This window comes from Dendropsophus ebraccatus, chromosome 9 (genome assembly GCF_027789765.1).
Source record: "Dendropsophus ebraccatus isolate aDenEbr1 chromosome 9, aDenEbr1.pat, whole genome shotgun sequence".
In the NCBI taxonomy this organism is placed as follows: domain Eukaryota; kingdom Metazoa; phylum Chordata; class Amphibia; order Anura; family Hylidae; genus Dendropsophus; species Dendropsophus ebraccatus.
In genome coordinates, this window is record NC_091462.1 from 46,138,714 (window position 1) to 47,292,146 (window position 1,153,433).

The 1,153,433-nt window shown below is 41.7% G+C and overlaps 4 protein-coding genes and 1 long non-coding RNA gene across 12 annotated transcripts; 3 read left to right on the top strand and 2 right to left on the bottom strand.

Annotated features, from left to right (window-relative positions):
• Positions 1-24,959: 24,959 nt before the first annotated feature.
• On the top strand, positions 24,960-72,341 carry BARD1 (BRCA1 associated RING domain 1). Of its 3 annotated transcripts, XM_069985218.1 has the most exons (11): positions 24,960-25,187; positions 29,322-29,378; positions 31,904-32,052; positions 48,901-49,934; positions 56,086-56,166; positions 57,333-57,505; positions 64,353-64,458; positions 65,701-65,833; positions 67,853-67,945; positions 69,492-69,589; positions 71,029-72,341. In XM_069985218.1, exons 1-11 carry the CDS (start codon positions 25,051-25,053, stop codon positions 71,368-71,370), a joined length of 2,403 nt encoding a protein of 800 aa, XP_069841319.1. In that variant the 5' UTR covers positions 24,960-25,050; the 3' UTR covers positions 71,371-72,341. The 3 variants fall into 3 exon arrangements, with proteins under 3 accessions (XP_069841319.1, XP_069841320.1, XP_069841321.1); XM_069985219.1 differs by lacking the exon at positions 29,322-29,378; XM_069985220.1 differs by lacking the exons at positions 24,960-25,187; positions 29,322-29,378 and adding an exon at positions 31,316-31,437.
• A 51,370-nt stretch (positions 72,342-123,711) lies between these two features.
• On the top strand, positions 123,712-146,233 carry LOC138800943 (uncharacterized). Its single transcript, XR_011364543.1, has 3 exons — positions 123,712-123,935; positions 141,751-141,892; positions 144,865-146,233. It is a non-coding gene; the product is annotated as an uncharacterized lncRNA (long non-coding RNA).
• Positions 144,010-278,593, bottom strand: VWC2L (von Willebrand factor C domain containing 2 like). Of its 2 annotated transcripts, XM_069983205.1 has the most exons (5): positions 277,853-278,593; positions 270,817-271,271; positions 223,322-223,451; positions 203,724-203,787; positions 147,473-147,554 (listed from the first exon to the last, which is right to left on the bottom strand). In XM_069983205.1, the coding sequence occupies exons 2-5, from the start codon at positions 271,204-271,206 to the stop codon at positions 147,548-147,550; spliced, it is 591 nt and encodes a 196-aa protein (XP_069839306.1). In that variant the 5' UTR covers positions 271,207-271,271; positions 277,853-278,593; the 3' UTR covers positions 147,473-147,547. The 2 variants fall into 2 exon arrangements, with proteins under 2 accessions (XP_069839305.1, XP_069839306.1); XM_069983204.1 differs by lacking the exon at positions 203,724-203,787 and having other exon boundaries at positions 144,010-147,554.
• A 5,462-nt stretch (positions 278,594-284,055) lies between these two features.
• Positions 284,056-950,484, bottom strand: SPAG16 (sperm associated antigen 16). Its single transcript, XM_069983207.1, has 16 exons — positions 950,367-950,484; positions 941,652-941,698; positions 935,184-935,276; positions 921,809-921,936; positions 918,893-919,030; positions 903,331-903,438; positions 892,727-892,844; positions 892,092-892,161; positions 880,416-880,558; positions 815,989-816,122; positions 628,079-628,222; positions 605,978-606,163; positions 546,154-546,280; positions 509,459-509,524; positions 442,243-442,369; positions 284,056-284,352 (listed from the first exon to the last, which is right to left on the bottom strand). Exons 1-16 carry the CDS (start codon positions 950,398-950,400, stop codon positions 284,180-284,182), a joined length of 1,836 nt encoding a protein of 611 aa, XP_069839308.1. The 5' UTR covers positions 950,401-950,484; the 3' UTR covers positions 284,056-284,179.
• Positions 950,485-1,072,742: 122,258 nt separating this feature from the next.
• On the top strand, positions 1,072,743-1,141,437 carry IKZF2 (IKAROS family zinc finger 2). 5 transcript variants are annotated; one of them, XM_069983208.1, is made up of 9 exons: positions 1,072,743-1,072,892; positions 1,080,129-1,080,177; positions 1,084,023-1,084,127; positions 1,118,050-1,118,316; positions 1,125,794-1,125,961; positions 1,133,203-1,133,340; positions 1,134,585-1,134,728; positions 1,137,145-1,137,210; positions 1,139,560-1,141,437. In XM_069983208.1, the coding sequence occupies exons 2-9, from the start codon at positions 1,080,144-1,080,146 to the stop codon at positions 1,140,282-1,140,284; spliced, it is 1,647 nt and encodes a 548-aa protein (XP_069839309.1). In that variant the 5' UTR covers positions 1,072,743-1,072,892; positions 1,080,129-1,080,143; the 3' UTR covers positions 1,140,285-1,141,437. The 5 variants fall into 5 exon arrangements, with proteins under 5 accessions (XP_069839309.1, XP_069839311.1, XP_069839310.1 ...); XM_069983210.1 differs by having other exon boundaries at positions 1,118,050-1,118,238; XM_069983209.1 differs by lacking the exon at positions 1,137,145-1,137,210.
• Positions 1,141,438-1,153,433: the final 11,996 nt, after the last annotated feature.

Consider the following 1,153,433-nt stretch of genomic DNA (forward strand, 5'->3'; position numbering starts at 1 on the left):
ACTACTGATTGCCCAGTGTAAGGGGGTGTCACACAGTGTATAGCTGCAGCCACCACCAGCTTGTATACCACAGCCTCCCCAAAACTAGTGGGACCATTAGTATATTTTCTGATTTCTGTATTTTTTTACTCAAGGCATATCTAAGCTCACTAGTGATTGCACTGTGTAAGGGTCTGTCACACAGTGTATAGCTGCAGCCACCACCAGCTTGTATACCACAGCCTCCAAAGAACTAGTGGGACCACTAGTATATATTCAGTATTTCTTACTCAAGGCATATCTAAGCTCACTACTGATTGCCCAGTGTAAGGGGGCACACAGTGTATAGGTGCAGCAACCAACAGATTGTATACCACAGCCTCCAAAAAACTAGTGTGACCATCAGTATATTTTATGATTTCTGTATTTCTTACTAAGGGCATATCCAAGCTCACTGCTAGTTGCCTTGTGTAAGTGCTGCTATACACCATATAGCAGCACTTACACACAGACTCTATACGACTACCTCCAAAAGTAGTCTGATCACTATATTTTCTTGGCTTGCTGTGATCTTTAGTGCAGCTCTCTCAGCCTTGACTGTGCAGTGTCCATAAAATGGTGAAGCCCCGGGGTAAGGGTCGAGGATGAGGGCATGGGGTTCCAAGCGATGCAGTGGGCAGAGGCAGTGATTTTGGTCAGGGTGACACAGCAGCACCCGTTGAGGAGGGAGCAGTGGCACACCGCAGACGTCCATTTCCTAGCTTCTTGTTGTAACTCAGTGCACACCACTATTGAAACCGCATTGAAGGACGAGGTGACTGACCCAAGCTGGGTGGATAAGCCTAGTGACAGTGCTTCTGAGGGGGAGTCAAGTTCAGCCACAGGACAGGTTAGAAGAGCAAGAGGGGTGGGCAGAGGGAGAAGCAGGGCCAGAGCAAGTAGATCAGCAACTGTTTCACGGAGTCAAACTCCCGTGGCCAGGCCTAGATGTTAGCAAGTCTGGAGGTTCTTTAACCCCTTAGCAACGCATGACGTATCTGATACGTCATGGTGCCGCGGCAGGTGTTAAGAGCGGGCAGTGCCTCTATTAGCCGGTGCGGGTCCCGTTGCCGCACCGGCTAATTAAGCCTCTAAGTGCAGCTGTCAAACCTGACAGCTGCACTTAGAGGCTTAGATCCACACATCCCTGGTGTCTAGTGGGACGGATCTCCAACCCCCCCCGCGATGCGATCGCGGGGGGCGAGATCCGTTCTTCTGCCTGTGCCGGGCCTTAGTGTCGGAATGACGCTGATCCCGGCTCGGCAATAGATTGCTATGGCCTGCAGCAGGCTATAGCAATCTATGACTGATCTGATCGATCTTTGCTGTGTATATACACAGCATTGATCTCTATGAGAGATCAGTGCTATGTATATACAAGCCCCCCAGGGGGGCTTCTAGTTAAAGTAAAAATAAAAGTAAACATTTTTTTTATTAATAAAAAAAATCCCCTCCCCTATTAAAAGTCCAAATCACCCCCCTTTTCCCATTTTATAAATATAAATAAATAAATAAACATATTTAGTATCGCCGCGCACGTAATCGCCCGAACTATTAATTAATCACATTCCTGATCTCGCATGGTAAACGGCGTAAGCGCAAAAAAATTCCAAAGTGCAAAATTGTGCATTTTTGGTCGCATCAAATCCACAAAAAAATGTAATAAAAAGTGATCAAAAAGTCGTATATCTGCAATCAAGGTAACGATAGAAAGTAAACATCATGGCGCAGAAAGGATGGGACACAGCCCCATAGACCAAAGGATAAAAGTGCTGTAAGCCCAGGAATGGAGCGATTTTAAGGAACATATATCTGTTAACAATGGTTAGAATTTTTTACAAGCCATCAGATAATATAAAAGTTATACATGTTACATATCGTTGTAATCGTAACGACTTGAGGAACATGCATAACTAGTCAGCTTGCTCAGCTCCGGAGCACGCTTCATAGCGGGAGAAACACCCAGGGCATACAGTTACGCCCTAGGTCGTCTGGGGACAGACTTCCATGGCGTAACTATACGCCCTGGGTCGTCTAGGGGTTAAAGGACAACTCCCGCGGGACCCCCCCCCCCCAAAAAAAAAACACAGACACACACAGACACCATACTCACCATCCCTCCGGTGACGATCACCACTCGATTCGCCCACCGTCCGCCGGCCAGCGATGTCTCTGACTTCCAGGGTCCTGGGGATGGAAAAGGCTGCCAGTGCGCTTGCGCCGGCAGCTTTTTCATTGGCTGGAGCGCATCACATGGCTTCCAGCAACCTCAGCCAATCAGGGCTGAGCAAGCTGGAAGCCATGTGATGCGCTCCAGCCAATGAAAAGGCTGCTGGTGCGCATGTGCACCAGCAGCCTTTTCTGTCCCATTCACTCTCTATGAAGACGCCGAGGAGGAAGAAGACAGCTATCAAGATTTTAGCAGCACACTGTGGTGATTGGCTGCTGGCAGAAAGGGGACAGCAGGTGTTGCATACAGACCCCTAAAAAGTCCTCAATACTATTATATTATTATTTCTATTATATAGTACATGCCACCATCTTTCACAGGGCAATTATCAGTGAGCTTGGATGTGACTGCAGTCATAAATGAAGAAATAAGAAAATATACTGGTCACACTAGTTTCTGGAGGTTGTCGTATACAATCTGCAGCTATATAGTATATGCCACCATCTTTCACATGGCAATTAGCAGTGAGCTTGGATGTGACTCACCACTTCTCCCCACCGCTGATTCGATTTTGAGTTTGACTTGGAGGTGCTGGGCTGCCATGCCCCTAGCGTGTTGTCAGAGCGGGTCTTCAGTGCAGCTGGTGGCATCATCACTAATAAGCGCACCCGCTGACAGACTGATGTTTATTAATTTTCTTATTTCTTTATTTCTTATTGCAGCCATATACAAGCTCACTGCTAATTACCCTGTGTAATTAGCAGTGAGCTTGGTTGTGTGTGACAACGGGCGGAACCTGGTGGCGGCTCTGCAGCCTCACACATGTACCATGCCTGGCCACGTCTTCAACCTAAAGTTCGTGCGGTTCCTTAAACCTACCCCAATTTGGCTGATTTGCTGACCAAGGTGCACTGCAAGTCATCCAGGGAAAGTTACCCCAACTGCTACAGTCAAATTCAAACTCAAAACAGCGGTGTGGAGAAGTGGTGAGTCACATGATGCAGGGAATGTGACCCCCAACTGCTACAGTCAAATTCAAAGTCAAATGTCATCTTATGGGTGTCCTCTGCTGTCCTTTCACCAGTACCTTCTACCTTCCTTGGATGTTGTAGCCGTTTTAAGGCAGGATTGACCACTGACCAGGTCTTTTTAATAACATTTCAGGGCCTCTTAAGAAGACTGTATTGTATAACCCTGTGTAATTAGCAGTGAGCTTGGTTGCGTGTGACAACAGGCGGAACCTGGTGGCGGCTCTGCAACTCGGCAGCCTCACACATGTATCATGCCTGGCCCAAGTTCTTCAACCTAGTGTTGGTGCTGTGTTAGGCTAAATTTTGGGGTTGTTTATTTGCTACCTCTGTTTTAGTGGTTCTCTGTGTCCTCACCGCCATGCTGTGTCAGGCCTAATTTTTGGGAGGCTCACTTGCTACCTCACTTTTAATTGTTCTCTGTGTCCTCACCGCCATGCTGTATCTGGCTAAGTTTTTGGGTGGTTCATATGCTACCTCTGTTTTAATGGTTCAGTGTCTTCTCACTGCCATGCTGTGACAGGCTAAGTTTTTGGGTGGTTCATCTGCCTACCTCTGTTTTAACCAGGCTGTTGCCCATAATTTGGCATAATGGTGCGATTAGGCAGCCTCAGAGGCATCCATGCATGCTACCCCTGCTGTTTCCTGTCCATTTCCGTGGTGTTTCCATCATTTTCTGAGGTTGACAGGTTTTTACATGACCTTCCCTCTACCGAACTTGGGTCCCCTGCAAAAAAGCTTGAGTTTCCCATTGACTTCAATGGGTTCATTCCTCGAAACGAGCACTCGAGTATGGGAAAATATTCGTCTTGAGTACCGAGCACCCGAGCATTTTAGTACTCGCTCATTACTAGTCTGTACCTGAATATGGGTGGCACTGCTGTGGTATGATTATAAACTCTGTTTAAAGTGAGGACCTAAAGAGTGTCCCTATACACTTTAGACTATTGTTGGCTGAACCTGCAGCTCATGGTGCATTCTTTCTGCTGCCATAGCATCTTGCAAAGCTAGTGCATCAATAACCTCCTTCTCAACCCTACTGTCATTTATAGTAATGTACTATAAATCATCCCCCAGAAAAGCTCCAGCCTGCTTGATCCAGTACACTCTCTCCAGCACTGTATCATGGCAAGAGGAATAGATGCCCTCCTGTGGTTAGCCGTGGAAGTAGTGATTAAAAGTCTAGGTCCTAAGTTGTTTTTTTATTACTAACTTATTTAGGAAAATTTATATGCAATTGTTTGGTCATTTACATAACACACTGTATGCCGACAGGCAACTATTTGCAATTGCTGAAGGCAGAGCCATATGTGTGTACATAAACAACAAACTTGAAAGTCATTGTCACCCAGTGGTCACGTTATAGATGAGACAGTTAAACTCAAATGGCATAACCACAAAAAAAAACTAAGGGGTTAAACTAATAGGACAAAAGGTTTCTCCATTCCTGTTCAGACATAGCCAAGCTCTAGGGAGCCACATCCCAGGCTATTCTAGATATGAAAAAGGTGTATTGACATGAATAAAGTCGCCTTAGTGACTAGCTTGACTATGAAGAAAATGCAGATTTGGTCTATGCACCATCTAGTCTGTAGGGCAAATATAATACACACACAAACTCCATCCATATCTACTCCCTCTCCAACTGGCTGTCATTTACCGACCACCAGGCTCCACAACCACATTCTTTGACCAATTCACTGCTTGGTTATTGCACTTCCTCTCTACAGATACCCCATCATCATCATAGGCGACTTTAACATCCCCATAGACACATCCCAAACAGCTACCTTTAAACTCTTATCACTATCTTCCTCCTTTGGTCTCACACAGTCGTCCTCTATGGCCACTCACAAAAAGTCACACACTGGACCTTAATTTTACCCGCCTCCACATCTCTCACCACAAAATTTTCTTCTCACTTTTCCTCAACTGCCCCCCCCCCCAGTCCAGAACCTTGCCCATGCTTGCAGAAATCTTAGACACCCTAACATTCAAACACTCTCTGACTCCCTCTCCACCAAATCTTCTCTCAATGACACTGATGCAGCCGCAACCGTCACACCCATCCTAAAAAAGCCATACCTTGACTCCTTATTCAGCTACTGCCCCATCACACTTCCACCTTTTGCCTCAAAACTTCTAGAACACTTTTACCACAAACTATCCTTCCACTTTTCATCTAACTCGCTCTTCAACCCCCTACAATCTGGCTTTCGCACCCACTACTCCACAGAAACTGCCCTCAGCAAAGTGGCCAATGACCTACTAACTGCCAAAGCCTCATGACAATACTCTGCGCTCCTTCTCCTTGACCTATCCTCCACCTTCGAGTACCACCTCTATGCCAATCAGACGCAAATATACATCTCCAGTCAAGATGTCAACACCTTGCTATCCAGAATTCCAGAGTGTCTATATCTTCCTTCTTCTTCAACTGTTTTCTAAAACTCAATATGGACAAAACAGAACTAATCATCTTTCCCTCATCTCGCTCCACCCCTCCATCGAATCTCTCAATCTAAATCAATGGCTGCACTATATCCCCCAAGTCCACTGCATTGGGGTCACCTTTGACTCCACCTTTTCTTTTAAACCGCACATTCAATCCCTAACCACGATCTGCTGCCTTCACCTTAAAAACATTTCCTGAATCCACTCTTTTCTCAACCCTGACTCCACGAAAATGCTGGTACATGCTCTCATTATCTCCCACTTGGACTACTGTAACATCCTCCTCTCTGGCCTTCCCTCTAACACCCTTGCTTCCCTTCAGTCCTTAACGCTGCTGCCTGGCTAATACACCTTTCTGCTCTTTGCCTCTGCCTTTCCCATTTGCCAATCCCTTCACTGGCTCCCCATTGCCCGACACATTCATTTTAAATGACATACAAGGCCATCCACATGTACCCTCTGTATATCTCTGACCTGATATCCCACTACCATCCCTCACGCACCCTTTGATCCTCTATTCACCTCCTTTTGTGTTTCCCCCTTGTTTATACCTCACACAACCGCCACCCCCATACTCTGGAACTCTCTACCCCAGCACATCCACTATCAAGACCTTCAAAAGTAACCTGAATAATCTCTTCAAACTAGGCTACAACGTGCAATAATTGAGCTCCATACTTTGACTGGCTGCAGTTCACTTTCTGTCTCCTCTAACCTCATAGATTGTAAGCCCTTACAGGCAGGGTCCTCTCTCCTCATGTACCAGTCTTCAATTTATCTTATTCATGCAATGTGTTTTGATCTTGTAATGTTCCTATTTGTTAACCCTTATCGCCTGTATAGTACTCTGGAATCAAAGGTGATTTAACCCTTTAAGGACCCAGCTAATTTTTGCTTTTGTTTTTCTTCCTCATCTTTAAAAGGCCATAGCGCTTGCATTTTTTCACCTACAGACCCCCATGAGCCCTAATTGTATTTTGCAATGGCAGACTTATATTTAGCTTTTAATATGCTGTGAAACTTGGAAATAAATAATTTCTGAGGTGAAATATTTAATAAAAAGTTTTTTTTTTTATTTAGGGAGGGGAGGGGTTACGCAGTTTGCCCTATGGTAAAATGACTTGTTATCTATGTTCCTCAAGTCGGTACAATTACAACGATATGCAACTTGCATAACGTCTATTTAATATGACAGCTTTAACCTTTTAAAAATAACTCAGTGTTTCTTAAAATTGACCATGCTTTTATTTTTTGGTCTATGTGGCTATGTGAGGGGCAGTTTTTTGCACCATGATCTCTTTTATCGGTGCCTTGCTTTTGTATATGGCACCTTTTGATCTCTTTTTATTACAATTTTTCTGGATTTGATGCGACCAAAAATGCACAATTTTGCACTTTGGAATTTTATTGCACTTACGCCGTTTACCGTGCATGATCAGGAATGCGATAGTTTAATAAGTTGGGGCGAATATGAATCGCAATACCAAATATATTTACTTTTTTTGTTTTTATTCATACCATGGGGGGGGGGGGAATTCAAATTTTTATTAGGGGAGGGGATTCTTATTATTAAAAGCATTTAAAATTTTTATATTTTTACTAATAAGAAGTCAACCTGGGTGACTTCTAATAAAAGAAAACAGATCTATCATATAGATCAGTGAAGTATAGATAATAGAGCACTGATCAATTAGATCAGTGCTGTATTACTCTGGTCTGCTGCAGACCGGATTTATCGATTGCCGAGTCGGGATCAGCGTCAGTACAACGCTGAAGCCCAGCCAGCTCAGAAGAAGGAATCTCACCACTAGACCACCATGGAGGGGCTACAGCAGGCAATTAAATGCAGCTGTCAGTTATGACAGCTGCATTTAACTGTCTTAATTAGCGGGTGCAGATAGCAGCCAATAGCGGCGGAATTCAGAGCGGGGTCGGGGGCAACCCCTCTCTGAATCCCAAAAGTGGACATATGGCGTATGGGTATGTCACGTGTCTTTATAGGGTTAAAAAGTGGTTTGGGGAGTGAAGTGCCCTCCAGGTCTTCACCATCTATCCCGCTCTAGGATGCGGAAGCTGGACTTCTGCGACTAGAAAGCACTAGATTGCTTTACAAGTGTGGTCTCGGTGTGAGTTGCAGCTGGTTCCCAAGAACCAGACACAATCAGTGCAAGGCACCGAGGAACAGGCTAAGTACATGTGATCAGCAAGTCCGGTCGTCAGGATGAGAATCAACGCAGTACCGGGAATGACGGGTATCGTAGTCAGACAGGCGAAGGGTCAGGACAGGTGGCTTCAGAAGCAGGTCAGACAATCTGGAGTCAGCAACAGGAGAGGCACATGGTACAAACAGGGCTCAGGCAGAAAGCATAATCCAAAGAACAGGCACAGGTCAGGATACACAGTGAATCACAGAATAGCAAACTGATTCCCTTGTTTGGAATGCACAAATGCAATAATGCTTAAGGCTAGGTTCACACTGCGTTTTCAGCATCCGTTTAACGCATCCGTTTTTTGCAAAAAACGCATGAAAAACGGATTGCAAAAAACGGATTCATTTGTGTGCATCCGTTTTTCCATTGACTTCCATTATTAAAAAAAACGGATCCGTTTTTTTTGGCGGACCAAAACGGACCAAAAAACGTTGTTGACCCTATTTTTCTGGACGTTAAAAAAAACGGATCCGTTAAACGGATGCTGAAAACGCAGTGTGAACCTAGCCTAAGCAGAAAAAAACAGGTAAGGCTAGTTTAAACAGGTGCAGGTGGCTCTGGATTGGTAGATGGCAATATAAGGCAGAGACAAGCTGCCTCTATAAATTCGGAGCAGTTGGCCAGACGCGCACTCTAGTGGCCAGAGGTGTCACTGCGGCAGGAGGTGGATGACGACACCGGAAGCTCAAGGACGAGCATGGAGCACAGCAGAAGAGCGAAATAAAAGGCAGCACGGCTGATGAGTCTCGTCCGGCAGCGTTACAATTTTATATAAAATAGAAACTTAATGAAAAGTTAACAACCTCATTCAATGGAATCCAATAAAGCCGTCATGTCTCAGTTAATAATGAGACTAAGTAGCTCAACTTAAAGACTTTAGTTTATTTATTTTTATGAATTAGAACCTGATTGCTATAGCCACACGTGGTGTATTCAATGTATATGCAACACATTTTCCATGAGGAGAAACCAAAGCATTTAGAGCGGTAACAATGTGGAAGCACTTTTGAGAACTCTCATTCACATGATTTAACCCCTTAACCCATTTTGATGTCTAGGGAGGTCATCATGGGTTAATGGATGTACAGGGAGGGATTACAATGCGAGCCCTCCCTTTACAGCGCTACCCCTGACTGCGACTATTAACCAGCGTGGCCACGCTGGCTAATTCAGCATCTAAATGCCACTGTCAAAACTGAGGGTGGCATTTAAACGGCTTGAAACATTATCCTGGGGTATAGGGACAATCCCCCCCCTGCCCTGAGATGGCTGAAGGGCGATTCCTGCTTCCTACTGGGGTGGCAGGTTTTTTAATAAATAAAAAATCCCATAATAAAAGTTTAAATCACCCCTTTTTCCCCTTTTATAAATAAAAAGAAACAAAATAAAAAAACATATTTGCTATCGCTATTAAATTATCGCATTTCTGATCTCACAAAGTAAAAAGAGTAAGCGCAAAAACACGCCAAAGTGCAAAATCTTAGATTTTTGGTCACTTCAAATCCAGGAAATATTGTAATAAAAAGTGATCAAAAAGTTGCATATATTCAAGCAAACTAGAGAGAGAAAGTGCAGCTCATGGCGCAAAAAAAAAAAGATGCCTAATATAGCCCCATAGACCAAAAAGTAACAGCATAAGGATCAGAATAGAGCAATTTTATACAAATTTAGTTTTTTTTAAATATTTTATTTTTTAAAAAGTAGTCAAATAAAATAAAAGTTAAATAAGCTGCATATCATTGTTATCATACTGATGTGGGGAGCATAGATAACATGGCATTTTTAGCAACGGGTAGACAGCGTTAACATGAAACCCCACAAAATGGAAAGAAAAAATAAAGCTTTTTTTCCCATTTCACACTATGCAAATATTTTTTCCTGGTTTTGCAGCATATTTTAAAGAAAAATTAAGTCTGTCAAATGGTGTTGCAAAAAATAAGGGCTCATGTGGGTCTGTAGGTGAAAAAGGCAAACACTATGACCTTTTAAGAACAAGGAGTAGAAAGCAAAATTGCAAAAATAAAAAGTGGCTAAGAAAGGAAGGGGTTAAATGTGGAAAATGCTTTTAAAATACATTACATATGACCTTACCTGAACAATCCCCTTTCCTTGTTGGGGAAAATAAATATCTAGAATGTCGACAACTCTTAATAGCACGTTAAGGGGAACCCCGGATAAGAAAAACTTGTTTCCTATTAAAATTACATTAAAAGTTAAATATATGTGTCTATACAATGTATTACCGTACCTGTACAGTTCTGCCACATGGGTAGCTGTTAAGAATCCAGAAAGTAAAAAAAATGGCCCCTGTGCAAATCCACATTGTCTCCTGCTCCTTCTGCTATCCCCCCTTAGGAGACAAATATTCCATGCTTCTGTCTCACATTGTGTGGGTTTGCTGAGATCAGACTGATGATGCAGACAGGGGGCAGGGTGGGATGTCCCAGGAGGCTTGGCTGGATCCCCCAATCCTCTGAGTGATTCACCATCTCTAACCAACCAGAAGCAGGTGTTGCACTGATTTCTCTGATTGTGCAGAAGTGTGCAGGGAAATTAGGGCTGTGTTCACACATGTTGGAGTGTCATTGCAGTACTGCTGCGTATTTGCAAAAATGATGCAGTAACACAAGTAAATGATGCTTAAAGGGGTTGTCCAGGGAAAAATGATTTTTTGTATTAGGAAAGGGTTAACCAAGGTTAACCCTTCTCTAATATACTTACCTGTCATTAGATGTCTGCTCTGGGAGATCGCTGGGCCGGTCACGTGACTTGCTTGCTTCAGATCTTCTGTCTTCCTGTCATTCTCCGGACCGGAAGCTTCTCCTGTCTCTGCTTCTGGTTCGGTGACGTCAGCTGCACTGAGCTCTTCTGCGCCTGTGCCAGCCTCTCCCTCTTCTTATTGGCTGCAGAGTACTTGAGCCTGATTGGCTACACAGTAGCCTGTGCAGATCAAGCGTGAGGGGGACCTGTAAAGACGGAGGGGCTTGATTTCTGTCAGGCAGGTCCCAGCAGATCACACTCTCAGCAGCAGCACAGGCAGTGTCTCCTCATCCCCAGAGTGAGTCTGAGTCATCCTGAGAGGGGAGAATGCTGTCTGCGCTGCTGCAATTCGTTCTGTGACAACACTGTTCCCTGACACACAAATCATCTCCTCTGCCGTCCTAACCCCCCCTCCCCCCCTCCCCACACACAGAGAAGCCGTCAGGGTAAACCTTCATGTACATAGAGCTGAAGCAGCTGGGAGGGGAGGAGGTCAGGACAGGGGAGATGATTTCTGTGTGACACAACACTGTTCCCTGACACACAAATCATCTCCTCTGCCGTCCTAACTCCCCCTCCCCCCCTCCCCACACACAGGGGAAACCTTCATGTACATAGAGCTGAAGCAGCTGGGGGGAGCGCTCTTGGCAGCAGCAGAAACAGCCACAGATGACTTCTGCACATCTTATTTCTGTGTTTTTTTCTTTCAAATAGAAATCATCACCACCTGATTCACCATCCCTTTTTTATTTATTTATTCAGAATTAGATCTATTTTATAGACTATTTCCCTCTTGCTTCATCAGCTTCCCACTATGGTGCAGTGGTAAGTGACAGGTTTACCATGCACACTGACCAGGGTTCACATCCCATCAGTGAACTTTTTTTTTTTTTTCCAATTATGACTTGTGCTAGATATTATGGTGATTGTAGTTCCTCTGCAAACAAGAAACACTGAGGGTAATATACAAACAAGATGAATTCTCAAGTCTTCCCATCCTTATAAGCTACTATATATCTTGCAGGAAGTGGTGTTTGTTTACATTCAGAAACAGTGCTCTCTACTGACATCTCTGGCGGAGTCAGGAACTGTCTAGAGCAGCAGCAAGTGCCCATAGAAAACCTCTCCTGCTCAGGACAGTTCCTGACTCCGCCAGAGATGTCAGCAGAGAGCACTGTTTCTGAATGTAAACAAACAACATTTCCTGCAGGACATACAACAGTGTATAAGTATGGGAAGACTTGAGATTTTTAAATAGAAGTAAATTACAAATCTATTTAACTTTCTGATACCAGTTGATTTAAAAGAAAAAAAAATTTCGCTGGACAACCCCTTTAATGGCAGAGAGGATCAGAGCCTTATTCTGGGGCTCATCTTCAAAGATAACAGATGCTTGATCATAATATGTGTGTGGAAATGAAAAGAAAAAAAAATTCGAAAAGTTCTTTACTTTATTCCAATATCAGCATTACAGGTAGAGAATACAGTGTGCTGTGTGGTGTTACCGGTAGAGAATACAGCTGCTGTGTGGTGTTACAGGTAGAGAATACAGTGTGCTGTGTGGTGTTACAGGTAAAGAATACAGCGTGCTGTGTGGTGTTACAGGTAGAGAATACAGTGTGCTGTGTGGTGTTACAGGTAGAGAATACAGCATGCTGTGTGGTGTTACAGGTAGAGAATACAGTGTGCTGTGTGGTGTTACAGGTAGAGAATACAGTGTACTGTGTGGTGTTACAGGTAGAGAATACAGTGTGCTGTGTGGTGTTACAGGTAGAGAATACAGTGTGCTGTGTGGTGTTACAGGTAGGAAATACAGCGTGCTGTGTGGTGTTACAGGTAGAGAATACAGTGTGCTGTGTGGTGTTACAGGCAGAGAATACAGTGTGCTGTGTGGTGTTACAGGTAGAGAATACAGTGTGATGTGGTGTTACAGGTAGAGAATACAACGTGCTGTGTGGTGTTACAGGTAGAGAATACAGTGTGCTGTGTGGTGTTACAGGTAAAGAATACAGCGTGCTGTGTGGTGTTACAGGTAGAGAATACAGTGTGCTGTGTGGTGTTACAGGTAGAGAATACAGTGTGCTGTGTGGTGTTACAGGTAGAGAATACAGTGTGCTGTGTGGTGTTACAGGTAGTAACTGTGTGCTGTGTGGGTGGGACAACAATGAAATGAAAAGTATGAATGAACAACAATGAATGAAAAGTACTGCAAATAATTCAGTAACACAATGAAACTGCAATGTGTGAACACAGCCTAGATGTTCTGCAATAGCTTTGGGCGGGAAATAGGCAGGGTGGAGGACTGTGATGGAATGGCTGAGGGAAAGCATTGCATTCTGGAACCTGTAGTGCTGTGTACAACTGATAAACCAGGAAAATGGAATAGATAGGTAAGTAATGCTTTATGCTTCTGCAGAAGTTTAATTTTTTTAACTGGAGTTCCCCTTTAAGGCAGAAGACAAAAAATAAAAATTTAGAACAAAATGGCGATATATTTGTCCACTCTGTTTTTTACTTTATGACATTTTCAAGCATAGAGCAGCTGAGTGCTTTGGCCTCCTGAGTTTTTAGCCTGAATGCTTGGCAGTGAAAGGTATGTACTTGGCATTTACAACCCTTATCCCTTTTAAAAATTAATCATATTACCATATAGACATGAGAGAATTACACATTTAAATATCGAAGTACAACCAGGATTAATATATGAAATGTGCTTTAATGCACACAAAAATGTGAAAACCATGAGCTTTTTTTTATATAGTGCCTGAGTTATTGACTAAAGCCTGAAGCTGCTATAATTTAAAATGTCATGTTGAATATGCCGTCCAACCTTCAGGCAGCATGTTAAAGGCAGGAGGAGCGGAGTATATAATTTTGTGGGAAAAATTCCAGGATAACCTGTAATTTATTCATGACTAGTCATGTGGGCAGTCCTACAGAGCAATTGCACACTTGCTTACAAAGACGCTCACTTAAAGGGAATGGCCACTTTATAGTAAAATAGGTCAGTACAAAGTATTAGTAAGTGTGCTCAATGTATATACTGACAGCAGCCCCCTGTGTACCTCATAAAGCTAATATCAGACTCCCCTCCTCCAGGCTGGGCTGCCCTACTCTGTTTTGTTTCAGTCCATAAAATGGCTGACATGGAGGAGCATGTGACCATGCACTGTCCACTGTGTTCTCCATAGACAGATACAGGCTCAGTGGTGGACACTGGGGGGCGGGGCATGGTCACATGCTCCTCCATGTCAGCAATCTTATGGACCAAAACAACACAGAGCAGGGGAGCACAGCCTGGAGGAGGGGAGTCTAATATTAGCTCTATGAGGTACACAGGGAGCTGCTGTCAGTATATACGGTGAGTACACTTACTAATACTGTACACTGAGCAATTTTACTATAAAGTGGCCAACCCCTTTAACTATGCCCAGAGTCAGTGGCATCGCTAGGCATAATCATTCGGGGCCTAAGCCCCAAATGAATTTTGCCTGGCCCCGAAAGTTATTCGTGCCGCCAGCCATGAATTAGCACCAGCAGTAGCCGTGACCTCTGGCCTGACCGCACCTCGGATTGGCCGCGCTGGTACCGCTGGGAGCCAGCTTTAGTGATGCCACTCGTCACTTGTGTATCATTGGATGCGTGCGCCGCTCCTGTCCAGCCTCTCTCCTACCACAGACAGTTGGTGAGTATTGTAACGGGGTGCTGCGGGCGGGCCAGGTGATGTAGTACAGTGAGTACACAGGAGCCGTGCTGGGATAAGTGCGGCAGCTGGTGCGAGTGCGGCAGTGAAGGGGCTGAAGGCGCACATGTCTGTGCAATGTGCCTCAGCTCCCCCGTCTGCTGCAGCAGCGTGAGGCTGGTGGTGGTCGGGAAGAAGGAGGAGGAAGCTGTGTGGTGTGGTGCCGGGACTCCAGCAGCTTCCTGTGGGCTCCGGTCACCGTGCAGTACATGTACTGCGGGCTCTGTGTGTGGGGAAGCCCAGGAGATACTGGCGGCTGCAGAAGCATCCAGCCGACAAGTGTCTCCCTGGGAAGAGGTGGCCGAATCTGGACTGTGCAGAGGAGGCCAGGGAGCGCCACTACAGATGTAGGTAGTGGGGTTGAAGGGGGGGGGGGGGAGTTGATGAAATGCTGAGGGCCACTGGCATAGCATTTACTTCCCCCGGCTGGTCCCGGGTATATCCTGACAAGCTCCGCCCCCTGGTGACAAGCTCCGCCCCCAGCACAGACCGTGGTAGGTATGTTACCTCTCGCTGCCAGTATGAGGTCACCCAGCTATCCAGTATATACTGTATAAGTGAGGTCACCCAGCTATCCAGTATATACTGGATAAAAGAGGTCACCCAGCTATCCAGTATATACTGTATAAGTGAGGTCACCCAGCTATCCGGTATACTGTATAAGTGAGGTCACCCAGCTATCCAGTATATACTGTATAAGTGAGGTCACCCAGCTATCCGGTATATTGTATAACTGAGGTCACCCAGCTATCCAGTATATAGTATAACTGAGGTCACCCAGCTATGCAGTATATAGTATAACTGAGGTCACCCAGCTATCCAGTATATCGTACAACTGAGGTCACCCAGCTATCCAGTATATCGTACAACTGAGGTCACCCAGCTATCCAGTATTTTGTATAACTGAGGTCACCCAGCTATCCAGTATATAGTATAACTGAGGTCACCCAGCTATCCAGTATATACTGGATAAAAGAGGTCACCCAGCTATCCAGTATATACTGTATAAGTGAGGTCACCCAGCTATCCGGTATACTGTATAAGTGAGGTCACCCAGCTATCCAGTATATACTGTATAAGTGAGGTCACCCAGCTATCCGGTATATTGTATAACTGAGGTCACCCAGCTATCCAGTATATAGTATAACTGAGGTCACCCAGCTATGCAGTATATAGTATAACTGAGGTCACCCAGCTATCCAGTATATCGTACAACTGAGGTCACCCAGCTATCCAGTATATCGTACAACTGAGGTCACCCAGCTATCCAGTATATCGTACAACTGAGGTCACCCAGCTATCCAGTATTTTGTATAACTGAGGTCACCCAGCTATCCAGTATATAGTATAACTGAGGTCACCCAGCTATCCAGTATATACTGTATAACTGAGGTCACCCAGCTATCCGGTATATTGTATTACTGAGGTCACCCAGCTATGCAGTATATAGTATAACTGAGGTCACCCAGCTATCCAGTATATAGTATAACTGAGATCACCCAGCTATCCAGTATATACTGTATAACTGAGGCCACCCAGCTATCCAGTATATACTGTATAACTGAGGTCACCCAGCTATCCGGTATATTGTATTACTGAGGTCACCCAGCTATGCAGTATATAGTATAACTGAGGTCACCCAGCTATCCAGTATATAGTATAACTGAGATCACCCAGCTATCCAGTATATAGTATAACTGAGATCACCCAGCTATCCAGTATATTGTATAACTGAGGTCACCCAGCAATCCAGTATATTGTATAACTGAGGTCACCCAGCTTTCCCAATGTCCTGTTCGCAGTATAATGTGGTCACCCAGCTTTCCCAGTATCCTGTTATCAGTATGATGGAGGTCCCCCAGCTTTCCCAGTATCCTGTTATCAGTATGATCAAGGTCCCCCAGCTTTCCCAGTATCCTATTATCAGTATGATGGAGGTCACCCAGCTTTCCAAGCATCTTAAACTGAGCATGATATGGTCTCCCAGCTTTCCCAGCATCTTATATTTAGTATAATGGAGGTCACCAAAGCTTTCCCAGCATCTTGTAGTCAGTATAAAGTTTTTTGCATTTTGTAGAACGTTATCTGGTAGGAGTTCCCCGAGGTAGAGAAGGTTGGGAAACACTGGCCTAGAGGATAGGAGCTAGGGCAGACCTCCCAGAGGCTGTGTGTACAGGGGGAGCTGTGCAGGAGCTGCCTGGGCAGTGGTCTGCACCACTACCGATGACAGTGACCCTGACTGGAGCCCAGGGCAGGTGGCTGCCTATGTCTGCTTAGCCGCAGTTATTATGAGTGGCGGCAATGGAGCTGGGCTAATAGAGTGGTCATTGGGGTTACTAGCTTCTGCACTGGGCTCTTTCGCTAACCGCTTACGATGGCGCTCTGAGAAGGCCCGGGCCCCGGATGTTTTAGGGCCCTAGCAACACCCCTGCCCAGAGTAAGATATTTACAAGAATAAAAGACAAGGTATCTGGAACTTTATCTAAAAAACTACATATGAATCTGTTCAGCTCCTCCTGCTCTATAACATGCCAGGAAAACATGACATTATGAAAAACACTGAAGAAGCTGCATATCTCGCATGTGCATGGGTGCTCAGGTTCTTGGTTCAAATATAGATACCGTATTTTCCGGCATATAAGACGACTTTTTAACCCCGAAAAATCTGAAGTCGGGGGTTGTCTCATACGCTGGGTATGGTCACCACAACGGTGGGGGAGCTCAAAAATGTCTGCATCCCCACCGTATCCGGCGACCACTATACAAAAAACAGTTAACTCAGCTGTGACCCGTTCCCAGCAGCCATGCATCTCCTGCCCCGTTTCCGGTCCAGACAGTGTCACACTACCTGTGCGGGAGGTCCCTGAAGCTCTCCCGGGCAGCTGAGCGTCTCATCAAAGAAGCTTTGCGGCCAGGAGAGCTTAGGAGCGTTGAATAGGAGCGTCGGCAGCAGACGCTGCTATATTCTATGGGCTGCCCGGACGATCAGCGATCCCTTGGGCAGCCCCCCCGCAGCTCCCCGCCGCCCCTCCCGCACTCACTCGCTTGCTGCAGCTGCGTGGAATAGCGGCGGCAGCGAGCGGGGAATGAGGAGCAAATGAGTGCTGAGAGCGCTCGTTTGCTCCTCTTAACGACCCATGGAATAGGGGCTTAAGGCGAACCCCTGACTATCTGCTTAAAAGTCAGGAGTCGTCTTATACTCCCAGTCACCTTATACGCTGGAAAATACAGTATATATTATTTTTATTAATACAAATAGGGAAAAAAATTTATTATCGTAGGGGAAAAAAGGATTCTGTGTTACTTGCTACATGTAAGCTGTATGGTGGCTTAGTAGTTGCTACTACGTGTGGCTGTATCAGTACAGTAGCATGAACTGTTTCAGATCTCCCGTGATTCCAATCTGTGCACATCTTCCATGCACAGGCCGTAGTCAAAGAACATATGAATGCCCTTTAAACCACACACATATATATAGATTAAACATATATAACAGATTAAAGTGACTGTACCACCAGGCCCAGGCTTAAGCACTGGAGGCGGCCGACCCACCCTTAGTGGGAGGAAACCCCCGCCCCTCTATGATAGGATTCTATTGATTCTAATGGAGTCACGTCATAGAGGGACTGGGGTTTCCTCCCACTAAGGGTGGGTCGGCCCGCCTCCAGTGCTTCAGCCTGGGCCTGGTGGTACAGTCACTTTAAGAACATTATAGGAAGGGTGCATTGTGCTGGCAGGGTAAATGAAACATGGTGGAGGAAACATCATGATTTGGGGCTGCTTTGACATCTTGTGATCATTGAGTGAATAATGAAATAATGATATCAAAGTAAGGGTCCCTCTCCACACACACACAAAAAAATCTGACAGATTTTTGAAGCCAAAGGGTATATGCACATAGATTATATGTGGCGGATAACTCAGCAGGGATTCTCTCGAGCAGTGGAATCCCTGTGCAGTTATTTGCCACAATTTACTCTGTGTCCATATAACCAAAGCCAGGAATGGATTTGAAAAAAGCAGAAATCTCAGTCTTTCCTTTATGACCTGTTCTCTGTTTATATTCTGTTCCTGGCTTTAGCTTCAAAAATCTGTCAGATATCTGTGTGTATAAAAGAACCCTAAAAAAAGTAGTCTATGACCTCAAGCTTAAGGCTATGTTCACACTGCGTATCTTTCCGTCCGTAGTGCGAACTGCAAATATACGCACATAGTTTTGAGGTTGATGCGTTCGCTTGAAAGTATACGATATACGCCCGCACAATGCACACTACGTATGAGCTTACGGCCGGATCGTATGCGGCGCCGTGAAAAATGAACAAGACCATTGTTTGAGGACGGAAATGTTCCAACTCACGGCCGTGGATTTCCATGCGGTCCCGTACAAAGTACTTATTCCAGCCAAATTGAACTTGATTTTTCGATCCAAAAGGTTCTGTGAGTTTTATTGGGCTGGGCGAAGATTTCCAACTAAATGACCTGTTTCAGATCGCTTCGAAACAAGCTAGGGAAGCATAGCTGTACTATGGGCGTATGTTCACGGTTCGTCCGCATCGGGCAGCATGTCGATTTTTCCCACACCCGTAGTTTTAGCCGCACATGTACGGCGGCGTACGAAATGCGGCCGGACTCATACGCAGTGTAAACATAGCCTAATGGTGCGTTTACACAGGCAGATTTATCTGACCAATTTTGGAAGCCAAAGTCAGGAATGGACTTGAAAAGACAGGGAATCTCAGCCTTTCCTTTATGACCTGCACCCTGTTTATAGTCTGTTCCTGGCTTTGGCTTCAAAAATCTGTTAGATAAATCTCTCTGTGTAAACGCACCATAAGAGATGTTTGGTGACTCAACATTACAATGAACCAAAGCACACAAGTAAATCAATTAACCTGTTCAGGACCAGTCCATAAATGGCATTAGGGTGCCCTCACACATCCTTTTTGTGTGGCATTTTTCAGGCCTCCAAAAAACACTAAAAAAACTGCCAATGCGTTTTTTTTCCATATATTATTGGGTTTTTTTTGCCATTATTGCCTTTAAGTGAATGCTTTTTTTTTTGATTAGGCATTTTTGTGTGAACTTTTTTCCCTTCTGCCATCACATGACCACAAAAGGTGACAAAAACGCCAGACAAAAAAAAAAAGACAAAACGCACGAGAATGGCGTTTTTAAGACAACCAATTGAATTCTATGGTAGAAAAAAAAAAACAGTTTCCCCCCCAAAAAATCCACACCTTCAGCATGCTGTGTTTTGGAATAACTGCCAAAGAGCCTTAAAAATTAGAGGAGAGAAAAACGCCCCCCAACCCCCTGAAAAAAACGTGTGTAAGGCATATTATAAAATTCCATCTCACCTTAGGGAGAAAAAACACTATGGCGTTTTTCCAAGATTTTAAGGGAGCGTGAAACCAGCCATAAAGTGCTACTGTCACCCCCTTTCTATATGAGGAGTTCTCAGCACTATTCTTAAGATTATCTTCTAGACATTTCATATCTTACTGTATACAGGACTTCTTGTTGGGGTGTCCGGTCAAAAATGCACATTATCGGTGGTGGACAGTGCCGTGTGGACGGGGCTTCACAGACACTGTGCCCCATTTCTCCGCCTACATCAGCTCTGTAGTCTCCATCCCCTCAGTGACATAATCTGAATGGGCCGATCTGGAGGCCTTGTCCCACGTCCCCTCCGTGACATCGTCGGAACAGGATGATTTGATCAAAGTGGTATAACTTTGTAATGTATGTTATTTAGTGAATAAATGTATAGCACCCCACTACCCCTTTGAGCCGTGATTAAGAGGTTAATGACCGTTATAAGTGCGATCGCTGCAACCTATTATTAATGGTGAGAGCCTGGCTGATAGCAGCAGGTCCTCACCCACTATGAACCGAGCTCAGCTCCTGAACTTGCTTCATTGCACTGTAGAACATATTGGTGTACAGCATGGGTGCTTATGAACAAACAAGCCATACCGTACCCATACAGCAAGGGTAATCTAGAGGTTAACAAGAAACTGAGCACAAGAAAAAGGGGGCACAATCTGAGGTTCGCTGGGGGGGGGGGGGGGGCGGAAGTCTGAAGTAACATGAGAAAATATTACTTTACAGAAAGACCAATAGATGAACAATTTTTCAATAGATGTGGTAGGCTACAATAACTGAATGTAAACCTAGGATAATAATAATAATAAAGGAAATAATACAGGGTGGGCTAGATAGACCAGGTATTATATACCTTATAATCCATAAAATTATATATAATCCTATACCTAGCGCCAAACTGTGTGGTTAAACCAAATCATACCCCTGCATCCTGATCCCAATTTACACACAACACTGACCAGACATGTTTTCAAAAAGTTCACTTTGTCATTTGTATATGCAGTGTCCCAGCACAAAAGGGTTTTCTCTTCATATATATTCTAGTTAGTATGGTGCTGGAAAGGTTAGTGGCCACTGCAAAGGGTTGTGTTACGTTGCCCCCCAGTGTTCAAATTTGGTATTACGTCTTATGTTATCCTCATTCTGCTATGTTAATTGATTTGTTCATGATGGTCACATGGTGTGGTGATGCAAAAGGCCGAGTGTCACGTGATTCCCTGGCTGCCAGAGCAACTCCAATAGCCATCGAGCTTTTGGATGGGGTTAGTTTCAGTCTCCTCTCTGCTCTCAAGAGAGAAGGTCGTGTCTAGGCAGTTCCTCCCTAGTCCTCTATCGTACGGAAAAATCATTTTGGGATCGCTTAACCCTATCTCGCACATAGGTTAAATTGGTGAACGACCGTTTACATGGAACAATCTGCGAATTTTTAGCGAACGACGATTTAAGAACATGTTAGATCAAAATAAACGATTTCTCACTCGTCGTTTGATAGTTCGCTGCGTTTACACATACGATTATTGTTCGAATTCCATCTCCCGTCTTTCTAGCTGCTGCCGTTCCATAGTTACAAGTTTTTCTAAAAGCTGATTTAAATCCAACATGGCGCCGGCCAGAAAACAACATCTCCCATCATGCAATTCTTATGTCTGATTGGTCCATGATGTAGCAGAGCTGCAGAGGTGAGGTAGATAGGTAGCAGAGTTAAAGGGGAACTCCGGATAAGGAAAACTTGTTTTCTATTAAAAGTACATTGAAAGTTATATAGATGTGTCTATATAATGTATTACTGTATCTGTGCGGTCACACTGGTAGCAGATAGAAATCCAGGAAGTGAAAAAAAAAATGGCCTCTGTGCCAATCCACATTGTCTCCTGCTCCCACTGCAGGGGACAAATATTCCATGCCTCTGTCTCACATTGTGTGGGTTTGCTGAGATCAGGCTGATGATGCAGACAGAGGGCAGGGTGTGATCTCCCAGGAGTGATTCACCATCTCTGACCGGCCAGAAGCAGGTGTTGCACTGAATTCTCTGATTGTGCAGAAGTATGCAATTAAATTATGTTCATACATGTTGGGGTGTCATTGCAGTACTGCAGCATGTTCAAAAAAAGTGATGCAGTAACGCAAGTAAATGATGCAAAACAAGAGAGGATCAGAGCCTTATTGTGGGACTCAACTTCAAAGATAAAAGATGCTTAATCATATTGTGTGTGGAAATAAAAAAAAATAAATAAAAAAGTTCTTTACTTTATTCCAATATCAGCGTTACAGGTAGAGAATACAGCGTGCTGTCTGGGTAGGACTACAATGAAATTATAAAGTACTGCAAATAATTCAATAACACAATAAAACTGCAATTTTGAACACAGCCTAGATGTTCTGCAATAGATTTCGGCGGGGAGTGGCCAGGGTGGGGGACTGTGATGAACAGCTGAGGGAAAGCATTGCATTCTGGAACCTGTAGTACTGTGTACAACTGCTCCACCAGGAAGTGAAGAAACACAAAACAGAAAAAAAAACAAAAAACAAAGGGATTTTTGGTAGTTTCAAAATTGGAATGGATAGGTAAGCAATGCTTTATGCTTATGCAGAAGGTTAATTTTTTTTTACCTCCACCTGAAGTTCCCCTTTAAGTTATTGAGATAGCAGAGTTGAGTTCTACCTCACCAACTCAACTCTGCTATTTCACTACCTCAACTCTGCAACCCCACTAAGAGTTGAGTTAAAGAGGTAGTTGAGCCAGGCAGGGGGGTTATTGGGGGGGGGGGATGCGGACCTGTGCGGGGTGAGCGCGGGGGGGGGGGGGCACAGTGCGGGCACAGGGGATGAGCACCGGAGGGGGGCACAGTGCGGGGGGGTGAGCGCCGGAAGTGGGCACAGTGCAGGCGCAGAGGCACACAGTGCAGGGGGTGAGCACCGGAGGGGGGCACAGTGCGAACAGAGGGGCCCGCGGGTGATCGCTAGGGAGGGGGGGCGGCAGTTGGCAGATGAGCACTGGGTGTGTGCCGCAGGTAAGCGCTCCTGTTGTGACACTTCCCCCTCTACACACACAGCCGACGGTGCCCGCTCCTATCAGCCGCCGAGCCCACATCTGTGCTGTGATACCCATGCCGACATTGTGCAGCAGGGGCAAAGCACAGGATCGGGCTGGCACGGAAGCTAGAGCGGGCACCGTCAGCTATGTGTGTGGAGGGGGAAGTGTCACAGCGCAGCACAGGAGCGGTCATCGTTGGATGTGTGTGTGGGGGGGGGAGCGGGCCAGGGGATTATGGAGCGGGCCAGGGGATCATAGAAGCGGGCCGAGGAAACACAGGAAAGGGCATGGTTGGATGTGGGGGAGGGAGGGGAGCAGGCCGGGGAAACACAGGACTGGCCATGATTGGATGTGGGAGGGGGGGGGCGGTCCAGGGAAACACAGGAGCGGGCATGGTTGGATCGGGGGGGGGGGGATGTCACAGCACAGGGGTGGGGCTGATAGAAGTGGGCATGGTTGGATGTGTTTGTGGGGAGGGGGTCACAGCAGCACTGGAGGAAGCTGAGGGAGACTGTAGATATCCTCCATCTATTTAGTGGGTTAACCTGGCGCATTGAAGAGACGGAGAACACGTGATGCTGACACGGAGAGTGGGAGCCAGGAGCAGGGAGCGGTGACGGGTTGGACTGAGATTTGATGATTCTACGCATTTGGGGGGGTAAGTGCATCTAGATAACAGCAAAACTGTGCATAATAAATTGATATTGGAAAGATGTAAAGTTATGGGTGGGCAACATATTCATGCAAAGATAATTTTTTTTGGGGGGGGGGAATACCCCTAGTTTTCAAAGTAGGTTCTTTTTTCATGATTTCACGTCTCACTTCTGCAAAACCTGGCCATTACAGTGTTAGGCTATGTTCACATGCTGTAATGAATTCAGAAAACTTCGGCTGTAGTGGTCGTAAGTTTCCGAATTCATTGTGTTCTATTGTTTTCAATAGAACGGCCATTGTTGTGCACATAGTGCATTACATACAGGGGTTGTTTACTGCGACTGTGTAAAATAATCTACAGGGACCATGCACACACGGGGACAGACATATATACTACACTGTCAGCACCTCGGGTCCGGTCCGAGTGCTGACAGATTCCCTATTAAGAAAAAATCTAGAAGAACAGCTTAACAACTAGAAGGAAGACTTCTCCCATTGGCATAATCTGGGCCCAATATACTGAGCTATGAATTGGGCTGTGTGGAAAAAAATTATCTTGTGTTTTCAAAAAGTTTGTAGAAAACACCCGTGGGTCGAAATGCTTACCATACCTTGGTAAATTTCTTAAGGTGTCCAGTAAAAAAAATGGGGTCACCTGTTGGCAGTTTCCACTGTACTGGCACCAAGTCAAATTTATGTATGAGACAACCAAGATGATTTTCTATGAAATGATGGCAGTCACACGTTTAAAACGTATTGGATGGTGGGATATGAAATGATGGTATTTACATGTTAAATGCTGTAGTGCAGTGCTTCTCAATTCCAGTCCTCAGGCCTCACCAACAGGTCATGTTTTGAGGATATCCCATACAAAGAACACCTGTGCTAAGACCAGAGTATAATTATATCACCTGTGAAATTCTAAGGAAATCCTCAAAACATGACCTAATGAGCGGGACCGGAGCCTCACTGCAGCCGCGCCGGCGAGCAGGTACTTTATGCTCTCGGCGGCGGGCTGCAGGATGCGGGATGGGGCCAAGGATGGGCTAATGTGGCGGCGGGGCTGCGGACAGCGAGGGGTTAAAGCACATATCCACAGCGCGATGTCAATCCCGCTGCGAATATGTGCTATCATAGGGGTGAATGGTACCGGATCCGCAGCGGTTCTCGTTTCGAATCCGCAGAAGTGAGATCCGCCGTGGATCCGGTAGGTGTGAAGGCACCCTCAAAATACAGTTCGGTATCCGAAGCGGATTTCGAACTCACAGCGTCAAATGCTCTGTGGATACTATATGTGTGAAGCCTCCCTAACAGTATAGGTGCGTTTTCCCGTCTGGTATAGGCATCCTCCGCTCTCCACCACAGTATATGTCCGCATCTTATGCTGGGTGGATGAACCCTGCCGTATTCTCCCCGACTACAGACTGTGCTCTCCCCCGTGTCACCTCAGGACACACAGCCCCGCCGTGCTCCTCCCTCAGTCACCTATTATAATACACCACACTCGGCCGCGCCTCCCGCTCTCTGGCGCCATTTTTAAGTTCCCGCCCGGATCTGTGCCGGACTCAGCGGGTGGTGTGTGTGTACGATCCGCCATGCCCCTCAGAGTCCGCTCAGGGAACCGTCCTGCACACACCACGGACGGCGGCACCATGAAGACACAGCTGCCTGACTGGAACCGGACACGGACGGCGCTGCAGGAGCTGGAGGGGAGGCTGCGCTGCTCCGTGTGGTGAGTGTAGCCGGCCGCGGCGCTCACCTCTCCCGTCATCGCTGTGTGGGCCAGGAGCGCATAGATTGTCCGTGTGAATGGGATTATTATCAGGCCGGTACCGGCTTGTGGGCGGAGCCAGGACGGCATAGGGGAGGAGACAGGAGGGACACATAAGCTTCCATGTGCAGTCTATAGTATATGTGCGCGCTATACCGTCACCTCTGCCAGGTGATCATTAGTGTATGAGGCAAAGGGTCATGTGATCGTTAGTGTATGAAGCACAGAGTCATGTGATCATCAGTGTATGAGGCATAGAGTCATGTGATCTGGCTGGCAGTCATGGCACTCATTCCTCACACAAACACATTAGGGCTGCACTTTTTTTTATGTTTTGTCACTATGGATTTTAATATGAAGTAAAGCCTGAATTTTAACAGTGAAAGTGCCAGTAATGATGATCTCTACTTCTTAGATAAACTTTCCTATAGGCTTCTGGCTGTTCACCGAGTCTGGCCCCCCACCCCACTGTAACTATGGCTGCACTAGGAGGGTGTTCATAGTACAGGCTATATACTGTCATACTCACTATGCACCTGTAAAGTTTTATGAAAAATGATTTATCAGGCAGCTCTGTGGTCACTTTTCATTTTCTAAATTATTTCTATTTTTGAATTTGGTGCCTAAACACCTTATTAGAGGCGCCATTGTCTCCGCTCCCTGCTGTTTGTACCTGAGGAGGCGCCATTGTCTCCGCTCCCTGCTGTTTGTACCTGAGGAGGCGCCATTGTCTCCGCTCCCTGCTGTTTGTACCTGAGGAGGCGCCATTGTCTCCGCTCCCTGCTGTTTGTACCTGAGGAGGCGCCATTGTCTCCGCTCCCTGCTGTTTGTACCTGAGGAGGCCCCATTGTCTCCGCTCCCTGCTGTTTGTACCTGAGGAGGCGCCATTGTCTCCGCTCCCTGCTGTTTGTACCTGAGGAGGCGCCATTGTCTCCGCTCCCTGCTGTTTGTACCTGAGGAGGCCCCATTGTCTCCGCTCCCTGCTGTTTGTACCTGAGGAGGCCCCATTGTCTCCGCTCCCTGCTGTTTGTACCTGAGGAGGCCCCATTGTCTCCGCTCCCTGCTGTTTGTACCTGAGGAGGCCCCATTGTCTCCGCTCCCTGCTGTTTGTACCTGAGGAGGCCCCATTGTCTCCGCTCCCTGCTGTTTGTACCTGAGGAGGCCCCATTGTCTCCGCTCCCTGCTGTTTGTACCTGAGGAGGCGCCATTGTCTCCGCTCCCTGCTGTTTGTACCTGTGGAGGCGCCATTGTCTCCGCTCCCTGCTGTTTGTACCTGTGGAGGCGCCATTGTCTCCGCTCCCTGCTGTTTGTACCTGTGGAGGCGCCATTGTCTCCGCTCCCTGCTGTTTGTACCTGTGGAGGCGCCATTGTCTCCGCTCCCTGCTGTTTGTACCTGAGGAGGCGCCATTGTCTCCGCTCCCTGCTGTTTGTACCTGAGGAGGCGCCATTGTCTCCGCTCCCTGCTGTTTGTACCTGAGGAGGCGCCATTGTCTCCGCTCCCTGCTGTTTGTACCTGAGGAGGCGCCATTGTCTCCGCTCCCTGCTGTTTGTACCTGAGGAGGCCCCATTGTCTCCGCTCCCTGCTGTTTGTACCTGAGGAGGCCCCATTGTCTCCGCTCCCTGCTGTTTGTACCTGAGGAGGCGCCATTTTCTCCGCTCCCTGCTGTTTGTACCTGTGGAGGCGCCATTGTCTCCACTTCCTGCTGTTTGTACCAATGAATTAGGAGGCAGAGCTTCCTGATCCATCGCCAGCTTGAGCCTCAGCGTAGTGTTATTCTATGGTGCAAGGCTGGAGACGGGTGTCATCAAGGGGTTACAGTATAAAATAATGTACTACCCCCTCCCATTTCAATTTACAACATTATTATAGACCTCAACTAGACTCCTAAATACAAATGCTTAACCCCAAAATGAATTCAGACCTAAATCATAAATAATGCAGATTGAAAAATATACTGACATGTGAATAGACCCAAAGTATTCCTCCTCATCATAGTGTATAGTGTATTAACATGTATTCTGTCACTGAATTGTCTCCTAGCTGCAGTCTTGCCCTCATTCACACAAAATTGCAGTAAAAAATCGATCTTTTGCAAATCATGGCAGAACTGAGCTACAAAACTACATGCAGACTGAGGACAGCGGAGGTCCTGTTTTTGAAAGAAAGCAGTCATGTTTTTCTATAACCAGGGGACAATACACCACTTAAGGAAGTTTGAGCAGCCATGGGCCCCCCAGGAGCTCGGGGCCCGGGACTACCGCCCAAAAGGGACATGAAAGGGACCTGCTCTAGGTGCTCGTACACTTTATAGTAAAGTTGGCCGAACCTGCCGCTGGCTGAGGGTTAATCCAACTGTCAGTGGTGTATGGGGGCCTCCTGACTTCCCAACAAATGTTGTTGGTTGAGAGAAAGGTGGTAAGATTTCACTGTCTGACCCTTTTGTGCTTGCAGAGATAAACTGGTGCCAGAGCAGGCTGACCGTTGCTTACTCCTCCCTGTAGTTCCAAATATTGATATGTATGGGGAGAAAACTGTGAGCAGAACTTGTTTCCCAGTGACTTGCTTTGTAAAAAGTACCGCTACAAACATGCTTATCTTACTTTGCCTTGCTCCCCCGGGTCCTCCTGCAGTGTCTTCAGGTCCTCTGGCCTCCACTTCCGAGAGGGACTTGTTACGGCAGTGACAGTCTGCTGTCCCAATAAATGATTGGCTGAGAAGGCTGTCAATGCTGAGATGATTCCATCTTGGGCGTGTCAGCCAGAACATTCAACAGAGGACCTAAAGACAGCGCAGGAGGACATGGGGGAACATGGTGAGGTAAGAAAAGCATCTATATTATGTTCTTCTCAAGGGCAGCATTGTTTAAGGGTGATTCTTTATAATCAGTATACCATATATTAACAGGGAGGTCCCACATACATCTTTTATTATCTATCTACAGGATAAGGCTTCGTTCCCACTGAGCAAAACTAGTGGAATTCCGCGGCGGAATTGTCTGTGGCGGAATGCAGTTAGCCTCCCTCTCTATCATTTGTCCTGCAGTGGGCCGCCTGATCTAAGGATTGTTCCTGCTGCTCCCTGTTCATTGTTTGTGCGTGTAATCGCAAAGACAGCAAGCGGGGAACAAGGGAGAAAAAAAGCGCTGAACTGACAGGGTGACAGGTTCACTTCCCCCAGGAAATCGGGCTGTGTAATACGACATTAAACCACTGCCACCAGCATTGATTCTGCCCATTTACACGTTCTTACATTTATTTTACCAAGGGACGCAGGCGCCTTGTGCAGAGCAGAGTACACCTCGCTATATTGTGCATATTGGGCATTGTACATTATGAGTACTGCATTGAGGTATATTCTTCTCCACTTTATTGGTACAAGCCGTCTTCTGGTAAAATAAATGCAAGAACGTGAGTGGGCGGAATCCAATAGGAGGGATTGAGACAGTAAACCTGCTGCATAAAGACATGCTGGAGGATTAAAATAAGTTTACAGTGGAAGTGCATGGATTATCCGTACCCCCTTACATGAAGTCACAATGTTTCCCCAGTGTATACTTTCAACAGAGAGAAAAGACTGCTGTTCACTGGCAGAACCAAGGTAGCAATGAGTTTGTCCTATAATACAGAAGAGAATGAAGCTCTAGCATTATGCTAAATTTAATGTTGGCTATTACTATCAATGCCTGCATGTATACTTCTGCATATTGAATTTCTTCGATTGGTTTTTAAGTATCCTTTCTTGTGCTGAAATAGTTATATGTTGGATAATGTAGTATGCATGACAGTAATTGCTTTTGCATCTTTTATACCTGCTTTCTTAGTGAATTCACTCCCAGCACAATATGGACAAATGAAAATTGATGGTGAGGAGCTGAGAGTGTCAGATGTGTTTTGTCAAGTCGGTTGTCAAGAAGCACAGCAAATTGGCAAATGAATATGTTTTCTCCCTTTGTAGAGATTATAGAAAGAGAGGGCAAATGAGCAGATATAGAGAGTGCCTTTAATGCAATGTCTTTTGTTGTGTTTATTTCATTGCCGATGCCCTTGGAATAGTAGATCTGTGTATGAATTATTATTTATGCTTTTTCCTTACAGTCTGTCATTATTAAAGGAGCCTGTCTGTTTGGGAGGCTGTGAACATGTGTTTTGTAGGTGAGTATTGGAAGCGGCACGTATACTGTACTTAAAGGGGGCCACTATCAGCAGGTTAGACAAATCTGTCCCGTAAGGCCATTCGGAGCACTGTCCTGCCCCCAAAGCACCAATCTGGCCTGGCCGGGCACTCCTCTGATAATCATTAGAAGAGCTGTGCTGGGTGGGGCAGTGCTCCAAACAGCCTTAGGGTACTATTACACGAAGCGATTTTTCAATGATAAACAATCTCAAGGGACCGCTATTCCAAACGACCTGAAATCGTTTACCCAATTACACTGAACAATGACAGGTTGTCTTGTCGTCGCTATTGCGTTTGCCGCTGCTGCTAACGACCGAAAGACCATTTGCGAACGATCAATGATAAAAATAGGTCCAAACACTATTAAATGACTAACGATTTCTCGTTAGTCGTTCAATCGCCTGCTGTTCAACTAAACGTTTATCGTTTAAATCTGAACGATCTAACAATTTTTTGAACGATAATTGTTCCGTGTATAAAGGCCCTTACAGAACAAAGCTCTAAATTAAAACTGCACAGGAACAATGCCGAGAATGAAGGTAAGAGACCTACCTTAATCTTCAGCGCAATAGGTGTTAGATTTGTCTAACCTGCTCAAAGTTTCCCTTTAAGGATGAGTGTGGACAAAGCAACCGTATGGTTTACATATTTATCTCGCCCTTTTCTTTGATAATAATAGGCAAATAGAACTGAGTGTGTGCATATGTTCTGATTATTTCCCAGAAGCTCGCACGCTACTGATCTATTGCTTTTTTTGGGGCAGTCTCATTTTCTGCCTTACAGCTCACCTGAGTCATGAGCCCTCGTGAGGCAGAAGAACTGAATGAAAGAAATCATTCCACAGCGAGCATAAATCAGCGGGCAGTCAGGTCCTCGTGTATCATTGCGTGCTTTGTATGCAGGCTCTATTCATGCAGTGGAGGCATACAAATCACACACAAGCCTATGCCTGCATGCACCTATGTATATACTCTTACAGTGCCTGCAAAAAGTATTCACCCCCTTGGTCTTTACATGCTTTATTGTGTGACAATTTAATTTGACTTTCTGACTTTACAATATGTCATTCCCTACCTTAGTTACCTTTGTAAGTGTTGTAGAGCCTGCTATATTGATGGGATCTATATAGATACATACTCGGTAAGCTGCCTCTAGCAGTAGAATAGTTACCGTATATATAATATATCTACCCAGCTTGTGCGGAGGCTTCAAGGAAGTGTATTTTGATATAGACAATTTGCTATTAATGTTATTAGAGTAACAGGTTTAGTAAGTAAAAATGGCAACAATAAAACCTGAAATCCAGGGGGATATTCTTTTTATTGATGCTATACGAGTCCTATCTGGAGACTCTTTTCATAAAACCACAACAATCATGCAAACCTATAGAAAAATTGCAAATGCATCATTCTTTCTCTATCTTTTCCTTCTGGTCTGTCTGTCCTGCTTGGCAGCAAGAATGTCTGTCTAATTCAAGTTTATAAATATTGTTTATACAGCGTAGTCAAGTTCCATATCTAAAGGGGTTGTTCACTTTTAAAACCCCATTTCTGTATAATCTTTTTCAGTATTTTGAGGTAATGGGGGTGGGGGGAAGCAGGTTTTCCCTTGGGTTGTGGGCAGCTCATTGTGTAGTTTACCAACCACCACTTTACTCTAAAAGCATTGGTCAGACTGATGTGTGTGATAAATAAATATATTGTAGACATATAGGGGGAGATTTATCAGACATGGGATAGAGTGAAACTGGCTCATTTGCCCCTAGCAACCAATCAGATTCCACCTTTCATTCCTCACAGACTTTTTGGATAATGAAAGGTGGAATCTGATTGGTTGCCTGGGGCAACTGAGCCAGTTTCACTTTACACCATTTTTGATAAATCTCCCCCATTGAGTGTGTTTTATATATTTAGTATTACCACTGCTTCAAGAGCAGACTGGTGGTCGGTAAACTAGACAACAAGCTTTCAGCTAGTGGTGCAACAGCATGTCCAGGAGGAGGCGGCACGTTTGTATTTGCAAAACCTATTGAACTTGGTGAGTCCTACAAGTATAACTATTTTAATTGAGACTGATGGTTCCCTAGTCCCCTCTGGTCAGCTTATGGCTTTCAGAGGTGGCGGGGAAGCCAACAATAACTGAACCATACTATTACTAAGACCTCTGTCCTTGTCAGGAACTGTCCAGAGCAGGAGAATAGAGGTTTGCTCCTACTCTAGACAATTCCTGATTCAGACAGGTGGCAGCAGGGAGCGCTGCAGTAGGTTGAAAACAATTGCACAACTTCCTCCAGGGCATACCACAGCTGAAGTAGTGGAAGGCTCAAAGTTTTTAAATGGAGATTATTTACAGAGTTGATCCTCTCTAAGACTAGCAAAGAGCCTGACTGGTCATATAAATTTATCATAGTTACTGTTTTCTGCTATTGTCTTTGATGCCCACTCGACCGGGTGTATGAGATGTTGTCATTTTTGACATTACACTTTTCTTTTTTCTTTTTAAGGACATGTGTAGGTGGGAGTGTGGGTAATGACTGCCCAGTATGCCACACACCAGCGTGGGTAAAGGATGTACAGATCAACCGGCAACTTGATAACATGATTCAGCTTTGTAGCAAGCTGCATATCTTACTGGATGGAGAAAAGAATGATGGTAAGTGACCTAATAAGGATTGCTATATTAAAGGGGTATTCCGCTTAAAAATAAATCTTCATATGTGTTTGCCCATGTGGATAACCTTTCCGTGCTCCCCTGGCATCCTCCTAAGTCATCTTCAGGTCCCTGGGTGAGCGATCCCGCCTCCACTTTCAAGACGGACTGATCTGGGGGTGACAGCCCAGTCAGCCAATCACTGGTAGAGACGGGACAGCAATGCGGCCAGTGATTGGCTGAGCGGGCTGTAAAGTGCATATTAGGTATTCTAGTGCCTAATGTGACTTTGTATGTACATTCTATATACCTTAAGGGTAGCTTTACACACAGTACGTATCGCACCGGATTTTCTGCTGAGGATCCGCAGCAGATTTGACTAAATGAATTAACACAGCATCAAATTCGCAGCAGATTTAATGCTGAGTTCATTTATCCAGTCAAATCTGCTGCAGATCTGCAGCAGAAAAGCCACTGCGATACGGTGCGTGTGAAGCTACCCTAGCTTTACACGTACTGGATTTGCAGCGGATTTCACACTGTGAGTTAACAGCGAAATTCACTGTGGTTCCTGGTAGTGTGAAGTTGAATGGGTCACATATCCGCTGCAGAATTTTCATTCCGCTTCCAGTATGTGACCCGGCCCCTTTAACCCCCCACAGCCCCCGACTCGGAGCACACATTACCTGCTCGGCACCGCAGCTGTGTGTGAGGCTCCCAGCTACCCATCGGCCAATCAGTGCACGCAGTAACTAATCCGTTAACAAGCAGTATAAAAACTTGGAAAACCTTCAGAAGAATCGCTGTGTTAACTTTCTTGAAGGTTCTTGTTTGATTGTTTTATTTCTGTTTCCAATTATAATTACTATAGTAGAGAAGTGTGCAGTGCCTGGATTGGCAGCACCTTTTGTTACACTTCATTTACTCACAAGAAGGTAATTAAGCAGTGGATAAAAATATGCTTAGATGGTAATTATTATGCCTTTACTTATCTCTTTTTGATGGGCAATTTCTTCCGGAAAAATGTTGCTTAGTGTGTGTATATATCCATACAAGTTTTTATGCGTAAAGGTCCTTTCTGTGATGGAGAAAAAAGTTTTGCAAGATAATTGGGCGTTAAATAACCAGACAACATTATTATTTGGTGAGCAGGTTTTACTTTTTCTCCTTTTTTATTTTCTATATCAGATTTATTTATTATCAAAAGGTCTCCTCTATTCACAATGCATTTATAGTATATGTTCAGTGTATACACTGGGAAAACTGGTGCATATCTATAGTGCCCCATTTACCTGACAAACGCCACAAGAGAGTCCTTGTGCCATCTGTCAGGGTTGTGACATAAAAGCATAATCAACTGCTTTTTATGAAGAGGCTATGTACCAGGGCAAGATATTCTACTATAAACAGTGGGGTATGTTGCTGCCTACTGTCAGATGTGTACGTCAAAAAAATCCCTTCCCGCTTCGAATACCTCTTCCAAGACTCAAACTTGAATTGAACTGAGCCTTAAAGGGGCTGTCCAACAATGAAAATGATTTTTAGCCCTACTTCAGTCTAATAAAGGAGCACATATTGATAAGTAAGGATTTTTTTTTCCATCCAAGGGATTGGATGATATCACAATGAGAGTTGGAGGAGATTCAGGAAAGAGAGTATGTCTTTTTTTGGCCCAAACAATATACTGACAATTTTATATATCCAGAGACCAGCAAACCTCAACCTCGAGCTTGCTATTGTTTGTCCAAGCCCCAGCACTCTGACGATGAAGAAGTTGGATGCAGCCTTAGAGCCCTAGGGAGTCTTTGAAAACATGGATACAGCCTATAGCTGTATCCATGTTTTCCAGGCAGCCTTAGGGCTGCATCCAACTTCTTCAGCCACTTGTAATCAAAAGCAGAGTCTTTGGGTTTAAACAAACCTGAGCATGCTTGAGATTTTCTCATCTCTATTAGGGACATTTCAGGTCCAAGTTGTATTTCATTATATACTAAATGGGACTTTCAATGCAGAATTGATGACCTATGCTAGTCTAAGTCATCAATATCAAATTGGTAAGATGCTAACACCCTGCACCCCTGGTGATTAGTAATTTGCCATAGCCATGGCACTGCCATACACAATGAAACAGAAGCAGGACACGCGTTTTCGTACATCGGCCATTTTGGGTTAGTATAGCTCGCCTGCCATAATACCCGGATGCTGCTGTTCTGACCCTGCCTAGTTTCTGCTGGTGACCAATTCTTGGTCTCCTCTCAACTCTGCCTACTCGGCCAAACCTTTTAACGCTCCAGCTTCCTTCTGAATTCAGATAGTAACATCCAGTGTTGATTCTGGATTGCAGTGACAATGACCTTGTAGCATTCATATAGCACCATGTTCTGAGAAGTTTGTTACAGCAGTTGAGTTTATGTTGCCTATTCCATCTAGAAAGTACTCCAAATGTGCCCAAAATGGTTGGACAGCCCAGGCCTGCAGTTTATCTTAAAGCCATGAACAAAGCCTCATTTACTTCCTGATGAAATTTGAAATTCCTCCGGAAATTTGTTCTTGTTGCTAAACTATGACATGCAGTTAAACTGTTGCTTCCTTAAACGGGTTATGCAGCTAAAACTTTTTCTTTCAAATGAAGTGGTTTCAAAAATTTTATATAGATTTGTTATTTACTTCTATTTAAGGGTACAAACCCACACACCGTATATGCAGCGTATTTACTACTGCGATACGCAGCAAATACGCAGCAGATTAGATCTAAATAACTGAACACAGCATCAAATCTTCACCATCACATCTGCTGTGTATTTTCTGCGTTTTTGCTGCGTATACGGTGTGTGGGTTTATACCCTTAAAATGTTCCGTCTGCCAGTACTTATAAGCTGCTGTATGTTCTGCAGGAAGTGGTGTATTCTTTTCAGTCTGACATAGTGCTCTCTTCTGCCACCTCTGTCCATGTCTGGAACTGTCCAGAGCAGTAGCGTAGAAAAACTGTACTGCTCTTGACAGTTCCTGCCGTGGACAGAGGTGGCAGCCGAGAGCACTCAGACTGGAAAGAATACACCGCTTCCTGCAGGACATACAGCAGCTCATAAGTACTGGAAGACTGGAGATTTTCTTAAATAGAAGTAAATTACAAATCTATATGAATTTCTGAAATCGGTTGATTTGAAAATGTGGAGTACCCCTTTAATATTTTATGCAGTGTCCCTCCAAGCCATTCAATTTGCTCAAGGTATATTTGCATCTCTTTGCAGTTCTTACATAGTTACATAGTTAATACGGTTGAAAAAAGACATAGTTAATACGGTTGAAAAAAGACACATGTCCATCAAGTTCAACCAAGGAGGGGATGGATACCGGGAAGGGGGAGGGGTGATAGGTTCTATACATATGCATTTATATTATTTTGGTCTAAGAACTTGTCTAGCCTTGTTTTGAAGCCCTCTAATGTTTTTGCTGTGACCAGATCCTGTGGTAGACTGTTCCACAGATTCACAGTTCTCATTGTAAAGAAGACGTGTCGCCTCCGGAGATTGAACCTTTTTTTCTCCAGGTGGAGGCAGTGCCCCTTGTCCTTTGAGGGGGTTTTATCTGGAACATCTTTTCCCCATATCTCTTGTAGGGGCCATTTATATATTTAAATAAGTTAATCATATCTCCCCTTAAACGTCTCTTCTCCAGACTAAACAAATGTAACTCCCCTAATCTTTCCTCATAACTAAGATGTTCCATTCCCCTTATTAGTTTAGTTGCCCGTCTTTGTACCCTCTCCAGCTCTAGAACATCCTTTTTATGAATCGGGTTCCAAAACTGCACAGCATACTTTAGATGAGGCCGCACCAAAGCTTTATAAAGCGGTAATATTATATCCCTGTCCCGTGAGTCCATGCCTGTTTTAATGCATGACAATATCCTGCTGGCCTTAGAAGCAGCTGACTGACATTGTGTGCTGTTCTGTAGTCTATTATCTACAAGTACACCCAGATCCTTCTCTATCAGCGACTCTCCCAGAATAACTCCCCCCAGGACATATGATGCATGCGGGTTATTAGTACCCAGGTGCATAACTTTACATTTATCCACATTGAACCTCATTTGCCAAGTGGACGCCCAAACACTCAGTGTGTCTAAGTCATCCTGTAACATCTGCACATCTGTTCCAGTTACTTTAAAAGACAGGAAAACACGCTAGATTCTTTTATAAAAAGCTTGTATGAGGTCCGTTTCCCATAAGCCTCTTTGGCTGAGTGTCATTCGAACTTATAGTTGTGCCTCCTGGGCCCCGTTCCCACTAAGCAAAACTAGCGAAATTCAGTGGCGGAATTGTCCGCCACGAAAAGCCGTTAGCCTCCTGCTCATAATGGGAGTCTATGGGAGGCGCTCACTCCTGCTCTCCCCACGCTGAACAATGAACATGTTCATTCTTCAGCGCGGATAGAGCATGAGCACGCGCCTCCCATAGACTCCCATTATGACCGGGAGGCTAACTGCTTTCTGCGGTGGACAATTCCGCCGCGGAATTCCGCTAGTTTTGCTCAGTGGGAACAGGGCCTTGTGTTTGATTATGTAACCCTACAATATTACTTAGCTCCCGATTTTAGGTTCGAGAACAGTGAGAGCAGAAATGAAGAGTTCATCCGGCGGAGGAGACTAGCGCTTTCTGTTCTTGTACAATCCAGTCTTCAGGCAGCATTTGGCTCTTGGTAAACACACATTTGCTTTGTTATGTATAGCTTGTTTTTCATGTACAGCGTTTCACATAATAGCTAAAGACGAGATTTTTAACGGCTGCCCTTTTCCTTTCTTCTGTAAAGCAAAATAATCATTCCACAGTGAAGGCTAAAATTGTTACCCAGATGGCACCAAACCATTTTCCTTTGATTTTTTTTAATAGGCGACGCATTTTATCAAAGAGATTTCTCAACTTCTGTTGGTAATGGGAAATAATTTGAAAGGCACACAGCGTGGATCATTATATTTCTTTGATGCAGATTAATGGCAGCTAAAGCAGCGTTTTGTAATTGCTTCATTTTGTCGTAGAGTTTTGTTACATTAAGATGGTAGGAGAACGCCGCTTTAGTCTTATAGATTTTACATACATGAAGGAGCGGTTTGGATGTCTGCCAGTTTAGAAGGAAAATCCTTTGGTCTTGAAAATGGCAGTACCGTTTTATTTCTCAAATTTTTTAAGTGTATTTCATTTTGCTAAAAAATGGGAAAGTGAAATAATAATTTTTAAAAAAGCAACTAATTAAAATAACACATGCTGTGTATTTCATTTGTCTTGACTTTTAGGTAACAGCATAAACAAATTTGACTCATAGTATCTCCCAACAACTGATCACTGAGGGTTAAAGCAGCCGGTCTAGCAGTGATCAGCTGGTATTGAAGGGGAGGCTTTCTGAATGAATCGCCAGACCTGTAATATATGGATATGCTGAGTCATCTGGAGTAGGTGCTGCTCCTCTTGCAACAACTTTTTCCTCTGGCTTATATAGTTTCTTGAGTGAAAGGTCTATCTATAGCGGTGCTTCTCAAACATTTTTCTACTGGAGCCTCACCCAGCTGAGCTAAAGTATGCCTTGGCCTTAGCAGAATGACCAAGAGGATGATGGAGTCTCACCATCTGTGGTTAAAGTCCATGCAAAAATGAAAACTATTGCTTAGTCTACCCTTCACTTGGCTTCTATACTCTGTATAACATCAAAGTACAAATTAAGTCAATAACGTACCAGAGATTGTTGCAGCCAGGGAAAGGACTTTGCAGCTTAGGCTGCATTCACACGTTCCGTGTTCTGCACAGAACACAGACGTGGGATGCCTGTAACGGACTCTCCCTCCGCCTGGGAAGCATCTGTGATAACATGCTGGGAGCGGGGGAACTGTATAGATATGCGCCGAGCTGCAATGAATCAGCCACGTGGTGCTGTCATTACAGCGCGGCGCATATCTGTACAGTTCCCCCGCTCCCAGCATCTTATCACAGATGCTGCCCGGGCAGGGGGAGAGTCTGTTACAGGCATTCCACGTCCATGTTCCGTGAGGAACACGGAACGTGTGAATGTAGCCTTAGGCTATTTTCGTAAAAAATTGCGGCCGTTGTACAATGACCGTGATTATTACGAAAATATATGTTACCTCTCAGTCTATGAGATCCCGGTAAGAGCGTATACACAGGGTATACGCTCCGGCTGGGATCCCTAGCTGCGCCGCAAACAACTGTCATGTCAGTTTTCTGCGGCCGCAATTCAGTGAATAGCGGCCGCAGGAAACCATTTCAGTGCACACTGTGGAGTGAGCGGCTCCGGCCGCCTGCTCCATAGTGTGCAGTGGATAGTTCTAATGTGGGCGCGCACGGATGCGCCCGTACCAGAACCCTGCGGCCGAAAAGATCATCAGTACCGGCTGTGATGATCTTTTCCGAGACTGGCCGTTCTCTTACATAGTCTGCACATAGTTACTTTTGTAAGTACTGCCTCCCCAGCTGTGCCTGTGCAAATAGGGGGCACCTCGCAGTTTGAGAAGCACTGTTCTGTTGATCCAGTCCTGTCCTGATGGGACTGGATCCTAAACACGAGGAAGGGGAGTTAATGAAAAATAATTTTAACCTCTTAGCATCTTCACTTTGGCTTTAAAATATTGATCGTTTCTGCAATTTATGAATCCACTCCTAAAGAGTACCTGTCAAAAGTCAGTTTTAGAATAATAAAGCACAATGAAAGCAACAACAAAAAAAAAAGAAAAACAAGAAATCAGTCAAAGCTATTTGTCTTATGAAGACAGCTCTTTAACGGGTGGGGGGGTGATTAGTTTTTCACCACAGATCCGCGCTGTTAAAACCCTAACAATTCATTGTTCTTATCAGGGAATGCTGCGTTTGGCCAAACATTTCCAACTGCAGGAAAAACATGGCATATAACACATGATTGAGAAACAGGACCTGTCTATCATCATGATAGTTGTGTTTAGAGAATTAAAAGAAATTTTAAAAATATATACATGCTGGTAAGGCGGGGAGGAAATGGGGAAAAGGGGGGGGGGGATGAACTTGCCTAGCTTTGGTCCCCTGCATCTTCCTATTTGGCAGCATATGGTCTCACAATCTTCTCCCCCTTTAAAAAATTATTCCAGCAATACATACATTGTTCTATCATCAGAATAGTAGATAAGTGTCTGATTCAGGGAGGGTTAGACCTCTAGGACACCCCTTAAGGAACAGGGAGCTCATTCTCTCCATTGAATAGAGTGGTAAGGCTAGGTTCACACTGCGTTTTCAGCATCCGTTTAACGCATCCGTTTTTTGCAAAAAACGCATGAAAAACGGATTGCAAAAAACGGATTCATTTGTGTGCATCCGTTTTTCCATTGACTTTCATTATAAAAAAAAACGGATCCGTTTTTTTTTTTGACGGACCAAAACGGACAAAAAAACGTTGCAGACCCTATTTTTCTGGATATTAAAAAAAACGGATCCGTTAAACGGATGCTGAAAACGCAGTGTGAACCTAGCCTAAGCTGGCACATGCACTCAGCCACTCCTATAATTTTCTCTGGAACTGCTTCATTAAGCAGTGTGGGTTATATTTGTGATTGTGATGGCTTCCCTCACAACTACACTTAGGGCCCTATTCCACCGGACGATTATCGTTTGCATAATCGTTAACGATTAACAATCTCAAACGACCGCTATTGCGAAAAACCTGAAAACGTTCACTCATTTCCATGGAACGATAATGATCGTTACTTATAATGATCGTTACTTATGATCGTAATTGCGATCTTTTTTATTCGCTATTTATTCGCTATTGCGTTCGTATCTATTGCAAACGACCGAACGATGTCTTATTCAATGCGAACGTTTTGCGAGCGAGCAACGATAAAAATAGGTCCAGGTCTTATAAAGCGATCAACGATTTCTCGTTCGGTCGCTAATCGTTAACTGCATTTCAACCGATTATCGTTTAGATTGGAACGATTTAACGATAATCTGAACGATAATCGTCCAGTGGAATAGGGCCCTTAGCCACAGAATAGGGGATACATTTTGATTCCTGTAACACCCCTTAGGATAAGAAAACTGCAGTCTGCAAGAGCTGTAAAATAATAAACTACACCTCATTTCACCTGTTCGAGCACTGAGGATGCGATCTGCCCTGGTCCCTCTTTTTACTTACCCTGATGATGCGCTGTCCTGCCTCTTCTGATGACATTCTGAACCTGCTGCAGACAATCAATGAGGTTTCCGTGTGTTCGAAAAGGTCACCAGGAGAGGCAGGACTGCCAGAGTTTTCATTTTTGGTTTGTCTCTACACAACATATTCTGAACATTTATTTTAATTTTTTTTTAAACCCTATTTAACTAAATAACTCTTCTTAGTGGAAGTAGAGTTTTTTTTGTGTGGCATTTTCCGAAGGTCACAAGGGACACTTCAATAACTGTACAAGGATATAAATATTTGATTAGTGCAGTTTCTTCTCTGACTGCTGCTCACATATCTGGTCCAGTTAGAGCCAAAATATGTATTTAAATATTTATACATTTCTTACAATAAAAGCTGATGTGGGTGTTTATAGTGCCAGCAGCTCCCCTGCCTGCAGACAGCGTCTTGTCCTGGCAGGTAGTGTCAGTCCGGTCTGCGCTCTGAGACCGTGTGCTGCCAGCAGAAACAGCAAAGTGGTTGAGCGCATTCAGCATATTTCTTATATACAGAGGGGAGAGACTGTGCTGCCTGCCATTAATGCGTTGTGGGTGGACAGCCCTTGGTTGTTGCTTCATCTTTTTCCAACACATTCAAAATGTTTTTACCTTACAAATGCCTGCCTTCAACCTACTACGTGATAATTTTAGCACCAGGATTCCCCAAGCATACGTAAAAAAGGACATTTCCATACTTTAGTCCCCAAGGCTTAAAGGAAATGTGCAATCAGAAAATGACTTATTGTTTAAATAACGTTTTTATGTTAAAGATATTTTTTAAGAATCTTTGGGGACACTTTTTCGAATTTTCCATTTTTCTGTCTGTTATAAAATAATCATCTTATTTTGCATTTTTTATTCTCGCCAATGAGGCTAGAACTGAGGGTGCCTTTACACCGAAAGATTTATCTGACAGATTATTGAAGCCAAAGCCATGAACAGACTACTGTATAAACAGAGAACAGGTTATAAAGGAAAGCCTGAGATTTCTCCTTTTCTCAAATGCATTCCTGGCTTTGGCTTCGAAAATCTGTCTGATAAATCTTTCTCTGCGTGTAAAGGCACCATGAGGCTTGCTGTAAAGCATATCACTAAGTGCTGTAAAAAAATGGTCAGGCAATATGGCAGCCCCCGTAACAATGTACAAAAAGTAAATGAAAAAAAACATACAGATTGGAATAAAAGAACAAGTTTTAGTATCTAATTTGTAATCAGTAAAAGAAATAACATTTCATTATCTCTGCCTAGTAAGGCATGGTATGGAATTAAAATGTATAAACTACACAAGAATACCCCTGAGTACACCTAGAGATTCAGGATTTACAAAGTGAAGGCCACCAAGATTGAGCACCAGTATGCCCCCGCTCTTCTTTGAGAGTTAGAAGAGATATTAGTGTGGGGTTTGCTGCACTCTCTACTTGACCCAGGTTATGACCTTCCACATGGATAACGTCTATACCAAATAACACTCTTTAAGTGTGCCTTCACACGTACCGTATCGCTGCGTATTTATTGCTGCCAGTTTCTCGCACATAAATCCAGTGATACTGATTGCTATAAAGTCAATGTATGTGTATTCTCGCTGCGTGTTTGGTGCGATTTTTACATGCGAGTTTTGATTTTTACATGATTTTCACAGGAGAGTTTAACACCACAAAAAACGCAGCTACTTTCGTGCGAGTTTCGTGCGATAAATACGCAGCGATACGGTATGTGTGAAGGCACCCTAAATGCTTTACATCCAGAGATACTTCAACTTCTGTCAGAAGTTTTATGCACAAGAACATGATGTAGGTCAAATATGAAGACAGATATGATGTCCTGATATTGACCAGAATACATGGTAACAGCATCATCTCTGTTACTGGGATATGATGAATATATGGGAAGGTTGATCTTTTAGATTAAGGGTATATTCACACGGACGGGCTCGCAGCGAGATTCTCGCTGCGAGACCGGCAGGTCCTGGCAGTTCCCACACACTACATACTTGCTGCGGTCTAAACGACCGCAGCGAGTATGTAATTCTGCCGCCCTTAACCCCTTCTGCTCCCACCCGGCTCCCCCGCTGTAAGCATACATTACCTGTCCTCGCTGCACGGGTTCGGCGTCCTGCTCTCCCGTCCGGCCAATCAGTGTGTTGCCCAGCTGCAGCCACTGATTGGCCGGGCGGGAGAGCAGGACGCCGGACCCGTGCAGCGAGGAGAGGTAATGTATGCTTACAGCGGGGGAGCCGGGCGGGAGCAGAAGGGGTTAAGGGCGGCAGAATTACATACTCGCTGCGGTCGTTTAGACCGCAGCAAGTACGTAGTGTATGGGAACTGCCAGGACCTGCCGGGCTCGCAGCGAGAATCTCGCTGCGAGCCCGTCCGTGTGAATATACCCTTAAGCATACTGGTCATCAGAAAACTTTTGACATGTTGTAGAGACATATGAAAAGTTTTGATCGGTTGTGGTATGAGTGATCAGACTGCAATCGATCAGGAGTGTCGACTGTGTTGCCATGTGTTCCTCTCCCTTCTCCATAGACTTACATAATGCAGCCGTCTGTCATGTGACACAGAGCTGATAGAGAACACACTGAGGATGGACTTCTCCAAGCTCGTTTTTCTGGTCAGTCACAGACACGTCAAGTTTTAGTTTTTTTTTCTTATTGCAAGGACGCTTTAAGGCTATGTTTACTACAGTCACTGTATTACATGTTCCTGCAGCCGACACTGCCATATCGGCTGCAGGAACATTATCTTTTTCCCACGTGGAGTGCAGGCACCTTTGGGGGTGCCCGCAATCCAATTAAGCATTGAACGCAATGTAAAGTATGGCCGGCAGCTGTACTTTACATTGAGTGTAACTATTTTCTATGGCCGAACTGCTGCAATAGAAAATAGACATGCTTATTATTTTTTGCGGCCGCAGTTCAACAACGGCCATAGTGTATACACTATGGCCGTTGTTGCATTGAAATCAATGCAAACGTATTGATGTAATTAACAATGGATGTTGTTTTCAGTGAAATGAATGGCTGTTGTTAATTAAATTAATACATTGTGTGAACCTAGCTTTTCTGTGTAGTGCCATGCCAGTAAACACAAGTGGTACATAAAGTTATCTCTGCACATAGTACAGATGGGACACTATGGGTTAGGCACATGTGTTTAGGTGAAATAAGAAGAGAAACTCCCAGGAAATTAACTAATTATGGAAAAGTTTTTCAAACCCATTCCCCCTTGGGAAATTTAACCCCTTAAGGACGGGGCCCATTTTCGATTTTGCGTTTTCGGTTTTTCCTCCTTGTGTTTAAAAGGCCATAGCACTTGCATTTTTCCACCTAGAAACCCATATGAGCACTTATTTTTTGCGTCACTAATTGTACTTTGCAATGGCAGACTGAATTTTTTTTCTGATTTCGTAGTGTACTTAATGCAAAAATTCAAAGTGTGGTGAAATTGAAAAAAACTGTGTTTTTACGCCATTCGCCCTGGGGTAAAACTGACTTGTTATGCATGTTCCTCAAGTCGTTACGATTAAAACGATATATAACATGTATAACTTATATTGTATCTGATGGCCTATAAAAAATTCAAACCATTGTTAACAAATATACGTTCCTTAAAATCGCTCCATTCCCAGGCTTATAACGCTTTTATCCTTTGGTCTATGGGGCTGTGTCAGGTGTAATTTTTTGCGCCATGATGTTTTCTTTCTATCGGTACCTTGATTGCGCATATACGACTTTTTGATCGTTTTTTATTACTTTTTTTCTGGATTTGATGCGACCAAAAATGCGCAATTTTGCACTTTAGCACTTTTTTGCGCTGACACCGTTTACCGTGCGAGATCAGGAATGTGATTAATAGTTTGGGCGATTACGTGTGCGGTGATACCAAATATGTTTATTTATTTGTTTACTTTTATTTAAAACCTGGGAAAAGGGGGGTGATTCAGACTTTTATTGGGGGAGGGGGCTTTTTACTATAAACAACACTTTTTTTTTTTTTTTTACACTTATACTAGAAGCCCCCTCGGGGGACTTCTAGTATATATACTTTGATCTCTCATTGAGATCTCTGCAGCATAGATATGCTGCAGAGATCCATGAGATAGGCACTCGTTTACTTCTGGCTGCTGCAGCCGGAAGTAAACGAGTGCCGAGCCGGGGACGACGCCATCTTGGACGAGTCCCCGGCCGGCATCAGTAACGGAGATCGCTTCTCCGGGACAACGTCCCGGAGGAGCGATCTCCCCCACTAGACACCAGGGAACGGTTGCCTCCGGTAATCGAAGGCAGCTGTCAACTTTGACAGCTGCCTCCGATTAGCTAATTAGCGGGCATGGCGATCAGACCGTGCCCGCTAAACCGCGCGGCCCCGCTTTTAAGTGCTAATGAGGACATATGACGTACCGGTACGTAGGGCTGGGCGATAATGGCCTAAATCAATATCGCGGTTTATCGTACATGTAGCCGCGGTAACGATAAATTGAACGATAATTATGACACGCCCCTTTTAAAAACCACACCCCTTTTGAAAACCCCATTTTCCGATGGTAATACAAACGTGAATTTATTCCATATCACAATGTGCAGCAAACTTCACAAGTAATACACAATGTTTTGGCGTCTCCTACACCATTTTCAAGTGCCACTTAAGAATGGCATAAGAGACGCCAAAACATCGTATATTACTTGTGAAGTTTGCTGCACATTGTTATATGGAATAAATTCACATTTGTATCACATCAGAGAGCTGCAGAGTATTTTTACTAGCCGACTTGGTATTCGACTGCTGGCCTCCACAGTTCGTTTAGTGTGCTGCCTATATTGTTTGCTCTATCTATCTATGTATATATCTATATATATATATATATATATATATATGTGTATGTATAGATAGGAGATCTATCTCCTCTATCTAATATATATGTGTATGTATAGATAGGAGATCTATCTCCTCTATCTATTATCTATCTATCTATCTATATATCTCCTATCTATCTATCTATCTATCTCCTCTATTATCTATCTATCTCCTATCTCTCTATCTCTCTATCTATCTATCTATCTCCTATCTATCTATCTCCTATCTATATATCTATCTGTCATCTATCTATCTATCTATCTCTCTCCTATCTATCTATCTCCTATCTATCTATTATCTATCTATATCTCCTATCTATCTATCCCTCTATCTATCTATCTATCTATCTATCTATCTATCTATCTATCTATCTACCTCCCTCCTATCTATCTATCTATCTATCTATCTATCTACCTCCCTCCTATCTATCTATCTATCTATCTATCTACCTCCCTCCTATCTATCTATCTATCTATCTATCTATCTCTCTATCTATCTAACTCCTCTATCTATCTATCTATCTATCTATCTATCTATAGACCAAAAAATAGGGTTCCAGCTTGAAAACAGTGCTGATTGTGGCATCGAAACGTTGCTGCTGCATGTTCCTTTGAGCAAATAAACTACACTTTTCTTCCCTATTGGAGTGCCGGAACCCTATTTTTTAGTCTGTATATGTGCACGAAGGATACTTAGTGCGGGGTGGCACCCTATACCTTTACTGCAGGAGTTCTGTGGATTTTCTGATTGCTCTATATCTCTATCTCTCTCTCTCTCTATCTTTCTCTCTATCTTTCTCTCTCTCTCTCTCTCACTCAGTGGCTGCAGGGGGTCAGGTATAGGTCGCACCTCCTTGCTCCACCAGGCACCGCTCTCTCTCTCTCCCGCACAGGAATCCTCGGCCCCTGTCACTCGGTGCTGTAGCACATGTATCTGTGTCCCGGACTGAGCGTCACACATGGCCGCTTCCAGCACTGACAAAACATAACGGGGCTCCGAGAATTCCTGTGCGGGACAGAGTGCGGTGGCCAGTGAAGCATGGAGGTGCCGACCCATACCTGACCCCAACTATATATGCGGGAGAGGGGGGGCAGAGCTCACCGTGCAGCTTACAGAGAAGTTAGGAGGAGAGAGCCGCCCGGCAGCAGCAGCGCTGAGCTCACACTGGAGGGGGAGATGCCGTCTGTGTGCAGCCTGTCACATCTCCAGCCTTTTTCTTCAGCCCCCCGCAGCAGGATCTCTTGCCCTGCAGCAGTATATGTGCGTCCTGGCTCGGGAGGTGAATCGGAGCATAAGCTTTCCAGCCTCCGTCTCTCCACCCGGCACCCCTCTCTCTCTCCCTGCACCAGAGCATGCGGCTGCCGGGTGTGGGGGGAAAATACCGCAGATACCGTCCTGGCAGAGTTGAGGTCGGTTAACCGACGCCAGTGACGGTATCGGTATTTTTGCGGTATACCGCCCAGCCCTACCGGTACGTCATATGTCCTTAAGAGGTTAAATAGTAAGAAATTGTATTTTTCATTTTCTAACTGCAAAAAAAATCATCAATGTAATACTTTTTCTTAGGTGTAGTTGATGGTGACTCCCCTCACACCTGTCTCGGTTGCAACCACTATGGCTGCTATAACAAGATCACTAAAAAAACAGCTCACATGAAGAGCTGGAGAATTTAGTGCAATTTAGAAAAACAGTCAAAAATAGATTTGCAACATTTGAAATATGTAATTCCCGTAGAAATGTATGTGTATTAGATTCAACAAAAAAAAGTACCCACACCACATTTTTGCTATGGTTTTTGAAGAGAGACCATATTCTCTAATTGTCACTTAACAGACTACGAATTGTCTATTCTTTTGACACGACAACACAAAATGTGTAGGTGTTCACTGCATTTTTTATCTGTCAACTAAAAATGAATGGAATATGTTAAAGATCAGTCGTGAGGAAGATGTTAAAATAGATGGAAGTATGTTACTCCTCTTTTGTTAAAGTGTCCCCATTGCTATAGAAAAGCCAAGAACGTTTTAAATGTTGTAAAGACATGTCAAGTTTTGATTGGTCAGGGTCAGACTCCCACCGGTCTCTATATATAACTTATGGAAACGTGTGGCTAAGTGTGTCTCTCCCCCAACTGCCTGTGATCTGTCTTCTTGCACAAGCTGAGCTACATTATACATCTACGAAGTTTGTATCCTGTAGCTTAAAGGGGTTGTTCACCAATTTTTTTTCTTTCACATCAACTGGTGCCATAAAGGGCCAGAGATTTGTAATTCACTTCTATTAAAAAATCTTAAGTCTTCCAGTACTTATCAGCTGCTGTGTGTCCTGCAGGAAGTGGTGTTTTCTTTCCTGTCTGACACAGTGCTCTCTGTTGCCTCCTCTGTCTATGTCAGGAACTGTCCAGAGCAGCAGCAAATCCCCATAGAAAACCTCTCCTGCTCTCCAGACTGGAAATAATACAACTTCCTGCTGGGCATACAGCAGCTAAGTACTGGAAGGCTTGAGATTTTTTAATAGAAGTAAATTACAAATCTCTGGCACTTTATGGCAGCAGTTGATTTGAAAGAAATTTTTTTTTGGTGTACAACCCCTTTAACTGAGATTTCAGAGAGACAGGGAATGAAGCGCTCAGCCATATATTTCTCACTGCTGTATCTAGAGATTTATGGGGGTCTGAACACTCAAGGTGGCCATACACTTTCAATAACTGACATCCGATTAATTGTTCAGCTGTCATTTATCTCTCCCGTCCGGCCCCTGTTCTACCCATACACAGAAACATTTGGTATGGCCTAGCATTCCTGTGTTCCCTATGGGGAGGGTTGGGTTAAGTTGCAGCCAGAGCGCTCTAATTGCAACTTATCTCTGTTTTATTTTTTTTATTTCTTGACTGAAAACGCTTTCCAAATTTGCAAAAAATGTAAGAGAAACGTTCGTACTGAAATGGTGAGTATTATTGTGCTACACTACAAGTTTTTTTAAATTTATATTGATCGATAAGTTAAAGGAGAAGTCCGGTGAAAATTTTTATTAAAGTATTATATTTCCCCCCAAAAGTTATACAAATCACCAATATACACTTATTACAGGAAATGCTTATAAAGTGTTTTTTTTTCCCCTGCACTTACTACTGCATCAAGGCTTCACTTCCTGGATAACATGGTGATGTCACGACCCGACTCCCAGAGCTGTGCGGGCTGTGGCTGCTGGAGAGGATGATGGCAGAGGGACACTGAGGGACACAGGGCACTGGAGGGACACTGAGCATCCCTCTGCCATCATCCTCTCCAGCAGCCACAGCCCGCACAGCTCTGGGAGTCGGGTTGTGACATCACCATGTTATCCAGGAAGTGAAGCCTTGATGCAGTAGTAAGTGCAGGGAAAAAAGCTCTTTATGTGCTTTTCCCTAATAAGTGTATATTGGTGATTTGTATAACTTTTGGGGGGCAATAAAATACTTAAATAAAAAGTTTCACCAAACTTTTCCTTTTAACTTTTTGTTGTTTTTTATTTTAGAATATTTTGCCTATTTTACAATTCTTTTCTAAAAATATATAGTAAACCTATTCCTTGCACTTTGTCTTCTACCATGTACTTTGTATTCCTTAATAGTTCTGTAGCCCTACTTGAAAATTGCCAAATCAAGACAAATTCACTCTTAGCAGGTAAAATAAATTCCCATGAGTGGGCTATTTTAACACCATATAAAGAGCACCATTTCAAAACAATTGCTTCTATTAGAAACCAATGGTGCTTACATAAACTGCTGAAAATGACTTATAATTTTCACTTCTCTTGCAGGAAGTAAAATGGATTTGTGTCAAGATGCATCACTCAAACAGAACACTACAGAAGGCAATTCTAAGAAGAAAAACATAAAGATGAGGTTTAGCCCCCGTAGAGGGAAGGTGAGGTATGTTTTGGAACGTGAAGAAAACAGACAGCCGCTTCCTTCACAATGCAAACAGGCTACAATGTTGGCGCCATACGAATTTGTCTCTTCTTCACCCGAACTGGAACATGCCAAAAAGAAGCCGAAATGTCGGAAAACAAAGAAGAAGCAGCTGGAGGACATTAACAAAAAGTGGGGCATTGGAACACAAAGTGAGAATATTGACATCTTTGAAGAAAGTAATAACCAGGAAGCCAATAGATCGGTGTCTTTTTGCAGCCACCTACGTATACTTCAGATGTCTGATGATGATGTGCAAGAAAACAATTATGAATGTAACAACATGATTACAAATGGCTCAGAAAAGATGGAGCTCGTGTTAGAAGATCATAAGACTGAAAACACTACAGACAACAACATAAAAGACATCAATAGTTTAAAGTCTGAGTCTGTGACATCTGTGCATCAGTCTATCGGTGCCGAGCAAGAAACTGACTACAGCCATGATCCGAACCAAGAAAATAGACAAAGTGTAAGTCAAATGGAGGAATCTGTAAAAGAAGAACCCGGCTCTGAGAAGTTGTTACAATTCACACAGCAAAAAAATGTTTCTTCTGGAAGAACTAAGCGAGAAAAGACTCCTCTAAAACGGAAACATTATCCATCTACATCCCCTATTTCCAGTGCCACGAAACGTTTGAGAAAGACAAAGCTTGCTGATGATTCCACGTCAGATGATACAGGGGATCCTGGGAAAGTAAAGAACAATGAAATCAGAAAATCTATGAAAGCAGAGACCGATCCTAAGCCCCATTCTACTCCACAAACTCCTAAAGATGGCAGAAGGAGGAGCCAACCTGGAGCTAATGTTACGACATCCCCAAGTAACTTTACAAAGAAGAACCACAAGGGTGAGACAATGCTTCATGTGGCTTCTATTAAGGTAAGAGAACTTTTCTCCAGTGGTGTTTTATTTATTATAATTTTATTTTGATCAAGTTATATTTAACGTTGGTTCTTCAAAACAAAAAGCTTTTTATGGCTCACCTTTGTCTATGTGCAAACTTAAGTTTACATGACAAAGTTAATATGGATATGGACTAATTTACAGAGGATTACCAAAACTGGATAGATATTGAAAGGAAATGAGACCAAGAGTAAGCTCTCAATGCTGGGTCTGCACAGTTTTTAATATTCTGCTTGTAAGCTACGATGTTCCTATCCACACACAGCAAGCAAAGGTCTCCAAAGAAGTTTAAAACACTAGAGGAGGAAATGCTCAAGGTCCTGCACCGTTATTTTGGCACAATTTTTTGGCGCAACTGACACCACTTTTAAAGTGATCCACGAGACTTTGTGTAACATATGCCAGGATAGGTCCCAGTGCATGCATTAAATGTATTAAAAATTAGTCCCTATTTATTGCTTCTGTTCAGGACATCTAGGCTGAATCCCTTAAAAAAGGTAAACTGTGCCATATATGTTTTTTTAACATGAAGTTAGATGTATTATTGATCTATCTTAGGTATATGTCAGACCTTTTACATTAAGGTCTCCCCTTAATGTATAGGGCTCTGCTTCTAAAAATACACAGGTAGATAAATAACTTGGCCCCAAAATGCATGAAACAGTTTTATGGCATTTCATAACCTTTCTTTATGTAGACTTTGCCATAGGGGTAACCCCATAAAGTTTTTTTTTCTTTTTCTAAATAATACGTTTATACTGTATATTTATCCATTGGAAGCTGATAACGTTTGAATCTAGGCCCCTCTGACTTGAGACCTCTTTTAAAGGGGTCATCAGGTCCCCCTGACTGCAGCCGATACCACTTACAAGACCGACTCGTTTCAGCAGTGACAGTCGCTCAGTCACTTGCCGCAGCGCTGTCCTGTCCCTGAACAGGCTGTGAATGCCGAGACGAGCCAGTCTGTGAAGTGGTGGCAACTGCAGTCAGTGGGGGACCCGGATCCCAGTAGGACACTGGGGGAGCGTAATGAGGTAAGAATAACGTCTATATATATACTTGCAGCTGGATAACCCCTTGAATCTGCCGAACATTTGAGACTTCAGCTTTTCTTTTCCATAGGTGTGATACAGATGTGAATCTATTTAGATAGATAGCAGTAGGTTAAAAAAAAAATCCTGATGAAGTTTTTATCTCAGAGCTTTTATGCCGTAGTTATTCCCAGCTGTCAGATCCAAAGTTCTTTTATGTGTGGCAATCGCTATCGTGTTTTATGACCATTCTTGGATGCTTATTAGTTCCATTTTTGGCGTCTGATTTGAGTTAATTTAATCTTTTGGAAGGCGATGGGAGCTGCGCTTGATTATTGTGCGTTTTCCAGGAAATGCTCCATTGGTAAGAAAATTGGTCTGGAACTAGTCAGAGTCTCCAGGAGAATACTAAAAATTTTAAGCTGCGGCAATTAAGCTATCTGCTACTATTGTGCGGCTGACAATAACTGTGCGAGAAAGATGAATGAAAGTTGATAACCTGGCCCACAAGAACGCTTCCTTGCAGACAATGATTTCAAGAAGTCTGAAATTTCGTAAAATTATCTTCTCTTTAAAAAGACTTGGCTTCCGAGTAAAATAAACACTGTTGGAAAAGTACCTGCTCCCTGTTTTGTATGTACGAGAAGCCTATCCCCAAAAATAAGTTAACAAAATGGCTAATAGCTCATCTCTGAGAAGGCACCGGATGTCGGATGTGTTGCTTTTAGCTTTGCATTTCTCTTGTACAAAGTAAAGTGACCACAATTTGTAGTTTTTAGGCACAAGTGAGTGAAGTGCGGTTGGGTTTGGCTTTTTAAATGATTATAAAGCAAGACAATAGGCATTTATCGGTTCCAGCTATCTTTGTTACTGTGACAAAAGGAGTAAGGCACTGAACAGATGTAATTTATACTTGGCAGAAACTCTTCCCTTTCTCGTCTGAAATGCATTTCTTAATTACTCCAAAATTATTTTCATTAACATTTCAGTCTCTACAACAGGGCAGACAGAAAGGTCAGATCGTCTTGTGGTTGCCCACAGATTCTCCAAAGACTTCATGTAAATGTCCATCTTTTAACACCAGGCTGTTTACATCAGTCTTAAGGCCCTATTTCACGGAACGATTATCGTTCGTATTCGGCCGATATCGGCCGCTACGGACGATAATCGTCCGGTGGAATAGAGTGCAACGATCAGCCGACATCGTTCATGTCGGCTGATCGTTGCAGTCGCTTGTTTTTCAACATGTTGAAAAACAAGCGACTGATATAGCAGCGATCTGCTGCCGGCGCTTCATTGAATAGGAGCATCGGCAGCAGACGCTGCTATATCCTATGGGCTGCCTGGACGATCAGCGATCCCCCGGGCAGCCCCCCCCGCAGCTCCCCGCCGCCCCCTCCCGCACTGACCCGCTTGCTGCAGCCGCGTTGAATAGCGGCGGCAGCGAGCGGGGAACGAGGAGCAAACGAGCGCTGAGAGCGCTCGTTTGCTCCTCTAAACGACCTGTGGAATAGGGGCATTAAAGGACAACTCCAGACAGGCCGATTTTTTTTTTTTTTTTTTTTTTTTTTTTTAAGTGCCGTGGAGGCTGAAAAAAAATAACGTGCTCTCACGTCCCCGTCTCCAGTGCTCATGCTGTTTACTGCTGCTTCAGTTCAGAGTCCTCAGCCGCCTCCTGTTAGAAGGGACCTGGGAAGTGACATGTCAGGGCTGTTAAGCCAGTCAGCGGCCGAGGTGGGACCCCGTTATGGCCATTGACTGGCTGAGCAGTCCTGACACGTCACATCCGGGTACTCTCTCAAAGCAAGAAGGGGCCGGGGACCAACCTGGGGACGGGAGCAGCGGTACGCAGCAGCGGCGCTGGAGACAGGGAACTGAGAGCATGTTATTTCTTTCAACCCCCTCCCCTTCCTGCCATTTTTCCGAAAAAATCGTCAGAGTTGTCCTTTTTAAAGACTGTACACATTGCCATTATTTAATTTGAATTTGCAAAACATCTAAATACCTTTATTCAGGCTTACAAAAAGCATTACTGCTTTCCTTCAAAAACAAAAGCACTCTTGTCTGCAGTTTGGGTGTGGTTTTACTCCACATTTCCATTGAAGTAAATGGAGCTGAATTGCAGCCATGGTCAGGGGTGGTGCTGTTTTTTCAAGTAGGTAGCTGTGTTTTTCCTAATCCTGGATAACCTCTTTAAATAGCTATGTTGCTTAAAAATATTTGAGCTGACATGGCTGATAGAATTCATCCCATCTTTCCCAGTTACCCCCCCCCCACACACACACACATACACTGTACAGACATGCAATGAGATGGAAGGCCCCCTATATATATTAGTCGTCTATTCCCTACAAATTTGGGGGTTATTGCCAGCACATATCTAATGTGTATGGCGAGCTTTAGCCATTAAGATGATAACACAACTGAAGTTAGATGCTAAAATTCTAACTACCTGCGGCAGCCACAAGGGGTGCGGACGGCATACTGTTTTATTATGCAGTTTAGTGTATGAATTGTGTGCAGTAAGTCTTGTCTGCAGCCAGCAAGGATTTTATTACTCAACTATTGCTTTGCAAAGTATTAAAGCACAGTGTGTATAGATATATATTATAAAATGAATCAGCACTGATTTTTTTCATCAAAGTGTACCTGAATTTTATAAATAACACCTGATTCGTCATTTTGTCACTTCCGAATTTTTGTCTGCTCTGAGCATTGTATGACTTGCCAAAAGTCCCAGGAGTGTCTGTGGACGTACTGTAAACTTGTACATCTCTCCAAGCAGACACAACTGGTGAAGAATAGACGTGAATGGACACAGTGCTCACCTGAAAGCTGCTTCCCTTTCACCTTAGCAATGTCTTGGCACTTGAGAGGAGCGCCACTCTAGACCACTGATCTTCAGCCACCGGTATTCAAATGCTAAACCAAGTTGGATGCAGCTCCAGGGAGTCCTGTAAAACATAGATACAGCTATAGGCTACGTTCACACAACATAGCTTTTCTATTAATCATGGCCATTGTTGCCGATTTACAACACGGTCCTCATTTATAGAAAAGTTATGTTGCACTGCAGTCAGAGGGAATCCCGGACGGAGTGTATACACATAATATATACTCCAGCCGGTATCCCCAGCGACCTCAGGAAAACTCACATGTCAGTTTTGTGCGGCCGCTGTTCATTGAATAGCGGCTTCGCAACCCTGAAGCTCACACAATGGAGAGTGCAGCTCCGGTGAATTGGCATGCGGGCACACAGATGCACCTGCATCCCAATTCAGCACAAATGAAGTTCATCTGGCCGATACTGCAGTACTGTCCGGGATGAACTTCTATGATACAGCCCATTCTGTGACACGTCCAGGTCACAGAACGGGCGGTGTAATACGTAGTGTGAACACTGCAATAGCCTGTATCTATGTTTTCTAGGACTCCCTTGGGATGCATCCAACTACATCAGCCATTGGTATGCAAATGCTGAACGAGCGGTCTTGAGTAGCGATCCTCCCTACTCAGCACCCAGACCTCCACAATAAAATTTACTGAATCTTTGACATCTCAAGTTTTTAAAAACTTTACATATATTTTAAAGAGTGGTCATGTACTCTACATTTGTACAGGAATTAGGTGAATGAAATCAACATTACCGCGTAGCTACTATGAGTGCTTTTAATGGGATATTGAGAAAAATGTTTGTATGCTATGCGTTTGGCCAGCAGTCATTTTATAGCTGGGAGTTGGGAGTGCTGGGGGTTGTTCAGCTAAATTACAGTCTGGAAGACCATGGTCCATACTGACAGCTGCTCATAACTAAGCATCTTGCTTTTTCTCCATAGCCCCCAACTCCAATGCTGTAGAATGTAATGTGTAGCGTTTGGTTTTGTACCTGCGAAGAAAACTATAGAGACCGAACAAGCTGTTGTCCCCTGATGCTTAGAAATAAGCCAAAGCCAGCATGGTCTGTGTAGTGATTTTTAATGTAAAATCAAAATTAAAAGTTTTGTAGTAAAATGATTATAGTGCACATTCCTGCACTATAATTTTTTTTTGTTTAGATTAGAGGTGTGTTACTTGATTATGGACACATTTGTCTTGTTTATTACTTGTTTATTACTTTTGCTTCTTTGGCCTCCACAGAGTTCTGTGTGATCTTCTTTTTTTTTTTTTTTTTTTTTTTTTTTTTTTTTTTCCCCATACTTGTACTCCGCCCGAGTGACTCTACCCTGCAGACTGCCTTGTATCTTCTCTCCTGTCTCTCTCCAGCTAAGTGAGCTGTCCTTCAAGGCATCTCTCCCCCTTTCTACTTTCTGAACTAATTTGTAACCCCTTCCCACCCAGTTGTTTTCTCTAAGACTGAGAAAGCAGAAACCTAAAGGGGCCATACACCTTTTAATAACGGACGGCTGAATGATTACCACCGACATAATCTGTCGCTGATTTGTAAGAGACCCACACACCTTATACAGACAGCCAAACTCACCACGAGCTGCAGGTACAACTAAGTATAAGATGTATGGGGACCTGTACCATTTAGCAGCAGCTAAATGGTAGGAAGTTTCTAATGGAGATCATTTCAAAAGTTGCTTCATTTTGCATTCAAGAAACAAATAAGAAAAGGTGTCTGTGGCCTTTTAAATTGCTTTTGTTCTTTTTGTGTGTTACATAAACCCAGTCTCTGGGATGTGAGACACACGACACAACACAAGTTAGTGCGGCATCTGTTATTATAGCCCGGAGATTCTTGTTTCATTCCAATGCAGAGCTGCTGAGCATTGGCCCAAAATCCACTAGAAAAAAAACCCTTCCTCTTCATTGCACCATATTCATTACATTTGTGAAGTGCTTCAGCCTGTGACTGCAGTCAGATAATATTTGTTCTTTGGCAGCTGTACAGGAAAACATCTTACATTTCTAATAATAACAGCGGCTCTATCTCGCCATTTTACTGTTCTGTTTTAATGTGAGACTGAAAAGCAGCTATAAATACATTTAACTATATTTATGTGCAGCATGCTTTTATGTCCTTTATGGCTACAATCCCTGCTTTTCCTCTGTGTTCTGAAGATGATTGAACTGTCTCTTATAACTGCACACAGGGCGATGTGGGAGCCGTAGAGGAACTTCTCAAGAGTGGAGCTAACCCCAATGTCAAAGACAATGCTGGATGGACTCCTTTGGTAAGTCTTCTGCTGCATTCACGTTTGTCAGTTGTCGCAGAGACATCCAAAGCCAAAAGTGTACAAGACAAGTATCTAGAGCTGGTGGTGCGTTTGTGTGGCTCTCCACCATTGTGTCTGTGTAGCTCTCCATTATAGCGTATAGGTGTTATGGAGTAGCTTCTTGGGCTGCACACACAATACAAGGATCGTTTATACAGCCCAGTGCTCTCAAACGAGCCCCCTCGACTGACAAATCTTCATGTCTATAAGGACCCTTAGGGAGCTTTGTTGTTATAGGACTTGTCCACTGCAGCAAAATCTGCATCTGTGGATTTTTACATTGATTTTCTTTTCTAATTCTACATATCCTGAGTTTTATCACCATTTTACTCCATTCCAAGTTCCATTTTTTTAAAATGCCGCCCAGTTCCCACACTCGGCAACGGTTTCTTTACAAGCATTGTCCTACTCTATGCACTGGGGGAGCCGGGCCTGCCATCAGTGTATAGAGCGGGCCGGTGCACATGAAGAAACAAGGGCCAAGTGTGGGAAGCAGGCAGTGTTTTGAAAAGTGGACCGTGCCACTGGGATCTCTACACCGGCAAGATAGGGTGGGGAAAATAACATTAACTTAAGCAAAAACAGGACTGTCCATGAGTGCCTTATTTTGTGGGATTGTAGTTTTAAATCTTCTCTCCATTAACAGTTTTGGGACAATGGGTCTCTCCCGCTGAATGTAGGAGAGAAAGTTCAAGACTAGTATCTTCTTCTGTGCTATACAACCAGCCTTGCATTAAAATCCGATTTTATTGTACAACTACAATCATACGATGGTACTTTAGTCAGTATAATTTAATGTAATAGGTATCCATGCAATCCTTCACTAGATAACATTTAAACAAGTGATGCTCTGCGCCATAAGTCGTAGCTTTCATAAACAACCGCGGTCTATGAGGTCACTATAAAAGTGTTCCCCAGAGTTCTCTGTTTTCGTCTTATTATGTCTATTAAACCCAATATGAATGTATTCCACAAGCAAATTGGTGATTCTGGATATCAGATGATGTACAAGGTCAGAACCTAAAATACTATAGAGCAGATGTATTAGAAACCTAACACTACTAATGTATTCTTAGCACAGCAGAAATAGTTTGTGATTCTTATGTTCTCTTTGATACATCCAGCACGAAGCTTGTAACCACGGGCACACCACTGTGGTAGAGGCGCTGCTCCGACACCAGGCCCTCGTGAACACCACCGGATACCAAAACGACTCACCTCTTCACGATGCCGTAAGAAACGGTCATATCGCCATCGTCCGTCTTCTTCTCCAGCACGGAGCTTTGCAAGATGCGGTGTAAGTATGGAAGCCCGTCCTGGATTCTTAAAGCGGGATTATGTGGGATTGTCAGGGCTGTGGCTGTAGTAGGCCGGATTGATCTAGTTGGCACAGCCTGGGAGAATTCTGTGTGGATAAAGACACATACTTATCACATAATTAGACCTCATTCTGTGCAATTATATCAGAAAACCTGTTTTAAGAACTGTCAGAGATGTGAAAGCATTCATAATTGTTTTGTACTTTTACCGTACAGTCGAACAGAAATTGATTTTAATCATTAGTTTCTTACCGTAATTGTCTCTTGAAAAGAAGGCTTGTCTTTGCGACAAGATGATGGAGCTCTGAAACGCAAAATACTTAAGTGGGTAACCTAAGAAAAGGATGATTATTCCTGGGAAGTCTTGTGTCTTTACAACAGTATTGTGCATATTATTTCATTTCTTTTCATTTTAATTCATGTAATGCAAACATAAAATTGTCAGAACCTATATTCACCTAGAAGTAATAATAGTAATGATCACATTGCATGATATAGAGAACAGCCTTGTAAATTTAGTCACCACCACCTGCAGCATTTTCTTTATCAAAAGCATGATTGCTTTCTATTGCTACTATATAGATGAGCTAATATGGGGGATGAGCACCTCCTGATCATCATGAAGGAGATGAGCAGGCAGTGTAATTTCATGGCCATTGTCACCCAGTGTGCCCCGTAGATTGCTGGCTGATCTGCGCTGCTGCTTAGGTATGCAGCTGGTGTACAGTCACTTGGCTGCTGCAGACTCTACTGCAGTGTGACTGCGAGGCAATAGTGAGCAGCGCTAATCTTATTGGTTGGGCTTTTCCTTTTTTTGTCTCCTTGTTTCATACAGTTTTAAGAAAGAAATGTGACTTAAATATAATTTTTTGTGGCTTGCAGTCGGGTGCTGAATAAAGCGACAGAGTACGTTAGTAAAGCATCTACATCGGCTGAATCATTTTGTGAATTGCCTGTAGGAATTTATAGTATTTTCAGCTGTGAACATTAATAAGATAATGTGTTGCATGATGCATTAAATTAAATGTAAGAACCATATGTCATACTATGTGGCTTTGCATTAATGGAAATAAGCGTGGATTAATTTAATCAATGACAAAACCCTGCGGTGGGAGTAACTGTAAGTAACATGTACCTTTTTAAATGTTCATGGTTTATACTTAAAGGGGTTGTCCCACAATTAGAAGTTATCCCCTACTGTGACCCAACCCCATTACCGCTGTACGCTCCCCCACCCCACCGACCCATTAAAATTGGGACCTGTACAATCCACCAAATAGCGGACATCTGAGCGCACCACTTCCAATCCATTGTGAGTTTTAGTCCCTGTTTTCGAGATTGTTGGGGGTCCCAGCAGTTGGATACCAGATAACTTATGACTGTAGAACAACGCCTTCAAGAATAGTGTTGGTCAGCATTTTTACACCTAGTACCCCTTAGTCTGGGCCCTTACAATCTTCAAGTGTAAGGGCCCAATTTCACAAAGCAATAACTTGCCGATTCAGCAGATTCTTGCTCCATGTAATAAAGACAACAACAATCAGCTGCTGCATCGATCATTGGGTGATCATTGTCGTTTATTCCAGCCTACACATAATAGCGCTGCGCAGCCGACGACTGATTACTTTGTAAGAAAAATCTGAAACTTTATACATACTTTCCATGCTCCCCGGTGTCCTCCTCGCCTCCGCCTGCAGCTGCCACTGGAACTTCAGAGCCAGTCTCTGAAGCGACAGGCCGCCCACTAGCTGTGGCAGCCTGTCACTTCAGAGACCAGCTGTGAAGTTCAAGTGGCAGCTGTGGACAGAGGGCAGAAGCGAGAAGAACATGGGGAGTGCAGAGAGGTATGTTTAAATTTTCTCTGTTTAAATGTTTTTTTAGCAGAAATCAATAGTACAGGCGATTTTAAGAAACTTTGTAATTGGGTTTATAAGCCGAAAAAATGCATTTTTATAGTCTTTATAGTTCTCTTATGAAGAGGGGAGGGGTTAAGGGAGATAATGCACCAAAACAGGACAACAAAGAGTTCATTTACAGCTACATCACTGGGCTATCTCCTCTGAAGTCAGCACTGACCTCTGAATACCAGCTTTCACACAGGTCCCCCTGTGTAATCCTTTGTTTTCTGCTGGCGACTAATCTTCCTTCTCCATAGAACAGACAGGGCTCGACTGATTTAAACAAGTCGAGATTTCCTGATAATGAGCAGTGAATGAGAGAGAGGAGGGGGGGGGTGTACCTGGGTAAAATGCAGATAATGGCATATTTGCCTAATAAACCCATTTACAAAGTTTCTTAAAATCGCCTAAACTATCGATTTCTGCAAAAAAAAAAAAAAGGCTTAGTAACGAGCGACAATTTAGCAGAACAGGGCTCGTTTACATCAGTGATCGGGCCGTGTAATGGCTTAATCCCGTCTGTAAACAAGCATTGATCTGACTTCACAAGGCATGATCAGTGGGGCAAGCACTCACTTGTTTGGCTGATTTTCATGTTTTGTGTGTAAAATCATCTCTATCAGCACATCTCTGCCTGAACAGATTTTTTCTTGTGTTTTTTTATTATTTTTTTTATTTTAGTCCTCAAAATTCTTTCTTCCTAGCTACTCACAGTTTGTGTGGAATGCTGCCCATATACCATGTTGTCCATGTTTGGATCTCAGTAGAGGAGGTCTTTAAATTTCTCCATCGGAGCTTTCCATAAAACCCTGCAGAAAACAGAATGCTTTGCGGAATGACTTCTTTCTGACAGTCACTTCAAATTAAAAGGATTTACGTTTAGGAAGAACGCAAGGTCAGAGGAAGAAGGTTGTTCTTGCCTTTGGCAAAACACCTGAACTGACAGTATGGGCAAAGCTGCCACGGTTCACTAGGTTAACCTCCATTTTGGCCCTGTGGGTTTAAGACTGCTGAGATTTAATATTCTATTTAGCAAATCAAGTAGGTGGAGGTCATTCAGAAGCTGTTAATTTAATGTTAGGGTTAAGGTAGTTTATGTTAGTGTTCAGATCATTATTGCTATTGGATGTGACATGAAGCCGTGCACAAAATCCTGACATCTAGATCATCAGCAGCAGTCTGAGACATCGGAAGCTTCCAACAACGGCATTTCAGCAATTAGGAGAGCTCCAATTTATGTAAATCTGACAGCATAAAATCTCTTCTGCAGCAGGTTTCAATTAAGCGCTTAATAGGATTCTATAATGTTAGTGTTCGGAAATTGCTTGGCCTTGCTAATGAAAAGGTATGTCTAGATATGTTTGTGTGTAGATCTTCATATAAGAGACAAGGAGGTGTCCTCTTCAGGTGCCAGGTCTAAAATCTCTAAGATTCCACAGTTCCGCTGCTTTCCCCTCCATTCAAAGCATTCCCCCTGTGTAGGCAAGATAGCAAACTGCAAATGGAAAATGTGATCTGGACCATTGGACCTATTAATTGCCCCGCTGGTCTAGTTAATTTTTTTTCCCCTCAAGTTAATCTTCTGCACAGAACTAATTTATATTTTTATAGCGGCTTTTCTTCATGTACAGTCTCCAATTCGTGTGCCTCCCCCTGGCCTAGGCACAGCCAGCCAAGTCATTGACAAATTAGATCTGCACATTTTGCAATTTCACAGTTGTTCATAAACACTTCAGCTGAAATGGACTGTCCTGCCTGCTTTTCATGCACAGCAGGGCTAGTATTAGCAAAAGCTGTTTCTATTCTCCACTTTTCACTAGGGATATGAAATTCTGGTGGGTGGGTGTCCGGATTTACTTATTCCAGACAAATTGGAGCTTTGCATTAAGTACTTCATGTTTAAGGGTCTGGGATTCAGTTCTTTATCCATCACATTATTCTCTGAAATTGAGAAAAAAGGTTTGTTTTATGTCTATATATTTTAGAAGTGGTTGAGGTAAAAAAAAAAAAAAAAAAGGAGTAAATGAGTTTTGTGCATGACGGGATCCGCTACTGTATTCTTCACCCATGTTTACCCAAGCCTGATAGTTTGCTATCTATTCAGCATTGTTGAGTTATTGAGTAGCTGACTGTTTCCACCACAACTCATGATCATTTCTTTACTTGCCAAACCATAAAATTGGTAAATGACAGGACTTATTTATACTAATGGCTCTCGCTTTATCTCTTCTCACATGTCTGTGCAATGTTCCATCATACCTTTTAATTTTTAGTTTGCAAGATTCCATATCTCAGAAACACTACTGAAGGCAGTTTCATTGAAATTGATGGAACTGTACTATATACGTTTCAGCGTAAATTGTTAATATAGGTTATCATGTACCAGTTCTTGTAATTCGATCACAAGAGTATTCCCAGCGTTCAGTGGATAGTAAATACCAAATTGACCCAAAGGAAGACTACTGATGAACCTCAACAGTGTGCCAAAGATTCACTGGTTTTAGGGAGTGAAGGTGAGCTTGTCTACGTAGGTGTCTCAGTAGAGCTACTGTAAAGCTGGCTTTAAAGGAGAAGTCCAGTGAAATTTTTTATTAAAGTATTGTATTGCCCCCCAAAAGTTACTTAAATCTCCATTATACACTTATTACAGGAAATGCTTATGAAGTGTTTTTTTCCCTGCACTTACTACTGCATCAAGGCTTCACTTCCTGGATAACGTGGTGATGTCACGACCCGACTCCCAGAGCTGTGCGGGCTTTGGCTGCTGGAGAGGATGGCACGGGGACACTGAGGGACACAGAGCACTGGAGGGACACTGAGCATCATACTCTCCAGCATCCACAGCCCGCACAGCTCTGGGAGTCGGGTCGTGACATCACCATTTTTTACAGTAATTGAAGCCTTGATGCAGAAGTAAGTGCAGGGAAAAAAACACTTTATAAGCATTTCCCTTAATAAGTGTATATTGGTGATTTTGTATAACTTTTAAGGGGCACTTTAATAAACATTTTTGCTGGACTTCTCCTTTAATAGAAAGATGGCAGAATACCCAATGATACCAGTCTTGCTACATAGCTGCTATCTGATCAGGTGTCCATGCTGAACCCTATCCACCACCATTAGCACTTTAAATAGCCATGTGACCATTAAAACTTTAAGAATGGCCTAATGTCCAAAAGTTGATTTGGCCTCCAAGTCCTGCAGATCCAAATCTGATTGATCATCTTTTTTTAGTGTTGGAAAAAGAAGTTCAATCCAAGGAGGCCTTACAGGATCTGCTGTTAACATATTAATGGCTGATACCATAGGGCACTTTTAAAGGTCTTGTCTAGTTCATGCCCCAACAAGTGCTTTCAAATCCGCATGAGAGGGGGTCTTACATAATATTAGGCAGGCAGTGTTATGGCTGCTCCATGTGTGTACGTGTATTTGCATAGCCGATGTGTTATAAACTCATGTTGTCAATGCGTTCATGCTGATGATGTGATTACATTGAGATACATTTGTCACTGAGCCTACATTGTACCTGTGAAAGTAGCTGGCTTTATGGAGGGCCAAATACCTGCCCCTTTGATGCATGCCAGAACAGAGCAGCGTGACAGTATTTAATGGGCTGGAACTCCCAGGATGCCGTGCTGAGGCTGAACCAATTATCCGTTAATCTGGAGCATTTGTAATGTGCCAGCTCCCAGCACATTATTAATGCAAGAGAACCGGGGGCTTCTATTAGTGCAAAATTAATCAGGGCATCCCAGAAAAGAGCTGATCCAAAAGTTCTGTTCCACCAAACATTCTTAACCCTTTGTTTGCCACTGGCGTCAGTCTACCTGCTCTAGATTAAGTGCACTCTATCTTTTATTTAAGCTTTACATATATTATATAGAGTTTATCATAAGAACAGTATATTTTACTGAGTTATGTAAAATGTAGCTGTCTGACTATACTGGGAGTTGTAGTTTCAAAACAACCATCACAGGTCGTCCACACTATTCTCTTTTAGGGTATGTGCACACTATGGAATCCCAACGGAAAACCCTTTGCGGATTTTGCAGCTCGCAGTTTTGGCGTAGCGCGGCCACCAGAGTCTGCGAGCGGGTGCAAGTTGCGGAATCCGCAACGGGTTTTCTGTCAAGATTCCGTAGTGTGAACATACCCTTACAGTACATTTGGGGGGAGATTTATGAAAGGGTGTAAATATACATGTGGTGTAAAGTGCCCACAGCAACCAATCACAGCTTAGATTTTATTTTACTAGAGCTGAAAGCTGAGCTGTGATTGGTTGCTGTGGGCAGTTTTACACCTGGTGTATATTTACACCCTTTCATAAATCTCCTCCTTGGTGTTTAGCTATATTTTTCGTGAACCAGACGTTTAGTAGTTCCCTAACTTTGTGGTATTTGTTGGAATCTGTGACCGAGGCTTGTAATGGAACTTGTGGTTCAGGTGTGGAGGGGGCCTAAGTCTATTGGAGTCAGAAAACCCTGTTTCTTGTAAAATTCTTTAAAAAATATTATATTTTTGAGACATGTCTTTGCAGGTTGATTTTTAGGTATGGTCTAATAAGGTGTATGACATATCATAAAATACTGGGTTTTCTGGGATTTTAGCCTTTGAGCTGGATGGGAGACTCTCCTATGACTGTCTGATGCATGGTGCATTACCATCAGACAGAAGACATTGATGTGTGAGGAGAGAGACGTTGGCTTCTGTGTTTTATTCGCCTTGTTTGATTCAGCAGCTTGTCCGCCTGCAGTCCATCTGTCTTGCCTGCTATTCCAAGGCTTATGTTTTTGTGTATGTGTTGTTGAGTCCAATCTACAGAGAAACAAGACACGGGAAATAAAACTTGATTCTCGCTAATGTACCTAGTTAAGAATCCAGTCACATATTGTATTTACTTAAAACCCATCTGTGCTTGTTTTACCAGTAATATATTCGGTCTGCGGCCTGTAGACTATGCTCAAACAGAGGAGATGAAGTCGGCTTTGCTGCAAACACAGGCAAAAAAGCAACTACCCAGTCCGGGCCCTGCAGTAAGTACTGAAGTCTGCCTCATTGCACAGAACTTCTGCCTTATATTGACTGACACTCTACACAAAGTTGTGAATGTACTTCTAGGGTTTCACACATTTGTGCTAAGCGTATGAGGAGAGAACAGGGAGAAACTGTGCTCAACTGAGCCTTTCTCCCCATTCCTTATAGCAGTAGGTGGTGGTCTGCACACCTGGACACCCACCAATCAAAATTTTTATACAAATTTCTCCGGAATGTACGTTACACTTAAAACTCATTTCAAACTTATTTCTGATCCACATTGGCCATCAAATCAGCATGCAGTGAACCTTATTGTGATTCAGTTACTCTAATCCGCTGCATTTTAGAACACAATCTGTGGCCGTAATGAACCTGCTGTGGGTTTCCAATGATTTCAATATTGTACACACACTTTTTAGCGTATGAATGGAGTATAAATACTGTTATCAGGTGTGTCAAAAGTTATTGATCGCAGCGGGTCTCAGCTCTGCTACGATGTCAGAATTAGAAAGCGACCAAGGAATGGATCTTGATGCACCTGGCTATATCTTTTGATCACAGCGGGTCTCAGCAGAGACTTGCAGAGAACAATAACTTTTGGCATGTCTGGCGCAGGAGTTTAATACATTTTTCTTTATTGCTCAGTTCCGGTAACTAGGCATGAAGGCCGAGCTGCAGCAGCTTGTAGTCACACTGCCTCTGCCCTCTTCCCACCCACCAACACTTGATAGGCAGCCTAAGCACTGGCCTTTGCATTAAGTTCCCAGCACTTAGGCTTCCAATTAACCGTGAATGGCTGGGAAGTGGGTGGAGGCAGTGTGACTATGCTGAGGCTCTGCCCTCATGCCTAAATACTGGAAGCTGGGACTAAGCATTAGAGATGGATTATTTTTAAATTGCTGCCCTGCTGGAGACTGTAGGGCACAGCAGAGAGCTATGGCCAGGTGACGATTCACCAGGAAGGTGATTGGTTCTCTTTAAGCAAATAAAAACCTGTTCAGTATTTGGTTCTAATTAGATAAAACAAAACATAGGTGACATATTTCCTTTAGGTTCACATAGCTTATCACATCTTTTATAAAATTATATAGCAAATTTGATTTGATGTACATTCCTCCCGTACATAGCCTAAGTTGTACTGGATATTTAGTGTAAAGCCTAACATTATGATTGACCTACACCAGTAGCAATTGACAGTGAATTGTTATAATGATGGACTTTCATATTCTTTACTTTTACAGCAAAAAGTAGTCCAGTGCAGAGAAGGAGCCATTGTCATTTTATCAAGTGGTTTGTCTGCCCCTCAGAGAACTGATCTCAACAAGCTTGTTTCATTATTAAAGGCAGAGATTTGTTCCAACTACAACAGCTCAGGTAAGTGTTAGTGCTTCCTCTACCCTTAATAGTGAGTGGGGCACTTCAGGTCTTGGGCACTGTTACCTCTTAAGCAAGACCAATACAGAACTACTTTAAATAGAGAATAATGTGTAGCGTCCTAATACCTCGACCAGATATGCAGGGCCCCTACCAGACCACAGGATTCAGGTCCAGCACAGTCTTATTATTATTATTATTATTATTATTATTATTATTATTAATTTTTTTTTTTTTCGTTTTATAAGAGCCACTTTAACACACTCCATGTCAGTACATTATACCATCATTTACACAACTCTGCAGCATGCACAATACATACCCAGCTCTGCTACATCAAAATATACACACACACACACACACCTCAGCTACATAAACATACCCACAAACAAACACACCATATGCGAAAAGCTTTGTTACAGACAGACAGATGCGCGCGCGCACACACACACACACACACACACACACACACACACACACACACACACACACACACACACACACACACACACACATACATACACACACACACACACACACACACACACACACACACACACACACACACTAATTTTAATATAAATTGTCTGTACCTACAGTATTTGGAGTGAACCTTCCTTCCAGTCATGTGCCTAATCACATGACTGTGATATCATGGAAAGTCCTGCAGGACCATCCACTCCCGTTCTGGAGAAGTTGCACATCACCTCCAGATTTCTCTTCTGCATGGCCCCCATCTCACTGATTGGTGTCCACCAGGAGAAGGGAGAGAATTGGTACTTTGTCTGAGCACTGTTGGGCCATCCTGTCTCTGGACTATAGGATACAGACAGTTTTTAGCAAGATATTTTCTTGCTAAAAAGTGCATCTTATAGATTAAAAAAAAAAAAAGTAGTTTTTGTCCTTCTGGTCTATGGCAGTAAAGTAACTGTGTGCAATAACAGAGGGTCTTTTATATCAAATAACAAACTAAATGCAGTACACTTACTAGTACAGAGGTGAAAATGTGCATTCAATTCTGGTGGCGAACACATACGACACTGATGTGGAATTAATTACAAAGTTAAGCCGGGTTCACACTACGTATAACACCGGCGGTTCTGTGATGCGGCCGGGTCACAGAACGGCCAGTGTTACTGAAGATCATCATCCCAAGATCATCTCAATTTACTGCTGCACACAATGGAGCTAGCGGCCAGAGCCGCACGCTCCGTTGTGTGAATTGACATGTTTTGTGCGGCCGCTATTCAATGAATAGCGGACGCAGAAAACTGACGTGTCTGTTTTTCATGTGGCCAGATGGAATCCAGGCCGGAGCATATACGGCCAGGATTCCATTCATTCAAATACAACGTATGTTTTGCCTAAATCACAGCTGTTGTTGCAAATTGCAACAACAGCTGTGTTTTATGTAAAACATACTTTGTGTGAACATAGCCTTACATGGTAACAGAAGATTGAACACAGCTAGTTCAACTTCCTGTTTCTTATACCCTAAGTGAAGAGATGACTGCAGAGAGGGGACAGAGAGGACTGTGCTGCTTTAACCATACAGCCATATCGTTCTTTCATTAATAGGATGGGGGGGGTTCTTTAGTTTAGAAAAACCCTAATATTAAGGAATTCTAAGTTAATAAAACTGGTTTCCCTGTTCAGTGTCTTCACCACAATGCACATGTTCTTTCTGGAGGACCTCCCCTGCTTTACTGAGACATTGCACATTGAACAAAATAATACTCAATTACCTCTAGTGGTACAACAGGGAAACTGAGCCTTTACTGCCAGGTTTAAACACAAGTTACAGCCAATACCTGCCATGCATCTTGGACAGAACAGCAAAAGGTGTCTGCATACATTTCTAAATCTCTATGTATATACTACCAGCAGATGGTCATTTTACTAGAAATAGATTTTTTTGTTGCTTAATAAATATTTGGTTTACAAATCCTAAATTGGACGTAGTTGATGTTGTGATTTTGTTGTGCTAAACAAAGGTTTGCTTTGTCTCCTTGACTTTAGTTACCCACATTATAGTTGGAGATGAACCTGTACTACGTACCATAAAGTGCATGATGGCATTATTATCTGGATGCTGGATCCTCCCATATGCTTGTAAGTGTAAAATCCTACACCACAAGAAATGTTAAAGGACAACTCCCGCGGGACCCCAAAAAAAAAAAAAACACAGACACACACAGACACCATACTCACCATCTCTCCGGTGACGATCGCCACTCGATTCGCCCGCCGTCCGCCTCTCCGTCGCCGCCTTCCGCCATCCAGCGATGTCTCCAACTTCCGGGTCCAGGGGATGGAAAAGGCTGCCAGTGCGCATGCGCACCGGCAGCCTTTTCATTGGCTGGAGCGCATCACATGGCTTCCAGCAAGCTCAGCCAATCAGGGCTGAGCAAGCTGGAAGCCATGTGATGCGCTCCAGCCAATGAAAAGGCTGCTGGTGCGCATGTGCACCAGCAGCCTTTTCATCCCCATTCACTTTGCATGAAGACGCCGAGGAGGAAGAAGACCCGGACCGCCCCTCGGCTCTGACGTCGTCGTCACCAGATGCCGCCCCGGAGAAGAGGACCGTGACGATCGTAATAGGTAATGTATACATTCCTTAACTTCCGGGGTGGGGGGTCGGGGGTCCGAAAGTGGGGGAAGGGGGCCAGGCCGGGTATTTAACCACATTACAAAGTTATATAACTTTGTAATGTGTGTTAAATGAGCAAAAAAAAATTTTTGTGGGAGTTGTCCTTTAAGTATTGTATGACATGATGCAGAAGGCTTTTTCTCCAGTGTACATACAATTGTGCACTGACACAGCAGGATCATTGTTCTATACAATGATCTCTAGTCCATAGATTCCTATATATTATCTGTTGTAAATCCCAATGCCAAGAGCAAAGTCCCTAGTATTACTTTTTTATGTTCACAGAGAGATGTCCCATACAAAAATGTTTCCTGTATGTATGGTCAGCTGTGGGGGAAGGACTTGCCACCAAAATTCCATTAATATCTATCTTAGGAGAACTCTCCTTAGAAAAGGCATCTTCCTAGTCTATATACACTATGCATGTACTATGGAGGAATATAGATTCATGCCACCTGGGATGGCACTAACACTAAAACAGAATAATACTTGTCTATCTAATAACAAGTAGCTAAATGTTCACAGTGCAGTCAGCGTCTCAAATGAGCACTCTGACTGTGGGGATCTCAATTATTTCAGGATATACTGCTAAGTTTTAATGACTTTGGAGACTCCATACCTCTAAATGGAGCCCAATAGAGAACCATTAACTACCCGTATATTTATGCAAAATGTTTAAAGCCTTAACTCCAGCAAATTACAATTCTATGTTCTATTCACTTGTGGGTATCCCTGTTTGCATTCAGTTCTGACATTCGACGACATGATTTTGGTACATGGGGAGTTACCCTGCTTTGACACTAAGTCATATATTATTGTTCTAGAATTTAATTCCCATGTGGATGCAGATAAATAGAGGTATAGTAGCCAAAATATTGGAATAACTTTCACTATGTTCTGTACTTTTTTCTTCACAGTTCTACCTTGCAGCCATTTAGCTTGTGTTATCATAAACTTGCTGTATCTGCATTTCATGGTTCATCTACAGTGCCTCTTGTGTTTTTTCAGGGGTAAAAGCTTGCCTCAAGACAAGAAGACGAGAGCCGGAAGAACTTCATGAGGTAGACAATGGACCCCACAGAGCTAGGCTCAATAAAGAACAGCTGGTAATATTATTATTATTATTATTATTATTATTATTATTATTATTATTTTTATTTATTTTATTTTATTTTTTTCATTTTTCTTCAGGTTTTAGTAACTCAAAATATCATTGTTACTGCTTACTGACTACCGCCACCATAATAGTAAATGGAGTATGTTACTGCCCCAGTTATTTTAGCAGTAAGATTACATAGAAACAACTAGAAAATAATACTTATTATAGCCATACTTGCCGTAAAACTGGTCATACATCTATTGTGTCTGTCAGCAAAATACAGGCTGCAATGCAAGATACCCAAATTCGGCATGCATATGCTTTATACATTAACGTGATTTGTGTACTGTACAATAAAGCCAGGAGAAGCTAAAGGTATGTATGCTGTTTAGAGTTAACTAGTATTGGATGTTGTAACATGTAATTGAAAATTTTTCAATAAATAGACAACCCTTATCCATATTCCCTGTTAATGGGATTATTCAGCGCTACAGAAACATGGCCACTTTCTTCCAGAGACAGCATCCCTTTTGTCTTCAGTTCAGGTGGGGTTTGCAATTAAAGCGACTCTGTACCCACAATCTGACCCCCCCCCCCCCCCCAAACCACTTGTACCTTTGCATAGCTGCTTTAATCCAAGATCTGTCCTGGGGTCCGTTCGGCAGGTGATGGAGTAATTGTCCTAAAAAAACAACTTTTAAACTTGCAGCCCTGTGCCAAATTGGCGTGGCCTAGAGTGTCTGTGCCTTAACTTTGCACCACCCCTCCGTCCCTCCTCCCCGTCCTCTTCATCATTAGGAATGCCCCAGGCAGGTATTTTCCTATTCATCAGCTGTGTGAGGACAGCACATGGGCTTGATTGTTAAGGCACCTGTGCATTGTTCACTGCTGAGAAATAGGAAAAAGCCTGCCAGTGGCATTCCTAATGATGAGGGTGGGGAGGAGGGATGGAGGGGTGGTGCAGATTTAAGGCACAGATACTCTAGGCCATGCCAGTTTGGCACAGGGCTGCAAGTTTAAAAGTTGTTTTTTAGGACAATAACTGCATCCCCTGCCGAACGGACCCTAGGACAGATCTTGAATTAAAAGCAGCTATCTGAAGTGGTTTGGGGTGGGCAGATTGTGAGTACAGAGTCACTTTAAGTTTCATTCACTTCAATGGAACAGAGTTACAAAACCTGCACCCAAACTGGAGACAAGAGTGGTGCTGCCTCTGAAAGAAAGTGGCCATATTTTTGTAGCGCTGGATAACCATTAACTCTTTTAAGGCTGCTTAGGACTTCCATTTCTTAGTCAAAACATTTTTCCCCGTATTGGGCTAAAGGGCTCATGAATAAAGCAAAATTGCTAGTCAATGACCATCATGTATTTGTGGCCAGGTTCAAGAGCAATCTGTGTATTGTGTCTTTTTCTTATATGTAATTTGGTTTGTTATGTCTTCCTTAGCTGCCAAGCCTGTTGGATGGATGTCATTTTTACTTCCGTGGATGCTTCAAAGAAAACAAAAAGGAAGACCTTATTGAACTGGTCAAAGCTGCCGGTGGTCAAATCCTAATTCGCCAACCAAAACCAGATAGTGATGTAACCCAAACTATTAACACAGTAGCGTACCATGCAGATGCCGACTCTGATCAGAGGTTTTGTACACAATATATCATCTATGATAACACTTCCAAATTCATTCCAGACAGGGTGCGCCAAGGGAAGGTTTGGTTTGCCCCCTCAAGCTGGCTGATTGAATGCATCACCAGCTTTCACCTACTGCCAGTGCCGGATAGCATATCCTGAGACATCCACAAAACACAAAATTTCTTTAGATTCTTTACTTGCTGCCTTTGTATATGCTAATACTATTCACTGTTATTTTTTGGAGAAATTACAAGTATAAATAATGAAAGTACCATCTGCTAAACATTAATTCCCATTGCCTGCTGTAGCCAGCTTTATGAATAATTGGTATAACGCGTGGATCATCTTCTCCGTGCCTTATCATTGTCTTATTCAAGGGGGTTTCAGAAACCAGATTGGGGTAAATAACTGGACATAACAAGTTTGCTACAGATCTAACAAAACCAGAGCTGTAAAATGTCAATTTTATGGACTTTTTTTAAGCTTGAATACCCATGTTGTTCCTATCGGGGAAAGTACAAAAACACCTAAATGTAACACATTATTCGTCCTTCGTCATTTTACATGTTTTTTTTCCTGTGTTTTTTTTTTTTTTTTTTTTTTGTTTTTTTTGTTTTAAATCCCCACTTTGTGTCTATCCATTGTTGGCAACACCCATCTTTTGTTAACAATCAAATAAAAAAGTTGATTTTTTTTTTCCAGTTAATATGTGACTGAATACTCCATACATGCTAATAGGGTTGTTTCTGCAGCATGTGCATGAATGTATGCAGTCCATATTTACATACATACTGTAGGACAGGCTCACAAATTTTTACAATAAAACTGTGCCGTGTGAACATATACCCTAGGACCCGGGTAAAAATTTGTTTCACATCAGTTAGTTTTGTCTCCCTCTTTAAATCATACCTCGAAAAGAGTATTCTTAATTTGGCTAATGAAAAGAATTGCTTTTACTAGGAAAACACACAGCCTGAAAAGCGGCTTGCATAAAAACCTTGGCAACTAAACGTTAGAAGCATCAGAAACCAGCATTTTGTTTTGCAAGAGGTCGCAGCAATTAAATAGTAATGAGGCAGCGAAGCTGACAACAGGCAACTCGTCTGTTATTGTATGCTAGAAAAATTCTATAAAAATTAATCTGTGATTTTTCAGTTTTGCATGTATCTACTATTCACCTGTTTTTTACATGGCTTTTGAAAATTCTATCTTTTTTTGCTTCAAAGCCAGTTGAGTAGGTGGTGTAATACTAAAACTCTGTTCTGCCCTCTGATCATCTCACATATCGCCTTGTGCTCCTCTTACAGAGATCTCCTGTAGCCGCTGCTTTCTCCTTTTTCTTGCCTGTTTGCTATATTAAAGGGATATGAACCTGCTGGTATGTCCCCATAGCCCCCTGTCTCCTCTTTCCAGCACCACTTTTGTTATCTTTGTATGTCCCGCCATTTTCAAGACATTTATTCTAAACAAAATGTGCTCATTGGCCCAGTGCACTGTTTGGCCCTACCGTCCCCTTTTACGTTAATGCCTACCTATGCATATTTAAGTGTGCAGAAGCAAGTCTGTCTTTTTCACGTATGTGCAGAAACGGCTCAACTCTCTACAGGCGCTGTTACTGCACATGCACAAAAAAGGCCGGCCTACTTATGCACACACTCTAATATGCAATATAAGTAGGTGTAAACGCAAGAGGCAGTGGGGGGGCTGAATGGTGCATGGGAGAGCTAAGGAACTCCCCCAACAGGGCACCAGAGGAGAAAATTTACATGTTTTCGTCTGATTAAATTTCTCAGAAATGGCAGGAGACATAAAGATAACTAGAGCGGCACTGGAAAGAGAAGGTAGGAGGCTACAGGGACATATCAGCAGGTTCATATGCACAGTCCTGCTGACTGGTTCCGTTAAATTTGGTTTTATGTTGGTGACTCTAAGACTTTATTCCCACATTTCATGGCCAACACAGACAGGGAAGGCCTGTAGTTGAATCCCCCGTGTTGCCCCTCCCCGTTGGGGGGGGGGGGATTCCATTACAGGTCTTCCACAGGTCATCTGTAAGACAAGGAACATGGCAGTAAGGCCTAATACAAAATCAGACCCCCACAGTTCCATTTAAAGCGACTCTGTACCCACAATCTGACCCCTCCAAACCACTTGTACCTTTGGATAGCTGCTTTTAATCCAACATCTGTCCTGGGGTCCGTTCAGCAGGGGATGCAGTTATTGTCATAAAAACAACTTTTAATCCAGCAGCGCTGTGTCTAACGGCCGGGGCTTACATTTGTATATGCATTAGGCTGGCACACCCTCTCTGTCCTTCCTCCCCACCCTCCTCAGCATTAGGAATGCTCCAGGCTGATTGCTTCCTATTCCCCACCTGTGTGTATAATGAACATGGGCTGGATCATTAATACACCTGTGCAAAGCTCAAACAGCAGTAAAGGCTGAGGAGGGTGGAAAGGAAGGACAGAGAGGGTGTGCCAGCCTAATGCATATACAAATGTAAGCCCTGGCCGTTAGACACAGCGCTGCAGGATTAAAAGTTATTTTTATGACTATTTTAATAACTGCATCCCCTGCCGAACGGACCCTAGGACAGATCTTGGATTAAAATCAGCTATCCGAAGGTACAAGTGGTTTGGGGGGGGCAGATTGTGGGTACAGAGTCGCTTTTAAGGGAACCTGTCAGTCGGGATGCCAGAGGCTTCACTGGGGTGTTGGGCGGGCTCCGCCATGGCAACCTGACTGACAGGTTCCCTTTAAAGGGGGTTTACCATCCCCTTTGACAAAATTGATCAGGGACAGCTATGGGAGGACAAATAAATATAAATAAAAATAAAAATATATTCAGTCCACCATGAAGTGCCACAGTCTTCAGTGCTGAAACCACAGGATTCTTCCAATACCTTTTCCAATAATCAAGTGCAACACATTTCAAAATCTCTCCAGCCTTCTTCATCAGGTATCAAGATGACATTTTTCAGCCATTTTTTTTTTTTTTATCTAGGCTATTTTTGAACCCTTTTGTGAAGCGTTTTTTGGTGAATTTTAGTTATTTTAGGTCATCAGCAAAACATATATCCCCAAAAAAGTTTTGTTTGTAAAAGAATGTTTTTTGAGATGTAAAACATGTGCTAAAATATGGACTCACTCCTGATTCTAGTAAAAATACTGACCACATTGCTGGTGGGCTTTACGCTAATCGTTTTGTGCACTGTGCATTGTGGCAAAAATCTTAAAAAAACCAAAATACCCTAAAACATGTAATTAACTTGGAATTTTTTTCTAAATTGAATCCTCACAAATGAGCAATTGTAGATACATCAGGGGCTGGGAAAAGGTTTACAAGGCACCAAATAAATAACAGCATATACCACTTAGAAAAATCAAGCTGCTGGGAACAGCAAAATACACAAACAGACTTCTCACGTTTTCCCGTTTATTGTATCTGAACCCAGCCTTACAGAGAGCCTAAAGGCAGTAAAGTTGAACTTACAGTAAATTCCTTTGTTGAAAGATATAAAATTCACAAGTTATTGTTACAAGATCCTTTAGATGGTAAAGGGTTGGCATATGTGGAGACTGAAAGTAATTCAACTCCCTGTGGGGAAATTGCTTTCTGCCTTGTAAGTTTTGTCATTTCCGGGATCTATATGATCACAGGTTGGTCCTATTTATTTAGACCTTATTAACTGTAATCTGTACAGGTTTGTGCTTTGTTGCAACAGTTTGGAGTAGGCCAACATAAGTGTCACTGTACAAAGCAATGTCTATACATGCATGGTTTGACACGCTTGGCATGATGAAATGAATCCAAAAGCTGAACAAACTTGTAGAAAGTTGGAAGCTGTTATAATTGCACAAGGGGGCTCAACTTTATATTAAATGGTTGCTGTCATTACCAGTAAATAATGTTAGAGTCACTGTCGTTAAAAATATTTTTGCAGAAATCCAGGCGATTTTAAGAAACTTTGTGATTGGGTTTATTAGCCAAATATGACATTATCTGCATGTAAAAAGCCTTTTCCCAGGTCCCCCCTCCTCTCCTTTCTGTCATCCACTGCTCAGAATCAGGAAATCTGGACTTTTTTTTTTTATATCAGTCGGATCTGTCTGGTCTATGAAGAGGGGAGGAGGGAGGGGGAAGGAGCGAGATTAGTGGGCAGCTGAGAGCCGAGAACAAAGGATTGCTCAGCAGGGGAGCTATTCAGAGCCCTAATTAGAGGTCAGAGAGGCCAGTGGTGACTGTCAGAGGAGAGACCCCAGATGTGAATGTAAATGAACTCTTTGTTGTCCTGTTTTGCTGCTTTTACTTTACATGAAGACAGGGGGGGGAGCTTCAAACTGCTTTTTCATGATAAAAATTCATTTTTCGGCTAATAAACCCAATTACAAAGTTTCTTAAAATCGCCTGGACTAATGATTTCTGCAATAAAAATTTTAACAACAGTGACACTTTAAATCAGTAGGGGAGGTGATATCTGCAATTTACTTCATTTATTTGTTTTGCCTGTCTTATATAAAATTTAATTCAATGCTATAAAATCGGCCACTAAGTGTCACACTTGCTGGAAAATGTGCTGTAAAGATACAAAATTCCCACGGTGCACATGTAAAACTATAATGGAAACAGAAGTTTTAAGGCTATGGTGCATGCTCACAGGGTGGTCGTGCTCCGAGACCGACACAGCCAGTAGCTTATCACAGAAGTAATTGAAATAGCTGACTGCAGCCAATCCATGCGAGGAGAAGACCCTGATGGGTAAATCTGTAATAGTAGTTAACATAAAACTACTCCCTCCATCATTCTTGATGGGGCAACTTCTTTCCAGCTGGACAGCCCCTTGGTGTCCCGGGATTCCTGTTGCACAGGACCTCCAGTGTACGAAATTCTTCCAGACTTACTGAAAAACTGCATTCAAGGCTCTGTCACGAAGGGCCCTATTACACGGGAAGACTATTGTGTGATAATCGTTCTGTGTAATTGCAGACAATGATCGAAAAATCGCTCTTGTGTCATTGATCGTTGATTTAGATCTGAACCTAAAATCATCATTAATCTTTCGCTGTACTTCCACATTCGTTCACTCAAGTTCCGCATTTGTTCACTAATCGTTCAGTGTAATTGTACATTGTTCATTGTTTTGCTGGGATCAGATGGAGTAAACGATCATAATAACAATCATAGTAATGATCGTAACTAACGACCATCGTTCTCTGTAATATGGTGAACGATTTCAGGTTAACGATAAACAGTCTAGTTTCCGATCGTTTATTGTTAGTCGGTTATTGTTAAAAATCACTCCGTGTAAGAGAACCCTAAGGGTGCCTTTACAAAGAGATTTATCTGACAGATTTTTGAAGCCAAAGCCAGGAACAGACTACTTCAGCTTAGAGACCGTCCTGAAGCTGTGGTGCTCGGAAGCAAGCAAAGGGCAAGAGAAGAGCGGGAGCGTGGAGAGGCAATGTATGAAGTTTATTCAATCACTAGCTGTCGGCCGCACATCGCTATTACATGTAGCGATGCGCGGTTGGGGGACAATGATTTTGGTGTCGGATGATGAAACGATCATCCCTCTGTGTAATAGAGACAACAATCAGCCTGATTTGAACGATTATCGCTCTGTAAAAGGGCCCTAAGCAGCACAATGGGGCACTAAATGGACTATATGGCGAATATGGAATCACTGGAGTTCCTATTTAAGACAATGTTCACTTCTGATTCTGTCAGCCTATTTACAGTATGAGCAGACACAACCCTTCATCCGGACATGGTCTGTAACCATTGCACTGGTAGTGCATGTGAATAGGCTGCTTTATTCCCTATTCACATGCTTGAGAAAAGATCTGCAGAATAATATGTGAACTGCTGATTATATAATTCATAGCAAGTCATTACTGACAAACACCACACTGAAAAGCTGCAGATTAACTCCATTGAACTTCAGTAGAGCAAATCTGCATCAGAAATCCAATTTTCAGCTGTGAATTTCTGCCGCTGATTAATTTCAAAATCCACGTCAACTTTTCCCATCGAGCGGCATGTACATACCGTCACTTTTTGATCTCAGTATCAGCCGTTTTCAATGAATTTTCTTTTTGTTTCGTTTTAATGGTGTTCATGCGGTATATGTGACATGGTGACCTTCTTTGGGATATTTATCATACAATTGCTTTATATATTCACACGGGCGGGCTCGCAGCGAGATTCTCGCTGCGAGCCCGGCAGGTCCTGGCAGTTCCCATACACTACATACTTGCTGCGGTCTAAACGACCGCAGCGAGTATGTAATTATACCGCCCTTAACCCCTTCTGCTCCCCCGCTGTGTATATACTTTACCTGTCCTTGCTGCACGGGTCCGGCGTCCTGCTCTCCCGCCCAGCCAATCAGTGGCTGCGGCTGGGCAACACACTGATTGGCCGTACAGGAGAGCAGGACGCCGGACCCGTGCAGCAAGGACAGGTAAAGTATATACACAGCGGGGGAGCAGAAGGGGTTAAGGGCGGTATAATTACATACTCGCTGCGGTCGTTTAGACCGCAGCAAGTATGTAGTGTATGGGAACTGACAGGACCTGCCGGGCTCGCAGCGAGAATCTCGCTGCGAGCCCGCCCGTGTGAATATACCCTAAAGCTTTTTGCAGAAATCAATAGTACAGGCGATTTTAAGAAACTTTGTGATTGGGTTTATTAGGTTTAAATATGCCATTATCTGCATTCAAAAAGACTTTGCCCAGGTCCCCCCCCCCCCCCCCTTCTCAATTACTGCTAATTGTCAGGAAATCACGTCTTGTTTACATTAGTCGAGCCTTGTGTAACCTATGGAGAGGGGGAGGAGGGAGTTTAGTTGACAGCAGAGAACAAAGGATTACACAGCGGGAGCTGTGTGAAAGCTGTATTCAGAGGTCAAAGAGGTCAGTGCTGACTTCAGAGGAGATAGCCTGGTGATGTAGCTGTAAATTAACTCTTTGTTGTCCTGCTTTGGTGCCTTATCTCCCCTCTCCCTAAGAGAACCATGAAGATGGGGGGAGAGCTTCAAACTGCTTTTTCATGATAAAAATGCATTTTTCGGCTAATAAACCCAATTACAAAGATTCTTAAAATATCTTGTACAATTGATTTCTGCAAAAAAATAATTAAACGACAGTAACACTTTAAATTTACTGTATATTGCCTGCAAGTGTAACGCTGACAGGCATCCTATTAGCTTTCAAGAACACCCATTGTGAGAGGGTTGAGGTAATATAAGGAGTGCTTGCCACATTTTTTCATTGAGTTCTATGAATGATAGTATATGAATGATATTATGCTCAGTCTACACATGCTGTAAGTATATAACAACATATTTTCTCCATTTGAGCCTACATGATCTGTAACACATTGGTAAATCACTTCATTTACAAAAAATGCCTTCTTACCCCTGCTGGCCAAGTCTTGTCACACTTTCCAACAGTAAGAGGACTAAGGGCTAAGGAAAATACTCTTACACTCTTGGGCTATGTCCAGTGTCGGACCTGGGACCCACCAGAGGAAATTATCCTTGGGGCCCACCAATATAGAACCAGTGGGACACGACAAGCGGACCTGCTCCTTTCCTGGATTCATCTGTATCTGTGACAAATCTCAGAACACCCTATGTATATAAAGCTCTCAGGGTATGCTGGGAGTTGTAGTTTCTGAGAGGACAACCCTTTAAAAAAAATCACTGTGTGCAGAGTCTCCTGGTGGCTGCAATCTGTGGGTGACAACCATCAGCCCTGAAGGTCCAGCAATACATCTGTCTACATTGTACTACAACTCCCAGCATATTCTGAGGGCTGCAGACTGTCAGTACATGCTGGGAGTTGTAGTGCCTGCAGCCGTTGTAGTTGGGTCCTAGTTGCATTATACACTGGATGCTTTGCGGAAGATCAGAATACATAGATCGGTGGATACCCTCACACTGTTACCATATTATCATCATACTGTTACACTGTACCGTTACACTGTTACCATATTATCACTATACTGTCACACTGTTACCATATCACCATACTGTCAGACTGTTACCATATTATCACCATACTGTCAGACTGTTACCATAATATCACTGTACCGTCACACTGTTACCATATTATCACTATACTGTCACACTGTTACCATATTATCACCATACTGTCACACTGTTACCATAATATCACTGTACCGTCACACTGTTACCATATTATCACTATACTGTCACACTGTTACCATATTATCACCATACTCTCACACTGTTACCATATTATCACCATACCGTCACACTGTTATCATATTATAACCACAGCGTTACACTGACAATAATATCACCGTATTGTCACACTGTTACCATATTATCACCATACGGTCACACTGTTACCATATTATGACCATACCGTCACACTGTTACCATAATATCCCCATACTGTTACACTGTTCTGCAGACTGGACCAGGGTGCTCCCAGCATTAGGATAAATTATGATGGCACTATTGTACTATAGTGACCGCGGGGCTGTGTCAGTACACTAGGGCAAACCATACACTGACCCATTAAGACCCCAATGGTACACAAGCTCTGCACACTATATAAATGATTATAGTGCAGTTACTAATGACAAAGCTATGCTAATATATATATATATATATATATATATATATATATATATATATATATATATATATCATGTACCAAGACCGATATTACCAATAATACCAGTATATAGGAAGGAAATATTATCACCATACAAATTACCGCCATACCTGTTTCTGACCAAATCCTGTATACTAAAACCAATAAAACACAGTACCAGATAACAAGTAACAAATAATACCACCACATACTGACTAACATCACTGCTGCTACTGACTAATACCACCACATACTGACTAATACCACCACTGATACTGACTAATACCCACACATACTGACTAACACCACCACTGCTACTAAATAAAATCCTCTGTACAATATCACCTCATACAATCACATAGAGGTAGAGCCAGCCCTACACAGGTTCTGTACACCATATACATTACAGTGCAGTTATATTAAAGGAGAAGCCCAGCGAAAAATATTATTAAAGTATTGTATTGCCCCCCAAAAGTTATACAAATCCCCAATATACACTTATTACGGGAAATGCTTATAAAGTGCTTTTTTCCCTGCACTTAGTACTGAATCAAGGCTTCACTTCCTTGATAAAATGGTGATGTCGCGACCCGACTCCCAGAGCTGTGCGGGCTGTGGCTGCTGGAGAGGATGATGGCAGGGGGACACTGAGGGACACAGGGCACTGGAGGGACACTGAGCATCCCTCTGCCATCATCCTCTCCAGCAGCCACAGCCCGCACAACTCTGGGAGTCCAGTCGTGACATCACCATTTTATACAGGAAGTGAAGCCTTGATGCAGCAGTAAGTGCAGGGAAAAAAAGCACTTTTTAAGCATTTCCCGTAATAAGTGTATATTGGGGATTTGTATAACTTTTTGGGGGCAATACAATACTTTAATAAAAGAATTTAATTGACTCACATGGGATGTCTTCTCTGATCGGAGTTCTTCCCTTTTCGTCTTCTTCTCCATCTGCCCTGGGCCATTATGAGAACTTCTCCGAGCCACAAATCCACAGAATCTGCCAGACATATTAGGCCCCTTACTCTGACACCATCCTCATCTCTATACAAACTGCACATCTATATTGGCCCCTTTGTACCCTCATTTAGTGGGTAGGCTGACTCTATGTGATCCCCCTTGTAGTATATGCCCCCCTCTGTGTAGCCTCCTTATAGATGGCCTCTCTGTGTATCCCCTCTTATAGATGGCTCCCCATGTTATTACCCTTATAGATGTTCCCCCTGTGTTGTCCCCCTTATAGATTGCTCCTCTGTGTATCCCCTCTTATAGATGCCCCCCTGTTATCCCCCTCATACATGGCCCCCCTGTTATCCCCCTTATAGATGCCCCCTGTTGTCCCACTATAGATGGCCCCCTGCAATCCCCTTTATAGATGTCCCCCTTTTGTCCCCTTATAGATGGCCCCCTGTTATCCCCCACTTATACATGGCTCCTCTGTTATCCCCTCCTTATAGATGGCCCCCAGTTATCCCCCCTTATAGATGGCCCCTGCTACCCCCCCTTATAGATGGCCCCCTGTTATCCCCCCTTATAGATGCCCCCTGTTGTCCCCCTTATAGATGCCCCCTGTTGCCCCCCCTTATAGATTGCTTCTCTGTTATCCCCCCTTATAAATGCCCCGTTATATCCCCCCTTATAGATGGCCCCTGCTATCACCCCCTTATAGCTGGCCCCCTGTTGTCCCCCCTTATAGATGCCCCCCTGTTATCCCCCCCTTATAGATGGCTCCTCCGTTATCCCCCCTTATAGATGCCCCGTTATATCCCCCTTATAGATGGCCCCTGTTATACCCCCTTATAGCTGGCCCCCTGTTGTCCCCCTTATAGATGGCCCCCTGTTGTCCCCCGTCCCTTATAGTTGGCTCCTCCGTTATAGATGCCCCCTGTTATCACCCTTTTATAGCTGGCTCCCTGTTGTCCCCCCTTATAGATGCCCCCTGTTGTCCCCCCTTATAGATGGCTCCCCTGTTATCCCCTCCCCTTATAGATGCCCCCTGTTATATCCCCCCGTCTATGCACAGCAGATTTAAGAAAAAAAACAACGAAAAAAAAACTCGCCAAACAAATCGTTCCCCCGTCGGTTGTCGTCTTCTCCTCTCCTTCCCGGCTGCTGCTCCACTCCCTGGGAGTGTCTCACCACCGCCGTACACACAGCAGGAATCTCAGTGTGTGCCGAGGACGGTACTTTCGGTACAGAGAGCGCCACCAACACGCGCCCCCTGATCTGAAAGTCCCCGCTGGACACACACTGAACTTCCTGCTGTGTGCGCCGCGGCTGTGAGAAACCCCCAGGGAGTGGAGCGGAGGATCAGCTGGGGGCCTCTTGTGACCGCAAGCAGTGTTTTGCTTGCGGTCACAGGAGGCCCCCAGCTGATCCTCCGCTGAGTGACTGGGGAGGGGGTCCCATGGCAGCACTGTATAACTGTCGGGGGGCCCTTCCCCTGACAGTCAGTGTGCCACATCAGCGTGGAGGGCTGGGGCCTACCAGAGGATCCTCCGGTGGCCCAGTCCGACGCTGGCTATGTTCACACAACGTACTAGTTTTGAAAAGAACGTCTGCTGATTATAATGAAAACAGTGGCCGTTCTTTTCAGTTTGGGCGTCATTGCATTGAAATTAATGCAATGCTGCCCATTTCATACACATGGTGCACCATCAACGCCTGTTGTTCAGTGCGGCCGTGCAAAAGAATGATTATGTCAGTTAATAATGGCTGCTGTTCCATAAACAGCGGCCGTTATTAAAGGGGTTATCCAGCGCTACAAAAACATGGCCACTTTTCCCCCTCTTGTCTCCAGTTCAGGTGCGGTTTGCAATTAAGCTCCATTTACTACAATGGAACTGAGTTTGAAACCCCACCCAATTTTGGAGACAAGAGAGGGGGGAAAGCGGCCATGTTTTTGTAGCGCTGGATAACCCCTTTAATCTTCCATGCACACACAGATGCACTCTGTTCATCCGTGGCGTGTATGGAAATGGGAATTGATTTCTATACACACCCCGAATGGGCCATATGGAAATAAATGTTCCTGCAGCTGTAAGAGCTCTGACGGCCACAGGACCACACAAACACCTGTTGGTGTTCGGCCAGTATAACAACGGTGTGAACATATCCTTTAGGAAAATACTATCATACAATAAACTTTTACTTTGCATGCAAAAGAGTGCCGTGGTTTTTCACTCCATTAGACAGAGACCAACATAACGTAAGGGAAGTGTGTATGAGTAATCCCTGCACCTGACAAGTCTTTTTTCTTATGTCTGACCACCCATAAAAGTCTGGGCAATTTTCCCAATTTCATGAGCAGCAGTTTATCAGCTGTAGATTACTGCTTATGGTCCTTTTACACATAACGATTCAAAGATTTACGATAGCGAATTTAGTGAGTATCTGCTAATGTAAATACAGCTAAAGATCAGACGACAAATCGATAAATCGTTAATCATGGGCTTTTAACATGTCTTAAAATCGTCGTTGGTCGTTCGCTTATATTTTTCAGATTGCTGCATACGATCGCTGCATCGTTCGCAGATTCACCCTGGTGTGTGGGTTGGCCTTAAAGGCACAATTGATCCACTGAACGATAGTAAATTGGTCGAAATAATGAATTTTTGGAGTGATTTATCTCATTGTGCAAATGACAATCGTTTCACACCACAAAAAAATCGCTAAACGATCTTTAAAGGGGTTATCCAGCGGTACAAAAACATGGCCACTTTCTTTCAGAGACAGCCCCACTCTTGTCTCCAGCTTGGGCGGGGTTTTGCTGCTCAGTTCCATTGAAGTGAATGGAGCTTAATTGCAAAACGCGCCTGAACTGGAGACAAGAGTCGTGTTGTCTCTGGAAGAAAGTGGCCACGTTTTTGTAGCCCTGGATAACCCCTTTAAGCAATTGTTTATGCAAATTATCTGCCCATGTAAAAGGACCTTTAGACCATTGCTTTTGTGGTGTAACCTCTGCCTTGCCATGATGCTGTTGTCGTTTGTCTTGTTGCTGTGCTGTCAGTCTCCGTGCCCCAAAATCCCCTTCTCCCCCCAACATGCCATTTGTAGCAGTGTACTGTAAATTTTGTCTTCCAGCATAGCGCCTGCCTTACTTTTTATGCTACATGCTTTTGAGAAATGGCATTCTTCGCTTTATTGTTTGTTCTTTATACAAAACTTGAATAGTTGAAAACTTGAAAATGTTGAGCAACTTATTCAGCTTTTTTAATTTTTTTTAATTTTGTGTCTGTATTAAGGCTACACAACCTAAGTTAAAAAAAAAGATAAAAATAATAATAAAATATAGATCCCTATAATGCTTTAATTTTGGCTGGAACTTGTGGCCATGTTAAAAAACGGCCTTATAAAGTAGAAAATGTTCGCTGTACTTTTGTAGGGGCTTTTCTGGGACCTTTTTATTGATGGCCTATGCTCAGGATAGTTTATCAATATCTGATCAGTAAGGGTCTGACCCTGCCGCAGATCAGCTGTTTGCCAGAACTGCATCACCTGCACATAGATAAGACCGGAGCAGACAATTCTGTACATTGTGTAGTGGCTATGCTGGGTTACTGTAGTTTGACTCTCATTGATGTGAACACTGTATATACAGGTCCTACTGCTCTGAAAAACAGCTGGAGTTCTTTGTATCAGACCCCATTTAGGTATTGAAGGCTTATCCCAATCATTGCAAAGACCCCACACCTGCAAACCCTCTCCTTACAGAAAGAATTAGCTGCACCAATCATTTAAAACAATGGTTGCAAGACAAGTGTGTCACATTGTCATTTATTATAACAGAAAAACATACTGAGATACATGCTCCAAAATACGGGAAAAAAATGCAGATATGATTGACAGTTTGATGGAGATTTATCAAAACTAGAGCAAAGCAAAAGTGGAATAGCTGCTCAGATTGGTTACCCTACTCCACCTTTACACCAGTTTTGATAGATTTTTCGACTAGATGTGTTGCTACATTTCAATAAAACACACCGATTTATTAATTCCTAAATGTAATTTGCTATTTCATCATTAGCCCGCTGTCTGAGCCCGAATCCAAACATTAGGGAAAAAGAATTTGAGTTTCAGGATGAACCTTTCTGTGTGTAGTATATTATTAGTACTCATTATCACTAGCACATTATTAGCAAAAACTACAAGTAATTTCTATATTAGAGAATTATGGCCTTCAGGAATGTGTGCAAACAGGAAGAAGGATATGCATACTAAATAGGTCAACTGGATTCTCTGCCGATAAATTCTGCTTCCATTAAAAGTAAGTAATGATACATGTGTTGTATTTTATAAAAGCCTGTTAGAATTGAGTGAAAGCACAGCATTAGAGATGTAAAATGGATTTTGTAGGTGTAATGAGACTAATTGTAGAAGTCATTTGTACAGTTCTATGAAATAGTCGGAAATAAATTGGCTAATGAAATGTCAAGGTTTCATCCTATTCATTGGCCAGATGGCAAAGGGTTAGTAAAGTCACAATGGGGAGATTGATCAAACATGGTGTAAAGTGAAACTGGCTCAGTTGCCCCTAGCAACCAATCAGATTCCACCTTTTATTTTCCAAAGAGTCTGTGAGGAATGAAAAGTTGAATCTGATTGGTTGCTAGGGGCAACTGAGCCAGTTTCACTTTACACCATGTTTGATAAATCTCCCCCAATGTCTTTTTATGTACAACTTAGAATGGCTGACCCCTTTTTTCTGGAAGAACGGGTGGCGGACTTAAAGAAGAAGGCCAACGGATTATAAAATCCGGCAGACTGCAAGAAGGAAATTTTTTACAAGTACTAATTTAGCTCCTCCCATGCATGCGGTGAGCAGCAGGATCTCCAGAGCTGACACGTCATGACCCGGCTGATGGGCTGGCGCCGCTCAAGTCACTGATTGGCTAAATGGCCAGTCCATAGACTGGACAGGCCCCCCCTCCCCTTCCCGAGTCATGACAACTCGGGGGCAAATGCCTTCCAGCAGGGGTCCCCCGGCCGTTGAAATGGGGAGAGGTAAGTTAGTAATTGAAATCAATTTTCCCCTGCACCTACTGGCACACAGTGGGAGCTGTTCACTGTAAGTAGAAGCCATAACATTAGTATTATACACCTTAGAAAGTCAAGAATCAATGTGTTTACAAAGAAACACTTTACCTGTTACACACACTGTTTTACACTGTACCAAGTCCAAAAAATTTACTGCGTAAACTAGCCCAAAGCCATATGCACACACACAGTTTATTAATGTGATTTGGATTTCTCTTTGTGTTCTTCACCTTGCATTTTGTTAATTGATAAGAATAAACAGACAGTTGTATTTTTGAAAGAATTCCTACTACAGGTTTTGGAATGGGAATTTGTTACACTATATTAGCCAGTCACCTGACCCATACACAGCAATGATGCAGATCCTGTCCTGTCCGCCAAGCTGATTGCTCTTGTTTGCTTTGTATTGACTTGCAAATGTGTGAGGAAACGGAGATCGTTTCTTTTTTTGTAAGGTCATATGGAGCTTTTTCTGCCAACAAAGTAGTGGTTGGAGTCAGATGGAGTCTGAATTTTTATGTAAAACTTTATTTTCCATCCAGGAACTCCAGGGTGTTTTTGTCCTCTGTAAAGTTAGGACACATTCAATCCCCCCTTATGTTTGAACAAGATTTATAAGTAGTCCATTTTATCTACCACCTCAGGAAGTGACTGGATTCAGGACTGTGCACTTCTAGTCCAGACTTGAGAAATCCATTTAATTTTTGAAGTCTTCATGCTAAAGAGCTCGGTGATGTTGCATTGGCTGTAGTACTGCTTTGGGAGTAACCAACATCCGACCCAAGGTCCCATCGCAGACCTGATCAATAGATATGGAAAACAGATATTACACAAGGAAACAAAATGGAAATGATTCAGCTGTTTTTAATAAATGAGTCATATTATTTAGTTGTACATAGGAAAACTTACAACAATCAGTCCCAGATTAGCAAACAAAAAGTACACAAATTCTTCATATTCTAGAAAGTAGTTCTGTTGCCCTCCGTTTATCATTTTCTGGTAGGTAGGGGTCCACTATGACCTACACCAGTGTCTTTTATACAGCGTGAATATAAGCCATGCAAAAGACCCAGTGATCAGCCGATAAATGATCAGTTGCTTGTTGGTTGGCTGATCGCTGGGATTGTGCTACTGAAAAAGATGCAGGTGATGAGACTCAAAGTCATCGAGCTCATTAAAGGGCTAGTTCCATCTCAAGATGTAGCCTTTGAGCCGTTAGGGGTCCAACTGCTGAGACCCCTTCAGTGATTCTAAAAACAGGAACAAACTTGTTTCAAGAATAAATGGTGTGTATGGCCGGAGCTACTGTACATGTATTCTCTGTGGGGCCACTGAACAGTTACAAGTGCTAGACAGCCCCATAGAGAATGAATGGACCATGGATCACAGCACGCATAAAACAATATAGTGGGGGAAAAAAGTATTTAGTCAGTCACCAATAGTGCAAGTTCCACCACTTGAAAAGATGAGAGAGGCCTGGAATTGACACCATTGGAGAGATTTATCATCATTTTAGACCATTTATTTGGGGTGAAAATGTCGCAAAATTTTGCGCACCCTAATAGCTGCGCAAAATTTTGCGACATGTCACTGACTTAGACTGATCATGCCAACTTCAGCTTACGCTGAAAGTAGGCATGATTTATCATGTGCGACTATCTAAAATAGTCGCACATGTGTCGCAAACTCACTCCACACTAGAGGTGGTCTATTTCACCACCTATAATGTGGAGCCAGTTTGCTCCGTGGGTCGGGTGCTGTGCACCGATCCACGGAGTGTAAAGGCTTAAGTAGTGATGCAGCAGCATCACTACTAGCCCACTGGGGCTGTACAGTAAGGAGGGGTCCTTAGCGCACCCCTCCTTGCAGTACAGGAGCAGGGAATCCCCTTAATTAAGCCGGGATTCCCTGCCTACAGGGTTTCCCACCCAAAAGCAGAAAGCGGTCTGCTTCTGGGCTGGAAATTTAAAATCCCGGCAGAGAAGCTACAGTCTGGTCCCCAAGGACTTTAGCCCCTGGGAACCAGACTGTTGTGGCACTGCACCTGCACCAGCAAGGAAGGGGGTTAAGTGCCCCCCTTCCTTGCTGGGACAGATGCAGTGCGATCTCCATGGGGGGGAGGGGGGGTTACCTGCTGCTGCTTCTTCTTCCTCCTCCATTGTTGATAGCTGTCCCGGGATGTCGCGATAACCCCCCCCCCTATACAACTGTGTCCGATGCAGGGGCGGGGCTTACCGTCGCGGGGGCAGGGCTTATCGGGACATCCCGAGACAGCTATCAACAATGGAGGAGGAAGAAGAAGCAGCAGGTAACCCCCCCCCCCCCCCTCCCCAGAGCGCACTGCATCTGCACCAGCAAGAAAAAGGGGTACTTAACCCCCTTCCTTGCTGGTGCAGGTGCAGTGCCACAACAGTCTGGTCCCCAGGGGGTTAAGTCCCTGGGAGCCAGACTGTAATTCCCATGGTGACCCTTACAGGATGCAGGGAAAGCTGGGTGACCTTCAGCATGGGAGCTACAGTCTGGCTCCCAGGGACTTAACCCCTTACTTGTTGTTTGTCTTTGCTTGTGTTTTTTTTTTTTTTTTTCCAGATAGCGGCATGCAGAGGATTACGTCGGATTCGTTTGGACTACGTCAATGACCGGCGGACTTTACTGTTCAGTAAAATGGTCAACGAGGGGTGTGGGGGTGTTTTTATTTGAATAAAAAATTTTTTCTAGGTGTGTTGTGTTTTCTTTCATTACTTTTCAGACTTAGTAGTGTCTGATAGACGGAATCCATTACTAAGTCGGGGCCTAGTGTTAGCCGGTATAAAATGGCTAACACTTACCCCCCCCATTATTACACCAGCACCCAATGCCACCAGGGGTACTGGGAAGAGCCAGGTACCAGTGGTCCCGGAGCGTCAAAATTGGCGCTCCTGGACTGGGGCGACAGCAGGCTGGTAATATTTAGGCTGGGGAGGGCCTAAACCAATGGCTCTTCCCACCCTGGTGTTACCAGGCTGCTGTTGCTTGGTTTTTAACCTGGCTGGTTATGAAAATAGGGGGGACCCTATGCGTTGTTTTTTTAAATAAATAATGAAAAAAAAAAAAACGCATAGGGTCCCCACTATTTTCATAACCAGCCGGGTTAAAAACCAAGCAACCAAGCAAACCAGCCACCCAGTCCAAGAGCGGCAATTTTGACGCTCCGGGACCACTGGCACCCGGCTCTTCCCAGTACCCCTGGTGGCATTGGGTACTGGGGTAATAATGGGGCGTTAGTGTTAGCCATTTTATACCAGCCAACACTAGGCCCCGATTTAGTAGTGGAAGCCGTCTAATAGACGAATCCATTACTAAGTCTGAAAAGTAATGAAAGAAAACACAACACACCTAGAAAATTTTATTCAAATAAAAACACCACCACACCCCTCGTTGACCATTTTATTGAACAGTAAAGTCCGCCGGTCATCAACGTAGTCCAAACGAATCCGACGTAATCCTCTGCATGCCGCTATCTGAAAAAGAAAGGGAGAAGGAAATGCTCATTACTTAGGAGGCGAACCAGGGCCAATGATTTAGAGACAATTCTGAGACTATTTAGAGACAATTCTGAGCCAAACAAATCAGTACCACAGAAAATAGACCAGGCTTATTCCTGATAGTAAATTGCACTTTAAATAGACCAGTCTATTCTTGCCAAAGCAGAAATAGACCCCATCTAGAAAAATCCCCTGTTGATAAATCTCCCCCCATATGTAGACCTCAACTATGGGAGACAAAATGAGAAAACAAATCCAGAAAATCACATTGTCTGATTTTGTAAGAATTTATTTGCAAATTATGGTGAAAAATAAGTATTTGGTCAGTAACAAAATTTCATCTCAATACTTTGTTATATATCCTTTGTTGGCAATGACAGAGGTCAAACTTTTCTGTAAGTTTTCCCAAGGTTGGCACACACTGTTGTTGGTATGTTGGTCCATTCCTCCATGCAGATCTCCTCTAGAGCAGTGATGTTTTAGGGGTTTGGCTTGGCAACACAGACTTTCAACTCCCTCCAAAGGTTTTCTATAGGGTTGAGATCTGGAGACTGGCTAGGCCACTCCAGGACCTTGAAATGCTTCTTACGAAGCCACTCCTTCATTGCCCTGGTGGTGTGCTTTGGATTATTGTCATGTTGAAAGACCCAGCCACGTTTCATCTTCAATGCCCTTGCTGATGGAAGGAGGTTTGCACTCAAAATCTCACGATACATGGCCCCATTCATTCTTTCATGTACTCGGATCAGTCGTCCTGGCCCCTTTGCAGAGAAACAGCCCCAAAGCATGATGTTTCCACCCCCATGCTTTACAGTAGGTATGGTGTTTGATGGATGCAACTCAGTATTCTTTTTCCTCCAAACACAAGTTGTGTTTCTACCTAACAGTTCCACTTTGGTTTCATCAGACCATAGGACATTCTCCCAACACTCTTCTGGATCATCCAAATGCTCTCTAGCAAACTTCAGACGGGCCCAGACATGTACTGGCTTAAGCAGTGGGACACGTCTGGCACTGCAGGATCTGAGTCCCTGGTGGCGTAGTGTGTTACTGATGGTAGGCTTTGCTACATTGGTCCCAGCTCTCTGCAGTTCATTCACTAGGTCCCCCCGCCTGGTTCTGGGATTTTTGCTCACCGGTCTTGTGATCATTTTGACCCCACGGGGTGAGATCGAGGGAGATTATCAGTGGTCTTGTATGTCTTCCATTTTCTAATTATTGCTCCCACAGTTGATTTCTTCACTCCAAGCTGGTTGCCTATTCAGTCTTCCCAGCCTGGTGCAGGGCTACAATTTTGTGTCTGGTGTCCTTTGACAGCTCTTTGGTCTTCACCATAGTGGAGTTTGCAGTCTGACTGTTTGAGGGTGTGCACAGGTGTCTTTTTATACTGATAACACGTTTAAACAGGTGCCATTACTACAGGTAATCAGTGGAGGAAAGAGGAGACTCTTAAAGAAGAAGTTACAGGTCTGTGAGAGCCAGAAATCTTGATTGTTTGTAGGTGACCAAATACTTATTTTCCACCATAATTTGCAAATAAATTCTTACAAAATCAGACAATGGATTTTCGGGATTTGTTTTCTCATTTTGTCTCTCTTTTGTTGAGGTCTACCTATGATGTAAATTACAGACGCCTCTCATCTTTTTAAGTGGGAGAACTTGCACTATTGGTGACTGACTAAATACTTTTTTTCCCCACTGTATATACAATTCATTCAGGAGACAATTTTGTCCCTGTTCTTAGGATCAATGAGCTTTTTATTCCCTATGTTAAGGAGAAGAGAATAGTCCTTTAAATGAGCAGTGATCTGTATGTTTGTATCAGGCATGGGTCTGCCTGTCTAAAAGGATCTTACAAGATCTATCACTTCATCTTTCCTGCAAGATCCAAGGACAAACTTAGAGCAACTCCGTAGTCTGCTGATAACCCCTTAGTGACCGGCCTATTTTGGGCCTTAATGACCAATTATTTCATTCTTTTTTCTTTGCCATATGAGGCCTTTTTTTTGCAGGACAACTTTTACTTTTTATTGCTGCTATTTTCAGATTTGTGAAACTCATTGATTAATCTATTAATTGATTGATTAATTATTAATTTATATTAAGGGATAATAGAAAAAATAATATAAAAAAAAAAAAGAAAAGAAAAAGAAATTACAAACTTACACTATCCAGTGTGCAGTAAAACTAACATAATAAATATATTCTCTGGGTCATTACAGTTACAGCAATACCACATTTTTAGTGTTTTTTTTGTTCTGTTTTTAAACTTTGGCAAAATACAAACTATCTTCCTGAAAAAAAGTGACAAAACCTGTTGCCACATTGCAAGATCCATAACGTTTCTATCTTTTGCATAACGGAGCTGGTTGTGGGTTAATTTTTTGCAGGAAGATGTATAGATTTTATTGATACCAAGTTTTACATATACAGTGGTACCTTGGTTTAAGAGCATTTTGGTTTAGGAGCTCACAGTTTTTCAAAATTGTGACTTGGTTTAAAAGCATTGCCTTGGTTTAAGAGCTCCCTGTACTGGGTGGGAGGGCGAGTGGAGGAGGGACTTCATAGTGGGGTCTACAGCACTGTACTCTGACCCAGGAAGTCTCCCTCACCTTCCAATTCATAGCAGATCCACTTCAGGCTGGGGCTCACATCAGGGGACAGGACTGTGGAGGTAATTACTTCATAGCTGTAACCCCTCTCTCCCTGGGCAGAGAGCACATCTGCCCTGCTCATTCCTTCATGCACAGAATAATAAATCATTATTTTTGGGGTGTGGAATCAATTGTCAGCATTTCTATGATTTCTTAGTGGAAAATTTGCTTTGGTTTAAGAGTGCATTTGGATTACAAGCGCAGTGCCGGAACGAATTATGCTCATAATCCAAGGCACCACTGTATATGAATTTTTTTTATTGTTAGACGGATTGACCTAAATACAGCAATTATGGGGCTTGTTTACATTTTTTTGCAGCGTAACTCATGTGGTATGAATAACACTAAAGTTTATAGTTCGGGTTGTTATGGACATGGCTATATAAAAAATATATAGTCCCCGAAAAAGGAATTTTATAAGGGTTTGCGCACATATCGAGGAGAGCCTCAGATTTCTTAAACATATTTCAACACCATATTTTTGGGCACAGATTAGCCCCATTTCAATGTACAGCAAGCACTTGAATGGTTTTCTACTGAAAAACATACATTTATATATATAACTATGTAATATTCTACAATATTCTATATTCTACCACAGATCTGGCCATTCTATTTATGGATCAATGGAAGTATAATGTATTCCATGAATTCCGCAGCACTCAAACCCTGTATAGATGTCCTACCTTTCTGTTGTGGCCCAGTATAATGTTTTCCCATTTCCCAGAAGCATGAGCAGCACTTTTAGATGTGAGTCATATTTCTAGGTAAATGGCAAATTGTAGTATTTACTCACCGAGGCCTTTTAATGATATTGAAATGTTTTCTGATACCCATAATGTGGGTGAAGGTTTTTACTGCTCGTCCCAAGAGACAAATATTTCAGCTCTATGAAATATAACATATTCTGTTTCAAGTAGTGAGCAGTGAGATAATACTGTGTGAGGCGTTCACAAATGTAACTCTGCAAGATGAACAAGAGCCATTTGGAAAATTGTATGCAGTTTAACCATTCTGAATTGTTATGCTATTGACTAGAATATCTGCATAATGTCTTCTAGAGGCTTCAGGACTAAGAACAACTACATATTGTATGAGCAAACCGAAATGTCACATCGCCATGAGTTCAATGGTAGTGCCTTTTTTATTTGAGGTGAACAATGATCTGCTAGATCTCAAGTGGTATTTGTACCAGTATCTGTGGAAAAATCCCTTTAAAACCCCTTTAGGCTGTACAAATATATATATCTCATGTACTCAGAGAGTACATGATAAATATACTGAGTCCTCCACCAATCACCACAGGGTCGTATTGATCGTGGTCAGCAACAGGGAGCAGGGGGAAGAAAACAACTTTTTTTGTTTAAGTAAATGAACAAAAAGTCCAGCTTACAGGAAACTGTTCCTGCAAGCTGGACTTTTTGTTCATTTACTCAAGTTTCCTGCACCTGTTGGAGTGTGAGCCCATGATAGCAGGGTAAGCTGGCATTCAACTTTTTTTTTTTGTAGTCTCCCACCTCATGTTCAGACTAAATCTGGTGTCTTTTCAGAGGTGGTGGTGGTGGTGGTGGTGGGGGCAGCGGTATGTGGGGGTGGGCACAGGTGTGAGGGAAACTGGTATAGCAGTGTTATCCAGTCACAGTATGGCGGTGTTATTCAGGGCTGTTGTGGCGGTGTTAAATGTGACGCCTGGAACTATTACCTACCAATCCTGTGGTGGGGCGTCTTCACATTTAGTGCCTAGGGCAGCAGCAGCTGTTAATACGGCCCTCTTCGTTACTTTTGAACCTTGAGTTTGAATGGGGCCTTGTTTTACTATGGGCCTTGCTACTCCCATTTAAGGACTGAAGCTTTTAGAGGGTGTAAATTCACACAGTCTCACAGCACCCTTTGAGACAACTGGACATTGGTTTAGGCTGGGTTCATACTGTGTTTTTGCTGTGCATTTAACTGATCCATTTAATGGCATTGGAAGTCCACAGCTCCCCCAACTGTTGCAGAATGGGTGACCAAAATGGACTTCTTATTCAGAATGGAGTCCCTGTTGGCGTAAGATCATGACCGGGGTTTTAAAGAGGTTGTACCACCCGGTACATCCTCTTTAACCTTAACCCACGGATTGATCGACGCCGGTACGGGGAATCCGGGAATTCCCTCCCCTGTATGACGCGGCTCCATTCATTCTTACCGAGCCGTGTCAGACAGGGGAGGGAATTCCCTCCCACTGGGGGCAGGCCGGCCGACCTCCAGTGCTTCAGCATCGGCCGGTACTGCTGGATCGAACGGCGCCGTGGGTTCAGGTTAAAGAGGATGTACCAGGTGGTACATCCTCTTTAAGGTTGAGCGTATGTGGATTTTCTGGTCCTCTTACAAAGCTAGCCTTGCCTTTGAATTGCGTCTTGCATAGACGATAGTCGGGTGCCTCTGCTTACCTCGGTTGAGTAATTCTTGGTACTCTCGGTACAGTCCTTTCCCCCTGACCCTCCCCTCCCTACCCCCTGGCACCTTCCTCCCCTTCCCCTCCACCCCATCTCTTCCACTCTGTGTCCTCTGTTCATCCTTCTTCTTTACTCTTATTTTTCTAATTCAGCTTGCTTTATACTGATCTTTGATGCAGGGACTGCGTCCCTTTATACGCATTTTCTCTCTTTTCTATTTTATTTTACTGTAAAAAGTTCTCAATAAAACTGACTTACACAAGAAAAAAAAACTGATGAAAAGCTGATGTATTTGTGTGCAATCGTCTTGATCCGTTTTTCCATTGACTTACATTATAAATAAAGGATTTAAACGCATCAGTCTTTTTAAGCACACACAAAAAGGTGGTCATACAGTTTTGTGTATGCTAAAAAAAAGGATGCATTTTTTAAAAGTAATGGAAGTCAATGGAGAAACTGTTCAAAACACATGCACACAAATACATTAATTTTTTATCCATTTTTTTCCATGTGTCAACCCAACCCAGCAGATTATGAATTGCAATTGATGAGTCCAATTAAATACAATTCTACTGTATACTTCTGGGATAATTCGGCGTAAAAAAATAAAATAATAAATAATAATAATAAATAAATAATTAACCCTTAGTGGACCGGGCCAATTTCAATTTTTGCGTTTTTGTTTTTTCCTCCTTAACCCTTTAAGGACAGAGCAAATTTCGATTTTTGCGTTTTCGTTTTTTCCTCCTTGTGCATAAAAGGCCATAGCACTTGCATTTTTCCAACTAGAGACCCACATGACCCCTTATTTTTTGCGTCACTAATTGTACTTTGCAATGACAGGCTGAATTTTTGCATAAAGTACACTGCGAAACCAGAAAAAAATTCAAAGTGTGGTGAAATTGAAAAAAAAAACGCATTTTGTTTATTTGGGGGAAATGTGTTTTTACGCCATTCGCCCTGGGGTAAAACTGACTTGTTATATATGTTCCTCAAGTCGTTACGATTAAAACGATATGTAACATGTATAACTTATATTGTATCTGATGGCCTCTAAAAAATTTAAACCATTGTCAACAAATATACAACACTTAAAACCGCTCCATTCCCAGGCTTATAGCGCTTTTATCCTTTGGTCTATGGGGCTGTGTCAGGTGCCATTTTTTGCGCCATGACATGTTCTTTCTATCGGTACCTTGATTGCGCATATACGACTTTTTGATCGCTTTTTATTACAATTTTTCTGGATTTGATGCGACCAAAAATGCGCAATTTTGCACTTTGGGATTTTTTTGCGCTGACGCCGTTTACCGTACGAGATCAGGAATGTGATTAATTAATAGTTCGGGCGATTACGCACGCGGCGATAGCAAACATGTTTATTTATTTATTTATTTATTTACTTTTATTTATAACCTGGGAAAAGGGGGGTGATTCAGACTTTTATTAGGGGAGGGGGCTTTTTACTATTAATGACATTTTTTTTTTAACTTTTACACTTATACTAGAAGCCCCCCTGGGGGACTTCTAGTATAAGTGCTTTGATCTCTCATAGAGATCTCTGCAGCATAGATATGCTGCAGAGATCCATGAGATAGGCACTCGTTTACTTCCGGCTGCTGCAGCCGGAAGTAAACGAGTGCCGAGCCGGGGACGGCGCCATCTTGGAGCGGTCCCCGGCCGGCTTCATTTACGGAGATCGCTCCTCCGGGATAACATCCCGGAGGAGCGATCTCCCCACTAGACACCAGGGATGACGCTGCGTCCGGTAATCGGATGCAGCTGTCAACTTTGACAGCTGCATCCGATTACTGTATTAGCGGGCACGGCGATCGGACCGTGCCCGCTAATACCTACGGTCCCGGGCTACACGCGGCACCCGGGACCGGCGCGGTTCAGAGGGGGGCCGCCGCGCGGCCCCGCTCTGAACTCCCTTACCGGCATCAGGGCGTAAATTTACGCCCGATGTCGTTAAGGGGTTAAAAGGCCATAGCACTTGCATTTTTTCCACCTAGAAACCCACATGAGCCCTTATTTTTTGCGCCACTAATTGTACTTCGCAATGACAGGCTGAATTTTTGCATAAAGTACACTGCAAAACCAGAAAAGAATTCCATGTGTGATGAAATGGAAAAAAAAACCCCCAAAAAAACAACACTTTTTTTTTATTTCGGGTTTTTAAATTTTTTCACCGTTCGCTCTGGGGTAAAACTGCCTTGATACATATGTTCCTCAAGTCGTTACGATTACAACGATATGTAACATGTAAAACTTTTATTTTATTTGATGGCTTTTAAAAAATTCAAACCATTGTTAACAAATATATGTTCCTTAAAATCGCTCTATTTCCAGTGCTTTTATCTTTTGGTTTATGGCAGTGGTGTTAAACTCAAATGCACAGTGGGCGAAAATTTAAATATTTGGACAAAGTCGCAAGCTAACCTTGATAATTATTGAAACACGAAAGCGGTGGTCCTGGCACTGTCAGTGGTGTGCGTCTCCCAGCACTGTGCACGATGATAAATGACATAATAAATTGCTATGTCATGATTAAACCCCAACCCATGTGATAGCCAGCCCCTCCCCAATATTGCCCCATGTAGTAGCCAACCCAAACAAAATTGCTCGACATAGTAACCAGCCCTCCCAGTAGTGCCCAAATAGTAGCCAGCCCCCAAGTGTCCTATGTAGTAGCCAGCCCTCCCCCATAGTCTCTTATATAGTAGACAGCCCTCCCCAGTAGTCTCATATAGTAGCCAGCCCTCCCCCATAGTCTCGTTTATAGTAGCCATGGCGGGCCAGATGTAATTCAAACTCTGAATTGCCTGGTGGGCCAAAAATAATGGCACCTCATGCCAGAGTTTGACATGACTGGTCTATGGGGCTTTGTGAGGTGTAATTTCTTTCGCCATGATGTTTTTTCTATCGGTACCTTGATTGTGCATATGCGACTTTTTGATCACTTTTTATTGCAATTCTTCTGGCTTTGATGCGACCAGAAATGCGCAATTTTGCACCTTGGTTTTTTTTGGGGCGCTTACGCCATTTACCATGCAAGATCAGGAATGTGATAAATTAATATTCTGGGTGATAACGCACGCAGCGATATAAAACATGTTTATTTTTATTTATAACATGGGAAAAGGGGGGTGATTCAAACTTTTATTAGGGGAGGGTTTTTTTTTACACATACTAGAAGACTTCTAGTATAAGTACACTGATCTCTCATTGAGATCTATGCAGTATAGTAATACTGCATAGATCCATGAGATAGGCACTCTACTGCTCTCTACAGCCAAAAGCAATAGAGTGCCGAGCCGGGATCAGTGCCATTACAGCGCAGACCCTGGCCCAGGTCAGAAGCAGAGATCACTCCTCCGCGATCACATAGGGGGGGAGGGGCGATTCACCCACTAGACACCAGGGAATGGGCTGCAGTTAGTATTCAGATGCAGCTGTCAACTTTGACAGCTGCATCTGAATACTTAATTAGCTAATAGCCACAGTTAAGCCACTCCCCTAGCGACGCCAGGACATACGGGTACGCCCTGGGTCGTCTAGCGGTTAAATAAATAAAAAAGTATATATTTCTATTTTTAACCCCCTAGCACTCTTGCCATTTTGTGTTTGCACCCTTTATTTTGTTAGCCATATCTTTTTATTTTTTAGGTCTTTTTAGGCAACATTTTGATTTAATTGTTACCGCAATTGACATTGATCACAGTGCCTTAAGAGTTAAACAGCTGGGATGAGAATTTTCTTGACTGTCAGTGTTTGACAGTTGTCATCCAAAGCAGATCGAGTGGCCACATGTCTCTCAGAATGTGTGAAAGGGACCCTCTTGCCAACTTACATATACATGCGGATGTGGAAATTGTTTAAAAGGTCAACTTTGCACCATGGAGGTATTTATCTGATAATGAACTTCCCATTTTCCAGCTGGATTACCCTGGTGAGCCTTTCATTTATAGATGCAAAGCGCACTTTTTACATCAAGTATTTAAACAAAGTCAATTTAAATTGGTAGTTCAGGAGCAAACAAATATTATCAGGGTGAAATTCAAATTCTGTCTGCACCTTTGATACAGTAATTGTAGATATTAGCAGATTACTATTTACAGTACGCCTGTAGTGGTGTATGCTGTGCGATAAAACCTCATTTTGGTTTACTACAAATTACATTAGTTGTGCGATGTGGGTTTTGGGCACATGGCTTGTGATTCTACACTGACACCACGCGTTTCATCTGTACAAGCCATGTAGCCAAAGGTCACATTGTAAAAGTTTGCCAGCCTAAAGTAAAACTGGGTACAGTTCTTTGCCGCACACTACCACTACATTTTCAGGCAACCTAATCGGTAAGCTATTCTAGATCTATATACTGGACGTTCAAAACTTTATTTTGCTCTGTAGCCATTATTTTTACCAAAGAACATAGTCTTACCCCCTAATTAGATATCTCTCTTCCCTTCAAACTGCTGGCTGTAGTAAAAGACACAGCAAATGGAAACACAGGAGGTAGGGCAGGGCTTAGCATGTGCTATGTGCAGGAGGGGGAGAGAGAAAGACTAACGGTCCCTTTACACAGAGCAATAATTTGCACAAACGACCGATTAACGATTTTGAAGTAACAATGAAGTATCAACGATCAGCGTGTAGATGGAACGATAAATCGTTTGAAAAATTCTTTATTATGATTGTTTGAAGATCGCTTAAGTCAATCTTACACATCGTGAATTGTTGAAAGACTGTTTGGACAAAGCAATCTGCTAATTTTCCCAACGACTATTTTAGAACATGTTGAAAGATCACGATGAACGATTTATCACTCTTCGCTTGATCGTACACTGGGTTTACACGGGCGATTATCGCTCAAATGCAATCGGTATCGAGAAAATTTAAATGATAATCGCTTATTGTAAAGGGACCACAAGAGTGTGTTTACAAAGACAGATTTTCCATTGCAATTATTGAAGCCAAAGCCAGGAACAGACTATAAAGCATCCCTCTGCCATCATCTTCTCCACCAGCCTCAGGTCATAAAGGAAAGACAGACTTCTCCTCTTTTCAAATCCATTCCTGGCTTTGTTTTCACCAATTGCGACCAAAAATCTGTATGTGCTTATATACCATAGAAAAGAACTTGCAAGCTGAGCCAGTATGTCTGTTAAAGATTCGCCTTGTTGCTAATAGGTATATCAAGGTCTCTCTCTCATGTCTGATGTGTCTTGTGTGAATACCACTGTACCTAATTCTTAACCTCCACAGTGCTGCATTGTTATCTACTCCCATTCTTTAGTTTCTCCGTAGCATTAGCAGCAGTTGCTCAGTGCTTACCGAAATCCCTTCACCCCTGCTGCTGTTTCTTGTATTTCTGCTCACACACCAACATCAGTAAATCCTTCTTCATCCACATGCTATTTGTAGTAGTGTGCTGTGTAACTCATTCCCAGCACAGTATACCAGCGTGTTTAGTGCACTTTCCCCAGAACTATGTCATGGTGTGCCCAGAGAAGTCAGGGAGAGAAAGCCCTATGTGTGTACTACTGGCAAACAGCCCAGCTATATCCTCTCTCCCTGAAAGATAGCTGTGTACTATGGACACCAGCAGTAAGAGCACTAAAATCACTTTGTCACCACTGCAAAGGCCTAATCTAACAAAACCATATAGGGTAAAGAGGCTAGTGTCTAGGCTTAGGCTGGCATTAAAATGGTAAAAAAAAACTTCCCCTGACCATTTTCAATCGGTAACCTAAGACAGGAAGGGCTGCTTAGCCGAGACCCAGCATTGCCAGAACTTTTTTTTTTTTTTTAGCATTGCCAAAAAAAAATTTTTATTTTTTATTTTTTTGTTTATATGTCATCCTATGCCTGGAAACTAATTTTTTTATTTAGACAGACAACTCCTTTAATAGTTTGCAACACTTTAAATGACACATTTACGACTAAAACAGCATAACGGTATATATGCTGCCCAGGGCCGGATTAAGGTTATTGGAGGCCCTGGGCAACAATTTCGTTGCCCCCCCCCATTTTCTTCCCCCACAAATAAACCATACAGCAATCTATACAGGTGGCTGATTATTGTAGGGGACTTAGCACCTTCCCCTCCCCACTCCTGGCTGTATGGCTCAGCATCCTTCTCTGTTCTGCATATGATGATCCCTAGAGGCTGCAGTCCAGAGGAAGATGCCAGGCTCTAGAGACAGGATGGGGGAGGGGTGAGTAGGTATGTGGGTTACCCTCTGTATGTAGTATCCCCTGCTATGTCCTCCATATAGTAATATAGTATATGCCCTCGGCTCTGATATATGCCCCTGTAGTATAAACCCCTGTTCTGATATATGCCCCCATTGTATATACCCCTGCTCTGATATATGCCCCTATAGTATATACCCATGCTCTGATATATGCCCCTATAGTATATACCCCTGTTCTGATATATGCCCCTATAGTACATACCCCTGCTCTGATGTGCCAATACAAAACAAAACCTCATACTCACCAGATCTGGGCAGATGACAGGTCTTCTCTCTTCTGGCTCTTCTCTGTTCCTTCAGCATGCTCCATGATGTCATATCCCTGCTGGAGAGATCAGGTTTCCTTGCTGAGGTCCTGCGCTGTCCTCTCCTCAGTGAGGGGGAGGGGCGAGGGGGGAGTGAGGACCTCGGCAGGGGACAGGCACCCGGAAGCTTGACAGGAATAATCCATTTAAAGACCCACCAGGGGGGTCTGAGCCTGCCAGGAGGGAGATGCTTACACAGGATTAACCCTACACCCCCCTCCCTCCCTGGACAGCATGCAGTGTGGCCAGTACTGTGTCCAGGTAGGGTTTCCACATCCTTTTCCGCATGGGACTGGCTCCCAGACACCACTTCCGGGTTTGGGCTGGTGGAGGCCCCCTAGTGGTGGAGGCCCCTAGGCACGTGCCCCTGGTGCCCTCCCTTTAATCCGGCCCTGATGCTGCCTGATACATAACATTAGAATACATCCTTGGCATGCTCCAAAACTAATGCAAATGGAAGCGGTAAAAAAACCCTAGTGTGAATGAGAGTGCACACTTATTCACTAATATTGCACATCTGGAAGCTATGGAATGAAAAATAAAAGAAGCAGAAAATGGTCTAATCCATAAAAAAAACGCAGTAGAGTGCTGTGATCATTACTTGCTGTGATCATTTTCACACTGGAATAAGTAATTCCCATGAGCATCAGATTCAGATTTCAGCTGCAGATCCACATAACAGGTGGTCTTTAAAGGAATAAGTATAACATTTTATGTATTTATCCCCATCAGCCTTACATTGGGAACAAGGAACAGCCATAAAGAGTAATGAGTATGGTAATGGTTTTGTTTTCTTTTAAGTGACTATTGAATTATTTAAAAGGGATGTAACAAGCGGCGGCAGCATGGCAGGATGGGAGGTTGTCCTGATTACAGCTTGCTCAGGGTGCTTGTGGATGACTTGACAAATGATGAAGAAAGTCATCCTGGCAAGGAACAGGATGATTGCAGGGTCTGTGCACCCCGGGCTATTCATTTATCTCCTGGTCCTGCTCAGTAGAACTGAAAACTATACGATTGAACAGAAGGTAAACGCACACATGCATTTTATCCCGTCTGTCTCTATTGCTGTATTTGGAAAGTAGTAATACAATAGTAGGAGAAGTCGGTATATGGAGAATTCTGGAACATGGCTCCCTGAGCATCCATAAGCCAGAGTGCTGAGGGGGTCTTGTTAATGACTTTGGTCAAGCAGAGACATCCTTTGTAGTGGTATACTTCACTGACTATGCACCATGTACCCGTATGTATTTATATGAACATCTAGTAATGGAGATGCACACTGTCAAAAATAAATGAATGGGGTGCATATACACTATCTCAGGAACATAAAACTTCAAACAGCAAAGAAATAAATATAAAATATATACCTTTATTAATTGACCAAGCTAAAAACAAGCTGCAAATAGAACAATGGGGGGGGGGGGGGGGGGGGGAGGGTCACAATATATCCCACACTCTAAACTGGGACAACACAGGATGGTGTAATAAGTACACTATAGCAGTCTGTTCAGTAGGGATGATCGAACCTCGGGGTTTTGCAGGTTCGATCAAACTCGAGCGCTCTCGAACCTGCAGCATTTAATTCCCGATTGCTTCCCAGTCCGTGGGGAAGAAGGAGACAGCCCGAGTACCGCCTGGAATTTCGGGAAACAACCTATTACCACAGAATTCCGGGTGGTCCTCGAGCTGTCTCTGAGGTTCAAGTTCGATTGAACCTGCAAAATCCCGAGGTTCGATCATTTCTAGTGTTCAGTACAAGTCGCTGGTAGTAAACCATAGATGAAATGTAAACATGAAAGCAATAAATTTAAAAAGTGCCAACGTGCATGATAGATTAATAATAACAAAAATATACCAATAGTAAAGAATTCCCATGTGTTGCAAGGTCGTTTGTGCCGGGACCACTCTCACAACTCCAGTATTTTAGGTATAGACTGGTGAGAATACATGGAAATTTTTACTATTGGTATATATTTATTATAATTCTATCATGTATGTTGGCACTTTTTGAATTTATTGTTTTCATGTTTACATTTCATCCATGGATTACTACTAGTGACTTGTACTAACCACTCTGTTATAGGGCGCTTATTACATTATTCTTTTACCAGCCTGTGTTTACCACTGTTGTCATCATGTAGAGGAGGAGCTAGGGATCTTCACATATTTTATCCTGTGTTGTGTCCCCCCCCCCCCCCCCCCAATTGTTCTATTTGCTGTATAGATTGTTTTGTTTTGTGCCTGCTTGCTTGCTTAATAAATATATACATTTTATATCAGGATGTGCATCATTCATTTGGTCTATCTAATTTTATTGTTGTGGTTTATAGGTCCATATGTATTTACTGCATGTTAGCTTCTAATCATGTACAGTATACACCTACAAAAAATATACTGTACCCAGATGTAATATAATCACAAATAAGTTTTTATTAATAACAAAGACATGTAAAAAAAATATACAATAAAAACACAAGCTGAATCAGAGCGGATGATTACAAAAAACATGGGTAAAGTGCATATATTAAAGTGCCGGCATGTAGCAGGAATGTGCAAAAATGCAAGTGCTGTAAGTACTGCAAGTAAAGTGCCTGGCACAATAAATAAATGGGGTCTATATGTTCAGCAAGGGTTCATTACAGTAAGCAACATATCCCAAAAGACCATAAACCGATATCACAGAAAGCCGTATCACTGAAACATTACCTAAGATGTGTGTTCATACAATACCCATGAGGTGCGCCCCGACGCGCGTTTCGGCAACACGCCTTTCTCGAGGGGTAGCGCCATATTGCTAGATCTGATCTTTTATATCCCCTATTTCTGGCTCTAACCAATGAGAGACTCATGTACAGTATATAACACTCCTCAGCTTTGTACATACTGCTGTTTCTTATGTCAAGTCCCATAGAAAGGCAATTAACCATCACTGTAAAATCCTGCATGGTATTAATGCTGTTAACACATGTATCACCTTTCAGTAGGTCCGTATGGACTTTATGAAACATTCCTAAGGTTGTACATACAAAGCCACAGGCTATGAACACATGTTTAATAGATGAATTTTGGCCATCTGAAATTGGATGGATCATTGGGCCTATTGTTATCTCTGCTGATCCCTGCATACTAGGGATGGTCTGAACCCGAACGCTCGGCAGCAGATTCCCGCTTTCTGCCCGCTCCGTGGAGCGGGTGAATACAGCGGGAGGACCGCCTGGAAAACTGGTATACAGCCTATGGCTATGGCTGTATCCCAGTTTTCCAGGCTGTACGGAGCGGGCAGACAGCGGGAATCATTACCGAGGGTTCGGGTTCATACGAACCCGAACCGAACTTGGTTCGGACCATCCCTACTGCATACATATGCAGGCTGGGCTCAACCTATTCTGCATGTATTCTAAATGGGGAGAGAAGAGAAAGCTGCTTCTAGACACCATGAAACCAAAAGGATGGGACATCTTGAAAAACAACCTGCCCGACACTTTTCTCTTCCAGCATCTGCAAGGAGTTAGGAGACCCCTGTGCACATTAGATGGTGGTCAGGCTTGTCTGACTTTAGTTCTACGCCTATGGCCAGCTTTAAGAGAGACGTATTTTGTCATCTCTACTACTATGAGGACATTACCCCTTAGTTCCATGGCTGTCATTCTTCTATAATTGCTTTGGAGCACAAATTGTTATTTCTCAAGCTTCTTTATGACTCCTTGAAGCCCATGTGTGAATTCCAAAGCACACCGAGGTTTATTTCTTACCTGACTGTAGCAATTGAGTTTTCAAGGCTGAAAGAGAGCCAAAGTGATATCTAACCATGTCCCTCAATGCTGTAAAATGGTAAATCTGTGTGACTTATTATGACAATAGAAAAGTCCTCTGAGTTTGATTGCTTGGTTCTGCATTTCTGACAATTGTGCAAAAAGAAAAGCAAAGCTTGGCAGCCAAGTCATTTCCAGCTCTTTGTGTCTCGGTGGGAATAGGAAATCTGCTTGTGTGTGTTTTAGCTTCTTAAAGCCTGGAGGGATGTACATAATATCAGATGAACTGGCACACTGCCTGCTGTTGCTACAACAGGTTCCTCTGCTTTAGGACTAGCTGGGGAATATCTTGCACATGTGAGAATTTTTTCTTAGCAAAGTGGAGGAAGGCAAACATTGTACAAATTGAATAAAAAGTACAAATATTTTGTAAAAATTTTTGATAAAGTAAATTTCTCCAGATGTCACCTAACACAACATAATCATAGTATCACAGACAAAGCTTTGAGACCACGGTAAGAGAAAACTCAGCACTGAACTCAGTAAACTGCTGCTGTTTACTATCATTCTGTGAAATTTCAAAATCTGGACTACTTGAAGTGGAGCTCACTTCATTCAGATTCATACAGCTTTTCATAAGTTCTTAAAGGGGTTATTAAGTTTAGTAAAATACATGTTCAAGAATCCCCCCTCCTGGAGACTAACAATTTGCTCCATACTCTGCTCCATTATTATCTTTTCAGTCTCCTTTCCAAGTTCTGAGTCTTCTGCATTGTGCTCAAGACACAGAACTGTGTGTGAGCTGTTCTCTCCCTCCCCGCTTCTAACTCCCTCCTCCCCGTCTCTTCGCAGACATTCATGTAAACAGCATCTCCATCTGCCTCTGCACTGTGTGAAGCCAAGTGAGGTCACCAGAAACTTGACCTCAAAGGGGGCAGGGGGAGGGGGGGATCGGGTAGCATTACAAAGTGTAGAGACAGGCGGCCAGGGACACTGTTTACATAAGCATCTCCAAAGGGATGGGGGAGGAGAGAGTTCAGAGCCAGGATGGAGAGAACAGCTCAGATACTGTTTTCTGTGTGTTAAGCAGAATGCAGCAGACTAAGAACTCTGGAAAGGAGACTGATAAAGTAATAAGAGGTATGAAACAAATTGTAGTGGTGCGTTTACACAGAGAGATTTATCTGACAGATTCTTAAAGCCACAGCTAGGAACAGACTATAACAGAGAACAGGTCATAAAGGAAAGACTGAGATTTCTCCTCTTTTCAAATCCATTCCTGGCTTTGGCTTCAAAAATCTGTCACATAAACCAGTCTGTGTAAACACACCATTTGTCTTCAGGAGAGGAGATTATCATTTAACATGTATTTTACCTAACCGGATAACCCCTTTAAGCTCAGTTTATAGCGGCTGCACTTTCTCAATCATATGTTTCTATTCACCTGCATAGCTGAACAGATGACATTTAGGCTATAGTAATATAGAAAATATTCACAGAATGTGTAAAAGAATCTCCATAAGCTCTAAAAGTGCATCTGTCACAATCCACAATGCTGCTCAATTCTCCTCTCCTGACCTGTCATCTCATCCCGAAGGCCTATGCATGTTTCTTCTATTCTTGTGGTTTTTTGCCACGCCTTGCATTCTAGTGAGACAACAGTTAACTTGGCATGTTTGTGCTGCTCTGGCTTCATTTAGCTGTCGCATAGTACTCATTAGATTCTGATATAAATACCCACCTTTTTTCTCTCAGGCCTTGCTGGAGTATCTGTTCAGTAAGCCTATGTTCTGGTCCTATGAATTCTGCCTCAAGTCAATCTCTTCCTGAAACCTTAGTGCGGCGGTAAACAATTATTCACAGAATAACACACATTACAAAGTTATACAACTTTGTAATGTATGTTATGTCTGTGAATGGCCCCCTTCCCCGTGTCCCACCACCCCCGCACGTGTACCCGGAAGTGTGGTGCGCTATACATACCTGTCACGTGCCGACTCGTCTCCGATCTTCAGTCTGCGATGTCGTCTTCGGACAGCTGGGCCGAATCCCTCTGAGCGTCCTGAGTGCCGGCCGCCCTCATCAGCGTCGTCAGATGCTCAGCCGCGATTGGCTGAGCACAGTTATGCTGAGCCAATCGCGGCTGAGCAGCCGATGACGCGGCAGAGGGCGGCCGGCACTCAGGACGGCCGGAGGGATTCAGCCGGGCCGTCAGAAGACATCGCAGACTGAAGATCGAAGACGAGTCGGCACGTGACAGGTATGTATAGCGCACCACACTTCCGGGTCCACGTGCGGGGGTGGGGGGACACAGCGAAGGGGGCCATTCACAGACATAACATACATTACAAAGTTGTATAACTTTGTAATGTGTGTTATTCTGTGAATAATTGTTTACTGCCGCACTACCCCTTTAAGCTAAGTCCTGTTTACTTGACCTGTTTCCAAGCCTGTTACAAGTTCATTCTTAGTCTGTTTCCAAGTTGCCTTCTGGTTCTGTTCCATTCTATTTCTGGATTCTCAGGTTCTGTCTCTGCCAAGCTTCTTGGATTTGGTGTCTGGTTTTGTGTCCCTGCCTGCCAGCCATTTGTCTGCATTGCTGGCATCATCTGTTCCTTGTCTACATCTACCAACCCAGTCTCTATATTACTGGCCTCATCTCTTTTGTGTCTACACCAGCAGGTACTATGTCCACATCTGCCAGCTTTGCGACCCACATTTTAATCCTGCTTCTGTGTCTATATTCCTGGTGTTCTTACCCCATAGTCTGTATGTGCCCTAGCCTATCTATCATCCCTGCTGTGCCCAGTGAGATACTGGTGTCTGGGGACCATAACCTGGGGATAGCCTCCCTTAGTCTGTCCAGTACCTATCCAGTAGCAATCAAGAGGATCCACACACACAGGTCCATGGTTAACAATTACTCCTCTTATATATATTCTTTTGCTTCAACAAATACTTTCAGATGAGTAAAGTTCATATCCAAATTCTTAGAATTGTTGTATTTAAGTTTTCCTTTTGCCTTTTGGCTATGTTTCTCTTGAATATTCTTTTTAGTTGTTGCTAAATGAAATTTCAGTTAAAAACAAAAACATATTGATGGATCATCAAGAAGAACTTCAAAACATGAGGATACAACTAAATGAGAAAAAAAAATCATATAAAATACTTGAAATACAAGTATGGGTTTAAAGAATTGTCTCATGAAGTCCGTATTATTGTTGCTATTGTCTCTTTTTTTTTTTTTTTTTTTAGCAAAAACCATGTAAAAAACGTAAAAACTACAAATACCACAAGTGAATACGGTCTTATAAATTGTCTACACTAACTTTATAGCTATGACGCACCATTTTATTCACCATAGATATGGTAAAAGACATCTAAGACAGCTTTAACAAAATTACCCCTTAGTGTAAAGTAATATGATTCTGACTGCATAATAGGATCCTGTGCTCATTTCGTTTTCGGTAAAAAATATATTCTGTAAGCTTCACCACTGTAACAAAATGGACTTAAGGGCCCAGAAAATCACTGCTTTATCTGATGGGCACAGTATCTCTTCATTTTAGACAATAGATATATAATGACACCTTAGAATCAAGAGAAGATGAGCCGGCAAAATAGTTATTTGCTATGTATGACCAGAAGCTTCTTAGATGGTGTTGCTTCTCATGTAATTGCTCATCTCCTCTTTTTTATTTTGACAGTCTTACAAATGCGCTAAAAATACTGCATTATACATTATACTGTATATCATTACATTTTTATTTTTCTTCGTATCTTTTTTGTACAGGTCTGTATCAATGATTGACAGCCACTGAGGTTTACAGGCAGCAACACAGCGGCTGTCAATCATTGGTGAGGGGGGCGGAAGAGATAGAAGAGTGATCTATTCATGAATAAAGCAGGCTTATAAGAATGTATTATTTCTTAGCGACTATTAAACAAGCACTATATTTTGGGCTGTTTGGTATCTTAGTCCAGCAGGTTTGCCGTGATAGTACTGTATGTTGCCTTCAAAAGAGGTATTCCGCTTAGGCAGGGTTCATACTACATTTTTGCAATTTGTTTCTTTTCATCCGTTGTTACAAAAAAAAGGATAAAAAAATGGATTTAAAACACGGATACAACAGGGCATCTGTTTTGATCCATTTTTCAACTGACATCCATTATTTTAAAAAAAAATGGCTCAAAACGCATCTATTTCGGTCAACCGAAAAAACGGATGTGTTTTGATCCATTTTTGTAATAGAAGTCAAATAAAAAATGGATTAAAACTAATGCACCCAAATGTATCAGTTTTTCATTCAGTTTTTTTTTTTTTTTATAAAAACAGATGAAAAAATCGGATAACAAAAATGTAGTGTGAACCCAGTCTTAAACTAAACTTTTAATATGTTGCTGCCCTTGGGAAGAATATAACAAACCTACCTATCCAGGCTTCCCCAGTGTCTTCCAACACCATCTCCAGGTCCCAGCTGAATGTTCCTGCCTCCACTTCCGAGACGGACTTATCTCGGCAGTGACAGCCTGCTTAGCCAATCACTGACTGAGATGGAACAGCACCGCAACCAGTGATTGGTGAGTGGGATGTCACTGCCACAACATGTTCACCTCGGAAGTGGAAGCGAGATGGTTCAGCCAAAATCTGAGATGACGTCAGAGGACACTGGGGGAGCGCAGAAAGGTTTTTTGTGTTCTCCCCAACTGCAGCAACAAATACAAAGTTTAATTAAATCTAAAGTTTTACTTACTAAAGCTTAAATTAGTAATGGTACATAGGGTCAGAGCCTGGCTATATAGTGCTGAGATACAGATGGTCAGTCATAAGTTTATGGATATGCTACCTTGTCTTTTTTTTCTCCATAGAATTTGTGTGAATATGCAAAGTTTATTTTAAGTGGAATATCCCTTTAAGTAGAATGTAAGATGAAAAGCTTGGGTTCTTTCTGGTGTAGTATGAACAGTGTCAAAGCAAGGTGGTGGTGCACTTGAGAGAAATAGTAATTCACTCACCTTTGAAGGCTGTGGTGACAATACTAGGTATCTCTTTTGCAGGGTTAGATCTATGCAGCTTACAGAGGACTACCAGCAGGATAATGCCAAAAGGTGGACATGGACAATGGGATAGGGAACTGACCTTCCTGCATAGACCTACATTATGCAATCATCCAGGTCATATATCACAAAACAAAATGCTTTGTATGCAGACTTCTGGCTCCTTCTCCTGATCGGTTGTGGTTTTAACACTTGACCAACCTAACCGATCGAATCCAAACTTTTTTCTTGACAGGTGATCTTTAACTATAATATTGTGGGTTTTAAAGGGGAACTCCAGGTAGAGGTTAAAAAAATTAAACTTCTGCAGAAGCATATAGCATTACTTACCTGTCTATCCCAGTTTTGAAACTATCAAAAATCCATTTGTTTGTTTGTTTGTTTTTGTTTGGGTTTTTTTTTTCGGGGGGGGGGGGGGGGGGGGGGGTGTACTGTATTGTGTTTTTGTACTTCCTGGTTGAGCAGTTCCCAGAATGCAGTATTGGTTCCAGAATGCAATGCTGTTTATCACAGTCCTCCACCTTGTCCATTCCCCGCCAAAATCTGTTGCAGAACATCTGTGTTCATACATTGCAGTTTCATTGTGTTACTGAATTATTTGCAGTACTTTATCATTTCATTGTGGTCCCACCTACACAGCACAAAGTTACTACATGTAACACCGCACTGTATTCTCTACCTGTAACACCACACAGCACGCTGTATTCTCTACCTGTAACACCACACAGCACACTGTATTCTCTACCTGTAACATCACACAGCACACTGTATTCTCTACCTGTAACACCACACAGCACACTGTATTCTCTACCTGTAACACCACACAGCACACTGTATTCTCTGCCTGTAACACCACACAGCACACTGTATTCTCTACCTGTAACACCACACAGCACACTGTATTCTCTACCAGTAAGACCACACAGCACACTGTATTCTCTACCTGTAACACCACACAGCACGCTGTATTCTCTACCTGTAACACCACACAGCACACTGTATTCTCTACTTGTAACACCACACAGCACGCTGTTACTACCTGTAACACCACACAGCATGGTGTATTCTCTACCTGTAACACCACACAGCACACTGTATTCTCTGCCTGTAACACCACACAGCACACTGTATTCTCTACCTGTAGCACCGCACAGCACACTGTATTCTCTGCCTGTAACACCACACAGCACGCTGTATTCTCTACCTGTAACACCACACAGCACACTGTATTCTCTACCTGTAAGACCACACAGCACACTGTATTCTCTACCTGTAACACCACACAGCACGCTGTTTTCTCTGCCTGTAACACCACACAGCACGCTGTATTCTCTACCTGTAGCACCTCACAGCACACTGTATTCTCTACTTGTAACACCACACAGCACGTTGTTACTACCTGTAACACCACACAGCATGGTGTATTCTCTACCTGTAACACCTCACAGAACCCTGTATTCTCTACCTGTAACACCACACTGTATTCTCTACCTGTAACACCACACAGCACGCTGTATTCTCTACCTGTAACACCACACAGCACACTGTATTCTCTACTTGTAACACCACACAGCACGTTGTTACTACCTGTAACACCACACAGCATGGTGTATTCTCTACCTGTAACACCTCACAGAACCCTGTATTCTCTACCTGTAACACCACACAGCACACTGTATTCTCTACCTGTAACACCACACAGCACACTGTATTCTCTCCCTGTAACACCACACAGCACGCTGTATTCTCTACCTGTAACACCACACAGCACGCTGTATTCTCTACCTGTAACACCACACAGCACGCTGTATTCTCTGCCTGTAACACCACACAGCACGCTGTATTCTCTACCTGTAACACCACACAGCACACTGTATTCTCTACCTGTAACACCACACAGCACACTGTATTCTCTACCTGTAACACCACACAGCACGCTGTATTCTCTACCTGTAACACCACACAGCGCGCTGTACTCTCTACCTGTAACACCACACAGCACAGGGCCGGGACAAAGGGTAGGCCAGGGTAGGCGATGGCCTAGGGCGCCATCTAGTGGTAAGTTACAGGGGCGCATTTTCAATTTCTTTAAAAAAAAAATAAAAAAAATCATTGACCTGCCAGGACCTGCCAGGACCTACAGAGGCTCCGCCCCCTCCTCACCATGTGACCTCTTCTCTGTCTGACTGCTGGAGGCTGTACCGACTGCTGGGCTGCTGTCTGGTGAGTTCATTGACTGACTCATCATTCTTTAGGTGTAGGAATGCTGGGAGAGCTGGGAATGCTGGGAGAGCTGGGAATGCTGGGAGAGGGAGGTCACCTAGGTCACAGGGCTGCCCCATATCCCTGCACTGATCCTCTATACACAGCACTTCCCATATTGTTCCCCAACCTGTGGGTCACCAGCTGCTCCAAAACTACAACAGTCACAGCATGATAGGAGTTGTAGTCCTGCCACAGCTTGGGACCCACAGGTTGGTGAACACTTATATTCTGTTTATTGTGTACAGGCTAATCCCCCTGACACCAGTGATTTACAGTCAGGGGGTACAGTATACATGGTCCTGTCACAGTCAGGGGGTACAGTATACATGGTCCTGTCACAGTCAGGGGGTACAGTATACATGGTCCTGTTACAGTCAGGGGGTACAGTATACATGGTCCTGTTACATTCAGGGGGTACAAGATACACGGTCCTGTTACAGTCAGGGGGTACAGTCAGGGCCGTATTTGCCACTAGGCACCCGCAGGGAACACTTTTTTTTATTATTTAAAAAAAAAAAAAAAAAAAAGGACTCCGTAGGCACCGGCCCACGGGTGCCTAGTCCGCGCCGGGAGGAGGGGGGAGGGGGGGTGACGGAGCGGCCGGGAGAAGGATGGGCAGGCAGGCTGGTTCCCTCCCCCCATGCAGGTCCGGGGTCCGGGGTGCAGGGCAGGTGTTGAGCTTCCGGCACACACAGTGTGACAGAGGCCGGAAGCTCACAGCTGCAGCCCCGCGGTCCCGGATCTTCTCTCCTGCTCGGCGGCGCTCACGTGATGTGACGTCATCGCCTAGCAGGAGAGAAGATCCAGGAACGCGGGGCTGCAGCTGTGAGCTTCCGGCCTCTGTCACACTGTGTGTGCCGGAAGCTCAACACCTGCATCGCACCCCAGACCTCGGCGCTGCATGGGGGGAGGGAACCAGCCTGCCTGCCCATCCTGCTCCCGGCCGTCCCGTCTCCCCCCAGCCCCACAGCGTCTGCCCGCCCCCCCGGCCCCCCTGCATCCTCAGCTGCCCCCCTGCTGGGGGGCAGCCTCTCCCCTGCCCCCCCAGCCTCTCACCTGCCCCTCAGCCTCTCACCTGCCCCCCCAGCCTCTCACCTGCCCCCCCAGCCTCTCACCTGCCCCCCCCCCCAGCCTCTCACCTGCCCCTCAGCCTCTCACCTGCCCCTCAGCCTCTCACCTGCCCCTCAGCCTCTCCCCTGCTCCCCCCAGCCTTTCCCCTGCTCCCCCCAGCCTCTCCACCTAACCATCAGCCTCTCCCCCCAAACCTCAGCCTCTCCCACTACCCCCAGCCTCAGCCTCTCCCCTGCCCCCCAGCCTCAGCCTCTCCCCTGCCCCCAGCCTCAGCCTCTCCCCTGCCCCCCAGCCTCAGCCTCTCCCCTGCCCCCCAGCCTCTCCCCTGCCCCCCAGCCTCAGCCTCTCCCCTGCCCCCCAGCCTCAGCCTCTCCCCCTACCCCCAGCCTTAGCCTCTCCCCCTACCCCCAGCCTCAGCCTCTCCCCCTACCCCCAGCCTCAGCCTCTCCCCTGCCCCCCAGCCTCAGCCTCTCCCCTGCCCCCCAGCCTCAGCCTCTCCCCCTACCCCCAGCCTCAGCCTCTCCCCCTACCCCCAGCCTCAGCCTCTTCCCTGCCCCCCAGCCTCAGCCTCTCCCCCTACCCCCAGCCTCAGCCTCTCCCCCTACCCCCAGCCTCTCCCCTGCCCCCCAGCCTCAGCCTCTCCCCTGCCCCCCAGCCTCAGCCTCTCCCCCTACCCCCAGCCTCAGCCTCTCCCCTGCCCCCAGCCTCTCCCCCTGCCCCCCAGCCTCTCCCCTGCCCCCCCAGCCACTCCCCCTAACCCTCAGCCTCTCCCCTGCCCCCCCAGTGTCTCCCCTGACCCCTCAGCCTCTCCACCTAACCCTCAGCCTCTCCCCCTGCCCTCCAGCCTCTCCCCCCTGCATTCTTAGCCTCTCCCCTGACCCCCCAGCCTCTCCCCTAACCCTCAGCCTCTCCCCTCCCCCCCCAGCCTCTCCCCCTAACCCCCAGCCTCTCCCCAGCCTCTCCCCCTAACCCTCAGCCTCTCCCCCTAACCCTCAGCCTCTCCCCCTAACCCCCAGCCTCTCCCCTGCCCCCCCCCAGCCTCTCCCCCTAACCCTCAGCCTCTCCCCCTGCCCCCCAGCATCTCCCCTGCCCCCCAGCATCTCCCCTGACCCCAGCCTCTCCCCTGCCCCCCCCAGCCTCTCCCCTAACCCTCAGCCTCTCCCCCTGCCCCCCAGCATCTCCCCTGCCCCCCAGCATCTCCCCTGACCCCAGCCTCTCCCCTGCCCCCCACCAGCCTCTCCCCTAACCCTCAGCCTCTCCCCTGCCCCCCCCAGCCTCTCCCCCCACCTGTGAGTCATTAGTAACTGCACTGTAATCACTTCTATAGTGTGCAGAGCCTGTGTACCATTGGGGTCTCAATGGGTCAGTGTATTGTTTGCGGTAGTGTACTGACACAGCCCTGCGGTCACTACAGTACACTAACCCAAACTTTTAAACTAGGACCCAACTACAAGAGCTGCAGGCACTACAACTCCCAGCATATGCTGAGGGCTGCAGACTGTCAGTAAATGCTGGGAGTTGTAGTGCCTGCAGCTGTTGTAGTTGGGTCCTAGGTGCATTATACACTGGAGGCTTTGTGGGAGATCAGAATACAGCGATCTGTGGGGCTCAGTGTGTGGAAGTGACCCCAGAACAGCACTAATAAGATATAGGGGGAGATGTTTTTGTTCTGTCCCCTATTAGTGATGTTCTGGGGTCACGTCCCTGCACTGAGCCCCCACAGATCTCTGTATTCTTATGTGCCACAAAGCATCCAGTGTATGATGCACCTAGGATCCAACTACAACAGCTGCAGGCACTACAACTCCCAGCATGTACTGACAGTCTGCAGCCCTCAGGATATGCTGGGAGTTGTAGTACAGTAGTACAATCCTATGATAACTGCCGCTGTAGACAGATGTATTACTGGACCTTCAGGGCTGATGGTTGTCACCCACAGATTGCAGCCACCAGGAGCCTCTGCACACAGTGATTTATTACAGGGTTGTCCTCTCAGAGACTACAACTCCCAGCATACCCTGAGAGCTGTATAAATGGAGGGTGTTCTGAGATTTGTCACAGATACAGATGAATTCAGGAAAGAAGCGGGTCAGCATGTCATGTCTCACTGGTTGTATATTGGTGGCCCCAGGTACCCCAGTCCAACACTGGACAGAACCAGTCCCCAAACTAAGACGTCCCCGGCCTCCTTCCTTCCTCCATTACGTCTGTTTGATGAGAACAGCGGGCATCAAGCAGAGCGGCACCCAAGTGCCAGGGTATATACCATGCATGTACAGCAACGTGGTGGTGGGGGGGCGCCTCTGCGTGCAAAGTGCCTAGGGCAGCATGAACTCTAAATACAGGCCTGGGTACAGTGTACAAGGTCCTGTTACAGTCAGGGGTACAGTATACACGGTCCTCTTACAGTCAGGGGGTACAGTATACATGTCCTGTTACATTCAGGGGGTACAGTATACATGGTCCTGTTACAGTCAGGGGGTACAGTATACATGGTCCTGTTACAGTCAGGGGGTACAGTATACATGGTCCTGTTACAGTCAGGGGGTACAGTATACATGGTCCTGTTACAGTCAGGGGGTACAGTATACACGGTCCTGTTACATTCAGGGGGTACAGTATACATACTGGACTCTCCCATATAGTCTGCAGTGTGGTAATACTCTGCAGAGCCTGTGATGACCAAGTATTAGCCCCCACATACAGTATAGCCTCCTGGCTGCCCCCGCATAGTGTACAGTCCACACTGGGGGGTGGGGGGTGGGGGGGGGGGCGCCATTTGCCTTCTCTGCCTAGGGCACCAAAACTCCTTGTCCCGGCCCTGGTGTGAACCTAGCCCTGAGCTTCCTTCAGGTACAAACAAATTTAACATGTCAATTCTTTGGACAGAAAGTGGATCCTCTGCATAACATTCCACATGGATTCAGCTTGTAATTCCTCACTTATTCCTCAGTGTAAACGTGGCCTAAAAGGGTGCATACACACTACGGAATCCGCCCGGATGACCCGCCACAGATTCTGTCCCTCGTGCCAACTCGGTCTGTGCCATAGACTCCATTCTATGCACAGGCTAATTTTGCCATTCGCCAAAAGAATTGACAAGTCAATTATTTCGGCAAACGGTGGAATCCGCCTGGCCATAGAGTGGCACAGGCGGAGCGGGCACAAGTGACGGAATCCGTGGTGGGTCATACAGGCGGATTCCGTAGTGTGCATGCACCCTAACAGTGGAATTGCACAATGCAGGGTTCAAAGTACTACTAGAGTCTATGTTTACTCAACAATTTTCAATAAGCAAAAATATACTTTCGCGTTGGTCGCTGCAGTGAAAGCTGTTGGGTCATTATTCAAGTTTAGGGTACGTTTACACAGACAGATTTATCTGAAAGATTCTTGAAGCCAAAGCCAGGAATGGATCTGAAAAAAAGGGGAAATCAGTCTTTCCTTTATGACCTGTTCCCTGTTTACAGTCTGTTCCTGGTTTTGGCTTCAGAAATCTGTCAGATAAATCTGTCTGTGTAAACGCACTCTAATTGGTACAAACCCACTTGACGTATTTGCTGTGTGAATCAGTCTTAAAAATAAGCAGGCAAAACGCAGGTTGGCTTTATACAATTGTTCTGCGTTAAAATACGCAATTGCGTATTTTTGAAGCGTGAAGCTACATGCGTTTTTCGCACAGGTTGTTAACAACTGATGCTTTGCTAACAACAAGCTTCACGCTTCAAAAATACGCAATTGCGTATTTTAACACAGAACAATTGTATAAAGCCAACCTGCGTTTTGCCTGCTTATTTTTAAGACTGATTCACGCAACAAATACGTCAAGTGGGTTTGTACCCTTAAGCTATGTTCACACTACATATATTTCAGTCAGTATTGCAACCAAAACCAGGAGTGGATTAGAAACACAGAAAGGATCTGTTCACACAATGTTGAAATTGAGTGGATGGCCACCGTATAACAGTAAATAACGGCCATTATTTCAATATAACAGCCGTTGTTCTAAAATAACAGCAAATATTTGCCATTAAATGACGGCCATCCACTCAATTTCAACATTGTGTGAACAGATCCTTTCTGTGTTTTTAATCCACTCCTGGTTTTGGTTGCAATACTGACTGAAATATACATATACTGACTGAAATATATGTAGCGTGAACCCAGCCTAATGCTGCGAATGCGTGCGAATTTGCATGATAAAGATCAAATTCAAACGTTAATCCTACGTGTAAACGCATCGAATGATCGAACGACGAGCGAGAAATCATTCATTTTGATCTTTTAACATGTTCTTAAATCGTTATTTTTTTAAAGTCCATTGAATTTTGTTGAAAAGACGGTGAAAGGACAAAAACATGGTCATGGTTATGCTCCCACTTAGGGAACATATCAAGTAAAAGTGGCCATCTTATTAAAGTGAATATTCCAGTTAAATTGAATACTCCAGTGAATGGCCAATATTCTATACAATGTGTAACCGACGGCCATTGTTTTTATTGACTTCAATGGGAATCATTGAAGAATGAAAACAACAGCAAAATTGGTGGCCGTTATTTAATGAAAGAAGACATAACCTTGTGTGAACATAGCCTGAGGGGGATATCAGAGTGTTACAAAAAAAAAGTGAGAAAACAATGTGCAGGATTGTGATATGATGGATGACACATCTACAATGCTTGAATGCAGCATTTCTATCATATTTTTTGTGACCCCCGTCTGGAATTTTTGTGTCTCTATGAATTGTGCTTGTACTGTGTTCTCCTGCCTAACGTATAGTGTAACCATGGTGTCTAATGTGGAATCTTACAGCAGAATATTTAGTAATTGCTTCGCAACTAGTATAGGAACTACAGTATAGTCATGGGATCAGTACAGCCCCCGGGCATTCTCCTCAATAGGAACCTAATGCTAAATTTAGGCCAGAATCACACACCGCAGTTTTTTTTTTTTTTTATCTGGTTTCAGTGAAGTGGATTCAAATGAGATGGAAAATATAAAGTGAATGTAAAACATACCTTTTTATAAGGTTCTGCCTATGGTAAGACTAACAATTCCTTCCATACGTGTTACTATCTATTCAGTCTCCTTCCCCCAGTTCTGAGCTGCTGCTTTCTGCTGAAGACACAAAAATCTGTGTGTGAGCTTTTCTCTCCGTTTCCCCCTCTTCTCCCCTCCCTTCTGAGACAGCTGATGTAAACAAGTCTCTGGCAGTCTGTATCTGCAACATTGTAGCTTCTTTGTAATGCCGTGGTTCAGTAGTTTCTAACTTTTCTTCGCTGCATCGACCCCTCAGTCCAGCATAAATTTTGTGTCAATGTGTCGTCATAATTCAAAGCTGGGGGCTGGCCTAATGTCTGTCCCCTGGCTAGGCCAGCCCCCTGATCCGACTCTGTAGATGACATAGCTTGCCCGGCCCCTATTCGCCAAGCAAGCTAGAAACCACATGGCCACTGTCATCCAATGATAGGGTAGGACGAAAGAAAGGAGGGGATTTGAGCTGTTGTGGGTGTGTAGAGGGGGAGGCCAGTGACGCGCCCTTTACCAAGGGATTTGTAGTAATTTGGCCCCAGACTGAGCGGTGAGACCGGCAGGGTCGGGCCTCCGGTCATGCAACAGACTCCTTTAGAAGACAACTCTGGTGTCTTTTCTGGCAATTAAAACACATTACAAAGTTATATAACTTGTTGTTATATATGTTTTAACAAGCCTCCTATACCCCTTCCCTATTGCCCCTCCTCCAGAAGTATCAAAACACATACTTAGCTGATCCCTGTCAACCATGGCGTCTCACAGAGGGAGGCTGGCCCCCTGTGCCACCTTGTCAGATGACTCACAGGTTGCTCAGATGTGGAAGGAGAAGACGCTGACGGGAGCTCCAGGGAAATTTGAACGAAGTGAGGGTGAGTATAGAAACAGGGCAGTATTGGCAGCACTGCCGTCAGGGGCCCCGCCATGCTTCCCACACTGCACTTGTGTTGGTTAGAAGACCTGTTCACAGTGCGTGCCTGTGCTAAACCTGGGGGCTGCTGCAGAGGCAGGCCGGCCCCCGAAGAGTGGCGGGGAAGGGGCCCAGGATTTTAATTTAATTTAAAAAATTGATCCCTGCAAGGTAGCCGCAAGTGCAGGGGATTCCTGTCAATATGATGGGAATCCCCCTTCTTTACAGGGTTGGGATTTCCATCATTATGCCAGAAATTTCTGCTCCTGTTCCCGGACACCTAGTTGACAGTCAATCCCCCTGATTTTGTTCAGATACCAATCAATGTTGGAGTACCGAACAAAACTTCAGGGGGAAGCCCCCCCCCCCCCCATGATTGCGTGTAATAGCACCGACAGCGAGTAGGGAACGAGGAGCAAGTGAGCACTGACCCGACAGGTTGTTTTTGCTTGCTCCTAAATATCGGGCTGTGTAATACAGCTCCATGAGTGACGGGTCTCCCGGCAGCCGCCAACCCTCCTGCCCAATGGGAGAGACGACCCTGTCCCTTCCCTGTTTTAGATGATCTGACTAATTTTAATATGAGCAGCAATAATGCAGGTAACACAAGATACAGCTGAAGATAAAGATTTATTAATAACCAATTGTTATTGGGGAACTCCGGTTAAGTAAGGTTTAACCTCAGCATGAATTCCAGAGCGAATGAAGTACAGGTGTATGTACCCGGTCTGTCGGTCATCATTCGTGGGCCGATGCTGTGTGCTTGCCAGCCGATGTATATTCAGCAGTATAAGCAGTGCCTGCCAGATGCGGAGAGGAGGAGGCCAGGTATGGTAAGATGGTAATGCCAGATGTTATAGATGGTAATGCCAGATGTTATAGATGGTAATGCCAGATGTTATAGATGGTAATGCCAGATGTTATAGATGGTAATGCCAGATGTTAGATGGTAATGCCAGATGGTAGATGGTACAGATGGATGGAAATACAAGGTGGTAATGCCAGATTTAAACGTGCCAGATGGTGATGCCAGGTCGCAATAATGTGCCAGATGGTGATGCCAGATCTTAATAATGTGCCAGATGGTGATGCCAGGTCGTAATGCCAGATGGTGAAAATCTTTCTGCTTTCTTTAAATCTGTATGGAGCAGAGAGACACCAAACAATGATGTTAAGCAAACAGCTATTGTGAACAGCAGATTACAACCCAGTATTAAAGTATAAACACTATAAGGCCTCGTTCACACACAGTATATTTTCATGAAACAAAGGCCCTTGTTTGCATTGAACTCTATGGAATCCCGGCCAGAGTGGATACCCTCTGTATACACTCCGGCCGGGATTCCATGCGGCCGCACAGAAAACTGACATGTCCATTTTGTGCGGCCGATATTCATTGAATAGCGGCCACAGAAAATTGACTGTGCAGACAATGTAAAGTATGGCTCCAGTCGCACTTTACTTTGTCAGCTATGGTGAATTGGAACGCCGCCACACCCCAATCTGTCCGCATTCCAGTTCAAAAGAAGGGATGTTCATCCGGCCGGTACTGCAGTACCGGTCTGGGTGCACTTCACAGACAGCGTCCGTTCCGTGACACAGCCATGTCACAGAACGGCCATTGTAATACAAAGTGTGAATGTGGCCTAACTCTGTAAGTGTAGGACAATGTGCTGGGCTTAAACCCCTTTTACACAGGCCGATTATTGGCAAACAGTGTTGCTAAAAATGTTCGGCCGATAATCGACGCGTGTAAAGGTTTCAGTGATCAGGCAAGGAGCGGGAAAATGCCCACTCAGTGGCTGATCTTATCTCATGTGTGGGTGGTAAAAGCTATCACTATTTTTGACATTTCTAAGCAATAGGTAAGGGCAGCATTGTGTGGAATGGCTACAGAAGGATCTTGTATACTCACGGTTTAGACCACGGTGACCGGATCGCAGCAGCAGAAGAATGATCTTATCCTAAGGAGTAACAAGAAGAAAGTGTGTTCAGACAGGTTTTGTATCAGTGTCTCCCCTTGTGGCAGTAAGGTGTCTATATGGTGGTGTGATCTATAATGTGTCTGTATGTTAGTGTATTGTATCTCTCTACTTACATAGCCAGCCTCCTCGCCCTTTTCAGAGCTCGCCTCGACTTCCTCTCCTCTCTCCGCTCCTTCTTCAGCTCCTTTTCTATATCCTTTTTGGTCTCCTCCCTATTGTACATAAAACATATATCATGTTATATGTAACTATATAAAGACTGGTGGACATTATCCCAGTCTCTATCGTCAATGTAAGAGGATCAAACAGTGTGATGACTGATAGAAAAGTACGGGGTCTTACCTGATGGTCTCCAGTGCGGGCTGCCAGGTGTTCTTCTTAAAGCCGTCACTGGTAGAGAACAGAACTGGTTAGGATAACATAACATTAATGGAATCTACAGAAAATATTCAGATATTTAGATTATTTTCCCTTCTACAAGAAAGACTCCACCATACCTGAAAGCAGGAGGGGCCGAACGGACCAAGGAGAGCCATCTGCAAGAGAAGCCGGAAGAAGAAACACATTGACAAGTCTTCCACAACTAGTGATACATAGAACTACCCACAATACCCAGGAGATAAGTGGCCATGGGGTATAAGGTGATAGGGGGCCATGGGGTATTAGGTGATAGGGGGCCATGGGGTATAAGGTGATAGGGGGCCATGGGGTATTAGGTGATAGGGGGCCATGGGGTATAAGGTGATAGGAGATAAATGGCCATGGGGTAGAGTGAGCTAAGCGGCCATGGGGTATAAGGAGATAAATAGCCATGGGGGAGAGGGGGGGGGTTGATACTCACGCCTCATCAGGTCCTTCATCCTGATCAACCTTGAAATTGTCAATCCTGTTATAGAGGAAAAAAGAGAATGATGATTAGTAATCTCTTTTAGCAGCTATATAGGGTTATCTATAGAAAATATTCAGATGTTTGGAATTTTACAAGGAAGACTCCACCATACCTGAGAACCTGAGGATATGGCGTTACAACCAACAGCCATCTGCAGGAGGAACCAGAATAAGAAACACATTAACAAGTCTTCTACAAGTGATACATAGAACTTCTCATATTTATTTCAGGAAGTGGCCATGGGGTATGAGGCGATAAGTGGCCATGGGTATAAGGAGATAAGTGTCTATAGGGTATGGGGAGATAAGTGGCAAAAGGGAAGGGGTATTAGGAGATACGTGGCCATGGGGGTATAAGCATATAGTGACCATGGGGCCTAAAGAGATAAGTGGCCATAGGGGATATGGAATTAAGCGGCCATGCACAGCATCATTATTTACCTACATGGCCATAGAGTAACCAGTAAGGCATAGTGCATGGCTGTTTACTGTAGTGGAGCCTGGACACCTATCACAATGAGGCAGGGCATTTTGTTGTCACCATACGTGGTGGTGGTATATATGTGTGTGTGTGTGTGTGGGGGGGGGTCATACTCACAACTCATCAGGGTCCTCAACCCATTCATTAATCCTGTTATAGGGAAAAGAAGACAATGAGAATTGGTAATCTGTAATAGCAGCTCAGGCAACGATGGCGCAACCAGACCGTACAATGAGAATAAAGAATTACTTACCAAGGTTCTGGTTCTGAATCCTCAACTATAAAAAAAAACAAAAAACAGATGAGATTTACTGAGTTGTTCAATATAAGTAAAAACACCCAATCCCTCCCCCATGTTGGTTGTAAAATCCTATTGTTTACATAGCGAACAAATGGGGAGTGTGGAGGATGGTGGATGGCACGGGGTAAGAGGCAGGATGGAGGGTGACGGAGGATGGTGGGGGTGGGGTGGTGTAGGATGGCGGGGGTAAGAGGGTGGCAGGATGGCGGGTGACGATCGATGGTGGGGGTGGGGCGGTGTAGGATGGCGGGGGGTAAGAGGGTGGCAGAATGGCGGGTGACGATGGATGGCGGGGGGTAAGAGGGTGGCAGGATGGCGGGTGACGATGGATGGCGGGGGGTAAGAGGGTGGCAGGATGGCGGGTGACGATAGATGGTGGGGGGTAAGAGGGTGGCAGGATGGCGGGTGACGATAGATGGTGGGGGTGGGGCGGTGTAGGATGGCGGGGGCGAAGGGTGACGGTGATACTTACAGCGCAAGTCGCACTTTGTAGACCATTTCTGTAACAATAAAACAGGGTAAAGCAAGAGTTAGTATCATTGGAAGATTTCAGATGTTACTCCTGAGATAAATAGATATGTTTTTTTGTTTTTTTTAACAAACAACTTGCAGCACAGCAGTAACAGAGGGAGACCAGTAGGGGGCAGCACCAGAAACACACAGCAGTAACATAGGGAGACCAGCAGGGGGCAGCACCAGAAACACACAGCAGTAACAGAGGGAGACCAGCAGGGGGCAGCACCGTAAACACAGAGCAGGTACCTTGCTGGAGATTTATGGCTCTATCTTACAGTAAGATTCTCCTTGTTGCCCGCAGCAGCCAATCACAGCTCAGCTGTCGTTTCTCACATTGCTCTGGTAAAATGAAAGCTGGGCTGTGATTGGTTGCTATGGGAGCTCTGGTTGCTAGGGGCAGTGAGAAGCATCTTCCTATAGGACAGAAGGATAAATCTCCCCAATCTCTAATCCATCAAGATACATAGAGACATAGAGAGTGTGACAGTGTGAACAGGCCCTTACCTTCAAAGACATAGTGATGCTCTGTTATAAAACAAGACAACCTGAGGAAGAGAGAAGAAATGTTATTAGTGCGGCTTCTTGGGGTTTCTATGGATCTAGCGGATCACTCACCTATGTAAGTTCTCTATTGTGTGAGATTTGGGGGACACCAGGATTAGGGTGGCGCAGAGGGCGGAGCATAGGGTGGGGGAGGGGAGGGGGAGATACTTACACTACAACTCCTACTCCAACTCTGAAGAATTCCGAGATCAGCGGCGCCTTATCATTCATGTATGTCATCATGTGTGGTGATGTCACTCTGTGATGTCATAGAGAAAGCAGACAGCCAATCAGATACCAGATCATTGCTAGGTGTAATTTGCATATGGAAAGATAGATAGATTAGATTAGATAGGAGATAGATAGATAGATAGATAGACGGGAGATAGATAGATAGATAGATAGATAGATAGATAGATAGATAGATAGACGGGAGATAGATAGATAGATAGACAGGAGATAGATGGGAGGTAGATAGAGGAGATAGATAATAGATTAGATAGGAGATAGATAATAAATAGACAGATGATTGATAGATACATAGATTACATAGGAGATAGATAGGTAGGAGATAGCGGGAGATTTATGAACAGGATTTTTCTAGATGTGATCTATTTCTGCTTTGGCATGAATAGACTGGTCTATTTAAAGTGCAATTTACTATCAGGGATAAGCCTGGTCTATTTACTATCAGGGATAAGCCTGGTCTATTTACTATCAGGGATAAGCCTGGTCTATTTACTATCAGGGATAAGCCTGGTCTATTTACTATCAGGGATAAGCCTGGTCTATTTACTATCAGGGATAAGCCTGGTCTATTTTTTGTGGTGCTGATTTGTTTGTCTCAGAATTGTCTCTAAATCGTCTCCTTGGCCCTGGTTCGCCTCCTAGATAATGAGCATTTTCTTCTCCCTTTCTTTTTCAGATACCGACATACAGAGGATTACGTTGGATTCGTTCGGACTACGTCAATCACCAACGGACTTTACTGTTCAATAAAATGGTCAACGAGGGGTGTGGGGGTGTTTTTATTTGAATTTTAAAAAAAACTGTAGGTGTGTTGTGTTTTCCTTCACTACTTTACAGACTTAGTAGTGGAAGCTGTCTGATAGACGGAATCCATTACTATGTCGGGGCCTAGTGTTAGCCGGTATAAAATGGCTAACACTAACCCCCCATTATTACCCCAGTACCCAATGCCACCAGGGGTACTAGGAAGAGCCGGGTGCCAGTGGTCCTGGAGCATTTAAATTGGCGCTCCTGGACTGGGCGGCAGCAGGCTGGTAATATTAGACTGGGGACGGCCAAAAACAATGGCCCTTCTCACCCTGGTATTACTAGGCTGCTGCTGTTTGGTTTTTACCCGGCTGGTTATGGAAAAGAGGGGGAACCCTACGCATTTTTTTTGCTTTTAAATAAATAAATAGGCACCGACTTAGTAATGGATTCCGTCTATCAGACAGCTTCCACTACAAAGTCTGTAAAGTAAAGAAAGAACACACAACACACCTAGAAATTTGTTTTTTATTCAAATAAAAACACCCCACACCCCTCGTTGACCATTTTATTTAACAGTAAAGTCCTCCGGTCATCGACGTAGTCCAAACGAATCTGACGCAATCCTCTGCATGCCTATATCTGAAAAACAAAAAGAAAAACACAAGCAAAAACATACAGCAAGTAAGGGGTTAAGTCCCTGGGAGCCAGACTGTAACTCCCGTGCCTATGCTGGAGGTCACCTAGCTTTCCCAGCATCCTCTAAGGTTAACCCTTACAGGATCCTGGGAAAGCTGGGTGACCTCCAGCATGGGCATGGTAGTTACAGTCTGGCTCCCAAGGACTTAACCCCCTGGGGACCAGACTGTTCTGACACTGCATCTGCACCAGCAAGGAAGGGGGTTAAGTGTCCCCTCCCTTGCTGGGGTAGATGCAGTGCGCTCTCCATGGGGAGGGGGGGGTTTGATGTTAGGGGCTGGGGGTTACCTGCTGCCTCTTCCTTGGCAGTTGCCAGCAGTCCCGTGATGTCCCGGTACCCCCCCCCCCCCCCCCGCAACGCTAAGCCCCTCCCCGTGGATCGCCTGCGGCCAATACAGGGGATGGGATACAGTAAGCCAGGACATACCGGGACTGCTGGCAACTGCCGAGGAAGACTCAGCAGGTAACCCCCAGCCCCTACCATCAAACCCCCCCCCCCCCATGAAGAGCTCACTGCATCCACCCCAGGAAGGAAAGGGGCACTTAACCCTCTTCCTTGCTGGTGCAGGTGCAGTGCCAGAACAGTCTGGCCCCTGGGAGCCAGACTAACTTCTGTGGCGGGATTTCAAATTTCCCGCTCAGAAGCAGACTGCTTTCTGCTTCTGGGTGGGAAACCCTGTAGGGCAGGGAATCCCGGCCTAATTAGAGGATTCCCTGCTCCTGTACTGTAAGGAGGGGTTCACTATGCACCAGGGTCGGGACAAAGGGTAGGCCAGGGTAGGCGATGGCCTAGGGCGCCATCTAGTGGTAAGTTACAGGGGAGCATTTTCAATTTCTTTAAAAAAAAAAAATAAAAAAAATCATTGACCTGCCAGGACCTACAAAGGCTCCGCCCCCTCCTCACCATGTGACCTCTTCTCTGTCTGACTGCTGGAGGCTGTACCGACTGCTGGGCTGCTGTCTGGTGAGTTCATTGACTGACTCATCATTCTTTAGGTGTAGGAATGCTGGGAGTGCTGGGAGAGCTGGGAATGCTGGGAGAGGGAGGTCACCTAGGTCACAGGGCTGCCCCATATCCCTGCACTGATCCTCTATACACAGCACTTCCCATATTGTTCCCCAACCTGTGGGTCACCAGCTGCTCCAAAACTACAACAGTCACAGCATGATAGGAGTTGTAGTCCTGCCACAGCTCGGGAGCCACAGGTTGGTGAACACTTATATTCTGTTGATTGTGTACAGGCTAATCCCCCTGACACCAGTGATTTACAGTCAGGGGGTACAGTATACATGGTCCTGTCACAGTCAGGGGGTACAGTATACATGGTCCTGTCACAGTCAGGGAGTATAGTATACATGGTCCTGTTACAGTCAGGGGGTGCAGTATACATGGTCCTGTGACAGTCAGGGGGTACAGTATACATGGTCCTGTGACAGTCAAGGGGGTACAGTATACATGGTCCTGTTACAGTCAGGGGGTACAGTATACATGGCCCTGGTACAGTCAGGGGGTACACTATACATGTCCTGTTACAGTCAGGGGGTACAGTATACATGGCCCTGTTAGTCATGGGGTACAGTATACATGGTCCTGTTACAGTCAGAGGGTACAGTATACATGGTCCTGTTACATTCAGGGGGTACAGTATTCATGGTCCTGTTACATTCAGGGGGTACAGTATTCATGGTCCTGTTACATTCAGGGGGTACAGTATTCATGGTCCTGTTACATTCAGGGGGTACAGTATACATGGTCCTGTTACAGTCAGGAGGTACAGTATACACGGTCCTGTTACAGTCAGAGGGTACAGTATACATGGTCCTGTTACAGTCAGGGGGTACAGTATACATGTCCTGTTACAGTCAGGGGGTACAGTATACACGGTCCTGTTACAGTCAGGGGGTACAGTATACACGGTCCTGTTACATTCAGGGGGTAAAAGATACACGGTCCTGTTACAGTCAGGGGGTACAGTGTACAAGGTCCTGTTACAGTCAGGGGTACAGTATACACGGTCCTCTTACAGTCAGGGGGTACAGTATACATGTCCTGTTACATTCAGGGGGTACAGTATACATGGTCCTGTTACAGTCAGGGGGTACAGTATACATGGTCCTGTTACAGTCAGGGGGTACAGTATACACAGTCCTGTTACAGTCAGGGGGTACAGTATACAAGGTCCTCTTACAGTCAGGGTTACAGTATACACGGTCCTCTTACAGTCAGGGGGTACAGTATACATGTCCTGTTACATTCAGGGGGTACAGTATACATGGTCCTGTTACAGTCAAGGGGTACAGTATACATGGTCCTGTTACAGTCAGGGGGTACAGTATACATGTCCTGTTACATTCAGAGGGTACAGTATACATGGTCTTGTTACAGTCAGGGGGTACAGTATACATGTCCTGTTACAGTCAGGGGGTACAGTATACACGGTCCTGTTACAGTCAGGGGGTACAGTATACACGGTCCTGTTACATTCAGGGGGGTACAGTATACATACTGGACTCTCCCATATAGTCTGCAGTGTGGTAATACTCTGCAGAGCCTGTGATGACCAAGTATTAGCCCCCACATACAGTATAGCCTCCTGGCTGTCCCCGCATAGTGTACAGTCCACACTGGGGGGGGGGGGGGGGGGGGGGGGGGGGGGCATTTGCCTTCTCTGCCTAGGGCACCAAAACTCCTTGTCCCGGCCCTGACACAGCACACTGTATTCTTTACCTGTAACACCACACAGCACGCTGTATTCTCTACCTGTAACGCTGATATTGGAATAAAGTAAAGAACTTTTTTAATTTCATTTTTTTTCTCTTTTCATTTTCACGCACATATTATGATCAAGTATCTTTTACCTTTGAAGTTGAGCCCCACAATAAGGAGTTCATCCAATATTATCTTACATGGGATATACTGTTTATGCCTTGTTTTTTCTCCAGGTGGGATTGGCAGTGCCAGCTCTGATTCTCTCTGTCATTTAGCATAATTTACTTGTGTTAGTGCATCATTTTTGTGAATACGCTGCAGTACTGCAATGAAACTCCAACATGTGTGAACACAGCCCTAATTTTACTGCAGTAATATGCATAATCGGCGAAACCAATGCGCACCTGCTTCTGGCCGGTCAGAGATAGTGGATCACTCAGGGGATTGGGGGATCCCGCCAAGCCTCCTGTGACATCACGCCCTGCCCCCTGTCTGCATCATCAGCCTGAGCTCAGCAGACACACACAATGTGAGACAGAGGCATGGAATATTTGTCTCCTAATGGGGGAGAGCAGTGGAGCAGGAGACAATGTGAATTAGCACAGAGGCCATTTTTCTTCCCTTACTGGATTTTAAACAGCTACCAGTGTGGCAGAACTGTACAGATATGGTAATACATTGTATAGACACATCTATAAAACTTTTAATAGAAAACAAGTTTTCCTTATGTGGAGTTCCCCTTTAAGAGAAATGGTATTGACAGATCCCTCACTATCACTAATGTAATTGTCTGTCAAGCACAAGCTAACTATTGTGTAATACAAGATAATACCCAGGTCCACTATGCTGTAATTGGACATACTAGAAACAGTTATAAATGTTGTTTTGAGATCAGTGTACTTTAAACATGGACATCTCTAGTGTCCATAAACTGTACAGTAGTCAGACATCACCGCTATACAGACCTAATGTAAATCCTTGACTCAAGAAAAGGCAGTGTACGTTTATGCAAGATGATGGTCTTGTATTTCCTGGAGGGGGTTAATTATTCACTTATCTATGTGTATAGAATACATTCGGTAGTCATTAATCATGCAATCTACCCCCTATAAATAGGAACATCACACAAGTCATATGTTATACGGCAATACAAAAAAAAAAAATATTGGTAGGTGATATATTGTTCCTTTGGTCTACAGGAATTTAAAACGTCTACTTCTCGATTGTCCCCTGCCAGTACAAATTAGGGTTGAAGAAACAAAGAAAAGGGATGGTGAACTACAAAAACTTATTTTCCAGTACAGTTTTGCAAAAGGCTGTGCCCTCTGAGATTACATTCAACCTATAAAGCTTTGCAAAGACACCCAGATTTCAGCTTCGAAGATTTTTTTTCCCAAGGCAACTTGGCCTATTTCTCCATCTCATCTATCTTGCCAAAGATGATTTACTGGCCTTTCTACTAATGTTACTCCTGGAAAGTGGAGAAAAAGAGGTTTTCTGTAAGTTTAGGACCTTTGAACATGAGTAACACAGAAAAATAAGGAGATTGTCAGCAGAAAAAGACCACTTGGTCCGCCCTTATCTTATTTACTTCCCTATTATCTTAGAATAGATGTGTGTTTATCCCAGGCATCCCAAGTACCTACTACTCTTTCAGTAACATATTATTTTCTCATGCTCCTTCTGATCTTTCCCCCAACTAACCTCAGATTGTGTCCCCTCGTCCTTGTGTTCAGTTTCTCTTGGACCTTATTTAAGGCCCGATTACACTAAACGATTATCGGTAGAGATGATCGAACATCAGAAAATCTTAGGTTCTATAGAACTCGAACCTTGTCGAACCTTCCGCATTTGATTTCCGATGCCTTTCTGGTCCATGGGGAAGGAGGAGACAGCCTGGGTACCGCCTGGAATTCCGGGATTCAGCCTATTACCTAGGCTAAATCACAGAATTTCAGGCGGTACTCGGGCTGTCTCCTCCTTCCCCACCGACTGGGAAGGCATTGGGAATCAAATGCGTAAGGTTCGACAAGGTTTGAGTTCTATAGAACCTAAGATTTTCCGATGTTCGACCATCTCTAATTATCGTCCGTATTTGTCTGTTATCGGCCATTACGGCCAATAATCGTCTTGTGTAATAAAAGACAATGATCAGCCGACTAGAGATGATCAAACATCGGGAATTGTTAAATTCGATTGAACTCGAACCTTCGTCATTTGATTCCCGATGCCTTCCCGTTCTGTGGAGAAAGTGGAGCAGGCACGTGTACCGCCTGGAAAACAAGGATACAGCCTATTACCTAGGCAGTATCCATATTTTCCAGGCGGTGCTCGGGCTTGCTCCACCTTCCCCACGGAACGGGAAGGCATGAGGAATTAAATGACGAAGGTTTGAGAAGGTTTGAGTTCCATTGAACCTAACAATTCCCGTTGCTCGATCATCTCTACAGCCGACATGAATGATGTTGACTGATCGTCGCAGTCATTTTTCTTTCAACATGTTGAAAGACAAGCGACTAATATAGCAACGATCTGCTGACGTCGCCCCGTGGAATAGGAGTGGCGGCAGCAGACCGCTGCTATCTGCTATGGGCTGTCCAGACAATCTAGCGATCACCCAGGCAGCCCCCGGCAGCTCCTTGCGGCCCCCCTGTACTCGCTATCACACGTGTCGGCAGCGAGTTGGGAACAAGGAGCAAACGAGGGCTGACAGTGCTTGTTTGCTCCTCTCAGTCGCCCGTGTAATAGGGGCTTTAGTTAGTGATGAGCGAGTACTAAAATACTCGGGTGCTCGTTACTTGAAACGAATATCTCCCGATACTCCAGTGCTCGTTTTGAGTAACGAACCCCATTGAAGTCAATGGGAGACTCAAGCTTTTTTGCAGGGGACCCAAGTTTGGTAGAGGGAAGGTCGTGTGAAAACCTGTCAACCTCAGAAATTGATGCTAACACAACGGAAATGGACAGGAAACAGCAGGGGCAGCATGTATGCATGCCACTGAGGCTGCCTAATGGCACCATTATGCCTAATTCTGTGCAACAGCCTGGTTAAAACAGAGGGACAGCAATGCATTCTGGAACCTGTAGTACTGAGTACATCTGCTCAACCAGGAAATACAGAAACACAAAAAAGAAAAAAAAAACACACAAAACAAATGGATTTTTGGTAGTTTCAAAACTAGAATAGGTAGGTAATAAATAATGCTATATGCTTCTGCAGAAGTTTCATTTTTTCTTGCCTCGATCCGGAGTTCCCCTTTAAGAAAAAATAAGAAAATATTAAATAAAAAAAAAAGTACAATATATCTATACATGGAGTCTTAGTAAGGGGTGGTGTGGTACATCATAGTGCAAATGTTTGAGGGCGGGAAAGCACACATCCTTCTAAACTATCAAAGTGGTAAAAGTGAACTCAAACTGTGCAATCAAACAACAACAACCAATGAAAAGTGAGATAAGTGCAGAACTTTAAACTTTTACTATGTGAACTATGAACTGAAAACTATGAACCCATCAATAGTGACATCCCATTCCGTAGTTGACTAATGTGACAAGTCACAAGTGCTAACTGGTTTAAGTGCTAACAAACAAGCATGAGCACAGCTAGATAGATTTCTCTCTCATACTGTAAAAACTTACAATATGTATATATCCCAACAAATTAAACTAAAGGGTAACCATCATTTCCAAATTTCTGACATGTCACCAAACTTGTTAGGGTCCAAGTGACCCTAACCTTAATTGCTTAAAGGAAGGGGCAGAGGGCCCTCAGCAGAGTGCGGCATCTGTTCCTTCCTGATCATCACTTCCTGGATAGACAAACAGAAACAAAAAGGTGACGACCTGACCACCTCTGCCCTATTTTGGCAACTGTTGGGGGTAAGGAGGCTGACATGTAAATATGAAAGTTATAGTCACGTCAATTGTTCTATGAAGTGATAGTTACCCTCCCCTTTAAGGCACAAAAAGCATTAACAAACTATTAACTGTGGCGGTGTGTATCCTAAACGTCATTTTTGTCAACTCCATTTCCTCACTCTCCTGCTCACTTTGAGTAACATCCATGACAACAACCTCACTGTCTGACAACCAGGTCTTATCGTCATCATCAGACACCTCTTCCAACCCCGCTTGCAAGTCCCTGCTCTCATCACCCACTAACTGCGTGAGCTGCATAGTTTGGGCATCAGGACAGATCGACTGCTCCGGTTGCTCTGACTCAGGGAAGGGTCCAGAAAAGAGTTCCTGGGAGCATGGTGGTGGATCTAAATCCCTTCTTTCCCTGGAGGGGCAAGGCTGTGGGGAAGGAGGTTGAGCTAATGAAGCAAGGGTTCCACTCCCTTGGGTAGCGTGGGTGGACTGCGTGGAAGACTGGGTGGTGGATAAGTTACTGGACACATTATCCGCTATCCACGTGATCACCTGTTCACACTGCTACGGTTTCAATAACGGTCTACCTTGAGACCACGTAAGTTGGGCAAAGAAGCTAGGATCCCACAAGTTTTGGGGGGGCTGTATGGTACAATCTGGTAGTGGGTGGACCTAGATACACGCTGTGATACCCCCTTAAATTGAGCAGTGCCAGTGAAGTTTTATAAAGGTGTCTTACAAATCCCAGCAATACAGTGTAGTACCCAGTAGTTTAGGGGAGGGCTGTACGGTACTATCTGGTAGTGGCTGGACCTAGATACACACTGTGATACCCCTTTACAATGAGCAGTGAAGTTTTATAAAGGTGTACTACAAATCCCAGCAATACAGTGTAGTACCTTCTAGTTTAGGGGGGCTGTACGGTATATTCTAGTAGTGGCTAGACCTAGATACATGCTGTGATACCCCCTTACAATGAGCAGTGAAGTTTTATAAAGGTGTACTACAAATTCCAGCAATACAGTGTAGTACCCACTAGTTTAGGTGGGGCTGTACGGTACAATCTGGTAGTGTCTGGACCTAGATACACGCTGTGATACCCCCGTCCAATGAGCAGTGAAGTTCTATGCAGGTGTACTACAAATCCCAGCAATACAGTGTAGTACAGCAAGACCAGCCCCAAAATCAAAAAGGAGTACACTGAGCACTTCTTAGGGGTCTGTATGCAACACCTAATTCCCCCTTTCTGCCAGCAGCAGATCACCACAGTGTGCTGGTTTAATCGTGGTAGCAGCACTGCAAGTCCCAGCCAGCAGTCTGTAGTAATACTATTTAAAAAACGATTTAAAGCCCTGAAAAGGGCTGTTTGTTTGTATTGCTAGTGTTCCCTGCCTACTGGAACGCTAAATCCTACACTGACACTCTCCCTGAGAAGCAGCAGCTCTGTCCCTGATCTCTCACAGCATGCGTCTGAAGCGAGTACTGCCGGCTGCGCTTTTTATATGGCAGGGTCATCTGATCTGGCCAACCAATCACTGCTATCGACATGTATGGGTCCCACGTGATCGCAGGATGCACCAAAGAGTCTCCTGCATGTTTATTGGCTGAGAAATAGCGCCCAAACTTACAGGAAATGGATGATGAGATTTTCTTGAGTATCACGAGATGCTCGTCCGAGTAACGAGTACCATTGAGTACCCTAATACGCGATCGAGTACCAAGCTCGGACGAGCATGCTGGCTCATCACTAGCTTTAGTCCTTTAACATATTAAAAGTTAATTTGTCCTTTTTACCTTCTTTCCTCCAGGCTGTACATATTATGGCTGGGTTCACACTACGTATATTTCAGTCAGTATTGTGGTCCTCATATTGCAACCAAAACCAGGAGTGGATTAAAAACACAGAAATGCTCTGTTCACACAATGTTGAAATTGAGTGGATGGCCGCCATATAACAGTAAATAACGGCCATTATTTCAATATAACAGCCGTTGTTTTAAAATAACAGCAAATATTTGCCATTAAATGGCGGCCATCCACTCAATTTCAACATAGTGTGAACAGATCCTTTCTGTGTTTTTAATCCACTCCTGGTTTTGGTTGCAATATGAGGACCACAATACTGACTGAAATATACGTAGTGTGAACCCAGCCTTAGATCCACAAGTCTTTTCTGGGTTTTATGCCTCAGACTATCCACCATTTTTGTAGCCCATCTTTTTGCCAGTTCTATTTTACCAATATGTTTTTTAGGTAAGGTCACCAGAACTGGACACAGTATTTCAGATATGGTCTTACTACAGCACGATACATCGGGATCACAATCTCCCTCTTCCTACTGGTTATAGCTCTAGCTATACAGCCCAGCATACGATTTTCTTTCCCTACCACCTGGTTGCACTGGTGACTCATTTTAAGTCTGTCAGAAATCACTACCCCTAAATCCTTCTTTTCTGAAGTCTTCACTAACATAAACTGCCGATATGATACTCAGATAGAGGATTCTTACCCCCCAAGTGAATTATTTTACATTTGAAAACATTGAACTGCAGTTTCCATTGTTTGCACCACTTATCAAGCAAAGCTAAATCATTTTCCATATTACTAACATCTCCAGGAATATCAACCCTATTTCACACTTTTGTGTCATCAGCAAACAGACAAACCTAGCCTACCAAACCTGATGGTTTATCTTATTTATTGGGATAAAACCCCTTTATTGTCGGGCTAGTTCCTTGGCAAGTGTGTGGAGCTTTAGTATCTGAGAATATATCAATACCAATAACATAACTTAGCACAATATTTGCTGATATACCTTCTCTTAAGATATTGCGTAAAACCGTTGATCTACAGTACGTCTGCAAAGAAGCATCTCTGGTTTACGATAACCCACTGTATGTACATTTTCTAGTCTGTCTTCCATAGACTTGTTTACTTTAACATATAATGTCTCATTAAGTTAATACTGCATTTTAGAACATTTGTTTTTTCACCCAAGCCTTTGAGTGATGTTGGCAGTAGGATGTGTGATAGATGTGACACACTCCCAGCGGGTTATACGGGTTGACACTGCATTGAGCTTTTTCTTCCAGCTACTTTCCACTGGGTTTTATTAGCAACTCATACTATAAAATCACTGCTGTGACAACCCACCCTGTGCACTTCCTGATATCTATAGAACAGTATGTGCCTAGAAATAACAGTGATTACACATCTTAGATAAAAAATACTCTGTTATAGTCTGAAGCCCTTCCTATAGTCATGAAAGGGCTGTGGTTATGACCTGCATGGCTGGAGGGAATCGTTTGGAGGCCATTCATGGACCACAGGTTGCTGTTAATGTCGTCTGGGGTCTAGGGCAACCACTAAGAAATTGAATTCTCTCTAGTTATAGGAGTAGATTTGTATTTACGCCATTCTCTTATATAGTCTGCAGACTGGGTCACGCTTATTGTTTTAAGGGCATTTTTTACTACAGCAGTATTTTACTGCATGGGTCATATTGGCAATTGATTAAACTTCACTCTGCTGCAGTACAGTAACGTTTCTTTTTTTCTCCGTCCATCTTTGTGTGTTTTGCTCTTTTAAATTCAGTGAAACAAAAAGCAAAAAATTAATTACATATATATATATATATATATATATAAAACAAATCAAGCTTGAAAAAGATCTCAACGAGAGATCGAAACGTTGCACATTTATGGGTGAATATAACTTTTTTTCATTCACTTTATACCTGGAGTGCCGCCTCGGATTACCTTTGTTGTGGATCTGGAAGCCTAGGTCTGGCTACCAGAGGTTGTGCACCCACCTGAGCATTGAGCCTGCACAGTGCCGTCCTGCAACCTTTTCTTTTTTTTTTTTAATATATATATATATATATATATATACACTCACCGGCCACTTTATTAGGTACACCTGTCCAACTGCACGTTACCACTTAATTTCTAATCAGCCAATCACATGGCGGCAACTCAGTGCATTTAGGCATGTAGAAATGGTCAAGACAATCTCCTGCATGGTTGTTGGTGCCAGAAGGGCTGGTCTGAGTATTTCAGAAACTGCTGATCTACTGGGATTTTCACGCACAACCATCTCTAGGGTTTACAGAGAATGGTCCGAAAAAGAAAAAACATCCAGTGAGCGGCAGTTCTGTGGGCGGAAATGCCTTGTTGATGCCAGAGGTCAGAGGAGAATGGGCAGACTGGTTCGAGCTGATAGAAAGGCAACAGTGACTCAAATAGCCAACCGTTACAACCAAGGTAGGCAGAAGAGCATCTCTGAACGCACAGTACGTCGAATTTTGAGGCAGATGGGCTACAGCAGCAGAAGACCACCCGCTACTACCATGGTGTACCTAATAAAGTGGCCGGTGAGTGTATATATATATATATATATATATATATATATATCAGAACAGTATTAATCTAATTTATAATTATTATTTTATTTTTTATTTTTTAGAAAGTAGTAGTTACAATAGGTTTCCTTCATATGGCTGTAATCCTCTATATGGAAGCAGCTAATTCTGTGTCAAGAGCAGTATTTCATACCATTAGAACAATGCATGGAAAACTTTCTCACATTTCTTGCTTGCTCCTGCTACCACTTTCCTGGTTCTTGCCATCAAAACCCGCTATCCCCCAATTAGAATATCAGCCCCGGTACCAGAAATAGCTTATTGACATAATTGGAACTGTTCCTTGAAAGGAGCAACCATGAATTTTTAAGAGGAGGGGATATCAGTAAACTGGGGGCACCAGGTCCACCCCCAGTACATAGAGTGGGCCGAAGTGCACATAAACCAGCGCAGATCACGAGAACCAGGCAGCATTTTCAGAAACAGACCCCAACACTGTGATGTATGTGCTGGCGCTGACCAGGTAATCTGAGTTACCGATACACTAAAAATATAAAACATAGCCTTACTGTTTTGGTTCCTTCACTACAATTGGATGTGTCTGTATTCTGTCTTATCTTGGGTGATGCCTACGTATACATAGCATATGGCTTTCCATTTTTAGATCAAGGTAGGTAACGCTTCCTTTTCACTCAAACAACAGGATTATAAATGTCCAGAGTAGACTGCATCACTGACAAAGAGAAAACCCAAATAATCCAATATGTTATATGTTAAATACAGCATTATAATGCACAGTGTTGAGTCTCTTTATTAAGCATTGTTGCAAAAGCTCTGCCAATGCTCCAGTGATCCAGATTGCTACACCATATGGTTTTATGCTAGTTTGCAATGAAGGAGTTAATCAACCACGGATATGCAGAACCTGGGAATTCCTGGAAGCAAAACACGGATCCTTCAGTAAGATTAAAGAGTGACAATTAATCGATACAGCTCAACAAATTAAATTGGATCCGCAGCTGAATGTCCGAAAGGAGGGCACTGAAATGTTGCAGCCCTGACGCTGTGATTAATTAGAAAGGGAATGGGAAGATTTTAAAAGGCCGTGAGAATTCGTTTACAAAACCCTGGAGCCAGTAGACAGTGTGACTAAAATACAATGTTCCGTTCTGTAACCGTCTTTGTTTATTGGAGGCAGACTATGAATTCTGCAGGGTTGCATAATTTTTTGTTTACAGTCCAATTATTATGTCTCCAGAAAAAAAAAAAATCTTAAAGGAGTAAAAAGTTAATTTCCTCCCCAGCCAAAGCTGATAAAAAAAAATACGTAGAGAGCAGAATTTAGAATTTGATATGAATTAAGTAGTATTGTTCTTTACTAATTACATTGTACAACTTTTTTAATTAAGTAAATGAAACATTTCTCATTTTTTCAATTATGTTCTCCCCTAAGGCAGAAACAATTATAGCTGTTTATTGGTTTCTGGAAAAGGTGCGAGTTACATTGAACTATGTGAATCATTCATGGTGTTGTCGGGATGAATATATGTGTGTGTGTGGCGTGGGGTTCACACACTGTGTTTTGTGTTTTGTTTGTTTTTTTAATTCAAAACAAGAGAGCAGAAGATGTATACATATTATAGACACAAGTCACGGTCTGATAACAATTTTGATGGCCCAAACTGACAGCTTCATGAGGATCTACAATGCTGTCAGCTTGAGTCATTAGACAAGTAGAAGTGCCAGACTTGCTAATGTACACTGCAAGTTTTTGTAGCTCTTCTAATGGATTTTCCACAAAATTCCATACAGCTCAATATATTGTATAGACTGAAGCTGTAGCCTAATAGTTAAAAATTAAATAATAGCAAAACAAGGTCATGGTAAAGTCACGGCCTTATAATTTTTTATTAAAGGGGTTGTCCGGCGAAAAAAAATTATTCACAGAATAACACACATTACAAAGTTATGCAACTTTGTAATGTATGTTATGTCTGTGAATGGCCCCCTTCCCCGTGTCCCACCACCCCCACCCGTGTACCCGGAAGTGTGGTGCGCTATACATTACCTGTCGCGTGCCGACCACGGTCTCCGATCGTCAGCAGTGACGTCTTCTTCGGGAGCTTGGCGGATCTTCTCGAGTGCCGGCCGCCCTCTGCAGCGTCATCCGAAGCTCAGCCGCGATTGGCTGAGCATAACTGTGCTCAGCCAATCGCGGCTGAGCAGCTGATGACGTGGCCGCGTCATCAGCCGCTCAGCCGCGATTGGCTGAGCACAGTTATGCTCAGCCAATCGCGGCTGAGCTTCGGATGACTCTGCAGAGGGTGGCCGGCACTCGGGAAGATCCGCCAAGCTCCCGAAGAAGACGTCACTGCTGACGATCGGAGACCGTGGACGACACGACATGCGGTGAGTATAATGCACCACACTTCCGGGTCTAGCGTGGGTGGGGGGAAACACGGGGAAGGGGGCCATTCACAGACATAACATACATTACAAAGTTGTATAACTTTGTAATGTGTGTTATTCTGTGAATAATTTTTTTTCGCCGGACAACCCCTTTAAAGTAAGATGTCAAAAAGTTCTTCTAAGTATTATCAGCTAAGATATTATCCCAGATAGTTCCAACATTAGGCCATGTTCACATTCTGTATGAACATCGGCCGTTGTTTGACACGGCTGGTGTTTGACGGCTGATGTCTCAGATGTTCACCTGGCAGATACTGCAGTATCACTTTATTTTAATTGAAATGTGGGCACATTCAGGTGTGCCCGCACTCCAATAAGCCATAGAGAACAATGTAAAGTATGGCCAGGAGCCATACTTTACATTGTGAGAACAGGCTATCTTGTACGGTGGTTGTTCACTGAATAGCAGCCGCACAAAATAGACCTGTCAATTATTTTGTGGGGCCGTGGAGAACCATTACCATAGTGTATACTGCGTGTGATTCCATAGAGTGTAATGTAATTGTACACTGTCATTAACCCCTTCAAGACCGAGCCATTTGATGTCCGTTCAAATTAATGCAACGTTCCTCCTCACCTTCTAAAAGCCATAGCGCTTCTATTTTTTCATTTACAGGGCTGGTTGGGGTGTCATTTTTTGCGCCATGATCTCTAGTTTTTATTAAAGAAGCAGTTCACTTTTTTTTTTCGGCCCCCGGGTAGCCGCTGTCATGTATACTTACAGAAGATGATCGGTGTCCCGTTCGCGTCGGTCAGTTCCCGTCCCGCCGTGCCGTTCAAATCGGGCGCGCTCACTTCCGCCGGCGCTGTGACTCCTCTTCTCGGCCTTGTAATTTGAACGCCGGAAGTCACACGCTTCCATAGCGAATGCATGGAAGTGAGTGACTTCCGGCGTATAATCACTGGTCAGAGAAGAGGACTCGCAGTAGCCGGCGGAAGTGAGCGCGCCCGATTTGAACGGCACAGCAGGACGGGAACTGACCGACGAGAACGGGACACCGATCATCTTCTGTAAGTATACATGACAGTGGCTACCCAGGGTGGGGCGAAAAAAAAAAGTGAACTGCTTCTTTAATATCATATTGGCGTAACAAAAAAATTTAGATTGCTTTTTATTAATTTTTTTCTGATATATAATTTAATAAAATCAGCAATCCTGGGGTGTTTTTTTCCAGTTTACGCCGTTCACCTTGGGGGAACAATAATGTTATAATTTAATAGATCGTAAAATTCCGCACGCTACGGTATGTACTATGTTTGGGGTTTTTTTCGAGTTCAATCGAACCTAGCTTTTTCAGATGTTCGATCATCTCTATTTATAAGTTTTTTTTTTTATACTTTTTAAAACTTTTTTCTATTACACTTTTACTTTTTACACTTTTTTTCACTGTAAAACATGCAATCATAGCATAGCATAAATCAGTGGTTATGGCGATCTATGCATAGAACATGCCTGAGAGCAGACTCTATGCACAGTTCGCCAAACAGACAGGACGGAGGTAAGAGGCTTACCCCCACCTGTTGGTACATGCAATTGGTCCCGATCACTCAGTGACAGAAGCTTGTTCTGTCACTGAGTACCTTAAACATTGCGATCTATAGCGGCGTCTAAGAGGTTAATATGACGCAGCGGGATCACAGGTGCCTCTCATTACCTCCGGCCCCGGACACATTGATGTGTGCGGGACCGCTCTCACTGCAACGGTCCCGCACACAGCAGTAATTCCCTGAAGTCAGGAATATATATACATTCCCTCTGCTCGGGGTATGTGCAGTAGGAACGTATATATACGTATTACTGACGGGAAGAGGTTAAACAACGGACGTTGTTTGATGTAAAAATACGTAGTGTGAACGTGGCCTAATACAGTAATCTATTTGGTGCCTTCAAAACAGGTTGTGTATAACTGGAAAGTTTTAATATATAAATATGTACAGAAGCACAATGCCATACTACTGCACATGATCCTATTATGTTCTATAATCTGGTATACTGATGGCTGGACCATGGCAGCTGCTACAAATGTGCAGACTATGCTTCACTGAAGACTAGTAAGTGTGACCGAGAATAAGGGATGAAGGATTGTACCATCACCAGAATGTGGTAAATGGATAACGTAAGACACGGGTCAGTAAATAGTTATAATGTAGGAGAATATGATGCATATGATGGAACTACTGTGAATCTCTAGGAATGTTCCTTACTAAGGCTCACTTCCCTCAGTTTAATAAAAAGCTAATCTTGCATTTATTTTCTGGTGAGCTTGTGTTTATATAAAGCAGTAAATCAGAAGAGGCAGATCTGCAATAGAAAGAGAATGATCAGAAGCCTTGACAAGGATGAGAATAGAGGTGGGTTTAAAACTACCACAGACTTTTTGCAGACTCTGCAACTAAGCTGTTGCTATAGATAACAACTCTGACCTAATGGACCTGAGCTACAAATCAGTAAGGGTATGTTCACACTGAGTAAATCAGGCGGAATCCCATCTGCCTCCGTGTGACACTGCTTCTCTAAGTGAGAGCGCATGCTCCTCCACTGCCGCCGCTCTCCGCTTGACATGTCACTGCGTGCTCTCCCATAGACAGGCTATGGGACACTGAGACAGGCAGGGTTCCGCTGTGGAATTCCGCCTGATTATGAAAATTAAAAAATAAAAGTTAAGGGGGGGATGGGGGGTAAGTGGAAATAATAAACAAGCTATACTCACCTATTCTGAGCACCCTCAACTGTCATGCTGATGCTCTAAATACTGTACTGTTTACCACTTTTTCCTTTCCTGACAGTGACCCAGGTGAAACAACACTGTGGCCATAGGCTGAGCGGGGCAATTCCTATGCGGTAAGCACATCACAGGAACCAGGAAGAAGTGGTGACCAGCGGAGGACTGAGAGCATCAACATGACAGCTGCAGTGGGCTCAAGACAGGTGAGTATAGCTAATTATTTTTACAACATCCCCAGCCATGTGGATTATTTTTCCCCATACATCCCCTTTAAGCTCAGAACTAGACTTGCTTTAAATGAGTAAATGGCTGGTAACTCCTGTAGTCTGGACCCTATTGATTCCACTAGCTATTCCCATTCATGGACAATAAACTGTTCAGCCTGTGCAGGCAACAGCGAGGAAGATGTTTAAAAAGGAAAGAATGGAAGACTGGTTTGGCATTTACATTTTTGCTTTTGATATAAATTTAAAGAGGGATCCCAGTACAAAAAATTAAATACATATATATTTAGCTGTTTTATATATATATATATATATATATATATATATATATATATATATACAGTGTGTATATATATATATATATATATATATATATCTTGCATATGACAATGACATTTTGAAAAAATTTGTGAGGTTGTGTTAGGGAATACACTTGCATAGATGTTTGTCATTTTCCCTCTTCTGCTCTTCTCTTCAGATATTTTAGGTTGTTTTGCAGTTATTTGATGCCAAATGAAAAAAAAAATATTTTACGGAAATTTGTTCTTGTTGATTTTGCTTTTCAGTTTGTCCAGTATATGCTGTTAAATTGAGGGTCACATAAAATATTTTTATGTAATAATGTCATATTATGGCTTTTTTAATCCATGTGAAACCAACGAAGTAAAATCAGTGGCGTAGCTATTGGAGTTGCATCTTTGACTGGCCCATAAATTGGGGGGGGGGGCTTGCCTGACTGCTTCTGTCTGACCTGCTAAAACTCAGCTCCAGAGCTTCAGTGCTTATCAGTATATGGAGTAAGGTGCAGAAGCACTGACAGGAGCAGAAGTCAGCCTAGAAGTAAAGTCATACAACAAGAGGTTACAATGGCAACGGCATTTGTCTGGACACTATGGGGGAGATTTATCAAACATGATGTAAAGTGAAACATGCTGCCCCTAGCAACCAATCAGATTCCACCTTTCATTTTCCAAAGAGTCTGTGAAGAATGAAAAGTGGAATCTGATTGGTTGCTAGGGGCAACTGAGCCAGTTTCACTTTACTCCATGTTTGATAAATTTCCCCCTATATGTGGCTTCCCCCTATGGTATCTGACTATGTGTCCAACAACAAGGGTTAAAAGGGGTTATGCGTAGAGCAGAAAAAGTCCTATCTGCTTCCCTCCGAGATGAAAGGAGGGCAGGTGCATGTTGCGGCAATGTTCAATAGCTTCCCTATGATGTTGCCGTGACTTTAGGCAGCTATTGGACATTGGACAACACTCACAATCTGCTCCCTTCCTCCCGGCTACAGAGAAGTTGGATGCTGGAAAGCAGAACAGGTTGGACCTTTTCTGCTCTCGGGATAACACCTTTAAAGTCCCAGGCTAATAAATAAGTAAATTTAAAATCTTTATTATATATATTGTTATTACTAATCATAGCTATGCCCAGGACAAGATTAGCATTACAGCACCTAGACCTCTAGCTCCAGCCTCACTCCCTGGGCTACAATGTAAGATTTTCACACCCCTAACTGTATAATCACACTTATCACCTGATATTTTCTTCCATTATATCATGAAACTGTAAATAGCTTTTTATTATTAGTAACATCTTATTTGTTAGTGGGATGTTTTCTACAGGTCCTAATCTTACCACAAATATAAATGGTTCTAAACCTATGTATCGTTTGACAGTCAAGTTTGCTTGGTCTGCAGGATCACAGTTCACAGAGGAAACCAGGAAGGGATTAGATCCATGGGGGAGAAGAACAGTAAATGGATATAGATCATTTTACCTAAACAGCACATTTGTACCCTCGATATATATATTGTTATAGTGGAGCCTATGTGATCATATCTAAGGAAAGAATTATTATAATAAACAGTTTGCTGTCTGTAAGCTTGTCTAGTGTCAATTCTGAAACGGTCTTGTGTATAAAAAGTATAAAGTAGCACAGCCATCGAAAAAAGAAGCATTTGTCAATACCAATCAGTAAACTGTATGAAAAAAAATTCACATTGGTTTTCAGGAATTCATCAGAAGAAAATTATTATTGTTGTATAGGACACTTTTATATTTAACAAAATATTTTAATATATTTTTGTAATGCATCAAGTATTTTTCATATGGAACATCTCTGTATAGACAAGGCGGCTTTAGGTGAGCATTTATAGGCATGCTTTTGTTGCAGCCCATTGACACTGGAAAGTTGAGATCGCTCTCTATGACTATATGCACAGCTATACAAAATAAAGACATACAGGTATATGGAAAAACACATACAGAAATATTCCAAAATAACTACAATAACCGGCAGTGGCATTGTTGTAATTAAAGATTACATACATAAATGACCATAATCTATATTGATTGATGGATAGAAATATAGGATGTGAAATCTCTGTGGAAATGCTTAAGCACTACACAAAAGTAGATTGGGTTGAATAAAAAAAAAAAATTACCTTTTTTTTTTTTAATATATGTGTTTCTGGTAACGATTAAAATATTATCTAGAATAAATGTAGGTTTGTATAGGGAATATTTGTACAATGCATGGTTAGGAACTAAGTTACCCAGCATTTATATATATTAGTTCTATATATTTTTGTACAGACTCCTGGTTCATCTTTAGGGCTTACAAGGATTGGGCATGTTTAGTTAAGGATAAAAGCAACAATCAGACCTGGCAGCAAACCCTCCCCCCTCCCCCAATCCCATATTCAAAAAACATGTATAGGGGGGATAGGTAAGAAAACTTTTGTCTGGCAGTTATTGAAGTTGTATTGGCACCATCACACTTTTAGCCTTAAAGGAAGTTGTCTGGAGTAGCAGAGCTGTTTTCAAATACCCTATTAGATAATCGAGGGAAGATCAGCTACAAAGAGCATCTATGAAGTAGCTAGCATGACTAGGCAGTACACAGGCCGTTCATTCATGTCAATGGAACTTTGTAATTCTATATTTCAGATGCTGCTCGGGACTGAACACCTGTTGCTGATTTGTTCCCACAAAAAACAAATAACACTTGGGATCCCGGCATCTGGACACTCCTTGGATTCTATCTACAAACTAATAGCCCATTTCCATAGTCAACAGCAAACAGTCATGTTGCACATTCTTTACAGTCATACAATTTTCTTAATTTTGTAGACTTCTCAGGGTGTAGCTATAAAGGGTGCAGAAGTGGCAGTTGTGCCCAGACGAAGACACCAGTATTATACATGGCACTTGGTAGGTGAAAGTGTTACAAAATGTATTTTGGTGACTGGAAGTTATGTCTATGTAGCCTTCATTTGCAAAATGACAAACAAACCTAGATATCATGAGTGTTGTAGATGTTGCAGAAGAGTCAATGTGGGTAGGCTGGGGTTTATAATAGGCTTATTTACTAACAAAAAGGGGATCAGATACATATTGGGGGATACATGTTGAAGGGATTTGCCAAAAAGAAATGTCTTATAGTTTCCTAACCCTTTCAGTGTGATGTGATTTAGAAGCTTTTTATTCTTATCTTTCTCTATAAATAACAATCACAAATATATAACCACTATTTAGGCACTTCTACATGGTTAAGACTATTTTGGCACTGCCATGTGTTTGGCATCTTAGTATGGCCACTGCTATGTTTGGCACTGTAGTTCATCTGCTGACATATAGCTGGCGCTACTTGATAGGCACAACTATAGGCACTCATATGTGACTGGCAATACTACAAAGACAATACTATAACTGGCACTGATGTAGTAACAGCGTCATTGTATGGGTACTACTATGTGGCCTATACTACTATATAACTACAACCTTGTAAAGGTTGCTACATTTTATGCCATCACTACTATATGCTCACTATGTTGGCAATCCCTGTAAGACTCTATTGTGTGGGCATTGTGTGACCCAACTACTGTGTGTACATATGTGTACAAAAATGACATTACTATAACAAACACATTTTTACATGAATATAAATACGTAATGTACTGGCCAATGGGCATAACTGGGGCATTGCAGATTGTTGGAAGAAAAGGAAGATATTGTCTTAAAGGTTGCCTTCCGGATACTTGCAATGGACACTGTCTCCAGGTAATGGGACATTTTCTATATTGTATCGTATAAGGGTATTGTCAATTGGTTATCACCATATAATCATTGTCCCTTTACCATCTGTTGGTACTGCATTAGGCAACATGAACCATCTGATACCATTGGATACCCATGTTTGTTCTTGTTTGGATATTTTTTAGTCAAGTTTTAGTCTACATCCAATAAACAATACATTTTAATGTACTATGTCACAGCGAAACAGATCGGCTCATCTCAGCAGTGGTAAAACATGATGCACCCATGATGTTCTTGTAAGATTAAAAAAAAAAACATATCTAATGCTCTTAAGACCAGTGGTATAGTTTTTCATTCTCAAGGGTGGTTTCCCAACATATTTTTTTTTTTTGGATCAAAATCTTTTCAAATGACTACGACTACATTCATGAACAACAGAAAATAATCATTGCCTTGTTCATGTGGTCTTGTGATATAGGCAACTACATAGTGAACCAAATATACAATTTAGGTAGATAATAATGCATACCTTGTGCTTGAGGTTAAATAGAGTGCTTGAGCAAAAATTATACTTTCCTCTATAATAAATAGATATTTGTGATTGATATTCATTGGACACATATCTTATGCTATGGTGCCTCTAAAATTCTCCAAAGTGTGGTCAGGGTCACTAATAGAGATAAGTGACCATTGAGCACACGCAGCGTGCAGCATTTGATTATCAGTGGCTGCCTGGAAAACATGGATATATAGACCATAGGCTGTATCCATGATTTCCAGGACTCTCTAGGGCTGAATCCAACTTTAGCCACTGGTAATCAAATGCCGCACGTTCGGGTTCGGATGAACCAGAGCAAGCTTGGCATTCGCTCATCTCTAGTCACTATAAATATAATCTATGATAAGGTAATGGTTCATTTATTTTTTTTAAAAAACCCTACTATGTTAATTTACATTATCGCATCTCATCTGGATCGCTTATTACATGGGTACCATACTATACTTTTTTGCATTTTCCTCATATTTTGGCAGAGAATATTTTCTTTTTAGATTTGCCATTACTGTAGATACAGACTGGTCTAATTTAGTAAATTTCGTTAGTCATACACATAATTCAATGATAACAAAATATGGCTGAAGGTAACAGGGGATTATTGAGAAAAGATTGTCAGGTGGACTGGTTTGGAATCGACGAAATGGAACCAATGTTTCTTCAGTGTCACACTAGAAAGTCTCAGCGTTCTGTTTGGTTAAACCTTGTCAGAAACTTGAAGCCGCCCCCAGAGGAGGACATTACGTGATGCAGAGCTCAATATGTGAACTTTGTTGCTGTGTACATAGTTCAGCTGGATTTAGCACAATGTAACACCTTTACATAAGGAGTATCCGTTTTTCATAATTGGCTTGGACGTAGAGGCAGGCCCTTATATGTCCGGTATAGGCACAGCATGTCTATAGGGTTTGCTTCCCGTGGCACTCTCTTTTTGAACACTGTGCCGGTTTCCACCAGTCCCCGTTGTGGCAGTGACAAATGTTACAATCATCCACTTTGACTTCAATCCCTGCTGGGATAATAGTGGTGCCTGCAAAGCAGTTAGGTCCTGAAAATGGAAAAAATGTCAGAATTAAAACTGGATGATTTGGTCCAATTCATCTAAATAAAATAAAATGATCTAGCTTGCCCCAAACATAAGACTGGACATCTCCTAGATTCAGCACCCACAAACATAGCTCACAACCAGATTCATAAATATAGGCTTTCTGACCTGTTCTAACCTAGGCCTCTATTTGGAGTATTGTTTGTGACCACTGTCAGTATAAAAGATAAAGATTTTTACATTATTTTATAGTCTCAGGTGCTATTTTTATTTTGTTGCCATTCCCCCCCCCCCCCCCCCCCCCGTTCCCATTCCCGTAATTTTACTATTTGGTTGAGTAAGGGGGTTTGACTCTGAGTTTGCCCTGCCAACCTTTTAGTTATATCCCCTGAGCCTATTATCCACACCCCTTCTTGAAGTAAGGTTCTTCCCCACCTAAAATTCAGATATTTAGCCAATTTCAATTATACGGTAAAGAAAAAGCATTGTTATATACCTTACTCAGAAGTTATTAGAGGGGTGTAAACTGTTCAGGATCCTGATCTCTTGGTTAGAGTGGAAAACACTTATAGGCTATGTCCACACAACATCAAAAATAGTGAAAAGGCGGACGATTTTGATAATTTAAAAAAAGTCAGTTGTTGCTGCGATTTAACTGACTGCAATAGCAATGCATTGAAGTCAATGGAAAGACGAATGTCCAATGCACACAATTTATTGAATAACGGATGTTTTTACTGCGGATGATCCTTATTTTCGGACGTCTTTTGCAAACAGCGGACGTTTTTATTAGTTTTTCACAAAGTTTTTCCACCGTTCTTTTTCCGTTTTTACTATCAAATTCAATGGACTTAAATTAAGTGGCACCCAAAGGCCAATTAGTAACCCAAACTAGAATAATGTACAAACACCAGTCATTGCACTTAGTGGAGGCCAGACAGCTAAATGACGTCATTTTAGACTCACAATGATGGGCATCATTTTAACCCCTTAGCGACACATGACGTACCTGGTACGTCATGGTGCCGCCGGGGGGAGTTAAGAGAGGGGTCCCGCCGGGTCCCTACCTGTGGCCGGGCAATGCCTCTATTAGCCGACGCGGGTCCCGTTGCCGTGCCGGCTAATTAAGCATTCCAATGCAGCTGTCAAACCTGACAGCTGCATTGAAATGCTTCAGACCTCACGTCCCTGGTGTCTAGTGGGTCGGATCTCCGTTCTTCTGGACGGCCCAGGCCTCAGCGTCGCAATGACGCTGATCCCGGCTCAGCAATACATTGCACTGGCCTGCAGCAGGCCAGTGCAATGGATCACAGATCTGATGGATCTTTGCTGTGTATATACACAGCATTGATATTTATGAGAGATCAGTGCTGTGTATATACAAGTCCCCCAGGGAGACTTCTAGATAATGTAAAAAAAAAAGTAAAAAAGTGTTTTTACTAATAAAAAATCCCCTCCCCTATTAAAAGTCCAAATCACCCCCCCTTTCCCATTTTATAAATATAAATAAATAAACAAATAAATAAACATGTTTGGTTTCACCACACGCGTAATCGCCCAAACTATTAATTTATCACATTCCTGATCTCGCTCGGTAAACGGCATAAGCGCAAAAAAAATCCAAAGCGCAAAATTGCGCATTTTTGGTCGCATCAAATCCAGAAAATATGTAATAAAAAGTGATCAAAAAGTCTCATATGTGCAAACAAGGTACCGATAGAAAGAACACATCATGGGGCAAAAAATGACACCTCACACAGCCCCATAGACCAAAGGATAAAAGCGCTATAAGCCTGGGAATAGGGCGATTTTAAGGAACATATATTTGTTAACAATGGTTTGAATTTTTAAAAGCCATCAGATATAAATAAAAATATAAAATAAAAGTTATACATGTTACATATCGTTGTAATTGTACTAATATGAGGAACATGCATAACAAGTCAGTTTTACCATAGGGCGGACGGCGTAAATGCAAAACTCCCCGTAATTCAAAAAATTCCTTTTTTTTTTCAATTTGACAGTGCAAATGATTTTTTTCCGTTTTCGCAGCATATTTTATGGAAAAATAATGCCTGTCATTGCAAAGTACAATTGGGGCTCATATGGGTCTCTCGGTGAAAAAATGCAAGTGCTATGGACTTTTAAACATAAAGTGGAAAAAGCAAAAGTGCGAAAACGAAAATTGGCTTTGACCTTAAGGGGTTAAACAGAGCGGAAAAAACGTTTCGTGAACATAGCCATAAACAGAGATTCTTAGGAGGCCCTGTCCTGTTTTGTGTTAAACAGACAACCCACTGACTAAGTACTGTGTAATTCCTTATTTATCATGGTGACATTGCAGGGATATTTACCACTTAGTGCTAGTTTTGCCCACACAGCTCTTGGCTGTGGGACTATACAGGAGGGCACTATGTGATAATCCTTTTGGACCTTTTGATCATTTGGACATTATATAAACAGAGCAACCTAGCTGTTCAATTGACAGCTATTTCCCCTGACTCTGTAAGTCCACCATAAAAGCTTTGATTTCATGATATCTCCACAGTTGCAAATGAACAAGCATCTGAAAATCCAACATGCCCAAACTTTTGCTCCCTTCAATATCTGTGGTCAGAAAATTCCATTCATATTAGTTAGCCACACCTGTTGAAACTGACAGGGATCAAAATGGATGTTATTTTAATGACAAGACATGATTTGAATATAAATGATGGCCCCAGCATTGTAATGCATGTTACATAGTTGTTTTGAATGTATGCTTTTTTTTTTTTACTACATATTAAACTTTTTGTTTAACCTAACCATTAAAAATTAAAGGGGTATCCTGACTTATTTTCAAGTGTCTAATAAATTAACATAAATTGGTAATTGGAGTTGTTATATCACAGTTGTAGGGTCTTTCCTGCCTTCCTTCTGTTGGCTCTGTTAGCCAAATTCCTGTCTGGTGAACACTCTGTAACAAACTTTTTGTTCATATGTACACTCTAGCTGGGAATTCAGCCAACACTATTTCCTTCCATAGTGAGATGCAGGCTGAATTCCTGGCTAGAGTGTATGCAGAACAGGTGTACACTGAACAGGTTGTTCATTACAGGACATACACTAAACAGAATGAAGACAACAGAACAAAGAGTTTCCATTAAGGGTAGCTTCACACGTACCGTATCGCTGCGTTTTTGGTGCGATTTTTACATGCGAGTTTTGATTTTCTTTATTTACTTATATGTTAATTTATTAATTGAAACTATGTTTCATAATTGGAAAAACCCCTTTAAGGTTTTTTTCCAAGTTAGTTAAATGGAATATTGCCTCCTGAAGCTGTATAATGGCAATATGCTGTTCAATGACAAATACCGCCCCTAAAGGTGATGTTAATAAACAGTCTCTGGACCATGAACTAGCTCCAGTAATCAAGACCAAGCTGGATCCACTAGTAACATGAATAATTTCACAACTGCGTTACAGCTCTCAGTATGCTACTTGTTTGCCGCACATGTTTAAGCTTTGACAGATCAATCCCTATAGGCACTATGGTTCAATACAATTCACTGGCATGTTCAGAGAATGGAAAATGTGACAGGACTACAGAAGAGTATCTCAAATGCGACAGTCTCTACCCTCCATTTGTCTGTGAAGCAAATATTTTATTCCAATTTTGAAGTATAATAAGAATAAAATCTGGACTAGACTGGACATTATAGACTATCATGGTGTTTTTACCATCATAATATACATTTACAGTATATTTGTATATGCATAGTATTAAATATTTAGATTTTAAATCGTGTCTTATGTACGTTTATATAGCATTGTATTACACTGAATTATATGTCATTCTCTTTATATTGTATGACGTTCATTGGGTTGACAGAGAAGCCATGGAAAACTCAATTTTCAGTAGCTACAATTCCCATCATGCCTGGACAGCCAAAGCTAAAGCTTTGGCTGTCCAGGCATGATGGGAATTGTAGTTTTGCAAGAGCTGGGGGGCCGAAGGTTCCTCATCTTTGCCATAGACACCGGCCTTCTCCACCAGTCTTATGTCAGCCTATAGTCTTTGATCCATAAAAAATTAAATACTGTAAGTTGACTGTGTCAGATTAGAAAAAAGATTTGCTCTTCTGTCACCAAGAAGAGCGTGGCACACCTGTCCTTGGGTTGTGTTTGGTAATGCAGCTCATTCTAATTCTAAGGCTAGGTTCAAATCACAATTTTGCAAACTGTCTTACTGTATCCATTTTGGAAAACGTGGTCAACCATGTTTTTATGTACATTACAAAATATTTAAAAAAGGGATGTGTTTTCCATTGTCGATGGAAAACAGATCAAAACGGCTTGCAACAGCGTCCGTTTTTACCATCTTTTTTTTTTTCCTTTATAGAACAGATACATTAAACGGATAGCAAAATCGTGATATGAACCTAGCCTAAATGGGGCACAACCCATGAATAAGAGTGATGTTATTCCTGGGGAAAATAGAGAGCCCTTCTTTACTCTCATGCAATGCCTTTAAAAGATAGTCTGAAGTTTGTCAATATATTCCTCATCCACAGATCAGCCATTCACCAGGTGTAGATCACTTCTGCTCCTAGCAGGCTCTTCAGCTAATCATTGTATATTAAGAAATTGCATTGAAGCCTCTTGATATATTACCTTTTATTCCAACCCATTTAACCCCCTCAATGCAGTTTTCCAGCAGCAGGAGATACATATGTACTGTATCCTGTATAAGAAGAAATGACATTGTGTCATCTAATAAGTGCTCTGATCCACAGACCTCCGACTCCATTGACCATTGGCAATTCACACAGTAAACTATTGGTAGTTGATGGAAGATTTTGCAAAGCTGCTTTTTACTTTTGTCATTTGGTGACTGTACACTTGGATTGTTTTAGGTGTCCCGAAACAGAATGACACTAACAATAAGCTGTGGTTTCCATGCATTCCAGTAATACAAGATATTAACAGACATTAACATATACAGACAGGTGTGGGAAAAATGCTCAAAAGTAAAAATGCTCAAAAGTGTTAATAGTTATTCTTTGTATGCCCAACACTAAGGTAGGTGACAGGCATATTGCGTGGACAGGTATACTGTGGACTGTCATAAGTCTATGTCACAGTCTGTGGGAGGCTCGGACGCCTCCTCTCTCCACGCTGAAGAATGAACATGTTCTCATAGACTCCTATAGACCCATAGTTCCCATAGACTCCCATTATGACACAGAGGCTGGTGGGATTCTCCGCCGCGGAATTCCCCCAGTTTTGCTCCCTGTGAACGGAGCCTTATAGTGGACTATGGGTGATATGTATATATATGAAGTCAGGGGTCCGTTCCAGACCATGATTAGATCAGGCCCCTGATCATCACCAAAAACACATGGACAGAATAAAACCTGACTGGCAAAGCCACCTGCCAGTTCAGAAATAACATATGCAGCACAGCTGCTGCTACACTGCCTCCTAGTTTTGCTCCGTGTGAATGGATTATGGAGCCTTACATTGTTGGCTATTAAGTTTACTTTACCTAGCAAGCTTGGCGTACCCTATGTTCCTTCTGTGCAAGTTCTTTGACTTTATCTGACTCCGGCTTTCTGTTCTCTTACTTTCCTGGTTTTTTGCCTGTCCTAACCTTTTGGCTTTTTAACCTTGTTAATCTCTGGATTTTGTTTCTGAACCTCTGCTGCCAGGTAGTTGTGGCTTCGACCTGTTGACCTTCCTTACTTATTTGTCTGTCCTGTCTGTGTTTGTGTTAGCACATATTTTAGGTCAGGGACGGTCATCCAGTTGTCCACAGATGCCTAGGACTGATAGTGGCAAATAGGCAGGGACAGTGGGTGGGGACGAGTGCAGGGTCCACTGTTTGTGTCTTCCCCATCCCTTTCCTGACCGATTGGCACCCTTGGTTTCTGACAACCGTACTGAATTTATAATAACCCTATAACTCATCCTACAAAAAGCAAGAAATGGCTATATAGGCATAAAAAAATAGAAAAGTTAGAAAGTTATGATTAAAAGAATAAAGACAGACCTTAAAGCCAAAATTAACTTGTTCCATGAGGGGTTAAAAATGTTTTTCAGTTTCTATAAATATCTATATTTATTATACCAAATTAAATCAAGGATATCACATTCAGTTGCTCCTAAGTTAACTAAGTAAATGCAATGCTATTAGCATTGTGAAGTTTTACTACTCTCCATATTTTCTTATTATCATTTTCTCAGGCAAAAGTACTTATGAAATGTTATAATCCACCAAATGGTGCACAGTCTATGACTGCTGTGAAAGGATAATAGGAGGAATAAATTCTTGTGTGAGAGTATTCTGGTAGAGGGGTGGCCAGGGCCACTTCTGGGAACACAACTTGCCTCCTAGTTATTCTGTATAATAGTTTGGAATCCACTGCAGATACACTAGTATTGGCTGTCTGCTCTACACACTATATAATGTACCATTCTCCTCCCGAGCCTGTCTGATGAATGGCAGCATGTCTGATTTCTCCCCCAAATTTGCATATCTTCACTTGTTTCATTTGTCAAATAGTAATATAGGTAAATTTCAGTATATCAGCGTTGAAATGTCTTGAAACTGAAAGGTATATGAATCTTAAGGAAAAATAACAGAAAAATTACATGTTAAGAGTCTGTCATATTGCATTTTGTGCTAAAATGACTAAAGACGACATGAAAAAAAGGGATAAGTGAGAATGGCCATCTGTGTGGTTAGATAGTCTTTGAAATGTTCACTGAACCTTCTAATCGGCTTCATTAAAATGCAGGAAACTGTAAGTGATCATCCAATGTCCAGTAATGTAGACACCTTAGGTGCTATTCACACCAGAGGCCAAGGTTACACTTTTTATTGAGCTGTGACCACTATAATGGACTCATTTTCTGAGGGATCCAGATACTGGGCCTGATTTACTAAGGTTTTTCCTGCAGCAAATTCCTATGTTTTTGTCCATTTTCCCTGTCTGTTTATTGTTCCGACACACTTACTAAAGCCCAACAAACCCCCAATTTTTTTCCAAGAGCCCGCCAAGTTGGCATGTCATGGGTGTGTCCTTGAAAACCTGCCACAACCATCAGATTTATTGAGCGACTGTCATTATTTTATTCTAAAAACCAGCCACTTCTAGTGTGGTGTGATGGTCGGGCTCTCTGCTGACATCTCTGGCCGAGACAGGAATTTTGTCTCGTTTTTTTATGAATCCCCATAGAAATCTTCTCCTACTCTGGACAGTTCCTGTCTCGGCCAGAGATGTCAGCGGAGAGCACTGTGTCAAAAAACAAAACAAAACCATTTCCTGCAGGACATATAGTAGCTAATAAGTATGGGAAGACTTGAGATTTTTTAATAGAAGTAAATTACAAATCTATATAATTTACTGAAACCAGTTCATTTGAAAGAAAAAGATTTTTGCTGGACAACCCCTTTAAGGGCCTTAACTTAAGTTGTTAAAAACACTCATGTGGACGATAATCGGCATGTGTAAAAGTGACAGCTATCAGCTGCACATCTACCTGTGTAGACAGGGGATGTGCGACCAATAGCAATATATTTAGATGCAGTGATCGTTCATGTGGCCCGCCACTTGATTACTCATGCCTTCTAAAGACACTGCAAACGAACCACACTTTTGCTGATTGGAGCTTGCTTGCGTCCTTGCAAGACCCCATATTGGGCTGTATAAGATTAGGGAGTAGGAAGTTACCTTTAAGGTGTCAGTGCCCCCTCCGGTTTCTCCACTGCACTTGTGTAAAGGATTATAGATTGCATATATGATACCCCCCTTTCCGCGGGATAATTTAAAAACTGGTGTGTGAGCATAGCCTAAATTTACATACATTTTAGAACAGGTATTTTATTGCATAACCTATTTAAAACATATAGAGGTTTTTCATTCATTGGCTAATCATTGGCCCTTTAAAGGGGTACTCCAGCTAAAATCTTTCTTTCAAATCAACTGGTTTCTATTAAAAAATCTCAAGTCTTCTCACACTTATTAGCTGCTGTATGTCCCGCAGGAAGTAGTGTTTTCTTTTCAGTCTCAGTGCTCTCTGCTGCCACCCCTGTCCGAGATAGGAACTGTTTTGAGCAGGAGAGGTTTTCTATGGGGATTTGCTACTGCTCTGGACAGTTCCTGTCAGCAGAGAGCACTGTGTCAAACTGAAAGGAATACACCACTTCCTGCAGGGCATACATCAGTACTGGAAGACTTGAAATTTTTAAATATAAGTAAAAGTAACAAATTTATATAACTTTCTTTCAAATCAACTGGTTTCAGAAAAAGATTTTTGCTGGAGTACCCCTTTAACACAGGTGAGGGTTTCTGCCTGCTGATAATCGGCCCATGAGGGCCGAGGTCTTACCCCTTTATATATGTTTACTGGCTGCAGATTTACATTCATAAAGCATTCCTTAAAATTCAGCTATTTTTTTTAATGTGCCTATGTGGTGCCCAGTGCCCGGATCTGATCTGCAGGCCTGCTGAACACGTGGCACTGTTATAAATTAATTTGGACTCTGATAATAGGATTGGCCATAAATGAGTCCGTTTAGTATTCATGCAGATATCACATTGCTCTGCAGCAATTTAAGTCTCGCTTAATAGACTCTTTAAGGGTTACTGTTCCTATAATTGCATGATTTTCTAATTGACTCTCACAGCATTTTTTCACATCTTCGAAAAAAGGACCTTAGAGCTGGAACAGAGATTAATGAAGGAGAAACTAAAATGTGACCTAATCAGATTGAAGGAGAAGCAATTCTGTGCAGCCTATGTACAGGGGCTGGTTTAAATAACTTTGAGGGCTCTTGTGTATTGTGAATGGAGATATCAGGACCACACACATGCCAACATTAATGGTTAGAAAATACATTTATCCCGGCAATATTGAGGACACATTCTTATCTCAAATGTATAAAATTACCTTACTTACTCAGTTACAGATGTCTCTATCCACAAAAGCCATGAAATAATATTGGCCACCTTTTAGATGCCTCCTACATATTTGTTACACCAAGTAGTTTTTGATCTTTAGGCTATGTTCACACACAGTAAGAAAAGTGCAAAATATTGCCATATTTTCTGGTTCAATTTATTTATTAAAAGTTTTCAGAATTTTTTTAACAACTTTGCAATTTGACACAAGTACTTAAGTGCTGGGAAGAATATCGTACAAGTCCCTTCTCATACGTGTCACATCTCAGGGAGTCAGAATATTGCAATAAGGAAATAACAATAGAAACAATAAACAACAGAGACAAGACCACCATCAAGAGCATATCAGGCCCAAAAAGAGGGGGGGGGGGAAGGGTGCGATGAAAGTAAATGACCAATGGCTAGAATCCGAAAGGCCTGTCAGCCTATCACCAAGACGACACAAGCCAGATCTGCAAGCAGTGGTAACCAACCCCTAGTCCAACCTAGTGGGTCAAGACCTACTTTCACTTAGGGGGCAGCAATGTTGGGAGGTCTCCCACCAGTGCCATTTCACATTACATTTATTGTGGGTCAATTGACCCTTAGCTATAATCTCTTCAAATACACATGTGGTGTCCAGAGGATGTGCAGCGGAGTACCATTACCCACTGAAGTTCTTCCAGCATAGGACCAAGCTCCCAGGGAAAATTTTTGCTAAGCGGTCAGGTGTATAGTACCACCTAAGGGACATTTTAATAGCTGCTTCTACATGGGAAACACATTTAAGTAACAATGAACTTTAGAAAATGCCTTTTTCCAAGAGTCTTGCGAAAATGTATCACCTAATTCTGACTCCCAGGCCCTCAGTGAGGGTGATTTATTGAAAGATGTATATGCACAGAAAATGTCATAGATTTGTCGCAGCCCTCGCTGGTTAGTCATAGCATACTGGAAAACAGAACTTTCCACCTGGGCCGAGTGGTTTGACAGACTCTGCAGTAAATATTGGAATACTCACTTTGTACACACTAAATTTTTTCAGACCAAAAACTTTGGATTTGCTTGTAAGCAGTCAGATGAGCATAAGTTGTGTAAAGAGTTAGTATCCATTTAATAATAATAATAGTAATGAGAGATGAGCAAATCTACAGTAGTATGGCTATGTTCACACATTGTTCATTTTAGGTACAGAACGGATCTTTTCTGCAGGGGCGGCATCACATTGAAGTCAATGCTGTGCCGCCCATGTTTTCACACAGCGTTATGTTAACGCCTGTTTTTTAGAACCGTTGTTAAAATAATGTACCTTCCTATTATTTCCGGACGTTGTTCAGTGAACAGTGTCCGAAATATAGCCTAACAAACCGAATCGCTTTGTTGCGCTCAGCCGTCAGCATTCAGGCTGCTATTTTTCACTCCACTTCACTCCAGGTGCCTGGAAAAGCTGGACACAGTCCTGTATCCACCTTTTTTAGGCACCTGGAGCTTGGCGGAGTATAAAAGCAGCAGCCTGAAAGCAGACGGCGGAAAGTAGCAAAGCGCTTTGCTTCGTTACGACTGTAGATTCGCTCATTTCTAATAATAATATTCATGTTTATTTATAGCAACAACATATTCCACAGCATGTTAGAATTCTGAGGTCACATATACAGACGATCTATGAAGATTGGGGTTAAGACAAAAGGCGTGCAGATGGAAAGAGCATGAAGGATGACAATGCTGACTGAAAGGTGAGAGGGGGTAGGCAAAGCCATTTGGGGAATGTTACAAGCCTGTCTGAGCATTTCTACTATTTGGACATTCAGTATATAATGAGAGGGAATATCCAGGATTAGAAAAACATGTCTGGTTTTCCAGAAACAGCACCAGCTCATGTCCTCAGTTTGTGTTTGTTGTGTGTGCAGCTCAGTTCCATTAAGGATGCGTTCACACTATGGAATACGCCGCCTCTGCTTGAAGTTCCGACCATCCGAAGGACTCAATGATATTTGCCAGCGAATTCTGCCGTCTGACGGACGGCGAAATTCACAGGCGAATATCATTGAGTTAATGGGACAGATGGAACTTTAACCGGCGGAATCCACTTGATGTCTTTTTGCACATTCAGTAGTGTGCCAAGTGGTAATACTACACACAACCTGAGGGCAGGTGTAGCGCTATTTATGGAAGAAAGTTTTCTTATTCTGGATAACCCCTTTAATTTCTCGAATTGCCTCATACTCATAATAACATGGACACAGCAATAGCAGGATAGTAGAAACGTCTGATTATAGCTAATAAATCCTGTTAGAGACTGGAGCTAGCACCATAATGGGGACTGTCTGGGGCCTAAATAAAGTCTCCATGTTGTTTTCACCAGTGGTGAATGTCAGCTCCAAAATTAACTGTATCTCTTTATCAGCTTTATCTTGACAAATAGCTGAAAATTCCTGTTATGAAACTTCAATCAACTGATCAGCAGCTGTTTCCTGACACGCCCCCTCAGTTGTTATAATTAAACAATAGTTCCATCTCAAATGTTTCCACTTTATTTCAGAATCTCTCGACAAAGGATCTTTCAGAGCAATGAATGAAGCTGGAGGTGAAGTGATGTTCTTGCTTTTTTTTTTTCCATAATCTTGATCGCAGTCACATACTAAAATATTTTTTTTCTAACCAGTTTCTCTTTTCTGTTGATAATTTTTTAATTTACTGCATTTTATAATGGGGAAGCCATACTGCCTGACTTTTACAGCAAGCCCCATCAACATAGGAAACAAACGATAAAGACCATCCTATTGACTTCTGTGGGAGAGTTTTTATGTCATTATGCAGGGAGGGGTGAGTTCTGATTCACACCTATTGTAAATGGCCTGACCCTATCTTATCTATATACTGGTGTTACCTTTTATTGTAATCCTGTCTGTAATGATAAGGAGGAGACAGTAAAAAAACTGTTTTTAATGTAAAACAGAAAGCATCATTTTATTGTTATGTTTAGTGGCCTGCAATGGAAGTGCAAGATTTTAGAATTATTTTAAAACAGTAACAGTATTAAAAAGTAACATGATTAAAGAAATCACTCAAAATGCTTTGTAATGAATAAAAACTTAAAGTAACTCTGTACCCACAATCTGCCCTCCCCAAACCACTTGTACCGTCAGATAGCTGCTTTTAATCCAAGATCTGTCCTGGGGTCCGTTCGGCAGGTGATGCAGTTGTTGTCCTAAAAAACAACCTTTAAACTTGCAGCCCTGTGTCAAACTGCCGTGGCCTAGAGTACCCATGCTATAGGCTTGCACCACCCCTCCTTCCCTCCTCCCCACCCTCTTCATCATAGGGAATTTCACTGGCGGGTTTTTTCCTGTTCCTCTGCAGTGAACACTGCACAGGTGCCTTAACGATCCATCCCATGTGCAGTGTTCTCACAGCTGATGAATAGGAGAAAATCTGCCTTGGGCATTCCTAATGATGAAGAAGGCAGGGAGGAGGGACAGAGAGGTTGTGCCAGCATAATGCAAAGACACTCTAAGCCATGCCAGTTTGACACAGGGCTGCAAGTTTAAAGGTTGTTTTTTAGGACAATAACTGCATGACCTGCCGAACAGACCCCAGGAAAGATGTTGGATTTTAAAGCAGCTATGCGAAGGTACAAGCGGTTTGGGGGGGGGGCAGATTGTGGGTACAGAGTCACTTTAAAGAGGAACTCCAGGCAAATCTAAAAATTCAGGACCAGCAGAGGGTGGGGCGGACATAAATAGAAATTTATAGTTACCTGTCCCTGTGCCCCTGCAGCGCATCGTCACTGCTCACTGACCTGGCTTCTTGCATTGTCACCTATCAGTGAGATTTACCGGCACAGCCAGTCAGTGACTGCAGCAGGACATGACATCGAGTGTCCAGTTGGACATGCTGCAGGATGTGGCGGCCATGGACCATCAGTATGCTTGCAGGGCCATCGGTGAAGGATCACGAGGGGCTGGTGGTGGAGAGTGGCAGAGGCAGGGCCCTCTTACCCCATTGGGCATGGTAGGCGGCTGCCCGGGGGCCCTTGCGTCCTAGGGGGCCCCTGCCCGCTGTGACATATTCCCTGTCCCGGTCCCAAAGCAAGCTCCCTTGTAGGTATTTTGCCTGTGCTGCCGTCAGCCGCTCCCCCCTCCCCCCCGGGCGACGTGACATCTTCCTTGTCCCTGGTCTGCACGGCGCAAGCTCCCCCTTGTAGGTGCTGTGCAGTGCCTGTGCTCTGAGTTGTGCCATCAGCTGCACCCCCCATACCGCCGCCCCCCCTCGTGCGCGGTCCTCAGGCTAAGGCTAGCAGAAGGAAGAGGAGTCTGTGAACGCTGTATGCAGCAGCTGAGACTCCTCCTCCTTCACGTATTAACTGAGGAGGACGACGTCAGGTCTCAGCCCATGAGGATGGCTGCCGGAGTACTGTGCAGTGAACAGGGAAACGTGGTAAATATATTACATGCCCCAGATACAATATATTAGACATGTTGCTGTCCCTCTGCATATAAGCCCTGTTGTCTCCTTGTATACTGTATAATACAATATACAGGGAAACAACATGACTTATATATAGAGAAGGGCAAAACAACATGTCTCATATATACAGAGGGGCAACACCATGACTATTATATTATATATGAACCATGTTGTTTCCCTGTATACAGTATACAGGTAAACAACATGGTTCTCATATATAATAGTCATGTTGTTGCCCCTCTGTATATATGAGACATGTTGTTTTGCCCTTCTCTATATATAAGCCATGTTGTTTCCCTGTATACTGTATAATACAGTATACACAGACTCCCTGTATTACACAGTATACAGGGAGACAAAATGGCGTATATGCAGAGGGACAGCAACATGTCTCATATATAGAGAGGGGCACCAATATATATTAATTAGCCTTTTACCCATCACCTGCATACCTGTGTACTGGCTAGGGGCAGGGTTGCAAAGATGGGGGGGGGGCAATTTGCACCTCTGCCCAGGGGCCCATAATGCTGTTAAGACGGCCCTGGGCAGAGGGTAATGGCATGGTGGCGGAGGGTGGTGGTCTTATTTTCTATAAATTCCTTATTTTCAGGGGAATTCCCTATTTTAAGCTATCCTGTCAATCCTCCACTATGCCTTATTTTCAGAGGATATCTTATTTTAGGGAAAACACAGTATTTACGTTTATGAGACAACTACTTTAACCATTGCTGCAGGGTTTCCTACCATTCAAACTGCTCATTTGCTGTTGCTTCTGTCTCCCCAAAAATGTAGTTTTATTCTTTCCTGTGCTGTATGCAAATCAGTGATAACTAGTCATGTGGGCGGCGTCTTTCCCTCAACTAGTCACAGCTCCTGAGCTGTAATCACTTCTCTCTGGCTGTAATCCCGTCTCTCCGGGTCTAATTCCCAGGCCAGGGGCCTGCTATATCATTCAGACGCGAGATTACACCACGGAGGGGAATGATCACAGCCCAGGAGCCGTGACTAATTGAGGGAGAGACGCTGCGCACATGACTAGTTGCTGCTGATTTGCAGTCAGCGCAGGGAGGAATAAAATAACATTTTGGGGAGCCAGAGATAATAGCAATTAAGCAGATTATTGCTATTTTAGCACAAACTTACAATTTAGCAATAAAATAGCCATATTTTTTGCTGTGATTTCAGTGGAATTGCACCAAAAATAACAATATTTTAGCGCATATTGTGTAATTGTCAGCAAAATAGCGCTAATTGAATGCATATTAAATGCACATTTAATGCTCTTTGTAAACATAGCCTTACGGCTAAGATTGATGAGCTCTCCACATTTAAACTACACAGTGAATGGGGCCGGATAGAGTTTGTCTTTGTTCATGTGTAGAGGTGGCGACCTGTAAGTGCAGTGCAGGTACTGTTCAAGTTGCACCTTAAAGTCTACTTATTCCAAATAAAGTTTTACTACTACAACGCTACTGTGCTTATTTTATTTTGTCCATTTTAGTAAAAACTCCAATGGAGTCCAAATGGAATATCAATTCTAGAGCACATTTTCTTCTAACTCTGATTTGTACAATTCCTCTGTTATTCCTCCTGGAAATGTGTGAATAAATTGATAACTATGAGTTATAATTCCCCCTTGCCAATTGAGTCTGACCCTTCACCGTCCGACACTATCAGCAATAATTGGACGGTATCTTACCGACTAGGGATCCATAATGGCTATACCCTGATGTCAATGCATTCCTACATTTCTAGGAAATAACAGTAGAATAGCACAATGCAAAGTTCTAAGAAAAGATACTCTATAATTATTTCATGAAGAATACAATTATACTGTAAAACAGACATGTCAGGAGAGCTAGAAGGGACTCTTTAATCCTATAATGTAGTGTGGATAGGCTGAGCAATTTATAACTGTTGTTTGATGTGACTCTTACTGTTATGCCCATGTTAACCAGGGATTTTCTGACAATGATTATTCCATAGCTTTGGTCTTAGTTCTTCTGCCTGTATGATGATTATTCTATTACCTCTCCAGCTGTTATATAAGGACTAGCGCCACTAAAGTAGCACATATTCTTTTTTTATCTCTAGTAATGCATCAGTTTTGACATTAACAATGTACAAAATATCACATATATGTATCCAATTCTTTAATACTAGCAGATAAAATATACTAGGTCTAGAGGAGAAACCCATCTCTATAATTCATTTTCCTTTAGCGCTCCCTGGGTAACCGCACACGGTTTACACAACACAAGACATTGCTTCTTTCTGCCGGATAAATAGGGAGCCAGCTATAAAACCTGCTATAATTACATCAGGAAGCGTCCCGGGAGGGGTCACAATCGATTCCAGAATGGTCCCCGTGGGCTGCCCTCTAAACACTTTATATCTAGATTGGGTTTTTCTGATCTCCCAGGCAGGCAATGAGAGAAACCAATGAAAAAAAAAAAAAAGGATAAAAATTGCAGGAAGCCTTAACAGTCCCAGATTTATAACCCTTCTACACACTAAACTCCTCATTCTGTCTTCTAACTCTGTCTCTGCGACAGCCGGCCACTGAGCATTACCTGTGAGAATAAGGGAACTCCTTCAAGTAATAAGGTTAAAGCACTGGTTTCCTGGCTTCTTGTCGCAGTTTATTGTCCTGCAGATCTGATAAATAACCTCTTGTCGGTAGCGGCCATTGATTCTAAGTTGCTGTGAAAAACGGGAAGTGACTGATAGCAAATATTTACTGAATTAATATTAAAGCGGTACATTCGAAAATAATAAAACATTTAAAGCCCTCAGCAGGAAGAGAGATTAGTGCTCGGTCCTCTGTTGTACGCCCCAGTCACTGAGGACATTTTGTGTCTTTTGTATTTTTTTAAGGATTTTTTCCAAAATGTTACAGGATATCCTTTAAATAGTTTTTTTTTACTTATTAGGTGGGAAAATGTAACACTAGTTTGTTATGTACAGTTTATTGTAAATTATTTATAGGACTAGTATAAAGATATTTTAAGAGAATTCTTTTAGCATGTTTTTTCCACCACATTTGTATAGTTGTTTATAGCACACTATGTATACTGCATATGTCAGTCACTGGGACTTTTTAAAGGATCGTTCCACTTTTGCACAGTATGTTTACAATAATCCTGCTTCATGTTTTACAGGACACCTCTAATGAGCCTCTCCACATGTCAATGTATGGCTTATCACTCCAGTCTTCTATCAGTCTTCACTCAGCCAATCAGGGACTGAGGTGGGAAACTGCTGCAGCCGCTGATTAGCTGAGTGGAATGGTAAATATACTTTCCCCACAACCCCTAAAAGAGATTTATTTTCAGATTAACCAGGCACCCTCCACCCTGCTGAGCAGGGAAGCATCTTGTTAAATTGAGTCTCCCACTGTTTTCAACGGGGCGTGTGGAGTATTTTGGCGCTCACTCACCTGTAACTCCTTAAGGACACAGTGGATTTTGGCCTTAAAGGGGTACTCCGGCCTATCTTACTTCCTGAGCTGAAAGGAGGACATCAAAGCATGGCTGCGTTCCAGCTCCGCTATTCTGTGCCATGACGCCAGCTGCAGTGGGCGTCTCTTCCTTGATGCGCCACTCTCATCTTTAGACGCTTGTGTTCTGTACTCTCATGATAAGCCGTGATGTCACAATTCCGGCAGCGGAGCTGCTCACAAAGTAAACTGGGCCGGTGTACCCCTTTAAGAACCAGGCCAATTTTAATTTTTGCATTTTCACTTTTTCCTCCACTATAGTGTTTTTATTAGGGTTTTTATTTAGGGTTTAGGGTTATTTAGGGTTTTTATTTAGGTACCACATTTTTGTCGCTGGTGCGTTTTGATCGTTCTATGTTAATTTTTTTTCTGATAAACGCCATGTTCACCCACTGTCTTTTTTTTTTTTTATTAAAATGACGGTTGTTATTTGATACTCAAAATTACAGCCGTGGTTTTGAGCCTTCAATGATTTACATTGAAGTTAATGGAAACAATGGCCATTTCCAGCAGCCATCCAATTAAAGCAACTCTGTACCCACAATCTGTACCCCCCCCCCCCCAAAACCACTTGTACCTTCAGATAGCTGCTTTTAATCCAAGATCTGTCCTGGGGTCTGTTTGGCAGGTGATGCAGTTATTGTCCTAAAAAACAACTTTTAAACTTGCAGCCCCGTGCCCAACGGTAGTATCTGTGCCCTAACTTTGCACCTCTGTCCCTCCTCCTCACCCTCTTCATCATTAGGAATGCCACTGGGACATTTTCTCCTGTCTGAACATTGCACAGGTGCCGTAATGATCCAGCCCATGTTCAATATTCACACAGCTGATGAATAGGAGGTAATCTGCCTGGAGCATTCCTAATGATGGAGGGACAGAGAGGTTGTGCCAGCCTAATGCATACACAATCTAAGCCCCGGCCGCTGGGCATGCCAGTTTAAAAGTTGTTTTTTAGGACAATAACTGCATTACCTGCCGAATGGACCCCAGGACAGATCTTGGATTAAAAGCAGCTATCCGAAGGTACAAGCGGTTTGGGGGGTCAGATTGTGGGTACAGAGCCACTTTAATGTTCAGGACATTTACTGTAATTTACCCAACATTAACTGGAACTTTAAAAATAGCCACACTCAAAACTGTGTTAAAAAATGACCAGCTTGAACCTAAACTTGAATAAGGTACCAATGGTTATCATTGTAATGAAGGCCGCCAAATAATTCCTGTTAAAAATTGTTGTGTGAACATTATTGTAACAAAAAAGTCAGCAATCCTGGCACTTTTTTGCTGTTTTTGTTCTCACGAGACAAGAATAATATTGTTATATTTTATTAGATCAAACATTTACATTTACAATTACACACACTACCATATATAATATGCTATGCAGATTCATCCTAAAGAGCAATGAGGTGTTATCCATTCTTGAGGGGTAAAATGTATAGATGTATCCAGCACGTGATGACAAGACATAATATAAAGGGAATCTGTCGTCAGAAAATATTTTTAAAGAATTCATGGTGTTTTTGGTGTTGAATTATTGGTGCTGGAGGTTTTTTTTTCTGTTTTGTTATAATAAAATAAACCTGTGGCCACTAAGCCTAATAATAAGCTGATGCTGCTTTTACACGAAACGATAATTGGCCCGATCGTACGATTAACGATGTTGGAGTAACAATTTTTTTTCATCGTATAGACGGTACGATATATCATATGGAAAATTCGTTTTGTGATCCCTTAAGCCTATCTCACACATTGGCTAAATCTGCGAACGACTGTTCACACGAAACGACCTGCGAATTTTTTGCGAACGATCAACGACGATTTGAGAACATGTACAAAGATCAAAATGAACAATTTCTTGCTCGTCATTTGATCGTTCGCTGTGTTTACACGTACGATTATCGTTTGAATTTGATCGTTATCGCGCAAATTCGCACAGTAATCGTTCCGTGTAAACACAGCATGAGACTTCCTAATATGTAGAGATCACTTATCAGCTTATCAGCAATCCCTTGTTCAATTTGCCATGGTGCATGTGGCTGCTGTAAAGCATACGTCTAAATGCTGTTAACAGTAAGGGCCCTATTACACCAACAGATTATCTGACAGATTTTTTTAAGCCAAAGTAAAGAATGGATTTGAGAAGAGGAGAAATCTCAGTCTTTCCTTTATTACATGTTCTCTGTTCATAGTCCATTCCTGGCTTTGGCTCAAAAAAATCTGTCGGATAATCTGCTGGTGTAATAGGGCCCTTAGATGGTAAAATAGTTACCCCCATAATAACGTAAAATAAATACAAGGAAAAATTTGCAAAATTTTGCAGAAAAAAAGAAAATATTTATCAGTGCATGATTTTAAATATGAAAACATTTAGGCGCTTCATTCCCTTTCAACTTACATTATCTGTTGGCTCGCATTGGTTGCCATGGCAATTTTATGTGAGAGTTAAGGTTGGTTTTTCAGGACCATGTTAAATCTGTAAGACAGTCATATTCATGTCTTATTTATTTTACAGCCCTAAGGCATATTCAGGCTGTATATTTGGTTCATGTTACATCTGCAAAATTCCTGACAAAAGAAGCCGCGGATCCCATTAGAGGCTAGTAGGAAAAATATTCCTTTGGGACCTCAGATTTTGGGTAAATATTAGAAACATATAGATTTAGCGGGGTGAATGTGCCCTGGGGGCGTCTGTACTATTGATACCTCTTTACTATTGATGCCTCTATCTAGCAATGCTTCTGGGGAGAATCTCTTCATCACACAGAATCTGATGTAACATAGTACTAGGTTTAACATAAAATCAGAGGCATATGTAGGTACAGTAGATTCTGCAAGTTGTGTATTACAGCTCCATGCAAGGTTATATTACCAAGGTGGGGATATACTGTCAGATGCACAAGGGCTCTAAGTAAAGAGGACATTTGGGCCTACAGTCAAAAAGCTATGTCTTCTCTGTTTTAGAGGAAAGAAGCTGACAGTCATTGACCCGGGTGTGGCACTACGGAGGCAGGAGGACTGGCAAATATACATTGTTCAATAAAGGGGGATTTTACTCAAACATAACTTTTGATATGTTGTTGCCCATGGTGAGATAATTCATTCCAGACTCCTTATTATCTACTCAGTCTCCTTCCCCCAGTTCTCAGCTGCTGCTTTCTCCTAAAGACACAAAAATCTGTGTGTGAGCCTTTCTCTCCCCCCTCCCTTCTGAGACAGCTGATGTAAACAAGTCCCTGACTGGTTTTATCTGAAACAATGTAGTGCCGGGAGGGTGAATCACAGTAAAGGCCCTATTCCACCAACAGATCTGACGACAGATTATCTAACAAAGATTTGAAGCCAAACCCAGGAGTGGATTTGAAAAGAGGAGAAATCCAGTCTTTCCTTTATGACCTGTTCTCTGTTTATAGTCTGTTCCTGGGTTTGGCTTCAAATCTTTGGCAGATAATCTGTCGTCAGACCTGTTGGTGGAATAGGGCCTTAAGTTCATTAGCAACTTGAACTTAGAATAACCCTCCCAGCATTACAAAGAAGCTACAATGTTGCAGATAAAGGCAGTCAGAAACTTGTTTCCATCAGCTGTCTCAGAAGGGGGGGGGGGGGGGGAAGGGGAGACAAAGAGAAAGATTCACACACAGATTTTTGTGTCTTAAGCAGAAAGCAGCAGCTGAGAACTCGGAGAAGGAGACTAAATAGATAATAACAAGTATGGAAGGACTTGCTAGTCTCACCATGGCCGGCAACATATCAAAAGTCATGTTTGAGTGGAATATCCCTTTACGTTCCTGTGCCCCCCTGTCTGTCTGCATTTTTTTCCCTTTCATGGGATTTCCCTTTTAAATAATAAAACATTTAGCATGAACCAGCTAATCCCTCACGGCTCCAGCATAACTGTTCACATAGCAGTAGTGATAACATGCCATATTGACAGAGAACACCTAAAGCCCCTATTCCATGGGCCAACTGGAGGCGCAAACGAGCGCTCGTTTGTTCCTCACTCCCCGCTCGCTGCCTCCGCTATTTCACGTGTCGGCAGAGATTGGGAGGGGCCGCAGGGAGCTGTGGAGGGGCTGCCCGGGTGATCGCCAGATTGTCCGGGCAGCCCATAGAGGATAGTGGCGGTCTGCTGCCGCTGCTCCTATTCCACGGAATGACAGCAGCAGATCGCTGCTATCACAATCGCTTGTTTTTCCACATGTTTGAAAAACAAGCGACGCAACGATCAGCCGACATGAATGACGTCGACTGATCATTGCCCTCCAGGGGTTGATTATCAGCCGCATACGGACAATAATCGTTCCATGGAATAGGTCCTTTAGACAATCAAGGTCTTTAGTGGTGATGCCAGTAGATCCAGCATGGTGAACCCTGCTCTCACTGCTACTTACATGGCCAATGTTTCATGTCATAGCTGCTGTCATATAACCAGAGATGGATGGGAGAATGTAACAGATGGATATTGTCTGTTTTCTGCAATCACCTTGACAACCTCTTTAATGGAATAGAATAGATAGAGGTGCAGACTTTGTGTAATTTATGGAGCGTGAGATTTTGAACATTTTATGTAGTAGATTGTGTGTCATACTAGGGATTTTACAGACATGTCAATGCTCTGTGTGCATGTATACATGTGAGCAGCGTGTGTACCATGTGTTCTATGTGTGAGTTGTGCGTGGGGGCAGCATGTGTTCTATGTGTCAGTTGTGTGTTGGTACATGAGTTAGTGACATGTATGCTGCATCTGTTTTTATGCTGTGGGGATCATTATTATTTGATTTTAATGTGGTATTAATTTTTTGTACTAATTTTTAGTCTGTTTAAAAGCTATGTATGAATGGGCATCACCCTTCATACACAACACATAAAAAACAATGGCTACCCACAAAGAGGAGAAAGCATATACAAAAGTCTGCAAATCTGACTTATTCATAAGATAACAAATTGTACTTTATTACACCATGTTTGTTTTGGGGTTTGCCCACTGGTTGGGGGTCAGGGTTCTGTACCCAGGGCCAGTCCTGATGGTTAATATACCCAAACTGGAGCAGCGGCATGTGAACAGGAACCAAGTGGATTTAATTTTTTTCACACACCCCCCCTCAACGGTCGTAAAAATGGGTCCTGGACGGAGTTATCCTTTAAAAGATACCTCTCATTTGCTGAGTGTAGCAGGGTCTGAAAAAATCTACAGGTGGGCAGTTCTCTTTTCTGGAAGCAAGTAAGTGTGTTACAATGCAGTATACAGTATGGCACATCCAGGAATTCCATACCACGGCTTGTGTCAGAAGAAGAATGCACATCTGCAGGAGTTTTTTTTGAATATTCCAGCTGCAGTTGCCAATGGATAGGTACCCTTTAAATCAGTGCTTCTCAATTCCAGTCCTCAGGCCTCACCAACAGGTCATGTTTTGAGGATTTCCTTAGTAGTTCACAGGTGATATAATTATACTCAGTGCATCAGGTATTATCACACCGGTTCTTTGTATGGGAAATCCTCAAAACATGACCTGTTGGTGAGGCCTGAGGACTGGAATTGAGAAGCACTGCTTTAAATAATAATTGTGGTTAGAGATAAGAGAATCACATATCTAAACGAGGCGCTTGGCTTCGTTTGATCAGTGCTACAATTATCAAGCTATCGGCCTTCTAGTGCTGCTCTGCACCCTGCTGCTCCACCCCAAGTACCAGGGAAAAACTGGATCCAATCCTGGGTAACTGGGAGATGTTTCCCAGGATGGGATCCAGCTTTTCCCGGCATCCTGGGAGGAGTGGCAAGGAGTGGAGCAGTGCTAAAAGGCTGGCAGCATGATGAGCGGAGCCCAGATCAAACAAAGCGATTTGTTTAGTTTAAATCAGCTATTTACTCATCTCTAATTGTGGTAATATTGCACTATTCATGTTTGGTCTAAAAAATAGGGTACCAAAGGCTTCCTTTCCTTTGTTGGTCTGTCATTTTTTTGTGATTTGACTGGCTTCACCACCCCCCTCCCCTCCTCGGAGGGTCATTGCCAAAAATATTAATTTAAAAATAATGAAACAGGCGTGATACACAAACCACTCTCACTTTAAAGGAAAAAAAACTAAGTAAAAGCTACAATAAAAAGTCACAAAACTTGCCAAAGATGAGCTCCATACATGAGCCTGTATGTACTTTGTGTGTCAGAGGCCCTGGCACATTTTTTTGCATAAGGGTCCGTAGTGTCAGCGTGAGACCAGCAATGTACAGCAATATGCACAGAGAAAAAAATTCCAGAAGGTATTACTGGTCTCCTACAGTATCAATCCATCATCCATTTGTCCTTAAGAAACCAGTTACAAAGAGTATACTGTAAGATACCGAGGATTCAGCTGTCCTTCAAGGTCAGCGCATCCTACTGTACCTCCTAATTATACAAAAATAATTAAAACTAATTATTCATTGATGGCCAGACATTAAGTAGATACTCTTTGCGCTGAGCATGTAAGTAATGGCATTGCCATTTCTCCATAAATGTGTGACTAAACCTTACACTTGTGGACATTATTAATGCAGTAATTACAAGACCCTATTTACCTGATATCATCTTAATGCACAGACATCTAAATAATGTTCTTTCAAATGCTAATGCTATGACACCGGCTGATGCTATAAATACAGGATCTGCTAATAACCTCCACCAAGAGTTACATTGTAAGTCACGCAAATGCCTGAAAATGTTTTTTTTTTCATTAACTATATGGAGGCTAAGTAACAATTAGCTTCACTTTTCCTCATAATTATCTACGCTGCCAAAAACACACTTGTTTGCTAGGGTTATTTTCAGAATTGAGATTTATCTGTTTTGTTGATGAAATTCTCATACCATAAAAGATTTAAAAGTACAGGAACTATTTTCTCTAGATCTACAGGGTTATATATATATATATATATATATATATATATATATATATATATTTTTTAATATTATTATTTTTTATAGTCTTGTGTATATACTAGGGTTGATCGAACCTCAGAAAATCCTAGGTCTGATCGAATTTGTACATTCCCGAACCTTCCGCAGGAAATGGCTGATGTCTTCACGGTTCGTGCAGAAGGAGGAGTGTGCCTGGGGACCACCTGGAATTCTGGGATTCAGCCTATTACCTTCCGCACGGACTGTGAAGACATCAGCCATTTACTGCGGAAGGTTCGGGAATGTTCAAATTCGATCTGACCTAGGATTTTCTGCGGTTCGATTAACTCTAGCAGTCACACATACAGGATCCGCTGCAGATTTGGAGACATCAATGTAACTAAATGCATCAATCTGCGGCAGATCCTGATTGTGTGGAGCTATCCTTAAATTAAAAAGTATAAAAAATGTCCTAAAGGGAACCACAGGTTTCCCTCTTTGGCCGTCTAAAAGGTTGGAAGGTATGGGCAAGCTCTTGATGAGGTTGCAGATGGTCTCCTGAGGGATCTCCTCTTAGACCTGGACAGACTGTGGTGCAATGTTGGTAGATGGAGCGAGACATGATGTCCCAGATGTGCTCAATCGTATTCAGGTCTGGGGAACGGGCGGGCCAGTCCATAGCTTTAATGCCTTTATCTTGCAGGAACTGCTGACACACTCCAGCCACATGAGGTCTAGCAATGTCCTGCATTAGGAGGAACCCAGGGCCAACTGCACCAGCATATGGTCTCACAAGGGGTCTGAGGATCTCATCTTTGTACCTAATGGCAGTCAGGTTACCTTCAAAGAAATGTGCGGCCCTCCAAAGAAATGCCAACCCACACCATTACTGACCCACTGCCAAACCGGTCATGCTGAAGGATGTTGCAGGCAGCTGATTGCTCTCCACGGCGTCTCCAGACTCTGTCACATGTGCCAGTGTGAACCTGTTGTCATCTGTGAAGAGCACAGATTGCCAGTGGCAAACTTCCCAAATCTGGTGTTCTCTGGCAAATGCGTCCTGCATGGTGTTGGGCTGTGAGCACAATCCCCATCTGTCGATGTCTGGCCTGTCTCCTGGTATCTGCTCCAGCCTCTGGACACTACGCTGACAGACACAGCAAACCTTCTTGCCACAGCTCTCATTGATGTGCCATCCTGGATAAGCTGCACTACCTGAGCCACTTGTGTAGGTTGCAGAGTCCGTCATATGCTACCACGAGTGTGAAAGCACCACCAACATTCAAAAGTGACCAAAACATCAGCCAGAAAGCATAAGTACTAAAAAGTGGTCTACGGTCGCCACCTGCAGAACCACTCCTTTATTGAGTGTCTTACTAATTGCCCATAATTTTCACCTGTTGTCCATTCCATTTGCACAACAGCCTGTGAAATTGATTGCCAATCAGTGTTGCTTCCTAAGTGGACAGTTTGATTCACAGAAGTTTGATATATTTGGAGTTTTATTGTGTTGTTTAAGTGTTCCCTTTTTTTTTGGGAGCAGTGTATATACAGTTGTACCTCTGTTCTCGAACTTAATTAGTTCAGGAGGCAGTTTAAGAACCAAGCAGTGTCTTCTCATAGGAAATAATGTAAATGTTCCAGCACCAACCAATAATTACCTTCAGTATCATTTATTACATTGAAAAGTACCCGGTTTAATCAGTACAGTATAGAACAACACTATACTGCACAGGACATTATAGAACAGCACTATACTGTACAGTACATTTTAAACAAGAAACATTCAACAAAACCAGCAATTATAGTACGGTAGTCACTAACTCCTCACTCATCCTTACTGTATAGCCCCCCCCCCCCCCAGCACTTGAAAGAACGGGAGATGGTGGTGCACTGACTGTACTATTACTGTATTTTATATGTACTCCAGAAGTCTAATACAGTGCTGTACTGTATGTGGACCCTCACCAGTGCTAAACTCACCACATACAACCCACCATCCCCGCTCGCACAAACATTCTGATACCGAGCAAAGTTCAAATTCCGAACATTACCTTCAGGTAAATTTTCCTTCGAATACAAAATTCGTTCAAATTCATATGCTTTTGAACACCGAGGTACTGTACTTCAAGACTGGGTGCCGAAAAGGTGTTTGAGAAGCGAAAAAGAGTTTGAGAACTTAAGCAAACTTTCCTTGAATATATTGTTAGAGAACTGAACAGTATGGCCCAGATTTATCAAAGGGTGCAAAATACACACTGGTGTAAAGTGCTCACAGAAACCAATTACAACTCAGCTTTCATTGTACCAGAGCTGAAAGCTGAGCTGTAATTGGTTGCTCCATTGTGCCACTATTAGATGCATCAGGATTCTATACGCTGGTACCCAACATATTGGCATTGGGTTAAAGAGGTGCAGCTTTCCTGTGAATATATATATATATATATATATATATATATCAAAAGATAGAACCAGCACTACTCATATGCCTGATTGCTATGTTCACACTAGGAGTTGCAATTTAATGAAACACTGTGGGTTGCTAATTTCTTTTGCTGTATAGTCTCTGTGATAATTCTTGAAGCAAGAACAAAAGGCCCTCACCACTTACTGAAGTTTATTATCTTCAATGTGCGGGACACAATCCATGCTAGCAGACCACAAGCTGTTTCGCATGAACTCACATGCTTCTTTAGTACTTTATTCTTGGACCACTTTTGGTACCAAATAACCATGCAGGAATATGCCACAAGACCTGCCATTTTGGAGATACTCTGATCAGCCTGTCCGGCCATCACATGTTGGCCACTATCACAGTCTCTCAGATCCATCGAGCATTTCAAGAACTGACTGTGCATTTACTGCCTGATATATCCCACTGTTTGACAGGTGGCACTGTCATAAAATAATCATTGTTATTCCCTTCACCTGTCAGTGGCTGTAATGTTATGGCTGATAAGAGTATAAATATATATTATCCTGCTGCAGTATATGAGCGAGCTGCTTTACACACTGTGAATACATATGAAGTGCTGCATTGACAAAATTCATCCATTTGCGCTGCTGTACAGGAAGGGGAGCACATTTATCAGGCCAATGCTACAACAAGATTGCACTACACCTCCTCGCTTCAAGGTCATCCCTGATTCTCTGTAGTTTTTAGAGCTGGCAGTGCTCAGTGGCTGATGCAGACTATAAAAGCCAGTGAGTGGCTCTGGGACATAACCGGGCTGGCTCCCATAAGGTTTGCTCTTGTACTATGCTGAGTCAGGGAAATTCTCCAGGAAGGAGAAGGCATAAGGTGCAATATGAAATGAATTTTTCAGTGTCCTTGTATAATTCTCTATTCTCCAAAGAGATCAGACACTCATACAGGTATAAAACTCATATGCAACTGCGGAATTTAAAGGGACTGTCTTGTTTAGCAAAATCCATTTTAAATGCCATGTTACCAAATTATGATTTGATACGAGAAGATCCTCAGTTTCAATTCAGTATATAAGGATTAAACAGACCGCATTGATTTTAATGGGGAATGTGTAATTCTTTATTTTTCCATTTGTGCTCCAGGGGAACTGAGCAGCTAAACACCAAGTCAACAGCATATCATTGAGGAACACCTCTAACTAAAAAACACTGAAGCAGCAAATATAGATTATGGCCTAGAGACCCAGTGAGTTGTATTTCAAGCTTAAAGTGAACCTGCTCCACTGACAATGCAGTCTAATCTGCAGGCATATTATAGAGAATCTTTGGTCATTTTGCACTAAGTAGTCAAATGGGTGTTCCTATGTAGTGATTATCAGCTGTCTATATGCACACTTATACACAGATAGCTTTCAATCACTTAGTAAGACCACCCTCTTTACCACTTAGCACAGAATATTCCATCTGTGATAATATACAGGTTTTATATTTAGCTAATACTTGTGTTATTTTGGTTATTTGGGGCACTAAAACACCTTTTTACCAGCCCTAGACTATACACTGTAATGATAGAGCTGCATGGCTGCTTCAATACAGTGCGGCGCATATTCATACACTTCCTCCGCTCCCAGCACCTTATCGCACATGCATCGCGGGTGCAGGGTGCGGGGGTTGGGGGGACATGGGGACTTCCCTATAAGCAGAACATGTGACTGTGGCCTTACTTTTGAAATCCAAGCCAGTGCCAGATCCCTCCCTCCCCATAGGTAACAAATGAATGTTCATGTGGGAAAGTCTAGAGAGGTAACTGTCAAATGAACTTTGGCCGACACTTACTGACCTATACATTCTCAAGCATATATTATAAATATTTATTACCACATTATGTGACTGTGTATAGCAATATAAAAATATTGACTTTTTTCGATAAATGTAATTTAGCAATGAAGAATCGTATATTGCAGGGCTCCCTAAGCCTTCTCTTTTCCATGTAGGTCATTAGCAGGATCGTCCTCCTCACTGAGCTGCAGCAGCAGTATAGACACCTACACAGCTCACTTCTGATACTGTAAACTTCCAGTAGAGACAGAGCTCAGAGACATCGCTATCCTGCAGCAGGCCTCATTATTGTAATCAATAGGAGCTTCTGCAGCACAGACTCCCTGCTGGCTCTGGATGCCTATGAGACAGCACACAGGCCTCTGGCTCCTGATGAATGTGTATAGTCAGTATCAGGATTCTGCAGCATGGGTGTCTGTGCTATTGAAGGTTTGAACTTTGTTAATCAACTATATAGCAAAGTGTAAGAAAAGTGTTGTAGATGGGATTTGTAATCTTCCACTGCAGAATCTATGACTCACCTATGTATCTCAAAGAGCCGCTGTTCAGTCCATGGTAAAGACATCTGCACTATAAACCTTAGTGCAGTGTCCCACATATGTAACCTAGCTTAGGGTGACATATTAGGGGCACCTAGTCCAAATATTTGGGGCACCATAGTATCAATGGCTCTCCTCTCTACACATGCCTCACCAATGCACATGAGCAGTTTGGTCACCTAACTTGCCTCAGTGCAGGGTTCAGGAAGAACCCCTGTTGTCGCAAGACTCCACCACCTTTATTGGTTGCAAAGAAATCCGCCTTCCTATGGATAAAAGATACCTGATGCACACAGCCCAGAGAGTGAGATACATGTTGTGCATAGTGACCATAGATTGCAGTGTCCACAATCCTATAACACCTGAATGTTAGATTATAAATCACCAATGCCTTAGTACTGTGTTACTGTCAGCATTGTGCAGTAACCTGGTCTGAATTGGGTCTGTTTTCCTTTTGTGTGACACACCCGCTTGCTTCTTAGCTTCCTGGCAATGCAGGAGTTAAGCTGAGAAGCTGTGGGACTTGATTACACAGCTGGGTGGTCTGTTTGATTGACTGGTTTCTCTGCCTGTCTGCAGCCTGGAGCATCAGAGCGCCGGTCCAATGAGGATCCGGACCGGGCTCTTGCTCAGCATAAATCAAAGCTGAGGCAGAGTTCCAGCGCTGACTATTTAGGTTAACTCCTGGTTCCAGCTTCCTCGTCTATTCCTGCGAACCCCTTTCCTAATCCCTCTGTTTGACTCGACTTGTTATCTGACCTTCTGCCTGACTATTTGACGATCCCTTTGCCTGCTGATTTTGTACTGCGTTGCCTGTTTAGATTTGACCCGGCTTGTTTACCATTCTTTTATGTTTGTGTGTCCGTCTCGTTCTGTGTGCACTTTATCAGCGTAGGGAACGTCTACGTGGTTGTCCACGGCCGCCTAGGGCCGATCGAGGCAAGCAGGCAGGGACAGTGGGTGGGTTCAGACCTAGGGCCCACTGTCTTGGTGTCTCTGTATCGCCTGATCCTGACAGTTACTCATTATAAATGGTGTCCATTCCCCTAATAATTGTCCTGCAAGCTACACTCCTAAATTCAGCAATAATAACCAAATTACAATAAGAGCTTGCTCACATCATTGCTACCCCCATGACATGTATACATGTACCCCACTGACTTGCAACGTATAAAGTACACTCACCACCACTATTCCTGCAGTGCCATCTATTTCATTCCAGCTCAGCTGCACTAATATGTTTCATTACTGTAGCTAGGTCATGTGACCAGGATCAATTTTTCTGCTCCAGGAAGTGGTCTGGTTTTGGTCACCTGACTTCCTGTGAAATATAGGATGGCATCATCAACTAATACATGTATCTGTATGCTGCTGCTGAAGGGTTTAAAATTTTTACAAAACACCTTAAAAGGGAATTTATCTATCTATCTATCTATCTATCTATCTATCTATCTATCAAGACAATGCTATCTAATCTATCACCATCATGTTATAGAGCAGAAAAAATCAAACAGATTGACATATAGATTTGTGGAAAAAGATTACGTACAGTATAACTTGTAACTTGTTGATTGAAATCCCTGATCATTCTGTGTTAGAGAGTCCAGTGGGCGGTATCACTCAATGGACTGGAATCCTTAGCATGGAAGCACCAGAGATTTCAAACAAGAGATTTTTTTCCCCCATAAAGATATATATCAATCCGTTCAGATCCTGCTGCTCTATAACATGATGCTGATAGCTTAGGTAGCATTTTTATGGTGACGGTTTCCCTTTAATTATGATTATAGGTCATATCACTTTTCATCACATAATTCTGATGTGAAGGGTGGTCTAAACTAAAGGCCCTATTCCACCAACAGATCTGACGACAGATTATCTGCCAAAGATTTGAAGCCAAACCAAGGAGTGGATTTGAAAAGAGGAGACATCCAGTCTTTCCTTTATGACCTGTTCTCTGATTATAGTCTGTTCCTGGGTTTGGCTTCAAATCTTTGGCAGATAATCTGTCGTCAGATCTGTTGGTGGAATAGGGCCTTTAGGACAGATAAGGTGAGATGTGTCTTGTGGGACTCAAAACATGTCTTTCCCAATCCCTTGACTGCAGCACCACTATGGTCTGAGCTACATATCACACAGCTATGTTGCGGTTACCCTGCTTATTATAGGTCCTGTTTTGGTTCTCATACTTTTTTGACTCCTCTAAGTTGAGAAATTAAAAGTGAAAGCCTAATTAATCCAGAAGAACATATAATTTCTATTTAACTGTTGTTGTTTTTCAGATAAAACAGAAAAATAAAAAAGCAATTAGAATTTGCAGTCCTTTATGGAGAAAAGATGGTAAGCCGAGAAAGGATTGGAATGTGAGCCCCGACCGATAGCTGTAAAATTAACGATGAGCAGAAATGTCATTTCATTACAAGTGAAATTAGATTTCACAAGTCAATGAGGGGGAAAGACTCTTTTCCTCCTATCTTCCAGTCTTCTAAATGTTGAATGGATTCCAGACTGCATCCCGTCATTTCTTTCATGCCATTTAGTTTGGTTTATCATTTCTCACCAAAGATCATTTACCGACTTGTGTCCTTCGTAGCTAATTTTAATAGCCGCTCGTGGATAATCGTTGATCTGTACATAAACAATCTTCTTGTAACCAAGCCCAAACCCTGCTGAATATAAATGCAGGAGCGCTAACAGTCAATAGGTGCATTTAGTTCTGCAACTTGACTTTTTAGCTACAGATGTCTAACTGCATCTATGCTAAAAAGCATGAAGACTTGACGTATCCGGATTCCTTAACCCATTAGGACTTATGCACATTGCCTTATGCTGGCTGTGTATGAAGCCATAATCGGAATGTCATAGAGGTGAATAAATCCTCAGCTGTACCTCCACATGACTACATTTGGAAAAATACAGATTTTTTTTATTTGGTGGATTATGTACAATTTTAACCCCTTAAGCACACTAATTTTAATTTTTGCACTTTAGTGGTTTCCTCGTTGTGTTTAAAAGACCATAGCATTAGCATTTTTTCACCTACAGACCCATATAAGCCTTCATTTTTGTGACACTAATTGTACTTTGCAATGACTGATCTATTTTTTTTCATAAAATATGCTAAGAAACTGTAAAAAAAATTATTTGGGGTGGTGAAACTGAAAAAAAGCAAGTTTCTTAAGTCAGTATAATTACAATTAAGGGCAATTTATATAAAATTCATTTTATTTTACTGCTTTAAAAAAAAATTAAAACCTTAAAATTGCTCTATTATGAGCCTTATAACGCTTTTATTTTTTGGTCTATGGGGCTATTTGAGGTGTCATTTTTTGTACCATGATCTGTATTTTCTGTCGGTATCTTGCTTGCATAAATGTAATGTTTTCATCACTTTTTATGCAACAAAAAATCTGCAATTTTCAACTTGCAATCGGTGACCGATTACTAAGGGCTGCTGAAGCCCATAGTAAACGATTGGCAAGCCGGGAACAGCATCATTATGTTGCATCTAAGTGGCATTTAAATGGTTAATTAGCCTGCATGGCTGATCGGCTGTAAAGGCTAATAGCCATGACCCACTCTGTATCCCCTTAGAGTGGCTATGACATAGGAAGTTAACAAAAAAAGAATTGGCATGCTATAGATAATGTCTGTACAGAGGTATTCTCCTCTAGAAGTAAGGAGGATAGCTCTATACATTAAGCATAAAAAAATAACTGTATCACCACACTTCCCATTAATTTCAGTTTATTGCAGATCTATTAAACAGGTCTTGTTATGGTGCAGATAATAAGATAAAATATTCCAATGCATTTTGGACACAGTATATCTAGAAATATTCCTCCGACTCTTATATACAATCTAGTTACCAATGACACAACACATGAAGCACAGAGAAAGATATATGGAAAAGCCAACATGGATAACACTACTGATGGTTTCCAAGAGTCGAAAAATGTTAAACAACCTGAGTGCTAGTGTGAACACTTTCCAAATGGAAAACATTCAACATCCAGAGAGACTGTCATATAGGCATCATGCCTACATGCAGGAGCCATAAGCGACATCTAATGACTTGATAAGACGGATGATCACATGCAATGACTTTACGATCAATAATGATTTTTCTAATGATGGTCATCAAGTCTAAGCGCAAACACAAAATCATAAGGTTGAGCTGATCCCAACGATTATCCCGTCTTACAGCCAAATTTCTTAAAATGACAGATCAATGTTGAGGCATCAGAAATAAATGAAGATATTATCGTCCATTCAACAATTATTTACACACTGCTATCGCCATGGTATTGGTGATTGAAAATAATGAAACTGTATGAAAAGCCACCTTTCTTCATTATATCATCCATTAGTCACGGACAGTAGTTCTAAACTTGATTATGGAATACAACAATGTAATATTTTATGCTGTATAAAAATGTATAGGAACTAGAGATGAGCGAACCTGGAGCATGCTCGAGTCCATCCGAGCCCGATTGTTCAGCATTTGATTAGTGGTGGCTGCTGAAGTTGGATAAAGCCCTAAGGCTATGTGGAAAACATGGATATAGCCAATGACTGTATACATGTTTTCCAGACAACCTTAGAGCTTTACCCAACTTCAGCAGCCACCGCTAATCAAATGCCGAACGTTCGGGTTTGGATGGACTCGAACCCGAACCCGATTTGCTCATCTCTAATAGGAACATTGATTAGGTAATCTGTGTGTAGAAATCTACTATTCACTAAATCCACTTTTCTTAGCTTAGATTTTTATTATTTTTGAGAAAGGCATTAACGCCTCTCTTGAACTTTTTAAATGAGTTAACATTGTATGGTTATGTTCACACAACGTTTTTTTTCTGCTGCGTTTAAAATGAAGTTAATTGAATTTAATAGTAAAAACAGTGAAAGGATGATGAAAAAAGTAAAACTGTGTGTGATCAACAGAAAAGTAAAGTCCTGTGTCTGCAATAGATGTCAGAGAAATAAATAACATGATTATTATTTTGACTTCCGTGCAGACAATGTCCGTCATTCTATAGACTTAACTCAATTAAATCGTGGCAATAATGGACGTCTTTTTATCTTTATCTTTTCTCTTTTTTTGATGTTGTGTGAACATAGCCTATGATAGGGAGTTTCAGAGTAGAGAAGAGCGCCACTCGAGCATGCATGAGTCTGATCGTTTGGCACTTGAATACCGGTGGCTAAAGAAGTTGGATGCAGCCCTAGGGAAATACAGGGGTGATATATGGATAGAGCATCTCTTTACTATAGTCTCATTTCTTTTACAGTAAATATTTTACAATTGTTATGCTATAGAAATAAATATTATTATTTTACAGTAAAGAATCACAATCTGTGATGATAGTGAAACCTTCTTTTCTCTTTCCTAACTATGATGTTGTTATAGTTATGAACCTAGTGGTAAAAAGATTATGGTAACTACTGCAGTTCTTTAACCCCTCAGAGATCCATGACTTACCTGGTATGTCATGACGCTGCTAGGGGGGGTTCTGAGAGGGGTTTCGTCATGACTCCGCTCTGAGCAGAATTACAGCTAACAGCCGACGCTGGCTGTTCGTCGTGCCTGCAAAACTGACAGCTGCATTTTAATGCTCTATTAGTGCCATCCATGGGGGTATAGTGGAATACCCCCACACAGACACGCACGCGATGCAATCACAGAAGGGGGATCTGTTCTTGTCGGGCTGAAGATCAGCGCCGTAATGACGGTGTTCCCAGCTTGGCCTTTAAATACTACGGGATTCAGCAGCCCATAGTAATCTAGTGCAGATATGAACAATCAATGTAGTGTATATAGAAGTCCCCTAGTTGGACTTTAACCCCTTAGCGACCCATGACGTACCTGACAGCTGCACTGAAGTGCTTTATGCACAACATCTCTGGTGTCTAGTGGCACGGATCTCGCATCGCGGGGGGGAAATCCGTTCTTCTGGCCGGCCCGGGCCTCAGCGTCGGAATGACGCTGATCCCGGCTCGGCAATAGATTGCTATGGCCTGCAGCATTGAGAGATCAGTGCGTTGTATATACAAGTCCCCCAGGGGGACTTCTAGTTTATGTAAAAAAAATAAAAAGTAAAAAAAGTGTTTTTATCAATAAAAAATCCCCTCCCCTAATAAAAGTCCAAATCACCCCCCTTTTCCCATTTTATAAATATAAATTATTAAATAAACAAATAAATAAACATATTTGATATCGCCGCGCACGTAATGGCCCAAACTATTAATTAATCACATTCCTGATCTTGCACGGTAAACGGCGTCAGCGCAAAAAAATTCCAAAGTGCAAAATTGTGCATTTTTGGTCGCATCAAATCCAGAAAAAATTTAACAAAAAGTGATCAAAAAGTCGTATATGCGCAATCAAGGTACCGATAGGAAGTAAACATCATGGCGCAAAAAATGACACCTCACACAGCCCCATAGACCAAAGGATAAAAGCGTTATAAGCATGGGAATGGAGCGATTTTAAGGAACATATATTTGTTAACAATGGTTTGTATGTCAGTTTTACTATAGGATGAACAGCATAAACACGAAAGTCCCTGATATGAAAACAAATAGCTTTTTTTTTTTTTCACAAAAAATAAAGGCTCATGTAGGTGAAAAATGCAAGCACCATGGCCTTTTAAAAATGAAGAGGAAAAAGCAAAAGTGCAAAAACAAAAAATGGCTTTGTCCTTAAGAGGTGAATAGTGCCTCTATGCCATTTCCTAAAAATAAAAAAAAAATAAAAAAGATCATCAGGAGGTATGTGCTGTCCATGACTTTTCTAACACATATAAGCTTTAAAGGGACTCTGTCATCTCCAACCCACCACTCTCTACCTCTAAACTTAAGTCCTCTGTAAATAGGATAAAAGATGCCGAATCCAAATCCGTAAATTTTAGCTTTCTATTCTTTTGCACTTCCCTACTGAAAACCTACAAAGTGGGCATGTTGATGCATAGAGAGGACTACTTAGCTGAAGAATGAAATGGAGAGGACTACTTAGACTCTTTTATTTGTGGGCTTATAGCAAAGGAATGATTTAAAAAAAAAAAAAAAACATTTGCAGATTTAGAATCAGCGTTGCTTAATCTACTGTATATAGTGATAACTTAAAGGAGAGGTCCGGATTCCGTCATTTAAAAAAAAAATACAGCCGGAGAAGAGGTGGCTGAAGATAACAACAGACACCTATCTCCCTGGCTCCAGCCCTGGGGTTCACTGTCCTTCACTCTGGTTCACAATCCCCCAGCCACTTCCTGGTCTGGGTGGGGACTTGGCATGTGACATGCCAGGGCCGCTCAGCCAGTCAGCAGCAGAGTTTGCTTTAGTGGAATAGAGAAGGTTAAAGGGGTATTCTGACCTTTTCAAATAACTGATACTTTTTTTTTACAAATTATACTTACCTACCCTGGTCACCTGCAGTTCTTTTGCTTGCTGCTTGTTGTCAACTTTTCTACTGATCAGGAGGTTGGAGCTGGATATGCTCAGTCAGTCATTGGCTGCAGCGGTATCCTGTCTAGCTGAGTGTACACATCCTGCTTTGAACTCTTTTTGTGGAAGCAATTAAATAACAGAAGCAGTAGTGGACCAGCTGTTTTCGAGACCTGCAAGTGATTTTTTTTTTTATTCTCTTTTTTTCTATAGCCCCAGTACTCTATCAATTACTTTTAAAACTGGAATACCCCTTTTATACGTCTGTTACTCCTACCATAGCTAAAATCTAGCCACAGCGTTATTGACCCCCTAAAAATACATTGTGCCAAATTTGTCATTTTTTTATGGCATTTTTGTCAGATATTTTTGCATTTAAAATACAGTTTTTAGGCCAAACTTAGAATTTTTTCTTGTTTTCATTTAGAGGGATGGACTAAAGGAACACTGATCAGAATCTGCTTGGCATTGCAGCATTGCAACTAGATGCTTGTTCTTTTTGCAAATTACTGTGCGAAATCCCCTATTTTAGAGTAATATAATGAACAAGCACATATAAATGTCATAACTCTTGTCCACATACTCTTAGCTCCTTTACACACTTATATACACGTTCTACTCTCGGAAATCAATACTATCATACAGTGCAGTAATTTAATTTACAGTTTATTTAAGAGAAGCATTTGAGTGGAATCCCAAGGAGGCAGCAAACATATGCAATAACCCAATAAAGGAGATATGAAAATATACTACTAACATCTAATGAAACAACAATGTCCAACCCATTATCCAGGGTAGATAGCTGAGAATACTCATAAAGGGAATAATTACAATGAACCATAGCCTAATATAGCCTGAAAAGAGGTTTATTGAATATTTACTCTGGATAACCGAGAAGTTATTATAAATGAATAATCTCATACTAAGTGTTTTCTTACTTATATAAAATTGGATATTGTCATTTTATATCTATTTTAATAGCTGTACTGCAGTAATGGAGTATATATGCCCTGTATTTTAAAAACACAATAGGCATGGGTGGGGCTATTCAGGGAAGGAGGAGGACACTTTTATCAAGGCAAACCAGCTAGATTTCTTGATTTTATGCCACATTTGCCATTTCCAAGTTTTTGCACCAGGAGAGGGCATGGTTTCAGATTAGCTACCTTTTTGAAGGTGAAGTCTAGAATGAGCAATAGTGAGGTATAATGCTGGTGTAACATCCCGCTGTGAATATGTGCTTTAACTCCCTGGTGCCCGCAGCCCTGCCGCCGCATCCCCCCATCCCTGCCACATCCCCCCATCAGCCCTCCGACAGCCCGCCGCCGAGAGCATACAGTACCTGCTCGGCGGTGCGGCTGCAGTGAGGCTGCCGGCTCCGGTCCCGCTCAGATCACCAGGGAGTTAAAGCACATATTCACAGTGGGATGTCAATCCCGCTGCAAATATGTGCTATCATAGGGGTGAATTGATACCGGATCCGCAGCGGTTCTCGCTTCGAATCCGCAGAAGTGAGATCCGCTGTGGATCCGGTAGGTGTGAAGGCACCCTAAAGGTTATTTATTTTAAACGTACTTTGGAGTGCTTAATATTTTACACGCTTTGATAAATCGCCCCCCATGTTGCGCAAAGTATTAGCCAAAAACAGAGAGCAAACACATTGATCCACATGCCCCTTGTGTTATTTTGGGAGATGCCCACACTTCCCAGACTCCACAAACACTTACCAAAACTTGAATTGTTTTCACTGGACTTTACAGTGAACTGTTGGCATAGTGTCTGGCATGCTACAACCCTGGCTATTATTAAAACAGAACCGGAACAGACACAACTGCATCGTACCATATTGGGAGACTGTAGTAAACGCAACCACCTAATTATTATTAAAGCATCCTTTTAAAGCTATTTAAAGGTACATAAGTTTTGTTTTTGCTTTACTACATGGTAAAAGTCCCAGTGAAAAAGACTGCTGGTCAGTCCATCTCTCTAGCTGCACATCAGACCTAGAAGTTGGCAGTGTAATTAGATTATCCACAAGACGGTCCTGATGAAGCCCAACTACACCCCTTCTTGGTGGAGCTCCAGCCCACTCACTACAGCTCAAAGCTCACATTCACATATGTGAGATCCATTGCGATCTCCTCTATTGTCTTAAAGGACAAAAAAATGTCATGACATGACATGATTCAGTTGAGGACTTCTACATATGATCTACATACTGTTTGTATTCTGCTGGATTTACCTTCCTGCTCCCTTATAAGAAAGGAGAAATCATTCTATACTCTATTCTTTCTTTATGGATAAGGTTAAAATTTAGAATCTGTCCACAAGCCAGTGGCCTTGATATTCCAACGCCAGACTTCAATCTGGGCCTGCCTCCCTATCAATGTGCCTGGGTTTCTAAGAATAGACCATTTTATTTTCAGGCTGTGAGTAAAAACTTTTAAACTCTTTCTCACTATTCATTACCGGACTCGGAATATTTCCATTTCCAATAACTTTTTCATTTTATTAAAAGTCTTGAAATGACAATGTTGAAATTACAAGAAGAACTTCATTCAAATCCATATGCATTAAATCTAAGGGTGGTAGAGGAATAATATCTTCTCTATATACTGATCTCTAGCCTCAGGGAAATTACTTTATTTGCATAAATGGAGGCAGACGCGGATGCAATGGTAGAGTTATCAGTGTGGAAGTCAATCGCTCTGACCAGAACTCAAACATCCATTCACATGATGAAAAGTCTTAAGGTGGCTATACACCAATAGATGTTGGCAGAATGTTTGTTTCACCAGCAGCTATATCACTCAATCTGCCCATACACATGAACGTTTGGCTTGGCTAAATGTTAATGTGTATTCAATGGTGGCAACTGGCAACAAAAATGCTGGCCAGTATGAAATGTAATACGCATCTATCAATATAATCTATCAAAGAAGAGTTGGGAGGCCCCAATATACATATTTATACATTGGTTGCTCCCGCTGAAGGTGGTAGGTTCGGCTAACTTTTGACTAAAATATATGGGGATCTCAACGTGCTTTAGGAGGGAAGATAATGGAAGTTCTATGTACTACATGTGATGGAAAAGCTCATAATCTTAGTTACTAGAAGTAATCACACAAGAACCTAGAACAAGCTCTATTAAATGCCTCAATTCTGCACATATCCAAAATTACATACCATAAAACTAAAGGGGTTATCCAGGCTTTCAAAACATGGCACTTTTCTTATATAAACAGCAACACTCTTGTCCTCAGATTGAATGTGGTTTTGGTGGTGACAGTATTTTGGTTCACACACAAGATGCTAAGGTATATGGAAAGTTGTTCTGTTAGAGCTCTGATCTACACCCCTGTGACACAGTTTTGGGAAGCTGTTCAGTTGCCTCCATTGCTGTCAAATCAAATTGCTAGTACAACCTGCCACAGACTGTACTAGCAGATCACCGATCTAACAGTATATTACAATATTGTAATGTATCCTTTTAAGAACTGAGGGGGACAAAAAAGTATAAAGTCCTCTCCTTTTGTTATTTTTAAAAATAATAAAGTCTAAACAAAACTGACCCAAAATTTAGTTTTAATTTCATCCTCCATTTTATAGTAAAATGAAGGATATAAAAAAATAAATAAGATAAAGGAATTTAAAAGCCTTTAAAAGCTGAGGAGGAGAAAAAAGAAAATTGTCTTAACCCTTAAAAAAGCACTTAAACCGTAATATAACCCTCCCCCCCTCAGCCTAAGACTGGTAAGGGTTAAGAAAAAAAAAAAAAAGGACTCCTCTCTTTCCCCTGCTTACCGCCGGCTCTGGTTACCTGACCTGATAAAGTGTTACTTCCGGTCCCCACTGCACTCCCTGGAGTGACTAGCCCAGTTGCACAAGATAGTGGATGGATGAGAAGTCACTTTCCTAATGTAAGTTTATGAGCATCTTATAGACTTACATAGGGAAATTGACTTTCAGTTCACTCAGCCAGTATTGTGTGAACCGGCTCTGCAGCAGTTCCTGGAGCCGTCAGCAGAATGCAGGAAAGGAGCGGCCCTTCAGCAGAGGGAGCAGGGTAACCATTTACCCTCACCAGCTTGAGGCTATGTTCACACAATGTATATTTTAAGTTTACCACAGCTATTGTTGCAAATTGCAACACTGGCCATGATTAATTCAAAAAATACATTACATTCAAAGTTAATGGAATCCTGGCTGGACTGTATACACATAGGATACACTCCGGCCAGGATTAGCAGTCGCAAGAAAAAGTGACATGTCAGTTTTGTGCGGCCGCTATTCACTGAATAATGGTCGCACAACACTGACAGCTCACACAAGCTCCGGCTCTATGTTCCATTGTGTGCTATGGTGAATTGGGTTGCAGGCATACACAAATATACCTGCATCTCAATTCAACAGGAATGAAGTTCATCCGGTCGGTGCTGCAGTACCAGCCGGGATGATCTTTGCTGACACCGGCTGTTCTGTGACACATCATTGGAGTGCTTCTTTAAGATGTTAATATTACTTTACCATTATTTATTTAGCTTTTATTTCTTCATCATACTATTCAGAACAAACACCTAGTGTGGTACCATCTGGAACAAATAGGGCGTGGAGTGTGATATCTGTGCTAGGAACAGAAAATTATAACAAGCTAAATTGTTATTCTTGTTTTTCCGACTATTTTATAATACAGAGATAAATTTTTTCTAATATTATTATGTGCATTGATGTCACTTAAAAAACTTGGAACGCTGCTCTGACCTCTTAGCCTGTAGAAATGCAAATACTATCTCCGACGCAAGGTCATTGCCGTGTGATATTCATCTGTCCTGACTTCAGAAAGTAGCTTTCATTATGCAGATTTAATTTAGAATTTAGACTCTCCAGTAAAGAGCTAAATAACATTCAGCGGATCTGACTTAAAATGTGGCGGGCTTACTGCCGAAGACTCTGCTTGTTATTTGCAGACAGTGATTGCACGTTCATGTAGAGAATTTAATATGCATTTACATAAACACCCTCAGGAAGTATTTATGGCATAAGGTACATTTGGATTCTGTGTCTCAGGCAGTCTAGTTTACAAATGAGCCTTTTTAAGCGGCTTTTTCCCCCCTCTGTTTTGCCTATACAAGCATCTCAGTGCAATTATTCTAAACAATACTGATTTCACAGGATTATTCTGGAGGCCAACATAGGAAAATTGACATCTTGTACTTTCAAATATGTAATATAGCATGCAATGCCAGTATGCCGAATCAAAGCCAACACGATTTTGTCTCATATAAAAGGCATGGTGTCTAGAGAAGAAAATATATTAAGTCTTTACAAAGCAGTGGTTCAACACTATCAGTCCTGAGGAATCAGTCCTGAGGAAGCCAGGTGGCCGGAGGAATGGACGGGGTGCTTTCCCCAACCAACCCCTTAATCTCTACCACATGTGGTAGCACCTGACTTTTTGTGCATATTTGATATAATTTCTCATTGAGTATCTTTCTACTGTACGTCCTTGCTACTCACTTTTTTGGATAGGGTTGGGGTTCTTGGGTTACCCTTACGCCCACCTGAAGGCAATTTCCGTTCTTTTAATTGTTCTTAATTGTTTGGAGTATAATTCATTTAGACTTTTTGTTTGCCTATATGTCTTCCTATATAGGTGTTTGTGGTTATGTATAGAGATAAGCCAAGCAAATCAGGCAAATCAAAATTTGCAGCAAATTGCGCTGCCAATTTGCTTCATCCTGTGAAGCGAATTCATGCTGATTCGTTAGGAAAATTCGGAAAAGAAAGAAAATGAAGGCTGCACATGCTGTCTGGAGCGTCACTGGGTAGGAGAAAGGGATTAACCATAATCTCCAGCGCCAGTCCATTCAGCTGCAGGCCTCTCTGTGATGTCAGCACCTCCCCCTCACCCTCCATAAAAGGAGGTTTGGTAATGGAGGTGACCAGTCAGCTGTGTGTGAAGGAGAGAGCAGGATTAGGAGAGAGCAGTTAGAGCAGAGCAGAGAAAAACTAACAGAGTGATATAGGGACAGAGAGGAGAGAAACTGCAGAAATTAGACGACTGACTGGTTAATTGACTTTTTTTTTTTTAATTGTGATTTTCCGATTTTTGACACTTTTACAACAACATGCTTTGACAGTCTCTTTTGTAATAGCCCTGGAACTGTAGGTACTACAGTTTTGGCTGATTTTATAAAATTTGTTAAGATTCGATTTGCGAACCTTAACAAGTTTGACCAAAAATTCGCAAAACTGCTTCACTCATCTCTAGTTATATATCTTGATGTTCGGCCATTTATTTGCATGTGTTTTTTCTTTTGTATTATAAAAGGCAAAAAAGGCAAATACATTTATAAAGTACAAGGCATTGAGTGGTTCAGCTGTGAAGGCAAATTAATTGACTTTTAACATGGAAAAGTTAAAGACCGCACCAAGTCACACTCCTAAAACCCACTGCAATTACCGGGTTAAGAGCACTTCACTCCCTACATGTCCATCAAATCTAAATTATTTTATACATTATATAGTCTGCCGTGCACTTCATCTAGCTACATCTTGTGATTATAGACCATCACAGTCAAAAAGTTAATTTCTGTGACAGTAACACTAACGTTTTAAAACATATTATAATATGATTTGTTAATGGCTGAAAATTTGGATTGATTCAATAAAGGGTTAGAGATCTCTCACGCAAGACAAAATATACAGATTTACTGGTGGTAATGTGGAATATTGGTTCAGGGAAGAAACAGAGTGCTGCACCTCACACCTATGGCTGATACTAGTGCCCCTAGGCTGAATAAAAAACACATCAGAATTTTGTGTATGAATTGATCAAGCCATACTGCCCCATGTACCATCGTGCAGGTATCTGATACACATGGGTCCCTACACTAAGTCCACACCGTGCCAGTCAGTGGCTACCAACCCCGCAGGCGTGCACAGGGAGCGGGGGCCATGGGACGGCCCTGCGACCCCCGTGCCACAGGACCAGACCCAAAAACACCACACCAGAACCCGGCCAGCACCGCCGGCGGAGAAGGTCGGCCCCAAACAGCAGTCTGGATGAGGTATTGCACTCACCATAGCTGCTGCAGACAGAATGTGGAATATTGACTCAGGGATCTGTCCGATGATCAGCAGAGCTCGGGGAAACATTTCTTTCACATCATGATGATTTGGATAACAAGTGGTTTAGCCTTACTCTGGATCATCAAAAGTTTGAAAGAATTTAAAAAGTTGAACTTGATGGACTTGGGGTCATTTTCAAACCACTATGTAAACAAGTAGTGATGGAAAGAAAACTCTATGAAAGGTGATGGATTCTCAGACCAGCTGCAACCACTTAAAGGCTATGTTCACACTAAGTATAACTTTGCAATGGGCAGTGTTATACTGCTGGGCGCCGAGGGGCATTCTGCTGTATTGGCTGGAGAAATATTATCTTTTTATAATTGGATTGCCGACTCCGTTGGGTGTGCCCGCAATTCAATTAACCGTCGACTACAGTGTAAAGTACCGCCGCCAGCCGTACTTTACAGTGTGAGAAAAGCTAATAGGCATGTTAATTATTTTATCGCCCGTTCAAAAGAACAGACGTTAATATAACGACGTCAGAACACAGTGGGTGGCAATGCATTTAATTCAATGCAATGCCACCGCTCCAGAATTATTTTTTTTTCAAAAAAATAATGTTGTGTGCTAATAGCCAAATGGCAAAAATGCTTCCTACTTCTAAGATAGATTTGACTCTGCATTGACAGCTCATTCAGCCAGATGAGTCTATGTTAGAAGTAGAAAATAGATGGATAAGGGGGGACTAGATGATATCACAGCAGGAGCTGTCAGGACCCAGGTAGGTGAGTATGCTTTTTTTACCACTCCCAGAAACTTAAAAAGAATATGCCTGGAGCACCCCTTTCATTCTTATAAGATCTTTGAGCATGGCTTTGGTAGGAGATAATGTATAATATGAAAGGATAATGCATAATTTTACTTGTAAACCCAATTCACCGTTGGCTTTAGTTTTCAAAGGACCCATGACAGTTTATCAATGGATACTGGGGATTCACAATGGAACCATCTGATTTTAATGAGCTTCATGTTTTTTTTTTTTTAAACATCAAAAATATCAGAGAGACCAATAGAAAGTAACCATGAGAGAACCCTTAGGGCTAAAGTGGTTTACAAATGAGTTTTTGCATATGTACGTTTCATCACAAAGCATATATATGAATATATATACAGTATGTGTTTAATTATTGATCATTACAACAAGGCACTATTAATGGTTTCATGAATATCCTTTACATTTTTCTTCAATAGGTACTCTTCAAGCATCACTTACAGCTATGGTAATAGCTCCCAGCAGCGGGATCATCATGATAGGCTGATCTCAGGGGGCCCATTATAAGGAGGCATTAAGACATATTATATAGCATTAAAGGATAATTAGATGGACCCTAAGTACTGTACTGGATATTACATTAAACACTATATTAAATATATTTCTTAATGACTCCTCATTGATTTAGTTACCATTTTAACTAACATGATAAACATACAGAAGTAATGAACCATTAGTGCATACCTCCAGATATCACAGCTTGTACTGCCAGCTGGAACTATATCACAGTAATGTAGCATTGGCTAATACTAAAGCCAGTGACATCACTATTTCCCTCTCCCTTTTACATTTTATTTAAAAGTATTAGTTATATTAGTTTAGCTTTTGAAGCTTTTTTTTTTTGTTAAGTCAAATTTAAAGTTGGATCTGAAAAGAGTGACTGAAAAAATATTCTTGAATTTTGGTTAAAAAAAAAAGGCCAATGGATAGAAAATACAATATATGGGAAATATTCTAACCCACTCTTGAGGAATTGACTCTTCGCTTTGGCTTGAAAAACTATACAACATAATACATAAAAGAGAGGGCGGCATAGGGGCATAACTATAGGAGAGTATCAGTAGCACCTTGGCTCTAATGCCTAAGGGTACTATTACACGGAACGATAAACGGCCGAATCGGCCCTATCCGGCCAATTATCGTTCCGTGTAATAAAGACAACGATCAGCCGATGATCGTTGTCATCAGCTGATCGTTGATATAGAATCCGACCTATAATCGTCGGGCGCCGACCGCGCACCGCACAGGCTGGGGCCGCTGCGGATAGTGATTGGCTGAGCGGCCTGAGACAAGCCGCTGTGAAGCTAGAGCGAGCAGGACCCGGGAAGAAGCACAGAGGAAGAGGAGCTCTGCAGGTATGTATACAGTTTAAACAAGGGCTGCAAGGACATTGGTAAAGATGTCCCTGCAGCCCTTGTTTAACGATTATCAAGCTGTGTAATAGGCCCAGTAAACGAGCGCCGATTTAGCAGATCGGCGCTCATTTACAGGTATTATCGGGCCCCCATCAGCCCGTGTAATACCACCCTTAGGGGTCCCAATGCTACTTTTCCACTTTAGAACAAACAAGTTTTATAGTGATATGTTAGATAGAAGGTCGCCATTCCAGATTTAGTACTGGGCCCCAGCAGTTAATGTTATGCCTCGGACCCCACAGCAATGATCAAAGTGGGAACCCTGGTTTTGCTATTGGTTTTAGGACTTGTATTTCTTTTCCCTTCACATGACACTCTGGCCTATTCCCCACACCTCTCTTGCTAACAATGCAGTTCCTCTAGAGAGGGAAGTCCTAGGATATCAACATTTAATAACATTTAATAACAATGACTAACCAGGTTTTCTGTCCCCAAGGTCCTCAGCTGCCTCTGTGTTATGTACAACCTTGACCATAGTCCATTCAGACAGAATTAAGATGTCATGGGATACATATTGTAAACAAATGGAAATGACCTCAGCCAAGGACATGCAAGTTATTTTTATGACAGCATTGTAAAAAAAAACCTCCTTAGCTCCGACACTTGTACATGACAATGCTGTAAAATGTAATACATTGAACGCCTTAATATAGAAAGTAATTTAGAAGCTGGGAAATAGAATGTTTGTTCCCGTAATGAACAAGTAATGCGGTCCTAGGCAACAAAGTGTTAAACGTGGAGAGCTCTGAAAAATAAAAGGTGAATGTTCCATTTGCGGAGAGTGCTGAGTTGTCCACCTGTGACTTTGTGAATTACAGGAAGAAAAGAAGAGCACTTGTGGGAAGTAACCATTTTCCCAACATTTTACGGGTCTTTACATAATGTCGGTACAATGATTTATGACTTCCTTCTCATGGAATCAATGTTATTAATTCGTGAGGTGATGTCATTTCTTTTAATAGATCTTTGTGGAATTAAAAATGAAGTCGACTGCTGTGGGGTATTAGGGATTAAATACATTTGTCCTGATTACTGCAAGTTCAGTGTTATACATGGACCGGAGTATGTTTAACATTATGTTTCTTCTGTTTAAATAAAACTATGCATAAAATGTCATTATTATAAATCCAAAGAGACGGAGTGGGATGTACTGCTTCACATGAATATGGGCACTGCATTATGTAATAACGGTAACTGTGCTTAGTGTTATGGATGGTCACATGGTTCACCATGGAGTGTTAGAAGCTTTATTTCAGTAAGTCTGACACATTTCATAACCAATGTTACATCATCAGGGACAAACGCAGGGCAGTAAACACAGGATGTGACTGAACAGCCTTCTATACCTCACTATGGAAAGCTCCCTCTCTCCCCCCCTCCCTTTGCAGTCTGAGGACATGTGATCTCCTCTCTCTGGGGGTTGGGTTAGCTTGTCTATTGACTTGGTAACCCGATCCCTAGGAGACATAATCTGAATCATCTCCATGCACCTGTGCTGCTTCCATAGACTTCCATGTGTCCCTGAGCCTAGGTCTCTGTAATATGGAAAAAGTATAGTTCTATCTCGGCTTGCTGTCAGTGAATGCAGGCATATGTACCTGTCTTTGTGTCTCAGCTCTGTATATTGTCAGTGTTATAGATGTTCTTAGAGTCTGAATGGAACTATAATGTTTTCATTCAAAGTCAGCAAGCAGAGATCTAAACCTACACTATACCCCCCACCCCTGGTAAACAGAAGCCAGTTATGCAGCACATGGCTACATCATGCAGGCGTCAGCTCTGTTACATCATCAGCTAGTATGGAATACATATTGGGGTGATGTGATACAAAATCAGTGGAAAAAACCTGTCCTGTGTTTACTGTGCAATAGTAATGATAGCAGGGGGCAGGAAAGAAAGCTAAGGGGGCAAGTACGCAAATGGACCAATCATGGAGATGCATGATGGGAAATGTAGTTTTCTATCTTTGTTATAGATCAGCTTTAAGAAAAACTTGTAACTAGGGAATGGCTGCAGCTAGAAAGACAAGAGACAGTGAGTAAGAGTAGCTAGCATTTAATTTTTCGCTATTAGGTGGATAACCCCTTTAAGGGAGTGTTCTTCATAGGAGATGTCAATCATATCATATTCATATTCACATCAGCCAACAGCTGAAGGAATAATTCTTTCTCAACAACAACTTTTATCTGTGATATCAACTATATGTGCAATGCAAATCTATTATCCAGATGACCACCTGCCATAAAGCAATATTTTGTATAGTGAGCTGTTGAATCACTCCAAGCGAACTGGACTTGATATCAAAGATCTGTGATTAGAACAAATAAAATGCGTATGTAGGCCACAAGCACACAACATTTTTCTTTGGATGGCTGTCATTCTGCAGCCAAATAGCGTCTGCTCTTTTGAAATAATGGGTGTTATTTGGATGCAAAATTATAACCATTAAAGGGGTACTCCGGCAAAATTTTTTTTTTTTCAAATGAACTGGTTTCAGAAAGTTATATAGATAAGTAATTTACTTCTATTTGAAAATCTAAAGTCTTCCCATACTTATCAGCTGCTGTATTTCATGGAGAAAGTGGTGTTTTCTTTTCAGTCTGACACAGTGCTCTCTGCTGCCACCTCTGCCTGAGACAAGAACTGTTCAGAGCAGCAGCAAATCCTCATAGAAAAACCTCTACTGCACTGGACAGTACCTGTCTTGGACAGAGATGGCAGCAGAGAGCACTGTGAAAACATTACTTCCTGCAAGACATATAGCAGATGATAAGTACTGGAATTCTTAAATAGAAGTAAATTATAGTGATGAGCGAATACTGTTCGATCGATTAGATATTCGATCGAATAGTGAGATATTCGAATATTCGATAGTCGTACGAATATCCCGCGAATATTCGATAAATATTCGATAAGCGTTCAAATCCCCCAGCTTCCGGTTTTACCCTCCAAATGGTCAAATAGATATTTTTCACTAATCGAATACTTGTTCCCATAGACTTTAATGGGATCGAATATTCTAACATTCGCGGGATATCCGTACGAATATCGAATATTCGAATATCTCACTATTCGCTCATCACTAGTAAATTACAAATCTATATAACTTTCTGAAACCAGTTGATTTGAAAGAAAAATATTTTCGCCAGAGTACCACTTTAAAAAATAGCTGTCAAACTGCAAAAAATATGTGTGATTATAGCCATAGGAGCATAACACGTTCTGTAGCAAAGAATAGACACCAAATAACGTTAATTGTTTTCCCTACATCTACCATTTCATGCATATTTCCACTCATGCATCTTCCGCACATCTTACATATGTCCATCAATATTATCAATACACATCCTGACTTTTCTGCATCCAACCATAAATTTACATCATTCTTAACAACCAGATCACACCATCTAAATTTAACCCTAGGACTGTCTATCGGCGAAACAAAACCAGAAACACAACAAAAATGTAGTTCATTTGCTTTTCCTGCTTTATTTTATTTCCATGTTCACGGTATGTGGTCTCATAATTTATAGGATCTTTATATGTACAGTATATACATCATTTTATCACCTCATACTGTATGTATAATTTATTTTACCTGTTTGTGTGTAGCTATGTAGTTATTTTCATATGTATTTTTCATACATTTGTTTATAGAAGCAAGAGAGTGTTCTTTTACCACAACCATTTGTACATATTTCATTCATACACACAGAATTTATGCATAATCATATCATTCAATCATTTACAATTGTTTAGTTCATATCAATGGCATTGCCATTGGCAGTCGGGGGTCATCATATACACCGGGTATGGTCGCCCCATATAGTGGTGGGGGGGCTCAAAAATAGCCCCATCCCCACCGTATAGGTTGGCCATTATTAAAAGAACAAACATTTAAGTCACCTAGGGCCCGTTCCCGGCCTTCGCGTGCCTCCTGTAGCGTTCCCGACGCAGGACCGAACCTCTCCTGGGCAGCCGAGCGTCTCATTGGAGAGGCTCGGAGATGCTTTGGCTGCCGGCGGAGCTTCGGGAAAGTGAGAGAGGAGTGAAGTTCCTGAAGCCTCTCTCATTCTCCCGAAGCTCTCCCGGCAGCCGAGCGTCTCTGAGCCTCTCTGATGAGACGCTTAGCTGCCCGGGAGAGGTTCGGCAATCTCCGTCTCCGGCGCAGGTAGTGTACGTCACACTGCCTGCGCCGGGAAGAGTACGGGAGGCGTGTGGAGGCTGGGAGTGGGCCCCAGGTGAGTTAAATGTTTTTTTTGTTTTTTTAAATTTAGCTGCAGTTAACCCCTGCCTGATCGCCTTATATGTTGCAGATCGCCGTATATCGTCTTATATGCCCAGGCGCCTTATACGCCAGAAAAAAAACTGTAAATAAAATAACATTTCTTGGGTTCACCCCGTGTGGGAACCAACACTGTGCACACATAGTGCCTTCTGCCAGATCCTGTTGGGTGGCAGATGTGGAAATTCTGATGGAAGAAAAATTCCCACATCATTACCGTTTCCTCGAATATAAGACATCCCCTGAAATTAACATCTAGTTGAGGTTTTGCTTAGTTGCTAAATATAAGGCTTCCCCGAAAGTAAGACCTAGCAAAGTTTTTTGTTTGGAAGCATGTTCGCCAAACAATACACCAGGGCATGCAGCTGTGAGTCTTTTTAGCCCACCTCTATTGTCCCCTTGTACCTTCACCATCCTTTGCAGAGCAGCTGCATGCAGGACATGAAGACTGTCACCTGCCTCCAACCCATGATGTTCCCTTCTGCGCCTATCACTTGTAAATGTGCAGGCAAGGCATCAAGGGGTCCGTCACCTGCTGCTTTCCCTGTTGTCCCCTATCGCCAGATAAAACTGTAGAGCTGCAGTCTGCCATTATACGGTCATCTACCACCATACCGTACACTGTCCCTGCTGCGCATGTGACATACTGTATGGATTCCTCTTCATGAAAAAATAAAATATCTCCTAAAAATAAGACCCAGCGCATTTTTGTAAGCAAAAATTTATATCTGACACTATGGGGGAGATTTATCAAACATGGTGTAAAGTGAAGCTGGCTCAGTTGCCCCTAGCAACCAATCAGATTCCACCTTTCATTTTTTAAAGAGTCTGTGAGGAATCAAAGGTGGAATCTGATTGGTTGCTAGGGGCAACTAAGACAATTCTACTTTACACCAGTTTGATATATCTCCCCCTAAGTCTTATGTTCGGGGAAACACTGTATCTAGTATGCCCAAATCTCTTTATCTAGGTATCCACACAGTAGCCCTATAAATGTGTACCAGATTTTACAGACATTGGTCTACTATGCAAGGGGTCACCAGGTCATAGTTATCTGGTACATTTCTACATAAGTAATATATGTTTTGTTATTAAATACCTGATTTTTTCCTCTGTAAAAGAAATTGCTAAATTTTGGATGACCCCCCCCCACCACCACCACCACCGAAACCCCTCGGCTATTAGAGATTTGTTCACTCTATTAACCAAATGCTCCCCCTACAAACATAGAAATAAATAGGAGATGTTTCATTACATCTGGAACAGATGGATAAATCTAATGATCACCATCTCCTCTTTATTTGCACACTTCATACATTCTCGTTTTACATTGTAATTGCGCTCCCACCTTTTGCCTGGTCCAATGATTCCATATGTATATGCCTGCTCTCTGTCCCCTTTGGTTTTGTAATGTCCCCTTGTGGGTTGGTTGCAATTGATTCAAAATCTAACATCGCTACAATATACCAAAGATTGTTCAGAATTTGCTGTCTGTTGACTGTTTGGAGCGGGCTACTTATTTTCAACTGTTTATCATTTTCATGTTTTATTTTTATTATTATTTTTTTCTTTCTGATTTACATTTTTAGATACAACAGATTCTATTCTATTTTGTTTTCTGTCATATTTATACCATGGGATTTTCATGTTCATATTACCATATATATCTGCTAACCATATTGTCTACATATTACTGCCAAGGGTACTTTTTATATGATTAGTAATGACCATAACTGCTAACTCCTTTAATTTCAGCTAATAGACATTATAGTTGAAAAACACAAGACCATATTGGCGGTATTGTTTCCGAATGATTTCTGGAGCAGGGAGAAGAGGAGAGGAAAACTTCAATTTCCAGTAAGTAGTTTGCCTTGACTCCCAGTGTTGACTTACACTTTATGGGTGCCCTTTCTGCTTTTTCATTTCGGTTTCTATTTGGCTTATGCAATTTGACATCACTGCTTTAGGATTTTTATTACCCTTCAAGAACTGCAACTAATTTGATGTGAGTGGATATTGAAGATATATCTCTCTTTGTGTTCTTTCCTTTGTTCTCTGTTTTGCCTTTTACTTTGTGTTATCAAACTATCATATACAATAAATTATTTTTACTTAGGAGAGAGGGATTTTAAGTGTTCTACATGACCCCCTCTTCCCTTTCAATAGTATTAGGGATGAGCGAATTTACAGTACTAGGTAAAGACTTAATTAGGCTCGGCCTTCAGCTTGTCATCAGACTGCCTTTGAACTCTGTGCCGCTTCGGGTACCTGGAAAAGCTCAATCTAGTGCTGGGAAACTGGAATCCAGCTTTTCCAGCCACCTGGAGCGAAAAGACATGGATGGCTGAGCATAGCAAAGCGCTTTGCTTCACTAGTACTGTAAATTTGCTCACCGCTAAGTACTATAAGAAATAAAAAATAGCAGACTATATGAACTATTCAATACAATCAATATATTGTTACCCTATTAATGTACAGAGCCCTTTTAGGCCTATTTAAATGTGTAGGGGGCAATGTATCAATGGAGACTCTTGAGTACTTCATTGGATTTGTTTCACTGATCTCCCTGAGCTCAGTGATTGCTGTGTTTTGTTGGTCTACTTTTTATTGCCCCTGGTAGCCAGAATTATGCTCTACACTGAAGAGGGGCAAATACCCGAAACAGCTGTCTGTGGGTGGATGCCTGGCTATGGTAAACCCTTGGTAAACCCTTTGCCTGGCTTGGTAAACCCTTTGACGCAAAAGGGGCCACTCTGGTATTTCCCTATTTATGTTCCAATACTCACAACCGAGTGTGCCTCAAGGGGCTATTTATCAGGGTGGTTTGGTGTTCTCCCCACTGGGAGTCACCCTCTTGGCAATAGGTTTTCCCTCCCTGGAGGGATATCTGGCTATTCCTCGGTTTTGCCACTCTCAACTGAGGCTCCACAGACCCCTTTTTGTATATTTAAATTTGTAGGGGGCAATGTATCAATGGAGACTCTTGAGTGAGTACTTCATTGGATTTTTTTCACTGGTCTCCCTGAGCTCAGTGATTGCTGTGTTTTGTAATACAAATATTGTGACCTAAACATCTCACCTTGAGTGCCAGTAAAACACTTCTCATTATACAAGCATAGTGTTAGGACATAGACAAAAGCAGACTGTGTGCTACATGTTTCAAGCTCTGTGGGTTTTTCAGCTATTCATATTAGCCATGATGAAAAGCCGACAAGCTCAAAACATGCAGCTTTTGTTTTATGTTGTGCACGCTGTTTTAAATAGACTTCCAATAAATGTAACTGTAAATGTAATGTGCTGTACACCACTCCCCATTGGGATATCCTGCTGAGCTTCATGTGAGCTCTAATCATCTCTGTGCTTGTTTGTATACTGTGAGGACACTTATGGGCCATTATATTGCAGAACCACATTTTACCTTTAGCAGACATCTTTCCTTGGTCCTAACAATGGTTTTCATTACTTAGATACTACCAGGACTTAAGGTAGGGCAGAACCAGTTTGCAGTTGTGCAAAAAAAATTCTTAAAATCTTCTATCAAATGTCAAAAGAGTAAACAAATGGTAACACACTATTAGGTGTCAGTGTCTGATGGGAGAAGCCATATTGCAGCAAGCTGTAATCCAGCAGTATGGCTTAGATCCAGTGCTAACAACAAACACTTAGGATAACAAAGGCTGGTAGAAATCTCTGAAAACAACAGGACTAGAAAACTCAATATATTCTGTTCTGTAACACAGCATCAGGCTCCAAATTCTGACAAATTTCAGATTCATGAGACCAGGCAATGAATCATACATTATATCATCAGTATTACACATATACTGTACATACAATATTAGAACCATATGAACAGTCATTGTTTTCTTACCCAGCATTTCCTTTGCTTCTCTGCTGCCTGAATAATTATAAATCTCAGCCACTGTGAAGGTAATAACAAGTGACCTCCTACTGTTCCAAAATCAATCTACATTTGTTTCAAGACCCAGATTTGTAGCTTATATTATACAGGCCTGCAATAAAAAAAGGTCTAGGCCAACTCATTGTTCATTACAAAAGAGCTGTATCTTCAAGCGCTACTGGGATATGACCTTAATTCACATTGAAACTAACCAATAAGTGACTAAAGCTTAACACCAAGCTCACCAAAGCAAAACATCATAAGAAAGAATTGATTCATGACTCTAATGGTGAGAGGCAAGCCTCAGTTTAGAGACAGAAAACTCTTAACACTCCCTGACACATCTGTGCGTTGCAGCCGGCACAACTTGAAATGGCATTTCTCAGGAGAGTGCGTGTCCTCTCATCACTTCCAAGGAATACCATGGCCTACGGCTTTCACTGCTCATAGACAGGATCAGGGTGTGATCTCAGATGACTCAAAGTCTTCACAAGTTCATTGTAAGGAGCCAGAAAATGGAATTTGTATACCACCTCAGTCCTTGACTCCTTCTAGTCTCAAGATTAGAGTACGTTCCTTTATGTATTCAGCTATTATGTCACTTCTCTCTTAGCAGCTCGGCTGTAGATAACAAGCTTCACCTTTCTCCTGGCCTTTGAGAAATGGAAGATAGAAGTCTTTGCAAATATGTGGCCTTCAAAAGCTTGGATTTAGTGTCTACGTTGTGATCTGCCTTGAACTGACTTGGGATAGAATTTGCTTTGTTTTTCACAGATTATTGAAGCCGCAGTTAAGTGGAACGAAACCCTTGTGTAAGTTTGAAGGAACAAGGCCGAATGTGATGGGCACAAGTCATGATATGAAGAGACAGGAGTAGGCAAGTGATGACAAAGACATACAGAGGAAGGATGTGTCAGCAGTTCTGAGTAGTCAAGCAAGGATTCCCTAAGGCTGAAGTATAAAATTATGTCAAGCTTTACCCATGCTAAATCTACATGAATATACTGAATATGTAAAAGTTTACTAAGATATCCTGTTATCAGAATCTCTAGATTCTCAGCATATGTTGCTGATGTGTTAAGTCGATTAGCTAAAGGTGCCAATATAACTTAGGGTCCTATTCCATGGGCCGAGCAGGGCCCGACCAACGATGTAAACGAGCGCCGATCTGCTAGATCGGTGCTCGTATACTGGGCCTATTCCACGGCCCGATGATCGTTGAGCGAGGGCTGCAGGGACATCGTCACTGATGTCCTTGCAGCCCTTGCACCAAACATTACCTGGCAGGACTTCTCCTCCGCTCAGTCTTCCTCCCCGGGTTCCGAGGCGCAGCATCAACTCTGGTGCCAATCACTGGCCGCGGCGGTCCTGGCCTGCGATTGGCTGAGCGGTCTTGCAGCTCAGTCAGGCCGCTCCGGAGCTGCTGATGCCGTGCCGCGGGACCCGGGAAGGAAGACGGAATGGAGGAGAAGTCCTGCCAGGTAATGTATGGTGCTTTTCAAATCGTCGCCTGCCTGCCGCGCACCTCTATTCCACCGTAGCAAGGTGCTTGACCTGCCGACTGTCTAATTTGTATGGAAGCCTCTTTAAATTTTATCTACATGGACTGAATCTACAGTAAATAATAGCCATCTGCCACTAATCTGTGCACCTACTCTGAACCTCGCTGTGAAATAAGAGAAGACGCCATAAGTGAACTGATTTTACACTTTTTGTCTGTACTAAACAAGGGATCTACCTTCATCTGTAGGAAATGTAAATAAGCTGGAGGCTCCTTTTGATTGTCATATAAGTAAAGTCCCTATTCCACGGGCCAACAGTGAGGAGCAAACAAGCGCTGTGAGCACTCGTTTGCTCCTCGTTCCCCGCTCGCTGCTGCCGCGCGGCAGCATAGTTCGGGTGAGTCCGGGGAGGGCCGGGGGGCTGCCCGGGTGATTGCTGATCACCCAGGCAGCCCATAGAGGATAGTGGCGGTCTGCTTCAGCCGATCCTAGGTTAACATGTTGAAAGACAAACTACTTCAACGATCAGCCGACATCAACAATGATGGTTGATCGTTGCCTCCTATTCCACGGGATGATTATCGCCCATAACAGCTGATAATCGTTCTGTGGAATAGCATCCTCGAAAAATAAGTAATAATAAGGTGTTGGGCAGCACGGTGGCTCAGTGGTTTGCAAGGGTTTCCTCCAGGTACTCTGGTTTCCTCCCACACCCAAAAACATACAGATAGGTGAAGTGCTGCGGAATCTGTTTGCGCTATACAAATATAATAATATATAGATGTTAAAGTCTGGATGAACTGGTAAGTCTGATAGTTAGAAAAGCAATGGAACCATATAAAACAGGACGAGGATTTTGCACAGACGCTGTATTTTTTTCCCCTTCATTCAAAACCACCAAAGATTTCCCCCGCTTAGTATTTTTGTCTTTTTCTTGTTTTCAAAACCAGAAAAACTTCAAACTTAAAATGTCCGTGATGTGGAGCCAACACAACAGTTCTGAAGCTTTGGTGGAATTAGCTGAAAGAAAAGGCGAAGATTTAAGTGCAGTTTTCCTTTAAAGCTTTGCGGCATAAAACTTCATTCCTAAATGAATATAAATAATGGTCTGTGAAGAGCTCCGAGCAGCAAAGACATTAATTACCTTTTTGTGTTTTCCTTCGCCTTCTCTCCAAAGACTGTACTTTCCGGATGCCAGGTGAGAGTGTCTGTGAAATCACGGGGAACAATTCAGACAGATCGTTCCCATTTAAGCATGTCAGTCAAAATACATGACAAAATACAGACAAATAGCTACTGATAGTGAGACAATCGGTAAATCTGGACATTTCTGAGTTTATCCGCCTACCTACAGAGAGTGTGCTAGAATTAAGGCTGGCATCAAGAAAGGCAAAATCAATTTCTAGTTTTACAGGGAGATTTAGAGGCGCAGCTGGACGTGCGAGCGAGAGTCACTCCAAAGGTTTTACAGCTGTAATTTGCAAGAAATGATTGTTGGTTTAGGCTGTTCAGATAGATTGTGGAATGATGTTCTTTGCTTGGGGAAAGATTTATCATACTTAGGATCTCTCGGCTTGTTTACATATGAAGAGCGGACAGGAGCAGGAGAGATAACTGGGCCCATCATTATATTAGACTCTGATTGTCATGTAAGGATTTCCCTTGTATCTCCATGCCTTTGGGGTAAGAACTGGTTAATAGAGGATTTTCTACACTTATTCTGTTGGACTAACAATTGGCTCCTGGCAGAAGGTATGATTTTAATCTAAAGCATTTAGTAAAACAAAAAAATAGCTTGTATACATTGTAAGGCTATGATCACACCCCGGTCGGGTCACAGAACGGCCAGTCTCAGAAAAAAACATCCCGGCTGGTACTGCAGTACTGGCCGAATGATCTTCACTGCCGCTAAATTCGGATGCGGGCGCATCTGTTCTCACCCACATCCGAATTCCCCACTGCTCACAATAGAGCGTGCAGACGAAGCTGCATTGAATAGCGGACACAGAAAACTGACATGTCAGTTTCTTGCGGCGCCGCTAGGTATCATGGCCGAAGTGTACACTATGGGGGACATTTATTAAGTCTGCGCCGGACTTAAAAATGCCCCCGCATCTCCGGCGCTACGAAGATTTATGTAGAGGCGGACTGCCTCTACATAAATCCTGTGCGAGTCGGTGCGCACGTCCGAAAACCTACGCCTGCTGAGGACTGGAGTAGGTTTTCGGCGTATCTTTAAAAAAAAAAAAAAGATAAACCCCCCGTTTCGCCCCCTCCACCCCCCGGCGTACCCGGCATAAAGAGCCGATTTGCGAATATGAGCGCAACTTGAGCATGTTCAAGATTGACCATTCAGCATTTGCATACCGTTGACTAAACAAGTTGGATGGAGCCCGAGGGAGTCCGGGAAAATATGAATACATAAACCATAGGGTGTATCCATGTTTCTCTGACTCCCTAGGGCTGCATTCAACTTGGTATTCAAATGGCAAACAATTAGACTCTAAAATGCTCGAGTTGCAGTGACTTCTAGGCTATGTTCAAACAAAGTATAACAAACAATGACCATTATTTGGCACTCAAAACAACAGCTATTGTAGTGAGTGTCAAACAATGGCCATTGTTTGCAGTGAAAATTGAATTGAAATCAATGCACAACCGTCGGAAATAATTGACATGCTCATTAGTTCAATGGTCGTTCTTTAGTACATTGCGTGAACAATGGCTGTTGTTTGCATTGACTATAATGCAACCTATTTCACTATGAAAAGAACAGCCTATTTAATTGTAAACAATGGCCGTTCTTGTCAAAAACTGTACATTGTGTGAACATAGCCCTAATTGTAACAGCTTTTTAATATGGGGTATTTAGTGTAATATTGCAGCATTTGCTATATAGCCAGGTAATACATACTGAAGAGACAGACAGCCCTTACAGATGCTGACTTGCTGTATTACTTACATACAGTGAATGGGGTTATGAACTTGTGTACAGATCTATCATGGGTAGAAGGGTCAGAGTCTACCAAAGGACTTTTTTGTGTCTCTCTCTTTTGTTTTTCAGATATCAGTACCCTGAGGATTACATTAGATTCAGTAAACTACGTCAATGACCAGTAATTTTTTTTTTATTAAAATGTTCAATGAATGGTGTTTTTATTTAAATAAAAATGTCTTTCAATTGTGTATTGTGTTTTTTTCTTTACAGGCTTAGTAGTGGAAGCCGTCTGATAGATGTCATCCTTTACCAAGCTTTGTCTCCATTATTAACCCAGTACCCACAGTACAAGAATACTGGGAAGAGCCGTGTACCAGTAGTCACAGAGCATAAAAAAATAGTGCTCCTGGACTGGACAGTGGCAGGCTGGTACTATAATGGGTCAAAATAAATGGCCCATGCCACCCTGGTACTACAAGGCTGCTGCTGTTTTTTTTTTTTTACCTGGCTAGTTATGGAAAAGAGGAGAACCCAGGCTGTCAGTATTTGTCCCCCACCCTGAACAGAGCACAGTCTGGGGGCCAGACTGTCAATTTTTGGGCCCCAAAAACAGCACTAAAACATACACATTAGATGGGTAGAAGTCTATGGCATAGAAATGCCACAGCTTGCAGAAAAAAATGCCAAAGAGGAGAGACAAACACCACGCCAAAAAAAGCCAAGTATGTGAGGTATTTTATAAACTTTCATTGACTTCCAGCTAACATAATTTTCTCAAAAATTTAAGACAGTGTGAAACCAGCCTAATGCTGCAAGACAGAGCAATTATGTGTCTGGAGTGTAGGTATTATTAGTCTTGGAATTTAGTTGTTTTTGTAGTAATACCAGTCATAAAGACAGGGCGACAATTGTAATCTGGAGTGTGGGTCAGGGCACCACTACCTTAACCCTTAGACGACCCAGGGCGTATAGTTACGCCATGGAAGTCTGTCCCCAGACGACCTAGGGCGTAACTGTACGCCCTGGGTGTTTCTCACGCTATGAAGCACGCTCCGGAGCGGAGCGTGCTTCATAGCAGGTGGGGGCCGGCTGCAATCAGCAGCCGTGACCTCACCGGTAATGACACGCTGCAGCGATCGCGCTGCCGCGTGTCATTAACTCCTTAAACGCCGCGATCGCGGCGCGACCGCGGCGTTTAAGTGTAAGTGACAGGGGGAGTCCCCTGTCACTTACCGATCGGGACCCCCGCAGTGTGACTGCGGGGGTCCCGATTGGTAAAACGGGCCGCCGGAGGTCTCTCACCTGCCTCCGTGCGGTCCGATCGGCGCTCTGGTCACTGAGCCTGCACAGACAGGCTCAATGAGCAGATCGCCGATAACACTGATCAATGCTATGCCTATGGCATAGCATTCATCAGTGTATAAATCCAAGTAGTGAATGTAAAAGTCCCCCAAAGGGACTTCAAATGTGTAAAAAAAAAAAAGTTAAAAACACTAACACACAACCCCCAAACCCCTCCCCCAATAAAAGTTGAAATCACCCCCCTTTCCCATTATATAAATAAAACATATAAAAATAAATAAATAGATAAACATATAATATACCGTAGCGTGCGTAATTGTCCGATCTATTAAAATATAACAAGCGTCATTGCGAACGGTAAACGGCGTACACGAAAAGAGGGAAAAAAGTGCGCGGATTACCGATTTTATGTTACATTATATATATAAAAAAATCAATAAAAAGTGATCAAAACGTCCGATCTTCACAAATATGGTATTAATAAAAACTAGAGATCATGGCGGAAAAAATGACACCCCATACAGCCCCGTAGGTGAAAAAATAAAACCGTTATAAGCGTCACAATAGTCCCATTTTATTTATAATTAATTGCCAAAAAAAAGGATTTCATTTAAAAAAAATATATAACATTAGAGAATCTGCGTAAACCTGCATATGGTTGTGTTCGTACTGACCTATAGAGTAATGGTATCATGTCGCTTTTACCATATAGTGCATTATGTAGACACAGGAGCCCCCCAAACGTTACCATATTGCATTCTTTTTTGCGATTTCACCAATTTATATCTTCATAAATAATATATTTGGGATTCCATCATACATGTTATGGTAAAATGAAAGACGCCATTACACAGTACAACTATTCCTGTAACAAATAAGCCCTTACATGGCCTGTAGATAGAAAACTGAGAGTGCTAGAGCTCTTAGAAGGGGAGGAGGGAAAAACGGAAACACTACGATCAAAATTTGCGCGGTCCACTGGGTCATTTTGGGCCTGGTCCTCAAAGGGTTAACCTCTTAAGGACATAGGACGTACCGGTACGTCCTATGTCCTCACTTGCACTTCAAAGCGGGGCCGCGCGGCGGCCCCGCTTTGAAGTGCCGTGATCCCGGGTGCCGCGTGTAGCCCGGGACCGCCGCTATTAGCGGGCACGGTCTGATCGCCGTGCCCGCTAATTAGCTAATCGGAGGCAGCTGTCAAAGTTGACAGCTGCCTCCGATTACCGGAGGCAACGTTTCCCTGGTGTCTAGTGGGGGAGATCGCTCCTCCGGGACCTTGTCCCGGAGGAGCGATCTCCGTTACTGATGCCGGCCGGGGACGCGTCCAAGATGGCGCCGTCCTCGGCTCGGCACTCGTTTACTTCCGGCTGCAGCAGCCGAAAGCAAACGAGTGCCGATCTCATGGATCTCTGCAGCATATCTATGCTGCAGAGATCTCAATGAGAGATCCAAGTGTATATACTAGAAGTCCCCCATGGGGGCTTCTAGTATATGTGTAAAAAAAAAAAAAAAAAGTGTTGTTAATAGTAAAAAGCCCCCTCCCCTAATAAAAGTCTGAATCACCCCCCTTTTCCCAGGTTTTAAATAAAAGTAAACAAATAAATAAATAAATAAACATGTTTGCTATCGCCGCGTGCGTAATCGCCCAATCTATTAATTAATCACATTCCTGATCTCGTACGGTAAACGGCGTCAGCGCAAAAAAATCCCAAAGTGCAAAATTGCGCATTTTTGGTCGCATCAAATCCAGAAAAAATGTAATAAAAAGCGATCAAAAAGACGTATATGGGCAATCAAGGTACCGATAGAAAGATCACATCATGGCGCAAAAAATGACACCTCGCACAGCCCCATAGACCAAAGGATAAAAGCGCTATAAGCCTGGGAATGGAGCGATTTTAAGGAACGTATATTGGTTAACAACGGTTTGAATTTTTTACAGGCCATCAGATACAATATAAGTTATACATGTTATATATCGTTTTAATCATAACGACTTGAGGAACATGCATAACAAGTCAGTTTTACCCCAGGGTGAATGGCGTAAAAACACATTTCCCCCAAATAAAAGAAATGCGTTTTTTTTTTCAATTTCACCACACTTCGAATTTTTTTCTGGTTTCGCAGTGTACTTTATGCAAAAATTCAGCCTGTAATTGCAAAGTACAATTAGTGACGCAAAAAATAAGGGGTCATGTGGGTTTCTAGGTGGAAAAATGCAAGTGCTATGACCTTTTAAACACAAGGAGGAAAAACCGAAAACGTAAAAACGAAAATGGGCCATGTCCTTAAAGGGTTAAAGTGTCACTGTCGTGAAATTTTTTTTGCAGAAATCAATAGTCCAGGCGATTTTAAGAAACTTTGTAATTGGGTTTATTATCCGAAAAATGCATTTTTATCATGAAAAAGCAGTTTGAAGCTCTCCCCCCTGTCTTCATTGTTCTCCTATGGAGAGAGCTAAAGAAAAGACCAAAACAGGACAACAAAGAGTTAATCTACAAATCCCTCACGGGATATCTCCTGTGACAGTCACCAGTGACCTGTCTGAGCTCAGATTACAGCTGTCACCCAGCTCCGTGCCTGTAATCCTCTGTTATCTGCTTTCTGCTGCCGGCTAACTCCCTCCTTCCTCCTCCCCCCTCCCCTCTCCCTAGAACAGACAGGGTACGTCTCCTGCAACAAGTCACAATTTTCAGATTTTTCAGAGTGGATGAAAAAGAGGAAGGAGGGGGGGACCTGGGAAAAGGCTTTTTACATGCAGATAATGGCAGATTTGGCTAATAAACCCAATTACAAAGTTTCTTAAAATCGCCTGGACTATTGATTTCTGCAAAAAAAAAAAAAAAATACGACAGTGACTCTTTAATCTTGTTGTATCACTCTCCTGTAGACAACTTTGTCTGCTGGTCGCCAGTTTGGCTCCCCTTCATCATGCAAAGTGGGTACTGACAAGATAGTACGCATCCCTTGACTCCTCCTGTACTGGAAACATGGTTACCTGCCCCCAATCCCTCACATCTCTGCTACTCACTAAGAGAAACAATAAATGTTTTGCATGCTACAACATGTAGCTAATGTTAACATTTTAGGCTTTGCTGGCCTATGCTTAATAATGATGATGGTGTGTGCATTATGCAAATAACTAGGTACAAAACTGAACATTAAAATAAAAATGTGCTGCCGCATTGCACTATATCCTTATTTCAAGCTTCTGTAATGGTGTCGGGTTATGATGGCAAATATACGATTAATAAATATTGCCAGTTATCACTTTGAGAAATGCAAACAATCATAGAAGGACAAAGGTAAATTAGTCTTCATAGAAAATGTTCTAACTCTCCATTATAACCATTTTTACATTAGTAGTTAAGGCTAGAAGCTATGTTTTACTTATCGTCCGTTGGACACACAGGGGGAATGCAGTACATTATGTAATATCTTTGCAGCCACCTGTGGATAATCATATGAGTGCTTAGTCCCTTCATGAAATTAGCTTATTGTAGTAGAAGTAATAGGAGTCTGTGACCAGACCACATCTATTATTGGCCATGAAGAGCCACATGGTCGCAGCTGCAATTCCTTTTAGCCATAAAATGTAGTGGCCGTGACCGTGACAGTAGTTTTTCGGCCAAGGCAGACAATCTCGTATTGGAACACTGGAACATGAACAGGGTATACTTGTGAAAACACAGCTTCAGAAATGGCTTTAGGTTCTTGTGATCATGATATTACTGTCATGTATAGTCTTGTGTTCAAGAATAGTGATGAACAAATATCCCTATCTTCGATTCGGATCCTGAACACAAACATTAAAAAAAAGATTGTGACCAGTTTATGGTCGTTTCGGTCTAAAGTTAAGCACATGCATACAGCTTATCAGGTGCAACGCGTAAATTAGCCAGTTGCGTATGTTTTGGTCTATATGTGTACAGATTATCATGTAGAATGCGTAAATTACGCTGTTGCATACGTTTTGGTCTAGAGTTACGCACATGCACACAGATTATCAGGTGCAAAGCATAAATTCAAATGTTTTTCAAAAATGATCGTTATAACCATTCCGAACTTTGAGCAAATTGTTTGTGATCAGCAAACACGAACAATTAGCGTCATGTTCTTAGGAACATATGGACAATTACGAACATCTAAATTACACATATCACTATGGCAGATAACAATTTGGCTTAAGAACCCCATTCTATATGCCTTATTACGGTATATAGACATAATACAAGGGAATGGCTCCTGATCTGGTAGGTCTGATATGTCTGTCTTGCCCCTACTTGCCGGTGATGTTGGGTGCTGGCCCACCGGAGACCAATCAGTTCTCAAAGTGACAAAACAACCTCTTTGAGAATATCTGTAAGACATTATGAAAGAGAAATGTGTTTTCACTCTTGAAAACATTTGCATAATCTATAAAAGTTGGATTATAAGAATTAATAAGAAGGTTAATAAGAAGGTTCTCCTTTAGGACCAAGAAGTTTCTGGAGATTGTTGAAGGTCAAATTTCAAGCCCAAAATTAGTCTTTTACTCTGGTTCGTGAATTTACATTTTGGAATATTGAGTAATTACGGATTATAATTGACTGTTGTTCATTGACTATTCATTCATTGGGATTTCTGACCACTGGGAGATGGTCTAAAGGAAAGTTATTGCGTCAATAAGTACAACACAACAGTTATCTGATCTTGCTGAGATCTCACTATGTTAAATGAAAGGCGGAAATACAATCTTCTATTAGTGAGAATATTTTATAGAACCTCTAAACCCAGAGGTCTCCGAGTGCCAGCGGAGATGCATAATCCTGTTTAGATATTTCCAGACAATAAACAGTGAGCACATCCCATCCTCATTACTACAAGGCCGGCTAGTGATTTGTCTTTGGTTAATACACATGGCTGCTATGTATAACAGGGATCATTGAACATTTAAAACAAGACGTCTGCATCAAGATGGAAAACATTGAATGGAAGTCTCGGTCAATGAAGCTAAGCAATCGTCTCTTTTTAAATACTGTATGTATTCGCTATATATGGGATCACTTAGTATTACTAAAAAAAAAATGTTTAATGCTAAACATACACATGAAGTTGTTAAATGGGTTGTTTTCATCTACAGTACCCTGAGCTCCCACTGCTGCCACTCCAGATCCCCGCTTATTACTGAACTGGTAGCTGTGATGCATCATCCCTGCAAGAAGTGCTGCTCTAGTCAATCACTAAGGTGGGACACCACTGCAGTTAGCAACTGGATCCTTATTAAAAAGCTTAACAGCAAGCAGTAATTCCATATGCAAATATTGTTTCTATTGCTCCTATACCCTATGCTACCCTTATTCATTGGTGTGGAAAAGGACTGCATTTGCACAACTTTCACTCATCATTTGGCAACGACTAAGGGTCCTATTATGCGGAGCGATAATCGTCTGAATCAGGATGATTCAGCCAATTATCGTTCTATGTAATTGAGAGAGCGATCAGCCGATGAAACGATCATCGGCTAATTGTTTCTTTATGTCCTGACCGAAAATCGTCGGGGCGGATCCCTATATGTAATAGCGATGCACGGCTGACGGTTGTAGTATAAAACAATAAAGTAATAACTCACCTTATCCGTTTCCCTGGTGTCCTCGGAGGCATTCCCCAGTGTCTGCAGCTCTGCTTTCTCCGCTCTGACAGGCCGCTGGCCGCTTAGCCAATCACAGGCCGAGACAGACCTCCGGTCGCTCAGCCAGTCACTGGCCAAGACAGGCCGCAGCCTGTAATCAACTGAGCTGCCGGCGGCCTGTCAGTGCAGAGAAGGCAGAGCTGCAGAAACCAGGAAGGTCTCCAAGGACATTGGAAAGGCCAGTAAGTTATTACTTTATTATTTTATGCTAAAAGCAAAGGCTGCACGGACATCGCTAACAATGTCCGTGCAGCCTTTGCTGCCTGATAGTCGGCCTGTCTAATTACTCAGTGAACGAGCGCAGATTCAGATTAGCATTCATTTATAGTTTATAATCAGGCCGTGTAACAGGACCCTAAGACCTCATGCACACATTCATATTCTCTGTCAGTAATTGCTGATCTGCATTTGTGGACAATATACAGGACCCATCGCTGTCTAGGTGCCCATGCACACATATGTTTTTTTTTTTTTTTTTTTTACGAATCCAGATCTAGCATGGAGGTCCCCATAGAAGTCAAGAAATCAGTAAGAAAATACTGATAAAATATGGATTACTAACTGGATGACATACATTTTTTTTAATCAGATCATTTTTATTAATAACATGTAAGACATGAACATAAACACACAATTAAAAAAAAAAAAAAAAAAAATCTCATACACTTTGCTAGTACTGTAATTTGCTGAGGATTTTCCCCACCCTCAAATCCACAATTTGTGTGCCCCATGTGAACATACTCTAAACCTTCCATAATCACTATAGAGAGGAAAGTGCAGATCAAACTACTGCATCTAGATATTACTTTCAATTCAATTCAATTCAATTCTATAGAATTTGAACTTTTATTCATCTACTTCTTAGTAAGCGTGATTGCTTCTTCAGCCAACCTCACTCCAGTCTCTTATCCTTCATTTCACTGGGGATACACATAAATCTGGTTATATAATCACTGCACTGTGTCAGTAAAGTCAAAGCTAAGGCTGTGTATACGGCAAGGATGCCAATATTTACACTGAAATTTTACACCACTTCTATCTAATTCAAGCTATAAAGATTTATAGAGGACAAACAGAACATACCAGGAGCTCGGTCTGTGTCTAAATGTCACTGGGACACAAGCCAACATGGGGAAAAAGACCAAAGGAAAATAAGGATAAGAGCTCTAATAAGTATTATAATTAATAAATAATTCACATATATAATTTATTCCCTATCACTGATCAGAAATGTAAAATAATAATAATAATAATATATATATATATATATATATATATATATATATAATATAGTTACAGTATATCCAAGAATCCTTATAGTAAAGTAATACGAACATGTGTGTGTCATAAAGGAATATAGACAGTAGTTACCATTCTTTGTTTTGCTGTGACAACTACTATTGAAGCAATAATGCTGTTTTGCTATTTAAGTTAATATGTGGCAAAGACCGCCCGTTGATGTATAAAAGCTATCACGTCGGCTGTAAATGACCATGTAGTGAGGGTAAGACCACAGGAGACCAACATTAACTTAAGTCTTGCTTTTAAATATTTGTCTTTGGGAACGTCAGTTTCAGCGGTGTACTTTCTATATAGACTTTGAAGACGCATTGAAGAAGCAATAAGAAGCGGCACTTCAAAAACATCCAGTAAAAGGTGAAGTTATTGACCTGTATGTGAATGCAATGTTTCAATTCCTCATTGGAGACTTCATCAACGAGGAGTTTTTTCCTCTTTCCATTGGGGAGCTGCAAAGACTTTTTTACATATGGGTCAACAAATTCACCTTTCATTTGATATTTTTGGAGAATTATTTCTTATTGCTTCATTTACACTGTGGGTTGGGCCCTTGAGTTGGGGTTTAAATGGCTGAGCACCCAGCTTGTTTCCTACACAGTGCCGTATCTAAAATTACTGACCTGCTGCTGTTTCTTTCTATGTACTCTACAAACTTGGCAGAGATGTCCTCCTACCACCAACAGAATTTGATATTGACCCCTGTAGCTGTATTGTACCCCTGCCACCTGCTACATTCTGAGCTGGATATTTTGGTTGTTAAAAGGGATAGTTGCTTTTAAAGTGTCCCTAAAAAGGTTTTAAAAAAAATTCAAAAGTCTTGATCAGCTGGGGTCTGGGATCTCCACCAATCACTACCTAGAGCTGGGAAAAGCGCATGGCTGAATGCCTCTCTCCCTGGCTGCAGGAGATGAGTTTCATAGACAATGGCGCTCATCTCCTGTAGTAAGACAGTAAAGGCAGTTAGTCAAGGAGAGGAACGCTTAGCTGATGCTGTGACTTGCACTATTTTACAATGAAAGAATAAAGTCAAGTTTTATCCTGGACTGATGCTGTCATCCTCCCTTCATTTTTGCTTGGTCATATGCTTCTACCAGCTAGTGATCAGTGGAAGACCACCTACATGCAAACCAACAAAAACCTTTGAAATGCCTCTGACATATCAATTTTTTTTAAAATTTTATTTTATTTTAATAACAGGTAATTGCGAACAAATGCAAAGTCACATAGACTCCCTATTTATTTATTTATTATATTTTTACTATTGTGTTTCACTATAAAAAATACCGTTCTAATTGCATGTTAAAGTGACTCTATATTCACCCAACCGCTAGTACCATCTGTTTGATGAGAGCAATTCCTTACCGGTTGTGTCTTTGAAAATAATTTGGTTGGAGGAAAAAATGATCTTTTAAACGTGCAGCGTTTGTCATACTGGTGTGTCCTAGTGTGTCTGTGCCCCAGGTCTGCAACGCCTCTCCTTTCTTCCTTCCCATTATCCTTGTCATTTGGAACAGCCCCAGGCAGGATTTCTATTCATTACTTGCTATGTGCACTGTTTAGACAGGTGATAAATAGAAATCCTGCCTGGGGACGTTCCTAATGTTGAGGAGGGTGGGAAGGAAAAAAAGGAGAGGGGTACAGACACTCTAGGCCATGCCAGTATGACACAGTACTGCAAGTTTAAAAGATTATTTTTTTGCTCTAACCAAGGCGCATTTTAAAATACATGACTGGTAAGGATTTACTCTCAGCAAACGGATGGTACTAGTGGTTTGGTGGGGTGGGTTGGTGGACACAGAGTCGCTTTAAATTTAATTCTAACCATCATCTCATTAGATAGAATGTAATTTATTAATGCTGTCCTGAAGTTAGAACTAAATTACAAGTAAATGTCAGAATATCTCATAACTTTGGCTTTCAGCTGATTCAATGCCAGTATCAGTCTGTTAGAAACACAAGAAGCATTTTATTACCAATGAATAATGGCCCTGAAATACTAAAAGAATAAAATAGTATTCATTGTCATTGAGCTTTAAAGTGTTGGGATTGTATAGGCACAAAATGGTGTACATTAGGCTGGCTACAAACATATTAGTGTCAACTAAATCTGCCAATTGGCAGACACCAAATGTGAATAGGGGCTTTTTGGCCCTCCCCTGTTATGTATGTCTGCGGAGAGAAGAATTGGGTCGTCTGATCCTTTTGTTCTAGGAGGTGAACGTTTATGAAATACCTTATTTAAATGAAAATGCTATCATTCAGTATAATAATGAATATAAGTTTGTATCAGAGTATCATCATGGATGTAGGAGCGATTGGTGCTGTTTTATCATTGTGATGAACTTCTACAACCTGTGGCAAAAATTATGGACTCTCTGTTTTAGAGAATGGTCACCAAGCTTTGTACTTCAAAGCAAATACACAAAGTCCAGACATAACAGATATCACACGCCCATAAGAAAGTTGTCAATTCCAAAACTCTATAAAAAAGGGAAATCACACACAAAGTGTTTGGGGTAAATTTGGGGTAAACATAAAAAAATATAGGGAAAGCGAGGAATTGAAGAGGAAAGTTTACTGCTTAACATTCCTAGCCTATTCAGATTTGGCAGAATAGGAGCAGAATTTTTAGCATAATACAAGCGGAATTCAAGCAGAATTCAAGCCCCGTTGAGTTCTATAGGCTTCTTCTAGCGGAATTTGCCCAAAGAATTGACATGTCAATTGTTCGGTTGGAAAGCGGATCTGTGGCAGATAATTATACTGTGTGAATAACAGAGCAAAAATCCCATTGAACACAATGGGACATTGCTCTGTTCATATTTTAAGGGAGGAATTTCAAGTGGAAAATGAGAGCGGATTCCACTTTAAATTCCTCACCTATTCCTCAGTGTGACATACCCATACTCTTAAAGCAGTATTTAGACCTGTAACAAGGGGCCATCAACTACCACATTGTTATGAGGTTAATATGCTCACGATTGGGCTGATATCAATTTTAAAAAAGGGCTACAAGTTATATCTAGCACATTCTAGAGATGAGTTGTTGATCCTGGGATTCATCATGGGGCAGGGGAGGAAGTGGTTAACTTACAGTATACAGGCTTCTTGTCTTACTTCTGGATAAACACTGTAGCATTATAGGAGGTTGGTGGTCTAGTTTCCATTTTACTATGTTATGAAGTTACTTAGTTTCGTATATTTACATGCAGTAATGAATTGTGCTACATAACAGAGAGATACATCTGCTTTATCAATATATCTTCCATATTTCTATCACATTTATTCATTTAGTGGACTTCAAATATTTTATCATTTGCTGATGCCAGAATGGAATATTCATGACAACCTTATGACACTCAATGCATGAATATTTTACAGAGAGGGTAATAAAGATTGATGAACACGCCGTCTACATGCTGCCGCAATTTGTCCTTGGTCCAGGTATGAATTTTAGTAATTGTCCTTTCTCGAGAAACATTCATGTCACGCTAATTCCAAATTTTCTTTTTAAATGTTTTATCAATACAGTCAATTCTCCGAAATGGCCTATTGGGTTTTTCAGCATCACAAATTAAAGCAGCTGTCACCGGTTTTGGATTCATTCATTGAGCCGAGTCAATTATTTGTTTCCTCAATCAGACGTTCTGAGCTACTGGCTTCTTTTGTTTTATATTTGGCACAAGTCTTATATATATGACAATAACAATGGACATACATAATCAATCAGGTGATTATATGATCACATATTTGGTATGTACAGATATGCACATTTAAAGATAGGCTCTATTTGTGGTCAGTGTTATATTCTTAGTGACTGGACATATTACATGGATGACTACAGATTAAAACTGGGGAGGATGCTGGGCTCGAATGAGCCAGCAGCCTTTTAAAAGTAACTGTGTACCCACAATCTTTCCCCCCAAACTGCTTGTACCGTCAGATAGCTGCTTTTAATCCAAGATCTGTCCTGGGGTCCGTTCGGCAGGTGATGCAGTTATTGTCCTAAAAAACAACTTTTATACTTGCAGCCCTGTGTCAAATTGGTGTGGCCTAGAGTACCCGTGCCTTAGGATTGCGACATCCCTGCGTCCCTCCTCCCCGCCCTCTTCATCATTAGGAATGCCCCTGGGTAGGATTTTTTCTATTCATCACTTGTCTAAACGATCCAGCTCATGTGCAGTGCTCACACAGGTGATGAATAGCAAAAATTGTTCTAGGGGCATTCCTAATGATGAAGAGGGCGGGGAGGAGGAAAGGAGGGGTTTCGCAATTCTACGGCATGGGTACTCTAGGCCACGCCACTTTGACACAGGGCTGCAAGTTTAAAAGTAGTTTTTTAGGACAATAACTGCATCACCTGCCAAACAGACCCCGGAACAGATCTTGGATTAAAAGTAGCTATCTAAAGGTACAAGCGGTTTTGGGGGGTGGGGGTCAAATTGTGGGTACAGAGTCGCTTTAAACATCAGGTTTGCAGGGGTGTCAGCCCACCACCTAATATTTATGGTCTATGCTGAAGATAGACCTTCAATTATTACAGACTGGTTTGCCCCTTTAAATATAACCTTATACTTGTTTCCGGGAATGTAAAGGCAGATTTTTTTTTTGTGTTGTTTTCTTTTGGTTATAAATGCCCCATGACTCAGGGATATTAGCAGTAGTTCCAAAAAGCTGTGCAAATAAGTATGTGCCATGTATCTATTCCTGAATTTGGGTCACTGCAATAGTATTTGTAAGCCAAAAAACATCAATTAGTAGAATGGAAAGATTTGAAGCTGCTCTATAATTTCTGCGCATCTATAGGCTATGTTCACACTACGTATATTTGAGGCTGTATGTTTGAGGCTGTATAGCAACCAAAACAAGGAGTGGATTGAAAACACAGAAAGGATCTGTTCACATAATGTTGTAATTGAGTGGATGGTCATCATTTAATGGCAAATATGTGCTGTAATTTAAAAACAACGGCTGTTGTATTAAAATAATGGAAGTTATTTCCCGTTATATGGCGGCCATCCACTCAATTACAACATTATGTGAACAGATCCTTTCTGTGTTTTCAATCCACTCCTGGTTTTGGTTGCTATGAGGACCTGACATGAGGACCAAATACAGCCTCAAATATACATAGTGTGAACCCAGCCATATAGTGCATATATTGTATTTTTATTAGGAAAAAACATTTTTTTTTTTCATTTTGTGGGATTTCGTGTTTCTGCCGTTCACCCTATGGAAAAACTTAAATATTATTTATGTTCCTCAAGTCAGTACAATTACAATGATCTGTAACATGTATACATGTTATTTTACCTGACTGCTCTTAAAAAAATAAAACCTTTTTTAAAAAAAGTAAATGTGTTTAAAATTGCTTTACCATCCTTATAACACTTTTAATCTTTGGTCTATAGGGCTGTAAAAGGTGTCATTTTTTTCCACCATGATCTGTTCTTTTTATACGTAGCTTGCTTGAGTATTTGCAATTTTTTTTATCACTTTTTAGTACAGTTTTTCTGGATTTTATGTTAGCAATTTTAGACTTTGGCATTTTTTTCTAACTTTTTTCCCGTGCGAGATCAGCAATGCCATAATTTATTAGTTCAGGCGATTCCATATGCGGTGACACCAAATACTTTTTTTGTTTTTTTAATAAAATGGGAAAAGGAGGTTGATTTTAACTATTATTATGGGATGGGATTTTCCCCTCATATCATTTTATTGGATGTTTTCATTGATGTACATATGTTGAGCATTTGACAAATAGCAGCCACAAGGCATATATTAGTACAAGTATGAACACAAATCATGAAGTATAACTATCCATATACATGTTAAACTATAAAATAATCTATAAAAACTCAATTCACCTTTTCCATAAGTACAAGAGATAGAGAATGGAAGAAAGCAATTTGCATACACATTTCATAAATAACGGCAAATGGCATCAAGCATGGTCCATCATTCTACTTCATATTATTTATTAATGAATTTCTTTTTACAGTAATTTGAAGTCCCACTATGGGAATTCTATATACATTACATTGATTACTAATATAAATCAATGCAGTACATATACTGCATTGATCTATGTTATCTGCACTGCATTGGGCTGCTGGAGCAAATAGGATCGAGCGCCAGGATCAGCATCATTGCGGCGCAGACCTCTGGCCCAGCAACAGGAACAGATTGCCCCTTCCGCGCTCGCATTGAACGCTGGGGAGGGGCAATCTGTCTGCTAGACCACCAGGGATGGCTTTTGTAGAGCATTTAAATACTTATTTAGTCAGCATGGTGAAGGGTCCACGTTGGATAATGGCAGCGGTGCAGTTCAGAGTGGGGTCACGTCACAACCCCTCTTTGAACCCCCTAGCAGTGCCATGACATACCAGGTACGTCATGGGGCGCTAATGGGTTAGTCAAGGAGATGGGAAACATTTTTATCTCATATGATATATTGCAGAGCTTGTTATATTCACTTGTATTATTGATCTATGTAACGTTTTCTGAAACAAAAGTGCTCATTTAGGCTATGCTAACACACCACTGAAATGTGTGGACATAGCCTAAAGCTGCACTATATGACATAAGGATTCCAAAACATACAGATGTGAATTTGGAATTAAGAGCGTCATAGAGGCGCGGGGGTTTTCTCCCACTGGGGGCGGGCTGGCCCGCCTCCAGTGCTTCACCCTTGGCCGGTGCCCGGGAATAGCCCAACGCCGTATGTGGAAAGCGGGACGCAGTTCAAAAAAAGGACTGCAGCATGGGCACCGTTCCATCCATGTGATGAGCTGATGGTATATTCGCTTTAAATGAGCTATGTAACGTGCTACACGATAAGCTAGCTCTATATAAATAAAACAATTAAAACATTTTTTTTTTAATTGGTCTACTTTTTTTGGGTACCTTGGCCCCTTGGGGCTGCATTGGGTATAACAAAGTTTTGTCCAGTGTTACTCTAATTTTGAAGGCTTATAAAAACTGTCTGTAAGGACAAATCTAACCTTTAGGACCTATGATAATGACTAAAGGGTAAAGTCTGTTGTTTTGAAGCTCTCTTTATCTTTTCACCTAGATCCACTAACCTTGTTTATGAGCACCATCTCTACATACTGAAAAGTATTACATTCTTTCTGTAATTATTTCACCACAATATATACAACATTTCACTTCAAGTCAATCCATGCTGCAAGTGAGGAATTGTAGCCCCCTGTTATCCAGAGGCATCATGCTGATACAGTCCTATTTGCATTGTTAGCTGGGAAGAAAAACACAGTTCACCTCTTGTTCTATACAACAATTATTACCTCGTTGTTTAACTTTCAATGGTTCAAATCCCGTTTAATAGAGGAAGAATTTTCGCATTTCTTTGTTATTATGTTTTTCTTCAGCTTGAGAAGCTGTAGTGATTATTACAATAAGTAATTATGTATTATTTTCATTTACCTGGCAGCGTAAATACCTTTCATCACTGATTCTTTATGTTGTTCAAACAAATTTCAAATCCTAACAGAAATCATTGAAATTGACTTTGCAAGTCAACAACTACTTGGCAGCTTTGGATTACGTTATATTGTATAGTAAAATGGGGCGGGGGATGTGGTAATGTGTATATAATGAGGCTGTAAACATAAACACTGCCTCATTACAGGTCTGTACAACCTACGAGGTGCATAGAGCCATCATATTTTACCTAAAGGAGCCTGGAAGGTCATACTGTAGCTTTATCTATCTGATGTCATTCAGGGAATACAGCCTTTCCTTTGTCAAATTACATAAGAATATGATTTAAAAAAAGGTGTGTGTGTGTATATATATATATTTATAATTTTTTTTCTTCTTCTTTGAACTGGCCAAAGCAGGAGAGGTTTCTAATGGGAAAGTGTACTGCTCTGCACAGTTCCTGACACGGACAGGGGTGGCAGCAGAGAGCACTGTGTCAGACTGGACAAAAAACAGACTATGCAAAACAGACTTATCTTAATATGTGTATTTTTACACTGGAATAAACAAGTCTGTGAAGACAACAAGTATGAGTGCAGCTACTGTCTGGAAAGAAAACTCCCTGCAGGACATAGCGCAGCTGGTAAGTACTGGAAGAAAGTAGGTTTTTAAATAGAAGTAATTTACAAATCTGTATAACTTTCTGACATCAGTTGCTTTGAAAACACATTTTTTTTCCCTCTGGAGTACTGCTTTAAAGTCAATTGGTGCTCATCTAAAGAGGACCTTTCACTAGTCGACATTATTAAGATCCCCCCAATCAGAGTCGCAGGCCGCTATCCTGGCAGTACTTTTATGAGACCACGCAGTGCACTACAGTCAAGAAACCCGTCTAGGATGCCGATTAGTTATCCTCACCTGCAGTGAGTTGCTGGCCTTCCCATCTCAGTGGCTAGCCAGCAATTCATTTGCATATTCGGCACAGAAACAATGGGGTGCTTAGTCTCAGGAATGGGTGGGAGGGGGACATAATAAAGGCATTGCTGAAGACTAAAGATGCTTCGTTGGCTCAGCGGTGGGCTTATCAGCCGGCTGACTTTGACCTCCATGCCACTCAGGGTGGCAGGAAAAGCTAGATCCAGCCCTGGGAAACGTCTCCCAGTTTCCCAGGACTGGATCCAGCTTTTTCAGGCACATGGAGTTCAAAGGCAGCCGACTGCCTAGCTAATGTAGAGCTTTGCTTCATTAAGGCTGCGTTCACACTACGTATATTTCAGTCAGTATATGTATAGTTCGGTCAGTATGTTTCAGTCAGTATTGCAACCAAAACCAGGAGTGGATTAAAAACACAGAAAGGATCTGTTCACACAATGTTGAAATTGAGTGGATGGCCGCCATTTAATGGCAAATATTTTCTGTTATTTGAGAACAACGGCTGTTATATTGAAATAATGGCAGTTATTTACTGTTATATGGCGGCCATCCACTCAATTTCAACATTGTGTGAACAGATCCTTTCTGTGTTTTTAATCCACTCCTGGTTTTGGTTGCAATACTGACTGAAATATACTGACTGAAATATACGTAGTGTGAACGCAGTCTAATACTGTAAATTTGCTCTCTACTGGAGACCGGAAGACCAGCAGGCAGGGGAGTAAGCTGAGCAGGGGCTCTTTATAGAGTCCTTTAGATGGGCCAAGAATTGAAGATCTTTGGATCATTCAAGCAGATATTCACTTTCCATACTGTTATCAGCAAATCACCTGTTTCCTGCTGCTGACGAATGATTATTTTTATGCAGTTATAACCCCGACAATCAGCCAGGGAATAAACATTTCTTGGTCACTTAATCACTGGACCCTAAGTCTCATATACATGGCTGTATTACATCTCCGTTAGCGTTGCTTCTAGGGTACCAATACAGAAGGTACAGAAGCACTCTTATACTATGTGCAGCCATTCGCAGCTCTGCTATATGCATGAATCTATGATCTGCGCAAAACTGAACCATGGCAAAAAGGAACTCACACAGTTTAACATTGTCGCCAAAACATTGTAAAGCATATAGAATACACAACGTTACACTCACCGTTCTTGCAGACAGGGCAGCACTGCTCAGGTTCATACACAGGATTTACACACTCTGGTACTGCACAATCTGCTACAACACAGTGGACTTCATTGCTGGGTTCACACCGGCACCATTCACACGGAGAAGGCTGTCGGGAGGTAAGAGACATGTTAGAGAGGTTGTGACTGACAAGAAGCATCTTGCTTACTGCTATAACAAAGGGCTAAAAATCTTTCAGTATAAATAGCTCACATCTCAAATAGCCCAAGTTTATTAGTAGGATAACATAGGAGAAATTTTAGATTTTTTTTTTTAATTGTTATATTATGATTACACAATTGTTCCCTGAATTTGTAATTTGTTCACATTTTGATTGATCATTCATGCTATCGCGCAATAACGGTATGATTTTGGCAGTGTGAAAGATTATTTATAACAATATTCTGAGAGAGACAAAGATAGAACAAATAATGTTCATTGATTCTTAGCAATGTAATCATTGACTAGGGCAATCCAGTATAGATGGGTGTATAAAAATAAGTCCAGCATGTCATTCTTAAAGGGTTGGCCACCTTTGTTATATTTTCTTTTACAAAGCTGAGCACTGAGTATAATTGGTGGCTTTCTGACTCAGTATGCCTGTCTATGGCCCTGCTCTCCATGCTGCTTTGCCCTCTTTTGGACTTGTGTCCTTGTATGCAGCTAGATGGCTTATCCATAACATGGTTCCCTTTGGAGGAGCAAGTGATGATGTGCACTTTGCAATGTTTTAAAAAAAAACCCATTTAATCTGATTTATTTATTGCGATTTTTGGGTCAAAAATGTTCACACAACGTCAAAAAAGAGAAAAGGTAGCCACTTTTTCTATTTAAAAAGACATCCATTATTGCCACGATATTATTGACTTCAATGCAATGCAAAGCAAGTTTTTACTATTAAGGTCGATAAACTTTTCAATTAAAGACACATCCAAAGGCCAATTAGTTCACCTTAACTAGAGTAACGTACTAACAGTAGTCAGTGCACTGACTGGCAGCCAAACAGCAAAATGACATCCTTAATTTTAATCTCAAAATGACGGATGTAATTTTAAACGGACAGGGACAAACATTGTGTGAACATGGCCCAAAAATTGCAAAAAAAAAAAAGGTCCAAAAATGTTTGATCTGTAAATTAGCAAAATAAAACACATTGCAACAAAATTTTATAGCCTTAAGCCATAATCACACACATTTTTTTTTTATTAAAACCACGGCTGTTATTTGATACAATTTTTCTTAGTATATTTGATACTAAAGAAACAGCTGTTGTTTTCCAACCTTAGTGATTTCCACTGAAGTGTATGAAAACAATGCCCGTTAGTTCCCACAATGCATAGAATAACGGCCATCAAATTATTGTTCAGGACATTTATTGGTGGCAGTTATTTGGCGAACAGCTGTTATTTTAAGTTGTTCACACACAGATTTTTTTTACCCATCCTTTCAACAAAATTCAATGGGCCTTTTATGAAAGCCCCACCCAAAATGGTGTTGAAAGTGGCCATTATTCAATTTAAGATTAAATCATGTACCAACGTGATGGCCACCAACAGGAGTTATTTGGTACTCAAAACAATGACTGTTATTTTGTGTATGAATTAATGCCCATTGATTTTTATGGGCAACGAAGAGAATCTTCCTATAAATCTCCCCTATATCAGCTTGTATAGTAGTAGCTTTTGGCATCCGAAATTTTTATATTAACCCAAATTGAGCAAGGGATTTAAAGCTTTGCATGGGAAATACAGTGCTTCGCTGGTTCTTCATTGGCAGGCCCTCACGATCCTTTCCTCCGATATCCCAGTCTAACACTGGCTCCAATCAATGTCATTCCTGAAGCAGCACAGATATGTGGCTACAGTGGAAATACCTGGCTATGAAAGCATTATTACTGGCTACAGGGGACATACCTGACTAATGGACAATTATTACAGAGGCAAATGGGGCATATCTGGGTATAAGAGGCATACCTAGCTACAGGGGGCAATGTATTTGGCTACAGTGAGCCTTATATAAAGTTACATGGTGCATTATTAATGGCTACAGGCATTGTTACTTAATACGGGGGGTGGTGGGGGAGGGCATTATTATTTGGGAAAGGGATATTAATGTCTACAGGAATGGTACAAATGGCCATGTAATTGGAGACATTATTATTAGGAGATACAGATCAGTCACATTGTCATAGGGGCTGTGATCTGGGAAGGACTGCTCACAGAGACTTTATCCAGGGGTTATCCAGGATTATAAGAAACATAGACGCTTACTTCGAAAAGCAGCACCACAATTGTATGTAAACTTCTGAGCCACTAGAAGAACAAAATAAAAGCTGAAATAAATCATTGTCTCTAGTATTATTCTGACATTTCTTATTTCCCATCCTAACTGACCTATGAGAAGGAATGTGTACTAGGAGTAAATGTCACAAATTGGGAAAACTGAGCGTTATTGAATGTAACTAAGGTGGATAGAAACGTATGACTTGAGCTATAGAAATGCTTTCTTACATTATTCCATAACCTGTAAGAGTCAGGCGATATTCTCAAGTTCTGTAATCCACAGACCCTATGGAGTCTGAAGCTGTGCAATGGATTTGGCATCATACTAATACTTGATGCCAGAAGAGCTGGAGGTGTTTAAATCTTCATGGGACTGCAGTGATACAGTCACGAGACTCTATCACTACAGTCCCACAAAGATTAAAAAACACTTCAGCCACAGTTGTAGTTTCAGAGCAGGTCTATGAACAGGTCTACGAACCCGAACTCTCGGTAATGATTCCGTGCAGCGGGCGGATCCAGCGGGAGGACCGCCTGGAAAACTGGGAAACAGCCATAGCTATAGGCTGTATCCCAGTTTTCCAGGCGGTCCTCCTGCTGTATCCACCCGCTCCACGGAGTGGGCAGACAGCGGGAATCTGATGCCGAGCGTTCAGGTTCATACGAACCCGAACCTCGGAGGGTTCAGACCATCCCTACTTCACACTCAAACCGCCTTTAGGAGTGTCATGTGATCCAAATCTTTACTTTCTTACATGTGAAGACTGGGTGTGGCAAATAAAGTGTAATTTCTACTCACGCAAATTCTCTTTCCTGTAGTCTCTTTTCTCTTTACTGATCTCCCTGAGCTCAGTGATTGCTGTGTTTTGTTGGTCTTTTTTTCATTTCCCCCTTAGCCAGAATCCTACTCCACACTGACGAGGGGCAATACCCTGAAACAGCTGTCTGTGGATGGATGCCTGGCTTTGGTAAACCCTTGTCCTGTCGCAATACTTGCAACTGAGTTAGACTTTGACACAAAAGGGGCCACCCTGGTGGTTCCCTATTTATGCTCCAATACTAACAACCGAGTGGGACTTAAGGGGCTACATATCAGGGTGGTTTGGTGATCTCCCCACTGGGAGGCACCCCTTGGCAACAGGTTTTACTTCTCTGGAGGGATATCCGGCTATTCACGTGTTTTGAGACTTGCTTGAGACTTGTGCTGCCACTTAGGATGTAAAGGAAAGTGTAATTTCTAGTCACATAAATTATCTTTCCTGTAGTCCAAAGAAGCAGCACAAGCTATATCCCCATGATGTGCTGCCACTTAGGACATAAGGGAAACAGTGTTAACTATTACACCCTCAGTGTTTGTCAGTTTGTTAATGTTTGGCAGTGTAACAAGCAAAATGGACAATCAAGACACTAAGCCTGATATTTCCAAGCCACATGTTGCAGTACTCATAGATTTGTGCAAAGATTTTTTGCATAAATCTTTGAGTGCTGCAAAAAATGTTTCTCATTGTGAGTAGAACCCTGGTTAGGGCCTGGGTGACTGGCACCTCCTTGCTTCTTTGGTGGTAGTGCTGTATTAAAACTCAGTTTTGTAAGAGATCGATAGTTAGGAAATAGATAAGATTGATAGATAGATAGATAGATAGATAGATAGATAGATAGATAATAGATAGATAATAGATAGATAGGAGATAGATAATGCATATATGATCTAAAATGGCTAGATTTTAAATCAATATGCTTAGGGTAGGTATATACAATAGAATAACTATGTTCCTGGGTATTTCAGTATTTTGTTGCTGACATATGAAATGCCTGATGATACATTAATAACATACTAACAGCTTTTAGGCTCAGTTGAAACAAAGAGAAAGAAGAGACAAGAATTCATGAATGTGAGATATGTTTTAATTAAGTCACAATTAGACGGTTATTCATGCAGTAATAATCACCGCTACTGTCTATGCTCTTACATAGTACTGTATGCGTGTGCCGCCTACACAGTTAAGGGACCTGCTCCTGACCAGCACAGTAATTACATCTTATGTTTCAGATTGACACCATATTACCCCACAGGTGAAATCTACACAATCTTATATGAGATTATGTTCAATATAAATCACAATTAAATAATTTAAAGGAACCTGTCAGCTTCCTATCCCCTCCAAACTGCCTCCACTACCCCATAGCGGTAGTTAACAAAGATTTTGTCTGTATGTATTTAGCACTGCACTCTGTATAATCAGCTTTGATCAGTGATCCCTGGTATGTAGTGGTTCGCATAGCTAGCGGGGGAGGAGGAGATGGGGTGTCTGATATCTCACAATATACTTCAGAATTCTTATTGACCGGGAAGCATAGCCCATTAAATGTGGCGTGAAGTAGCACTTAAAGCGTAAATGTAATTTTTTAGAAATCAATAAGTATGAATAGTACAAGATATTTTAAGAAACTCTGTAATAGCATTTATTAAGCAAAAGAGTTTTTTTCAGTACTCAGGAAGGGGGGAGGGGTCAAAGAGAGTGAGTAAGCATGGAGAGGAGAAAATAAGGGCTGTACAAAATAACATCATGCATTCTTCTCTCACCAAGTTCCCAGATAAGCACTGACTCTTTGACCCGTGAATGCAGCGGTTTATACGCCCAGACAGTCTGCAAACTGTATGACTTCTTCTCTGCTCTCCCTACTCACTCATCCTCCTTGACTCCCTCCATAGGTTATAATGGACTCAGCAAATCCATCTGCTCTTCTTTAATAAAGACGATTTTGCCTGACAATGAGCAGATAAGAAGTGTGTGTGTGTGTGTGTGTGTGTGTGTGTAGGCTGGGAAACAACTTTTTTAGTACAGAAAGAGGCTTTTTGCCTAATAAAATATATTACAGAGTTTCTTAAAATTGATTGTACTATAGATTTATGCAAGAAAAAAAAGATAATTACACTTTAACGTAATGTGTCATTAGAAAAAAACATATTGTTTAAATCAAGTTTTTAAAAGAGGGATACATATTTTTTTTTCTCGCAAATTTTATTATCTATTTTATTTCACACAACTATAAGTAACAATTGGATGAGGTCTCAGAACTCAGATCCTGACCAATCCTAATTAATTTGAATGACAGTAACACATTAAAGTGCCCCAACGCATTAAAAAATCCTGGTTCATATACCCTTTTACAACATATGGGCTTCATGGAAAGGGATTTCTTGTTCATGACTCCTCTCTATAAGTTAAAGCAGAAATCAAATAGAAGTCCTATATTTATGATGGAACCCTACTGAAGTAACAGGGCCTTTAGGTCAGCCATAGTTATACAAAAAGCAGAACCTGAATCTTGTTTTTTCTATTCTAGTTTTGCTCTTCTATATTTTTTACACAGTAATATTTTCCCAATGCTGATATTGTCTCCTTCTCTTCTATTTGAGTTGATGGATGGAGTATGCAATTGTGTAACCTCACTATAAAACCCAATAGAAAGAGATCTTATAAACATATTGTACACCGTATATATTAGATTATGTCTTTTGTTACATCTATTGTCTTCTGTATGAGTAAAATGCTGTCAAATTCAGTTCTTTAAAATTTCCAGTTCCAGATCTGTCAATGGTTAATAAAACTCTTTGTGACTATAGTACATTGTCGACTCTGAGCCACATACAGAACAGTCCATGCTGGTTCTCTATGCTGCCTCCCTTACTTACTACAGCATTTTTTTTTTTTATACCGGAATGTTATGGATCACTGATCCCTATATTTAGTTGCATTTGCAATTAGATTCCCATGTGTTCATTTAGGCTGAACCTCTGGAAAATGTCAGGTGTGAACAACCTGCTGCAAAACCTTCATAGATTTTCTCCCTAGCTACTGCCTCCCTGGGCACCGGAGAGAATTTGTGCAACATCAACTTCATCTATGAACATTGCCTATCAAGTATGGCAGATTTTATGCACATATAATGTGTGACCATGACATATTCCTATTTGTGTAGCACATACAGTAAGAACAGCAGCTGTCATATATACACATCACTATACTTATTCAAAGCAGATAAACATATTTATAACAGGCAGATATGTACAATTATGCAGGTGTGATGAAGAATAAGAGTATATTCATAGTATATGATGATCATGTAGGTGTACGCCTGATTGGATTATAATTAATCCCACAGTCAAGTGATCTGACCTGCTTCAGACTAAGGATTTATTGCTGGGCCGCACGCCAACAATTCCTGTAATCAATATCCCCCAACACACAGCTCAGAGCTCAGAGCTACAAGCTGACTACTAAAGAGGACTAGTGTTTACTCATCTGAGACAGGGAAAGTTATATACCAAGTCAAACTCCTTACATACTTTATAATGATTGTCATAAGAAATTATATGTGAGCTGTAAATCTGCTATCTATCTATCTATCTATCTATCTATCTAGTCCACAGAAATCCGCAGCACTCCAACATGTGGTAAGAAAAGTTTTATTCCATCAGCATAGGTACAAAAATGGCGACGTTTCGACCCTCTCACAGGGTCATTCTCACGCCTGAGAATGACCCTGTGAGAGGGTCGAAACGTCGCCATTTTTGTACCTATGCTGATGGAATAAAACTTTTCTTACCACATGTTGGAGTGCTGCGGATTTCTGTGGACTGTATTTGGGATCCCTAGCCAAGGGACTTTCTTCGCTGGCACCCACGCCTTTACCTCCGGATGTGCGGCTTTCCTCTGGACTATCTATCTATCTATCTATCTATCTCCTATCTATCTATCTATCTATCTATCTACCACCAATCTATTGTGGCAGCTGCTAAAGTGTCAGAAAAAGAGGCATTTTTTTAATAATCTGGTCTAAAGCCTGTAAATGATAGATTTGTTAAATAGGCACTAAAGCTCTAAAGAGCTTCAAAAAGATCAATAGTACAAACTAACAAACCTTTTAATATATCTTACCAAACAAAAATGCCCCCTCCTCCTATTATCCAGCATTTTTCCTCTCTTTTTTTCCTGCTAAACTCTCTTCCACTGAAAAATCATCTAAAGGCCCTATTCCACGGAACGATTACCGTCCGTATTCGGCCGATATTGGCCGCTACGGACGATAATCGTCCCGTGGAATAAAGTGCAACGATCAGCCGACATCGTTCATGTCGGCTGATCGTTGCAGTCGCTTGTTTTTCAACATGTTGAAAAACAAGCGACTGATATAGCAGCGATCTGCTGCCGTTGCTCCGTTAAATAGGAGCATCGGCAGCAGACGCTGCTATATCCTATGGGCTTCCCGGACGATCAGCGATCACCCGGGCAGCCCCCCAGCAGCTCCCCGCCGCCCCCTTTCGCACTCACCCGCTCGCTGCAGCCGCGTTGAATAGCGGCGGCAGTGAGCGGGGATCGAGGAGCAAACGAGCGCTGAGAGCGCTCCTCTAAACGACCCGTGTAATAGGCCCTTTAGTCCTGTTCTGTAGCTAGGCTCAGTGATCAAGTTACAAGCAAGGCAACTCTATGGGAGCAGTGGGAGGGAGATGATAGGGGTAAAGAGTAGGAACCCAAGTAGAGAGAGAGCTCTGTATGAGACTGCAAAAAATGGGTGAAAAAAACCCGGATGCATTTGTGTGCATCCGTTTTGATCAGTTTTTCCATTGACTTCCATTGGAAAAAAAAAAAAAAAAGGATCAAAACGTTTTTTGGATGGACACAAGAACGTAGCTGACACTACTTTTGTGTCCGTAAAGAAAAAACAGATCTGTTTTGATCTATTTTTTTTTTTACAGTTTCATCAGTTTTTCATCCCTTTTTTCCAAAAAACAGATGAAAAAAACGGATTGAAAAAGGCAGTGTGAACCCAGCCTTACACACATGGCAGCATATTCCGAAAAGTCAAACTAGTGGTATTGCAAAGAGGGTTGAAACAGTCACAATTGCGACCAGGCCACTGACCATGCGCTGTCGCTATGCAAATTTCCTGAATCGGCGGTAAAAATGGCATGAATAACTGAGTGCTTGCAGGAACAGGAGAGACCTCTATTCCCTGGCCTACCACTCAAGCTGAAATTTTGCACCAGGGCCCTTAAGCCTTTTGTTGTGCCCTGCCTAAAATCACAGGTACACTTTAGGGGGTCATTCACACGTTCCAAGTGCGGTCCGTAATTACATTATGATGCTGTGAGCTCCGAAACGGTTTAACTCTTTGTGCTAATGTACTGACACACCGTACTTTACTGACTGTGCATGGAACGTGTAAATCGCCCCTAAAGTTGGAAGAAAAATTGGCAGCCTTTCACTTGATCCACCTTTTTGCAAAAACACCAGCTGCATTTTTAAGTGAGAGAAAAATTCTGAGCCAAATGGTAGCTGGAAGTCAATACAAAATATAGAACACTCGCTAGCTACAACGCTTTGTGGTGTCAATTTTCTTCACTGAAATTAAAATGTACAAATGAGAGAAATCCTTGACTCACATGAAGAGAAGCACATGATGTGGGATGGGAAAAAAGTCACAAAAAAAAATATAACAAAGAAAAAAAAAAAACATTTTAAAACACATTGTTTGGAGAACGCATCAAGAACACCTGAAGCACAAAACAAAACAACTAAAGTCTATAGGAGGAAAAATGTCACTATTTCTTGAAAGAATTGTTAAATGCATATCCTGCTGCTATTCTGCAAAACTGCAAGAAAAAGGCCAAAATTCTCTGAAGAAAAGCCAAACACAAAAATGTCATGTGTGTACAGTGTTTTATATTTTCCTGGCTCATATCTTAACTCTTAGCTAACATCTTAAAGGGGTACTCCAGCAAAAAAAATCTTTTTTTTTTGTCCCTCAAATCAACTGGTTTGAAAAAGTTATATAGATTTGTAATTTACTTTTATTTAAAAATATTTGGTCTTCCCATACTTATTAGCTGATGTATGTCCTGCAGGAAGTGTTGTTTTCCTTTCAGTCTGACACAGTAATCTCTGCTGACATCTCTGGCCGAGACAAAAACTGTGCAGAGCAGGAAAAGATGTCTATGGGGATTTGCTGCTGCTCTAGACAGTTCCTGTCTCAGACAGAGGTGGCAGCAGAGAGCACTGTGTCAGAGTGAAAAGAAAACAACATTTCCTGCATGGCTTACAGCAGCTGATAAGTAGAGATGATCGATCAGGGCCTATGTTCAGGTTTATGCGAACCCGAACCATCGGCATTTGACTCCCGATGCCTTCCTGTTGCGTGGGGAAGGTGGAGACAGCCTGAGCGCCACCTGGAAAACAGGGATACAGCCTACGTTGTATGTGAATGCATTGAATCCCGGTCGGAGCATATTCACATAGTATACGATCTGGCCGGGATTCCATCTGGCCACACAAAAAATGGACATGTCAGTTTTCTGCGACCGCTATTCATTGAATAGCGGCCGCACAGACATGTCAGTTCACACAATGGAAAGTGCGGCTCTGGCTGCACGCTCCATTGTGTGCAACGGTGAATTGGGAAGCGCGGGCACGGAATCCAAATTCACCAGAAATGAAGATCATCTGGCCAATACTGCAGTACTGGCCGGGATGATCGGTTGGGAACAACCGGTGTTATACGTAGTGTGAACACAGCCTAAAGAGGTACTCCAGAGCAGTAGCAAATCCTTGTAGAAAACTATTACTGCTCTGGACAGTTTCTGTCTCAGACAGCAGTGGCTGTAGGGAGCATTGTGTCAGACTGAAAAGAAAAACACCATTTCCTGTAGGACACACAGCAGCTGATAAGTACTGGAAGACTGGAGATTTTAAACTGAAGTAAGTTACAAATCTTTATAATTTTTTGAAAACAGTTGAAAAAGACTTTTTTTGCTGGAGTACCCCTTTATAGCTTCTATTACCCACAAATTTTGCCTAAAACCACTCCATATTAAAAATGCAATTCTTAGGGTGCGTTCACACCTACAGGATCCGCAGTAGATCTGCAGCAGATCCGCAGCAGATTTGATGCTGTGTTCAGTTAATTAAATGAAATCTACTGCGGATCTGCGGCAGAAAATCAGCTGCGGCTCCGGTATTTTTTAAAATGTTGGCCTTTTTTAATTTGGTATTTTATCTCCTGTGATTTTTTTACCCTTTACAAGCCATTTCATTCTTCTTGGCATGTGATGCAAGGATTTTTATTGTAGAACTGGGGAAAATTGCCACACACATTATGTAGGTAAGGTACATCACATATTAACTTATAGCTAGCATCTAGTGCAGCATTTTTCAGTCTTAAACCTACACCAATAGGCTACGTGAAGAATCTGCAAGCATGTTCACACTTGTAATATTTTGTACTATTTGTAGCAGTGGTGCAGGCTATTGCAGTGTTATCCCATTCTAGAGGGGATAACACTTAAGCACCATGCTAATGCTAATAAAAAAAGAATCACTAAATCTGTTTATGCAACCGCAGTAAATATCCATAAATCCTGAAATGCAAATTAAGACTTTAATATGGTACTTTATATATTATGCTGGAATAGAGCCCACTCTTATATATGACTGGTTTACAGTCTCTCTCAATGTGAAAAGATAAATTTTTGTATGTAGAAAATTATAGATGCAAATATTGTTTTTATTTATGCAAATGAAACGCAAAATACAGAAGTGAGAAAATCTAGGATAGGAGTGATGTGAATAATAAAACGTGATCTATAATCCCACTGTGTGATTCACAGAGACGGCTTTCTGAGAAACATCTTTTTCAAAAGAAACCCAAGAGACCTTCACCTAGAGGCAGCACCTGCTCCTCTTCACATTCTCTTGATTTTTCACATTTCTGATCGCATTGTGGATTCAACGTAAACACTGGAATATTGTTCTATTTTTAGAGGACACGTACAAGAATAGCTGTGGACTATTATATGATTCACAACTCTACTGATACATACTCCGCCATGTCTGTATGTACATAAGGCATCTAGACTGTACCAAATATGTATTGTGAAAAATGTATGTATACAAACATGTATTATAGTGAAAATGCCTCTTAGGCCTCATTCACACAATGTGGTTTGTAATTGCCGACCGCCCTACGGATGTGCATCCATAGTGATTCACAATTCATGGACAACTGCATTAAAAAATATTACTGGTCTGCACCTTTCTTTTGCTGCACAGATCACGGCCCAGTGCACACATATGGACATGTGAATGAGGCTGTTGAAATGCATGGGCAATCATTTCTGTCCACAATTGTGCAGACATGTGAATAAGGCATAAGTGTCACTGTTATTAATAAAAAATAACAAAAAACTTTTTGATTAGAGATGAGCAAAGCAATATTCTCTGTGAAAATCTGCAGAAAATATGGAGGCTGCACATGTTTTCTTGATTTACATTGAATTGGTGGGTGCAAGGGATTATTCACAATCCCTTGCAGCCGTACACTCACTTGTCATGCTCTCCCGACTAGCTGTCAGTCAGCATCTGCCAACAGAGGGCTGATCTGCAATCAGATATATATGAATCTCCTAGCCTGCTTTGGAGCTAGTGTCTAGGGGTAAATCACCTGTCTACAGACCACCAGCAGGTCTTCCTTTGGTTCATTTCCCCTGATGGAAATTAAATATAATTATTGCATTTTTCTCATTATTGTATCATTTTTAAAAGTGCAAAGATTTTCCAATCAGGTCCAAATTAGTTTAGCTTTTGAATATAATGATTTGGAGAATTTTTTTTTTTCATCATTGTAAAAAAAATAAAAACAAAAATAATTTGGACCTGATTGGGAATTCTTTGCACTTTTAAAAATGATACCATAATGAGAAAAAAAGAAAAAATAAAGACCTATTTCATTTCCATCAGGGGATTTAAACCAAAGAAAGAACCACTGGTGGTCTCTAAACAGGGGATTTACCCCTTTACCACCACATATTTGGGCTCAGATATTCAACTATATCTGAGTGTTTCTATCAGACAAAAAAGGCCTAAAGAGGATTGATCTGCAATCAGAGACGTTGGCTGACAGCTGAGAGAGCAGGAGGCCGGGTGGTATTCATTATTCATAAAGAAGAGGGAGGAGAAAGGAGTGGTGAGGTGTTCTAGAGTGAGGCACAAATGCTGAGCCACAACTTTTTGATTCTTCATTACCGTAGAAGACCTGAGATAAGTGCATAATCCGAAATTAAATTGACACTTATATTGGTACCACCCAAACTAACAGGGTATACAAAGGGTGCCACACAAGGGGAGGTGAAAGGGGGATTGGAATGTGTTAAATGGTTTATTAGAAAGGGATAGGGTGTGTTATGTTGTGATGACAGGATGAGATGCTGATGGCGGATGAGGTGGTGTCTGAATACTGGCCCCAAATTAACCAAGGAGGCCAGAGTGATGGGATATCCATTTAGCGTTGCTGACGCTGGGTCTATCCCGAAAAAATATTTCCCTAATGAGTGGTAGATGCGATATACTTTCCTGGGCCTTAGCATGGACATCCTTACAGTGGACAATTCATTTTAATCAAAATTAACTTTGAATTTAAATCAAACTAAATAAATAGAAATTAAATTGACACTCCAATTAGTTCCACTGAAACTAACAGGGGATACAAAGGGTGCCACACAAGGGGAGGTGGACGGGTACTTAAAGGGGGATTGGAATGTGTTAAATGGTTTATTAGAAAGATTTTAGAGTTTACTCTGCTGATCCACTAATGTCCACTTCTGTCCTGGGAGAAACTTAATTTAATGCCGCTGATCCAGCAACGTCCACTGTTGGCCAGGTTGAAAATTTAATGACTGGCTGAAGATTGACTTTTTTTAAATGTGAGATTTTCCCATTTTTACACTGACACAGCAACAGCTGTTGTACAAACCTGTGCTCTGTAGTAGTCCCACTATTGGAGTTACAACGGTTTAGCTGTTTTATTGCAATTCATTAGTATGCAATTCGTGAATATTTATGAATCTTGCAACACAAATTTTTGACTGATTTCAGCTGAACGCAGTCTTCTCTCGACTAATGACCGGTTCTTATGTTCGTTCAGGGTCTAAACCAGGGGTGGGGAACCTTTTCCTTGTTGAGGGCCATTTACGCATTTATAAAATCCTTCGAAGGTCACACACTTGAGGCCAACTGCAGCGTTTTGTGCTTTTTGCTTAATCAACACACATTACAGAATTATATGGCTTTGTGATGTATTTTAATAAGCTATCTGGCCTTGCTAAACTTCCAGGGGTGCCCTGGTAGCTGTAGAACCCCCCCCCCCCCATTGGTGCACCCAATGATTCAGAGTAAACGGCTCTGTTGTACACTAGGTTTTTTTCTTGCAGGGCAAATAGAGCTTTTTAATGACATGCTTCTTTTTGTCACAAAACATACAACAAAATATTTCAGGCCTGAAATTGTATTAAAAAAAAACTTTCAGTTCTGCACCTACCAAGGAATTTTACTCCTACATTGTTTTTTTTTTTTTTTTTTTTTTTTTTATTCTTTATTTTTCACTTTTCTTAGAAAAAGAAGAAACAGAACCCCAGTATACAATTGGTAGATGCACGACAAAGGGGTGAACATGTACACTAGTTTAACATTAGTCAGAAAAACCTGCTGTTCACTTTAAACATACAGTTTAAGGCCTTGTTTACACATGGAAAAACGGTGGTCATTCTGTGACATGGTCAACTCACAGAATGGCCGATGTCTGAGATGTTAACCCGTACAATACTGCAGTATCAGCCGGGTTAACATCACTTCATTTAAATTGGAACGTGGGCACTTTCAGAAGTGCCTGCACTCCAATTAGCAGTAGCACACAATGTAAAGTACATCCAGAGCCATACTTTACATTGTGAGCACAGTCTATTTTGTGCAGCCATTCACTGAATAGCAGCCGCACAAAATAAACATGTTAGTTTTCTGTGCAACAATGTAGATGCAGGATGCACTCAGGTAGGCTTACAATCCTTGGTATGAGCATTGTAGACTTTAGAAGAAATGGATAACCACAGCATCCAAGATAGAAGCAAGTGTGTTTATTCACACATCAGGGTACAACAGAAATGCGCAGTTTCGACCTATTGGTCTTTATCATGCTTGACTCTGACTCATCAATACTTTTGCCATGTCTCTATGACATAAAATGCAGAAATTGGCCAGCATTCCAACACCTTAGTTCACACTTTGCAGTTTTCATGCTGCCGTGGCTAAAATATTTTAGCCACAGCAGCATGCAAATGGTATACTGTGAACTGAAGTGTTGGAGTGCTGGCCAATTACAGTATTTTGTGTTACATGTGTGGGGTGTGGCTACTAGAGATGAGCGAATTTGCCGAAGTTCGGGTTCGTATGAACCTGAACTATCGGCTTCTGATTCCCGCTGTCTGCAGCCTCCGTGAACAGGGTGTATACAGCCTTATAGACCGCCTGGAAAACTGGGATACAGACTTTGGCATAGGCTATATCCCAGTTTTCCAGGCGGCCCTCCTGCTGTATCCACCCTGTTCACGGAGGCTGCAGACAGCGGGAATCAGAAGCCGATAGTTCAGGTTCATATGAACGCGAACTTCGGCAAATTCGCTCATCTCTAGTGGCTACCTCCTGTTGGCTTGCACTCCTCCCATCTCCTGTGAGTGTTTTGAACAGAGATTAGTTGGATCCTTCATGCCCACTTTGTTGGCTTAATGTGAGCCCAAATTGCTAGAGTAATTGCTAGAGTAGGACCATCTCTCTGGGGTTCATCTTGGTGTGGTGAGATGGCACATTCTGAATGATGAATAGTTTGCTATGAGCCTCATTTTCTAAAAAAAAAAAATCTTTAGAACAGGTTTGTATTGTGTGCGTTTGCTGGAGGCAGTATGTACGCCTGCCACTAGTAGGTTGCTGTTGCACTTTCCTGTTCATGTCTCTATGACATGTTAGAAGTTTTCGCAAATGACAGTGACACTTTGAAGGAAAGGTTGAAATTTCTCCATGCCAAAAAAAAAAATCTCACAGAAGTGGCCCCTGTTATAATGCACACAGAGAAGACCGTCATGTATGTGAGGTTTAAAGTCAGATCTCACAGAATCATGTATAAAATATAACCTTTACTACTAGTCAATTAGAACCAAATGCAGTCGTACCTTGGTTTAAGAGTAACTTGGTTTATGAGCATTTTGGTTAAAGAGCACACATTTTTTCAAATTTGTGACTTGGTTTAAGAGCATTGCTTTGGTTTAAGAGCTCCCTGTACTGGGTGAGAGTACGAGTGGGGGATGGGCACGGTCTGCATAGCGTGGTCTACAGCCGTGTACTCTGACCCAGGAAGTCTCCCTCACCTTCCAAATCATAGCAGATCCACTTCAGGATTGGGCTTACATCAGTGGACAGGACTGTGGAGGTAATCTCTCCATAGTGGTATAGAGTGCTGCACTTATGTGCCCACATCTACCCTGTTCATTCCTTGATGCTCCCTGCAGTCTCTGTCAGCTCCTGTGTTTCCCATCCTCTCCATTACTGTACAGTAACTTATAATATCACATATTCTGCTGTTTCTCAATGTTTGTTTCATCTGTTTTACATGTTATTCGGAATAATAAATCATTATTTTTTTGGGGTGTGGAACCGATTGTCTGCATTTCTATGATTTCTTATGGGAAAATTTGCTTCGGTTTAAGAGTGGATTTGGATTACAAGCGCGGTCCAGGAACGAATTATGCTCATAATCCAAGGCACCACTGTAAATCCTATTAATGGCGCAAAGATAAAGGGATAGTAACCAGGTACTGTCTATCCAATGGAGGGCAGGCAGTAACTCAGTATGTACCAACGGTACCTTGGTTATTATATGCAGCAGTCTTGAAACATGTATATCTCAACGTCCAGTGTCCAGTATAGTTTAAGCGTATGGTCACTATCACAGCATGCCCTAATGCAACCATACATATATACACAGGTTCCACATAGCATCAACTCTATACAACTCACTGCCTCTGACTATAATGCAGCCCAACTTCACAGTACAGCTAATGATTTACATATGCAGTGTGCTAGTGAGTGATCGGAACTACTCACGACCCCCACGCATGCCAGTGATGGATGATTGGGCTTCATTATAGTGAGAGGCAGTGAGTTGCTGCTATGTGGAATCTATATATATATATATATATATAAATATATATATAATTGCAATAGGGCATGCTGTGATAGTGACCATACACTGTAACTTACTGGACACCAGGGGCGTAACTAGAAGTGGCTGGGCCCCATAGAAAACTTTTGATTGCCACCCCCCCTTTCTGACTGACCACCAAGCCGAGAAGTTTAGACAGAACTGCAAGCGCTCCTCAGGAGTACTTGCAGTTAAAGGGAGATTTGCAGAACCTGGGAGGCCCACTTGGCCACCTGGTGCTGCAAATGATGACAGCTCAGTGGGCCCAGTATATTGCAGGATCGGAAAATGGGGCTTCCTTAGGCGGTAGGCCCCATAGCAGCCACTATTTCTGCTACAGTGGTAGCTACGCCCCTGCTGGACACATGATGCTCCAAGTGTTTATCGGAGGTCATGTTGAACAATTTGAATAGGTGTATTAAGAAGATACCACTTATAATTGAAAACACCTCCCACATTGATTAATTGGTTATCATACCTATTGAATACCACTATACCTGATATCATTTGATTGTTTGGTCTTAGTCTTCTGAGGATCCTGGCCAATAAACGGAGTGAAACGCGTTGAGTTATACATGTTTCAATACCGCTGCATATATTAACCAAGGTATCGTTGGTACTGTACATACTGGGTTACAACCTGCCCTCCATTGGACAGACAGTACCTGGTTACTATCCCTTTATCTTTCTGCTATTAATAAGATTTATTTGGTTTTAATAGACTAGTAATAAAGGTTATATTTTATATGTGAATCTGTGAGATCTTGTGCATGGGGGTGGCTGCTTCTTATGATTAGAAACCATATCATACGGGGCTCTAGTTTGATTCCTGATGTTGGGTCCTGCTTGCTATATACAAGCATACCCTTGTCTGCTAAAGGGAAAAAAATAAATAGATTTCTTATGTGTCTATTGTGTAGGAAATACACCTAGTAAACACATGCTTTCATCTACATTGACATTTCCGTTTAGCCTCCTGTTTGAGGATTCCATCAAGATTTTTTGTCACTTTGGCAGTAAGAAAATCTCAGCAAGAAACTACTTTTGCAGTCAAAGTGATGGAAATCTCGATAAAACCCATTATGGTTCCAGCAGGCACAGAATGGATCCAGCACACAGCTATGGCTTTACAGTAAGTAAATGCTGGAGTTGTAAGCCGACATTATAATGCACTGCCCTTTCCTGCCACAGAAAATGAAGCAAGGGTCCTACTCGGTGATTAGGAATCTGCTGCACATGTATCTACATCCGGGAACCACGACTTTCCTTCCTAGTGTTTCCAATCACGTAATCACCAAGGGCCTTTTTTTGTAATCTGGAAATGGGTGGTAGACATAGTGATTAATGCACCATACACGAAATAGCGGAGCATTTATATGCCTGTAATAAAAGTGTCAGCTTCACTTATGTTCTCCTTGGTATTTTTTTAATTGATAATGTTCGTTCTGGCCACAGAAGTACAGAAGTTAAAGATCATTTAGTGTTCTCATTCTCTCAAAACAAACAAGTGATTTATGAGATCTCCGCATAATAAAAGTGATTATAAAAGTTCAAGTCTTCTCATCCCCCAGGAGGTCAGACTAGCAGAGTTCTTACTCAAACATCATCTTATGTATAGGCAAAAGACAAAACAGGGACACACATCAATTACACATGAACTGGGAATGTCTTTGGAAAACAAAAGCTCTTCTAAGGGGTTATCCAGGATTAGAAAAACATGGTAGCTTTCTTACAAAAAGAGCGCCACACCTGTCCCTGGATGTGTGTGGTATTTACACCTTGGTTCCATTGAATTCAATGGAACTGAGATGCAATGCCATGCCAAAAATAAGCACAAGAGAGGTGCTGTTTCGGTAAGAATGCAACTATGTTTTTCTAATCCTGGATAACCCCTGTAATAACTCCAAAAGCAAAATTACAACAACATTCCAATCAATTGTATTACAAATTTTTCAATGTGAAACGACAGCGATGCTTTAACCCAACAATTGGGTCCCTTAATTAATCCTTTACTAGGCTATGTTCACACAACACATTTTTTGTAATTATCATGGCTGTTGTTGTAGTTTGCACTGCAGTCAGAGGGAATCCGGCCGGGATTCCAACCGGTCGCACCGAAAAATGACATGTCAGTTTTGTGTGGCCGCTAATTATTGAATTCACCTGTCAGGTTCACACAATGGAGAGTGCGGCTCCGGACGCACTCTCCATTGTGTGCTATAGTGAATTGGGATGTGGGCGCACATGGATGTGCCTGCTTCCCAATTCAACAGAAGTGAAGTTCATCCAGCCGGTACTGCAATACTGTCTGGGATCAACAGAACGGCCGGTGTCTTATGTAGTGTAAACCCGGCCTTACAGTGTAAAATAAGGATTGTCTTTAACAAGTGGTCATTAGGAATAAGTCAACTTTCAACATAATATTGTAGCCGCTAGTGCTCTGATTTCAATGCTGTTGTTACTTTGTTGTGTACGTAGTAAGCAGAGATTTACACAGTAGAGAGTTTGTGTTGCCGGTCACTTATACTTACGTCTGGATTGCACCTGCCCATATGCTGTGGCACTGTGTTGTGCATTAATATAATTACTGTAAGCACACAAACAAAATCAGAGAGTGCTGGTGTGTGCAGTATGTAATCCTCTGTCTTTGCTTGTAACACTAGAAAGATTTATGAATTTTGTTTTTTTTTATGGCTGAGCAGGGATACATATGCCTAAGCTAAGGGCAAGCATAAGAGTTGGTATAAGGAGACAACAACATTGAGCTAAAGTACATATAGTACTCTAAGGTCACACTTCAATCACTGACCACAATGACCCTCTGCAGATAGTCAAGAGAAGAAAAAAGTACTGGTGCTGCCGAAAATTCCTGGAGTATAAAACATAAAATGGCTGATTTATTAGATAAAATCAGTAAAAATGTACATAAAATAGGCAATTATGCGTTTCGGGAGTTCCGTCTCCCTTCATCAGATTGCATGTCCTCCACAGATCCACATACAGCTGTTTCGGGATGTTGCCCCTCATCAGTGTGGAGCAGGATTCTGACTAGGTGGGAGCAATGCCTAGTAGAGCCATAAGAGAAACAGATTGCTGAACTCAGGGAGAACAGCCAAACGACAACACTGCCGGCTGCTAGTGAAAGCGCTCAATGCAGTGAAGTCCTAGGTGCATTGCCCCCTGGGAAACATGAGTATGCAAAAGAGTATGCAAAAGAGTCTGCAAAAGACTTTGCATACTCCTGTTTCCCAGGGGGCAATGCACCTAGGACTTCACTGCATTGAGCGCTTTCACTAGCAGCCGGCAGTGTTGTCGTTTGGCTGTTCTCCCTGTTCAGCAATCTGTTTCTCTTATGGCTCTACTAGGCATTGCTCCCACCTAGCCAGAATCCTGCTCCACACTGATGAGGGGCAACACCCCAAAACAGCTGTATGTGGATGGTTACCTAGCCTTGGTTTATCCCTTGTCATTACACTGACTTATAGGGCCACTTAATATGGTGGATTTGGTGGTTTCCTAACGGGAGCTGCCACTTGGCTGGGTCCTTCCCGGAGGGATATCTGGCTAGTCCTGTGTTTTGAGACTCTTCAGTGAGGCTCCACAGACTCCTCTTTTGCATACTCATGTTTCCCAGGGGGCAATGCACCTAGGACTTCACTGCATTGAGCGCTTTCACTAGCAGCCGGCAGTGTTGTCGTTTGGCTGTTCTTCCTGAGTTCAGCAATCTGTTTCTCTTATGGCTCCACAGATAGTGGCTGGCTGAGAAGCCAGCAGAGGAACCCATGAGCAATGGGGTTAGGCACTGTAAGAACAGCAGTGGCAGAGAATCTGCCAGTAAGCTGTGGGCAACAGGGACCAGGCAGTGGCGGAGAATCCACCAGATAGTATGCTTTGTTTTTTATTTGTAAAGTATACCGACTTTTTGTTTCTTTTTGTTCAACATGGAAAAACCCTTTAACGTTGAACAAAAACTGGATGCAGCTTCTGACAAGGTGAATAGGATTATGATGTCAGTATGCATTTTAACAGGACACAGACGCACAAAGGAAAAAAAAATTCCATTGGGAATTTAAAGTGTTATTATCATTTAAATTAACTTGTGTCATGTTGCACAGACATATCAAAGGTATTGATCAGTTGGGGTCTTGGAGCTCCAATCATTTGTTATAGCCTAGTGAGCCAGACTCCCATAATCAGGTGCACCAGGCCGAGGGGTGAAATGCACCACCATGCTCTTCATTGGGCTGTAACTAATGATTGGAGGGGGGCCCAGTACTGAGACAGATTTAAACTTGCAACATATTTGCATGTAAATAAAAGCTGTATTAGAGTTAGAAATGTACTATAGATGTAACCAGTCTTAGCTTAATCCCTGTTGTGTTAATAGTGCTGCACTCCTGAAGTTGCGTTAAATTATCCTTGTTACACAAGCCTATGTTTAAGATTATTTGCCTGATCTTGATCCTTGGTGCATTATGATATCCCAAGACCACAATTGACAAAATATGTAAAGTGCTGTAGAATCAGTTGGTGCCATACAAATAATAATAATAATAATAATAATAATAATAATAATAGCAGCAGCATTATAATAGAAATAAGTGAAGCAGCTAGAAATATGTTTTGCGAGGTTCGACTATCTAGTTAAAACAGCCAAACTGTAGTACCTACAATAGTGGGACTATTAAGGAATAGTGATATTTTTTTTAACAGATGCTGTCACAGTGTAAAATGGAGAGTGGAAAATGACAATTTAGAAAAAATGGCAATCAGCCAGTCAATCATATATTTTCCACTATGGACAGCAATGGACCTTGGTGGAACAGCGGCATAAAATATATAAACTATTTTACTATACAACATTTCACATGTTCCAATCCCCCTTTCAGTACCCTTTCACCTCCCCTTGTGTAGCACCCTTTGTCTCCCCAGTCAAGTTAAGTGGTATTAATTTAGGTGTCAGTCAATTTTATTTTGATTTCAATTTATTCAATAAATTCTATTTATTTCAATTAGAATTCAATTAGAAGTTTAATTTTTTTAATTCATTCAATTTATTTCAAAGTTTAGGTCTAATTTTTTAATTTAATTTCCATACAATTTGATTTTAATTAACATTTTTAAATTTTTCAATCAATAAATTTCAATTCGATGTTTAAATTTTTTAAATTCACTTTCAATTTAATTTGAAGTTTAATTTTAACTGTTGTTCATTAAAAAAAATGTCCAGTACGCATTAGCTAAGCCCTCATCCCCTTTTTTTGGTGGTGCAGCATCAATGCCAAATAGCGATTAAACCACTCTGGTCTCCTACATTAATTGGGGGCCAGTATTTAGGCAGCTCATCGTGTGCCTCCAGAATCTTGTCCTGTTATGATGATGTAACACACCCTATCCCTTGGTAATAAACCATTTAACATGTTCCAATCAACCTTCAAGTACCTTTTACCTCCCATTGTGTTGCAATAAATTATCCTTTGCAAGGATATCATAATGTCTAAAGAAGCCTGGCCCTTTTCAAGGGTTAAGGGAGTGAAAGTGGTGGAACATGGGGTAGTGGTAGTGGCCATCTTAACAGGCTTGGATGACGGTTGTAGTTCTCATTAGACCCAGTGGTGAGGTGAATACTAGCCAGGCTGGTGTTGTGGAAAAGATCCTCGAAAGTTCCAGCTCCACGGCAGTCAGTAGTCAATCCCAGAGCCAGCAATTATCAGAAGGGTCCTAACAAAGCCGTGCTAACAACAATCTGTGCCAACAATATCGGTCCTCAGATGTCATCATCAGCATGAGGGGATGAAGATGTATTTGTTACACCCAGCCAGCGTCAGGTCCCATCCATAGCTCATTGTACCAAAGGCAAAAGAGGGAGGGGTACAGCATCAGCTAGTCGACAGACTGGTGTTACATAAAGCACATGCACTAGACAGATACCCAAGGCAATGACAGAACTGAACAACAGTCAAGCTACAAAGATCCGCCCACTGCAATCAGAGGTGTGGCAGATTTTCAGCCTCATTGGCGGCAAAGACCATGATACTATATGCACCATGTGTGATTATAAAGTTGGTTCGGATTTGGGTGCAAACACAGGTACAACTTCTATGCAACAGCACATGAAATGCCACTTTTTGTGCTACCATTGCGCAGCCCCATGTTTGCAAGTCAGGATTATGCAGTGTTGGTTAGAAGTAGTAGGTCCGCCACATCTACCTCTACCTCCTCCATCTGGACCAGGGGGAAAACACCGCCACTGCAGAGACAACAGTTGCTGTCTGAAGCCATGACCAGGAGACAGCAGTACTCCAAAAACCACCCGACATCAATGATAATAAATGGACAACTGCCTAAGTTGATTGCCCTGAATTTCTTTTATCACATTTTAAAATATAAAAATGACTAAATACACAAGATGTAGCCAGGGTTAACATGATCCCTAAAGCAACAGAGAGGTACTCCCTGAAGAGTCAAGTTAACACAGGCCACATCTGTACCATTTCTTAAGTGATCAAAAAAAAAAAAAAAAAAGATTTATCTGCATAAAAAGACATATATACACATTTTTAAACACAATGGGGGAGATTTATCAAACATGGTGTAAAGTGAAACTGGCTATTTCCTTTTTTAATTCCTCACAGACTTTGAAAGAAAAACGACTATGATAGCAACGATCTGCTGCCATCGCTCTGTGGAATAGAAGTGGCGGCAGCAAACCGCTTCCATCTCGTATGGGCTGCCCAAGCGGGTGTGAACCTGGCCGTACCAGCAGAAAGCAGCCGTGTACAAGAGTGTCATGGTGTGCTGTGGCCGGGGTCACACAAAACAGCCAGCAGAAGTACGAAATCACGATCCACAGAAAAGTCAAGTCACAATAGCCAAAGGCCAGAGGAGCCAGATGACAAGGACAGTCGGGGTACAAAAGCCTCAGTCAGAAGACCCAGAAGTTAAAGCAAAAAAAACCAAAACAAAACAAAAACAAAAGTAAGATACACATTGAAGTCTCCCATCCAGAAGCAGCTGAAATTACAGGTCGAGTCGTACTTGGAGTCACACTTGCCCCTAAATATTTTTGACCCAGTACAGTTCTGGGCCGAAAAGGTTAATCTAGCCACGTCTGGCAGAGCTTAAATTTTCCACTATCATAAAGTGGAACATGTCACGAGACATGAAAACAATCTCAAGGATTGGTTAAAGCATTCCAAAGTTATTAATACATAAAGTGACACATATCAGATTTGAAAAATGTGTCTGTTTCATATATGCATAGTGGGCTTTATGTACTGCGCCGGCACAGGGATAATTTCCTGTGGGCGACGGGCTGCTTCCCGCGCATGCATGATTCATCCGGGCCAAGATGTAAATATAAATCTATTTTCCGCTGTAAATTGAAGTGATTGTTTTTATTTTTGCAAATTGTATGAATGAGAATGAGTTGTAGTGTGTGCCTGGGAGTGTGCATAGTGTGGATGATGAGAGTGTGGAGGATGGGAGTGAGCATTGTGTGCATGATGGGCCCACACAATGCTCACTCCCATTATCCACACTCTCATCATCCACACCATGCACACTCTCATCATCCACACCATGCACACTCCCATCATCAACAAAATGCACACACCAGACAGTTTTAGTCACTGGCTCTTGTGACAAGCAATAGTAGAATTCATGTTCCATTTTTACAGACACGCATGGTGACTGGCTGATAACTGTTCTTGGAGTTTTTACATTATCACCAGGGTAGTTAGATGTCACACGATGGTTCAACAAAGGGTACTTATTGTGTGAGTTTTTAATGGCTCTCGTGGTTTCTTGAGTGGTATAAGGTTATAGAAATGTTTCCTTATGAGAGTATACAGCACAGAGGATGATGTCCTCTAACTGTGATAGAACTACCTTTTAAAGCTACTACCAGCAGCAATTTGTTGCGTGATTTAATGTGCATTCAAACTTGAATGGTTGAGGGAGCTAAATGAATTAAGAGGGAGCCAAATAAGTTATTGATGTGGGGGATAGTGTCACTACTGATGTCTCAATAGTTACGGATGTAACCTAATTGGTGTGTGTGTGTGTGGGGGGGGGGGAGTCCACTTGGAATAGAATGGGTTAATCACTTTATTGTACAGAGGTTTGAAGGGATTTGAATGTATTTTGGAATATTTTTGTCATGTGTGTTTTTCAAGACAGAATCTACATTCACCGACTATCCAGTTATCTGACAAAGCAGGAACTCCACTGAGCAGGAACATTGGTCTAACTTCAAGCACCATACCCACAGACTGGTTTTAATGGACACTGAATTCACAGCACCCACTGACTGATAATAGCAACTGTTTTCACAGCACCCACTAGCTCATAATAGCAACTGTTTTCACCGCACCCACTGCCTGATAGTAGGACATTTTTTTGCAACACCCAGTTGACTTGGTATAATGCTCGCCCAGTGACTTAATATAATGCCCAGCCAGCACCCATTGATTTGGTATAATGCACAAATCCAGCCCCCAGTTACTTGGTATATAGGACACTTCCCAGCTGCCGCAGAAAACCACCCACAATCCACTCTCCTATCCTCTCCTCTCTGTCCCTATCTCTCAGTGTTTCTCCTAACTCCTGCTGCAACCTACTTTCCACTACACACACAGCCAACTGCCCGCCTCCAGGAAACAAAGCATCCTATATATAGAGGGTGAGGGAGAGGTAATGACATCACAGTGGGGCATGCAGGGGATTGGACGGGGCGCCAAGTGAGAGTACTGTAAGCTAACATGTGCGTCCCCCATATTTGCCGCCATTTTTAGTGAATTTGGTAACATATTGCTGTAAATTCGCTTTGCTCATCTCTAATTTGTAACAACCCAATGTGTGTAGGGTTAAGGTAACCTTTGCTACATGGCTAATAACCAAGTGCCCAAGTCTGTAACCATTATAGTGTTTACAGTCTACGAGCTGGATGACAGTTTATAAATATCTGAAATGTTTCCTACCGTGATCCCCAGAAATGTGTAACATCCCGATGAGTGATCAAATTGTTATACCGGAGAAAAATAGGACAATAGCCAAATACTGTACATCTCACCACATCACATGGAGTCCTTCTTCTGGATCCACACTGTGATAAAAGGTTGATTTTTTTTCTCCTTCAAAAGATTAAATTATGAAGCATTTTGCAGATCAGCTTTCATCAGTTTTAGGTGGCCCTGCAGCTAACTAGATATGACTAAGTAGAGCATGAAATCAATCATGTAATTGTTTCCTTTTTTTTTTAATTTGGAAAATGTAATATTAAGAACTATAGAAATAATCATTTATTTGCAGATCAAACAAAGAGAATGAAGGAAAAAGAATTCACCATTGTAAGATTTTAATTATCTCACAATTGAATGTATGAAAATATTACATAGATAGGAATAGATAACTAAATAGATACAAGATAAATGGGATAGATGCAAAGATAGATAGGACAGTGACCTGAGTCTTACATCCTGTTTTAAAAGTCCCTTTTCTAATCTTAAAAAAAAAAAAGGATGTAAAACTATGATGTGAACATGTTAATACTGTGGGTGGTCTTTCATTACTGACCTATGAAATATGACATTATACATATTAGTGAATATTGGTCATGGCATGGCCACTCATCATAATAAATAAAGTTTTGTGTCCCACGACTGCTTTAGGGTCTCACATAGTTTTATCCTCTGCTGTAGGAAGGACCCTCGGGGCCACAAAAAAAAAAATCATCAAACATTCTTGGGTTTTCCCGTACCCCAAGCGTGCAGCATTTGATTACTAGGGGCTGAAGAAGTTTGATGCAGAACAAGGAGTCCTGAAAAACATGAATACAGCCTACCGCCTATGACTGTATCCATGTTTTCCAGGCAGCCTTAGGGCTGCATCCAACTTCTTCTGCCACCGGTAATCAAATGCTGCACGCTCGGGTACGGACAAACCCAAGTATGTTCGAGGTTGGCTTATCTCTACTATACTATTTGCCTATACCTACATGTCTGAGCATGAGATAGAGCTGACAGAGATTGGTTCATGTAACTGGTCAGCTGGAGCAGTAAAAAGATATTACACCTATATTGCCTTTTTTGTTTTTGGTAAAGAATGGGCTGACCTTATATTAAGTGAGACTGACCCATAAAGTGTAGGCAACGCAGCAACCCCACCACAAACACAATATCTTGTTCTAAGTTACATATTTCACAAATATATTACGCTCTGACTCATCAGGGGACAATGTGAAACCTGTTTTATAGAAGCCCAGGCAGAGGTTCAGTTTAAGTTTAGAATAACATTACTACAATAATCAAAAAAGTAGCGTTTTATCTGTCATTGACATATATATTAGTGCTGCCTACAGTACTGTATGTACCGGCATCAGGATAAAAGTCTTGCTGTTACAAAGACACATTGTTTCCCACGCACATTCTGCATCCTAATAATAAGAACTTAGGTAAATCACGGAGACAAAAGAATGTAGGATAAGCTAGTCTGCAAAATATTCATAAAATACTATCAGATACAGCACCCAGTATCGTCTTTAACAATGCCTTCAAGAGCTAAACACACATAAGAGGTTCTATCAATATGGAAATGAACTGCATATAACATTATTATGTACAAAGGACTTAAGGTCCCATTGCAAAAATAAAAATGAGCTCTATTCAAGTGCTGCATGACACATAGACCCACCTATAATGGTGTCCTTATCCTATTTACATGACTTAGTAGATATTCCACTGGCTAAGGCTATGTTCACTCAAGTTCCGTGGGAATCCATGGGAATTCCGTGGGTTGTAACAATGGCTGTGATTCCCACAGAACTCACATAGTGCTGCCTTCTGAGGGAATCCTGGTGGAGTGTATACACATAGGGGGAGATGTACCAACGGGAAAATGCGTATTTTTTGTCAGAAATAGGCCCAATGCAAATAAATTTTTTTGCAAATGGCCGTTTTGCAAATAAATTATTCGCATCAGGCCCATTTCCGACCAGTACGCCAGGGGGGCGGGGAGGGGGTGTGCAGTGGGCGGGGAGGGGGGCGCGGACTCAAGGTCCGCTTCATTCATTAATCTTTTGACGTAGAAATAAGCAGGAAACCTACTCCAACTCTGAGCTGGCGTAGGTTTCGTGCCACGCGCACTGGCGCGCATGGGATTTATGTAGAGGCAGTCCGCCTCTACCTAAATCTCCGTACCGTCGGAGCTGCGGGGACAATTTTAAGTCCGGCGCAGAAAACGGATGTGCCCGCATCAGAACTAAAGATCATCCAGCAGGTACTGCAGTACCGGCCAGAATAATCTTTTCAGAGACCGGACGTTCTGGTCATGGAACGGCCAGTCTCTTATGTTGTGTGAACATAGCCCAACACTATAGCACTTATGGAGACCACATCTGTGTTCAGATTTTAACCTTTCTGAGCCATCTCCCTTCAGTAGCTGCATAGCAGTAACACGGCCGTCAGCTTGGTACATACATGGAGGGAGCGAACTTGTAAGTCAAGAGTGAGGTGGTCTAGAAATGAAAGCCTTCCCTCCAGGAATAGTTGACACAAAAGCTACAGTGCATAGTGGAGAAGAAACCTGACTAATAAGCCCCTGGTCACACATCCAGGTGAGAAAGGCGAGGCTTCCCATCATTGTTATGAAAACACTAAATCTCAGAGTCTTTATTCTCCATGGTACTTCTCTGCAGTTATTCTGCACTGGGACTTGTGTTTGATCTGCCAGCCTGGAGCTAATATTCTTCCTCTCTCATACAACCTGCGCTAGGGGATAGACCATATGAATTTTGCTGACCTGCAAACTTAGAAAAGTCTATTTTATTTTAGTACAAAAAAAACATACTTTGATATTTTGGCCAAATTAAAGGGGTACTCCAGAAAAAGAAAATGTTTTATCAACTAGTGCCTCCAGTAATACAGAGTTATAAATTACTTTTATGTAAGAACTCAACCTTTCAAGTAACTATCAGCTGTTGTATGCCCTGCTGGAAGTGATGTATTCTTTCCATTCTGACTGGACAGTTCCTGTCACAGACAGAGATGGCAGCAGAGAGCGCTGTGTCAGAAATGTGTCTGGAAATAAAACTCCATTTCCTATGACTATGACTCTATTATTTATTAAGATTCTGTTTTGTTTTTTTACTTTATTTTATTTCTTTTTCTATGCAGCTGTTATTGTTAAGATATACTGTAGTTATACTGTTTGTCTTATTATGTACCACTCTAAAAAAGAACTGAACAGAGCCGAAATGCCATTATCACTAATGAGAATGTATCCAAGAACTTTGGCAATAACAAAAGCTGAGAGAAAAAAAAATGGTTATATAAAATCAAAATGTCATAAAAGCAATGGAAACAGTCTGATAAGAGTGTTATTCAGGTGCCTTCACATCAGCCACATAATAATGGCCTTTACAAAGTGACACACAATAAAAACATTCTGATTGCTACTTTCCTTTTTGCCATAGTTGAAAATCCTTAGGATCCCAGAGAAAGACTTGAAGGGATTTTCTGTCCATAACATAAAGTTTACTTTTACTTGGTTGTTAAAGCAGAATTTCTAAAGATGGAGTAAATGTTTGCGTTTTGCCTCAGTACATTTTACCAGCCATAAGATTTTTATATTTTCCATTGACATAGTGGTATTAACTGTTTATTTATTTATTTTTAACGCTAGGGCAAAAATATGTTAGAGAATAATTTATGATGCTGCTAGTTCTGCTCATCAGACCCAAGGTCATGCTGGAATTTGCAGCCATAATGTGTCTGCAGAAAGATTCCTTTGTTAAGCCTATGTGAAAATGACTGCAATTGAAATGCTTGTTCAATGTTTTTGTTTTACGTGATTTTTATTTAATACTTTTTTTTCTTTGTTCCGCTAGAGAACTTCTACTTTCAAATTATAATGCACAGGAATATGTATGTATTCAATGTGTTATCACCTGTGCGTAAGGTAGAGTCCAATAAATTAATGGAAGCCTCATGAATAGGTGACAATAGGGGTCCTTTCTTTTGTTTAATGTTATATTTTAGGTGTTGTGGTTGCTATTAAGTGGTCACAACTTCAGCCATCGTTGTGCCATATGGTGCAGTACTGTGCGGGAACATGATTCCTGGTACTTGGAGTACTAGCGAAGAGAACGAGGGATCTCATTTTATCCATCCATCCCAATCCGCTGGGAGAGAGTCCCTATAAGTAAAGCAGAACTAAAAGGTGGCCTAAATCTGCCTGACATTCGCTGCTACAATCTTGCCTGCCTTCTTAGACATGGCATCGATTGGCTAAGGGGTACAAGCAATTATTCCAACTACACCTTAGAGTCTCACCTTGTACATCCTTGGTCTCTCAATAGTTTGCTACAAACTAAATTCTCTGCCCTGCCATCTAATATAAAGAATAGCCTCCTATTGAAAGACACTATCAAAGCATGGCAACAGAGTAGGAAACTTATGGGTTTGTATAGTCAAATAAGCCAAAATTTAGATCTCTGGCATCACCCGGAATTTCACCAGGGACGCCAGAATGTGGCATTTACTCAGTGGAGGGAAGCCGGAATAATAACTGCGAAGGACATGATGCAGCTTTCTTCGCAAAGGTACATGACATTTTCTGAGATGCAAGCTCAATATGGCCTGGGGCAGGGACATTTCCTGGCATATCACCAGGTATACAACTTCCTCTCCTCCAGACTACGGAACCTAAAAATTGAACTGACTTCCAATCCGATTGCAACATATGTAGCTACATCCAATCCTATCCACACGCTATCATTCCTCTATATCACATTACGCAACGCCTTTACAAATGACGTACCTCATACCATGTTTAGATTTTGGGGGGGAAAACTCTCACACAGATCTGTATCATGGCCTTTACACATGCCCGAGGGTTGCCGCCTTTTGGCGTACCCTCATATCTTTCCTAAACAACAAGATGCGGACCTCACTGCCAGTGGATCCCCATCTTCTGGTATTGCACATATCCCCGGAATAGGTACAGATTACACACCTGCAACACATATTTATACTAGTGGCTAAGCGATGTCTACTTTCTAGGTGGCTGGTCCCTGAAATGCCCACAGTAGAACAAGTCCTTCAACAGGTTAAAAGGTATTTGCACATGGACCAATTGGAGGCTGAACCGGCAAAGGATAAGAAGGCCCCTTCTTTCTTTAAAAAATGGAAGAAGTTTCTGATCAGCTTTTTGGAACCATCTGAAATTTATGAGTTGGTAAGGCCCTTTAAACAAACAAAATGGTACATGGAAAGAGACATAGCAGAAACTCTAGGTCCACTGCGGATCCCGAATGCTCAGGGCCGAGGTTGAAGGCAGCTTAAATATATGTCGTTAATAAGTTTGAATTCTCTGAACACTTTAGTTATGGAGCCTCAACTCCGCGAGTCTGGGGGGGTAGGGAGGGGGGTTAGGGCAGAGAAGGGTGGGGGGGTTTCAGTTATGTTTGTTTATCCATTGTAACCTATGCTGCATCACTGCACCTAACCAGGACTGGGACTAATGGGTCTGTGAACCTTATAAAGGCGTATTGTGCCTGATGAGTGATGCTTGTTGTACTGTTATTATTATAAAAATAAATAAAATTAAGTTTGAGAGGTCTGGGGAGTCACAGTTATGATTATGGAATTAACATTCTTTGACTTACTGGGTAGTAGGCTGGAGATTTCATAGTAAGGGAAATTGTATTTGTTTTGTTAGAGGTTACATTTTGCAGGGTGCTGTAAAAACTGTTTTGCCAGTGTGAAAATATCAAAGCTGGCTGTGGCCACTTTTGAACCTAATACACTGTGTTGGGAAGAGAATTTCTTCATATGCCATATGTTATGACTGCTTTGCCTGCCATATTGTAAGTGCTTTGATCCAGACTATATGTGACTACAAAGACCCCTGATGAGACAGCACAATTGAAATGCGTAGGAGAGGCTGTAGAGAAAAAATAAATAAAAGCAGCTGAATGGAGACAACGACTTTGTATGTGTTTGACATTTTTTTCTTAGCAGAAGTTGCAATATTTTGGGCTCATGACTGTGCATATAACAAGATCATTGCTGGTATAGCAATGGTTCTACTATACCTACAATGACTAGACATAAAATACTGGGCATCGCAAAGATATTATCAATGCTTGCATGCTTCAAAACACACCCACATATGCATTTACCACAAAATTATATTTATTATATATATATATATATATATATATATATATATATATATATATATATCCTTTATTGCAAAAAATTATATCACAGACAAAAACAACATGCAGAATAATTAAAGGTCTAAAAACCTCCTATAAAGTAATATAAAGAACCGTGGGGGACCCTGAAATATTAGGATCCCTTAAAACAATGCACTGGATAACTATGGGGCTCAATGGGTGACAGATAAACATAGTAACAGAGTACAGAGTACACCTTTAGCACAGTGGGCAAAGCTATGAAAAGTGTAAGCCCTAATAATAGGGTGGAAATCAAATATTATATGAATGGCCTATCAGTACACTGTAGGAAGCCCCACCTGTATTACTTTGCACTTACAGCTTCCTCAGGGGTGAATGACACGGTCTCAGTTAGTGTCCTAAATAGTCTACAAGGAGCATCAGAATAATATAAAATACCTGAGAGACAAAAAGTAAGAGAGGTATTGCCAACAAGTGGCATCTAACATTCTATTATGCATGATGGTAAGAACGTCATGAATGTGTATACTCTACCCAGATTGGTAAGTCAATAGGGAGGTCATTAATCTTTAACGCAAAAATAGATAAAAAAAACATACTCACCTGCTGCAGGATTCAGCTATGCTCCCCTGTGGCTTCTTCTTCTCTCTTCTGCAATGTTGAGAGGGCTAGAGAGCAGCCTCTTGTGGCCCGAGGCGTAATGCTGCCTCCAGCCACAAGTGGGAGTAACAGGAATGGCAACCAATAGCTCCTTGCCCTGTGAAACACTATGCTGCATTAAAGGGGTAGTGCGGCGCTAAAAAATTATTCGCAGAATAAAACACATTACAAAGTTATACAACTTTGTATTGTATGTTATGTCTGTAAATCGCCCCCTTCCCATGTCCCACCACCCCCGCCCGTGTACCCGGAAGTGTGTGGTGCATTATACATTACCTGATCTGTGTCAAGCCCGTCCACCATCTTGTGCCAAACGGCATCTTCGGCCGGCCGAATCGCTGCCGCCGCCCCCCCTCCGCGTCGTCATAACTGTGCTCAGCCGCGATTGGCTGAGCACAGTTATGCCCAGCCAATCGCGGCTGAGCAGCTGATGACGCGACCGCATCAAAATCCTTCGGCCAGAAAAATCATCCGTCCGGTACTTAAAGGCAGAGAGCAGCCGTTCCGTGACCTGGCCGGGTCACGGGACGGCAGGTCTCAGCTGTAGTGTGAACATAGCCTAATGCTGTAAATTTTCTCATCTCTAATAGCAATCCAAGGGGTTAACATACCTCTGCAACAAATCATTTGATTTATTTGTTAGGAATAAATCTTCCATTACCAATGACTTCTTTACAAATTTAACAAATATAAAAACTACTTTAAATTCTGACATTGAGACATTACATATTTTTATTGGCCATTTCTGAACAGTTGAAGGTGAGAATCTGTCGGTCTCAGGGTAAACGGTAACACTGTACAGTATAAGGCTGTGTTCACACTATGTATATTTGAGGCTGTTTTTGGTCCTCATGTCAGGTCCTCATAGCAACCAAAACCAGGAGTGGATTGAAAACACAGAAAGGATCTATTCACATAATGTTGTAATTGAGTGGATGGCCGCCATATAACGGTAAATAACTTCCATTATTTCAATACAACAGCCGTTGTTTTAAAATAACAGCACATATTTGCCATTAAATGACGGCCATCCACTCAATTACAACATTATGTGAACAGAGCCTTTCTGTGTTTTCAATCCACTCCTGGTTTTGGTTGCTATACAGCCTCAAACATACAGCCTCAAATATACGTAGTGTGAACATAGCCTTAGGGTACAAACACACACACCGTATACGCAGCAGATACGCAGCAAATACGCAGAAGATCTGCAGCAGATTTGATGGTGCAGATTTGATGGTGTGTTCAGTTATTTAGATCTAATCTGCTGCATATTTTCTGCGTATTTGCTGCGTATCGCAGCAGTAAATACGCTGCGTATACAGTGTGTGTGTTCATACCCTTAAAAAAACAGATATTACTGCACACAAGCATTTTGAGCTGTGGTATATACGTAGATACGTCATACGTGCTCATAGTCTGCCAGAGGACAGTTAGAGTCATGAAACTCATCAGACTACATGATATTGGCCCAGCTGAAAACTCTCCTCTTATCTGCAATAGAACAGTATCCTTGGAGGTGACTGTACATTAGGTAGAGATATATGTAAATATAGGGCTGCCAGGCACAATTTCTCCATACTATAGAAGATGGGCACCAGGCTTATAGAGGATTATTTTTGCTTGCAAAATGACACTCCAGATGATCGCCTCTGTATCTAGACTTGATTGCCTATGACAATGACATGATATGCTATACATACTAACCATCCTCTTTGAGAGAACCAAGCCTATAGGTAGCCATTATTTAAGACATCTTGATTGGTTTTCTCAATGGGGTTTTACTGTACATGAAATAGTTGTTCAGACATTTGGAGCACACCGGCATTGGATCATTGGGTAATCTCTGTGGGTCACTATACATTCATCAGTGTCAGTAATTCGTAACAGCAGATGTAGATGTCATGGATGACATTTGTTCTCATAGCAACCATAGAGCTACTGGCAGAGCGAGCAGCAATAGTAATCAGTGCTCGCTCTGCTGAGGCTGCCGCGGACTCAACGCTACTCCAGCCTCCCCTAGTATACTGTATATTCTAATCTAATGCATAAGAATATACAGTACACAGAGGAAGGCTCTGTATCAGTGGAGCTGTGTCCACACTTCATCAGAGTGGGAGTGTGGGGACAAGGGCTTGGGCAGCCCTGTTTTACCTGACTTGAATGTTGGTGGCAGCAGAGAGGCCCATTTTGCCGCTTACTGCTGACTTTGCTATATAATAATATATAAATAAAAAACCATATGCATTTATCTTATATGTAAAGTAATGTAACTTTATTAAAGAAATGTACAGGGGCAGAACTACCACCATAGCCCTGTGGTCTGATCCTGTAATAGACCCACTGAGCTTACAGCACTTGCAGCACCTGGCAGCCGAGCAGACCTCCGGGGTGCTGGAAAAAGCCTCATGAATGTCTGGTTCCTGCAATACTGGAGGTTACTGTGAGCCCTCCTGATGAGCGATCGCAACTAAATGCAGGGCTGTAATTGACAGGGTCAGGAGCCAATGGCTCCAGGCCTGCTCCCTCTCCCAGCACTCCAGCGACATCACTTGTGTGCTCAGAGCAGGGAAAGCAAGGGGGATTGCCTGCATGGGGTGTGGGGGGGATATCTATCAGATGAAATATGACTACATGGTTGGAATAACTACCAGGGGGTGATTACCCACAGTGGAGTGCCTACATAGAGTATACTAGATACTAGAGGGATTACTATTTGGGGGGGGGGTCTACTTACTGGGGATGCCTACCTACCAGAAACACTACCTTTGGGGGAAATAGCAACATGGGTGATACTACCTACTAGGAGGGATAACTACTATACAGATGCACTACTATAAAGGGGCACAGAGGGGCCTAATGGTATATGGATAAAAAAAAGGACTAACCACTATATGAGGGCACAAGCAGGGCAAAATAGATATAGAGTATAATAATGGTGCATGAGTGAGGAGCCTAAAATGTTTGGCATATCCTACGGGGATGACTCATGACTGAGAGAAGTCCTAATGATGGCTTAGGCCGGATGGAGAAGAGGAGGAAAAATAAGCAACACAGATTGGAGAAGAAGCCCCCTGTGAGCACTGTAATCACTTATGGTGTGCAGAGCCTGTATAGAGCTGATATCTGCTGCTGTATGGTGACTGTATGAGGTGATATTAGTCTTTGAACAGTGGATTTTATTTAGTAGCAGAGGGGTGACGTTAATCAGTATGTGGTGATAATATTTGTCTCTTGTAAACTGGTACTGTTTGTATTATTCGTCTTAGTATACTGAATTTGGTCAGTAATACTATGGTGGTAATGTTAGTAGTCATGGTGTGGAGGTAATACTTGTCCCTTGTATACTGGAATAATTGGTAATATTGGTCTCGGATATGGATATGGTCAGTGTGATAATGATGTATGGTAATAATATATTGCTCTTTTTGCTCTTGTACTATAATACTCTCCCTAATTATATATATATATATATATATATATATATATATATATATATATTTCATAACCATGTAACATAAGTTTAGGACCACACTTGATGACTTAGTTGGGGGAAGGGGTATGATTTGGGGGGGGGGAGGGAGGATCACTTTTAGTTACTCCCCTGAAAATGTATAAAAAAAATTCCCTTCAAAATGTATCGTAGCATGAATTTCACTTAAAGGACAACTCCCACGAAATTTTTTTTAAGCTTATTTAACACACATTACAAAGTTATATAACTTTGTAATGTGGTTAAATACCCGGTCTGGCCCCCTTCCCCCACTTTCGGACCCCCGACCCCCCCGCCCGGAAGTTAAAGAATATATACATTACCTATTACGATCGTCACGGTCCTCTTCTCCCGGGCAGCATCTGGTGACGACGACGTCAGAGCCGGGGGGCGGTCCGGGTCTTCTTCCTCCTCGGCGTCTTCATAGAGAGTGAATGGGACGGAAAAGGCTGCTGGTGCACATGCGCACCAGCAGCCTTTTCATTGGCTGGAGCGCATCACATGGCTTCCAGCTTCGTCAGCCCTGATTGGCTGAGGTTGCTGGAAGCCATGTGATGCGCTCCAGCCAATGAAAAGGCTGCCGGTGCGCAAGCGCACTGGCAGCCTTTTCCATCCCCAGGACTTGGAAATCAGAGACATCGCTGGACGGTGGACGCAGGTGACGGTGAGGCGGACGGCGGGCGAATGGAGTGGCGATCGTCACCGGAGGGATGGTGAGTATGGTGTCTGTGTGTGTCTGTGTTTTTTTGGGGGGGGGAGTCCCGCGGGAGTTGTCCTTTAAGATTAGCAATATGCTTACTTCATTCATTGATAGGGTATGTTCAAGTGCATTGAGTTCATAGCAGATTTCACACAACGAATTAAGCTGCATGAAATCTGTCGCTTACTCGCGTCAGACGTGCAGATTTTACACTCCATGGCTCAGGTGCACAGCCCATGGATTTTAAGGAGTTGAATGTGATGCACATCATAACTACATATCTACACAGATTGCTGCTAATTGTACAGGGGCAGAGCACCTGTTAACACAAGTTAAACGAGCAATGTGAAAAACATCCACTTTTTGGGTGCTTCTCTCCACTGCAGTAGCAACCACAGGTAGCACATGCCAAAGGGGACTGCAGGCAGGGCCTAGACTTACAAGTCCAGTTTCTTCCTGCAGTTTGCAATTGCATACATTAGGCATTGCAGCAAGAAAGGTGCCAAAAAACTCAATGTGAGGACAAAGCTTTACTACTCACCCTTCCCGGCAACTGATTGTCTAGTGGCCACCTCTGCACTGCAGCTTCTAATGACCATAAGGTGATCCCTAGAAGTTGCAGTGCAGCTGAAGATCCAGAAAATATCCAGTATTGGGAATAGGTAAGAGTTAAGTATCTGCAGGGTATGGGATATCATTTTATATTAGAAAATTGCACTGGAACTTATGGTTACAAAATATCCACATCTACTGTATGTTTATCCTATAAACATGACTGCTTAGCATGAAATACTATGGGGGACATTTATTAAGTCCGGCGTTTTTTACGCGTCCCAGCATCTCCGGTGCTACGGAGATTTATGTAGAAGCGGACTGCCTCTACATAAATCCCGTGCGTGTCGGTGCGCACAGCCGAAAACCTGAAAAGGTGCAGTAGGTTTTCGGCGTATCTTTTGGTGTAAAAAATTATAAATCCTGCGGACTCTGAGTCCGCGCCCCCAGCTCCGGAAGCTGGGGGACTTGAACGCTTATCGAATATTTGTCAAATATTCGCGGGATATTCGTACGAATATTGAATATTCGAATATCTCACTATTCGATCGAATATCTATTCGATCAAACAGTATTCGCTCATCACTACAACTGATATCACTTGGTGCCATGTAATGCTTTATTTTCTCTGCATTAGTGCACCTAGTTTACAGTTATTCAGGTTATAACAGTTGATCACAGATCATCCCAGCAGCAGGATACCCCTCCATAATCACCCTTGCACCAGGTTTCTGAACCCTCATGTAAATGACTCAATGTGACTTCCAATGAAACAACCTTAGCCATTAGGAATAGACCTCCACAGACACATATTACCGGAACCCAATCAGCCAATAGTTACTACAGCTACTGATAAAATCTACATTTATAATCAGACGGTCAGAGAGCAGTTCTAAAACCTTTCCTTATATTACAAGTCATTTATCACAGAGCTAATAAATAAAGCGTGCATCAATATTTAATAAACACTGAGCATTTCTAAAGGTCTCACCATGATGGGATCAGCATGATAAATGATAGAGTAAACCACATTCTACAAAAGTCACTTTATAAACTGGAAATATCCTGCACTGACTCTAGAACAACTTTGGAGAACAGTGCAGAACTTGCCCACCAAGCAGAACTTAGATCCTACTCCAAAAATAAGCCCAGGTTACAGTCAGTGACTAAAGTGCTAAGTGGTGTCACAGAGACAGAGAATAGGCACACCATAGCTCCCAACCATCCTGGACAAGTAATTTCCCAGAATCACGTATAAAATCTAACTTTTATTAGATATGCATTAAAAGCAAAAAATGTATTAAAACAAGTGTTCTACACATATGAAATCGGCACTTCACAACAGATCTAGGGTGTTGACCCTCTGATAGACTGGTATATTTAGGGATAGATTAGCCCAGATATATAGGGATAAAACCAGACTTCAGAAAAAATTGCGATAAACAAATATCTCTGTCTCAATCCAAGTCTCTACGCGTTTCACCCAGATATGTCCCTGGGATCATCAGGAGACCTTCACAAAACACAATGGTTGCCGTTTAGAGATTATATAGAATTGTTGTGTTTAAATAAATAGAAAAATCAAATGAATATAGAAAAGGGTAGGAGACAAGTGGGGATATAGTGTGTGTACTCTGTTCGTGCGTCGGGTGGTCACCCCGGCCCAGCCTCCGATAAGCACTTGGAGCGACAGGTCAGGATAACCCCAAGACACAGACAAGGCACACACAACACAGTCAGGAGTACACTTTAATGGCTGCAGTATTATACGTCAGGAACTGTATGTATGACCAATAGGGATAGCAATGACCCTCAGAGACAGTCCTATGGGGTTCAGGTTAGATACCAGTATCCTATGATGTCACAGGCCACATGCAAATATGATAACATGCATAACCTCTATGATAATCTATGGCAACCATGCATATACTAGCTATGTCTGCCAAGTACTAGAGGAACATCCAATCCTGGAAGATGAAAAAAGGTCTCATACATCAGGTACAGTCACAGAAACTGGCAAGTGCATGAAGCATATATACTGACAGTGTTTGCCAAGACAGCCATCATGATAAGTCACAGTGCAGATATGGTGCACTCATCCCCACAGGGATTACTCACTACCCCCAGCGTGCCCAGGATGGTGATTCTGGTGCTGGACTGCTAGGATAAAGAGGAAGTACAAATATCCACTGGGAGAGACCAAGTGAAGACAGGGGGGAGGGGGGGATAAAAGGGTAGCTGGAATAGATATATGTTACAGAGGAGATAGGAGAGTATCTAACCTGAACCCCATAGGACTGTCTCTGAGGGTCATTGCTATCCCTATTGGTCATACATACAGTTCCTGACGTATAATACTGCAGCCATTAAAGTGTACTCCTGACTGTGTTGTGTGTGCCTTGTCTGTGTCTTGGGGTTATCCTGACCTGTCGCTCCAAGTGCTTATCGGAGGCCGGGCCGGGGTGACCACCCGACGCACGGACAGAGTACACACACTATATCCCCACTTGTCTCCTACCCTTTTCTATATTCATTTGATTTTTCTATTTATTTAAACACAACAATTCTATATAATCTCTAAACAGCAACCATTGTGTTTTGTGAAGGTCTCCTGATGATCCCAGGGACATATCTGGGTGAAACGCGTAGAGACTTGGATTGAGACAGAGATATTTGTTTATTGCAATTTTTTCTGAAGTCTGGTTTTATCCCTATATATCTGGGCTAATCTATCCCTAAATATACCAGTCTATCAGAGGGTCAACACCCTAGATCTGTTGTGAAGTGCTGATTTCATATGTGTAGAACACTTGTTTTAATACATTTTTTACTTTTAATGCATATCTAATAAAAGTTAGATTTTATACGTGATTCTGGGAAATTAAATATAATTTACACGTATTTGGACCGTGGTTACTGCACGCCCACACGAGGTGGTGCATCTGTGATTTCCATCCTGGACAAGTACCCTGCTACCTCCTGCCACAGAAGGGCAAAATCCACTCACCCACTTCTGGCTCCAGAGCTCCACCTCGTGTGTGCGTATATTCGGGCCAAATCTACTAGTAGAATCGATCATCTCCAATGGGTTTACTGGGTACAGGAAGGGATTATTGTTCATGTTAAAAATAAGACCTACTGTACCCAGAAATTAAGCCCTAGCCCTTTTTTTCCCAGAAAAAAAATATACATATGACACTGTTATTTTTGAAGGATGGTATGTATGTGTATCAGCAATTTTATAAACCTCAGACCAAACATTTAACTGGTTGTAAGGCAAATAGCCAAGCTCTCTCCTAGTGCTCTCTCTGTTGTTGAGGAGACGTGCAAAGCTTTACCTCCTAGAAAAATACCTCCTCTTACAAATATATGGTAGATCTAGGCAAAATCGGAAGGGACCTAGGAGGAAAATTAAACCTCGTGTTCTCTACCAGATCTCTATAATGGATGAACATGCAGAAAATTCTGACTGATAAAGACTCTGGCCACGTTTTCTCTTGTAGGCTTAAAGGGGTGTTCTTATCATTAAAACGGTTTTCGATTTTTTAATGTTCTTTTGGTGTCATGTTGACAGCAGTTGCCAAGAATCCTGAACACTGCTCTCAGCTATGAGACGGGACTCATGTGGGCAGGACCTGGTGAGTTTGTTTTGTACTTTTTCTACTGTATGTCTCCCTCTGACATGCCGCATGATTCCAGGGCTTGGATTGTCCCAAGAGGCATGTGCAATGTCAGATAGAGAGACAGTGGTGCTGAGCTCATTCTATATCCCATTCTCACATTGAAGGTAAACAAGGCACCCTTTACTCTGCCAAGCAGGGGGCACCTGATTAAATGCTCCAGTGTCCCATTGCTTCCGATGGGATCCATTACTTGAGTGGAGCACTCAAGCATTGAAAAATGCTCAACTCAAGTAACAAGTGCTCGCTCAACACTACTTTTGAGGCAATGGTTTTCATCTTAGGCTTTGATTCTAATGGAGCCGCGTCATGGAGGGGCAGGGGTTTCCTCCCACTGGGGATGGGCCAGTCTGTCTCCAATGCTTCACCCCCTGGCCCAGTAACCATGAATGAATTAGATGGGCCGTACGCGAGAACCGGGCCGCGGTTCAAAAAAGCACTGTGGCACCAGCTTCCCCGTGCCGGCGCCGTTCTAATCATGTGTAATTTTAAACATAGTGTACCTGATGGTACATTCTCTTTAAGTGTCACTGCGCAAAATGAAAAATCTTTCCCTATCTCCTTCTTGTTCTGAAATAAAGTTAACACCTACATTTCTAAAGTTGAAAAATATACAAAAAGTATAGCTCAACGTGTGCTCTTTAGTTGTAATAGGTGGCCCCTAGTAGTCATGGACAGATGGATACATCTGGGCCTTCCCGGTTAATATGAGTGCAAAAAAAGTAGGAGATCCACAGCCTCATACGATAAAAAGGTTTGGAATCTTTATTTTATATCCTTAAAATGGTCATAGAAATTTAGAAAAAAAAAAAAAAAAAACACACCGACGTGTTTTGTGACAACAGTCTTTTGATACAATGCATTTTTTAGACTTACATACAAGTTTAAAATTTTATATAAGTGTAAAACGCGTTGGCGTATTTAAAAAAAAAAAATTGTATGACCATTTTAATGATATGAAATAAAGATTCCAAACCTTTTATATCGTATGAAGCTGTGGATCTCCTACTTTTTTGCACTCATTTCTAAAGTTGCCCTCTTCATCAGACATTTAAGAGACATGGTCAGAATAACCTCATATTGAGAGAAGGCAGAGAAAATTAAATCTTTGGATCTTTTGTGAAACCTATTTATTTACCTTCTATCTCTTTATTTATTTTTTTACCTTTTAAAGAAAATGTCTGTTTCTAAAGAATTGGCTTTGGTCACTGAGGAACTAGAAATCCCATTTTCTTATCGGAGGGCTTTTCCAACAGGTCATCTAAGGTGGGGCCAAACAACAGACTCCCTATATAGAGAATGGGACATGGGACTCATAGACCTCTCATTCCCTCTGAAGTACTGTAATAAAATGTTAAATAATGTGGTCAATCTGAAAACAATCTGACTGCTACAGCCACATTGATGTTGGCTATGGAGGCCAAAATCTGATTTTAAGGAGTCTTCTCCTTTAGATGAATCCCAAGCTGATTAAGGCTTCTGGTAACAGTCTTTTAGGATGAAGGTTTAATCTTTTATTTATCATAAAAAAAATCCTCAAATACTAAGGAGCACTGATTAGGTACTATGGCTACTGGCACATCTGCCCTGGAGGCTTCATGCCAGTTTGAAGAGTCCTGCTCATCAAAGGGATATTCTCTTTTAATAACTGCTAGTATCAAAACATTTTCTTTCAGGTTTTCATTATTCATACTTAATAAGACGCCTAATAACTTTCGAACTGAGAGACCCTATGGCACCAAGAACCCGAACCTTCATACATTTAATCACATATGGATTTAGCTTCTGTAACATCATTCATTTTCATGGAGCTCTGACTGTTGTTATTGGCAGCTCAGTGTCTTTGGATGAAAACAAGGCATTCCCTGACAATTTTTGTCTATAGTAGGGCCAACAAGCAACTTTGCCTTAATCAATGTACAGTGGTACCTTGGTTTAAGAGTAACTTGGTTTAAGAGCCTTTTGGTTTTAGAGCTCACAGTTTTTCAAAATTGTGACTTTGTTTAAGAGCATTATTTTGGTTTAAAAGCTCCCTGTACTGGGTGGGAGGGCGAGTGGAGGAGGGGCATGGCCTGCATGGCGGGGTCTACAGCACTGTACTCTGACCCAGGAAGTCTCCCTCACCTTCCAAATCATAGCAGATCCACTTCAGGCTGGGGCTTGCATCAGAGGACAGGACTGTGGGGGGTAATCACTCCATAGCTGTAACCTCTCTCTCCCCGGACAGACAGTGCTGCTATACTGTGCCCACATCTGCCCTGCTAATTCCTTCATGCTCCCTGCAGTCTCTGTCATCCCTTGTATTTCCCATCCTCTTCATTACTGTACAGTAACTTATAATGTATTATATTCTGCTGTTTCTGAATGTTTGTTTCATTAGTTTTACATGTTTTTCAGAACAATAAATATTTGTTTTTGGGGTGTGGAACCAATTGTCTGCATTTCTATGATTTCTTATGGGAAAATTTGCTTTGGTTTAAGAGTGGATTTGGATTACAAGCATGGTCCCGGAAGGAAATATGCTCTTAATCCAAGGCACCACTGTATTTATATACAAGGCTAGGGCAAAAAAAGTGAACTCACTGCTCACTATGTGAATGTCACATTTTAACCTATGTAACATTTAAGGAGAAGAGAACTATAAACTGAATTTAACCCATCAGAAGTAGTATAGATCTATAGATATTGCAGGGGTCCATCTAGATGCATACACCTATTTTCTTATAGGGTACAAGCACACTAAGATATTCTTGCGGATAACTTTTTGCAGATTCCGCCGCTTGTCCCCACACGCCCCACTCTATTCTATGGTCAGGCAGATTCTGTGGCAAGTTATCTGTGAGAATTCTTTAAAGTGTACGTACCCAAAAAGAACGTCTAAATTGCTGAAGGTGCATTTTTATAGGAAAGCAGTTCTACAATGGTAACATAGCTTCTCAAAACCACAACCTTTTAAACAAAGTGCTATAGTCACTAGGCTAGGCTATAGGCTAGGCTACTGGATGCTACAGAGATGACACTTTTCTATTAGTGTAAGAATAAGACATCATCAATGTCACACGGAGTGAAGAAAGTCTTCTAAATCCATAGACTGGAGAAACTACTGCATGTTATCTAGACCAAAGGAGTCCAGATAAATAGGAAATGGCATCCCTGGCTACACTTCCTCCAGGATCCTAATATAGTTATTACTTTAAGGTAGTAGCTTTGTATATCTATTCAGCATGAATATTCTTCACACTTCCAAACGTCCAATAAAATGTAAGAAGCATCCATGCAGTTACAAAAACATAGCAATAGGGCATAATCATTCCCCTCAGTGAAATGTGAAATGACAGAGTAGCTCTATCTTGATGTATTATGCATACTGGACAGCTTGCTAAGTTAATACTGTATTGTTTTGTCGCAACATGTTAAATCTTAATGATTGGCCCCATACAGTTATAAAGTGTGGACTAGGCGCCAATCTAGATGATAAAAAAAATGTATCCGTTTGAAGAACAATTTTGTCATTTTCCCTTTGGAAAAAATAGGGGCACAGATGTAGCTAGCAGCATCTAATCTGGTATAAAAACAAGAGGGGAAACTAAGGTAATGTCAACGAATGCTTTACCTTTAGTGATCAGTGAATCTTGAGCACCTTTGGGTCCGTCCAAACCAAAGCGTGTGGCATTTGATTATCGTGGCTACAGAAGTTGGATGCAGCCCTAAGGAGTCCTGGAAAAGATGGAAACATTCTATGGCATCCTTAGGGCTGCATCCAACTTCAACAGCCAATCAGTAATCAACAGTAATCACATGCCGCATTGACCCAAGCATGCTCAAGATTTATTCGTTGCTGCACAGAGAAGATCACATCCATCCCTGTAACCATCGGGTCTTACAAACCAGTCTCACAAACAATATGCAGATGTTGCATTGACTTGATTTGAACCCAGGAACCCAGTGCTGCAAGACAACAGAGCTAAGTACTGAGCCACCAAGGTTACCACCACTTTTTAAAACATTAGTGTCACTTAAACCAAACAAAAAAAAACTTTTGGCACAGACATGTCAACATTTTGATCACTTTGTTCACTAGACAGAAGCTGAGCGCTTCCCTCCATGGTTTGAGCTTTACCCATATTTTTGCAGAATTTTGGCTTTACAGACATGTAGAATCCAGCTCCTGCAATGAGACAGGTAGAGCAGTCAGCCATACACTTCTCCTGTGAGATAAAAATTACGAATGGGGATTTTAACTGACCAATCCTTTTATTTTCTGCAGAGGCTTTCTAACCTCTCTCCATTCAGACGTAACATCTAAGTCACAGTGCCCCACCCCTTCCCACTGCAAAGCCAGAGAATTCATGGAAAATGTTTGAAATCATTTCTGTGATGGAACTGAAATCAGTATGGCTGTAAACAGAGACCACCATGTCTGCTAAAACAGGAAAGCAAAAACCACACACGGAAACTTTTACATCATTCTCTAATGATAGCCTGTGCTGCACAAAAAAAAAAAAAAAATCTCAGCGTTCTTCTTTAAGGCATACTTTTATAGATTCTGCGTTAAGGAAGAGTAGCTTAAAAAACAGGGCTAATCTTTTTTTCTCTCCCTCCGTTGCTTATTATCAAAATTATATAACTGACCTTTTTTATTTATAAGACTATCTGCTACATTATCTGCTGCTGTACACTTTCCCCCATTTCCCTGTACCACTATGACTTTTCATCTGGGTACTTTATGACTACAGCTGAAAAAAGCATTAAAGCAATAACCAGAATTTTAATTTAACGTTAATATAGCGTATTCATTCAGGGATAGATAATGAATCATGTAATGTTATAGACTCTAATATCTATGTGTATTTAGCATAATCATGATCAACACAGGGGACTGTATAGTGTTTGTGCATGATGCTGTTTGTACAATATGAGCCCTTAGGAATGTGTTACAGTCCCTGATTCATACTGTCAGGTCTATCTTTACAAGTCATGATCCATCCCAAATATACCATATTTATACTCACTACCTATTAAATAGTGTAAATAATTAGTCAATAAAGCTGCTTACTACTTGCTGAAGATGCGGAATGCTGCTTTTCCCTGTAATATTTAGAAACACCCCATATGGCAGGTAAAGAATCCATTATTTATAAGACACCCTTATATTCCCTAACTTCTGTACAGTGTAAGAAGGAAAGTGAACCATTTGGGGTTCTGCATTTCTATACTTAATTAAAAATGAATAAATGTTGCACACAGGAAGGACACGCCTCCCCTCACACAATACCACACCCACTTGGCAAGTGGGGTGCAGATCATTAAAAAGTTTATCAAGCTGGGGCTTTGCACAACAGTGTAGGCTTTTTAAAGGTCCTTTTTAAGTGCAGACTTTGGAACATAACCCTATTGAATAAACACCTGTAGTGCAGGGAGACAAAGTAAGTGAACCCATTTTTGTTACTGCCATGACCTAATACTGTAGGCAAAACTTTTTTTTTTAAATAAGATGATGTGATTGACATTTTGGGTTTCTCAGTTGCTGTTCTGCTCAAGATAAATAAAGTGAACCATGTCTCTATGCAAACAATTTTTAGAAGACCACAGAAGGTGTATTTAGAGCTGACTGAAGCTGGAAAAGGCTACAGTGTAAAATATGCTTCGTGCTGGGAAAAAAACTAAAAAAAACAATTAGTATGTCGTAGCACCCTCCCTCTCTATCATTTCTTATCTTAAAATAAGGATTATGTTCTTTGTCAAACTGGTGTGTCCTAGTGTGTCTGTTCCCCAGGTCTGCAATGTCTCTCTTTTCTTCCTCCCCACCCTCCTCGTCATTAGGAACACTCCCAGGCACGATTTCTATTCATCTGCACCTATGTCGCTACAGCTCAGAAGGTGCCCAGGGGATGTCAGGGAGTGTTCCTAATGATGAAGAGGGTGAGGAGGAAGAAAGGAGAGGTGTCACAGACCTGGAGCACAGACACTCTAGGCCACAGTACTTTGGCTTGCCTTCAACAGATTAAGGCTGGGTTTACACTACGTATATTTCAGTCAGTATTGTGGTCCTCATATTGCAACCAAAACCAGGAGTGGATTGAAAACACAGAAAGGATCTGTTCACATAATGTTGAACTTGAGTGGATGGCCGCCATTTAATGGAAAATATTTTCTGTTATTTTAAAACAACGGCTGTTATATTGAAATAATGGCAGTTATTTACCGTTATATGGCGGCCATCCACTCAAGTTCAACATTGTGTGAACAGATCCTTTCTGTGTTTTTAATCCACTCCTGGTTTTGGTTGCAATATGAGGACCACAATACTGACTGAAATATACGTAGTGTGAACCCAGCCTAAAAGATCACTCTTTGCTCTAACCAGGGCTCCATTTTAAAAGACATGACCAGTAAGGATTTACTGTCATCCAACAGATGGTACTAGCGGTTTAGTGGGGGAGGTTTGGTGGATAGAGAGTCACTTTACCTTGGTTACCATTAACACCAATGATCACCTTTGCACCCTGCACTGTGGATGTTTTTCTCAATGTGCACAATAATATACATGATTAGTATGACTGGTTGCATGGTATTTGCTTAGTTATGGCATGTTTGTCTATATTTGTGACTTAGATAACAATCAGGACACATTTTAATAGGAATCGAAGCAGAAATCTGGGTAATTCGAAAGCCACAGGTAACTATAGCAGTCACTGTGCCCTTGGGACCCACTATTTCATTGCCCTAGCACATGCACACTTACAATGCTAATGCAATGAAATTAAGTACAGTAGAAGTAGAGCGCTACCAACAGTTACGACACATCAAACTTAACTCTTACCTTAAACTCTTCCAGGATTTTGTAAGTCTTTCCATGATATTCACAAAAGTTTTTCACCTCCTTACACTCTGGACAACATCCATTATGTTCCACTTTAGTGCATTTCGGGTGAATTTTAGGGCATTCCGGCTGATCACAAACTGGTCCATCCTCTGTACACACACAAGGACAGTTAGAGTGACCTGGGAAAAATCTCTCTCCTAGTTTATATACAAAACCACTGTCGTCCACACAGCCTTTACCCCTGTAGTCATCAAATATTAAGTTGTCATTACTGGAGGCCTGTTCTCCATCATCGGCAGGGTAATCTTCTTGGTTGATTGAAGCTGAAGATGCTGAAGCCATGATTGCAAAGAAAATCATGGAGACTGCAGAGATATGTAGAGCCATCCCCCAATGTCAGGCTTATTGTGTGCCACTCCACTACAAACTGGGTCAGGTTGCTGCCATGAGGTCTGCATGCAAACAGAGAAACACTTAGAAATTCATATTTAGATGTACATTCTCGAAATCTCAAATACTTAGATTGGACATGCAGAATATTTTGCAAGGCCCCACACAATGCTATACCTTCACAGTGTCTGCCTCTAGAAAAAAAACACTCCATGTGGTACATCAGCTGCTCTTGTACTATAAACCCCATGACGCCATTATCTGTCAACTACCAGCTGGAAAAGTATGGTAGAATTTGAAGCAACAGCTGTAGAACCACAGGAAGCCAATGCCAGACTTTACAGTGTAGCACAACACATACAGAAACTCTGTAAATCTGTCTACTATTCCCCCCCCCCCCCCCCCCCCCCCTTTTAAAGGATAAGATTTCCAGAGTGGATAGTGTCTATGCAGGGGCAACTTTCACTATGGCCATTCATGTACTACACTTTCAGCCATACATGAATGGTCAGCATGTAATGTTACATTTTTCTGCAGTGACTGAAAAGGAAATAGACGTTGGTGATAATGGCCGATAGCCACAGTTCAAAAAGCCTAACTTGTGATAAGCAAATGATCAATGGAACAGTTATTAAAGAAGGGGTGGTCTTGAAGAGACAACTGCTTTAACCAGAAAGTTTCACCGTTACCTGCTATCATGTATAGGACATAGCAATGGTGCTCATATCAACACTCCTATATACTTCTATATACTAGACATGTAAAACACCACAGAAGTGGGGCAAGGAGTTTCCTGTTCCACTTAATGAAAAAGTAAGTCAGTGGTGCTTTATGTATCACTGGCTCAATGTTATTAGATCTGGTGGGCTGGGTGCTCTGTGACCGACCCCAGTAATTTACACTGCTGCTCAAAAGTAAAGCGGCAAAGCTTTTTATCAAAATGATTCCAAATGAGATTATGAAGATGTGCAAAAAATTACCCCCCACCCAACATGTGAGGCCCTACACAAGGAATTATATAATATAGAGTGAAGGGTACCTGTGTTGAAGAATTCAGCCATGGCTGTCCCTGGAACTTTATGTTGCTGTCGATACGTTCTATGTGGGCCAAGTTCCGTTCATGAACCCTGTTGTAATTAATGGGGCCTTTGTACAGAACTCTGCCAGCATGGTACACATCTACAGAAACGCGATCTTCCAGTTTCAGCTATGACTGCAATGGAATTCTTCAAACACACCTGTCACTAAAAAAAAAAAAACCATGACATGTCCAATGGACATGTAAAACGTTTTTATTAATTCACGTCTAAGTGTTCAGACCCAGACTTGTCAGTAGAGCAAGCAGGAAAATATGCAAACTCCTGCCCGCTCCTCTTCCTGCTCTCTATGCGACATGGATGACCCCAAAGACTTGCATCTGGAGTCTGTCCAGGTATTATGATACAGATTTCTCCTGGCTCATTTTTGTGATTGGTAGGGGTCTGAATGCTTTTTGTTTCTTTTTGTGACCGGTACTCTTTAAAGTGTCACTTTCATTAATTTTTTTTTGCAGAAATCAATAGTACAGGCAATTTTAAGATACTTTGTAATTAGGTTTATTAGCCAAAAAATGCATTTTTATCATGAAAAAGCAGTTTGAAGCTCTCCGCCCTGTCTTCACTGTTCTCTATGGAGAGTTCATTTACAGCTACATCACCAGCTATCTCCTCTGACTTCAGCACTGACCTCTCTGACCTCTGAATAGCACTTTCAGCAGCTCCCCCACTGTGTTATCCTTTGTTCTCTGCTGGCAACTAATCTCCCTCCTCCCCCTCCTCTCTTCATAACACAGACAGGGTCAGACTGATGTAAAACAGTCGAGATTTCCTGATTCTGAGCAGTGGATGACAGAAAGGAGAGGAGGGGGGACCTGGCTTTTTAACATTAGAGAATCTGTGTAAACCTGCATATGGTTGTGTTCGGACTGACCTATAGAATAATGGTATCATGTCGCTTTTACCGTATAGTGTATTATGTAGACACAGGAACCCCCCAAATGTTAACATATTGAATTCTTTTTTACGATTTCACCAATTTATATCTTCATAAATAATAATTTTGGGGTTCCATCATACATGTTATGGTAGAATGAAAGACGCCATTACAAAGTACAACTATTCCTGTAAAAAACAAGCCCCCCCATGGCCCTGTAGATAGAAAACTGAAAGTGCTAGAGCTCTTAGAAGGGAAGGAGAAAAAAACGAAAGCGCAAAGAACAAAATTCGCGCGGTCCACTAGGTCATTTAGGGCCTGGTCCTCAAAGGGTTAAGTAAAAGGAAATATTTAGCACATACAAAAAACATGTATGTTACTGGTCATTTAAAATGTTATGACATATTAAAAAAATTAACCCCCAGCAAATATATAATTAAATATGATTAATGCTTATGTATGCTGTCCATTTTGACTTTAATTTGGCTACTTTTGCTGCTCATTTCATGCCCATTGTGCTGTTCATTCATCTGCATTTCAATGAGCTAGTGGGCAGTCTTTTTTATCAGTTAGTTTACTCAGCTGCAGCAGTGCTCAGGGGCGTGTACAGGGGCGTATACAGGGGGCGTGTACGGCTGCTGGCCAATCAGCATTCATCCTCAGGACAGCCTGTGCAGAGCAGAGGGAAAACTGACATGACCTCCTGCATTTGGTCTCTTTTTTTGCTATTACTAAAGACCTAATGGCCCTAATAACGGAACCTCGACTGCAGATTTCCAGTAAGTGAGACAAGAGGCCTAAAGTATAGCATTGTATTTCATATAGAAAACAGGCAAAAAAAAAATAAAAATAAATTGCATAAATCTAGTATAGTAGATGTAGTACCCCCATGCTAATTACAAATTATTTATTGGTAATGACAGTACCCATATAAGATCTTTGCACAGAATATGTTGCAGCCATTAAGATGAATTAAATACAGTGACTTTTTATTGGTGTTCTATTCTGTATTTCATGTCTGATCAATGATTGACAGTTATCATTCCCCAGAGGTTCTGCAGAAGCCTTTATTGGGCTCATCTGCGTAATGAGCATGTGGTATTTTATTGTCTCCCAATGTCTGAATTATACAGGGAGCATTTTTCAAGCCCCCTGCATAATAACAACAATAATAAAATGCCCTAAACCTATGCAGTGTTATTATACATGCCTGTAAACCTTGCCATGACATTGTTGTATTGTGTTCATCGCTAAATGTATCTCTGTCAGTTTGCCTCTCATCCTTTTACCAAACACACTGGAGCTTGTGCACATTATTCAACACATTATATCCAGCCTAGTAATACATGGCTAACTCATTTAATCACCTCTTATTAATTATGAATATGATGAATCACAGCATAAATTACTAGTCTCCTCCAATAACTAAGAAGAATCAGGGGGCCAGCCGTGCAGGTTATTTAACCTCTTAGAGAAAATGACTTACTATTTAAAAAAAAAAAAAAACTGTGGTAAATAACATAAGACAGCGCTGACACCAACATTACAGCTGTGATACTGCCAGACGTCAGGACCCTGATAGCAGGAGAGGTTATATATATATATATATATATATATATATATATATATATATATTACATTTTATTTATTCTTTTCTGCTTATCTATCTTATGTATCTATCTATATTATATAATGTCAATAGTAAAGATGAAGCAGTGCTAGGTACCTGGTTGACCACCAGTTCTCCAATGCTCCAAGCTCCCTATACCCCTATATTTCTAGACATAGAATAGTAAATGATGATCCTGGATATAACAGCAGACACATATGAATTTTAAGGTTTTGAGTGGAGTTACCCTAATGTACTGTACATGACTGTGAAGAATAGGAGTAACACATGACAGGGATGTCAGTGGTAATACACAAATGCCAATGGTTAATACACAAGTGCAAATGGTTAGGGGTGTAGCTTATAAAGGCTGTTGGGGTGCAGCAAGCTACTCTACCATGTCACATGTATTAGATACAAGACTAGGACGGTGAGCAGAATCTTTTCTCCAGGTGAAGGAAAGCCTAGCTGTGACTCTGGCCATGATTAAGGAGAACCTGTCATCACTTTCATGTTGCCTGAACCATGAGTCATGGGGATGGTTCCCGGTGGCTTCTGCCGGCCCCGCCAGCCTTGAATGATTGATCTTTTCTTATACCAAAACAGGGAGGGATCTATCAGTCAGAGCTGATGGGGCGGGGAGAAGCTGCTGGGTACCACCCTAATGACTTGTAATTCAGGCAACATGAAAGTGATGACAGCTTCCCCCTTGATGTATATTATTACAGATCCATGGCACAGAAGTACAATCTATGTGTAGATTTGTATATGAGAAGATGTGTTTTTAGCATTATACATACTTCTATCTAGAGTATTGAGGGTTCTACAAAGGGGCGGTGAATGATATAACAAAAATAGGAATATTCAGCACTTATACTGGGTAGCCGGCCATGCATTAAGTACACATCATTGTGTTGCATCTATTTGAACCAATGTTTCAGCTCTGGGCATTCTCTTGAAATGATAACACTATTGATTATCCATTATTTATGGAAAATCATCCAAGCTTACAATTATTATAGAGCCCAAGCTTCCATCCTATATGTACTATAAGACTAAAGAGTCCTCAAATCCATCCCAATATTTTATATAAGAGACAATGCTTCAGCCATAGTGCAACCAAAATGATGTCCTCTCAATGAAACCAGTTACAGATATCCAATGTTCAATGTGAGTGTCAGACTAATGAGGGCGTCCTATCAGGAGGGGCCGCACTATGAACTCCCCCTCCTCTTCTTTCATCTCAAGTTGAAGGTTTCAAAACCTACAAAAGATGCAAGAAGCCTGTTGTGCAGCGTTCTAGAACCTCCAGGCTTGCCGTGCCCCGGTGCTTTGACAGTCTATGAGGCCTGACAGCTTTATGGATACCTGAAACCTCACAGAGCTATTTGGTGTTCTTCTTCCCATCTGTAGGCTCTGACACACAGATGAGGAGTTAACAATTAGCCAGTATAAAAACTTCCACATGTATATGCTGCCTCTTCCTTCCTGGACTGTGGAGCAGTAAAATTCCATATTAACAGTGCTGGCTCGGAGTTACTAAGGTTCCTTGTAAATCTGATTGTGGATCACATCAGCTTCCTATGGCCAATTGATTCCGTCTGCTTACACTAAGCAATCACTTGGTTGATATTGATATTCCTTACCAGAAGAGTGTAACAGGATTCTTACTACCACTCTCTAGAGTTCATATTCTTAATGTTTTTAATCATAACCCTAAGGCACAGCTGACATTAAAAAATATCTGTTTCTTGCATTCAAATCTGGATGCACATGTTTAATAATAGTAATAATAGTAGTAGTAATAATAATAATAATAATACATGATGGGGGGTCTGTAAAATGGAGCAGTTTATATGGAATGAGGCAGCAAAATGCAAGGAGAGAAGAGAATGGATATTTGCAAAATAAAGTGAGTTAAGGGCAACATTAGGAATAGCAAATACTGTCATGATAAACGTTCTAAAGCGTGCTCCACACACATCATATATGACCTCCATGTTTTAATTATGTGGTAGGTCTTTGCCATAACAAACTATTATAGCATGGAAGTTACATATCTGCATAACAATGTAAAAGGCCTGGACGTTTGATCCGAAGATGCAGCTGGTGTCTCCACAAGGTAATTTACCATCTAATTGGAAACACAGGGCAGGTCACCGGCAAGCAATGTTTCTGCTCTGGTGGAATATCCATGGAGTAACTATTTTTCCTGTTCTGAACTGGAGATTCCAGCTTCAGCAGGGTGTTCAAGCCGTGATATGTTATTAGACTAAGTTCCCGAGTAATGCTGTATTCACTACTAAAGTTCCCTATGGGAATTGCTTTTAATTACCAAACCTATGATGCTTGGGAAAACTTGGGTTCTATGATCTGTTCAGCGATGATGAAGATGTCTGACTATGATGACAACACAATGTATAGAACAGAGCAGTTTAGATGGAGGCAGCTTTTTGAAGATTTTTATGGAAATTTCCAATGGGAAAAAAAAAAAAAGCTGTGTTGTTTTACCCATATAATTTCCAGGGGACTGCATGAAAATTCCATTCTAACTCCCATAGTGAGATAAGGGTGGATGGGACACCGAAGTCTGATGCATTGAGACTAGTATAAGGAATCTGAGCTGTTTTGTTGAGTGTTACTGCACCAAGGATTACTGCATTGTAGAAACTAGAAGGCATGATATAGTGTGAACATGGTTCAGTCATACTGTAGAGAGGTGAAGCTGACACTGCAGTTTTCCCTGAGCCAGTGCACAGAGGAGTCAGGGGATTACAGCAGGGGGATCCACATTGGGGCGATTTTGTTAATTGATTTCTAATGTGTTCCTGCAGTATTCATGCACCATGGTATCATCTAGGGCTTACACATCACAGGGACCACTTCAAAGAGACAATGATGGAGTAGAAGCACCACAATTACTCTGCACAAGGTGCTAAACTTTATCTCTAAATCCAAGAAGAGGGGGAAAAAAGTAAACATTCAGGTTTATATTCAGTTCAGGATAGTAGACTATACATTGTTATGGAAGCAAGAATACTACATACAGGTAGATCTTCTTACCTGAAGGGTTAATCCTATGAGGATTAGTGGGACAACCTAAAAGACAAAAAGGTTAGGAGTCTGTGGTTAGCCCATCCTTGGAGCCAGAGGAGCCATTGTTTAGGGGGAGTAAGTACAGAGTCCCTCCAGATTTCCTCCCATGGTACAGGATGGATAATGGTCAGCTACACATCAGACACCCCAAAAGCAGCAATGCACTGAGACATATCCACGTGTGAGTCTGTCATGGTGTCCTCCCTGGCTGGTGGAGCTCTTGTGGATGGGATAGATCCCTGCTGGATGGGCTAGATTCCTGCTGGATGGGCTAGATTCCTGCTGGATGGGCTAGATCCCTGCTGGATGGGCTAGATCCCTGCTGGATGGGCTTCCCTCAGTCCCTCACAGCTGAGGAGGTGCTCTGCCTATGTGCATTAAGATTTCACCAGCACAAACAGCAACAGCCTGGTAGTCGGCTCGTGCCCAGACCCGCTCACATCCATGGCAATGTGTTGCTTCAGTAGCCGCCTGCAGGACCGGGCAGGAGGACAGCAGAGAAGGCGCACACATAACTTTTCCTATAATCCTATAGTGAGGAGAGATCGCTGCTCAGCCCTCAGCTCCTAGACCGATCAGCAGCCGGGGATCATCGGCTCCACCGAGGGAATAGTCCCCAACAGGAACGTCTCTTCAGCGGCAGGACGGGTCCGCTCCTCTGGGACAGCCGGGACAGTGGAAGGAGCCGTCCATGGAGCGTAATGCGGTTCCCTCCAGGACTCCCGGTTACTGTATAGGAGACTGTGGCTGATGCGCTCAGCAGCATGGAGAGCGGCGCACGGAGTGACTGCACTCAGCACTCTGCACTATGTGTGACAGCAGCAGCAGCAGCGACGGCCAGCCCCACGGACAGCTACACACACAGCCCCACGGACAGCTACACACTGACACACAGCCCCACACTGACACACAGTATACAGCCCCACGGACAGCTACACACACAGCCCCACGGACAGCTACACACACAGCCCCACGGACAGCTACACACACAGCCCCACGGACAGCTACACACACAGCCCCACGGACAGCTACACACACAGCCCCACGGACAGCTACACACACAGCCCCACGGACAGCTACACACACAGCCCCACACTGACACACAGTATACAGCCCCACGGACAGCTAAACACACAGCCCCACGGACAGCGACACACAGTGCACAGCCCCACGGACAGCTACACACACTGACACACAGCCCCAGGGACAGCTACACACTGACACACAGTATACAGCCCCACGGGCAGCTACACACTGACACACAGCCCCACGGACAGCTACACACACTGATACACAGCCCCACGGACAGCTACACACTGACACAAAGCGCCACGGACAGCTACACACACAGCCCCACGGACAGCTACACACTGACACACAGCCCCACACTGACACACAGTATACAGCCCCACGGACAGCTACACACACAGCCCCACACTGACACACAGTATACAGCCCCACGGACAGCTACACACACAGCCCCACGGACAGCTACACACTGACACACGGACAGCTACACACTGACACACAGCCCCACGGACAGCTACACACTGACACACAGCCCCACACTGACACACAGTATACAGCCCCACGGACAGCTACACACACAGCCCCACGGACAGATACACACTGACACACAGCCCCACGGACAGCTACACACACAGCCCCAGGGACAGCTACACACTGACACACAGTATACAGCCCCACAGACAGCTACACACTGACACACAGCCCCACGGACAGCTACACACAGTACACAGCCCCACGGACAGCTACACACTGACACACAGCCCCACGGACAGCTACACACTGACACACAGCCCCACGGACAGCTACAGACACTGACACACAGCCCCACGGACAGCTACACACACTGACACACAGCCCCACGGACAGATATACACACTGACACAAAGCGCCACGGACAGCTACACACACTGACACACAGTATACAGCCCCATGGACAGGGCAAAGCTAGACACACTAACACACAACACACAGCTCAATGGACAGGGCACAGCTAGACACCCTGACACACAACACACAGCCTCACACTGACACAAAATACACAACCTCACACTGACACACAGCCTCACGCTGTACTATACACAGCCTCACACTGTACTATATACAGCCTCACACTGACACAAAATACACAGCCTCACACTGTACTATACACAGCTTCACACTGACACACAGCCTCACACTGTACTATATACAGCCTAAAAATGACACAAAATACACAGCCTCACACTGTACTATACACAGCTTCACACTGACACACAACACAAAGCCTCACACTGTACTTTACACAGCTTCACACTGACACACAACACATAGCCTCACACTGACACACAACACAAAGCCTCACACTGTACTATACACAGCTTCACACTGACACAAAATACACAGCCTCACACTGTACTATACACAGCTTCACACTGACACAAAATACACAGCCTCACACTGTACTATACACCGCTTCACAGTGAAACACAACACACAGCTCACACTGTACTATACACAGCTTCACACTGACACAAAATACACAGCCTCACACTGTACTATACACAGCTTCACACTGACACAAAATACACAGCCTCACACTGTACTATACACCGCTTCACAGTGAAACACAACACACAGCCTCACACTGTACTATACACAGCTTCACATTGACACACAATACACAGCCTCACACTGACACACAACACACAGCCTCACACTGTACTATACACAGCTTCACACTGACACACAACACAGCCTCACACTGTACTTTACACAGCTTCACACTGACACACAACACATAGCCTCACACTGTACTATACACAGCTTCACACTGTCACACAACACAAAGCTTCACACTGACACACAACACAGCCTCACACTGTACTATACACAGCCTCACACTGACAAACAACACACAGCCTCACATTGTACTATACACAGCTTCACACTGACACACAGCCTCACACTGACACACAGCCTCACACTGACACACAGCCTTAAACTGACAACACATAGCCTCACACTGACACACAACACACAGCCTCACATTGTACTATACACAGCTTCACACCGACACACAACACACAGCCTCACACTGACACACAACACACAGCCTCACACTGTACTATACACAGCCTCACACTGACACACAACCCACAGCCTCACACTGTACTATACAGAGCCTCACACTGACACAAAACACACAGCCTCACACTGTACTATACACAGCTTCACACTGTCACACAACACAGAGCCTCACACTGTACTTTACACAGCTTCACACTGACACACAACACAAAGCTTCACACTGACACACAACACAGCCTCACACTGTACTATACACAGCCTCACACTGACAAACAACACACAGCCTCACAATGTACTATACACAGCTTCACACTGACACACAAAACACAGCCTCACACTGACACACAGCCTCACACTGACACACAACACAGCCTCACACAGACACACAGCCTCACACTGACACACAGCCTTACACTGTACTATACACAGCTTCACACTGACACACAACACATAGCCGCACACTGACACACAACACACAGCCTCACACTGTACTATACACAGCTTCACACTGACACACAACACACAGCCTCACACTGACACTATGACACACTGCCTGACACTGTCATGCACATACACAACACATAGCCTCACACTGTGACATACACTCAAGCCTCGGGCACAGAGAACAGAGGGGCGCAGCTTCACACTGTGAAACACAAGTCTTGAAAAGTTAAAACAGTGACGGCTGCTGCTCAGTAATCACAGGAATCGCAGCAGAGTAGCAGCCTATGTGCACACAGCAGGATGGAGCAGCGCTTGTCACTATACACATACAGCACCTAAGGCATTGTCAGCACTATACACATACAGTACCATGGGCAGTGTCCCCACTATACACATACAGCACCATGGTCCCTGTCATTACTATAAACATGCGGCACCATGGGCAGTGTCCCCACTATACACATACAGCACCATGGGCAGTGTCACCATTATACACATACAGCACCATGGGCACTGTCCCCAATATACACATTTAACTCCACAAAGTGTGAAACAAAGTAGGTAGACAGCACTCCAATAAAGTAAATAGGTGCAGGTTTATTCACCCGTATACGTACAGCTGTACGTATACGGGTGAATAAACCTGCACCTATTTACTTTATTGGAGTGCCGTCTACCTACTTTGTTTTACACTTTGTGGAGTCAGGGGGCGACTACCAAGGACGTGCACCCATCGGCTGGAAGCCATTGACTTTAAGTCAGCACAGTGCCGTTCAACCCAACCTTTTTTCACATTTAACTCCATTTACAGTGATCACCAGAACTCACGTTACATAATTCCTGCACTAAGTACAGTGCTCATCACTACCTCTAAACTATGGAAAGTGATCACTGCTACAGGAATTACATATATTCTGCACAATGGACAGTGACCTCCACTACAGAATACATACAATTAGCACCATGGATACAGCTCACCATTACACACACTATATGTAATCATCACCATAGACAGTGACCACTACTACACCATATACAATTAGCACCATGGACAATGACCACCACTACTACACTGTATACAATTAGCACAATGGATACAGCACACCATTACACACACTATATGTTATCAGCACCATGGACAGTGAACACTACTACACTATACAATCAGCACCATGGACAATGACCATTACACACACTATATGTAATCAGCACCATGGACAGTGAACACTACTACATCATATACAATCAGCACCATGGACAATGACCACTACTACATCATATACAATCAGCACCATGGACAGCGAATGCCACTACTACACTGTATATAATCAGCACCATGGACAGTGACCCCTACTACAATATGTAACCAGCACTATGGACAGTGACGACTACTACACTGTATACAATCAGCACCATGGACAGCGCTCGCCAATACAACACTATACAATCAGCACTAGGGATAGAGTGGATTACTCCCCCCTCAGCTCACACAGGTTCCGCACTGTGGGCTCCGCTCATCCTCCCTGCACACACTCTCCACACTATTAGCAGCGCTCATCCCTGCACACACGTCCCCTCCACACAGCATCAATCACTGCTGTGCCTGACCGAGCAGCACGGAAACGTTCAGCACCACGGACAGCGGCAGCACCTCTGGACAGGGGGGTATAGGAATGCACAGCACCATGCACACTGTATATAGTGCAGCACCAGGCACTCTGCACACAGGGGTATAGGAATGCACAGCACCATGCACACTGTATATAGTGCAGCACCAGGCACTCTGCACACAGGGGTATAGGAATGCACAGCACCATGCACACTGTATATAGTGCAGCACAAGGCACTCTGCACACAGAGGTATAGGAATGCTCAGCACTGTACATACTGTATATAGTGCAGCACCAGGCACTCTGCACAGGGGGTATAGGAATGCACAGCACCATGCACACTGTATATAGTGCAGCACCAGGCACACTGCACACAGGGGTATAGGAATGCTCAGCACCATACACACTGTATATAGTGCAGCACCAGGCACTCTGCACACAGGGGTATAGGAATGCACAGCACCATGCACACTGTATATAGTGCAGCACCAGGCACTCTGCACACAGGGGTATAGGAATGCTCAGCACTGTACATACTGTATATAGTGCAGCACCAGGCACTCTGCACACAGGGGTATAGGAATGCTCAGCACCATGCACATTGTATATAGTGCAGCACCAGGCACTCTGCACACAGGGGTATAGGAATGCTCAGCACTGTACATACTGTATATAGTGCAGCACCAGGCACTCTGCACACAGGGGTATAGGAATGCTCAGCACTGTACATACTGTATATAGTGCAGCACCAGGCACTCTGCACACAGGGGTATAGGAATGCTCAGCACCATGCACATTGTATATAGTGCAGCACCAGGCACTCTGCACACAGGGGTATAGGAATGCTCAGCACCATACACACTGTATATAGTGCAGCACTATAGGGTAGGTAATAAAATAATACAATTTATACAGTGTAAAGTATTATTGAATGCTTCCATGGAGGATTGTATGAGTTAAGATCAGCCAGATGGTATCGCTGAGTAGTTTAATGTAGATGAAGCTTAATACAAACAACACTTGAGACGAACAAGATAAACTTTATTAAACATTTAAAACTCTTCGCCATGTTTGCATATTTCACACTGATCCAAACCGGTACAGTATATAGTAGTTAATAAGGAGAACAAGGAAGCGCTCCCTCTTAGGACCAGAACCGGACAGTTCCATCAGATCCGCCAGAGATCAGGTAGTCGCCTTTGTGGTCAAAGATCACACATTGGGCATCGTCTTCATGGCCGGCTAGGCTGGTCAGCTGTCCAGATAACACCAGGATCTTGACTGTTCCATCGTTGCTGGCGAGAGACACCAACTGACCTGCACAGGGGAAGAGATCAGAAGGTTGAGACTCTCGGAGGGTGATGCTGAGAAAAATGATTAGACTGCAAGTGATGTGTGCTGAATTAATGTTTTTATTGGAAATAACTTCAATCCAAGCGTGGTAAATCAATATAAATGAGACAAGCTGTCCATGCCAGCAAGTAAACTCATAAATCCCTAGCATGGACATCCTGTGCCTATATATTAGGATAAACACTTTAGCTGCAGGACAGAAGGCAAAATTTCATTCAGGTTTGGAATTCATACAGAGAATGCAGCACGGCACCTTGTTTCCTGGATGGAGAAGGTTTATTTAAAAGCTAAAAGATGAACCGGCCCTTTCTATATTTCCTGTTCTCTTCTGTCAGAGTTCCAGTTTTTTATGGTAACAGCACAATCTGCAGCACTACTGTATTCTTGTGATCAAAAACATTACAACCCAGATGGAGCCAATTATAAGTCGATGAGATTTGTCAGGATTACTGACTAAAAATTCAACCTGTCTTGGTGCAGTTAGGAATTAAAGCTATGGTGCTATCCTTAAAGGGGTATTCCAGTATTTTTTATTTATTTTTTCAAATCAACTGGTGTCAGAAAGTTATATAAATTTGTAATTTACTTCTATGTAAAAAATCTCATGTCTTCCAGCCCTTATCAGCTGCTGTATGTCCTGCAGGTAGTGATGTATTTTTTTGAGTCTGACATAGTCCTCTCTTCTGGTTCCTCTGTCCGTGACAGGAACTGTCCAGAGCATACAGCAGCTGATATGTACTGGAAGACTTGAGATTGTTAAATAGAAGTAATTTACAAATCTATTGTGAGGAACAGGTCAGGGACACACAAAATACACAGACTAGGTGAAGATCTGACACTGCTCCCACCAAACTGTCCCTGCCTTCTTGGGAAACCCAACTCCATAACAGGCCGGCCCCAAGTGAAGACTGCAACTGCTCTGAAATCAGTGCAAACACAAGACAAGACAAACGACATACACAATAATAGAGAGGTCAGCAAGCCTGGTCAATAACTATCAAGCAATGAAGTGCAAAGTCAGTGGTCAGAGGGATAGTCAGGAGACCGAGAGCCAACGTCTAATAACAAGGTGTCAGACAAGGTAAACAGTAAAAGATATAGCTAGCTTAGTCACTAAGCTATAGCAGGCAACTAGAACATGGTGGGAGTAGTAGTTAGATAGGGGCTAAAGTCTCATCCCCAAAACGAGATTGGAGCAGGGACTCCAGAACCAAATCTGACTGGGAGGAAAAACCTGTCAGTCAGAATTCAATTGCAAGATGATTAATGGCTCAGGACGAGAGCTGCAGCTGCCACCACCTCCTGACATCTATAGAACTTCTGACACCAGTTGATTTGAAAGGAAAATAATTTAGCACCCCTAATTGAGTACCCCTTTAATAAATAGTAATTTACATACACTGTTATTTCAATCATTAAGGGAGGTGTCCAAGATCCTTAAAATGAAGGAAGTCATGCTCACCTTACAAATTTTACTCTAATTCCAATGTTTCCCAGTTTCATCACCAGTCTCAGCTTCCTTTTAACTCTTGACATGTACATGTAACTGGTTGCAACAGTGATATACCAAAGCTAGTGACTGGCTGCAATGGTTATTTGTTCATATCAGGAGGGTGCAAAAAGGTACAGGACCCAGGAAGCATCAAAACAGGATCGGTGGGAAATTGTTAAAGGAGTTGGCCACTTTATAGTAAAATTGCTCAGTGTACAGTATTAGTAGGAGTACTCACTGTATATACTGACAGCAGCTTCCTGTGTACCTCAGAGAGCTAATATCAGACTCCCCTCCTCCACGCTGTGCTGTCCTGCTCTGTGGTGTTTTGGTCCATAAGATTGCTGACATGGAGGAGCATGTGACCATGCCCCGCCCCCCATTGTTCACCACTGAGCCTGTATATGTCTATGGAGGACACAGTGGACAGGGCCTGGTCACATGCTCCTCCATGTCAGCCATTTTGTGGACTGAAACAAAACAGAACAGGGCACCAAAGCCTGGTTAAGGGGAGTCTGATGTTAGCTCTATGAGCTACACAGGGAGCTGCTGTCAGCATATATAGTACAGTATATACACACTTACTAATACTTTGTACTGACCTATTTTACTATAAAGTGGCCAACCCCTTTAAGGTGAGTATGACTTGACTACATATAAAAAAAAAAAAATTAAATGGCCAGAGAACCAGAGAACTTGTCACCACTCCTGGTCTGTCTTTTTTTTTTTAGCATGAAATAGAAATTCTGGATCAGCTATTTTTGTAGCTCTGTGATGTACTAGTTTTTCTGTTTCTGCTATACAGTAAGTGTATGACTCAATAACCAACTGGGTGTCACCAATGGGGGCTTCTCCCCACACTAGTCAAACACTATCTAATCAGAGCTGCCAGTGCCAGACTGTGGGGACATGCCCCCAATTGGTAACAAGCCAATTATATTCAATGCCAATATTAAACATATCTAAGCTCTTTTTGAGACCAAGAAAAGGGTCCGCCCTTAATTAATTCTTGTCCAGACACTACGCCTGTTCAACCATTAGGCTGCGTTCACACTACGTATATTTCAGTCAGTATATGTATATTTCAGTCAGTATATTTCAGTCAGTATTGCAACCAAAACCAGGAGTGGATTAAAAACACAGAAAGGATCTGTTCACACAATGTTGAAACTGAGTGGATGGCCGCCATTTAATGGCAAATATTTGCTCTTATTTTAAAACAACGGCTGTTGTATTGAAATAATGGCCGTTTTAATGCACTCCTCGTTTTGGTTGCAATACTGACTGAAATATACGTAGTGTGAATGCAGCCTTATTAGGCCAGGTTCAGACTATGTAACTGTGCGGCTGTATTTGCGGCTGTAATTGTGCGGCGGTATTTTTGGTGGTTCATACATACGCTGGAAAGTATAGGATATACGGCTGCACAGTGCACACTATGTATGAATCTACGGCCCGATCGTAAAGGGACCCGTAAAAAATGAACAAGACCATTGTTTGCGGCTGGAAATGCGGCTGTGGATTGACAGGCGGTCCGTACGGAGTACTTCAAAAATAGCCGGCAATGATGCCGAATGCCGATGCCTCTAATAGTTAATATATTAAATTAATAAAACACATTTTCTTTGTAATAAAGTCCCTTTCGTTGGTCAATAATTTAATTCTAACGAATCCATCATTTTGCAATTAAATATACTGTTAAAATAAATAGATATATAAATAAATGTATATTTATATATATATTTATTTTTTGACAGTATATTTAATTGCACAATGATTGCGGTTTTTTTAAAAAATAAATAAATAATTAAAAAAAAACGCATAGGGTCCCCCCTATTTTTATAACCAGCCGGGTTAAAAACCAAACGACAGCAGCCTGGTAACACCAGGGTGGGAAGAGCCATTGGTTTAGGCCCTCCCCAGCCTAAATCTTACCAGCCTGCTGCCGCCCCGTCCAGGAGCGCCAATTTTGACGCTCCGGGACCACTGGCACCCGGCTCTTCCCAGTACCCCTGGTGGCATTGGGTACTGGGGTAATAATAGGGGGTTAGTGTTAGCCATTTTATACCGGCTAACACTAGGCCCCAACTTAGTAATGGATTCCGTCTATTAGACGGCTTCCACTACTAAGTCTATAAAGTAAAGAAATAAAGACAAGACACAAGTTAAAATTTTTTTTTATTCAAATAAAAACACCCCCACACCCCTCATTGACCCTTTTATTAAAAAAATAAAATAAAAAAAACGCTGGTCATCGACGTAGTCCACGTAGTCCGACGTAACCCCCAGGATACCGATATCTTTAAAAAAAAAGGGAGAAACACACAAAAAACACACAAACAGGAGCACAACACCCATCATTGTGAGCGGTGTTGTGCTCCTTACAGTATGCAGCATCTTTACAGATCGCTGCTTACAGTCTGGCCCCCAAGGGGTTAAGGGAGGATGTATTGCATCCCCCTTAACCCCTTGGGGGCCAGACTGATGTCAGACTGCACCCATCCCAGCAAGGAAGGGGTTAAGTGACCCTCTTCCTTGCTGGGAGGGGTGCAGTGCTGGGGAGGGGGTGGGGAGAGCTCTATACTCACCCCGATGTGTCCTCTTCGCTGGTCCGCAGCACAATGAAGTCATTGTACTGCGGACCGGCTCATTATATGTGCGCTGAGCCGGTCAGCCAATCAGCTGAGCGCACATATAATTCTAAATGTTTCTTCTAATAATGCTATTGTCATAACATAATTAGAAGAAACATTTGATGTTTTCATTAAAGTAAAGTGATGATTAGTACAGAATGCTCTTTTGCCAGCAATATGAATTAACGGCTTATGGAGCTTCCTGTACTAATTAATATTTAATTAATAAAACACATTTTCGATTAAATAAATTCAGTTTCGTTGTTCAATAATTTAATTCTAACGAATCCATCATTTTGCAATTAAATATACTGTCAAAAAATAAATATATATATAAATATACATTTATTTATATATCTATTTATTTTAACAGTATATTTAATTGCAAAATGATGGATTCGTTTAAATTTAATTATTGAACAACGAAAGGCACTTCGAACGAAAATGTGTTTTATTATTTTAATAGATTAACCATGAGAGACATCGGCATTATTGCAGAGGATGGCAAACCCCGGTAATAGCAATTCATGTAAACTGTGTTCTCTGCTTTCCCAGATGCATCCAGAGGTGTTTGCATCACTTTCTTAAGATTTTATTTGTTATTTTTAGTTGAACCAGATTTCCAAGTAAATGACCGTATGTTTTGAGCCCATGTCTATTTTTTCCCACGGCCGTAGTTTCATCCGCACATTTACAGCCGCATAAAAAATACAGCCGCACAGTTACATAGTGTGAACCTAGCCTTATACTGTAAGTCAATGTTACCTGTAATACCACAAGCTATAGCACTAGTGTATTGACTGTGTAACTTTGTTTCAATTTGGGAGTTACCAGAATTGGGTGGAAGTATAAACTTTCTTTAAAGACTCTTAAGGAAGAATGGAAATTAGACCTCATATTTAATTACATAGTCTATGCTGGCTTAGCAATTACTGAACTCCAACTATTGATTGAGCCAAACAAGTTCCAATGTTATTCAGAAGAATTATGAGTCCTTACATCCCAAAAGAGATAAGAAACCAAATGAAAGCAAGCATACTGGAAGAAACCCATATACGTAGATGATGGCTGCTGATTGGCTGATTCAAGAAAGTAATAAAAGTGAAAACGTTCTGTCTGGCCAGTAGTTACTACAGATTTATGTATTCATATGGTGAAGGTTGTATAATGGACAAGAAGGTCACACAGATATTATACACTCACAATAGGACAGATGGATACCTCTAAAGCAGATCCAACCTGATCCTTTTAGGCAATGCACACCAACACCAAGTACATATGTACTATTTCAATCCTGGCTATGAGTATGTGCACACTACAGAATCCACATGAATAACTTCCAGTGGATTCTACCGCTCCCCCCCCCCATGCTCCACCTTATAGTTCCGCCCATTTCATAGGCTCTATTCTATGCTCAGTCAGATTCCGCCATCCGTCCAAAGAACGGACATGTCAATTCTTTGGGTGGATGGAGAAATCTGCCTGAGCATAGAATGGAGCCTATGGGACGGGTGAATCCACTGGAAGCTATCTGTACAGATACACATACCCTTTTAGTCATTGTCCATTAGATCTATTAAACCTTAGAGAAGTCAGGATTGTTATATTTGAGTCACCAGAAGCTATGTTTCTTAGATTTAACTGTGTGAAAACCGATGAGTTAACAAGAATTTTTCTAACACTGCCTTCAGTTCTGTATATTTTTTCCCATCGCAAACTGCTCTAATGTCGGCAGCCATAATGGTAGATATACACTTATACTGCAGTAAACATGTTATGGCTTAACAATAATATATCTGTAAAATTACTTCAGTGATGATTATCCTGAAAGAATGGAGCTTTCGGCAAATTGTGTTCACATTACTATACCAAATAAAGCATTCACTGCTGCAAATCTGTATTGTTCCATGATATGACTATGAGCTGTCTATTGGCTTATATACTGAAGGAAGAGAAGGAATCTGCTCCACAAGAACACATCTGCTAAGATTAGAATGCTGCAAGTTGAGCTTAATAGGTCTCTTGGTGACCCATAAATCTTCCTGTGATTCAATGAGCTACGAGTGATGCCACAGCTATCAGATTGCTCATTATGCATTGGGCTGGTGAAGGAAGACCCAAAGTAGGTGGCAATGTGCCAGGCACATGTTGTTTTTACGCTGTTATACTTGTAGCTTTCCTATGCATCAAATGAATGCAAAGTTCAGCAGTAATGTAATAGTGTGTCTGATATAAGAACTGGTGGATTGCCTCTATTTGCCATAGCTATGATAATCGAGGGACATAATCAAAACCTTTAAATATGTTAAAGGGAAACATAGGATTTAGGAGGGAAGTGTTCTTAATAGGAAGCTGAATACAAGAACAAAGGGGCTACAATCTGAGGTTAGTCGGGGGAAAGATCATTGTGGAGCTTTTGGACATGACATACACAACCCCATTAAATTTTACACAATTCTATGGAGTTACATTACTTGTCCACTATTTAATCTAATCATTATATTCTATATGGGGTATTTACTTAGACCAACAGTTCACATGCTTGTCTTAAAGGGAATCTGGGAGCTACAATTCAGGTTGTAAATGCTGACTCTGGTAGATAGCTAGCATGCCTTCTCGTTCTCCTTCTGATCTCTATCCCAGCTTTACAGACACTCAGCTGCAAGATGAGCCCTAACTAATAAGCAGGGTAAGGGATAGGAGGGAAGGGGGAGCCACAAACACTTACGGGGCCTGACCACGTCTGTTTGACACTTTGCACTTGGCTATAAAAGCATTTTTTAACAGATACAAAAACAATACTATGTGTCTACTTGCCCAAACAGCTACAGTATCTGAGACTTTGTTCACAGAACGTCAAAAAATAGAAAGGTGTCCTCCTTTTCTATTTATAAAGACGTCCGTTATTGCTGCAATTTCACTGATACAATGCATTGAAATCAATGGAATGATGGACGTCCAATGCAGACAATGTCTAAAATGATGGACATTATCTGCGCAGACGTCAAAATAATGATTATGTCAATTATTTTCTGAATTTTTATGCAAACAGCGGATGTTATTTTTTAGTTGCTCACACACAGTTTTTCTTTTTTCACCATCCTTTCTCCGTTTTTTACAATTTAATTCAACTGACTTTTCAATTAAAGACACAATCAAAGGCCTGTTAGTCCACCTACACTAGAATAATGTACCAACAGCTGTTATTGCACTGACGGGCGGCCAATCCTCAAAATAAAAGAAGCCATTTTGGACTCAAAATGATGGACGTCATTTTAAAAATTATAAACGGACAAGAAAAATGTGTTGGGAGCGTAGCTTAACAGTATCAGTAGTTTGGAACCTGAATTAGAGCCGACAGATTCACCTTCTGTAATCCCTGATAAGTGCACAGCCATTCCTTAACATAAATCCAGGACACTCAAGGCTGCCTGGGCACTCTCAGTGAAAGTGTAGGTTGTAACAAATCCAGCACGAATGGGGGCCACACTGCCTCCATGTGCAGCGCTCTGTTTTTTGCACACAGTGGGGAGTTTGTGCAAAAAACACTGGGGGGAGGGGGCTTTATGAAGACCAGTGTACTCGTACACTGATTTTAAATTAGGCTCCGCCCTCCCCCCAGCCAGATTTATTTAGAGGTGCATGATCTAAATGCAGCTTTGGATCATGATTTATGCCTCCTACTCGCCTTACCCCCCCCCCCCCCCCTCCAAGTTTCGGGCGAGCAGGGGATACGGCAGGCATATGCCATGTAGAAGTGGTGAATCTGCGCCTTCTCCCGGGCATACGCCCTGGGCGGATCATTGATAAATGTCCCCCATAGACAATAAAAAACAACACCATTTTCTGTTTTTAGTTTCTATTTAGGGCACCTAAGACTTTTCTATCCAACGTGCAGAAGAAAATGGATTCTTTGCCAATCATAATTTTGTCGCTAAATTCATTAAAGTACAATTCCCGCTGCAAACGCTTTGAAAATTAGACAAGACGACCATTTAATACATATTTCTTGTCATTGAAATGCAGGCAAAGAAAAGCTAGCTTTAACCTGCGATAGCTCAGGCTGACAAAATAGATTGTTGTGACAGCAAAACCCAAATATAAACATTTATTCATTAAATTGAGCCCAAGTGGATTGTGCTGATGGAGATACTTCATTTAAATTCCTTGCATGCTGCCGAGAGGAGAAGAGGATCTGATCCAACCCATACAAGCACAGGACTCGCTCATGCAATAATAAAGGGTTATTAGCCAATAATAGAATTTTCTGCTGCCATTATATGTACTATTTGTCTGCTGTATCATGAAAGCTGGACGATGAAAGAAGTCATAAAGGGCAGAATTTGCAATAAAAATCACAGACCAGTTATTCTGGTCTCCATTTTCTATGCACAAAACGCAAATAAGTCTTGGCTCCCGAAAATTGGAGGCATATTTTGTTGTTCCTGAGCTTCTGCACCACTTTCAAGACCTGAAATACATTCCCTTTTATTTGTGCTCTGTACTTCTACTGTAATGTGAAATATTCCTTCCAAGACTTTTCTGAGATTTCAATTCTGAATTTAAATTACTTTTACAAACTCCTGCACCGGCTGCAGAAATACTCAGCACTCAATTCCCCCTTGAACCTTCCAGTTACCGTCTGTCATCACATCTTCAGATAGGTTTCAGGAAGATGGAGCTATTATAACGATAAAATGGAGTATTAATAGGCGAGGTGTTGTCCCTGGATCAAAGTAACTTGCATTTTTAAGCTCAACGGTAAGCGTTCAGAGATCAGTACCCAAGATGAAATTATGTTTCACAAGATCTTGTTTTACAACATGTTTAACAACACAAGAAGATATAGAAACCCAATTCCCTGGAGCAGTCTAGAGACAATGTGTTTCATTCATTATTCAGACAGCATAAAGCAGCTTGTGAACCTGCTGGTTGCTCCAATGTGAAGCACTGACTGGCTCAGAATTGTGATAACAAAGGGACTCAACTAACACTCTCATTGCTTTGAGCACAATTAGTTCTTGCTCCCAGTGTTGACCATTCACGTAATCTACTAATTCCAATCCAATTCTACTAAATCCAATTCCAATGAAAATCTTTTAAATCATCTTCTTGGACATGGTCTTCTCCATTTTTCTTTCTTATTCAAAGTTTTATTGAAAACAAATTAGGGATACAGAACAAGGTATTCTCCATTTTACCTTCTAACAAATAAATGAGTTTAGAATTATTGGTTACATTGGCACCTTTACCCATTCTGCACTAGTTAAATCTCCATAATAGTTATCAATATCTTACTTATAAGGCGGTCATTTGGAAGAACCATTGTGTGTTCAATATGAAGAGGAATTCCATAAACCTTCTATTATTCAATTTTCTCCTAAGAGCAGAAAGCAGGCACAGGGAAATCAAATTCCCCACAGCTGCTCGGGCCAGCACTTTCTACAGCAGATGCAATTTCAGTACTTGTATTCTATTAATGTAAAGCAGACAGAGGTTATTGTTATGGCCATCAGCTGTCATAATGGTTTTTTCTCCATCTCCATGTCTCCATCTGACCATGATCTAGGACCTTCATCTTTAATGGTCCTACCAAGAACTACAGCCATGCCACACATGAATCCAATTACTAAAATGTATTTGTGAAGCACTTACCATTTAGAATGAACCTTCTCTAAAACGTCTTGTTGAGCCCTACTGCCTAAATAGGCAATTTACTTCTCATATAACAATATTTTGGGCTAGCACAAGGAATAAAGGAATTATTTTCCTGCCCCTTTTCTCCTCTACTAACAACTTCATTAGACATCACTCTATTGGGGATCACAATTAAATTTTAAATTCCCCCATCTGCATGTTTTGGAAGAAACTGGAGTAACTGGAGGAAACCCTCACAAACATGGAGAAAACATGAAAAATTCTTGCATGTGTTGTTGGTGGGAATTGAAACTTGCACCCTTGAGAAAAACGATTGCAAATACGATCATAAATAACGATTATCGTTCTATGGAAATAAGTGAACGTTTTCAGGTCTTTCGCAATAGCGTTTGTTTAATGTTAATCGTTAATGATTATGCGAACGATAATCGTCCGGTGGAATAGGGCCCTTACTCTGCTAATTCACCTTCTTTGCTTAACTGGAAGGATAAAGACTACTCTGCAGAGTTAAATCACCATAAGGCAGAATGAACATCCAACACCATCTGCATTTCTCAACTAGGTCAAACCTCATTATTTTATGGTGCTATCCATCAACTTTAGAAGTGTTTTTTAGTGCATAAACTACAGGAGGTACAGATGAGTTTATTGATTTGTGATAGTAAAGTATAAGATTTGCAATATTCCGAGAATAAAGTTTACTAAAGTCCACTGGTGTGGAAATATTTTAACATCAACTGTGACATACTAGGAGAATGGAACTGCTTTTCAGTCAAGAAAATGACTGCATCAAATCCTCGAAGTGTAAATCTTAAGTTAAATTGCACATCTTTGAAGTGCACATCTTTGTGAGCTGTATATATTGTTTACTTTGACTTAAAGTGGGTCAGCCATTGCACCTTATTTATAATGTCCAGTATGCACCATAACAGCAGTATTTCTGTATGGAAGGTTGACAGTAGAAGAATAACCGCACAAAAAATTTACTTATTTGACAAAGATTCGAAATGAAAAAGATGAAGTCACTTAGTAACTATGGTAACTACTATTTTTCCCTGCTTTAAACCTAGGGCTGGATCATGGAATATGGGCTGCTAGGTATACTGTTTAGTGAATAGCTGCGATTTGAACTTTAATAGTAAAGACAGACTTTGTATTCCCAAGAAAAAAAAAGAGAGGCCAATATCCAGGATTGGGATGGGACTTGGCGTGATACATGCATTTATTTTTGATGAGTTGCCTATTGATTTTTAGATCTGTGAGTACAATAAAACTATTTTTTTATACTGTGAAGTGCTATAGAGTTGCATTGTGCTAGAGTACATTCATTATTTTTAGAATTAAAGAATACATCTCCCGTTTCCTTTGGAGGATTATACAGGCAACCCGCAGGACTACCAAAGGACTATATGGTGCCACAAATACTTGGATTAAGAAGGTCTCAGAAGAGGAAAAAGTCAGAAGAGCAGATTGGTTTTATATGAACTTTGTTGAGCAGTTGTGTGGCTTATACGTTGACCTTTCTGTAGTAATGGCCAGAATCGCATACAACTCTGATGTCCAAGGCATTTAGGATGCGAAGTATCATGAAGTTTACTGGTACATACTGTATATGTATTACAAAACAAAAAGTTGAGATGTACAATAAGGCTATGTTCACATGCAGTAACACACCGGCCGTTCCGATTTTGCCATACAATGGGGAAAAAAGCATTTGATAGACTGCTGATTTAGCAAGTTTTCTCACCTACAAAGAAAGGAGAGGTGTGTAATTTTAATTTTTTTATTTTTATCATAGATACACTTAAAACTGTGATAAACAGAATCTATAAAACAAATTCCAGAAAATCCCATTGTCTGATTTTTACATCATTAATTTATATTTTATTGCATGAAATAAGTGTTTAATTCCCTACCAACCAGCAATAATTATGGCTCTCACACACCTGTTCATTTTTTTTAAGAAGCCCCACCTGCGCCTGTTTGAATTTGTTACCTACATAAAAAAAACACCTGTCCACTCACTCACTCACTCACTCACTCAATCAATCACACTCAAACCTCTCCACCATTACCAAGACCAAAGAGCTGACTAAGGACACCAGGAACAAAAGTGAAGGCCTGCACAAGACTGGGATGGGCTAAAGGACATTAGGCACTAAGCTGGGTGAGAAAGCAACTACTGTTGGAAAATGGAATGAAAACCAGATTACTGTCAGGCTTTCTAGTTCTGGGGCTCCATGCAAGATCTTGCGTTGTGGGGAAAGGATGATTCTGAAAAAGCCAACCCAGAACTACATGGTAGGACCTTGTCAATGATCTGAAGAGAGCTGGAACCACACTCTTAAAGATTACCATTAGTAACACACTATACAGTCATGTATTAAAATCCTGGAGAGCACGCAAGGTCCCCCTGCTCACGCTAGCACATGACTAAGCCCATTCGAAGTTCGCCAATGACCATCTGGATGATCTAAACGAGGTACGGGCTAAAGGCATTTACCATGTTTAGAGAAAGAAAAAGGATGAGTACAACTCCAAAAATACAGTACCAACCATTAAGATTGGGGATGGAAACATCATACGTGGGGTGCTTTTCTGCAAAGGAAACAGGGCAACTGCTACATATCGAAGGGAGGACGGATTGTGAGATTTTGGCTAACTCCCTCTCTCAGTACTATCATTGAAGATGAGTAGTGGATGACCCGAATCACACAGCCAGGGAAACTAAGGAGCGGCTCCATAAGAAGCATTTCAAGGTCCTGGAGTGGCTTAGCCAGTCTTAAGACCTAAACCCAATGAAAGTCTTTGGAGGGAGAAAAAATTCAATGTCCAAGATCTGCATGGAGGAGTGGGACAAAATCTCTGCTGCAGTGTGTGCAAACTTGGTCAAGAACTACAGGAAATGTCTGATTTAGTTTCTGTACTATACAGTATTAAGTTCTGTTTTTGTACCGTATCAAATATTTCATGCACTAAAAATGCAAAAAAATTATTTAAAACAACATGGTTTTCTAAATTGATTTTTTTTTTTTAATAGATTCTGTCTCTCACAGTTGAAAAGTACCTATGGTAAAAATTACAGACCTCTCCATTCTTTGTAGGTGGAAAAATGTGCAATGCATCAATTATTTATTTTCCCCATTGTACATATATACATAAAGTATTACATACATTACTTTAATGAGGCCTGTGAGACTCCTTAAATTGCACATGGTGCACCAATGTAAGTGCTTGACAGTAATCCAATCCCCTATGCAGTATGCATGTTCACTTATCCACAAACCTTCTGCAAAAATACATGTGTTCAATGCATTGTTCTGCAGAAGTAGCAGATCACAGCTTCAGTTACAGATCTGTATCAGACCCAAGCATTGCATATGGACCATACATGGTGTAACAGAATCAAGCTCAGTGCATACATCTGTTTAAGGAGTTGTTTGCCGCAGGAAAAAAAGGAAACACAAATGTGCTAAAAGAAAAACAACACTGTATTCATTTTAAGTCTCTCAAAGTACCAAGGCAAATACTCCATCTGTCCACTGCTGGACTTTACTTACAAGTTGTCCTTGATAATGTGCTTTATTAGGAAATCACCACTGCAAACAATCAGTGGGATCAAAAGTTATGGGTCATGCTTCCTGGCAACACTCATTGGGTTTAAAAATGTGGATTTGCTGATCCTTTTTTTTTCTCTCAAAGATATGGACAACCTATTTAAATAATTAGCGACTCTGTACCCACAATCTGACCCCCCCAAACCACTTGTACCTTCGGATAGCGGCTTTTAATCCAAGATCTGTCCTGTGGTCAGTTCGGCAGGTGATGCAGTTATTGTCCTAAAACAACTTTTGAACTGGCAGCCCCGTGCCCTTTGGCCGTGGCTTAGTTTTTGTAGGCATTAGGCTAGCACAACCTCTCCGTCCCTCCTCCCCGCCCTCCTCATCATTTTTCCTAGTCCTCTGCAGTGAAAACTACACAGCTGCTTAACGATCCAGTCCATGTGCTGGGCTCACACAGCTGACGAATAGGAGGCAATCTGCCTGGAGCAGTCCTAATGATGAGGAGGGTGGGGAGGAGGGACAGAGAGATTGAGCCAGCCTAATGCATAGACAATGTAAGCCATGGCTGTTGAGCACAGGGCTGCCAGTTTAAAAGTTATTTTTTTATGACACTAACTGCATCACCTGCCGAACGGACCACAGGACAGATCTTGGATTAAAAGCAGCTATCCGAAGGTACAAGTGATTTGGGGGGGGGGTTCAGATTGTGGGTACAGAGTCCCGTTAAGTTGACCATATACATATTGTAGTAGAAAAGGTCTGCTACACCTAACCCCTACGAATGGAGTCCACCCCCTTCGAGTGCACCACTGATCCCAGCGCTCGCAGGATATGAAATGGATTGGATATGTGCTAATGTAGAGGGCTCTCTAGAAGCGGGTGATGTGTTACAAACACTGTGGAGGCATATAGTTGTATACTTGTGTAAGCTATACATCAACATTTATTGAATACATATGACATAATTAATAATCAATCGTCACTATAAAAAACTTTGTATGGGTAAGACTAATAATAAAAGAAATCTAGATGCGTAGGAAATATAAAATAATTGTGTATAGATACCTAACTAATGTAAAGATAAGAAAGATAATAGAATAAAATAAAATATTCTATCTATTATATTCTATCTAAAGTTCTTTGCTGAGGAAAGGAGCAAGTAGACCTCCTGAAACGCGTTCAAGAACCAAAGATAACAGAGCCTTTTTTAACATCTACTGTTTTTGGAGTATATCCCGAACCTAAGCTGATCTGTCTGGACATTCAAATCAAACGGCAGTTAGCCAGAGCGCGCACTCAGATGCATGCGGACGCCGCAAACAACAGGAGACAGCTCACCGTGCTGCATTAGACCTTAACTGCACGGATCGCAAAGTAGCCGCATTGACTGGAACACGGACTGTCGCTGCAATACTATACCGGACCGTGGGAACTACCGCCGACAGGGTGAGAGGTGGATATTCCACCATTTTTCATCTAATACCATCTTATCTCACCCAAAGTGTACAACTCAAATAGCAAGCTGTCTCACCAGGATACGAATACAATCACTCCAACGGCCATCCAGCGATATAAGCTCAAGCTAGATCTCCTGATTCGGGACTACTGCCATACACATCTGGGTGAGCTGCCTGCGCTGGGCCCGGCGCAGGCAACTTCACTAGGCTCCCTATACACACTTATTTTATCATATAGATTTTATTTTATTTTATTCTATTATCTTTCTTATCTTTACATTAGTTAGGTATCTATACACAATTATTTTATATTTCCTACGCATCTAGATTTCTTTTATTATTAGTCTTACCCATACAAAGTTTTTTATAGTGACGATTGATTATTAATTATGTCATATGTATTCAATAAATGTTGATGTATAGCTTACACAAGTATACAACTATATGCCTCCACAGTGTTTGTAACACATCACCCGCTTCTAGAGAGCCCTCTACATTAGCACATATACATATTGTATCAGAGCCAAGCCCAGTACATAGAAATGGCAGAACTGAGCTTAGTGTATACATGCTTTATTAAAACCAAACAGTGCATGGTAATTACTTAGAGCAGAACAAAGCCCAATACATATATACATAGATACCATAACAGAATAAACCTACAGTATAGATATTTACATGAGACCCCCCCTAACCTATACTTTCCTTTACAGAAGTGATAGTCTAAACAGTAGCATGAGTAAATGAATGATTATATATGCTCTTGATGAACTTAATTTTATAGACATTGTAAGAGAAGCATTCAGATCTCACATTATGCTCTATATGTTTGCAGCCATAAGATTTAACTGAATACGCAAACATTTCAGATGAAGTTCCATCTTACACATCGGAAAATTGACCTTTTGTTCCAGAATATACTGCTCTCAACGCAACTGTGGCACGAATCCATTAGTACATGTAAAAATCATACATTATTCTGTTAAAGAAGATCTCAAAGTATATGTGACTCCAATAATGTATAATTTGAAAAGCTCCTTAAGATAGTGCAGGCATTTTATTCAGCTACTTGGCAAAACATGAAGCAAAAGGACAAGCACTTGTGCATATGGAAGGGCCCTTAAACGACACATAGCTCGGCTAGCATTTCAAATTAAACACACAAAAAGCACAAACAGCCGGAGTTACCGGAAATTACAATAATGCATCTTAGAACAGTCCCATACTTCATTCAGTCATGATTAAGAAGCAAATTTACTTCATTACAATAAAATAGACACTCTGTTGTATACAGCAACATACAAACCCTGCTCATAATCTGTCTTTTATATCTATTCTATTTATTCCCTTTTTTTTCCTGGCTATAGGGTTAATAGAACAGTGAGAAGATAAAAAAAATAATAATAATAATAATAAGATTAAAAAAAACCCAAATCCAACTAAATATAGCTACAGCGTAATCTGTATATAATTTTTGAAACTTTTTAAAGAAGCAATGGTGAAGGTATAATTTAAAGGGAATCTATCAGCAGCTAGACTGGGTCCGAGGTGCTGACAGTGGAGTGTAGATGGCAGGCCCCTTGGGAGCATGGTTCCTGTAGTAAATGCATCGGTAGATTTTATACAATTTTGGGTCCTATACTGTAATCAAGAGTCAAAGAGGAGTAGAAGTTTGGCGTTTGTGCCACACTTTGGCATGCCCCTCCACTACTTCCTCCTCCCTCTTTTTGATGTATAGTTACTGCTAGCCGTGCATGCGTGCTGACAGGCTGAAGCCAATGCCCTCAGTTGAGAAATGTGGCCCAAGAGATCAGCAGCACATGCGATGATGACAGCATGCAGCAGGAGACGCACTGCAATGACAATAGCATGGGGCAGGAGGTCTGGCCAGCAGTAAATATGCATCAAAATGAGGGAGGAGGAAGTAGTGGTGAGACATGACAAAGTGCAGCACAAATGCCAAGCCACTACTCCTTTTTTGACTGTTGATTACTTTGGGAGACCCAAGACTGTATAGAATCTACTGCATTGACAAATTTACTACAGGTACCATACTAACAAGGGGCCAGCCACCAACACTGCACTGTCAGCAAGTTGGGTTCGGTACGGGTGCTGGCAGATTCCCTTTTTTTTTTTTTTGAGACATGTTGAATGTTTTGATTGGTCAGTGCCTGGTGCAGAGACCCCCACCCATCACTAGGATGAGCGGTGAGAAGTTCTAAGTTAAAGGGGTACTCCGGCGAGGGGGGGGCTATTTTGGGATTTGCCGGGGAGCAGGTGGCTGAGGGAAACGATGTCCACTCACCTCCCCGATTCCAGCGGCGGGTCTCAGGTCCGCTCAGCCAGTCAGTGACAGAGGCGGGATCTGTTTAAAGTACGCTCAAGTACGCGACTTGAGACATCACGTCTCAAGCCCCCGTCAGACACCAGGAAGCGGCCGGGCACTGGGGACCGGAGCGCCGCAATACGGGACCCACCGCTGGAACCGGGGAGGTGAGTGGACGTTGTTTCCCTCTGCCACCTCCTCCCCAGCCAGATCCCAAAATAGCCCCCCCGCCAGAGTACCCCTCTAAGCGCTTCGCTCTTCACTGCAGGAGACAGATTACATAGGCTTTCTATAGAATTTGCCTCCTGCATGGACAGAGAGGTGCGGAGAGAAGGAATTAGCTTAACATTTCTCCCCACTTACTCTAGTGAGCAACCAGAGCCCAACGATGACGCATGAAACCGATAACTATGGACATGTAAGTTAATGGAGAAATAGGTGAAGTGTTATTTCGGCATTTTATACAAATTAGCTTTTAGTTCTCTAAAATGGATACACCTTGGCAATGCTGAACTGCTTTAAAAGTTATAATTTAAGAAACACTTTCTAATCTAAGAAAGGGATATTTTCTCCCAGGCCACCACATTTAAAGTGAATTCACATTAATAGAATGTTGAATTGGACCATTTAGGACTATTACCATTTAGGTATTATTGGGACCAAAGGACAGTCTATCCCAATTGTGTTGTAATTGAATATGCAATCAGAGGTTCTGTTTGGGCATAAAAAAAATTCTAAATGACGCAAATACAAATATTGACAATCTCATCATAGAATGAAGCTGCTCCACTAAACGCTGATAGCCACAGTTCCATGTAGAGCTGGCCATGTGCAAAAAAATAGTTTGTCTGGTTAACATCTCTCTACCAATATGTTGTTTTAAAGTATATAGCTTATGATACTCAAGGTAGGATAAATCTTCCTTATGCAACACTGACGTTTTTATGAAATCCTGTGATAAATCTTAGGCTAAAAAAAACATACGTTTTGATCCCTTATTTGATCCTATTTCATAATGGAAGACAATTGAAAAATAGATAAAAACGGATGCACACAAATGCATCCGTTTTTCCATTAGTTTTTTTCTGTTATTCGGACAGCAAAAATGCAATATGAACCAATCTTTAGTTTACTATGTGACTAGCCGGGTGAAATAGTAAAAACTTACACTTAAAAGTGACTCTGTACCCACAATCTGACCCCCCCCCCCCCCCCCCCCAAACCACTTGGACCTTTGGATAGCTGCTTTTAATCCAAAATCTGTTTCGGGGTCCGTTCGGCAGGTGATGCAGTTATTGTCCTAAAAATACAACTTTTAAACTTGCAGCCTGTGTCAAACGGGAGTATCTGTGCCCTAACTTTGCACCAACTTTGCACTAACTCCGTCCCTCCTCCCCACCCTCTTCATCATTAGGAATGCCAACAAAACATTTTCTTCATGCTTAACATATGCTTAATGATCCAGCCCATGTGCCGGGCTGACACAGCTGATAAATAGGAGACAATCTGCCTGGAGCATTCCTAATGATGAGGAGGGTGGGGAGGAGGGACAGAGAGGGTGTGCCAGCCTAAAGCATACGTAATATAAGCCCCGATTATTGGGCACGGGGCTGTCAGTTTAAAAGTTGTTTTTTAGGACAATAACTGCATCACCTGCCGAATGGACCCAGGACAGATCATGGATTTAAAGCAGCTATCCGAAGGTACAAGTGATTTGGGGAGGTCAGATTGTGGGTACGGAGTCACTTTAAATCGGAATAGAAAGCGGGAGCACAGACATCTCTGTAAAACATGGTAAAATACACTTTTTGGCTAAGCTCACACAACATATTAATTCAACTATTAACGGTTGCTGTTGCAGATTGCAACATCGGTCGGTTTTAATTGAACAAATACATTGCATTAACTATGGAATCCCAGCCGGAGTGTATACACATAGTATACACTCCTGCCGGGATTCCTTGAGGCTGCACTGAAAACTGACATGCTAGTTTTGTATGGCCGCTATGGTTAATTGGCTAAATGGGCCCGCATTCCAATTAAAAAGAAATTCATTGTTGAACTTCACTGCCACCGGCAGTTCTGTGACACGGCCGTGTCACAGAACGGCTGGTGTCATACATAGTGTGAACCCCGCCTCAATGTTAAAGTTGGTCCGCTCATTACTTTATTCTGATTTTAAGTTGAATTCATATTTCGAAAATGATACCTATCCCTGCAAAAACAATACCCACTGGGAGAAAGACCCAGTGCACCATTCTAATAATATCCCACATTCAAGCCTTACTGTAATGCACTCAATACATTTTGTTACACAGTTCAATAGAAGTATGACCTGAAGAACACTTTCAAGCTCAGGGATTGAAATAGCATATGGGTTTTTGATCTCTTAATTCAATTAATATTAGCCCCCTGGAGTAAGACTATAAAGTTCTGATGTACAGGTGCATGGCGCCTTGCAGACTTCCCTAATAATCAACAGGGTTTTCCTTGTCCTGTTCCTCTGAAAGAACAATGCTTTACATATATTATTCATGCCTAAAGGTGCAGAGACTCTGTAGCCGAGCAGAGAGAATAACCGGCTTTGTCCAGAAATTCCTTTTACTCTGAAGCCATGGAATGATGCATGTGAAATCTGCCAGATCTTAAACTTTTCACATCTAAATAATACATCAGTAAGATTGCATTCAACAAGATTGTGGGGGGAAATGTCATAAGTCATGTCATATACAATAAGTAAAGCATACCTGTTTTCTTAGATTATACCTTAGGTTATGTTTACTAGTTGATTTTAGTGCTCTCACTGCTGTTACAAAGCCTCGGGAGCCCCCTCCATGGTGCACAGCTATTTCTCATTCTCCCGTTTTCCGTCTGGACGACCAGAGCTGGACTGTTTGCCAGCAGTACACACTCAGTTATTTCTTCCCTAGCCAACCACAACAAAACAAACCCCATAGCAATGAGGAAAGTAAAATGAACAAGCTTGCACTGTACTAGGCTAAATATTTACACTGTACACTTTTATACATAGAATGTGGAGGTATAAGGGGTAAGTGGTACGTTGGGTTTGTACAAGGTGCTATATGAGTAGACATATAAGAAACTGCAGTATGACTAAAATATAAATGTTAACCCACTGAACAGGGTAGCACTGTGCTGGGGGATGATTTATCCATGGCAGTAATATAGATGGCATGTGGGAGGAGAAGCGGTTATTACGGTACTGAAAGCTGCTATAAGTAGAAAGGAAATAAATAGCAGAAGCAAAGTAAGAAAGGGGTTGCATTGTTGCTGCTAAGAGGGAATCCTTGATTGACCTTGCATGGACAGTGAAGATCCTCTGGATCTCACAGATGCAGGAGCACATGCTAGGCCCCACCTGGCTCTGACCAATTAGATTTATTATAGCTCTGTAGAGGTCAAATGTTCAACCAATCAACTTCTAACTCCTGAGTTCTAAGAGGGATGTCATAAGCTTTGTTTCCTTAATCAAGTGATTCGTGGGGGTCTATGTCCTGCATGTCTCTGAAACAGTAGGGCTTCTCAAATGGTATGGCACCAGTGAGGCGCCCTCTAGGAGTTGGTGGGCCACAGCTGGGAAAATAGCTAAAAAGGCTTGACCCATATCAGTTAATTCCAACCTGAACTTCCACAGGAAATACTTAGTGTCTAGCCTGACATTTTATGTGTCTTTGTTCAAGCTCTTTGTCACTAAGTAAAAATAAAAAAAATTCTGCTCAAACAAGAAAATGTGGTTAGTAAACAGGCTTAAATAATGCTGTGACCTAGAACAGAAAACAATGTCATACAAAAGAGACAATAGCAGTATTATCCATGCTTAGCTCTACCCTAACAGTAACAATGATGTGCACTGTGATAAAATATGTATTGTCCTAATCTTGATTAAGCCGCCAGTCAAGATCTTTTTGCACAGAATCTTATATCTCATACTGTCAAACTATCTGAAGCTGTAAAGCATCATTGTAATGTCTTCTGAAAAGAATCTCTTGGAGCGGGTTGATTATTTCTTGCATACATAGCCAGACGGATTGTAAGTAAGCTGAGTAAGTATAAATATGGACCACATCAAACAAAAGTCTAATGTAAAGATATATGTACACAGGCATTTGGATGACAGATACACACAGGAGGACACCACTTAGAGCATAAGGGGACTGCACACAGGAAAACTGCTGCAGTCATTTCAACTTTCACTTTAATCCTGGCCTTAAATCCATTCCTGACTAAATTCCTGTCTCATCTGGGTGTAATGGCTGAGGAGGATGAGGAAAAGGCCAATGGTGGAGGGGCATGAGGAAAAAGCCAATCTACTTAATACATTATCTACTGTATTCACACAGGAGAATCCTTTAGCAGATGACATGACTGGAGATGATGTAAATTCTCCCATAAATCTCACCTGCCTAACACAACAAAAAGTGAGGCGGCACCTTAAAAACAATAAAATACATAAATCCCCAGGTCCAGAAGGTATCCATCCCAGAGTTTTCAAGGAATTAAGTACTGTGTTTGACAGACCCTTATTCCTAATATTTAAGGATTCTATAATGACAGGGATTGTTCCACAAGATTGGCACACTCCTGACGAAGCTACAACGTGGTGGCGATACGCGTGGAGTTTTCTCTACACTATTACATGTGGACTTAGACTTTGTAGGTGGTATTTGTGTATGTTGCATTGTTATTTGACTTTCTGTGATTTTTCCATTTGATTTACCATTTTCTGAGACGTGTCTTTTGGACGTGTCTTGCTCCATGTTCCTCTCATGTAAAGTCTTGCATGTGGCAAGATTTGTAGTAGTGTAGCACAGCCTGTATAAAAGGCTGTTGCCGTCCATTATTTTATAAGCCGACTGCCGAGCTAACGAAGCAATTTGCTTTGTTTTTACTGTAAATTCGCTCATCTCTAGTGATAATCTTCTAAGGTAGTTGTAGCCTGAGCGGAGTGGTCTGTGAATCTTTCGCTTGTGTTGCGTTAAACAATAAAAGCAGCATTTTATATATTAGTGGCAGCCTGAAGGCTCTTGCTCAGATAGTGCCTGCAAAAGACTATTTATTGTTCTTTCTTTAGAGATCTCTTCAAGAGATCTTATCTTGTTTATTTTGTGTGTCCCCTGTAAATTTTGCAGCAAGTTTAACGATGGGTGATGAATGAGAAGACGCCAGCCAAGTCATCCATAAAAATCAATAAAAATAAGCCTGTCATTTTACGGACTAGTCCTATTTACAGCCTACATAGCTTTAGCAATCCTTTATTACCATATGCAAACTAACAACATCATAGATTGTAGAAAAGGCTACAAAATAGTGCAATTGTGATAAAGCCATAACCATAGACTCAGAACCACATAATTTATTTGTAACCAAAGATCATTTCCTGATCACTGTCTGCAAAGCTTTGCATTTAGAACCTAGCCAGTAAACTGTTTGTGAAAGCAACAGTATAAAAGACGGATATAATACAACAGTACTAGTAATTTTCTCGGGTGTTATGTGAATCTCCTAGATAATATTAACAGATTTTTTTTATTTTAACACTTGTGTTGCTTGGTGGCAGCTTTCTCCGCTGGTGGCGCCTGCGGGGTTTGGTCCTGTGACATTGGGGTTGCAGGGTCATTCTATGGCCTCCCTTCTCTAATTGCACTCGCTTTTCAGGGTTGGCGGTCTATGACCAACACAGTGTTGATTTAGCATAGGGAATCATGTGGAGCAGGGGACCTGCACGTGGTACATGAGGCAAAATGGTTTGACCAAATTATATACCAAAATCCTGGCGTTGGTCTTTAAATGTAGCCGAGAGGCATTAGTGTCAGCCATAGGTGTGAGGTGCAGCAGCTCCTTTCTATCCATTTCCATATTTTTTTATTTTAAGCAAAAGTTTGCAATAGGGAAAAAAGTCTGTACATCACTCACTCCAACTAAACATGGAGCGTCTGTCAGATTTACAAAACCCAAAGCCCCCGACACATACCCGCATTATTATGAATACTATTATCATTATTATTATTGTTATAGATGAGTGAACTAAAGGCCCTATTATACCTCTAGATATTTTACAGAAGTGAATGCTGACCTGTTGGGTCAACGTTTACTCCCCTCTTGTTCCCCACTCGCTGCACTGTGCTGTTACACAGAAAGGGAGTCATTACAGCACCCGGGGCATCCAGATGATCCTCAGATTTTTTGGGTGGTGATCTGCTGCCACCATTCATATTACACACAGTGACGCGCTTCAGACAATGCTGATCTTAAACTTGGCTAAAGACCATGATTGTTGCCTTTCAACATGTGATATTACGCTGAACGATTATCCTGAACGGTAGGTAATTGGCAAAGTGGCCCTTACAGTAAGTTCAGGTTTGCATGAATCCAAACACTCTACATTTGATTCTTGATGGCTGGAGAAGCTGGGTGCATTAATAGGGGATCCTGGAAAAAATGAATTCAGCCACTGGGAATCAATTGCCAAGAGTTTGGGTGCAGACAGACTCATGTCTAATTATCATCTTTTTCCATGACCCCAATCTATTTTAGACCACACCATCGCAGCTCATGCATTAGCATTGTACCATCATGCGACTTTGTGTCTGTATCATAGATGGCCCTCTGTGCTGCACAAAAAAAAATACCAATGATCACAGCTATTATATAATACAGCTATTGTATCATACTGTACATGTAGAAGCTTGTTTGAAGTGATTTTTTTATATTTACTTGAGTTTTTATGCAATACACTGAAGTTTTTTTTTTTAAGGTTGCAGCTTAATACAATATGCATAGAATACACAGACACTGTTGTAAACAAATTACACAGGTAAAATTAAATAACATGCGAACTAAGAGAGTCATACAGGTTAACACAATTCAGAATCTTGCAACATAGTTATTATTCCCCGGAATGGGGGTTAGAGACTCATCAGAGTGCCCCAGGTGTGGGGAAATGGACATGGAAACTGAATTCAATGTAGTTCAAAGGAAATCTAATTACAGAAGGTGTACTCTGAGTGCTATATGTTTCTAAATAGATCTACAAATACACTGTGTGAACAGAACATAGCAGAAGGGAGATAACAGCTGGAATACACCACATTTGAACAGGGCTTTACATAATATGGCCAGAACCTTTGTTTAAGGAAAATGTAAGATAAAATGTAGCTGCTTTTTGATGTAGAATAGAATATTACACTAAAGAGAAGATGTAGTATAATCCATGTAATATCCATGTATAGCTCCACTCAGACAATAACAACAGTGTGCATGGCGATAAAATAGGATATTGTAAAAATATTCCTCACATAAATACCAAGCGTGCTATAGAAAGATAAATAGAAGTATGGATTTTATAAAAGGAAATATATAACTTGGATTTTTTTTGTTACTGATCAGAGTCGATACTGAAACAACTTTTTTTTTAAATTCTGGTTCTTTTTTCTGGTTGTAATTTATTTATTTATTTTTTTTGTATCATCATGGGGACTGCTATCTTGCTTGAGAATGCAGGCACTTAATGAGGTAGCCTAACGTGTTTACACAGAGAGATTTATCTGACAGATTTTTGAAGCCAAAGCCAGGAACAGATTATAAAAAGGGAACAAGTCAGAAAGGAAAGACTGAGATTTCTCCTCTCTTCAAATCCATTCCTGGCTTTGGCTTTAAAAATCTGATAAAGTAAAAAACTGTATAAAAGTATAAAACGGTTGAAAGATTTCTACTTTGTTGTACAAGGCCAAATATCATTGGGGTGGGTATTCAGCTTCTGGATATAAAAAAGATTTCATCGAGATGTAGAAAATTATGAAAAACCTAAAGAGGTGTTTCAGAGAACTTTTTTTTTTTAATTAAGTTACTTTTATTAAATAATTAAGAAAAAAAAAACAGAAAAAGCATTCTAGCAGTTGTTTGCCCTTTGAGAAGTAGTGTATTCCTCCCAGCTTGACACAGTGCTCCCTGCTGCCACCTCTGTGCAATCACAGACAGGAATTTGTAAATCAGTATACCTTTCTGACATCAGATTATTTAATTTTTATTCCTCCAGAGTACCCCTTTAAATACAACATAATAGCCAATTCTGTCAATGGCATGTAAAATTTCCTATTTGTAATTCTTCAGGAGGTCCCTTTACCCACATGTACCTACTTAAGGTTATTTTAAGATAAACAGTTTCTGAGTGATTCTAAAATTAGGCGAAATTGCTTTGGTAAAGGACATGGCGGTTCTATTTATAACACCCAGCATATTGAGCCACCTGTACGCAGCAGGAAGGACGAGCATCTGGGACTTCTTAGCACCTGGAGCACTTGGATTTGTTAACAGCCTCACACTGGAACCGTACAAATATTTTCCTGACTGACACCATCAACAAATCAACAGAATGAGCCATCTGCTAAAGATGCTATGACTGACAGCATAGATCGGCTCTTTATTCTAGGTGCGGAGGAAGTGTCAGGCTAGTACGAGCATTACAAATACACAGGTTTTAATGGCTATGAGCTCCTCCAGCCAAGGTCTTCTACTCAACCAACAGTAGTGTGTTAGACAAAAAGTACTTGAGTTGAGTAGCACAGCCAATAGGGAATGAAGTTCTGTAATACACAAGCATGGTGAAGGCTAACCAAAAAATTGTCTACTGAGGGAGAACTGTCTCTCCGGTGTCCATCGGGGCTCTGCGAACTGATCGCAGAGTCCCGATGGTAGTCATAGACACCGGAAGCTGAGGCTTCCGGTTTCTATCTACGGAGGCCGGCGGGGGACAGGAGGGAGGACAGAACGCGCACTGGGCGCGCGCCTGTCAGCTCTGCCGCCTACCCTCTCTCCCCTGCCTCTGTTATAAGATAGTAACAGCGTCAGGGGACATCGGAGAGGCTGCAGAGCTAGGGGACATCAGCTTATGAGATCTTTATGATCCCATAAGCTGATGTAAAATCACGACCTGGGCATTGAGGCATCAATGATCCCAGGTCGTGAAAGGGTTAATTTAGGCCACCTCAGGCTGCATTCATGAGTTTTGTGAAGTTGTCTGATCACGGATCCGTGATCAAGGACGATTTTATAGCCCATTGATTTCTATTGGGCTATTCACACATTCTCTTTTTTCACAGATCCGCAATCCGTTCCATTAACAAATAGGACATGTCCTAACTCGGACGAGATCACGGCACAGATTCCCCCATAGAAGTCTATGAGATTCGTGTTTTTCACGGATTGCGCAGATATGACATCCATGTACATCCATGCCAAACCGGTATGTGATGTCATCAGTGTAATTTAAAACATTTTAAACAGATCCTTGAAAAAACACGGACACGGATGCAAAACGGATGTTTGTTTGTTTTTTCCACGGGTCATGCAAGTAGATAGTGGACTTCATCCATGGACCTTAAAAATCACTAAATATGTGAATGCAGCCTTACAGGATTGTCAGCAAAAGGTGATATAAAAAAGACCACCTTTAAGGAGAGATAATGTTTATAAGTAGCTGCTTATTACTTCAACAACATTATCTGGAGGGCCTGTTCTGCAGCTTTAGTCAAGACCCACAACTGGCTTAGAACAACATTACTCTACTTAAAAAAAACACAGTCCAACCCTTTCACTCCACCTTATCTACTCCACCTGCCCTATCAATCTTAATGATTTTTTTTAGGAACCGGAAAGCGGAGGATAAGAAGTGGTATGGGTCCCACAAAGATTTCCAACAGAAAAATGTAACTACAAATGGCAGTACATAAATCATTCCACTTCTTTTGTGTGTATTACAGTAAGTCTAACCAACGGCTTATCATGTGTTCGCACAATTTAAAGTGATTTCTTTTATTTCTACATAGCAAGGCATTAGAGGTTGCCTATCTGAATGTTCATACATTTCTGGAGTTCAAAGGCATTACCGAGGAACCTACATTGTAGTCTGCAGTTCTAATGGGACTTTTTGAAGCCTGAATCTGCTGCTTGGCGAGGTGAAGCTTTCTATGATAAAGCAACTAGTTGCCATGTGAACGCTGTACTACTGTTTCTCTGAGGTTTTAAATAACAAATATTATACAAAACCACCGAGGTGAAAAATAAAAATATGTTTCATGGGCTTCAGTGAAGACAACAAATCAGGCCTCCTCCTAATCTGGTTGATTTCAGAGATGATACTGAATTAAGTTTCACAGCACGGGCGTGGTAGAAAACATGGAGAGAAAAACACAAGTTCTGGCCTATTCATACAAGCATCGTATTCACACCTACGGTATATACTTACACAATTCAACATTGACCTGAATCTGCAAACAGAAAGCTTGTTCTTCCGCACACTTTGAGGCTAGAACAACAGGACAGTAAAACAAAGAAGCCAGTGATCGATGAGGAAATGTTTTTATACACATCAGAACCAATTTAAAGCAATTCTCCAAATCAATATAGATTGACAGAAATTCAGCTCAGCATTTACTACCGGTATATGGAGCTATCGATCAGCCTATTGATCTCTCTCGAGCTTGCAGAAAGGCATTGGTTTGGATCGGGATGAGGCATCATCACAGAAAGAATGTCTTGAATAATAAGACAAGAGAACACTGGATGAATTCATCCTCTGTACCTCCAACACTTGGCTGCTCAGAGATATAACATGAAGACTCTAATTGTTTACCATTCTGATGACCATTGCTCAGTGGTTCGGAGATAGAAATTGTGTACCCTCCCATGAAAGTGGTGATTAACTACAGATAAAGTCATATCAACACTGGATGTGGGGCTGCTATGTATTCTGTCCATGTAAACATCCAGTGCTTAGAGTAGGGGATATGCTATACAATCCCAACAAGCAAATTCATCCGGGATGATTGAAAAATTGATCTAGCTTTTTAACTGAGAAGCTTACAGAAAGAATATCAGATTTACATTACGGACGGTTCTGATAACTTTAATGCTCAGGATTGAGTGGTAAATGTACACAGCGCACAGGATAGCATCAAACACTAAACAATCCTACAAAGGATTCTTCTCAAGTGTACATGATACCTTATTTGCATCTAAACACAAAGAAGGAGGCTACACCATGTATCTCATTTATGAAGGGCAAACAACAAGGCCTAAAACAAAAAATTGAGATAGCTATTTGGCTTCTAAAACGGTTATAGTTGTATTAGTTACCAGAGAGCGTAATATTATAAGAGAATACACGGACAATAGGATTATGTCAAGTTTAAACAATTTTTTTTCCGAAAAAAAAAAAAAAATAATCGAACATCAGAAAACCTCTTTTATTTACATATCTACCATATATAAAGTAATCCCTCAAGTCAAAATGTCAAGGTATTCACGTAATATGCCTACTCAAAAAGTTATTCCCTATAAACACATTAGGGGATAACAAGCTCATCGATAGTGGTCAGACTGCTGGCACCCCTACTAAAGAGAGGAAAATTGTCCACCAATCGACTTAGAAAGAAATAACCCTTTAGGGTAGCTTCACACGTACCGGATTTGCAGCAAATTTTACGCTGTGATTTTGTAGCAAAATCCGCTGCCAATCCTGGTACAGTGTAGTTGAATAGGTCACATACCCGCAGCAGAATTTTCATTCTGCTGCCAGTATGTGACCCGGCCCCTTAAACCCCCTGCAGCCCGCAGCATACATTACCTTCTCGGCACTGCGGCTGCATGTGAGGCTCCCGGCTCCTCCCGCACCGCATCAGGCAATCAGTACTGCCTGTGCTTGTGATCATTTTATTGCCAGCGTCATTACGCACGTGACAATATTAAATATGTGTACTTTTCTCCCAACATTTATAGTCAACATTGGGGGCTACAGGATTATATGTTTATTTCAATATATTTACTTATATTTTTATTTGTGTGTATTTTTATACTGTCCCACTATGGGGACTTCAATATTTGAATGCCTGATAACAAGCAGATTACACTGCAATGCAGATCTGCATTGCATTGTTATCTGCCTTTCATAGGCAAAGCTAATCAGGCTCTTTCTTAGGGCTGAGCCTGATCAGCCACTGTAGCTATGACACAGAAGGCCTTAGTCAAGCCTTCTACTGTGCCTGGCTATTACTGACAGCTGGGACCTGCTACGGATGGCATCCTAGGACATAACTGTACTTCCCTGAGCACGAATGCACCGCCAAAAGGGACGTACAGTTACGTCCATGGTCGGGAACAGGTTAATGGGTTTGATTGCTCCTATTAAATCTGACAGATGGTAATTTTTTTTAAATGACAGAACTAAAACATCCCGCCATACTGTGAAACCTTTCAAAAAATAATAAATTATTTAGTAAATCGGTTATGGCGAGATTTAAGAACATATCCACTTTGTGGTTTTAAAACACAAAACGATTGGTTTGTCGGGTTTGTGGCTTTTTTGTGTTGCATGGTGTTAGTAAATACTGCTGAACAGTAAACCGACAGGGAGACATGTAAAAATTTTAACTTCACCATTTATAACCAAATCTGTCCTACAGATCTCACAAAATTGAACAACTTATTCATAGCATTTTAAGGTTATGCTTTCAGAAATAATGCACCCTACAGCCATCAGAAAACACACCGGAAAATGCCATAATACATCTATGACAGTGTCATCTAGTCTTTCTAGCTCTGGCTCATTATTTTTAACGCCCTAGTCCTGCAGAACTGACCACATGATCCCTGTTTGCTTTTGGGAAACATTCATAGCACATTTGCTCCATTTCCTTGCCATTACTTACTCCAGCCAACAGGTCTTGGAGCAGAATCAGGAAGAAGTAAAGGGCATAACAATCCCTAGAATTAGGAGTGCGCCTTGGAAAAGGTCTCGGATCAGCGTCCCATCATCTCCCATACACAAGACAGTGCCATTAGCGTAATGGATCATGCTACAAGTGTCTGTAACACATAGACGGATAACAGACACTGATTTGCTATGTATCTTTTCATACTGACAAAGAAGAGATAAAGATGTTCCAAATGCTCCTCTTACCAATTCAGTAATTACATCTCCTGATTACAAGCTGTGTCTCGCTTACGGAGGCACTTTGGCATCACTATACTTCTGTAAGGCAGACAGAGCAATCCTGTGCACAAAGCTTTACCCAAAGACGGATTGTTCAGACCTTGTACTTTTAACCCTTTGCTCTACAGAGCTAGATGAGCTCTCTTTGAAAGACATGTTTTCTTCCATGGTCACGGTAAGCAAAAAAAATCCCGGGTGTCATGGCAACCCTGTTCCGCTCTGTCTGGAAACAGTAGCGAAAAAAAAATCACATCCAGCCATATTAATGTTCTCATGAAGAGCTTTCAACAGGTTGGGCCAGAGAAGCTCCCTTCCCCTTCCTAATAAGCGGAATGAGTATGAACAGGATGTCCCTGGGCAGATACTGATTTGATATAAGCTAATTGCAATCCAAGAATGTTAATGAGTCTGCCAGCAAGATGCAAATGTCTTACCGATGAATTTTTTTTTATCCATTAATGCATAAAATTAAATCTTCCAATTCAGTCCTATATTAGTAAAAAAAAAATTAAGGGTATAAGTGTTTAGTTAGCCGCAATATTCTTTTTTTCTGCCACAATCAGGTTCCATACATTTACGTGACCAGTTATTGGCTTGAGCGGTCTAATGCTATACATGCTAACATGAGTCAGTGGTTGGCTACAGTGTTATGAACATGTGTTACTGTATGTCATTGCTGAGGGGTAATAGAGAACTATAGGGGCCACCAAAGTGTTAGTGCTGCAGGGAAAAGTGATATATATATATATATATATATATATATATATATATATGTGTGTGTGTGTGTGTGTGCATTTCCTACTGTTAGCTGAATTCCTTTAAGTCCCAGACAACCCCTTAAGAAAACAAAAGAAGACAACTGCCTGAGATGACAGCGGGAATCAACTTGCGAATCAATGTGTGACATTCAATTAAGGAACAAACATAGTAATTGTTGCACAAGTCAGGGATTACCCAAGTCACTGCAATTTGTGCCTCTGGAACAGACTTCACCTATGAATAGGGACTGGGGACACTGCTAGTTATTAGCATTGTGTAGAGCGCTAGAACCAATTGGGTGTGATTTCTTTAAGTGTGGCAATATAAGAAAAAAAAAGAAGAAAAAATCTTTCATGTCAGGAGGTATTTTTTTTTGCTTAAAATGTCTGGACAATCTTATTAATTCCAGTGTGTGGATATTTAGACTTCTCAGTGAAATTTACCAGTTTTAAAACTTGGTCTCCATCAACCCACCATACCAAAGCACTAGTACCATCTGTTTGATGAGTGTAAATCCTTACCAGCTGTGTCTTTTATAAAAAAAAAAAAAAAAGCCTGGTGCCTTGGTTAGAGCAGAAATGATCTGTTCATCTACAGCACTGTGTCATACTGGTGTGGCCTAGAGTGTCTGTGCCCCAGCATAGTTTTGCCAATTATTGCTCCCTATCCCCAATAGGGCTTACAATCTAAATCCACCTAGCTGTATGTTTTGGGTGTGGGAGGAAACCGGAGTACCCGGAGGAAACCCACGCAAACACGGAGAGAACATACAAACTCTTTGCAGATGTTGCCCTTGATGCCTCTGCTTCCTTCCTACCCTTCTCATCAGGCGGGCAGGATTTCTATTCATCGCTCATCTAAACTGAACCTACAGTCAGTAGGTTCAACCTGTGTCGCTACAGTCCAGGCGCAGTTTCGACAAGCGATGAATAGGAAATATCCTGCCAGGGGGTGTTCCTAATGATGAGAAGGGTGGGGAGGAAGGAAGGGGAGGCATTGCAGACCTGGGGCAAAGACACTCCAGTTTGACACAGTGCTGCAGATTAAAAGACACAAACGGTAAGGTTTTACTTTCATCAAATGGATGGTACTAGCGTTTGGTGGATGCAGAGTCGCTTTACCCATTCCCACTGCAGAGAGTGGATGACATCATTTCTGTATTATTATTTCAACCTTTCAAACCCTGTTTTTTACCCTTTACTCCCCCCTAGGACCCTATAAGCAATTCTTTGATTATCACAGTTCAGGGTAATGCATTGTGACTGGCTGAGTGGCCTGTCACTTCATAGATGGTTTCAGAAGCTTCAAAAGTGGCTGCAGTAAGTAAGACAGCAGCACACTGGGGTAGCCTGAACAGGTAAGTATAATCTTTATTATTCTCTTTACACTTTCATCAACCATCATCGTTGTTCGATGATTTATCAGCAAGATTTGGCAGATAACCGCTCCGTGTAATAGGGGCCCTTACATTGGTGCTATGCCAGTAGTCTGTCATTAACAAAATTAATCATTAAAGAAGTCTCAGCAGATCCCAAGGTCTAGCAGAGATCTTGAGCTACCTTGAAGACGAATCCACACCTTGTGATTAAATTGTAAGGTGCTGATCAGCCCAATGGACCAGCAATGATGCAGGTACAAACTGTTTAGACGTTGCAATCTCTATTGATAATGGCATGTAAACAGTTAAAGGGATTAGCCACTTTATAGTAAAACTGTTTAGTGTATAGTATTATTAACTACTCACAGTACTTACTGACAGGGAGCTGTGTACCTCAGAGCTAATATCAGGCTCCTCTCTTCAAGGCTATGCTGTCCTGCTCTGTGATCGGTCTGTCCATAAGATGGCTGACATGGAGGAGCATTAGACCATGCCCGGCCACCCAGTGTCCTCCACTAAGCCTTTACATGCCTATGAAGAACACTGGGGGGGGGGGGGGGGGGGGGGCATGGTCAAATGCTACTCCATGTCAGCCATCTTATGGACAGACTTACTACAGGAAAAACAGCACAGACTGGGGGAGGGAAGACTGATTTTAGCTCTATGAGGTACACAGAGACCCGCTGTCAGGAAATGCAGTGTACGCTTACTAATACTGTACATTGGGCAATTGTACTATAAAGTGGCCAACCCCTTTAAATGACTGGCACCAGAGTGATCTCCAATGTTGGTTATTACGGACGGTCTATAGCTAGCAGCTCCCCACCTGACTCATGGCGTAACTATATGTAATGACACTGTATAAAATAAGTTTTAATTATAAAAATCATTGATACAGATGTAAAAAGCACCATCTGTACGCATGGTGTACCAGTATATTTAGGTATTGAGCCATAGTGTGCCGCTCTATTTGCATACTGTGCTGTTCTATTACACTTACAATTAGAACGGTGCATTATGCAAATCTTTAAAGTGTTTTAAATTGAATTTCAAACAGATATAAGTTTTTTACCAAAATTATTCATAACACATTTGCTTTCAAAACAGCAGGAAACCCAGTACATTAAGCATTAACAAATAACTTGTTTTCATGCACAAACACAGAATTAAGGAAATATCTACATTTGTACTGTTAATGCATCCTGCCAGTCGCAGCTCCTTGTTGGAGACTGGTGAATGTAAGAATACTTTATTGAAAGTGATGTAACATAGAATATTAGTACTCAACAATAAAACGATATTTGAGTTCCAACTCCATGGCTGCCACTTAACTGCTAATTATTCTTGTTAGGTAAGGTTCACACTACGTTTTTGTATTATGTTTTCTCTTCTGTTTTCTTCAAAAAACTGATTCATTTCTGTGCATCCGATTTGATCTGTTTTTCCTTTGACTTTATTATCCATATGATCAAAACGGATCCAATTTTTTTTTATGTACACATGTTCATTAAAAAAAATAATAGAAGTCAATAGAAAAAAGAATGCACACAAATGCATGTTTTTTTATGGCTTAAAAAAAACATGCAAAACTTGCAAAAACATAGTGTGAACCCAGCCTCCTTAGTGTTGGCTGCCTGACTGATTTTGCCCCATTGGGGAAGCCTATGATCTGTGGCTTTATCCTAAACGAGTTCTCCAGATCATAGCACTGCTAAAACCATACCATACCATTGAGGGAACCACAGCACCAAAAATACTAGAATTCTGACATGGTTGAAAATCTGAAAGACGACCTGCATTCTTTTCTGACCTCTCTCTTTTTATAAATATTTATTTTCCTCAAAAAATAACAATTCTGTTCTGTACAATTTCCCTGTGATTATTACTAAAAAAAAATGTATGAGTAGCCAACTGGGTGTTACCAGTTGGGGGCATGTCCTTGTCTGACACTATCCAATGAGTGCTGACAGTGCCTGACTGTGTAGAGACACCCCCCCAATGGGTAACACCTAGTTGTCTATTTAGTCATACATTTCTCGTAAAAATAACAGGAATGATACAACTCAGAGCAATAAAAACTGAGGCTGCCGGAACTCTTTAATAGGTTGCAGCCTTCCAACGATTAAACTGTATTCCGACACCAAATAAATCAAGATGTTATCCACTGTAACCTTGCTCTTTAACCTGGCCACCCTCACTATTTCTTAGCTGCCAAGTGTTATGTCAAGGGCCCCTTGTGGGTGTTCTATTTACCCACTTGACTATACTTACACCTGTAAAACCTAAAGATAACTTGTAAGTAAAATGTACACTATGCACTGTTAGCTTCAGATTTAATACTAGCTAGTACTAGCTTCATTGTCAACTCTCGTACTTTCAACCTCTATTACACATAGTACTTCCGTTCTTGTTATTCTGGGTTTTTTGTTAGTCTTATGGAGCAGATAGGTGAATTCTATATGCTTAAGATGCCGTATGCCACTGACAGCCTGAGATGATATTCCAAAATGCTCTTTAGTGCTGCTATAAAATACAGGCCTGCAGTGAATGATGGGAGCTGTACTTTATAGCCCCAGTCACCGTGCTCAGTCTTGTAATATGATGCAAGGTGCAGTTTCCTAACAGAAGATGACACATGAAACAAAGAGAAAGCTAGGACTGGTAAATAGAATTCACAGGAGCGCCTAGAAATGTCAATTTATTGGGTCATCATAGTCAAGCAAAGAATATATTTCTTACAAGAATCTGAGATTTCTAGAAGTTCTCCAGGCAATGTATATAATATCTTATAAAACAACCTCTTAGCTCAAAGTCTAACACCAAATGCACACACACCAAATGCACACACTTTGTAGCATCTAAAGTTGAGCAAAATTCTGAAGATCAGGAGAAGTAGATAATGGTGAAAATGACCTTGAGATGGAAGCTGTTTCTATAGACTTTAATGTAAGCGGTAGGACTGGATGAAAGATAGTGGAGGCACTTTGGGCATAAGGACTTCCATTTTCAAAACAAAGTATGTAAAAAAAAATAAATAAATAAATAAAAATAAATATATATATATATATATAAAAGAAAAACTACTACTACTATACAGCAAAATATAATTAAAAGAGAGCTAAGACTGCCATTATTGTAAGTGGGTTAATAAAGTTTCTCTTTTATGTTTCCATCATTTTAAGGAGTCTTACTGGCTTAAATGTTAAGATTTAACTCAATTGGGAACTGTCACGTCCGTAGGGGACCAGTGAGCCCTAACTGAACCCAGCCCACTGTCTCTACCTACTTGGATGTACTGCCCTAGGTGGCAGACCCCAACTGGACGGCAGTCCCTACGTTGCTAAGTGCAGGGCCAGACAAGGAGAAAAGTAGCAGTCCAAGTCAAACCAGCCAGGTACGTATAAACCACAAATCAGAACCAAAATCACAGTCAGAAAACAAGCCAGAGGTCAAATCCAAGATAGCAATACAGTACAAAATCACAATACAAAGGGAATACCGTTTAAACAGGCCAAGGTCAGAAACACTGTCAGGATCGAGGTACAAAATCAGATAACAAGCCAAAGTCAGAAAACAAACGCAGAGGTCAGGAACACAGGGAGTCAGAACACAGAGTAATGCTGGTGTAGTAAACCAAGGCAAAACTATCACTGGCAGCTATGGAACCTCAGCTGCTTGTTTAAATCCACAGCCCCTGATTTGCATGAAGCGCCTGGCAGCTCGCGATTGGCTCTGTGCTCCTGCACAGCTTCGCTCCTGCCCCCTATCACTGATAGGCTGCTTATCTGCAGCATCAGCCGGCTGGGGGTGTATAGAAATGTCAGCCTGCCCACCTGCTTAGCGTCTATGTGGCAGGTGAGTATCCCTTATCTTTTATTTTGAAGCCACGCTGGCCGCTTAAAAAATAAATTATTTTTGCACCAGACAACGCCCCTAAAGAAACATAAATTTACTACTTTCCATACTATAAAACCTATTGTCTAAAAGATATGCTATATATGCAAAACATATGAAAGGCTTTAAGAACATGCTCCATGGCTTTACCGAATTCCAGTTTGGCTTTGGACTGTATATTCAGAATCAAGAAATCAGTGCTTTTTGGAAAAACTTTGCATAACGTACATTGGATTACATCTAGTGTGAGTCAAAGTCAATTGGTTCTTTTGTGCTACATTAATGGCACATGGAGATAAAGGCTTATTCTAGCAGATGAAAGAAGATTTTAAACTGTTGAATTTGAGCATTATCAGTAAAGACTGTTCCATCTTGTAATTGCTTCAGATAACTCTACTTTCATATTGCTTACAGTCTCAGGAAACAAAATGATGTTTTTGTCCTTATCTGTGTGTTGCTTGGATTCCACAATAAGGGAGATTTTGGATGGCAGCGAAATAGTTAATGTCTACATTTTCTGGGGATGTCGGAAGTTGAAATCATGAAAAAGCAGTAACGACAAATTTGTAGATTTGTGGTAAGGTTTTCTGTGAAAATAATGAGGTTCAGAAATTGTACATCACCCCAACCCCCAAGATCTCATGACATTCTTTACACTATCCAAGCCAAGGGTCTGGAATTACAGCATGGGGATGAGTGAAAAGAATGGATAATGCTCCTTTCATCGGGGAAATTTGCTTTATAGACAACACCTCCATGTCCTGCCTTTGTAGTCATATCTTTGTAAGAAAAATTGCAGCTTTAAACTGGTTGTTCTACTATTAAAGTTTTTTTCCAGATACACAAGATAGGGGATAACCAGTTGATTAGTAGGGGTTCAACAGCTGGGAACCCCATTGATGACAAGAATGGAGGTCAAAGGTGCCCTAAGTAAATAAGGTAGTAGTGTCAATGCTCAGTCACTGTTATATTCCCTAAGCAGTTTCTGAAAAATACTAAGTTATCAACTGTTTTGTGGTTGGTGGGGGCCTCAGCACCAGGACTCCTTCCAATCAGCCAGGTATTCCCTATCCTTTGGATAGGAAATACATTTTAAGGCCGGGTTCACACAACATAAGACATAAGGTGTCACAGAACGGCTGGCGTCAGTGAAGTTCATCCCGACCGGTACTGCAGTGTATTTCTCTTTAATTGGGATGCGGGCGCCTTTAGGTGCGCCCACATTCCAATAACCCATAGCAGACAATGTAAAGTGCGTCCGGAGCCGCACTTTACATCGTCTGTAGTGTCAGTTATGTGTGCTGCAATTCATTGAATAGCGGCCGCACAAAACTGACAAACAGTGTTTGATTTGGCCACAAGGAATCCCAGCCAGAGTGTACACAGAGTGTGTACACTACGGCCAAGATTCCATAGTAATTAAAGCAACCTACAATATCATTAAATAACGACCGTGGTTGTGTGAACTTAGCCTAATACTGGGGAAAACTGGGGTATACATAAAGACCAGTATAGCTTCCAAGTCAGCAAACCTGGATTGCACAAATTGACAAAAGAAAATTCAAAAACTAACTAAAACTAACTAAACCAAATAATATTATATAAATGTTAGATGTTAGTTGCCAATTGCTAACTTGCTGGCTAGCTAAGGGGAGTCTGTCAGCTCTACACCATGCTCAGAGTTCAATAGTCAATAAGGCTGTGCTGATCTGCGGCTGCACACCTCCTCCCTCTTCCGCCCCTCTCTGCACTGCATGATTGATGTACAGCTCTCGACTCTTGGTCAAGGAAGGAAGAGATGAATGCATCTGTGGGTCAGCACAACCTAGCTGCATCTAGAGATCTGAGCTTGGTATAGAGTTGAAAAACTTCTTTACAGCTGTACTGATGCTGATGGTGAAGCCATAGAACACAGTGGTTTGATGTCACCAGGCTGATTATTCTAACTCATGTGTCTACAATGACTCATTGTGGAAACCTATCCCTCTGTAGACTGTGTACTGTATAATACATACATTACCTGTCCCCTTGGTTCATTCTTGTTTAAAACCTATTATCTTTAATTTATTATATATGCTGGCCGTTCCGTCTGCTCTTTTCATCATCTTCTTAACGGGTATAACCCTTTTTCAGATAATGGATTAAATCTCTTTTCTTTCATCACTGAGTTGCTAGTTGGAGTATTTTTAAAACCTTAAAATGAGCAGTCAGTGCAGTAAATGTCTGCATGGGCAGAGAGGATTTATCCTAAATGATCTTGTGGTCAGCAATCATCCCCTTCCTTCTCCTGGGATTGTGGAGTAATATATATAATATAGTAACAGTAGAGATTTGGCAATATTATCCACTGCTAGATAAACATCTCAACTTATTTTGGAATTACCTAAAGTGTAAATGCATGGAGGTTTCACTTACGGTGTGCACTCATAGATTACTTTACTGTATAAATAATGAACATCTTTTTCTATCATACTGTAGGAATAAAACACTTTTGCAATGAAAAAGTTTTAAGAGTAGGGCAAGGAGGAATATGATCAATTCAATACCTGTCAACAGAGGAAGGCTATTGTGTGTCTTTTATGACCCAAATGTAGCCACTAAATTGGTCCCTTGTCTGTCCGTATTTGCATAGATTGGTATGCCATTTTCATAGGATGCTGATACCTATGTGCCACAGAGGGCCCAATAGTGGTATGCATGTACCTGTAGCTACATTCTGCTGATAGTCTAGTAACTAGACATATGAGAATATTAATTCTTATGGGAGAATATTATGGGTGGGATATATCATGCAGTGCAGACAGCAAAAAAGTCGCACAATTTTTGCACAAACCCCTGCTTTGCACACACAATTCGCAAGTGTTGATCATCTGGCTAAGACTGAGGGATTGGCTGCATGAAGAAGGGCTGTAGAACAGTAAAATGAGAAAGCCAACTCACCCTTGCTCTTGCTCCGGTGCATGGATCCACACTTGGCTTGTATGTGGCAGTCCAATACAGTAAACCAGATGATCCAGCAATCCGGTAAAATGAATATCTTTATTCCAAATACAGGCAATTCACAGCATGATGCAGCACAGTTGTGTTCAAAATGTGTCACGTGTACCCCTGCTGTGTGCTGACATGGTGTGAATTGCCTGTATTTTAACTTGGATTTGAAATAAAGATATTTGTTTTACCAGATTTCTGGATCATCTGTTTACTATATTGGAGGTGTTGTATCCATGTTTTCCAGGCAGTCCTCGGCTGCATCCACCTTTTCCAGACCAAGGGATTGAAATGCCGAACTTTTGGCAGGTTCGCTCATCTCTAGTCATTATAATTTAGTCCAAACCATGAAGATCAACACTATTGTGATATCAAAACCATCAAGATTATATCATCACAACAGAATACAAAAAAGACCCCAAACACGATGGAACACTACCAAGGTATAAAAACAATAATGTTATGATATCATCATAAGGAATAGAGACAGGCAACTATGACATCACTATTGTATGCTTATGTCTTGCAGACTAGGGCTATGTTTACACTACGTAACGAGACCGGCCGTTCGGTGACCCGGCCAGGTCACGGAACAGCCGGTCTCTGCCCAGATCATCCCAGTTGGTACTTAAGTACCGGCCGGATGATTTTTCCAAACACAGTGTTCTGATGCTTTTACGTAGTGTGAACATAGCCTAGTAGTGTGTAACAAGTCTATGATGTGCACAGCACAGTTTTAGGTTATATTCACACTACGTAAGTTACACAGAAATCACGGCCCTTGTTACAACGGACGTGATTTCTGCGGTACTAACGTAGTGCTGCAGGCTGAGGGAATGCCGACTAGAGTGTATACACAAAGTATACACTCTGGCCGGGATCCCTAGCGGCGCAGTAGAAAACTGACAAGTCAGTTTTCTGCAGCTGCTATTCAGTGAATAGTGGCCGCAGAAAACTCTTGTCAGTTCACACAATGGAGCGAGCGGCTCCGGCCGCACGCTCCATTGTGTGCTGTGGGGAGTTCTAAAGCGGGCGCACATCAGAACTCAGCGGCGCTAAAGATCATCCGGACGGTGTTGCTGTACCGGCTGGGATGATCTTTTCTGAGACTGGCCGTTCCATGACCCGGCTGGGTGATGGAATGGCCGGTCTCATACTACATGTGACCATAACCTAGAAAAAATATTCCATCTGACCACTAAAGTAGAACATATGCAAATAAATGGAAGGACACCTGAGCACTGCAGGAATGGTGCCTTGCTGACACTTAGAAATCATTCCGGACACCAAAGCTTATTGTACCATATATTTTAAATATATGATTGTCTTTTCTTCAGTGTGGCAGTCGAGTAGAAAGAAACAAGATGACTATGGCTGTTATAATAGTAAGATTTCGGGGAGCCATTCTACGACTAATGTTCCTTTTCCATATAGCAGATATGGAGCCAGAGTCACGAGATTCTGTTCCAGCAGAAAATGGAAAAAAAAATTGGCTTGTGACTTGTACAGCAGCAGCTCGATGTCAACAGTGGCATCTCTATTAGAGTCATCCTTTCTCTTCACTAAACACTTCTATTACTGTCAGCGTTCAGGTTTGTCATAGCAAGTCTCTGCATTGTGAGATGTGTCATTGTGACGGTATGGTTCCCCACACTTGCAGCTCATTAATATTAGGCTGTCAAAGCGCCCAGGGGAGGATGGCAGCAGTGTCTACAGACAGAGATCTCATTTTGGCCAGAGACTTTCCCCATGCAGTGACCAAGCATTGCATGCCGTGCTCCGGTTGCTGATTTATTACACAAGCTTTATATTAGGTTGTTTTTAGTAGACACTTACTGTATATATTCTTTATTGATTCCTACTCCCAATCCATTCTCAGTAGAAAAAGAGGAGACACTTAGAAATAAATCTAGTTAAGTTTTAACATAGCTAATTGGGTATAGGCTAGACATTCTGGAAACAGCGCTAAAGAACAGTGAGCAGATTCCTCTACAAGAGAGATCCCCAATTTATTTATTCATTGATTTTTTCGCATCTTGAGTAGTGTTGAGCGAGCTCTTAAGTGGTCAAGTGCTCTTTTCTCGAGTCATACATTTTTCAGGGCTCAAGTGCTTGACTCGAGTAACAAAACCCACTGAGATCAATGGGAGACTCGAGCACTTAACCAGGTGCCCCCTACTCAGCACAGCAGAGGATGCCTAGTTAACTTATTCATATATATATTTTTTTCGTACCTTAAAGGGAGAAAAAAGTAGAACGAAAAATGTAATCCTCTTAACCCGTGTCCTATTAACAAAACATACTTATACTTAAAGTGTTTCTGTTTTGTAAATATGATGAACCTTGAGCAACCTATCTTAAAGTGACTGTACCACCAGGCCCAGGCTGAAGCACTGGAGACGGGCCTACCCACCCTTAGTAGGAAGAAACCCCAGCCCCTCCATGACGTGACTCCATTAGAATCAATGGAACTCTATCATAGAGGGGCTAGGGTTTGCTCCCACTAAGGGTGGGTCCGCCCACCTCCAGTGCTTTAGCCTGGGCCTGGTTGTACAGTCACTTTAAAATAGGGTGTTTATTTTTACATGGCTTGGAACAATAAAATTAAATAAATACCTGCTGCTTCTATTCCAATATACAAAGAAGATTGTCACTGTCATTTCAACTTCCTTCCATGTCATACCCTATGGGATTTGTAACACACTTGTAAATCACTTCAATTACCAGAAATTATTCCTAGCCTCAGAAAAAAAAAGAGCTCTTATGTCTTGCCCGCTAGATGTTTTACTTCTCTGCACACTCCTGTTTACTGCTTGTTGTTAGAGACATTTGGTCTCTAGCAGCAGAAAGATCAAAATGGAAAATAGTAAGTAGGGGTAAGATCATATAATGTATGGGGCACAGAGCTTGGACTGAGTGCATGTATCTTTAGCTTGTCTGCCTTTTCCAGAGGGTCCACACTGTGCATGAAAGCTAAATAAAAGTTATCCTGCTATCTCTTACAACCCACAATTTCTGGGCGGCTGTCCCTTGAGTAAATACTTTGTGTGTTTTTGCCATGTATACAATGCTTCCTCCTGAATGTGGTCCCCTCTCCACCCTCCCTTTAATCACCATCAGTTTCAGCAGTTTAATGTTTAGACCAGGGCTGTTTGTGATGCAACTCCTTTACTGTGACCCTGCTGCTGTTCATTTTCTTTCTGCTCTCATAGAACCCTGCATACTCAGTGTATCATCATCAACTACATACACACACACACACACACACACACACACACACACTTGACAATCATTCTAGTAAACTATGGCATAGCAAAGAGGCAGATAGCTTGTGAATAAGTATTTTACTGTCACTTGCCAAAAAGTAAAAGAAATAAACTCTACATGTGAGTACTACACATAAGCTCTGGTCCCAACATGACATGAAGAAAATGAGAAATAGCTGTGCATGGAGCAAACTCAGCAATAACAACAGTAAGGGCTCCAAATTGCCTTGTTACCACTCTGAGGGTTAATTGTAACAAAACCCATGCAGGGTTTTCAAAATTCTCAAACAAATCTGATGCTCCATAGACAGCAATGAAGTGAACAAATTGTATTTGACTGACAGCCGAGTAGAGATATGCACTGCAGAGCAATCCCCCGGGCTGTATGATCCCCCTGGGATTGCAGTGGGTCTTCGGAGTGTGATCAATAGCTTTTGACATGTCTGAACACTAGCGATGAGTGCAACTTGAGCATGCTCGAACTACCACTTCAGCCACCGCTAATCAAATGCTGCATGCTCGGGTTCGGGCAGACCCAAATGCGCTCATCTCTACTGACGGCATATCAAAAGTTACTACAAATTCCTTATTGCCTTACTGCAATGGGGCTCGAGATTTCTCATTTACAAAACGAGCACTGAATTGTTTAGGACCTCTACACATGTCTGCTACTGAGGTACTATGTATGAAAATTTGGTATAAAAATCAGTGCAATTTACATGCAAAATAATAAGTAATTTGCTTCAGCATCAATTAAAAAAAAAAAGTTAAAAAAGAAAACAGTTTACATCGTAGTTCACATCAGATCTAACAAGAATATATATAGCGTAATTACAGAGCAATTCCAGTTTTGTGAGCTATGAGTCAGGCTTAGTTGTCTAGACATGAGTCAATCACCAAAGAGATGGCTGCATGGTCGTGTAGAATGTAATGAGAAATCATATCACCAACTAAAAGATGGAGTGCAGTGCTAAAAGAAAGTAAGCAGACTTAATTGGAAAAGAAAAAGTATCAAGGACTCTACATCTCTTACATAAAGGAACACAATATTCTCATCCTTATTTTGAGGATGGTATTTAGTTAAAGAAGAAATCCGGCAAAATTTTTTAATAAAGTATTTTATTGCCCCCCAAAAGTTATACAAATCACCAATATACACTTATTACAGGAAATGCTTATAAAGTGCTTTTTTCCCTGCACTTACTACTGCATCAAGGCTTCACTTCCTGGATAACATGGTGATGTCACTTCCTGGATAATATGGTGATGTCACTTCCTGGATAACATGGTGAAGTCACGACCCGACTACCAGAGCTGTGCGGGCTGTGGCTGCTGGAGAGGATGATGGCAGAGGGACTCTGAGGGACACAGGGCACTGGAGGGACACTGAGGATCCCTCTGCCATCATCTCCAGCAGCTTCATTTTCGTACTTATGATTTCTAAGTAATAAAACATAATAAACAGGTACAATACTGCACATTGTGGTTTTAAACAGGAATATCTTTTCCCAAGTTCCCTGGTGTATTCTGGGATCTCTTCGGGAATTAACACAAATAATTTGTAAGCGCTTTGAGATGTCTGTTTAGTGGATACTGGCATTGTGCTTGAGATAACAATGATGATACTTTTTTTTCTGAAACTTCTAGATTTTGACGTTTTCTCTGTTATCCCTCCAGGAATGTAGGAATACATTGACTAATGGGTGTTTATATTCTGCATGTAAATCAGGGTTTTCAGGTGGAAAGGGGATAAATATCTGATAGCACAGGGTCAGACAGTTAGTGCCTCCAGCAATCTCAAGGACTCCCAAGAAGAATGAATAGAGGGGCTGTGTGCATACATTCTAAAGAGACTTAAATTTTCATTCTGAAAATTGGAGCCCCTACAGACAAAAAAGCTTACTATCAGAAATTTGGGAAACCCCTTTTTTGGGCCCTTTACAAAAGGAAAATATCAGTGAAAAGTGCTGATGGAGTGAAAGGAAGAGAAATCTAAGTCTTTTCTTTATGACCTGTTTTCCATTTATAATCTGTTCGAGGCTTTGACTTGACTATGTGAACACACCCTTAAACACACAATGATTAACTGACTAACAAACAAATGATCAATCATTAGCATGATGATCATGCAGCTTTTAGTTTGCTGCACATCTGCGCGTCTAAACTAGGCAAGTGTGGCAAACAATGATATACACAAAAGGCTGCACAAACAATCCAGTAATCGATCCCGTGGCCTGCACTGACAATAATTGAGCTATGAAAGACCTTCTTTTAAGGATCTTATAGATCGGTGTTTGTATTTGGTAGCAGTCTACCTGTCTGCCCTAGATTGCCACTTATTTACAGAGACTATTATAAAGCTTGGAAATCGACAACCAAAGAGCAAGCATTTGCTCTTTCAACAGCTAATCTCTAACCTTAAAACACAGTATAATACCAGCCTGTTTAGCCAATAATAATAGGGCCCTTAGGCTGCATGCACACGTCCCGGATAGCGGGAAATTTGTACCCCAATCCTCCAGTCATAGCGACATGGATCACGGTGGGGGGCAAGGATCGTGTGAATGAGCCCTTAGACTGTGTAGAGACATACCCTATCAACATGGAGAATGGTAATTCCAATTGTCAATTTAGCCATACATTTCCAGAAGCTGTTAAAGGAATTAAAATGTAGAATACTGAGAAAATTGGCTCAAATACAAGTATTAAGATACATCAGACAGGACTGCTGACATATTTTCTAAAAAAAAAAAAAAAAACAGCCTACGGCCTTATTCACACGTTTAGTTATTTTTCAGGACCATATATTATGTCCACAATCTACATCAGCAATCCACAAAAAACATATCCGTAGTGCATCTGTAATACGCATTTTTTTGCGGCTCCGTCTGTAATGTCCACAAAAATGTGGAACACATGTCCTATTTTTTTTGAGGCACAGATTGCGGATCCGTAAAATAACATATAGTGTGAATACCCAATAGAAATCAACGTGGCCATTCCAGTTAAGAGTTTTGCTTATGATGCATTGGGAAGTACGAGATGAATCTCAAGCTATAAACATTACATTTACAAAAATGTTTTTAGAAAATGTGTGAATTTTCATGGACTCCGTTATATATTTTTTCTATGAAATTGTATAGTCCTTCATTATATACTGAAAGTATACTTAAGGAACATTCCTAAGAAATGCTGTGAAAATAAACAGTGGTCACATTGAAGGTAAAGTGCTGCGAGGACAAGATTTTCAAAGTATTCAATTGCCCAGAACTGCTTACACTAATCCCCGTCCCTCTGTTCTGTTCTGTATTTACAGAGAGCAGACTAATAAATTCAACCCCTGAGAACAGGAACCAATTAAGCTAATGTAAAAGTGCTAAGAATAATTGGCGCAGCACACTGGAAAGATGCCATAATACAATGTGGAGCAAACAAGCACAGCCAAGTGAGAAGGCTGCAGGCAGCCATTTACCGCAAGGGGCGCACCTTGATCATGTGTAATCACAAGGTCTACTAGGGATTTCCTAGACACGGTAATCTGGGGCACATGTTAATCTGTTGATTAGAAACCCTAAGGAGAAAGTGAAATATCATACTTTTACAGGTGGCTGTTATTCAAGCAATGGCTGACGTCAAGCTCCCACTACTGCTTCAAACAGCTGTTTGGCAGGCGAAATCCTTGGGGACTTAAAATATTCTTAGAATTTACAGTAGGGAAAATATTATCTTATATATTGTCACTGTCACATGTTATTTTGCAGCATGATGTAGCAGGTGAAGTGCCCAGCAATACAAAAGCAATTGTCAACTCCAGTTGCTCAGCATCAGAGTAAACGGTGAATGGCTCCCTTTCATCCAATACACATACTGCCATAAACATTTGCATTCGAGCACTATAAAGCATGAGAGATGAATGTTGCCATTTAAAAAACAATTAACCCTGCTATATGTAAACTACTAATTATGCATAAACAACAAGCTAATTAAACGTGTTAATTAATTCCCTATATATAGCTGTCCGTCAACGCTGGCTGCCTGAGAAAACTGCACCAAAGAAGATCACTCGAATGTACTCCTTGGAATATATTGGAAGAGACTATAGCTATAAATAATACAGTCATCTAACCTTGACCTATCTGCTTTCCTGGGAAATGTTACATGAAGGAAGAATAAACATTATATGCCGACATTTAATTTATGGAAATATAGAAAGAAGCATAAACAAGCACAGTAATAATTGGCCAATTATCTGACAAAGCCAAACGAGAAACCTGAAGCCGGCCTGCTGAGGACATTGTCATTAACAGGCCTGAGTATACAGTAGCCAGTTACTGCACGCTATGGCACGCTATGGCAGAGACTATACTTTTCTTCAACATTTCTATATGGATAAACAATGCAAATACTACTTATAATTCTAGAAGTTCTTCTTCGCTTTGCTTTGTCGGTTCATATGAGCGATAATGCTAGCCATAGTTCATCATATACCTGTATTCCCCATGAAATAGCCATTCTGGAACATCTTTTCTTATAGCTCTGTGTTGTGTAATTTCTGTTACTTGTACAAGAAATATATGACTAAATTGACAGCTGGGTGTTACTAGTTGGAGGTGTGTCTGTACACAGTGTGCTCTGATTGGACGGTCTGAGATAGTCTAGAGAGACACTTGCAACTAGTAACACCGAGTTGGCTATTTAGTGATTAATTTCTAGTAAAAATAAGAGAAGAACAAGAAAACATAGCACACAGCTATGGTATAAGAACAGTTCTTAATTGTATTTCCTGGAGAAAACACATTTTTACTAAAACAGAAAGGTCAGGAGCGGCGACAGGTCTTCTTTAAAATAATACAGTTTGATGTAATGGGCTGTTTTCACATTTGAAAATTATACTACAACTTTATTTAGACCTCTTTGACAAGGTTTTCAGATTTTTTCACATGACCCAGTAACATTGAAACTCATTCAATCCATCGGAATACAGCTAACTTGGAGGATTACAACCTAACTTCTAAATCTACTATATGCTGAAGGGATTTTGGAACGTTTCCTAAAAGTGGAGTCATCCCATGGACTTCCACTGGAACTATTATCTAATAATCGGCAATTATATGGCAGATCCTTTATTATGGTAGTCCCGTTCAAACATCTCGATAAACATTAGGGTTACATCCTATGTCTTTAATGGATAAGTATTTATTCATTTGCAGGAAGTCACAATATGGAGACATTGTAAGTCAACACAACCTGTCAAAGTAGAGTCAGCAATTCCTTTAAGGGGGAAAGAGACAACGGCTTTAATGTAGTGGAAATTCTTGCCTGGCACTGAAGGAGTTTGACAGATATAACAGGACAATCTTGTATAATATGTGCTGAAGCGGTGCCTCAGCTGCACTGGGACACATTCTGACTTTCATTTGTGTTTAAACACTGCGGTAAATTAGCAACCAGCCTGCCCAAGCCTTTCCAAATGAAACCGGCAACAATACCAATCTCTCCACTTTAATTAAAGAGGGAATGTTATCAGAGCTTAGACACCTCAAGCAGAAACATTAAGAAGATACAGCCACTGAATGAACATCTGCTACTGTTTTCTGATCGTGGTTAGTTTAATTTAGTCCATTCTTCACAATCTGACAAAGTCAATCTTTCACAGTTTGTTATATTCCCATTTAAATAATAAAAAAAAAATTACAATGCGCACTTTAAATATTCCCCAGCTTCCTACTGTATATACTGACTATTGTTATCACAAGGCTTAATTATCGGGTGTCTTTACTGTTGGCAAGTTAATCCGGCTGCCGGAATGTCCCGTGTGCAAATGGCATTGTTAAGTGACTTCAGACCCCGGGTCCTAGGAATAAATGGCTTCCAGTATAAGAAAAGCATTAGATGGGAAAATTAGACAACTTTTTTTCTAAACTAGGGCTTGTTAACGGAAACCTGTTATCGCAGGAGAAGCAGTGGGTGCCCACACACTTCTCCGGAGTCTTAAAGGGGTATTACATGATGCTCCTTTCACTAAATAAGCAACTGTGTAATACAAGGTGACAGTGAGCCTTCAGGGGTACTTTGCTATGGTCAGTAGAAGCGATTATGCCTATAATATACATACAGTAAGTCCATAGGCAAATGGATTTTCCTAACGAGACAAGAACATAAAGAATGGCGGTTAACTGCTTAAAAAATAACAATAATACACAGTTGTAATGCTGCCGGATGAGACTCACCAGCAGCCGCGCTGTCCTGTCCGCTTCTCTCCTGTGCTCCAAGCTCGTCCTGTGGCTTCTTGTGTCTTCCTGCTTCTTCCTACTTCTGCTGCAATGACACCTCTGGCTACCAGGTTGTGCAGGTGGCCAACTGCTTTGGATTTATAGATGCTTCTTGCCTGAATCTACTATTGCCTTTTGCCAATCCAAGGCCTCCTGTACCTGTTTAAACCTACTCTACCTCCTGCATTCTGCCTGAAAGTCATTGGACTCGACCTGGTGTCCTCTAGCTGCAGAAGTCCAGCTCCGGCATCCTGCAGCAGGATAATGGATGAAAACCTAGAGACTCCACTTCCTGGTGTGGCCCAAAGCCAAACTGATAGAGTAGCACAGCAGGTCCACACTCACTGTCTGTTACAACAATGAATGGCATTATGCCGTAATATGATCACATTATAGTATCCAAATTTCATCTACATTACTTAAACCCCAGGCCTAGTTCTACCATCAACCCGCTATTTCTTTCATTTTTGCACACGCCAAGCAATTTGTCCCATCCCCTGCCCACTATAAATGTAACATCATTTACATAAATTGCAGTGGTGGTAGTATGAAATGACACTAAAATTAGGTATTAAAATGTGTTCTTCTTTCCAGGGCCAGGACCACAGTTACTATGCTGATTAGCAATAAAATATAAATGGTGGGGCAATACTGCATGCATAAATAGTCCCGCTATTCTATTATTCTACTTTCCTGGTCTCTGCTTGCTACTGTGTTCTTTCCATACGGATGGACTTAAAACAGTCTGTTATGGGTCATTTACAAGCTCCGTAATCCACTGACCTTACAAAGCTGCAAGCCGGCATCAGGAACTCCTGGCATAATATACTTTTCAAACCTGTACCTGTTCAAATCTTCCTGCTACTGTACTGACACAGCTATGCAGCTGTGTCAGTACAGTAGCAGAAAGATTTGGACCGGTTCAAAGCTCCTAGGAGTTCCTGATGCCGGCCCAACACTTCACGCTCCATATGGTCCATGGATTATGGAGCCTGTAAATGACCCCTAAGAATCTGGGCTACTGAAATTAAATGTAGAAAAGGAAGGAGAATAGGGGCCTACAAAAGGCTAATATAAGAAGCAAGAAGGTGAACCTGCATGCCTCCTTATACAGTATATATCTACTCTGCACCCAGCGCAAGTACTGCTGTAGATTGCCCCAGCCTCTTTACCACCAAGTTGCCCCCTGTACGCTTACTGGACTTGCATAAGATTCCCATAGGATTTTAGGATTTGGGACATAAAGAGAGGTTTCACCCAGGAGGCCAATGACCCAAAGCAATACTTCCACATTAACCTAAGAATGGCTATGACCTAACAAAATCTAAGTTTCTGGATTGGCCCAGCTAGAGCCCAGACCTGAATCCAATTGAAAATCTGTGGGTAGACCTGAAGAGGGCGCTGTACACAATCTGATTGGCAAAGATTGCCAAATCTTAATGTCATACGCTGATAGACTCCTGAAGACTGAATGTTATCATAAATTCAAAGGCTCCTTAACACCACATATTTTGCAACACATATTAATACATTTGCATATATACAAGACAGAAATTAAGGAACATTTGCATAAAACGTGGCAATCATTAGCAAAAAAAAGAGTGTGCAATGTGCCGTCACATAAGACTTTCCAAAATAGGTACTTGCAAGCAAGAGTGAAAGCGAGAGAATACTCTATAAAGTCAAAAGTACAGTAAGTCATGAATCTAGATGCCAAATCAATCATGCTATGTTATTTATTATTGATTTCTGTAATTTATTATAGCACTGACTTATTAAGCAGCGCTGTACAGAGATTGTCATCAATCAGCCCTTGTCTCCAATAGGGCTTACAGTCTAATTCCCTTATTTCAGATACACACACACACACACACACACACACACACACACACACACTAGGGTCAAACAAAGTCTAGTTGTTCATGGTTAAAGGGGTACTCCTTTTCATACTCCTGCAGTGTTCTGTTGTGGCACTTTCTCCCACTGATTGCAGCTCCGCCACTTTCAAAACAGACTCATCTCCGCAGTAACAGCCTGCCCAGCCAATCACTGACTGGCAAAGGACAGTGCCATGGCCATTAATTGGCTAAGAAGGCTGTCATTGCCAAAATAATTCAGTCTCAGAAATGGTAGGGCTGCAGACAGCAGAGGGACACTGGAGTTACCACAGGAGGACTCCGAAGGAGAACAGAGAGCATTTATGTTTTCTAATGGGGCAAAAGTATATAAAAGGTACCATGGGAGTACTCCTTTAAGAATAAAATCCCAAACAAAACCTCAATACAAGGAACACAGACATTCCTCATTACAGGAAGATATGGACAACTTTTCTAATGCAAAACCATTTTTCTTTTTTTCACATTTTTAGAACATAACAGAATACTTTTTCAACTTTGCTAAATTTAGCCGCCCTGACACTGTTAATTAAAGATGATTAGCAATCTCAATTATCTTACACCGGAAAGTTCTAAAGACTGCAGAGCACACAGGCCGCAGACAAGACTGCTGTATTTATAACCAGCTCGGCAAAATGTGTTTTCCATTAAGACAGCTTACATAAATGCTACTTCTCTATCATCACTATGTTTTTGTGAAATCTAAGTAAAGAGAACAAAAAAGTAAAATGAAATAAATAACAGAGGTTCCCTTGGTAACAGGCGACATTACGGATAGCTGACAACAGGGTGAGCTGGATGGAGGTCACATTGCACCCAAACAAGAGTGTTACTTTGCAGCTAATCCCAACCATTGCGCCAGTGAACTAGCGTCTATTAAACCGTAGTGCCAGAACAGTAATAATATTGACATAAAACTGCTCATTTTATTAGCCTTAATTTTGTGCCAGCCACATAATAGTGTCTATGAAGTACTTTTAAGCACATATCATAACAGTGTCCATACCAATGCACCAGATTCACCGCCCTTATAACATAACACTTTAATCTCCTCCATGACCCTCCACTGCTCTCTCCTCCACTGATAAGAACTTACACTCATCCAATCTGCAGATATGTAGCTACATCCTCCAATTCTATTCTCTGCGATCAAAAGCCACGCAGAAAGGATTAATGATGAGATGAGGGAACCGTGCCAAGGTTCGGGTTCGTATGAACCCGAACTATCGGCATTTGAATCCTGCTGTCTTCCTGTTCCGTGGGGAAGGTGGAGTCAGCCCAAGTCCCGCCTGGAAAACAGGATTACAGCCTAGGTCATAGCAAGGAACAGGAAGACAGCAGGATTCAAATGCTGATAGTTCGGGTTCGTGAAAAACCTGAACCTCGGCACGGTGTGCTTATCTCTATTAATGATGTGTACACTATAAAGCAGTGCCAGTGATCTTGTTGGGTAGCCAGAAGGTGTATGAATCAGCTTGAAAAGTAAATAGGGAGGGGGGATCTTAATGCCTAAATCCCTGTCCCCATGCCACACCCTTGATTTTTTTTAAAAGTGTATGCTTCTAAATTAATCTGGTAAAGCTAAGCTTCCCTGCTGCTGGCACAGATTTTTGCCAGGTGTAACCAATGGTAAATCAGGCACAGGAGGAGTTTATGCCTCCTCCATTGTTTCCCACAAACAGGGCTTACATCTGAAAAAAATGGTAAAAGTGTATCATTAGAGTTCATTTATCCCATTAGTTTATCTAGTTTTGAATTCCTGAATGAAAGATTACAATGTGCAAATACAATACATGAGAAAGTTACCAGGGGTGGATTGTGTATGGAAGGGTTAATTAGTTTCAGACACTGTCAGCCTGGGATAAAGATCACTGTTTGGGAACAAGTCGGATCACAGAGAAATGCAGAAAGTAAGTATGCACTGCTCGTGTGATTGGCAATGGGAAACTGACAGCACAGATTATTGCATATATGTGCTGTCAGTTTCCCTTTAATCATGAATGCACCATAAAACAGTGGACATGGCTTACCAGGGGCTCTGGAACAGTCAAAGATTATGCCTTGTAATAAATTTGGCAAGTCTTATTCCAGTACATCCTTGCATTAAGCCCAGCATGTGAAACTAATTTTAGTAAATCCCTTCCCTAATATTTTAATGGACAATTGGCATTGTACTCGGAACACACTAAAAGCTATGGTATGGTTCTGGCAAGTGGTCAAGATCCGATACACTGATAATGTACAGGTCAAAAGTCATGTACACAGTATCAAGCTCTGAACAGATAGACCAGTACATATCCCAAAATGGAAAAGTGGTGATTATTTACTGATTTAGGAGTTATTTCTCTATGGGAAAATATTTATAGTTAATACTATATAGAAAAAATAAATACAAAGTTAATCCAATATATTGAGGCCCTAGCCAGATGGAAGTGCCATGATCCCATTCATTGTGCAGAATTAAAGGGAAACTATCAGCAGGTTAGAAGCATCTGCTTATACTATATGTCTCTGTAGTGCACAGGGTGCTGAGGATGAGGGTAAATTTTTTTTACCTTGATCCTTAGTGCTGCTTTGGGATATTTGTTACCTCATATACCAATGAAGCCTTTTGGTGCACTAGGGGAAGGGCTACCACCCTCAGTCGACCGATCCACCCCAGCCAGCTCATCCCTTCTTATAAATATTGGGGTGGCCCTCTGCTTTGCTAATATTTGTTGGGAGAGGCTGGTTGATACACTAAGGATGGTAGCCCCGCTCTTAGTGCAGCAAAAAAAAATGCCTCATTAGCATATTAAATAACATACAAATATTCAGAAAAATGCAAATGTAAGAAAATTACCGTCATCCTCAGTGCTCTGTGCATTATAGGGATATATCCGTAGGTTAAATGCTTCTAAGGCTATAGATACATCTTGATATATGCCATTTTATTGTTGTTAAAAAGTATCTTGTAATGTACAGATGCAAGCCCCTGATGTCAGCCCAGGACTTATCCATAATATCTTATCCACAAAGACATGCATATAACACACTCATCATTGGGTGGTCTAATGGCCCTTCTATACAGGCTGATCATTGTCCAGATGAGTGTCTAGGAACGCTTGTTGCCAACAATTAGCCTCTGTAATTGGGCCAGCAATTAGCGAACAAACAAGCAAACACTCATTCATCAGCTGATTGAATCTTTTGTGCGGCTCTCTCAATGAATTGCTGTCGACCACACATCGCCCAATGTAAACAGGTGATGTGCGGCTACAAATGATACACTAAAGACACAGCAAATAAGCACTGATCACAGAGATCAGCGCTCGCTAACTGCAGCCCACTGGCCCGTATAGGACATCCTTTAGACTGTATTTGCTTGCAAACAATCTGCAGGTTAACACTGCTTGCCTCCTATGTTTCCAAGAACATACACTTCAAGTGGATGGTGTTAGATTTGCTATTTTATAATTTTACCTACTGATTTTCTTTCCTTTTTCAAGACACTGATTCAGTTTGCACTCACATAGTAAGTACCATAAGGGTGGGTTCACACTACAGAATCCGCAGTTCTGGCAGATTCCGTTGCTCTTACCCGCTCGCGGCGGTACGCATCTTCGGCAGTGCCATGGACACCATTCTACAGTGGGCCAATTCTGCTGTCCGCCAAAAGAATTGACAGATTTGGACGGCTGTAGAATGGTGCCTATGGCGCTGGCGGACATACCCGCCGCTACGAGTGGATACATGCTGATGGAATCCACCAGAACGCGAATTGCCTAGTGTGAACCCACCCTGAATATACAGCAGGGATGTCAAACTCACAGCCCTCCAGCTCTTGCATAACTACAATTGCCATCATACCTGGACAGCCAAAGCTTTAGCTGTTCAGGCATGATGAGAATCATAGTTTTGAAACCGCTGGAGGGCTACCTGCTAAACATCATCCCTGTATTGGTAAAATCTGACTATGGCCATTATAGGCATTTCTGCAATATTTTTACAGATATACCAGTCAATCGTGCAGCAGTTTGCGGTAACTAAACAATTTCTTGAAGTGTAACATCAACATAACATGAAAGATCAGTATTTGGTTATTACTAGATTGTTTTATTCCCTGTGGGATGTCACATAGAAAAAGAGTGACAAGTCACTAGCAAAAGCAGAAACTGGAACAGAGTTCTTTGCAGCAATGCAGCTACAACAACTCAGGAAAATCTCAGCTTGGCCTTCAGCTAAATAATTCCTTAAAATGAGGAGTATTGAGTCCATGCAGTTACTCTTTTAGGGTGTGTTCACACTATGGAATTTGTGCAGCATTTCAAGTGAAGTCCGCACCAACATTAATACTTTAAAACACTAATAACCAACATTCCATAAAAGAAATGACAAAACACACACAAACACAACAAAAAAAAAAAGAAAAGAAAACCAATACTATTTACATACAATCATAGGAATTAGGCAAGGGTACATACTGGACATTGTGACATATGCCTCCTAAGACAATGTGGACCAAACTTTTGGCAGACGAATGATCATTGGCACTCCTCACCCCCACATCACCAGACAGGTATCAAATGAAAATACGCTAACCGGATTGTCCGCTGGGCGGTAACTGGGCGGGGGAGGAAATGAACAGCTCCAAGTGTGTTGGCAAGGTTGTTTTGACAGTAGCACTCAGTACATTTAAATGGATGGACTATATCTTGATTTCTTGTGTTTGGTAGTGTGTTTTTTTAGGAATGTCGACCAGCGAGTAAAGAATTTTTTTGTGCCTTGATTTTTGTGCTGCTAGGCAAAAATCCTATCTACTTCAAAAATAATCTTAAGGTTAGAAACTACATAGTTGATGTGAATCATTTCTGATATTGCCCCCTGAGTTTCTTCACCTGGTGGGCGAAGCCTGAGGGGTGTTTGGATTTCTGATTTTCTAATGAGTGGCTATATAACCAAATAACCCACTCCGGTAGGTTTTTGTGTATGAGCAGGGCCAGATCCCATGCCAAAAATTGGACATGCTGTTATTCTGTCTGGGAAATGTAGAGATGGTCATATGTTGAACCTGCATAAGGCTGTGTGTGCTGAGTTAAAGTATGTTTCTCTCCACCTCTCATTGATCATACACTTGTGAATTGTGTGTCACCCATGGGTCATGTTCTCCTGAATATTTGGATCATCAATCCACTTGATCCATGTGGGGAAAGTGCCTTAGGGTTTACTTTTAGGAACAAGTTTCTGGGGGCATTATAAAGGTTAGTTATTGTTGGCTTGTGAAGGGTAATACCTAGGATATCATCTAGAGTGTGTGATGGAGATTCTATTGATAGGTTGTGCAGCCTGTTAGAATAAAATGCATGTGCCTGCCTAATGTATAAGATGTGTACTGGTGGAAGGCCGTATGTTGGACTTCTGATGGGGAATTACATTTTTTGGTGTCTGTGTTCATGTGTAAATTTCCCACATTAGTAAAATCCTTATTTCTTCAGATGGCCTCCCAAGGAGGCCTGCACCCTGCTAACAGCCCCATTGATTTGCAGTAAACCACAGGGCAATATAAAAGAAAATGCTTATTTGACTGCATCTTCTTAGCAGAAAAAAAATTCAGTATATCGGTATGTTCACACAAAGGTTTTTGAGGAGAAATACAGCTATATGAACATACTATGTAATACACAAATGTACCATGTCCCCCAGAGACTAAATACAGTACTCTTAGTATTTCCTCTTTGCAACAGCTTCTATAAAAGGGGTTATCAAGGTTTTCTTTCAGAAACAGGGCCACTCATTAGGTGGGGTTTTGCAGCTTAGTTCCATTGATGTGAATGGAGCAGAACTGTAATACCACACACAACCTGGGGTAAATAGCTGTGTTTTTCTAATCCCAGATAATGCCTTTATATCTTAATTCACTAATAGGGTATCTTTAAATTGGGATGATCGGCCAGATAACTCTTTGAAGTTAGTTTTATTATATGGTACTGTATAGTATAATTTGCTGTTTGGACAAGGGCACCCCCTTCTTTCCCATTCTTTTATGTCGCAATATCCTGATAACTTCCCTCTATTTGCTTTTTGCCATCTTCCAAAAAGGAGTCTTAAAATTCAACCCATAATGTCTGCTGGATGAAGATTAGGAGAGCTATAAGAACGAGCGCATCACCCGAGACACTTTGTGTTTAAGAACAGAACACATTATCCTGTCACTCTGATCAGACACTGAGATGGGGAAGCTGTGTGACAAATGAATACAGATGTCAGGCTCCTGGTCTGCTCTTGAGTGGAAACCAATGGAATACAAAGGACGAAGGGAAACCGTATTGACTATTGCCCATTATCTAATATACAGGTTGAGCATGTTGATGAGGCTTGAGTCTAGTATATATTAAGTTATAAACAAAACTTCCAGAAATTTTGATTCCTATTTATTCTACCAGATTTTGAGCAAAAACATGATGAGGATCACACTTTGAAAAATGGAGTCTCTTGGGTATTTCATCAGATTTTCCCAGTATATTTACTGGTAAGAACAATGCTGTCTGCAGTGATGCTCTTAGATATAAGCATAACTCGAGCATGCCATGACTGTTCACCATTTGAATACCGGTGGCTGAAGAAATTGATAGCAGCCCTAGGGGGTCCCGAAAAACATGGATACAGCCTATGGCCTTGTTCACACTGTGTATTTTATCATTTAACAACACCTGTTGTTGAAGGTTTGCAACAACGGACGTTTATTATTCACAGTGGCCATTTGCATTAACCCCTATGGAATCCTGGCTGGTGTATATACACACACTGTAGACACTCTGGTCGGGATTCCATGCGGCCACACAGAAAAATGCCATGTTTATTTTGTGCAGCTGCTATTAATTAGTGGCTGCATGAAATAGACTGTGCAGACAATGTGAAGTATGGCTCCGGCCGTACTTTATATTGTCTGCTATGGCTAATTGGAATGTGGGCACACCCGAATATGCCCACATTCCATTATAAAGAAGTGATGTGTACCCGTCTTGTATTGCAGTGCCAGCTGCGGTAAACACCACAGACAGCAGCCACTGTGTGACACAGCCATGTCCCTCAGTGGCCGTTTTTTTAAAGCATGTGAACATGCCCAATGGCTGTATCCATGTTTTATAGGACTCCCTAGGGCTGCATCATACTTGTTAAGCCATCTATATTCAAATGCCGTACAATCTGATTCAAGCATGCTTGAGTTGCTCTCATCTCTAATGCTCTTATAATATGCACTCTTATTTTGGCTACATAACACAGGGAGATTCTTATAATATTTTAGCATTCACTTTTTTGGTACATACTTGATGTTCTATGATATTGATATTCAGGGATATAATTGCTAACAGAAATACCAGAAGATATTTTACATGAACTAGCGCTGGTGCGGGGATACTGATGCCGCTGTCCTTTTTATTAGCCACCTGCTTGCTGAGTACGGCCATGGTCTTTTCCCGAGCACTGGCCCGACATAAAGCACTGGGGGTGGGCTTGCTGGCTCCCAGTATAATGATCTCCTCTTCCCCTCTATGACACGGCTTCATTGATTCTCATGGAGCCACGTCACAGAGGGGAGGGGTTTTCTTCACACTGGGGGCCAGCGGGTCATCCCCAGTGTTTCATAACGGGCCGGTGCTTGGAAAAGACCGGCTCTGTGTCGCTGAAACCAGGCAGAAGTTAAAAAAAAAAAAAAAAAAGAAGACCACCGCACCGGCATCCCCACGCTGGTGCCGGTCTGTTCATGTAAAAAACACAAAGAGATGTACCTAGTGGTATATTTGCTTTGAAGTCAGTAGGTTAGGACAGGATTTGCCATTGACCAGTTGGAAACACATCCACCATAACTGTTATTACTCTGTCATAAATGGAAGTCATGACGCTAGAGTGAACACAGTCTTATATTAATTTATGAAGTAAGATGTAGCTGAATACTCAGCCTTATGTTATAGCACTAAAAGTAATAAGCGTAATGTTTTACACAGCAAGATTAACCTAGAATATTGTTTTTCCTGCATATTTCCCAATTGCCCGATCTGCTGCTTCATATAGTGCTGCCTGACCTTGTCCTATGCTTTGTTATGTAGACAGCAAAGGGTAAACTTCAGCAAGCACACAGGGGCTTTGGTAATCCCTGTCATCTCTCCAGCTGCAGAGAGCTGCTTACAATCACATATACACATTTCCCATGTAGATATTAAGAGGGAATCCATCAGAACCATGACAGCTCTTACAAAGAAGCCTGCTCCTTTCCTGAAACATTTGGGATTTTATCAGCATTCAATTTGTCCATTCCAGATTGACACGTTGTCAGCATAATTTGACAGGAGCTGTATGCAAAGTATTAAATACATGTCGGGGTGCAGCACGAGGGAGAGTGTCAGCGCAGCAGCTTTCATTGTGCTCTATAATGTTCCCAGGTTAGGGAAGGCAATGGCTATGAAAATAGCTCGGCTTTTAAGTGAAGGCAAGTGGAAAGATCAATGCTTCATGTTGTGACTCCCCCTGCAGGACATCACAACGCAATCCTGAGTGCAGGTAAATGGATAAATAGGTGTCATTATTCGGCTGGTAATACACGGATAGTAAAACACATGAGCTCATGACGAGCAACTTTGTATTATAGCCGATCTGTTATTTTTCTCGAAATGCACAGCAAATGTTAAAATGCAATACTTTTTTTTTTTTTTTTTACCATATTTGCATTTGTTTTGTTATTCAGAAACATAGAAGGTTGTCGTCAGAAAAAGACCACTGGGTCCATCTAGTCTGCCCTTTTTAGTATTTCCCTTCTTATTATCTTAGGATAGGTTTATCCCAGACAGGTTTACATTCTGTTATTGTAGATTTACCAACCACCAACCATCTGCTGGAATTTTGTTACAAGCATCTACTACTCTTTCATAGTACATTCATATTGACAAGGATGAGCTGCATTACAGAAAAGCCATTAAACAAAAGTGTCATTGTCTCTATACCAAAGTGTCTTGGTGCACTGTGCCCCTCCCAAACTCTTTAATATTCATTACAGGGTGTTGTTGTAAGAGGGGGTAGATGGAAACTTCGGTGCCCATAAGGGTAAATGAACAATCCAATGCAACGAATGAACTAGATAACATATTGATAAAATGCATATTATTAGAGATGAGCAAACTTCAAGCATGTTTGGGTTTGACGGAGCCTGAATGTTCCGCATCTGATTATCAGTGGCTGAAAAAAATGGATGCAGCCCTAGGGAGTCCTGGAAAACATGGAGACAGCCTATAACCAAGTTTACACTATAACTTCATCAAACAACAGCCATAGTTGCAGTTTTGCAATCATGGCCGTTATTTGATAAAATCGCCGATTGCACTGATTGAAATGGAATCCTGGATGGATTGTGTATACTCTGTATACACTCCGTCCGGGATTCTTTGCAGCCACAGAAAAAACAAATGTCGGTTTTGTGCAGCCGCTATTCATTGAGTACACAATGTAAAGTGCCGCTCTGGACTTACTTTACATTGTCGGCTATGGGTTATTGGAATGCAGGCACACCAATTCTAAAGAAATAATGAAATGATGAAACTTCACTGACACCGGCTGTTCTGTGACACGGCCACATCACAGAATGGCCGATGTCATACTGTGTGTGAACCCGGCCTATGGCTGTGTCCATGTTTTCTAGGCAGCTCATCTCTAATTATTATTACATAGGAACACCATAGTACACTTGTAAAGGTACACTATCATATTCCTCTTTGTACTGTCTTCCATTAAAACATATCAGCTGCTCTGATTTGCTGATAGACCACTTAAAAAAAAAACATAAATAAATAGAAACAACTTATAATACAATTAAGAAACTTATGTTAAAGATTGTCATTTGCATCATGATCATTAATCGAGGTGAGTAAAGTTAGTTTTGAAGTTCGGACTGAAATTGACCCCCCCCAAAAAAAAAAAATAATAAATAAAATAAAATAAAAATAGCAATAATAATAAATAAAAATTATGAATAGGTCAAATTATCTTTTTTTTTTTTTTGTGTGTGTGGATTGAGTGAAAAATATGAGTTCCTGCTCTAATGAGCACCTTGTATGCTTTGCTGAATGTACAGATACATAGAAGGAATCGGGAGGATACATCTTACCACAGCTTTGTCTTGACTACAAATCCTACTATTTTGTGTATACAGCTCCTATGCAGATTTATTTGTCGCCGTGACAAATCCTGCAGTCACCATATACTCCCTTCCATCTGTCATCTACAGAAATTCATGTTAACCTTCCAAACGTATGCGAACGAGAAGACGGGGACAGATGGAAAGGAGTTTGACGGTAAGATCAGACGACTAGATTTTACAACTTCATTCTAATATATCTAAAATCTGAATTCGATTTCCAATTTTAGCATACCTGTTTTAATCAGTTTTTATTGAGGCTTGACAGATGTCTGGTTATCAAATACTCTGCATACCTAGATGGTTATAGGTAAATGCATTACACTAGAGAACAAAAAATAGACCAATAAAATGTGATATAAAATAAAACATTATCTTTTTACTGAAATACTATTGCTAAATCTTTTGAAATTACAGGAGTCTTATAACTGGTGTGACTATCTGGGGGTTACTCACTTGCTGGGATCGCCATCTTCCGGGTCGGAGATAGTTGGCACAAGACAATTCTGGTTCCACACAGTGCTGTATATTTTATAATGGCTGCAGTCAGCTTACCAGCCACAGCAATGCACATACAGTATAGGAAACACTGCACAATACAGCAAGCCCAGCTTTTTTTTTTTTTTTTCAAATCAACTGGTTTCAGAAAGTTATATAGATTTGTAATTTACTTCTATTTAAAATATGTATATCCTGCAGAAAATGTTTTCTTTTCAGTGCTTTCTGCTGCCATTTCCGTCCATGTCAGGAACTGTCCAGAGCAGCAAATCTCAATAGAAAACCTCTCCTGCTCTGGACAGTTCCTGTCTCAGACAGAGGCAGAGGTGGCAGCAGAGAGCACAGTGTCAGAGTGAAAAGAACACACAATTTCCTGTATGGCATACAGCAGCTGATAAGTATGGGAAGACTTGATATCTTTAAATAAAAGTAAATTACAAATGTATATAACTTTTTGAAAACAATTGATTTGAAAGAAAAAGATTTTCACTGCACAACCCCTTTATTAAAGCTCCGTCAGGTGGATTCCTAAATCTCATCAGCTCTTGGACAGGAGTGGGGTCTGCCCCTGAACCAGAGTCTTTACTCCAGAGGCATAGAACTGCCTCTTCAAGCCACAAAGTGTCACATTGGTTAAAGGGAACCAATCATGTTGCAAATATAATAGAATCTTCAGGTAGCAAGCTATAGAGAGGGGGATCTGCGCCTATATAGTTTTGTAGGAAAGGTTCGGGAACCACCTGTCCTCATTTCATGTGAACCTCTGATCGTTCTGGATGTAGAGTGAACCATCAATTTAGATCAATCCTTTTTCTGAGGTCTAGACCCATCTCCTGCATGATGTCACCATCTCTGACCAGCCCCTCCTGCCTATATCTTCCTGTCATACAGGAGTGTAGCTAGAGGGGTGTAGAGGGTACTTATGCACCTTGGCCCCTAGCTTGGGGAGGGCCCATAAAGACTTTTCTGTACATATGAGGCCAGCACTAATAATGAAGCATTATATTTAAGGGGCCTTGTCACAGATTTTGCACTGGGGTCCATTGGATTCATGTTACTGCATACATATATATCTTTATTGGAGTATTTAGGGGAAATTAGGAGAACTTACAGCATTCTGCAACTGCTTTAAGTGGGGAATTGTCAGGAGTGCTGGGGAGAGGAATTAGGTAGAGTGGGAGGACTGTGATAAAGAGATGAAGGCAATGCATTCTGGGAACTGTAGTGCGGAGCAACTAGAAAGTACAGAACTGGGGCAGACAGGCGAGCAGTGCTATAAGCTTCTGCAGTCATTGAGGAAAACTTTGGTAGACTAGGAAAATGTCACTTATTTGATCCCTTTTTTTGCAGGTAATACATTTTTGTGATATGTTTGAAATGAATTTTACCAGTCTGGTCATTGTTTCTATTCATACACACACACAAAAAAAAAGATGGTAAATGTATGCTTCACATATCGGTAATAAGGAATAAATAGATTTACAGTGACATTTCAACCCCCCCAAAGTCAGCCTCTGAAATATTTACCAGCAAATATTGTGAAAAGTCCTGAATGTAGAAGAGGAACAAAACATGATGTCAATAGCTTCAGTACAAAGAACAGATATCAGTAAGGTCAAGATAATACATCTTCTGCTTTTGACTATGTTAATGAAGATGATGATGATCTAAAACCTATGCCTTGAAGTACACAGGCTATATTATCTGCTCTATTCTTCAGGGGTTTAGAACATAATGATGTTTATTCCACTCTTCACTTCAACACTGATAGCAATGTCTGCAATGTACATCAGACATCCCTTTCTAGTTTTATGAGTTATTCTTCATAAATATAATTCTTTATAAACAAAAAATCATAGACACACTAAATAGATTAAAGGGGTTGTTTTCAGGCTGATGGTCAGCTGATCGTCATGGACATTGCTTCAGAAAACCCACTTATATATGGACTAGCCAGGCCTGTCAGAGTGAGGCCTTATTCACACATCCCATAATCTACGGATCCGTACTTCCGTATTCAATTTAGTGCACATTGTTGTCTATTTGGCTCTTTACACGATCAGTAGATTACAAGGACGCAAACCAATGCTGAAAAAAAGGACAAGTCCTGGTGAGGACGTAGATTTTTTTTTTCCAGAGCCTCTCATAGAAATCAATAGGATCTGCTATTTTTTTTTTACAGATTGTAACCTGTTTGGCATCCGTATTTCTGTAAAAAAAAAAAATAAATACAGATGCACTACATATGCCCAATCCGTAATTTTTAGCGGATTGTACGGGTGCATAGCGGGAGGAATCTACGGACTTGGAAAAAATACTAAACGTGTGCATAAGGCCTGAGAGGAGCACTTTGTCAGTAGCCCTCCGCACTGGCTTAAAGGCTCCAGAAGTGACAAACCTTTTAACAATTTATTTCCTATTCCACGTGTAGAGGTTTTACCCTTTAAACAGCAATTTTGGGACTCCATTTTCTCCTTTACTAAATGTGTCACCAATTTTAAAATTAAATCACCAAGACTCCTCAGCTCAGCCTTATCTCTTATTCACCTTGACCATGTTTCCCACAATACAGGGCCCTCAATGCCTAGTCTACGATAATCAATTGGATGAGCCTATTGCTCCCCTCAATTGAGGAAATATGACACCTAGTCTCATATACTCTCATATAAAATTAAGGAATTCTAACCAATTTGCACACATGCAAATTAAACTATGGACTCCCTTCCTCCTTTATGACTCCCATTGAATACCTTAGGAGCTTTTGAGTTGTTTGCTGAACATATTACACATGGTTCCTTTCATCTGCAAAACATTTTCTGGTTCCGCGACTTGCATTATCGTTTGTGCTTAGAGATGAGCGGACCTCCAACATGCTCAAGTTCATCCGAACCTGAGCGTTCGGTATTTGATTAGCGGTGGCTGCTGAAGTTGGATAAAGACCTAAGGTTGTCTGGAAAACATGGATACAGCCAATGACTATATCCATGTTTTCCGCCACCACTAATCTAATGCCGAACGCTCAGGTTCGGATAAAGTTTTCCCTAAGTTCCTACTTTCTTACTCTTTTCCCTTGAATTAATGGATTGTTCCTGTATTAGTTTTTTCGTTCAATGGTAAGTGTGATCTCTAACATAGGTCTTGGCTCTTTTCAGAATCTGACCCCCTTCAAGCACTGGGACAAGAACTAAGGAAGGAATTTTATTTGTGAACCGTGTTTACATGGAAAACATCATGGTTAAAATGTGCAGCTTCTTTATTTAGTAGTAGTGAGCCCTAGAGGATTTCTCATCATAATAAACTCTCTTCAACATGTAGAATATAGACAATCCTAAGTAAGATTTATAACACAGTCAGCCCTTGGGGAATGATAATTATCCACAGGCCAAGACCTGTCCAATAAATAAGAAGACCCTTATATAGTGAACGCAGTTGAACATTAGATCTGAATTTGTATAGATGACATAGTGACCCAGTCCAAGGATCGCTAACTCCAAGAAACTGAAGGTCAGAGGAGTTTAGATGCCCAATAAAAAAAACATATTCCTATATATAGTGTAAGGATTTATAATGTTACTTTCTTCAGACATGTCAAAAGTTACAGATAACAACAGGTCTCACTCCTGAGACCCACTAAGATCACAATATAAATGGCTGAACAGCATGACTTGGCTGTCAATCAAATCCCATTAATATAGTTTTATGGAGCGAATCAGTCTGATCTAATGGCACCTACAAGTGTATATTGTGACTGCAGTGAATTCCAGGAGTGAGACCCAGTGTAATCTTGAGCTTGTGACATGTTTGATGTAACGCTTTCATAGAACTGTATGAGCATTGTTATTAATTACAGAACATATATGTAGATTTTTAGATAAAGGTAAAAGACAAAGATACCAAGATATGACATTTTTTTTTTGAGATCCCACAAATCCATGTGCAAATTTCCAACAGGTCGCTGGTAATATATATGATTTCCCTTAGTTAATAGAGACTACTACAGCTGTGCTTAAAAGTTTGTGAATTCTTCATAATTTTCCATGTTTTCGCAAATTTAAGCAAGTGACCTAAAACCACATCAGATTTTCACTTAAAGGGAAACTATCAGCAGGTTAGTACATATGAACCTAATGATAGGTACCTGTACAAGCAGAACTACAGATCCTGATGCCCTGCAGCGCATCCACACCCCGCTCTGAGTTAGAAAAACGAGTCGGAATGGAAGTCTATGGAGCTTGATTCTTTTTTGTAACTTAGAGCAGGGAGAGGATGCGCTCCAGGACAGTCCTCTCCCGGCTTGTATGGGTCTAAACACTCCTGGACCGATCAAAACTTTTGACATGTCTCTATGTGAAAAGTTTTTTGTAAAATTCCTAAAACAAAAAATGTGCAGGAATAATCAACAATTACCGGTAATGTTTAGTTTTTGCTGCACAAATGGGTCATACACCAGATCCTGAAACAAAGGTTCACATACTTTTGCCAATGTGTTATTGCAACTGTTATAGGGCATCAAAGTCTAGGGTGTCTCAATAAGTTGAAGGATGTGTGCTCGTGAAGATGCCATGACAGTCGTTGATGGTGGACCTTCTGGAAAATGATAACGAATGAAAACCTTGCAAGGTACATTGGAAAATACTGTATAATGTAATTTTGATTTTCTTTTTTTTTTAGTCAATTTCTTTGATGTTCCTCATAGCAAACATAATGGGAGAACTTATTGTTGCATCTATTCCCGTTTTGCAGCATATTTATGAACCCCCTGTGCAACACTTCTACATAGTCTAGAAGAGTATCTGGAGCTTAGAAGGTCGCCTTAATGGGTAAGAGTTACAATACTTAACAGTCTACGGATAACAATGTCACCGTTTCCGGCAACAACAAAAAGTAGTAGACCCATTTTCTAATCCTTAAAACACTGGGAGGATTTAAGCCCAGACAGCCAAGGGAACAATAATAAGCATTACAGTACATGCATAATAAATGTTATATAGTGTATATTTAACAGAAGGCTCCATCAATCCTCTAAACAAATATGCTTTTCCAGTAGGCTGAAATCAATTTGCATACATACAGGTTATTCCTTTGAGATTAAACAGACCCATTAAATATAGTCTTGGCTGGATGTTAATTCTGAAAAGATGCGCTTCCGCCGGCGGTGTACACCCATCTGTAATTAATACAGTTTACAGACACACCTACACTGCCCTGACACATTGTAAGCATGCTGAATGCAAGGCAATTTACATCTATTAATAACCCTACATTGATTTCTTACTTTATGAGGCACAAAAACTGACATTTACACCCATCAAATGATATTACCCTCTGACTCTGAGATGTTAAACAACTCTAAATCAGTCACTTGTTTATCTTACATACAAAACAGAGCAAGGGATTGGAGTGTGTGCGAGCGTGCTACAGCAAACCTATGATTTCTACCTTTGTTAAATGCAAATCTTAGCTCTCACCTAGCGGTTAACCTATGTGCTATAATTAGAGAGCACGGGCTTCTGAATACATGATGACATTTTCATTAGTGTAAAGACTGTCCAGATCGGGCAGAATGTGAAGGGATTCGACTGGCTTAACCCCTGTTGCTGGAAGCACCTACTTCCTTTCTTTAAGGCAAATGTAAATTTTAAAAAATATATAGGTAACAGAAAAGATTTACACTAAGGCCAGCTTCAGCCTTGAATAATACTGATGCATTTTTGCATTAGTATTTAGATACAGCCCAACCCATATCTAATGACCCAAACAAAAAACATCATAGGGATCTACGTGTACTTAGAGCTGGAGATACACGTCTCAGATCTGGACTGTCTATCTATTACTCTCATCATTCTGGATTGATAAATGGAATCAGTAGATCAGAGCATCTGTATAGCACACCTCACTAAGAGGTAAATAGTGTTTAATATGGAGATCCAGTGCACCGGTTGTATTAAGTTTTACCAGTATGCTAATGAGGCAGTTTGGTGCATAGGAGATGGTGCTTTAATTCTTGGTGCACCAATATGGCTGCCAGCCTGCTCCTCTTACTACCCCCCTAAAGAGTATGAAGACCTCCCCTTTGCATTAAAGGAGTATTCCACTGGAACATAACTTTTCGTATGTTGCCTCCCATGGTGAGACTAGCAATTCATTCTATACTTATTATCTATTCAGGCTCCCTACCCCCAGTTCTGAGCTGCTGATTTTTGCTGTAGACATGAAAAACGGTGTGTGAGCTGTTCCCTCCTCCCCCTCCCTTCCAAGATGGAGACAGAGAGAAAAGCTCACAAGTTTTTTGTGTCTTCAGCAGAAAGCAACAGCTCAGAACTGAAGACTGGAGACTAGATAATAAAAATGATGAACATATGAAAAGTTATGTTTGAGCAGAATACCACTTTAATAGTGTCTACAGCGGGGTTGAGTTCATACCCAAAAGGGACATGGTAAGGGGAGTGGGCAGGCAAAGGACCTTTATCATTGCAATAAATCTGCTAAGGCTATCCTAATCCTCTAAGAGACACTATGATTATCTTGATCCTACATACATAAAACATGTTTCTCGCACAGCCATAGGCTGAATTTATGGTTCCCGGGACTCCCGCTAGGGCTTCAGCCAACCTCAGCAGCTGCAGTCAAAATGCAGAGCGTTTAGTTTCAGAGAATGTTGACGAACCTTAACAGTTTGGTCTCTATGCTCAACCCTAGTCTTTAAACATTCAGCTACAGTCACCATTGATTGGACAGTGTTAGATTGTGTAGGGGCATGCCCGCATAATCACACATTTTTAGTAAGAAAAACATCAACAGAAAAACACAGAGCTAAAAGAAAAGAAGCTCTACAATTGTTGTTTTGTGGAGAATACAATTATTTACTCACACAGTCATGTCGGGAGAGGAGAAAAGTCCTAGGAGATAAATGAAATGTTTAGAAAACACATAAAAGGTTTGCGTTTGCATCCTTTTATTGTTTTCTATTGTTTCCCTAATTGACACCATCATGGCAGTAGAATAATCTACAAATACAAAATGGAAAGCTTTAAACAGTTATATAAAAAATTGTGGCATCACGAAAAAATAAAACACTATAATGGTGTATGATATACAAAAAATATCAATCTAGAAACATTGCTGAGAAACTAGACTCAACTTAAAGGGGTTATTCTCCTCCCTGGCAAGCGACTTCCACCCTTCTAAAGGTATACTTCCAAGAAATGGATACACCGAGATGGAGATGACTGGCACCATCCCTAAATGAAGTCTCAGTCTTAAACCGTGCAGGATACAATAGCAACAAACATTGCCAGTGGTGCTCAGAACTGAAGGCAGGGAATCCAGGATACAGTAGTAAAGATGAAAGAACGGCAAGAAATGTTGAGGGCTATTGGATATCAAGTGCATGATCCCAACTTGGTTCTTGCCCCCTTATGTGTCACACTCTGAGACATGCCGAGAGTGGAAGTGAAGCACTTGGGAGAAGAACAGGTAAGACCTTTTGCATAATAGGGGCAACCCCTTTAAGTACAAGGTTGCTGGATAGCCCCTGGTAGTGCCCCTGGCATTCCCCTCCAGCATTCCCTAGACTCCAATGGGGCTCAGCAATGAACTTTTTGAAGAAGCCATATCCAAAAATACTGCAATAAACATATTTGGTCCTAGACCAGTCATGTGCAGCAACTGATTCTTTGTATTCCAGAAATGATCATATAGAATGCAAGGGATCAAAAATACAAGGCATCTGTTTCTCTTTAGCTTTTCTTTTATATACTTAGTGCTAGTTCACACTGGTTATTTGCAGTTTTACCATAAAAACTATGTGCCATTGGTTTCAATGGGAGACATGCAGCACTTTTTTAAGCAGTAAAAGGAGTAATGTGACTTCAACTTGAATCTGAACACTGAATCTGTGCTGGAATACTACAATAAATATCTGTCTGTATATGCATGAGTTGAAGACCACCAGTTTATTTTTTAAGCCTTTGGTCTAAAATCTCCTTATTCCCATAGAGCAGTGATCCCCAACTTGTGGTTCTCTAGTTGTTACATGACTACAGCTCACATCATGCCCTGACAGCCAAAAGTTCTCAAGAAATGCTGGAAATTCCATTTTTTTCTACCTATTTATATACAAAAAGGCTGTCAGAGTATGCTGGGAGTTGCATTTTTGCTACATCGGGAAAGCTACTGATTTGGGATCTCAGCCATAGAGACTCCAAAATTCTCTACATCTCTGTAGGAAAACCAAACTCTAATTGGAAGTCACAAAAAGTGAAAGAAAGGCAAGAAAAAGCATGCTATTATTCCAAATCGCATTTCTGTTAATACTTAAATAAAGTTAAATAATGAAGCAACAGTGTAAGAATACTGTGGGTTACTGTAATGGTTTTTATTATTTATGTGTGCTGCAGAGGATAATGGAAAGGCTTTTTCTCGTGATGAATACCCCTGGTCCCAAAATGTAATTACATAAGCTATTAAAAAATAAATTATACTCAAAACACAAGATCCATAACAAGAATTAAATGAGATTTCAAAGGAATTCACCTGCAATGAGGGCTGACATACCTCACTCATACTTAGGGAGTTGCAGATGAAAGACAGCTTTAGAATTTTAATCACACGTAGCGAGTAATATCTACTTGGCAACATAATTCAATTCAAATAAAATCCAACTAAAGAGAGACTATAACAAGGCTCTGTATCCCAGAAATAAACAGCCTGCTGTAGTGTATGGGGAAGTAAGGCTGGCACATTGCTATCAGCCTGTGCAGTCAAGTCTGCCGGAGGAAAAATAAAATATCACTGATGTGCCGCACTAAAGTAAAAGGATTACCCTCACAATTACTGGGCGACATAAATGGGACAATTCTGGGGGATTTTTATAAGACTGTAAATCACTCAATCATAAAACAATAAATCTGACAAAACCAGACGAAAAAATCCCATATAGGAGGAACGGAATTGGCATTGCTGAAACTGACTCGTATTTTCGGCTGTGTGTGTCCTAAAGATACGGCGCAGATAACCATAGGTAGCCATTTCCCATTAGTATTCCTTTTTTAATATACTTTGTTCAAGAGTTTCTTTGGCTCCAAAAATAAAAAAGCCACCTGGAAAGGAAATAACAAAGTAAAAAATTTTTTAAAAAGTCAAACACACCATATGTCATGATTAGAGATGAGCGAACCAGGTTCGGGTTCGAGTCGATCCGAACCCGAACGTTCGGTATTTGATTAGCGGTGGCTGCTGAACTTGGATAAAGCTCTAAGGTTGTCTGGAAAACATCGATACAGCCAATGACTATATCTATGTTTTCCACATAGCCTTAGGGCTTTATCCAAGTTCAGCAGCCACCGCTAATCAAATGCCGAAAGTTCAGGTTTGGATCAATTCTAGCATGCTCTAGGTTCGCTCATCTCTAGTCATGATCTCCTCTGGTTTAAGTTTGCATTGACAAAATTAAGTTGTGAGGGCATATATCTACACCAGCCAATTACTGGTCCTAGTGGTGAGTATGCAGAAGCTTGGAAGTGTTCGGCGGCCCCAAGAGTATGAATGAAGCAGCGGCCACCCAGGATAGGGAATAGCGACCACAGATGGGAATGTATTGTACAGTAAACTGGCATATTTTTTTCTTTATAGGGATAATTCTATTTGAAAATTTTTGGGGATACTATAGGCTAAGGTTATGTTCCCACACGGTATTTTTGCTCAGTATTTTGGTCATTTTTTGGCAACAAAAACCAGGACTGGATAGAAAACACAGAAAGGTTCACACACTGTTGAAATTGAGTAGGTGGCCACCATTTAATGGCAAATAATGACCATTATTTCAAAACATCAGCTGTTGTTTTAAAATAGCGGCAATTATTTACCAGTAAATGGCAGCCATGCACTAAATTAGAGTACATAGGTCAAGGAGAAGGAGCACAGAGTATTGGTGTGAGGCTTTGGCGGTTAGCAGGCCATTGGCCAATTTGGTGCGGGCAGTTTCTGTGGAGCGGTAAGGGTGGAAGCCAGATTGCAGGGGGTCAAAAAGCCAGTTGGATGAAAAGATGTAGGATAGTTTATGGTAGACATGTTGTTGGGGAGAAGTGAGATGGGGCGATAGCTGGAAAAGGAGGAAGGGTCAAGGGATGGCTATTTAATGATATAGGTGTGATGGTTGCATGTTTATATAGAGATGGAAAGATGCCAGTAGGTAGAGATAGATTAAAGAGATGAGTTAGGGCTGGTACAAATGCTGAGGAAAGGTTTGGGATAAGGTGGGATGGGATTGGGTCAAGTGCGTAGGTGGTGAGGCGTGATGTGGAGAGTGGAGAGGCATCTTCAGTGATGGTGGAGAGGTCAGTTAGTGGGAAGAGCACCGAACAGGCATGAGGAGGGCAGAGAGACTGTAAGGTGACGCTTACTCTGATGTTATCAATTTTCTGTTTGCAGAATGTGACAGAGATAAGAGATGTGAGGGTGGTAGCGGGGAACATAGAAGGGAGTTAAAGGTGTTAAACAGTTGCATAGGATTGTGAAACATAGAAGATATACCGCTCACTTTAGCAGCAGGCTATGAAACTTCCCAGAGTTTGTCCTTGTGTCCTGCTGCCATTATGACGTAATAGCTACCATTTAAAGGAGACTTAGCAATAATACTTTCCTACGGCAGGTCCAAGAAATTTAAGTGCAAATGTGAGTAAAGGTCAAATACACCTTCAATGACTGTCTTCCAAAAATTCTCTTTCTTGCCCTCCCCATACACATAATCTATTGCTGCTCTGGCACTGTCTGTCTGTCTGTCTGTCTGAGAGCAAGAAGTTCAGACAGCGAAAAACCATCACACTTCATCTCCTTAGCCATGTCATAAGTTAGTGATAACACAAGGTCTGACTCCTGAGACCCACTGCAATGCAGAGATGTAGCCAGGGGACGTGCATGGAAACAGAACAGAACAGAACTTCTTTGCCCCATAGACCAGTGATTTTCAACCTTTTTTGAGCCGCAGTACACTTTTTATACTTAAAAAATCCCGGGGCACACCACCAACCAAAATGGCACACAAGGACACTAAAACAGTACATATTATACATATAGTTAATAATATAGATTCTAAATGTATTTATACTCAGTGTGAAACCTGGGCCTGTTTTCTTCTCCCCCCTGTGCTTCTCTCCTGTGCTTCTCTCCACCATACTTCTCTCCCCTACTTCTCTCCTGTGCTTCTCTCCACCATGCTTCTCCCCCCTACTTCTCTCCTGTTCTTCTCTCCACCATACTTCTCCCCCCTGCTCCTCTCTTGTGCTTCTCTCCCCCATGCTTCTCTCCTGTGCTTCTCTCCCCCATGCTTCTCTCCTGTGCTTCTCTCCACCATGCTTCTCTCCCCCCCGCTTCTCTCCGCTGTTTCTCTCCCCCATCCCTATGTTTCTCTCCTCCTGCTTCTCTCCCCTGTTTCTCCCCCATCCCCAGGTTTCTCTCCCCCCTGCTTCTCTCCCCTGTTTCTCCCCCATCCCCAGGTTTCTCTCCCCCATTGTTTTCTCCTGTTTCACAGGGGCACCATAGTTTGGGGAACTTTCCCCGCGGCACACAAGACCATGTGTCGCGGCACACTGGTTGAAAATCACTGCCATAGACCATAATTAAGCAACACAAGTCAAATTTGATTAACAGGAAAGGATAGACTCATGCTACTGTGCAACTCCCCCTGTGGTATCTCGAGATCCAAGCAGGAGTGGGACCTGGTGAGATCAGTAACTTCTGACATATCAAACAGTATCGCTGAGAGTACCAGTGATTCATCTTGCTGTTGTATGACAAGGATTAGGTTGAATATTGTAGCTCTTTTTTTCCATAACTTAATTGGGAAAACACACGAAAATATTTCTGATCTACCGGCGTAAATTATGCTTCCAATAATCCATTTGGAGACAGGTATTTGCATACAGTGGCTTATGTAATTGGGACAGATTGCGCTGGTAATGAGGGTTATTTTTATACACTACGAGATGTTTTGAAGTAATAATGAAATGGAAGCAGCGTGTTTGCTGTAATCTCCATTGCCTTTCTTCTTTTTGTCTGTGTAAATAAATGACACAGCTGACAATGAACATGTGTTTTTTTAACATATTCATGAGCGAGTGACTGTAAACCAGTAAATGTGCGAGAAAACACTATTCGATGAATATGGACAAAAGTTGGTTAAAATGCAATTTGAGAATAACAGACGTGACATGTAGTTTTCTATTTCTGCATATGGCTAGTAGGGTAGCCTAACCTGATGAAAGTTCCTAATGGGGAATGCTACGAATATGATACGTTTATTATGGTGCTCCATTTTTATCATATAGTTAGATAGATAAATAAATTTATTTTTTTTGCTAATACCTTGCTTTAATAAAGTTACAGTATATTATTTTGTGGAAGCAGGAAGTGACATGGCCCCCCTTTGCTGTCGCTTTAATTTGTGCTGGTAATTGGGTAGCTGTCAAAGCCCTGCTGTTACTGATCCCCTACTACAAAGTAATAAAAGTTTAATAACGCAATATATTATTAAAAAAACACAAAAACTTTTTTTTGTCTCTGGAGTACCCCTTTAATGTGCTTAATAGGTCATTCCAAGGAGTAAAGTTTCACCCTCAGTGCAGCTAAACATCCATCTGCCCATCTGTTCTTCTCGCAACACCCCTAATGAATACTAAATCACTCCTCTGTAGCACCTGTCACTGCAGAGGGGTGGCTTAGTATTCATTGGGGTTTTTGCAGTGCACCAATGGGTAAAGAACCACCCCCAGTGCACCAAACAACCTAATTAGCATATTAATACAATTATTATGATATAAAAAAAGAACAATGGAGCGCCATAATAAAGGTAGCATATTACTCTTTGTAGCATCCCCTATTACGGTTTTAGGGCATCCAAACCTGTTGGGAGATTCCCCGTAATATGAAAGTGTGGGGGGTAGGACAAGAACTGAAGACCTAAAGAATCAGAATGAGTGATGCAATCACATTGGCCTTTCATATAAAGAGCTGGGCTGGCACCACAAATAATGAAAAAAGGAGTTCTCTGGTCTGACCTGACTTGGGGTAGCAGCAGCCATCTATATGCTTGCTTCACATTTTTGTTTTTTATGTTCCCTAGGTGATTTTTGGCCTTGTGCCTTACATCGTTTTTCATCTATTTTGGTTTCTGGGATTCATTTGTAATTTTGCATAATAATTTTGGTTTTTAATATATTTGCCACCTTCATATGATTTTTTGCTGCTGCTCCGTTTATTGGCTTGTGTTAGGTCAGGTTTTTGCCGTGTTTGATTGGAACCGGTGAATTGGTATGTGTGTATTTTTAAATGATTTTAAATGTTTGTCCCCTTTTTTCATTGATGAATTAATAAAGATTTCATAGATATTTATTCATTTGATCAGGAGGTGCAGTGTATGTTTTTTCAGCCATTTTCTCTTGTTGATCACATTGGCCTTTCAACACACAGATATTGAGCCAAAACATTTTAATGTGTACATAAAGTTAGGATAAAAATATTTATAACATTCAAAGCCTGCACCATTAAATATTAATATTAAAATCTTTAGGTATAATGTTCATAGCGCAGCAATCCCAGGAGAACGTCTGCTCTATTTTTCTCCATTCCACAGGGCAGATCAGGGGTGTCTGAGAAAACTTGTTTCAAGACAGATTTTGTGCCAGATTATATTTTTATTAAAAATAAAACTGCAAATTGGAGATCATCAATATCAATTTTACTCTGCAGCCTGTAATACTCATGGGAATTAGTTGGAAAATTGCAACCCTGGACTGAATGCAAATGGGAAGTGCTGATGAATGGCTCGGGTGCAAAGAGAGTGAAAAGAAAAAACTTCCCGATGAAGGCAAAGAAAACGCTGAGAAAAACATGAAATATTTAACTAAATGAAAACAACAATCACTTAATAATTTTATTACTCTAAAATAGTGTCGCTATTAGTATGGAAACTGATACATCTCATATCTCACGCCCAGTATACTTTATATTAAAGGGGTTCTGCCATTCTATAAATGGTAATAAAGCTTAGGCTAGGTTCACACAACTGTCGCTATTTCGGCCGTTATTTAACAAAATTGCACAACTACGGCCATTGTTATGGAATATGTCCGTTGTTTTTACATAGTGTGAACCTGGCCTTAGGCTAAGTTCACACTACGTGAAGAGACCTCTCTGCACGGATCATCCCGGCCGGTACTGCAGTACCGGCCGGATGATCTTTTGGCCACAGGGTTCTGATGCGGGTGTATCAGCACGCGCCCGCATCAGAACCTCCCACAGCACACAATGAAGCAAGTGGCTGGAGCCGCTCGCTTCATTGTGTGAACTGACAAGTCCTGCGGCCGCAAGAAGATAGGCTATGTTACACACCGCACAAGGTATGAACGTAAATTTACATACTGTGAATATAGCCTAAGGCTATGTTCACACTACGTATATTTGAGGCTGTATATTTGAGGCTGTATAGCAACCAAAACAAGGAGTGGATTGAAAACACAGAAAGGCTCTGTTCACATAATGTTGTAATTGAGTGGATGGCCGTCATTTAATGGCAAATATGTGCTGTTATTTTAAACCAACGGCTGTTGTATTGAAATAATGGAAGTTATTTACCGTTATATGGCGGCCATCCACTCAATTACAACATTATGTGAACAGATCCTTTCTGTGTTTTTAATCCACTCCTGGTTTTGGTTGCTATGAGGACCTGACATGAGGACCAAATACAGCCTCAAATATACATAGTGTGAACCCAGCCTTAAACTGTATACTGTTGTTTCAGATAAATATTCAGAATGGGCTGCTGCATGTGCTAGTGTGTGAAGCCTAGCCCCTTTGAAGTCTCCCCTATACTGCACACTCACAGAAAAGGTGATCCTCCTCCTCTATATCTTTATAGTACACCCTAAGAGTCAGCAGCAGCATGAAAAACATTATAGAGGAGTATTGAATGGTGGTGGGATCCAATACTTACAATAAACTTGTGTATCTTATCTGCAGCCACGTTTGCTATGAACACAACCTCGATATTACTCAGGCACTGGGTAGCAAGAGAAAATGCAAGTTGGAACTGCAAGGATATAGGGCACCCACCCCATGAAACAGAGAAGTGAAAGTAGCAGTGAATGCACCAAGGCCCAGGAGAGTGAGGCCACAAGCATGAACCCAGTTCCAGAAGCAGGTGTGCATCAGTGGGGACCAGCTGCAGGCATTACCAGCACCTTCCCTACTAAAGAACTGGTTGTCGGGTTTGGTCCCCTGATATCCCTAAAGATAATTTCTCATTGGAGTGGGAAGTTTGTGGTTCAACCACATTTCCACAACAGCTATGACTAAGTTTGAAGGCAACCATTGTTACAAGTCATCCATAGTGAGAGTTGTTGTTAGTGGTGGTGCTGGGTCATCCTGATGGGACCATTCTTTTAGCCACACCATTTGGTTCTGCATTATGATATCTTTTATTATAAGCATGCATGAGATGCAATAAGGGCATGGCTCTGTCATTTTAGGCATCTGCCCCACTATGTATAAATACTGCCCTATCTGTTTGGCTGTTCCTGAGATAGCTTATGTATGGTGCTCTTCAGATTTACTAATGAAGTCCATGTGACCAAAAAGAAGACCCAATCCTCCAGCAACACATTTCATGACTGCAGGATGCACAGTGATAGTTCAAGGATCAAAGCAACTTAAAAGCATTTGCCATTAGTACTTGGTATGACTGCCAAGCCTCAGCAGTATTCTGAGAGGGTTTTAGCAATAAAGTGGGTGATTTGCCGTTGTCTTGTGTTGCTGTAAGCATACAAGCTGTATGCATATTGCCCTTCAATGTCAAAAAATAGCAGAGACAGACAGATATGTGCATAAAAAATTTAAACCCTTCCAGTACACATGCAAGGAAAAAGCTTCCTCTATATCACTCATACAAGAAGATAAAGGAGTGATTTCTCTGCAGAGAAAGGGGAAGAACAAAGTCAGAACCGAGCTGGCAGTAGCACTGGAGAACGTAACATATGAATTATCCAAATCGTAGACTTGTAGAACATGGTGTATCAATTATCTAAATTGTACATACGTAAAATATATTGTATAAATTATCCAGACTGTAGACTTGCCGAAAATATCCAATGAATAATTTAAAATGTAAACCTCCAAAATATAGATAATAATGATGTCCTAAAACTATATAGAGAGCATAGAGTATGTATTATACTGATTATATACTGTATAGGGTTACGTCTAATCACTGTGATTTAGTCGTCAAAATATAAAGTGACCTGGGACAATACCAGGTCGATTCCATGGAGAGTGATATACATTATAAGTAGAGATGAGCAAATCGCTCACTTAAATCACGTTAAGTGCTTTGTTTGATCGAGCCGACTGCCTTTCAGCGCTGCTCTGCTCCCCCTCGCTCCACCCCAGGTGCTGGAGAAAAGCTGGATCCAATCCTTGGAAACTGGGAGAAGTTTTCCAAGATTGGATCCAGCTTTTCCAAGCATCCTGGGATGAGCGGCAGGGAGCAGAGCAGAGCTTAAAGGCAGTCGGTTCAATGAGCTGAACCCTGATCAAACAAAGCACTTTACTTCATTTAAATGAGCAATTCACTCATTCGCTCAAATACATTATGTATATGATGCATAATGCAGTGTAAAAACGTATGCTTAATATGCTAGACAATATGTTTCTCTCAGGGACTGTGGCACCTGTGCCTATGATGGGAACAGGTTATGGATTCTTAGGGACTGCTAACAGTAAGATGATACCAGTCTGGCCACCAATACCGTATATAAAACCATAGGGCATCAATAACAACTTGTGTGTTCAATAGTAAATTGTATCCCTTTAAAAAAATACAATAAATACCATAAACTGCATATGCACAGTGGGTATGAAGGAGAAAGGATGTTGATCCCCTATCACAGTAAGTCAGCTCCCTTGTTTATAAATGACATTGCTTTGAACAGGAGGAGGCCCCCCTTGACTCTTAGTTTATATTCCTCCCTGGCATCACTGCAGTGTAAAATAATAATTCCACAGCTCCCGTTTTATCTCTATTGCATTTTATAGTGGTAATTTAGAAGAATATACAGTATGCAAAAATGTATAGCAATATTGGGGATACCAAATGTAAATGCAAGATAAAGGAAAGTGATCTTGCGAGGAGCAAGATCTTGTGGCAGTGCGAGGAGCAAGCAATATAACAGCTGAATGAGAGGAACAAGGAACATACTCTAAAAATGATTTCTTAACCTTTAGGCCAGATAATAAGCTAAAGCACATCTCTACAACAGTACCAGAAGGGGTGCAAGGAGATGCAGGGCGGCACTGATGTCAAACATCAAGAAAGAAGAACTCCATCGCTCCATTGGAGACATCAACAGAGCATGTCAAACACAGAATGATTCCAATGCATTTCAGGCCCCTACGACCCTTAGTCATGGCTTATTATTTTTATAGACTCTCAAAACAAATCTGCACTTTTCTTTCTCTTTTAAAACCTCATCAAGGATTTGTGCGGAGTAGAAAGTTGCCTTTAACAATAAAGAGAGTTGATGCCTTTTAAGTAATTATACATAAAAGGTTTCCCATTTCTTGAGCCCTTCTGTACCCACTTCACATAACTATTTGTACATAAGACTATGCCAGGTTCCTTTGTTTGCTTCTCTTTTAGGATGAGGTACCACAGTCACAGTCCGATCTGTACCTGGCTCCTGTCCCAGCTCTGGTTTGGCTTTCAATCCACAGTAGGACAACAACTGATAAGTGACAGTAATTAGCTGCATGACTGCTCTCTCTATAACTATAGATCTCCGGAAAGTGGAAACAATGGATACTGCCTCATATTAACATCCTTACAACTTCTGAACCTTTATGACAGTTTTTTTTTCATGGAACTGATTAGGATGTCATGATAACAAAAAGACTGCAGTCCTGCTCATCAATTCAGCGGGATGACATGGAAAAAGCACTGGAAAGCTGACAGAGCAGAATCCGGAGGCGTGCAATATGCTGTATTATCAAAAGGAACACACACCAGCAAAACAGATAGGAAAATGTACACTACCCATGAGGAGTATTGGTGGGACTGACAGAGCACATCTATAAACAGGGGAGATTTTCCTATTACATATAATTGAAGTGATTGTTTGCCATACAAATATTATTAGTATTAATAACAGTGATTAAATATGATCCAAGGAAGACATTTGTATTCCTGAAAACAGAAACCAGCTTGTTTGCCCCTGCAGCTACACTCTTGTAGATTCTGGTAGTCTACTTATTTTCTAACTTGCCAAGTTGTTCTATTATTATAGAAGATTTTGTTATGCTGCCACATAGTGTTGTTATTGTCTACATGAATGCAGAGGTCCTGGTACATTTGGGAGGCACCCTTACAAGTGTCACAAACATTCCTTAATTAAAACATACCTTAAAGGAGAAGTCTGGGGGGAGGCAAAAAAATTATTTTGGGATGAGGGTGAAACATAAAAAAGGGTCATATTCACCTGTTCTGGCGCACATGAAGGCCGCGTCGCACTCCTGAAATCCAGCCGGCTGTCTTCTTAGCTCCCCTATCGGGCTAATGGATGCACCGCTCAGCCGGTCACTGGGGTGGAACACCACTGCAGTCACTGACTGGCTGAGCAGGCCAAATCCCACCTGCTTGTGACGTTACAGCCGGGTCATGACCCAGAACCCGGGAGAAGATGACACCCAGCTCTTTATGTAAATTAAGCTAATGTTCATCTAACTCTTAACAAAATTGTCAGAGAAACTCTGAATCCACATATCTGAGGAACAGAAAAGAAGTAACAGGACACTGTAAAAGATGTGTAATCAGGGCACCCATTGCTTTCCCATTTCTTGGTTAAACTTGATGATCCTGTTTATTTCAACCAAATGATATAACTACGTAAAGATATGTGGTCATGTGCATAAGACGAAAACTGATATCTACAATTGGAACAACTGAGTTTTTATATGATAAGAAACTGGCTATTATAACAGTTGGACCCATTATAAGGCTGGGTTCACACTACGTATATTTCAGTCAGTATTGTGGTCCTCATATTGTAACCAAAACCAGGAAAGGATTGAAAACACAGAAAGGCTCTGTTCACACAATGTTGAAATTGAGTGGATGGCCGCCATTTAATGGCAAATATTTGCTGTTATTTTAAAACAACGGCTGTTATATTTAAATAATGGCAGTCATCCACTCAATTTCAACATTGTGTGAACAGATCCTTTCTGTGTTTTTAATCCACTCCTGGTTTTGGTTGCAATATGAGGACCACAATACTGACTGAAATATACGTAGTGTAAACCCAGCCTAAAGAAGGAATCTCATTTTAGTTTTGACAAAATTTAAAGAGGTAGCCTGGGCAAATGCTAAAAATACAGATATTGTCAGGGGAAGGAGCAACATCAGCACCAAAATGTTACATGTCCCTCACCAAACTATGACCCATAAAGAGTCAGGACACTCCTGACGCTTCTAGCTTCAAGGTCCCAGACAACAGTTGTCATGACCCACCCAAGGATCTACCTAGCAAAAGACCTACTGTAGTGCATATGTGTCCAGTGAGACTCTGGTCACCAGCACTGCCTGGGACCTAACAGTATAGACAGGTTGCAGACACATCTACATCCTCCTACAAAACACTCCCCCTACTTAGGTGAAAATTAAGGTCTATAGCTTTATAGCTTATTAAAATGAGCATCCTAAGAGAATGTCTTCAATATGCCGATTTTACTCTGGCAAAACCTTCATGTTACTTACACCACATAACAGATTCCACACTAAAGCCATTGTATTAGTTTCATCCTCTATAATTCATTACCTACATTTACTCCTTAAAGAAAATCTCAAACCATCAGCTAGAATGCAGTACAGCTTATTAGCATGATAGAAAATACCGGCAGAATGCGGCCATTATGGATGACATGTCAGATGTCTGAAGTAGGCATTCACAGCCCTCCCTTAGACAATGCAGCTCTCAATCCCAACCTCCTAGTTCTATGATCTTGAAAAAAGAAAAAAAAATACTTCAAAAGAAAATCAAGCAGATTCAGTATACACAGATTCATTTCTATAATTGTCTCTAAGAGGCGCCTGCATTAAATTCCACTTATGGATATATCTTGAATATTTCATCAGGGCTTAGAACCCGCCTGATAAACTCTGCATGTAACTGTGTGCTCCTACTGACATTTTAATCAAGCTGCTCTCCTGCATTCTTACAAGTGACTGAAAAGCTGAATTAAACATGTATGTATGTGTTAAGGAGATTGTTAAGATTCTCTGAAACACAACCCGCTGCTGAAATATTTAGCAATTGGTTTTGCCTGCCTAAATTTATGTTTATGTCTATGTTATCATATCCCTCTTACTCCCCCCCCCCGGCTTACCCAAAAGCTTCCCGACTCCTGGCCGTCTTCGTTTTCCATAGACAAATCACAATTACATTTTGTGGAGCGACGATTATTGCATCTTATTCCAAAATATTAAACATGTTTTGTGCGTTTCCTGTAAACAAAGCTGTGGTTTTGGGATTTAATAATGTTTCGTAAATTATACACCTACTGGGATATATAATAAACTAGTTCTGAGCCCAAATGAGGGAATTTATCTTGAATACTGTTTAGAATAAATTGTATGGTACTAAATATTGTTAAGAAAAAGGTAAAGAAATGAAAAGAAATAAAAAAAATCTGGATATGAAAAAATGCTTAAGTCTTTTCTAATGGTCAAATAAATGTGATTAATGCTTGCATGAGTACAGACAGGCACTGGCTTTTGTTAGATGGCATTTACTAGAAGTGGTGGTTTTTATAGGATACCGTTTAAGAAATTTGGTGAAACCATGATCGCAGAGGACCGATCTGCAATCAGAGACACTGGCTGACAGCTGAGTGAGAAGGAGGCCGGGCATTTAGTGAGCAGGTTCCGGGCATTGATTATTTATGAAGAGGGAAGAGGGAGGAGAAAGGAGTGGTGAGGTGGCCAGAGTGCGGCAAACAACTCCTTCATTACGGTAGGATTGTACATAATCCACTGCACGGACAAATTACCAAAAAGGACCATGCTCACAAGGGGACTGCCAGCTACAGCACACTGTCAGCACCTTAGGGCCCGGGAGCTGACAGATTCCCTTTAAGAATTCTTCTGAAATGAATTATTTAGCTTTCTACATAATACACTAAATCAACTGGCATGCAGCAACCTATCTGGGCAATTTAGCAGATCCTGTAACGGGGACAGCTCTCTTTTAACTTACTACCTTGAAGGTTTATTGATTTATCACAGTTTCTGGTGATATTTGTTAAAATTCATAACAAGCATTCTGTGACTGACCAAAGAACACCAGTCTCACTGCCAGAACATGCTAACATTCGTAGACTGGAGGTCTGTCCTGTATAGCTGACTTTCTCAGAAATACAGGAATTAGAGATGAGCGAACCTCGAGCATGCTCAAGGCGATACGAACCCGAACTTTCGGCATTTGATTAGCAGTGGCTGCTGAATTGGATAAAGCCCTAAGGCTATGTGGAAATCATGGATATAGTCATTGGCTGTATCCATGTTTTCCAGACAACCTTAGAGCTTTATCCAAGTTCAGCATCCCCCGCTAATCAAATACCGAACGTTCGGGTTCGGATCGACTCAAACCCGAACCCGGTTCGCTCATCTCTAACAGGAATACATCATCACTAGAGATGTGCGAACCTCGAGCATGCTCGAGTCCATCCGAATCCGAACTTTTGGCATTTGATTAGCAGTTGCTGCTGAAGTTAGATAAAGCCCTAAGGCTATGTGGAAAACATGGATATAGTCATTGGCTGTATCCATGTTTTCCAGACAACCTTAGAGCTTTATCCAAGTTCAGCAGCCCCAGCTAATCAAATGCCGAAAGTTCGGGTTCGGATGGACTCGAACCTGAACCCGGTTCGCTCATCTCTAATCATCACCTATCAGACAACCCTTCTGGCAGCTCAGACCCATTTCCTCCACCCTCCTTGCTTATCTCTATGCCTTTTCCATACAGTGATCAGCTTCTGAGTTATACGACACCAGTGATCACACTAGCAGCCTCTTCTATGTGCAAATTCTGTAGCATGTTCTGTTTGATGGAGTCTGAATCCATTCCCTCCTGTATAATGGCTGAAACCCCTCTTGAGAATATAGACCAGTGCTTCTCAAACTTTTTCTATTGGAGCCTCACCTAATAGACCTAAATAAAGCCAGGGCCTCACCAGACTGACCAAGAAGATGCTGGGCCTCACCATCTGTGATGGATGTCCATGCAAACATAAAAACTATTGCTCGGTCTACCCTTCATTTGTCTCCTAACCTCTGTAAAACATTAAATAAGCACAAAATGAGTCAATAATGTTCCTTAAGCAGAGATTGTTGCATTTAGGGAAAGACATGTGCAGCTTATAGCCACTTTGTGAATATTGCCTCCGCAGCTGTGCCTCACCAACAACTAGGGGGCGCCTCACTGGGGAGGCCAGCCTCACAGTTTGAGAAGCACTGATACAGACTGTAGCTATATCAAATATGAGACTTTACAATGTGTGTGAGGGGACAGAAGACCTATGTCACTGGCTCATCACTTACTGCACTTATATATAACTCAGAGGACAGCAAGTACAGCTCTTACCCCTTTATCTCTGCAAAGCCAGAGATCTCATGGAAAACTAGAACTCATTTGAGTGAGGGAATAGGAATCAAGATGACAGATAACCTAAAATAGGGATACATAAGGTTTTATTATTAAAACTGTCCTATGCTGTACTATACAAGCAACAATAAAAAAAACTGCTTTAACCCCTTGCCTCTAAAGCCTGTTTTGGCCTTAATGACCAGGCTCATTTTTCAAAATCTGACCTGTCTCACTTTATGCGCTTATAACTCAGTGATGCTTTAACGTATGCTAGCGATTCTGAGATTGTTTTTTCGTCACATATGACACTTTATATTAGTAGCAAAATTTGGTCATTACTTTGTGTATTTTTTGTGAAAAACATCAAAATATCATGAAAAATTTGAAAATTTTGCATTTTATGAACTTCTGAAATTCTCTGCTTCTAAAAAAGGAAGTCATAGCACATAAATTAGTTACTGAATCACATAACCAATATGTCCTCTTTATTCTGGCATAATTTGGGAAACATATTTTACTTCTTTAGGGTGTTACGGGGCTTAGAAATTTATTAGTAAATTATCACATTTTGTGAAAATTTCCAAAACGGATTTTTTTTAGGGACCAGTTTTTTTTTTAAATGGATTTAGAAGGCTTGTATACTGGAAACCCACATAATTGACCCCATTTTGGAAACTAGAAACCTAAAGAATTAATCTAGGGGTATAATGAGCATTTTAACCCTACAGGGGCTGGAGGAAAGTATTCACAATTAGGCCGTAAAAAAATCGAAAATTTAAATTTTCAAATAATATATTTGTTTAGATTAAAGTTTCTCATTTTCAAAAGGAACATGAGAAAAAAAAGCATGCCAAAATTTGTAAGGCAGGTTCTCCTGAATACAACGGTACCCCAGATGTGGGCGTAAACCACTGTATGGGCACACAGCCGGGCTCAGAAGGAAAGGAGCGGCAATTAGCTTTTTTAATGCAGATTTTGCTGAAGAAGTTTCTGAGCGCCAGGTGCATTTGCAGAGCCCCTGTAGTGTCCGCAGAATTGAATCCCCCCAAAAGTCACCCCATTTTCGAAAGTACACCCCTCAAAGAATTCATCTTTGGGTAGGATGAGCATTTTGACCCCACATGCATTAGAGGAAAGTATTCAAAATTAGACAGTAAAAATGAAAAACACAAATTTTTCCAATAATATGTTTGTTTAGTTTGAAATTTCTCAATTTCACGAGGAACAAGAGAAAAAAAGTACCCCAAAATTTGTAAAGAAGGTTCTCCTGAATACAACGGTACCCCATATGTGGGCATAAACCACTGTATGGGCACACAGCAGGGCTCAGAAGAAAAGGAGCACCAATTAGCTTTTTCAATGCAGATTTTGCTGAAGAAGTTTCTGAGCACCAGGTGCGTCTGCAGCGCCCCTGTAGTGTCCGCAGAAGAGAAACCCCCCAAATGTCACCCCATTTTGGAAAGTACACCCCTCAAAGAATTCATCTTGGGGTGTGGTGACCATTTTGACCCCACAGGTATTAGAGGAAAGTATTTAAAATTAGACAGTAAAAATGAAAAACTTGAATTTTTCCAATAATATGTTCGTTTAGTTTGAAATTTCTCAATTTCACAAGGAACATGAGAGAATCCGCACCCCAAAATTTGTTATGCAGGTTCTCCTGAGTACAACGGTACCCCATATGTGGGCATAAACCACTGTATGGCCACACAGGAGGGCTCAGAAGGAAGGGAGCGCCAATAAGCATTTTCAGTTCAGATTTTGCTGAAGTAGTTTCTGAGCGCCAGGTGCGTTTGCAGTGCCCCTGTAGTGTCCGCAGAAGAGAACCCCCCCCCCCAAAAGTCACCCCATTTTGGAAAGTACACCCCTCAAAGAATTCATCTTGGGGTGTGGTGACCATTTTGACCCCACAGGTATTAGAGGAAAGTATTCAAAATAAGACAGTAAAATTGAAAAACTAGAATTTTTCCAATAATATGTTCGTTTAGTTTGAAATTTTCCAATTTCACTAGGAACAGGGGAGAAGCTGCATGCCCAAACCTGTAACGCAGGTTCTTCTGAGTATAACGGTACCCCATATGTGGGCATAAACCACTGTATGGGCACATAGCCGGGCTCAGAAGGGAAGGAGCGCCAATTAGCATTTTCAGTGCAGATTTTTCCGAAGAAGTTTCTGAGCGCCAGGTGTGTTTGCAGCGCCCCTGTAGTGTCAGCAGAATAGAACTCCCCCAAAGGTCACCCCATTTAGGAAAGTACACCCCTGAAAGAATTCATCTTGGGGTGCAGTGAGCGGTTTGACCCCACAGGTATTAGAGGAAAGTATTCAAAATAAGACAGTAAAAATGAAAAAATTTCTTAATTTCACGAGGAATGGGAGAAAAAATGTACCCCAAAATCTGTAACGCAGCTTCATCTGAGTAAAACGGTACCCCATATGTGGGCATAAACCACAGTATGAGCACACAGCCAGGCTCAGAAGGAAGGGAGCGCCAATTTGCTGGAGCAAAACCGCAGCTAGAAATAGTTATTAGAATAGCGCAGTTACTAAAATACAATAAAAATGAGATTACAGGTAATGTGGGGTGGTCACGAGCAACCTGGGGTGGTCACGGGCAACCTGGTGTGGTCACGGGCAAGCTGGGGTGATCACGGGCAACCTGGTGTGGTTATGGGCAACCTGCAGTGGTTATGGGCAACCTGCGGTGGTTACAGACAATCTGGGGTGGTTACGGGCAACGTGGGGTGGTTACGGGCAACGTGGGGTGGTAACGGGCAACGTGGGGTGGTAACGGGCAACGTGGGGTGGTAACGGGCAATGTGGGGTGGTAACGGGCAACGTGGGGTGGTTACGGATAAACTGAAGTGCTTATAGGTAATCTGGGATGGGTACCTGTAATTTGGGGTCGTTACAGGCAATCTGGCGTGGTTACGGGCAATCTGGAGAGGGTCACTGGCAATTTGGGGTGGTTAGAGGCAACGTGCGGTGGTTATAGGCAACGTGCGGTGGTCAGAGGCAACGTGCGGTGGTCAGAAGCAACGTGCGGTGGTTACGTGCAATATGGGGGTTACGGGCAATCGGGGCTGATTACGCACCATCTGGAGGGGGTCAATGGCAATTCGGGGTGGTTACGGTCAACATGTGGTGGTTACAGGCAACGTGCGGTGGTTATGGGCAATGTGCGGAGGTTATGGGCAACGTGCCGTGGTTAGAGGCAACGTGCGGTGGTTAGAGGCAACGTGCGGTGGTTAGGGGCGACGTGCGGTGGTTAGGGGCGACGTGCGGTGGTTAGGGGCGACGTGCGGTGGTTAGAGCAACGTGCGGTGGTTAGGGGCGACGTGCGGTGGTTAGGGGCGACGTGCGGTGGTTAGGGGCAACGTGCGGTGGTTATGGGCAACGTGCAGTGGTTATGGGCAACGTGCGGTGATTACGTACAATCTGGCGTGATTACGGGCAACCTGGGGCGGATATGGGCAACCTGCGGTGGTGACGGGTAATCTGGGTGGGTTAGGGGTAATTTGGCAGTAAACTGCAATTATTACTATAATAAAAAGTGTGTGTTTTATTTTTTTGTATTTTTTTCACTTTTTGTACTTTATACATTCATTTTCACTGTATTACTATGATTACTGTGATATTTTCTATCACAGTAATCATAGTTCAGTGACAGAGACCAAATTGGTCTCTGTCACTTTAAATTTTCAGAGCTGGCTGGTTGTGAAGCGCATGCGCACCTCATAACCAGCCAGGACACCGAAGAGGAAGGAGCTCCAGGATCAGGTAACGTATATGGGGAAGGGGGGGTGACTGGGGGCAGGGGTGACAGGGGAGTTGGGGGGCGACACACTGACACTTTTTATCCCCTGTCACCAATGATTTATGGTGACAGGGGATAAAAAGTGCTTTTTTGCACTGGGAACAGGTGATCAGCGGTAAATAGTATATACCACCGATCGCCTGCTCCGGGACCACACAGGGGGGTCCCCGATCACTGCCCCATGCTCTCCGCTACCTCCGGTGGCGGAGAGCATGGGGCTTTGATCATTTATTCATTTCCATCCCTGCGAACAAACATCGTTTGTTCGCAGGGATGGGGTGGCCATCTTGGATGTGATGGCCGCCCGAGGAGGGTAGGGTTAGTGATCGCCCATTAGGGGGGCTGATCTGGGGTCTGATTTATACATTTTCATCTCCCCCCACCGTGGATTCACGGTGGGGGGAGATGAAAGCGATCGGCGGCACCGGTAATACCCGTTACCGGCGGATCGCCGCTATAACGGTAATAGCGGCGATCCGCCGGTTTCGGGGGACGAGGGGGGGGGGCAAGGGACACAATAGATGTGGCGGCGGGAGGAGGCAACGTTCTGCAGCCTCCTCCCACCGCCCAATCGGCGGGGGAACACAAATCTCCCCCATAGACGCTGCGGTCGCATTGACCGCGGCGTTTATGCGGTTAACTGCCCGCGGGGAGCGAGGCTCCCCTCCGGGCAGATGCAGCGGGAGGAAGCTATGTGACATAGCCTCCTCCCGCTGCCCGATCACCGTCAGGGACAGCGGGGGGAGGCAGGGAAAGCATGACGTTTGGGCAACGTCATGTTGCGGGAACTACTTGTTTTACATGACGTTCCCCAAACGTCATTTTGCGGCAAGGGGTTAAAACGCAGACACAAAAGCAAACTTCTTATACAGAATATTAACAAAAGGCACTTTCTTACTATATTCCCTGAGAGATTAAGATATAAAGGGGAGAAATATACGGTATGAGAATCGGGTATTGCAGGGTTTTACATGAACACACCCTGTTTTTGTCCTAAATAAAATCCAATCAATAGTTAATTCAATCGGCGAAGACTCAGAGAAGGTAATGCAAATACGTAACACTTATCCAAGGTGCTGTGGGACCCACTTCCCAATATAAACCACCTCATCAGCACTTTGAGAATTAGCAGTTGTGCTGGAGGTACTGAACTGTGCACGCCGAGGCATAAATCATTCGACTGGAAGCGACATTTATACAAATGGGAGAACAAACTGTTTTCATTTAAAAAGTTAACACATTTTAAGGCAAAGTACATGCGACTGATTGCTAAGCTAACTGCAGTGGGCAGAGGCCATGTGGGTAGAGCCCAAGCGCTCAGTATGCAAAGATAACTCACAGGAGACTGAAACATTGAGGCCAGAATGGGTAAATTGATGCAAATAAGGAACAAAGCTACTTTAATCTTTATAGGAAACTATGTCACTGTGTGCAGATTAAAGAGGCAGCGCTGGTTATTTGTACAGTAAAGAGCACTTTTGCTGCTTTGTATAGATGTACAAGAGACCTGTAGATATACTTTGTCATACATTTTAGAACGTGCATCTTTTGACTTTATACAGTATAATGGAATCAAGAGGATAATTGCTTTGAAAAAAAAAAAAATCACATGTAAAATCCAATATAACAATGTCACTCAAAGACCCAATGACTATGAATGCATTACTGACACTTTAGTAGCCTTTATCCATCTCACTAACTTTTTGTGGCCAGTTTAAGATTGCTCCTGGGGTTCTACTGAATTAAGCTCAGTTTAAAAAAAAAAAAAAACATGGTCATCTCATTTTCTGTTCAGCAGAACTATAGAAGGTCTTGATATTGCAGCTATAATATGGAATATAGTCTAGGTCTAGGAGTAATTTCCACACTACGGAATCACGGCGGATCACCCGCCACGGATTCCTCAGCCTGCCTCCGCTGGCAGACGCATGAATCTCGGCTGGTCCCATAGGATTCATTCTATTCCGTCATCCGCCCAAAGAATTATCGGGTTCATTCTTCGGGATGACAGAATCTTCCAAACCACAGAATGAAGCCTATGGGACCAGCCAAGCTGTGGAAACTATGGTGGGTGATCTGCCGGGGTTCCGTAGTGTGGACATACCTTTATACAATGGAGCTTATGATGTTAGGTAGTGGGCTGATGAAATTCATATTCTTTAACTATCATGAACAAGCAAAATCATGAAGATAAAGGACGAGGTCATGGTTCTGAGGTCTTGACATTTCAGACGGACTGAACCACGAGAGAGCGCTTCTGTTTTCTGCCATGCTTGGCTTCATCTATAAGCACTCAATAGAGGTACTTACGGTTAAAGGTCTAGGTACAGCATGCAGGGAACAACCAGAATTTGTTCCGCAGTTGGCTGGAATTTTTTCTTTACCTCCTGTGCTTCCAAACCCTGCATCCGCCCCCCCCCCCCCCCCCCCCCCCCCAAGCAGGAAAATGCTGAAGAGAGCGCCAAACTCTTTATGGGGGAAAAAAAACTATTTCAGCTTCAGTGCATGAGGTAGTGTTGTAAAGACTAGTGCAACTAGTTAAGAGTCTAATCCTTGAAGGTAAAGAATATTATTGTTCCATAAAACCGTGGGTTCGACACATTCAGAGAGATCAAACTAATAACATGTTATTTGTCAAGCCATCTCTATGCAAATGTACATGATTAAGCTGGTAAGATTAATAAAAGATGCACATGTCTGATATACGACCTCTATCCTCACCAGCTGGTTAATAATAAAATTAATAATAAAGTGAGCGGTGCAGTAAGTATTCATCAGACCACAATAAAAGACTACATTTTGGCAATGAGATAATGATGTAGGAGGACAACTGCTGGGCTTTTATGTTTGCATTCCTTGACGATACGTTCATGAATGCAATATTGCTCATTTTCTCCCATTACAATGCAGTATTTGTAATCATGCCTATATTATTTTGATAGCATAGAAAAGTCATATGCCATTTGATTACCGTTGCTTTCCTGCTGCTTCATATTACACAGGTCCCCTTCATCTAATATTGCTGCTCACACAATGTCATCCAATATAAAGTAGGGGGGCAATACTTATTCCCATGTGTTTTTAAGTACCCCCTGCAAAATGTACTCCTGTTTATAAGCAGACAGTCTGCCAGAGCTACAGTACCAAGATACTGATCCTGCAATCCTTTATCACATTTATTTTGATTTTAGTTGTCCCTGAGCTGGTTGGTAAAGCCTAAGGCCTATCCAGTGCTTTTGTGTCTTTTTGCACAGTAAAAACGCAGCACCAGTATGGAAGGCATGGTAAATCTTTGGTGAGTCTAAACTGTGTAGAAATCCATGGGGTGGGTATTTATTAGCCACTCTCTCTGTGTCCTCAGGTGCCATAAACTTGTATTGCTTGTAATTGGCTCTCTCAGCTAGCTACAGGACAGAACAAGGGCGGTGAAAGACGCTCTAGCAGGGAAGGGAGAAGGAGGCTTTTTTGTTTGATAAGATATATTACAAAGATTCCTATATCCACTATTATTTATCTATGCAAAGTATGTTGAAATTATTTAACTTAACTCAAGGAAAGGTAAGGATGGGCACATCTGTATAGCACAAAATTAGCTCTATCAAATTGTGGTATAACACTATATCTATTTATCACATTATTAAAACTAAGTTAGCATTTTTTGGACAATTTAATTCTTTTGAAAGACAAGGCATAGTGAAGGAATCTATAGTATTTTAAAATATGATGAACACAAGTTCACTTGAAGACATTTGTATATTATCCCAGAATACTAGCATGATATGGTGAGCTCCATTGCTATAGTATATTACTGTATGGTCTTCTGTGGCCTTATTTAGTGATAGGGTTCTTCTGTGTCAAGATTTACTTTCATCAAGGTGAAAATGTCTGCATATTATTGAAAACTGATGCTTGTGATTCAGTGTCAATCCTTTCACAGAAGGTTTGTGAAAGTTGTGAAAGTTGACTATCAATACATATCATATCAGCATGCTAGGTCTGTGTCTATGCCAACTTTATCAAAATTGGAATGGGCTGACTGAAGTTGATTTGGTTATGAAGGTGTTAAAAATTACTGAGTGTAATGACATCAATCTGAACATTTCCTAGCAGTTCCATGATCTGCATATTTGCAAGTGGGCTGGTAATGGTAGAGTAGGTTGCCTGGTAATAGTTCTACATCAACAAGTAAATAAATGAGCTAGAACTCTCCACTCAATCATAATTACATCCACCCTAATACAAGACATCTCTTGTGTAGACGCTTCCTGTAAAGCAGTTCAGACCTCTTGCCGACTCACAAAGGCATGAGAAAAACAGGCATCCTGCAATATTTTCCTTTCAATGTCACCTTTCACCAGGCATGGAAAATCCTTCGGAAGAACAAATGCTGAAATCATCTTACTGGTATAATCCAAAGAGTCAACAGATTGTGGTATTTGGCAGTCACATCATGTACACAATAGTTACATTTGGATTGTGTCTGTTGGACACGCTTATTTCTACTCTTAAATTAGTAATACGGGAAAGAGGATTGTAGGTATAAAATGGTGCGATGCTAGAAGGAGCCAGTAAGAAAGCTGCAGATTTTGCTTAATCTTATTTGTAGGATACGCCTAATGCAGCATTTATTTACAGGCTGCTTTTAAAAGTAAAATCTATGGGAGTTACGAAAACAAGATCCACAGATATAGCAGGATGTAAGATCTACATGTCATCCTTTAATTTTTTTGACTACTGTCTACTAATTTTATATTTATTTTATTTTAATTTTACCTATGGCGGGAGTCAGACTCTATGAGACATTTAAAGCGGGCCTGTCGGCAGTTTTTAGTGTGTAAATAAGGCAATGGTACAATAAGGCTTATTTCCCTAGTTCAGTAAACATCTTTTAGATATTTTATATAAAAACTGGTCCCTCCAGGGTTGAGATATCCTTGTTTTAGCCCATATGCAAATTAGTTCTAAAAGCCCACAATGCATTACCCTAGTTTGCAAAAAAACAGCAAGGCTTGGCTCCTTCAATGTATAGTAATGCCCCTATCCCAGTTTTACATTTCTGCACCACTTTGATCGACAGCTGTCCTTTCTGCAGGTGCATTGGAAATGCTGGCCAGTGCATGCAAGGTAATGTCCTGATATGGCCATGTACGGAATATTTAGAGATGACAAAGGGGTAGTTCAGGGCTGGGGTCGCCCTTTTTAGGGTGAGTGACACATTGTTCTCTGTGCGAGCAGGGGTAGTACGGCCTACTATCTGGATGTTGGACCACTCCTACCACTGCGTGACATCCATGAGGGACACCACCACAACAATCAAGGACATGAGATTGGTGAGATAACAGCTGTTTATTGCCCTGATGGTATGTCCTCTTTTGGAGCCCCAGTGATTTTATTGGGGTGTTTGGCTTTAGGTGGTCAGGTGCCACCCACTGTGTTTGCATGTTTTTTTAGTGTATTTTGGGGGAATAAGTGTTAGTAAAACTTAAATTTTATTTGTCATACCCCATACCCTGATTTTCTAGACATGGATGTCGGATCGGTTTATTGTGATATTTGCAGTTTACCTACAATTCTATATGACACAACTGTAGCAACTGTGTTATAAGGATCCTTTTATAAGAGCAGACCAGCACCCGATACAAGCACCCATCTAACAGATCAGCATTATTACTGCATCAAAACTGTAGGATTTTAAGTTGAACTTGATGGACTTGTGTCTACTTTTAATCTTACTTACCTTGTTACTACCTAATCCGTCCAAGTAGATACAATACTGAAAAAGGTTTGCTCACACCCCACAACCAGTTCATGCCCCGGGGGAACAAGCCCTGGATACAAAAACCCGATCTGTCAATTGGCCAGTTATACTCAGTTGTACTATGTGACAGAGGTGTGCTAAAGCACAACCTTGTAGGAAAGAACATAAACATGATATATAGGTGTGAGTCTTACTGAACACTCATATTTTGAACAGTCATTTCTCATAATTTTCTACTATACAGGACCATGAATCTAGTGATATACTGTGAGCTGTGGCAGATCTATATGTGTCAGGCTTTCTCAGTCAGTTTGCTTGTTAGTTATTCCATTTTCAATCAGAAGCATACGGACGCATTTCTAAAAAGTTGTGATGTTCTTTTATTTCCTAGTGCCAGGAGGGGCCGGTGGTCACTTCACAAATAAAAGATGTCTGCTTTGTATCCCGGAGCCGGGGATCTGTGGGTCAGACTGCCTGCCTGCGTGTAGGACAGTCCTATTCATTAGCCTCGCGCTGGTAAGTACATGTCAAACTGTGATACCAATTAGATCAACTTGGGTGATGTTTTGGAGCTAATTAGCAGAAGATTACGGTCCTGTGTTGGGAATAGATTTCAAGCCCATGCTGCGCACATTGTGATGAGCTCTGACAGGAATATTCACTTTCTGTATATGCCCTCTCTGTCGCCACTTGTTTTTAAAGTAGCATTAATGTTTTCTGCTTTAATAGTTCACACATAATTGTGACTGTACTTCTCGGGTTTAATTGACTAGTAATAATCGGTGCTCAAAAAGAGAATCGGTCACAGCACTAAGACAATAAGATGTATCCAAACCCAGAATCAATGGCCCAATTAAAAGTACATAAAATTACTTGTCAAATGCTGTAGAAAAAGATACGAGAGATGGAAAGTGCACAAACGTTCTCGGTACACCCCCAGAAGTTAATAGACACTGGATTGTGTGTGCGAATGCAAAACTAATACACTATGTAATAGCCGGTGACGGGTCTGAGCGGTGAAGCATAACATATAGAATCTCACGGATAAATAGCTTGTATATATATGATGTACATATATGATGATGTAAATAGCTATATATTCTGTATCGTAGCTGAATATCTATTTTCAGGTATAGAATTACACATTTTTACAGAATACATGGCCTAAAGCCAACATACATTTACATACGCACTAGTAAGTAAATATATCTAGTAAATCTACCCCAGTGTTGTGATATGTGTTGTAATTTGTGCAATGTTATCACTAGCCTAGATTACATTCCCCAATAGACATTATACAGATTGATGGGATTACACCTAATTAATTTGTCTACTTTTTGGTTGACAAATTTCCATAATCTGGTCTTTAAGACCCTTGATAGCACCTAACTTTGGCAGTGACACATATCACATATGACACGGCAAATGATCTGCTTGAAAGATGCCATGACCTGACATCTGGCTTGCATTTCCAGCATTGACACATAGCTGTAGTAACAGTTTGCATGTAATAATGCAAGAATTTTTTCTAAGCTAGCTGCACTCCTTGGCCATGTGATGGACTTTGCCTTAGGGGCCTATTCCACAGGAGCGATAATCGGCTTAATCAGCCCCAATCGTCCCAATTCGCTACGTGGAATAGAGAGAACAATCAGCCGATGATCGTGTTATCGGCTGATCATTCATTTAGGTTCAGATCTAAAATCGTCATTCACCACCAGCACATCGCTACGGTTGAATAACGGTGCGCGGCGCGACCAACGATTTCAGCAGAACCATACATTACCTGTCCGGGCTGCAGGTCTTCTTCTCCCGGTCCCGCGCCGCAGCATCGGCTTTGGAGCAGGGGTGTCTGAACTGACAGAACGCTAAGCCAATCACTGGCCGGGACCACCGCGGCCAGTGATTGGCTGAGCGGTTTGTCAGTTCAGACACCCCCGCTCCGAACCTGCTGCGGCTCGCTGGACCAGGAGAAGAAGACCTACAGCCCGGACAGCTAATGTATGAAGCAAGGGCTGCAAGGACATCGGTAACAATGTCCCTGCAGCCCTTGTTTCACGATCATCGGGGCCGTGGAATAGGCCCAGTAAACGAGCGCCAATCTAGCAGATCGGCGCTCGTTTACGTCGTTGCTCGTCCGGTGGAATAGGACCCTTAGCTATAGCTTCACATGACTATTGATGACAAGGAATTCAGATTCTTTTTAGATGGGCATTTAAACTAGATGAAGGGGACAGAAAAAAAATTGATGAGGAGGATTTCTGTCAATGACCAGTAAGGACAAATAAGTGTACTGGGATTTGCAAAAACGAGTGATTGGTGCAGAGAATGCAATGGTTGATGCAGTTGATGCAATTATTGTTGGTGAGGTACAGTAGATGCAGTTGTTGGTCCAGTAGATGCAGTTGGCAATAAGAGCAAAATGAAGCATAGTAATAATCTACATGTGTAATGTGTACGAACGATCGCAGTTTAGGAAACAAGATCTGTGAGCTGACGACCATTATGTCTAGGGATGATTTAGACCTAGTTGCTGTAACAGAGATGTGGTTCAAAGACCCTAACTCACAATATGGTTGGACATAGCATTGCCTTCAGATGTAAGGTTTCAGCTCCAGTGTCTTCAGCGGATGATGTTTCAGAGGAACTTTCACGTTTAAAGTTGAATAAGGCAATGGGTCCAGATGGTGTCCACTCCAGGATTCTTAAAGAATGCTGATCTGTGATTGCTGCCCCCCAAATATCTGTATACCCAATCCTTCTTAACAGGAGAAGTTTCTGATGATTGTAGAATGGCCAATGTTTTATCCATCCACAAGAAGGGTAACTACAAGTGAGTTAGCTTTACATCTGTATTAGTAAAAAAATATGGAACCTGCTAAAAAAAAGAAGATAACAGGTCACCTAAGAATCAACAATTTGATGGATCCAAAAAAGCATGGCTTTACTTAGGGCAGATCATGTCAGACTAATCAATTGATTACTTTGATTATAGTGCTGGATGAAGATGGTGCTGTGGATATCACCTAACTGGACTTAAGCAAAGCCTTTAATATAATTCCCCATAAACAGCTGATAGAGAAATAAGAAATACTTGGATGTAATCCCAGGATAGTTCAATGGATTTGAAGTTGGCTGAATGATAGATATCAGAGGGTTGTTGTTAATGGTGTATATTCTAAACAGAGACAAGTTACAAATGGTGCGCCACAAGGGTCTGTTCTGGGTCCTGTTCTTTTTAGCATGTTTTAACCCCTTAAGGACCTATGATGTACTGGTTTATCATTGGAGCCTGTCACTTAGGGACCCATGGTACATCGGTGGCTCCGGCAGCGCTATAAAGTGAGCTAAGGAGCTAAGCTCACTTCATAGCATGTAGGGCCCGGCTGCTACATGCAACCGGGTCCTCACTGTTAATGACGGGCTGCCGCAATAGCCCGGCAGCCCACCATTAACCCTTGTGGCACTTAGAACAGTGACAGGAGATGTGCTCTTGTCACTATATGATCGGGACCCTGGGGGAGTTCCAATTGTTGTATCTAACTACTGGCGGTCCCTTAGCTTTCTCCTGGCAGTCAGATCGGCGATCAATGTATAAAGTCTGCCACAGGCAGGCTCTATACAGAGATCGCAGATAACACTGATCAACGCTATGAGATAGCAATGATTAGTGTATTAAATGTAATTTAAAAATGTAGCTAGAGGCATAACCAGTAGGAATAGGGAGATTGTGGTCCTGCTCTATAGAGAGCTAGTGAGACCACATCTGGCATACTGTGTCCAGTTCGTGAGATCTCACCTACATTAAAGATATTGATCAAATAGAACGGGACGAAAGATAGGCTGCAAAAAGGGTCAAGGGTGTGAGGCATAAAACATAAGAAACATTAAGGATTTGAATCTGTATAGTCTGGAGGGAAGAATGGTAAAGGGGGGACATGATAAAAATATTTATTTATGTTAAAGGACTAAAAAGGGTTCAGGAGGGAGATGTTTTTAGAAAAAAACGGAACTCAAGAACAAGGGGGTCAGAGGATAGTTGGACGGAAAGATTAGAAGCAAAATGAGAAAATATTACTTTACCGAAAGAGTATTAGATGCTTGGAACAAACTTACAACAGATGTGGTTGGTAAACAACAATAACAGAATTTAAACATGCCTGGGACAAACATTATCTATCCTAAATTAATAAGAATGGAAATTCTAACAGGACCCAGTGGTCTTTTCCTGCCGACAATCTTCTATGTTTCTATATTCCTAAACTCACATATCTCATGAACACATAGACATATGGAACGCGAGTGCATATATAAGAGGACATTGAAGGAGCATCTGCTCACTGTATTAGAAGGGTTGTACATATTATAGTAGAACTTGCTACTATGGGACATAAAGTCAAACCCACATTATGATTATGTCTTTTTGCTTCTTTGGACTGCAATCATAATTACATTTGACAGTGCTAAATCTGTTACAATCTGTGTTTTATGGTTGTACTTTATAGTCTTGGATAACAAATTGGATTTGTCTATGCAAGTGATTTAACTGTAAAGAACATGACGATTTACGTTAAGACAGCCGTACTTTTTGAATTGTCATTTTTACTGTGAATTATGTTAGGGTAGGTAAATCAGAACCTGGACGCAGAGTGTTAGCTATAAAAAGAATGTAATAGAACTTTAAAATTCAATCCTCAGGGAAAGGGGGGATTTGCTCAGAGATGTCGGTGCCTGTTCAGTGGGTGCCAAGGGGTTGCCAACAGGCCAATCTGCCTTGGTCAGGGTATTTAGATGGGCAGCAAACTAAATATGTGCTCCCCATGATGGAAATACTGGCTACAGCAAAATGACTGGCAAATTGTTGATTAAATATAAAGGGGATACTCTGCAATAACATAATGGAGCGAAAGGGCCCCATGTACTGTTTTTGCATAAAGGTCTTTGCTGTCTGTGTGTTCCTGAAATCAATAAGTATCAATAGCACAAGCGATTTTAAGAAACTCTGTAATAGGTTTTATTAAGCAGAAGAGTCTCTATCTGTACTCAAAAAGCTGTTTTGCAGCCTCACCTCAGAAGAAGCAGGACTTCTGTGTACTTTATGGTCTATGGATGGGGGAGGGACTGAGGGGGGTAAGCATGGAGAGGAGTAAGCATGGAGAGGAGAGAAGGCAGCCAAGCAAAACACTTCATCCTGCAATCCTCTCTCACCAATGTCCCAGACTAGCACTGACCTTTCTGACCTCTGAATCCAGTGTATTATGTGCCCAGACAGTCTGCAAATGACACAGCTGTTTCTCTCCTCTTCCTGCTTACTTATCCCCCTTGGCCCCTCCCCCTCCATAGGTTAGAATGGAGTTGGCAAACTCAACTTCACTTTGCTTCTCTGCAATAAAGATGAGTTTGCCTGAAAATGAACAGATAAGAAGTGAGGGGGAGGCTGGGTCAAGGAATGGTTAGTACAATACGCCGTGTGAACATGGCCTATGCAAGTAAGGAAAACATGCTTTCCAATAAACCCTCATCTCTTATGGCTCAAAATTGCAATGCTGCTCAAAATATTAATTGCAATACTCTGGCCCTCCCTAAAGGGTTATTTACATGGCTACAGCAATAATAAACCCATTGACCCAATTAAGTGCCACAACCAATCACTGGTTTTTGCAGTAAAGGGTGCAAGGACCCAATCATTGGAAAACCCAATTAATGGAGCAGAGTTTGGAGGAAAGGAAGGAAAGGGAGACATGATCGAAACTTTTTCACTTGATAAAGGACTAAATAAGGTTCAGAAGGGAAGCGTTTTTAATTTAAAATTTAATTTAAACGGAACACAGGAATAAGGGGACACAATGTGGGGTTAGTTGAGGAAAAGATCAGAAAAGATTACTTTAAGAAAGAATAGTACAACAAGTCAGAACAAACTTCCAGTTATCTACAATAACTAAGTTTAAATATGCATGAGATAAACACATATCCTAAGATAATAAGAAAGGAAATACAAGGGAAGACTAGAGGAACCAGGTAGTCCTTTTCTACCAAAAGGCTGACTTATACTAGGAACCTTGCACCGGCATAGATTATATGCTTTTTGCCTTTGTTGGGTGTCTTAGTTTACTAGATTAGTTATCAATATTAGGTGCCTTTAATGTGTCTTTTATTGTTCAAGTATAAGAATCTAGCAGATATATATATACATATACAGTGGTGCCTTGGATTACGAGCATAATTCGTTCCGTCACCGTGCTTGTAATCCAAATCTGCTCTTAAACCAAAGCAAATTTCCCCATAAGAAATCATAGAAGTGCAGACAATTGGTTCCACACCCCCAAAATAATGATTTATTTTTCTGAATTACATGTAAAACAGATGAAACAAAGATTAAGAAACAGCAGAATATGTGATATCATAAACTACTGTACAGTAATGGAGAGGATGGGAAACACAAGAGCTGAGAGAGACTGCAGAGAGCATGAAGAAATGAGCAGGGCAGATGTGGGCACATACATGCAGTGCTCTCTGTCCGGGGAGAGAGGGGTTACAGCTATGGAGGAGATTACCCCCACAGTCCTGTCCCCTTATGTAAGCCCCAGCCTGAAGTGGATCTGCTATGATTTGGAAGGTGAGGGAGACTTCCTGGGTCAGAGTACAGTGCTGTAGACCCCGCTATGCAGACCATAGCCCTCCTACACTCGCACTCCCACCCATAACATGGAGCTCTTAAACCAAAGCAATGCTCTTAAACCAAGTCACAATTTTGAAAAACTGTGAGCTCTTAAACCAAAACGCTCTTAAACCAAGTTACTCTTAAACCAAGGTACCACTGTGTGTGTGTGTGTATATATATATATATATATATATATATATATATTGTTATATAAAAGCTTTGTGCATCTGTAGAAATTTCTATGGCTAGTGGCATTTAAAAGAATTCTTAAGTACGTGTGTCTTTCATCTGTCTATTATGAATGAAGTATAGTAAACTGATGTGTCAAGTAAATTTAAAAATACATGACTTGAAGCCATTGTAAAAGACCAAAACTAAGATTATCTTCCATTAGTGCCATTAGAAGCTAAGGATCCAATTAGGAGACTCTGAACAAATTCAAGACAGGCAATAAGCACTTATAAATCAATTGTGAAAGCCCTTTATAAACCACTTGTTCTGTGTGAATATGTATAATCCTGGGTTTTTTTCATAAAAATGTAATGCAAAACTGCAAAAGATACGGAGGAGGGTAACAAAAGTGGCAATCACGGAAGTCAAAAGTAATTTATCCAATCAAGATTAATTTATATAGAGGCAAAAAAGTCCAGTATTGCGCAGCTCAACAATTTGGATCTTTTAGCAATGATGAAGGATAAAGGATAAAGAACAGGATATTTATTTAAAATTTCCTATAGAGATGTAGCTTAATGTGCACGGCTAAAACATACTTTAGTCTCTGAACTAGTCTGCCCCCTCCATCAAAATCAATGAAACCAATGGAGTGTGCTTTTCTTACTCGCAAACTGAAAATGTGGCCTTTCATGGGGGATCTTTCTTTTATCACAGTAGGCAAAAAAGGCACACTTAGAGTAACACACACAAGACTAACACAGTGATGGAGGTAAGAAAATGGAAGTATATATTTAAATAATGTCAAGGGAGCAGACAGTTCTTGAACGCCTAGAGCACAACCCAGTTAAAGTCGGAAACAGCTGCGGAGCTGGGTTATTCAGAAATACATAATTTTTGTGAAATCTTCATTTACATGACCACATTACTATTCAGTGACATTAATAATAGAGTAGGGCTGTGACAAGCTCTCATTCATTTTCATGATCAGTAAAGCGAGGGCAGAAGAAAAAAAGAAAAAAAAGCTGAATTTGGTGTGGCAGAATGGTCAATGAATGAATACATGGTAGTTTTTATTTTATTCTGGACCAATGAACAAAAAAAAAAAGTACATTAAAACATGTAGATGAATTTAAAATGTAAGAAGCTTCTCAGTCATGGTTCATACAAAAGTTGAGTGAAAAGAGCTAAGAGATTAGAGTTGAGTAAACTTTGAGCAGCCTATGGCTGTATCCATGTTTTCCAGGACTCCTTAGGGCTGCATCCAACTTCAGTAGCTGCATGTTCAGGTTTGGACAAACCAGAGTGTGCTCAAAGTATCTAACCTGCTGATATGTCCCTATAGGGGGTAAGTTTCTTACCTTTATCATGACGTTTTTGGGAACTTTTTAGTTTAATCCATATGTTAATGAGGCGGTTTGATGCGTTGTGGGCAGGACTAACATCCTCAGTGCACCTATCCATCTGCCCTGCCTGCCTCCCCCTCCAAATTAATATTCCTCCAGCACTCTGTAGGGCTGGAGTGACATCACTGCAGAATACAGCCCCAATATTCATTAGAATGGGTGGGCCGGCATGGATCATAGTCCCACCCCCAGTGTACCAAACCACCTCATTAGCCTATGGATTAAACTACAAATTTCCTGAAAACGGTGATGAAGGGGTAGTGCGGCACTAAACATTTATTCACAAAATAACACACATTACAAAATTACACATTACAGGTAATTACAAAATTACATTACTTTGTAATGTGTGTAATGTAAATGATGCCCCCCTTCCCTGTGTTCCACCCCACCTCGGAAGTGTGGTGCACTATACTCACCGCATTACTGTCGACCCTCGGCCGCCATCTTGGGACAATGATCACACCTTCGGGAGGCCGGCCGAACCGCACCAGCCGTCCCTCATGCCGGCCCCCCTCTGCCGCATCATCAGCTACTCAGACACGATTGGCTGAGCATAACTGTGCTCAGCCAATCGCGGCTGAGCAGCTAATGACGCGGCAGAGGGGGGGGGCGGCATGAGGGACGGCTGGAGCAGTTCGGCCGGCCTCCCAGAGATGTCGTCATTGTCCCAAGATGGCGGCCGGGGGTCGACAGTAATGCGGTGAGTATAGTGCAACACACTTCCAGGATGGGGGGGGGGGACACGGGGAAGGGGGCCATTCACTTAGATAACACATTACAAAGTTGTATAACCTTGTAATGTGTGTTATTTTGTGAATAAATGTTTTGCGTCGCACTACACCTTTAAGGATGAAGGTAAGAAGTTTATCTTCATCCTCAGTTACCCCCTATGGGACATATGGCATATCAGCAGGTTAGATCATTTTAGATCAGTTTCCCTTTAAAAAAAGGCAATTTTTTGCTAAAGCAGGTCATAAACAATGACTGTCGTAATCAATTACAGCTATTATTCTATACAGTGTGTGCACTGTCGGACAATTCCCCATTGACTTCAATGAAGTACAGTAATACATTTAGAATACAACACAGGTAGGGAGGGGGCACTCACCATTAAAATTCTCCCATATTCTTACAAAAACATAAAATCTTGCAGAGTGTGTAGCAGTCGGTGGGGACGCCAATCAATCACTGAAAGTGTAGCAGCAGTTTCTCGCGCGCGTGCACACTTCTTCAGACACAGACTCTGGTGAAACAGCTGTTGCACTTTTAGTGATTGATTGGTGTCCCCGCCGACACACACACACACACAATATTTTATGTTTTTGTAAGAATTTTAATCGTGAGTGCCTCCTCTCTACATTCTCTTTGCTGGATCATTGCCGGTGTCTACTGCATTTCTTTGGATGAGCACCCCTAAATTCTATTGCTAAAGACTCCTGTTTGTCCGTAACATGCTAGTTATGTTGGCTTGTAATGGGATAAGGTAGTTGCCAGTTCACTTTATCTCTTAGTTGAATCTACATTGAGAATACATTGTATTACATCAAACATATGGCAAAATTTTGGTATTATTTTACTGTGTGTGATCATAAGCCATGACTGAACAATGATGTACTTTGCAACCATATTATGGCTATAAGTCCTGGCCTAACCACGAGTCTGATGACCTGATCGGACTGTTTTGAGATTGGGTCACATGATCTGGGGTCAAGCCAGAACTTGTGGCCATAATACAGATGCAAAAATGTGTCGATATTATCCCCAATGTAAAACTAGCCAAAGTCTGTATGGCTTTTACCTCTCTCTTCTGTATCACACATTATAAGTGGAGTTTTTGTAAATGAAGCTCTGAACATTGTGATGGTTTTCTTTTCTATCCAAAATAGATTTGTCACAGTGTAACCAAGCATTAATGTAAAGTGAAGAGGAATGTGAATGCAAATAATGACACGCTCATGATCTCCTTTGTCCGCACCATGAATACCTGACTGACAATTTATGACCTATTCACAGTTCTTGTGACACGACCAAGGGAGGAAGGAAGGAATTTCTATATCACAGAGTCATGCTCTAGGTTTGTGTGTTAATATGGATTATGTGTATGTAATCCTATTACAGAGTAGGGTGTTTAAAGAAGGATTTAACAGCGAGCAATAATACAGAGTTGTGTGCAGTATGATGGTTGTCAGAGGACCTGAGCAGTGTCTTCTCCTTCACTGATCACAAAGTCTATTATTGTACACCGCTGGAAATGTGAACGCAGCTGACCCTCACAGAAAGAGAGGTTTCATCTCAATATATGGAAGCTCCTATCTGATTCTGTATGTGCAGTCAGTCAGTGTATGTTATGTATATTTATTATACAGCTAGGAACACTTCATGGACCAAGCATGGAGAAGTCACATTCATGTAATGCATTAGGGATAGCAATAAAGCAAAGGGAGGGGCGCCTCCTGGTGCAATAAAGTAGGGTGGAGATGGTGTAGTGCAAGTACACAATAAACGCACTCACCTGGTGGAGTTGTGCAAAAGATAGGCACAACTCTACTGTAGGCAGAGGTTATAACCCGGATAGCGTACCGCAGCTTCTCCTTGGGTCGTGGCCACCAGCGGTGGGTAGAAGCATACAGGGTAATGAACCACACGGGAACAGCAAGACCATGAGGACCCAATGGGTAGGAGAGCGCAGGTAGGCGCTTCAGGGAAAGGTGCCGTAGTGTACAAGATATTAGTACATGAGCGTGACTCCATAGAATATTTATATTTATTAGAGCAAGCAACGCGGTTTCGGCCCATCTAGTGCATCACAGGCCTTTTTCAAGCATTAGGGATTGCATAACTAGTAGATTCCTAATAGGCAAACTCAAGAGACTTACATCCATGGATGGGATACAGATCCTAGCAAGATTAAAAGCTTAGTTTCACACATAGTATTTTAATAATTTTTTTTGTCAGCATTTTTCCAATCGAAACCAGGAGTGGGTCAAAAGAGACCTACTGTTTAAATATATATATTTTAGTTTTTTATTTTACTATGTTTTTTATAAAACAATTTTTTTCTAACTACTTTTCGTACAGATCACTTTTCAGCAGTGTCCTTAGTAAGGTAAAGAATTAAACCAGTAGATACAGTAGATGAGGTATCATTCACAATGGCTAATGTCCAAGCTCAGCTTCACCTTTCCAACATGATCACCTCTGCACAGGTCAGAGTGCATGCCTAGAAAACGTTTCTATTCTAGTGAATGAGTTCTACTCCTATTGTGTCTTTGACCATATTGCTTGCTGTAAAGCATATCTGTAAATGCAGATAAAACCAGGCATCCGGCAAGATGGCTACCCATAATATTTTACTAAAAATTAAATATACACATTTATAATTAGAAAATAGAAACCAATAAAAAAAAAACACGCTTCAATATCTGGCTTTAAAAAAAAAAGAATGAGCGTGTCAAAAACAATTATTTTAAAGTAAACTGTCAGCTAGAAAACACCTATGAAATTGAAAACATGAGTATATAGCAATAGTATCAATAAGAGTAATGATATCTGGTAAGCTTGTCTGTGGATGTGCAGTCAGTGAGAGAAGTAGCTCAGGCTTCCTTTACTCTATCCTGCCAGTGAGTGAGTACACGGCAGAGGGTGGGGAAAGGGTGTTACAGCCCAGAGCACTTCTGTGTCTCAGCCACGCCTCTCTGACCCTTAAGATCATTAAACAAAAGCATTTTTTACATTATTGCAGCCAAGGACAAGCTAACTACTGTGTATATACTATACAATTGCTCTACACTGCTACATTAATGTGTCCATGGTTTCATAAGGGTTTTTTAAGCTGTTTCCTTTTAATGCCTAAAATGCATAAAAGATGTGATCAGCTGATCGCTGGCCCTTTTACTAAAGCCAATAATTGGGATTGAGCATTCAGACGATAAACGGTCTGTAAAAGGTCCAACAGTATGTAAAAAGCGGGTAATGTATACTCGCATCAACCAAAACAGAGGGAAGATGTCTACCAACCTCAGGACATGAGCAGGTATTTGCAGAGCATTTGTTTCCAGTACACTATGAAGAACAAATGGAGAAGAAGAGCGTCCAGCAGGAGGCTTGCCGTCGCTTGAGCTGTAAATCTGCCCAGGATACTACTGAGCCCCAGATAGGATAGAATGAAGGCAGCACGACACACTGATCAATGGTGCAATGTTCTCTCTTCCAGCATAATGGATCCCAGTATGAGAGTGAAAGCAGATGCATGACTCAGAACTATGGGGTGTTCAACCACCACAAACATCTCTGTTTGAACTAGAAAATTAGCGTCTGTTTTCTGTAAAAATGCTGTTCCATGAACGGCTGGCATAGACAAACAATGTCTGCACATCTGACTCGGTTTTCTTTCTAGTCGATGGTTTAAACAATTTAAACATTTGCACAGGGTTTGTGTCAGGATAAGGACGCTTCAGGCCATAGGGCAGCTTTCTAATATTCCGAGCAAACAATAACCAGGCACAACACTCTTCAATTTAACTTGCAAAATGATCTCGATTTCAAGCTGTTGTGAATTCCGTGTCTTGCTAAGATATATAGAGTGTCAATATTTAGATGCTAGAAGCACTCCCTAGAACTGAGATGCCCAGCACTGCAAGATATTCTTAGATTATACAGAATTTCTTTATTCTTTTTTATCAAATCTAAAGCAACCCCTGAAACCTACACATCATTATCCACTTTTATGATCCCCAGAATTGTCTTGCCATTTCTCTGCCTCATTTGATCTCAAGTTTATGTATTTATAGGATAATACACTGTGGAATTTAAAGGGGAATAAGGAACTTGTCTTCAGCTGTAAAAGCCCCATTAGTTTTATATAAAAAGGTCTTCAACATGTATAAAATGGTTTTATGACCTATTCTAGTTCCGAGTTATCAGACTAAAAGAAATGCTCCTGTAATTCTGGCCAATGTTTTTTGACAGCTGTTTTAGACTCTCTTGGCATGACCCTGCCTTCTTATTCTATCATCTATCTCTGTTTCTGATTTGGTTCCATCCCTGTCCCGGTTCTGTCCTCTTGCTTTTTCTCGGTTTTGACCTCCCTCTTTGACTATTGCTCTATATAATAAGCCACATACATTTAGTCACTATAGGGACCATCATCCAAGTGGGGGCTGTAAGTTAGGTTGGACCATCCAAGTAGGTAGACATTGGGATTAAATCACCCTAGAATTGTACTGTCCCCCTACCAATTACGTGAACTCTTTTTATTTAAATACTGTATGTACACAACCTAAATAAAATCTGGACCAACCGGCCTTGTATTTCAGCTCCTTTCTCTATTCAGCCTGTATGAGCTGCCCTCCAGGATCTCTTCTTCCCTGAAGACTTTTTAGAAAGTTACTTTGTTTTCCATTCAGAAAAACAAATAAGAATTTTAAAAAAATCATTGTTTAGATTGTGACAAAGCTTCCTGTTATGTGCCCATGCTATGACTTATAGATTCAAGGACAGGGATGCAAGTGTTGCTTTCGGGAACAGGATAATGGTCATGTCTGGGTAGCAAATCAAACAGGTATGAGAACATTAATGTGGGTACAAGGCTAAAAAGTCATAAGCAGCTGTGGCCAGCAGTTGCCTGTTTAACTAGAGTGCTGGAGAGCAAAATTGACCCACCAGCCCTGGCTTCTGATTGGGCACCCTGCCTCACCACCTGTATCAATACTCATCCCTGATGACACCTGGGATAATTGCCAGGGAAACCGCAAAACTGGAGGCAGGTTAGTTCAAAACTGTTCATACAGCACATTGTAGAGGCTGTCCATAACCTTTAAAGTGTCACTGCCGTTTTGTAAAACTTTTGACACGTCATAGAGACATGTTGAAAATTTTTGATCAGTCCTCCTGATACCTACTAATAAAAAAGTAGAATAAAAAATAAAATCTTTGCTACTATATAAGTGAAAGCAGATAATGGCCCATTTTGTTGACCATTGGTCTAGAAGGTTCCCCTATTAGAGCCTCTCATTCTGTCTTGACAATAAAGTGTCACTGTTGTTTTGCAAAACTTTTGACATGTCAGACATGGTAAAAGTTTTGATCAGTTGGGGTCTGATAGGGACAACAAGCAGGGAGAGGACTGCGCTCTCGCGCATCTATGATCAGTACGGGTTGGAACACTCAGACCTGGACTAATTAAAACTTTTGACATGTCTCTATAACATGTCAAAAGTTTTACAAAACAACAGTGACACTTTAATGTCCAGACAGAATGAGAGGCTCTAATAGGGACAGGCACCTTCTAGACCAATGGTCAACCAAATAGGCCATTATCTGCTTTTACTTACACAGTGAGGCTGGGTTCACACTATGTATATTTGAGGCTGTATTTGGTCCTCATGTCAGGTCCTCATAGCAACCAAAACCAGGAGTGGATTGAAAACACAGAAAGGATCTGTTCACACAATGTTGTAATTGAGTGGATGGCCGCCATATAACGGTAAATAACTTCCATTATTTCAATACAACAGCCGTTGTTTTAAAATAACAGCAAATATTTGCCGATAAATGGCGGCTATCCACTCAATTTCAACATTGTGTGAACAGATCCTTTCTGTGTTTTCAATCCACTCCTGGTTTTGGTTGCAATATGAGGACCACAATACTGACTGAAATATACGTAGTGTGAACCCAGCCTAACAAAGATTTTCTTTATTATTCCACTTTTTTATTAGTAGGTAAAAAAAAGTGGTTTAGCTGTTCATAGCGTCTGTTTAATAACTTAAATAAAACATGGTACTGTTATTTAATGTGCCAGCCAATAAAAAAAAATATTCAGGCTGATGAGGAAGATGTAAAACAAAGTTAAAGAAAACAAAGGGATAAGAGCATTTTCTGACAAGGTCTACTTGTTTTTTTTTCCTTTGGGAAACACACAATATTCTGCTCTGAAAACCTCACATCCAACAACTGGTAATAAGATGATTTGTAAATTACTGTTATTAACGTCCTGGCTGTGTAAGTAAGCATTTATTAGCATCTTTGCGAAGCGCCTGCTTGAAACCTACTTATTTGTACTAACAGTTAACAATTAATGTGAAAAAAACTTTCATCTCCAGTCCCACCTGCCCTGCATGTCCATTATAATATACTCAGCTTCAGTACACTCAATTTTACAAATAACATGAAAAAAATCTCTTAAGAAATTATGTAATAAATTCAAACACAACACTGTAGCATTGAATCAATGTAAATTTTATAGGGAACATCCTTAGAGTGAACTTCTAATTTAGACATCATTCAGGTGCTTGATGAGCAATTTACCTAATGTATCATAATTGCCAAAAATGCTACAGCAAGAGTAATGCTGGTAATCAGCAGGGACAACAGGGGGACTCACAGGTCTATATTAGGTGCAAAAACCCCTGAGGACCATACCACCTTGTAGTTGATGACTTTCTTATTATCTGTGGCTATAAGAGACTATACCTATGGACTAGAACAAATGCAAAAAAAAACAAAAACCTGCTGTATAGAATAGTAAAGTCCACTGTTGTTGCTTTTTTGTTTTTTTTATTGTATTTTTTATATGGAGGCCTATGGTTGATGTATGCAACTGTATGCATAAATAGAGGAATACACCAGAGATATACATTAGAAAAGCCCCTGAAATGCACTCCTGATAGATACTGCTATAGTGTACATATATTCAAATTCTTGTGCTGGGTCTATATTTGGTGTTGAAGTTATCATGCGTCTATGCAGACCAACTGAAACATAATGCCCTTTGGACAAAAATTTAAATTCCCTGCACGGTAAATGTAAAGTATTGGATTACCTGGTCATATAGCTGCTCCTCTTGTTACCTATTCTCTTTGTGCAGTCATACTGTGAGTTGTACACTTTAGAAGCAGAAAACTGCTAAACAGTCATATCAATGGGCATGATATACTTAAAGGTTCCTGGCAGCAAATTGTCAGGTTTTTGTCCATTTCCCTGTTGGTTTAGTGTTCAGACATATTTACTATAGGTGAACGACACAATTTTTCCTAAAACCTGACAAACCCATCATTGTTGTTTAAAAACCAGCCAAGTGGGCTTGTCATGGGTGTGTCCTTTAAACATAAGATTCAATAGAGTGGACCTGGGATAGTGTTAACATAAACTTCATTCAGTACTTGTGACTCTTATTTAAGAAACCTCAAATACTCAAAGCATTTCAATGCAAGGATGATTTATTGGTACAAAGTAAGATACAATGTCCACAGGCTGATCCATTTTTCCAAACGACCAAATCAGCCGTTGTTCCACGGATGTTTCGGAGGACAGATACTCCTACTTCCTCATGATATTGTGGAAATCCATTTGTGTGGGGGAATCGGCTATAGAATAAGTGCAGCCTCAATAATGAAGGTTTCTGTGTCCTTAACCCCTTTACATCAGCAATCTGTATATATACGTTCCTACTGCACATACCCCGTGCAGTAGGAATGTACATATATGTTCCTTACTGAGGGGCTGTAGATGTGTGTGAAACCGCTGCAGTGAGAGCGATCCTGCACACATCAGTGTCCTGGGAGCCCAGCACAGCGATTGCGACATTTAAGGTAGTCAGTGACAGGACAAGCTCCTGTCGCTGACTGATCGGGACCCCCACACCCCACAGCCATGCTTGTACCAACGGGCGGGGGTAAGCCACTTACCTCCTTACCTGTCGGATGGGCCATCTCTGTATAGAGTCTGCTTTCAGGCAGGCTCTATGCACAGATCACCGATAACACTGATCTATGCTATGCCATGCCAACACCAGGATTGCTTATTTTTTAAAATTATATATCAGAAACAAAAATAATAAAAAGCTAAATTTTTCTTTTTCATCAATATGATATAAATAAAAATTAGAGATCATGACCCAAAAAATGACACCCCTACCAGCCCTGTAGGTGAAAAAAAAAAAAAAAAAAAGCACTATGGCTCTTAGAAGGCGGGAGGAACATCCGTGCATCAATGGGTTTGGTCATGAAGGGATTAAAACCCCACCACAACCAACAGATTTACTAAGCAAACCGTTATTAACAACATCATAATGACAGCCCTGGGGCACCAAGTTAGGTGAGTGTTTATTTTCATGCCACCCTTAGCGGTATATAAAGTTTTTTTTTTCTGAGTATCCAGATAGCCCCTTTAATACAATATACAGTACACTGGGATTTAGGCTACTTGCATTGCCTATATTATGTTGTTGTGTTTTTTCATTTGATATGCACACAACAAATATGTCCATCATTTTACCCAACCAAGATATTTCAATGGGTTATGAAATCGTTTGTGTGATCTATGGCAGTGTTCAACGCACAATTAATGATAACATGTCAAAATAAATGTCACCCATACATGCTCCAAAGAAAAAAATGTCCCTGTGCTCATGGAAAACATATAAATCTACTGACAGAGGAGAAATATGATAAGGCTGGTGCATAATACAATATGACGAGTGATACTCATGTCCAGGGCTCTGTAGTGATATATTAATCACAAGGTTTATTACTTTTTTGGGATTCCATATGAACAGTAGGTGACAGAAAACCATCTACATATGAAATGTCAATTTTTGTTCTAATTTGTATAGTAGATAGCATTTGAGTTTGATGGAATGGTCTAGTCAGGAAAAAAAATATATATATGGAGTTTGGCATAATTTGATTTGGTTGGGAGAATAGAATATTAATGATACTTTTAAACAAGATGGGAATTTTTCTTTCAGATCACAGTTTTTTCAGTTTTCACAGTATGAACCGGCTTAACCAGAATCTCTATTTAATAATTTCCTAAACTCTTCACTCACACAGAGAAATAGCTGAATTCGGTGTTGTGTTTACAGGACAAAAGCATTCAATCACTGAGGGATATTAGTTACATGCTGTCTATAAAAGTCTTTGCAGAGTGGGAGGAGCAAGTGGGGTCAAGTGGACAGAATAAGAAACATAGTCTGCAAAGAGACTACACAAGAGCTTACTGTGGGTATTAGATGTCACCCAAGTGCTTAAATTACAAAGTAGACTGCTTAATACTGCTCTATAATGTCCTCCATGCTGCTACTGCCTCCACAAATCAACCCCTTTCAAGGGGTTGGTTTTTACAACATCCACTGTGCCGTATAAATGAAATTATCTTTTTACAGTCAGTGTAATTACAGTAATGCCCCTAATAAGTGGGTGAAAGATAGGCTCCCTATTCCACCATTAAGATGGTTGTTGACTGGTGGCAGGTTTCAAGTGTAATACACAGCCAGTGCTCACCAAGCATTTTAATGTCAGGAAGGGGTAAAGGCTTTGTACACTTGTTTAAATTTCTGTTGCTTCAAATAAAAACTTTGCAAGCAGCCTTGACAAAAAAAAATAAATCTACAATTTGTGTGTACAACGCTGATGTAGAACTATGGTAGCCATCCCCACAGATTGAGAATACAAACCCTGTGTGTGGTCTGATCCTGCAGTCACATAATGCACTCTCTCTGTCCCCTTTTCTGCAACTCTAGATAAACATGAAACAGAGGGCCTTTCAGTGAGTCAATGTGAAATATTTGTTGGTGTTGAAATGGCCCAATAATCTGGCTTCTACACCTGGTGGTCATTCCTTGCCTATGGTATATTTATGCAGAATATCAGATCATTTTTGATAACAAATGGAATTAAGAGGAACATCTGCAGAAGAGAGGAAATGAAATATATTGGAGAGTGAGGAAAGAAAATAATGAAGACAGTCAGGTCAATAATCAACAAATGAAATATCTGCAATCAAACTGGATCCATTGTAAGATCAGTCGTACTAATAAGTGATTGCATTAAGATGCACAGTATTATTATTCCTTACTTATACAGAACATATTAAGAAGCCTTTGTAAGGGGAGGTGGAATTAATTTCAGTTCCATAACTTTTTTTCTTGTACAATATGCACATTAACCCATCAGCACAGCATTAACGTCTATGTCACCAAGATGAATAATTTGAGTTATGTTTTACTTAAAGAGTCACTGTCGTGATTTTTTTTTTTTTTGCAGAAATGAATAGTCCAGGCGATTTTATAAAACTTTGTAGCTTTGTGGGTTTATTAGCCAAAAAATTAATTTTTATTATGAAAAAGCAGTGTTAGGAACCGGACAGCAGGACAAGACAAGACAGTGAGCCCTAAGCTCAGCCCCGCCCACTGTCCACTACCTACTTGCCACAATCCGCCCTAAGATGGCGGCGAGCAACTTGGCGGCAGTCCCTGCACTGTCTAGGTGGGACACAAAGACAAGACAGACAGACAAAACACAATGAAGAATAGTCTACAGTCCGGGTCACAACAATCGGGCAGCAAAAGTACAAAATCACAATCCAATAAGCAGAGTCAAAAAACAAGCAATATGGTCAGAGGCAGGCGGCTAGCAAGGATGGTCAGAACACAAGGCAGAAGGGTCAAAGAAGAGACAGATAATAGCAGAACTCAAGCAGGCAGAGACTAAGTCAATAACCAGCAATGATATCCCAGACTGAGGAAGTTATATAGGAGGCCAGGGTTCTGATCCAGAACATCATTGGACCATCCCCCTGATCTCCAAGCACAGACACCTGAGAACAAACCAGATCACTGGCAGGATGACCTGTCAGTCACAGCAGAACCAAAACACAGATTAACCCAGACATGGCCAGACAGAACTCAGCAGGTGAAGTCGGGTGTGTCTCTCAAGGTGAGCAAATAACCAGTGTTCACACACTACAAAACACAGAAACAGAATGGCAAGAAAATCAGCGCCTTCTCGGCCGCACAGCATGAGCCGAGGGGCGCATAATGCTCCGCAAAGATACAGTCCTGACAAGCAGTTTGAAGCTCTCCTCCTGTCTTCATTGTTCTCCTATGGAGAGAGGTAAAAGAGACACCAAAACAGGACAACAAAAAGTTAATTAAAAGTTACATTACCCTCTGTCCTCTCTCCTCTGATATCATCACTGACCTATCTGACTTCTGAATAGCACTCTGAATAGCTCCCCCACTGAGTAATCCTTTGTTCTCTGTTTTCTGCTGCCCACATTTCTGCTCTGTCTCTTTTCCCCCCTCCCCTCTTCATAGAACAGACAGGACACGTCTGATTGAGATTTCCTGATTCTGAGCAGTGGATGACAGAAAGTAGAGGAGGGAGGGGACCTGGGAAAAGGCTTTTTAAATGCAGATAATGGCATATTTGCCTAATAAACCCAGTAACAAAGTTTCTTAAAATCACCTGGACTACTGATTTCTGCAGAAAAAAATTTCACGACAGTGACTCTTCAAGAAAAATCAGTATTCAAGTACCCAATGTTACCCTCTTCCTTTGATATTTCAACCATGCAAGAAATGCCTGCTCAGCCAATCACTAGCCACAGCTGTAACCTGTATCAGCCAATCACTGGCCACAGCAGTAACTTTTATCAGCCAATCACTGGCCACAGCAGTAACCTGTATCAGCCAGTGACTGGTTAATTAGGCATTTCCTGCACAGTGTTAACAATTTTGCCTTGACTGCTGGACATGTTCCCCAAGTTCACCTATATATCACTTATTGCTAAACTTCCTTTTAACCCACAAAGGCATTTGTCACTGGATATATATCTAGCCCATCTGTGAATGATGTCATGGTAGTCAGCATTACATCCTTGCAGTAATGACTCTCTAAGAGTTCAGAGAATAAAGCACATAGTATCTTGCTTATTTTATGTCAACAATAATACAACAGGCCTTTTATCTGTATGGCACATTCAATTATTGCATGTTTTTGTTCCTGTCTGGAGTATAATAAAGGAAGATATAATTCCAGATATGGTTGTCAGGTTTTCTTCCGTAGACAATGAAAACTCCGGAGCAGTGAGACGAGGTTATTGTCTTGCTGCCAGCAGGTGGGAGGCAGAAGTTGGAAAGTTCAAGTGACAGTCTAATGTAAACAATTGTTCCACTACTTGTCACGGCTCCCGACACAGTAACATTGAATGTGGCTCCAGTAACTAGTGTTTCCTAGACACATAGACAGATAATACTCAGGTAATGACACTTAAATAAAGTATCTGTTAAAGCTAATGCATCAATATGCCACTGCAGTACTGAATGCACAGTGCAGGAAGGCAGTACACTACCCCCTGGGGTGTACAATATTAGATATATACTGTACATGTATGCCAGTTAAATAGTTGAATGACACATTTAACTATAGCAGGAGCTTTTAGGGCACTATTACACGGGCCGACTACAGCCCGATCATTTTAGTGAAGAAGCACCAATCTGCTCGATCAGCACTCATTTACTGGACCTATTAGACAGCCTGATAATCGGGCAGTAGGGGCTGCATGGATATCGTTAGCAATGTCCATGCAGCCCTTGCCTGGTCTCCTGGTTCTTTCTCCTGTGTTCCGCAGCGGTAGCTGAGAGGCTGCTCAGCCAATTACAGGCCGGGACCGCCGTGGCCTGTAATTGGTGGAGTGGCCTGTCAACTCAGACACTGCAGCCGCCGGGACAGGGAAGCTGGGGAGCACAGCAGAGAAGACCAAGAGTAGGGAGAGGTCAGGTGTCAGGTGTTTGGAGAACCGTCAGCCATCGGCCGCGCATTCCTTTTACACATAGCGATGCGTGGTCGGTGCCAGATGATTTTAGGTCCAAACCTAAACCAACGATCAGCCAATTATCGCTCTGTGTAATAGCGCCCTTAGTTAAATGAAGCAAATGGCAAATGCAACACCTGACTTGGGATTGTAGTACTTGCAAAAAGAAAACACTCAATCCAATAGCTGAGAAGATCAATGCATATCCCCTTCAAAATACATCAAAGGAACGTATTTAGCCTTTAAAACATGATCATATATCCTTATGGTAGGCCATCAATATTAGATTCAACTGAGGTGAAACAACTCTGCAATACCTTGCATCACTGCTACAAATAGTATGGTGCTTGCAAGTAGTGGATGAACATGCTTGGAGTTGACGTAAAAGCTCAACAGGCTGCAGTGCCATTACCTCTTCAAGCTGTGGAGCAAAGGTTTGACTCTCTGGGCCATATTACACTGCCCAATTGCTTGTTGTAAGTGAGTGCGATCTACTAGATCACCACTTGTCTGCTGAGCCTTCATACAGCCTGATAATCGTGCAGGAAGGGCTATATACATATCATTAGCGATGTTCGTGCAGCCGTTGTAAAATAATAAACTATACATACCTCTCTGCACTCCCTGATGTCCTGTTAGCTTCAGCCCGCTCCCGGCAGTGTCTAAAGTGACAGGCCAGTTAGCCAATCACTGGGATAGTGCCGCTGCCAGTGACTGATGGAGCGGCCTGTCACTTTAGACATTGCCAAGGGCGGGCCAAAGCTAGCAGGACATCAGGGAGTGTGGAGAGGTATGTTTAGTTTTTTTTTTTTAACACATGTATCAGCCCCCGGCTGCGCATTGCTATTATTTTAAAATTATTTTATTTGTAGCAACACGTTTCTGCCCTCTAATCCGGGAGGGCCTTTCTCAAGCTCTAACAGAGGTGTTGTGAAAGAATCCTTATATAACTTAAAACACAATTGGTCAATATACTTCCGGTCCGTATCGGACGGTTCCAATACATCAGTGCTCCACAAATCTTTTACAGTCATACTCCTATGAAACAAGTAAATTTTCTATCCAAACTTCACTTATACGAGGGGCACCACATCCGCATCACATGCCAAACTACGGTCTGTGAGTGTACACGAAGAACCGCAAGTGACGTATCAGCACTGGATTACGCAAACTCCGCATAGCTGCGCAAAAAACAAAGAAAATAGTGTAGTGAATCTAAGAGGCCGGGTCAGTCTAAGCTGAACATTACAAGCTTCACGGGACTAATGTAAACAAGACAAATACGAGGACGCTGGTTCGCTGCCCCCCTCTGAACTCCTCTTCCAGACATATGTCCTTAAGAGGTTAAAGATCCTTTTTATTGGTATCCCGTGGTCCTGCAGTGGCACGGGAGGACTACTCCACATGCATAGGACAGCAATAGATATACCCAGGAACATTGTGCACTCACACTAAACGTATACAAGAGGGGACATTGGTCTACTATAGCCACTGCTACCTAGGACCATCCCTCTTATTAGCTCCCGACATCGGTATAGTGAGTAGCGACATTGCTGTGCCTTGCAAACATACTAAATATTTCGCACAGTCCTTTTATAATCTGTGTACCATGTATTGTATCTAACTATATACATACTGTCACATTCCGCAATTAGCCTCAGCGCCCCTGATGAGGTCACGACTATTAGTGACTGAAACGCGTTGGGCGAGGCGTTATGCTACACGAAACGTGATCTTTCTGACTGACTACTATACGTATAACCCGAACAGAGACGAAGTAGTTTGTCTGTTGTAACCATCACGGTGTAGATCTGTTTTGATTGGTACTACTTGTAACCTTGACATACAGCCAATAGACCGACATAGGTCGTGGACGATACTACAGCGACACAGGGAAAGAACGGCACAACTGTGTATGAACTGTGATACATTGGCACGACATTGTGCATAAACTGTTATAAACTAATTTGTAAATATTTGTAAATATTGGTGAAGGTGTTACCACAATAAATACTCCTTATTTAAGAGTTACATAATAGCCAGAAATAGTACACACATGACAGTTAAGGAGTTATCCAGGATTAGAAAAGGTAGAGCTACTTTTTTGCAAAAACAGCGCCATCCCATTCCTGGGCTGTGTGCATTATTATAATTCAGCTCCATTCACTTCAATAAGACGGAGACGCAACACCCAGACTGAGGACAACAGTGGCGTTGCTTCTAGAAGAAAGCAGCTATTTTTGTCTAAAACTGGATAACCCCTTATATCACAAAATCTTACATAAAATAAAAAACACATTTGGAAAAAAAAAAAGATTTAAAAGGCGGATCTTTCCTTAAAGGCCTTCCTTCAATTTTCTACTAACAGTATAAAGACACAGACCAGGTCTTACAGTAATTTGCTAATCCGCCAATCTCTGTGATCCAAGGAGACTCTGCTCTGTTTACAAATTTGGTGGTGCAATAACATTTCCTGCATTTATCGTATCTGAGCCCCTAACATCTTAGTCGAGTAGGATAAGACACTTTCAAAGGAGACCTGGATAATGATTATTGAAGAGCTGATTGATTAGGATGGATCTACCAGATGACAATGGACAAAACAATCAAATGACAATCCATCCCAGACACAAAGGATGATAGATTGTCACTGTGTGTATCTCCAGCGTATACAGCCACTACGTTACATTTCTACAAAACAGCTTAGCTATGCGAGAAGCTTGAAGTTAGTAATTTGCTGAAATAAGGTCAGCAACCTTGCTAATGGTCTTCTACAGCATCAATTACAAAACGTCCTGTTAGAATACAAGATGGGGTGAAAAATGAGAAGAAAAAAACAAAAACAAAGGCAGCTCATCAAACAATTCACACTTCAGTGATCCCGGTAGCCTCTAGAATCTGTAATGGCAAGAATCACACCAGATTTAGCTAGTCTGACATGATGAATACGATTCCCTCTGACTCTTATGACCTGTGTGATCCTCAGCATGCGTTCTGCATACTTACTACACAGAAGTAAATGAATAAATTAATTAATAAATTCGCAGTGCGCCTCCTCCCAGTCCAGGATTTCAAAGATTCCCTATTACTATTCTGCACTAGTCCTTTCTGATTATCTCGTGACTGGGAGCAGAGTGTCCAGATGCAAATTTGCCTTTGTGATGCAAATCCAGCAGGCGGAGGAGCAGTGTATGTCTGCTAGACTGCTTGTGATGCTTAGGATCAGGGCTGTGCAAAGAGGAAATAGTCACGACAGCTATTGGGACTTGTGAATAAAACCGTCCCATATCTGCATGGAATTTCCCATTTTCCAAGCCCAGAACAGTCGCTCAGCTGAATGGGCAGCAGGAGCCGAGATTTCTGCTCGTAGCAGGGATGTGCTTATGGAGAATGAATTGCTTCTATAGCCATAAACATTGAGCGCTGCAACTATACAAGTGGAAAAGTCTGTGACCTTTTCATCATCCAATTCTTATGTAATGTGACGGCGCCAGAGCTCTAAAACCAGCCCCAGGTGTAATAGTGTATTAGTGTATACGGCTTTCAAACAGATAGGTATAAAGTGTAATCAATGCTCTCATCTGTTCTAACCTTTGGCTCTAGAAACAATTAAATTATTGTAACCCATTCCATGTCAGAAAAGCATGTAAGTAAATGTACCTATAGGAGAACTGTACAGGAACAAGGAGTAACAAAAACTAATATAGCCGTTCTAAAAAATAATAATAAATAAATTCCTTTACAGAGGTGATCTTGTAAGTATGAGTATGTAGCCTATGATATAGGCAAATCTGTATCTGAATAAACAGGACGTAATTGTATACATGTAGGATGAGACAGTGTGTCTTGTTTTAGAACACAGGACTCAAGGCTGTAATTCTGAATACTATGTGGGGCATTTATCATTACTGCGCCCCTGGCGTACACCAGGGAGAGGGCGCAGATCCTCCCCTTCTCCCTGGAATATGCCTGCCGTATACCCCGCTCACCCAATGGGCAGGCAGCGGGGCTTGGCAAGGTGGGGAGGAGGCCTAATTTAAGACAGGAGAGCGAGTACACTGGTCTTAATAATTCCCCCCACGTTTACAGATACATAACATTGCACACATAGAAATCCATGGTCATACACTGCACCTCCATAAGCCTCTGGCTTATCAGTCGCCTTTAACCCCTTAAGGTGAAAGCCAATTTTCGTTTTTGCGCTTTTTCCACTTTATGTTTAAAAGTCCATAGCGCTTGCATTTTTACACCTAGAGACTTATATGAGCGCTTATTTTTTTCGAAACCAATTGTACTTTGCAATGACAGGCATTATTTTTCCATAAAATATGCTGCGAAACTGAAAAAAAATCATTTGCGCTGTCAAATTGAAAAGAAAAGGAATTTGTTTGGATTTTTGGGGAGTTTTGCATTTACGCCGTTCCCTCTATGGTAAAACTGACTTGTTATACATTATCCTCAAGTCGTTACAATTACAACAATATGTAACATGTATAACTTTTATTTTATTTGATGGCTTTTAAAAAAATTCAAACCATTGTTAACAAATATATGTTCCTTAAAATCGCTCTATTCCCAGGCTTATAGCGCTTTTATCCTTTGGTCAATGGGGCTGTGTTAGGTGTCATTTTTTGCGCCATGATGTAATGTGTTCTTTCTATTGGTACCTTGATTGTGCATATAAGACTTTTTGATCACTTTTTATTAAATTTTTTCTGGATTTGATGCGACCAAAAATGTGCAATTTTGCCCTTTGGAAATTTTTTGCACTGACGCCGTTTACCAAGCGAGATCAGGAATGTGATAATTAAATAGTTCAGGCGATTCTGCGCGCGGTGATACCAAATATGTTTATTTATTTGTTTATTTATTAATTTATATTTATAAAATGGGAAAAGGGGGGTGATTTGGACTTTTATTAGGTAAGGGGATTTTTTATTAATAAAAACACTTTTTTACTTTTTTTTTTACATCAACTAGAAGTCCCCCAGGGGGACTTGTATATAATGTACACAGCACTGATCTCTCATAGAGATCAATGCTGTGTATATACACATTTGATCGGAGATAGATTGCTTTGGCCTGCTGCTGCCTATTGCCGAGTCGGGATCAGCGTCATTGTGATGCTGAGGCCCGGCGGGGGCAGAAGACCGGATCTCCCGCATCGCGGGGGGGGAGATACGACCCACTAGGATATCAGGTATAAAGCCCTTCAATGCAGCTTTTAGGTTTGACAGCTGCATTGAAGTGCTTAATTAGCCGCCTCGGTAACGAGACCCGCGCCGGCTAATCGAGGTGCTCCCCGTGCAGATCACAGCCGGGAGTAGCGCCATTCAGAGCGGGGTCCTGGCGGGAGCCCTCTCTGAACTCCCCCCGCGGCACCATGACGTACCAGGTACGTCATGGGTCGCTAAGGGGTTAAACTCTGTTCCACTCCCTGTCGCTCCTCCCTGGATGACTGGAAAAGCTGGACCCAGCCCTGGAAGCCTTAGGATATGTGCACACCACGGAATTTGTGTGGATAACTTCCAGCAGATTCTGTGAGCGTTCCCACTGGAAGTTCTGAAGCTCCCATAGGCTCCATTCTATGCTCAGGCAAATTCCACCATCCACCCAAAAAATTTACAGTACATGACAATCGGCGACGGAATCCGCTGGAAGTTAGTTGCACAAATTCCGTAGTGTGCACATGCCCTTACAGTTTTAAACCACACCACTTTGCTTTCTCATAGGGCTGTGTGGTAATGCTAAAAGTTACGGCAACATGGCATAACCATTCGAGAACACAAGAGAGCTTTATTTCAATTTTTTTACAAACTTTATTGGGGTGGGCTTTCATATATTTTTTTTAAATTACTTTTTTAAGTCCCCCAAGGGAACCACTACATGCAATCATTAGATTGCATACACTGGCATTGCATAGCATTCATCAGTGTCATCTGTGATCTTCTCGTAGAGTCTGCCTGAGGCTAATGGTTGTGCTGCAGTAGAGTAATTACCAGTATCGTGGTTTCACAGCAAGTGAAACACATAAGAAGCACATGCTTTATCTGTTCTGCCAACTACTTTAAACTATGACAAACCACATATGGTGTATGCCATGGGGACCACAGCCACATGGCGATTGCTACAGACTGTATAATATGTTTTGGCCTTGAAATGACCATATTTCAGTTTATTATAAAAGAAAAATGTATATTGGTTGCAAACTGTGATGATCCCATATCCAGGACACTTCAGAATGTATAGTTTGTTCAGCCATTGTTTAGAGGGCCCATTTACTGCAACCACTTAAGATGGATGTGCCATGGCCATCAACCATCCAGATTACCTTGAGCCCCGAATGACATTTGATCAATACAAGAAGCTTTAGCCTGATCTTGATTAGTTCCTGTCAATGTAGAAGTAGTACTTATCAATATGGGTGAGTATCGGGCCTCCTAACTTCTCTAGGTCACTTCTGGGAAGAACAGATAGTGGAGTCCTTTATCTCCACATAATTACTGATGTCAGATAAAAGACTTAAAACAAAAACAGACATGAAAAGTGCTTATTCGGTGGAAATCCTAGTTCAGACGAGACTCAGATGTAAAAATATGTCACAGAAGTTGTTCTCCCAAGACTTTGACACAACATTGAGCCTCGCGTAACCCAAATTCACACAGTGCTTTAACTCTGAGCCTCCGAAGTAGAACAAAGCAAATCAAACACTTCAGTTTGTCAGCAAGTGACACTAACTAAGAACATTGTGTTTCATGCTGTAAATGGTTCTGTCCCGGTTTGTAATAACAGTGACATGTTTAATGCAGCAGAACTAGGTGAGTCAATCCCAACTTGTAAAAATACAGCAGTGTTGCCGAATACGATTTGTGGTTTGTTTCACTTACAAGGGTAAATACCTCAAAAACGTCGGCAAACACCTAGTCTGGCTTATAGATGTGGAAATAGCTAGTGATTCTGAGCACCCGGCTTGCCTCAACCAGACCATAATGCAGTTATATTGATATGTGACACTGGTTTATCAGATCATACGTTACTGCCTTTAAAATTCTGGACAGCACAAGGTTCCTATAAAGCTCGAAAGTGCTCTGTACGGTGTGTAGTAAAATAGAAGTACTTTACCAATCTTATTTCTATAGGTATAGTAAATAAATACATTTTACAGCTATGCTTTTAGGTCAGGTAAAGAATTACTTTAAGCAAACATTTTTTCTTTTAAGCTTTACTTGAGTGGGTTGCTGGCAGAAATAGGAAGGTGATAGGAAAGTAAAGAGCCTGTCCTAAGCGCTGAGGAGCAACCTAACGCTATGTTTCCACTATGTAAAAATGATGTTTTTTTGGGGGAGTCAAACAACTGCAGTTATTTCATTGTAACAGCCATTATTTGTATAATAACGGCCATTTTTATAAAATACCAGCCATTGCTTGACCCCAAAATTAAGGAAAAAAATATGTATTGGGTTCCTATGGGAACCAGGAATTTTACCATTAACCCCTTTACTGTTTAGGCATTGTTTAGTGGGATTATGTGGATACAAACTGGTGAGTTTATTTTTGGAATTGTTAAAAAACATATACAGCTGTGTTATATAGTATTATATTAAGATATATGGCAGTACAGCAATGCTGTAACAGCTTGATAACATCTTGCTGCGTGTTGACATACAATGCATCCAACACATGGTGTGTTACATGTAGTAGTATAGGGGACTGGAAATGCCATGATGTTGAAAGTTAACCCTGGTATGCTTGATTTATTCCTTAACCCCTTAAGGACCGGGCCTGAAATGGCCTTAAGGACCGAGGCAAATTTTATGAATATGACCTGTGTCACTTTATTCATTAATAACTTCGGGATGCTTTTACCTATCCGGCTGATTCTGAGATTGTTTTCTCATGACATATGGTACTTTAGATTTCTAGTAAATTGGATTCGATACTTATAACAAATCTTTATGAAAAAAAAAACAAAACATGAAAAATTGTGAAAAATTGCATTTTTCCAACTTTGAAACTTTTCTGCTTATACAGAAAATGGTTAAGCCACATAAATTATATAGCATTAGCAACATGTCTACTTTATGATGGCGGCATTTATTAAACTATCTTTCATTTTTTTTAGACAATAGAAAGCTTAAAATATTAGCAGCAAATTTCCAAATTTTCAGTAAAATTTCAAAATCAGATATTTTTAGGGACCTGTTCAGGTTTAAAGTGTATTTGAGGGGACTGTATGTTAGAAAGCCCCACAAAGCACCCCATTTCAGAAACTGCACCCCCCAAACTCTGCAAAAGCACATCCAGAAAGTTTAACCCTTTAGGGTAGTCAGAGAAATAAAAAGTGTGTAAGAAATTTGAAAATTTTAATTTTCTGTGCAGAGATTTTAATGTAATCCAATATCTTTCATAATTATAAACCTATTACCAGAGAAATGCACCCCAATATTGATTGCCCCATTTCTGCAGTTTATAGAAATACCCCATATGTGTCCCTATTGCGCTATTTCACGCAACCACAAGCCTCAGATACAAAGGAGTTATATTTGGTCATTTTTGACTGTACCACTTTAGGTTGGCAGATGCTCTGGGGTGCCAAAACATAAAAAACACCCCTAAAGGAACACCATTTAGAAAACTGCACCCCTCAAGGAATATAACAGGGGGTGCGGTGAGCATCTGGACCCCACAGGTGCTTCACAGATTTTCAGAACAATGTGGCGTGAAAAAAGAAAAAAAAAATTTTTACACTAAAACGTTGTTCTAGCCTTCAATTTTTCATTTTCACAAAGGGATAAAAGGAATAAAAACCCAAAAACCGTGTAGCCCAGTTTCTCCCGAGTATGGAAATACCCCACATGTGGACATAAAGTGCAGAGGGGGCGCAGGACAAGCCTCCAAAGGGAAGGGGCGCCAATTGGCTTTTGGAAGCTGAATTTCACTGGAAAGGATTTCAAGGGTCATGTCGCATTTACAAAGCGATCGTGCTGCCAAAACACAAGTGACCCCATTCTGGAAACTACACCCCTCAAGGAATCTAAAAAGGGGTGCACTGAGCATATGGACCCTACTGGTGATGGACACAAATGTGGAACAATGTGACGTTAAAGGGAAAATTTTCATTTTTTCACTTCCACGGCACAAATGTGCCCACCATCAAGGGGTCCATATCCTCATCGCACCCCTTGTTAGGTTCCTAGAGGGGCGTAGTTTCCAGAATGGGGTCACTTTTTGGGGGGTTCCAGTGTTTTGGCTGCACAAGGGCTCTGTAAATGGGACATGGCGTTCATCATCCATTCTGGCCAAATCCAGCCTCCAAAATCCAAATGGCACTCATTCCCTTCAGAGGCTTGCCCTGCACCCACATGGCGCTTTATGTCCATATATGGGGTATTTACGGACTCGGGGGAAATTGCTCTACACATTTTGTGTGTTTTTTTATCTTTTAACTCCTTGTGAAAATGAAAAAATCAAGGCTAGACTAACATTATAGTGTAAAAAATTTAATATTTCATTTTCACGCCACATTGTTCCACATTTGTGCCCATCACCAGTGGGGTCCATATACTCACTACACCCCTTGTTACATTCCTTGTGGGGTGTAGTTTCCATAATGGGGTCACTTGTGGGGGGTTTCAACTGTCTTGGCAACACAGGGGCCTTTTAAATGAAACATGGCCCTCGAAATCCATTCCAGCCAAATCCAGCCTCCAAAAGCCAAATGGCGCTCCTTCCCTTTGGAGGCTTACCCTGCACCCACATGTTGCCTTAAGTCCACATGTGGGGTATTTCCGTACTCAGGGGAAATTGCTCTACACATTTTGTGGTTTTCTTTATCTTTTAACCCCTTGTTAAAATGAAAAAATCAAGACAAGATCAATGATTTAGTATAAAAATTAACATTTTTTTACTCTAAATGTTGGTCTAGCCTTGATTTTTTCCATTTCCACAAGGGGTTAAAAAAGGAAATGAACGCAAAACGTGTAGGGTAATTTCCCCTAAGTACGAAAATACCCCACATGTGGATATAATGTGCCATATGGGCACAGGGCTAGTCACCAAAAGGACAGAGCGCCATTTAGAGGCTGGAATGGAGGATGGAGGCCATGTCGCAATTACAAAGCTCCTGTGCTGCCAGGACAGTGGGAACCCCCCACAAGTGACCCAATTCTGGAAACTACATCCCATAAGGAATCTAACAAGGGGTGCAGTGAGCATATGGACCCCACTGGTGACGGGCACATATGTAGAACATGTGGTGTGAAAATAAAAAATCCCATTTTTTTTCATTTTCATGCACAAATGTGTGCGCCACCAGGGGGCCATATCCCTGATGCCCCCCTTGTTAGATTCCTTATGGGGTGTCGTTTCCAGAATGGGGTAACTTGTGGGGGGTTTCTACTGTCCTGGCAGTACAGAGGCTTTGTAATTGCATCATGGCAAGTCTCTAATGGGAATGGTGGCCATACCTATTTAGCTGGGGAAAAGGGACAATTATTAATTTATTTTGGTGGTATTAGGCCAATTATTAGTTTATAAGGTTGAAAATGACAGGTGTCCATCAAATTCAACCTGTGTTGATCCAGAGGAAGGCAAAAAACCCTCATAAGGCAGACGACAGTAGCCTCATGACTGGGAAAAAATTCCTTCCCGACTCCATAATGGCAATCAGAATAATCCCTGGATCAACGTGACCCCTGAAATAGGAATAAGGGACAGAATTTAGACAATGTAGAACTCCAATGACGTGTGGTACGCCTTGAAGCGATCCAGTATGCAGAGGCCGGGGTGATCAGGACAGGTGTCACACTGGAAAATGGCGTCCTTCCTGATCCCCCTGTTACGCCATACTCTGCACTTCTTCTGGGGTCTCCTGTTTTCCCGTGTGGGGGATGTCACCTGGAAAATGTTGTCCTGGTGCGATAAATCTGTAAGTGTACCCTGAGGTACTCTCACAGAGTTTGTAGAATTTCACGCCATACAGTCATCTCTTAATGGGACGGTACTGGCGGAAAAGACGTGTCTGGGGGGCAGCGTACGCTACGCTACCTCTAGACACGTCACTGGATGATGAGGATGAGGATGAATGGGGGAAAAAAAAGGATCCCCCCATTCATCCTCACTGGCTGTTTCAGTGTCGGAGGCAATAATAGCATATGCGTCCGACGCCGAAAACACCCTGGGGGCCATCTTTATACGGGGACTAGTATATGGGGTATGTAAATGTGTAGTGGTGTAGTGTAAAACTTTAGTCCGTGTAGTGTAATGGTGTATTTTACATGTTTTTTAACATTAAGTATAAAAAAAAGCCTACGCCAAGAAAGGAGTTGGCGATAAATGGCGCACTTATGTGCGGTACTTATAAGCAGACCGTGGCTGTAGGATATAGGAAAAAAACACCCTACGCCAAAAAGGAGGAGTTGCTGATCAGCAGCGCACTTACACGCGATGCTGATCAGCACTCAGTGGCGATAGGGTGCGGAAAAAAAAATAAAAAAAATTGGGAAAAAAAAACAACAACTTCGACCCTATAGCTACTGATATGTGTATTATATACACTTATCAGCCGCTAGGGGGCAGTATAACACAAACTCCGGAAAAAGCCGAAGTTTGACGACGCTGGAGCCGTTGATTGCCGATGGGGACCACCGGAAAAAGACGAAGACGTCGACGAAGACGAGGACGCGATCGGGACCTGGAAGATGCGATCGGGACGCTGGATCAGGTGAGTATGGGTCAATACCTGCTCTGGACACCTCAGCGACCGCCATTGCTTTCCGAGCCTTCGGGTCACCGATGACCTGGAAAGCTGCAGATCGCCGCCATTGGCTGATCTGAATTGATCAGCCAATAGCGGCGATCGTCAGCACGGGAGGGGTTAATCACCCCCCGTGCCGACAAGCAGTGATGGCCTGCTATACATTATAGCAAGCGATCTTCCCCGATCGCTGCGTGTGTACACGTAGCGATCGGGGAAACCGCAGGCGTAAATGTACGCCCGTTTGCATTAAGGCACGGGTTTTGGGGGCGTACACTTACGCCCGCGGTCGTTAAGGGCTTAAAGGGAACCAATCTGCACAATGGTGCTGATATAGTTCCAAGCTTCACCAAATATATTGACTACGCAGCTCCCCTATGACATCAGCATTGTCTTCAGCGGTATGTGTATATGCATAAAAAACATGTTTCATTCTGGCGCACGAGGGCAGCAGATAGGCAAAGCTAGTTATCTTGTTGGAGAGCCGTCCGTGACTAGCAACATCTCTCCATCAGCAGGCTCTGCGGGGTGACGGACCGACAAAGAGGCCACTATGACATTTCATAACATCTATATTATAGAAGTTAACCCTTTCCTGCCGCTGCATAGTAAATCAACGTCGCTGCCAATTAGGCTAATGTTCAAGGTCAATCATTGAGAAGGCTAGTATAAATCTAAGCGCTGCATGTTTCTTGAATTGACAATTGAATGTTGCCTGCTCCAGGATTGGATCAGGTAAAAATCCTTACATCACTGTACCTGTCAATGAAATTTTGTTTATCAATTGGCTTTACCTATAACTCCTTATCCTACCAGTTTGGTTGTTAGATAATTATGAGGTTAAAAATGTGACAGTGTGTAACTGGCGGAATAAGGGCTACTAGTAATTTCCCTATAAACAAAACAATAGAGAGATGAAATAGCCTCATGGGCACCTTGAAACAAAAAGACAAAGGGGGTATGTATCATATGCGCAATAAGTTTTGCACTTGCACACAGGTCCATGTGCAAAAATTATCATTAGGAGCATGGGCCTTTATAAATATTGTGCAATTTATTTTATTTATTTATTTTATAGCTAAAAAAAGAGCGAACAAACTATATCAGGGTCTGACCAGAGTACTGCTGCGCAATTATTTTTGCAAAATCGCACATGATCAATCTGGCTAAAAAAGTAGCTAACATAAAACCATACCCCAACCACGCCACACAAAACAAATGATAAGTACCCCTAAAAATGTTATACTCAGCAGCACCAGGCCATTTTTCTAGTATATACATGATAACTCACATTTTTCTGCATCACTTTCTGCCTTATTGCCCAAATATTTAGATACTGTATATTGTATCTGAATATAAGTGAGTTACATAGAGTTATGATTAGCGATTTATATTGAAAATTGCCACTTGTTAGAGTTACAATGGGAATTCTTACACACAATGAGGCCTGTACGGTACAATACAATAACAGTTCTAGACATACATCATATACCACTTTGAAATGTTTGAAATTCTTACGACATGTGAGAATGGAGATATGCCGCCACCTTTATTCAGAATGCGGATCCTATTCTAAACACCTGTCTACCTCTGAATAATATGCTCACAAAGAAAATGTGCGATGAAAAAAAGATTAGCGCTGAAAAGTTTTAAATATTTAAGCAAAAGGAAATGCTGGGTGCCGAATGCATGCTCTTAATTCATGAGTGGCTGCTTAGAGCTGCAATACCTGTTCTAGGACAAAGCTTCCATTAAGCTGCTCCAATGTCACATAGCACTAAGCATATTACAGGATGACTCTTCATAAAACTCTATAATCTGCTACTGTGGTCCCTAAAATTACAAAATAATTGGTTTTGGGAAGACTAATATAAGTTTAAAATAGTATAACCTGAGACCATAACTCTATGGAAAACTGATAATTGGTGCGGATGCCCTCAAAATGTGAACTTAAGAATAGAGCAAGGAGTTATCTAATACAGATAAAGCAAAGGGCTTACATATAAAAGACAGAACGAGATAGTGGAGGCTACAAATCACTTGCTATATTGAGGAAAGAAACTTCTTCAGGTCACTGTAGAGTATACCAGAAAAATAAAATGAGGCCGTCCTCCCCTGGTTTATAACTAGAGATGAGCGAACTGGGTTCGGGTTCGAGTCGATCCGAACCGAACGTTCGGTATTTAATTAGCTGGGGCTGCTGAACTTGGATAAAGCTCTAAGGTTGTCTAGAAAACATGGATACAGCCAATGACTATATCCATGGTTTCCACATAGCCTTAGGGCTTTATCCAACTTCAGCAGCCACCGCTAATCAAATGCCGAAAGTTCTGGTTCTGATCGATTTGAGCATGCTCTAGGTTTGCTCATCTGTATTTATAACAGATTAGCTCATTCTTGTGTAGAACATGTAGTACTGTACTGTCCTGTAGGGAGGCGCTACTAGACAGCCAGTCAGTGCTTAGTAATACAGGATTTATCAGTGAAACAGTCACAACTTACAGCCAATCACAAGGCTGCAGATCCTCAGGGTCTATGTGTTGAATATGATTTACAATCATAAAGTAAAGACTGCTGTATATTTAAAATATAATAGACTGAGGCCATTGTAAATTGAGAGACCAGAGTGTTTTTTAATATGTTTCCCCTTACCAACTATAGCATAAGTGAAAAAAAATAATAGAAATATATAATAAACATATAACAAGGCCTATAATACAGGTCATATACAAATGGCCTCATGCACAACACAACTAAAGTCCAGTTCATGTGTCCACCTTGGAAACCAAATGTTATTTCTCACTTGGACCTCACAAAAAAAAAATAAAAAATCGATGGAGTCGGAGAGTTATATTCAAAGTTTCCAGTGGTAGAAATCTGGGTGTAACCCTAATAAGATATGGATGTAAAGAAAGCAAATAGCTGAGTACTAAAATTATATCCACTTTAGGTCATGCTAAGATGCCGTACACCATTATGTAATAATCCATTTCTAGGTAATGCTGGAACTTGAATTCCTCAGTGATCTTATATATGGTCTTCTAGATTTTTTTTCCTTTTACTATAAGATTCTTTAAAGCCAATATGATATCGGTTGACTACCTACCATGCTAATGGCACTGCCAAATAGGTATCAATGAAGGCAGTCAGAACAAAGCCTTGTTGCCTGGGTCTGTTATTATTCTTTTAAAAAGGCTTTTTATTTGGACCATGAATAGTGTCAAGGAGTTGGAGCCTATCATTCCCTGGGCCCTAGCACCTCTATGTCTCACTGTGCTGTATGCCAACCCCTTTGTATAATCAGTAAAGTAGATAAAGAGATTACTGTTTAACCAGAATTAAACTTATCACAAAAAAGTGGTGGTGACTATTGACATGGTGTGACAGAGCCCAGTGGTGAACAGGAAGGGGCAAGATTATGGAATGGTAATTAAGTCTTTAGAGGTTCCACTCACCGGCATTCACAAACAGTGTATCACAGAAGGACACAACATACCACCATTTCAGTCCCAAAGGTGCTTCCTAGACAAGCTGCCTCCCACCTACGACCATTGAATGCCCACCCGTGCTCCCTAAAGGTTATCAACCAGGTCTTGAGGAAGCACCAGTGGGGGTGAAACTTCCATAGGTGGGAGGTAACGTGTCTCTGTGTCTAGGCCTGAAATGGTCGTACGCTCGAAGGTAACATGTCTCTGTGTCCTGCTGTGATACACTGTTTGCTAAAAGTTTATGGAACAGTCCAGGGACTTTGGGCTACTTACTTTGTGCCACTGGCCACTACATTATTAACTGACATGTCTATTTTTAATCAGAAGATAAATTGGGTGATCTTCCCCTTTGACCCTATGGCTTTATTCTTTTTTCTAACAACGCTGTTAGAAATGCTGCTCCAGGCTCCATTTTAGGAAAGAATCTTTTTTATTGTATTACTATAAATAAATTGCCCTCATTGCCCCGAATCCTCCATCTGGTTTGTTTATGGAACAATAGGTACTATGGATCTTTTAACCAAGAAACTTACTTGAGGGTGTAATGGCTATGCAATTATTAGTTTATTACATTAGTTTACATAGATCATAGTAATATATATATAACAATTACCACCTAATTGGCGGCAGACAGTCATCACAGGACGTGTGTACCTTGACTTTGATACTAGGTGACTTTAAGTGTGAAAAGGCGAGAAATGAAATGACAAAACACGTGAAATATGTTGTAATATTATTATGATTTATGAGTAACCTTCCATAAGAGTCGGAGACAACATGCCAAGCCTTGAAGAACAGTATACAAACAAAAATATAGGAAAAGTGGAGGTAATGGATAGAAGCATGAATTCAGCTTTTCCCTTAGTTGCTCTGACCAACAGAATAAAGACACCGTTTCAATGGAAATGTCAGCCGCACATCATGACAGCCCTCCTGCTTTCTTCAATTAGAGAATAAACTGTACCTGAATTCTGCTGTCAAGAGCCAGGAGAGCATGCTTAAGACTGAGCTCCATGTCTGCTCTCTCCTATTACCAGAACTGTACCTCTTTCTAAATACAGTGATTTATTGTATAGGTATAGAGCAGGGATTGCTGTAATTGCAATAATTTACTACACTGTGTAAGTGAGCACTGACCTAAGCTGAACCTTAGCTTTTTCTATGCTTACTTACTGTAAATGCAGAAGTCTTGGCTAAAAGGAATGCGTGAATACTAGCCAAAAGATTTGCTACAGCTTAATATAGTACTTTGCATTTGGCAAGACAACTTTAGACTTTTTGCTGTTGCAGTTACAGGTATATTTTCAAGATTTAGCCATAGTAACATGAACGATACATATAAACATACCTTGAGGGCTGATCCATGTGCACCCACCCTGTGTGGCAGAAAACTATGATAAAAAGCCATAAGAATTCCATGTAACATCAGGGAGCTGGGAGAAGGGAATGTCGAGGGACCGCACTGGGTTATGCGAGTGCATTGGGAGGGTGGCCCTTTTGTGGTTAGAGATGCAATGCTACCTCTGAACACAAGAGAGACTGGTAGGGAGCCCTGCCACTAGGAGCAGACCATGTTTTGCTGGGAGGGCCTGGGCCCCCCTGCTGCATGGGCCCCATGGCAGTTGTATGGTCTGCCTCCATGATAACTACACCACTGATCTTGGTACTCTGGAACACTAAAAGAGTTTATTGCTACATCCCTGGTAATCAAGGCCAGTTGGGAGTTAAAGCTAAGATTTGAAATGGGCAAGGGAAGATGAGGGGTCGATGGTGATATCCCAGGTGGGCTAGATTAGTGATGGAACGGATTTGAACAACTCTGTAAGTATACATTCAGACCAACATAAAATAATTAACTGAGCATTAGAATAATCAAAAGAAGAATTTTGTAAGATGAAAATGCAATTAAAATCAGACCAGCCTACCTAAAAGTTAGACCCGGGGCTCTGGCACAATAATGGGCCATAGGGGTTTGGCACAATTTAGAGCTTATCATTGAGCATTATGGCATCTATCTTGGCTCCATGCAAAAAAAAAAAAAGGAATCCAAGTCTGTCGATATCTTGTCTACTTAGATCCCTATACAACATAGAAACATTGACATAAGACGGGGTTCTCGAAAATCCCATCCTTGTCTTAGGGAATTATTAATTGCATATTAATCCCTTGGTGCTCATACATTAGCACCGTGCTCTTGCTAGCTGGCGAACAATTTCAGATGAGATTAAAATGTAAAGCAAGAATGGAGAAGAGCCGTGCAGTCGATTATGTCGGAAGCTAAACATTATGACACTAACATATTAGTAGCCTAATCAAAAGCAGCCTGCCATGGCCACTTGTGTTATAAGCCATATCATAACAAAGACAGATGCTACCGTGGCCCGGAACAGGTTTGTTACTGGTGTCAACAATATAAATAGACACTTGGAAGATTCAGGAAAAAAAATCAATGTGCGTTAGATTTTTCTGATGGAACAAATGAGCTTTTCCAATATGGCTGATGCTTTGCTACTCAGGGATATTTATTTGCTATGCTTGGCTTGTAAAAATATTTCTGCATCTTAATTGATTGCAATCGAATGCGTCACCCATAGACAGGGCAGGCGTACAAGGTTCCATCACAATTTTACACTTTCTCTTAGTTGGATATCTAAAAGACCCCAAAGTAAGTGAAATATCATTACTGAGCACGCTCATTGTTAATTCTCTCACGAAGAGTTTTTTATTTGCTAAGAAAAGTATCAGTATAAAATATTCAGCAATGGGTAAGAATAAATGAATAAAATATAAACGTGATTTCAACTTTATTTATTGCAAAAAACAGGTCCCATAAATCTGTAATATTATCAGTGCTCGCTCCTTTCCATCTGAGATGCTCATTTTGTGTCCTGTGGATGGATCAGTATAATGACATCTTTTTATTGCTTTACCTATATATAAAACCTTTTTCTTATCTAGGCATAGACCTCCCCCTACCCCCATAATATGTCTGTACTTTACTTGTTCAGATACCCATAACTTTTTTTCTTGCTTATGCACAATTGTAACCATAACATTCAAAGTCCACATTCACTATTTCATTTCAGTGTCCCTGTTATGTGAAAAAAGTTTTGTTTGGTCGGGGTCTAGGCGCTCAGCCCCCCAAGATTGTTAGAATGAACCAGAAGTGTGCACAGCTGAGCGATTCTCTCTCCATCTTGCTGCAATCTCTCACTGCAGGAGACGGGCTCCATAGAGTTCATCTCCTGCAGCAAGACAGAGATCACAGCAAGGTATAGAGAGAGGTACTCTCCAGGCTCATTTTAATGATCCAACCCAAACTCATCACAATTGCTGAGATGTTTTTGAGACACGTTGAAAGTTTATTCATGTTATCAAGTGACGGGGACACTTTCAGTCCACATAGCTATATGAGGAATTTTTGAGAGATCGGCCATAGAAATTATCAGCTTTTTGTTTATTTTAACTTTTTTTTATAGGTTAAAGGGGTAGTGCAGCGTTTAAAAATTATTCACTAAATAACACACATTACAAAGTTATAGAACTTTATAATGTGCGTTATGTACTGTAAGTGAATGGCCCCCTTACCTGTGTCCTCCCATCAATCACGGCTGAGCAGCTGATGACGCGGCAGAGGGGGGCCGGCATAAGGGATGGCTGGAGCGGTTCGGCCAGCCTCCCGAAGATGGCAGTCGGGGTCGACAGTAATCTATTATGTATACTGCACCACACTTCCGGTGGTGGGGGGACACGGGGAAAGGGGTCATTCACTTACATAACACGCATTACAAAGTTGTATAACTGTAATATGTGTTATTTAGTGAACAGTTTTTAAACGCTGCACTGCCCCTTTAAATACAAAAAAGTGCCATTGCGCCATTGTTAGAAGTATTGGGCCATTGTTAGAACATTTGAAAAGTGTATGGGTCGTTATGGTAACAGGAATTTAAAATACATCTATGTAGTTTATAGCTGTGTGATGTTTATTTCAGCAAGTAAATTATAAAAGTTTAGTTTATTGTAATTGCTTTTACATTATTATTTTTAATTTGTTATAGTAACCAAAATATGCTTTCACATCTTTATCTTATAACAATAATATTTTATGGCACCTGAGATGGGATATATTAAGTTAAAAAAGTGAATTGTCAGTTCTAGGAGTTGATAACTCAAAAGTTATGTTTGAGTGGAATACCCCTTTAATATTGGCAATGTTAGAAAGATGTCAGAAGAAACAGTGCCTCATAGCTTGCTTTGTATGAGGCTATATGGCGGCAGAATGATCAGATCAACGATCTACGATGCGCAAATTAGCAAGACCATGGATTTAACAAAGGATGAGGGTGGTGGGCTAAGTCCCCCTTCGCGCTTAAAGCCTCAGTATTCCCTTGCAAATGAAACTTTGGCAACACATGCTTGACACTTGATTTTTGCATATAATACAGAGCTAAAAGATTCCCTTTAAATGAATGTATTATCAGCAAATGGCCTTTTGGTATTAGTAAATGGATTTTTTTTAAAACTTTCCATTTCACAAACTATATTTAAAATACTCCTGAAATCTTGCAGTTTTCATTCTTACCACTTAGCCCAAAATTAAGCTGAAACTATTTTTTGTTGGTGAGAACAAAGAGGAGACTGCTGGAAAGTGCAGCACTACAGTAAAAGATGACACCAGCATACAGATAATCATTGCTCTGCCTCCCCTTTCCTATAAATTGACAATTACACAGGTCACAGAGCATGATTAGAAACCTGTCCCATACAAAGGATCAAAGAATAGGGTCTGGACATGTACATTGTGCCTATGTACCTAAGGCTCGCTGTAAAACATATATTGTAACATAAATGTTAGAAATAGCCCAGCAAAGATGGCTATCCTATAATATTGCTAACAATAAAAAAATAGAATCAGATAATAGAATCAGATTAGAAAACCAGAACATGTTTCAATGTCTGGCTCTAATCAGTAAAAACGAATCTAGGCAACACATTCACTGCAAGATTAAAGTACTGTATTGTGGAGATTTGATTTAAAGCAATTTGTTAATATTATATGTGCAGTACATTGTATATGTGGGTATGCACAGAACGCTGCCCCACACTGTGACAGTTATAGGCTATGTTCACACAATGTTTTTTCCTCTCCGTTTAAAATAACGTCAGTCATTTCTCTGTTTGACTGCCTGTCACTGCAATGACAGCAGTTGGTAAATTATTCTAGTTTGGGTTTACCAACTGGCCTTTGGGTGTGTCTTTAATTGAAAATTCCATTGAATTTAATAGTGAAAAAAAAAATAATAATAGCATCCGCTGTTTGCAATAGACATCTGAAAATAATTGACATGATCATTATTTTGACGTCTGCACAGACAATTTGACAAAGGCTTGACAGGCTTGACAAAGACTCTGCTGGGTCGAAACGTTGCTATGGTGTATGTTGCCTGAATAAACTTCCACCACTTCTTCACTATCGGATGCTGTCGGAACAATTCTTCTATAATGTTACATGGTATCTAACTGTGATTGGAGACAACTTCTTCTACAACGTAAGAGGCATTCTTTACTAACTCAGGTGCTGTTGGACTCTCTGCTGTATGGTCTGCACAGACAACGTCTGCTATTTTATACACTGTGTGCATAGGACGTCCACCATTCCATTGACTTCAATGCATTGCACTGAAGTCAATTACATTGCAGCAATAACGGACGTCTTTTTAAATAGAAAAGGGAGGTGCCTTTTCATTTTTTTACGTTGAGTGACTATAGCCAAATAGTGAAAAACAACAAACATGGATACCTTTACATATGCAGTAAAGCCATTCAGAAACTTAACCCCTAATTTCATCCCTTTAACGTATCTAGCACTATAAGGACTAATGTGCATTTGCTATAGAACAGCCAAAGTTCCCGTCTCTTTATCTCATACAACCAGTTAACCACTTTATGAAATGTTTATTGAGAGACATAAAGGATGATGAGTCTAAAAATATGATGGGCTATTATCACAACAGTAATTCTAACATTTCCTCCCTAATTCAGCATTCTGTTTTTATGTATCGGATGTGTTGTGCCGTATCCTGGGTAAATTCAACACTGGCAGATGCTGCCAAGACTAACATAACTCTGATAGTAATCATATTAATAACCATAAAACCAAGCCAGAAGAAAAGCTAACATTTTCATTACAAATAACAAGTGCTCTGATGCTAAACAGTTGTGGACAAATCATGCTGGAAACGCAGAGAAGCTTTTTTTCCTTTGTAATCTCTAGTGAGAGCATATAACACATCTGCATTGTCCCTGTTCTCAGGATCTACACATTCTAGTGCCATGGAAATCTGCAAGCAAACTCTAAAAGAGCACCATGAGGTATTGTAAATATAAGGAAGAAACCTCTACGACCAGACTGTATCAAACAACTTTTTATTTTATATCTTATTTATTTTTTTCTTTTTACCATTTTATAGCAATAAAAGTAAAAATAAGCAAATTAAGGGGAAGTCCAGCCAGACGCCTTTTTTAAGCAAGTGCTGGGGAGGGGAGGATAAAAAACATAACATGCTCTTACCTCTCCTGCTCCAGCGCTGGTGGCTGCTTACTGCCGATCTGGTCCCCGTCTGCTTCCTTGTCTGAGAGGGGACCTGGGTTACGACTAGGGATGAGCGAACCGGGTTTGGGTTCGAGTCCTTCCGAACCGGAACGATCAGCATTTGATTAGCTGGGGCTGCTGAAGTTGGATAAAGCCCTAAGGTTGTCTGGAAAACATGGATACAGCCAATGACTATATCCATGATTTCCACATAGCCTTAGGGCTTTATCCAACTTCAGCAGCCACCGCTAATAAAATGTCGAAAGTTCAGGTTCGGATGGACTCGAGCATGCTCGAGGTTCGCTTATCTCTAGTCACGACGTTTGAGGTCCACTCAGCCAGTCAGCAGCCGTAATGGGGTTCTGCCTCGGCCGCCGACTGGCTGATCGGACCTCACACGTCGCAACCCGGTTCCTTGCTCAGACAAGGAAGCAGACGGGGCCCAGATCAGCAGTAAGCAGCCAAGAGCGCTGGAGCAGGAGAGGTAAGAGAATGTTATTTCTGTTATCCTCTCCCTCCCCAGCATTTGCGAAAAAAAATGGGTCTGGCCTGACTTCCCCTTTAATTGCTTATTTTTACTATTATTGCTATATTATTTACTATTATTGCCGGCCGGATTCACTATGAGGCATACGTCTCTCAGTGAATCCATCTGTGAGAGACGGAACATTTAGGGGGCTTCATAAATCCCCCCCTAAATGTGCTGAGTGCATTAACACTTCACAGCTATATGTTTTGCTCGGATATCCTAAAGCTCCAAAGATCAGCATAGGGCCAGTTACTGAGGATTTATGACAAACTTGGCTTTCTGTAAAGTGTTAGGGTAAGGCTGGGTTCACACTATGTTTTTGTAATCCATTTTTTTAATCGGATGGAAAAACATATGCATTTCTGTGCATCCGTTTGGATCCCTTTTTCCATTGATTTCCATTATTAAAAATAAAAAATAAAAAAAAAGGATCAAAATGGATCCTTTTTTTAAGACACAAAAAAATTTGTTTGACTACGTTTTTGACCCATTTTGATCCGTTTTTCTTTTTTATAATGGAAGTCAATGGAAAAATGGATGAAAAAGGATAAACAGACTTGCATAAGTTTTTCCATCTGTTTTTTCAAAATTTTCTTTGCAAAAACTAATGGAAAAAAAAACGGATTGCAAAAACATAGTGTGAACCCAGCCTAAGGTACGCCAGGGCTGCAGTACAATATCTTAATTCACCAGGGATAAAGATGAGGCTGGCTATATTTGTATTATATTGGGACAACCACACTGCTGTAACTACAACATGTCAAAAGTTTTGTTTTTGTAATGACAGTAAAAGTCAGTTATAACAGTTAAACCAATTGTCACCCAGAGTGAAAGCAAAACATACTATATTATATAGCATAATAGCAGATAATTCAAGTGTTTTCATTTTAGATAGCATTCCACAAGACCAGTATTGATGGTAATGCCCCTTTAAAAGCATGCACACGGCATAGGGACTATTTTTGCAGCTTAGCAGTAACGCAGATGCACTGAAGTAAACAGCGAGCGAGATGTGCACATTGATACAGCCGTTCCGTGAGCTCAGGCAATGGAGACCTCTTTCATGTGCTCATTTCTTTCTGTTAGCGCAGTACCAGGAAGGAGGAATTCATTCACTAGAGGAGAGGATAGTGGGATGCAGACAGATGGGCTCATTTAAGCAGAATCGACATTTTCACAGGTAACTGCTTTCTCCTGGAGGAGATAGATGAGACCCAATGGGCCGTCTCTTCGCTGCTTTGCCTAATTTTGCCTGACACTTTGACCATTTCACGAGCCTGCATAAAGCACTGTTGGCCAACTATCAGAAAGAAATGATTAGACCAAATGCTCATTGTAGCCCTCTGAGGAGGGAGACAATATATCCCATGTAAAGGAAATCACCTTTTGGTGGCTTCGCCTGCTTTATGATTGGAGCCACATCTGCTCTCCGCAGCTCCACTGCCTTGGAACACCTCCATTATCCCAGGAGCTGCCGGAGTTTTCTACATGAATGTGATGCTGATGAACACATGGCTGGTAAGGAACAGGTCAACTGGCTAATAACACAAAAATGAACAATAACAATACAAAATGAACAATTAAGATGTTCTCTAGTATACCCACATGTACATAGGCAGAACAGACCTACATTCATTTCTTAGAGATTTATGTTGTGCCTATTCCTCTGGCATAGCTCCCATTCACACTACTATACTAGGGCGCCACCCACACACAATGTACAGAGTTGGGGCTTCTGGGTCCTGTCTATTGTCAACATCTAGGCCCCACAGATGTGGGTGTTAGTATGTATGGTACAGCTACAGGTGGTCTATCCTGAATAGATGGCTTATCCTTTTTTAAATTAGCTTGACTGTGTGCATACATAAAGAGTAGTACAATGTCTGGCCAATATATACAGTAACATATATGATGTTTTATTAGTATTCCCCTTTACAAGCTCTTCCTATAACTTTCTGTTGTCCATAAGGTGGTGGGTGGAAACTTATTTCAATGATATCTCCCTTTCACTGCTGTATCCGCTTTATTGCTACAGTACACCCTCAGAAGCAGCAACAGCATAGAGGACATTATAGAGCATTATTTAGCAGTGTAAGCTGGGAATCAAGCACTGAATGAGATGTAATACTCACAGTTAGAGATAAGCGAACCTGCTGGATTTCTGGTTCGTACGAACTAGAAATCTCGGCATCTGACTCACGCTGTCTGCCGGCTCCGTGCAGCGGGTGGATACAGCGTAAGGAACGCCTAGAAAACTGGGATACAGCCTATGCCATTCGAACGAACCAGAAATCCGGCAGGTTCGCTCATCTCTACTCACAGTACGTTTTTGTGTAGTCCACCATTATTCATAGTTTTTACCAAGTGCACAATTGTGTGGAATGTGCAATCTTGGATAGAGACAAGAGTTGGGGAAGCAGGGTTTCCTTTTTTTCATAAGCCTTACTCTATGTTACTATGTCACTATTTAATAATTCATTACTCATCGGAAAATTCCTATAGGCTTGGCCTTTGCACACTGTTGTAATGTGTAATGTGTCCAAAATTCTTGAAGGTAGATTGTCACAGGGTTCTATGGTGTTTAAAAAAAATTTGTGTTCCAGTCATATAAATGGTCACCTACAGTACTGCTTTAGACCCCAACATAACACTGTCACTCACTGCCAGCAATAAATTATATCCATGGGATCTAGTCGTACTGTAAGTTTTAATGATCAAAACCAAATGTATGTAGACTATGTTTAGAATAACCCTAAAATACCCTAATAATAAGGGGGAATTAAAATTATTTAAAAAAAAGATATCATTACTTATATAACACAGCGTGCGCTAGGTCGCCGTAACAGCACACCAGTTTATAATATTCCTTTTGAGGGGAATTCACAGTTTGCATTACTGTGGAATTTGTGACAATCAGAATGAACGTTCTTCTCGGAGTTTGGAAAAGGTCAGAGATCAATCCTTCAGCAGCAGGCAGACATCTCCGTGCAGAATGAATTGTGCCTTTAATCAATTCAAAGGAATGACACACGGAATATTCGGAGCCAGTTAATTGGGCATTTTAGATCTGGGGAGAGATGGCTGGCACAGTTCATTTATTTTACTATATAATGTAGGTACAATTACAAAGTCCTAAATGTGGTCCCTTGAGTAAAGAGACAGAATTTGTGATTCTTCTATTAATAAAACATGTTTGGGCAAAGACTGAAATAAATTACAGACATCAATTACAGGTACTGTATAGGCTGGTAATAGTCATAGTCATATATAACTGTAATAAAACACACAGAAAAAGCACATGGCCATAAAGCTGCTCTCATTTATAGAGGTTTTCTGATTAATCACTTTTCTGACATATCTACAGAACTAATGGTTATTAATATCAAGAACAGGGATAACAGGGCCCACATTTGTGATTACTTTATATTAAAGGGGTCATCCCATAAATATATATATATATTTCTAAACTAGATCAATTCTTTACTTGGACAGCCTCCTCGTGTCTCTACTGTCAGTGGTCGCACATGTGCAGTACACACAGGAAGTGCATGTCTTCTGAGAGGGAAGTACAGCAGAGCACAATAACAAGTACTGATTAACAGCAATATATATAGGTGTGATTTTTAAAAACAATATAAAATTAGCCATGTTTTTATAGGCCTGGACAACCTCTTTAGTCTTTAGACAGTTGTTGGCATCAGGGATGGATTTTGCAGAAGTCTTTTCTGGCTTTAGGTGATACGTTGAGGGCCCAGCTGCTAGATATACTGATCTGTTAGTTCCTGTTGCCATGCTCTGTCTAGTCTTTCTATGTGTGATTTTCTGCTGCACTACAGAGTTCAGCCTTTTACATTTTGGCTCCTTATTTTCTATTACTTTCTCAGTTAGTGTTGTCCATGCTTGCTACTACTCCCTATTCCTTACATCTACTGTGAGTTTTTATTCGTTTTTGATACTGACATTTAATAAAATCTTGTATGACTTCTTTGGCAACTGCTGCTGGGTCCCACTATTCTGCCCTATCATAAGTCCTGAGGGTATCTGAACACTGGGAGACATTGTTCAGAGATAGGAAAGACAAACGCTAAAGTTGATGGCTGGTTCAGCAGTCTAGTGACCTATCAGTGTCATTGCACTCTTGTTCTCCAATCAATTCCCTTAACCTAACTTTACCTAAAGAAGCTTAGTATAGGGCCTTGTACTGACAATCAGTAAACTGACAGTATACTGCAGATTGAATGTTGTAGGGATATAAAAATTACACAGCAATTAATACAGTATGTAGCATACAAAATAGTGACGAGTGTAGCAATTTCCAATGATTTACAAAAGGGTATCAGTGATAAAGTCAGACAGTTCATGATGCCGTGGCTAGAACTAAATGGGGTTTTTATGCTAAGTAGTGAACCCAGATCATCATCATTCTGTAATGTTGGACCAAAAAGCAGATATATTTTATAAAGCAATTAAAAATATAGGAAAAATGAATTCTGAATTAGAGTCTGACACTCTGATGCCAACACCCAGGACCATTTACAGACATAATCAATTGCAGCACACAAAACAGTGACCAGCAATATACATTGATTTACAGTAGACTACCAGATAACATCAGACAGGTCATGATACTATGGCTGGAACAAAGCGGGCGCTTTATGCTTATTGGTGGACACAGATCATAATCATTCTGAAAAGTTGGACCAAAAAGCAGATATATTTTATAAAGCAATTAAAACACGGAGAAAAAATTTAATTCCGAATTCCAGTCTGACACTCTGATGCCAACACCCAGGACCATTTACAGACATAATCAATTGTGATACAACCCTACAATTTGCTCCATGCCCAAGGACATTTAGCAGAAGGTGCATAAAGCGGCTAAATTTAGTGAGCTGAACGAGAACCAGCTGTATACATATGTAAAGAAATAATCCCGATGCCAGTGACCTCCGCTGTCCGGACCCTCTGTTCACATTAACTTCCAAAATGTGAGCTAAAAGTCTGAACGGCTGAATATCTAAGCAGGCAACTCTCCAGGTACTAATGCTGGCCAAGTATAGGCTCTTTAAGAGATTCAATGAAGGAAGGACAAACTGACCTTCAAGGATGCTCAGCATCTAACTGATTGCCGACAGGAGGGAACTAATTAGAAGATTAAACACTTGTATTTAAGCCAGGCTTCAGATGCAGCGCTGCAACTTTCAAAGCAAGCGACAGGAACTCTTCTTTTTATTAAACAACAGTTAGGAAAAAAAATGTTCAAAGCAAGAGTTAATTAATTCCAGCCTTCAGTAAATGAGGATTCACATCATTCCGTCGACACATGCGAAGGGAACGGAAAAAAACTGTTTAAATATCAGAGACACGGGCCTCAAAGATGTCTAGGGGCACATTCCCTTCACTCCCAAAGACGTCACTGCAAGACACTGCCACCGAAAGGATACTTCCCTGGCGGCCCCCACTTATCAATTTGTCAGGGGATGAGTGACAATTAATGCAGATTTTTTTTTCCATTTAAGCTTTCATTAGAAAACTGCAAGAATCATAAAAGTGCATGCTGAATAATTATTTGCTTGGCGGTGTGTAAATATTTGTTCTAGATCCCATGAGAAAATTCAGTAGCAAAATAAATAAATACACAGCATTAAAGCATTCCCGCCCACAAGTATAATCAGTTACACCAGAGGAAAAAAAAATGCTCCTTATTAAAGAGGTTGCCCACTTAGGCAATGCCAATGAAAAACTGATCACGGAGGGTCCCGCTGCTGGGACCCCTTCAAGTCAGCTGTAATCTGTAATTGAATGATGTGGACCAATTTAGAATTTTTATTACCTTGGGGAGGAGAAAGTATGGGAAGTATATTAATCCAACATCACAGGGGGAAAAAATACTGCAGGTGTGTTTTTTTTTTTCTTTTAAACCCCTACCATCACAAGAATAAGCCACAGGGTTATTTAATTTTTTCCTATTTCAAGTGATTAACAGTTGAGCTACATTAATAGGGCCTAGCCACAACACAGTGAACAAAGCCAGCTGCATTTAGGGGAGGTGGTTATCCTCAAATGTCTATTCTGTCTACAGCACAGTCCTCGGGACGCTAGTTTAAAGTGACAATCAAACTACTTGTACCTTCGGATAGCTGCTTTTAATCCAAGATCTGTCCTGGGGTCCGTTCGGAAGGTGATGCAGTTATTGTCCTAGAAAACATTTTTTAAACTTGCAGCCCCGTGCCCGAAGGGTAAATCTGTGCCCTAACTTCTCACCACCCCTCCTTCCCTCCTCCCCACCCTCTTCATCATTAGGAATGCCCCTGGAACATTTACTCCTGTCTGAACATTGCACAGGAGCCTTAACGATTCAGCCCATGTTCAGTATTCACACAGGTGGGGAATAGAAGGTAATCTGCCTGGAGCATTCCTAATGATGAGGAGGGCGGGAAGCAGGAACAGAGAGGTTGTTCCAGCCTAATGCATACACAATCTAGACCGCGGCCGTTGGGCATGGGGCTGCCAGTTTAAAAGTTGTTTTTTAGGACAATAACTGCCGAACGGACCCCAGGACAGAACTTGGATTAAAAGCAGCTATCTGAAGGTACAAGTGGTTTGGGGGGGGGGGGGGGGTCAGATTGTGGGTACAGAGTCACTTTAATGCTTACCAGGTTGTCTATATTTGGTGTGTAAGCTTATGTCCAACACTACGGAATCCCAGTGAATCACCCACCGTGAATTCCGCAGCTCCCCCCTGCTCGCATCTTTGCTGGTCCGATAGGCTTCATTCTGTGGTTTGGCATATTCTACCTTACACCCAAAGAATGAACACGCTCATTCTTCGGGTGGACGTCAGAATCTGCCAAAGCACAGAATGCAGCCTATAGGACCAGCAGAGATGCGCACGGCCGCGAGCTGAGGAATTCATGGCGGTTGATCCGCCAGGATTCCATAGTGTGGACATACGCAAAGAGTACTTCACACTGAAAACAGGCAGAAATTCCAAGCGGAAGCCCCACAGCGGATGCCGCTCAGAATACTGCCTGCCTCAGTGTCTCAATGTGATGTATACCGCACCTCCGCTCTCTGCTCAAAGAACTGACATGTCAATTCTGTTAGCGGAGAGCAGCAGCGCGCAAAACATAACATTGAGACACTGAGGCAGGCGGGATTCTGAGTCCACTGTGGGGCTTCCACTGGGAATTTCCGCCTTTTTTCCTCAGTGTGAACATACCTTAAGGCTGGAAACACAAACCTCCGCTGCACCTATAGCATCATTAATAAGATTGCTTTTGATGTATTCTGTGTAGCCATTTATAATATATGAGTTGGTAACTAGAAGTGTTGAGCAGACTTGTCAAACTGTTTGGGTTGGGCAATGTTCTCTGAACGCTCTGCATTTGACTTCCAGTGTCCGGAGAAGTTGGATGTCGCCCTGGGGAGACCTGAAAAACATGAATACAGCCATAGGGTGGCATCCATGTTCTCCTGGCAGCCCTAGGGCAGCATCCATCTTCTCCAGACGCTAGGATTCAAATAGCAAGCATTCACGTTTGGAGAACGTTGCGGAACCCGAATATTTCCCGAACAAGTCTACTCAAAACTAGTGACTAGACCTCATGAATGCAGACCTCCAAGTAGAGGACACTTCCTCCATGTGAGGACAATCCTGAATACAACCCCCACTGCTTTGATTGCCAGCATTCAGATGTACTCCATGTACTCGACTGGGAGTAGACTTCCAACAAATGTTAAATCCTCTTGCAGCTGCACCACTGAAGGGAAAATGAAGCCTTAAATGCTGTCCATTGATGTCAGTGTGTCATCTAATAACATATTTAGAAGAGAAATAATCTTTAGCTGTAGCAAAAGAAGAGGTCAAGGGTCCAACCCTGAAATGCATTCTCCGCACACACCTTGAAAAATAGAGCAGGTTATTGATTTACATCTTACTTTGGACATCATTATTAGCAACACCAAAGAAAATCTCTATTTATGTTTCTATTCACTACTACATATCTAAGTATCTAAGCATGGACCTGCTCTATTATAAAACTATTCTGGATTTATAATATTAGAAGCCCTTTCCCTTTGGCTTATCAATTAAAGAAACAACTTAAAGACTATTTAACAGTGTATGTCAGCCACCTGAGTGCTTTCTACGATGTGCTTTCTACGATGCCAGCCTCAAATGCCATCTGAAAAAAATCATTCTATGTAAGGAAACCTGTCAGACCAGACAAGGTATCTGTTAGCAGCATGTTGTAGACCAGATTCCCTTTAAAGTGACACTGTCAATCCCTTTTTGACACCATTGATGTCATGAAGGGGTGCGCCTAGGGTGGTCATGTGGGTGGGGCTAAGTGGCACTGAAGATGTGAAGCCCCGCCCAGGTAGATGATAAAAGATCACTTTTTACTAGAACAAGCACCATGACGTATGATATAAAATAAGGTATGAAAACTGCTAAATTTACCCTTTATACCTGTGTACAGTTGTCATAATGCAAAAAGGGGGTGACACTGTCACTTTAACTCCTGGGCAGGCTGAGGCTCAACTTCCTTCTGCCTGTGACTTTGAAGCCTGTATGTCAAATGTAGTAAGTTACATTGTGACAACAATATAATAATGATACAAGCTGAACAAACAAGTAAAAAAAAATCCACTATAGACAAACAAACATACATTATAAATATACCCCAATATAAACCATTCGAGTACACTGGAATTCTAGGGAAATGCTCTGTCATGCTTTCACACAGCTTGATGAAAAGGATTCTTAACTTGCCAAGTCATATCGTTTTGTCAAGCAAATTAAACTATTTCACATGATAAATGTCTTGTGTGCAGCATGAATGCAACAATGCTGTCACTGTAATAATATATAGTGGCTTTATATGTCATGGAGGCAGTGATAGGTAGGCCTTAACTGTAAAGAACAAGAAAACAAGATCTATATAAATCTAAACATCTTAAAAAAAAAAAAAAAAAAAAAAGTTACAATATTTTCAAGTTAGATTGGGTTCACATTAAGACTGCGCCTTCCAAAGCGAGTATACATCAGTATCCTGTCAGAATGGGGTACTAGAGTACAGCACTGAACGTGGACAGGCACAGGCCCCATAAAATGGGGTTTGCTGGGATTTCGGGTCTGAATACAACTACATATCCTCTAACAATGTTCAGGCCAATAATGCCTATGGACCTCGTCCATGCCTGGCAGAATGCTGGCCTATACCACGGTTGTGTGAATGAAGCCCTATACAGTGGTCTTCCCTGGGTTATTGTAACTTAAAACCACATCAATATTTTTGTGCATGAGACTGAGTGCAAGCAAAGCCAATCATAAAGAGCTAAGTATATTGTACTGCTATCCACCTGTATATTTAGTGCATTGCTTTACGACATGTACTGCATTGCTATCTAGCTTTACCACATGTACTGCATTACTATCTACCTTTACCAGGTATCGTCACTGTATTTACCTTTACTACATGTACTGTACTGCCATCTATCTGTACTGTATTTACTGCAGTGCCAGTAATCCACTTCTATTATACTGCTCTCTACACGTTCTGTACTATCTATACTATATATACTGTACTGTAATGCTATCTATTCTATACTGCTCCCTGCATTTTGAGTACGTCTCCTTAGCTGTACTATATGTACTATGCTGCTATCCACCCGTATCAACGTAAGCTGCTCTTTTGGACCCCAGGTAAGTGAGGCTCCATGTTATAATACTGTTCACTGTGTACTGTACGGAACCTTGAGGAATCTCCCGACCCCATCACAGAAAGGGATTCCCTACCAGCTCTTTGTGACTTTATTGTATAAGGAACTTGCTTTATCAGCATTAGCTTTCTCTAGCTTTTATTTTTTATTTTTTTGCTTTTTCAAGGCCTTAGACCCAATTACTAGCTTTTTTTAACTGTATTGTGATTTTTTTTTTTACAATACAAGAAAGAAAAAAACAAACAAATGTACAATGAAAGAGCATATGAGATGCATTGAATAGGTGATATCAAAAATAACATTCAGAGTCAATAACTAGTAACTATGCCACGGATGTAAATATACAAAGACAAGACAGAAGACACAAAAGGGAAGGATGCAAGAGAAATCTGTGGTCAACTAAGACTGCCTATCACGGGAGATCCTAGCGTTAGAAGATTCCTTCTCTGCCCAATAAACATCCCAAAGGTTCCAGATCTGTTTAAGGTGATCTAGCCTGTTGTTAAGCATAGCTGTTATCTGCTCCATATTCCGCACATCCAGTATACATGCAAAGAGGTCGTTCCTAGTAGGAGCAACCGCTCTCCTTCAGAACCTAGCCACCAGACATCGAGCAGCTGAGAGGATATGAAATAGCAGTTTCATGGATTTACGCCTCAGTTTAATGGAAGGTACATTAAAAAGGTAGAATACAGGATCCAATAGAACCTGCAAGCCTGTGACTTTCTTAAGCAAGTAACTCACTATCAACCAATGGGCAACTATTAGGGGACAAAACCAATAAATATACTGAAGCGGTCCTACCCTACCCCCCATCCCACGCCCGGGACCTCCAACACACATTAGAGAACCAATTACTAGCTTAGGGCCCTTTTACATGGGTCGATTATTGGCAATAGGGTTCTCCAAGTTATTTTGAAATGCCTTTAATAAACTGGTTGCTATATACTTAATATGTGTCCCTGAACACGGGATGTCACAGTGACACCCCGATCTGGGCCCAACTGTTATTGGGGAGGAGGTCTCTCCCCGAACACACTGATGTCTCACCCCCTCCTGTGTAATCAGTACCCCCCTGCGCGCTCCTCCTATGTCACTTGTACTCAGTATCTCCAAGTAACACCCCCACCACCATTGCTCCTCCGGTGTAATCACATGTAATGACTACCACTGCACGACTCCCCCACTCCTCCTGTATAATCGTCAAACTCCCCTTCACCCTATCCAGTGTTACCCTCCAATACAGGTGGAATTACAGGGGATTACACCGTAGGAGCGGATGGTGGTAGGGCGTATGGCAGTTAGGCAGGTGTAATGATTATACAGGAGAGGGGTGGAGGGGATGAGTAAATATACCAGAGGAGCAGGGGTATTGATTATGCCAAGAAGGGGGGGGGGAATCGGTGTGTTTAGGAAAAGGCCACCTCTCCACTAACTGTTAGGCCCACCCCAGATCAGGACATCCTGTGTTCGGGGAGGGCCATGCTGCAAGCCATTTGGAAAGCTCTGAACGCTTGCCATGGAGACACCTAGCCAGAGGCCGTCGATTATGTCAATGACTAATGCTGAAATATTAAGTACATAGCAAGACCAGTTTATTAAAGGTAAGTCAAAATCACTTGGAAAACCACTTTGATGAGCATTCCTAGGAATGTGTATTCACCTCATAAACAACCTACTTGTAAGCTGATTTGATTTTTTGTAGGCCTGGCAAAATTATTTTTATTGGCTGCACATACAGTATCTCTGTCTAAAGAGGAGATATGTGGCCAATAACAATGTATTTGAATCAGTTTACACATACAGTAGAGACGCTGACACTGCTGCAGATCCACCCATCTGGGCACTTGTGGCTATGCCGACTTGGGACACTCATTGACTGTATGTAGTTGTCTCATCCAGACAGGTGCAAACAAATCAAGGGGAAGAAAAGACAACGGCACTCACCAGAGCTTTAGTCAACCACAGATGTTTTATTTCAGGGATCAATAGAGAAAGCATAGCAGGTGCGTTACACTAGTTCTAGCTCTCACTTGAGAAATACAACTGCTATGCTTTATGTATGGATCCCTGAAATAAAGCATCTGTGGTTGACCAAAGCTCTGGTGAGTGCCGCTCTCATTCCTTCTCCTTGATGACAATATATTTGAATGTTTGCATGAACAATACAGCAATTGTTTGTGTGTAAATTGAATGTGCATTGTAAAAGCTACAGTATGTACAAGTGAGCACCGATCCCACTTACGGACACTTGTTTGCAGCCATACACGGCCTGATATGCAGACCCTTATGAGCTTTAGTGTTTTTGATATACACTGTACATCCTCACTAAAATTAGCAAGGTAGTATACAATAACAATAAAACACTGACAAGTAAAGTGGATTGCATTGATTATGTTCTGACAGTGGCATCTGCCAGTGCGGTGGAATATACAAAGCAGCAAATTAAGCAACTTTGACAAGGGACAAATTGTTAAGGCTAGATGACTAGAGGCCCTATTACACAGACTGGTGCTGTGCTACAAGTGAGCACCGATCAGTATGATCAGCGTTCCTTTGCAGAGCCATTGGTTGTGCGGCCGATCAGCATGATCGATCACTGGATCGTTCACATAACTTTTAAATTCATGGTGATGATTTAAATGGCTGCATAACATAACCATACTGTATAATAATGGGGTTTTTCTTCTTGAATATTTCCAGCTGCTAGTTACATAATGACTTTATCATTTCATGGTAATTTGACACATTATATGCTATGTTTATACATACATAATTGCAATATACTATCCCAGGGGTATGTTTGGTGTCAGCTTTTTCTTAATTCCATAAAATTACACCTAAGAAATCAAAGCTTATGCTGGATTTGTCATAACAAATGCGATATACATTGAAGTCTTTAAATAGGATGAATTCTCTTAACACAAAAAAAAAAGTTATACAAATATAAGAAAGATGTAATAATCAGATACACAAAATCATCAACAATGCCATAGGATGATAGTTTTGATTATGTCAATATTAACATATTTTGTTTAATGTAGAAGGAAACAGCATAGAGTACTGATAACTCATGCCGAAAGGTTTAAAGTTTTTAGTTTTTTCTTATTTATTCTAGACTGGGGTCAACTCTGCATATTATTTCCCAAAATACATGAACTTTTCTATTTGCAGGTCTTTGCTTTGTCTGCAGTAACTACTTCCAATAAATGAGCCCATAACTCTGACATGTTGTCACATCCCTGATGTTATTATTCTAATGTCGGAAATGTCAGTATTTCCCCATTTGTCAAGGAGAAAAGTTAATTTTCTCCATGATAAAAGTAATAATTAACAACAGCATTGTGAATGATGTCATAAATATTGCAAAAAAATTACAACATATTACAATAGACAGGAGATGACTAAGCAACACTTTAAGGAGCTTATTAGAACCGCAGGTCAACATAAAAATACATATTTAGGGATCATATAACTGGACCAAACCATTAACATGCTTTAAATGGCACTAAAAGCTGATCCTATTTGAAGGACCTCTCTAAACAGATTGTTCTTGGCGAAGCACCAGACTTATTTAATAGCTCATTCTAAGCTGAATGGCTCTTTCCATTAACATGAGGACCATCGCGTTGAGTGCTGATGGAGTCAATATGATGAAAAGGGATATGGGATACATTATGGATTAATTAACACAGACAACAGATTTGTTTTTCAGTGCACATTACATTTATTATATGGAATGGGACATGTTCAGACTAAGGTTATAATCTATTAGAAAAGTAAATTTAAAAAATCTAATGTTTTCTAACATTTTCTAACATTAGCTGAAACATATAAAACCTAAAATAATGTGCCTGAATTGTAAACTGAATTGTAAGAGACTGAATTATTGAATTGTGATTAGGTATAAAACATGACTGAATTTTGAAACTAATAATGTGCTACATTAAAAAGACCCTGTCTGTAGGTTTATGTTGTCCTATCTAAGGGTAGCATATACTAATGACAGAGAAGCTGAAGAGAATGATGTATCACTTACACTGTTTGGTGTAGCTGATTTGGAGACAACCTCCTGAATAACAACCGCTCTAAGAATGGCAAACTAGTCCTCTCCATTATGTGCATGTGCTCAATAGTCCTGGATATTTGTGAGCACCAGCACACTCTGCCTACCAGCTACTTATTGGCAGTTGGCCATCTATTCTGTATGTAAGCAGACAAAAGTCAATAAACATCTGGAGGGTGGAGGAAGTGGCGCAGCACAAAGCCAATTCTCCTCCATATAAGGAGAACGGCTGACCAGAATAATGTAAGTAATACACCAATCTGTTCATCATTTCTGCCACTACGTTATGCTGAACTTATTTAAAGGGGTTATCCAGTGCTACAAAAACATGGCCATTTCCTTCCAGAGACAGCCCCACTCTTGTCTCCAGCTTGGGCGGGGTTTTGCTGCTCGGTTCCATTGAAGTGAATAGAGCTTAATTGCAAACCGCACCTGAACTGGAGGCAAGAGTTGTGTTGTCTCTGAAAGAAAGTGGCCATGTTTTTGTAGCACTGGATAACCCCTTTAAGACATCATAAATCTCCAAACTGTGCATGGACTGATGTTATTCCATAGACTTTAATGTAGCACATTATTAGAAAAAATACATCCATGTTTTATACCTATTTTATTGGCAATACTAGCAATACTGTTAAAACATGTGAATGCCTATTCTGACATGTTTCGTCAGCAACTCGATGACTTTCACAAAGAATAATGGCAAACAAATCAAATAGTTAGTATTGCCAATGGTACTTCAAGCAGGGTAGTACATGTCTAAATTTAGACAGTTAGGACGTGCGTATTGCCAAATCAAATTCCTCATTGCAGCACATGGAGAGTGCAGATACCCGGATAGGGATCAACCCTTTATACCATGCAACTACCCCTACTATTGACTTGAGACCTAACAAGATGGAAATTGGGAACTGAGAAAGGTATCCAGGACGGCAGCGTGTCTTGAGCTTTATCGCTGCCAGTCCAATATAGGTATTGAACACTAGTATAGCACCTAAGGCCGGGGTATTGCTTCTACTGATTCCGGATCTCAATCAATGTTCCCCCTGTCTAGAGTTTCCCAAGTTCACTTGACTGCAGATGCAACATTTGAATAGACCTACCATTACCCTAGCATACTTTAAAATCACCGACCGAGTATATAATCACTTTTAAATAATAACTTTCTTTTACTATTGTATATAATAAAAGTTAAGTTGTAGCCTCCAGGTAACAACTGGCATACTGGGGTCCTATGCCCCTTAGTACTACAATATTAATGGTGCCTCCTGGATCGGGCTTGGATCTTCTGTATATAACCATACGCTGGTCCTTGGCACAAAAAATGTTGGGGATAGCTGCTCTACAGCATGCAACACAGAGGCTGTGCAAGAAGAGGAGGAGGCGGTGAGCAGCAATAAAGGATGAAGATACTTGGACATGGAAAGAACTTGTAGAAAGGATATTACCAACGGTTCCTACTAAGGTTGAGCAATAAAATGGCTCCCTTTATTGAGAAACCTAAAAGGTGACATGAGTATGGTCTGATCACTGAGCATCTTTTTACTCTTTTATTCTGTATAACTCTTGCTCCGTTATGATATGCTGAATGAATGCAAGTCAATTGACGCTTAAGGTATTTTTTGGGCTATTTTTAATGTAATTGTGCATAAAGGTGCCAACAGAAAATTGAAAAGATATTTATCACTTCTAATCTGAGCAGGTTGATTTCATAAATGGGGTAATCCTTTAATAGAAGCAGTTAAATTGATGTGCATTTTTTCGTTTAGCATCCATAGCAAACATTGCATTACTGGCTCTGGATGTGAAGCTTTCCAGTGAGCCCTTGAGATAAGTGCTTGCAATGTTTATCTGAAATTAAATTTAAAACAAATATTCAAATGTAATTTCATTCACAGCTTATAGAGGGGGAATGGTGCAAAGTGAAAGGATCTGATAGGAGAGTCAATATCTTGCTATGGAGAGTCTATCAAGAGCTATTTCAAGGATGCTACGAAAACTGTGAGTATTCATGCAGGATATGATTCTAAATTAAATTGCTATGTTTATTAAAAATAGAATGGTAGTAAGGAAGACTCCGAAACTGTAGGAGATATCAACACCCATCAGCTACATCACCTACATTCAATGGAACGTGCAAATATGTAGGCAAAGATGGAGCTTCTTGTCAGCACTGTTCTTTCTATTAGCGTGCGTGCATTATGGTTTAGTCTAAGAAAGCAATACCCTGCACAACATATAAAAACAAAAAATAGAGTACCTGTGAGGTACAGCTGTCTGTGTTTTTTGTCAATTATGAACATTGGGTTTCATTTACTAATAATGTGTCAATTTAAAGCCGTTATGCTGTTGTTTGTCTCTCGTTTTTTTTTTGGATCAAATTCATTAATGTGGTGCCCTATGTAAATCCGGAAGGCTTTTCAAAGGACAAAACTAAAACTCAACCATCGACCACACTAGAAGTGGCTGGTTTTTAAAATAGAAAACCCGTACAAAAATGATGGTTTGCTTAATAAATCTGTTGGTTGTTGTTAAGGACACACCCACGACACACTCACTCTGCAGGTTTTTTGACAAAAATGATAGGTTTGTCAGTTGTTGTTTTTTTATTTTTTAATTCAAATGGTGTCCCACACTAGTATATGTGTTCGAACACTGGAAGGACAGGGAAAAATGGACAAAAACTAAACAATTTGCTTCTGGGAACACGCTAGTGAATCAGCCCCATTGTGTATATATAGCCAGAGAGGCAATGGTCCATATAACATCAACAGAACATATTCTGAGTGGCTTCTATAGGAAAGGAATTGGGGTTGGAGAAGGGCAGTGGATTATGGTTTCAAAGGGCTTGTCCCAGGGTAAAAATGTTTCAGGTATGGCTGGTGTAGTGTAATTTACCCATATTATCCTCCTCAATGACTGCTCTGACTCTCTAGGTCCCCCGCTCATCACTGATCAAGGCAGGACACCACTATGGCCAGTTATTGGCTAAGCAGAGCAGTTCCTGTGGTGTTGATGCGTATCAGGAACCAGGAAGAAGAGGTGGTGAGTAGAGACCTGGGGAATCAGAGCAGCAACTGCAGGAGATCAGAAGAGGTGAGTATGACTCCTTTTTATTTTTAAATCACCCAAAGCCATATAAATCTACAATATAAATTGTCGAACATACTACAAGTGCCCAATCTATGGGTCTGTGCCCACAATTTTCTTTCTTTATTCCTACACACAAACTACCCACTAAACATTACAATGTGCATTATCATTTTATTAGGGGTGGGCAGTTAGAGGATTATATTACGCCCCTCTGGGCTTATTTGTAATTGGTACCCCTATGATTCTGACAGACGTAAGTGGTGACAGTGGAGTCCCTTAAAAACTATACCATTTATACAAGCTAGACTAATACAATACACACATTTTTTGAAATGAAGGTTACAAAATTAATGGTGTTTTAATGTAATAAAAAATAAATAAATTGTTCTCATATTAAGACATTGCAGAATGTTTGCATCAAAAATGTCACCAGGCTGCCTACGAAGCAGTTATTTTCGGACTGACAGACAAGGAAGTATCAGGCTTGTTTGGCATGTGGTAATAACAGAAGACAATTTACAACATATTTTATGCACTTGGTTTTTATTGCATTTGCTCCTTCCCTGTATTCGCTTGCACATACGTGAAGCCAACAGCAACCTAGGGACATTGGAGGCATGATATTAATCAGCACTATGCAATGATTAAATTGAAACCAAGTGCATTAACTACCAGAGGCAATAAACAAGAGCATGAAAAATATTCTGCCGTTCAGTTACACCACAAGTATACAAGGTTCAGACACTGATTTATAACTAAATGCTCACAATTTTCAGGCAGCAGACTTAAGAATCCATTTTCATGATTCTATGGAGCCTCAAGAGCCTTTTATATTCCCAGTATCTGGTTGCAAACCACTGGGTCAAATTTTACAACCTTCTCAGCAGGAATTTGTGACATGAAGCCAAATTCTCCATCTGAAATACTCTGAGCATGAAGGAAACTCATATTTTTCAGCTACTGTATTTCTCTGTATTTGTGTTTGGTTATGTGGTGTTTAAAGGCCAATTTGTACGTGGACAGTAGCATGGCTCGACAGATTTCCAAAGGAAAAAGTATATTGCTTTTGTATTGTAATAGCGATATTGCTTTGAAAAAAAACAGCCGCTCTCATTTTTTTTTTACTAACTGGAAGTCCAACCTTTCTCTGGTAATATGCAAGTAAAGTTTAGAGAACCAAGACTGTGCTTATGTAAATTGTGAATTTTTACTCTTCAGATATTTTTTTAATTTTTTCTTGCAGATGATCTGTATGATACAGATGTAGCCTATGTAAACTTCATCACAATGATGCGTTCTAATTTACTTAGCACACCTCCCCGACACAATTGTTGAGTCAAGGATCATGTTAACTCTGGCTACATCTGTATCAAGAACTAGAGCTCTTACCTACTGTGAAATTTCCTTTTAAACTATTACATGAAACCAAAAGGTCCCAGACCATACTTGCAAAAGATTATCTGTATACTGTATACAGTTAAACTCAATCACCACACAATACTAGACCCAAAAACATAAAAAAAATAAGAGTTACAATCTAATTATAGTGCAGTTAGAGTGTTAAAACCCCAGCAGAGTGCAGTCAGAGTGCTACAACCCCAGCAGAGTGCAACCAGAGTGCTACAACCCGAGCAGAGTGCAACCAGTGCTACAACCCCTGCAGAGTGCAACCAGAGTGCTACAACCCCTGCAAAGTGCAGCCAGAGTGCTACAACCCGAGCAGAGTGCAGCTAGAGTGCTACAACCCCTGCAAAGTGCAGCCAGAGTGCTACAACCCCTGCAGAGTGCAACCAGAGTGCTACAACCCCTGCAAAGTGCAGCCAGAGTGCTACAACCCGAGCAGAGTGCAGCTAGAGTGCTACAACCCCTGCAGAGTGCAGCCAGAGTGCTACAACCCAAGCAGAGTGCAGCCAGAGTGCTACAACCTCTGCAGAGTGCAACCAGAGTGCTACAACCCCTTCAAAGTGCAGCTAGAGTGCTACAACCCCTGCAGAGTGCAACCAGAGTGCTACAACCCCTGCAAAGTGCAGCCAGAGTGCTACAACCCCTGCAAAGTGCAGCCAGAGTGCTACAACTCCAGCAGAGTGCAGCCAGAGTGCTACAACCTCTGCAGAGTGCAGCCAGAGTGCTACAACCCAAGCAGAGTGCAGCTAGAGTGCTACAACCCCAGCAGAGGGCAGTCAGAGTGCTACAACCTCTGCAGAGTGCAGCCAGAGTGCTACAACCCCTGCAAAGTGCAGCTAGAGTGCTACAACCCCTGCAGAGTGCAACCAGAGTGCTACAACCCCAGCAGAGTGCAGCTAGACTGCTACGACCCCTGCAGAGTGCAACCAAAGTTAAAATTTTGATGCAAAATCTATTTTTAAAACAAATTAAACATAAGTAACACCATACCCGCCCACATCATCTGCAGTAATCCATCTTCATACTAGCAGCTCCCAGCCCCATGGAGCTGTCAGATCTCAGAACCTAGAAGAACAGATTCCAACAGAGCACAGCTGAGAAGCACAGTGTTGCTTGGCCAGAACAACAATGCCTTTGAAGATAAACTTTTTATGGCTCTAAAGACCCTCTGTGGAGGTGACCCCCCACCCCCCTTCATCCACAACAGGAAGTGAAAGTAGATCGGGAGAATGAATGTCGTCCAATGGGTCAAGAGAGTGAGAGCCAACCTGTCAGTTCAGCACTTCCCCCTTGTTCCCTGTTCGCTGCACTGTGCTATTACACACAAAGATAACAGGTGGGAGCAGCTCGTTCGGATGGCCCATTGAAAGCCAGAGGTGGTTTGCTGCCGTTGTTATTACATGGAGCAACGCGCTGCAGACCGTTGCTGATCTCTTAACATGTTGAAAGATCTCAAACAGCTAACATTGTGCATATCAGCTGACTGTTGCCTTTGAACAAGTGTTGTTACACTGAACGATTATTGGCCTAAAAGGTCGGTTATCAGCCAGGTAAGGCCAATAACTGTTCAGTGTAATAAGGCTTAAGTTTAGTAGCTGAGATTACCCCTTTAAATATCAGTCTAAGGATTCTTCTGATAATGTTGCAGACCAGATTTATGTTATATAGAGAATACGGTTGCTTGACCTGTATATAAAACCCTGGCTCAAATCGGCAGCTCTGCTTTACACTGATGTATTCTCTTTACTTTTGGTCAATACTTATCGCTCATGGAGGATTTGACGCTTTATCTTTCCGAATTGTACTTCACCACCTAATATCAGATTACACAAGAAGTTATTGGCATTTACCTGATGGATCAAAGGCCACCTGATTTCCAGGATGAGGTCCTGCATCAACTGATAACACCACCGACACCTTCCGCACATCCCAAAGCTTCAAAATACCATAGGAATCACAGGATGCAATTGTGTCTCCCTATCAAAAAAGGAAAAAAAAAAGGAAATTGTTACAAACCAGAGATTTCCGGAAACTACTGACAGAGTTGATGTAGAAGCCAAAGAACAAGCTGCAGCTGTCACGTTTGTATTTTTACGTTTGTAATTCTATACCTATTTGGTTAATGAGTCATGAAACGTCATTTTTTATGGAAAATAAATTAAACTTATTAATCTCTGTCACATGAGTGATCTAATAGAGCGGTTTTCATGGAATGGATTGGTAAATAGTAGAATAGTAAATTTTCTCATGCACAATACAAATAAGAAGTTAGGTCATCCTGACAAAGGCTTACACTATTATGCTTTCACCATCCGGCCGCTTGCTCCATAGTGTGCAGTGGGGAGGTCTGATGCGGGCGCCCACTGATGCGCCCGCATCAGAACTCTGCGGCGCTGCAGTACTGGCCGGGATGATCCTTTCTGAGACCGGCCGATCTCCTACATTGTATAAACATAGCCATAAAATGTTAAATATGGCAAGTCTATAGGGACACATTGTACATTATAATGGCTCTGTTTTCATACTAAGACTTATATAGGGCTTGTCAGATCCATACACAAGAGAACAGAATTGTTTCATATTCCATCAGATGCCATTTTACAAAAATATTCTCCCTTAGATGCACTGCTCTGTAACATATAACAATGGTGAAGTACTGCACCATATGGCGGAAGATAGAGTAGCTATGACACAAAAGTAAGAACTCCATTCACAAGGCACTGCCTAAAGCTGAACTATTGTGATCTTATTGAAAAGCTTAAGTGCATCTAGTATGTCGTCAGATTTGTTGTCTCGTCCTGTTGCTCGGAGAATCAATGAGTGGACGGCCAGAAACACTTATCAAAAAAGCCACTGAATAGATTGAAGTGAATAAAGACATTTTCAGGCTATGTTCATTTCAGGTTGAAACTCTCTATGAGAGATCAGTGGGAAAGAGAGGTGAAGAGGTCAAAAACACATCAAAGAGGCCCCTCTGTGCAAAAACTGTTGCTTGTGGTCAAACAGTTTATGCTTCTGAAACAAAAATAACCAAAAAGTGTGACCATCGGCCTAGGCTCTTACATGCTATCTAGTAGACAGAGGGAGGCTGCTTGCTGTTTTAAAGGTGGATGCAGGCCCCTTTACCTACTGGGCCCCTGTGCAGCTTCATGGACTACACCAATGCTGTGTCTACCTCTGGTCCACCCCTTTCCAAACAATAAGAGGGATAGAAGAAAATCTGGATTTAGTATGAATCCTTTTCAAACATGTACAAATAAAAACACCTGCTGCTGGTAAATCTGTGTTTTGCTCTATTTTTTATTTTTGACTTTTCAGAAACATTTCTCAAGCATGTGTGTCATTTGTCATGTTTAATTTTTGACCTATAAGAGGGGGCATAGTTTAAAGGGGTGTTCCCATTTCACATAGTTATCCCCTATGCACAGTCTAAGGGATAACGAGCACATTGCTATGGTCTAAGCTCTGCCTAAGCCCCAGCATTTAAGACTCCGATCCAATCTCCTAGTAGTATCCTGTGGATTGGGGATAACTATGTGAAATAAGAGTACCCCTTTAAGTGTTGTGGCTTTGTAGATACATTTATTATAAGTTCCTAACTCAGTGTGCAGTTGCAGCTGATGCTTTTGTTGATGCCATTTTCTCCAAAGTGACTAGTCAGTGAGGCTATGTTGTATATCTCTCTACAGACTGACAATTTCCCAACTCCAATTTTAATAACATCAATCAGTATTCTAGTTCTGAATTTATGACTTTTTTTTTACAATGCAAATGATATAAATACTTTATGACAAAATATACAGTGGTACCTTGGTTTAAGAGTAACTTGGATTAAGAGCGTTTTGCAAGAAGAGCTCACAGTTTTTAAAAACTGTAATTTGGTTTAAAAGCATTGCTTTGGTTTAAGAGCTCCCTGTACTGGGTGGGAGGGGGAGTGGGCGAGAGGCATGGTCTTCATAGCGGGGTCTCTGTCAGCCCTTGTGTTTCCCATCCTTTCCATTCCTGCTATATGTGCCTGCACTCACACCCAGCTATACACACTGCTACTATAATGTGCCTGAACTTACACTCAGCCATTCAAACTACTGTATATAAAGTTTCTGCCTCTGTCCTCCTGCACAGCTCTGTGAACAAGTTACAAGCAGGATCCCGGAACAAACAAGAGAAAGACTGCCCAGGTTGATTTCTTGGATTTAAAAACATTGGACAAATTTACTAGCGGTTCTTGACAGCAAATTGTCAGGTTTTTGTTAATTTTCCCTGTCGGTTTAATGTTTCGACATGTTTACTAAAGACTTGCAACACAATTTTTCCAAAAACCTTACAAACCCGGTATTTTTTTCAAAAACCCAGCAACTGGGCATGTTGTAGATGTGTCCTTCAACTGACAGATTTACTAAGCAAACCGTCATTTTTTTATGGGTTGTCTACAGCCACTTCTAGTGTGGCGGGATGGTCAGGTTTTAACTTTGTCCTGTGAAAAACCTTCCAGATTTACATAGGGTGTGCGCCACTTTAATGAATTTGACGCAAAAAAAAAATAAAAATGGAAACAACTGCTTAAAACTGACACATTTTTAGAAAATGAGGCCCTTTACAAATACTGGCATGTTTTAATAGAAAGTAGGGTCGTCTGCCAGATTTGTACTAAATTTATTATAAAGAACACAAGAACATTTAGAATTTCAATTTAAATTCTGATCTCTCGGACGGATTTTTTCTTCTCCCTTTCATTTATAAATTTACCCTAAACTACATGGTGGCTTCATAGGTCCATTTAAGCAGCTGGGTATACAGTAGCTTTAGACATAGCAAAATCTTAAGTAGATTCTTCCTCCTAATTATTATAAGAAATATTAATTTCTCATCTGATTAATAACACTGACTGATAAGAAATAGTGCTAATTGACTGTGGTCAAGCTGATTTGCCCTTTATAATATGTCAGCATAGTGCCAATCCTGCTCAAGGCCAACTTGGCATTAAGGGGGTAGTGTAGTTTGACAGTAAAAATCATAGCTTTCTGTTATGACCAAATTAATCAGATCTTTGTCAGAATGAATGATCTCTTTAATCATATGGCTAAAGAAAAAGAAGGGAATGTGTTGTGTGCCACATGCAGAATGAAAGATAGAAAATAGGGATCTTTCCTTAAATTCCTGCGAATGGTGAGATTTTACAGATGAAAATACAGTAGTCTAGTGTGAGCACCTAAGAAATGCAGCTACTCTTATTGTCACCTCCTATTGGTCAGACTATGGACAATGGCAAGAGTATCTTTGTGTCAGAATGGATGCAAGACACTATGAGGGTGGGTTCACACTGAGGAATTCTCGCAGATAGATTCCGCGGAATTCCGTCGGCTGTGCGCGCACACAGCTGCGAGCCTTTCCGCCGGCTCCATAGACACCATTCTATGGGCCGGCTGATTCCGCATTCAGCCGAAAGAATTGACGTGTAAACTCTTTCGGCAGAATGCGGAACCAGCCGGACCATAGAATGGTGTCTATGGAGCCGGCGGAAAGGTGCACGGCCGTGTGCACATACAGCCGACGGAATTCCGCGGAATTTATCCGCGACAATTCCTCAGTGTGAACCCACCCTAAGACATCATCTGCATCACATATCTACATTTTAGGCTTCTGGAAAGTTAATTATTACCCAGGTTCTAGACCATTTATTGTTATGTTACTCATCCATGGACATACCGTGACAAAAGAACAAAAGAACTAACAAAAGCCCAATCTTTCCACTAGTTATTCTGTATCCTGCACTTGTGTACACTTAGAAAAGTGTATATTTTGGAAAAGTACGAAAGTGCCATGTTATGTGCAGCCATCATGGAAAATGGAGATTCTACTACACTAAAATGTAATCTCTTGTAACCGCACTGGAGGCTGTCATTGTTCCGTTGTCTCTTGGCCAGGTGCTTACTGATTGGTGTGATGTCAGTGGTGGATGGGGTTACAGATGAGGTGTTACAGCTTGCATGGCAACAGAAGAGACGAAGATCCTGTGACTTTGGTCTCAAAAGGGAGGGGGAGGACAGAAAAGCAGAGATAGAGTGGACTAGGAAGTGAGGATTTTCTGCAGCTTCAGGCTATGTTCACATATAGTATTTCCGTCCGTCTTATGCTCAGTCTTTTTTCAACCAAAACCAGAAGTGAGTTGAAAACACAGAAACTGGGCAAATCTTTCTATTCTAATTTTTCCCTGTCAGTTCAACTCTTAAATATTTCTTAAATGGAGTACCCCTTTAAGTTAGGGACCCACCTGGATCAAATGGCTGTGAAGTGGATGTGGGCTTATACAATTTAAAGGAATTATCCAAGCTTCTAAAAACATGGCCAGAAACCGCACCATTCTTGAAGTGAATGGAACTGAATTGTAATACCACACACAACCTGGGGACAGATGTGGAGCTGCTGTCAGGGCAGGATGGTATGGACAAGACAAGACAGTGGGCCCTAGGTCTTAACCAACCCACTGTGCCTACCTACTTGCCTCAGTCGGCCCTAGGCACCCGCGGACAACCACAAAGGCGTTTGTGGAACACAAAACAGGACAAACACAATATAGAATAGTGAGCAAGCCAAGTCAGAACCAAACGAGCAACGCAGTACAAAATCAGCAACCAAATTGAATAGTCAAAAGTCAGGCGGAAGGTCAGAAAACAAGTCGAGCAATCAGAGGGAATTAGGAAGGGAATAAACACAGGGAAACTGGGATCCAGGTATGAACCGAAATAGCCAGCAGAGAAGTGGGCAGCTAGCTGTTATTCATCCAGGATCAGAAGTTAGGTCCAGCAGCTGATTGGACCAGCCCTGATCCCAGCATCAAGTTCAGCTGAAACATTCAAATCCTGAAGAGCTCTGGTTAACTCCTGCATTGCTGGATGAAAAGCAATCGGGTGTGTCACAACAAACCAGGCCCAGTTCACACCAGGCTACTGCACATTCCTGACAGCTGCTTTTTCATAAAATAGGCTGTGTGAATAACACCTTTATTGAAATGGTATACTAACTACTTGATTTTAACTAGGGATGGTCCGAACAGAGTTCAGTTCGGGTTTGTACAAACCCGAACTCTCGGCAATGATTCCCACTGTCTGCCCTCTCCGTGGAGAGGGTGGATACAGCGGGAGGACCACCGCTGTATCCACCCGCTGCATGGAGCGGGCAGACAGCGGGAATCTGATGCCGAGCGTTCGGGTTCCTACGAACCTGAACCTCGGCAGTTTCGGACCATCCCTAATTTTAACATTTGAAGGCTTGCCAAGAAGCAGTAGATCAAAGCAAGAGGTTTATGTGCACCCATTTTTTCCCCTACAAAATTTGTGGTAAATTAACTGTATACTCAGAAAATGTATTATTATTATTATTATTATTATTTAAAACACATGCTTTGTGGTTCAGATTTATAATTCACTTCTACTCCTTTGCTCCTTTGAAGAGTTAAAAATAACAATTTTAAGGTAATATATCCAGCTGCTGTTTGATTTTAATTCTTCTTATATTGGATCTGGAACCACTCTCCTAAAGCAGCTCAAGAACCTTAGGGCAGGCTGAGTTCCTAACCAAATTAATAATAATAATGGTATTTCAAGTCATTAACGTCAATACCTGATTCAGATTGATCATTTATTTTTTATGCAGACTATAGGCTTTTTCATGTGATGATGGATATTAATGTTACGGAGAATTTTTCAAGTGATGAAGTTCAAGGGTTATTAAAGTTATAATGAGCCAATCAGACTGTGTATTTAGAACAGTACACCTCTGTATACTCACAGTCAGGGCCGTATTAACAGCTGCTGCTGCCCTAGGCACTAAACCAGAAGCCCCCCATCACCAATTAGCATCATGATTTTCTAGTTGCTAACCAATAGGCATATAGATACAGTAATAATGCTGGTAAAAGCACATGACTACTGGAGAAGAAATGGGAGCCAGGCTTAGGTCACATGCATTTCTCTACATGTACAAACATTGTCTGAATTGCGTTTTTCATGGCTTTTAACTGCTGAAAAAATAAAATAAAAAATTCTAATTCAATCAGTGATAAGAGCAGTCTTCACATTGTCATCACAGGATTGGTAGATTGGTAGGTAATAAATCTAGGCGTCACATTTAATATCGCCACACCAGAACTGATACCACCATACTGTGACTGGATAACACAGCCATATCAGACCTGACCAATACCGCCATACCCCCCACCCCGGAAAAAAAGACACCAGATTTACTCGAAAGTCTGAACGGGTGGGGAGAGACTAAAAAAATGAAAAGAAAAAAGAAAGTTTTTTCCTTTCCTCCTCCTCCCTGGTGCTGTCCTAGGCAATGGACTACGGCTGCCTAGTGGTAAACACGGCCCTGCTCACAGTACTAATATAATACTTATAATAATCATAATAACAATAATCCGGCCTACCAGGCTTTCCTTTTTACCATTTAAAAAAAATGCAGAGAGGGCAAAAAAAAATGAAAAAAAGTGGAGACTGCAAAAAGGTTAATGGAGATTTATTACCCAGATGTGAGATTTTACATAAGCTTACTATAGAAAGATTACAGCTACTTACAGACCAGAAAAAACATACTTAACACTGTCTTTGGCTAATACTGTACATAAGCTTTTAAGGTCATATCTAAGTGCCCAATTTAAAACTAAAAGGTTGTTTGTCCTTAGAAACAGCAAAAATACACAAGAAGTTATGCAAAAAGGGAAGATACTTAATGGAAGAGATGCTTTGCCTTTGAGACATTGTGAGCCATTTGGGTTTGGAGACTTTGGTAATGACTAAATTATTATTTTAATTATCAGCTAATCACCGTTGTGTATAGCCAGACAGATAAGGACACACTTCTCTGCTTCTCGTGTTATTGTATCCTACACAAAGCGTTTGGTTTCTGTCCAACTCATGAACAGAAAATGGGTTTTTAAATGATAACGGAACATGAAGCGAAATTATTCAGAGTAAGCAGTTAGTACATAATGTTGGAGATTAACCCTTGTAACAAGAAGAAATAAGCCAATCAAACAGACAAAGCAGAGGGTTGACCGCAAATATTAACATTCCTATGTTTTATAGGCAGGAATTAGCAACCAAGATAAACAGACCCTTATTCCGAATGGATAAGGATTATATATTGAAAGGATCTACTTTACAGAACTTGCACACAGCAAATGTCATGCAAATATGTAAAAGAGTGAGAAATTGGAAACTATAGTCCTGATAGTTTAACCTCTATTGTGGGCAATATGTTGGTAGAGCATAAAGTATCTAAATGAAACTATACCTTATAACACAGAATCAGCATGGGTTTATAAGAGATCAGTCGTGTCAAAATTAAGCCCATTTTTCCATGTGGTAAGACACCGGTTGGGTCACGGAATGGCTGGTGTCAGAGATCATCCCGGACGCTACTGCAGTATCGGCCAGATGATCTTCACTGCTGCTGAATTTGGATGTGGGCGCATCCATATGTGCCCGCATCCAAATTCCCTGCTGCACACAATGGAGCTCCATTGTGTTCACTGACCGGTTTTCTGCAGCTGCTTTTCACTGAATAGAGGCTGCAGAAAAGTGACATGGCAGTTTCTTAAAGCGCAACTATAAAATATTTTGACCATTCAGTTTTAGTTAGTTTAGATCATGATAAGAATTTTTCCAATATACATTAATAACCTAAAATGAACAGTTTTTTAAATACATAAGGCTGATTAAGCCCTTACAGCCCTCTCTGGCTGTGACTTATTTCTGCATTCCTGCTGGACACGCCCCCTCACTGCAGATCCGTCCTGAGAGTACGGACTCTGACAGGAGGATCAGATAACAGCCCTGACACAGACATAAACAAAACCTCCTCCTCCCTCCTCCTAGCAGCACGTTCTCACAGAGGTCACTAAGCAGAGCTGAGGGTGTTGTGTGTGAGGAGCAGCGCAGGGGAAGAGCTGGAGCAAACATTGCCCTACAGTGTAATGAGAGCAGATGACTGTATCTAATCCCACTGTGTGTGATACCATCTGCTGGAGCTCTGTATCTAATCTTACATTGTGATACTGTATGCTGGGGCTGTATCTAATCCCACTTTGTGTGATACATCTGCTAAGGTGCTGGTCAGTGGATGGAGGGACGCAGCCAGAGAGATGAGGGATAGGCCACGCCCACTTTGTCTCAGCCAGGAGAAAAATTCATTTATTCCTCTGAGCCAAACAACTGGGGATATCTCAGCGAGCGTACATGCTAACAACGCAGTTTAGGGCTCTTTTTAAAGGGTAACACGAGAGCTTTTTATTTGAGGAATTTCATTTTTTGGCTACTGAAATTATAGTTACGCTTTAAAGGCGCCGCTAGGGATCCCGGCCAGAGTGTATACTATGGGGGAGATTTATCAAAGGATGTAAAATTTAGACTGGTGCAAACTGCCCACAGCAACCAATCACAGCTCAGCTTTAGGCAGTGCTGAAAGGAAAGCTGAGCTGTGATTGGTTGCTGTGGGCAGTTTGCACCAGTCTAAATTTTACACCCTTTGATAAATCTCCCCCTATGTGTATACACTCCGGCTGGGATTCATTAGAAGGAAGCTCTACGTAAGTTCCGTAGTAATCATGGCCGTTGTTACAGCGGCTGTGATTATTACGAATCTTACATAGTGTGAACAGGTTCTATGTTGAGGTCAGTGTTTGTCACTGTGCTCTATATACTATAAGGGCCACATGTATCATCCGGCGAACGGATGATTTTAGGCGGAAAGTGCCGATTTGCGTAGTTTTTTATTCGCAAATGGCCGATTTGCTAATAAAATATTCGCAAATCGGCACTTTCCGCCGAGTACGCCAGGGGGGCAGAAAGGGGGTGTGTAGTGGGCGGAACGGAGGGCGCGGACTCAGAGTCCGCGCGATTTACCATCCGTTCCGCCCAAGTGTACGCCGAAAACCTACTCCAGTCCTCAGCTGGCGTAGGTTTTCGGCGGTGCGCACCGGCGCGCACGGGATTTATGTAGAGGCGGTCCGCCTCTACATAAATCTCCGTAGCGCCTGAGCTGCGGGGGCATTTATAAGTCCGGCGTAAAAAACGCCGGACTTAATAAATGCCCCCCTAAGTGTGTTACACAGAATATTAGAATTGGGGAAACTAGGTAAGGTAACCAACACAGAGGAGGATAATACAATTATGGATTATACAGCAACATACTTGGAAAAGCCATGTTTTGCTTCTATACAAATCATTAGTCAGACCACACATTTAATATTGCGTACAATGATGGGTACCCGTCTATACGAAAGACAAACCAAGCTCTTTAAAGGAATTTAAGGGGTATTCTGGTTATTCTTCCTCCTGAGGACTAAAATTTTGTTCCATATTTGTTATTATTTTTTCAGTCTCCTTCCTCCAATTCTGAGACTGCTGCTTTTTGTTGAGGATACAGAAAACTGTGTGTGAGCTGTTCACGCTGTCTCCACTCTGAATCCCTCCTTCCCATTCCCTGTCTCTCTTTCTGTCACCTCCAAAACCCACTTTTATTTATTTTTTTATTATTATGGAAACAGCAAAAACTTTCATTGTTGCAGTAAATCATCCAGTCTTGATTACTCAAGACTAATCGATCTTCTGCAAACTGTCCCCTATTATAGCAGCCAGACTCATCTTTATGTCCAACTAGTACACTGCTGTCTCTACCCTGTACCAGCCACTTCATTGGTACCCTATTTAGTTCAGAATACAAACTCCTCACTCCTACATCTCTTCACATGCTGTACCTCCCTACATCTTCTCCCACATTTGTGTCTACCATGAAGGAGGGCCAGGCAACTACTATGGGCCTATGCAGTAGGGGGTGCTGGCCCCCCTCGGAAAAACGTTGCCTGCCTCCATAGCAGCTACAGCGCTTCCAGCATTGACTGAGACAGCATCCCCAACAGAGACAGTGTTTCAGAACTGCCTCTGCAGCACCTTCTCTAGCACAATCCACCCATACCACAGAGGCAGTACTTCATCGCCTCCTTCCCGGGGAAGCACAGGGAAGGTACAGTAAGAACAGTAATGTGTCCTTCTGCTTAACCCTTCATATACCACAGTGTGTACGGGACCCAAAGTTCAGTTAGATGCTGCAACACAAAAATGGGTTTAAAAGCAAAAGACAAGGAGCTCTTTGCTTCACTGCTTGTGCACTGATAACCCAGACCTCCATTCTCCAGCTGTTGCTGCTGTGGCACTAAAGTAGCAAAACGTGCTAGCACAGGTCAGGGGTTATCAATGCATAAGCAGTGAAGCAGAGTGCTTCTTGTCTTCTGCTTTTCAACCCTCTTTCATGTTGCAGCATGTAAGAGAACACACTGCAGTTAGGGATGGTCCGAACCGAGTTCGGTTCGGGTTCGTACTCTTGGTCGTTACTTTCATGTTGCCTGAAACAGGAGTCATTAAGGCGGTCCCCGCCCCATCAGCCTTGATTGCTACATCTTTCCCTTTTTGGATAAAGCAAGTGATCTCTTAATTAAGGCCAGGGACAAGAAACTGGGGACTTCCCAGATGCCTTTTAGTTCAGACAGCATTAAAGTGATGACAGTTTCCCTTTTATATCTGATCATACTGGCTGGATGACCAGCCCTTAAGCTTTATGTGTCCTACATTATCACTATAATAGATGGCTAGACTGCTATGCAGAATATGTACTTTTTCTTTTTTATCTTTACCCTTTTGTGTCACCTCATGTCCCTTACTCCGCTTCTTTAAATTAGTTTGTTAATATACTATATAATGTCTTGCTCTGTTTGCTCATGTATCCTCTGAATAGTAAAATGCTACAGAATGTGTTACTACTTAAAGATTATAAATATTAAAATAGAAGAATGTGGCAGCTAGAATCTTGGATAAATTATGAATAGGCAGAAGTTCTAGAAGTTCAAATTTCTATTTTGTCTTATTTTTAGCCAGTTTTTCTGATATTTATAGGAATATTAACTCCCTCTTGCCATTCCGCTGTAAGTTAACTTCACTGTAGCCTATGCCTGAGGCAGCAGTGATGTTAATTTACGATGCAGGATAACACGGGCGCAGAAGCTGCGCCTGTGTCATCCGCGGCGGGTCCTGGCTGTCAGTAATAGCCGGGGACCCGTAGCAACTGTCAGCACCGGAGCCGCGTATATGCTACCTTGTTTGGGATTCGTCCCTTTTCTAAGCTTCCCCTATGTGTTACCATACTATATGTATTTTTAACAATATCATATAACCTATATTAAATATACCCACAAAAACAATACACTAAATACTAAACACTAAAAATGTCTAATGTAATCCAGCAAAAACACCAGAAAATTAGGTAATATTTCCACATACTCGGTATAATGTGTCCATTTTGGGCCGGATGAGACAGACCTACGAGAGGTCACCTAGCATTGCAAAGCGGTACAAGTAGCAATAATTGTCTTTAATAGCTAAAGGTAATCACCCGCTCAGCATGGCATTAAGGTAATGAAATGCTCGGGAACATATCAAGGGGAACTCGGATGTCAAACATTTACTGTGCTGTCACTTCTTATCCACAACGAGGACTGACAGAAGGAAAGCAGAACTCCTTTCTCTGAGGGTGCAAACTTGAAAGTTACAAGACAGGCATTTTGGCGTGAAAAAGATGCTTTATCATTACAAATATGTATGTGCTGACAACAAGCATTAGGATCATCTCGTAAAATGTCCTTATGTCAGCAAGCTGTGCAGACTTGTCGTATGGCACAACTTAATGGCTTATGGGAAGAGTTGTGGGGGAAGAAAATAGCGATTAAGATAAAAAGCCATAGGGAAATTATAAGAAGAAAATGATCACATGGTCTTTAACATATTTAATAAGCAGGATAAGATGAAGCAGACTAAATATGAAAGCCAGAAAAAAAAAAAACAGCTGGAGAATTGTTAGCCAAGTGAATAGATCTTTACAGACATATATACGTAAAAAATAAAAAATACAGAGAAAAAAGGCCCAAATGCCTCGTGTATTAACTCCTATTACCTCCTAGCCCCTTGGGCTTTATGCACATCACCCTATTCAGGGAGAATGGTTCCTCCTTTGTTCAGGCTTACTTGCGTAGTTCCAGGACTGTAGGGACCGCAAAAGCTGACTGTACAAATAGATGGGATGCTCCCCGACAGGGGCCCGTACAAAGCAATAAACAAATAAAAAATAGAAAAGAATTGATACTAGTAGGGGTCATTGCTGTCCCAAAAAGTCCACCAGACAGATAGCTTGAAGAAAACGGTAACATTTATTGTATCTTTGCACTTTATCTGATGAAGGGACAGAGTCTACGGAAACACATTATAACTGGTGCTATAAAATAAATGTTACCATTTTCTTCAAGCTATCTGTCTGCTGGACTTTTTGGGACAGAGCTGACCATTGCTAGTACCATTTATTTTCTATTTTTTTGGATTCTTTGCTGGCTCCATTAATGCAAATGGTGCAAATGCCCTGGGGTTAGGGGGTTAATCTGTGTATGTAAAGTAGATAGTACCACCAAATGGTAACTCTTTATCACTGTTATTGAATAGTGCATTATCCTTTAGCTAAAGGAGCCCCACTTCTGGTCAACACTACCACACCCCTAACCACCTAGTACAGGAGAAATTACTGTTTATACCATCTTATATCCACCCCTGTATGATTAAAGGGGAACTCCACATAAGGAAAACCTTTTTCTATAGAAAGTACATTAAAAGTTATATAGATGTGTCTATATAATGTAATACCATATCTGTACGGTTCTGCCACACTGGTAGCTGACTGATATCCATCAAGTAAAGAAAAAAGGTCTCTGTGCCAATTTACGTTGTCTCCTTCTCCCACTGCTCTCCCACAGACAAATATTCCATGCCTCACATTGTGTGTGTTTGCTGAGCACAGGCTGATGATGCAGACAGGGGGCAGGACGGGATGTCACAGGAGGGTTCGTTGGATCCCCCAATTCCCAGAATGATTCACCTTCTCTGACCAGTCAGAAGCAGGTGCTGCACTGATTTCACTGATTGTGCAAAAGTCTGCAGTGAAATTAGGGCTATGTTCACACATGTTGCAGCTTCATTGCAGTACTGCAGCGTATTCACAAAAATGATGCAGTAGCACAAGTAAATGATGCTAAATGGCAGAGAGGATCAGAGCAGGCACTACCAATGTCACTTTGACAAAAGAACAAAGACCCCCAAAACAAATGGATTTTGGGTAGTTTCAAAACTGGGATAGATAGGTAAGTAATGCTATGTGCTTCTGTAGAAGTTTCATTTTTTTTAACCTCTACCTGGAGTTCCACTTTAACAATGATTTTATGCGCAGCTCAATAGATGTGATCAATAACATACAAGCAAATTTCCGTTACACGTCTGACTGTTGTCTTCATACACACAGAACAATATAACAAATTTTCACACAATAATCTTTCAGTGTAATAGGACCCTAAGCTGACCTATATGTTTTCCACCACTGTAGGACAGGTGGAAAATGGATCCCTGCAAATGTTATTACCATCCATAATAAAACAACAACCTAGGCTAAGCTTCCTCCTTTACTTTTATCATGGTAATATAAATGTCAACAATTGGCCATTGGTCTGTGTTTGAAAATTTTGATTGCTTCCAAATTTAGGGACAGTGATGAACGTGAGAGTATCATTCTGTGTTTAGTAAAGAGGAGTATGTTGTATATAAACTCCTTAGGTCTGCATCCAACTTCCACAGCCACCGGTATTTAAATGCCGCACGCTCAGATTTGGACGAACCCAAACTCGCTTGTCTCTCCTAAGAATCCAAACTCAACTCGGTACACATAACAACTAAATCCAATTCTTTATACGGATATGCACAACTGTGATCTGAGATCTAAAGGGGTCTCCTGGAACCATATAGATTAAGATTTATCAATGTTTATAAGATAGAAACTAGCCCATAGTAGCCAATAGTGTGAATAACATTGATGCAGGTCTAAGGTATAGTTTTATTTCTAGGTGGATTATAAAGTACAGTGGTCCTTCAACATACAATATTAATTGGTTCCAGGACAACCATTGAATGTTGAAAATATTGTACGTTGAGACCAAAATTCTATGAAAAACTGGCCCAGGTACAGAGCAGTACAGGACATGTAGTATCACACTATACTCAGAGAATCACTACTAGACAGATAACAAGTGCATGCATTTCACTAATACTGGGGTTTTACCAGAAAAATGGCCAGTTAATCATGTAGTTTTTTACATGTCCTGCAGATCTGGACTGCCTGTACTATTGTATGTTGAATCTGGTCTCAAGTTACGATGGTCCAGAAAGGACCATTGTACTATATGTTGAAAATATTGTATCCTGAGGCCATTGTAAGTTGAGGAATCACTGTATTATGTTTGAGGAATTAAAATGTATGTATTGTGTTCTGTATGGGTGTTGTTTTGACCTGGAAGTACTCCAGTTCACACAAAGGTCATTGCTATATAAGTTCATTGATTTGTAAGGACTGTAAGCATGAGGAAGGCGTTCATATAATATAGCGCCGAAACATGTTGCGTTAATAAAAGTTTTTTATTTTTTGCTTCAGCCTGATGTTTGGTCTCATTGCTGCAGTTGTAGGTGACCCTTTTATGGTCACCAACCCAATGTGTAACTGCCCAGAGTGACACTCCATTAACTGTGCTAAGTCCATACAGAAGGGCCTCGATCCCAGATGGTTCTGGTAGGGATAATCTATCCATAGCAACCAATCATACGGCAGTTTTCAACTGTGATAAATGAAAGCTGAGCGGTGATTGGTTGCTCAGTTTCACACACCTAAATAAATCTAGACCATAGTGTCTCCTGGAACATTCAGGAATGCTTTAGAAGTGATTAAAACAGAGAGACATTATCATTTGTTGAACTCTAGAATGCTGCAATGAGCCTACGTGGATGTGTAGGTAAAACTCTTGGTATCCAGGTGTAAGATAAGACACCTCCTCCCCCCCCCCCCCAAAAAAAAAACAACAACATATATCGCAGGTCTTGTAAAAAGGAGAAATCCCGGCCATGCTATTGCATGACTCTCATGGAATGCAGAATGCCTTGGCACATGCGCTGTAGGTGTCATACAGAAGAATTTCAGTCAATTATGTGAAAACTGTAATTCACCTCCATATACACCTGATGTGTACTCTATATAAACCTGATATGGGGAAATATCTAAAATATCTTTTTCACTCTTATATTAGTCCCAACAAAATCCATGGCTCTATATGGGGATTTCCATGATTGTCCAAAATCTGGTACTAATATTTGGTTCTTGGTATGGGTGCATGAAAAGGAAAACATTTCTCTTTAAATGATCTATATTATAAGGAATATATGAGTGAAACCTATAGTGTCCACGATATCCTCCTTCCTGTTGCACTATTGAGCTTTAAACCCAACATAATAATTGCAAGTGATATCAATTACAGGTAAATGTACCTACTGACAAGCTGTAGTCACATAATAATATATACCAGAAAAGCAGAAGCTATGTAAAAAAATAAATAAATCAAACGAGTGAAATGCAAAGGAAAGTCAAAGGCCAAACACACACACAAAAAAGAGAAAAAGTAGGCACTGATATTACGGTAATGTGTACTTTAGCTAATAAAGAGCTTTGAACAAAGGGAAGATGTAAGAATCTGCTGCATAATTACACAGCGCTGTAGAAAACAGCATAGCAATTATACACAGTACAATTATATATAAAGTCTTTATTAAGGAGTGAAAAAGCCCTCAAACAAATACCGAAACAGGCGGTTAATGGATTAAGCATTAAAGAGACACAAACCACATATATTATGCTGTTGTAAAGTTTAAATTTTTACTAGAGTATTAATTGTACTATAAGCCCCATCAATATAGGTATGCCATGAGTAAGGGCTCACAGTGATAGCCCAAAAAGCAATGGCGTTTTTATGTCCTTTTTTTTAGCGTTTTTATGGAGAAAGAATAAGTGCCCATGTATTCCAAATCTAGCACACAAAAAATGGGAGTGTTGTCTCTGCCCTTATAGGCAATGATATTAGCAAAGACACGTGCCCCTAGTGCAGGAATCTAGAATATTGCTCTCTATTTGACAACTTTGTATGGTGTATTCTTTAGTACTGGTCACTGGTTAATGCTTTTTTTTTTTTACCTCAAAAAGTCCCTAAAGAAGGGAAAACCTAAAAACAAAGGCTTCTGGATCATTGTTATGGAAATAGCGCCAAAACTCTATTCAATATAGGCAACAAAAGAAATGCTAAAAAGACAAGATCTGTGTCTTGCCAGCAATCCTCTCTATATATAGAACGTTGCTAATAGTGACATTTCCATTAGACGGGCATGCAGCACACATATCAAGGTATTCCTACTATCTTCAGTTCCAATAAGAAAAATAATGAATCCCTTAAGATGAGCGAATTTACAGTAATAACAAAGCAAAGTACTTCATTATCTCTGCAATCCGCTCATCAGCCTGCTGCCTTTTACCTGACTGACGGTCTATGCCGCTCCTCCTCGGGTGCTGGGAAAAGCTGGATCCAGTCCTGGGAAACTCAGAGAAGTTTCTCCAGGACTGGATCCAGCTTTTTCCAACACCCGGGGAGGAGCAGCACTGAGCGGCATTTAGTTAAAAGGCAGCAGGCTGATGAGCGAGAGATAACAAAGCACTTTGCTTTGTTATTACTTTAAATTTGCTCATCTCTCATCCCTATTTCTTTTATTCAATGCTCTTCTATTTTTTACTTTGGGATAAAAAAAAATGCATGATAGGTTGAACTATATTACACAACACTAAAACCTAAACACACATTTGAATGCGTTTTTATCCCTCTTATCCCAAATTTTGCTTAGCTTCTTTTCTACAGTACTCTTTAAAAATATAGGCCCAGATTTATTAATCGGTCTGACAGATTATTATTATTATTTTTTTTTTTTTAAGACAGATGGCCACCAATCTCAGCTCATTATGAGAAACAAAAGCCAAGTCATGATTGGTTGCTTAATGTGTCTGATTTTTGTCTTCGACAGACTAAGAAATCTGGGCCCCAGTAGTGGCTGTAAGTTTCTTATTTACAGTCAAGGTCATCAGAAAGGCATCCCAATGGCTTTCTTCAGACCTCTCCTATTTTTAGCTGATTCATGGCCAATGTTGAGTGGAGGAATACTTGAGACTGAGTCTATGGATTGGTTTCCTGATGGACACTGCAGCCAGCACTATGTGTGAAAAGAAGAAGGCTGCATCCATGTTTTCTAGGACTCCCTAGGGATGCATCCAACTTCTCCCGCCACCAGGAGTCAAATGCCAAGTGTTCGGGTTCAGACAAACCCAAACGTTCGGTAAGTTCGCTCATCACCAGAGCAGAGACATAATGTAAAGCTCCTGGAGAATCTGCTACAGAGCATTATACATACTTTTTAATGCATACTTTATCATAAGGAGTCTTCTTAAGAGGGATAAGAGCCTCTAGGCTACCTCAGGCAGCTACCAATTCACTTCTTATAACTGTGTCTTGAACCCAAGTACTTTTCTTTTTCCACATTTAAGAATTATGGGATTCCTTAATTTTCATAAATAAGATCAGGCTTTGAAGAATCTGCTGCCATATACAATAAATCACCCCATGAACCAACCAGATAAAACTACCCCGTACTGCTTAACACTGCCTGGTAATTATACACAGAATAACATTGCACAGATAAAAGAAATCCTCACATCAGTGTGCAGTGATATGCCAAAATATCAAACTAAATGTCAGGTTCCGCAGGATAAGAGAAAGATCAACACGTACCTCAGGGCTATGGGGAACATTAGCATAAATACCACCGATTCTGGCAGCAGATAAAAACTGTGATGATGCTGAATCATCAATATTACTATTTATTAAATGAAACAAGTGAGACATTGTAATTTCCTGCTGCAAACAAACAGAAGGGAGTTAGAGGCGATTGGGAGACAGCTAAGGGCAAGGGGAAAAAAATCACTGAGAAACATACGCAGCAGGGGCCGATTTTAATGCACAAAATATAAAAATGACTCCTGTACAATGAAACAAGATCAAGTGGAGGAAATATTCTTCCTCAAGATGCATCAATCCTTGTACATTGCAGCAATATTCCCATAAGCACACAGTAGTGTCTTGCTGTCCCCATTCTACCGTAAAACAAATGACTAAAAACAACTTCTTCCCTCTTGTAAAAGTCCCCGCACTGTATTCGGTTTAACCCCTAAATAACCAAAGATATGGCCATCAGTAAGGAGACATTCCTGCGTATACATCTTTTAGTATGGTTATCAATGTTGTATTAATGGTGGTCAAGCTATTGCACCCCTCAACTGATTAGATTGAAGAGATCACTTACATGCTTGAGTTGAGCGACAAACCATATTTTTTGTAATGGCTGTGCTGGGTACTGCAGCTGTGTCCCATGCATTTAAATCAGCGATTCATCATTACACAATAAGGCTATATTCACACAACGTTGTTGTTTTTTCGTTTTCTTTTGTTTTTAGAAAAGAACGGATTCTGATTGCAAAGAAATCAGCGTCCATTATTTTCTGCAGTGGCGCCATTGCATTGAATTCTAACCACAATTGGGGCATGCACTACCCAAATGTGATAGGTACACGGGTGTTACCTCACATACCTATAAAGATACACAACCCCAAAAAAGAAAAACAGGGGTATGCGATATAAAGGATAAATATGTACTGACACAAAGGTTGGCAGAGTAATAAAAAAATCCCTACACATTAAAAACAATTAAAATTCCACCGGAGGGAGCTGACGAAGTTCCGGTGGAACGTAACGCGTAGGGGCATCATGGGTAGCCACGGATCGCTCCTCTCCCTCTCCATTTGATGATGTTTTTTGGATGGTGCCAACTTTGTGTCAGTACATGTCTATTTTCTAGGTATTTCTAATAAACATTTTTGTATTATTTCTTTCTCTGGAGTGCTCCTTTATAACGCTTTATATCGCTATGTTTTTCTTTTTTGGTGTATTGCATTGAATTCAATACAATGCCACCCACTGTGTTCCCACTTCGTTATTTTATCATCCGTTCTTTAGAACGGGTGTTAAAATAATGAACATGCCTATTATTTTCAGACGTTGTTTATGGAACAGCGTCTGGAAACAACAGCTGCTTACACAATGTAAAGTACGGCCAGCAACCATACTTTACATTGTAGTCATTGGTTAATAGAATTGTGGGCACACCCCAATGGTGCCCGTATTTCTATTGTAAAAAGATAATGTCCCAGCAGCTGATATAGCGGTATCGGCTGCAGGAGAGTGTTAAACATCATCTGGCAGTATAACACCATCCATTGCTGTGCAACGGACAGTGATATACGTACTGTGAACATAGCCTATAATAGTACCGGCACATGTACACCTTGAATACTGTGACCTCTTTAAAGTGATTCTGTACACACAATCTGACCCCCCCAAACCACTTGTACCTTCGGATAGCTGCCTTTAATCCAAGATCTGTCCTGCAGTTCTTTCGGCAAGTGATGCAGTTATTGTCCTAGAAAACAACCTTTAAACTTGCAGCCCATGCCAAACAGGAGTATCTGTGCCCTAACTTTGCACCACCCCTCTGTCCCTCCTCCCCACCCTCTTCATCATTAGGAATGCCGCTGAAACATTTTCTCTATGCTGAACACTGCACAGGTGCCTTAACGATACAGCCCATGTGCCGGGCTGACACAGGTGGGGAATAGGAGGCAATCTGCCTGGAGCATTCCTAATGATGAGGAGGGCGGGGAGGAGGGACTGAGGGGTGGTGCAAAGTTAGGGCACAGATACTCCAGTTTTGCATGGGCGTCAAGTTTTAAAGTTGTTTTTCAGGACAATAACTGCATCACCTGCCGAACGGACCACAGGACAGTTCTTGGATTAAAAGCAGCTATTCAGAGGCACAAGTGGTTTGGGAGGGTCAGATTGTGGGTACAGAGTCGCTTTAACCAGCTAATCAGAAGTGGAGAGAATTAGGATAACCACTTTAAGGTTTTTATTTTGTTATTTAAATGGTTATGGGCAGCTTTGTATCATTTTTTTATTTAGTTGCATTGCACAAAGTCTGTAAAAAAATTCTGAATCTGGTTTTAATTAAAACAATATATGCACATTTTACAATACATTCAAAGCTGCTATTCAATGTAAATGCTGAACTACCTGTCAGCTGTCTTAAGACCTTCTTGTCCTTTCTGAATGTAAATCTAAGCTCAACTGTGATCAAATGAAATCAACAAAAATAAAACCAGATTTAAAAAAGAAAATCAGAATAAAAGAGTTAAAAAAAAAACTGAAATGTGTTCCTGGCATTTAGATGAATTATTCAGGCATAAACTTTTATGACAGCTCAGTATAAATACACTATAATGGTTTGATGGAGGGAGGCCCTTCATCTGGGATTTATTCATTTTTTGCTGGTTAAAAGTAAGGCACGGTACCGCCACGGTTTCTTATATTGCTGCATAGTTATATGAACTTGTATAAGGTTCTCATCCATAACAGGATGGAATCTCGTTACTTAACTCCCTTGAGAATCTATGAGAATGAAGGATCAGCAAATTTATATATATTTATTATTATTTTAGGTAGGAAGGTAATATAACTTTAGTGATTTGAGGGGATAACTTTAATTTATTCATTCGCATTAAATATATAGGAAGTATATGGTGCAATGTATCAATTGTTAGTGGTTGAAGTCATTATCAGGATTTGAATGATAGTATTTTATGTAATTTGTATGTAAAAACTTTAATCTCACTATAAAGATTACATGTGATCACTTTGTTCATTAAAACATTTATCCATCTGAAACGTATCTATTATCAATATGCTAATATTACCCACAATTTTCTATTTACTTATGCTCATATTGTATACTGTAATGTTACCTCTAATGATTTGAAAACTTTCTGCCCCTGGTGGACACAAATTTATCAACCACATACTACTAGTTTTGCAGTTACATATATATACTGTATATGTTCTGCATTCAAAAATCATTCCTTTCAACTGATTAATTGCAATGCTGGTAGGGCAGGGGACACAGCTGCCAGGTTATCATGTCATCATATGATTAAGTCCATGCCCTTCTCAGTTGCCATGCCCAGCTCCTCCTCCTCCTGTTTGATGAATCCTTCCTCCAATGACCTCTCATCACCCTTCACTACCCTCCTAAGCAATAAGGCTCTTTAAATTTCCAGTGAGAGCACTTGTGCATGTTTGACCCCTGCTTACATCTTTGCCTTTGTTTCTGTCTGCTTACTTGCTTCTTGACCTGATTGACTATTGTGTTGCCCACCTTGATCTGTTTGCCTGTACCCAGTAATATCTCTGCCTGTCAATAGAAAACAAAACACACGCTCCAGATGGACGCGTCTTACTGCCATGGCCCGCTGCTGCCTCCAAACACCCCGCGGATCCAGTTTCTTTGCTGCTCTGAACATACGGCTGGCGAGGTGAGCCAGGCTTATAGCACTACACCGGTGCTTTCCAGAGCCATTCCCCCAGCTATTTCCACTAGGAAAGCCACAGCAAGCGGGGAACCTCCGGCTTCCTTAATCCTCAGGAGATCCACACAGAGCCTCTATACGCCAGGCTTCCCACAGGGGCAGGAAACCACACTGAGGTTAAGAGGAGGGCCTAATCCTTTTATACTTCAGGTTTCCTGTCCCTGGGGGTGAGGTCCCTCTCTCTGTGGTGCTGTCATGTCAAAGGGGAAACAAAAGAATGAGTAAGAGGGCACTCACCATTAAAAACGTATTTTATTTTAATATCTTAAAAACACCATGGGTCCCACCATGTGCGTTTTTTTCCTTTGGGAATTTTAATTGTTTTTAATGTGTAGGGATTTTTTTGTTCCTCTGCCAACCTTTGTGTCAGTACATGTCTATTTTCTAGGTATTTCTAATAAACATTTTTGTATTATTTCTTTCTCTGGAGTGCTCCTTTATATCGCATACCCCTGTTTTTCTTTTTTGGTGTATTGCATTGAAGTCAATACAATGCCACCCACTGTGTTCCCACTTCGTTATTTTATCATCCGTTCTTTAGAACGGGTGTTAAAATAATGAACATGCCTATTATTTTCAGACGTTGTTTATGGAACAGCGTCTGGAAACAACAGCTGCTTACACAATGTAAAGTACGGCCAGCAACCATACTTTACATTGTAGTCATTGGTTAGTTGCATTGCACAAAGTCTGTAAAAAAATTCTGAATCTGGTTTTAATTAAAACAATATATGCACATTTTACAATACATTCAAAGCTGCTATTCAATGTAAATGCTGAACTACCTGTCAGCTGTCTTAAGACCTTCTTGTCCTTTCTGAATGTAAATCTAAGCTCAACTGTGATCAAATGAAATCAACAAAAATAAAACCAGATTTAAAAAAGAAAATCAGAATAAAAGAGTTAAAAAAAACTGAAATGTGTTCCTGGCATTTAGATGAATTATTCAGGCATAAACTTTTATGACAGCTCAGTATAAATACACTATAATGGTTTGATGGAGGGAGGCCCTTCATCTGGGATTTATTCATTTTTTGCTGGTTAAAAGTAAGGCACGGTACCGCCACGGTTTCTTATATTGCTGCATAGTTATATGAACTTGTATAAGGTTCTCATCCATAACAGGATGGAATCTCGTTACTTAACTCCCTTGAGAATCTATGAGAATGAAGGATCAGCAAATTTATATATATTTATTATTATTTTAGGTAGGAAGGTAATATAACTTTAGTGATTTGAGGGGATAACTTTAATTTATTCATTCGCATTAAATATATAGGAAGTATATGGTGCAATGTATCAATTGTTAGTGGTTGAAGTCATCAGGATTTGAATGATAGTATTTTATGTAATTTGTATGTAAAAACTTTAATCTCACTATAAAGATTACATGTGATCACTTTGTTCATTAAAACATTTATCCATCTGAAATGTATCTATTATCAATATGCTAATATTACCCACAATGTTAGATTTTCTATTTACTTATGCTCATATTGTATACTGTAATGTTACCTCTAATGATTTGAAAACTTTCTGCCCCTGGTGGACACAAATTTATTAACCACATACTACTAGTTTTGCAGTTACATATATATACTGTATATGTTCTGCATTCAAAAATCATTCCTTTCAACTGATTAATTGCAATGCTGGTAGGGCAGGGGACACAGCTGCCAGGTTATCATGTCTTCATATAATTAAGTCCATGCCCTTCTCAGTTGCCATGCCCAGCTCCTCCTCCTCCTGTTTGATGAATCCTTCCTCCAATGACCTCTCATCACCCTTCACTACCCTCCTAAGCAATAAGGCTCTTTAGATTTCCAGTGAGAGCACTTGTGCATGTTTGACCCCTGCTTACATCTTTGCCTTTGTTTCTGTCTGCTTACTTGCTTCTTGACCTGATTGACTATTGTGTTGCCCACCTTGATCTGTTTGCCTGTACCCAGTAATATCTCTGCCTGTCAATAAAAAACAAAACACACGCTCCAGATGGACGCGTCTTACTGCCATGGCCCGCTGCTGCCTCCAAACACCCCGCGGATCCAGTTTCTTTGCTGCTCTGAACATACGGCTGGCGTGGTGAGCCAGGCTTATAGCACTACACCGGTGCTTTCCAAAGCCATTCCCCCAGCTATTTCCACTAGGAAAGCCACAGCAAGCGGGGAACCTCCGGCTTCCTTAATCCTCAGGAGATCCACACAGAGCCTCTATACGCCAGGCTTCCCACAGGGGCAGGAAACCACACTGAGGTTAAGAGGAGGGCCTAATCCTTTTATACTTCAGGTTTCCTGTCCCTGGGGGTGAGGTCCCTCTCTCTGTGGTGCTGTCATGTCAAAGGGGAAACAAAAGAATGAGTAAGAGGGCACTCACCATTAAAAACGTATTTTATTTTAATATCTTAAAAACATTTGTGCAGAGTGGTGCAGCTAGTGCCTGGCTGACTGCATTGACATGACAGCTGTTTCGCACAGAAACCATGCTTCTAGCGTCCGTCACATCAACACAATCAGCCAGGCACTGGTGTCCCCGTCTGTAGCACCAGTCTGCAAAGATTGTTTAACCCCTTGCCTCTAAAGCCTGTTTTGGCCTTAATGACCAGGCTCATTTTTCAAAATCTGACCTGTCTCACTTTATGCGCTTATAGCTCAGTGATGCTTTAACTTATGCTAGCGATTCTGAGACAGTTTTTTTGTCACATATGGCACTTTATATTAGTGGCAAAATTTGGTCACTACTTTGTGTGTTTTTTGTGAAAAACATCAAAATATCATGAAAAATTAGGAAATTTTGCATTTTATGAACTTCTGAAATTCTCTGCTTCTAAAAAAGGAAGTCATAGCACATAAATTAGTTACTAAATCACATTACCAATATGTCCTCTTTATTCTGGCATAATTTGGGAAACATATTTTACTTTTTTAAGGTGTTATGGGGCTTAGAAATTTATTAGCAAATTATCACATTTTGTGAAAGTTTCCAAAACTGATTTTTTTAGGGACCAGTTCTTTTTTTAAATGGATTTAGAAGTCTGGTATCCTGAAAACCCCCATAAGTGACATTTTGGAAACTACACACCTTAAAGAATTAATCTAGGGGTATAATGAGCATTTTAACCCTACAGGGGCTGGAGGAAAGTATTCACAATTAGGCAGTAAAAAAAATTGAAAATTTAAATTTTCAAATAATAAATACGTTTAGATTAAAGTTTCTCATTTTCAAAAGGAACATGAGAAAAAAAGCATGCCAAAATCTGTAACGCAGGTTCTCCTGAATACAATGGTACCCCATATGTGGGCGTAAACCACTGTATGGGCACACAGCCGGACTCAGAAGGGAAGGAGCGCCAATTAGCTTTTTTTAAAGCAGATTTTGATGAAGAAATTTCTGAGCGCCAGGTGCGTTTGCAGTGCCCCTGTAGTGTCCGCAGAATAGAATCCCCCCAAAAGTCACACCATTTTCGAAAGTACACCCCTCAAAGAATTCATCTTTGAGTAGGATGAGCATTTTGACCCCACATGCATTAGAGGAAAGTATTCAAAATTAGACAGTAAAAATGAAAAACACGAATTTTTCCAATAATATGTTCGTTTAGTTTGAAATTTCTCAATTTCACGAGGAACAAGAGAAAAAAAGTACCCAAAATTTGTAACACAGGTTCTCCTGAATACAATGGTACACCATATGTGGGCGTAAACCACTGTATGGGCACACAGCAGGGCTCAGAAGGAAAGGAGCGCCAATTAGCTTTTTTTAATGCAGATTTTGCTGAAGAAGTTTCTGAGCGCCAGGTGCGTTTGCAGTGCCCCTGTAGTGTCCGCAGAAGAGAACCCCCCCAAAAGTCACCCCATTTTGGAAAGTACACCCCTTAAAGAATTCATCTTGGGGTGTGGTGACCATTTTGACCCCACAGGTAATAGAGGAAAGTATTTAAAATTAGACAGTAAAATTGAAAAACTTGAATTTTTCCAATAATATGTTCGTTTAGATTTAAATTTCTCAATTTCACAAGGAACATGAGAATATCCGCACCCCAAAATTTGTAATGTAGGTTCTCCTGAGTACAACGGTACCCCATATGTGGGCATAAACCACTGTATGGGCACACAGCCGGGCTCAGAAGGGAAGGAGCGCCAATTAGCTTTTTCAGTTCAGATTTTGCTGAAGTAGTTTCTGAGCGCCAGGTGCGTTTGCAGTGCCCCTGTAGTGTCCGCAGAATAGAACCCCCCCAAAAGTCACCCCATTTAGAAAAGTACACCCCTCAAAGAACTCATCTTGGGGTGCAGTGAGCGGTTTGACCCCACAGGTATTAGAGGAAAGTATTTAAAATAAAGACAGTAAAACTCAAATTTTTCCAATAATATGTTTGTTTAGTTTAAAATTTATCAATTTCACGAGGAATGGGAGAAAAAACGTACCCCAAAAAAAGTAACGCAGCTTCTTCTGAGTAAAACGGTACCCCATACGTGAGCATGAACCACTGTATGGGCACACAGCAGGGCTCAGAAGGAAGGGAGCGCCAATTTGCTGGAGCAAAACCGCAGCTAGTAATAGTTATTAGAATAGCGCAGTTACTAAAATACAATAAAAAATGAGATTACAGGTAATGTGGGGTGGTCACGGGCAACCTGGGTGGTTATGGGCAACCTGGGGTGGTTATGGGCAACCTGGGGTGGTTAAGGGCAACCTGCGGTGGTTACAGGCAATGTGCGGTGGTAACGGGCAACGTGGGGTGGTAAAGGGCAACGTGGGGTGGTTACGGATAAACTGAAGTGCTTATAGGTAATCTGGGATGTGTACCTGTAATTTGGGGTGGTTACAGGCAATCTGGCATGGTTACGGGCAATCTGGAGAGGGTCACTGGCAATTTGGGGTGGTCGGGGGAAACGTGCGGTGGTCGGGTGCAATGTGCGGTGGTCAGAGGCAATCTGGGGGGAATTACGTGTGATTAGGGGCAACCTGGGGGGGTTACAGACAATCTGCAGTGGTTACGGGCAACATGGGGTGGTTACAGACAATCTGCAATGGTTATGGGCAACATGGGGTGGTTACAGACAATCTGGGGTGGTTAGGGATAAAATGAAGTGCTTATAGGTAATCAGGGGTGGGTACATGTAATTTTGGGTGGTTACAGCAATCTGGTGTGGCTACGGGCAATCCTGAGAGGGTCACTGGCAACGTGTGTGAGTTAGAGGCAACGTGCGGTGGTTAGAGGCAACGTGCGTTGGTTATAGGCAACGTGCGGTGGTCAGAGGTAACGTGCGGTGGTTACGTGCAATCTGGGGGGTTACGGGCAATTGGGGCTGATTAGGGACCATCTGGAGGGGGTCACTGGCAATTCGGAGTGGTTACGGTCAACATGTGGTGGTTACGGGCAACGTGCGGTGGTTATGGGCAATGTGCGGTGGTTATAGGCAATGTGCGGTGGTTATGGGCAACGTGCGGTGGTTATGGGCAACGTGCGGTGGTTATGGGCAACGTGCGGTGGTTATGGGCAACGTGCGGTGGTTATGGGCAACGTGCGGTGGTTATGGGCAACTTGTGGTGGTTATGGACAACGTGTGGTGGTTATGGGCAACGTGTGGTGGTTATGGGTAATGTGTGGTGGTTCTAGGCAACGTGCGGTGGTTATGGGCAACGTGCGGTGGTTATGGGCAATGTGCGGTGGTTATGGGCAATGTGCGGTGGTTATGGGCAATGTGTGGTAGTTATAGGCAACGTGCGGTGGTTATGGGTAATGTGTGGTGGTTATAGGCAACGTGCGGTGGTTATGGGCAACGTGCGGTGGTTATGGGCAATGTGTGGTGTTATAGGCAACTTGCGGTGGTTATGGGCAACGTGCGGTGGTTAGAGGCAACGTGCGGTGGTTATGGGCAGCGTGCGGTGGCTATGGGCAATGTGCAGTGATTACGTGCAATCTGGTGTGATTACGGGCAACCTGGGGTGGATACGGGCAACCTGTGGAACTGCAATTGTTACTATAATAAAAAGTGTGTGTTTTATTTTTTTTGTACTTTATACATTCATTTTCACTATATTACTATGATTATTGTGATATTTTCTATCACAGTAATCATAGTTCAGTGACAGAGACCAAATTTAAATTTTCAGAGATAACTGATTCTGGAGCGCATGCGCACTTCAGAATCAGCCTGGACGCCGAGGAGGATGGACCTCCCTGGATCAGGTAATGTATATGGGGAAGGGGGGTGACTGGGGGGGTGGGGGGCGACTTGGGGGGGCGACACTGTATCACTTTTTATCCCCTGTCACCAGTGTCGGACTGGGTACCTTGGGCCCACCAGGGAAACTGATTCTAGGGGCCCACCCTACATACAAAGACACAACCAGCGCCAAACCTTTAACATTAGTACAGCAACTTTGCATAAACCCGTGTATGTTACCAACGATGCATGCACATTGCCAGTCACATATGCAATCGTTTAGTGGCACCATATGCAAACAGCATAGAATGTTTAGAATGTTTTTTTTTTTTAAAGGGAATTTCTCGTCTGCAGAAATTCAGTTCACTGCTGTGTGCTGCATGTTAGCAGGTGAGAACACCCCTTTAAAGAGGATGTACCACCAGGTACATCCTCTTGAATTTAACACACCGATAGAACGGCGCCGTCATGAGGAACCGCGGCCCGGTTCCTGTGTATGGCGCCATTCTATCCAGCGGTACCAGGCCATGCTGAAGCACTGGAGGTCAACCGGCCCGCCCCCAGTGGGTGGGAATTCCCTGCCCTCTATGAAGAGGCTCCAAATCAAATCATCTGCTGCAGATCCAGTGTGTGTTAAGGCACCCTTAGAACATTTTTTTCATGTGAACAGGAGGACCTGATGCACAAAAAGCATGACATCATATATACACCCACCCCACACACACACACATATATATATATACGCACACACATCACACATGTGTATAACATACAGTGCATGACATTATATACATTAGTGATGTCACGAAACCAGATTTTTGAGTTTAATACCAATACCAACTTTTTTATTTTGATACTTGATACCATTTCGGTACTTAGCATATAACCCCCATAATTATTCAATATAATGCTGCCCCCCCCCCCCCCCCCCGACTGCAGATATAATGCTCCCCAATCTTAAGACTGTTCAAAATTGCTGTATTCTGATTGCCATAACTTTTTTAATCTTTCAACCTGTAGGGCTGTCTGAGAGTTATTTTTGTGCACCATGGTCTGCAGCTTTTCGGTACCGTGTTTGCATGTACAGTGGTGCCTTGGATTACGAGCATAATTCGTTCCAGGACCGCGCTTGTATTCCAAAGCAAATTTTCCCATAAGAAATCATAGAAATGCAGACAATTGGTTCCACACCCCCAAAATAATGATTTATTATTCTGAATAACATGTAAAACAGATGAAACAAACATTCAGAAACAGCAGAATATGTGATATTATAAGTTACTGTACAGTAATGGAGAGGATGGGAAACACAAGGGCGGACAGAGACTGCAGGGAGCATGAAGGAATGAGCAGGGCAGATGTGGGCACATACATGCAGCGCTCTCTGTCTGGGGAGAGAGGTATTACAGCTATAGAGAGATCACCTCCACAGTCCTGTCCCCTGATGTAAGCCCCAGCCTGAAGTGGATCTGCTATGATTGGAAGGTGAGGGAGACTTCCAGGGTCAGAGTACAGGGCTGTAGACCCCGCTATGCAGACCATGCCCCTCCCCCACTCCTCCTCCAACCCAGTACAGGGAGTTCTTACACCAAAGCAATGCTCTTACACCAAGTCACAATTTTGAAAAACTGTGAGCTCTTAAACTAAAACGCTCCTAAACCAAGTTACTCTTAAACCAAGGTACCACTGCATTACTAGTTTTTTTGCAAACACTGTATACCATGCGAGTTTAGGAAGGTGATAATTTAATAGTGCAATTACACATGCGATGATGCCAATTTTTCCCCTTTTTTTGTTTTTATTAAAGTAGTTAGAGTTAGTAGTAGTATGGCTCACACACACAGTATAGTATGTTGGGGGTAGCAGTAGTATGGCTGACACACAGTATAGTATGTTGGGGGTAGCAGTAGTATGGCTGACACACAGTATAGTATGTTGGGGGTAGCAGTAGTATGGTGGACACACAGTATAGTATGTTGGGGGTAGCAGTAGTATGGTGGACACACAGTATAGTATGTTGGGGGTAGCAGTAGTATGGCGGACACACACACACACACACACACACAGTATAGTATGTTGGGGGTAGCAGTAGTATGGCTGACACACAGTATAGTATGTTGGGGGTATCAGTAGTATAGCTGACACAGTATAGTATGTTGGGGGTAGCAGTAGTATGGCGGTCACACAGTATAGTATGTTGGGGGTAGCAGTAGTATAGCTCACACACACAATATAATATGTTGGGGGTAGTAGTTGTATGGCGGACACACAGTATAGTATGTTGGGGGTAGCAGTAGTATGGCGGACACACAGTATAGTATGTTGGGGATAGCAGTAGTATGGCGGACACACAGTATAGTATGTTGGGGGAAGCAGTAGTATGGCGGACACACAATATAATATGTTGGGGGTAGCAGTAGTATGGCGGACACACAGTATAGTATGTTGGGGGAAGCAGTAGTATGGCGGACACACACAATATAATATGTTGGGGGTAGCAGTAGTATGGCGGACACACACACACACACACACACAGTATAGTATGTTGGGGGTAGCAGTAGTATGGCTGACACACACAGTATAGTATGTTGGGGGTAGCTGTAGTATAGCTGACACACACACAGTATAGTATTATGGGGGTAGTACTTGTAGTTGTATGGCTGACACATAGCACTAGCATTGTATATTGAGGATAGTAGTTGTATTGCTGACACATAGCTATACAACTACTATCCCCAATATGCTATACTAGTGCAATGTCAGCCATACAACTACTATCCCCAATATACTATACTAGTGCAATGTCAGCCATACAACTACTATGCACAATATACTATACTAGTGCTATGTGAGCCATACAACTACTATCCCCAATATACTATACTAGTGCTATGTCAGCCATACAACTACTATCCCCAATATACTATACTAGTACTGACACAGCTATACAACTACATGCTGACACATAGCACTAGTATAGTATATTGAGGGTAGTAGTTGTATTGCTGACACATAGGACTAGTATAGTATATTGAGGGTAGTAGTTGTATTGCTGACACATAGGACTAGTATAGTATATTGAGGGTAGTAGTTGTATTGCTGACACATAGCACTAGTATAGTATATTGAGGGTAGTAGTTGTATTGCTGACACATAGCACTAGTATAGTATATTGAGGGTAGTAGTTGTATTGCTGACACATAGCACTAGTATAGTATATTGAGGGTAGTAGTTGTATTGCTGACACATAGCACTAGTATAGTATATTGAGGGTAGTGGTTGTATTGCTGACACATAGGACTAGTATAGTATATTGGGAAAAGTATTAGCTGTAGTGGAGAGAACCTTCACCTCCCAGTTCAGCCCTTACACATTTACACACCATCCTACATAATGTTGACATAACACACATATTTGCACACACATAAGCACACTCACCCTTCATGAAGAGCAGGACAGGTGTGCAGGAGATGTATGTGGAGGGATCAGAGAGCTGCATGGTGTGTGCAGACAATCCCTACTGCCCTCCCCTTCTGTCCCGACTGGAGAGCTGGATACTGGAGGCCTGTCTGCTCTGGGGGAGCTCCACATGCAGAGACATCACCCAGCAGGAGGCCTTCTGTTACAGGCCACCTGTCATAGCTGCTGCAGGGGGCCCTCTCCCCTCCGGCTGTGTCCCCACTGAGCAGCCAGAGAGGAGGAGGTGGGGGAGGGGCCGGGAGAGGAGAGAGACACCCGCTCCACATTACACTGCTGCCTGTCACCATGGTCACTGCCCGGCCCATACACCTCACTATACAGAGGCAGTGACCAGGTGACAGGACTCTGCAGCTGCAGGGAGAAATGTACGGCATATGGGGCCTTGAGCAAATAAACGGGAAGCCTCCTGTTAAGGGGCCCACCAATAGGGAGGAAGGGGGAGGGGCCCACCGGGGGTTTCCCCGGCTCCCCGGTGGCCCAGTCCGAGGCTGCCTGTCACCAATCATTTATGGTGACGGGATAAAAAGTGCTTCCCTGCACTGGGAACAGGCGATCAGCGGTATATAGTATATACCGCCGATCGCCTGCTCCGGGACCCCACAGGGGGGTCCCCGATCACTGCCCCGTGCTCTCCGCTACCTCCGGTGGCGGAGAGCATGGGGCTTTGATCATTATTTTATTTCCATCCCTGTGAACAGAGATAGTCTGTTCACAGGGATGGGGCGGCCATCTTGGATGTGATGGCTGCCCGGGGAGGGGAGGGATAGTGATCGCCCACTACGGGGGCTGATCTGGGGTCTGATTGATACATTTTCATCTCCCCCCACCGTGGATTCACGGTGGGGGGAAATGAAAGGCGCCGGTAATGCCCGGTACCGGCGGATCGCCGCTATAACGGTCACACAGCCTCCTCTTGCTGCTCGATCTTAGATAGAGACAGAGGGGGGAGGCAGGGAAACCATGACGTCCAGGGACGTCATGATGCGTTCTGCCACTGCTTTTCATGACGTCCCTGGATGTCATATTGGGGGAAGGGGTTAAAGGTTTGAAAAAAAAAATGTTTTTAATGGTGAGTGCCCTCTGAGGGTATGTGCACACTGAGTAATTTTGACGGAAACTCTGTAGCGGAATTCTCAGCCTGTGCCCGCTCGCGGACTGAGGTGGGCGTGCGCATCTCCGCCTGTGTCATAGACTCTATTCTATGCACAGGCGGATTCTGCCCTCCGTCTAAAGAATGAACTTGATCATTCTTTGGACGGATGAAAGAATTTGCCTGTGCATAGAATAGAGTCTATGACACAGGCGGAGATGCGTGCACCCACCGTAGTCCGCGTGCGGGCACAGGCTGAGAATTCCGCTACAGAGTTTCCGTCAAAATTACTCAGTGTACACATACCCTTACTCATTTTTTTTTTTGCAGCCATTTTTGCAATACTAGTAAGTACCCCCTAATATTGCCTAAAAACTAATACTCCCAGCTTATCAGTAGTGCCAATTGCTGTATCTAAACTTTAATTATCCCTGCCTGTCCCCTCTGTGGCTTCCAACAAAATCTTCTTTTGTGCTAGGCCAGCTGCCACCTATACTAGAAACATTCCCAAAGCAGTTAGGTGGCACAAGATCCGCACCCATTACCCCCCCCCCCCCCCAATTAATCATGATAACTTATGTAATATGTGTTGTCCACACTGCAATTTTAGTTGCATTATCCACACCACCACTGTGTGACTATGTAGCATTTTAATTGCATTTCCATTTTTTTTTAAACTGACATTACATCTCAATTCAGTTTAGAACCACTGACTACACATATAAGACCAAAGCCCAAACAACTGCCATGAAATTCTGTTATTTACACACATATCAAATTTGACAGACGTACATATGGCTGCTATATCTAAATAGGTTTATGCTGTTCATCAATATAGTTTAACAAAGGTCATACACTGCTTATTAAACGTCAAAAGGGAAACTGCTCTTTAAAGAATGTTTGCCTATAAAGGCTCCACATAGGAAGCCAAGGTTAAAAGGACAGGTAACACTTGGCTACGGTGTATTTCATTTAGCTAAATAATTGTCGTCCATTAAAAGTTTACTGGCCCTTGTGTTCACCAGCTGTATAGTTACAAACAAAATCCCATGAAATTGCAAGTCTAACTAAAGTTCCCATTATCTGGGATTTCTAGCTGGGTAAATTGCTCCTCTGAAGTTCCCGGTTCACAGGTTTGAAATTGTGCCGCATCTCTAAAATTACACAGTATTAATTTGAGCCCGTATTAACACAGCAAGAAAAATACAGTGTGCTCTACTGATGAAAGGAAAAATACAGCGAACCATTAGATTTGCGGCAGGAGGATTCTGCTAGGTTGTACTTAGAAATCTTTGGCAAGAATAAAGTCATAGTCCCGAACAGTAGGACAAACACGGCAAAACACAGGAGTCTACGTGCTAAAACAATGAAAGACTTTGTTATGAACTGCAGCTTAATTTAATTTCCCACTTGTGCCATATGCGAGGGACTTTCTACACGGCTTACTTATACCTGATACAAGATTACTTTCTAAACAAAAAGATGGGAGAAAAAAAGAGAAAGATATGTCAATATAATAGTCAGCATGATTGTCCCCATAACATTTGCATAGTCAGTTTAACCAGAAGAAGGTTTATAAGCAAGATATAAGAAATGTTTCCATTTTATTTTTGTAGTACCAATGAAAATAAAAAAAAATACTTATTTTCTCCTAAATTTAAAACCAATTCTAATGATCATTTGTATTCAATGGGGCTCAAGTAAAGGCCCCAATACACATTAGGCTATCGTCAACTGAACCCAACATTCACAGAGGATTTGGCCGTAATTCTCGCATTTATGGGGTCATCCTAAACAACCACCGACAGATGATGTCCATGGTGATAAGGGTCAGCTGTGATACAAAAGAAGGCTGTTACTAGAAATGCTTATTTGGCTGATGATGGTCCTGTGTAAAAGAGTAAGTAATAAGCCAAGGAGCGGGAAAACGCCCACTCATTGGTTGATCACATCTTTTGTGCAGCCACATAAAACATTGATTACCAGCCACACATCTCCCTGTGTAAACAGGAGATGTGCAGTCGATAGTAATGTATTTTAAATGGCCACACAAACGACAGAGGGATTGTTCATGCGGCCAAGCCATTTGAATAATTGTGCCTTGTGAAAGTTGTGCAAGTAAGCACTCATATCGCTAATATGTGCTTGTTTGCAGCCGCAAAGACTCAAAGATCGCTCAATCCACCTTTAGGTCTCATATGCAAAAATCCATGTGACATTTGCATTCTGGCACAGGTATTTTTAACCATCAGAGCTGAAATCCACATCATGGAAAGAAACTAGTAAACAAAGGGGGAGATCTTTCAAAGGGTGTACAATTTTGACTGGTACAATCTGCCCACAGCAACCAATCACAGCTCCTCTTTTCTTTTAGGAGAGCTTAAAAAGCTAAGCTGTGATTGGTTGCTGTGGGCAGTGTGCACCAGTTTGATAAATCTGGGCCAAAGTATCTCTTGTTGATGCAGCTTCAGGTGGCCTGGAAACATATAGGCAGCACTGCAAGGAAATAATCCATGTCTAGAACTGTGGACAATACGCATTTACACATCAGTCCAGGCTATAAACAATTATTCACATCAGACTATTTTTACATACGCTCTATAGTTAAACTAGTTCTAATCATTTCACACCTACTGTGAGTCACTTGTAACATATTCATTAGACTGTATGCAACTAAGAATTTTTGACAAGTACTACAACAACACAGCGTTAAGATCCGCAGGTGGTAAAATTACAAGTTTTGCAGGAAATTATGCTATAGCTTTAGGTTCCAGAGGTCAATTCTTCTAAAACACAGTATACTGTAATAGCCTTAAAAAAAATCCAGTCTTTTGTCCCTGCTCCTCAGCAAATAACTAAAGAGAAACCTCTCCAACTATTCCCTCAATGCAACAATCATGTTTATTGAACCACCTAGAATATGAAGTAGCACAGCGGCTGCAGAGAGACACAGAACAAACATGAACAATATATTCAGCTAAGTATTTCTCTAAGGTTTAAACAACACTGGGGGATTGTACAACTCTGCATGTTATTTTAGAAAGACAGACAAAGTCAAAAAGTTTGTGGAAAATGTAAAGTGTGTAAGTTGTAGACTGTCTAGGGGCTCCGATTCCCTCCGCTAAACAAGAAAGTGACCTGCCATGGATTTTCAGATCAATAATTCTTGCCCAGTATTTATGAAATGCTAGATGTAAGGAACCAAGTCTATTCTTTGTATACTGAGCTAATATTTAGCAAATGTGTGTGGCTCTCTTTTGTTGTAGGGTTAGACATTTTAATAAGCCTAGTGAAGATATTTTTCAAGTAGGGTAAATGTTTCCTTAGGCTCTTTTATATTGAAAGACAATCGTCTAGTAGGACCACTCATTGCCAATAACTGGATGGTGTAAAAGAGACAGCTATCAGCAATTCAATTCATTGTTAAATGACAGCACATCTGCCTACGTGACTAAGAATGTGTGGCTGATTATGATGAAATGAATGGGCCAGCAATCCAGCAATGGTTTTTGTGGCCCAGCTGCATGATTGATTGTAATGGCTCTGTAAAAGATTGCCCATCTTGTAAAGTGACGCTTGTTTGCGGCCTCAGGTTGACTCTGTGGTGCCACAGCAGTGGTCTTTTTAACTGCTGCCCTAGAGACAGCTTGAAAATCAGTGCAGCACCAGTACCCCAGTTACCCTACCAACTATTTCTCTATGAGGTGAATAGAGATAGTGCAGAGGTTCCAGTACTAGCATAGAGGTGAGCTACCTATGTACTCAGGAACCCTGTCCCCTAATACCAACCAGTGACCTGCCAAGAATATCTATAGGAGACCTCGCTACAGCTAAACTTGCTTCTTTTTAAGGGTCAGTGTTTAAAAAGCCTGTGCATACAGGGCATGGACGGTAAAGCAGGCAGCCAATGGCACTTGCCCTTCTTACACTTGCTGCTTTCAAAGGAACCTGCTGAAGACCCATTAGTTCTTTGTTGTATGAATATCAGTTTTTGATTTACCAGGACCAACCAGGAGAGACACAAGGAGTGAATATATTGAAATCATAAGAATATATTATACAATCTGTTTTTATTCCCCGCAGTACAGGATGGAGCTCCATATCACAGACATAAAGCTTGTTAATTAATCTCCTGACAGTAAAGGAAAAAGCATAAAACGTCAGACGGCTCACATCCATATCCAATCCCGAGATTTAAAGTAATGTACACGTGAGCCCTAACAAGTGCACTCTCATCTTGGAGCTAAATGATTTATGGATGATTTTTATTTTATTTTATTTTAAAAGAATGTTTAATATAGAGGAACCATATTTTTCTCATGTGAACTGTTTTCTATATCTATAATGTTGGATGCTGCTCATCTTGGATGGTATCTACGTAATAGAATCTGATATAAAACACATTACAACCAGCCAAAAATGCATGCTGTCTTGTGTAGCCCATGTGTGTGTGTGCTGTTTTGTTTGCTTATTTTGTATACTTAAGGAAAAAAATTTTTGAAAGTTGAAAAAAATAATACATGCAGTGAGTGATAACAGTAAACCTTCATAACCCTGTAAGCTTTTCTCACTGAATATCTTTCAGACGTTTTGGTGTTATTTTATAACAATGGACGTTATTCATATATTTTGACGTTGTATTAACATAGCCTAACTGTGACAGAATCAGGGCCTAGTAAACATCTCCAGTCCTGCCATGATAGTACAACAATTACACCCTGCTAAAGGCTGCAGACAGAATGTAATGGCATGTAATGTAATGGTTGTAAAATAATAGTACCATGTAAAACAACATTTCAGTGTACTGTACAATCAAGTAATTGCATGTTTAAATCTTAAGTACTAAGGGGGGGGGGGGGACTTAAAAATCTAAAGACTAAAAAAAAAGACAAAAAAAAAACAAAAGCAAAATGTTTTTTACTTACTTTAATAAAAAAAAAAGATTGATAGAAAAAAGACATCAAACCCAAACTGGTACTTTAAAAAAAAAAAAAAAATCTATAGTTCTGAATGCAAAAATACGTAAATAAATTAATTTTAAAAAGCTCCATAGAGGATACAGGCAGTAGAACCATAGTTCCCCTTTAAACTCCCTATTAAGCAGAAGATGCCATGGAGGAAGATATGTCTCTTACCTTCATCCTCAGCACTGTTCCAGTGCAGTCAGAAATTTGCTCGGACCCCCTGCAATTTATACTTGCGGGAGGGAGCAGAAGGGGTTAAGGGCGGCAGAATTACATACTCGCTGCGGTCGTTTAGACCGCAGCAAGTATGTAGTGTATGGGAACTGCCAGGACCTGCTGGGCTCGCAGCGAGAATCTCGCTGCGAGCCCGTTCGTGTGAATATACCCTAATGGTGCGTTCACACCTACAGGATCTGCAGCTGATTTTCTGCAGCAGATTTCATTTAAATAACTGAACACAGCATCACATCTGCTGCAGATCTGCTGCAGATCCTGTAGGTGTGAACGCACCCTAAGGGTATATTCACACGAACGGGCTCGCAGCGAAAATCTCGCTGCGATCCCGGCAGGTCCTGGCTGTTCCCTCACACTATATACTCGCTGCGGTCTAAACGACCGCAGCGAGTATGTAATTCTGCCGCCCTTAACCCCTTCTGCTCCCTCCCGGCTCCCCCGCTGTAAGCATACATTACCTGTCCTCGCTGCACGGGTCCGGCGTCCTGCTCTCCCGTCCGGCCAATCAGTGTGTTGCCCAGCTGCAGCCACTGATTGGCCGGACGGGAGAGCAGGACACCGGACTCGTGCAGCAAGGACAGGTAAAGTATGCTTACAGCGGGGGAGCCGGCCGGTAGCAGAAGGGGTTAAGGGCGGCAGAATTACATACTCGCTGCGGTCGTTTAGACCGCAGCAAGTATGTAGTGTATGGGAACTGCCAGGACCTGCCGGGCTCGCAGCGAGAATCTCGCTGCAAGCCCGTTCGTGTGAATATACCCTTATAGAGGATTTTAGTTAGGACAGTGATTTTAACTGCCGCTATCTGTCCTAGCATGGAGATGGGTAATGTGTTCCATTTCTCCAGCAGGGATCGGATTTCTGCGAACAGTTTAGGAAAGTTATGTGTATACAATTGGCCGTGTCCATAAGAAATTTCTGTTTTTGCTTTTTTAGGATCTGACTTTCCCCTAGAAACAGTGCCACATGTAGCCCATGCATTTTAGCAGCAACTATGCATGGGGACAAGCTTTGATACTATACACAGCCATTTAAAAAAAAAAAAAAAAAAAAGTAGTACTGTTTCAAAAGAATTTTTTTAATAGACAGGCAGCTTATGCCTACACCTACTTGTATTTTACTGTAACCAATAAGCAGAGGACAAAGTCGGCACATCTGCAGTCACATTGCAGCCACGGAGATAGCTTACACAAATGTATCTTTCTTCCAGCACCGAGTCAAATTGTCAATAAGAATATAAAGGTCAGAGGAGCAATGGAAGACGAGGAAAACTGATTTCTTCACAAATAACTCTATCAGGTTCTTTTATTACAGTCAGTGTTTAATAATGTCATCTTTCCATCGTGACATAAATCACATCATTTAACTGCTTGCTTACAGCTACAATGGTTTCTGCACTGGCGTTTATAAAATGACATCTAGTGATGAGCGAAAAGTATTCCATCGAATACTACGCTATTTGAGCAATTTGTATTTGTTCGAATATTCAAACGAAAACACAGTAAAAAATTAAATTCGCCCTCTCGCCCCCCCCCCCCAGCGCTTTTTCCAGCCAATAAACATGCAAGGGGGGGGGGAGGCACTAGGAAAAAGCAAGACTTTAAAAAATAAACCTTTAACTGTGATTGGCTGGATACACTATGTCACCTCCTGAGTATACGAATAGGTGATTTTAGATTCGTTTCACTCGCTGGTTGGAGCTAGAGAGGGACATACTGTATAGCAGGGAGAGAAAGCTTTTAGGTAAAGTTAGGTAGGAAGGGACCCCCAAAAACCCCTATTAGGGCTAAAAGTATAGAAAGCAGAGATTTAGAAGGCAATTTGAGACAGTGTGTCCAGGGACAAAGTGATTTTTAACGTTTAATGATTGCAAACAAGATTGTTTATTGTTAACCTGAAATCATTTACCATATTACACAGAACTATAGTCGTTAGTTCTGATCGTTATTGCGAACGTTACTACGATTGTTTACTCCATCTGATCGAATGTGGAATTTCAGCGAACAATTAGCGAACGATTAGCGAACAATAGTTAGCAAATGATAATCGTCTCATGTAATAGGGTTCTTGGGTAGGAAGGGACTCCCAAACGTTAGATGCACCCAGGCATGCTTCCCCTGGTGGCCTAAATGAATTCCAGAGGTTCTGGCATCATTTCCTGAGGTGTCATTGTGGACTTGGTGAATTCCAAGTGGTTGAATATTGATTTCAAAGACCCAAGTATTTTTTGTCCCATAGACTATAGTGGATTCGATAATCTACCGAATATATGAATATCAGGGGCAATTGAATCGAATTTCGAATATTTCACTATTCGCTCATCTCTAAGGACGTCATATAGGATTACTTATATAATGTATCAGTGCATTGGGGGTTTAGAATAAAAAGGCTAAAATGTACACAATTCACTTTAAAAAACAACAAAAAAAATCACACAAAGCACACAGAAGAAAAAAAAATCACACAAGCAACAAGGGGCCTGAACACAGAGTGGTATACCAACATTATATTGGTATAAATATTAGGACACTGATAGATTACACCAATTGTAGCTTTTAAAGCATTGCATTCTAAAGGGTACGTGCACACAATGTATTATTTTTTAAAATAACGGCTGCTGTTTTCAATAAAAACAGCGGGCATTAATGCATTGAAATCAATGCAATGCCGCCCGTTCCGTGCACACAATGCACAGACAATGCCCATTGTTTGGTGTGGCCATGCAAAGAAATGAGCATGTCAATTAATTATGGCCGCTACTCCACAAACATCGTCCATTAATAATCCCGAATGGACAGTTTACAAATCAATGTTCCTGCGGCTGTGAGAGCTCTGACTTTCGCAGGAACATACAAACACGACTTGTGTTCGGCCAGTATATCAATGGACGTTGCTAAGCAATGGCCGTTTTTATACAGTGTGTGGACATAGCCTACATCTATATGCATTAATATAAAGGTAGTCCTCAACTCAATGACTACTCCTTTGTGAAGATTACAAAATTTTGGAAGTGTCTGTGGAAGTTTTGTCCAGACACTTTATTCCAGATAATCTTTTTTGAGGTCAGACTCTGATGGACTAGAGGGTCTGGCCTGCAATCTCCATCTAGTTCATCCCAAAGTGTTTGCGGAGGTGGAGGTTAGGGCTCTGTGCAGCCCAGTCTAGTTCTTGAACACCAGACTCGAACCATTATGCCAATTACCCTTCACTGGATCTAAAGAAACAACCCCATGGAATTACCCCTGGCATTATCTCCACTACACTTTACAGCTGGCACAATGATCAGGCAGATAATGTTCTCCTGGCATTTGCTTAACCCGGACTCATCCATCAGACATCAACTTTTATATAACCTTATGTGGTCAACATTTTAAAAGCCAAATTTTACTTCTCACAGGCTTGGTATTAATTTATTTTTAAAAAAGTAAACGTTATATAGATGTTCCCTTACTGGCATCACCGAGTACAGAATCCAGGAAAAGTTTTTCACTTTCAAAACTTTACAAAAAATCTTTTTGTGTCATCACATTATTATTATTTTTTTTCAGTTTTACAAAAAGACACCTAGTAGAATTACTCGCCACCCTACCCCTTATCTAAGACTGCATGCAAATCTGCACACTTGCCAACGCTGAAGCCTCTATCAATGTAGCTGGTAGCTCAGGAAACAATATGACAAGCCGTACAGGCACATTGTGTTAGGTTGGATTAATCATTGTTTGAGCTTTCATCATGATAGGTGGTGCATTCATTTCCTTCAAATATAATATGCCTACATTTCATTATTTTAAGCGTTTCCAATTTAGAATTCTTGGGTGTCTGACAACTTTCTTTTGTTTGCATTTCCGCAGCTCATTTCTGAATTAAAGGTGTTAGTTTAATTTCAAACTTTTCAAAGTCACTGTGATAAGTCAAGGTCATCATCTCCGCCTTGTAGAAAAGTTACCCCAGCAAAATTAAAGTATGATCTCCTGACATCAGCCAGAAGACCATTATCTCCTAACTTTCTGAGTGCATTACTTTGTAGAGCATCTTGGCGAAATGACTATAAAAGTTATAGACCAATGTTAAACAGTATCGCCCATAAATAAGATCTTTGTCTCTCTGATAACAGTACAAACACTCCCATACATATGAAATTATTTTTTTAATTCCACCTTGCATAGACATTGCCTTTAGTCCAATGATGCTTAAACTCACTATAGTTAAATTGAAATTGATTATGCAAAGATACCTGTCCTCAACATTGAAACTGAAACAAAATGCACAAAACTTCTTGATTTATTCAATAGTGTTACATGCAGAAATACCATGGCATAAAAGCAATTGTTCCCTTCATGCATCTATCTAGAGATTCGTTACGAACTTTGCAAAAAGTTCAGTTCATTAAAGAACCAAAGTTCATAACAAGTTTGGAAATATGGCGGCTGCACCATTTAATACAACAAAAACAAAAAGTAGCCTATGCTTACCTATCTGTGCTTCCTCAGTGTCTTACTACGGGTCTCTGGTGTCCTCTGCCTGCTTCTTTTGTGTATATTTACTTATTACAGCATTTGATAGCGCCTATGCAAAGCTAGCATACAGAAAACTAACTGCATGAAACTGATTAATACCCTAAAATAATATAAATTATCATGTTTTCTGGATTAAACAGTTGTATACAGTTAGTTTTCTGTATGCTAGCTTTGCAGCGCCGTAAATTTACGATGCAGGATGCTGCATGTGTCATCCGCGGCAGGTCCCCACTGTCAGCGAGTGCAGAGGACCAGCTGCAACTGTCAGCACCCGAGCTGCGCTCCAGTGCTGACAGCTGACCATATAGATACTGTGGTCTGATAACTATTGGGGCTCTGCTATGTAATCGCAGAGCCCCAATTGTAGCCATGGACACTGGAAACCTCAGGTATTCAGCATCCTGGCTAAGGGTGGCCAGAAGGGAACGGGGGTGAGGTAAGGCCAGTGCCCAGTCGCGAGATCTGCCCCCTCTCCTCTCTCCCCTGCCACTGTTACAGGGATCATTATGATCCCATAAGCTGAAGTCCCAAAATGACCTGGGCATTGAGGCATCAATGACCCACAATCATGAAAGGATTAAGATTGGGTTGAACCTGAACTTTGCTTCAAAGTTCGATGAACCAAACTTTTGAAAAGTTTGCTCATCTCTACATCTTGTGTAAATAAAAAAAAATGCAGTTCTCTAGCTGCTGCTAGGGGGCACTCACTATGTCTGGATTTTATAGTTTATTTAAAGGCATAATAAATTTACATATGGTGAGTTATCCTACTGGTGGCAGAGAGATTTACAGCCTTTACGTGGATATTTTTTTCTTACGTGATTTTTTTTTTCTTTCTTCTTTTTTTTTACCCCAGACCCAGCTTGTATTTTTTTTTAAATACAGGGCAACCCCTTTAATCATCTTTATTAATGTAACTTGACAACAGAATAATTGCAAAATATAAATGGTGTCATAAAGACTATTCTCCTACCTACAGCATGCACATAACCATGGTATTATTAGCCTACACTGCTTTATTTCCTCTCTCTAACAGAAGATACTGCCTTGCTTAGCCATGTATGACGCCGCAAAAATCAGACTGGGCCAATAAGGAATAAGAAATGACATCAAATATCGGTATTATTATCCTGTCTAAATCAGAGGTGACATGTTGTTAAGCTGCCAAAAGAGATAAAGAAAATTTCTGTCTGAATACAAAGTTGTCTTGTGGTTTTTGTGCTGGAGCAGATAATGTATTTGCTGCAGTTTGCTAGGACTTCGTGTGCTGCTTTCCTGGTTCTACTTTATTATTTGGCCATGTTGGCTATGTTTACACTATTGTTTAGATTCTACTTTTCATAACCTCAATGTTATTAAACATATTCAACATCATTCAATATATATATACACACATACACACACACACACACACACACACTATAACTAGAATCTTGTGAAATTACATTAATAGGAAAAAAACATCAACGCACCCAGTTGCCTTTCATGTACTTGAATTAAAAAGGGCTTTCAATAAATTGTGTCTTTGGGGCATCTTATTGGCTTTATGCATCTGCTGTATTCATGCATCAAAGGAGGCTACAAAAGGTGTCAACGCTGAACTGAAAACAGCCTGTAAACAATCAGAAACCTTGAATATTATATCTCAAGAACAGAATATTTCATCTGTTTGAAGTGGTACGGGCTAGGACAGCATTCAGCTCATCTGACCTCCATGAAAAATCTCTAACTCCTCTACTACTTTGTCATTGTGACCTCAGTTTACCCATGTAGACCCTTCAAAATAAATGCTAGCAATGCTATTTGTTATGATAAAACACAGAAACAATAAGTAATGAGAAATATCTCTAGATGGCTTTTTTTTTAATTCAGATTACTCAACTAAAATTATTATAAGGCTGGGTTCCCACACAGTATATTTCAGCCTGTATTTGGTCAGTATTTTGAAACCTTAACCAGGAATGGATTGAAAATACAGAAAGGCTCTGTTCACACAATGGTGAAATTGAGTGGATGGCTGCCATATAACAGTAAATAAATGCCATTATTTCCATACAACAGCCGTTGTTTTAAAATAATCAAATTTCAATCCACCCCTGGTTGAGGTTGCAATATGGGGACCACAATACTGACTGAAATATACTGTGTGTGAACCCAGCCTAATGTTGCGAAATGTACACAAGGATGTAATTCAAGTAATATATTTTATACTGTTGTGGACATGTCACTGGAGATGTGTTCGAGGGGGTGTACATCTCACCTAGGCTGATGCGTAGTGTGAGGTGGTAAGTCCAGGAGGGATCTGTTGCTCAGCAGTGCTATGCTGCTGAGTTATTATTTATTTTTACCGGGCCTGGATTTACTGGAATGGTGGATAGGTTGGTAGTGGGATCTGCCATTCCCTCCCCCTCGATCCAGTATGGGTTTTGGGATCAGGTGAGCTCTGATCCCAATCAGCCTGAGAAGGCAAAAGGTGAGCTCAGTGTGCAGGGGACTCTCTCAGACAGGAGTGAACAGCCTGTATGGTGTGTTCGCTGGGAGCTGGGGCTTATGCACACCCTGCAATATTACCTGCCAAGTGAAGTGACAGAGAGGTAACCTGTTGTATTAGTAAGCGCCCAGACGGGCAGGACTTTTTGTTTTGTTTATTATCAATGCACGGTGTTGCTGTATTTATGTTGCTGGACCGTTTATGCTACAAATAAACACCAAAGCTGTTTTTAAGTCCAAGTTTGCTGCCTGAACTGTGTCCTAACACACCATCCCCCGGGAAGATCCCTACAATTGGTGCTGCGGAGCGGGCAAAACGGTTGCTAGGGGCAACGGTGTGCATCAACTTGGCTACAGCTGCTTATGTCCTGGGTGAAGGCTGCGGCTTCACTCCAAAAACAGTCAAGCAACATGGAGGAGATGATGAAGCAGTTAATGCAAGTGAGTCTGCAACAGCAGCAGGCTAATATGCAGCAACAACAGGCTCTGACAGACGCTAACCTACGCCATGAGCAAGCATTGGCCGCACAACAACAGGCATTGGCCGCACAACAACAGGCTCAGGCAGCCGCTAAACAGGATCAGGCAGCCGCTAATCTGCGCCACGAACAAGCGATGGCTCAACAACAGAGACTTATTGAGCACCTGATAGCAAAGCAGGAGGCGTCTGCAGGTGCTAATCCCCAGCTGGTGGCAGCAGCCGCGCCAGAGACTTTGTCTGTGAAAAGAGCCGTGCAGCGTGCGCTGCAAAAGATGACTGCTGATGATGATGTTGAGGCCTACTTAACTGTCTTTGAGCGTGTGGCTGAGCGAGAAAAGTTACCCTCCACTGAGTGGGCAGAGGTCATTGCTCCCTATTTAACAGGCGAACCTCAAAAGGCCTACTATGACCTCAGTGAGCAAGAGGTCAAAGACTATCCTCGGCTAAAAGCAGAGATACTTGCCCGACTAGGAGTTACTGCTGCTGTCCGTGCCCGGAGGGTCCGCAACTGGAGCTACAGTCTGGACAAGTCAGCGAGGTCCCAGATGTACGACCTGATTCATTTGGCAAGAAAGTGGTTGGAGCCAGACACCTCTACTCCTGCACAGATCCTAGAGAGGGTCGTGATGGATCGCTACCTCCGCGCACTTCCTGCTGATCTGCAACGCTTGGTGGGACAAGGCGACCCTAGGAGTGCCGACGAACTCGTCAGCCTTGTGGAGAGGTTCCAGGCGACCGAGGACTACCTCCGTGATGTTCCTGCAGCACCGTCACCTCCCCGGAGTGCCAGACCTGTGCCGTCAGCTGGTAAGAGACTTCCATCTATTGGGGGAGTGTGGAGGGGTGCTGATAGAGGGAAGAGCGCTCAGGTGGTGTCTCAAGGGCAAAAGACTGGTGATGGTCCCCGGTGGCTAAGTGGCCCTAAAAAGGACTCCCTGCCAAGGAGACCAGGCCCTATCCAGTGCTGGAGATGCCATGAGACGGGACATATGTCTGCCCATTGCCCTCTTACCACTGAGCCCATGGAGTGTGACGCTAGCCGGCGTCAGTCGCTATTTGCGGAGCCGTCTTTTGTTGCAGTCACTGGACTAGAGACTGAACCACAAGTCTGCAACATTACTGTAAATGACTTCCCTGTTAAGGCGTTGCTGGACTCAGGAAGCCTTGTCACCCTGGTGCATGCCAGCCTGGTGACTGGGGACTTTGTGCCAAAAAGACATATGAGTGTGGTATGCATACATGGTGATACAAAGGTTTACCCTATAGTACTGGCTAATGTCGGGACTGAACTAGGCGCTGTACAGTATGAAGTGGGTGTGGTTAAAAACCTTATGCATAATGTGATATTGGGGCGTGATTTTCCTTTGTTCTGGGCTCTATGGGGAAAACAACAATCCCCTGAAAGGAGTGAGGAGACCCCTAAGTCTATTGCATTACCCACGGTAAATGATCAAAATGTACAGGATGAAAATGATGCTTTTCCTTTGCAGGTCCTGGCTGGTGAGGAAGAGGCTCCTCCCACTGCGCAGAATGTTCCAGACTTAGAGGTGTCTAGGGATAATTTTGGTACTGCACAATTACAGGACCCCACTCTCAAAAATGCTAGAGAGCAGGTCACTGTTATGAATGGGGTACCTCAGGAGCCAGAAGCTGAGGAAAAATTTCCACATTTTTCTATGACTAATGATCTCTTATATAGAGTCACTAAGATTAATGATGAGGTTGTGGAACAGCTTCTGGTGCCTAAGTCGTACCGGCGTCAGGTACTCGACATGGCCCATAATCATGTCCTTGGGGGCCACTTGGGGACAGATAAAACACAGGAGAGAGTCCTCCAGAGGTTTTATTGGCCTGCGATTTATGCTGACATAAAAAAATACTGTGAGTCGTGCCCCACATGTCAGCTTAGCGCTCCAGTGTCGCATTTTCGCAGTCCTTTGGTCCCACTCCCCATCATAGAGGTACCTTTTGACCGGATCGCAATGGACTTAGTGGGTCCCATTGTAAAGTCGGCTAGGGGACACCAGTACATTCTAGTGGTGTTGGACTACGCGACCCGCTATCCTGAGGCTGTACCCCTAAGAAACACTGCCTCTAAAACCATTGCACGGGAATTGTTTTATATGTTTTCCAGGGTGGGGATCCCCAAGGAAATCTTGACCGACCAAGGTACCCCATTTGTGTCCAAGGTAATGAAAGAGCTATGCAAACTGTTTAAAATCTCACACCTACGTACCTCTGTATATCACCCACAGACAGACGGGTTAGTGGAGAGGTTTAATAAAACCCTAAAACATATGTTAAAAAAAGTGGTGGAAAAGGATGGTCGTGATTGGGATCACTTACTACCTTACCTAATGTTTTCTATTAGGGAAGTACCCCAAGCGTCCACAGGGTTCTCTCCCTTCGAATTAGTCTATGGTCGTCACCCTAGGGGTTTGTTGGATATAGCGAAAGAGACATGGGAAAGTGAGTCCACCCCATACAAGAGTGTTATAGAGCATGTAGCACAAATGCAGGACCGTATAGCCACTGTAATGCCCTAGTAAGGGAACACCTCCAGAGGGCGCAAGAGGGCCAAAGCAGAATTTACAATCGTTCTGCTAGAATCAGGACATTTAGCCCAGGTGACCGGGTACTCATACTTGTTCCCACGGTAGAAAGCAAATTCTTAGCAAAGTGGCAGGGTCCCTATGAAATTGTAGAGAAGATCAGTGAGGTCAACTACAAGGTACACCAACCAGGTAGAAGGAAGCCTTTTCAAGTTTATCACATAAACTTGATCAAGCCCTGGAAAGACAGGGAATCCTTGGTGGCGACAAATCCTGTTGGTCATCTGTCACCACCAATCCCTCCGGTCAGGATTGGTGACACCCTATCAGTGTCCCAGAAGCAGGAAGCTAAGGAGTTCCTGCAGAAAAATAAAAACAAGTTTTCTGACCTACCAGGGCGTACGCATCTCATTAGTCATCATATTGAAACTGAGCCTAGAAGCAGAGTAAACCTTAAGCCCTATAGGATACCAGAAGCACGGAGGGAGGCGGTATCATCCGAGGTAAAACGTATGCTTGACCTAGGAGTCATTGAGGTGTCTCAGAGCGAGTGGTCCAGCCCGATTGTGTTAATCCCAAAGCCCAATGGAACTTGGAGGTTCTGTAATGATTTTAGAAAGTTAAATGAGATCTCCAAGTTCGATGCCTACCCCATGCCCAGGGTAGATGAGTTGATAGAAAGGATGGGTAATGCCAGGTACATAACTACCCTCGATCTCACTAAGGGCTACTGGCAGATCCCACTCACTCCTAAGGCTAGAGAGAAGACTGCATTCTCCACCCCTGATGGGCTCTTCCAATACGTAGTGATGCCATTCGGGTTACATGGAGCCCCTGCCACTTTTCAGAGGTTGATGGACTTGATTCTGCGACCACATCGTGATTACTCCGCTGCCTACCTCGATGATGTGGTCATTTTTAGTCCGGATTGGGAAAGTCACCTCTGTAAGGTCCAGGCGGTGTTAGATGCCATAAGTGATGCGGGGTTAACCATCAATGCAGAGAAGTGTGCACTAGCCTTAGAGGAGGCCAAATACTTGGGCTACATTATTGGGAGGGGGTTAGTGAAACCACAACTAAATAAAATTGAGGCAATACAGAATTGGCCTCAACCCCTCACAAAGAAACAGGTCAGAGCTTTCCTGGGTATTACGGGCTATTACCGAAGGTTTGTGCCGAATTTTGCTTCAGTTGCAGCCCCACTAACTGACCTGACAAAGGGTGCGAAGTCCGCAATGGTGACATGGACTCCAGAGGCTGAGAAAGCTTTTCAAAGCCTTAAGTCTGCCCTGTGCCAACAGCCTGTGCTAGTTACCCCTGACTTTAGGCGAGAGTTTCTAGTACAGACAGATGCCTCTAACACAGGGTTAGGTGCCGTCCTCTCACAGGTCGTGAATGGCGAGGAGCACCCGGTGATGTACTTAAGTAGGAAGCTATCCCCGGCCGAGAAAAACTATGCCATAGTTGAGCGAGAGTGTCTGGCAGTGAAGTGGGCCCTCGAATCCCTGAAGTACTACTTGCTAGGCAGGAGATTCAAGTTAGTGACAGACCATGCCCCCCTAACATGGATGAAGCTTAACAAAGAAAAAAACGCAAGGGTGACTAGATGGTTTCTGTCCCTACAAAACTTCAATTTCACTGTAGAACACCGGCCAGGGAAATTACAGGCGAATGCTGACGCCCTATCAAGGGTACACTGCCTGTGGGGACAAAACGCTCAGCCCTCCGGTCTGAAGAAGAGGGGGGGGATATGTGGACATGTCACTGGAGATGTGTTCGAGGGGGTGTACATCTCACCTAGGCTGATGCGTAGTGTGAGGTGGTAAGTCCAGGAGGGATCTGTTGCTCAGCAGTGCTATGCTGCTGAGTTATTATTTATTTTTACCGGGCCTGGATTTACTGGAATGGTGGATAGGTTGGTAGTGGGATCTGCCATTCCCTCCCCCTCGATCCAGTATGGGTTTTGGGATCAGGTGAGCTCTGATCCCAATCAGCCTGAGAAGGCAAAAGGTGAGCTCAGTGTGCAGGGGACTCTCTCAGACAGGAGTGAACAGCCTGTATGGTGTGTTCGCTGGGAGCTGGGGCTTATGCACACCCTGCAATATTACCTGCCAAGTGAAGTGACAGAGAGGTAACCTGTTGTATTAGTAAGCGCCCAGACGGGCAGGACTTTTTGTTTTGTTTATTATCAATGCACGGTGTTGCTGTATTTATGTTGCTGGACCGTTTATGCTACAAATAAACACCAAAGCTGTTTTTAAGTCCAAGTTTGCTGCCTGAACTGTGTCCTAACACACCATCCCCCGGGAAGATCCCTACACTGTATACTTCAGAGCATGTGTACTCCTTGCCATCACACTCAAAATCAAAATAAACATTTTGGACATAAATATTGGAACACCTGCACGTTACGTTACAGGAGCTGTTAGGATGTCCTAAATATAAATCCATAAACATTAATATGAAGTTTGTCTACCCCCCCCCCCCCCCCCCTTCCTATTTTAGCAACAGTAGCTTTCACTCTTCTGGGAAGACTTTGTACAAGATCGTGGAGGTGTCTTTGTGAATTTTTGCCCATTCATCCGGAAGAATATTTGTGAGATCAGACATTGATCTTGGATGAGAGGGTTTGGCTCACAAACTCTGCTCTATTTTATCCCAAAGATGTCTTCCTCAAAGATATCCGTCCTCAACTTGACTCACAAACTCTGTTCTATTTTATCCCAAAGATGTCTGATGGGGTTGAGGGTCTGGGATCTGTGCAGCCAGTCAAGCTCTTACACATCTTATTTATCAACTATATTTTTATGGACCCTACTTTGTGAACTAGGGTGCATTCATGCTGGAACAGAAGAGTGCTTTCCACTGGATTCTAAGACCCATCACTCCTTCCCTTCAAGAAAGTGTTTGCCATTACTCAAACACCATTTTTTTACATGTTTAATCCATCTGTATTACTGGATACTCTGGACCCAGAACTTAAAGGGGTACCCTCCCCCCTTAAACAAAAGGTATACTATTCTCTAATATGCATAAAGTGCAGATTCTGCCCCATTCCTCACATATCTGTCCTCTCTCCTGGCACCTGCAGTGCTATAATCCTATAATTCTGTCACATCTCTCTGTCTTTACCTGCTGCCATTTTGAGACATGACATCATTGCCGTGCTTCACATATCTGCCCGTTTCTGCCCCAGAGTCATGCCACAGTCCCGTTAACCATCCGTGCAACCGTGGCTTCTTTTGAGCGTGTTTTAGAGTCAGGGGAAGGGCCTGGAGGCTGAGAGTTGCAGGAAAAGACAAGCGAGCCAAGACAGACTGAATAGGGATTGTCGGAAGGATCTAGCAATCAGAGAACTACTACTGAGGGTCTTGTAGAGTGGGAATTTGAGGGTCTAAAGGGGGGAAGGACCAAGGTTAGAAAGATACCTTGGAGGGGGGCGTGGTTTGCCATGGAAGGAGCAGGACGCAGGGAGTGAGAGCTCCGCACCCGCCACTGCATACTAGGGGACTAATGCACTTATTTATGGGGCTGAAAAGAACCAAAACCTCCAAGAAGGTGCCGCCGCCATCCAGGACCCCGGTGACGCCGATTTCCAACTTCTTCCAACCCCTGGCGAGCTTACCGGAGGATCCAGACAGCGGGAACACAGCCCGGGCACCATCTTTCCCAGCAGCAGGTACACAGGGGAGACTGCAGACCCGCAGCGCTGCGCTCACAGACAGGCTAGTGAACCCACTCCCTATACTGACAGCCTCTGCCTCAAGCACCCGACAGCAGTGTGCCCAGAGTGTCTGTCACCACCGGCGAGAGCAAGACGAGGATCGGGAATCTGACGAGCACGGAGCCCCTGACCTGCCGCCGCAGACGGTGATACAGCCTGCGGAGCTGCAGAGCTCCCACATCACTCCTTCTCCCAGCTCAGCTGACCCGATGCTACCGGGACACAGCCACACCTGCTGCAGACAGCCCTATCCAGAGCCCATCACTTCCCATCCCCGGCTGCTTTGGGGGGACGCAACGGAGCCCACGTGCTGGACACAGGTACGGCTGCAATCCGACCCGCTAGCCCCTGGCATAGACCCCTAGGGGAGACACACGACATAACATCACCTCAGTTGCCAATTGCCTCATCCTCTAGCCATGGTTCGGCTCTTGACTGCTATGAACGCCCCACAGGCGTTACGGCCCGAACACAGCCCCATTCTACACAGGACTGCAATATGGCGGCAAGTCTAACGCTGTCCAACGCCTCCTGCTCCCCTCACGCCGGCTTTGCAGGTGATACATGGCCTACTTTACCGTCAGCGTCGGGGCCTGTTTCCAACCACCTATCCCCTGCCATACCTAGACAGGAGGCTGCCACCATTTTAAGCGCACACCCTGAACTACAAGCCTTATTGGCATTTCTGCCCTCTAAAGCGGACATAGATTCCATGGCCCTAGATGTGAAAGCAGCCTGGAAACAGGATCTAGGGGTGGTTAAAACAGATATTACTACTTTGCAGACCCAGGTCCGTGACTTGGAGACTTCCCACACCACGATCCAGCGTACGGTGGAGGAAATGCAAACCCGACTTACAGAACAGACCAAACAGCAGCAGGCCCTTTTTGCGCACTTAGACGACCTGGAAAACCGAAACCGTCGGAACTACGTTAGAATCCGGGGCCTCCTGGAAGCCACTCGGGCTGCGGACTTGCTCCCTACGCTACTGGGCATCTTCAATCAAATACTTGGTAGACACCCACATTGACCCGCCAAGCACCGACCCAGCCCGCCCTCGTGATGTTATATGCAGGATACACTACTATTCCATCAAGGAGGAAATTATGCAAAAAGTACGTATGCTTCCGGAAGTGGACTTTGACGGAGCTAAACTCTTCTTCTTTCCAGACCTCTCACGGTGCACTCTGCGCTTGAGAGCAGCCTTGAGACCACTCCTAGCCCTCTTGCAATCACACAATATTCCCTATAGATGGGGCTTTCCATTTGCCCTACACGCCAGGAGCAATGACAAGACTGCAACGTTGAGGGACATTGCTGATCTCTCTGCCTTCTTACAGACTTTTGATCTGCCCTATACCCCTCTCCCTGAGTGGACTGCCATCCTGAAGAACCCATTGCTGAGCGACAGATCACAGGGACCTTCCACCTCCCAGGTGACCCAACGTGCTCAGCCTCCCAGGCCACAACGTGCCCCTAGAAGGCGAAGAAGCAGGTCCCGCTCTGATCCAGAGATGTGAGGTCCCCCACTACCTCACGCCACCGACAGTCTCTGACCAGGACTCTATTGCCTGCTGCGACGGCGCCAGCTGACACGTGAGCATATGTTAATCGTGCAGGTGGTCCCCCTGAGATTGTTTGATACTGGACTGCCCATTATTTGCTTGTTTGTTTATGTTCTTGCACTCCCCTAGTCCTTTTAAAAGTTTTGTTAGATATCTGTTTTTCATAGGCCGATGTTCGCCCTAGCTATGATACTTTAGTTATACACCCCCCCAATAGGTATGCAGATGAGTACCCCCCATCTGTTAGTTATGGTACATTTGCTGTACACATTCGTTTTTTTGCCGCCTCTGTTTAGGTGTTGCTATGTTTGGTCTGTCTTATGTGTTCCTTTTCTTCCTTCTCTCTCTTCCGGTCATCACGGCTCTCTCCTGTTTTCATTATTGCTCTGCTTGTCGCATGGCAGCAAGATTCTCAGTGATGGCGTTACTTAAGATCACTACCTTGAATGTTCAAGGTTTTAATATCCCAGAGAAAAGGTCACAGATCTTGTATGCCATGCACAAGTCCAGAGCGCAGATTCTTTGTATACAAGAAACTCACTTCCGACATGACAGTGTACCAGCTTTTAGAAATCGCTACTATCAACAATGGTTTCACAGTAGCAACCCTAATGCTAAAACAAAAGGGGTGGCTATTCTATTGCACAGGTCCTTGCCCTGTCAGGTCTTAGATGTACAGACTGATGAGGAGGCGCGATATGTATTCCTTAGATGCTCAATTGCGGGACTGACATACACTATAGCCAATGTCTACGCCCCTAATCAAGGGCAGCAATCGTTTATCTCTAGAACTTTAGAAGCCCTGAACGCCTTTGCACAGGGCCACCTGATTTTGAGTGGGGATATGAATGTCCCGCTAAATCCAGCACTAGATGCATCATCGGGCTTGTCTTCATTCCCTCATAGCAAGCGCAATAAGATTAAGCAGGATTTATTTAGCCTGCAGCTTTGTGACTCGTGGCGCCTAACTCATCCAGATGCCCGACACTATACCTACTATTCCAACATTCATAAAACTTAGTCGTATAGACTATGTCTTTGTGCACCATCATCTACTAGATAGAATTAGAGAGGTCTCTATAGGCAATATTCAGTTATCAGACCATGCCCCAGTGTACTGTACTCTCTCTATACCGCAAACCCTTGCTAGGGAATATACCTGGAGGCTCAATAAGTCACTATTAAATGATTCCCTTTGCTTATCGGACCTGAAGTCCGCTATCCAACACTTTATCACGGATCATGCCTTGGACGACACCTCTCCACAGGTGAAGTGGGAGGCCCTCAAGTGTGTCATGCGAGGCATCCTCATAAAGCATGGTTCTCGACTAAAGAGAGAGGCCGCGGGCAAACTTAAGTCGCTTTTACAGAAACTCCATACCTTGGAGGCGGAGCACAAAACAACTCTGGATAAAGCAGTGCACAGGGATCTAGTCAGACTACGAAATGACATTGCAAAATTATTAGAACGCTTTCTATGAACATGGCAACAAGTCGGGTAGAATGCTAGCAAGGGCTCTGAGGGATAAGCGAGCTGCATTATATATACAGTCAGTGAAGGACACTGATGGGAAATTGGTCAGATTAACATCAGAGATACTGGCAACATTTAAACATTACTACTCTGACTTGTATCACCTAGACAAGGCGACTGAGGCAACACCAGAGATTGTCCGACGTTATATCACACGCACTGCACTCCCAAGTCTTACACCAGATACCCTGTTGGATTTAGAGAAACCTTTCGTAGCAGAGGAGCTGACAGCGGCCATTAACCTCTTAAGGACATAGGACGTACCGGTACGTCCTATGTCCTCATTAGCACTTCAAAGCGGGGCCGCGCGGCGGCCCCGCTTTGAAGTGCCGCGATCCCGGGTGCCGCGTGTAGCCCGGGACCGCCGCTATTAGCGGGCACGGTCCGATCGCCGTGCCCGCTAATTAGCTAATCGGAGGCAGCTGTCAACGTTGACAGCTGCCTCCGATTACCGGAGGCAACCTTTCCCTGGTGTCTAGTGGGGGAGATCGCTCCTCCGGGACCTTGTCCCGGAGGAGCGATCTCCGTTACTGATGCCGGCCGGGGACGCGTCCAAGATGGCGCCGTCCTCGGCTCGGCACTCGTTTGTTTCCGGCTGCAGCAGCCGAAAGCAAACGAGTGCCGATCTCATGGATCTCTGCAGCATATCTATGCTGCAGAGATCTCTATGAGAGATCAAAGTGTATATACTAGAAGTCCCCCAGGGGGGCTTCTAGTATATGTGTAAAAAAAAAAAAAAAACGTGTTGTTAATAGTAAAAATCCCCCTCCCCTAATAAAAGTCTGAATCACCCCCCTTTCCCCAGGTTTTAAATAAAAGTAAACAAATAAATAAATAAATAAATAAACATGTTTTGTATCGCCGCGTGCGTAATCGCCCGAACTATTAATTAATCACATTCCTGATCTCGTACGGTAAACGGCGTCAGCGCAAAAAAATCCCAAAGTGCAAAATTGCGCATTTTTGGTCGCATCAAATCCAGAAAAAATGTAATAAAAAGCGATCAAAAAGTCGGATATGCGCAATCAAGGTACCGATAGAAAGATCACATCATGGCGCAAAAAATGACACCTCGCACAGCCCCATAGACCAAAGGATAAAAGTGCTATAAGCCTGGGAATGGAGCGATTTTAAGGCACGTATATTGGTTAACAACGGTTTGAATTTTTTACAGGCCATCAGATACAATATAAGTTATACATGTTATATATCGTTTTAATCGTAACGACTTGAGGAACATGCATAACAAGTCAGTTTTACCCCAGGGCGAATGGCGTAAAAACACATTTCCCCCAAATAAAAGAAATGCGTTTTTTTTTTCAATTTCACCACACTTTGAATTTTTTTCTGGTTTCGCAGTGTACTTTATGCAAAAATTCAGCCTGTAATTGCAAAGTACAATTAGTGACGCAAGAAATAAGGGGTCATGTGGGTTTCTAGGTGGAAAAATGCAAGTGCTATGACCTTTTAAACACAAGGAGGAAAAACCGAAAACTTAAAAACGAAAATGGGCCATGTCCTTAAAGGGTTAAGGCACTCCCTTCTGGCAAAAGCCCAGGGCCGGACGGCTACACTGCTAAGTTTTTTAAAGTCCTCCAGATAGAACTCTCCCCCCATATCCTTGCAGCGTTCAATGAAATATCATCTGATTCCCCATTACCCCCCACCTTTCTTTCTGCACACATAACCATCATCCCGAAGGAAGGTAAAGACCCTAACCTTTGTGCCAGCTATAGGCCGATCTCCTTGATTAATACTGATGACAAATTATATGCAAAACTACTTGCCCAGAGACTTTCGCCCCTGCTGGGAGTCCTGATCTATCCCGATCAAGTGGAGTTTGTGCCTTTTAGGGAGGCAAGGGATAACACCCTAAAAACTTTTTCCGTGATTCACCATGCTTATGCCTCTAAAACCCCTTGCATTATGTTATCCCTGGATGCAGAAAAGGCCTTTGATCGGGTGGATTGGGGCTTCCTGGAGGAAGTGTTAAAGGGCCTTGGATTAGGCCGAGTAATGCTGGAGCGTATCCTGGCGCTATATACCTCTCCTCAGGCGCAAATCAGAATAAATGGATCTCTTTCTACACCGTTTCGCATATACAATGGCACCAGGTAAGGATGTCCCCTTTTCCCAAGCCTATATGTGCTAGTCATGGAACACCTCCTGAGGGACATCAGACAGCAGGCCGACATACAGGGGATCAAAGTAGGGTCCATGCAACTGAAATGTTCTGCGTTTGCGGATGACCTGCTCTTATACCTCACGAACCCTGAGACATCCCTACCGGCCCTAATGAGCACTTTGGCCACCTTTAGTGTGGTGAGTAATTATAAAATAAATCTTTCCAAAAGCGTCACGCTCAACATCTCTCTACCCCACCCTGCGGCCTTATCCCTACGACAACGCGTTCCCTTTGTGTGGAGGTCGTCTTCCTTTAAGTACCTGGGGGTACATATACCCGCAAAACTATCAGACATCATAGCCTTAAATTTTAAACCTCTGTTGACTGTGTTCGGACAGGATCTTGCCAGGTGGGATAGGAAAGATTTTTCTTGGATTGGCAGAATTAATATCATTAAAATGAATCTATTGCCTCACCTGTTGTACCTGTTTCAGACAACTCCGGTTCTCCTTCCACGCTCTTATTTTAAAAGCCTCAATCGCCTCTTTTCCCGGTTTGTTTGGGGAGGTGCATGCCCCCGCTTGGCGAGATCAACTCTGTCACTCTCTAAGCTAAATGAAGGCTTGGCTCTCCCAGATCCGCACAAATATTACCTTGCGGCTGTGGCCACTAGGGTACTGGATGGGTTTCATCACTCCTCCACCAAATTATGGGTGAAATTTGAGAAACTACTCTCTCCTTTTGCTATACCGTCCCTGCTATGGATCAAACCCTCCTCCTGGTCGGGATCGCAGTTGACATCCCTACCCTTGATTTCTAGGACCGTGCTATTGACCTTCAGGTACTTACGGGTCACACTGCCACTATATGAAACGAACGGGCCTCTTACCCCAGTCACACGCAACGTGGACTTTCCCGCGGGTTATTCAGGCAGTGCCTTCCTGTCCTCTTGTGGGAGTAAAGATTTACTATTCACACATGTCACGGAAGCCTCCACTCTGATCCCATACGACACCCTGGTTCCAGAGTCAGATAGGACCCATAGGACCCACTGGCAATATCTACAACTACAACACTTCTACCAGGCGACCGTGCAGTCCCTTAAGCTACACAGACAACTGACCCCATTTGAGGAACTTTGTTTACAATCAGTCCCCCCCGCCCACACAGTATCTCTAATATACTCCTTTCTAAACACACCACCTGACTCCTATAAAACTGCGTTTCAGACTGGGTGGGAGACGGAGTTAAACCGTACTTTTATGCCAGAAGACTGGGAGAAGGCCTTTCTCCTTTGCCATAAGTCCTCCATCTCAAGCAGAGCACAGGAGACAAAATATAAGGTTTTGTCGCGCTGGTATAGGGTCCCGACCCTGCTACATAGATTTTATCCCTCGGTCCCTGATTCGTGCTGGAGATGCGGACTGGCCAGAGTCTGGTCTTTGTCCCACATTTGGTGGGGATGTACTCGTATAAAAGATTATTGGAAGATGGTGATTACGGTCATTCAGACCATAACGGGGACGCACCTGTCCAATGACCCCTCCACACTCTTATTGTCTATGATACCAGGCTCGCCCTCCAAACTTAGGAAATCCCTTCTGAAATTTTTACTTTTAGCAGCTAAAACGGTGATCCCTCGAAAATGGAGAGAGGAAACACCACCGACTGTAACAGAGTGGTTTGCTGAGATTTTATACTTGCAGAGGATGGATGAACTCAGGGCTGAGTTTCATAATAGAGCTGTGCCTGTGGTGAAGCTGTGGTTTCCCTGGGCCTCCTTCCTCGACACACCCCTTTATAAGTCCCTGGCTACTTCCCAATCACCCTGACATGCTCCTAGTTCCTTGAGGGAAGCGGAGCCAGGTCTGGACCTTAATGTTGTTGGAAGTGTGTTTACCTGCGCTCCTGTACGTGGATTACCCTTTCTCTCTTTGAGCCGTGCTGACATTCTTCCTCTTGTTTCTTTTCCTCTTTCTTCCCAGTAATTTCTCATTTTGCGCTCCCTTGGTAGCTATTTCCTGGTGATAAGGAATGGTTTATTTACACATCCACTTCCCTAACCTGTTCTTTGATAGATTTGGGAGCTTTTCAGATGTAAGCTGTAATGTAGCGATTTTACTGTGCTTCCCCTCACGTTCCTTGTTATGACTTGTAATGAGTGATATACTTACTGTTCTTGCCCTAATTCTCTCCCGCTTTGGTATTCCCCTGAATCTGTTGTTTACAAATAAAAGCTTTGAATAAAAAAAAATAAAAAAAGAAAGAAAGATACCTTGGTGACTGGGCACTTTTGGAGTATCCCTTTAGGTTACAAACCCACTTGGCGGGTCTGCAGATCGCTGCAGATCCCGGCCCTATGCTTTTAATGGCAGGCAAACAAGCAGCAGGGATGTACATCCCTGCTGCGAGTTTGTCTGCAGCCCACCCCATTAACCCCCCGGCCGCCGGAGCTGATACTTCACCTGATCCCGGCTCCGGCGGTTCCCGATGTCTTCAGCAAGCCGGAGCGGGGACCAGGTGAGGTATATGCTCCAGCCAGCCGCCCGCAGCCCCGGCCGCCCGATCGCCCCCCCCCCCCCCCCCCGCAGCCCCGGCCGCCCGATCGCCCCCCCAACCCCCCCCCCCCCGCAGCCCCGGCCGCCCTATCGCCCCCCCCGCAGCCCCGGCCGCCCGATCGCACGCCCCCCCGCAGCACCGATCGCAAGCCCCCCCGATCGAGCGGCCGGGGCTGCGGGGGGGCGTGTGTGCGATCGGGGCTGCGGGGGGGGGCGTGTGTGCGATCGGGGCTGCGGGGGGGGCGTGTGTGCGATCGGGGCTGCGGGGGGGGCGATCGGGCGCCCGGGGCTGCGGGGGGGCGATCGGGCGGCCGGGGCTGCGGGGGGCGATCGGGCGGCCGGGGCTGCGGGCGGCTGGCTGGAGCATATACCTCACCTGGTCCCCGCTCCGGCTTGCTGAAGACATCGGGAACCGCTGGAGCCGGGAACAGGTGAAGTATCAGCTCCGGCGGCCGGGGGGTTAATAGGGTGGGCTGCAGACGAACTCGCAGCAGGGATGTACATCCCTGCTGCGTGTTTGTCTGCCATTAAAAGTATAGGGCCGGGATCTGCAGCGAGTCTCGCTGCAAAAACGCAGCATGGAGACTCGCTGCAGATCCGGCAAGTGGGTTTGTAACCTTAAAGGGGTAGTGCACCCAAAAAAAAATTCTTTCAAATCAACTGCTGCCATGAAGTGCCAGAGATTTGTAATTTACTTCTATTAAAAAATCTCAAGCCTTCCAGTACTTATCAGCTGCTGTATGTCCAGCAGGAAGTGGTGTTTTCTTTCCTGTCTGACACAGTGCTCTCTGTTGCCTCCTCTGTCCATGTCAGGAACTGTCCAGAGAAGGAGCAAATCCCCATAGAAAACCTTTCCTGCTCTCCAGACTGGAATCAATACCACTTCCTGCTGGGCATACAGCAGCTGATAAGTACTGGAAGGCTTGAGATTTTTTAATAGAAGTAAATTACAAATCTCTGGCACTTCATGGCAGCAGTTGATTTGAAAGAATTTTTTTTTTGGTGCACTACCCCTTTAAGGTCTAGGCCACTATTTTGATGACTAAAATGTCTACTGATACTAATAAGAGTTTGTGTCTTTTGTTGATGAAGCAAAATTCTTTTTTGGGGGGAGGCAAATTGTTTCAGGGAGTTAGATATTATTTACCTTAAATGCCCCTAGAACGGCAGCACACTTGAAGGTACAATATGTCTTTGACAGTTGGGGCTCCGCCTTTCATGACTATGTAATCCTCACATAAATAAAATGTCCATTCAATAAAGTGAACCAAGTCTGTCTGAAGACGGGAATATGAGTCATGTGAAAGAAACTAGGTAAATGAAAAGTAATGTAGATCTAATCAAGCAGCAGCTAAAATAATTGTATAAATGTCCATCTCTCCTTATCATATGGTGATATTATCTACATCTAAACAGGAACTAAACACTTCATAGTTATTTCATATCCTACCTTACTGAAATACTTTATGTCTGGTTATTTCCACCATCTTTCCTATACTATACATTATTTTTTGTGACGAATAATGTTAAGTTAATGTGCACCTTAATACTGAAGTGTTTGGCTGGATACAGAGACTATAATGAATAAATCATTCTTTTACTTTGTGTTTCTGCAATGAAGCTCTTAACTGAAATAACAGCCTATAAAATATTATCCCTCGTGGCGCTTTGGTAGGCCAAATAATCACAGTATGTTTGGATATTATTAGGGAAAGGCCATATGACAATAAGAAGGTTTGAATAATATTCAGTGTTTATGTCGATGAAGTGGCCATTATAAGAGACATAATGGAGTAAACTCTGTAAGCAGTGTAGCGGTATCAGGTTATTCTGATGATTTTATTATACTGGAGATGGGAGATTGAAGGGCTTCTCGGGATTATCCACCGGTCAATTCTAAATCCTATCCTGTCAATAATAATGGGGTCTTCTTTATAACCATCCACTGTATTACATCACTTGGTCAAATTGGTCATCTTTACAGCTGCATCGCCCATTAGGCTGTACCCACCTGCACATATTAATCTGAAAAGCTCATTGTAGTCCTGATCAACAAAATCCTGGCTCGTAAATTGATTCTCTTATCCTATATGCTAAGAAATAATGCTGTCAACATGTCATATGCTGTAAGGAAGAGACACATGGGGTGGGGAGGTGGGGGGAGGGACTACATCATGTATCAATACTTTAGCTTGTACAAGCTGTACAATGTTTAAGCAATGAGCTTTCTACTGTTGGTCTATGCAAAAGAAATCCTTGAAATGCTGCAAGATATCAATAAAATACACAGCATGCTAGCATATTTTCCTAGGTTGGTGATGAAATGAGCTATAAGGAAATGGCAGGTGCACCATAGGGTGAATTGGTATAAGAAAATGGTGGTGGTAGTGGTGAGGAATTCACTGACTTAATGATGTTGCAATAAAAGCACAACATCTACAGTAGCAGAATGGTGTAGTCACTCCATGCAAGCTGCTCCACATGGACCTTCCAGGAGAAAGGGAGCCGGCCTATCTCCGAGGTGAGTAGAGTGCTGCAGTAGTGGATCACCACTACCAATATGCTGGAGACTAAAGACGCACCAAGGATGGGTGATGAACGTTGTAGTATGATGCATCATGCATATCTTCTTGTGGCTTGAAAAAGAGGTCCCATGTACCTTGAAACACATTGTCTATGAAGTAATAAAGTTATGTTGACTTATTACAACCTCCATCAATGTTCCTTGGTGTGCCTTTAGTCTCCAACATATTGGTAGTGGTGATCCACTACCGAAGCACTCTACTCACAGTAGGTTGGTGATGAGTCTGGGCTGTATTCTATTTGTAGGCTTTGTGTAGACATAGGATATTAAATAATTTCTTCATAAATTAAAAAAAATGTAACAAGCTTTCCTCACTGGTGGGTTATTATACTTCAATTTAAGGGAGAAGGGTTGGGTGAAAACAGCATGACTACCCAAACTGCCATAAAACACACAGGGGAGTCAACAGCATCAGCAGTTGCTCACTACTTAGAACAGGGCTGCTTTTGTGATATAACTAAAGATGAGCGCTCTCTCATCATGCCTTTGATCCCGGCCACATACTTGCACTCCCGCGAATATGCGGCTAGGATATTCCAGGGAATTCAACAGGGATTCCCTGGAATATCCTGGCCGCATATTCCCGTGAGCGCAAGTATGCGGCCGGGATCAAAGGCATGATGAGAGAGCGAACTGCTATCGGAACAAAAGTCCGAGCAGTTCGCTCATCTCTAGATATAACCCCTTCCTTGCTGTGCGGCTATTGCTGTTTTACTGTCTGCTCACATAGCACTTTGTGCATCACTAACCTCTTCTCCCTCAAAATGCCATCTATAACAGTATACTTTCAATCATCCCCCAGCAGGCTGTGTGAGTACTGCTGGCAAACAATCTCCCTTAAAGAGAGAGAACAAGAAATAGCCGTGTATCATTGAGGGGACTCAAAGATACTGTAGTTAAAGTCTCAAAATCACCTTACCACCACCCTGAAGGGTCAGTGTAACCAAACTAGAAAGGTTCTTTTGAAATATTAGGTACATTTTAAATGCAACAGCTTAATTTTTGCCTACTAGGCTGCCCTTATGGTACAGCTAATGTAATACACTTTTTATAGCAACAATAGTTACTAGGCAGGTGTAGCAGTGATAATCAAAACTGAGCCGTGTTTCCAAATAGTTATTTTGTCACTGTTAACTCTTTGTGGTATATGCACACAGGGTGCATTCATTTAGTGGGCAATTCTAGACACAAGGGCACTATAAAGCATGTCAAAGAGAAAAATCTAATTTCTAAGGAACATTTACGATTGCAATTTTTTTTTTTCTCCTCTAATCCTTATGTACAGTATTCAATAGGAAACATTTATTCATTAATAGTACCCGAAGCAGTATAAAAACAGTATATGCATGGGACAGCAGAAATTACTCACAGATCCATGCATTGGTAAAAATACTGTATGTGCTAGGCCACATATGCCAAATACAAGAAATATCTTTACGTATTTTCTGTTTCTTTTACTTTAACAAAAAAAGGTTTTAGTGTTGCCCAACCCAGTACTTTCTAAATAAAGCATGAGAAAGATGTTACCAGGTTTGGTTTTAAAGAAATTACCCAAAAGGGGTTCACAATAAAACATATTTTCTCTAATGATTAATTAAAAAAAAAAACAAGTCAAGCTGAAAACAAAGCATGTTTACTGCAGTAATGAGTGTAGGTACAAGGTACCAAATAATGGTCTCCATCTCTAGGCAAATGTAATTGTAGGTTAGCGCGAACAAGGTCATATTTTATGGAATATATTTTATCTGAATATAGCAGAATATAGCTAATGATTTGTCAAGTAATGGACAAGAACTATTGAAAAAAGTAGCCTTGGCATATAGAACGCAGCATGCAATAGTCATTTATATCATGATTTGAGAGTAAAAGCATGTTGCCGTGGTCTCAAACAGCTCACAGCTAGTCTTTTGAAGGGTATATTCATATGGAAAGTTAATGATGCAGTTTCTCCTATGTTATTTTTGGACACTTGGTAACTACTAGAGATAAGCAAATCTCAAGCATGCTTGGGTTCATCCGAACCAGAGTGTGCAGTATTTGATTACCAGTGGCTGAAAAATTTAGATGCAGGCCTAGGGAACCTGGAAAAAGTGACTACACCCTATACTTGAATCTATGTTTTCCAGGCAGTCTTAGGGTTGAAACCCAACCTCTTCAGCCACCGGAATCAAATGCTGCAAGCTCGGGTTCGGACAAACCCAAGCTTGAAATTCACTCATCTGTAGTAACTAGACAAGTCACTGAACCCTTGAATTAGTTTTCACAGGGATGATTCTGAAACGTGTTCTAAGGCTTCTCTATTGGGAAATTGAAAAAAGGAGTCTTGACGGGAAACGCTGCTCTTGGAGTCTTCTATATTCTTATTTAACAGGAAACGCTGCTCTTGGAGTCTTCTATATTTGTATTATGATGGGAAATGCACTCTTGGAGTCTTCCATATTTATTTTTTGATGGGTATTGCTGCTCTTGTATGAATTTGAATCGACCTTTGATTCCAAAACGAGTTTGATTGCCGATTATCATCTCAATTAGCGATTAACCCTTAGCTACATAAACCTTGAAAATACCTTGGAATTATTCTCTAAACGAAACCTCCTGTACCTTACTCTGTATATTTTTCCATCTACTTCACTATACCATGAATAAAACTTCACCATCTGACCGGCTATAATAAGATCCAGCCTTGACATTTCCCATTAATTCCCCTTAAGTTGTTTAGATCAATTCACAGACCGTTGATAAAGGACAGATTGTTGAAGAAGTTTTGCATATTTGTTGCCATTATACAGAACAGATGTATGAAAGATGGCCATGATATTTTCAGCATGGGATCTCCACAGCTTTACATTATTGAAACGTGTAGCAGAGCCATCTTCACGACTAGAGAGGAACCTGCTGTGTTGATTCGAAAATGAACATATTTATATTAAAGGTTCAGCCAGCTTGGCTGCCCGCTGCGCAGAATTAATTTGCACGGCTGTAATTATACATTCCCCTTCCTCATCGCCCAGAATAATAGATGTGGGCATCATTTTTATACTAATCTACTTGCAGAAGATGTATTTTCATAACACACATGCTCGGAGATCAACAGTAAAAAAAAACAGTCCTGTCATACAGATTCGCTGCAAACTGGATTCCTCTCTGGGAGCTGCCTTCCACACATAAACACTCACCGTCATTTTGTAATCCTGCTGCAGTAAGGAAGATGAGTAGTTAAGTGACATGAAGTCTATGGTTAGCTCAGGTTCTATAGCATTGTGATAGAGGGACTACTTTACCCTGAATGCTCCAGGTAGGAAAATACAGGTTGTGCGGTGAATACTCTTTACGGGAAAGCATATATTACAATAATTTTCACTAGTAAAATGCTATTATTAAAGCAAAATGACACTGTACAATGGTTTTACAGGTCTACTGAAACAAACACGCAGTAGCTTAGGACCAGCTTTACAGTTCCAAATGACACGTTTGTGGGGCCTTCACTTCTGCAAGCTAGTACGATAAGACATTAGAACATTATAGTAGAAGCACTTTTATAATACAGGTATTGTCTATAGTTGGTTGCAGTGATATGGTGCTTTACAGGTTCCATTTCAAGCAATGAAATATAACTGTATCAAAATGATTTACTATTAACATATCAGGTTCCTGCACTAAACATACTGGAAAGCCCAGTCGGTTGGGAGGAATTAATCGTAATCTTGACAACAGACTTGAAAAGAATGCTCCCAATAGTTGGTTCTATAGTGTAGAGTAAGGATGAGGAACCTCCATCTGTTGCAAAACCACATTTCCTATCATGCCTGGAAAGCCAAAGCTGTTTTTGCTTTGGTCAAAACAATGGAATCAGCAGTTCAATGTTTCCAAATGTAGAATAATGCACTTGGGGAAAAGAAATTCTCTATTTGATTATTGCAGTAGCAGTTCTGTGTTAGTAAAGACTTCAGAAAAGAAGGATTTAGGGGTAGTTTTGTTTGAGAGCCTTAAAATAAGTCAACAGAGCAACCAGGCAGTAGGGAAAGCTGATCGTATGCTGGGCTGTACAGCTAGAGGTCTAACCAGTAGGAAGAGGGAGATTATATTCCTGCTATATAAGAGCTCAAGTGAGACCACATCTGAAATGCTGTGTCCAGTTCTGGAGACCTCACCAACAAAAAGATATTGATACGAGTAGAACTGGTCCAAGAAAGGAGTAAAAAGGTGATGGATAGTCTGAAGCATAAAACCAAAAAATAACTTAAAGGGGTACTCAACTTAAGAAAGATTTAACCCTGTTCAATCCCCACCCATAATCTAAGTTTGTTTGTAAAAGGTTTCTACTACATGAATTGGACAGTTTGTCTGCAGCACATTCGGACTCACAACCTAAGCTCCAAAAAATCTTCACTTCCTGGTACACCCTGTCTCCACTTCTCTGTCCTCCCCCTCCTTTCTGAGGCCAACGTCACATGATCTCTGTCACTTCTGCTGCCAGGCAAGCTATAAAACCTCATCTGTAAGCCTGCCTATGACTGACATCACAGCTATCAGTGAGCACCTTGCCAAGGAGAGGGAACACAACAAAACAATGACAGCCTCTCCTGAATAGCGGCAGTCTCTCTCTCTCATACATAGATAGATAGATAGATAGATAGATAGATAGATAGATAGATAGATAGATAATTTTATTTAGAGTGTAAAGCAGAAGCAGATTGAGCCAGGGATGGGCAGATACTACAAGATAAGGCGGATACTTAGCAGTCATCTCTGAGGTGCAATGCATGCTGGGTAATGTATCTTTCTTGGATATAGACTGACTTTTAGAAAAACTTGTAACTCAGGAACGGCAGCAGCTTAAAAGGTGGGAGACGACTCAAAATACTCAGGGGGACTTCTTAAGATTTTTTTAGCTCTTGGGTGGATCTAAATAACCTTTTACATGGGTCAATTATCGTCAAGGAACATTGCTAAAAATACTCCTTTGGCGGCTATTTGTCCTATGTAAAAGTGTCAGCAATCATCCAGGGAGGAATGTAAAAGGATCCTTAATCTCTATAGTCCAGAGGAAAGAAAGCAAAGGTGGGACATCTTAAAGGGGACCTGTCACCACCCGTGCCGGGGTGACAGGCTCCCAACCCCCGCTAGCGCCCCCTATACTTACCTGAACGCCCCGGGTCCCGCTTCTTGATCCGGTCCAATGATGGAGATTTCAGCGCCCGAAGCCCGGCCCGCGCTCCTGAGATGAGTCTGATGCCCATAGAGAATGAATAGTGACGGACTTATCTCAGGACTGCACGTGCGGGGCTTCAGGCGCTGAAATCTCCGTCACCGGACCGGATCAAGAAGCGGGACCCGGCGCGATCAGGTAAGTTTAGGGGGCTCTAGCGGGGGGGGTCGGGAGCCTGTCACCCTGGTACGGGGGATGACAGGTTACCTTTAAACCCTCTATCTGGGTAACAATATGCCTGATTCCTTGTACCAATCACTTACCTTCATGTTAAACGTGGCATAATTGCAGGAGTGAAGGTGCCCATAAAAAGTCTGCGCGCAAACCCCCTGAAAGAGAAAACACAATAGATAAGAATCAGAGGGATAAATCTTCCACTACACAATAGATAGTTGTTTATAGTGTACTGTGAGTGTGTTCAGTCCCGTAATCTTGTGATGGATTTATTGATAGTCCAGCATCACCTTGAAAAGGCATTAGTCAATTCCTCTGTTAAAACTACTGGCAATGCTTGTCAGTTCATGACTGTCTATAGGACAAAATACGTTCATATGTGTATAAGATAATTATGTTCACTATACATTGCAATAACAGAGAGCCACTTAGATTTTTAACACTAAGTGATGATACATTCTGGTAGTAAATTTGTTAAAGTCTTATCTGCACAGAGGAACGGGAAGCCGCTTAATGAATCCAATATATCATTACAAATTAATAACCTGGTGGGTGTTATCAGCTCACATTAATTTTGACTAACATATTGCATTTCAATAATTCATGTTTCCTTCACATAATGGCATATTACACGTTAAATACATTAAAATAATAGCCAGGATATACAACTGGAATTTAGTTACTGTGTATGCAACTAGAATTATGGTGGAGGCCAGAGACTTCACGACAACCATTATTTTTCAGCAACTTTTTTCCTTTATTAATTATTGATTATAGTCTCTAGTGAAACAAACAGTGCTGGATCAATGCCATCGCTACTGGGAATGCATCCTTATTCAGAAATCCTACTCAATTCATTAGCAAATTAGATTTCTTATTAGAGGTTTCTTATGGTCTGGGAACACTCACTCTAAGGCTGGATCTAAGAATTTAGCTTGATGCTTTATTAACTGGAAAAGTCAGCATTACTATTAAAGCGACTCTGTACCCACAATCTGACCCCCCCCCCCCCCCCCCAAACCACTTGTACCTTCAGATAGCTGCTTTAAATCCAAGATCTGTCCTGGGGTCTGATTGGCAGGTGATGCAATTATTGTCCTACAAAACAACTGTTAGGGTATTAACCCACACACCGTATACACAGCGTATTTACTGCTGCGATACGCAGTGAATACGCAGCAAAAACGCAACAAATACGCAACAAAAACGCAACAGATTAGATCTAAATAACTGAACTCAGCATTAAATCTTCACCATCAAACTGCTGCGTATTTGCTGCGTATTTGTTGCGTATTTGCTGCGTATTTGCTGCGTATACGGTGTGTGGGTTTGTACCCTTAAACTTGCAGCCTCGTGCCCAACGGTAGTATCTGTGCCCTAATTTTGCACCACCCCTCCGTCCCTCCTCCCCACCCTCTTCTTCAATAGGAATGCCACTGGAACATTTTCTCCATGCTGAACATTGCACAGGTGTCTTAACGATCCAGCCCATGTTCAGTATACACACAGCTGAGGAATAGGAGACAATCTGCCTGGAGCATTCCTAATGATGAGGAGGGCGGGAAGGAGGGACAGAGATGTTGTGCCAGCCTAATGCATACACACTCTAGGCCACGCCAATTTGACACAGGGCTGCCAGTTTAAAAGTTGTTTTATAGGACAATAACTGCATCACCTGCCGAACGGACCCCAGGACAGATCTTGGATTAAAAGCAGCTATCCAAAGGTACAAGCTGCTTAGGGGGTCAGATTGTGGGTACAGAGTCACTTTAAGCTGTCGCAACAAAAACTCATTGGTCTGCACATAGTGTGCCTCTAGTGGTAAGAAAACATACTGCCCAATTATAGCTGCTGAGGGGCACCATGTCACCTACAAGGTCCAATCAATGTTCTTATTAATACAGTAGTGACCCATATCCTTAAAGCAGGTAAAAAGTTATGAAATGACTCAAAGTAGAATTCTTACTGCACAAAGATATCAACTATCCATAGGACAGAGGATAACTAGCAGGCTGATGGGGGTTAGGCAGCGAAGAACCCCATGGATACTGAGAACAGGGAGAAAGTGTTGTCAATATAAACAGAGCTGTAATGCACATGTACATTCACATTTCATAGGTCACATTTAGACACCTGTAGTCTCACCCGTAACTGCGGACCCACAGCTATGGAAAGGATTACAGATGTGCACCTGCATATCTAAAGGTCACTGACCCATTCATTCATAGGGGATCCATGTATCCATATTATGTATTTTTTGTGCAACAGATCCCAGCCCCAACACACATTCGTAATACGTATAGATGTGTGTATGGGATCATAAAGACAAATGGGTCTGCAGAATTAGCAGATGTGTGAAAGTGGCCTCATGCTGAGCTCCGTGCTTGCCAATGTTTGAAAGTCCCATTAAGAATAGAGGGAGCACTGGCTGCACATGAACACAGAAAAATGAAACAGCTCACCACAATGGCAAGATGCAGACCCACTACAGACATAAAAATAGTTAAAAGCAGCCCCCCCCCAACTGCTAAAATAAAGTCCCACAAAAATAATGAGGCTTTTTGTTATCATTTGAAAACAGTGTAAACCACCCCACTAACGATAAGGTGGCCTCATATCGGGACGGACCCTACACTGTACTATGGCCTCTCCATAGTTTGTAATACGTCTATGCTCTGGGCATGCAAGATCCATCTTATACATGCAAAAATAATTGCACCACCTGAAGGGATGGGTGGAGTGCACGACCAAGTAGAGGCAGCCACTCCCCCATCTGGAACACAGAAAAAAAGACAAATTTGGTCAGCTCTCCTTAACTTGGGATCATGTTAGCTATATGCATAATATTTCTATAGAATTTTGTATAAGGTTGCGTACTTTGGGCATTACTATCCAAAATTGTTTTCTAGCATTGGGTTTTAATAAAACATTTTTATTGTCTAATGAAACCTTATGGAACTTCTTAATATACATTACAGGTAGGTAAGTAACATTTGTGCTGCCAAAATAAAGTCACATGGGATGGGGCAGACCATAGTTTTATTTAAAAAAAAAACTATACTTTTTTTTTTTTAGATATTCACCACTATGGAAAACTGTAGCAAAATAGGGTCAGGGTTTATTGTTATAATAGTAGGGAATTGAGCTTGGCAATAACTACAGGGCCCATATGAATGGAGCGCTGACTATATATGAGCACTATGCGCCATTTATTTATGGGTAACTTTTTCCTCTGTTCTTGGGATCAGCGGGGATCCCATCGATCAGATCAGAACTAATCAGCAGGTTATCCCTTATTAAAAGATACGTAGGAAATCAGAAGAACTCTTTACAATAAAGCAGTATGTTGACCTGAAGAGATCAAAAGCTATTATCACAATGCATTGTGTGAACTGACATAGCCCTAATATATCGGTATACTTATAGTTTAATAGATAATATTCAGTAGTGGCTTTTACCCATGTTGCATGCTGACATTGAACAGCTTTGTGTCATTCAGTCATCCAGTTCACAAAATTCCCTTAAATATAATTACTGTATATTCCGGTCGCCAAAGTCACGTCAGCATCACATTCGGGAATCACAGAACCTGAATTTCCTATAGGAAAAATTGTTATTTACATCAAGCTTAAATAATCCTTCTAGGTTTTCTTATTTAGAAACGTTATAAACTTGGAAATTTATACGGTGTGCTATTTACTAATTTGGCAGGACTACTGGGAAATTTCCTTTCATAGTTCCACAAGAGACAACATCAAGTCTAAGTAACCGGCGTTACTCTTGAATTAATCTTTTATGAACAAAGAGGTAAACTAAAACAGTCCTTTCTTTCCTTTCTGATCCTGCACTTTCAAGATAAAAGTGAATTCTCTCTCTGTAGTGGAGGCACTTGGAATTCCTATCATACACAATGCAATAGCCATTTCACCATGGGCAAGATTTAAGAAGAGGGCACCGGAGCTCTGTATTGTCTCTATGGTAAATCCCATTTTTCCTTTTGTTAGATGTGAAGTAAATTCCTTAAATCAAACACGACTTTAAAAGATAAAGGTTCAAACTGTATTCAGAACAAATCTGGATTTTTGTTCATATTTTGCTTTTCCAAACGGATTAAACAATTTGTGGTTTTTGGAAATCTAACTTCCTATTTTGGAAGTCTAATGTCTAATACATTAACATATTTGTAAATAAGATTATTTTATTACTTTCTGCGATCTTTAAAGCTTTCATTCTGTGCCTGATGCAAACGGTCTTCTCTGTTTCCTCCATTGCCGCACTTCCTGTGGGACTTTCTGTTCCTGCTGTACACTGTAGCAGGCATTTTAGTTAACTCTATATCACTTGCACTATATAAAAAGCTCCCATGGGTGTAGTGGGCAGAGTTATAGTCAAGAAAGTGTAGTGAGAGGGTGATATATTTGGGTGAAACTCCAGCTAGAGTGTATGACAGGAAAAAGAAGTTCATTACAGGATTCACACTAAACAGGAAAACAGGAAGTGGGTCAATAGAAAAAACAGACCCCATAGTTTGCATCAGGAGGAGAAGAAAAACATGAAGGAGCACAGAAAGGCAGTCAATTTATTTACCATTATATGTTAATTAAAAATAGCTGAAAATAGGTTTAATTGTTGGAAAACCCCTTTTATCAATATTTTTAACAGTAGACACTTCAATCTCCAAATCGGTTTTACTGTACAAGATAACCTGCTAGTTGTCTACAGCTTGCACTAGAGGGAGCTCAGGAGTAGAGATGAGAGAATATACAGTAAGGACGAAGCAAAGCACTTTGACCCTATCTGTATTCAGCTCATCGGGCTGCAGCACTTTGAAGTGTGCTCCGCTCCGTGCCGCTCCTTTCCAGGTGCTGGAAAAAAAGATGCATCCCGTCCTGGGAAACTGGGAGAAGATTCCCAGGACGGGATCCATTTTTTTCCCAGCACCTGGGAAGGAGCAGCACGGAGCGGAGCACACTTCAAAGCGCCGCAGCCCGACGAGCTGGATACAGGTAGGGCCGAAGCGCTTCGCTTCGTCCTTACTGTATATTCGCTCATCTCTACTCAGGAGCTTACTGCATACAGTTATATAACATCAATAATTTTAATAATATTATATAATACATCTCTAGCACCATATTCAGTTTTTTACATTAAAGGACAACTCCCACGAAAAAATTTTTTAGCTTATTTAACACACATTACAAAGTTATATAACTTTGTAATGTGGTTAAATACCCGGTCTGGCCCCCTTCCCCCACTTTCGGACCCCCGACACCCCCACCCGGAAGTTAAAGAATATATACATTACCTATTACGATCGTCACGGTCCTCTTCTCTCGGGAGGCATCTGGTGACGATGACGTTAGAGCCGGGGGGCGGTCCGGGTCTTCTTCCTCCTCGGCGTCTTGATAGAGAGTGAATGGGATGGAAAAGGCTGCTGGTGCACATGCGCACCAGCAGCCTTTTCATTGGCTGGAGCGCATCACATGGCTTCCAGCTTGCTCAGCCCTGATTGGCTGAGGTTGCTGGAAGCCATGTGATGCGCTCCAGCCAACAAAAAGGCCTTTTCCATCCCCAGGACCCGGAAGTCAGAGACATCGCTGGACGGCGGTGACGGTGAGGCGGACGGCGGGCGAATGGAGTGGCGATCGTCACCGGAGGGATGGTGAGTATGGTGTCTGTGGTTTTTTTTTTGGGGGGGGGTCCCACGGTAGTTGTCCTTTAATATTAAATGCCATATTTTAGCAATAATGAGTGAATAATATTGATAGCAGACTGGTGTAGTCTGGGAATCTATTGTCTTTATCCCTTCTCTCTAACTGAATACCTTGTTATATTAGGTTAATTATCATAATATTCACAGCATATTGTCATTTGCCCCATATCCAAAGCAGTCAATCACATTTTCCCTATTATGGTGGATGTTTCAAGTATTTCCTGAAATTATGGTCTAAAATCATACAATTCCTAGTTAGATTTTTCAGACATTAGGGGATATCTAGGGGGTATCTATTTTAACATAGTAGACTGGTTACATTGATTATTGATTATTAAACCATTATTCTAGTAAATTTTCTATTAATCATGGCCGTTATTGCCAATTAGCAACAACGGCTGTGATAAATAGAAAATTGACATTGTGCTGCAGACAATGGAATCCCGACCAGAGTGTAGACACATGGTACTGTATACGCTCCAGGTGGCATTGCAAGCGGCCTCAACAAAAACTGACTGTTAGAAATGTGACTTTGCGCTCCTCAGTCCGTGCCGGGCGGCCGAGGAAGCGCTGAATTTCTGTCTGTGTTTGCAGTGAATGAACTGTGTTTTACTTTCCAGCCACACCTACCTGGCCTGTCAGACTTCTGGCAGTGCAGGGGTTACTGCACTGCTAGATCTGTTCAGCTGAGCTTGGTGCTGGGATCAAGGCTGGTCCAATCAGCTGCTGGACCTAGTCTCTGATCCAGGATAAAAAGCAGTCAGATCCCTCAGTTCCCTGCTGGCTATTAGTTGTTACTAGTCCCAGCTCCCCTGCTCCTTTCCCAGCGTTCCCTGTCCTAATCCCCTTGCTATTGCTCTACCCGTATTCTGACCTCTTGCCTGACATTTGACTATCCGCTCTCCTTCTGATTTTGTACTGCGTTGTCTGTTTGGTTTTGACCCTGCTAGTTGACTATCCTCCATTGTGTTTTGTTTGTCTGTCTACGTTTTGTGTATTCACCTACGCAGTGTAGGGACCGACTCCGTGGTTGTCCACGACCGTTTAGGGTCGACTGAGGCAAGTAGGCAGGTGACAGTGGGTGGGTTCAGATCTAGGGCCCACTGTCTTTTGTCTTGTCTACGCCTGCCTGTCATGACAGAATAGCCAGCCTCTAAAAAAAAAAAAAAAAATAATAATTTTTTTTTTCTTTTGCGGATCATCATGGATCCTGTGAAAGCTCTGGTTGAGCAAATGCAAGGTCTGAACAGGCTAGTTCAGAATCTTGCAGAACAGGTGCAGGAGCAGGAGTCCACACCACGGCAAGTGACCATGACCGCGGCAATGCCTCTGGAACCTCCGATTCTGCTCCCCTGAAAAATTTAAAGGGGACAGGAAGGCCTTCAGGATCTTCAAGGAAGGTTGCAAATTATTTTTTCGTTTACGTCCCCGCTCCTCAGGAGATGAAACCCAAAGAGTCGGCATTGTCATGTCTCTCTTGCAGGGTCCTCCTCAGGAGTGGGCTTTTTCGTTACCCCCTGATTCTATGGAATTATCTTCAGTGGACCAATTTTTTGATGCCCTGGGGTTACTATATGATGACCCAGATAGAACCGCTGTGGCAGAGCGACAGCTGACTTCTCTGCGACAGGGTAAGAGACCTGTAGAGGAGTACTGTGCAGAATTCCGTCAGTGGTGTGTTCCTTCAGGGTGGAACGATCCAGCATTGAGGTGTCAATTTAGGATGGGGTTGTCTGACCAACTTAAGGACCTATTAGTGGTGTACCCTACCCCTGACACGTTAGAAGGGACTATGACATTGGCAATAAGGGTTGACAGGAGACTCAGAGACAGACGTGGGGAAAAGAGCGCCTCTGATGCTTCTAAATCTCTTTCTTTCCCTAACTCTACTCCTAAGTCTAATCCTTCTGTTCCTCTGTTGTCACAAGAAGACCCCATGCAACAAGGTGCTGCTGACACCCAGACCCGACGAGCTCTTCGGCTACAGCACAATCTCTGCCTGTACTGTGGCAAGTCTGGTCACTGGGTGAAAGAATGTCCATCCAAGCCTGGTCAACCGGCGAAAAGACTCCAGCGTCTGAGTGACTGTCGAGAGAGTCACTCAGGCGCACAGGTACCTCTAGAAAATAAGAACAAATTGATGTTGCCCGTAGGGACCGACTCTGTGGTTGTCCACGACCGTTTAGGGTCGACTGAGGCAAGTAGGCAGGTGACAGTGGGTGGGTTCAGATCTAGGGCCCACTGTCTTTTGTCTTGTCTACGCCTGCCTGTCATGACACTGACATGTCAGTTTTGTGCGGCTGCTATTTAATGAACATGTCACACATGGAGATTGCGGCTCCGGTCGCACTTTCCTTTGTGTGCAATGGTGAATTGGGATGCGGGCATACACTGATGTGCCTGCATCCTAATTAAATAGAAATGAAGTTTCAGTGAGATAAACTTCACTGACACCAGCTGTTCTGTGACACGGCCGGTTCACGGAACAGCCGGTGTTTTACAGTGTGTGAACCTGGCCTTAATAAGCAAATAGTGACTTCTTGTAATCCCATATCTGATACAAAACGTCAGCAAAACACCTCAAATCATTTTCCTACTGGTCGCAAAGTGTTGCCTAGTAAAGAAATAGATAAAACCAGAAAGTCATGACATAGAGGTAATAATCCAAATCTAAACTTTGATGGTCATAGACTGACTCAACATGGAAAGAAACAGGGATAAAGGAATCAAACATTTCTTCACAAAATGAGATTATAGGGTAGTCTCCATTTTAACATGTGTCATAGTACCAAATTTTAATAGAGGTTCCTTCAGAATACAAAGTTTTACTGTCATAATTTTCATATGTCAGGCATATTAAAAATGATTAATCACAGTGGGTCACAGTGACTTCTCTGCCCAGCTGTCAATCATATCCTAGTCACCCACTTCATTACAGTCTATGTGGCTAAAGAGTCATATCTTTGCTGTCTGGGGAGTGGAGAGCACTGCTGCACAGTCCCCATGGCTGTCTATGGGGATTGCAGTGCATCTCCGCAATGAGACAAAAGATGTCAAACAATATTAGAAATGACAGCAATGCTTGTGTTACGTTGTGTTATTTTTAAGGGGATCGTGGGATAAAAGTTTTAATGTCATTCTTCACAGCTATCTGTTACTAGTGCACTGTACTTTTTATTATGTACCAAAGAGACATCAGCTCTACGTACTTCAAAGTGTCTGTATACAAAACATTAATTGTTTCTGCTATTATGTTTAATTACTGTGGGGAAAAAAAAAAAAGTAAAAGAAAATTATAATAATATTAATCCCTGTTGCTGCTAAACCTGACTGCTTACAGCAAATGCTTAGACTCACTTGGGAGTGGCGGCCATCTGTTCCTGGAGAAGTAGTGTTGGTTGTGTCTATCAATATGTCCCACAAGCACTTGTAATAAATGTGAGTGACACATAACATGGATCTGTATGTTATGTGTCTCTAATGGATAATTCCAATTAGATATTCCAACATTTACTGGAATTTCACATTTTAATGGGGTTTTACCAGTTTCAGAAAACAAAATATTTTCACTATATAATGGAAAGTTTTTAATTTACTTTAAAACAATAAAACAACAAAAAAAATCCAACCCATGTTTGCTGTCATCTGATGGGAACCTTTATTGTTTGCTTCCATGATCCCATCTCTAGGATCCACACCTGTGTGTGATGAGAATATCCCTTAAAGTAATGCTTTAAGATTAGCTGTCACTTTGGCTGCTTCTGAATCAGAGATAAGTTCGACTCTGAACCTGCAAGTTTGGGCCTCCATAGCAATGAGCATGTTGTGATGGAAATGCACACAACCTCCATATGATCATGTGAGAGGTCTCACACAATTCCATCAAATTGTATTTGTTGCTATGGATACCCAAACTTCTGGGTTCAGAGTCAAATTTACCACTGATCTGGCAACAGCCACAGTGACAGGTACTTTTTAAAAGGGGAAAACATTGCTAAGGTGTTAAGCATCTATGTAATTCACAATAACATAATCAAGCTTATATAGAACAGAAGCCACCGGCACTACCCCAAAGGAGTTAACTGGAGCAGGGGTTGTTTAGCGAATAAAGACTCACAATACATCCTGATCACTGGTTGGTGCTCACTTTTCCAAAATGCAGGTAAAGTACAACAGTCCGAGTATATGAGAATGAAAAGGGCACTAACCAAATGATGTGATCTTCTTTTATTGGAACGTGTATGTAAAATCCTGGTCTGATGAAGCACGCATGAGCGTGAAACAGCTGTAACCTTGTTTTACTAGGTGTCTGGAATTTGTGAGCTGCTTAGCATGTCCTATGGATTTTAAACACACGTTGCAAAAAAAGAAGATCACATCACATTACCATAAACTGCAGAAAACAGCCAACCCATCCATTTTTGGAATCTTGGGTGCTGCAGTCAGACAGGATGGGTCCCTCACTCTCAGGATAGGTGCTGATCCCCGAGTTGGCATCTAACAAACATATACAGCACATCTTGTGGATATGCCATAAATGTTTGATGGGAATACTCCTTTAAGAACTCCATGCTCAGTGGCATCCAATAAAAAATGAATAGGTGATGCATAAACTTTTCCTGAAATAATAAAATATGCCCAATGTAATTCAAATGACAAAACTTTTATTGGATATGCAAATTCCGTCTCAGGATCCGAAACAATAAGAAGCGTAGAGAACTAACGCTGTGAATGGAAATGCGTCCGGAATGTGAGTATACAGCAGAAAATCAATAGAAGTGCAACGAGTCAGTGGAGCTGTTATTACTCACTGCAGACCACAGGATTGTTCCCTTCAAGTAGGGAAAGAGTTTAATCTACACTTAAACAGGTGAGTGATGAGACGAGCGGCAAAAGAACATATAGGATCATTCATTACAGAATCATGAGATGAAAAACAGAAGAATGGTCCAGAAGTATCACTCATTTAATGGAAGCTTTTATACTTTACTGTCCAGAGGGGGAGCTTTCACATCCTCTCCACTCTCTCACATATTTTATGTATATATTCATTTTTCCCTTTCCTTATGAATATTGAATGACAACAATAACTGTACTTCACAGCTGGTTTGGGAATGTCAGAAAATGGGTATCAGGTTCCCTGAAGCGCAGATATTTTACAGGTTTCATTGCCTGTTTGGTATACAACTGCAGGCACTTCTTATTAAACTTTCCAGACACTGGTCAGAAAGATGCACAATTCTACCCTGGTTAAAATTAAAACTGGGATCCTGTGCCTGAGGGGGGCCCCAAGGCCCCTCTGGAACATGGCAGGACACCAGCATTATGAATGGTAGACTGTAGATTAGGGACCATGTTACACAAGTTACGTCTCTCATTCTATCTATACATTTTGTCTCCTATCAGGGCACAAACTAGCCTTTATGGGAGATGGATTATCGGCAGGCATCGCTCATTGTCATAATCGGCCAGTGTAAAAGGGACAGCAACGTACCGTGTTTCCCCGAAAAATAAAATGGTTATGTTTTATTTTCAGGGGATGTCTTATTTCTCCCCCCACCCCCCCTCTAGACAGGGGGAGAGAAATAAGACCACCTCCTCGGAATACTCACTGAAAGAGCGGGTCAGCTGCATGACATGGGTCCAGCTGTGGGTCAGTGGCAAGATGTGCGGCGTAAGGATGTATAGCGGCGGCATGCGGAGGGATGTGCGGAGGACATAATGGATATATACTAGGCAACGCGTAGTGCCTGCCTTGGAGGTCCACAAGGGGATTAGGTGAGTCTGTGGGATCCCTAGAGGGTGGCCTTACTTTCGGGGGGGGGGGGGGGGGACTTACTTTTGAGGGGTGCCCTACTTAAGAGTAGGGGGTACCTTATTTTCGGGGGGGGCCTTACTTTAGACTAGAGGGTAAAGTAGCTGGGGTGTCTTATTTTAGAAGGGCGTCTTATTTTCGAGGAAACACGGTATAGAGTGTAGGCTTCTGGCAGGTAGGCATAGGGGCAGAGCCGCAGTGGCATTTGCTTACACTGCCTTTGCCCTCCTTCCAGCCACTCTCCCAGCTTGGAACTTCATACAAAGCCCACACTGGTTCAAACTGGAATTCGCTGGGATGTTACAAATACTAATACAATGTTTTCTCTTTCTAGAATTATTTAATCTAAAAAAATCATGCTGTGAACCATGACGTCTGTACATATTCTCTACATATTTGCATTTTTTTTGCCATCTGTAACCATGTGCACAGTGATTACAGCGTTATGTTACGTGATGATGGATACACCTTAGATCGCAGGGGCTTATGTCTTAAGGAATGGGTTACGTGCCTTACATAGTAATTGGGAGAAGTTTTACACGATGGCTGCTGATTGGGCATTTAATCCTGTTTTTTCCTGGTGTGTGCATGTATGCCTATATGATGTGAACAAGAGCTGAGATTATCTCGAAACATATCTGCATTTTATACACGAGTGATTATGGATTTATATGATGATGCATGCATTTTAAGGGAATGATAAAATAATAAATAGAGATGAGCGAACCAGGTTCGTGTTCAAGTCCATCCGAACCCGAACTTTCGGCATTTGATTAGCGGGGGCTGCTGAAGTTGGATAAAGCTTTAAGGTTGTCTGGAAAACATGGATACAGCCAATGACTATATCCATGTTTTCCACATAGCCTTAGGGCTTTATCCAACTTCAGCAGCCACCGCTAATCAAATGCCGAAAGTTCGGGTTCGGACGGACTCGAGCATGCTCGAGGTTCGCTCATCTCTAAATATAACTTTATTAAAATAAATGTATAATTTTTTTTATTCACATATACACTTCCCAGAATGGCAGTAATAAGGGGTGACATAAACTCCTCTGCTGCTACTACCAACGTTTGTGTTGGGAACTGCAGGGCTAGCGAAGCCCTGCAGTTGCCGATCCCCCGCTGTGAACAAGTGCTGCCGCACAGCGCTGTACAGAACAGCATCTTATTTTTCCTGTGAGCCGTATATTCTTACATACAGCATATGGGTGATTGTGTTGGGTGACCACCCCTAACCCCCCCCCCCCCCCGCCCCCCAACAACACCACCCAAGGTACTGTATATAATTATATTGAGTACATGGGAAGACGGGACTCTGCTCTGTATAGCACTGTGCAGCGGCGCTTGATCAGGGCAGGTGATTGGGAACTCCAGGGTTTAGACAGCCCTTCAGTTCCCGACATAAATGTTGGGGACGGTAGAGGTGTCCATGTCGCTCCATACTACTGCTAAAGTAATATAACATTATTAAAGCAATGGATTTTTAGTCTCCAGAGTACCCCCCCCCCCCTCATTTTTCTTCTTTTTTTTTTTTACTTCTACTTGATACTTGATCCTAATAAATCTGGTACCCCATATATTCAAAGGATTGGGGTAACAAGGTAACAAGCTGATTGGTGTGTGTCCGATCAATGGAATCCCTACAAATCCCAAGAATAGGGACCAGAGAAAAAGAACATTCTGTATATTTGTGTATATGGATGTAAAAAACATACAGTCATGCTGAGTAAACTTACAACCTAAAAGTGGTAATCAAGAATCAAAAAATGTAGGTATGTTGCTAAGGGAAAAAAGTTAACTTTATAATTATAATAATAAAAAAAAGTTACACTCAACTACTTTGGCCTCCACATGTGTCCCCACTTGTGCATAGACTTGCTGACTAAGCCAATCAGTGACTGAGATAAAACACTGCTTCGACAGTGACTGGCCAAGTAGGCAGGTCCTACTCAAACATCTTGGCTTAAAAGCTGGAACAGTGGTCAATGAGGTTCAGATTGTGCTGGAAAAGAAGCTGTGAGGGACCATTGTATGTATCACACATTTCTTATGTTTACTATGTCTTTAAGACAGACGAAATCTAAATCAACCATACAGCCAATTGTTGCATTGCTTTCCTTGTTGTTTTTATTTAGAATAGTATATATCTTAATCGCTTGGATTTATGTAATAGAAGCCAGTATTTTTTCTTTATCCCCATCTTTTGCATTCCTCCTATGTGCTTTCTGCAACTGTATTCTTTTACAAAGTATACTGGGTCTTCCAGTTGTTTAGAGAAATATTGATTTGCTTTAAAGAAGGATTTGTAAGCGGCATTAACTTGAAAAGATTAATTGGTTACTAGAGTTTTTTCTCCCTAATGGCTTAGTGTTTCTCCTTGGCCATGCAGGAGGTTATACATTCACAGCGGAAGCGTAGTGTCACACAGAGAGAAGCACAATGATGTATGTAATGGCATACGGTCTTCATATTTTCTGTGAACATCGCATATACATCAAATATTCTCTGGTAATTTATCACTTCCCATATAAATATTGTGAATGACTGACTTCTCAGAAATATAGCAAATTCCTAATGTCCTTGGCGCTCTAAGATGTTCATTAGGGGGCTTATATTAAAGCCATTAAATAGTTTTTTGTCTTTCAAATGCTATTGATGGGTGATCAGTAGTGCTTTGATCTGTGCTGATCATTGCAATAAAGGTGCTAAACGACATTACCAGAGGCAGCAGCGTATATAGACATTGCACTGTGACAAGATCACTCAGTACAGTGTACAGTAATTTTTTAAATTAAAGCGACTCTGTACCCACAATCTGCACCGTCTTGTACCGTCAGATAGCTGCTTTTGACCCAAGATCTGTCCTGGGGTCTTTTGGCAGGTGATGCAGTTATTGTTCTAAAAAACAACTTTTAAACTTGTGTTGCGTGGCCTAGAGTACCTGTGCCATAGGCTAGCACGGCCTCTCCATCCCTCCTCCTCACCCTCTTCACCATTAGGAATGCCCCTGGGAAGGATTTCTCCTAATCTTCACTTGTCTGAACACTGTACATGTGCCTTAACGATCCAACACATGTGCAGTGTTTAAACAAGAACAACAGCGGATTTAACTATGCAAATTCACAGCTGAAACCGATGTGGATCCTTCCCCTTTGAATTCCAATGTGATTACATACTCGCAGCGGGATTCTCATCTCGCTGCCAGTATGTAAGTCCCGGCCCCATTAACCCCTGCCGCCCAGGATGATAAATTACCTGCACCACTATTGGCCGCATTTGAGGCTCCCGGAGGTCCCGTGCAGAAAATCAGTGACTGTGGCGGGGCCGTGCACTGATTGGCTGCGCGGGACCTCCGGGAGCTGGGAGCTTCAGACACGGCCGGATCTCGCTGCCGGTAATGTATTATCCCGGGCGGTGGGGGTTAATAGGGCCGGGACTTACATACTGGCAGCGAGATGAGAATCCCGCTGCGAGTATGTAATTACATTGGAATTCACAGGGGAAGGATCCGCAGCGGTTTCAGCGGTGAATTTGTAGCGTTAAATCCGCTGCGGATCCGCCCTTGTGAATTTACCCTTACTCAGCAGTGATTGTTACCCCTCATCCTGTCACTGTGTCTGACTCCTCCAGAGTCCTGACTACCGCAGAGATCACGAGACACAGGAGGACAAAGATATGCAGCAGCCACATGTTTCTTCTGCTGCATATCTTTCCTTACCTGTATCTCCATGATTTGCTCCTCAAAGGGGCCCGCCGAGGCTCTGTCGCCCAAGGGCCCACAAAAACCTGGAGCCGTCCCTGCCTAGGGCACAGACACTCTAGGGCACGCCAATTTGACAAGTTAAAAAGTTGTTTTTTAGGACAATAACAGCATCACCAGCCGAACGGACTAAAGGACCAATCTTGAATTAAAAGCAGCTATCTGAAGGTACAAGTGGTTGGGGGGGGGGGTACAGAGTCTCTTTAAGGTTATACTCCTTGAACTCCTCTTGAACAACCAATAAAAGTCTAATAATTAAGAACAAGTTTTGTGACCTGGTATAATACAGTGCTGCTCGGAGGTTTATAATGCGTTACATTTTTTTAATTAAAAGTCTTGAATAAATAACTGCACATATAAATGCTATTTCTTTTATGATTGTTTACAGCAGCGAAGACGGGCACGCTCTCTAATCATTGGAACAGCAATCACTGTACCTATCTATAAGTAAGAATTTCACCTACCCTTTATGAGGCAGCCAGGTTAAAAGCCAACGCTTACCGTGTCATTTAGAACTAAGATAGAAAGCAAAAGAAATGTATATGATTACAGTGGCCGAACAAACTATCCTAAGATGTTGCGGAAACCATATATTTTCATCCAAGTGAATATTTTACTCCTTGCTGAGCTTGTTTAGGAAGCGAAAAGAAGACATGGATCTTTATGAGATTGCTAAAGAAGAAAAATTGCATTAATAATGCTAGTATTCCTGTGTTACTGTGCTAAAACTTTTAGCAAAGTTAAAGGAGAAGTTAAAGAAGCAGCCTTACTGCTCTAGGACTCCCTTGATCTACTTCGTCAGCAACTTCACGACTTGGCTGATGGATTGCCAGCTCATCCAGTCAGTGACTGGGACAGGGCACCACTGCAGTCACTGATTGGCTGATCAGGCAATCCATCAGCTGAGTCGAGTATTCCCCCTCCCCCGTTCCCCTGTAACATCATTAGTTCCGGTGGGGGTCTGGGAGCTCTTTGGGGCACGGGGAAAGGTAAGTAGTGCTTGTTTATTATATTTTCCCCTTGCCTTCTGAAAAATGTTAATTTTGCCTAGACTTCTCCTTTAAAAAAGAAAGCTATGCACATTGAAGGGAGCCTGTCATCACTTTTATGCTGTCTGAATCATAATTCATTGTGCTGTATGGTCCTTCCTGCCCTGCCAACCTTGATTGACAGAAATCCCCTTATATCCAAACAAGGAGAGATCTATCCTCATGGCTGCTGGGATGGGAAAAATCTGCTGGAAAAACGTGTGGTTCAAGCAGCAGAAAATGACAGGTCCAGTTTAAAAGAGCTGTCAGTGCTACTTACTTGTTTCTATTTTTTTTTTTTGTTTGTTTTACTGGAATTCTTCATTTGTTATTTTTTTTGGTAATGAACAAATTAACAACTGGGTATTACCTTGGAGGGGGTGTCCCTGCACAGTTTCACATAGTCTAATCAAAGTTAATTTATTCATACATTTCTAGGAGGAATAATTGGGGAAAACAATTCTAAACAAACTTTTACAAGATAGAAAAAATGTGGTCACAACTAATATGATATCAATACATGGCAATATGCCACATAGAAATGCCACATAAAAAAAGAAAAAGCTAGGCAACAATAAAGGCATGCACTCTCAAATATAATAAAAACTTTATAGACAACTGGCTACATGACTAAAAATGCTTGAAGTGCCACTGTCATAACAGAACATTTTGGACATGTTAGAGAAACATGTCAAAAGTTTTGAGTGTTCAGACCTGTACCGATCGTGATAACGGGCGGGAAGAAGACAGAGCTGCAGCATGTCCACCCCCATCTCTGTGTCAGCAAAATCACTCGGGCTCCATAGACTTACACTGACTGGCTGATCACGTGACACAGAGTCAGGAGAGGACAGTGCTTAGCTCATTCTTCTCCCGCCTCGTTCTCTTGATCAGTACAGGTCTGAACACTCAGACCCTGACTGATCAATACTTTTGACATGCCTCTTTGTCTATAAAGTTTTTTATGGTGACAGTGACACTTTAAAATGCATACATGTATTGTCCCCCTATAAGGGATATACAAAAAAACACTGTTGTATATTATATGGCTCAATATCGTATTTTTTTATTTTATTTTTTGCAGAAATCAGTAGTATAAGCGATTTTAATAAACTCTATAATAGGTTTTATTATGCAAAAAGCCTCTTTCTGTTCTCAAAAAGCAATTTCCCAGCTCCCCCCCCCCCCCTACACACTTCTTATGTGTGCATTATCAGGCAAAGCTGTTTTCATTACAGAGAAGCCAGTAAAGACACTGGTTCTGCTGTGTCCATTATATCCTATAGAGGGGGGAGAGGCTGAGGGAGATGAGTGAGCAGGAAAAAGAGGCATAAAGGTGAGCTGTTTGTAGACTGTCTGAGCACCTAAAAGCTCAGTGTTTATCTAGGAACTTGCCGAAAGAAGATTGCAGGGCGTTGTGCAGTGCAGGACCGCTCAATGCTCACTCACTCCACTCAGCCCCTCCCCTCTCCATAGAGCATAATGGACACAGAAATCCTGCTTCTTCTGAGGGGGGGGGGAGCTATTAAAACAGTTTTTTCAGTACACAAGGAAACTCTTTTGGTAAATAAAACCTATTACAGAGTTTCTTAAAATCGGTTTTACTATAGATATTATTTTCAGAAAAATGACCCTGAAATGACAGTTACGCTTGAAGTATCCCTAGGACGAAAGCATAAAAAATATCAAGCATAACAATGTATAACCAACCTTCTATGACCTCTATTATATGACGATCTTTGGACGACAGTGGGACTAGAGACATGTTATGCAGCTGCGTCAGGAGTTGTAAGCAACGCCAACACACCATTCACATTACATATAAGCATACTGAGTAAAATACTAGAACCCCCTTATGTTCTTTTCTATAAAAACTATTGCTGAGCTGGTGTATGATTAACTGTGAGCCCGAGTATGGAGCACTGAATGGATCCTGTCAAACAGATGATATATGGTGTGTGCTGATTTGGTAAAAGCTTCCCCCATGTATGAACTCTCAAGAATTGATCGCATAAACAGGTTTTCATTTGATTTATCATTTGCAGTCAAAATGTTGCTCAATGTTGCATAAAATCTGGTTAAAACAATGCATGTTTGGCTGCCTTTCAGAGCATAATAACTAATGTGCATTTCACTGCAGACTTTACTCCCCTAGGGAACAATGTATAATGGAAATGTTGTCCATACTAGCAACTGTCTGCCTTTAATAATTGTGTATATTTGTACTGACCTAAAGGGATGGTGGATATATTAAAAGATGACCTGATGACGGGCGGTTACCTGGAGTGTTTGGCAAAGCTGGCTGCCCCTTAGGTTACAAGCCAAAAAATGCATGCCACAGTCACATTGAAAGGCAGCATGATTTTATCTAGGGCTTATGATCTTCAAGTGAAGCTTTCAACTGAGGAAGACAATGTCTTGCTGTGATCAAACTGTTAAACAAAGTCAGTTCCAACTAGCATGCAGTATGGATTGATTGCTAAGGCCGAGGCTTGTTTCTGCCAATGGATTGTACTCTAAAACCCCCCTTTTTATCTTTTATCAAAAGCTGAAGTCCTCAGCATAAGCGCACGCCGCACAAAACGGATCGAACAAAAGGATCATATGACCCAACACAAAGCCTCCCCCTCCCTTCACGTTACTTTCCACTCATATCCATTTTATACATTTGCAGATTCTTAAAATTCTTCCTAGTTAATATTTTACAAGACAAACATCCCCAGGCAGCTTTATATAAGATTGCTTTGATATATTCTATAATTCTGCTTAATTAAAAGGAGGATTAACTAAATAACTATTATATTTCATTTTTATATCAACATTAAATTAACTTATCAAGCATATTTAGGAACAAAACTATTAGTCAAGATCAATATAAAACACAGAAGAAATCTGATTACATTGTGCATAGGAACTGCCCAAAAGTTTCAGTCTTCTACTAGATTTCAGCATTATCTATTTTTTAAGCGAATGTACCATCAGGTATACTGGCTTTAAATGTTGCATATCAATAGAACGGCGCCGTTGATTCTATGGAGCCGCGTCCCACTGGGGGCGGGCCGACCCAATTCCAGTGCTTCAGCCAGGGCTCTGCTCAGTAACAGACCAGCACATTCTAGGTTATAGCACCAAACCGGTTCCTTGACCCAAGACCAGTTGATCCTGGGGTGGACCTGTTACTGGAAGGCCTCTTGGATACATGTAAGTTTTCATTCTTCACACATCAAACAAACCAGTCGTAAAGACAAAGGGCCTTGTCCCTCTGTACTAGCCAACTGGTTTGACTTTGGACTACACTCAGGAGCAGCATCTAAGGAGTCCCCTGATTTCCACCCTTTATGCTTCTCCAAGATGAGGGAGCTGGACTTCATGTCCTCAAGAGTTGTTCTTTTGTGGGTAGCCGCAGGCCCAGCAAACCAAGTGACATTGGTCCAAATACAAGCATACTGTCAATTGTGGCAAAATAGTATAGTCAAGAACAGGAAGGGAAGGTCACACACAGGAGAACAAATACAGTACAGGACAAAAAGAACATAAAGCGACAAGGAGTAAGACACCACTTCGATGAAAGGCAACCTAGGGTAATGCCCTCTGGGAGACATAACATACTGACATGATCATGCATGCCACTGGTGTTACACCAGCATACTGTTTTAAAAATTTTATTTTACTTTGATACACTTTAAAGTATTTAGGTATTCCATAATACTGTACCTTTGTTTATATATATATATATATATATATATATATATATATATATATATATATATATAAAAAATGCGAACATACATGGGGTATTTAGCAACAATTCTAGGCTGCACGAGGGAGCTCCCTGATTGGAGCCAACTCCTCTAGCTGAGAACAAGAGCTGTGGCTCTGCAATGGTCCCTTTACACGAAGAGATAAATTGCGCAATCGAATGATTAACAATTTCAAAGTGACTGTGTTTTTTTTTATAACGATCAGTGTTTAGATGTAATTATAAATGGTTTGAAAAATTCGTTATTACGATAGTTTTAAGATCGCTTAAGCCCATCTCACACATAGGGTGAATTGTTGAAAGACTGTTTAGACAAAGCGATCTGCAAATTTTCAGCGAACGACCAACGACGATTTTACAACATGTTGAAAGATCACAATGAACGATTAATCGCTCGTCGCTTGATTGTACCCAGTGTTTACACGAGCGATTATCGCTTAGATGCGATCGTTATCGCGAAAATTTGAACGATAATTGCTCCATGTAAAGGGACCATAAGAGTTTTAGCACAATGACAACAAATAACAAGTAATCAGTGAGGGTCCAACAGCTGAGACACCCCTGATGATTAGAATTCAAGTACCCCTGTTTGCATAAGTTGGTGGTTTGTCTATGGGTTCATTTTACCAGATCTGAAAGCTGGGCTGTGATTGTTTGCTACGGATTTTTTATACCAGTTTTTGATTTTGATAGATCTGGGCATATGGGGCTGCTAAATATAACTAAGCGATCAAACATTTATTTCCTTTGTGTAGGTGATAGATTGTCATTGTGGTAAAAGCCCTTTAAGCAGTCAAAAAAAACTGTATGAACAGCATCAGTTCAGCAAAAAACAAAATGAAAACATAATCTTCAATAAAATATTCAAAAACTGGTGAGCTCATGATTATAAAATGACATGATAATCTCGGTAGATTATTCATGTTTACTTCTAAAACTATAAAGTATGATTTCATGCTTCATCTAGGGAGACGCTAGAACAAAAATGTAAAAACTTCAGGGGAAAAACAACTAGAGTATTAGTCATTTGTTGAGTTGTCTTTGAATAATGCACTCGATAGACTGCTGCTCAAGAGACTCCATTAGTTAGAGTGCCAATATTGCTGGATTTTGTCCATAAATACTCATTGTACATTCAGCTTTCTAATTGTCAGCTATCATCCACCCTGGCCCATGCTGTTCCTAAATGCTTTAATTATGTTCCTCATTTACATCTTGGTGTGTGTATATGAGAGATGTGGGATGAGACCTAGCATTAGTGAACATTAGGAATTCCTCCTAGACTCCGGCTCTGATGCATAGCTGTAATCACTGGCATTCTGGAGCAGTATGTCTAGAAGAGACATATAATCAGTGTTCATTTTCAGTCGGGACTTCTGTGATTTGCTGCTGCTCAATGACTCCCCAGTTGAGCGATGGCGCTCAGGCTGTCTTCTGAGCGGTACTGGAGTCTTACGTGATCAATGTGATTTATCGGGTTAATCTAAATGAATAGATTATCATTTAAAATACAAAGTATCCATTCCTCTTTTTTCTATTTCTACCTGAAAGTCTTCCTATTTCTACAAAGTATGAGCCACCCATAATTTGAAATAATTTTTTTTCAATAAAGTTATACGGAGTGAAACAAGTTGTCATGCCGAATATAAAGATTCTGGCCATAACTAATTTTTTTTTTCTTCAGTCTGTAAATAAAGCTTAAAGTGACTCTGTACCCACAAACGGGCGTGGCCTAGAGTGTCTGTGCCCTAGGCCTGCAATGCCTTTTCGTCTTGTCCATCATCCCCGCCTTCTTCACTATTAGGTATGCCCCAGGCAGGATCTTTCCTAATTATCACCTGTCTGAACACTGCACAGGTGCTGTATCGTTAAGGCCCACGTGCAGTGTTCAGACAAGTGATGAATAGGAGAGATCCTGCCCAGGGCATTCCTAATGATGGAGAGAGTGGGGAGGAGGGATGAAGGGGCAGTTTAGGCCCAGGGCACGGGTACTCTAGGCCATGCCAGTGAGATGCACATTTTAAAGTTGTTTTTTAGGACAATAACTGCATCATCTGCCGAACGGACCCCACAACAGATCTTGGATTAAAAGCAGCTATTCCACGGTACAAGCGGTTTGGGAGTGGGGGTGGGCAAACTGTTAATACAGAGTCGCTTTAATGCATACCCATAGTTTTAAAAGGCTTTAACAATACCTGTTTGTTTGTTTTTTAATTAATCATTCACAGTGGTAACAAGGTGATTTTTTTTTGTGCTCTTACTGTTGTTATGAAGCCCCAAAGAGCCCCATCCTTGGTGGCAGCTATTTCTCATTCTCCCCATTTTAGGGAGCAGTACCAGAGCTGGGCTGTTTGCCAGCAGTACTCACTCTAAGACTTATTTTCCCTTACTTGCCGGGTACAATAAAAAATTACAAATAATAAAAGCACCTACTCCTCTCTGCCATGCTATGACATGGCACTGATAAAAGCACACTAGACTCAATAGGCTGGTACTGTACTAGGGGATAATTTAGATACTCTAGTGTAGATGGCATGTGGGAGTGAAATGGGGGTGACAAATGCATCAGCTTTGCAAGGTGCTAAGTAAGCAGGAATGAAAGAAGCTGCAACAGCATTACAGCAAGGAAGAGGTAGCAGTAAACACTGAAATGCTGATGATAATGACAAGCATGCATACTAAATTGAGGGGGAGTGATATGTACATATAGTATAATGCTTACAAGTATTTACACAAGGGACAGCTGCCTATTACTTTATGGTTCGTCAGAGATAAGAAGAAAGCCATGATTTACCTTTCAGGTACAGTCTGGATCCTCTGGTAGGGGCACACATGCTTACAGACGTAGTTTACCCCAGCAAATTGCAGGTACACAGCCCAGACTCTCTGTATTACATAGCAGTAGCTAAACCCTGCTCTCACTTACTGTGTTTTATCTTGGTGTCTCCATTTTTACAGCTTAACAACAAACCTTGGACAGCAGTTGGCAGGGAAGTGAGACTTGCAGGCTTTTTCTGGGTCAAGGAGTCATTTCTGCAAATGAAGTGATTCAAAACTCAGCTGGTCTTGTCCATGAAGAGCTGCGTCTTATACTGAATCTCAGTCCCACTCGATATAATAGGGCTGTAAGGATGATGACATAAGCATTGACTGCACTAAAAGTTTTCTTTTATTCTACTGATTCAAATGGATTTGAGGGGTCAGAGCCTACTAACATATTGGCTTTCATAAGGATAGGCCAATAAAGTTATAAACTATGAAATTCCGGGATATAAACACAAAGTATGCAGAAGACTTAATTCATGATCATGAGCAGATCACTGAGAAGACACACTTAAGCAGGGACCTATGTACCTCCCCTATCTCTTTTTTATCACATAGAATTCACAAGCCAATTTCACAGAAAACTAATTTAATCTATCTATACCTGGGAGGAAATCAGAGGATCTGGAAGAAACCTACTGTATATAAACAAAGGGAAAACATACATTATGCAGATTTTGCCCTATTATAATATTAAATCAGCATATCAAAAAGCTGTTGCCTCAAGATTTTTTTTATAGTTATAGAACTTTGTATATTCTAGACATATAGAGATGTAAATGTATAGTTTATTTACATATACACTTCCGTTGAGTGGAAGCAGTAAAGGGAGACACCGGGCCCTCCGCTGCCACCAACGTTTGTGTCGTGAACAGCAGAACTGCAGGGCCATAGTAGAGCACAGTGTGTGTTGGCACTGACGATTGTTTGGATATCGGTTATCTCTCCCATCAGGCTCCCGTCCTCCCAAAGAAAAGTTTGGCACGGCCAAGTGTCCTGTGTTGTCAGTGGGGAGGGGTAAGCTGCAGACAGAGAGCTCTAGTTAGTATTTCCTATCCCCTGTGCTTTGCTGTACAGCGCTATACAAAGCAGGTCTTATATACAGTACCTAGGTAGAGGCTGCCTGACACGATCATTGTGTGAGGCAGTCTCTGTATAGTGAGCAGTGATTGCTATCACCACCCGCTCTGTTAGTGAATATAATATAGTGAGCAGTGACAGCAGTCATTGCTTGCTGTCCAGAGGCTGCCTGGGTTCCCAACACAAATGTTGGTGGCAAAAGAAGGGCCTGTGTCACCACTTACCGCTGACAGTCAATGGAAGTGTATTTATAAATTTAAAAATACATTTATTTATTTCAATAAACATATATCACAAAGTAATATAAGTTTATTAAAGGGGTGCTCCGGCGGGGGGGCACTTTTTTGGGGGGACCGGGGAGGAGGTGGCTGAAATAAAAGACGTCCACTTACCTCCCCGGTTCCAGCGGCGGGTCCCGCATCACGGCGCTCCGGTGCCCGGTTCCCGGCCGCTTCCGAGTGTCTGGCGCGGGCCCGAGACGTGACGTCTCAGGTCCGCTCAGCCACTCAGTGAAGGAGGCGGGATCCATTTGAAGTCCGCTCGGATCCCGCCTCCTTCACTGAGTGGCTGAGCCACCCTGAGACGTAGCGTCTCGGGCGGCGTCAGACACCCAGAAGCGGCCGGGAACCGGGCACCGGAGCGCCGTGAGGTACCGGGGAGGTAAGTGGACGTCTTTTATTTCAACCACCTCCTCCCCGGTCCCCCCAAAAAAGTGCCCCCCGCTGGAGCACCCCTTTAAAGCAATGAATGAGAAAAAAAAAAAGGGTAGAACAAGCTGCAGGTGTCCGGGGTATGGAAAAAAAAGATATCGTAGAGTGGCACTGTGCCCAGAAAAACACAGCTCTGGCTGGCTGCCCCTGTATCCTACTGGTATTACTGTACTTTCTTCTCTGCCTTGCAGATCTCACTGCTGTATGATGTTTATTTTACTAATTTTTATTTAGTGTGCGTTGGAAGTGGGGTAGTCTTGTAGGGCTAGTAAATCCTAAACTCTATATTTTAACTGTAAAGGTTGGGGGTGATTTTATACCACTAGTCGTTCTATACGCCGGAAAATACAGTATTTTTTTCCAGTATCCGGAGTACCCCTTAAATATAAAGTGTTTGTTCATTTGTAAAGAATACTGCCCCCTCTTGTTACACAAAAAGTGTAGAAAATTTTTATGAGGAAATAAATTACACATATATGAAGTTACAAATTGCAATACATGATGTTCTTCTTCCGATCCAGGGATTCTTTAAGCATGTGACCTGTGACATTTTTACACAACATTACATTTTGTGATTTAGTCCATTTTGTACCCAATGATGCCTACATCTGCATATGGAGTTGCACCATTTTATTTTCTGGCACATATCTATGCTGCTATATAATATAAAAGTTAAAATAAAGTACAACCTTTTGTTAAAAACAATAATTGCATAAATGTCACTGAATAAGCAATGTATTAAGGGTAAAATGTTCATTAGTAGTAATGATACAGATTTACCTGTATAAATATACATATTAATGATGGGGGACTTCTGAATCTAAAGTTCCTCATACACCTTATACTTTTGTTGACTGGTTCGGTCGTCTGTATAAGGACTCTCCCGACCACCTATGGACAGATGATGTCTGTGGACATAGGGGTTGGGCATGATGGAAAAGACGACCGGGGTAAAATAGCCATCCTCTGGCTGCCCCCCCCTTCCCCCCAAGGCATGGTTAATTTAACCCTCTGGGGACAAGACTGTGGAGTTTTCCTCCCATAAAAGGGTCACTAAAAAAACACCATATGAGTTTTTTTAGTGGAGCAGACGACTTCTATTGAAGTCTGTGGGAAAAAAACACCACAGTTTGGGGAGGGGGGGGGGATGCTGCGATTTGAGAAAACTGCCACAGAGCCTCAAAAACACAAAGGAGCAAGGAAAAACGGCAAAAAATAAAAAAAAAACGGTATAAACTTCCATTGACTTCCAGCTAACAATCTGGCTGCAGGCGTTTTTGCAACAAAAAAACAACACCATGGTGTTTTTATTGTCGTTTTTCAAAAAAATTAAAGGCAGCGTGAAGACAGCCTCGGGTAGGAAAGTAGACAAGGGTCTTTCAAGTGCTGGGGGAAAAAAAGAAAAAAGGAAAAAAAGAAGGTGCCTATTGGTAAAAGCAGTGATCTGAAAAATCAAAGTATGAATGAAACAGCCTTTCGGTCACCTGGTCATAAACTCTCTCTTACTTCTTATACTCTTAAGACCACTCTCTCTCTGTTCTATTGTTATAAGAGAACACTAAAACAAGTTCAATGCAATAAAAGCTTCTTTCACAAACTGTATCAACTCTCTCCCCCAATTGTCTTCCGTCCTTGAAGTTTTTCTTTCCTTGCGGCTATCAGCTAGATAGATATGAATGATGGACAGCAGGGGTATGTGAGAAACAGGATTGTTCGAATATCTTAAGAAAGAAACCCTACCCTAACAGTAGCTAATTTCTTCTTCGTTTCATGAGCCAGAAAAGCTCTTCCCTGGCAGCCAGCCACTCGCTACTTGCTTAATTTTTGTAATTTTTATGCCACTCCACTCGACAGATGTTTATCTAAATCATCGAAATCTTTGTCTTTTCCATTTTGGACACTTTTAGTATTAAGTGTCACTACCAGAATAACAATGTTGATTAAACGTTAATGAAACTTGAAAGGTAGTATAACTGCTACCAGATGTTTATTGCCACTGTTATAAATTTAGAATATTTTCTTTTTTCTGAATTTTCTACTATTGTTATTTTTTTCTCCTCTTTTGTTTCCAGTGGAGACAGATATAGACCAGATTTAAGGGATACCTGACTGTTAAAGGTTACTTTAAATATAGATTTAAAGTAGATACATTTTCAGCGTTCACGAGTATTGATGTATAGGTAGAGTATTGAAGGGGTATGATAAATGTTTTTTCCATACTCATGCCCAGGAGGACGTTGATGAGAAGATGAAAACAACAGGAATGTAGCTCCTAAAGGCATTGGCTCATCTCCTCAACATAAGTCTTGGCCTTACGTTGGGATTCTACACAGATGATCTATTTCCTGATATGCTTCAAAGCCCTATGAGATCTAGAGCCTATATAGTTGTCACTATTAGCTGGTGAGCCAAAGACTTATCATAGACTTCTATAGATAGAAAAGTGTAGCACAGGAATGTAAAAATGAAAAGTGATTTGCAGGAATGTACCATATGCTTTTACAGTGCTTGCGCTAAAGATCCTTTCATACTAAAGAGGTCGTCTGTTTCTGATAAACAATTTGTTACACCATGTTAGCATCTACTTAAGGGTAGCATATTATCATAATAGGTCCCGACAGTTATTAATCCAAATGGTACAAACTAATGTTGCGCTATGTGTATAATAAGGTTAGGTTCACACTGTGGCTATATTTAACATATATGTTTTATACTGTTGAAAAAGGTAAAAACATACACATTAAATGGATGTTAAAAGGGGATGTATAGCCATATAGCAGAATCTGCCTTTTATTGACTTATATTATTAAAAAAAAATGCATTACCCTGCATTTATTCTGTAAACTGTGAAACTTTGTGTGAAGCCAGCCTTACGAGTTCTCTGTTTTTTTGCAGAGCGTGCTCTAACAAACTAACTAATGCTCTAAGGCCTCATACACATGTTCCTCGCTTCATGGAACGTGTATATAAGGCCTTACTCTCACCAATGATTTAGGACTAGGGATGGTCTGAACCTGCCGAGGTTCGGGTTCGTACGAATCTGAACTCTCGGCAATGATTACTGCTGTCTGCCCGCTCCATGGAGAGGGTGGATCCAGCCGGCTATGGCAGTGGCTATTGCTGTATCCCAGTTTTCCAGGCGGTCCTCCGGCTGTATCCACCCTCTCCACGGAGCAAGCAGACAGCAGTAATCATTGCTGGGAGTTCAGGTTCGTACGAACCCGAACCTTGGCAGGTTCGGACCATCCCTATTTAGGACTGCTGATTGATGGTTCTGTATCATTGGTTTTATCCAAACCAGACAGACATGTAGAGAGCAACTTTAGGTTTTCAGATATACTCTATTCATTTATGAGTAAATCTCAGAAATTTGTAACACTCAGTAAATAAAATCATTCACATTTTACATTAATAGTTACATAAATTAAACCTATACAAGGACCACATTCACTGATTAAGGCTGCATTCAAACGTCCCGTAAAATTGTCTGTGGTCACGGATGCGCGGCCATGGACAATTTTAGGAACTATTCAAATGAATGCTGCCATTTACATGATCTGTGCCGTGACCCCCACCGCGATCCACACCACTAAAAAAAAAGGACATATCCTAGTGCAGATCGCATATGCACAAAAAATGGTAGCACATCACGAAAATCTTTATTGTAACACTGACATAGATACAAAAATACCACATAAATATATCAATATACAGGAGTAGTAAAATGAGGAAGACAACACCCCAAATACTGCTCTACATTAAAAACACTAAAATGTCACCATAAGTCCTGCTGGTGTTCCAGTCAGGGCTAATCTACCACTCTGACTCTGGACTGTATGTACAATAACAAAAATCCAACAGCTCTACCTACACAGAGACCCGGTAAAACAAAATATAACCGAATATATTTATGTGGTATTTTCGTATCTATGTCAGTGTTACAATAAAGATTTTTGTGATGTGCTAACATTTTTTTGTGCATATGCTTTTTTTCTTTTGAGAGGATGATGTACTATTCATATGCATTGGTTTTGCACTCCATGATTATTAGTGGTGCCCACTAGCTTTATATATATATAACTAGTGCAGATCGCGGCACGGATTCCACAACGTGCAGCTCTGCCCCCTCGCCACCCAACAGCAGAGATGACAGGAGCGCAGAAGACAACTACTTGCCTACTCCCCCGTGCCAGTGAACATGTGCTCCTGTCATCTCCGCTGCCAGGTGGCGAGCTGAGGGAGGGCTATGCACTTCTATTAGGGTATCAGTGCTGCAATCCTTCTCCAGTCATCGCGGCGCGGATTGCGGCATGGATAGTGTGAATGAGGCCATACTTTAGGGTGAAAGCTAAAAGGCACACTGGGAGGGGGGGGGATTTATCAAGGGTGGATATCCACACGGATGTATTGAGAGGCACACACAGGCTACCTGTCAGAATATATTTTGCTAGTATTCTGACATATACCAATGATGTGATGCAAATGCAGTGATGGTGATCGAAAAGCTATGGCTATTCTACTATATACATTGATACTTCATGCTCTTCATTTTGTATATACAGCACAATATCAATTTATACTGAAAACAATGTCAGTATGTGACTTGTTAGATGGTGAGCCGAAGTAAACATAGTTAAGAAACTTTATGGTAGGACTTCTATGTATACATGAATAGTAGGTTTCTTTGTATACATGGATTTAGTAGCATAAATATTAATCAACACATTGTATGCTAAATTAAATGTTACTTATTGACTTCCTCGGAGGCTCATGTAAATTGCTATGGTCTGGCAGCGCAATATTAATAGAGAAATTCCCATAACAAGTACTCCATTATCCCAGCAAGAAATTTTAAAACCTTAGAATGCATTATATTCTGTATGAGTATAATGAGCCCTTTAATATATTAAGGATTGCAAAAGCCAAACAGATTTACGTAAGTACAAGTGAAAATAATTATTTTCAGAACCGCATCCGCGGAGTAACATACCCAGCTGCATGCTGCGAAGCGCTATAATTCCACTTTTAGCCCTTGAGATGATGAGTCACAACATTCGCCATTTACCTTCACAATCCCACAATAATATCAATTAAATCATGAGTGGGCTGATGTCAGGAACGCATAGATGAATATGCTTGAAGAAAGAATACTCACTGGACCAGAATAAAGCATATGTTTAATCACTATATCACAACTGAAGCCATTACGTCTATCCAATCATGCATGATATTTCTTAATGCCAACTATAATTATTGCATCTTAATCTGCATCTATTACCTGAAGAGCGTCACTGACAAACGCTCTTTCCTCAATTCATGCTGCACTTTTCACTGCCTTGTTACAAACAGGACAAGAATAGAATGGCACTCTCATTGGTAACGTCTGCTGAATGGCACAGTGCGGGTCAATGGCACCCTCCACCTACTAACACTGGTGCTTTTTTTTGTTCTAGACAGAATTTCTAATTAGAAAGGTTGATTAAAAAGTTGGCCACAAGTTCGATAACTATTAACGAGGCAATTAAAACAAGGATGGTAATTAGAGACAAAGAAGAGTGATCTCAGAATTTGATCCTTCCCAATTGTATTTTAGGTCAATTACTTAGACTTAGAGCCTCAATGATACAGCAAAAGTAAGTACAGCACTGTGTCCTTCTTGCATAGCACATTGTAGGTTAATAGCAATTAGATATGGGATTATAATTACATCTGCAGTTTTACAATGGGAAGCAGAAAGGTTTCACAGAATTCTATATTTCACAACCGTATTCTACTACAGAAGAATCTATGGAAGTAAACTAAATCTTAGTTCTCCAATGGGTTTCTTCTCAGCCTTTCAACCTTCTACTGATTATTCTTCCAAGAAGCCTATTCCACGGAGTAATAATCGCCCAAATCAGCCCAATTTGGCCAATTATTGCTCCGCGGAAAATAGACAACGATCTACCTATGATCGTGTCATCGGCTGATCGTTTATTTAGGTTCAAACCTAAAATCACCGGCCTCCAACCACGCATCACTGCGTGGAATAGCAATGCGAGGTGGGCGACCCACCATTTCACAAGCACCATACTTTACCTAAGCATGTTGCAGGTCTTCTCCTGCGCTCCTTCTTCTTCCCAATCTCGCATGCAGTAACAGCTTCGGTGTGGCCTGTCTTAGCTGACAGATCACTCAGCCAATCACTGGCCAGGACCGCCGCGGTCAGTGATTGGCTGACCGGTCTGTCAGCTCAGACAGGCATCGAAGCTGCTGCTGCATGTGGGACCAGGAGGAAGACGGAGCGCAGGAGAAGACCTGCAACATGTTTAGGTAAAGTATGGTGTTTAGGGCTGCAAGGACATCGGTAACAATGTCCCTGCAGCCCTCACTTAATGATTATCGGGCCGCGTAATAGGCCTAGTAAACGAGCGCTGATCTAACAGATAGGCGCTCGTTTACATTATTGATCGGGCCCCCATCAGCCCATGGAATAGGACTTTAAGGGTCCATTTACACAGGAAGATTATCTGACAGATTATCTGCCAAAAATTTGAAGCCAAAGCCAGGAACAGACTATAAACAGAGATCAGGTCATAAAGAAAAGCCTGAGATTTCTCGTCTTTTCAAATCCATTCCTGCCTTGGGCTTCAAAGCTTTGGCAGATAATCTGTCAGATAATCTTTCTGTGTAAATGGACCCTAAGACATGGGTGTCAAACTCAGGCCTTACAGCTGTTGCAAAACTACAATTCCTATTATGCCTGGACAGCCAAAGCTTTAGCAATGGCTGTCCAGGCATGATGGGAATTGTAGTTGGAGGGCCTAAGTTTGACACTTATGTTCTAAGTTGATCTATGGTCACATGAATGCTAAATTTTGATCTGGTCAAAAATCTGCCAAAGGCTAGATTAACACATACCGTATCCGCAGCGAATTTCACATAGGTCCCACTCAGCCAAACAGTACACGGCCCCGCCGCAGTCAGGGATTGGCTGGGCAGGACCTCCGCTGGAAGCCTCAGATGCAAGTGGAGCGTGGAATCTGCTGTAGATACAGTACATGTGGATTTAGCCTAAGGCTATGTTTACACGCTGTCAAAATGAAGCCCGTTTTTATTGGGTGGCGGTCAATGGCAAATACTGACTGTTATTATAAAACAATGGGCGTTGTTTTAAAAACAGCTGCTAAATGACCGCCACCCAATAAAAATGTCTGTCATTTTGACGATATGTGACCATAGTCTAAAAGTTGGCTCGGAAAAAGGAGAGAAAGGCTGACAATAAATCTGTCAGACAACAGCTTCTCTGATGGACTTCACTGATAACAGGGCACTGCAGATATGGTAAAACAGAAACTAAACAACATATGTCAGAAAGACCTATATAATAAGTGCACAGCAAAATTAGAAAATTACTTTCAAAGGCATTCATGGCCTTTAAGACTTTTTTTTTTTGTCATAACGTTTTATTCTCCCAGAAACTGTCTAAAGCAGGAAAGGTTTTCTATAAGGATTTGCTACTGCTCTGGACAGTTCCTGTCACATACAGAGGTGGCAGCAGAGAGCACTGTGTCAGACTGGAAAGAATACACCACTTCCTGCAGGACTACAGTGGCTAATAAATACTGGAAGTATGGAGATTTTTAAATAGAAGTATATAAAATAATAATAATAATAATAATAATAATAATAATAATAATAATAATAATAATAATTTGTATAGTGCCAACAGATTCCGCAGCGCTTATTTAAATATATAAATACATTACAGGTTATCTTTATATTAAATTATACAATGAATAAATTAAAATATAGAATTAGAGACCTACCCTCAAGAGCGTACAGACTAGGATGACTGGGAGTGACATGAGAGGCAACAAGTGCTTTATTTGTCAATGTTCCAGTCATTGTACATTCAAAGAGCCTATAGGTGATTGGGCGAGCGAGTCGCACGCCATTTTCTGAGCTGATGTAGCAAGTACAGTATAGATGGCACAAAGAGGTTATAGAGAGGATGCAGAAGGGATAGCAGAGAGGGAGACGAGATTAGGAAATGTTATAAGCGCACCTGAAGAGATGAGTCTTCAGGGCACGCTTGAAACTGGGGGTGTTGGAAATTAGTCTAAGCTCTTTGGGTAGGGAGTTCCAAAGGACTGGTGCAGCACGAGAGAAGTCTTGGAGGCGGGAATGAGAGGTTCTGATTATAGAAGAGGTTGGTGTAAGGTCATTAGCCGAACACATATATATATATATATCTTTCTGACAACAGTTGATTTGAAGGGAAAAAAAATCCCTTGTATCTAATGGCAGCTGTTGTGTACTTTCCCTGCCTAGAAAGAACAGACTGCTTCTGTTTCAAGATAAAATAAGGTAAGATGGTGGCCTCTGGCCACGGAATACACAACCCTGTACCTATGCTTTTATACTTACCATGGTGAGTTAAGTTTTGTCCAGCTCTCAATCTTTATGGCCTCAATTGGCCTGAATTTTGAAACTAAGAAAATCTAGGGTTTACAATTTACACTGTCTTAGTCACAATATTTAGGATAATTAAACTAATTTATTTTTACATTCGTACAGCAGATCTGAAAATCTTCCACAACTAACACAGATGTACAGCCTTTCTGTTATCCAATGAACAGAATGTTGCATCTTGCAGTCTACAGTAGAATAAATCAGCTGCCATATGCTGACCTTTATATAAGGAACATATCTTCACACAGCGAAAAAACATGAAGAAAATAAGTCTGTGATGAAAGTAATAGAAAGAGTAAAATATGTTGTGACGTGTTCCCAATATGCAGCACTTAGTACGAAAAGTGGTCCAAGGGAAGGCAACCAGTTAACCAGTAACAGGATCATGGATACTCATTACGCACTGGTTAGTGTGAACAGAGTGCACCTAGTCTGATCTCACTGAAGAATTTTTGTAGCACAAATTACTAGAAAAATTAAAGACGTTATCCACCTAAGAGCGAAAAAATTAAATGCCAGCTGGTCTTATTCGCCAAGTCCCCCTGAGTATTTTGAGCCATCTCCTGTCTTTCTAGTGGCTGCCATCCCTGAGTTACAAGTTTTTCCAAAAGCCAATCTACTGTATAACAAAGAAAGAAAACTACATTTCCCATCATCCATTTCCCTGATTGGTCTATTTGCGTACTTTGCGTAGCTTTCTTTCCTGCCCACTGTTGGCATTACTATTGCACAGTAAACACAGGACTGTTTTTTCACCGATTTTTCATCACATCACCCCGATATGTATTCTATACTAACTGATGATCTAGCAGAGCTAATGCTCACATGATGTAGCTACGTGCTGCATAACAGGTGTCTGTTTACCAGGGGTGGGGGTGTTGTGTAGGTTTAGATCTCTGCTTGCTGGCGTGAATGAAAATTTCTAGTTTCATCCAGACTTTAACCCCTTAGCGACCCATGACGTATCTGATACGTCATGGTGCCACGGGGGTGTTCAGAGAGGGGTCTCGCCGGGACACCGCTCTGAACGGCGCTGATCCCGGCTGATATGTGCAGCCGGGCAGTGCCTCTATTAGCCGGTGCGGGTCCCGTTGCCGCGCCGGCTAATTAAGCCTCTAAATGCAGCTGTCAAACCTGACAGCTGCATTTAGAGGCTCTACGCCGCAAGTCCCTGGTGGTAGTGGGACGGATCTCCCCCCCCCCCCCGCGATCTATGACCGATGTAATCGATCTTTGCTGTGTACAGTATATACACAGCATTGATCTCTATGAGAGATAAGTGCTGTCTATATATAAGTCCCCCAGGGGGGCTTCTAGTTACAGTTAAAAAAAAAAGTAAAAATGTTTTTTTTATAGTAAAAAATCCCCTCCCCTAATAAAAGTCCAAATCACCCCCCTTTTCCCATTTTACAAATATAAATAAACAAATAAACATATTTGGTATCGCCGTGCGCATAATTGCCCGAGCTATTAATTAATCCCATTCCCGATCTCGCACGGTAAACGGCGTCAGCGCAAAATAATTCCAAAGTGCAAAATTGCGCATTTTTGGTAGCATCAAATCCAGAAAATTTTATAAAAAGCGATCAAAAAGTCGTATATGCACAATCAAGGTACAGATAGAAAGAACGCATCATGGCGCAAAAAATTACACCTCACACAGCCCCATAGACCCAAGAATAAAAGCGCTATATGCATGGGAATAGAGCGATTTTAAGGAACATATATTTGTTAACAATGATTTGAATTTTTTACAGGCCATCAGATAATATAAAAGTTATACATGTTACATATCGTTGCAATCGTAATATCTTGAGGAACATGCATAACAAGTCAGTTTTACCATAGGGCGAACGGCGTAACTCCCCGAAATCATTTGACAGCGCAAATTTTTTTTTTCCGGTTTCGCAGCATATTTTATGGAAAAATAATGCCTGTCATTGCAAATTACAATTGGTTTCGCCAAAAAATAAGGGCTCATATGGGTCTCCAGGTGAAAAAATGCAAGTGCTATGGACTTTTAAACATAAAGTTTAAAAAGCAAAAGTGCAAAAATGAAAATTGGCTTTGACCTTAAGGGGTTAAGAACATCTATAACACTTACAATATACAGAGCTGTGACACAAATACAGGTACATATGCCTGCATTCACTGACAGCAAGCAGAGATAGAATTATAACTTTTCATATAACAGAAACATAGGCTCAGGGACATATGTAAGTCTATGGAAGCAGCACAGGTGCATGGAGATGATGAAGATGATGCTCCTGGTGGTCGGGTTACCAAGTCAATAGACAGCTAAATAACCCCAGAGAGGAGATCACATGTCCTGTGACTACAAAGGGAGGAAGAGGGAGGTGAGCATGGTCAGAGTGGACCCAGGGTAGAGGATTTTAGACATCGATAGTGAATAAGAATGAGAAAAAAAAAAACAGGGAAAGGGTGCAAGATAGGTTATACATGTATATTAGACAAAGCGTGGTATTGGGAAGGGGGATCGTTTAGAATATTGTTTTTTGTTACCCTGATAACCCCTTTAAAGTTAGCTATGATGGAGGGAAAGGTGTCAAAACACTAAGGGGGAGATTTATCAAACTGGTGTAAAGTAGAATTGTCTCAGTTGCCCCTAGCAACCAATAAGATTCCACCTTTCATTCCTCACAGATTCTTTGAAAAATTAAAGGTGGAATTTGATTGGTTTCTAGGGGCAACTAAGACAATTCTACTTTACACCGGTTTGATAAATCTCCCTCTAAGTGCATAGCAGTTTGATGCAACACAGCAGTGCAGTCAGAGTGCTGTAAAAATGTTTACAGTCGGCAGAAGGACATTCACACTGGAGCCAAGATGGTGGCCTGATCTGTTCAATCATATATTCGTTATCATCATCTGGATGGCACCAGGATGTACTATAGGAAGAAAAATAAAAACAGAAAAGAAAGGGGCACCTCCTGGTGTAGTAAGGTTGGGCAAATATCAAACAGGAGTGAGTGATGCAGTCAAAGCACTCACCTGGTTGGGTTGTACAAATGTATAGGCACAACTCTATGATGAGCATGTAGATAACAGTACCGCAGCTCCTCCTGGTAACACCAACACAGGGGTGTATAGGAAACTGTAGAATTGGATCCACACGGGATCGCTCGACTAAAGGTAACCCAGGTGACGATAGGGCGCAGGTGCGCTGTGATGTAATCCACAACAGATGGGAGTCCACTAGGGGACTTATCCACGTAGATCAATACCAAGAATGTAACATTCAAGCAATGTAGTTTATGATGCAACGTGTTTCAGCCGACCGATTGTAAGGTGGCCTTTCTCAAGCTTAAGAAAGGCCACCTTACAATGGGTCGGCTGAAACGCATTGCTGGATAAACTATATTGCTTAAAAGGTCAATTTCTCAAAAGGTCAGATCTGTTGAGGTGGCCTATTAGACAGGTGGTTTTAAAATTATGGCTGATTAGCACTGATATATATATATATCACAAAAAGAAGATTTTCCATCGTATTATTTATATCGATGGTGTGCTGATGAAGGTTGATCATGTTATTTTTAGACAATTTTGGCAAATCACAGCTGAAAACATGTTCTTGCATGTCGAGTTTTGGAACCTAAAAGACATAAGGTATGGCTGACTTACCATCCTAGCATCCCACAGGGACAAGGACTTATCAGCGGAGCTTGTGAGCACAATGTTGGAATATGGCAGGAACTCAATGCTATTAACAGAATCCACATGGCCTCGCATGGTGTACCTGCATCTTTCACTGTGAACAGAAACAGAAATATTCAGTTATTTTATGACTATCTCTCATGAAAGTTAAGTAGGGAAAACTTTTCATGAATATTTTTCCCTGTGAATTTGGTAATGTAAGCAGTCCATTAATATTTGAAGAGACCGCATAGAACAATGAATACTCAACACTGAAAATAGTCTTACGTTGCTGTTGAGAACTAGCAATTTAATTTGCTTTCCAAAATTTGCATTACAATACAAAAGAAATGTTCCAAATGTTAAGTATAGTACAGGATTTCCCATAATTATCTTAATGTATTCAAAACATGAAGAAAATAACATTTGGAGAGTAATAGAAAAAAAAACAAGAGCAACATTTGGATAGACAAGAGAACTTAAAATCTAATAAGACAGACACAAAGACACCATGGAGTTAATACGCTTAGTTTGCAAATCAATATATCAAGTAATTACTATGCTAGTGCACACTGCAAGACAGATTTCGAATAGTCAGGTTGCCCTCTCTCAGGGCTGCTTATCATTCAATCTGTGAAGAAACGTATATTGCTGCTTTAAATAACACGTCCCAGATGAATTTCCTGCAGAGCCATGAGATGTAATTATAACTCACACCCTTGTATGTCAACAGGGAAAGCAGGCAGACTAAACAGGAAACCAGAGGACACTGTGCATAAAGCACCGGCATATGGTGATTGACACAAAGGATAGACAAGTGGGCTGCAGGAGGAATTGGGTGAGATTAATTAGCTGCCACAACAGGAAGAGCCTGGTCCAGATATGTTCCAACGTGTGAATGGATTGTGGTGACAGACCCTGACAGATGCCATGTGGAAGATACAATACAAGAATATTCATACACCTACAGAGTCTTTACCTGAATGTCTCTCAATACATTATTTGTGGATAAAACTAAAATTGCATTTAGTACTCTTGTAAAATATTTTAAGCCTATAGACACCTTTGTTATAGTTTTTTTCTTAGTGTTGATTTGTTTCTTGAATGTAAAAATAAGCAACTTTCTATATAGTCTTCATTAAATATTCCCTACCATTTACCTACTACTATTGATTTTCTGCTCTCTCATGGTTAGGGAGGATTCACAACACTATTTGACCCCTGATGCAGCACACCACACTATTAAGTGAAAACTCAAGTATGATTAGATACTGTATCAGAGGGTTGTTGTTAATGTAGTGTATTCTGTGCAGAGACTGGTTACAAGTGGTGTGCCACAAGGGTCTGTTCTGTCTATTCTGTCTATTTTTTTTAATATGTAAGCGACACAGGAGAAGGTTTGGTAGGTAAAGTTTGACTGTTTGCTGGAGACACAAACATGTGCAACAGGGTTGATATTTCTGGAGGTATCAGTAATATGGAAAATTATCTAGCTTTACTAGATAAGTGGTCAAAACAATTGAAATTGCAGTTCAAAGTTTCCAAATGTAAATTACTGCACTTTAGGAGGAGGAATCCTCTAGGTATCATATTGGCAGTTCTGTATTAGCAAAGACTTCAGAAGAGAAGGATTTAGGGGTAGTGATTTTTGACAGCCTTAACCCCTTCCCCCAATATGACGTCCAGGGACGTCATGAAAAGCAGTGTCAGAAAGCATCATGACGTCCCTGGACGTCATGCTTTCCCTGCCTCCCCCCTCTGTCCCTAGGTGAGATCTGGCAGTGGGAGGAGGCTGTCTCACACAGCCTCCTCCTGCTGCCACTGCCCAGAAAGGAGCCGTGCTTCCCCCGGCGTTTTCTGTGTAAATGCACCCTAACACTGACAGATCATTCAATATATAATGCATTACAGCACTGATCATGTGCTTTAATGCATTATAGATGTGAAAAAGTGAAAGTAAAAAAAAGAAACACTAAACACATACATACATACATAATTAAAGAAATAATTAATTACAATTAATAAATTAAATAAATACATAATAAATAAATAATTATATATAAATTAAATAAATATACACATTCCCCATCCCCCTTTAAAAATGATCCCCTATAAACAAGATACACATATTTGGTATCGCCGCGTCCGTAATGACCTCGTCTATGGGGAGATATGCTCCCCCCCGCCGATCGGGTGCCTGGGAGGAAGCTGCGGCACATGCTGCTACGCTCCCCCCAGGCTGCCCTTCTGCCAAGTCCCCCCATGCGGCTGCCCCCTCCCCCTGCTCCCCCGGCTCCCTCTGCACTCTCTCCCCCCCCCCCCCCTCGGAGCCGCGTGAGCAATCGCGCGACTCCGGGAGGGTATCCAAAGCAACCCAGATGCTTCCCAGTGCGTCTGGGTTGCTATGATTTCTAATGATCAGGTCCCTGCACTGAGGCAGGGACCTGATCATTTGAATGATCTGTCAGTGTAATGGTGCATTTACACAGACAGATTTATCTGACAGATCTTCAAAGCCAAATCCAGGAACAGACTATAAGCAGGGATCAGGTCATGAAGGAAAGACTGGGATCTATCCTCTTTTCCAATCCATTCCTGGCTTTGGCTTCCAAAATCTGTCAGATAAATCTTTCTGTTTAAACGCACCCTTAGGCTGGGTTCACACACAGTATATTTCAGGCTGTATTTGGTCCTCATGTCAGGTCCTCATAGCAACCAAAACCAGGAGTGGATTGAAAACACAGAAAGGCTCTGTCCACACAATGGTGAAATTGAGTGGATGGCCGTCATATAACGGTAAATAACGGCCATTATTTCAATACAGAAGCCATTGTATTAAGATAACAGAAAATATTTGCCATTAAATGGCGGCCATCCACTTGATTACAACATTGTGTGAACAGAGCCTTTCTGTGTTTTCAATCCACTCCTGGTTTTGGTTGCTATACAGCCTCACAAATACAGCCTCAAATATACATAGTGTGAACCCAGCCTAACACTGACAGATCATTCAATATATAATGCATTACAGCACTGATCATGTGCTTTAATGCATTATAGATGTGAAAAAGTGAAAGTAAAAAAAAGAAACACTAAACACATACATACATAATTAAAGAAATAATTAATTACAATTAATAAATTAAATAAATACATAATAAATAAATAATTAAAATAAATTTATAAATTAAATAAATATACACATTCCCCATCCTCCTTTAAAAATGATCCCCAATAAATAAGATACACATATTTGGTATCGCCGCGTCCGTAATGACCTCGTCTATTAACCCGTTAAATTAATTATTCCACCAGATTAATGCCATTAAAAAAATAAATAAAAAACTAACAAAAATGACAATTTTTTTGTTAATCCCGCCCCCTAAAAAATAAAGGAAAAACCTATCAAAAAGTCACATGTACCCAAAAGGTGTACCACTAAAAGCGTCAGCTTATGCCGCAAAAAAAAGTCCTCACATAACTCCATTGGTGAAAAAATTAAAATATTACCACTCTTACAATATGCAAGACACAAACAGTTTATATAGTATAAATGCCATAAACTATAACAAAAGTTATATAATATAGATATCACTGTAATCTTAACGACCTGACGAATAACGATAACATGTCATATGTAACGTATAGTAAACGGCGTACAAAAAAAGATGAAAAACTGCTGCTAAATTGTGTTTTTTATTCGTACCACCTCATAAAAAATTTATTAAAAAAATGATCAGGGTGTCACATGTCCCTCAGTATGGTACAGATGGAAACGTCAACTTGTTTTACACAAATATTTTGGCACCGCAAGGCCTCTGTGACATGGTATAATGGCTAAAAAAAAACCTGAAATAAAAAAAGGCCCCCAAATTCCCCAGGTCTCTGTCATGTCTGCGGCCTGTGGTTGAGTCAGGTGACGCACTGCGGCCACATATAAGGGATTTCTAGAAACATTGGAATAAGGGGAATAAATAGTGAGTGGTATTTTTCAGTTAGTATTTGCTGTGTAGGAGGAAAAAAAATGATTAAAATGGAATATCTGCCAAAAAAATTAAAATGTAAAATTTCCCCTCCAACTTGTTTAAATTTCTGCGAAACACCTAAGGGTTAATAAACTTATGAAATGTTACGTTGAATACTTTATGGGGTGCAGTTTTTACAGTGGAGAGATTTATGAGGATAACTAACATACAGGCCCCACAAATCCACTTCAGAACTGAACTGGTCCCTAATGAAATCAGAACTTGAAATTTTCCTGAAAATTTAAAAAAATAGCTGCAAAATTTCGAAGCCCGCTAACATCCTAACCAGTAAAAGGACGTTCACCAAATGACGTCACCATAAAGTAGACATGTTGTAGATGTTGCAGTAATAATTAGTTCATGTGGCATGACTATCTTTCTTAGGAAAAGAGAGTTTTGAAGATAAAGAAATATACATTTTTAAAATTTTTGCGCAAATGTGTTTTTTTTTACAAAAAAACTACTGAGTGTATCAACCAAAGTATACCACAAACATAAAGAGGAATATGTCACGAAAAAACAATCTCAAAATAACCGCGATAATTAAAAGCATCGCAGAGTTATCACTACATAAAGAGAGACAGGTCAGATTTGAAAAATAGGCCCTGGTCATTAAGGCCAAAACAGTCTGCGGAGGCAAGGGGTTAAAAATGAGTCACCAGTGCAACCAGGCAGTAGGAAAAGCAAATCGTATGCTGGGCTGTATAGCTAGAGGTGTAACCAGTAGGAAGAGGGAGATTGTGATCCCGCTGTATAGAGCTCTGGTGAGACCACATCTGGAATACTTTGTCCTGTTATGGAGACCTCACCTACAAAAATATATTGATAAAAATAGAACAGGTTCAAAGACGAGCTAGAAAAATGGTGGAGGGTGTCAGGCATAACATATCAGGAAAGACTTAAGGAAATAAATCTGTATAGGTCTTTCAAATGTGTCTATGGCCTTTAAGACTTTAGACAGATGATAATAATAAAGTAGCCAGTATAGCTGATTCTGTATTGAGGTGTACAACAAATAAATTCCCCCAAAAGGTCTTACGACATGGCTGATACACTGCATTAACATGGTCACTTGAATGCATTGGAACTAGTGGAGTGCTTTGATACACAAGGCGGGGGTGGGGATGGGGGGGGGGGGGGGAGACTGATAGACCTAGTCTAACTTTGATATCAACCAAACAAGAAATTGCTAATTTTTCATATATATGTACGTTCAGATGGTACATGCTAGCTGCTAAAGTTCCTTGAGTTTAGGAACAAATTATTGTTTTAGCCAACCAATGACAGTCTGTTATCGTCTAAAAAGAAGTCAGCCTAGTTAGAAATTGTTGGAGAATAGTCAGACAAAAGATTCTTCATTCAAATAGATCTTTTGTTTATGGAATATATTTAAAGAACAAATATTCCCAGAAAGACTGTTCGTCTGTTGCTCAATGTCATTCATCATGTATGGCCATTTTGATCAACTTTAATTGTCATTATGGACTAAATGTGTATGGCTGTCTATAAAAAGATCATTTAACAGATGATTATTGAATCAGCATACTACGGTTATCTAAAGTGTTTTGGTGAGTTAGGAAAAGAACAGGTAAAAAAGTGATCTGTAAAAGTTAAGCACCAATTTCTAATCTAGGGAATAATCACTCTCACTAAGGTTGTACTAGTTGAATCTTAATGTCCCCATAGATAGCATTCTGATGTTTGCCAAACATGATGCTGGGGGCGGGTTTGGCCCCCAGTAAAGAGTATAGGGACTTTCCAAGACTCCACCAATAGATAATGTAAGTGGAGATAGGGATCAGGCATGATGAGATTTCATTGCCAAACCCCTTTGTTCTCGGAGAGATAAACTACCACCAGTTGTTTATAGCCACCTGTAGTTTAAGCTGTTTTGCTACAATGTCTACTTATCATCTATTCACTGTATGGGTTTAAAGTGTTTAATCAGTGGGTGTTTAATCAATGGTTTAAGTGCCATCACATTCAAACTCTCTGGGACTGACAAAGATCCTGTAGCTAAGCACAATACATCACATTCCCATGGGGTCTGAATAAAGCAGCAGCGTAGATATTCGCCTAAGGCTCTAATCAAGCAGGGGACCTAGAGCCCATGATTTTATGATTGTGGAGGTCCCAGAGGCTCAGACCCCCACCAAATAGACACTGTGGATAGGTGATAAGCTAACATTATCATAAGTTGTTAGTTATCATAATAGATAATGCTATTCTATTGCGTGGAAAAGGACCTTTGGGCACATCCCACCACAGCTAGGCCTTTGATTCTTTGGGTACATTTAGAATATAAAAGAAAAGAAAACGTCCCACCAACTTGTAACTGCCTACTATCAGAGTCTATACTCCAGAGTGTACACCTGTTTACACTTAAGGGAAATAGAAAAAGAAAAAGGGCATGGAGGAGACTGCAATGATTGTAGGTACTAGATACACAGTTTATAAACAATTAATAAAATCACAAGCAATAAATATATAATACAAAAAATAAATAAGAAAAAACATAAATGTCCCAAAGTGAATGGCTGCGATCATAGGCTGGTATTGTGAATGCCGATCTTACTCACAGTTCATTATGCTATCCGTCCGGATAAACAGCTAATGTTCACAGAGTCTAGTCCATGAGAGTGAAGCAACCAGATGGAGTAATCCTCAGCGTGTGATCTGTTGGACGCCGTGCCGTGGCCACAGCATGTGATACCCGCACGTGATCTGATTGGTTATCTTGGACGTAGAAAGACTCCCAGCAGAGTCGTACTAGGATCGCAGTTAGAGTAGATTAGATGGATGTATGATGGGGATAGTTGTCCCCCAAATTGTGCTATGCTAGACGCGTTTCGGAAACTCTCTTTCCATCCTCAGTAGCGAAATGGTTAATTCATTATTACAGGAGACAATTTATAGTGACAAAAAGGAAGAGAAAAAGGCAAAGTGTAAAAAAGTAGATGGATGATTTGGCCTGGGTCTTTTGGTATGTTCTAAAGCCCGGATCCTGTCTGTTCAACTGGAACTCACATCTGATGACTCCACCTGTGATCACAGGTGGAGTCATCAGATGTGAGTTCCAGTTGAACAGACAGGATCCGGGCTTTAGAACATACCAAAAGACCCAGGCCAAATCATCCATCTACTTTTTTACACTTTGCCTTTTTCTCTTCCTTTTTGTCACTATAAATTGTCTCCTGTAATAATGAATTAACCATTTCGCTACTGAGGATGGAAAGAGAGTTTCCGAAACGCGTCTAGCATAGCACAATTTGGGGGACAACTATCCCCATCATACATCCATCTAATCTACTCTAACTGCGATCCTAGTACGACTCTGCTGGGAGTCTTTCTACGTCCAAGATAACCAATCAGATCACGTGCGGGTATCACATGCTGTGGCCACGGCACGGCGTCCAACAGATCACACGCTGAGGATTACTCCATCTGGTTGCTTCACTCTCATGGACTAGACTCTGTGAACATTAGCTGTTTATCCGGACGGATAGCATAATGAACTGTGAGTAAGATCGGCATTCACAATACCAGCCTATGATCGCAGCCATTCACTTTGGGACATTTATGTTTTTTCTTATTTATTTTTTGTATTATATATTTATTGCTTGTGATTTTATTAATTGTTTATAAACTGTGTATCTAGTACCTACAATCATTGCAGTCTCCTCCATGCCCTTTTTCTTTTACATTTATAATATAATATACAGTACTTATACTGGGATAGGTCACTATAGATACCTGATTTTAATGCTTTAGATATCTAAATATCTTCTATATGACAAAACATCCGCAGTTATGTCTTTATTAACTGGACACAGGAGCATGTCAAGTTCTATATTTAAAGATTGGACTGTGCAGTTATAAAGAAATGACCATTAGTCTTGTTTCTACTGAGGTGTAACTAAGTGTATTTAGAAGAAAAAGATTATAGAAAGAAAATAATGTATCTTAACTGGGCACTGATGCTTTGAGGAAGGGTGATGTATTATGTCTAGTCAGGTACAAGTATCAAATAACTATTATTCCTATGCAGGTCTATCACAGTTCATCTAGCCCTAGTCTACAAGATGTAATAAAAAAAAACCTTTGCGGAACAATACAAGCTGCTGTTAGGATACTTAGAAACAAGTACTCACAAATAAAGTCTAGCAAATATGGATGTGATCGTCTTCAACATTATTGAAGGAATTGTGCAATGCATCCCTATTCACGTGCCCAAGCATTTTTTCAGACTAGCTCAAAAAGAATTTTCTAAATTTCTCTGTTGAGAACAAAAGCCATGTATCTCCTTCAGACAACTCACCTTACCGAAGCTAATTGGAGGATTCAGTCTTTAAGACTTAGCTTCTTACTACATGGCTGTACACTGGTCTAGAAGGCTGTATCTGATCAGAGCTACCTTTTTAACTATGATTCTGCATGTCGATATTGAATTAACTACTCTTCAAAAACTAAACAAGATACTCTTGAGGAACCCTACTCTGACACAATCCTATGGGACAGAGCCCCACTACTTTATGCCACCATCTCTCTCCTGAAAGTCCTAGTCAGTAACAACCCTAATTTCTACATACCCTCCCCCATTTACCCTCCCCCAGTCCACTTATTACCAGTCTTGATGACTTAGGCTGCATTCACACTTTCCGTGAAGTTGTCTGTGCACACGGACAATTTTACAGCCCATTGCTTTGTTTTGGGCTATTCAGATGTTCTGTGATTGCACAAATCCATGATTCGTGCCGTTAAAGAATAGGACATGTCATTACTCTTTTTCACGGATGTACACGGATGACATGTTCATCCGTGAAAAACACTGATGTGATGTAATCAATGTAATTTAAAATGCTTTAAACAGATCCAAGATGCTTTAAACAGATTCCGGATGCAAAATGGATGACAACACTGATGGTTTTGCACAGATCATGGAGACAGCTAGCAGACCACAATCACGAACCAGGAAAAACACAGAATGTGTGAATGCAACCTAACATAGGCCAGCTTGCCCCCCCCCCCCCCCTCACTCTGGACGGTATTTTCCCCTGATATTAATATGTTAACCCCCCCCAAAGGCTTTAACACCCAACACGTCCATAACTTATGCCAGTGCTACTAACTGGCTTGAAAAGTTAGCTCTCTTCCCCTCTGTCTAAAAGATCCATTTCTAAGCTTCACTCTTATATCACTAGTCCTGCCTCGGACACTAAGCCCCACTGCCTCCATGTATGGGAGCAAGAACTTAACACCACATTCTCAGTAGAACAATGTAGATTTGTATCGCTACACTCGCATTGTTTCTCCACTTGTATCGGTATACAGGGATCTTCTTTTAAGCTCTATTCCAGATGGTATAGGATGCCAGCCTTTCTCTTTAAACACAATATTATGCTCACGGATGATTGTCGGCATTGTGGGAAGGAAAAGGGCACACTACATCACATTTGGTGGTCTTGTCCTAGCTTCTGACCTTTATGGGACAAAGTTATTAAGGTAATACAGCAGCTTCCCAAACCAGTACCCACTATTACACAAGCTGGTCCTGTTGTGGGCCCCCTCTTCCCCATTTTACCCTAGTAAAAGCTTGTTGGTCGCGCATATTCTCACAACTGAACTGAAAACCCTCTATACTGAAGATACTATCTTATCTCCAACGATCACACAAGGGCAGGATAAGGTGGAAGAAATACGAAGAAATTTTGAGTTGGAAAAATGTGACATATGAAATCACATCTGAAATTGTGGTCCCCCTGGATTACCCTTCAGCAAAGTGGTCAGCCATGACTGGTTGTTGATTAGTGTTGGTAGCATTATTCTCCTTGCCCTGCTGGATGCTGGTATAACCCCTTGCTCCGTTTTCCCGATTCTTTTTGGGTCTTGTATTTCTGCCATGTCTGATTGGCTTGTCCTTGGCAAGTGCATATATCTTGTTCTCATTGCTTATCTGCTTGCCATTAGTATTTGTACAAGACATATGTTTATGTTACCCTGTTTTAAAAATTGAAGTTTTCATACCAGTATATGAAGCTGCTATCAGTTTTCTAATAAAAAGAGATTTGATAAAAAAAAGAAAAGAAGGAAACGTTTCAGGAAGCTTTCAAGTCGCATTTTCAATTCCCTAACTTTCCTTGAGAAAGTTTTTTTAAAACTCAGAAGTCAGGACTAATGATGCATAAGCAGCTTGTCTGCAAAGACTGGGAGATGTATTTAAGGCCATTCAGCTACAGTAAGTGTTTCTGCTGGTAACAATGACACATTACAGAGTAAGAGGTGGACTGATATCCAAAAAAGGTGTGTAAATATGTAAAAAAAAAATTATATTCAAATATGTGAGAAATACCCTTTACTGTATGTCATGTCATTGTCCCATCCACTGCATATCACACCCTGTATCTAAGGCTCCTTTTACACAGACAGATAGCAGCACAATATGAGCACTGTTAAAGTCAATTGGTCACTGAGGGTTTTGGGGGGGATATATAAAACAGTTTGTCCTACCTCCCCATGGAGTAAAGCAATAAAAAGTTCATACTTACACCCAACAACTCGCTTCCCTCGCTGTGTGATCCTCTAGTCCTTGCTGGGTTCCTGGTTTGTCAGCTCACGATGGCATCCCACTCAGCTCTGTGATCGGCTCAGCGGTAAATGTGAAGTCACCAGAACTGACAGAATGGGAACACATTTAGGACTGGAAGATCACACAGCCAGAGCAGCAGGGAAAAGAGCAGTGGAGGGTAAGTATGAGCTTGTTTATTGTTCAAAATCTGTTCTATCTATAACACACTGCATGTCACAGGTTAAGTTCACACTGCATTTAGCAGTGTCCAGCTGACATATAAATTGGAGGAATTCCTGAGGTATATTTCCAATATATATCCATATATCTACTGTATCTTATCCCAAGTACAAACATTTCTTTATGGGATCCAGATCAATGTGATACCATCCAGCAAGCTACACACTTATGTCCTAAACAGATGACAACACACTTTTTCCTCCATCAGCTAAAGGTGGGATTATGGACCCTGCTAGACACTGCTTAAGGCTATGTTCACACTACGTATCATATAACGGCCGTTGTTTATATGGCCCCCTGAAAAATGAACATGTCAATTATTTCCGGCGGTCATACTGTAACAACGGCCGTGGATTTTAATGCAGCCGCGAATGTAAAACTTATATCTGCCGAATTAAACTTGATTTTGATGTAAAAAACTTTTCTGCGTGTTTTCTCGGGTTGGGTGCAGTATTTAAAATAAATGAGCTGTTTCATCCCGTTTATAATCATGCTAGGAATCAAAATTAAACAATGTCCGTAGTTTCACGACTAGCCCGTACGATAGTAATTCTACGGCCGTTGTTTTGGCCTCAAAATAACAGCAATTGAAAATAACGGCTGTTATTTTACGCAGTGTGAACATAGGCTAATGCAGTATGAGCCCAGCCTTTGACTACGTTCACGCATCAAAATAAGAGAAAAGGTGTCCGCATTTGACTGCAGTGCATTTAAGTCAATGGAATGACGGATGTCAAATGCACACAATGTATAAAATGACAGACGTTATCTGCGCGGACGTCAAAACAATGATCATGTCAGTTATTTTCGGACATCTATTGCAAACACAAGATGTTATTATTAGTTGTTCACACAGTTCATCTTTTTTTACCATTTTTACTATTTTGGACTCAAAGTGACAGACGTCATTTTAAAAAAGTATAAACGGACAATAAAAAAACATTGTGGGAACATAGCCTAACAGTTGTCCATCTATAAAGTGATTTTTATATCATTCAGATTTTTCATATACGGTACTTCATTTTTAATTCTTTCACATGCTTAAAATCTGATTGCGGTCAGTGAACAATAGAAACACTTTGGTTTACATTTTAAGGATGAAAACTGGACAGACCTAATCCTACTTTCCAAAGCTGTAGACTGTTGCGGTATTTCAGATAGGCGTTATCAGCCGACGCTCTAGAGCAGGAGATATATCTGTGCTGATAGTGTGTTTAGCTCTTGTGCTATTGCTGTTTTTATCCGAGACAGAAAAATCCTTTTAACCGAGAGCCTTCAAAGGATACTTCAGAACCATTTCCCATTAGACAACAATACAAGTTAATGAATGTTGACACCCACTGATTATTTGTTGCCTGTGCACATTACTACTTGCAGGCGATAGTTCAATATTTGTATCTGATTATTTGTTTCTTCTTTTCGCTTTGTTCATTTCTGTGCGCGCTGCTTTAAACATTCTTCAGATCACGCCTGTGATTAAATAGCTGATCCACGACAGGACGTGACCTATATAAACTACGCTGGAAAGAATATTACAGGAGTGACAGGGTATTGTGTGCGAGGGAAGAATTTGTTACCCGCTTCTGTTGTTTTTTTGTACTACGCTTACCACATTGTCAGCAAAGGAAATTACATTTTACAGATGTTAATGGATTGAACATACTTCCGAGGTTTTGGGTTTGTAAAGGTGCTGAGTGTTTTGCTTTTATTACATTTTCATGAGGTTAAACAAATATGAAAAAAATATTTTACAAATATGTAATGACATTTTTTTTAGAAGAAAACAAACTGTTTGCCTAGTGCCACCTATGAGAGACGAGCCTGTCGGGCATAGTGGGAGTTGTAGTTCTGCAACAGCTGGAGAGTTAGGAAACGGAGCAGTAAGAAAATGACTGAATCCTGACCTGGTTCACTTCTATAGTCTGTACAAAGTAGGGTCATGGTAGCCTGTGTGATGTGCTGTTGAACAGTCTTTGTAGAGTACCAATTATCTATAGCAGAGATCAAGGAAAGGGTACAGAGACTTAATGGTTTTACTGTCAATTTCTACTCCAAAACTACAACTACAAACTGTCTACAAAGGAAAAGTATGTATCTGACTGTGTTATTAAAGTCATATCATGTATTATTGAATTATTAATAGGGGGCATTGAATTACAGGGTTCTTACTAGAGATGGGCGAACCTTGAACGTGCAGCATTTGATTACTGAAGTTGGATGCAGCCCTAGGGAGCCATCGGTAATCAAATGCCACATGACCAGGTTTGGATGAACTCAAGCGTGCTCAAGGTTCACAGAGAGTTTTCTTTCAGCAATTAAATGTCTTCTTTAGATTTAAAATCTACCTTAGTTTTGCCAGTAACTGTGCAGTACTTCTATCTAATTAACTATCCTTTCTTAAACTCCTTGGCAGGGATTCCATTAATATTGAGATTGAGTCTGGACTTAGAGGGGGTATCCAGTGCTACAAAAACATGGTTACTATCCTCTAGAGATGAACGAATACTGTTTGATCGAATAGATATTCGATCGAATAGTAAGGTAGTTGATCTATCGAATATTATCAAATAGTTCGCCGAATATTTGATAAATATTCGATAAGCGTTCAAATCCCCCAACTTCCGTTTTTTTCCGCAAAGTGGTCGAATAGATGTTTTTCAATAAACGAATAGTTGTTCCCATAGACTTTAATGGGATTGAATATTCGATCGAATATTCGAATATCGGGGAGATCCTCCAGAGTATCCTCCAGAGACAACAGTTCAGGTGTGGTTTGCAGTTAAGCTCCATTCACTACAATGGAACCGAGTTACAATACCCCACCCAGGTAGCACAGGAGAACTACTTAGAACAGGCTGACAACTTTAAAAAGTTTGTTTTCTTTTTATTGAGAAGCAAACAAGAAATAGAACTAAATAAATGGAAAACTTCAGTGTGCTTAACTTTCCCCCTTCCCTGAAGTTAGTACTTTGGAGATCTTTCTTTAGTGGCAATTACAGCTGTAGATGGCTTTAGATAATTCTCTATGATTTTGCCACATTTTGGCACTGAGATTTTTGCCGATTCCTCAAGGCAAAACTGCTCCGGCTCCTTCAAGATAGATAGTTTCCATTGGTGAATAGCAATCTTCAAATTTGACCACAGATTCTCAATTGGATAAAGGTCCGGGCTTTGACTAGGCCATTCCAGTACATTTACACATTTCCCTTAAATCATTTGATTGTTGCTTTAGCAGTATGCTTTGGTTCATTGTCCTGTTGGAAGGTGAACCTCTGTCCCAGTCTCAAATCACTGACAGCCAAAAAAGGTTTTGCTCTAGGGCAGGGGTCTCAAACTCGCGGCCCTCCAGCTGTTGCAAAACTATAATTCACATCATGCCTGGACAGCCAAAGCTTCACTTTGGCTGTCCAGGCATGATGGGAATTGTAGTTTTGCAATAGCTGGAGGGCCGCGAGTTTGAGACCCCTGCTTTAGGGTATCCGTGCATTTAGCATCATCCATCTTGCCCTTGATTTGGACCAGTTTTCCAGTCACTGCTGATGAAAAACATGGTGTTCTTGGGGTTATGGGATGCGTTGATTTTGCATCAGACAGCATTTTCCTTCATTCGGGAAGTCTCTGACGAGTCTTTTGGCAAACTCAAAATTAACAGTCTCTTCCCTAAATTACAGCTCTATGGAGTGTATGGCTTATTGTGGACCTATAGACAGATACTCCAGATCTATGGACAGATACTCCAGTCACTGAGCTTTGGTGGGCGTCCCTCTCTTGGCAGGTTTGTTGTGGTACAATATTCTTTCCATTTGATGATAATGGTTTGACTGTGAATTTCTTTATCAGGCGCATTTTATCATCACTTTTATTCCCAGCTGGTCACCAAAAAAAAACGATACCGCACAATAGGTACCATCTTATTTGCACTGACATTGTCACAGTGTGCAGAGACACACCAAACCAATACAGGTAAAGTATAGTATGAGGAGAAAAAAAAAAAAAAAAAGATTTACTGACTTCTTTCTTCCTCCTAATTCTATGCGTTTCTGTACAGGCCCCTTACATTTTTGGAAGCACTCAGGAATCTAATCAACGGCCTGCAGCCTTGCCTTATGACCAAATGTACCCCAGTAGGGGCGATATGCACAAAGCCCAAGGGGCTAAAGGTAAGAAACCAAAACTTTATTGTCTCCCAAACCATGCGGTATCACACAAGGCACTGCCCTCTGGGTTTTCATTTCTTTTCATATTTCTTTTTCTTCCAATACAGAGAAAGGTTACACCCAGCTGCAAATTCACCACAGGATACTTAGGTGAAATAACAGAGAAACTATACAATGCAAAGTTCTTTTAATAATATCTATATCTGTAGAAAATTAAATAACAAAATACAGTATAGGCAGCTGAAGTAGTACATAAAAGACTGATGGTTAAGAAAATTGGTAGTTACCTAGAACAATAGAACACAATAAAGGGAAGAGTTAGAAGGAAAAAATATATTTATATATTTAAAAAAAAATTAAAAACCACAGTAAAAAAGGGGGGGGGGTGAGTGGGCTCCTATAGAGAACATTTCCAGGAGGTGGAAGCTGCAGGGGGGAATAAGAAAACCAGGAGGACCTAAAATATATATTTTTAAAACAATTATAATAAGGATTTTTGTCAGTTTTGTCATTGACCAAATTGTCTGCTTTCACAAATGAGACATAATGTGCTTTTATAAGGCACATGCAATAGTCTGCTTAGCAGGCATATGAATTATAGGGGTTTGAATTGGGAAAGTGTAAAAAAAAATTTTCAAGTGTATGGCATGATAAGCCAAATTCACATGATCATTTTCCCCTTTGTGCAAGCTCAGTTTGTTAGTTTTTATTCTTAAAAATCACCAGGTTAGTCTGAGAAGTTGCTGGTGGGATTATTTGTATCCCATGGAGGATTGACCAAAGTCCTTTGTGTATGGCTAGCTTTAGACCATGTCCACACAACATATGTTTTACATATTGCAACAATGGCCGTGATTTATGCAAAACATATGTTGCATTTGAACAAATGGCGTGATTCCATCCCGCCGCACGAAAAACTGACATGTCAGTTTTCTGCGGCCTCTATTCATTGAATAGCGGCCGCAGATAACCTGTCACTTCACACAATGGAGCATTCGGCTCCGGCCCCACCCTCCAATGTGTGCAGCGGTCAGTTGGTATGTGGGAGCACACAATTCATCATAAATGAAGATCATCCTGCCGGTACTGCAGTATCGGCTGGGATGATCTTCTCTGACACCGACAATTCTATGACCCGGCTGGATCACAGAACGGCCAGTGCCTTCAGTGTCAGACTGGGGTATCTGGGGTCCACCAGAGGAAATAATCCTGGGGGCCCACCAATGAAGAACCATTGAGAAACAACATGTCAGTCAGTGTTTTTACAGGTTCTAAAGATGGGGGCCCACCAGAGGATTCTCCGGTATTTTGGTGTCTTACACCATGTGAACATGGCCTTTGAGTGTAAGCTTGCCACACACATGAAATATTTATCTGGAGATCCTTGGTAGATTCGGTATATTTTGGCAGAAGCTTCTGTTAGTATTGTATATAGCCATCACAGACATGAGGTTGGCAGTAGACCTCACCAAATTTTATCTCTGCCAAATGTCTGCAAATAAATATCTTCTGTCTACAGAGAAGGAAAGGCACAAGGAGATAACTGCCTTACATTTTTTCCAACTGAACAAACAACATAGTAAAAAATAACAAAATGTAGGTTTGTATCATTTTTATTCATATTCAACAGGTAAAAAGCATATTTCCTAACTATAACCATGATTTACATAATCATAACTAGCCCGCTGAGTACCATCACTGTAGATCTTGTACAGAATAAAACATAGAGCAAATCCCTGAGAAAGCTCAAAAACTGAAGAAAACACTGAAAGCTGAACAAGGGATTGTGAACCACGTGAAATATTCCGCAATAAAGGGCTGAAAATCAATGAGCAATTTTAGCCCTCGTGTTGACTAATCTTCTATTGGACTTATCTGCTGGTTTATATCTAAATGGTTCCACAGCATAAAGCAGATGACATTTTTGTAAGCTCCGGGATTTAAGTTGTACTTGGCGACTTACTAAAATAGCTATACCGTCCTGGCCCAAAAAATTGTGTCAAATACTAATCCAAGAATTTTCTATTTCTTTAAAAAATTATATATATATATATATATATATATATATATATATATATATATACACTTACAAAGTTAGATACATACATACATAGTCATTCAGATATAGCATAAATGCTCCAAAAGAAATAAATGTACAGTACATCCTCACACAGTGCCTACAGAACACTGTAGGCACACTGTGATCTAATGTATGATGCATTCTGTAGGCAACTGTGTTCTAGAAGTAATAAATTACTAAATTCTTTTAAAATACAGGTGGAATACACCACAGGTTTCTTGCATTAATGTGTTAAAAAACCATTGCATGCTTCTATGTACAGTAATATCCTGAGGAAGCACAATATGTGCAAAACACACTTCAGGCTCATGCGGTTGCAGTATTCATTGCTCATCCTTGTTCGTTCTTTTGGTCTAAATTATTCCTGAAGAGCTTCTTAGGTGTTGGCTGTAGTGTGATATACTGTAACAATCATGTGTGTACATTGTGCACTTTGGCTGTTAGTATATTGGCCAACAATAAAATGTATAACTACATTTAACATTGCTGTATCCATGTTTTCCAGGCGGTCCCCGGGAGGTATCCTCCTACTACATGGAGCGAGCAGCCTGAAGGATATGAGCGCAGATCAGTTTTGCTTTGTACGAAGCAAACCTAATCTGCTTTGCTCATCTCTAGTATTTTCCTTAGGCACTTCATTTATTCTAGTCCCAGGGGTTCTCATTTACAAGATGGGACAGTATTTTTTGGTTTTATGTCAAAAGGGATATAAAGTGACCTTTGTAAAGCAAAAAAAACAGATAATCACAAAGCCATAGGAGACTAAAGCATAGACTTTTGGCTCTAACTCAAGGTGTTAAAAACAATTGCATAAATAATTTTGGGATAATTTTAAATCTTTTTTGTACAGAGTGCCGTGTGGCCCTGTCACCTCATTACTGCATGACAGAATAAAAAATAAAGGTCTGGAGCTGACTCCAAAGAAGGAGATTTATCAAACATGGTGTAAAGTAGAATTGTCTTAGTTGTTCCTAGCAACCAATCAGATCCCACCTTCCGTTTTTTAAAGAATCTAAGGGGAATGAAAAGTGGAATCTGATTAGTTGCTGGGGGAAATTAAGACAATTCTACTTTACACCAGTTTGATAAATCTCCCCCCAAGTGTTGATATTGCATGTGGCAGATCATTGGAACTATCAATACCTGGTCCAAAAAGGTGCCAATACAAGTTAAGGAGGTCCCCATTAGGCTATGTTTACACTGAGCAAATGGGGCAGAAATCAACAACGGATCTCTTCGCCACAGAATCCCACCTGCTTCAGTGTCAGGCGGCATCTATATTGGGAGGGCTTGCCCACGGAATTCCGCAAAACAACAATTTGGCACTGTACATTTGGAAAAAACAAACAAACAAAGAAACAAACATGGCTGTAATTCCTAACAGTTAATGCAATATTTTTATGTTATGTCCCTAAATTAAGGGAAACTAAGAGCAGGTTAGAAGATTCTAACCTGCTAATATGTTCCCATAAGGTTGGGGACACCGAGAATGTGGATCATTTTCTTACCTTCACCTTCAGCAAAAGTTTCATTAAGTCTTCAGTTTAGTTAATATGTAAAATAGGTTTGGTGCACTGGGGGGGTACTGCAATCCTCAGTGTACCAATCGGCCCTCCTCATTAATATTCATCCGGGGCTGTGCAGTGATGAGCACCAAAGTAAGGTCACTTCAAAGTTCTTACCTCAATATTCAAAAAGAGACAGCCATTTGGTGAGCTGGATTGATGCACGGTTGGGTGGGTCGACTGCTGTAGTCCCACCCTCAATGCACCAAACCTAATTAACATGTTGATTAAACTGAAGACTTTACTAAAACAGCAGCTTTATGGAAACATAACAGCAGGTTAGTGTCTTCTAACCTGCCATTAGTTCCCCTTCAAAGCTGAAAGTCTTCACTTTCACATATTAGTAATTTGCGCATATTTTGTAATTGAAGGTTAATATAGGCCAGATTAAAGAAATTTCTACATTCTGAATGATAAAAATACATTTATTAACAGGAAAAAAACGTACTTGGCATCTATTTAAACCATGTAAGAAAGTAACTGCATCCTTATCCTTGACTTACATTTGGATAAAAAAAAAAAGAAGAAAAAGTAATCAAGCTGGAACCAAATCATGCAGAGAACCCATAAAAGAAATACACATCACACTAAATTAGACTCCCATAGGACCAAAGGTCCTGCCAAGAGCTCCCTACACTAAATGGTGAAGGGAAATTATAATCTTTATTTCATCATACTTCAAATAGAAAATGATTACTGTAAAGAGGAGGAAGCAACAAACAAACAAACAAATAAAAAAAAAATAAACTAAAAACACTAGGTAACTGGCATACTAATGTGATCTGTATTAATATACGAGTAGCGAGACAACATTGGCAATGTGAGTACATATACAACAGTGATTGCTGTGTAAAAATTCATATGGTTAAATAGGTGCATATTACATCTATACTGATGTTATATATCGCCAACATACAGTATGCACCTATTGTTTCATTTGTTATCCTCACTATGATCCTTTGTTAGTGTAAGGCTGCATTTACACGTCCCATAAAATTGTCAGTGGTCATGGATTCGTGACCAGGGACAATTTTAGGTCCCATTAGAGTTAATGCAGCCATTCACAACATCCATGCTGCGACCCCCATCGCGATCCGCACAGCGAAAAAATAGGACATGTTCTAGTGCAGATCACGGGGGGAGGTGGGGAGGAGGTTTGGCAGGGGATGAATCCTAGTGCTGCCAGGCGGGGGGGGGGGGGGGGGGGATCTGTACTGCTAGGGGATCAGTCCCGGGTTGCAGGGGGGGGGTTGAACTGCTAGGGGATCCATGCTGCGATCTTCCGCCCTCTTACTCCCACCCTGTCATCAGGGAAATGGGACACTGATAACGGCTAATAGCACCCTACCCATGTCAACGATTTAACATTAACATCCTTCATACTCCAAACTCCCCACCCTTGTTACATAATGTTTAGTTTTAGTTGCCCATCACTCTTTACAGATCTAGCCAAAGACTTCCTATAACTTCATGACAGATCTATGGAACTTCGCCATGTTCTGAACACCAGTGTAGGAGTGAAGCAGTCCCCTCTGAATTTCTACATAAAATAATCGCATGATCAAAAACGTTCTAAATCTATAAAGGGTATAAAAAGGAATATAGTATAGTATAGTATAGTAAGAATAACTAATGGAGCAAGGATGCTTTGTTACCTCTGCACCCTAGAACCAAGGGACCATGAATTCAGCAATGCACCAGAAATAATTTAAATTGAATATCCAGACATCTATCCAGTTATTCTGCATGCAGGAGCTAAATTCAAAACAGTATAGATGCTGAAACAAGGTCTGAAACAAGCAGCCCATGCACAAAAGCTGCCAAGGTGTCTAAATTACAGCAGTTCTACAAGGGATAGTTTCTCATATTTTCTCAGCATCAAATTAAAAAAAGATTCCAACCTGCTGTTACATTCCCATAGAGCAGGGGGAAGATGGCAGTTGTCTTACCTTTATTCTGCATAAAAATCCTCCATTTTATTTATGTTATTTGGGTTGGTGCACTGGGGGCAGTACCACAACCCTTGGTGTACCAATCTGCCCCCTGCCTACCCCTCTAAATAAATATTCATCAGGCACGATCACTGCAGAGTGCCACTGTGATGCTCATGTTGAGAAGCCGGCGGATTGGTGCACCAAGGTTTGTAGTACCACCCCAGCGCACCATACCAACTGACTAACATATTAGTGAAATGGAGGATTGCAGAAATATGGGGCTGAGAATGAAGGTAAGAAAACAACCCTTTCACTCAGCATCTCCCGCTCTACGGGAACTTGGGGGCTGATACTAATGTTGTTTTGTCTATTTTCCCAGATGATTTACGCCTTATTCACTAACTGTGGTGCAACACAAAAATGCCAGAAATCTGATTGTTGTTTTGGTCTAAAAACTTGAAAAGTGGCCATGTTGTGGGTGTGTCCCTTTAAACCCACTGTAACCGACATATTTATCAGATAAACCATCATTTTTGAAAGATTTCGTCCTGTGCAAAAACCTGAGTTACTAAGGGCAATAGGACACATTAATAAATCTGGCGGTGTGGAAAACTAAAATGTTCATACTGTATGTAGGGCTATTGAAATCCAGATCTTATTATCCCCCAAACTGTAATGCATTTCCTACCTCTGGCAAACACAGGCCGGTGACTGGCTCATTTAACTTACTGTGTATTATCCTATGTTTTCTTTTTATAAAGGATGTTCGTACCACTGTAAAAAACAGGCCTTTTATTACTTTTAAGTCGCCCCTATTTCCTCATAGATAGTAAGCTCTCGCAGCAGGGCTCTTACTCACTGTGCTTTACTATGTAATGTCTGGTCTGTTTGTATATAGATGCTACGAAGCAATATATTTGTTCTATACAACTAATGATTATTATTACTATGACCACTGTTATAGTTAATAGAGAACTCAAAAGTGTTTAATTCTGTAGTATTAGAATTAAATCCCATTTTCCGGAGAAAGGTAATGCGCTCGTCTAATCTACCTGGATGCATATGAATGATTTCCACTTTAGGAGGGCTTGTATTATACTTACACATTTTTCAGCAAACATGTATTTAGTGCAAATTATCATATGAACATCGTGAAGCACAATAAAGAACTACCCATTCGTTTTGGCTATATAGAGATCTTTTAGATCCTCCATTGAAGCCACTTTGATTCTTTGTTTCAAAGAGTTAAACTATCACAACAATCCTCCGTGATACTGAGAAAATCTGTCATAATAAAAACGTCATGCTGAGAAGTGTGGATTAAGCGGGTCACAGCTGACGTGCTTAAAGGTATTTATATACTTATGGGTGACCTCCTCTTATCTCCGGTCAACCTGATACTGTATGGTTTTGTTATGCAGCTATGGATGGCGGGAAGCTGGGAGCATCAGACACCAATCTGACATATTGTAGATTTTTATGTGTGTCCAGTTGGCTCAGAGGATGTGACATGCATATGGCTGCTGCTAAATCTTCAATTGCTGGCCTGTAATAGAATTTCCTGACTCAAATGTCATCTTCTCTTGTCACATCTCTAAGCCTCTTATCAGAGAATGCAGTTCACTTTTTGATGGAATTACCAGATGAACTTGTAAGATGGATTTCAGGCTGTTCCAAATGTCTAAACTTTGGCATCTCTGGTGTCTCAAAACACAGAAGAAGCCAGAAAGGACAACTCATTAATAAAACGTCAACTCAACCTCACGTCCAGCATCGCCAAATAGAAAAGCTCTGCCGGGAGTTGGGACTGAAGCGCCTGTGACAATGGCCTCGGTGTACATAGAATGACCTCTGATTGCAAACTAGAATTTACAAAAATGTGTTCGAGTTTCAGAAAAGAATAAATCACATACATTGATGTACGTACTTCACGAGAAGGGATGTGAACCACTGCTTATTATATTGTGCTGATGGAGGTGCAACTACTAGGGCAGGGAAGGAAATAGAGGACAAAGCAAGAACAAAACTGGGTCCCTCCCTAGTACGTGTCCATACTAATACAGTAACAAGGTACTTGGGGTCTATTTATGTTTTTAACTTTCTGTAGTAAAACAAAAGAAATGTATGGCCATTGAGCTGCTTTACTTCCATTTGTTACTGTTGAGGTGTTACGGAAAGGGTGCCTTATGCAGCTTCATTTGACCAATAAAAATGGGATTGGCACCAATTTCACCATGAGCCCCATGGCAGCAGCCCTGTCTACCTTTAGGCTATGTTCAGACTACGTATAAGTTTTAGAAAAGATCATCCCGGCCAGTACCGCAGTACCAGCCGGATGATCTTTAGCACCGCTAAGTTCTGATGCGGGGCATCCGTGCGCGCCCGCATGAGAACTCCCCACAGCACACTATGCAATGAATAGCGGCTGCAGAAAACTGACATGTCAGTTTTTTACGGTGCCAATAGGGATCCCGGACGGAGCGTATACCAGGTGTATATGGAACTTACTATGTGTATTCCGTTCCCACTGAACTTACGTTGTGTGAACATAGCCTTACAGTTATGTACCAAGGTGATACTTTACTGTGCACATGGCCAGTGCTGTGGAATCAGCATCTCTGGTCCTAGGAAACCATCAAGTGATCAGTATTGCTAGCACTTGTCATATGTAATAGAAATATTCATTGAGTTGCAATTATTGTTGAAAATGCTGAACATATGAATAAGTGCTACAGCTTATAGGACAATAACATTGACTCAACATTTCTATGTTATCGGCCTGACATTTTGGATTCTATTTTTTCTAAATGTGAACGTTCTCTGTAAATCCAAGGTGCTCAAACTGCGGCCCTCCAAACTACAATGCTCATCATGCTTTGATAGACAAAGTGTGTCCAGGCATGGTGGGAACTCTAGTTTTGCAACATCTGGAGGGCCGCAGGTTGTGCACTCCTGATATAAACTGTGGACGCAGAACTTTGTATTATGTTCTAAACAGTGAAAGCTCAACTTTATTATAACCCTTTCAGAACATACTGGGGCAGATTTTCTAAAAGTGTCTATACTTTCATTATGTAAATTGTAGATGCTGTTTTAATTGTAGAACAGTTGACACTTCTGGCGCAAATGATTAATAGATGCAGCATATTATTCAGTGATTTTGTCTATTTGACATAATATTTGCCAAGTGGACAAATATTTGTGCACCGAATTCTTTGTCTGTGTGCCAAAAACCTGGCATGCCTTCTGCTTTAGCAGAGAAATCCGTGTGGCAGTAACCAGATTAAACAGTAAACCATTGATGTATAAGGTAACGTTTACAGTCTACTTCTAGGCAGGGAAACAAAGTATTCCTGCTTCTTTTTCTATGGTGAACTATACTAAGAGCATAGGGCACCATGGAACAGGGACAACCTACCAATTGTGCCAACTATGAAGCTATATCTGTGTGTACATAGATGTATTGTTAAATATAGTATATAAAAATTAGTTATCTCTTTTTAAAAACTATAGCAGAATCTTAAAATTTGCACTTTTTGGGCCAATGTCCTTTAGGCTTTACTTGCACCAGAAACACTTGACACAAATTAGTCTAAAGACAAAGTTAATCTGCTTAAAAGGCTACCAGGAATGGGCTTTCAGGTAAAATCAAGAGTCTGTGTAAGATGCCAAAATTTTTTGATGCACTGAGGTTGGTCAAGTGCCAAAATGTTGGCCCAAGAATTGTCAAAATAGTATCTAAACACAATTGTATATCGACCCAATTGTATTACTCCCTTTGGCATAAAAATATATTTGTAGGTGTGTATTATCCAATAAAAACATATGTTCTAGCATATAGTGCATATATTCTTTGCTATAATGGTTATATGTTGAGATAAAACAAATAGCAATTCAGAAGCATGACATTTTTAGCAGCACATCATTGAGAGACAAGAAGATTCATTCTGAAGACAGGTGATTCACAGAACTCTTTAACACATATTCCCCAGGGGTGGAAACTGACTTGACACAGCACATAATAAATAGCCACAGTCCACATTTACTGTACATCTAGCTGGTGCATTTAGCTGTATTATAAAGAAAGGAGTATGTAGTTAAGATCCACTGAAAACAATAAGTATCCATCTCTACAACCAGAGGCTCTTCCAAATGCTGCCATTTTGCTCTGTACATATTGCTATACTTAACAAATTGCTGAGCTATTTTTTTTTTATCTAATATCATAAAAGTACAGTCGATCTCTAGGCAGGTCAGAATACTAGACATACAGTAGATAATGAGTTTTTTTTTCTCTTGGAGAATAGCTTTTTTGTGTAATTTGTGTCAGCACCATTGCCTTAAATATTAAGGGCACACTGAGCAAAAAAATTTACAAGCGGAGTCTGCACAGGAGATTGCACTTGAAACTCCCCTAGAAGAATGTACATGTTCATTCTTTGAGCGGGGGGGGGGCAGAGGCGCATAAGAAATGCCATTGAAGCAATAAGACAGAGCTTCAAGCAAAATCCACTGTGCAGACTCCGCTTGTAAATGCTGCCTCTGTTGCTCAGGGTGCACAGGCCTAAACTCCAGGCAAAAACTAAAGCTTTTGGCCAGATATATTAAGTTCTACTTGTCCCCACAGCTTCATTTGCTTAAGATCGCTGACTTATGGAATAGCTAAAGGATATACTGTGCTTTGTCTGCAACAATGTTCCGGTAAGTAGCACATCTAAAAAGAACAACCATATAAATATCAGGACCCAAAGAATTCCATCACCTCAACTCTGCTGGCTTTCCTTCTTCACTTAGTGCATCTTGTTTCCATCTCTGTATTTGGCGATTTATTTGATGTTAAAAAAAAAAAGAGCTTTAGACCAGGCCACCTACTGCTCCAAGCACAGCTGCAAATGCTCTTGATTATTGTTGCCTGTTCACCAGTTCTCCTACCTTCAACCACATACACCAACCATTGTATACTAGGTACACCACACAAGATAAGACAATTTTTGATCCGCTCTCAAGCAGTGATCTAGCCTTCACAATTTGGCCAGTATCACAGCCCTTCAGATCCTTACATTTGCCAATTGTTCCTGCTTCAAACACCTAAACATTGTCAACATTGCTCCCTAATATAACCTATTCCTGGACAGATGTCACTGCCATAAGGTAAGTCAAACTTATTTACTTCAATTGTCAACGGTTTTAATGTTACAGTTAATAGCGTATAGACAAAGCGGTAACCGATAAAGGAAATCATTCCCTGCCGGGAAGAAGGATGCATCAGAACAAAAGCAAGGGCAAATGGAGGGTAAACGAACATCAACAGGATGTAAAGAATATTATCATTACTAGATTACCGAGAAGGCAAAATATTTGCTGGATCGCCACAAGCAAAACCAGTGGTCTATAAAGTCTGCATACTAATATGTAATCTATCACTTAGCGAGCAGCCAGCTCCATGACTAGCACACAGCATGGATTGTACAGGTGCATTTGGAATTTCCTGCTGCTTTCTGCCACATCAATAAAACATGTCTCAAACCGGAACACAGATATTGATTTCATCACCAGGTAAGCATTTTTTAAGTGTGGTTAACAATAACAGCGCTTACATCATGTACCTTTACTTTTAATAGATTCTTAAAGGTCAGTGAATTCTACATTCCGTTTTATAGAATTTAACTGTGAATCAATGATTTTTACTGATGGTCTATCCTGATACTTCACTGTGACACTGGGAAAAGCTGAACTATATTTTCTAGAAGTTAAAGGAATATATAGACCCGGTGCAATAAAAAATCCAACCTAGGCACAAAACTTTGTAAGATCAATGGGTACACCAGCCGGCTTAAGACATTAAAACGCCAGCTTGTTTTATGTGGTGATAAATACACCCTATCATGTCTTTATATTTTATTACAGCTACTTTATTCCCGGGTAGCCTCACATATGACACATCTAATCATTCATGTCATGAATATAAACCCAGCTGTATTCTACAAAAAATGGTTTTCCACGGTAATGACATGACATTTTTTTTTCCTCTCTACCTTCAGCTGCTATTTCAATAAACCAAGTGGGCAGCAAATAAGCGCGTCTATTGGCAGGGGATTGCGGACAGGTTGGAAATAAAGAGGTAATTGTTACAGGGTAATAAATTTCCCTTTATCATTTTTTACAAACACTTTTTGTTCTGTAATATATAACAATAAAAAAACTAATGATGCGATGAGCCACGCTTAAACTAAACGTCTGTTCTGGAGATACGTTAACTAGAATATTAGGGAAATTCACAACATTTTCAGTAATGAAGCTATATATATGTATAACTAAGTTGCCTGGAACCTGGTCAATAGTTCTCCATAATGCACAGCAAGAGCTGTCACCTTTATGGTAGGGACACACACTGGATTATAGCCTGCCCGTTGGCTTATAGTATTTGGGCACATAAAGCAAGCAAAAATCCTACCCAGAATATAAAATTATACAATGCTTTACCCAAACCTAGGCCAAGCTCTTTCCGGGTCAGTGGTAATGTGGAGGTGCCAAGGAGTGTACAATTGCTCATTGTCTTGGTCTAAAGTAGGGATGAGTAAATTTACAGTACTACCAGTACCCCCAAAATAAAACACCCTTCTAAAATAAGACATCCCAACTACCCTACCAACTAGCCTAAAGTATGGCATCCCCCTGAAAATAAGGCACCCCCTACTCTAAATTAGGACACCCCCTAAAAGTAAATCTGCCCACTGCCACCCAGGACTCACCTAATCCCCTTGTGGACCTTCATAGCCTGGGCTGCTGCCATACAGGTCCATGGCCCCCACGTCCCTCCGCACACTTGACGCAAATCCTGCACACACCGCAGCACCTGGCGCACATCCTGCTGCTGATGCGCTCTCTGTCCCAGGGTGAGTATTCCGGGGAGGATGTCTTATTTCTGTCCTCCGGCTGGAAAAAAATAAGAAATCCCCTGGAAATAGGACATAGTGCCTGTTTTTGAGGGGGAAAAAAATATAAGGTATTGTCTTATTTTCAGGGTAACACGTTAGCATAGCTAAGTGCTTCACTAGGCTCGGTGGTCAGCATGTCAATCAGCAGCCTTTGAACTCTGTGCCGCTCCACTCTGGGTACCTGGAAAAGATGGAACCATTTTCTCCCAGTTTCCCGAGACTGTATCCAGCTTTTTCAGGCACCCGGAAAGGAGCAGCATAGAGGTCAAAGGCTGCTGGCTGACAAGCCGACCTCCTTGCCTAGCGAAACGCTTCGCTAGTGGAGTAAATTCGCCCATCCCTAGTCTACAGTGCTGTGGGAGAACATATTAGTCTGTTTCTGTCTGCAGTTACTGATATAAAGAGAAGAATACCTGGAAAGTAATGTGACACAATGGCATAAATATATCTACCCTGCCACCAATAAACAGCAGCAAACAAGATCCAAGCGATAAGAACACCCAGCTCATGTCAAGCATCACAACAAAAGGTCATAACAGAAAAAGAAAGTATACTATAAAGTACATGAACTACCCAGAAATACAAGAAACCAAACTGAAAATGACTAGGGTATCTAGTAGTATACTGCAGATGAAAATCTCAATACCAATTTTACCACTGATATATTAGATTTATTGTTAGGGTCAGATGTTCCTGACATTCACATGTCCAGTGATTTTAAGGACTGTGATTTAGTCCCGCTTGCTAGAGCCGTGAAAAACCATCAGTAATTACATTCATGTCCATGTTTTCCACTGATGTGCATGACATCACCCCAGTGTGTAGGCATGTATCACCATGTGTAGGCATCATGCTGAGCCTTGTTGTCCCCTCTCCTGTCATGCTGAGCTTTGTAGTCCCCCTGTATATGGCATGCTTGGCTTTGTAGTCCCCCTGTCTATGGCATACTAGGACATGTGGTTTCACAATGGCTGCAGAGGTGTTAACTGACTATGGAAAACATCCTATATATTTTGAGTACCAAATAATGTCCAAAGCATCTGACTGGATGGGTGAACAAGGGTGCCATATCTGTAACACAGCAGGTAGTGCAAAAAATAAAAAAAGTGCTTTAGCTAAAATGCATATGTAGGAGGGAGGGTGGAGTAAAAAGTCTTGTTTTAGGAATCTGCAGTTGTACATAGTTATAAATGTAGGTTACAAGAATAAGCAGGCGGGGGGACGGACTGGAGAGGATGTGTATGTGCCTTATTTTCACACATGGAATGTAGGACGAATGAGCAATAAAATAAAAAGGGTTGCAATTATTTTTTTCAGTGATAATTTGCCTGCAAGAAACAGATCTGACTGAAGACACAGATGATCTGGTGAACTGTCCCTGGGCCACGTTGTGCTCCATTCTGCACATATGGCATTCCCTTCAGGGAATTCAGAGAGACATCAACTGTTCCATTCATGATTGTAGGATTGATGCTAAGGGCAATTCCACTTAATACCGCGCTCTTTAAATGGGCTTAGGATCATTATTGCTAATGTTTATGTCACTCCTGTCTTTTCTCTTGAGGTTTTGTAGCAGGTAGAGCCCGCCCTCCTCATCTGGTAGCAGATAAATTTAATGCGACCATGACTAAAGGAATGGAGAGAGTCCCTAGAAGAATCAGGGCTATAAATCATCTTGTTTATATTCATTAAGGGGGTTACTCAAAGTCAGGCCATCATTTATGATCAGTAGGGGTCTTTAACCTGCACCAATAATAATAATGATGGACAGCCACTGCTAGTGTAGCACTGCACCCCCTTCTAAGCTTCAGCCTACACAGTGGCCCCAGCCACTTCATTGTGAACAATATGTATGTCCCAAACTTATCAACATCTTATATATGGCATTTTCTGCAGATTTCTGCTCTGCAAGCAAATGCCTCCTTCACACATCAACAAAATCTTAACAGGAAATCCGCATACATTTGCTTACCTATAGGATTCTATTGGGCATGTGCACCCTTCAGGTTTTCTCCTGAAGGATGTCCCTGCCAGAGAACAGGCCCAAAAATTATAGGGCATGTCTTATAATTGTCTGGATGGAGGCATACAGAATTCTGGACAGCTTCAGATGGGCACCTGGAAACATTGCTTGGAAGCCTGGGCCAGCCTTAAGCCCCTATTACACAGGGCGATTCGGAGGAGCAAGCGAGTGTTGACCTGTCAGGTCAGCACTCACTTGCTCCTTGTTCCTCGCTCGCTGCTGTCGCTATTACATGCGCCGACAGTGAGCGAGTAAGAATCCAGGGGCCGAAGGGAGCTGCAGGGCGGTTGCCCAGGTGATCCAGGCAGCCAATAGGAGATAGTGGCGGTCTGCTGTCACCACTTGTATTACAAGGAGCGATGGCAGCATATGGCTGATATCTAGATCGTTGATTTTTCAACATGTTGCAAGACAATGATCAGCCAACAGCATTCTATTACACAAGATGATTAACAGACGATAATTGCTTTGTGTAATAGGGCCTCCGGCAACAAGAGACCACTCCCCCCTCCCCCCCCCCCCCCAGCATTGTGGCGCACAAGCCCAAAGACACAGGGAAAAACTAGAAGGAGGTACGGCTGCAGCCTGCAGTATGTGTTATTTTCCCTCCTACGTTTTTACGATCAGGAAGCAATGGGGGTTTCCTGAAGCCTCATGAAAGGTTTCCTGATCAGTGTTTCATGAACATAAAAAGGACCACAGAAGAGTGAAGGGGCCTTAATATGTAGTTTTTAGATCTCCTAAGACCCATCTATGGTGTCTACACCACAGAGGAGATCCTGCTTTTCTGTATATGTGTGTACAGCCTAAAAAGCAGCAGTATGAATGTCATTATAAAGCTGAAGAGAGCAATCGAGCTGAGGGGTGAGACTGGGCTTTTTCAAAGTGGATGACAGCTTAGCAGGGAAAGGGGGTGCTTGGTAACAGGAGAAGGAAGCATTTTTGTCTGATAAGATATATTGCAAAGTTTGGTATTCAGTTGTACTATGATCTATGTCACGTTTATTAAAACAAAAGTGCCTATTTGATACTTAAAAAGGTTTTGGAACCCAGAACACTCAGCTAATCAAGGTAGTTTTTCTTTGTTTTCTACATTAGCAAATAAATTATAGATTAAATTAACATTATTGGTTTATTTATTGTGAACTTCTTCACGCTCTTAAAGTGAAAAAAATTACACTTAAGTAAGAGACATTCCGGGTGTTGTGATATATAATGCAATCAAAGAGAAAGAAAGGGCATTATTTCACAGATTTATTCCTCTCTTATTCACAGTTGGGTAAAAACTAAAGAATGTTAAAGCAAATATAAATAAATCCCAGATAATAGTAATATAAATTATATACAATGGGAGAATATAATTAATTTAGCACCTAAAAAAAAAAAAAAAAATATATATATATATATATATATATTTATTTTTTGCACACTTTAATGCACAGTTCTTTATTCTACACAGACTCCATATAACACCAGCAAATTTAATTTTTTTTTCCTTATAAATTTAAATTTTTTCCAGATTAAAAGTAAAACATACACTAATTACAATCCTTTACAAACACAATTCCATAGTCAGGTAATTTAATACATAACATAGCCTCCAACCCTTTAACCTTTTTTTCTGACCCGGGAGTACTACTGTTTCCTTAAGGGATTTATAAATATGTCTCAGCTTTCCCTTTTTATTTCCCTTAACCCTACCTAGTGTATCTAATACTTCATGGTGTTGTACTGTAAGTAGGGCTGGGCGATAATGGCCTAAATCAATATCGCGGTTTATCGTACATGTAGCCGCGGTAACGATAAATTGAGCGATCATTATGGCACGCCCCTTTTAAAAGCCACACCCCTTTTGAAAACCCCATTTTCCGATGGTAATACAAAAGTGAATTTATTCCATATAACCATGTGCAGCAAACTTCATAAGTAATACACAACATTTTGGCATCTCCTAGTGCCACTTGAAAATGGGAATAGGAGATGCCAAAACGTATATTACTTGTGAAGTTTGCTGCACATTGTTATATGGAATAAATTCACGTTTTCACATTTGTATTACCATCAGAGTATTTTTTACTAGCGGATTTTTTTACGTCTGCTGGCACCCACAGTTTAATTAGTGTGCTGCCTATATTTTTTGCTATATCTATCTATCTATCTCCTATCTATCTATCTATCTATCTATCTCCTATCTATCTATCTCCTATCTATCTATCTACAGTGTGAGATAGATAGATAGATAGATAGATAGATAGATAGATAGATAGATAGATAGATAGGAGATAGATAGATAGATAGATAGATAGGAGATAGATAGATAGATAGATAGATAGATAGATAGATAGATAGGAGATAGATAGATAGATAGATAGATAGATACGAGAATCAGTATATTCCAAGAGGTCCACAGATTCATATTCATCTCCCTCTAATAAAAACTTCCCCAAAGGAGAACCTTTATTCTTACAAATTTGTGCAATACTATGGAAATAAAATAAATTCTAAAGTCAGGGAGAGCGAGACCCCCTTTGTTTTTTGGTGCTGAAAAAGTGTTATATTGAGCTCTAGGTCTTTTCCCTGCCCACAGAAATCTATTCAAAATTCGCTCTAGATCTCTATAAAAACTTTGCGGTAGCCAGATTGGTGCTGCGAATTAAAAAAAAGTAATTTGTGGTTGGAATATCATCTTAATCAAAGCTGCGCGATCCGCCATACTCAAAGGAAATCTGGCCCATGTCTCAGCTTTCTGATTAAGTTTGTGAACCAATGGTTTCAGATTGTATTGGTAATTTCGGAAAACATCCCTAGGGATCTTCAGTCCCAAATAATCCAATCCATCTTCCACCACCTGTAGACCAGCAAAAGTTATTGACAATGAGGTGGTAGTACAAAGTGCACCATATAAAATGCTTTATTAATGATGGAGATTTAAAAAAATCTTCTTTGAAGATGCCCAAAACTGAAGTCATCTGTCTTATATTTTAAATTATACATAGCCCATGCCTAAGGTTAACATAGGAGATTATCCAACAGATATGTCCATCTACAACTTTGGTTTAATTTTAAGGACTCTAAGCATAAGGGATACAATATCAATACATTCTCATGTCATCCAGCATGAAAACAAGTGCATCAAATATATCTTTTTATTATGTGAGCCTATGGCTGATACCATACGTAAATCTCAGGTATGTGTTTTTAACATGGTAGCCTATGTCATCCTGCACCACTCATCTTGAGATATGTGGAGCACTGAGAAAAGTTAAAGTCACACTGTTACCCTTTACACCTGTGTAGAGAAGTCAGAATGCAAAAAGGGGGTAAATTTAGCAGTTTTCATACCTTATTTTATATCATATGTCATGGTGCTTGTTCAAGCCAAAAGTGATCTTATATCAACTGCAGATTGTGTTAAGTGGGCGGGGCTTAATGGCAGCAACACCACTTAGCCCTGCCCACAATGTCACGTTTACCCCCCCCCCCTCCGTGACATCATTGGCACATAGACCCCGCTCCCTCAATGCCCATACCAAGCTGACCAAGAGGGGGTGAAGCCCCGCCCACAATCTGCAATTGATATAAGATCACTTGAACAAGCAGCATGACGTATGATATAAAAAGACGTATGAAAACTGCTAAATTTACCTTATACACCTGTGTAGAGAAATCATAATGTAAAAAGGGGGCGACAGTGTCACTTTAAAGAAATTGTCCAGCATAAATTGAAAATCTACTTTTCTGCCAGGGCTGCTGATTTCCGGGCTGCCTGCTCTCTGCTGCTGTCATAGTTTTGACAACACCCCTGACATGCTGCTCCCCCAGAAAATGGCAACTCAGCATAGTGTATAGCACAATTAACGCTGAGCGTTTTTTATCAGTAGGGTGGCATGTCAGCAGATATTTTCAAAGCAGCTACAATTGGGTGGGACAGGTAAGTATACTTCACTATTGTGTCCTCCACAGCCCTGGCAGAATAGCAGATTTTCAGTTTATGCTGGACAACCTCTTTAAGGAAGGACATATCCATAGCTTTTGTTTACTACACATAATTTCTGTATATGAATCAGTAATACAAGTAAAGATTGGAATATTTAGAATGTATTTTATAACAGAAAAAAAAACATCTGTCTTTTTTTCATACTTTCTTCCTGCCTCCTGCACATTTAACCCCCCCCCACTTCACCCCCCCCCACCAATTCACTGATACAATCTATACATTAATGTTTATACACTGATAGATCAGGTTACATTAGCTTCCAGAAGAAATCTATAGAGAGGAAGAGGAGAGTAGATGAAATAGAGAGCAGCTTCCAGGAAATAGGCCTAATCGGGTTTCTGTAGATTCTAATAAGTGTTCTACCTCCCCATAGTGCTTTGTTCACATGATGTCCTCAGTGCTGCTGCATTTGTAGGTGTGTTATAAATATATAGGGGAGCAGGATCACCTCTTTATGGAGTTATGGATGGGGGACATTGTAGTAGCTAACCTCTGCTCAGAAAGAAATGGCATTTGCAAATTATCCCTTTATCAACAGAAATGGTTATTTTACCACTTCTTCAAAAATCTTATTTCCAAACCTGTCATTCTTTTGTTAAGTAGAGAATGTAAAACTGTAACCTCTTTAACATCAGGCTTGTTCTCTTTAAATCAGCATCTCTCAATGAAAGCCTTTCTTCCAATATAATTAGCAGCTGAGAGATGTGTGTAATTTAGTCAAGTTAATGAGCTAAGAAGGTGTGAAAGGCAGACGAATGTATGATTACCAAATGTTCTCCACATATATTGTAGAGTCTTAGAAGCTCAAGATTGTGACACATAATAAACCATTGTATATATTAAATGTCGTCTTAAAAGGTTTGTTTGTTTTTACATAAAAGAAAAAAAAAATACAGTACTATACTCAACAGTACTGTCTTGGCTTATTTTAGAGTAATTTCTTCATCTCTACCTGCTGCCCTTGTTTTCTTCCCTGCATGATGTACTCTCAGTCGTCTCCTGATGACATCCCTGGGGCACCCTGCAGCCAATCACATGGCCTCAGCAGTTGCTGGCATAAGACCAATGAGGTCAGCTATTGGCTGCAGTGTGGCTGGGCAGGGCATCGCTGTAAGGTAGTAAACAAAGGCAGCAGAGAGGACTAGAAGGATGGAATAAAACAGGTAAATATAATATATTTTGTTATTTAGCACCCTAGCAGTCTGTAAATAGGATTTTATATAACAGGGAAGGGGAACCTTTTGCCCTTCAGCTGCTGCAAAACTATAATTCCCATCATGCCAGGATGGAGAACTCCTTTAAAGGGGTAGTGCGGCGCTAAACAATTATTCACTAAATAACACACATTACAAAGTTATACACTGGAGTACCTGTATATATAACTTTGTAATGTATGTTATGTTAATGAATGGCCCCCTTCCAGTGTTCCCCACCCCCACGCTAGACCCAGAAGTGTAGTGCTCTATACTCACCTGATTCGTGTCGACCCCCGTCCGCCATCTTGTGACAATGATGTCCAGTGGCGGATTATAATGTGGGCGGTTTGGGCGGCTGCCCGGGGCCCGAGGCTCCGGGGGGGCCCATGCCACGCCGCCCACATTATAATGCCGCCCTGGAGGCCCCCTTCCCCTCATCACTGCACTCTTGTGACCGCAAGCATTGTTTTGCTTGCGGTCACAAGAGTCTCCGGCTGCCTCCGGCTGATGCGCGGCTGCCGGGGTAGTCCCGTCCTCTCCCCGGCAGCGCGCGCATCACACAGCTCCCTGTACGTCTGGGGCCCTGACTTCCGGTACTGGGAGCGCACGTTAGAGACGCTCTGTGTACCGGAAGTCAGGGCCCAGGCGGCACTAGGAGCCGTGTGATGCGCGCGCTGCCGGGGAGAGGACGGGACACCCCCGGCAGCTGCACATCAGCCGGAGACTGCAGAAGGAGAGAGGATCGACGGGGGAACGCAGGGTAGGTGAGTTGTATTTTGTTATTTTTGTGTTATTTACTGACTGGGGGGGCATCTATAAAGTGGGAAAGAGGGGGACCATCTATAAAGGGGGAAAGAGGGGGACCATCTATAAGGGGGGAAAGAGGTGGACCATCTATAGAGGGGGAAAGAGGGGGACCATCTATAGAGGGGGAAAGAGGGGGACCATCTATAAGGGGGGGGAAAGAGGGGGACCATCTATAGAGGGGGAAAGAGGGGGACCATCTATAGAGGGGGAAAGAGGGGGACCATCTATAGAGGGGAAAAGAAGGGGACCATCTATAGAGGGGGAAAGAGGGGGACCATCTATAAGGGGGGAAAGAGGGGGGCCATCTCTAAAGGAGGAAAGAGGGGGACCATCTATAAGGGGGGAAAGAGGGGGACCATCTATAAGGGGGGAAAGAGGGGGGCCATCTATAATGGAGGAAAGAGGGGGACAATCTATAGAGGGGGAAAGAGGGGGACAATCTATAGAGGGGGAAAGAGGGGGGCCATTTATAAGGGGGGAAAGAGGGGGACCATCTATAAAGGGGGACCATCTCCTATAGGATTAGCAGCCTCCTCTCCTGACATCCTCTGTGCTGCTGGGACCTCCCCTATAGATCAGCACCCTCCTCTCCTGACATCCTCTGTGCTGCTGGGCGCTGCGACCTCCCCTATAGGACCAGCACCCTCCTCTCCTGACATTCTCTGTGCTGCTGTGACCTCTCCTATAGACCAGCACTCTCCTCTCCTGACATTCTCTGTGCTGCTGTGACCTCCCCTATAGATCAGCACCCTCTTCTACTGACATCCTCTGAGCTGCTGGGACCTCACCTATAGATCAGCACCCTCCTCTCCTGACATCCTCTGTGCTGCTGGGACCTCCCCTATAAGATCAGCACCCACCTCTCCTGACATCCTCTGTGCTGCTCGGACCTCTCCTATAGATCAGCACCCTCTTCTCCTGACATCCTCTGTGCTGCTCGGACCTCCCCTATAGATCAGCACCCTCTTCCCCTGACATCCTCTGTGCTGCTCGGACCTCCCCTATAGATCAGCACCCCTTTTCTCCTGACATCCTCTGTGCTGCTCGGACCTCCCCTATAGATCAGCACCCTCTTCTCCTGACATCCTCTGTGCTGCTCGGACCTCTCCTATAGATCAGCACCCTCCTCTCCTGACATCCTCTGTGCTGCTGTGACCTTGGGGGGGGCAACATCAGGGGACCAGGTGAGGTGGCAATATGTTTATTGGGGGCATTGGAGGTGGGGTGGGCAATGCTTACTGGGGGTAGCAGCAAGGGACCGAACATTATGTTTATTGGGGCCAGCAGGGAGGGGAGACAGGCAGTGTTTATTGGGGACAGCGGGGAAGGGGGGGGGGCGCAGTAGCGGATTATAATGTGGGCGAATTGACTGGGGGGGGGCCCAGGTTGGGTGGACAGCCCAGGGCCCAGGGTACATTTAATCCGCCACTGATGATGTCATCTTCGGGAGGCCGGCCAGACGGCACCAGGCCTCCTTCATGCCGCCCCCCCCCCTGCAGCGTCATCAGCTGCTCAGCCGAAGGTGGCTGAGCACAGTTATGCTCAGCCAATCGCGGCTGAGCAGCTGATGATGCGGCAGAGGGTGGCCGACACAAGGGACGGTCGGAGCGATTTGGCCGGCCTCCCGAAGATGACATCATTGTCCCAAGATGGCGTCACGGTCGACACGAATCAGGTGAGTATAGAGCACTACACTTCCGGGTCTAGCGTAGGTGGGGGGGGGGGACCATTCATTAACATAACATACATTACAAATTTGTATAACTTTGCAATGTGTGTTATTTAGTGAATAATTGTTTAGCGCTGCACTACCCCTTTAAGTGCGTGGAACTTTCAGGGGAAACAAATGTATATTTTATTACTACATTACCATGATAGATTGTACTTTGGTTTGTTACCAGAATAATATTTTGTTAATATTGGTGGCTTGTATTGCATTTCTTTTTGCTGTAAGGTTTTGACCCATTAACCCATTGTTAATTCTATTGTAAACAGCAGAAATGAGAAATGCAAACCACGCTGGTTGTCTGCATCATTTTGCCTATGATTTATTTTAATCTTTTTATTGTTATGTGAATTATTTTAATCAGTTACAACCTTACATTATACAGATGACTAGTGTATTTGAACACTACAAAAACTCTTTTACTGAGCCAGACATAACCATCTTGACAGTATGAGTTTGTTTGCACATAGGCCATTTTCTTGTATATGTATGACATGCTAACTAGGGCACTACGCTTTAGCAACTCTTTTTTTTTTTTCATCTGTTTTCCTTTTCAAAAAATGGATGAAAAACGGATGAAAAAAAACTGATGCATTTGTGTGCACCCGTTTTGATCCCTTTTTCCATTAACCTCGACTATTAAAAAAAAAAAAATGGATCTTTTTTTTTTTAACGGACATAAAAATGGGGTCATTTTTGTGTACGTAAAAAAAAAACCTGACCCGTTTGCCCTGTATTTTTTTTTATCATGAAAGTCAATGATAAAAAGGATCAAATCAGATGCAGACAAATGCATCAGTTTTTTTCATCTTTATTTTGCAAAAATTGCAAAAACCTAGTGTGAACCCAGACTAAGCCAATGATAAAATCAAAACCTGAATCATAGTGGGAAATATCCAGGGAAACAGGGAAGGCACAGCATTGTTAGCTGGAGCTGTCCATTGACTTGGTGCTGAATGTTTCTTCTGTGTGTCAACTATTTCCATATATTTTGCCCAGTGTTACATCCTAGGCGGCACAGACTAGCTTTGAGTGTGGAGGAGGATGCTGCTGGCCTGGGCACCTTTCTCTTCTATGTACTAATGCTTAACAGGAATTGTTGGACAGGTAGTTCTTTTATCTACGGTATAAGTGTGTGCACTAAGAGGTGGCATTCTATCATTCTGCTTTGGGTAGGTGCTTGTATATTTATAAGTAAAGAGCATGAATGCTCGACCACCAACCATATTTCTTCTATTTAGCAATGAAAGCCAGAGAATGAAGCTCCAACCCCTAGTGATAAATATCAGTAAAAGCTAAATAATCACCTCTTGTACCACAAATAATAATGGCGGAGACATGATTTAGGTCTTTTCAGTCACCCAAATCTTGTTGCTGAAAGTGCCAAAGAAAAGCTGGAAGGAACAGGGTGATGGAGACCCCTAGACTAACCCTTAGGCATAGATATGTATTATACCATAACAGAAAGAATATGTTTTGTGTATGTATTGAATATATTCTTTTTTTTTCTAGTCTTAAAGATCACTCTCTAGCAGGTAATAAAGGCCTAAGCCTGTGTACAGATATTTTACTGACTTGTCATCACTCGGCTTAGTACTGAATGACAGGGTCTTAATAAAATTTTCAATCTTCTGTATACTAAGATTAGAATTTACACTGCACAACTTTCAGCATGATTCATTTGGCATTCAGCTTCTGATTCATAGTAGAATTGCTGTTGCAAGAAGACAGTCATTTATTTTTTACCAAAGGAGGAGTCACTTGTTTGTCGCAGCCTAGATAGTATACCTGCATCTGTGGGGTAGAAAAAAAAATACCTACATGTGCCAAATAATAATATGTTCTGGAAGTTGACTTATTCCTTGGCTTTAGGTACATGTTATCATCCTTACGGCTTAAAGTGTCACTGTCGTTATAAAATGTAAATCAACCGCAGATGTGATATAAAGCAAGTTTGCAATTTACATTCATTACTTATTTTTTAATTATAATTAAATATACGGCACTTTCTGTTTTCTGACTAATTTTTTTCTTAAAGAGTGAGAAAACAGGAAGTCCTGTGTTTCCCAGGTGATCTGAGCGCTCACAGAGAGAAGGCAGTCATGTGATTGATGGACACATTGAGCCGTGACTCTCTGTACTGGCCGGAATTCCTGTTTTCAGTCTGTTTTTTTTTTCAACCAGCAGAAAATCTGTCTTCAGGAGACTGGACCTGAATTTCTGGTAAGTTCAGCTTTGTTTTACAGCATGATCACAGCATAAAAATGAAAGTATATTGCAAGCTTGCTTTATTTTACATCTACTGTTTATTTAGATTTTGAAAGTTAAAACGACACTGACACTTTAAGAATTCTACAACACATTCAGCCTAATTAAACATTGCCAAGAAGCTGCCCAACAAATTAAAGTTTTAGCCTGCTTACAAAGTAAATTATATGTCACCATCTGTCACACAGTACAAAGCATAAAGACAAAAACACATTACAAGGCCACAAGCCCAACTAAGTTATTGGCGAGCTGGATATCCTATCAGTAGAACAGGATAAGTGATATGGTATATCTAATTTTGCAACTGCAAATTACTGCAAACAATAAGGCAATGGTCCGATGCCAGCAGAAGCTCCTCTTTCAGTCTTCCCACAGTACATGCAGATGGTAACGAAGCTCTTAAGTATCACATAATATAGGAGATTGGGAGCAGAGCGGACAGCTTGTAAGGCACTAACATTAAATATGCTTTACATAAGCCATGTTTAGGCTTCACGTACAACCGCTCTGATTAGCGCTGATTGGCTGCACTTGTCCACAGCGGGCTGTTAATGAACTGCAGATAAAGTGATCAGGATTTCTAATAGCCATGCAGTCACCCAATCTGCATTGTAGACTTTAAATCTAGTCATCTCTTGGTTTAAAGGGACCCTGTCATATTCTAAATGTAGTCCTATATGCAGGCGGTATGTTATAGAACAGGAGGAGATATGTATGCAATGTCCAGAAAGTATTCCAGCGAGACAGCCATCCTTAATAAAATCCACTTTTATTTAGCTTGGACAAAAATAGAATAAAACATCCAACACATGGATAGTGCGACGCGTTTCGACGTTGGTACGTCTTAATCACTGTAGTGATATCCATGTGTTGGATGTTTTATTCTATTTTTGTCCAAGCTAAATAAAAGTGGATTAAGTGATTAAGACGTACCAACGTCGAAACGCGTCGCATTATCCATGTGTTGGATGTTTTATTCTATTTTTGTCCAAGCTAAATAAAAGTGGATTTTATTAAGGATGGCTGTCTCGCTGGAATACTTTCTGGACATTGCATTTTGACCAGCCCTGTGAGTTCCAGGGCACTAGCGACGCCTCCTACACCACGCTTACATCTAGGAGAAGGTTCAGACCTACATTACAGGCATGTATATGGTTGTAGCGATTTTCTTTTCTTAGGTATATTTTTAGGTATATATTTTCTATGTATATTGATTTACAGTTTTTTGGGAGGAAGTTCCAGCATAACTTATTTATTCATAAAAATGTTTGCTATTTTGGATCAAGTAACTATATGGGCGGTCCTGCTCAGAGATTGACAGCTATTTATGCCTATAAGTGTGCCTGTGGATGACACACTTGGCTACTTTGCTCATTCCGGGCTAACCAGGATGACTGAATGAGCACACATTTTAACAGACAGCTATCAATCTCTGAGCAGGACTGTCCTTATGGCTACTTGGCCAAGCATAAGCAGAGATTTACATTAATAAATGACATGTTATCTTGGAACAATGTGTAGCTTAAAAACAAAAAAGTGCAATATAAAATTAAAGAAAATGTATCATATGGCACATTGGTAAATTTAGTCCAACTGGAACTTATATTGGGAATAAAGTACAAGCTAGAAAGTAAAATGCTGCAAATCATAAATGCCCCTCTTTGTATTTACTAAAAGAAACATTAAATCCAACAAATACGCTTTAAATTTGCTTTAAACTCTTTGAAGGAAATTTATCAAAGGGTGTAAAATTTAGACTGGTGCAAACTGCCCACAGCAAACAATCACAGCTCAGCTTTCCTTTCAGCACTACCTAAAGCTGAGCTGTGATTGGTTGCTGTGGGTAGTTTGCACCAGTCTAAATTTTACACCCTTTGATAAATCTCCCCCTTTATGTGTAAAAGACCAATACTAACCTGGAGCATTGGACTCACTCTAGTGGCAGCATGCGCCTGTCCAGCTGCAGTTATTAGCTCAGCCCACAGGCTCTGGAGTCTTCTGGCATGTTCCCCTGAGGATATATATATATATATAGTCTCCACCTTTTCACCTTTTTGCTCAGTTGTTGTTTGTCAGTCAGCAACAACATCTGTGCTCCCTGGCTATCCGCCACTATCTATCGATCTTCTATCTATTTGCATCTCAGTACATTCTCAGTTCCAGCTCAGCTTCAGTCTGAACCACGTCCTAACGCTGCACTTCTACCACAGAGGAAGAGTGCCTAGTTCCGGACTCCAACACTCCTTCAGTCAGTGGTCGCAGAGGTCCTTTTCTAATGGTAGCGACCTGGGAGTTTCCCGCAGCAAAGTCCAACCAGCCTTGCGGCCGGCGCTGGGAGCCAGGAGCTCCTTAGAATGCTCCTCGGAGAAGAAATGCCAGCACTCCTCAGTGATCCAGGGGATCCACCTCCTTGTGCTTGGACCATCCATTACACAGAGAGTTGGAACATATGGCAATGTTTACTGAGAAGAGTTCAAATGTAAATCTCTCAAGAAAACAAAATAGGCATTAGAAAACATGATCCTATACAAATAAACAGAGCATTTTGATAGACCATATAACAAATCTTAACTCACCCTTCCCATCCACCTTCACCATGGATGCAGGATGGTTCCATAACATATAAGTTACTTAGCGAGGACCTTAAAAAGTCACACCAAGTCCGATGATAAATACCTGGTGGTATGTGTAAAGAGGGGCATTACAGGAGTAATCTCCTGATCAGTAAGGAACCATTTTACAAACCCTCTCGACTTCTTAAGGAATTTAAACATGCTAGAATCACATTGCAGCCTATCCAAATATAGGTAATGTTTAATTTGAAGGAGAACCGCCATAATTGAAGGGCTGACTGTAACCACTTATGTAAAATACACCTTTTAGCCATATTACTGGCAATGTACATCCATAATAACAGTTCCTTCTATTGCACCATAAGGATCGTCTCTTTGACACCTTATTCACTTGAGGTGAGTAATGATTTAAAAATCGCTCAAGAGACCCTGTAATGTCAGGAATAATCTTGGCTGAGAGGTGAGCTATTAAAACCATGTCTAACAACAATGTGATTGTCTTTTGATATGATGACAAGGGAGGAATTATACTGTAGTTATTCAGAAGGGGGGGATTATGTCAAAGAGACAAAAAAGCTGTGATTTTCTTTTTTCATGAATTATTGCAAAATAACCTTCCACCTATATAAATGAGGATGTCTTTCAATAATATTGCTTGTGGCAACTAGCTCCCTACATGGAAAGAGAACATTTTTTAACATTAGTGTACTTTACCCTTCTTTACTTAGATCACTTATCAAAAGTATGCAAATCATTACTGAATTTAACTAGCCATCCCATTATCTCTAGGATCACTTACAGCTAGTGTTGGTCAAGCAGCAGGGTGTTCGATCGAGCACCTCACTTGAGTAAAGCTCTGCCCCCTCCCCTCTGTTTCCTGCCGCTGTTAGAAGCTAGTAACAGCGGCCGGGGACACAGGGAAGGGGGCAGGGCTAGCGGCTGCACACAGGGAGTGGCAGTGCACCGACCTTCCCTATCTCACTTCCCCACCTGCCTCCGTAGCCAGGACACTGTAGGGAGAATTCTTTGTCTGAAGCCCTACAGATGCTGCAGTCGTGCTGACTGCAGTATCTACAAAGTTAACTGTGAGCAATGGAGCGCAGCTCCGGTGCTGAAAGTTCCGGAGAGTTCCCCAGCTATCACTGACGGCCGGAACGTACCACAGATGACACAGGCACAGCTTCTGTGGCTTTGTCATCCAAGGATCAAAAATTAACGTCACTGCAGCCTCGGCATAGGCTGCAGCGACATTAATTTATTGTGCAGAGGCCGGAGGGGATTAACCATTAAACAGCTATTGTTTCTGGGTGCGGTTCCGCGAACAGTGTCTAGAAATAATAATAATAATAATAATAATAATAATAATAATAGACATGTTCATTATTTTAATGCCTATTCTAAAGAACGGACATTAAAATAACGATAATGGAAACCAGTGGGTGGCATTGCATTGAATTCAGTGCAATGCCACAGCTGCAGAAAAGAGCGGACGCTGATTTCATTGCAATCAGCGTCAATTCTTTAAAAAAAAACAATGGTGTATGAACTTAGCCTAAAATTCAATGAAATGAAATGAAAAGAATTGCATAATATAAACTCCATTATACCTCTGTGCTTTATTTAACGATCAATGTTATTGTACAATATATTTTATTTTTTTCTCCTAGACTCTTCCCAACATTTTTGGGGGCAGCACTTGCAACTTTGAGTATGGCTAGTATCTTAGGGTGATAGGCACAAAGGCACCAAGGAGCAAAAAGGTTGAGCACTGAAAATGTTCACCTGCTCAACTAAATATATCTTAACAATATTACACAAGGCGCCGCCTCTTGCCTTCTTTTTCCTTAATTTTATATAATGCAATTTTATATTATGCATATCCTGGCATTCCAAAATCACTACAATACACACATATAAGAAACAACTGTTTTGACAATTAAAAGAACAGTCCATGAACCTTAGCAATGCTTTAACGGGAAAGCATTATCCTAAAAGCTTAATACAGGGACCTACAACAAAACAAGCTAAATACACCTTGAAGTATTATATGATGGAAATAGCAAAGAGCGATACACACACACACTTTTTACAAACATAACTTTAATACAACTTTTACTGCGGGACACAACAAAATCAGAAGCATACTCCATCACTATTGGCATATTCACTGCAATGACCCTTATCTAAAGGGCTTCTTGCCTAATAAACCTGACATTTAGAAGAGCTATCACATCTAAGCAGGTTGCCTAAAATGAACCCTGTATCTATAAAGATATTTTGTTAATGCATGAGGCTTACAGATGTGGGAGGATTTGAGGATTAACAACCTATGTGGTATTCTGATATAAGAGAGCGGACTATGCATCATAAATTTCTAAGCTTTCTAAGCTTTATCATTGTTGTATTATTTTCATCAATACTAAGTAGTAATTTCATCACACTAAATTAATGTAATAGATATAAGTTATAATAATCAAGATGAATAAATAAATAATCCAGTTTAATAAATTGTATCGTCTCTTCTCATGGTAATTCATAGAATGTAGTTTCTTACCATGTAAGTAATATAATCACTATAGCAATCTCTTTAATAGAATACACACAAATGTGCCAATTTGCAGGCATATCAATGGCAAGTAAACTTGAAGGAATTACAACTAATATTGTTTTAAAGGTCAGATGACAAGCTTTGCTAGTGTTCACCATTAGCTGACTCTCAATGTGATGCTAGGTAAATAAGCAAACATGACCAAAAGGGAAGAAGTACTCATGGGGTTAGTCTGTATAGGCAAAATCAACAGATAGAAGTCGATGTAGACACAACCCTATAGAATAGAGAAGAAATCAGGCGATACCTTTTGGAGGCTAACTGAGTATATTTGATTGTAAGCTTTCGTGAGTCTAGCTCCCTTCGTCAGACATGATGTTATACAAAACTGAAAAAAATCACAGACTTATATACACACTACACAGATCTCATTAACCGACAGACCGAACTGCTTACCTGAGAAGCAACAGCTTCCATCCTAAACATACAAAACAATCTATAATATACAGCCAGGCTATTCGGTACAACCGTATCTGCTCAAAAAAAGCAGACCTGGACCAGCACCTCCTTAATCTTAGGACTGAATTCCTCCAATTGGGCTACAAACCAAACATGATGGACAAACAGATCAGCCAAGCAGCAGCCATCAACAGGGACACTCTCCTCACATACAAGGAGGCCCAAGATGAAACATGAGTGCCCCTAGTTGTCACCTACAATCCACAGCTGGAGATCCTACGAAAGATCTTTAGGGAACTCCAATCTGTGCTACACAGGGATAGCAGACTAAAAGAAATATTCCCAGTCCCCCCACTGCTTTCATTTTGGCAACCTCCAAACCTGCGACAAATCATTGTCCGCAGTGCTCTGAAGGCCCCAACGGATAATGGCACCTCACCCTGCCTACAAAACCAGTGCAAAACCTGCACACATATCCATATCACTGACAGTGTACCAGTCCCACAGTCACAGGAGGTACACAGAAACAAGGGAACATTTTCTTGCAGATCTTCCAATGTAGTGTATCTGATCATGTGTGTGCGATGCCCCACTACAGGCCTCTATGTGGGGAAAACAGGGCAAAGACTTAGTCAACGTATGAATTCACACCGCTTTACTATTAACAACGGCCGGACAGATCTCCCTGTGGCTGCACATTTCTTAATGGGACATTTTAAGACACAAAGAGAAAGAAGGGAATGGGAATATAAACTAATGCTCAAATTTAAAACTTTGCAACATATTCTGAATATCCATGCCAGCTTCATGTCGGCCTATGTGTGACCTGTTCTGGCTATGAAGACCAATAATTGCTATCAGGCCATTAATCTGACAACAATCAGATAGCAACAAGAGCTTACCATCCTCTTGTCACGCCTTACCAGCTTTAGTCCGGTTGTAAATAGCAGAACCTGTGTATATTGCATTTTTTTATTTTTAAAGTTTCTAAAATCCTTTGATGAGATCTGTCTAATGTGTATATAAGTCTGTGATTTTTTCAGTTTTGTATAACATCATGTCTGACGAAGGGAGCTAGACTCTCGAAAGCTACAATCAAATATACTCAGTTAGCCTCCAAAAGGTATCGCCTGATTTCTTCTCTATTCTACTGATTTCTATGGCTAACACGGTACAACAATACTCCTCTAGACACAACCCTATAGACAGATATAACCAATAGTAGGCTTTTTTTTAGTGCAGCTGATGCCCCATTCCTTTCATTGAGGAGCAAGGTATTGGCAATTTTTAAAAGGAGCAGAACAAATTGTCTCCTGAGCGTATAGTATAGTAAAACGAAGTAAGGATAAGTAATTTGTACCAAAGTGCTACGTACAGTCAGTCTATGAGATATTGTATTATAAGTTTTTAGAGAATAAGTTCAACAGCATTACAGCCAACCATATTTACATCATTACTGGGATTGGATGCCCTATCCTTGTTTTTACTGGTAACTTTTAGTCCTCTGCAATGGTGCTACAGCCCACTACCTCTTCATCTTGGAACTTAACTGATGACCTTTAGAACTGTTGAATTTTTTATACAGTGAAACTTCCAAAAAAGACCCAATGTCACCATATTTTTTCTGTGATTGGTTTTCTCTATATATTGTAAGGAAGGTGTCCCTCTACACCGTGCCTCATCACCAAACTGTAGTCAAAAGGATGAGGATACTGACTTGTAAGAGACATCTAGGAGAGATACTGGATAATTGAAGAGGTGCTAGCTCAGAGATGAGGTGGGTGCAGCCCATGTGATTCCCCACTAGTTAGAGGAGCCATGCTGAAGACTGAGGGCCCTATTACACCGGACGATTATAGTTCAGATTATCATTAAATCGTTTGAATTTAAACAATAATCGTTTGGTTGAAATGCAGTTAACGATTAAGGACCGAACGAGAAATCGTTGATCGCTTTATAAGACCTGGACCTATTTTTATCGTTGCTCGTTCGCAAAATGTTCGCATTGTTCGGTCGTTCGCAGTAGATACAAACGCAATAGCGAAGAAAAAACAATTGCAAATACGATCATAAGTAACGATTATCGTTCCATGGAAATGAGTGAATGTTTTCAGGTCTTTCGCAATAGCGGACGTTTGAGATCGATAATCGTTAACGACTATGCGAACGATAATCATCTGGTGGAATAGGGCCCTAAGAATGAGAGGGGACGCCATGCTGGGGGCTGGGAATGAGAGCAAGAGATGCTGGAAACTAGGAATAAGTAGGGAAACCATGCTAGAAACAAAGAATAAAATGGGGAACCATGGTTAAAGCCAGGAATTAGATAGGGAACTACAATGTGGATCATAAATGAGATTGGGGACCACACAAAGGATTAAGAATGAAAGGGAAGCCATGCTGTAGACTAGACTTTAGAAGTAGGCCATGCTGTGGACATGGAATGAGATAAAACTATTTTGAATAAGGAAGCCTTGTTGGTGTCTAGTAATGACATAGGAGGGCCATTGCTGGGGATGAGGAAGGGAGACAAGCTGGGGACCATTACTGAGATAAAGAACTATGCTCGGGGGGCCACACTGGGGACCCTAAATGAGAAAAGGAGCCCTTTTGGGGACCAGTAATGAGATGGGGAAGCAATTCTGGGGACCGTTATTGAGAAAGGGAGCCATTTTGGGGATCATTACTGTAACGTGTAGTCGTGTTAGTTATTCCCTAGCTGCTGCAGGTTGCTTTGTCCTGTGGTCTCTGTATACTCTCCTGTCCTGAGGATTGGGCTTCCTCTAGTGGTAGGCGTGCACCTGTTCACCTGTATTTATAACTCAGCCCACAGGTTCTGGAGAGATCCAGGCTGTTCACCTGAGGGTATATATATATATATATATATATATATATATATATATATATATATATATATATATCCACCACCTCCACACCTCTGTGCTCAGTTGTTGGTGTGTTCAGTCAGCAAACCATGTCTGTGCTCCTTGACTATCTGCCACTTCCAGGAATTAAGTGGGGAGCCATGCTGTGAAATAGTAACTTAATTGAGAGGCATGCTGTAAATTAGGAATGTGATGGGTAGCATTGCTAGGGACTATTAATCATATATAAACCTCTGCTAGGAACAAGAAATGAGAGGGCATACCATGCTGGTGGTAAACCTGCGTTGTGTATACTTTTGTCTTTGAAAGAACCACCCCCATAAAGGACCATTTTTTACACAAATAACAGTTGTCAACTCAAAATAGTTTTGCTGTATATTCTGTGAGATATCATCTGAGGGATCCCAAAAGGAACCTCTGGCATATAGGACATCAGTATTATAAACAGAACATGGTAGTTGGGGGTCAGTAACAGATTATGCATTGGGGCCCATGTGATTAAAGGTATACCTCAAGGTCTTCACTTCTCTTGAACAACTTGTTAATTAGTTTGTTACTACATAATATCTGATTATCACATTGGGGATTGAGGGAGAGGCGACAACAGCACCCATGTTCCAAAAAGCATGCTTTAAAGAATTCCGGCGAAAACTTTTATTTAAGTATTGTATTGCCACCCAAAAGTCATACAAATTATCAATATACACTTATTACGGGAAATGCCTATAAAGTGATTTTTCCCCTTCACTTACTACTACATCAAGGCTTTACTTCCTGGATAAAATGGTGATGTCACGACCCAACTCCCAGAGCTGTGCGGGCTGTGGCTGCTGGAGAGGATGATGGCAGGGGAACACTAAAGGACACAGGGCACTGGGAGGACACTGAGCATCCCTCTGCCCTCATCCCCTCCAGCAGCCACAGCCGCACAGCTCTGGGAGTTGGGTCGTGACATCACCATGTTATCCAGGAAGTGAAGCCTTGATGCAGTAGTAAGTGCAGGGAAAAAAGCACTTTATAAGCATTTCCTGTAATAAGTGTATATTGGGGATTTGTATAACTTTTGGGGGGCAACACAATACTTTAATAAACATTTTTGCCGGACTTCTCCTTTAATATTAAAGTACTTTATTTGCATTTAATGAACAATAGTGGTTCTCTATTGGTTCTTGTATTCGACTTGGATTTTGTTCTTGGATCCCATTGCTAAAGGTGGTCATACATGTCTCTTCAGGTGACAGCTATGTCTCTTAACCACCCATACACATGCATGCTCAGCAATCTGCTGTCAGGGGGAGATTTAAGATACCCCATACACACTAGATGGTTGGCTGGTCCAACTTAATTGACAGGTTCAGCCAGCAATCTTCTAATGTGTATGGCCACCTTACCCAATGGTTTTCAGATGTCTCGGAGAGCATTTACTGAGCTCCCCAAGCAATTTCTGTTTATTAAATGTTTAAAAAATGATAAACCTAGAAATGGGTGCAATGTTTGCGTTATAAATAAGTATTATAAAAGATGTAGTACCAACACTGATGCTTCTGTGTCACCAAAATGATTATAAAAACATTTTAAATGGGTCCATGGGGGTTACATTTAGTGTCTACAAGAAGGGAATATTAAAATACTAAACAAGGCTGCTTGAAAATTAGTCATTTTTTTATAAAGCTTGGTAATAAATATAAAAATTATTTTGTCAGATCCTGAGGCCCTCAGACATCCGTAATTCCTCTAATGGAATAATGAGATAACAAGGGTTCATCACCCGCTCCAGATGGTTTGAAAGTGATTTGGAGTAATACTTATAATTGTAAGTATTTATTGGACATGTCTATAGGTATTTCCTTTTATTTCTCCGTTCATTTGAGATTTTCATTCCAGTTCAGAACCCTTTTTTTCTTTTTTTCAGAAAAGACATTGAAAACACATGGCTTACTCCCCTCTGTGCTAATTGTACACTGCTCAATGGAGAATTGAAGGCATTCTATAGCCGCTGTAAATTAGCTTAAAGACTTAATTCAGCAATCTGCAGTCTTCCTAACAAAAGCTTGTTTGCATATCCTGCCCGGCAGTAATCTGGAAATGCATGCTTCTAATTAAATGGTCAAGCTTTCAGGTCACTCTACTGCACGTTCTTGCTATGTGAAACCCATACTTTTTTTTTTTTTTTTAAATCAGCATCAATACCTCGCTTATTGTACTGAAAGTGATCTTCATGTCACTCACCTTTACTGCATTCTACAAAGAGTGGTGTGGGTATTGTGGACAGGTGACGGGTAAGGTACTAGAGGGGGTGTACATCTCACCCAGGCTGCTAGCTGGGATGAGATGGTAAACTCTGGGAAAGCTGTGTAGTTCAGCAGAGATATTCGGCTGAACTGTTCTTTAGTGTTATCGGGCCTGTATTTTATTGGAATGGCAGGTAGGCTTGGTAGTGGGACCTGCCATTCCCTCCCCGCTCCAGTCCACACCTCGCACAGATGTGCAAGTAGGAGGTTGCTGAGAGCCTGGAAGCCACTCACCTCTTCAGACAATGCTGTTATCAACTCCTGTTTTGTTCAGTAAGGTGAGACCTGTGTATAGTTAGAGCAAAGCTGTGCCGGTAATTATTATGTATCCTCTTTTGCCATAATAAAGCAAAGTTGGAGTTTTTCATCACATTGGCATAAGGGCTGCTTCATTTCACGCTTCCCCCAACTAAAGATCCCCACAGTATCTACACCTACAAGTCCAAATGCTTACAATGTACGATTGTTTCAGGTTACATTTTAGAATAAGCTGTCATTTGTGTGTACATATATCTGGCAGATATCTTTTATATGACATTTTTCTGCCATACAGACATCGGCCCAGATGTAACATATAGACTGGTGTAAACTCCCCACAGCAACCTATTACAGTTCAGCTTTCATTTAACAAAAGCTGAAAGCTGAGCTGTGATTGGTTGCTGTGGGGAGTTGACACCAGTCTATATTTTACACCATTTGATAAATTTCCCCCATCATCTCTAATTTTCAGTTGTCTCCTAGGCTGTGTTCACATGTGGCATTTATTTAGTGTTAATATTGCGGTTTTGCTGCGGTTTTGCTCCGAATTGCACAATCGTAATAAACTGCTGCTAAGAAACACTAAAAACAAATGTGATGCCAAGGCTGGTTCGTGGAATCTAGCCTACATGCTGGGTCTTGTACGTTGCACCCACCAATATAATAAAATATAAAAAAAAAAAAAAAAAAAAAAAAGACTTGACAGGAACACAGGAAATGTTTTGATTGGTGAGGGTCTCTGCTGGGGTCCTCACAGACCAGGGAAATTAGTTTTATATATTCTCTTGTACTATTGATTTATTAAGTTTTCCAGATTTATAGAGAATAACAGGTTCTCAAGGAGATTCTTCTTATTATGTAGTATTTATAAATTGTATAAATCCCATTCATCACCCTTCTCTATGCTGTGTTTATTAGTGCACATGTATACATCTACAGTATTATCGCAAAGGTCTGCGAACCTAGTCTAAATTGTGATGCTGTAGCTTTTACAATAAAAGTGGAAAACAGATGCCATTAAGTAGAGCTGAATGATGCAGAAACAACAGAAAGTTAGCATCATTTATTTTTTATGCATGTTCCCTTCTAGTGGTTTGCTAGACCATGTTTTTAAACCTAATATATTATCCATAGCCGGTCTATACACCACACATTTTCTGCAAGCATTTATCACCCCCTATTTTGTATTAAGAAGCCTGCATGTTCCACACCTACCAGAACAGGTGGATTTTAGATATCCTACCTGATATCTGATACAAGATCAGCATACATAACTGCAGGTTATAAATAGTTGCCTCTCATCATACCATTTAATACAACATATGGCTACAAATAAAGGAGCTCTCTCTCTCTCTCTCTCTCTCTCTCTCTATATATATATATATATATTTTTTTTTTTTTTTTTATTATTATTATTATTATTATTAGAAACAAATCCATCCCCATTCCCCAATCCATTCCCCCCAAGAATATACTGAATTATAATCCTGTGTATATTAAGCTGCAGAGCCCTTGCAGACAACATACAGTACATATGTAAATAGGTCAGCTGAGTGTATACATCACACAACCTTATATGGATATGAAGTCATACAAAATGACTTCCAGCTGAATTTGACGATTAAAGTACGACCTTCTATTATAGAGGTAAATGGTAATATTTTGTCTCTCTAGCTGTATTATAATCGGTTTCCACAATTTCTATGTTTGTTTAAGGCCGCACTTCTGTCACATAAGTGCAGGGTATATGGATAGTAATGTCATATGATTGTATTGTAGCCAATGTTTGCCTATACAATACACTGATATCAGTATTAAGCTGAAAAGTTTTGGGTGGATACCACTTCTCACCAGTCTGGTAGACCAAGTTTTCTCTTGCACTATTTTTCCTCACAAGCCAGGATGTGCTATAACTACTGCGTGTACTCTGGATTTCACTTACCAATAAGGTCTCTTGGTGGGAGTCTGGCTAGTAGAGCTCGGAGGGGTGGCGTTGTGCCCGCTTCCCATTCTCAAACGCGGCACCTCGATTTGAGCTGAACTCCCTTCCATCTATCCTTGGGCAGGAACAGTGGACTTTTCCTGCTGTAAAGATTCACAATACAGAGCATATGCCCGATAGGAGGGGACGTCAGGCTTGGTGTGCGGCTCGTACCAAAAAACTGGAAAGCCAATGATGTCAAACTGTAGACTCCATACAGTGATCCCTCAACTTACAATGGTCTCAAGATACAATATTTTCAACATACAATGTTCCTTTTTGGACCATCGTAACTTGAGACCAGACTCAACATACAATGCTACAGTCAGGATCTGCAGCACATGTAAAAAACTAGATATTCGACCAATGAAAGAGGCCATTTTACTGGTAAAACACCAGTATTACTGAAGTGGGTGCAGTAACTGGCTGATGAGTATCCCTTTCCTACAGTACAGTGTAATACTACATGTCCTGTACCGCTCTTTATCTGTGCCAGGTTGCTCCTATGGACTCCTATCTTCTACAAAGAAAGTGATTTACAGCTTCCAGTCGCTCTTTCTGACTGGTGTATGTAAGAACTTGCTTCACCGTATTAGTTAGCTGCTTATTTTCCTTTTAATTTTCATTTTGGGGTGACATATTGGGGGTTCAGAACCAATATCCTGTTTTCCATAAAATTTTGGTCTCAACATACAATGGTTTCAACATACAATGGTCGTCCTGGAACCAATTAATATCGTATGTTGAGGGACCACTGTATTTTGAAAATACTGATGTCTAGATGTGTTTCATGGTTTTCTCAACCTTTTCCTAAGTAGTATGTGAGTCTCATCAGTATAAATAGCTTCAAAAAGAACAATGCTCTTGCAGACAAAGAAGAAAGGAATACAGTATTTGTATAAGCAATCTTTGCGTTTTTGTGCACCGCAGGATAATAGCATCTTCAAGTTGCACTAATGGGGGCAGGTACTTGGGTCCTGATGAGGGCTCAGCAGTTAATGCTCTCACATGGTCCTTCCAGTAGAAAATCACTCATTTATCAGCTCTTAAGTAAGCGCATATCACAGTTGTTGGGAATTATGATGAGGTTATTGCTTTCATGAACAAAAAAGATACAGCTTGACTTGAGAAATCGGCAACAAAGCCAGAGAGATGACAGATGTACCTTTCTGTTCAGACTCTCATCTTGTAAGTTTTCTATAAAAATAGGGGGGACACAGTCACTGAAAATAAGATGATGCTTTGCTGCACAGACCGACCCCCCCCCCCCCAATCCTCTAGTGAAAATATAGAATCTGTGGGGGAATGCAACAGCAACTGTTTCGTTTCTCACCAGCACCACTAATGAAAACGTAAAACATTACAAGGTGTCTCCTGTAACCAATGGGCTTTCTGTGATATAGTAGATTTGTCAGATACTCCAGAAGGCTCTAAATAAGGAACCCCTTTAATCTGATTTCCTTCAAGCATTAAAGGACAAGTGCCATGAAAAACTTTTTCCCAGTAATTGAAGCACATTACAAAGTTATATAACTCTGTAATGTGCTTCAATCACCTGTCTGCCTCCTTTGCCTGTCTTTCCCCCCCTCCACCCCCCACCAGGAAGTGTTCTAACCCACACAGACCTAATTACTGTCGTCACAGTCACCAAGCTCTTCTCTCAGCTCCTTCTCCTGTTACAGCAGCCCCCCCCCCTCCCTGCCTTGTCAGAGGGCTCAGCTTGCTCAGCTCCCATTGTCTGAACAACTGCAAGCCATCACTTGGACTGGGGAGGGAGGGCTGCTGTAACAGGACCTAGAGCAGCCCTCCTGCTGATGACTCATCCTCACAAGAAGGAGCTGCCTGGTGACGGTGATGGCAGTCATCAGGTCTGTGTGAGTTAGGACACTTCCTGGTGGGGGGTGGAGGGGGGGAAAGACAGGGAAGGGAGGCAGATAGGTGATTGAAGCACATTACAGAGTTATATAACTTTGTAATGTGCTTCAATTACTGGGAAAAAGTTTTTCATGGCACTTGTCCTTTAATATTGGTTTAAAACACTTTTGACCTGTCTCACAGACATGTCTAGGTGTTCAGACCATTACCAATGGCTAGACTGGATACTCTGGATAAGGGATAAATATTGATAGTTGGACAACCCCTTTAATAGAAAATGTAAGATAAGGTTTTAAAACCAGTGTGTTCCTTTAATATAAAATGTATCAATCTACGATTAGCTGAGATAATCATTTTGCGTTTGTTAAGTTGTTTGTTTATTCTCTTTAGTCCTATTATCATTGTTTATGTGCTAAATCAAGAGGCAATTACCCTTCAAAAACAAAAACAAAAAAACAATTAAAGGATCAATAAATAATAAAATAAGTTCTCTCCAGTCTAATGCATACATATACATCTATTTTGAAGCATCTGCTTGCACAGGTGTTATTTTCTCACACTAGTATTGTAAAAGCCTTCTCCATACAAGATGGTGATTACTAAAAGTATTATTAACATCAGTGGTTTTAAAATCCTGAGCAGGAAGACTTAGTGCTTCAGAAAAGTACAGCAGGTATGTTTCTAAAATCATAAGGCAACAGGATGACAATGACAAGAAGATCAGCATCATAAGGAAGATCTAACGTTTTGCAAAAAGAGCTCAGCGTTTTTTAAAATTGTGACTTGGTTTAAAAGCATTGCTTTGGTGTAAGAGCTCCCTGTACTGTGTGGGAGGGGGAGTGGAGGAGGGGCATTGCCTGCATAGCGGGGTATACAGCACTGTACTCTGATCCAGGAAGTCTCCCTCCCCTTCCAAATCATAGCAGATCCCCTTCAGGCTGAGGCTTACATCAGGGGACAGGACTGTGGAGGTAATCTCTCCATAACTGTAACCCCTCTCTCCCCGCACAGAGAGAGCTGCATGTATGTGCCCACATATGTCCTGCTCATTCCTTCATGCTCCCTGCAGTCTCTGTCCGCCCTTGTGTTTCCTATCTTTTCCATTACTGTACAGTAACTTAGTAAATATCACATTTTCAGCTGTTTCTAAATGTTTGTTTCATTTGTTTTACATGTTATTCAGAATTTTAAAAAAAATCACTATTTTTGGGGTGTTTAACCAATTATTTCAATTATTTCTTATGGCAAAGTTTGCTTTGGTTTAAGAGCGATTTGGATTACAAGCATAGTCCCAGAACGAATTATGCTCAAAATCCAAGGCACATGAATGGTTTCAGGATGCTTTACAGTTGGCATGGGACAAGACTGGTGGTAGTGCTCACCTCGTCTGCTCCGAATAAGCTGTTTTCCAGATGTCCCAAACAATCGGAAAGGGGATTCATCAGAGAAAATGACTTTACCCCAGTCCTCAGCAGTCCACTCCCTGTACCTTTTGCAGAATATCAGTCTGTCCCTAATGTTTTTTCTGGAGAGAAGTGGCTTCTTAGCTGCCCTCCTTGAGACCAGGCCTTGCTCCAAGAGTCTCCGCCTCACAGTGCGTTTAGATGCACTCACACCTGCCTGCTGCCATTCCTGAGCAAGCTCTGGACTGCTGGTAGCCCGATCCCGCAACTGAAACACTTTTAAGAGATGGTCCTGGTGCTTGCTGGTCTTTCTTGGGCGCCCTGGAGCCTTTTTGGCAACAATGGAACCTCTCTCCTTGAAGTTTTTGATGATGCCATAGATTGTTGACTGAGGCACAATCTTTCTAGCTGCGATACTCTTCCCTGTTAGGTCATTTTTGTGCAGAGCAATTATGACTGCACGTGTTTCTTTAGAGATAACCATAGTTAACAGAAGAGAAACAGTGATGCCAAGCACCAGCCTCCTTTTAAAGTGTCCAGTGGTGTCATTCTTACTTAATCATGACAGATAGATCTCCAGCCCTGTCCTCATCAACACCCACACCTATGTTAATGGAGCAATTACTGGAACGGTATTAGCTGGTCCTTTTAAGGCAGGGCTGCAATGATGATGAAATGTGTTTTGGGGGATAAAGTTCATTTTCTTGGCAAATATTGACTTTGCAAGTAATTGCTGTTAAGCTGATCACTCTTTATAACATTCTGGAGTATATGCAAATTGCCATTTTAAAAACTGAAGCAGTAGACTTTGTAAAAATGTATATTTGTATCATTCTCAAAACTTTTGGCCATGACTGCATATCCTCAGAATTCAGAATTATATGATAAATGTAAAATACAGTAGGTTACATTAAATTGCAGTGCAATCTATCATGATTTGCACTTGTGCTTCCATTGCCTTTAGTCTGTGTCCCATTATAAAGTGGTGAATAAGTACATTTACTAAAAATTTTTTTAAATAAAATAAAAAAAGACATTGAGCATAATGTTTCTCTGGGTTTACACATGGTACTTGATGTGGATCCAACACAAAGAAAACTAACGAAACAATTTGCACCTATTCTGCCTTCTATTCTGCCAATTTGTAAATTACTTCTATTTTTTTTTTTTTTTTTTTTTTTTTTGAAATAGAAGTCATTTACTAATCTAGACCTAGGGGGAAATTTATCAAAGACTTTGGGCCTATTTTACGGCGAATAATTGTTTTTTTCACCCATTTTTGGTCCAGGTTCTAATAATGAACCAGTATTCGACGGGCGAATATTTTTTAGATACAACTTTTTTTAATCAGCCTGTTTTGAGTATTCACCCAAAAATTGAGAAAATCTGGGATTAGCGCCCAATTTATAACTTGCGACTTATCACTTGCATTTTTGTGCCCTTTTCTGCACTTTTTTTTTGCAACTTTTTACTTAGATACATTCACTAAGGCAGTACAACATTTTAATAAATCAGTCACAAAATATTGGACCAATATTTACAACAATCCTCATTAGAATAGTTCCACAAATTAGACCCGTTAGTAAATGCCCCCCCTAGCGTTTTAACACCCAGTCTCGGGAGTACCCCTATAACAGGCGGTCATAAAGTCCAATCTAGAGTAATGAGACATAGAGGGGAAGAGTATCATTTTGGCATACTGTATGTACTGTAGTTCTTTGGGAGTTAAACCTTCTTTGAAGCAATCAGAGGTTGCGGAAACATCCACGGCACCAATGAACGCGGCCTACCTTAGTATTCGCCAAGGATAACCTGTTTCCCCATCAATCGTCAAAGGCAGTTTTAATGTCACACCACTATATGTATTGGTGAGAAGCAGCCCTGGCAAGAAATGGCATATTTGTTGTGAAGGAGCTGTGCGTTATCATACTATGAAATGAGCTCCTTGATGAAATACGACATTCTTTTCAGCTGCTGAGGAGAGAGATTACGCTCGCTAAGGCAGTTATTTAGTGGCTATTTCTTATTTACTGTTTATCACAGCCTGTTGGAAGAGAGACAGTTGCCGGTATGGCGGTGATATGCTGCCGAGCACCTTTGGTATTTTAAAGTTTTATTATGTTTTTTCACAATCTTCCATTTGATGGATGACACTTACAAGCTCCCTCCTTAACGTCTTACTGAGAAGAGGCAAGAGGAGAAAAAGGTCATTGTGGATTTGAGCCATTTTAACCTTTGCTGTCAGAAAGCATGACACCGACTTGATACTTCTGATTGAGGCTAAAGTTGTGTCATCCAAAGAAAAGACCAAGGGTTTTCACATCGGGAGGGTTGCATCGCCCATTAATAAGCAAGGTATATTGTAACTCAGTCCCACAGCAAAATATATTACTTCTGTAGTGAAAGACAGACCAATCATGAAGATGACACAGCAATGTGAAGATGAAACATACAGTAAATGAAACCTTAAACATGTCTTTCTTACTTCCTAAACATCCAGTGACACCCATGGTCCACTGCTCTAGGGATATAGTTATAACACTGTATCAGGTATGGTTGGCACTCTGATAGTAACTGATATAAATACACAATACTGTAGAAGTATAACCACAGCAGCCATCATTCCCAGGTTACAGGTTAGGATAATGTAACCTGTGACTGTGAACACGGTGGAGGAAGACTACATTGTCAATATGACTATTCTTCTGCTGCTGTCCCACCTTTACAGCAGCAGACCCCTCCATTTAGTATAGACGATTGGTTCTGTAACTACAGCTGCCTGCCCGTTATTTTTGTGGCATGTCACTGACACAGATCTGTAATTGATGTGTGTATGGGGCCATAGAAATGAATGGGTCCACATTCTGTCTGCATATGCGGGTCTGCAAATATAAACAGAATGAATGAATGCATGAAAAGTGCCTAACTGAAGAGTCACCAAAGAGCACAAAGATGTTACCTAAAGGGGATCTCTACTTTCCAGGCAATACACAGGGCACAAACACATATACAGTACTCACAGTGTTACAGTGTGGGCAGGTGTGTCTCGTTCATACAGAACTGCCCTATACATTGTAAATGGTACAGTGACAAGCCTGTACTACATAAATAACATCATTAATCCAGTCATTGTGCCTCTGCATGAAAAACGCAGGCCAACAATGTCATCTTCACGGATGACAATGCTCTAGCCCAGCAATATCGCATCATTAGGGAATGGCTGCTGGAGACTGGAGGACCTCAAATGGAGTGGCCTGCACTTTCTCCAGAGCTTAATCCTGTAGAAAACCTAGAGTCATGTTAGATATAATTCAGTGATAACCTAATAGCTGTACAGTGATCCCTCAACTTACAATGGCATCAGGATACAATATTTTCAACGTACAATGTTCCTTTTTGGACCATCGTAACTTGAGACCAGACTCAACATACAGTGCTATGGACAGTCAGGATCAGGGCACATGTGAATAAGTAGATGATTGACTAATGAAAGTCGCCATTTTACTGATAAAACCCTAGTATTACTGGAGTGCCTGCAGTGATTGGCTGTCTAGTATCTCCTCTCTACAGTACAGTGTGATACTATATGTCCTGTGCTGCTCTTTACCTGAGTCAGGATGAGCTGCTCCTTTGGGCACCAGGTGAGGGCGACTTAATTTTATTTTTCTGGGACCGTGACGGAACTGTACAGGACCCTGAGAACACTCCAGTCTTTTGCATAGAAAGTAATTTACAGCTTACAGTAGCTCTGTCTGTCTATTGTATGTAAGGACTTGCTTTATCTGTATGAGATATCTGCTTATTTTTTTTCCTAATCTTAATTTTTTCTCATTTTGGGGTGACATTTTAGGCGCTTTAGAACCAATTACCAGTTTTCCATAGAGTTATGGACTCAACATACAATGTTTTCAAAATACAATGGTCATCAAGGTACCAATTAATTTCGTATGTTGAGGGACCACTATAGTATGACTGCACATAAAATAAAGTGGTAGGTAAGTGTAATACTACAACATACCTGTTGAGATCCCATATTTTGCTGTTGTTATCCAGGGAACAGGAAGCCAGAAAATCTCCACAGGTGTGCCAGGAGCAGCCCCAGACTGCATGTGTATGTCCTTCCAATGTCAGGATACATTCTGACTTTGCAAAGTCCCATATACGAATTGTTGAATCACCGGAACTTGTCGCCAACTTAGTGCCACTAAAGATCCAAAAAGAAAACAAAAAGTTACTAATAAGTTCAGAAGATGAGACGTATACGCTAATGTCTTGCACAGAGTGCCCGAAGGGGTAACAATTTTCTCATGAATAATGCTGTGAGGAATGCTTACTTTTGACCACATCTGAGCTGATGCAGTGCCTGCAAGGAACGCCATATGGACATTATACAAATGTACACAAGACTTGTATGATGCAACATCCGAAAACATATGGGGAAAAATATTTTACCACAGAACTTCACAAATGCAGTTTGCACATCCATACCAAGTGCCATATGGTACTGATTGTTCATATGGTCGCGAGCAAGAGGCCAAAGGATGCTCATTTAGACTACATCTGCTCCTACATGCATAGACTGAAACTTCTGGACTACACAGATACGAATCCTGTTTAACCCCTGAGGACTTTATATGCACAAAATATCTCATGAAAAAAACACCCTGCAGGATCTGTACAGCTTTGTCAAGAGCAATGGGGCTGGCTGCCACCTCTGCTGCTTATATACCTACTCTACATTTTGTTCTCAGTTTTTTCATATTTGTTAGTACAATATGTATTATTTTCAAAACAGAAGTATAAAGGATGAGGCACTCACCAGTCCATAAATATTTCTTGATTTTATTTCATATTTCACAGGTGGTTTAGGACGCGGTCAGAAAATGGTGAACTGGCTCGTTCCCGTTCACCATTTTCTGACCGCGTCCTAAACCACCTGTGAAATATGAAATAAAATCAAGAAATATTTATGGACTGGTGAGTGCCTCATCCTTTATACTTCTGTTTTGAAAGTGTTACCGTTTGGAGCTATTCGATACGGATGATTGAGCACCACATGATCCACGGGTCTTACTAGGACTACTATGAATCATTGTACGCATCAGCATAAGTAGTGCCGAGGTACCTGTTTGAGTGTACAATATTTATTATAGTCATTTTTGTTCAATGAAGGCTGCTCCACCCCCCCCCCCCCAACCCTGACACAACTATAAGATAAATGTTTTCTCCCTTAAAGGATTAAAGGATCCAGCAAATGGAAATTTATACAGCACTATGTAGATGCTGAAGAAAACATCAGAGGAAAAGCCTTACCTTGAATGTTTTTTAGGGAATTTTATATGTGTTGCAAAGCAGTCCCCAGAATTGCAGTAACGAGTCTCAAAACACAGGACTAGCCAGATATCCCTCCAGGGAAGGACCTAGCAAAGGGATGACTCCTGTATGGAGACCACCAAAACCACCATATTAAGTGGCCCCTTTAGTCAGTCTTCAACTCAATTACAAGTTTGATGATATGACCAAGGAAATACCAGGCACCCACCTATGTCTGTATTTGTTGGCAGTTTTGGCAGAAAATTTAGGTACAGTATAAAGGGGTTATCGGGTTTTACAAAATCATAGCTGCTCTCAGTTTGGAAGTGGTTTTGCAGTTCAATTCCATTTAGGTTAATGGAGCTAAATTGTAATACCACACACAACCTGAAGACATGGGTGGGGCTGTTTTTGCAAGGAAGCAGCTGTGTGTGTTTTTTTTTTTTTTACAACCAATAACCAAACAATTTTCTTGTAAGAAATGTCCCAATTTTATGAAAAAATTTAAAATTATCTTTTTCCAAATTTTGAATTTTATGCGGTCAATGTTTGGGTTATATCATGTGATAATTGTATTACCAGCAATGTTACGCACATTGCAATACTAAATATTTGTACTTTTGTTTCTACATTATTTGCATTGGGGGACTATTATTTATTTGTTTATTATTTTGTGTTATTGTACTGTCCCACTAGGAGACTTAACTGTCCTGTTATCTGATAGGGATAATACACTGCAGTGCAGAATAGCAGAGCCAGTGTGTTATCTATCAGAGACCTGTACGTTGGTACATGGGGAAGTGTAGCTTGATCAATTTACACACAAACTTCTGATGTTTTTTTATATGCAGCCGAGAGGCATTAGCGTCAGCCATAGGTGTGAGGTGCAGCGCTTCTTTCTCTCCTGGACCGTATTCATTTCTTTCTTTTCTAAGTCCACCTGGCAAGACCCATATGACTGCAATTAGCAGGAGACACCTGAGTGCACAGGTTTTAATCCCTCCTGTCTTTCCCATTCTGTCTGCAGCAGCTATGGTGAGTGTAATACCTTATCCATACTTGTGCTGTTTGGGGACAACCTTCTCTGCTGGTGGTGCCGGCTGGGTGTTTTTGGGGGGCCTTTTTGGGTCTGGTCCTGTGACATGGGGGTTGCAGGGCTGTTCCATGGCCTCCCTTCCCTGCCTGTGCATGCCTGCGGGGGTGGTGGTCACTGACCGACACAGTGTGGACTTAGTGTAGGGACCCATGTATATCAGAGACCTGCACATTGGTACATGGGGCAGTGTGGCTTGATCAATTTACACACAAACTTCTGATATTTTTTTATATGCAGCAGATAGGGATTAGTGTCAGCAATAGGTGTGAGGTTCAGCGCTTCTTTCTCTCCTGGACCGTTATTTATCAGATTACTGTATTCTGTGTAGATGATCAGACTCAGCCTTAGGGTAGAGCCTGATCAGCGTCTGTAGTTATGACACTGAAGGCCTTAGTGAGACTCTTTGATTGCTTCACAAAGCTCAGATGGTAAACAGAGGGAGAATTCTCTCTCTGTTCTCCGGATAGATCCGGACGTTGGAAGAGAGGTTTAAAATTGAAGTTCCGGCACATTCTAATGAAGGAATGGGTTAAGGAAAATATATGTGTTTTCTTTCAGAAACATCACAACTGATGTCGGATATTGAGTTTTAGATTTTAAAGGGGTACTTTACGTAATTAAAAAAAAAATTTAACCCTGTTGAATTCCTACCCATAATCTAAACTTGTTTGTTATAGGTCTCTATTACATGAATTGGGTCATTTGTCTGCAGTAAATCCTGACTGACGCCCTTAAGCTGCAGAAAATCCTAATTTCTTGGTCCAACTGGTCCACTTCCTGGTCTCCAATGCTGTCCTCCCCCTCCCTTCTGAGACCAAAGTCACCTGATCCGTTTCTTCTGTTGCCAGGCAAACTGTAACACCTCATCTTTAACCCTGCCCACCACATCACACCAATCAGTAAGCACCTGGCCACGGAGAGGGGAAATAACATAACAGTGACAGCCTTCTGAGCAGTTTAGGGAAAAGGAAACGCAGTTCTTTAATCTATCACTCCCTTCCTAATCTATTTATGTAGATGGATGCATAGATAGATAGATAGATATTTTGTTTACAGTGTAAAGCAGAAGCAGATTAACCCAGCAATGGCAGATACTACAAGGTAAGGCAGATACTTGATAGTTGACTCTGAGGTGAAATGTATGGTGTGAAATATAGTTTCTCGGCTGGCGCCATCTTGGATATAGACTGGCTTTTAGAAAAACTTGTAACTCAGGAATGGTGGCAGTTAGAAAGATGGAAAACATCTGAGTAGGACCAGCTAGGTTTATGAGCATTTATTTTTTAGCTCTTGGGGGAAATACCCCTTTAAGATGTCCATACACCTTTAATAACGGACTATCATTCGGCCATGAGTTATCTCTCTTTTCCTCTTCCCATCCTCTCCATATACAGAAATGTTCAGCGTGATCAATCGTTCTTATGTTGTCTATACGGAGGTGTAAGCTGTAGCCAGAACAAGGAGGTCAAGTAGTAAATTTCCATTACACCTGACCCCTATTTCCACAATCATCATCTGTTGGGACAGCCCCATAACCTCATAGTGACACCTGAACCCTTTGCAAGCAGCGGGTACAGCCGACAAAAGTATAAAGCGTATGGGGACCTTTAATTAGGCTGAGCTGAACAACCATAGAAAACATGTAGACAGGTGTGGTTCTATTTTAAAATGTATACAGACATGTTTTTCTAACCCTGGGCAATCCCTTTAATTATTTTCTGCTTTTCTTTTAATTAATATTTGCTTTAAGCTAACATAATAAGATGAAAGAGTACACAAAGCAAAGACTAATCAACTAAAGTGAAACAAAAGATAAAATTCCCTATCTTCCCGATGCAAGCAAACTTCATTTCATATTCAACTATTGTTGCATCTATTTGATGTGTTTTATTACAAAAGAAACGTTGATTCATTTCATTTAGAGTGAAGCAGATGGCCACGGAAGTCAAGCATCTCTGCAACATTTATTTTAGCAGTAATGTGATTGTTCTGCCTCATTCTTCTGGCAAAGCTGAACTGCCCATTAAATGCACAGCACAGCTCACATGCACATAGGCCCGGCTCTGCATCATCAAATACGTCAAGTTATATTCTTGAGCTGTTTTGTGTAACAATAGGGCTCAACAGTGAGGTTTCTTTCAGAAGATTTAGAGATGGTTTTAAAATATGATATTGCCATCATGTTATTATGATGATTGTGGCGCTTGTCTGCCCTACAAAGCCCTAACAATAAACCACTGCCAACACTGAATATCAGTAAGATTATGGGTACGTTCACACATCTGTATTTTTCATCCACAATTGCGGACAGATTACATTCATTTCTAATGCCCCATTCACGTGCCGTAGGTTTTACAGGTCTACACTGGGGCTGTGATCCTTGTCGCTAAGAATTCTGGCAAGCCCTAGTACAGACTATTTTATTTATTCATACATTTCTTGTAAGAACAACAGGAATGGCACATCTCAGAGCGGCAGCTATATCCAGCCTTAAATTTTCTTTAGTTTAGTTAATGCATCCCTACTACTTTTCATTCTTATTTAAAACTGTTTATTATTCTCTTCATTTCAGTGGCATCATTTCCATATTGTTAGTTAAAGTGTACCAGAACTGTGCTGGGCTAATGATTTATACAGTACAGAATTGTAGCTGGCAAGTAGAGGGAGACGAGGTTACTGATGCACTGGGTTTGCAAGTAAAGGGTTACACTAAGCACAGAGCAGCTATTGCTCTGATGAAAAGAGAGAGTTATAGGAAAGATTACACTGATGCACTGTGGACATACAGCAGTAAGTAAATTAGTATTTTCCCCACAGACAGCTGCCTTGAGCTTTATGTGTGATCAAAGATAAAATGGAAACCTTGATTTACCTTTCAGGAACAATGTGGATCATCTGGAGCATTCAGTTTACAGGTACACAGCCAAAGTGCTTTCTCCCTCTCTGTAAGTCCCACTTACTGTCATATTTTATAATTTAGTTTTTACTAGAATTTGCTTCAGTAGACAGCAGATTCCAGAAAAGTGAGACACATAGTAGCCAAGATTTTATGGGTTTTTTCTAGGTTAAAAAATAAATCCAATTTCTCATGAAATCCATTCAACACAGTATCACAACATACTGTCACAACACTCAAAGGGCTTTATTTATATAACAATCACTGGATGTCTACATATAGACATACAATTAACAACAGTTTTATGATCTTGTTGTCATTAAAAGCTTACATTAGACGTGGGCGAACTTCCCAAAAGTACAGTTTTGCACGAACCCAAACAATCAGCATTTGAATCTGGCTACCTAAAGAAGGTGAATGCAGCCTGAAGACTGCCTGAAAACCCCAGGCTGTATCCATGTTTTCCAGGCAGACCTCGAACTGCATCCACCTTCTCCAGGCAGCGGGATTCAAATGCCGATCATTTGGGATTTTGTGAACCTGTACTTTTGGCAAAATATATTGAATTTAAAGATATTGAAAACTGAACCATCTTTGCTTGTCACTAACTTATGCATTTTGATATGAACACTTCAGACCTTGCACGGTGGTTGGATTGGTCACTGTGGATTTTCCACTTTTCTGTAGGATGACCAGGCATTTGAGATACTAATATAAGTTAATCAACAATTAAAGAAGTTCTCTTTTGCTGACATTGGCACTTTCCCTATTCTAGAATAATACAATGAAACTAGTTTTTTTTTTAACAGTCGTCAATTGTACTTTCTCTTCAGTTTCTAAAACATAAAATTAAAGTTTCATGAAGCAAATCTGTATGTCAGCAACAGAAGAGATTGTTATTGACAGATCCCTATTGTCAGCAAGATCTACCTATAATTTATGGGATGTCTATTACGGTCTCACTGACATCTGTTTGTACTGTAAACTTTCAAGCACAGAAATCACGTATAGGCAATGCATGTCTGCAAAATGTATAGTATGTGTCACCATATGCAATAAGAGCTACATTTTAGCTGGTTATTGTTCTACAATAAAACATATAACACACCAAGCTCCAGAAATAAGATGGACTTACTATCCACTTATTATGGTAAGGCAAAGCTCCCTGCCAAAAAGCAAAAAGTATAAAATGGCAAAAAGATTTTAAAACTGGCATCTTCCTGTGTGGTGGAGGAAACACTAGACCATCTCAGGCATACGTTCCCATGTGTAATCTTGAACCTCATTTTATTTACATCACTGTATGTGCCTAGTGATGTCATTACACAGTACACATACAACACACATTGTATGAACATTAGCCGTGGTTTCACCCGGCCGGGTCAAACAATGGCCGATGTCTGAGATGTTGCCCCAGCTAATACTGCAGTATCGGTCGGATGAACATCACTTTATATTAATTGGAATGCGGGCACATTCAGGTGTGCGCACACTCCAATTTGCCATAGACCACAGTGTAAAGTATGGCCGGGAGCCGTACTTTACACTGTGAATACAGGCTATTTGGTATGCCTGCAGTTCACAGAATAGTGACCGCAAAAAATAGACCTGTCAATTATTTTGTGCGGCCGCTGAGAAACAACAGCCATTGTTTAATGACCAAAACACTGTGTGAACTTAGCCACATAATGATGTCAATACACAGAAATAATATACGTAGTGATGTCACTACACAAGAATAATATACATACAGTAGTGATGTCACCAAAGAAGAATATACATAGGGGGACACTTCCTATACAATCTAAAACGTGTGATTTTTTTAAAGAGTATTCATCTGTTTTTTACCCAGCTGAATAGTACTAATTCAACAAACTTTTCATTACCCTATTGTAAATAGGATATTATCAGAATATTTGCAATAAATTACGCAAACAAATCCATCTGGTACTGACCAGACTTATTCCTGCACCCCAGTATGTGCGACTTTTTAAAAGTTGCAAATGATAAATTTGGAGCAAATCCAATATTATGATATTATGCACATTTTTGGGAACCAGGCAAATGGAAAAAAAAAAAAAAAAAGTTGCATCTAAAAATATTTACCTGTCGAATACTGGTTCATAAATAGAGCCTAGACTAAACGTGGCTGCAGCCAACTTCGTCAGCCACCATTATGCAAATACCCAGCTATCCGTCTCAAGCTAGAGTATTGCACTTTGTAAGAGCTTAATGGTTGACTAGACCACAGGAAATGTTGTAGATCTGGTAAAATTACAGCAGTAGATGCAGCTGAGGTTGGCGAGATAAGAATTCAAGATCATAACTGAATAGCTAAGGAAAAAAACCTGGCAAGACATCGCACCGGGAATGTAAGGATTAATATTGCAAAGACAAGATCTACACATTGATCACGCATAGCTCTCCACAGGTATTTAACTTAATGCATAAAAAAACATATTAAATATGCAGGTAAAAATGACACTTTTCTTCATCACTATTTCATATATTTGCTCCTGTCACAGTCAGTTCTGTCATATTCTCTATGGTGTCTCTGGGGATAGTAATAAGCAAAGATCAGTGAAGCAGTTTTGTTTTTTTTCTTATTTAATAAAGAGTACAGGGTACTTGGACACATCTATGTCAAGCCAAGTCATGGAGTTATTTTCCATGTAAATTTGTTCAAAGAGTTACACAAAAAAAAAAAAAAAAAATAGCATAAAAAACACATTAGAAAACGGGAATCTGTGAGCTCTAAATCATGCTGGGAGCTGCAAACACTGGCAGATAACTGATAGGAAGAAAACAAATGGATGAATGACTTATAAAATCATGTTTTCCTTCCAAACTCATGCAGCCATGCTGAGCAGCAGTATGCATGATTCCTCTCTCCCCCACCCTAGATAATAGATGTACAAGGCTAAGTGTTAGAAGCAAAACAGCATGGATGAATAAACATCACTATTTTTTTTTTACTATTTTACTTTTTTTTTCTAACCCCTTCGAGTCCCATGACGTACCTGGTACATCATGCCGGCGCGAGGGGAGTTCAGAGAGGGGTCCTGTGGGGACCCTGCTCTGAACGCCGCCGCTCCCGGATGCTATCTGCAGCCAGGGAACACCTCTATTAGCCGACGTGGGTCCTGTTGCTGCGTCAGCTAAGTAAGCATCTAAATGCAGCTGTCAAACCTGCATCGCGGGGGTGGGGTGGGGGGGATCCGTTCTTCTGGCCAGGCCTCAGCGTCGCAATGACCCTGATCCCAGCTTGGCAATACATTGCTCTGGTCTGCAGCAGGCCAGAGCAATGTATCACTGATCTCACTGATCATTGCTGTGTATATACACAGCATTGATTTTTATGAGAGATAAATGCTGTGTACATAGAAGTCACCCAGGGGGTATCTGTCTATCTATCTATCTCCTATCTATCTATCTATTATAGATACTCTTTATGGCAGTTTATGGAAGGATCTGATATATTGTGCTGCTATGTCCACAGTGTTCGTTTCCTCTTGTAGTAGTAAGGGCAGTTTCTCTTAAACCTTCATGGAGCTGAAGTCCGGGAATAGATCAGAAACACTCCTAAAGTGAATTACCCTAACTACTGAGTATTTGGAGCAATGTATCAGGAAGTGGGCGTCATCCTCCACCGCCTCCAGGTGGCACTGCTGGTGAGTTTTCTGTGGGCGTTCAGTCTGTAACAGCTCAGGGTCTATATGTCTCCATAGTTTCAGACTGTAGTCTCTCCGGTATACTGTCAGCTTCTGGGATGTTCTGACCTCCTTCCGCCATTTCCTGACATATTGTCTCCTGTCTTTTGTGTCCCTAATCTTGGATTTTGTATGGTAATGTGAGGTGATTATTGACACTTTGATGATATATGTGACAAGGATTTCAAAGCAGACCGTGACCGCTGCAGTTTTACAAAGTGAAAATTTAAAAATACTTACACACAAAAAGTTTGCCAAACCTGACCAAGTTTCTTCAGGGAATATATTCTCCACTTACGTAATTTCTAGGAAGCAATTGTCAAGTAATTGTTTTAAAGAGAGCTTGTAGAATGGATTAAAGTTCAGAGAATCACAATCACCTAGAAATTGACGTCCCTTGAACCAATTAAGCAATTTCAAGCTCGGGAAAACGCTGCTGAGGTCAATGGAATGGACAGTTTTATTGAATTTGCACTTAATGGCTGCACCCTGGCTTATTTGTTAAATATCTCAGTAACAGAAGATACGGTTTCAGGCTTGTGAACCTCCACTGTTGAGGATCAGTTTAATAAAGGTCATGTCTGGGGGTACATACAGCTTGTTACGCTATGTAGATACTGTCACAGCATCCAATTACCTACTTGCTGCAAGCATTAATCTGTCATTTTCCTTGGAAGATCTTTTGCAATGTGCATATTAACAAAGTAATAAAGTTCGTGAAGCCATCTGTAGAAAATAAATTTCCATACTGTAAAAGTGTTCTAGTCTATCTCAGGACCACACCGTGCTGCAATAGTAATTGAGTACAGCCTAAGGAACTGTACCCATGCCCCCTATATAGTTGGTGTAAGTTGATCTTAGCCATTTAGGGTACAAACCCACTTGACGTATTTGCAGCGTGAATCAGTCTTAAAAATAAGCAGGCAAAACGCAGGTTGGCTTTATACAATTGTTCTGCGTTAAAATACGCAATTGTGTATTTTTGAAGCGTGAAGCTTGTTGTTAGCAAAGCATCAGTTGTTACCAACCTGTGCAAAAAACGCATGTAGCTTCACGCTTTAAAAATACGCAATTGCGTATTTTAACGCAGAACAATTGTATAAAGCCAACCTGCATTTTGCCTGCTTATTTTTAAGACTGATTCACGCAGCAAATACGTCAAGTGGGTTTGTACCCTTAACCTCTCAGATGCTATGGTCAATGCTGCTGGTTGTGTTTAAGTGGCTAAACAGAATGAGGAGCCTTTCTCTCTCAAGCCATCAGCACCACTGTGATAGTAACATAGGAACATAGTTAAAGGGGAACTTCGGGTAGAGGTAAAAAAAAAACTACAAAAAATCCATTTGTCTTGGGGGGTTTTGTTCTGTTTTGTGTTTCTGTATTTCCTGGTTGAGCAGATGTACTCAGTACTACAGGTTCCAGAATCCAATGCTTTCCCTCAGCTGATACATCACAGCCCCCCACCCTGCCTATTCCCCGCCCAAAGCTTTTGCAGACCATCTAGGCTGGGTTCACACATTGCAGTTTCATTGTGTTACTGAATTATTTGCAGTACTTTATAATTTCATTGTGGCCCCACCCACCCGCACAGCACGCTGTATTCTCTACCTGTAATGCTGATATTGAATTTAAAAAAAAAATTTAATACATTTTTTTTTCTTTTCATCTCCACGCACATATTATGATTAAGCATCTTTTATCTTTGAAGTTGATTCCCACAAAAAGAACTTTATCCGATATTATCTTACATGGGATATACTGTTTATGCCTTGTTTTTTGTGCAGGTGGGATTGGCAGTAGAGATGAGCAAACCGGCTTCGGGTTCGAGTCGATCCAAACCCGAACGTTCGGTATTTGATTAGCGGGGGCTGCTGAACTTGGATAAAGCTCTAAGGTTGTCTGGAAAACATGGATACAGCCAATGACTATATCCATGTTTTCCACATAGCCTTAAGGCTTTATCCAAGTTCAGCAGCCACCGCTAATCAAATGCCGAAAGTTCGGGTTCGGATCGACTCGAGCATGCTCGAGGTTCGCTCATCTCTAATTGGCAGTGTTGGCTCTTAGCCTCTCTGCTGTTTAGCATTATCTAATTGTGTTACTGCATCATTTTTGTGCAGATGCTGCAGTACTGCAATGACACTCCAACATGTGTGAACACAGCCCTAATTTCTCTGTAGACTTTTGCAAAATCAGCGAAGCTGAAACACCTGCTTCTGGCCAGTCTGAGATGATGAATCACGCCCTGTCCCCTGTCTGCATCATCAGCCTGTGTCTAGCAAACACACACAATGTGAGACAGAGGCATGGAATATTTGTCTCCTAAGGTGGGAGAGCAGTGGGAGCAGGAGACAATGTGGATCCGCACAGAGGTCATATGTTTTCACTTCCTGGATGGCAGAACTGTACAGATACGGTAATACATTGTATAGACACATCTATTTAACTTTTGATGTACTTTTAATAGAAAACAAGTTTTTCTTATCCGGAGTTCCCCTTTAATAAGGTTGAAAGAAGACAAGAGTCCATCAGGTTCAACCTAGGGAAACCCTACTGTATTAATCCAAGGGAAGGCAAAAACCCTTATGAGGCAGATGACAATTGACCCACTGCGATAGTGATGCATGGATAGATGTTATCAGGATTTATAGAGAAAAAAAATTCTAAATCAAAAATATCCCCCCCCCCCCTTACAAAAGATTAAATAAACTGGCATGTATATTTGTCAATGTTTAAATATTTAATTCTGAAAAAAATGCCAGAATTGCTGTTTTTTATTTCCTAAGGGTGCGTTCACATGTAACAAGTTTGCGGAGGATCTCATGCTGCAAGTTTTGGTGAAAATCCACTGCGATAGTTGGTACAAATTTAGTGTAAGGCCCTGCATTCTTGGAGCAGATTTTAATTCTGCTGCGAGAATGTAGTGACAGCCATATTTAACTATTTAGCTATCATGATGGTTAAAGTAATAAACAGCAAATGCTTACCCGCCTGCACTCCCTCTTCGCATTCCTGTTCACGTTTTGGGTCCTGCTCAGTGGTGGCCCGCTCAGCCAGTCACTGGCTGCGGCGGGTCAGCTTAAAGATTGGCTGAAGAAGCAGTCAGTAAGCAGGGAACTGGATACTCGAGCAGGAACACGAGGGAGCACAGGCTGGTAAGCATTTTCTGTTTAATATGGCACAGCAACTAAATGGTTAAGTATGGCTGGCTCTACATTCTCACAGCAAAATGAAAATCTGCTCCGAGAATGCTGGGCCATGGCCAGGCCAATGGTACCAAGTATCGCAGCAGATTTGCTGCAAAACATGAACTCGCTACGTGTGAACGCGACCTAGAACAATAATAAATAGTGATTAAAAGTCATACATAACACATAATAAAACCCACAAAAACAAAACATAATATGGCCCTTTCACCCAGAACTTTGTTTTGAAATGAAGTGACACAAACAGAAATAATTTTAAAAAATGTATTATACCAACCAGTAAATGTCATAAAAATAACAAGGTCCAAAAATGGCAAAAATGTTTTTTTTCCTATAAAAATAATAAAACATTTAACTTAAACACATTAAACTTGACCCAGTACAGTGACCCAGTTGGAATTAAACGGATGGCCGTCATTTAATGGAAAATATCAGCCGTTGTTTTAAAATAACAGTAATTATTTGCCATTAGGTGACTGCTATCCACTCAATTTAAACAGCATGTGAACATAACCTCTCTGTGATTTCAATCCACTACTGGTTATGGTTGCAAAATACTGACAAAAATACTGTATGTGAACATAGCCTTAACAATGACACAATAATGGGGGGGGGGGGAGAGACCTCTATTTTAAGTCCATCAGAGCATTTAAATTGGAGACCAAACTGCAGGTCAATAGACAGGTGAGTTACCCTGAGACCACAGCCCCTACATAAAGGACTTATCTGCAATCAGAGACATTGGCTGACAGCTAAGCGGGCAGGAGGCAAGGCAGCATTAATTATTCATGAAGAGGAGGGAGCAGGAGGTAGTGGAGAGGTGTGCCAGAGTGTAGCAGGAACAACTCCTCTTTGCCTCTTCAGTACAGTAGGAGACGTGAGATTGTGCATAACCAACTGCATGGAAAATTACCAAAAGTCACCATGCTCACTAGGGGTTCTTGGTACTTGGGTCGATCTCCTTTTGAAATTGCCACCAATCGCTCTGGGCGGCATCTTCACTTCTTCATGAATTCCTAGTTTTGCTTCCCATGATGCATTTTGCCTAATATGAGATTTTCAGCTTGCTCATGCAACCAGTCATCTGATAATGTAGTAGAGAGGGGCTGGCCGAAGGGATGTGAATTAGGACAGTCTCCCTCTATGATTAAAGACATCAACACAAGATAGCGCTGGCTAAAGAACCCATTGTCGACAGTAATCTGGTAAGTATGCTATTTTAATATTTTGTGAAGAGGGGGGGTTGATGGGTAACGCCCCCCCCCCCCCCATGCCGGTAAGAAAAAAAAATTATGGAGTTGTCCTTTACTAACAATGCCTCACTAAATTATTAAAAACAATAGGCACTTGTAGCGATGCTAGCAAAAAATTTTATTTAGCCCCACTAAAACTAGCACCATTAGTAGCAATATTGTATATGTGTGTAGATACATTTTAAATGAAGAATTTCAGAAAAACCATTGGGCATGAATCAAAAACAGTTAACAGCCCCTTCAGGTAAGGGAGAACCTTAGTTTGTACTTTTTTTTTTTTTTTTTTTTTTTTTAAATCTGGCTGATCTATTCCTATTCCTTTTTTAATCTGGCTGATCCTATTCCTGTAATAAAATAATAAGAACATATACATAATTTTCCCCTGAATAACGCCTGCTCATTTTGCCCTTCAGCGTGCCTTTTGTTAACTACTTAAGTAATCACTAGGTTACTACAGAACTCGTAAGACTGAATCATCCCACCAGCATCCATATTCATGATGGCGTCAATCATTATGAGTAAGGAGGCGCCAAATTAATAGAAAATTCTGCAACAACACAAGCAAATAAACAATCTTCACATGCCATCTGTGGGTAATTAGTTAGCAGCAAGCCATCTCTTCTCTGGAGTTTGGATTATGGCTCTTTTTCCCTTAATTTATGTAAATTTCCACAATTTTTAGGCAAAACAAATTACAGAAACTGTTGCTTTCTAATGAAAAGTAAACTTTGTTTACAGTTCAGTGACTAGAATTCCTTTTATCATGAAACAGTCGGCTGCTCTTGCGGGGAAGATCACGCTCTCTTTTTTTTAACGGTTATAGGTAATCTTTTAATGTGTGCAATAAAGGAAGGATTGGCCTAGTGCTGTTCTTAAAACTCTATCTTCTCAACTGTTAAATAGGATTTCAAGTCTGTCAGCAAAGCTTACTTTATTGATAATTGTCAAGGTTCCCATTATCCACCTTTTACTGAAGAAAGAGCAAACACGGCTTAGCTGTATTTAATGCTCACAAATAAAACAAGAAACAAATCCCGGACGCCTGATTCATTTGATTTATTTGCATAAATCATTCCATCACGTTTGAAAGGGATGCACTGACTAATCTGGTTATTTTGCAGTGGAAAACATAAGTTGCTGCATATTTAATGGACTGCAACTCTCATAGGTAGGCAGATAATTTCAATGTTTTCAGTAGAGTCAACAACCGTTGAAGGGAACCTGCCCACTGTGCCATCACGGTTCCCGCTAGGATTGAGGCTCTAAGAAATGATACTGTCCCACTGGCAATGATTGATAGAGCTTTCCCTGGTTGGGTAAAGGGAGAAATCTCTTAAAGGAAATCTTTAAGCAACCGGGCTCTACATAAGGTGCTGGCAGTCCCCTAGTGAGCATGGTTCCTTTTGGTAATTTGTCCGTTTAGTGGATTATGCACAATCCTACTGTAATAAAGTGTCAAAGAGGAGTTGTTTGTGCCACACCTCACCACTTGCTCCTGGATCTTCTTCATGAATAATCAATGCTGCCCGGCCTTCTGCACACTCAGCTGTCAGTGTCTCTGATGGCAGATCAGCCCTCTGTAGGCAGTTTATGTCTGAAAGAAACACTCAGCTATAGAATCTCTGAGTAACTCACCTGTCTAGAGACCTGACAGCAGTTCATTCTTTGATTCAAATCCCCTGATGGAAATTAAATACAGGTCTTTCTTTTTTTCTTTGTCTCATTATTGTATAATTTTTAAAGCTTTGCTCCCACCCAGTATCTTGGTCAGTATTTTGCAACCAAAATGTTCACACGCTGTAGAAATTTATTGGATGGCTGTCATTTAATAGCAAATAACTGCCATTATTTCAAAACAACAGTAGTTGTTTTAAAATAACGGCAATTATTTGCCATTAAATGGCGGCCATCCACTCAATTTCAACAGAGATTTTAACTAAAGAATGAACTGGTGGCAGGTCTGTAGACAGGAGAGTAACCCCAAAACCACAGCTCCAACACATTTGGGCTCAGAGATTCAACTGTATCTGTTTCTTTTAATCATAAACTGCCTACAGAGGACTGATCTGCAATCAGAGACACTGGCTGACAGCTGAGCAAACAAGAGGTCAAGCAGCTTCGATTATTCATGAAGAAGAGAGAGGAGGAAGAAGTGGTGAGGCGTGCCAGAGTGTGGCACAAACTACTCCTCTTTTCCTCGTCAGTACAGTAAGAGACCTGAGACCTGTGCATAATCTACTGCAAGGACAAATTACCAAAAGGTGGTAAAACTATTCTATGTTATTTTTGTCATAAGCTACTATACCAGCGAAAGACAATCTGCACGGTTTAAAAAAAATTGAATTTTTTTTTAATAATAATGTTTCTTTAATATGTTTTATATTAAAAAAAAAAAAAAAAAAACAAGCCCCCATTTGGTAACTTGGGAAAACAAGAACAATTTAAATGTCTTCTTTTCAGGACAAAATTTCAGGCTACAAAAATTTAAGGGACATTTTAGAGCTATAGATGTATATATTGTCCTTTCTACAAAGTATATGGATCTGCTACGATCCAGCACTTCTCAACCAGCATGGCAAAAGACAGGAAAAAAAATAATTTTCTTTAGGATGTTAAGCTGAGCTGATAGCTGGGCACCTGACCTGCTCCCGCTAGATTGTCAGAAAGGGATTTAAATCTACTCCCTGCACTTACAATAAGGCCTCGTTCATGTGTTGAGTAGTTTCCATAGTTGCCCGTAGTGCACCTGTAATCTGTATTTTTAATGGACTGGCAAAAAAATAGGAAGGTCATAGTTAAATTAGGGTGATCCATATTTTTTGCCAAAGTTGTGAAAGTTTTTTTCTCAAAAATTACTGTTCCAGAAAAAATTACGGACAATCACATAGACTTCTATGGGTGAATCAATGCCACAATTACAGCCCGTACTTGAATGTCATATTTTTGTGTGGATATAATTACATATACAATTACGGAATGTGTGAATAAGGCCTAAGGGCCAGAACCACATGCCATAAAATGGATATCATAAACATTTCCATCCGTCTTATATTGGCTGTGGTATGAAAATGTGCACATTTTTTATTTCCTCTTATATACACATATTTAGCAAAGAAATATATATACTTTTGTAGATGCTGTAGATACTGCATGGAAGACTTTAGGACATCCTTTACTGCTGAACTCTAAAACACAACAAGATTGGCAAAATGGATTTAGAACCAAGAGAAGTTGAGTAATAAATGGCAGTAACCTCTACAGATCAATATTGATAAAGTATACATTTAAGTTATTGACAGTCAATGTTACCACTTATAATTAAGATACAGAACATCTGCAGTTAGTCTCATCACAACAAGATAAGACGCAATAAAGTGAGCCCACCATAAAATCAGTCACACAACTCCCACACTAGCCAACCTGTCGAAGGAAAGTTCCTTGCATATGATAAATATCCATCACACTTAGTCTCCGGATAACCGTAATGGCATCTAATGTGCAGGATCACTAACCTCATCAATTGGACAAATTCACTAATTTGTAACAAAATCAAATGTAGCTGTTCCAACACTTTGACCAAATGGAATGAAGAAGTGCTACGATCACAGATAAGAATTACATACGGATTGTTACATGCAGTATTTCTGTCATAAGTATCCTGGACTAAAGGTCTCCAGAAATGGCAGTCACAAAAATATAAAAAAAACAAGGATTTCCCAAAGCTATATATTTACTCCCAGAAAGTTCTCCTGGCTACACCTACCACCATCACTTTTATACTTCTGGCAGAAGACATTGTCAATGGCATAACTAGGGGTACATACAGAATTTAAGCAATATTCATATTTTAGTACCTTGATGCCCATTCAGGCCTGGTTCACACACTGTATTTTATTCGATTAAACAACGACCATTGTTGCAGTTTTGCAATAACTGTCATTGTTTAATGACAACGGCCGATCGCATTTACCCCTATGGAATCCCAGCCACATTATATACACACACTCTATACACTGCAGCCAGGATTCCATGCAGCCACATAGAACACTGGCATATCTTTTTTTTGTGCAGCCACTATTCCCTGGACAGCAGCCGCACGAAATAGACTGCAGACAATATAAAGTATGGTTCCCGGACGTACTTTACATTGTCTGCTATGACCAATTGGAGTGCAGGCACACTCGAACTTGCCCGCATTCCAATTAAGTTAAAGTAAAGGGTTAAAGATCTCAGACAGCTGCCTTTCTGTGACATGGTCATGGTCTACTGTTTTGCCACGGATGAACATGGCCTCAAAATGTAAATCTGTTTTGTAGCTTGATTTTGAAGTATATTTTGGGTCATTGTCTAGTTACTATACAAAAAAAAAAAAAGTGCATGGTCCCGCTAGTCTGTCCCTATTTTATTTCCTTATTTCCCATTTTTCTCTTGGGATAGATATCCCAGACATGCGTAAATTCACGGTGGATTTACCAACTACATCTGCTGGACATTTGCTTCAAGCATCTGCTACTCTTTAAACGTCTTCATATTAAAGATTATATTTATGCCAACAATGCTGCAAAGTAGACAACCATGTACATGCAGCATATTGGCCATGAGCACCCATACTGTCATGGCATGTAATCATTACTGCAGCGACATGGGGACAGTGTGCAAGCATGTTATAACTGACTGCTTCGGTCCTCGACATCCTGACTTGCCTTCTACTTAATTGCAATATTCACCTTAGTTTGAAGAGTGGAAATTGCAGGCAGAAAGCATTTAGCTCATGTTCAGATGTGACAGACTTAATTGAATTCTCTGATACTATCCGCTACCTGCCATGTTGTCACTAACAATGCAAATGGCATCCTGTCACTCCAAAAATTAAAAAAATATATATATATAAAAGTGAAAAAACTTCCAACCTACATGGTGCAAGATCTTGCTGTCAATTTTATCAAAATGACATCTCTAACAGAATGAGGGACTTCTAAGACATACAAATGACTTTAATGAGATTGAATCTGCTGTTTCTTTATTGCTAGTGTGAGATACAGATTAGGAATAACGAACGTAGAGTTGGAGCTGGGATCTCAGATGATTCAATTGCTACAATTCAATACTTTCTTGTGCGGTGCAGAATAGGTCATGGGATTGTTTTTTCTTTGAGAGAAAATGACTGGAAAAAAAAAGAAGTTTTACTGTATAATTGGAGTCCATATCTCCAGGTCTCTTCTTTATGTCTCTCACATGTTACATGTTCATTACACAAAGGCTTCCTATTAATTATCTGCTGCCTTCCACGCCGGCCACGAGGATCTGGCAACTTCCTGACATAAGTGCTTGGGAATTTAACTTCTGTCTTTATATTCAATGAAGTTCTGCAAAGCTAAAATTGCTTGTCCTTGGCTCTCTTTGTAGATGAAGAAGACCTTTAAATAGTGAGGTCAAGCTATACTGTGAATCTTTCTTCAGAGTTCAGATGCAGTAAAATGCTGCTTTGTTTAACTTGGGCTAAGGAAACATAGCCCCATGATGACATTTAGCAGCGTTTGAAGTCTTTATTTTCATAGTGACTGCTGTGACCCTGAGGGATTTTAATCCACAGCAAAACCTTTTTTTTTATATTCATGATATGGACCTATTTTGAAAACTGTCCATTATAACCGAGATACATAATGTAAAGTAATAATGGAAGTACTGCACGCTACATGAAATGCATAAAGTGAAACTTTCATTGCAAATGTTTGCATTTGGACATGAGTCACAATTCTTTTGTGATACTTATACTTTAGGCTGAACATTTAAACGAAAAAGGACATTTTGAAGAAATCAGAAGGTCAACAACATCAGTCTTGTACAACTCTTTTATTACATCCTAATCCATACACAAATATATCTACCCACGCAAAGTCTAGGTCTCTGTGCACACTGGCCTCATGGACTCTTTTATTAAAGGCGCTGTGATGCATATGAATAAACTTTGATTCTTTTTTTTTTTTTTTTCATTTCACATTGATTTATACTGGGTCTGTTAAGTTCTAGTTTTCAGTTTTTATTGAGTAAAATAAACCAACAGACTGTGGTAGGAAAGCACAAAATCAGAAAGCAAAAGTATTGTGAGTCCAACTGCACTATATGGCTATGTTCACACTACGTTTAACAGCATGCAAAAGAACACTGCAGAGACAGACGTGTCTCAACGTCAGTGAACTAGCCAGACCTTCCTCCGGGAAGGAACAACCAAGCCAAGGAATTTCTGCAATTAAGGAAACCACCCAAGCAAGGTATCCATCCACAGACAGCTGTTTCAGGGTTTTTCCCCTCATCAGTGTGGAGTAGGTTTCTGGCTAGTGGGAGCAATGACTAGTAAGTGCATGCAAAAAGACGCTGGTTGACCTCAGGGAGATCAACCAAAACACCACAGAGACACCATCACGTGTCTCAACGTGAGTGTATTCTAGAACATTGCCCCCTGGGAAATCAAATATGCAAAAGAACACTGCAGAGACACCATCACGTGTCTCGACGTCAGTGAACTAGCCAGACCTTCCTCCGGGAAGGAACAACCAAGCCAAGGAATGTCTCCAGTTAAGGAAACCACCCAAGCAAGGTATCCATCCACAGACAGCTTTTTTAGGGTTTTTGCCCCTCATCATTGTGGAGTAGGTTTCTGGCTAGTGGGAGCAATGACTAGTAAGTGCATGCAAAAAGACGCTGGTTGACCTCAGGGAGATCAACCAAAACACCGCAGAGACTGACCGCCAGGCTGTATTCAGGACATTCGAACGTTAGAACGTCTTTATGGTTTCCAGGTGTTCTATGAAAAAGAGGTACTCGACGACAGCCAGGTCTCCACAGCTAGAATGCACCTCAATTAAAAACTATGGCTACCAAATGTTTCAGAACTTATTATGGGTAGTGTTGAGCGCACTTGCCAAACTATTCAGGTTTGGCAACATTGTCCAGACGCGAACATTTGACTCCCAGCAGCTGGAGAACTTGGATGAAGCCCTAAGGACTCCAGGGAAATATGTTTTCCTGGCAGCATTAGAGTGGCAATAAACTCCTCCTGCCTCTAGGAGTCAAATAACGAGTGTTAAGATTTGGAGGAATTTGCCAGACCTGAACAGTTCGGCAAGTTCACTTAACAATGCACATAATAAGTTCCAAAACATTTGGTGGCCATAGTATTTAATTTAGGTGCATTCCAGCTGTGGAGACTTGGCTCTCATTGAGTACCTCGTGAAAACTAATCATGGGTATTATGCCCATCAGCCCTAAGGAAAGTATCACATCAAAATTGTGTCCCCTGTGACACGAAAACGTCACAAAAATGTGAAAATGGGGCACTGACAAATCTGTGCAAAGAGAAGAAGAGAAATTGTTATTTTTAATGACCAAAACATCACCTAGTGGCTAAAAATGGATCACTTCCCACGCGTAGTTGTGTTTTGTCTGGATTTAAGTGTCACAGACAGGCTGGCCACCCCCTTTTCACAGAGAGCACATAAATGATCTGATGAATTAACATTAACTTTAATTAATTCTGTTTAAAGAATAAAAAGTATGGAGAAAAAAATAAACATAAAACTATATTTTCACAAATCCATATGCATAAGTCAACAGATATTGGAAAAGATGAAATTGACATTTTCTTTCTTTGCATTACACATGAAGCAATAGAACTGTTTAGATCTTCTTCTCATAATTAAAGAGCACAGTATCATGCTACTTGTAAGGATTACACACTGCCCACTAATGAGAAAATTTTTCCCTGGCTCTCTGTGTACTATGGTCCCTGGACACCATGGAAACAATGTATTAGCAAAATCTGATTAACATTCTCTTCAACGAGCAGTGTTTTATTTTCCAACTGTTCTCAAACACAGTATTTCATCTCGCTGATAAAAGAAGGGACGGGTGGTAAAACCGTGTTTATACACCAACGTGCGATAAATTTTCTTTGCTTTTGTATATTTTACACTGATTGAGTCAATATAGGTGGTAAATACCTCTGTGAGACGATAGTAAGACTATGTGGCGTGAAGGTTACCGGGGATTATTGAGGGCAGAAAGGACTTCAAGCATTACGACTGGTTGCTAATGGATCATGTCTGTGCTGATCTCCTGATATATCATCCACTAGAAAACCCAATTAACATCACAGTACTTGCTGCCTCTCACACACAAAGGCCGTAGAAACAAACATTTCATATTATTATCATTAATCCGTAAAGTGGGTTTTGGGTTACCCAGCGAGCAAGTTTTTGGACATCACAATGTTTTCATCTGCTTGTTACAAAGCACACAGAACATTGTCATTAAAAACAAAGTTTTGGCTAACCTTGAAAGGAGCTGACTTGTCGGAGACTCGATACAGGAACAGTGAACTATGCAGATGAAATGTACTGCTTTCCCCTCGACCATTACCAACAGAATTCAGCTGTAAATAGATTTCAACTTGTTGTCTATATATTATACATTCTGTTTGACTTCTAAAGCACTTTCTTATTTGCTCTATACTTTCACCCTCATGACACTACATTACATTGTGTTGATGACCAAAAAAATTGCATTTTGGCTATTCCTGTTGAGAATGAACCATAAATATCATTTAGATGTTGCCACCATGTATTAGGGTAAACAGATTCACTTACTTTGGATTGAAGCAGCAGCCAGAAAGCCAATCGGAGTGTCCTTCACCAGTCATGATGATCTCTCCACTGGGAATGGACCACATCTTCCAAAGACGGTCATCACTGGCGGTAACCAAGATTTCTTTACGAGGGTGCAAGGCCAAACTATAAAACAAATTGAGGGACATAGGTATCAATTTAGCAAGCAGAAGCAGACAACTGGTTCTAACCATTACTAAAAGCTTTTAGCTTTATAACCACACACATTATATAGTCTATGCATACTGATATAAGTAGTACAGTATGTATGGCTGTAGCTATAAAGGAATGTTTGTCATGGAATGGCTTTAAAGGAGTTATTGAGAGAGCAAAAAAGGTCCTACTACTTCTGCTCTCTGGCGCTCCACTTCCCCCCTATAACGTCTGCAAATGAGAGGGGGAGGGGAAATTGTTGCGAGCAAAACCACACCAACATGCAATGTCCAATTGCTTCCCAAAGTCACCACATCAGTAATATTGGGTAGACCCCAACATGCTCTCATCTGCGGATGTTAACAGCACAGGTGGGCAGATGGAGGAAGAGAGAGAGATGGTAAGTGCACACTTCTTATAACAGACAGAAAGTCCATTGCGTAATCTGCCGCTCGCGTCTCCGCCCGTGTCAGACTCCAAGAATGATCAAGTTTGTTCTTTGGACGGAGGAAGGAATCCGCCCGTGCACAGAATGGAGTCTATGACATGGGCGGAGAAGCGCACGCCCGCTGCAGTCGTGAGCGGCGGATTACGCAACGGACTTTCCATCTGTTTTAAGCAGTGTGCACATACCATAAGAGAGAGCAGAGAGTAACAGAGGTAGGACCTTTTCTGCTCTCTGGATAACCTCTTTATATGACTGTCACTTTACTGCAACACTTGTACTGTACATTACCAAGAATGGAACAGAACTTGAATGTTTTCTTATAGGACAAATTACAAGGATTATAAAAATCTGTATACACGGTCACTCACAACGCACAACAACGGTAAACTCACAAGTATACCAAACTTGCATGTAACACTGGGAAGCCATAAAGCCTTACAGTTCAAATTAAAGGGATATTCCAGTATCCCTCAAAAGCTTAAAATAAAGGATACCCTCTTTATTAAAAAAAAAGGCTACATGTACAAACCTACCCTGGGTCTCTGGCAACTATCACTTTAGAATCCACTCGGCAGTGAAAACCTAGGTGCATTGCCCATTGGGAAACATGAATATAAGAACCTGTGGAGCCTAATTTAAGAGTTTTGAAACACAGGACTAGCCAGATATCCCCCCCGGGAAGGGCCCAGCTGAGGAGCGTCTCCTGTCGGGAACCCCCAAAAGCACCATATTAAGTGGCCCTATAAGTCAATGTAACGACCAGGGTGGTTTTGGTGGTTTCCCGACAGGAGCCACCTCTTGGCTGGACCCTTCCCGGAGGAACATCTGGCTAGTGTTTGGAGACTCTTAAATGAGGCTCCACAGGTTCTTCTTGCATATTCATGTTTCCCAGGGGGCAATGCACCCAGGATTTCACTGAGCGCTTTAACCAGCAGCCGAAGGTGTTATCTTTGGCTGGTTTTCCTGAGATCAGTAATCTGTTTCTCCTACATTACAACAGGCAAGGATGGGCCACAAAGTGCTCCTAGGACATTTGTAGACACAAAGGTAACTTAAAACCAAAGGAAATACAGTAGATTTAACTTGTGACATATGGTTTTTCAATGGCACAAAAATAAAAAGTGCAAATCAAAAACTAGTATTGTATTGGTTGCTATGGGCAACTTATCTTATCCAATATGCACTGCTTTTTAGAAATAAGGAACCATGAAGTTGCTATTAGCAAGTGAATGACCCAGACTAATCAAACTTCCTAAAAACTCACACTGAGTACTATGTTTCTAGTTCACTGTGTCATCATCCTAAAGCTTTGAAATTGTACTAACTAGTGACTGATGTACAAATTTTTACACTTCACTTTGTGCAATGTTTTACTACAGCGACCTTGACAGGACCAAATCCTGATTGGATATTCTGGATTTACGAGTGCCTCTTCCTGATAATAGACTGAGCAACAGTTTGAGATACTGGAAAAAATGGGCATAAAAATTGGTAAACAAGGTAAGCCCAGATAAAGGGGTAAAATAACTATAAAAGCAGTGTCTTTCCTAGTATTTAAAGGGCATCAAAATGAAATCACAAATGGGCTGTCTAGCAAAAGGTGAAGCCACATAGTAACCTAAATAGTAGAAATGCCTATTTAGATATTAAATATTTTTCATACAAAATAAAAAACATTCGTGCACTGGGAGTTTCTTGGCTCCATAACCTTTAGCACTGCCATAGTTAAACACATGACAAGGAGAGAAATCAAAAGAAATAGGAAAATGGTAACTAACAGAGAAGAAAATCTTTTTGTTTAGTGATCTGTGACTAAAGGAACGGGCAGAATGGAAAATTAAACAAAAGTGTATATATATATATATATATATATATATATATATATATATAGTGGTACCTTGGTTTAAGAGTAAAGTAACTTGGTTTAAGAGCTTACAGTTTATCAAAATTGTGACTTGGTTTGAGAGCATTTCTTTGGTTTAAGAGCTCCCTGTACTGGGTGGGAGCGCGAGTTAAGGAGCGGCATGGTCTGCATAGTATAGTCTACAGCACTGTACTCTGACCCAGGAAGTCTCCCTCACCTTCAAATCATAGCAGATCCACTTCAGGCTAGGGCTTGCATCAGGGGACAGGACTGTGGAGGTAATCTCTCCATAACTGTAACCCCTCTCTCCCCAGACAGAGAGTGCTGCATGTATGTGCCCACATCTGTCCCCATTCTTTCCATTCCTGTACAGTAACTTATAATATCACACATTCTGCTGTTTCTGGATGTTTGTTTCATTTGTTTTACATGTTATTCAGAATAATAAATCTTTATTTTGGGGCTGGGAACCAACTGTCTGCATTTCTATGATTTCTTATGGGAAAATTTGGTCTGGTTTAAAGTGACACTGTCACCCCCTTTTTGCATTCTGACATCTCTACACAGGTGTAAAGGGTAAATTTAGCGGTTTTCATACCTTATTTCATAACATATGTCATGGTGCTTGTTCAAGTAAAAAGTGTCCTTTTATCAACTGCAGATTGTATTAAGTGGGCGTGGCCTCGCGGCATTAGAACCACTTCGCTCCACCCACAATGTCACAGTTGGTCCCGCCCCCTTGACACCCATTGGTTGGCCGATGTAAAGGAGGTGGGGTCTAGACCTTTCGGCCAGCCTGTTCCAATGGCCGGCGAGGGGGCGGGTCCAACGGTGTTGTTGTGGGCGGGGCTAAGTGGTGATAATGCCACGAGGCCCCGCCCACTTAACACAATCTGCAGTTGATAAAATATGACTTTACTTGAACAAACACCATGACGTATGATATAAAATAGGGTATGAAAACCGCTAAATTTATCCTTTACACATGTGTAGAGATGTCAGAATGCAAAAAGGAGGTGACAGTGTCACTTTAAGAATGGATTTGGATTACAAGCACAGTCCTGGAATTAATTATGCTCGTAATCCAAGGCACCACTATATACTGTATATATATATATATATATATATATGCATACAGTACACACCGGGGAATGCAATATATGTCACTGATGTGTGGGGGTTGTATAATTTTACCTTCATGATGTTTAAAGATCTAACGGCTGAACATTTAGGTATTGATCTTTTTTTTATATTGATTTACATAAAACATCTTTACAATACAAGGTTGATAATATTTGCTATATGGAACTAGGTGAATCAAGACCTCAAAATACGAGCACATTTTAAAGATCATCTTCTGCGGCAGCTTCAGAGTTAAAATAACACTAGGAACTTTTCTGCTGTTAAAATAAGCCCTAATCACTGTCATTTTCACAATTTGCTGCTGTTTGGCATGAGCTCCTATCGAAAGAATTATGAATTGTGTTTCTTTTTCCTAGTCAATTCTCTCCCTGGTGTTTCCATATCGCAAATGATTGGCTGAATGTTCTCATCATTTTGTTCCCTCGGGTCTCTCCCCACGACAACAATAACTTCAAAACTCAATGCTCGTCTGACTTCGGGCACTAAAATGCATCCGATCCTTTGTTGCAAATTGCCTTGCTTTTGCGTTTCCAACAGAGATATCAGATATGTTGGGAATCGTGCAGAGATTCCTTGAGAGTGTCTCTGGCTGATGAGAGCTATCTAGCTGAGACACCTGGCTGGCTTCTGTGTGCTTTATCATAGCCATTCATCAGGCTCCATTACAGAGCTATCTATACGTCTGTAACAGAGAGGAAAGTAACTAGGAAATTAGAATGTGCCGAAAAAGAAAAAAAAATGGCACTTGAGTTACATCAAAATTCTTCACCTGTCCTTGACAACACCATGAAATGATAGATACACGTAGTAGCAGGTCTTTTTACATATGTCATGTTAGTATTATGTGCAAATGTATATTCTGCAATGAAAGCCACATCAAGGCTGGTCATTTATTTATTTATTTATTTATTTTAGTAATAATAAGTACTGTTCTTTTCCGGCATATAAAACAACTGGGTGTAATAGATGACCCCCAACTTTTCCAGTTAAAATATAGAGTTTGGAATATACTCGCTGTATAAGACTACCCCTGTTCCAACACACGCCAAATTAAAATTAATTAAAAAACATCAGACAGCAGCAAGATCTGAAAGGCAGGGAAGGAGGTACAGTAATACCGGTAGAACAAAAGGGTGGGCCAGATGGGTGAAAGAGGTGTGTTTTTTTTGGGCACAGTACCACTCTACCGTACCTCTTTTTCATACCCTAAACGCCTGAAGCTTTCTCTGCCCTTCATATAATCGCTGCATACAGCGGGGAAGTGGATATTTTTTAGCTCCCCCACCGTATGCGGCGAATGGCAGCCCTGGACCATTAGGGAAGGGATACATGAGAGAATAGGCAGCAGGGGAGGAAGGGGTTAACATGGTTTTAGTGAGTGTAAAAGCTGAAGACTTAGGGCCCTATTCCACCTGACAATTATCATTCAGATTATCGTTAAATCATTCGAATCTTATTGATAATCGTTCGATTGAAATGCAGTTAACGATTAACGACCGAACGAGAAATCGCAATCGTTCGCAAATCGTTTGCAGTAAGACGTGAATAAGACGTCGTTCGGTCGTTCGCAGTAGATACGAACACAATAGCGAAGAAATAGCGGAAAAAAAACTATCGCAAATACGATCATAAGTAACGATTATCGTTCCATGGAAATAAGTGGAACGTCTTTCGCAATAGCGGTCATTTGAGATCGTTAATCCTTAACGATTATGCAAACAATAATTGTCCGGTGGAATAGGGCCCTTAAAGCTGAGGTGTGCAGGATTGGGATAGGTTAGAAGAATAGCCAATAGAAAGTTTGTATCTGGGGGATATGTAATGAAGTGTTACCCAGATACAGGATTATGATAGGCTATCGGGAATAGTGGAAGGTAGGATTAGTGGAGGTATAAAATAGGGGTTGCTCAGGCAGACAGAGCTAGTGAGCTGCCCGCCCGCCGTCCCAAGGGTTCACCTCTTTTCTTTTTTCTTTATTTTCTTTATGTTTAGTTCAGTCGTGTGTGGGGTGAGCTGTTCAGTTTAGAAACAGGCGTGACCAATACTATTTATATTTCTTAATTATTTAATTGTAGCCTGAGCAAGCTGACTGGTCTAATTGTATTTCAGTTATTAAATAAAGTTATTTTTAAAGTTTCAATATATTTTTGAAGTTTTAATAAACATAGGCCTTTTGGCCTTTAAAATTTTCCCATAACCGTCTCTTGAGTGGATTTATTTATAGTGGTTAAGGAAGTCTGCGGTATTCTCTCATACAGTTTTCCAGTCCGGTTCCTAAGTTTTTCAGCACCTGCCCTATAAGACGACACCCGGTGTATAATACGACCCCTGACTCTGGAGAAGATTTTCATGGGTTAAAAATTAGTCTCATATGGAGGGAATATACTGTATATTAACCACTTAACGACATAGGGCGTATATTTACGCCCTGATGCCGTTAGGGACGTTCAGAGCGGGGCCGCGCGGCAGTCCCGGGTGCCGCTTGTAGCCCGGGACCGCAGGTATTAGCGGGCACGGTCCGATCGCCGTGCCCGCTAATACAGTAATCAGATGCAGCTGTCAAAGTTGACAGCTGCATCCGATTACCGGACGCAGCGTCATCCCTGGTGTCTAGTGGGGAGATCGCTCCTCCGGGATGTTATCGGCCAGGGACCGCTCCAAGATGGCGCCGTCCCCGGCTCAGCACTCGTTTACTTCCGGCTGCAGCAGCCGGAAGTAAACGAGTGCCTATGTTATGGATCTCTGCAGCATATCTATGCTGCAGAGATATCTATGAGAGATCAAAGCACTTATACTAGAAGTCCCCCAGGGGGGCTTCTAGTATAAGTGTAAAAGTAAAAAAAAAAAAAGTGTTGTAAAAAAGCCCCCTCCCCTAATAAAAGTCTGAATCACCCCCCTTTTCCCAGGTTATTAATAAAAGTAAACAAATAAATAAACATGTTTGCTATCGCCTCGTGCGTAATCGCCTGAACTATTAATCACATTCCTGATCTCGCACGGTAAACGGCGTCAGCGCAAAAAAATCCCAAAGTGCTAAATTGCGCATTTTTTGTCGCATCAAATCCAGAAAAATTGTAATAAAAAGCGATCAAAAAGTCGTATATGCGTATATCAAGGTACCGATAGAAAGAACACATCATGGCGCAAAAAATGACACCTCCCACAGCCCCATAGACCAAAGGATAAAAGCGCTATAAGCCTGGGAATGGAGCGATTTTAAGTGACGTATATTTGTTGACAAGTTATACATGTTACATATCGTTTTAATCCTAACGACTTGAGGAACATGTATAACAAGTCAGTTTTACCCCAGGGCGAATGGCGTAAAAACACATTTCCCCCAAATAAACAAAATGCTTTTGTTTGTTTTTTTCAATTTCACCACACTTTGAATTTTTTTCTGGTTTCGCAGTGTACTTTATGCAAAAATTCAGCCTGTCATTGCAAAGTACAATTAGTGACACAAAAAATAAGGGCTCATGCGGGTTTCTAGGTGTAAAAATGCAAGTGCTATGGCCTTTTAAGCACAAGGAGGAAAAAACAAAAACGCAAAAATCGAAATTGGCTCTGTCCTTAAGGGGTTAAGGGTAAATATCAACAGGAATCTGCTGCAGGAGCAATAAAGCACGGCACCAAAGAAGAGTTTTCATTTACTCCCTCCTGTTTTAGGCTATGTTCCCACTACTTAAGAGACCGGCCGTTCTATGACCCGGCCGGGTCACAGAACAGCCGGTCTCTGCAAAGATCATTCCGGTTGGTACTTAAGTACCGACCGGATGATCTTCCCGGCCGCAGTGTTCTTCACACAGCACACAATGAAGCAAGCTTGCTCGCTTCATTGTGTGAACTGAAAGGGCTTTCTGCGGCCGCAATTCACTGACATGTCTGTTCTTTGCGGCACCACATGGGATCCCGGCCGGAGCGTATACAATGTGTATACACTCCGGCCGGGATCCCATAGAAGGACAGACTGTGTTTCACACCGTTCAAAGTACAGCCGTTGTTGGCGATGGCAACAACGGCCTGTACTTTTACGTAGTGTGAACATAGCCTTATAATATATTGTTCACGTTACAACAAGCACAAACTCTCTTGAAGAAAACTGTCTGGTCTAGAAGTATTATTACATTTAGAAACCAACATGTGTATCTTAAAAAGCTCACTGATCTCAATGAACACAGTGTAATGCTTAAAATTTCCTGTGGTGGCGCTGTAGGGAAACGTAACACTTACAACCAGGTTCCTCTGAAAGCAGATTGACACCATAGGATCTGCTTATTCCAACACTCATATGTTAAAGAGAATCTATCATCTCTGTACCAGGTATGAAGGTGCAGACACTTGTTGGTTAGAGTACAGGAAAACAAATAAGACTATAACTCTCCGTAGTTATAACACAGCTCCTTTCCATTTCAGTTTAACATTCAAAGAGAGGGCCAAAGCAACATTGGTACGCTTCTATTTCCACATACCCCGCTCTCAGCACATCAATCGTACAAATCTTGTATTCCATCAGGGAACAAGGGAGAAAAATGTCTATAGTGCTTTATAACTTACAGAACATAGAAATTTGCACATTAGTCATGACACTATTACATTTACCTAGCTGTTGTTTCATAGTTTCTAAAGTAACCAGATCCTTTTTTTTAACATTTACTGTGGGTTTCTGGATGAAAATAATGAACTGAAAAGTTGGAAAGACTAAAGACTGCCCTATTACTGAGCTGTATGTATTGCAAGAAGCCCCCCAAGGTGCTGGAACCTCATTACACAATTCTTTCAAAAACCCAAGAACTCTGAGACTAATCAAACAGCATGTGGCTCGTTGATGAATATTTGTTTAGCCGCTTCATCTCCACGCAGTCTACTGTAACACAAATGCCATTATTATTTGTAATGTACTGCCATAGTGCCCAATTAGTTTAACTCGGTAGATGCCACAATCTCATCTCAAGGCTTTGCTCCGCTACATTCTGTGACATATACAGGCTGGGTAAATTATTTTGAGGAGGTCTAGTACAAACCCACTCAGTGTCTATGAAAATTTAGGTCATGGATGGGTCTGTATTTAAAGCAATATTGCAATTTATTCATTTCATTATATTCTATGTATCAACAACAAAACATAGATGATTGCCAGCAGAAAATAACCACCAGTTTTACCAACCACATCTGCTGAATGTTTGTTTCAAGCATTTACTACTCTTTTAGTAAAGTCATATTTCTATGTGTTGTTTCCTCCAATTAACCCCAGAATGTAATCCCTCGTTCTTGAGTTCTTTTTTTTTTTTTTTTTTAATTAAAACAAATATGGCACAAGTGGTGGCCACAATGGTCTGTTCTGGGTACTAGCCTTTTTATATGTTTGCAAGTGACATAGGAGAAGGATTGGTAGGTTAGGTTTGTCAGTTTGTGGATGACACAAAAGCGTGTGGTGCGGTTGATATTCTTGGAGGTGTCAGTAATATGGAAAATGGTTTAGCTTTGCTAGATAAGTGTTCCAAACAATGGAAACTGCAGTTCAATGTTTTCAAATGTAAAATAATGCACTTGAGGAGGAGGAATCCTCTATCTGAATATTATATTGGCAGTTCTGTGTTGACAAAGATTTCAGAAGAGAAGGATTCAGGGGTAGTGATTTTGGACAGCCTTAAAATAAGTCACAGTGCAACCAGGTGGTAGAGAAAGCTATTCATATGCTGGGCTGTATAGCTAGAGGTGTAACCAGTACAAAGAGGGAGATTGTGATCCCGCTGTATAGAGCTATAGTAAGACCACATCTGTCTGGGATAAACATTTATCTATCCTAGGATAATAAGAAAGGAAATACTAAAAAGGCAGACTAGATGGACCAAGTGGTCTTTTTCTGCCGATGATCTTCTATGTTTCTATGTAACATTTGCTTAGTGATTGTTTTTCTTGTACACACCAAATCGGCACCAGCACAGAGATCCCCTGTGCTGGTGTCTTCATGTGCACTTCGGCCCACTGTATACACCACTGGGATCTCTGCACCGACGTCAACAAGGTAGTTTAACAAAAAAAAATCACTTATTGAATTGGAATTTACTTTAAAAATACTTCCCTCTTGAACCTTATTGAATCATATTTTAATGTTTTGATAATGTTCTCCCTTTCCCTTCTTTCCTCTAGACTATACAGATTTAGATTCACAAATCTTATGCCTCCAACCATCCACTATATTTGTAGCCCTTCTTTGGACCTGTTTTATTTTATCAATATGTTTGTGTGGGCTTCCTCTGGGTATTCTGGTTTCCTCCCACATCTAAAACATGCAGATATGTGAATTTAGATAGTGAGCCCTAGAGTCCCAATGGGGACTGGGACTGATTTGACTGGACTAAAGGGCCACAAAATAAGTTAGCGCCATAAAGATAAAGAAATCTTTATCTGCAGTAGTGGCATCACTGTCACATTTAAAAGATATTTATGGGGTACCGGTATAGTTTACAGATAGTGTTACTTGACTTGGATCTTTTACAAGACTAGCAGTCAGTGAGGAGTTGGGGCCTAGATTTAAGCAAGGGTAGAGTATAATGTTAGATTAAAAAAAAAAAAAAAAAAAAAAAGACGTAAACTGTACAACAGTCTTTATTTCTCCTCACTACAACATTGAAATTATGTAGATTTCATTAGTCAGCTTGCACACCAGTCAACCCTAAACAGACATCTAGATTCCGGAGAGCACTCATGCAGTGTAGGGAGCTTTTACTGATGAGACACTTATCATGCAGCAGGGGGCTTCTTCCTGTTGTGTTACAATTATGACGATTGACAGAACACTGCACAACATTATTCTTTGGACACTTTGGTGTTAATAATTAGGTGTTGTTTGATAGTGACATCTAGGTAAAATATAACTACTGAACAGCAAGGCATTGTCCATCTGGCTTATTATGGGCAGTATTATTTATACCTAGTATCATGCTGCTATTTTAACACTATTTCCAAATAGAGGGCTACTAGAGACATTGATTTGGTCCCAACTGCGAACCAACTATGGAACTGAAACCTTGAAATGTTATTAGACACTGCTAAAGAAATGAATAAATAAACTGAATTGAAGAAAATAAATTTGAGGCTGTTCCCAAGGTTTTGCTTGGATGGAAAGTAAAGCTGCTGGCTGCACCATTTTTTCTGGCGTCGATGCCTTACAGCTCTGCCGCTGTGTTGTCTGGTGCAAACCTGACTAAATGGAAGATTTTTTTATGATAAATAAAATGCTCTTAATGTAAAGTCCATTTACATTAGGAAACTATAAACTACAACAGACACTTTCTGATGCAGCAAGAAAATATTACCTTAAGAATAATGAAAGCTGAAGCTTTTATTATTATATATACATTTACAAGTACATTTAAATTCCGCCAATGGAAAAACACATTAATGAGGTTTGAGTGAGCTATAAGGAATCTAGGTTACGATGTTCTACACATATAAGTATTAAGTTAGCTTCATCAAGACATTCAGATTCTTTTTCAAGTCCCTTAATTCCTCTTTTTCCATTTATCAGTCTCCATTCCTTGTCCTCCTCTTACCTCCATCCACAGTGCAAACTGCTAAAGCCCATCTTAAGACAGATTGGCTCACTGAGGGATGAGGTAACAGTTGTTCTTAGAAGGAGAGCTGCTTAAACCTCTAGTAGGTGCTGTGCCTCACCTCTGTGCATGACTCACATCTCACACAGCTCTGTGCTGCTCTAAAATTTCCTCCATGCTGCTACTGCTTCTAATATGGTAATCTAGACAGATATATGGGGAAGTATATCTGCTTCTGTGTGTGCTGCATTTTGGAGACATCATATTAGCTAGTCTCCACTCTAGCTCAGGGACAACCAAAAATTAAAGATGGAGACTATAGAGAAGAAAACTAAAGAAAATGCCAAACAAGTTATATAATAAAGCTACTCCTTGTGTTTAGACAATAGTATGTCCTGAATAGTCCCCTGAAAGTGCAAGTAGGCTGTAAATAAATAAAACGCTATCAGAGATGAAAATGTCAGGTTGAACAAGGTTGCGAATATCAATTGACATAGCTTTAGTAGAGGGATTTTTTTTTTCTGTTATGTGCAGTAAAAAAAAAATAGTACTGCTCTGTATCTAACTACAGCGCTACTCAACTAAGCAGCCAAATTTTTCTCCAAAGTGCAGAAGTCTACATAGTGTTGGCACTAGAGTTATTAGCACTCCTAAAGCTCTTGCTGATCTACATAAGATTATGCAGGCATAATGTGGACACAATTGGTTTTACTAGAAAAACAACAAAACTTTTTGTGCTGCTCAAAGTACTGCAAAGCTCAGTATTGGCAGAAAGTATACATCAGAAACTACTACAAAATGTTCCTGTAACAGGAAGTTAAAACAGTGCACAAAGAGTTATGGCCCTATTACACAGCCGATATTGAAGAGGAATTGACCGCCGACCTGTCTGATATGCAATCGCTTCCTCCTTGTTCCCCGCTAACTGTCTGTGCTATTACATGTACAGACATCAAGCCGGGAGGAGCAGGGGGCCCTTAGATTTTCTGGGTGGCCCATAGAGGAGAACGGCGGTCTGCTGTCGCTCCTAATACAAAGGGCAACGGCCAGCAGACAGTTGCTATCATTGTAACTTTAGAACATGCTGAAAAACAACAATTAGCCGACATAGTGAATGTTGGCTGATTATTGCCTTTTAACATAAGCAAATACACGTAACAATTGTCGGCCGGAACAGTCTATAATCGTTTCATGTAACAAAACCCTTAATGCAATTACTAGGAGGGTGGCGGGCACCACAAATAGTCACCAGACTGCTAGTCATCCTGCTTATAAATACACAACATGCCACAAAAGAGAAAGTATAGGTATACACAGACTGCTCATCCAAACCAGGTGGGAGAAAAAAAACAAACAATACTTTTATTACTGACACTCCCACTCCCCTCCATGTAGTATGTAAGAGAGCGGTAAAAGCATGACAACATCAAAAATGTATAAAGACACAGTAGTTGCCAACCAATAAGTCCCTAAAAAACAAAAGCAACATAGTATATGAAAGGGAGCCACCATGACGACTGACCTATCAAATGCAAAGGCAAACCATAGTTACTGCTCTACGGGGTAAGTGGGGAGAAGACTGCCCCACGTGTTGTTCCACATGGTTTTTTACTTTAAATTTGGATGTGCAGTCTGTGTTTACCTGTTTAACCTTCTTTTTTGTGGCACAAAAAGTTAATGCCACATACAGCTGCTACATTTCTCCAATGTATATTTAATAGAACCAAAACAAGCTGTAAATGTTTCTCATTTCCTACAGTGTCTGGATACAGACAGCAAACCTTGAGCATTTGAAATGCGTTGGTATGCCTTTTATTTGCAAGCTGCGCCCACAGCAGTATTTCTCCCTCATCTATCGTTGCATTAACCTTGGCACGGTGTCTGCTCGGGATTCCTGGAGAAGCCTATTTAGCATGGAATAATGTCCCTTCCATCAAGGTGTCACAGAACTATAAGATATTAGTTTACCAGCAAGTGGTGAACATCTATTGCTCCTTGTGACAGTGATGGGGCCATTGTGTTTTGATTTAGACTGACACTGCTAATCTGCATGTGCGATGCTGGGAGATGGAGAGGTTCGGAGTTATCCGAGCTCACTTATAATGACAAGAACCTGATCAAACATTAAATACTGACTTTTGTGACTGTAGATAGAAGAACAGTTATACAGAATAACAGTTTACATTTATATCAGAATGTCACATAGATAACTATAATATTCACAACCAACATAATCTAAACTAATATGTGTGAGGGAGAAAAATAGGGATGCCGCAATCCAGCAGCTTGTGAGTTTACGCACAGTGTAGAAAAACACCCTGGGGGAAATTTATCATGGCTGCGCCCGACGCAGAGCTGGCAAAAAGTGACCACATTTTGTACAAACAGCAATTTATGACTGTCTGAGACAATCTCCCCAATCTCCCAAATGCTGCATTTATAACAATTTGCAGCTGTAAGCGAAGAATCTATGTCAGCGAGGTCTGAACCATACGCCATAACAAAAATTCAGAGTGGGCGTACGCTGGCGGGAATTACTAAGGGCCCGCATGTGAGGCCCTCATCATTTTATGACTGGGTAAATCACTGCCCCATGGAAATGAGCCAGTTATCAGCAAATGAACGTCCATTCTTTGACTTATAACTGGGGTCATGAAGCACTAAAAATCATTAGTCAGCCAAATATCACCCTATGAAAAAAGTGCATGAGCAGCTAATAACAATGTACGCAAAAAGTCAGATGAAAGATTCAACCACAGCTTGTGCAGTCATGCATGCGGCCAAAACCATACTCCCATAGAGTTACCAATCAATGGCGCCTAAAGGCCAAGCAACATCACGCAGCTAATGGAGACGGCAAGCGGGCGTATACTACTAAGCACGCGTATACGGCAACAGTCTGCCCATCTAAAAGGACTTTCTATTCATCTATAAACACTGTCTGTAGTCTTACAGATCTGCAATCCATGCAGCAAAAAAATAGAACATGTCCTAGTACAGGCCATAAATACAGCACAGATTTACGCATAACTGTCAATGGGGGCATCCTTATGTTTTGTGGATATGTATTTTTAATGAAAGAAACGTCCGTAACATGCACAAAAAATATGGATCACCTTTATTTAATCACTATCCCATTTTTTTTTCTGGATCCGTAAAAGATACAGATTACGGATGTGCTTCAGACAAATAGTCTTGCAGATTGCAGACAACGACTAACGATCCTGAAAAACTACTGATTGTGGGAGGACATTAGGAAGGACCAAATTTTCTTCCTTTATAGCACATATTCAGTGTTGCCTTATGAATGTTCAAATGCAAATTTAAAGTGCACCCCTACCCCTTTCATTTTCATCACGTCTTAAAATCTCAAAAAGCTCTGGTAAGATAAACCTGAGCTGTGATTGGTTGCTGTGGGAATAATCAGACAGCGGGAGCTTCCAGCATGTTGATAAATCTGGGCCAGCATGTTATTTTTCAGCCGCGCTATGCAGCCGTCTACTGTATGTGTGTGTATTACATAGCGTACTGCAGCACAGAGCTGCAGAATATATTATTATCATTGTAGGATTAGGAAAAGGAAAGGTCTGAACTGTGATGGTATAGGATCAAAACAGATTTGCAAAAACTTTCAAGTTAAATATGCAGAAAAGCCTTTAATATGCAAGGTTTTTATCTTAGCTGTACAGAGTATAGTTGAGAATGAAAGGCTTTCCATGCATCCATGCACCGAGCGCTCTACAGCCATGTGTTCAGGAGACAGCTCATTTTACATTACATGACAAGTATTATGGAAATGGATAGTGACAGAAGAAAGAAATGCGTTCTCTGGCAGTGGCTCCTATTTCCTCACCTCTGCTCCTTGTTCAATGAGTGTGTTTTGGAGGGGGTCACATCAGGCTTAGACTACATGTCTTAATAATAAAAGACCCATTTTCTGGCAATACTCTGCCTCGGCTAATAGCCCACACAGAGCTTTTACCTACTGGACTAACTATGTATTTCTTATTCAGCAGCCAAAAGCTTGGCACACATACACAATTATTTACAATAGAAAGACTGAAAGCACAAAGACAACAGTACAATGAAGCCTAAAACTAATAATACATTCTAGAAATGAAGTGCCAAAATAACCACCAGTACTGAGGTGTCGCTGAAGGTGTAGTGACATATTCGGCAACACTGTACAAAGCATTAGAGGATACAGAAACATAGTGAGGTGCAGCTCAATATAGGGGCAAAGGCCTCGACTAAATGCTTACTATCTATAAGGAATAAAGTGGTTGTGCAAGGCGGCAGCAGGGAACCAGAAAATAAATAGGGACAAAATATAAGGATACCGACAGAAGATGACAACTGTTTTTGTTCGGAGTACACACTTATATATAATAATAGTATACCATTGTCAGGGTCTCAATAAATAACAAGTGACATGGCCATGAGGCAGTTAAAGGGACCATGACATTTTGAACATGCAATCCAATCTGTTGCCATCATGTTATAGAGCAGGAAAGGTTGAACAGATATTTAGCATGGTGGGAAAAAGTGTAAGATATATTGTGACTAAATCATGTAAATTACTGCTCATGCTGGGCTAAATAGTCAAGTGAGTGGTCCTGCTCAGTGACTGCCTGTTCTCTCTATATGTACACTTATACACAGATAGATAATACAGGCACAGAAGCTGTGTTTGTGCCATCTGCGGCTGGACCCAGCTATCAATCATAGCAGGACACCTGCCGCCACTGTTGGGACCGGAGCCACACTCCAATCGCAACAGTTAACCCTGTAGATGCTGCAGTCAGCAGGACAGCAGCATCTAGCAGGGTTACAGAGGGAGAAATGGGAAATTGGCTGGAATTGATTAAGACTGTCTAAATAATAAAAATGCTCATTATTTATGACCTGATTTTGCAAAATAGGTCCTTTTTCCACCTGTTTTCTTTGCACTGATAATTGCGCCCATATTTAGCTTTTATTTTACTGTGTGTAAACCTAGCCTAATATGGGAAGGAAAAAAGAAATTAGAGCAAAAAAGGTAACTTGTCATATTTAAAATGCAGTTCATACTTTGGACAGCTTAACGGATAGATATACCTACTGTATATGTGGGAAAAATACAGAATACTGTATTTTTTTTATACCTTTTTTGGGTTTAAGTTTTGGGTTTACGAGTCATATCTCTGCAATCAAACAGGGAGGGTTGTCAGTCACTTAGTAGAACCACCCACTTGACTGTTAGGTCCTAAAAGCTGAAATTTCAATTAATTTACTACTCATTTTAATGAATTACTAAATCTTTTTTTCACTAAAATGTATACTAAGCTGCTCAGATAATCTTTCTCTAAACATTATGCTTGTAGGTTTGACAGCAATTTCAACATGGGGGGGGGGACTTTTCATTGTTGCACCAGAGGCGTACCCCAGGGGGAAGGCGCAGATTCGCCCCTTCTCCCTTCGGTACTCCTGCCATATATCCTGCTCGCTGATGGGCGAGTAGGGGGCACAACAAGGCAGGGAGAGGTAGCCTTCTCCCAAGCCATGATAAAAATCTACACCTGCTGAAAGCAGGTGAAGATTTATTGCGGTGGGCGCAGGGTCGGGCGCATGGCTGTCTGAATTCACTTAGACGCATGTGCCTCTTAGTGAATTTGGCTGGTATAAGGGGCCAAGGCCTAATTTAAGACTGCTGTATAAGTTAAAGTATACCAGTCTTAATAAATGTGCCCCTATAAGTTTCTTTTATTCATTTATTTTTTAAACTCTGTGGCAGTATAATAGCCCAGCATGTTTACTTTACTCTATTTCGTACCCTTTATAAAGCAATAAGTCTTTAATAAGTCTCTGATCCACTAGTCATGGAGTGGAAAGGCAGCCATGACGTCAGTATGACAAGAGCTTACTGCCTCAAAAGCAGCAGAAATCAATATACAACTAGAAAAGATAGAAAAAAAATGCTTCACTTCAGATATGTCCCTCGGTGTTAACCATGCAGTCACCACCAAAGAGAGTGGTAAGTGAGGTTCACAGTAGGACATTAGTACTGCTATCCAATATGCACTCAATGTCACAGATGTTAAAATAAACCAACACTGCTGTTTGGCATGCTAGGAGCATACAATTAGCCTCAAGCGGTCGTGACATATGCCTTCCAGATTAACTGTTTAGACCTCGTCAGCCATAAGAATATAAAAACCCATGCAATACATACAGTCAATGACTACTTTTCTCACTAAATGTTTATTTAAAGAGTCAATGAGCAAAATGTGTATATCCCAATACTAGTCTTGTGCTGGACTAACCATAATTTACAGAAAATATCCAATCAAAAATTATTACACATATTGAAACACCAGAACGGGAACAGGAGACGCATTGATGCCATGCTTGGTTTAACAGAACTGTGTGTATAACTAGGCGCCAGTCAGACAGAAGCTAATGCCAATGTTATTGTTTGCAACAAACGTTGGCTGACTAATTCCATACAAAGCACCACATGGCATCAGAGACGGTATGAGCTGCAGGAAGAAATAATGGTTAGCTGTTTTCGTTTTTTGTACATTTTCTTTTCTGCTGCTTAGTAACTGAACCAAATGATCAAAAATCCTGGACAGACAAGAGCTTTAAAAAAAACATGCCGGCATAAACAAGCCAGGAATGGTCACCTGGGTAGAACAGATTTCTGCTGCTTAAGCCAGGCATGGAAAACAATCATTCGATGTCAGATAAGAACACAGGCAGGTGCATCATCCAGGGGCTGTTCAGTAACTGAATACAGCAGTAATAAACAGAAAAGACTATGTTTTGTGTATATAAATGGATCAGGGGTCACCGAGACCCACAGCTCAGACAACTGTCTTAGAGGGGTGAATAAGAGGTGAATAAGATTTCTATTCAGGATATAACAAAATGTGTACACAACTAGTCAGCATGATTTTCTGCTGCTTTTTACATGTTCCGTAAGTTTGTCCGTAATTGCAGATCTGCAATTACGGACAAATGTAGAGCCCATTGATTTCAATTAGGCCATTCACATTATGAAGGCAAAACGGATATATTACGGGCATATTTTAGGGGATTGTGGACGATTGCAGACATGATATTGGGTCTTGAAAAACTACTAAATGTTTAAATAAAGCTGAGAAGAATAGTAAAGTAACTTACCATGTGATACCATAGAAACTAAACCAAAAACTATTAAACTCAGACACAGATGGCAACCAATATATGCTTCCAAAAAAGAGGGGTGATACGCTCGAAAATTATTGGGAAAGGCTGCAGCTACAGTGTTTTAATAAAAAATGTATATGTTAAATACAAAAGACATAAAAAATTTAGGTAAAAGCTGTGCAGACTTTTTAAATATATAAAACTAATAAATTATATATTTGCATAAAGAGTATTTTGTAGCCAGCAGCCGCAAGGCACATTTTGTGCCTCTAACATACCTACCCAAAAGGGAAAAAATAGCTAGCGTATTCTGTGACCATACTAGTTACAGGAGCTGTCTAGATTAGAAAAGACAGTCACATAGGGGCAGATTTATCAAAGGGTGTAAAATTTGGACTGGTGCAAACTGCCCACAGCAACCAATCACAGCTCAGCTTTCAGATCTGGTGAAAGAAAAGAAGAGCTGTGATTGGTTGCTGTGGGCAGTTTGCGCCAGTCTAAATTTTAAACCCTTTGATAAATCTCCCCCATAGTCTTTTAGGATATGTTCAAACTAAGTGTGCTTAGTAAACCCGCAAGTAAAATCATTAGTGATGATCAGAGAGTTTCTCTGTGTTTCATTGTGGATTTTATACTGTCTTCAATGATTGAAAGAGGAATTAATAAGTGAATATTAAAACTTGCTGATTAAAAGCTGTAAATCCTACTAGTGAAATCCAAAAGGTATATGCAATATGGAAACATATAGCCTTAGAGCAATCAGTGTTATTGGGGTTTTCTGGATTTATATCCACAGGATAAACGTTCAATGTCTGATCATCCAGGTGTTCGATACCAGGCACCCCACTCAATTAGCTTTTCACAGGAGCTGCTGCACCAACACCCATACACAGAGAATGGTGCAGGAAGCCCTACACTATCTACTGGGTATGGGTGCTACAGGTTACTGGGCCTCATGTCCCAGTCAATTTAATAGGAGGTGAGCTGCAGTGACTCTGCTAAATAGCTTATTAGCGGGGGGTACCCGGAGTTGGTAACCTGCCATTCAGAAATCGATGGCTTATCCTGTGGATAGGCATCCAATGTGATAACCCTCATTGAGGTACTCATGCATAGCATTATTACCTGTCAGTAGAACACTGACAGAAAGCCTATTAGGACATCCCTGACACAGCACAAGTGGCAGGCAATGTTGGCAGACCTGGGGACCTTTATCAGACTACTGGCTGCCATGGTAAACAATACTTTGTGGGGTGTCGATGGCCAGACAGACAAAGGGAGCTTCCTCCTTTTGGTCAATCACTTTAGATGCCATGGTTACTATTTACCATGGTATCTACAGGGTTAAACCAATGAGATCAAAGTTAACACAGATCCAATCAGTTGCTGCAGGAGCTTGGCTGGGTATTACAGTGAAGCTTCTGCCACAATGTTTAAGAAACACTGAGCAGTACCAATGACTAGTATGTCCCATGTTGAAGGAACTAGCACCTGGACATGATGGATACATCTAGATGCTTTTCAAGGGGTTCAAGTAGAGTAAAGAAAAAAAAAAAGATGGTGATTTAACACACTTGAGTCGCCCATAAACTAAGAACAAAGGAGTTGGGGCCCTGTTCTGGAGATCTCAGGGGGTCCCAGCTATTAGCACCTGCACATCTGCATCTGAAATGTATCCTGTGCATAGGGAATACCCCAATTCAACTTCGAACGCCCCCTTTACGATAACAATGCTTCTAAGAGAAAATATATCCAAAATACAAATCCATATTATTATACAGATAGCTATACTGTAGGCCCTTTGCTCATAACCAAATGGGCCAGTACGGTGGCCTGAAGTTGTTTTAGAGCAAAGTTATTGCAAATATTGTAGTCCTCCTCTGAAGTCTCTTCTATCAGCAGCAATAACTGGGAAGTCAGTGAGTAATCAGCTCTCTTTAAAATCAATGTCAATGTTCTTTTCAAACAACTAGATAGCTACCAGCTACTAGACAGGAGACGCACACCACTGATGCTCAGAGAGAAAGCGAACCTACTGATGCATGGCTGAAATGTCTGCTCTTAAATGCTGCCACAATCACATTATATTTCTTTGCTGACCCATTGGCTACAGTAGATTCAGTGCCTGCTCACACCAGTGATGTACAGCAGAGATAGAGAATGATGAGAAAGTCCGAGGGCAGGTAGTTGCATCAGAATGACGGAACAGAGAAGAGTTTTATCCTCCTTGTTAGAACCTGAAAGCTAGACTGAACTTGGAAGCTGGGAAAAGTTAAATAAACAGAATAGCTTTTCTCTAGACACAAACGGAGGTTCAGGGGGACTACCTCTAGCAAGAAAAGAAAGATCGCCTTCTACCCTTGTACATAAAAGTTATTTAATCCATTGTACAAATATATAAGTGCATGCAAGCAGGGGTGCGGGTCACAGCTGTTTCACATAGTGATGCACTTCTTCAGGCCTCACCTCCATCATTATACTGTAACTACAGAGAATATGTTAGGGGTTTTGTGTTGAAGCCCTGAAAAATTACAGTATATGCTTGGAAAAAGAATTCATAGTCCTAGCAGACTAACATTTGGACGACTGAACTGAATGAGAACAACTCTGTGCTGGTGTGCCAATGTATACAGCGAATGTGAGGAATGTACAAATGTGAACCTAGCCTTACAGTAAACATTCCTGAATTGACAAAGCTAAAATAAAAAAAAAATCTGCTTCTAGTGAATGACATTTTAGCTGGGAAAAGCAGATTAACATTAATAGGACTCAATTTGTCAAACTCCGAAATGCCATTTCCAGTTGATGCTAGAAGAGTCTAGTTCAGCCCGCTTTCCATAAGCATTAGTAAACATCGTTATATGTTTAAATCCAGACATTTCCAGCAGCTTCAGTGCCAGAAAGCAGTTTAATTTCAGATTACAGATGATATGAAGAAGCAGCAGCTTGTGCGGTCTATGCAAACTAATTACTGCCGGTGCATAAAGTGTAATCACGTTTATCGTTGCTGGTTCACACTTTTGCACAAATAGTGAACTGTTTGTATGAAAATCACAATCTGCTAATTATTTCTGATCTGAAATGAAACTGCTTTCTGGCCCTGAAGCTGCTGGAAATGTCTGGATGTAAACATATAAGGATATTCACTAATGCTTATGGAAAGCGGGCTGAACTAGACTCTTCCTGCATCAACTGGAAATGGCATTTCAGAGTTTGATAAATTGAATCTTATTAATGTTAATCTGCTTTTCCCAGCTAAAACGTCATTCACTAAAAGCAGACATGGCTCAGCTTTGTCAGTGCGGAAATATGTTACAGTGAGGAGACAGAAATGTAGGGAGCTGTCTGGCAGCTTACAGTACATACGGGAAAAACTATTACTCATATCAGAGGAAATAGATGGAGCAACTGTGTACACTAAAGACTGTACATCTATGGTTAAAGGCAACTAGTAAGACCCTACAAATTATTACCAGAACACTTAATAGTTCTTAAAGGTGTTATCCAGTGAGAATATGATTCTAATAATTATAATTAACTAGTGTCAGAAACTGGTGTCATACAGATTTGTTATATACAGTAGTACCTTGGTTTAAGAGTAACTTGGATTAAGAACGTTTTACAAGAAGAGCTCACAGTTTTTCCAACATTGTAACTTGGTTTAAGAGCATTGCATTGGTTTAAGAGCTCCCTGTACTGGGTGGGAGGGGGAGTGGGTGAGGGGCATGGTCTGCATAGCGGGGTGTACAGCACAGTATCATAGCAAATACTCTTCAGGCTGGGACTTGTAATCTCTCCATAGCTGTAACCCTTCTCTCTCCGGACAGAGAGTACTGCACTTATGTGCCCACATCTGCCCTGCTCATTCCTTCATGTTCCCTGCAGTCACTGTCTGCCCTTGTGTTTCCCATCCTCTCCATTCCAGCTATAATGTGTCTGCACTTAAAAGTTTCTGTCACTGTCCTCCTGCACAGCTCTGTGATTCTCACTTCCTGATTGGTCCATGCTGAACACACCCCTTCCCCATTGCTGTCATGGGACCACAAGGCCTCTGACAGCATCCATGCTTCTCTATTTTTGCCTGTGGTACTACGCTACTGCATTATGGGGATCTGCAGTTCCATTCTGTATCTACAAACTGCTGCTGTTTTTCAGGTTTATGCACTTACTATACATTATACTCCACATGCTGATTGTTATACTGTACAGTAACTTATATATATCACATATTCAGCTGTTTCTCATTGTTTCATCTGCTCTACATATTATACAGAATAAAAATAATTATTTTTGGGGTGTGGAACCAATTGTCTGCATTTCATATGGAAAAATTTGCTTTGGTTTAAGAGTGGATTTGGATTAGAAGCACAGTCCCGGAATGAATTATGCTTATAATCCAAGGTACTGCAGGAAATGTTGTTTTCTTTCCAGTCTGGCACAGTGCTCTCTGCTAACATCTCTGTGCAAGACAGGAACTGTCCAGAGCAGCAGTAAATTCCCATTAGACACCTCTCCTGCTCTGGACAGTTCCTGAAAGAAAAAGATTTTTGCTGGATAACCCTTTTAAGCATAATGCTTAGAAATAGTCTCTAACATGATAATAAGGGGGGAGCTTTATATAAACCCATTCTGTAGTTGTGGGGGCTCATAATGTTAACTTGGGTCTACAATGTCAACTGACTAGCACTCCGGCCAAGCTTTTCTAAAGGGTATTAGAGCTTTAGGAAATACCATGCAATTTTCCTATATACTTTTTGGATAAGAGCTCTTTCAGTAGACAGATATCATTTATTTCCAATGGATAAAATATTTCCTGGTAATGTTGCCTACACACAGACTCATGGCTTGTTAGATCTAATAACTCAAATATGACTGTATTGACTTTTGTGACTATCATACGACTAGGACTATAAAAGCCTGAGGATTACTATTAAATAACAGCAAACTGAAATCCTTAAAGGAGAATTAATTTTTGATATGTTGTTACTTATGAAAAGTTATACAAATTTCTAATGTACATTAATTATGGGAAATGCACATATAGGGCTATTTCCCTTAATTTAGTAGATCAGGAAGTGTTAGAATTCTCTCAGATCCAGTGATGTCACGACGAAAGGTGTAATTCCTATGGAGTGTCCAGCAGGGGGCGCTCTCTATATAGAAGTCTATGGGACTTTATTGTTTCTATGGATTTCTATGTAATGTAATGTAATGTAGTGTAGTGTACAGTGCTTTATTGAATGAATACATCTATGCAATACTTTGGGGAGCAAGTGTCCCTGCTCCCTAAAGTATTGCATAAATGTATTCATTCAATACATTAGGATATCACAGCAAGACCGCCGTTCCGCCGCATTCCCGCCGATCTGCCGCATATACACTGAACTACAGCTCCCATCATCTGCTTATAGTATGAACAGGTGATGGGAGCTGTAGTTGGGTAATGGATATTACTTGCCTGCAATGCCACTGCTTATACCGCCGGGCGCAGGGGGGGAGCCGCTCAGTACACAGGAGCGCTCCCCCCTCCTCTCCCTATACCACTGCTGACTCCCCGCCTGGCCTTCGCTCTCATATACCGGCTCCCGATGCTTTAGCGCGGACACCAGGAAGCATCGGGAGCCGGTATATGAGAGTGGAGAGCGGCGGCCAGGCGGGGAGTCAGCAGTGCTATAGGGAGAAGGTTCCCAGAAGGAGGAGGAGGGGGGAGCGCTCCTGTGTACTGAGAGGCTCCCCTCTGCGCCCGGCGGCATAAGCAGTGGCATAACCAAGCTACAGCTCCCATCACCTGTTCATACTATAAGCAGATGATGGCAGATCAGCGGGAATGCGGCGGATGGGCGTGCGGCGGGAATGCGGCGGATCGGCGGGCTTACTATGATATCCTAATGTATTGAATGAATACATTTATGCAATACTTTGGGGAGCAAGGACACTTGCTCCCCAAAGTATTCCATAGATGTATTCATTCAATAAAGCACTGTACACTACACTACATTACATTACATAGAAATCCATAGAAACAATAAAGTCCCATAGACTTCTATATAGAACAATAAAGTCCCATAGACTTCTCCATAGGAATTACACCTTACGTCGTGACGTCACTGGATCTAAGAGAATTCTAACACTTCCTGATCTACTAAATTAAGGGAAATAGCCCAATATGTGCATTTCCCATAATTAATGTACATTAGAAATTTGTATAACTTTTAATAAGTAACAACATATCAAAAATTAATTTTGGACGGACTTCTCCTTTAAAATCATAAAAAATTGATAAAGAAAGTTTTGAAAAGAAATAATACAATAAATAAACTTGTCTGGAACCATTACACCCCCTCTAACCCACTGTGAGAAGGATTAGTAAAGGCATCTGCATTGTTATAAGCTGAAGTACTATGATGTCGCTAACACATTAACAAGAGATTAGAACGCAGGTTTAGTATTGCTCTCTTAAGTAATCAAAACCATCTAATTTGTAATAACTCTGTGACACCCTCAGTGATTGCCAATATGAGGCCTCTAGAGAGATGAAAGCCGCAAATTATCAGCAAAAAGTCAGTTTATAAACAGGATTTAATCATCTGACATTCAGAAATCTATAACCGTTCTCCGCCTAGAGCAGTGAAGCCACAGTACACCTGTGTTAGAGTAACCATCCAGACATTAAGCCGTGATGGATGGCCAATGTGATTTGAGACTTTTGCCTGTCAAAATTAATTCTGACCTCCTCTCATGCCTTCATTAATCCGCTTCTAATCACAGAGCTTTCTGTTATACAGGACAGGCGTGTGCTCTAAGATACCAATCTGCTCATAAATATCACCTGAAAAGGTTAGGGATAAAAGAAAATGGGGAAGAGAAGAGTATTAAAAGCTAGGAACATGTTGATCTATATGTGTACGCTATATATATACTGCATACTCCTAATAAATTTTATTACAGTCGTATAATATGCAATGTCAGACTTCAAGACGTCTCACGCTTAGAAATTTGGGACCACCATGATTTCAAAACCAGGGACCAAAGTCTCTGATCAGAACGGAGACGTAGTCCAATGTGTGCACCGTAACCCCATTCATTCCCTATGGCAGCTGCTAGAGATAACTTAGTACTGCAAGTGCTCTATTTACAGCAGCTGTCATGGAGAGTGTTTGGAGTGTTTATGTGTATACCACTGCTTCATTCTGAGTGGAAACTGGGGTCCCAGTGATTAAAATAACAGGTGTGACAGCCCTTGGAGCCCCCACAATCAAACACTTATCACATATCCTGTGGATATACTACTTGGTGTGTTTTCTTTTGTACCACTGTATGTTGCCCATTGCCTGTTGTCAGGGAAAATCTGTCCCTAGTAACAAAGAGTAGAACAAATTACAGGAAGCGGAGGTGGGGCTTGTGAGATGCACAGGAAAGGGAGAGAACCAAAGTCTGGGCTGTGTACCTGCAAGCTGGATCGGTCTGCCACTCATAGCTGATCACCCATAAAACTCAGAACAAGTGTTCCTTGTGTAAATAGTAGTGTATCTACCGCTGTATGTCAAAAGTGCTGCATTCCCCCCTTCCCTTTTTAAAATGAATGTACTTCAACCTTTTAAAGGGAACCTGTGATAACTTTTAGTTATCACTAAAAGTTGGAGTCATTGGTGGTTTATACCTACCCTGCTGGCCTTGATCAATATACCGCAACAGAGAGAGAGAGAGTTAAAAATCAAGGCTGGTGGGTTTGGGAGCATGTTGTGTCCGGTTCCCTTTATTTCCATTTATTTTGTCAGCAATATTCTAAAGTATGTAGTTTTATGACATTATTTCCATGTACAATTACTCAGCCAAGGTTATTTCATATGAAAAAGAGACCAAGTCCACGTTTGTACTGATATAAGACTTTGGGTTTTGTACAATGGTGGGTGTCGTAACCTAACTACTCTGTGGAACAAGACTGTAACCACTGTTCTAAAAGCTGCAGTTACATTTACTCCCCCCCCCCCCCCCCAATCAATCCATAAGTTCTTACTTAAGTATCCATCATATTATTCAATGACAAGCATCTTTTATTGGAAAGTCAGCTCCTACACTTTCCATGTGTCATAAGGTAAAACAATAAGAGCTTGTTCTGTAATGCATGGACGACCCTTACAGAAGGAACATGCTTTCTAATAAATGTTTGGAGCTGATCATATATCAGATGTGCCCCACTAGCCTTCTCAGTAGTCAGCAGTCTTCCTGAAGCGGTCACATTTATCCTTAAACTGACCATACCAATGGCATTGTCTTTCTCATAGTACAGCGCGTAGTGCTACAGAAAGCCATGATAGAGAATTATCTCAGAAGTGAAGAAAAATACAAATGACTTCATAGGACTGTTTAACTACTTTCCAGAATAGCTTCGACTGACTATACAGTAAACAATGGAAAGTGTTCTATTGATTTACAGTCTCTCCCAGGCCACGTGCTTTTTTTAGTCATTGTTTGGGCAGATGCTATAGAGGTGCAGGTGTAGAGAGGAGGAGCTGAGCAGGTGCTATAGAGATGCAGGTGTAGAGAGGAGGAGCTGAGCATGTGTGTTCAATATCCCAAGTCCTCAATGCGCGTGCACCGTTCTCCTAGTCTATGCCTGAGTGTGTCTGGGAGATCACTGCACAGGTGGAAACTGTAAAGATGGCAAATAGCCCTTGTAAAAGCAGCGCATGCACGGACAGCAATAGTGACAGAGTTAGAAGGTCATATTAAGATATTAATGGCGAAGAAGTAGGAGGTAGTAGTGGTGAGGCATGCCAAAGCGCAGCACAAATGCAAAACCACTACTCCTCTTTGACTCTTCATTACAGTACAGGATCAAAGATTGAATAGAATCTCGGGTAGTGCCTGGGTACTGACAGATTCCTTTTAAAATCCTGCAGAACATGCAAGGTCCCCCTGCTAACGCTAGCATACAGTATGTCCAGACCTGTTTGAAGTTTGCCAATGGCCATCTGGCTGATCCAGACACTCACTGTACTTGGAGGGAGCAGGATGAGTAAAACCCCCAAAACACAGTATCAACCATAAAGCATGGGGGTGGAAGCATCATACTTAGGGGGTGCTTTTCTGTAAAGGGGACAAGACAACTGTACCGTATTCGAAGTAGGATGGATGGGCCCATGTATTGCAAGATATGGGGAGCAGGGCTCAGGACTGGATGCTGTCCCAAGCAGGGATAGTAATGAAAAGGAAAGTAAGAAGGTGTTCCACTTTAGGGGCTAGGGAACACCTGTTTGAAACTTTGTACTAGAGAATAGAAGCATTTTCCTAGCTATGGAAGCCCAGATGGATATATGGAAAATATCATGTGTCTCTTTGACCTAACAGCTATCTAACAGTGTCAGCCGCTAGAAATGTAAATTGCAGCTGACAGATTACCTTTAAGCTATCTGATCATACTGTAGTTAATTCTAATCTAATGGAAACTTTTCCTGACTGTTGCCACAGAACTTACCATAGTTTAATCACTATCCCGTAAAGAACGTTTTAATGATTGGAGATGGAGAACATTTAACTTAATTTATCTGATGCAGTTAACAGAAAGCTTAATTCCCACTGTACTAAATTATTTATTAATCTATCCGCACATCAATAGGAACATATCCTGTGCCTAAAGAGGGAGTACAGACAATCAATGTCAAATAACCACTTAATAGGTATAGGAACTTACTTTAGAGGATTGAAGAGGCCATGCATCATTTCAAATAGGAGAAAAAAGCCAGAAGGAGGGTTAGGCGAGGACAGGGAATACTACAGCTGGTAGGATTTTGTGGTTTTGCAACTTACTGGCGGATTTCTGCTAACATTTATCAAATATTGCATTCTCTAGTTGGACTAACAGGCCATATTTCTTTGTTATTTTAAAGGACAACTCCCACAAAAAATTTTTTTTGCTCATTTAACACACATTACAAAGTTATATAACTTTGTAATGTGGTTAAATACCCGGCCTGGCCCCCTTCCCCCACTTTCGGACCCCCGACCCCCCACCCCGGAAGTTAAAGAATGTATACATTACCTATTACGATCGTCACGGTCCTCTTCTCCGGGGCGGCATCTGGTGACGACGACGTCAGAGCCGAGGGGCGGTCCGGGTCTTCTTCCTCCTCGGCGTCTTCATGCAAAGTGAATGGGGATGAAAAGGCTGCTGGTGCACATGCGCACCAGCAGCCTTTTCATTGGCTGAAGCGCATCACATGGCTTCCAGCTTGCTCAGCCCTGATTGGCTGAGCTTGCTGGAAGCCATGTGATGCGCTCCAGCCAATGAAAATGCTGCCGGTGCGCAAGCGCACTGGCAGCCTTTTCCATCCCCTGGACCCGGAAGTTGGAGACATCGCTGGATGGCGGACGGCGGCGACGGAGAGGCGGACGGCGGGCGAATCGAGTGGCGATCGTCACCGGAGAGATGGTGAGTATGGTGTCTGTGTGTGTCTGTGTTTTTTTTTTTTTTTTGGGGTCCCGCGGGAGTTGTCCTTTAACAGTAGTAAAGCTGATCATACGCACAAAAACTGGTTAGGCAACTAATGGTCTGAATCCATCATTAATGTGTATATCTATTATACATATTGCCCTACGTTTATTAGTAATAGCATAATAGCATACTTTGCATAAGAGAATTTACAGAAAGGGAAACTAGCAAGAATTACAATCAATTTCTTAAAGACGCGTTCTGAGCAAAAGAACAAAACAAATGACAGCCTGCTATGGGTATAATATAATGAAAGGCAGTATGCTCACATCATATGTACAGTTCCAGTGGCCTGATGCTTCCTGCTGTCTGTTTACTTCCCCTGATATTCTACCAATGACGCTTCAAACGCACTGCAGCCGATCCCTGAGGCCAATCACAGAGACTGCAGTGTATTCCAGCAGAGCCGAGACAGCGCATCAGGGGAAGTAGCCAGAGGTAGCGAGGAGCACCGGAGCTGGATTCAGCAAGATGAGTATACTATTTTATTCAACACCCCCAGCACTCACCCCTAGTGCTGTCATTATGTGAAAACCTTATATTTAACCTTATTTTAGAAAACCATAAGGCCTTATTCACACGTTTAGTGAATTTGTCTGTAACTGCGAATCCGTAATTATGGACAAAATATGGGGCCTGTTGATTTCTATTGGTCCATTTACACTGTTCGAACCTTTACAGATCAGCAATCCGTTCTGCAAAAAAAATTGGCCATGTTCTAGTGCGGACAAGAATAATTAGCTAATAGAAGTCTATGTGATCTACATTTTTTACATACGCTACAGATGTTACATCCGAAACATCCACAAAAAATACGGATTCCCTTAATTTAAACTATCACCCGATTTTTTTACGGATCCACAAAAACATAAGACATAATATACATTTGTGAAAAATCACTGGATGCATGAATCTGTGCAAGTTTCAGTATCACAGAGTAAATAGGTGCGGTGGCTTTTTGTTCTGACAGGGCTCAGCACATAGGCAACTACAATTAGACATGATCAAAATGATTCCCCTAATGAACACAGATGCTGAAGGGTAACTAGAGGTCACTGTATATGGTATATAGAGCTCTAAAGTTGATAAATTGTACCTGATCAATACTCTAGCCTCATAGTTTGAAGCATTAAACAGACTTAGTAAAGAATGTTGATCTCTTTCTTGATTTAGTATAGTCAATAAACGTTACATATTTCAAAGTAAGAGCGGTTTAGAGATTTGGTACACCCCGCCAAAAAGTGCAGCTATGGAAAAAAACATCAGAGTTAGGATCTTTTTTACCTTTTTGTAACCTTCTAATTATTTTTTATATTGCTTAAAACTTTAAAGGAGTAGTGCGGCGCTCAGAAATTATTCACAAAATAACACACATTACAAAGTTATACAACTTTGTAATGTATGTTATGTCTGTGAATCACCCCCTTCCCCGTGTCCCACCACCCCCGCTCGTGTACCCGGAAGTGTGTGGTGCATTATACATTACCTGATCCGTGTCGAGGGCCGTCCGCGATTTTGTGCCAAACGTCATCTTCAGACGCACGGCCGAATCCCTGCCGCCGTCCCCTCTCCGCCGCGTCCCAACTGTGCTCAGCCGCGATTGGCTGAGCACAGTTGTGACGCGGCGGAGGGGGGGCGGCGGCAGGGATTCAGCCGTGCGTCCGAAGATTACGTTTGGCACAAAATGGCGGACGGCCCTCGACAGAGTCAGGTCGTGACATCACCATGTTACCCAGGAAGTGAAGCCTTGATGCAGTGGTAAGTGCAGGGAAAAAAAGCACTTTATAAGCATTTCCCGTAATAAGTCTATATTGATGATTTGTATCACTTCTGGAGGGCAATACAATACTTTAATAAAATTTTTCATGGGACTTCTCCTTTAAACATAAGTTTCCAGCGAGCAAGAGCTTACAGTTTACATCAAGGTTACATCTTTAAGGGTGGGTTCACACATACTGGAAACGTTGTGAGTTCTCAGCTAAATCTACAGCGATTCCCAGTACTATTAGTTTGTACCGGTTTACATATTCAAAGCGGATTTTTCATTCCACTGTGAGTATGCACAACCCCGCCTTAACCTGCTGCGGCCTGGTGAATACATTACCCATCTGTACTCCGGCCTGCGTCTGTGGCTCTCGGCTCCCTGACGTCCTGCTCAGCCAATCAATGGCTGCCAGGGGACAGCGCACTGATTGGCTGAGCGGGATTGTGGGGAGCCGGGAGCACCAGAAGAAGGCCGGAGTGAGGACCGGTAAAGTACTCACCAGGCCATGGCAGGTTAAAGGGTTAGTGCGGCGTTTAACATTTATTCACTAAATAACACACATTACAAAGTTATGCTCAGCCAATCGCGGCAGAGCAGCTGATGACGCGGCATGAGTGACGGCTGGAGCGGTCCGGTCGGCCTCCAGAAGATGACGTTGTCAACCCAAGATGGTGGCCGGGGTCGACAGCGAATATGTAAGTATACCGCACCACACTTCCAGGGTAACACAGGGAACACAGGGAAGGGGGCCATTCACTTAAATAACACACATTACAAAGTTGTATAACTTTGTAATGTGTGTTATTTAGTGAATAAATATTAAACACCGCACTACCCCTTTAAGAGGAGGCAGGATAAGACGCACAATTCTGCATTGTGCGTCTTATTTTTTTATGCCTATGATTTTATTAGCATGCTGTGCCTCCTCCTATCATCTTTTTGAAGTCATCAAGACGGCACCCAGACCCTCATGATTAAAAGAAGAGGTGGATGAACAGTGTTCATCCAACCTATGTAGTCCTTCCACTTTTTGCTCTTCCATCATTCATCCTTGTTGTCAGGTATATCAGTTCCATACACACATGTGTACAAGAAGTGTCCTTCATAAAATCATTGGAGATCCCAGAAAATAATGGGAAAACATTCATGCCAACAAAGGCTTCAATGATCCAACGGAGGCCTGAAAGCAAAGTCTGGCGTATAGTCTAGTATTTCTATTAATGTTCTCTACTGATGTTTATTTGCTGATGAGGCCTGTGAATTGCCAATGAACAATATCGATCCACATTAAGAGCACGTATTTACTATACAGACAAGGCAAATGGCAGCGCCTTGAAGAGAAGCCAGCTATCATGGCAGACATAGTGTTTATGCACAGGTTCCTCCAAGTGTAAATAAATTCTATTGGGCGTATTAGAACATTAGAGATGGATATTACAGCTTGACACTTCCTTTCAGTCGCTGAACGAAATCCTGCGGTTTATCTGCCAGCAGTCAAGCTCAGAGTGAATCTTTGGAAACCGTGCAGAATTCTTAGCATCATATCTTGCTGCTTTCAGTAGTGAGTAAACAGCCATTACCATGTCCAATGTTATTAAAGTATCTTCTAAACACGGACATCAACACTGTATTAAGATATGCAGCCTATGTGCACCTTCTCACGACTTTTAATCCCATTTATATCTACAACAATGTATAATTTATTGAGCAAAAATTTCTTTTGAGAGAAACACAAAGAAACAAACCTCTCCCTTAGTCATTGAAACCCCAATTAAAATATGTTCGTTTGTTTTTGCCTCTTCTTTTTGGCATTTTAAGCATTTTCAGAAGCATATTACAGAATGCAATTATGTGCATGCAGTTAATAATAACACAGTAGTCTAACAGACGACGAGTCTAGATCTTTACAAACCCCACAGGCATTCACTCAATAGGGAACGGCGAACACTATAATTTTCACACAATGAGCAATGCAAGGGGATCGTAACAAGAGGGCATACATCAAATAAGAAGCAGAGAATCTATATTGTGCTTTGTGTGACTGCAGACAGAAGGCTCGTGACCATTAAATAGAGTAGAGGCATGGGTCCTGAGCTGCCAGCAGGCACACGTTTCAGTAACATTGCTCTTTTTACAACCCTTTCACTACTGGTAAGGTTTAAATGGATATTATTTATGCTTTTTTTCTTCTGAGCTGACTAGTACTTGGGGATTCCATTAGGGACGGTACGACTAGTGCAGCATGCAGTGCAATGCTTGCAATCGAAACAATAGAGACAACAATAATTGGAATTAATTAAAACTAATACTTAGATGGCAAAGATAGGGTCCATTTACACAGAAAGATTATCTGAAAGATTATCTGCCAAAGATTTGAAGCCAAAGCCAGGAATGGATTTAAAAGGAGGAGAAATCTCAGGGTTTCCATTTCTGTGTAAATGGACCCTAATGGTGTGTTTACACAGGCAGATTTATCTGACAGATTTTTGAAGCCAAAGCCAGGAACAGACCATCAACAGGGAACGGGTCATAAAGGAAAGACTGAGATTTTTGCCTTTTTTTCAAATCCATTCCTGGTTTTGGCTTCCAAAATCTGTCAGATAATCTGTCGGTGTAAACGCACCATTAGACAGAAAGTCTTTAAATATGCCAGATTTATCACAGTGGTTCAGGCTTTTTGATAACTCTGTATCAGCTGTAGCCTGTCTAGTCTAAGTTAAAAACTAATAATGAGTTTACTTTACATGAGAATTGTACACTAAATTTTTAAGCCATGTTTGGTGTATTTAGGCTATACCCACTTCCAAATAAGTCACTCCTCTTTGTCAGGTAAGATGAAAAAGCATTTAAGACACTGAATAAATACAGTGAAGGTCTGGTAAGGCAATCTTTTTGTGCAAATTACACCAGAATACTGGTGCATTTGCAATAGCCAATCTGCTCCAATGTATAAAATAATAAACAGCATGACACACACCTGTTTAAATTCTTTAAGGCATGGGTTTAAATGGGTTATCCGGCTATACAAAACAATTGCTATATGCTTGCAAGTATGTTAAAAAAAAGAAATAAATAAAGAAGCCATACTTACCTCTTCCTGCTCCTCCAGTGTCCTCTTATGGGTCTCTGGTATTCCCCCCAGGATGATCTCCTTCTCCACTTCGTGTCAGTTGTGGATGGTCTTGTTTCGGGGATGACAGCCTGCTCAACCAATCGTGCCATGGCCAGTGATTGGGTGAGCGAGCTGTCATCCCTGAGACAAGTCTGTCTCACAAGTGGAGGCGAGATCATCTCAGGGGGATACCGGAGATCTGTAGGAGGAAATTGGGGGAGCACAGAGAGGTAAGTATATTGTTTTTTAACATACTTTCAACCATATAGATACTGTTTTGCTTTGCTGGATAACCTTTACCAATGTGATAAAGTCAGTATTTTAAAGCGACACTATCAGCATGTTCGGGCCAGTGAACCTGCTAATTTGAACCAGGCGCTAATTACCTCTGGATTCCCGGGCTCTCCTCCTTATACCAGTGCAGTCTGGTAAAGTAGTGTTTTCGGCTAATTACTGCGAATGCTCGGAGCACTTGGGGCGTTCCCCATGCTCCTGGAGCACCCGCTCGGCTGGCCTAGCCTGCCCCCTCCCGGCCCGCCTACTATGCATATTCATATATGCATAGCTAGGCCGCTTGTTTTGGCGCATGTGCAGGAAGCAGCCCGTAACAAGCGGCCTAGCTATATTGTCTACAAAAACTGCACAGTCTATAACAGGCTCTCATAGGGGAGACAAGATGGCAGCCAAAGGGCCTTAACACTCAAATAGGGCACTTGATCCGTTCCCCTTTATTCTAACAGCTAATCTCAGGGCTTGGACTCTTAAAGGAGTTTTCACACTTTAAGCACAGTCACCAGTCCATCCAACCAGGGCATTCCATAGAGTGATGAGGGCTCTATGCTTAGTCTGACACAAAACAGGATGGATCCATGTGGCTTATACAGATTTTTCCTAACTGTGTGGAGCAGCAGAAATAAAAATCTATGATCGAGAAGCCTATTCACTTGATTTGCTAATCTAATTCATCTAGGTTTTGTTGTCGGATATATTATTTTAATGCTGATGAACTCCCCCACGTACCAGATTTGCTATCAGATACTATATGTGATAGACCACTAAAGGTGGACTCTGTATTCATGTTTATCTGTCTTTCAACATTTTTAACCTCTTTCTGTCTTACTTTTGGTCTATACTTATAAAAGAGGATTACTGCTGTGACTAAAATCAGGCACTTTATGCATGCTCATGCTCCGTATTTTTTTTTTTTTTATAATCCCAGTTTCACTCTCAGCAATACTGTATTTCAATAAAACAAAAGTAATCTAAAGTTCAAACTGAAAAACATGTCTTGTTTTTAACTTTTTGCTGTTCAAAAGTGTGAACATTATAATACACATTTACATACCTGAAGTTTGTTTTTAAAGTGAGCCTGTGGCATTATTTTTCTGCCCTATCTGATACTGATGCACGCTGAGCTCCATGTTATATACTGTAACTTTCTGTGCTTTGGAAAATTATTTTTCAATTAGAAAAAAAAAAAAAGACATTGGAAGTCCTGTGTACCCTGGACAATACAGAATGACTGACAGCTTTCCCTGGTTTGGTGTATATGGAAAAGAATGTCACTGGTGGCTTCCCCCTGCCCAAATGACTTGATTGATAGATCTCTCCCTCTTAGGCATCTTAGGCTGTGTTCACACATGCATTTTTATTAAGTTACCTCTTCCATTAATTACAGTAATTAATCATTTAATTGCAGTACATTGCAGCACTGCATCATTTAATTGCAGTAATTAGTTATTTAACTGCTGCCCAGCCATTCCTCATGGCGTTACTGCAATGAATCTCTGTGTGTGAACATACCCCTTACATTATAAGGATAAATCTAGTAATTATGGCAAGCAGGGAAAGGAGACCACCCAGATGACCCCCGGTAACATGGTAAGGCTGGAAAAACACACAGCAGTTTTTTTGGAAAACTGCCACTGAAGTTTTTGTGCCAAAACCAGAAGTGGATTAAAGAGGATGTACCATCAGGTAATCCTCTTTAATATTACCCACAGATAGAACAGCACCGTCATGGGAAAGCCGATGCCATGGTCCGTTTTTTTAACCGTGGCCCGGTTCCCATGTACAGCGGCATTCTGTCCACGGGTACCGGTCCGGGCCGCCCCAAATGGGAGGAAACCCCTGCCCTTCTATGATGCGGCTCCACTGATTCTAACAGAGCCGCGTCATAGAACGGAGGTAATTTCCTCCCACTGGGGGCGGCCCGGGCTGCCTCCTGTGCTTCAGCCTAGCCCAGTAGAACAGCGCCATACACGGGAACTGGGCCGCGGTTCAAAAAAGGACCGCGGCAACGGCTTGCCCATGACGGCGCCATTCTATCCGTGGGTAATTTTAATGAGGATGTACCTGATGGTACATCCTCTTTAAAAATTAGATGGAAAATATAAACTAAAGACTTCATCTCTTTTCTCTTGGATCCTCTTCTAGCTTAGAATTACAAAGAAGCTACAATGCTGCAGATAAAGCCAGTTGGTGTTCACTTCACATGCAAGCCAGGGGGATTGGGGGCTAGTGTCTGCGTTGTTGCATGGCAAAGAGCAGGGTCACAGTTCATAGAGGAAACCAGGAAGTTATCAGATGGAAAGGAAAGAAAAAATGGTAAGATAACTTACTAAAAACAGCATTTCTGTTTGCTTTTACATATAATTATGTGGTACACAAAATAAACCTTCTTTGCTTTGAGACACCACCCCTTTAAATACTAGAAATGCATAATAATTGTCATAATGAAGAAGTTTTATTCACTCAGTCCCCCCAAGTCACCCCAGGATCATGTAGGGCATTACAAAGAAGTACTGCTGAGCCAGATCTACTTTAAACCAGTGTGATAAATAGCTCCCCTGGTGTCTGACTGGCCATTTATGAAGGAGTCGAAGTCGGGAGTTGGTGCCTGATAAAATTCAGGAGTCGAAGCCGGACTTCTAGCTTACCGACTTTACAGCCCTCGTCAGATATTCATATGTTAAAAAACCAGACTAACCAGTGTATTCTTAAAAGGTCATAATGAGATCATATATAAAGTAATTACTAGACCACAACTAGCCGGCATGTGGATAGATTTTTTTACAATAAAAGCAAAGATGAGAAACTTTATAAAAAGACTCCGTTTTGGAATCGCTGAACTTAGAAAGAATATCCTTCAAAAGGTGAAGTTTTACTTCAATGAGCCTTGGGGTTTCATTCATATTATTTTTCCAACTCCTTTTTTTTCTATCTGATACACAAGGCTCCACCGCATACTGGAATCCAGTTAAGACGTGTGAATAAAAACGACTGAAAAGATCTCAAATAGCAACAGCTATTTCTAGTCGCTGATAATTACTAGCCGCCCTGTCGCCAAGTCCTGGATGTCCCACTGGAGATGACATCACCGTGCGAGGATGAAGACACTAAACTGCTACATTTTTATATTTCTCAAAGAAGCGGAAACAAATGTATTTTAATATGTAAGTCAGTAAGAAGAGCAAGGACTTTTTATCCTCTAGCAGACAAAGTGAAAAAGTCATGACTTGAATAATCATGAGGAAATCATTTCTATGTACTGCAAAAGGCCAATTTCATATGCTAAACCCAGAATTAAGAATGAAGGGCCTTCAAAAGATCCACGGTTCCACTTGATGATCACATTATTTTTTGAACAGTATGCGCCTCCTACCTCCTCCCCGACAGCTTGAGGCATTTGGGCAATGCCATTAAGAAAGTGCCAAAGTATGTCTATAAAATGTGTAGTCAATCATAAAGGCACAGGTACCTCCCAGGAGACTCAAGACATTGAAATACCTGGAATTGTAGTTAAATAAAGGTGACTTTTTGGAGAAACACCCATAGTGTGAAGTTAATGTCAAGGGGATTATCAATAAGACAAATATAAGACGATGGATGTGGAGTAAAACATGGGCTTTAAAAGGGATATTCTGTGAACAGCAACTATAATGCAAATGTGCAGAATAATTACAGCGCTGGAGATGTTGCATTATTTATGAAATGTGCAAAGCAGTCTTTTCTTCCCTCAATCTCATCTTATATAAACATTTAATATGAGGATCTGCTTTTTTTCTTAAGAATTTGTACTTAAATAAGATGCAACAGCATTTTATATGAGTGTTTGGACAACGAACAATTGGACGTCTACATCAAAGGGTTACAAAACTATAGCTATAGATGCCCTTGCGTGAAGCAGTAGTGTGCTTCCCAGTGCTTAATGCTTCATTCATTGTGGGGCAATTGCATCCCCATTCCCTAAACAGGCCCCCAGTGATCAGCTTGTTATCCCCTATGCTTTGGATAGAGGATAACAAGCCCAGATGGGAGTACCTATTTAAAGGCAAGAAAGATGGTTTGATAAAAGAAGAATGGGTCCATACAGTCCTGTAATTTCATATGCATTGGAGTTCACTGGTAACCCAGAAGTGGTGTGAACCTGGGTTAAAAAGTCAAAATAAAAATGTTTCTCGAATAGCTACTACATGTTGAACTAGTACTGCAATTGCAAGTATTAGCTAATGTAACTGGTGGTGTGGCCCCTTCAAACAGCCAACTGACAGGGGGTTTTGACAGTAAGACTCCCATCGATCTAATATTGATGGCCTATCCAAGGCTGGATAATCGGTTAGTTTAGCATGTCACATACTGTAATAAAGGGGAACTCCAGGTAGAGGTTAAAAAAATGAAACTTCTGCAGAAGCATAACGCTTCACTTACCTATCTATCCCTGTTTTGAAACTACCAAAAATTCATTTTTTTTTTTTTTTTTTTTGGGGGGGGGGAGGTTGTTCTGTATTGTGTTTCTGTACTTCCTGGTTGAGCAGTTCCCAGAATGCAGTACTGGTTCCAGAATGCAATGCTTTCCCTCAGCTGTTCATCACAGTCTGCCTTGCTGCAGCTGCTTCTGGCTGGTCAGAGATGGTGAATCACTCAGGGGATTGGGGGATCCAGCCAAGCCTCCTGTGACATCACACCCTTCCCCCTGTCTGCATCATCGGCCTGTGCTCAGCAAACACACACAATGTGTAAGATTTGTCTCCTAAGGTGGGAGAGCAGTGGGAGCAGGAGACAATGTGAATTGGCACAGAGGCCATTTGTTCTTCACTTCCTGGATTTCTATCAGCTACCAGTGTGGCAGAACTGCACATATATAAACATTATATTATATGGTAAAACTTTATATATAAACACATCTATATAACTTTTAATGTACTTTGAGGGTGCCTTCACACATACCGACTCGCAGCAAAAAACTCGCTGCGAGTGTCTGCTACGAGCCGAGGTCCTGGAAGGCCCCTATCACTACATACAAGCAGTGGTCTGAAAGACCGCTGCGTGTATGTAATGCAGCCGCCCCCTTAACCCTGTCTAACGCTGTCTCCATACATTACCTGGCTCTGGCTGCACGGGGTCCTGCTCTGCCGCCCAGCCAATCGGTGGCTGCGGCTGGGCAACACACTGATTGGCTGGGCAGCAGAGCAAGACGCCAGGACCCCGTGCAGCCAGAGCCAGGTAATGTATGGAGACAGGACCGGTGCGGGAGCCGAAAGGGTTAAGGGGGCGGCTGCATTACATACACGCAGCGGTCTTTCAGACCACTGCTTGTATGTAGTGATAGAGGCCTTCCAGGACCTCGGCTCGTAGCAGAAACTCGCAGCGAGTTTTTTGCTGCAAGTCGGTATGTGTGAAGGCACCCTTAATAGAATTTTTTTTCCTTATGTGGAGTTCCCCTTTAAAATCACCCTTGGTAACTATCGTTTCCTTATTCCTCATTATTAGGTAAGTTATTTTTTGCCATTATCTTACATATAGTTAATACGGTTGAAAAAAGAAACATGTCCATCAAGTTCAAGCAAGAAGGGGATGGATGCAGGGAAGGGGGATATACAAGGAGGGAATGGATACAGGGAAGCAGGCAGGATATACAAGGAGGGGATGGATGCAGGGAAGGGGGGTATACAAGGAGGGGATGGATACAGGGAAGGGGGATATACAAGGAGGGAATGGATACAGGGAAGCGGGATATACAAGGAGGGGATGGATGCAGGGAAGGGGGGTATACAAGGAGGGAATGGATACAGGGAAGCGGGATATACAAGGAGGGGATGGATGCAGGGAAGGGGGGTATACAAGGAGGGAATGGATACAGGGAAGGGGGATATACAAGGAGGGAATGGATACAGGGAAGCGGGATATACAAGGAGGGAATGGATACAGGGAAAGGGGATATACAAGGAGGGAATGGATACAGGGAAAGGGGATATACAAGGAGGGAATGGATACAGGGAAAGGGGATATACAAGGAGGGGATGGATGCAGGGAAGGGGGATGGATGATGGGTAGGTTCTATATTCTATACTTGTGCATTTATGTTATTTTATTCTAAGAACTTGTTTAATCCTGTTTTGAAGCCCTCTGCTGTTTTTGCTGTGACCAGATCCTGTGGTAGACTGTTCCACAGATTCACTGTTCTCAAGGTAAAGAAGGCTTGTCGTCTCCGGAGATTAAACCTTTTTTCTCCAGGTGAAGGCAGTGCCCCCTTGTCTTTTGAGGGGGTTTTACCTGGAACATCTTTTCCCCATATTTTTTGTAGGGGCCATTTATATTTTTTAATAAATTAATCTCTATCAACAAATCAATGTGTAATCTCTTTGATTAGGCCACATTAACCCCTAGACGACCCAGGACGTAGAGTTACGTCATGGAAGTCTGTCACCAGACGACCCTGGACGTAACTGTACGTCCTGGGTGGTTCTCCCGCTATGAAGTGCGCTCCGGAGCGGAGCGCGCTTCATAGAAGGTGGGGGCCGGCTGCAGTGAGCAGCCGGGACCTCACCGGTAATGACATGCTGCAGCGATCGTGCTGCCGCGTGTCATTAACCCCTAAAACACCGCGGCGTTTAAGTGTAAGTGACAGGGGGAATCCCCTGTCACTTACCGATCGGGACCCCCGCAGGTCCCGATCGTTGAAACGGACCGCCGGAGGTCTGTCACCTGCCTCCGTGCGGTCCGATCGGCGATCTGCTACACTGAGCCTGCACAGGGATAGCAATGATCAGTGTAAAAATCCAAGTAGTGAATGTATAAGTCCCCCAAAGGGACTTCAAATGTGTAAAAAAAAAAAAAAAGTTCAAAACACTATTACACTACCCCAAAGCCCCTCCCCCAATAAAAGTTGAAATCACCCCCTATCCCATTATATAAATAAAACATATAAAAATAAATAAATAGATAAACATATAATATACCGTAGCGTGCTTAATTGTCCGATCTATTAAAATATAACAAGCGTCATTGTGATCGGTGAACGGCGTAGACGATTTTCTGTCACATTATATATATAAAAAAATCAATAAAAAGTGATCAAAACGTCCGATCTTCACAAATATGGTATTAATAAAAACTAGAGATCATGGCGGAAAAAATGACGACCCATACAGCCCCATAGGGGAAAAAATAAAACTGTTATAAGCGTCACAATAGACCCTTTTATTAATATTTAATTGCCAAAAAAAAGGATTTCATAAAAAAAATATATATATATATATATAACATTAGAGAATCTGCATAAACCTGCATATGGTTGTGTTCGGACTGACCTATAGAATAATAGTGTCATGTCGCTGTTACCATATAGTGTATTACGTAGACACAGGAACCCCCCAAACGTTACCATATTGCATTCTTTTTTACGATTTCACCTTTTTATATCTTCATAAATAATATATTTGGAATTCCGTCATACATGTTATGGTAAAATGAATGACGCCATTACAAAGTACAACTATTCCTGTAAAAAACAAGCACTTACATGGCTTGTAGATAGAAAACTGAGAGTGCTAGAGCTCTTAGAAGGGAAGGAGGAAAAAACGAAAACACTAAGATCAAAATTTGCGCGGTCCACTGGGTCATTTTGGGCCTGGTCCTCAAAGGGTTAAGCTCTTGGAGGGGTAGCCCCCAAATCTGGTCTTAAAGACCAAAATGCTACAGTGCATGTATTACAACCTGGGCTCCTCTCCAATAAAACCCTTGGGAATAAAAGCAGCTTTCCTCTGAGATATTACAAGACACAAAATACGATGATGTCCCTGCAATCTACAGCTCCCGATACAGTTTCATCCTTCCTCGTTTTGTGATGGTGAACAAAACGGTTATTTATTCCCACCCTCCTATTTCTCATATGAATCTATACAAAACACCTGTTTACAAGAGCGCTACATCGTAGTTCCCAGGCACAATTTATCTGCCGCCAGAGCAAACTGCAGCAGTCAACTGTTTACTAAAACTAATCATTCCTTTGTGGCCGTCCCCATAAGAGACAGCAGGGCCTGCCGAGCATAATTCTTCATATATAAGGGATGTAATCAACCCACTGAAACCAAAGTTTTATGAGTCTTTCATATCATTAAAAGCGTTGGGCAGTCTGAGACAAAATAATTATACTTTATGACCAGTGCAAGAGATTAAACAGCTGCCTGGCACTGCCGTATGAAAGTATGGCTGGAGCTTTAAAAAAAACAAAGAAAAAAAAACAGGAACTTTATTGCTAAGACACAGTGTGGATGCATAACAATAAAAGTAAACATATGGCAGTATGATTGCCGTATGGTGTCATTGTCACCTAATGCAAAACAGCTTCAGATTATTACCGTTATAAGAAGCATGGACGTCATGTGGGAAGAAAGGAAAACATCCACTGTACTGTCTAATATAATATGCTTGTGGAGGTTATAGCTATAAACCATAATAAGTCACCAATATAAGATAAAGAACCACAAAAATGTCAATATTAGATGTTGGACCACAAACTATAATCTGTGTATTTCATGCTCTGGATTTGCTGGTGCAGATTCTATGGTGCGGATTTCAGCATGTATTGATATTGGTCAAATACGCAGCAGTACAACACCCTAAAATACCCTAAAAGTACAATAGTGCAACAAAGGCAATGATATTCTACCAAGAAACACTAGGTTGTTTTTATCAAACCCCATTTTCCAGCTAGACTGTAATAATAAGAAGTGGCAGGCAGTGTAGTCACCTGCAGAGACAGACAGGGAAACAGCCGTCTGGGATCGATTCTTACTAATAGGTGCTTGACCCAATAGAGTGTTTTTCCCTCAGAGAGTTGTCTGCCCAGGAAAGTGTAACATACTGGTTGTTCCCAGAATAGTGTTGCATAATAATCCCACTTTTTTCCATTGCAACTTTCATTTTGCATACTTAACGTTAGGTGCGCAAAACAAAGACTATGTAGCATGGGGTCTGCTGACTCTTCAAAGAGGACACAGAAAGGTTCCAACAATAAAGGGAAATCACAACTCATACCCACATGTTAAGTTTTCCTACCATTTTACTATTCCCAAAAAATAAATATTTCTTACATTTTGTCATAAAACAAATAAAAAGTTGTTTTGGATTTTTGATTATTATTTTATTTTATATACTTTTTAGAACTTTACTCATGATCAAAAGGTATTTTCATGACCAAACCTTCTCTCCTACCCACAGGACAGGGGATACTTTGCAGATTGGTGAGGGTCCGACTGCTGGGATCCCAATGAGCCTACGAATGAAGGACAAATGTCCTGAGCTCTGCAATATTTGTACGCCGCATAGAAATAGAATAAAGCGCTGGCTCTGCGTGTATGCGGCATCGCCGTTCATTTGGACGACATTTGCCCTCCATTCTCCCTAGGGATTTATTTGCTCTTCACTTCTATTATACTTCTGTAATAGGAGCACTTACATGGCAGGCCTGGAGGCTCCCAAATGCCATGGCAAGCACTTACAATCCTGGGCTCACGTGACACAGGAGGTTATCAGAAGATATAACATGTGGGCTATTATTATGGCAGAGCCTGAACCTACTAGAGTTCTCTCATGGGCCAATCCAGCCCTGACGGAAACTTATAAAAGCCATCAGGATTTTTATATTTTCTTTTGAGTGGTGTTTTTAGCTGTCCTCATCCACATACTTGCTATAGAAATGCTTATAGACTACACAGTTGAGACACATTTTTATGACCACCAGCTAATATCTAGGAGTAACTGTGCAGCACAGACAGCTACTCAACGGTCTGGGAGTGATTCAGTAAGGTTTAGGTAGGTTGTCAAATGTATCTGGAGCCATGCTGACTGCAGAGCAGGGTGCATCGGGAAGGAAACATAGAGCGAACACAAGGTGCTTTCACATATATTCAAAGTCTGCAGTTCTAGGGGGCCAAGATGGCTGGAAGTCTTGGTCATGCTTTCCCAACCAATGTAGGATATATCTAGCTGTGTGACATGTCACAATGTTATGCTGAAAGATTACATTCACCCCAGGGAAGACCATCTGATCTGCAAGGATAGCTTCATACCTAAATTGGTTAAAAGTGCCCTCTACATAAATGAGAGGCCCAGAGAGAATGTCACAAAAGCATTCCTCAGACCATAACGCTGCGAACACCAGCTTGTGATCTTTCACCAATGGTTGCAGGGAATGTGATTCATCCAGGAAGGCAACCCAAATCAGTAGAGGTTTAAAGGGGAACTCCGGGTAGAGGTTCAAAAAATGAAACTTTTTCAGAAGCATATAGCATTACTTACCTGTCAATCCCAGTTTTAAAACGATCAAAAATCAAATTTCTTTTCTGTGTGTGTGAGGGGGGGGTTCTGTATTGTGTTTCTGTACTTCCTGGTTGAGCAGTTCCCAGAATGCAGTACTGGTTCCAGAATGCAATGCTTTCCCTCAGCTGTTCATCACAGTCCTCCACCCTGCCCATTCCCCGCCCAAATCCATTGCAGAACATCTAGGCTGTGTTCACACATTGCAGTTTCATTCTGTTACTAAATTATTTGAAGAACTGTATAATATCATTGTGGTCCCACCCACACAGCACACTCTACCTGTAATGTTGATATTGGAATAAAGTAAAGAACTTTTTGAATTTATTTTTTTCTTTTCATTTCCATGCACATATTATGATCAAGCATCTTTTATCTTTGAAGCCCCACAATTAGGACTTTATCCGATATTATCTTACATGGGATATACTGTTTATGCCTTGTTTTTTCTCCAGTTGGGATTGACAATGCTGGCTCTGATCCTCTCTGCCGTTTAGCATCATTTACTTATGTTACTGCATCATTTTCTTTTAAATTTCTATCAGCTACCAGTGTGGCAGAACCATACAGATATGGTTATACATAATATAGACACATCTATATAACTTTTAATGTATTTTTAATAGAAAACAAGTCTTCCTTATGTGGAGTTCTCCTTTAATTCAACACTGCCATCAAAACAGTGCTCTCTGCAGACATCTCTGTCCAGAGCAGAAGAGGTTTTCTATGAAGATTCCCACAGAAAACCTCTCCTGCTCTGGACAGTTCCTGTCTTGGCCAGAGATGTCAGCAGAGAACACTGTGTCAGACTGAAAAGAAAACATTTCCTACAGGACATACAGCAGCTAGTAAGTATGGGAAGCCTTGAAATTTTACAAATTACATATTTAAATAACTTTTTGACACCAGTTGACTTGAAAGAAAAAGATTTTTGCTGGATAACCCGGCTACGTTCACACCCTTAGGTGTCCAGATCCGCAGCAGATTTCATCTAAATAACTGAACACAGCATCAAATCTGCACCATCACATCTGCTGCGGATCCTGCACGTGTGAACGCACCCTAACTGTGCAGGTCCATATAAAAAAAACAATATATGTGATAACAGTGTGACTGCTTGATTTGTTACAGTTTACAGTATATAAAAAAGCTGTGCTGTCATATACTGTAGCAGACATAAAGACATAATGCCACGGTACTGTAATGTGGAAGGGTGCTAGATTATTATGAGCAAGCCACTGTCCTGGTCTAGAGGTCTGAAGATATTATGTACAAAAATTAAGAGGTGTCAGCAGAGACCAACCATAAATGTAAGACTAAGCAAGAAAGTGCCAAAGAAAATCAGGTAACTGTTAAATATAACACGGTCTAACAGGCATTTGAAGGGGAACTGACACTCTGCAGTGTATTTATAGGGTTATCATAATTCTAGAGCAGCGGTTCTGTATCATAAGAATCTAGATGTGAAGTTTTCAACATGACTTAATTTTCCACTTTCTATATAACAAATGAGGTACTGACAGTGAATTATGGACTGAAATGAAAAATACACCTCAGTCCACTCCAATCCACTCAATTGTCTGCTCATTAATTCATCATAGGCTTGGAGACATTGTACTTAATGTTGCAGGAACTTCAGCTAAGGCAGTAACTATAGGCTTTCTGCTGGTTTATGGATTTTGTTTTAGTGCCGTGCACCTAATAATTATTTTCTTCAGTATTGGCTGCCTGGCTGATTTTCTGTTTTGCTTCATTAGGACACAATTAAATCGGTTGGCTTACAAAATACATCCCCTATCAACTTCTGGGACCCCCACCCACGGACGTTTCTGCCATGCCACCTCTGGCACTGTGCCATTTTTTAGTTAGGGACCTTGACGTGGTGTGTGGGCTTATGCACTTCGATCAAAATGTGACTAACTTCTGATGTTAGTAGTGTAGAGTGCTGAGAAGCAGAGTGACCAGAGTGGTCATAAGTATATGAATGTGCGACCATATCTGTTTTTTCTCCAGAGAATCACAAGGTGAAATGAGTTTATTGGTTAGTCGGCAAATTTTATGGAGTGGCCATAAATTATACTGTCTGCTACACAACACTGACTTCATTGACCCCATGAGCTGCAAATGATAGCTGGACACAGACATAGAATGAAAGAAAGTCAGGACTGCAAACACTCTGCAGGTATTGTTATATGCTTCACACATCCCTACACTACAAGTGATCACCAACCCTTTATATGGAGCACAAAGTGTAAAGGTAGTGTGACCATGAATAAGATCACCATGAGTAATCACAATGGATTGACTCTTGTATATGTCAGGGGCTTTTTTATTCTTGGAGAAGCAATAAAGATTGAAGAACTGTTTACACACTCCTGGAATTGGAAACTTTAAAACTTTTTCTGACCAGGATGATTTTTGGTAGTGCTGGATTGTGTATGCACTTATAATTATTAGCCGCAGGTTTTCTGCACACATGCCTTACCAACTGATGATTTTCAATAGGGGGGAGGGGGGTGGCAGGGCGCCATTTCAGGTATTGCCTCAGGCAGCAAAAAACTTAGAATCAGCCCTGAACAAGTACGCACGAAAAAATGGCAAAAAAAAATTATGGCTGCTTTTCTGATGATTTTTTTTTGGAGGCAAGAAAAACGCCACACAAAAGCTGTGTGCTACAGCCAAATATAAGTCGAGTTGCATTTGTATTTTGAAAGCACCCTAAACTATTACAAAACATTTTGTAGGCCTCGATTCCCTCTAAGATTATTTGTATGCTACCACTGTAGCAGCCATAGCGGCTGCTATGGAGCCCACAACATCAGAGGGCCCATCTCTGCAATACGCTGGGCCTCCTGAGCTGTCATCATAATACCAAGTGAGATGCCTACCATGGAGACACTGTATGTACATGTATGGGGAGGGGGGTTGGATACTGGGGAAATGCCTATTTTGGGAGACACTATGTACGGGGGGATAGGTGGTAAGATGCCTACCACGGGGGACACTAGTGGAGATGCCTATCATGGAGGGCACAATCTACTGGGGGGGGTCAGGGGACCCAGGGGGATGCCTAACATATGCTACCTACTGGGTGGAGGGCTAACAAACAGGGGGATTACCTGCAGTGCGATGAAAGGGAGGGGGACCCAATCAAAAGTTTGCTATAGGACCCAGCCCTTTCTAGTTAATAGAATTTGACTTTGAATTTCAGCCTTTGTACTGTCTGTGGTGAAATATAACCTCTCTCTGCCGCAGCCCCAAAATTTTACACTGACTGACTAATTTCTTAACAAGAAGAGAAGAAGGAATTTAAAAATCAAGTTCACTTACATTGCACTGTAGTTTGATAAAGATTGTCTGTGTAGTATTTACACAGAAAAAAAACAAGTTTATCCAAGTTTATCCTGTGTGGCCCTAACACACCAATTATCATTTTAACAGTTTAATTGTTTAGATAAGCAAGATAGAGGAACATGGGAAATTGGGTGCAGTGCAAAAGTGAAGTAACTGACAAATGCAACCAAACAGATTGTTACTTTTAGCTGACAAAGTCCTGTTAAAAATGAGAAGTGGATTCTGCCATAAGCACTCATCCTTTTTCCCCATTTATTATATGCGTTCATGGCATTCACTGGGTATTGATAAAGGCTGCAAACGTGCACATGCAGTATGTAAGCCTTGTCCGTGACAGCTATGTCAGTTTAGTAGCACAGAGCTTTATCTGTTTCGAAGATCGATGCATCATAATTAGGGATGGTCCGAACGGAGTTCGGTTCGGGTTCGTATGAACCCGAACCCTCGGCAATGATTCCCGCTGTCTGCCCGCTCCGTGGAGAGGGTGGATCCAGCGGGAGGACCGCCTGGAAAACTGGGATACAGCCATAGCCATAGGCTGTATCCCAGTTTTCCAGGCGTTACTCCCGAGTTGATGCCGAGCGTTCGGGTTCACACGATTCCGAACCTCGGCAGGTTCGGACCATCCCTAATCATAATATATTACGATTCAGGGAGTTCTGACAGTTCAGTCCATGACAAACAGAGACAAGATAGGTGCTAGCTTAAGTAGGAGATCAGGTTACAGGTGTCACCCTGAGAAGTCTAGGGAGATGTAGTAAGTAAGTGTTTTACTGTGACTCCAATGTAGTATTTACAGCTTGCATTGCTTAGTACTGCTCTATAATGTCATCCAATCTGCTCCTGCTTCTGAGAGATTGCTTTAAATATCTCTTCTACACTATGAGTACAAAGCATGGGAGACATTACAGCTAACCTTTGCCCACTTGTGGCAGGCAGCTGAGTTCCGGGAAAATTAATAATTAGAGATGAATCCTGCATAAGGTACAGCTGCTGGTAAATACTGGATACAAGTCATACATGAACCATAAATACTCACTTTTCATGTACTATACAGACACATGAAAGAATTTGAAGTCCCCTCCCCTGTTATGCATTAGTTCTTTTCACAGTCTGCACAAAAAGACATCCACACAAAGCTGCACATGTTCCTTAGTGCTCGGCACAATTAAGCACAAACTTTTGTGGGCACGGATTAATATAACATACTTGAACTAGGTCGGAAGAAAATAGACAGGGGAGTAAAGCTCTTAAATGGAGTTTCCAAAGGCTCGTATATTCCAAAGGGCTGTATAGTATAATTTATAAGACGGGTCTACAGCAGACTGCACTGTAATTTTGTCAATAAATAAAAAGATACTTAAAACTGTCATATTTCAACAGTTTGCGAGCATTTATAGCATCAGTAACACCTCTCGCCAGCTTTACTGGGAAATTCACAGAGGGAAAAAATGTACTAAGCAGCTTGAGCCTCTACATGAAATTTTGATGAGTGGATGGTTGTCGAGGTGCAGAAGAAAAAACTTCTGACCTAAAAGTTCATGGACTGTTTTCTCAAGTATAGGAATAAAAAACATGGTTTTAAAGAAAAGGAAGAACAATAAATAATAAAATATATACCCCCTTAAAGACTGGACCAATTTCCATTTTTGCATTTTCGCTTTTTCCTCCTTGTGCTTAAAAGGCCATAGCAGTTGCATTTTTTCACTTAAAAACCCACATGAGCCCTTATTTATTGCACCACTAATTGTACTTTGCAATGACAGGCTGAATTGTTGCATAAAGTACACTGCGAAACCAGAAAAAAATTAAAATGTGTGGTAAAATTAAAAAAAAAAAACAGAAAAAAAAAAAACAAGACCAACACTTTTTCTTAAAATCGCTCTATTACCATGCTTATAGTGCTTTTATCCTTTGGTCTATGGGGCTGTGTGAGGTGTCATTTTTTGCGCCATGAGCTGTACTTTCTATTGATACCTTGATTGCGCATATGTGGCTTTTTGATCGCCGTTTTATTACAATTTTTCCGCATTTGATGCGACCAAAAATGCCCAATTTTGCACTTTTGATTTTTTTGGCACTTACACCGTTTACCGTGCGAGATCAGGAATCAAATGAACTAATAGTTTGGGCGATTACGCATGCTGCGATACAAAACATGGTTTATTTATTTATTTTATTCATAAAATGGGAAAAGGGGGGTGATTCTAACTTTTATTAGGGGAGGTTTTTTTTTTTTTTATTAATTAAACATTCTCCTTTTTTTTTTACAATTATACTAGAAGCCCCCCTGGGGGACTTCTAGTATAGCCACACTGATCTCTCATTGAGATCTATGCAGTATAGTTATACTGCATAGATCAATGATATCAGTGTTCTATTGCTTTCGGCTGCTGCAGCCGAAAGCAATAGAGTGCCGAGCCAGGATAAGCGCCATTACGGCACAGACCCTGGCCCGGCTCAGATGCAGGGATCGCTCCTCCGCGACCACGTCGCGCGCGGGGGGGAAACCCCCCCCACTAGACACCAGGGAAGTGTCAACTTTGACAGCTGCAGTTAAAAAGCTAATAGCCACAGTCCCATGCTGCAGATACCAACCAGGATCGTAGCGGTTCAGAGCGGGGTTGCCGCGTGGCCCCCCTCTGAACTCCCTTAAAGACCTTAGGGCGTAAATATACGCCTATGGTCGTTAAGGGGTTAAACACTTTATGAGGACAGCCATTTTGCCTGACCTGCTTTATGACAAACAACACTGACATAGGCATGAACTCTCCAGACCCTATTCTTTATATGGGACACAATTGTAAGCATGATCAATAACCTCTGTGATCTGTGCAAAGGTCATTCCACAGGGAACTATAAATATTATCTTTGCCTTTGCTATCACAGGTGTCACATTTTGCTAGGTGCCCTACTTCTCATTACTGACAAAATAGAAAGTCTCAGCTTCATTTTAAGGCTGGACATGTACCAAACATGTTTATGTTTGTTTGTTTGTTCTTTACCCTTATTATTTGAAAAATTAGAAAAGGGGCTGATTTAAATTTTTATTATGCAATTGATTTCTACATTTTTGTAGCTCCGTAGGGGTCTTGTATGGGCAGACAGTCAAATGCTCAATGATCAATGCAGTATATATGTACAGCAATGATCCATTAGCAAAAAATGAAGGGATCCAGCACCACTGGAGCAAAAAAAAAAGGTTCACTTGTGAAGTTGCCATGTATTTCAAAGTTTAAAAAAAAAAAGGACATCCACAAGATCTGAACTTTATTTCAAAGCAACATTTCCATTTCAACAATAAGTACACATTAAATGACTGAAAAGTCAGCAAAGACAAGAACATTTTGCTTGCTTTTGGTGATGCTAGTAAACAATCTATATAAGCCAATGACGATAGGTGGTGTGTTGCTCAGACAAGTGGAGTAATGTATACTAAAGGAACTTTAGATATTTGCAGCTTGAAATTGCATAGAAGTCAAGAGAAAATTAAGATTAAATTATCAATAAAACAAACAGCTGTCTGCCGTTCAGCAATGGAGGACGTCTGCTTACAATGCAAGCATTAATAACCAGCTACAAGTCTGCAGTGTGTGTAATATTCAGGACACGAGGGAAGAAGAAAAACATGAAAGGCCAAATGTTTATAGAGTTATGTGTTCTGTGTTATGGCCTGGCTGTCTCTTGCAATTACAAGAGCTATGCTATGCGTCTCAGCTTTATTTAGATGAAGCTTGTTCCCAGCTTTCCGAGGCTGCAAACAAGTATAAAACTTCAAGCAAATCATAAGTAAGAGACATTTATTGTTTTTTTTTTTTTTTTATGTAGATGGAAGATGTGCCCGGGAAGCACGGATTAAGGCTGGGTTCACACTATGTATATTTGAGGCTGTATTTGTGAGGCTGTATAGCAACCAAAACAAGGAGTGGATTGAAAACACAGAAAGGCTATGTTCACATAATGTTGTAATTGAGTGGATGGCCGTCATTTAATGGCAAATATTTGCTGTTATTTTAAAACAACGGCTGTTATATTGAAATAATGGCAGTTATTTACCGTTATATGGCGGCCATCCACTCAATTTCAACATTGTGTGAACAGATCCTTTCTGTGTTTTCAATCCACTCCTGGTTTTGGTTGCTATGAGGACCTGACTTGAGGACCAAATACAGCCTGAAATATACTGTGTGTGAACCCAGCCTTAAGATACAAAACAAAATTATTTGATTAGAAGTTACATCAAGCATTAGTTATACTGCTGTCAGTCATATATACAACTGAACCGAAAATCAATGTTTAGAAGCTTCAACGAGAAAAAAGAAAAACTATCAGACAAGATATTCGCTTCATAATAAAAGCCATCTGTGTCTTAAGATCAACCAGAACTTCTCAGATTGCTAATGCTATTATAAAGAGAGCTGTATATGCTGAAATTGTGATTCTCATTATGTTGGCAAAGAATGATGGGATATTTACTTCTACTTCAAGAAAGATGGATCTCTTGATAAAAAAATCTCAGCTGCAGAGAGCTAATAGAGTAATAAGGCCCATTTTCTTCATGTATTCTGCAAATCAAAAAGAATGTCTTTTGTATTATACAGTAAAATGGGGACATGCTAAATGTTGATGAGCAGCAATAACAGACACAGCCTAGGGCTGGGCCATTAATTTAATTAATTTGCCTAGATTTTAAGAATTGATTTCAATTTCTTTGAAAACCGTAAACAAAATTGCACTCTGACCTGCAGGGGGAGAAGTGGCGCTACGGCAAGCTGCTCCTCCTGCAGGTCATAGTGCCCCCTGCTTGGTCCCATGCACCCACCCACCAAAACAAACCCACCCACAACAGAACCTGAAGCAGCAGCTGCCGGAACTGACCTGACTCTGAGCAGAATTAATAAAGAGCAAGTGAGGACTCGGCATGGCACCCCTCCCCTCCACCACCACACTGACCAGGTAACTACTATTACTGCTCCCACTACTATTGCTACTACTACCCCCACTCCTGATACTACTACTCCCAATACTGCTCACACTTTTATTGCTACTACTACTCCCAATACTGCTCACACTATTATTGCTACTAGTACTCCTGGTACTACTCCTCCCATTACTATTGCTGCTACCACTACTCTCACTCCTGATACTACTACTACCAAAACTGCTACTACTACTCCTGATACTAGTACGCCTACTACTACTTTAACTACTGATACTAGTACTCCCACTACTATTGCTACTACTACTCCTACTACCGCTGCCACTACTATGGCTACAACTAACCCCCACTATTGCTACTCCCTTTATCTATTACTACACCCCTCATCTTCTATACCTCTACTATTACTACACCCCTCATCCACACCCCTCATAATAATTAAAAAGAGATTTAAATCGAGAACTGAAAAATAATATATATATATATATATATATATATATTGTGGGGAATAGCTCTGGTCGATCCTAGGTAGCAGTGCAGTAAGCAGGGACACAGACAGGGTAACGTCCAATTTAAGTGTTTTTATTTCACACTTAGCGTCAAAACACAAAGCAAACCTTAACAAAGGCTTAAACACAAATAAACCCTGCTCGGCTGAGCACTTACTAGTACATAACCGATCCCTGACTATACGTGGGACCAGCTATCCAGCCCACGGGTACAAATAACAAAGACTGGTGTGGCCCATGCAATACCTTCAGTATTCCAGCAGACAGTTCTCCAGGTATGGCCACACTCAGCACTGCAGGGAGCTTCTTTTTAAGGGCCCCGATGACCCCCAGCTGTGGGCTATGGAAGCCCAGGACCGAAGCCCGGGTGGAGTAAGCGTCCCACTGCCAACCTCACTCACTCCAGAAAAAGCAGGTCCCAGTACGTATCTGTCTATGTTAGCTATGGCCAACACAGACAACCAGGCTATCAATCCTGCTTTACCTGTGCCTGGGTTAACCCCTTGGTTACCAGAGACACACCCAGGGCTTACCAGGCACAGTTTAACCACTTCAGTGGCAGATATTTGTGCTCCCAAACCATGCCTCTCTTACAATATATATATATATATATATATATATATATATATATATATATATATATACACACACTCACCGGCCACTTTATTAGGTACACCATGCTAGTAACGGGTTGGACCCCCTTTTGCCTTCAGAACTGCCTCAATTCTTCGTGGCATAGATACAACAAGGTGCTGGAAGCATTCCTCAGAGATTTTGGTCCATATTGACATGATGGCATCACACAGTTGCCGCAGATTTGTCGGCTGCACATCCATGATGCGAATCTCCCGTTCCACCACATCCCAAAGATGCTCTATTGGATTGAGATCTGGTGACTGTGGAGGCCATTTGAGTACAGTGAACTCATTGTCATGTTCAAGAAACCAGTCTGAGATGATTCTAGCTTTATGACATGGCGCATTATCCTGCTGAAAGTAGCCATCAGATGTTGGGTACATTGTGGTCATAAAGGGATGGACATGGTCAGCAACAATACTCAGGTAGGATGTGGCATTGCAACGATGCTCAATTGGTACCAAGGGGCCCAAAGAGTGCCAAGGAAATATTCCCCAGACCATGACACCACCACCACCAGCCTGAACCGTTGATACAAGGCAGGATGGATCCATGCTTTCATGTTGTTGACGCCAAATTCTGACCCTACCATCTGAATGTCGCAGTACGAGACTCATCAGACCAGGCAACGTTTTTCCAATCTTCTACTGTCCAATTTCGATGAGCTTGTGCAAATTGTAGCCTCAGTTTCCTGTTCTTAGCTGAAAGGAGTGGCACCCGGTGTGGTCTTCTGCTGCTGTAGCCCATCTGCCTCAAAGTTCGACGTACTGTGCGTTCAGAGATGCTCTTCTGCCTACCTTGGTTGTAACGGTTGGCTATTTGAGTCACTGTTGCCTTTCTATCAGCTCGAACCAGTCTGCCCATTCTCCTCTGACCTCTGGCATCAACAAGGCATTTCCACCCACAGAACTGCCGCTCACTGGATGTTTTTTCTTTTTCGGACCATTCTCTGTAAACCCTAGAGATGGTTGAGCGTGAAAATCCCAGTAGATCAGCAGTTTCTGAAATACTCAGACCAGCCCTTCTGGCACCAACAACCATGCCACGTTCAAAAGCCCTCAAATCCCCTTTCTTCCCCATACTGATGCTCGGTTTGAACTGCAGGAGATTGTCTTGACCATGTCTACATGCTTAAATGCACCATGTTGCCGCCATGTGATTGGCTGATTAGAAATTAAGTGGTAACGTGCAGTTGGACAGGTGTACCTAATAAAGTGGCCGGTGAGTATGTATATATATATATATATATATATATATATATATATATATAAAGATTTTATTTTTTGGCCATATCACCCAACCATAACACGGGTCTATGAGTAAGAGTGGTGTTGTTCATAAGAAAAATGTCTCTCTCTAGCCTGGTTGTGGTAACTACAAAAAACACGCAGCTTGGCTGTTTTCCCAAACACCTCCAATTGCTGTCAGGCCAGAGTGGGCTGAGGGACCCTCAACCTCAAGATAAATGTAGCTTCCATAGGTAAGGCCCGCATCTGTCAGACACTTAAAGAGTAACTGCCATGTTTTTTTTTATTGCAGAAATCAGTAGTACAAGCGATTTTAAGAAACTCTGTAATAGGTTTCATCAGCCAAAAAAGCCTCCTTCTGTACTCAAGAAGCAATCTCCCAGCCTCCCCCCCTGACTTCTTATCTGTGCATTATCAGGCAAACACGTCTTCATTACAGAGAAGCCAGTGAAGACGGGCTCTGCTCTCTCCATTGTAAGCCTATGAAGGGGGGAGGGGCCGAGGGAGAGGAGTGAGCAGGAAGAGGTGACATGAAGGTCAGCTGTTTCTAGACTCTCTGGGCAGCTAAAACGCTAAATTCAGGTGTCAGAAAGGTCAGTGCTTATCTATGAACTTACTGAGAGAAGATTGCAGGGTGTTGTGCTTTGCAGGACTGCTCCGTGCTCAGTCACTCCTAACAGCCCCTCCCCTCTCCATAGCCACATAATGGAGACAGAAATCCTGCTTCATCTGATGTGAGGGGGGAGGCTGGGAGATTGCTTTTTCAGTACAGAAGGAAACTCTTTTAGTACATAAAACCTATTACAGAGTTTCTTAAAATCGCTTGTACTGTTGATATTTAATGTTTTCAGAAAAATGACCCTGAAATGACAGTTACGCTTTAAGGCAAATCCTGTCTGTATATTATTTTCTTTGGAGATACCCCTTTAATGGCATTGGAAACCCGTTGCTAAAATTGAGAGGATAAGCTACAAGCTAGTTAAAAAAGGTAACAATATCCTTCTCTCTTCAAAGATGTAGACTATAATATGGACAGCAGGTGCGAAAAATGATAAAACAGTGTTAATTGTTCTCATATGGATTTTTTTCAAGCACTTGGGCTGGTGCTCAGTACAGTACATCCATTGCACCTGAGCCTGGCTGTTTTGTTTTGTAGGTTAATTTGTAGTTGTCATTTAATTCCAAGAATTATAGTTGTGAATTATGTATATGACACTCAGCAAAAGCCAAATTTCTGGATTCTTTTATTTCATGTAATTAACACTTAATTGCTGTATAATGAAACCATGTGCAGCCTTCTAATATGTTTATAACTTTTTTAAGTATGTTGAAAACATTCCTGTAAAACCACTACAGACTAAGGCTATGTTCACACAGAGTAAATTAACGGCCGTTGTTTTTACCAGGCCGGACACGTACGCCTGAAACTACAGCCGTAGAAATACGAGCAAACGGGCTAGTCATGAAACTACGGCCGTTGTTTAAATTTGCTTCCTAGCATGTTTCTAAGCCCAGCCCGAGAAACCACTCAGAACATTTTTTACATTAAAATCAAGTTTAAGATTATAAGTTATAAGCAGATATAAGTTTTATGTTTGCATTGAAATCCACGGCCATTGTTGGAGCATTACCGGCCCGAAATAATTAACATGTTCATTTTTCACGGGGCCGTATAAACAACGGCTGTTCTCTGATACGTAGTGTGCATTGTACGACCGTAGTTCGTATATATTGCAGTCAAGTTTATAAACCTCAAAACAACGGCCGTAGTTTTGCGTCGACAACTACGGCCGTTTTACGTAGCCTAAAGAGTTATTCCGACCTAAAGTGTTATCTCTATCCCCATTATTCCAAAAACTGAGAAATAATTGTCCCCAGAATGACTGGTGTGCATCATACGTGTGAGGCTAGTGCTCCATTTATTTTATAGGCTCTGAACTCTGTACTGCTCATTGGCCTTATATAAGATGAATGGAACCTTGCTGGCCACCTTTCATTCCAGGGACAATTTTATCTCTGTTCTGAGGATCGGTGGGGGTCTCTTCGGTCTGACCCCCATGGTCAAAGACATTGGAATCTTCTAGCCAGATACATCCTATCAACTGTTCGGACAGGAGAAAGATTTACTACCTTGCTTATCTTTTTTTTACATGCATGGCTATAAGGGGCGCTATAAGAACCATTGACTCCTTTACCATTGTGAGCAACCGAACAATAGGGGGATTCCTTTGTGATTTATAGGTTGCTATAGAAGTGTAAGGGAGCCCGGGAGTAATTGGGCTTCTAATCACTTTAAAAATACAGTAAAATCACGAGAAAAGTGGATTTTGTAAAAAAGTATACAACATAGATAAAAATCTTATACTGAAGCAAATAATAGAGAACGCCAGACAACAGGTCAAACTGACACATCAACAAGAGAGCTGCACAGCACAGAGTGAGAGTGCTACTTACTGGCTCAGTGCTTCATGTTTTTCATAGATAAGCATAGCACCATTGGAAGCAACTCTATAGTCAAAACTGCAAAGCAGCATCTGCCTGCCAATGTGTTGTGCACAAACAAAGTGACAGCCTAGTAAATAGCGATGATGAAAAATGTGATTAGGTAAAGACTGCCTCACTGCTGGAGAAAGACAGCAGATTTATGACTGCCAGCACCCCATGGTTAAAGGGGATGAACAGCTCTGCCGGTAGCCAGCCACATACCTGTGACCAGCTGTTGCCGTATAGTACAGAAAAACCTTCAGTATGGCTTGTGAATGCCTCGCTCTAGAGATGAGGTCCCCTTGGGCATCGTATATGGAATTACATGCACTCAGCCATTTAATCCGCATTGTTATCTCTGTCTCATCATTTACAATGTTTAATGAGTTTTCAGGTTTTAATTCTATACAGTACCAAAAAGACAAACCACAGTCTCATCTCTGTGCACCTGTTGTTCTAACACAAAACTCCATAGACAATTGGAAGACTTGCAGGTTCCATTAGTTAACATACAGGAAAGGCATTTTATTAGCACATTTAACATTTGGAGTGTCTAACGGCCGGGGCTTACATTTGTATATGCATTAGGCTGGCACACCCTCTCTGTCCTTCCTCCCCACCCTCCTCATCATTAGGAATGCTCCAGACAGATTTCTTCCTATTCCCTACCTGTGTGTATAATGAACATGGGCTGGATCGTTAACACACCTGTGCAAAGCTCAAACAGCAGTAAATGTTCATGGATCATTCCTAATGATGAGGAGGGTGGGGAGGAAGGACGGAGAGGTGGTGCCAGCCTAATGCATATACAAATGTAAGCCCCGGCCGTTAGACACAGTGCTGCAGGATTAAAAGTTGTTTTTATGACAATAACTGCATCCCCTGCCGAACGGACCCCAGGACAGATCTTGGATTAAAAGCAGCTGAAGGTACAAGTGGTTTGGGGGGGGGACAGACTGTGGGTACGGAGTCGCTTTAAAAGTTTTTATCGGTCTAAATCTGAGTGTTCAGACCAGTACTGATCGTGAAAACAAACCGGGAGAAGACCTAGGCTGTATTCCTGTTTTCCAGGCGGGATGGGTCAGGTTTGTACGAACCTCGGCCTGATTCGATCATCTCTTGTGACCAACATAAATATTTATGGGTAGTCCCAGAAGGGTTCTGTACTCTTTATGGACGTGTGTATTCTGGCAATGGACCATTTAGAGGCTGTCTTGAAGTCCATTTATCACTTCAAAATGTCATAGAGCAGGAAAAGATGAGCAGATTAATAAATAGTTTTGTGGGAAACCAATGAGCAGAACTTGTGTTTTATCAGTTTAAACTTCTGGGCTTAGGAGTCCAATGAGCATGTATACACATATAGCTTACAGTCACATATGAGGACACTGGACTTCAAACAAAGGATTAAACGCATATATTACACATTATAGTGAATATTTTCCCATAAACTACATATCAATCTGCTCAAATCCACCTGCTCTATACATGCTGCTGATAGATTGATTGACATTTTACATGTTTCCTTAAACGACCAGTGACAGTAGCCTATACCCGCTATACTGTCAGAACAAAAAATACCTGCATAATCTATACCCTAGAGATACAAAGTCAGCAGTTGTCTTATGACAATGCCGTTTTTAAAGGAGCTGACAACAGCTTGCCTCAAGCTATACATTTCCCCTACAGTGAACAACATGGAACACATGTAGTTTGCACATGACCATCCATGTAATAAAGGCATCAGTGTGTGCTGTATCCTACTGTAAGTTGAGTATATCCTATGACGACCACCTGACCTGCCTGGGTCACTATCAACAATTTCCTAAACAAAAAGGCTACTACTGTTTAAACAATATAAATCTCTTTATTAATATAAGTACTAATAAAATCACAACATGGAGTAAGTTGAGGCAGAAAGTCACAAACATAGGAAGCCATTTTGGAAGCTATGGCTAAAGGGCCCTATTAGACAAAGTGATTTTCCATTTTCTCAGATTAACGATAAACAATCGTAAACAATCACTTTTGCGAATGACCTGAAATCACTCACCATAATACACGGAAAAATAGTCCTTAGATCGCAATTATGATCATTCATATACTCTAATTTACAAATGATCCCAATAATGAACGAAGTGTACATACAACAAAAGACTAGGGAATGATTAACAATAATTTTATGGTCAGCTCAAAAGATGTGATCAATGACATATGAACAAATTTCCTTTAGTTATTTGATCGTTGTCTGCATACACATGGATATATTGCTTAAAGGGAACCAATCAATCAACCATTAAAAATGCCTATTAAGACAGGGAAATGTGGTGATACATCACCCAGCACACTACCGTTACATGTCCCTATATCCTCCACCCCAGCAAAGTAAAACGTATAAACTTACTTTTAGTAATTCGCATGCCGTCCATTAACCCTTTGAGGACCAGGCCCAAAATGACCTAGTGGACCGCGCAAAATTTCCCTCCTCCCCTTTTAAGAGCTCTGGTACTTTCAGTCTTCTATCTACAAGGCCATGTAAGTGCTTGTTTGTTACAGGAATAGTTGTACTTTGTAATGGCGTCTTTCATTTGACCATAACATGTATGACGGAATCCCAAATATATTATTTATGAAGATCTAAATAGGTGAAATCGTAAAAAAGAATGCAATATGGTAATGTTTGGGGGGTTCCTGTGTCTACATAATGTACTACATGGTAAAAGTGACATGATACTACTACTCTATAGGTCAGTTCGAACACAACCATAGGTTTACACAGATTCTCTAATGTTATATATATATTTTTAATGAAATCCTTTTTTTTGGCAATTAAATATTAATAAAATGGGCCTATTGTGACACTTATAACAGTTTTATTTTTTTCACCTATGGGGCTGTATGGGGTGTCAATTTTTCCACCATCATTTCTAGTTTTTAATAATACCATATTTGTGAAGATCGGACATTTTGATCACTTAATTTTTTTTTTTATATATATATATATATATATATATATATATATATAATGTAACATAAAATCGGTAATCGGCGCACTTTTTTCCCTCTTTTCGTCTACGCCGTTCACTGTTTTCAATGACGCTTATTATATTTTGATAGATCAGACAATTACGCACGCTATGGTATATTATATGATTTATTTATTTTGATATGTTTTATTTATATAATGGGAAATGGGGGTGATTTAAACTTTTATTGGGGGAGGGGTTTTGGGGTAGTGTGTATGTGATTTTAACTTTTTTTTTTAATACATTTTAAGTCCCTTTGGGAGACTTGTACATACAATACTTAGATTTTTACACTGATCATTGCTATGCCATAGGCATTGCATTGATCAGTGTTATCGGCCATCTGCTCATTGAGCCTGCCTGTGCAGGCTCAGTGAAGCAGATCGCCGATCGGACCGCGCTGAGGCAGGTGAAAGACCTCCGGCGGTCTGCCTTAACAATCGGAACCCCCGCAGTCAGACTGCAGGGGTCCCGATCGGTAAGTGACAGGGGACTCCCCTTGTCACTTACACTTAAACGCCGCAGCCGTTTAAGGAGTTAATGTCACGCTGCAGCGCGTCATTTCGGGCAGGTGACGGCTGCTGATTGCAGCCAGCCCCCACCTGCTATGAAGGAGCGGAGCGCGCTTCATAGCACAGGACGTACCGGTACATCCAGGGTCATCTGGGCACAGACTCCCAGGACGTACCGGTACGTCCTAGGTGGTCTAGGGGTTAATGACTCCCAAGTAGTCATCTGGGGTGGGGTGTCTGAAGGTAGTCATTTCCCCTGGGTGATTCGGGAATGTAATCAGGCCCCTCTGAGTGTGAGAGGCATTATTCAAACTCCAGTGAAGCTGTGACGTCATCCAAAGGCATGCTGTAGCGCACAGCGGCATGCAGACGTTCTCATCACGCCGACTACAGCACAGAACGGGACTCACTGTTTTGCACATGTGCAACGTAATGAGAAATTCGGTGTGCCGCTGTGTGCTATGGCCGCCTCTGGATGACATCACGGCTTCACTAGAGTTTGAATATCACCCGTCATGCATAGAGGGGCGTGATTACATCGCCAAATCGCCCAAGGGACGTGATTACCTTCCAACAGCCCAACGCCCAGATGGCTACTTGGGGGTCACTTTTCTAAAAGTTTATAAGTTTTGCTTTGCAGGGATGGAGGATATACGGACATGTATGGGAAATGTGCTGGGTGATGTATCAGCACATATTCCTTGATTAATAGCCATATTTAATGTGATTGGTTCACTTCAAATTCAAACGATATAACAATTTTTTAATCTCTCTGTGTAATAGGGTCCATCCATAAAAGTGCAAACAAAGACTTTCTTGGTATCTTGTTATTATCCCCTCAAAGCTGACAATGCAAACTACTCCTTTTGTGGTTTCCAATCACTTCAATAGAGATCACAATCAGGCAGAAAACAACTGTATTCATATGATGTTTATATAGTGTTCAGCTAGTGCGCATCATTGCAACCCACTTTGAATACTTAAGTCCCTAAACTGGGTGATGTGAAGAGCAAGCAAGCGCTGACCTGTCAGGTCAGCTCTCGCTTGCCCCTCGTTCTCCCGCCACCTGTTGACGTGATTACAGCGAGTGAGGAGGAGCGGGTAAGAGCCTGGGGGCCTCAGGGAGCCGGGGGGGGGGGGGGGGGAGGGTGTCGATCGTCAGATTGCACTATTGCACGGTGCGATGACAGCAGATTGTTGCCAGGTTGATCGTTGTCATTTCAGCCTTATTTTAAGACAATGATCAGCTTCCATGGTGCATTATTATGGTGCAACGACCGATATCGGCTAATAATCGCTTTGTGTAACAGAGCCTTTAGAGATTTGCATTAAAAAATGGATAGTTATGTTTACCCTCTATCATCTTAATATTACTTACTAGAATGTTCCCAATTAGACTTTTGCCATGACAAGCGTTCTCTTAGCAGGGTTTAATCAAGCACAAGCTTTCCTGGCACCTGTATCTACTCGAAAACAATGAGACTAGGAGAAAAACAGCTCGGCTTTATGACTGCATTCTTTTATTTTTCCCCCCAAATAAAATAAAGTCAATTCACGGCGGCACTTACTCACCTATCTCTCAGGAAAATGCACAACATCTCAAAGTAAAGTGACATTTAGGGAAATGCTGTGACAGTAGTACTTTATACAGAAAGCAATTTGAGTCAGAAAAGTGCTGTTTGTAGCTATTTAAGAGAAAATAGCCTTTGAGGTCATAAATCAGAAATTTATATATATATAGTTTGTATTTTGGGATTGAGATTAATGGCTCGCCTACTCTCTTATTTCCCTTTTTTTTTTCTCCCTTCATATTTCAATTCATTTCATTTTGCAGATAGGGTTGGCTTGACCATCCAAGCAGTAAACAGACACTTTAGATGGGTAGTAAGTGAGATAGCACAGCAGCACATAGCCTGTGAATGTGCCGTCTATTGGCGATCAGAGAATAGGCTTGTCAAGAAAGTACTAATTCAATAGGACTCGGAGGGACTGCCAAATGCTTTATTGAGAATAAATTGATATCATTAAATGACAGCAGAGGATCTCGGTATAGTTCTGTCTGGTGCATCGGATGACAGCCTGTCATGGTGACTTTCTGTACAACACACAGTTTCATGTATGCAATTACGACTGCTATGTAGCAATAGTCCTGGGCACAGCTGTTTACAAGCTTAATGGCAATTAAAAATGATGTCTGTATAATACAATGATGTGAACCGTGCACAAATGAGACATGGATATTTATGTTTATGTAGGACCAGGAGAATTATTGCATCACCAGCTCATTTACTGAGTCCTCCAATCCGAGCTACAATCTGCTACATGCCACAACTTCTATATTATCAACCCCGATGGAGATGTAAGCATAGAAAACATGCTAATAATGATGGACCACTTGGTACAACAGTGTCAACAGCATGATATAGAAGGAACAAGTATCATATTATATTATATTTGTTCTCTAGCTGTAAGTTTAGGGGTTGGATAGCTTCCTTAACTGGCGGAAAAAAAATTCTTTTAAATCAATTACAGACAGAAAGCTATACAAATTTGTAATTTACTTCTACTTAAAAAAATCTCCAGTCTTCCTGTACTTATCAGCTGCTGTATGTCCTGCAGGAAACTGTGTATTCTTTCCAGTCTGACACAGTGCTCTCTGCTGCCTCTTCTGTTCGTGGCCGGAACTGTCCAGAGCAGGAGAGGTTTGGGGTATGTGCACACTGAGGAATTCTTGTGGATAACTTGCCGTAGATGCCGCCACTCGCCCACTTAACTCTCCATTGACATGTCAATTCTTTGGGTATTTGCTACTGATCTAGACCTTCTTCCTTTTTTGTGACAATGCCTCCTAAACTGAAACCTCCCCTTAGGTAAATTATTACCACCTCATTTCTTTTAGGACTCTTTTTCTCCAGTTTTTCTGTAATTCCTCTTGAATAGTATGAATAAGCCAACAGCAAGATTTAAACTAATTTAATCTAACTGTTCAGTAAAATGTATAGATATTCAACAAAATACTCTGGTGGGTGAAGCAAAAAAGTAAAAACACTGTTTAGGACACTCATGGCTAAAAGGTAATATAATTTTAGGAGGAAAAAAAATCCAATAATCACTAATAGTGACACAGTCCATGGGCAAGAGGAATGGTAACACCCAGTTGTCAATTTAGCCTTATATGCCTAGGAGGAATAACAGAAGAGCTGCAAACACTGGGTTCTAACAAACTATTTTACAGGAAATGTAACTATTTTCTTAGGTTATGTTCACACACTGTATAAACAACGGCCACTGTTTGACTGTTTGTTCATTGCAGTATCGGCTAAATGAACATAGTTTTCTTTTATTTGGATTGTGAGCACATTTGGGTGTCCCTGCAATTCAAATTGAAATCAGTGCAATATATGGCGGTGAGACGGCTGGAAATAATTGAAAAGTCAACTATTTCCATGGCCACAGGGGAACAGCGGCCGCTGTGCAATACATTGAGTGCCCAGCGGCCACTATTCCCCATAGGATTCCACATTCTTGGGGGGGAAAAAAGACATTGATATGCGCTGCATGTGAACATTGATCTCTATACACACACATTTTTTTGTCCCATATATATTTTTGTTGCCCCATTATATGAAAAACTTTCACATTTCCTCTCCGATAACAGCTCCATATCACTAGACCTTGAAGCTACAGTAACATTAGTAAGTGATTTATCAATGTTACCCTTCATAAGGTGTTAAGTAGTATCCTTACGGGACCACAATCACAAGCTGCATTTCATCATTCTGTATGTTAGACTGTGCTGTCTGTTGCCAGCTTAACAGACATATGTTGGCTGCATAAGATTTTCGCTGCCAGTCAATGGCCACTGATGAGGCTGCACAAGGACTTGGTACTATGCAGGTAGGTGCTGTATGAGCTGTTCATTTACCCAAACTTTACTACCTTATGCAATATATACATCTATCTCTAGGCAAGTAAATGCATTTCAATTTAGAGGTGTCAAAACAATTTAATATCACTTTGCAATAGCTCTGAGCGTTCTGCTTTTATCCCGTTATCAACGTGAGATGTTTCTCTTTAATCTAAAAGTGGGTATTTTCCAGCTAATTTAAACATTCACAACATACTGTACAGCATTTTCCCAGTCATTTACCTGCAGCATTTCAGGAAGCTAAGAAACATTTGAGAGCAGCTTTTTATACATTCCTCCCTAGTTACAAGGCTCATGTACCAGCTCCCATATATTAAGTTAAAGGGGTTATCCAGCGCTACAAAAACATGGCCACTTTCCCCCTACTGTTGTCTCCAGATTGGGTGGGGTTTTGAAACTCAGTTCCATTGAAGTAAATGGAGCTTAATTGCAAACCGCACCTGAACTGGAGACAACAGTAGGGGGAAAAGTGGCCATGTTTTTGTAGCGCTGGATAACCCCTTTAAAAGATAAGAGGCCTGATGATTTTCAAGAGCAGGTCTTTTACTGTGCCTAAGTGCAGAAAAGGAGCGTTCTGGTGTGCCTTAGTTTTAAAAACATAGCCTTGGTTACACGTGGTGCCTGCAGGATGGTGATAAGCCGCACGTCTGACAACTATGTGGCCAAACCGCATACATTCATTGTGATTTGTCCACATATACTTGTTTTGAATTGGACTCAATAGCAAGGTCTGCTGCATACAAACACATTCATGCAGGACAAGACAAGAGTGCAAACACTAGCTGGTCTGTTCCTATCCAGGCTTATATATGTTAGAATTCAGTTTTTATAGGTTAACTTATACGTGCCACGGAAGGCATAAATATATTGCAAACCTACCTGAAACATTGTACACTCAGTTGCAGAGAAAATCTTACCCCTGCTACAGTTGTACAGCATCACGACAGGCACCATACTGCCTCCAGCTAAACGCTCGTTTCTATAAATGCTTCTTATTTAAAGAGGTTGTCCACTTTATATTAAATTTGTTCAGTGTACAGTATTAGTAAGTGTACTCACAGCACTTACTGACAAAAGCTCCCTGTGTACCTCATAGAGCTAAAATTACACACCCCTCCTCCAGGCTGTGCTGTCCTACTCTGTGGTGAGTCTGTCCATAAGATGGCTGACATAGAGGAGCATGTGACCATGCCCCACCCCCAGTGTCCTCCAATGAGCTTGTATATTCCTGTGGAGGACACAGTGTAAAGGGCATGGTCAAATGCTCCATGTCAAAGAAGGTGCGGAGAGGGTAGTGTAACACTGGTAGTGTGCACTATCCAGAGGGAGCTTCGTGGCGCAAAAAGGTCTCAGACGACGTATATACCAAAGGTATAATTTATTTGCATAATGAGCAACGCGTTTCTAGGCTACAAAGCCTCTTTCTCAAGCCAAACCAATTTTAAGCTGCATAAAATTTGTTTGGCTTCAGAAAGAGGCTTTGTAGCCTAGAAACGCGTTGCCTATTATGCAAATAAATTATACCTTTGGTATATACGTCGTCTGAGACCTTTTTGCGCCATGAAGCTCCTTCTGGATAGTGCACACTACCAGTGTTACACTACCCTCTCCGCACCTTCCTTGGCTATCTGAATACCACCGACCTGAGGCGTCCTATCCTGGTATCTTGGAGCTGCATCATCGAGTCTCCATCTCTTCTTCATCCACGCTACTGTAGGTGTTGTGCTCTTAGCGCAACCCCATCAGGTGAATGCAATCCGCACCACGTACTGTGCCTATTCACTGTTTGATACAGATTCACCCAAGGAGTGCCTTTTTTATGTGTCTACAGCTTTCCCTGCATCAAATGCTCCATGTCGGCATCTTATGGACATAATGACCACAGAATAGGACAGCACAGCCTGAAGGAGGGGGTTCTTACATAGATAATGGTAAAAAGCTGACCACATTTTTAAAGCGCACGTGAACTTTTATTTAACTTCTGACATGTCATAAATCGGTGGGGGTCCGGCTGCTGCTAATATTGAGCACTTTTTCCCTTCTTTTCTGCTTAGTTTTCCTCAAAAGCTAATTGCATGGAGTACAGATGCCATGACTGTCTCATAGAGGAATATAGAGACTGTGGAATAATCAGTGTGGGACTCCTCAGCCTGACCCCATTGATCACAACTTCGCTATCACATGTCAGATATAAAGATGAGTAAACTAACAGTAAGTTCGGCCAAATCTGATTGTTTGGCGATTAAATCCCGCTGCCTGGAAAACATGTTTGTATCTCTAGGGCTGCCTGGAAAGCATGGATACAGCCATGAGGGGCCTATGGCTGTAGGGCCCTAGGGATGCATCCATGTTTTTCAGGCAGCGGTATTCAGCGGCTGAGCGATCAGGTGCAGGTTCGGCCTAACTTACTGTAAGTTTGCTCATCTCTAGCCAGAAGTAAAATACACTATATGTGAACAGAAAGTGTCCCTGAATTCTAAGCTTTGTATAATCTGTAAATTTGCTGTAATTCAGAACTGTTAACAATTTGCTCTGATGAATCATTATACAATGCCACACTAAAGACAATAGCAAGAACCTTCCTTTCTTCTCCCCATTACTATAACACGTCACACATTGTGTTGTTTACAAAATCCTTTCTTTATTATAAAGAACCTTAAGAATCGGAGACATTTTTCGACTGTAACATTTGCTGAAATTACAAGAGATGGGAAGCAGCTGGGTGTTTACAGCAAAGGTGAACAGCTCTTTCCTTTATCTTGAACCTTCATAGCTATTTGACTTTCATAAAAAGTAAGGACTGGATAAGCTGGTTGAAATAAGGATAAAAAAAAAAAAAAGTTTTTTTTAAAAAAATCCCTCATTTTGTGAACATATAGTACCTTTAACTCTGTATCACCATCCCCTCTGATAGCTAAGGGCTTTAAGATAAGAGCATACTTCAGATGTCAAAACCAAATACATCTAAATCCCCCGATAGAAGCCGTCATGCACAAAGGCTGTGAGAGCGTCAGAAGTAGCCACCTCTCCTAAAAATAGAGAAGAAGTCATGGCTGCAGATGGTAGCCAAGTGATTACACCTTTTTATTACAGCAGGATATAGTTGACTGGAGATATTATATTTTCTTGTGTAATTTGATTCGATAACCTACAACCTTTCACTCTGTACTCTGGAGAAATTCTCTCACATCCAAAGAGATACCAACTGTACTATTCTACATATACAGGCCTAAGGGATAAAAGAGGAGCAGAATAATCTTAAGTAGCCTAACCCTGGTAAGAGTACAATCGGCTATATCTTAATAAACAGATGTGCTTGCTTGCTGATAGAGTCTGTACATCCCAGACTCCTAATGCAGGAATTTAAAAACAATTTTTACAGGTTACAGGAAACCTCCTATACAAAATATGGCGGCCAGAAAAAAAAAAAAAGATGGTTGGATTAGAGGTATAGTCAATGGAAGCTATTTGCAACATAAAGAAAACACATTACATCAGCTTTTTACCATATTTTTGCCCTATGAAATAATCTAGAACATTTTACTTTAGACTGGTGTATAAGATACATTGGTCTTGATAAATTTCCACCATTGAGTACTACAACACTTTATATTTAATTTTATAAATTGCTATATAGTTTATGGTATGTCTGAATCCCAAATCTTTTATGCTGCCATTGTAAATCATACTTAAAAATGTTCACAGCATGAAGACAGGCAATTCTAGTTTTTGATGATTTTTAAAGGACAACTCCGGCGAAAATTTTTTTTGGCTTATTTAACACACATTACAAAGTTATATAACTTTGTAATGTGGTTAAATACCCGGTCTGGCCCCCCTTCCCCCACTTTCCGACCCCCGACCCCCACCCCGGAAGTTAAAGAATATATACATTACCTATTACGGTCGTCACGGTCCTCTTCTCTGGTGTCGGGTGATGTCAGAGCTGGGGGAGGTCCGGGTCTTCTTCCTCCTCGGCGTCTTCATTGAGAGTGAATGGGAGAGAAAAGGCTGCTGGTGCACATGCGCACCAGCAGCCTTTTCATTGGCTGGAGCGCATCACATGGCTTCCAGCTTGCTCAGCCCTGATTGGCTGAGCTTGCTGGAAGCCATGTGATGCGCTCCAGCCAATGAAAAGGCTGCCGGTGCGCAAGCGCACTGGCAGCCTTTTCTCTCTCATGGACCCGGAAGCGAGAGACATCGCTGGACGGCGGAGGCAGGTGACGGTGAGGCGGACGGCGGGCGAATGGAGTGGCGATCGTCACCGGAGGGATGGTGAGTATGGTGTCTGTGTGTGTCTGTGTTTTTTTTTTTTTTGGGGGGGGTCCCGCCGGAGTTGTCCTTTAACCCCACACATGAAAGATTCTTTCCAACCACGTTGGTCGCTTAATAGGCTTACATGGGTTATCCAGGGAGCAAGAAGGTCCTACCTCTTCTGCTCTCCATATGTAGAAAAAGAAACAAAAAGGGAAGAGGCAGCACCTTGTATGTTACTGATATTGTATAGCAGGGGTCGGGAACCTATGGCTTAAGAGCTTGATGTGGCTCTATTGATGGTCGCATCTGTCTCACAGCCGCTTGCCACTCATTGCAGAAGGCTGGCGCCGCAACAAAAGTAGCGGCAACCTCACCTACTGCCCGCTCCAAGTAGCGCCAGGACATGCTCCTCTAATCCAATCAATGAGAAGTGATGTACGCGCCATCCCCAGCAGCAGTGGCTCCACGCTCCAGCTTTGCATTGATTGGATTGGAGGAGAGCATCCAGGAGCTAAGTGGGGCGGGCAGTAGGTGAGGCTGCCTCAGGACGTGCTCCTCTAATCCAATCAACGGGAAGCGATGTACGCCCCACGCCCAGCGGCAGTGGCTCCACGCTCCTGCTCTGCATTGATTGGATTGGAGGAGAGCATCCAGGAGCTAAGTGGGGCGGGCAGTAGGTGAGGCTGCCTCAGGACGTGCTCCTCTAATCCAATCAACGGGAAGCGATGTACGTGCCACGCCCAACGGCAGTGGCTCCTGCTCTGCATTGATTGGATTGGAGGAGAGCATCCAAGAGCTAAGTGGGGTGGGCAGTAGGTGAGGCTGCCTCAAAAATCAGAATCCGCCAGAACTTTGCGCGCGGATTCCGTAGTGTGAACCCACCCCTATACTGCTGTGGCAGAATAGGAGCTGAATTTGAGCAGAATTCAAGCTTAATGCAAGCAGAATTCAAGCAGAATTTAGGCCCCCATTGACTTTTATAGGATTCCTCTAGCAGAATCCACCCAAAGAATTGACATGTCAATTCTTTGGGTATGTTCACACTGAGTAAATCAGGAACTCTCGCCTGCCTCAGTGTGCTGTAGCCTATCTATGGGAGAGCCTGTCTATCAGGGTCACTTCTTTGAGTGGTGGCAGGGGAGGAGCGCTATGGCACACTGAGGCAGGCGGGATTCCGCCTGATTTACTCAGTTTGAACATACCCTTAGGGTCCATTCACACAAAGTAAAACTGTCGATATTCCGCAGCAGAATTCTCTGCCGTGTAATCCCGCCAGCCTCTGTGCCATACTGGGAGTCTATGGGAGTTTTGTGCGCCTCCTCTCCATTGAAGAGTAGACTGTAAACTCTTCAGTGCGAGCCTCCGATAGACTCGTAGGCTGGCGGGATTCCGCAGCGAAGAATTTAGCGTCGGAGAATTCCACCAGTTTTACTTCGTATGTGCACACTGAGGAATTCTTGTGGAATTGTAGAGGAAAGTTTTCTGCTTGAAATTCCTCGCCTAATAAGCTCTGGCAGAATAGGAGCAGAATTTGAGCAGAATGGAAGCGGGGGATTGCTGATGGGGACCGGACCTGGTACTATGCGGGGAGGTGAACGGCAGTGCTGCAGTGGCAGGAGGTTGGGGGGCTGGCTGGGAGATGGGGGATGTCAGCTGGGGGGGTGTATTGGTGATGGGGATCTCCCTGGTACTACTCCCCCATCATCTGCTCATACTATGAGCAGCTGATGGGAAGAGTAGTAGTGTGTATCTGTCCCACTGCACTGAGCAGGGAGGGAGGGAGGGAGGAGGTAGTTAGATACACTGGCACCTCTCTCCCTCCCTGATCGGTGCCCTCCAATTGTTCCATAAACGTACTGCATCAATAAAGCATAGTGCACATTACACTTCATGATATTACATAGACTTCCATTGAAAATACAGTGCCATAGACTTCTACATACAGTGCGCCCCCTGCTGGACACTCCATGGGAATTACACCTGATTTGTGACGTCACCGATTTTTTTAGAGAATTTGAAGCCTCTCTGATCTATGTACATTAGGAATTTGTCTAACTTTCCTTAAGTAATAACATATTAAAAAAATATGTTTTGGCTAGAGTTGTCCTTTAAGGAAAAGCTATCATTTTACTTGTATATTCCATTGCACATTCCACTTCAATGGTTCACATAGCATTTCTGCAAAGTATGATCTTTAATTGGTTAACGCTTTGTACATTATTTTATGCATATCTTCTATCTAGATTTCACAAGAGTTCCTTGTATACAACGTGCTACTGCTCTATTAAGTTAAAATGGCTTTCTGCATCCCTTGCTTTCAGCATGTTGAAAATGCTAATAGTGGCTCTGAGCTTTAAGTTCTGGTTATTGGCATTTATGAAAAGATAGATGCTATGCATTCCTTAACAACATTACAGACATCCAAGCTGAAAGTTTCAATGTAGAAAAAATATCCCAAATCACTGCCTCACAATGAATATGTCAGCATAATAGAGTTATTGGAGCTCTCATTTGCTTCATGACATTTTTTTCTGTGGAGAAGAAGGAACTCAGGAACTTTGTAAAAAGAATTAGGAAAGTTTCACAAGATTTGTTGATGAAGTATCTAGCTTTCAGCTACACTCGGTAATGGAAATGGAATGATTTTAACACTTCTTCATGAACTGACTTGAATATATATCTTTTAATAAGATTAAGCGACTCTGTATCCCCCACCCCACCCCACCCCACCAAACAGCTAGTACCATCCATTTTATGAGAGTAAATCATTACCGGTCGAGTCTTTTCAAATGCGCCTAGTGCCTTGGTTAGAGCAAAAAATGATCTTTCAATCTGTAGCAGGCAAGTCAAACTTGTGTGGCCTAGAGGGTCTGTGCCCAAGGTCTGCAACACCTCTTCTTTCTTCTTCTACCCTTCTAATCAGCAGGAACACCCAGGTAGAATTTATATTCATTACTCGTCTAAACTGCACCTGTGTCGCTACTGTCTGGAGGCATCCCTAATATTGAGGAGGGCGGGGAGGAAGAAAGACGACACCAGTTTGACTCTGGTCTGGTAAGGATTTGTAAAGATTTGACACTTAAAGGGGAACTCTGGCTAATTTTTGCTTTGAGCTCTACCCGTCTCTCTCCACCAAGACAAAGCAGGTACTGAACGCTTCTTCTCGATCATCCTTGTTGTCAGGAGTGAAGATTAGGTATAGCAACAGGGGACAGGGGTGGCTATTAGGTAAAGCAACAGAGGCGACTATTAGCTACAGCTACAAGTGCCATGGGCGACGATCAGATACAGAAACAGGGGACACCGGCTACGATCAGGATAGGAAGGTTAAATTTGTGTACAGTGTTTTTCTGTTTACTGTACCACAGGGCTGTTCTACACTCCTTGCTCTGCTCTCCCCCCACACACAACAGAGGAGATCACAGCCAGGAGTTCTGCCAGAAGTGAGCCCCTCCTGATATTTCTCACTGTGATTGGTTCACTACAGATGGACCTATTACAATGATACTAGCCTTTTCTGGTGACTGTTCCTGGAGATTCCCTGTGTAAAAGTTCAGACTCCGTTGCAAGGGCTAAGGGTGGAAAACTCAAAATCCTGTAAACTGTATTTCCAAATTAGGCTCCAAGCCAAACTGGATAACCCGCTGGGTTCAGATCTTCTATATGGCCCTGTTACAATTTCAATGAAAACACACATTAATAATGCACGTATCTTCTGCACAGATGCAGCTTTATTCTTAATTATATAAGAATGTGCATATTTAAAGAGCTTTACATAATTTAATCTGTAACTAAAATGGTGTTACCATGCTTTAATTAAGACATTATACACTAATTTTCCTCGGATGCTCACGATCATAATTACTGCATGCGTGGGTGAACCCCTGAATTACTCCTAATCGAATTTGGAATGTGCACGCATGTCCCCAAGGGCAGCCATACTTAAATTACGGAAACCACCTTAAAGTTATGAATCACATGCACAAGGCTTGCAGCACTAGAATGGACAAGATGTGCGAGCTTTATTGGATTTACAATAATTATTACAGCAGTATTACAAATGTAATACATTTCATATATGGCTGGTACAGGAGCACAAGTCAACTCTCCTGTAATATTTAACCTAATATATAATAAATTCTCTACATAGTGGCATAAAATATTATTTCTCTCTAGTTAAAGTTTTTGTTTTAATGAAACTCTGTTATAGGTTTTATAAAGCAAAAGAGTTTCCTTCTGTAGTCAGAAAGCTGTTTTGTAGCCCCCCCGCCCCTTACTTATCTGCTCATTATGATGCAAAGTTGTCTTCATTACAGAGAAGCAAAGTAAACGTGGGCTCTCTGTCCATTATAATCCATGGAGGGGGGAAGGGACAAGGGGGATGAGTGAGCAGGAAGAGGAATGGGCCAGTCTCTGGATTCACAGATCAGACTGATCAGTGCTGGTATGGAAACTTCGTGAGATAAGATTGCAGGATGTTGTATTGTGCTCTCTACTATACATGAGCTGTTTGTATCCTTCCCCTGGTTCCTCATCCCGCTCGACCCCTCCCCTCTCCATAGACCGCAATGGACTCAGATAAATGAGAGGGGGAAGGTGGCAAAACAGCTTTTCAAGTACAGAAGGAAACTCTTTTGCCAAACAAAACCTATAACAGAGTTTCTTAAAAGCGCGTCAACTATTGATTTCTTTTGCAAACAGCAACCGTTTTTTATTAGTTGTTCACACACAGTTTTTTCTTTTGTCACCGTTCTTTCTCTGTTTTTACTATTAAATTCAATGGACTTTTCAATTAAGCCACACTCAAAGAGCAATTAGTCCCCCCAAAGTAAAATAATGTACAAACATACAGTCATTGAAAAAATCATTGCGTGAACATAGCCTTTAGGAGAATGTTACTAACAAGATCATTTCGAAAATGGGGGGTTTGGAATGGCCTTCTTTTATGTGTAAAACACAGAAAAAGTCTAAAGTTTTTGTGCAAGTAAGTGGTTGCTCATAAATGTAACTGTATAAAATGTATAAATGTACTAAAAAAAATGATAAATCCCCCATATATGTTTTGATATCTCCTTTAGGATTAGCTCTTGTAATGTCATTCCAAAAGTGAAAAATAAGAAATTTCCTGACTCCAAAATATAGACCAGCTATAACATTAAAACCACTGACAGGTGAATATTACTGACTGTCTTATGGTACCTTTTAATGTTGGATTGGAGTCAGCAAGTCAAAATCTATTTTTTGAAGTTATGTGTTTTAAGGAGCCGACATCTCAGCAACTCTTCCAAGCCAAAATTGTGATACCTAGATGACCGGACTTCTTGAAAACATCAAGTCTTGTGGGGTATTCCTGGTATTTAGTAGAAGGTACCCACCAAAAGTGATCATAGACATAGAAGAATTGGCAGCATAAACTGATGCACAAAAGGGGGAAAGCTAGCTTGTCTATTACCTGGAGAAAATATGGCACCGGGATGGACTATGGGCAGAAGAGAAGCAGTGGAGACATGATGCTCAGTAATGTTCTTCTGGGAAACCATGGGTCCTAGAATTCACATGGATGTTACTTTGATATGTAGCGCTTGCCTAAACATTGAAAGGTCAGAGCCATTCTACCTTCGGCAGGGACAACTGTACATTATTAGGACGGTGATTTTAATGTTATGGCTGATTGGTTCAAGTGAAGCTTGTAATCAACTAACTTTTGTCTTTACAGAATAGTCCTTTTTACTTTGTATCTTTTCATTTGCTGACAATGTACTATGCCCCGAAGGCAATACTTTGTCATCATTATGTTCTCTGGACACATTCTATCTATATATATCATTGTGACATGCTCTTGTGGTGTCACCACACCTATAGGGGGGCACAGGGCAAAGCCCAAGCCATTAGCACTGACAAATGTACTTGAAAGAAGAAGAAACATCCTGAGGCAGTGGTCTAGCTAGATATTCAGCTGTGACACCCAGGAGCAGTAATTCTTATAAAATACCCCAAGAGAATACCCTTGTTAAACTTGTCACTATCCTCTCCAAAAGCAAAATTGAAATAAATATTTTACTGTAAGTTTAAAAACAAACAAATAACAAAAAGCCATAAACATTAAAGGTGTAGTTCAGCAAAAAAAGAAACAAAAAAAAAAAAAAACAATTCTTTCAATTTAACTGGTGCTTCCAGTACTTATCAGCTGCAGTATGCTCTGGTGTTTTCTCTCATTACTGACACAGTGCTCTCTGCTGCCACCTCTGTCTGTGTCAGGAACTGTCCAGAGCAGTTGCAAATTTCCATAAAAACCTCTCCTGTTCTCCAGACTGGAAAGAATATTACTTTCTGCAGGACATACATCAGATGATAAGTACTGAAATTGTAACTGACATTGTAATAGAATTAAATTACAAATCTCTGGCACTTTTTGTTACCAATTGATTTGAAAGATTTTTTTTATTTTTTTTTTGCTGAACTACCCCTTTAATAGAACAACACAACAGCCCAGATTTACTAAATTATGTAAAATAGAAACTTCTGTAAACTGCCCACGGCAGCCAATCACATATCAGATTTCAATTGATGTGACCTGAAAGCTGAGATGCCAATGGTTTCTTTGGATTAGTTTTATTTTACTTTACAGAGTTTGATAAATCTGGGCTAATATGCCTAATTCATATAGTTAAAGGAAAACTCAAAAATAGCTAGGAAACTGCAAACACAGTTGAGTAGCTATACGTACAGTAAGAGTACCTTTATGTTATATGACCGTGGTTGTAATACAAGTCAAAAGAGCTTTAATTGTCAGTTTCAAGGGTCAAAGAGGTGTGGCCAAGGCACCACTCCCCACCTTATCTACTGCCCTCTCCGCCCCTTCATTTTTGGGTGATAGACAGGGCTCGGGGTCTGTCTCTCCAAGTCCTGTCTGTCCCACAAAGATGGAGTGGGGGGTGAAAGAAACAAGGAGAGGCACTCGTGTGCCCTGATCTGCCTCTTGAGACAAACAAATCAACAATAGAAAATGTTTGTTATCTGTTGGGTCTTATTAATTTTAGAATGGATGGTCAGTACGATTTCTGAGTAGTTCTGCCCTTCCCCTAGCTCTCCGCTAAGAAAAAGGGAGCAGTGTTAGAAGTGGTAGAAGATGTCACTGAACAAGTATGCAAACTTGATTAGAGACTCATTTAGAGATTATAGAGCAGGGGTGGGGAACCTTTTCCCTGTCGAGGGCCAGTCGGGCATTAATAAACTCATTCGAGGGCCGCATACTGTGCGCTGCAGTTAGTAGCACCCGGGGCAAGGCAAAGTATTGTTCCCCTAATGCCCGTGCTATTGTCGTTAACCCTCTGTGATGCCTCTAGTACCTGACATGAATCCTTAGTGATGCCGGTAGCCAGAGTTAACCCCCAGTGATGCCCCTGGTAGTCCTAATTAACTCCCCTGGTAGCTAGTGTTAACCCTCAGTGATGCCCCTGGTAGCTGATGTTAACCCTCAGTGATGACCCTGGTAGCTAATGTTAACCCTCAGTGATGCCCCTGGTAGCTGATGTTAACCCTCAGTGATGCCCCTGGTAGCTGATGTTAACCCTCAGTGATGCCCCTGGTAGCTGATGTTAACCCTCAGTGATGACCCTGGTAGCTAATGTTAACCCTCAGTGATGCCCCTGGTAGCTGATGTTAACCCTCAGTGATGCCCCTGGTAGCTGATGTTAACCCTCAGTGATGACCCTGGTAGCTGATGTTAACCCTCAGTGATGCCCCTGGTAGCTGATGTTAACCCTCAGTGATGACCCTGGTAGCTAATGTTAACCCTCAGTGATGCCCCTGGTAGCTGATAATTCCCAGGGCCTGTACCAAGTAAAAAAAATAAACATCCTAATCACCTTTACTCTGCTCCCACGCTGCCTAGGTCCTCTTCTGTAGTCTGTGCTGGTCGTCTCCTGCAGGCAGCATGCGATGAAATAACGGCATCGTGCGCAGCCCGCAGGAGAAAGAGGACATGCAGCGCTCGAGTAGGGAAGGAGTCGGCACGCACAGCATCCTCCAGTGTCTGGCGGCGGTCGCATTAACAGACACAGGAGGATGCTCTGCGTGCCAGCTCCTGTCTCACCACAGCGGTGCACAGTAGAGAGCCACAGGCCGCATCGGGATGTCTCAGGGGCTGGATACGGCGCAGGGGCGGGAGGTTCCCCACCCCTGTTATAGAGAATACTGATATATGAACATTCACCTCTCTCCAAGACACATTACCATGCTCAAGTATGAAAGGAGGAAAGGCATAGGAACTGGATATCTAAGTCATGGTAAGTGCACACTTAGCAACATTTCTAAAGCCAAAATCAGGAACTTTATCTGCACAGGAGGGCCCTAAATATGCCTACTTTTGGGCAGGGTCAAACTAAACCCTAGCTGCAGCCCAGTTGGCCGAATTATCGAAATGGATGTACTTGGCAATTAGAGGGACTCACATTGGCTTCTGTTGTAACATTCTACAACAATAAAAACCTATTCTAAAAAAAACCAAAACTTGTAGACCTGGGGAATTAACATTTTTTTTTAGCTTACCTACATTCTTTATCTACTTTTCAGCTTTCATTTTATTGCAGTCAGTGCTCATGGCAGTAGATCACACTTAAACTTTAATGCATTCCTGCCTTGATTTAGTGCACTGTCAGACTGTGTATCTTTCAGGCATCATAGTTTTGTCTCCTGATAAAGGACTAAGTGATTTTGTGTACACTGCTCATGAATAAGCAGAAATTACTTCCCCCATGCAGTTTTATGTATATATTTTTTACAAAATAGATTTACCTATGAACATAGAGTTCCTATATATGAGGCAAAGTATAAACCATCACAGCGTGCAAATTGATTTCCATTAGTCAGACAGAAAAAATAAAGAAATGTACCTTTGCTTGCTTATTTTACATGTAATATAGCGTTTCGGTGTGCTTACAAGATGATAATATTGCTGTACAGCTGAATCAAAGAAATGAGCATACTGTGATGAATATTAGGACTGAGACGTCAACTCTAGCTTGTAACTTCATGGCGTTTCAAAGTGAATTGATAGGGCATCATACTATGTTAGCATGGAAACCAAGTCTTACAGGAACTTTCATGTTGTTCTGCCATCCCTACTCTACGCTCATGAAATCCAGGTTTAATTGATAACAGAGATGCCGTTTATGCATCATTACCTTGCTATTTTAATCTGCGCTACTAGAGAACTAGTTGTAACCATGGAAGCTTCTTTCTTTGACTGTCTAGGAAGTGTGAACTTACAACCTGTCAAAGAAGGTCATCATCAAACACCATGAGATTCCATGGATTGAACTACAGAAGTGTCTCCCAGGAGTATAATGGTTCAGAGAAGGAAGAAATCTTTGTACTAGACTTAACAGGAAGGAAACAAAGAAAGACCATTACAGATTCAAATCAAGCCTGATTACATAACATTGTGACCTTGTTAGAAAGTATATCTACATTCAACAAACACAGTTGTGGAAATCTTACTAGAATAGAGAATAAATTTATCACTTCCAGAGCATTGTTTTTCAAAATACATGTACTGTATTCCCTATATTGTAAGTCCTCAGAAGGCTGCTGCCAATCTTTAGGCATTTATTAATCAGACATTTATATAACCATAGGGTAAAAAAATTAGTATTATTTCTAATTCTATTTCCTATTCAGATTTGAACAGGGGTAAGATTTTAACAGCAGTATAGAAGATTAGCCAGCTTACCGCAGCCGATCACTGCCCGCTTGGGCTCCCACTCCAATGAGTGTATCAATCTAGAAAAGTAGGCTTGAGTTCAGTGTGCAATGAAATAAAATCCAACTTTTATTGTAGCTCACCAACAGCGTGCATACTGTACCAACAGGTTCCCACGGATGCCAACGCTTTTTAAGTGCTATTAACACCCTTAAAGGGGTAGTCCGGCAGGGGGTATTTTTTTTCTGACACCAGGGAGGAGGTGGCTGAGGGAAACTACGTCCACTCACCTCCCCGGTTCCAGCGGCGGGTCCCGCATCATGGCGCACTGGTCCCCGGTTCCAGGCCGCTTCCTGGTGTCTGATGCAGGCCCGAGACAATATGTCTCAGGTCCGCTCCGCCAGTCAGTGACAGAGGCGGGATCTGAGCGGACTTAACCCTTAGGGGACACAGCCAGTTTTCATTTTTGCGTTTTCGTTTTTCCCTCCTCGTGTATATAAGGCCATAGCGCCTGCATTTTTCCACCTAGAGACCCAAATGAGCCCTTATTTTTTGCGCAACTAATTGTACTTTGCTAAGGCAGATGTAATTTTTGCCTAAAATGTGCCGGGAAACCAGAAAAAAATTATATGTGTGGTGAAATTGAAAAAAAAAAAGCAATTCTTTTATTTGGGGGAAATGTGTTTTTACGCCATTCGCCCTGGGGTAAAACTGACTTGTTATGCATGTTCCTCAAGTCGTTACGATTAAAACGATATGTAACATGTATAACTTATATTGTATCTGATGGCCTGTATAAAATTCAAACCGTTGTTAACCAATATACGTTCCTTAAAATCGCTCCATTCCCGGGCTTATAGCGCTTTTATCCTTTGGTCTATGGGTCTGTGTGAGGTGTCATTTTTTGCGCCATGATGTGATCTTTCTATCGGTACCTTGATTGCGCATATATGACTTTTTGATCGCTTTTTATTACAATTATTCTGGATTTGATGCGACCAAAAATGCGCAATTTTGCACTTTGGGATTTTTTTGTGCTGACGCCGTTTACCGTGTGAGATCAGGAATGTGATTAATTAATAGTTCGGGCGATTACGCACGCGGCGATAGCAAACATGTTTGTTTATTAATTTATTTATTTATTTTTATTTATAAAATGGGGAAAGGGGGGTGATTCAGACTTTTATTAGGGGAGGGGGTTTTGTGTTATTAAAAATACTTTTTTCTTTTACTTTAGACATATACTAGAAGCCCCCCTGGGGGACTTCTAGTATATGTACTCTGATCTCTCATAGAGATCCATGCAGTATAGTTATACTGCATGAATCCATGAGATCGGTGTTCTATTACTTTTGGCTGCTGCAGCCAAAAGCAATAGAATGCCGAGCCGGGATCAGCGCCATTACGGAGCAGACCCCGGCCCGGTATGGATGCAGGGATCGCCCCCCCGCAATCGCGCCGCAGGGGGGCGATCCCCCCACTAGACCACCAGGGATGTGTAACCGCAAGTATTTAGAAGCAGCTGTCAACTTTGACAGCTGCTTCTAAGTACTTAATTAGCGGGCACGGCGATCGGACCGTGCCCGCTAATAGCCGCGAGCCCGGGCTACTCGCGGCACCCGGGATCGCGGCAGTTCAGAGGGTGGTCGCCGCGCGACCCCCCTCTGAACTCCCATAGCGGCACGAGGACGTTAAATAACGTCCTGGTGCAGCTATGGGTTAAAACAGATCCCACCTCCGTCACTGACTTGCTGAGAGGACCTGAGACGTCACGACACGTCACGCAATGCGGGCCCCGCGCTGGAACCGGGGAGGTGAGTGGACGTCGTTTCCTTCTGCCACCTACTCCCCGGTGTCAGGAAAAAAATGCCCCCCCGCTGGACTACCCCTTTAATCATGGCTAATACATTGGAGTTTAAGCTCCCCTAAATACTTACATAGACGTAACTAGAGGGCGTTACCTGTGTGGTTTTAACCAGCAAGGTGATGTCAGATTTTCCACACAGCTTTGGACTATTTAAGGTAAATGATGCAAATATCATAACAGTATATACACAAACTAAAAGTGAAAATAATACCGCACCGTCGTCGCTTACTAGAGGCAGGCTCTCTCCCTCAACGACCACCTAAGCATTTCTCTGTGGATGGTCCCGTGGGGATGTCCCCACACCATTTTCCTCATCATTTACCATCCCGGTTTCTCTAGTCATGAGAATAAACACGGTGTATGTCTATATGTTTACATTCTTTATCACAGTGCACTCCCTCTCCAGGAGGGGCTTTTTCCGTGACTTGTGGGATGTTGCCAAAGTGATGTTTGTATTGTTCGTTATGTTTGGTTTTGTGCAGGGACTGGACGGATGTAATCCCTGTGATTGTGTGTCTATAAAATGCAAAACTTTTAAATAAACACTATTTGATTGAAAAAAAAGTGAAAATAATACCAACATCCAATAAAAACATATACATCTCTGCATTGCTCACATAGCAACATTAATCTACTTAATATATATATATATATATATATATATATATATATATATATATAGTAGTTTACAAAGTGGAAGGTGTGAACTCCCCCCGACATACAAAAGATTTTAACCATACTTATAACAGTTAATGTTGACCCATAATATAGCAGCATTTCCCTGCGCAAATTCAGACCATGTGGATAGCAGGAGTTGAGACTAAATATCCAGAACGCCTCTCTGTCCTCTAGGCGGCGTTAGAAAAGACCAAGCTTACTACATTGATTATCAGAACTACAGCAAGCTCAGTACATGAATATGATACCAGAACCAAGCTCAATAAATATAGGACCAGAACAAAGCGCATTGCAGAAGCAAATCACACAGGATCAAGCTTAGGGCATCCACTACATAAATACACAAAAACACATAAATATTGAAATAGAATTAAACACTCTACTAACATACAGTACTAAAACTGAGCTTAGTTTAGAAGTATAATACTAGGGGAAGCTCAGTACCAGAACAAAGCTAATCTTCTACATACATTACTGGAATAAAATTTAATTGCAAAGTTAAGTTAGCCCCTGACATAAAAATCTATACTATTTCAGTGTATGATCACAGTCATATTTTAATAATTACAACCTAAAGAGCATGATCATTAGTTACGGCCATAATTACAGTGGGGAAAATAAATAAAATAAATCAACCAGTCAAAATTCTGTCTCAGCCAGACAAATTAGTGTTTCTTTAAGAAGCTCCTCCTTCTCTGCTATCTATTATTTATTTTAACTCCAGACGTTTGAACTTGCTACCTGTATTAAAAAAAACAAAAAAACAACACCTGTCCACACAATCACACTCCAACCTCTCCACCATGGCAAAAACCAAAGAGCCATCTAAGGACACCAGGGACAAAATTGAAGACCTGCACCAGGCTGTGATGGGCTACAGGATAACAGGTAAGCAGCTTGGTGAGAAGGTAACAACTCACAATTATCAGATAATGGAAGAAACGCAAGATGACTGACAATCTTCCTTGGTCTGGGCCTCCATGCAAGATCTTGCTTTGTGGGCTAAGGGCGATTCTGAAAAAGGTTGGGAATCAGCCCAGAACTACACAAGAGGACCTGGTCAAGGACCTGAAGAGAGCTGGGACCAAAGGTTACGGAGCCATGTATCATGGGATTTTGGCCAACAACCTCCTTCCCATTAAAGATTAGTTGTGGCTGAGTTGTCCTGCATGACAATGACCTGAAACACACAGACAGGGGAACTAAAGAGTAGCTTGGTAAGAAGCATTTTAAGGTCCTGGGGTAGCCTAGCCAGTCTCCAGACCTGAACCCAGTAGAAAATCTTTGGAGTGGGACAAAATCCTTGCTGCAGTGTGTGCAAATAGAGTTCTGTTTTTCTATTGTTTCAAGTATTTATTTGGTGCAATAAAATCCAAAATAATTCTTTAAAAATCAGACAATGAGATTTTCTGTATTTTTTTTATAAAAAGTTTACGTAAATCTACAATAAAAATTACAAACCTCTCCATTCTTTGTAGGTGGGAAAACTTGAAAAATTGTCAGTATATTAAATACCTATTCTTCCCACTGTCTCAAAATATGGCCGTATTTTCACCTTAAAATGAAAGCTGTTCAAAAATATGGTAAAAGAAAATGTGTGAACAAACCCAAAAGCTACAAATGAAGCTATAGATTAAAGCTTCCAGTCTGGTCTGATCAACACTAAGAAATTATGTAAGATTTTCTTTCCAAAGCTAGATTAGTACCACACACCAGCAAATGAATTCAGTAGTGATCAAACATATACAATTGCAGAAGAAAGATTTACATCCAGTGACTGAAATTTTCTATGACTGGAGTTATTCTCTATCCAATCCGGACCGTCATGATGTTCCAAAATAAAAAGTTAGTTGAAGAACAAAAATCTGTGAGCCTGTCTAATAAAGCAGATGATGATCCCATGAACTAATGCAATTATACCAGTAATATCAATAAAAAGTTTTATGATATTTTTATGGTAGATTACGACTTACAAATCTCTAGATTAACCACGTAGAAATATAATATAATTATAATACCCATATGGGTAAAAATGTAAATTCCAAGCTTTATGCACAGATATGAATAGCCCATATTTACAGCAGATGATAAAATATTACCTCTTTAAGTGAGCATTCCCAGCCTAGAATGTCAAAAGACATAGTTGGGTTATGTTAAAGTTATGATCGATGAGAATTTAGCCTCTATGACCTCCTGTTTCCCTAAACTCTGGCACTCCCAATCACCTGCAATGTACATTTCATGAGGTTCTCCTACTATGTATTTATTTGGTTCTATTAAAACACATTTGGACCAATATCTTGTAATGTATAGTATCTATTACACATGGTACACTAAATGTGTAAAAAAAAAAAAAAAAAAACACTTTCATTCTTTTCACCTACAGACCCCTATGAAAGCATTTTAATTCCATTCAAATGCAGATGCCAGTTTTGCTGGCATGGGCAGAGGGTCCATTCCAGCCATTAGCCACGGTCTGTGGCAGCTTAGTGTGAGTTGCACAGTAGGGGCCACATTGAGAGGCCTCTTTATACCCCGTTAGCAAAACCATTAAGGTTATACCCATCATATGTCAATAAGGGGTTAAAAGGCTTGTTTGGCCAGAACTCTTCAAGGGCATGGTGAAGCAGACCCGTTTAGCCATTCAGTGGCTGTAGAGGTGTCCTACTGAATGGCTGAGCAAGCATGCTCCATAACATCCCCGAACCCGGACGCATCAGCACAATGGGGACCAGAGCAGAAGAATACGAGCAGCAGTGCAGAAGCCAGGAAAGTAAGTGCATTATATTGTTTTTCACTTATTCCCTCCCCGGGCAAGGAGCAAAGAGCGGTTCTGGCCAGACAACCCCTTTAATGTTCTCTTCTCTGTCTTCAACATGACACCACACAAAGAAAGCCCCACACACAACGCTCACCTTTTCGCCAGCCTATAAACAGAAATAATTAGGAGTTCCAAACACTGAACCCCTAACAAACACCATTTTAAGTCAATGGGGCCAGTCTGGTTTGTTGGGATCTGTCACAGGTGTCATGGCTCTGTTATAAATAAGAACCATGGTGGCAGCCTGAACAGAGTCCTAAGTAATGTTTGTGCATATAACAAAATAAGAGAAAGTATTATCTCTATATTCCCCTGTATGTTTTCTTTTATAAATTATATATTTTTTTTCTTTTTTTACAGGCTTCAAGAAAACTTTATTTCCATTGATTATTTTATACCTCCTGTGAAGTAATTGCATGTATTGGCCAGAATTTGGAACACATAAAAGATCTACTGTGGACAGATGACAAAAGATTATTGATATTTATTCCTTGTTCGAAAAAGTATCAGTGTGCAAAAAAGGAAGGTAGAAATAATCTATCTTTTGTAAGGTTAAGCATGCACTGTAAATCTATAAGAATGTTCCGGATAAGTAAGTAAATACTTTAAATAATCTGTTAGTAAATGGCACTTTTTCTTTTGGATATAATCTATACAGTGTTTTTATGTTACTGTATACTTGAAGATGCATTATATTGACCTACAGCTTGCTGCACATATTTATCTACAGATTTATTATGCATTACCTAGGCATGAAGACAAAGGGAACACTGCAAAATACAATATCATAAATAATACTTTCTCTGTAATAGTAAAGAGAAAGCACAGCCATTATTCTCCTATGTCTAGATATAACATTAGGCTTGAAAATACATTGACTGCTAACTTCAAATTATCTTTAAATTATATTTTGTGTCTTCATGTAGAATATGTTGGGGCTTGTAAACCCCTTAAAGGGATATTCCTAGTTTAACTAATATAGGCATACTCGAAGGATTATTTAAAGGGGAACTCTAGGTAGAGGTTAAAAAAAATGAAACTTCTGCAGCAGCATAACGCATTACTTACCTGTCTATCCCAGTTTTGAAACTACCAAAAATCCATTTATTTCAGGGAGGTTTTTGTTCTGTATTGTGTTTCTGTCCTTCCTGGTTGAGCAGTTCCCAAAATGCAATGCTTTCCCTCAGCTGATCATCATAGTCTCCCCCCCCCCATCACAATCAGTAAAAATTAGTGCTGCAGCTGCTTCTGGCCATTCTGCCACCTGTCTGCATCATCAGCAAACAAACACAATGTGAGACAGAGGTATGGAATATTAGTCTCCTCCTAAGGGGGGATAGCAGAAGGAGCAGGAGACAATGTGAATTGGCACAGAGGCCATTTTTTTCACTTCCTGAATTTGTATCAGCTACCAGTGTGGCAGAACTGTACAGATACAGTAATACATTGTATAGACACATCTATATAACTTTTAATGTACTTTTAATAGAAAACAAATTTTCTCTTATCCGAAGTTCCCCTTTAAGATACTTTGGCAAATGCATTCATTTCGCAAACTTGCCTCCTCCTCACTGCTCATTTGCTTACTCCATGGGTCTCCAAACGGCGGCCCTCTAGTTGTTGCAAAACAACAATCTCCTTCATGCCCCGACAGGTAAAGCTTTGGATTTGGCTGTCCAGGCATGATGACAAATTAAGTATTGCAACAGCTGGAGGGACGCAGTCTGGAGACCCATGACTTATTCCCTTCCATTGTTGACCATAGGTTGTAGACCACAAATAGAGCAGAGTGGTGGTCTGTAACCTAGACAATGAGCTGTTAACAATGGAAGAGAAAGAGCAGCGTATAAGGAGGAGGCAGGTTTGGTAAATGAACATATTTGCAAAAGTATGTAACGGGCTACTCCAGTAAAAAAAAAATTTACTTTCAAATCAACTGGTTTCAGTACGTTATATAGATTTGTAATTTATTTCTATTTAAAAAACCCAAGTCTTCCAGTACTTTTCAGCTGCTGTATATCTTGGTGTCTGCTGCCACCTCTGTCCATGCACTGTGTCAGACTGAAAAGAAAACACCACTTCCTGCAGGACATACAGCAGCTGATAATTACTGCTGAGGGTGTGGCTTTTTTCTGCAAACTGTGGCGTTTCTCTGCCATAGAGTTCAATGACGTTTCTGCTGTTTGTCTCAAAAACGACACTCCCGAAAGCACACAAATAGGGATAAGGCAAAAAAAATAAAAGTCATTCACACCTAAAGAAAAAAAAATGCTAAAATATTCTTTGGCAATTTTTCTGACCTTTTTCTGGAGGCCAGGAAAAAGAAAAAAAGCGATAAAGTAAAAAAAAAATAAAAAAAATAAAGCTGTGTGTGAAGCAACCCTCAAGGACGAAGCTATGAAGTAGTTTGTATCCTGCTGACCCCTCCCTTCATAATTTGTGGTATTACCTGTATGTTCTTTGCAATGTTTTCACATAAAATATGTTGTCATCCCATGTTCCATCACTGGAACTGCCGAATTATGGTTACCTTACAGATGTCAAAAAGTAGTACAAGCGGAGGAGGTGAAAACTTTTAAAACTTTTCAGGGGAGATTTATCAAACTGGTGTAAAGTAGAATTGGCTTAGTTGCCCCTAGCAACCAATCAGATTCCACTTTTCATTCCTCACAGACTCTTTGAAAAATGAAAAGTGGAATCTGATTGGTTGCTAGGGGCAACTAACACAATTCTACTTTACACCAGTTTGATAAATCTCCCCCTTCATGTCTATTAGTCCTATCACATCACATGCTACAACATGGAATTTGTGCCTAGTCCTTATTTGAGCAGACTGTAATATATGTTTTAACAATCATCCTACAGAATAAAGGGGAATATTTTTTTTATATATATATATATATATATATATATATATATATATATGCACCTTCATGCCTTTTGAACCTCACAGCAGAGCACAAAAGATTAATGTGCCTTGGAGAGAGGGTATATTGTTATTTTACTTTCGCATACAAGATGATGTATAGCTTAAATTAGGCTTCAAAAATTGATATTCCATCTTGAAAGGGAAAAATTAGCATAATGCAATTTGTTCGAGTACAAGGCACTTGCATTTTGATGGTTTGATAATCTAAAGCTGGCATCAACACATTTCTTCTCACAATCCACATTCTAGCAAGTGCCAGGTTGTAAAATGGCTATTTGCAGAGAGTAAACAGTGTGTCTTTATGCAAGGAAGGGATTGCCTTCCACCCCGGCCTAAAAAGATTGTAATATTAGAGGGATGCTATGGCGTTTTCATTGGTTAGGTAATAGAAAACAGATGATATAGTGAGAATAGAATGTATGTGCCTCAGAGAATTCAAAGTATCATTCCTAGTGGACCCCATATCATCCGATATATGGCAGTGACAAGCCAATATTTTATTACATACACACAGAGTCTCAGGTTACAATATTCATTGATTTCAGAATGACCTGTGTAGGAAAATGTTGTTACCTGAGATGAAAACTCTATGGAAAATGACTAACACGGCTATATAAGGCCTTATATACAAAAGTCATAAAGAGCTAATGAAAGTTGGAGAATGACTGTACTTTTACATGCTGTGATGCCATTTATCATGTTTTTTTCACATGCCATTTTTTTACATGTCTAGATCTGGGTGTTAAAAATGTACTTTATATATGTATGTAACTTATAAAAATACAGGGTGTACTGCTGAATTTAACAAAGTTTGGGATCCATAGTGCGCTTCCCCTTCAACTATTTTCTCCTAACCAGTATATGAGAGCAAGAGACAATGTGTGAGAGTACTTGCATTTTTCTTTATTTCTTAGTCAATCTGTATGTGATGATTATATAATATCTATATGCTTCTACTAAGATTAAAAATACACCCCCTCTCTCACAGGTGAGGTCAGGGGTTACTCACTACGTATTAGACACCAAACCCACAGGCACAAGGCCCGGGGTTCAAAACCCCCTTCGTTCAAACAAAAGAAATCGGTAAAATATAACTTTCAATGATATATTCTATAAAATCTAAATGGTGGATCTAATATTAAAAATACACACACCCAAACGCTTACTTCAGCTAATAAAGGCTAGAAAACTGTTATTGCCTATATACTGCGGAGATCCACTTCTACTACCTGTCTACAGCCTTCACAATCTGCAGTACTATGCTGACTAGTATATATATATATATATATATATATATATATATATATGTAAATAGCTGTAGAGCGACGGGTGTATGCAATTGAAACACAATACTGCCCCCTCTCTACATGTTTCGTTGCCTACAGAAACGTCATCAGGAGAAATTAAGGCAAAACTGGGCGTCAATCTGTACGTGATGACCATTATATAATATCTATATGCTTCTACAAAGATTATTCCCCTCCATGATGGGAGTTGGGCTGTCCATGCTTTACCTGCCTTATATCTATTTTATGGTTTCCAGCAGACTGTTTAGGATTATTTTTGATGTATGTATGTCACCTTTATTCTACTGTGTGTACAATTGAACATGCATTTTTTGTTTATTATTGGGTGTACATACTTGCCGGAGTTGCACAGAAAATAACAAACAGCTTATTCTCACTTACTAGGCTCCCTCTGGGGTCCTTCTACCATGCCTTCAGTTCCCCCGCTGAACACTCTGGTTGCTACTTCCAAGACGGACTTGTCTTGACATTGACAGTCAACTCTCAACCAATTACTGACCAAAGTGGGACTGCTCCGCAACCAGTGATTGGTGGGCTGTGGGTGCCCTGTCAGTCGCAGAAATCGCAGCCAAAGCGTTCAGCAGGGGACCCAAAGATGTTAGAGGAGGACCCCTGGTGCTGTTCTCTCCCTGCCTTGGTGCTTTTTATCACTGAAAATGTGAGATTATACAGAAAGTATATAGCGGTCTGGTGGGGGTCTGAACATCCAGACCCTGACCAAAGAAAACTTTTGACATGTCTCTATGACGTGAAAAGATTTGTTATATGACAGTAAGGACAGAAGCACTTGCCACAAACTTTTCATACATCAGGACGGTCTATAAATTTGTATGCTGAATCTGGTTTTAAAGTTGAAAATATTGCAACCTTAGGCCATTGTAGACCATAGTACTGTATAACTATCAAGCATATTTGGCTTAAACAGTACTTCTCAAAATTTTGCTGATCCTGAGCTTCCTGGTTTATGAACAGAATGCCAGAAATACAATGCAGACTGAAACTTAACCCTTTAAGGACGGGGCCAATTTTCATTTTTTTCCTCTTTGTGTTTAAAAGGCCATAGCACTTGCATTTTTCCACCTAGAAACCCACATGAGCCCTTATTTTTTGCGCCACTAATTGTACTTTGCAAGGACAGGCTGAATTTTTGCATTAAGTATACTGCGAAACCAGAACAAAATTCAAAGTGTGGTGAAATTGAACAAAAAAAAACGCATTTCTTTTATTTGAGGGGACTGTGTTTTTACGCCATATGTCCTGGGGGAAAACAGACTTGTTATGCATGTTCCTCTAGTCGTTACGATTAAAACGATATAGAACATGTATAACTTTTCTTTTATCTGATGGCCGGTAAAAAATTCAAACCATTGTTAACAAATACACGTTCCTTAAAATTCCCCTATTTTCCCCTATTCCCCTAAATTCCTCTATTCCCAGGCTTATAGCGCTTTTATCCTTTGGTCTATGGGGCTGTGTCAGGTGTCTTTTTTTGCGCCATGATGTGTTCTTTCTATCGGTACCTTGATTGCGCATATACGACTTTTTGATCAATTCAAAAAATATGTTCAGCAGCACTAGAAAAAAATACAATGTGCGGGTGCACGTCTCACCAAACCGGACCCAGGTTCGTATAGAATATCCAAAAAGAAGATGGGGACCGCACTTCCAAAAAGAATTGTGAATTCTTTTTGGAAGTGCGGTCTCCATCTTCTTTTTGGATATACGACTTTTTGATCGCTTTTTATTCCATTTTTTCTGGATTTGATGCGACCAAAAATGCGCAATTTTGCACTTTGGGATTTTTTTGTGCTTACGCCATTTACCGTGCAAGATCAGTAATGTGATTAATTAATAGTTCGGGTGATTACGCACGCGGCGATACCAAACATGTTTGTTTATTTATTTATTTATTTAAAACCTGGGAAAAAAGGGGTGATTCAGACTTTTATTAGGGGAGGGGGCTTTTTACTTAAAACAATACTTTTTTTTTTTTTTTACACATATACTAGAAGCCCCCCTGGGGGACTTCTAGTATATACACTTTGATCTCTCATTAAGATCTTTGCTGTATACAGCAAAGATCAATGAGATCAACACTCGTTTGCTTTCGGCTGCTGCAGCCAAACGAGTGCCGAGTCAGGGACGGCGCCATCTTGGAGCGGTCCCAGGCCGGCAGCAGGTACGGAGATCGCTCCTCTGGGACAACGTCCCGAAGGAGCGATCTCACCCACTAGACACCAGGGATAAACTGCGTCCAGTAATCGGATGCAACTGTCATGTTTGACAGCTGCATTTGATTACTGTATTAGCGGGCACGGTGATCGGACCGTGCCCGCTAATACCCGCGGTCCCGGGCTACAAGGGGCAACCCGGAACCCCGCTCTGAATCGCCGTGCGGCCCCACTCTAAACACCTCTTACGGGCGCATGACGTACCAGTACGTCATGCGTCCTTAAGAGGTTAAAGGTTTTATCCAGGAAGAAGACAAAAAGCCCTGACTATTTCACTACCCAATGCTTCAATTCCTCCCCTTGACCAACATCGGTAACATCGCACAGCTATTAAACATCGTATTCAGATGTAGTTTCACCTGCATGCAATGCTCCTGACAAGCAGTACCCCCTGTTGTCTCCCATGCAGGGAGAGGACGCAGAAAGCCAGGGAGTGTTATACAGTAGGTATGAGCTTTTCTGCTCACTAGATAACCCCTTTAAGTAAGCAATGCAGCAAGGAAAAGTGAGCAAGGGCTTTGTAATTCTATACTATTCTATTATATACTCTGGTCATGTAATGGTCACCAATGCTTACATTACGAATGGCACCAAGTTCTCACTGCATTACATTTCTTGACTATGTTTAATTCACTTTTTCCTGTAAACTGTATAGCAGTCAAGGGTTCAGTGCTGAATAGCATACATTTGACTCCATACTCTTTGTATGCATTATAGTATTATGTTCAGGTCAATTGCTCATGACTGTCCAAGTTCACATGGTGTATTGTATATATTGTATTTATTCGCTATAGGAATAATAAAGGAAAGTATTTTCAGGAACGGCTGCAGAAATAGCCGTGTATTACAGCTAATAAATAGCATAAAAAGATAATGGATAATGGATAATTCCAATCTTCCGTCCACTCTTCAATTTAACATTTCTACATTTTGTGTTTGATGAATATTCATGTGTTGTCTGCGGCTATGATGGGCGCAGTACAGGCTCGGAAAACTTTTTAGGCAAAAAACTAATGTCACCACATTAAAAGATGTTTTAACATTCTTGTGAAGTGAAAAATTACATTTACTATTCAGAATAAGCTTAAAAAGAGCCGGGGAATCTTCAGTTGGCAGCTCATAAAAGTGCGGCATTATGGGATGAACTACAAATATCATTTAGAAATATCGATGGAAATGTTTCTGGGGATTTGTGAGATAAAATAGTGATTATTGGAGAAGACATTTTATGTTAGTGAAGAACACTATGCTAGCCTCTGCACAGCAAGAAATGGCTGCTTGCAAGAACCAATGATGTCTTATACTCAAGAACACGGAAAACAAATGGAAAGAAAAAAACAACTTTAGGGTTGGCATTTTCCATACCCCAAATGTAAAATTCTACAAAAGGATTTATTCAACTGGAAACCCCTTTACAGAATGACAGTGAGTAAACTGATCTGCTGGCACAGTTTCTCAAATCCACTGTAAAGGAAGCTGTGGGTGAATGATAGTGGGGGAAATACAACAGTAAAAATATAGGAAAATATTGCGGCCGTTCATATATGCACTTTAAAGCAACTCTGTACCCACAATCTGACCCCCCCCCCCCCAAACCACTTGTACCTTCGGATAGCTGCTTTTAATCTGCTTTTAATCTTTTGATCTGCCCTGCGGTCCGTTTGGCAGGTGATGCAGTTATTGTCCTAAAAAAAACATCTTTTAAACTGGCAGCCCTGTCACCTACGGGAGTATCTGTGCCTTAACTTTGCACCACCCCTCTGTGCCTCCTCCCCACCCTCTTCATCATTAGGAATGCCACTGCAACATTTTCTCCATGCTGAACATTTGCACAGGTGCCTTATAGATCCAGCCCATGTGCCGTCCTCTAACAGCTGAGGAATAGTAGGCAATCTTCCTGGAGCTTTCCTAATGATGAGGAGGGTGGGGAGGAGGAACAGAGAGGTTGTGCCAGCCTAATGCATACACAATCCAGGCCACTACCGTAGGGCAAAGGGCTGCATGTTTAAAAGTTGTTTTTTTTAGCACAATAACTGCATCACCTGCCGAATGGACCGCAGGACAGATCTTGGATTAAAAGCAGCTATCTGATGGTACAAGTTGTTTGGGTCAGATTGTGGGTACAGAGTTGCTTTACGGTTATGTTTCCACAACAGGAAAATGATGGCTGTCTTTCCTGATCATGAACATTATTTGTGTCCGTCATTATCAATAGATGACACTGCTTTGATGTTAAAATGACGACCACGTAGAAGGGCGGCCATCATTTTCCCATCGTGGCAACACAGCCTACAGAAGACCTATGGTATATGTATTCAAGGAACAAAGTAAAACAAAAAACAGGTCCTCTTTAAGGGTGCCTTCACACCCGCTGCGATACTGTGTGCTGTCATTCCCTATAGCACTACATTCTTGCAGAATATTTTCATTCCACTACAAGAAAGTGCCCCCTACTCCCTTAACCCACCTCTGCCTGGGGTAATACATTACCTGTCCGTGCTCCGGCCTGCTTCTCCAAATCCCTGACATCTCGCTCAGCCAATCAGTGGCTGCGGTGGGATAACTCACTGATTGGCTGAGTGGGACTTCGGAGAGTCGGGAGACAGAGAAGCAGGCGGGAGCGCAAAGGAGTAATGTAGTAAACAGACGGTGGTATGTTAAAGGGGTTAACCAGTGCTACAAAAACATGGCCACTTTCTTTCAGAGACAACACGACTCTTGTCTCCAGTTCAGGTGCGGTTTGCAATTAAGCTCCATAGACTTCAATGGATCTGAGCAGCAAAACCCCGCCCAAGCTGGAGACAAGAGTGGGGCTGTCTCTGGAAGAAAGTGGCCATGTTTTTGTAGTGCTGGATAACCCCTTTAAGAAGGCAATCAAAACAGTACACAGTATTTGGCAGCATGAAATCCGCTGCTATACTATATGTGTGATAGCACCCTAAGACACACTTTATAAGTTCTAACAGCTCCCGACTCTGACTCTATAGGAGGACTCACTTTTATGATGTACATGTGCCCTAACTGGCAATTGGGAATACAGTGGTTGGACAGATAGGCTAAACCCTTAAAACCCCAAAAAGGGGTAATTTATCAACACTTTCACCAGAAAAATAGTGGGGGAAAAAAGTTGGAAACCTTTGCACAACAATGTAAACCTTTGTCCGGTGCTTTAAAATTGCACATTTTTTAGCAAATTAGTTGCTCAAAAAATTGTGACAACTTTACACCAAAGTCTACACAAAAAATATTGATAAATTCCCCCAAAGACTTTTACAGAGCCAAAAATAGGTACACAAGATTTATTAGACAGGATTACTGGAAGGTTATTAATCAATACCAATAATCACAGTAATAATAATAATCACAGTAACAATAATAATAATAATAATAATAATAATAATAATAATAACAGTAATAATAATAGATCCTTGAAACCTATATTTTTCTGAACATTATAATTCCTATGTTAAAAAAAAAAAAAAAACACATGAAAAAATTCACTTGCATACATTGAATCCTGTTACATAAAAATTAACCTTTCCATGTGTGGGTCAATAGAAAGGTCAGCTTTTTTAATTGCCCCTTGACCTAAAGCCAATAAGATCTGCAGCACTGAACCGATTCTTATTCCTATTAGTATTTCTGACACTTCATGTTGCTGTCACTTATCATTCCCGTTCGTACACCTGATAAATCTAAGGGGTTTTAGATGACACAGTGAGATCACCTCTGCATGTTCTCTCAGGTTTTGACTACTTGTTATTTTTATCACACTTTTTAGTTCAGTGTTTCCTATGAATACATATGACTGTTATAAAGAGTTATTCTTTTTAACTGAATACCACACTTTATACGAAATATCACCACAATTTTTCCTTTCACAAAGTATTTAAGATTTTTGTGATATCCAATTAAAATTTCTAGCCTCTTAGGAGGTCACCGTAGCTAAACAATGTTAAGCTGCAGCATGCATGCCTCTTCTCTACCCCACCCTGCATGATTGTACAAGGCTCAGGGCTAAAAGCCAAACTCAATCACTGTATGGTTTAATGATTTATCAGTGGATGTAACAACAGAACAAAATTATATCTTTGTATGTACCTTATACTAAACATATTAACAATGTGAATGGGTTCAAAAGCAGATCATATTGATCAGCACTTCACATGGCCCAATTATTGTGCAGTCTGGGCCACACTGAATGTAAACCACTGAAGACAATGCTGTTCTTCCAGTGGTAGATTAATGCATGTACAATGTAGGTGTTAACATATGGAAGGCATTTATTATCTGGTGGAGATGCCATTTTGTGCGCAGATGGGCCCAATGCATGTAAATATATTTGCAATTGCTTGTTTTGTGAACAATTTATTCATATTGGGCCCTTTTACACCAATTGCACCAAAGGGGCAGGAAGGGGGCAAAATCAGGGGTTGTGCAGCCACTCACAGAGGGCCGGGTGAACATTACTTCAACTTTACTTTATGGTGCGTTAACACAGACAGATTTATCTGACAGACCTTTAAAGCAAAAGCCAGGAACAGACTATAAACAGGGAACAGGTTATAAAGGAAAGACTGAGATTTCCCCACTTTTCAAATCCATTCCTGGCATTGGCTTAAAAAATCTGTCAGATAAATCTGTCTGTGTAAACGCACCAATAACTAGAAAGCGGACACATTCGGGTTTGCCCGCACTCCAATTAGCCATAGCACACAATGTAAATTACGGCCGGGAGCCATACTTTACATTGTGTGCACAGTCTATTCTGTGTGGCTGCGATTCACTTAATAGAATCCTGGCCGTGTGTATACACTACGGCCGGGATTCCATAGGGGTTATAACAATCGGCTGCTGTGATTAAACAACGGCCATTGTTGCAAACCTGCAACAATGGCCGTTGTTTAAAAAAAAAAAAGAAAAACATTATTGTTGTGAAGTTGACCTAAGGCCTCATTTGCACGTTTCATAGGCTGTTCGGAGCCACAGACCTGTAGCTATGGACAGCCTACGGAAATACATCCATAGGGTGTCCACAATGCACGGACCACGCCTATACACACAAGTGATACGGAACATGTGAGTGGGGCCATTTGAATAAACAGGTCCGTAGTGCTGCCCATAACTGACAGGTCTACAATTACAGGTGCACATTACAGGTGCACTACAGAACATGCGAATGAGGCCTAAGGCTATAATAGCTTGAATTCAAGAATATGACTGACAATCACAATGCTATCTCTTTATGGCTTCTTACTCAGAATAGTATATTTTTGTAATTTACACTCACTGATTCATGTTGACAAGTTCCTGCCTACCAAAGTTTGGCAGTATGGTAAGGTGTATATGGTAACCAGTATGTGTGTATGTGGAGATTTTTCATTTGTAACAGCTCGAAAATTGAAGAAAAAACTATTTCTAACACAATACAAAACAAATGACCCTTGAAAACCTCAAGGTCACATTTAAAAGTCAGAAGGAGTTGTACTGTATGAATAAGGCAAAAGAACAGAAGAAAGACAAAGTAACTGATTTATTTTGCCTGTCTAAACCAAGCTACAGCTCCCCTCCGCTTATACCTGGAGGCATTTAATTGTATTTACAAATAATTGCCTGTATAGTTTAGATGAGACAGGAGCGAAGGTGAAAAGCAACATATCCCAAGCAGTGCAAGGGTGCAAGCAGTACGAAAAGGTTATCAATGCATGAGCAAGAAGAAAAGCATTCACGTCTAGATTTGCACAGGTCATGTGCACAAATAGCTTTTTTTTACCCCAATAACCCTGTAAAATGAAAGTAAAAATGTTTACCAAAACTGACATGCACAGTAAGAATGTATACTAGCACGGTATGTGTATATAAAGATAAACACAACAGTAATATGTCCTCAAAAGCTATTCAATATTCAGGGAGACCAGCCAAAGATAACACTGTTGGCTGCCGGCTAAAACACTCAATACAGTGAAATCCTAGGTGCATTTCTCCCTGGGAAAAATGAATATGCAAAAAAGAGCCCATGGAGCTTCATTTAAGAGTCTCAAAACACAGGGCTAGCCAGATATCCTTCCGGGAAGGGACTAGCCATGGGGTGGCCCCTGTAGGGAAACCAATAAAACCACCATATTAAGTGGTCCTATAAGACAATGTAATGACAGGGGAGAAATCAAGGCCAAGTATCCATCCACAGACAGCTGTTTCGGAGTGTTGCCCCTCATCAGTGTGGAGCAGGATTCTGGCTAGATGGGAGAAATATGGGGAAACAGATCACTTATCTCAGGGAGACCAGGCAAAGATAACACAGAAAAATGGACAGGTAAGGTGGGTGTGGATCCGTGCACAAACAGCTAATCCTCCATAAAAAGCTACTTTTCTGAATAAACATAAATCAGCTTTTATTTAAAATGGACAATCACAGAAATAAGAACTTAGCCACTCATCTGAGAATGTCTCAAGGAGAAGTACCTGACAACTGTAACAATTGTACTTAATAAAAGAATGCAATACATCTTGGTGAGGCTATAAAGAGAAGAGGGAAAACTGGTGCATAGGATACGTGGAGCAGTTGGCCATAGATATCAATCAGGTGGCGGCCTTTGACTTAAAAAATGTCCTTTGAAAAAAAACTTCAATTGCTGTTGATGCCAATGCACATTAAAACTTATACATCTGAAGCAAAACAATTTTTCACATGCAGAATTGACTTTTTTTTAACTTTGATGACCGATTTAAAAATTGTAAATTCAACATATAGGTATGTTCACACTATGTAAAAACAACAGCCATATTTCATAACAAAGTCTATTGTTGTACTAACATTGGCCATTATTTTTTAAACAAGGGCGGTTATTTGCATAGTGTGAACATAGCGTATGGATGTATCCAAGTTTTTAAGGACTCCCTAGGGCTGCATCCAACTTCTTCAGCTAAAGGGAGTGAAATGCTAAGCATTCAGATGAACGTTGCTGAAAACCCAAACTTTTGGCTAGTTTGCTTAACACTACCCTTCGGCTATTCACTGAAGGGATGTGTATGATATTATTTAAATATTATACGAAAGGGTTTTTTATGCCTTTGACTTTTTTTTTAAGTCCCAGGATGGTATAAAAAAAAAACACAACTGAGGTTCTGGTGGTATGTCATATCTATTTCTCAACACATCCTGGTCCCCATCTTGGCACAAAGAAATCACTGGTTGATGTAGGTCACCACTGCGGACACAAATTGGCCATGTGGGCAGTGCCTGTGTGTTAAGTGTAAACCAGTTGGTTAGAAGCGAGGACTGGGCACTGGCAGAACTGTAGCGGTAAGGGATTCGGAAGGTCTGTAAAGCATTTAAAGTAAGAAATAAAAGAACAACCATTTATGTTAATAGTCATTACAATGTAAAGTTTAAATAAATAAACATCTGATGAGTTCACTTGAGTTAGCTTTGGTATCATTAATATATGGTAAAAGACTAGTGAATACCCTTTTTATATACTTGGGATGACTTGCCTACTAGTAATTGTTGGTAAGCTAGAAGAATATAGAACCCTTAAATGTTTAATATAATGTATTCCTGTTTTACTGTGCCTTTTTATTTCTCTTAAAGTACTTAGTAATTCAAAGCTTGTTCAAGGCTCAAAAGAAAAATAGAAAATGGACCGCAGAGGAAACACACACTAAAAGTGGATACCGAGCCAAAAAGTCACCAAATTGCAGTGACAGCGGTAAAAGGTCCAATAACTCAGGTAATTTTACAGGAGTCTATCCATTTACACAAGGAATGCAGACAAAATATTTTACTCAGCACTGTGTTGTCGAGGAGATACAGTACAGAGCTAGCGTCCCATCAATCACCAGGCACAGTCCTTTGCGTGGTGAATATCAAGAGGCAAGTAATAGAACCCAGGAGATTACACCTAACTACCAAAATGCTAGGGGGGAATAAAAACAAACCTATCAAAGTCATTTAAGAGTTTTTTTTTTTATAAAAAAAAGTTTCTCCTTGTAAACTAAAGAAATGTCAATAACCTGAAAAAAAAGGAGACTAGAAATTATTGCTGTATACATTCAGATTATTTCTTATGTATATCACTTTTTGAAGGGGCATCAGTTATTATCTTCTCATTCATAATGGAATGACCTACAATAATCATCTGTGTTCTTGTTCTTCTTATTTTAGGGAATTGCTTAAAACAATGCCATTTTATTTTTTATTAAGGGGTAATGTCATAAGATATTTAGCTTGTGTAGAATAAAAGATGAAGAACCTTAAAAGAAACAAAAATTTCGAAGATAGGACACTTTTATTAAAGTGCTAAAAAAACTCTCTTAAAGGACAAGTCCAGGCAAAGTGATTTTAAGATATGTTATTGCCCAACAAAAGTTCTGAAAATTACTAATAGACACTTATTATGTAGCAGAAGTCGGCAGTTTACGTGACGTGACATCACCAACCTGAACAGGCCATGCTGTAGTAAGTGCAGGGAAAATGCACTATAGGTGCGTTTCCCATAATAAGTGTCTATTAGTAATTTTCATAACTTTTGTTGGGCAATAACATATCTTAAAATTACTTTGCCCAGACTTCACCTTTAAAGTAAACCTGTTGCCTGGAAATATAGCACCAAAGTGCTGACAGTGTTACAGTGCTAGGTTGTGTGCTTCTTCAAGCTATATCTAGTGATCAGTCACATGCCCCCTTTCTCGTTAAGCTAGGAATTTGCCAATTCAACTCTTTGCTGGCCCTTTTACACAGGTGTTCCTGGAATCAGCCAGTATAAAAGGGACCTTACTGGAAGACACAAACTGTTTTTAACTTCTATATTTATTTTTGTAAATGTATCTTATGGCAACAGAGACTGGTTTCTAAAATGGTCATTTATATTATGCAATTGTCAGAGGGCAAACGGGCTTTCATCCTACACAAAAGTCTCCATTAGGAAAAGGTAAACTAATGTGGCAGAAATGAGCCCTACTGTAAGGATCTCACATTTTCACTTCTGTTAATAAAAGGTCATGTTGAGCTCACATGGGTGACATCTCTAGAACTGTCACATCTTAATTAGAAGTCAAGACGTATTACTTCTGGTCACTGCGAGGTGAATCCTATTGTATGTGGCCAGAATATAAACTTTTGCTAAGAATATAATGGCTCTTGTCAAAACCGGTCTTCCTAATAAAAGAGGCATTACGGGTTCCCGTTTCTCAGAAATATGATTAGCAATGTTCTAGTAAATAACAGGCAATTTCCAGTCCTTGATAAAGGCAAAGCATTATGCACAACATTTCCCCTAATTCACTATATCTCTAAGCTTAAACAAAAAAGTATCATTTTTCTGTGGAGATTGTGCTCTTTACAAATGATTTTCCTACACACATTCTACATGAGCAAATTGTAATGTCTCTGCATAAGAAGATAATAACACTAGAACTCTGCACGCCTTAATACAGCTATCTTGTATAGATTTTTATATAATATCATGGCCAATATGTTAGAGGATTAAAAAGCCTTGTGATTTTTTTCCCCACTGATTATAACATAAATAAACTCTTTAAGGATTAAGTCTAACTTGGACTCAAAGGGGTTATTTAGCCTTATAAACTTTGTGGACTATTCTGAGGGTGCGAACTTTTGGCAACCCAATAATCAGCTATTTGAAGGAGCCACATGCAAACGCAACAGCCACCTCACTGCTTACCAGCACTAATATGCGCATGAACGGGGTGGAGGGGGGTAATATTCAAGTGAATAGGGAAATGCTACAGTACCTGGAACCGTTGCCACTGTTCAAGATTCTCATCTTTTGTTTTGAATGGAGCTGCAGGACAGCACGTGACCCGCAGCTCCAACGATTCTCTATGGAGTTGCTGGAAAGAGCTAAGTGCTCATAAAAGTCTTAAATATTAGATTGGCATTCTGCAACTTGATTAGCATCCATTCACTTGAATAGGACAACACCACAATACGATGCATTATTCTTACTACTAGTTTGGATATGCAGGGACAAGAACAAGTAAGCACTGAGACTACACTGCATGCACAGGTGCTGCGGGCACTTCAAACAAAAGACCAGTTGGGGTGATTTTACACTGATAGCCTATCCTCAGTATACGCCATCAATTCTATAATGTTGGATAATCCTCTTTCAGAACTAAGAGAATTTTTTTAGGTTTTTTATGTTTTGTATCTTCGCTTTATTCAACTACACAACTACAGCTAAATAGTATTGTACACTATTTGTAAAAATGTTACTCTGTATAAGAAGGACCATACTTTTGGGTGATCCCCATTTCCCCAGACTGTTGGTACCATTTGACACCAGCTTACATGCTGATTAGAGATGAGCGAACCGGGTTCGGGTTCGAGTCGATCCGAACCCGAATGTTCGGTATTTGATTAGCGGGGGCTGCTGAACTTGGATAAAGCTCTAAGGTTATCTGGAAAACATGGATACAGCCAATGACTATATCCATGTTTTCCAGATAGCCTTAGGGCTTTATCCAACTTCAGCAGCCACCACAAATCAAATGCCGAAAGTTCGGGTTCGGATCGACTCGAGCATGCTCCAGGTTCGCTCATCTCTAATGCTGATATTAACAATTTATCAAGAATTTTGGATTGTTCCAGAATATTCTGGAATTATAACTGTGTGAATTAACTGTTAGTTACTAAAATATATTTGCAAACCTACTGGCAAGAGAAAAAGGCTACAGGCTACATATGCAAGGGGGACCTAGCCATTCCCAATCCTAAAATGATAAAGAGGATATTACAGAGGTTAATAATCTTGGACTTTCAAACATTTTGAGAAGCAGATATGGATTGCTTGTTTAATTGCTTACCAACTGTTCCAGTTCACCATTAAGCACCAGAGGGGAAATCATATTCTCATGCTTCTCTGGCTCCTGCTCAACCAGTCAGATCTCTGTCCTGGGGCATATGTCCCTGTAATAGTATTATTGGTCCCAGACAGGTGTGGAGGAAGACATGCCTTCAAGCAACAGCAAGAGTGGCAGCAAGTTTATTTAGCTCCAAAAGGTCTTATTATTATAGAGACAATTTGTCAGAGTTGATTGAGGTGAAATAAAATCATGTAAAAGAAATAAATTAGTACGTGGCGGTGGGATATGTTAAAATGGCATTTCCATCTCCTGATCCCTCCCGCACTTTTCTTCAGTCTGTAAACGTTGAAAATTACAGTACATTTCAGGGAATATTAAATGAAGTGCCATTACCTATGAATCGACAGCAAATATTTAGAGAAGCGGGGAAATGAATTGCACTGCTGAGATTTGGTTTCTTGCTAATCATGAAGCTGTGAGCGGTGATGAAGGGAAGCCAATTCTCTAAGCAGAAATATTTTTTAAAAGGTCAGGCCTGCTAATCAAACAACAAAAGGACAAGCGTTCAGGGCGATTTCTCAACATGCATGAGGGCCGAATGACATAACATGTTAACTTTCCGCAGGGAAGATTACAGAGCATTTGCTTCCGAGAACTAGCAAGTGGGTCAGTTGTCCTTACAGCTGATCGTGTTTTACAAACAATTGTTGGCACTGAGAAAAAATAAAGCAGATCCACGTATTGGTGCAATCCATTTTCCTAGGAAGGCTTCTTTTTTTTTTTTTTTTTACATTTTCTATATTAAGAAGAAGAATAAGAGTTAAGCGGGTTGGTAAGTGCTGGTAAGACAAGTTTCTTTCTTGTATAGTTTGCATACCTACTGTAATCCTTTACCTTTAAATCTAGGACCCAGGTAGAGGAGTCACTGATGCTTGGAAGTGGGGAGCTAACACACAGCCTTTTGTTAGTATTAGGCCATGTTTACACAACGTATAACACCAGCCGTTCTGTGACCTGGCCCGGACACAGAACGGCCTTTGTTACTGAAGATCATCCCGGCCGGTGTGCACCCACATCCGAACTCCCCACTGCACACAATGGAGCATGCGGCCGGAGCCGCACACTCCATTGTGTGAACTGACGGGTTCTCTGTGGCCGCTATTCAATGAATAACAGTCACAGAAAACTAACATGTCAGTTATTTGCGGGGCCGCTAGCAATCCTGGCCGGATTGCATAACGTGTATACACTCAGGCCGTGATTCCATAGACAGCAGCACAATGTGAGTTTCGTATTAATTACGGCCATTGTGAAAAGTGACGTGAAAAGTGACCATACATTGCAATGCAGAAATGATGCCTTAGTGGCTCGATATATTGGCTAAGCCAGGGGCTGGCGTAGCTACTGAACACAGTACCCTTTAAGCCCATTTCTAGTCAGCAGGTACATGCCAGTCAGCTGCAATGAACCTGAAAGTCGAGTGGGACCAGTTCTGATACATGGTCATCAGAGCACTTACAATGCAGAATGTATATTAGTAGGTAAAAACAATGTCAATTTCATTAAATAGGTTCCCCAGAACTTTTCCTTCTGGATGGCCTAACCAATTCAGAAGATCTGTTTCATCAGATGCAGCTTTCAACTACAATCTCTCTCAAGTAAGACTGTAGTAAAGACTTTTTTGTAGTTAAAACACTGTTTCGTATACATAGGGGTTTTTCCCCGAGGATCTGGGCATTGGTCTGCGGCTGGCAAGGCTTGCCTTGCATTTTTAAGAAAGTGATCTTTCTGTTACTATGTGCAAGGCATTTCAGTGCAAATGACAGGTTATCATGCAACAAAGGTGTCACTTGGCATAGGCGTCCCAAGCCTGTGCTTTAGAAAGTCAGAAATCCAGGAAGAGATAATCATTCCTGTCTAGCCATACCAAGTTCCACTGCATGATCTCAGGTCAAATAGGCTGTCATTGTCCCTGAAGAGTCCACTTCAGAAGCACTGAATTTTGGTTCAATGATAAAAAAAAGGTAAGTGAGTTAGTCCATGTCACAGCATGGCAAAAATTTGATATAAGAAAACTTCTGTAACTATAGCAGTGAAGGCCCTTGTTCAAGGGTCAATTACTGGCCGCATGAGCATTAATAGGAATGTTCATTCCTGATAAAAGGCCTGTGGGTTTAAGGACCATTGATGACCCAACATATAAGAAAACAATATATGATACTGGCAGAACATCAACCCCATGTAATTCAGGGCATGTGTGGCTGACAGTGATGCAATTTAAGGGCCAGGTGAGCGGTCGTTAGGTCATTCTTTTTTTTGTGCTTTTTGCTGGCACAATCATCGAGCCACGCAAAGGCTCTTTAAAAAAAAAGTGCCAGCCAATGAGATTGACACTTGCTATTGCGCAGTTGTTGGCCTGTCTAAAAATCATGTAGGACAGGGAGGGGTGGACACGCATGTTGCAGTTCAGAATGGCATCTAAATGCATCAGCTGAGAAGTAAAATACGGCAACCAAGCATCAGATAACAGACAGGTATCATTTGTTTCTTTTCTATCTACCCATGTCTGCAGCTCTGAGCATGATATAGAGATGACAGATTCTCTTTAAATCTTCACACACACACACACACACACACACACACACACACTGATTAGGAGCAAAGGTGAACATCACCAAGTGTCTGTAGTGTCTGTTGACATGTGGGGTATGATAATGTGCCATATGATAGTTTTGTTTTCCAAACATAAATTTTCATCTGACAACCTTGTGGCATCTTCACCAGTCCTCTGTGCAACCAAGCAGGTAATTGCAAAATTGTAATTGAGATTAATAAAAAGAAATAAACCAAGAAAAAGAAGATGCAAGGATACCATCAATGGGGCTGCACAAAAAGTTACATAAGAAGATGCCCATTTAATATGAATAACATTTGGGTTATACATCTAGACAAAATAGGGCTATGTTCACACAACGTTTTTTCAGCTCTGTTTAAAATTATGTCGGCCATTTAGAGTCTAAAATAACAGACGTCATTTAGCGGTCTAGCCTTCCCTAGGCAATAACGACTATTTGTACATTATTCTAGTTTGGGGTTACTAATTGCCCTTTGGGTGGGCCTTAATTGTAAAGTCCATTGAATTTAATAGTAAAAATGGGGAAAGAAGGGTGACAAAAGAAAAACTGTGTGTGAACAAACGATCCCTTTCGATCGGCTGATGGCAACAGAGGCTGTTTGCAAAAGACGTCTGAAAAAAATAATCATGATCATTATTTTGACATCCACGGTAAAAATGTCCGTTATTCAATAGATTGTGTGCATTGGACGTCCGTCTTCCCATTGACTTCATTGCATTGCCATTACAGTCATTTAAATTGCGGCAATAACTGACATTTTTTTTAAATAGCAAAAGCAGACGCCTTTTCTCTATTTTTGACGTTGTGTGAACATAGCCTAATGCTGTAAGGATCTAGAACGGGGTGTACTAAGATCCTTTCTTGTGCCCAGCGAGGCTCCTAATCTTAAAGGGATCATTACAGTATTAGGCTGGGTTCACACGCTGTAACTGTGCGGCTGTATTTTTTATGCGGCTGTAAATGTGCGGGTGAAACTACTGCCGTGGGAAAAAATAGACATGCGGCTCAAAACATACGGTCATTTACTTGGAAATCTGGTTCAACTAAAAATAACAAATAAAATGTTAAGAAAGTGATGCAAACACCTCTGGATGCATCTGGGAAAGCAGGGAAGACAGTTTACATGAATTGCTATTACCGGGGTTTGCGATCCTCTGCACTATAGCCGATGTCTCTCATGGTTAATATATTGAATTAATAAAACATATTTTCTGTCTAATAAGGTCCCTTTTATTGTTCAATAATTAAATGTAATCGATTCCATCATTTTGCAATTAAATATACTGTTAAAATAAATATATATATAAATAAATGTATATTTATATATATATATTTATTTTTTGACAGTATATTGAATTGCACAATGATGGATTCGTTAGAATTAAATTATTGAACAAAGAAACTGTATTTATTTAAACGAAAATGTGTTTTCTTAATTAAATATTAATTAGTACAGGAAGCTCCATAAGCCGTTAATTCATATTCCCGGCAATAGAGCATTCTGTACTAATCATCACTTTACTTTACTCAAAACATCAAATGTTTCTTCTAATTATGTTGTGACAATAACATTATTAGAAGAAACATTTAGAATTATATGTGCGCTCAGCTGATTGGCTGTTCGGCTGAGCGCACATATAATAAGCCGGTCCGCAGCACAGTGACTTCATTGTGCTGCGGACCAGCGAAGAGGACACATCGGGGTGAGTATAGAGCTCTCCCCACCCCCTCCCCAGCACTGCACCCCTCCCAGCAAGGAAGGGGGGTCAGTTAACCCCTTCCTTGCTGGGATGGGTGCAGTCTGACATCAGTCTGGCCCCCCGGGGGTTAAGGGGGATGCAATACAAATACAAAGACTGTAAGCAGCGATCTGTAAAGATGCTGCATACTGTAAGGAGCACAACACCGCTCACAATGATGGGTGTTGTGCTCCTGTTTGTGTTTTTTTTGTGTGTTTCTCCCTTTTTGTTTTTCAGATATCGGTATCCTGGGGATTACGTCGGATTCCATGGACTACGTCGATGACCAGCGGTTGTTCTTTGAATTTTTTAAATAAAATGGTCAATGAGGGGTGTGGGGGTGTTTTTATTTGAATAAAAAATTTTTTAAACTTGTGTCTTGTCTTTATTTCTTTACTTTTTAGACTTAGTAGTGGAAGCCGTCTAATAGACGGAATCCATTACTAAGTTGGGGCCTAGTGTTAGCCAGTATAAAATGGCTAACACTAACCCCCTATTATTACCCCAGTACCCAATGCCACCAGGGGTACTGGGAAGAGCCGGGTGCCAGTGGTCCCGGAGCGTCAAAATTGGCGCTCCTGGACCGGGCGGCAGCAGGCTGGTAATATTTAGGCTGGGGAGGGCCTAAACCAATGGCTCTTCCCACCCTGGTGTTACCAGGCTGCTGTCGTTTGGTTTTTAACCCGGCTGGTTATAAAAATAGGGGGGACCCTATGCGTTTTTTTTTTTTAAAATAAATAAATAATAAAAAAAAAACGCATAGGGTCCCCCCTATTTTTATAACCAGCCGGGTTAAAAACCAAACGACAGCAGCCTGGTAACACCAGGGTGGGAAGAGCCATTGGTTTAGGCCCTCCCCAGCCTAAATCTTACCAGCCTGCTGCCGCCCGGTCCAGGAGCGCCAATTTTGACGCTCCGGGACCACTGGCACCCGGCTCTTCCCAGTACCCCTGGTGGCATTGGGTACTGGGGTAATAATAGGGGGTTAGTGTTAGCCATTTTATACCGGCTAACACTAGGCCCCAACTTAGTAATGGATTCCGTCTATTAGACGGCTTCCACTACTAAGTCTAAAAAGTAAAGAAATAAAGACAAGACACAAGTTTAAAAATTTTTTTATTCAAATAAAAACACCCCCACACCCCTCATTGACCATTTTATTTAAAAAATTCAAAGAACAACCGCTGGTCATCGACGTAGTCCATGGAATCCGACGTAATCCCCAGGATACCGATATCTGAAAAACAAAAAGGGAGAAACACACAAAAAAAACACAAACAGGAGCACAACACCCATCATTGTGAGCAGTGTTGTGCTCCTTACAGTATGCAGCATCTTTACAGATCGCTGCTTACAGTCTGACCCCCAAGGGGTTAAGGGAGGATGTATTGCATCCCCCTTAACCCCCGGGGGGCCAGACTGATGTCAGACTGCACCCATCCCAGCAAGGAAGGAGTTAACTGACCCCCCCTTCCTTGCTGGGAGGGGTGCAGTGCCGGGGAGAGGGTGGGGAGAGCTCTATACTCACCCCGATGTGTCCTCTTCGCTGGTCCGCAGCACAATGAAGTCACTGTGCTGCGGACCGGCTTATTATATGTGCGCTCAGCCGAACAGCCAATCAGCTGAGCGCACATATAATTCTAAATGTTTCTTCTAATAATGTTATTGTCATAACATAATTAGAAGAAACATTTGATGTTTTCATTAAAGTAAAGTGATGATTAGTACAGAATGCTCTATTGCCGGCATATGAATTCACGGCTTATAGAGCTTCCTGTACTAATTAATATTTAATGAATAAAACACATTTTCTTGGAAATAAATTCAGTTTCGTTGGTCAATAATTTAATTCTAACGAATCCATCATTGTGCAATTCAATATACTGTCAAAAAATAAATATATAGATAAATATACATTTATTTATATATCTATTTTTTTTAACAGTATATTTAATTGCAAAATGATGGATTCGTTAGAAATAAATTATTGATCAACGAAAGTGTCTTGATTACAAATAAAATGTCTTTGATTAATTTAATATATTAACTATTAGAGGCATCGGCATTCGGCATCATTGCCGGCTATTTTTGAAGTACTCCGTACGGACCGCCTGTCAATCCACGGCCGCATGTCCAGCCGCAAACAATGGTCTTGTTCATTTTTTACGGGTCCGTTTACGATAGGGCCGTAGATTCAGAGATAGTGTGCACTGTGCAGCCGCATATCCTATACTTCCCAGCATACACACGAACCATCAAAAATACCGCCGCACAATTACAGCCGCACATACAGCCGCACTCTTACAACGTGTGAACCGAGCCCCCAAAGTATCAACAGTATAGGGTATAACTAGTTCATTGAGTCTAACTGCTATGACCGCTATCAATGCCAAGAATAAAAGTCAAATGTCCTTCGAGGAAATCAAGCAGTAGCATGCATTGTTGGACAGCTCCCTGATCATTCTCTATGGCATTTTGGAACATCGCCAAGCTCTGAATTTGGCCCCATAGAAATTTTGTGGTGTTATTCCTCACAATTTTCCTTGAATAGGAACTATTATTGATCACATTCAGTGAATAAATGTCTGCCCTGGTCATGTCTTTTTTTTTAATAAATGTGTTTTTATTGAAAGTTTTCGGTTTTATAACAGAACAGACAATACACAGGCAGTAAAGAAAAGATCGGTCAGGTAATTCGAAATCAAGTCTCCATCAAAAACATAAGAAGCACAATTCCATATGACTAAAGTTATGAGAACCAAATAGTGCAGAGACCTAACCAAGAGAGGCACAACAATAAGCCTCCATGACACAAAGGACGCAGACAAAAAGTTCTAGTGGAGTAATATAGGGGCAAAGAAAGAGAAGACAAGAGGAGGGATGGGGGGGGGGAGGGGAAAAAATAAGGGAGTACAGCCAGGAGAAGCAAAGCCAGCAAGTTCAAAGGGACGTGGGGAGAGTGTGACTATCCCACGGGGACCAAATTTGGTCAAAGGCATCCAAAGTATTGTTTAAGGAGGCTGTCAAATGCTCAAGAGAGCGCAGCTCTTTGATTCTGACAACCAAACAGTTAAGGGACGGGGGGACAGTTTGCTTCCAGGACCTAGCTATTAGCGACTTGGCCGCCGTCAACATAACCAAAAGCAATTTGGAGGCCTTTTTCCCAAAGGTTTTTGGGGGCAGGCTGAGGAGACAGAGAACCGGGTCAGGGGAAACACTTTTCCCGAAGACCCTGGTGGCCAGTCCGCAAACCTCAGACCAGAAACCTGTAATGAGGGGGCAGGACCAGAAAATATGGAATAGGGATCCCACCGCACCCAGACATCGCCAACAGAGCGGGGAGATAGAGTTGTTCAGCTTATGGAGAAGTTCTGGGGTATGGTACCACATCATCATAACTTTATAGTTAGCTTCCTTATAAGTTGTGCATATTGATGACGTGGCAGCCCTATCCCAGATTATTCCCCAGCATTCAGGAGAGAGGTTCCTTCCCAGTATCTCCTCCCACCTGTCCATGTACTTATGTCGGGTAGGAGTATCGCCCTGGTCATGTCTTGAATCTGCAAAGTCCTCAATATCTTTTCAACATAAGGAGCTGCAGAAAGCCTGATGAACACGCCATGGTAATTAAAAATCCCAATTATATACATGTACAACAAAATCTCTATTTTTCAAGCAAAAAAAAAGTAAAACTGCATAAACAACTGAACAAATAGATATTTTTTTAGCAGCCCATGGTGCACCCTTTAGAGACAAGTTTGGTCATTTATAGGACTTTACAGTTTCTTTTTTTTTAAACTTCCTAAATGAAGTCACTTATTGCAGCCACACATCTAAAGGAGGGAGCGGCAGAACTGTAAAAAAATTACTGCCAAATGCAATGTTACCATGACGATAAAGGTAAAATTCCATTCTCGTGATGTCTGTCAGAAAAAAGAACAAGCTGCAGTTTAATCTGTAAGGAGCATTTAGCTGTAGTCGCTATGATTTTTCTGAATGTAAAAGGCAGTACCTATATGGACTTTGCATGAAAATATTCAGCCTGCTCCCACAAAAATATAACAGAATGAATTACATAACTTTATGCATTGATGCATTTGTGTGCATCCGTTTTGATCTGTTATTTTATTTGACTTCCATTATTTAAAAAAAAAATAAAAAATAAAAATAAACGCAAAAACGCAGTGTGAACCCAGCCTAATAGTGATCGGTCAAAACATTGCAACCACCTGCTAAAACTTTTGAGATCCAGTTAAAAAGAAAAAAAAAAAAAAGCTCAATAAATCCTTCTGTTTAAAGGGAACCTGTCACAAATAAAAATGCTGCCCAATCTGCAGGCATCTTGTTATAGAACAGGAGGAGCTGAGCAGATTGATATATAGTTTTAGTATAGTTTTAGGATAACTGGTTATTCACCCATGTTAATCTGCTCATTCTGGGCTAAGCAGTCATGAAAGACTGACAACCATCTGTATGTAAGTGTACAGGTAGTCAATCACTGACTATGGCCAATTACTTGTCTATTCTACAAATTGTAGGTTAAGAAGTCAACTGGGTGGTCCATTGACAACTCTTTCTACCCACACACTTACACTGAGAGAGCTGTCAATCTCTGAGTAGTACCACCCATGTGACTACTTAGCCCAGAATGAGCAGAGACTTACATGGGTAATTGACAAGTTATCCTGTAACATTTCATTAAAAAATTATATATCAATCTGCTCAGCTCCTCCTGCTCGATAACATGATTCCTGCAGATTGGACTGCATTTTCAGTGCGACGGGTTCCCTTTAATGTTTACCAGTGCTCATACCTGCATCACCACACTTGCCCCAGCTTACCTCTCTTAAATTAAAGGGGTAACGCCACAGTACATTGCTACTGATCAGGATCTTCTCATCTTTTGGCCAGAGTAAACAGCAGATGTAAAAAGTCCCCTCTCTCTGTAGGACCTGTCCTGTCCAGCTTTACACAGGCCACGCAACTGATGTGAATGGACACTGTATAATGCTCATTTTCCCCTGTGGAGGTACTGCAGAGAAAATGAACATTTACTGGAAAGTTTTCCCACAGATAACAATTACGGGTCCACCAGGGGGGACCCTTTGTGATCAGCTTTTTAAGAGGAGATACTGCTAGAAAGTAGGTATTAACCAAAGAGGAGAACACCTTTAATTTTTTTTCATCAACTCAGTAGCTTTTCTGTGGAATCAAACCGGTCTATGCTTTACTCCCAATTCACATCAATGAGCCTTGGATGCCTAAGACTTTGTCATTAGTTCATGGTTAGTTCTTACTAGGACTACTTTTGTTAAGTACTAATCACTGTATACTGGGAACACCTCACAAAACCTGACCTGATCCAATTGTTTAGTCATCAATTTGGCTTTCCACCAATATAAAGTTCTGACTGCTGACTTCCTGCCTAATATATCCCGTCTGCAGACAAGAATCATGGTCACAAGTTAATCAATGTTATATACAGTATATACACACACACACACACACACACACACAGGAAAGCAGCACCTCCAACTACAGTTATAACCAGGGCGGGTGCCAGCGTATACAGCCCAAATCTAGTCCAACCATTATAAAAATCCAATTCCACAGCACATCATTAGTTCAGGTCAAGCCGTCCAACAGTGATTTATTAGTGAACTCAAAAAAATATACATCCAACCCTGACGCAACGTTTCTGTCCTCACAATGGGACAGTTTTCAAGCCTGAAAATAGTCCTATTGTCAGAACGTCACGTCATGGTTGGATTAATCTTTTTTTTTTTTGGATGCACAAATAAATCACTGTTGGACGGATCAAATTGAACTAATGTTGTGCTGTGGAATTGGATTACTATTGGATTGGATTGGATTGGTTGGTCTACAATGGGGTCCATAAGTTGGCTTCCGCCCTGGTTACAACTGTAGTTGGAGGTGCCGATTTCCTAAGTGAGTGTGTGTGTGTATGTATATATATATATTTTTTTTATTGATTTGTGATGCATTATTCAATGACTGTTTGACTTGAACTGAACTGTTGGTGTGTGTGTAATACTGTGTATATGCAGAAGGGACACAGCACATACACACTATATACTGTACATATATCCTAAAGACTAGACAATAAGCGGTAAAACACATCAGTGTACATGACTCTTTCTACACACCAGTATCAGCCCCTGACACGGATGACTTTGGTTGCCGTTCTGACCCCCAGCACAAAACATACCTGGGCCTACCTTCTTTGAATTATTGTTTTCATTATATCAGCTGTCTCTGACAGGCAGCAAATAGAAGCAGCAAACCTGACAGTAAAGAGGGCCGTTTTTGAGACCTATTTTAGTATGACCTCAATATCTCATCTCTGCAGTCACACAGAAGAAATACTGAGTTATTAAGTCTCTAAAGTTACCTATACATGTTATGTGCTTGAAGTGTTACATTTTAACCTTCAAGTGTTATACGGTATTTTAAACTTTTTTTCCCTTTATCTAGATGTACTTCCATTTGCCAGGACTTGAAAGTTGACCTTAAAAAATATGCCTGCTATATAGAACAGACAATATTTATTTACAACATAAATAAAGAATAAATGCAGCATACTGACAGTGTGTGGATGATGCTATAATAATAAATGGGTCCTTATGGTTGTGCTGTTCTATTACTGTGTTTGGCCCTGGCGTGTTTCTTGGCCATGCCTCTCTCTCTCTGCTGTTCTGAACCTTGCTATGGTATATACTCATGTCTGACCTTGCCCTGACCAGTTTCCCAACAACTGTTTATTGGACACCACTATGCATGACCTTTTAGTGTTTTGCACCAGCGTCTCTTGGACCATAAGACCAGTAGCCACCTATAATGGGAAGAATCCTAGAGAAAGTGACCTAACGGTCCACTGCAGGAACGTTAAAGTGTAAATGGGATACTTAGAGAGCACCCTCATGAGAGGTGCAAAGTAGGATCGACAACCACTGACCCTTACAGTTATCTTATTAAGTAAAATATATGTTCAATAATCCCCCCCCCCCCCCCCGCCCAATACTTATTATTGCCTTATCAGTCTCTTTTCCAGAATTCTTACTGTGCTCCCTTCTGCTTCAGGCACTGAAATCTGTGTCTAAGCATCCTAGGCAACTGCCTTCCCCATCCCTTGCAGGTTGTCTCTGCACTCTGTGATGCCAGCTGGGAGGGTTATTTACAGTGATGTCGCCAACAACCAGACCCTGGAGGTGGCAGGCTGGCATCACAGAGTGCTGAGGTGGCCTACCAGGGATGCAGGTTATGTGACCAAAGGGAAGGGGGTGAGTTAAGCAGCGGAACAGAGAGGAATGCTCAGACACAGTTTTCAGTGTATGGAGCAGAAGGGAGCACATTCAGGACTTGGGGAAGGAGACTGATGAGGTGATTACAAGTACTGAACAGATTGTTAATCTCCAGGTGGGGGGATTATTGAACATCTATTTTGTTTAAAGCAGATGTACCACTATGTCTAAAGAAATTCTTTTTTAAAATCCCCTGGTCAGCGCCAGCATGTAGATCCCAGTGGTGAAGTAAATTTTTTTAAACCAACGCCTGCTTCCCGTCATCTGTGTCAGTTTCTTGATCTGCAATTAGGGCTGCTCCATGCACTGGAGGCAGGCCCAGCACCTCCTGTTCACCGATATCCTCTCCCTTTAGTGACGCACCTTATTCAGACTTCAGTCTGGCTGCATCACAGAGAGGGGATATCATGAACTGAGGACAATGGGTTTGCCTCAAGTGCACCGAGCAGCCCTAATTGCAGATCAAAAACCAGCGTAGATGGTGGGAACCAGTTTTAAAAATGGACTGTGCTAACTGGTTCTATGCATCAGCACTGACCAGGTGATATAAAAAAAAAATAATAATTTAATTGTATAACCGCTTTAAATATTTGTTTTATATTTAAGTCCTATCTAGTGTAATGTTGTGATATAAGGGGCACATGAAACAGAAAGTGATTCTATGGAGAAAAGGGGGTTGCACAGCTTTCTCCACAATAGGCAAGGAAATTTAAAGCAGAGACCATGTGGTGGACTCAGCTTGAAGTTCTCCCTGTCCCATTTACTCAATGAATTTTTCAAACTTAATCTGCCGTCCACCCAAAGAATTGACATGTCCTAGCATATTCCGTAGTGTGAACATAGATGTCCAAAGGTGGAAGATGAAGCAGAATTTTGCCTCATATTTGCACTGGTACTCGTACAAACCCTACTCCTTCCCCTTTATTTTCAGTTCCACATTGTAACAGTGATTACAATGTGGCCACAGAAGACACATATGAAAAACTTGCTTCCAAGACATATTTTTGTATTCATTTTTCTATTTATTGTCAGTACTTGTCTATAGATGCTCTAAAGTAAAGATCGATCTTCAGTTACTTCACTAAAAAGTCATTATTCAATAAGCAATGCTCTAATAGACTGTTATCGGGAAAAGGACTTTGTAGATATGTGGAGCCATAACAAAAGACAAACCACTAGGGAAGTTACTATGAATTTGCAATGTGGATCCTTTTACATACAAAAAATGTCATTCAAATAAAACGGTCTTGGAAGAAAGAAAAAATAAAACTCACAACCCTGTGTGCTGATAAACGCCCTAATAAGTAGGATTATAGGTTTGAGTCTGGAAATTCTATATATACTTTTAGACCATGTTCACACAATGTATGGTTTGTATAAATCACAGCAGTTGTTGAAACTTGCAACAACAGCCGTGATTTATACAAACCATACATTGTCTGTGAATTAATGGAATCCCATCCGGCCACAAGAAAAACTGACGTCAGTTTATTTCGGCTGCTATTCATTGAACCTGTCAGTTCACACAATGGAGCGCGCGGCTCCAGCTGCCCCCTCTATTGTGTGCAGCAGTGAATTCAGATGCAGGCGCATACGGCAGCGCCCGCATTAGAATTCAGCAGAAATAAAGATCATCCGACCGGGTCACAGAACAGCTGGTCTTATACTCAGTGTGAACATGGCCTTATACTGTACATACATAATCTTGCAACCTAGGAACATAGAATAACTATACTTTACCTAATAATTCACTTTACTAAGTAGAGTAACTAGTCCCTAACTAGTACCAAATGGAGTAACTAGCCCCTAATGAACCTAAAACTAAAGAAATAAAATAAATGAATAAGCAATAGCTGTACTACATTCTTTATTTGCTACCACTCATAGCAGTGTCACATATAACACATTGTTTTAAAGTTATCCAACTCATCCGCAATCTACAGGACAGGGAACAAGCAGCTGATTTGTGTGAATCTGACTACTGGGATGCCCCCCACCAATACCGAGAACAGAAACAAATTGTCCTGTTTTTGATGGGAGCACTCATTGCAAGACATGGGAGTTTACCAGTCAAAAAAAGGAAATGCATGTTAAAAACACAACAAGGGGTTCACCCAATAGAGGTCCTATTACATGGAGCGATTATCTGCCGAATCAGGAAGACATCTTCCTGAGAAAGTGATCGACTAAGGATCGAGCAATCGTACGCTAACAGGCTAATTGTTGTCTTTCAATGTGTTTAAAAATTTGGACGCTAGACACACAATTCTCTGTGTAAGGTTATGTTCACATGGAGCAAAAGTGGCAGAATTCCGCAGCGGATCTCTCCGTCGTGGAATCCTGCCTACCTCAATGTCACACAGTGTCTCTATGGGAGGGCTCATGCGCCTCCGCTTCCATCGCCAGCAGCTCAAAGAATTGACATGTCAATTCTTTGCGCGGAGAGCGGCGGGAGAGGTTGTGCGTGAGTCTCCCATAGAGACACTGTGTGACATTGAGGCAGGCAGGATTCAATGACTGAGAGATCCGCTGTGGAATTCCGCCACTTTTGCGCCATGTGAACATACCCTTACAGAGAGAAGCGAGTGCCAATCTAGCAGATCAGCGCTCACTTACCCCGCATATCGCCCTGCAGACTACACACGTGCACATGTGCTACACAGCAGCTCTCCGCCCAGATGACTAGCTGCTGCCCCTCTCCCGGACTTGCACGCTGAAACCAAACTACTTTTTTTTCCTGATGTAAGATGCAGATGCGGCTGGTAGCCTCAAGGAGCTGCACAGTAGATCTTTACTGTGCAGCTGGGAACCATATCAGCACAATCAATAAACAATAATAAACAGTCAATGCATTATACCCTGGGTAAACAACACTCTAGTACCACAACACATCAGATCATTTCTGGAACATTCTGTTTGCTTTGTCACAATATGCTCATGTGGAAAAAGCGTTGTTACAGGACGCTGGCACGCCATCCAAATTATCACACATTCCGCTGCAGACCCAGGGAACATGCTAGCTGTATTATTAGATCATGCCCAGACCTGCCACTGTAACAACTGTGAGCATTAAGTTAATTTCATGATATAAAGAGTCAGGAAAAAGAAACAGTGGGATAACTATATATAGCCAGTCAACATCTCAGATACAGTGAAAGAAAAGCAACATGGGCTGTGAACGCCGGGCTATCATTTACTTCCAGTCAATTACTAATTAATGAAGCACTAAACCCCAGCCAGATATGCACAGCTGTGATTACAGAGTACATTTTAATTTCACATCATTGAGGAATTAATTTTAGGGTTCTGTGAGACAGCATCATATTTCCAAGAAATTATATTTCTGGCTGCAGCTAGTCTAGTTCGGAGGCTGTCAGAATAAATGGATGTTACTGTGTGCTGACAATGGACTTCTGCCATGGGCATGAGACAAAACCAGCAAGTGAACAAAATAGCCCCTTTGCTCAGCAATCTATTGTTCATGATCTAGACACTGACAAGATGTGATGTTATATGAGGCAGGACACACTGCTGCAGGTGCTGGGACAGTTCCGGCCTGACCGCAACATAGATAGGTGAAGCTCATAAGTAGCACTTAACTTGTTAGTAGCCACGGAAATAATAAAGCACAATATTAGGCTAAGATCACTTTTATTAATTACCAATGCTCATGCATGTCAGCGGAACAGTATTCTGACATATAGTGTGACATACCTGTGCTGGACTTAAAAAGCCATGTGCTTAATGTCACTGTAATTTGAAAAAATTTTGACATTTCATAGAGAGATGTCAATAGTTTTGATCGGTCCAGATCCGAGTGTTCAGACCAGTACCGATAATAAGAATGAGCAGGAAGAAGACCACACTAAGCTAGGTCCTCTCCTGGCAGTGTCAGTGAAAGGGTCAGGCTCCATAGACATTAGGAGCCTGAGTTATCATGTAACACAGAGGCTGCAGAGGACCTAGCTTAGTGTGGTCTTCTCCCCGCTCATTTTTATGAAAAGTACTGGTCTGAACACTCGGATCTGGACCGATCAAAACTATTGACATGTCTCTATGAAATGTCAAACGTTTTTCCAAATGACAGTGACACTTTAACTTCTGTAAAATTACAGAATGTGTTAAAGAATGTTATAAAAGATTGTGTTTGGACCCAGTACTATTATTGCTAGTATGTCACAGTATAACTGTTCTGCTGATATGCTGACATGCACCCCAAATGTAAGCTACAGTATTATCAGGTGTGAAAATAGCCTTGTAAAGTCTAAAGACCCTATTACACTGAACGATTATCGGCTGTATTTGGCCGCTATGGGCGTTAATTGTTTAGTGTAATAGAAGGCAGCGATCAGCCGACATGAATGATGTCGGCTGATTGTTGCAGTCATTCGTCTTTGAACATGTTAAAAGACAAACGACTGTGATAGCAGCGACCTGCTGCAATCGCTCCGTGGCTTTACGGGCTGCCCGGATGATCTAGCGATCACCCAGGCAGCTCCCCCGCCACCCCGCACCTCTCCTGTACTTACCAGCTCGCTGCCGCCGCGCATACGGGCTGGCAGCGCTCGTTTGCTCCTCAATATCGCCCTGTGTAATAGGGGCTTAAACTGAATATAAAACACATGACAAAATAATAACCCCCTCTTTAGGGTGGTGTTGAAAAAATTTTGATGTAAATTTCCCATTTTATGCACAGATCTGACTGGTGGTGCTGTGCTTTTTACTGCTTTGTGTGACACTGACATGGAAAGGCCCCTTTCCTCTTTAAAGAATACCTGTCATGAAAAATAACTTCTGTTGTCTTGCCTAGTCCAGTCCTTTCTTATCTTTGTTCGGTTAGGCACTGGTTCACAGTTCCTACAATGGATATAGTTGTTGATATTGTTACTACAGTGTTATATGTTTTACTTTTGCGCTTTGTTAGAATTTTCATTTGGATAGCTTTCTATGTCTTCCTGAAATCCTTTGTTAAATGTTATTTATGTACATTTCTATCTGCAATGTATAAACCGTTGTAAAATTATTAAAAATTACAATTACAAAAAAACTTTTCTGATGTCATCAGTCATAGCAAAAAATATTGATCACAGTGAGTCTCATCATAGAGATCAGCAGTGGCACCAAGCACCCCAAGCGATCGCCCAGGGGGGCCCCCACGCACACTCTTGACAGAGCTTGACCGCTGGACAGGGCCGCTGCCCCGCTCGCTGCTGCCATCTGAACTGTAACTATGAGCACTCGTAATGAGCGCTCATAGTTACATGCAGCAGCACTGACAGGGCAGGAGACATTGGTGGTCACAAGTGGCAGCTTTGTCCCTGTGGTGCCGGCGCTCCAGTGACATCACTGGAGTGCGGCCTCTTGTGATCGCAGGGAAAACCGTTCCTGCGGCCACAAGAGTGAAGAGAAGAGGAGTCGCCCGGACCCAGGTGAGTATAAGTGTTTGTTTTATTGTGTTATATACTATATGGGAGGAGGAGCACACAGGGGTCTATTTAACTGGGGGAGCGCACATCGGGGGTCTATATAAATGGGGGGAGCACACAGGGAGGCTATAGACTACTGGGGCTTCACAGAGGGGTCTATATACTACTGGGAGCAGCACACAGGGGGTCTATATACTACTTGGTGCAGCAGAATGGGGTCTATATACAACTTGGAGAGCACACAGGAGGTCTATATCCAAGTGGGGGAGAAAACAGGGGGGCTATATACTACTGGGAGAGCACACAGGGGTCTATATACTACTGGTGGGGCACACGGGGGGTCTATATACTACTGGGGGAACATACAGGGGGTCTATATACTACTTGTGTGGCACAAAGGTGGTCTATATATAACTGGGGGAGCACAAAGGGGTCTGTATACTACTGGGGCAGCACACAGGGGGGCTAAATACCCCTGAGAGAGCACACTGGGGGCCTATATACTAGTGGGGGAGCACACAGGGGGTATATATAACTGGAGGCAGCACACAGGGGGTCGATATACAACTGGGACAGCACACAGGATGTCTATATACTTCTGGGGGAGCACACGGGGGGCTATATCTAACTGGGGGAACACACAGGGGTCTATATACTACTGGGGGAAGCAAACAAGGGGTATATACTACTGGGGGCAGGACACAAGGGGTTTACACTATTGGGGGCAGCACACAAGGAGTATATATTAGTGGCGGTAGCACACAAGGGGTATATACTACTGGGGGCAACACACAGCGGTCTATTGTTTTGGAACGCGTGTCGAGGGGGGGGGGGGCCCAGACATAACGTCGCTTGGGGCCCCAGAAATGCCAAGACCGCCCCTGGAGATCAGGAGATATAGCTGGGGGGAGACTGCAGCAGCAGTGCCATCCACCCCCTGGCTGTATACCCATAATGGCTAATCTCCGACAATGTAATGAGACTACATAGTCGGAATTAGTGGCCGGCCCCAGTTACATCTCCTGATCCCATCCGGTCTCAGCAGTGACCAGCTGTGATCAATAATTTCTGACATGCCTAATGTTATCAAAAGTTATTTTTAATGACAGGTACTCTTTAAAGAGCAAAATAGCCTTTCCACTTGAGTATCACACAAAGCAGTTACAAAGCACAGCTTGCATAACAGTATAAATAAACGAGCAAAAGCTACAGAACAAAGCTCGACAGATATGAAAAGTATTCGGAATAATTCTAACAAAAATGTACACACAACATGATGCATTGCCAAGCAAACACGGCAGACAGTCAGATCAAGGATTTATGCTTCCAGCACAGTTTTATGCAGATTTGTGTGCATCTCTCATGTTATTACATAAAGACTGAAAAATAAAACATAAGCAATAAAGTAATAGTACGAAAAATAAATCTTATAAGGATGACATCTTTATTGCTGGGATATTGATTGAGACCAGTGATCCTCTACTGGCGACTCATGAACAACACATAGCTCACGGCACTCTTCCATGCTGTTCTGGCGAGACAGGCTCACCTTCATTTTACTGCTCTGTTTCAAAGATTTTCAACTGGAGAAGACGCAGAAAGATCTGAATATGTTACTACACTTAACCCCTTAAGACTAAAATCCAAGCTACCTTTTTGGCTTTTTCGATGTTGCATTCCAAAAGTCATAACTATTTTATTTGTCAGTAGATGTAGCTGTATTATTACTTATTTTTATAAATAATTTTTTTTTAGGGGAAGAAAGGTCATTTTTGTGCCACAGCATTTTCAGAGTGTTAACTTTTTTCTTGTTATCATCAATAATACTGTATGAAAACTTTTATGTGTAACGATTGACATTTTAATTGGTACTATTGTTGTGCATGTATAATATATACATTTTTATTTAAAAAAAAATTATTGGGGGCTAACGCAAGTAAAGAAAGAACATTTTCTTTTCACTTTTTATCATGTGGTTAAATCAAGGGGTCATTATAATTGTGACTGTATTAAATAAATGCTCACTTTCTTTTTATAGTAGGAGTTTTAAAAATTTTGGAAATATATTTTATTGTTCTTTTGTGTTACTCAGGGAGATAAAGTGCAATTTCAGAAAAGCTACTGACATGTCACAGTAATATATCATGTTTTGATAGTAGAGGGTAAAGGGGCTACAATCCAACCTGTTCCAGTACAGTTCTCCTTTGGGTGTTCGGCTCTCCTTACAGAACTAATTTCCCATTCTAAGCAGGAGCGTAACTACCACTATAGCAGCTATAGCGGCTGCTATGGGGCCCGCCGCATCAGGGGGCCCCATGGCCTGCTCCTGCAATACACTGGGCCCCCTGAGCCGTCATCATTTGCAACACCGGGTGGCCCTGATGGTCTCCTGGGTTTTACAAATGTCCCTTTAACTGCAAGGACTCCTGACCAGAGCTAGCAGTTATGTACTTATGACTTCACTTGACCGTTAAGTGGTTAGTCGGGGGGGGGGGCCCAATCAAAAGTTTGCTATGGAGCCAAGCCATTTCTAGTTACGCCCCTGATTCTAAGTCTAGGATTCCGTGCATAACAAACTCTGTCTCTCCAAGGAGAGCAGATCACAGCCAAAGGGGCACAGTGCTCATCTGAGAGATTTTACCCCTTGTCTTAGCAATCAGCAGTGGTCCGAGCAACCAGACACCCACTGATCATATTCTAACATGTCACTATGATGTAACACAAGTTTTATAAAGTAAAAGGTGCACAAAAAGGCAGCAATTTCATGAATACTTACACAAACATCACACTGAGGGACAAACTATTAGGCCATACCTTTTGGCATGTTTTAATAGAAAGAAACTCTTGACAGACATTGGGGCTTTGGTTTGGCCCCAGCCCAGCATCACCCTTAGGTGGCACTGCAGAGCAAAGATGAACTGACAAACATCCTATCTTCCATGCTTGCTATTAACTATGACTTCTATGGGTTCATTGGTTAAGTAGTTTCTATGATAACATTATCATCAGCGACTGCTGACACTTAAGGCCCTATTACATGAAGCGATTATCGTCCGGCATCTTTTGAAAGACAAACAACCTAGATAGCAACAATCTGCTGCCATCGCTCCGTCGCTCCTGAAGACGATCTAAAGATCATCCCCATCCCCCCATCCCCCCACCCCACCCCACTTACATGCTTGATATCTGTGCATGTAATAGCGCTGGCAGCGAGTGGGGAATGAGGAACAAGCAAGCGCTGACCTAACAGGTCGGCGCTCGCTTGCTCCTGGAGATCACCCCATGTAATAGGGACTTTACTGCCAGGCTTCCACAATGTACATGTAAGTCATTGTGCCTTATCTGGAGCTATGGTCTCTGTATGGTAATGGTGCACAACTTAAGGCTTCTTAACTGTTGCAAAACTACAATTCTTATTATACCTACCGTATTATCTGGCGTATAAAGATAACCTCTGACTGTTAGGGGTTTGCCTTATACGCCTCAAAATGTTAACCCTTGCCGGACTGCAGCAGGGCTTATTCGCTGGAGCCCAGCTGCGGTCGGGCAGGGGTTAACTGCAGTTAAAGAAAAAAAAAACTGTTAACTCTCCTATCTCCTGTTCCCAGCAGTCGCTCGTCTTCCGTCCCATTCCCGACGCAGGCACTGTGCCGCACACTGTCTGTGCCGGAGATCCCTGACGCTCAGAACTTCCGAAGCCTCCATCATTCTCCAGAAGCTCCCCCGGCAGCCGAGCATCTCAGAGCTTCTCTGATGAGACGTTCGACTACCTGGGAGTGCTTCGGGGATCTCCAGCACAGATAGTGTGCGTCACACTGCCTGGAATGGGACGGAAGACGATCGGCTGCTGGAAACGGGAGCTAGGGGAGTTAAATGTTGTTTTTTTTTTTTTTTTTTACATGGGTCGCCACATACAGTAGGGATGTGGCCATTTTTGAGCTCCCCCATCGTATGCGGCGATCATACATGGCGTAGAAGGTGGCCCCCTACTTCCGAGAAGACTTTTCGGGGTTAAAAAGTTGTCTTATATGCCGTAACATACAGTAGATACTCCTTGGCTGTCCAGGCATAATGGCAATGCAAATATATATATATATTTTTTTTTTTTATTTATTTTTTTTACACAAAATCACTGCAGCATTCAAAAACTACTGTGAACTACAGTAAGGGAAAAGCAAGAATAATACTACCATAGGAGTTCTCCCAGTAGCCAGAACCATTTGGGACTGTCCCACTGGATGTAAGACACTTGAGAAATATACGTACTTAAAAAAGCACATTGCCAGGGGTAAAGGGCAAGTGAATCAAGCTAGCTATTTGTTTGTTTGTAACGCTAAAACTCTGTGGGTCTTGAAGCAGTAGGCCATACGGTTGTGTTTAAAGAGAATTAACTAAATCTTATCTAATATCCTTAAGGGTAGCTTCACATGTACCGGATCCACAGAAGATTTTACACTGCAAGTTTGCAGTGAAATCCGCTATGAATCCTGTAGTGTGAAGCTGAATGGGTCCCATACATGCATTGGATCTGCTGCATGTATGGGACCCGGCCCCTTTAACCCCCTCGCTGCCGCCTGCCCGCCTGTAGCCCCCGAGCCTGATTGGCTGATGGGGAACGAGGGGAGCGTCATACACAGCCGAGGCGCCGAGCAGGTAATGTATGCTCGGGGCCTGGGCTACAGGCAGGTTAATGGGGCCGGGTCCCATACACGCGGATCCACTGTGTGTATGGGACCTATTCAGCTTCACACTACAGGATCCGCAGCGGATCTTGCTGCAAAATTGCTGCATGAAATCTGCTGTGGATCCGGTACGTGTAAAGCTACCCTAAGGGACGATAAAAGCATTAGACTTGCGTCATATACCCTTGAAAAATAGGTACAAATGCAAACTCATTCTTCAATGTTCGAAGAGACAGTAAAAATAAATAAAAATATAATAATAATAATAATAATAATAATAATTATATATATATATATATATATATATATATGCGCATATGATAAAAACCAGATACACTGTGTGTGTAAACATTGCCTGTCTGTACTGGCCCTGTCCTTATTATCACAGGATATCAAAGGAAGTAACAGCACAAATTACAGATTAATTAGCCTGCTCCGATGCTTGAGACATACTTAGAATGACTATACACCATGTATCTAATCTGATGGCGACACAAGAGACACTCGTCTGGAGAAGTGGCTAGGATTAGAGATAGAGATCAATTTAGGACACATTATCTCAGTACTGAATTGCAAAATTGGAAAGGTGCAAATTGTACAGTCAGGTAGAGTATAATAGCTTTTTGAAATCTTAACAGAAGAAAAAAAAAAACCTTTACTTAAGATCGAAAAATTGTGTGCCAGTTTTCCTAAAAGCCTTATTTCGACCTATTATTTATGGCAGAAATTTGCAACAATGTTTTATTTTAAAAATACATGGGCGATTGAAAATGGCCTATATGTATTAAAAGCTGTTTATAAGATTTTTCTAAGCAAAATCAATCTCAATATACCAGTGTATGCTATCCTATAGTATAGTCCTAATCTACACAGCCATATCACACTTGTGTTTTGTACTCAAAGACATACAGTACACAATATCTTACTGTACCTCTATATACCCCCAATTGTATAAAGAGATATACAGTACAAAGACTTTTCATACAGATTCTGAACAAATCAGACAGAAAACAATAGTGGCATGCTCTATCACATGCCGTATTAGAGTTATTCTCGTCAAGCAGCATTGCTTCGTGACAGGTTATTACACAGCAGAACATGGAGCCCTGCAATTTTAGTATGCACTTCAAGTGCTACTATGCAGTTTCCTAGCACCTGTGTCCACTGCTGCTGAGTATGAATGTATGTAGGGCGGCACACACTAACTTTTATTCCCTCTTGGGGGGCTGCCCCTGCAGCCAGTGCCTCAAGTTTAGTGAGGGAGTGTATGCTGTGTTCAAGATTTGTTAGTGTTCCTTAAAGCTAGGCTATGGTGTGCTAAAGGCCCAAGTGCCGCTCTCCGCCCGCTGTCTGTGTGTTTAATAGCACAGTGCAGCGAGCGGGGCACAAGGAGGAAGCAAACACCAACCTGTAAAAATATCTACAGGTATAGTAGTGCCTTAAAAGGTTTATCCCAACACCAGCATACTGTAAGTCATAAGTTTCTGATCAATCAGATGGAAACTCCATTGATCACAAGAACAGGGGTCTCTTGTCCCATTCCCTCAGTATGGGATTTCTGAAAATAGCTGAGCACTGTGGATAAATGATAAGTTTTAGACTATAATCATACGCAGTTAAATAAAAGCCATACACGACAGTAAAATAGATATAAAACACGGTCGTTCTTTGAATTTAGTAAGGTGACACATTAAAGTCTGCGGAAAAGCAGTCGCTGTACACATTGTAAAAAAAATATATATTTATTTTATTATATGTATGCACAGACTGATATTTTTCTAAATACTTTAATGTTGGACATTATAAGATTCAAAAAACGGCTACATTTTATATCTATTTTACTGTCATATTCTGCTTCCATTTTGTGTGCGAGCACAGCCTTAATCTTGGAATAGCCACTTTAAGGGCACATAAGGCCCATGGCTCAAGAGCAATAAGACTGAGTTACGTTTATTTGATTCTATATAACAGGCCTTGAAGTTAGGATGTTGCATAGTCCAACTGTGGAGCCCTATATCTCTGATCTTTCATTCTTCAAGTATTTACATGGAATATTTACTTGACAAATCTGTATTGTAAAGGCTGTTATTTATTTCCTTAACCCACACGTGAAATATGGGATGCTAAAATAATAATGGCCTTTGTACTGCACACAAAGAGATGAATGAAAAGTGAGTAAAACAAATCAGCTTTTCTAAATTGAGATTCAGAGATTACACTTTAAAGCTTTGCTAAGCAACTGAATTTCACTTTTATTACTATAATGCAGAAACAGCGCATTACCATGGTTTTTAAACCATGAGTTTAAAGTGCCCAAGGGTGCAAGTGATACAATCCATAACTTTTTAAATACTGCATCTGTTTATAATGCTTTGTATCTGAAGGAGAAGGTCACTTAGAGAACAGGAGCACAAGCATACTGTAAATGAATGCATCCAATCTTTAAAAGTGAGTATCAAATCATTGAACGTAAATTTAAAAAACTGATCTATGGAGAGATCCAGGGCAATAACAAACATTACTTTAAGTAAGTCATAAACCAGATTATATACTTGATCAATTACAATAACAACTCTGCCTGAGTAGCTATCTACTCACAGGAAACTATCAGGAGTATTTACACCGGTAGTCTCAATTTCTGACATCATGTGAGGCTACATCAACAATCCAGAAATATATCCTGCTGCTGTCACCAAATCCTCCATAGACTGCTTCTTGTTTGCTACACGCTTTAGTACTACTGCATGACAATGCCCTGCTAGGAAAAGTGATCCAGTTATATGCTGCCATTTCATTAAAAAAAAAAAAAAAAAAACATTAGTATTTCTGTAACTGAAATTCTCGGTGTTCGCCATGTGGGTTAAGTCGTGTGATAATTTTATTTCAAACATTATTATGTACGCGGCGGTAGAAAATATATGTAGTTTCTATTTTTCTGTTGAGTGGTCCCTCAACTTACTGGTTACAATGTTTTCAACATACAATGTTCCTTTCTGGACTATTGTAACTTGAGACCAGACAACATACAATGCTACAGACAGTCAGGATCTGCGGGACATGTAAATAAGTAGATGATCGACCAATGAAAGTGGCTATTCTACTCCTGTGCTGTCCTTTACCTCTGTCAGGTTGAGCTGCTTTGGGCACCCGATGAGGGCAACTTCATTTTATTGTTCTGGGACCCTGTGTGATTTGACAGGAACCTTTAAATGCTCCAGTCCTCTACATAGAAGAGTAATTTACAGTCCCCAGTAGCTCTTATGTCTGTTGTATGTAAGGCCTTGCTTTATCTATATTATTTATTTGCTTATCTTCCTTCAAATCTTCATTTTTCCCAAATTGAGGACAACATTTTGGGGGTTTCAGAACTATTACCAGTTTTTCATAGAGTCTTGGTCTAGGTTACAATAGATAGATACAATATTTTCAACATACCGAACAAGGGTTGTTCTGGAACCAATTGATATTGTAACTTGAGGGACCACTGTAATTGTTGGGATTGGAGCGTGGATGGCACAGGCACCGCAAAAATGGCTGCACAGTTATATCCTTAGTCTTGAATAGGTTAATGGCAAATCCACTAGATATGTCATAAAAGGCTGATAGATGGGTGCCCAGCATCTTAAGAACAATCTCCAGGCCTCTTTTAGCCTGGTTGCAAGATGAGCTGTCCAGGATTTAAAAAACAGCAAAGGGGTCTGTTTTGCGCATTTTACGTAGCTACTATAAATGCTAATTGAAAAGTGTGAAACAGCATAGCAGTACGAGCTACAGTATGTTTTGTTTTTTTTTGCATATCAAGGAAGATACGCTGTTTAGGCAGCTTCTAATAATTTAAATAAGCTCAGCCACTTTCAGCATCCAAGCCATCTCCAGCCATTCCAAACAGGGCAGATGGGACTGGGTGGTCCTCATTATCAAGACAGGTGCAATTTCCTAGGTAGGACACACGTCTAATATACATATCTGGCACATGCTGTGCTTATACAATAAATGATTTAGATGCAAATATATCATTTGCACTTCCTTTTATTTTAAAGTGTCACTGTCGTTATAACTTTCAAAATCTAAATCAACAGTAGATTTAGTTTGCAATATACATAAGTTACATAATAATTTACAAATTTACATAATAATAATGTATATTTCAAACTTGCTTTATTTCACATCTACTGTTGAATTAGATTTTGGAAGTTATAACGACAGGTACACTTTAAGCTATAGGTCACTAGAGAGTGCCATAGTGGAGAGAATTGGGGTGGGTTTTTGTTGTCACAAGTTACCCCTTTTGTTTCAGATTTTTTTATTGCACATCACCACCAAAAACATAAAAAATTTGAGGACCCAGGATACCCAGCCAGGGAGCACCTCAGGGAACTACTGATATACCCAAGTGCAGCCACCTCTGTGCCTTCCCAAGGAGTGAAGATGTCCTGGTGAAAGTGACCCTGCTACCATGATCATTATGACCCAGACTGTGACCAAATGAAGCCGAAACTCTTAGCACTCCTACCAGCAGTTGTTCAATCTGCACGCCTTCTTGGCTACTATATACATACTAACATAGAGGAGCAGGGACTCCTGTCTACTGCCATACTACCTGCTCCTGTAGGTACAGTAATATAGTAAGTGACCAGGCACATATGCAATTCACTCATTAAATGCAGTGAACAGTTAAACACATATATTGTGTATGCATTGATTCTCACATACACTTTTCTGAATTGCACCTGCTGAACGCTACACTACTGTACATCTACATGCATATTTTATATGACCAGACCCATAGATTAACATTAGCTCTCTATTATGATCTGCAAAAAGGTGAAATAAGGATGCAAATGTAAAAAAGTGGCCTAAGATGTATTCTTTGTAGACGGCCTGCACAAAAGTCTTCTAAAAAAAAAAAAAATACTATGAGTCACTGATTATTTCAGAGAGCAACCAACTGCAGTATCCCCCTAGAGTTCTCTTGATGGTTTCTAAATGTAAAAATGTGCCAAACTATTTTATTTGTGTTGCTTATTACACTAGTAAACCATTCATCCTGGGGAAGACAGCTGGAGAGCCAACAGCAACTCAAAGCCATGCGGTAATGAAATCAGCACGTCTTTTGAAATTCATATATAGAATCAAAGGCGACATGGAATATGCTCTCCAACACAGCGCGGCTCTGAAAATAACATTTGCCACTGTTAAGGAAGCATTACTGCCGTCAAAAGTCGGCAAAAATGCCAACTCCTGTTTGCCCTACAGAAGATCGTTATTCAGATGATGCACAAAAATAATTAAAGAGTCTAATTGATTTTCAGTCAACAGAGGAGGGAGCAGATGTTCAGTACAGAGTTGAGGTCATTATCCTTTTGTCAAATATCACCATGAAGAATGGTAATTTGCTCATAATTATAATAAAGATAGCAATGAAATTTAATTTAGTGCTCTGTCCGTATCAGCATGTGGTTGGGCTCATCCAGTGAGTTTTGCTTGTGCTTAACAATCTTAACACCATAACCGATGTGCCAGGTTCAATTAAACATTGCCATCAGTGGCTGTCATTAGGAATATAGTCTTAGCCTCACCTCCCTCTTAGAAAGGTTTTGGCTTGTTAGAGAAAGAAGTCCCAGTGCCAGCCACACCTGTTTCATCTCAATGCAATGGCCAATGCCAGATCTTAAAATACAACTGGCACAGAGAACGGGTATGGGCAGGCCTCCTTATCGCAAATGTTGGAGATTTCAAATGTAGTTCAGCCAAATAATAACCGTAGTATCTTGGCATCTAAATCATGGACCATTTCGAAACTATTTTTGCCTTAGAGGACGCCATTATAATATGCATTTAAGACCGTTAAGACATCCCTACATGTTTGGCCTATACCCTAATTACTGCTTCTAGCTCACATATCGAGAAAATAACAAATGGAGTACTATGTGCTACTATACTCCATAGCGCTGCGTAACATTTTATTGTGAAAATATATATACCATGCCTTATGCATTTTTTTGGAAGATTCTAAAAAGTGGTCCTACCGCACCCACTGATTGGCTGGGCAGGAAGTCAGGATGCCGGGAGCCACAAAAGCAAGCCAGACCACAGACTGGTAAAATATTCAACGGGCTGCCGTGGGTTAAGAGAGGGCAGTGTGTACATTTTAATTCCGCTGCGAGTATGCAATCCTATTCAAACTGACAGTATGGGAATCGCAGCGGATTTCGCTGCGAACTCGCAGTGTGAAATCTAGTGCAATTCCGTTATGTGCAAACCAACTCTTAAAGTGATAGTCGTCCCCCGTACTCTATGTGTGGTTCACGCTTACATGCGGCACATTCGATACATACCTTGATAAAATTTGTCTATGTCTTCTTTTGGTTTATTTCACTGATTGACAGTGTTGCCTAGGTGGGGCTAGGTGGGCCCCCTCTCCCAAGAGAGACAACCCAACTGCCATGAAGCTCTGCTTAGGTGACACTGGTCATCAACTAAATATTTAAATTGAGAACAGAAGAAGACACAGGCAAGTTTAATACAGGTAGATATAGAATGTGCAGCGTCTAAGCTTGTGGACAGTGCTGAGAACCGCACATAGAATAAGGAGGGTGACAGTATCACTTGACCACAGTAAAATCATTTTCAATGTTTGGCTTGCATGGCACAAAAGGTGAAATTCTTGTGCAAACTAGCACACATTATTATTTGTGACGATGTTGGCAAAAGTTTATGACACACAACTGGCACAAATACATTAAAAAAGGTGTGTAATCGGGGCACCCTAAGATTTTTTTTTTCTTTATAAAAGTAACATCTCATTTTTTGTGGGTTGGTTCCAGGTCTTCTTTTAAAGGAAATTTAAGCTTATCAAATGTACTATAAAAATCTTTGAGCTGGTTTTATGCGGTCTTACCTCAATGCACCATACACTATATTAAGGATGGAACACGTGGTACTTGTCGGGTGTCTTGGCATTTAGTTTTCTGTGACTGAAGGATAATATGTCAGACTCGAAGCGGTGTCCATGTCAAGTTACACATATGCTATATAATCAGCAGGCCAAACATAGTTATTAGCTACAATATGTCATGCAGGAAATGTTATTTTATTTTTAGTCTGACACAGTGCTCTCTCCTGACATCTCTGGCCGAGACAGGAACTCTCTTGCTCTGGACAGTTCCTGTCTCGGTCAGAGATGTGAGCAGAGAGCACTGTCGGACTGAAAATAAAACATTTTCTGCATGACATAAAGTAGCTAGAAAGTATGGGAAGGCTTGAGATTTTTTAATAGAAGTAAATTACAAATCTATATAACTTTCTGACACTAGTTGATTTGAAAGAAAAAGATTTTCGCTGGACAACCCCTTTAACCTTTTAAGGACATATGACGTCCTTCTAGTACATGTGTAAAAAAAAAAAAAGTGTTGTTAATCGTAAAAAGCCCCCTCCCCTAATAAAAGTAAGAATCACCCCCCTTTCCCAGGTTTTAAATAAAAGTAAATTACTGTACAATTAGGGTGTCCGTCCCAGATAATAGTATCCCTGCAATGAATTAATCAACGGAAAAAAGGGGATAGTGCCTAAAACGTAACTTTTATTTATAATGATTAAGAAACACCAATAATAGTGTACCCATCACCAAGCTACAAATTTTAAAATGATTGGTTTGGATAGTCGCATATCCGGAACGCGTCCTCAACCAACATATTATTCAGTATGATAAACAGTATGGAGGCTAGGTGAGCCCCAAATATAATAAGATAACGTTGTATTCTCCCATAGCGTTTCTGCCACTCGTTACCGCGGCGTCATCAGGGGAGCGTGTCAGCACAGGTGCCACAGGTGGTGGAAACAGGTGCTTATAATTAAAGGTACAGGCATACCCAAGAATAGGAATCTGTTGCTAACTATATATTCTGTGTGCCTATTAAATTGCAGGGTATGCAATAGAAGGGCTTAGCAGTGTACATAAGACCATACTTGCCGCTCAGCGGCTATTCACTGGCCCTTGTTTAGAACCATGCAGGGTAGCGGTACACGGGAAGCACTGCAATAAAGACAATATACAGTTTTACCATCAAGCCTATAGTCATTGTCTTAAAAGAAAGAAAATCCCTAGTGGGTTACTCACTGTGTACTCCCAAGAACTAGAGTGACTGTGCTTAATCGCTGCATTGGCAGCACTACAGCAACAATCTAGAGTGTGAAAACAGGACTAATAAGTTATAATACCAACAACAGAGTGTCCTATCACATCTAGTCACTTCTCTACTTACTTATTCCCCAGCACGGTCTTTTAAATAAAAGTAAACAAATAAATAAATAAATAAACATGTCTGGTATCGCCGCGTGTGTAATCGCCCGAACTATTAATTAACCACATTCCTGATCTCGTACGGTAAACGGTGTCAGCGCCAAAAAATCCCAAAGTGCAAAATTGCGCATTTTTGGTCGCCTCAAATCCAGAAAAAATGTAATAAAAAGCGATCAAAAAGTCGTATATGCGCAATCAATAGAAAGTAAACATCATGGCGCAAAAAATGACACCTGACACAGCCCCATAGACCCAAGAATAAAATCATTATAAGCCTGGGAATGGAGCGATTTTATGGAACATATATTTGTTAACAATGGTTTGAATTTTTTACAGGCCATCAGATACAATATAAGTTATACATGTTATATATCGTTTTAATCGTAACGACTTGAGGAACATGCATAACAAGTCAGTTTTATCCCAGGGCGAATGGCGTAAAAACACATTACCCCCAAATAAAAGAAATGTGTTATTTTTTTTCAATTTCACCACACTTTAAATTTTTTTCTGGTTTCGTAGTATACTTAATGCAAAAATTCAGCCTGTTGCAAAGTACAATTAGTGACGCAAAAAATAAGGGCTCATGCGGGTTTCTAGGTGGAAAAATGCAAGTGCTATGGCCTTTTAAACACAAGGAGAAAAAAACGAAAACGCAAAAACGAAAATGGGCCCCGTCCTTAAAGGGTTAACTAAGTTCAACTAGAACTGTACTTTAGCAATCTTATCAGGATTTCAGCAATGCTACAGGCCATGAAAACATCAAATAGCTAAACGTATGAAAAAATATGCAATCCAGCAGCGGAGTCAGCAAAACTTACCTTTTATTGAAAACGAGCTGAACATAAAAGCCTAAGAAAACACATAGTTGTGTTTTTTTGTTACTTTTATGTTCAGATGATTCTTAACCTCTTCCCTCTGCAGGACGTACCGGCACATCCTGCAGGGGGTGGGGGTGGAGAGTTTCAGAGAGGGGCTCTGAACCACCACAATCCCGGTTGTTTACTGCAGCCCGTGACCGCAGCCATTAGCGAAAGCGGCCGCACCCGCTAATTAGGACAGTTAGATGCAGCTGTCAAACATGACAGCTGCATCTAACTGTGCTTTACAGCACCTTCCCTGGTGTCGAGTGGCCGGAATGACAATGATCCCGTCTCAGCATTCTATGTATGTGGTCTGCAGCGGACCATTATAATAGAGCACAGATCTGATGGATCAATGCTCTATTATATACACAGCATTGATTTCAATGGGAGATAAGTGCTGTGTATATAGAAGTCCCCCAGGGGGCTTCTAATTAATGTTAGTAAAGAGAAAAAAAAAAAATCCCCTCCCCTAATAAAAGTGTGAATCACCCCCCTTTTCCCATTTTATAAATAAAAATAAATAAATAAACAAACATATTTGGTATCGCCATGTATGTAATTGCCAGAACTATTAAATTATAACATTCCTGATCTCGCACCGTAAACGGCATAAGTGCAAAGAAATGCCAAAATGGAAAATTGCGCATTTTTGGTTGCATCAAACCCAGAAAAATTGTGATCAAAAGTGATAGAAAAGTAGCATATACGCAAGTAAGATACCGATAGAAAGTACACATCATGGCGCAAAAAATGACAGCTCACTAAGCCCCATAGACCAAAGTATAAAAGCGTTATTAACATGTGTATAAAGCCATTTTAAAGAACATTTAGTATTTTTGAAAGGTTTTGATTTTTTAAAAGCTGTCAAATAAAATAAGTCTTGCAAGTAGTATATTGTTGTAATCGTATTGACTTGAGGAACATAGATAACATGTAAGTTTCACCATAGGGTGCATGGCGTAAATACCCCCCCCCCCAAAAAAAATAAATAAAAAATAAATAAATATTGCGTTTTATTTTCAATTAAGGTGAAACATAAAATGTACTGTGTGGAAAAATAGAAAAATATCTGCCGATGCAGAGAAGAATCATTAGGAATCATTATACAGGTCAAAGCTGGAGGCCTAAAATCAGCCATGATCAATCATACTGCCCGATGATTGTGCTTTCATTCGGAACACTGCACTACTAATGGTCATAAAAGCAATAGGGAGTCAGCAATAACCTGTAAATAAGTCCTAAAAAAGGAATCTAATCCCAAGCTATCCCAATAGAGTGACTCAACTATTATACATTAGACAAACAATTTAGGCATAAACCACAGAGAAAAGTGTAGCCATCATGACATATAACAAATACAAAAAATGTAAAATATATAGTTAAAGGGGTTGGCCACTTTATAGCAAAATAGGTCAGTACAAAGTATTAGTAAGTGTACTCACTGTATACACTGACAGCAGCTTCCTGTGTACCTCATACAGCTAAAATCAGACTCCTCTTCACCAGGCTTTGGTGCCCTGTTCTGTTTTGTTTCAGTCCATAAAATGTCTGACATGGAGGAGCATGTGACCATGCCCTGTCCACTGTGTCCTCCATAGACATATACAGGCTCAGTGGTGGACACTGGGGGGCGGGGCGTGGTCACATGCTCCTCCATGTAAGCAATCTTATGGACCAAAACACCACAGAGCAGGACAGCACAGTCTGGTGAAGAGGAGTCTGATATTAGCTCTCTGAGGTACTCAGGAAGCTGCTGTCAGTATATACAGTGAGTACACTTACTAAGTGGCCAACCCCTTTAATGTCTGCCTCATGCATCTGTATTTTAATTTAATGTTTGCCTCATACATCTATATTTTACTCTGAGCTGGGGCCGCACCTTTATATAAGTGACATTTGCCTTAGATCAGTTAGTTTCCTCAGCTGCAGCAGTGCTCAGGGGTGTGTACAGGAGCATGTACAGGGGCGTGTACAGGGGCGTGCACAACTGCTCTGGTCAATCAGCATTCATACTCACTGGGCCAGTCTGTGCGGAGCAGAGGGACAACTGATATCACTTCCTGCATTTGGTCTCTTTTTTTCACTCTTACTAAAGACCAAATGGCCTTAGTGACAAAGCCTCGACTGCAGTTTTCTATTAAGTCAGGAAGTGGGGTGGGGGTTTGGGTTGGCGGAAAAAGTAAATTTACCTATCTTCGTGCTGCGTAGTGCTGCTCCCGGGGACTCATCCAGCTGTAACATCACGTACCCGGCTGAGTGACTGCCTGCTCAGCCAATCAGTGATTGGGGCTGTCACTGACTGACTGAGTGGGCAATCATTCGGCAAGACCATTATGTTTCAGTCGAAAGCAGGTTTCCAGCCGAAATTAACTTCCGGTGGTGGTCAGCATGACCGAGGAGCGGTGCAACAGAGGCACAGGGATGGGTGAGTTTAGGTTGTTTATTATTTTCCTTTAATTCCTGGGCAGCTCTTCCTTGTGTAAAAATGTGTGTTCCTATTACTGAGTGTACAGTGCTGCCTCTGAATGTAATCACCCCTTTCTGAAGTGTTTTTCTCACATTTTTTCTCATCAAAAGCAAAATTACCTAAATAAAACTCATCAGAAATTTACCCAACAAAGTCTAGGTACCTCTCTCCTCGAGGCTCATAAGGTATATTGCAAAGAGAACCACTCCGAATATTTCTTTAGACCTTCTAAGATTAAATGAGAAAGTCTTGTGTGGATCTGTTTCAATACAATGGCATTTTACTTTCCTTACATAGCCTTATGCTTATATATAGTACTGATGTGCCTTGCAGTATACATGAGATTTCTCACATGTGGCAGAATTTATGGGGGGAGATTTATCAAACATGGTGTAAAGTGAAACTGGCTCAGTTGCCCCTAGCAACCAATCAGATTCCGCCTTTCATTCCTCACAGACTCTTTGGTAAATGAAAGGTGGAATCTGATTGGTTGCTAGGGGCAACTGAGCCAGTTACACTTTATACCATGTTTGATAAATCTCCCCCATGGTGTTCCCATATGGGGTATTGTCACATCATCATAGGGTTATGGTAAATCCACTGGGGGAGGGGGGGGAATAGACATGTATGGATTTTGGTGTGGATTTAGATGCAGACTTCTCACTTTGCTTTGCAAAGATTAGGCTGCTATCTCTAGGCATGTTTTAAATGGGTACTCCGGAAGAAAAAATGTTTTTAAATCAACTTGTGTCAGAAAGTTATATACTGTAGATTTGTAAATGACTTAATATACTAAAATTATATACTGTAAATACTAAATATATAAATTTCAAGCCTACGTGACGTGGTGTATGTCCTGCAGGAAGTTGAGTTGTTTTCCAGTCTCACAAAGTGTTCTCTGCTGCCACTTCTGTCCATGTCAGGAACTGTCCTGAACAGGAGAGGTTTTCTATGGGGATTTGCTACTGTTTTGGTAGCAGCAGAGAGAAAGAACACACAGCAGCTGATAAGTACTGAAAAACTTGAGATTTTTTAGTAGAAGTAATTTAGGAAACATTTTTTCTCCAGAGTACCCCTTTAAGGATTTTTATTGGGGTAAACATCAATTTTCAGGACCTCTTCAGCTTCCTATATGATGGCTCTAGTGGTTTCTTCCTACTTGAGGAGAGCTAATTTGGACAAATTGTTCCAAGAAACATTACCTGTAAGACTCCCTTCACCAACTGGATCTCCGCAAGGCATCTCATCCAGACAAATCTATACTGACAAAGAGCAAGAACCATGACACAGCTGTAGCTATCTATACGTGACACTGGTTTCCTTTCTTGTGGGCAGCTGATTAGCATAAGATAAAATACCAACATAAAAAAAAAATTTCCTGACATTTGCCCCCAAGCATAATTGTGCAAAGGGCAACCGTATTGTCTGTTTACCCATAGGTAAAGATGGATACGCAGCATTACGAATAAGGAGCGGATGGATGATCCCATCATGAAAAAGCTGTATTATCTACACATGGCTGCAGCAGGCAGGAGACTTGGAATAGCATATTTATTACTTAGCTTACATGAAGTGGTCCCAGAAATTCTATCGGAAAATTACCTAGGATATGATAATACACCTTCTTCCATGCTAGGAGGAATCAGATCTCTAATCCCTGCTGTTATGATGACAAAGTAGAGACATTACACCATGACAACAAAAATTCAATGCAGGCTTCAATTTCCAGGAACAACTTGTTCAAGCATTTAATCCAGACAAAGGGTTAATTTCCCAGCACTGGCATTTCCCCTATTAAGATGACAATAGGTTATATTTTCTGATTAATTTGATGTACCTAAACCTAATTGTCTCCCCGTCCTGCAGAATCTGCATGAAATGATATTACGGCTGTGATATTAGCGGCTTGTTCACTTTCCTGACCTTACAAGGGAGGGACAAGGCGCCAGCAACGCTTGTTGAGACGTTTCATTTGGAAAAGCATGTAGATTCTAATTCAGAATAGGTCCCTGCAGCACTGGAGCAGTTACACGCCGTTACAACGGAACAGCGTAGGAGATTGCCATCCCTGTTGAAAAGATGGAATGTAATGTATTCTATCCCCCCTGGCGCCGGTGTTCATGGTTTGTGTGATTAAAGCAATCTGTAGGTAGCAAAAGTGCTCCTAGCACACTATCTCAAGACCTAAAACCTTCCTGGGATTTGCATTTTACACAATTTCTTCCTACTGAGCACATAATCTCTTTTGTCATATTGAATGAGCTTCGGATTCATGTCAACCTTTGTAAAGAATTTTTTTTTTTTCCTGTATTCACAAATGCATCTCTGCAATAGAGGTACATCTATTAGGTTCCAGGTGCCTGGTTTTGATGTTGATTCAGCTGTGAGTGCGGATGGGAAATGTTCAGATATTACAAGATATGAGCTGGTATTGTCTTATGTAAAAGCAACAGGCTTAGGAAAGAAACCTTTATCGGAAAAGGCATAGTGCTCGCCGAATGCTTTTCCTATTTCACCCTATTTTATTCCTTTGTCGAAAGAAGAGAACGGCAAAAAAAACAAAAAAACGTTCCAGAGCACTTTCACCTGGGAACAGAATCTGAAATGACTGTTCTTTCATTCATTCATTCATTCACATACGCAGCAAATTGCCCTTTTTTGGTGTGACCACTAAAGATGTGCAAAACTACAGTAATTTCGGGTGAAACCCTGAATAGTCTGCATTGGACTCCCAGTGGCTGGAGAAGATGGATGCAGCCCTAGAACTTACTGTAGTTTCCATCATCTCTAGTGACCACTACAGTCCCTTACAGATATTTAAACAGGACTTGTTTTAAAGGAAATAAACCAAATTAAAAAAACAAAACAAAAACAAAGAAACATTATTTCTTTATATAATTTTAGGGGGAAGCCATCTTGTCTAAGATATTGCAGCAGCAGGTCTAGAGATTTGCCTTACTGCACACACCTGGATATGGGAAAACAGGGGTTGAGTGTTGTAGGCATGCTGTAATGTATTGAAGTTACTGTATGCTAAACCAGGCCTGAAATACATATCAGAGATATGCAGATATAACTGAGAAGTATAAAAATCAGAAACTGGTTTTGAATTACAAGCTAAAGGGGTTATCCCAATTTAAAAAAAATACCGCTACTTACTTGCAAAAGTACAGCAGCGCATCTTAAAGGCATCCACCCCTGCAGAGGTGAGCAGGTAATCCAATGACCTTGATGATGCAATTGATTTAGCTTACAGGTAAACAAGGTGAAGTGCAATGGCCAAGATTATTATATAGGCACCCTCACTGGGGAAGCAGGGTCATATGACACATCACCCATCCAATGACCTGACAGCCGATAACTTTGGAAATACAAAGGTAACACAAAGAAGGAGAATGGGACCAACTATAGTTGGAAGCTTATTCTTTAGGGACTGTCTTTGGTCAGCCATTGGGTAAGTGGACTCTTACTAATGACATCAAACCCCAATCCTTCAATCTGGAGAGAGGTGGTCCAAGGAAAGGTTAAATAGCTCATTGTGAAGGAGGATATGGTTAGCCGGCGGTGAACCCCCTCTTCAGTGCAGCTGTATGGCTAGCCTTCTGGTTATTATTTTACACTTGCCAAAGATCTCTATAGACACAAATTTGTGATAAAAAAAGAAAGCACAGACACAACATTTTTACCATACTATACTGGACACCAAAACTGCAATTTGGCACAATTTTAAAGGGAAACTCCTGTCAGAACCCCTTTTTCAGCAATGCCAAGGGAGAAGGAGGGTGATAACAATAACATTCATTTACCTCCCCGACTCCTGCATTTTGCTGTTCCAATCCCCAATCACTTCCTGGTAAAGAGATGTAACGTGGCAGGTCCGCAGGTGTTGCTTGCCTTTATGTCACAAAGTAATAATGCCCTCCTGTGCTCCCATAGACAAAAAATGCCCCTGTGCCACCATATAGTTATAAAGTGCTTCTGCGCTCCCATATAGTAATAGTGACTTCTCTACTATCATATAGTAGTAATGTCCCTGTGTCTCCATATAGTACTAATGCCCCCCTGTGTCTCCATGCAATATTAACGCCCTCTTAGTCCTCTCATCCCATCAAAGTAATAGTGCATCTTCGCCTGTTATTAAATCTTCGATTAAATTAATATGCAAATTAAATGGTTTGGTGCACTGGGGGTGGGGCTACTGCACCAATCCCCGCCCACCAGCTGCCACCTGATAATTACTGAGACAGTGCTCTGCAGGGACATCACTCTAGCACTTATTACTGCAGATATTGTTCATGGGGAGGGCAGGTGAGCGGGGTGGATTGGAAGTTAAACCCCCAGATTAACAAACTGTTTCATTTGCATATTAATTAAAATTAGGATTTAACAACAGTGCTGAGAAAAGAGGTAATAAAATTATCTTAATTTTCAGTATTTCTAGCCATACAAAAACATAACAGCAGGTAAGATTCCTCTTATAACCTTCTGTTACTCTCTCTTGTAATGTAGCAGTAACTCACTCGGACCAAGAGAGTAGATAGAAATGTTAGAAACTTTGGGCAAGTGCTGATCACAATTGGCCCCTAAATGATAAGGAAGGCTCTTTATGATTTACAGGCTGAAACACATTGTTTTATACAATAAAAACTGCTCAAATATAGCAGTTTTAGGTTGTTGAAAACATAAACAGTAGTGAAATAAAGCAAAATTGGTGGAGGAGTTGCCCATAGCAGCCAACCTCATTTCTAACTTCTTTTTCAAGAGGGTCTCTAAAAAATAAGGGGTTAAATTTGATTGGATGCTACTGGCCACTTCCAGCTTTGATAAATCCCTGAGGTTAGCTTAACTATGTAGATATATTAGAAGGCAACAATTCATATGTGGCCTAGTGTGGCTACATGGAAAATTTACCATGACTTTATAATACATCTTGTGCTTTTTCCACCCACAAAAATGATGCATCGGGGCAAAAAGTAAATGTGGAGATATTTCCCATAACAATCAATTAGATGCCAGCTGTCATTTTTAGAGGTCTGAAAGAGGGGAGGTGTTGATGAATCTATTTAATTACAGAGTATATTAATTCATTTTTATGTTTCCATAATTTACGGTCATTTCTATTCTTCTATCAGAAAAGGATGTATCTGTGTGAATAACTGCATGCAAATCTTTCTGCTTTAGAACAATTTTTTATATTATGCCTTCAATTGCCCAAAATGATGCTTTGAAATACCTTCGTAGTAAGTTTTCCTGTCTGTTTTTTACATCTATGAATAACATGTGATCGACCTAAAGCTCGAAAAAAAAGGATAAAAATATAGAGCAGTCAGCAAAACTATTAAAACCATCTGCCAAATATTGTGAAGGTCACCCAGCTAAAATACGTATGACCAAGTGAGGCACATATTTCACAAGACCTCTTAAGGTGTATTCACACTGAGCAAAATCAGCGGAATTCTGTGTCAATTATTTTATTGATTTTTATGGAATAATTTGGGGAGCAAAGACATTTGCATCTCCCTCTCTCCCTACCTGTGCTGCCGATGACGAGCGCTCACAGGAGCGTGTATCTGGCCCACAGCATTGTGCAAGGAGGGAGGGGGAAGGTAGTTAGATGCACGGGCACCTCTCTCTCCTGGCTTGGTGCCGTCCATCACCCTCTCTACCGGTGCGAGCGCTCGTCATCGGCAGCACAGGGAGGGAGAGAGGGAGATGCAAGTGTCCTTGCTCCCCAAATTATTCCATAAAAATCAATAAAGGATATTGTACTGTAAAAAATCATCACACTAACACTACACTACATAGACTTGCATAGACATTACATTACATAGACATGCATAGACACTACACTACATAGAGTTCTGCTGGACACTTCAAAACGTGAATTACACCTGATTTGTGACATCACATTTTTTTTTGAGAATTTGAAGCCTGGCTGATCTACTAAATTAAGGAAATAGCACTATACTGTATGTGCATTTCCCATAATTATTAATATACATTAGGAATTTGTCTAACTTTCCTTATGTAACAACATATTAAAAAATATGTTTTGGCCACAGTTCTCTTTAAGTCTATGGCACTCTATTCTTGCAGGAGATTTTCATTTTACTTCGAGAATACAGTGCCATAGCCTTGTAAAGCTTAAAGCGCAACTATAAAATATTTTGACCATTCAGTTTTAGTTAGCTTAGGTCATGATAAGAATTTTTCCAATATACATTAATAACCTAAAATGAACAGTTTTTTAAATACATAAGGCTGATTAAGCCCTTACAGCCCTCTCTGGCTGTGACTTATTTCTGTATTCCTGCTGGACACGCCCCCTCCCTGCAGATCTGTCCTGAGTGTACGGACTCTGACAGGAGGATCAGATATCAGCCCTGACACAGAGAGAAACATAAACAAAACCTCCTCCTCCCTCCTCCTAGCAGCACGTTCTCCCCCCTCCCCTCACAGAGGTCACTAAGCAGAGCTGAGGGTGTTGTGTGTGAGGAGCAGCGCAGGGGAAGAGCTGGAGCAAACATTGCCCTACAGTGTAATGAGAGCAGATGACTGTATCTAATCCCACTGTGTGTGATACCATCTGCTGGAGCTCTGTATCTAATCTTATATTGTGATACTGTATGCTGGGGCTGTATCTAATCCCACTTTGTGTGATACATCTGCTAAGGATGGAGGGACGCAGCCAGAGAGATGAGGGATAGGCCACGCCCACATTCTCTCAGCCAGAAGAAAAATTCATTTATTCCTCTGAGCTAAACAACTGGGGATATCTCAGCGAGCGTACATGCTATCAACGCAGTTTAGGGCTCTTTTTAAAGGGTAACACGAGGGCTTTTTATTTGAGGAATTTCATTTTTTGGCTACTGAAATTATAGTTACGCTTTAAACATCTAGCTGCTGTGATGTTAAAAATAATACATAGATCATGCCTACCTGTCTGTGTTCCCTCAGGCACCCTCCTGTTTGCTTTTCCAGGTTCCCTGCTGAGTGACAGCCTGCTCAGCCAATCTCTGGCTGCGGCATGACAGCCCAGTGATTGGCTAAGTAGGCAGGAAACCTGGAGAAGCATGCAGGAGGGCGCCGGGGAGCACAGACAGGTAAGCATAATCTGTTTATTATTTTTAACATCACTGCAGCTAAACTATTAAAGGAGAAGTCTGGACAGACCAATTTTTCTTTCAAGTACTGAGGAAGGGGAGGATAAAAGAAATAACATGCTCTTACATTCCCCGCTCCAGCGCTGGTGGCCGTACACTGCTGCTACATGTGGAATCATTTCCACCTTTCTTAAGAATTTGTGTTACTATAACTTTTGGTTTTATTGTTATGGCTTATCTGTATATAGTAGAGTTGTCAGGGCATACTGGAAGCTGTAGGAGCCACAGACTGGAAAGCACTGGTATAGTAGAACATCTAGAGTACAAAAGATAACGACCAAGTAACTTTCAGCATGTTCAAGGTGCTTAATAGTGTAAAACTTTTTTAAAAAAAGCGGTAAAATTCCATAATGATTGATACTTATGGAACAATTTCACAAAAACAGTAACAGCCGAGTAATTGTCTTCATGTTCTTTTTAACTGGAGTTTGAGAGCATCTTGGGAGTAACATACTGACTTTTACCATTCAAAAGTACATCTACTGAATGGCCAAATGCATTAGGATGATCGTTAAAAAGTCTTTTCAAGGATGCTGCTTTACTAATGGGACTTAGAACATTGGATTTTCCACATAATTTCCAGGACCTCTTAAATTCACTCTCTGAGCAGGATAAGTAACATTGGTGAAAGTGTCTCACAGTTAAATGAATTTGCAATGTGTTCTTTTACCGCAGCGTAAAATAACTTCAGATTCTTGGTCTGAAGAGTTAGCGAGTTCATATTGATTACATAGGTTTCCACATTAATTACACATGTTCTCTCTGGGTATACAGCTCAAAGCCTCACTGAGATTGCTCTTCCAAGTTAGTATATAGTCTATTAACTCTTCCACCCCACGAACAAGGTTATGGCTTTATTCCTTATTTATAGTATTTATTGCTCATATGTACGGCTGAATGATATCCTCATAAAATATATAATTTATTGTCATTGGGGTCACCTCACTCCAATGTACACCAATCAGCCAGAAGATTAAAACTACTGAAGAAGTGAACATTTCAACAAACTTTGCATAGATCAATAGTACAAGCAAATATAGGAAACTTTGTAATATATTTTGGACAAAAATGTCTACTACCCTTCTCCTGGTTTTAGGCACTGTGCACGACTACCAAACTCTCATCCACTCTAAATAATTGGCTTAGCAACGACTTTTCGTTTACTGGTTTCAATTTGTAGCAAGCTCATGGATCTGATTTTAAAGTGACTGTACCATCAGGGCCAGGCAGAAGCAATGGAGGCGGGCCGACCCACCCTTATTGGGAAGAAACCGCAGCCCCTCCATGACGTGACTCTATTAGAATCAATGGAACCCTATCATAGAGGGGCTATAGTTTCCTCCCACTAAGGGTGGGTCAGCCCGCCTCCAGTGCTTCTGCCTGAGCCTGGTGGTACAGTCACTTTAAGCAATACAACTCTATGAAGAGGCTAGGAAATGGGAGGGGGAGTGTCTGCCTAAAATTCATAAATAAGGGCCAGATAAAGTACAGCTTCTTGGGAAAAGTCACTTTACATTTTAACTGTACTTACTTGGAACTTGGAAATATTAGACAGCTAATGAGAAGTCAATTGGAAGCATAGAAGATGAGAAAGCCTAATGCTATGTTTACACGAAACGATTATCGGGCGAATTTTCGCGATAAGGATCGAATTTGAACGATAATCGTACGTGTAAATGCGGCGAACGATCGAAAAATCGTTCATTTTGATCTTTTAACATGTTCATAAATCGTTGTTCGCCGATCGCAAAAAAATTTGTTCCGTGTAAACAGTCATCGCACGATAGTCCGGCCGCCCGCCGCCACCCCGTCCGCAGCCCGGCCCCCCGCTCATCAGCAGCCCCCTGCGCCAGCTCGATCGCCTATCGCCACCCACACCCGCTGCAGCTCCGATCGCCCCCCCCGCCGCCGCTCTGATCGCCCCCCGCCGCCGCTCTGATCGCCGCCGCTCCGATCGCCACCCCTGCGGCTCCGATCGTCAACCCCGCCTGATTGGCTGAAGAGGGGAGCCGGGAATTTCAAACTGCTCCCCTTCAGCCAATCAGTGCTGCCTTGCATTGATTGGCTGAAGAGATGAGTCGGGAATTTCAAACGGCTCCCCTTCAGCCAATCAGTGCTGAAGAGGAGCACTGATTGGCTGAAGAGGAGCCGTTTGAAATTCCCGGCTCATCTCTTCAGCCAATCAATGCGCTGAAGATGGGAGCCGGGGATGTCGGAAGACCTGCTGCAGGTAACGTATGCTCTAGGCCGCGGTGGTGGGGGCGATCGGAGCGGGGGGGCGATTGGAGCGGGGGGGGCCACGATCGGAGAGTGGGGGCGATCGGAGCGGGGGGGGGGGGGCGCGATCGGAGCGGCGGCGGGGGGGCGATCGGAGCGGCAGCAGGGGTGGCCATCGGAACAGCGGGGGAGGCGATCGGAGCGGCGGCGGGTGTGGCGATCGGAGCTGGGGGCTGCGGTTGAGGGGGGGGCGGGCTGCGGGCGCACGATCGCAAAACGCTGATCGTTATAAAAAAAATCGTTACTTCAAAATCGTTAATCGTGCGATCGGGCCAACTATCGCTCTGTGTAAACTTAGCATAAGGGTCCGTTTACACAGAAAGGTTATCTGACAGATTACCTGCCAAAGATTTGAAGCCAAAACCAGGAATGGTTATGAAAAGAGGAGAAATCTCAGGATTTTCTTTATGACCTGTTCTCTGTTTATTGTCTGTTTCTGGCTTTGGTTACAAATGTGTCAGATAATCTGTGTAAAAAGACCCTTAGGGTCCTATTAGACAAAGCAATTTTTAACAATTAATGACTAACGATAAATGATTGCAAACAAGATTGTTTATCGTTAACTTGAAATCATTCACAATATTACACAGAACGATGGTCATTAGTTATGATCATTACAATGATCTTTACTAAGATCATTTACTCCATCTGATCGCAGCAAAAGAAGGAACAATGTGCAATTACACTGAATGATTAGTAACAAATGCAGAATTACAGCGAACGATTAGCTAACGATTAGCAATGATTTTAGGGTCAGATCTAAATCAACAATCAACGACATGTGAGCGATTTTTTCGATCATTGCCTGCAATTATGTTGCCTGTAATTATCGTTTAAATTTGAACTATATAAAGATTTTCCGAATGGTAATCGCCCAGTCCGCTGTCGGACTGTCCTCCAATTCTGTGTATACCACTATGGTAGACCTAAAATCCAGATAGAGATCTCTCACTTCTGGTCCCTGTTGTATGTGTAGGCAAAAGATTAGAGGTCTATTCTGGCTATTTCTACAATTAGGAAACATAATAAAGCAGCTGTCTTGTCATTGTGATACAAGCTGATCACAGCATATTGACTGCTGAAATGGCATAGCTGTGGAAAAACTGCAATTTTTACTCTACAGCACTGAGCACTAATGTCTACAAAACACCTGCAGGGTCACAATGTTCACCATACACTTAAATAAATGCCTTTCCAATGGCATTGGTGCCTTAGAGACACACAGAAAACAGTAAAAAAATACAGTAAAACCTGCACTTTAAAATCCATATGTTACTCCTTACCTCCTGAGCAGTTATTGTGCACCTGTGCAGCAGTACCCACATATGAGGAACAAATTGTGGGGTGCTTTCTCTCTCTCTCTCTCTCTCTCTCTCTCTCTCTCTCACGGGTGTAAAAAAACTGAGCTAAAAATACATAGTATTGGACAAATAATTTTTCATTTCCATGGTCCAAAGCTAAAAACAAAATCTGGAAAACTGTTGTGGAGTCAAAAATGTGACTACACTTCTTTTTGAGGGACACCAAATGTTCCGTAAGTTGCACAAATGCGACAATTCAAGCAGAATTTGTGCTCCCAAAACCCCATGTCAGCACAATAATTTACAACCACATATCAGGTACTGCCGAATTCAAAAGAAACTGTTACAAATACTGAGGCGCTTTTCTACAGTGTATCTCCAAAAATGTAATTGTTGGAGCTATAACCTCTACTAACTTTTCATTTTCATGGCTCAGTTTTAATAAACTGTATGAAAAAGAATGACAAACACACAGGGGTGCTAATACAGTGTAGTAGGTGCAGCATGAATAATCATCAGAGCAGATATTGGTCAGACTAACCTGACTGTGTTATGCAAAGTATTGCATATAGCACTGGGATCCTGTCCGTTGCCTGGCTTGTAGTTTTAGGCAGATATCATCCGTCACAATGTATCAAACCACTTGATACACCTTGGTGCAGGACTCTCAAAGAATCATTTCGTTACTGAAGATATATTTCAGAATGTTTATTCATACATATAAAAGTGAGTGATGCATTTTGGTGCTGCACTACAGACTTCCTCAGGCTCCTGAGGCTCCAAGAGTCCTGTGCCAGTCTTGATAAATGTGCCCCACCAAATGCCCAGACCACCAAAACTGGGCCTCTCTTTAAAAGGGTACTCTAGACCAGTGCTTCTCAAACTTTTTGTTCTCGGGCCTCACTTGGGGATCCATATTGATGCTCGGGCCTCACCAACAAACGCATACTACTACACACACACCAGCATGATTCCATTCTTAACCTCCTATTTCCTGTGTCAGCTTCCTCTCTCCTCCTTACCCCATTTTCGTGCATGCGCTGTCCGTGGCACTGTCAAGAGTGCCCCACAAATAATTAATAACCCAAATAGTGCCCCACAAATAATTAATCACCCAAATAGTGTCCCAAACTAGTTAACCCCAATAGTAACACATCAGTGCCCTACAAATAGATAAGTCCCCATTAGTGCCCCACAAATAGATAAGTCCCCATCAGTGCCCCACAAATAGTTAATAACCCAAAAAGTGCCCTTGCTGTGCCACCCTATTTAGTAATAATGCTCCTGCTGTGCAACCCTATTTAGTAATAATGCCCCTGCTGTGCCACCCTATTTAGTAATAATGCCCCTGCTGTGCAACCCATAGTAGTAATGTTAACCCTCTGCCTGCAATTAACCCCCTCCACCCCCAAATGCCTGCAATTAAACCTCTCTGACCCACCAACAGCAGCAACTTACCCTCCCGTACTTGGTATGGCATGCTGTGTACTGTATGGCATGCTGTGCACTGCATAGATATATATATATATATATATATATATATATATATATATATACGCATATATATATACACACACATACACTGAGGATTACATCCAGCATACAGGACAGGAGAAGTGGTACTGTGCACTGTGTATATATATATATATATATATATATATATATATATATATATATATATACACACTGAGGATTACACCCAGCATACAGGACAGGAGAAGTGGTACTGTGCACTGTGTAGTGCAATTAGACAACTAAGGGCCCTTTATTAATAATCCCGATAAGCCCCATCCCCCCTGCTCTCCTCTCCCCCTCTTTTCACCTCTCTTGTAACCTTTTCCTTTGTTCTTTGGTGGTACTACGCACTGGTCACTGCTGCAGGCACTGAGGGGAACCAGAAAGGCACACTCGGGCTAGTTCTCCGGGGGGGGGGGGGTTACAATGCTCGGTGGAGCGTGCCCGTGCGTGCAGCCGTTCTTGCTTTTAATCAGCTGCTGCTCAGAGGACGCAAGGATGGCTGCACTGCAGGGCTGTGATTGGCGGAGGCGGAGCATCCCTGTGTGTGTGTGTGTGTGCGACCGCTCGCTTCGCATCAGCTGCTGCTCAGGGGATGCACAACACCCTCTCAGGCAGGCTATGTATATGCATGGCCGTGGAGCTGTTTGCACATCTAATGTCTCGCCGAACCACTAAGACAGGTGTCATGATGTTAGGTAGACTCTACCTAACATCATGAAACCTGTCTTAGCAGGCAGGCGACAGCCCCCCCCCCCCCCCCCCCCCCATGACTCCTGGGCCCCTGTGCAGACGAACCGGGTTCACTAGACTAGCAGGTCCTGCGGTAAAAGTGCCCCATGTCCCCCTGGTACACACGGCAGAGTCTCCTCGGCACCTCCCAGATAGGGCCAGTAGTATGTCTGACAGCACTGCGGGGTGACCGGGTCCCACAGGAAGCCGCTACAGCCCGGGCACTGCAGCACACAGCAGCAGCAGCTCCAGCTGTAATGGTGCCGCCCTGTGCACCAGATCCAGGTCAAAGAACGTCCTTTTTTTTCTTCCTAGCAACACCCCTGGTGCGGTGCCAGAACAGACAGGGACCTCACGCCTCACCGGCGTGAGCTGCGCCTCACAGTTTGAGAAGCGCTGCTCTAGACCATCTTACTTTCTTTGCACCTCTGGCATTGGAGTGTGATGTTACGGCACACCTGTGTTCCAGCGCCACCATTCTGTGCCGTGACATCAGCTGCAGTGGGCATCTCTTCCTCAATGTGCCGTCCTCATCTTCAGATGCTTGTGTGCCGTACTCTCTCGATAAGCATGAGAGTACAGCACAAAGCATCCAAAGTGGTAGAAGATGCGGGCAACACATCGAGGAAGAGACAACCACTGAAGATGACATTTCAGCACTGAAATGGTCGTGCCGTAACGTCACACTTACGGTGGCAGAGCTGCTCAGGACGTAAGATGGGCCGGTGTACCCCTTTAATGTTTGATGCCAATGTCAAACTGTCAAAGTAAGCAATTGGTATTACAACTAATCAATCAGCTATCAGCCATGAGCCAAGGCCCTGCTTTAGCTAAGGCAATATACACATTATGTATTTTCCCTGCTCCTATATATGGCACCCAAGTATTATTGTAACAGCTGCAAGAATAACATTAACAGCTAAAAGGAAAAGTATATTGGCCTGTAATAGGTCTATAAAAACCTTGATATGAACTGATACCCAATACCCAAAATGCATGCCTTTTGCCTTTTACCCAAAATGCATGCCTTTTTACCTTTTTCTATGGGAAAATAAAAACTTTCCTACAAGCGGCACATTGGCATATCTACAAAAAAGAATAGATCAGACGATCTTCCCTCCAACTGGTATTTAACAATTTATAAGCTAAACAACTATAGGGCATCAATGTCTATAGTACAGAAAATCTCCATATCTCTCTCTTTTTTTTTTTCCCCTCATCTTTTCTTTCTCTGTTATCACGCTTAATTGAGTGTGTTTGTTAATATTGCAGGATGTCGCAATCAAGAAAATAGCTACACTACAGAGATAATACTCAATGTAATCAGTTATAATTTAATGAAACTTCCATATTAGACTTTCATTTTGGAGGCCTGTGTATAAGTCAAGCAGCACTCTAGAGCCCGATAATTCTAAAAATTACGGAATCAGGGTAATAAATACTGAGCTGCGTGTTACAGAAAAAAATGATAACTGAATTTCTGTAAAAAATAAATAAATAAATTTAATGTTTACATTTTAAGTCCTCTTTGCTTGAACTCCCATTACATTTAAAGGATTTGTTAGGGTAGCAGAAGACAACTGAATCCTTCTGCTCTCCACGTTCACTTCTTACAATTCAAAATTTTGTAAATAAGCCTTTCCGAGACATGGAGGAGTGGGTGCATTGCGCACCCACAATCCCCCCCCCCCCCCCCCCAAACCACTTGTACCGTTAGATAGCTGCTTTTAATCTAAGATCTGTCCTGGGGTCCTTTCGGCAGGTGATGCAGTTATTGTCCTAAAGAACAACTTTTAAACTTGTAGCCTTGGGTCAAATTGGCCTGGCCTAGAGTGTCTGTGCCTTAGGCCTGCAATGCCTCTCCATCTCCCCGCCCTCCTCATCATTAGGGGGCCCTTGACCAGGATTTCTCCTATTCAAGCCTAGGGCACAGACACTCTAGGCCACGCTTATTTGACACAGGGCAGCAAGTTTAAAAGTTGTTTTTTAGGACAATAACTGCATCACCTGCCAAACAGACCCCAGAACTGCAGGGCTGCCCAAGCCCTGGTCCTAGTACAGTTGCATATCACTAGCAGTATTGAGCATCTCTTGATGTCTATTCCAATGTTATAGAGCACACATTACAGCTGGGAAAGCTCTGTGAGCTAGCACTGTAGCCATGGTCGCTTTGAGCAGAGCGAATTACCAATTACCGCTTCTTCCTCGGCTACACTGTGCAGATAGTGCTAGTGACTCTAATAGAAGCTTACACTTATACAGAACACTCGGAAAGCACAGATTTCAGCTTTGTTTCCTTTGAGAAACAAGTGGATGTAGATTTTGAACAATTTTAATACTTGCTTATTTTTATATCAGGTTACCTCTAGAAACATCTGAATGACTGATTCCAAAACTAAAGCTCTGTCACTTGCTATCAGTACAAAGATATGTAAGTAAGAGTATATTTCTTGTTAGCATTGCAATATGGAGTTAGTCCATGCTTTACTTAATTGAAGGCCAGTTCTCCTACCCTATCTTCCCAACAAACACATTGTTGTGGCAAAACTTCAAACACCGTTTTATAGTTATAAAAAATTCAAAATCCCCATTGACAAACCTTTGAACATCCAGTGCTTATCTACGATTGCAGTATGTTTCCATATAAGTCTTCACTCTGGCCCCCAGTTAACTCACCCGGCACAGTAGACACTGCATTGCAACTACAATGGCTTTTGCTAAGTTTTCTGAAAAATGAAAGCACTTGGAAAGTAGAAAATTACAATATCCACTTTGAAGAAATCACCCTTGCGAAATCCCGGATAGTGTTAGAAAATAATAAACCAACAACTGTATACAGAATAGCCCTGTTGACAATAAATAGTGATTGCCTTTAATGTGCAGCTATAAAAACCCACAGTATGAGAAGTTAGCCGTACAACTTTAGAAATAAACAAAAGAGCCAAAAGTGGCATTTTCATTTTAGACCAGGCACGTCAAAGCTCTAATCTCTTGTACTCTGAATGCACTGCCTCTGGGTTTTTCCTGTACAAGACTCACTAAATGAAATAGATTTATAGTCACCGATTTTTAAAATCCCATGGAATTGGAATACTAACTAGATACGTGATTTAAAGCAGAAAGAACTCTACCACACTTAATGAATGTAATGAAACAGCCTCCGGCTATATGTGCTGGGGACATCTGGGTTAGTAGCGAAGTCTTCTAATATCAGACACTGATGGCTAAAGTTAAAAATCCATCAATGACTAATAAAAAGAAAAATTAACTTTGCTGGCCTTTGTCAGATAGGAGCACATACACGCTTCATGTTTGTTTCATCTTTGACCTACGAGATAATATCAGGTTTGCACAGAGCGATAAGAACTGGTGATACAATAATCTATCCAATTCAGATGATGCGGCAGCAAACAAAATACATTCTGACTAATGTAAAAAACAATGGTATACTTGTTTCAGTAACAAAAAAGACCTAAATATTAGGACCATACGTGAACTTTTATCGGGAAGGTACACTATAGCATAACCCTACTCGAACCTAAAAAAAATATAGGTTCCTTCTTATCACCACCACTATCACCACAACGCATCAGGGATGCTACAGTAATTTTTTTTTTTTTTTTTTTTGGGGGGGGGGGGGGGGATTAACTTTTCTTAACATGGTGGCTTTCTGGCTTTCTTTTCCTCCCAAACAAATTTGTACTGCAGTAGTGGGCAGAGAGGACTGTCACTGCTCAAACAAGTCAATCATGAAAGCAGGAATAAGGGCCCTATTCCACCGGCCGATTATTGTTCTCATAATTGTTAACGATTAATGATCTCAAACAACCGCTATTGCGAAAGACCTGAAAACATTCACTCATTTCCATGGAACGATAATTGTAACTAAAGAGAAAATGAAGCCGCGGCAACTCACCAGTCTGCAGAAAAACTTTTCTTCTTTATTGTAGGTACATAATAGTACAAGAAGACATCACAGAGGGGGGGGGATGGTGGGAGGACGGTCACACAGGCATGTGTTAGGTAGCGACGATCGTTTCGTGTGAGCTAGTCACACTTCATCTGGCTAACACAGCCAGCTCTGCACTGACCCTCCATACTAGTAGGCGTGTTGGTTAGGTGGCTGGCTGGTCACATGGTACAAAAACACACAGGTGAATTAAAACCTTGTTAAAAACAAAAACAATTCATGCAAAAGTTAGAGAAAAGCGTGAAATTCATTGCGGTCATTGAGAACAAGAGGACCTGTGGCAGAGAAATAAGAAATTAAAGCAGACTCTCGTTGTAATAAGAATGTATGCCGGTCGCCCCCATCTTTCAAAGGATTAGCTATTTGCAATCCAGCAAATTTTAACACATTTGGATTGCTATTATGTATCTCTCTTATGTAGCTTATCAGCCTAGGGGCTCCACGGCCGGTGCGTATAGAGTTGCAATGTTCTCGAAACCGTACGTATAGGGGGCGTATTGTTTTACCAATATAGTAAAACCCACATAGGCAAAAAATTATATACACTAAGTAAGAAGATTTACAAGTAATTAATTGGCGTACTGACCATATTTTACCTCCTAGTTTAACGGCATCCAGCATGGCATTTTGTGCGCATAAGGAACAATGCAAACAACGTTTATTGCCAGGGGAACAAGTTAACCATGAATTATTGTATTTATTAGTACTATAATTTCTCATAGATTTTAATTGATCATCTACTGTTCTATTTCTTCTGAACGTAATGACAGGTTTATTAATAGCAGCCTCTTTTAAGAGGGGGTCGTCTTCTATGATATACCAAAATGTATGAATAGCTTTTTTTTAAATTTGATTACATGGGGTGTTATTAAATGAAAAATAAAATCTTTTATTGTTGTTATTTTGTTTTTTTCTCTTTATTTTTGCTATTTTTGAGGAGGTTGACTCTAGGAATAAGACTAGCTTTTTCTTTGGCAGCAGAAAGTATAGAATCCAGGTACCCTCGTTCTCTCAATCTTTGCAATAATTCATCTGCTTGTAAGTTGTAAGATCAATATTATTTCTTTTTAAGCGTAAAAGTTGACTAAAAGGAATACTTTCTTTTACCTTATAAGGATGTGAACTGCTAAAATGTAGCAAGGAATTACGAGCAGTGGGTTTACAAAACCCTTTTGTCACAATAGTGTCATTTGAGATGTCTAGAGACACGTCCAGAAAATCAAGATGGCTGCCGCCAAAAACACCAGTGAATAACATATTCTTAGTATTGATAGTGTTCAGGTATTCAATCAGGCCATGGAACTCTGTCTCGTTGCCATCCCAAATAATCAGAACGTCATCCATATACCTAAAAAAAAGTATTTAATAAATTTAATATATGGATTAGATAAAGAAAAAATAAATTGACGTTCAAAAATGGCCCAAAAATTTTTGGCAAAAGTGCACAAGACCAGAGTCGCCATGGCCTTCCCGACCAGCTGCTTGTACCAGGTACCTTCGAACTTAAAATTATTATTGGATAGAATAAATCGTAGAGAATCACAAATAAATGTGTTAGCCAGATGAAGTGTGACTAGCTCACACGAAACGATCGTCGCTACCTTACACATGCCTGTGTGACCGTCCTCCCACCATCCCCCCCCCCCCCCCTCTGTGATGTCTTCTTGTACTATTATGTACCCACAATAAAGAAAAGTTTTTCTGCAGACTGGGGAGTTGCCGCTGCTTCATTTTCTCTTTAGTACCTGTTCAGATTGTTTTGCTTTGCTTAGCCGCCACATGTGCACCACCCACTGCTGATTGCTCACACAGCTGACTATCTCTGGACTTTTTACTGGTGCAAAGCAAAGTAAGTGCTGACTGCCTGTTTTTCTTTTTTGTTCGTTTAGATAATTGTTACTTATGATCGTATTTGCAATAGTTTTATCTTCACTATTTCTTCGCTATTGCGTTCGTATCTACTGCGAACGACCGAAGGACGTCTTATTCAATGCGAACGATTTGTAAACGTTTTGCGAATGAGCAACGATAAAAATAGGTCCAGGTCTTATAAAGTGATCAACGATTTCTCGTTCGGTCGTTAATCGTTAACTGCATTTCAGCCGAACGATTATCGTTTAGATTCAAATGATTTAACGATAATCTTAACGATAATCGTCCGGTGGAATAGGGCCCTAAAACTAAGCATGTGAAGACATTACAGCAGAAGCTGCAGGGAAAGTCTTTGTTTTGTTTTCAACCTGTCCTCAGCAACATATAAACATATAAGCTTAGAAAAACATAGTCAATATTTCCAGAAACAATATCACTTTTGTCCTCCGTTTGGGTGTGGGTTTGTCGCTCAGTTCCAGAGGGCGTGATGGGAGCTGAACTGCAGTATTACACAACCCGAACGTTCGGTATTTGATTAGCTGGGGCTGCTGAAGTTGGATAAAGCTCTAAGGTTGTCTGGAAAACATGGATACAGCCAATGACTATATCCATGTTTTCCACATAGCCTTAGGGCTTTATCCAAGTTCAGCAGCCACCGCTAATCAAATGCCGAACGTTCGGGTTTGGGTCGACTCGAGCATGCTCCAGGTTCGCTCATCTGTAGTGGTTGGTCCTTTTTTAATCTTTTGCCTGGTTCAGGTTTACTACAGGTGAACTATGTATTTCTGCACTGTGGTGCTGATTCTGTGCTGCTCTGAGATTTATGTGCATTACATGGCGGTATCTAGCGCTTCATAGTAGTATGTGTTTGTTGGCGAGGCCCCATGGATCACATGCTGAGGCATAAGAACAAAACGTTTGAGGAGCACTGTGCTAAAGCATGCCATATTTTTTTACATGGGGGCTGTACTTCTATTTGGGGGAATGCAACACAGAGGGGCCCATTTCATATTGGGAATTCAACATAGAAGATTTTATTTTATACGGGGGATGCTATACAGGGGCTATTCTATATGGGGAATGCAACACAAAGGAGGCTATTTTATACAGGGGATTCTAAACAGAGGGGGCTATTCTATATGTATAGGGATGCTACACAGAAGGGCCTATTCTATATAGGGGGATGCTACACAGAAGGGCCTATTCTACATGGAGAGACTCTATACAGAGGGGCCTTTTCTATATAGGAGGATGCAACACAGAGGGGCCCCACAGATTCTCTTTAAAGATCTGTTCACACCTGTTCAGCCGATTCATGGGCCACTGCTGTGTACGTGCTGCCCCTACCCCCCCCCCCCCCCCCCCCCCCCAAGCACAAATTTGCAAGCCAGCCCCTGGCTGTATCCATGTTTTGCAGGACTTCCTAGGGCTGCATTTAATTTCTTCTACCACCAGCATTCAAATGCCTATCAATCGGACTAGAGCAGTGCTTCTCAATTCCAGTCCTCAGGCCTCACCAACAGGTCATGTTTTGAGGATTTCCCATACTAAGGACACCTGTGCTAATACCTGATGCTCTGAGTATAATTATATCACCTGTGAAATACTAAGGAAATCCTCAAAACATGACCTGTTGGTGAGGCCTGAGGACTGGAACTGAGAAGCACTGGACTAGAGCATGCTCGAGTTGTGCTAATCTCTGATCAGCTCCAATCTGTTATGACTATGTCCATGGGGCTTGCTCTGCAATTTAGTTTAAATTGACCATCAAGGCTTTGCCAGGTGATCAGAATTAGCAGGCTTCATCCCTGACATTTTTCTTTTCATAAACCTGGTAATGCTGATCACATGGCAAAGCCCAAACACTCAGTTTGGGAAATATTGCAGAACCCACAGTCATTTAGGTTCTAACCAGGATAACAAAGAAATGCAAAAAAAAACTATGAATGTGGGACAAAGCCTTAACAGTTTCACAAAGTTACTGGCGAAACTTTAAAATTTTTAAAATGTCTTTCATCTGTGAACACACGATGAGAATAATAATAATAATAATAATAATAATAATAATAATAATAATAATAATAATAATAATAATAATGCATAGCGTTATTTGAATGTGTTTTCCCCCAGCATTTCCTTAAAAAAAAAGAAAGGGGGGGGGGGGTGTGAGTAACCATGTGAACCTATGAACCTGGCCTAATTCTTCCTCGAAAATATTGCATTAATGCATAAAAAAAAGTCCAACCCTAATCATCCATACTAATCAGATTATTTCTCTCTTTTTCTAGGAGATAACACATATTCACAGGTTATTATGTTATTATAACACATCACCGCTGGGAATACTTGTTATCTGCCAGAAAAAGAGAGATAAATAATCCGATTATTATGGATGATTAAGGTTGAAGTATTTTTTAATATCCAGAGTGATTAACTGTCTTTTGTAGATTGTGATTAGGGGGGAAGGATTAGATACATTTATTCTGTGTTGTGCTGTATACTCACAGCTTTATTACGGATAGACCAATGTAGTGAAGATCCTCCTACATGTTCTTATGCTTGAGGAAGGAGGGAAGTTATCCTGGGCACTCAGCAACATAAAGAAATCACAGCTGGAAATTGAAATGCTTGTATATTAATAGACAGGCGGCCGGATATGCCCTGGATCTGAAGTACATGTAAAGTTCACTGCACAGGCTTTCAGCTGGGAGCCACACAGTGGGGCAGAAACTATAAGTGGCTACATTACAATTGTACAGCTGTACATTGCTGCGAGCATCATGCTGCCCTAGCTCAGTCTGCCTAAACTGCTTTATTATTATAGAAGCTTTGCTCTCTTTGTTAGGGGTAATACATTATTTTGTTTATTTTGTCTGTCATAATAAATTCTTACTGCAATACCTTAATGCTTAAACAACATTTTGGCATACACATATACACCATGCATGTCAGCTTATATATCTATTCTATAATGATGTCATAAAAAGACTGAACTGCAATGTGGATGTGAAATATTAGGAGAATAGATGGGTAATATGTAAGTAATATGCACATCCACCAGATATTTGCTTTCTGGCCACACCCTAATGCCACTAGCTAGATTGTTTCCACTGGTTGGGTGGGTTTACACTACAGAATCTGCGTGTCCGCCCGTCCCATAGACACCATTCTATAGGCGGAATCTGCCTGCCCATAGAACTGAGTCTATGGGATGGGCGGATATGCGCCGCCGTGAGTGGGTAAGAGTGACGGAATCCACCAGAACTTATCCACACGGATTCTGTACAGTGAACCCACCTGTTTGCTCAAATGTTGCCAATTTCTACTTTTCACATTAACCCCTTAATGGATGAAGCCATTTTTTTTCTTCCGTGTTGCATTGTCACCTTCTATAGGCCATAACAGGCCATATGAACACTTGATTTTTTGCAGGATAAAGTTACATTTTTAATAACTCCATTAATAGGATGAAAATATAAAAAGTAAACAAAAATTTGGTGACACAAAATGGAAAAATACATGCAATTCTGCTCTTACTTTTACAGTGTTTACTCTGTAAAAAAATAATAAAAAGTCAGTATGATAACAGTACAATACAGTATTGTCATGGTTTCTACTTTTACCCCGATAACTTAAAGAAGCGGTCCACATAATTTATTTATTTCTTCCCCGCTGAAGGCTGGCACATATATTTAAAGTGACTGTACCACCAGGCCCAGGCTGAAGCACTGGAGACGGGCCGACCCACCCTTGGTGGGAAGAAACCCCCACCCGTCTATGATAGGGTTCCATTGATTCTAGTGGAGTCACGTCATAGAGGGGCTGGAGTTTCTTCCCACTGGGGGTGGGTCAGCCCGCCTCCAGTGCTTCAGCCTGGGCCTGGTGGTACAGTCACTTTAACATTGATGATCGTTGTCCTGCTGTGGCTTCATTCCAGTCCTACGGTGTCATTCAGATCCCACTGTCGGTAACGTCAGGGCTCTACTTACCCCTCTTTTTTCTAAAGGGCTATTAAAGGCCGGAAGTAAGGGTCTCCAAAGCATCTCTATGAGATGACCCTGACTTCTGGCCTCTTTAGGTGTAGGCAAGTTGGGGGAAGAGGTCACGTGGACACCCGTGGGATTTGAACTATGCCGTAAGTATATGCACTAGCCTGCAGCGGAGGGAGAAATAAGTAAAATTATATGGAATGCTTCTTTAACATTTCCGTACTGCAGTATACTGTGATTTTACAAATCTCCTATTACACCTAGGAACAAGTCTTGAAAAAATTGGTTCCAGCAGGTGAGCAATAATATGGGTTTCTCTTTGGGTATTTCACTTCTGCATTGGTTAAAATCTCAAAGTTTAGCACACCAGTTATATTTTAGTTACTATTATACTTTACTACTGGGTTAAAACTTATTAAACATGTACACGCTAAAAGTTTTTGGTACTGAAAAGGGGAAGTGATTAGATTTACAGTAAGTATGACAAATTACTGCCCTTTGCCTGTGTACAGGGTAATACAAGAGGAGTTGTACGCCTTTTGCTAGTTAATGATTGCCCATTCCCGTAATGGGAACATAGCCCCAATCTGCACACAGAATGGTAAGTAATAAACGAATATTTAGGAATGAAAGAACACCAGGGACAAACTCAGGATTAGAAAAGCCACTGATGTGTTGGTGCCACAAAGCCTGCTGTGTAGTATAGCCCTACAACCCCAACTTTATTGTCCTTTAGCCCAAGGTCATCATTTACTTACACAACAAACATCCTTGTAATGGCTTACATAGTTTCCCAAGGCTGTAAAAATACATACAGTGGTACCTTGGTTTAAGAGTAACTTGGATTAAGATCGTTTTGTGAGAAAAGCTCAGTTTTTCAAAATTGTAACTTGGTTTAAGAGCACCCTGTACTGGGTGGGAGGGGGAGTGGCAAGGTCTGCATAGCGGGGTCCCAGAAAGTCTCCCTCCCCTTCGAAATCATAGCAGATCCACTTCAGGCTGGGGCTCACATCAGGGGACAAGACTGTGGAGGCACCACTGGATTTCTTAAAGACTTATATCAAATATAAGGAGAGGAACAGCTAGACATACACACCACCACTGCCACATAAAACATGGGGTTGTGTCATGCTAAACTACGTACTATTTTTCTGTTAAATAATTAATAAATAATTAAAAAACTCTCTTACAAGGTTTGGTTGATTGGTTGTAGTCTGAGAGCTCATACCCCAACTGATCATATAAGGAACACTTAAATATGGTAATACTCCTTTAATAAACATGGTTTAGTAACAACCTCAAGGGAGGCTTAAAATGGGTTGTCCAGGGAGCAGAAAAGGTCTTACCTGTTCTGATCCCCAGCACTCCCTTTCTCGGTCTGTACCAGGAAGCAGAACAGGTAGCAACTACTTCAGTTTAACCTTACACGTCTCTGGTGGTCCTGGGTCCTGACTACATAATGTGCACTTACAACTAGGCAAAATCGATCTGCTGTGGTTCGCCTGCACGGAAAACAGCAAGAGAAAAAAAAAAAGCAAAGCTTAACATCAAGATATTAATGAAAAACATAATCAGGCGACATAACCCCACAACTCTCTCTTTTCCGGAGTTGACATTAAAGCAATTTTCACTTTCCCTTTCAAGCTGGTTTTATGTAACAGTTTGGATAGCTGTGTTTCCTGTATACTCAGCGCCATCTCAACACTACATGAAAATAAATTTGTATGATTAGCGATTTCCCGCACGCTCATCTACACACCATGCTTTTGTCATGTTCTCTATTTAATCTTAAATGGGAACGAATTCCTTCTGTTTAAAAAGGTCACATCAAGGAACAGTGATCGTGTAACTCAGTAGTTTATGCTCATTATACTGGAACAAGCAATCTGAAAGCATTCAAGCCCTATAGGTGACATTTTGTGCAGACAGAACAAATTAATCTTAATGGATAAATCCCATTGTTTTCAATCATGTATCCTAAGTTGCCCCACTGCAAAACACCAATGGAATTAGTATTAAAGGACACGCACAAAGGACAATACAAACATTATTTATACAGTACTAAGTTACTAACTGACTGGCACAGTTACACTTAGGGCAAAAACCTCAATTTCTGAGGTCAATGCGGCTGGGTCTTGTCCGGAGGGAACAGATGATTCAATGGGAGCTTAAGGGCAGGACTAAAAAGACGTGACATGTCACTAAACTTAATGAGACATAGGCTTTATTAGGTGAGACCGCGTGTCTTAGGGGCCTATTCCACAGAGACATAATCGGCCGAATCGGTCGGTGGAACAGAGAAAACGATCAGCCGATGATCGTGTCATCGGCTGATCGTTTATTTAGGCCCAAACCTAAAATCATTGGTCACCCTCGCGCATTGCTATGTGGAATAGCGATGCTCGGCGGGCGACCAACGATTCAAGCAGCATACATTACCTAGCAGGGCTTCTCCTCCGCTCCATCTTCATCCCGGTCCCACGCGCAGCAGCCGGGACCGCAGCGGCCAGTGATTGGCTGAGCGGTCTTACAGCTCAGTCAGGCCATTCCTGAGTTGATGCTGCAAGCGGGACCAGAATGAATACGGAGCGGAGGAGAAGCCCTGCTAGGTAATGTATGCTGCAAGGGCTGCAAGGACATCGGTAACGATGTCCCTGCAGCCCTCACTACACTAAACGATCATCGGGCCGTTGAATAGGCCCAGTAAACGAGTGCCGATCTAGCAGATCGGCACTCGTTTACATTGTTGATCGGCCCATGAAAATGGCATACATTGTACAATTCCCTAACATGTTTGTCAAAACATAACTCTTATGGCCCTATTACACAAAGCTATTATTGGCCGTACTTGTGGTCTTTCAACATGTCAGCTAATTGTGGACTTTCAACATGTCAGCAGATTATGGTCTTTTAACATGTTGAAAAATCCTGATCATGTAAGCGACACTCTGCTGCTCGCTACTCTGTATCCATTGACTTCAATTGGCAGCTTGGATGATCTAAGGATTGTCCAGAAAGCCCCTCCCACTGCTCTGTCAGTGTGTGTAAAAGTGCAGGCAGCGAGCAGGGAATGATTGGGAAGCAAGCACTGGACTGAGAGGTCGGTGCTCACTTCCCCCTCATTATCGTCCCATGTAATACAGCATTTACTGCCCAGGAAGGAAGGTATAAGCACACAAACTGTACCCATGGCCATCATCTGCTGGAGTTTGCTTCAACTTACAGCCAATGTCAAAAAGGAATGTCCTTGATAAAAGTTAATGCCAGTCCTAGTGGTTAAATTGTGCATTAACTGGTGACCAATGATCTCCCTTTGACTCATCGATGCCACATAAGAAGATGTTTTGACTGTTAGGGCCAGTTCACACTGAGCAAGATTGTCAGAATTCCCGCCGTGCTCAGTGTGCTGTTGTAAGTGAATGGAGAGGGCACGCGCTCGTCTGCTCCCTCTCCTCTCCGCTCAAAGAACTTACATGTTAGTTCCTCGAGCGGAGAGCGACGGCAGCGCGTGCCCTCGCCATTCACTTTACAGCAGCACACTGAGCACGGCGGGATTCCGCCGCCGAATTCCGACGATCTTGCTCAGTGTGAACTGGCCTTTAGAAAGTATTGAGGCAAAAAATATTAATATATTAATATATTATTTCCCTGCCACTGTAAGTTTTTACATGTAAAAACTTTTGGTTGGCAAGGATCTGGGTGTTAAGACCCCTATCGATCAACAGACCCCTAACAATGATTATACTAACAACGATAGGGGTGTTAAGACCCCTATTAACGATTATCCAAGATAATCGTGCAGGTAAGTGCTTGCTCATTGCAGTATCCGGTAGTGAGAAGAGGAGTGCACTGAGCCAGGGAGAGAAGCACATAGCCACACACTCCTCCCTGCTCTAACGAAAACTCAGACCCCTACTGATCAACATTTTTGACATGTCTGTGTAACATGTCAAAAGTTGTTTGTTTTTTTAAGTAACAGTGGCACTTCAACATCAAAACTGGCGGTACTCTTAGTGGGTTACACTCCCTCTTCTTAAGCAAGTTCCCCATGCCTTAGGAAATACATCTGATGTTTTATTTTTCATGGGGCAATACATGTGGTGTGATTATGCCAATTCCCCATCCAAAAGACTACCAGCAACAGGAGATATTACGGTAAGGTAGGCAAATTTCCATGCAAAACTGCATTTGGGTTTTTTTGGCTGAAAATTAATGTATTGATTTTAAATCAACAAAATGTTAAGGATTGTAAGCAATATTGTCTTTTATCAAAGGTTAAGACTGTGATTTCCAGAAGGGGGTTAAGACACTTATTGAGGACACATTAAATTTAGAACTTTACTAAGAGTTAGCTGTTCTCTAACCTCAGTAAATATTTGCCAAATTTAGCAGAACATACATCTGTATCGAAACCCATAAAGGAGTAAGCAAAAACTACTCTTTATGTGTAAAAATTATTCACAGATGATCTGTTATAGGAATCTGGCTTTGCACTGCTCAGTCTACTTGGCCTATGGCACCTTGTCAGTGAAGACAGAGCAAGCGGAAAAGGTGGGATAATCTCCTACTCCAGCACTAAACGCTGCATAAAGTTATACAGATTTCTTTGAACCTTTTCCATCCGCTTTATAGAATATGAATAACAGGCGAGATTGAAGGACAGCTTTCCAGATGAAATATCTGATTGCACGCACACAATCCTCAGGAGAGCCGAGCCTGCAGGATATTCAAAACACAGCTGAAAGTGAGAGACAAAAGAAATTGAAGCATCCATTATAATGAAATAACTTGGTTTGTGTGTGGCTACGAGCGGAGCAGCGGGCAGAATTTACTGTATTACTGCTCACATATCCCTACATCCATTTCTTAACTTTTACCCTAATAGGCCAGATAAAAGCGGTTCCAGCCTTAGGGTCAGTCTATAAAAAAAGATTAAATGCTTGATTTAATTTAAGGATACAAGAAAAGAACATTATATGGTATATCTTCAAAAAGAACAAAAAAAACAAAAACAAGTACAGTACACATCCACATGCAGGACTATTGAATTAGCATGAAATTAACCCCTTAGTGACCGCCATGCTGCCTTTTCACGGCGGCCACTAATGGGCTTTATTCCGATGCGTACGCCTTTTAACGGCGGGCGCATCGGAATAAATTACCGCCCGGCGGCGGCTGCGGGACGGGTGATCAGCGGTCAGTGTGACAGCTGACACCCTCCTGTAACTGCCCGGAGCGGAGGATTCTCCGCTCCGGGCAGTTTAACCCGTTAAATGCCGCTGTCAAACCATGACAGCGGCATCTAACGGGTCCCGGTGGATCCCGGACGGCGCCGTGGATCACTTACATGATCGCGATGTCCCGCGGCGCCGTCCGGGGTCCCGATGTCTCCATGGTGATTCCAGGGTCCTAATGAAGGTCCCCGGGGTCACCATGGAGATGCCTGATGCTGACAGGGGTGGTCGCGGCTATTGCCTGTCAGCATGAGGCATGATACAATACATTGCAGTACATCAGGTACTGCAATGTATTGTATCAGTGATCTAAGTATTTTACACTAGTGTACAGTAATGTACACTAGTGTAAAAGTAAAAAAAAGTGAAAAAAAGTGTGCACCAAACACAACACAGCCCCCCCCCAGCCCCCCCAATAATAAAGATGCATTACATTCCCCATACACTATAAAACATTACATAAAAGTGATCAAAAACACAAATCCTATACATATTTGGTATCGTTACGTCCGTAACAACCCAATCTATAAAACTATATCAATAATTATATTGCACGACACACGCTGTAAAAAAAAAACAAAAAAAACAGTACTAGAATAGCTGTATTTTATCAATCCACTTTAGAAAATACGTCATAAAAGAGATCAAAAAGTCATATACATATAAAACTTGGTATCAATAGAAACTACAGATCTTCCCGCAAAAAATAAGCCCAAAACCAGCTCTGTCGCGCAAAAGATGAGAACGCTATGGATCTTGCAATGCAGGGACAGTTTTTGTGGGTTTTGGCTAGGAAGATAGTTTCTATTGCGCCAAAGCGGTAATAGTTAAAAAAAAACTATACAAATGTGGTATCGCCGCAACCGTAGCGACCCAGAGAATACATGTGTTATGTTATTAGTGACCGCCGATACGGATTTTTACGGCGATCACTAATGGGCTCTATTCTTCTGCCATCAGCTCTTTATGGCGATGGTGCAGAATAGTGCAGCGGCGCCGGTAATGCCCGCAGCCTCCTCCTCTCAGCTATCGGAGGTAGCTGAGGGGTTGGGGGAGAGTGTGGGGTCAGTCCCGGCCAGTCCCCTCACCGGTGATCGCCGTTATTATCAGTATAAAGGTGGCTACCGGTAACGGGCATTGCCAGCGCAGCTGAACGCTTTCATCTCTTCTCACCGTGAATCCACAGTGAGAGGAGATGAAAACATGTCCCCCCATCCCCAGAATTAACCCTAGTGACCTGGCCACTGACCCTCCCCTCCCTGGGCGGCCATCTGATACAAGATGGCCGCCGTCATCACTGTGAACAGACTCTGTTCACAGTGATGGATTCCTAAAAATGATCAAAGCTTCATTCTTTCCACCACAGGAGGTGGCGGAGAGCATGGGGCAATGATCGGTGACCACCCGGTGTGGTCCTAGTACAAGTGATCAGCGGTATATACTATATACCACTGATCGCCTGTTCCAAATGGTGCCGGCACTTTTTTACGCCTGTCACCAAAGTCAAGTGCCCTGGATTACCCGTAACCACCCTGGATTACTTGTAACCACCCCAGATTACCTGTAACCACCCCAGATTACCCATCACCACCCCAGATTACCCGTAACCACCCCAGATTACCCGTAACCACCCCAGATTACCCGTAACCACCCCAGATTACCCGTAACCACCCCAGATTGCCCGTATCCACCCCAGACAGCCCATAACCACCCCAGACAGCCCATAACCATCCCAGACAGCCCATAACCATCCCAGACAGCCCATAACCACCCCAGATTGCCTGTCACCACCCCAGAATGCCCGTAATCTCCACAGATTGCCCGTAATCTCCCCAGATTGCCCGTATCCCCCCCCCCCATAGCCCATAACCATTCCAGACAGCCCGTAACCACCCCAGATTGCCACAGACTGCCTGTAACTACCCCAAATTGCCTGTAACCACCACAGATTGCTCGCAACCACCCCAGATTTCCCGTCACCACCCCAGATTTTCTGTCACCACCCCAGATTGCCAGTTGCATCCCCAGATAGTCAGTGAACACCACCAGATTGCCCGTCACCTCCCCAGATAGCCAGTAACCACCCCTAGATAGCCAGTAAACACCCCAAGATTGCCCATAACCACCCCATACAGCCAGTAACCACCCCAGATTGCCCGTAACCACCCCAGATTGCCTGTGACCACCCCAGATTGCCTGTGACCACCCCAGATTGACCGTAACCACCCCAGATTGACTGTAACCACCCCAGATTGACCGTAACCACCCCAGATTGGCACAGACTGCTCGTAACCACCCCAGATTGCCCATAACCCCACCAGATTGCCTGCTGCCACATCAGATAGCCAGTAAACACCCTGAGATTGTCTATTACCACCCCAGATAACCAGTAAACACCCACATATTGCCTGTAACTAAAATGACACTCCTTCTCTTCTGAGCCCTGCTGTGTGCCCATACAGTGGTTTATGCCCACATATGGGGTACCATTGTACTCAGGAGAACCTCCGTTACAAGTTTTGGGGTGCTTTTTCTTCCTTTGATTCTAGTGAAATTGAGAAATTTCAAACTAAACAAACATGTTATTGAAAAAATTAAATTTTTTTCATTTTTACGGTCTAGTTTTGAATACTTTCATCCAATACCTGTGGGGTCAAAATGGTCACCACACCCCAAGATAAATTCCTTGAGGGGTGTACTTTCCAAAATGGGGTGATTTTGGGGGGGAGGGTTCTATTCTGTAGACATTACAGGGGCACTGCAAACGCACCTGGCGCTCAGAAACTTCTTCAGGAAAATCATGCACTGAAAATGCTTGGCGCTCCCTCCCTACTGAGCCCTGCTGTGTGCCCACACAGTGGTTTATGCCCACATATGGGGTACTGTTCTACTCAGGAGTACCTGCCTTACATATATTGGGGTGAGTTTTCTCCCCTGTTTCTCGTGAAATTGAGAAATTTCAAACTAAACAAACATGTTATTGGAAAATTTCTATTTTTTCATTTTTACTGTCTTCTTTTGAATACTTTCCTCTAATACCTGTGGGGTCAAAATGGTCACCACACCCCAAGATGTATTCTTTGATGGGTGTACTTTCCAAAATGGGGTGACTTTTGGGGGGGTTCTATTCTGCTGACACTACAGGGGCTCTGCAAACGCACCTGGCGCTCAGAAATTTCTTCAGCAAAATCTGAACTGGAAATGCTAATTGGTGCTCCCTTCCTTCTGAGGCCCGCTGTGTGCCCACACAGTGGTTTATGCCCACATATGGGGTATCGTTCTACTCAGGAGTACCTGCCTTACATATATTGGGGTGAGTTTTCTCCCCTGTTCCTCGTTAAATTGAGAAGTTTCAAACTAAACAAACATATTATTGGAAAAATTCTATTTTTTCATTTTTACTGTCTTCTTTTGAATACTTTCCTCTAATACCTGTGGGGTCAAAATGGTCACCACACCCCAAGATGTATTCTTTGATGGGTGTACTTTCCAAAATGGGGTGACTTTTGGGGGGGTTCTATTCTGCTGACACTACAGGGGCTCTGCAAACGCACCTGGCGCTCAGAAATTTCTTCAGCAAAATCTGAACTGGAAATGCTAATTGGCGCTCCTTCCCTTCTGAGCCCCGCTGTGTGCCCACACAGTGGTTTATGCCCACATATGGGGTATCGTTCTACTCAGGAGTACCTGCCTTACATATATTGGGGTGAGTTTTCTCCCCTGTTCCTCGTTAAATTGAGAAGTTTCAAACTAAACAAACATATTATTGGAAAAATTCTATTTTTTCATTTTTACTGTCTTCTTTTGAATACTTTCCTCTAATACCTGTGGGGTCAAAATGGTCACCACACCCCAAGATGTATTCTTTGATGGGTGTACTTTCCAAAATGGGGTGACTTTTGGGGGGGTTCTATTCTGCTGACACTACAGGGGCTCTGCAAACGCACCTGGCGCTCAGAAATTTCTTCAGCAAAATCTGAACTGGAAATGCTAATAGGTGCTCCCTTCCTTCTGAGGCCTGCTGTGTGCCCATACAGTGGTTTACGCCCACATATGGGGTACCGTTCTACTCAGGAGAACCTGCATTACAAAATTTGGGGTGCATTTTCTCTCATGTTTATTATGAAAATGAGATACTTTAATCTTAACAAATATATTATTGGAAAATTTCTATTTTCCATTTTTTTCCGGCCTAATTGTGAATACTTTCCTCCAGCCCCTGTAGGGTTAAAATGCTCATTATACCCCTAGATTAATTCTTTAAGGTGTCTAGTTTCCAAAATGGGGTCACTTATGGGGGTTTCCAGTATACAAACCTCCTAAATCAACTTAAAAAAAGAACTGGTCCCTAAAGAAATCAGTTTTGGAAATTTCATGAAAATTTGATAATTTGCTGATACATTTCTAAGCCCCGTAACACCCTAAAAAAGTGAAATATGTTTACGAAATGAAGCCAGAATAAAGAGGACATATTGATAATGTGACTTACTAACTAATTTTTGTCATGTGCCTTTTTTTTTTTAGAAGCAAAGAATTTCAAAGTTCGTAAAGTGCAAAATTTTCAAATTTTTCATTATATTTTGATGTTTTTCACAAAAAACACACAAGACAGTGACCAAATTTTGCCACTAACATAAAGTACCATATGTTACGAAAAAACAATCTCAGAATCGCTAGCATACGTTAAAGCATCACTGAGCTATAAGCGCATAAAGTGAGACAGGTCAGATTTTGAAAAATGAGCCTGGTCATTAAGGCCCAAACAGGCTTGGTCCCTAAGGGGTTAAAGTATATAAAATATATATATTCTTGTTGATCAGCGGACCAGTATTGGGTCGGGATTTAGAAAACAGCATGTTCACATGCAACATCTATTACATGCCCTGTATCAAATTCTATATACTGTATAACTTGGGCACATATAACTACAGCTTTTGGGGGCTTGCTTTTTGGTAGTACCTGCATTCATGATAGCCCGCCAGATCGCCAATCTGGGTACTGACTTGAATAGAGATGCTAGTGCAGTCTAGCTCCCAAAAATTACGTCAATGAGTCCCTTTAAGGCACTGAAACAATTTACTTTTAAGCACAAAAATAAATGTGTGCCTGGTATACCCCTTTAAATGATTCTTTCTTTGAATCTTTTTGTTATGTTTTGTTATGAAGACATTTCTATCATTCGGAAACTTAGCTCCAAACTTTATGCATGCAGTAATATTACAATTCTCTACAACCTCTGAGTTGTGTGCTGTTGCAGTAAGGCTACCATAGAAATCTATATGAGGCCATACTATACTTTCAAATATCTCTGAATTCGTGAGACACATAGTTTTATCTTTAATTCATAAAGGACCACATATAAAATGAGTGGAGTATTACTGTATGTTGGATGCAGCTGTGCAAAGATGTTCCCTACTAGAAGCAATTACATTATAACACAGTGCCATATTCCATATGCCACCATGGTTGTGGTTATTCCCACAATGTGTTTACCTCTCACAACAAAAATCCAATAAACACTGAAAGGGTACCGGTCATTTAAACATAGTTGTAGTAATCCATCAGAAGTTTGTATTGGTGGGGGTCCAAGTGCTGAGACCCCCACCGATCCCTAGTGTGTATGAACATGCTCTTACCCGTTATCTCTTTTCTAAACTGGTATAACAGCAATCTACGGAATTATAATCAGCTGAGTAATTCTTTATTTTAGAGATTGGTGTGCTTTTGGCCCCCAAACCCCCCCTTCCCCCCAAAAAAAACAAACAAACATCAACTGATCACATGTCACTATAACACGTCTAAAGTTCCCTTAAAAATATGATACAAATGAGAGACTAAAGCTGGTTGCTTCTTGTTGCTTCAGCTTTTACTTTTTATAATTTTCAGAAAACCACCACCACCACCACCACACCTTCCCTGAAATCTATGACCAAGCATTGCATGAACTGTAGTTCTTTTAGCTTTTTTTGTGTGAATCCACAGTTTACACTAAGGAATTTTATTTCTTGTTTTTTTCTGTATATGATGCAACACAATCCTTCAGAGATAAAAGCTGTTGATGAGCTGGATAAATAAATGAAGATCCTGTATGAATGGCTCTGAACTTAATAAAACAATTTTCTAAAATATGTTGGTTGGAAGAATGAAATGTAAATGGCTTGATTTAATAGAAAATGAGAGTCATTATGGGAAATGAAACGCTCCTTGATTATTATGCAAACTTTCAGTCCCTCCTGATTGAAGGTGGTATTCTCCCTTTTCATGATACACCCTTATTAAACTGAATTGAGGTCACACAGGTGAAGGGCAGGCATTCTGTCACATTATAAACACCTGCCACCATGTATGCTCAGCGCACGCTCCTCTTAACATTTACTATAGTAAATGCGCTGTACTGTGTGCAGGAAGCCGACGGCAGATATGGCCTGGAAAGATACCAAATTCATTTGTAATCTGAATAAGAGGATCGTCAATAATTTTCAAGAAAATTGGTTGACAGATTTAATTAAAAGGTATTCAGTTATCAGCAAATCTAATCTCACTACAGACTATTCACTACCAAAGAGGGTTCTGGCAAATTGCCACCGGCTGACAAAGTGTAGGAAAGATTAATGTATTCCAGTATGTCAGTAAATGGAGTTTATTGTTTTATATGAGGTGACAAGAATTTGCTCACAGCGGTAAGGAAGCTCAAGGTAGACCCTTCAATTTAATGTCGATATCCAACCTATCAGTTCTATTGAAATAAGAGACATAAAGGAGCATTTACTAAGACTGGCCTTTCATATGTCTGTCCGTGTACTGTCACACTGGATTCTTCATAAAGCCCCTTTTGAGACTACCCCTTTCTTTTAGTGACCACTGGGGTTCCCAGGATCCATACCCTAAAGATAAAAACTTTTCACATTTAACTACATACGTATTTTTCATAACATGAGCTCTCGCCACACTTTTGGGTCTCTAATTCTAGAGATTTATAAATCAAGGCACTAGACTGGATGCCAATGATCTGGCCCACTCACAACATTATTATATGCCATATAATAAGAGTAGAGCTTTCTGAACTTTTTTGGTTTTAAGGCAGGATAGAAAAATGCAAGTAAAAGAATACTAATTAGACATGAGCGAACCTCGAGCACGCTCAGGAATTATCTAAATCAAAGCATGTGGCATTTGATTACCTGTGGCTTAAGAAGTTGTCTAAAGCCTTGGGATTCCTGGAAAATATGGATACAGCCTATGGCCTATGGTTGTACCCATGCTTTCCATTGAGCCTTAGGGCTGCATTCAACTTCTTCAGCCACTGTTATTTAAATGCTGCATGCTCAGAATCGGATGTGGTTCACTCATCTCTAATACTAATCCAAATTCTAGAAAATACCCTTGGTGTCGCTTTGCAACAATAATAGACAGCATCAACCTTTACACAGAATGATCATATTCACAGTTACCAGTAGCAGTGCTTCTCAAACAGCATTTTATGGACCCCAGGGGGATTCATGGGACCTGCTAAAAGCATCCCCCGAAGACACCAAGGGCTGCATTTTTACAGTAGTGATTGGCAGCTATATGGGTTTTATAGGAGAGAAAAGTTTTTCAACGGTTCCTTTACTGCGCTTCTACATATTCATCTCAAGTAGCTGTACTTTACTCCATGCATTTACACAATTACACAGTTGCCATGATACTAGTTTAATGTCAAGTCTTACTTTACACTTCATATAAATGTATTAGTGCAGAAATGCGAAGGCAAAGGGCTTCAGCCATGCTCTACTAATTCTAATAATTTAAAAGGGTTGGACACTTTATAGTAAAAAAAAATTGTGTGTGTGGTATAAGTGTATTCATTCATGGAGGAGCATGTGACCATGCCCCGCCTCCAGTGTCCTCCATAGGCATATACAGACTCAGTGGTGGACCCTGGGGACAGGGCATGGTAATATATGCTTCTCCATGTCGGCCATCTTATGGACAGACTCACCACAGAGTCGGGCAACACAGCCTGGAGGAAAGGAGTCTGAATATTAACTCTATAAGGCACACAGGGAGCTGCTGTCAGTATACACAGTTAGTACACTTACTAATACTGTACACTGAACTATTATTTTTTTTTTTTTATAAATCAGGATTTTATTGAGAAAATATTTTGTAGATAGAACAGAAAGAGAAGCGATATAATGGCAAATAAACAAGAAGCCATAAAACAAAGGCCATAAATTAACAGATAATCCAAGAAGTCACAATATCCAATCTGGAGGGGTAAACCAGTGAAAGGAAGCCCAATAAAGGGAACATAAGATATAGTTCCTAAGCCTACCAGAGATATTTCAATATCACAACAAAAGAAACATCTAGATTATTTTCATAAAAGAACAAGGAGTAAGACCAAACAGAGGATAACTAGTGTAGAAGGAGAAGAGAAAGAGGAGGAAAGAGGAGAGAGAAAAAGAGATAGAGGAGAAGATAAAAAAAAATACACTGAACTATTTTACTATAAAAGTGGCCAACCCCTTTAACAAAATCATTGTTTTTATCAAGTGACATTGCTACTGTATATTGCAGATCCTGATACGTGCAGTTGATAACTGAAACAAAGTCTAGGCATTCCTATTGGAGTGCAATAACTAAAACTAATAAAGGAAAAGGTGAGCTGAATAAGCTTTAATACACAATAGTATTTATGATGATAGAGCTACTTTATGATATCTATGCAGGAAAGTGTGATCCGGCAAAGCCATTAACATTTTGCACCTTACCCTAGGGTGGCCTCTAGGCTTTATTACACATCCCAGTAAGCAGCTCTGTCACATATACAGAATAATTCTCATACTGCTAATCATTTTCACAAACCTATGGCTTGTCTCTATAAGTATAGCTACCAAAGACCCTTTACCACCAATATGTTTATAAATATGCATATGGTTGTCGGTAAGGATTATTTATATGGCTATTGCAACCTTTAGCTATGCAGAGGCTAGCAGGGCACGTACAGCAATATCTGAAAGCTAAAGCTTACTCTCACAGGCTAGGATGATCTGCTATTTAAACATTACATTAAAGAAGGGAACGCTTAGCTCAATCCCTATGATTGTGAGACCAGTGTTAAATATCTAGATCCCCTTAGATAAGACTTGGAAGAGACGGCAATAAAAATTAAGTGAGAAATGAAAAAAAATTCTCAAAGCAGCAAAGCATACAATGCCCAATGTAGTGAATGGCCTTTGGGAGAATAACATAATACAGACTTACTTCAAGAAAATTGGCTCACATTGGTTTGGGACTTTGAGCCACGGCTAGTTAAGTAAATGCCATTAAAACTATTAGCTGTGCATGCTGATCTGCCTTTCATCGAGTGATGTGCCTCAAAGAAGAAACACACTGTGGGCTCAATAAAAATATCAAAAGCAGCCTGTGTGGTCTTTATTATAAGCTACAGTTTTGATGGGTGAAATTGGAAAAGATTGACGTTTGTTGTTTATACTCATTAATGGCAACGCTCAAAAGCTTTCACCTCAAGTAATGAAAAATACTGTCGGAGGCTCAAATTTCCTACATACAAAGTCAGTGAACCGGACATGAACAATTTTATTCTTTATTCATATAATTTTCTAGGAAAATTACTCCAAATACTGCATATACATAAATGGAAACTTGGCAATTTAAAGGGGTACTCCAGGCCAGCTGTATAATCCGTATCTGGCCAGGGAGGGGGTGGAAATAGAAGGCTCCAGTGACTTACCTCCCCGGTTCCAGCGCCGGCTCCCGGATCGCGCCGCCCCGTACTCCCGCCCCACAGCCGCTTCCTGGACAGAGCTGCAGCTTGAGACGTGATGTCTCAAGGCAGCTCAGCCATTCAGCGGCCGAGGCGGGACTCGGCTACAACTGCTGAATGGCTGAACTGCCTTGAGACGTCATGTCTCAAGCCGCAGCTCAGTCCAGGAAGCGGACGCGGGACGGGAGTACGGGACGGAGCGATCCGGGAGCCTGCACTGGAACCGGGGAGGTAAGTCACTGGAGCTCTCTATTTCCACCCCCTCCCTGGCCAGATACAGGTTATACAGCTGGCCCGGAGTACCCCTTTAACTAAATGTAACCTAATGTAGCCCATACAGTAGTAGATATCTCACTAATCCACACTGTAGCACATAAACAACAGACATGGCACAGAGATTCCTCAGGGCAGAAGTGGCACCCACACTGATTTTCTGCATGATGCCAATGTATATTACCAATGATAGTAAGGGGGTATTCCCATGTCTAGGATATGCCATTGCTTTATGAATGGTGAGAATTAAATATCAGGGATCCCCATTAATCCTAAGTATAAAAGGGGCTTTAGTGCTAATTCACTGCTGTGGCCATTCACTGTTTACCCTGCACAGCCACACAAACAGCTATGATCCCGTGCAGAGAGCTGCAGCTATCCCTATTCACCTGAATCTGTGCTGCAGTTCCCTTGACCAGGGTGCCCCTATGTAGCATAACACTGAACTATCAGTAAGAGTAATATGACATCAGTTTATGAGATGGGAATACCTCTTTTTTTTATAAATTGTTTATTTATCCATTTTTTCATAAAGCAAGTCTGGACAAAATTAAGTAACTATACGAAAACTGCAATAAACAATAGAAACGGGAAGTTACTCAGCAAGTTCCTTCGGCAAAGCATCACATACCGTGAAGAGTAGCATATAAGATTGGCAATGTAGGCCACAGTCATGCATCCAAATCCAGGGAATAAACTAAAATGCAAATTTGAACAATCATAATATAGCTAACATATCAAAATATACTTCAGTATCACAATGAGTTTGTCTACAAAAAGCTAGGTCCTAAACCATATCCAGACACAGAGAAAGAAATACAAGCAAAAACAAACCAGGGAACACAAGTACAAAAGATGAAGACAGGACACACACCAGGGACCCAAACAAGATGGAGATGTGAAATCACGTGCCAAGGCATGGAACAGCCCACAATGACCATATTTTCAGAAATTTCTCTACTCTGTTCTCATTAGAGGCCGACAGGTATTAACCCCTTAAGGACAGAGCCTGAAATGGCCTTAAGGACAGAGACAAATTTTATGAATATGACCTGTGTCACTTTAGTCATTAATAACTTCGGGATGCTTTTACCTATCTGGCTGATTCTGAGATTGTTTTCTCGTGACATATTGTACTTCACATTTCTGGTAAAATGGAGTCGATACTCATAACGAATCTTTATGAAAAACACCAAAATAACGTGAAAAATTGTGAAAAAATGCATTTTTCCAACTTTGAAACCTTCCTGTTTATACAGAAAATGGTTATGCCACATAAATTATATATTAAATAGCATTAGCAACATGTCTACTTTATGATGGCGGCATTTATTAAACTATATTTCATTTTTTTTAGACAATAGAAAGCTTAAATCATTAGCAGCAATTTTCCAAATTTTCTGTAAAATTTCAAAATCAGATATTTTCAGTGACCTATTCAGGTTTAAAGTGTATTTGAGGGGCCTGTATGTTAGAAAGCCCCACAAAGCACCCCATTTCAGAACTGCACCCCCCAAACTCTGCAAAAGCACATCCAGAAAGTGTTTTAACCCTTTAGGGGAGTCACAGAAATAAAAGCTAAGTGTGTAAGAAATTTGAAAATTTTTATTTTCTGTGCAGAGATTTTATTGTAATCCAATATCTTTCATAATGATAAACCTATTAGCAGAGAAATGCACCCCAATATTGATTGCCCCATCTCTGCAGTTTATAGAAATACCCCATATGTGGCCGTATTGCGCTATTTGACGCAACCACAAGCCTCAGATATAAGGGAGCGCCTAGTGAATTTCAATGCCTCCGTTATATTTGGTTATTTTTGACCGTACCACTTCAGGTTGGCAGAGGCAGAGGGGTGCCAAAACATTAAAAACACCCCTAAAGGGACACCATTTAGAAAACTACACCCCTCAAGGAATGTAACAAGGGGTGCGGTGAGCATTTGGACCCCACAGGTGCTTCACAGATTTTCAGAACAATGTGGTGTAAAAAAGGAAAAATTCTATTTTTTACACTAAAATGTTGTTCTAGCCTTCATTTTTCATTTTTACAAGGGGATAAAAAAAAAAAAAAACGTGTAGCGCAGTTTCTCCCGAGTACAGAAATACCCCACATGTGGACATAAAGTGCCAAGTGGGCGCAGGACGAGCCTCCAAAGGGAAGGAGCGCCAATTGGCCTTTGCAAGCTGGATTTTACTGGAATGGATTTCAAGGGTCATGTCGCATTTACAGACCCCTCGTGCTGCCAAGACCCCATATGGACCCCACTGGTGACGGGCACAAATGTGGAACAATGTGACGTGAAAGGGAAAATTTTCATTTTTTCACTTTCTCGGCACAAATGTGGCCGTCATCAAGGGGTCCATATCCTCACTACATCCCTTGATAGATTCCTTGAGGGGTGTAGTTTCCAGAATGGGGTCACTTGTGGGGGGTTTCCAGTGTTTTGGCAGCTCTGTAAATGCGACATGGAGTTCATCATCCATTCTGGCCAAATCCAACCTCCAAAATCCAAATGGCGCTCCTTCCCTTCGGAGGCTCGCCCTGCACCCACATGGCACTTTATGTCCACATGTGGGGTATTTACGGACTCAGGGGGAATTGCTCTACACATTTTGTGTGTTTTTTTCTCTTTTAACCCCTTGTGAAAAAGAAAAATTTAAGGCTAAACCAACATTATAGTGTAAAAAATGTAATATTTCATTTTCACGCCATATTGTTCCACATTTGTGCCCGTCACCAGTGGGGTCCATATGCTCACTACACCCCTTGTTACATTCCCTGAGGGGTGTAGTTTCCATAATGGGGTCAATTGTGGGGGGGTTCAACTGTCTTGGCAACACAGGGGCCTTTTAAATGCAACAAGGCCCTTGGAATCCATTCCAGCCAAATCCAGCCTTCAAAAACCAAATGGCGCTCCTTCCCTTTGGAGGCTTACCCTGCACCCACATGGCGCTTTATGTCCACATGTGGGGTATTTCCGTACTCAGGGGAAATTGCGCTACACATTTAGTGTTTTTTTTATCTTTTAACCCCTTGTGAAAATGAAAAAATCAAGACAAGATCAATGATTTAGTGTAAAAATTAAACATTTTTTACACTAAATGTTGGTCTAGCCTTGATTTTTTCCTTTTCATCTGGGTTCATCTGGGGCTGGATTCGGGTGTCCCTTCCTTCATACACTGTAATGGTACATGTACACTGCGGAATGGCGAAGGATAACCCTTTGTGCATTCCGCAGCTGGCACCCGCCGGCGGACTGATGCAGGCGTGCGTCTCCGCTCGTGTCACACTCCATTCTATGCACGGGCGGATTCCGCCCTCTGTCCAAAGAATGAACGTGTTCATTCTTTGGACGGACAACGGAATCCGCCCGTGCATAGAATAGAGTCTATGACACGGGCGGAGACGCACGCCTGCATCAGTCCGCTGGCGGGTGCCAGCTGCGGAATGCACAAAGGGTTATCCTTCGCCATTCCGCAGTATGCACGTACTCTAAATCTGTAAGTGTACCCTGAGGTACTGTCACAGAGTTTGTAGAATTTCACGCCATACCGTGATCTCTTATTGGGACGGTACTGGCGGAAAAGACGTGTCTGGGGGGCAGCGTACGCTACGCTACCCCCAGACACCTCACTTGATGATGATGATGATGATGATGATGATGAGGATGAATGGAGGAAAGAAGGATCCCCCCCATTCATTCTCACTGGCTGTTTCGGTGTTGGAGGCAATAATAGCATATGCGTCCGACGCCGAAAACACCCTGGGGGCCATCTTTATACGGGGACTAGTATATGGGGTATGTAAATGTTTATTGTAAAACTTTATTTCATGTAGTGTAGTGTAATGTAGTGTTTTTTAAGTTTTTTTGACAGTAAGAAAATAATATCCCTACGCCAAGAAAGGAGCTGCTGATAAATGTCGCACTTACGTGCGGCACTTATCAGCAGACAGTGGCGGTAGGATATAGGGGGGAAAAACGCTCCTACGCCAAAAAGGAGGAGTTGCTGATCAGTGGCGCACTTACATGCGATGCTGATCAGTACTCAGCGGCGTTAGGGCGCAAAAAAAGTAAAAAAAAAAAAATCTTTTTAACCCAAAGCAACTGATCAGTGAATGATATTCACTGATCAGCCGCTAGGGGGCAGTAGAGAGAAGATTGCCGGAGATTACCGAGGCCCGCCGAAAACGAAGACCCGAGTGTTTCCGAAGATTTCCGACGCTGGACGAACGAACCCGGAAGCGACGCGAAGAAAACGCGAGGACGGCGCGGACCGAAGATCTTCGCTCCGGACGGCCAGATCAGGTGAGTATGGTACACCTGCACCACACACACCTGTTCTGCACCCCTCGGCTACCCCTCGGCAACACTGTTTTTTACAGTATGATCGCCGTGATGGGGCCGGCCTATCACGGAGATCGTGGGGGTGGCATCGGCGTCATCTTTGTTGGGGACACTAATGGCGATTGGTGCTATCTCAGACAGCACCAATCGCCATTGCTTTCCGGGCCACCGGGTCACCGATGACCCGGAAAGCTGTTTTCAGCTGCTATATGCTGATCTGTATAGATCAGCATATAGCAGCGATCGTCGGCACGGGAGGGGTTAATCACCCCCCGTGCCGACGAGCAGAGATGGCCTGCTATACATTATAGCAGGCCATCTTCCCCGAGGGAAACATCGGGCGTACATATACGCCCGTTTGCGTTAAAGCCCACCCTGCGGGGGCGTATACGTACGCCCGATGTCGTTAAGGGGTTAAAGTCTCCATATATCTTGCTGTCTATTAATAAGCTCAAACGCCGAAGGAATACGAGTTTGTTTCCAATACTTTGCCAATAAGCCAGAGGTGTAGCTAGGGTCTCCTGCACCCGGGGCAAAGATTCAATTTTGCACCCCCCCCCCCCCCCATGTCGTCCTTTCACTACTGGTATATAACATATACAGTATTTTATTTTTTATTTTTTTAGATGAGCGATTTGCAGCACTAGTGTGGTGTTCACAATATGGGATACATAATGTCATATTTACTGTGTACCTGGAATGTTTCTATGAAAAATGATTAGCAGGCAGCTCTGGGCTCAATCAGCATTTTTTTAAGTACTTCCATTTTTCCCATTTAAAATTTGGTCCCTAAGTACCTTAACGGAGGCGCCGTTGTCTCCGCTCCCTGCTGTCTGTACCTGAGGAGGCGCAGTTGTCTCCGCTCCCTGCTGTCTGTACCTGTGAATTAGGAGGCGAGGCTTCCTGATCTATCTCCAGTGTGACACCCAGTTTAATGTGACTCTGTGGTGCTGTCTCCTAATGCACAGCAGTAGAGTCGATTAAACCTTTGGGAAATCCTAGGTTCAATTGAACTTGAACACTCTTGAACCTGCTGATGTCCTCCCGGTCCATGGGGAAAGAGGAGAGTGCCCGGGTACTGACTGGAATTCCGGGATTCAGCCTATTACCTAAGCTATTACCTAGGCTGAATCCCTTCCCACATATCTTCTTTCTTCCTCCTCCTCCATAGTGCAGTGCAGGAGTGTACAGGACCTGTGGTGACATCATAGTCACATGTCAAGGTCCTTCACCATCTTTTTACTGTACTGTCTCCTGGCTGCTGTTTAGCCCTGATTTGCGCAAAATCGCGGTAAGAACGCAGCAATTTTTCGCAAATTATAGGTAAACAGCATCCAGGAGACAGTACAGTATGGAAAATACCTCTTTTGATGAAGTAAAAATCGTCCCCTGCCTCCCCACACTGACAGAGGGCAGGAGGCTTCCAGGCTGCCTCATCCACCGCCATCCTCTCTCTGCTCCCTGTGATGACGCCCCCCCTGGTCTCTGTGCCCGGGGCAGCTGCCCCCCCCAGCTACGGCCCTGAATAAGCACTTCGAGGCTGTCAGTATACGTAAAAGGGGGTCTCATGCTTGCGCATATTTCTGGGAGGCACATTGAGGAGGTATACAAGGGGCTCTAGTGGTATCACCTGATAAAAAATTGTGGTCAGTAAACCTTGAATGCCTCTCCAGTAAGCACTTGGCAAGGTACAATCCCAGAAGATATGTGGCAAGCTACCCTCCGCTGAAAGACACCTCAAGGGGAATACCAACGCACATATTCAACATAGGCTTAAAAGGAGTTTTCCAATAGCCATTTTAATATACACTAGGGAAAATTTAATTGTTGTATTACCCCTTCACTTTTTCCCATATAATAACTGAAAATGACTCAATCATATCATATTGTTGTGGGATGCATTTTTCAAAGCCCTTTTCTACCTTGTGGATTTGTACGCCGCCCATTGGGTTGAGTAAGAGTACATGAAACTGTCACTTTTTGAAAAATGTCACAAGTAAATATATCTAAATCCCATGAAACTTAAATTACCTGTTTACAAAAGTCATGTCCCCTATATGGAAGCCGTAGATGAGGTGCAAAATGTGGTCACATCAGCAAACTGGCCAAAAGGTGCCAGAATTCTGGTGCATTTACAATTGTAAATTTGCCCCACTGTCTCTAAGCCATGTACCTACAACAAATCTCCCCAGGTACATTTTAATAAAATTTGTGTTGCTGGACCAATATCTGCTTGTTAACAAATGAGCCTAAATGAAGCCCGGCCAGTGGAACATACATGAAACAAACATCCCAGGAGGCATAATCAAAATGGTATGCACAAAAATTGATTTAATTAATTTGATTACTTTTATTTTATGTGGTGCATGTACTTTACACCAAGTTTCCAGATATTTTGCAACCCAAAAAAGCTGATTTTGTACTTCTCTACCCAAAGCCATAGACGAGGCCATGGCTTCTGGTGTGATTTCTGCAGCACTTTCAAACCAGTTGTGCCATTTTCTGGTGGATATAGATGGTGCAAATGATACCACTATGGAAGTGGTGTAAACAGTCATCCACCTTCACTTTATATTTCTTACTCTAGGTTGGCCAGGCGTCAAGACCTGCTTTTAGTTTCCTTTAAAGCAATTCTCCTGTAGTAATAAGCGAAGAGATTAACATAAAGGGGGGCTTGGAAAAACATCCATTTGTATGTTGCAGATAAAACATCACATCAGTCACTTACGCTTTTTCAGCGCAACCCTTTTACTCATAGTCAATGAATGATAATGACTATGAATAAGGTTCTTGCAGTATTGTAGTGCTGGTTTGCTTTTGACATTGAAGTAACACATTGCCAAAATGATCTACTTCAAAGATCTACATTATTACGATACCTGTAGTATAACCTGAGTGTTCTTTCATTCATGTCTGTGAAATGCCCCTCTCACCTTGGAAGAATCCTGTGCACACTACTGATAAATACAGGGAGCAGCCATTACATACAACAGTACCTTTGTAGTCTTTTTGCTGTCTCTATGCAACTTCTAGTCTCTCCACTTACTCTCCCTCCACATCCTTCATCTTTCCATAGACTTGTATTGGCAGCATGTAATATAATCTCTCAGTGGGCTGCAAGTCCTTCTTTTAAACAGAGGATGAAATTGGGCCATTTTTTTTTAGAGTGAATGAAAGTTGGGGGATAGGAAAAAAAGAGTGGTGAGAAGAGAAAGTAGCATTTTTCCCAAATAAGGCACCTTGTAGACACTTCTCACTAATGTACACTGATTTGATGGAACACAATGGTGCAGCAGAACACCTGGCCTAATAATTTAAGTTTCACAACCACTTCTGAAGAAAACAATTACTGCCCAGCTGGCTATTGGTGAAAATAAATATGCAGATTTGCAGCCAAGTATAAAAATCCTTACTATATCTCAAAAGTGTGTGAGTGTGAGTGTTTGTGGGGGTGGGGGTTGTTGGGTCAGAGATCCTCTTCAAAGCATTACTGCCACTTAAGGGTGCCTTCACACATACCGACTCGCACAGGGTCCCGGCGTCTTGCTCTGCCGCCCAGCCAATCAGTGTGTTGCCCAGCCGCAGCGACTGATTGGCTAGGTGGCAGAGCAGGATCCCGGGACCCCGTGCAGCCAGAGCCAGGTAATGTATGGAGACAGCGGGACCGGTGCGGGAGACGAAGGGGTTAAGAGGGCGGCTGCATTACATACACGCAGTGGTCTTTCAGACCACTGCTTGTATGTAGTGGTAGGGGCCTTCCAGGACCTCGGCTCGTAGCAGAAACTCGCAGCGAGATTTTTGCTGCGAGTCGGTATGTGTGAAGGCACCCTAAAAGTGCTAATATTCCTACCAATCACTAGATATCGCCAGGAGAGGTGTGTGTCCATGTGTTTCATGAGGGAACAACACAAACGAAGTAAATAAGAAATAATACAGAGATACCAGCCACCTTTCTTGGGGGAATTCTTAAAAGGCCACAGCCTATGTTAACTAAAATTTCATTTTTAACAACTATTTACTTCCTTTAAAAATGTAAAATCAGAAAACATTACATATCTAGCCCAATATCTAGCATCTAACTGCTAAGGACCAGCTAGCTACTAAAGCCACTACCTTTAAAAACATCAAGAAAAAGATCACGTCCGTTTCATGTGAAACTGTTCACCCCATAATGCTAAAACAGAGTAACCCTGACAAACAGACATAAAGAGAATGCGAGGACCGCTAAACTTGAGAGAAGTCTTCACCTAAGATACTCAGACAGACAGACCCTGTCTGCCTGGCAACTGTGTCTTTTATATCCCCTAGATATCCGCCCCTCTAATCTTATTCCCCTATAACCATACCGTATCCAGGAAAAAACATCATTGCTTTTCCCCAGATATCGGCTTGCCTCTGGGTGACCCTCTAGCCAATCCCTGACCTGCCCCTTCAGCCTAAAGGGGTGAAATACAGTACCTAAGCCTAAGGGGGAAGAAAAACTAACTTAACCCATTTTTTTTTTTTTTTAAAGTAATGCTTTAAAATTATATTGGGGACCCAGCCACTGCTGTCCAGGATCTCTGCCACTCTGTTTACCCACTCATATAATGGTAAACTGTCTACAGGGATAGCATGTTATGTGACTACAGCAGTAGTGATCAAGACTCTATTTCTGGGAATATACAACGATGTCAATCCCCATCTGATCTCATGTTTAAAAGTGAAGATAAAAAGTCGCCTTGTTCCCAAAAACAATCAAAAGTCTGGAATTTGCTTACTACATGTACAAAATAAAGACAAACATACAATGGGTTGCCACTGACAACAAGGCCACTCACTTACCTTTTAGATCATTCACATAGCGAATGGCAAGTACGCATTACACGGATGTAATCCAATGGGTTATGACGCACTGCAATTATTTGGACTATGGGCCAACTAAGTAGATCAATTGCCTAGATGTGATGTTTACTATGAAGATGATGGAAAAATAGAACATCCTCAAGATAATGCAGACTTTGAGATATACTATATACTACTCTTAAATTATACTATGATGCAGCTATCGCATGTGACTCTTAGGATCAGATCCGCGCTTGAATAATTGCAAACATGAAACAAATTTTTAAAAAAGCTTCTGATTGGAAAGTACGAGCTGGCGCTCCACTTAATCATCTGTGACCCATGTCTGAAATAAAATGCATTTTACTTTTCTGTCAGTCTAAGTGCCTGTAATGCTTATTTCATTTGCAGTCCCTCTCATATGTCATCCATATGGGCTTCCTAATTCATTATCTACTGTTGCTTTAATAACAGAGCTGCTCTCGGATTTCTATTTTTCCCTCTTGACGCTCTACCAGATATATTTACGCTGAAGTGCTTGAGTGATACAAGCAATGATATTTCACAAACAGGATTCCAGCCCAATAAGTACCTGGTATACTAGATTAGTACTAGTATTTCCCATTGGCTGTCATGATTCGGCAGGCTTATCCACTGGAATAAGGTCTGCATTGAGCATCTGGTGAATTGTGTTACTTGAAATAATTAGATATAATGGTGGCCTAATCCTTTTCTAAAACGAAGGATAAAAAAGGTCCATTGAGCCCACCAGTAAAGCTCTGTTAATCCCAATAAATCCTTTCTATTTGCTTCTTTCTCCTCTTCATACTGATACAGTGTACATGAACAGATGTTCCTCTTCCCATGCGAGGTAATTACAGGGCACTCTGCAGCAGCAAAAAAAGAATTGGGAGCCCAATCAAATTGTGTGATATTCACTTTTCCGACAAACGCTCTTCAAATCTGTGCACTGTGACAGCTAGAAATTTCCCTGTGGGCCTGACTTCTTTGGATACTTCGGAAACCTGTCCCCTCTTACAGCGCTGCACTTACAAATACTGAGAACGACGCATATGACAGGGAATGAAATAGGATGCTGGGGAGAGGAGTTATTTTTATAAGTTCACCGGTGAACTGATGAAATCAACTGTACGTTCCTCAGATAAATACGTCAGTACAAAGACAAAACATGTATATTTATGCCCCATATGTCTCTACCATGCAGCTCTAAAACACAGAATTTGCATAAATTATTTGGAGATCCTCCATAATACAAATGTGTTTGAATTATGGAAGAACGCGATCTTAATACGTTTCCAGCTTGGTTAGCAGGTGGGCCTGGAACCCAATAAGTCCAGAGCTTTATTATGCATGGTGGAGCAATACAGCCATGTTTCTTCTGCTATTTGGTATTTAGTCAGTGCTGGCCACAGCATTTATACCGTGTTTTTGATATGTTTGGCTTGGTCCTGTTCCCTCAGGTTACATAAGATCTCCTTTGAGGTAACAGATTTGATTGATTCAGTTAGCCATGTGCTGTCTATGTCTGTCCTGTCTGTCTATGTGGGTTTAATGTCATTTTGACGGTAAAATATGGGGATATTTTCAATATAATAATGGTGGGAAATCATCCAACGTACAAATGTTGCATAGAATAATGGCCGTAATTGATTATGACTGTCCAAATAATAAACATGCTCATTATTTATCACCTGCTTTTCAAAATACGTCAGTTTTCTTTTTCATCTGTTCACACCTTGTTTTATTATTACTCAAAATTACAGTTCTTTAGCTTTTAATATAAAAGGATGAACACAGCCTTAAAGTGACACTGTCACCCCCTTTGTGAATACTGACTTCTCTACACAGGTGTACAGGGTAAATTTAGCAGTTTAGCAAATTTAGCATCTTTTATCAACTGCAGATTGTGTTAAGTGGGCGGGGCCTTGCAGCATTAGCGCCACTTAGCCCCGGCCACCATTGGACTCGCCCCCTTGGTGCCCATTGGTGGGCCGACCTAGAGGGGGTGGGGCCTAGGCCTTTAGGCCAGCCTGTTCTAATGGCCGATGAGGGGCGGGGCCAACAGTGGTGTTGTATGCGGGGCTAAGTGGCACTTGCACTTTATCTAAGCCATCCTGCAATACTATTACTTTCTGACAGATGACTACCCCCATCAGCCACCGATATACAAAAGTGAGCTGCCTTTTGTTTTCGCTTTTGACATTTTGACACAAGCTTTATATGACTGCTGATCGGTCCCACTATTTTGCCCTACCAGAAGTCCTAAGGGTATCAGAGTACAAGGAACCATTGTTAGGACCCAGGAAAGGCAACAGCTATATGTGAACTGCCTTCTGTTCTGCTCTGCTGTCTAGTGACCTGACAGAACTGTAACAATCTTATAGGTTTGTGTAATATTGTTACTTCAAAGACCAGGGATTCTTGGTTTCCATGTTTGTTTAAAGGATTCCTTAAGGGGTATGTATACCTTTACAACCAGCTAGGCTAACAGTCATCTGCATGGATACACACTACAAAAACCTTGTCTAGTCTGATCTTCCAGTTGTCCATCTAAATTGCCAAATGCAGTATATGGTAGCATAAAGTAGTGACCAAAGGAGTATAGTTTGTTTGTGGGGACATGGGGACACATAGATCTGCATAGGAGCTATAGACACAAAAGGTAGGATATTGTCAAGCCTACTTGCAAAGTTGCCTTTTTTTTTTTTTTTTTTTTTTTTTTTTTTTGATGCATTAAAGCTAAACAACTTGGTTACAAAGGTAAACATATTTTTAAAGAGTAACTATCAATTCTGTAAAAGGTATGAAACTGTAGATACCAATGGATACCAAGTCTGTCTATCTGCATGGCATGAGCTTCAGACATGGGCTGACAGGTAAGGCTGGGTTCAAACTACAATTTTGCAATCAGTTTTTTTCATTCGTTGTTTGCAAAAAACGAATGGGGGGAAAAAAACTGATGCATGTGTATGCATCCGTTTTGATCCATTTTTCCATTGAACTCCATTATTTAATAAAACAAATTAAAAAAAAATGGATCCATTTTGAACGGACACAAAAATAAGGTCGACTACGTTTTTGCGTACGTTAAAAAAACTGATCCGTTTTGAACCCTTTTTTTAAATAATGAATTTCAATGGAAAAATGGATCGAAACGGATGCACACATATGCATCCGTTTGTCATCCTTTTGCAAAAAACTGATTGCAAAAACGTAGTGTGAACCCAGCCTAACGGTACAATAAAATAATTCCTACCTTTAATAAAGTTGATGGCCTTTTCAGAAGTTGTTTCCTGTTTAAGGCACAAGTGTCAAAGAGGTGTGGCTGATCTATCATAACCCTGCCGCACTGCACAGCGAATAGGGTGAGGCAGTTTGTCTCTGTTCACTGTGTAGGCGATATGTAATAGCAATTCAGCTCCCATTTAAGTAAATAGGAGCTGAACCCCTAGAAAATCTCTCTAACATACAAGGCTCAGTATACAGGGCCAAGCTTTGTCTATAGATCAGGTGCCCGAGCCATCTTACTAAGTGTTGTACCCAAGCCTCTGCCCACAGCAGGGCCTTTTACCCTCAACGCCTTGTCCCATCCAACTAGCGCTGAACAATAAATTACAGATGTAATAAACTGACTCTTTGGCTCTTGCTACATCTGTATCTTTAAAAAAAACAAACAAACAAACACGTAAGCAGATAAATAAGCTATAACTGACTATGATAAAAGTGGAATAAAAATCTTGGATGAAAGGAACATATTTCTATTAACCTTTCTCTGACAACAAGATAATAAAACTAAATAAAATCAAATGTGCCAATCATGAACAGCTTAGATCCTATCTTAGGGCCGACAGATGGCGATAGCATCCGAACATATTGGTATTATCCATATTCTGCAATCAGACATGAAAATCTTTAAGTGGAGCGAAACACCAAAGGTTGTGTTAATCAGCATTACACTGGATAGTCGGCGTAGTATTGGCGCTCCACAGTCTGCTGCTTTGTGCTCAAATGCCTGGTGGAACATAGTTGCGGTATCGTCTGATCCTGACAGAAAATCTCATTAGGAGGTAACAAACACTCAGCTTCTGCAACAGGTGTCGACAAGAAGAAAGTGTAAAGGGAAAAAGAGGAAAGGCACTGAACACCCAGGAAACATGTTCAAATTACTTCTTAGATACTCTGTCCCCAAACAGCAGATGTGGAGACAGACCACAAGTTTCTCTTAATGGCGTCTGCAAAGCCTAAAGAATGCAAAGCTCTTAGATGTGGAGCAGTCGGCAGAAATCACGCTCCAGCAACCTTTATTCAATGTCAAATGTTACGCTGCAAAACATCCTTTAAAGATTTTTCAGTCTTGAGATATTTTTCACTTATATTTTTTCTAAAAAGAGTTTTGGGACCTTGAAGAAATGCTTGATGTCATTATGTGCCCTTTCGAGCGGTATTATTAGTAATACTAGGTGTGGGCGTCATATCCATGTGAAGGTATCAGAGAGGAGCACCCATCACTGCAGCTGGAGCCAGGTATTATACAGGTACCGCTATGGATATTAACTCTTCGAAAACACAGGAGTCATAAGCATAAGCCTAATAAACTAAGCTTTAGGCCTTATGCACATGGGTGTACTTTACATTTGTAATATAGCGCTTACATAATTATATTGTACATTCATTTTATGCTTGTAGATTGTAAGAGGGCAGGGTCCTCTATCCCTATTTACCAGTCTGCCACTTACCTTATTTATGTAAGATGATAATGTAATGTAATGTTCGTGTTCGTCACCCCCTATAATGTGTATAGCGCTATGGAATCAAGAACACTTAAAATAAATAAATAATAATGATAATGTTAAAGGTAAACACACAAAGGTTGTGGACTGCATAAAGCATTACTACAACCCTGGATTACATGGCAGGTCAGAGACTGCACTATGGGTCAGTACTGCAGACTGGTAGTAGCGTCACAGCATAGAAGTCAATGGGCACTATTGAAGTTTCACCTTTCTATGTGCTAAAACAGTCATTACCAATCTGACCATATCCAGAAAAAGTTAAATATCTATGTCTTTGAACATGATTCTATTTCCCTTCCTTTCAATAACGTTTTGTAATCTTGATACTGTATTGGAAAATTTCTAGATGCTTGTGACCATGATACATGAATATGTATGTTGTTGCATAAAGATGTGTATTGTAACAACAGAGAACATATATAAACTGTTTTGATGCTATCCATTGATCCTGTGCTGCATACAATACAGAGGATTTCTGAGCTCCCATATACCGGCAGCAGTATCAGTATGCAATGCTGAAGTACAGTATAATTATATTAAAATTTAATGTAAATAAATATTTATTTGTGCTTACCAGGATCTAAGTACGTGCAGCGTATTGCCTATGCTGCTGAAAATTTGCAGTGCCTGTGCTGCCACCTAGTGCCCAAACAAGGCACAGCAGGTGCAGATGAGGAATCATCTGCAGTGATTCTTTCTGTGTATGCAGTGAAACATAACCTGTGCTGTGTCATACTGTATAAAAGAAGTTGTAGTCTTTAATATGTACAGTACGTAAGTGCAACTTAAATAGACATTTTCCTACCAGCTCACTGCTAGTTCGTGCGCTTTCAGAGTATTGCTCAAACTGTATCCACTTGTTTTAAGGAGATGGCTGCTCTTCCCTTTAAGCTGAGCCAGAAGAGGGTTCACCCTGTTGTCTGGAGGAAATTCAGAGTCCTAAAAAATGAAGAGTTAGAAATGATTAATACAATTTTATTATTAAATTATTTAGTATTTGGTGCTGGGCAGCATGTAGACGCTGTCCGCCATCTTGTCACAATGGATGGCAAGAATAAAGCTGCATGATCTACTATCTTTTATTAAACTAAAATGGGCATAGTTCTAACTAAGTTAAACCTACTGGGCTTCTCCAGGTTAAAAAGCTGAACCCCTACTACCTGAAAAGATGGTTAATGCACCACTGCAATTAGTTGCAAACTCCTACAATAGTTTTTATTGGGGGCACCAGGCCAGAACTTCACATCTGACACTGATTATGTGAGCTTAGACCATGGATGGGGAACCTGCGGCCCACTAACTGTTGCAAAATCACAATTCCCATCAAGTTTTGGCTTTGGCCATCCAGGCATGATAGGAATTGAAGTTCTGCAACAGCTGAAGGGCCGCCGGTTCCTCATCCATGGCTTAGACCATCATTACAAGATCTTATAACAGGAACAGAGGTGCTCTCTGGAAAACCTATTCCTTTTAACCACCACTTAAAGGATTTCAATTGCTGGAATATAACATTGTGAGCAGCACAACCATGATTGGCCATAACATTTCTAGTGGATTGTTAAACTATGTTTCACAATTATCAGTAGTTAATATAGATCACTGCTGGTATAGTAGTCATTTCTAATTAGTACTTTCACATTTTTGATGGTGTATTTCAATTAAAGGGGTTGTCCGGCGTTTCTTCCAGAGACAACACGAGTCTTGTCTCCAGTTTGGGTGAGGTTTTGCAACTCTGTTCTATTGATGTGAATGAAGCTTAATTGAAAAACACAAATAAACCGGAGACAAGAGTGGTAATATCAATCTTGGGTTTTTGATGCATTTTCCGACATGTCACTTAATCGCATGTATTATAAATATTATAATACAAAATGGAGGTGTAAACTGTGACGCTTATCCTCGTGGAAGGAAAACGTTATTAGTGCATAATGTGCCAAAATACATGCAGAAAAATGCAGCATGAATCCAGCCTCTGTATAATAATCACATACTGGTTACCAGGGCCGGCCTTAGGGTAGATGGCGCCCTGTGCGAAACTTTCTTTTGGCGCCCCCCCCCCCCGCCCCTGTTGATACCCCCTAATGGTGACATAGACTAAATCTCACAGCCTCCCATCCCTCCAGACAACCCCCCACAATAAAACCACAAACTGGACAGGAGGCTATAGGATTTAGATACAATATACTAAATCCTACTACAACAAGCTCCACCCCTAAACCCCAGCCCCCCCAAACCCCCCGACCCCCGATAGAAGTACCATCTATGTATGTATCTATCAATCATCTACCCCCCCCCCCCCCTTTTAATCACTTTTTGAATTTTTTTCTGGGATGTGACTTCACTAAAAAACAGCAAATTTGGACTTGGCCTATTTGGCAATTACACTGTTTACCGTGGGGGCAGTATTTATGCACTGTTTAGCTGTTGGGTATGCTGGGGGCAGTAGTTATGCACTGTTTAGCTGTTGGGGTATGCTGGGGGCAGTAGTTATGCACTGTTTAGCTGTTGGGGTATGCTGGGGGCAGTAGTTATGCACTGTTTAGCTGTTGGGGTATGCTGGGGGTAGTAGTCATGCACTGTTTAGCTGTTGGGGTATGCTGGGGGCAGTAGTTATGCACTGTTTAGCTGTTGGGGTATGCTGGGGGCAGTAGTTATGCACTGTTTAGCTGTTGGGGTATGCTGGGGGTAGTAGTCATGCACTGTTTAGCTGTTGGGGTATGCTGGGGGCAGTAGTTATGCACTGTTTAGCTGTTGGGGTATGCTGGGGGCAGTAGTTATGTACTGTTTAGCTGTTGGGTATGCTGGGGGCAGTAGTTATGTACTGTTTAGCTGTTGGGTATGCTGGGGGCAGTAGTTATGCACTGTTTAGCTGTTGGGTATGCTGGGGGCAGTAGTTATGTACTGTTTAGCTGTTGGGTATGCTGGGGGCAGTAGTTATGCACTGTTTAGCTGTTGGGGTATGCTGGGGGCAGTAGTTATGCACTGTTTAGCTGTTGGGGTATGCTGGGGGCAGTAGTTATGTACTGTTTAGCTGTTGGGGTATGCTGGGGGCAGTAGTTATGCACTGTTTAGCTGTTGGGGTATGCTGGGGGCAGTAGTTATGCACTGTTTAGCTGTTGGGGTATGCTGGGGGCAGTAGTTATGCACTGTTTAGCTGTTGGGGTATGCTGGGGGCAGTAGTTATGCACTGTTTAGCTGTTGGGTATGCTGGGGGCAGTAGTTATGCACTGTTTAGCTGTTGGGTATGCTGGGGGCAGTAGTTATGCACTGTTTAGCTGTTGGGGTATGCTGGGGGCAGTAGTTATGCACTGTTTCAGCTGTTGGGGTATGCTGGGGGCAGTAGTTGTGCACTGTTTAGCTGTTGGGGTATGCTGGGGGCAGTAGTTATGTACTGTTTAGCTGATGGGGTATGCTGGGGGCAGTAGTTATGCACTGTTTAGCTGTTGGGTATGCTGCGGGCGGTAGTTATGTACTGTTTAGCTGTTGGGGTATGCTGGGGCAGTAGTTATGCACTGTTTAGCTGTTGGGGTATGCTGGGGGCAGTAGTTATGTACTGTTTAACTGTTGGGTATGCTGGGGGCAGTAGTTATGCACTGTTTAGCTGTTGGGTATGCTGGGGGCAGTAGTTATGCACTGTTTAGCTGTTGGGTATGCTGGGGGCAGTAGTTATGCACTGTTTAGCTGTTGGGGTATGCTGGGGGCAGTAGTTATGCACTGTTTAGCTGTTGGGGTATGCTGGGGGCAGTAGTTATGCACTGTTTAGCTGTTGGGGTATGCTGGGGGCAGTAGTTATGCACTGTTTAGCTGTTGGGTATGCTGGGGGCAGTAGTTATGCACTGTTTAGCTGTTGGGTATGCTGGGGCAGTAGTTATGCACTGTTTAGCTGTTGGGGTATGCTGGGGGCAGTAGTTATGCACTGTTTCAGCTGTTGAGGTATGCTGGGGGCAGTAGTTATGCACTGTTTCAGCTGTTGGGGTATGCTGGGGGCAGTAGTTGTGCACTGTTTAGCTGATGGGGTATGCTGGGGGCAGTAGTTGTGCACTGTTTAGCTGTTGGGTATGCTGGGGGCAGTAGTTATGTACTGTTTAGCTGTTGGGTATGCTGGGGGCAGTAGTTATGCACTGTTTAGCTGTTGGGGAATGCTGGGGGCAGTAGTTATGTACTGTTTAGCTGTTGGGTATGCTGGGGGCAGTAGTTATGCACTGTTTAGCTGTTGGGGTATGCTAGGGGCAGTAGTTATGCACTGTTTAGCTGTTGGGTATGCTGGGGGCAGTAGTTATACACTGTTTAGCTGTTGGGGTAGTAGTTATGCACTGTTTAGCTGTTGGGGTATGCTGGGGGCAGTAGTTATGTACTGTTTAGCTGTTGGGTATGCTGGGGCAGTAGTTATGTACTGTTTCAGCTGATATATAGATAGATAGAGATAGATAGATAGATAGATAGATAGATAGATAGATAGATAGATAGAAGGGAAAGAGGTAGAGAGACAGAGGAGAGAGAATCATCAGACTTACAGCAGGGGCCCAGGATCCTGGAGGCTGCAGGCATTGCTGAGGAGGAGGAGGGAGGACGCACATGGCTGGGCAGAGGTCACAGGTCAGCACACTGATGGGACCTGAGCACCCTGCAGGCTGCAATGTGGCAAGAAAAAAGTCAGCCTCCCACATGTGGTGGGTGCCGGGGGTGGGGCTTGTCGGCGGGGGGCGGAGCTTACCGGGATCAACCCAGAACATTACTTTGCCAGGTTCCTAGCCCGTCTATCTTCTGGAGCGCCCGAACCAACTACTATGTAAGGAGGGCAGGCGGCCAGCTAGAGGGGCGCTCTGGCAGACAGACAGAACGTCTGTCTGCCAGACCAGTTAAGTGTGCAGCTGACTGCCAGAGCGCCCCCTAGCTGGCCAGGAGTGATGCGCCCTGTGCAACCGCACAGCTCGCACACCCCAAAGGCCGGCCCTGCTGGTTACTAGCAGGCAGGGATGAAATCCACAGACCTCCGCACAACCATAAAAGTGTGGGTGCCCGCTCCTCTGTAATCTCTTTGTTAAGGCAGTGGATGGGCTTGTTGCCGCTCTTTAATACCAGGTTGAACGCGCTCCACAATGTGTGCACAGGGATTTTTACAGCTGCACTTACGGCGCACGCTGCAGTTTACAGAAGCTAATTAAAACAGATATCACAACAAAATGCTGCAGTTGTTTTAAGCCTCATTTGCATTCTTCCCCAATCTACCTTATTAACCTTCACTATTAACAGGTAAATGATTCCAGCAAACAGATCAGTCTGAACATTCTCCCATAAGTGACTGTGATAATAAGGCCTGTCATTTATTTGGAAGGTACACGCACCATTCTCAACGTTACAAGGGCTTGGAACACCAAATGCTGTGATAATTTTTTATTCGGTGTATTACCTTACCTCCCCACTGATAGAATAACCTTGATGCATAATCTTCCCTTTTCATTAATCTGTACAGCATCAGATCGGTAATGATATAATTGTCTGTTATTATCATACTGCGCATTCATAATTCCTCACATATTGTTCCTGGGAGAACGCCTAGCTAGTGTGCATTATAATTTTTCCACTGTATACAAATGTATAGCACAAGGCCCCTGATTGCTACTAACACTTTGTTTAATGTTCTTAATCCACTTTATTAATAAAAAAATAAAATTAGCATTCAAGTAGCTTGCCCGTTGCACAAATTGCCCATTGAAAGAATAAAAAAAAAAAAAAACTAAATACAGTTTGAAGTCCTTCACCTCAAAGGCATTTTTCACATCTACTAAACAGACAAGATCCCACAAAACCAGCCTGAAGTCTATACAACCTCAAGAATTCTGGTCTATTTGTGCTCCTGTCGAGGATGTCATAATCCCCCTAGTGGTAAATGGGCACTGCCACACTCTATCTCATAGAGACGCATCAAAAGTTCTTAGCGATCAAGTACTGAGTGTTCATACCCGGACCACCAGTATCAAATGACCTCTGTTGGACATGTGTTATCTTTATTAAAAAAAAAACATCTTTTGACATGTTTTGATCGGTTAGGATCTTGGCATGTAGTATCCCTATCAATCACAAGCCAAGAGAAGAGCTTGGCCAAGTTCTTCTCTCAGTCTTTTGAAGCATGTATAGAGACTGAAAGAGAAGCACTTAAAGAGTCACTGTAGTTAATTTTTTTTATTTTATTTTTTTGCAGAAATCAATAGTCCAGGCGATTTTAAGAAACTTTGTAATTGGGTTTATTAGCCAAATATGCCATTATCTGCATGTAAAAAGCCTTTTCCCAGGTCCCCCCCTCCTCTCCTTTCTGTCATCCACTCCTCAGAATCAGGAAATCTTGACTGTTTTTTCATCAGTCAGATCTGTCTGGTCTATGAAGAGGGGATGGGGGAGGCAGAAGGAGCGAGATTAGCGGGCAGCAGAGAGTCGAGAACAAAGGATTGTTCAGCAGGGGAGCTATTCAGAGCCCTAATTAGAGGTCAGAGAGGTCCATGGTGACTGACCAAGGAGAGAGCCCACAATGTGAATGTAAATTAACTCTTTGTTGTCCTGTTTCGCTGCTTTTACTTTCTCTCTCCATAGGAAAACCATGAAGACAGGGGGGGGAGCTTCAAACTGCTTTTTCATGATAAAAAAAAAAAATTCGGCTAATAAACCCAATTACAAAGTTTCTTAAAATCGCCTGGACTATTGATTTATGCAATAAAAATTTTAACAACAGTGACACTTTAACCCCTTTGTGCTGCAGCTAGTTTGGGCCTTAATGACCAGGCTAATTTTTCAAAATCTGACCTGTCTCACTTTATGCTCTTATAGCTCAGTGATGCTTTAACGTATGCTAGCGATTCTGAGATTTTTTTTTCGTGACATATGGCACTTTATGTTAGTGGCAAAATTTGGTCACTACTTTGTGTGTTTTTTGTGAAAAACATCAAAATATCATGAAAAATTTAAAAAATTTGCATTTTATGAACTTTGAAATTCTCTGCTTCTAAAAAAAGAAAGTCGTAGCACATAAATTAGTTACTAAGTCACATTACCAATATGTCTTCTTTATTCTGGCATAATTTGGTAAACATATTTTACTTTTTTAGGGTGTTACGGGGCTTAGAAATATATCAGCAAATTATCACATTTTCGTGAAACTGATTTTTTTAGGGACCAGTTCTTTTTTTAAATGGATTTAGAAGTCTGGTATCCTGAAAACCCCATTTTGGAAACTACACACCTTAAAGAATTAATCTAGGGGTATAATGAGCATTTTAACCCTACAGGGGCTGGAGGAAAGTATTCACAATTAGGCAGTAAAAAAATTAAAAATTTAAATTTTCCAATAATATATACGTTTAGATTAAAGTTTCTCATTTTCAAAAGGAATATGAGACAAAAAGCACCCCAAAATTTGTAATGCAGGTTCTCTTGAGTACAACGGTACCCCATATGTGGGCGTAAACCACTGTATGGGCCCACAGGAGGGCTCAGAAGGGAAGGAGCGCCAATTAGCTTTTTCAATGCAGATTTTGCTGCAGAAGTTTCCGAGCGACAGGTGCGTTTGCAGTGCCCCTGTAGTGCCAGCGGAGTAAAATCTCGCCATAAGTCACTCCATTTTGGAAAGTGCACCCCTCAAAGTATTCATCTTGGTGTGTGGTGACCATTTTGACCCCACAGGTATTAGAGGAAAGTATTCAAAAGTAGACAGTAAAAATGAAAAACTAAAATTTTTCCAAAATTATGTTCTTTTAGTTTGAAATTTCTCAATTTTATGACGAACAAGAGGAAAAAAGTACCCCAAAATTTGTAAAGCAGGTTCTCCTAAGTGAAAAGGTACCTCATATGTGGGCATAAACCACTGCATGGGCACACAGGAGGGCTCAGAAGGAAAGGAGCGCCAATTAGCTTTTTCAATGCAGATTTTGCTGAAGAAGTTTCAGAGCGCCAGGTGCGTTTGCAGAGCCCCTGTAGTGTCCGCAGAGTAAAATCTCCCAATAAGTCACCCCATTTTGGAAAGTGCACCCCTCAAAGAATTTATTTTGGGGTGTGGTGAGCATTTTGACCCCACAGGTATTTGAGGAAAGTATTCAAAAGTAGACAGTAAAAATGAAAAACTCGATTTTTTCCAATAATATGTTCCTTTAGTTTAAAATTTCTCAATTTCATGAGGAACAGGAGAGAAATGTCACCCCAATATATGTAAAGCAGGTTCTCCTGAGTAGAAAGGTACCCCATATGTGGGCATAAACCACTGCATGGGCACACAGCCGGGCTCAGAAGGGTAGGAGCGCCAATTAGCATTTTCAGTGCAGATTTTTCTGAAGAAGTTTCTGAGCGCCAGGTGCGTTTGAAGAGCCCCTGTAGTGTCAGCAGAATAGATTCCCCCCAAAAGTCACCCCATTTTGGAAAGTGCACCCCTCAAAGAATTCATCTTGGGGTGTGGTGACCATTTTTACCCCACAGGTATTAGAGGAAAGTATTCAAAATTGGCCAGTAAAAATGAAAAACTCAAATTTTTCCAATATTATGTTGGTTTAGTTTGAAATTTCTCAATTTGACGAGGAACAGGAGAGAATATGTACCCCACAATCTGTAACGCAGGTTCTCCTGAGTACAACGGTACCCCATATGTGGGCATAAACCACTGTATGGGCACACAGCAGGGCTCAGAAGGGAAGGAGTGCCAATTTACAGGAGCAAAACCGCAGCTAGTAATAGTTATTAGAATAGCGCAGTTACTAAAATAAAATAAAAAAAATGAGATTACAGGTAATGTAGGGTGGTTACGGGCAACCAGGGGTGGTTATGGGCAACCTGAGGTGGTTACAGGTAATCTGGGGTGGTTACGGATAACATGGGGTGGTCACGGGCAACCTGCTGTGGTTACGGCAACCTGGGGTCGTTACAGGCAACGTGGGGTGGTTATGGGCAACGTGGGGTGGTTATGGGCAACGTGGGGTGGTCACGGGCAACCTGCTGTGCTTACAGACAATCTGGGATGGTTACGGGAAACGTGGGGTGGTTACGGGCAACCTGCAGTGCTTACAGACAATCTGGGGTGGATACGGGCAACGTGGGGTGGTTACGGGCAACCTGCAGTGCTTACAGACAATCTGGGGTGGTTACGGACAATGTGGGGTGGTTACGGGCAACCTGCAGTGCTTACAGACAATCTGGGGTGGATACGGGCAACATGGAGTGGTTACGGGCAACCTGCAGTGCTTACAGACAATCTGGAGTGGATACGGGCAACGTGGGGTGGTTACGGGCAACCTGCAGTGCTTACTGACAATCTGGGGTGGTTACGGGCAACGTGGGGTGGTTATGGGCAATGTGGGGTGGTTACGGATAAACTGAAGTTCTTATAGGCAATCTGGGGTGGATACCTGTATTCTGGCATGGGCACCGCAATCTGGCGCCGTGGCGTGGTCAGAGGCGACGTGTGGTGGTCAGAGGCGACGTGTGGTGGTCAGAGGCGACGTGGGGTGGTCAGAGGCGACGTGCGGTGGTCAGAGGCGACGTGCGGTGGTCAGAGGCGACGTGCGGTGGTCAGAGGCGACGTGCGGTGGTCAGAGGCATCGTGGCGTGGTCAGAGGCATCGTGGCGTGGTCAGAGGCATCGTTGCGTGGTCAGAGGCAACGCGCGGTGGTTACGTGCAATCTGGGGGGGTTACATGTAATCTGGCATGATTACGGGGAACCTGGGGGGGTTATGTGCAACCTGGAAGGGTTACAGACAATCTGGGATTGTTACTGTTAAACTGAAGTGCTTATAGGTAATCTGGGGTGGGTACATGTAATTTGGGGTGGTTGCGGGCAATCGGGAGGGGGTCACTGGCAATTTGCGGTGGTTACGGGCAACGTGCGGTGGTTACGGGCAACGTGCGGTGGTTACGGGCAATCTGGGGAGGGGTTAGGGGTAATTTGGGAGTAAACTGCAATTATTACTATAATAAAAAGTGTGTGTTTTATTTTTTTGTATGTTTGTCACTTTTTGTACTTTACATATTTATTTTCACTGTATTACTATGATTACTGTGATATTTTCTATCTCAGTAATCATAGTTCAATGACAGAGACCAAATTAGTGGCCGCCGGGGGAGGGGGGTTAGTGATCGCCCTACTTCGGGGGGCTGATCTGAGGTCTGGGGGACACTTATTTCATCTCCCCCCGCCGTAGATTCACGGAGGGGGGAGATGAAAGGCGACGGCAGCACCGGTAATCCCCTTTACCGCCGGCCGCCGCTATAACGTTAATAGCGGCGATCGTCGGTTAGGGGGGGGGGGGGGGGGGCGGGACGGACCCCACACACTGCCCCAACCCCTCAGCTACCTCCGGTAGCCGGGGGGATGGGGTGGGGGCCATCCCGGCCCCGCAGCCTTATTCTCTGCCATCGCCGTAAAAAGCTGATGGCAGCAGAATAAGGACCCTTAGTGACCGCCGTAAAAAGCCGTATCGGCGCTCACTAAGGGGTTAAGTGAGCACTTCTCCGCACTTATTTTTGTGATCAGCTGAGGTCTGAGCAACCAGATCCTTTCTCTAAGACACGTCAAAAGCTTATTATTGTTTTTAGTAACACTGACACCCTAAGGAACATTCAATATCAGTAATCCAAGGCAGCACTATTGCCAAGCCAAATAGCTTTTATTCACACTGCTGCCTTGGTTTACTTAAATACCTGGATCGGGCCTGGTCAGGTGTGCACTCTGAAACTGTGTTGTCCTATACTTTTGCTATTTTCTTACCCTAAGGGCCCTATTCCACGGGACGATTATCGTTCGCATAATTGTTAACGATAAACAATCCAAACGACTGCTATTGCGAACGACCTAAAATCGTTCACCCATTTACATGGAACGATAATCGTTAGTTATGATCGTTCTTGCTATTGTCTTGTCTATGCCTTGTCGTCGCTATTGCGTTCGTCACTACTGTGAATGACCGAGCGACATCTTATTCAATGCGAACAATTTGCGAACAAGCAACGATAAAAATAGGTCCAGGTCTTATTAAACGATCAATGATTTCTCGTTCGGTAGTTAATCGTTAACTGCTATTCAAACGAACGATTATCGTTTGGATTTTAATGATTTAACGATAATCTGAATGATAATCGTCCCGTGTAATGGGTCCCTAAGGAACATTGAGAGGACTCGTACCTATGTGGTACAAAATTTTAAAGAGTACCTGTCACTAGACCCACTGCCGGATCAACAGTGAATTTCTCTTGTAGTCCAGAAGTTCAGGGATTTATAACAGCAAACCATGCAGCGACAGAAATTTCCTTTAACGCATGGTTTATTGTCAAGAATACCAGAACTTCCAAGACTGATGATCTGGCAGCAGGTGTAGTGACAGGTACGCTTTAAACCCCTTAAAGGTATGGTGTGGTATTGTATGTAGGTTTCCAAAAGAGTCTGAGGCTATGTTCCCACAATGGTAATGGGCCATCATTAAACAACAAAATGTGGCTGTTTATTGATAATAGCGTGCACAAATAGACAATAGAAAGCCACCTTTTAGAACTAAAATTACAGCCTTATCCAAAAACAGATGCCATTTTAAGGTTGTGGGAACATAGCCATAAAGAGGTTTTAGTACTATCTCCCTGCTTATGTCTGTGTACCAAAATATCATGTATCATATCAAAGAGTGCCCAACGTTTTTATAAAGGTTTTCTAAATACCTGTTCTTAAAGAAACAACTGAAGCAACTTGATACAGCACTAAAGATGAGCAAACCTCGAGCCCGAACTTTTGGCATTTGATTAGCGGTGGCTGCTGAAGTTGGATAAAGCCCTAAGGCTATGTGGAAAACATGGATATAGTCATTGGCTGTATCCATGTTTTCCAGACAACCTTAGAGCTTTATCCAAGTTCAGCAGCCCCAGCTAATCAAATGCCGATAGTTCGGGTTCGGATGGACTCGAACCCCAACCCGGTTCGTTCATCTCTATACAGCACCTGACAGGGCAGTTTATAGGACATACATTATAGAACACTCAATGCCCAGACATAATGCCCAGAATAAGCTTTGCACTGATGTATTTTTATTACGTGATGTGGATTTGCAGATTTCAGATGCACAACAGTCCAAAGTTTCCAGTAGTGGAGGAAAAGCAACATATCTATATCATAAAAATGAAAGTCAGTCTGTCTGTCTGTCTGTCCTCTATAGACTTCCAAACGCCTGAACCGTTTGACCCCAAATTTGGCACACAGATACATTGGGTACCCGGGAAGGTTATTGCGAAGGTCCCGTCCCCGCCAGATGTACAGGAGGGGAGGGGGAGGGGAAAGAGAGGAGCCCCATAGAGATGAATGGGAAAATCTCCTCACTGCAAACACAGGTGATATAATTAGCTGCAGCAGACACGGCAGTTGGGAGCCTTAGCAACCAATAGGATGACTGCTTTCATTTTCACAGGAAGCAATGGTTGCTAGGGAAGCTGCCTCACAACATCCACAGTAATAACTGGTAGACCCCTACTCCAACTATACATTACATGTATATACAGGGCACTACATGTATACCAAACTGTGACTGGGTAACACTGCCACACCAGACCTGACCAATACCGCCATACTGTGACTGGATAACACTGTCATACCAGACCTGACCAATATCGCCATATTGTGACTGGATAACACTGTCATATCAGACCTGACCAATACTGCCATACTGTGACTGGATAACACCATCATATCAGACCTGACCAATACTGCCATACTGTGACTGGATAACACCGCCACACCAGACCTGACCAATACCGCCATACTGTGACTGGATAACACTGCCACACCAGACCTGACCAATACCGCCACTGTGACTGGATAACACCGCCATACCAGACATGACCAATACCGACACACTGTGACTGAATAACACTGCCATACGGGTAAATACAACCCTGCAGGTATACAGGACACTACAGGCATACAGGACCCCAAAACTATACACTACAGGTGCACGGGACCTCCACAAAACTATATACTACAGGTATACAGGACCTCAAACTTTACACTACAGGTATAAAGGACCCCAAAACTATACACTACAGGTATACAGGACCTCCACCAACTATATACTTCAGGTATACAGGACCTTCACCAACTATATACTACAGGTATACAGGACCCCAAACTATACACTACAGGTATACAGGACCCCAAAACTATACACTACAGGTATACAGGAACTCCACCAACTATATACTACAGGTATACAGGACCCCAAACTATACACTACAGGTATACAGGACCTCAAAACTATACACTACAGGTATACAGGACCTACACCAACTCTATAATACAGGTATACAGCACCTCCACCAACTCTATACTACAAGTATACAGGACCCCAAAGCTATATACTACAGGTATACAGGAACTCCACCAGCTATATACTACAGGTATATAGGACCCCAAACTATACACTACAGGTATACAGGACCTCCACCAACTCTATACTATAGTTATACAGGACCCTCAAACTATTCACTACAGGTATACAGGACCCCCGAACTATATACTACAGGTATACAAGACCTCCACCAATTATACACTACAGGTATCCAGGACCCTCAAACTATAAACTACAGGTATACAAGACCTCCACCAACTATACATTACAGGTATACAGCACCAACTATATACTACAGGTATACAGGACCCCCAAACTATACAGTACAGGTATACAGGACCTTCACCAATTGTACACTGTAGGTATACAGGACCTCCCTAAACTATACACTACAGGTATACAGCCCCCCCCCCAACTACACACTACAGGTATACAGGACCCCCCAACTATACACTATAGGTATACAACCCCCCCAACTATGCACTACAGATATGCGAGACCCCTAAAAATTGTACATTGTGGGTATACAGAACCCCTCCAACTATGCACTACAGGTATACACTAATTCCACTGATTAACTCAGATGAAACAATACCTTTAGCTTGGCCTCCTGGGCACCTTAGAACAAATCTAATTAACACACTGACACTTTATACCCGGGCAGCGCCGGGTATATTTTCTAGTATATTCTATAAATGGATCTTTGCATTAGCAAACATCTACACACGTTGCATCAATTTCTGAAACAGTCAGATCCTTCATCTTCACAAGGTGACCCTTGTGGTAAGAAAACGGTAACCAAGCTATCCAAGGTTCTCTCCAATCCCTGTGTTAACCGTGATAAAACTGAATATTACCTTGTTACTTTTGTTTTTGTTTTTTAGCTGCGGCTCAACAGTTAAGAAAAGAGAATTTATGTAGCTATAAAAGATACCGAAATCTGTTGTTTTCTCCCCTGTTTGATTGCCTGGCACACTTTTCTGACAACCAGTTCCTCCTTGAGGTCTCATCTGAAAAAAGATCCTCATCACTGCAGCCAGTGAAATTCATTAGTAAAAATGAACCTTATGTTCTTAAAGTTGTGCAAGACTCATTCTGCAAAAAAGGCAGTGTATTAAAGTAAATTAAATGTAAGTCGCTCTCTAGGACATCATACATAATAAAATTATACATTAAGTTATTTATGTACTGTATACAGGGTCTAGTTGTGGATTATCCTCGGGTCCTGAACACAAAATGAGAATTCTAAAAGCGTTCCTTGCGGATTTGCGTTTCATACATCAATACGCTGTGTAACGTAACATCTGTAAAATAAATAGCATTTTCTCAATGCAAGTTTTGGCCCTTTATAACCACAAAATGAAATCTTTCAATAAAAGGAATTCTTTAAAAGTACACTTATGTGGTTTTCCTATTGACTTGCTTCATACTAAACTATATACCCCATGCCAATAAGGAATGTACCCAACTGAAATGTACACCGATACGAGCTACCGATACTGGGCTATTGCATTTATCATGCTTGGAAGGTTACTATTGAAGATGGGCCAATGATCTAAATGGTGTGGCACCAGGAGTCATGTGAAAGTGCTCCCTGGCTTACCAGATTATGCAAATTGTACTGGATCACTGTTAATAATACCTGGGATGTTGAAGTATTACTAAAAAATAGATTTGTAGACCAGTTTTACAAAAAATAACACTTGAAGTATTACTGTTACTTGGCGTCTTGCTTGGAATCATAATATAAAAACTTGGCACTACATACAGAAATGTCAAAGTTAGATTTGTGCCAACACAACACCAATGCCACTTGGATCTTTACATGCAGTTCAATTGTTTTTGTCACAAACTGGTTGTAAATTGCTAACATATTAATGTGATTTATACATGGTCATGGTGGATTCCATCACTAGAGGTCTTTGGAGCTGGACCCAAGGCGTTTTCTTTTTCTATTTAAAGGGGTTGCCTTCATTGGAAGCCACCTACTTCATACTAACACACTAACACTTCACATTGCAGAACCACAATGCGGATGCTTCCCCTGCAGGCATGACATTATACAGAAGCTACCAATTAGATCAGTAGTAGAAATGAAATATCTTCACATAAGTTACTTAGTATTGAGATCCTGTTAACCAAAGTAAGCAAAAAAAAAAAACAACAATAACCTAATCACTCTGAACAAGACATGGTTAACTTAGGAAATAAATCTCCTAGCATTGAAATTCAATGAATCTGTGTCAATAGTAATATTGTTTTCCATGCTATGGCTCAATATTTGGTTCATGAATTATTTAGCATTTATAACAAAGCAGCAGTAATGAGAAGCCTGGCTGCTGTCAGATAAAGCTCCAAGGGTAATATCATATTTGTGGTCAGAAAGTCTTAAAGAGGAGCTATGGAAGCCTAGCTGCAACACATCCTGTACTCCTTCCCAGTTTACCAGTGTTTAACTTTCTGCCACACTTCCATTGGCCACTGCAATAAAGAAGATAGAAAGAACACAAACTTAAACAAGTATTTTTAGAAATACAACGATTGTAAGGATTTACAGAAAGGGACCTAGACCTCTGTCTAATCTTATTTATGTCAGTATGCAAAAAAGTTAGCGGAGCCTCAGTTAAGGGTCTCAAAACGTGGGACTAGTCAGATATCCCTCCAGGGAAAGAACCTAGCAAAATGATGGCTCCTGTATGTAGACCAACAAAACCACCATATTAAGTGGACCCATCACTCAATATCCAACTCATTTACGAGTCTGATGATATGACAAAGGAAATACTAAAGCCAGGTATCCATCCACAAACTGCTGTTTCGGGGTGTTGTCCTTCATCAGTGTGGAGCAGGATTATGGCTAGGTGGGAACAATGCCTAGTAGATCAACAGGACAAACAGATCACTAATCTCAGGGAGACCAGCCAACGACGACACTCTTGGCAGCTGGTAAAAGTGCTCAATACAGTGAAATTCTAGGTGCATTGCCTCCTGGGGAAGATGAATATGCAAAAAAAGAAAAAAAGTCAATGGAGACTCAGTTACGAGCTTCAAAACACAGGACTATGTTGATTGACATTTTGTGGTAATGACAACCTATAATTGGAGAATGGATGATCCAAACTTCATTTAACTTTATCCCACCTTTTTTTTCCTGACTCTTTCAACCAACTAAGACAAAGTACACTGATGAACTAAGATGGTATTTCCGAATCATTATTTATGGCTCAGCAGCTGTATAATTGCAAAGGTGGGGAAAGACCTCTGCTCATTGCTACAGCTCAAGCACAAAGGATGCAACAAATGATATGTGAAGCTATTAACTAAAATAATGATTGTTCATCTCCACAGGTCATAGCGATGGCTCTCTAGCTGAGGCCGGGGTGGGGGAATGGACATTAAAAGACCATACAAAGATTAATAGAAAGAAGAAATTGTTAGTTGGACTCCTTTTGAGTGTGTGTGTGTGTGTGTGTGGGGGGGGGGGGGGGGGTTCTTGCAACAAGTCACTTAGAAGTCTTTTTAACTGTTGGAAATTGTGGCTACTGGAATCCTAAGGTCTTCATGAAACAAGACAAGAAAGAGGCTCATAGATAAAATATAAACATGATTTGAAATAGTCCTAACATTTAACGTACATCTGTATGATGTCAAATATTTAGCTTTAATGGTATATCTTGGGTGTATTTGTTAGGATGATTCATAGCTGTCATGCAAGCTCCTGGATAATGGATTTTCACATCACATTTTATCCCATTGTTAACATAAACGTCAAGAAAGCTTTTGACTAGAGATGAGTAAATTGATTAAATAATTCAATTCATTCAAATTTTTACAAAAATAATTGGATTCGTCTGAATCCGATATTTTCACTTTTAACTTCAGGCAAATCTCTATAGGAGAAGGCTCTGTATTTACTGTATGCTTCAGTGTATGCCTTGCAGCACAGTATGTAGTTTCCATGGTGTCCTAGCATAGAGCACCATACATACTATGTAGAGGAGCAGCAATGCCCTGTGAGTGTCTGCTGACTCTCTGGCCAAAAGTGCAGTATGTAGGATGCTGTTCACCACCACTTACACTCCTTACACTGAGTGGGCTATGTAATCTGCAGCTACCCCAGAGAGTGCGGCCATAAATCCAAAGCAGCCGCCATAACAAAGGAAGGGGATGTCCGATAGAGGTTAAAAGAGTGGGCAGGGTCCTACTTTCTATCATTGTCCTGAGCGCTCTACAGAGACACTGCATCCAACCACCGGAAACACATTTTGCATTAATGTGTGTATTGGGTGGCTGTCAGCAATACCACTGCTCTGGAGGTAGAACAGAAGGAGAACAGGAGGATTAAAGGGGTACTCCTGCAATTTATTTTTCTGTCAAATCAACTGGTGTTAGAAACTTATATTTATATTGGTAATTTACTTCTATATAATAATCTCCAGTCTTCCAGTACTTATCACAGCAGGAAACCTCTCTTCCTCTGGAAAGTTCCTATCATGGACAGAGGTGGCAGCAGAGAGCACTGTGTCAGACTGAAAAGAATAAACCACTTCCTGCTGGACATACAGCAGCTGATAAGTACTGGAAGGCATGAGATTTCAAAATAGAAGCAAATTACAAATCTATATAACTTTCTGACAGCAGTTGATGAAAAAAAGATATTTTTTTTTCCACTGGCATACCCCTTTAACTGTCTTCCCCAGGAAATCTACAATGATGTGCCTGCCCATACCGATACCAGTAACATCCTACTGTATGCTTGAAAACTAGTTTAGGATATCTCCCAGATGAATACTCTTACGGGATGGCTAAAACATGATGTAAACAGGATCTAAGCTGTAACCTATGGCTTGATATTAAAATTTCTGCTGCTAAAATACTACCTGCAATTGGAATAGCACAGTGGCTGCAAATAGCAATCTGACAAGTGAACAGCAGTGATGTATGTTCCCCAAAGAAACCATACAGGTATAACAATATATGTTAATACAGCTAATATCTTGATGTGTATGTTTACTCCTAAAGTGCATCATTGTGGAGATGAAAAAATAAACCCGCCAGGTCTCACATAAGTCTTCGCTTTTTCAGCCTTGCCATAATGTTCCTATTCAATCTAATAGGAGGCTTTCAGCAAAGCTCTGGTATTGTGGTCTCAGGGGAGTGTGCAGCACAAAATATTATATCACAGGGAACACATTTAAGTGTAACATATTTCTGAAAATTTTAATGCAGCGTTATTGTTTATTTGTTGAATATATCACCATGGAACAATGAAACATAAAATGTGTAATTAGCAAAAGTTAGGATGCGTAAACATGTGGCGCACTGGCGGACTATGTAGATACATCATTAGCAGTACACAATCCACAAGCTTCATTCCCCGATGTTTCAACCATATCACTGCATTTTAATAACACTCAACATCTATGTATTTATTTAAAAAGCTGGCTGAGGAAATAATAATAATAATAATAATAATAATAATAATAATAATAATAATAATAATAATAATAATAAATCAAAATTCTAGCCCACTTTAAAGGAGAAGTCCGGCAATTTTTTTTTGGGCAGCTGGCAGTTGGCAAGGGGGGAACTTACTACAGAACACTAACTTACCTCTCCACGTGCCTGCGCCGCTCCCAGACCCTCACCGGAAAATGCCTTTCCGGCTGATGAATTACCTGCTCAGCCAATCAGTGACTGCAGCAGCCTCCCGCCCCAGCAACCGATTGGCTAAGCGGGCAGTCAGTTTACCGAGTTGGGAGAAGATCCTGGAGCGGAGATCTGACGCTAGAGAGGTTTTATGTTGCCCCCAGCCTGTGTCTCAGTAATAAATCTGGGGCATTTAATAACTGTCTTTATTTGCACATAGACGGGGAGATTTATCAACCATGGTGTAAAGTGAAACTGGTTCAGTTGCCCCTAGCAACCAATCAGATTCCACCTTTCATTCCTCACAGACTCTTTGGAAAATGAAAGGTGGAATCTGATTGGTTGCTAGGGGCAAATGAGCCAGTTTCACTTTACACCATGTTTGATAAATCTCCCCCAGAAACTTTTAGTAAATCTGGGCCAGTGTCTATACAGTATATCTCTATTTACATACACACTTACATACCATTGATTATTTTCTCTTTATGCACACGTGCCGTATACACACACACACTCACTCTCTCTCGCTTTTTATATTGCATGGATAGATGATGAAAACAAAAACCTAAACTAAACTTCGCTTATTTTACTTCTTTGTTGGTTTTTATTCTTTAGACATATGCATATTTCTCATTCAAAATTCAATTTATCTGTCCAGTGGTATACAGTATTACATCAATTTTATATCGCACTCCCACAGAGAGCTCTGTGTCCCATCTCCAGCAGCAGCATGTGTTGGCCACATTTCCTACTATAGGAATTATTTTCTTAACACCAACTTGGCAGCAAAGACGGAGCCATGCTGTAGATATCTCTCTGGGCAAGAGAAGAACTGAAATGGAAAATTACATTTTTTATTATGTCCACTGGACAATTACCTGACCATGATTAATAATAATTGGTAAAGTCACTTTTAAGTGTGGTTTCTGCTTAAATGTGACCATTCATATTTCTAAACTAGCATTAGCATCCAACTGACATGTACATTTTTATCATTTTCCGTATATATTGTATATATTAAATGTGCACAAAACACAGCATGAACCTGGTCCTATTGGTCTGTATGCTCCAGTGCCATCATAACAATAAAATGAGGGTAATCTTAATGCACATAATATACAGTATGTGACCCCAGGTAGCACAAGAGTCATACAAAGAGAGTATAAAAATGTATCAATACTGTAAAACAATTACAGAATTATACATTGGATGACCACTGATGGCGAATAGCTGACTTGGCCCACACACCACCTGTCTAATCACAGTCTAATGGTCTACATATGTGCAGACCCATGCCCGATACCAGCACTGGTATAGGAGATCAACAATTGTTGGATCATTCATGCAGCACTTCATATAACTATTGCTGGGCGCACATTCCCTGTTTACAAAGGCAGATGTGTAGCTGGTCAACGATAATCTTTACAGCTCCCAGTGATCAGTTGAGGAATAACTGTTTGCTTGTTCCTTGGCTGGTCACTGGGTCTTTGAAATGGGGCAATAACTGGTCTGTTTGGCCAATATTCTCTGTGTAAAAGGCCCTTAATGTGTACCTGTCACAAGGTCTAGGCCTGGCACTGTATACAAACCCATTTGCCACTGGAAGTTTGAGTATCCATGAAGGCGACCATGTGCATGATTCACATTCTGATCCAACTGGTTTTGCATCACATTACCGTTCCAGTGTGGTCGTCTCCATGGGTACCCAAAACTTCCAGGTGCAAATGGATGCTAGATCCAGACTTCATGATGGGTACACTTTAAAGGGGTTATCCAGCTCTAGAAAAACAAAGCCACTTTTTTTTTTCAGAGACAACAACTCTTGTCTCCAGTTCAGGTGTGGTTTGCAATTAAGCTCAAAACACCATCCAAACTGGAGACAAGAGTGGTGTTGTGTCTAGAGGAAAGTGGCCATTGTTTTATAATGCTGGATAACCCCTTTAGGGTGCCTTCACACACACCGGATCCACAACAGATTTGATGGAGCAGATTTGTTGCTGTGTTCAGTCATTTAGATCTAATCTGCTGCGATACGGTGCGTGTGAAGCTACCCTTAAGGTTGCAATTCAGTCTTTTCTTCATATTTTTCATTGTAGTACTGTTCACCCATGTAAACACACACATTTTAGGAGAATGCCTATTAAACCCATATTTATTTCAATTATTCTTAGCTGAACTCCCAACTTCATGAGACAACACTTTTTTTTCTACACTGCAGTATTGTTCAGCCTTGTCACAGGTAAATTATGAGCCAATTAACATCATAATCTTCCTAGCTTGAATAATGGCAATTTTATAGTGGCTGCTAATGTGTGGACATTTAATATGAAAGAGTATTTATGTAATACCTAGTAATACCAAGTAATACCTCTATGATAATGCTATGCAATGCAAAAGTATTAGCAAGAGGTGTTTTTATGGAGTACATGGGATAAATGCAGCTGTGAGACTCTGGCCTGTCTCCTCAAGTGCTGATACCCTAGTAGATAGGATATTGAACCAACTTTTTTCTTTAATTTATCATCTATACTAAATAGCTTTTTTAAATATTTATTCTGGTATCTCTTTTAAAGATAACTTTGATAGAAATAATTTTAAATAGTAGTGAATGTGTTACTGTGATTTAATAGCGTATCCCCTTTTCAACTTACATAGTGAAATGTGTGACATTGAGTTATACACTTGCAAATACTTTCATTTAAAAACTTGCTTCCTTCTCCTGATATTCCTGATTATTTAAGTTGTCTTGGTTACCCAACTACCACTTCGCTCTAAAAGCAGTGGTCTGGCTGGTGTATAGTCTTAATAGCAAGTCACCACGCTCCAAAAAACAAATTTCTTAGAAATGCTTTACTGAATGTTTTTTTCTTTACAAAACACGATTCCACAATGTTACAAAAACATGTATATCACCCATAGTGCTCATGCGGCGGACATCTCTAGTTAATGGATCCACTCTACTCCTCCTGAGGTTCTCGATCCACCGTTTTCATCCCCGAAGGCTGGTAGGCAATCACGCAGCTTTTATGCACGTTTCAGGAGCAAGGCTCCCTTCCTCACACAAGGAAGAGAGTCTCGCTCCTAAAACAACCATAAAAGCTGTGTAACTGCACGCCTACCAGCCTTCGGGGATGCAGACGGTGGATCGAGAATCCCAGGAGGAGTAGAGTGGATCCATTAACCAGAGATGTCCGCCGCATGAGCACTATGGGTGATATACATGTTTTTGTAACATTGTGGAATCGTGTTTTGTAAAGAAGGAAACATTCAGTAAAGCATTTCTAAGAAGTTTGTTTTTTGGAGCGTGGTGACTTGCTTTATAGACTGTATTGCTGGAGACAAGAGCCTCCTACTAACACCCGCTAAACACCCAGGTGCACTCAGCCAATTATTGTATTGTGAACTGGCTGGTATACATATACTATAATGCTCATAATGTGTATATATATATATATATATATATATATATATATATATATATATATATATATATAAACATCCAGGCCACTACTTTTGAAGAGTGGTGGTTGGTAACCTAGACCATGAGCAGTAAAAAATAACAACATATCAAAAAAAGGAGGCAAATTTGCTAAATGAATGTTTTGCTAAATTATATAAAGGGGTTGTCCAAGTAGCAAAGCTACAGTAAGACCATGTCTCTGAGGACACGTTAATGAGGTGACATGGTACACTCTGATCAAACAGTTTGCTAAGATTCCCATTTTTTGATTTATAAAGTAGGTTTTTATCATGTGTACATCGGGGATCGTATATACGGTAAACATGCAACCTGCAGTGTGAATAGAGGCACAGCTAAATTTTCCTTTGTTTCTGTTGTATGTGCGGGGGTAAGGCTGCCTCTTGTTGGCTTGCACATCACCCATGCCTTGTGAGTGCTATAAATAGAGATTAGAGCTCCTATCTGCATAGTTGTAGGCTTATTTAGCCCAGGAGAGGCCAATGCTAGTATGAAAATTCTAGAGTAGACCCATGACTCTGAGGATACCTTAACGTGATGAAATGGTACACTCTGTTTAATCAAATACTTTGCTAAGATCCTCATTTTTTTATATCTATAGAGCAGGTTTTTATCAAGTGTACGATGGGGGGAGCATGTGCGGTAAGCACTTGCAGCTGTAGGTTGCTGTTGCACTTTGGGGTTTTTTTGTCTGAGGAGCAAAGACAGTAAAAGCCACCTTTTTCCTTGGTGCAGAAAGGTTCTCACCCCTTCTCCTGTTCCAAGACATGGGGGGTGGTTGAAAGTCAAGGTCATCGCGGCCAGCAAAAAGCGGCATATCAGGAGGAGGCAAATTTGCTAAATGAATGCTTTGTAAAAGTGTATAGAGAGGTTGTCTAAGGAGCAGAAGACCGCAAAATCCTTCTGCTTCACAGTGCTGAAAGTTCTTCACCCTGCCTCCTCTTCCAAGACATGGAGGAGTGGGTCAAAGTCAAGATCATCACCTCAAACAGATGCACAGTGTAACCGCATCATCATAGACACAACTGCTGGATGTCAAAAGAAGGCTTGCTCTCGCCCACCTACTATGATTAGGACTTAGACATGCCCCTCCATGTCTTAAAAGTAAGCCTTGGAATGATCAGAACTAAACATTGGGGAACAAAAGGCTTCAGACATCATCTGCTCCCTGGACAACCCCTTAATATAATTTGCTCTAAGTAAAAGTTGACACTAATCATATCAAGTACTATCGGTAAAGGAATAATACAGTATTTTCCTTGCTGCTCATCACTATAGCAGACAAAATAAGGCATTACAAATCATCGTCTGGAAGCAATCGACGTCCACTATTTTCAAAAACATTTGCACTACTCCACATTTATGAGCTGAGGTAACCCAAGAACGTCCAGAAGACAAGTCCCACGACAGGGGAATGGAACGAGATAGCCCGAAGCAGACAATCACTTTAATAAACTGCAGCAACAACCCTAATGCTTCAAGTGATAAAAAAAATTAGGACAATAAAAGGAAAAATACATTTGCTATAATCTGAATCATATTAGCTAATAAGACTCGAAGAAGAGAATTTTAAACCATAATAATCTGGATTCTACTACTCATTTATTTCATATACTTTATTTGCCACAGGCTGAAGGGGGAATTTTGTGTCAGGCTGTACAAACTAATGAAGCGGGCTGTCAGTCAGGGAAGATGAAATTAATGAATTATGTTAAAATGAGGACTTAAGAAGAGCCTTGTTGTAATGCAGCATGTGTAATCACAATTCCCATTATGCCGAATGGTGAAAGACGTTTATGCTTTATAAATAAATTAGATTAATAAATGGTGGACTTGCTAACTGCCCAGATATAATGTGCACGGATGATTTGTGAATCTGGGGCTCCATTTAAAACCCTTCACGTAGAAAACAGCCTGCAGCAAACAATGTCTTTCATTTGACCTTTGTCTGCTGGGATGGACGTGCCTTACTATTTAAGATTGAATAGAAATCCTCTAGTAAGCTAGCAGTATTGCAACAACTACACTCTGACCAGTAATTTATTCATTTTCGCAGACTGGGATTGAAGATATATGGAGTCGAGTAAACAGCCTGATTTTTGCTGCATTTGGAATTTCAATTTCCCTTTGGACAGTTGTCAATAAACACTGTTATATTAGATAGGACAGCTCCAAAATAAAAGGTTGAAAAATCTTCTGCAATTGTTTTAGAACAATATGCCAGAGCAGTAGTCGGCACCAGGACAATAAAAGAGCAGATATTGGGGTGACTGTGAGGTCGGAATTAAAACTATAACATTATATCAAAGCAAAGCGCTTCCAAATGAATGGGAGAATTGCATTGCTTCACTTCATTAAGAGCTTATTTGATAAAACTGCAACACTATAGAGTTATTTGTTTTGAACAGTTCCAATAAAACACTCACGCAGTTGTTTTCGGGTTTAAAGAATACTCCATTAGAGGAACAAGCACTCTTCAACAATTACAACGAGGAGAAAAAAAGACAAGACTAAACATCTAAAACACCGAACAAAACGGAAATTAGTTAAAGCTATTTATCTTAACATAAAAAGCTCACATAATTATAGCCTAAACGGCAAGTATTTACATATTTGTATCGGAAAAAAACAGTCTCACAGTGTGGACTTGTGTTACAGTACTTCAAAAGGTGTTGTCCTATTAGGATAAGGGCATTTATTAAAGCACTGTTCCCATCTAGCAAATACATGTGCATGCCTGTGGTGTGCTGCATCATGGTGTAATATGCCTTATTTTATATGGACTACAAATAAGAAGAGTTTACAGATTTTACCGGATGGCTGAAACATCTATTTCTTCGATGTGGACCATTCACATCTGCATGCTCATAGATTAAAAATTGTGAAAATTGTGTGTCTGGTACAATGGCATTGGCCATAATGGAAACCTAATGGACCACACTAAAGCGCCCTCTGTTCCTAGAGGCAAGAGATCAGTCAACATCATTATTTCTGTCAATCTGTTCGTATGATGGAGCAGAGCAAGGAACCTAGCCTAATAGTGGCTCCCCGCTCTGGTGGATGCGGCTTGTTGGTACAGTACTTGGCGCAGAGTCGAGTTTGTGTAATAAAGTTAAAGTGTAACGGTCATTTTAATCTTCTTTTTAGGATAAGCTGCCCTGTGTTACATGAGGAGCTGCACTATATCTGGCCATAATTCATCTCCTATATGGTATAGCAAGTAGCCTTTTAACTGTCTTCAACTTTTCTCTTACTGCAGCTTGCGTGTTCCCAGGTACTCCCTCTCCCATCTCCCCTTCCATAACGGTGAAAATGAAGCATTTTTGTATGATAATATATGTTTGCTGGGGCTATGCACATATGTAAAGTTTGTACAAATGACAGTATAACAGCAACAATCTGTAAATTTCGGTCCTGACTGCACATACTTCCAGTTTTCCTCGCACCTATAATGTCCCGTTATGGATTTCTTGGAAGGTGAGATTTATGATATTGGTTTCTGTATTAATCTGCTGCTTTAGCAGCTGTGTGATGATATATGGAGCAGTGGTCTCAAACCTATAGCTTTCCAGCTGTTGTTACATTACAGGTGGAGGGTCAGGAAACTGGTGGCATTATTAATATAAGGAAACATAAATGGCAGTGTAGCAAGATATATTACTAAAATGCTGGCAGCAACCTGCCAACATGTTTCAGGCAGCAATGTGCCCTGGGTAACATACAAGGTTGCTGCACATTCAAGGTTAAAAACAATATCTAACCAGCTAAATGGAGGGAAGCAGGGTGCAGGGCAAGTGACATAACACTAATAAATATGGAAAGGAATACATGTATAGTTATTCACTATCTCTATATGATAGAACACAAGAAATCTGAGACAACAAGTGGTTGTTTCCAATTAGTAAAACATGTCTTCTGTTTTCTTTCAGAAACAGCCCTACTCTAGTCTATGTGTTGTCTTATATAGCTGAACAAAAGTAGCGATTGTTTTTTAAATCTTATGTAACCCCTAAATTTCTTAAGTAAACACAATGGGGGAAATTTATCAAAAGGAAAAAGTTGTATTTGTTGGCGTAAAATGGCCAGATGCAAATAAATTTATTTGTGAATAAATATTTGCATCTGGCCATTTTACACTAGCTTTGCCAGGGGGGCAGGGAGGGGACAGAACAGGGGCATGGACCCTGGGTCTGGTTCATTTATCATTTTCCTCGCCGAAAAGTGATAAGGAAACCTATGGCAGCTTTGAGCTGGTGTAGGTTTCCTGGCGCACACACTGTGCGGGCGGGATTTATGTAGAGGCAGAGTGCCTCTACATAAATCTCCATACTGACGGCGCTGCAGGGACATTTTTACGCCCCGCGTATAAAATGGCAGACTTAATAAATGTCCCCCAATTTTCCTGGCAGCAAATTGTCGAGTTATTGACCAATTTTTGTCTGTTTTTAGTGTACCGACACATTTACAAAAGGTGTGCACCACAATTTGTCCAAAACCCCTACAAACCCGTTTTTGGGTCATGGGTGTGGGCGTGTCATGGGATTGTCCTTTAGAACCCACCACAATCAGCTGATTTTTTTTGCTGGGTTTTCTTTCCTAAAAAACAGCCACTTCTAGTGTGGCAGGATGGTCACGTCTTAGTTTTGTCCTGTGAAAAACCTTCCAGATTTACATAGGGCACCACATTAATGAATTTGGCATGAAAACACCAGACACAAATGACAACATAACGGCTTAAGATGTACCCATTGTTAGTAAACGAGGCCCATTGAGTCTGTAAGGTGGCAAAGATAAAGAAAAACACTATAGTTTATTAATTCCTGGATCTGTATAGCTCAGCTTAGCACCCATAAGACGTCTAAGAAGTCTGCACCAAGGATCTTTTTTTTCTTTAAAAGTGTAAATTATTACAGTAAACACCTACAAATCACTAGAAGAGATACCTTAATCCACTTTTTGTATCTCTATCTACTCTCATCTGTACACCTTTTCTCTGCATAACACAGTACGTAGACTTATACCCACTATACCAGTTCACAACATATCACTGGCTTGCTCCCAACTGTAATTGGGAAATATATTACAGAGAAATATTACTTGAGAAATAATTAAAACATAGAAAGGATGGCATATAAAACAAGTCACCCCATTGCTTGTCTGCTTGTATAAAATGTAAATCACAGCGAATCCCAAACACATTAAGACAAAATGTTATTTGAGAAGAAGGAGATTGGGTTTATTTAATTGGGTACTTGTACTGCAAGTAATCTTCTGCTCCATTGTCTGCCATCCAGCCCTGCAATTTGCAATGAACTTTCTATAATAAAGTAGCTCAGAATCTGTTGCCATCAGAACTTATTATGACCTCTTTCATCTTCCACTGTGGACTCACATAATGAAATAGAACCACCCTGAGAACTTGCAGTTGCCTGCTCTACTATTAAGCTCTGTAAATCCTTAAATGGAGATGGGTTAGTGAAAGATATTGAAAAGTCGCCAAAAGAGGGTCGACTGTGTGGTATACTACAGCGCAATCTTACAAATAAGCACATTTTGAGATCCTGCTTAAACACAATTTAAAATCTACAGCTCTCTATTCTTAATTTTTTTTAAAAAAAACTCATGTCCTAAAGCTCTCCTGACACTTTAGCAAATATTTTTATTTGACATAAAATAATAATGCTGTTGTGCTGTACCTCTGTTTTCCCGCTGGAAAAGTGTACATAAACTGCAAACAGGGTGTTACTATACCACTTGACAACTGCATGTTCCTTACATACTCTGATGCGGTCTCATCATTGCTGCCAGGAGTTTGAAGGGGAGCGACAATGCCCAGTTGTCAATTTACCTATACATTTCCAGAAGTAACAGGAATGGCACCACACAGAGCTCTAAGAAAAGGTGCCAGAATTGTTATTTCATAGAGACAGTATTACCTAACATAGAAAATCTGAGAGGTTCTTTATTTTATATAATCATGTTTTGTAGAGTTTCATTTTAGAAAAAAGTAATAGATTTTTTTTCATAATAAAAAAGAATAAAACTACCTCTTACAAGATTATTGTAATTTACGGCAAGAGAAGCCGCTCTGTCATCTGGAACAGAGAGTTGCCTTTGGTGGATACTGTGTGCCCAATCACTAGGTGGATGGCTGCCACATAATGCTACATGCCAGATTACTATACCAGATGCTCCCTTAATAAAACAAAAACAAAAAAAAACGACAGGTATTTGAACACTTCCTTAGGTTGGCGTAGTCCTATCATATGATAACCTACAATAACCCTATACTACATTAAAATGAGATCGGCAGAGTTAAAATGTTCCCACTACATCCTTTTTTTGGAATTAAATCAGCGTCCGTTCTTTTCTGCAGCTGCGCATTGCACTGAATTCAATGCAATGCCGTCCGATGTGCTCCGATATGGTTACAATAACGAACATACCTATTTTTTCCAGACACTGTTCACCGAACAGCATTCGGAAACAATAGCTGTTCAAACAATGTAAAGTACAGCCGCTGGCTTAATTGATTTGTTGGCACACCCAACGGTGCCTGAAAGTAATTAGTAAAATAAATAAAAGTCCCTTCAGCTGATACAGCAGACGGTGTTATACAATGTCTGAACATAATCTAATCTTCTGATGAACATAAGTAGCTTCGCTATGTATGGGGACCTTTATTTTGTCACAGCCCGTGCCCAATAGGGATTTTTTTAGTGGTCTGGTGGGAGAGTCTGACAATGGTGATTGGCCATAAGTAAAGGTCTTTTAAGTGTATTTTACAGATATACAATAAGTACTATCATTCTTAATGCATTTCTCCATTCTAAGCAGGCAAGGACAAGGCAAGGCAAGGACCACATTTGGCCTCCTCGGCTTCTTCTCTAATGCACACCTGGCCGTTATATACAGAAGGAAAGGAAGGAAAGTTCCCAAATGGACAGTATTTACTGTACACAATCCCTGCCGACCTGAAAATCATAAAGTCTTCACAGACTCCCAAAATAGCTCCCAAATAGCTCATAACAATTAATACCTGGTACCTAAACAGACAGCTGCATTGAAGAAACCTTCAATGTAAAGACCCTATGAATCTTTAGAACACAGGGACCAGGAAAGTAACTTTCCACTTGGATACCTTCCATACAGGAAACGCTGTTGTATTCTTTGTCCAGTCCAGTTCAGTTCAAGTTTCCAATTGTTTGAGAAAGGAGAATTACAACAATATATAAGTATGCGTCACTAGAGATGAGGGAACCTCAAGCATACTTGGGTTCATCTGAACCCCGAACACTCTGCATTTGATTACCCGTGGCTGAAGAAGTTGTCTTCAGCCCTAAGGCTGCCTGAAAAACATCCATTGAAAACTTCTTCAGCCACCAGTAATCAAATGCAGAGTGTTTGAGTTTGGCTGAACCCAACTGTGCTCAAGGTTCGCACATCCCTATGTATCAGCATTCAAATATATACTATGGCTATGTTCACACAACATCAAAAATAAAGAAAAGGCGGCCGATTTTGATATTTAAAAAAACTGCAGTGTTTCCCGCGATTTAACTGACTGCAATGGCAATGCCTTGAACTCAATGGGAAGACGGACGTCCAATGTACACAATGCATTGAATAACAGCAGACGTTTTTTATTAGCTGTTCACACACAGTGTTTCTTTTGTTACCGTTCTTTCTCCGTTTTTACTATTAATTTCAATAGACTTTTCAATTAAGCCACATCCAAAAGCCAATTAGTAATCCCAAACTAGAATTATATACCAATAAAGGGGAGGCTAGACAGCTTAATAATGTCCGTTATTTTAGACTGAAAATGACGGACATCATTTTAAACGGAGCTGAAAAAACGTTGTGTGAACATAGCCTATCACTAAATATTCATAATATGCAAAACTTTTTAAATATCAATCCTATTTAATGAGCAGATGTTTTGCGCTGAGAATTATTTGCTTCAGTGATAGGTACAGTAGCGTTTTTTTTTGCATCCTCTAATATAACTGATGACCTTCTATGTAAGATGCCAATTAACCCATAGCTGCACCAGGACGTTACTGAACGTCCTCGTGCCGCTATGGGAGTTCAGAGGGGGGGTCGCGGGGCGACCCCCCTCTGAACTGCCGGGATCGCGGCTATTAGCGGGCACGGTCTGATCGCCGTGCCCGCTAATTAAGTACGAAGAAGCTGTCAAAGTTGACAGCTGCTTCTAAATACTTGCTCATCTCCATCCCTGGTGGTCTAGTGGGGGGATCGCAATAGAACACCTATCTCATGGATTCATGCAGTATAACTATAATCGTCACAACTTAAGGAACATATATAACAAGTCAGTTTTACCCTAGGGCGAACGGAGTAAAAACAACCCCCCCCCAAATAAAATAAAAAAAAAACATTTTTCAATTTCACCACACATATAATTTTTTTCTGGTTTCCCGGCACATTTTAGGCAAAAATTACATCTGCCATAGCAAAGTACAATTAGTTGCGCAAAAAATAAGGGCTCATTTGGGTCTCTAGGTGGAAAAATGCAGGCGCTATGGCCTTATATACACGAGGAGGGAAAAAAGAAAGCGCAAAAATGAAAACTGTCTGTGTCCCCTAAGGGTTAAATAAAGGCTAGAACACTTGTTAATGGAAAGCTATATAAAGCAGTTGGTACAGACATCTCTACTGAACATAGTGAAATAGCATTTAGGCCTATATACAATTCTCAGATTTGAGTGTTGCGCTTCAAGCAGCACATGAAAATGTAACAGAACTCAATGCACTCCAGTTGCCTTCTGCTGAAGGGCTAAAATCTTTGAAAATATTTGCCAGTTTGTTTTTTGTATTTATCCCAAACCAGATTGAAATAAAACTATCAAAAAAGCTATTGGCAATAAAACATTTTGTTGTGAGATCCACAAACTACAGAAAACACATTTCTCACCAGACAGAAGATTGTTCAGGAATACTTTTCAACATCTTATTATGTTATACACAAAAAAAAAAAAAAAAAAAAGGAAATTCAGAAATCTCATTTGTTTTATGTTTCATTTCAAGGAAAATAATGCTAGAAGCCAATCCACAAGATAGGCTATCACTAGTTGACCTAAAAAAGCCCTTTAAGAGGCGCAACTCCTCTGTATTTAGGGTACTGATGCAGTTTACTGTACAACACAAGCCCTTAAGAATCAAAATATGCCAGATGATGTATACATTTTAGCAGGTAAAGGGTCACTGCAATGAAAGTCAACAGAACTGAGCTATAAAACCACATCCAAACTGAAGACAAGAGTGGTGCTGTTTCTCAAAGAAAGCGGTCATGTTTTTCTAAGTCTAGATAACCCCCTTAACAAATGCAAGCATGGCAGCAATTCGTTAAGTTTAAAAAATAAACAAACACAACACTGTATTATTTGGTATCATACTGACCCAGAGAACAAAATTGTAATGTTACTTCTATCAAACAGTGAATAGCCTATATTAAAAAACACACACAAAAAAAGAAAAATCACATTTTTATATTTATGCTCTCCCTAAAAATATTAAATTTAATTGGTAAGTTATATGAATCACAAAATTTTGCCATTAAAAATTACAATTTGTCCTGTAAAAGAGAAGCCCTCATATATCTATGTCAATGAAAAAAAATTAACGTTGAGCCTCATTTCTGGATACGACAGGGTATTTGTAAAATAGGGGATGTGTGTAGAGATCAAACTTTCTGTTCTTTTCACCAATTGCAAGACAAACATGATCTACCGAGGGGGTCTATGTATAGATATTTGCAGCTCAGACACGCCTTTCATGCCCAGTTTCCCCGGCCTTCTTTACCTTTCTCTGATTATCCCCTTATTGGTGTGTTCAGGTCTCAGGGTCCTGGAGGTCTAATCTCTGCACTATACTCATTTCTCATCCAGTATCGCATAGAAAACAACCCTCTACCAGTTGAAGATAGGTGGCGTTGCTCTTTGGGAGAGTTGTCTGAGGATGAGTGGTCTGATGTCCTATCTTCCCATTTATATGTTTCTCCTGCTGTTAACAATAGATTGACACAGTTATTTATTCATCAAAGTTATCTAACACCTGTATGAATGCATAGAATGGGCAGATATCCTTCAGAGGAATGCCACAGGTGTCAGTGCCCGAGATAAGACTTCTGGCATATGATATGGGCCTGCCCAGATGTCGGAGCATTCTGGTCTGAAGTGTCGGCTCAATTATCACAGATTATAGGAATTACAATACCCTGCACGCCCAAAGTGTGCCTATTGGGTTTATTAGATGAAGAAGAGTGGCCGCACTACCATAGGATCTTCCTGAAAGAGTCCCTGTTTATGGCACGAAAGACGGTAGCAATGAGGTGGATGGATATCAGACCCCCATCAGTGGGTAAATGGAAAAAGCTAATCAATTCCATACTGTCTTACGAGTTTATTATTTATAAACACAGAGGATGTCCTGGGAAATTTCGTAAAGTGTGGGGCTGGTGGTGTGACTCGCCTCTGACAGCATTCCAACCTAGTAGGTTTGTACGGATAGACGAACACAATATTCCTTCACCTCACGGTGATGATTAATTTAATTTCAGGAATTTGCTGTGTGGAGATGTCCGCAATGATATTATTGTTTGATATGTGTGATATCTTTCTTTACTATGTAATGTGGTTTTTCTACTGCCCTCTTCTGCTCTCTTTTGTGATTTGTGGACACAGACGCCTTTATAACTGCTCTGCTGAGCTGTCATGTACATAATGTATGTAATATACCACATTGTTTGTGTCTGTTCCTTATCATTCAATAAAAAGAGTTTAAAAAAAAAAAAAGAAAAAAAAATTAACGTTAAGGCTCCTATAGTTAAGAACCCCAAAATAGTATCATTGACCTAACCGCTAGGTGACCAAGCCAATTTGAGCCTGCTCAAACAGTGTTAATTTTTTTAACTGTAGCATTCTACGGCTATGTTCCCATGCAGTATTTTTGGTCAGTATTTAGCTACCAAAACAAGGAGTTTCTGAAAACAAAGAAAAGGCTCTGTTCACACAGTGTTGAAATTGAGTGGATGGCCGCCATATAATGGCAAATAACAGCTGTTAATTCTAAACAGCAGTTATTTTAGAATATTAGCAATTATTTGCCATTAAATGATGGCCATCCTCTTTTTCAACATTGTGTGAACAGATCCTTTCTGTGTTTTCAATCCACTCCTGGTTTTGGTTGCAAAATACTAAGCATAAATAGCCTAAAAGCTACAAAATTTACAAAAATTGTCATTTGTTTCATGTAGATTTTAAGACAGATTTTTAAAACATAGCTCACGTCTTTAAAAATGGTTACCCTATGGATATGCAAAGCAGCTCTCTGACGCCACATTCTGACAGTGGCTCTCTGCAAATCCCTGCTTGACTGTATTAGCAGCTGTGAAAGGTACCGCCAAAAAGGTGGCATTTGTGAGCTGCTTTACACATCTGTCTTCCCAGAATTCCTAGTGAAGCATGATTGGCCTGTAGGTCTTAAAGCGACTCTGTACCCACAATCTGACACCCCCTTCCCCCCCCCCCAAACCACTTTTAATCCAAGATCTGTCCTGGGGTCCCTTTGGCAGGTGATGCAGTTATTGACCTAAAAATACAACTTTTAAACTTGCAGCCCTGTGCCCAACGGGTGTGGCTTAGAATATCTGTGCCCTAACTTTGCACCACCCCTCCGTCCCTCCTCCCCACCCTCTTTATCATTAGGAATGCCACTGGCACATTTTCTCCTGTCTAAACATTGCACAGGTTCCTTAACGATCCAGCCCATGTGCCGTGCTTACACAGCTGATGAATAGGAGAGAATCTGCCTGGAGCATTCCTAATGATGAGGAGGGCGGGGAGGAGGGACAGAGAGGTTGTGCTAGCCTAATGCATACACAATCTAGGCCACGCCCATTGGGCACGGGGCTGACAGTTTAAAAGTTGTTTTTTAGGACAATAACTGCATTACCTGCCAAACAGACCCCAGGACAGATCTTGGATTAAAAGCAGCTATCTGATGGTACAAGAGGTATGGGGGGGGGGGACAGATTGTGGGTACAGAGTCGCTTTAACATGTCTTTAAAGTACTCTCTTTAAGGAGAAACATTACATCTTTTGCACTAGATGAACAATGAAAGGTGGAATCTGATTGGTTGCTAGGGGCAACTGAGCCAGTTTCACTTTACACCATGTTTGATAAATATCCCCCATTATAGAACGAATGTGGCTGATTTGGCAAAAAAAAGGCTTCTAATATAGCTGTGAACAGAGCTAATCTGTGTACATAACATAATACATTTATAGATTTGATTATATCTACATAAATACCAGAAAACAAACAGAAGCAGAGACTCAACAACATGAATAAAAGATTTATCATAATAACTTCATATTGGTTCACATATTGTGCCTTTTATCAATGTATCACACAGCAAAAATATAATTCAAGTGGCAGATGAATTGAGGATAATGCAGTATAAATGTGCACTGCATGTGGCAGATGGAACCAACAAAACACATTAAACACAGACGTTGTGCCAAAGAAACACAGTTGTCAGTATATACAGACTTTTTCTATAGCAGATTGCATTAACGTAATGAGTAATCATATCAATGCACATAATATTCCTTATACACAAGGACGTAAATGCCATAAATATAACACTGCAAACAAACGCTTCCACACCCAAGCAGTTATTTTCCCCTTCTTCAGGGCATAATATTTCAATGATGAATATCAATAAAATATTTGACATTGCAGCCACCTTATCATATGGCCTTACCCACTGGATCAATGTCCCCAGTAAATTACTGCCTGAAGATCTCAATGTGGGCTGCGAGATTTACTTCTTGTTTAATTGTATGGACGAAAACACAAATTATTCTGCCTTTTAATTAAACCGGGACGATATTTATTGATTCTGTATCATTTGTATAGGCACTGGTAGGGGAAAACAAAACTTTCTTTGAGTGGAGATAAATTTAAGGTAAGAAAACAAGAACATATTCTATATACGTGCAGAGACTGAATTTCCCAAGACTGGATTTTCTATCTCCAAATATAAGGTCCAGTAGCATTTAAAGGCAATCTGTCAGCTGCAATTCACATTGTAATCTGCTGGCACAGTTTGATAGCTATTAAAGCAAATGTTTTTCTGTTTTTACCATTACCGGTTTATTACCAAGCACCGGCCCAACCTGAAGCACTGGAGGCGGGCCGGCCGCCCCCAGTGTGAGGAAACCCCCTCCCCTCTATCACGTGGCTCCATTGATTCTAATGCCGGCGCCAGTCTATTCCTAGTAAAAACAGAAAACAATGTATCCGCTGGAACATTCACTTCAGGTCAAGGAGATACACGTTACATTTCATATACATGTATGTGATTACAGAACATAGAAAAATGCTTTTATTATATAGTATAAAACATCAAAGAGGCTTTCCTGAGCTCCTGAAGTGCAGCCAGTTGTAACACCTGAAGAGTGCTGTCATATGGACTGTCTGTTCAGAATTAACAGTTTTAAAGTTTATAGTACACACTGAGAATCAAACATCCCGATGCACTGATGTTTAAGGTGGATCTCTTTTATTCAAAGATGGCAGACAGTTTATATATCCTTTCTCCCCTCTCCCCTACCTGATCCCGCTTGGGACTCAGCTTCCACGTGTCAATCAGAGAGGGGAAGAGAAGAAGCATTACAACTTGTAGCTGTTCAGCAATTTAAACCAATAAAAGCTACATCTCTACATCCCGGAACCACAGATGGGTATATGAAAGGTACCATGTGTCTCCTTGCACTAACAGCATCTAACGTTGTCAGCAGTTTGGAACACAGCTGACAGATTCTGCTAAAAAAAATAAAAATAAATCCCCCTCCACTTTAAAGATGTGTCCACATAGCTGACCAAGAAAAAAACAAGTTGTATGCCCAAAAAGAAGGGGTTCAGTCAACCAGTAATAAATTGTTGTATTGATCACTCAGATTTATACACAGATATCCATAGAAGGTGCGTTAATACTTTTATATTACTACTGGAGAGCATGCTCAGGTCCGTCTGAACCTAAACGTGAAGCATTTGATTACCTGTTAGATGCAGCCCTAGGGAGTCCTGGGAAAAAAAGTATACTAGGGCTGTATCCATGTTTTCCAGGCAGCCTTTGGGCAGCATCCAAGTGCAAGGCTATGTTCACACAACGGTTTTTCAGCTCCGCTTAAAATTACGTCTATCACTTTGAGTCTAAAATAACATCAGTCATTTAGCTGTTTGGCCAATATCAGCTGCTGGTACATTATTCTAGTTTGGGATTATTAATTGTCCTTTCAACGTGTCTTTAATTGAAAATAAATGAATTTAATAGTAAAAACGGACAAAAGACGGGGAAAAAAGAAAAACTGTGTGTGAACAACTAAAAAATAATGTCCGCTGTTTGCAACAGACGTCCGAAAATAATTGACAATCAATATTTTGAAGTTCGCACAAACAACGTCCGTTATTTTATACATTGTGTGCATTGGACGTCCGTCATCCCATTGACTTCAATGCATTGCATTGGTGTACGCCTTTTCTCTTTTTGACATAGCCATAAGCTGATCAGGAAGGATTTTTTCCCCAATAAATGGAGGGCTACTGGCATCTGCCTCATGAGGAACTTTTGCATTATTTTGGATCAACACAAAACGGTTACTCTGGTCTTTTTTATTTCTGTGTCAATTATTTAATGGAACACATCAGACCTCACTGTATTAAAATAGTGCCCAGTGAAAAGGGCCATTTTATGTTGTGTGTCAGATAAGGTGATAAGAGACTCCATTTTTCTTTGTTTTTATGCTTCTATAATGAAAGAAAAATTATTAAAGGGAACCAATCAGAACAATTGTGCTGAAATGGTTCCCAGCAGCACAGTATAGACCTACTGTGCAGCTCGTGGAGCATGCCAGCCACCGCTGCAGCAATAGCTTTAAAAAGGGGAAAAAGATGTTTTATTACACCGCGTGAAGCCGGGAGAGGGGCTGTAACTAGTCATCTGGGCTCTCTGCCTGTCAATCATCCCAACATTGCAAACTGACAGGCAGAGAGCCGTGGCTAGTCATTGGTTATTCCCGCCCGGATGACTAGTTTCTGCCCCTCTACCGGCCTTGCAGGGTGCAATAAAACATATTTTACCTCTTTGTAAAGGTACTGTCGCAGACACCGCTAGTATGCTCCGCAAGTTTTACAGTAGATCTATGCTGTGCTGGGTGGAACCAAATCTGCATAATCTGATTGGTTCCCTTTAAGTAAACTTGATCTATGATTTTTCTTTCATTTTTCCCTTTACAATCATAGAAAAAAGCCATACTTAGTGATCCAAGGACTGGTTAAAAACAGATTTATGTGACTACAGTGCCGAAGAGATTCAAACAGTTTCCCCACTCCCAGCATTATATTGATACACCATGCTGGGTGGGGAAACAATTCCATTACAGGGCTTCCCTGTCCATGGCCTTTGTAATATGCGCGACATGAAGACGGGAGTGAATGAACTGTGCACAGACTTCTCCCGGCTCATCCTCCTTATGGTCACAGTCTGACCACTCACTGATCAAAACTTTTGACATGTTAATTCTTTAAGTGGAGAGCAACGGAAGCAAAGGCTTGCGAGTAGGGATGGTCCAAACCTCAGTTCGTACGGAGTTCGTACGAACCTGAACCAACCGCAATGATTACCGCTGTCTGCCCGCTCCGTGCAGCGGGCGGATCCAGCGGGAGGAACGCCTGGAAAACTGGGATACAGCCATAGCCATAGGCTGTATCCCAGTTTTCCAGGCGGTCCTCCCGAGGTATCCGCCCGCTGCACGGAGCAGGCAGACATCGGTAATCCGATGCAGAGCGTTCGGGTTCAGCCGAACCCGAACCTTGGCATGTTCGGACCATCCCTACTTGCAAGCCCTCCCATAGAGACACTGTGTGACACTAAGGCAGTTGGGATTCTGTGGCGGAGATATCTGCCACAGAATTACGCCGCTTTTTCTCCATGTGAACATACCCTAACCTTGAGGTGTTAAACAGAGATTCAATATGGTTTCCACATCATCAACAATCACATAACATGATGAAAATATAACCAAATACAGTATCCACTTCTTTTTAAAAATTAAAAAGGAAAAAAAAGGCATTGCAGGATTATAAGAAGAAAATAATTAAAGATTTCCAAAAGCTCTAAAATAACAAGCAAACAAATAATATTTTAGCATGAAGATCCATTTATTTACACTGGATTGCAACTCCTGCAGTCAACCTTTGCATGTCTACATGCATGTCTTTTTTTTCTGTGTTCCAGATGGGGGGAGTGGCTGCCTCTATTGGTCGTGCACTCCACCTATCCCACCCAGGTGGTGTAATTACTTTTGCCCGTATAAGATTGATCTTGCATGCCCACAGCATAGGCGTATTACATGCCATGGAGAGGCCATAGTACAGTGAAGGGTCTGCCCCGATATGAGGTCACCTTATCGTGGTGGGGTGGTTTACACTGTTTGCAATTAGTAACCAAGAACCTCATTATTTGTGGGAATTTTTTAGCAGTTGGGAGGGCTGCTTTTAACTATTTTGATGTCTGTAGTGGGTGTGTATTTTGCCATTGCGGTGAGCTGTTGCATTTTTCTGTGTTTTTGTGTGTTTGCAATTTGAGCCATAGCAACATGCTCCTTCTTAGTGTGAATGGTGTTCTAGGACAGCTGATCAAATTTGTCTTGTATTCCTTTAAGATTGCTTTGCCCTACACATATACATTGTGCAATGCAGCTTTCCCAGTTTCAGTAAGGCGGAGGGTGGGGGCTTGTCTTCTCAGTTAACCTGCTGCATTAACACTGTGCCAATATAAAGAACAGTGCTGACATGATAATATAAAGTTAGAAAGGTCAGTGCCTGGCATCCATTCTGTACAATCCGGCTCTGTTTCAATGACCATGGGAAGATGGATTGCTGTTAAAACATTCCGCGTTTGCCAGTGGGGCTCCACTAAAAAGCTAAGGGACCTAATTGAATCCCTTCACTACTTAGCAATGTATTGCAGTCCCTGCAGCAGTAAAGTGGTTGTGTAATGTGCAATTCAGTTCAAATGCAAATGCTATTATTCAGTGCAATGGCATTGCTATTAATAATGGACAAAACACATTCTGTAGTAATTATACTGTATATCTGCAGTAGAACAGTTGAATTGATACATTTTTTTTTTAGCACAATGGCTTGGACCGGCTTCCCACAAAATACAGAAAATAAGATTTCAAGGTTGCAGGACCACAGGAATTGTAAATGGCATAAGGTACAAAAACTAAAGCCACTCGCTGGAGTTTTATTATTAAGTTGAAGAAAGGAAATCAGCTGTAATACAATTTGTCTAATATAAAAGAACATTAGTAATAGTGCTGAATGCTCAGATCCTGGGGCAGCATATCACCAACATAAACGATATCAATCTCATATATATAATACTGCACTGTCATTAATATGTATGTCTGTACAGTAACAATGACACGCAGCATCCAAACAAGCTACAATGCAGCATCTTAGCCACTGACTGTAATTAAAGTGGAACGTCTCTCACGTGACACATCTGAATTATTAATCGTATAAATAGCAAGGAGAAACGGCTGCTCTCAGCTCTGGGAAATTGGTTTCAGTTTCAACAAACAAAGCATATTTATTGTATAATAAAAAGGTTATGTGCACATACATACGATGTGGAAAGAAGAGAGATCACCAGTAATTCTTATATTTACTAACTGGACTGCTAGGAAGGGCTAGTACCAGCTATAGCGCCATCAGCAAGCTCTACCTGCAGTTTTCTGTAGTTAACCCCCAAGAGCAGTAGAAAAAAAAGATTTTGCTAATGCATCACTGATGGCTTAAAAGAAAGGCCACATTTGTCTGAAACAATGCCCCTATTTGCTACAATATAGTAATTTTATTTCTTGTCTACTAAAATGTTTTCAATATTTTATCCTTTACATTTTGGAGCCCATTTTTGTATAGGGTTATGTGCACACTATGGAATTTGCACAGAAATTTCAAGCGGAGTCCGCACAGTGGACTGCACTTGAAATACCACCTGTCCCATAGCCTCAATGATATTCTGAAGCTCAATCCACAGTGGGCCAAAAGAATTTGACATATCAATTCTTTGTATGGGTGGAGGATTGAGCTCCAGAATTTCCACACAAATTCTGTAGTGTGCACATCCCTAAGGAAGAAAAAAATTGTTGAAAACCCCTTAAAAAAGGGGGTATTCTGCAGAGTTTTTAAATTGGTGCTTAGAAAAAGAAAGCCATACTCAACACTCTTACTAGACCACAACCGTTGTTGCTCCCACTGTGTAACTCTTCAGCGTTGGCGTGTGGTGTTGCCCAGTAAGCTTACTGCCTTTTGCAGTGGTGTCTTGCCATGGATTGGATCGGCTTGATGAACAATACTAAATGCCAATCCCGAACATGGAAGCACTGAGCAGCAGGACTGGAGCTCAGCAATACTAGTGGTGGAAGGGGAGGAAGAGAGATTAATAAAGGACTTTTTTATTTTGGTGTTTAGCACCTGCTTGAGCATCAATTTAAAAAAGTTACTACCTAGAAAAAACATTTAAATACATGGAAGGGAGATGGGTAAGTGTGTAAGTTTTTCAATTTTGGTTCTTATGCATATACATAGCATACATAAGCTTTTACGTTGTCAGTCTTCAAACCATTGACCATCGTAAGTTTTTAGCAATCATACCACAATAAGTGGCACATACTTCCTTCCTTCAAGCAACTGCACTGAGTTTTAAAATAACAAAAAAATAAATGATAGAATGCCCTTTGTACCTTTAATGCCAACTAGAGATGGGCAAACCTGCCGATGATCAGGTTCGTATGAACCTGAACTCTCGGCGTCTGATTCCCGCTGTCTGCAGCCTCCATGAAGAGGGTGGATACAGCCGGAGGACCGCCTGGAAAACTGGGATACAGCCTATGGCTATGGCTGTATCCCAGTTTTCCAGGCGGTCAAAAATGTATAAAAGTCAGGAAAACTGAAGCTGAGATCCTACTCCAGCACCCACAAAATCCAGTTTTTTTTTTCTTCCTTTTTCTTCCCTTGTACTGGATGCCCATCATCACATACTACATTCTTCTTTATAGAACATCTATGATGTCTTCTTTGCGCTTTACATGTGAAGAAATTGTCCAGGATTATAATAATGTTTGTCTATGCTACACAGTAAAGTGTTTTAGCACAAAATATACATAAGATGCAGAACTTTTCAGTAACATTTAACTCCAAATTCCTTTGTCTCAGTGAATACAGAAATGCAAACATGTGGAATTTACAAGTTTACATTTAATTGAAAAGCTATTCCAAACACAAATATCCAATTAAATGAAATCAACATTTCCAGCCAATACAGAGAAACACTCTGTAAAATAATTCTACTCGCCCTGGCCAAGTACTATGCATTCCATTCTTATTTTTGGTAATCTGAAACAGCACGCTACCATATCATGGGTAACTTAACCTGTCTTCCCTGCTGATAAAATGGGATTTTATTTAGCAGTCCTCAGCAAAAAGCTGTATAGAGTCTATAATCGTTATTATTGTACATTTTAAGACAACAGAAATTATTTAAATAGCTACAACCACAGTTGTTTGCATATAAATTCTACTGTATCAAGCCTAACTTACTAAATTTGGTAATTTTAGAACTAGCAGCCTGAAGTCTGTTCAAACATATAAAAATATGATTTTAAACCCAACAAAAATATTCTTGCAAAAACAGTGGGTATACCCCAACAAAAACTGGCAATGATGTCTCTTACATTTTACAAACCGGCTTACTGTCTGCTGAAATACGGCATCCCACTCCTCTTAAAGCGAATGTACCATCAGGTACACTGGCTTTAATGTGACCCACGGATAGATCGGCGCCGGCAAGGGGAAGCTGATGCTGACCCACGGGTATCGGGCCGGGGCTGAAGCACTAGAGGCGGACCAGCCCGCTCCCAGTGGGAGAGAATTATGATGCGGCTCCAGTGATTCTAACGGAGCCGTGTCATAGAGGGGCGGGGGATTCGGCCACTGGGGGCGGGCCGGCCCGCCTCCAGTGCTTCAGCCCCAGCCAGGTACCCGTGGATACAACGGCACCGTACACGGGAACCGGGCCGCGGTTAAAAAAATGGACCACGGTATCGGCTTTCCCTCTCTGGCGCTGATCTATCCGTGGGTTTTATTAAAGCGAATGTACCAGATGGTACATTCACTTTAAGGGGCAGCCTTCATGCAATTGATCTTCTGGAGTAAATAGTAACTAGTCTCTATACAGCGACTCCATTGAGATTCAGGTCTATAGAAAGTGCAGGTCACTATTTAAGGCACCCCAGTCACCAGCAGCTTTCCTAATGCTGTGACCTCGATGAACTGGAGCATTGTTATTCCTGAAGATGACATTAGGCCTGTGTTGTTCATGCAGAGGCACAATGACTGTATTAATGATGTTATTCAAGTAGTACAGGCTTGTCACAATGTGAACGGCAGTTCTGTATTGACTAGACACACCTGCCCACACTAACATGACCACCAAAAGGCAACAGTGGCTGATGCATAGCGCTTTCCTTTACGTCCCCAGCATCACTGACAGCCATCATTTTTGCATAGTGTTGTTCACGAATGAAAGTCGATTCACAGCGAGGCCCACTGGTCCCTTGTTTAGCATAGAAAGAAGCACTATGAATAAGCAATAGAAAACCTATCAAATGAGTTAAGTCACAGTGTTTATGCTGGTAATTCTGTAACCTCAGAACCTCAAGGACCAGATTTTCAAGGGCACATGACAAGTTATTAAGACTAACATCTTTTGTTGGGGTATACCCACCACTGTTGGCTCTTGTTTCAAGAAATGATAATCACCATTGCATGCTTCAACTTAATTGCCCTACTTTCATGATATAATATCACTGTAGCATGAACTTACATTTTCAAAAAATTTCACTCCCAAGCCAAATATCCCTACCTTTTTGTGATATTGAATTTATCAATCAAATAGACAGATATAGACAACATGGGCAACTTGAGTTGCATGCTATTTAGTGCATATCTATGAAAAAAAAGGGAATGTATACTATAGAAAGTAGAGATGGTCCGAACAGAGTTCGGTTCGGGTTCGTACGAACCCGAACCCTCAGTAATGATTCCGTGGAGCGGGCAGACAGCGGGAATCTGCTGCAGAGCGTTCGGGTTCATACGAACCCGAACCTCGGCAGGTTCGGACCATCCCTAATAGAAAGAATCCCTGTAGTCCCAGGACAAACATTATTCATAAAAAGGATGGGGCACAAGAAAAGCCACAGTATATTACCATGAGGAAAGACACTTCCATAGAAACTAAAGTTTTCACTTTAAATTTGCCCACCAATCTAATGTTATCACTATGGATGTTAAGTTTCTTGACATTTTACAAAAACTTTGAAAGTACAGATAAACTGTAAATGAGATTTATGCAGCCACTAGATACAAAAGTGTTTTGCATTGACCAGTCTATGACAACAATAAAGTAAAATATGTGGAAATAGCGTGCATTATGCATCGTCCTTATGTGCAGCACAACAAAATTAATATGATTAGAGGGTATTTTTCCGATGCAAGGAAATTCTTTAATTCATGGTCTATGTTACTTTGTTTCCTAAAGCTCCTATTAATTTTATAAATTTCCCAAATAGGAAGGAAAAAAAGAAGTTTAATGCAATAACAGGAGAGCTCAGTAAACCGTTTATTGCATACTACATCTTGCTTAGCTTGCTAATAAAACTCGTAAAATCCTCCGGCGTGAGCTGGGTCTAAATAAATCTCTGTGATTCAGTTTTATGAGCTGACAGATTTTTCTTATTCTTTTGCCTTTTCTTTTCTTTTAATAAACATAAAGATAATATGCAATAGATAGTAAAAGTCAGATTAATTAAAAAAAGAGCCATTGTGGAGATACTTTTAATCTCTACGATGCTGTGATTATCCCACTGCCCTCCTCGCAGACGGAGCTTCCAGCCTGACCATAAATTCACAGGGAGAATTCATGATAACATCTGTTTTTGTACACCAACGGAACACACACTAACTGTCGTATTCTTTTACAGCTCTGCAGGTATGCTCATAAAGCTATCACTCTTTGTACTACATGCTTTATTTAAGATACGACCACTCTACTGTCCCCAATCAAACCATTACATGTCGTTTCATATAGATTTAATTCTAATCCTATGCACTATAAATACATGCTAATCATGTCATGATATACTGTGCGTTTGGCAAGGCCTTAGGCCCATTCCTTTTTTTTTTCCATTTTGTCATGTTGAGCCCTTAAAGGGGTTATCCAGCGCTACAAAAACATGGCCACTCTCTTCCAGAGACAGTCCCACTTTTGTCTCCAGCTTGGGCGGATTTTGCTGCTCAGTTCCATTGAAGTGAATAGAGGTAATTACAAACAGCACCTGAACTGGAGACAAGAATCCTGTTGTCTCTGAAAGAAAGTGGCCATGTTTTTTTATAACTCTTAAGTAAGTTAGTGAGTAATTTTATTTATTTCTTTTACATATACAAGTTTTTACTCACCCAAGAGGGTAGTGATCTAAGCTTTTGAGTCGGAGTAAAAAAATCTGTTGAACGCAGTCACTAGCTGACTACATTCGTGTCATAGAAGTAAATTGGGTCCTTACCAGTCTGTGATACATTATTTTAGACAGACCCACTATGCATAAACTGAACGCATCATGGTGGGGGTTGTAATCCAGATGAGGCTGTCAAAAAGCGGCATACCCTTACAATTAATCTACATTTTGGACAGCCTCATATGGACTACAACCCCAACCATGCTGCACCGAATTTACGCATAGAGGTTATAGTTCATTTTAAATTGGCATAGGGAGTATAGGGGGAAAGCAAGTTATTGGGGCCCACTGTTACGTCCACTGTGTGGGTGTACAAAGCTCCCCTGTATCCGGCGGCACAAAGCACAGTAAGGGCCGAACCTTATTAACCCCTAATATAAGGTCTCACAGCAGACATGAATATCAGAGCAAAAGTTCAATAGAAAACACCGGACCAGCGAATGCAGGTGGAAGAAGACTTCCTGTTTATTTAGTAGCCCATCAAATCACAGATAGCATCATCACTCTCTACACAGCATAGATGTCAATGCGTTTCTGGTTTAATGATTAAGGGTGTGCATGCGCCAGAAACGCGTAGACATCTATGATGTAGGGAGAGTGATTATGCTATCTGTGGTTTTATGGGCCACTAAATAAACAAGAAGTCTTCTTCCACCTGCATTTTCTGGTCCGGTGTTTTCTATTGACGTTTGCAACGCTGGTTGGACTGACGGACCGTGCGCAGAGTTGTTCCTCTCTGGTGAGCTGGCTACTACTGTATATCAGAGCAAAAACCAAGCCACGAGGGGGAACGAACTGCCTGTAGACCTCAAAGACATGATTGTATAGAAGCACAGGTCTAGAGAAGGGGACAATATGTTCTCAAGAGCACAGCTGCCTCCATAATTCTTATATGGAAAAAGTTTGGAACACCCAGGACTCCTCCTTTGTCATGGAAGCATCACAATGTAGAGGTGTTTGTCAATGGCTGGAACAGGAAGACTGCTCAGGACTGAGGAACAGCTGAGTAAATTGAAGAGATATTCTTAATGAAAACATGATCCAAAGTGTTCTGCACCTCAGACTGAGCCAAAGTTTCACCTTCCAACAGAACAATGACTCTACACATATAGTCAAGACAGGATTGGCTTAGGGATAACGGGGTAATTGTCCTTGAGTGGCCATTTTTACAGCAGTCTAAGGCAAAAAAATGGCCCACAATATTAGACAGGAAATAAAAAAAAACAAGTCATAATTTTCTGTCACAAGCATAATAATGCCCTACATTGAATAGTGAGAAATAGTAAAAGTTATATGTCACATACTATCTACTTGATCAATCCATCTAATGTATCACACTCTAGTGTACCAATCTACCGCATTTAGTTGACACATCCGTTCATATTTTTAGGTAAAAGGAAACTTCTGTAATGCATTAATGTAGATATACGAGAATATAGTAGTCACAAATCCTAAGAAGTGTCACGATCAGATAAATTTACTGTCTGAACTTTTAGTTCATGGTAGACCATGAATATTTTCTCCATAAAGGAGTGAAATGCAATGTTGAACAGTAAATTTATGACATTCTGACACGAGTATTCATTTCCTGCTCAGATACATTTATATATTATGTAATCCCTAATAAAAAATAAAAACTGTATGATTAAGTTAACCATTCTGGCCACAGAGCACACCACTGCATTTTACACATTTTTCTGCAGTTATATCAATGTTTATATGATTTTTCAGGGACTGTTCATCACAGGGACCAGCTGGGCATATGAGGCTCGGTAAGACAAAGGCTTCATAAATATCTCCATTGTAAAATGCAATGAAAGAAAATAAATGACCTGAAGCTTTCAATATATTCTATTAAAATAATTTATTTTGTTCCTGTTCAATGGAATCTAGGCATCTACTTAAATATTGTGACATTGGGAGTGGGAATCCTTTCAACCTACTAAAACATTTGGCATTTTGCTAAATTCCAAATGGTTTCTTTTTTTGTCCCAGAAATGGCACAGCTCCTGTCTTTTGTTTTTGTGTAGTACTTAGAGATGGCTGTATCCATGTTTTCCGGGACTCCAGGGCTACAAAATATGGAAACGTTGCTCATAATTTCTATTTAAAACAACTAGAGATGAGCGAACCGGCCGAGGTTCGGGTTCGTATGAACCATAGCCATAGGCTGTATCCCAGTTTCCCAGGCGGTCCTCAGGCTGTATCCACCCGCTCCACGGAGCGGGTAGACAGCGGGATTCAGAAGCCGAGAGTTCAGGTTCATACGAACCTGAACCTTGGCCGGTTCACTCATCTCTAAAAACAACGGCCGTAGTTTTCTGGTGCAGCACTGAACATAGCTGTCAATGCAACAACAACTGTAGTGATCACACACAGCATGCACAACAGCCGTTGTTCACTGCAACCGTAGAAAAAAAATCAACTTGTCAATTTTCATACCTCAAAATAACATGAAAATACGTTAGTAAAAAGAAGTAATAAATGCAGGCAATTTTTCAATGTAAGGCCATGTTCACACTGTGTATATCACCCACTGTTCTGTGACCGGCCAGGTGATGTTTACTTCTGCTGAATTCAGATGCGGGCGCACCCGTGTGTGCCCACATCCGAATTCACCGCAGCACACAGTGGAGTGTGCAGCCAGAGCCTGTGACCGCTATTCAATGAATAGCGATCCCGGTCGGAGTGTATATTATGTGTATACACTCCGGACGTGATTCCATAGATGTTAATAAGAAACTTACGTAGTGTGACCATAGCCTAATCATGCGCTTCATTAAAGTCTATTGGGACTTTCCCATCAGTGCACACACAGTGGAGAAAAACTGCTGTAACTGGGTATGCGTGTGTATTGTTTTGTTGACTTTGTTTTTTTAATGGCTGTTGTTGTAAAAAGGTCTTAAAATTTAATAAAAAAATTTAACAAATCAAAAATAATAAACATGCTCTTTATCCCTTATTATAAAAACTGTCTGTTCACATATGGTTTTATTCTGACGACCATAAACCATAAAAGAGGCTGTATTTCTTAGGGTCCATTTACACAGAAAGATTATCTGAAAGATTATCTGCCATAGATTTGAAGCCAAAGCCAGAAATAGATTTGAAAAGAGGAGAAATCTCAGGCTTTCCTTTATGACCTGATCTCAGTTTATAGTCAGTTTCTGGCTTTGGCTTCAAATCTTTGGCATATAATCTGTCAGATAATCTTTCAATGTAAATGGAGCCTAACAGATAAATTCCAAAAGTTGCCCCTCCCAAATGATAAATCACTAGATGAAAAGTGACAAACTCAAAAATACGCCTAGAATTTAAAATGGTATTTAATACTGAAAAGAAAAACCCAAATGGGGGGATTTATCAAAGGGTGTAAAATTTAGACTGGTGCAAACTGCCCACAGCAACCAATCACAGCTTCTCTATGCGAATGTTATTGCGAAAATTCGAACGATAATCGTTCCGTGTAAATGCAGCATTACTGAGCCATTTTAAACTCAACATCAAGAAACTAAAACCAAACAGGTGTTTACTATCACAGCACTGTGCTGATCTGTGGCGGCTTTGAGGATTAAACCTCCATCAATCAAACATTGATGACCTGTTCAAAAATATGCAATTAATGTCTATGTACAGAAAACAATGGATCCTGTAAATATTTGTGCCCTCATAAAATAGTGTCCCTACACTGTCTGACACTGTACAAGTAAGTCTCAGCAACAGAGTAGGCACACCCAGTTAAGTATTGAGTTTTGCACGTCTAGTAAATAGATGAGGAGAACAACACAAAGGAAACATGCTGACGAATTGTTACACATGTCCACTTTTTTTTTTTATATTTATTATTTTACAAAAGAACAACAATACACCAATTACAAAACCCCAAAGTACAATCAACACTTTTCTCCCCCCCCCCACCCTACCCCCCACCCCATCCCCCAAGAGAATTCAAAAAGAAGAGCCAGCAGATCTGAGAGAAAAAAAAAAAACGCCCCACACATTATTTTCCAATAACCTTCCCCCGCAAACTTTCAAATTTTTTCACACAACTTTCCCACATGTCCACACATGTCCACTTTAAATAATTTAGGTTATACTTGGTTAGAAAATTCTGACATACAGTACAGGCATTTGAGACAGGTCCCTTGTCCACATTGCTAAAACACAGGTTTTAATGTTTTTTTTTTCCCCAGTGAACTCTGACAGCAGGAATCAGACATGGTAGCATTACAAAGACACTAAGATTAGAAGCGGCCCTACTTATGCTTCATCAAAGCAACCACTGCATTATAAGGAACCTCCTAGCACTGAAGTAAATTACAGGTAATGGAATCAGATAATCATTACACCGCTGTTCAATGAACTGGAAATGTGCATTCCAAGAACGCTCAACAAAACTCATCTCTCCTGAAGCCTCAATTTGCTTATATATCCAGTGAGGAAGAAGGCCTATTTGTTTTGTCAATTTCCAGCCAAAGTACAGAAGCTTGATGTGCTTCATTTTCTCTGTTATTTATTTATATATATTTTTGGAGGGGGAAAAAAACACAACGTTGACAATTCTCCAGACAAAAATCTGGCAAACATTTTTTTTTTTAAACTAAACTGATAAAAAAATAATAAATTCCCATCACTGAACACTTCATCCTCTATTAGAGTTACACAGAATTGCCTGCTTGCCAGTATGACAGAGCTGGTACTTTAGCAAGGTCAAAGATAGGAGTAATGAAAGCCACATATGCTGGAGGGACCCAAGTGCTCTTAAAAACTCTTAATCAACCTTATATTGTAGAGTTTCCATTCTACACTGAAGACATATTTATCTCACCCGTCATTACAGAGAAATACTGTATTCAAAGAGGAAGGTTCTCTCTGATCTTGAGACTACAAAGGACATGCCAAGGGTTAGACTAGATTTTACCTTGTAACAACAATCTTCTTTGATTAAAACAGATTCCAAAAGTCATAGAATATAGATGATACATAATAGTTATCTGCAGGATTGAAATAGGGGTATACTGTACATATAAAACAGTACATTAATGCATATAACAATCCCACATCATGCTCCATTCCTTTCCTGTACTCCACAGACTAGCTTTTTCTTTTACCATTACCTATCGAGTATACCAGTTAGAGATGAGCATATTTGCCCTGGACTCCACAGGAGAGTGGATTTTGCACTGCTGTGGCAGGAGGTAGTGGGGAACGTAATGTTGATAGAGGTGTATGCACCAGTTTAAATATTTCCATTCCTATGAATATTAACTTTTCCACAGGATAGGGGAAAAGTAGATCGTGGAGGGTCTGACCTTTGTACCTCTGCCGATCTCCATATCGGCCCCGGCTTCTGTGTAATGAAGAGCCGCAGGTACGGTGCATGACCCGTAGCTCTATTTATTCTTATGGGGACGATGGAAAGAGCCAATACATCGCTCTTCAAGCCTAATTGGCTCTTTCCATCACTCCATAGGAAAGAATAGAGCCACCGGTCACGCGCCATACCCACGGCTCTAATCATAACAGAGCCGACAGGGCCCGATACTGAGAACGGCGGTGGGTATAGATCTACTGTACAGGTCCCAGAGGCTACTGGTCACATCTGCAGTGGTAGCTTTATATCGGGGAAATAGTTTTATTCGTGTGAGGCCGGTAGAGGGGTGGCAACTAGTAATCTGAGTGGGGCAACCGCCTGTGACTTATCATTTCTCTCTGCCAGCGTGCAGTGCGGGAATGATTGACAGGCAGAGAGGCCACTAACGGGTGCTGACTGATTTCCTTTAAATAAAAAAAAAAAAAAAAACACACGTATGCTTGATAACCTCTTAAGGAGTATAATAAAATTCTATAGAGGACCTATCAGCTCTTCTGACAAGTTTGCTTTATTAAACACTTGCGCATTTCCCATAAATATAGCAGCGCTAGGGAATCTTTTCTGGGAACTCTGTGTTGTGTTATCCCTCTGCATGAACGAGTTGATAACTGGCTGTTATCATTCATCTCGCCAATGGGGCACAAAAGTCGTCCAGTGTATACTGACTTTAAAAACACAAAACCTTAGGTTACTAATCTAAAATCAATTTATTTTTAACATTTGAGTAAAGGTTTTTATCAATCCCTAGTAATGAATATATCCCCAAAAAAGGTAGAAGGGACTGTCAATCCAATTAAAATAGTCATTACAATAGTACAGGAAGCCTGGAATAGCTTTTTTTGTAAATCTGTATCTTCTTTCATTAATGGCAGACATTCTGAATAGACCCGGTAAAGTTCCTTTTAATCAGTGTCTCTTAAAACTACGAAAGGATATTCCACTGAGCAAAAAAAAAGAAACATGCCTGATCAGTAAAAAACACTTTCATCCTAGGCATTGCCATCAATCACAATGACAAATCTTTTCGGTCTTCTCTCCTCTCTTTTTCTTAGAAAATTACACAGAAGTATGTTCTCTTCAAAAAGCTCTGATATAATCACACCTACACTGCTATCTTTTGTGAAAAAGAAACCGTTCGCCACCTAATTGGATGGCACCTGGCACGCTCGCCATGGATAGCTTAAAATGCCCAAAGCAGGTGCTCTGGTATCACTTAAAGTGTAATAGACCACTTCTACAGGTATTTTGCTAAAGACGATTCCTCTCATTCTGTGCAAACAGAACATCACATCATGCACCGCGTTACACAAAGCAGCAGCAAATGACAGACAAAAGTCACTCAAAAGTCAAAGACTGCTTAACTGGAGCCGCCAAACTCTAGCAGGTAAATCAATAACATAATAATGGATGTTAGGGAAACAAAATCCCAAAAGGACTAAAGACAATTTAACTGGGAAAGAGAGAAAGGACAAAAGGAAACTGACAAGTGAGTCCTGGTATGGATACTGTAGGAATTCTAAAGGATTTTATAGGCCACTTATGACAAAATGATTAAGGCGGATTCCAAGAGGTTGGTTTAAGAATGAAAAGTAAAGGGTTGCAATGTACATCTCAAAACATTGTCCACAAGCTTTAGAGTATTGGGAAAGGAACCAGTGTATTAATACTTAGCTATTGTCTTACGGGAAATATAAAGAGGTAGAATTTATCTAAACTAGTGCAAAGGAATAAGGAAAGCAGTTGCTCATAGCTATGAATAAGATCCCAACTCTCAGAGTCCCTTATGATTTGTTATTATTACCAAAGTGCTGGATATGGCATTCTCAATATCCCATGTTTTTACCCTGTCTGCCATCTACCCTGTTTAGTATAACTTGATGGATTCTTGTATCTAGGAAAAGATTTGTAAAAGGTATTAACATACTTTGTAATAGATAGAAGCATCTCTTTAACTGGTCTCCAAAGCGAGCGCTATAATCTCTCTAGTAACATGCTATTTTATTGTCAAAGGAAGAGCGATAGCCTGCCATGCAATGGCTTATCAAATAATCTCTTAATGAGAAAGAGAAGGGAGAAGTGTGTGAAGCAATGATTCGAAGCGATAAAATCCACCACAATATGACATCTGATGGAGTATGACACTTTTTGCTTGACAGATTGTTGTGGAAAATAATCCCTGTATGAAGTGGAGGCGTATAGAGGTGCAGTATCCCTGTTGATACTCCGTGTTTGTTTGCTTAGCTACCCTGCCAGACATTTGAGGTCCTATTACACGACCGGATCATAAACTGTAAATGACCTCCTATCTACTAGAATGCTGCTCATTTACTGAGCAATTACATGGGCAGACTATCGGGCACCAAGGGCTGCACAGACATTGTTAGCGATGTCCTTGCAGCCCTTGCCTTTAGTGTACAATAATAAAGTATTAACTCAATTAACTCCCCTTACCACATTCCCTGGTGTCCTCAGGCCTTCTCTGGTGTCCTCTTAGGCCTTCCCCAGTGTCTGCAGCTCTGCCTTCTGTTCCAGTCTCTACACTGACAGGTCGCTGGTCACTTAGCCAATCATAAAGATATATTATCCAATAGTATTAAGACCTCTACGTTTTAAAAAAAAAAGTAGATGTTAACAGCTTTTTAGATTATACGAGCTGTCATCTCCCTAATTGGCTTAAAAATGTACCTTACGGACAATATCAACGTATCAGGAAAAATTGTACCCTAGATACTGATTTTCAAGAACAGTCAAAAATCCTATACGATCGCTTTGTTAATAAGGGTTATCCTAAACGCCTGTTATCTAATGCTTATAATAAAAATAAAGATGTAACACAAAAAAAGATTATTGATAAAATGTCTAATAAACAAAAAATAGAACAAAAATCTGATACTTATAATACAGCACTAATTACAGAATATAATTGTGGTACGCAAGAAATTAAAAGAATATTAACTAAACATTGGAATATTGTTTTAAGTGACCCAGTTTTAAAACCTATTCTTCCTAGTCAACCTACGGTAATTTTTCGTAGGACTAAAACATTGCGCAGCCAACTTGCCCCTGGGAGGCTTCGCAATACTATTGCCAGTACTAGTAACAAAGGACCAAAAACAAATATCATTGGCACTATACGATGCAATGTAACTAGATGTCTGTGTTGTAACTGGATCTCCGATAGTCCATCATCGATTTTTAAATCTTCAGTAACGAATGAAATATTTCATGTTTATAATACATATTCGTGTTTTTCACAATATGTGATTTATCTTTTAGAATGTCCTTGTCAGCTACAATATGTGGGCCGCACAGTTCAGGCGGTGCGGTCCCGAATGAACAAACATCGTGCTAATATTAAGAACTCTTTTTTACTACATAGTTTATCTAGACACTATTTTCTTAAACACAATTCTGACCCTACTTCTCTAAAACTCACGATTCTGGAAGAAATTTCAGAATCTACGCCTAATAGATATAAACAGCTGATTAATAGGGAATCCTATTGGATTTTTAGGATATGTTCTCTAGCACCAGGTGGTCTAAATGAAACGATAGAGAATGCCAAAGTATAAATTAATTTTTTAATGTGTGCATATTTATATGTATATATTTCTTTTTATATGTGATGTGTGTACATTTTTATAAGTAGAGGTTTTTACTTGGTAATGATAGATATAATGCACCTGTTCAAAAGGGGCTGCTCTCCTCCGCCCCCTTGTTCTGATGTCCACTTCCTTTATATGTACTGTGTTTTTTTTATGTAGAACAGTATGACTCTTGAGAAAGGAACCGGTGCGGTTCCGAAACGTGTTGAGTCTTATTAAATTTATTTTACACGTCATCTTTATGTTTTCCTTCTGGACCTGCGCCCCTTGATCCGTGATTCGTGGTGTTGGAGGTTTTTTATGTAAATCATAGGTCGCGGCCTCTTTCAGCCAGTGATTAGCTGAGCGGCAGGTGGCCTGTCTCGGCCAGTGACTGGCTAAGAGGCAGCGGCCTGTCAGTTTAGAGACCTTAACAGAAGGCAGAACTACAGACACTGGGGAAGGCCTCCAAGGACACAAAGGAAAGTGGTAAGGTTAGTTAATACTTTGATATTTTATACTACAATCATCAGCTGTTGGCTGCACATAGCTATTACAAGTAGCGATGCACATCCGACGCCCAATGGTTTTAGGTCTGGACCTAAAGAAACAATCAGCAGAAGATTGTTTCAACGGCTGATCGTTCTCTTTATTACACGTAGCGACCTTTTTCAGCTGATAATTGCTCCATGTAATAGGGTCCTAAGTCTACCACCACCTTACATACATAAAGTAGGGTCTTCACCACCTATTAAACTTAACTTTTTCTTTTAAGAACAATCTGTATTATTAGGTATTCTAATAATTTTTTTTTACCAAGAAATTATACTTTATTACACTTAAAATTAGTGCTGCAGTAATATGTCCTATTAAAACTGTCAGTAGATGTGTATCAATGAGCAGCGTTTAGTAAGAACACTGTATGTAATAAAAAGAACTGAAATATTAATGAACCTTTCCATTTTCCTCGCAGCGACTTATTAACAAAAAAAAAAGAGAGAAGAAACAGTGTGCATCAACACTTTTATTCAAAATTTGCTGTAATCACTTCATTAAAATTATTGCTGTGTGTTTCCTTTTGAAAGTCCAAAGTGATACATAAAAGTCCTGCAACTTTATTCAATGCCACTCTGTCAGCTGGAAGATATGAGAACTCACTCAGCTGACAGAAGGCAATGATGTATGGTTGATTCAGTTTTTCTAAAGAAACAAAATTACATATTGATTATCCTAAAAAGATTACAATCTATTCATAATCATTACTAAAACTTAATAAGCTTTGGTCCCAGATTTTAAAGAAACAGTCGATAATTGGGTAATTAATCCTATAGCGATACTTAACAGCTACGTGAGAGGCTAGAATTTATGTTACCATTCTTATATAATAGATCCCAGAGGAGACGCACAGCAAGAATTATCGATCCAGCTGTTTGTCTTGCTTACATTTCTCCTATCTTGGTCGACAATTTTTTTTCTATCTTCTAGTCTTCCTGCATTATCCAAAAGCTAGTAGTAACTTTGAGCAAAGGGTTCCATTGTGAAAATCTTGATAATTTCAGGCTTTTTCTCTCTTTGAGTTCATGTCTAGAATGTTACCTGTAAAACTGTATAAACAGGGAAGGCATTTACAAACTGTATTTACTCAAATCAGAAAAAGAAAAAAACTTTAAGAAAATCATTTTCTCCTGTTTATATAGTTTGAAGTATTGTAACTTAAACTTTCTTGTGTTGTTTCTAGTGATGTCATACCAGAATTTTGAGTTCGATACCGAAAACCAACCTTTGTAGGGATTGAATGCAGCTGTCAGTTTTGTCAGCAGCATCTAAACGGTTAAAGTGACACTGTCACCCCCTTTGTTCATTCTGACATCTCTACACAGGTGTAAAGGGTAAATTTAGTGTTTTTCATATCTTATTTCATATCATACGTCATGGTGCTTGTTCAAGTAAAAAGTGTCCTTTTATCATCTGCAGATTGTATTAAGTGGGCGTGGCCTCGCGGCACTAGCGCCACATAACCCCGCCCACAACGGCACAATTGGCCCCGCCCCCTCGCCGGCCATTGGAACAGGCTGGCCGAAAGGTCTAGACTCCACCCCCTTTACGTTGGACAACCAATGGGCGTCAAGGGGGCGGGGCCAACCGTGCCGTTGTGGGCGGGGTTATGTGGCGCTAGTGCCGCGAGACCACGCCCACTTAATACAATCTGCAGTTGATAAAAGGACACTTTTTACTTGAACAAGCACCATGACGTATGATATGAAATAAGATATGAAAAACACTAAATTTACCCTTTACACCTGTGTAGAGATGTCAGAATGCACTAAGGGGGTGACAGTGTCACTTTAAATCTACCACTCTGTATTGGTTAAAAGGGGTGAGCAGAGCAGTACAGCGAGCGGCATGGGGAAGGCCAAGCGAGTAACCTTAGGAGACGGGTGGGCGGTACACAGAGAAAATGGCGGCACTTATCTTGCGCAGCTTAACAAAGTATTGAAAACCAGGGGATCCTGTACAGTATCAATAGTATCAATATTTTGATGCACTAAGCATCACTAGATGTCTCCCTGAGGGCTAATGCACTTTAATTTAAGGCAGAATTCAGAAAACAACCCATAGACGTCCTTCATGAATTTTGACAGACTGGGCTGCTGGCTGGGAATTGCTTCGCGTTGCCGCAATCTCTTCCTGGTTATATCTTCAGAATGTGTGTCAGCATTGGGATGCACTTTAATGAATAACTTTTCACATGTCTTATGTCCTGAAACAGGAAAGTGCAACAGCAACCTGTGGAAAAAAAACAAGGTTCTTAGCAAACTATTTGATCAAACAGTGTGCCATCTTACCACACCAGGGTGAACCCTTAGAGTAATGGTCTTACTCTAGCAATGGCCTATCTTGGGCTCACATTAAAGAGACTCTGTACCCACAATCTCTCCCCACTCCCCCAAACCACTTGTACCTTCGGATAGCTGGGGGTAGATTGTGTGTAAAGAGTCGCTTTAAACCTAAAAACTGGGCATAAAGGATCCAACTGATCTCTGTTTAAACCACCCACAGGAGATGAGTGGAGTGCAAGCTAACAGGAGGTAGCCACTACCTCCACATAAAACACTAAATGCAGACAAAATAGTTTTTAGCAACAGTGGCATGCAAACGGCATAGTGTGAACAGAGGAGTTGGAGTGCAGGCCATTTTTTGCTTTTTGTGTTATACAGTATGTGGGGGTGTGGGGCTACCTTCTATTGGCTTGCACTTAACCCATATCCTGTGGGTGTTTTAAATAAAGATTAGTTAAATCCTTCATGCCCAGTTTGCAGGCTTAATGTGAGCCCAAGAGAGGCCATTGCTACTGTAGGACCATCTCTCTGGGGTTCACCTTGGCGTGGTGAGATGGTACACTCCAATTAAATAGTTTTTCAAGAACCTCATTTTAAAAATATTTAGAGCAGGTTTTTATTGTGTCTACGACGAAGGAAGTATGTGTGGTAAGTCCTGGCACTTGCAGGTTGCTGTTGCACTTTTTAGTCTGTATTTTAGCCACAGTGGCATACAAACTGCATAGTGTCTGATGACATGTCAAAATATATTTAAGTGACAAATACACTTTGAGGCTGGGTTCACACTACGTATATTTCAGTCAGTATTGTGGTCCTCATATTGCAAACAAAACCAGGAGTGGATTGAAAACACAGAAAGGCTCTGTTCACACAATGTTGAAATTGAGTGGATGGCCGCCATTTAATGGCAAATATTTGCTGTTATTTTAAAACAATGGCTGTTATATTGAAATAATGGCAGTTATTTACTGTTATATGGCGGCCATCCACTCAATTTCAACATTGTGTGGACAGAGCCTTTCTGTGTTTTTAATCCACTCCTGGTTTTGGTCGCAATATGAGGACCACAATACTGACTGAAATATACGTAGTGTGAACCCAGCCTTATTCAACAAGGTGCTGAATGAGGATTTCAAGCTGAATTTAAGCAAGAAAATTTTCTTGGTCAGTTTGCAAAGCGTGTACGAAGTCTAAGACATACAAGAAAGACTTCCATTAATTTTTAACAGGTGATGTTCCCCCATCAAAAAAAAAACAGGGTTCCAGAAGATCTACTCTCTCCATTCACATCTTAGGGACTTCCACCAATAGTTCCCCTCCACCAGTCAGATATGTAAAACATATTTTGTGAATATGTCATAAATGCCTAAGATTAGAAAGCTCTTTAAAAGTACAAGATGCTGGTAGCAACTTGTAAAAACTATGGCTTTTTACTGGAATCACTTAAAAGCGACTCTGTACCCACAATCTGTCCCCCCCCCCCCCCCCCCCCAAACTGCTTGTACCTTTGGATAGCTGCTTTTAATCAAAGATCTGTCCTGGGGTCCGTTCAGCAGGTGATGCAGTTATTGTCCTAAAAAAAACAACTTTTAAACTGGCAGCCCGGTGCCCAAAGGCTTAGTTTGTCTATGCATTAGGCTTGCACAACCTCTCTGTTCCTCCTCCCCACCCTCCTCTTAATTAGGAATGCTCCAGGCAGATTGTCTCCTATTCATCACTTGGAAGAAGTATATCAGCCGCAGCAGGCTTTAGGACCATGGGGGATCCCAGCTCAAATAGGGCGCAGATGTCCAGTAAACCACAGATAGGAGCGGTTATCTCATGGAAGGGGTATTTATTAGAATCACGACGCGTTTCGGCCGCCAAGTATGAGGTGGCCTTTCTCAAGTTGTACAACTTGAGAAAGGCCACCTCATACTTGGCGGCCGAAACGCGTCGTGATTCTAATAAATACCCCTTCCATGAGATAACCGCTCCTATCTGTGGTTTACTGGACATCTGCGCCCTATTTGAGCCGGGATCCCCCATGGTCCTAAAGCCTGCTGCGGCTGATATACTTCTTCCTCTGACTGTACGACTCCCTTGGACGTACCCCGTCAGGAGCTGCGGTGTTCAACCCAATATGCCTGATATAGAGTTGTGCCTATAACCCAGCACAACTCTACTAGGTGAGTGTAACACCTCTTTCCCCTGTGTTTATCACTCTGGTCATCTTTTATTGCACCAGGAGGCGCCCCCACCTCTTCCCCTCTTCTCCCCCCTTTCTATTCATCACTTGTGTCAGCGCGGCACATGCGCTGGATCGTTAAGGCCCCTGTGCAATGCTTCAACAGCAATAAATGTTCCAGTGGCATTCCTAATGATGAAGAGGGCGGGGAGGAGGGACGGACGGACGGAGGGGTGGTGCAAAGTTAGGGCACAGATACTCCTGTTTAAAAGTTGTTTTTTAGAACAATAATTGCATCACCTGCCGAACGGACCCCAAGACAGATCTTGAATTAAAAGCAGCTATTTTGGGTTTGGGAGGGTCAGCAGTGGTCAGCAGTAGTTTGGGAGGGTCAGATTGTGGGTACAGAGTCACTTTAAAATCTTACACCCAAAATGGTTGCTTTAGACAGCATTGCAATATTCAGGTCACTGAGCCTAAAAAAAAAAAAAAAAAAAAAGTCTGCTTGAGACCAAGAATTATCTAGTCTGCTTGAGACCAAGAATTATCTAGTCTGCTTGAGACCAAGAGTTATATAGAAAAGCCTGTTTTGACCATTTCAAGCAGGATGCAGGGCTGTATTTACCACTAGGCACCCGTGGTCTGGTGCATAGGGCAGCAGATTTCAGAGGGGCAGCACCAGGGAGCAGGGGGAAGAAAAAAAACTTTTTTTTTTGTTTTTAGTTTTTTACTCTCCCTCCTCCCCTTCAGACCTGCCAGTAAATCTGGTGTCTTTTCAAGGTGGTGGTGGGGTGTTGGGAGTATGCATGTAGTGGAAACCAGGCTTCCATTTCTTCCCCACTAGTCATGTGCTGTTACCAGGATTGTTGACTATACACCTATTAGTTACCGCATGAGTGTCTGGTATCTGCTGCATGTGGTGACGTACAGTCAGGCTATGTTCACACTACGTAAGTTTCCGGCCGTATCGCATTCCGTGAATAAGCGGCCGGAGACTTACGTAGTTTGCGTATAGTGGAAAGTATACAAAGTACGCCTGCACAGTTCACACTACGTACGAACTTACGCCCGAATCGTACCTGGCGGCGTAAAAAATGAACCAGACCATTGTTTGCGGACGAAAATGTCGTAACTTACGCCCGTAGCGTTACATGCGGTCCCGTACGGAGTGGTGATTTCTTTATTTTTGCAGCTTTTTGTGCCGATCCAAAAGGTTCTGTGGGGTGTCCGGGGCTAGGCGAAGATTTCCAAGTAAAAGACCGCTGTCCGATCGCTACGTAGGGCGCTCGGGAAGCGTAAGTAGACTTTGGGCGTAAGTTCGCAGTCCGTATGTAGCCGGCCGCAAGTAGCGTAAATCTCCGGCCGGAGTGTACCGCGTATATGCGGCCGGACATATACGCAGTGTGAACATAGCCTCAATGTGTGAACGCAGCCTAAGACTGATCAGATATCAATGTGATGGGGAGTGAAGATGGGGCGTCTTCAGGTTTAGTGCCTAGGGCAGCAGCAGCTTTTAATACGGCCCTGGCAGGATGCATTGTGTGATTTAGACAGTATTGAATCTGAGCACGGGCAAAATACCAAGGAGAATGTTTAAAGTGTACCTATAAAAAAAAAAAAAAAAAAAAATCATATATATATATATATATATATATATATATATATATATATATATTTATTTTATTTTTTTTACATGGTTTTAGAGCCTTCACTGCTGGTATTGAGCCCCTAAGAGCCCTCTCCATGGTGCACAGTTTTTTCTATTCAGGGAGTGGGACCAGGGATGGGCTATGTTGCAGGGTGATTTATAAAGTACACTACTATAAATGACATGCACCGACTTTGCAAGTTGTTATGTGAGCAAAAATGAAGCAAACAGCAGCAGCAAATCAAGCGAAGTGTTACAATAAGCCCCACTGCTGCAATTAGAGGGAAGCCTTTACCTTGTAAGGACAATACAGATTTTCTGGAGGCTCACAGCGTGCATATACATAGCCCAGGCCTTCTCTCGCTCTCCTCACCCTCTACAAAGGGCACATGGTATACCTTACCCCCGACATTATTTGTTCTGTCTTGCCGAGGTTACAACTACAGACAGATTTCCCCTAACAAAAGACAAACAGCAGATTGCAGGGAAAGAAGAAACTTAGTGGTCAAGACTTTAGAGCTGTTTCACTGGGATAAGTCATTTTTTTTGGTAACAAACTATGAAACAGAGAGAACTTGTTGAACTTTAAAACAAAAATGACCATTTAACATGTTGGTGGCAGATAATATTGTAATTGATCCCCTACAATGGTACTTAAAACCATGTATGACTTTTGTTGATGAGAACATAATGCATTGTGCATTTCTACTAATTTTGAGGCACCAAAGTACTGAAAACGTATCGCGCAGCCACAAATCATATATTATCTATGAATAGTGAAACAGGAAAGAAGGGGAAAAAACCCTGTGAAGCTGGAAGAAGGAAAATCAATATAGATGAGTGAACCTCAAGCATGCTCGAGTCCATCCGAACCCGATTGTTCGGTATTTGATTAGCGGGGGCTGCTGAACTTGGATAAAGCTCTGAGGTTGTCTGGAAAACATGGATACAGCCAATGACTATATCCATGTTTTCCACATAGCTTTAGGGCTTTATCCAACTTCAGCAGCCACCGCTAATCAAATGCCAAACGATCGGGTTCGGATGGACTCGAGCATGCTTAAGGTTCGCTCATCTCTAAAAATAATTTATACTGAACCGCTTTGGAAAAGAAAAAGAAAAGGAAAAAAGTAAGAAACTGTAAGACACAGCTGCATATGACTGCAATTGACTATACAGATTATCTATGACATTTCCTGAAGTACTTGTTATTCTATACAGAAAAAAAAACATTCCAAACTCTCACAGTAGAAGTTGTGTTGTCATCCACTTAAATGGCCTTTTCACTGTTATACATAATAGAACATCTATGTTATGTAAAGGCTACATATATATCAGACCAAGAACGCCTAGGATGCTCTTTGAGAGCCTTTGTTCTGCAGAAGAAAACAGCTGACACCTGTGGACACAAGGGCAAACCAAATAGTTCTTATTCCTGACAGCTTCATAGCTAAAGCATTCTAAATGAACTGAATTAATAATGGTTTGCAACATCATCTTAAAGCTATAATTCTTGCCTGTTTATAAGTTTCTGAGAACAGGCTGTAATCTCTGCTATTACATTTCTAAGCGAATGCCGCTTGAAAGTAACAGTGAATCACCATAATGAACCTATTAACACATTCCCGAACCATTAATTATTGATTTATTTGTAATTATCCCTCAGAACAGTCTTGTTCATTACTTCTCTCGAGTACATACGCAGATTTCTTTAGTCAGAAAATAATTTGTAAGTCTTTTTACATCACTGGTGGATTATTTCAAAGAGAATCTATTTTATTTGTACCCTCATTTATCTGACCATAACAAGAAGGTTATCTTTTGTGTACATGACGTAGCTGACAGAGTAATAGTTTGTTATTGCAAACACATAAAACAAACAAGGCTCCTTTTTATATAAAAAATAAATAAGGATGTATAGTTGACAATATGGCCCCGTTCACACTGAGCAAGAACGTCGGAATTCCGCAGCGCTCCGCCACGGAATCCCGCCTTGCTCAGTGTCTCACTGTGAGTGAATAAGAGAGCGTGCGGCTCCTCAGCAGCCGGCGCTCTCTGCTCAAAGAAATGACACGTCTCCGCCACTGAACTTCAACGTTGTTGCTCAGTGTGAACGGGGCCTTAAATTATCAATAATTAAGTCAATATTATGTAAATTAAACTAAGTTAATTGCCCTCAGTTGATGTACATCCTGCATGGTGAACAGGCGTCTTTCCTTGCGTGAGCGCATACAAGACCAGGACTTACCATGTTTGGTCTCTTTTTTGAACAGAGAAAAGACCAAATATAGAGACAGAGGGAGCATGGACCGCAGTTTGTTTGTATGTATAAAGTTGATTTAACCCCTTGAGGACCAAGCCCAAAATGACCCAGTGGACCGTGCAAATTTTTGTTTGTTTTCGTTCTTTCCTTCTCCCCTTCTAAGAGCTCTAGCACTTCCATTTTTCTATCTACAGGGCCATGTGAGGGCTTGTTTTTTACAGGAGTAGTTGTACTTTATGATGGCATCTTTCATTCTACCATAACATGTATGATGGAACCCCAAAATATTATTTATGAAGATATAAATTGGTGAAATCGTAAAAAATAGAATGCAATATGGTAACTTTTGGCGGGTTCCAGTGTCTGCGCAATGCACTATATGGTAAAAGCGCCAAGATACCATTATTCGATAGGTCAGCCTGAATTATTAATAGAATGGACCTTTTGTGACTCTTCAGTTTTTCACCTACTGGGCTGTATGGGGTGTCGTTTCTTGCACCATGATCTCTAGTTTTTAATAATACCATATTTGTGTAGATCGGACGTTTTGATTACTTTTTATTATTTATTTTTATTATATATAATGCAACAACAACAAAAAAATATCGGCAATCCTGGCACTTTTCCCTCTTTACGCTTACGCTTATAATTGTTATATTTTAATAGATCAGACAATTAGGCACGCTATGGTATATAATATGTTTGTTTATTTTTATATGTTTTATTTAAATAATGGGAAAGGGGGGTGATTTTAACGTTAACTGGGGGAGGGGCTTATAAAACATTTTTATAAGCCCCACCTCCTATGAAGCGCGCTCCGCTCCGGAGCACGCTTCATTACACAGGACGTACCGGTACGCCCAGGGTGGTCTGGGGACAGGCACCCATGGCGTATCGATACGTCCTAGGTCATCTAAGGGTTAAACTTTAAAAAATTAAATAAAGTGAGTTTACTGCTTCACAACCTACAGTATGTTGATTTCTTTATAAAAAAAAAAAAAAAAAAAAAAAAAAAAAAAGGCAAGAGTGCCTCTAAGGGGTCATTTACATGTCCGTAGAATTCCATCTGTACATGGATGGTGTTCTGCGGAATGGACCTGGGATCTCCCAGCATCATGATCAATTATAATGTCGGGAGCTCCTAAGCAGTTTAAAAGTTCGCTCCAGTGTACTGAGACAGTTGCATGGCTGTGTCAGTACACTAGTGCCAACTTTTAAACTGTTCAGCAGCTCCCAACATCATAATTAATAATAGTGCTGCGAGCTCCAGAATTCTATGGATGAGTGAACGACCCCTAAGCTCTAAGGAATCTGTTGGCGCTATATAAATAAATATTATCATCATCAATCATCATCATCATCAAGAAGGAACATTTCTTGCTATGACTATTAGGTAGTCTGATCCATTTAAGGGTATATTCACATGCACATAATATTTGGTGCGGATTTAACATAAATAAAGACATAGCTAAAATCTGCACCAACAAATCTTCAGCAGATATTAATTACTTGTGAACATACCTCAACACAAGAGTACTAGTCCAAAGAATGAGATTTTTTTTTCACGTACATTGTAAAAAAGGAAGCTGACCTGCAGAATGTGAATTTATGTTGTGTGTCTGTGTGGTTCTACTGCATATGTTTTTGTTTCATTGGAGAAGTAAACATCTGCAATAAATCCAGTGTTTTTTCACAAGGGCTGCAGATCTAGAGCAAAATCTGCCACTTTTTTTTGTAAATGAACAGATCTGGACGTGCATCTGCGGCAACAAATTGAATTTGCCACTCTGAATTTACAAGAGGAAACATTCATCCTGTATGAATGTATTCTATCAGTTCAGTCTTAGCAATGGTTATGGCCAATATAAACTGAAGGTTACGTCCACACACAGTAAAATAAAAAATACAGCTGTAATTTTGAAGTAAAAATAGACATATTTGCAATATAATAATGCACTTCACTGAAGTCAATAGGAAACTTGACGGCAGTGCACACATCATGTGGAATAACGGCTGTAATTGGTCCCGACCATGCGAATAACAAAGATGGTCATTATTTACCCCCTGCTTTTTCAAATATGGCAGGTTTATTTATTTATTTCATTTATTTATTTTTCACTTTTGTGCACTTAAAATTATATACTATGAAACAGGGACAAATTTTGACACACAGGATATAATTTTCTGGCGGTCCTACCTTAGGATGTGCTTTTCCAATTTGTTTATTTGGGTCTTTCTCTGCATTGTATAGGGCTACCCCTTCCTGTAACAGTTCTCTCTCTCGAGCCTCTCTAATGGCCTTCTGAGTAGGACCATCCTCCTTCTTGGGTTTAACTTCATCTGCAAAACAGAATTTTGTATTATACACACATATTAATTTTTATATATATATCTATATATATATATATATATATATATATATATATATATATATATATATATATCTATATCTATCTGTCTGTCTGTCCCGTATAGACTTCCAAACGCCTGAACCATTTGAGCCCAAATTTGGCCAACAGATACATTGGGTGCCCGGGAAGGTTAGAGCGAAGGTCCTGTCCTTGCCAGATGTACAGGAGGGGAGGGGGATGCGGAAGAGCGCCCCATAGAGATGAATGGGAAAATCTCCACACTGCACACACAGGTGATATAATTAGCTGCAGCTCCCCAGCAGTAATGGCAGTTGGGAGCCTTAGCAACCAATAGGATTACAACTTTCATTTTCATAGGGAGCTGGAATCTGATTGGTTGCTAGGGCGGCTGCCTGACAACATCCACAGAAATAACTGGTAGACCCCCTACTCCATCTATACAGTACATGTATACAGGGCCCCCTGCTCCATCTATACAGTACAGGTATACAGGACCCCCTATTCCATCTATACAGTACATGTATACAGTGCCCCCTACTCCATCTATACAGTACATGTATACAGGGCCCCCCTACTCCATCTATACAGTACATGTATACAGGGCCCCCGACTCCATCTATACAGTACATGTATACAGGGCCCCCTACTCCATCTATACAGTACAGGTATACAGGACCCCCTACTCCATCTATACAGTACATGTATACAGGGCCCCCTACTCCATCTATACAGTACATGTATACAGGGCCCCCCTACTCCATCTATACAGTACATGTATACAGGGCCTCCCTACTCCATCTATACAGTACATGTATACAGGGCTCCCTACTCCATCTATACAGTACATGTATACAGGGCCCCCTACTCCATCTATACAGTACAGGTATCCAGGACCCACAAACTATAAATTATAGGTATAGAAGACCTCCACCAACTATACATTACAGGAATACAGCACCTTCACCAACTATATATTACAGGTATACAGGACCCCCAACTATACAGTACAGGTATACAGGACCTCTACCAGCTATACACTGCAGATATACAGTACTTCCCAAACTATACAGTACAGGTATACAGCCTCCCCCCAATTATACACTACTGGTATACAGCCCCCCCCCCTCCCCCAACTACCTAACTAGCTATTTCCCCTAAAACAAAAAAACAAGGACATAGATTGGCCTCCTGGGCACCTTAGAATAAATATAATTAACACACTGACACTTTATACCCGTGCAGCGCCGGGTACATTTTCTAGTGTATATATATATATATATATATATATATATATATATATATATATATATTTATATAATCTATATATATTAATTACACACATACACATACACACACACACACACAGTGAGCTTCAAGAGGTAGTGACTGGAAATGGTTGTCACTTCCCAGGTATGCCCTGTCAGGTTTAATAAGGATTTCTTGCCTTATAAATGGGGTTGGGACCATCAGTTGTGTTGTGCAGAAGTCAGGTGGATACACAGCTGATAGTCCGACTGAATAGACTACTAGAATTTGTATTATGGCAAGAAAAAAGCAGCAAAAGTAAAGAAAAATGAGTGATCATTACTACTTTAAGAAATAAAGGTGAGTCGGTCCGAAAAATTGGGAAAACTTTGAAAGTGTCCCCAAGTGCAGTGGCAAAAACCATCAAGCGCTACAAATTGGCAAAACTGGCTCACATCAGGACCTCCCCAGGAAAGGACGACGACGACAGTCACCTCTGCTGTGGAGGATAAGTCAATGCCACACAGCGTTCTAGCAGCAGACACATCTCTACAACAACTGGTAAGAGGAGACTTTATGCAGCAGGCCTTCAAAAAATTGCTTCTAGGAAACCACTGCTAAGGACAGGCAACAAGCAGAAGAGACTTGTTTAGGCTAAAGAACACAAGGAATGGACATTAGACCAGCGGAAATCTGTGTTTCGGTCTGATGAATCCAAATTTGAGATCACTCGTTCCAACCACTGTGTCTTTGTGCGACGCAGAAAAGGTGAACGGATGGACTCAACATGCCTGGTTCCCACTGTGAAGCATGGAAAAGGAGGTGTGATGGTGTGGGGGTGCTTTGCTGGTGACACGGTTATGGATTTGTTCAAAATTAAAGGCATACTGAACCAGCATGGCTACCACAGCATCTTGCAGCAGCATGCTATTCCATCCGATTTGGTTTAGTTGGACCATCATTTATTTTTCAAATATGCAAAAGAACACTGCAGAGACACAATCACGTATTTCAACGCCAGTGAACTAGCCAGACCTTCCTCCGGGAAGGAACAACCAAGCCAAGGAATGTCTCCAATTAAGGAAACCACCTAAGCAAGGTATCTATCCACAGACAGCTGTTTCGGCGGTTTTGCCCCTCATCAGTGTCAAGTAGGTTTCTGGCTAGTGGGGGCAATGACTAGTAATTGCATGCAAAAGGATGCTGGTTGACCTCAGGGAGATCAACCAAAACACTGCAAAGACACCATCACATGTCTCAACGTCAGTGTATTCTAGAACATTGCCCCCTGGGAAATCAAATATGCAAAAGAACACTGCAGAGACAACTACTCCACACTGATGAGAGGCAAAAACCCTGAAACAGCTGTCTGTGGATGGATACCTTGCTTGGGTGGTTTCCTTAATTGGAGACATTTCTTGGCTTGGTTGTTCCTTCCCGGAGGAAGGTCTGGCTAGTTCACTGACATCGAGACACGTGATGGTGTCTCTGCAGTGTTCTTTTGCATATTTGATTTCCCAGGGGGCAATGTTCTAGAATACACTAACGTTGAGACATGTGATGGTGTCTCTGCGGTGTTTTTTTATGTTGATCTCCCTGAGGTCAACCAGCATCCTTTTGCATGCAATTACTAGTCATTGCTCCCACTAGCCAGAAACCTACTCCACACTGATGAGGGACAAAACCCCCGAAACAGTTGTCTGTGGATAGATACCTTGCTTAGGTGATTTCCTTAATTGGAGACATTCCTTTGGCTTGGTTGTTCCTTCCCGGAGGAAGGTCTGGCTAGTTCACTGACATCGAGACACGTGATTGTGTCTCTGCAGTGTTCTTTTGCATATTTGATTTCCCAGGGCACAATGTTCTAGAATACACTGACGTTGAGACATGTGATGGTGTCTCTGCAGTGTTTTGGTTTATCTCCCTGAGGTCAACCAGCGTCCTTTTGCATCATTTATTTTTCAACAGGACAATGGCCCCAAACACACCTCCAGTCTGTGTTAGGGCTATTTGACCAAGAAGGAGAGTGATGGGGTGCTACGAGATGATTTGGGGTGAGCTGGACCGCATAGTGAGGGCAAAAGGGCCAACAAGTGGTAAGCATCTCTGGGAGCTCCTTCAAGACTGTTGGAAAACCATTTCCGGTCACTACAGCTTAAAGCTGGGTTCACACACAGTATATTTCAGGCAGTATTTGGTCCTCATGTCAGATCCTCATAGCAACCAAAACCAGGAGTGGATTGAAAGCACAGAAAGGCTCTGTTCACATAATGTTGTAATTGAGTGGATGGCCGCCATTTAATGGCAAATATTTGCTGTTATTTTAAAACCATGGCTGTTGTATTGAAATAATGGTAGTTATTTACCGTTATATGGCAGCCATCCACTCAATTTCACCATTGTGTGAACATAGCCATTGTTCCTGATATTCCCTACCCAATATGGTCCAAGGAAGGCTTACAGGTGACATGTTAATTAAATCTTGATTGGGGCTTTTAATGGTTCAATAGGGACAGAAGGCTAGCCAGTCTGCATTAAATGCTACAGATAAGCTACTGTGGTACTCTTTTTACACTGTTCCTACTTACTGTATGTACAGTAAATTATACAGTTAATTAATTCATATAACTCCATTACATGGGAAGCCAAGAGTGTCATTTTAAAATGAAACTGTCAATACAAAAAAAAAAAAAAACTTCCGAAATATCAGACATTTAAAAAGTTTTGATCGGCTGGGTTCTGAGTGTTCAGACCCATACCGATGCAAGAACAAGCAGAGAGAAGACTGCACAAAGCGGTCACGTGATAAGTCCAGCTCCTAATGCAAAGCCTTTATTACACGGAGCGATTCAGAGGAGCAAACTGAGGCTATTAGCGCATTTTTTTATGAGGACAGGTACACTTTCAGCCTCCTTTTGATAGCACACATTGGTGATTGCTGAGTGGAACAGACTGCTATATGTATGTATGTATGTATGTATGTATAATAGAGATCACAAAGGTGTCAGCGTACACATTTCATTTTGACCACTGTTCACTTCTAAAAAGGCATATAATGGACACATGGGCATTATACTGAACCATGGAGCTATGAGTGTCACCTGGTATATCATATCTATTTAGTTTTTGATATATTATAATTTTCTTAGTTTTTTTTAACCCATTTATATCATGGCAACATATACTGTACCCCATAACTGTACAGACATTATCATCACTTACACTGGTTTTTCATCGGGACTTACATACTGAATTTCAATATAAACTACGAGAAAGTGCTTTGAGTATGGGAGGCAACCAGACTACCCAGGTAAAACCTATGCAAACACAAGGGGAACAAACTCTGTATAGATGTTGTCTGGATTTGAATCCAGGATCACAGCACCGCAAGGCAACAGAGGTAATCACTAAGTCACCATGCTGCCCATGGCCCCAGGAAACCAATCTGTTAGACATACACTATAGGAATATGTGTGCGCGTGTGTGTGTGTTTTAATTTACACACACTTTTTATATCTTTCTACCGTTATGGAGGTTACAAATACAGGAAACAAAGTACAAAGTCTGCAGAAAAGACTGTAGCTTGTAAATTATACATTATCCTGTGACAAACACAGACACCGCTTGATGGGGAATCTTCAGCCCTCCAGCTTTAGCTGTCCAGGCATGATGGGAATTGTAGTTTTTCAACACCTGGAGGGCCGAAGGTTTAAATACTAATGGCAATGAGCAGACACAATGGGGGAGATTTATCAAAGGGTGTAAAATTTAGACTGGTGCAAACTGGCCACAGCAACCAATCACAGCTCATCTTCCAGCTCTGGTGAAAGAAAAGAGGAGCTGTGATTGGTTGCTGTGGACAATTTGCACCAGTCTAAATTTTACACCCTTTGATAAATCTCCTCCAATGGCTTGTGTGGATTAAAAAAAAAAAATGTTCCAATAAAGAGTACAAACTTTACTAAGAGACACGCGATCCATTAAGTAGTCATGACGAAAAATTTAATTAATAAAGGTGGATTAGTTTTGGTATATTTTTGTTTTATGATTTCTGGTAGATTTATGGCATCACTGATTTTATGTCCTGTATGACTGACGCACACTGAGGGTACGCATGGTTGATCCACAAGGGTTCCATTGCTAAGATTTGGGTTAGCTCCTCCTCGTACAACTCCCTTGGTGGCCAGATCAACTTTTGGTCGGCTACCGGGGTTGAGTTACACCCCTGTTGTGGGGTCCCATGACCATGTTGTGGGTCCCTACATATGGGGGTGGAGTTACGCTCGAGGGACTTTGCAGCGGCGAAGTGTCCTTCACTGCGTTCCCAGCAGTGTATGTTCACTGAGCCAATGCCCCAGATACAGCATTTTGCATGCATATTCGCTAGTCCCTCTATAGTGTGATGAGTCCGTTTACACGGCGCGGTTTTTCAGTCATGATATGAGTCCGTTCACACGGCACGGGTTGACAGATGAGTCATGAGCTCACTTTTCGGCATGCATCTAATAGCCGATTTATAATATATGACACTACACTGTGATGGCCACATAATCTCTCCTATATATTTTTGAGAGACTCAAGCACTATTGTTGGAAGTTTAGTACCTTTGGGCGATTTTGCCCTTTTCCAAAATGTCTTCCACCTTTGGTCTTATGACACTGCGCATGCGCGGACGCAGTGACGCGATACGCAGCTTCTGATATACGCTCGCGCATGCCCAGTGTACGTTGACCGTGTACATGATGCAGGACGCCATCTCAGTTTGGCGGCAGGGCTGGTAATTATGTTTTTAATTATATTTACACTGTACCAATAACTTTGTTACACTGCCGGTGTTTGTATGTTCACTATTTTACACATGAATTTTGATCAGTTTGTATGGTTAACACGTCACTTATGAGATTTGGATTAGATATCCCCTATGATGTTTTTTTGATTGCTGTGGATATGTCTATCATGTTGATTATGAATTGATTGTAAAATTACACTGTATGTAATTCACCTATGTATTTAAGGACTACCCTTTGGCACTTGTCACTTATGCTTGAGAAAGGCTGAGATACAGCCGAAACGTTGCATGGCTTGGTGAATAAAGCTACACGTTTTTTCACTATTTTTTGGATGCTGTCTTTTTACTTCTTTGGAAAAATTTCACCATGACTTTCTCACATCTGCTTGGCTTCAGTAGCAACATGGAGAGAAGAGGTAGTCGGACACTGTTTTGATGCATATTTTAGGTTTTATTGCAGAGATAGTGAATATAACAAGCAAGCAGTAGTGGCCACTAGTAGTCACTCAGCCTGCCTGCCTGCCTATTCTGAAGAGGTGAGCAGTAAAATGAGCTATTGCAGCAGTGGCTAGATGAGTATTTGGGGTTAATTTAAACCCCAAAATCTTTAATATGTTAGATGCAAGCCACAGTAAAGATATAGGACAGTCACTTAGATTACTTGTATGAATATGAGCTTACAGGAAAAGAGAGAAAAAAAATCAGAACCTCTGCCAAGATTTACCGAGGACATTTGATCTTCATTGACTGTGAGGTTCTCTATTAACCGTAAATCTTTTTGTTACATAAGCATCCTGCACTAAATCAGCCATAATGAAAACAAACCCTGACTGATAAGAAAATGGGTATTATAGTGCCACCCAATGTGTGAGATTTATGAACAGGCAGGACGACACGTCTGCTTGTACTTTCCCGAACATTTTAAGAATTAGTAGTCAAACAGCTTGATCATTTTAATCTTCGTCTGCTATAACAGTGTTGTGTCAAATCAATTGCCCAGTGCGATTCTTTACTTGCAACTGTTTGTGCAGACAAAATTGTATCTGGCAAAAACAAATAACACTAATAAAGCGATAGAAAGCCTGGGGCGTTTAGGAATGGAATTTTATTTGTAAAGAGTGTTGCAGTCTCTGTATGAGAAATTACTGAGCGGTAAAGACTGAGCGCTGCTAAGTAAACAGTTGGTACGGTATAGTGGGGGCTCTAATTCATGGCAGCAAGAAAGTACAGAAGTAAAATATTTATAAGACACCAGATCACTGGAGTTTTCTTCAGGAACATTATATGCCAATATTGAAGTTTACCATTCTGGTAATGCGAGCGCTGTATGCAAACACCTTGAAGGGTAAGGATACTTTTTCAAACTTATGTTTTCGTAAATGTTAGATAAAATACAGTGTGAAGATAAACCAAAATCCTTGTTTTCATCATGATAAATAGTACCTGGAATTGCCAGTATCTGGGTTTTGTTTTCCCTATTTTGTGGTGCAGTGGTTTCTTCAATTACTGTATTTTCCTGCGTATAAGACTACTTTTTAGTTTAAGAATATTTACTCAAAAATCAGGGGTCATCTTATATGCCGGGTATAGTCTTATAGGGTGGGTGTTGAAACACTTCGGAACCGGACTGGAGAATCTGCGATCGCTGCATACTGTGGGGGGAGCTAAAAGACAGCCGCATCTCCGCCATATGCTGCGACAGTATGAAGGGCAGAGCAAGCTGCAGGCGTCTGGGGTATGGAAGAAAAGAGATACGGTAAAAATGATTAAACGCGTTGCCTATATGCAAATGAAAGTAGTTTAATGGACTCCGGAATCCACTGCTTCTCCTTGCGCCAACAAGCTCCTTTTGGAAGTTATAGCCATATCTTCCTTTGCCTGCACTTTTACTCTCCATGTTCTGAACCCATGAAGTCAGGAAGCTCCTCGTCCCCAGTTTCTAGAGCGGCTGCATTGAGGACACCATATTTCATTAACATATGCAAATAGCTGTTGTGCTCGCAGCACAACCCCATTGGGTGAGTGCAATCCTCACAGTTTACTACTATTTTCTTGTCCCTTACCAATTCACCCAGGGAGCGCCTTTTGTATTTTCAGCCCACAAAAAAAAAAAAAAAAAAAAAATTAAAACTTTATGAGGCAGATGCAAATTTCCCCATACTAAGGGAAAATTCATTTTTGGCTCCACACCATCTAAGCATAGTTGTGTACCACCTGTAAGACACATCTTAAGTTGGTTTCTGGGTAATAAATACTATACGTCTTTATTATCTTAGCTGGCACACTGCATTAACCCAGGATGTTGTGAATACACATGTTGTGGAAAGAGATGATAATGTATATCATTGCCCACTGGTAGTGAATCCATTCAGTTTAATTGACTGAATATAGTCAGCTAAACTCTTAAAGGGTATTCCAATCTCAACTATATAACATATCTCATTGGGCTTGTCACGTTATATATTATTGCAAATACATTCATTTAGCTAACTTGCCTTGTTCTCCTGAAATGCCTTGCGCTCCTGAATCATTGCAGCTGTGTCCTGCCTCACTCTCTGATGAGCTAAATGGGCATTTCTGAGTGAGGCCGTGACATTACAAGATAAGGTGCCCAGCGGGGGACCATAAGCTATGATGCTGCACTGCGAGGACATGGGGGCAGGTAAATAGGACTTCTTTATTATGATCCCACAACCCTCTGTCCTACCTGGATTTTTTACTTTTGCCCAGAATACCATTTTAAGTTCTGCCCCTCTCTCTCTCTAACACACATGCAGCCTGCTGCAGCCATCTCACACATGCTTGCACACACAGCCTCCTGCAGCCATAGCACACTCAAGAAAAACACAATCCTTTCCCAGAGGAAAAAAAAAACAAAAAAACTCCACATTGATGACAGAGTTTACAGCTGTACTACTTAAGGCTTCTCCTCCTCCCCTCTACACTACATAGGATATCTTCATATTACACTGCTGCTCATGTACAATCATGCAGCATCCAGAAAGAGAACAGCACAGGCTCCCCCTACACAATGGACTCTTCCAGCTCAGAAACAAGCTGCCAAATAGACTATAGTAACCACCAACTTTTAGGGCCAACGCTTTATTACTGATATATGGAGGAAATGCTTCACTCTTACTAACTGTATGTGAGAAGGTGTTTTTCTGGTTTTAATAAATAAGGTCCCTAGATTGATAAGACATAAACTATATCAATAAGGAACATTTATAAAATTCGTATCAAAATTCAATTATACAATTTTTAAAATTTTATTTTTTAAAGCTGGAGTCGGTACATTTTTTCCCACTCCAGACAAAACGACTTCGACTCCATAGCCCTGCCGAGAACCCAGGTATTACTGCATATACAGTACAGTACCTTCCTGTTCACAATATTGAGGTTTTGTACAAAGCCGACTTGCTAACTGAGAGAACAGCTAAAATATTGTTCATTGTATCAGAACCCGTAGCATTCATAGAAAACACACTCAAAGTATAAAGAAAGGTGAGCTACAGGTTGGTGAATGAAGCAGCCAGCACAGTCATAATGAGCCAATTTGTATCCTGGCTCCCAAATAGAAGTATAACCTGTGCTCGATAAGTAACAGATAGGATTCCTGGTAAATGTGTACATTGTGCAGATCATCACCTTAAGTCAGTTACATAAAGGTCAGTGGAGATTACAAGGCTATTTACAAGAAATCCTTAAACCACTGGGTAAATCTCCCAGTATCTATAGCAATAATGAAGACAGTAGATGGTGCATTTCTACAATTTCTGACATTTTGTATAATACATCGAGCCTTTGATAAGCGAGCTCATAAGATTTGTACAACAGTTTGCCATTTTTATTCTGACAGCTGTAAAACTGATAATGTTGTAAACATGAACACAGCGTAGGTCCTGTCAAACTTTTTCCTTTTTTCTCGCAGCCCTGCAGGACGTAGTGTTTGTTGAGCTTTAATAAAGAGAAGAGTGATCTTATAGTCAGAGATACTGGCCTTATTATTCATCACTGTGAGTGGGTAGTGTGCTGGCTGCACTGTGTCATGGGGCACTGGCTGCCATTCAACAAAAAGACTTGTGTTAAACATAAGGACATGAAAGATGTCCAAACCACATGGATCTGACAAAGCCACCTCTTCTAATGTGGATTCTTTGTATTATAAAGCAATCTGGATCCTAGAAAAAACATAACACAACTTTCAGAGCAGTCTGCTCTGCATGACTAAAAAATAGTCTGGGCATAAGTGATCCCAGCTTTCTGGAGTTTGTTAAGAAAAAAAAATGCATATTTTTTCAGTTGATTTACCATATTACACATAACATCTGGGGGGAAATTATTAAGACTAGTAAACAAGTATGCCAATCTAATATAAAGCCCTGCCCCATGCCAGATTTACCCCAAACTTCTCAGTAAATCCAACAAATCTGAGGTGCAGCAGGTGCAGAAATCTACACCAACTCCAGAGCTGCTAGCCAGCTTAAATCATGGCCTCTTCCCCACCTTGCCATGCCTTCTGCCTGACCATCAGACAAGCAGGGTGTATTTCAGGAAAATGGCAAATAATTTACAGTTTACACAAATATCAGTGCCTTTTGTACAAAGTATGCTGGCTGTGCGTTGATAATTCCCACCCCCTGATGTTGGGCAATGTGAACATGGGACTTACAGTATGTATCTGTATGCACAAGAGCTGCTTTATTATGGATATAAAGATTGTATAAGGTCATTACAGTATGTAATTTTAGATTCTACATTCAGTGCTAATTGAATTAACCCCTTCATATCTTGGGTCTTTGGCAATTTAGTAATTTTTTTATTATTTCTAAAGCATACCTGTCACCAGAGACCAGTGACATGTCAAAAGTTCATCAGTCAAGTGATCAGACCGCAATTGATCAGGGGAAAGAGACGCCCACTGTCACATGTCGCTCTCACCGCTCTGTCTGTGTGTGAGAGAGAGACGGTCCCATAGACTTACATTACATGACAAAGCGCCAGGTTCCTGATCAGTCAATGTCTGAACACTTAGACCTGACGGATACAAAAATGTGATGTTTTTTTGTAAAAGCGCCTGTTTAATTGACAAAGCCATGTAAGACCTTATAAAAGGGGCTATAAAAAATAAATAAATAAATAAATAGGGTCTTCGAAAAATAGTGGCGGACCTATCCTCAGGTTGTCTGTGGTATTACAATTAAGGGTTCATTCAGCCAGGATGTGAGAGTTCTCCAATACAGGAAGTTAGAGCCATAGCTTAGCTGTTTGCACCAAGGTAAACATGCATGGGTAGGAATAAAGTCCAGCATGATTATTTATGTGGTGTGGCTGCTCTCTCATTCATGCTGTGTTAAGGCACTGCAAGCAATGGCCAAAGATCGGGTCATTTAAAAGGTCGTAAGTGACCGGCCAAAATAGATACATATTGTAGATAGATAAATAGACGGACAGATAGATAAAATACCTTTTTTCACAGTGAGATCAATTTTATGCCCAGATTCCAAACTCTTTAGGGTAGCTTGCAGACCAGTCACCTAGAAAGACAAAGAGTAAATCAAATCTATATGAGGATTTTGAACAAAACTTAAAAATGAAAAATTACAGCGATTCCAACTTCTGAGACATCAAGAACCAAGATGAACTAGATTTTTTTTTCACTTTAGATAGGATTTTCTCACAGAATACTTACTGTACAAATTTTCTAAAAATAAATAAATAAAATTAATAAGAGTTCGGACTGTGGCTGAAGCTGGGCATCTAGATATTACAGAAGAAGAAGAGGGGTATGTGAATTAGTGGATAATAGCTGTGCCTTCCTGTACTGTGTAAGTGTAAGATGGGTAATAGCTGGCCGATGGGGTCTTCCCTTGTAGCACTAGTCCCTAAGATAACCAAAGTTTAACAAAATCAATAATGGTTAGCTGCAATACCATATATACTCACTTGTCTTACCAAGATTTACAGGTAAGTATTGCTCTCTATTTGACGAGAGAACAATGATGTCCTTTTTAATATGCGATCGATATAGGTGACTGCAGGGAACCACAACGATCACAGGAAAGAAGCCTTATTATGCAATTATTACAGAAAAGTCATCACCTCTCCAACAGCTCGGTCTCTCTCTAGGCTGGTCAGCATCTTCTGTCGCAAGACTGTTTGGTATTTTTCATGTAGCTGTCTGAGTAGTGGTTCATAAGATGCATAATGTGTCTTCAACCTTGAAGAAAGGGAAAAAAATAAAAATAAAATCACACGTATAAAACCAAGTGACCTTTCATGGATGCGATGTACGCAATAGTGAAGTCGACACTGTGATTACTCAAACCAGCTTCCCAAAGGCTTATTATTCACATTACTATTATTGAAAGTGTATCTTTTGTTAACAGGAATAGGTTGCATGACTTATACACAGGTGACCCCTAAACTGCTCAACTAAAAAAGGTAATGTATACCTCAATTACATACAATATCTAATGCTGTAATAAAGAGAAGATGTAGGCAAGGTATAAAAAAATGCAAAAAAAGAACAGTGCTGTTCCCACAGCAACCAAGCAGGATCTAACTATTGCAAGGGAAGGTTGGAGGCAAAGCAGTAACAACCAAGAGCTCTGCTATCATTTCAACACAGCAAAACCTCTCCTATGGACCACTTCTCTGAGGAGACCACTGTCACATCAATCACATCATGGTATAACTGGAAGTATCTCAATCTATACTATATCTATATACAGTATACACTCAAAACTTGGTTTTAAGAGATCAAAACCTACATATGGTGTAAAAGGAGTAATCCTAACACGTTTGCAACTTAATTCTGACACCTATTCTAACAGTTTAGGGTGCAACCAAAACCAGGAGTGGATTGAAAACTGAAAGAATTGAAAATTGGATTGAAAATTGAAGAAAGGCTATGTTCACACACTGTTGAAATTTAGTGTATGGCCGTCATTTACCGGCAAATAACGGTCGTTATTTCATAACATCGGCCACTGTTTTAAAATAACAGCACTTATTTGCCATTAAATGGTGGCCATCGACTACATTTCAACAGTGAGTGAGCATAGCCTTTCTGTGTTTTCAATCCACTCCTGGTTTTGGTATAAAATAGTGACCAAAAATAATGGCTGTAGTCATGTTTTCCAGGCAGCTTTAGAGCTGCATCCAACTTCTTCAGCCAGCAGTAATCTAATGCTGAACGTTCCCGTTAGGACGAAAACGAGCATGCTCAAAGTTTTCTCATCTCTATTCCCTACCCATGCTTAAAGCGTAACTGTCATTTCAGGGTCATTTTTCTGAAAACATTAAATATCAACAGTACAAGCGATTTTAAGAAACTCTGTAATAGGTTTTATGTATTAAAAAAAGTTTCCTTCTGTACTGAAAAAGCAATCTCCCAGCCTCCCTCCTCACATCAGATGAAGCAGGATTTCTGTGTCCATTATGTGGCTATGGAGAGGGGCTGTTAGGAGTGACTGAGCACGGAGCAGTCCTGCAAAGCACAACACCCTGCAATCTTCTCTCAGTAAGTTCATAGATAAGCACTGACCTTTCTGACACCTGAATTTAGCGGTTTAGGTGCCCAGACAATCTACAAACAGCTGACCTTCATGTCACCTCTTCCTGCTCCCTCATCTCCCTCAGCCCCTCCCCCCTTCATAGGCTTACAATGGAGAGAGCAGAACCCGTCTTCACTGGCTTCTCTGTAATGAAGACGTGTTTGCCTGATAATGTACAGATAAGAAGTCAGGGGGGGAGGCTGGGAGATTGCTTCTTGAGTACAGAAGGAGGCTTTTTTGGCTGATGAAACCTATTACAGAGTTTCTTAAAATCGCTTATACTACTGATTTCTGCAATAAAAAAAACATGACAGTTACGCTTTAAGAGGTAGAATGTAAGGGTAATGGGTCCCTGTAGTAAAATGTTTATGGAGGCCCTCCAACTAGGACATGTTACTTATAGCACATCCATATCATTATGTGGTTAATGAGCTGTTTGCCCCTTCATAGGCTTACAATGGAGAGAGCAGAACCAGTCTTCACTGGCTTCTCTGTAATGAAGACGTGTTTGCCTGATAATGTACAGATAAGAAGTCAGGGGGGGAGGCTGGGAGATTGCTTCTTGAGTACAGAAGGAGGCTTTTTTGGCTGATGAAACCTATTACAGAGTTTCTTAAAATAGCTTATACTACTGATTTCTGCAATAAAAAAAACATGACAGTTACGCTTTAAGAGGTAGAATGTAAGGGTAATGGGTCCCTGTAGTAAAATGTTTATGGAGGCCCTCCAACTAGGACATGTTACTTATAGCACATCCATATCATTATGTGGTTAATGAGCTGTTTGCCTCTATTGGACACATGATGCAATTACAATTTCTGCACCCTCCTCCAGTCTCATTTTACATTTTTGTAGCAACATCTCTGATATGTTTATTACATGCTTTTCTATAATGTGGTTTCTGTTGTGACTCTTGTTAGTGAAGTGTGTATACTACTATACACGTGCCTAAAACAACTGTAACACTGATTTTCCCAGCTCCATTCACAGTAAATGCATGATTAACCCCACATGCCATGAAGTGACACCAGCAGACGTAAGTAGAAGCCTCTGTATCAGAGATGGGGAACTTTTAGTTGTCCAGGCATGATGGGGTTTGTAGTTTTGCAACAGCTGGAGAGCCGAAGGTTCCCCATCCCTGCTCTATATCATTTCTAAATCACTTTATACACTGATATCTGAGCATACTGCAGCAGCAAAATTAGCTGATATTTTGTCTTCCTGGTTCTGGAACAGAATGATAAATTATTCAGAGACAGATTTATAATAAATCCCACAGAAATCAAATGGATTGCTTCCATCAGTAATTCCTGGGACTTATTTGTATACTGTATATGTTCAGTGTGTTTTTTTTGTGGACTCTCTTATAACCAATCCTATACATAAACAGAGAGGCAGTAAATTGCACAACACTTGGCTTACTTTTTAGCTTCTTGCTGTAAAACAATGGAATAATACATTTTGCAGAGTCAAATTTACATGGTGTGCATCCCAAGTGCTAGTAAATCTATTTTAGAGTCTGTCTCTGCTATTATGAATTGTTGTAAGCAGTGAGGAGGGGAGTGAGGAGTATGTTCAGTGCAAAAATTCTACAGTCCATGCATAAGACTATGAGAAAGCTATCAGTCTGAGGAACTGTCCAGAGAAAGGGCCAGTTCACACAGAGAAAAAAAAAGGGGCAGAATTCCCCAACGGAACTCTCAGCTGCGGAATCCTGCTAGCCTCACTGTCATACAGTCTGTCTTTGTGAGGGCTTGTGTGGATTGACATGTCAATTCTTTGAGCGGAGAGGTGCAGAGAGAGAAGGCGTGCAAGCCTTCCAATAGACTGTAGGACACTGAGGCTGGCGGGATTCCGCAGCAGAGAGTTCCGTCACAGAATTTCCCCTCTTTTACTCCGTGTGAACTGGCCCAAAGAGAGGGTTTTTTTATGAGGCTTTTCTGCTATTCTGGACAGTGGCAGCAGAGAGCACTGTATCAAACTACAAAGAATACACCACTTCCTGCAGGGCATACAGCAACTAATACGTACTAGAAGACTTGAGATTTTTGACTAGAAGTGATTTGAAAATCTGAATAACACCAGTTAATAAAAAATAAAAAAAAATCTCCAAAGTTCCCCTTTAAAAGTACAGACTCATCCTTCTTTGCCTACTATATCCCAACATGTGTCATGAGATTATCAGCTCAGACAAAAACATGATCCTGGCATACATTATACACAGTTTTCTTCCCTGTAGTTCTATCTATAGTGTGTTAAGCTAGTTCCTGACCACAACCTCTGCAGCTATTGTACAAGAGATCCTTGGGAATATATTTGGTTTCAGTGTGCATACAGGATTTTAATAAAATAAGCAAAGAAGATTTTTTTTATATATAAAATCTGATTAATAACAACAAGTCCAGTACTGCAGCCTTCAGATCTATTATTCGGCTAGATTCACACATGGCGGTTCAACAGCGCATTTCACGCTGCGAGTTCGCAGCAAAATCCGCTGCGGATCCATTAACTGTCACAGAATTGTCATCCCATTGAGAGTATATAAAAGGCAGCCCCCTTAGCCCTCCCCGTGGCCTGGTGCATACATTACCGGTCCGCGCTCCAGCTTGCTTTGGGGGCTCAGTGCCTGGGTGTCCCACTGAGTCAATCAGTGGCTGCTGCGGGGGGCACTGATTGGCTCAGCGGGATTTTCAGATGCCGGGAGCCACAGAAGCAAGCCAGAGTGTGTTTCATCACCGAGCACACTTCCCACACATGTTTCTCTACCCTCCGTCCATAAAACATATAAGCCAAAAACTCACTTTTAAAAATTGTGGCGTTGTATTCAAATCAGCTCCAGGTAATCATCTGGTAGTCACCGTCCATTGGGCGTTTCTCTGCATCCCCTGACGTTCCTCGGCTGTGATCACGTATAAGTTTTGTGGACGGAGACTAGATAAACGTGTGGGAAGTGTGCTGGGTGATGCAACAGCACATTCCTGTAAGTTAATAGTCCAGATATTGAAGAGAAAGCGAGAGGTGACCTGCTATTACACGCACAGACGACTGGGGTGGGGAACTGCGGGAAGGGGTGCCCGGAAGAGCGGCTCCTATTATATAGAGCGTCAGGCAGAAGACTGTCGCGGTCGTTATTGTTTTAATATATCATGTTAAAAGACAACAATTAGCTGACAATGCACTTTGGCAGATCATTACAGATCGTTGTCTTTTAAGTAGATAATATCAAATGATTTACGGCCGGTAAAAGTTTGGTGTAATAGGGCCCTAACACTCTCAGTATTCTGTTCCGCCCATCCTCAAATATAGAAGCAGCACCCTGCATGGACGTTACTCCAGTGCTCATCACTGCAGAGCGCTGGGTGAATATTCATGAGGAGGGGCGTGGTCGATCAGTGCACCAAACCACCTCATTTGCATATTGATAGAAGTAAAGATTTTCCGAAAACAAGGCTGACGATAAAAGTAAGAAAACTACCCTCATCCTCAACATTCTGTTCCTTATATGGCCATAATTCCCCTTTGAGAGTGTGTTTACACGTACAGGATCTGCAGCAGATTTGATGGCGCAGATTGGAAGCTGCAGATTCAATGCAAATCAAATCTGCGCCATCAAATCTGATGCAGATCCTGTACGTGTCAACCCACCCTAAAGCTAGATTCACACACGATGGGTCCGCTGAGGATCCATTAACTGTCACTTTCAATAGAATTACATACTCACAGGGTAATTGTCATCCCACTGAGAGTATGTAAAAAGGCAGCCCCCATGATTAAGGAATTAAATATTCTGAAACACGATGGCGCCATTTTAATCCCTGCTACTGATTTTTAACATATGAAATAAAAGTTTTTCTACGATTTTTTCACTGCATAGAGCTGTGGATTTCTCTTTTTTGTATCAACAGAAAGCTAATAGTTAATTCATTAACTTGTGAATACAGAATTGGGTCGCCGTGACTTTTCGTTACACAGAAAAACAGTGATTTCATTACTATGTCACAGGTTTCTACAGCAACCACCAAAATGTGAAAGCAAGTACATTTTGGAGCTCTCAAATTAAATGAAGCATTTAGCAGTGTTCACATTTGCAAGTTTAGGCTGTGACAGTCCAATCCATGTAATGGCAACAAAATATTAGCAGAACAAAGCTTGCAATTCACAAAACTATACTTACCCATAAAATATTAAACTAGCTGAAATAAACAAGCTTTTTAGATGCCTATTATGTTAGTAATCAGAATCTAAGCATGCACAAGTATACCATCTATATATATTACTTTATCCAAAACAAACTGCAAATGGTCTTAATTTAAAAATGAAGAAAAGAAAAAAAGCAGCAGAACTTCTAAAAGTATAGAATAGAAAAACTGAGGATTTGGGGGAATTTCCAGAATAGTGGAGGAAAAACAATTGTGTGGAATCCACATATAAATTGACATGGGGTGTGGACATTGTGGCCGTTCCTATATATTATTATTTATTTTTTTGTATAAAGAATACCATTTTATGGAATAGAGCAGAGGTCTGCCATATTCTATTCAGAAGAATAAGTCAAACCTCAGTATAAACTACATGAATGGAAGCAAAATGATTTTGACTTTACTGGCCTCCACCAGGTTATTCTATGTATATTCTATGTTACATGTATATTTTATATCGATGTGTATGTATGCAGTATGCAATGGGGGATTTATGGCAAAAGGGCACAGCAGATGTGGTGTGAATAGAACTTTGGTAAGATGTAGAGGACATGTAGAAGGGAGCATGACTCTAGGATCACAGGCACTTCTCTCCAGTCTGAGACAGTGATCTTTGCTGCAACCTCTGTCCGTGCCCGAAATTGTCCAGAGTGTCCTGGAGAGATTTTCTTTGGGGATTTGCTACTGCCTTGGACAGTTCCTGACATGGACAGAGGTGGCATCAGAGAGCACAGTGTCAGACTGGAAAGAATACACCTCTTCCTGCAAGACATTTAACAGCTGATAAGTACTGGAAGACTGGATTTTTTTTTCAATAGAAGTTATTTACAAATCTGTATACCTTTCTTATACCAGATGATTTAAAAACAATTGTTTTCTTTGCAGTACCCCTTTAAATTTCATCAATAATAAGCATAGTTTGGGATTGTTATAGTATGTCCCCATGTAAGGACCACTTTGCTGTCTGTGATCTAGACCATAAACAACTTTTGTTTCTTGAGAAGTGTTTCTCTTCTAAGCTATAACACATATTAAGTTTTTGTACACCTCTGCTACAGAACAGATTGCATAAGTGCAATATCTTAACCGCCTCCAGTGTAAAACTTAAAAGGTTTGAAATCCAGAACTTTCATGGATGACTAGCCTGTGGGGGAGAGGATAGTTTTTCAACAGTCACATCTTTGCTAAGCCGACTGCACTTCAGCAACGACTTATAATTGATTTTAACTTTTGTGTTGTCTGTCCTAAGGGTGGCTAATACTTTGTCACTTATTCCAGAATAAAGTAACACAGTAAAAGCAAAGCACTCAGAAAATACTGTATGTGACAGAATTTTTTTCATATTTTAATCAAAATCATTGTGTTCCCTGGAGGGGATGACAGCAACATTTCTTTATCTACAAAACTCATACACAGGAAAAAAAAAAGATATCTTTCTATAATCTCTTATTGATCAAATTATATGATAAAACCGGGTATGTGGGTTTTGACTCTGCAGTGTTTAGTGATGAATTGAATGAACATTAATACAAGAGGCAGCGGATGCTGTCACAACCACTTCTTCAGAAAGGGAGTTAATTAAAATGCTACCTGCAGTATGAAAGTCAATAGCTCCAGCTTCATTGATTGGTAAGACGTGATTGAGACTACAGCAGAGGGAGCCCTGTAAGCTGGCTGCCATCTTATAAAGCTATTCAAGACTACTTTCACTTCAGTCACATCTCTGTTACTAAGACCAGTTAATTAATACAGTGCCAATCACACTACACTGTGAGGATATTGAAAGGAGGATATATTTTGGAGCAATTTATAAAGTTTAGAAGACAACATGGAATGCAATAACCATAGAATCTTATCAAAAAGAACCAATCCAAAAGTAATGTAGAGGGCTGCAGGGGCTTTCTGTGCTGATGCTTTAATAAAAAACAAAAGTTAACCAATTATTTTCAGGACCAACTATGGCTGCTTCCCCCTTTGAGCCTTATGCACTCCCCACTCTTCATACTGAGGATGAAGGGTTTATTCGCCACTGCTGCTGTTCCCACTGATCAGTGTTTCCTGTATTTGCCATGACACAGAAGAAATACTGTTTTCGGACCTGCAGTGGATTTCACGCTGCAATTTGCAGCTAAATCCCCTGCAGATCCTGGTATAGTGAAGTTTTGCAGATATGTAACCCAGCCCCTTTAACCCCCGGCCGCCCACAGCATACATTACATGCTCGGCGCCGCGGCTGTGTAAAACTCCCGACTCCCCTCGCTCCTCATCAGCCAATCAGAGCACGGCAGCAATGATTGGCTGATGAGGAGCGAAGGGAGCCGGGAGCCTCACACACAGCTGCGGCGCGAGCAGGTAATGTATTGCTCCAGGCCGGGGGCTGTGGGGGGTTAAAAGGGCCGGGTTACATATCTGCAGGGGAATGAAAATGAAATTCCGCTGCGGGTATGTGATCCCATAGAACTTCACAGCAGGGACCCAGGCACCCCTAACAGGAGATAGGGCAGGTGAATGGAACTTTTTATAATTTTTTATTTTTATAACAGCTCTCCGACGCTGTGCCTGGCAGACTTAATTTCAAAATATTGGTCTTTTATCCTCCATTCCGTCGCCTGGTAATTGGCATGAGGGTGGAGCCATGGGGAATGTAGTCACACTGCCTCTGCCCCCCTCCCAGCCATTCACTATCAACAAAGAGATGCAGGGTTCTTTAGAGCAGTGTTTCTCAACCCTATACAAGTCAGTTACTCCCATGTGATGAGATACTTCAGCCAAGTACCCCCAACGTACCCTGATGAGAAATGCTGCCTTAAAGTCTGTGACAGCAATGGATTCCAAGATCAGATCCCCCCATACCAATGTAACTGATCTTTATGTCCTAGTAATATTGCTCAAGTAATGTCAAATAATAATGCCCCCTTTCTTAATAATAAATCCCCCTCCCCTAGTAATAATACCCCCTTGTAGCAATTATTAATGTCCTCTTCCCAATAATAACAGCCCCTGTGGCCAGTAATATTGGCCACCCTGTAGCTGGATGCAATGCTTCCTGTACATCTTGCCATTGCGGTGAGCTGTTGCATTTTTCTGTGTTTTTGTGTTTACAATTTCAGCCATAGCATCGCGCTCCTGCCTAGTTGTGAATGGTGTTCTAGGAGAGCTGAATAAATTTGTCTTTTTTTCTGTGTTCCAGATGGGGAGAGTGGCTGCCTCTACTTGGTCGTGCACTCCACCTATGCCACCCAGGTGGTGCAATTATGTTTGCAGGTATAAGACGGATCTTGCATGCCCAGAGCATAGGTGTATTGTACGCCATGGAGAGGCCATGATAAAGTGTAGGGTCTGCCCCGAGCATGAGGCTACCTTATCGTGGTGGGGTGCTTTACACTGTTTGCAAATGGTAACCAAAAGCCTCATTATTCTTGTGGGAATTTTTTTAGCAGTTGGGAGGGCTATTTTCATGTCTGTAGTGGGTCTGTATCTCGCCATTGCGGTGAGCTGTAGCATTTTTCTGTGTTTTTGTGTTTACAATTTCAGCCATAGCAACGCGCTCCTGCCTAGTGTGAATGGTGTTCTAGGAGAGCTGACCAAATTTGTCTTTTTTTCTATACTTCCTGTAGATCCTGCAGATATAACCCCTTTAGACAGAAAGGCCCCAAGTAGTCAGGTATGCCCCCAATAGCTAGGTATGCCTCTTGCAGCCAGCCAGGTATGACACATACAACCAAGTATGCCCACTGCCGTCAGATAAGGCCCTTGTTGCCAGGTATGGCCACTGCAGTAAGGTATGCCACCTGTAACTAGATGCCCCTTTCAGTTAGGTATGCCTCTGGGGTCACATATGCCTTTTGCAGATGGATATGCTCCCTAGCCAGTAATACGCCTGGAGCCAATTATGTCCCCTGCAGTCACATATTTCCTTTTTGCAAGGTATGCCCCTTGCACCCAGATATGTTGCATGGAGCCAGATATGCCTCTTGCAGCAGGATATGCAGCCAGCTGTTCACCTAGCCCGGTAGGCCTCCTGAAACAAGATATGCCCCAAACCAGGTAGTGCCCTTTGCAGCCAGATATGTCCCCTGGAGTCAGAATTGCCCTTTGCAGCCAGCCTGTAGATAGATATGCCACTTTCTGCTAGATGGCCCCTGCAGTCAGTTATACCTCTTGATGCCAGGTATGTCGATATGTCCCCTGCAGCCGGATATGCCACTAGCTAGGAATGTCCACTGCAGTCGGACAGGCCTCTAACAAGGTATGAAGAAAGATGTGCCCCTAGCCAGGTACATCAGCTGACTATGCCTCTTGCAGACACGTATTCCCCAAGACGCTGGATATGCCCCTATCCAGGTATGCCACCATGTAGCCATATATGTCCCTTTGCATCCAGATACCTACCCCCGTAGCCAGATACATGTGCCCTTGCGTCCATATACCCCCCCCCCTCCCGCCCTTGTAGCCAGCTACATGTCAGCTTGCAGCCTTACAAGAAAATACATAGCCCCTTGTAGGTAGATACATTTCTCCTTAAAGCAGAGGAGCGGGGCAGGCACTGAAGCAGTAAGGACGAGGCTGATGGGAGGAGCTAGGGGTGGGTGGCTCGGAGCAGTCACTGAGGACCAATTAGTGACGTTTCTGAGGCTGTGCGCTCACTCCCCTTCCGTTCTCCAGCAGCATCACCAAGCCCCATCCCCTGTACAGAACGGTGAACACTGGTGAGCTGCTGATGAGAAAAGGAAGGTGGGTAGAGTCAGGAGCAGTGGCAACTGGCTTCAGGAGATTGCTGAATGATAGCAATGTCCTGGCGCCAAAAGCAAAATGTATTTATTTTTTACACTTCCCACATATCCCCTGAACCTGCGCCATGTAGCCTCCCCCCATGGTGCGCGTACTGCAGGTTCAGAAACACTGCTTTAGTGGGCCCACATCATAGCATGCATAGCGGTTTTGTTACCTTTTGATGTCATTAATAAGCTTGTTTTTTTCCTGAGCCACACGCTTGTGATGCATCCTGTGGAAATCGCGCTCTTTCTGTAGCTTTACCATCGATTCTTTAGCTTTACTGCAATGGAAACAAAAAATAAATATTTCCAAAGACGCCTCAGAAGGTAGTATAAGAAAAAAAAATAATTATACACCACAAGATATCCTGTACATCAACTTTTTCTTTTTAATATATGAAAACATTTATTGTTTCTAGCTTGTTCAGTTGTAAAAAGAAAGTCCAATAAGACGCCCTTCTTTACTTCCTGTACTATCAGATAAAAGGTTTTGGATTAAAAGGGGTACTTCAGGGAAAAGCTTTTTCCCAGTAATTGAAATACATTTCAAAGTTATACAACTGTAATATGCTTCAATCACTTATATGCCCCCCTTCTCTATCTCCCCCCCCCCTCAACCCCCTACCAGGAAGTGAAGTAAACTCAGTCTTACCTAATGACTATTGACCCCAGGATTTTCTGTGGCAGCCATTTTGTGACAATGACATCATCAAGAGGAAGGCGGGTCTAAGCCCTGTTAGGCCAGCCTCCCTTTGTCAGATGACTCAGGTTGCTCAGCTCTATATGGCTGAGCAAGCTGTAAGCCATCTAACAGTTTTACAGAGTCAGTTAGACATAAGAGGACACAAAGTGCATCATGGGAAAGCCCAAACCAGGAAGCAAAGAAAAAATAAAGACACCAACTGGAGCTTCAGGGACCTGCAAACAGCGGGAAATTCAACAGAGACAAACGGAGGGATGGTAAATGTAAAAACTATGTTTATGATTGATTGTTTGTTTTTGTTTTTTTTTATCAGTGCCGGAGTACCCCTTTAAGCCAATAAGTGTGTGTACATGAGGAGTATCACAATGTCTGCACGTTATATTATTTGTATCAGTTTTCAACAGTTTTCCTCCCTGCAGGCTTCATTTTTAATTGTTTTTGAACTATTGGGTGGAGACTAGCTACTATGATGTCTCCTCTACACTGTGCTCACACAGAAGAGGGAGTTCTGTCCCCCTATATCTCTTCAGCAGCGCTAACAGCTGATTTCAAGGGATTAATGACCAGAGAAGAGGAGATCACATGTTCTGCAGATTGTTTTTTATTTGAAAATACAATGTCAGCTTCTATGGGGAGAGGGAGACAAGAGTGCTTATCGGGGGGAAGGGGTTGTTTTGTTTTACTCTATTGCTAAAAAATTTTTTCCCTTCACTTACCACTGCATCAATGCTTCACTTCCTGGATAAAATGGTGATGTCACGACCCGACTCCCAGAGCTGTGCGGGCTGTGGCTGCTGGAGAGGATGATGGCAGAGGGACATTGAGCATCCGTCTGGCATCATCCTCTCCAGCAGCCACAGCCCGCACAGCTCTGGGAGTCAGATCGTGACATCACCATTTTATCCAGGAAGTGAAGCCTTGATGCAGTAGTCATTGCAGGGAAAAAAAGCACTTCATGTGCATTTCTCGTGATAAGTGTATATTGGAGATTTGTATAACTTTTGGGGGGCAATACAATACCTTATTAAAAAATTTCTGCCAGACTTCTCCTTTAAATAAAAATGTATTGTTTCATAAAACATAAAGTATATATACTTTTATTGGAATCTGAGTTGAGAAGACACCTTTGTCAAGCAACACTTAGAATGGCTCTTAATACCTGAACAATAATATAACGTCCACTATAATCTCTATATTGGGGTACTAAATACCTAACAGATATTTTCGACTGGTAAAACAGCAAATGACAAAATTATCCGAGATGATTAGAAAAGAATCTGAGATGTCAGATAAGACCGACAAAAACACAAGCAAATAACCACAGCAACTTTGTATGTTCTCACAACTGTTATTTGGTGGTTACTTGACTTATATTTTTTTAAAGGTCAGCGGATCTGCGTTCATAGTCACTTCTAACCAATCACAGAGTAAAAGACATCAATTTCCGAAATAAAATGTAAATCTGATTCTTAGTTTTTGTTTTTTTTTTCATTTTTACGATCATGTACAATTTTTTGAGTAACATACTACAATATAGCATAAAAGCAAAGAATACAGCTACCAGTATACGAATACCTACATTTATGTTAAAAAGAAACTAGACTACACAAGGTTTAAGGTTTACATGTTGAAGGGTATTTTTAAAGGGTTAATCAGGATTTATTGATTGATTTTAAACAGATTATGCAGGTGCTAAAAGGAAAAAAAAAAGCCTCTATTTTATCTTTGTTTCTCCAGTCTAAAGGAATCCCCAACCCACTGTACAGCACTTCCAGGAATGTTCCCTCTGCCAATTCGTAGTCGAGGTGGGACACTGCTTCAGCCACTAACTCGCTGAGTGGGCTATTGTTTGTGTCAACCCCAATTCTGGTAGTGCCGCACAGTGTGAACTGGGGCAATCTATTTGACACTTGTCTGAGCGCAGTTGTAAAAATAAATAAATAAAAAGAATCCCAAGATAACCCTAGATAATTTTATGCAGACAATAAAAGAAAACCTAAAAATTCACCTATATTCCTATTCTTACTCAAAGTATTTCTAAAAAAATACTAACCACAAGAACAAAGAGTAATGGTGCGTTTACACAGACAGATTTATCTGACAGATCTTTGAAGCCAAAGCCAGGAACAGACTATAAACAGGGACCAGGTCATAAAGGAAAGACTGGGATCTATCCTCTTTTCAAATCCATTCCTGGCTGTGGCTTCCAAAATCTGTCAGATAAATCTCTCCATGTAAATGCACCCTAACAAGCTGAAATTAGGGAGCAGATCAGAAGCAATGTCAGATATATTAGAGTATTAGATTCCTAGAACAAATTTCAAGCAAATGTGGTTGGTAAATTAAATAATAACTGAACTTAATGCTGGGTTTACACAGAGCGATAATTTGCCCAATGGTACGATTAACGATTGTGAAGTAACATTTTTTTTTTATAATGATAAGCGTTTAGACGGAACGATATATCGTACGGAAAAATCTTTTGGGATCGTTTTGTGATCGCTTAAGCCTATCTCGCACATAGGTTAAATCGGTGAACGACTGTTTACACGGAACGATTGCGAATTTTTCGCGAATGACCAACGACGATTTGAGAACATGTTCAAAGATCAAAATGAACGATTTCTCGCTCGTCGCTTGATTGTTCGCTGCGTTTACACGTACAATTATCATTCGAATTCGCTATTGAGCAAATTCGCACGATAATCGTTCCGTGTAAACGCAGCATAACAATGCCTTGGATAAACACATGATTTGTGTATAGAAAATATACATGGTGGATTTTAAGTTAAAATCCAGTCAAAGTGATTAGTGTATTAAGAAAAATCTCATTGCAGCCAATCAGTACCCTCTTTAGTGTTCCCCATTAGATAGCTGGTCCCAGGCCTGTATGCCTGCTGGAGCCGGTATTCAGAACACACACAACTTTTATTCCAGTGTCAGGGTGTCAATGAGGTAGGGCTTAGAGCATCAGTGCCCTTCCGGTTAGGTAAAAAACATGATGAGACTTACAATTCTTTCCATACTTGTTATTATCTTTTTAGTCTCCTTCCCCGAATCTGAGCCTGCTACTTTGTGCCGAAGACACAAAAAGCTCTGTGTGAGCTGTTCACTTTGTCTCTGCTCTGAACCCCCTCTTCCCCCCTCCCTTCGGAGACTGCTCATGTAAACAGTGTCCTTGGCTGACTATCTCTACACTGTAATGGGGGCAAATCACCAGTGTCACCAGCAGCTTTAATTCAGATTAACCCTCCCGGTATAAGAGTGCAGAAATATTACATATTACATTATATTCTAGGACTACATTACTACACCAGAGCATAAGGACATCGTTTTGATGTGGTATTTTTTGTTCTCTACCAATCCACATGGTTCTCTACTGATGGTAAAATTAGATCTGATGCTGCATAATTGCTAGTAGATCTGAGTTCTAGTCCTGCAGGCTCTGTAATGTCTTTGTGCCATAGATACAACCATACCCTAATTTGACATTAACAAATGCAGAGCAGCTTAACATAAAATTCTATATTTGGGATTCTACACGTGCTAAAAATGATTATTGTTAAGTGTGAGGTTAAAATATTCCTGTGAATGTAACTAATCTAAAGGGTTAACCATACTGTTAACCATGCAGCTGGGCAAGTGTACTTCTTAAACACACTAAGGCTTTCTTCAGGCGCTGTATGAGACCGGCTGTTCCGTGACCTGGCCCGTCTCAGAAAAGATCATCCCAGCTTCTACTGCAGTGCCGGCCGGATGATCTTTAGCGCCGCTGAGTACTGATGTGGGTGCATCCGTGCGCGCCCGCATCAAAACTCTCCTCTGCACACAATGGAGTGTGCGTCCAGGGCCGCACGCTCCATAGTATGCGTGGACATGGTTTTCTGCGGCCGCTATTCATTTAAAACTGAAGTCAGTTTCTCGCGGCGCCGCTAGGGATCCCAGCGGAAGTGTATAGCATGTGTATACACTCCGCCCGGGATTCCCTCAGCCTGCAGCACAACATAAGTATTGCAGGCAGTGGCGGAACTACCGCCGTAGCAACGGTAGCGGTTGCTACGGGGCCCGCCGCGTCAAGGGGCCCGGCCCGGCCAGCTAGTCCTTGTGTCCTGAGTGTGTGTGAGTTCAGTTCCTCCCCGGTTAGGCCACCCGGGGAGAAACTGTCTGGACTCTGTATTTGAACGGGCCCGCACCTACCTGTACGTACGGGGCCCGCCCCGGCATCTGTCCCCGCGGCCGCCTCTCACGTTGCTTAGTTCCTGGGCGAGCCGCCTCCGAAGTCACTGCTGAGCCATCTCCTCCCCCACGTAAGTGCACGCACGCACGCACTCAGGTCCTCTCTGCTGTGCCGTACCGGGGGGGAGGAGGGCGGAGTCACAGGCGCCATTATTGAGGAGGAGGCGGACTGACGGAGAGCAAGTGACTTGTGTGCCCCAGAGGTATCCCTGTTGCTACTGAATAGCTGCCTGTCACTGTGGGGGGAGGTGGGAATGATGATGATGATGGGGCGGGGGGGGGGGGGATGATGATGATGGGGGGGGGGCGGGGGTTGAAATGATTATGATGATGGGGGGCGGGGGTTGGAATGATGATGATGGGGGGGCGGGGGTGGAATGATGATGATGATGATGGGGGGGCGGGGGTTGGAATGATGATGATGATGATGATGGGGAAGGGGTTGGAATGATGATGATGATGGGGGGCGGGGGGTGGAATGATGATGATGGGGGGGCGGGGGCTGGAATTATGATTATGATGATGATGATGGGGGGGGGGGGGAATAATGATGATGATTATGATCCCAGGCCCTAATAAGATGCAGGCCAAAATCATAATCATAATCATAAAATCATAATAATGGGGGGGGGGGGTTTGATGATGATCGCCAATAATATGCAGGCCACATTCTCTGTGTGTGTGTCGTGGGGGGGCCAATGTGAAAGTTTGCTATGGGGCCCTGCCATTTCTAGTTACGCCCCTGATTGCAGAAATCATGGCCGTTGTAACAAAGGCAGTGATTACCGCGGAACTAACATTGTGTGAACATAGCCTAACTATGTAAAATCTATAGATTTACCTATAACTTTGCAGAGTTTCAGAGTTAGCAAAACATATACTGCATGGATATATTATGTTTACTTTCATGGTTTTCTAAATATGTAAAAGTACCCAAATCCCCCCCCCACACACACACACACAACAACTAAGACACATATATATCTTCAGTATATGTGGCATATTCATGGAGGTCACAAGGAAAGAAAATGAGAGGTCCCTAAACTTTCAACATAACCCTTCCAGCAGATTTACATAGACCTCTGCTATAACCCATAAACATGAATTTGGGCTGAAATGATATATGTTTAACTTTTATAATGCTGGATTTTATTGACAAGTACTTGTGTAGCATATTATGCAGTATACAATCATACAACAGTCTTTCCAAACACCTTTGTTATTTTTAACTCATGACGTCATAAAGGTATGACATGAGAATTGGTGAGAGTTCTAGCAGTGAGAGGAGAGGTATGGAAAACCTAAATATCACTCAAATTAGCTCTGAGGTATACACCTGTATGTTCTCTATCCTAATAAGGTAAATACAGTCTGTTTCTTCTATTATTAATATGAAATCAATTGAAAAAGAATATAAATAAATGTTTTGACTAATGCTGCGTTACACGGAACGATTATCGTGCGAATTCGCACAATAACGATCTAATTCGAACGATAATCATACGTGTAAACGCTGCGAACGATCAAACGACGAACGAGAAATCGTTCATTTTGATCTTACAAGATGTTCTAAAATCGTCGTTCGTAAAAAATTCGCATATTGTTCCGTGTAAACAGTCGTTCACCGATTTTTCCTATGTGCGAGATAGGCTTAAGCGATCACAAAACGAATTTTCCGTACAATATATCGTACCGTCTAAACGCTGATCGTTATGAAAAAAAAAAATCGTTACTCAGACATTGTTAATCTTATGATCGGGCGAATTATTGTTCCGTGTAAACGCTGCATAATATAAAAAAAAATCAGTGGATCACTTCCAGCAACCTAAATCTTTGATAACAAATATATGATAATTTATTATAATTTCTACATGATCTTTGCTCCCATCAGGGCTGTGGAGTTGGTAAGCCGCAGCTCCGACTCCTGAATTTTAATCAGGACCGACTCCGACTCCTGCTCCTTCATAAATCACCACTCATATACAGGGGAGTTATTTATCACACTGGTTCAGCAGCTTCTCCCTAATGTCCTACATGATCCTGGGGCGACTTCAGAGGGAATAAGGAAAGATATAAAGCAGCTTCTCCTGTGTGTGCAGTGGATGAAGCCAGCCATCCTCCATGTCCTGAACTACTCACAACTAGACTAGATGGAGTAGGTGGTCTTTTCCTGCTAACAATCTTCTAGGTTTCTAATTAAATATTCACCATACACACAGAAACACTGCCAGATCCCTGTAATATAAATGTCAGCCATAGTGATATAGAGGGGGTGACACATAGTGGTATAGAGAAGTCACACATAGAGATATAGAGGGGTCACTGTGGGTGTGGGGGCACGCCATAGCGCGCACACACACACACACAGCCTGCTGCAGCCATAGCACACACACAGCCTGCTGCAGCCATAGCATACACACAGCCTGCTGCAGCCATAGCATACACACACACACACACACTCACAGCTGCAGCCATAGTGCACACACACACACACACAAACAGCCAGCTGCAGCCATAGCGTGTGCACACACACACACACACACACACAGCTGCAGCCATAGAACACTGAAGAAAACCACCACACTGAGGACAGAGGTTACTGCTGCACTACTTATGTCTTCTCCTACTCCTCTATATTACACAGGATATCATTATATTACACTGCTGCTCATATACACAGGGCAGTCTTACCCATTGGGCATGGTAGGCGGCTGCCCGGGGACCTTTGCGTCCTAGGGGGCCCCTGCCCGCTGTGACAGTGGGCAGGGGCCCCCTAGGACGCAAAGGTCCCCGGGCAGCTGCCTACCATGCGCAATGGGTAAGACGGCCCTGCCCTGCGCACCCCCTCTTCCCCTTTTCTCTCTCTTGCGACCGCAAGCACTTTTTTGCTTGCGGTCGCAAGAGGAAATCCAGCCCCCGGCTGATGCATCGTTCCCTGGGGGATTCCCAGGGAGCGCACGCATCAGGAACCTTAGTGCGCGTCGCTGTGACTTCCTGTACCAGAAGTCCCGGCCCGGGTGCACACTGAGCTTCCGGATGTGTGCGCTCCCTGAGAATGCCCAAGGGAGCGACGCATCAGCCGGGGGCAGAAGAGGAGAAGACGCAGCGACAGGGGAGCGCTTGTTAGGTGAGTTGTGTGTTTGTTTGTTTTTTAATCTGCTGTGCAGCGGGGAGTGATCTATAAGGGAGAAATAAGGGGGAGCCTTCTATACGGGGGGGGGGGGGGAGCCATTTATAAGTGGGGAATACAGGGGGAGCCATCTATAACGGGAGAATACAGGGGGGAGCCATCTATAAGGGAAAAATACAGGGGGGAGCCATCTATAAGGGAAGAATACAGGGGGAGCCATCTATAAGGGGGTAATACAGATGTGCAGTGTGTATAGAGATGAGAATGGTGACAGAGTGAGGAGCCGAATACTGTATGTCTGTCTGGCTCGGAGAAGTTCTCATAACGGCCCAGGGCAAATGGAGAAGAAGATGAAAAGTGAAGAACTCCGTTCAGAGAAGACATCCCCTGTGGGTCACTTGATGTATCTGCACTGTAATGTATATGGTGTACAGAACCTGTGTAGAGCTGGGTACCTCTATATGACTGGATGAGGTGATAGTGATCTGTGTACAGTGGATTAGTCATTAGCAGCGGTGGTAATATTTGTTGCTTGTTATCTGGCATATATATATATATATATATATATATATAGAGAAGGGCAAAACAACATGTCTCATATAGACAGAGGGGCAACAACATGACTATTATATTATATATTAACCATGTTGTCTCCCTGTATACAGGGAAACAACATGGTTCTCATATATAATAGTCATGTTGTTGCCCCTCTGTATATATGAGACATATTGCACTGGTGTGACAATAAACCCTGCAGCTTGCTGTTGGAAGTGCTGTCTCCATTGCGTTTATTGGATACTTTGAAGCCAACCTGGTCTGGTTTGGGGAGTCATGCACGCACGGTTATTTTTTGTTTTTGTGCTGCTGAGAGACTGTGTTGTGGGGGGCTGGGCAAATCGCACCTCTGCCCAGGGGCCCATAATGCTGTTAAGACGGCCCTGCATATACAATCATCCAGCATCCAGGAAGAGAACAGCACAGATCTCCCCCACACAATGGACTCTTCCAGCTCAGAAACAAACTGCCAAATAGTGACCGACAACTTACCCTCGACCACCCTTATCTAATAGGGCCATTAGAATGTTGTTCATAATATATATTGCTGAGCAAAACTTATAAAATTCATATCAAAACTCGATTTTAAATTGTTCTAAGATTTATTTTTAAAGCTGGAGTCGTAGTAGGTACAATTTTTCTGATTCAAACTCAGACTCCAGCCAAAACTAGTTCCGACTCCGATTTGATTATTATGTTTTCCTTTAATGTCTAAGTGTTATCTATGTATTAGGATCTCCATTCCAGGAACATATATTACACCTGTGACTTTTCTTCTGCAGGTGGACAACAAGAAGAAAGAATATGCAAGGAGACAGACGTTCCCCTCAAAAGCAGGAATAGAAAAGCAGGACAGGTAATTAATAGAATTATTACTTACTGATAACTGTCAGGCTCTTGGTTTAGACCTGCATAGGTGTGAGAATATGTTCCTGGCCCATGTTGATTGTAATGACAAATATCTTCTATGGACACCTAATATGTTAACACTGACATTAGGTAGGAAGAGATACATGGCACCTTTGCAACTTCTCTCCATTCATTATAGGGTAATATTTCATGGTTGCCTTAAGAAATGTAGTAAAATGAGGCCTCTGAACTGTCCCATAGAGTATGATGCACAGTGCAAGCCCTGTGTAGTATGAGCAGGCCTCTGTGCTGGCCAATGCAGTATAACGCAAAGTTTAAGCCCTGTGTAGCATAAGCAGGCCTCTGTATTGTCCCAAAGAGTACAAGGCACAGTGCAACCCCTGTGTAGTATAAGCAAGTCTCTGTGCTGGGCCATAGAGTATTATGCATAGTGCAACCCCTGTTATTTGATCAGTATGCTTATGCTTTCCTTAGTTTCTGAAATATGTATTTAGAGTGTTGTTATCTATGTATCAGGATCTCCATTCAAGAAACATATCACTCCTAAGACGTGTCTACTGCAGGTGGACAACAAGAAGAAAGAATATGCAAGGAGAAAGACATTCCCCTCACAAGCAGGAAGAAAAATGCAAGACAGGTAATTAATAGATTTATTACTTACTGATTAGCGTCAGGCTAGACTCTTGGTCTAGACCTGCACATGAGTGATAATATGTTTCTGGCCCATGTAGATATAAGTTCTGTAATGGCATTTATTTTCTATTGACACCTAATATGATAACACTGTCATTTGTGTGTGTGTGTGTGTGTGTGTGTGTGTGGGGGGGGGGGGACATGGCACCTTTGCCGATTCTATTCATTCATGATAGGGTAATATTACATGGTTGCCTTTAGAAATGAAGCATAATCAGGCCTCTGTGCTGGTCCATACAATATTACCCACAGTGCAAGCCCTGTGAAGTATAAGCAGGCCTCTGTGCTGGCCCAAAAAGAGTATTATACACGGTGCAACCTCTATGTAATATAAGCAGGCCTCTGTGCTGGGTCATAGAGTATTACGCACAATGCAAGCCCTGTGTAATATAAGCAGGCCTCTGTGCTAGGTCATAGAGTATTACGCACAATGCAAGCCCTGTGTAGTATAAGCAGGCCTCTGTGCTGGTCCAAAGAGTATTAAACGTAGTGCAAGTCCAGTGTAGCATAAGCAGGCCACTGTGCTGTATTATAGAGTATTACGCATAGTGCAACCTATAAGTAATATAAGCAGGCCTCTTTGCTGTACCATAGAGTATTATATGCAGAGTGCAACCGCTGTGGATGCAGCCCTAAGGCTACCTGGAAAATATGAATACAGCCATAGGCATATAAGCTTTACTCAGCTTGACCGAAAGGGGTCCCCAAATTTGTGTGAATGGGTTGAGCGAGATGAGAGCCAGAGAGACCACCTTCTAGAAACTTCCTAGATGTCATGGCTTGGTTTTAGGCCTCACTCCCATCAGTTTTTCTTGTGGGACCTCAGAAATCAGTATCAGCATTGTCCTTGAGTAACAGCAAATCATCAGTTTTTGCAGATCCGCAAAAACAATATATGGGTAATAAATGGCTTGCTAGGCAATGTTTCAGTAAAAAGTGGACAGCAAATGTATTCACCAATGTGTGGATGCAGAGGCGGACAAAGACTGCAAAGGGCCCCTGTGCAAAAAATGTGTTTGGGGCCCCATAACCTATTTGTATCTCCACCTTTCTGCCTTAAAGGCATACACATATGTACGCCCGCGTATCTGGTACATGTGTACTGGTGTTTTGGGAGGGCCCTACAGTGCAGCACAGATGCCAGGGCCCACTAAAGAACTGTACTGTAGTCTGTGCAGGCCCCAGTGTGGGACTGGTGTACCTGTGGCCCACTAATAGAACTGATCATGGGGGGCCCCCAAATAAAGAACCCATCAGAAGCAACATGCTGACCTGGTCCCAACCTGTACTGATGTATCTGTGACCACAACTCCCTGAATAACAACAACTACAAGTCTCAGAATTCCTTACACTTATGAAGCTCTCAGAGAATGCTTGGAGTTGTAGTTTCAGAGAGGAAAACCCCTTGAGTTGTCTGCTGCTGTTGCTCCTCTTCACAGTCCTGTCCCTGGCAGCCATAACCCTGCCGGATCCCTCCAGCCTTTGTCACCACATCCTGTACCTGGCAGCCATAACCCTGCAGGATCCCTCCATCCCCTGTCACAACATGCTCTCTCTCCTCCTTACACAAGGTATGCCGAACAGTGGAGTACAGGAGGGGGAGGGGCTGTCAGCTGCAGCAGTGTGCAGGAGGAGAGAAGAGAACCAGCCCTGACCGGGCACAGCATCCAGTGACTAAGTGGGCCCCACAGGAGCAGGGGGTCCACACTTCCAGAGTGCTGATGCCACCTGGGGGTCCACTACAGACATGTGCCATACTGACCTGACACTTTCGAGTCTGAGCCTGGCGGGACCCTCCGTTGGCCTGGGCACCTGTGCAGCTGAACAGGCTGCACAAGTGATAAGTCCACCTCTGTGTGGATGAACACACTGAAACCAATCACTTTTTCTAGGCTGTAAATTTCGGATTCTAATTTATGGACAAAGAAAAAAACTTAAGGGTCGATTACGCCTTCGCCTACATTTACATGTCTGTAGGGCCGTGGACCTGCAGCTACAGACAGCAGTATAGATGTGCGTTCGTAACTGTCCACAACGCATGGACTCAGTCATTAGTGAATGGTGATCTGTCAGTCTTTTTTGCAGCACGGATCATGGCCCTGTAACATGTACAGGTGTTTGAATAGGACAATTCAAATGAATGAGTCTTTAGTCTGTTTGCAATTGCAGAAAGATTTTACGGCTGTGTGAATGAGGCCTTAAATGGAAATAGTCAGCAGGTTAGAAGCATCAAACCTACTGATACGTCCAACAGGGCTCTGAGGATGAAGGCAAGCTTCTTACCTCGATCCTCTGCAGCATTTTCAGATAGTTTGTATAGTAAACCATCTGTTAATGATGTGGTTTGATGAAGGGGCAGGCTGGCTGGATCGGTGCACTGAGGGAGGGGGTACTGCCGTCAGTGCACCAAACCGCTTCATTAACTTATGAATTAGGCTTCAAGCTTTGTGAAAAAGAGGCAGAGGATGAAAGTAAGAAACTTGCCTTCATCGTCAGGGCCCCATGCCCTATAGAGACATATCAGCAGGTTACATTCTTCTAGACTGCTCATAGTTTCCCTTTTAATTTCAATTTTTTTCTTAAAAACACTGCAATGCCTCAAAGTGAAGCCTAGTAGTAAATATACTGAAAGACACCCCCACACCTTTAAGTCTGCAGCGTGTCAATTTTTGTTGTGGAAATGCTTTAAGTGTATTGCAGATTGTCCTCATTGACTTTAACGTGGAAGTCAAAATCCACATAAGATTTGCAATTAAATGTTTTATTTGGGGGCTTTGCTGTTTAAGCTCTCTGTATTGGTAGAAAAGTCTACAACTAGAGTTTAACAGATATATTTTTCTTCCTATTTATATAATCCACAGAGATTTTCGGCTGTGAATTTCCCTATGAAAACACTGTGCATTCCCCCCACATGTGGATGTACCGCTCATTTCCCCAGTGGCAGTGCTGCCTAGGAATTGAATGCCTCCACAGATTATAGTGTAGCTCATCCCTGGAGCTGCTGGCAACAGGACACCTTGTGATCTGCTTATTGTCACAGGACCCCAAGCGCAAAAATGGACTGCCAAAGAAAAAAAAAACAAAGGTATATTTCTGCAATTCAGGATGCTGCATTTCCATTACAACACTCTAAAGACGTAGGTTACACTTTATTAAAAGTAATAAATATTCCCCCATGAAAATAAAATATTGAAGGCAGCAAAACTTTATGAATATTTCATTGCTGCCGCCATAGTAGAGAATTTTTTCCTGTGATATTACGTTTAAAAAAGCTTGAAACTGGATATCTCCATGAGAAAGCTAATGAGAAGTTATTTTTCTATATTAAGTAATGGGTTTTTCCAAAAGCCACACAAACTTGAGTAGAGAGCAATCATATTCCGACCATCTCTCCTTCTAATCCATTAATTTGCCGGCTTCATTTCTCTCGCAATGCCATTTCATTTCTTTCCAACACAAAAGAAGGTGCAGGTCCGGGCTGCTGCAGTAGGTGTTTTTTCAGTTACAGATTAAATAATACGATACCAAGGCAGCAGGTTGTGAAATGGCATTTGACATTCTCCAAGGAACGAACCGTGTTACTCACACACATAGCAGGGTGTTCGTCATGCCAGCTGCTGCTGTCGCACTTAAAGTGCCTTGATGTATGTTCTTTTAAGGTCACATAATACAAAGCACATGTTTATCACCCTAATATCGCTTTTACTGCTTAGATACAATAAGTGCTGAAAAAATATGCTTGAAAACCACCAGTGGGAGCACTATGTGTATGAGAACGCAATACATTTCTAAGTTATCACACACTGGCCTGAGATGCTCATGGTCTCAAAGTCCGCGAGGCTTATCATAAAATGAACAATCTAAGTAAATGTATTAGGGAAAAAATGTTATCTATTTATTTACATACATATATGCATACGCACACAAAGACATTAATTCCACCTCTGACGGTGCTCTGCTGCACCAACACCCCATCAGCTGGATTCATGGATTGGATGGAGATCAATGACCTTTGGACACCCATGACTGCTGCCAGTCCACCAGTCCTAACCAGTACATACAAGAAGAAAATCACCAAAGTACCTGATGTTTCGGATATATCTTGAGTCATCACAGCCATATGGATTAGGACAATGGCTGCCATGAGGCGAGATTAGTGAGGGATGACATGTTCCATAGAGTAGACATAAATCATACTACTATCTTGCACCTTCTACCACACATTCTCATTCTGTATTCTTGGCTACACTAACCTCATGACCTGCAAATAATGACTAGGTACAGATATGGAATAAGAGGCATTGAGGTCAAGGAATGCAATTTGGTAACTTATTATATAGACGTATACAAAACACTTAGCTGGTACGGTTATACGTTACAGATTTTCTGCACACAAAACAGCAAACTAATTTCTACAATTTGTTGTGCAATAAGTGATAATCTCTACACTGGCAGCTGCTAAGAACAATATTCCAATTCCCTTCCATTGTTCTAAGATAATCTCCACGGCTGCAGGGGCTTTCATACTCTTCGCTGGTGTCAGGGTCGGTATTGATTATTGATCAAAGATTATAGATTATGATTATAGAGAAACATTTCAATTTGTTATGAGTCTTAATAGTTAATTCAGATATGTTTCAGCTCCAGACAGCCAGCTTATGCTAAAACTGCAAGACCGGACCTCCAGAACTTCCTCTTTCTGGATGACTAAAGGAGAATCTTGACAGCTTGCCACTGGTACCCTAAAAATTTGTTAGCAGAATACAGTCTATTCATGTCATCTGAATTCTTGAGGCGTCATTCGGTCTGCCTTCACTTATGTGGCAAAGATATTGCTCACGTGACATCTGGCACATGCACAGTAATGCCAAGTGAACAGGCCTTTATCCGCAGGATGACGCCAGGTAGCACATATTAGGGTCCTATTACACGGAGCGTTTTTCAACGATTAACGACTGGAGATAAACGATCGCAAACGAGATGTTTATCATTAACCTGAAATCATTCACCATATTACACAGAATGAAAGTCGTTAAATACGATCGTTATTATGATGGTTTTTTCCTTCTGCTCTCAGGAAAACAACGGGCAAAGTGCTATTACACTGAACGATTAGTGAAAAAGTGCAAAACTTGAGCAAAGGAACGTGGAATTACAGCGAGCTATTAACAAACGATTAACGATAATTTTAGGTCCAGATCTAAATCATCGATCAACGACATACAAACGATTTTTCGATCGTTGTCTGCAATAACACAGAACAATTATCATTTAAATTAGAAGATTTAACGATTTTTTGCACATTAATCGTTCCGTGTAATAAGGCCCTTACTCTATAACTCAATTAGCATTGTGTAGTGCATTATGGTGGCATTTTTGGGGGTTGAAATGTGATGACTGGTTCCTTTTAAATATCTTCCAACATTTATGGGCAGGTGTGCACTTTTTCTTAAAAAAGCAAAAAGATACATTTCTCAAAAGTACATGCTCAACCTTTAATGAGGAACAGGTTGTATGTGACTACCTTAGATAAATAAATGGTTTGTACCTTGCAGCCAGTTTGTACGTCTCCACTTCTTTCTTTAAACTCTTTATCTCGGAGTCTAGCATCTGGTTGTGAGCATAAACATCTGGGACAAAACCAACAGCTTCTGGCTGCAGGAGGCCTTTCTGCATCATTTCATACCTGGGAGGAATGACAAGTAACTAATTATTCTCTGTGACAATTAAACAATTGTTATGGGCATAAGCACACACATTCTCTAAAATATTAACCAGTTGTTACCATACTATGAACTCTAGTGATCTTAAAAAGGCATTCCTATATCATAAAGTGTTGTCCTGTCACTAGGATATGCCATTGCTTTACGGCTGGGTTCACACACAGTATATTTCAGGCAGTATTTGGTCCGCATATCAGGTCCTCATAGCAACCAAAACCAGGAGTGGATTGAAAACACAGAAAGCCTCTGTTCACTTAATGTTGTAATTGAGTGGATGGCCGTCATTTAATGGAAAATATTTGCTGTTATTTTAAAACAACGGCTGTTATATATAAATAATGGCAGTTATTTACTGTTATATGGGGGCCATCCACTCAATTTAAAGCGTAACTGTCATGGTTTTTTTTATTGCAGAAATCAGTAGTATAAGCGATTTTAAGAAACTCTGTAATAGGTTTTATCAGCCAAAAAAGCCTCCTTCTGTACTCAAGAAGCAGTTTCCCAGCCTCCCCTGACTTCTTATCTGTGCATTATCAGGCAAACACGTCTTCATTACAGAGAAGCCAGTGAAGACGGGTTCTGCTCTCTCCATTGTAAGCCTATGAAGGGGGGAGGGGCTGAGGGAGATGAGGGAGCAGGAAGAGGTGACATGAAGGTCAGCTGTTTGTAGACTCTCTGGGCACTTAAACCGCAGGATTCTGGTTTCAGAAAGGTCAGTGCTTATCTATGAACTTACTGAGAGAAGATTGCAGGGTGTTGTGCTTTGCAGAAATCCTCGTTGCTCAGTCACTCCTAACAGCCCCTCCCCTCTCCATAGCCACATAATGGAGACAGAAATTCTGCTTCATTTGATGTGAGGGGGGAGGCTGGGAGATTGCTTTTTCAGTACAGAAGGAAACTCTTTAAGTACATAAAACCTATTACAGAGTTTCTTAAAATAGCTTGTACTGTTGATATTTAATGCTTTCAGAAAAATGACCCTGAAATGACAGTTACGCTTTAAACATTGTGTGAACAGAGCCTTTCTGTGTTTTTAATCCACTCCTGGTTTTGGTTGCCATGAGGACCTGACATGAGGACCAAATACTGCCTGAAATATACTGTGTGTGAACCCAGCCTAGGACTGTGAGGGTCCAACCCATGGGACTACCTCTGACCATGAGAATGAAGATGGCTTCTGCATTGACTTCACGTTTTTTTTTCCCTACAGAGTGACCCTAATAGCACAACCACAGTGCTAGAGCTGCTTCTACATTCGGTGGGCACAGTAAGGACAGGATTCACTGGTGGGTTCAGGCTCTGATAAGATAATAGGGCCCTGTTAAGTTTATAAGGCAAGTGTGCAATGACTGTTTAGTATAGGTGGTAGTGGGCCCTCAGTCTTACCTTCCCTTGAGCATTCAAGGTAGTTCAGACCTACTGTATCCTGGGTAAAGATTGCTGCCAATCATAAATGAATAGTACTGTATATCCTAATGAAACATTACTTTATGGGATGGGAAAACCACTAATGTATGACTGTCTACTACATTTGACACCAAACAGTTACTGATGTATCTACAGACTAGGAGAGACTTTCTCCTAAATTGGTGGATCTATGCACATCCTGAATTGGGAGACTGCAGAAAGATTATTACAATAAGCTGGAGATTTCCATGGGAATGTTAATCCAAAATTTTTGGTCTGCACATCTGCCAGCTAAAAATACATTCTATTTTAGCCTGTATTTCACCTATACAGCAAGAGTGGAAGTCATATAGACTTTCCTTCTGTATAAATAGAACCCAATCCATGGACCCCCATTGTGTGATGGGAAAGTCAATTCAAAGGGGAACTTCAGTAGCTTCATGCAAACAAACCTGCCGATAGCCCCCTTTCGGCTCTTTACCTGATGCTTACAGAGCTGTTTCGGAGCATTTTGATGCGCAGCACATGCAAATGAGGTCCTTAGGAGCACCAGCCCCACAAAGCACCCCCCTGGGCCCACACGCCGCCTCCTGTGCATGTTCATATATGTTTGATTATACCGGTCTCAGATGCGTCTTCCTGCATATGCGTGTCAGAGACCAGTATAATCATGCATACTGAAGAACTGAATGGGGATATCAACAGGTTTGTTTGCATTAACCTGCTGATAGTTCCACTTTTTATATTTATATTAATAATTCTATGCAATTCTTCAGTGTGATCAATGTGAAATAAAGTTAAAATTTAGCAAATATGTTGGCCTCATTGGAAGTTATATACATGTTCCTCCTGTTTTTCTTTACAGATATTATATATGAATGAGATGTTCTTGCAAGCCTGTGATCCGACTCTTGTAAATGCCACTGGCAAATTATCCAAGGGCAGCGATCCATGTTCCCTCTGGCATGAGGCATCTGTTTCCATTGGAACCATGCACTGTGCTAGTAACACAGCACCATCTCACGCAGATTCTACGCTAGATGTCTGCCAATTCTAAAGAAGATAAAGCGACAGAAAATGCATTTATTTTCTCGCTGTACAGGTTCTATGCTATAACCTATACTATATCTTGTAAGCAAAATATTTGGTCTTTGAAGAGTTTCTCATGCAGCCATTTCATGTTTCCAGGTACCAACCAATATTTTCATCATTATTTTTTGTACCTTCCAGACCTAGAGTTCAGTAATAATGACAATGTAATGGTGGGTCTTAAACAATTTCTCTGGCTTTTAGGACCTTCAGATGTTACGGATCTACAGTAGTATTAAACTTACCATTCTGTTTGAAAGCATTCCAAGGTTTTCATCATGCCCATTTTAATCAGAAAATTGCGAAGAAAATCATCCACTACTTCAGGCCTGTGAGAGACAGGTCGCTGGGAGGAAAGAGGTGAACTTTGAGACTGCAAAAGTAAAAAGAAATATATATTAACTACTATAGACAGAAAATAAAGGGATCTATAAGAATGAATACATCATCTTCCAGACAACCTAGAATAGGAATTCACACTGTGTCTGGAAGATGGTTTTGTGCAGCAACTTTTAAATACCAATGTACAGATATTATATGCATGAGCGTTACATCCTGGGAATATTGAACAATACACTACAGAGGCCCTTTCTACATTACAAAAGACATGCTCCATTGAACGTTGCAGTCTATGTTTGTGCAGATGTATGCTCACGGACCTTGCAAAGTAATTTAAAAGCCCAATGGGACCCGAAGAGACATGGACTGATGAGGGTCACCTCATTCTAGTCATAGGTGGGCACCTGGATCTATTATTAATAGAGTTTTCTGATTTGTCACTGTGACAGCAAATGCCCCTTATTAGTCACTCAGACTATACGCTTTCATCAGAATTGTAAATGTGCCACCAGAAAGTGCAGTTCTGTGTGGACTCTCGCAGTTTAGGCAAAATATACAATACCAGATACTAAGCTCATATGGATAAAGACTGCCCATTCTCGCACATTAAAAAAAGCCTATTCCTGTATGTTCCTCTACTACATTTATACTCATCAGTAGTCGAATTTCATACCGCCTATAACCGTCTCAATAAGTCTCCAGCAACTTTCATCATCCCATATAAGTTTTACTAGTTAATAACTGCCTGTTTAACTGGGCAATTCTGTAATAATGGAAATGCTCATAAAACATTAAGATGATTGTCTCCTATACATTTTTATAAAATCTCTAAATAGCAATGTAGCCAATAAGACAACGGCAGTGAACAGACTGCACTAAATGCAAAAAAAAGCCATCTGCTCAATGGCGACTTTATTGGTTTTCGTGCAAGACTGCAATCTGCACTTAAAGTGAAACAATCAACACCATTGTGCAGATATAGGCAAAAAAGACTAATTTGGTCAGCTCTCCTAGAACAACATTCACACTAGGCAGGAGCATGTTACTATGGCTGAAATTTCAAACACACAAAGAATGCAACAGCTCAACGCAATGGCAACATACAGACCCAATACCGATATGAAAATCGCTAAAAGCAGCCCCCTAACTGCTAAAAATATCTCCATAAAATAGGGGTGCGAGTCCTTCCACAGACACGCTGTTTGACACTGAGACAGGCAGAATTCTGCTGAATTTGCTCAGTGTGAACATACCCTAAGGGACATATCATAGCACTAGACAGCCTGTAATCTGAAATCCCCATAAGCCTTCCTCTTTCGGTTATCAAATTACCAACAAATGTATTGTCAGGTGATTCTAATGTCATGCCAAGGGGACAACATTAGATGGAAAAGAATGGTGGTTTCCCACTTTACTAGTGATGAGTTTACATGTAGTGATAAGCGAGCATGCTCGTTCGAGCTTGGTACTCGATTGAGTATTAGGGTACTCGATGGTACTAGTTACTCGGACGAGCATCTCGCGATACTCGAGGAAATCTCATCATCCGTTTCCTGTAAGTTTGGGCGCTATTTCTCAGCCAATAAAAATGCAGGAGACTCTTTGGTACATCCTGCGATGACGTGGGACCCATACATGTCGATAGCAGCGATTGGTTGGCCAGATCAGATGACCCTGCCATATAAAAAGTGCAGCCGGCAGTACTCGCTTCAGACGCATGCTGTGAGAGATTAGGGACAGAGCTGCTGCTTCTCAGGGAGAGTGTCAGTGTAGGATTTAGCGTTCCAGTAGGCAGGGAATACTAGCAATACAAACAAACAGCCCTTTTCAGGGCTTCAAATTGTTTTAATAGTATTTAATTGTATTGCTACAGACTGCTGGCTGGCTGCCTTCAGACCAATAAATGCCAGAAAGTTAGACAGATTTTTTGAATAATGATAAATTACTAAAGCACTGATTTAAAAAAAAAAAAAAAAAAAAGCGTTCAGATTCAGGATGCCTATAGTGGTCAAGCAGACAGACAGGCATTCATTTGATAATATAGATGTCAAAAGTGTGAATACTGTCCCGGCTAAAAGGTGTAAAATGTCCAAAACTCCAGGCAGCAAAAGAGTTATCCACTCCCCTTTAACACCAAAGTTGTGCCCCTGAAACCTAGCATGTAAGCCTTGCTAGATCTCCACCATATGCAGTTTCTTAACATGCCTTCTGTTAGACAGATTCAATTTGCAGCCTCCGGGAAAACATATTCCAGCACTTGACCTTAAAGCTATAGAGGACTAGAGTTTCTAGAAGACCATGATTTTTTTTATATCGTGGAGGCTACAGGCTGTCACAAACAGATACCAGCCTGTAAATAGGCAACAGTGAGGTTAGGTCACTCTGAGCGAGGCAGCCCGATTCTACTTGTAATGTGAGGGGTGGTTCTCAATACATCACTTCTTGGCTGTGCACCCAACCCAGAAACAGGTAATCTGCAAATCATGTAGCAACAAAATAGTAATGAACATGCAATAATATTAGACGCAATAGATTTTCGGTCAGGGCTACGCAGATATGGAAAGGTTATCTGCCCCTTTTAAACAGCACATCATTTTAGACCCCAGCAATATTTCAAAAGAAGGGGGTGTCACGCTCCAGTGAGCACTATGCCCCTTTGGCTACTGTCAGCTTCTCTTTCTACGTTTGTGAATGTAGATGACGGCTACTACATTCCTATTGATTTCAGTGGGACAGAAATGCCCCATGAGCTTCACACATGAAAATAGCAAAACTAAGTCAGGCAGAAAAAGATGAAAGTTGAAGGGGCATGGCGCTAACAAGACAAGTGTATCCCCTTAGACCTAGAAATCAGTATCTTAATGACATGTCAGATGATGTTCAAATGGTATACACACCCATCAAATGCTGCTAAGGTCAGACACAGGTCTGTTCAGGTCACCCTGTATGAGATGGGAGCAGTTTAGATAGAGAATACACTGGAGAACTACAGATGATGAAATGTCTTACTGTATTAGCTGGTATACCTTCAAAAGGTATGTACACTTTAAATGGCCATTCAACTCAAACTCTATCAATGCTCTCTGTAATCCACAATATTATAGAGAGAGGTCGACATATCCTCCAGTGGGATTAGGGTATGTGCACACTGAGTAATTCTGATGGAAACTCCGTCGCGGAATTCTTAGCTCACGCCCGCTCGTGGACTGCAGTGGGCGCACGCCTCTCCATCCGTGTCACAGACTCCATTCTATGCACGTGCGGATTCTTTCATCCGTCAAAAGAATGATTAAGTTCATTCTTTGGATGGAGGGCGGAATGGAGTCTATGACACAGGCAGAGACGCACGCCCCACCCGCAGTCTGCGAGCGGGCGTGAACTGAGAATTCCGGGACGGAGTGTCCATCAAATTTACTCAGTGTGCACACACCCTTACATAGTGAACATGGGTGCAGAACAGGGTTTTTTTATTATTTTCCCTTATCTCACATATCTTCACTCATCACATGGATGCACAGTATAGGCTCATTTTCAAGGGAACTCCATAAAGAGCAATTCTGTCTGGATTTCTTCTGAGCAGTCTCTTGAGATGATAAAATTGAAGCCATGGAGAGAAAAGTTATTAGCAGAGAATGTCAGGCAACGGCAGACACAGGCTGTTCTACTAAAACCTGTGTCTGCGGCTCCATAGACAATACAGGTTATCGTAAATGGCAGATATGACTACTGAAGGATACTCAGAATGCCAGCGTGTTTGCAACCTTATTATCAAAAAGCAATTACCCAATATACAACTGTAGGATCACCAAACGTTGAAAAGCAGTTTTTAAAACAAACAAACAAAAAAAAACATTGATTAAAACCTAAACAAATAGGTTGTAAAACTGATCTACCAATGTAATTTGGTCCCTAGACAAAATGTTAGAGTGCTAAATCCAGAGTGATAAGTGCATGTCCTTTAAAAGCCGCCAGTTACTTTGTGCTGCAGAGAATACGATCTAATACCACTTCAGATTTTGTAATAAATAGCGACAACATGTCACTACACTATCAAGTTTATAGTTAGGCTGCTTTCACATAGGTTGAATATGTTGCATATTTTATTTTATGTGTGGCAGCAATATGTCAATTGATACGGTCAACATCGACAACCAATCCACAGTCATTGCAGACTCTGCCACAAAATCTGTAATTATGTAATGGTGTGGACTGCTGTGCTAGCCGACCAGCCTGCCTTTGGAAGGAGTGGAGTCTAAATACCATACTTTCTTGAGACAAGGCAAATAACACTAGTTCAGAGTCAGCATTATACCCAAGGGTCAGAGACAATGTAAGGCACATCATAACAGATCAAGAACACACTTTCACTATGGGTAAAACCACACTATTGCTCAGGGACAGGTGGGCAAAGCAGCCTTCAAGGTAAACTTATCAGCAGTTTCATACATACAAACCTGCAGATATGTACCTGCAGCCGCAGAGCTGCCAGTCTTATTTTCCACAGCAGTGCCATTTTAAGCATTTTGATAAAAAACTGCAATTGATCAAATCTGTAAATGAGCTCTTTTAATGCACTGGGGGTGTTCCCCTGCTCTTCAGTGCACCAACCTACCAGCTTCTATGTCACTTCCTACTTATGCATATTAATACTTCCACAGCAACAGCCCCCATGTACAGTGCTGGGCTTTTACTGCGCATGTTTACTACTTATGTCATATATTATTATGCATAAGTTAAAGTCAACATACTAACTTCAGCATCCTTTTTTCATAGATTCCCCATATGTAACCCAGTATAGGGCAGAAAACGCGTTGTGAACCTAGCCTTATAGTCTAGTGAGAACTGTTAAAAGTCCAGCGAAAATTTTATTAACTATACACTTATTACGAGAAATGCACATAAAGTGCTTTTTTTCCCTGCACTTACTACTGCATCAAGGCTTCACTTCCTGGATAAAATGGTGATGTCACGATCCGACTCCCAGAGCTGCGTGGGCTGTGGCTGCTGGAGAGGATGATGGCAGGGGGACACTGAGGGACACAGGGCACTGGAGGGACACTGAGCATCCCCCTGCCATCATCCTCTCCAGCAGCCACAGCCCGCACAGCTCTGGGAGTCGGGTCGTGACATCACCACGTTATCCAGGAAGTGAAGACTTGATGCAGTAGTAAGTGCAGGGAAAAAAAATCACTTAAGCACTATAAGTATTTCCCGTAATAAGTGTATAATGGTGACATGTATAACTTTTGGGGGGCAATATAACACCTTAATAAAAATTTTTGCTGGACATCTCCTTTGAGCTTTAACCCCTAGACGACCCAGGGCGTATAGTTACGCCATGGAAGTCTGTCCCCAGACGACCTAGGGCATAACTGTACGCCCTGGGTGTTTCTCCCGCTATGAAGCGTGCTCCGGAGCGGAGCGCGCTTCATAGCAGGTGGGGGCCGGCTGCAATCAGCAGCCGGGACCTCACCGGTAATGACACGCTGCAGCGATCGTGCTGCCGCGTGTCATTAACTCCTTAAAGTGTAAGTGACAGGGGGAGTCCCCTGTCACTTACCGATCGGGACCCCCGCAGTGTGACTGCGGGGGTCCCGATCGGTAAAACGGGCCGCCGGAGGTCTCTTACCTGCCTCCGTGCGGTCCGATCGGCGATCTGCACAGGCAGGCTCAATGAGCAGATCGCCGATAACACTGATCAATGCTATGCCTATGGCATAGCATTCATCAGTGTAGAAATCAAACTAATCTATGTAAAAGTCCCCCAAAGGGACTTCAAATGTGTAAAAAAAAAGAGGTTAAACACACTAACACACTACCCCAAAACCCCTCCCCCAATAAAAGTTGAAATCACCCCCCTTTCCCATTATATAAATAAAACATATAAAAATAAATAAATAGATAAACATATAATATACCGTAGCGTGCGTAATTGTCCGATCTATTAAAATATAACAAGCGTCATTGCGAACGGTAAACGGCGTACACGACAAGAGGCAAAAAAAAGCGCGGATTACCGATTTTATGTTACATTATATATAAAAAAAAATTTATAAAAAGTGATCAAAACGTCCGATCTTCACAAATATGGTATTAATAAAAACTAGAGATCATGGCGGAAAAAATGACACCCCATACAGCCCCGTAGGTGAAAAAATAAAACCGTTATAAGCGTCACAATAGTCCCATTTTATTTATAATTAATTGCCAAAAAAAAGGATTTCATTTAAAAAAAATATATAACATTAGAGAATCTGTGTAACCTGCATATGGTTGTGTTCGGGCTGACCTATAGAGTAATAGTATGTCGCTGTTACCATATAGTGCATTACGTAGACACAGGAACCCCCCAAACGTTACCATATTGCATTCTTTTTTGCGATTTCACCAATTTATATCTTCATAAATAATATATTTGGAATTCCATCATACATGTTATGGTAAAATGAAAGAAACCATTACAAAGTACAACTATTACTGTAACAAATAAGCCCTTACATGGCCTGTAGATAAAAAACTGAAAGTGCTAGAGCTCTTAGAAGGGGAGGAGGGAAAAACGGAAACACTAAGATCAAAATTTGCGCGGTCCACTGGGTCATTTTGGGCCTGGTCCTCAAAGGGTTAAAGCGTAACTGTCATGTTTTTTTTTTATTGCAGAAATCAGTAGTATAAGCGATTTTAAGAAACTCTGTAATAGGTTTCATCAGCCAAAAAAGCCTCCTTCTGTACTCAAGCAGCAATCTCCCAGCCTCCCCCCCTGACTTCTTATCTGTGCATTATCAGGCAAACACGTCTTCATTACAAAGAAGCCAGTGAAGACGGGCTCTGCTCTCTCCATTGTAAGCCTATGAAGGGGGGAGGGGTCGAGGGAGATGAGGGAGCAGGAAGAGGTGACATGAAGGTCAGCTGTTTGTAGGCTCTCTGGGCACCTAAAACGCAAAATTTAGGTGTCAGAAAGGTCAGTGCTTATCTATGAACTTACTGAGAGAAGATTGCAGGGTGTTGTGCTGTGCTGGACTGCTCCGTGCTCAGTCACTCCTAACAGCCCCTCCCCTCTCCATAGCCACATAATGGACACAGAAATCCTGCTTCATTTGATGTGAGGGGGGAGGCTGGGAGATTGCTTTTTTAGTACAGAAGGAAACTCTTTCAGTACATAAAACCTATTACAGAGTTTCTTAAAATCGCTTGTACTATTGATATTTAATGTTTTCAGAAAAATGACCCAGAAATGACAGTTATGCTTTATGCTATAACTCAGAATCAGTACTGGTAACACAATGCAATTTACTTTCTCACTTCTGATGCTAGATGAATTAAAATATAATGTCAAATTGAAGAAATGCTTAAAGTGTACCTGTAGTTATAACTTTCAAAGTTCAGCTTTGTTTTACAGCCTGATAACAAAAAATAATGAATGTATATGATAAACTTGCTTTATTTCACATCTACTGTTGATTTAGATATTGAAAGTTATAAAGACAGGTACACTTTAAAAAAGCGAGTCCAGATATAATTCCCACCCTTTTCCTTTTTTACAAAAAAACAAACAGCAATCTCATAAATGTGGCAGTCTAAATATTCATGAAAATGATCCAGCAGTTTGATTGTCTTCCCAAAAATGTCAGCATTTGAATGTAATGATACCTTCATATAACAGCTTCACTGACAACACCGCTGCAATGTGTAAACAGGGGCTGATTATATGTTGGGGAATATCGTTATTTTGTTTACTACACATCTAATTCTAGAAAACAACATTTACAGCCCAGCAAAAGATTGCCATCATGCCAGCTATTGAAGAGAACTGTATCTGTTCAAAAAGCTGTGTAAAAAGGTAAATATAATCTGCGCTGCATGAGATTTACAAACCTGGCCATGCATTTACCACTACTCTGCTAAAATGGATCAGACCTTCAAGTATGGAAGTGCTGTGTTTTTCATGATAACTAAAAAATAAATAATGAATGTAAATTGCAAGCTTGCTTTATATCACATCTGCTGTGGATTTAGATTTTGAAAGTTATAACGACAGGGACACTTTAAGATATATATTATGGCAAATTAACATAAGGCACAAGCCCTCAAGCTTTTGTCCCTTGGGAGCAAAACTGAACTTTAAAGTAATGGTCGGGGCCACGCTAAACTCATTTACATTAGAAATATACAGTATATTAAATGTGGATAGACAAGAACCTGTGAATATGCAAACATGATCAGGTACATCTAACTTTAGGGTCTACCATCTAAACTGATGCTGTCCTATTGTTAGGTCATTCCTGAAATAATGTAAATGTCCCGTGCATATGGTCATAATTTAGGATAGCTATAGCAAGCCACAAAGCAGAGGTTCACAGGTCACACGTGGCTCCACAGCCACTGGATGGGGGCCACTGACATAAAGGGTTTTGTTACAACTAGAGAGGAGTACAACTCGAGCATCTCTAGTTACAATACAGTCCCTAATATAAGCATATATTCCATCCAAAGCATGTCTGGGAAAAGTCAAGTCATGGCTTCTAGAGTGTAGCCAGTTAGGTTGTCCATAGGGATACTTTTTTTTTATAGGACCCATGCTGTCTTTTTACTGAAGTAGCTGGCTTACATTTAAATAACATAGGTTTACACTAAGAAAAAAATGACTAAAGGGTCTGTCTATAGCATTCCATGTTCCTTTTATTATAGTCATGAGTGACGGTCCCAACAGAGAATGCAAATATATTTATATTCATTCCTAAATAATGGTAGCTGTAGAACTCTATCACATCATTGCACTTCTAAATTTAATGTGTCTTCTTTAGTTTTGTGCCAGGAACATTCCCCAAGTTGACATTGGTTGTCATTAAGCCTAGCAAATCTTATGCATGGAGTCATTGCTACAATTAAGCGGTTTCTAATACCTTAGTGGAATAAGATTATTGATTACCCTATACTGACAAAAGAAGATATAATACAATGTAAGAGGCCATCATGAATATTTAGATACCCTCATTTACCGTACGGTATGTTTGCCTAGTCATCTATTTCTATCACAATGCTCTGTCAGCATCTCCTGCTCATCTTTCGCCTTTTTTTCCCGTCCCTCTGATGAAGCGTTTGCCCTGCAGGCGATGCGTCCTTGAAATAAGAGTGTCTGCTCCAGAGTGAATGCACAAATGGAGAATGTGTTTGGATGCATCACCATACACAATTTATAATCCCATAAAACACTCTGCAGCAAGGCTTGAACTGGCTGCCTGCCCCAGATAAATCTGGTGGAGTTTCAGGCTCTCACCACTTAAAGGTGTGGGGAGAGAAGAATTAATCTACTTTCGCCAAAATACCTAGTGATGAAACAGCTAGTCCAGCAACCTGGAACGGTACCAATATGGTAGCAATTCATTAACCTCCTGTCGCGAGTAACTTTTGTACTGAATGCGATGTGTCCTCTAAACCTAAAACCAGACAGTAGGGAAGATACTGAAACACAGCAGTGCACATATTTTCCTTTTGTCAAAGCTTGTAATATTATGCAGAACTGCGTCTCCAATCTCAGCGAATATGACCTTGCGTAATAAAAAGATAATTAAAGTGTGCAGTAATCACAATAAATAAAATAAAACCAATTTACAGCAATGCTACCTTTTAACAAACCTTTTAATTTAGCCAACAAAACAATTATACTTATTTCTAGCAGTAGTTTTGGAAGAACAATGGAAATATAAACCTGTCAAAGGTGTTAATAAAACTAGTTTGTCATTTGCTTTCATAAGGGAATAACAGGTTTGGAGTCTCATCTTTTGGAAAAGATGTGCAAAACAGAATTATAATATGTATTCACTATACACATATAACATAAGGTTATAATAAAGGCAAGTCCTATTTCCTATTGTCAAATAAATATTTATGTACCGTACTTTCCGGCATATAAGACGACCCCTGACTTTTAAGAAGAGGTTTGCCTTATACACCAGAAAATGTTAACCCCTGCCTGACCGCAGCAAGGTTTACTAGCTGGAGCCTTGCTGAGGTGAGGCAGGGGTTAACTGAAGCTGAAAAAAAAAAAAAAACAACCAGTGACCCATTCCCAGAAGCATCTCCCGTCATGTTCCTAGTGCAGGCAGTGTCATGCCTTTAACGGGTCACAGGTGAGTTGAATCGTTCTTTTTTGTTTTATAGGGGTCACCACATACGGTGAGGATGCAGCAGTTTTTGATCTCCTCCATCGAATGCAGCGACCATACCCGACATAAAAGACAACCCCCGAATTCTGTGAAGATTTTTGGGGGGTTAAGAAGTCGTCTTAAGGTCCTATTACACTGAGCGATTTTTAACGATTAATAAACGATTGCAAACGAGATTGTTTGTTGTTAACCGGAAATCGTTCACCATATTACACAGAACGATAATCGTTAGTTACGATCGTTACTATGATCGTTATTACGATCATTACTATGATCGTTTAATCCTTCTGATCCCAGAAAAACAATGAACAATGTGCAATTACACTGAACGATTAGTGAAAAAAACGCGGAACTTGAGCGAATGAATGTGGAATTACAGCGAACGATTAGTAAACGATTAACGATAATTTTAGGTTCAGATCTAAATCAACGACTATTGGACTGCCGGCTATTGGACATTGCAAGCGGGCAAAATTGCGCCTATAGCATGCTCCTTCCCCCCTCTCGTCTTGGACGTTATCACCAGAGACGGTCAGAGGGAGGAAGTGAAGCACTGGAGAGAAGAAGCGGTAGAACCTTTTCTCCTCTCCGGAGAACCTCTTTAACAATCCCCCCCCACATACCCCAAAACTGTTTGAAAGATGTTCTAGAGACTGGGACCCCTATTGAAGAAATGAACTGCAGTGCATGTTTCCACTAACAGGCCACATTAATGGGGTTAGAAAACACAGCTACTTTCTCGCAAAAAAACAGAACTGCCCATGTCTTCAGGTTGTGTGGAGTATTAAAATTTAACACCATTCACTTCTATGGAAACTGGCTGCAAAACCACATCAAAACAAAAGAACAAAAGTGGTGCTGTTTCTGGAAGAAAGTTTCTATGTTTTTGTAAGCATGCAAGAGATGCGGCTGCCCATTACTTTAACCAATAACAGGTTTCCCAAGTAAAACCAGTCAATGTGAATAAAAGAACAGCCATCAGCCTATTCTAACAATGTATTGGGGTATCCACAACACAGAGGTACTGTTTCAGTATACCAATACATTCATTCCTATGTTATAAGCTCTTTATGTGCATGAAATACATTAATCGAATTCACTTTCCATAATTCAGATTACTCTCCATTGGGTTTCCTACAGAATAAAATAAAGTAAAAAAGTCTTTTGTTATTATAATTCTATGCAGGCGTTCTTCAAACCTATTTCTTCAGTCATCTCCCATAAGAGATGACTGCTGTGTACAGTTACCTGTTCAAAGTTTCTGCACTCAGGAAGCTCTAGCTCAGAACTCCTTTTTATCTATTTCTTGTGTTGCCCTTAATTGCATGAATTATGCTACTTTTTATACATGCTTCTGTAATTAAAAAGAAGAGAAACTCTGACAAAAGGCATTTGCATCTAGACCGCACGCAAACATTCTTTGCTCCGTGTACAGAGCAGGGATTTTAGCCTCTTAAATAATAGTCACAGACAGGTAAAACTATAAGAGAAAAATACAGAAAACTGGGACAGGTAAGACGACATGGGGAAGAGGTAGAAATCCACAAAGAATATTCTGTACATACTTATGCAGGTGGAAGGTACGCAGGTCGAAGACATCGTTGACAATGTTACAAGGTTATCTGGTACTTGCTTCTATCATTGCTTTTTTTTTCTTTTTGAATGTGAAAAAAAAGGCCTATCCTTGTTAATGCCCATGAATATTAGATTGGTGGGGGTCAGACTCAGCACTCTGACCAATTATTTGAGGAGACCATTGATGCCATCCCATTCGTTGCCTATTGGGCACATCTTCAAGCTGCTCTGTGCAATAAAACCAGGCACAGTCATTAATAAAATGTACAAGGCGGTGTCTGGGCAATGCACTGGGGGCACTAAGAGGTGGACTGCCAGCAGCATAAAACTTGAAGAGAATAACCTTAAATACTTGACTACAAACTATATAACTTATATACCTGTACCTATATCTTTGGAACTGCAGCAGGATACATTTAATAAAAATATCCTGAATATGGGTGGTCCTTTTATGACATCAGGGGGGGTAATTGTAATACACTTATAATGAAGTCTATGCACCTTCTGGGAACTCCATCCTTCACCTGCAACAGAGGAGGACCATGCGCCTACAGGTTTTTCGAGCGCATCCTGCCATGGTCCTGAAATAAAGGTATTCCAGGGATTCTTTTTTTTTCAGAATACCCAGGCAGGTGCTAAACAGACAAATAAAATATACTTACCTTCCTTAATCTCCTGGCGATGTTCCTATACTTAGATGAAACATTACTGCAGCCATTGATTGGCTGACTAGTCAAATACATGTGCTGGCCCTAAGCCCAGAGCCCAGCAGGACCAAAAGCTCTTTGACAGCGGTGGAGGAAAAGTTTATGTAATTTTTCTACTTAACACCTGCTTAAAGTGACAATGTCACCTCCTTTTTGCATTCTGACATCTCTACACAGGTGTAAAGGTTAAATTTAGCGTTTTTCATACCTTATTTTATATCATACGTCATGGTGCTTGTTCAAGTAAAAAGTCATCTTTTATCAACTGCAGATTGTGTTGAGTGGGCGGGCCTTGCGGCATTAGCGCCACTTAGCCCTGCACACAATGCCACATGGAACAGGCTGGCTGAAATATCTAGACCCCACCCCCTTTACGTTGGCCAACCAATGGGTGCCAAGGGGGTGGGGCTAAGTGGTGCTAATGCAGCGAGGCCACGCCCACTTAATGCAATCTACAGTTGATAAAATGACACTTAACTTGAACAAGCACCATGACGTATGATATGAAATAAGGTATGAAAAACGCTAAATTTACCCTTAACACCTGTGTAGAGATGTCAGAATGCACAAAGGGGGTGACAGTGTCACTTTAAGCATCATTCAAAAAATAAATAAATAAATAAATAAATAAATAAATAGAAAGAATCCTTAACTTGGAAGAAGAGAACTACACAAAAATGCGTGATTATAGGCCTTTAAAATGTTCTTTACCTTTCCACAAACAGAAATAAATGATTGATATATTTTGCAATGTCTTTTACATAACAGTATTCTTTGTGATTCTCTGTGTCTAATCATAAGAATATGATAAACTATAAGACAGTTAACATACAGACCTGGACATCCTCGACCTGCTCTTGAACTGTTTGCACTGCCCTTAAAAGATCTTCATCCCCATCTGTCAGACTGAAGTCATCATCAGCTGGGATCTACAAAAAACAAACATCAGGCATTATTGTTATTAAAAAAATTCTGTAGTTGAAATGTGAAAAGCATCAGTTTTATTTTAACCTTTCCTAGACTAAGTTTTTTTTCAAGATTATCCTAGCATATAACTACCACTACAGTTAACCTTAAATGGAATCTGTCACTGGGTTTCTGCTGCCTTAAATGAGGATAGCATGAACTAGTGACAGGAATGCAGAACAGATCGGTGTATTACATTATTCTGATCATCTGTTGACCTAATATGCAGAAGAATAGGTTTCTTGTCACACCGCTCCAGCTGCTGACTGACAGTTGACCGCCTATACACAGCATGGATAGATTACTGCCAATCAGCACCTAGTGGGCGGAGTTTTCTGCTCCTGGCCCATGCACATAATGGAGAGGACTATTTATTGTCCATGTTATTCAGAAGGATATCTCCGAATAAGCTGTACACAACAACGTAAGTGATACATTTTTCTGTTCAGCTTCACTGTCACTAGTTTATGCTACCCTGATATAGGACGGCATAAACCTGCTGATAGAGTTTAAAGCGAATGTACCACTAGATACATCGCTTTTTTTGTTTTTTTTTTTACATGAAAAGACAGCACATGGGTTTTTTTGAACCGCTGACCACTTCCCACACACAGCGCCGGTTGATTAACGAGCACCAGACGGGTACGAAGCACTGGAGGTGGGCCCGTCGGCACCCAGTGTGACGACCTCCCCTGCCTTCTGTGAGGCAGCTCCATTGATTCTAATGGAGCCGTGTCACAGAGAGAAGGGGGTGTTGTCACACTGGGGGCCGGTGGCCTGCCCCCAGTGCTTCATGCCTGTACATGCTCGGTAATAGACCAGCGACTTGCGTGGGAACCGGACGGTGGTTTAAAAAAAGGACCGTGCAACCGGCATCCCCGCGCTAGTCTGCTCATTTAAAAAGCAAAAAAAGCTATGTACCTAGTGGTATAATCGCTTTAAACTTTTAAAATGTAAAGAATTTCAATCAAATAATGATGGTAACATGTCGGGACTACACTACTCTAAAACATTCAACAATCAAGAGGTTAATTCATGACTTGCTGAGTAGGAATGCTCATTTTTCTATAGCCATGATTTTGAATGTTAATCAAAAATACAGACGGTTCAGTGAAAATCATGATTTGTGTAAGGGAATTGAATACACCCAACCAAAAGCAGAAATGCTGGACCAACACATAAAACTTAAAAAAGGAAACTAAATGTATTCCATTTAACCCTTTCATTTGTTCACTTGCATTAACACTTTATGAAAAGAAAATAGGATTTCTATGAACTCATCACCCTTTAATGCATCTGAATCCACAGTCCTTGAGCATGGAGATGTAAAAAGCAAGGTAGGTAAACCACATTCTGTAATAACAACCGCAGGATATACTCAATAAATGGTTAGATTCTTCTTACATATTTCTAATTCCAGCGCTATAGCAGTAGTTTATGTGGGTTCAAGAAGTTGGAACCTCATGAATCAGACACTTATCACATAGATCGGTCATAAGTTGTAATTCTGAGATAACCCCCTCAAGAATAATACTTGAGAAGCATTTAGAAGGATTATATTTATGGTTTTTCTCCTTCTGGTATCTCAAGGACCAAAACCTTATAGAAGAACCATATAAAAGTACTCAAAGTACAAAGAACTGTACACTGTGCTGGGGAAATAAGCGTGCATAAAACAAACGTGTGTCCCCATACACACGCATGCTCCAAAATTGCAAAATGTATATGAAACTGAAAATATAGGGTTTACTTGCTGAGAACACCTAAAATCTATCTAACTCTTTTTTTCATCTCACCCAAACATAACATCTACACTGTTCAAAGATGGCAATTCTACTTTTCACAACCTACAAGCAGTAATGTTTCCCATCCGGCCCACCCTTTACGGGGTTCCCTTTCGCTATAGCAAACCCCTTGCTGTAAAAGGTGGAGGCGTGTGAAAACAAATACGGTAGAAGAGCAGCACTTTGGCATTTCATAGAGTTTCCTGTAACCTTTCACATAAGTCAGCCACAGCAGATGGAAAACAAACATCACAGGGACGCTGCTTCATGCCAGAATGTTTCCTCCAGTGCTGTCCATGGTGCTGATCATCACAAAACCCACCAACCATACAGCACACATTCGCTTTATATATAGAAGATTTCTTTTAATATAAGGTTACGTGTTTTATGGACATTTTTACACAAATGATTAAGACTGAATAAATGTAGCTCTACTTTCTACTCCCCGTAACTTGGGTTTTCCATGACTCTTATTCATTTAGTTTGCCTCTTTGCACCAATGGTCACATCTCATTCTCTTGACTCTATAGTGAAGAGTAAATACGTTTTTGCAATCCGTTTTTTTCATCCATTTTTTGCAAAAAAAAAAAACAATGAAAAACTGATGAAAAAAAAAGAAGTAATTGTGTGCATCCGTTTTGATCTGTTTTTCCATTGACTTCCATTTAAAAAAAAAAAAAAAAAAAAAAGTATTAAAACGAACCAGGTTTTTTAACGGACACAAAAATTAGGTCGACTACGTTTTTGTGTACGTTAAAACAGATCCTTTTTTTTCTAATTAAAGTCAATGGAAAAACGGATCAAAACGGATGCACACAATTGCATCTTTTTTTTTTTTTTTACATACGTTTTTCATCTGCTTTTTGCAAAAAACATTACAAAAACGTAGTGTGAACCCAGCCTTATCACACCTTGTGCAAAGAACAGTGGAGCAGTTGCCTATAGCTACCAATCAGGGCTTCAAAACCGGCCTAGACAAGTTCTTAGCTCAAAATATGCATTTATGTTATGTATAGAACCTATCATTGTCTGTCCCCTTCCCTGTATCCATCCCCTGCTTGTATATTCCACTTCCCTGTATCCATGCCCTCCTTGTATATACCCCCCTTCCCTGTATCCATCCCCTCCTTGTATATCCCCTTTCCCTGTATCCATCCCCTCCTTGTATACCTCCCTTCCCTGTATCCATCCCCTGCTTGTATATCCCCCTTCCCTGTATCCAGCCCCTCCTTGTATACCGCCCTTCCCTGTATCCAGCCCCTCCTTGTATACCCCCCTTCCCTGTATCCATCCCCTTCTTGTATACCTCCTTTCCCTGTATCCATCCCCTCCTTGTATATCCCCCTTCCCTGTATCCATCCCCTCCTTGTATACCTCCCTTCCCTGTATCCATCCCCTGCTTGTATATCCCCCTTCCCTGTATCCAGCCCCTCCTTGTATACCCCTTTCCTGTATCCAGCCCCTCCTTGTATACCCCCCTTCCCTGTATCCATCCCCTCCTTGTATACCCCCCCTTCCCTGTATCCAGCCCCTCCTTGTATAACCCCAATCCCTGTATCCATCCCCTCCTTGTATATTCCCTTTTCCTGTATCCATCTCCTCCTTGTATATCCCCCTTTCCTGTATCCATCCCCTCCATGTATACCTCCCTTCCCTGTATCCATCCCTTCCTTGTATACCTCCCTTCCCTGTATATCCCCCTTCTCTGTATCCATCCCCTGCTTGTATATACCCCCTACCCTGTATCCATCCCCTCCTTGTATACCTCCCCTCCTTGGTTGAACTTGATGGACATGTGTCTTTTTTCAACCGTATTAACTATGTAACTATATCAGGTCTTGTTAAAAATGCCATCAGCAATCAAAATCCACTATACCACTTAATCTGGGACCATTCAGACAATACTATACTGTATTTCAGTGATGGAATGCTATGAACTAGGTCCTTACGCTAACTTTTTAAACAAAGGTCTGTGCACACAAAGAAAATGGTCCAAGATTACTACTCAGCATTGTGCACAAGTCTTTAGTGAAGGGGACTGCCGCTAAAGGGGGATTCACAGGTTATTGAACTAGGTAGAATCTAACCTGCTGGTATGTCCCTATAGAGCAAGGAGTGCTAAGGAGTTGGGTAAATTTTTTTGTTTCTGTGATATTAGCAGTTTATTCCCTATGGTAATTAGGCGTTTTGGTGCAGTGGAGTGGGACTACCTACTACTATCAAGTTTAGTTTAGTTTAAGTACCAAAACAAAGAAATCTTAAGAAATGTATTCTGGCATTATAATAAACTTTATTGCTGGGACCATAAAGTAGAAAAAAGTTATACTTACCTATCCCAGTATCCTGCAGATCCTGCTGCAACTCCCATTTCCCCTGTTGTCTGCCTGCTTCTGAGATGAAAGCTTGAAGCAGGTTCTGCCTGCTTGGCCAATCAGTGGCCACAGTGGTATCTAGCCATGGCCAGTGATTGTCTGTGCAGGCAGGACAGAAGAGGAGCAGAGGGTGACTGAAAGTATCAAACACAGGAACTGGCGCCAGACCTATGTGGGGTCGAGGTACTATAACATTTCTACTGTCCCGGCAATAAGATTTTTTTTTTTTTGTTTTGCTGGAATACCCCTTTAGGTGAAAAAAAAAAAAAAAAGTAAATAGATACCTGTAAGAAAACATTTTATATGCAGCCAATGTGTACTCAGTGGGGGTTTGAACCCCAGAACATTCAGCAATTAGCAGGGGAGACAGAAGGTACTTGTGTCTCCAGACACATCTGTACGTGTTGATGTTCATGGTACATAGTTGGTTAGGCTGTTTTGCAAAAGCTTACATCACTGAATGGTTGCCTAACGAACCAGACCACCAATTCTGTAGGCAATGTCTTCTGCTGTTACTTTTAAGCGTCCGAAAGGAGACGCAGCTGCACTGTAACTGGAAGAACACTCGTAAGTAATTACAATTTAAGGAAATGAATTCAACCTCAGAAACTGAATATACAGTACACAACTATACTAACTAAATCAGCAGCATCTCTTATGCATAGGCGAAGGAAACCCTTGAACTTTACCAAGTACCATTAAATAATCAAAATTATACTTATAACTTTATTGTCAAGCACAAATCAAACTCATGGTAAGGAAAAACAGGACAATTAATCTAATAACCCGTAACATGCCATGTACCCGTATTTCACAAAAATTATAGATTGCCATAGATCACTAATGCATTATCTTCAGGTCGGCTGCTTCATATTTATATATCATTATAAAAGGTGGCCAATATTTTACCTGATTCTGCAAACTTGTGCTGTTAAAAAGTGTTCTATGGCGGTTTATAGCCATATGGGAGTATTGTACATTATGTACATTTTAGGGCTGCTAAGAGTAATCACCCAGTAGACCGCAAGTCTCAATAATCCCCATATGTGAAATAAAACATATAAATGATTTCCAGCATAAAGCTGTAGCACATCATATACACTGTCTCCTCAGTCTCATCAAAGGCTTCAGTGGGTAAGATAATAACTCAATGTGGGTAACATCACTGAAGGTGAACTGCCTTTAGATGACTGGAAAGGATTTCTGTTTTTCAGCCGGAGTATTGTGGCCAAATATAAAAAAAAGTTTGATAAAACATAGAATGTGAAAATTTTTGGTGAAAAGCACATACAGAGGTTTAGTACTTCTTATAGCTTTGGGCAATTAAAGGGGTAGTGCGGCACTAAACATTTATTCACAAAATAACACACATTACAAAGTTATACAACTTTGTAATGTATGTTATGTATGTGAATGGCCCCCTTCCCCGTGTTCCCCCCCCCCCATCCACCCACGCTAGACCCGGAAGTGTGGTGCATTATACTTACCGCATTCGTGTCGACTCCCGTCCATCATCTTGTGACAATGACGTCGTCTTCGGGAGGCCGGCTGAACCGCTCCATCCATCCCTCATGCCGGCCCCCCTATGCCGCGTCATCAGCTGCTTAGCCACGATTGGCGGAGCACAGTTATGCTCAGCCAATCGTGGCTGAGCAGCTGATGACGCAGAAGAGGGGGGCCGGCATGAGGGACGGATGGAGCGGTTCAGCCGGCCTCCCGAAGACGACGTCATTGTCACAAGATGATGGACGGGGGTCGACACGAATGCGGTAAGTATAATGCACCACACTTCCGGGTCTAGCGTGGGTGGATGGGGGGGGGAAGGGGGCCATTCACATACATAACACATTACAAAGTTGTATAACTTTGTAATGTGTGTTATTTTGTGAATAAATGATTAGCCCGCACTACCCCTTTAAAAGAATCATAGAAACCCTGTGAGGAAACACAGTATAGTAGCTAACAGTAGACCACTGTCAAGATTGTGACTATTTAAAAACACTTCATTTACCAGAGCTTTAACACTTTTTTTTTTGTAGGCCATGGCAACCAATCACAGGAAAGCTTTTAAGTTTACAGAGCAATTTAAAGAATGAAACTCAGGCTCTGATTGGTTGTTATTAGCAACAACGCCAGTTGTAATAGATAATATAATAGATTGAATGTGAAAACCAACACTCACCTCTTCATACTGATAACCGTCTTCTGATCCCTCAGAAATAGTGACATCTACACAGCAGTTAAGGAATTTACAACAATATATTATACTGTACATATTTATTCAAGATCGGACATGATGGAAAACACTATAAAGGGCCTATCCAATGAAAATCTTTTTCTTTCAAATCAACTGTTTTCAGAAAATCATATAGATTTGTAATTTACTTCTATTTAAAAATCTCAAGCATTTCCATACTTATCAGCAGCTGTATGTGCTGCAGGTATTTTTTTTCCAGTCTGACACGGTACTCTCTGCTGCCTGCCACCTCTGTCAGAGACAGGAACTGTCCAGAGCAGGAGAAGTTTTCTATAGGTATTTGCTGCTGCTCTGGACAGTTCCTGTCTTGGACAGAGATGTCAGCAGAGAGCACTGTGTCAGACTGAAAAGAAAGCAAGATTTCATGCAGGGCATACAGCAGCTGATAAGTATGGGAAGACTTGAGATTTTTAAATAGAAGTAAATTACAAAACTGTATAACTTTCTGAAACCAGTTGATTTGAAAGAAAGAAAAAGATTTTTGCTGGATAACCCCCTTTTATAGGGAACCTGTCACCCAGGGCAGCCCCCCCCCCCTGGACAGGGCCCCATACATACCAGTTACTGCGATTACCGGGGTGCTGGCCGGGTGACAGGTTCCCTTTAATGGGATTATCCAGGATAAGAAACACGAGCTGCTTTCTTCCAAAAACTGCACCACACCTGTTCTCAGATTGTGTGTGTTACATTATATTAAGTCTCCCTTTACTTCAATGAAACAGAGCTGTACAGCCGCATCCAAGCAGAGAAAAGTGGCGCTTTTTCTGAAAAGTAACAGCTATGATTTTCTAATCATGAATAACCCCTTTAACTTTTGGTTAATGAGAGAAGAGCAATAAAAATAATGTGGAGTTTAGATTTTAAAGAAGTAAGAGGGCAGAACAAGATGAATCTTGCAAAAAAACAAACAAACAACCAACCAACCTTGTTTATCTAAGGTATTGTTCTATTATTTCCTATCTTGGTACAGATACATTGTAAGGCTATGTTCACACTATGTGAGAGACCGGCTGTTCCGTGACCTGGCCGGGTCACGGAACAGCCATTGTATGCAAAGATCATACTGCAGTACCGGCCGGATGATCTTTCCAGCTACAGTATTCTGATGCGGGCGCATCAGCGCGCTCCCGCATCAGAACTTCACACAGCACACAATGAAACAAGTGGCCGGAGCCGCTCGCTTCATTGTGTGAACTGACAGGTCTTTCTGCAGCCGCAATTCACTGAATTGTGGACGCAGAAAACTGACATGTCAGTTCTTTGCGGCGCCGTATGGGATCTCAGCCGGAGCTTATACTATGTGTATACTCTCCGTCCGGGATCCCATAGCAGATAAGGCAGTGTTCCACACCGTACAATTGCCAATGGCAACAACGGCCGTACTTTTACGTAGTGTGAACATAGCCTAACGCTCCACAGCTACATATGCAAATAGTAACATGGACTTGACAAAGGATAACAGCCTTGTGTCACGCAGTGTTGGACTGGCCCACCAGAGTACCAGAGGATCCTCCGGTGGGCCCCCAGCCTAAGAACCTGCACTAACACTGACTGACATGTTGTTTCTCACTGGTTTTTCATTGGCGTGCCCCAGGATCATTTCCTCTGGTGGGCCCCAGATACCCCAGTCCGAGCTTGTTTGATGGTGTCTGGAATATATGTGGACTATATGGTGACTTTTCAAGTAACAGCGCTTTTAGTTGCTCCATCTACAGTAGCTCAGGTATGAGGAACATACAGCCCTCTAGCTGTGGCTCCCTTCATGCCTTGAAATTTAAAGGAAATTCTAGTTTTACAACACCTGGAGGGCCGCAGGTTTCACACTCCTGATCTACATGATACATTGATGAACTAGACTACTATGAACTAGAGATGTCACAATACCAGAATTTTGAGTTCAATACCGATACCAGCTTTCGGATTTCGATACTTAATACCAATTCGATACTAAATAAAAAAAAAATAAATACAAATAGAATTCCCCCCGCCCAGACTGCGGATATGATGCCCATGTACAACATTTATTATTTATTTTTATTTTGTTTTATATAGTTTTTTTTTTTTAGAGTTCACACAATTAAGCATGCAATGGATGCCAAATACATGTATGCAACTCCCCATAAGAAGGTATGCTGAGAATTGTAGTGCACAAAGAGGTATGCTGGGGGTTGTAGTGCACAAAGAGGTAAGTTGCTGGGAGTTGTATTGCATTAGCAGCCTCCTGGCACAACAACTCCAACAATGACTCCTTGTGCACAACAAATCCCCACAAGAAGGTATGCTGGGAGTTGTTGTGCCACTGTACCAGTGAGCCCCACGGGAAAGGGGGGGGGGGGAGACAGGATTGTGAACACGGGCGGCACCGGCAGCTCCTGGTGGTGGTGGGAGAGCTGGAGGGTGCAGGGGACCCCGCCTTAACAGCGGGCCCCGGAGGGGGGTAACTGGCCGGTGCGACGGACCGCTGCCGTAGCACTGGCGGATCCTGAGGTGGGGGGCTGTACTGGGAATGGTTAAATGACTGCCGCCCGCGGGATTGCGGGCCACAATCATTAGCAGTGGGGGGGCGCTCCATATGCAGCAGAATACTGCTGCATATGGAGCGGCTCTGGAGGGGTTAAATGCCGCTGTCAGTTATGACAGCTGCATCTACCCTGTAAAATAGCCGGCACTAGCGATCGCTATGTGCCGGCTAGTTAAAGTTGGCGCCGCCAGGAGCGGAGAGTGCGTGGGCGGTTGAGGGGACACCAGAGGGCGGCACACAGAGAACAGAGACGCTTAGGTAGCCACCGGCTGTGTTCTCTGCTCTATACTTTATGTTAAGTTGCACTATTATGCAGCTTAACATAAAGTATCGATACCAGGAAATCCTGGTACCGAACTGTTTTTCTGCCCGAAATATCGAGAGTAGTATCAATATTTCGGTGCACCGTGCATCACTACTATGAAACCACATGTCTGCACACAGTGTAAGATACTGAATATGTTCAAATCATCTAGTGAGATTAACTTTCAGCAAGACATGTAACACTATACAGAGATATAAATTTCCACTGGCTTTCTGCCACTGTTCCATCCTTTCACAGTGCAGAGGTATGGCAGCGGCAGGTAGTAGGCAAAGACACATACTGTAATTGTATCCTGGAGTTGCGTTGTGTCATGTAAGTAATGATTTAATCTTTACCATTTCTCCTTATTTGCACACAACAGTGAAAGCTGGTACTTTACCCACTCTGCGTCCGCCTACTAGTCTGGTCTGAAAACAGCTACACAGAGTCTAATACAAGATGAAAGGAAACCGAGCATTAAATAATGTAACTTAATATAATTAGTCAATTGGGGGAAACCAGGAGCCTTTCCCCAAAGAAAAGGTTCATTTTACAATTAATAATAATAATAATAATAATAATAATAATAATAAATGTTATTCTCGCATAGGTTATAGCGTACTTAAAGGGGTAGTGCACCCAAAAAAATTTTCTTCCAAATCAACTGCTGCCATGAAGTGCCAGAGATTTGTAATTTACTTCTATTAAAAAATCTCAAGCCTTCCAGTACTTATCAGCTGCTGTGTGTCCAGCAGGAAGTGGTGTTTTCTTTCCTGTCTGACACAGTGCTCTCTGTTGCCTCCTCTGTCCATGTCAGGAAATGTCCAGAGAAGGAGCAAATCCCCATAGAAAACCTCTCCTGCTCTCCAGACTGGAAATAATACCACTTCCTGCTGGGCGTACAGCAGCTAATAAGTACTGGAAGGCTTGAGATTTATTAATAGAAGTAAATTACAAATCTCTGGCACTTCATGGCAGCAGTTGATTTGAAAGAAATTTTTTTTTGGTGCACTACCCCTTTAAGGCCCCTATACACGTTAGACTATCATCTTTCGAACCCACCACAGATTCGGCCGTCAGTCTAGCCTGTTTTTAAAGGGATACTCCAGTGAAAAGCTTTTTCACAGTAATTAAAACACATTACAAAGTTATTTAACTTTGTAATAAGCTTCAATCACCTATCTGCCCCCCTTGCTTATCTCTCCCCCCCCCTCTATCCTCACCAGGAAGTGAAGTAAACTCCTTCTTACCTAATGACTATTGACCCCAGGATTTTTTGTGGCAGCCATTTTGTGACAATGACATCATCAAGAGGGAGGAAGGTCTAAGCCCTGTTAAGCCAACCTCCCTTTGTCAGATGACTCAGGTTGCCAGTCAGTTAGACATCACAGAAGACAAAGTGCATCATGGGAAAGCCCAAACCAGGAAGCGAAGAAAAAATAAAGGCATCAACTGGAGCTTCAGGGACTTGCAAACAGCAGGGAATTTAAACGGAGACAGACTCAGGAGGGATGGTAAGTGGGAAAACTATGTTTATGATTGATTTTTTTTTTTTTTTTTTTTTTTTATCAGCGCGGGAGTACCCCTTTAACTACCACCGACAAATGTCGCCTATGTGGCGATAGTGGTCAGCTGTAAAGGAAAATCACGGCCTACCCCTTTGTTCAGACAGAGATAAGCTGCAGCGAGAGCGATCTGACTTCAGCTTACCACTCCCCTTTCCATAGACAACACTGGAGCATTTGGCCATGCCGAATGCTCCTGTGTATGAGGAGCAGAGGGACAGAGATTTAACTGATGGCCAAACTAGTTAGTTGGCAGAAAACGACCACACGGTCTATGTAGTTTTTCATATTAGTATATGGGGATTGATATGTCTATTCCAGGCAGATTTTAATCCTGTAGATTGTTACCGTAGATTAACCAACCCCATCTGCTGGAATTTTGTTCCAAGTACCTATTACTCTTTCAGTAAAGTAATATTTTCTCATGTTGCTTCTGGTCTTTCCCCCACCTAACCTCATATTGTGTCCCCTTGTTCTTGTGTTCAGAAGGTAATGTCTACTAGGCCAATGAATGGCCACTGCAGTGACTCAACCTCAGTCAACTACTGGCAGAGCAGGTAACCACATTAGATGAAGCATGACATAATGGAGGGCAGCAGGGACTGTATGCAGTCACAACAGCAGCACAGGAGGACCGGGGGTGCTAAATATCATTACTTTTTTTTATGTCTTTTTTTTATGTCTATGTCTTTGCAATAAGTAACTAAACACAAGCTGTTATATTTATCACACACATGCCACATACAGTATGTATAGCGTAAGCCATGTTAAAACTAGTGATACAGATGCAATGGATATATTTAATTTTCAATTTACAAATTTTCATGTTGGGATAGAGTCACTTAGATGACAGCAAGTGGGCACAACACAGCTCTCCCTCAATGAGCAGAAACAGCCAAGCACCTGTGCTTTACACCATGCAGATGGCAGAACAGTGGCTTATCACTAGAATGGAGTGAATGGAGTAATATTGTGTTCACAATGTGTCATTTTGCCGATTTTCAAAAGCGTATCCTATAATCAGAATTCATTTTGTAATTACAACTGTTACATAAAGCATCATTATATAGTGCATTTATGACTGTAGTGGTTCTGTACTCTTTACATTGGTAAAAAAAACAAACCCTATTGATGTCTGCTTAGATGTTCCATGCTCATTGCTCCCACACTGAGTCTATCATATGGAACATTTGGCATAATTCTCAAGAGAAACTCTATGTTTGCCTTTTTTTCTATGTATAAAAAAACACCATACGGTAATTACATTTAAATGTGATAAGAGGCTGATACATTTCAGAAAGTTCCTGAATCCCCAATTAGTCTTAACAGTCTACAATGGTGTTAGAAAGCTTTGTGGAGCGCCAGCTATTGTGGATCCTCTATTCCACACCTGGTTACATACAATAAACTGGACTTACATGAAGGAATGACCCTGAGAACAGCAGTGTTGTGAATGCTAAAAACACACAGCCAATGATGAATGGCTTTTTTAGGCTAAATTCACTCTACGTAAAGAATCATTAAACAGTTTTGCGACCATGGCCGTTATTTAATGAAGTGGCCGAATACACTACACACAGTATACACTCTGGCCGGGATTCCAAGCGGCCGCACAGAAAACTGACAAGTCAGTTGTGTGTGGGTGACAGTGCAGACAACGTAAAGTGACGCTCCGGCCGCACTCTACATTATCTGCTATGGGTAATTGTAATGTGGGCGCACACGAATGCACCTTCATCCCAATTTAAAAGAAATTAAGTTCATATGTCCGGTACTACAATACTGGCCACGATAAACTTCACTGACACCAGACACTGTGTGAACCTTGCCTTATACTGAAAGGAATTTAAAAAAAAGAGAGACCATGGTCCTAGCAATCCAGGCAGGGAACATTTCAAATTGTAATTATTTATTAAATAAATAAGTACTCCTATCTCAGACATTCATGGTATAACTTCCCCCCTGCTGGCCTAGTTGCAGCACCCAGAGGGGGGAGCATTCTATAAACAGCAATACAAGCGATTTCTGTACCTCCCATACAAATACATAGCTGATTCGATATGCTATCAGTGGTCAGCATAGGACACCATGAAAACAGGAACAGGTACTAGTGTTAGAGACAGAAGTTCCTGCTGTAGTACTGTACATACAGCAAACTACTGAAAACTCGCTGAATCTACTGACAGTAAACAGCCAATGCATAAATTATTTAATTATTGAAAGGTCGCACAGATTTTCTGGCCTGGGTGAGTAATGCTGCGTTTACACAGGAAGATTTATCTGTCAGATTTTTGAAGCCAAAGCCAGGAACAGACCATAAACAGGGAACGGGTTATAAAGGAAAGACTGAGATTTCTCCCTTTTTCAAATCCATTCTGGGGTTTGGCTTCCAAAATCTGTCAGATAAATCTGCCTGTGTAAACGCACCATAAAGCGTCATGGTGTTTCTGCACAGTACAGGTGTGGGGACTCCTCCCATTTGACAGGGGTCCCTTTTACTCGAGGTAGATTGCATGGTGCTTTATGTTGCTAGCATAGGGTGCCCCAAAAACTACTGTATTAGTGACCAGCAATATGTATGAATGATGGTGTGTCACTGCCATCTATTTGGTGATGGCTACATTTCTACATATAATTTAAAGGGGTTATCAAGCACTATCAAAACATGTCCACTTTCTTCCAGAGACAGCACCTGTTGTCTCCAGTTTGGGTGGGGTTTTACTACTCAGTACCATTGAAGTAAATGGAGCTAAATTGCAAACCATACCTGAACTGCAGAGTGTTGCTGTCTCTGGAAGAAAGTGGATATGTTTTTGTAGCGCTGGATAACCCATTTAAAAGTGATATTTCAGCCCAAAAAAAAATAAAAAATCTTTCAAATCAAATAGTGCCACAAAGTGCTAGAGAGTTAAAAAAAAAAAAAAAAAAAATCACGTCTTCCAATACTTATCAGCTACTGTATGTTCTTCATGAAGTGGTGTAATCTTTCCAGTCTGGAGAGCAGGATAGGTTTACTATGGGGCTCCTGTCATAGACAGAGGTGGCAGCAGACAGTACTGTGTCTCAGAATGGAAAGAATACACCACTTTCTGCAGGACATACAGCAGCTGATAAGTACTAGAAGGCTGTAGAAGAAGTTACAAATATCTGGCACCAGTTGATTTGAAATAAAACATTTTTTGCTGGTGTATCCCTACGGAATTCTCATAGATAACTTGCTGAGGATTCCGATGCTTGCCCCCCCCCCCCCCCAAGCTCCAGCTTCACTCGCCGACGGTCCCATAGACTCCATTCTATGGTCAGGCAAATTCCCCTGTCCATCCAAAGAGTGAACAGGTTCATTCAACGGGCGGACAATGGAATCCGTCTGACCATAGAATGGAGTCTATGGGACGAGCAGAACTTCAAGCTGGGGTGCGGAGGGCAAGTGACAGAATCCGTGGCAAGTTATCCCCAAGGATTCCATAGTGTGCACTTACCCTTGGGGGGGTTCTGCAGTGTTAAGGATCACATGCTAAATGTATTCTGTATATGAAAACCAGCCTTAGGCTATGGTCACACGTTGTTTATCTGGAAAAGAACGGACGCTGATTGAGTCAGCGTCTGTTCCTTTCTGTAGCGGCGGCATTGCATTGAATTCTTTGCAATGCTGTCCGCTCTGTTCCCACTTTGTTATTTTAATGTTCGTTCATTAGAAATCCTTCATAAGATTCACAAAGCATAAAAAAAAAAAAAAAAAAACACACATACAGGTGTGATCACAGCCTTGAACAGCAGCTGAGGGCTTTGAGTTGTTCCTCAGGAAAAAGAAGAGGAAGGAAGAGCAAGTCATCCAGCTGCAATGTTATACTGGAGGGGTTATAGGGCGATCAATCAAAACTGGGCCACAAGACCAGCATTGCAGTTACCCATAGAAACCTGCTTCCTGCTCTCGGATTTGGGGGCCCCTGTATGACTGGTTGCTATAGGTTACTGCTCCATCTCTCATCACTTCCATATGAGGTGTCACACCAGATTAGTGCATCTCTATGAGTAACGCTATCAATGGCCCCTGCGTCTATGAGGCACATAGAGGTCAGGACACACACACCAGCTGGGAGCTTCCATACTGACACACACAGCTGTCTATGACGCACACGTAACGTGTCCCATACGCCAGGACCTGCAATCACAGAGCAGCACTGCGGAGCCATCTCTCCCTGCAGCCCCCGTGTCTCCCCGTCTATCCCCCCTCACAGAATACAGGATACGGTCCAGGTAGTAGTTGTCTCTGTCTGCCTCCATTGCTGCGGAGCTGCTGCGGTTGTTACAGTTGGAGTCTGTGCGTTGCCAGGTAACCGCAGCCGGTTCCTAAATCACCGCGAGAGCAGGTGTCTTCTCGCGAGACTTCCCCCAGAGGAGGCGCGGGCTGCGCGTGCTGCTGCTGTTTTAGAGCTGCGCGTGTGCGCGGGATTCTAAATGGTAGAGGGCTACGATAAACGGAACGAGAAAACAGTGGGTGCCTTCACACATACCGTATCGCAGGAGAAAATCCGCTGCGGATTTAAATGAATGAACACAGCATTAAATCCGCACTTACACATCTGCTGCGGATCCGCAGTGGATTTGACAGTGCATATTTAATGCTGTGTTCATTCATTTAGTTAAATCTGCTGCGGATTTCTACTGCGATACGGTAGGTGTGAAGGCACCCTAACGGGAGCTATGACGTTGGAGAAATAAATACGTAACACGTAGACGTAAAGGCCGGTTTAGAAATCTAAAAGGACGTAAAAATGTCCACAGTACATTTATAACAGGCTGTATGTCACAATTCACACCTAAAATTACATCACATACCGACAGGTCAGTCTTTTAGCGCTACATATCATCAATCCATTTCTAAGCCTATAGTTTACTCGTGCATTTCAAAAGTCTGTCCCCCTGAATGCTACAAAACTACATACACTATAGGCAAAATCCATATAAAAGTATGTAAACTACACATAGCAGCCAATCACAATCATAATGAAAGCAGAGCTGGGATTGGTTGTTATGGTCAGTTTACGCCTGTTCTGTTAAACTGCATTCAGCCTATTAACCCTTTGAGGACCAGGCCCAAAATGACCCAGTGGACCACGCAAATTTTGATCTTAGTGCTTTCGTTTTTCCCTCCTCTCCTTCTAAGAGCTCCAGCATTTCCAGTTTTCTATCTACAGGCCATGTAAGTGCTTGTTTGTTACAGGAATAGTTGTACTTTGTAATGGCGTCATTCATTTTACCATAACATGTATGATGGAATCCCAAATATATTATTTATGAAGATATAAATTGGTGAAATCGTAAAAAAGAATGCAATATGGTAACGTTTGGGGGGTTCCTGTGTCTACGTAATGCACTATATGGTAACAGCGACATGATACCATTATTCTATAGGTCAGCCTGAACCCAACCATATGCAAGTTTACACAGATTCTCTAATGTTATATATATATATATATATATATATATATATATATATATATATATATATTTTTTTTTTTTTTATTTATTTTTTTTTTTTAATGAAATCCTTTTTTTTTGGCAATTAATTATTAATAAAATGGGCCTATTGTGACACTTATAACAGTTTTATTTTTTCACCTACTGGGCTGTATGGGGTGTTCATTTTTTCCGCCATGATCTCTAGTTTTTTATTAATACCATATTTGTGAATATCGGACGTTTTGATCACTCTTTATTAATTTTTTTATACATAATGTAACATAAAATCGGTAATCCGTGCACTTTTTTCCCTCTTTCATCTACGCCGTTCCCCGTTCGCAATGACGCTTGTTATATTTTAATAGATCGGACAATTACGCACGCTACGGTATATTATATGTTTATTTATTTTTATATGTTTTATTTATATAATGGGAAATGGGGATGATTTAGACTTTTATTGGGGGAGGGGTTTTTGGGCAGTGTGTTAGTGATTTTAACTTTTTTTTTTTACATTTTAAGTCCCTTTTGGGGACTTGTACATATATAACTTTCATGTTACACACTGATCATTGCTGAGCCATAGGACCGCACGGAGGCAGGTGAGAGACCTCCGGTGGTCCGTTTTAACGATCGGGTCTTGATCGGTAAGTGACAGGGGACTCCCCCTGTCACTTACACTTAAACGCCGCAAAGTCCAGCGAAAAATTTTATTAAAGTATTGTATTGTCCCCTCAAAAGTTATACAAGTCACCAATATACACTTATTATGGGAAATGCACATAAAGTACTTTTTTCCCTGCACTTACTACTGCATCAAGGCTTCACTTCCTGAATAACATGGTGATGTCACGACCCGACTCCCAGAGCTGTGCGGACTGTGGCTGCTGGAGAGGATAATGGCAGGGGCAGGGCCGGGACAAGGAGTTTTGGTGCCCTAGGCAGAGAAGGCAAATGGCGCCCCCCACCCCCACCCCCCACATTAGAATTGGTTCTCCTCGCACAGTATAATGCCCTGAATGTACCCCCACACTGTATTAAGAGCCCCAATACATACAGTAGTTACCTTATAACACTATTTCCACCATACAGTGATTACATATTACATGAAAACTGCACTGAACAGAACAGAAAGATATCCCCAATGATACCATTCCGTAATACCGCCACACCATGACCCCTATCACTACAACCCTATAACTGTGCAGTTACATCCAGTGACTCACATGGGCCGTCTTCTCCGATCTGTCACATTTTCTTTTTCCCTCCATCCAGCCTGGGCCACCTAGAAGTCGTCTTCTGGCTGTGAATCTTCTCTCCAGAATCTGTCAGAGAAACATTTTAGGCTCCAACACATACAGTAGTTAGCCCCCTCTGTACCCCTATATAGTAGTTACACTCCTCTGTGCCCCCATAGTTTTAAGGTGTCCCTGTGCCCCAGTATTGTAGTAAAGCCCCTCTGTGCAGCCCCAATATAGTATAGACTGCTGTGTGCTGCCCCCAGAAATATATAGACCCCCTGAATGCTCCCCCATAAATATATAGATCTCCTGTGTGCTCCCCAGAAGTATATAGAACCCCTGTGTGCTCTCCCAGAAGTATATAGACCCCGTGTGCTCCCCCAGTTATATATATAAATCCCCTGTGTGCTGCCCCCAGTTATACATAGACCCCCTGTGTGCTGCCCCCAGTTATACATAGACCCCCTGTGTGCTCCTCCAGTTATATATAGACCCCCTGTGTGCTGCCCCCAGTTATATATAGACCCCTGTGTGCTCTTCCAGTTATATATAGACCCCTGTGTGCTCTTCCAGTTATATATAGACCCCTGTGTGCTCCTCCAGTTATATATAGACCCCTGTGTGCTCCTCCAGTTATATATAGACCCCTGTGTGCTCTTCCAGTTATATATAGACCCCTGTGTGCTCCCTAACCCTTCCCATATAACAGTAATTCTCCAAAACAGACAAAAAAAAACCACTTATACTCACCTGGGCCATGCGTCTTCTCTTCACTGCACTCTTGTGGCAGAGTTACCTGCGGTCACAAGAGGCCGCTCTCCCCATCGCATAACAGTGCACCAACACACCCCTGACCCTGCAGAGCATCACATAACAGTGCACCCACACACCCCTGACCCTGCAGAACATCTCATATCTATGCACCCACACACCCCTGACCTGCAGAACATCTCATATATATGCACCTACACACCCCTGACCTGCAGAACATCTCACATCTATGCACCCACACACCCCTACAGAACATCTCATATCTATGCACCCCCCCCTGCAGAACATCTCATATTTATGCACCCACACACCCCTGCAGAACATCTCATATTTATGCACCCACACACCCCTGCAGAACATCTCATATCTATGCACACACACCCCCTGCAGAACATCTAATATCTATGCACACACACACACACACGCCTGCAGAACATCTCATATCTATGCACCCACACACCCCTGACCTGCAGAACATCTCACATCTATGCACCCACACACCCCTGACCTGCAGAACATCTCACATCTATGCACCCACACACCCCTGACCTGCAGAACATCTCATATCTATGCACCCACACACCCCTGACCTGCAGAACATCTCACATCTATGCACCCACACACCCCTGACCTGCAGAACATCTCACATCTATGCACCCACACACCCCTGACCTGCAGAACATCTCATATCTATGCAACCACACACCCCTGACCTGCAGAACATCTCATATCTCGCACCCACACACCCCTACAGAACATCTCATATTTATGCACCCACACACCCCTGCAGAACATCTCATATTTATGCACCCACACACCCCTGCAGAACATCTCATATCTATGCACACACACACCCCTGCAGAACATCTCATATTTATGCACCCACACACCCCTGCAGAACATCTCATATCTATGCACACACACACCCCTGCAGAACATCTCATATCTATGCACACACACACCCCTGCAGAACATCTCATATCTATGCACACACACACTCCTGCAGAACATCTCATATCTATGCACCCACACACCCCTGCAGAACATCTCATATTTATGCACACACACACCCCTGCAGAACATCTCATATCTATGCACACACACACTCCTGCAGAACATCTCATATCTATGCACACACACACACCCCTACCCCTCCCCCTGCTGACCAGTGCCCTCAGTGTGGCTTACCTCCTGCTGATCTTATACACTGCCCTCACTGCCTCATAAACAGCCTAGGAAACTAGCTGCCTCATAGAGCCTAGCAAAGGAAGATAGCTCCTCCCACACTGGTCACATGGGCATGATGTCATCAAAGGTCCTTTACACCTCCTGGACACTCTATTCCTGCTGCTGTATGGGTAGAGCCTAGAATGTATCCTCTCCTTTGAGTTTCTCACTGTAGAGGATACATTCTAGCATCTTCAGTAGTGAAAATGCTAGAATGTATCCTCTCCTTTGAGTTTCTCACTGTAGAGGATACATTCTAGCATCTTCAGTAGTGAAAATGCTAGAATGTATCCTCTCCTTTGAGGCTCTCACTGTAGGGGATACATTCTAGCATCTTCAGTACTGAAATGGCTAGAATGTATCCTCTCCTCTGAGTGTATCCTCTCCTCTGAGTGTCTCACTGTAGGGGATACATTCTAGCATCTTCAGTACTGAAATGGCTAGAATGTATCCTCTCCTCTGAATATATCCTCTCCTTTGAGTTTCTGCAGGGGATACATTCTATCATGTTTAGTATTGAAATGTCTAAAATATATACCCTCTCAGAGGAGAGGATACATTCTAGGCACTATAATGAATCCCCTATAGTGAGACACTCAGAGAAGAGGATACATTCTAGCCATTTCAGTACTGAAGATGCTAGAATGTTTCCCCTACAGTGAGAACCTCAAAGGAGAGGATATACTCAGAGGAGAGGATACATTCTAGCCATTTTAGTACTGAACATGGTAGAATGTTTCCCCTACAGTGAGAGCCTCAAAGGAGAGGATACATTCTAGCATGTTCAGTAGTGAAAATGCTAGAATGTATCCCCTACAGTGAGAAACTCAGAGGAGAGGATATACTCAGAGAAGAGGATACATTCTAGCCATTTCAGTACTGAAGATGCTAGAATGTATCCCCTACAGTGAGAGCCTCAAAGGAGAGGATATACTCAGAGGAGAGGATACATTCTAGCCATTTTAGTACTGAACATGCTAGAATGTTTCCCCTACAGTGAGAGCCTCAAAGGAGAGGATACATTCTAGCATGTTCAGTAGTGAAAATGCTAGAATGTATCCCCTACAGTGAGAAACTCAGAGGAGAGGATATACTCAGAGGAGAGGATACATTCTAGCCATTTCAGTACTGAAGATGCTAGAATGTATCCCCTGCAGTGAGAAACTCAAAGGAGAGGATATAGTCAGAGGAGAGGATACATTCTAGGCATTTCAGTACTGAACATGCTAAATGTATCCCCTGCAGTGAGAAACTCAGAAAAGAGGATACACTCAGAGGAGAGGATACATTCTAGCATGTTCAGTACTGAAGTGTCTAGAATGTATCCTCTCCTCTGAGTTTCTCACTGCAGGGTATGCATCCTAGCATGTTTAGGGCTATGTTCACACATAGTATTTTGGTCATTCCTTCTTCGACCAAAACCGAGTGCTGTGTTTTATGTGTGAACATAGCCTAGTAATGTAAAGTCCATCGAGTATCCTCTCCTCTGAGAGGGCATACATTCTAGAATGTTTAGTACTGAAATGTCTGGAGTGTATCCTCTCCTCTGAGAGGGCATCTCCACCAGGTGTACCCTCTCCTCTGAGAGGGAATCTCCACTAGGTGTATCCTCTCCTCTGAGAGGGCATACATTCTAGCAAGTGCAGTTTTGAAAGGTCTAGACCACAGGTGTCAGACTTCATCCCTCGGCTGTTACAGACTACATTTCCCATCATGCCTTACTTGTCCAGACATGGTGGGAATTGTAGTTCTGCAACTGCTGGAGGGCCTGAGTTTGACATCTCTGGTCTAGAATGTTCTCTTTTCTAACTGCAGGGTATACAGTCTAGTATGTATCCTCTCCTCTGAGCGTATCCTCTCTTCTGAGCTTCTCCCTGAGCGGGTTATATTACACAGCATGATTAAGAGGTGAAAGCGAGCGGCGATGTTTTAGGTCAGTGCTTTCTTCCCCTTTGTTCCCCGCTCGTTCTCTGTGTTATTACACACACAGACAGTGACTGGGGGAACTGCGGGCAGCTGCGGGAGGGGCAGCCCAAAAAATCCTTAGATTGTTCAAGCTGCCCATTGTAGACAGCAGCACTATCGTGATCTGGATTACTCGACCAGTTTGAAGACCACAATCAGCTGATAACATGGATTATTACACCAAATGATTATCAGACGTAACAGCCAGGAAACCTTTGGTGTAATACACCATTGTCTGTACAAGGAACAGGACTGGTGTGTGGGGTCTGTATACAGGGGAGAGGACTGGTGTGTGTGGGGTCTGTATACAGGGGAGAGGACTGGTGTGTGTGGGGTCTGTATACAGGGGGAGAGGATTGGTGTGTGGGGTCTGTCTACAGGGGGAGAAGACTGGTGTGTGGGGTCTGTATACAGGGAGGAGAGGACCGGTGTGTGGGGTCTGTATACAGGACTGGTGTGGGGGGGGGGGCTGTATACAGGGGGAGAGGACTGGTGTGTGGGGTCTTTATACAGGGGGAGAGGACTGGTGTGTGGGGTCTGTATACAGGGGGAGAGGACTGGTGTGTGTGGGGTCTTTATAGAGGGGGAGAGGACTGGTGTGTGTGGGGTCTTTATACAGGGAAGAGGACTGGTGTGTGTGGGGTCTGTATACAGGGGAGAGGACTGGTGTGTGTGGGGTCTGTACACAGGGGGAGAGGACTGGTGTGTAGGGTCTGTATACAGGGGGAGAGGACTGGAGTGGGGGGAGGGCTGTATACAGGGAAGAGGACTGGTGTGTAGGGTCTGTATACAGGGGGAGAGGACTGGTGTGTGTGGTCTGTATACAGGGGAGAGGACTGGTGTGTGGGGTCTGTCTACAGGGGGAGAAGACTGGTGTGTGTGGTCTGTCTACAGGGGGAGAGGACTGGTGTGTGGGGTCTGTATACAGGGAGGAGAGGACCGGTGTGTGGGGTCTGTATACAGGACTGGTGTGGGGGGGGGGGGCTGTATACAGGGGGAGAGGACTGGTGTGTGTGGTCTGTATACAGGGGGAGAGGACTGGTGTGTGGGGTCTTTATACAGGGGGAGAGGACTGGTGTGTGGGGTCTGTATACAGGGGGAGAGGACTGGTGTGTGTGTGTGTTCTGTATACAGGGGGAGAGGACTGGTGTGTGGGGTCTGTATACAGGGGGAGAGGACTGGTGTGTGGGGTCTTTATACAGGGGGAGAGGACTGGTGTGTGGGGTCTGTATACAGGGGGAGAGGACTGGTGTGTGTGTGTGTTCTGTATACAGGGGGAGAGGACTGGTGTGTGGGGTCTGTATACAGGGGGAGAGGACTGGTGTGTGTGGGGTCTGCATACAGGGGGAGAGGACTGGTGTGTGGGGTCTGCATACAGGGGGAGAGGACTGGTGTGTGGTCTGTATACAGGGGAGAGGACTGGTGTGTGGGGTCTGCATACAGGGGGAGAGGACTGGTGTGTGGTCTGTATACAGGGGAGAGGACTGGTGTGTGGGGTCTGTATACAGGGGAGAGGACTGGTGTGTGGGGTCTGTATACAGGGGAGAGGACTGGTGTGTGTGGTCTGTATACAGGGGAGAGGACTGGTGTGTGGGGTCTGTATACAGGGGAGAAGACTGGCGTGTGTGGGGTCTGTATACAGGGGAGAGGACTGGTGTGTGGGGTCTGTATACAGGGGGAGAGGACTGGTGTGTGGGGGTCTGTATACAGGGGAGAGGACTGGTGTGTGGGGTCTGTATACAGGGGAGAGGACTGGTGTGTGTAGTCTGTATACAGGGGGAGAGGACTGGTGTGTGGGGTCTGTATACAAGGGGAGAGGACTGGTGTGTGTGGGGTCTGTATACAGGGGAGAGGACTGGTGTGTGTGGGGTCTGTATACAGGGGGAAAGGACTGGTGTGTGGGGTCTGTATACAGGGGGAGAGGACTGGTGTGTGGGGTCTGTATACAAGGGGAGAGGACTGGTGTGTGTGGGGTCTGTATACAGGGGAGAGGACTGGTGTGTGTGGGGTCTGTATACAGGGGGAAAGGACTGGTGTGTGGGGTCTGTATACAGGGAGAGGACTGGTGTGTAGGGTCTGTATACAGGGGGAGAGGACTGGTGTGTGTGGGGGGTGTATACAGGGGGAGAGGACTGGTGTGTGTGTGGGGTCTGTATACAGGGGGAGAGGACTGGTGTGTGTGTGGGGTCTTTATAGAGGGGGAGAGGACTGGTGTGTGGGGTCTTTATACAGGGAAGAGGACTGGTGTGTGTGGGGTCTGTATACAGGGAAGAGGACTGGTGTGTGTGGGGTCTGTATACAGGGGAGAGGACTGGTGTGTGTGGGGTCTGTACACAGGGGGAGAGGACTGGTGTGTAGGGTCTGTATACAGGGGGAGAGGACTGGAGTGGGGGGAGGGCTGTATACAGGGAAGAGGACTGGTGTGTAGGGTCTGTATACAGGGGGAGAGGACTGGTGTGTGTGGTCTGTATACAGGGGAGAGGACTGGTGTGTGGGGTCTGTATACAGGGGAGAGGACTGGTGTGTGGGGGGTCTGTATAGAGGGGGAGAGGACTGGTGTGTGTGGGGTCTGTATACAGGGGGAGAGGACTGGTGTGTGGGGTCTGTATACAGGGGAGAGGACTGGTGTGTGGGGGGGTCTGTATACAGGGGAAGAGGACTGGTGTGTGGGGGGTCTGTATAGAGGGGGAGAGGACTGGTGTGTGTGGGGTCTTTATACAGGGGAGAGGACTGGTGTGTGTGGGGTCTGTATACAGGGGAGAGGACTGGTGTGGGGGGGTCTGTATACAGGGGAGAGGACTGGTGTGGGGGGGGGGGGTGTATACAGGGTGAGAGGACTGGTGTGTGGGGGGGGTCTGTATACAGGGGAGAGGACTGGTGTGTGGGGTCTGTATACAGGGGGAGAGGACTGGTGTGTGTGGGGTCTGTATACAGGGGAGAGGACTGGTGTGTGTGGGGTCTGTATACAGGAAAGAGGACTGGTGTGTGTGTGGGGGGGTCTGTATACGGGGGAGAGGACTGGTGTGAGTCTGTATACAGGGGGAGAGGACTGGTGTGTGTGTGGGGGGGTCTGTATAAAGGGGGAGAGGACTAGTGTGTGGGGTCTGTATACAGGGGGAGAGGGGACCAGTGTGGGGTGTCTGTGTACAGGGGTTCTCTCCCCCTGTATACAGACCCCACATACCAGTCCTCTCCCCTGTATACAAACCCCACATACCAGTACTCTCCCCCTGTATACAGACCCCCCCCACACCAGTCCTCTCCCCCTGTATACAGACCCCCCCACACACAAGTCCTCTCCCCCTGTATACAGACCCCACACACACGCCTGTACTCTACCCTATATACAGACCCCACACACCAGTCCTCTCCCACTGTATACAGACCCCACACACCAGTCCTCTCCCCCTGTATACAGACCCCACATACCAGTCCTCTCCCCCTGTATACAGACTCCACACACCGGTCCTCTCCCCTGTATACAGACTCCACACACTAGTCCTCTCCCCCTGTATAAAGACCCCCCCCACACCAGTCCTCTCCCCCTGTATACAGACCCCCCACACCAGTCCTCTCCCCCTGTATACAGACCCCCCACACCAGTCCTCTCCCCCTGTATACAGACCCCCCACACCAGTCCTCTCCCCCTGTATACAGACCTCACACACCAGTCCTCTCCCCCTGTATACAGACCCCACACACCAGTCCTCTCCCTGTATACAGACCCCACACACCAGTCCTCTCCCTGTATACAGACCCCACACACCAGTCCTCTCCCCCTGTATACAGACCCCCCACACCAGTCCTCTCCCCCTGTATACAGACCACACACACCAGTGCTCCCCCCCTGTATACAGACCCCCCACACACCAGTCCTCTCCTCCTGTATACAGACCCCACACACACCAGTCCTCTCCCCCTGTATATAGACCCCCCACACACCAGTCCTCTCCCCTGTATATAGAACCCACACACCAGTCCTCTCCCCCTGTATACAGACCCCACACCAGTCCTCTCCCCCTGTATACAGACCCCCCACACACCAGTCCTCTCCCCTGTATACAGACCCCACACACCAGTCCTCACCCCCTGTATACAAACCCCACACACCAGTCCTCTCCCCTGTATACAGACCCCACACACCAGTCCTCTCCCCCTGTATACAAACCCCACACACCAGTCCTCTCCCCCTGTATACAGACCCCACACCAGTCCTCTCCCCCTGTATACAGACCCCCCACACACCAGTCCTTTCCCCCTGTATACAGACCATACACCAGTCCTCTCCCCCTGTATACAGACCCCCCCCACACACTAGTCCTCTCCCCTGTATAGACCCCACACCAGTCCTCTCCCCTGTATACAGACCCCACACACCAGTCCTCTCCCCTGTATACAGACTACACACACCAGTCCTTTCCCCCTGTATATAGACCCCCCACACACCAGTCCTCTCCCCCTGTATATAGATCCCCCACACACCAGTCTTCTCCCCTGTATACAGACCCCACACACCAGTCCTCTCCCCCTGTATACAGACCCCACACACCAGTCCTCTCCCCTGTATACAGACCCCACACACCAGTCCTCTCCCCTGTATACAGACCCCACACACCAGTCCTCTCCCCCTGTATACAGACCCCCCCCCCACACCAGTCCTCCCCCTGTATACAGACCCCCCCCCACACCAGTCCTCCCCCCCTGTATACAGACCCTACACTCCAGTCCTCTCCCCCTGTATACAGACCCCCCCCACACCAGTCCTCCCCCCTGTATACAGACCCCACACACCAGTCCTCTCCCCTGTATACAGACCCCACACACCAGTCCTCTCCCCTGTATACAGACCCCCCCACACACCAGTCCTCTCCCCTGTATACAGACCCCACACACCAGTCCTCTCCCCCTGTATACAAACCCCACACACCAGTCCTCTCCCCTGTATACAGACCCCACACACCAGTCCTCTCCCCTGTATACAGACCCCACACACCAGTCCTCTCCCCCTGTATACAGACCCCACACACCAGTCCTCTCCCCCTGTATACAGACCCCACACACCAGTCCTCTCCCCCTGTATACAGACCCCACACACACCAGTCCTCTCCCCCTGTATACAGACCCCACACACACCAGTCCTCTCCCCTGTATACAGCCCCCCACACCAGTCCTCTCCCCCTGTATACAGACCCCACACACACACCAGTCCTCTCCCCTGTATACAGCCCCCCACACCAGTCCTCTCCCCTGTATACAGACCCCACACACCAGTCCTCTCCCCCTGTATACAGACCCCACACACCAGTCCTCTCCCCCTGTATACAGACCCCACACACCAGTCCTCTCCCCCTGTATACACCACACACACACCAGTCCTCTCCCCTGTATACAGACCCCACACACACCAGTCCTCTCCCCCTGTATACAGACCCCACACACCAGTCCTCTCCCCCTGTATACAGACCCTACACACCAGTCCTCTCCCCCTGTATACAGACCCCACACACACCAGTCCTCTCCCCTGTATACAGACCCTACACACCAGTCCTCTCCCCCTGTATACAGACCCCACACACCAGTCCTCTCCCCCTGTATACAGACCCCACACACACCAGTCCTCTCCCCCTGTATACAGACCCCCCACACCAGTCCTCTCCCCCTGTATACCCCTCCATGACATTGCAGCTTCCTTCACTCTGTTTCTGCAAAGTGAATGGTGCAGCAGCTCACTACTTCCTACTTCCGGTCGAGGCCCCGTCCCTCCTGGTGACATCACACCTCAAAGGAGAGGATACACTCTAGCATCTACCCTGCTGTATGTAACAGTTACAGTGCAGGGCGGGCCGGCAGACAGGCAGGGGGGCGAGCGGGGGGTAGGATGGATGGGTAAATAAATTACTTACCCATCCAGATGGCGCCCCCTGACGTTTGGCGCCCTAGGCCATCGCCTACCCCTGCCTACTCTTTGTCCCGGCCCTGGGCATCGGACTCTCCTGTGAGCGCGACCGCCTCAGGAAGCGGGACCCGGCGTGATGAGGTAAGTATAGGGGATCTAACGGGGGGTCGGGAGCCTGTCACCCCGGCACGGGGGGTGACAGGTTTCCTTTAACGATCCAGCCCATGTGCTGTGCTGACACAGCTGATGAATAGGAGACAATCTGCCTGGAGCATTCCTAATGATGAGGAGGGTGGGGAGGAGGGACAGAGAGGGTGTGCCAGCCTAATGCATACACAATCTAAACCCCGGCCATCGGGCACGAGGCTGCCAGTTTTAAAGTTGTTTTTTTAAGACAATAACTGCATCACCTGACAAATGGACCCCAGGACAGATATTGGATTAAAATCAGCTATCCGAAGGTACAAGTTTTTTGGGGGGGGGTCAGATTGTGGGTGCAGAGTCACTTTTATAAATTCCACCCAAAACCTTTATTTTCTCAAGTACTGCAACAGAGCATTTTGTCCTAAATGTCATTTTAAGAGGAACACAAGGAAAAGTTTACATATAATATTTTTATCAGTATTTTTTTTTTTTTTTTTTTAGCAAAAAACAAGAATCGATCTGAAACACAGAAAAAGTGCAAATGTCAACCCTATAAGCACTACTCTTCTTCGAATCACTAGTGCCCATTCTTGCTCATTAATACAAACTGTACTACAAAAGAAAGAAAGAAGGGCGCTTCCTAGTGCAATAGCGTCTGAAACCAGCAGGTATAGCAATATAACCACCATCAGAGCTTCTCAAATGCACTCCCCTATTAGAGTTGTGCAAATAGTAGGCACAACTCTAATGAAGGCAGTCAGTAATCACTGCAGCACATCATTGGGACCTCATGAACAAACTTGTGAGGAAACAAGACTCCAGAAAATGTTTCTGCAAGGACCCTGCAGAGATGTAATTCCCTTTTTACAATGGCGCAGGTGAATAGATGAAGGTACCAGCCACCACAAGCAGACCACAAAGCGCTAGGCATTCAGTCAAGCACGAACAGCGGTCGATCCGGGGGGTATTATGTAAAAATTATTTATTGTGACAACGCGTTTCTGCTCTCAATTACTAGAGGGACTTTCTAGTGCTTGAGAAAGGCCCTCTAGTAATTGAGGGCTGAAATGCGTTGCCACAATAAATACTTTTTACATAATACCCACCCGCTGTTCGTGCTTGACCGTATGCCTAGCGCTTTGTGGTCTACCTGTGGAGCTTGCGGTGGCTGGTACCTTAAGCTATTCACCTGCGCCATTGTGCAGATCAGCTATTGAATGTGGGGTTTTATTGGAGGTTTATTAACCCCTTTCCACATCAGTCAGTACATTTACGTCCTGATGCGGGAGGGGGTCGCTCTGAACCGCCGCGATCCCGGGTGCTATGTGTAGCCTGTGCCCGTGGCTATTAGGTAAAGTCCGATAGCCGTGCCCGCTAATTATACATTTAAATGCAGCTGTCAAAACTGACAGCTGAATTTAAATATATTATTTCCCCCTTTCCCTGGTATCTAATGGGGGGATCTCCCCCCGCGATGCGATCGCAGAGGGGAGATCCCTTTTCCTTACCGAGCCGGGACTCGGATCCTAGCTCGGCAATCGATGTATTTGGTCTGCTGCAGACCAGAGTAATACAGCAATAATCTGATTGATCATTGCTGTATTAAGTAAACTGTAGTATACTGCAGTAATACTGAAAGTCCCCCAGTGTTTTTATTAATAAAAAAATCCCCTTTTTAAAAGTTCGAATCACCTCCCTTTTCCCATTTTATAAATAAAATTAAATAAATAAACAAACATGTATGGTATCGCTGCGTGCGTAATAGCCCGAAATATAAAATTATTACATTCCGGATCTCGCACGTTAACGGCTTAAACGCAAAAACCCACGAAACTGCAAAGTGAAAAATTGTAATAAAAAGGGATCAAAAAGTTGCATATACGCAAGTAAGTGACTGATGGAAAGTACACATCATGGCGCAAAAAATGACCTAATACAGCCGCATAGACCAAAGGATATGAGCGTTATAAGGCTGGGAATAGAGCAATTTTAAACACAGGGGGACATTTATTAAATCCGGCGTTTTCTGCGCCGGACTTAAAAATGTCCCTGCAGCTTCTGCACTACGGAGATTTATGTAGAGGCGGACAGCCTCTACAGAAATCCTGTGCGCACCAGTGCGTGGCAGGAAACCTACGCCAGCTCAGAGCTGGAGTAGGTCTCCTGCTTATTTTTATAAAAAGAAAATGATGAATCATGCAGACTCTAAGTCCGCGCCCCCCACTTGGGCTGGCCAAATGGACAACAAAAGAAAAAAACTACTTTGATAACCAAAAATATCAATGAATGCAAAGAAGATGCCCCTGTGAGTCACTGGATGCAATTGCATTATAAACACTTGTAAGGCCCGCATATTTTACATGGGCTGGAAGGGTGTATTACTGTATGTTCCAGGGCTGCTTTTTAGCCCTTCTTTGTTCCTGCCTCAAACTCCAATAAAGTGTTCCCTTTCTGAAACTGAGCAAGAGTCATCAACCTCACGCAACGTACTAAATTACCATGAATGTGGAGGCAGCATCTGCTGGCTTGTTTTTCTTACATTGTTACATTTATTAGATTCCTATTGTTATTGGTTGTTGCGCTGGTTATAAACTCTCTTTAAGTATACCGGGGCTGTCTCTCGTAATGAGCCTGCACCTGTGTCATTTGTACATTAGTGGCTATTAATACAAAAAACATCAATAATGCTCTCATAAACATTGATATTGTGCAATATAATACGCATTAACATCATGGAGCAAAATGAACTGAGATGAATACTGCTCAATTAAATTACGTTAGTAGAGCACAATGAAGGAGCATTAATACAAAGCCATAACATTAACACTAATATCTCAAAGTTAAATGAACATTAATATAACCTAGTAAGAAAATAATATGGAACAACAAAGTTACATTTATTACCAAGAGATAAAACGTAGCTCCATTACATAATTAGATGAGCATTAAAACTCAGGCTAATGCTGCGTTTACACGGAATGATTATCGTGCAAATTCGCACGATAACGATCAAATTCGAACGATAATCGTACGTGTAAAAGCAGCAAACGACGAGCAAGAAATCGTTCATTTTGATCTTTCAACAAGTTCTCAAATCGTCGTTGATCGTTCGCAAAAACTTTGCAGATCGTTTCGTGTCGTTCGCCGATTTAACCAACGTGTGAGATAGGCTTTAAGCGATCGCACAACAATTGCAAAACAAATTTCCGTACGATATATTGTACTGTCTAAACGCTGATCGTTATGGAAAAAAAATCGTTACTCCAACATCGTTAATCGTACGATCGGTCGAATTAGCATAAGTTCAGATGCTGCAGATAATAAGCACAGATTCTACAGGAAAGTCTGCATTAAATCATGTTAAATGAAAGTCAGTGGGGATTTTGTAAACCCCATATACAGTACATGCTAAAGAAACCTCAAGAGCATACAGCAAAAATTACAATCTATTGCATTGAAATAAAGCATTGAAAGCCTTAAGGCCCTACTACATGAAACGATTATCGGCTGTTACGGACGATAATCGTCTTGTGTAATAGAAGGCAATGATCCGCGTACATGAACGATGTCGGCTGATTGTTGCAGTCTTTTGTCTTTCAACAAGTTTTTGTGCATTTTCTAAAAAAATCTGCGTAAACTCGCTTCGCTCATCTCTAATTATCACCATCATTGGCAGCTTTTTAACATGTGTATATCCCTGTATATCACCAACCACCCCAGACGAAGCTGTTGGCGAAACACGCTTTGAGTGTGGCAGGTAATTTGTAGTGTGTACCTGTGGCAAGTGCACTTTATTATGGTTAAAGTAATGTTCATTGAATTTTTTTGTTTTCTGTCGGTAGGCCTGATGTTCTCCTATTGACTTTATCTCTTATATATTTTTATGATCCTTTTTGTTCACATGTGTATGTATTTCTAGTTCATGTACAACTTGCACCAATTTTTTGGTCTTTTTATGATTTTTTAATTATGATTTAGAAATATATAATAAGTATACATTTTTATGGTATTTTGTGTCCAGCATCAATGTTTTCATAGGTGTGAATTATGAGTAGGGAGGAACATACTATCATTCTGGCAATTATTTGTTCAAATGCATGTTCTGCATTGGCTTTTTGTCCACTAGAGGTCTCTAACGTACCATGAATAGCTTTGTGATGGAACCATCTCTTGTAAAGTTAAAAGGGGAAATCCTTGCTAAATTATTTTGTGATAAATCGGAGGGTGACATTGTGAGGATCCATGAGCTCAGACCCCTGCTCATTTTAGAGCTCATGTCCTTCTCTGCTGCCCCATGACAGGAAATGTGACTATTAAAGCATTACAACCACACATAACTTACTAGAAAATGCTAGACAAATTAATAAAAATATAATATACTTTATTGTATAAAGAAACTATATAACAAATAAGAGTATGCAAAGGCTAAGGTGTACAGACCACCTGTAGGTGGGTGAAAAACAAACAGTATATATAGAAATGTAAGATCTTATGGCAACCACATGGATATATAATAATACATTGTTAGTACAGGTAAATGGGTGCTAGGCACTGAGCAGTGAAAAAAATGTTGTTTAAACACTTTAAAAATCACTGGTAGAGGAATATCCGATATCCCTGCTATCAAACCTCTAACTAGCTAGACCCAAATATATGCTATCCAATGATATAACATGAAATTACCCAGAGCCCTTACCAAACCACTGCTTACTATACCACTGCACCACTCAGCTGAAATACGTTTCATATTTTTATCAATTTGTGCAGTATTTTCTGCATAGTTGTAAGGGTGGTTATAGGAGAAGTAATGCACATGGACATGTTACATTAGGGCCTTCTATATAGATTTATTAATCATTAAAGCATTGTTCACAGTGTCCATTGTGAAGGTTTTTTTTTTTTCTTTTATTGACCTTTTTATGATAGATCATAGACAACATTTTTAAACAGACTCCCCCATTACTAAATAATGAAAAGAGCAGTAACAAGGGACACATATTACAATTTACACTAAAACAGATCCATAAGACATTACGGCCATAGCCCTAAACACTTATTTCTAATCACAGATTCTTGCCTTCTCCCTGGTGTACTCCAGCCGTAACGCCTGCTCAGCTGAAGGGCGGGCACAGGGGCCTACAGCAAGGCAGGGAAAAGGCGTAAAACAGGCAAAAATATACACCTGCTTTAAAGTGACTGTACCACCAGGCCCAGGCTGAAGCACTGGAGGCGGCCGACCCACCCTTAGTGGGAAGAAACTCCAGCCCCTCCATGACGTGACTCCATTAGAATCAATGGAACCCTATCATAGAGGGGTGGGGGTTTCCTCCCACTAAGGCTGGGTCGGCCCGACTCCAGTGATTCAGCCTGGGCCTGGTGGTACAGTCACTTTAAAGCAGGTGTAGATTTTCATGCACTGCCTGAGCTTGACACAGGGCCGGTCAGATGTATTAGGAGGCGTGTGGGAATCCAGCTGGGGAAAGGGGGTGGGGCTCTATCTAAGGCTGGCATACTTGTACACCAGTCTTGATAAATGCCCCCCAATATTCCTGTATATCTACACTATAAGCATAACTAGTGTACGGTACACGGTCTCATCTGCTATCCCGTACCTGCTATGGGTCGCACCATGCAGTCATCTGTTCGCTCTTCTGCTTTTTCTTAGTGTACTTGTCTTCTCACCTGTGCTGGTCCGGCTTCCTGGGGGATTGGACTCCCTCTAATGCCAGGCGCACACCTGTTCACCTGTATTTAAAGGCTCAGCACACAAATTCTAGTAAATTTTCACCTGAAGGTATTAATAGCCATCACCTCCAGACCTCTGTGCTCAGTTGTTGGTGTGTTTCAGTCTGTGCTTCCTGGCTATCCGCCACTAATGACCTAGTCGTCTCCTCAGCTCCAGTCTGAACAATGTTTTCACATTGTATTTTGAGATTCGACCACAAAAGAAAAACATCTATTCCCGGGCTCCAGTACTCCTTCTTCTCCTTCAGTCAGTGGTCACCGAGGACCTTCTCTGAGGGTAGTGACCTGGGAAGCCCATCCTACCTTGCGGCGGGCTCTGGTGAGAACCGGGGCTCCTGAGACTCCACTCCTTGGTGAAGGTACGTCTCAGCATTCTTCTGTGATCCAGGGGATCCACCTCCTTGTGCTTGAACTATCCATTACAACTAGAGATGAGCGAACCGGGTTCGAGTCGATCCGAACCTGAACGTTCGGCATTTGATTAGCGGGGGCTGCTGAACTTGGATAAAGCTCTAAGGTTGTCTGGAAAACATGGATTCAGCCAATGACTATATCCATGTTTTCCACATAGCCTTAGGGCTTTATCCAAGTTCAGCAGCCACCGCTAATCAAATGCCGAAAGTTCGGGTTCAGATCGACTCGAGCATGCTCGAGGTTCGCTCATCTCTAATTACAACTAGTTTGTTGAAATAGCCTTTTAATGCTCAGTTACCATTTATTAAAGAGACTCCTGAAGTGCTGAGGACTGAAATACCTCCTCGCACCTCCACCTATCCCTAAACCTGTTTAATTGACAGTCAGCTGGAAACAAGAAAGGAAAGGGATGGGAGGGAGTACAGATAACTGTAGATGTTTCTGAAAAAGATACCTGACAACCAACATAATCCTCTCACTTAGTTTTTCCTGTTTATCATGAACACTCAAAGTGGTAAAATCAATCACAAATCCACAACATACTGAGCAGCTGCAGCAGCAAATGTGGAGGTAAATTCTGTGGCAGTGCTGATCTATTTGGAGTGGATTGAGCGATATGCTACATTGACAATAAACAGAGATGGTATAAATTAATTTTTGATGCTTAAAAAAAATTACACAGCACACATGCACACTACATTTACATCAAGTCACTGAAAGTAAGAATAAGACATAAAGAGTTGTTAAGTGCCCAATCTAAGCTATTATTAAAAGCAGTTTATGCTTAAAATAATTGAAAACGACGTAACATTTACAAAAAATCGAATCACTGGCAATTTCCAGGAGTAATTATAGTCATTAATAAGCCACATACAAGCAAACTATAAAAGTTCCCTTCCACTTTTGCAGAACATCATTTATTCTTCACCACCCAAGAACAGTTCTTTCACAAATATTGTATTCATCAATAATAGAAATTTTATTATTCCTGTCGCAAAATGAACCTACCGTCGCATTCTTCTTTATACACCAGCCTATAAACTTAACTAAATTGTTAAAAAAAAAATTAAAAAAGAAAATATAATTAAAAAAAGAGTCATTTCTATTACTTAGGATTTATATAATGTCAAACTGTAGCATTAATTACTGTGTATGCATGGGGAAATATTAACCCCTTCACGTCAGTCATACGTATATACGTTCCTATTGCACTTGCTCCGTGCTACATTTCAGAACTGTGAGCTGGGTCGCTCCTATGCAAACCATTCCACACACAACAGAGACGCCAGAGGTAATGACAGGCAGCCGCGGATGCATAGCAATCGCAGCGTATAAGGAAGTCAGGGACAGAATAAGCACCTGTTTCTGACTGATTCCTTGCACTGACAGGCAGGGGTAAACCACTTACCTCTGTCCTGTTGGATCGGCGATCTGTGGATAGAGTCTGCTCTCAGGCAGGCTCTTTGCACAAATTGCTGATAGTACTGATCTATGCTATGCTATGGCATAGCATAGATCAGTATATGCAATCTAATGACTGCATATTTAACTGTTAAAAAATGTTAACATATTTAAAAACCCTTTATAAAATAAACCCCCAATAAAAGTTTACATTTTCTCCTTGCCCATTATAAAAAAAAAAAAATATGTAAAAATAAATAAATAAACATAATATATATCGTAGCATGCGGAATTGTAAAATCTATTAAAATTTCACAATATGTTTCCTGAACGGCGTCAATGAAAAGAGAGGGAAAAATGTTTCCTGAACAGCGCAAACAAAGAGTAAAAGCCTCCCTGGCAGTGTAGTGGTAGAATCTACACTTAATCCATGGGGCCTGAGGAGGCCCAAAGATCCATCTAATACAAGAAACACCACATGTATAAATGTCACATGGTAACAACCTCTTTTCTGGGTAAGTATAATGTTACGGTAAGATTCTCATTTGGTGAGAGAAGAGGGGTCATAAGATGTGAATGAATTAGTAGGCTCATAAAGTGTCTCTGTAGGGGAAGAAAAGGGAACAAATGATCTTATATGACATCTTGACGCAGGCGTAGTTGTTGTCTTGGGTTAGGGATTGGAAAATAACTATAACTATATTTTTTCTCACCACCAATAAAACTTCCAGTTTGATTAAACTTCAGTTTAAAAGGGACAAGAGAAGATGCAAATCTGTAAAACCAGTCCAGAAAGGGAAGGCTACAGAGTAAAGGCCCTATGATATACAGGGCATTAGAAAGCGTGCGGAGAGGGTAGTGTGGCACTTGTAGTGTAGCGTGGCGCCATGCAAGCTCCTTTGGAAGTGTACATTACAAGTGCCACACTACCCTTTCTGCACACTTTCCAATATCCTGAAACCATCGACTTGTGGCATCTCGTCCTGGTCTCCCGGAGCGGTAGCATTAAGGCTTATCCTTATTATGCACGCTACTGTAGGTGTTGTGCTCTAAGCACAACCCTATCAGATGAGTGCAATCCGCACCTTTTTTTTCGCATACCTGATTGCGATAAAGATTCACCCAAGGAGCGCCTCTTTTTTGTCTTTTCAGCCTTTCTCTGCATCCCCTATGACACAGGGCGACTATCTGCCCAGTCAGGCATAATAGGGTAGATATCACTGATATCTACCAATATCTTGGTCACTGGCCGAGCAGCACTCCATGTAATAGGAGGTCTGTGGTTGGCACATGATTAAAGTATATAGAAAATAATAAAGATGTATACTTACCTGTCCAGTGTCCACACTCCCCCGTGTCCTCCTGCCTGTTTCCCACTGATGGGAGCTGCCGATGAAGCTTCTTCACCTGTCTCTGAAGTGACTGGCGTCTCAGCCAATCACTGGGCAGTGCAGTCCTATCTCGATCAGTGATTTGCTCAGTGGCCTGTCACTTCAGAGATGGGTTTACACAGTGCATCAGGCTGTGTAATATGGCTCTTAATCTATATTGGCAGGGGGTGGGTTGTGAATCCCTAATCTGTCCTCTTCCTACACTTCGTCAACACAGGAGAATTGGGGCTATAGGAAATGGATTGTGAAGCACACCAGCCTTGTACTTAGATCACGTGTGAGCAAAATTGGTAATCAGGGTAGAGTGTACGGTCCGTGGTCAAAATGTTCAGAGGTCACCTATGAGCAAAAAGAGCAGTCATAATCAAGGTACAGACTGCCATAAATTCTCTTGTGGGCCTCTTATCAAGAGAGAGACCCCTCTTTTGTTTAGTATCAACAGAGACATAGTCACTCACTGTGTCTGTTTGGCTTACTAGCTGTGCAAATGACAAGATATCAAGTCATTTCGCCTTTTGTGTCTTGTGTCTGTGCAATGTGTCTTGCTTCATTGTATTCTAAATCTTTGGGCCCCTCTAATAAACTCACAGTTAGGACAAATGCACTCTCATCACCCCTCACCTACTTGTAGGCATTTTCTTCATCCAGGCATGCACAATAAAGTGGTTCCCCAATACATTATACGGTAAAGTGAAAGATGCCATTCAAGTACAACTAGTCCCGTAAAAATATCCCCACCCCCACCCCCCGGAGCTTTCCTATTCCGGACCTGTGAAGGGGGCCTTAGTTTCCAAAGTGAATGAACAAAAATCTAAATCATATGAATATTTGTTGTGATCGCCCTTTGCCTCAAATACAAATACAGCATCAGTTCTTCTAGGTAACCTATGCAGAGTTTTTGAAGGAACTCGTCAGAGAGGGTGTTTCTGATATCTTGGGGAACAAATCTCAGATTACCTGTGGATGTCACTGCTCTTGACCTTCATGTAACAGACACACTGGATGATGATGAGGGTTGTGCAGGGGTCATATTATCACCTCCAGGACTCTGTTCTTTTACACTGACGATAGTTATTAATGACACTGGCTGGGTTGTTTTTGGGGTTGTTGTTCTACTGCAGAATAAACATTTGGAACCTTTCTGATACCTCCTGGATGGAGGTGTGTTACTTTACAGCATTTTCCCACACCTAAAACTTTGGCTAATTACTGTATACAGATGGCACATAATATTGTTATGTACAATATAAAAAATGTTTGAAAACAATAGTAAACTGAAAGAGAACGGCTCTGCTATTGGACTAACATAGAACCTGAAGCAAGTAATAAGAATTGATGTGACCTTTTTGATGCCTTGTTTGCTGTAAGAAAGGAAATGTGAACTGCATGGAAACTTTACCATTTTAGCTGTTTGTACAGAAAATTGTTTTAATTTGTGAAGAACTGTGTCTCAAGCATGTGTTGTAGAACCAGCAGGTGGGTACAAAATGCTTACTTCATGCATTATTAAAAAGTTGCTTTCAAAAATGGGTCACAAGCAGGCGTTTGCTTGGGTAGAGTGGGGCTGTGGAAGTAAATTGTAGATGTATAAATATTAAAATGAGGTCAAAATGAGCAGATATACACAAAGGCTTTACAAGTACCAATTGTAGAACAGCTTTTCCATTTAGAACCTCCACTGCCATTAATCCTATGTGACCTAAAAGCATTTATAAATTATTCTTATTTTAAATCCTAATGATAAAAATGCCATTTAGAAGTATAGAAGAATAAGTTTATAGAAATTAATCTTTATAAAATATATTATTTATATTAAATTATATCATAATGTATAGTATAAATAGTATATGGTAATTAATACTGTATCCTACATAGGATAAATATAATAGGGAAAACTGTTTAGGTGTGCACACACATAGACACACTCAAGCCTCGAGCATGCAGCCATATTTTATTGACCTGTGTTGTATGGATCAATAATACAGAACCCAAAGCTACTATTGGCCAATACTGTACCTTTACCTGCTTCATATCTTTGTTGGAAGCACACCAAGTTTTTTTTGTCATTCATTTCTAGATACAATTGCATATCCATTTTACAATTTTTGTTCTGATTTTAACATGATAAATGTTGCCTGCTATCCCAAGAGCATGTACAATAGAGCGTGTTGTGGTAACCCAGAGTTGCAGATGTTATTAGTGGAGCTGATTTCTTTTGGGCTATTTTCCAGATTCAAGGGCTAATTCTGGAAGAAGATCAAAATGTGAAGCTTTAGGGTATGTTCACACTTACCGGATCCGCAGCGTATTTTCCGCTGCGGATCCGCAGCAGATTTCATTTATATAACTGAACACAGCAACAAATCTGCACAATCAAATCTGCTGCGGATCCTGTAGGTGTGAACGCACCCTTAATTTGCCAAGATTATCCATGTTACTTACACCATATTTATTAATTTTTCAAGCAACTACAGCCATCTCTTCTTCTGTCTTCTTCCAATACTTTGCTAGTTTTAGCCATAAGTGTCTCCTTTTCTGTGGTATTGGGATTTCAGGATAACTGGAACCTGCTTATGATGTTAGGTATGGTAGCTTTTTAAAAAAAAAAAAACAACTGGCCTGCCATGCCTTGCCTGCTTATTTATCCCTTTCCTGCTACTGAACCTGACCATGGTGTTGGACTTGTTCATTGATATCGCTTCTGCCTTGCCCTTGGGATTGCTCACCCAATATATAAAGTAGCTCTCATAATTGCCTACATTCATGAATATGCACTCATTTCATCCTTTGGTTTTTGCAACTTTTGGTTTGTTGCACAGCCAGGGTTAAACCAGTTGTGTCTTAGAATCTAGAGAATCGAAATTTACAGTAAGAGATGTTACAGTATTGAGAGGCCACAGATTCCAATAGCTCCACTCTTTACTCTACTGGCTGTATATAATCATAAACTTGTCCAACAGGTGTTCCAACTTTGGTCCTGCCAGCTACACGATGACCTTACCTCCCCAACCGCCCAAGTGAGACATCAAGAGAAGAAACACACTTGCCAATATTCCTGCCTGGCTCCAGCATTTTAAAGTTCTTCTGCTTCTCTCCCATAGAAGCCAATGAAATTGAGAAGCAAAGCTTTCTTTTGGGTGCCTTCACACCTACCGACTCGCAGCGTTAATAACGCTGCGAGTCGGCTAGGTCCTGGCAGATCACTGTCAGTACATACACGTAGCGGTCTGAACGACCGCTGCGTGTATGTAAATCTGCCGCTTAAACCCTTCTGATGCCGGCTGCCTCCCGCTCCGCTCTGTAACATACCTCCTCGCTCCACGGGGTTCCCGGTGTCCTGCTCTCCCGCCCGGCCAAACAGTGGCTGTTGCAGGGCAACACACTGATTGGCCGGTCACGAGAGCAGGACTGTATGTACTGACAGTGATCTGCCAGAACCTAGCCGAGAGTTATTAACGCTGCGAGTCGGTAGGTGTGAAGGCACCCTTTATGAGGAAAGAATATATACTGACCTGTCTCTACTATGGGCATAGGTAACCTGCATTTCCGTTATCTAGTTTGTTCTGTGAAACCAGAAAACATGATAGCAGATGTGGATGGCACTGGCCTTCTTCTCTGGATTGTGTCATTGAATAATGTCTGGATTCTGCATCTGTCTTTTTCAAGTAAAATCCTGGGCAAACTTCCTCCGATTTAGAAGTATGGGCTCATTGCATTGTTGTGATATAACAAGGAATCCTTCAAAGAGATGAGCGAATATACATAGGCTGTATCCATGTTTTCCAGGCATCACTAGGGCTGCATCCATCTTATCCAGCCACAGGGAGTCAAATGCTGAGTGTTCAGGGTTTCGTGAACCCAAACTTACTGTAAATTCGCCCATCTCTAGTCCTTATGCATCAATTTTTTTGTCCTTTCCCTTCCTTTCTTTTTGCTCCTTTATCTTGTGCTTGTACTTCCCTTTCAGATTATAATTCAGTTATTTACTGGGGCCCATGCCTTATGTTTTTGTTGAATTTTAGATTCTTTATGCCCTAGACCGTGCACACACTCTAAACTAGACTGTTACTTTTTCTATTTTTGTTAGTTGCTTTTTGTGCAGTTAGTATGGTAATTCCGACCAGAACACAGCACAAAAACTAACAAACCCCCCCCCAAAAAAAAAACACCATTTGTTAACTCTAGTAGTTAAAATGATTAAAAACACACACATGTAAAGCAGATGGTAAAACATACAGTAAATATACGAACCAAGCCTAAAGTTGGAGAAATGTTAGGTCCACAGCTCAGGAAATTCCCAGAATATAAATGAGTTGTTAAACTCATTAACAATTAAATGAATTAATTGTGTGATGAAAACTCATTTTAGCCCTAGACATAAGCTCTACACACCGAGTTACTGTATGTGGTCTATTATAATTCCAAGGCTGGCTGCAGATGTTCACCTGAATGGTTATAAAATAACAATAACCTACAATGTCAGGGAAAACAGACACTTTCTCTTTTAGTTTGAAAGAAAAGTATGTGAATCCTTTCACTTTCAAACTTATGTTCGTCACCTTTTATATGTGTTTTTTCACATCAACTTTCTTCCTATGAGACTAGGGTATTAGTAGATGTTCCAAAGTGCTACAGTTGTTCTCAAACTGCAGGCAACTCTTGGTCTCCAATTAAAGAAAAGGAAACATCTTATGATGTCAGTAGTTGAGATACATGCTCAGAACTCTTTGAGTGGGTTCACACATACCGGAATCGCAGCAAATTTCATGCTTTGAATTCTCCCTGTGATTCCCAGTACAGTCAGTTTGTAAGGGTTTACATACTTGCAGCAGATTTTTCATTCCACTGTTAGGCTATGTTCACACTACGTAAAACAACGGCCGCGTAGTTTTCACTGCAAAACTACGGCCGTTGTCTTGAGGATGGGACGATATAGCAATTCGTACGAACTACAGTCGTACAGTTCACACAGCGTATAAGACTACGGCCGTAGTTCGCACGATCCCGTGAAAAATGAACAGGTCATTTATTTGCGGCACACTTAAAATTTACTTCAGCCAAATTCAACTTGATTTTAATGTAAAAAATTTACTGAGTGGCTAGTCGCAGTGTTTCAATTAAATGACATGTTTCAGCCCGATTAAAAACATGCTAGGAGGCAATATTAAACAATTCAATTCCGTTGTTTTGGCCTCAAAATAACAGCCGGTGAAAATAACGTCTGTTATTTTACGGAGTGGGAACATAGCCTTAGTATGTAAACCTCGGATAGAGCTATAGGAATAAATAAGATAACTATATATTGGACAAGGTTTTGTTTTGACAGCATAGGGGAAGCAAACGACACATATATACCAGAAGTAATCTTGTCTAATGTGATTCATATAAGCCACAGGTAAGAAATAGAAGAACAGACTTTCAAGATAAATGTTCAGTGTTTATCTGATTGTAAAGAATGTAACTAGACCGGTAAAAGGTTAGAAATAAGTAGGACATTTCATGTTGTTGCTCAGCACATCTTTTTCCAGCTGGTCTCGTTTTGCTCATTAATTATTCTAAGCTGCTGTTTCTACAGTCCAGAGTGTGAGCAAACAGTGTGGCTAATGGACTAACTACAGTTATGCTCCATAGTTGTGGCAGAATGATTTCCTTCTTATTCTTTTTTCAGAAAATATGAATGATGACACTAAAACTTTTTTTCCTCTCATGGTTAGTGGTTGGGTGAAGCCATTTATTGTTAAACTACTGTGTTTTCTCTTTTTAAATCATAATGACAACCAAAAACATCCAAATGAATCTGATCAAAAGTTTACATACCCCATTTCTTAATACGGTGTATTGCCCCCTCTTACATAAGGCCCCGTTCCCACTGAGGAAAGGTAGCGGAATTCCGCGACGGAATTGTTCGCCGCGGAATGCCGTTAGCCTCCCGCTCATAATGGGAGTCTATGGGAGGCGCGCGCTCCTGCCCTGTCTGCGCTGAAGAATGAACATGTTCATTCTTCAGCGCGTACAGAGCAGGAGCGCGCGCCTCCCATAGACTCCCATTATGAGCGGGAGGCTAACGGCATTCCGCGGCGGACAATTCCGTCGCGGAATTCCGCTACCTTTCCTCAGTAGGAACGGGGCCTAAGCTTGAAGTCTTTTGTTGTAGTTGTGGATGGGGCTCTTTATTTTCTCAGATGATAAAGCTGCCCATTCTTCTCGGCAAAAAGCCTCCATTCCCTGTAAATTCCTGTGCTGTCTTGCATAAACTGCCCCCGGAGTGGCTCAATGATATTGAGGTCAGGAGACAGTGATGGCCACTCCAGAATCTTCACTTTGTTCTGCTGGAACTAATGACAGGTTGATAATGACAACCAAAAACATTCAAATGATCCTCATTCAAAGTTCACATACTTTTTGTCCTGATAACATGCACAGAAGTTCACACAAATTGACAAAAATTTCAACCACAACTGCCAGGAAAATTGTTTGGAAAAAAAATATTAGCTGAAATACAGGATAAATATCTTGCCTACAATACACTAGACTGCACAGAGACAAGCCTCAAACCTTCTGGAACATAGTAAGTTGAAGTGATGAGACCAAAATCAAATGTTACATTTGGAGAGGTGTCAACAAGGCCTATGATGAAAAGAACACCATTCCTACTGTAGAGCATGGAGGTAGATCTCTGATGTTTTGGGGATGTGTGAGCTACAAAGGCACAGGAAACTCGGTCAAATTTGAAGGAAAGATAAATGCAGCACATTATCAGCCCAGAAGCTGCGCATGGGACATACTTGGACGTTCCAACATGACATTGATTCAAAACAAAAGGCCAAGTCGACTTAGTTACAGCAGAACAAAGGTGAAGGATCTGGAGTGCCCATCTGAGTTTCCTTACCTCAATATCTTTAAGCCACTCTGGGGAAATCTCAAGTACGCAGTTCTTGCAATACCTGCCCAGGAATTTACAGGAACTGGAGGCTTTTTGCCAAGAAGAATGAGCAGCTTTACCATCTGAGAAAATAAAGAACATTATCCACAATTACTACAAAAAACTTCAAGCTGTCATTGATGTTAGAGGGGGCAATACATGGTATTAAATACTGGGCTATGTAAACTTATAATCAGGATCATTTGGATGTTTTTGGTTGTCATTATGATTTAAAAAGAGAAAACACAGTGACAATAAATGGCTTCACCCAACCACTAACCATGAGTGGAAAAAAAGTTTTAGTGTTATCATTCATATTCTCTGAAAAAAGGACAAGAAAGCAAACATCCTGCTGCTGTATGTAAACTTTTGAGCACAACTGTAGGTTATGATGCTGGAATTCTGTGGGGGCATGAGCTTAAGGCTATGTTCACACAACGTATTAGACCGGCCGTTCCATGACCCGGGCCGGGTTACGGAACGGCCGGTCTGTGCCCGAATCATCGAGGCCAGTACTTAGGTACCGGCCGGATGATCCGTCCGGCCGCAGAGCTCTGATGCGGGCGCATCAGCGTGCGCCCGCATCAGAGCTTCCCATAGCGCACAGTGAAGCAAGCGGCCGGAGCCGCTCGCTTCACTGTGTGAACTGACAGGTCTTTCTTAAAGTGGTTATCCACTGCTACAAAAACATGGCCACTTTTCCCCCTCTCTTGTCTCCAGTTCAAATGTAGTTTCCAATTAAGCTCCATTTACTTGAATGGAACTGAGTTCCATACCCCACCCAATCTGGAGACAAGAGAGGGGGAAAAGTGGCGATGTTTTTGTAGCGCTGGATAACCCCTTTAAAGGGGTTATCCAGCGCTACAAAAACATGGCCACTTTCTTTCAGAGACAGCCCCACTCTTGTCTCCAGCTTGGGCTTGTTTTTGCTGCTTAGTTCCATTGAAGTGAATGCAGCTTAATTGCACCTGAACCGCACCTGAACTGGAGACAAGAGTCGTGTTGTCTCTAAAAGAAAGTGGCCATGTTTTTGTAGCACTGGATAACCCCTTTAACCCATAGGCGCACTAGGACGTTATAGTACGTCCTGGCAGGAGGTTACTTTCCGCACCAGGACGTACTATAACTTCCCGGCTCCCGGTGCTCACTGTTTACACAAACAGTGAGTGGGAGCCGAAACTAAACTGTCAGCTGATAGCTGACAGTTTAGAGTAGCTACCGCTGGACCCCCTGAAGGGGTCCAGCACAGCCAATCACCGGCATCAGTGGATCGGTAATGATCCACTGATACCGGTGAAGCAAGCCGCAAACCCCCGGTACCGGTCTCTGCTGAGTTCCGGGATCCGGGGGAAGCTGCTGCCGTGCCATCCCCGCCCGACCACCCCCCTCCAGCTGCTGTGGCCCCCGTTCCGCTGTGTCCCGCGATTCTTGTCGTCCCCAAACACCCGACCCCCCGTGTCCCCGGTCCTCGTCATCCTCTTCCTGCCCTCTGTGTCCTCCGTTCCTCTTCCCCCTCGCTGTGTCCCCCGATCCTTGTCCCCAACCTGCTGTGTCCTCTGTTCCCCCCTCCCCCGCATCCTCTGATGCCGCTGCAGCCCCCCCTGGTGTCGGACCATACCCTCGCTGATCGCCGCCACCCGAGATGTCTGTGCCGGAGATGTCTCTCCTTCCCCCTCCTCCGCGCCGAACTGGATCCCGGAACTCACTCTGAGCCAGTGCTGCGAGGAGGAGGGGGAAGGAGCGACCTCGGCTGTGACCCCCCTCCTGCTGCAGCAGCATGTACCAGCATCTGTGTAATGACGCTGGTACATGCTGCTATATACTGTGATTGGCAGCTCTGTGATCAGAGCTGCCAATCACAGTATCTGATCGTGGCAGAGCATGGATGCAGGCTCTGATCCCTCAATTTGTGAGATCAGAGCCTGCATCCATATACTGTGAAACATACACACACACACACACGCACATAATAAAAAGTACCCCCTTCCCTGTGATCTCCCAGTAATAAGGGAGATCTTAGTGTCCGTCAGCGCCCGTTAGTGAGCATTTTTGTCAGTGTCAGTCAGCGTCCTTTAGTAAGCTTCAGTGTCAGTCAGCGTCCGTTAGTAAGTGTCAGAGCCAGCGTCCGTTAGTAAGCATCAGTGTCCGTTAGTAAGAGTCAGTGTCAGTCAGCGTCCGTTAGTAAGGGTAAGTCAGCGTCAGTGAATGTCAGTGTCCGTCAGTACGTATCATTCAGCATCCGTTAGTAAGTGTCATTCACTGTCCGTCATTAGCGGGTGTCAGTAAGCGTCAATCAGCGTCCATTAGCAGGTTTCAGTAAGCATCAGTCAGCATCCAGTAGCAGGTGTCAGTAAGCGTCAGTCAGCGTCCATTAGCAGGTGTCTGTAAGTGTCAGTCACCTTCCATAAGTAAGTGTCAGCCAGCATCAGTCAGCATCCGTTAGTAGGGTCAGTAAGGGTCCGTTACTGAGCATCAATCAGTGTCCGTTAGTAAGCGTCAGTCACCTTCCGTTAGTCAGTCAGCATCCATAAGTAAGCGTCAGTCAGCATCCATTAGTAAGTGTGAGTAAGCGTCAGTCAGTGTCCGTTAGTGTCAGTAAACTTCTGCACACACACACACACACACACACGTGTGCTTCTTCTCTTCTGAGCCCTGTTGTACGCCCATATAATACTTTAGGTTCACAAATGGGGTATTTCTGTGCTCAGGAGAAATTGCTTTACAAATATTGGGGGGCTTTTTCTCCTCCAAGCTTTTTGAAATTTGAAAAATTTGGGGTTTCACCAATGTATAAATGTGAAAAATTTGATTTTTCATTTTGACAGCTCACTTTTGCAAAAAACTGTGAAAAACCTGTAGGGTCCAAATGCCCACTGTACCCCTTGTTATATTCCTTAAGGGGTCTAGTTTTCAGAATGGGATCACTTGTGGGGGGTTTCCACTGTCTTTGCACTAGGGCGGCTTTGTAACTGTAACATGGTCTCCTACATTTATTCCAGCCAAATTCACACTCCAAAATTTAAAGGGTGCTCCTTCACTTCTGAGCCGTGTTGTGCGCCCGCACAACACTTTACGTCCACAAATGGGTTATTTGTAAAAACTGCAGATTCAGAGGAATAAATGTGTTATTGCATTTCACTTTTTATAGCTGTGCGGTATGAAAAAAATAAGACTGAATTGGAATATCTGCCAAGAAAATGGAAATTTTTACTTTTCACACTTACTTTGCAGTTATTCCTGTGAAATACCTAAAGGGTTAAAAACTGTTTTAAATGTCAATTTGAATACTTGAAAGGGTGAAGATTTCAAAATGGGGTGAATTATGGGAGTTTCTACTATCCAGACCTCTAGAATATTCTCCAAACCTGAACTGGTCCCTAAAAAATTCAGAGTTAAAATTTTCACAAAATTTCAGAAAATTGCTACTAAACAATTACTGCCTCTAAAATACTAAAAACATTAAAGCACGCCCACCAAATGCTGCCAACATAAAGTAGACATGTTATAGATATGAATTAATCAATAATTTATGTGGTATAACTATCTTCCTTACTGACAGAGACTTTCAAATTTAGAGAAATGCAATTTTTTTCAATTTTTCACATTATTTTGGAGTTTTTTACAAAAAAAGTTAAAAAGTATCGGCCCAAATGTACCACTAACATGAAGTGGAACATGTCACGAAAAAACAATCTTGGAACCACAAGGATCGGTAAAAGCATTCCAGAGTTATCAATATATAAAGTGACACATGTCATATTTGAAAAATTTGGCCGTGTCATAAACACCAAAACTGGCTGTGTCCCCTAAGGGTTAAAGTGTGCCTGTCATCATGGGTCGCTTCTGGATCAGTTGCGAGATCCTCTGCTAATCTGTACGTTTGTCCCCATGGATACAGAGATACAATGAGACCATAATGCAGCCCCCCCCCCCCCCCCCCCCCCCCACACACACACACACACTGGATTCAATGGGGTCTCTTTGTGTCTCTATATCAAAGGACACCTGAACTTCAGGATTAGCAGAGCATCGTGGCCCATCATGACAAGTACACTTAATAAAAAATTAAATGTTCTTCTCTTCCCAACCCCCTGCCTAATACAAGCCCATATTCTTACTATAGAATTCCATCTCCTTTCTCGAGGTTACAGTAGAAAGGGAGATAACAAGCTTGGGGAGCACTCCTTCCCAGTGGTTATCGTGATTGATGGGGGTCTAAACTCACAGACTCTGACCCATCAAAACTTTCTCTCTAAGACATTACATATTATTTATTTATTTTTAAAGTACAGTGCACATTGAATGTGTCAGGAATGTGCAGTAGCCTGGTGTGAACTGGGCCTAGTTTTTGCTTTTGTGTGACACACCTGATTGTTTCTCAGCATCCGGCAATGCAGGAGTTACACTGAGCTCTGCTAGACTTGATTACTGCAGCTGGATTAGAGCGCCGTTCCAATGGGGATCCGGACCGGGCTCTTGATCCTCATAAAAGAAAGTTGAGCTAGTCTCTCAGCGTTCGCTATTAAGGTTCACACCCTGATCCCAGCTCCCCCTGTCTATTCCTGCAATCCCCATTCTTAATTCCTCTGCTTGCTTGACCTGTTATCTGACCTCCCGCCTGACCTCTGACTATCTGATTGTTTGCTGATTCTGGACTGCGTTGCTCATTTGGTTTTGGACTTTGGCTTGTCGACTTTCGTTTGTGTTTGTTCATCTGTCTTGTTCTGTGTAACACTTATTCTAGAGCAGGGTCCGCCTTTGTGATTGTCCGCGGCTACCTAGTTTGAGGTAAGTAGGTAGGGACAGTGGGTGGGATCAGCATCAGGGCTTACTGTTGTGTCTTGTTCCTTCCTCTCCTGTCCTGACAGAATGTTTATTGACATATACAACATATTTTCCAACATGTACATGGACAATCCATTCCACAAGTAAAGCCTGCCAAGAGATATAGTGGGGATATTTATTAAGTCTGGCGTTTTCTGCGTAGGCATAAAAATGTCACCGCAGTGCTAACAGTAGGCTGATTTACTGTACTTAGAGGCGCACCTGCCTATACATAAATCCTGCTCACACCAGAGTGTGTGTGCCAGGAAACATACACCAGCTCAGAGCTAGCGTAGGTTTCCTTATCATTTTTCGGCAAGAAAGATGATAAATTTAGCGAACCCAGAGTCCGTACCCCCATTCCACCCCCTCAACACCCCCTCCCCGCCCCCCCTGGCTAAGCTTGCGGAAAATGGCCAGAAAAATACACCTTTTTGGGATGATAAATTTTCCCCAAAGTGTATAAATGGTTTAGCTAACAAGGTAGCAGCGGTCACAGCTACACCTGGACTTGTAAAATCAGGGGGCCCCAGATCCCCTTCTCACCACTTTAAGGTTGATGGCTTATGTCCGGCCTGCTAAAATCACTGGAGAGTCATTGCAAAAATGAATCAAAAACATCATGTGTGAACACAGCCTTATAGAGTAGCCATTAACATTTGTATGCCAAATCACTAACCAAAAAGCACCTTGGCTGTTATTTATTTTCAGCTTTAAAAAAAAAAAATAAAGAAAAGCAGCAGATTTTCATGTAAAAACAGTTGGAAAAAAATGTTGCATTTGTCTGTCATTTTTCTTAATTGCTAGGCGAAAAAAATGGCCAATTGTTAGCGAAATTGGTTGCAATAGACTGCATCAGTTAACAGCAACACCAATTTAACAGCTGTTAAAATAATGAGGGTGTTTTACAGGTAAAAAAAAATTGCAAAAAATACTGTGTATGAACATGGCCTGACTGCAGGGCTGTACTGATTAATTTACATGATTTTTACATGCTATTCTTAGTATTATTATTGTTATTATTTTTGTGATAAATAATAATGACATAACATTTTTATTATTTATTTGTTTATAACATAACAAGACTAAAACATTTTTTTTTGTCTGTTGGTGAAGTAAAGATTGATATAAAAGTCACTATGCCATAAATGAAATTACATGTTTCCCCACACCAGCCTTTTTTATTTATTCATTTATTTATTTATTTTCCAATTGTGCTGATGCATTAAAATGCTTCAGCAGTTTAGTCTTAACAATTGCTATGTGTCACTCAACATTTTGCACAGTTTCAGATATAGTTTTGTTTTCACTTTTTTACTCAAGAATTAAAACTACACTTTGGATGCTTTTGTGAATGACAAAAGCGCCATCTGCTGGATGATTTGCAGACTGCAAACACCATAGAATCCAACATGTACAGAAGTACAAAGAGTCGTAATAGCTATATTTGCAGGGCTCTAGGCATATGTATATACTCCTTTATGTTGGTCCATATCACTCTACATTATGGGGAGTTTCTTTCATAGAAACAACACATTTAGCTCCAAAATAATGTAGTAGTATGTCACATTTTATTAACAGAGTTTAACAGATTTAGGAGATTTAAGTACGAGTACACCAGTCTTAAGTAAAGCCCTGTCACTATTCACCCCGCTGGATTTACTAAGAGGCACAAGATTATTAGTAAATCCGACAGAACCTGCCCCTGTCACATGACGGGCGCTGACATCTACATCTGCTTTGGTTTGTAGGGGTAAATCATGATAAATCATGTGAGCGAGCAGGGTGTACACCACGGAAAAGGTGTAGAGATTATCTGCGCCTTTTCTCTGGCATACACCAGAGTTGCAGATGATAAATCTCTCCCAGAATGCCTTTCTTTAGATGAATTTGGGCCTCAGAAGTCTGTTGGTGCTGTATTTTGGCTTTGTACAATTTAGAGGTTATAAGAAGCCATAATGCACCCATAGGCATGAGCCCTAAGGATGTGTTCAGAGCCTTTTTTTGGTGTGTCAGCCTGTGCAATTGTACAGGGCTTATAAGTGATCTGATACCACAAATGCCATGCTACCATGGCTTGTTATTACTTAAGATCTTAACACCTGCCTGCACATGGTCATACTGTATGTTTATTTCTGTATTACCTTTTAGCAAATGGCTTAAATAATTGCGTATTGGTTCAAGTGATACCTCTTACCCCCTAGTGGTTAGGTGTATGGTGGGGGGATTCAATTGCTTAGACCCTCTTAATCTTGAGAATGAGGATCTTCCTCGTATCAGAATGGAGCAGCGGTAATGAATATGCACATGCATGACTGCTGCCCCAATATACAGGAGCATCGGGATGGCCACTCTTGACATGGGGATTCCAGTGTTTGGACCCCCCCCACACACACACATACACACACTTCATGATCGTACACCCATGTCCTAGTCTGTGGAAATGGAAAAAGTGTTTATGTGGCACAAAGCACATTATCAAAACAAGAGTCAGTTCCTTGGCACTCCCGACTTGCCGGCAAACAACATGCGTACTTGTGGCTGACACAGTCCGGTGAACCCATGCTACCGGAGGTGCTCAACGTAGGTAATCAGTCCAATGTAATATTGCTTTCACCAAGGATAGACATGGCACTCACCAATTGGTAGCAAAAACAAATATCTTCTTTATTAATTCCAACAGGTTACATGGTGCAGACAAGACAAACGGGTCATTTGTCTTGTCTGCACCATGTAACCTGTTGGAATTAATAAAGAAGACATTTGTTTTTGCTACCAATTGGTGAGTGCCATGTCTATCCTTGGTGAAAGCAACAAAGCACATTATGCTCGAATGCTTGATAGCCACAGTTCCCATATAAAGGCATGATATGGTTGGTTGTTACAATTCACTCTTTGTTTTTTTGGGTGGTTTGAAACTCTTGAACACTCTAGAACCCAATTTCAACAGTCTTTCACACATACTAATATTCTAGACAGGCACCAAAGGTCAATACTCTTTTTACACTGACCATGTCAACCCAGCACTGATAAACTGGAGAAACATTAACACGGCACCAAGGAGTCAGGTCACATCTGCCCTCTGGTGACAACACTCAGGCCTTGCTATGCATTACTGCTCTGACGTTATGCTCCTTAGGATCCCAGTAGAACTCAAGGTCACCTTTCACATAGAATTTCCTTAAGCACTCTGTCAACCATTTCGACCTCCAGCTCTTTGACCCCCTCCCCCCTCACAGAATAGACATGCCACTCCAGTCTTCAGGTCATCAGTACTCTTAGGATCCACGCCTAAAACCATTGACTGGCTTTCCAGACACCTGATATGGTCAAACCATATGTCCTCCAACTTTGACCAACCACTCTTTTGTATACACTCTCTGTGTTGTACAAACATTATAGCAAAGTACTTCAGTGCTGAAACACATACAGTACACCATGCTGTTCCCAGGCTTGCATTGATGCTGGCACCTCAACTAACATTCAGGTGGCACTAGTCCAAGACAGTGCAGGGTACAATACCTCAGAGTAAACGTCTCTCAGTATTTGAAATAGTGTGTGTGTGTGTGTGTGTGTGTGTGGAGGGGTGGCAGAAGGTTCTGCAAAGCAGCTTAAAGTGTGAAGAGTTAGGAGAGCATACATACAGTTAAAGCACAACTGTCATATATTTTTTTTGATTGCAGAAATCAGTAGTATAAGCGATTTTAAGAAACTCTGTAATAGGTTTTATTAGCCAAAAAAGCCTTCTTCTGTACTCAAGAAGCAATTTCCCAGCCTCCCCCCCTGACTTCTTATCTGTGCATTATCAGGCAAACACGTCTTCATTACAGAGAAGCCAGTGAAGACGGGTTCTGCTCTCTCCATTGTAAGCCTATGAAGGGGGGAGGGGCTGAGGGAGATGAGGGAGCAGGAAGAGGTGACATGAAGGTCAGCTATTTGTAGACTCTCTGGGCACCTAAAACACTGGATTCAGGGTTCAGAAAGGTCAGTGCTTATCTATGAACTTACTGAGAGAAGATTGCAGGGTGTTGTGCTGTGCAGAAATCCTCCGTGCTCAGTCACTCCTAACAGCCCCTCCCCTCTCCATAGCCACATAATGGAGACAGAAATCCTGCTGCTTCTGAAGGGAGGGGGGAGGCTGGGAGATTGCTTTTTCAGTCCAGAAGGAAACTCTTTTGGTTTATAAAATCTATTACAGAGTTTCTTAAAATCGCTTGTACTATTGATTTTTAATGTTTTAAAAAAAAAATGACCCTGAAATGACAGTTACGCTTTAAACTCACACAGACTCTAGACAGAGAGAAGAAAAAGAGGAAGAATCACATATGCTGTATATAAGTGTAGGGAAGCAGATCTTTATATACTGAGGGCTTTTTAAATGGGTCGATTATCAGGTGAATGAATGTTTGTGGAAAATTTGTTCCTGATACCTGTCAAAGGGCCAGCAATAAGGCAACATATGAGAAAATTCTTGTATGTTGACTGGTCATATTGTTTATGTAGGCCTAAAAATCATTGTGCTCCGTGTAAATGAGGGATACAGCAGACAATGATGAAAGTGAAAGGCTGCAGGAACAATCTAGTGATCTCTGCTTGCATACATTGTATATGGGAACACAGCTGAAGCTACTGCCACCATGTACATTCTAGAAAAATCTAATTGAAATGTATCCTAATTGATCATGTTCTGAAACATGTACAGCCACTGTGATAATTACTCTCTTTTCATAAGAGAAATTTCTGTCATTAGCTACCAATACATTGTCACACCTACACCTAATAAAGAAACATTCAACATAGTCTTGATTAAAATCTTCTACCATATTGTGTCTGTGGTGCTAATAAAAACTTACATGTCTCCATGGTAACAGACTACAAACTGTCCCTGTGTAGTCTGGTTAAGCAGTCATACTCCCTTCTTCCAGTTCTCAACTTCTTGCTAATATTTGATAAAAAAAATTTGCAAACATGATGAGAGGAATTTGCAAGGCATAAGAATACTATCCAGTGTCAGGAACTCATCTGACCGACTCCAGCGCCTTCCTCTTCTGCTTCGGCGTGGCCCAGGCAGCCTAGCCTCAGTGATGTCATGGATACTCGATGGCGTCCCTGGTAACCAGGAACACTGCGGGCTCGCATCACAGTCAGAGAGGAGCAGGAGACAGTTGTGTATGTTGTGGTCTGGGAGTTGAGTGGCAGGGTAACCTGCCACTCAGCTCCAGACTTTATCAGATGTTTTGAATCTTAGATCAGGGGGCTGGTCCAGTGAGGTTCTGGACCTGTCCCCTGATCCACTATAAGTAGTATCAAAGTCCAGCAGACAGACACTGGCTATTGAGTTTTACTCTGTTACAGCTATAACCTCTGATATCTGTCAGTGAATCTGACCTTTGGTTTGTTTTTTCACTTTCCTATCTGCTGCCTGCCTATACCTTTGTGCCTGACTTATTGACCATCCGACTGCCTTTGACTTTGTACTTTTGCTGCCCACCATTGCCCACCTGGACGGTCAACTTGAGTTATTGTGTTTGTTTGTCTGTTGTTTCTGTGTTCCGCCTTCTCAGCGCAGGGACTGTCATTGTGGTTTTCTGCAGCTGTTTAGGGCTGTCTTGCGGCTGTAGGCAGGGACAGTGGGCGGGGTCAGCTTAGGGCTCACTGTCCATGTCCTGCCTGTCTACCTTGCTAGTCTCCGATGCTAACAATCCAGTTGTTATTTCACATGCAAATGATGTCCTTCTTACAAGGAAGCTATGTTAACCTAAGAAAGCCTGCAAAGTCCAGGTAAGGCTAGGTTCACATCTCTGGGGCTCTGTCACAGATTCTGTCTAAATAACAGGACGAAAGAAAACAGCACGCAGAATCTTTTTTTTTGACCAAAAGACTCCAAAGCAGATGTGAACTTAGCTTTAAAGGGGTACTCTGGATAAAAACATTTTTTTCAAAATCAACTGGTGCCAGAAAGTTACACCGATTTGCAAATTTCTTTTATGTAAAAAAAATTGAAGTCTTCCAACACTTATCAACTGCTGTATGTCCTGCAGGAAGTGGTGTTTTCTTTCCAGTCTGACACGATGCTCCTTGCTGCTACCTCATTCCACTGTTCATGACAGTAACTGTCCAGAGCATGAAAACGGAGGCGGCAGAGAGCACCTTTTCAGACTGAAATGAAAAATCCTCTTCCTGCAAGACATACACCAGCTGATAAGTACTGGAAGACTTGAGGGTTTTTTCAGGAGAAGTAGGTTACTAATCTATATAACTTTCTGACACCTGTTGATTTCTTTTTCTACGGAGTACCCCTTTAAACTGGGACATGATCTAGTTGCAGGTGACAAACAAATCACAAGCAAGACAACTGCCAGCTCGGAAGGTTGTCCAAATAAATATTTATATATCAGCTTGGAGACAGTTTCCATCAGGACTAGTTTATAATTTGACCGCCTGACCAGCTTTTCCTTTGTCTGGTTTCGACCAGTCTTTTTGGTCTTTTGTGGACTATACGTGTCCACTCATTACATGACAGAGACCTGCCACACTTATTATACAATTGCCTCTTATTTAGGACACTTGATGCTAGATTCCTGACAGACGTGATGCCTTTGATCAATTTCAAAGAGTATTTTTTTTTTTTTACCTTTCTTTGCTGTTTTTAATTCTTTTATTAAGCCTCCATCCGGGTGAGCCTTGCACTTAAGGTGAATACCTTTGCTGGTAGGAAAATGTTGTTCTTGTGAAGCCAGAAGGACAGGAATTCCAGGAAGCCTGGGGTTTTGTGTGTGGTTAAATATAAAGCACCTGTTGCGGGACGTCTTGCAGATTAGTTGCCGGCGGTAATAGTCCTTCTCTGTACCTCACTACACGTTTCAGGATTACAGTACGTGGCCCTTAACCCATTCACGTCAGGGTCAGGCTCATAGTCACAGCAATCACACAAGTGAGATTATTTTTCCCTGTTAAGTTGATATATTGTTGAAAATGTAGAGTGCATGATAAATATTAGGGTGCGTTCACATGTTAAGGTTTTAAATTGCAATTTTTCGATTCAAAGCCAGGAAAGTATTTGAAAAAAAGAACTCACTGTCATTCCTTTGTATGTGTCCTCCATTTTTATACAATTCTGGCTTTATTATCAATAATTGCAAAACTTCAACATGTGAACACATTCTTAACCCCTTCTACAGACTCAAATGAGGTCTTAGTTTTTGCGACATCAATTGTACTTTGTAATGACACTGTTCCTTTTTGTATAATATATATATATATATATATATATATATATACTCACCGGCCACTTTATTAGGTACACCATACTAGTAACGGGTGGTCTTCTGCTGCTGTAGCCCATCTGCCTCAAAGTTGGACGTACTGTGCGTTCAGAGATGCTCTTCTGTCTATCTTGGTTGTAACGGTTGGCTATTTGAGTCACTGTTGCCTTTCTATCAGCTCGAACCAGTCTGCCCATTCTCCTCTGACCTCTGGCATCAACAAGGCATTTCCGCCCACAGAACTGCCGCTCACTGGATGTTTTTTCTTTTTCGGACCATTCTCTGTAAACCCTAGAGATGGTTGTGCGTGAAAATCCCAGTAGATCAGCAGTTTCTGAAATACTCAGACCAGCCCTTCTGGCACCAACAACCATGCCACGTTCAAAGGCACTCAAATCACCTTTCTTCCCCATACTGATGCTCGGTTTGAACTGCAGGAGATTGTCTTGACCATGTCTACATGCCTAAATGCACTGAGTTGCCGCCATGTGATTGGCTGATTAGAAATTAAGTGGTAACGTGCAGTTGGACAGGTGTACCTAATAAAGTGGCCGGTGAGTGTATATATATATATATATATATATATATATATATATGTATATGAAAAAAATTTGCTTAAAATTGCTTATAACTAGAGATGAGCAAATTTACAGTAGAAGCAAAGTGAATCGCTTTGTAAGCTCAGCAACCTTCTTATCGGCTGGCTGCCTATAAAGTCTGTGCCACTTCCCCCCAGGTGTCTTGAAAGGCTGGGAGAAGTTTCCCATGACTGGATTCCACTTTTCCAGCCACCGGGGGTGGAGCAGCACAGAGTGGCATGGACTTCAAAAGCAGCAGGCCAATAAGCAGATTCCTGAGCTAACAAAGCAATTTGCATTGTTTTTACTGTAAATTTGCTCATCTCTATTATCTACTTGTGAGCTGATTTTTGTGCCATGATCTATACTTTTCATTGGTACTGTCAGGGCTCCGGGGAACAAAGAGACAAAGGACAAGTGGGCCCTATGGCTAGAACCCCCCCCACACTATCCCTACCTACTTGCAGTGCAGGCCCTAACTGACCGTCCGCAACTGGGCGTTAGTCCCTGCACTCAAATAAGTACAAAACACAGACAAGACACAGTACAGGCGAACAAGGTACAATGACAGTAGACAAGGCAAAGCCACAAACACACACAGAAGGAGCGGACCAAGAAGGCAGCAAGGAATGGAGAACCAAACGAATGGAAGACAAAAGCCAGAGATGCAACAAGGTAAACGAAGAAACAAAAGCCAGAGATAGTAGCAAGATAAACTGAGGACAAGGCAAGGAGCACTGAGGACTAAGCGAGGAACACTGAACCAAAAGACAAAGAAAGGAAAGAAACAAGCAAAGGGATCAGGAAACCAGGAACACAAACAATAAGGCAAAACACTGGATCAAGCTGAACAGAGAAGCTGGACAAAGTTATCAAGAGCCCAGAGTAAAGGGAGAGACCAAACTATAAAGGAAAAGAAGTCCCGGGCTCCAAGATGATAGGTAGAACAGGAGAAACACACAAAGCCAGAGGTGAAGAGACCTGTCAATCACAACACAGCAGAGACAATTAGTGAATAGACCACAGCAACGAAAGTGCAGGGAGAGCTGAGAAAACATAGACGGTAAACAGAAGACATAAGCAAAGAACAGAACAAAACCAGGCACGGATTTAATGCCAAAAGCGCAGTCTTTGGCGCAGAGGTCAGATCTTCACCGCAGAGGGTGGCACAGATGTCTTTTCAGGCACAATCATGACAGGTACTACACTTGCTTATATGTGACTTTTGAATCACTTTTTATTCATTTTTTTCTGGGATGAGATGTGACCAAAAATCAGCACTTTTGCTCTTATGACTTTTACCGTGTGAGATAAACCTATTTTTTATACACCTTTTTTACACTTTTGTTGTCCCTCTAGGGCAGGGGTGGGAAACCTTTTTTGTCGAGGTCCATTCAGGAATTTATAAAATCATTTGCGGGCCATACACTACACGGCTGCTGCACTCAATGTTATAATGTGCGCTGCAGTGACGTAGCATGGGTTGGCAAGACCTGGGGAAAAGCAAAGTATTGTGCCCTGATGCCTGTGCTATTGTTGCTACCCCCTTTGATGTCCCTGGTAGCTGATGTTAACCCCTAAGGAATGGGTAGGTAAAGGTGCAGCTCAGCACATACCCTACAACTCCTTTGCTTAGAAGGAAAACTTGATTTTATAACTTTGGAAACAACCATCAGCTAAGAGTCCTATGTTTGCAGCCACAAGCCTGATATTGAGGTGGTAGATTTTCATTTGAAGGTAGCGTAGGCTAAAACTCTATTTCCCCACTCCGTGCTAGTCCTGGTTTTAGACTTGTATGTTCACCCTGTTAGTAACAGTTGTGCTGCAATTGGGTAACCCAAATACTTTTACTGTGGTTATTGGCAGCTCGCCTACACATTTCATTGTTTTAGCTATTGAACTATTCCAGTCCCTTTCCATTGATGACTGTGCTTTCCTCATATCAGACATCTGTGTATTAGAATGACAGACTCTGGTAAGTAAAACTGTGCACTTACACTGGAAATATGGTTGGCGAAAAAAGAAACTAAAACAAATTCTCTCCCATGCTTGACATATGGCTGTCTAATCCGCGGCATGTGATCTAGATGTGCTACTCCAAAGCATGTGTGACCAATATTTTCCTGGATAACTACATTTACGGTACTCTTTGGGTTGCCTTTTTTTTGCAATAAAGTGATACTAATGCTAATAAATTTCCCAGTCTGACTTTGTGAATGCTGTACTGTATACTGTATGTATGATGTCCTGGGGTCCGTTCGGCAGGTGATGCAGTTATTGTCCTAAAAAACAACTTTTATACTTGCAGCCCCATGCCCAACGGAAGTATCTGTGCCCTAACTTTGCACCACCCCTTCGTCCCTCCTCCCCACCCTCTTCATCATTAGGAATGCCACCGGAACATTTTCTCCTTTCTGAACATTGCACAGGTGCCTTAACGATCCAGCCCATGTTCGGTATTTACACAGCTGATGAATAGGAGACAATCTGCCTGGAGCATTCCTAATGATGAGGAGGGTGGGGAAGAGGGACAGAGAGGTTGTACCAGCCTAATGCATACACAATCTAGGCCCCGGACATTGGGCAGTTTAAAAGTTGTTTTTTAGGACAATAACTGCATCATCTGACAAACGGACCCCAGGACAGATCTTGGAATAAAAGCAGCTATCTGAAGGTACAAGTGGTTTGGGGGGGTCAGATTGTGATACACTTTGATACAGTTCCAAAACATTGTTAGCTTCAGTGGGGGAGAGTGAGTTGAAAGAACTGCAGAAACTGATGGCTGTATGTGGCCCTTGAAGCTTGGGCCTGAGGCAGGCAAACATCCCATGTTGTCTGATGACTTATCAAAAGTTATTGATCAGTTATTGCCACTGATCAGTTATTGTCACTGCTGGGACCCGATCTGATTGGAAGACATAGCCAGAGAAAGTTGCGACAGCGCAAACCTCTTCCCGGGTGGCTCATTCTGTCAATAATTTCTTACAGACTTTCATTATGAATATTGTAGGACCATGCCCGCTCTGATCTTTAACTTTTCACATGTCTGATGACATGTTAAAAGTTAAAGGATTGTATTGCCCCCCAAAAGTTATACAAATTACCAATATACACTTATTACGGGAAATGCACGACCCGACTCTCAGAGCTGTGAGGGCTGTGGCTGCTGGAGAGGATGATGGCAGGGGGACACTGAGGAACCGGGTACGGATTAACTTTACCATAGGCCCCGGGCTGTTCACCAAGCCTGGGCCCCCCCACCCCACTGTAACTATGGCGGCACTAGCCTGGTGTTCATAGTACAGGACAGATAATGTCATGATGTCCTGATTTGTGCAAAATTGCCATAAAAAAACTGTGGTTTTTTTGCAAATCATGGCGGAAGTGCAGCCAGGAGACAGTACACCATTGAAAGTATAAGTCTTTTTGGGTGGTCATGCGCCCCCCAGGAGCTCAGGGCCCCGGGCTGCTGGGGCTCGAAACGCTCCTATTATAATCCACTACTGAGAGGGACACAGGGCACTGGAGGGACATTGAGCATCCCTCTGCCATCATCCTCTCCAGCAGCCACAGCCCGCACAGCTCTGGGAGTCGGGTTGTGACATCACCATTTTATCCAGGAAGTGAAGCCTTGATGCAGTAGTAAGTGCAGGAAAAAAAGCACTTTATAAGCTTTTCCCATAATAAGTGTATATTGGTAATTTGTATAACTTTTTTTTTTTTTGGGGGGGGGGGGGAATAATACAATACTTTAATAAAAATTTTCAACTGACTTCTTTAATTTTAGTGACAGGTATGCTTTAAAGGACAACTCCGGCGGGACCCCCCCCCCAAAAAAAAAAAAACACATACACACACAGACACCATACTCACCATCCCTCCGGTGACGATCGCCACTCCATTCGTCCGCCTCACCGTCACCTGCGTTCGCCGTCCAGCGATGTCTCTGACTTCCGGGTCCTGGGGATGGATAGGGCTGCCAGTGCGTTTGCGCATCGGCAGCCTTTTCATTGGCTGGAGCGCATCACATGGCTTCCAGCAACCTCAGCCAATCAGGGCTGAGCAAGCTGGAAGCCATGTGATGCGCTCCAGCCAATGAAAAGGCTGCTGGTGCGCATGTGCACCAGCAGCCTTTTCCGTCCCATTCACTCTCTATGAAGACGCCGAGGAGGAAGAAGACCCGGACCGCCCCCGGCTCTGACGTCGTCGTCTGCGCGGGAGAAAAGGACCGTGACGATCGTAATAGGTAATGTATACATTCTTTAACTTCCGGGTGGGGGGGTCGGGGGTCCGAAAGTGGGGGAAGGGGGCCAGACCGGGTATTTAACCACATTACAAAGTTATATAACTTTGTAATGTGTGTTAAATAAGCTAAAAAAAAATTTCGGGGGAGTTGTCCTTTAAAGGGTTTTAAAGAATTTAGTGCTATATATATAATTTTTTTATTCCAGGTGATAAAAATGATTACTATTTAATTCCATGTTGCAGACATCTACAATTGTTACCCGTACATTTACTCCTACAGCAATTTGCTGTAACCAGATTTTCACTACTCCAATGGAAAAGAATGCAGAGTTTTACATTTCCCCAGCACTGACAGGGTTCTATGTATAACTGCTTTATAATTGGAAAATAATCTGTTTACTCTAGAAAATGGAAACATCTGTACATGATTACATTATAATTACAAAGTAACTACTGTGTGATTACATAGGTACAGTAAGCAGCCATTTGTTTCATGTCGTCTCAGTATTCAAGTGTAATTGATTTTTGATATATAATTTAGTGAAACTAATTTTACTGCTACATGCAGATAGTGTGGTAGTAAGCTGGCACTGGTATATTCATGTCTGAACAACACTGAAGGTACCACAAAGTCTAGGATAGTATAAAACACAAAGAAGACACCGGAAGTTGGCATGTTAGACACTCAGCAAACAAAACTGTCCCTAGTGTATTTCAAGACTCAAAAAAAAAAACAACAACCTACTTTACAGACCAAATACTGTAAGTTTACTTGTTTTTGATACATTTTTATGCATGTTTCTTGTTTTATTTTATTTATTTATGGAAGGGGGGGGGGGGATTTTTTGCATCTTATGTCCATTTGCACTCACCAGCTCTTTTTTTTTTTTTTTTTACTTAAATCTTTATTTATAATTTTAAATAGAAAAGAAGATTCATGTTTAAAATCATATAGGATCAAGAACAGTACTTTTGAATTATTCCAAACAGAGGGATATATCCAGGAAGATTACATCTATACCAAATTTCATGAGGAAGTATCCCCGAAAATGCTTCCAGGTCATGTAATGCTGCTTACAGTGGACCTGCTAAAATTTAGCCCCTTGCAAGAGATACTGCTTCTCCCTTGTCCATGATTATTTTTGCGTCTCTATACTTCCAAAACCTACCACAACAATCCAAATTTGTTATCAACAATCTGTGATATTACCTACTAACACTCCTCAAAAGGAATCACTCAGGCCATTTATTAATTGTACTAGCCACTCACCAGGTCTTTACTTGCAATTCTTAAATTTACATGTAAAAAAAATACATCCGAATTCATGCAAAAAAAACTATTTTGGACAAAAACTGTAGAACAAGTACCTTGCACTTATTTTATGGCAATCAGGTAGACACCTGGTAACACTCAGTATTAAGTTCACAAGTTTGTTCAACCTTTAAAAAGAAAAAAAAATGTTTTTGTAAAAAGGTTTTTTTTTTTACCTTTGTATTGCTGACTTTATTGCTTTGGCCTTTTTCTTTACCTAAAATCAAATGAAATTAAAAAAACATGTTAATCAATTTAGCTGCCAGTGACAGGTGACGTTTTTAATAAACCTAGCACATTATTAGATATGAAAAACTGGCATATTTTCTCCATATTTCCTGTGTGTGAACATTGCCTAAATGCCAATTTCCTTCATGCCAAACACACACAAAAAAATCTTCTGATCTGATAAATATTTGATGCTCTCTTATGTCTGTAAGGGAAACTTTACCCCTGAAAATGTTACCTAAGCTATCTGCATCATGTTATAGCGCAGAAGAAGCTGAGTAGATTGATATATAGCTTTATGGGAAAAGGTTCAATATAATTTGTAGATTGAAATCTAATCTTATCTTATTTGTAGATTGATGTTTCTACGCTAAGGAGTCCAGTCCATTGAGTGCTATTGTCCACTGGACTCCTTAACACAGAACGAGCAGAGATTTCATTTAACAAGTTACAAGTCATACTAAATCTTTTCGCCATCATGATCTATAACATGATGGTGATAGATAAATAAACATTGTCTTGGTGGCAGGTTTCCTTTAATGTGTCCTTTAACTATATGGTCTGAAACTCAATCTCTGTGCAACAAGCTCTCCTTTATTCGTGACTTTTTTTCTTTCAAAATCTCTCAAAATCTTCAGCAGCGTGACACCGCTTCCTCTGCTGCTCCAACTTATGGTGGTTTACACGTTTCTATACCCCCAGACCTGAGAAGAGCAGAGTGGAGGAGTCGCCATACTATTCTTAGCAGTCATTCCTCTAGTACCTACATTTCCCATCTTGTGACTGACTCTCATTTTGGAAAACGTTTAACATCCCTTATAACAATTCAGTCTCCCCATCTATCTATATCTTCTCTAGGCCTTTTAGAACCTACCTGTGGTTTTGCTATAAAGGTCGAAACGGTTGCAGTTGTGACCGGACCCCTAAGCCAGAGGGGCAAAACCCCCCCTTGTTGCTTGTAGCTGTATCTTTAGGTCACATCTAGAGTCTGAGATAGGTGCATTTGCGACACACAAGACACTGTAGTTCACTGTTCACAGCAGTTGGGGAGCTGTGAAGAAACACATAGGCTATATTTGCACAATATCAGTAGGCTTCATCTTGGATGAGGACAAAAATATACAGTAGCATGTCACTAAAGTGGCTCTGTACCGAGAAGGATTTCTTACATTGTCCATCATCTAGAACATGGGTCTTCAAACTGCGGCCCTCAAGCTGTTACGAAACTACAACTCCCATCATACCTGGACAGCTAAAGCTTTGGAGGGCCGCAGTTTGGAGACCCATGATCTAGAAGATATATTGGATAATACATAATGGAGCCATGGATATGTATACCCTTGCAAATATTTCCTGGGTCAAAGGACTCCAGTTACGTCCCTACAACTTACTAATTCACTCACACATAAAGATGGAAGTACACTTCATCTGACCACCTTTTTCCTTCAATCAGCTTCTTACATTATTGACCTTCTCTGTTGGCTCAGAAGGAGCCTGTGTTCTGGCTACACACAGTGATGCCACAGCTTGTTGCGGCAACAATACCCTTTTCTTCCCGACTTCTTCTTGTTCACTTTTAGGCTATGTTCACACTACGTAAAACTACGCCCGTAGCTCTCACCACAGAACTACGGCTGTAGTTTTGAGGGGTGGAACAAAGCCTTATTTTCAATGGGATCCCGGCCAGAGCGTACACACATCGTATACGCTCCGTCCGGGATCCCATGCGGCGCCGGAAAAAATTGACATGTCAGTTCACACAGTGAAGCAAGTGGCTCCGGCCGCTTGCTTCACTGTGGGCTATGGGAAGCTCTGATGTGGACGCGCGCTGATGCGCCCGCATCAGAGCTCCGTGGCCGGAAAGATCACCTGGCCGGTACTTAAGTACCGGCCGGGATGATCCGGGCTGAGACCAGCCGTTCTGTGACTCGGCCAGGGTCACGGAATGGCCGGTCTCACACACCGTGTGAACATACCCTTAGCCTGTGATGCAATAAAAAATAAAAGGCTTTAGGCACCGTTTTAGAAGGTGGCGGGACTAAAACAGTTAATGGGATATTCTCGTCTAAGTGTGTTATCCCCTATCCATATATTAGAGCATAACAAGCTGATTGTAGGAGGTCCAACCACCTGGACTTTATTTTCTCTGGTATAAAGCTTCTGCTGCACGTACCGGCCGCAGGCTGCACAGGAGCTGTATACAGCGCTCCAGGGAACCAAATCAGCCCAATTGGGCTGATTGGTTCCCTTTAAAATCCATCTATCCCTTAGCAGGTCAAGATATCCCAACCTGCTGATAGATCCTTAGAGGGGACATTATGCAGATGCACATAGTGCCTTTAATATGGCACAGTGTTGCACCATTTCTGAAATAATTTTTATTAATATGTCAATGAGGATGCTTGGTGCACTTAGGACAGTACCTTGCCCCTTGGTGCACTAATACAGCCAGCCACTCTTATAGCAACTCCCAGTAATAAATATTGGTTTTGCCCCTCTTCAGAGTAAAGTATTGCCCCTGGTGCCCTAAAGACTTCATTAACACAGTAATAAAATGCTTATTTCATAAACATTTTATTTTTCACATCTCATAATCTCTCACCCATCTGTAAACTTTCAGAATGTTTTGCATACTCTCTGATAAATTCTTTTCTCATCCCCACACAATCTGATTTCTGCCCGCTCCTAATGGCTAAAAGTAACAACAACTATTCCTAATTGATCCTTCTGGATCTCCCGGTTTTATAAACTCTCAAGCCCTTATTATACAGGTCGATTCAGAGGAGCAAGCGAGCACCGACCTGTCAGGTCAGTGCTCGTTTTCTCCTTGTTCCCCGCTCACTGCTGGTGGACATCCGCCGGCAGCAAGTGGGTAGGAGCCTGGGGAGTTGCAGGGAGCTGCAGGTTGGCTGCCCGGGTGATCGCTAGATTTTCCGGGCAGCCCATAGAAGATAGTGGCAGTCTGCTGCTACCACTCCTATGACACAGAGCGATGGCAGCATATCACTGCTAACTAGATCATTGATGTTTCAACATGTTGAAAGACAAAGATCAGCCGGCATCATGCATGTAGGCTGATCGTTGTCTTCCATTACATGAAACGAATAATGGACTATATCAGCCGAATATGGCCAATAACTGCTTTGTATAATAGGGCCTTTACCTAGCATGTTTCAAGGATACTAGTCTTTCTTTATTGTCTTCTTATTACTCACTGCATCTTTTGCTGGCTGTACTTAGCCTTGCTTTAGGGGTTCCTTTGGGATCAGGTAGGTTGGGGGTCTCAGGTATTCTGCTTTTTCTCCCTATATGTTCCTACTGGACAAACTATCAACTGCTTTAGCTTTTAGTACCATCTCTACACTGCTAACAGCCAGTTATACACCTCTGCTAGTGACATCAACACTTCACTACTACAAAACAATAGTGTCTGTCTGTCAGCTGTCTCTAAGATCTCTATCTGAAACTGATTCTTTCAAATTTGTGTGCTTCAGCCATCTACTTACTAACTAAACCTGATATTTCCATTTCAGTGTATGGTACTACCATAACTCCTAGACAGCCCGCCCACTGTCTTTGAGTAATGTTTGACTCACGTCTTTCCTTTGCTCCATATATTCAGTCACTTGCAGGCTCAGGGCACCTGCACCTCAAAATCATCTCCAGAATCTGCCCCTTTTTCTATTATAGAAGCAGCATAAACTTCTATTATTTTTCTGATTCGATCTCCTCTTGATTGCTCTAAATCTTTCAGAATCGGTCTTCCCACTCACTAAACTCACTATTCTCCCGTCTATCCAAATGCAAGTAACTTTTTGACGGAGACTACAGGGTCCTGTTCCTCTTTCTCCTCACAGCAATGTAATGCGTGTGCTGTGTGTGAGGACCTAACCCAGCAGTGTTGCCGGGAAGGCAGGGGACACAACTAGTAAACAGGTAAGTTATAGAGCACACTCTACACTGCGTTCCTATAAGACCAGACCCCTGAAGCTACTGCCTGTAGAGAAAGTTATCAGACAGCAACTTCACAAGTAAGATTAAAGGGAGACAGTGTGTAGTGAGAATCCAAATCGCTTGCAAACATTCTGTGGTCTCAGACCCCAGGAGAGTCCCAGAGACCAGCCGTGTGCTACCCCTTTCTTTTTATTTTGTAGTCGCTGCACGGCCACAGGCTCTGTAAGTACTAAGATGATAGAGATGTTCGACCAGTGCACCCAGATACCTCAAAGAGCACAGGGAAGTCTATTTTGTTACCGAGCTGAAGCCGACCCCTCTTAGTCACCAGTCCGCTGCCCCCTGTAATCCCCATATCTGTCACTTTATGAGTGGACTGTGGGCGGCATGTGTGCCCCCCCCCCACACACACACATACACTCCATCACTACATTTTATATCTATTTATCATCTATCTATTAATATATCAAGTTATATGACATCTGAATATAATAGATTGTAATGCAGTATATAATACTATGTTGTGGGGGGTGGGGGGGGGCAGGGGTTATAGAGGAGTTACATATATTACACATGTTTTATTTAAATATGCAAAAGAGTCCACAGAGTTTCATTAATGAGTCTCAAAAGATGAGAATAGCCAGATATCCCTTCAGGAAAAGACATAGCAAAGGGGTGGCTCCACCAAAAACACCATAATAGGTGTCCTTTTAAAGGGGTTATCCAGTTTTTACATTTTTCAAATATATTGCTGCACTGTTGGTAAACATAAGAATGTTATGCTTACCTGTTTGCGCTCCTCTGGTCTCCCAATGCGTCCTCTCTGATATCCCCCACTGACTGCAGCTCCGCTATTTCCGAGACAAACTGGACTCAGGAGTGACAGCCCGATCAGCCAATCACTGGCCATGGCACTGTCCCATCTCAGCCAATGATTGGCTCAGAAGGCTGTCACTGCAGAGACAAGTTCATCTCGGAAATAACGGAGCTGCAGCCAGCTGGGGACACCAATGACATTGCATCGGGGCACAACGGGGGAAACCGGAGAGGTAAGCATAACATGTTTACCAACAGTGGAGCAGTATATAAAGAATTTTAAACACCAGTATAGCCCTTTAAGACAATATCCAACAAGTGTAAGGATATGACAAGGGAAATAGCAAAGGCAGGTATCCATACTTGGCTTTGGTATTTTCCTTGGCATATCATTAGACTAGTAGCTACGTTGGATATTGACTTAAAGGGAAATCTATTATAGTGGTTTTGGTGGTCTCATAGGAGCCATCCCCTTGCTTAATTTACCTTGACTGGAGGGATATCTGGCTATTCCCATGTTTTGTGACTCGTAAATGAGGCTCTGTATATTTGAATTTCCCAGGGGGCAATACACCTAGGTTTTCACCGTGTTGAGCGCTTTAACAAGTGAACCATAGTGTCTTCTTTAGCTGGTTTCACCGAGATCAGTGATTATTTTCTCTGACATGTTTGATGCAGACTGTCATAAAATAATCATTTTGACCAATGCACATCTGACAACCCCCCCCCTTTCCCCCAAAAAACATCACTGGAAATTTTCACCAACTGTTAGCAATAATGCTCTAGATATATTTTTCCAGACATTAAAAAAGAAAAAAAAACATTACGCAGGAAGGAAAGAAACAACCTAAAACCATGTGGTGGCCGGAGAGTCTGCAGATGGTGGTGTGGTGCAGGCAAGTAGGGTGATGTTTTTGTCACAGGCCAGAGTGGTAAACTAGCTTCTCCCCAGGGCTACAAAGACTTGTGACATGACACTCACAGGGCATATATGGGAGCACAGTCACTGATATGCTAGTCGGTCAGAGCCATCCTTGCCCAGAGGCCAGAAACAGGTACACAACCTTGTGTGAGACTTGACTATGGACCTTGCAGCATGGACTGACAGTACTGGCAAGTACTGTGCTCACCCCCCTCAGTGGAACGTGGTGCTCCAGTGGGAGGAGCGTGCACAGTACTGACAGCAATACATAGTACACCACACAGTATAGTGGTTCCTTTCTATGACCTGTAGAGAGACACTGATTGGTACAGTATCATCCATCCTATCTTACTGTTTGCCGCTACTTTATCATTTCTCACCTGAACTCTAGAGTATTATAATACAGTCAGAATATAATCAATGTGGTTTACTTGTTCATCCAGTTGTCTTTCCCACCCTAGGAAAACTTACAGAATTTTCCTGTGATTGTTGCAGTTATACTAATAGCTGCTCTTTCATTTGATGAAAATAATATAAATTCCCCGTCAAGTTTGACAGGAAAAAAATCATGGCATACACCTTCAGGCCGGATTCACACACTGTAAAACACCGGCTGTTCTGTGACCTGGCCTGCAGTGCCGGATAAACTTAATTTCTATTAAATTGGGATGTGCCCGCATCCCAATTCACCATTGCACACAATAGTGTGAGAGTGTGTGTGCTGTCAGTGTTGTGCGGCCGCTATTCAATAAATAGCGGCCGCACCAAACCGACACGTCACTTTTTCCTAAGGCTGCTATGAATGCCGGCCGGAGTGTATACCATGTGTAATCACTCCGGCCAGGATTCCCTCTGACTGCAGTGCAACATTAGTTTTCTATTAGTCACGGCCGTTGTTGCAAGTTGGCAACAACGGCTGTGATTAATAGAAAACTTACATTGTGTGAACGTAGCCTCAGACTGTATATGTGAGGTATGATCCTTTACAAGCCTTGCTTTAAGGGAACAATACTGTCAGCAGGGTATGAAGGCTGCATTGCTGGGTGCTAAAGTATAGGCTCTGTGCACTGCTCTACTGGCTCCATGCCAGTCCTTCGACTTACATAAGTCTTTTTGTTTTGCAAATGACTATTGTGGTCACTATTCTGTATACTACTTGCTGGATACTTTGTACTCTGTATTATCGAATAACTTGCTCATTTATTAATATGCAAGTTGTGGATAAGCAATCATGCATAGTAGATATCATCATATTGGGCTATACAATTGCTTCCCCCAGATATACTATATCCCTTTCTATACAGGGCCAGTACAATATTCTAGGCTGCACATCACATATTGATGCTGTAATTTATAAGGAAAAAAAACATAGAGGGGCAAAAGAGAGGGGTTATGATCCTATACCAGGAAGAGGATGGACGTCTTTTAGCACTAAATTGAGGGTCATCCAGAAGACAGGGGTCATTGTCCTATTGTAAGAACATAGCCTAAAGGTCTTAGCATGCATGTATTTTGTATATAGACAACAGAGATAATTTAATTCAGAGGTTATGATTAATTTCTTGTTCTGTTGCCAAGACATACAGCACTTTCTGACAGAATCCACTAGCCTTTATGTATGATAGCATTTATGTAGAAATTGCCTTCATCTTTTATGATTCTAATTTAATGAAAAAGTAGTCCAAAGTTATGGTGCACTTTAATAAAGAGACAAACTGTGTTGTGTTTATTGAAGAGACTGCTTCTTTTTTGACTACCTCTAGTTCTGGCTGCCACTGTAGTAGATCAGCGTGCTGTTTCATTATTCCTATCCATTAGTACTAAGCAACTAGGTGGCAGAAAGGGTTAATATCACATTATGATTCACTAACCTTTTACTTCCTCTATCCATTTGTGTGTGCAGGCAGCTCTGGGATAAAGGTGTTAGTTAAGCTCCCTGAGGGCAACGCGCCCATAGGTCAGAATGTGCATAGTAAGATACCACTTTAAACCTACATTCCTCCTACACACTAAGTCCAGTGGAAAGTCATCATCCTCATCCGTTATTCTAAAATAGAAGCCTGAGCCTCATATCATGTAAACTCAACCCCATCACACAATACGCCCACTCAGACTGACTGCTTCTGTGGTTAGATTGCCTGCTACCCACGCAGCCCTGAAAAGATCTGTCTCCACCACTGTAAGCTTACATCTCTGTCTGTGTTTTTTTGGGGGGTAACATGTTTCTGAGTGAGAAGATGGTAAGAATAAATGTATGTTACTATTTTTTACCCCAGTTTCCTACACAATTATATATATATATATATATATATATATATATATATATATATATTTTTTTTTTTTTATTATTTATTTATTTATTTTTTTTTCCCCCACAATTCATTTTAAATGTGAATGTAAAAAAAAAAATCCTCTCCAGAGAAAAAAAATTCCCTAAGGCAGGGCCTCTCACCAGATCATATCATGTATTAATTATTACATTGTGTTGTCACTTGGCTATTTTGATATCACTTATTCAGGTCAATGTATAGTCTTCACATACGTGTTGCTTCTTTCCCTTTTTTGAAAGAAGACCAACATATACATCATAGATTTTGTCTATGTATGTACCCCTACATTTCTTAAGTGCTGTGGAATATGTTAGAGCTATATCAAAAAAATTATTATTATTAACATCTAGACCTTCAAATTTAACTTCATATCTAAATGTTAAATAACAAAAATAAACAGACATCAAAAGGAATATGTCATCAGAATTTTTTTTTTATGTTTTTATAATATATATATTTTATAACAGAATATAATATATATATATTTTATAATAGAAAATATTATATTTTTAAGCATTTTTATTGTAATTTTCAATAATAATAATAATAATAATAATATTTATTTTTATAGCGCCAACAGATTCCGCAGCGCTTTTTTTTTTTAGACATACAGTACAGAGGTTACATTATACACAGTTAAATATTTAGAATAAATAAAAATAAAATAAAAATACAAAGTCTAAACGAGACCTGTTCGTTGAAGCTTACAGTTTATAGACTTACAGACTATTTTGCTATTGTTATTATGAAACAATCCCAATATACAGCAACAGATGCTGCTCTAGGTCATTCCTGGCAACTAGGTGACAGTCCCTAACCTGCGATAATGCGTAACATTAAAAGGTCAAAACAAACAAACACAAGGATAGTCAAGCCAAGGTTCAATCCAAACGAGCAACATGGTAATAAATCATAATCCAAATAGCGAGGTCCAATAAGCCAAAGTCAGGTAACCAGGAATAGCAAGCCAGAGCATGAGACACAAGATGCTTAGCTCACTTTATAAAGAAAAACTAATAATTAGTAAAGGGTTAACAGAGAAAGAAATACTGTATATATATAGGATATAGGATAGGATATATCAGGGGCCTCATCCAGCACGTGATTGAACCAGAGACACAGAACCTAGGCTGACAAAGTGAAGGATAAGTGGAAAAGTGTCAATCAAAAGTAAAACAAAGGTTAACTGTTAACTAGCTGGAAGGATCAATGCCGGGTCTGGTAGATAACTACTAAGGTAGAAGGTATTGACCAGTATTCAGATTGATCCAGATGAAACATACCAACGTCAATTTATGACACATTCATTTGTAAACTCACCTGAGGAAAAAGTCTTTGTACTTTGAAAGCTCATGTACATAATTTTTGGGGGGGTTAGCCAAAAAAGGTATTACTTCTTATATACTTTACCTTTTTGACACAAACGTATTTACCATCCTAAGCCTACAACTAAGGTGAGACTTTCTGTTCTGGCTGTGATAATAGGGAGGAGGAGGAGGAGACTGCTGGAAAGTAATTTGTGCAGCATTACAATGGAAGATGACAACAGTAGATAGAGATGACACTATATGAAGCTCCGAGCTCAGCACCTGTCTGTCAATGGAATAACCTCTGCAAATCTCACAAAGTATGCCCAAAAACGTTTCCCATACTTATCAATCAGATGTGTATTGTTACCTATGTCCACGGGGTTCTATGTGAAGCATTTCTGTAAATGCTGTTAAAACATTTCAGGCAGGACGGGTGCCCCCATAATAATGTACAAAAATGAAATAAAAATTATAGTTTCACATAACTGCTAAAAAAGAAATTGAGGCAATATATATTCTTAAAATGACAGCAAAAAAAGGAATAAGGGACAAAAAAAAAACAAAAAAAAACTTTTTTTTTAAAGGCACAAAAATATGTATTATGGGAGCCTTATTTTTTCATTCATTAATAAATCCAAGGAAACATATTCTTCATATATTAGATGGAGTATATACTTCCAGTCAGTATACTGAATAAAAAAAAAAAAAGAAAAAAAAAAAGTGATATTCCTTCTGCTATGTGCACATTGGCACATTGGCACATTGGCACTGTACAACACACATGCCACTGAATAAAGTGTATAAAGTTACCTAGATAAATATAATAACCAGAAAGTAAAGGAGATATTGTTTGTCGAAATTAGATATTATTGTCAAAATGTTGAGAATGAAAGAATTTCTTCATTTACAAATTAACCAAAATAACCAACCACATTTAGTGTTATCTATAACAGTAACATTTACTTGAAATGTTTTTTTTTCATAAAAAAACTGTAGTTTTTCCTTAATTTTGATAATAAAGGGCAAATAATAATTCAACAAACAAAAACCCTTGTGTAGAAAAAATACACCATATACCTGAACATTATGAAGGACCATAGGGAAGCTACAGAGAGGTCACCTCTCATGAAGAACAAGAAGACTATCCTCACATGTGTATTTGTAGGTTTAAGTATAAAACTCTTGTATTCTTCAAACTACACCTATTTTACTTCTGTAGTGGTCTTTCCTACTGAATTCAATGTAATTTTGCACAACTGTTTTATTGTACACATGTGATTTTTATTGGCATAAAAGAAGTGATATGTTGCTTTTTAGGTCTATTCTGTGGATATTTTCTTGGTGTGCATTCTACCAAAAAACAAAAAACAGGCGTAAAAAAACCCCCACACACATAAAAATACACATCAAATAAACATAAAAAAAAACTTGCCTGTAAAATACACCATGTAAATTTAGTCAAAGTGGAAAGAAAAAAGTGTTATTTTGTCTTGGCAATAAAAAAGTTACTGAAATATTCAAGATAATTATGGTAAAAAGTAACCATACATGTCACAAAAATCCAAGTAAAGCCAAGTTTGATGGGCCAGGAAAAAGGTTCAAGACTTAGGCTATGTTCGCACATAGTAAAATAAAATCAAAATATGGCTGTAATTATGAGGTATAATTTTGAGTTTCAAAATAATAAATGCACTCCATTGAAGTTAACGGGGAACTGTACCACAGTGCACACTGTGTATAATAATGGCCGTAATTATTTACGACTAGAGATGAGCAAACCTGATCACTCGGCATTTGATTCCCGCAGCCTGAAGAAGATAAATGCAGCCTTACGGCTGCCTGGAAAGCATGGATAAAGCCTTTGGCTATATTTTAGTGTTATTTTGCTGTGTGTGAACATAACCTAACAATACAAAACAAAGCTATATGCTCTTTATGGAGCCATTTTGCTATAAACTTAAACATCTCTGCCTTTACAAACATTTGTGAAAGATTGGTGCATTCTAAAAAGCTGACTGAATTCCAGCCTGGTACTTTATTAGGACTCTACTAGAGATGAGCGAACTGGGTTCGGGTTCGAGTCGATCCGAACCCGAACGTTCGGTATTTGATTAGCTGGGGCTGCTGAACTTGGATAAAGCTCTAAGGTTGTCTGGAAAACATGGATACAGCTAATGACTATATCCATGATTTCCACATAGCCTTAGAGCTTTATCCAAGTTTAGCAGCCACCGCTAATCAAATGCCGAAAGTTCAGGTTCGGATCGACTCGAGCATGCTCCAGGTTTGCTCATCTCTAGACTCTACCAGTGCAAAAAGTCAGTTTGTTAGATTTCTTTTCTTCTAGAACTTTCTTGGTTACTAGTGAGCAGTATTGTGCCGGCTGTAAAGTTTGGTGGACTCCTTTGTCCATTGAAGACAATACCTAATGCTTTAGCATATCAAGACATTTTAGACAATTGTATGCTTCCAACTTGTGGAAAGCGTTTGGGTTTGGTGCTTCTCTGTTCCAAGTTGGGGGAGTTTGGTGCAAAATAAGATCCCTCATCCCCATCCAACACCTTTGGAATGGGCTAGAAGAGAGATTGTGAGGCAAGTACTCTATCTGACCTCAAAAATGCTCTTCTGTATTTATCGGCAAAGAGGCCCACAGACACTCTTAAAATCTAGAATGTCTTTCCAGAAGAATGGAAACTGTTAACCATGGAAAACAAAAAGGAGGACTAACTCTATATTAATGCCTATTGATTTAGAATGGCAAGTCCTATCAGCTCCTGTAGATGTCCCAATGTTTTTGTTCATATAGTATTATTTATATTGAGTCACATCAGGAAAGACAGATCTAGATAGAAGCTTAGTAGCAGGAATGAAACTAATCTGACTGATGATCTTGTTTCTCAGATGTTAGTTTGGGTTTACACAAAAATGATTTCCGCCCCCAATCAAACTGACATCAAGGGGAATGATAGTCTGAGGGTCACATTTACATGCTAAGATATCTTGCTAGGAATCTGTGAGAGACATTTCTATTTTCCAAAAATGAGCATTTTGTGCATACATCTATTAGCAAACAAAAGAATTCTAACTTTAAGGCTATGTTCACACCGTAAAATAAAAGAAAAACACAGTCAGAATTTTGATGTTAAACTTTGGTCGTATTTTTAATATAAAGCTTTACTAAAGTCAATGGGAAATTGTCCGGCAGTGCACACACAACATATAGAATAAGGGCTGTGATTACAAAAAAATGAACATATTCGTGCCGTATGTACTCATACTGTATGAGCCCACCTCTCACTTTGTAGCCAACTTATAAGGTGAAACACTGGGGACCACAGGACAAGTGACACAGTGATATGGTATATCCGGCAACCCCACTGCTGACAGACTAAGGGCCCTATTCCACCGGACGATATCGTTTGCATAATTGTTAACGATTGACGATCTCAAACGACCGCTATTGCGAAAGACCTGAAAATGTTCACTCATTTCCATGGAACAATATTCGTTACTTATGATCATATTTGTGATAGTTTTTTCTTCGCTATTGCGTTCGTATCTACTGCGAATGAGTGAACAATGTCTTATTCAATGCGAACGATTTGCGAACGAGCAACGATAAAAATAGGTCCATGTCTTATAAAGCGATCAACGATTTCTCGTTCGGTCGTTAATCGTTAACTGCATTTTAACCGAACGATTATTGTTTAGATTCGAACGATTCAACGATAATCTGAACGATAATCGTCCGGTGGAATAGGGTCCTAAGCCTGGGGGTGGTATGCCTATTATACCAAAGCATTATTATCTGTAAATAGTGAACTAAAAGACAGCTAAAGGGGTTATCCAGTTTTAGAAAAAAGTTTTAACACCACTATTTTCTTCAGTTTGTGTCCAGTATTGCAGCTCACTTCCATTGTGAATGGAGTTCACAAGTGAATGGAGTTGAGCTGTAATACTACACACAACCAGTGGACTGATGTGGTTCTGTTTTGGATGAAAGCAACTATGTTTTACTAATCCTGGATAACCTCTCTTTTCTACCGTTTACGCACATTGCAGGGCTACAATGGGATTAGAAAGGGAGCTTCCCTTCAATGACTAACCAATCTTTATAAGGCTATGTTCACACTACGTAAGAGACCGGCCGTTCCGTGACCCCGGTCGGGTCACGGAACAGCCGGTCACTAGCCGGATCCTCTCAGCCGCAACTTAAGTACCGGCCGGATGATCCTTTCGGCCGCAGAGCTCTGATGCGGGCGCATCAGCGCGCGCCCCCATCAGAGCTTCCCATAGCGCACAGTGAAGCGAGCGGCCGGAGCCGCTTGCTTCACTGTGTGAACTGACAGGGCTTTCTGTGGCCGGAATTCACTAAATTCCTGCTGCAGAAAACTGACATGTCAGTTGTTTGCGGCGGCGTATGGGATCCCGGCCGGAGCATGTACGACGTGTGTACGCTCCGGACGGGATCCCATATAACAGGCATTGTTCCACCACAGTAAAAGTACAGCCGTTGTTGCCATCGACAACAACGGCCGTACCTTTACGTAGTGTGAACATAGCCTAATACTGTATGACACGGTGGCTTATGTAAGGAAGTGTATGACATACAGTTACGTCATGGTGCTTTAGGGGCATATAAGGAAGAATTGTGTTGCCTAGGCCAAACTGCATCAAAACCAAACCACAGCTGTTTAACAACAGGCAAACTAAGGAGGAAGTGAAATTCAAAGTATATGAGAAGATTAACCAACATAATAAAGGGTATGTATCGCCTAAATTTCCTTTTTCTGATTAAGAGTCAGGTACTAAAACATGTTTTTTTTTCTAATCTGTTTCTATTTTTTGACATTTTTTTTTAGTTAACTTTTTGTACATTGTTGTGGTGGCTGCTATCTTGCCTAAGCTGTTTTTAACAGCATTTAGTCTGTCCCCTTGAGATAAATGTGGAACATTACTGAGTATATTCGTTGACCTTTGAGTGACGCTGCAATGCTGTACAGATCACTTTACAGCAGCCTCCTCTTATTACCACAGACATAACAGGAAGGCTCAGCTTGGTTTCAGCCCAGTGGTGAGAATAAAAACTGCAGTCAGTGGTGTAGCGACCGCGGTTGCAGCGGTCACCACCTCGACTGGGCCGCTACCAAGTGGGGGCCCGCGAGGCCCCCCCCTTTGCCACTGCACTGCCCCCTCCCACTCCCTCTTGTGACCTCAAGCAGTATTTTGCTGACGCACGGCCACCCAGCAGTCCCGTCCGCGCGGCTGTCCCGTCCCCGGCAGCACACATGTCAGTGATCTCTGTGTGCGCTGGGGAAGTACTTCCGGCGCAGGGTGCGTCAATAACAAGCTCCCTCTGTACCGGAAGCAACATCCCCGACACACACAGAGATCACTTGTGTGTGTGCTGCCGGGGAACGAGACCGGACAGAGTCAAGAGTCGCGCGTCAGCCAGGGGCCAGACCGAGCCTGCAGGAGAAGACAGGACACAGCAGGGGAGCGAGTTGTCAGGTGAGTTTTTTTTTTTCTTATCTGCTTTGAACAGACTGGGGGCCATCTATACGGGGGATAACAGAGGGGGCCATCTATACAGGGGATAACAGAGGGGGGCCATCTCTACAGGGGATAACAGAGGGGGGCCAGCTATATGGGGCATAACAGAGGGGAGCCATCTATACGGGGGATAACAGAGGGGGGCCATCTATATGGGGGATAAAAGAGGGGGGCCATCTATAAGGGGGATAACAGGGGGTGGGGGCATCTATAAGGGGGATAACAGAGGGGGGGCATCTATAAGAGGGATAACAGAGGGGGGCCATCTATAAGGGGGATAACAGGGTGGGGGCATCTATACAGGGGATAACAGAGGGGGGCCATCTATATGGGGGATAACATAGGGGGGCCATCTATAAGGGGGATAACATAGGGGGGCCATCTATACTGGGGATAGCAGGGGAGCCATCTATAAGGGGGATAACAGCGGGGGCATCTATAAGGGGGATAACAGAGGGGAGCAATCTATAAGGGGGTTAACAGATGGGGGCCATCTATATAGGGGATAACAGAGGGGGGCATCTATAAGGGGGATAACAGGGGAGCCATCTATAAGGGGGATAACAGGGGGGGAACTATAATGGGGATAACATGGGGGGCATCTATAAGGGGGACAACAGGGGAGGCATCTATATGGGGAAACATTGTGGGTCAACTATAAGCGAGAATACACGGGGGCATATACAATAGGGCATGCACAAAGGGGTGCATGTAGTATAGTGGCTACACAGAGGGGAGCCTATACTATAAGGGGGGTCACATAGAGTCAGCCTACCCACTAAACGAGGGTGTAAAGGGGCCAGTACAGATGTGCAGTTTTTAGAGAGATGAGGATGGTGCCAGAGTGAGGAGCCTAATATGTGTCTCTGGATTTGTGGCTTGGAGAAGTTCTCATAAAGGCCCAGGGCAGATGGAGAAGAAGATGGAAAGGGAAGAACTCCGATCAGAGAAGACTTCCCCTGTGAGTCACCTGATGTAACTGCACTGTAATGTATATGGAGTACAGAACCTGTGTACAGCTGGCTGTACCTCTATATGACTGTATGAGGTGTTAGTGATCTGTGTACAGTGGATGTTATTCAGTAGTAGCGGTGGTGTTAGTCAGTATGTGGTGGTATTAGTCAGTATGTGGCGGTGTTAGTCAGTAGGTGGCAGTATTAAGTCAGTATGTGGTGGTGGTGTTAGTCAGTATGTGGTGGGGTTATTTGTTGCTTGTTATCTTGGTACTTTGTTTTATTGGATTTAGTATACTGGAATTGGTCAGTAACAATATTGTGGTGATGGTAGTGGTTGTGGTGTGGTTGTAATATTTCCCCCTTGTATACTGGTACTATTGGCAATATTGGTCTCAGTATACAGGATCTGGTTAGTATAAGTATGGCGGTAATATGTATGGTGATAATATTTCCTATACTGGTATTATTGGTAATATCGGTCTTGATTAAATATATATATATACATACATACACACACACACACACACACACACACAGCAATAGCATCTCTTGGTCGAGAAAGGAGGGGGGCCAAGTTCACCTCTTGCACCAGGGCCCAAGAGGCATTAGCTACGCCCCTGACTGCAGGATTTTACCATTATTTTATAATATTGATAGAAAAATGGACAAATAGAAAAAAATTCTTAAAAAATATGTTTAACATAAAAACATTATTTAAACAATGTATTATTTTTTTGACAACACATTCCCTTTAAGCCATGTTCACCCCACTCTCGAGAGAAGGATCAATACTGGTATATACAATACACCAACACAGTTTTAGTACAGCAAATAATGTGAAATGGTTAAAACTAAAAACAAAAAAATAATATGAATTTTAATCCCCAAATGCAATGATAGCCTGAATTTATGATTTTAAGCAGGGATAATATTGAGGACAACTGCTCTGCAGCACAGAGAACAAATTATGGTTTGAACCTGGATGAAAACTATTCCTACTGGTTTCTCAACTTTTGAAAGTGACTTTTGAACCCTCTGGTTCTATATACACGTAACCGTCATTGGAACAGACTCCATTACAGCACCCTCTAAGGCAGGATATGGATAGTTTTGTTCTTCAGGAGATACCATTAATGTATGAGACTTGCACTTTTCTGTAGAACAAGGACCCCTTCTGCTCCACCTTGCCTGAGTGCGACATCCGGAGGTGTCTGTTAATCTAAAAGAGGCTGTTTATATAACACCCATACATGCTAATAGTAGACGCATGAATAATGTAGCACCACTTGGCTGTTTTCAGATTCCTAGGCACCACAATTCCATGGCAGCGCTGCCCTCCTTCTACAGATAGGAACAGGTCCCAGAAGCATGACCAGTGTCTATTGGACATTATTACTAGAGATGAGCGAACTGCTCTGACTTTTGGTCCGAAAGCAGTTCACTCTCTCATCATGTCCTTGATCCCGGCCGCATAGTTGCGCTCCCAGGAATATGCGGCCAGGATATTCCAGGGAATCGCTGTTGAATTCCCTGGAATACCCTGGCCGCATATTTGCGGAATCGCAACTATGTGGCTGGGATCAAAGGCACGATAATAGAGCGCCGATGCTGCTGGACCAAAAGTCTGGTGGTCCTCTCATCCCTAATTATTACTACAATTACACACAACAGTTTTTGTGCCTAAACCTGAAGAAGTTCCAACAGAAAAGAGAAATGCAACTCCTCTGTTTATATTTTCCATCCCATTTGAATGCACTTCTGGTTTTGGCAAAAAAAACTGTAGCGGCAGTTTTCTAAATAACTGCTGTGTGTGTCAAGCCTTGTGGTGCGTTCACATTGAGGAATCCACGTAAAGAAGTTCCCGCGGATTCTGCCGCTCGCCACCAAGTGCTCCCACTCGCATCTCCGCCCATCCCACAGATTCCTATGGTCAGGCGGATTCCGTAGTCCGCCCAAAAAATTTACAAGTCCATTCTTTTGGCAAACGGTGGAATCCACCTGATCATAGAATGGAGTCTATGGCGCGGGCGGAGAGTCAAGTGGGAGCAGGCAGTGGAATCCGCGAGATGTTTTCCGCGTGGATTCCTTAGGGTAAACACACCCTAATTGGATATCTTGACTATAACTATGGCATAAATGTTTGAAAGACCCTTTAAGCACTAGTGAGGTTCCTTATTATTATACATTGGAAGCAAATAGGACACATATACAACAATTGTACTGTACTATTTTAGTAGTGTGAAAAATATTTTATTGACATTTTTTTCCCTGTATCTTAAGGCTGCGTTCACACTACGTATATTTCAGTCAGTATATGTATATTTCAGTCAGTAATGTGGTCCTCATATTGCACCAAAACCAGGAGTGGATTGAAAACACAGAAAGGATCTGTTCACACAATGTTGAAATTGAGTGGATGGCCGCCATTTAATGGCAAATATTTGCTGTTATTTTAAAACAACGGCTGTTGTATTGAAATAATGGCCGTTATTTACTGTTATATGACGACCATCCACTCAATTTCAACATTGTGTGAACAGAGCCTTTCTGTGTTTTTAATCCACTCCTGGTTTTGGTTGCAATATGAGGACCACAATACTGACTGAAATATACGTAGTGTGAACCCAGCCTTACACTGCACTTATATTTAATAGGTATTATCTAAAGTGCACAACTTGCTTAATGTAATAAACATAAATTATTGTCACTGTATGATGCCATAAGTGGCCACATGTTTGGGGAATATGTAAGCATTAAAGGAACATGCCCCCAGGGTATAGGGGTGTGTGTGCATTAACTCCCTAGTTACTACACTGTGCCTTTAATGTCTTGTGTTTGCATTTTATTTTTTTGTGTGTTTTATCAAATTAATTGTGTATGCAGAACAAAATACTTTGAATTGCGAGTAGGCCAATGCAATTGTGATTACCTGTAAACTGAAGCCGTTTCTAGGTGCCCAGTGGTGCCCGAAAGCAGACCCCCCCATACTAATCGTATCATCATATCATTGCTCACTCACCCCCCGTCCCGGCAGTAGAACGGACCCTGGACCTTTAGACCGCACATGATGTCGGCACCACTCTCCCTCCCTCTACACCCCTCTGATCTCCTTGGGCCGCCCCAAGCATACGCCTCCCCTCCACCCTTTTGGATCTCTCTCCAGCAGATAGATGCCCCGGCAGGCGCAGTGGTGACGTCATTGTGCCTGCTGGGGGATTCCTCCGGTGGCTGACAGGCTGGTGAGGAGAGAAGAAGACAGAAGAGAGGAAGGCCGGCTCCTTGCCTGCAGGATTAGGTGAGTATAATGAGTTTTTGTTTTTTTTATGTGTGTGTGTGTTGGGGCAATGCAGGGGAAAACTATTACTATGGGGGCACAATAGGGGCATTATTACTATATGGAGGGCACAGCAGGGGGACCCTATTACTATATGGAGAGCACAATAGGGGGCATTATTACTATATGGAGGGCACAGCAGGGAACATTATTACTATTTGGAGGGTACAGCAGGGGGACATTACCATATGGAGGGCACATCAGGGGTATTATAACTAAATGGAGGTCACAACAGGAGGCATTATTCCTATATGGGGGAACAGCAGGGGACATTATTACTATATGGAGGCACAGTAGGGGGCATTATTACTATATGGAGGGCACAGTAGGGGATCCTACATACACGGGGCAACCCAGATAGCTACTGACTTTACAGAACCAAACAGCAGAATTACCACAGTTTTGGAGCCTATAGGTGGGGAAAAGGGAAGGAAGTTGCTGGATAAGCGCGGAACCTGAGATGTTTGTCTGGCAGGTTTTGAAGAAACGAATTGTAGCTGCAAGAAATCAACATGGTGGTCTGGGCCAGAAGGAGAGGAAAAGGAAAGTGATGCCTCAGATCAAAGAAGATGTCACCTGTGAGTCCCTGAATGATGATTCTGTATTCAGTAGAACATAATTTGGTAGGGATGCAACTCCACTCTATACCGTAATACACACATTCCTTCTTCCTAGTAACCTAAATCTTGATAAAAGCCCACCTTCCTTCCCCAGAGCTGAACTGAGTGAAGCCCTGAGATGGAATCACGGAGGCTAATCAGAACTAAACTATTTCCAGATATGACATTTCTAAGCCATGAACACAAAGCATACACATTAGCCACTTTGTTATGACTGCATTTCAGAGATTCAGCAGTGGGCAATGGTATATATATATATATATATATATATAGCAAAAGAGAAGAAGCAGCACTGCTTTAATGTGGTAATGGTGGTGCCAGCGGATCTTGATCCAGACCAAAGATCGTAGTGAGTATATATGCAGAGAATCCACAGCACTCCAGTGTAGTGAAAAAGCTCAATAAGCTGTGTTTATTCAGTCAATTCATAGTGCAACACTCCAAACGCAACGTTTCAGTGACTCTCTGTCACCATTTTCAAACGCTTGAAAATGGTGACAGAGAGTCACTGAAACGTTGCGTTTGGAGTGTTGCACTATGAATTGACTGAATAAACACAGCTTATTGAGCTTTTTCACTACACTGGAGTGCTGTGGATTCTCTGCATATATATATATATATATATATATATATATATATATATATATATATTTATATGTATTTCCATGTATATGTATCTATGTATATTCCATGTATATGTGCTTAGATGTATTTCCAAATGTATATGTATTTATATGTATTTCCATGTATATGTATCTATGTATAGTCCATGTATATGTGCTTAGATGTTTTCCAAATAAGCATATGCCACAACAGGAAGACCAAATTATACCCTTAAAGGGGTTATCCAGCGTGGGGGCACTTTTTTGGGGGGACCAGGGAGGAGGTGGCTGAAATACCTCCCCGGTTCCAGCGGTGGGTCCCGCATCACGGCGCTCTGGTGCCCGGTTCCCGGCCGCTTCCGGGTGTCTGACGCCGCCCGAGACGCTACGTCTCAGGGCCTCTCAGCCACTCATTGAAGGAGGTGGGATCCGAGCGGACTTCAAACGGATCCCGCCTCCTTCACTGAGTGGATGAGCGGCCCTGAGACGTAGCGTCTCGGGCGGCGTCAGACACCTGGAAGCGGCCGGGAACCGGGCACCGGAGCGCTGTGATGCGGGACCCGCCGCTGGAACCGGGAAGGTAAGTGGACGTCTTTTATTTCAACCACCTTCTCCCGGTCCCCCCAAAAAAGTGCCCCCACGCTGGAGCACCCCTTTAAATAATATAACTTAAAGAAGTAATCTGAGTTTCAGAATGTGTAATCTATATATTTTGGCAGGACCTTATGAGATATATTTGATAGATATTGCCACAACGAAGAAAATTGTTGTATGTGCAACCACTGGCCCCGATAGCCAAGACAGGGGGGTGCTAACTCAAAATACAGTCCATCGTAAATCCACAACGTATAGAGAGAAAAAAGTTGCACTCACCCACGAAGTCTTAAAAACTGTTACTTTATTTTAGCATACGGACATTGTGCGGACACAGTAGTGAGCAGACGTCTGCTCACTACCGTGTCCGCACAATGGTAGTGAGCAGACGTCTGCTCACTACAGTGTCCGCACAATGTCCGTATGCTAAAATAAAGTAACAGTTTTTAAGAAGACTTCCTGGGTGAGTGCAACTTTCTTTTCTCTATACGTTGTGATATTTGATAGATATCTTTTACCTAACCAGCAAAACTTCTGTTCTGTTCAAATTTAACATTGACTTTTTTTTTTTTTTGTTTTATATAATTTTATTTAATATACCAACCATTTTTGTTGCTAGAATACAAAATGGAGTGACCAAGAGATATTGACTCAGCTACTAACCAGGTCCTTCAGTCTGCTGCCCACCCAAATCTTCTGTTCAAATACCATATAAAAAAAACTCTGCCAGCCCTGACTATTTGCCTGAATACCATTTTGCACGAACTCCACCACTAGTAGGGACCTCTAGTCATCCAACTTCTGCCAGTGTTTGCTAACTAAGATTAGTCTGGTTGTATCAACCTGGGGTTTCCCTGTGGGAAAGTCCACATCTGTAACAGCCCCGTGAGCCCATTTCACAGCTAAGCCTCAAGATAACTTGGTGGTAGCAGATCTTCCAAGCATATGCTTCTCAAGAGGAGCATAAATGAGAAATTCTCTCTTTCTGTGTTTTCATGTGTATATACCTTCTACCAAGATCTTTGGTTGAGGTCAGTAAGATTTTGCAGCTACTTTTTGATGAATAATAAGATATTTGACTTGCATGCTTAAAAGAGAGTTTCAGATCAGTTTCATCTACACCTAATAATCTCTGTTCACTATTTGCATATTTTGGAAAATTTTTACTCAGTGTTGTAAAACTAACTTAAAAGATTACAGGGGTCTGACCTCCGTACCCCCTGGCAATCTCCAGGTCAGTTCCCGGCTCCTTTGTTTTAAATGCAGCTGCGGGTAGGGCACAGGACCCACAGGTCTATTAATTCTTTTGGAGCCTCCGGAGAGAGCAGAATGCTGTATTTGGCTCTTTCTGGCGGTTCCATAGAGAATGAATAGAGCTGCGTGTAACGTGCCGTACCTGCGGCTGTATTCAAAACAAAGGAGCAGAGGGCTGATCTGGAGATTTCCAGGGGGGTACGGAGGTCAGACCTCTGGAATCTCTTACATGTCCCCTATCCTTAGGATAGTTAATTTTTAGTGGAAAACCCCTTTAACATATATTTCACTATGCAGTGCCACAATTATACAGTTCTATTTTTCTAAAAAGATAATGCTCCAATATTTTTTGACACTCATCTGTGCTTCATTGAAGAATTCGCTGCCTTAGAAATGAAGTAATGCCAAGGTATTTAAAGAAGTCATCCAGTGTTAGAAAAACATGGTCACTTCCTTCCAGAGACAGCACAAGTGAATTACAATGCAGTCCATGGAGCTTCCGGCAGGTCCGTGCTACAGCTTGTGAGAGAAGAAGACTGCTCCCTCCTGGATGATTTCTTTTTGGAGGATCCAGCAATGGTCGCTAATTAAGAGGTATCCTTTAGGGTGCCTTCACACGTACCGGATCCGCAGCGGATTTCTGCTGCGGATCCTGGTATAGTGAAGGCCTATGGTGGGTCACATACCCGCAGCGGAATTTCCATTGATGTATGCTGGTGCAGGTGCTGGTGCTGCGAGGGTTAAATAGGGTTACATATCTGCAGCAGGATAGGGTAAATAGGGTTACATATCCGCAGCAGGATAAAAATTTTGCTGCAAACCCACAGCGTGAAATCCACTGCAGATCCGGTACATGTGAAGGCACCCTTAAAGGGAATCTGCCAGGTGCAATTCCAATATGTCCAAGTTCCAATCTTCTGACACTGTTAGATAGCTGTTTGGTCCAGGAGACACATGGTATCTTTGATATATCAGTCTGTGCTTCTATATAGTAGAAAATGATTTTATTCTACAGTAAAAAGAGTCAAATGACGTTTTTAGATAATGACGGACGTTAATAATTACCAAGATGTTAAAAAAGATTAAGACGTTGTGGGAACATAGCCTTAATGTGGCAGGTACAATTTAATGATCACTTGTTGTCCCAGGCTGATACCACATGTGCACTTTGCTAACAGTGGCCACAGTAGGAGAATTTTAATATTTCTTGTTGTCCATTCATTTGGTCGCTTGTTGTGTACCAATTGGAGGTGCTGGATGTGTCTACATGAGAGATGCTGTTAGAGGAATAATGCAAATATTTAAAAAAAAAATTACATGAGAATCCAACCTACAGTATCTCCTAAACATTATCAGTGTGTATTGTGTAGCCAGGCTTCACTCTTTGTGACTGGAAGCAAAAAGAGTGATTTTTCACATATGCAGTGAGATGAGGCTTTGCTACCCAAGGAAACCTGCTGCTTAAGAACAGAAGTGTCTCAAAGCCAATTTTATGAAATAATGAGATTGACATTTTCTCGCTAGGGTGTTAGCTAACCACTTTAACCATTTATATACATTTTCCATGACATACATCAGAATATTTATATTTACTGATAGGAAAACATGATAATATTCATCATTTTCTGACAACACTATACATAATTACACTTAATAAAGGAAAAGAAATACATATAAGAAAAAAAAACTGTTCCCAGGACATAGAGACTGTAATTCTATACAGTTTTATAGGCCCATATTGTACCTATGTGCTACAGTATATCCTACAAAAATGTTATCCACCAAAAAGTTGTAAACTCAAATATTAAACAATGATTCCTTTATTGAAGACAATTTTTAAACAACATGATTTGAAAACAAAATCACTATATGACAGAAATGCAGAAATGGTATAGATAGACCACTGACAACACCGACAATATAAGTAAAGGAGAAGCATACAGGTGTCAGTACGGAGCAAAAGATAAAGTGCAAGTGCTTAAAGGGGTTGTCAAGCGAAAATGTTTTTCTTTCAAATAAACTGGTGTCAGGAAGTTATATAAATTTGTAATTTACTGCTATTAAAATTTTTTACGTCTTCCCATAATTTTTAGCTATTATAAGTCCTGCAGGAAATGTTGTTTTATTTTCAGTCTGACACAGTGCTCTCTGCTGACATCTCTGGCCGAGACAGGAACTCTGTCTCGGTTTTATATGAATCCCCACAGAAATCCTCTTCTGCTCCGGATAGTTCCTGCCTCGGCCAGAGGTTCGCTCATCTCTATTAGCGATGTGACAAAATAATTGTAAAGTGTACCTCCAATGTTTTCATCAGAAATGACTCTTGTGCAGCACTGTGCATGACAGTCTTTCCTGTAATACATATATATTTTGAACTCCCCCCCCCCCCCCCCGAGATACAGTAGAACCTCAGGAGAGGGAGATGCACAATGCTGCACAATAATCATTTCTGATAGAAGCAATGGAGGCAGATATGAGACACCAAAAACTAGGTCAAGGAAAATAGAAACATTGTGGCGATATTCAGCAAAAAGTGATTTGTCACTTATTGATAATCATGAACTGTCTGAGGTTATGTATGTGCCCACAAATAACCCAATTCCTATGAGTAATCTCACAATTTGTAGTCATCAGTTTTGACCTGTTTTGACTGTTCAGAAATAAAATCAATTTTTTTTTTCCTGCACAACACACTATAGACGTAGTATACATATCCAGCATTCAGCATTTCCAAGTCGCACTGTCCTACTAGACTGTATGTGTTCCCCATGGCCTGTACCATCTCTGCAGCCAGATACACACTGGGCACTTTAAGAGCAGTTTGCCATGTGTCTGTAATATGGCATTCAATGGGAGAACAACCCTTGTTGTACATTATATGGTAAGTAACGGGCAAGACTCAACTTTCTGAGCTATTCAGGTGAATCAGGTACCCTCCGCTATGCCGAGCAGGGGGCACCTGGTTAAACGCTCAAGTCTTCCAATGAGCACTCGAGCACTGAAATGAGCCCTCAATCATTTTAGTTCTTGCTCAACTAGTGAACTTTAAGAGGGGTCATCTGTAGCTTTTCAAACCTTAGTAGCCTTTCAAGAGCTTAATCAAACCTTTTAAAGGTAATAAAAGCAGAAAAAAATTACAAAGAAAGGCAGGTAGCCACTAGTAGCAAAAGAACCCCCCCCCCCCCCAAAAAAAAATAAATAAATCTTCATATATATTAATGTAAAAAGGCCTAGGCCAGAGCATGTAGCACCCCTGAATAATGGTGATGGGGAGTAAATTGTTGGGGATCAAGAGTAAGCTGAGTTACTGAATGGGTTCTTCAGCTCTGTATATATAAAAGAAGAGGATGAAGGTAGGTTGGGTCAGTGCGGTTAACACGTAATATACTGAACTGGCTACTTAGATTGGGTCCAAAATAAATTTAATAAACTGAATGTAACCAAAGCTCCAGGAATGTATTACATCCCAAAGTTCTTAGGGAACTCAGTTCTGTAATTTTTCTACCCTTGTACAATATATATTTAGTAATTTTTGATGATTGGTATTGTGTTGAAGGACTGGTGAAAAGCAAATGTAGTGCCAATCTTCAAAAAGAGCTCTAGGACTTCTTCAGGTAACTATAGACCAGTAAGCTTAACGTCCATTGTAGGGGCTTATAAGGCTCTACATTCAGGAATATGTAGTGGGTAATAGTATTATAAGTGATACCAGCATGGTTTTGCTAAGGACAGAAGTTGTCAAACCAATCTTATAGGTTTTTATAAAAAGCTAAATAGTGGGGTGAAGAAGCCTGGATAATGGGGTGGCTGTGGATATAGTGTACCTGGATTCTGCAAAAGAATTTGATACAGTCCCTCATGGGCGTTTGATGGGTAAGTTAAGGTCTATGGGTTTAGAAAGTTTAGTCTGTAACTGGATTGAAAACTGGCTTAATAATTGTACCAAGAGAGTGGTGGTCAATGATTTCTGCTCTGAATGATCCCCGGTTATAAGTGGTGTTCAGCAAGGGTCAGTACTGGGCCCCCTTATGTTTAACTTAATTATTAATAATATTGAGGGTGGAATTAACAGCAATGTTTCTATCTTTGCAGATGACACCAAGCTTTGTAGTACAGTACAGTCTATGGAGGATGTGCAGATATTACAGGATGACTTAGACACACTGAGTGTTTGGGCGTCCACTTGACAAATGAGGTTCAATGTGGATAAATGTAAAGTTATGCACCTGGGTACTAATAACCCGCATGCATCATATGTCCTGGGGGGAGTTATTCTGGGAGAGTCACTGATAGAGAAGGATCTGGGTGTACTTGTAGATAATAGACTACAGAACAGTACACAATGTCAGTCAGCTGCTTCTAAGGCCAGCAGGATATTGTCAAGCATTAGAACAGGCATGGACTCTCGGGACAGGGATATAATTTTTATTGCTTTAAAAAAAAAAGCTTTGGTGCGGCCTCATCTGGAGTATCTGATCAGTTTTGGAACCTGATTCATAGAAAGGACGTCCTAGAGCTGGAGAGGGCACAAAGACGGGCAACTAAACTAATAAGGGGAATGGAGCATCTTAGTTATGAGGAGAGATTAAAAGAATTACATTTGTTTAGTCTGGATAAGAGACATATAAGGGGAGATATAAATATACAATATACAAAATATACAAATACCCCTGCAAGTATTATGGGCAAAAGATGTTCCAGGTACCCCTCCCCCCCTTCCCAAAGACAAGGGGGCACTGCCTTCACCTAGAAAAAAAAAAAGATTCAATCTTGGAGGCCACAAACCTTCTTTATCATGAGAACAGTGAATCTGTGGAACAGTCTACCCCAAGATCTGGACACAGCAAAAACAGTTGAGGCTTCAAAACAGGCTTATTGTATATGTATAGAACCTACCCATCACCTACCCTTTCCCCTCATCATCTATCCCCTCCTTGGTTGAACTTGATGGACATGAGTCTTTTTTCACCCCTACTAACTACGTAACTAGTGTTGAGTAAACCTGTCAAAATGTTCGGGTTCGGCAACATAACCCAAACCCGAACGCTCAGTGTTTGATTCCCTGCGGCTGCAGAATTTGCATTCTACTCTTGGGCTGCAAGGAAAACATGGATACAGCCATACAGTAGACATACACAGAGCATCGGGTTCGGCTAATGTTGCCGAACTCAAACATTTTGACAGGTTTCTTTAAAAACAAAGAGATGACTATTGCATAACACTGTGCATGAGAGTCTTTCCTGTAATGCGTATCTTTTTTGAATTCTTCCCGCTCCCTGCCGTATACAGTGTAACCCTAGGAGACTGTGATTGGCTGCTCAAGTTGCATGCACAATGTTTGTGATATTGGGATCAATCAGCAACATTGCATAGTGGTTTCAACCACTTGCTTTTCCGTCATGTGGGTACAAGGCCTTATAGATAGGTCTCTGAATGCTCGGCTTGTTAGTGACATGAAACGCTTGCAAGCATGCAGCAGTGATATAATTATCTACATGAATCAGCTAGAAACGTCATTGCTGGTCACTGTCTAGTAACTGATAGATGTGTATGGAAATAGCCACGTTCCTACTTTATTACACTAGAAGCAGAAATACACTTACAGTGTTTGTTTTTTTGGATGTGACAATGATGGGAAAGATAGTGTCTGGGTTTTGCATTCATTTGCATCTCTTCCCTTTTCTTTAATCACTGCTTATGATGTCCTTGCCAACATACTGCTGAATTTTTACATGCTTTTATAAAGGCGCAAAAGCTGATAAAAAAAGAACGTCATACAAAGCATTTCATGTATGGTTTACATCTATATATTTACAAGTACTCTCCAGTACCAGAGACAGGAGGGATAAAGTACTCATCATTAGGGGACATGTTTTTCCAGACCTCCTACCAGCATATTAGGCTGAGCTGGATGGATTAGTGTTTTTTTTTCTAGCCCTATAAACTATCGTAACATGTTGGTAACCCTGCAGAATGGCTAGAGCAGAATAATACGGGATGCAAGAGTAAGAGTCACACCTAGGCCTAGTGCTTAAGGGCCCTTTTACACAGCCAAAAAGACCAACGCAGCAAGCAAGTGCCAGTCAGAAAGATTGGTGGTTGTTTACAGTGCCTTTACTATATGCAATCAATCATGCAGCTTTTTTTTCAGGTACAGGTGTAGTTTGTAATGGCGCTCTTCAATCTGCCATAAAATTTATGACGAAACCCCCAAAATGGGGTGAAATTAGGAACACAATCCCGCAAATTTTGGGGTTCTATGTTTATGTAATGCACTTTACGGTAAAACCGACATGATAACATTATCCTATAGGTCAGTCTGAGTACAGCGATATGCATGTTTATGTAGCTTTTGTAATGTTTTACTGTTTTTTTTTACCAGTAAAACTTTTTCTTTTTGCAAATACTGTAGGTATGATTACAATGGCCCTATTGGGACTCTTATAGCGCTTGTAGTTTTTCACCTATAGGACTGTATGGTAAGCCCCTGTGAGGAGGGTCCTGTATCCCTATATACCAGTCTGCTGTTTACCTTAATAACGTGTTTTGATTTCGTAATTTTCTGTTTGTTAACCCTTATCGCCTGTATAGTGAACTGGAATCAAGAATTACCCATTGAACAGGGAGAACGGCTGATGTTTATCCCCTGCTCTGCCATAATGCAACCCATCCTGCTGTGTGTCTGTAATAAACAGTGACAGTGATGATCTTGGATAAAATATGTATTACCTCCTAGAAAAAACAAGCAAATTTAAATATTAAAAAATATTTAGTAACATTTTTATTTTTACATATGCTAATGCATTATTACTGAACGTTGCTGAACGTCCTGGTGCTGCTAGTGGAGTTCAGAGGGGGGTCGCGCAGCAACCCCGCTCTGAACTGCCGCGATCCTGGGTGCTATATACAGCCCGGGGCCGCGTCTATTAGCGGGCACGGTCGATCGCCGTGCCCGCTAATTCAGTATTTAACAGCTGCGCGCTAATTCAGTATTTAACAGCTGCATCTAAATACATACTGTCCCCCTTTCCTGGTGGCCTAGTAAGGGGGATCGGACCCCCTGCAATGGGATCGCGGAGGTGCGATTCCCGCATTTGGTCCTGGTCAGGGTCTGCGCTGTAATGGTGCTGATCCCGGCTCGGCATTTCATTGTTTTCGGCTGCAGCAGCCGAAAGCAATAGAGTGCCTATCTCATGGATCTATGCAGTATATCTATACTGCATAGATCTCAATGAGAGATCAGAGTGCATATACTAGAAGTCCCCCAGTGGGAATAACCCTAACCCCAGGAGGACTTCTAATATGTGTGTAAAAAAGTAAATAAATGTTGTTTTATTAATAAAAAAAATCCCCTCCCCTATGCAGACCCTGCACCTCCCCGACTTTCTCTCCCACCCAGTACTGGGAGCTCTTAAACCAAAGCAACGCTCTTAAACCAAGTTACAATTAAAAAAAAACAACAGTGAGCTATTCTTGCAAAACCCTCTGAATCCAAGTTACTCTTAAACCAAGGTACCACTGTATAAATATTTTGTTTGTCTATCCCTTTGCTTTAAAGCAAGTTGATTTGTAGACAACTGTAAAACAGCCAATCATCCCTTGGACACGGGAGGTTTCTGGCATGTTCAATGTCTTCACTAACAACCATTAAATATTGAATTTCTTTTCAGATCTAATGACTATATTCTTTTTTCACAGAACAGTTTTCTCCTCCTCCTCTAACCTCTCATTTCTTCATTGTGATGTTAACCCAAACCTTTCGTCAATGTCTTACTACTGTTATTAAGAGATGATAGAAAAGAATTTGAGATGTTAAATTGCTCTGGAGTCAGAATGTATCAATATCTAAATGCTGGTGACTCACCGACTGTCATCGCCAAACTCAAACTATGAGAATCAGGGAGAGCGATACAGATAACATTACAATGATAGTGACAACTACAGCAAAAGGTAGAAAACAGACTAACATCCTACTAAAACAGACTAACATCCTACTATCATGTCACTAGTAATTTGAGGGGCAGTTTACTAGAATGAACATCTTATTTTATAGAAAACTATACATCATGACTAAGGTATTTGAAGTAATGAAATCAGGGGTTCTCTAGAGAAAACAACATTTTTTTTATATCAACTGGTGTCAGAAAGTTATATTGATTTGTAAATAACTTCAATTTTAAAAAATCCATTACTTATCAGCTGCTATATGCCCTGCAAGGAGTAGTGTATCTTTTCTACTTGTAGTCTGACACAGTGCTTTCTTAGCAGTTAGCGCTGTGTCAGACTGGAAAGAAAATGTTTTTTGTTATAGTAAATAATCACTTGTTTCAAACATTTCTTTTTATTTTACAGTGGTACTACTGTTCTCAAACTTAATGGATTCTGGACGTCAGTTTGAGAACTGAGCAGTGTTTTCCCGTAGGAAATAATGTAAATGTGTTAATTGGTTCCAGCACCCACCAATAATTAGCAATAAATTACTACAGCCATTGAAAAGTGCACAGTTTAATCAATGCAATAAAATACAGAACAGTACTAGTAGTTAACTCTCCTCCCTCCAGCATCCTCCTAGTAGGTAGTTAACCCTCTCCCTCCAGCATGTTCCTAGTAAATAGTTAACCATCCTCCCTCCAGCATGCCCCTTGTAGGTAGTTAATCCTCCCACCTCCAGCATGCCCCTAATAGGTAGTTAGCCATACTACCTCCAGCATGCCTCTAGTAAGTAGTTAACCATCCAACCTCCAGCATGTTCCTAGTAGGTAGTTAACCCTCCCACCTCTAGCATGCCCCTATTAGGTAGTTAACCTTCCTCCTTCCAGCATGCCCCTAGTAGGTAGTTAACCCTCCTCCCTCCAGCAGGCCCTAATAGGTAGATAACCCTCCAGCATGCCCCTAGTAGGTAGTTACCCCCACCCTCTATTATACCCCTAGTAGGCACTTAACCACCCCTCCTCCCAGGCAGGATTCCCCTAGTAAGCAGTTAACCCCTGTTGTCCCAGGCAGGATTCAACTAGTAGGTAGTTACCCACCTCCCCCCAGGCAGGAACCTCAATCTTCCCCATCCCTATCAAATAAAAATATAGTAGAGGTTTTCTATGGGTATTTGCTACTGCTCTGCACAGTTCCTCACATGGACAGAGGTGGCAGCAGAGAGCACTGTGTCAGACTGGAAAGAATACACCACGTTCTGCAGGACATACACCAGCTGATATGTACTAGGAGACTGGAGATCTTTAAATAAAAATAATTTACAAATCTATATAAACTGGTACCAGTTGATTTCAAAGAAACATTTCTTTCTCAGGAGTGCCCCTTTAAAATTTACATCTGCAGATCAACTTACTTTGAAGCCACCAATATGTTTTGTGGGTGACCTAATTTTCATGTCATTCAATGCAAGTCTAGTAAAGTGCAACCACAGAATTCATCACAAATTGTCATGGAGCTATAATATGTAGAACAAATAAGAGTCCATCAGCCTCCAGTATATACTTTTGCAGTTCTTAAACCTGCCACCTGTCAATTTTAGCTTTTTTTACTGCCTTGGGTGAAAGATGCCCATATTACAATCTGCTATTAGGCAGAGGTGATTGGTACTACCACTTAGGGACTCTGTTGTCTGCTGCCTGAAGTGAGATTCTCATCTTGCCTCATGGTGATTGTGGCCGCAGCCACTTCCTTCCTGTCCCTTTAGTGGGTGATATTTAAATGTTCAGTATGCAAAAATAAATAAATAAACGTAATGAAAAAATGATTGGATAACATCACTGAATACGAGTCTCTATGGCAATATGGTAAACCTGGCTATTTCTGACAGCCATGTCCATCTTCCATTATGCCACTCGAGTTGTTGAAGGTGCATCTTTCAGATTTTTTTGGCACACAATATATAATAAATATGTGTCAATTTCTATGCTGGAAAAGTAAATCTACTAAAAAAAAAAACACTTTTCAAAAATAATTTTCACTGTGACCATGCACTATATGACGAGGTAGGTACAAACAAACTGACTCAATCTTCTCCTTCATGATTTAGTACTGTTATATCGCTGGTATTCATCATAACCTTTCTATTGTTATCTTTTAAAGCACAAAAAAAATCTATTGTTTTGTTAAAAAGAAGCTGTCACCTCTTCTGACACCTCAGTTTTATTAGAAGCTTGCATTCCCAATAACATAACAATGCTGAAGCATTTCTTCTTGGGACTCATTCTGTGCCGTTACTCTGAAATGTACAAATACTGTAACTATACAAGTGAGTATTGCCAATGCCCATGTCAATAGGGTGTGCCCCTTGTGCAGGCATGCAGCCCATTGAAAAGAGGAATGGTAATGCCCAGTTGTCAATTTATTCATACATTTAGAAGAGGAATACAAGAGGAATGCTACAGCGCAGAAAACATCCAGATATGTTGTTTCATAAGGAATACAAGTATTTCCACTACTATGTCAGAAGAGATTACAGATCCTCCATGATACAAGACTGGCCAAACCGCCCTTAAGCTTTTCAGCTGATCCTACGGACATCTATATATGAACCATCCACCTCTGTACTACACCATTCAGATGGACCAGGTTTAAAATTGTTACCCACTTATATTCTGATTAAGGCTATGTTCACACACCGTCAAAAATATTGAAAGGACGCTCAATTCTGCTATTTCAAAAAACGGCTGTTATTGACGCTCTTTAAAGAGGACCTGTCACCCCCCGTGCCGGGGTGACAGGCTCCCGACCCCCTGTTAGATCCCCCTATACTCATGTGATCCCGTCGGGTCCAGCTTCCTGAGCTGGTCGGGTCACGGAGATATCAGCGCCCGAAGCCCGAGAGATGAGTCCGATGCCCATAGAGAATGACGGAGCATCGGACTCCCCATTCATTCTCTATGGGCATCTGACTCTGCTGTCAGCGCGTGCGTCGGGCTTCGGGCGCTGATATCTCCGTAACCCGACCGGCTCAGGAAGCGGGACCCGGCGGGATCACGTGAGTATAGGGGGATCTAACAGGGGGTCGGGAGCCTGTCACCCCGGCACGGGGGGTGACAGGTGTCCTTTAACTGACTGCTATGGCAATGCATTGAAGTCAATGGAAAGACGGACGTCCAATGCACCAAATGTATTGCATAACGGACGTTTTTACCGCGGACGTCAAAATAATGAACATGATTATTATTTTCAGACGTCTTTTGGAAACAGCGAACGTTTTTTATTAGTTGTTCACACAGTTTTCCTTTTGTCACAGTTCTTTCTCCGTTTTTACTATTAAACTCAACGGACTTTTCAATTAAGCTGCATCCAAAGGCCAATTAGTAATCCAAACTACAATAATGTACAAACACCAGTCATTGCACTAAGGGGAGGTCAGACAGTTAAATGACGTCCGTTATTTTAGAAAATATGGGACGTTATTTTAAACAGAGCTGAAAAAACGTTGTGTGAACATAGCCTAACTCTGTCCCTTACACGCTGTACATGTATCGCTCCTATTACACGTGAAATCAATCTCTAGTGAAGAATAAAGAAGTATTTTTGTCATTGTTTTGAATTTTAGAACACTTTATAGAACCCCCCCCTCTTTCTTCTATTAATCATTCTGCAACATTCTCTGACCCCTGACTTTCCTCTATTGAACATTCTCTTAACAACTAAGAACCACATCAGGGGATATCATACTGACAACTGATCATTTTAGTCCATCATAATAAATTTGTTTTAGCGATAAGCAAAAAGGGAGTATACTATTTATACAGTAGCTGAAAAAAAATTAAACATGGTATGGTGCAACATGTGCTATTATCCTTAGGAGATGGGGAAAGGTACCTGCAGAGATGGACTCTCATCTTAAGTGGTCATGCTCCAGGAACAGTACCACACTAAATATATTCAACCACAGGATGCTCTTTTCATCTCTCCGGGGTCCCTGAGTTGGATAAATTGATGATACTATGTGTACAGCATCCTTGGCAGGTTTAAAAATATTGAAAGACCTGGCGCAAACCCATGGAAGAATAGGTGGCCACTGGTTTGTGCCAGGTATTCCACTAGGTTTTAATCTTGCCAAGGGAGCTGTACCTGCAGCATCAATACATTTTCCCAACAAAACAAAAAGGGAAGGTCATAAATACTCACTGGCACACCGAACAAATAAAGAAGAAAATATGTATCCTTATTTCACATAAATCAAATGAAATGACCAAAATATTACCAAATTGTCAGAAGGTCCATGTCGGGGTCACTGCTCCCCACGTGTTCTGTTCCTTACTTGAAACTTCCTCAGGGGTTAACCCCTTTAACCCCTGAGGAAGTTCCCAGTGAGGAATAGAACGCGTGGGGAGCAGTGGACCCCGCTATGGACCTTCTGACAATTTGGTGATATTTTGGTCATTTTTTGGCTATTCCTGCCCTTGCTTGTTTTGCACATCTTTTGGTAGTCTTTCTACCTCATTATCATTGTTTACAGAAGTGGGGCATAGTTATCACATCAGATTCATTGGTTATAGTCCTTGCCATTTTTGCTTGTCGGAGTGTTCTGGGAGCTTTTCCCTAAATGCAGTGGGGCCCCCTTGATGTTTTTTGTGTGTCTTTGTAGATGTTTTTAACTGCTTATGTCCCAGTGTGATGTTTGTGACTTTGATTTATGTGAAATAAAGATACATATTTTCTTCTTTATTTGTTTGGTGTGCCAGTGAGTACATATGACAGGCCTTCCCTTTTCGTTTTGCTGGTACTATTCATATTCCTGTCATCTTCTGAACACCCTGTAATTTTGGCCGTGCATAGTCTACATATTTTTGTCAAAATCAATACATTTTCCTAAAAAAGGTTATCAGGATGCAGGAAAGATATTACCTTCCCAGCACTCCACTTCTGCCTTGCTATTATTCTGGAAGTATAACTTCTGAGACAGGGGGTATAGTATAGCATATAGCATGTTTGTGGGCAAAGCCATGTCCACATGTGGTGACCAATGGTTGTACAATGTTGCAACATTGGCAACAGCTTGTGTTGGGAGTTAAACAGCAGAAAGCGAGAAAAGGAAATACATTCCCTGCTCCCAGATACCCATTAATTGGCATAAACTGCAGATATGTGTAGATGTATAGGCTCAAGTGTGTATCTCTCTCTCTCTGCTTGCGCTCTGTTTATAATGTGTCATTTTGGTCAATATTTTGCATTAGTACTTGTAAGTAGGGATGGTCCGAACCGAGTTCGGTCAGTAATTAGGTCTGTGTGAGTTAGGACACTTCCTGGTGGGGGGTGGAGGGGGGAAAAGACAGGGAAGGGAGGCAGATAGGTGATTGAAGCATATTACAGAGTTATATAACTTTGTAATGTGCTTCAATTACTGGGAAAAAGTTTTCCATGGCACTTGTCCTTTAAATCCGCTGCAATACTGGTTTCTATTAAAGTCTATGGCACTCCTTTTCTGCAGCAGATTTAAATTCCACTCCAAGAATGTATAATGCCGTAGACTTGTCCTCATATTCCGACAGGCTCCCGCATGCTTCTCCATGACCCGCACACTGTGTCACATCCGCGGCCGCGGCACATACCTCTCGCCGCGCCGCTGCTGCCCCATCTCCTGCTCTGTGCCGGGGTTCCTCCTCCTCCAGCTCCCTGTCAGCTCGACGGGTGCGTCCCTGTCTCCTAGGGAGCGTGCGCGCGGGCTCTGCTGTGACTTAAAGGGTCACTGTGCCTTTAATTGACTGCTGCTCTGCTCTGAGACTCTCCTATAAATTGCAGCCCTGCTCCACCACAGGTGTTGGAGCCTCTGCATGCTTTCCTTAGTGTGTAGTCCCAGCTCTCCTGTATCCAGCCAGTGTATCCTGCCCCTGTATCCTGCCTGTATACTCCTCTCCGTGTATCCTGCCTAGTGTTTGCAGAATACTGCCATCTGCCTACTAGTCTCCAGCTGCACCTCGCCACCACCACTAGCAGCCAAGCCAGGGGTAGCGACCTTGGGGTCGCCTGCCGCAGCAAACCCATCCTGCCTTGCGGTGGGCTCTGGTGAAGACCAGCGGCCCCTTAGACTCCGCTCCCTGGTGAGGCTTACGTCATCGCTAGTGGTGGAACAGGGGAACCACAACCCCCAGCGTTACACACTGACAGCCCGCTCAGCCGAACACTGCACTGTTCTGCCGCAGCCAGTAATTGGCTGAGCAAACCATCACTGAGCAGGGACCTGGAGAAGCATGCAGGAGCGTGCTGGGGGAATGAGGACAGATAAGCATGGCGTCAGGAGCTAAGTAGTTCATTTTTAATTTTTTATTTTTTAAATAGTTTTATTTGGTTTTTCATTTCCATAACATTCAAAAATACAACAGGGCGAATTGGTCTCATTCGCCTAACAGTATGTATCAGCAGATATTGTAGTTACCACATGTATAAAGTAGCAGTAGTCCAACAGCAAACACAAGAGCCCAACAGGGTCAGAACTTTTAAACAAACCATGTAACAAACCCAGGATATCTCGCCAGTAAACATTGTTTGGCTATCAGGACAATCAGAAGGATAAGCAATGCCATCTTACCATCTTCTGGAGGGATATGCAACAGGAGAAAGGAAGATAAATAGAAGGGAATAGTTATGCGAAGTTTGTTCAGGATAAGGTCTTTCAGCTTGACCCAAAAATGTCTGGTAAGTGGGCATGATACTAAACCATGTAGCAGGTCTGTCCCTTTTTCATTACCATTTGGGCAGGTCTCAATTCGGTCAGGGTGTTCAGGTGTCTTAGGAAAAGTGAAGCCATATGTAGCATGGTGAATTATCTTAAACTGGGTCTCCCTCCAGGTGTCACTCACCACCGCCTTGCGGACAGAAGCCCATGCGTCAAGGAGAGCTTTAGTAAGGTCATCCTTCTGCAATTTAGATTCCCAATACTTAAAAATTCCTTGGGTAAAATTTTGCGAAGTCCCCCTTCGGAGAGCCCAGTATATGTAGGATAATGAATGTATGGGGTTCTCTGACCGCAGTAGGTCCTCTATAACATCTGACTGGCTGAGGGTTTTCACATCTCATAGGCGTGTGCGTAAAAAGGCCATGAGTTGGTTATATAAGATAAAGTGACCCTGCCGTACTCCATACGTCTCACTCAATTGAACAAAGGTCGCATATCTAAGCTCCGTAGGGTGTAATAACTGTTGCACTGTAACTATGCCTTTATCCCTCCAGAAGGGAAAGATTTCCCTTTATTTGTTTAAAGCCCCTCCCTGGAGTTCAGGGTGTATCCATAGCGGCATTCGCCTCCCAATCAGGAAGGGTAGCTTCAGCCCTTTAAAGACCGCTTTCCATGCCATTATGCTGTCCCTTAGGAGGACACTTTGTTTGATCTGCTTTGGAAGTACCGAGAATTTGGTATAGAGGAGTGCTTGCAGCGACCACGGAGCAGCCATGGCAGCTTCAAGCCGTACATTGGAGTACGTACCTTTCCCCCTCATCCAGTCAACACCATGCCGCAAAAGGCACGCTAAATTATATCTGTGGATATCCGGGAAGTTAAGGCCTCCCTGGTCCCGAAAGAGCATCAGTTTTTGTAGGGAGATACGGGGGCGCTTTCCGTTCCATATGAATTTAATAAAAGCAGAGTTCATCTTAGTGATATCAGTATGACGCAGTAAAACTGGAATCGTCTGCATGGAATATACAGTAGCATCCTGGAAAACGCCAGCATTTTAAGTAAATGGCATCGGGCCATAATGGGTAGCAGTAAATTTTTCCATTTATCTATGTCTGTAAGGATCGACTGGATGGGGGGGGGGGGGGTAATTTAGAGAATATATCTGTCCGGGTTGGGGACCAATATTAACTCCCAGGTACCGAATAGACGCCCGGTTAACCTTAACTGGGGTATCAGGGGCCAAGCGTGACCCGCTATGTGTATCTTTGGATAAGTCAAGCATGGTACTCTTTGTTATATTTACCCGAAACCCTGAGCATATACCGAAGTCTGTCAAGCAATCAAAAACTTCCTTAAGATCTCTTTGGGGATGTTCCAGGAACAGTAAGAGATCATCCGCAAGGACTGCAAGTTTTACAGGGATGCCCCCCACCTTTATGCCCTCTATCTGGTTGTGATCAGCTAAAGCCCGTGATAGGGGTTCCATGGCTTAGTTGAATAGGAGGTGAGATAGGGGGCACCCCTGTCTAGTGCCCTTCTCTAGCTGGAATACTTGGGAAAGAAATCCCGGTGTGCTGATTCTTGCCGAGGGGGACATATAGAGTACCTTAAGATACGTCATGAAGGCGCCATTAAAGCCCATTTTATCCATCACCGCCCACACCCACTCCCACTCCCACCGCACATTATCAAAAGCTTTCTCAGCATCGATCGAGAGAATAGCGGAGGAGGGGTGTGAACCAGGACTGAGGTGGACCTCGTCTAGTACCCCGATAACTTTTCTAAGGTTGGTCACTGCCGACCGTCCCTGGATAAACCCAACTTGGTCCTCAGAAATCAGATTGGGGAGCAATGAAGCCAGCCTATCAGCCATAATTTTGGAACATATCTTTAGATCTACATTGATCAGGGATATCAGTCTATATCTCCCCGGGGATGTTACATCTTTCCCGGGCTTAGGAAGGACTTTAATATAGGCTGTGTTCATGGCCTGGGAAATCTGTTTGCCTTGGAGGAAGGCGTTATAAAGGGATCGTATGGTCGGACTGATCTCTTCTATCAGTAGTTTAAAGAAATCCCTGGTATACCCATCCGGGCTTTCTGTGGTTTAAGGGCCTTAATCACTGTGCACACCTCTTCCAGAGAGATATCTGCATTAAGCATTGCTCTATGTTCATCAGATAGTGCCGGTAGCCCTGAGATTGTCAGCCAATCCCTCTTTGGGCTATTTGGCTCAGGCACCTCAGAATAGAGAGTTTGGTAGAAATCTTTCAAAATTGCGTTAATCCTGATCGGATGCTGTTGCATGTCCCCTTTCCTATCTTTCATAGCCTGGATATGATGCTGTGGGAATCTCCCTTTGGCCAGTCTTGCTAGGAGCCACCCCGGTTTGTTACCGAAAAAGGGTGGCTTCAAAATGAGAGTGGGTAATGTTCTCCCTACGTTTCAGCCAATCCCTTATATTCAGCCCTCACTGATTGCCATTTAGATTTTGAAGCTGGAGAGGGATAGTCTAGAAAGGCTGTGTAAGCCGACCTAAGGTGTGAACTGAGTTTGGCTATTTGGTCTGTACTCTTCTTCTTGATGCTAAGTACATATGCCATTATGCGTCCCCTAAGAACGGCCTTGGCGGCATCACAGAATAATTGGGGGGAGTCAGCGTGTTCCAGCTTATCTCTCTTATACTCCGCCCACCACCCTTTCAAGAGGTCTCTAAAATTTTTATCTCGGGCTAAACCCATGGGGAACCACCACAAATAATCCGTACCTCTAGGGACCCTGTCGTGTAGGTGTAGTAACACCGGTGCCTGGTCCGAAATAATGAGCTCATCTATCTTTACAGTGTCTATTCGGGGGAGAAGTGAGTTAGATATGAATAAGTAGTCAATCCTGGACCACGAGTTATGTGGAAAAGAAAAGTGGGTAAATTCATGGTTGTCAGGATTGACTAGTCTCCATACGTCCGTGACATCCACTGATGATGCCCATTTTGGAAGAGCGGAATCGCTATGTCTGGGTAAAGTCGGTGTAGGTCCACTAGATTTTCTATCCTCAGCATGTGACATCACCGCATTACAGTCCCCCCCTATAATTTTGTGAATCACCGTCTCTTGTAATAGCAAATCTGATAGTGAGGAGAATAAGCGTGTGTTGGAGTCAGAGGGAGCATAAACATTGACTAGAAGCAATTCTTCCAGTGGTGTTTTGAGGTGTACTTTACAAATGCGACCATCAGAATCCGACCAGGATTTACATACCTCATGTCCAAACGATCTATGGATAAGGATCAGTACCCCGGCTTTGCGGTCAACCGCAGGAGGGCTGTGGTGTGACGGGGACACATGGACAGGTGACTATACTTTCTTTATTATGTTTCCGCACCCCACTTCCTGGTCACGTGATCACACAGGGGCCTGCACACAGAAAGTGAAGATACCAGAGCTGCAGAAAGGTAAAAAAAAAAATCTATTAAAGGTGAAGATGACAGAGGAAAGTGGCTGTTTTTCTGTTTTTGCATGAATAGTGTTAGTATAATGGTGTGTGCTACTTTACAGCTATTTTTTTTGCGGGCTAATTCTTTAAACATTCATATTCACATTCTAAAAATGAGCATCCAGCAACCATCTTCTATTGAGGCCAAAAACTGCAGGTGACTGTATCAGTATAACTCATCTGAAACTCCACAGATTCGATTTCTTGATGTGTCACTTTCTACAGCTATGTAAAGGCCAGGTATAAATTGCTTCAAAAACTGCACGGTGAAAAGGTATTTTGTAATAGTCCCTGTCGCTGCCTGATGATATGTCAAAAGTTATTTTTCATGACAGGCGCTCTTTAATGAATAATGCTGAAGGAAAACTTTTCTAGAGATTTCCTTTGAACAATAATCTTAACTGTATACACTTCCATGCATCTGTAATTAAAGGAGTCCGGCCAACATAAAAAAAATGGCTGCAGGCAGGGTAAACATAATATAGAAGCTCTACTTACCCATCCCTGTGCCCCTGCAGCACTAACTTACCGCTCCCAGCCCCCCACCGGCCTCCTCAATCTCCTGCACCAGCGATGTCACAACCCAACTGATGTATTGCTGCTCAGCCAGTCAGTGACTGAGGTAGGACACCACAGCAGTCACTGATTGGCTGAGCAGGCAATCCATCAGCTGGGTTGGGTGCTTTCTTCCGGTCTTGACAACACCAGAACCCTGGTGTTACAACTGTTCTCAGTGAGCCTGTGACCCAGCATTGCGGGGGCAGAGAGATGGATAAGGTTACGCTAATAGGACAGGCTGTACAGTAACTTCAGCAACTGTCAGAAAAGTGTATTGACTCAGAACTGTTACTGTAATACAAAGCCTTTTTTAGACAGCATTGGCTCAAGCTTGCCCCCTAGTGTAGTCCTGGTGGCTTATGCTACATTGTGGCTTAATAGAGTCTTTATTGCGTTTTAATGTGGAGATAAAGCAGTTTCAATTTTTTTTTCATCTAAATTCTGTAATTATTTGCAAAATGTTAATGTGTAACGTAACTTACTTTTGAATATTAAAATTAATTGCAATCAGGCACCCTCACCCTTTAGACCCCTGTACTGTCTGTCTATGAGTGCCCTAGGATTGGCAGATGCCCTATAGCCCAGGTTACTAGAAAGTTCATGTGCAACATCCTAATAAATAAATATGTGGTAACCAGTTTAGAATGCCCAGGAGCATTGCTAAAAACTGTAACGCCTGGAGTCGTGGATCCACTGAACAGTCACTAGCGATGGCACTAACCTCACCAGGGAGCGGAGTCTAAGGGGCCGCTGGTTTTCACCAGAGCCCGCGGCAAGGCGGGATGGACTTGCTGCGGCAGGCGACCCCCGGGTCGCTACCCCTGGCTTGGTTGCTAGTGACGGCAGGCGAGGCGTGGCAGGAGCAGTAGGCAGGGGATAGTGCAGGCAGAGGTCTGTAGGCGTAGTCGCAGGTGGCGGACAGTACTCAGGAACAATAGGAAGGCAGCGGGCAGGGACTAGGGACAAGGACAGCGGACAGGAACAAGGAACAAGGACTGAGGTCAGGAACAACAGGGAGCTGGGCCAAACGCTATGGGAAGCATGTAGAGGCTCCAACACCTGTGGTGGGGCATGCTGGGATTAAATAGGGAGTGGTTGGTGCAACTACCAATTAAGGGCGGACTGGCCCTTTAAATCTGAGGCAGCCGGTGCGCGCACGCCCTAGGAGGCAGGGATGCGCGCGCCGGCCGGGACAGACGGAGACAGGAGCGGGGCGAGGTAAGGCGCCCCCCGGGGCCGAACTAGTAGCAGTCCCTGCACATGGACCCCGGCGGCTGCATGAGGCAGAGGGAAGTTGCGGCGGTGGCCGTGACAGAAACGCTCCTCTGGACAATAATCGACCCATGTAAATGTAACAGCGATTAGCTGAGGAGCAGGAAAACACCTGATCCTTGGCTGATCACATCTTTTGGACTACTTATTGCTATCCGCTGCACCACTACTTATTGCTATCCGCTCCATCTCTCTGTGTAAACTCTGGAGAGAGCTGGAGATTGGGATGCCAGATCACACAGCAGTGCAGAAGGTATGTATGCACTGCATGTGTGATTGGAAACTGACAGCATGGATATATTCCTATCCGTGCTGTCAGTTTCCATGGCCGCACTAACAATACATGATGGACCCTTACAGTCAGAGTGCCTGATGTCAGCTCAGATAGACTCAGCCTGACTATGTATTTGTCACGATAGGCAGGTGATGACAAGACACGAGACAGTGGGCCCTGAATCTGATCCCACCCACTGTCACCTGCCTACTTGCCGTGGTCGACCCTAAGCGGTCGCGGACAACCACGAAGACAATCCCTATGCTGAATACGTGCAGAACATAAAACGCAGACAAACAGACAAACACAATGCGGGAAGGTCAACTAGCCAAGTCAGAAACCGAACGAGCAACGCAGTACAAAATCAGTAAGAAGCGGGTAGTCAGGGGACAGGCAAAAGGTCAGAATCCAGGCAAGATAATGTAGAAAGAATAGGGCAGAATACAGGGAACTGGGGAGCTGGGATCAGTACAACTAATAGCCAGCAAAGAGAGCTGGCAGTGATAACGCTTTATACTGGGTCAGGAGGCCGGACCATCACACAGTTGGTCTGACCCCCTGATCCCAGATACCTAGCAGCTGGTCTGCTACAGACTGAGTGGCGGCGGATCCGCCACTCAGCCTGAGCATGATGCCGTTCAGCTGCACAAGCTGGGTGGCCGCCTCGGCGCTGGGTCCTAGTGCCGACAGAGGAAGCCGGGACCGAGGAGGATGCCGCAGGAGCTCTGGCAGGTGAGTTCCTAACAGTATTATAGTACATTAATTTGAGTAGATGCATTATAATACTATATTTCCTCGGTAGAATTAAGTGACCATCCAAAGCATTTACACCGCAGGGACAGTGTCCAGATGAGATAACCCCTTTAATGGCATATTTCAATAGAACTACAATTGGATTTGAAATATATCATATAGTATAGAGTGTACAGTTCCTCATGCATATAAATGTATAAGGGGTCCATATCATACGTATTATATAGAATAACACCACTGTTGTTTTGGTCTGTCATTCTGCTGTCATAGAAGCAGAACAATTGATAAACTGCTAGGCTCTATCCACTACACACTGGAAACCAATGCATCCCAACTGATCCCAAAGTCTTTAATGGCTTCTATAGGGTTTCCATCATGTTGGAAGATGTTGCACTCTTTTGACACCTATATTTAACAGAATCTGTACCAGAGGTTCCTTAGGGACCCTAAGACACAGATGTGAACCTACCCTTATGGTATGACTGCATGTCAATGGGGCTATGCATACCATCATAGTAGTAAATACATGCAAAGTCTCCTAAAAGAAGGGGGAAAAAGTTGTCCACTAGAAACACTGAACCTAGCAAACTGAGTGTGCACAATGTTGTATACCCTGTTACTAGTCACAGTACACAGGCACTTGTATGTAGTTTACATCAAATTGGAAAACTGATTTTGGCTGTGTTCCCACTTCCGGAACCTATCGGGCAAAGGTGGCCTTCTTGTATATAGACTGCCACTAATAATGATCATGATTAGAGATGAGCGAACCGGGTTCGGGTTCCAGTCGATCCGAACCCGAATGTTCTGTATTTGTTTAGCTGGGGCTGCTGAACTTGGATAAAGCTCTAAGGTTGTCTGGAAAACATGGATACAGCCAATGACTATATCCATGTTTTCCACATAGCCTTAGGGCTTTATCCAACTTCAGCAGCCACCGCTAATCAAATGCCGAAAGTTCGGGTTCGGATGGATTCGAGCATGCTCGAGGTTCGCTCATCTCTAATCATGATCTTTAATAGCGGCCGTCTATATTATGAGATGGATACCTTCTCCCGCTATGTCCCTGAAGTGGGAACATAGCCTACAGATATTTTCTGATTTAAAGTACACCTGTTGTTATAAAAAAAACTTTTGACATGTCTGATCGGGAGATAGAGCTGGGAGAGGACCGTTCCCTGCTTTGAGTATAGTCGAGTTCCATAGGAGCCCATTATAAGTCTGACTCTTTTTTTTAAAATTCAGAGCAGAGAGTGGACATGCTACAGCGTGTCTTCTCCCCACTCTATCTCCTGATCGGTACTGCTCTGAACATTCAAACCCGGACCGATCAAAACTTTTGACATGTCTCTATGACATATCAAAAGTGTTTTATAACGACAGGTACATTTTAAATAAAAAAAAATATTAAATGAAGCATACTCACCTTGCAAAGTCCACCTATGCCCATGATTGCTTTCAATAACAGGACACCTCCTGGGGTTATAGAGAAAGGATCCTCCTTCTTCTCCTCCCAACCATCAACATGTGAAGTTCAAGGAGAAGAACCAAAACTTCTCCTCTGTATAACCTCAATGGTAATTTAAGCCCCTGATATGTATTGCTAACCCTCCATTTAAGCGACAAACTATACACTGTTATATAATGGATTGGGGCAAGAGTCACATTTCAAATGTCTCTCCATTTTTGCGTGTCTGCTTTTTCTTACTATTACAGGTTTTAGCAAATTCAGATTCTTGTTTGTTTACATCAACAGCAAACATATGCAAATGGAGGTTGGGTAATGATTTATGAGCCTGCATACATATGGATTTACAGGTTTCTAGCAGTCACAATTGATTAATAATATACTGTGAAATATGTCGGATTGTTACAACTCAGCAAGGATCCCTGAGGTGCGCAAATCAGAAACTTGAGGTGTGCAGAATACAAATATAATTCCCTCTCATAATCTATGGTATCATGCAAAGTACATTTTTTAAGTAATAAAAGAAACAGTCAATGTTTTGGGAAATAAGAATTAAAAGCTGCATCTTTTCTGTCTGATAACATAACAGGACGCCTCAAGGGAATTTTTCAGTGTTTAATTATTATAAACAGTAAAGACTTGAAATGAATAGGGGTGAATTCTCTTGTGGCTTTTTGATGGGAGTTGTTTTATGCAGTTTATGGAGCCAAAACTAGGAGTGGATTATCAATGAAGATGAGAAGTAGAATCTTTACTATATACTTGCCCTCGCTTTACAATCCATCTCTGACATTGCATCAAAAACCACATAAGCATGCAAACTAAATGGGCATTGTCTTTTAAAATGGACATTTGACATATCTTAGAGTCAGAGCCTGAAACATTGCTAGATAGTGTCAGGTTAAGCTGGCTAAGTGCTTTAATTCCTGGCTTGCTACCTTTTCTGTTTCTCTGCAGGAGCCAGGCTTCATGGTAAGTCTATCGGGACCGTCAGAGGATGACAGTGAGCTGGGGAGTGAAGCACTTAACAAAGCACTTCTCCCAGATCAGTGAGGGTATGAATATGCAGACCACAGCTAAAACCATAGTAAAATAGTAAAACTAGTACATGTACATCTGGAGTGTCTGCACTGTAACGCAACCTCATACACATATACATGAGTGAGTTAAACTGTTACTGTGTCAGGCAAGTGGACTAATTGCAGTGTAAAATGACAGAAAAGGCTAGGTATTTATAGTTTTTCTGGTTCTGATCTCCTCCATTGTGAGTGGGAGGAGATCAGAGCCAGGAGTGAGGAACAGCTCTATGACATAGTGATTTAAAAAATAAAAATTCACACAAACACACATTAAGCCCTTCTTACTGATCGTAGCATGTGTCCCCTGTTGCTGTACCTGATCGTTGCACCTGTTTCCTTATCTAATTGTCATTTCTGTCCCTTGTTACTGTACCTAATAGTCTCCCCTGTTGCTATACCTGACAGTCTCCCCTGTCCCCTGTTGCTGTACTTGATAGTCTTTCCTATCCCCGATTACTGAACCTATTTTCACCCTTGTAACTGTACCTGATCATTGTCACTGTCCCTTGTTGCTGTACCTAATCATCGCTACTATTAGTGTATGAGATAGTCACTCCTGTTCCTGTTAGTTGCTGCTGATACTGTACATAAAAATAGAAAAAAAGAGGCTTATATAAATTTTTTGAGTGTGAATATTTTAAAGTAGACACGTTAGAAGAAGAACAGAGGTTCACCTAAGCACATGGCTAGAGAAGACTAGTCATCATGATTCCAAGCATATTGTTTATTATTGAAATAAAAAAGGCGTTTCTGATATTATGATATGAAGACCTATCTAACTATGGACTCATTCAGCTTTAATATTGTAAATCATGCTATACCATTTGTAAAGATTATTCCAAACACCCCCACCGTGTATGTAACAGTAAGACTTGTAAGACCCACTAAACCTAGCAATCTGCCGTTAATGGAATATGTGTAAAACAAGTGATGTCTTTGCTAAATAAAACATGCTTGGAAACATCCAAAAAAAATAAATCAGCAAAACAGATCTTTTTCTGTTCCTTTCCATTATTGAAAATGCCCTACTTTTATTCTTTGTCTAGATCTTAACCAAGATACTCACATAGCCCCCAACACCCCTCATCAGGAAGTGGTTACATTTAGAATGTCACATGAATAGTCAAATTATCAACTTATCACCCAACAGCTAGTTCTGTTCTTCCCTCCTTTTTGTAATGGAGTTTAATGGTTTGTAATGGTATTTTATGTTGATATAATGCGGCATAAGGACAGATCTGATTATCACCCTGATCAATGTTATTACGTGCCTGTTGTGACCTTTTAGAACATCAATAAAGTTAGTGAGATATCACTTTTATGACATACTGGGTTAAAGTGTTAGTGAAGTGTATATTCTGAGTTGTGACCTTTTATTACGGAGTGAAGCATCACATTTACTGTATGACCCAAAGAGTTAACGTGTTTATTTATTTATTTTATAAATAAGGCTGGGTTCAAACTGTGTGTAAAGGGGAAACAAAAGAAGGAAAAAACTCATGTATTTTGATCCGTTTTTTATAATGAAAGTCAATTCAAAATTTTATGTAAGATTTATGTAAATAAGGCACAGCAAGTGCAGTAAAAATGAAAAAGTTAGACAGTTTCCTAATATAATTTGGGGAATTTATGATGGACTGTATCCCAGATAACTCACATATAAAAGCTGAAATTTATTTGCACAAGCCGCATTTAGGCTATCCAATAGTATCGGAAATCACACTGGAAGAAATCAGATTTCCCCCTTCCTTCTAGTGTACGCCCTCCTAGTGTTCCCTCCTTCCGCGGCTGATTTACCATGATTTTTACCTGTAAATAATGACAGAAATCTACACCTGCAGCAGGTGCAGGTAAGGCCGGTTTTACTAAGAGGCATTCCCTTCCTAGTGAATCGGGGGGGTTGGGGTCAATTATACTATAGCGCTCTGGAAATAAGGGAGTCACTGTACCATTCACAAAGTGTAGGGCAGTTCTGTATTGACTATATACCCCTGCTCACACTGTAATGCCACCACCATAGGCAACAGAGGCTGATGCATAGCACTCTCCTTGACGTCTCCAACATTGTTGGCAGCCATCATTTTTCCTCAGCATGAATCCATTTTCATCAGTGAACTGCACAGAGACCTACTGGTCCCTTGCCCAGCACAGAAGGAGAGCACCATGCATCAGCCATAGTCACAAGTCCATACTGCCTGAATTACATCAGTAATCCAGTCATTGTGCGTTTGCATGAACAACGCAGGCCTAATGTCATCTTTATGGACAACAGTGCTCTAGTATCGAGGTGGCATCATTAGGGACAGGGCCGGCGTTAGGGGGGGGCAAGCAGGGCAAATGCCCAGGGCCCCCATCCCCCAGGGGCCCCCTACCGCAGTTCCAGTGGAGAGGAGAGCACAGACAGCATCCTGCAGCATCTGGGAGTGATCCCTGGCTGCTGCTATCAGGGGTCACGCAGAGGCTGCAGGACGCTGGGCTCGGTGTCTGCTCCCCCTCCCCCTCCCTCCAGCTCCTCTCACTGCACGTGACTTCTGTATATAGTGTATATAGAGTCATTATGGGGCAGTCACTTTATGGTGGTAATATTGGCCTATATATAGTGTGTTTTCTTCAATAACGGTATGGAGGTAATATTTGGGCCTGATTATAGTGATTTTTTTTAATTAATTTTTTTAAAGCAATTCATATAAATAGTTCTTGTGTTTACACCACTAGCGGCAGTCCTGACATGTAACGGCAGTCCTGACATGTAGGGGCAGTCCTGGCATGTAGCGGCAGTCCTGGCATGTAGTGGCAGTCCTGGCATTTAGCGGCAGTCCTGGCATGTAGCGGCAGTCCCAGAATGTAGCGGCAGTCCTGACATGTAGGGGCAGTCCCAGAATGTAGCGGCAGTCCTGACATGTAGGGGCAGTCCTGGCATGTAGGGGCAGTCCTGGCATGTAGGGGCAGTCCTGGCATTTAGCGGCAGTCCTGGCATTTAGCGGCAGTCCTGGCATGTAGCGGCAGTCCTGGCATGTAGCGGCAGTCCCAGAATGTAGCGGCGGTCCTGACATGTAGGGGCAGTCCCGACATGTAGGGGCAGTCCCGACATGTAGGGGCGGTCCCAACATGTAGGAGCAGTCCCAAAATGTAACGGCGGTCCCGGCATGTAGCGGCAGTCCTGACATGTAGCGGCAGTCCCGGCATGTAACCTTCTGAACTGAGTAAGGGCCCTAATACATGGAGCGAAAATTGTCCGAATCAGGATGCTATCGCTCTGTGAGGACACTGGGGAACATGATCAGGTAGTATAAATCACAGACACGGCCTGAGGACACCGGGGAACGTGATCAGGTAGTATATATCTTTATCGTTTACTATATACAGCAAGGATTGCACACACATCACTAATGATATACTGTATATATACACATAGGGGGAGATTTATCAAACATGGTGTAAAGTGAAACTGGCACAGTTGCCCCTAGCAACCAATCAGATTCCACCTTTCATCACTCAGATTCTAAGTAGGTGGAATCTGATTGGTTGCTAGGGGCAACTGAGCCAGTTCTTCTTTACACCAGTTTGATAAATCTCCTCCATAGCTTTTGCTGTAGTAGGCTCTCTAAGCGAGCTCCATTCTACCAGATTGGCGCTCACTTCTGCAGAATATCAGGCCGTGTAATACGGCCTTAAAAGTGGCCGTATGCTTCCAATAACTGCTGGCTGAACATTCCTTCAGCTGACAATTATCTCTCCCATCTGGTCCCGTCCTCCCCATACACAGAAATTTGGCACATCTGAGTTTTCCTGTGTTTTCTATAAGAGGGGAAAGCCATAGCCATACAGATCTGATGGCGGCTTATCTCTCTTAGAACAAAGAGGTTGGGCATTGATTTTCCATCAAGCTTGATCCCCTATGTCCACTGATATCATCTGTCAGAGGACTGTCCAGAGAGCCCCATACACCTTACACTGATGGCCGAACCCACCACGAGCAACAGGTACCACCAACAAAAGAGTAAAATGTATGGGGACCTTAAATTGTTGCTAAAATATTTCAGCATTTGGGGCCCCACCTTTAACTTTGCCCAGGGCCACATCTAGTCTAAAACCGGCCCTGATTAGGGAACAGCTGATGGAGACTGGGGTACCTCAAATGCCAGTCTTAAATAAAACCCTGCCACCTTTCTCTTGGCCAGACAAATCTACACACCTGCTTGGGTTTGTAAATCATGATACATCTAGTGTGTGTGTGTGTGGGGGGCGCATCCTACCCGCCTTGCTACGAGACCCTCCCCCACACTGTTTGGTTGACCCAGGGATATGGCTGGCGTACACCACAGAAAAGGTATGCGTATGCCAAGGGCACATCTTGGTAATTATCCACCAATATTTTTTCCTCTGGAATTACCCTTTAATGTCTTTTATTTATCTCTATGATAGTGCTCAATATTGTGGCCCAGAAGCCAACTGCTTCCAGACCTGTTCTCAGTGTAGTGCAGTTATACGTCAAAGTTTGACAGATGTATTAATTAGCCTGAGACACTTTGGCCCGTTCTGGCCCATCTGGGCCATAGTAGTTTATGCAGCTGTATAGGCATGCAGTTGCCTATGATGTATGACCTAGCCTTCTGTTAACCTGAACAGATGGCATACTTGGTTTCAGCACTGAAAGTTTAACCTTTTATGTGGGTCTAAAGAGACATAAAACCACCAAACTCCCAGTGAATATTCAGCTGCTTGGATCCATGACTATTTTAAATATTGATTTTTATTCTTTGTATATTGGGAGCCCAATGTAATTCTCTTCAGCTGAAAATAAAAGCTACAGACTCATAAACATGAATAACTAATCTATTGTTTGGAGTGAAAATGTTTCCTAGCACAGGGGTTATGCAGCTTCTCCTTATAGCTACAGATCATGAGTAAGGCTACATTCACATCACAGTAGGCGTATTGAACAGTATTCAGAGTGAATAATGGCTCCCCAGTATTTTTTGCAGTACAGATCCTGGCCCCAACAGAGACCTGTATGTGCATGGGGCCATAGAAAAGAATACGGACAGAATAAGTGGATGTGTGAAAAGGGCCTTGATGATTATCATTTTAACATCTTTACACTTACTGTAATTTGCACTTGGTGGGAATGTATCAAAGTAGTTGTTAATGTGTTTGTGCAAAAAAGGAAAGAAAGCACATATGTAAAAAATGTGCACACCACATTATAAAGATAATTGTAAATTTTATTAAAAAAGAGCTCAAAAAAGATTAAAAACATTTATAAAACTGGTAATATATGTCATTTCTGTGTGTCCAATTTATCAAAACGGCACACGGACTGCTGTTTCACACAACTGACATGCCTTTGGCGTTGTAGGTGAGGTCCAGACTACAGTGGCTTTGTGCCTTTTTCCACCCAGTTATTAGAGCGACTCTGTATCCACCAACTCACCCCACCAAACCACTAAAACCATCCGTTTGATCAGAGTAAATCCTTGCCGGTTATGTCTTTTTAAATGTGCCTGGTGCCTTGGTTAGAACAAAAAATTATCTTTGAATCTATAGCAGGCGAGTTAAACTAGTGTGGCCTACATCACCTCCCTCCCGCCTCCCACCCTACTCATCATTAGGAACACCCCCCAGCAGGATTTTTCCTATTCTAAACAGTGCACACGTGCTCTAGCGACACAGGGGCAGTTTAGACGAGTGATGAATAGAAATCCTGCCTCGGGGCATTCCCTGGCGGGGATGAAGAAAGGAGAGGTATCGCACACCTGGGGCAAAGACACTCTACGCCACACCAGTTTAACTTGCCTGCTACAGATTAAAAGATCATTAAAAGGCGCATTGTAAAAGACGCAACCAGTAAGAATTTACTTTCTTCAAACAGATGTTACTAGCAGATTAGCACTTTAAGGCTGGGTTCACATTACGTATATTTCAGTCAGTATTGTGGTCCTCATATTGCAACCAAAACCAGGAGTGGATTAACCCCTTCGGGACCAGGCTAATTTTCGTTTTTGCGTTTTCGTTTTTTCCTCCTTGTGCTTAAAAGGCCATAGCACTTGCATTTTTACACCTACAGACCCACATGAGCCCTTATTTTTTGCGTCACTAATTGTACTTTGTAATGACAGGCTGAATTTTTGCATAAAGTATACTACGAAACCAGAAAAAAATTCAAAGTGTGGTGAAATTGAAAAAAAAAAAACGGATTTCTTTTATTTGGGGGGAATGTGTTTTTACGCCATTCGCCCTGGGGTAAAACTGACTTGTTAGGCATGTTCCTCAGGTCGTTACGATTAAAACGATATACAACATGTATAACTTATATTGTATCTGATGGCCTGTAAAAAATTCAAACCATTGTTAACAAATATACATTCCTTAAAATCGCTCCATTCCCAGGCTTATAACGCTTTTATCCTTTGGTCTATGGGGCTGTGTCAGGTGTCATTTTTTGCGCCATGATGTTTACTTTCTATCAATACCTTGATTGCGCATATATGACTTTTTGATTGCTTTTTATTACCTTTTTTCTGGATTTGATGCGACCAAAAATGCGCAATTTTGCACTTTGGGATTTCTTTGCGCTGACGCCGTTTACCGTACGAGATCAGGAATGTGGTTAATTAATAGTTCGGGCGATTACGCACGCGGCGATACCAAACATGTTTATTTATTTATTTGTTTACTTTTATTTATAACCTGAGAAAAGGGGGGTGATTCAGACTTTTATTAGGGGAGGGGGCTTTTTACTTATAACAACACTTTTTTTTTTTTTACACATATACTAGAAGCCCCCCTAGGGGACTTCTAGCATATACACTGTGATCTCTCATTGAGATCTTTGCTGTATAGATATACAGCAAAGATCAATGAGATCGGCACTCGTTTGCTTTTGGCTGCCGAATACAAACGATTGCCTAGTCGGGGACGGCGCCATCTTGGAAGAGTCCCCGGCCGGCATCAGACAGGGAGATCGCTCCTCCGGGACAACGTCCCGGAGGAGCGATCTCCGCCACTAGACCCCAGGGAACGGCTGTATCTGGTAATCAGATGCAGCTGTCATGTTTGACAGCTGCATCTGATTACTGTATTAGCGGGCACGGCGATCGGACCGTGCCCGCTAATACCCGCGGTCCCGGGCTACAAGTGGCACCCGGGACCCCGCTCTGAACGACCCCGCACCCGCGCAAGGACGTACAGTTACGTCCTCGTGCGGGAAAGGGTTAAAAACACAGAAAGGATCTGTTCACACAATGTTGAATTTGAGTGGATGGCTGCCATTTAATGGCAAATATTTGCTGTTATTTTAAAACAACGGCTGTTATAGTGAAATAATGGCCGTTATTTACTGTTATATGGCGGCCATCCACTAAATTTCAACATTGTGTGAACAGAGCCTTTCTGTGTTTTTAATCCACTCCTGGTTTTGGTTGCAATATGAGGACCACAATACTGACTGAAATATACGTAGTGTGAACCCAGCCTTATAAATGTGCTGTGACTCGCAAAAATAGAACTTAACTAACGACAGACATGAGCTGTATAAAAGTCACTAATTTTTGCGCAACACCTCTACATAAATCTCGTTCACACGGATCCCGTCCATGCGTAAATTTTAAAACATACGCCAACTCAGAGCTGGCGTAGGTTTCAGTATCATTTTTGCGATGGAAAAATTATAAATGCGACACACGCAGAGGCCGCGCCCCCTCTGCGTGCTGCCGCACCCCCCGTAATGTCCCCTCCTCGCTCCACTGGCAAAGGTGGCGGAGATGGGGCATATGCGAATAAAATATTCGCAAAAATACCATTTGTGAATATTTTTACGCCGATCTGCCCCATCTGCGCCTAAAAAAAGGCATTTATGCCTTTTCATACATGTCCCCCATAGTATACACTTCGGCTGGGATCCCTAGCGGCGCCGTAGAAAACTGACATGTCAGTTTTGTGTGGCCGCTATTCATTGAATAGCAGCCACCGAAAACCTTTTCAGTTCACACAATGGAGCGAGCTGCTCCGGCTGTGCTGTGGGGAGTTCTGATGCGGGCGTGCACGGATGCGCCCGCATCAGAACTCAGCGGCGCTAAAGATCATCCAGCCGTTACTGCAGTACCCGCTGGGATGATCTTTTCTGAGACTGGCCAGTCTCCTACAAGGTCTGAACATGGCCAAAGTCTGTTACCTCATTTCCTTCCCAATAGCTGCACAATATTGCTGAGATTATTGCCAACATTGTGCGTCTACTGGGGAAGAAATGGGGTGTGGTTTTGTTCAGGTTCATAATGCATTGTGAATATGGAAACACCACCTACTGTATGGCTCCCCACAGACAACTTTATTGCATGCATATTTTTGTTTCTGTATTGTGGATGTAGGTCCCGGCCTACCACAGTTCTGATGACCCAAACTGACAGCTGTCAGACCCTTGGTCATGCAGAGACTTCTGTCCAAAATACAGATGAAAAATGATGCACACAAAAAACTGCTCTGTGAGGAGCCTAAAAAATATTAAAAATGTAATGTAAGCCAGTTTTTGGTAAAAACCTTTCCAAATTTGTGGCCCTTCTACTGTACATACATATTTCGTACAGAAGTTAAATCTGCAATAAATATACCATATGTGGCCCTCACCTAAATCTAAATGCAAATACAGTTATAGAGTATATGGGCAGGTCCTTGGTTCTCCCCATGTTTAGGCTGTATTCAGACAAAGGGCACTTCTATAAACTGCACAGCAAAAACTGTATGAGTCTATTGCATGTTGGATTTCAAGTGCTCAACCCTCACAATGGTGTGATGTGGGCGAGGTTAGTGGCACTTCAGATGTGAAGCCCTGCCCAGGTGTCACAAACCACCACCATTTTTCACTACTATTATAGAGAGATAAGCTGCAGTTCTGGTGTCTGCTAACCCTCTGCACTCCATAGAAAACACATAAATGTTCAGCATGGGAAGATGTGTATGGACACCTTAAAGTGACACTGTCACCCCCCAACCAATGTTCCCTGCCTACTTGCCACGGACGACCCTAAACGGTCGCGGACAACCACGGAGTCGGTCCCTACACTAAGTAGGTGAAGACACAAAACGTAGACAGACAAACAAAACACAATGGAGGATAGTAAGCTAACCGAGTCAAAACCAAACAGACAGCGCAGTACAAAATCAGAAAGAGAGCGGAAAGTCAAAAGTCAAGCAAGAGGTCAGAGCAATAGCAAGGGTATTAGGACAGGGAACGCTGGGAAAGGAGCAGGAGAGCTGGGACTAGTGTGAACTAATAGCCAGCAAGGAAATGAGGAGCTGGTTTCCTTTTATCCAGGATAAGAGACTAGGTCCAGCAGCTGATTGGAGCAGCCCTGATCCCAGGACCAAGCTCAGCTGAACAGACCTAGCAGTGCAGTAACCCTTGCAATGCCAGAAGTCTGACAGGCCAGGAATGTGTTGCTGAAAAGTAAAACATAGTTCATTCAGTGCAAACACAGACAGAAATTCAGCGCTTCCTCGGCCGCCCGGCACAGATCTAAGGAGCGCAAAGTCACATTCCTAACAGTAGTGCCCTGGACTGGGCACTACTTTCACTAAGCGATACCATCATACAACCCACCGGTCGCGGCCCACACTGGGTCCAGGTACTGATGATGCCCTGACCTTAACAGAGTATCTCCCTTCTGCCCCCAGATATGCCATATTGTGATATAATCAGTGCAGAGCGAGTGCGGGAGAAGGGGGAGGAGGGAAAGGGGGATTGCTATCGGGCGCCGCTTGGTGAGGTCCAGTATAGGACTGAAATATAGTATGAAATAGCCATGACAACATCATGTGGCAGAGTTCCATAGTCTCGCTGCTCTTACAGTAAAGAATCTGCGTCTGTGCTGATGATGAAATCTTCTTTCCTCTAGACGTAGAGGATGCCCCCTTGTCATGGTTACAGACCTTGGAGTAAAAAGACCACTACAAAGATCTCTGTACTGTCCATTCATATATTTGTACATTGTGATCAGATCGCCCCTAAGACGTCTTTTTTCTAGCGTAAATACCCCAAGCTTGATAACCTGTCCTGGTACTGTAACCCACCCATTCCCTTAATGACCTTTGTTGCCCTCCTCTGCACACGCTCCAGTTCAACTGTGTCCTTATATACTGGTGCCTAAATCTGTACACAGTATTCCATATGTGGTCTGACCAGTGATTTATAAAGAGGCAAATCTATGTTCTCATCTTTAGCATCTATACCTCTTTTCATGCCTCCCATTATTTTATTAGCCTTGGCAGCTGCTGCCTGGCACTGATCACTAAAGTCGAGTTTACTGTCCACCAATACCCCCAGGTCCTTTTTTAGAAGCAGTTTTACCCAGTGCTTTATTATTTAGCACATAACTGTACTTATTATTTCTACAGCGCAAATGCATAACCTTATATTTATCCACATTAACCCCTTAGGGATCATGCCTATTTGGACCTTAATGACCAGGCTCTTTTTTCAAAATCAGACCTGTCTCACTTTATGCGCTTATAGCTCAGTGATGCGTTAACATATGCTAGCAATTCTGAGACTGTTTTTTTGTAACATATGGTAATTTATATTAGTGGCAAAATTTGGTCACTATCTTTTGTGGTTTTTGTAAAAAACATAAAAATATCATGAAAAATTTGAAAAATTTGCACTTTACAAACTTTGAAATTCTTTGCTTCTAAAAAAGAAAGTTGTATCACATAAATTAGTTACTAGGTCACATTACCAATATGTCCTCTTTATTCTGGCATAATTTCTTAAACATATTTTACTTTTCTTGGGTGTTACGGGGCTTAGAAATGTATCAGCAAATTACCAATTTTTCATGAAATTTCCAAAACTAATTTTTTTAGGGACCAGTTCTTTTTTTAAGTGTGTTTAGGAGGCTTGTATACTTCAAACCCCCATAAATGACCCCATTTTGGAAACTACACACCCTAACGAATTAATCTAGGGGTATAATGAGCATTTTAACCCTACAGGGGCTGGAGGAAAGTATTCACAATTAGGCCGTAAAAAATGGAAAATAGAAATTTTCCAATAATATATTTGTTAAGATAAAAGTATCTCATTTTCATAATAAACATGAGAGAAAATGCCTCCCAAATTTTGTAACGCAAGTTCTCCTAAGTACAACGGTACCCCATATGTGGGCATAAACCACTGTATGGGCACACAGCGGGGCTCAGAAGGGAAGGAGCGCCTATTAGCATTTCCAGTTCAGATTTTGCTGAAGAAGTTTCTGAGCACCAGGTGCATTTGCAGTGCCCCTGTAATGTCTGCAGAATAGAACTCCCCCAAAAGTCACCCGATTTTGGAAAGTACACCCCTCAAAGAATTTATCTTGGGGTATGGTGACCATTTTGACCCCACAGGTATTAGAGGAAGGTATTCAAAAGAAGACAGTAAAAATGAAAAAATATAATTTTTCCAATAATATGTTTGTTTAGTTTGAAATTTCTAAATTTCACGAGGAACAGGGGAGAAAACTAACCCCAATATTTGTAACGCAGGTTCTCCTGAGTAGAACGGTACCCCATACATGGGCATAAACCACTGTATGTGCACACAGCAGGGCTCAGAAGGGAAGGAGCGCCAATTAGCATTTTCAGTGCAGATTTTTCTGAAGAAGTTTGTGAGCACCAGGTGAGTTTGCAGAGCCCCTGTAGTGTCAGCAGAATAGAACCCCCCAAAAAGTAACCCCATTTTGGAAAGTACACCCCTCAAAGAATTCATCTTGGGGTGTGGTGAGCATTTTGACAGCACAGGTATTGGAGGAAAGTATTCAAAACTAGACCGTAAAAATGAAAAAAATTAAAATTTTCCAATAACATGTTTTGTTTAGTTTGAAATTTCTCAATTTCACTAAGAACAGGGGTGAAAAAGCACACAAACAATTTGTAATGGAGCTTCTCCTGAGTACAATGGTACCCCATATGTGGGCATAAACCACTGTATGGGCACACAGCAGGCCTCAGAAGAGAAGGAGTGTCATTCTAGTTACAGGCAATATGTGGGTGTTTACTGGCTATCTGGGGTGGTAATGGACAATCTTGGGGTGTTTACTGGCTATCTGGGGTGGCGACAGGCAATCTGGTGTGGTTATGGGCAATCTGGGGTGGTTACGAGCAGTCTGTGCCAATCTGGGGTGGATACGGGCAATCTGGGGTAGTTACAGGCAATCTGGGGTGGTTATAGGCAATCTGGGGGTGTTTACTGGCTATATGGGGTGGTGATGGGCAATTTGGGGGTGTTCACTGGTTATCTGGGGTGGTGACAGGCAATCTGGTGGTGTTCACTGGCTATCTGGGTTGGTGACAGGCAATCTGGTGGTGTTCACTGGCTATCTGAGGTGGCAACGGGCAATCTGGGGTGGTGACGGGCAAACTGGGGTGGTGATGGGCAATCTGGGGAGGTGACGGGCAATCTGGGGAGGTTGACAGGCAATCTGGGGAGGTGACGGGCAATCTGGGGAGGTGAAAGCCAATCTGGGGTGGTTGTGAGCAATTTGGGGTGGTTGAAAGCAATCTGGGGTGGTTACAGGCAATTTGGGGTAGCTACGCGCAGTCTGTGGCAATCTGGGATGGTTAGGGGCTGTCTGCGATGGTTACGGGCTGTCTGGGGTCGTTACGTGCTATCTGGTTTGGTTACAGGCAATCTGGGGGGTTACGGGTAATCTGGAGAGATTTCGGGCAATCTGAGGTGGTTACAGGCAATCTGGGGTGGTTACAGGTAATCTGGGGTGGTTATGGGCAATCTGGGGTGCTTATGGGCAATCTGGGGTGGTTACGGGCAATCTGGGGTGGTTACAGGTAATCCGGGGTGTTTACGATTAATCCGGGGCATTTGACTTTGGTGATAGGGGTAAAAACGTGCTGGCACCATTTGGAACAAGCGATCAGCGGTATATAGTATATACCGCTGATCACTTGTACTGGGACCACACCGGGTGGTCCCCGATCATTGCCCCATGCTCTCCGTCACCTCCGGTGGTGGAGAAAATGGAGCATTGATCATTTTTAGGAATCCATCACTGTGAACAGAGTCTGTTCACAGTGATGGCGGCGGCCATCTTTGATCAGATGGCCGCCCAGGGAGGGGAGGGTCAGTGACCAGGTCACTAGGGTTAATTCTGGGGACAGGGGGGGGGGACATGTTTTCATCTCCTCTCACCGTGGATTCACTGTGAGAAGAGATGAAAGCATTCAGTTGCGCTTGCAATGCCCGTTACCGGTTCTGGTACTGTTTTTTTTATTTATTTTTTTACAGCGTTTGTCGTGCGGTATAATTATTGATATAGTTTTATAGATTGGGTCCTACGGACGTGGCGATAGCAAATATGTATAGGATTTGTGTTTTTGATCTTTTTTGTGTAACTTTTTATTGTGTATGGGGAATGTAATGCATTTTTATTATGGGGGAGGGCTGGGGGTGTATTGTGTGTGTTTGGTGCACATTTTTTTCACTTTTACACTAGTGTACATTACTGTACACTAGTGTACTACTGATCAGTGATCATTGATCACTGATCAGTAATCGTTGATCACTGATACAATACACTGCATTACCGATGTAATGCAGTGTATTGTGTACACTTTCAGACAGGCATCTGCACGGCCATACCTCTGTATAGCCGAGCAAAGGCATATCCATGGTGAGCCCGGGGCCTTCATTAGGACCACGGGATCACCATGGAGACCGTCAGGTGGCGGACTTCGCCGCAGGACTTCTGATCAGGTCAGTATACCCGCGGCGCCGACCGGAACCCGTTAGATGCCGCTGTCATGCTTTGACAGCGGCATTTAACGGGTTAAACTGTCCGGAGCGGAGAATCCTCCGCTCCAGACAGTTACAGGGGGGATCAGCTGTCACACTGACCGCTGATCCCCCGCTCTGCAGCCGCCGCCGGGCGGCAATTTATTCCGATGCACCCGCCGTTAAAAGGCGTACGCATCGGAATAAAGCCCATTAGTGGCCGCCGTGAAAAGGCAGCATGGCGGTCACTAAGGGGTTAAACCTCATCTGCCCTCCTAAAATAAGACACCCCAACTACCCTACCCTCTAGCCTAAAGTAAGGCAACCCCCCCTAAAAAAAAATAAGACACCCCCTACCCCAAACTAGGGCACCCTCCGAAAGTAAGGCCATCCAGTGCCACCCAGGACTCACCTGATCCCCATGTGGATCTTCACTGGCGACACCTCAGGCAGCTTGGTCCATGGCCCCCACGTCCTCCACACGCCCCACTGCAAGCCCCAAAGCACGCTCCCATCCGTCCACCTGCACGCTGCCCTTCATCACACTACACCACGCCACCCATCCCACAAGGCTGTGAGTATTCTAGGGAGGTCCGGAGGGGATGTCTTTAAAGTAAGACGTAACCCGAAAATAAGAATCAGTGAAAATTAAAATAAGGCACTGTCTTATTTTCGGGGAAACAAGGTAATATCCTCCTCTGTGGTGATTACTTTACCCAGTTTAGTATTGTCTGCAAAAATTGAGATTTTACTCTGAAGCCCCTCTACAAGGTCATTAATAAACATATTAAAATAAGTGGCCCAACATTGACCCCTGCAAAGAGTTTGTATGTTCTCTCCATGTTGTGTGTTTGTGTGGGTTTCCAACCAGTTACTTTATCCATTTGCATATGTTCTTTCCTAGTCCCAGCACCCTCGTTTTGTAGACCAACCTTTCATGCGGCACAGCATCAAATGCCCTTGAAAAGTCCAGATACACAACGTCCACAGTCTATAACTGACCTCCTCATAGAAGCTGATTAGATTAGTCTGACAGGATGGATCCCTCATAAATCCATGCTGGTGCTGTGTGATAAGATTATTTTCATTAAGATACTACAATATAGCATCTCTTATAAACCCCTCAAATACTTTACCTATAGTTTCCAGGATCACTCTTTGACCCCTTCTTGAATATTGGTACCACATTAGCTATGCGTCAGTCATGTGGAACAATCCCTGTCATTATAGACAGCTTTAAATATTAGGAATAAGGGTCTGTCTAACACAGTACTAAATTCCTGCAAAACTCTAGGATGGATACCTTCTGGGCCCGGTTACTTATGGATTGTAATTTTTTTAAGGCATCGCCCCACTTCATGTTGTCTTAGGCAGGTGAGATTTATGGGAGGATTTACATTATCCCTAGTCATGTCGTCTGTTATGGGATGCTCCTCTGTGAATACAGTAGAGAAGAATGTATTTAGTAGATTGGCCTTTCCCTCTTCCCCCTCCACCATTACACCCAGACTATTTTTGAGGGGACCGACATTTTCAGTTTTAAATCTTTTATTATTTACATAGGTGAAGAACATTTTGGGATTCTTTTTACATTCTGTAGCAATCATTCTTTCTGTTGCAATTTATGCTTCTTTTATTTGTTTTTGTTTTTTTTTACAGTCTTTTGCCTATAAGTGCTCAATGCTTCCCAACTACCTTCTTGTTTTAGAAGTCTGAATGCTTGTTTCTTATCATTTATTGCACCCTTAACAGCTGTAGTAAACCACATTGGATTTCTCCTATTTCTACTACTTTTATTCCCATATGTTATATGTAGTTCACAGGATCTACCCAGGATGCTCTTAAATATGTCCCATTTCTCCTGTGTACTTTTATTTTTCAGGGCATTGTCACATTCTATGTCCCCAAGGTCCTCTCTTAGTTTTTGGAAATTAGCCTTCCTGAAGTTTAATGTTTTTGTAGCCCTCCTACTAAGCATTTTATTAAAGTATAATTAAAAACTTACTATGTTGTGGTCACTATTACCTAGGTGACCCCCCCCCCACCTCTATTTTTGATATTCTGTCTGGCCTATTGGATAAGATCAGGTCCAGGAGTGCCCCCTCTCTTGTTGGTTCCTGTACTAGTTGGGAAAGGTAATTATCTTTTACTATTTCCAAAAACCCGCTTCCTTTGCTGGAGCTGTGGGTTTCTGCTTTCCGGTTTATATTTGGGTAGTTAAAGTCCCCCATAATAATGACTTCACTCTGCTTCGATGCCACATCTATTTGTCATATAAGGAGATTTTCTGCTTCCTCAACTATACTTTATATAGATTTATAACTCACTACTATAAGAATTTTATTATTCTTCGTCCCTCCCCTTATTTCCACACATCTTGAATCCATGTTATCATCTCATATATTCTCCCACAGAATAGGCTTAAGGCAGGATTTAACATATAGGCAGACCCCTCCCCCTTTCTTATTTTTACGGTAATTTCTGAACAGACTATAACCCTGGAGATTAACCTCCCAGTCATAGCTATCATCAGCCATGTCTCGCTTATCCCCACAATATCATATTCCTCCTCCACCATTAACAGTTATAATTCCTCAGCTTTATTAGTGAGGCTTCTAGCATTTGTATACATACATTTAACTCCTTAACCCTTTGAGGACCAGGCCCAAAATGACCCAGTGGACCGCGCAAATTTTGATCTTAGTGTTTCCGTTTTTCCCTCCTCCCCTTCTAAGAGCTCCAGCACTTTCAGTTTTTTATCTACAGGCCATGTAAGGGCTTATTTGTTACAGGAATAGTTGTACTTTGTAATGGCGTCATTCATTTTACCATAACATGTATGATGGAATTCCAAATATATTATTTATGAAGATATAAATTGGTGAAATCGCAAAAAAGAATGCAATATGGTAACGTTTGGGGGTTCCTGTGTCTACGTAATGCACTATATGGTAACAGCGACATGACACTATTATTCTATAGGTCAGTCCGAACACAACCATATGCAGGTTTACGCAGATTCTCTAATGTTATATATTTTTTTTAAATGAAATCCTTTTTTTTGGCAATTAATTATAAATAAAATGGGCCTATTGTGACGCTTATAACGGTTTTATTTTTTCACCTACGGGGCTGTATGGGGTGTCATTTTTTCCGCCATGATCTCTAGTTTTTATTAATACCATATTTGTGAAGATCGGATGTTTTCATCACTTTTTATAAATTTTTTTATATATATAATGTAACATAAAATCGGTAATCCGCGCACTTTTTTCCCTCTTTTCGTGTACGCCGTTTACCGTTCGCAATGACGCTTGTTATATTTTAATAGACCGGACAATTACGCACGCTACGGTATATTATATGTTTATCTATTTATTTATTTTTATATGTTTTATTTATATAATGGGAAAGGGGGGTGATTTAGACTTTTATTGGGGGAGGGGTTTTGGGGTAGTGTGTTAGTGTTTTTAACTTTTTTTTTTTTTACACATTTGAAGTCCCTTTGGGGGACTTGTACATACATTAGTCTGATTTTTACACTGACCATTGCTATGCCATAGGCATAGCATTGATCAGTGTTATCGGCGCTCTGCTCATTGAGCCTGCCTGTGCAGGCTCAGTGACCAGAGCGCCGATCGGACCGCACGGAGGCAGGTGAGAGAGCTCCGGCGGCCCGTTTTACCGATCGGGACCCCCGCAGTCACACTGCGGGGGTCCCGATCGGTAAGTGACAGGGGACTCCCCCTGTCACTTACACTTAAACGCCGCGGTCGCGCCGCGATCGCGGCGTTTAAGGAGTTAATGACACGCGGCAGCGCGATCGCTGCAGCGTGTCATTACCGGTGAGGTCCCGGCTGCTGATTGCAGCCGGCCCCCACCTGCTATGAAGCGCGCTCCGCTCCGGAGCACGCTTCATAGCGTGAGAAACACCCAGGGCGTACAGTTACGCCCTAGGTCGTCTGGGGACAGACTTCCATGGCGTAACTATACGCCCTGGGTCGTCTAAGGGTTAAGGACGGGGCCCATTTTCGTTTTTGCATTTTCGGTTTTTCCTCCTTGTGTTTAAAAGGCCATAGCACTTGCATTTTTCCACCTAGAAACCCACATGAGCCCTTATTTTTTGCATCACTAATTTTACTTTGCAATGACAGGCTGAATTTTTGCATTTGGTACATTACGAAACCAGAAATAAATTCAAAGTGTGGTGAAATTGAAAAAAAGAAATGCATTTCTTTTATTTGGGGGAACTGTGTTTTTACGCCATTCGCCCTGGGGTAAAACTGACTTGTTATGCATGTTCCACAAGTCGTTACGATTAAAACGATATATAACATATATAACTTATATTGTATCTGATGGCCTATAAAAAACTCAAACCATTGTTAACAAATATACGTTCCTTAAAATCGCTTCATTCTCAAAGCGCTTTTATCCTTTGGTCTATGGGGCTGTGTCAGGTGTCATTTTTTGCGCCATGATGTGTTCTTTCTATTGGTTCCTTGATTGCGCATATATGACTTTTTGATTGGTTTTTATTACATTTTTTCTGGATTTGATGCGACCAAAAATGCGCAATTTTACACTTTGGGATTTTTTTGCGCTGACGCCGTTTACCGTGCAAGATCAGGAATGTGATTTGTTTAATAGTTCGGGCGATTACGCACGCGGCGATACCAAACATGTTTATTTATTTATTTGTTTACTTTTATTTAAAACCTGGGAAAAGGGGGGTGATTAAGACTTTTATTAGGGGAGGGGGCTTTTTACTATAAACAAACTTTTTTTTTTTACACATATACTAGAAGCCCCCTGGGGGGACTTCTAGTATATATACTTTGATCTCTCATTGAGATCTCTGCAGCATAGATATGCTGCAGAGATCAGTGAGATAGGCACTCGTTTACTTCCGGCTGTTGCAGCCGGAAGTAAACGAGTGCCGAGCCGGGGACGGCGCCATCTTGGACGAGTCTCCGGCCGGCATCAGTAACGGAGATCGCTCCTCCGGGACAACGTCCCCACTAGACACCAGGGAACGGTTGCCTCCGGTAATCGGAGGCAGCTGTCAACCTTGACAGCTGCCTCCAATTAGCTAATTAGCGGGCATGGCGATCAGACAGTGCCCGCTAATAGCGGCGGTCCCGGGCTACACGCGGCACCCGGGACCGCGGCGCTTCAAAGCGGGGTCGCCGTACGGGTACGTCATATGTCCTTAAGAGGTTAATATGTTTTTCCATATTTTTTTCTTTCCTCCTATCACTAGCGAATGTTTTATCCTTTCCCACCAGTTCCCCAGTTCCATAATCTAGTCTTCACCTTCTATATTGTAGTTGCCCTCCCTCCCAGTCCCTAGTTTAAACGCTCCTCCAACCTCTTAGCCATCTTCACCCCCAGCACAGCTGCATCCTCCCCATTGAGATTCAGCCGTCCCTACTGTAGAATCTGTAACCGATTGAGAAGTTGGTCCAGTTATCCATGAACCTAAACCCCTCTATCCTACACCAGGTCTTGAGCCACTTATTTACCTCCCTAATCTCCCACTGTCTCTCTGGTGTGGCTCGTGGTGCAGTTAATATTTCGGAAAATATCACATTGGAGGTGCTAGTCTTAAAGCGACTCTGTACCCACAATCTGACCCCCACAAACCACTTGTACCTTCGCATGCTTTTAATCCAAGATCTGTCCTGCGGTCCGTTTGGCAGGTGATGCAGATACAGTTATTGTCTAAAAAACAACTTTTAAACTTACAACCCCGTGCCCTACGGGAGTATCTGTGTCCTAACTTTGCCCACCCCTCTGTCCCTCCTCCCCACCCTCTTCAGCATTAGGAATGCCACTGGAACATTTTCTCCATGCTGAACATTGCACAGGTCCTTAACAATCCAGCCCATGTGTCGGGCTAAACAGGTGGGGAATAGTAGGCAATCTGCCTGGAGCAATCCTAATGATAAGGAGGGACAGAGAGGTTGTGCCAGCCTGATGCATACACAATCCAGGCCACTACCGTAGGGCACAGGGCTGCCAGTTTAAAAGTAAATTTTTAGCACAATAACTGCATCACCTGCCAAACGGACCGCAGGAAAGATCTTGGATTAAAAGCAGCTATCCCAAGGTACAAGTGGCTTGGGGGGGGGGTCAAATTGTGGGTACAGAGTCGCTTTAAGTCCCTGAAATCATTGTTAAGGACCCTTCACCTACCTCTAACTTTATCATTGGTGGCAATGTGCACCATGACCGCTGGGTCATAGCGGCCCCTCCAAATAATCTGTCAACCCGATCCGCAATGTGACAAACTCAAGCACAAGGTAGGCAACACACTGTTTAATGATCCCTGTGAGATTGCCCTGTCTGTCCCCCTAATAATTGAGTCCCCCACTACCAGTACCTGTCTAGCCTGCACTGTACTCCTATTTCCCACCTTACTGGAACAGACACCCCCCTGCCTTTCAGGGGCAGTGTCCTGTGGCAGCAATGCTACCCCTGAATCAACATTCCAGATCAGGACTAGCCTCCCTGGCACTTTTCCCTCTTCCCTGTTTTCTAACTGTCACCCAACTAGCTGCCTTATCATCCTGCACCTCCTTACTATCACTCACTTCCTCTTCTACCCCTGCGAGTGCTTGCTCATTGAGCAGCAGACTCCTTTCCAGCTTGCCAGTGGCTCTCAATCTTTGCAGCTGCTCATTTAGATCCATAATATTATATATTGCAAAATCATAAAGCTGGACATCTGCCCACCAAAAATATACCTCATTGGTTCCAAAACTGCATGCAAAACTGGACATTTAAGGAAAAAGCTTAGAGACCATACATTTAAATACCCATGTGGACAGTACCCCGTGGAGGAGGCACAACTTTAGCTATATGTGTGGATGAATGTTATATAGTATTGGTAAAACTGTTAGCTTACAGGTATTTAAGCGACTCTGTACCTACAATCTGACTGCCCCCCCAAAACCACTTGTACCTTCAGATAGCTGCTTTTAATCCAAGATCTGTCCTGCGGTCCGTTCGGCAGGTGATGCAGTTATTGTCCTAAAAAAACAACTTTTAAACTTGTAGCCCATGCCAAATGGGAGTATCTAAGCCCTAACTTTGCACAACCTCTCTGTCCCTCCTCCCCACCCAAGGAACACCCTCACCCACGTCAGAAACACATCTACAAAGAGCAGGGCAGTATCCTGAACTAGCCTCAATAGGAAAAAGCAGCCAGTACAGAAGGCCTACATATCCTACTGCACAGTGCAGGTAACTGGGACACCTCGGAAACCTAGCTACACCCAGATAACCATGGCTGGGGCTTGTACTACCCAACTGGGGCGGGTTCTAGGATACCTGGGGCGGGTTCTACGATACCAGGGAGCAGAAGGTGGTCAGACACAGTCTAAACACAAGTACAAGTAACACTTCACTATTGAAGAGATATATACCAAAATTTCCGGCAGAGTACATAGCTACACTGGGTTAAGGCTCCTCTGGCAAACTCCTCTCCTTTCTACTCTACAACTATCTCTCTTGCTTCTCTCAAGCACCTCCTCCAAGCACAAAGGTCAAGCACTCCAGTGTGATAAGATTACTGTCTGCAAAAAGTGCACTGTTATACTGAAAAGCCTTTCAGTAAAGCTGTTATACTTTTATACTACCGGGACTCTGTCACCCTTTGTCTGCATCGGCACCACACACCATTGCACACCTTGGGTTATTTTTCCTCCTTCTGTGGATGGCAATAACGACAGTCTGGGTGGGTAAGTTGCCACTCAGGACTGCCGTGACAAGAGCCCAAAGGACCTGCAACAACCCGGCAGGTTACCGACCATTTGGGGAACACTACCGCCCACATACAAGCAGGTACCAACATCACACCTGTGTGCTGGACTAGCACTGGCGACACAACACTAACATTACTGGGCGTACATCACAGATTTGGCTTCACTGGCTATCTTAACTACTGGCCGAGTACCACACTGGTCTAATACCCGGCATGAAGCACTGGGGACGGGCCCGCCGGCACACAGTGTGACAAGACCTCCTCCCCTTATTCATTTTATTGGAGCCGCGTCACAGAGGGAAGAGATTTCGTCACACTGCGGGTGGACAGGCTCGCCCCCCTCCCAGTGCTTCATGCCAGGAGTAGACCGGCACCATGCATGGGAACTGGGCCGCAGTTCAAAAAAAGCACCACTGCACCAGCGTCACCATGCTGGTGCTGGCTTATTTATATAAAAAAACTTAAAGTGGTGTACCTGATGGTACATTTGCTTTAACAACATGATCATGTGATGCTGGATACTTTTTGATATTGACAAATGCAATATATGGTCCTAGCCTAGTGCAGGTGAGCGCAGAGCCCAGTATGGCTAATTCATTACTATGTCTGATCTACTTTTATGCTGTCGGACTTAGTGTACTAAGCAAAAAAAGACCAGAATATTAGTCATGTTAGTTTTACGGACACGTGAATTACAGAACAAGATTGCCTATTAGCACATTGAAAACTGCATTGCATCATTTGGAGGTGGCATAGTGCCACAGTGATTAACATTGCTGCCTGCAGTAATGGATGCATTTGGACAGGTCAATCGACTACTTGTGACATCTCCTCGGTCTTTATAACTGTATATTTACATCCGGCAGATTTGCAGAAATGTGTTAAAGGGGTAACATGGCAACAAAACATTTCCTTTCAAATAAACTGGTGCCAGAAAGCTATACAGATTTGTAATTTACTTCTTTTTGAAAATCTCCATTCTTCCAGTACTTATCAGCTGATGTATGTCCTGCAGTAAATGGCATATTATTTCCAGTCTGACATGCCGGTTTATTGTCTATGCTCTTATCTGCTCCTGTAATAGATATTGCATGGGCAAAACCATCAGGCCAATGCGGAAACGCTTTTCACAACATGTTGGATCAATCTGCACTGGTAAGGGTAGCCCATGGATGATTAAGCATATGATAGATACACCAGGGCGATACTTCACAACTAATGGTCATAGGTTTATCTACAGTACCGCAATCTAGATGTGACAATCATAGTCATAGTGCGATGTTGCGTAAAGAAACTTAATTCATTATAAAATATGATGCCTTGGGAAACCCGGAGTGACATCAATCTGTTATAATACATTGTGTGTTATGTTGTTTCTTATGTTTTTAAACTTTGTTACATGTTTGTTCATTCCCGCACGATGTATAAAGTTTTGCATATAAGGAGTGACACGGGAGTGACGTGAGGGTCTGACAAAGCGACGTCTGTCGCAAAACTGAGGTCACCCGATTCCTGCCTCTCCCCGCTCCGCACATGCCTGAATAACGCTGCATTTTCATACATGACAGCCTGGTTAGTGCCATCTGCCTTTCTTCCTTTTATTGTTCGTGGCTTACTTTCATGGATAGAGCACCACAGGGGCAATCTGACGCAGGGTCAAACCCATGGTGTCTGTATTGAGCCTGAGAGTGGAGCAGTGCCGTCTGCTTTTTTCTGATGCATTGGATTCTACATAGAAAACCTTTCCTGCTCACAGTTCCTTACATGGACAGTGGTGGCAGCAGAAAGCACTCTGTCAGACTGGAAAGGATACACAACTTTCTGCAGGACATACAGCAGCTGATAAGTACTGGAAGACTTAAGATTTTTAAATAGAAGTAAATTACAAATCTATATAACTTTCTGACAGCATTTGAATAAAAAAGTACCCCATTAATTGGGTGTGTAAAGCATACAAACTTCCTGATAGTTCCCTGTAGCCCCCTACCCCCTCTATCCAGCAGAAATCTGATCAATTTAAAATAGGTAAGTGAGCTCCGTCAGATATTTCTCTGACCCCAAGTGCACAGATCAGCCCACCCGTTGCTTTCTATGGTCATGCTCACTGATGCATATTCCAGTATGCCAGAAGACTGGCCTGCATATGCATTCTTGAATATGCTTAGAGGTCGGCCACTTTATAGAAAAATTGCTCAGTGTACAGTATTTGTAAGTGTACTCACTGCACTTACTGACAGCAGCTCCCTGTGAACCTCATAGAACTAAAATCAGACTCCGCTCCTTAGGCTCTGCTGCCCTGCTCCGTGGTGAGTCTGTCCATAAGATGGCCGACATAGAGGAGCATTTGACCATGCCCCGCCCACAGTGTCCTCCATAGGCATATACAGGCTCAATGGTGTACACTAGGTGGCGGAGCATGGTCACATGCTCCTCCATGTGGGCCATGTCATGGACAGATTCACCACAGAGCAGGACAGCCCAGCCTGGAGGAGGGGAGATATTAGCTCAATGAGGTACACAGGGAGCTGCTGTCAGTATATACAGTGAGTACACTTACTAATACTGCACACTGAACTATTTTACTATAAAGTGGCCAACCCCTTTAAGCAGGTGTAGGCATTGGGTGGGCTGAACTGTGCACTGAGGGGTGGAGGTACAGCCCCAGTGCTCCAAAGGAGCTCATTTACATTTTTTTTACCGGATCAAATTTCTCAAAAACTTTGAGCAAGAAAAGCTGTTTGCAAAGTCTGGGCCCTGCAGTGGCGTACACCAGATTTATTGAGCAGTATGCTCCTCTTAGTAGATCTGGCATGGGTGAGAGAAAGGGTTACAACTAGAGATGAGCGAACCGGGTTCGGGTTCGAGTCGATCCGAACCCGAACGTTCTGTATTTGATTAGCTGCGGCTGCTGAACTTGGATAAAGCTCTAAGGTTGTCTGGAAAACATGGATACAGCCAATGACTATCCATGTTTTCCACATAGCCTTAGTGCTTTATCCAACTTCAGCAGCCACCGCTAATCAAATGCCGAAAGTTCGGGTTCGGATCGACTCGAGCATGCTCCAGGTTCGCTCCTCTCTAGTTACAACCCACAAATGGATATACTCCCATGAATGCGGTACTTTATATAAGAGAATGAGGTTGTAGCTTTTGTGCTGAGAGGTAAATGACTTCCAGGAACGCTATGGGGTTTATGTTAGTACTATGCAAATAAATAAGAACATTCAGATCCAGCTGAAAACTTCTAAGAAATACATGATGCAATTCTCCTGCTCAGATTATGTTTGCCTTAAAGCCACATACAATGCAATACAAATCTATATCTATTTTTTTTAATACATGTATTGTAAGGTATTCCCCACCATGGTCTCCCATTACTCCTACCGCACACAGCAGCAAGAATGCACTTCAGAGGATTGGTGATTACACACATTGCCAGCCATTCATCCGAACCAACAGAGAAATGCATGAGAATTTCAACCCACCAGTCTTTTGTTTCTTTTTTAAAAGAGACCTGTCACCCCGGCTGCTGGGATGAAGCCCGCCTGACCCCTCGGTGGAGCCCCTTATACTTTCCGCTTCCTCGAAGTCCCGGACCCCGTCCCGCCACCGAGATAACCCTGTCGGAAGCTGTGCGCCAGCTCACCAGAGATGAGTCCAACGCCCAGGACCGTTTCTAGGGCCGGGCGAGCCAGGCCACTGCACGGGGCACCCACAGGTAGGGGGCGCCCAACAGTACCTGTCCCTAGTAAGGGCCGGGGATCTGGAATCTAAGTTCCAGATCCCCTGGCCAGAAAGACCTTTAGCTGTGCGCCACGCACGCACAGCTGAAGGTAACTGCAGGCCGGGGAAAAGACACAGGGGCTTCCTGTGCAGACGGCCTCTGTATGAAAGGTGCTGCCTGCACCTGAAGCCAGAAGAGGACGGGACTCACCCAGAAGAAGAGGAGCTGGAGGCAGCTGGATGAGAGGTGAGTAGCTTATGGGTGCTAGTGAGGAGGGGAAGCCTGCACAGAGGGAGACCTGGATATGTCCCGATAATCCCGCGCCCCCTGCGATAAGCCCCGCCCCCGGCACCAAAGTTCACTGGTCACCCAGCTTTCCCAGCATCCTGTATGTCAGTGTAGTGGAGGTCTCCCAGCATCCTGTATGTCAGTGTAGTGGAGGTCTCCCAGCATCCTGTATGTCAGTGTAATGGAGGTCACCCAGCTTTCCCAGCATCCTGTATGTCAGTGTAGTGGAGGTCTCCCAGCATCCTGTATGTCAGTGTAGTGGAGGTCTCCCAGCATCCTGTATGTCAGTGTAATAGAGGTCACCCAGCTTACCCAGCATCCTGTATGTCAGTGTAATGGAGGTCACACAGCTTTCCCAGTATCCTGTATGTCAGTGTAATGGAGGTCACCCAGCTTCCAGCATCCTGTATGTCAGTGTATAATGGAGGTCACACAGCTTTCCCAGCATCCAGTATGTCAGTGTAATGGAGGTCACCCAGCTTTCCCTGCATCCTGTATGTCAGTGCGCTTTTATCAAGATTCGCCGTGTTGCCAAAATTACCTAGAAACTGCCCTGCCAACGCCCATAGAGAATGTCTGCTCCAGCCAGGCGTCGGACTCTCTGTGGTGGGACGGGGTCCGGGACTAGGACTTTGAGGAAGGGGTAAGTATAAAAGGCTCCACCAGGGGGCCGGGTGAACTTTACCCCAGCAGCAGGGGTGAAATGTTCCCTTTAAAGAGTGGATTGGTAATTAATATTTCTTAGCTGAAATATCACCTTAAAGGGGTACTCCAACTAGAGGTAAAAAAAAGAAAATAAAACATATTACCAACAGTCCTCACTTCAGTGGCTTTTCACTACTGACAGGAAATGGAAAATAGAAGAACTACAAAACTTGTATTCACCTCCAGCTTCTCTCCCCCGTGTCAATGCATCCTCTGTAGAGATGAGCGAACCTCAAGCATGCGCGAGTCGATGAGAACCCGAACTTTCAGCATTTGATTAGCGGTGGCTGCTGAAGTTGGATAAAGCTCTAAGGCTATGTGGAAAACATGGATATAGTCATTGGCTGTATCCATGTTTTCCAGACAACCTTAGAGCTTTATCCAAGTTCAGCAGCCCCAGCTAATCAAATACCGAACGTTCGGGTTTGGATTGACTCTAACCCGAACACGATTCGCTCATCTCTACTCATCTCTGATGCCACAGGAGGCTTGGCTGGATCTCCCACCCACTTGAATGATTCACTAATTTACCATCTCTGACCAGCCCCTCTAGTCTACACCTGAGCAGACGAGGAGTGACAGAAGCAGCTGCTGCAACTTCACTGGTTGTGCAAAAGTCTACAGTGAAATTAGAGCTATGTTCACAAACAGAGTTTTGTTGCAGTTCTGTCACAATACTGCACCATCTTCACAAAAAATGATGCAGCACTGCAATGAATTGATGCAGTAATGCATTTAAAGGACAATATACAGTTATTACGGGAAATGCTTATAAATTGCTTTTTTTCCCTGCACTTACTACAGCATCAAGGCTTCACTTCCTGGACAAAATGGTAATATCACAACCTGACTCCCAGAGCTGTGCGGGCTGTGGCTGCTGGAGAGGATGATGGCAGAGGGACACAGGGCACTGGAGGGACACTGAGCATCCCTCTGCCCAGGGCCGTTTCTGCCATGAGGCAGAGTGAGCTTTCTGCCTCAGGCGGCAGATTCTTTACTCCACTAGGTGGCGGCACAATCCCTTACTTTCACTTTCAGCTTGCATCCGGTCTGCATGCACAGCTCCAGGCACCTCTGCCTCTTCTTACTCCTCTGCCTCCTCCTCAGGCCCCCTCTCCATAGCTCAGAGATGGACAGCCCAGTCACTGGGGGCGGCTGTCTCCTAGCTGCTGTCTGTCTGTGTCGGAGCAGAGAGGAAGGGGAGGAAGGCCCAGCACCACAAAAGTGTGCCCTGTCCCCTCCCATACAGCCTGATCTCCTGACCCCTTCACTGCTGGCCTGGGATGTGACATCTACTAGAGAGGAGACAGACACAGGAGGTTAGTGTGTGTGTGTGTATACAGTATATGTGTGTGTGAATATATATATATGTGTGTATATATATATATATATATATATGTGCATGTATATATGTGGGTCTGTCTATATGTGTCTGTCTATATATATATGTATATTTATATGTGTGTATCTAATCTGCCCTGTATGTACATCACATGTGCCCTGTAAAAGTATAAAGTGATCTTAGTAGCTGAGCCCAGTCTATGCCCAGGGTTGCCCGGTGCTATCTGTCACCGGTGACTGGCATTGTGTTGTGTTATTAGAGCCCCCACAGCCTGTACACATAGTCACCTTGCTAGGAAAGCAATAGAAAACCCCTAGAATCCATAGTTATAGCCGCACACTGTAATAATACCATAAGAATTAGTATACACTACTTACATTATTAGTGCAGTGTACTGTAAAAATGAATTCCCTGTATAAAAAAGGCAAATCACTACTTTTCCCTATTTTTCAAATAAAAAAATCTAAACAAGAATATATATAACTATGAGTGTATGTTCACACTATTTCAAGCGGAGATAGTGCGGCAGACTCCACTTGAAGTTCCAATTGACTCTGAAATTTTTGAGCGTATTCCATAGTGTGAACTAAAGAAACTATATACTGTATATCTATAGAAATATCTGAACTAATCAAAAACTGCATTACTTCTCTGCATGTTTAATGCCATAAAAAGAATATATCTGTGCAATGTATTCATTATTGGTATACACTACCGTTCAAACGTTTGGGGTCACCCAAACAATTTTGTGTTTTCCATGAAAAGTCACACTTATTCACCACCATACATTGTGAAATGAATAGAAAATAGAGTCATTGACATTGACAAGGTTAGAAAAATGATTTGTATTTGAAATAACATTGTTTTAGCTATTAATCTGTTGAGGTAAGCTGGAGAAATTGCACCCCACGCTTCTAGAAGCAGCTCCCACAAATTTGCGCATTTCCTCCCGTGCCATAGACTCTATTCTATGGTCGGGAGGATTCAGCTATCTACTGAAAGAATTGACTTGTCAATTCTTTCATCGGATGGCTGAATTGTCCCGGCCATAGAATGGTGTCTAAGGCACGGGTGGAGATGCGTGCCACCACGAGCGGGTACGAAAGACAGAAATTCTCTGCGTGGATTCTGTAGTGTGAACCCACCTTAATTCCTCGAGGAATCTGCGAGAATTGCTCAGTGTGCACATACCCTAAAAGCTTAGGGGGGGCCTGACCTCACCTGTGATTGACAGTCATTTCTGGATGCATGTTTATGGCAATACCACCCACTGGACTCCTAAGTATAATAAGAGCAGGCATTTCTATCACTACATAACAATGATTACTGAATATTTTTACAGAACACTATAATGGGAATAGCTGACATCAGTGCATGTTTTAGGTGTGCCTAGACCTATACAGAGGTGTGCAGCTATCTCCATATATATCTGCTTAGCTCCACCTCTTCTATATCATGATGCCAGCAGATCACATGCTGACAGGTTCCCTTGATGGCTGTAAACCAGTTTAGTTTTTTTCTCTTATCTGAGATGATACAATTATACCCAGTCTAGGCAATGCTCTGTGAGCTAAATGCACTGTCCTTTCTCTGGGATTCTATGATGGCAGAGAGTTGTATCTGATAGGACAACTTTCCCCCGACCTGTAGTCGGACCAGGACCAGCTGTCATGTGAATAACGTGAACTCTAATAATATCAGTCCTATCAGTCTGGAGTTCAAGGGTGACAACCATTGCAGCAGATGTCATGATGGTCATCACTCAGACACTCACATAGGATATATCGAATTATAATAATATTATATGTCACCCAACTTTCCCAGTGACTGCAGCTGTAGGAGTTACTGGTTGGGGCGGGGGGCTGGTGCACAGTGTCCCCTCCTAACACTTGGCCCAGTGAGGGGTTAACCCTGGCGGTGATACAGCCCCGCTCACAGGTGTCATGCTCGGTTGTACTTTCCAGTAGAAGAGCCCGGGCTGCCCGAGCAAAGTGCTGAGCGGCGGCCGGGGAGAGCGCAGTATCCCGGGGATACTGTGTCCTGGATCCACCCCTGGCTGCTGAGATCACTGGAGACATTCAGAGCAGCGGATCAAGTGCACTGTCCTGTAATCGATTGCCGAGCGCCTGGAGCTGCCAGCCTGTATTTATTGGCCGTGTGTCTGGGGAGGCTGGCTGCTGCTGCTGCTTGATCCGTTTCTCTGGGTTTGACCAGCTGTCCCGGGCTAACCCCTGCCTGGCTCTGTGCTGCTGCTGCTGCTGCTGATCATGGAGGAAGTAGGAGCTGGATTACCCTCAGCCACAGCACAAGTGCCCTAGTGTCCAGAGCAGCTGCAGAGCACCGGGCGGGCGGCCGCGGACCCTGGGAGGATGGCAGGGTGGCCCCGCATGCCCTGCTAAGGTAATGGCAGCCGTGTGCTGTGTGCTGCAGGTGACGGAGGAGGGGGCGGGAGAGAGAGAGAGGGGCACTAACTTGTTTATTGTCTACCACCGTGTCACTGCCGACTTGTTGATAGCAGGAGGAGGGGAGGGGGCTGTCACCCTGCCTGTCATGTCTGCTGTCACCCTGCCTGCTCCCATGTGTGTCATGTCTGCCAGATCACTAGTGCTGTCACCCTGCTGTCCACCTGCTGCTCCTCCTAGTTCTGCCGCTTGTCTCTACTTTTTACCCTACTTGTTACCAGTGCCTGACATGTCTGCCTGCTCTGCCCCCACCTGACATGTCTGCCTGCTCTGCCCCCACCCCCCATGACATGTCTGCCTGTTCTGCCCCCCCCCCCCCCCGCCTGACATGTCTGCCTGCTCTGCCCCCCCCCATGACATGTCTGCCTGCTCTGCCCCCACCCCCCATGACATGTCTGCCTGTTCTGCCCCCCCCCCCCCGCCTGACATGTCTGCCTTCTCTGCCCCCCCCCCCCCGCCTGACATGTCTGCCTGCTCTGCCCCCACCCCCCATGACATGTCTGCCTGCTCTGCCCCCACCCCCCATGACATGTCTGCCTGCTCTGCCCCCACCCCCCATGACATGTCTGCCTGCTCTGCCCCCACCCCCCATGACATGTCTGCCTGCTCTGCCCCCACCCCCCATGACATGTCTGCCTGCTCTGCCCCCCCCCACCTGACATTTCTGCCTGTTCCGTCCCCCCCCTGCCTGATCTGCCTGCCTGTTCTGCCCCCCCTGCCTGATCTGCCTGCCTGTTCTGCCCCCCCCCCCTGCCTGACATTTCTGCCTGTTCCGTCCCCCCCCTGCCTGATCTGTCTGCCTGCTCTGCCCCCCCCCTGACAATTCTGCCTGTTTTGCCCCCCCCCCCCTGCCTGATTAGTCTGCCTGTTCTTCTGCCCCCCCCTGCCTGATCTGTCTGCCTGTTCTGCCCCTGGCTGATCTGTCTGCCTGTTCTTCTGCCCCCCTTGTCTGCCTGTTCTTCTGCCCCCCTGACTGATCTGTCTGCCTCCCTGCCTGATCTGTTTGCCTGTTCTTCTGCCTCCCTGATCTGTCTGCCTGTTGTGACTCCTGTGCTACCTCTGCTTGTTCTGACTCCTGTGCTCAAACTGTCTGCCTGTTCTGCCCCCCCCCGCCTGATCTGTCTGCCTGTTCTTCTGCCCCCCTGCCTGATCTGTCTGCCTGTTCTGCCCCCCTGCTTGATCTGTCTGCCTGTTCTGCCCCCCCGCTTGATCTGTCTGCCTGTTCTGCCCCCCCGCCTGATCTGTCTGCCTGTTCTGCCCCCCCGCCTGATCTGTCTGCCTGTTCTGCCCCCCCGCCTGATTTGTCTGCCTGTTCTGCCCCCCCCGCCTGATCTGTCTGCCTGTTCTGCCCCCCCGCCTGATCTGTCTGTCTGTTCTTCTGCCCCCCGCCTGATCTGTCTGTTCTTCTGCCCCCCACCTGATCTGTCTGTCTGTTCTTCTGCCCCCCGCCTGATCTGTCTGTCTGTTCTTCTGCCCCCCGCCTGATCTGTCTGTCTGTTCTTCTGCCCCCCTGCCTGATCTGTCTGCCTGTTCTTCTGCCCCCACCTGATCTCTGTCTGTTCTTCTGCCCCCCGCCTGATCTGTCTGTCTGTTCTTCTGCCCCCCACCTGATCTGTCTGCCTGTTCTTCTGCCCCCCACCCACCCGCCTGATCTGTCTGCCTGTTCTGACACCTGTACCTGATCTATCTGCCTGTTCTGTCCCACCTGCTTGAGCTGTCTTCTTGTTCTGTTACCATGACTGTTCTTACTCCTGTTCATCAGCTGTCTGCCTGTTCTCTCCCCCCCCCCTGAACTGAATGTCTGTTCTGCCCCCCCCCCCCTGCTTATACTGTCTGCCTGTTTTGTCCCCCCCACACACACCTGAACTGTCTGTCTGTTCTGTCCCCTCTGGCTGAACTGTCTGGCTCACAACATACCCATACACCTGTCCTTTGTGTTTCTATATGAGGAGGCATGGTGTACACATGGCACAGTGATAGTGTGTGTATAGGAAGGTTGTAGATGCCAGTGTCTGCCTACCAATATGAGTAAGTTTGCAGGACAGCACCACTGACTCACAGTCCTCATGTACTACCAGTATTAGTACATGTAGAAATGTGGTCAGGGTGTGTGTGTGCATTGTGAGGCAGTGGGATGAGAGAAGAAACTGAACTGGTGTAACGTGATGTAAGCTGGTGACGTCCAGTGTGTGGACCAGGTTGATACTTTGACACACAGGTGTTTTGCGGTGAAATATTATGTGAGGCGACATAATATACAGAGCTAGACCAGGGCTGCACACAACCTTAGCCAGGGCTATAATGGTCATGTGACTAATGTGAATGTCATGTAAATATCATGTGACTGGTCTGGGCCCCCCATTTATTGCATGGAAAATTTACTTACACAAGAAAGTTGCAATCAAATCCAAATTCTTTGTGCATCTGCAATTGCAGTTTATTGCATCTTACAGCCTTATGGTACTTTTACACGGCGCGATAATTTGCTGGATCGCATGATTAACGATTCAGAATGATTGATTTGTTTTTCATAACTATCAGCGTTTAGACAGAATGATATATCATACAGAAAAATCGTTTTGCGATCGTTTAAGGCTATCTCTCACATAGCTTAAATCGGTGTAAGACTATTTGCGAACGACCAAAGACGATTTGAGAACTTGTTGAAAGATCAAAATGAACGATTTCTCGCTCGTCGCTTGATCGTTCGCTGCGTTTACACAGAACGATTATCGCTCAAATGCGATTGTTATCGGGCAAATTCGAACGATAATCGTTCCTTGTAAAACCACCATTACACACGGGTGCAACTAAAAGTGCTGTCTGGTGTGGTGACACAATCCTCATAATTGTGTGGGAGACTGGAAGTCATTAATGCTGGAGGTGAGCGAGGTGATGAAGAATGTTGTGATGACCCTGGTGACACCTGTGTATAATTAATGATACTATGACAACACTTCCTGTGATTTGAGGAATGATGGGGCAATGCGATCTGGGATCATTGCTGTTATATGGGAACTGATTCTTACTATGGCCGTATTGTATTGTGAAAAGTCGTGAAGTATGACTAGACGATGGGCATGCTTATGGCGCTGCCAACAATGTCCTATTGGAAGGGAGTTTATATACAGGTATACTGAATGGGTGTACCTGGGATCTATTGACCGATACCTAAGTAGCATGTTAGGTGTCATCCAGCTTTCCCAGAAACAGATAAAAAAGAATAAAAGGTTGAACTTCATTTTTAACATTTTATTATGAAAAGACAACTTGGGTTGCTCATTATTTCTGGGGGAGGATGCGCTTTATTGTCCATGGTGTCATCCCATCTCCATATTATTGTCCATGGTGTCATCCCATCTCCATATTATTGTCCATGGTGTCATCCCATCTCCATATTATTGTCCATGGTGTCATCCCATCTCCATATTGTGAGAGTGGTAACCAGGTGAACCCTGCTATGATGGACATGGAGAGACCCTACATGTAGGTGATAAGTGATGCAGGCTGATGGTGTGCTAGTGCTGTGCATTGGCTCTCCTACTGTTGGGAAACTACTACTTCCATCATACTGAGACAGTTGGGAGTTGTAGTTTCATGCAGGTTGTAAACCTGGATGACGGGACCCATTTCCTGACAGGACAAGAGTGTCGCCCATAGTGACGAAGGACATCCCCCCGTGATGGTATTGATCTTGGTGTCTCATCCCACCCACCTTGTCCTCACTTAGAAGCTGTTCTTTCCCTGTTTCCCTCCCTGCACTTTTTTTTTTCTCACCCCTCTACCTCCTCCCCTTTCCTCCCCTTTTCTTCTCCTAGTTTCTTTCTCAGCTGCTTCAGAAATAACCGGTGGATCCAGTTTTGTTTCTTGTTAATCTCATTGCTGGAGCGATGACCTCCCTCTCCCTCTTGCTTTCCTGAAAGTACGTGACATTCCTAACTTTCTTCACTAGTCTTCCCCAACAGCTCTGCACCGCATCACACTCATCCTCACTGCTCCTGCACTGAGCTCTGCTCTGCACCTCCCTGGACGCATCACTACCAGCACACCAGTCACCCAGGACTGCCCTGTCACTCGTCACCTGCTCACAGACATCAATGGGCCAGCACCACACATGAGGTAGTGACATCTTTATTGTGTGCTCTTATCTCATACACACCAACACACACACACACACACACACACACACATAATTTCTTCTTCTCTTTGGTACTGTACATCCTATTTCTCAACTGTCTATCTAATATAAGTTATTTGCGTATATATATATATATATATATATATATATATATATATATATATGAGTAAACTGATGTAGCAGAGTTGATTTAGTCATTGGTTCTGTGGTGTTCCTGTGTTATGTTTACTAGCCAAAGTCAGTTTGGCGCCTGGGGTGGCCTCATTGGCCTCAATAGTCCTCCGCAGTTTGTCTACAAGTTTTACTTGAAGTCCCTTGTAAAACCGCAGGTAACACGTCACAATCTCGCAATCAGTCCTGCTGAATGTAAAACCAGTCCGGCTACATCGAAGAAGCTTGGCTCTGCTACATCTGAATGTTCTTTTATACGATTGCGGCAGACGTTATAGGGAATGTATCGGTGAATGAAGTTATAAACTTTTGCCGGTTCTGTAAAGCGAAGCTGACACTGATTACAGAAACCTTTTTAGTGGTGCACTGTCGGACCTAAATGACCGCAAATAGACTAATGTCCAGTGGATGAGACAAAATCATTTTCTGAAACTAAAAGAATTAATGTCTAGAACACATTTTACAAGCATGACACCTCTAAAAAAAAAAATTGGATTATGCACTGCATTCTGCATAGAGTGCATATGTTGGTGCTATAAAACTAGGGAAAATATTATTGCTATTATTGCACCTATGTCTTAAAGGTCTGGACTGCCTTGGATACCTCTTATCTGTTTGTTATCTCTGCTTGGGGACGGTCAGACAGCTTGGTCTCTCTATGTCATGCCTCTTCTCCCTCTTATCTCTTTTCCCCCAATTCACAGTCAGTTCCTGATTTTTTTTATTTTATTTTTTTATCACTGCCGACTATGTGACAGACCAGTCCTAAGACACTGTGAAGGTCCCAACCTGTTGAACTCCGTATATATTGAGGAGTACTCCATTTTTTTTTTTTCTTCTTTGCCATGGTGGGTTTGTAGCATGTTGATACAAACGTGTTATTTGTTGGTTGTGAAGGCAATCTGATCTGTCTGACAAAGGGAAAAAAGAGACAACCAAGGGGGAAAGTGCTCCTCTAATACAGGCAGCAGTTAGAGTTATAGACATCTTTTCTTCTTTCTTTCTTTCTTTTTTTTTTTTTTTTTTACTTTTTTGGGAAGTGATTTGGAGACAAGACTTGACGCTGCCTACTTTCCAGTAAGTAATGCAGAAATTCCAGGAGCAGGAGCTAAATATACTTGGTGGATCAATACTGAAATGGCTGGTTGTGAATAATTTAACTGGCAGTGCTGGAACGATTTGGAAGCTAAGAGCAAACGGGGAAGAGGTGACAAGAAAATTCCTCTTCATTCCCCGTGATATAAGATCTAGCTTCTGACTGGCGGTTGGCTTGGTTATTTATTTATTTTTATATATTTATTATTTCCTGCCTTTGATTTTGAATAATATTTATTTTTCTATTATGTATTTATTTTAAGTGTATTTATATATTATTTTATTTTTTTGTATATTTTGTCACTTAGTTGACAGAGCAGGCTCTGAGTATACTATATACTGAAGTACAAGTAGATTGACAGCTCATGCGTGAGCACTTCTGTATAATGGACTTTATGACTATGAAATCTTTTAGAAAACAGTAAAAAAAATTGCTCAAGTGGCAATTCCTTGTATTGATGCCACATGTGGAATTGTTATTTGAGCAATGATACTTTCTGAAAGTCTATACATAGTTTTGGCTGGAGATAAAAACTACCTGTTCTATTCTCCCAAATAGTTCTTAAAGGGTTAAGACGGCGAGTGCCATCCTGTAGACCTTATGTTTAATGTAATGTCCAAGAGATCAGAACCAGCCCAGGAAGCAATCACAGACTGACCACATAGCTATTCTCTTCTTCAGATTGTACCCAGCAGGTTTCTGATCGGCTATGTACACTAGCCCATATATTATTTAATCCTTCCCCATTTCCATGTCCATTGCATATCCTATAGACAGCAGTGGAGAGACCTGCCGATACGCTATATACATATAATACAATATAACATGCCATTTTGTGTGGGCGCTAGCAGGTAAGATCAATTTATTACTTGGAGATGTGCGTCTTGTAATATAGACCCCATAAATAAAAATAGATTCTCTGCATTAGGGGTGTAATCTGCTTTTTATTTTATTTCTTGGTGTGTTTTTTTTTTTAATGTTGGAGTCTATGCTGAAGAACCACTGACAGCGATTCCAGTAAACTGACAAGGACTTGGCAAGAACAACTTTGCTGAAATGAAGAACTTCTATTTTTTTTAAGACATTAAAACGCCTGGTGTTTTCCTTGAAATCAATGTGATGTATATTAATCGGTACACAGAATCGTAATTACATGATGTCATTCGTCCTTTGATATCGTAGTAACCTATGGCACGCTGTGTGGAGTGGTGGTGGTGGCTTTCTGTTGGCTTCAAAGGGTTAAGTCACATAACACAGGAAGATACTAACGTGTGACAGCAGCACTCGGCTGACGGGGAGGACATAGGTACTGCTGCGTCCTTAGAGGGGTTTTCACATTGTTTCAGTATAGATTGTGCCTATGCTACTTTTGGGATGTGCAATGTAAAGCATCTGCTAGGTATATCTTTGTGATAGGATTGAAGGAGAATAGCTAGGGATTCCTGAATTTTAAGGGTATATGGTATGATTCATGTTTTCAAATTAGTTTGAAATATTCTATTTCAAATAGAAGGGACCTATCTGAATAAGTAGCTATGCAATTCCTGGAGGACGCTGGCATGGCCACCATCATGACAGGCGGTCATCTTTAAAAACCCTCGAAGCAGATTGATCACTCTGGAGTAGTAGATGACAAAAAGTGCTAGATCTCTGCCGGTGGTCCAGGTCTTTATACCATCCAGCAGGCTAATTTGATTTATTTGCTATATGATGCATTAATTATATGTTAAAAGTCAGTTTTTTAAGGTGTTGTTTGTTTTCTGTTGCAGCACTGCTGTTTGACTATGGAAACAGAGAGACCCGATGGATACGTAACTAGTAAGTGACAATTTTTTTTTTTTTTTTAATCCTGTGTCTGCCATTTGAGATGTTTATGCATACTTAAAGGGACAGGACTTCAATATATTGTTTAGGACCTTAAAAGGTCCTCCACATTTCTCTTTGTGTTCTGGTAGTCTTAGGGTTAAGAGGTTGGTTTGTATCACATATCCCTATACAAACACCTGTTACTAGCCCTTGAACTTGAGGCTGCAGTATCTTGAGTGGTCATGTTTGCTTAGCTGATGGAGATGGCTGGATATGGTAGAACTCCAGCCACTATGGTTCTGTCTTATGTATACAGGTAGGATTTCACAGCATGCAACAATTTTTTTTTTTTTAATGAATTCTCTTGATTTCATTGTAAACCCTTTTACATGCCTGAGATTATTTATTGCTTGTTGATGTGCGTAGGGCTATTATAATTCACTACGGCACGGAAGAGTTTGGGAGCTGCAAGCTGTAAAAATTAAATAAGATTGCAATAATGACATCTAATTTAGTAGGACAAGTAAAATCCTGACATTTACAGATGGCATTTTCTCACTTTTTGCTAAGCATTGCTATTTTCTAATAAGGCCTTTGTTTACAGATGGGAATCTTGCACAGTGGTACAGTACAATGTGGTTTTTTGTGTAGCGTCATGTGTGTAGGGTATGCTGTATGCTAACATCCATTAAGCATGTACTTGGCACAGGGACATTTCTTACTTACCTGGCACCGTGCCCTCAGCTCCGAGTCAGATGTGGGTTATCAAGCCGATTTCACCTGCACATGATTTGGCTTCAGTAAACTTTCCAGATGATGCATGGACTATTAGCTTGGATCCATAGTATTATTTTTTGGCAATAGGGGTTACTCAACTCTCGGGCTCACTACTAAGTTAATATAGCCAAATGATGGACTAATGTCTGAATTGTTGCATTAAAAGGCTTATTTGAAACTTGTTTCTCACCTGGTGAAAGGGATTGGGCAGCGGCTGATATGATGAAGTGCTCGCTGTGTATGTATCTAAGTTTATAGTCTTTCCATCAATGACATAGAGATAAATACCCCCTTTCCTGTTGAACTGCTTATGTTTTCCGTATAACCTTCTATATACATTTTTAATATATTACGACATACAATCCCCCCCCCCCCCATTACAACTTCTGCCACTACCACTGACAACTCTTGGGTTAGATCATTCCGGAGGGTTTACGCTTTGTACAGTCACCAGGAAAGATGTCAGGTGCTATACTGTAGGTCTCCTGGAGCTTAGCGGTGTTTAGTATGGGGTGAAGATGATAATATTTAGAGTCACCTGAGAAGAATAGGATCTGGTATCACTGTTCAAACCCCTTGCAGATATTAGTGTCGTCTTCATGAAATATTCAGATATATTAATGGAGGACGACATACACGGTAAGAGTTATCAAAGTTACTAGGAGCCTTGACGTATTCAGTAGTGCTAATAATAATAGCTGCAAATCACATTACTGCTAACACGGTGTACTCACTGCACCAACTTAACTTCCTAACACTACTGGTGATTCTTGTGGTTTTCACATTCTCCTAAGGAGGACAGATTACATACATAGTGGACGAAAAGTATTAGATTTTCCATTGTGGTCTCCATGAATAGTGTAATGGTAACTGAGTCTTACTTTTTTCTTACCATGATGCGAAAACTGGTCAAGTAGACTGGTAATATCTACGCTTTCCTTACTGATCCGTCTTAATTCCTATTCCATAAATGTCAGTAGAAACCTACTTAGCCTTCTAGGCCCATATAAAGTTATGTGGCTATGAAACTGCTGATGGTCTCCACCTTAGGTACATGTGTCTATCAGCCACTACTTAGGAAGGGGCATGAGGCCTTCTGTCTATGACACTTCTCCTTGTCACATCAAGGATTATACCACTGCCGCCATAAGAATTTGGGCCATAGCTATAATCTTATAGAAGTGGACTGTAAAGAAACTCTAAACAACTCTGATTTAGTCGTCATATGCTTCATGTCTCGGAGAAATGTTGCATATTCCATTGGAGGATTTATGACCTACTTTCGGCCATGGTGTCATATGGCTTCTGTAGTAAAATAATAGCCCTATAATGCATGTCAGACTGTCAGACTGGCTCCTTCATTCTTTAAGAACCTCCACATATCACACATTTATGGAATATCCTGTGGATGTGTCATACATTTCTCTTATCTAAAAAAAAACAAAAACTTTAAATTTCTTATATACTTTAAGTAGTGATGAGCGAAGTTGATGAATGTTCACATTTGGCATCTGACTCCCGCTGCCTGGAGAAGATTGATGCGGCAAAAAGGGAGTCCTGGAAAACATGGGTACAGCCTGTGGTGGTATTCAACTTCTCTAGCGACCAGGAGCCAAATGCCAACCATTTGGGTTCGGAAGAACCCCGACAATCGGCAAGTTTTCACATCACTACTTATAAGTGTTTCTTTCCCCAACACTGATAATGGGTACTATAACTACAGGATAGGCCAGGAACACACACATGGCATCACTTATTCCATTATTTATACCATTCCCTTCATTCCCCTCTAGATCTATGGTTGTATACTGACCAAGTGTGCTTTTGTACTTGTTACAATGTTAGTTCAGGAGAAGCTTTGCTAGTACACCTATACATATATTAGTTCTTAATCTTTTCCTTACTTTTTGCTTTATATCTCTTTCTATGATGGTTGTTACTGATGGGTGACTTTAAATAGTATTTTTAGCTATAGAATTGACTGCAGTCCACACTATTTTGTGCGTCTTCCCTTTTTATGTGTTTGTATGGTGAGTACTTCTAGCAGTTTATACCACACAGTTGTTGCATGTATTTGTTGTTACTTTTTGATGCTTTAAAGGCTCATACTGGTAATAATTCTTAACTTGTAAGGAGTCATAAAATCCCTAAGCAGTGGAATGCCCTTCTAGCTGGGAATTGCATCCACAGGAAAGAACATGTTAAGACTCTGGAAGAAAACATTCTGAAGAAGAAAAGGATCCTGTTGCAGATGTGATTCCTCAGGAGTGTTTTTTTGGATGGACACTGGTGCTTGTGCTCACTCCGCAGGTCTTCATGTCACATTCTAAATGGTGTAATTAGTTTATTGAAAAACACTTACAAGAAGCTGTAGATCAGGGGTAGGGATCCTTGGCTCTCCAGCCTTTGGCTGTCCAGGCATGATGAGAGTTGTAGTTTTGCAACAGCTGGAGAGCTAAGGTTCCCTACCCCTGCTGTGGATGGTATCAGAATAACACAATAAATAGCCATCTCTGGCAATGATGTAGGAAACTGCAGCTATGCATAGTCTACCTTTGTAGTTTTTTTTTTTTTTTTTTTACACTACTGACTTATTTTACTGACTCTTTGCAGTCCATACACTGGATTATTGCTGCTCCCAATACTTGTCGGAAAACTTTCGGCTATATTGTTAAATACTATTGTTACCTTCATATAAGACTTACCAATAACAATTTAGTTCACATCTGCATAGATGTAGCAGAGATGAGTTTGTCATCTACCCCTTTGAGGGTGCATAGCTGTACGTAGGTATAACTGTGCTGCTATCCTATGTAAATTTCCATATTGCTAAGTGTGGTATCATCATGCATTGTGAAAAAGGACCAGCGTACTTTGGATGTGTATGGCCAGAGCAGGTCTGCTACATGTGTAGGGTTAACTGTACTACATAGTACTTTGGAAGCTCCCAGTCACTCTTTGAGCTGTAATTCTGGTCTCTTGGTTGCTACATTCCTGACGTTAGTCAGGCTCTTGCCCCACAGGCAGATTTCTAACAGGTCTTCTTTCTTTCTGTTTTTTCTTTTCTTTTCCTCAACCAGGTGATAATGAGCTTGTGCCCGAGAGGGACCACTCCAATATGGCTATAGATTTGACCTCCTGCACACCTAATGGGCAACATTCCTCCCCCAACCACTTGGCAAGCAGTAAGTCAACCATATCTGTTAATAGATGTCTCGCCAGAGCCATTTGTATGTCTGTACAGAAAAAAACAACAACTTTTATCTATAGATTTCCTCTGCTGTCTCGTTGGGTGACTGGCACAGAACGTAAAACATGTCTATTCTGAAGTCATCATCTTTAATTATTATAAAGCAAATTCATAATGTATAATTATCCTTCTAATATTTAGCAATTACTTAAAATTTCCCTGTAATCTTTGGCAGAATTTTCTGATTTAAGCCTCATTCCTGGCAGCTGTACTCACATTGGTTTTTCACTTTTGAATGCTTTTACGATAGCAGGCTTATAAGCGTCATCCTGCAACTTGTTCTTAGCACATCTTTTTACTAAGATGACATATATTCCCAGGCCTTGTGAAAGCATCTTCATAAAAAGGCTATGTTCACATGTACTGAAAATCTTGGGTTAAGGCTACACTGAGATTTCGGCCAGTAAATAGATTCATTTTAACTATTGAGTAACAGCTGCAGCCCACCAGATTCCGTACAAGTTCTCGGACTGAAGCTGGGGCTTTATACATAAGATTAAATCAGTAGCTCTACAGAAAGTCGCAGCATCACCCCTACTGTAGACAACCAATTGGGGTTATTTTTGTAGCATGTACGTAGATTTTTACTAATAGCATTAGTATAAAACAGTCGCAGAAACTTCAGCACCCACCTATAGGTAACCCTTCATGCAACCTTGCTGGGACTTTTATAGGTCTGTTTATTTGTAGTAGAAAAAGTTCTATAAAGCCCGGTGTTCAACTTTTTTTGGTCGTGAAAAACTTTAGTACAACTTTTCTAGTAGTGTATTTTACTTGTATTGTTAGAAGAGCTAAAGTTATTAATTTTTCCTTCTCGTTTTACAATGATTGCTGTGCCACCCTCTCAAATTTAGGATTAAATACCTTGATTTATCTAGGCAGCTGTCTATAGTATTGGACATTTACAGATAATAAAAAATATGACCGCTGGCCAGTCAGTCGCCACATGCACTGGAAATTACTCAGCATTTTGTACCTTTTTGGGTTGTTTTCGATTGAACCCTATGATATCACTATTGATGGACCGTTCAAAAAGTCAGTATAATTTGCTCCTGAACTGTATTGCTGCCTGGAATCCATACATATCCACATATAAATGGTAGTGTGCCTTTAGATCAGTATATGTGGCAGATAAATGTTATACAGACACATTTTTGCACCTTTATTATGGCTAAATGTGTAAGGTCAGCTGCCAATCCAATTGCCCAAATTGACAGCATCCTTGGATTTCATATTACTTTCAGGTAGGGTCATAAGACCCATGGCCGAGCCGAAATTTGGGTCCCTTGTATGGGTGCAAAAATGCATCCATGCATTTAAACAAGCTCAACAGGCACTGTGATGTATCTACTGCACAGTGGTACTCTTAGATCTATTCAAAACCTATTGTATCAAGTGTTTTTAGTGCAGTTATTTTGCCACGTTTCTCCCATTGACTTGAGCATATGTCCCGGCATTACATTAAAAAATAATGAATTCAGATTTAGTGTTAAATATAATTTAAATATTCATCGCTCCATTAGGTTTTGGTCAAGTAATTATTTCCATGTGCCTTAAATACTTAAATTGAAAGTGTGCTGGATAATTATTTTTACTGCGGCAGAACCATTCTATTGATAGCTCTTCTTTGCTGGAAGCATTAAGTTTTACACTTTCAATTTCTGAAATTCTAATGAGTCCTCCAGAGCTTCTACTGTAAGACGAATGTTCCAGGGCTGTCCGATAAAACCCACCACAATCCTGAGTAACTGTCTGAGTGTGGTCAGTCTTAATAGTTGAACGTGATAAAGTGTGCAGTCATTTTGCTATGGCAGAGGTAATTCTCCTTCCTCTGTGGCCATTCTCAAGGACTTTGTATGTTCGGGAAAGGCCGTTTCACAGAAGCGTCATTTGACTACAGGCAGCAATGCTTCTGCTTTAGCAAACATGACCAACTATACGTCTGTCTCTTGAGAACTGAACACCTCATCTCCTGGAGCAGCGGTGTTAGTTTCTCCTGGGATCCCAGCATTAGATAACACAGCCAGGTGATTCCTTCACAGGTGTTGCTCAGCGTCTCTGCTATAGCTCTGCTTAGTAGATACGTCCTATTCATGCCTTATTCTAATGACTGTTTTATTAAGGGATTGTAATTTACAAGCCCTGTTGTAAACTTTTCCCCGTCGGAAGGGAACCAGCACCTCTCTCTTTTCCAGGGGATTACAGTAAACTAAGGAACATTCATAAAATTAGTGACTAATTTAATCGGCTTAAGCCCAGGGTTATATAGAGACTTATGTGGTGGAACGGCTGTATTAGCAACTGTCACGAGACCATTGCCGTCCATAGGAATAAACCATGGTGGGATTACCATGCCTATGTGATTCCCAATATAATTGTAAGTTGCTTCATTTATCCAAAATGACTCCTTACCCTAGAAAAATAACGTAAGGTACTAGGTGTCTCCTTTCTCTATAAACTGCTCTTTATGCCTATTGTAAAGATAGAAATTAGGTGGGGCTTAGCTACTTCTATGTAAGGAAGAGAGCCTGAATGGTAAGTTAAATAGGGACTGTGGTTTCAACAAATTTTGCTTTGGTGAATGGTATAAGCAAATATAAGAAGCTTTGTAATGTATCTTATCAGACAAAATGCTCCTTCTCTTGTTATCAAGCATCTCCCCCTCCTGCCCCTGTAGAACTCTTTACTGTCCTGAGGAACAAATTAGGAAAATCTATGGCATGAGATGGGATTTGAAGTGCCTGGGTACGCTGGGAGATAGGGGCAGCTATGTAATAAGATATCTCACCACAGGGCTTTATACACAGTTAAGACTGCTAAGTATTGCTTTATCATGGCTTCCATGCCTCTGCTGCTTTTTAGGATATACGCAAGGATGAAAAAGTGCAGTGTGTGTGTTTGTGCGCCTGTGTGTGTGTGTGTGTGCAGACATAATAGACATAGGGCTTAACCCACCAGCACTGGGAAAGCTGAAAATTACAAAGTTCGCTTGGAGAGCAGATACATTTAGAAAAAACAGCATGCATAAGGTATATGATGGCCAGAGGTAGTGCGAATTCTCATCTAGTTCAGTGCTTTGGTTAACACTCTCCATGCTTTGCTGTTTCTATGTATACACAGTGCTGCCTCCTGTATCTAATTCCCCCTCTTTTAGCCTGTTCGCAGCAGCAGTTCAGTGGCTAGTGTAACCCCCTTTCCCTACTGTGCTGCTGCTGTTTTTAAGTAACCCGGTCTCCCTCCACATGCCATGTATACTGCATATATTCCCCAGCACCGTGCCAACCTGTTCACCAGCTCTGTGTCATGGCATAGCTAAAGTAAAGGAAGTACCTGTGTGTGTACTACTGGCAAACAGCCCACCCTTGGTCACTCCCCCTGAAATGAAGAGACTGAGAATTATCTACACAATATGGTTCTCAATAAGAACACTAAATTCATCTTATAACCCCTCTAAAGGGTTAATATAACAAAACCATGTAGGAGGGGGGAATGATATAGAGTGAAGAAAAATGTATGTGACTACAATCAGGTGCACACTTTACTTGGGTGAGTCATGAATCAAAGGTATGTGTATCCCGATCCTGAAGATCCCAGGAGTAAGAATAGAAATGGAACCTGTGGTGAAAATAGAACCTAATAAGACCCAAGTCACATTACTCTATGGGTCCTTGCTGCCATTATACTTTGGGGTTCTGTCAAAAAAGTTGATGTATATGGTGGCCGTAGACTTAAAAGGGGTAGTTTTCTGGAATTGTCATTAGCATAGGCCATTGATGACTGATTGGTGGGGTGCCAACAACTGCCCCCCACCTCTAGTCAGCTCCAGCATATACTGTACACAATGAGCAGGGCCAGAAGCCTCGGCTCCTCCGTTCATTGTGTCATGGCAGTGGGACAGACCAATTGTAATGTACTATGCTTTTGTGACACCCCACCCCTCCCAAATAAAAAAAAAATATATGGTGAATGGACATACAGGCTTCGCACCTGAGTCTAATAATCACTGACAAGCTGCCACCTTGTCTCTTGTTCTCTTACCTTAAAGTGTCACTGTCGTATTTTTTTATTTTTTGCAGAAATCAATAGTCCAGGAGATTTTAAGAAACTTTCAAATTTATTCAAATTCAGTTTATTAGTCAAATATTTCATTATCTGCATTCAAAAAGACTTTCCCCAGGTCCCCCTCCTCTCCTTTTTCTTTTATTCACTGCTCATTATCAGGAAATCTCGACTCTTTTTTTTACATCAGTCGAGCCCTGTCTGTTCTATGGAGAGGGGAGGAGGGAGCAGGGAGATTAGTTAGCAGCAGAGAACAAAGGATTACACAGCGGGACCTGTGTGAAAGCCATATTCAGAAGTCAGAGAGTTCAGTGCTGACTTCAGAGGAGATAGCCCGGTGATGTAGCTGTAAATTAACTCTTTGTTGTCCTGTTTCGGCTAATAAACCCAATTGCAAAGTTTCCTAAAGTCTCCTGTTCTATTGATTTCCGCAAAAAAAAAAAAATTAAACGACTGTGACACTTCAAAGGGTAACTTCAAGTATATTGCATTAAAAGTGATGGCAGAGGATGTGTGGTCCAGTTGCATTGGAAGCCCCCATATTTATTATTATTATTATTATTATTATTATTATTTAGTAGTAGTATTTGTTGGGGTGAGAGCTCCAAATGCTTACTTCAGAACATGTCCATGCAGTCAAAACACCTTCTTTAGCCTATATAGCATAGCATTATTGCATTCTTAGTAAGTTTATTTCTTCTTTGGAAATAAGAGAACAGACCCCTGTGTGTGCCCACTCTCCGTATTGGGACAGGTTTTAGTTGGTGCTGCTACAGTGTAGAGTTCTTCAATGTTACCTGAGCCTGCAATTCATAAAACATTCTGACCAGAGGTCACCTTGCTCCTTCTACTACCTAAGACTCCTGTTTTGCCGGTTATTGTGGAGGAAGTCTGCCTTACAGCTCCACGCTATCTGTGTCTGTTTGTGGTATCCAGGTCCTTTTCTCTTTCCTGCAGACATCATTCTCTGACAAATCCATACACAATAGCCGAGTAGACTGGATCCAGCTTCTTCTATAGAAAGAACCCTACCTAGCTGGATTTTTCTCAGTGTTGACGGGTGACAAAGGGGAGTTGAAAAACAAGTTGTTTAATGGGACAAGCGAAATGATGATGTAGCGTAGCATAATTTTATGTAAGACAAAGGCAAATACTAAAAGGAATTGCTCCCAACAAGAACTAAGGCAAAGTTTTGTTCTGCCCATTTTCCTATGGCAGAGAATTCCGAGAGCTTAGGACCATAACTTGTAGGATAGATTGAGGCTTCATAGTCTTTTTGACCTGTAATAAAACTTCTAAAGTTAAAATAAAGTTAAGCCAGTAGAGACATTGGGGGAGATTTATCAAACTGATGTAAAGTAGAATTGTCTTAGTTGCTCCTAGTAACCAATCAGATTCCACCTTTAATTTTTCAAAGAATCTGGGAGGAATGAAAAGTAGAATCTGGTTGCTAGGGGCAGCCGAGCCAGTTCTACTTTACACCAGTTTGATAAATCTCCCCCATTGTTTTTACCAATTCAATAATAGTTATAGGGTGTACCTGTTGCTTTTCTCACTTAAATTTACAGTACAGGTCATGCTCGCCACTCAGGTTTTAGTTTTTTAAGGGTTTTATTTATTTATTAAAGGGGGTTTATCCAGGATTGGAACAGCATAACAGTTTCCTTTCAAAAACAGCACCACCCCTGTCCTTAGGTTGTATGTGATATTACATCTACTCATTTGACTCCAAAGGAACTGAGCTGCAATACCACGCGTGAGCTAGGACAAGAATGGTGCAAAGTAACAAAACTTGGGGTAAAACCTTTAAAGTATGACATCTGTTAAAAGTTTGTTTTCTATGTATTCTGTGCTTCTAGGTGGATATACCATTATACAGAACAGTGCAACTACCTATATAGGGTGACAGAAATACTGCTCCCAATACAGCTAATGTGGCTGAAAGGAAGTAGTGGCTACTTCCTGTTCAAGAAAGGCAGGAGAAGTATGAAACTCGTATTTCTGAGCTTTCAGACATAGCTAGACTTTTGTTTTTAGCAATTACGTTAAAGAAGCAGTGTAGGAATAAAGAGAAGGCTCTTCTATAGAAATTGCACAACACTTGCCCGTGGACTGTGTATGGTATTGCACTCAGCCCTTTTACAGTAAGTTTATTGACAGTAAAGGCACTGACACTTTTGTAATCCTCGTCAAACCCTTTATTTAGAAATAACACTTACACTTTTGAAAATGGAAAGTTATTTAAAGGGGTTATCCTGTGAGCTTAAACACTTCTATCTTATTTAGGGTTATATTACAGAGGCCAACTACAGCCCGATCATTTTAGTAAACGAGCGCCAATCTGCTAGATTGGCACTTGTTTACTGGACCTATTAGAAGGCAGATAATCGGGCAGTAAGGGCTGTATGGACATTGCCAGCCCTTGCTTAAACACCTGATACCTTACCTCTCCCCACACCTGGTGTTCTCCCTGCAGCAGCGTCTGAGCAGCCTGTCAGCCATCGGCCGTGCATCGCTATTACACATAGCGATGTGTGGTCACTGCCTGACTATTTTGAAGTACAAACGTAAACCAATGATCAGCCGATGATTGTTTTATTCGCTGATCGTTGTCTCTATTAAATGGAGCGATAATTGGCTGAATCGTCCCGATTCGGCTAATTATCGCTTCGTGTAATAGGGCCCAAACTCCCCAGTGCTCCGGTTCTGGCCACGTGCTAACACTGCCCCAAGGCGTTCTCCCCACTTGACCGAAAGGGCCACTCAATATGGTGAATTTAGTGGTCTCCTAACAGGAGCCACCCCTTGGCTGAGGGATATATGGCAAGTCCTGTGTTTTGAGACTCCTTAATTGAGGCTCCACAGACATTTTTACATATTTATTTTTGCACCTAGGTTTTCACTATGTTGAGTGCTTTAACAAGCACCCGGCAGTGTTATCTTTGGCTGGTCCCCCAGAGATTAGTGATCTGTTTCCTGTATGGCTCCACTAGACATTGCTCCCACCTAGCCAGAATCTTGATCTGAGGGGCAACACCCCGAAACAGCTGTATGTGGATGGATACCTGGCTTTAGTATTTCTCTTTTCATATCCTTAGACTCGTAAATTGAGTTAAATATTGACTGAAAGGGCCACTTAATATTCCTTTTTTTGGAAGGATATGTGGCTAGCCCTTAATTAAGGATCCACTGACTATTTACCATATTAATAATCTTTCTAATGGACTGGTGTGGGCCACACCTCTGAGACATGTTACTAGTTGTGACCGCTGCATGTGGGCCAAACCTGACTTACAGTACATGTGGTGGCCAGTGGCATGGTTTCACCCACATGAGACTGTTGCACTTTACTACATGCCCTGGTGGTGTGAACCACCCCCTTGAAGCAGCACGCTGAAAACTATGTCGACCTGTGTCAGGAATCGTGGAAGGGAATAGGTTTTTATTTCTCAGGAAAACCCCTCAGAGTTCTATTTATGCCGGCCCTTACATCCATTCTTGCTGACATTTACAATGGTTCATATGTCTTGTCTACTAAATAGGTTCTATGTCAGATTCCTAAAGAACACACGTGTGATTTCTATCAGGTGAACATTAAGTTTTATTTCTGGCATTTAAAAACTTTAATGTTTTTACTTGCCCGATATTTACAGGTTTAAAAATAATGACATGTAAACTACTGTATATCCCATGGCCCAGGTATTACATGGTCCTAAAAGAGGTTTCCTACAATTAAATATTTTATCTGCAACACATTAATGAAAAACATTAATAAAAAAAAAACTTGTATCTAAGTATTGCTTTTGCATAGGTGTCATGGTGTGCCCTACTTTTCCCATGATTCCTGTTCCTTCGTACCATGTTACCCTGTGTTCACATAAGTGTTATAGGCAGTTCATGTTGTCAAAGGGGAAACCATGAAAGAGCCTGTCAAGCTCCAATGTAAATCATTGGGTCTGTCCGATACCATTAAGGTCCTGTTACAATAGACCCAGCACTGCACCATGGCTTCCATTATGCACTGAGGCCACAAAGCTGATGTAAACCAAGATCAATAAAACAAAATATTAACCATATTACTTTTCATTTTACATTTTCTGTCATTTCTATCAGTGAAATGTTTTATCTTCTGTCTCACCAGTGATGTCTTTAGAACTAGATAGTGTAGCATCAGATTGGTTAGGTCCCAGACGTCTAGAAATGTCATTCGCCAAGAAAAACCCATTTGCGTTTATAGGTCAGGCACATACAGCTGGACAAGAGAAGCGTGCATTGTTTCAGATTTCAGAGCGAAGTTTAATTTTGTGTGCTAAATAAAATAAAAGCCCTAAAAATAATCTAAAACGTTATGGATAGTACCGCCATTAATTTAGAATAAAAGAAAAAAACACCCCCAGACTTCAATAGTAAAGTACAATCTGTGATCATGATTTACCATCCTTTCCTGATGACTCCTGTTGAGCATGTGCAGAACTCATGCGCTACTCATGCAGCAACTCACAAGCTTTGGGTACAAGTTATAGCAATGTACATTTTTATTTTGGATCCTGTTTATTTTAGTCTTTTCAGATCATATAATGTAGTGTGTGCTTTAAATATATATCACACCTATCTTTATGATCTTGACTTCTACTGCACTGCATCAGTTCCCTTTAGATGTTAACGGTATGTCTTACATTGCAACAGTCGGTATGAAAATAAAGGCAAATAGTAGTAGGCACTGTAGTAGTATTATGTCAGAGTAGTGCACACCATTGTCAAACAAAATGACCGATGTTGTACCAGCCGTACAGTGATGTCATAAGTTACTATTAAAGGAGAAGTCCGGCGAAAAATTTTATTAAAGTATTGTATTGCCCCCCAAAAGTTATACAAATCACCAATATACACTTATTACAGGAAATGCACATAAAGTGCTTTTTTCCCCTGCACTTACTACTTCATCAAGGCTTCACTTCCTGGATAAAATGGTGATGTCACGCCCCGACTCCCAGAGCTGTGCAGGCTGTGGCTGCTGGAGAGGACAGATGGCAGAGGGACACTGAGGGACACAGGGCACTGGAGAGCAATAGCTCTCTGCTGCTAAAGGTAGCTTTTCTTTCAATGCTTGATGCTAAGGGCCCTATTACACGTAGCAGTAATTGGGCGAACCAGGCCACCTCAGATGATTATCACTCTGGGAAATAGAGACAACGATGAGCCGATAACAACGATCATCGGCTGATCACGTTGAATGGTCTGACACCAAAATCATCTTCCTCTGACCGCGCATTCCTGCGTGTAATAGTGATTGGCTAAGAGACTGCTTTAAAGCTGCAGTTATGGTGTCGGAAAGCAAGCAGAGGACAGAAGACCTGGAGCGTGACGAGGTAAGGTATGAACTGTTTAGGGCAAGGGCGGCATATGAGAACTGTTTTAGTGTAATCTACTGAAAATTGTGGTTGGTGCGATTCTTCAGCAGTAAAAAGCACAGCTAATATACAGTAATTATATCAGGCTTGCTTTAAGACTTGCTTTTCTAGCTGGTTATGTAAAATTTTTCGATAGGTTGGGAAAAGTTCTGGGTTTCAGATGGAGGTAAGGAAAGCAAGAAGATCCAGTTCTGATTTATTGTCTAAACAACCCTTGTCAAATTCCACCTTCTTATAGGTATTTTCACTCTCCCTCCAGCAATGCAGTTATTATGGGTGAAGTTCAGAGTTCTTTTTTTGCAATTATAAGTTCTCCCTAAAAACAATCTGTCTGTCTGGCCCTGTCCATCTGCCTTTCTGTGTAATTGCTATAGAAAACTATGCACTTATCTGAGTCTTTGATGTAGAGCGTCACTAGCTAAAGAATGTTTAAACACCTATATAGCAGTTTTGACTGCAAGGTTAGGGAACAAATGTCCTGCTTCTAAAAATTTAAAGGGGTCATAGAAATTCATGGCTGCCCCCCCCCCCCCAAAAAAAAAAATTGTGGCACTTGTGTTCCACAGGTTGCTCTTTTAGGAAACTGCAGCAATGTTTTTCTAATCCTGTAGGGAGTTTTATTGTCCCCTATCTGCTGACATTTGTTCCCATGCAAGAGCCAGTATGTAAGTAAGGCTATATTCCCACTACATTTCTGTACCCTTTTAGGCTCCAAGTTGGCTATGCCTCTGCACCCTTATATATAGCCCAACATAACTATTAACGTTAAGGACAGTAGAGATGAGTGCAACTGGAGCATGCTCAAGTCCATTTATTCGTCATTTAAATTCTGGTGGCTGAAGAAGTTGGGTTTAGCCCTAGGGAGTCAAGGAAAACATGGATATGGCTGTATACACTTTCCTGGACTCCCTAGGGCTACATCCAACTTCTTCAGCCACCAGAATTCAAATTTCGATTGATCAGACTCGAGCATGCTCCACCTGCACTCCTCTCTAATGGGCACATTATATACTCTGTTTGTGCAGATATGGGGGTCTTCCATGTGAGGCCCACACAGAGTGGAAATGGACTGAATATAGTCGCAATGAGACACATTGGACTTGTCACTATTCTATTAAGAACAGATATAGAAGTCTAAACAATATAGCGTCAATGAAGCCTGATATAAATCTTGTTCTCGGCTTTGACTCGGCATTCCCATTGTTGGGTTTCTTCCCTAATGTGTTCCATCTTGCCACTTTGTTGATGGCCCCTAATATGTATACAATCTTGGGGAGGGGGGTCATTGCTGGCATTACAACTTTCCAGTTTACCCAAAAAATACTTAGACTCTGCTTACCATGATAAAGTAATATGAGGCACATGTAGCTGTACATGCTCTAGTGTAAAGCAGGTGTCATAGTTGGTGGTGTGTCATTCTTTTGACATTTTAGATATTTGTTGTATGTTATTCTCTCTACAGAAGGCTAAGTGAAGACAGGTGAGTGATGCCATGCCCATATTGCCATGTGCCCTGAGGCAACCAAAGTGACAACCCTATCAGATTTCTGACTTCTACACTTTTCTCCCGAATTGTGGTTAGCCAGCTCTATAATTGACATTGGGTGGGGCAGGAGCCGGGGGGGTTGTAGGGTGGCCACAGGGAGAAACTGAGCCTCTAAGGAGAAGAAAACTGACACTCTTGCTGGGAGTCTGGGAAACTTAATTTCTCCAACTCCCTTAAAGCATTAAACATATTGATGGACAGCTGAGGTGAGATCTGCCGCAGATAATGGCTTTCATCTTAGCAGAAGGTGCAGTGGAACTTGCAGGGATACTTTATTTAAAACTACTGACTTTAGGCCCATGTTTACACTGTGAGCCTGTGTTTTGCATCTAAGCTGTTTTTGGCCCTTGTTTACAACGTTCTTTGGCCTTGTTTTCAGACCTTTTCTGGTGATATAGCTCTTGCTGTAGCCCAAAAAGTATCTTTTTACACAGAAGACTTCAGTGATTCATGACATGTAATATGTTGCAGTTTTACCTGTACCCACTCCAAAGACCCTTAAAGCGTAACTGTCATTTAAATGGCACTTTTCAGGACTATGAATAGTATAAATGCTTTTCAAGTATGAATAGGACAAGCGATTTTAAGAAACCCTGTAATATGTTTTATTAAGTAAAAGAGTTTCCTTCTGTATTCAAAAAGCTGTTTTCCTACCCCCCCAAACACACACACACTTCAGAAGAAGCAGGATTTCTGTGTCCATTTGTTCTATGGAAAGGGGAGGGGCTGAGTGGGCTCAGCACGGAGAGGAGAGAAGTGTCCCCTGCACAAAACATCATCCTACAATCTTCTCTCGCCAAGTTCCTAGATAAGCACTGACCTTTCTGACCTGTGAGTCCAGTGTTTTATCTGCCCAGGCAGTCTCCAAACGGCTGGGCTACTTGTCTGCTCTTCCTGCTCACACATCACCCTCAGCCCCTTCCCCCACCATAGGTTATAATGGGACTTTGCAAATACATCTTCACTTTGCTCCTCTGTAATGAAGACCGCTTTGCACAGATAAGAAGTGAGGTGTGTGTGTGTGTGTGTGTGTGTGTGTAGGAAAACAGAGTGTTTTTGAGTACAGAAAGAGGCTTTTTTACCTAGCAAAACCTATTACAAAGTTTCCTAAAATCGCTTATACTATTGATTTCTGCAGAAAAAAAAATAAATAAAAATTCAATGGCAACATATCCTGACAGTACATAATAATCTTTCAGGGTTACCTGTTCCTCACCCGTCCCACACTATGTAAACCTCAGTGATATAGCCTCTCATTCATACAGAATGGCAATATTGATCCTTGTTTTTTTTTTTTTTACCAAGATGAGGAGCAGGACATAGCTGTTCCATCTCAACACCTAAAATCTCTAGATCCTATTATTCACATTTCTTGGAAAGCTGGGCGATCTCCTGTATGGTCACCATTACAGCTTGCACAGGGTGGTGTCACGGCCGCGGCGGCGTCCCGTGCTCCGGGCCGCCGCCGCGACCTCTCCATGCAGCCGCCGGGGTCCATGTGCAGGGACCCGGCGCTGCTACCAGTTCGGCCCCGGGGGGCGCCTTACCTCGCCCCGCTCCTGTCACCGCTGTGCCGGCCGGCGTGCGCGGCCCCGCCTCCTAGGGCGCGCGCGCGCCGGCTGCCTCAGTTTTAAAGGGGCAGTCCGCCCCTAATTGGTTGCTGCACATCACACTCTCCTATAATTCCAGCCCTGCCCCACTACAGGTGTTGGAGCCTCTACATGCTTTCCATAGCGTTTGGCCCAGCTCCCTGTTGTTCCTGACCTCAGTCCTTGTTCCTAGTCCCTGTCCTCTGTCCCGGTCCCTGGTGCCTGTCCGCTGCTTTACCATTGTTCCTGAGCTCTGCCTGCCACCTGCGGTTACGCCTACAGACCTCTGCCTGCGTTACCATCTGCCTACTGCTCCTGCCACGCCTCGCCTGCTGTCACTAGCAACCAAGCCAGGGGTAGCGACCTGGGGGTTGCCTGCCGCAGCAAGTCCATCCCGCCTTGCGGCGGGCTCTGGTGAAAACCGGCGGCCCCTTAGACTCCGCTCCCTGGTGCGGTTAATACCATCGCTAGTGACGGTCCAGTGGATCCACGACTCCAGGCGTTACAGGTGGTTTCACAACTTCTCTAGACTACTGAATGGCAAACCAGTGTATTTTATGCTGGAGTGCTAGATGTACCTCTCAATAATATATCAGGCTTGATATTTGGGAGCCTGAGAAAACAGTGACAACAATCCCAATAAAATTGTGGTGGGGTCTTACTAGATGTCACCCAGCTTTCCTACAATCATATACTGCTAAATATTAATGTTGACATCACCAAGACCATACCTGGAACTGCACATAGTTATTAGTGTATCTGATTATTCATGTAAGTAGCCTATGATTTGAGATTAGAATATGTACGGTTACTTACAAAATAGCAGTTGTCACTATTACTGCTAAGGCAGCATTAAATTTCAGTTTTTTTGATTGTTCACACTACAGTAAAGCAAGAGTTAATGACATGGCTTGTGTTTGTGTTACAGTTGCGTGACCCGTCCCATCCACCCCATTCCTTAACAAACCTTTCGCCAGTCCCCTCCGCACCTTCCTAGATACTCCAGGTTATTCTGGCCTGTGGCCAAAACCTGTCAACCTGTTTTTTTTTTCTTCACTTTTTTTTCTCTTACATAAATTCCCTCCCACCTGTATTTTCTTCCAACAGAACAAGTTTCTGGTCTTTCCACATTTTCTCTTCAACATTTCCAAGGTTATATCCGGGTGGATTTAAGTACTCGCCTTTTTGCTTTGCACAGGGGACTTGTTCTTATCATGATTGTCTATGTAAGTAGGGCATACGAGGTTCCCTAACATTATGTACCAACACTAAAAACCTCGTATTAACGTGACCCTCACACCTTGGATGGTGGCCATATGTTCCATTTACACTATAGGTTTGTTATTGTAAGCTGTGGCCATAAATGTCTTCAAATCTATCGAGCAGGCTATCCCTGAAATTCTAAAAGTAATGCACCTGTCATGGAAAACAATGGCCGACGCATTTCAGTCACAAAGGTGATTGGTAATGGTACACTTTGGTTGGATTGTAGTCAGTAGGAGGTCTGATGCCTGGCCATGTCAGATTTTTGTACATGGCCACCGTCCGCTTTTGGCCAGTGTTGGCCAATGACCAACAGTAACAGCCATATAGATGCTAGTTTTTTTTTATTCCTTTATTTTTATTACATTTACAGTATATACAGTAGTTTTTCAATTATCCATAAATCTTTGATAAATCTCCCCCTATGACAACAGATCTGCCACCAGCATTCAGTCCCATTTGTCTGAATAGAAAAAAGCCACCAAACACTAAGGCCCCCTTCACATTTCCTGGCAATTGCTCCCGGACCAGTCAATCATGGTGCTGCATTTACCTGTATGCGCTCCTGATTAGGAGTGTGAACAGTTAAAGGGCCGGCGGCACTTGCCTGGATGCTAGCGCTGGTCTGGGCTGCCACATAATGCATCCAGAATTGCAGACACATTCCAGATGTGCATCCAGAGCTGTCCAGAATTCCGAATGCCCCCATATAGTGCAGGAATTCTGGACAAATAGAGGGCATACCCTAGATTTTGCATAGCTTTTTTCAGGCGCAGACTAACCTCTTGGGAAAATCCTGAAAGTTATCCATGCCCAATAGAACCCTATGGGTCTCGAATTTTATCCAGATTTCCTGATAAGAAATCCAGAAAAATTTACCGGACGTATAAAGGAGGCCTGAGTGTAAATCAAGCAGTATGGGTGCTTCTAAATAGATCTGGATATTGGACTATGATAATCCATAAGGTTAACCATGGCATTTAAGGTCATGCAGTTTTATAAAAAAAAAAAATCAAAATGGTAATTTTCACTTCCCCAAATATATTTCTGGTCTCCTCCTAAGTTCATACTAATCTTATGGCTTTTCACAGCAAATTCTGCGGTATAGCATGTGGTAAGTATATGGGAACAGATACTGCTGGCAATGTGCCAATAACGTCTGTCGCCACATACTTGCTACACACTATTAACGCCTGGTAACATGTCCTTGGCGCGGAGCACTTCTGCGCACCCTTTGATATGGCAGATAAGATAAAATCTAGGAGCAGCATGTTTTCTGTGCATGCTACTGTAGATGATAGCAGGGCAATAGATTGAGCGTCTGCAGGCAGTCTCCACCATGTCAGATGGAGCGTCTGCAGGCAGTCTCCACCATGTCAGAACAATACGCCTATCCCTGATGACAAACAACAGTGGTTTACTGGATATATTTTCTTTGCTAAGATATTTTGGTTTCCCTTCTCCACCTTCTCCGTTACTTAAAGATCTTCCTTGGAGTTTCATGTCTCCCGAGGGTGACCGTGCCCAAAGGACAAGAACAGAAGGGTGACATGTGTGCAATTGTTTACTGATCTGCAGCTGAGCATCACTCGCACACATCATAGCCGTCTTAGTTAACGTCTTCCTTACGCTGTGAGGTTTTTTGGGATATAAATTTTCGTAAAAGCAATTTTAGATCTGTTTGTTTCTTTACTTCAGATACTGTAAGATTCCCTTCACTGCTGTGTACGGGGGATGATAAGGAAACCTCCTTCGTGCCATAATTATACTGATCTTCTCGGCTAAGCTGAAGAAAGACACACTATGTACAATGCGCAATACACGTAAAATTTCTGGTTTTCCGTTCCAATGCCTGATAGACTCCATTGATTTCAGTGTGGTCCATCGGGTTTATGTGCTGGTATTTTACTGGCCATAACGCCGCTGCAGGCTGCACTATTTTCTGCTGTATTTTTAATGGAATGTAATGCCCAACAGAGTTTCCAATGCAGATATAAACCTCGCCTTATCATGTATCATGCCTGTATTTTATTCCATAGCTGCATTCAGGCTTCTAAGCTGAAATTTCCTAGTACACTCTGTTAATGCTAAGTTACTACTGAACTTTCAGTTCTTCAGCATTCTGAAAAGTGTTATTTAAAGTGAATGTACCTCTATTCATGTGCTGCGGCTCTTTTTTTTTTTTTTTTTATTAACCAATCAACGGAATAGAATCAATGGAGCGGTGTTACAGAGGGGAGGGGAGATTGTCACACTGAGGGCTGGCAGGCCCACCTCCAGTGCTTCATGCATGGATGGTGATAGACCGGCCTCCTGTCTGGGAATCGTAGCGGCAGTTAAAAAAATAAAAAATGACCCGCTGCACCGGCATCCCTACGCCGGGGCTGGTCTGTTCATGTAAAAGGTTTAAAGCGAATGTACCACTAGTACATCGCTTTTTTTGTTTGTACAGTATTGTGATGGCATACCTTTCTTTCCCTATAGTCTGTTCCAGAACTAAAATTTTAATTTTTTTCCTGAATATGTAAATAAGGCTGAAGTGCTATGAAAGTCCAGGGTTAACCAGTCTATCTGGTCTTCTCCACCGCCTAACCCTCTTGCATTTACCCCCTAAGTATCTTTTTTTTTAATTATTTATGGAAGTTCATCACTTATATAAGTCTTTATAATATTTTCTACATTCAACCAACAAAAACTTTTTTTTTCCCCTTCATATTTTGCCATTTAACTCATGATCAGCCTTGGACCCTTGGCCATAATAAGTGGCATTGTAGTAGGCCCTACCTCCTGCAATTGCACCATGGTCCCTTTTGAATGTGGTAGGTTGTGTTAATACAGGATGTAACTCTTGATTATTATAAGATGGGCACTGTTATTATTATTATTTATTATTATTATTATTTATTTTTTTATTTTTATTAATAACATTCTCTATGTCAACTGTAAATAGTGCCAGGGGATAGACACCTAGAACATTGTTGGCAGGAAAAGACGTTTATCTTAGAATAGATATATGTTTACCTCAGGCATCTTTGCTTTCAGTTACTTTAGATTTACCAACCTAATCTGCTGGAAGTTTGTTCCAAGCATCTACTACTATTTCAATAAAGTAACATTTTCTCCTCTTTCTGAGAAGTGGCATGGTATGGTTATTGGCCATCCTGGTAATACTAGATGTAGAATGACTAGAGATGAACACAGCTTGAGCATGCTGGATTCATATTGTTTGGCATTTAAATATCGATGGCTGAAGGAGTTGGATGCAGCCTTAGGGAATCTGGGAAACATAGATACAACCTATGGCTATATCCATGTTTTCCAGGCAGCCATTGCTGCATCCAATGTCTTAAGCCACTGGTAATCAAATGCTGAACGATCGGACTTGGGTTGTGCTCCTCACTAATAATGTTCAATTTACCGTATTTTCCGGCGTATAATGTGACTGGGCATATAAGATGACCCCTGACTTTTAAAAAGGGGTTAACCTTATGTGCCAGAAAATGTAAACCCCTTCAGGCAGGGGTTAACTGCAGCTAAATTAAAAAAACAAACAGTTAACTTGGGGTCCGTTGCCGGCATCCACGCGTCTCCTATCCCATCCCCGACGCAGGCAGTGTGACGTACACTGCTTGTGCAAGGGATCCCCGAAGCTTTCTCAAGCAGACGAGCATCTCATCGGAGAAGCTCGGCTGCTTGGGAGAGCTTCGGGGATCCGGGTATGGTTGCTCCATATGGTGGGGAGCTCAAAAATGGCCGCATCCCCACCGTATGGGGCGACCACTATAAAAAACAAACAGTTAACTCACCTGGGGCCCATTCCGGGACACAGAAGGATGCCGGGAAAGGGCCCCCGGTGAGTTAACTGTGTTTTTTTTTTTATAGTGGTCACCTCATATGGTGGGGATGCGGCCATTTTTAAACTCCCCACCGTATGAAGCAACCATACCCAGCGTATTAGACGACCCCCGACTTCTAAGGATTTTTTGGGGTTAAAAAGTTGTCTTATACGGTACTTTGTTTCATTACAGTGTCCTCTGTTCATTTTAGGTCAGTGTAGTGTTTCCTAATAGATCTATCAGTGTCCTGGGACTTGGCTCAAGATATAGATTCCATCAATCCTTTCCCAAAAGATGGTGAACATGGATGTTTTGGAGCATTCTTCGGTATAATATTTTCCAGTATTTATGGGGTTAAGGGGTTTGGGGGTTCCCAGAGGTTTCAGTCCCATAAATTGATTTCCCCCTCTGATAAGATACCAAGTAACTTTTTTGAAACTTTCCCATGTTTTCTCCCTGCATTGCTCTGGGTTTTCCTTACACGTTAACTGTTTTATGACTGCTAGGTTTCCTCATTCCATGACAAATACTTTTTATTATATCACCAAGGTCAGGAGATTTCATATTGTATTGTTTCCAATAGCATTGGTAAATTAAATATGCCATTTACATTACTGTAATATAATTTTGTCTATAATTTAGTAGGGGGTTAGAAAGCCTTTAGATTAAAAACTATTGTTTAATGAAGTGGTACAAAACATGTCCATAATTGATTTTGCTATTTGGCTATGTCAGTAGTGAATGCCTCGGGAAAATGAATGATAACCTATAGTCGAGAGGAAAAAATAAAACTTTCCTTTTATCTGTTGAAGACTTTGTTGGACGAACAACACATTATCTGGATCCTTGATGGAAATAAGGGGGAGGCTATGTGTACATTGTTACATTTTACAAACAAAAAAGGCTAAAAGTTTAAATTTTTAAATTTTTTTTTTTTATTTTGCACTGTAAAGTTTTGTTTTTGCGCCATAAGGGTATAAACACACACACCGTATACGCAGCGTATATACTGCTGCGATACGCAGCAAATATGCAACAAATACGCAGCAGATTAGATCTAAATAACTGAACACAGCATCAAATCTGCACCATCAAATCTGCTGCGTATACGGTGTGTGTGTTTGTACCCTAAGGGTATAAACCCACACACCGTATACGTAGCGTATTTACTGCTGCGATACGCAGCAAATACGCAGCAAACACGCGGCAGATTAGATCTAAGTAACTGAACACAGCATCAAATCTTCACCATCAAATCTGCTGCGTATTTGTTGCGTTTCTGCTGCGTATACGGTGTGTGGGTTTGTACCCTTAAGGACAGTTGTTGATTTTCATGCTGTATACAACAAAAGCTTTTGCCCAAACAATTGGCCATTATGTTGAGATGCATTTTGGGCATGCCAAAATATATGCTGAAAAATAGCATATTTTGACAGCTAAAAAACGGGTCCAACTCTTGATTTTCTTTGTTCTATTGTTAAGGATTACCGATAAACTATCGCTTTTGGGAACGTCCTGAAATCGTTCACCATAACCATAGTCAATTTTATTTTTTTTGCATAATAATTATCCCATGTAATAGGGCCCTTGCAGTTAATTATTGGTAAAAAAGCAGTCCACATTACTGTGTGTGCACATACCCCCAAACATCAAGATAACCTGTCATGTTGAACAGTGTTTAAGGGAGACCAGTCAGTCGGGTCAGCCCCCGGCTCCTGCGCTTCCCGATTTGGGTCTCACCGTGGAGATATGGGCGTCAGCTCATCAGCACGCTCAATATGCAGATGAGATGAGTCTGATGGCCATAGGAAATCACTGGAGCAGTGATTTTGTATGGCCTTTGAAATCATCTCAGCTCGTCTGCATATTGAGCACGCTGATAAGCTGATGGCTATATCACTGCGGTGGGACTGGGAAGCGCAGGAGCGTGTATGTGTGCTGGCCCCTGTCTGGGGGTGGTGTGGATTCAGGCGGGCTGACCCAGCTGACAGGTCTCTTTTACCTTCAGATGCTTTTAATCCAAGGTCTGTCCTGCGGTCCGTTCGGCAGGTGATGCAGTTATTGTCATAAAAACAACTTTTAATCCAGCAGCGCTGTGTCTAACGGCCGGGGCTTACATTTGTATATGCATTAGGCTGGCACCACCTCTCCATCCTTCCTCCCCACCCTCCTCATCATTAGGAATGATCCAGGAACATTTACTGCTGTTTGAGCTTTGCACAGGTGTATTAACGGTCCAGCCCATGTGCCGGGCTGCTACAGGTGGGGAATAGGAAGCAATCTGCCTGGAGTATTCCTAATGATGAGGAGGGTGGGGAGGAAGGACAGAGAGGTTGTGCCAGCCTAATGCATATACAAATGTAAGCCCCGGCCGTTAGACACAGCGCTGACGGATTAAAAGTTGTTTTTATGACAATAACTGCATCACCTGCCGAACGCACCCCAGGACAGATCTTGGATTAAAAGCAGCTATCCGAAGGTACAAGTGGTTTGGGGGGGCAGATTGTGGGTACAGAGTCGCTTTTAGGTATCTTTGTGGTGTGAATGCATTTTATATATCCATTTTATATATCTGAATTGCAGTTATCAAAGACTCCTTTTTCTTTTAAGAAATAGGATTTATTAAGGTAGTTTACTAAGGAGGCATTTGCATTACGTTTTTGGCCCTATGTTGAGATATATGTAAGTAGCCTGCCGATGAGCTATACCACATGTATTGAATTCTATTGAACTCAATAGCAGAAGGTATGTTTGTGCATGTATACATTAATTTTAAGGTATACCTGTCACTAATGCTTTTGACATGTCCTAGGTATTAGGAACTTTTTTGTTTTGCTCAGTATTTGCGGCTTTCAATAAAATGGACATGCACAAATGGCTGAAAGAATGGGTAGACTTTTTAATCTTTTTTTTTTTTAAATGTAACTATGCCCATACTGGCCCATATTTACTTAATCTCTCTTGTTAAAGTTTACACTGTCTGCACTGTCTGCATGTAAGAATGTGCCAGATTTAGCTCCGTGGCTCAGACTGTTCGATAAACCTGACGCTTACTTTAGTTTAAGTTTAGATGAAGTTTTAGTTGTTTTAAACTACTGCACCAGATTTTTGTTGCGCTTTTTTTTCAGCAGAAACTGGACTCAGTGACCTAGGTTTACTATTCTGCTGTGTTTGTGTGGGACTCAAAAATATAGTTTGATGCGTTTTTGAGCCCCACACAATGACCATATACTTTCAGGAAAAGAACGCAACGTTGTAATTTACTGAGGAACCTCTCTAAGTGGGGTCAGAAAGGTAAAGCTCAAGACGGGTGTGTCGTATGGCAATCCCAAAATCTCCATACACTTCCAATAACTGACGGCCAAATAATCGTTTGTCTGTCATTTATCTCTTTCACCCACTGCCTGTCCTCCCCATATACGGGAACATTCAGCATAGCCAAGTTTTTATGTATTTTATATGGAAAGGGGTATGCTGCAGAAAGAGAGAGAGAGAGAGCTCTCCCTGTGGCTTATCCCTCCCAAAACAAAGGGGTCAGTTGTGATTTTCCATCACGCCTGACCCTAATCTCTACTAACGTCATCTGGTTGTTTGGGAGAGCCCCATACACCTTACATTGATGTCTGAATCTAGCTGTCCAAAGTCTAATGTGTATCATGGGGACCTTTAATTCAAAAATAGTGGAGAATAATGTGTTAGATTTGGTAAGAGGTGCACAATACAGTTTTTTTGGTGGATATTGACTTCACTGCAATAAATTGTCATTAGTCTCTGCACAGGTTTTTTTTTTTTCCCAACATGAAAATGTTTCAATCTCATGCACTTTTACTGCTACAACAATTGCACAGAAATCCACAGGGAATGTGCAACGTGTGGCCATACCCTGATGTGTAGGGGTCTGCCTCTGGTTCCTTTGCAGCAGGCTATAAATTCTTATAAAGTTTTATACCACGGACACCGTCTTTGTCGAGCGAGGCTCACATGGGTCAGCCAGGGGGTGAATTCATGAATTACAGCTACTCTCTAAGGAAAATGTTATGGAACCGGTTTCATGGCTGTAAGCTAGTGCTGGTGCTGCCAGAGCAAGTGCAAAATAGGGTGTGTCCAGTGGAGGTTTCTAAAGACAGAAGATCCCAATCGGTATCGTCATCTTCAGAGATCAATACTATGTCATGTATATTATAGAGTTGTCACTGCTACATGGCATTTCTGCGTATGGCCTATCATGCAACTAGTTGTTTGCCACTTATCGGTGGTCAGACCATTCCAACAGAAGTGTGATTGCTATCAGACAGCTAGCACATAAAATTATCGGAAATGTACAACAATATATGGTTGTGTGAAGTGGTCCCCTGTGAGACACATCCTCATCCTCCATGGTCTAGACACAGTCTACCTCAGAATGAGTGAGGGGCTCACCCTTCCTGTGCTGGCACTGCTGCCTGCTCTCCATTCATCCTCCATGGGGCCTCCTATAGAGGGATTAAGGACTCTATTCTTTCTTGGGAAATTTTTGTCCCTGATTTTGGGATCGGTGGATTAAAATATCTAGTCTTTACTGAAAAAAAAAAACTATTAAAAACCATAGCTTGTGTGTATCTTCTGTAGATACTATGTTGTAATAGAGTTCTATGGTGGGGTTCCTGAGCATGCGGAATGGCCCTTTCCTCATAGGTTTATAAGAGATATATGGAAAAAGCAAAGCAAGATACGCTACAACATACACCGTATAACGACTAGCCAGTTTGTGTTACTGTCTATAGTGATTTGCTGCTGAGGACACTGTTCTTTTACAACTGGAGAAGAGCAAACTTAGGGCCCTATTCCACCGGACGATTATCGTTCAGATTATCGTTAAAGCGTTCGAATCTAAACGATAATTGTTTGTTTGAATAGCAGTTGACGAGTAACGACCGAACGAGAAATCGTTGATCGTTTATTAAGACCTGGACCTATTTTTTTTGTTGCTCGTTTGCAAATCATTCGCATTGAATAAGAAGTCGTTTGGTCGTTCGCAGTAGTGACGAACGCAATAGCGACGACAAGACGACCACAAGAACGATCATAAGTAACAATTATGTTTCCATGTAAATGGGCAAATGATTTCAGGTCTTTCATAATAGCGGTCGTTTGGATCGTTTATCGTTAACGATTATGCGAACGATAATCGTCCGGTGGAATAGGGCCCTTACAGTCAGTTCAGGTTCATTTGGTCCTGGACACTCACTGACTTATTTAACTCGGTGGCTGGAGAAGATGGATGCAGCCCTAGGGCTGACTGAAAAAGAGGGATACAGCAATATGACTGTATCTATGTTTTTCAGGCAGCCCTAGGGCTGCATCCATCTTCTCCACCCGCCGGGAGTCAAATTCTGAGTATCTGGGATTAAGCAAATCTAAATTTACTGTACGTTCACTTATTTCTATTTTAAACCCCTAAGACTGTGATTTGAGTCTGGATTTGTCCATTGAGAGTTTAGCCTGTTTTCTCGACTTATTGCCACTTTCAGTATCCGGCCGTGATGAGGACTGTATTACCTTCTGCTTTTGACCATAGCTCTTAGAGCCCTATTCCACCGGACGATTATCGTTCACATAATCGCTAACGATTGACGATCTCAAACGACCGCTATTGCGAAAGACCTGAAAACGTTCACTCATTTCCATGGAATGATAATTGTTACTTATGATCGTATTTGCGATAGTTTTTTCTTCGCTATTGCGTTCGTATCTACTGCGAACGACTGAACGATGTCTTATTCAATGCGAACGATTTGCGAATGTTTTGCGAATGAGCAACGATAAAAATAGGTCCAGGTCTTATAAAGCGATCAACGATTTTTGGTTTGGTCGTTAATCGTTAACTGCATTTCAATCGAACGATTAGCATTTAGATTCGAACGATTGAACGATAATCGTCTGGTGGAATAGGGCCCTTAGCCTGTCCCTTAAAGACTTTCTGGCCCCAGACTGCTTCACTCTAATTTTTGACACTCCAACAGTTCTACAACTCTAGGGCATCAAGTCTTCAAAAACTGCCATATAAAAAGTCTGCTCCTCTGCCTCTGGCATTGTTTAGCAAAAGGTTACATGCTGTAAATATACTATGACAGGGACATGGTGATGTACAGTAGGCGCTGGTCAGAGGTGGTGATGGGGGGGGGGGGGGGGGGGTCTGACCTCTGAGACAAGGTCTAGCCAAGCCTCCTGTGACATCAGATAACGCTGCATCTCGGGAGAGAGGGAGGAGCTGGGAAACTGAAGACAATTCACATTGTTTAATTCTTTTATTTTCAACTTCCTGTCAGGGGTAAATTAAGCAAAAATATCCTGAAGCCAGTACTATGAGTGATAACTCCAATATCAATAAAATAAGATTTCTTGGGATAATAGTTTTCTTTTAATAATTTTCTGATATGCAGCACCCCTTTAACACTAACTTCCATTCCTACCCACTTACAGGCCACAGTGGCAACTATCTGATTCTAGCTCTAACTTCTCTTTTCTTGGCTCTTGAATATTAAGTAGCTTTATGTTAGCTGAATGCAGACTTCCCGCGGTGTCACTGCACAGTGTTCTGGACGGTGTCCCAGTCTATCCACACAACCCTATTTTCAATTAAATTCAGCCGCCAACTGTTGGCTTCTTAAACATGGATTGTTGTTGGCACCAGATGCTAGTATATGTAAAGCAAAGCAGCAGTGCATTGACTATGCAGTCGTATAACACATCATTTAGCCTGTAGAGTATATAGTAAGTGTGACAGATACACTTATAATAGGGCCTAATTTTTAAGGTTAGGCATTATACAGGTTTGCATCCTCCTTGTGGAAGCCATTGTATCTGTAACTGGCAATCATCTGATGGCTCCTTCACCAACTGGGTAGTCGGAGCTTGGTGAGTATGGGAATAGATCCCACTTATGGCTCAAGAGCTCTGCTTCCTATTTCTTGGCCATTTGCTCACTCCATGTATAGAGTTGTTTTTGTTTTATTTATTTTTTTCCTTTCGTTTGTTAGTTTGTATGAAAGTGATACAGAGGGCCACTTTAACCTCTGCATAGATCCGTAGTCTATCAGGATCTCAAATATCATACAGAGTAAATACAAATGGTGTAATCCATGCATCTGCTGGTAGGTCTAGAATGGCGAGATGAGCCATAAAGAGAAACCCTATGCAAATTCTGCTTGGGTCTTCTCTCCAAAAGCAAGAATTGGAGCCACTGTATGAGGGTGTTCTCCCATTTGAGCATACTTTCTTGTTTTACATGATCAGCCATTTATCTGAATGTACGCCATGTAGTAATACTTTTTCCGTGCAGCAGCCACGGCTTCTGGTCACTACAGGTCCTGCCTTTACAAGGGAGTAGCAGCGTCCCACTGCAAAGACCTGTACTGATAGTTACACAGGCTCCTAAGTCCCCATTCGTTCTTGCTTTCCCCACCGTGGCATGGAGGAGTCTGTATGAACTGGATAATCCTGCGAGACTGATGCGAACAACCAAACTTGGTGATATTGTACTGTAAATCTTCACATACATTTAGAATTTAAAAAAAATTTACTCTATGATCTTTTAGATTGCTGCCTGCTTACATTGAGCATCAGGCCGTGTAATACGACCCTTATTCATCATCTCTGTGCCCACTTGCATACGTCTACCCCACCTTCCCTTTGATTGACAGAGATCATTGAGTAGTGAATTAGAGAAGATAGGTTGGCTACCTCTGGGGGCTACCTCTTACCATGCTAGTCAATGCCTCCTGGGCACATTAGTCTCCTTTGCATATTAAGAAAAAGGTCTACATCTTGGCACTGAAAAAGAACTATGAAGATAAAATATGTATGCCCTGAATCCTAATGAGAAGCCCCGTCTTGCCGTGGGCTTATTTTAACCCCTGTTTAGCTGCTGATAAGTCTGCTTTAATGTTAAAATTTACACAGGATTATTATTAATATATATTCTAAGCTGCTGGGTGTTTAGGAATGTATTCCCTGACCTTCTTACCTTAGGTAACACTCTAACCAGGGCATATCAGACTGGCACTAACACAGACTTTTTGTTTGGCTAATGATGTTCTTGCGTGCCTCTAGTTCCTTTGTGTGCTGCTTGTATTCTGACAGATCTTCTTGGCTTTTGTCCTGCTGTGGATTTCTAGCTGTGAAACTCTGTAGGGCCGGGATTTCTCGTCTTCTGGGTATCAAATAAGTAATGAGACCTTAGGGACTTTCCTGATGTGACTGTTGGGATGAGTTGGGAGACTGTGTTCTAGTTGTCAGAGCACACTCCAACACAACTCTGCATCACTGCTTGCAAAACAACAGGCCGGTGATATCAGAAAACTTGTGGCGTCTTTGTCTTCTCGTCCTTTTGGAATATTGCAGCAATGGTGTGACATGCCTATCTGTAAATGCCTGCTAAATGGTATGTATCGAACGGGAGTCATTCCTGATCTGTTTATCTTTAGTTAAAAACATTGGATGCTGCTTCTGTTTTCTGCCATAATTAGAACAGTGTTCCAGAACATTATTTTACTATATTAGTGTATTTTGCTTCAAGTTACGGACAGTTGTCTTTGCTTCAAGAATACATTAAGCCTCACATGCACTTGGCTCCACCAGGGGTTAATGTTGTTATGGCTCCAGACAAGATTTATTCTATTGGCAAACAATCACACCCATGTAGGTTACCCAACTTTTTCTTTACATGGAGATATTTACTTTGTGCTGAAAATAAGTATTTGCTATATAAATCTTTACTAAATGTAAAGTAATAGTGACTTTTGATAACTGACTTATAGAAATTTGAGTCGTTTAGTATGCCAAAGCCATTAGGCTGGTATCACACACAGCGTTTTTTGGAAGCATTCCACTACAGTTTTTGATGCAGTTTTTTAGCCAAAACCAAACATGGACATGAAGTTCTTCTGTTATATTTCCCATTCTCTTCACACCCACTTCTGGCTTTAGCTCAAAAAACATTGTTAAAAACTGCAGTGGTATACATATACAGTGTGTGTGTATGTGGGGGGGGGGGGGGGGGGGGGGTTGGGGTAATACATACAGAGCGGTCCAGATTCACTATCAATTGAATAGCGGCTGCACAGAACATGTCAGTTCTCACCGTGTGCAGCGTTGAGATGGGATGATGGTGCACACTGATGCGCCAGCATCCCAATTAATCAGAAATGAAGATCATCTGCAGTACCGGCCGGGATGATCTTCCATAACACCGGGGGTTCTGTGACCCGGCCAGGTCACAGAAAGGCCGGTGTTTCACAATGTGTGAACATGGCCTTAGGCCTCGCTTACACACTGTATTTTTTTTTATTTTTTTATTAAACAACGGCTGTTGCTGCAGGTTTCCAACAATGGCCATTGTTTAATCAGAGCAGCTGATTGCATTCACTACTATGGAATCCTGGCCGGAGTGTGTACACACTGTATACACTGCCGCAGGCATTACATGAATAGGGGCTGCACAAAATTGACTGTGCAGACAATATAAAGTGCGGCTCCGGCCCTACTTTACATTGTCTGTTATGGTTAATTGGAACGCAGGCACACCCGAATGTGCCCACATTCCAATTAAAAAGAAGTGATGTTCAACCGGCCAGTACTTGTGAACTTCACAAACGGTCGCTGTCTTTCAGCATGTGAACATGGCCTTAGACTGTAGGGTATGAGTTTAGACCAACTATCTTACTATAAATGTACCAGAATAGCGGCGCATGGTATTCCTGTGATTTTAAAAACTTTTGACATGTCACACAGACATAGAGAAGTAATAAAACCTTTGATACCCAACCTTTCGTACCCATTTTGACCCAAATTCATAGTAAATGTGGTGCTTGTCATGCCAGCCAGTTTGTTGGCATAGATAATTCCAGAATTTTGCTGCATTTGCATTAGTAGCTCTGCCCCTGTGTATGGTATTCCATAGAAAAAAAAAAGTTAAAGGAAAAGCTAAAGGAATATTGAGAATAAATGTGAAATATACTCCTGGATGCACATCTGACTTTGATGCAAAAGAATGAATAACTTTTTGTGTCCCCTCCAACACACAATACAGAAGTTTATAAGAATCATACCCAACCATGGGGAGTCAATTAATGCCTAATTGAAGGCTGAGATTTATCTGACAGAGTTTTGAAGCCAAAGCCAGGAACTGACTATAAACAGGAAACGTCATAAAGGAAAGACCTGAGACTTTACAAATACATTTTTTGCTTTGGCTTCCAAAATCTGCCAGATAAATCTGTTTGTGTAAACGCACCATAAGATGTAGAATCCTGTCTTATACAAGTAGACACGCCTGACATGGTGTGTTTTTGAATGGCAGCATCCAGTGCCAAGTGACGTATTCTATTGTATTTATTCATTAGGTAGCCATTCCTAATTTATATGTATTATTACATACCATCAGCATTCCACTGAGAAAGCAAGATGGTTGCCAATCCCTCTTACTGATTAACTTGATTTAATGTTGTCTTTAAAGGGCATCCAAAGAGCATTCCAAACTGCTGACACTGTTAGATAGCTGTTAGACCAGGGACACACTTGGTACTTCTCATATCTCAGCCTGTGCTTCCGATTTATAGAGAAATTCTGGCAAAGAGGCGTCTCCAAGCCCCTGAAGTGCAAAGCGCTGTATACCGAGTGTCCTATGTACAGAAGCCACCTCTACTGACACTTTCAGGTGTATAGCTACCGCCCTTGATCTGCTTTCAGGAGAAGAATTCAATAAGATGGGTGTTTTCTTGAATATTCCTTGTATGGCATATTCCATTTTTGCTTTTGTTGAGTTTTTCTTAGTTATTGTTTTATTTCCTTTGTCTCTTTACCTTTTTATAGATTTTTAGTTTTCAGAAGATTAAGAAAAGTAATGGCTAAGGCTGGGTTCACATAGCGTTTTTGCAGTCCCTTTTGTTTAAAGGATGAAAAAACAGATGCATTTTTGTGAATTTGTTTTGATCTACTTTCATTGAAAAGGAAAAAGGATAAAAAAAAAAAAAGATCAAAATGCATCCTTTTTTTTTTAACGTACACAAAAACGGATGCGTTTTTGGAAAAACTGATGCACACAAATGCATCAGTTTTTTGCAAAAAAAAAAAAGGGTTGAAAAAAACGGACTGCAAAAAATGCAGTGTGAATCCAGCCTAAGAACGCTCCTGGTAATACCATAATATGTAGTGTATATATAAAAGAAAATTACTGAACTCTACTAGAACGAGAACTCTTACAGTTTTTTCTTCATCTTCTTTCTAAGATGTTTTCTTTTGATAATTTGAGATCATCCGCTACATGAGGTAACTTTTCAAATGTCATGTGAATGCAGGAAGAGACAGTTACTGAGAATGTTGCTCAAACAGCACAAGGAAAGAAAGATAGTGGAGGCTTTCATAATGATGAGATGCTTGTCACATTCCCTTATCAAAGGCTGAGAACAACAGGTTGTGAAACTAAAAATGACATCGACTTAAAGGTGTTTGCATGTTCCGACGATAAGAGACAAAGTATGCCGCAGGTCTGTAAGCACTTAATAATATACAGCGCCACCCATATACATTGCGAGCTGAATAAAAGGCAAACGCTACAGTGAAGACTGACACTGCTATAGTAGAGGAGTAAAGTTTTGTTAGCTTAATTAACACGTTTATTTGTAAAGGAAAAAATGATTTTATTGACCTACGTGATATAGTACATAGCCATCAGATCCTATGTAAGCTAGACATATTTATAGTATTGTACCTAGCAACAGGATTGACTGGAAGGCAATTGATTGGACTTGACAGCTTTCTGCCTGCAAGTTTCTCGGCAAGATTTTCACTAAGCAATGCCATACTCTGATAAACTGCTATAATAAATCCTGATCAGGAAATAAATTAATATGAATATATTATATAGTGCTTTTTAAGATATGTAACTATTCTGATGTGATCAGCCTTGAGGTACAGTAGTCCTATAGTGGGTGGACGGTGCCCTTTACCTTCATTTCACGTTCTGTTCTATTTTATTTTTATACTAGACAATAAATTGGCAAAATTTGGTGTGCAGCTTCTGCTGGTCCCCCATGGCCTTGGAGCTCACAAGATCCATCCCTTGAGACCCCCAATGCCGTATTACTTTACTGATAATATTTACATGGTGTATTTTAATAATGAATTAAGCACAGGTGTGTTTTTTGTTTTTGTTTCTTTTTCTTTTTTTTTTAATACTATAGATCCTAGATTGAGAGTTTGATAAAATAGTCCCATTTTCCCAATGGTTCTTGCAGTCCTTGTTTCTGTTGCCTCCTCTTGGAGTTCTCCATCAGCCATGTTTGGGCCCTCTTCTGTCCGGCCCCTGGTCACTTTTGTGCTGCTTGAACCACAAGTCTCTTGGGTGCTTCCCGGTGGCTTCTCCCACTCCCCCAGCCTTGATCTCTGTATATCTATACAGTCCCAATGACTTGTAATTCAGACAGCATTAAAATGAAGACTGGTCCACTTTTAACCGGGCCTACACATCAGATTAATATCGGTGCAACTCGCCAGGTTCAGTGACTGGCAATGGCTTTCTCCTCTGAAATTAGGAAAGAGCTGTTGGCCGTTGCTTAGCTCTGTATGGCTTACCTTAGTCCTGTATGAGAGTAGCATTTACATGGTGTGTTGGGAAGGACACAGGGTTGCAGGCTTTGGAAAGGGGGTCACATAAGCTGATAGCGACCCTAGGCTGCTATGGGAGCGTCATGTGACCCATCAGAGCGAATGAAAGACACATTATTTTAACAGCGAAAAAAAGCTAATTTAAAATTAAAAAACGATGACATATCCCGCTCTCTCTATTTTTCTCTTTCTCTTGTTTTTATTTATATTCTTAATTTCTTTTTTACAGTTTACACAATTATATTGGGGGAGTACAAAAAGAAGTGGAGTGGCGGAGGGTAAAGATAACTTATCTGACCCATTTCTCCAATTATTCCACAGTTTCTTAAAACACGACTTTTCAACCAATCATGGTTATTCCTCCAGAGCCGGAGGATTGTCCTCTATCCATTTTCTCATGATTGGTACTTCTGCACAACAGAATAGTTTATCAAGGAGCGATTCTTCTCCCCCATCATTGACAACCCCCCCCCCCCCAACACAATTTCTAAGGGTGATAGGGGGGCCAATTCTCAGTCCATATGCTTTCCTATAGAACTATTTTCCCCCAGAATGTTTTGGACAGAACTAAATTAGCTTTGGTATATCCACACCTTCCTCATGACATTTAGGACAGCCCCAAAAACGATCGCCATTGAACTTAAAATGCACAATCCTATAAGGGAAACTAATTGAACTTATTAACATTGGCAGTGACAAAGCAAGAGGAGGCGAGTACCTGGAGATGATGGGAGTTGTAGTATCTATACAGCTGTATATCTAGCAGGTTGCATTTAGGATCTCTACATTGTGGAAGCTGCATAATATTTACTATATACATTGCATTGTATTGGAGCTGTAGATCCTTTATTACAATGGAAGGAGTACAATATTTTGTCATATTTCTGCATAGTGTCGGCTGTTTATAATAGTAGGATGTCGGATCATATGCCTTATAATACAGGTCATTGTTGACTTACTGGGACAGTATGATGTGTATGACCATATTATTATGATGATACAGGTACAGTAGATTCTGTATAGCAGTGAGGAGATCCCTCTTGCAGCATTTATCCTCTATGGAGACCTGCTGTTCGCCGTTCCATCCCAGTGGGAGAGGATACAGGCACACAACAAGCACTGACGGCAGGATCTATAAGTGGAAGGATGGAGATGTGTTAGCAGAGGATAGGGCTGCGTGAGGTCAGACACTGTGACTTGTGGCCTCATACACACACACCACAAGGAGAGGGGCAAACAGCTTGCAGCAGACACCTGCCAGATGTTGGGCCATACTGGAAAAAGGCCAAAAAGCAGCAAGATGAGAGCGTACGGTGAGAAGTTGGGAGGTAGAAACAGTCAACTCTGTTTGCCAGAGCGATCTTCTACCTCGCTTTTTTTTTTTTTCTTTCTTCCTAGTCTGATGTTACATCAGTGTATTTTATACAGATAGCGGTTAACTCTTCTGAAAAATATCACATTACTGCATTGTACTTCCATTTTCATTTCTTTCTAAGTTAGTAGAGAGTTTTCATGAAAAAAAAATCCTGATGTGAACATGTGTAAGTTTCCTGTAATAAGCTGCTTCATGTTCCTACTGTCAAGGACGGTGCTGCTGCGAGGGTTGTTTTCTCAGCTCGCTCCTACTTTATAGGCATGAAGAGGCACTGAGGGTAAGAAATGGTACTGTTAGGAGGGGGTCATTGTATTTTATGGGGGACAAATGTGCTGCTTGATAGAGCAGGTCACTCACACAGCCACCCTGAGAAGTATCAAACCAAGTCAGGCATCAATGCATTCCCGGTATTGAAAGGCTCATGATCTTTAAAGGAGTATTTCTTAGTAATGCCTTAGAATGGATATTCTCATCTCAACTAATATAGTTATACTTGCCAAATTAAATATTTTTTAAAATACATTTGTTTAGCAAAATTGCCTCCTTCTAGGTTACAGACCACCACTCTGTCCTAAAAACAACGGTCTGACTCGTTTATATATAGTTATAATGTAGATCTATTGATATATAGTGTGTATGTAGTGCAATATATATATATATATATATATATATATAAATTTATGTGTGTGTGTATATATACACCCGCCAGACCACTGTTTTAGAGCAAAGTGGTGGTCCGTAACCTAGACAATGAGCTGTGAACAATGGGAGGGAAAGAGCAGCATTGTAAGCGGACTCAAATGCGGCAATCTGCCTGTTTTACTCAGTGTGAACGGGCCCTTAATGTGGAATGAAGCAGAGTTGCCAACCCTTATCACCTGCTAAAGACAAAAGTGCACATAGCATTCCCTATGTATCAGAAGGTATCATCATAGAGTAAGTTATTTTACTATTCTATACTTCTCATAGTGATGCACTCTCCTGCCTCTACTGATGTCGGTCTGAACTCATTGGAGCTTCAGTGATTTGTGCATGGAACACCATTAGTAGAGCAGGGAGAGCACCACAATAGAGGCAGCGGGGCAAAACGGAGAACCAGCCATGGGGACTATAGTGTGTTTTATTATTTTGTGCCCCAGGCTGATATAATAATTTTTTACTATCAATATATTTTTTTAGTTAGAGCGCCTCTTTCACTGGGTCTGAATGTAAAATCATGAATGTCACTTCTCATTTATGCTACTGTAGTTCTATATTTGGGTGGGACAATGTGGGGTACCATAAGCTCCAAGCACTTAGTTTTCTACAGAAGATGCTGCCACACTAATTTCATAAGTGTAAACTTGGCCTAAGGAAGGTGTTTGGCAAATATTTAAGAAGTTGTATTACACGTTATACTGTACACACATGCATGTAAACTAGAATCTGCCAATGACTAAAGAAATGAGTGGAGGAATAAATATTCAGAGTGATCGATTCAGAAGTGAGATGATAAAACATATATGCGTCACATTTCTATAACATCTGAACATGTAGCAATGCAGATTTTTACTTTCCTATTGAAGGTAATTGAGAAAATCTTTAAAATTGGAAGCATATCCATAATTTGTGAACACTCTCCTCTTTTTATGTGTTTGTATCGATAAATGTTGGCCAAATTCCCCCCAAAGTCTGTCATGGTTCTTCCTTAGTTTATTCACCTTTCCTATTCTATCACAGCCTGACTTCTTAGGGTCCTTTTACACGCACAGATAAATGCGATCAACGACATACTAACGTTTGTTTGTTTTTTCATTTGTATTTTGATTGTTGCATCGTTTACACCAGAAGGTTATTGTTTAAATTTGAACGATTTAATGATTTTTTGCAAAATAATGGGCCTGTGTAAAAGGCCAATAGAGTACCAATAGTCTTTTCTGCCTGCTATGGCCTGGGGGTGTATATCGCATAAACATATAGATGAGAAGCTCTGTGAAAACTGGTATGGCATATAAGTAACGTAAAGGGAATGTATACAGTAGATATTCGGTGTAGCTACTGTATGTAGCATTGTACAAATATTGTTTGTATAGTAAAAGAAATAGCATTGTGATCGGAATAAGAAGTATAAATGTTGCTTTCTTATATTTATAGCAAATTCTGTGAAGTTGGAGATGCATAGCGATGAAGAGGGAGACCGAAAGACGCTCCGTCGGGACACACCACTGCAGTCACAGGATGACGAGAGTGGGCTCGAAGAGTCAGTGGCTGAGACCAATGGGATCTCTGACAGCCGCGTCAGCCAGGATATGTCTCTAGACAGCGGAATCCGGCTTCCGAATGGTAAACTGAAATGTGACGTCTGTGGCATGATTTGCATTGGCCCCAATGTGCTAATGGTCCATAAGAGGAGTCATACGGGTAAGCAGCTAGAAGCCAAACTGCCTGTAGAATCTGATATTAATATTACCTGATACTATTGGCTGTCATTGCTTACTCCTAATGGGAAGGCATGTTGCATCCTTTGCAAGACTCCATTATGCTACCAAATGCAGATGAGTGGAGAACATACTAGTCCTTTAATTGTTTACACGGATGAGGATGAAGCTCTCTCTTTACTCATAATAGTGGCCTCTGGTAGGGAGATGACAATGAATATCAATGATGCCTTACAAATAAGTAAAAACTAACTCCATAGAATATTGTTTTGGGGAAAACTGGTTGACAACCAATATGACTCCCATTTAAACTTCTAAGCGTTGTTATCCACTTTTAGTATCCATTCTTTTTGTGTTGCTTTTCTTTGACAGGTAAATGCATGTTAAAGTTCTAACCATTCACTATAACAATCCAATGCATTGTGCCTGAAAGGAGTTTAGTAACAATTTGTGGATATATACATGCTGCCTTAGGGTGGTATTACACGGAGCGATTATCGTTTGAAAAATTGTTAAATCGTTCGGATATGAACGATAATCATTTCGTGTAATAGCAGGCAACAATTAAACGACCAACGAGAAATCGTTGATCGTTTAATAGGATCCGGACCTATTTTTATCATTTGATCGTTCGCTCATCGTTCGCACATCGTTCGGTGGAATAAGAATTCACAGCTGAAACGTATGCAATAGCGACGACTAAACGACCGCAAGAACAATCATAAATCACGATCATCGTTTCGTGTACTTGGGCGAACGATTTCGGGCTGTTTGCCTTAGCGGTCGTTTAAGATCGTTAATCGTTAGTCGTCGGAAAATTGCTTGGTGTAATAGTACTCTTAGTCATGAGTGCTGTGCACCATTGGACATGGACAAGTTGCATAGTAAAGCAACTTTTATGTACCTCTTTACCGGTTACCCACCATATAGCAGCAGCACATTGCACGGCGGGGTCTCTATACAGCAAATGCTAAATATTTCCACGTGTAAGTGCTTGTATTTCAGCATGCATGTACTGCCAGTATTCTGGGCATAGGCCAGGTAGCTGCACTTACAGGTCCTGAGTATATCCTTGAATTTTTGCTACAAAAATATAAATTTTAATAAAATTGGCTAACTATACTCATAGCTTATTCCTAGAATCATTGATTCTATTTCAACATCCAAATGGGCATTGTCTTTTTGCTAGTGTTACTAAGTTTGTAGACATAATGACCATTTTACTAGGATCTAGGGCCACTTTCTTAGGCACACCTTTACAGTACAGGGTAGAACCTCTGTTTACTCACTTTTCTCTTCTCTACTATTGAAGGATTTGTAGACTGGCCACCATTACTTCACCACCATTGCTCTTAACCATTTACACTAAGGAATGGTGAATACTTAGTTTTGACAGGCCTGTGCCAGATGAACACTCATTTTGCTGTTTTTAACTGCTGGTAGCTGGAGGGTCTACTACTGTTATAGTCCATCTGTGTCAAGGCTGTACTGGCTGCTCATTGATGCTTTCTGCTTACCTCTCTTGTAACACATGGCTATTTGAGTTACTCTAGCCTGTCGTCTAGTACTAATCCGGCGTTTTTCCTCTGATTTCTCATGACCAGGGACTGCTGCTTAAAGCAAATGTACCAGCAGGCACATTGCTTTAGGATCTTTACATCAATAGACTGGCTCTGGTGCGGGGATGCTGATGCCATGGTCCTTTCTTTGAACCGCAACCCAGTTCCCACGCATTGTGCTAGTCTATTCCTGGTCACCGGCCCGGCCTTAAGTGCTGGAGACGGGCCCCCCCCCCGCCCCCCAGTGTGACTTTCTGCCCTCCCCTCTGTGATGTGGCTCTATTAGGATCAATGGAGCTGCATCACAGAAGGAAGGGATTTCGTCACACTGGGGGCGGGCAGGCCCGTCTTCAGTGCTTCAGTTCAGACCAGTGACCGGGAATAGAACGGCTCCATGCGTGGGGACCGGGATGCGGTTCAAAAAAAGGACAGCGGCACCTGCATCCCCTTGCTGGCACCAGTCTATTGATGTAAAGATTTTTGTCTTCCTTTGGATCAACACAGTAGGGTTTTAGGTTGAACTTGATGGACAGCATTATTAACTATGTAACTGTATGTAGGTGTACCTAAGGTGGCCACGAATGTGAGGGTGCTTTTCCTTGTTTTGGATGCCTCATAAGGCCAAACCATGCCCGCTTACAGTGTTCAATGGGCAGGATAACTCGAGCAAAATACTTTATGGTCAGTGTGTATAAGTGGCCTGAACCAGTGACTTTAATATTGGTTGGCTTGACATTGTCACCACCCACTTGGTGATTTCATCAGAAGACTTCCACTTTGATTCCAAAGAACTGAGCTCCTGGACAGAAGAGGTAGTTGTATGAGGAAGTCCACAGTGAAAGCAAAGTTGGCAAATTTAGACTTGATTATGAACCTAAGCAGATTCTCCTCTGCTTAGAAAAGTTGGGGTGAAACTCATTACATTGACTGTTCTCACCACCAGAAGTAATTTGGCTCCGTCAGGAGAGCCCTATGACATGTTGGTAATAGCTGTTAACGTTTTGGTTATTTATTATTTAATTAGCTTGTCAGGCAAAAAAATTACTTTACGCTTACAGAGCCCTTGAGAGATGCTGTGAAATCTAAATGTCATACGGTGATGTGAGCCACTGATGGGATGGGCACAGCACCTCAATGGAAGACGTAGTGGAGTGCGAGCCGGGTATTATCTGTCATTGAGTATTAAAGCTGGCAAAATGTATTATGCTAATCGTGTGTGCTTGCAATAGCTCAGGTAATATTACAATCTGATCCTTCAGGCATTCTTCAGTGGAGCAGCCAACCCAAATTTCATCCTCTTAAAACCTCCGTCAAAGTTACTGACACCGGCTAAATCAACAGCCTTTATCTCACAGACACTTTACGGGCACACAAGTTTGTGTTGAATGATAATAATTCATTATTGAACACAAAACTCACTATATAACAAGATTTTTTTTTTGTTCTAGGTTTTGTTTCAATGGATCTCAGTTGGCATGGACATAGTTAAGAGCCTCCTTCCCTTAAAGGGAAACCTGTTGTCACTTTCATGTTGTCCAAACCACAAGTCATCAGGTTGGGCATATACAACTTCTCCCACCCTACCAGCCTTGATTGATAGATTTCTCCTTGTTTGGTTAAAAGGAGAGCCATCAGTCAAGGCCAACAGGCAGGCAGAAACCACTGGGGTTAGCCCCAGTGACTTGTGGTTTGGGTGATGACAAGTTCCCTTTTAATGTGATGCTCAGGTCTGCAGCCACTATTATATAAAAGTGTCACTGTCACTTTTATAAACTATTGATATAGTTCAAATGTTCTGATCAGTTGAGGTGTGGGTGTCCAGATCCCTATCGATCAGTAAAACAAGCAGGGAGAAGAGCTTTGGGCGAAAGTTTTTGTAAGTGACAGTAAAACTATAAGGATAATTATTATGATTAGCACAAATATAATGTTATTACCCTAATCATGTTTAAAGTGATTGTCCAGGGTCAAACATCTCTGACTTCCGGAAAAAAAACACTTTCTACGTGTTGCGTGCAGCAATGGAACCTCATTCACTTGGAGGAAGATTGCAATACCAGACACAACCTGTGGACAGGTGTGGTGCTGGTTTTCAAGGAAAGCAGCCATGTTTCTAATCCTGGACCACTCCTTCAAGAAAAAGCTATTACATTATTTCCCTCATTGCCTGCAGACATAGACATCATGATGTAGGGGCCGCTTATGGCAGTCTGTTGCAGTGCATATCACAGCAGTCCTGTCTTATCACAGAATACAGGTTGTCCGAGTCGATAACATTTATGACCTTTCCAGTAGATAATACTTAAAGGTCAGATTACTAGGATCCGCACTAACCCCAATGTAGATGCCAATTACATTTTATACAAACTAGCAGTCACTCTGTAGTCTATCCAGTGAATAGGCCATAAGACCTTAGTATGGAAACCCCTTTATAATGCTCTAAGAATCTCTAATCTCTAAGGATGGTGCCTGCTATAGAGATATCTTATAGCTTTAGGCTATAACTTCACCTAAAGGAGCATTTCATGCAAATGTCTACTTCACTAACCGAGATGGCAATGCATAACACTGGGATTCATAGAGACCCCTGCAGCATCTATTGCCCACCTCAGGCCTTGCCCTAGTTATAGCACAGTATATTGGTTTATGAGCATTTATGTTAATCTGTATTACATTTAATGCATATAAGACTTTAAAGGGGTTATCCAGTGCTACAAAAACATGGCCAGTTTCTTTCAGAGACAACACGACTCTTGTCTCCAGTTCAGGTGCGGTTTGCAATTAAGCTCCATTCAGTTCAATGGAAATGAGCAGCAAAACCCCGCCCAAGCTGGAGACAAGAGTACTGCTGTCTCTGGAGGAAAGTGGCCATGTTTTTGCAGCGCTGGATAACCCCTTTAATGCCTATAAGATTGGTTACTATAACACCTTATACTCCTAATTAAGGTGATTATTCAACCATACACCATGGAACACAATGTTAACTACACTATACTCCATGGCCCAGATTTATCAAAGGGTGTAAAATATACACGGGTTGTAAATTGCCTATAGCAACCAATCATAGCTCCACTTTTATTTGACCAGAGCTAAAAGCTGAGCTGTGATTGGCAGCTATGGGCAGTTTACACCAGTGTATATTTTACATCCTTTGTTAAATCTCCCCCCATGTGCTTTAAGCGGTTTTCCAATTTATTATTACTTGCTCCCTATCGAGACTTTAGGAGACAAGTATGAGATCACAGTGGGTTTGTCCTCTGGGCTACCGAGTTCTCTAGAGCAGCGCTCCGAGCACTTTGTTTTGAATGGAGACACAGGTCGGCATGCACAGTGCTGCGGAATCTGTTGGCACTATATAAATAAAAATTATTATTATTATTATTATTATTATTATTATGCACAGCAGTGGGCTGTAAACAGACTTGTAGACTACCCAGTTTCCTGTTAGGGTATGTTCACACTGAGTAAATTAAACGGAATGTCACTTCTTCGAGTAGAGAGTGGCGGCAGCAGAGGAGCGTGCGCTCTCCCATAGAGATGCTAAGGCACAATGAGACAGGCGGGATTTTGTGTGGAATTCCGCCTAATCTACTCAGTGTACATACCCTAACAGGAAACTGGGTGGTCTACAAGTCTGTTTATAGCCCACTGCTGTGCATGCCGACCTGTGTCTCCATTCAAAACAAAGCACTCGGAGTGCTGCTCTAGAGAACTTGGGGGGCCCAGAGGACAAACCCAGGCGGGATTCCGCTGTTTCTATATTGATGTGACTTTCAATTTGCACATACAGCCGTCGCTCATTGTTATGGAATTCTAGAATCTTGGTGTTCAACTGAAACTTTCTAAAGTTTTGTGCTCCATACTATTCTATATTACTGCAGCCCAGGTTTATCAATCTGTGGACCACAATAGCTGGTGTGAGTTTCCCATAGCAACCACATACATCCCAGCTTTCATTTTACTGGAGTTCCTTAAGAAATAAAAGCTGAGCTGTGATTGGTTTCTAGGGCCAGATGACACCAGTTGTTATACACAGATTGATAAATCTAGGCCTGCATCTTTACCATGTTTTAGCTGATGGTAGTCACTTTGCGGAGGAATAAATATATGTATCCCAGATAGGACTTGTACATGGTTTCCAATGCTAATGTGTTGCATGTTAATTTTTTTTGTCTTCTTTTTAATGTTAATTGGAATAGGAGTCTGTCCTAATGCATTTAGTGGTTCTGATCTGTTCACAGAATCATAATGGAGTTGGGGCTACACCGTGACTTTAGTCTTGCCACCGCAACCAAAATAACTTGTGTGAATTGCTGTACTGAGACTCTATTACAATTGAGATTAAAGGGAACCAATCAGCCCGTTTGGGCTGATATGGTTCCCTTGAGCATTGTATAAAGCACCTGGAGCGGCCCCGGCATGTACCGGCCGCGGCCGCAGCAGGTGCTTTGTAACAGAGAAAATGACTTTTATTCCCTGGCTTGTGACTAGATACGAGCGGGGAAGTAGTCATGGTGGACGGCTCCCCGCTTGTATCTAGTCACTGCGCTCTGCCTGTCAGCGTGCTCAGAGGGGATGATTGACAGGCAGAGAGGTCCGTTACTGGACTCTCTGCCTGCCAATCATCCCACCGAGCGTGCTGACAGGCAGAGCGCAGTGACTAGATACGAGCGGGGAAGTAGTCATGGTGGGCGGCTCCCCGCTCGTATCTAGTCACGAGCCGGGGAATAAAAGTCATTTTCTCCGTTATAAAGCACCTGCTGCAGCCGCGGCTGGTACGTGTCGGGGCCGCTCCAGGTGCTTTATACAATGCTCAAGGGAACCATATCAGCCCAAACGGGCTGATTGGTTCCCTTTAAGCTGTAAAAACATAGCCAAATCACACAGAATTCGCAGAATTTCACTTACAACTAGAGTTCAGCGAACTTTTAGCGTGCTCGAATTCATCCGAACCCAAGCGTGCAGCATTTTATTACTGGTTGCTGTTGAAGTTGTATAAAGCCCTAAGGCCAACTGAAAAACATGGATATAGTCATAGGCTATGTTCATACTATGTAAGAGACCAGCCGCTCCGTGACCCGACTGGTCACGGCTGGTCTCTGAAAAGATCATCCCAGCCAGTACTGCAGCACTAGCTGGATGATCTTTAGGGCCGCAGAGTTCTGATGCGGGCGCATCTGTGCGCGCCTGCATCAGAACTCTCCACTGCACGATATGGAGCGAGTGGCCGGAGCCGCTTGCTCCACAGTGTGCAATGACAGGGTTTTCTGTGACCGAAGAAAACTTTGTTGTTTGCGGCACAGCTAGGGATCCCGGACGGAGCGTATACTATGTCTTTATGCTCCGGCCGGGATCCCACAGACTGCAAGGTAACGTATATTTTCGTAATAATCACAGCCGTTGTACAACAGCGTTGTTTTACGAAAATATACGTTGTGTGAACATAGCCATAGGCTGTATCCATGTTTTTCAGGCAGCCTAAGGGTCTTATTCAACTTCAGCAGCCAAAGGTAATCAAATGCTGCACGCTCGGGCTTGAAGTTCGCTCAACTCTACTTGCAACCTGTGACTTGTGACTTGTTACACTACAACATTCACTAACTTTCTGTACGATGTCAAGCCCTCTACATGTCTCATGACCAAAGTCGCAGTGTAGCTCCTGCCAAATATAACAAATCTATATCAGGGAGGTGATCCTACACTTTGTGTACTCTATGATGAAGTGTTGAATGGACTGGACACGTACAGTATATGATATCATTATTACTCTTGTGTAGAAATAATATCAGCCAGATATATTTCCAGAGTAGAAATGTCACCAATCTGTTAGTAGTTGTATACCACCATCCATCCTGGACCTCATTGGTTGACTACAATGACATTGATTTTGTCTTTGTCTAGGGGAGCGCCCATTTCACTGCAACCAATGTGGAGCATCATTTACTCAAAAGGGCAACCTATTGCGCCACATTAAGCTGCACTCTGGGGAAAAACCTTTTAAGTGTCCATTTTGTAGCTATGCCTGCCGACGGAGAGATGCACTGACAGGCCACCTAAGGACACACTCGGGTATGTTACAATTTCTGCTTATAAAGAGATATCCACCTATACAACATATTAATGTGTAAGCTGTTAAATTTTGTTCAAAAGAATTAAATATAAATATATTAGGTTCTTAGTTTTTATTCAACTTTCCAAGTGGACATTTTCTGTAATTTACACAATTTTTTTTTAACTATTCAAAATAGAGTTTGCAAGTCATCAAAAAAAGAAAGTATGTATACAGTATATGTGTGTGTGTGTGTATAAAAAAAAAAAATGAACTAATTGAAATTTTAAAGACTTTGAAACTTTAAAGGGAACCTGTCACCCCCCGTGCCGGGTTGACAGGCTCCCGACCCCCCGTTAGAGCCCCCTATACTCACCTAATCCCGCCGGGTCCCGCTTCTGGAGGTGGTCGGGTGATGAAGATCTCAGCCGCTGCAGCCCGGCGCGCGCTGAGAGATGAGTCTAACACCCATAGAGAATGACAGGAGAGTCCAGCGCTCCGTCATTCTCTATGAGCGTTGGACTCATCTCTCAGCGCGCGCGCCGGGCTGCAGCGGCTGATATCTCCGTCACCCGACCGGATCCAGAAGCGGGACCCGGCGGGATTAGGTGAGTATAGGGGGCTCTAACGGGGGGTCGGGAGCCTGTCACCCTGGCACGGGGGGTGACAGGTTCCCTTTAAGATCTCTCATCAAATTTTAGTATTAATTGACCTATATGGGATTTTATTAAAATAATTCATAAGCCTATCAAGCCACAGAAATGTGTTCAGATTTAGGCTGGGTTCACACACAGTATATTTCAGGCAGTATTTGGTCCTCATGTCAGGTCCTCATAGCAACCAAAACCAGGAGTGGATTAAAAACACAGAAAGGCTCCGTTCACACAATGGCGGCCATGGAGTGGATGGCGGCCATATAACAGTAAATAACTGCCATTATTTCAATACAACAGCCGTTGTTTTAAGATCACAGCAAATATTTGCCATTAAATGACGGCAATCCACTCAATTACAACAATATGTGAACAGATCCTTTCTGTGTTTTCAATCCACTCCTGGTTTTGGTTGCTATGAGGACCAAATACTGCCTGAAATATACTATATACTATATACTAATATACTATATACTATATACTAATATACTGTCCGCCCGCACATCTGGGCGCCTTTCCGCTGGTCCCATAGACACCATTCTATGGGCCGGCGTATTCCGCTATATGCTGAAAGAAGTGTCATGCCACTTCTTTTAGCGGATCGCGGAATACGCCGGCCCATAGAATGGTGTCTATGGAGCCGGCGGAAAAGCGCGTGCCCGTGCGGGCGGACAGCTGACGGAATTCCGCTGACATTGTCCGCGAGAATTCCGTAGTGTGAACCCGCCCTCAAAGAGAACCTGCAACAGACTGGACACATCGTGTTACAGAGCAGAAGGAATCGAGCAGTTTCATATATGGTTTAGTTTAAGTATTACTTAATTCATGTAAACCACTGCTCATGGGCTTAAAGTGTCACTGTTGTTATAACTTTCAAAATCTAAAGCAACGGTAGATGTGATATGAAGCAAGTTTGCAATATACATTCATTATTTATGTTGTTGTTATCATGCTGTAAAACAAAGCTGAACTTACCAGAAATCCAGGTCCAGTCTCCTGAAGGCAGATTTTCTGACATGTGCTGGTTGTAAAGAACAGACTAGACCCAGAAATTCCGGCCAGTACAGAGAGTCACGGCTCAATGCACCCATCAGTCACATGACTGCCTTCTCTGTCAGCGCTCAGATGGCCTGGGTACACAAGACCTGTTTTCTGACAGTTTTTTTTAGAACAAAAGTGTCAGAAAACAGGAAGTGCCATGTTTTCCTTGATAACTAAAAAAAATAAAATAATGAATGCAAATTGCAAACTTGCTTTATATTACATCTACTGTTCATTTAGATTTTGAAAGTTATAACAACAGTGACACTTTAACAATCTTGTGCATGGTCTTAATCAATTACCTCTTTTACTAAGTGACCGTACATACAGATGTGGCTTTCACTTGATCATTAGGACCGCCCACTGGACTCTTAAGGCCAGAGCAAGCATAGAATTAAATGAGCATAAATTATACTTTATCTGCGCATCTCCTCCTGCTCCACAACATGATACCTGCAGGTAGAGAAGCCTATTCAATGTGACCGGTTCTGTTTATGGAACAGATGCCAACTGCTATTCATTCCTTAGTAAACATGAGTGCAATTCGAGCATGCTCTAGTCCAATCATTCGGCATTTCAATACCAGTGTCTGAAGAAGCTGGATGCAGCTCTCGGGAGCCCATTACGCTGAATGCATGTTTTCTAGGCAGCCTTAGGGCTGGATCCAGTTTCTTTGGCCACTCGTATTCAGATGCGGAATGATCGGACTCTAGCACGCTCATATCTTTAGCATACTATCATTAGCCAGTGATGGTATCTAAGGTGATGGTCCAGAAAAGAAGTGTGGTTGGAAAGTTATGTTATCAGACATGTATAAGGAAGAATGACATTCTGCTAAATGGTAAGTGATTCATTACTTTGGATCCATTTTGGCCTTCTAGATAAAAAAAAGATCATTTTCCTACCTGTTTGGGATTTCAGCTGACGGCCTATACTAGATTGTGTTTATGCACTTTTTTCCCGTAAGGTTTTGCCTTCTTCGTCTGAGAGCTATCCACAGCTCTGCTAGGGAAGTACCATATATTTTTTTTATTGCAGGCTGACTGATAAAATGCCGTCTAGTAGTAAAACACTTTATATTGTGCTATCAGATTTTCAGGTGAGCCATTAAAGTGGAAGTGTTACTAAATGCACCAAATATGCCTGAATATTTGGGGTTGTTTAAAATGTAATTATTTAGTCTCCATAAGTGTCAGGCGATAGATAGAACTTTTATTTATTTATTAGCATGGTTTTTGGGGTGTGCTCTGACAACATTATAGTTGTTCCGTTATTTTGACTATTCTGGAAGATAGTCTCTTTTAAAATTAGAAAGTAATCAGTTCTAGTGATTACTCTATGAAGGTAAGAAAAAAGTCCCTGCCGGTCAGCTGTTGGATTTTCCATACATCTTATATGTCATGTTTATGGACTGTAAAAACAGGTTTGAATGTTCACAGTTAAACGGTTAAAGGGATTTTCCAGGAAAAAAAACAACTATTGATCGTTTATTTTCTTTGTATAGTGAATGATAATGGCAGGTATGTCATATAACCTGTCTGATTAAGAACAGTGACTACAGTTTTGGTTTCTTTGTTTGCACATAAGACAGGTCAGATTTCCCTTCTTAAGGAAGAATATGGATTACTGATTCTAAAGCGCTCTACTTCAGTGGTAATTAAAGGAAAAATATGTTTTTTCCAAGAATAAGAACTACTGATTGACAATTTGCATTGTAGGCCATCTGTGGTTAGTCGGCTAACAACTGCACCTCCGCTAATGTGCTTCTGCTGCTGTAGGCCTAGGCATACCATGTTAAGTTTTACACGAGTTCTGGCTGCAGCTTATCTGTCCCAAAACAAAGGGGTTGAGTGGCATGTACAACTGACAAAAGTAGAAGGTGTATAGGAACCCTAAGACAAGTGATCAGCGGATTGACTTTGAGGGTATTGTTTTGAGGAGCATTAGTTTCATACAGCCCCCTCAATGCACCGCTACTCACCACCAAAAGTTAAAAAAGCAATATAGTAATATGGCCATGTTCACACTATGTATAACACCGCAGTACCAGCTGAATAATGATCACTTCTGCTGAATTCGGATGCGCCCATGTGCACCCGCATTTACCACTGCACACAATGGAGCGTACGGCCGGAGCCACATGCTCCATTGTGTCAACTGACAGGTTCTCTGTGGCCGCTATTCAATGAACATGTCAGTTTTTTGCTTGGCCACTAGCGATCCTGGCTGGAGTGTATACTATGTAAATTAGCAACAACGGCCGTGATTAATATGAAACTTTGCTAGAAGGAGGGGGTGTGGTGCTCACTGAAAGTTATTTTGACTGGATTTTCCAGTGTATTGTGGTATAACTGCCTTCCATGCTTATTACTCACCAAGGAAGCTCAGGAGTCAAATTCTTCCTCAGAACATGCCCTTTTGGGCTTTTGTAATTGTGCGTTTCAGAGTAGAGAAATGAAGACAGAATGAAGAAAGTTGGTTTAAAAAAAAAACAAAAAAAAAACAGGAATAGAATTTAATGATAGGAAATACTATGCCCACATTTATGCCCACAACTCCACGTATTAACCACCCCGATATTCTATGTAAGCGAGCGCCGATCTGCTACATCGGGGCTTGCTCAGAGACCCTATCACACGCACTCTCCCCGGTTTCCTTCAATCCTTCAGGCTTCTCCGTGCAACGGCTTTGCACTTGTAAGACCACTTCGGACACCAACCACGCTCCTCCTATTCCAGGGAGCAATGTGGCGGGCAATGATTTTAAACCTGCTGAAAGATAACGATCAGCCAAAGTTCGAGTTCTCGGCTGATTGTTGTCTTTAATACACAGGGAGATATCGGCCTGGATCGGCCTAATTGGGCAGAGGAGGCATGGACTGGTTGCCAGGTTGACAACTGCTAGCCAGCCTGTGCAGATAAGGCTTTGGTTTCAAGGATTCATCGCTGTTCCAAAAATGTTTCCATTTTGAGTTTATTGGCCCTTTAAAGGGGTTTTTCCATTTAGAGTAGTCATGCCCTGTCTAATGGTGTGTCTACACAGACAGATTTATCTTTCAGCTGATTAAAGCCAAAGCTAGGAATGGATTTGAACAGAGGAGAAATCTCAATCTGATCTATTTTCTGTTCTATAGTCCTGGCTTTGGCTTCGAAGACACACCCTAAGAGATTGTGGGGGTTGTTACCACTCAGACCTCCTTCATTTTTTAAGAACTAGGACCCCCAATGAATGGTGTTGCGGACTGTGCATGCACATCGCAGCTCCCATTGTTCTCTATGGAGCAGTCGGAGCCCCGCAATCTCATATATGCCCTATCATTGTGCATATTGTGTGTAAGACATAAATAACCCACATGGGAATACCCCTTTAATATTGTTTGGGGTAAGAACATCTTAAAATAGTTGTTCAGTGGAATAAATACTTTTAAAAATAAGCAGACAATAATACTCTTGTCACCTACTCTTTTGGTATAATACTCTTTGTGGACTTTTTTTTTTTTTTTTCATTTTATCCATTAAAGGTTATGGGTTCATGTAGGTTTATTGGTTTAGCGCTCTTCTGTTTATAGACCCAGGGTTCTATCAATAATGAGTGAAAAGATAGATGAGCGGAACACACACAAAGTGTGAACAGGTCCGAACACTTGGCTTTCTCTACTGCCAATCTAATGCTGTAATGACCTAATGCTTCCATTACAGTGTATATATTTTCTGGATACAGCCTGTCATTCTGGGTTAGGAAGGAAGTTCACTTGTATAAGTCATATACCTCGCTGTTACACAGCAATCTTTTTTTTGTTTTCTATTTTATTGAAACAGAATAAAGTGATCACATTTCATACTAATGTCGTACCTTGCAGCACTTTCACCCAGTAAAAAGAAGAAATAAAAAAGCTTTATTTGAGCAACATCCCTCAGGGATTAAAACCCAACGGAGAGGAAAAAAAATCCTGTCTGAGAGGGAGTGTTTGTCCAGCAGCATTCCTGGAGTGAGCTGGGGATTCCACACCCTGCAATGTGACTACTGATTTCACCACCGCTCTCCTGTAACCTGCCCTCTGATTCAGAGCTGTAAGAAAACAGCCTGGGACCCAGGGAACCCCCAAAAGCCGAAAACTCCAAGGGAATTGGTTTTCTCTGGCCAAGTATAAACACCACAGCCTGTGTATAATGCTCACAACTAGGTGTATTGTTTAGGCCATGGGTTCTTACTTTCAATAGGTCTAGTTACTGTACGTTAATATATATCGGTAGTTACTGGGAGCCCCAAGAAATCATGCAGCTCTATGCCCCATTATTGTAATGGGACTTTTTTCAGATCCCAGTTCTCTACACACTGTAACATATGGTGATAGTTTACACCAAAACGCCACAGAGCTGGAAAAAGTGAATAGGACATTGTTGTTGTGCTATCGGCGTCTTTGTGAGTCTCTCAGGGTATTATTACACAGCCTGATTATAAACTAAACAAGCGCCGATCTGCTAGATCGGCACTCGTTTACTGAGCAATTACACGGGCTTAAAAAAATCGGGCAGCAAGGGCTGCACGGACATTGTTAGCGATGTCCGTGCAGCCCTTGCCTTTAATGTAAAATAGTAAAGTATTAACTTACCTTACCATGTTCCCTGATGTCTTCGGGCCTTCCCTGGTTTCTGCAGCTCTGTCTACTGTTCCAGTCCGCAAGCCGCTGAGCCAATCACTGGTCGTTGACTGTCTCGGACAGAAATTGGCTGAGCGGCCTGTCATTGCAGAGACCGGAACAGAAGGCAGAGCTGCAGACACCAGGGAAGGCCCGAGGACACCAGGGAACATGGTAAGATAAGGTAACTTTATTATTTTATACTACAGTCATCAGCCATCGGCCGCCCATAGCTATTACACGTAGCATTGCACACCCAACACCAGATGACTTTAGGTCTGAACCTAAAGAAACAACCACCCAATGATCGCTTTATCGTCTGATGGTTCTCTGTATTACATGCAGTAATAATCTACCAAATTGGCCAATTATCGCTCTGTGTAATAGGGCCCTAAGATGGGAGATATTAAATAAAATATTCTTCCCTTTCTCATCCCCCATTATTACCACACTTCTGTGGTCTCCAGGGGGCTTTTCCTTCATATCTGAAGTGAAGTCATGTTGTCCTGATATAGGACAGCTGCAGACAGTGTTCACCATAGTCACGTTTTTAAAGAGCCTGTATTTACCGCTTGTTGCAAAGATGATGAAGTTGCATATGGACGGTGTCTGCTGCTTTCTGTCAGCTTGGTCTGTTACTTAATGTTTCAATCACACGAGAGAATGGTGTGTATGATGATGTGATACAGAGTAACAAATTAAATCTCCAAATAAAAACTGTCAAAAAACTGAACCAGCAACATGTTAAAATATGTAAAAATTACAAATTTAATAATAATAATTTTATAAAAATCTATACTATAGCCATAACATGAAAGGTGATGGGTGCTGGACTACTTCCTGCAACGCTTACTTTTTACTGCATTACTTAAAGAACCCTTTCCATAAACAAGATATTTATTAACCCAATTTTCTCATCACTTTGCAGTAGGCAAACCTCACAAGTGCAACTACTGTGGCCGCAGCTACAAGCAGCGCAGCTCCCTGGAAGAGCATAAAGAACGGTGTCACAATTACCTGCAAAATGTGGGGATGGAGAGAGGCCAGGGACCAGGGTCCCATGGTGGTAAGTAGTCAAACATCCATATCTAATAACTGGCAGGATATGGAGGTATGCGTCGGGTTCACACTACATAAAAAAAACGGCCGTATTTCATAACACCGGCCATATTTGCGCAAACAACGGCTGTTATTTCAGAAATATCAGCCGTTGTTTGCGCAAATACGGCCAGTGTTATGTGTGTTGTGCGTGTGTGTGTGTATATGTGTATATAATCTCTCAGGGAAGGATACACTGCAGGGCAAATTATATAGAGGTGGTAACTGCAGCTCGGCTCCCAGTTGAGCTGAAATTACCCTGTGCAACACCTATGCAATGATAGTTACAATGCTTCCTTTCTGGTACACTGTATAATGCAGGACACTGAACAGCTGATCATTAAAAGGGCCAGTTGTAAGCACCCTGCTGATCAGCCATTAATGACCTATCCTGTTAATGGGCCTTCAATCTTATATACCCAGAAAGCCCCTTTGAGCTTCAATTTTTTTAATAATTTTTTTTTTTATGGTTGCCACTCAGAAATGCTTGATAAAACTTATATGGCTTTCCAACTGTATTGTGAAAGAAGTTCTGTGTGTGTGTGTGTGTGTGTGTGTGTGTGTGTGTGTGTGTGTGTGTGTGTGTGTGTGTGAGATACTCTCAGTCAACAACCTACTATGTTGTTAAAAAAAATGTAATCTACATTATATAGATTAGAGATACTGGGGGTTGTGGCTTTTACACACAGCTGAACAATGGGTACACTGCACAATGCATTCATAGATCGGCCATGCATATGTGCACATACAGTATGCAGGACTACAGCCAGGATTGCTTCCAAATTGGCAAATAATATATATTTCCCTAATTTCCTTTGAGCGTGCTAACTGTGGATTCCGAATACAGATTTTGAACCAGTTAGTAAATTAATAGTATGTGCTTTTTGTACCCCAAAGCTGGTGCTGTAGTTCAGATAGACAGAACACAGTAATAATGGTATGGTTACATATATTATTATATGATGTATGTGCAAGAGAAATGTGTAGTTGCTTATTTGACTTTTGTGTAGTTTTGTCTGCTTTTTATTTTTTTAAGGTTCTGACTTAAACACTCTATCAGCTCCTATACGCAGAGTTCTAGTAGCCTATAGGATTGGACGATATTGCCCATTTTTGTAACGGTTATAGTAGCTTCATTGATCCATAGTGGTGACTTGCTTGGATGTGGAGTGCTGGCTAGTGATTCTGATGTGACATTTTGGTTCCATGTAGCATCTCCTATGGAGGAGTGTAAGAATCCAGAGATCCTGATGGAAAACAACATGTCTCTGATGCCCTTTGAAAGACCAGCTGTTATAGAGAGACTTGCCAGCAACATGGGGAAGCGTAAGAGCTCCACCCCACAGAAGTTTGTGGGTAAGCATCTGCTTTCTTTTACTTAGTCTGTAATGTATATATGATGGCGTTGTGTGTGCAGCTGCAACTTTCACTATAATGTCCCAATTAATATGTTAACCCTATAGTTAAGACTTATTTTTTTACTTTTTCCTATGTGGTTACTGACAGTAGAACTGAGAGGTCAGAAGCTCTTACTGCTCATGACATCACAAAAGACATCATCCTAAAGAGAACTGAAAACCTCATATATCAGTAAATCAGAAGGGACTATAATAGCCAGCATTTGATCAATTATTTTTCTATAAGGCTGGGTTCACGCTACTTTTTTGCAATCCGTTCTCTTCATCCTTTTTTGCAAAAAAACGGATGGAAACACTGATCAGTTTTTCCATTCACTTTCATTATTAAAAAAAAAAAAAAAAAAAAGATCAAGAAGAATTTTTTTTTTTTTACGTATACAAAAACGTGGTCGACCTCATTTTTGTGTACGTTTAAAAAAAAAAGAAAAAAAAAAGGATGCGTTTAGATCCTTTTTTTTTATGATGCATGTCAATGGAAAAACGTATCAAGGCTATGTTCACACTACGTAAGTCTCCGGACGTAGCGCGTTCCGTGAATAAGCGGCCAGAGATTTACGTAGTTTGCGTACAATGAAAAGTATACGATGTACAGCTGCACAGTTCACACTACGTAAGAACTTACGCCCGGATCGTACGCGGCTCCATAAAAAATGAACCAGACCATTGTTTGAGGACGAAAATGCCGTAACTTACGCCTGTAGCGTAACATGCGGTCCACAACTTGCGTAAATTCCCGGCCAGAGTTTAACACGTATATGTCCGGCCGCGAAAATATGCGGCCGGACATATTTGTAGTGTGAACATAGCCCAAAACAGCATTTTTTTCCATCCATTTTTTGGAAAAATGGATCCAGTGTGCTTTGAGTATGTTCTCTTCCAGACTTTGGTCTATTGAACCGAATGGGTACAGCTTGGTTGGGAATTCTTGGTTGGGGATGGGAATTCTTTATTGTTAAAAGAGTGAGACTAGGGAACATGCTGAGGGGGATGTTGATCTAGAGATTTATTCTGATTGCTATATCTGGGTTTAAAATAGGATTTCCCCCCTGTTATGGGGTAATTGGCATCTGCCTCATAAGGGTTTTTTGCCCTCCTCTTGATCAGCACAATAAGGACATTTTTTGAACCTTCTCTACTGTGTAAGTACTGTATGTTAGTACCAGTCATTTAGTGAATGAGCATCTATATCTGAGTGACTACTGCAAAGGTGCCAACCGATTTGACTGATGAAACTTCTGATTTACATATATATGGTGTATGGCTAATTTTATATTTATTGAAATTCTCTTTAGTACATTACAAAATTATCTGTATTTTACCAATAGGGCCAACAACACATCAATCAAATAGAACTCAAACTAGCTGCTATTACCTGCCAGATATTCCTGTATTACTGTGTGGGAGAACTGTAATTTTGCCTTAAAGGGAACCTGTTATCTGTTTCATGCTGCCTGAACCAAGATTCAGTGGGATGATCCCCACCAGCTTCTCTCCGCCCTACCAGCCTTGATTGATAGATTTCTCCCTATTTAGTTATAGGCAGTACTCTATTAACCATGACTGTCAGGTGAGAAAGAAGCTGCCTGAATAACTCATGTTTCGGGCAGTATGAAAGTTATTTCCATGGAAATACAGCTATTAACTGAGACAGGTCAGGGTGGTGACATATATAGAGAAGGCATAGTAGGAGCTTTTAGTGCCCACCATGACATTCAAAAGGTGTCCATAGAGAAATAAAGGGATTTTTTTGAGCTTTTAGGATTGTTGGCTTATCCACAAGATTGGCCATCATTTGCTGATTATTGAGGTGCCAACACCCAGCATCCCTGTTGATCAGTTGATCGGTGCCTTGCACTACTATAAACTGAACAGGGCTGGAAGACCACTGCCATGCATTGTGTAGTGGTGTCACCAGGTAACTGCAGCTCAGCTCCCATTCACTTCATTGATTCACTGCAGGACTTGACCCTTGCATTGCCTTAAAATCTGTACGGAAAATCTGCAACATAATGGGCAAGCTTATAAAGAAAGACACTACTGAGTGGTATCTCAGGCGCAATTCATAGTAAAAAATATATATATATTTCTATCATAATATTTACTATAAGTTGCGCCTGAGATACCATGTTTTTTACCAATTGAGACAAGTGCACCCTCAGAGCTGCACCAGTATTTAGGGCTGTAACACTGTGATATTGTATAGATTTCCTCTGTCACTTTCTATCTTTATTAGGCAAGCTGCCCATTTTAAAGACTGAACCATACCTTAAAATCTCTGCATTTATTTTTAACACAGTGTGTGAATAGGGTTGTGAAAACTGCAAATACATATATTGTACTGTGATTTGTTGCAGATACTGAAAATCCGCAACAACTCCGCCACATCTGGACTGGGCCTAAGTCTGCATACAATTACCATGGTATGACCTAACTAGCCCAGCTTTGGAATCCTTTCATTGTGCATGTTTGCAGAGCAATTCTGCAAAGCTCCAATATGTAACTCTCTAAAGAAACACCACCTTCCTTCAGTGTCAGCTTGGCATATATACATTCTCATAAAATTTCCCTCCTTGTTATATGCTTGCTAATGTACAAGTCGGATAGTAGCATTGCTTGCCAAGTTACTGATATTTTAAACTTGTAAATTTTCTGTCTCCAACTCCGAGCTCAGTCCAGTCTCCAGCATTCTCCAGCCATCATTATTTATGTGCATGAGTCTGTCCCCTGCTTGTAGAGATTTAGTATCAGTATTGTTTCCCCTTGAGAATTCTAGATTGAGAATATTCTGTGTTAGTAAACCACTGTTTCCTATGAAAGGAAATGACATCCATTTTAAACACGTCCAAAACATGAAATATAGAGCGTATCACTGCACACGACGGGAAAGTCCCTGTGTGCAGAATTACCATGGTACACGCACACCGCTTAAGCATAGTGTTATTAAAAACAGACAAGCAATGCTGCCCTGTTTTTATGTTGTTTTTTTTTTCCTTTAAAAGTATTGTAACTATTTTATGCTTAAAGCGAAAGTACAATCAGGTATATCACTTTTTCTTTTTGAGCTGATCGGCGCCAGCGAGGGGGTCCCGGTGGTGCAGTCTTTTTTTTTTTTTTTTCTTCTTTTAAAGCCATCTGGTTCCTGGGCTCAGTGCTGTTATTTTGCCATGCACCCGCAATATCCCCTCCGTTCTGTGACGCACCAACATTAGTATCAATAGAGCGGTGTTACAGAGGGGAAGGGATATCGTCACACTGGGGGTGGCGGGCAAGCCTCCAGTGCAAAGAACTTGGCCGTTGCATGGCAAAAGAACGGCGCAGAGCACAGGAATCGGGCGACGTTTGGGGGGGAAAAAAGGACTTCGCTGGCGCAGATCGACTCATGTATAAACAAAGTGATGTACCTGATGGTACATTTGCTTTAACTGTTACATAACTACTATACTCTTATATGAATTGTTGCTAATTGGGAAATATTCTAGCTATTTGATTAGATTTATATGCCTTAATTGGTCCAGGGTGGGATATTAGCATCTATGTGCTGGCTCTATTTTCAAGTGTAGCCTTTTGGAGTATTCAGATACCTGTTAAAGACTAACATTATCCATTAAGTAGGTTGTGAAGGCAAAGGTAAAATTTGCACCTAGGCTGTATGTTGTATAAAAATAATATAGTATACTCACCTCCCCCGCTGCTGCCCTTCGCTCTTTGTCCTCTGCTTGTCCCTGTTTCTTTCAGGTTGTCTGCTGTCCCCTCCCCACAGGACCTGCCCACTTAGCTAATAAGTGACTGAGGTAGAACACTGCTGCAGCAGCTGATAGGTTGGGCATGCAGGTCCTGTAGAGATGGGACAGCAAACAACCCTGAGGAAGGAAGGAGCACTGGAGGACTGGGAAGCATTGACACTGCAACTAAAGGGGAGGCAAGTATAGTATGTTTAATATTTCTTTACAACCCCCAGCCTGGGGCAAAATGTTGCTTTTGCCAGGGCAAGCCCTTAAAATTCAACAGGGTTCTCTTGTAATTCCCATTGGTTTGAGAAAACTAGGTGTTTAAATGCGGTATATGTAAAAGTGTTGGGGAGAAAAGAAGCATTGACATGTTGGATTTTAGCATGGCCGATCCTTATATTTTCCTTGGGTGATAAACCACTGTCAGAGAATGGGAGTCATGTTTTTTTTTTCTTCTCTTCCCGATGATCCTAAGTGTATGGCTGGCATTACATTTGTCAAGGTTCAGAACAGCTGTATACAATGTATATAGATGGCTCTTTTATTAACATCATTATTTTTTTTATTCCAAATGCTGGAGATTGTCAATTTTAAGACCAGGGACGGCTGCTAGAACTCTGCGTGGTGGAGTTTCTGTCCATTTACACAGATGTGTAATAACAAACAGCATAAAAATTCCTTATTCCTTCTTTGGCTATCGGCAAACAAGAATTAAATTGCAAGAGAGAAGCCTTGGCTACAATTGGTTTAGCATCACTAGACAGGAGCATTATATGTTTTTAGCCTTCTAATAAGACAGGGGTGACGAACTCATGGCCCTCCAGCTGTTTGAAAACTATAATTCGCATCATACCTGAACAGCCAAAGATTTGGCTGTCTTGGCATGATGGGAATTTTTTTTTTTGCAACAGCTGGAGGGCCGAGAGTTTTACACATGTGCTATAAAACAATTTATTAGACAGTTGTATTATAGTATAAATATTAAGGTTGACCAGTTAACATATATAAAGTTTGATTTTAAATGCATGTTTGTGTTTTCAGGTGAAAAGCTTATGAGGTTTGGATATCCAGAGTTGCCCTTTGACATAAACATGGCCTATGAGAAGGAGGCAGAATTGATGCAGTCCCAGATGATGGACCAGGCCATTAACAATGCCATTAGTTACTTGGGTGCAGATGCACTGCGGCCCCTGATTCATCACTCCACGGGCACCATGTCTGAAGTAGCTCCTGTGATCAGTTCAGTTTACTCTCAGGTCTACCATCCAAGCAGGGTGGAGAGGCCTACCAGCAGGGAGACATCAGACAGCACTGATAATAATATGGACGGCCCAATCTCCCTTATCAGACCAAAGAGCCACCATCAAGAGAGGGAAGCATCCCCCAGCAACAGTTGCCCGGACACCACTGATTCTGAAAGCAGCCATGATGATCGACCGTCATACCAGGGGAATCATGCCTTAAACCCTAAGAGAAAGCAGAGTCCTGTATATTCCAAGGAAGATGGCAAAGCTCTAGATGCCACCAAGGCAGGATTGGGCACCTCCAAAGATGTCTATAAAGTATACAATAGTGAAGGGGAGCAAATCAAAGCCTTCAAATGTGAGCACTGTCGTGTGCTTTTCCTAGATCATGTGATGTATACAATCCACATGGGCTGTCATGGTTATCGGGACCCACTTGAATGTAACATTTGTGGTCATAGGAGCCAGGACCGTTACGAATTCTCCTCACACATAGTACGTGGAGAGCACCCATTCCAATAGCTCAGAACTGGAGAGGTGCTTCTATGAAGTAGAACTGCACATGAAGAATACTGCACTTACTCATCCACTTTCCTCCAGACTTTAGTTAACCTAAAACTATTTTAAGTTAGATGCATTTTTAAGCATATGTAATATCCATTCTCCATGAATCATTACGGTCTACAATTATTGTGAAACAATATAAGAAGTACCAATGTTTTGGTATAACTCGTGAGACTTCTGCATTGCTGAAGTGTGTCGTTGTAAGTGAGCAATGGGAAAAAAAAATATGGCATACTACTGAATCCTGAAAACTGATCTCCTGGTTGAGGTCAGACATCATAAAGCATATCCATAGATAAGATGTAGCTTATACAAAGCTACCATTAGCTTACATTGAGGGATGGCGGGTCAAAGGTTGTATCTCTTTTATAAATTCTTAAGTTAAAGTAGTTTTGAAAGACTTTGATATTGATATCCAATTCTTAGGATAAACTCTCAATATCAGATCATTGACAGTCTGATTTATAGCATCCCAATAGATCAGTTGATTTAGCCACTTTTCCCCTTTCATTGTTTATTAGGCACCACTGTATACATTTTGTAGTGGCTGTGCCTGGTATTGCAGCTGATTGCTGCTAAGTCCTAGTCAAGTGAAAGGGACTGAGCTGCAATACCAGGCACTGCCAGTACAAAATCTATGTCGCTGTCCCCGATAAACAACTGATCACTGAGATGTTAGACCTGCAGTGGTCTGAGGATAGGCCATCAGTATCAAAGTCCTGAAAAACTTTTTTCTTTCTTCACTGATAACCATCAGTTGGTGCTTTTCACCATTTATTTAGCGTCATCTGAATTAAGCAGTCAGGCCATCCTTGGACCAGTGTTTTAACATTAAATATATGTTAGGATTGCATGATGAAGCGGAGAATCCCCAGCAGATAGCATTGTTTGTGAATGTGAACTAATCGTATACATTAACTTAACTGTAGAAATTTCAAAACTACAATGAAATATATATTTTTACAGTTTTTAAATCAATCCTTGCCTAAGCACTTGTTAATCTACTTGGTGAAGCTTGTGTAGGTTTCTGTTGTAAACCAAATGGCATTGAAAAGCATTCATCAACGTATACTATTATCTAGGACATGGGTCTCCAAACTGCGGCCCTCCAGCTGTTGGAATACTACATTTCCCATGATGCCTGGACAGCCAAATCCAAAGCTTTAGCTGTCCGGGCATGATGGGAATTGCCGTTTTGCAACAGCTAGAGGGCCGCAGTTTGGAGACACATGGTCTAGGATTTCTGTTTGCTATATTATAAACTAAAGGAATGTCAGTGTTTCATATGTGTTGAACCCTAGGCAGTCTGCTAATACTGAGTTAAGGGCTACGGACACCTTTGAACAGCATTTTATTTCTTTTACTCATTATGATGCAAAAAAAAGTTATTTCTACATGGCTATACAAAAAAAAAAAAAAATCTTACGCTGTATGTTTTCTTTTTATAATTGTACACTTTCCATATGATTCTCCCCAGCAAACGGCTTTGTGTCTGCTTTTCTCTCTACTTCCATCCTGAGCTATCCCCCTGAGTTTCTCTTCCCCCTGTCTATTGTCTGAGGTGGTTTGTAAACCCCCAACTGTTAGCTCTAACATTGATAGAGCAGAAAATCCATCAAGACTTTTAATAGCTACATTTTAGAAAATGGCCAATTAAATCTATTTACAATGTTGCCTTATCACATTCAAGAGATGAATGAGCAATAAAAAAAAAATCAGTGCAAAGGTGTCCATAGCCTTTAAGCTTTAAAGAGCTCTAATTCATCCATGACTATCAGCTCCTGAAGGTCTACAAATGCTATGCCCCAATACTTTTCTTCCATGATGGACAGCCACTATTGTTATTTTAGTTGACTTCTAAAACTAAGCGTAAAACATCTGGCATCTAGCATTACTTTGTGTTGAGAACATATTCCCAGTTTTAAATGATGAGAAACGTAGGACAAGCTTACAGCTATTAAAAAGAACATTTATATATGCATTAAGCATATGGTGGTCGAAAAACAGCTCAGTGTGCGTTTTCCAGATTGTCCAGGTTGTCATTTCTTAGTTCTTTTTCTAAAAGGAATTTTTCAAAACTGGTTTATGAGATCCACCATTTTTTTTTAAATTTATGTTTAGTATTCAATTGATTAGGTTGACTTTCAAGCTAAAGTGTTAGAATCCAGCCCCATCGGCCTATTTTGCCAATTCTGTAATCGGCTTTGCTTTGAAAGATAAAAGTATTGGGTAGAAGCCTTCCAGTGCTGGACTCCCGGCATTGTACATTGCTGAGAATATTTTGTGGCCTTAACAACAAAGAAGGTGAAAGATGTAAAGTCCCTGTAAATCCCAGGTGATCCTTTGTAACATAACAGTCTGATTTGGTTTGTGTAAGGCACTTTACATTTGGTGTTCAAAGCATTGGGGAAAAAAACTTTTACTGTAAGCTCCATAACTTTTTCTATAGTAAGACTTTGATGGGCCTCATTAAGATAAAATGATTATTACTGTAAAGGGGCTGAGCAAAATTCTCTCATTTCCTTTCCCCTTAAGGTCAGAAACCTGTCAGAAACAAGTTAATTAAGACAAATACACTATACTTAACCTTAAAAACAATTCTCCCCATTCAGTGCCACTACTTTTCCCTTCTGATCTTGGCCTTCTTATTTCTGACAGGTTTCAGACCTTAAGGGGAAAATGTTAGATAATGGGACAACCCATTTTTATAAAAGCTGGGTTCAGACAGTACACTGTCCTTGTGGTTTGGCACTTACAGTGCAGTTTAAGCCCCCATTTACACAAATGTGTAATCATATTTTAGATAATTCTAATTTTTTTGTAGCAGGTTATGGATTTTTTTGTAGCATTTTTCCTTTTTGATGAATGGAAATGTGTCCCCCTATGTTGACCAGATGGTAAAACATTGTTTTATTTTAAAAAAAATTTCTTGTTCCTGATAATTTGGGAATTCAGTTTATTATAGAGTCAATTTGAGTGCAACTTAAGCATGCTCAAGTCCGAATGTTTGGCATTTGAATACCGGTGGCTGAAGTAGTTGGATGCAGCCCTAGGGAGTCTTGGAAAGCATGGATACACGTTTGAGTGATCGAGTTGCATTCATCTCTTCTATATAGGCAATTTCATAGAAGTTTTAGGCCCCTCATTTGCTGTTAAAACCACTTGCCATTCTTAGCTGTACCAATTAGACCTGAGGACACTTTTTTTCTTTCTTTCTTGTCTTTTTTTTTTTTATTATTATTATTTATGGTTTTAATGTTAGTCTTTTGATTTTCAGTTTTTTTTTTCCATTCCGTGAGTCACATTGATGGGGTTCTCAGAGGTAGTACCCTCTTCGGTGTCATGATCAAACATTTTCGTACCTATTTTCAGTAGAATGCTGTCATTGTGTGCCATGTCACCTCTCATACAAGGTTATGACAATTATTAAGACCTATTAGTTGGCTCACAAGTTTGCTTTCCAACCCAACAAGTCTTGTCCAGCTTTAGTAGCGACCACAGTTGTAGAGGAGACTTTGAAAAACAATTCAAGAAAATGTCTGGTCTACCGTTTTCTCTTTTTTTTTTTTTTTTTTTCCTTCCGTCAAGCTAAATAGAATACCATGTGCAATATCATGTGACATGCTACAGCTAGACAAAAGATCAAGTGGAGTTTCTCGCAATTGATTTCACAGGGTCACGTAAGATTATCTGTGTTATTTTTCAGCTGAGCTATGTGGAATTAAAGTGGTTGGAATATTATGTGTTCACATACATAAGTGAGTCATGAGTAACAATGTTACTGGGCTTGTATCTTTTCTTTGCAAATCAAAATTAACTGTTGAAATATCAGTAATCTCCCTGAGCCAGCAGGTACTGTAGTCGTCTTAGGACGAGGATGGTGGCATTTATTCGACAGCCACTGGGGAACATTAAAGCCACTGTGTGGTTGGCAGTGGGTGCACTTTATATATGTAGCCTATTAGAAAAAAATTGGAACAAATGGTAGTTCTATTTAACATATATATATATATATATATATATATATATATATATATATATATATATATATATATATATATATATTGTCACCTAAGGTATATTACCCTGGGATACATATGTCATCTATTTATCCATCACAGTCATTGTACATTTGGAGCTTCAAAAATTGGCACTCATATCCTGCTTACCTGTCGTTGAAAGTCATGTCACTTTAACTTACATAAGTAAGATTCTATAGTCTTATCACTGTTACACCTTTCAAGGCAGGTCCTTTGGTAAAAGAAATTAACAGAGAAGACTTTGTTCACACTGGAGTTAGAAGTTCTGTTTTCTTTTTTTTTTTTTTATAATTTCTCTATTGTTTATTTCCCACTCCCCTCCCCCCAGTAGAATTACACAGGAGACTATGCGTATATCTATTAAAGTACCTCTGTCACTTAAAAAAAAAAATTGATACATGCCACACATATCAATTGGAGTTACAGCTATGTAATGTGTGCAGCTGTACAAAACTATCATTTATGAACCATCTCTATGAACATTGTTGTTGCGGTTCTTCTTAATTGTCCTTTAAAGTGTCAATTAAAAACTTGAGAACTTGAGGAATGAGAACCCTGACATTACTGTGTTAACAGTGAAAGTTGATAAATGCCTATTTCCATCATTATAATAGTCTTAGTACCAGTAACCTCTGGATGGTCAAACCGGAATATGACCCAACCCAATGATTGGCACATTTCATTGTGGTACTGCTTATCCTTGTTTGTGACAAAACTTAAATTCTTGTGCTTATTTCCTCTTTTTAAATCCTTTGGTACTTTGTGTATATATTTTTTACCAGGTGCTTTCATATGTTGAGTTTAAATGGAACATATAAAATATGCATGTTATGCTACCGTTGACTTGCTTTATTCATGGAATTCTGTATTTTATTGGTGTCTCACCATAGTTTTCCTCATCTTTTGCATTACTTGAGCTGTGGTAGCCACGGGGACAAACTTTTTGGATTTTTGCAATGCACTTCATCTGGACTTTGATGGGGTCTTTAAACCCCAATAAATACCTGTGGCACTCTAGTGTGTCTGAAGAGGATACTTCACTTTGTCCCTTTTGCTATGCACTTAACTGGTGTCCAGTAGCACTGGCACCATATTCTGCACAATTCAACAAAGCATGGACTTTGTGTATCTTCTCCTATACTGTGATCAACAATAGAACTCTAGGTCATCACTGCTGGGACTTTGACAATTTTTGTAAGCCACAGTTTTATACATACGTATTTCCAGATTAGGGTATCGTGAGGTATGTAATACAATTGAACTGCATTTTTTAATTGCTTGTATTTTTTGAGCTGTTCGCATGGCTTGTCTTTGTCCTATGACTTTAAATCCTTCTCCTGGCCTTCTCCAAGCTTTATCAAGTGCATTGATTAACATTCTAAATTCTATGTATAGTTTTCAACATTTGTTTTTATTAAAAAATTATTTAAATAGTTTGTCATTTCACAAAACTTTTTACATGTCAGAGAGATATCTCAAAGGTTTTGATCACCTGTGCTCTGAGTACTCCGATTCCCACCAATTGAGTCGGGAGAACCGCTTCCCTCTACGACTCATTGCTCTTCCTGTCTTGTTGCTGGTGATGGATCTGGTTGTTGGTCTCCTGCAGCAAGCCACAGAGTGAAACGTTTAGCCAAGTCCTTCTCCCAGGTAGTTTTAGCAATTGTTGGGGGGGTCTGAACAACCAGACCCTAACCAGTCAAAACTTTCGTCAAATGTTTTGTGATATGAAATCCAAGTTTATCAAAACATGCATTTAAGTCTATAAGTTTCCGAGCCACATTCAGTACAGCCCCCCCCCCCCCCCCCAAAAAAAAAAAAAAAAAAAAAAAACTGGCCTCAAGGATGGCAAGTGCTTGCATACCACTGCTTAAAAGTCTGCTAATAATATTTCTTTTAATTCTTAAAGTCTCCTTACACCTCTCTGAGAGATGATGGGTTGAAGGACATGTTTGTATAGGTCATTTATTACAATTTCTGAAAAAACGTGGTCTACATACTATTCTGTTTGGATCATTGCTTGTACAGTCTGTTTACATATTTTTCTAATGAAATGTAGTTTTGTATTTAAAACAAAGAAAAGGACTGGAAAAGGAAAAAAAACTGTGTAGATGTTCTGAGAAGTAAAGTTATGATACAATCTTTGTAATGCATTAACTAGGTAATCTGGTAATGATCTTATTGTATAACTTGATAATTGCCTTTCTGTTCTTTTTTTGGTTTTGAGTTCCAGTTGTAATTTTTTTTTTTGTTTTGTTCTGAAATGTATACCTTTTGTATGAAAACTGGAAGCTTTCAATTCTTTTATGTTTTAGGGAAAAATTGTAAAGTTGCTAAAGTTGTTTTTTTTTTCTTGGAAAATATGCTTTAAGTATAAATACATATATAAATGGTCACATTCCAGCAGTTGATGGGGGGATCTCTCAATGTATGTTTTTGTTCTACTGTTTTTATTTTTTCAAACATTTGCCTCTTAAAATGGGAACAAAAAATAAAATAATAAAAAGAATTGATTTTCTGATTTTAGAATAGACCATTTTACAGTTTCTTAGATGTATACTTTTTTAATTTATTGACAGCGCTTAACTTATTTTTAGCTCTTAAATACTTTCTGAACCATACACTTTCGCTATATACAAATAAATAGATGTTTCTGGATCCTTTAGAACATTGAGCAAAGCAAGCTTAAAGGGAATGTTTTTGTTTATTTTTATCATTAATAAGCATACCAAGAAATGATTATTAACCTGGTAATTGGCCCTTGTTAATCATCCTGCTGACACTTTAGTACGACTGTAGAAATCATTATTGTTGGCTGCACATCTCTCTCTCTCTCTCTCTCTCTCTCTCTCTCTCTCTCTCTCTAAACAGGGGATGTGTGGATCATAATAAAGTAAAGCAGTGCAAGTGAGCGCTGATTAGCTCTCATTTGCTGCTGTTCACAGATATATTTTAGGCCATCTAAAAGGACCCTTAAACCACCTTTACAGGCCTAATTTTAGACTTGCAAACTACTTCTTGTAAGCTGAGCAATTAGCTTTTTTCATATATGCAAATAAGTAATAAGTGACCGGTGGGCAGGGCCAATTGTCTCAAGTGCCCTGGATTTCCATCCTCTATTGCTGCTTTACTTCTCCTCCTGCATTTGATTGATGGCCTCTGTGCTATAGGGGATGATAATCATGGGCATGTTAGGTGATTAGCCCTGTCCTTTGGACACTTACTGCTCATTTGCATATTTAAAAAAACGGTAATTGCTTAGCACACAGACAAAAATTTGAAAATCTATAGGTTTATATTTGAAGGTGCCTTAACCCCTGTCTGGAGCTGTCATGAGTTACACTATGCGAAACCATCCTGGAGATTGAAGGGGTAAAGCCTTGGCCCAAAGAAAACTTGTTAGGGTACGATAACAGTTGGGTGAGGTTGTGTACCTGCAAATTAGCCACTTCTGCCCACAACTTTTCTGGAGAGTTAGGGGGCATACACATGTTTCACGATTACGGTCTGTGCATGGACGATATGCTATGGACTGGAAGCACGGCGCTCCAAAACCATTTATATGTCTGTGCTAATGTACTAATACAGCCACATGGTTTGTTTTGTTACTTTCTATTGCTGGAATATAGTGTGGCCTCAGCTGATGTGACCTTGACTTTTTTAGGGTTCCCCTTTTTAGAAATATCATAAAACTTTTCTATATTTGGGGCTACAACATAAATTCATAGCCCTGCTTGTAGGATGTTCTACTCTCAAAGTCTATATTTTATATTATTAAGATAGCCATTTTATTTTTTGTTTCCATCTTGCAAGGCAAATGTTGAGGTACACAGCCCTGCTTACCTTCGATCCATGCACTTTTAGGGTACTAAACTGGAAAGTTGTAATGTGATTTTTCTATGTGCATGTTAACCACTTTTAGGAAGGGCTGGCGCCCAACCTCAGGTGGCGATGTTTATGTTTTTATTATGCCCTTTTTTTGTTTTGGACAATGTTGCTGCCCTTCTGAGTGAATGTGCTTGTGTATGCATGGGGGTGATGATGAGCCCTTTGTTTTAATATTTGAAGTTATGGGAACTTTGTAACAAATTGAGAGTTGTAATAATTTGATTGCACAACTACTGGAATAAACTTTTCTAGGGAATCTCAGGAATAAATGTAATTGTCTTGTCTGATTTTTCTTTTTTTTTTAATTATGTATTATTGATCATTAAGTAATGACATATACCCTAAAAGGGAATCATTGGTTTAGCACCTTCATCTGTTGGTCACAATGTCATTACAATGTCACAATGTCATTACAGAGCATACATTGTGTGCATTGGATGTCCGTCTTTCCATTGACTTCAATGCATTGCCACGGCAATAACGGAAGTTATTTTAAATTTCAAAATCGGACGCCTTTTCTCTATTTTTTACGTTGTGTGAACATAACCATTGACTGTCTGTGTTACGATAACCTGTTACTATAAGGGACTTAGGACTTCAGGAAACTGAAAACTGTTCACTAGTCCCAGGCTATGGGGGGTTGATGAAAAAGTGTTTCAGACCTCATGCAGCGGATGAAAGTTTAAGGCTCTACATGACTGATGAAAGATGTTTTAGGCTGAGGCTAGTCGATAAAGTGTTTCAGACCTCATGCAGCCTGCAGCTTCCACTTAATTCTGTATTAATGCAACTGACTGAGGTCTACCTACCTTCTTGAAAATAGGAACATCACTATAAAAGTATGGGGGGAAAAGCTATGTCAGATTAGACCCATTTGTGGACATTTATTTTTTAATACTCTGCATCTAGTTAACTGCTATAATGGCCAATCTGTGCATGCCATAATCTTCTACATGGACTTGGCCTAACCTGAAATAGCTAGATGGCTTCTTTATGTGAACAACTAGAATTTGTTACAGTATTGTTTAATACTTTTTTGCTATTGGTTCCTTTTTATAATGACCAAGAGGAATTGCAAGGAAGATGTCGTCTTTTCTATAGAGGTGAGTGCATATTTTCAAAAGTTTGGTTCGTCAGGTTTGCTGAACCTTAATCTTAAGGTCAGCACTAAAACAGCTAAATGATTACCTCATCTGCTCATCTACACACACACACATTCTACGGTGTGCGGTGTCCCGTTCAGTCATTTATTGGCCACGGCGCTGTCCCGTCCCAGTCAGCCAGTGAAACTGGAGACCCAGAGGAGGACACCAGGAGAGTGCAGACAGGTGAGAAAACTTTTTTTTTTAAGATACTGTATGCAGCCGCCATCAGAACGGAGCCTTTACTGTCCAGTGTATAATGTGTCTGTTCACACTAATCTGAAGAATTGTTTAGCCTCCCCCTAGTAGAACAGAATATTAGCAGTAGCAGCTGCTATAGGGCACAAGTGCTGAACTGTGGCCCTCCAACTGTTGCAAAACTACAATTACCATCGTGCCTGGACAGTGCAAGCTTTGGCATGATGGGAATAGTAACCATCCTGAAGATTGAAGGGGTAAAGCCTTGGCCCAAAGAGTCTGCGCGATTTATCTTTTGCTCCGGCAAAAAATACGCCAAAAACCTACTCCACCTTTCAGGTGGCGTAGGTTTTCTGCCGTGAGCACTGACGCGCACAGGATTTATGTAGAGGCAGTCCGCCTCTACATAAATCTCAGTAGCGCCGGAGATGCAGGGACATTTTTAAGTCCAGTGTAAAAAACGCCGGACTTAATAAATGTCCCCCTATGTGTGTACACTCCAGCTGAGATTCCATTAACTGCAGTGTAACATAAATTTTCTATTATTCATGGCCATTGTTACAATGTTGTGTGAAGTGGGAAGGTGTACAGTAGTTCACCTTCCAATTTAAACTGGGGAAAAGTCGATAGAAAGCCTATTGTAGATGCTGTACACCAGTACTGGCATAAAGCCCCTTATTGTTGTAAGCCTCACATACAGTACTCTTTCAAATAGGTAATTTCCAAATCCAAGCAGTTTGTCTTTGTGCTGAGCCTTGAGCTATAGAGCAACTATTACATAAACTTTTCACAGCAGACTGCAGCAACAAACAAATGTGAGTGATAACCCATTCCAACATTGCCCCTGCAGTTTTGTAGAGCATTAAAGTGCATTGATAACAAGAAAAATGTGTTGAGTTAAACTCCAAAAGTGATGGATTCATTTACAGCAGTGTGTCTAGAGAGAAGGGCGACATTCGATTAATGCACTAATGGAAAACAAGCAGATATTATGGATGAGACCGCCTTTATGATAAAAGGAGCAGAGAACCTGTGATACATGTGAACACATCAGTTTTACTAGATGTGCATTTTGAGGAAGCCTTCTACACACCACAATGTCCAGTGTGATGCCGCGCCGTCATGCACTGTCCATTCTGATCTTATCAAGATGGAAACAAAAAACGGAATTTCTCTTTTGAGATAATAGATTTTCTAACTGCCTGGTTGCTTATCTGAGATGTTACACTTGTCTCCCAGGGTTTGCTCACTTCTCATTTTTACTGTCTACCTTCTTATGCTTAGCTGGGAACTAAGTGCATTTCTTTCTTTCTTATATTTTTAGGTGGCATGACATCTCATAACATTATAGCCTTTTACTATAGCGTTTTCATAGCCAGCATTAACCCAGTTTGCACATATCACAATAATGATTAGAGAGTTATTATAATTTAAAAAGGAACATTTGACGTCCTAGAGACTAATTTTGATTAGTTAGGGTCTGGTTAATCAGATCCCCACCGATCACTTTCTGATAAGGAAAAGAGTGAAATGAGCTCCTTAAGGTGCCCGTACACCTTATACTAAAGTTGACCAAATCTGCCACCAGTATAAGGTCATTAGTAAACCGTGATAAAAACAAGTGTGGTTCTCGAGGTCAGCGCTGACCAAAAAGATCGCACAAAGAGAGTTGGCACTACTTGTGGATATTCTTATATATGTAACCACTGGCAGATGGCTACTGGATTCAGCCACATCGAGGTTGCTAACTTACAAAGTCCATAATAAATCCAACAACATAGAAAAAAAGTTGCACTCACCCACAAAGTCTTCTAAAACTTTTGTTTATTATTCATAAAACGGACATAGTGCGGACATGAATTGGAGCAGACGCTACATGAATGGAGTGGTGACAGCCTGCTTCACGCTCTAAGGCGCTTCTACGGACCTCCCCTGTAAAAGCTGTAGAGGTCCGTAGAAGCGCCTTAGAGCATGAAACAGGCTGTCACCACTCCGTTTACGTAGTGTCTGCTCTAATTCATGTCCGCACTATGTCCGTTTTATAAGAATAATAAACAGAAGTTTTAGAAGACTTCGTGGATAAGTGCAACTTATTTTTTTCTATGTTGTTGGGTGATCAAAAAGATGTGCTCCAGAAACATCTCCAGCCGTTTCTGGAGCACATCTTTTTGGTCAGTGCTGACCTCAAGCACCAGGCTTGTTTTTTTTTTTTCGTTGTTTACTACTGTCCTTTGACACGGGCCCCTGTTGGGAGTATCTTGTTCTAGTGGTGCAGCCACCTGGGCAGTACATCAGTGTGCTCCCCTATCCAGCAAGTTTGATGTGACATCAGGAGGTATTGGACCAGATGATCATCTGAGGCAAATGGAAGCATCATCTATTTACATTCATTTATATCCATTCACATCCATTCATTGTCATCTTTTTTAACACAAATACAGATCACAAATGGGGTCCTTTTGTGTTCCACTGAAGCAAATGGGAGATATTTATTTGAACGCTCTACCCATAAATCATAAACAGAAATATTATGTCACCTTAAGCTTAATATTGTGATGATAATATGTATCACAATATTTAGCCACATTTTTACTCTTTTTTTTTTTTTTTTTTTTTTTTTTAGCTGTGTTGGATATGGCTTGAGAGACAATTTAGCAAATCGTAAACAATAAAGAAAATTACTTAGAAAAATATCTTAATTCTAATAGTATAGCTTCACACCTGGACTTCTCCAACTTCCCCAGTTGTTGGAGAGGCAGTTTTAACATTAGAAGTCATGTGCTACACAGGTCTTTCTCTGGCCACAGCCATCTCTGCTTTCCATACCATCATTGTGTGCATTTTACTATTAGGTTTGGTTCACATCTATGCCAGAGGCTCCACTTGGGGCTTCGGTTGCAGAATCTGTTTAACTAGAAAAAAAAAAAAAAAAAAAACTCCAGTGGAATGACCGACATCAATGGAAAATGTGATGGACCTCATTAAAGCCAATGCTCAGTTCGTCATTGCTAAATAGAATCTATATCACATGCAGAACGGAACATCTGGGGCAGATGTGAACCCAGCCTAATAACAAGATAACCTAAATGGAGGGTAAGTGCTGAACCCGGTTATGTTGGGGATTTTTTTTCTCCATCTGCGATGTTTTAGCTTACCACCAGCAGTTTAACCATGAAGCACACTCCTGCTACTTATTGTCTTGTTTTCCGTGGCTCGGGCCATTTCAGTTACTCAAGTCCCATAGCTCAGTATGGTCGATACACACTAGGAATGGTCCGAACCTGCCGAGGTTCGGGTTCGTACGAACCTGAACTCTCGGCAATGATTCCCACTGTCTGCCCGCTCCGTGCAGCGGGTGGATACAGCCGGAGGACCGCATGGAATACTGGGATACAGCCATAGCCATAGTCTGTATCCCAGTTTTCCAGGCGGTCCTCCGGCTGTATCCACTCTCTCCACGGAGGTGGAAGACAGCGGGAATCATTGCCGAGAGTTCAGGTTTGTACGAACCCGAACCTCGGTAGGTTCGGACCATGCCTAATACACAATTTCCCTAATTTACTTTTTTGGTTGTGCCAGTATTTGTTTTTAAAAAAAATGCAGCTTAAAGGTTGAGTCCATATTTTTTTTTCCCTTTTCGTTTAAAGTGTCACTGTCATTATAACTTTCAAAATCTAACTCAACAGTAAATGTGATATAAAGCAAGTTTGCAATTTACATTCATTATTTTTTAGTTATCATGCTTTAAAACAAAAAGTATAAGATCTCTTCAATAGTTACAAAAATCAATACTGGCGCTTAGGGATGGTCCGAACCTGCCGATGTTCGGGTTTGTACGA

Coding starts and splice junctions, on each gene's coding strand:
- BARD1 (XM_069985218.1), top strand. CDS start 25,051: ATGCCCCTCAGAGTCCGCTCAGGGAACCGTCCTGCACACACCACGGAC. Junction 56,167..57,332: donor ATGCTGGATGGACTCCTTTG/GTAAGTCTTCTG, acceptor TGATACATCCAG/CACGAAGCTTGTAACCACGG. Junction 64,459..65,700: donor TACCCAGTCCGGGCCCTGCA/GTAAGTACTGAA, acceptor TTACTTTTACAG/CAAAAAGTAGTCCAGTGCAG.
- VWC2L (XM_069983204.1), bottom strand. CDS start 271,206: ATGGCTCTACATATCTCTGCAGTCTCCATGATTTTCTTTGCAATCATG. Junction 223,452..270,816: donor AAATCCTGGAAGAGTTTAAG/GTAAGAGTTAAG, acceptor ACCTCCCGACAG/CCTTCTCCGTGTGAATGGTG. Junction 147,555..223,321: donor CTGCCCTGTCTGCAAGAACG/GTGAGTGTAACG, acceptor TTCCATTTTCAG/GACCTAACTGCTTTGCAGGC.
- SPAG16 (XM_069983207.1), bottom strand. CDS start 950,400: ATGGAGGCAGACAGAGACAACTACTACCTGGACC. Junction 921,937..935,183: donor AGCAGGTCGAGGATGTCCAG/GTCTGTATGTTA, acceptor TTACTTTTGCAG/TCTCAAAGTTCACCTCTTTC. Junction 606,164..628,078: donor GGCTGCTGCTTCAATCCAAA/GTAAGTGAATCT, acceptor TTGGATCTTTAG/TGGCACTAAGTTGGCGACAA.
- IKZF2 (XM_069983208.1), top strand. CDS start 1,080,144: ATGGAAACAGAGAGACCCGATGGATACGTAACTA. Junction 1,084,128..1,118,049: donor CCCCAACCACTTGGCAAGCA/GTAAGTCAACCA, acceptor TTATATTTATAG/CAAATTCTGTGAAGTTGGAG. Junction 1,118,317..1,125,793: donor CCATAAGAGGAGTCATACGG/GTAAGCAGCTAG, acceptor GTCTTTGTCTAG/GGGAGCGCCCATTTCACTGC.